This window comes from Halichoerus grypus, chromosome 12 (assembly GCF_964656455.1).
Source record: "Halichoerus grypus chromosome 12, mHalGry1.hap1.1, whole genome shotgun sequence".
NCBI lineage: Eukaryota > Metazoa > Chordata > Mammalia > Carnivora > Phocidae > Halichoerus > Halichoerus grypus.
Window position 1 is genome coordinate 78,192,520 of NC_135723.1, and position 1,035,093 is coordinate 79,227,612.

The 1,035,093-nt window shown below is 38.3% G+C and overlaps 6 protein-coding genes, 4 non-coding genes and 2 pseudogenes across 32 annotated transcripts; 4 read left to right on the forward strand and 8 right to left on the reverse strand.

Moving 5' to 3' along the window:
* Window positions 1–10,188: 10,188 nt before the first annotated feature.
* LOC118554637 (small nucleolar RNA U13) lies at window positions 10,189–10,297 on the reverse strand. The gene has a single exon (XR_004926565.1). It is a non-coding gene; the product is annotated as a small nucleolar RNA U13 (small nucleolar RNA).
* A 9,127-nt stretch (window positions 10,298–19,424) lies between these two features.
* On the forward strand, window positions 19,425–185,591 carry PTPRZ1 (protein tyrosine phosphatase receptor type Z1). 4 transcript variants are annotated; one of them, XM_036122344.2, is made up of 30 exons: window positions 19,425–19,849; window positions 74,969–75,034; window positions 107,300–107,479; window positions 110,027–110,178; window positions 113,374–113,469; window positions 113,965–114,031; window positions 116,561–116,718; window positions 116,869–117,019; window positions 125,994–126,178; window positions 128,183–128,309; window positions 135,550–135,596; window positions 139,196–142,790; window positions 147,163–147,307; window positions 154,882–154,973; window positions 158,141–158,226; window positions 160,926–160,946; window positions 161,117–161,213; window positions 164,469–164,551; window positions 165,875–166,009; window positions 166,816–166,950; window positions 168,290–168,453; window positions 170,113–170,248; window positions 171,686–171,832; window positions 178,061–178,154; window positions 178,479–178,552; window positions 179,887–180,015; window positions 180,800–180,946; window positions 182,461–182,603; window positions 183,351–183,486; window positions 185,170–185,591. In XM_036122344.2, exons 1-30 carry the CDS (start codon window positions 19,792–19,794, stop codon window positions 185,308–185,310), a joined length of 6,987 nt encoding a protein of 2,328 aa, XP_035978237.1. In that variant the 5' UTR covers window positions 19,425–19,791; the 3' UTR covers window positions 185,311–185,591. The 4 variants fall into 4 exon arrangements, with proteins under 4 accessions (XP_035978237.1, XP_035978238.1, XP_035978241.1 ...); XM_036122347.2 differs by having other exon boundaries at window positions 19,431–19,849; window positions 139,196–140,195; XM_036122345.2 differs by lacking the exon at window positions 160,926–160,946.
* An 8,726-nt stretch (window positions 185,592–194,317) lies between these two features.
* On the reverse strand, window positions 194,318–251,567 carry AASS (aminoadipate-semialdehyde synthase). Of its 3 annotated transcripts, XM_036122351.2 has the most exons (24): window positions 251,439–251,567; window positions 244,697–244,921; window positions 238,927–239,103; window positions 236,163–236,247; window positions 234,103–234,170; window positions 233,860–234,006; window positions 232,856–232,934; window positions 232,600–232,727; window positions 231,061–231,209; window positions 229,519–229,641; window positions 229,072–229,183; window positions 219,427–219,486; window positions 219,213–219,280; window positions 216,700–216,821; window positions 216,390–216,516; window positions 212,699–212,809; window positions 212,498–212,606; window positions 210,532–210,672; window positions 204,890–205,057; window positions 201,325–201,420; window positions 199,658–199,773; window positions 198,893–198,981; window positions 197,985–198,161; window positions 194,318–196,828 (listed from the first exon to the last, which is right to left on the reverse strand). In XM_036122351.2, the coding sequence occupies exons 2-24, from the start codon at window positions 244,904–244,906 to the stop codon at window positions 196,710–196,712; spliced, it is 2,781 nt and encodes a 926-aa protein (XP_035978244.2). In that variant the 5' UTR covers window positions 244,907–244,921; window positions 251,439–251,567; the 3' UTR covers window positions 194,318–196,709. The 3 variants fall into 3 exon arrangements, 2 of the variants coding, with proteins under 2 accessions (XP_035978244.2, XP_035978245.2); XM_036122352.2 differs by lacking the exon at window positions 251,439–251,567 and having other exon boundaries at window positions 244,697–248,866; XR_004926555.2 differs by lacking the exons at window positions 194,318–196,828; window positions 197,985–198,161; window positions 198,893–198,981; window positions 251,439–251,567 and adding an exon at window positions 201,622–201,816 and having other exon boundaries at window positions 199,736–199,773; window positions 244,697–251,420.
* Window positions 251,568–306,043: 54,476 nt separating this feature from the next.
* Window positions 306,044–307,441, forward strand: LOC118554621 (non-POU domain-containing octamer-binding protein pseudogene; annotated as a pseudogene).
* A 51,483-nt stretch (window positions 307,442–358,924) lies between these two features.
* FEZF1 (FEZ family zinc finger 1) lies at window positions 358,925–361,277 on the reverse strand. 2 transcript variants are annotated; one of them, XM_036122354.2, is made up of 5 exons: window positions 360,849–361,277; window positions 360,477–360,698; window positions 360,100–360,234; window positions 359,723–359,855; window positions 358,925–359,283 (listed from the first exon to the last, which is right to left on the reverse strand). In XM_036122354.2, the coding sequence occupies exons 1-5, from the start codon at window positions 361,275–361,277 to the stop codon at window positions 358,925–358,927; spliced, it is 1,278 nt and encodes a 425-aa protein (XP_035978247.1). The 2 variants fall into 2 exon arrangements, with proteins under 2 accessions (XP_035978247.1, XP_035978246.1); XM_036122353.2 differs by having other exon boundaries at window positions 360,477–361,277.
* Window positions 361,278–375,987: 14,710 nt separating this feature from the next.
* Window positions 375,988–894,407, reverse strand: CADPS2 (calcium dependent secretion activator 2). 17 transcript variants are annotated; one of them, XM_078059511.1, is made up of 30 exons: window positions 893,545–894,268; window positions 774,792–774,905; window positions 704,830–705,162; window positions 680,866–680,946; window positions 674,532–674,768; window positions 669,182–669,303; window positions 623,286–623,397; window positions 600,491–600,630; window positions 556,818–556,884; window positions 532,265–532,373; window positions 531,022–531,231; window positions 521,912–522,048; window positions 519,468–519,655; window positions 498,449–498,550; window positions 492,546–492,609; window positions 489,115–489,238; window positions 487,077–487,097; window positions 465,103–465,206; window positions 452,877–453,033; window positions 438,939–439,080; window positions 438,694–438,813; window positions 433,947–434,102; window positions 432,596–432,743; window positions 431,857–431,871; window positions 426,110–426,184; window positions 415,449–415,532; window positions 414,998–415,030; window positions 401,330–401,437; window positions 382,273–382,377; window positions 375,988–376,889 (listed from the first exon to the last, which is right to left on the reverse strand). In XM_078059511.1, exons 1-30 carry the CDS (start codon window positions 893,881–893,883, stop codon window positions 376,719–376,721), a joined length of 3,918 nt encoding a protein of 1,305 aa, XP_077915637.1. In that variant the 5' UTR covers window positions 893,884–894,268; the 3' UTR covers window positions 375,988–376,718. The 17 variants fall into 17 exon arrangements, with proteins under 17 accessions (XP_077915637.1, XP_077915649.1, XP_077915639.1 ...); XM_078059523.1 differs by lacking the exon at window positions 431,857–431,871 and having other exon boundaries at window positions 531,031–531,231; XM_078059513.1 differs by lacking the exon at window positions 431,857–431,871 and having other exon boundaries at window positions 893,545–894,265.
* Window positions 419,625–419,731, forward strand: LOC118554635 (U6 spliceosomal RNA). The gene has a single exon (XR_004926563.1). It is a non-coding gene; the product is annotated as a U6 spliceosomal RNA (small nuclear RNA).
* On the reverse strand, window positions 450,308–450,466 carry LOC118554636 (small Cajal body-specific RNA 20). The gene has a single exon (XR_004926564.1).
* LOC118554625 (dynein light chain 1, cytoplasmic pseudogene) lies at window positions 591,212–591,531 on the reverse strand (annotated as a pseudogene).
* On the forward strand, window positions 625,186–625,290 carry LOC118554634 (U6 spliceosomal RNA). The gene has a single exon (XR_004926562.1). It is a non-coding gene; the product is annotated as a U6 spliceosomal RNA (small nuclear RNA).
* On the reverse strand, window positions 723,692–725,341 carry RNF133 (ring finger protein 133). The gene has a single exon (XM_036122355.2). It carries the CDS (start codon window positions 725,197–725,199, stop codon window positions 724,069–724,071), a length of 1,131 nt encoding a protein of 376 aa, XP_035978248.2. The 5' UTR covers window positions 725,200–725,341; the 3' UTR covers window positions 723,692–724,068.
* Window positions 727,749–728,847, reverse strand: RNF148 (ring finger protein 148). Its single transcript, XM_036122357.2, has one exon. It carries the CDS (start codon window positions 728,832–728,834, stop codon window positions 727,923–727,925), a length of 912 nt encoding a protein of 303 aa, XP_035978250.1. The 5' UTR covers window positions 728,835–728,847; the 3' UTR covers window positions 727,749–727,922.
* Window positions 894,408–1,035,093: the final 140,686 nt, after the last annotated feature.

A 1,035,093-nucleotide genomic window follows, 5' to 3' on the forward strand; every position in this document is an offset into this window, starting at 1 on the left:
TCACAGTAATATATGATCAAGTTTACATTTGTTTTATATAATAGCTGGATGACATTCAATTCTTTTGTTAGATTTGACTCCTAAAAGTGATTACTCTGAAGGACAATTAACGATTTCTCTAAAATCATTTCAACACACATTTAAACTTGTTCTTGTTCACCTACAACATAAGCATACATCATTATATTTTGCAACTCACCTATCCTACATGACAGCTTGAAAAATCAACACATCAGACAGAATAGAATACCCATAATTCTCAATCAAAAATCGATTTCCATAATAAAAAAAGAGCACATTCTTGGGTATATCCAATAACATCTAAAAAATATGTTAAACATAAACATTATAAGAACCATAGCTGAAGGGGCGCCTGGGTGGCTCAGTCATTAAGCGTCTGCCTTTGGCTCAGATCATGATCCCAGGGTCCTGGGATCAAGCCCCACATCGGGCTCCCTGCTCAGCAGGAAGCCTGCTTCTCCCTCTCCCACTCCCCCTGCTTGTGTTCCCTCTCTCGCTGTGTCTCTCCCTCTCTGTCAAATAAATAAATAAAATCTTAAAAAAAAAAAAAAAAACACAGCTGAAGAGTGTCATTTGCTCATATATGTGTATGTTTGCACTAGAGACTTCAGCACTTCCACACCGTATTTACAGAGAGCAAAACTGCAACAGATGCATGCATACACAATATATGTTTCACCTAATGTCCACCTGGCTAGTATTCATTAAATTAGAGCTTGATAGTTCCTTGAGGGCTAGGACAGACATCTCTCACGCTTCTTGGTACCTACCTTCCCCCCCCCCATCTCCAGGTATCTAGCGCAATGTACACAACAGGTGATTAATAAACACATTTAGTTGAGTTGACAAATGCTTATGCAAACTTCTTTTTCGATCTGATAGCTTTTTATCTGCTACTAGGTCTTATTTTGTGTTAGCTATGTTAGAGATATATTGCAATTGAACTTATTTATGCTCCTAGTGCTAAATATTACTTTAGACATTTTTGTTCTGCCAAGAAATCTCATGAAGATAGACATAAAATAACTCAACCATTAAGTTAAGAACACTAGTGTTAACAAAGCAAAAAAATATATATTGTTAACGGATTTTAGTCCCATTGGGTATACCACTTAGGTACCATTTGGCTATTCACACAAAAGAGCTCTCAATCTCCAGACACCCTTGACGGAGACACTAGATCCCAGGCTCAGACATGAGAAGGGGCCAGCCAGCTCAGCTCACCAAGTGGCCCACCATTAAGCTGTACTCTTCTAGTATGGCTCTGAAAAGTAGCATAGTCCCCTGCTTCCTCCCTTGGTGCTCCCAATCATCAAAGCATCCCTATTCATTCAAATTATTTTAGTGAGTATTACTAAGGAAAATTGGCAAAGTTTAATGATTTAAAATGGGAAATTTCAACATTTTCATAATTGGATAAAAATTGTACATTCCTTAAATAGCTATACACTAACTGCATCTACCTCAATAAATGACTATAGATTCTAATTTTTCTTCTCAAGATCAGCACAGAAGTCAGGTTGAAGTTCTCTTCTCCACTCTGACTCCATCCAGAGGGAGGATTCCCTAAACTTCCACCATCCTTCCCAGCCCTACTTTTGACTGGCATTGTTCCATAAGGAAGAGTCTTCTCAGCCTGTAGGTATGTGGACAAAATCAGGACAAAACAATTGCTGCCTCATTTCAAGTAAAATCACATTTCTTCCAGTTTGTACATACATCAATTTCGGTGCCCTCTGCCCAGAAGAGGCCCCTTTACAGGCATCTCTTCAGAATAAAACTCTATAAAAGTGAGCATGCCCTTCAGCTCATAATCTTGCATCCATTAATTTATCCTCAGGAGTGAAAATTTTACAGGAGATAACTTTATGCATTCAGACTTATACTCCAACAGTACTCATAATAGTAAAAATTGGAAGAAGTCAATTAATAACCCACAATGGGGAAATTTTTAATAAAATTATAATTTAGTCATTTAATGAACTATCAAGCAAACATTATAGCTATGAATATTAGATTGTAATGTATAAAAATCTGCTGCCTCTGATTCAATAAGGCATCTGTGCAGTGAGGAACTTCTAAAACAGATGTCAGTCCCAGAATTATGGCACTTTGCTGCTATCAGCACCAGTGTAAAGGGCAAGACCACGTGCCTACCCACACTCACTTCCAAAGAGGTCTCCCTCAGGTTATCTGGTAGTGTAATTCTCGCTTTGAGTGAATCTGAGAAATGTAGTTTTCAGCTTTCCAGATTCTGCAGGCTACAAGGGTTAGAATACATGCTAGGGAGGTAACCCACAGGATCCATTGCTTGTGAGGAAATCAACAATTGTTTTTCTCCAGCGCAGTTACTCAGGTGAGGAGGAGCCAATGAGGCAGAGGTACAGCATCAATGGGCACTTTTCAGGAAGCATAATTTCTAGAACTAGCATGTTCAGGAAAAATATTTATTATTATTTCAATAAAACAATGTTTAATAATAGAATGTTTGCCAGTGACTAATATATTCTAAAGTCCTGTCAAGTGAATGAAATCAGAAATGACAGAATTGACAGCCTACTATTGTAGAAAGAGGACTAAGGGATCAACAGATTCCTGTTTCAGTTCTGGTTTTATTACCAACTAAATAAATTGCTTAGTAACTTAGTCATTTAAGTAAATAACTAGTTACTTATATGAGATCTCGGAGTAGTATCAGTTTATTGAAATATAGAAGAGGGGATTTCTAAGTTTCTTTCATATCCCTAAAAAGTGTTAAATTTCACCATTATTATTATCATGATCATCTAGGCTATTGACTGCTCATGTAAATTTTAGCTTATTTAGTGTTATTTCTATGAAAAAGGGAAGTCACTTGTGCCATATATACCATATGTGCATAGTTACTCTTTTTCTATAATAATGATAGTCCTTGGAAAGTTAGATTGTATAAACTTTAGAATATTCCATGTAATTGTCTCCCCCCCCCCAAAAAAAATGTTTATGCTGTGCTGGAAATTCTTTGGTATCTTATAATTGTTCATTACTGATGGGACACTTATCTTTCTTCCTTGGATAAAGAAAGCTACTATTTACTGAGTATATGCTATACCACACACTGTGTTAAGTAGTCCTAAAATGCTACCCTTGCACTGTAGAAAGCATTAAACAATTATACCAGTTGGATTCCCATGGAATTTTTAGATTTACAAAAGACATTCACAAACTTTATCTCACTGAGTCCTCATAAGAATCCTGTAAGATATAAAATTTTTTACCAAAGAAGCAACTGAGCTTTAGATAAGTAATCTGTCCAAGGTCACACAGCAAGCAAATGGCAAACTCCTGATGGGTCTCTGTACCTCAAAACCCACAACAGCCTTTAACTATAACCTCTTGGCTACTGCACATGAAGAAAAACCTTCATTAAATGATACTACTCTGCTAGAGTTCATTCTTCCCTTTTGCTTTGGGCAAGATGGCTCAATTCCAGGCAAAGCCGGCACTTGCTCTCATTATGTTTCTTACCTGATTGGTGGCCTACAAAATGTAGTCATCACCTTTGACAAAGATTGAAGCTTCACCTCGCTAAGTAAGCACTCTAGATCAATTTAAGGCAGTACAGTACAATTTTACTTTATTTTATTTTACTATGATTGAATTAGAATAGTTCTAACCTATTCAAATTTTTATAAAAAATGATATTGTAAAATATTGTCAAGAGGCATGTGCAAGATATATAGGATGCGGAAAACTTTCTTCAACCAACATCACACTTGCAGTAAGCTTATAAGATCAAAAAGAAGGGTGAAAATTAACTCCAGGTACTAGGCACAGAAGCAATGGAGTTGTCTTTTGGATAATCTTGTCATTGAGGAAAATCTAGCAGTACCACTGTCAGAAGGGGAAAAAAAATCGAAAAAATAAGAAACCCTGGTGTGTAAAAATTAATAGATCAATAACCTATTTTCCATCACCTAGAGAAATAAGCTCACATTTGGATTTACTTCATAATAAAATAATATAAAAGAGGGGCACCTGGGTGGTTCAGTCGGTTGAGCGTGACTTCGGCTCAGTTCATGATCCCAGGGTCTTGGGATTGAGTCCCAAGTCAGGCTCCCTGCTTAGTGGGGAGTCTGCTTCTCCCTCTACACTTCCCCCTGCTTGTGATCTCTCTCTATCAAATAAATAAATAAAGTCTTTAAAAAAAAGAACAATATAAAAGAACAATGACAACAAATAAAAATTATTATTGCTAGAAATAGATACAGTCCCAGGGTGAGTTCCTTAAATGGAATCAGAGAGCATTAAAAAGGGAAATGATTTACAGTTATGATACCATTTAACCTTATGTCCTGAGAATTTATGATGTATGTGTATATGTTGAAGGGATTAGAATGAGTATTAAAGTTGTCTTAAGCCATTAAATATTTTTAAAAGGTAAGAAAAGAAAAATGAAATACTTCAAAACACAATAAGTATGATCTATTTGATTTGATTGAAAGTCTTATACAAGGATTTTTCCTACAAGTCCTAATTCAATACTTCCACTCTTTAACACACAGAATCATATGTTATGAAATACACCTAATCCGATCTTCATTTAGGATGATATATGCATTCTTAGCCCCAAATAAATCACATTTGAAGATTTGCATAAGTTTGTGAGAGCACAAAAACAAAAAATCTGTTCTTACTTTTATGTTTAAGGCCAAAGATATGAGATAATCAAAAGGCACAGGTGAAAGATACGCAAACAAAATAACTATCAACAGCTTGATTACTCAGAACAACTCTATAATTTAACTTAGGGAAGAAAAGACTTCTTAGGAAAGAAATAATAACCAGTTCAGTATATAATAGGATATTGAGTGGAATTTTCTCTATCATCTCAGAATTTTAGCTAACGTGCAAAGCCCAAAATTAAATGCAAAATTCTAAAACAAAACAAAAAAATTAGAATGAGACCCTTAACACCAATTTTCTAAGAGGATGTAGAAATCACCAACTGGTGAATGGTGGAGATTGCTCAATTCTCTAAGAAATGTCCTGTTTGTGCTGAGAGGGTTTTCTTTCTTTGTACTATCCTCCCCCACCCCCAAGTCAAGTGATTAGAATTGGAAGGATGATTATAAGTGAAACTGCTCATAAAGATGTGTGGTGCCATTCCAAGTAAAGATGTTAAATATGGTCAACTAAACATATATCTTTATCCTAATCCTCATAAAAACCCTACTTAAACAATAGTTTACAGAATTTTTTTAAAGGAATGATACCATGAGAACAAAGAAAACAGGAGAAAAAAACAATTGCAAAAGCAGACAAATTGAGAAAAATCAGAATTTGAAAATCAGAATGAATGTTAATGGATCTACCAGCCCTGAGAGAGCTGTATTCTAAACTGGCAGTGATGAAAGCCAATAAGCAACCCAATTTGCATTGCTGATCCCTGAAAACACTCCAGTAGTTGGAAGCACCAGATGCTTTGGAAGTAAAGGAAAAGATGGTTTTTAAAATAGCAGATTGGCTGAAAGTCTGTTTAAGAAGAAATTAGAATCTTAGATCCCCTTACTTACTTCATATATTCAGGTTACTCTATCTTCTCCAACCTGGTAAATAATGGGAGGTTTTGGTCTCTGGAGAGGATAAAATAGATGGTAAAATGCAGCATTCATGAAACAATTACAGGATGCTATTTTTAAAGTATATTTAGAAACCAAAAAGAGCCCTTGAGAATTAAAAATAAGGAAGAGAAACAATAAACTCAATAGGTGAGTTGGAAATGAGTTGAGAACTCCCTGAAAGCAAAATCTCTCAAGAAAGGAAAGAAAGAAGGAGGGAAGGAAGGAAGGAAGGAAGGGAGGGAGGGGAGAGAGAAAATAAAATTTAGAGATTGCCTTAGTCTGTTTGGACTGCTATAACAAATACCATAGACTGGAAGGCTTATAAGCAACAGAAATTTATTTCCCACAATTCTAGAGGCTGGGAAGTCCAAGATCAGGGCACTGGCAGGTTCGCTGTGTACTGAGGACTAGCATCCTGGTTCACAGAACAACCTTCTTCTCACTGTAACTTCACAAGGGGAAACAGGGTGCTCTTGTCTCTTCAACAGCTTAAAAGGGCACCATTTCCATCCATGAAGGCTCTATCGTCATGACCTAATCATCTCCTAAAGGCTCCACCTCCAAATACCATCACATTGGAGATTAGGTTATAACATGAATTTTAGGCAGACACAAATATTCAATCTATAACAGACTGTCAGTCTAGGGGATTCGATATTCAAATAACGAGAATTCAGAAGAATGGAAGAAAATGGAAGGGAGGAAATCATCAGAAATACTTCAAATATTTTACATACAGAAGAATAAAAATTTGCAAACTATAATATCTGAGTGCCAAGACAATGGACTCAAAATAGATCCACACCAAGAGAAGACACATTATTTTCCAATTCAAAAAGAAGAAGAAGAAGAAGAAGAAATGAAGGAAGGAAGGAAAGAAAAAAGAAAAGGAGGGAGGGAGGGAGGAAGGAAAGGAAAGGAAAGGAAAGGAAGGAAGGAAGGAAGGAAGGAAGGAAGGAAGGAAGGAAGGAAGGAAGAAAGAAAGAAAGAAAGAAAGAAAGAAAGAAAGAAAGAAAGAAAGAAAGAAAGAAAGAAAGAAAGAAAGAAAGAAAAGAAAGAAAGAAAGAAAGAAAGAAAGGAAAGAAAAGAAAGAAAGAAAGAAAAAGAAAGAAAGAAAGAAAGAAAGAAAAAAAGAAAGAAAGAAAGAAAGAAAGAAAAAGAAAGAAAGGAAGAAAAGAAAAATCAGAAAGCGTCTAAACTTTGGGAGAGATGGGGATAAGGTATAGAGATTACTTAAAAAAAAATGAATGGCTTTAGTAGCCTGTCATCAACACTGTTGAAGGCTGGAAGAAAATAGAGCAATTACTTCAAAATTCTGAGCAAAAATTATTTTCAGTTCAACTCCCAAACAAAATAAATTCAAGACAAGGGTAGAGATGTTTTTAGATAGACAAAATCCTCAAAATTTGCCTCCTGAACACACTTTCTCAGTAATGGACACTGGAAACAGATCTGGCAACAAGCCAGAGGAGACAAGAATCCTCAGGAAGATAATGAAAGGAGATCCCAGGAGAAATGGTTTGCAGGGACCTAGAAACGACCAGTCCAGATTAAAGGAGATCCGGATTAAAATCCAGATTTAGCATTTTCTCCAAAAATACTAAAAATAGAACACCTGTTGTATCTAAAAGTATTGGTAGAGGATTTATATTATTTGGCAAAAACTTGAGGTGGAAGTAAAATCTGTACATGGAAAATCAAAAAATAAGCAGAAAAGACAATTTTAATTCCAGAAATGATGAAGTGTTACACAAGAAAATAATCATAGTATGCTACGTGAATATTTACATGGTCATAACAATGTAAATTCTTAATAGTGATTAAGACAAAATTATAATATAACCCTCTTGGGATGATGGGAGGGAGGGAAGCTTACATATGGTGGGCAAAGATGTAGGTAAAGTGTAGTTAAGTTTTCCACTGGGGGAAATCAACAGATACAGAAAGATCAAGACGTAGCAGTATAAGCATGTCATTTAGAGGAATGACTACCAAAAGACATAGCTAAATGAATTAAAGTTGGTTGCCTCTGTAAAGAAGGAAACAGTAGAGGGTATTGATGACAAGAGGCTGCTGTGTTTTTGCAAAGAGCTTGGTAAAACATTTACTCCATTTATGTATACTATAGGAAGAAAATAAACTTAAAAGTAAAAAGAAAACCACTGCTTGTGTGAAGGGAAAGTGCAATTTGTTCCCTGTATAGACATCTACCCGGGCTGTAGAATTGCTAGTCTGTACTTTTGCCTGAGTTGGGAAAATAACCACAGCTTTAGTGCCTTAAAACTAACTGACAGTTTTAATTCACAATTTTATAGTTCTGTAGATTAGAAGTCTGACACAGTTCTCGCTGGACTAGAGTCAAGGTGTCAGTAGAGGTGCCTCTGACGTCTCTAGGAAAGAATCCATTTCTTTGCCTTTTCCAGCTTCTAGAGGTCACTCACATTCCCTGGCACATAAGCTTCTTCTTCCATCTTCATAGCTAGTAACATCAAGTCCTCGTATCATACCACCCTGACCCAACGTTCTGCTTCCCTCTTCCATTCTTAAGGACCTCTGTGATTACACTGGATCCCCACCATCCCTCCCCCCGATAATTCAAGATAATCTCTCATTTAAAGTCAGTTGGGATCAGCAACCTTAATTCTATCTGCAACCTTAATTTCCCTTTGTCATGTAATATGACATATTCATAGAACCCAGGGATTCGAATGTGGAAATCCTTGGAGGACCATCTATTCTTATCATCATTTAACACACCTAGGGACAGAATGGACAATTCAGAAGGTAAATGGACTTCAGCTATCTTGCTAGTACTTCACCTGAGAGATTCCCACGATGAACACTAAGGTAACCAACCACGAAGGTAGACCAATGGTTGTGGGCTTTCAAGGGGAAAAGCGGAGACAACTCTAGACCATGCACAAAAGAAAATTTTGTAGTGGAGAAGCTCAAAAGAATCCATATATTTGCCTAACCATCAAGAGTTAAACTGAATATTCTCTATAAAGCATAGATAGCCAATCAATGACAGTCAGAAAAGTGACAAAAACAAAAACAAAAACAAAACAAAATGATAAGAAAAGAATTGTGTCATCACACAGACAAATGCAGAGAGATTTGCCACTTTTCTCTGATCTGTATCCCAAGCCCAGAGGATTCAGAACTTTTACAAGATTTTAGGAGTAGGAATCCTGTAAGAAGAACATATAACCACCAAGTTACTCAACTTTATCTCTGGAGAAGAACAGCTTTGAATTCATACAATATTGATGCTGTAGACTTGATTGGAATTTTAATAAACAAAAGTGCCTGGAAATTTTACAGACTCTGACAAAGATGCAATAAAAGATGGAAAAAGTAATTTATAGCATAGTAACTATTGAGGACAATTGGTGGAAAAAAAATTTAAGTTTCTTATATTTTTACCTCTATGAGTCTATATTCTTCAACAACCTGTTACAAGTATATGAAAATCTGGAAAGCCAATTCAATTTGTATGTCACTTAGACTACATTAGCTCTGGGTAGTACAACAGAGAGGAACACGATGCCCCTCAAGTGAGATGAAGGACCATGTTCTTTCCTCAGGCTCTTATTTCCAGCAACAGTTCTCTTTAAAACTATATTCTCACTGTAAAATGAAAAAAAATTGGGCTCAAGTTTAAAGTGGTAAAATCATTTTTCATTTTCTAAGCAGTGATAGAATGACTAGTGCTGTTATAAATACAAGCAAGAGTTCATGCCTTCATGATATTAAAGTATATAAATGGAATCAACATTTTTCATTTCAAAGGTAAAAAAAGGTAGGAAAGAATCAGAGAAGTGATTTGCTTTTGTAATACAAACTATTTGCTCTGCTGTCATATTCAGTCTCTTTACTCTTACTCATCCACCTCTTCAACCTCCAAAAAGCCTTCAGGGATGGAGCAACATCTCAAAGAGTGGTGGAGGGTATATAACATTTAGTGAGCTGTTTCAATTTTAACAGTGGAGATTTACATGTTTTCCCCCTGAAAGACTATAGAATAATTTTTAACATTCAGAGCCTAAGATAGAAAAAACAATTATCAAGCCATTATGCAATCATAAAACAGTATACTCTATCGATTTTCTCTATCTTTCTATGTTATACTCTCCATTCTCTTTCTCTTTTTCAATTTTTGCTCTGTGTAGGAGATACCTCTATTACTCATCCTTGTTTGTTTCTCTTCTCCTTCTAGGCACATTGGAGAGCCAATGGACTGGAAGTGAAGTGATACATGTCATGTCTGTGTGGAGATATTTAAATAGACAGTGCAAGACCCACCACACTCTCTTTCCCTGAAATTGTGAAAATGCATGTTGAGGAGTTGCCAAAAGCTCAAAGCACCCTGGATTGTCAAACAACGACATTCAAGGCAGATACCCAGGAGAGTCCCTTGAACCCTAAACTGACTTCAAGTGAGCAAGAAATAAATTTTTGTCTGGTCACGGAGAGTTTAATTTTTTGTTGTTGTTACTGTAGTATAACCTCGCCCATCCTGACTGATACACTCACTATGCATAACCTATTTCTCCATTTTGATTTTCATTTTAGGCATTTTATGTGGTAACAAGGTTTGAGGGAGGCACATGCCACACAATGGCATGAACACCCAATCACCCAATCATCACGTTTATGAACTACAAAAGGATCTATCCATAGGCCTTTCTCCACGTTACTAAACGTGCTTGATCAATCCTCAAATTTAAGTTTGTCAAACATACATATATGAAGAGGTACAGGCATAAACGTGATGAAGAACCAGTTTCTTTGGAATATAAAGCTAGCAGGAATCTTGTTGATTCAGTTTGGACCACAAGTCCTCACTAGGTGATACAGTAAGTATTTTGCTACCGTTTCTTGAGAAAGATGTCTTCCTATGACTGACAATTCAAGGTACGTTTATGGAAAAAGCACACCCACTGGAACCAGAGAAACTCAGTTTTTTATTCAATTCCACTACCACAAGTTCTTTGATTCTGAATAACGCTAAATTCTTGCAGCCTTGGCAAACATCTGCAAAATGGGGGACTGATATATCCAATTTGTGGGGTTTGGGAGTGATTAAAGATAATGCAGGCCAGAATATTTAGCACAGAGTTAATAGTCAAGAGGATAAATATTACTGTCATTATCTGTTTTCTTCTAAGATTTTGGAAATCTACCAGGTGCTAGGAGCCTCAGGGAAGAAAACAAGGTTCCTAATGATATCCCCTTGTTTAGTTTTGATGTCTCCTTCTGCTCAACTCTCCTATGTTGATTTCCCAAATCTTTGCAGGGATTAGTTCCAAATATATCTACTTAGGTAACTGAAGAGAAACAAGCCAGTACAGCAGCCCCCCTTATCCGTGGGTGCTACAGTCCAAGGCCCCTGGTGGGTGCCTGGGTAGTGCTGAACCCTATATATACTATGCTTTTTCCTATCTATACACACCTATGATAAAGTTTATTTTATAAATTAGGCACAGTAAGAGAGTAACAACAATAAGTAATAATAAAACAGAACAATCATAACAGACTGTAATAAAAGTTATGTGAATGTGGTCTCGCTCTCTTAAAATATCTTATTATGCTGTACTCACCCTTCTTCCCGTGATGAAACGAGATGATAGGATGCCTCGCGAGACTAAGCGAGGTAATTACGTAGCATTCTGACGTAAAGTTAGGCTTCTTTTGACGTTCTGCCGATTCGTCAGGCGGATCTTCCATCTGCTTCCGCACCGCGGTTGATGGCTGGGAACTGAAACTGCAGAAGGAGAAACTGCAGATCGGGGGAGTTAACGGTATTCTTCTCCGGCTAATAATAGTTTTCTTTTCTTTTTTTTTTTAAGATTTTATTTATTTATTTGAGAGAGAGAAAGAGAGAGAGATCACGAGCGGGGTCGCGGTAGGGGGAGGATAAAGGGAGAAGCAGACTCCCCACGAAGCAGGGACCCACAATGCAGAACTCGATCCCAGGACCCTGGAATCATGACCTGAGCTGAACGCAGAGACGCTCAACCGACTGAGCCACCCAGGCGCCCTAATAATAGTCTTCTTTGGGCAAACAGAATTCCTGAAATGGCATGTATTTCTACATCACACGTTTTGTTCACGTTATTGACATTTGACTTGGGGCAAGCTTTGTAGAGTGTACTATGTATCAGGAAAGCAAGGTGGGAACATGTTTCCAACCATGTAAGGCACCGGTCTGAGTTTGGGAAGGGATTACTTGGCATTGAATCTCTTGACTGTATTCAGGGAGAGGCAGTGTAGATTAATAATTAAGTCTACGGGTTCATGCCCGAGGTCTGCCACTTATAATCTGTGTGATTGGACAAATAATTTTGCCTCAGTTTTTTAATGCGATTGGGAAAATGGTAATGTTACACACATCATTTGCTGGAGGATTAAACAGTTTTATATACAGCACCTTTAGAATAATGCTTGGTACCCAATAGGTACTATGTTAGTGTTAGTATAATCACTATTGTGATAGAAGGAGTTTCAGTAGAGGGTTGATCATAGTTTTCTAGAACTTTGATTTATGTTTACACCAGCTTCTCAACTGTACATTATCTGTTTGAGTTATATCCTTTCTTATGAGAGTAATGAGAGAATCCTCTAGGGCTATGGGCCTCCTCAGCTTCTATTCCTATTTTAAAGAACAGAAGAAGCTATCTAGAAATAATGCGAGTAAAAGTGGATGCCAAAGTATTGGGCATGGCCAATGGCAAATGCCAGGGTTTTGCAACAGCCCAGAAATACAGATATTTCTTAACTCTTCAAACTTAAAATAACTAAAGGCCAAATACTGCTACTGGAAACATCAGGGAAAATTTGAAGTTCCCAGGCCTGGCCAGTCTTCCGCCTGAATGGAATCAGCGGAGGAGGAGTTAATTGTGAAGGAGGAGGAGAGAATAAGATTATAATAGTTAGGAATGCACTGTAGGTTTGTTCTAGGCCTTCCAGCCATGCTGTCAGTTGAAGAACAAAAACTACCATGTAAGTTCTAAGTCAAGGCAAATATGTTTTGCGTAGTCTAAGTCTGTCATCAAGGAGAGGGGATGCCTCCTTAATCTGAGGGTCTAGGTTAGTGACCAGTAACTGACAAGGGAACATCAAGGAGCTCTCTGGAGACTTGTTATAAGCAGGCATGAGAAGTAGCTGATAGAACTGGCCCAAAAGCTGCCCTTCTTCAATAAATTAGTTCGTATACTTAAACATTTATTAATCCCTGAATATATGCCAGGCCCACTGATTATGTGAAGAAACAATGATAGAAACAGAATGGAATTTAAGAGTAAGCTGTGGAACTTAGGGACTGATTAGATTTGAGGGGTGGGGAAGAACAGCTAAGGAGACTTTTCAGGTTTTGAGGATTCTAGAAAATACCATTTTGGGAGGAATGATGAGTTTTTACTTTGGGGTGCACTGTAATTGCAAGGCTATTAGAATGTGATTTTTTACCTTTTAAAGACCACTATAAATGGAATAAGGAAGGCAGAAACCTAATGTTAGTGCTTCAAGAGAAATTGGAAGGTAAGAAAATGGAGATAATGATTATGGTCTATTCTTACAAGACAATCGTGAAGGAAGACACACCTGGTACTATAATTATATAATGAGACATGCGGTAAAGAGAAGAATTTTTTTTTTAACTGGAAAAAAAATAGTTTAATAGCCTGATGAAGAGAATAAATTGGGAGAGAGAGATTCAAAGAAATGATGGATCATTGGCTCCAGAAGAGCTGGTTTCAGATCAAGTTTATAAAGAGAAGGAAAATCTCATTATTTGGGATTAGAGGAAAGCAGAATCTCTTTCCTCAAGGGAAGGGAAGAGGGGCGCCTGGGTGGTTCAGTCGTCAAGCATCCACCTTCGGCTCAGGTCATGATCTCAGGGTCCTGGGATCGAGCCCTGCATGGAGCCCCGAGCCCCGCATCGAGCCCCGCATCGGGCTCCCTGCTCGAGCTGGGAAACCTGCTTCCCCCTCTCCCACTCCCCCTGCTTGTGTTCCCTCTCCCTCACTGTTTCTCTGTCAAATAAATAAATAAAATCTTAAAAAAAAAGGGGGGGGAAGGAAGAGATTTGTTCTTGGTCCCTAAAATCAAATGAGGGCAGTTATAGAGAGATCATATTTTGGCTAAAAATAAAGACGAACAAAGTGGTTTTTAATGTCAAAATATAATGGATCATCTAGAGTGGTTTTGCATTATTTTTGACTGGAGATAGGCAAGAAACAGCTAAATGACTAGTTATCAGAAATGTTTATACCTTTGAAATACAGCAGCTCATTTGAAGTGACCCAGTCCAGTGCTGATTTTCTGATTTGCAGAACTTGTTTTACACGTTTGCTTTCTACTCTAACACCATCTTGGACATTTTTCAAAGACCCAGAGAGCAGACAAATATTGATTTTAAATTAAGCTTGTTGGAAGACTTGAAATCCCATGCTTTTCTCTGGTGGAAGAGGGAGAAGTGCGTTTTCACCATTAAATGGCAAGGAAATCAAAGTAGCATTTAGGTTTATTAAACCTAAATTCAGCCATCTGGATCTTTGTAATGCAATAGAAATTTGAAGACACATGCCCTTGGAACTTATTTGAATAATGGAGTTTAGATCATGTTGTTGGGGTAAAAGAAAAATATGATTATTCTGTTTCATAATAGGGATGGTTGTGAGGTAGGAAGAAGGGAGCCAGATCTGTAGATGTTGAAATATCAGTCATTATCTTATGATCAGCACAATGTAGAGGAGGAATCACCTCTTCTAAAGAATACAATTCTCTTACTACAACTAACAATTATCTTAACACAACCAACAATTAACAATATAGCACATTTCTGACTTCCATTTAAGCAATATTCATCCACAAATAGTTTTCGAAGTGTATGGTTATGTTTTGACTATAATTTTAATTTTAAACTATTTTAAAATGAAAACATATAGAATATGAAAAAATAATATTCTATTAATATACAGAGGAAGAATTATGCTGAATCTTGTATTGTGCTAAATATTTCTGACATGGACAAAAAATTATTCCTACCTTTTTGTATTTTTTAATACAATTTTAATCACTGAATTACATACTTTGCATACAATAAGATTAAGTTATTTTATAGTCGATCATAGCAAGACACTAAAAGGCAAAGCATGTAATATACTATGGTTTTCTCTTACTCATAGTTATGCTTCTTTCAAATGGACTCAGACTACCACATCACACTCAGCTCTGGACTTATCATTGAGTAGCCTCCCACCAGTTTTAGGCCTAAGAAAAGGCAGTAATAGGCCATCTAACTAAACTCCTGAGAGTCATTGGGCAGGTAGGAAATAATTGCTTTTTAGGTAGAAAGTACTAGTAGGACAAATCCAAGTAAAAGGGTTGACTATGTTGCAGAAAGTAAAATTACTCTTAACTCTTTTCAGAAATTTCACTACAAGGTGCCATAAGTAGATGCCATGGTGTCAATCAGAGTGAACAAAATTTGTTAAGATACCAAACACAAGATATTTCTATCCTCACAATCTAAAATACAGAGTTTCAAGTAACAAGATTATCTTCTGACAAACATCTTATAATTCCAAAAACTGTCTTTTGCTTCTAAACAAATAACAATTACTTTCTCAAACTGTAAATATTTAAGCAATCCAACCTAATGACATCTACTCAAATATATTTGTCAATGACAATGGATAAAAATGAGCAATAATGTATGTGAGTCAAACAGGAACAACTCGTTACTGCCATAGTATAAGAAGTAGAGATATTTTACTTCCCCTTTAATGCCATTTTTTCTTTAGTGACTGTACAATATTCTTTGTCTCCTAGCACTTCCTTTGAAGTTATGAGCTAAGCAGTTTCTGCAGAGAAAATATTCTCCTTCCCCCATCTGCCCCTAACCTTATTCATATTAGAGATACTTTGGAAATAATTTGTAGAGTAAGGAAACTAATGGGAAACCATGGACATTTCACAACCACAGATGATTAGCTCTTACATCAGACAATTCCCAGACACATCAAAGTGAGATGGTAAGCTTTAGTAAATAAAAATGCAGGACACCCAGTTAAGTTTAAATTTCAGATAATAATTTTTTTAATATACATATGTCCCAAACATTGCATGGAGTGCACTAAAATATTACTTTGTACTAAAAAATTATTCATTATACAAAAAATTATTCACTAAATAAATTTAGTGCATCATAGTGCACTAAAATTATTTTGTACTAAAAAATTATTCACTGTTTATCTGAAGTTCAAATTTAACTGGACATCCTGCATTTTATCTGACAATCCTCCACAAGGACATTTTGTAGCAGCAATGTCTTTCTCTCTTACTAGACTGTGTGTTCCTTTATGGTAGGGATGGAATAATTCATCCTTGAACAGTCAGCCCCTAAAGCAGTGTCTGATACATAATGGATATACAGTAAAAATGTATTGAATGAATGAATGAATGTAAAGGGTAAATTTTAAAGAACTGATATAGATGGATGTAAATATTTACTTTGTAGCTTATTTTGTTGGCATAGCTAGACAAAATAGCTCTTACTGGTACTATTAAGAGTGAAGCCAGAGTTTCAGCCCCACCAGGGTTACCCCTTTGGCCAACTGGTATGAGAAACAGCACACCTGCTATTCTCTTTCTGGCTACAGCCGTGGCTGTGCAGTAAATGGAAATAGACACAACCTTCTTTTTGTGTGTGTGACCTCTGGATGCCCAGCTGAAACTTAGGTTACAGTTGAAGAAACCACAGCTCTAGTCGAAAACTGAGATGAAGACCCACTAGAAGATCCACATCTTCATTTGAATATTGGGGAATTAAGGAGCTTATGGTGAACACTGAAGAACTCAACGAGTCTCCCATGAATTGCCACTGGCTAATTCTGGACACAAGTCACTCAAAAATCCCAGATGAGACCCCCAAAAAGCAAGATGTCCATTCAGCTATGCAACAATCATATTCGTTGTATCCTGGTTTGTTATTGTTTGGGGGGGAAGAAAGTATTGTCCCAGAAATGTGCAGAACTCTGCATGTAAATCCAAACTCTCAGGACTGAAAAGTGATTGCCATGATAGAGCATAACGTAAATAAACTTTACACACATGCACACGCACACACAGAGTATAAATATAAAATATATTTTTAAAAAAATACAAATACGTTAAAAACTTACAGAATATATGTCTTTATAGCTATCGATATATGGATAGATAGGTAGATAAAAAGATAAATTTAGACTCTGAATGAAACCATGTGGTTTTACAGATTTATAACTTTAACTCACAATGGCTAATGCATATTAACTACGATGTGTCATAACATATCTCAGAAATGACCATGACCCCCCGTAAAATTGTGAAATGTGAGATCCAGTATGTTTTTGTTGTTCCCGCCCTTCTGATCTTTTCTCCCACACCTGGACTGTTGCAATGACCTAATATTCTAAGGACCTGAACCTCTGAGCTTCCCACTCCACCACCCTCCCCAGGACTATCAGATCCACATTGGCTGGTCCTCCAAGTCCATTTTCCATTGTTGTCACTTGGTCACATAAAATTGGTTGCCATTCCTCCCCCTGTACAAACATTAATAGCAACTTGACTACTCCCCAAGGTGACTTTTGTGCCTTCCCGGGGAAATAACAAACTTTGTAAATATGGGAATGGAATTAGCAGAAACCACAGGATCTACCTGCCCTTTTTACCAGGGTAACCTTGATTTCAGCAGTGCCTTTGTTTTGTGATCTAACTCAAAAGAGTGACTAGTGATGGACTTTTTGACCAAGTTAAGGGGAGTTAGGAGGATATTTGTTATTGTTGGATTCTTCTGGCAGGCTGCTGGGGCAGACTTGATCACTGAGACCTCCTGGAACACCTTACATGTCCCAGAGCAAACCTACCTTCTAAACAGCTGAAGTTCTTGGAAGTTTCTTCTGTGGTTCTTTTTTGCTTATTACTTCAGGTACAAGCTCCTCCATGAGGAAATCAGTGTTTCCCTTAGTCTGACCCTACTCAATCAGCTCCAATTCAATTCACACTGTTTTTATAGCTCATGACATCTGAGTTTCATTTCCATCTCCACCTCCTTGCACATCAATTTTTTTCCTGGCTAGTCCTCCTCCATTAACTACACATCTCTAGGAAACATTCTCTGCCTACTCCAGCTCATGTTAAACTATAAGCTCTAAGAGCATTTCTAGTTTATATCTACACTTCTTGCTAATGCTAGCAAAAATTTTCTTCCTAGGTGGCAACTCACATGAGCAATCATCAATCCCCATTATAACTTTTACAAAAGTTACAGCATTTTTATACTAATCGATGGGAAAAACAAGATCAAGGGTCAATTCCTTAATACTCATATGTACTCCTGAATAAACATTCCAGATAGATTTGAAATTTGTTATTACATGGGTGCAATCAATTCCTGAAGCAACAGCAAATGGCATCATTAGCTGTGCACATTTAAACTAGTGTTCAGAGGCTGTGTATATTAGTGGCAACTGGTAGTAATACTCAAAATACATTCAGAACTCAATTTTGTATGTGATAAGCTTTCTTTAAATATTTAAGCTGAAATACTATTTTAGAACCAAGAACAGGACACAGGAGTACACACTGTACGGATAACCTACATCAAATAGTTCCTAAGAATACAAGGGATGATTCCAGAACTTGACTTTCCATGCCTTAGAGTGGATTCCTAAAAGGCTCCAAATTGGGTCTCACATAAGTAGAAAAACATACTTATGCCTAAAGGATATATAAATGAAAAGCTTGGAAAAGCACACGAATTTTCAGGGCTTTGCGCAGTCAGGCTCATGGAGGATACCAGTTGCCTTATCTTTTTCATTTAGGCTTCAGATTAATTCAACAAACATTTAGGGTACACCTACTGACTATTTTTGCCTTTGTGCTAGGAGCTGGGTTAGAACAATAAATAAAGCAAACTTCCTGCCATCAAGGAGTTCAGTCTAGTTAGAGAGACCACCATAGAAATAAGCATATACAGCGTGACATTTCCAGCCCCGAGGCAGAACTCATGTATTATAGTTCTTTTGTACATCCTTCAATCACGCAATTAAAAAATCTTTCCGTACGACCCTGTGCGAGGAGGCACTCGGGTAGTGCCGTCTGGGAGGAACATTACAGAGTTGAAAGTTCCTCCACGCAGCTGTGCACAGCACGACAGTTTGATCGGAGCCTGAGGAGGGGGCAGGGTCTCACTGGTCACAGTCAGGGCCGGAGATTATTTGCAGTCAACTGCCCTAGAGGTAATGGGGTTTGGAACTACTTTGGTGATTTGGTAAAAAGAAAGAAAACGGAGAGGGGAACCCAGCTTACCCAGGAGCCCCTACCACTTGCTGACTGGACCCACTTAGCATCTGCAGGAAGGACAACAATAAAATGAAAAAACATTTCCAGGGGTGAACCCCAAAGGTCAGTCTCTGGCTGTGCGGAACAATGGGGGTCTGGCCTCCTCTTCTCTTCCAAAAGGGTGAAGGAGTCTTAATGAAGAGACATTTTCTCCGCAAAGATTCTAAATCCCAGCAGGTTCCACTAAACTCCAGAGCAGCGAAGCCACCGGCAGGGACCGGGGGCGGGGGGGGGAGAGTGGAATGGTGGGTGGAGGGGTGTCGCTATGGAAAACGCTACTCTGGGACCCGGACCCTAAGCGACAACCGCGTCCCCGCGTCCCTCCGCCCGCCGCGCGCGACCCCGGGCCGGCTGCACGCTCCCAGCGGCGCGGTTGCTGCGCCCCCGCCCCCGCCGAGCCGCGGCGCGCACACCCGGGCCGGAGCGCGCCCCCGGCGCACAGGCACCGCTGCGCTCCGAGCGGTCAGACCTCGGCCGCAGCCGGCAGAGGAGACCGACTCCCGCGCGCCCGCCGGCATGCGCCTCGGCTAGCGGCTCCCGGTTCCCGCGACCACCGCGCGTCCTGCTTCCGATTATTCCCGTCTCCCTCTCAGTCTCTCTGCTGGCGCTCTCTCGCTCGCTCTCTCTCTTTTTCAGACACACTCACACACGCACACACACACAATCTCACACCAATCTATACACTGGAGGAAAAAACATTTCCTTCGCGCCCCCTCCCTGTCCACCCCAAGAAGCTGAGCAGCCGCGTGGCGGGGGATCCCCGGACCGTCTGGAAATGCTAATCCTAAAGCGCTTCCTCGCTTGTATCCAGCTCCTCTGTGTTTGCCGCCTGGGTGAGTGATCAGACCTCAGTGGGGTTTCATCTCCGGGATCGTTTGGGACACGGTGGGGGGATTTGAGAGCATTAGGTACTTGCTCCCGCCGCCGCCATCTAGCAAGGAGGGAAAAGGCATGGTGGACTGGGGATCCCACGAGGTTGGCGACGCCGCGATGGGTGTCAGCGGCGTGGGAGAATGCACCCCCTGCCCACCTCGCACCTCCACCACCTTCCATCCGCCCGCGGGGAGCTCGGCCAGAAGGGAGAGGCTTGCCATTCTCGGTTGCTGTCCACACAGCTCTTGTGTCTCCTGTTTTGCAAAGTGTGAAAAGAGCCTTTTAGGTACACATAAGAAGAGAAATACAACCAAGGTGCGGGGCTACGTATTAGTGTTTTTGCTTTTAGATTCATTATGGGCTTGAATGAAAAATACACGTGCCCGATGCGAGTTACACACACACACACACACACACGCACACACTCCCAAAAGGTAGTAACAGGAACAAGCACCAACCTGACTTTTCAGTGTTTTCCAGTACTTTTAATTTAGTCACATTCAAGTCTGGGCAGTTGCGTTAAAAAAAAAAAAAAAGTTTCAATCAAAATTTCTATCAACGTTCTGCCAACTGCTGCCAAAGTCACAGGAAAGCTGCAGGTTGATGTATTTATTCATGGATCATCTTTCATCCACCACTTTCCAGGTTTCACATTCACTACTGAAATTGCACTTTGAAACAGCCAGTTAGAATTATTTACCTGGGATACAGATTCCAGTGTTCCAGTCATTTTCCAGAAGAATTGTAATATTGGATTTTTATGTTTTATTTAAAAAAAATCTTTTTTCCTTCATGAAGATTTTCTATTACGATGGACTATAATAGGTTTGGAGGTATTAACCTGAAAGTTAGAAGATGTACCTCAACTTGTGAATACACATATTTTACTCTTTTCAGTTCGAGGATCCCAATTTTTTTAAATTTTAGATTATTCATTGTAGATATTAACCTACATTTTTATTCAATATAGATGGTGCTGCTCTTGGCACAGTAACCTTTACAAGGAGAAATCATTTCTTGTTCTAACTAATGAGAGTTACATTTCAAATATGGTGATAATTGCCAACAGCCCCCCAGATAATGGACATAATTTAAATTCTGAAAGCTTTACAAAAATACTCTGGGGGTGATGTGATACACAAGGTTGACATTTAAGACTAGCAGGAGAATCTGGTCCTGGTTTTCTCTAAAACCACAGAGTTGAATCTGGAGGGGGGGGTGGGGAAGAAATTTTTTGAAAGTGCTGTGCTCATCAAATACACACCTGTTGAATTTGCATTTCTATTACAGATCTGCTTTAACAAGAAAGCCAGATCCTTTTGGTACTTAGATTATTATTTAAAATAAATCTCATTGTATGGGGTGCCTGGGTGGTTCCCTCGTTAAGCATCTGCCTTCGGTTCAGGTCATGGTCCCAGGGTCCTAGGAGGGATCGAGCCCCATATTGGGCTCCCTGCTCGGGCAGGAAACCTGCTTCTCCCTCTCCCACTCCCCCTGCTTGTGTTCCCTCTCCTGCTGTGTCTCGCTCTGTCAAATAAATAAAATCTTTAAAAAATAAGTAAATAAAATATAAATCTCACTGTAGTACAGAGATAAACCAGAGAATATTGCTTTGTATGCCATCAAAACCAGTGCTTTGAATATATTGTGAATTTTTAAAAATTGAGTTATAATTTGCATAGCACACAGTTCATCTTTTTCAAGTGTACAATTCAGTGGGTTTTAATATACTGACAAAGTTGTACAACCATCACCCACTATCTAATTACAGAGCATTTTAATCACCCGCAAAAAAAACTAGTAACAGTCATCCCTTATTCTCTCTGACCCTAGCCCTGGCAATCGCTAAGCTACTTTCTCTTTTTGTAGATTGGCCTATTGAGCATTTTTATAGAAATAGAATCATACAATATATGGCCTTTGGTATCTGACTTCGTTCACTTAGCATAATGTTTTCAGAATTCATCCGTGTTGTAACCTGTATCAGTACTTCGTTCCTTTTTGTGGCTGAATGATATTCCATTCCAGTATTCCCTGGTTTGCAAAGGCTTATCTCTATAAAGCATTATTTATAACCTATTATTTTTGGTTATACAGATTTTGATTTATTGGATGTTTTCTTTAATGCTTTGATGATGTAAAATTTAACTGTAAAGAATCAGAGGGGGAGACGAACCATGAGAGACAATAGACTCTGAAAAACAAACTGAGGGTTCTAGAGGGGAGGGGGTGGGAGGATGGGTTAGCCTGGTGATGGGTATTAAAGAGGGTACATTCTGCATGGAGCACTGGGTGTTATGCACAAACAATGAATCATGGAACACTACATCAAAAACTAATGATGTAATGTATGGTGATTAACATAACAATAAAAAATTTAAAAAATTTAACTGTAAAGAATTAAATTAATTGTTTAAGAGTATTATAAGTTTATGTAATGATATTGAATGTAAGCCTGTATTAGAACTCAAAATGTGCTGTGTGTGTGTGTGTGTGTGTGTGTGTGTGTGTGTGTGTGTGTGTGACAGGTGACAACTCTTGTGTCCCTTTCCATTTTAACAAAGTTGACCTCTTACATTGTTGCCCACATGTTGACCTATGGGCCTTGTCAACCTCAAATCAGATGAATATCTTGATTTCAGGGTAATATGTTTTGAAACACTGAAGCATATTATCTACAAATAAAATATGCAGCCTCCATTTCAATTATTTTTCCCTCAACAACTACTGTAGTATTTGTAGATATATTTATTGCTCATCTTCACTGTCCTTGGAGCCAATGATGTGGCCTGGCACAGGTAATAAATGCTCAGGAAAGTCTATCAACTGAGAGGTGCTGTGTAGGATGACCGCTCCAATACAGTTTGAATGAATGTGAGGCTGCCATTCTTACTATTATCCTGGAACAAGTTGTAACATTCACTAAGGTGTTCATTGTTAACAATTAAGAATGAGTTAGCAACTAAGGACTTTACCACTTTCTGTTTAAAATGCCCTGATTTTTTTTTAAAAGATTTTATTTATTTGTCAGAGAGAGAGAGCGCGAGAGAGCGCGCGCAAGCAGGGGAGGGGCAGGCAGAGGGTGAAGCAGGCTCCCCGCTGAGCAAGGAGCGCATGTGGGACTGGATCCCAGGACCCTGGGATCATGACCTGAGCCGGAGGCAGAGGCTTAACCGACTGAGCCACCCAGGCATCCCTAAAATGTCCTGATGTTTTGAACTGGACATGTAGACCAATTGTTTCTTTCAAATAACTCTCCAAACAGAAAAATAGGATCATTAAATTATTTGTACTGAAACAAATCCTTTCTTTCCAAATTAATACTGGGGAAACTGAAGACTAAAGAGGAACAAACTTGGGGGTTTTTTGTGGGTGGGGATTAAATATATTTGTGGGTTCATCTATTTAGGTAATTCTATCAAGATTGGCCTGTGGCCTCAACACTCTTTGCCAGAACTAGCTAGATCATGGTTCTCACACTTAAGTAAGCATCAGAATCACCAGGAGAACTTATTAAAACACGGATTTAGGAGCCCACTCCAAACAGCTTCTGATTCAGTAGGTCTGGGGGTGGGGGCCTGAGAATCTCAATTTCTAACAAATTCCTAGGATATGGTGATGTCGTTGGTCCAAGTCCATACTTTGACAACTACTAGCTAGTTTGACATTTAAATGTTAGCATAGTTTCTGGATTATGAACAAGTTTTTACAGTGGACTTGATTTCTGATTCCCAACTTAATAATATTTTTAAAAATTACATGAGTTAGACAACATTGAATGTTATTCAGCTGAAGGAGATGCTTAATCAGAGAGGCAGAAATTGAAGATGACTCCAGGATAATTCCCTAGGTGAATCTGGACCTTCTCTAGAATAATTAAGAGGTTTTCTATTAGGTGGAGAACTACTATAATGGCATCACAACTCTGTCATTATTTATTCTTGACCCATTGAACAGGTAATAGGACAAACTGCAGTGGCTTTCCTGTAAGGAGGCTTAATTATTAGTCATAGAGGAGAAGTAGGTGTTTTAAGAGCTTCTAAGGAACAGTTTCTCTCAACTAATGAGAATTCAGGATCTTTGAATGAAGTGAGTTACAGCTTTGCAAGGTACACTAAATTCAAGAGTTTGAACATTATTGTGAAATACGTAATGAATCAGATTCTGAACTTTTAGGTCATATCTTACGGCTTTAAGGAACACATTAACTACAAATTATACCCAATTCCTTTGCAAGAATGAATTGCCTAATTTATCCTGAGTATGGAAGCAGTAGAATCCAAAATGTTGTGACTCTCAGCTTGGTCTATTTATTCTCTGAAAACAAATCGTAACCAGGAATAGAAAATATTCATGCTTTTTCTCCCCAAATAATAACTAGTCTCCATTCAGAAAATTAATTACTTTTGATTTGCAGAGTAGCAGTTTTCTTTATTTCATCTCTCTCTCCTTTTTATGGAGACTGTACTTGCTTTCACTCAGGGAAGTTTGCCAGGATAAATCATTTCATTGATGAATTCATTTATGCTCTTATGTCTGCACTAGATATTTGGGAACTTGCTTAAAATTTTATGTTGTGGGAATTTTGCTTCTAGCAAAAATTCAGGTTTTTCTGGAAACATGAGCAGCATTTCCCCATTCCCCTTACTCCAACGAGCTTTGAGTTCCGTCTAACCTGGTAGCTGCGCTTGACCACCATTTGCCAACCGTTCAGACTATAGTATGGAAATGGAACCCCATCATTCAAAACCAGAGGATCTCCAAAGAAGGGCTTGATTAAGAAGATGAGCTTGTGTTTTATTTCCATTTACCATCTACTCAGTGTTTGCCAGGTACTGAATATTTTATGTACATTTTTCTCATTTCATTCTCCCCCAAACTGTTGGAGGTAGGTGTTTTCATTTTACACATTTTATAGCTGAGGAAAGTGAAACACAGAAAAGCCAAATGACTTACCTAATTTCACACAGCCTGTGTTAGCCTATACATTCCTTCTGACTCTCGAGCCTGAGCCTTTTTCTCTTTTCTTTCCTAGGAGACCAGTTTCCTGTTTGGAATTTACTAGCTTGCTTCCTAAGAGATGTGATGCTGCATTTCCCATTCCCATGGGCTTTCTTGCAGATCTCCATTCATGATTTTCCTCATGTGCTCCCTTACTACTTTTTTTCCCCTTTAAAAAACAAATAAACAAAACTAAGGCATAATTTACCCTAGAAAGTGTACCGTTTTGAAAGTTTTGACAAATGTGTGTGGTCACTTAACCACCTTGATCCGGATATAGCACATTCCTGTCCATACTATTTTAACTACTCTTGTTACGTGTTTACTGAATGCCTGACATCGGCTAGGCGGTAATTATTAAGCAGTGCATAAACATAAAGTCCTAACATTCCTGATGCCTCCAGTCCTGATTTGATTCAATCCCCACAGTGAAAACCCTCTTTAAATCTCACTTTTAAGATACTTTCTACATTTAGACCTAGTTGAGAATAACAGTCTTTTTGAAATATCTCTTAATGTGGTAAATATCTTAACTTTCAAATATTTTAGAATGTTTCTCACTTCATCAAGAAAGCCAGCGGTAGAAGTCAAAGTCAATTTAAACAAGACATAGGCATGTTTAGATTGTGCTTTTAGCTTTTAATGTTTTATTGGTAGTGATCCCTAGCAGCAATTTCAGGTTACAAAAGGAAATCAGTTCTTATCCATGTTTGTAATTCTTCAGAGACATGTATAACATACTGTATAGGCATTAAAGGGAAAATTATTTGATCATATTGCGCAATCCTAAAATACTTATATTTTAGAACTATGATTTCTAATACCATAGCCACTAGGCATATGTGACAGTTCAATTTTAAGTTTATTAAAGTAAATTAATTCAGTTCCTCATTCACACTGGCCACATTTCAAGTGGCTGGTGGCCACTGCATGGGACAATGCAGGTAGAGGACATTTCTATCACTGCAGAGAGTCTATTGAATAGCTGTTTTAGAATCAAAAAAAAGTGGATAAAATGTTGAGTGTTAGTACTGATGAGAAGTTGTCAACAACTAAAAACGCTTCTAAAGTCATTAAAATTATTTGAAGTGTTGAGTTATTTTTGTCTTGTATTGTGTCCGCCGTATAAAAACCACAGAGACGTTCTGGTGGCCTGGGGTAGAGAGCAGCAATAGAGGAAGAAAATTTAATGGCCACTTGGTGGCCTTTATGGACTCAAGCTGACTGGGAGAGGGCTTCTAGTTCGGGAGTGAGGATTCTGTCCTCACAGCTCATGTTCCATAATTTGTTCTAGCATTCACTATATTATTTTTGTAGGATCTGTCTGTCTCCCCCACTAGACTAGCTCCATGAGGGCAAAGACTTTATTTCATTCATCTTTGGACTCAACATTCTTGGCTTTAGTACCTACAGTCAGTGCTTAATAAATCTTTAATGCACAAGGTCATAGAGAGAGGGTACTGTGAAGCTTCTTAGCAGTACCTTTTTGCTGTTAGGATCAGCCAGTTTCCTCTGGCCTTTCCTGCTTTTGATTCTTATCCCAATCTTTGTGTTAGGTCAGCATTCACCTGGACCCATCCATTTTTAATGCTACTTCTGGCACCAGGACTTCACTTTCTTTGATTCTGCCACGAATGCATATGAGCATCACATAGATCCAGTAACTATCTGCATGGAAAATAAAGTCCCCATGATTAATACTGCACGTGTAGTGGCAGGAGCAATTTTGACATTTAATTATAGATGTCTTGGTATCAGTGACGCCTGGATATGTCCCAGGGGGCAGGGCATCAAGTCAGTGTGTATGTGTGCCTCTGTGAGTGTGTGTGTGCACACATGTTCACCTGTCAGGGAGGAGAAGGTAATGGGGATAATGGGTGGTCAGTAACCAGAAACGAAGTATCTTGAATCCACGAAGACTGTATTTCCAATCAGTCAACTGCCCAAGGCAGTTTTGGAAACTGGATAAATGACAGAAGTGCAGTTATATTATGCGGATATGCGTGCTTTTCGAATTTGTCTGTAGTTTTATCATTAATCACGGAGATGATGTACTGCGCCTAGCTTAGCCCTGCACATAGATTTTCGACAAATATTTGAATTGAGTTGAATGCAAATGGGAACAGATAATGGGATGAGTTAGAAATCCTCACAGGAGTTAAAAGCAGAAAAAAACTTTCTCTTCTATTGGGATATTTGCTTTATTTTCTCTCATTCACCATCCTTCCTTTCTTTTTGGGGGTGTGTGTGTGTCTATGTGTGGCTTTTCCTTTCCACCTTCACTTCCTTTAAGCATGAATCTAAGAAAAAACAAAAAACAAAAAACAAACTCAACATTGCTCAACATCTTGATGAAGAGTTTCATAAAGAGGAAACTGATACTATTTGATACCATTATTGAAAAATATTTTTACTGTGTTAATATAATTTGGGGAGTTTTGTAGTTAACATATCTTTTTTTTTAGTTTTTATGTATTGATTGAAATAATCTCTACACCCAGCATGTGGTTTGAACTCATGACCCTGAGATCAAGAGTCGCATGTCTGTCTGACTGAGCCAGCTGGGCACCTGTGTAGTTAATACAGTTTTTAAAGTAGGGCTTAACATTTCTTTCTTCCTAGAAATTCTAGTATGTTAAAATGGGCAGGTTGTTTTGGGTTTTTTGGGTTTTTTTACTTCTGATATTTGCACACAGATATTAAAGTAAATAAAATTATTCAGGGTCCTCGTTGATGTGAACCTTCTGGTCTCATTCAGTAAGCATGTGTCAATTTATGTACCTATTGACAAAAGATAAATTTTTTACAAGTGTCCTTGGAAATATAGTCTTCATATATTTGGAAAGAATAATTTATTAATTAGCAATAAAGAAGGATTTTCTATTAAAATATTGATAACAATGACTACAGGTAGCTTTCAACTCTTGGAGAATTATTCTGTCCTTCTCTTTCTCTGCCTTCCCTATTAACATTTACTCCATAATTTTTCTGTTCTTTCACCATCACTGACTGGACCTCTTATTTCTTGAAATCTAAAGCTCTAATATATTTAACTCAAGATGGGGCCTGATACTAGACCTTTCCTCTGAAGTGATCTACTCAGTTCCATGAGTAGGAATAAAAGAAAATGTTGCTGTTTTAAAATGACCTTTTTTGGGACTCCTGGGTGGCTCAGTCAGTTAAGCATCTGCCTTCGGCTCAGGTCATGATCCCAGGGTCCTGGGCTCGAATCCCACATCAGGCTCCCTGCTCAGTGGGGAGCCTGCTTCTCCCTCTGCCTGCCACTCCCCCTGCTTGTGCTCTCTCTCTTTCTCTCTCTCTCTGACAAATAAATAAATAAATCTCTAAAAGAAAATTAAATAAAATGATCTTTTTTAGCAGAGATCATGATTACCACCAGAGTCCTGATTGTGTGCTTAGAGTAACAAAATACTGGCCAGATATAAAGAACTTTCTAGATTTTCTCATGGTTTTCAATCACATTGTCATCAGAAAATTAAAAGTGATTTCTGTAGGGACATTTTCACCCTCTGGCATTTCTGGAATGAGATCTATAAAAGTGGCATTCGCCTGACACACAGACTTGTACAGACTCTTGGTCTGCCCAGAGGAACATACTGCATATGCGATATGGTCATCGTGTTTGTTTCAATGCAAAAGTAAAGATTGATAACCACTATCTAGGTCAGTGGTCGCAATCCTGGCTGCACTTTGGAATTATCTGGTGTCATGAGCTGAACGTTCGTGTTCCCCCAACACTCCTGTTTTGAAGTCCTACCACCCAGTGTGTATGGTGTTTGGAGGTGGGGCCTGTGAGAAGTAATTAGGTTTAGATGAGGTCATGAGAGTGGGGTCCCCATGGTAGAATTCGTTTCCTTATAAGAAGAGAAAGAGAGACCAGAGCTTTCTTTGTATCACGTGAGGACAGAGTGAGAAGGCAGCCATCCGTAAGCCAGGAAGAGAGCTCTCTCCAGCTAGCCCCTTGGTCTTGGACTCCTCTGCTCTACAACTGTGAAAACTAAACATTGTTTAAGCCACTCAGCCTACGGTATTTTGTCCTAGCAGACCAGGTTGACTCTATACCTGGGAAACTTTTAAAACATACTGATGTCCGGGCCCGACCCGGGATCAAGTATATGCGTGGGTGCAGAGCCCAGACATGAATATATTTTTTAAAACTTCCCAGGTGATTACAGAGTACAGCCACAGTTTGAAAACCCACCATTCTAGGTCAACCTCATGATACTTCTAATCTTAGTTCATTTGTCTTAAGGTTGAGATATTGGCAAGTTTCATGCTGTCCTAAAGCAGAGCTAGTGCCACAGGACAAAGGCCCTGGAACACTTCCCATCCCCTTCTCCTCTTTGTAAGGCAGTTTCAGTTTCAGGGTAACCTTAGAAGGAGGAGTATGGACTATAGTGGTTGACCTCGTAGTCTTTGCAGGCCAGAGAAACTTCAAGAGGCCTGACGTTCTTGGAGTTGGTCCAAAGATGTGAGTCTCTCAGCAGGTGGGCAATAACTGAACCAGCCTCTGAGATGGGAGACAGTTGCGTTTATCAGGACATGGGCACATGATAGATTTTGTTTCGTCAATGATGCATATTCTTGTTGTTCCCTCATCTTGTTTATTTTCTTTCTCCATGTATAATGTCTTAGAATCAGAGTTATTTTCGGTTATGTAGTAGACACAAGATTTAGCTGCATTTTTTCATTTCAGCACTTCATGTTGCATGTGCATGTTCAAATTATATGTGCATTATTTATCAGGTCTAGGTATTTTGTTTTTACTGTATTTGAAAAGCACTAATAGCTCTATTTAAAAGTTAGCAAAGACCTTTTTCACATGGTCCAAACAACTACTTTAATATTCATAATCATGAATGGTGAAGACATAAGCACAAATCAATTCACTGAATCTTTATTGAGCACCTTCCTTGTAATAAATATTTCCGCTAGGGAGAATATGCCTCCAGGGGTCTCCTAAGCTTTTGCAAAAGAGAAAAATCCATACATAAGTAGCTGTCCTACATGGCAGAGGCTGTGGAACCTGAAAGTGTGAGCTGTGTGGGAGTGTAGGCTAAATTCACCTCTGGGAAGGTTTCTAGGAGGAGGTGGGATTGGATGTAGACTCTGCAGGGTGGCTGGGTAGGGCATTATTAGTAGGGTGGAAGGGGTGAAAGGGCATTAGTGGCAAAAAGGATGGTGGTATATGCAGAAGCATGGACTGGGGATGAATGTGCTGTTTAGAGGGAGGAAAAAAATTGGGAGAGGTGTGTACTAGTGGAAAAGTATCAAATGGTAGGTAGGATTACCCATGGCTAATTGAAAGGTTTGGAGTTTGGAATTTATCCAGTATATAGTGGGAAACGAAGGGTTTTGAGTCATGGGATGACTTGAGTAGGTCTCTTTATTTTAGGAAGATAACTGAAGTATCAAGATAGGATGGCTTGGAGCAGAGTGAGACTGGGACTCAGGAAGCTCAATTAAAAGGCTGTTACAGTATAACAGTCAAAGGGGAAATGTGATGGATCATTTGGAGGGGTAATAATACCATTCTCTGTATATAATACTTTAATTGTTAATAGGTACTTTCAAATACATGACCTCATTTGATATAAGTGCAGTTGGTGTAATTGCTGGGAGTTGGTGCCACTCTGGAGAGTGGGTCATTGGAAGTCTTCAAGGGAGTGTCTTCCCTGGAAAGGTGAAGATGTAGCAGGGACCACGTAGGGTCAAAGAAATAATCCAGGAAGGAAAAGTAGAGGCAGCAAATACATAATAGTTCTACAGAAGTTGATAATTGGAAGGGAAGAAAAGAGAGAGAAATAGAGGCAGGTAGCTTGAAGATTGCTCATTTACTGAATGGTAGAACTCCAAATTTGTTACCATAAGATGTAGGAGTTGAAACTAAACATTTCCTCTGAACTGATTAACTCAGGGCCTTGAGAATTCATAAGAAGAAATAGTGCCACTTACAATGATCTGTTTTTATCTATTTTAGTAGAGGTCATAGTAACAACTTAACAACAACAAAAAAAACATCTTTTTTTTTTTCCCCTAAGGATGGAGGAATTTGAGTATATTCATAGTGCCCGCCTAATTTCATCAAGTCATCAAAACTATTTACTTCACCTCTAAAATTCTTATATTTGTGCTCTTAAAAATGAGCAGCAGGTCCTACTGAGACATTTCAGTCAGCCGTCTGCCAATAAGTAGGCTTTCTTAATATTCACAATTTCAGGTAGCGTGAAGGTATCATATTCATATTGCATAAACTAATATGTTCATGAATTTCCTGCAACTTGTGTTTTACATCAAAACAGTGCAATAAAAATAATCCATATAATAGGCTTCCCAGAATTCTTAAAATTGATTTTAACAATTCTACGTGAAGTGATAAATTACCAAATCGTTAAATTTATAAAAGGGATAAAGTGGCAGCTGTCAAGAATAAAAATGTTGGTATATTAACTTGTATGAAGAAATATATCTATATTATGCTATACGGAAGTTGGATGCAAGATTTCTGTATTTAAGAAATACAGCTAAATAGATTCTTAATGAGTAATATTTGGTTAAGGTAAAGTTTCTTTTGGTGGCTTTCAGAGTGAGTAAATGATGTGTGATATGCATATATATAATATATATTTATATGAGTATTTTTATGTATTTACATGTACGTATGCATATATTATATATTGTATCTATATGCATATATATATACACACACAATAAATAAGGATATATATGAATGTTTTTCTGCTTCTCAGTGCTTTTATGCTTTATTTTGAGCATTAAAAGATTAAATCCTTTGGGAAAATTATTAATCTTAATGGTGGGAATTGTCCTGGATATTTTCGACCTGACTTTTTCCTGCCTCCAACATAAAGAAAGGAGAGGTGGAAGGTCTGCTTCTTCGGTGAGCTGAACTCAGCGCTGTCCCTCTCCAAGGAAGTTCAGTCTAGGTGAGATCATTGAAACTTGTTTCACCAGATCTTCATTGAACAGCCACTGTGTGCTTAAAACTGTGCTTCGACTTGAGTAGTTTTTTCTCTTTGAGGAGTTAATCTGGTTACAGATATAAAATGAACGCTGGTGGGAGCACGACAGAATTGAGAATAATGAAGTAAATGTTAGATTGTATGAATCAGATTTTAAGTCTGTGGAAAGTCATTAAAAGGGGAGACAAAGATGTAAATTCATTTTTAAAATGTCTCTGTGAGCCAATGAGCATCACTTCCTCCTTTTGAACATGGAACGTTTACTGTTTCGTTCAATAATTTAAGCCTCTTTTGTGTTTTCTCCCACACCCCTCCTTTTTGTTGTTCTGTACGAAAACAAAAAGATACGTCTATATTACTTGTTTTAGATTATTCACTCAAAGAGAAACTTGAATCCCGAAATTGGTTGGATTTTGCAGCTCTAATCTGAAATGCTTTTATTATTTTTTTTAAAGATTTTATTTATTTATTTGAGAGAGAGAGAATGAGAGACAGAGAGCATGAGAGGGAGGAGGGTCAGAGGGAGAAGCAGACTCCCTGCCGAGCAGGGAGCCCGATGCGGGACTCGATCCCGGGACTCCAGGATCATGACCTGAGCCGAAGGCAGTCGCTTAACCAACTGAGCCACCCAGGCGCCCCTGAAATGCTTTTAATTCTCCTCAGTATCCTACACTACCACATTCAAAATAATAGTGTAAGTGGCAACACGTAGAAGGGAAATGTGCAGGTTAAAACACGCCTCTTGTATGTTCTGTTCAGCACCTACTGCTACGAAAATGTCCCCTAATTTCCACAGTGAATTCTGTCCCAAATTGAGGCTTAATTTTTGGTGGTGGCAGCTGCTATTTGTGACAAAGGTAAATTTTTGGTGCTAAAATTTCAAAGAATGACTTGACATGCATATGATCCTTGGCTAAAAGTCTATCAAAATGGGGCAAGAATTTTGGACATAGATGTCAGTGCTGTCTGCAAAATGGATTCCCTGAAAGAAGCACAAAGGATGAAATGAAATCACTTTTAATTAGCTAAGAATGACTAGCACATGTTGCCTTGAAATCCTTTAAGATACGGCACAATCCGGGCACCATCCATCCCACCAGAGAGATGGCATGATCCGTCTCATCAGGCTTCTTTCTTGCCTGTGATCCCAATTTATTTTCTTCCCAACATTGCATTGCATTTTAGCTATTTAGTATTCTTGGCAGAAGAAATCAACAAAACACAAGATGCTTCTTTTTTCCTCAGTAATTTATTCAAATTTATATACTAACCCCTCTACCCTCCCCCACTCCCCAAAAAAGAAAGTATTCCAGTTCCCTGTCTGGCAGGAGCTTTCCAAGGCTGCAGCTTCTCTCTCTCTCTCCTTCCCTTCTCCCTCCCCCACCCACCCTTCACATTTTTTAATTAGAGTCTTACAGCATCTGTCAACTTGAAAAAATAAAACAACTCTTAGTTTTTACAAACACGATGAGAGATTAAGTTGTATTAGACTCAGTGGCATTCAAGCAAGTGAAGATTCAAAATTCTGTAGCCTGATAATCTTTCCACTAATGATAATGGCATTTAAACCCTTTTCCAGTGAGACAGGTTGGGTCTTCTCTGAATGCTGGCAGAGAAAATGTACCTCTATACACCGAGTTTTCCCTTAGAGATACATGGGGAGTGCTGGGTTTTTTTTCAATGTGAGGCTTTGAGACTGGAGTACACAGTCTGCTGGAGATTTGTTTGGGTGACTGCATTACTGGAGAAAACTCACTGAAAGTAGGTCATCAAGAAAAGATTGATATAGACTTTCTTGTGTGGAAGTAATTATGCTTGCTTATTGCATTCTGCTTACAATCCAATATGCCAGTCTGTGCAATTTCGGTGAGAAAATATGTTCACATATAATCCCAGTTAGGGTTTTTAGACTGGAGTTTAAGGTCCCACTGTTTAACCCTCTCCAGATTCGTCTATGGTATTCAGTAATAAAGTATGAAAAGTTTTGCATATTATATATGTTCTTGCTTAGTCACCTGTGAACCCTATACACACATATCAGTTGATCAGAACACAGTTGGAAAGTTTCACTTTATTAAATATCACCCACACACATGCACAGAGCCAGGAAAATAACACAGACACTTCTCTGTTAACCTAGGAAATCCTCACCAGCCTGTTCTCTTGCCAAAATGTATACAGTTCAATAAACACACTATAGTCATTACTTGTTTGACATAAATTATTGCTCACCTCAGGCCAATGTTAAAAAGGCATTTTGCCAAACTGAGGTTTGCTGGAGGTGAGGGGATAGAGGGATGGGGTAACTAGGTGATTGACATTGGGGAGAGCACGTGATGTAATGAGCACTGGGTATTATATAAGACTGATGAATCACGGACCTGTACCTCTGAAACCAATAATACATTATATGTTAATTAATTTAATTTAAATTTTAAAAATGTTTAAAAAAAAAGAACTCTAAAGAAAAAAAAGGCCTTTTGCAAACTCATAGCATTGGATGTTGGAATGTGTTTAGGAACTTGCATCTTAGGAGAAGGACTTTCCTCTTATATGGTGTGTTCCAGTAATTGTCAGAAAGAAATTCTTCAACAACTGACTTAAGTAATGAAACACAATAGAGGAATGAGGATCTCCATCCATGGAAGCCATTAAGAAAATAATGGATGGGATTTTGTGTTGTTTCTACTCATCATTAGGACATGTAGGTTCCTGTCACCCTTGCTGTCAGGTGATTTTTTTACCAGGATATGCAAGGTCCTTCAAAACCTGAACTCAGGCCACCTGTCCAGCTTGACTTGAACCTCCACACTTATGCTCCTTCATTTTGGCTCAAGCTTTTCCTTTTTCTTTGGTGGGTTGAGGTCCCTTGCATTCCCAGTTATCTTTCACCTCTGCTGTGAAATCTTCTCTAAGGCATCACTGTTCCTTGCCAGAAAAGAGGAAACATCACTCACATTGTATGTCATTTGTTTCCATAGCTCTCTTCCCTGAAGGAGTCTGGTCTTGAAAGAGACATGCACTGGGCTCTAAAGACCCCTGTTCCATGTAGTAGGTGCTCAGTAAATACAGCATAAATCAGTAAATTCAATGCCTTCCAACACAGTCACTTTTCAAAAACAGGAAATCCAAGAGGATCTATCCTGTCAAATGTGAAGTGTTGCCACCACCTCAACTCATTCAGCACCCTCTTTAGCAGAAGAAACTTGGGATCACATTTCCAGCATTTGGAATTAGAACTCAATTCACCCTCAAATTCACTCAATCCCTCTTATTTTAAAAAAGTAAACTAAAAGTAGGTCAATCAAATTACATTCTCATTTTAACAGGTCCAAGAGTCTATATAGATTTTGAACTGAATTGGCACATGATCACGGACAGCTTCCTAAGGGCTTTTCCTCTTGCCATTCAGACTTTGAAGAAAGAAAATTAAGTGATTGGAATCGAGTACAATAGTGAATACAGAAGAAGGGAAGAAAGATGACTGTGGCCAGAAACACGAGAGAAAGAGAACTATAAGTTTCTTTATTCTGAGCAGTGGTGGGAGAATCTACTTGCTGGCCTGCACAGTGGATGCGCCATTTCTGTGGCTAAGTTTCCCCTATGTTTCCTGTCAAGCCCGGGTTTTAATGAAACAAAAAGATACCGGATCCCTCTTGCTAACACCTCCTCATCCCTCCAACACTCCAGCCCGGGCCAGCCAAGAGCATTTCTCTCTGTTCCTTTTATCCTTCTTTTTTTCACCAAGAACAAGATCTGAGATAATGTGAGATCCTGTTTGATTCAAGCTAGGAGAAAACACTGTATATTTTACAGCTACTGGTTACCTGTTGCTGTCAATAGCTCTATTGTTAGAATTTTATCGTGGATCCAATGCGTCAACATTTTTGAGCAGCAGCAGATCTGTAGAGTTAAGGCTACTTTCCTTGGAAAAGAGACCAGTATTCTTGACACCTTTAAGCTTTAAAAAAATGCGAGAAAAGCAGAGTTATGCCCTGCCCTGCTTGGGGGACGGAGAGGGACGTTCTAAAACTACATCTTCTCTTTGGACTGCTGATCTTGTTTACAGCATAGTTGGAGAGTCCACAATAAGACATACAAAACGTGAAGAGATTATGAAGAAAGAGACTGATAAAAACAAGAGTCTGTCACAATGGGGCAAAGGTTTCATGAAATGCTATAGAAGCTAGTGTTCTGTGCCATAAAAATTATTTATGAGACTGATAGGCAGATAAAAATTATTCGCATAGACTTCTGTAACTTCCCAATTCTACAGATAATAATGGTAAGAAACCCAATTCAGGAAAACCTGTCCTGGTTAGAATAGGACAAAAGATCCACTGAAATACATAATCACGTATACTGAAAAAAAAATGGTCATTATTTTAACTTAGTGTAAATTGTACTAATATTGAATCATAGATGATTTAAGAAATTATTTTGAAATGTTTGTTTTAATATCTCCAGGACAAGATGTAATCATTATAATTTAAGAAATACAAATTCAGAGAAAAACATCACATCTGAGGAAAATAATTATAATATTCAGATGTTTGATTAGAACACACTGAAGAAAGAGAGTGTTTGTTGAAATAAATAGTGATGCTTATTAGAAATTAACCAGGCTAGGAGAAGTTTAAAAAGCTAATATTTTATTGTATAACAGCTAGAGGCAGCAATGGGAGATCTGATGAAGAACTGACAAGTAGCTGTAAGCCATGATTACGATTCTTGTGGGACTTTCTTTGGGAAAATCAGATTTTAAAATACAATTATATAGGAAATGAATTAAATTATTGAAGTTTTAAAATTATAAGCACAGATAAGAAATGAGTGGATTTAACATTAATTTTTAAGGGATACTATATTTTCATTCTGCTGTTTAAGGAGACTTTAATTATTTTCATTATTTAAAATGAGGTTAAACATTCAGTATGAGAAGCCTGGCAAAAAAAAATCTGCCGTTAGGGTTATGGTTCTTTGGAAGCAATATTAGTCATCCAGTTATGTGTAGTCTATGTTTTTGGAAAAGCTTACTATGACTCCGGAAGTTTTTGGTAAGAAATTGTCTTCTGGGGCGCCTGGGTGGCTCAGTCAGTTAAGCGTCTGCCTTTGGCTCAGGTCATGATCCCAGGATCCTGGGATCGAGTCCTGTGTCAGGCTCCCAGCTCGGTGGGGAGTCTGCTTCTCCCTTTCCCTGCGACCCCCACTCATGCTCGCTCTCTCTCTCTCTCTCAAAAATAATTAAAATCTTAAAAAAAAAGAAAAGAAGGGACGCCTGCGTGGCTCAGATGGTTAAGCAACTGCCTTTGGCTTGGGTCATGATCCCAGGGTCCTGGGATCGAGCCCCTTGTCTGGCTCCTGGCTCAGCGGGGAGCCTGCTTCTCCCTCTGCCTCTCTCCCTGCTCCTGCTCTCTCTCTCTCTCTCTGTATCTGTGTCTCGAATGAATAAATAAAATCTTAGAAAAAAAAAAAGAAATTGTCTTCTGGGCAAAAGCAGAGTTCTGTGAGTGATTTTGGAAGGACTTCTTCCCATCCTGAAACAAGGCTCTGTGTGAATGCTTACAGCTAAAGCTCACATGTTTCCAACAGGATTCTTTTTTCTTTTTTCTTTTTTCTGCATTAAATCCATTCATAATTAAAGTGTTGGTATTTTCTGGGTACCTGGGTGGCTCAGTCGTTAAGCGTCTGCCTTCGGCTCAGGTCATGATCCCAGGGTCCTGGGATCGAGCCCCACATCGGGCTCCTTGCTCAGCGGGGAGCCTGCTTCTCCCTCTCACACTCCCCCTGCTTGTGTTCCCTCTCTCACTGTCTCTCTCTCTGTCAAATAAATAAATAAAATCTTTAAAAAAATAAATAAATAAAATAAAGTGTTGGTATTTTCTTTCAAATTATTAGCTTAACATATGATAATACATATTAATCAGTAAATGTGGCTAAAATAATGGGTGTTTCTTTTTTTTTTAAGGTTTTATTTGTTTCTACCACTTCAAAAAACTGTCCTCATCAATCTCACCAGGCTGTCTACATTGCTACATCCAGTAGTCAATATTCTTGGTCCCCATTTTATTGATCTACGAGCAACCTTTGACAGCTCTCACTTTGTCTTCCTGGCGACGCTCTGTCCTCTTGGCTTCCGGAACACCACACTTGCCTGGTTTTCCTGGCTGTCTGACTGGCCACCTCCTTCACTTTTGCTGGTTCCTTCTCATCTCCCAACTTCTCCATGTTGGAGTCCCCGAGACTCATTCCTTGGGACACTTCTCTTTTCTGTCTACACTACTCACATTGCTATCTCTTCCTATAGTCTCTATGTGAGTGATTCTCAAGTTTGTACCACTAGACCAGAACTTCTGCCTGAATTGCAGTTACATAGCCAACTGTCCACCGCTCAAACTCGACCTGCCCAAAACTAATCTCCTGCTCTTCCTCCACCGTAATTCCTAACTTCCACAGTCTTCTTTATCTCAGCAAATGACAACTTCCCATTTTAGTTGCTCAGGCCAAAAATCTTGGTGTCCTTTGGATTGTTCCTCTTCTCTCACAGCCTACCTCCTGTCTATCAGCACACTTCAGCGGGTCTCTTGGACTATCTTTTCTCCAGCCACCACTGCCATCTGTCCAAGCTGCCAACCATCATCTCATACCAGGGTTATTTTGCTAGCTCTCGACTGGTCCGCCTGCATTGCCTCACAAATCAGCCAGGGTGGTTTTGTTCAAATTTAAGTCAAATCGTGTCACTCCCCAATTTCCTGTTTCACTCAGAGTGAAAGTCCCAATCTCTACAGTTTTCATGAAGTCGTGAATGACCTGGCCCCCTGTTACTTCTCTTATGGCCTCCCTTGCTCCACACTCTCGTTCTAGCTTCACTGGCCTCCTTACTCCTCCTGCATCACCCTGCAGTCTCCTCTGGGCTCTGTTTTTGCTGTTCCCTCGTTTGAAATGCCCTTCTCTAGCTCTTCATGTTTCACCTCCTTACCCACTTTGGTTTTCACTCAGTGTTACCTTTGTATTGAAGGAGGACTCTACTGGGCACTTTATTGTAAACTTGTGACCACCTCCCCCCACCAGATGCCTTCTACCTCCTCTTCATTTTCTTCCTTATGCTTATCACTTAGATATTTTCCTAAATTATGTTCTTTTTATCTCTCCTCATTAGTAAGCCTCAGGAGGGTCTGTGTGTTTGTTCACTCTGTCCCCAGCACAGTGCCTGGCACAGAATAGGAGCTCAGTGAATATTTGTTGAATGAATAAATAAATAAAGCAACCTCATTTTTTCTTTAGTTTGATTTTCCTTGAATTCTACTTTGACTGGTGCCACCATGTCATTCTTTCGTTTGCACTGCCATATTCTGAAGCTGTCCTTTTATTGTTCACATTTCCTGTATCTTTTCATTAAATGACCCTTAAAAACATCATGTAGTCAATTTTGACTTTATGTGAAATCTCAAGTGTTTTTTTAAACATCTTTCCTTCATCTTGTGTCATTAGGTCATATTTATGTACCCTCATTGTTTACGTACTCTCTGGTTTTTGTTTTATGCACTGTCTAGACTTCACATTTATCTTTTCCTAGATCAGATTTTAAATTCTTCTTTCATGTTAACCAGTAGAATGTTTTAAAACTTTTTTTTCTCTGACTGGCAAGAGAAAAACTGTTCCTCTGAATCCTTCACCACAGCAGACATGAAATGCATCACCCACCACCAGCCGCCTTCTTGCCTCCCCACCACCAGGCTTCACCTTCCACTTCTCTGTGCCTGGTACTTGGTGTCAAAAATACAGATTTGTTATTTAAATACAGAACATTGTTATTAAGTTAGTATTTTCTACATTTTCTTTAGGCATTCATAATTTAGTTCAGCAACCAGCTGTCTAAGATATATCTGGATTACTTTTTATGCCTTAGAGTTTACAGTTTGGTTGTTTTATACTGTAATTTTGTCATTCTTGGCTAGGCGCCTCCTGGATGTCATTGTTTAAAGGAGACTTTGGGGACTTGTTTTCTGTGTCGAGACACATATATGAAAGTCTCTTTTTTCTTCACATATGAAAGACAACTAGGATGGGCATAAAATTATTTGATTGCAACCTTTTCTTACAAAATATATGCTTTTTAGTATTATAGCCCTTAGTGTTACCGAGAAAAGAGTAAGAAGTTCCACCAAAGACCCCTCCTTTTCTACCAGAACTGCATATTTGATGGCTGGGAAAGAAGAGCAGGGCTGGTGGGAGAGGACCAGCACCCTGCTTTGTTCAAGACGCAACGCGTGTGGTCAAAGGAGGGCACACAGTCATCTGATTGGTTGAGACATTAGACCTACAGAGTGTATCATCTCTCCATTGTCAAAATAATTAAATACATTAAAAATTATGTATTTGCAGGGGCGCCTGGGTGGCTCAGTTGGTTGAGCATCTGCCTTCGGCTCAGGACATGATCCCAGGATCCTAGGATTGAGTCCCGCATCGGGCTCCCTGCTCGGCGGGGAGTCTGCTTATCCATCTCTCTGCCCCTCACCCTCCACTTGTGCGCTCTCTCTCTCTCTCAAATAAATAAAATCTTTAAAAAAAAATTATATATTTACAACATAATATTTAACATGATTATTTCACAAGTATTAAATTTGGCTTATCTATTTCACCATTTGAAAGGCAAAGTCATTCTGCCTGATACAGCTTAGAGTTCTACAAGTATTTCTCATACACACACACGTATATGTGTGTGTATATGTGTGTGTATAAATTTCATGCAGTAACTCAAGAAAACAATCCAGTCTTTCTGATAAGGCACTTGGGATTTGCCCAAAATAAAGATAATAATAATTTAAAAATAAATAAATAAAATATTAAAATAATAATAAGAGTTTAAAACTTTTCAAAATGTGCTAACCTTTCAACAGTATATAATATTTTCTGCATGACAGTGAGTTTCCTTGTTCTTCTCAAAAATCTATTTCATGATTATGAAATTATCATTGCAAATATTCAGAAATTGCCTAAATATATATAAACAAGTATCACCCATAATTCCATCAGTGATAAATATTTTTAACATTTAGTTTACCTCTTTCCTGACATTCTTCTATGTAACATCTGCACACATACCACACACAAAGAGGAAGAGAAGGAGAAAAGCGGGCATTTTAAACGAAGTTTGCCCTATGCAGATGGTGATTTGCCTTTTGAATTTAAAATGTAGCAAATAATTTGCCCTGCGATTTGAAATTGCTGAATTAGTTAGAATATAGTTTGATGATGTGGGAGAAACCGCAAGAGACTGTGCAACTCAAACAAGAGTCCCGTTTCTTTCTCTTGTCCTTGTCAGTCCAGAATTGCTGGAGCTCTCTCACCTACAGTCACTGGAGATGGCTGGTGCCCCACAGTGTCAGAACCCAGAATCCTTTCATCTTGTTGTTCCACCATCTCTGGGGTATTATCCTCTTCCCTGTGTCTCTGATGGTTCACAGCCATGTGGGAGTTGCAGCCAGCGGGAGGGACAAATAGGGAAATGTCATGGTCTGCATTTTTCCTTTAAGGATACAGTACAGAAGTTGAACTTTTTACTTTGCCAAACTTATCTATGTGTCCACAAGGGAGACCTGAACATTTAAGGTGTTTTTTGGGTGGCTGGATGCCCAGTGAAACATTTTGCTACTGTAGGAGAAGGGGCAGAATGGTTGTCGGGGGGTAACTAACAATCGCTGTCAAAATAGTATTTCATTAAACTGTGGTCTGACCAATTCTTTTGCCGTTATGACTGTATTAATGAACACTCTCATAAGTCCATATCCATTCCCTTCTAATATTAACTTCTTAATGATAAGCAAGATTTTCTGAGTATTTATCAGGTACCAGATAGTATGCTAATAGTTTACATATGTCTTCTCAGCTGAATATAATAATCTTATGAGGCAGCTACCCTTCTTTATCCTCATTCAGGGATAAGACTGAGGAAGTTGAGAAGAGTAAGCCTTGTGTAGGATGCGTAGAAAGGGAAATGAGGTGTTAAAGAGCCCGGTCACATTCATAGACCTAATAAATGGTTGATTAACATAAGATTCAGATCCAGGACTAGCTGACTTCTGAATCCAAGTCCTAATAGCTACTGTCTAAATACTACTTTAGGGTAAATTACTGGAAGAAAAAGTTCTACCACAAAGGTGTGCATATGTCTAAAACTGTTGATGTAGACTGTCAAACTGCCCTTGGGAAAGCAGGTAGCTGCTGGTGCTCCTGTCAGTAGTGGAGGAGAGGGTCCCTTTGTGGTTAGATATTTAGAGGCAAAAAAAAAAAAAAAAAAGGTAAAGAAAAAGAAAGAAAGAAAAGAAAGAAGGTGCCTGGGTGGCTCAGTTGGTTAGGCGACTGCCTTCAGCTCAGGTCATGATCCTGGAGTCCTGGGATAGAGTCCCGCATCAGGCTCCCTGCTTAGCGGGAGTCTGCTTCTCCTTCTGACCCTCCCCCTTCTTGTGCTCTCTCTCTCTCATTCTCTCTCTCTGAAATAAATAAATAAAAATCTTTTAAAAAATTAAAAAAAAGGAATAAGTGTCTCTCGGGGCGCCTGGGTGGTTCAGTCTATTAAGCATCTGCCTTCACTCAGGTCATGATCTCAGAGTCCTGGGATCGAGTCCCACATTGGGCTCCCTGCTCAGTGGGTAGCCTGCCTCTCCCTCTGGCCCTCTCCCCTCTCATGCTGTTTCTTTCTCTCTCTCTCTCTCAAATAAACAAATAAATAAATAAAATCTTTTAAAAAGAAAGAAAAAAACCCCTATTCTTGTTTTAGCTTACACTTAGTTTACATTTATTTATTGATGAATAAGAAGGTTAAACATATTTGTATTTATTATTATTTGTATTTCATTTGTTGTGAATTGTCTTTTGTACAGATCTTTTGCTCTTTATCCCATTAAGAGTTTGTTCTTTTACTAATAGATTACTAGAACTCTTTATGTGATATATATATTTCAGATTTCCCCCCCTCCTTGGATTTTTATATACTCTATTGGATTTGGGGGAGAGTATATTGTTTACGTTCATTATTTTTGTTATTTAGCTTTTAGAATAATTTTGGGATTTATCATTCTAAAAGTGAATAGTCTCTAAAAGTGAAAAATAGCCTGAATGTCATGATCGCTAACTCTTCATGAAAGTATCACCCTAATTTAAGAAATAATACCTCTCTCCTAGAGTGTGGAGGATGGAAGTGAAACATATTCTCTGAAGGCTTTTATTTGCATAAATCGATTCTCTCTTTTATTTAAATATCTTTAGCTATTTTGAGATCCAAATGCTTAGAAAAGATATGTTATTTCTCTTTGAAAACAGAGGATGCACCCATGGTTTTAGGTCCCATAAAAAAAGGCATTGGCTTAAAATAAGTCCGGCTGTGACCCTAATGAGAAAAATAAACAAGACCTGTCTCTCCTTGCTGTTCTCTCCTAGTCTTGTTTTTGTCCCCACTCAAGTTCTGCGGGTGTGGGATAAGCGTAGTTATGTATTTTTTGGAGACAGGTATTGGAATTCTGGTGTAAGAGAGACACTAGCTTAACATTTTCATTATTAATAATAGCCATTTTTTGAGACATACATGGTACCAAACACTTTATATGATCATTTCATATGATTTATAATGCTATGATAGACATTATTGCTGTTCTGCATCTTACTCATCTTTAGCTCCCTTAAATGCATAACTGGAAGGTGGCAGACCTAAGGCTGATTCCAAAGCCTCTACTTTAAACCCCTCTATCGTCAGTGAACATGGCTTTATTCGTAATAGTAATAGGAGTTAAGGTTTGAAATTTCTTAGCATACTCAGTTCAAAGCACTAATTCCCTTGGGGAAAAAATGGAACACCATTTTTTTTTCAAAAGCCAGAATCTGAAGTTTTTTACATAGATACTTTTGGTTTCAGGCTTTACGGCTGCCGTGGTGCTTTCAGAAGTACAGACATTTGTCACTGTCGTTCTTCTACCTCCCTTTGTGTATTCCTCTCTCCTTATAGCCGGGAGCACAGCACGGTCTAGTTGGTTAGTCTGCTGTCTCTGTCACTGCCTGTCTTAACGCCCATAGTTCACCAAGATCCCTCCCTTTAGCAAGCTACAAGATCTTCACTTTCCTCACCAAGAGGGAAACCTGAGTACCATCTTCCTGCCTGTCTCATAGGATTCCTTCCCCTAGAGCTGTGCACACCATTTTTCTCTGCCTCTTTCCCAAGCAACATGCAGTGAATGTTTCTGCTCCCTGGGTAAAAAGAGCAAGTGATCTAGAAACACTAAGCGATTGTGTTGGCCAGAAATACAAAGAGGCATGATCGTATATAAGACAGAGTTTTCCATTTCCTGCATTTATTACTCATTCAGTATTCAGTTAGAGTTTTTAAACAGTTGTCATTTTCCCTAATATTTTATGGTACCATATGGATCCATTGGTTGACCTAGTTCAAGGGAAAAAAAAGAGGAAGGAGGAGGAGGAGGAGGAGGAAGGGGAGGAGAAAAAGAATTTTTTCCCATAAGTGGGAAAGTAACATCTATTGGTGATATATTTTAATGCTATAGTAGCAGAAGTAATACCTGAAAATGTATAGAGTTGGTACTGGAACAATGAACTATTTAAGCATTCAGGGACGTCCAAGAATATGTGCAGCTCTCACAGATTTCACCCTACCCATTGAATTCCCTTCAGAGAAGATCTCCATTAACCATGGAAGTATTTGATGGATTTTCTCATGTTCTTTGCGTAGTGTTGTTATGAGACAGATCAAAAGAAGCAGGACAGAGATGTTTCCCTCAATCCCAAAATGGTATTGTTCCCATACATTTCAGAATGTGTCTCTGCAATTAAAGGAATTTCTAGAAAGTCTTTTAATCTGCTGTTTTGAGTAATTATACTATACATATAATAGGGATCATCTCTGTTATATTCAAATAGTAGTTTCTAGAGCATGAGAAACTGCAGCTTGCTGTCAACCTTTACTGTTTGTTTGGTTTTTTTTAGTGTTTTTTTTTTCCCATGCAAGAATAGTGGCAAGTTCAATTATATCACTATATTTTCTTTGGATAGATGAAGGAATATTTCTGAATGTGTTTCTTTTGAGTAAATTGAGAAGTCTTTCCAAGAAGTGCCATTGATTTATACATCAGAACAAGGTGGATGCTCCTCTAAGAATAAGCACATCTTGCTGTAAGGGAAGTATTTCATATACTTACAATCTACCCAAGAGTGCAGGGGAGCTGTTTGCAAATGGTTGCTAATCAGGTTGATTAGCTTTAGGAGAAAACTAATGCAGAGTATATATGTGAGAAGTAGAACAGAACAGTTAATGAGTGTGCATGAGGAATTCTATGAGGTGACACTACAGAAAGAATCAGCAAATCCAGTCTAATGCTTCTGTTTATTCATTATTATAAAGATGCAAATCATTGCTGTATCTTAAATTGTCTTAGATAAAACCTGCCATCACTGCTTTCTTCTCTCTCTCTTTCAGCTTGTCTTACCATTCAAGTTCCAGAGTATTAAAAATTTCTTAGCCTCAAAGGCCCTTCAGTACTATTGGTTTTCATTGGACTGAAACAGTGGTGATGAGATCGTATCTCCATTTTTCTTCCTGTTCTCTACAAATCCGATTAGGCATTGCAATTCACAGCCCAATTCAAATTGATTACATTTATTTTCAGTCATGACTCAAAATGTCTCTAAATTCTAATGCTTAGAAATATTCATAAATGATTTCCAGATCTCTCAAATACGTTTTCTGCATCTTCCTCGCTTTCTTATGGTCTTAATATTTTGCATGTAATGCTGAATATATAGATGATAAATTCTGCTATCTGTACAAGTTCACATTTATGTTATCAGAAGTTTTGTTTTATTTTCAAAGTTACTAAAAGCTCAGATTTTGTTTGAATGGAATGATCATTTAGAAACTTGATCTAGGGCGCCTGGGTGGCTCAGTCGGTTAAGAGTCTGCCTTTGGCTCAGGTCATGATCCTGGAATCCCGGGATCAAGTGCCACATTGGGCTCCCTTCTCAAGGGGGAGTCTGCTTCTCCCTCTGCCCTTCACCCTGCTTGTGCATTCTCACTCGCTCTCTCTCTCTTAAATAAATAAATATATATAGAAAGAAAGAAAGAAAGAAAGAAAGAAAGAAAGAAAGAAAGAAAGAAAGAAAAAGAAAGAAAGAAACTTGATCTAGTTTCTTTCAGACTCTCTCCCTTCTGAGAGAGCTCGGGTCCTGGAGCTCTTAGGAGTTAGAGCTGAGGCTAAGAGAGGGGGGTGGCTGTTGACCTGGGACAAGGGAGACCCAGGCCTTGGCCCAGGCAAGGACCAGCTCTGGCTGGAAGGCCCTGAAGCTCTGTACAGGCCACGCCAGGGCTGTGGAGCAGCTTTCAATGGGAGCTTGACAGATCCCCTGAAGTAGTGTTACGTCGAGTATAAGGATTGAGGGTACCTTTTATGGATTATTGAAGACTACACTTGGGACCTGGGACAAAAGAGAGCTTTTAAAGTGCAGGAAAATTCTAGAAATATCATTTGTGACTCAAGACCTAGTTGTGTGACAGCGACAATTATGTTCTCCAAGGGTAAACGTTGGGGCCTGCACTGATCGTGGAGCAGACCCAGATCCATCTTCTGAAGAAAATTGTAGCTCAGTCAATAGATACTCTCACGACCAGAGTCTGGGTAGAGATAAGACTGAGGCAGTATACTGAGTTCACTGAGGGGGAACGGGACACAAGAACAAGCACTGAAACCTGAGATACAAGTGTCAAGAATCCGTATTTGGTTTACAGAGTGCAGAGGTCAGGCTTAGGAGCTGGAAGCAAGTAAGAAACATGACCGTGGAGAGAGTAAACAGAAAGGGTGAACTGAAATTAGATCCACACACACAGTCATAAATATGAACGAGGTCAAAGCCTTGGCAACTCGGAAAACCAGGACAACCCAGGAGAGGCCTGTCACCCTTCATGACAAAACACAAACATTGTATATCTCTGATTCCTTTCTCACTGTCCCAAGAGGGTCACTCCCTCTTCTGTGAAATCATATGGTTCTGATGTACCTCCTATTGTTTGGATCCCATTATATAATAATTGTACATTTCTCTTCCCATTCTAGTCTATGAATTTCTTGGTGCCAGACACTAACCAGCTCACCACATGGCATAGGAATGATTTTGAATTGTCAAAGAGATATTGGGAGTATCTGTATCTGTTTGTAGAGAAAAACAGCTAATAGCCTGATATATTGGGTCATTCTGGGATATAGGTAAGGTTAAGTCATGTTGCCTCAATGCATTTAGACGTCTCTGCATGCTCTCAATCTTTGCATTGGTAGAAGGGCATGGGAACATACGGATATACCTAGAGCCAGAAGTTGTATTTTTTGATGGGCACTATAGTCAGTGTTTGGAATACAAAAAATGAAGATGATGAAATCACTACCTGCAAAGTCTAATAGTAAGCATGATGACCACTGTTTCTTGCATATGACCCTTGTGTTAGGTGCTACTAAGTGGTTTTCATTTTTTTATGTAATTTCACTGTAATGACAAACCAAAAGCTTTGTTGTATCCATTTCACAAATGAAGATGACGTATAGAAAGGTCAAATAACTTGCCCAGTGTCATGTAGCAAGCAAATAGGAGAACTTGGATTAAAGTGAGCCCAAAGAGAAGGGAGGATCTCAGTATGTCCCTGTGTATGTATCCCATTCTCTGTTTCTAATATTTACCACCATGAATGCCCTTAGATTCTGAGTAATGTCTCTTTCTTAAGAATGAAAGTAGTAACAGAGAGCAGTATTTTAAGAAGTCCCTTCCATAATTCAGGCAAAGACATGATGCGTGCCAGTAATCTCATTTTCATGTTTGCAACCTACTCAAAGTGAGAAAGCAAAACTAAAAATAGGGATGAGTCAATGTAATGTAAAGTTCCTGAGCAATATAATAAAAGCTAAATTTAGGTAAATATTATTGCAAAAAGAGACGTACTTTGTTGAAGTGGTTAGTAATTGGGGAAACAAAACAATGAGCCCTTAAAATCCTTTCTGTGTTTTTGTTCCAGGATATAATAGAAAACATAGATCATTTTTTAAATGGTTCAGTGAATATTGTGGAATTATATAGTGACCAAAAAAATGTTTTGTTTAGTATATTCTAAAATTTGATGAAGGAAATATTTCACAAATTAAACCAGAGTTTGTTTATAACTAGTCTTTTGAAATTTCTTTATTGCAGGAGAGTGTTTTTAGAAAATATCAATTACTTGGCCTTTGACTTTATTTACTGAAATGGTTGTAGGAATTATTCCATAATGCACATCAGAGCATGAAAGATTCTTTTGTCCCCTTCATCTGTCCTCCTAAATTTTCTTTCACCTTTTATAATCCAGTGTTACAAAAAGAGTTATTATTCATTTCTTTATTTTGTTCATTTATAAAAATTTATTTGTAATATCCTTCTTGCATGCCTACAGTGACGCAAAAATCTTAGAATATCGCTTTCTGTATTTCTTGTAAATTCCATAACCATGTAGAAAAATCAGCAGATTGACTTATTAATGTAGGAAAAAGAAAAACCAGAGCTGCTTACCACAGATTCCTTGTTTTGAATGCTCTATGCATTCATTCCATATGGAGCAGAGCACTTATTACATGTCAGGCACTTGGGCTCAGTGCTGGGAATATCGAGGAGAACAAGACTGTCCAGTCCCTTGCCCCAGTAGAATAGTACTGTTGTACATACTTGCTGATAATGCAGTGCAATTATGATAGCATCGCTCAATTAAGGTTGGGCAACTGTTCTTTGTGGTTAAGTATCATGTAACATATTGAATGGTGATTTTAAAAATGAATTTATTAACTTGATAAAAATGCATACGTAGTCTTTTTTTCCAGCAGGAATGAATTTGCTAGGAATTCTCTAGTTACCACTGATCAGTTGCAATATTGTTTACTTACTTAAAAAGTCATTATCATGTTCATATTTTTTAACCATGAAAAAAATAGTTATGATAGACTTTTCCTATTGTTAAAGCACTGATTTCTCTGTTTTGAATGGTCAAAGATGGCTAGATTTTAAGACAAGTTGAAGGAAAACGAAGGTTCTGTTCATTTCTGAGTAAAATTGTAACTCTTGAGTATCAACTCAGTGGGATATAAATATAAACATATTTATTTTTTGATCAAGTCATTATGTCCAACTAGGCTAGGTTGAATTTCACTTTCCCATCGTATAATGAGATCTTGGGCAGGTTCCACAATTTTCTGGTCACTTTTGGTTTTTAAAAGTCCAGTTCTGTTTAAAAAACCAATTTCAAACTCAATTCAAACCTCATCTTTTACCCATTCCTTAGCTCAGACCTGAGAAGTTTGAAGGGTAAAGAGAGATTTAATCCACCTTTAGCTTCTCTCCCATCCTCCCTCTTAAACACTGCTTTAATTTGAGAATCACAGAGGAGGAAAAAGAAAGGATTATTCTAGTAATCCTCTTCTTGTTAGTAGTTGCTCATTCTCTGGGTAATGCCCCCCCAAAAGAGCTGAATCTCTCTTGGGGCATGTATTTAATTCCCTTGCAGGTGTTCCTGCACAGATCCTTCATACGGGAGACGTGGTTTCAGATTGTCATCTTCCTCCCATCTAACTGTTCACCACCAGTGAGCCCACTCTCTTCCTTCTGGGCTGCCCTCAACTGGCAGCTAGCCTTTTGAGAGGGACACCTGAAAAATGGCTCTCCCTCCCTTGTCTCCCCAAATCCTTTTTCCCATACTCAAGGAGAAAGTGGAAGATCAACACACCCTTTTTCTAAACATGCCCAACAGAATGAGAACCTGTTTGGAGATCTATCAGTGAAGGCTCTAAGGCATACTCATTTAACAGAATAATACAGAAAAAGTAATCTGCAGTCGAAGGATGGCTTTCATCTGAATTTCCATTTTTACCTTTTTTCTTCAAACTCTTAAGGTCCACACACCTACTGGTTTGTTCTGACTTAAAGATTGAAACACAGTTAATGCATTTCAGATTAACTTTCAGCAAAACCTTGAATTTAATTTCTTCTGCTTATTTTATTATTCATTTATTCATCCATTTTTTCAACTGATATTTAGAGAACATCTACTATGTATTATATTTTTCTTCCTTTTTTTAAAATTTATTTATTTAAGTAATCTCTACACCCAACATGAGGCTCGAACTCATGACCCCAAAATCAAGAGTCACATGCTCTTTGGACTGAACTAGCCAGGCACCCCTATATTTCTTCATCTACTCGTTTTGTGCTCTCATTATGTTCTTAGATGACCATAAGTAATATAATAATTGTTTTGAGCTTTAATAATTTTTTATCCATTTTAACATGATAAATAATTTAACTCTTTGTTCCAATGAAGCAGGAAATGTATTTTAATTCTTTACTAATAAAATTTTAATGGCATAATAATCAGAAGATACTCAGATAATTTTGTTCCTGTAAGTTTGGAAGGATAGCTTCCAGAGTTTCTAGAATTTGAAGGAATAATTTTATAATTTCTAGAATTTATGGTTTGGTGTCTAAAAATAATGAGAACTTGACTCTGGATAGGAAACATAACTTTCATGTCAGAGCTATTTTAATAAATGCAAGCACAATTTGTTCAACTACTTAGAAAAATAACTAGATTATATAATCTGTAATACTTCAGTTTTTAATGTACCTGAGAACTACGGGTTGGTACTTAGCTTGACTTTGATAGATTGAAAATAATTTCATTTTTTGCTGCCTATTAAAGTTATTCAGTGCATTTAAGGTTTTTTGAAGTGAACTATACTTATATAGATTTATCTAGCTTTAAAACACTTGCTCTTTTACTAATTTGAGCCTTAGTATATATTTTCATGTTAATTTAACCAAAGACACTATAGATAATTTAATTCTGCAATAAGATGCTGAGAAAGACATTTCCTCTTGCCATAGAATTGCTGATATTTATCGTTAGGTGGAAACAAAGGTGCTTGAGTTCCATGTTCTATAGAAAACCAACAGCTGGAGGCAGCCCTTCCCCTGGGCATACAAAGAAAACAGATCCTACTGAGGTCAATTATCACCCTGCATCCTTCCCATTGCTTTCTAGCCTTTGTGAGGACAGTCCCAGACCAGAGAGAGACAGGGCGATTCATGGTACAATGCTTACTGTAAAGGTTGCTTCTCCTTACTTCCCCACTTCAGGCTACAACAAAACCATGTAAATATGGGACCAGATCATTCAGAAAGACCTGAGATTTCTGCAAGAAACTGACAATCTCAAAACTTTTATCCTATATTTTTTTCTTGGAAGCTTTTGGACTATGTGCTTCAGTACTCCATCAAAAACAAGGGAATAAATCAATAAGGGCAATTCATGAAATTCAGGAAACCAGGGTTGTAACCACTGAAACAGCAATCAGAAGGAAGGAAAACTTGAGGATACCAGCTAGGCAGCTCTCTCTGGTGCCAGCAATTGGAACAGAGGGAATTCAAGGGAAAAAAAACCCGGAAATACTGTATTACCTACTTCATTGACCACATCAGACAATATTGAAATCTATAGGTGTTTTGGAGATCTGGAAAGATTTTACAGATTTGGGGAAAATTAGCAACTGGTACTGAGAAAATGAATGAAAACTTTTGGAAAGGCATTAACTAACTGCAAGGAAAAGAAACAGTTGATTAAAAAGTGTAATCATAGTGCACTACTTTCTTTGGCAGTCATCAATATTTACATAATGTTGAATATTTCTAAAAGATGATCTCCATAGTGCCAGTTTGGAGAGGAGAGAGGGGGCTATTTCAGTTGGAGGATAAACACATCATCAGAATAAAAAGGTAATACTCATCAAAATAAAAAAGCAATATATAATATTTAAAATTCATAAGACAAGAAATCACAGTTAAACTATGACTTAATTAAAATTATGAAGTTAAATTATAGAAGAGATAGCTATAATGATGAAGGATAGTTGGAAGAAAGGAGGCAGGGACAAGGGCCCCCTTCCCCTGCCCTAAGAGGAAACCACCCTTAAAAGGATTTTACACCACCCTGGAAGGAGCCCAAGTGATAGGTAGATGACAAAAACCTGATAGGATGACAGGTTCATGGAGGATTAATCAGATTAAAACAGCCCGCCAACAAGCCCATAAAAACCCCTAGACTTAGAAACTCCCGTGGCAACCCTCTCGGGTCCCCTCCTTCTTCAAGAGCTTTGTACTATCACGCAATGAACTTTGTACTACCACTCAATAAATTTAACTTTGCTGCCCACCACTCTTCATCTGGTCTACCTCTTCATTCTTCCAAGCGGCCTGACCAAGAACTCCGGGCACTAAAAGGAAAAGAAATCCTGTAATAGTAAGAGTTGAAAATTGTGGCCTCAGGGAAACCAAATGAGAGTAGAGTGAGGTAAGGCAGGGCTGTTTCTCATTCTTAGTACTTGAAGTTTTAAACTGCATTTATGCATTCTTTGATAAAATCAGATTTTTTTTAAAAGATAAAAAATTACTCTGGTAACACCTGGAAGTTTGTAGAGTAGGCGAGTATAAGCCATTTTCGTCTTTCCATCCTCATCTCTCTTTTTTTTTTTTTTTTTAAGATTTATTTATATATTTTAGGGAGAGAGAGAGAGAGAGCAGAGGGGAGGAGGAAAGGCAGGGGGAGAGGAAGAGTCCCAAGCGGACTCTGAGCTCAGTGAGGAGCCCAACATGGGGCTCAATCTCACAACCCTGAGATCACGACCTGAGGTGAAACCAAGAGTTGGACACTTACCCGACTGTGCCACCCAGCCACCCCTCCATCCTCATTTCTGACTATTCTTCCCTGCCCTCTCTCTGCCTCAGCCATGCTGGCCTCCTTACTGGTCCTCAAATCCCCCTGGCATGATCCTGTCTTAGGGGCTTTGCACCAGTGCCAGGACTGCCCTCCCCTTGGGTGTCTGCAAGCACACTCACTCATCTCCTTCAAGTCTTTGAATGGCATGTTCTCAGCAAGACCTCCCTTGAGCATCCAGTATAAAATTGTATCTGCTCAGTCATCTGCCTTATTCTGCTCTAATACTTTTCTCCAGGGCACTTACCACCTTCTTACATACTATATGACTGACTTTCCTTATTTACTTTCTGCCTCCCCTTACTAAAGGAGAGCTCTGCAAAGACAGGATATTGGTTGGTTGGTTGGTTGGTTGGTTGGTTGGTTTTCCACCAGTGTATCCCAGATACCTAGGGCGTGGTGCTTGGCACACAACAGGCAATCAGTATATATTGGGTAAGTGAGTCAATTAACTAAATGAAAGGATTAAAGGAAGGCAGGACAGAAAGAATGGAGGGATGGGCAAAACAAAGGACACTAGTTAGGAGGCAGTTGCATTATTTCATAGGCAATGTTGGCAGTTTGAGTCTGGGTGAGGCAAGATAAGTGGAGAGAAGTAATTTGAGATAGGTTTTGAACACAGAATTGACAAAATAGATGGAAAATATGCAGTATGTCTAAAACCAACATTTCAGCAAGTTTGTGAGCAGAAAATACCTGAAAATTAAAAATACCAGGATTCTAATATATGTTATTAGAAGTGAACAGCATTCATAACCATGCAAAAATGAAATTTAAAAATAATTAAGTTTATGGGGCACCTGGGTGGCTCAGTCGGTTAGGCGTCTGCCTTTGGCTCAGGTCATGATCTCAAGGTCCTGGGATTGAGTCCCGCATTGGGCTCTCCACTCAGTGGGAAGTCTGTTTCTCCCTCTCAGTCTCCCTCTGTGCTCTCTTTCTCTCTCTTAAATAAGCAAATAAAATCTTAAAAAAAAAAAAAGGAATAAGTTTCGCTTAAACCATGGAAGTTCTGGATTTGGAATGAAAAGAATGGTACAACAACTTAGCTGACAACAACAAAAAACTTTTGTCAAAAGTTTTCCAATATGTTTCTTAATCCATTTAGCTTGGATGTATTTTACAAAGATGACGATTTTTCTGCTTTAGGATGTAAAAGTTCAAATTTAAGGTTAATGAAAGGTTGGACTTATTAATAGTCTTTTTTATTAAAAGAGTCAGTTCTAATTGATGACAATTTAGGGAAATAAATTGTTATCTATAATCATCTATAACATTTGCTTAGAAAAGAAAGCCTATATATTTCTTGATAATTATATACACAGTTATGACCTGCACTGATTTATTAAACTGTGGGATAATTAGAAAAAGATTCTGTTTTCATTTTGACTATGTAAATGAAAACATTGATTATGGATTAATGTGATTATATTATAATCAGCCAGTTTAATAAAATAAACTCCTTTGGTTTTTTTTGTTCCAAGGATAGTGATAACTAGTATATATACATTGTGGTTTTCTTTCATATTAATAATAAATGTTTTTATATTGAAAACGTATATAGTTAGTACTGATGCCTAAATTCTCATGCACACCCTGAGCAGATGTGTACAGCAACCCTCCCACTATCTCTGATTCTTAAATTCTTCCTTTTCTGGTCCATTCATAGTCTCTCCCTTTTCTGGAACCTCCCTTTTCTGGAACCTGGGGAGCAGGGAGTGGTAGGAAAGTGGCAAATTTTTCAAACTTTTCTTACACTGCCAGGGGCTGCTAAGAAGTTTCAAAATGAAAAGAAAAAGTTACAGAGGAAGCAATCCGATTCTCAAATATTTTGCACATAAACACAATTGTTTTCACAACCAATTGATTGTAGCTCTCCTTCACGACTGTACCTTTCAGGACATAAGATCTGTCGTCTCATATATCATACATCTTATAAGAAAAATCATCTTCCCTCCCTCTCTCTCTCTCTATGTATATATATGTATATATATCCTTATAATTATATACACACATACATGAAATACTTTTCATTTTAAGGAGCTATTCAATATTTCAATAAGCTATTCAATATTTTAGGCACCTCAACAACTAGAAGGTCGGTCACTAAGATTATCTCGATGACAAATCCACACAGGAAGAATTTAATGGTAAAAGCCATTAAAGTTCTATTAAAGACTTCGTAATAAAAAGTAGAGCTATTTTGAAATGGGAAATGTCTGTTTCCATGTTATATTTGAAATAGAAAACTATAATGAAACATTTTCCAGTAGTGTGAACACAAAGATTCTTTTATCCATAAGGGATTAGTTTATAGTGAAAGATTTCAGTAAATGGACAGAAGTATTAGATAAATAAAATATAAAAAAAAAAAAAAACCTGGTCAATTCTGGAGTGAGTTTGAAGTAAATTTTATATATATATATTTAAATTTTATATATTTATTTTTAAGAGCAATCATTTTATATGAAAATAAAGACAAGGCAAAATTTGCGTATCGTTACCAATATTGTATCCACTGTTTTTTGAGAACAGTCAAGTATGGGAAACAGAAAATAAGAGATATTTATAAAGTTGGTAATGTGTTTAGCACTGCTTTGTATCAGTCTATATACAGGGATTTTTTTTTTTTTTAATTTGTGTTAAATATGTATTGAGCACTTAGCCTGTGCCTGGTACGGAGAGGATCCAGGGATTCACTGGTTTCTGCTCTTCAAGTGAACGCCAGACCGAAGAACTAGAGCCAAGTATACATCCACTGAAGGAGGGAGACAACTGCCATTACATAAGTATATGGACGAGCAGATGCTTAGTACATTTGGTACAGAGGAGCCGAGGGAAGGGAAGTTTTCAGGGTACCAGATCTGAGTGTGTTTTCAGAGCCCAAGGAAACAATCCAGTAAAAAGGGAGAAACTGAAGCTCAAGAAATTTTGTAGGAGGTAGAAGGATGGGAAAGTGTGGGGACACCTTCCTTTATGGGAAAGAGGTCTACGAGTGAAGATAAAAGATAATTACAAGGTGAAGAGAAGGGAACTTGCAAAAATTCCTATGCAATGGCTTCTATTTTCTTGGTGCTAACAGAATGCTGGGTCAGCACCAAATAGTAAAGGGAGAGATTTAGCACAGTCCCTGGAAAATATCGATGACCAGAGAGGGGTAAATGATTATGGATAGCAGGGAATATTCCTCTGAGATTGTAAATCTTAAATTTGTAGTTTAGTCATGCAATGAAAATTTATTGAATACTACTGTGCGCTTAGGTTGGGTACTGAGCATACAATAGAACAAGATAGACGCATTTCAAATTCTCAAGGAGTTCCCAGCCTAGCACAATAAACAAATATCAAAAAAATTATTACACAAATTATTATTCAGTGATAATTGTGAGAAAGACTGTGTAGGATTCATAAAAGAACTTCTTCACAGAAGTGGTATTAAGATGCTCCATGAAGGATGAGGAGGATTGGGTGTGGGAAAGGAGACAGAGAAGGGAGAGAGTAGAGATAGGCAGGAGAGAAATGGCTGAGCAAAGGCCCTGAGGTAAGTTGTTTGAAGGTATTGGTGCAGTGCTTCCCACCTGTTACGCCTTGGTGCCTGGAGCAGATGACAGGTGTGCCTGATTTTCAGCTGTTCAGTTCTAATGCGTTACTTCTGTGCACTGCAAAATTATCATTTTCTGGGGCACCTGGGTGGCTCAGTCGTTAAGCGTCTGCCTTCGGCTCAGGTCATGATCCCAGGGTCCTGGGGATAGGGCCCCGCATCGGGCTCCCCTCTCCCACTCCCCCTGCTTGTGTTCCCTCTCTCTCTGTGTCTCTCTCTGTCAAATAAATAAAATAAATCTTTAAAAAAAAAAGTATCATTTTCTAACTGTGTCATGATATGAAAAAGTTTGAGAAGCTCTGCATTAGGGGCACTGACCCCAAAAAGTGTTCATCTGAATCACCAGCAAGGTGCCTGGAATAAATGAGATAGCTGACACTTACTTTGACACTTTTCATGTTTACTATCATTTAATTCATTTATTTGGCAAATATGTATTTGATAAAATGATGCTACATTTACCCTGTGCTAATTTGGTAAATATTCTAAGTCTACACCCAGATGGCATGTAAAATGAAAGTTTATTTTGGGATTACTTACAAAGAGAATAAGAATTCTCCTACCTTAGACAATAGGTATGGGGACAATTTTTCTCTCATTTCCTTTTTATTGAGTACTGTCAGTACAATAGGATAAGATTGCGTGGAATTTCAAATTATTAATATTTAACCAAAAGAATTCTCAATTTATTTGCACAGACTCAGTACATTCAGGAAATTATTCATAAAGTTCAGACAAAAATAATCCAACTCTGTTGCTTGAAAAAATTGGAACTGTTGCCTGAATTATCCAGCTACACAGACTATATTTATTTTTAAAATTGCGTATTTGTCTTCTTTACCTCTCTCTACAGTGCCTATTTTTAAAAAGTGAAAACCTGGCATTGCTTTTCTTAGCTGCAGGTTGTTATGCCTCTGTGAAATCATTTGTGTTTACCACAGTCTTAAATCATTGGTTTGCGGTTGGTTGATATTACCTGAATTTTTAAAGCATTACTTTTTTTATTTGTTTGGAAACATTTTGAGCATACGTTAGATTTCTGGTAGTGATTTTGTATTGTCACTTACAAAGGTGCATATTGTTTAAGGTCCTAAGTAAGTACGCTTAATGCATAGAAAAGATCCACTGCTCTTTCTTCTCATACCCAAATGTAAACTTCTGGAGACCCACAAAGTATGAAAGGCAGGGGAGTGTGTGTCCATGGCAATTTGTTAGCTGTGTGCAGGAAGTTACAGAGGCATTAAGCCATGAAAAGGATCAATTGTTTTTGTGAAAAATCCTCGAGACATGCCTTGAATTCAAAGAATCAAGTTCATTAAAATCATAGATCATCTATTAATCTTTTTTTTTTTTCTTTTTGCTGAAATGTCCTTGCTGGTCAGTGGCATTTTATAGACCAAAATAAACAATAATGATTAAAATCAGAACATGATAGGATTGTTGAAGTCCATGGAATAAAATCTTCAGTGCCTTTCCTTCTTGAAGAGTTGTTGCAGGATACTTGCGGTACATCCCCAGACTATAGGACTGACCCCTATGTGAGGTTTATAACTTTCATTCATTTATTTACTCGTATGCCAGGCACCATTCTGGTTTCACACATAAAAAAAATCCCAAGGTTTTCTTGTTATATCTTAAAGCACTGCTAGGTCTCCCATAAATAATTCGGTGGATTGGGCATTAACAGCAATATTATAGGGGCACCTGGGTGGCTCAATCAGTTAAGTGTCTGCCTTCGGCTCAGGTCCTGATCCTGGAGCCCCGCATCCGGCTCCCTGCTCAGCGGGGAGCCTGCTCCTTCCTCTTTCTCTGCCCCTCCCCGCCACTTGTACTCTCTCTCTCACTCTCTCTCAAATAAATAAAATCTTAAACAAACAAAAAAAAAAGAGCAACATTATACAAGGGACTGATGAAATTACCTTGGTTCCTGTTCGATGTGCCAGGGAGCTGGGGGTGATTTCTCACCCTTCGGGGAGAGATGGATAAGCAAGGCCCACCAGGGCATCACAATACACTGCACATGGTCTCCTGCTGACTGACAGAGGTTCTGTGGGAGACGGGAAAGCTGTGTCAGGGTGACGGTATTACCATCAGTTTTCCTGTGTGGACCACCCCCGCAAGTCACCAGGCACTCCCTGATCAGGAGGGAACAGTGCTTTAACTGTAATAACGAGGGGTATTCAAGTGGAAAGCGAGTGCACAGTCTCAAGGAGTGTGGCTGGGATGTCCTTGGAAAATGCCAGACTTCTTGGCTTGCTGATGCGCCTTGCTCCGATACCAGAGAGGCTTCTGGAAATGCCATCCTCAAAGGAAATATGCCTTTCATTTAAATATTATGTGAAGCAAACATTTTAGTTAGTTGGAGGTACATAGATACCACTTAAAACTGAAGGAGTTAACTGTTTCTGAGCTGGTTGGTTTTTTGAGGTTAAAAAACGGTAGTTTAAAATAATTATTATTTCCATAATTACAATTTTCTTGTCAGTGAACTTGAATGATGTGTTAAAGAACATCAGGTATTATGCTGCTAGTTTGTGGCCTCTTTGAAAAGGCTCTGTTTTATTTAAACTGTGCATCTCTAGTGCATGTAGTTTAATATAAAGCCACTAACTTAAATTAATTGTACGTGACATTCCATTTGGCGTCATTCTGATGGAATGGGGCATTCTACAGAACTGAATTTTTTAAGTAACTAATGTATATCCTCCAAAGCACAAAATATTTATTTAAAAATCTCCCCAGTTTATTTTTTTATTTTTTTATTTTTTATAAAGATTTTTATTTATTTATTTAACAGAGATAGAGAGCACAAGTAGGCAGAGCGACAGACAGAGGGAGAGGGAGAAGCAGGCTCTCCACCGAGCAAGGAGCCCGATGCGGGGCTCAATCCCAGGACCCTGGGATCATGACCCGAGCTGAAGGCAGCCGCTTAACCGACTGAGCCACTCAGGCGCCCCAAAAATCTCCCCAGTTTATGATAAAAGTCTTTCTAAAATATAAATGGGTTTTTCCACTTTGTTAAAAATATCTGTAATGTAATGTAACTTTTTAAATGACATCTCTAAGGGTATTCTCAGCTGTAATAATTCCTTAAGACACTATTGAAGAATGAATGTCATTTTTCATGTCATGGAAGAGTCCATTACTATTCTTCAGGTTGTCTTTTTGATTTGTAATGGTTGTTTAGTCAACTTCTTCAACCGTCTGCTGTCAATTTTTGATGCTGTTTGAATTTCTTGCCTTCACATTAGACAGGTTCCTATATTAGATCTTTTACTGTGGGATACTCTGTGTGGCTCTTACTTTCTTCTGGATTATATATATATATATAGAGAGAGAGAGAGAGAGAGAGAGAATGTCAAAATCTAAGCCTCAGGTATTGCAAATGTGATATAAGAAGAAATCAATGTACTCATTTGCTCTGATGCTATTTCTATAACTATTCATCTTTTGAAATGAATTGATTTCAGTTTACTTAAATTAAAATTGTATATTATTGATTGTTTCTCATTGGGATCTTTTCAATTAGATTGAGTATGTTATAGAGTAAAACTGACTATATTAACATAGGGGAAAATGTGTACTTCTACTTGTGTTGAAATTCAGTGAACATATTCCTGAAAGAGTCTTTGTGTAAAATGACTCTCCACTCCCTATTTGTTGGCAAATTAAGCTTGTTGTTTTGCACAGAGAATAATGAATCAGTGAAATTGCTGAAACGGGGAGGGGGTGGGGGAAGCAATAGCAGAATGAACTCTAAGTGAAATGCAAATGTATAATAAATAAATAAATAAAATTAATGATATGTATAATTACATATCTAACATATTAATTAATTATAAATTAATATATATTAACATAATATATATGTGCTTTATCTCAAGCATATGTTGATATAATTATTATGCCTATTCTGTAGGTATAGGAATTGAGACTTAGAAACATTGGCTTGCCCACAGAGATAGTAAGCAATACAAGAGCCATTTTAAACAATGTAATCGGTTACTATCTCACAGGGGACGTAAAAGGAAAGATAGAGAACACTCCAGCCTTAGCAATACATTAAATAACCTTCGTTCATTTTAGAAAATAATTTGTAAATGAGTTTAGCTTACTTCCCAAATGAAAGCATTGTTGCTTATGTCAGTATACTATCTTATCCTTTATAAACACATTCAAATGAATTAATTCATTTGGTTCTAAACTACCTCACCAGTAGAGGAGGACCTTATTTTGCATATAGAGGATCTGAGAGGGCAAATGACCCTTCCAAAGGTCCACAGCTGGGAGGTTTTAAAGCCAGGGTTTACATTCCGAGCTCTTCCGGCCCGATCTCTCATCCTGATCTCTTTTCACTGTGATACACAGCCTTTCAGAATATTACAGATGAAACCAGCTTTTTGTTTTGAGAGAAGGCACGCTTGACTTGAGAAGCTGAGGCATTACTGGAGGCAAGTAGCTATCAACTAGATAACACGAATATAAAATCTTTAATGAAATGTTAAGACTACATGTTAAAGACCTGAGATCACTCAACATTCAGCTCTTGCCTTTTCTTTCTGTAATCCATATTCAGTCAGTATGACCATTTAAAGAATAAACATGGGAGAAGAGAAAAGTATTGTTCTTAAGCAAAATTCACCATGTTTATACTTTATCTTTTTGAGGGGGGAGGGGCCAAGGGAGAAGGAGAGAGAATCTCAAGCAGACTCTACGCCGGGTGTGGAGCCAGACACGGGACGCAATCTCACAACCTGAGATCATGATCTGAGCTGAAATCCAGAGTTGGACGCTTAACTGACTGAGCCACCCAGGTGCCCCCCATGTTTATACTTTAAACTTGGAGTGGCATGTGGAGCATTTCTTTATAATCATAGATCTGTTCAGTTACTCTGTTCTTTTTTATTGCAAAAATCAAAAGACATCAATAAAATTACATTCCCTTGAACAAACAATGGGTATTATGAGATTTTATTTTCAAGGTTAAATCAGGATGTCTTTGGCTAGACAAATGAGATGATCAATTAAATGTTTTCCACCAAAAAATATTTGTCATTAGTGAAATTAATGGCAAAAGTCACAAAGGTGTGAAGCCACTTAGATGTTTAAATGTATATTAAAGAAAACATAAGTTTTATTCCAATATCTCAAGCCTTCATGATATTTATATAAGCCTAAGGCCTAAATCTCTTCAGTAAAAAACACCTTTTCTTTTCCCTTGAGGGGCAGAGGTGCTACCCTTGATCTGTTGTAGGATGTTCTTTTTCATTTAACCACCAGGATGATCACATTAGACACTGCAGGAGTATGTTAATTACCTTGAGGTGTCCCAGTGGCCCAGTAACTTCAGGGCAAAATGCCAGCAGAGGCCTGGTTGCAGTCCAGGTTGAAAACATTGCATTAACTTGTTCAGTCTCTTGACATCTTCACAAACAGAAAGGTAGACCTGGAGAGAAAACATATTTGTTCCAACTGAGTTAACTATTCCAAAATAAATAACTTCCAACCTCTGGCCGACCATTTGTGATTGTGTATAAAAAGTAACTAATGAGATGCATTCTCCAAGGCTATTAATTATGTACTAACAGGAATGCTTTTTAGATACTGTTCCTCTGAGTGCAATGAACCTGGGTCATCTAGGCAACTTAATGAGCATCTTTGAGCATCTGCCACTGCAGAGAACTTTCAGGCAAAAGTTGGGAAAAGCTTCTGCAACAGTGGCTGAGTAAGACTCAGAACTGCCATTGGTCAGGATAGGTCACCAGTGCAAGACTTGAAGATAGGTGTGTTGTGACTGATGGTTGAACTGACTTCTCTTTTCTTAGACTTTGGTGGTTCACAGAATGAGCATCGTGGAGACACCAGTTTCCAAGGGGTATGCACATATCTGCATGAGAAAGATAAGAGAATACATAGGGGATGCTTTACAAAGAGTAGAGGCATGGGGGGAGGGGAGCAGGGTGAGGGGCATAAAAGTATCAAGCAGGGGAAAGTGAAGCCAAAAAAATGATTCTGCTAGCCAGATAGAACATCCCTACATTATGCCAGTTAATTCAGCCAATAGGATTTCAGCAGTTTCCACTCACTTCTAATAAATTTTATAACACAACAAGTAAGAAGATGCATAACAATTATCACTTGATAGTCGAGTGACAGTGAAACATCTATACCAAAAAAGCAATGGATGTAATTATTTTTATACAGTTATGAACAAAATCAGTGACTAATATAGGTAAGTGCTTGATAATTGAAAGTCAGCAAATTAAGGATGTCATCAAAGCATTTAATTCCTTAAAATCGCTAGTGGGGAAGGTGGTTCTAAAATGAACTTGGGCGTCTGGGTGGCTCAGTCGGTTAAGCATCTGCTTTCACCTCTAGACATGATCCCAGGCTCCTGGGATTGAGTCCTAGGTCAGGCTCCCTCAGCGGGGAGTCTGTTTTTCCCTCTGCCCCTCCTCCCACTCATGCGTGAGCGTGCTCTCTCTCTCTCACAAAAAATTTTTTAAAAATCTAAAAAGTCCTTTAAAAAATAATAATAAAATGAAGAACTTCTTTAAAATGTAAACAATATGAACTTCTAAATAAATAATGATCTTAAACTGCCTTCAGTCTTCTGAAATAAGGAAAAAGAAATATTCTGAAAACTTTGCTTTTAAAAATGTATTCATTTTGGAATGTAGCTAGGAAATTAGATAATGGTAGTCTCTTTTAGTTTAATTAAAATTAAATATTATGTTTTTCATGGTTCACATTGTTCTTGTAGGACTCAATTCAATATAGGGATTTGTATTTTCCATCTGCATTGAGGATCTGTACTTACTTTTAAGACTAAAGAATACTTTAGTCTAAGAACCAGACAACAACAGTAAACAAATGAATAATTTTGTAACTGAACTAGCATATGCTATGCATACGCTAATAAATAACACATTGTTTTTTTTTTAATTTTGCTTCACTATTGAAAGAAAAAATGAAATACTTGAAAAGTAAATTCAGGAAATGATATGAGGTGATATAAGCACATATTTTTACCAAGAGTTCAAATGGTTTAACATGTGCCCTATCTTTTGTTACAGTATCTTTGTTAGTAAACAGAAGATACCTATTACCATTTTATAGTTGTAGATAGACAATTATTTATCCAAGGTCTGGACTCAAAAGGAGAGTAAATTTCTGACCCTAAGAATTAGTGAAAAGAGGCACCAAATACTGATATTTGTTCATAGTTTAAATTAGATGGATCTACCATGCTTACCCTGATTTCTTTTCGAAAGCCTAAGTAGGCTTAATGAGCAATAACGTGGTTTAGTAAGCTTATTAAATATATAGGCAAACTGAAAATATCTTAAATCATGAAAAATCCATTAAAAATATCAGTCTGCTTATTCAAATGAATATGTTTCTTATGAATAAAAGTTTTCTTTTTCTAGACCAGTAAAAGAAAATCTAAAAAAAAAAAAATGACAAAAATGAATTTTCAGTCAATACCCTGGAAAGAAGTCAAGAAAATTTTTTGGCTTTGCCGTGACATGACTAAATAATGAAACAATTTTAACATAGGATCCACACCTATTTCAGAATAGGCTGCCAACCCATAAAGTTGCCAGATTTTCCTGCTTGATGGATAGATACTTATGTTGGGCTTAAGTTTATCTAAGCAAAAAAAATACTGTTTTAGAAGTAAGGCACAAATGAAAATAAAGCTGTTTCAAGGTTTACCCCAAAATAGATGATCCAGTAAGTCTGATAATCACGGCCAATAGGATGATCTGTGAGTTTGCTGCATTGTCTGTTTTTTGTTAGTTTGTTTGTTTTAAAGATTATTTATTTATTTATTTGACAGAGAGACAGCGAGAGCAGGAACACAAGCAGGAGGAGTGGGAGAGGGAGAAGCAGGCTTCCCACCGAGCAGGGAGCCCAATGTGGGGCTCGATCCCAGGACCCCAAGATCATGACCTGTGCCAAAGGCAGACGCTTAACAACTGAGCCACCCAGGCGCCCCTGCCTTGTCTGTTTTGCTATGGCTCCTGTGTTTAATGTTCTTAGGAGCTGAAATGCTCAGCCATATGTAGACTTGGCTATGATTTCCTAAACTTAAGTTAAAAATGTTGTTAATACTAGCTACTGCATGTAGTCTCTTCTGAATAAGGAGAAGCTTTTATTGTAAAATCCAAAATAAAAAATGGAGGCGTGCCTGGGTGGCTCAGTCGGTTAAGCATCTCACTCTTGATTTTGTCTCAGGTCATGATCTTGGGTCCTGAGATCGAGCCCTACCCTGGGCTCTGGGCTGGGCGGGGAGGCCTTTTGGGAGTCTCTCTCTCTCCCTCTCTCTCTCTCTCTCTACCACTCCCTCTGCCCCACCCTCATGCACACGTGCTCTATCTAAATAAATAAGAAATGGAAAATGGGTTTCAAGTTTTTCTTTACCCCATGTTCAAAACATGTTTATATATTTGTCTCTAATCTATTTGGGTGTGGAATCAGAGCTATTCCTTTAGAAATGCATATACACTTTAAATTTTTAAAATTTTTAACTAATACAAATTGGTAAGATACATGGAAAGCGTAAGAACATACAAAAAAGTAAAAACCACTCCCAATGGCACTACACATAGAGATTTGCATTTCTGAACATATAATATATTTAAAATTGTATCATAACTGTTGATAGTGTTTTATATCATGTGAATTTCTCCACATCTATAGTATTTTGAGACATAATTTTAATGAATTCACATTATTTCATATTATGAACAGTACATAATTTATTTAAACTTCCCCTACTTTTTGTGCATGAACATATTTTCCAATTGTTGACTATTACTTAAACTATTGTAAACATCTTGGTTTATGACACCTGTTCTCATCTCTGTTAATATTTGACAGTATATTCCTTGAAATGCAATTACTGTTTCAAAGGGTCTGAAGCATTTAAAGACTCTTGATAACTCTTGCTACAGCTTACTTTTCAGAAAGTTCATACTAGTTCACACTTCCACCTGTAGGTAAAGGAATGTCTCAAGATATTTTGGTTATTATTGAATATTAAAAAAAAAAACAAAACTAATAAACCTTTGCCAATTTGATAGCTAGAAAAGATGCTATCAGTGTCATTTTAATTTGTTTCTTTGATACCCACTAAAGTCTAACAGTTCTTTATAAGTTTATTAGTTAATATGTCTGCATTTTTAAGGCTTGTCTCCTCATGTATTTGCCTTTATTGATTTGTAAGAATTCTGTGTTTGTACTATATCATTATATTTATTTGATGCATTTTAGCAGTTACCAATAATTTAACATTTGTAATTCGCAATTCACTAAACATTTTTCTGTACAAGTTTTGAATGTTAGGTAATCAAAGCTATGAATATATCCTTTTTTTTTTTTTAAGATTTTATTTATTTATTTAACAGAGAGAGACACAGCGAGAGAGGAAACACAAGCGGGGGGAGTGGGAGAGGGAGAAGCAGGCTTCCCACTGAGCCGGAAGCCTGATGTGGGTATCAATCCCAGGACCCTGGGATCATGAGCTGAACCAAAGGCAGATGTTTAAGGACTGAGCCACCCAGGCGCCCCAAAGCTATGAATATTTCTTTATGATTTCCTTTGTTTGTGTAAAGAAAGGCCTTCCCCATCTAACAATAAATGAAGCATTCACTTATATTTTTTCCAATAGTTTTTGTGCTTCCTTTGTATTAGTCATTTTAATCCACTTGGACTTTATTTTGATGTATGTATGAAGTGTGATTTAACTTTTTTTCCCAAATAACCAGTGTCCCCAGTGTTGGTTGAACTTTATACTTTCCTTATCTGTGATGTTTCAAACCTTATCATGGATTAAACTGGTATCTATACTAAGTCCAATTTTAGTGCTATATGCTTTGTTCCATTGATCTGCCTGTTAGTTTGTCTTTAGTAACTGGTTAACCAAGCCCTCATTATTTCACTCTTTTTCTAAACTTTCTTATGTAGTATTATTTTACATTTAGATTTGTATATAAACTTTAGAATAATTTTGCCAATTAATAATATCTCATTGAGATCTGACCATTATATTCATTATATGGAAAGAACTGATATTTTCCCCATATTTAGTGATCCATTTAAGGATAGGGGTGGGTCTCTTTATGTATTCACATTTTCTTGTATATTAATAATAGTTCATATTTTTGCTTATTGATGCACTTTATTGGTGTTTTATGCTTTTCATCGGAATGTTAATGGAATCCCATTATATCCTATAGTTGGTCATTTTAGTGTGCCAGTAGTCCAAAACCTCCCAAGCAATCCCAATCATAGAGCTACAGAACAGACATCCTTGTTGCGCTCCTGATTTCAGGGAAAGTGCAAGGACATAAGACTTTACAACAGAAACGTTAGTTAGATCGGTAAATAATAGCACACTATTATTGTATGGATAATAATATAACAGTATAATAACATAATAATACATAACAAATATAATGGCGCGTTATTTTTGTAATTTGATGAATTCCATGTTTTCTACCCACTTTCATCTTTTTCTTATACAGATTTGGTTCTCTTCCCACTCTTAATATTACTTTTAGCTCTTCTTCCAATAGTTGTTTTTACACATGTTGTTATTTCTATCTCTGTGGCCATTATTACTATTTTGTCAACATTTGGGTTTTCTCTTATGGTGGAATAAATTCACTATCATGCTATAGCAATGAGTTCGTGCCATTTTAGTGTTTTCTTAGTGTTGTAAAAGAAGGTTGACAGGGGGAGATTGTGGTGCTTAATCTCCTACAGACTTTATTTTCTACATAAAGCTCACACTAGCTTAATGGGAGCTTTCCTTCCTCATACCGTTTAAGCCTAAGGAATAAATTTTCTAAAGTTAAATCAACTTTTTATTTTAATATCCAAAAGCAGAGAATTCTTTAAATGAACTGTTATGAAGCTGTGTGAAACCATATTTATTAACTTGAGAAGATATCAACGATTTATCATTATGTTGAAAATGTGGGTCACCAAATAGTGTAATTTAATGTATGTAAAGTGTAAATTTTCTATCCATGCATATTGAACATCTAGAAAAACATACACATGTAAAAAATGGTAAAGAATGGTTATCTTTAGGAGACAGGATTATAGATGGTTTTTTAAACTATTTTTGCTTGTTTTTCTAATTTATCTGAAAGAGGCATGTATTCATTGCTCATGTGATAAAGATCAAAATTATTAAAATGTTTTCAACAGAAAACACCTCAATTTAGAAATATAGACAAATCACATCAGGTCAAATACAGATATATATCTAAGTATAAGAGAAAACACTAGCTGCTTTTCCAAGATAAGCCTGTGAAAATTTTGATCTTCCATTGAACAGTTTTGAATAGGTTTGGTAGACATCTTGTCAACTTACAAATCCTCACTGTGAAAGCATACACCATCCTCAGTGTTAAGGGACAATAAAAACCTAATTGCTCGCCTCCAAGCTCTTCCTTAGTCCTATGAGAAATAATTGGATGCCTGAGTATTAAAACAAGCATATGGAAAAAATGGCTCCTTTTGCTTTCTTACATCATCCATATGCTCAATATTTCCATCTGTTTTGATAATTTTTCTTTCGACTTTGTTTTTGTTCATACAGTGCCTCAACTATCTACTTTTTTCATCTCTTTAACCTTATCCTTAAATAAAGAGGTTGCTTGGACTCTAGAAACTCATCTCTTTCCAGAATTCCCTGTCTTTAACAATATGATTTCGTGTGCCATCATCTTTGGCAATAAGTTACAATTAAAGTTTTGAGACTGTAAAAAGTACTTTTATTTTTAATCCTTTGCGGGGGGTAGAAAACCAATAAAACTCTTCTTCTAACACTAGAAAGCGGCGGAAATTAGAAAACAACTTGGGGGAAATTATATGCATCTGTTTCTAAAAGCAGTATGTTTTAGGCCGTTCGGTTGTACCTGAAGTGATTAACAGTAAATAAGCTTGAACTGTGACTGTATCCTAAACGAGCCTATTCTCTGAATTGCCATAATCAACTAAATTATGTTTCACAAGTGTTTTTGCATATATACCAGAGAAAAGTTTATATTCCAGTTAGGTAAAGACAGGCTCTATTAAAACACAGTTTGAGGGGCGCCTGGGTGGCTCAGTCGTTAGGCATCTGCCTTCGGCTCAGGTCATGATCCCGGGGTCCTGGGATCGAGCCCCGCATCGGGTTCCCTGCTCAGCGGGAAGCCTGCTTCTCCCTCTCCCACTCCCCTGCTTGTGTTCCCTCTCTCACTGTCTCTCCCTCTGTCAATTAAATGAATAAAAATCTTTAAACACACACACACACACACACACACAGTTTGACAGCAAGCTAATTCTTAACATTCAATGACAGGAAAATCCATAGAAGAAAGATCTGCTATGTATGATAGTATATGCATGGGCAGATGTAATTGTACTTGGAAAGTTTGCCTCAGTTTGCCAAACAAGGTTTTGGGTGAGACCACTTGGATCCTAAACTTAGCTCTCCTATCAAACCCAAGGAGACATTTGCAACATAGTATCTACAGAAATAAAGAACCTCCCGTGGCCAGGTAATGTGCTCACAGGTGTTCTTCAATCAAAAGCTGATTCTCTTCTTAAAGGAACGCCTATTTCTGATTTTATCTTTTGTTCTCTGAGAGAGGTCTCTTATGGCTTTATTTTCAATAAGAGACAGTTATGACTGCCATACTGTCAGCCTCTTTCATCCCTGCCACCTCAGTCTTGGGCATGTCTGGTGCCGAACGATTTAGTGGGTGATCACTGCTCTGATGGACTAGTCTAGGACTAGTCTAGTCTAGAGGACTAGACTCTAGGGCTTTCCAAGCCCTTCTCCCAAGTGGTCAGCAACCACTTACCTTTCTTCACCCACCCACCCCCACCTCTTTCACTTCAATTACGTACCTTTATTTATTTATTTAATACTCTTCCTTAACATTTTGAAAATATACTTAAATATGAAATAGACGCATGACTTTTTGGTCAATTCAGCAGACTATCTCCTTTCCTTTTTCAAAAGAAATCTAGGTAAGAGGCGACAGGAGGATGAGGACAGAAAGTGTGAAAATTGATGTCACCCTTGTATCTTGGTGAGCTGTCACCAAGAAGTCCCTGGTGACCTATATGCAGCCCCTACACCAGAGCCCAAGTGGCCTCTCAAACCTTTGGTTCCACAATTTGCCACTTGTTGGTGCACATGCTTTTCCTCTACCTGGAACATTTCTGTCCTTCTCCCCAAGTCTCTCACCGCCAAAGTGTTATTCAAGGGCTTTAAAAATTCATCTCTAATTCTGTTCCTTCTCCTCTGCCTTTCCAGATTTCTATCATCAGCTAACATCCTTTTCTCCTCCTCTGTAGTTCTTTGGTGAAATATGCAAGTATCATTTACGCCAGGAAAGTCCACCTTGAGAAATCTAGTTTTAAGTCCTCATCTTCAAATATTATCTGTGATTATTTCCTACCAGAAGTTTCTTTTTCAGAGGACCAGTCTATTTCTTCTCGCTGTCATGTTTGGCCACTTTATAGCAGTAAAATGTGTGTGTGTGTATGTGTGTGTGTGTGTGTGTGTGTGTGTGTGTGTGTTGTCAGAGTACTGTTGCTGGATTATAGTGTAGGATGCAGGTGAAATTATTAATCAACATGAAGCAGAGACTTTAGGGAAAAATCAGATATTTTTATAATTCAAACTTTTTTTATTTTTTTATTTTTGTTAAATTTTAGGGAGGCTCCAGGTCCAACAAGGGACTTTAACACACAACCTTGAGATCAAGAGTCACGTGCTTCACTGGCTGAGCCAGCTAGCAGCCCCTATAACTCAAAATATTTATAATGATATTTTTAGTAGGAAGTGAGCATCCAGATTTGTTGTTGTTTTAAAAAGAACTTGAGTAAAAAGAGAAAAGAAAAGAAAAAGCTAGGTTAATCTATTATCTTCTATGTGGTAGACTTTGATTTCCATCATCTGAATGTAAGGAAAAATAAAGGACACACACACACACACACACACACACACACACATACATATTTGCATATCTGTAGGTGCTTAAGGTAGGTATAAGATGGAATATGTTGAAACAGGAACATTTAAGGGTGCCTGAGGTTTCTCCTAATTTTGGTAGCAGGTCAAAAGGCCATTTCATGAAGAATATTTTTTCAGGACAAATTTTAGAGTAGCCTTAAAAAATTTAATAATGTATATTTTCCTGTACATTGCACGTACAATTCATTCCTGAAACTTCTTCCTTAGCTTTTTCACTACAAAACACTCATGCCAAAACAGACCTGGCAAATACTTTTAAATTGAAAGAAACAAAACATAAAAGTGAAAGAAACTTAAATTCACAGAAGCCACAAAAAACATTCTATATTTCATTATTTTAATTGATTTAAAAACGTGTAAGCACTTTGATAGATTCATTTTATATAGGATTTACTGGTTTTCAAAGTATATAATACAACAAAAAAAAGTGAACCTAGCTTCTTTTTTCTTGTTCATTGAAGCTATCACATCTCATCTATCAGACCTCTAAGTAGAATTTTAAAAGTGGGGTACTCTCTCACGCCCAAGGACTATGTAATTAGCATATGAATGTGTAACGGATTGTTTGAAGTAACAATTAAGGGAACAATACATAAAGGAATTGAAGAGAGCTACCAACACCTGGGAATCCTGTATTGAATAAAGCTTTCTTAATGTAAGTAATTAAAAACCGAGGACAAATGCTCATTGTGTAGTGATAAAGCCCTACAAGGAAAGCTAAAATCTGCTGATATTTTGCTGTCATCTTTTAGACTGAATCATTAAAAGAAGAGCTTCCTTTTTATTTATTTCAATGGATTACTTGTTAAATGTGGGTTTTGATCTTCTGAAATCTTCAAAATGCATTTATATGACAAAATGTCTTACTTTTAAAAAATATTTATATTTAAAACATATAATAAATGACAATACATATTTTCCTTCTGACCAGTGCAAAATTTCAGAGGAAAATTTCAACTGACAGCCAGGTCAAAAAACGTATAATCAATTCTTTATAATTTATTTGTTCAAATAATTTCTTCTGGTTAAATTCTAGGCCACCGTATTGTTTTGTTTTACCTTGTTTTTCTTGAAAGCATACATGTTATAAGGGGTCCTCAGGCAAAGCTCCTTAAGAGAGTAACCAGTAGGTCAAGGTTGTTAGGGGTCCTTGATATTGGGGAAGGCAGGAGCCATGCCTTATTGCTTCCATTTTGCCACTTACTACCATACAAACCATTTACATTTTGACTGCATAAATTACCTTATTTCTAGGAATTATATATATATATATTTCTAAAGATTTTATTTATTCATTTGAGACACAGAGATACAGAGAGAGAGAGCATGAGCAGGGAGAGAGGCAGAGGGAGAAGGAGAAGCAGGCTCCCCGCTGAGCCAGGAGCCCGATGTGGGGCTCCATCCCAGTACCCTGGGATCATGACCTGAGCCGAAGGCAGTCTTTTAACCATCTGAGCCACCCAGGCGCCCCATAGGAATTATATTTTTGTAGACTGTTAAAGTCTCACTCAAATGACCTTTGAGGCCCTTTCTAATATCTAATTGTATATATTTCTTGATCATGAAGAAACACTTGCTCCCAGAATTTAACCTTAAATGATTACCATTTTATGTGACAACTGTATTTGAAAAATAAATTATGAACCTACTATTATTTTTTAAGTAGAAAAACAAATATAGGCTTGAATATTAATAGTGTTATTCATAATAGCCAAAAAGAAGAAACAACCCAAGTATCCATCAGTTGTTGAATGGACAAATAAAATGTGGTATATCCATTGTCAAAACAAAAAACTCACTGGAAAAAGTTAAACAAGCAAGGGAGACTATTCAGGGTTGTTGCAATGAGGAGAGAAGCCAGAACCAAGTCAGAACTCAACTTTGATGAAGTAGAGGGGTAAGCTTTTTTAAGGGCTGATGTTGAGCCCCAATGGAACAGTAATGCATGACATTAGCAGGAGGTCATAGGCCATTTGTTTGCTAATTGGCTTTATCCAAAGGAAAGATAAACTCGTATCTTCATGACAGGAAGTAGTTTTTGCAACTTGGAGCAAGGCACACCACCAAAATTAAACTCCTACCTTTTCACAGAAACTGGGAGATAAGGGTCCTATTTCCCTTCAAAGATATGGTTCCCATGTCCTTGAGTAGTGCATTCCTGGCTGTAAAACTGGCATGTGGCTATTAAAAAAAGATTTATATCTCAAAGGGGCAGAGAAGGAATTTACAATTACAAGTTTTCTAAACCAAATGCTCTGAGAAAGGAGGGGACCAGAGGGCCTAGAGTCAGGAAGAAGCCTGTCCAAAGTTTAATCAAGCTGAAAGAAACCTTAAGACCATCTTGGTCACCATACAATGAAGTACTATTAGGCAATCCAAAAGGATGAAGTACTGATATATGCTACAACATGGATGAACCTTGAAAACATTAATTGTGCTAAATTTAAGAAGCCAGTCACAAAAGGCTATATTGTGTGATCCTGTTTATATGAAATGTCTAGAATATCCAAATCTGTAGAAACAAAGTAGATAGTGGTTGTCTAGACTGGTGGGACATGGGGAGGGGATTGGGGGTGACTTGAGGTAGCCAAAGGTTGTGGAATTTCTTATGGAGATGATGAAGATGTTCTAAAATTGTGGTGATGGGGCGCTTGGGTGGCTCAGTTGTTAAGCGTCTGCCTTCAGCTTGGGTCATGATCCCAGGGTCCTGGGATCGAGCTCCACATCGGGCTCCCTGCTCAGCGGAGAGCCTGCTTCTCCCTCTCCCTCTGCCTGCCACTCCCCCTGCTTGTACTCTGTCTCTCTCTCTCTGTCAAATAAATAAATAAAATCTTTAAAAAAATAAAATAAAATTGTGGTGATGATTGCATAAGTCTGTGAACATACTGAAAACCATTAAATTGTATACACTAATGGGCAAGTTGTATGATGTGTAAATTATATTTCAGTAAAGCTGTTATAAAAATAAAAATGTGCTGTGATGTGCTATACGGACAATAGAATATTTACCTATATTTATGAACAATCAAAGTTTTACAACAAAAAGAAAATCCTTATTTCTTGAAATTAAGTTTTGGTTTTGAATGATCAGTTTCAGAATATGTATTTCTGATAGCAGATCTGCTTTTTAGCTTTTATGGAATAGTTTAGCAGTTATTTATTATCATGCTGTGCTAATTAGAGAGTATATAACACGGATGAAAGGAAAATAATTTCTGCAGTGTCCTTAGATATTTGCATTCCTGACATTGAGAATTGTCAATAAAGAGAAAACAACTGTGTAGCAAGAATAAGAAGGAATAGTTATTTTCCCAAATGATGAGAAAGATCATACCTATATTTAAGTATAGGTATGGTATGATCTAGTTTAAAATCCTTGTATTCAAATGAAACCTATATTGACAGAAACTCCATTTATGAATAAGTAGTGTCCCACATATTTATTTGTAAACTAGCTATTCTGCAACCTTTCCTACAGAATGTTTTGTCAACAGTGATCAGGGTGTTTTTTTTTTTTTAAGATTTTATTTATTTGAGAGAGAGAGAATGAGAGACAGAGAGCATGAGAGGGAGGAGGGTCAAAGGGAGAAGCAGACTCCCCGCCGAGCAGGGAGCCCGATGTGGGACTCGATCCCGGGACTCCAGGATCATGACCTGAGCCGAAGGCAGTCGCTTAACCGACTGAGCCACCCAGGCGCCCAACAGTGATCAGGTTTTAAGCCTAGCTCACAAAGATTTATTTTGCCCACAGCGTAGCTGAAATGGAAATGGAGTGCTAATGTCAGTACAGCCTGGGATTAACAGACAATGGCACAGAAAGAAGGATGAATGATCACATCCCAATTTCTTGAGTGCAGGTGTGGCTCCTGGCAAAATTTTGAATCATGCAGAGTGAGACTTTGGCTTCCATCCATTTTCCTTTCTATCTTGCCCCATGTTCTAGAATCCCTCTCTTGGGGTCATGAGGCATCCACTTTATGATGTCTAACCTCCCCACTATATTACCTCACTTGGGCATCTAGGTTCCTCTAAGAGACAAAGTCACCTACATAGTTTAACATAGCCTTTCTCCCACCTGACATTTACACACTTAAATTCTCATTTCCTTAAGGTGGCTAATTTCACTTTTTGGCAAAAGGAAACAAATTTTGAAAACATCTGGGTATCCTAGATGCATTGATGGATCAAACTTTGTTTATAAACTTAAAAGTATCTCTAATCAACAGGATCTCAGATACTTGACTTAGGGAATGTTGTTAAGAAAAATTTAAATAAGACAAATTATTCTTTCTGACCCATTTCTCTTTGGGATGAACCCCTCTAGGCTGCTCCTGCTTTACCCAGAATATTTGCTTTGTCCCTACCTGAACTTCAGCATTTTTTAAATGTGCCCCCTAAAATTTATACTAACTACGAGAACAGGAATGACAGAGACTATAATGATGGTGTTTGGCATTGAGAGGAGTCATCGGGAAGGTGACATGGGAAGGAGTAATTGAGAACCATCTGTGGTATGAATGATTTGGGCATCTGATAAATTTTTAATTTGGACACATATATTTTTCTACACATTGATCAATTGATTTTTCTTGGTTGTAGATTGGGCTTATGGATACTACAGACAACAAAGAAAACTCGTTGAAGAGATTGGCTGGTCCTATACAGGTAAACATTTCATCATGTATTGAGAGTCAACAGAAAATTTTATTGTTTTTGTATCTATTTTTATATGTAAAAGAAAACTTGGTAATTCAACACATCATTTTTACTTAGCTTCATGGATATTCAGTTAGATTAATTTAAAAAAATATATTATAGGCAAAATGATTTCTAGTAGACCTTCCATTAGCAAATTTGATAGTGTAGAGCATACTGGTATCAGACACAGCTGGATTTGAATCCCAAGTCAACACTGGCTATACCTCCCTGGGAAATATACATAACCTACCTGAGGCTCAATTTTTTCATCTGTGAAATGGAGGATTGTTTAGAGCATTCCACGAGATCAGTGAAGTGTGGACACAGTGCCTTCTTATAAATACAAAGCTCTCAATAAATGTTCCTTGCCAATCCTGTTATGATCACAGTAGTGATTGTGTTCATTCATTTAACAAATATTGATGAGATTCTTGCTCTCAGCAGGTCTTCCTTCTAAATTATTTTGCTGAATTAATTGGAATCAGGGCCCAAAATGATTTTTGTATGATTGCCAGACTTGGTTTAGAGCATCATGAATCTCTGAAGTTGGTCTAAAATGGCTACAATCAGGAGTTATGATCAGAAATGCTAGAGGAGAGGAGAAGCTTTAGGCCTGATGAGAAGAGCCTGAGGCAAATCTACATGGCCATGACAGGCCTGGTGACCGTCTGAAACAGAGTTGGGTGTTCATTAGAAATAAGATGGGGCTGGTAAGATGTGTGACCGGCTTCCAAGAGCTTTAACACAAGCCTAGCCAACTTGGACTTTATTTTACAGATGAAGGGTAGCAGCACAATGGATTTAGTAGATAGGCATGCATTTCTTTTCTTTCTTTTTTTATTCTTGCTTTAAAAATAGTAATATTGGGGCACCTGGGTGGCTCAGTTGGTTCAGTGTCCAACTCTTGATTTCTGCTCAGGTCTTGATCTCAGGGTTGTGAGTTCAAGCCCCATGCTGGGCAAGGAGCCTACTTAAAAAAAAAAAAAAAAAATAGTAGTAAATATTCACTGTGGAAAATTTAGAAAGTACATTCAAGCACAAAAAAAAGAATAAAAATCACTATTCACTCCATGGGTATTCACTTAAAGAAAAAAGATATATTCCTTTCAGGCCAGTTTTTATTATATTATGTTTGTATATTTTATACATATAAAACCATATAACTGTATAAATTGCAGGATAAGTTAGTTTTAAGATTCCTTTTTTAAAATTTTATTTATTTATTTTAAAGGTTTTATTTATTTATTTGAGAGAGAGAGAGAGCCTGAGCAGCGGGGGAGGGGTAGAGGGAGAGCGAGCAGCAGACTCCCCGTTGAGCAGGGAGCCCGATGTAGGGCTCAATCCCAAGACCCCAGGGTCATGACCTAAGCCGAAGGCAGACACTTAACTGACTGAGCCACCCAGCACCCTAGTTTTAAGATTCTTATTTAAGTAATTTTATGAATGGCCCAAGTAGTTGGTTTTGACCACATCTTAGTCCGAATTTTGTTCGTAACAGCTTATCTTGTTGAGCTCTGTGTTTCTGTTCCTTCCAGTATTGTCATCACTTAAATTTGTCAGATTAGCTGCAATCTCAGAAGGAAGGACTTGCCCTTGAATGTTTGTACATATAGAATATTATTAATAACAATTACTAAGAAAATCATAACCTCTGTCTGTAAGAGAGCCCATGGCTTTATCATCAGCCATTTAAAAATATACAGCAAATAGCCAGCGTTATTGAAATGGAATCATTACGGCTAAGGTTGTTTGTGAAGGGCTATACAATTATGTGAAGAAACCATGCAGATCCTTGCTGGCTATCGGAGGGGTGGAGAAACAGAGGCTGGAGGGGAAGGAGAAGGTATTACTCGTTCAGTTGTGTTTGGGTTTTTTTTTTAAGATTTTATTTATTTGACATAGAGACAGTGAGAGAGGGAACACAAGCAGGGGGAGTGGGAGCGAGAGAAGTAGGCTTTCGCCAAGCAGGGAGCCCGATGCGGGGCTCGATCCCAGGACCCTGGGATCATGACCTGAGCCAAAGGCAGACGCTTAACGACTGTGCCACCCAGGCGCCCCACAGCTGTGTTTTTTATCATAGGTTAAAAACAACTTTTCTGTTTGGGACGTATGCTGTAATTATGCTGGGAAATGACAGGGTTGGTAAATACAGTTGACAATCCCATTTTTAAAGTTATTATAGGAAGGTGAGCAAGGTTTGTTTGTCACGCTGCTATAAAAGCATGAATTATAAACCTGGGAATGTCAGCACTAAAATCGAGTTCTTTCCATAGTAACTGCATTTAATTTAAGGATTTCAGAAAATGAATTTCCTTCTTCCTATTAACCTTAAATTTTCTATGACAATGCCTAAAAAAAGACAGTTCAGTGGGAAAAAAAAAATGAGTCATTTGGTTTTTCTTTTTCTTTTTTCTTTTTTTTTTGAGATCATGAACACATAGCCCACAATTATATGAGATGTTAAAATTTTCCTTCTGTTTGTGAACAAACTGATGGTTTCCAGAGGACTGGCGAAATGGGGGAAGGGGAGTGGGAGATACAGGCCTCCAGGTATGGATGAAGAAGTCACAGGGATAAAAGGTACAGCATAGGGAATAGAGTCAATGGTTTGTAATAGCATTATATGGTGGTGGATGGTAGCTACACGTGTGGTGAGCATAGTGTAATGTACACAGCTGTCGAATCACTGTGTTGTACATCTGAAACTAAGGGAATATTTTCTGTCAGCATACTCAAAGACAACACATTTGCCTTCTGTTTGTGTTGTTAGACCTTTGTAACTTCAAGCAACATGATCATTAGAAATGGATGGACTTTTTACCACTTCGTCCTAGAAGTAGTCACTATTGAAATACAGTCTTTATTTCTTGGACTTGAAAAAATATTCTGTTGTTTCCTTTCCTTCATACTTTAAAGCAACTTGAAATTGAAAATTTTATATTGATATATCTCAAGCGTTTTTAAACCTAGACACCTTTAAAGCTTTAGCTGAAGAGTTGCATTGGATAAAAGCAAGAAAGGACACACAAGAGTCACTATTAGATTCTGGGCTGAATATACCAAAGTGAAAGAGGCTTTAAATACTGAATTTATTCTGTTTCCTTAAATAGAATATTCTGTCTAAATAGTATTTCCATTCCAAGAAATATATAGACTAGAAGATACTACTTATGGAAAACAAAAGACCCATAATATAAGGTGGTGTATAATTGTGGTTAGATGTTTGGCATTTTCTTTTGGATGTAGTTAGGTTTAGTGTTTTACTTCTCTTAACCTAGAAGAAAGTAGGCTAAACTCAAAGGAGAATTTGAATCCGTGTCGAGTAATGACTGATTTCTGGCTTGTCCAGGCCTTTCTTTACTTCTAGAATCTGAAATATCTTTTTGACATGTTATATTTTTCTCTTTGATTCATCACTCCTTATATTAAACAGACGACTGTCCATGTCTCGTTTCTAACTTAGGAATGAAAAAGCAAGTTCCAGAACTCTATGCATGGCATTATATCACTTCTGTAAAAACATTATGTATTTATACAAACACAGAAGAAAGGACTGGAAAGAGACACGCCAACCGGTTGGCACTGGTGACCCCCGAGGAATGGGCCTATGGAAGGCCATTAGAGCCGGGAGACTTTCACATCTTACTGTGTACTGTTTAGATTGTGCTAATTTTTTGTACAAGTTGGTCAAAACCAATGTTTTCAATGTACTTAGATTAGTTTTACTAAGAAGGGCAAGGTAGCTGGACAAGAACCACAGTACTGTGTTTTCAGCAGGCTGAATGTAGGGTCTCTGCTTAGTTGCATGGAGGTGAGGGGTGTCACAGACCTCAAACTAGAGCATGGAATGCACTTCACAGCAGGCTTTCTGGACATCACTAACATACAGACAGATCTGTAGTGTAGTTCGGTTTTCTTACCAGTAAAAAGCGAAGGACATTGGACTACATGGAGGGCTTAATGTCCTTGTACGTAGATCAAATACGTGTTTCACATTGTCAGAGGAAATCTCTTTGAGCAAGTTTACTACAAATCCAAGTGATAATGATTTGAGTGTCTTAATTTGAGCCTAACAGTGTCTTAATTTGAGCCTAAACAGATTAAAGAATACAGGGTGTATCTGATAATCTCACAAGAGGATTTAGGAGTTGACTGGCTTGAATGCATATTATAGACAGATATTTCCTATCATCTGTATATTTTTAAAAGTTTAATGAAGATTTTATATTCCGGGCAAACTTTCCCTGTGCTAAATGTGGTAAGTAGAGCATTCTTCGCTGCAAAAATTGAATAGAGTTCAGTTAAATGATCTAAAATTCAAAATTTATTTATATGCAACTCTCACTTCGTAGAATTGAAAAAAAAATAGACATAGCTGCAGAAGGATCACAATTAAATAATCATTGCTAAATTTGTCTAATAATAAAACTGTATACTATACTATGAGATGGGCACATCTCATTCCTTTGTTTCAGGGATATGGTTGAGAATTCCCCAGCAAGTAAAGTTGCAATTGCATAGATTCTCTGGTGCAGACTCATAACTGCCCCTGCTGACAGCGTCTAGTAGAGTCTTGAATGGATTGGACGTAATCTAGCAGCTCAGGATGAGAAAATCTGGCTGTTTCTCCTGTCTGTGTGCAGACTTCTGGGTGTGTGTCTGGATGTATTGTTAGCCTTCCTTCTCTTTTCTGGACTTCTTTTACCTCACTCTGTGTTCTCTACTCTGGAGTGCTCTAGTCCATGAAATATATCTTTCAGCAAAAGAAAAGTAAAAGAGAGTATTACATGGTGCCTGAAAAAAAAAAATCCAAGATTAGGCTACAGTTTGTGTTGTCACACAAAGTTCATTTAAATGTTTTCAACTTTTAGGCAAAATACCATTGCAATTATTTTAAGTTGACCTATATCACCCTCTTATTTTATGACTCAGTAAAGGCAAACTTGAAGGCTTACTTAGTTTCTTATTTTTTTCTGTATGGTAATTTTGACTCTTTAAACCAAGGATTTTCAAAGATGAAAAATATGTAAGTGATTCATTTCTTAAATGCAGAAGGATTTTTTTATTACATGACCTATATTTTTATGACTGAAGCACAGAATTACAAAAATGATCTTGAAATATATTCAGATATGTTTAAGATTCATTGATTTTATTTCCTTTTTCCTTGGAATATATCTATACGGCTATCTCTCCATCCTGCTACCTATGAATACCAAGTTTCTATTTTAATCAGGAAGTGAGATTTGTTCAAGTAAGAGATCCCTGGACTGGGCCAGAGTTGGCATTTTTCCTGGCTGGAATGCGGAGAACCTTAGAAGTCCTCTGTGGCTTCTGACATGCCAGCCTGTGAACTCTTGTAGACTGCAAGGAGCTTCTTAACTACCACAGAATATTCTGGACACATTGAACAACTGCTCAGATTCATTCCTCAAACTGTATAAGCCTAGGATTCCATGGAAAGGGAAGGGAACTCAAAACCTATTTAGAGTTAGGGTTCAAAGCAGTGTCTGATAACTGAGGGAAGGTGGACCAGATGGATGCTAATATACATTAGATAAATATATATTTTAGATAGATAGGTAGCTGGAATTTCATCCTTCAGAGATAACTGCTATTAATGTCTTCTGTTAGGGAAATATAATTTAAAAACAAAATCCCCTAACCCACAACTGTTCTTTTTGAAGATAGGAGAGAAAGAAAACAGTTTTATTATTGAATAAGCATTAAACCACAATGTGATACATATTAAGACAGTCCACTAAGAGACTGCAGAAACAAAAAGGCATCTCACCCCCTTATAGAGCCAACCAGATACAACCCATTATATACATGTTTTCAAGATAAACAATGACTATTCAAGTAGAGACTTGACAGCAACTTTGGTCACACATAGTTCATCCTAATTTTACCTGGTAATTGGAGCGGCCACATGTGTTAGTTTATTTGCTTTCTCGGGAGGAAAAGCAAACCTCGTATCTTTATGATAGGAAGTAGCTTTGCAATTTGGAACAAGGTGCCCACCAAAATTAGACTCCTACTTTCCACAGAAACTAGGAAGTGTTATCTTCCTCAGCATTTGTACTTCATCAGAGATGGCTCCCCAGTCCTTGAGAAAGACATTCCTGGATCATAAAGCTGACAAAAGACCTATCAAGTTTTCAAAAGGATTTATATATATTTCAAGGAGAAGCTAAAGTACTTCTTACAGTGATAATTTTCTAAAGTAAATGCTCTAAGCAAAGGAGGGGGAGAAGTCTCTTCCTGATATTCAACAAGGAGAACTGTCTCTAATATTTAATATCTGTTTGTCCTTCCTAATGATCCTCTCTGACATTGTATGGCCTCTTACTATATGTACTGCTCTGTGATCTGCTTTTATCTTAATAATAGTTTGTGAATATCTTTCTAATATTATAACCAAGTCTAAGTAACTAAGGGTGGGAGAAACAGAGAACCAGACTCCGACTAGAGCAAAGCTTTATTTTCTTCAGTGTACCTCCGTGCCTAAAGCAGACCTCACAAGTAGGTGCCCAATAAAAGGTAGTTTTTATCCAACTTTATTCAGTCTCACTAGGACACAGAATTAATTTTACCTGGAAGGAATTGTGACTAATATTAACATAATTTTAGGGAACCAACCCAAATCTTTCTTGCAACAGATAGGGATACACAAAAAATAAATATTGTGGTGTGAGCTCAGAGAAAGTTCTAGTATATGAGAAGTAGCCATAAATCTTAACGAATTGGAAAACAGGAAATGCTGTACTTTGAGGCCATCTGCCACCTGGAAATAGAAGCAATAAGCAGAGCCACCCAGAATCAGCGTCAGAGCCAATCCAAAAAGTTGGCATATGCCAAACTAGATTATCTCTAAACTAGCTTTTTTACAAGTGTGGTTTCCGACTTCTCATATTTCATGAGCACCCCTAGGAAGTAAGAGCTGCTTCCAGCAATTTTTTATAGGTAACATATAGTTTTTCATTTTCAAAACCCCAGAAGTTTGTTCTTGAAGATGAGTTACATTATGGATATTGTGCCCTCCGTGTCCTTGAGAAGATTTTTAGGTTCAGTTAATCTGTGTTAGAATGTGAAGGAGTCAGTTTCTTATCACTTCCCTGGCTTGCCTCCTACCTGAATGTGACTATATATTCTTCAATAAAGGAAAAGTTAAAGTTTTGAGATCATTTTGTTTAATTATCCAACACTGGGATTATAACATGAGCCAGACACTGTGCCAGGCTATGGGGATGCAGTGAAGAATGAAAACAATCACAAGCATGCCAACAACAAGGGTTACAAAGGATGATAAATGCCTGGTGGTAGATTGTGGTGACACAAGGTCTAGGGACTCATACATAGCTTAAGAGGTTCAGGGACAGCTTCCCAAAGAAAGGTATTTTAAATTGAACTAAAGCATAAGTGGGAGCTAAGCTAACATGGGTGAAAAATTATTCCAGGTAAAGGGGGCAGCTTTGCTAACCTGTAGGTGAGTGAGAAATGTGTAAAATTCTTCCTGCCTTTAGACAGAAAACTAGGGATGTGATGAGACAAAATTCTCAGTTCTGATTTAGCTGGTATCCTTGTCCTATCCAAAATTCTGGGTAATAAAATTTACACCATATTTTGACTGACAATGACTTAAATTTTTAGTTATTGACCTATTTGTATGAAAGGATATTAGGCAGGATTTTACATTTAACATTTTAGTTAATAAACCAAAGAAGAGGAACTAGTGAGAGAGAACAAAAGAGATGGGTATGAGGAAGGGGAGGTTTTTCAGGATCCAAGTGGGGGTTTCAAATAGACAGGACTAATCAACATCATCACAGGACTCCACAGGGAGTTCTCAGTGAGCTAAAGATTATGGAACTGGCCAGATTCTAAGGAAGCAGGTTTCAGTGGGGATTCTTTTGCTAGTGTGTCTTATGAAGGACACACTCGGGCTGGACTATCTAAATGCTTGGCTTCAAATCTGGACTCTAGATTTTCCCTCCTGTCAGTTTCCCTATCTGTAAAAAGAAATAATAATAGTACCCACCTCAAAAGGCACAGCAGTGATTAAATGAGTTAGTATATACAAAACACTTAGAACTGTGCCTGGTACATATAAAGGGCTCAATAAATGTACGAAAGTCAGACAAATCTTCTGCAGTATTCAGAAACTTATTTTATACCAGGTTTATATCCATCACACTGTTACCTTTCTGAAGTACAGTTGTGATGATATTACTCTCCTTTTTAAATCCCTTCTGTTGCTCCCCATCACCTACCAAATGAAAAATGAACTCTTTAGTGTAGCATATAGTGATTCTCCTGATCTGGTTCCAGCCCACACATCCATCCCCCGTGATTTCCTTACCCTTTGCCTGTTGCTATACCAGCCTTTGATTCTAATTGCTCTTCACTGTTTTGCCTGAATACCAAACCTCTGTAATCTCCTTCAGGAACTGAAGTCTTCCTGATTCCTCTTGCCCCCAGGCAAGTGCAGATCCCTCACTTTCACGAACTATCCCTGTGCCCTCCTCTTGGGTACCTGACACAGGAACATGGGCAGTCAGTGTTTATGGCGTGAATGAACAGAGCTGAGAAGACAGTGTTAGCATTTTACAAGTGTAGAAACAGAGAAATGAAGTCACTTGCCCAGAATCACAAAGTGAGCAGAAGACTTGAAACTTGATGCTGGGTCTTGATTCCCAGTGCTCTTTCCTGAGAATCCTATGGGCACATCTCATTCCTTTGTTTCAGGGATATGGCTGATAACATAGCATAACGCTGTTAGATTTTTGAACTTTTGTGTAGATATAAAAAAATGTTGGTTCCAGAGCCATTGTGTTTGATATAGTCTCTTTTTGTTTGATGCATGTGTCTTTTCAAGGAATGTATGAAGAGCAGCCACTCCTGAAAAGTGGGTGCCTTTTATTTCATCTTTGCTCGTCCATATCTTCTAGCTTGTCTACACCAAACACGTGTTTGTTTTATAATCGAGCTGGAGAAAAGAGAGCTTAAATGTCTATTTAATATAACATAAATCTATCTGAATTAATTTTTATTCTATGGGGATTAACAAGTTGGTTTGCACTATAGAAAGTCTTCTCCTTCATATTTCCTCACTCCGTAAATGTCTAATGGTTTATGTATCCAAGGGTCCTATATCTGCGTGACCACAGCAGGTGAACTTCTTTATCTTCGTTAAATTATCAGTAATGTCAGAAATACTATATTAGTCATCTGTATCCTTAAAGAGTAGATAAATTATAATTCATGTGGAAATAGATGATATTCTCTTAGAAGAATGGTCATATCATTGTACATTTGCGTTGCCCCTGGACGGCACCTAGCCAGGATTCTATTGAGGGCACTTAAAGGATCACACAACTTGATTTTCTTCTCTGTTATGGCACAGTGTATTCACTTCGCATTCATTTCACAGTCTGGATCATTATCCCAGTTCAGTGAGAATCAGTTTCTCATAGTGACTGTCTGAATCCCTGCCTGCTCTATCACATTTTCTACATCATTTACCAGAAAGTATAGTTTTTTTTTAAAGTCAGAACAATTATGCAGGTAACCTGTAGCCTTGATATACCCTCCACATATGCTTCAGAGCAGTCGCCCACCCCTAGAGCTCAAATTCTTCTCCCAATTGATCGACAGTGTTGCTGACCTGTAGATCAAAGGATTCCCCACCCCAGTGCACCATTTTCTAAGTGAGTCTCTATTGACATGAAAGAGCTCATTCTCTTTTGAAAGGAGAATAGTTCAGTTCATCTTTAGAGAACAGCCTCTATTGTTTCCTTTTAGCAGAATAATTACATCTCTAATTTCTGTGGAGATAATGAAAAAAGAACACATCCCAGTTTGGGATATGTTTATGTGGCTTCAGAGGAGATTAGAGAAGAATGTTCTATGACTTTTAAGTATGGTCTTTTACCCCCGAAAATGTACATGTTTCAGAAAATTATAATAAGTCTTCTACTCCTTCCATTTATGGTGATTGCTTCTTCATGTTTAAGCGTAAGAAAGAAGGCTTGACTTAAAATAAAATCTAAGCCCTATTGATGTGTTTTTATGCCATCAACATTTTTAAAAGTAAATTGAGTAGAAAATTAAGTTCTGGCATATGGTGCAAATTCCTCTAATGTATCTGGCCTTTGTTTAATCATTTATGAGTTATCACTGCAAGATGGTTATATAGATTAGATACCACAGAGATCTAAGGAACTATATTTATTTGATCCTAATTAATATTTGGCCTTAAGTAATCACACCACTTTCCAATTTCCTAATGTTAAGCAATTAAACAGCAAGCAGCTGTTGGCCAGATAAATGTTAAATTTTGCCAGATATATGCAAGTTTTTTGACCATATTTGGACTATATTAGGGTAGATTACAAGACATGTTGAAAACTCATATACCTTAGATTGTACGTTATAGATTATCATTGAAAAATTATGTCTCATAGTGTTAAGATTAATGCCAAGTTATCACAGGTAGTTCTTTAGTGCATGTTTGCTCACAGTATATGAACATACTTCAAATAAAAATAACTTCTGTACAATCTGTGTGAAAGTGCTTTACATTTAAGTAACACTTAAAAAAATAAAATACTGGATTAGTAAGGAATTCTGTTTTCTTAATTGGAGTGCTTCTAAACTTTTACATTTTGCTCCTTTTTTGAAAATGAAATTACCAAAGGAGCCATTGCAACGGTGAAGAGTAAAGAGAACATTAAATGTAGATGGTCTATAATCTAGAACGGTGGTTTCTAAACTTTCGTGTGCATCAGAATTACCTGGAGAGCTTACTAAAATAAGATTGCTGGGTCTGACTTCCAGGATTTCTGATTCAGCAACTCTGAGGCAGAGGCTTCAAATTTAATATCTAGCAAATTCTCAGGTGATCCTGCTGCCGCTGGTTTGGGAAATCTCATTTTGCAGTATCCAGAATCTACCTTAGTCTCTCCTTATAGTGCTTTAATATGTGGAGTGAATGAATGATGTGTCAGAAAGAGAAAGCATATACTTGAATAAATTAATGTCTGTGAAAATGTTTTAGTGTTCCAGCTGTGATACATTGATACGAAAGAATGTTATGGTTTCCATTCAGTATATAATAATGTTATACAGTAGTGCTATTTTCAAAACCTGCTCTCTGTATCAGCAAAGAGGTGAGGTATTGAACAACTGCTAATACAGCTTCCATTACTTTGCTCATCTAGACAAGGGGCCTCTTTCCCTATGAAGGTCCATGGGGAATCCCTTACTAGTGAGTCTGGCTGCAAGCTTTCTTTACCTGGAATTATTCTAGACACATTTATCTCTAGCAATTTCCAAGGAACATTCTTTTTCATAACCTTTTTAAAATCATTTTTTATTGACCTGGCTCCCAAAGCGCCTGGGTCCTGGTGATAACAATATTATCAGTTCCTCCATCCTTCCTTCTTTTTTCTTTTCTTGTTTCCAAATTCCAGTGTTCTAGCCCCCCTGAACTCTCTTGTTAATAATGATTTCCTCCACGTTTTTTTGGCTGTTGGTAATATAAATCAGTGCTACGTTCAAAACTTTTAAAGTAGGATGGAAATATTTCTGAACTTCTTTTTAGTAAAGGTTATTCTTTTTTTTTTAAAACAGCTGTTCAGAGTTAAGTCACTCATGTAGCTGTCACTTTTCAAGGCACTAATGTTAACTCCATAGGATAAATTACTTTACAGCTTATACTTACGAATTACATTTTCCATCACAGGCCGCTATTTTTCTTGGAATTTAGTCTCTGACCCTGGGGAATATTTTTGAAAATTTTAATAGTTGTCTGTAGAAATTGGGAGGGGGGGAACATCCGCCAGATCTCTTTATTCTAGCACAGAACTTGTTTGACAATCTTACAGTGGATGATAGAGCCTGCACTTGGTGGGTAATAATTTCATTCATTCGTTCATTCAACACATTTTAATTGAGCATTTCCTATCTGGTGACAAGAAACTGAATGACTAAATGCAAATATTTGCAGGTAAAGGAAATGACTCATGGTGACTTGTTAAACTGTACTGCGTAAGGATGCTATCCTATTCATGAATGCTGAGTACAGTCATTTTAGTCTTTTAGCCTCTGGAGATATTCCAAAATTATAGAACTTGAAACCATTATTACAAGTAAATAAACAACTACAAAATTTCTAAGGTCCAATATATTATCTTATTTTAAGTAAATATTTTTTTTTTGTAATTTTCAAAGTTGAAAGTTTTACAAATTCTTTTTTTTTTTTTTTTTAATTTCCTTTGATTCACTCCTTCCTCTGGGCTTGGAAAGATTCATAACATGCCTCCAAGGTTATATGAAAATTCCCAATTAAGCCATGCCTTGTAATGACTTGGTCAATGTTAGGAACTCCTGAAAAATTACTAAACATATCCTAGTTCTCACTAATATCTGTAACCAGCCATATCCGTACCTCTGTTACAGGATTTGTGTCCTCTTAGTGCCCAGGTTCTTGGTCACACCGCCTCTTTTAGAAATGGTGCTGTCCCCAAGATTTTAGGGGCCAGTTCTATCTTTACATCTCAAATTAACTTTGGGAGTCACGGGATCACTGATAAGGCTAAGGGGGCAGATGACATTATCCTTGAAGGGTTCAGAAACCCTCAGCCTGCAGCCTCAATCCTCAATACCACCACAACCATTCTCACTTGCCACTTACCAGCTCTCTGGATGTATCCTACCTTTGTCCCTCCTGGGACAGTAGGGGGGGGGGATGGGTGCAGAGGGGGCCCAGGGAGAGCAACACATCCCTAAAAGGGGGTGGTATGAGTTCTAATCCCATAGAAGTCTGTTACCAGCCTACTCAGAACACCTGATTCCCTCACTTTGATTGTGAAAAACCCAGTCTAACCTGCTTAAACTTCATTCTGTTTTTTAGATGTCTGTCATTGCTAACCCCAATCTCTGGGTCCTGGGATCCAGCCCTGCATCAGGCTCCCTGCTCAGCAGGAAGCCTGCTTCTCTCTCTCCCACTCCCCCTGCTTGTATTCCCTCTCTCGCTGTCTCTCTCTCTCTGTCAAATAAATAAATAAAATCTTAAAAAAAAAAAAAAGAGTCGGATGCTCAACCAACTGAGCCACCCAGGTGTCCCTCGAGTGATATTTTTTTATACACTTATCCTTGTAAACAAAAGAGATAAAATTTAAATAAATCATTTTTTAATGGAGGATTTATTTTTAAACATATTTAGAGTTACTTCACAGAAGTGACTTGCCAAGGGCATAATTTCATTTAATTAAAAATCCTGTATTACCTTTAAACCTCAACAGAATTATATCACAGTACTTGTTAAATATGACTTATCACAATTTCCTATGTAATATATTCACATTGGCACAGCCCTAATGTTTCTAAAGAGCGCTTACACCTGCACTAACAAAACTGATAATGAAAGGTTTTCATTCAAGTAACAGTGCTGGAGAATGCTGGGTTGTAATTATATTTTATGGTTAATCAGTTATATTTGTGAGTTTTTTTTTATTTCATGGTGTCTTATTTTTATATAGCAAAATGGTTAAAATGGAAGAAAGATCATTTACAAAAATAACTAATTATAGTTAACCAGTGAAAGCGAAGTGCAACTTTTGGTGACATCTTAATTTTCGAACGGGTCATTTTTCTCCATTCCCGAAGACGAACATGAAGCAGGTGCACTTTGACTTAAAGCAAGTCCTGAAAGGCTCCTTGGGCACCACTCTTCCCTGCAACCTCCTCCAGGCCCCAGCCATCCCACATCCAGCTCCCTCCAGTCCCCTGAGTGCCCACTTTCCAAGGACCCACCCTTCAGGCTGCACCTCATTCTCAGGAATTTGCCAGAGGTCTGCTCTTTCATTGGTCAAACTTTCATCCAAAGTCTAATGTGTGTGGGGTTCCTGGGTGGCTCAGGTGATTAAGTGTCCGACTCTTGGTTTCTGCTCAAGTCATGATCTCAGGGTCATGAGATCGAGCCCTGGCTTGGGCTCCATGTTCAGCTGGGAGTCTGCTTGAGGATTTTGCCCCTCTGCCCCTCCCGCCCCCCAAAATAAATAAATAAATCTTTAAAAAAATAAAATAAAATCTCATGTGTGGCTCACTCTGCCCATGACAACTTCATCCCCCAGTACTTGTTCTCAAATTCTGTTTTACTGGCTGATGGACTCCACTCTGTTACATTAGTAGGAACTCATGTGTTCATGGAAACACTTTCAGGGAAGATGTTTCTGCTTCAGATTACCTTTATAGGTGGAATCCTTACAAGAATAATTTCATGAGAATTTCAAACAATGTGTCAGTTTGTGAAGGGGATAATTTTGGTCAGCGAGCCTTTTTGTGCCCTTCAAATCATACCAGATAAAAGAAGAGTTTCGCTTTTATCAGAAAAGATTGGACATTTTGCTTGTTATTTCAGGCTTGAGCAGCCTCCCAGAAGCCTTATGTCAAAGAAGTTATTACTGCATTAGAGTTTCTCTAAAATTTGTCACTCTTTTAATGTGATGAGATTTCTATAGTGAGATTAAAATATAGGTGCAGAAAGATGTTAATTGAAGCTTGGGTTTCAATGAGGAAAACTGGAGTCGATCAAAATGTCCAAGAATAGAAGAGTGGGTGACCATACTATGTGCGTGTGTGTGTATTTGTAAAACAAGTTATAGTAGATGTTTCCTGTGGAATACCATGCAGCCACTTTTAAAAATGTGGCAGAACTCTGTGGAGTGATCTCAGAGACATTATTTCTTAGAGACAATAAGCACTTCATATTGACACATTTAACATGATCTCATTTATCTAGAAAAATAAGAAGAAAAATGATTATAGGTATATGCACACATATCCCAATATTTAAGTGCATGGGCAAAGATCTGGAGCTCTTCCTCTTTTCTTTCCTTCATTTCCCTTCCATGTGATTTCTTCCTGAATATTTCTGTCTTGAAGCCATCAGGAGAAGCCAAGCAAAACAAATGCCCGTGGCAGTGGAGTGGGCAATATGGCCCCGAGCCAGGTGCCGGACCCCAGGCACCCACAAAGGACCACTGGCCTGGGCAGAGTGTCAGATGCTAAGTGAGGTGAGGAGAGCACCTACTCGTGGTCTGGGGGATCAGAGCCACAGTGAAATGAGGACAATAGTGATGTAGTGGGGCTGCCTGGTGTGAGGTGTCGGAACCCACATAGGGTGAGGAGGGTGTCATCTGGGGAGGTGGCTAGGTGTTAATGGAATATTTGACCACATGCAGGGAGGAGGATGTCCACACTGAGAGAGGCTTGTGGAGGAATGTCAGAGCAAGGTCACGATGAGAAGGGCATCAGGAGGAGGGGTGCCCTGCCTGGGTGTCAGAACCTGATGGTGGAGGTGCAAGCATCCCCACAGAGGCACCATCCTTGCTGATGGTTCACGAAAAAGAAAAGGCTTTCTTCTGTACTTGAACCTTTTCTGTTAAGTTTAAAATTATTTCCAGAGAAAAGGTTATACAACAACCAGTTAATAGGACTTAACTTTTAAAAGAGGAGGAGATGCAAGGGGGTTCATATATGTTGTCTGCCTTGGATTCAGCTGCCTTTTCTTTGGTAACTCCTAGATACATACGTATTTCCCAACTGACCAACGTTGACCTGTAGGTAGAGACATCTCTGTGCCCCTATTCAGCAGGAAGAAGTTACAGAAGCTAAGACCTTCCACCCTCAAGGACCTTAAAGATGTACAGGTCAGAATTGTTCGGGGGTGGGGGTGGGGGATGAGGAGGAGAACAGAGACAAAAGGAAAGGTAGCTAAAATTAAATTCCCTGACAACTTGCAGCCCATTCACAAATACTTAAGACAGGCAGAGTGTGACCTTCCTTCCGGAATTCCCAACTGTCTAAATGTTAATGATTTGCTGGAGGCAAAAAGCAATGTTAGCTTGACAATAGCCCCGCCTCCAGGTTCCGGTAAGTCTTCTTTAACATATGAAAATCCTTTTGGAAACTTCCTTTATCTCTGCCCCTCCCAACTAAAAGTATATAATCAATCGCTCCTTTCTGCCCACTGGTCCCGTCCCCGTGCTTTAAGAAAAACACCTTTTTGTACCAGGAAGAAAATAAAGAATAAAAAATAAAAGAGGAGTAGATGGTGAGGAAGGTTAAAATGGAGGCTTTTACTATTTTACTCTGTAGTTTTATGTGTTGCTCTTTTCACTTGAAAATACATGCAAATTCTAATTGTTTAATAGAAAAGGGAAAAATAATATCATAGAGCCTGCAAATATGTGCTTACCAAAGCAGAAATTCAATTAATTTCAACTATTGAATTACCCTCTAGTTTTAATTGAAAAATAAAGATAATTCAATTGGTAATTCTACATTGAATTCAATGATTTTTCATATAAAATAGTTTGGATTAGAAAATAATACTGGAGCCTCAAAACTACATCATTTAATGTGAGCTTCCCTTTATTCAAATCTGCCAAGGATTCTAACTGAAATAAATGAAAACAGGATGTTGCAATGAGAATTTGTTTTGTAACTCTTTAACACTTTGTTATTTAGCCTCTGTTAGAAGAATTTTGTTTGTGAGGCAAAATCCAGACTAAATTAAATAGATCTGCCATGGTTACATTATCACTCTGGGTTCTAAATAAGTGTTTTCTTTTAATACGCATACTGAAACTTCCTAATATGACAAACTGGGGCACATGAAATGGAGTTTTATGCTCCACTGAACTGGATTCCCTGTAGCTGCTTAGAAATATTTGGAGCGTTTTAGTGGATTTATTCATTTTAGTGACCACATTTCCCCTTACCTTTGTGAAATGTATTTTGCCGCACATTTTAGTTATTCTAAAAATGTGAATTCATTTATCTGCCTGCTGCAGAGAGCACTCATGAGAACTAAGAGAAATGATAAATGCTAACAAATACAAAAACAGTAATAATTTATTCAGTCAGTACTAGTCTCTGTAGATATAACCATTGACAGAGCAGATAAGGTACCTGCTCTGATTAAGCTTGCATTCTATTAGGGAAAGTAAAACAAGTAAGTAAGCAAGGTAATAGCAGAGTATGAGAAGTATTATGAAAAGAATAAACACAGCAATGTTTTACATTCTTTGCAAAGAATGTAGACAAATTGGAGAGTATTTGGAAGAGTTAGTGAAGAGTCTTGACATTTGTGAAGCAGGTGTGACTCTCATGAAAAAGATGAAGCCCAGGAGACTATTGATCTCTTTGTCACTTTTCATATATTTTCAAGGCCATCAGGTGGGAAAATAACTAAATATTTTGTTGTCCCCCCAGTAGATACAATCTGGGGAGAAATTACTTTTGGAGAGGAACTCCCTTTCATAGAGGAAATGACTTTCTAACATCGAAAAATCTAAAACTGGAATAAACTATGCTGGGGGAGATAAAGAGACTCCAACATCAGAGGTATTTAAGCTGAGGCAAAAAACCCTGTTATTAAGAGTGTTGTATAGAGGATTCAGGCAATCATCGGATAGTTGAACTTGGGTAGTTTTTCCCAATCCTGAGATTCTGTGAGGGACAAGCTATGATCAGAAACCATGAGAGTTAGACGTGGCAGAGCATGGCATAGACCCCCAGTGCCAGATACAGCTTAAGAAGCAGAGTAAGATCCCAAACAGGAGGGCTGCTCTTCGATATCGAAATGCCATTGTCTTCTCAAATTATCAAGGGGACTGGTGATCTGGCTGAGACTAGAAAGCAGGAATAATCCTGTCTTAGTGAACATATACTTGGCTTTCTGCTCTCAACATCAGGTCCTTTTCTAAACCAATCCTGACACCCCAGGGAATTGATCCTGTTTCATGTCTTTCTTAGATTACCTGTAATTCTCAATGTATTGATTTGTTTATCTGTATGTCTTCTTCTAGACCCTAGATTCACTGAAGGAAAATTCCTATTTTTGTTTTCAGATCTAGAGTATTAAGAAAAAGTAACAGAACATAAGTAGCAAGCCTTTACAGGTCCGGAGCATTGGATCAGAAAGTCAAACTTGGATTTAGTAGTGTATTTGTGACCAGCATTCACTTTCCAGTTATCCATCAAGGTCCTAGATGTGTGCTCCTTGACCATGGTATCAGAAGACTAATTCACAAAGTACATTTTTCATTTAGGAGATTATAAAATCCAAGTGTTCCAGTAAAAGGCATGATGAGTTATGATGGAATTAGATCTTAGATCTGGAAGGTTTTCTCCATTTGGTGTTCTAGAGTTCTACCAAATGAAATTACAGTGAATTAGTTGAAAATAAACATTTTATGCTAAACCCGTTTGTTGATTTTTATAGAGATATGGCTTAGGGTCAACTTCTTTGAAACTCCCAACATTTTAAAAAATTATTTATTTATTTATTTATTTATTTATTTATTTATTTCTCAATCAGAGAGAGAGAGAGCACAAGCAGGAGGAGGGGCAGTCAGAGAAGCAGGCTCCCCGCTGAGAAGGGAGGCTGATGTGGGGCTCCATCCCAGGACCCTGGGATCATGCCCTGAGCCAAAGGCAGACGCTTAACCGACTAAGCCACCCAGGCATCCCGAAACTCCCAACATTTTAGATAGATTTCTTTTTTTTTTTTTAATATTTCATTTATTTATTTGACAGAGAGAGGGATATCGAGAGAGGGAACACAAGCAGGGGCAGAGGGAGAGGGAGAAGCAGGCTTCCCGCTGAGCAGGGAGCCCGACATGGGGCTCGATCCCAGGACTCTGGGATCATGACCCGAGCCGAAGGCAGATGCTTAATGACTGAGCCACCCAGGCTCCCCTAGATAGATTTCTTAAACAAGGAATAGCAGTGGCTTCATGGAGTTGAGATATTATAACCTCATTGCTATCTACCACTGAAGAAAACAATGCTTTGTTTGCAATACTTTCTGGTATTACTAAACTTTTACAAGTTTGGTTTTTGAGCAGTGAAAAGAGTGACTTACTTGAAGAACTTTTTAAATTTGACTGTCTTGAATACTTTTTAGAAGTGTGATGTTTATTATTTGGTAGGTGGCATTTGTGAGGATGTGGTATTGCCTTAATTAAACCAGAGCAAACACAAGAACTGGCTCTTCTGCGAGTGCATTGTTGACGTTTACCTTACTCTTAAGTTTGGCCATCGCTCGTTATCAGATAGTTAAAAATGTCTAAAACAGATGTCAGCTGGAGCCTTCCAACCTTTCAAAGATGTAAGTTATGCTGGCTTAGAAGTCATCCTGCCTCTTCATTCCCTCACGTTCCACTGCCTGTGGAAATCCTAAACCCTCGGTAGCATTTCTGTACCTTCTCAAGGGGCTTCCCTTCTCTGTGCCTGCTTCCCTTCCTCTTGCCCAGTGCTATGCAGTCATGCAAGGGCAAGGAAACTGCTCATCCAAAAAGAGAATCTACTTAAATCTATCATTACTGAAAAGGCTGTTAAGGAATCCTCCACTGGGCTGGACGCAAGTTAAGATACATTTGAATCCATGCAAGTATACCTTTATTTTGCATAAAGGATAAAACCTTGAATAATCAGTTTATTAGAAATCAAATATACTTGTCTTGCATGACAATTTTATCTTCATTTGGGATTGATAGTCCCTTGGCAGAGACTCATACCATCTAGGTTTAAATCCTTTCTCTTCTTTAGCCCTTTTACATATATACTGAAAGATAGGGTCACTTGCTAGTTCAGTGGACTGTTGCAGTAAATCTCTTTGCAATGGAAATTGGTTGCCAGCTTGTTTTATCAGATTTATAAATTGCCATGGACTGGAATTATTTATATTCAAAAACTCTTTTATTTACACATCATCGCTAAGAATTACATTCAAAAAACAAAAGAAGGAGCCAGAGTGTTCAGACTTCTGTTCTTTTACAGGAGTTTCCTGCCTGAGACTAATCAAAAAATAAGTGGAGATTGAGAAAACAGGAAGGCTGGAGACATAGCAATAGTCTATGTTGTTCTCACAAGCTGCTTAATGCCACATTTAAAAAAAATCATTATAATTCATAATTCAACTTTAAGATTTTAAGAACTAAGCAATAAGTTTGCTCTTTATTTATTTTTTAAAGATTTTATTTATTTATTTGACAGAGAGAGACACAGCGAGAGAGGGAACACAAGCAGGGGGAGTGGGAGAGGGAGAAGCAGGCTTCCTGCTGAGCAGGGAGCCCGATGTGGGGCTCGATCCCAAGACCCCGGGATCATGACCTGAGCCGAAGGCAGACGCTTAAAGACTGAGCCACCCAGGTGCCCCACAAACAGACTCTTAATAAAACTTAAATAAGGCCATACCACCTGCAACTTAAATCCCTTCAAAAGCCCAGCAGAAAAAGTTCAAACCGCTTGTCCTGGCATTCAAAGCCTCTACATGTGCTCACCTTTGCCCATTTCCTCTCTCTCTGCCTTGCATTTCATGTGTTAGCACATAGAAACTCCTACTGTTCTTCCCAAATAACCATTCTTTTTCTTTTCTGTGCTCATGCTGTTCTCTCTTCCCAGCTTTCTTCCCCACCTTTAATTTCATAATACTTGCCCACCAATTAAGACTTACCTCAGGCATCTTGTCATTCAGAACGCCTTCTTTGTCTTTTGTCCTATCTCGGTTCGGAACAACTCTTTTGTGTCCCTGGAATAGTCCATGCATATCTCTGCTATTATACTTATTAGATTATATTCTAATTAATAGTTGATATGCCTTGGGTCCTAACTAGAACTTGAGTTCTTTTTTTTAATATTTTATTTATTTATTTATTTGAGAGAGAGAGAAAGCACGTGTATGCTGGGGGGTAGGGGGTGGTGAGGTGTGGGCAGAAGGAGAGGGAGATAAAGAGAATCTCAAGCCAACTCTGGACTGAGTGCAGAGCCCAACATGGGGCTCCATCTCAAGACTCTGAGATCATGACCAGAGCCAAAACCAAGAGTGGGACGCTTAACGGACTGAGCCACCCAGGGGCCCCTAGAACGTGAGTTCTTGATGATGGATACTCTTTTTATTTGTCTGAGTTGTTTTTACCAGACTTATGTTCTATCTAACATTAAACACTCCATAAGTACTTGATGAATGAGTAAACAGATGAACAAATAAAAGCTGTATTTAATGGAATTAAGTTTTGATGGGAAATAAAGAATTCCTGGTGGGAGCAATGGATTTGTGGTATTTACCCACGGCTTCTTTCTTAGTCCTTGCTTGTGACCAATAACATGCATCTGGGAGATCCGGTTTCTGAGAGTATTTTGTGATAGGTGCGCATAGAGAGGAGGATCCTCGCTGATGGTTTTATGTAGGAAGTAAGCCAGAATCTTTGGTCTTACAGGCAGCATGCTCTTTAACCAAAACAATGAAACAATACTATAGGAAAATTGATCGAAAGCCCTATAACAAGTAGAAGGATATCAGGTTATACTCTATAGCTGTAGACTTCAACTCTGAATCCCCAATCCTCAGACCAAAGGGAGGAAAAAGAGCCACAGTGATGCCAAGGCAACTTGCAGAGCTATTCTACAAAGAGTTTTTTTATTTTTTATTCCAAACCAAGGAGTCATTTCCAGGGCTCTTTTTTTGGTTCTGTATTTGCGATATCATCAATAGTAGCCAGACTATAGCAACAAAGAAAAGAAATCTCGCTCTGTGTGTCTCTCCTCAATCTGCAGAGTTTGCCTGCCTTTCATCGAGGTCAGTTAGTTAACAACAAATGCTACAGAGTTGTGCAATTAATCAGCCTACATTGCCTTCAGTCTCAATCCTGAAAATTAAACAGTGGACTCATTTGGAGAGAATCAGGCAAATAGGGAATGAGGGTAAGAAGATTCATATATCTGCCAGTCTGTGCACATGTTTTCTCATTGAATTTGCGCAGTTTGAGAGTGAGAGATTATGATTCCTATTGTACAGAGAAGGTAACAGGTGTGTGGTGCGTCTAAATGATGTGCTCCACTACCAAACCTCTTTTTCTTCCATGTGATGTGATCTTGCTTTACAGCCGGAGCTCTGTGGTATGAACCATCAGATTTCTCTTTTTCCCATTTCTAAACACGTAGATACCAATCCATATTTCTTTGATTATTTTTTTAATGTTTCTTTTCTTCTCCTAGGCCAATAATCCTCCATCTTCTCCCCTTGGGTGAACCTTGATTATGGACCTCCCTTCACTTCAAACTCCTTCTTTTTTTTTTAAAGATTTTATTTATTTATTTGACAGAGAGAGAGCAAGCACAAGCAAGGGGAGCAGCAGAGGGAGAGGGAGAAGCAGGGAGCCTGATGAGGGACTCGATCCCAGGACCCTGGGATCATGACCTGAGCTGAAGGCAGATGCTTAACCAACTGAGCCACCCAGGCGCCCTCAAACTCCTTCTTGTAGTAATTTTATCCCCTCCATACATCTGCATGCTTGAATCTCTTTCTGTGTTAAAATCCATTCCGCATCCTTGCCTCTGTCTCTGGATGCGCCCTGATCATTGTTCTTTCCTTCACAGTAAGCTTTTAAAAAGCATTTTCTTAACTCTACTTTGTCACCTCCAACTCACTCTTCTACACACTGTAGCCTGAATTCCAGGTCCATCATTTCACTGAAGTTGTTTTGTTCTAGGAATATGAGATTTGCAGTCTAAGAAATAACCAAATCCAGTAGTTACTCTTCGATCATGACCCTTTGGGCTTTCAGCTGTGTATGAGATCTACTTTGGGATAATCTCTCATTAATGAAACTATCCTTTATGACTTTCACAATACCCTTTTCTCTTAAATTTGCCATTCTTTTTCAGGCCATTCATTCTTAATTTCTTTTGGTGCTTTCCCCTCCCCTCCTGCTCCTTCTGTGTTAGTGCTCTCCAGTGTCTTATCGTTGATCCTCTTCTCACCTGTCAACTTGAATTGAACTATATCCACATCCATCAAATTACCACCAGAGAGAGAGAGAGAGAGAGAGAGATCAGAAACTTACTTCAAAGTTCCTGTTGAAAATTTTAGGACTTTTTCAAGTTAGAAAAATCCAAAGTGATGATGTTCACAAACTTCTATCTCTAGTCCAGACCTCTTAATGGTTCCCAGACCCATATTTTTTATTGCCTAATGAACATCCATGGGCATCTTAAAGTCTGTAGATCCAAAACCAGATGCAAAGTCTTTCTTTCCATCTGTTCTCACAAGGAACATGACTGGTACCATTGTCGACCCAAGTGTGCTCTAGTCAAGATCTTGGAAGTCATCCTTTGCCCTTCTCTGTTGCTCACTTCCAAATAAGAATCCTTTAAAACTCCAACAACTCCAAACAACATCCTGCTTTTAGTTGTTTATTGCATCAGTTTGTACCTCACCCCCATTTCTTGCCTTAAATAAATTCTTCTTTACTTCTTTATAGGACTTATTTCATTTTCTGATTAAAGCATGGTTAATTGTGACCTATTATGAGCATCATCCTCTTGTTCCACTTATTGATTTCATTTATACCCACATAGATTATCAGGTTTCGATTACTTACATTAAGAGTAATAGTATTTTACTATGTCAGTGTCCTTAGATCTTTTCAGTTTGTGTTTTTATTTTTTCCCTGTGGTCTACAAAAACCTAAGTTTATTGTTTATTGCATTATAGAGCAGTAGTTTTTACTGTGAATTGTTTTTTAGGGTTTTTTGTTTGTGTACTTTGGATTTTTCTAACTTGAAAAAGTTCTACAATTTTGAACAGGAACTTTGAAGTAAGCTTCTGATCTTTCTCTCTCTATTTATACTGAACTTCAGTTAATAATTTTCAAAGTTACACAATGCTCACCACAAGATAACATCTGTCACCGTACAATGCTATTACTGTAATACCATTGACTATATTCCCTATGCTGTATCTTTCATACCTGTGACTTCTTCATCCATTACTGGAAGCCTGTACCTCCCACTCCCTTTCGTCCATCCCCCCACTTCCTTCCCTTCTGGCAACCACCAGTTTATTCTCTGTATTTATGGGTCTATTTTCTTAAATATTTTAATGCTCTAGGAACATTTGTGCTAACATTTTCTAGATAAATTGATAACTACCTTCCCTGACATGTTCCAATTGGATATATCAGCCAGGCTTGCCACGATTTTCGGCTATCCTGATGTGAGGGTCCCATTAGAACAGACGATAAAGGAAAATGAGGTCTTGACTAAACAGCCTCTCATTCTGAAATTGTTTGCATTTGATCTGCTTTCAGTCCAGTTCTAATAACAACCATTATCTGTATTCACCAACTGCTTTGCTCTTACGAGCTCCAGAAACCTCTGTTTGGCCAGGAACAGAAACAGACATGCTAATTTGTGCATGTAAATGCATCCTCATTCTTGTTTCCACCATGGGAAGTTAGCTCAGACATCTTTCTTTGCTTTCAGTCAGCTTATGTGATGACATTTACTGGTGTGACATAAAATCACTTAATGATTGTTATTCAGTACTTTAAGGTTCTAGTTGCTTGTCTTTGAGGAAGCCCCCTTTCTCAAGCAGATGACTGCAGCATCTGATAAACGTCTACTTAAATATATCATCTTTCCATTTTGCTGGAATTCTAAAATTCTGTACTAAATTTTCATTGACAATAACACTGATTTGTTTCATTTTTACGTTGGATTTAACTGATATATGATCCAAGTCATTCACTATTACCTTGGTGGTATAGTGGTGAGCATAGCTGCCTTCCAAGTCATTCACTACCAATAGCTTTACACTATTTCAGTGACTTACATTTTGGTTTTTGGTAGATTCGTTAGCATATATAAAGGAAGCCCCTAGTAATTTATAAAGCTGTGATTTATAGTGTGTGGAATTTTGAAGTTAATTTAAGGCAATTAATAATAGATGCTACCATCATCACCACAGTCCACACTTCAATATTACATTTATATTTGCTCTTATTAATATTTTTATATGTGAATATGTAGACATGAAAACATTTTCTTACATCAAAACTGGGGCTAGAAAAGAAATTCATTAAGATTAAAAGAAGTATATATTTTTATTAACAATATTGTGGTCTTTAAAGAATCAGTTCTAAGTGTATTGTTGTTCAAATCTTGGTAAATGTCAGCAATTGAGGGTATAAACTTAAAAAAAAGTAAATGTTGGGGTCATCTGGGGGGTGCAGTTGGTTAAAGCATCCTATTAAAGTGTCCAAATCTTGGTTTCAGCTCAGGTCTGATCTCAGGGTCGTGAGATGGAGCCCCACCTTGGGCATTGCGCTCAGCGCAGAGTCTCTTGAGATTCTCTCTCTCCCCTCTCTCCCTCTAAACATCCCCCCACCCTGGCTCGCTCACTCATGCTCTCTCTCCCTCTTTCAAATAAATAAACAAATCTTTATTTATTTTTTTAAAATATTTTATTTATTTATTTGACAAAGAGAGAGAGAGCATAAGCAGGGGGAACAGCAGAGGGAGAGGGAGAAGCAGACTCCCCACTGAGCAGGAAGCCCAATGCGGGGTTCAATCCCAGGACCCCGAGATCACAACCTGAGCCGAAGGCAGACGCTTAACCAACTGAGCCACCCAGGCCTCCCCAATAAATAAATCTTTAAAGAAAAAAAGTAAATGTTGGGATTTTTATCATTTCTATGAATTTTCAGTGGCTCTCTGCTGAATACCCAATATTATAATTATTATTATATATTTATTGTAATTTTATCCATTTTTCTGATACTGGAAGGTAAAACTCAACAGAAATACTGCACAAAGAAAGCAAAACGGGTTTTTCTTTGATTTTCCTTTCATTTTCATCCCTTTCTCACTTTTTTCTCCAAATATTAAAAACCTGCATTTGTTTTATTTGCTTTTTTTTTTTTAACTCATTCCTCTTTATTTTCAACTTTGGTTTTCTTCACTTGATATTTTTATACTAGGTACTGATGGAGGAATATTTTCCTACAGAGAATGTATTCAAAAATGTGTTTCCACTTAGAACACTCATTGGTCAAGATGTGTAGTATAAGAACATTGAAGGGTGGGTAATTGTAGACATCTTATTGAAGTACATATTCATTCGGGAAACAATTATTTAATCCTTAAGTGCCAGGTTCTAAGAAAGGTACTGGAATTACCATATGATTGAGAGATATACTGTAGTTCAAATGAGTACAACAAGGTGTTTTAGCTCCTCAGGCAGCTATCACAAATACCACGGACTGGTAACTTGTAAACAACGGAAGTTTATTTCTCATGGTTTTGGAGGTTGGAAGTCCAAGAAGAAGGCACTAGTGAGGGCTACTTCCTTAGATCACTACCCTCCCACTGTAACCTCACAGGGCGGGGGGAGGGGGGGGATGCGAGATCTCTCTGGGATCTTTTTCATAAGGGCACTAACCCCATTCACAAGGGCTCTGCCCTTATGATCTGATCACCTCCCAAAGGCCCCATCTCTGAATATCATCACACTGGGGCTCATATTATAATTTTTAACATGAATTTTGGGGTATTCGGTCCATTGCCCAGGGATTCTGTAAGAATCAAAAGAAGACAATAGAATATGCCTTTGAAACTGCCCCAAATTAAGAGGCCTATCTGTTTCTTCCTATCTTGTATTCCTGCCAGCTTACTCTCTCTGACAAGGCAGCTGTGAGCTCCTGACTGTTCCAAAGACTCTGTGCCTCCCACGGGCCTACCCAGGGACATTTGATAGTCTGCCTTACAACTCCTTCTAGAATTGCTTGATGTCCACTCTTGCTCATTGGACCAAGCTAGAGGACTCACTTCTCTCTGAGCACTGCCTGAACTTTTCTACCACCCTAGTTTGCTCTTGGTTCTGTCGGCCTGTCAGGATTCTGTGCTTCCCTCAGGGCCTCCACTGTGTGCTTTTGCTCTCACATGTATTTCCATCCCATCTACTCCTTTAGGCATATTTGTCTACTTTAGACTTCACACGCCCCCCAGTCTCCTGGAATGCAAGAATAAACAGAGGAGCAAACAAACTTGAACTCATGCAGATCTCCCACAGAGTCTAGAATTGCTTTCCATTCTGTTTGGAATAGAGAAGGCACAGAATGTAAATATTGAATACATTCATTTGGTGCACAAAGACTATATCACAAGCATATAATTTATTTCTACTATGTGCAGACTCGAAGTTCGGCAATACCATATAGATGAGTTAGATAAATTAACAAACAAAATACAGTCTGTTAAGTGCTCCCATAGAGGAAAGCACAGGAAATTTATAGGAATGATACTAATTCAGATGAGTCAATATGTGGATGAGAGAATGGATGAATATGTGAATGAATAATTTATTTTAATTGTCTAGAGCTGACATTTAGTACTCTGCAGTCCTCTTTATGGGTAATCACCCTGATAATCTTCTGTTGCAACCACAGTGAGTCCTAATTTCTTCCTTCGCAACGGTTGCTAATAACACTCAGGTGGATACGATATAGTTCTAATGAGTTCTGTACACCTGCTTCCTCAGGTACATCAACCTGCCTTTAACCACTAATGTTTCCAGTTGCAACATTAAACATGTTAATTTGGGAATTTAAAAAATAATGTTTAAGCATAAGATTAATCTAATATTTCATTATTAAAGATAGGTAAGATCTATTTAATGCTTCTTTGATCTATGCTTCATCCTTGTGCACAATTTTAACACTTCATTAGTTTACTTCCTTTAGCTTTCTACTTACAGTGATTTGAAACAACCTTGGTTTTAGAGTCCTTTGCAAGAAGAACTTCAAGTTATTATTTTTTATGGACTTTTTCTGTTTTACAGACTTTTTCCGAAAAAATTCTGGGTCTTTTTTTTTTTGTCTTTTAATCACAAAAATTCAGGAGTCTTCTTGAATGTGTACTCTACTTGGCTTCATGATTTAGTTGGTATTTTAAACTGAATCCACACTCAATATAATCATTTGATATACTTCAAACATAATCCAGTCACTTAGGGTCATTGTGCTATAAAATGTCCAAACTTATAGGTCTTTCTTGATATTCTTCAGCAGAAGTTTAGTAGAGACCAGCCGACAAAATTATCATGTAATAAACGGTCAAATATGACTACAGCTGATTTTAGAAAATTTTTTTTAATTGTTTATTGTTTTTCTGTTGCCATTTCATGTTAGATTTCTTTGAGGTTTTAAACTCATGAAACAAAAAACATGATCATTTTTTGTTTGTCTGATGTAGGCATTTAGCCAGTATTTATTGAACATGTACTATGTGCCAGGCTTTTTTTCTAGCTTCAGGGTGTGGAAACAAATAAATAAACATAATATTTTAGGAGAACAAAAATAAAGTAAGGAGAGGGGAGGGAGAGAAGTAACAGGATGTTCAGAGAGAGCCTCCCCAAAGAGATGCATCTGAGCAGAGACCTGATAGAAGTGGGAGAGTGAGTGAGTGAGCCTTGCAGACATGGGACAGAGCAGTCCAGGAAGCGTTCCTGGAAGAAGTGGCAGCAAATGCCAAGCCCCGAGGCTTCCCATGCTCCAGGGAAATAAAAGAAGCCTGTGTGACTGGAATAGAGTGATTAATGCTGAGGGGTAGGAAATGAGATCGGAGAGAATAGGAATGATGGTCTCTTAGAGGACCTCTTGGCCATGGGAAGGAGCTTATATTTTCTTCCGGGTGGGATGAAAAGGTATTGGAGGAACCCAGATCAGGAAGTGACACATGATTTGATATATATGTTAAAAGATTACTTTAGTTACTAATTGTATTAGTTTTCTTAGGCAGCATAACAAATTCCTACAAATTTAGTGGCTTTTATTTTTTAAAAGATTTTATTTATTTATTTATTCGTTTGTTTGTTTATTTATTTTATTTAGAGAGTGTGATCAGGCGGAGGGGCAGACGGAGAGGGAAAGAGAATCTTAAGCAGACTCCCTGTTTAGCACAGAGCCTGACACAGGGCTCCACTCGGGGCTCGATCTCATGACCCAGAGATCACAACCTGAACGGAAATCAAGAGTCAGACGCTTAACCGACTGAGCCACCCAGGTGCCCCAAATTTTGTGGCTTTTAAACACATTTATTATCTCATAGTTTCCATGGGTCAGGAGTCAGAGAGAAGGGACTACTTAACTGGGTCTCTGCTCAAGGTCTCATAAGTCTAGAGCCAAGATGCTAGCTGGGCTGTATGCTCATGTGCAGCCTAGGGTTTATGCAGCTTGTTGGCAGGATTCACTTCCTTTTGGCAAGATTGACGTCCAGGTCCCCGTCTTTTGTTTGTTTATTTGTTTTTGCCATCTTAAATTTTTTCCACTGTGGTAAAAAACATAAAATTGTCCATCTTAACCATTTTTAAGTGTGCAGTTCAGTAGTGTTAAGTGTACTCACACTTGTAAAACAGATCCCCAGAACTTTCCATCTCACAAATCTGAAATTCTGTACCCATTAAACAGCTCCCCCTTTCCCCTCTCCCTATCTCCTGGTAACGACCGTTCTGCTTTCTCTCTCTATGAATTTGGTTACTTTAGCTACCTCATGTAAATGGAATCACACAGCATTTGTCTTTTTGTAACTGGCCTATTACACGTTTGTCCTTGCTGGCCGTCAGCCTGGGGGCGCTCTCAGATCCTAGCTATATGTACCCCTCTTCCAGCCTAGCAGTGTACTTGTTCAAAGCCAGAAGGAGAATCTCTCACACTTTGAATCTTTCCCTCCATCTCCAGTTTGCTCTGACTGCGCCCGTCTTTAACGGAACATTATCACAGCACAGATTCCCATCACCTTTGTCATATAATGTAACCTAATTTAGGGAGTGACCATCCCGTTAAATTCACAGCCTGCCCACCTTTGAGTGGAAGAGATTATACCAGACCTGTACAACCGAGTATGGGAATTTGCCGGGGGCAGGAGGGCATCTCAGAATTCTGCCTACAGGGGCACCTGAGTAGCTCAGTCGGTTAAGCACCTGCTTTCAGCTAAGGTCATGATCCCGGGGTCCTGGGATCGGGGCCGCGTCGGGCTCCCTGCTCAGCGGGGAGCCTGCTTCTCCCTCTACCTCTACTGTTCCCCCTGCTTGTGCGCTTTCTCTCTCTCTCTCTAAAATAAATAAATAAAATCTTTAATAAAAAAAAAAAAGACTTCTGCCTACCATGTAGGTGGAGAACGGGTTTGTAGATGGGGGGCAAGAGAAGCTGGAGACCGATTAGAAGGCACTCAAAATGTCTAAGCCATTGCTTCTCAAAATTTAATGTGTATATGAAACTTCTGGGGATCTGGTTAAAATTAGATTCTGACTTAGCAACGTTATGGTGGAGGCCTGATGCTCCCTAACAGTCTCCTAGATGAGGGCAATGCTTGTGAGATAGCAAGACATAGACTCACAGGGACAGTGGCCTGGGCAAGGCTGGTAACAGTCGCGATGAGAAGTCATCTGATTAAGGATATTATTTGAAGGTAGACCCAAAACGGCTTGCTGAGAAGGAACCAGAGGCATCGGGATGACTTTTACGTTCAGGGGATGACAGAGATCGTAGGAGGAGTTTATTTCAGGGCAGAAACCAAATGTTTAGTGGCGGATATGCCAAATTAGAACCACACAGAGATGATCACGAAATGATGTGGGAAATAGGTTGATTATCATATGCAGTGTTTCTAGACACTTTACAGTTTTTGTTGCACCATAACTGTGAGACTCTTCCTAAGGGTGCTTGAAATTTATTGCAGTGCATTAAAAAATGTAAGCAATACAAAGGGTCTTGCTGATTCATGCTGCATTCTTTCTGCTTCTCTTGCACTATTAGTGAAACAAGCCGTGTTTTCTTTTCCACAGGCCAGTGTTCTTTACAGTGAAATTAACATATTGTTACTCAGATCATTAAAGCTGTTCCTAGAAGTCAAAATATGCACCCCTGGGCAAATTTAAAGCTCACTATATTCCAACACTCTCTAGGAATAGAGCTAGACTTTAAAATAAAATGAATTTTCAGCACCTATTGATTTGGGTAGATGCCTCACAAGGAGATGAATTACCTAATTTTTCCTGGCTATCTAGGCCATTTCATGGTATGACTAATTATTATTTCATTCCTGAGCTAGATTATGCAAAGTTCGCTTTGTCACATTATGAGAGCTTTTCATGGAAGTCAAAATCTTCTCTGATGCCTTTATCACAAAAACAAGATGGCATAGACTACGGTTGTATAGAGGATATGTTTACTTATAATTTCCCTAAACATTAACCATGTAAAATCTTGGCTTTACCCATACTCGTTTTCTGTTTTTTTGTAAAGATTTTATTTATTTATTTGAGAGAGAGAGAGAGAGCACGAGCAGTGGGGAGGGGAGGGAGGAGAGGGAGAAGCAGACTCCCTGCTTAGCCGGGAGCCTGAGGCGGAGCTTGATCCCAGGACCCTGAGATCGTTGACCAGAGCTGAAGGCAGACACTTAACTGACTGAGCCACCCAGGCGCCCCACCCATGCCCATTTTCTAAAAGAAAAGCTTTTGAAAGGGGGGTAAGCCGAAAACCGTGCTGCCACCCTGCTCTTTCATGGGATGGCTGGAGACATGGAGAAAAAGAAAAGTTTAAGACCCTTAAATAAAACATACCTATTCATAGTGTTGCTTGGACTCTAGCTAAGGTCATGTCCAATGACATAAGATTACAAGAGATGGTTCATGGTTTCAGGAGGTGTGAAATAAAGGCAGCACAGAAAAGCTTTGCTTCAAAGCACTGTGCATTCTGTGGAACAGGTGGAAATTCACTTCAGTGTAGGCAAAATCTTTACAGAAAGTCTTGTTTTCTGTTTCTCATTGTTAAGCAATAAAACCTGGTAGGCTTCAAGACCAAAAAAGAAAAGTGAGAGAGAGAAGGAGATATTTCAAGGAGAGCATGGTGATTATGTTTTTACAAGTCAGACCCTGAGCAGATGACAGTTAAACCAGATCATTCAATGGCAGGGGTGACAGAGGTCTGAAGAGAACTAGCCCCATGGAGAGTGCTAAAGAAGTCGGAATTTAATACCTGCCATCTGGACGCCTTTCGCTCTGGTACCTGGGCTCGGACTAACTACCTGATAGGGCAGTGAGGCTTTCTGTTGATTTGGAAGAGTCTGATGGCTAAGCAAAGCCATTGTTGAACCCTGAACTTCATGCAGCTTCTCTATAGGCCTCTTTTTATAGTGTATTACAGGAAAGCCCAGAACCCACACCTACGCACAGTTGTTTTATGAACTGATTCAAAGAGGTTCCCATTTTTTCTACTGTTGTATCTATTTTTATGTAACGTATGAACTACTTTATAATATAAAACGTAGCTTTTGCATAGTAATTTAAGCAACTAACTTCTTACTCTTTCCTTTCCCTAGGAGCACTGAATCAAAAAAACTGGGGAAAGAAATATCCAACATGCAGTAGCCCCAAACAGTCTCCTATCAATATTGATGAAGATCTTACCCAAGTCAATGTGAATCTTAAGAAACTTAAATTTCAGGGTTGGGATAAAACGTCTTTGGAAAACACATTCATTCATAACACTGGGAAAACAGGTAAAATGTTTGCATTTTGTTTGTGACTTCAATATGTTTATTGGGCTAAGAGTGTGTTTATATCAGTTTCATTTTATTTTCATTTCCTTCATTTCATTTCATTTCATTTTCTTTGTGTAATGTACTATGAACTGCCTAGAAACTATAGATAGAAGAAACCAAATAGAACCCAGTAAATCAGAAGTTTAGATAACATTTTGAAAATGTGTACAAAAATAAAATGACCGAAGTCATCACATCATGTTCTCCAATAGTAGAACAATAATGACGCCTCCACAGAAGACGTGATAAAGATAATGCAGTATACAGCTTATGTCATTTAATAACTCCATCTCTGGTTAAATCACTTAGTTAATCAGAATTTCCTTTTCTTGGACACTGTATTGGCTCTTGTTTGCTCAGCTTCATGCCATGTTCAATATTGGGATACGAAAAAAGCATTCATCTATAATTAAATTTTAAGAAAAGAAAATAGTAGTATTTCTACATAGAAAGTTTAAAATTATATACTGTCCTTAGGAAGCACTCTCTAACTGCTTTTTTTAAAAGACTGTCTTTTTTTCTAAACACGCAAAATATAATACCATAAAAAATTCTAGTAAATGGTAGAGGGACAAAATAGTTTTCGAAAGTGAACAGCTTTCCTTTTCTGATACTATAGTTTAAACAAAATTATATGTATATCAGGAAGTTATATAATAAAAGCAAATATACTCATAGGAAAAAAATTTTCTAAATTATAATAGTAGCTATGTTGAGTGGTTTTATCAGGAGCGGGTTTTTTCTCTATTCTCGATATTTTGGTAATGCAATTATTTGAATGTAGTAATTTAATTTTAAGTCCCACGAGGGTAGGAATTTTTCTGTATCACTTCCTGATACATAATAAGCATTAGTAGATGTTTCTTAATTAATGAATAATTAACAAAATTATTATATATTGTAAGATGTTAATTAAATACATAAAAGCATATTGCCCCAAATCATGACATTTTCATTACCAGTTTTGAAGGATGTTACAAAGAAGTAGAGCATGTAACCTCTGCTCTATTTTTCTTAGTGGAGTATGGTCAAGCACTTGATCTTTAGAGCCATGCTTTTTAAAGGGTCACTACTGGCTCTTTATTTTTTTTAAAGATTTTATTTATTTATTTGACAGAGAGAGACACAGTGAGAGAGGGAACACAAGCAGGGGGAGTGTGAAAGGGAGAAGCAGGCTTCCCATGGAGCAGGGAGCCTGATGCGGGGCTCGATCCCAGGACCCTGGGATCATGACCCGAGCCGAAGGCAGACACTTAATGACTGAGCCACCCAGGCGCCCCACTATTGGCTCTTTAAAGTGGAACCTTCAGCAAATTATTTAAACTCTCCCTGATTCAGTTTCCTTATCTGTAAAATGGACTCTAATGGTATCTCTTCCTTCATTGTGTGAGGTTCTGTAAAAATCAAATGTTTAGCACATGTAAAGTACTCCGTGTAACACATAGCACATTGTAAGTGATACATGAATGTTGAGCATTATTGCTATTGTGCTTGTTGTTGTTGTTGCTCTTGTTACTAAGGGAAGTTTAGATCTCTAGCTAGCTGGCCAAGATGTTGGATTCAGTCCCTAATGCCAACAGTGGTTTCTGCCTAATGGAACAAAGACTATTTAAATCTGATGGAGAGACATTAAAAGGCTCTCAAAAGAAGCATTAATCTTCAGACCATTTGTAAGATAGAGTCAAAATGTCTGCTGTGGAACCCAAAGAGGAGAGTTTAAGATTCTGAGTTGCCACTCAGGGTGCAAATATCACATGGCTAAACCCCGTCAGTGGGCATGGATTTCCCACCTTCCTTGCCACAGCATGGGACAAGTTCCAGAGCCTGCTGAAGCCTGGGATGATGCTTGCTTGCAGGGATAAGGAGATGGGACGAAAACACCTGCCTGATAAGGAGTAGGAAGGGTTGAAAGTGAGAAGGTGGGGGACACTCCAAGAGAAGATTTTCTTCTCCATCTTCTGTTCCCTCTCTCTTCACTCTGTCCCCTCACTACCATCAGATGCCTTAGGAAAGCAGAGCTCTGGGGGAATGGCAATCTTAGGACACCAAACGGAACAGGGCAGGTGGACTGGTGGTCTCCTGCTCTTAGAGTCATACAGCAGTCAAGGTCTTTGTTTTAGTTTATATTTGGGGCAATAAGATACATAGAGTGTATTTTGTAGAGTTACAAGTTCAGCATCCAAATGGCGCCTTAAGTGTTTTTATTTATTTATTATTATTGTGTTATTATTTATCAGATAAATGACTTCCTTTTTTAAATTTCTTTATTGTTACGTTAATCACCATACATTACATCATTAGTTTTTGATGTAGTGTTCCATGATTCATTGTTTGTGCATAACACCCAGTGCTCCATGCAGGATGTGCCCTCTTTAATACCCATCACCAGGCTAACCCATTCCCCCACCCCCCTTTTAATGTAACTTTGATAGGAGAAAGTGTAGTTGAAATTTGTTATTTTGATTTTCCGAAACACAGATGCAATTTTGTGTTTTTTCTTTAAAGTGGAAATTAATCTCACTAATGACTACCGTCTCAGTGGAGGAGTTTCAGAAGTGGTGTTCAAAGCAAGCAAGATAACTTTCCACTGGGGAAAATGCAATATGTCTTCTGAAGGATCGGAACATAGTTTAGAAGGACAAAAATTTCCACTTGAAGTAAGTCACTGGCTCTGCTGGCTATTGTTTCATTTTCTAAATCATTGAGATTTTGGGTAGCATATAATTTGATTCATTTATAATCCAATTTTATAATTTATAGTTATATTTTGTTTCTTGGTTAAGATCTTCCTTCCTCACTAGACTAAGCTCAGTAGCGCCCATACTTGATTTTCCACTTCCTGGCAACCCAGAGCGCCGCACTGTAGACGTCTGACCAGCCAGTGCTGATGAGTAAAAGAATAGATGAGATTCCTTACACAGCTCAGGAGGGGGAAAAGGGAAATTTCTTCAATTTACTGGAGAATCAAAGAAATGCAAAATGAAATGGGAACATTTTTCAGCTTTAAAATTGGTTAAAAAATATAATTATAATAAATAATGAGTATGCAGTGAAACAAACACTTTCATACATGTCTAGAGAGAGTATAAATCGGTAGTTTCCTTGTTTTTATCCAGAACTTTAAATGTTTCATTCCCAGTGCCCACCATTTCCACTTGTAACAATGTAGTCTAAAAAACAAAGACATGCTCAAAAATGTATGTGCAAAGATTTATTTACAATAATGAAAAGTTGAAAGAAAAGGAAATGATTAAATGGAGGGGCTCCCGGCTGGCTCAGTCAGTAGACCGTGCAACTCTTGATCTCGGGGTTGTGAGATTACTGAAAAATAAAAATATATTTTAAAAATACATTATGATGGAATATTACAGATCTTGTAAAAATCATGTGTTTGAATAATTTATTTACACAAAAAGGTTCATCATAAGATATTAATGGGTTTTTCTTTTTTAAGATATTACTGCTTGTTAAAAGCAGAATATAAAACAGTACGCGCAGTATCGATATTCTGATTTTGTAAAACATGAAAACTAATTAAATAGTGACTAAGGGCCCAGAATCTGAGTCAGAGGGACTAGGTTTGAATACTTACTTCACCATTTAGGTGTTAGTTATCGACATGACATTATACAAATATTTAATTTACCTAAGCTTCCATGGCTCCCTTGTGAAATTGACAGAAGAGTAGTAGCACCTGCCTGATGAAGTTATTATGAGGATTAAATGAGAGAGGGAATTACTACTGTTGTAAAAATAATTGAGAGAAACCAAGAAGACATGAATAATGATTTTCCCTGGGTGATGGCATTTTAGGTACCTTTTCTCCTCTCCTTTAAAATTCCCATACTTTTAAAATTATTTATAATGAAACTGTATTACTTTTATAGTCAAAATAGTTATTGATAATAAAAATAAGATGAGTGAATTACCTGCTATAGGACTAAAAAATTTTAATGTGGATAAGCACATTCTAATTTATAGCTTGTAAATTTACGTTTTTCAATATATTAAATATCCCTAAAGAAAAGCGCATTTATCAAATTTGGTTTGTCAAAGAAATAAAAGTCAATTCATTAAACATATACATTGTCACTCTGGAGAGTTTAGCTCTGTCACAATACTACTTATTTAGAGCAAAGAGGAAAATCAAGAAAAACGCTAACAACAAAAAAAGCCCTGAGCCAGCAAAATAAATGGTACAGAATCTGTGCACTAAACCTCAAATATTTTTCTTATTTAAAAAGCCTCTCAAGTTCTCTCAGAGGGATTGTTTGTTGCTTTTCTTTCTTTAAACTCTCTCCATGTAATTGGGCAAGCAGGGAAATTCGGGGATATCCTTGACTTGGTCTTTTTTTCTGGTCTCCTGCATCCTACAATGAGGTCTTAGTTCTGCCCCTAAATGATGTGGGAGGGCAGAAGAAAGTTCAAACCACCTTTGTCTCTTACTGAGATTGTTAAATGTCCCCCAACTGGTCTCCCCCCTCTAGTCTTATTCTCCGCCATACTGCGCCCTCTTCCCCCCAGTCCTGCCACCTCCCCACCCCTGTTAGACGAAGCGCATCCAGTGTTCTCTGTTGCTCTCCAGAGCAAAGGGCTGGGACTGCCTCTTGGGCTTCCTGGTGTGGCCCCTGCCTGCCCTTCCAGCTCTGTCTCTTCTTCTCTCCCACATGCTCAGCTGCAATCACAGCCAATTACTTCCCACTTCCCACAGTTCTCCTTCTTTCTTGCCTACTGGCCCTTCCCAAGCCGGCCCCACTGACCTGAACATACATTCATCTCTTCTGCCTTTTCATCGGTCAGTTTGTAAGCTGCTCATCCTTCAGGGGTTAGTTTAGCAATCCTTTCTCTGAAAAGGCTTTTTGATCACCCAAGGCAGGAGCCACTTCCATCCTCTGCCCCGCACCTGCGGTTTCTCCGGTCATAGCCCTACCCAAGCATTAGTCTTCACAGAGGCTTTCTGCTCCTCCCTTAATTATTCTTCTAACTAGCTAAATTACCTGATTTCCAAGCTCATCACATGGGGAGCACCAAATTACAAGTGAGAGTAGGGGCCGTTGTCAACAGACACATGGGCTGAAGTAGAAATTAACAAGGACTATAGCCTGGCGGCCAAAGAGGACACTTAGGATAAGGAACTTAAAATTCTTCTTGGTATTTTTTAGATAGAAGCAGAAAGTCCTTGAGAGTTTCACCATTAATAGCATGCAGTATGGGGCACCTGGGTGGTGCAGTCGGGTGAGCGCCTGACTCAGTTTTGGCTCTGGTCGTAGTCTCCGGGTTATGGGATCAAGTCCCCAGTGAGGCTCCACGTTCAGCGCAGAGTCTGCTTGGGGCTCTCTCTCCCTCTCCCTCTGCCCCTCCACCCTGCTCTCTCAAATAAATAAATAAATCTTGTATTAAAAAAAAAAAAAACAGAATGCAGTATAATAATGTCCAAAAAAGGTAACTCAGACCATCAAGAAAGGCATGTCCAATCAAAGAATGGAACCATATTTGAAAGAATGCCAGCAAAATAGTTAAAATAACATTTGATAACTTATTACATTAGATAATTGTTCTCGTATATTACTACCTCAGTATTCCCTGGTAATGTCAAAGTGGTCATTTCTGTCCTAGATGTGTCTAACTTTGTATTTCCTTCCTCACTGAAGGATGATAAGTGATAGTAAATGCAATTGTATGTATGTGTAATTGATGATAAAATATTTTGAAACTCTACAGAATATAGAATTATGCAGTTTACAGAGTTTTTCAAATAGTATTCACTGAATTGGTAAATTATTTTATTGTCTCTTTGGTGACTTTTGTGATGTCTTTGTATATAATAAAGCTGTTGTTGTTACATTTCATAGATGCAAATCTACTGCTTTGATGCGGACCGATTTTCAAGTTTTGAGGAAGCAGTAAAAGGAAAAGGGAAGTTAAGAGCTTTATCCATTTTATTTGAGGTAATCATTATACATAGATTTAATGCTAACTTAATTCCTTCTTTAATCACATGATGTGACATATCAAAGCATACTTTTTAACAAATATAAGAGCTTGCAAGTGTGATAACTGGTGATCATTTTTGAACAGAACAGTCGGTTGGCTGGTAGGTTTAAAAGGGGACTCTTGCATTCATTAACTGGGTACGTCACTTCTAGCTGGAGCAAACCGTTCGTGAGTGCACAGATTTGCTTATGTGTACATGCAAAGCATCATCAGGATATAGAGCAGAGACTGTGAATCAACATTTTTAAAGTGTACTTTTCTCAGTGGAAAATTTCAAACATAGCTGTTTTTTGTTTGTTTTATTTGTTTTTATCTTGTGAAAAAAAAAGTATGCATTTGGAGGTTTTTACTTTTGGATACGTAAAATGGAATTCACTAATCTTTTCATTTTATTGAAGAGTTAATCCAATATTTTATCCCATTCTTAGAATGTCATTCTTCTTTAATAGGTTGGAATAGAAGAAAATTTGGATTACAAAGCAATTATTGATGGAGTCGAGAGTGTTAGTCGTTTTGGTAAGCTATTTGGAGAAATCTCTTTCTTCCAGATTTCTATTTTGGATGCATATGAATTTTTATAATATTACAAAAATCAGTTGTTCCAAAAGGAGGAAGGAAAGACCCTTTCAAAGAGAACCCATCTTTTTATACAATTTATACATGTCTCACAAAAGAACTTTTTATCTGAAATTTATTTATACATGTCTCACTAAAGAACATTCTTTCTGAAATTTTTGTCATGTAAAAATCATAAAATGTTAATATAAGTAGGAAGTTGAAGTTTTCTAATTTTATTCTTGAAAATAATCTAATTACATCATGCATTCAAAATGTATTTATTCTGGGGCACCTGGGTGGTTCATTTGGTTAAGCGTCCGACTCTTGATTTTGGCTCAGGTTATGATTTCAGGTTTTGGGATGGAGCCCCAGGTTGGACTCCATGCTCAGCGAGGAGTCTACTTGGGGTTCTCTCTCTCTCTCTCTCTCTCTCTCCCTCTGCCCCTCCCTTGCACTTGCAAACGTGCACTTGTGCTCACACTCTCTCTTTCTCTCTCTCAAATAAATAGATCTTTAAAAAAATAAAAAATAAAATGTTTTTATCTATTCTGTCTGCATTGTACATTTGTTAAAGACTCTAATTTATAATCTGAAACCAGTTAATTTTATAAAAAATCATATCTTAAAGTGAAAAGAGAATGGTTCCTCAAGTTAAAACTTATTTCCTGGTGGTTTCCTCGACAGGCCCCTTCCTTTTCTGGCCTTTAGCTTTCTTGGTGTCATTTCATTTCCCGCCTAATTTAGCAGTGAGTCAATGTTTGGCTCCTTAATTAGTATTCTCCACATCCACGTTTCCACAGAACATTTTTAAGATAAATTTCGTCTTCAGCAGAAAAAAGAAACAATTGTAGCACATTGATAAGATTAAGAAGGAGGTTATTTAGAGGCGCCTGGGTAGCTCAGTCATTAGGCATCTCCCTTCGGCTCAGGTCATGATCCCAGGGTCCTGGGATCAAGCCCCCGCATTGGGCTCCCTGCTCAGCGGGAAGCCTGCTTCTCCCTCTCCCACTCCCCCTGCTTGTGTTCCCTCTCTCTCGCCGTGTCTCTCTCTGTCAAATAAATAAATAAAATCTTTGAAAAAAAAAAAAAGAAAGGTTATTTAATCACAACGTTTTTCTGTTTTCCTCTAAAATCTTTATTATTCTGTTCACATGTAGATCTACATCTATTTAAAACTCATTGTGCTTACCTTGTGAAGTAGGGAATCATGATTCACTTTTTTCCATAGGAAACCAATTGATATAGCACTGTTTACTGAAAAGGCCATCCATTCCAACTACATAGTAATTTCTCCTGTCCTAAATCAAGAGTATGGGTCTGGGTTCTCTATTCTTTTTCATTATTCTCTTTGTCTATCTTTGCATGAATATTTCACTATCATGATATCCATAGTTTTATATAATGGGTCTTTCTACCTGATAATGAAGGTTCTCAGTAACTTTGTTATTGCTCAAGATTACCTTAACTTTTCTTTTCATTTCCATTTAAATTTTAAAATCAGCATCTCAGTAAATACACACACATACATACATGTGCAAAAGCTTCTGGGATTTTGATAAGATTTGTTGACTCCATAAATCAATTTGGGGACAATCAACACCTTCACAATACTAAATCTTCCAAACCATGAACTTGATATTTCCCATCATTTTAAGATTTTATCTATTTCTTTCAAAAAAGTTTTGTAATTTTCAATATAGATGTTGTACATATCATTTGTTAGATTTACTTGTATTTGATATTTTGTTGTTTTGAGTTATATTGCTTTAAATTTCATTTTCTATTGCTTGATATTGGTACATAGAAATATAATTAATTTTGGTATATTGGTCTTATGAACAGTGACTTTACTAAATACACTTATTAATTCTAAGCCTGTAAATTCTTTTCAGTATTTTACATACACAATCATGTATTTGCAAAGTATGATGGTATCATTTCTTCATATCCAATCTTTATGACTTTTTTCTTTTACTTACTTTATTGCACTGGCCCAGCCCTCCAGTTCAGTGTTAATTAGAAATGGTGATAGCAGGATTTTTTTGTCTCATCCTTTATCTCTAGGGGTAAAGCTTGCCCAATAAGTCATTCTTAAATACAGTGTTAATTACAGGCTTCTGAAGATAATCTTCACCAGAATAAGGTTTTCTTTTTGTTTTCCACAAACTGGCATTAAGTCTTCTAAAATGATTTCACTGTATCTATTAAGATGGTTATATGATTTCTGAATATCTTTTATATGTAAAATAATCTCTCCAGCATCTTGCTAGTGTAAAGTTGAAACATTTAACCCTATGTAGTGATACATGTAAGGAAATTCAGAATATGTTGGTTTTATCACCATTTTTGAAATATATCTAGAATATTCTTAAAATTTCATTTCTTATTAAATTTATAACAAACCAAATGTCTCTGTTTTGTAGAAGCTTTGAACTGCTGAGTTCCAGTATTGAGATTCCAACTGAGATATATTTTGTTACTTTGTAGGGAAACAAGCTGCATTAGATCCCTTCATATTGCTGAACCTTCTGCCAAACTCAACTGACAAGTATTACACTTACAATGGCTCATTGACGTCTCCTCCCTGCACAGACACTGTTGACTGGATTATTTTTAAAGATACAGTTAGCATCTCTGAAAGCCAGGTAATCTTGGAAATTCAAACAAAAGCAGTAATTTGAAGTAATTAAAAATAATTATTTTCTAAGCTTTACTACTAAGTATCTATTTTAAAGCATTACAGATGCCTTTGAAGCAGATATGCTAAATTGTATGTTAAATGATCTTTTTTCCAGTTGGCTGTTTTTTGTGAAGTTCTTACAATGCAGCAGTCTGGTTATGTCATGCTGATGGACTACTTACAAAATAATTTTCGAGAACAACAATACAAATTCTCTAGGCAGGTGTTTTCCTCATATACTGGAAAGGAAGAGATTCATGCAGCAGGTGTGTATTGAAATATAATTTTTTACTACTTTTATAGATTCAATGTTATAGGAGGTAATTGTGGAATAATGGAAAATACACAAGACTAAGATTTTTAAAAATATTTGATGATTAGCTTTATAGCTTTAGATAAGCTATTTAACTTCTCTGAATCTCAGTTACCACATTTATAAAATAACATTTAAAAACAGCTGTTCTGGGGCACCTGGGTGGCTCAGTCGGTTAAGCGTCTGCCTTCGGCTCAGGTCATGACTCCGGGGTCCTGGGATCGAGCCTCGCATTGTGGGATCGAGCCTCATATCGGGCTCCCTGCTTCTCTTTCTCCCTCTGCCCCTCCCCACCGCTCATGCTTTCTTTCTCACTCTGCTCTCTCTCTCAAATAAATAAATAAAATCTTTTAAAAAACGTTTAAAAATAAAAATAAAAACAGCTGTTTTGGGGGCACCTGGGTGGCTCAGTCAAATGTCCCACTCTTGATTTCGGCTCAGGTCATGATCTCAGGGTCGTGAGATTGAGCCCAATGTCGGGCTCCGCACTCAGCGTGGAGTCTGCTTGAGATCTTCTCTCTCTCTCTCAAAATAAATAAAATCTTCTAAATAAATAAATAAATAAAAATTGCTGTTCTTCCCCACACAAATAACCGCATCTTGCAAATGAGAAATACTGAGATTCAGTAAGGAAAGTGATTTTTTTAAACACACAGTAATAGATGGCAAAGCCACATAGACAAACTTCCAAATTCACTTTATGGTGTTTGTGCTAAGAGCTCTAGGAAATGAATGAATAATGGGCTGAGGTGTGCAGAGCTTGGGGAGATCACTTCTGGTCAGGGTGGTCAAGAGCCTCTCTGATAGAACGACATTTGAGTTGAGTCTTGGTGTGTGATTGGGGTTTTAAAGTGCTCACCTTTGTGTTGGCAGCTCTGAGTGGAGAGCATAGCACGCAGTAGGGATTGAAAGCAAATGCACTGAATTATTAATGAATAAAAAGGGAGTCTTTCCTCCAGTTTCCTTCTTTGGGGGAAAAGAAGTTTGTTAAGCCCAAGCAATGGAAGAACCCCAGGGGCAAGTCTCTGCAGTGCCCTCTGTGTATTTTGAAGTTGACCCACAGTCAGAAGCCTTTGAAAATGTCCGGAGGACACAATCAGGTGCATCTACTGACTTTTCCTTTTCAGTTTACACTGATAGTGGACTGGTTGATGAAAGAAATAGGTGAAGTGGCCTTTGCTTTGAGGACTTAAAACATTTCCAAGTACATGGCCTTCTTTGATCTCAGCTGTACAATGAATTTTTGGCCATCTATAATATTAATCTAATAATCATCTGCTTTTGAAGAGTAGCATTAAAACAGCATGTTTTTATTATTTTAATGTAATGTTTGTGAGAATTACTTCTTCTTTAACAACAACAACAAAATAGAGCACAAGACAACAGTGATGAATAGCTACATTTAACATGACCATAAATTTCTAATTGAATTGCCCCAAAGTGAGGAAATTTCATTATATTTCTACCAGCAATACTAAATACTATAACATTCTGTCTGGTAAATAATAGACAATTGATTAGGAAAAAAAAAACCCAAAAACTACATTTAAGCATCTTCTTTTAGAAAATACAATAGATCAAATAACAAATGAAATAAATTCGATTTTTATTTGCTATGTACTTTTGTCAGTTGTATTTTATTAAAACCTTTCAGTGGCTTTCCATTGCCTTTAGAATAAAATCCAAACCATTCATCATTGTGTGGTCCTGTTTAAGACGTACTAGCCTTAGCATTTATTCTCTGCCATTAGCTCCCTTCTCTTGTCCTGACTGAACTCCTTGATGTCCCCTGAAGATGGAAGACCACGTTCTCCCACGTTACATATTACATGCTATTTCCTTACCATGGCATATTCTTCCCTTCTGTCTTCGCTTGCTTGCCCCCTCCTCATTCTTCAAGACGCACACAGACTTTGCATCCACTGGGGAGCCATCTTTGAGTCTATCTCCATCCTCATCAAGTCTGGCTGTGGCCGGGGCATGGGACTGTGCACTCGTGAAGGTGCCATGCCCAGAGTACAAAATCAGTGATGCTCGTCTGCAGTCGTGTCGTGTCCTGTGCATCCAAAGTGCACAGCAGTCGCCACAGATGACAATTGTCTGTTCACTTATTTGTCTCCCCCACTGGACACCGAGACCCACGAGAGAAGTAACTAAGTCTTTACCTCCATTGCTGGGCTAACATAAAGCTCTCATTCACCAAATACTCCCTGAATGGCAGAAAGAATCCATTTTCATATAATAAAAACATAGCAGGGGTGCCTGGGTGGCTCAGTGGGTAGGGCGTGCAACTCTTAATCTCAGGGACCTGAGTTCAAGGCCCAGGTTGGGCATGGAACCTACCTTAAAAAAAAAAAAAAATGGCATTGGCTTTTTTCACAAACTGGAACGATTGGATTCTTAGTTTTTCCATCATGAGTATTTGTATTCAACAAGTCTTTATTATCATTTGCCATGGGCATATTCCTGTGATGGTTTTCTTCTTAATGGACACATTATCCCCCTTCTACTTTCTGGTGAATTTGAGAATAAAAATTGAGGATTGTATTTATGTCCATGATTTAATCTTTATTAAATTGAATCTGAAAATAAGGTTTTTTACATGAACATTATTAAAAGGCAGGAAACACAGATAAACACACAGAAAAAATGAAAATTCCCTATAATGTCACCACCCAGAGATAACCGTTAGGAAGATTTTGGTGAATATCCTTCCAGGACTTTTTCTTAAATTAAAAATATATTCTTATATCTCACAAAAATGAGACTACAGTACATATATGTTTGTTGATTTTATTTTACTCGATGATACACATATATCGTTAATGCACCATTCTTAATTTTTTGCAGTATTCCATTGTATAGTCATAACAATTTACTAAACCAGTTCCTCAATTTTGGATACTCGGGTTATATTTATATATTTTGATATTGTAGATATCTAACATCTTCATTTTGACCAAGAGAGAGGGGGTGGCATGAAAATTGTCAGAATTCAGCTTTCAGGAAATGCACTGTGGAAAAATATATTTGCAAAACACATTGCAAATAATTGCAAAAACCATGTGAGGTCTGTATATCTATGTAAACTCCTTGAGGGTAGAGATTAACCCTTATTCATTTTTGTATTCATAGCAGGAACTCAATAAGCGTTTGTGAATGAATGCATATTTTACCAGAACATCAGTCCTCTATTTTTGCATTTTTATGTAGAGCTGCCATTTACTAGAGACATTTCTCTTTGGCATCGTGGAATGGACACAGAATTTAATAGAACTTTGAAGGAGCTAGTAAAAACTGTCTTTTAGATAATGAGAAACATGTGTGAATCACCATACAAACACAGCGTGAGTGTAAAATCAATAAAGTTCAACATCATCCCAAAACTTCCAGGCACCAGACGCTTTCCTGCTGCCTTCTTAGCAAGACTCTCCCACTAAGAAGCAGGGACCTCCTGAAGCACAGTGGGGAAAAGCTTGGGCTTTGAAGTCCAGTAGACTTCTGGTATCAAACCTTGCTGCCAATACTTATTAGTTAAATAAAAATTGTCAAGTTACAGGGCGCCTGGGTGGCTCAGTTGGTTAAGCATCCGACTCTTGATTTTGGTTCTGGTCTTGATCTCTGGGTCATGAGATTGAGCCCTGCTTCGGGGATCAGCGCTCAGAGGGGAGTTTGCTTAAGACCTCTCCCTCTCCCACTGCCCCTCCCCTTGCTCACGTGTGCTCTCTCTCACTCTCTCTCTCAAATAAATAAAGTCTTAAAAAATTGTCAAGTTACTTCACCTATAAAATTAGAGGTAAAAGGCCACCTTGTTGTGAGGTTTAAATGGGCTAAAGTTTGCAAAGCAGTACAGTCCCCTGAACATAACGTGTCCCAGACTTACAGCTGCTATTAATATAATGTGTGTATCTACACACTCTTGTGTGTGTGTGTGCACATACATATGGGAGCAAGCTATCACAAGTATGGGGTGCTATTCAAGTTTTCCATGTTTAAGGCTTTTGTTTGTTGAATAAAATCATAAAAGCACTTCAGATCTCATTTGCTAGCATTGCAATATATTCAATGCAAACTTTTTTTTTTTAATTTTATTTATTTATTTATTTGAAATAGAGTGAGAGAGAGAGAGCACAAGCAGGGCAGATGGGCAGAGGGAGAGGGAGAAGCAGGCTCCCTGCTCGGCGGGGAGCCCGACGTGGGGCTCGATCCCAGGACTGTGGGATCATGACCCTAGCTGAAGGCAGATGCTTAACTGACTGAGACACCCAGGTGCCCCCAATGCAAACTTTCTTTAAAAAAAAATACAATATAAAATGCTTTTCAAGGCAGGTTTGCATGAAAGATTGTCCCTATAGCCTAATATTGTATTTGAGCTGTGAGAAATTTTCTGTACTTTCCTGAAAAATGTCATGATGAATTAAACATCAGTAGACTCACCTTCTTGAAGGTCAATAGTTTTAAATAGCATTCATTAAGGTCACGTGTACGTAACGCTATGCACCAACTATACGCAGAAAAGTGACCTGGAGATTATTTACTTCTTAGAAGGTTATATATTTTGTTGATGAAGTTACAGTGTGTCCCTAGAAAAGACTGACTGAATTAGGTAGAATCTGAAAGATTCCTTTTGGCTACTTATCTGAAGTGAGTAATGCAGTCCTTTAGAGGTACAAATCAGGGGCAGATCATTTCTAGTTACTATATTTAACATTTGTGGCAATGTTTACATGTAGTTTTATTAAGACCTGCTGCTCCCTGAGGGGAAATCACGACCTTAATATTGGTTGTCTTCTGGGTCTGTAAATCTTCAAGTTCTTCACAACAACGTCATCAAAACACCTGTCTCAATATTTTTTGAAGTGAGGCTCGTCAGCCTCGGAGGAGGATGTGATGGATTTATCCGTGTGTATCACAAAGTACTTTTGTCACAGGCTGTGTTAAACTGCACCAAACTTCAGCTCACTGGGAAATAACTGGGTAAGATCTAATGACATCTTAGGTAATTGTGACATTTTCTCTGCCACTCCCCAAGAATCACCATTTTGTCTTTTTACCTGTACCCACAGTTTTACCCCTAGTCCATAGAGCTAAGGCTGGACCTTCTCCCTCAGGGTATCTCTCCTTCTTCCAAGCCAGGCACATAGAACAGCAAACGTGGAAGGAGACTCAAATCTCCCGTGGCCATCTGCATCCACTGCTGTGCTTAGCTGAGAGACTTGTCACAGCCAGAGTTGTCATGCCCTCTTCATTTGTATTTCTCCGTCTTTGTTTATTTTCCTTTTTTCCCACTTCTCCCCTTTAACACCCAGTGCTTCACTCTTTGGTACTTGCTCTGCAAGTCATGCGCATTCCTCTGTGTGAGGCATTCACTCTTCATTTGAGAAAATACATGACTTTGTATCAGCCGCAAGTTTGTGAAACCTTCACAACTTTAATTGGGAAAAACGTGTAATTTTGAAAGCACAACCTAACTTGGTCTCAATGGCATATTTTCTACAAGTTTATTTTGCATTCTTATGTAAAGGGTCTGGGACATAGACCCTCTATATTTAATAGATTACTAAATTTAAATGTTAGCAGCTATCATAGGAATAAGCTTCCTAAAGGCAAGAACAGCACCATCTTTTTTTTCTTTAAGATTTTATTTATTTATTTATTTATTTATTTATTTATTTATTTGACAGAGTGAGAGAGCACAAGCAGGAGGGGGGTGGAGGAGCAGCAGAGGGAGAAGGAGAAGCTGGCTTCCCGCGGAGCAGGGAGCCCGACATGCGGCTCGATCCCAGGACCCTGGGATCATGACCTGAGCCGAAGGCAGACGCTTAACCGACTGAGCCACCCAGGTGCCCCAAACAGCACCATCTTTATTTGTATGTCCAGAGTGCCTGGAACCAAGTAGATGAGAATTTAATGTTAAAAATCGGTTTTGAAGTAAGAACACTCACAGCTCCCTTACAAAGGAAACTACATCTTCATTCTTTCTATGTGAGCAGCCTTTGCATTTGTACTGAGGCACTTACTTGTAGTCTATGTGACTTGACATGGACCCCAGATTTGTCACAGCCTGGTTCATGGCCAAGGGCTTGCAGGAACCAGATTCTCCTTCTTGGCCAGTGTTCCTGAAAGAATCCGTAACTGTGACACAGATCACGTGTAGCTTGTGGAAAGGAATCGGGCATTCAGTCCTAAAGAAGGAAATGAGGTCTCAGTATGGTGCTGAACTCCCTATAATCAAGGAAATTATTTTTTTGTTACTATTTTATTATATCAGTTAGTATCTTGTATCTGGTGTCTGGGTAAATGTTGATCTGGAAAACCCTTCCTTGATTTTCAATCCAGATAATGTGCTTTATAGAGTATATATCCTTCTAATATGATAAGCAAATTTCAATAAATATAAGGAAAACCTGGAAAATTTAATGCAAATTAATAACTTATTCCATGGTCATTACCCAGTTTTTTGTTTGAACACCAAGTAGTGTATATAGAATGAACTAGATTATTATTTTAAAAAATCCATTCCTACCTTATAGAAGGGCAGCCCTTTGGCAAGATCATAAACAATATACAGAAGCACAGGTTTTTCTCTTGAACACATTCTAAAGTATATTATCTTTTCCCTGTAAAATCCCCTATTTCAGCTAGCATCTAAAAGATAAAATTTAGCTCAGTTTTATAACATATTACTAAGCTATTGATTATCATTAAACAAAAGAAACATTTACAAAGTTCCTAATTAAAATGTAAGTCTAAACTATTAAACAAATTACCCATAAGCTCTTACAGATTTATAAAGCAGACGCAAAGGAATAAAAACTCGATGACAAGGAAATACAAGTTTCTTTTTAAAGTCCTACCTTGTATTAATGCTGATTCTTAAAATTTGAAACATCTGCTGATTTCAACTATTAAGGCGAAATAAACACAGACATCAAACAAAGTAATTTTCTGCTAATTAGGCAGCAGTCCCTTGGGTATTTTTGCAGCTAATAATTTTATATTTTCTCAAGAGATTTTTGCTTTGTGTGCATGCATAAAACTTTAATGCATTTTAAGATAGCTTCATTTTGAGGGAATAGAATAGTTCACTTTAAATCATTCCTACTCTCTAAAAAGAGGGATTGATTTTTGTAGGACAAAATCTACAAATGATATTGTCCGTAATTGCTTTCAACCTTCTAAAAATGAACTCAGGATTCATTAGAAGCAAGATTGAGGCAATCCTCTTCCTCCACTGATATAGTTCACATGAGTAGCTAGCTCACTTTTGCGATGATCAATGATCTTCTGCCATCTGGTGGCCACTAAAGAAGTGTCACTAGCTAGAGTAAGGACGATGTAGTCTAGACCTAAATCAGAATGCATTTTCTTATTCTGAATTCATGCTTTTTGATGAATTCATGTTTTTGGAGAATTGTTCTCTTACTCCCAAAGGAACACCTCACCCTAAATCCTTAATAAACAAACAAACAACAACAAAACATAGTTTTTACAGTGAATAATCCTGTCTCTAACTCATATAAAGTTGTACGTGTATTATTTAAAGTATATATTTTATATTTTCTGGATCATTTATGTACCATTGCTAGCATAGCATACATAGGCTAAAATTCCTATTATTAAATCCTGTAGCTACAATTTGTTTCAATTTACAAGGTCAGTTGTTAGTTTTGGCTGCCCTCTTGTGTTCACAAGCAAAACTACAAGCTAGTATAGACAAAAGGCTTTTTGGTCACATTCTGACCCTGTTGTTGCCTTATTTTTATTGAGTCTTTGTAGCAGTTGACCATTGGTTGACTTATGTCAATTGCATGGTCTCATGTAGTGACTTTGTAACTTCAGGTATCTCCTAGAAGCAAAGCTTGGATTCTCTGAGCATATCAATCTTTAGCTTTAGAGACCTTTCTCCCTCTCTTTTGCAAGTTTATCTGGCCTATGAATAGAGTATATTTATTGCTTTGCTGCATTAGCACAGTATCATAAAATTTTATAATTTTCATCCTCGTAATTAGTTCAAATTATGACATTATGAATGCATTTCAGAAAGTATCAGAATACACTTTTTGATGGGACTAAATTTTTGGCATGATTCCCAGCATGGGCTTGAATTCATTGTAAGAAGTCCCTGAACTATTTCCAAAGTATTTTTTCAGATCAGACAAAGCAAATCTAATTTCCTAAAATTAATCGCTTAATCTATTAATCTATTAATGCCAAAGTGGGATTTTTGTCAGCAGGTCCAAAAAATACAGAAATGATAGTTTTAGTTGTTCTCCTATGGTTTTCTCTGATAGGGAATTTTAAGTTATTTCAAGGATTTTGAAACAACAAAATGTCTGATAATAGACCCTATTTTATAATTTTAAATTCTCCTCATCCTGAGCCGAAGATACCTGTCAGGTACCAAACAAGAGAAATAAAAACATCATGAGCTTGAAGATATCCTTTTTTTATTTATAAAAATGAATTTGTGTGCCAGATGTATTCAAAACAGTGTCCTAAACAATATAGAAATAAAAAGCTGTGGCTCTTATGTTTATAACCTACTGCGGGACTCAGGATCTGTTCAGGAAAAAGTAATATAAGAGAACATGCAATTAATGCAATAGTAATGTTAAAGCAAAACAGACAGGTGAAAATGACACAGCTCACTTCAGCAGAGATCAGAGCACGCATAACAGGAGGGAGCATTTGACCTAGACTTTTCCTGAATGGGAAGGTGGGATGCAGATGAAGGAAGGAGGGGAGGAAGAAGTGTTTCAGATATACGAAAGGTCATAAACAAAAACTCCACAGTGAAGAAGTTTAACTTTTTACCTTCTGTTGAAATAAAACACATTTTCATAGAATATGTTTTACTGGTTAAAATCCTAGAAGCTGGCAGCTGTATCAATAACCGTACTTTGTTTTTTTTTTTGTCTCTGAAGTTTGTAGTTCAGAACCAGAAAATGTTCAAGCTGACCCGGAGAATTATACCAGCCTTCTTATTACGTGGGAGAGACCTCGAGTAGTGTATGATACCATGATTGAGAAATTTGCAGTTTTGTACCAGCAGTTAGAGGGAGAAGACCAAACCAAGCATGAATTTTTGACAGATGGCTATCAAGACTTGGTAACTATAAGATCAGTTGTTTCATGTATTGATAACGTTATAGTTTAATTTTCATGGAAAGAACTTACAAGACTTTAATTGTTTCATGTATTGACAGCACTAGAGTTAATTTTCAAGGTAAAAACTTAGAAATGATCACATATTGTTGCCCTAAACTTTGTGTGAAACTCTCCAGTGGGGAGGAGGGAAAGCAGAAACTATACTAAATTAGATCGAAACTTACAGGGTATTACCCTAGGTTCTTAATTGTTTTCGATTACAGGAAGATCACAGCTTTGCCAACAACAACATTATAGCGTAGACGCTTATAGAAGACTTAGGACCTAGAGTTCATCTAGTGTAGCCTCTCTTTACAAATCAAGGGACTCAAAGAACAGTTAAATACTTCAACCGTGATCTCACAGTTGTGGAAATAATTGAATCTGGAATCTCCATGCTCTGATACTGTCATATATCATTGCCCCCAACATACTCTACCAGCACAAGAAAAGAGAGTAGGGGACTCTTTGCATCAAATTTCCAAGTAACAGATGTGAAGTCAATTGAGTCAGAACTTTTGGAATCCGAGGCAGATAATCTTTAGGAAAAGATCCACTCCCTCCTCCTCCCCACCCATGCACACAAATGAAAGAAAATAAAGTACGGTATGGAACAGCTGAATCACTATATTGTACACCTGAAACTAATATAATATTGTATATTAACTAACTGGAATTAAAATGAAAACTTTTTTTAAAAGTACAGATCCCTTCTGTGACCTGAGCATCTCAATATTAAACTTTGCCTTGCTAGGGAAGGATTGGCCATATTGGGGTCTAGTTGAGAAAACCCTACCTGGCTATGGCTCTAGGAGAGCCCACTGCAGGTCAAAAGCACTACTGAACTGTGCATTCCCACAGCTGGAGTCCCACCAGGCCCAAGAACCTGCATTTAAACAAAAACTGTCCTTGTTACCATGGCGGTGGATATCATATGGACAAAACTGATAAAATACATAATGAAATAAGTCAATCAGAGAAAGACATGTATCATACGATCTCACTGATATGAGGAATTCTTAATCTCAGGAAACAAACTGAGGTTTGCTGGAGTGGTGGGGGGTGGGAGGGATGGGGTGGCTGGGTGATAGACGCTGGGGAGGGTATGTGCTATGGTGAGCGCTGTGAATTGTGTAAGACTGATGAATCACAGACCTGTACCTCTGAAACAAATAATACATTATATGTTAAAAAAAAGAAGAAGTTAGTAGGAAGGGTAAAATGAAGGGGGGGAAATTGGAGGGGAGATGAACCATGAGAGACTATGGACTCTGAGAAACAAACTGAGGGTTCTAGAGGGGAGGGGGCAGGGGGGATGGGTTAGCCTGGTGATGGGTATTAAAGAGGGCATGTTCTGCATGGAGCACTGTGTGTTATACGCAAACAATGAATCATGGAACACTACATCAAAAACTAATGATGTAATGTATGGTGATTAACATAACAATAAAAAATTTAAAAAAATACATAACTTTTTAATGCAGGTGTCTAGAACAGAGACATTATGAACTATGTATGACGTGCAATTTTTGAGAATATGCCAGTTTTTCATTTCATAATGATGTTAAGAAGATAATAATTCTATTACTGTCTGGCTTATATTGTTATGATAAAGAGATAAATTGGTTCTTCATTATATTTTTCACATTTTGCTCTTTGCAAATGCTACATGTTTATTTGTCTAAAATATTAATTTGTAGTTTTGGATACTCATTTAAGAATCTGATGAGTTCTAGTTAAAAATGAAACTTTCTAAAACTAAAATTGATTTTTCAAAAAACCAAAAAAGCCTAATTCACAAATCTCACAAGTTCAACTTAACAACATTGCATACAATTTTTCTTAGATTAATAAAATATATTTTCCGTTGGCAAATGAGAAAATGTTTTCTAAAGACAGATGTCTATTATGTTAGTGCTCTGATGAGAATAATACATTAATATAATTACTGACATCTTTCTTTTAGGGTGCTATTCTCAATAATTTACTACCCAATATGAGTTATGTGCTTCAGATAGTAGCCATCTGCGCTAATGGCTTATATGGAAAATACAGTGACCAGCTTGTTGTTGACATGCCTTCTGATGACCCGGGTAAGTCCCTTGATATGCCTTTATATCCACATAAATGAAGCTAGTTTAGTTACTGGGTACAATGGTGCTTTATCTCTGACTTTATATTGTTTCGGCCAAAAGGCAAAATGATTTTTTTTTTTTTTTTTTTTGGTCTGAATCATCAGCTAATTTTGTGAAGCATGGAAACCATTTTCATTCAACAGATCTGGTGCAAGACAATAAGTAAATTTATTCTAAATGTTGAAGTTTTCTATTTGTGAAATAAGAACAGCAAAATCTGTTGTTTTGTCTGTAATGGTCATCAGATGAAAATAGCTATGTAAATATTAAGACTTTTATTTTGATAATGAAAAGTTGGTTTCATTTGTGTTTATTTCCTTTTTCAGCCCCCAAAGCATTTTGTAGTAAGTATATACATGATTCTAGGATCATGTGAGGTACTTTGAAATATCTATATAACACATCTAACAGTTTATCTTAGGTCTTTTCTTTTTTCTTTTTTTTTATGATATGTATATCTTAGGTATTTTCATCCACTTTTTATAATTCTGTGTGAAGGGGGTAGAGTGCTTTCCTCTTAGTGGACTTGCCAGTACTGTTTCACAAAGTAAAACAAAGATGTTGTTTCTAATTCTACTTTATTTGCATGCATCTTCTCTAAGTATTATGGGAAAATCTTTTGATCTAAAACCTTATGCAATAATTAAATGAAGTGCAGACCATCATAATTTGACAATTTACAAATGTATATAATTAGTTTTCCTTTTGTTAGCATAAGCAGTTTTAAGGCAATAGAATGGAATTATATATGTACGTATTTATGTGTATATGTGTATATTTATATACACATAGATATCATGCATATGCATATTCATAAATACATGCAAACATGCACACATAAATGTAAATATTCTTTGGTCATCCCTACCATACCATGAGTCTACTCACTGGTAATTTTATAAATTTTTCATGGATGGTAATAAATTATATTACTTATACCATATTCCAGTTGGACATATTGAAGAAAAACTGGTATATTGATTAGCCTTTGTGGTCTATATGATATAGCAAGGACTTTAATTCATTATGAGCTTGTTCATTAATGACCTCAACAGAGTTGTCCTCACTAGTTAAATTTTTAAGTTAAAGTATGTATGTCAGAGCATTAGATGGTAGATTATGTATCCTTCTAAACCACAGGCTACAAAACTTCCCAAAATATTTCCCAGATTAAAATGCGGATGGCCGGGGGCGCCTGGGTGGCTCAGTTGGTTAAGCGACTGCCTTCGGCTCAGGTCATGATCCTGGAGTCCCGGGATCGAGTCCCGCATCGGACTCCCTGCTCAGCAGGGAGTCTGCTTCTCCCTCTGATCCTTCCCCCTCTCATGCTCTCTCTCTCTCTGTCTCATTCTCTCTCTCAAATAAATAAATAAAATCTTTAAAAATAAATAAATAAATAAATAAATAAATAAAATGCGGATGGCCAATGAATATTACTACTATCATGATGGCAATATCACTATTTAATATTTCTTACGATCTGCCCCATGGCCTGGGTATAATGTACTGTTTTTATATAGCATTGATTTTCAGAATTAGGTTATTTTTAAATGGAATGTGAGCTCTAAATTATTGAAAGGTGAGTATCAAAATCAACTGACCAGTTATCAATTACGCCATATGATGCTCCTCCCCTGACTGTCATCCCTCACCAGAGTTCCCCGTATGGATCCACCTAGAAAATGACATCTTTAGCAGAGCAACATGACTACCATGGCCAATATCATATGTGAATAGATGAAATATGGTATATAAAAATCTCCTCTAATGCTATTATGCATTTTAGGATAAGAATTGTGTTAAGTACATTCATTTAATTTACTACCTTGGTTTAATTATACCACTCTCATTTCTGTACATAAAACAATCTCCCAGGAGTTTACAAAAAATAATTACTTCCAGCTATTTGTGGTATGTCTTTCTTACTCTATCCACTATGTCAGAATTTTAAACTTTAGGAATTTTTCTTAGATGCTTATTGCATAAAGAAAAACAGATCAAATGTTTATTTTCTACAGAAGTGACTTCTGAGTGATCCTGATAGACTGCGTCTATATTGGCCCAAAGCACAACATTCTTGTATCGTTTGTAGCACTTTCACATTTGTACAAAATAACAAGTATTGTAATTTGATTTCCATTTATTCAAAGGCTGAGGACACTGTTGAACTAATGACATGTGAATTTGGGCATACCATTCAATCTCCAAGGATATCTCAGCCCCTTAAAGCATTTTGTACAGTGATGATGTTTTAGTGAAACATGGTATTTGATTTGATGTTTCACTATGATATTCCTCTTAAAAGCTAAGGTTAAAAACTTAGATTATTCCTTAATTATTTCTACCAAAAAGTCCTCCATCAAAAGCCAACTTACCCAATGTGTGGGGTCTTCCTATTTTTCATAAAGGAATTATTTGTTCTTTTAGAACTCATTTTTTCTGATCTAAAAGGTGGCAATGGCATTTCAATTCATATATATTCAACTTGTTATTAAAACTACCTTATCTTAAATATTGTTTCTGTGGTGAATATATCACAGTAAAAGTCTTGACCAAAGTACTGTCTTGTGGTTTAGTGCGATGGTACCTACAAGATTTGTTAATTTTATGATTTATATGGCTAATGGAGATGTAAGTGGCCTTTGAGTTTGCTGCTTATTTCATGGTGTTTATTAGCACCATTTCATCCTGTTGATCATGTTGTTCCTTACCTTAATAACATCGTAATGTACCCTATTGAATCATTTTATTATTATTTCGGATAAGCTGTTTTCTAAATACTGTGTTGTTTTTGCTTTTGTTATAAAGAAATGAAGGAGGTTATTTACAGTTGCCCTCATTCCTTCAATGGTATATTTCAAATATTTTAATCAATATCCACAAAAGAAAACTGAAGCTTCCAAATTGTGCATTTAACTTTGGGTAATTTGCTTGTTGTTTGTGCGTTTTAATTACACTCTTGTGTACCACAGTGTCACCATAAAACTAGTGTCCATGAAACATTACTCCGGTTTGCTATTTTCAAACACATGCATAAATTCGTATTAGGAAACAATTTGAATTTGTCCAGGAAAAGCTTATTAAAGTTAAACTAAAATGTATATTCTTTCCAAATACTTTGTAGAAAATTATATTTATGAATAAGCAATTCATAAATATATTTATTTCATTGTAAATAATTGTGTCTTTTCTATTCTGGAATTGAATGTAGAGTTAATTATTATACAATTATAGAGGATATTATTTAAGTACGTGTTGTAGGGCCTTGATAATTGTGTATGTTAAATTTAAATGCACGGTGAATTAGATCAACACATTTTTCTGTTGTTGTGTGCTTTGCAGTCGTGTAACAGTTGTGTTTGTTAAATCACTATACATCTGTCCTTGCTCTGCCTGTTCCATCCTGTGCTACGGGTGTTATTATATAATAATATTTGAAATCACGGTTTGAAGAGATTGCAGTCTACATTGCTTTGCCCTCTTGCACTGTAAAACTTGGCTTCCTTCAGACAATTAAATAAGCCTTGTTTGCCAACCTTTGTCGGTGTTGCTTTTTTGTGTTATGGAATATTAATGTGCGACTAACATGCTCTTTTAGAAAATTTAGCATCACATGTGCCCCCGAACAAAACCAGAATGAACCAATAGCTTTTGTTCAGTTATCACACATAAGTGAATTTTAAGTGCTCACTCAAAAAAATATTAACAGTCTTTACTGTTGGACATTTTATAGCGTTCCTGCAGTCTAGTTTGAGGAAGTGAATGAGAAGACTGTCAACCAGTATACTTTTGAACTACTTAATATATCAGTATTGCCTAAGTCAGGTCAGTGGCCACTAAAATACCAGTTATTTGTGAGGAACCAGAAGGCCGGAGGGTACCAGTATGAGACCTTGTGCCCATCACCAGAGGTGCTGTGAACTCTCAGCCTTAGAAATGTGGCCTCAGAATCTCCAGGACGATAGAAAACATTTCTAAAATTATTTTATTTCAAACTTGTTCTGAAGAGGCCCAGCACAAGATTTCCAGATTATATGGGGGAAGAAGTATTCCAGGGCAACCCCAGAATTTTGGTCAATTTGAATAATCGAATTGGAAACCAGAAATGAAGATCCTTCAAAGTGGGTTAATACTTACAGATATGAAGGCATCCACACTTGGGGTATTCACCCGCGAGAGGGCCATGAAGCTAGGAGGGACCAAAGGACTGCCTGGACCCATACAGTCCGCCCCGAGGGCCCACAGCAGGCCCAAAGGGGACGTCTCACTTCCTATAGCGGTGAATAGCAAAGCCAGTTTCAGTAGAACTCATTGATACTCTTTGGGGGAAATGACTGGGTAAAGTCATGTATTCTAACTTAGGAGGAACCCAAATCCATATAGTTAATTTATGCTGTGGTAAAAGGATAAAAATAAATCCCATGCAATGATACACTCAGAGAATATTGAAAGAAAAGGAAGTCAGTCCTCAATGTGATAATTATACATACCCTACCTCAGCCTTGACAGTCAATAAGAAAATGCTTTTGCCCATTAAAAGTATGAAGTTAGTAAAGTTAGATCGTGTTTTTGTTTGCTTGCTTGTTTTTAATTTTAAAACATTTCCTTAAGCATGTTGAAGAGAATGGATTATCACTGAGACTTTTTTCCCCATGGCCTCTTAACAGAGAAAAATCGGCAGTATCATATATGTATCACTAACACATATTTGTTATGACTTGCCCTTATTAACATTAAAATATTTTAAAAGTACATGAAAGGGTGTGACTCCATTTAAAAGCATTTCGGTAAAATTATGCATTGTCTCACATGCTGAATTTGAAGGCTTTCAGGTGCATTAACTTCTCTAATTGCAGTTTATAGAAAATCATATTGAAGGTTCTTATTTGTCTTTTGCAGTTTAGCTGCATCCATCCCATCTTTAAACTCACCTGTATTGATTTCCTTGGAGGTTATAGAGACACAAATATTCCAAACTATTGAGATCACTTTAATTTGAAAACGTGAAGAATTAAGAGCATGAGAAACAAAAAATAGAAAACGGAGAACATTAATGATCCAAATAAAGGTTTCCAAACTCTTTCATGGTGGGTTTTAACAAGAAAAAAAAAATAATTGAGTGTTAAAATTTAACTCAGGGCTAAATTAACATTGTTCAGGATAAGTAACTTTGAGATAGCTCAATAGTCAAGAGTATTAATTTTATCTAAATTCTCTTGAGAGGTGACTCCTCAATTTTTCTTGAATTCTCCTCTAAATGGAATCCATGCACAAGACTACATTTTATGGCCTTACATTTCTTAATGCCTAGAAATTTTCTGATAAAAATAAACTCAAGAAACTCTGTGGGTTTGGTTTTTCTTTTTTACTTTTCTGTATGTATATTTTATTTTATTATTTATTTATTTTTTATTATGTTCAATTAGCCAGCATATAGTACATCATTAGTTTTTTTTAATTTTTTTATTATGTTATGTTAATCACCATACATCATTAGTTTTTGATGTAGTGTTCCATGATTCATTGTTTGCGTATAACACCCAGTGCTCCATGCAGTACGTGCCCTCTTTAATACCCATCACCAGGCTAACCCATCCCCCCACCCCCCTCCCCTCTAGAACCCTCAGTTTGTTTCTCAGAGTCCATACATCATTAGTTTTTGATGTAGTGTTCAACCATTCATTAGCTGCGTATAACACCCAGTGCTCATCACGACACGTGGCCTCCTTAATGCCCATCACCCAGTTACCGCATTCTCCACCCCATCCCTTCCATAACCCTCAGTTTGGTTCCCGGAGTCTAGAGTCTCTCATGGTTTGTCTCCCTCTCCGATTTCTTCCCATTCCGTTTTCCCTCCGTTCTACTGTGATCCTCTGCTCTATTCCTTATGTTCCACATATGAGTGGAACCATAAAATAATTGTCTTTCTCTGCTTGACTTATTTCACTTAGCATAATCCCCTCCAGTTCCACCCATGTCAATGCAAATGGTGGGTATTCATCCTTTCTGATGGCTGAGTAATATTCCATTGTATATATATACCACATCTTCTTTATCCATTCATCTGTTGAAGGACATCTCAGCTCCTTCCACAGTTTGGCTATTGTGAAAAAAAAAAAAGTCTGTGTTATAAAACAGGCCTGGATTTGATAAACATTTCATGTTAATTCACTTTTGCCTTTGAAAACTTTAGAGAATATGCATCTCCCTTGAGGATACCTAGAAGTATAAAGTATAGAACAAAAGCAACTTTGGGAGAGTGAAGAGCATGAATTTTGGAGAAGGAGTGAAATTCTATAGAATAATAAGAATAAGAGAAGCATTATTGTAATAATGCTCAGCTGAAGCTGAGCCCAATGCAGCTCTGATGAAGCATGAAGGACAGTGCTTCTCCGGTCAGCCCCTCAGTAATTTGGCATCGTGTCTAGATTCCTTGTTGGAGAGAGAGAACCAGCTCCTAATCTTTCCTCACATTTACTGACAGGTTTTGTTCTAGGATTGAGATACCCATGTACTGGAAATATACTGATTCTGGTTGTTGGGAACAGCAGACTTGAATGATCCCGGCCAGTGCATTCTTTGTGTAGACAGCACCACTGGGTTTCCCTGGGGTGAAGGACTTGGAATCACTCTGGTCAGTCCTTCCTGTCCATTTGGTGCAACACTCTGTGTACATATAAGTGTGAGCCCAAATTCACAGTATAGAAGGAATCATTTGACCCTCAACGAGAAGAGGAACTGAAGGAAGAAACAGCTGAATAAGAAAATAAATCCTGTCAATTCTCCCCCTAATCCCTGGCATTTCCCTAACTGTCAACCCAGCTAAGGATGAAGGTCTACACTGATGAAAAATTATTTCGGTTTTTTATACTCAGTAATATCAGCCTGTCTGCCTCTCCCTTCTTAGCTTCAATCCCACATAGAGGGGAGGGGGAAGGAGAAGGGAGTTGGAGTAGAGGATAGAGATGAAGGTTTTGAATGCAGTTTTATACAGCTGTGTGTAGTGGTGTGTTATGTAGTGTTCAGTAGTGTTGAAACTTAAAATTTGAAATTTTTATTTTTGGAGATTCTGTATTTTCAAAGCTAACAAGTCTTCCCCCCCCCCCGCCCCCCCCGCCAACCTCTCCATCCAAAGGTAAACCCACAGGGTTAAAATAGTTGAATAAACATTTTAATAATTTTGTTTCTAATTTTGTAGAACTTGACCTCTTCCCTGAATTAATTGGAACTGAAGAAATAGTCAAGGTATTGTAACTATCTTTATATTAAAATGTTTTAAAATTAAAAAGTATTTGTTCAAATATTGGTTAGGTTTCAGATGTTGCTTCAATCAAAGTTCGTGTTGATTATTCATTGTAGGGTTAGTTGCTGAGCTTTATAGTCACATAGTTGATATGCATGATTCTTTCATGGAAGAATTGGAAGACACTTTGATAGGATAGTAAAAATAACAAAAAGGTGGTGATGATGAAAAAAATGAACTTTAAAGATAATTATAGCTATAAACTATATCTATAATTCAGAATTTTTCAATGTTCAAGTTTTCTAAAAGACTGATATTTAACCAATTCTTAATATTTCTACAGTTTTTTTTATAAACACCTTAACTAATGGTTGACAGATTGATAATAAATATGAGCCAAAACATAAGTTGTATATATTCGTTTGCCCGTTCAATCTAAATAATTGTGTTTGGATTATTCATATTATAAGTGTCTGTTGCTAGCATAATGTCCTGTAAATAAATAGGTATTTAGGAATATTTATAATTTTTAACATTGTCCTAATTTTTAAAATAGAGAAAAAATGACGGATGCACCTTCTATTTCATCCTAACCCCAAACGTACTGTTCTTCGTAACTGAGTATATGTTAAATGCAGGTGCTATTCTTAATGTCGTATGAATGTATGTATATGTACACATGTGTGCATGAGGTCACAGAGTGTGATAACTAATGCTACCATCTGGCAATAAATAGCAGTTAAGTTGTATTTTCACATGTATAGTTATCTCAGTAATTTATATATCTTATGGCACTTCTCTCTTGCAAAGGATTATTTTACCAAAGTGAGCAACCTACCTTTCAACAAGAGTTCACGAAATTCAGCGAAGGACACCTTTGTGTGTGTCTGTGTGCGTGCACATGGATAGGTGTATACGTGCCAGCTTCTCATGATATCTTCACATGGCAGAGAGCAGAGCAGAAGAAGCAAGCTCTCTCATGACTCTTCCTATAAAGGCATTAATCCCATTCATGAAGGCTCTACCCTTAAGACGTCATCTAATCTCAGTTACTTCCCAAAGACCCCATATTCCTAATATCATCACTTTGAGGGGTAGGATTTCAACATATAAATCAGGGAGAGGGCATAAATACTTAGTTCATAACACTGTTCACTACCATTGATTCATGCAGGAATGAATGATGGAGGTTGGCAAATTCCTGGAATGCATCTGTAATGGTTTTTAAAACTGAATTTGGAAACGAATAGTTTGGGGGATGTTTCTTAGATTGTCTTCAAATAAAAATGCATTACTTTGAAGGATAAAGTATGTCCAGCATGATCAAGGCCTTACAGTAAAATTTTCTAAATGGAAGCTGTGAAGAATAACAGGTGTGACACAGTTGAAAACCATAGTGGAAGAGAGATTCACAATAACTTCATAAGAAAATATAGGAAGGAGTATACATTAAAATATTTGTGGTTTCAGGTATGTATGAAGTAATCATAGAGCATGAATGATCTGTTCTTCTTGAAATGTTGGCATGAGGCCATATGACTTCATAGAGATCAACAAGATTTGGTTAGGTAGGATTAATGAATGGTGCATTATTTGCATCACCTTTTTTTTTTTAAGATTTATTTATTTATTTGAGAGAGAGAGAGTGCTCAGTGGGGGAGAGGGGCAGAAGGAGAGGGAGAGAGAGTCTTAAGCAGACCCTGCACTGAGGGCAGAGCCCGGCGTGGGGCTCGATCCCATGACCCTGAGATTACAGCCTGAGCCAAAACCAAGAGTTGGACGCTTAACCAACTGTGCCACCCAGGCACCCCCATCTTCATCAGATTCTGAGAGGTATCTGAACATGGTTTAAGATTCGGATTTTTTTCTCCTGATATTGGTTAAGTTCTTACTAATTTGTACTCTGTCCGTTTTCTTCTTTTAAGGTACACGACTTTAAAAGATCTAATAAGGGGCACCTGGGTGGCTGAGTCATTAAGCGTCTGCCTTCGGCTCTGGTCATGATCCCAGGGTCCTGGGATCAAGCCCCGCATCGAGCCCCACATCGGGCTCCCTGCTCAGCGGGAAGCCTGCTTCTCCCTCTCCCACTCCACCTGCTTGTGTTCTTTCTCTCTCTGTCAAATAAATAAATAAAATCTTTTTAAAAAATAAATAAAAGATCTAATAAATGACAATGCTAGCAAACTGGCAAAATCATATCCCATGTGGACTAAAAATACCATATCTTGATAAACTTTTGGCAGTTTAGTTTTCTAAGCATATGATTAGACATAAAATGCACAGTTAAAAAAGAAAAAAAATCCCAGAAAACATGGATTTTTTTTTTTTAAGATTTTATTTCTTTATGTGACAGAGAGAGACACAGCAAGAGAGGGAACACAAGCAGGGGGAGTGGGAGAGGGAGAAGCAGGCTTCCCGCCGAGCAGGGAGCCCGATGCAGGGCTCGATCCCAGGACCCTGGGATCATGACCTGAGCCGAAGGCAGACGCTTAATGGCTGAGCCACCCAGGCACCCAGAAAACATGGATCTTGATTGACCTCTAGCTAGAACACTCCTGGGCCATTACAGTGACAAGCGGTCCTGGAAGACTGGGTCACCTGAATGGTGTTTCTAAGGAAAATACAAAATTAAGTAACTAGTGCTAGAAGCATACTTTGACAATTTGTCTTTTTTTTTTAAGATTTTTTTTTTTATTTATTTGACAGAGAGAGACACAGCAAGAGAGGGAACACAAGCAGGGGGAGTAGGAGAGGGAGAAGCAGGCCTCCCGCAGAGCAGGGAGCTCAATGCGGGGCTCGATTCCAGGACCCTGGGACCGAAGGCAGACTCGCAACGACTGAGCCACCCAGGCACCCCTTGACAATTTGTCTTTAACAAAATGTCTGCCTGTGGGGGCACCTGGTTGGCTCAGTGGGTTAAGTGTCTGACTCTTGGTTTTGGCTCAGGTCACGATCTCAGGGTCCTGAGGTCAAGCTCCCCATCAGGCTCTGTGCTCAGCATGGAGTCTGCTTGTCCCTCTCCCTCTGCTCCTCCCCTCCACTCTCTCTCTCAAATAAATAAATAAAATATTTTTAAAATAATAATATGTGTTAATTCATTGAATTTGAATAAAATAAAATTTTTAAAAATTTAAAAAAATTAAAAAATATCTGCATATGTCTTGAATGGAAAATCTTTGTTGTTGTTTTTTTTAAGATTTTACTTATTTATTTGACAGAGAGAGAACACGCATTCAGTTGCCAGATGAACTGAACAAATAAACACAAAACAAAATAAGTACCATGTTAAGTAACACTATCAATCAATAAATTATAATGCACCTTTGTTTCAAAGTTGTGGTATCTAGTAATTTAATTATTTCCACAGCATTAAAATAAAGGCAGCCATAAATAGGGTGTTTTCATTAAGTTTAATTAGTGTCCCTAGAAGGTGGATGATAAAGGTTATAAGGATAGAGGCATGGCTTCTAAGGGATGGTGCTTTAGGAGGAAAAGTTCCCACAAGTGAAGATTAACAGTATAATGCAGTCTAAGATATTATTAAGAACTCATTTTTTTCTTATCTCCTTATGTTCCATTAAATCTTGTTTGCTTTTCAAAGGAGGAAGAAGAGGGAAAAGACACTGGAGAAGACACTGTTGTGAATCCCGGTAGAGAGAGTGCCACAAACCAAATAAGGAGAAAGGAACCCCAGATTCCTACTACAACGAACTACAATCACGCAGGGACTAAATACAACGAGGCCAAGACTAACCGATCCCCAACAAGAGGAAGTGAATTCTCTGGGAAGGGTGATGTTCCCAACACATCTCTAGATTCCACTTCCCAACCAGGCACTGAATTAGCCCCCCAAAAGGATGTTGCTTTGATTTCGCGGACTGTGACTACAATGCCACCGCACACTCTGGCGGGCACGGCAGCCTCTTGGAATGACAGCTCTAGAACTATCCTCAGATTCCCACAGGTGAACTTGACCGGGACTGTGGAATCTTTAAACACAGTTTCTCTAACGGAATCTCAAGAGGTGTCTACCGACATCAGTGAGGATGAGAGTTTGCTGACAGGTTTCAAGCTCGATACCGGAGCCGACGACTCTTCAGGCTCCAGTCCGACAACCTCGTCTATGCCGTTCATCTCTGAGAACACATCGCGTGGGTATGTGTTTTCTTCAGAAAACCCGGAGGCAATCACATATGACGTTCTTCTACCGGAATCTACAAGAAATGCTTCCGAAGAGCCAGCCTCGTCGGGTGCTGAAGAGTCTCCGCAGGACCCTTCCGCCGCCGGGAACGTGTGGTTTGCCAGCGCGGCAGGTGCGGCGACACAGCCCGAGGCTGCATCGGGCCGGGAGAGCGTCCTGCAGACCAACGACACCGCGATGCGGATCGATGGCCCCGGCAAGGCCGCTGAGCCGTCAGCTCCAGGCCCGCTGGCGTCCCAGGGCCCCCCGGCCACGGACCTGGAACTGCCGCCTTGTTCTACCTTTGCCTCCGTGCCGACCGAGGCGCCGCCCCGCGCGTTTGCTCCATCCTCCGGGCAGCAGGACTCGGCGCCCACCGTCCCCGCGGAACGCTCACAGACAACTCAGCCGGTGTACAATGGTGAGACACCTGTTCAACCTTCCTACAGTAGTGACGTCTTTCCTCTAGTCACCCCTTTGTTGCTTGACAATCAGATCCTCAACACTACCCCTGCTGCTTCAAGTAGTGATTCGGCCTTGCATGCTACGCCTGTATTTCCCAGTGTCGATGTGTCATTTGAATCCATCCTGTCTTCCTATGATGGTGCACCTTTGCTTCCATTTTCCTCTGCTTCCTTCAGTAGTGAATCGTTTCACCATCTGTATACAGTTTCTCAGATCCTTCCACAAGCTACTTCAGCTGTTGAGAGTGATAAGCTGTCCCTGCATGCTTCTCTGCCAGTGGCTGGGGGTGATTTGCTATTAGAGGCCGGCCTGGCTCAATATTCTGATGTGACGTCACATCAGCCCACTACTCATGCTGCTTCAGAGACATTGGAATTTGGTGGTAGTGAATCTGGTGTCCTTTATAAAACGCTTATGTTTTCTCAAGTTGAACCACCCAGCAGTGATGTCATGATGCATGCACGTTCTTCAGGGCCTGAACCTTCCTATGCCTTACCTAGTAATGAGGGCTCCCAGCACTTCTTCACTGTTCCCTACAGTTCTGCAATCCCCGTGCATGGTTCTGTGGGTGTAGCTCCTCCGGCTCCCTTGTTTAGCAGCCCTAGCCACATTCCGGTGCCTCCGTCTTCGGTAATAACCCCGATCGCATCACGGCTGCCGCCGCCTCCTGGCCTCTCTGGGGATGGGGAGTGGTCTGGAGCCTCCTCTGATGGTGAATTTCTTTTACCTGACACAGATGGTCTGACAGCCCTTAACATTTCTTCACCTGTTTCTGTAGCTGAATTTACATATACAACATCTGTGTTTGGTGATGAGAATAAGCCGCTTTCTAAAAGTGACATAATATATGGAAATGAGACTGAACTGCAAATTTCTTCTTTCAGTGAGATGGTTTACCGTTCGGAAAGCACAGTCCTGCCCGACCTGTACGATACTGTAAATAAGTTGAACACGTCTTTACCAGAATCCCCCGTTTCCTTTTCTAGCAGAAAGGGCACGTTGCCAGGGTCTCTCGCTCCTCCTGCCACTAAGGTTTTTGATCATGAGATTAGTCAAGCTCCAGAGAATACCTTTTCAGTTGAGCCTGCACACTCCGTATCTCAAGCGTTCGGTGACACTTCGCTTAGACCTGTGCTTAGTGCGAGCTCAGAGCCAGCCTCCTCTGACCCTGCTTCTAGTGAAATGTTAGCTCCTTCAACTCAGCTCTTCTTTTATGAGCCCTCAGCTTCTTTTAATACTGAAGTATTGCTGCAGCCCTCCTTTCAGGCTTCTGACGTTGACACATTGCTTAAAACTGCTCTTCCACCCGTGCCTAGCGAGCCAATATCGGTTGAAACCCCCAAGGGTGATCCCCTTAGTTCTACAGGATTGCATCTCCTGGCCTCAAACTCTGCTTCGAGGGAGAACACGCTGCTCGCTTCATCTGTACCAGTTGTCGAGGTATCGCCTGCTTCGAACGCGCACGCTGCTTCACTTCAAGGTTTAACCATTTCTTACGCAAGTGAGAAATACTTTGAACCAGTTTTGCTTAAAAGCAAAAGTTCCCAGCAAGTGGTACCTTCACTGCGCAGTAATGACGAGTTGTTCCCAACTGCCAATTTGGAGATTAACCAGGCCTTTCCCCCGAAAGGAAGGCATGCGTTTGCTACTCCTGTTTTATCTATTGATGTGCCACCGAATACGCTTATAAATCAGCTCATGTATTCCGATGAAGTTTTCACCTCAACCCAGGGGTCTCTCACTGATGAGGTATTTGCTGGTATCCCAGCAGTTGTTTCTGATACACCCGTAACTGCCGATCAGTCTGTTCCTTTAGGAAATGTGCATGTTTCCGTTACAGCGGTTTCTCCCGACAAAGATGGTTCTGTCCCCACAACCAGGTTGCTGTTTCCCTCTAGAACAACTTCTGAGCTGATTCAGAGTGCCAGATCCGATGCTGATTTAGTGGGTGGTGGTGACGATGGTGATATTGATGATGATGATGATGATGATGATGATGACAGAGATAGAGATGGCTTATCCATAAATAAGTGCATGTCATGCTCCTCCTATAGAGAATCGCAGGAAAAGGTAATGAATGATTCAGACACCCAAGAGAATAATCTTGTGGATCAGAACAACCCAACCTCATATTCACTATCTGAAAATTCTGAAGAAGAAAATAACGTCACAGGTGTCGTATCAGCCGGTCAGACCGATATGGACAGAAGTCCCGATAAATCACCACCAGCAAATGTGCCACCCCAAAAGCCCAGTGGTGGAAAACAGCACAATGACGTTCAGACTGGTGATGCCCTGCTTCCTTTCACTCCAGAATCTGGAGCATGGGCAGCTGTTGCAAGTGATGAAGAGAGCGGATCAGGGCAGGCTCTCTCAGATAACCCGAATGATAACGAGACTTCCACAGATTTCAGTTTTCCAGACGTTAATGAAAGAGATGTTGATGGGGTCCTGGAAGCAGTTGACTCAGAAATAACTCCTGGATCCCCACAGTCCTCAACACCAACCCTTACTAGCAGGCACTCAGAAGTATTCAACATTTCAGAGGCAGGTTAGTTACGGATCCAAGAGATAGACCGAGGTGTGGTGGTTTTCTTCCTCAAAAAATAGAAAAATCACGGAAGGAGAAATTTGGTGAAGTGGCACATCATTTTGTTTTTTAATCAAGACACTCAGCAGATCCATTTACAGTTTTTAAAGTATGATTTTAGTCATTATTTCAAATGAATATTCAACACGTTTTGGTTAGTGGATAGATAAAACGTTTCTTATTTATTGTCAATTTTTCATATTCTACAAGATGCCAGTTACATGTGGGAGCAATTATGTGTGCGTAATGCATTTTTAGTATACTGCTTTTTAAATGATAGATTGGAGTGTGCTGTTTTTAGGCAGTTTTAATTTTTATATTCACTTATGTTCTAAAATAAGTTGTAATCTAATTTCACTGAATTATAAAATGGATTATTAAAACTCTGATACGTAATATGTTATAAACACCTCTCTGACCCACCCCACGGAAAAGATATGATAATTTGCACATCCACATCAGCCTGGGGAGCTTTACAAAAAGTTCTATTGCTGAGTTTTGAGAGTTAATGGTAAGATTTGTTTTGTTTTGTTTTAAAGAAGCTTTTAATTTTTTTAAGTTGTCTTTGTTTGATTACCTTAATGTTGCCTAAAGAGGGCAGTGTGAACTAACAAGACACATTCTACTTTGTACTTGTGGTTATACACCTTTTTAAGAAGTTAGATAATGGTCATTAATATGCAGAGTATGTATAGGTATTGTATGACAAGATGTAAAACACTAGAACATTTTCTGTAGACATGCATTTCATTTGTTAATGTATTTTATGCAAATTAGTTTATTGGCCAGATGTTTCTTCAAGTAGATTACTTGCAACATATATAATACAGATGTTTGCTTTAAATGCCAGTGGGGAGAAAAGGGAAATTCAGTACCATTAGGCATATGAAATACTAGATAATTTCATTGCCTTGATCATAAGAATTTTATAATTTGCTTTTATTAAATTTTAAGGCATTTTTTTTTTGAAATTAACAATGATAATATTTAAATGTTAACGTAGTAAGTCAAAAGGTAGGTTAAGGTAACAGCTTGCAATCTTATTGCATAAAAGCAGATATTTATAAGCCAGATCATAGATACCAGTCTCATCAGGGTATTTTTTCTCTTTGTTATTTCCATCCTTTGAATTAGTTGTATATTTTTCCTTCAGTCAGTGCAGCAGCAATTAAAAGTTTGTACATTTTGATAGAGAAGTTTTTCTACATTCTGACTTGATACCTATTTAACATTCGCATTCCAGTTTAAACAAACTCTGATATGTGAGAATGAATAATGAATCCGCAGGTCACTATATTCATTAGTGTTGCCATGTATATGAATTGTTATCTGGCTTCAATTAAATTTCAGGGTTTTTTTTATTTTTATTAGATTTATTTTAAAGACATATCAGGAATTCATCCCTTTTTTTTCTATCTTACTAGGTAGTGACATTATCAGCATGTTCTTGCCAGATTATGCTCTTATGGGGAAACTATATATATATTGCAAAATGCCAAATCTAGAATTATGAATTAAAACTTAGCAATTTCTTATCATTGCACTAATTTGATTAATTATTAAGAGTATGTTCTCCCACTCAGAGGAGAAAACAGTAGGAATATAACTTCCAATATCATCAGGTAACGTAATTAATGGAGTAACTAAGATCAAACAAGATTAGGGAAGAATTCTTGCCTGCTTTTAAAACTGTATCTACAAAAAATCATATGTACTCTGTCTTACAAAGTAATTGAATATGGCTCTTTATCAAATGCATACAGACTAATTCTGAAACTTATTATTTTATTATGTACTTCTAGAATGTAGAATAATTTATAAGACATGTTCCCTAAAACAAAATAGATAAGGCAAAATTAGTATCTGCAATTTATGAATGCATAAACTGAGACCCAGAGATACTAAATTACTTGATTCAGGTCAGGTAGGGAGTCAACACAAAACTGAGGCTGGAATCATGTGTTATTGGTGTCTGTCTCTTGGAGACTATGCTTTCATTATTGAGGACAATAAAATATACATAATGCTTAATTTGTAATACCAAAAGTATACTGTTTTATTCTAAAAATGTATTTTCAAGTATTAATCTTAACTTTGTCTACTGATCATCTATTGGTAGATTCTTGTCTTATTTAAGTAGCTCATATACACTACTGGACCATATTGAAATAGATATTTTAGTCTCAACTAATGAATATAAAGATCAATACAACTGGTTGTTCCCCATTACAGTATGTAAAGCAACCAGTTGATTGTCTGTACTTCCTTTTTTTATAAATATATTTTTTTGAATTTGGGGGGGATATTTTATTCATTTATTTATTTATTTATTTATTTATTTATTTATTTATTTACTTTTTAAGGTAATCTCTGCACCCAACCTGGGGCTTCAACTCATGACCCCGACATCAAGAGTTGCATACTCTACTGACTGAGCCAGACAGGGGCCCCTGATTATCTATACTTTCATGTGGTATCTCGTCTTGAATAAAATACCTGGGTTTCATAATATGTGATTACCATGGATTTATCATTCTAACTCCTCAACGAAAACGTTTATTTTAAAATCAGACCCCACAGAGAACTTATGAGTAAAATCTGTATTACAAGATTATATATGTGTGCATGTGTGTATAGTGTGTGTGATATGTATGGTAATTTGTTACGTGCTTTATGTGTTATATATCTTATATATATGATCAGACATATCTCATATATATGTATGCAATACATATATATAAATGAGATATGTATGTATCTACATACATACATATATATACATATACACCTATATACATATTTGTATAAATATTTGTGGTCACTGAAGACTGGTATTATTATATAAGCTCACTTTGTATATAAATTAATGTACATTATTGGTTTTCAGACATGAATGTGGATCAAAATCACCTGGAAGACTTGTTAAAACACAGATTGCTAGGCCTTACCTACAGAGTTTCTGTTCAGCAGCTTTGTGATGGTTGGCATGGGGCCCAAAACTGGCATTTCTAACAAGTTCCAGGCTATGCCAATGCTGATATTCTGGGAACGATATTTCAAGAGTGACTGATACAGATAATGATATTAACCACCATTTGTAATTTCTAGGTACTCGGGACTTTTCTAAGTGGATTACTTCATTGTTTAGCCACAAAATTTCCATTTAGGTAACAATCGTTTTAATAGACAAAATGTGGACTTAAGTTCTCTGCCGTTAGATATACTTACTTTAGGGCTGCATTTATGAATTTGTTACTCTCAAATGTATTCTTCAATCTTGAAATTAAACCGATTTCCCTTTGTGTCCTATCACTAAAGTAAGATGCTTGGTATATAAAGCACCTAATGTGCCGGGAGTCTAGAACACAGTGTAGACTCTCATGGGAGAACTTGGATGTAGTTCTTCCAGAATTTCTGCAGGCACACACTAAGAGCTCTTACTTTGGCAGAGCAGTTCTGATGTCCAGTTGGGTTGGTTCCCCAATGCACACACTTCAAAGGAGAAGGGAAGCATTGTGACCGGCCCCAGATACCCTGAAGTTCTGAGACTCTTTTGAGCAACTTGGAAGAATGGCGCCAGTTGCAATGATTTTGAAAGTGCTAAGGTGATAATGCACCTAACTAGTGACAAAAATAGTCACTTGCCATCTTTCAAAATTAATCCAAAGACAGAAGTTAAACTTCTCCATAATTTACACTTGCATATTTGAAAAGAATTCCTTCGATCTATGTATTCCTTCAGTTCGCATGCAATAGTATTTTTATTTTTGGTAGAGAAAAATAGTTGATAAGAAGGGCATTCAAAGTAACACTTTAAAAGCAACCTACATTTAAATTTTTAATAGTTTTCTGGGTTGAATGGTTATCCTAATGTAAGAAGGGTTATCCTAACCTTCCCTCTTTATGGAATTTTTAATTGCTCCTAGCTACTTATTTAATTGCAGAATTAGAAACATCTTATTAAAATTAAGTTTGGAAAATCAAGATTATATATGGTACAGTAAGTAGCATTGTTTTTCCTGATCATTTTATTTAAAAACTGGGTAGTTTTTTTATTTTAATACCTCTGTTTTCCTTTTAGCAAGCTTTTCAAGGCAGTGTTATGCTCATTTCTTGCCACAACACCTGTACTGATCTCTGCTCGGATAGCCTGCCTTACTTTTTAAACTTTGTTTTACTTAAATTGGCTTGTAATCGTAGACATTCTTTGTATCATAGATTTGAAATTGTAAAGGTAAGCACCGGCAATGAAGGTTGCACTTACTCGGTTGAAAAATGTTGTGACTTATTCTTAAGCTTAAATATCAACTCTCTCAATTTTCTCCGACTACAGAGGCCAGTAATAGTAGCCATGAGTCTCGTATTGGTCTAGCTGAGGGGTTGGAATCCGAGAAGAAGGCAGTTATACCCCTCGTGATCGTGTCAGCCCTGACTTTTATCTGTCTAGTGGTTCTTGTGGGTATTCTCATCTACTGGAGGTAAGTTGAGTGCTTGTTTTAGACGTGTGTTTCATAAAGCTTAGATTCTGCCTGTTATTTACCTGAAAGCTCTTCAAAGCGTATTCAAAATTCGTTTTACTTGAGAGCTACCATTAATTTAGCCATAAATAAGGTGATTTTGTAAATCCAAAGACATAACAATACAAGATTTGATTGTTCTTCATACTTCAATGAAACAATTAAAGTTAAAATGGAGGAATTCCGGCTTCAGTTAATATTTAATACAGTATTTTGACAGCGTACTTTGATATTAATCTCATTAACATTCAAACATTATCATAGCATTTAACGTAAATCTAAGCTTCTCAGCTTAAACGCTCCAGCTGTTACAATTTCAAAAGTTACTGTTTCGGAAAACATAATTTTTGATATAGTAAAAACAGAGTTTATTTGTAATAGTGGATTTTATACAAGCTGCACATCGACGGCATACTGATAACAAAAAAAAATAACCCATACATAAGTGTAAAAATCAAGCAATTAAAATGTGGATATGATGAGGAAATAAAGTTGATGACTTATTAAGATGCATAGGACTTTAAAATTAATTATAATTTGCCTTGAGGATGAAATATAGCTTTGCTGTCATCAATAGCCTATTAAGACTTTTAAAGGACAAAGAAAATTGCATCCATCCTAAGCTTCCTGTCCCATAGCAAGCAGAACACACTGCAAATTAGGGAGTTTACTGGGGAAACAATGTAAGTCAGTATAACTATTATAACTGTATCTAGGAAAACAAAAACTTTATGACGATATAAGAAATCATAGCTTAGTAATTTCTTCCTTTGTTTTAAAAGAGAATTTTGTTCAGAAGCTTTATAATTAATTCCTTTTTTTAAGCAACATCTTCCTATAAGTTCATATGACCACTCTTTATGTGTTATCTTAAAGTATATTCTCTCAGTTTACTCAAAAATATTTATCATGTTTATGGACTATTTCCCATGTGTGTAGTACTATGTTGACTACTATGGAAAATATCAAAAAAGAATGAATGAATGAATGAGTGAGTGAGTGAACAAATGAATGAAGTCACGATGGCTGAGAAATTTATGCTTATTGAGAATTTCCCATGAAAAATTTATAACATACTATATAAAAGTTTACATATGACAACAGAAATCGCTAATGGTAACAGGGTCAGAGAACAAGGGATCTTGATAGGCCAAGATGACAGAGTAAGTGTAAGATGTAGGGCTTAGCTGGATAAGATTCAGAAAGTGGAGATAAAGGAGACCAGAGACCAGCCTTCCAGGCAGGGACACAGCAGGCGGGAAGAATGGGAAGCAGGGGGCAGCTGGGTGTGTCTGAGACAGTGAGGTCTGGAGCCCACAGTTGCATGTTTGGACATTGGTTGACTAAGGTAGAATGTTTTCATGACAAGCTGTGTTTCATATCCGACTGCTTTTACAGAAAAGAGTAAACCGCAGAGGACAGAGAGCAGATCATACTTTTGTTATCATACATGAGCTGGGTGTCTGTTTTGTCCATAACACGATGCAAACAAAGCTGCTTTCTTCACTGATTCCTTTAATTGCCAATGACTTTTTTACAGAAGATTCCATGCTCAGCAGAGTAGCATGAACCCAGTACACAACCCATAAATGTTTGCTCAACAAGAATTCATATTGAGGGGCGCCTGGGTAGCTCAGTTTGTTGAGCGACTGCCTTCGGCTCAGGTCATGATCCTGGAGTCCCCAGGATCGAGTCCCGCATCGGGCTCCCTGCTCAGTAGGGAGTCTGCTTCTCCCTCTGACCCTCCCCCCTCTCATGTGCTCTCTTTCTCTTTCTCATTCTCTCTCTCAAATAAATAAATAAAATCTTAAAAAAAAAAAAAAAAAGAATTCATATTGCTTTTCTCCCTACTCCCCCTGGGTTTGTTGGCCAAACTTTTTACCAACATTGATTTTGTGTTTGTTCAGATTCCTGGTTTCTAATCTGATTTTCCCTGCCAAACCAATTTTTGAAATTAATTGGAATTAGAGTTAATTTTTTAAAAATAAGATGGAAAATAAACCCAAATTGTACTTCATAAAAAATGGTGTTAGAATAAATTTCCAATAACAATGTCAGATGGTTTACAGTTATAATATTGAAATAATTAGAATGAGAATTTTAATCTTTTTTACTTAATATTTCAAGTTTATTTTTTGCAAATTTGGAAGTGTCTTATTTAATATGATTTGATATTTCATGGAAAATTAAAATCTGTAATGGTTTTTATTTTTTTATTTTTTAAAAGATTTTATTTATTTATTGGAGAGAGAGAGAATGAGAGAGAGAGAGCATGAGAAGGGGGAGGGTGAGAGGGAGAAGCAGATTCTCCGCTGAGCAGGGAGACTGATGCAGGACTCGATCCTGGGACTCCAGGATCATGACCTGAGCCAAAGGCAGTCGCTTAACCAACCAAGAGCCACCCAGGCGCCCCTGTAATGGTTTTTATATTCTATTAATAATGGGTCATCTCACCTGTAAAATGTGCAGAAAAAAGATAGAAATTACCAGTTGAAAAATATTAAGTTGACCTTCACCAACAAGATGTTTCTCTTTTCCTCACAAATAACACTTTGTGTACCTTGAATTCAGAGTGCATTAGCTTAAAATATGAGTACTCTGATGATTTTATGTATGTATTTTATATCTGTCTATCGAACAGTCTGATAAAATCTGTCACTCTTTTACTTACCCATTTAAAATTTAACATATCTGTCCTTCTCACATCCATTTGAAATTAATTCACTTCAAAATGTAACTTTTTAGATCAGTAATACCCCAGGGGTATTAGTTGGTGACAGAAAATGACAATGTTAGTGCATTCTTCAAGGTTTTTGTGAGATATTCAAATTCTGGTGTAGACCCATATGATTTCACTAGCCAGGATGAAAACCTTTTAGACCTTTGTGGAAAGAACAGCCTGTGGAAAGATTCAAAAACAGAATGGCATACCCACAAAAGTCCTAATAGTAACGCAGTCCTTATGAGTTTTTCCAAGCTGATATATTTAAATGTTTTTCTAACCTAATTTCTTAGGAGAAAAAAATAATTGTAAAGTGATATAATGAGTCATTTCTTTTGTCTCTTACCTAACTCAAGGTGGTCCCCTAGGTTTTGGGTAAACCTTGAGAGAAAGCATGTTGTAGCAGGAAATCAGAACAAATTAGGGGTGATAAAATCTGGGTCCCTTTCCCAGCTCTGCCTGGCATTTGTTCTATGGTCTTGGGCATGTCACTTAGCCATCTTTTCCTCACTCTACCATTTCGGGGGAGGGTTCACTAGATCATCTCTAAGATTGCAGTCAGACCTTCTTTAGGGTTTCTGTGATGAATGCGGCATAATTTTTGAATATGGTTATATTTGTATAAGGATCCAAAAAATGGAATAATAATTACACATTTCTAGCTTTTAATTCTAAATACTTAGTGTGATGAAAAGGTGTAAATCAAATAATCAGATTAACATTGATTGATAGGACCTATGTCTACAAGTTTAAAACAGTCATCACTTTTTTCATCATGGCTGAGTGATAATTAGCAAGAGACATAGTTATCAACACTTAGCACATAGACGTGAAGACATTCACTGCTTATACAGAACAGATGGACTATAGATACTGAATCTTGTCATACATTAAATAATATGCCTTGAAATTATTTTCCAGATGTTTTAAGGCAGAATTTACATGAGCCAAATCGTAAGTTTCTAAGTTGCAAAATGACTTCAATATGGAAGATTTTCAAAAAAGTTCTTTTTAAAGAAGACAAAGGGCAAACTTTTGAGAGCTTTTTTAAGAGTTGAAACCTGAAAAACACCAAAGGTATAATCAACAAAATAGCACTCCATCAAAAGCAGTATAGAAAAGAACTTTACATAGACAGTTGTTTTGGCTTTGGGGAGTGGGAAGAAAAGCAATATGAGTTTTCTCTTGATCTTACGTTCAAATTTATGAGTCACTAAGGATAAGCCACCAACCCAGAATGGAGGCTTCCCAGTACCATTCTGCCTCTAGTAGAATGTCACTTCCTAGGTAAAACTGCCCTATAAAATATACTGAGCAATATATTATTACTTTCATCAAGAATTGATCCCACGCTATTTTAACTTTTCCCACTTGCAAGTTTTTTGGTATGATTTTATAACATTCTTTTGTTGCTTGTTAATACAAGTAATGCTATTGGACCACTTATTTGCTAGACCAACAAATATTTGCTTACATAACTAAAAAGAGTAGAGTTCGTATTTACCCAGATCCTACAGTGAATATTAAACATACTAAACCCTAATACCAATAAGTTTTAATTTACCTTTTTCTGTTCCGTGAGGTGCTGCCTTCTTCCCATTTTCTTAGACCCATCCTCTCTCTACCCATCCATCCATCCATCCATCTTTTACTCTAGATATATATATTTCACCTCTCCCTCCCAAATGTTTTGAGATTTTAAGTTATCCCATTTGGGGCTCAGGTAGGCAAGAAGTCTAGGATGCAGCTGAATAACCTATGGTTAGTGGAATTTAGTTACTCCTGGAAATCCATCTAATCATTCAACATTTAACACCTATTGTATTCTTGGCACTACATTCAGAGTTGGGTTTATATAAATCAAAAGACATTTAAAAATGTAATGAGAATATAGGCACAAAACAAATATATTGCAAAATAATAACCCTAACTAACAATTAATAAAAAAAATATTTAAAATTATGTAGAATAGAGTTCAGGAAGTGAAGGTCATCCTTGGATTAATTAACCATATATTTCAAAACAGTCTTTGTAAAGGCATGGAAGTTTGTGTTGGGTGGGGGTGCAGTGAAAAGAGAGAAACTAGAATGCTAGAGGCTACTTAGGAATGAGAGGCTTTATCACAGAGAAGATACCTCCGACCTGTCTTTAAGGAGGATAGTGTTTGCCTGGCATATTCATAAGTGAGGCATTTTGGTCAGGAGAACCATGATTAAAGCAGGGAGGAGAAATAGTGAGTGAGGACGGGACAAGGCATGTTCAGTGATCTGCAACTTGTTTGTATTATTGGAGTATAAACTTCAAGGAGAAAGTCAAAACAGGTGAGGGCCGTAGCTAGGTAGCATTTAAGTACTGGAAGATCTTGGGTACCAGTATCTAAAAATCGGTCAAGTACAGAAATTGAGCCGATATATCAATGTAACAGGGAGATCACATTTTTGGCTTGATAGCAAAAAAATATCAACAGTAAGAAGCATAACAGTGTAACGAAAAGGCCTCCTCTTTGGGTACCACTTAGAGGTACTTAGAATGAGTTTTCAGTTGGTATGAGAAAGAAATATCTAGCAACTAAGGATGATTCATAAAGGAATGAGGTCCTTGTCACCGGAGACAATCTTTATATGTCAGAGAGATTCTTTATCTGTTGCAATCTTGCACTAGGTCCCTTAAGACATTTTACAACTTTAAGATTCATTGAAAAATAAACAGAAACACTTTTACCAGTTTGTGTAACCACATTTTAGAGGAATCAAAGAGATTTAACTGTGATTTTAAAAGAAGTAGCAAGCCCAGTGTTTTCCTATCCATGTGGCAGGACCTGCTACATCTGCGTTTGCACAAATAAACCAAACTCCCCCGGTAGTTTCTGCTCCAGTCCGGTTTCAGTTGTGCTCAAATGTAGACTCTCAGTTGGGTGGTTTCTTTATCATGAGACCTGTGGCCCTCAGCCCTCCCCTCATTCATAGTCTGCTGTACTCTTTCCGCTTTCCAGGATGTGGACCTAGCTCAGGTCGCTCTGACGCTTGATTCCATATCCATTCATCTTCCTCCTACACCACCTGTTCTCTCTTGAAGACATTCTTGTGTTCTCTTGATTATCTGTGTCCTCTTATCAAAGGCTTATATGATCACAGCAGAGGGTTGATCTTCACTATGCACATCATTGCTTTTGGATTTTTTTTCTTTTTTTTTTTGCTTGTGACATTAAGGTTACAAATAAACTATATAATTTTATACTACTCATACTTACAGCAGTGAATTCCTTGAACAAATATTTTGGGGCCCCTACCACTGCTCTTTGCACTGAGGACTAACACTGTGTTTAGACAAAGCCCCTTGCCTTCGTGGGGCTTAGATTCTGATGAGGGCAACTAAAACCATGTAAGACAAATATATAAGTAAAGAATTTCGGAAAGTGGTAAGTGACACAAAGCTGACAAAAGGGAGTATAATAGTGACTTGGTGGGATGAGCTAGTACTTTTAGCAACGTGATCAGGGAAGGACTGCCACAGGAAGTGGCATTTGAGCCAGTGCAAAAATGATGGGAAAGAAGCAGGTGGCCAGAAGGAATGTCAAGAGCCAAAGCCCCAAGTTGAACTGATGGGGCCTCTTGGAAGGAGGAACAGAAGACCAGCGTGGGCCTGAGCTTAGTAGTAGGGGATCCTAGGAGAGGACACCCCTGATGTAGGTGGGGGACCAGGTCATGGAGGGTCTTATAGCCCTTGCTGAAATAATTGAATATCATTCTCATTCCATGGGGAGGCCACTGAAGAATTTTATGCAGCGAACTGTTTACTGAAGGAATTTTACAATTGAGGTGTGTCCTATAAGAACAAATGTTATGTTAAAGCTCATTAGAATAAGTATCTTGTAGCTTGAATCTTAAATTGAAAATGAGATTGGCATTTTTACCCAAACAGATATTTTTATTTAAGCCTAACCGCTCATGAATAAAATTTCAAATAAATTAAATGACCCACATCAAAGAGTGTCATTAGCAGTTTTAATTATCTAAATTTTTTTAATTAAGTATGGTTTGCATTAGTTTAAAGCAGCAGTTGGTTCTTTGCTCTTCTCAATAGTTTGTGGTGTGCTCTTACCAGATGTTACTCTTATTATCTGAATGAAAATAGATTCAGGTGACATTGTAGGTCATAGCTGTCATTGATTCCAAATATATTCATTCTCAAAACCCTCATCAACAAGACTAGCATCTGTTGGAAAGAAAATCACGCCTGGTCTTGGTTATATGCTCATTATTTCCTCACTTCGTTCTGTCATTACTGCATTATCATACTCAGGATAAAGCTGTCTTCCTTTTTCATCAAAATATTACCACTGTGGAATTACATTTCTACATAGTCGTAGCTACCTTTTGCTAGCATATGCTGAATATGCTCAGAAAGGTATGGTCACTTAAATATTGAGTGAAAAGAGCTTTGGACATGATTTTTTCCACTCCGGTCCAGGCCAAGGTGGCAGGACACACTGGTATATGGCAACAGTGGGAGAGTAACTAGGGCACTGAAGTGTCCTTATCGCGGCAAAATCCTGTCGGGTACCAATCAGCTACAACTTCAAATGCCATCTCTGTTTTCAGCGTGTCCGATATCTCCTCACTCGGATGCATCTGGCGCATGTAGAACTGAGATCCATTTGGAGGCCATAAAATTCTTTAATACTTCATGTTTTATAAAATAGATATAGCTTTCCATTTATGTTTTAATTCTGGAGATTTCTGTCATAATTTGCAAGCAGCTCAGAAGTAGTCTTATGGCAGCTAGTAAATAAATTGCTTTCTTTTCTTTCCAGGAAATGCTTCCAGACTGCACACTTTTATTTAGAGGACAGTACCTCCCCTCGAGTAATATCCACACCTCCAACACCTGTCTTTCCAATTTCAGGTAATAGCTTAAGGTGTGACCAGGAGTTTTGTCCTTACTGGAGTACTTTGCAAATGGCTCTAATGGATATGAGTAAATACTTCAGTTGCCCAAAATATTTATTACTGCCATGTATCAGGCACCAAGGTTTCTATCTTATTCTCATTAATTTTGAACATTCTTAACCACATAGATGATATGGCAAAATAACTCATAATATTCAGGTATAGTCTGTTAACATAACATAGCAATAAAATATTAGTTAAGAATAAGGCTGACCTTCAGCCATTTCCAATACTTTAATAGAAACCTGAACCACAGAAGTCAGACTAAACCAAGGCAGTAAGGCTGGATAGGACAAAATAACAAAGAGAAGCATAATGCTTAGTTTCTTTCTGATCATCTGAATTTATGTGAGAAAAGCTTCCTTAGCTACAGTAGGGGGGAAAAAAAATATAAAATGGTGGGAGTAGAAGAAAAACATGAGCACACAAAGAATGTGTAATTGCCTGAAATACTTAAAGTCACAATGTCAAACAGTTTGAAGACGGTCTATTTTTAGCAGAACTTACCTGGTTAACAATATTCAAGAATTAGCCAGGGTCATTTTGACTGAGACATCCATTGACCCTCGAGTGCACACTGTAAGATCACAGACATTTACTTGATTAACATTTTATAACATTTCAGAATGAAAAGTGGTAACAAAAAAGGAATTGCCCAGAATATGTGAACCATGGAAGAAGCTCTGGAGGATAGAGGATAAAACAAAGACACAGAGAACCACCGAACCAGGGAAAACAGAAGGAAAAATTCATCAATGTGGTTCTTTTAAAGAGGCCTCTTTTTAAATTGACTGATACTCTATATGTTATTGTTAGAGGCCCAAATTCCACAAGATGTTATCTCCTCAAATCTCATGATTTAAAAAACATTAAAAAAAAAAGAGAGAGAGAAGCATTTTCTGTGTAATTTTCAGGGGGCATAGGAATTAAAAGTGTTTGGCTTTTTCCTCTTTTATCCACTCTGAGTCTTTAGCCACCACTTACTTCTGTTTTTCTAGATAATTTTAAAACTCTGTACCTTTATTTTAGTACAGCACACTTTCTCATTAACATATTCAGAATTCTGACATTGGCAGCTCTCAGGTGTCTGTTACATTTTGATTCCCTTCCCTTTCATACCTTGTGTACAGACGCCCTCAGCATGGGTAAGCAAATTAACATGATATTGCCCCAAGTCCCATATCATTTATTATTATTATTTTTTATTGTTAGAAAATTTTAATAGCCTATCCTTATAATAAAAACATACAAAACCTTAAAGGCAGAAGAAAATCAGTTAAATAATCCCAAATCAGGACGTTGTCCAGGAACTCCAGAATCCCCTGTTCTACTTCTCAGAAGAGTTGTGATCAAGGGCATTTCCTCATTTCACCTGCACTCCAGATCACCCAGATACCTGCCTTTCCATGTAGAATCAGAAATTAGAAAGATATGTTAGTCTCACTTACTTGCAGACCAGTTCGTGAAAGAAATGACCAAAACACATGACTGTAAATAAAAAGTAGTCAGTTTGGTTGTGAAAAGAGGTTATCTGTGCAGGATAACATCTATGGGTTTGAAGGACCCTCAGGAGAAGAGCCAATGGTTTAGATGTGACAAGTTATTTCTGTTTTCTTGTCTAATTATAAAAGCTACTTCCAGGCAAGATCCTTCTGCAGATGTGAAGGCAGAATTACACCTTTGTCTAGTGTTTCTCAAGCTTAACTGGCTAATTCAATTTTAGTATTCAGGTACACTCATCTAAGAGAGAGAACAGATGGATTCTACTTTTTAAAAAAATCAACAAATTCTTGGTAACTGAAGCTTAAAAATATTAAATGGCCTAGATGCTGAACATCTGTTGATGTAAATAAGTGTTTCTAGTGAAATGTGTTTGATGTTTCCTTGTCAGAGAAATCACTTGTGAAATTGCATACTGTGAACTAGTAATATGTTTAATCTAAGAAAGTCTTTCCGGGGGGGTGGGGGAGAAAAAACAGCCAGTTAAAATAATTTGGCCCCTTCACAATTAATTAACAGATCCAATGACTTTGTTTACATAGCGTATTTTCAAGTTAGAGTTCTTGAAATTTTACATATTAAAAGTCCCAAAGGTTTTTGACATTATCCTTAATGAATAGTCTGCATATCAATGTTTTCTGTTATTTATGGAGAGAAGGAAAAAATGTTTTCAAATGTAAACATCTGACTAACCGTAAAACATTAAGCTATGTAATTTTATAAAACTGAAATTACACATATATTATGTTTAGTTCATGGTAAAATTGAAAATATTTCTGCATTTTTTTAAAGATTTATTTATTTGAGAGAGAGAGAGAGAGAGTGAGCACGAGAGGGGGGAGGGTCAGAGGGAGAAGCAGACTCCCCACCGAGCGGGGAGCCCGATGCGGGACTCAATCCCAGGACTCCAGGATCATGACCTAAGCCGAAGGCAGCCGCCCAACCAACTGAGCCACCCAGGCACCCTCCCTCTGCATTTTTTTTTTTACCCAGAAATCACATTCATGTGAAATGTGTTAACGTAAATGCAACTCCTACTCGTGTTAAAGAAAGTTACCCATAAAAAGATGCAGTCCATTGATAAGACGTGAGGCTTTGGTGGTATTCATTATTTAACTTTAAAAATTAATTCTTGGGCACCTGGGTGGCTCAGTTGGTTGAGCGACTGCCTTTGGCTCAGGTCATGATCCTGGAGTGCCGGGATTGAGTCCCGCATCGGGCTCCCTGCTGAACAGGGAGCCTGCTTCTCCCTCTGACCCTCCCCCCTCTCATGCTCTCTCTATCTCATTCTCTCTCTCAAATAAATAAATAAAATCTTTGGGAAAAAAAAAAAAACCTTAAAAAAATAAAAATTAATTCTTGTTTCTCTAGAGTATGAATGGAAAAGAGATTCATGATCAAATCAGAATTATAAAATGCAAGTTATGATTGATAGTAAATTTGGAGAAAATTGATCATTTTGCTTAGTGTTTCATTGGAAGCTGCAATTCCCTTGGGGTTGTAGGAATAATTGAACTTTGAAGTTGTTTGAGAAGAAGGCACTTTATAAATCTTTATAAGTGAGAGGGATATTCCTTTCTGTTGAATTATCCTTTCCGAACTAATTTTTTTTTATTTACTTAGATGATGTTGGAGCAATTCCAATAAAGCACTTTCCAAAGCATGTTGCAGACTTACATGCAAGTAATGGGTTTACTGAAGAATTTGAGGTATGATTTTAATATGCCTATTTGAAATAATATGGAAAATAGTAAATTTAAAAGATTCAGCAGTAGGCTATTTCTTGACCTAAAGACATTGAAACCATTTTCACTTCTAGGAAGAATATTAGTTCTGTAATCACTTATGTGTTTAGATGTGTTATGGTTACCATATAATTTAGAAAATTGGTTTTCCATTTTAAAAGCCAAGTTGTCCTCATAGGAAAAAAACATTGTTAATTTTCTCCCATAAAGTACAGAATTCCAGTATTCTTCTTTTAATCTGAATTAGTAACACTGATTCCTTTTAATTTTCTAAATTATATAAATTATACTAAACTACTAAATTTCGTGATTTTCAACCGAAGTACATATAAACTCTTACTTGTTAAGTATTACATCAGTGTAAATGCAGAAGCATTTATTATACAAGGTCTAATAAATATTATACGAGGTAAAGTCCTATCTTCTCCTCAAGAAAATATGCGTTTCTAAAAAACATTTGAACTGCACAATCAGTAAAAATTTTTCTAGTAATATTCCATAAAATAATCTTGGTTAGAAGAGGCAGAGAAATTTGCTGCAAATTTACCATGGCCCACTAAACTCTCAGTTAAGCAGACTTAAGTCCAGAGTTAACAATGACAACCACAAAAAAATAAAGTTACCATTATTGAGCACTCCCTAATATGCTGTTCGTCGCACTAAATGCTTCTACATTCAATCTTCACCCAACTCTGGAAGTTATTTGATTTTTATCTCTATTCGTATTACTGATAAAGTCCACATCCCTAGAAGTCAGTTAACAACTTATAAATGGTAGCGCTGGGACACTTATCTCGATGAGCATTGAGTGATGTGTAGAATTATTGAATCATTATACTGTACACTACAACTAATATAACACTGCATGTTAATTATACTTCAATTTAAATAAACAACTAATTAATTTTAAAAAAAATAGCAGGGCTGGGATTCAAACCTAGGTCTGTGATTTTCAAACATAATACTTTCCATTCCAGCAAGCAAGAGATCTTTAGCCTCCCCTCTAGCCCCTCCCCTCTAGGAAACATCACTTTGCTTTTCTGTCTCCACCCTCAACCCAGAACTGCTCTATGGATCTCCCTCTTTGAAGCACTTTGAGCACTGATCCTGATCAGAGGGTGTCCCACTCTCCTCCTTGTACCCAGCACCTGCTTCCCAGGAGTCACATCAGCCAAGATATGTTTAGGGAAGGAAAATGCCATAAATCAGAAAGCTTTAAGAAATCAAAAGAAATAGAAGTGAAATGTGATACATTTTCACTAAATTAAAAATAACAGAAGCCAATTCATTTAATCTTAAAAGAAATCTGAGTCGTTGAAATAGAAAGCAACAAGAGGTAATGACTAAGTAAAGTGGAATAATATAAAGAATTACATATTTAAAACATCAAATTATTTTTTCTTACCATAATGGAGATTAGAGGGTGGGTGGTGCTGTGTTAACTCACAGAAACTATTAGGCTCACAGCAAACAAAATCGTGATTGAAAGAGGGAGAGTGTGTCAAGGATGGGTCTCATTTTCCAAATGTTAAAAGCCACAAGGAAAAATAGACGATTTATAAGAAAAGTTGCTGATAGCACATGCACAAAGGCAGAATCATAGTTTTAACAACTATAAAATCATTTTCAATATTATTAAGCAGCTCATAATAATTAAATTAATAAAATAACCTCACATTTTTACTTAAAAGTGTATTCTTAATTCCATTGCTTTTAACTCACAGTCTGATTCAAGAAAACGTTTCATTAACTTAATAATTAGCTTAATAACTAATAATGCTATGCCTTTTAAGTGGTTCATAATATTAAATTGTGTTTAAATCTAGAGTCAGAATGGCTTACTGCAAAAGAGGCCTTAAAAGCTTCTCTGTAGGGAGGCTGGGCCATTTGCTGATGAGTCAGATTCACATTTGGGTTGTATACTTTCTCAAAAATTATAAAGCTTTCATGTTATTATCTTAATACTAAATAATTGTGAGTTCCTACCTAATGTATTTAGATGGAAAAAACATCTCTAAAAAGGATTTTAATTCATTTTAAAAGATAATTGGCAGAAATAATTTCTCTGTACCCATCAAGGTTTAAATTAAAAAGAGGTCTACTAATTAAATATGTTGAAAGTAACGCTATCTAAATGTTGTTTCAAAATGATACAGTATATGTGATAAATAAATTTAGAAGAGTTTTTAATGCTCTGACAGCCCTAAATCTGTTACAAACCACCTAATAGGAAGCTGTTTACTCTTTAAAATTACTCTAAATAAATAAAAAATGTGTCACTAATTCAGAGTTTCAAATAGTGCTATAGTGGTCAAATAAAATTATATTTGGATATTAGCAAATCTGACTAATGCAACAAAATGTGTCATCAAATATAGGGTTTTTCTCATCTGCATTTTTTATATTCATATTATTATACCACTGTCCCCTTTTAAAAGTGTTATTTTTTTTCCTTTTACATAATTTTAAGGTTCCAAATTGTTAGAAGTTTTGATTTGCATGCAACTGTTTGAAACATTCTGTTTTGTTACTATTTGACGAATGTATTTATTGCATGATCATAGTTTTCCATTGTAAACCTAATATGAACGCTTTTTTTTCTCATTTGTCGTGTGCTGTGGAATTTGATTTCTTTACTTTTTTGGCATTCATTCCCTCATTAGACACTGAAAGAGTTTTACCAGGTAAGGCATTATTTCACTGCATTTTCTCTTAGCCAAGAAATAGTTATAACATGTAAAAACAATTTTTGGGGGATAGACTAATTTGTTTGTGTTGTGATCTATGTTATATTTTTAAGGCACCTTGTTTGCAAGGATAGGTGTTCAAATGTGGTACATACATTTCTTTACAGGAAGTGCAGAGCTGTACTGTTGATTTAGGTCTTACAGCAGACAGCTCCAATCACCCGGACAATAAGCACAAGAACCGGTACATAAATATCGTTGCCTGTGAGTATATCCTTAACTCAGCCCTGGCTCTGTTAGCACTGTCATTCCTGGGCTCTTCTGTGTTGTCCTCACGTCTGACAGCAGACCTCAGTGTCGTTGTTTCAGGACCTTGGTATCAGGGAATAAGGCTTGTGTTAGCTAGCACATGGCATTATATTCCTCTAACTGAAATACAACCTGCAATTAACAATAGGTCTCCTTTAAACAAAACAAACTCAAATTGTCATCGAGGCCCTTCTTCAAGCCCCATGGGCTATAAATCTGTTCTTATGGTTTCCCTCATTATTTATATCCCCTGGCCCTATTTTCATTTGAGATCTATTTGCTTCTATGTGAATTTATGAACCAAATAGATTTTCTTTAGACTTTATTTTTCCTTCTAGCCTTTTCTTCTCTTTCTTGCCATTCTTCCTGGGGTCTTATAAAGGGCTAGTTGGATTCTTTTTATTCCTTCTTTCCCTTTATTTTCTTAGCTGTTTTTTTTTTTTCAATGAGCAGCTGTCTCTTTTGTCTAATGCAAATTTATCTGTTTTTTTCCTATGAAATTACCATCTTTCTTCCATTTTCTTCCAGCATCTCATGTTTACACATGTTTCCTCTTATTTTCCTTTATGTTCCCCTCCATCTCTAGAAATCCATCTACAACCCCTCCCCCAAAACTTACACTCCTCTCCTTCCTTACATATTCAGTGGGCCTCCCTGGATCCTATGAACACAGTATTACCAGCTTGGTTATTTAAGTTCTGGTTCCATCCTGGAAGCCAATGAAAATGAAACTGTACTCCTTTTTTTTTTTTTTTTTAAGTTTTTATGTAAATTCCAGTTAGTTAACATACAGTGTGGTATTGGTTTCAGGTGTATAATACAATATAGTGATTCAACACTTCCACACAACACCCGGTGCTCATCACAAGTGCCCTCCTTAATCCCCATCACCCATTTAACCCATCTCCCCCTCACCTTCCCTCTGGTACCATCAGTGTGTTTCCTATAGTTAAGAGTCTGTTCCTTGGTTTGTCTCTCTCTCTCTTTTCTTCCCTTTGCTCATTTGTTTTCTTTCTTATATTACACATACGAGTGAAATCATATGTATTTGTCTTTCTCTGACTGACTTATTTCACTTAGTATAATACTTTAGCTTCATCTATGTCGTTACAAATGACAAGACCTCATTCGTTTCCATAGCTGAGTAATATTCCATTGTGTGTTATGTATGTATGTATATATATACCATTTTTTTCTTTATCCATTCATCAGTCCATGAACACTTGGGTACAATTTGGCTATTGTAGATAATGCTGCTGTAAACATCAGGGTGCATGTATTCCTTTGAATTGGTATTTTTGTATTCCTTGGGTAAATAAATACCTAGTAGTACAATTGCTGGATCATAAGGTAGTTCTATTTTTAACTTTTTGAGGAAACTCCATACTATTTTCCACAGTGGTTGCACCAGTTTGCATTCCCACCAACAGTGCAAGAGGGTTCCCCTTTCTCCACATCCTCACCAACACCTGTTGTTTCTTGTGTTGTTGATTTTAACCATTCTGACAATGTGAGGTGAAATCTCGTTGTAGTTTTGATTTGCCTTTCCCTGATGATCAGTGACATTGAGCATCTTTTCATGTGTCTGTTGGCCATCTGTATGTCTTCTTTGGGAAAATGTCTGTTCACATCTTCTGCCCTTTTTTAATTGGATTATTTGGGGTTTTTTTGGTGTTGGTTGTAGTTCTTTATATGTTTTGGATACTAACCATTTTATTATCACTTTTTCTTAAATAGTTTGGATAGATGCCGCTTTCTTTCCACAGGGATGACACAAATTGTTATTAGAAGGGTTTAGTAGGACATTCTGCTTCATGTTTGTCTTCCTCACCTGAAGCAACTATCCTGGCTGCACATCAAAATTCAGCTGCTGCTTGGACAGGGTGAAGTTGTTAAACTATTCCCGCTACAAGCCAAACAGAAAACACCTACCAAGTAATTAAGAGGGGATGGAGATTAACATTTGTTGTACACCTTCTCTGTGCCTGGCTCTGTAAATACATGATTTCATTTAATCCGTGAAATGATCTGGCACATAGATAATAATAGTCCTATTGTAGAAATGAAGAAAACAACCCAGCAAATTTACCCAGTAATACCCATCTAAAAATATTAGAACCAAAATACACAAAACAATAGGTCAGCCTGGCATCAGACCCATCTTTTCGTTGCCATATACCTATTTCTGCATCCATTCCCTGCTCTTTGAGCTGCTGTTGTCCCAGAAGCAGTAATATCTCAGGATGTCTCTCCAATTGTCCTGGTTTGGACTGTATTCACTACTTCTTCTTCTCCTTCTTCTTCTTCTTCTTCTTCTTCTTCTTCTTCTTCTTCTTCTTTCTTCTTCTTTTTTTTTTGTATTCACTTTTTCATCCTTGAAAAGAATAAATAAATCCTGCCCCATGATACTACCAATTTTCCTTCTAGTAACACTTCCCTTTCTTAATGTGTCATTCTTCCAAATACATATAATTTCTCTGTAGAACTGAAATTGATCTCAAAGTCCCCATTTCAGAGTGTTTTCATTGCCGCAGTACACCATGTCTGAGTTAGCATCGTTTTCACCCCCTTTAAATAGACAGTGCCAGACCCCCGCCCTGTTCTCAGGCAGCCGTCCTCCTGCCTTGCTGTGCTCCTTGAGGTTGTCCCCTTGAATGAGCTGTTGGCTGGAACCATTCACAGAAACTTCCTAGGTCCCTTCTACTTCCCTCTCTACTTTCTCTTCCTCCACCAACCCCTTATTCAAGAGTGCATACTCTGCCATCCTTCTTTAGCTTTCTGAGACACCCCCCTCCAACCCCCTCCTCTCCCTTTCAGTGGCTCTCCACTGTTCACAGTCCCAAGATCCATCCTTAGAAACCCATCTAAGACACCAATGTCACCTTCCAATCTTTATGAAAATTCTTATCATCCCAAACCAACACAATCTCTGCCTTCAAGTCCCCCCTCATACTCTGCACCTCCCTTGACACCTGAGCATTCCTTTCTGTATATAAGTCTGTGCTCATCATCTGCATCACACAACTTGCTGAAGGCAGGAGCTCTTGTTATATTTATCTTTGTCATCTCTGTATCCCCATAAAGCCTACTAAAAGTAAATTATATTTGCACTTATTTTAATTGTATTTGATGTATTATGTAAATATAAATGACCTTTATGTTGAAAAGTAGTCCATGCTATAGTGAAATATTTTCTTTTTTTTATTACAGATGATCATAGTAGGGTTAAGCTTGCACAACTTGCTGAGAAAGATGGCAAACTGACTGATTACATCAATGCCAATTATGTTGATGTAAGCATGCTTCAACTGAAACATTTATGAAATTATATTAGACTATGAATTTATTATACCACTGTGCTGTACTTATATAGTGCTTAATACATGTTATATGATAGATAATAAAAAGTACAAATTAGCAGTAGGACATCCCATGGCTAAAGGATTTCATATTGAAAAACACTCAAGTCCTGTACTTGGTTTCTCTCCTAGGTGAGAGAGGTGATTCAGGTTGAAAATGAATGTTCAAGGTAGAATGTTTATATACATTTGGATAGGTTTATAACTCTTTAAATGTGAAGGACAGGACTCCTGCTTATTTTGAATGTCCCACAGTTCCCAGCCCAATATTGTATGGATAGCACATGATCAATAAATCCTGACGGAGAGATTCCCAAGGCAGTCCTGTGGCTACAAGGCAAACACATGATTACTAAACCAGTTATTGGCCTTATAATCTTGGCACTTCTCAGGATACCCAGCCATGTGGGACTATTAGAGATCTCCAGGGACCACAGACCACTGACTAATTGACTGGTTTTTCACTGTGGTCAGTTGAATGTCAGTGGAGCTCAGTTCTTTTCCTGACACTGACCTTGCAGTCTAGCTGCCTTCAGGTTTAGGCCGTGTGGAACAGTTAATTCAGAGAAGTGAGCACCACGTATAAAGATATAGTGAATTTGGTATAGGCAGCCACTTCATGCTTCCAGAGGAGGCAAAGTGTATGTCACATCCAACAAAGGCTTTTTTCATGGGCTTTGGAGTTAGAACTGGTTTTGAATCCCAGCTCTGTCCCTGGGTGGCCAGGCAAGCTTGGAAAGCCACTTAACTCCCCTGAGCTTCTCCCCATCTCCAGATCAAGGATGATGCTTCCATTTTGCAAGGATTCGGGCAAATGTTTGCAAAGCATCCTGGGTAAGAGTGGGTGCTCAGGGAAGGAGAGCTAGTAGTGATTAACACTGCTCCGTATCACCAAGGAGAGGGGATTTCCCAACTGTTGTAGACAGCTGAGCCCCAATGCCTCAAAGACATTTCAGAGCAGCACAATTAAAGACCAGCAGAGTAAATAGACTTAGATTAAATGTATTTGGACTAAGGGTGCAGGAAATAGTGTCTGTACCTAAGCAAAGAGAACTTTTTTTTTTTTTTACAAAGATCATAGTTAAAGAATTGCTGCCTTTGCTAGTACTATCAAGTTTCTCCACCATTGCAGGATTATTTTTTATGGTTTTTCTTCTACAGAAAAAATGCACTGACCTTAAAAACTTACATATTGAACAGTAAAAATGGCATAGAATCAGTAATGTAGGAAAAAATATTTGTCATTTGTTTCTTTAGGGCTACAACAGACCAAAAGCTTACATTGCTGCCCAAGGCCCACTGAAATCCACAGCCGAAGATTTCTGGAGAATGATATGGGAGCATAACGTAGAAGTTATCGTCATGATAACAAACCTCGTGGAGAAAGGAAGGGTATGTAGGTAATCCATTATCTCATCCCCCAACTAGTAATCAGAAGTGCTTTAAGTTGCTTTTAATAGAGTCAACATTAGGAAGCAGCAGAAGTTAAGAAGGTTAATCAGGATTCCTTTCTAGTAAGTATGACAGCTAAAAGGAAACTTAACATTGTAGGTCAGAGTTTCACTATAAATCAAGCTATCTGCTATTTATTTTTTTAAATATTTATTTATTCTTAGAGAGAAAGAGAGAGAGTGCACAGGGGGAAGGTCAAAGGGAGAGGGGGAGAGAGAGAGAATCCTCAAGCAGACTCCCCACTGACCGTGGACCCAGATGCAGGGCCTGATCCCAGGACCCTGCCATCATGACCTGAGCCAAAATCCAGAGTCGAACAATTAACTGACTGAGCCACCCAGGCCTCCCCAAGCTGTCTGCTATTTAAATGCATTCTTCATACAGTGAGAAAAAGTAATGAGCCCCTTTGCAATGGGGCTCATTGCAAAGCAGTGCAGAGTGAAATAGATTTTAATTCACTGGAGCTGGATTCTAGTCCTGCTTTGTAGTGATTCAGTACATCTGGCCTCCCTTTCCTCATCTGAAAGGGGAAGTTTGGACCAGATCCTTTCAAGTCTTTCAGCTCTGTAATTCTATCCCTGGTCTCCTCTAAAAACTACTCACAATCACATAGAAAGAAAGAAAATGTTTGGAAGAATGAGAGAGTTCATTCCTGCCCCGGTGTTAGACCTCTGCTGATTTCAGGGAGAACTCTTATATCGAGCCTTTGAAATATGGAAATAGCATCTTTACTTTCTCTTTGGCAGAGAAAATGTGACCAGTACTGGCCTGCTGATGGTAGTGAAGAGTACGGGAACTTCCTGGTCACTCAGAAGAGTGTTCAAATGCTTGCCTATTATACTGTGAGGAGTTTTACTTTAAGAAATACAAAGATGAAAAAGGTGAGTCCACAAATGAAGGACATCATCAATTGAGTAATACATCTGGTCTTTTTTTAAGTGAGGGGGTGATACAACCAAAGCAGGCTGAAAAGATACAGAATTAAAGGCATTGAGAGTTCTTACGACAACCATGCCTCATTCCCAAACGCTTCTGCTAAGTCTCTGACTGTCAGCGCTGGCTTAGGAGCCAGATTGGTCTTGGTGCCATCCACATGGTGGATGTGATGCTCAAATGAAAGTTCCTGCCCCATGTGATAACTGAGCGTCCAACTAAAAATAGTGGAGATTGAAATAAGGAAGGAAAAAAAAACAATGATGTATAAATCAGGGTTCTCCAGAGAAACATTGTGTGTGTGATTGAGAATGAGAGAGAGAGAGATTTTTTTTTTTAATTTTATTTATTTATTTTATTTGAGAGGGAGAGAGAGTGTGTGTGTGAGTGGCAGGAGCGGAAGAGGGAGAAAATCCCAAGCAGACTCTGCTGAGCGTGGAGCTGGGCTCGACTTGGGGCTCGATCCCACGACCCTCAGATCATGACCTGAGCCAAAACCAAGAGTTGGACACTCAACTGACTGAGCCACCCAGTACCCCGAGAGAGAGAGATTTTTAAGGAATTGACTTCATGCCAGAAATACAGGCAAGGTTTTTATGTTTTAATCGCAAGGAGAATTCCTTCTTCTTCAAGAAACCTCAGTCTTTATTCTTAAGGGCTTCAGTTAATTGGATAAGGTTTACCCACATCACAGAGTATGATCTGCTTTACTTGAAATCTATTAATTTAAGTGTTAATCACACTAAAAAATACCTTGACAAGGACGGGCACATGGCTGGCTCAGTCAGTAGAGTATGCGACTCTTGATCTCAAGGGTTGTGAGTTTGAACCCCACGTTGGGTGTAGACATGTTTGTGTAAAGGCTTTCACATTAATTGGAAAAAATAAAAAATAAAAATAAAATCCTAATTGGGTATTAAAGAGGGCACGTATTGAATGGAGCACTGGGTGTTATACACAAACAGTGAATCATGGAACACTACATCAAAAAATAAATAAACAATAAATAAGTAAATAACAAAAAAACAAAAACAAAAATTAAATCTTAAAAAAAAAAATCTTGACAGGAACATCTGGTATGACTGGTATTTGACCCAACTACTAACCACCATAGCTGAGTCAAATTAACACATAAAATTAGCCATCACGAGCGACAGTGTGTTTTTTTGCTTCATTATGTACCACCAAAGTCCAGTTAATGTTTAAGGACCTGTGTGTGTGTATGAGTGTGTTTGCATGCACGCACGTCTGTGTGTATTCCCGTGACAACTCTCCGAACTGTTGCAGGGCTCCCAGAAGGGAAGACCCAGTGGGCGTGTGGTCGCACAGTACCACTACACTCAGTGGCCCGACATGGGAACGCCAGAGTACTCGCTGCCGCTGCTCACCTTTGTGCGAAAGGCGTCCCACGCCAAGCGCCACGCCGTGGGGCCTGTTGTTGTCCATTGCAGGTGAGTCTCAGAGGCGGGTTTCTCAGCCCACAGAATGCCTTCTGATAACAAAAAGGGAATCCAAGGAGCAAAGGTTTTGCCAAAATCAGGATGATTTCGTGAAGTGAAGGGGGATGAGATTACATGCCCATTTTCAAAAACACTGACCACTAGAAAATGAGCATGCCGGACTCAGAATTTGATTGCTAAATATTTCAAAGCACCAGATATTTTTTATGATGTTTATTATTCTATTGAACTGTTGAATTGGATTTTAACTTATTAAATGGGTGACGCAGGAGGAACCATGTTTTGTCATTAAACAGACATTTATTACGACATAATATCATGGGATAAAAATGCTTGGGACATAACCCCTGTCCCTAGGAGTTAGTGGTCTCTTGTAGAGTTATTATATCAGGGTTATATGAGAGAAACCAAAGTGCACAGAGGGTGAAGAATTTGGCAAAATACTTTTAAGTTGTTTTTAAACAGTTTGGGATCAAAATTCTTTTCTGATTTTCGGAGTTCTATCTAATATATTAAGGTGTTATCAACTCATCGTTACCCAATTACTTTATTTCCAAGACTAATTTGATGAAGAGAAATAAGGATATTTCAAAGAAAGAGAAAAAAATGTGTCAGAGGTTTTAATCTAGTATTTTTCAGTTAAAATAAAAATAACAGTTAACATTTACCGAGTGCTGATTGTGCCAAGCTTTATGACCACACAAATCAAGTTGATTTCTGTGTACGGTATTTTTGTCAAAGCGGTGTCTGTGTTTCTACAGAAGTGAATGTTTTCCTTTCATATACAGCTTATCTGACACATTCTAATTATCTATCTCAGGAGTTATCCTCAGACAAAATTTGAGAGATCTATCTTGAGCTTTTTCATCTGTTAGCCAGATGATAAGCTGAGAGAAGCAGGAAAATGCAAGAAACAGATCTCTGAAGGTCAGGGATTGTTTCTTAGCAAATGGAGGAGGACCAGGGTATTGTGAGGAGCAGGTGCTAATTTTCCACTCTAGCACTTCCTACTTGTCGAAGCATTTGAAAAGACTCCCTGCTTATGAATTCTGTCCCTCCAGTAGAGGCTTTGAGGAAGTCAATAGATAATGGCCCTTTAGAAATGACTGAAGTTATGCTTTATTCCTCACGATCTCACTGAAACGATATTTTCAGCTGAAAGCCTTATCAAATTCTTTTTCCAATTAATGTGAAAACCTTTACACAAACATGTCTACCTGGCAATACAGACCCAGGACCTTTTCTTTTCAGAGTTGGGTGAAGCTGATGCTTTCATTTTTCTCAGAGTAAATGTCTAGTTGCTACGCTCTGATATAGAATGTTTTCATTCTGTACCATATATGATGAATAATAAATACAATTATTGAAAATTTAAGAATCTCGAATGAATGAATGAATTAAAAATCTCCAACAGAAATAGGCTGTTTTACAGTTTGACCTATAGCCAAAAATTAGAAAGTAAACAATTTATTTGAAGCATTATGCTTAACAACTAAACTGTTTGGTTTGGGATTGCTAAATTATTTATTATGTGGCTCAGTTGCTTGGGGAAGAAAATTATTTTAATTTCCAAGATAGCCAGGAGTGACCTATCTTCAAATTTATCTTATGCTTGACATTGAAATGGCTCTTTCTTTGTGTTCTCTTCAGCGCCGGGGTGGGAAGAACAGGCACGTACATTGTGCTAGACAGTATGTTGCAGCAAATTCAACAGGAAGGAACTGTCAACGTATTTGGCTTCTTAAAACACATTCGTTCACAAAGAAATTATTTGGTGCAAACTGAGGTATGAGAAAAAGGATACTTTTTGTTGTTGTTGTTTTCTCCCCTACCCCCACCGAGGTCACTACCTAAGGGTTGGAGATGTCACTAGAATGTTAACGTTGCATGGACCAGACTTTGTTTTACCAGGTTGATTCGTCTCATAGGGCTTCCGTATTAAAGTACTACCAACTGGGTGGCTTACAACAACAGAAACTTCCTGCCTTATAGTTCTGGAGGATAAGAGCCCAAAATCAAGGTGTTGGCAGAGCCATGCTGCGTCTGGAACCTCTACAGGAGGATCCTCCCTTGTCTGAGTTTCTAGTAGCCCTGCATAATTCTTGGCTGCAGCAGCCTTACTTCATTCAGTCTCTGCCTCCATCTTCACAGGGTCTTCTCTGTGTGTCCAAATTCCTTTTTCTTAGAAGAACAACAGTCACCACCTCATCTTAACTAATTACATCTGCAACGACCTTATTTACAAACACGGTCACATTCTGAGGTACTGGTCAGGGGTGGTTAGGGTTTCAACATATTTTGGGGGGACACGATTCAACCCATAACACCAGGTAATTGCATTATATATTCTAGGTGAACCAGCTACATTATGTCTATTTTGTGACCAAATGGGGAATATCTTTGAAATGACACTGATGACAGAGAAGATTCAAAAAAAAAGAGTCAGTAGATTAGGCAGCACCCCTCCCTGCTAGCAAAACTTAAGGTTTTTCCTGCATATAGTGAATAAATGCATTCATTTTCATATTTTAAAAGCATGAATTATGCTCAGATTATATCCCTTTTTAAGCCCATATGGTTTACATGACACAGGACAAAGTCTGTATATCTGTATTTTTTCTCCTATTTCTAAATAAAAATGAATTTAAGTTGGAAATTATGGATGGCAGCTTGAGAGCAATCAGAGACATATGGCCCATGTGGGTGAAAAGATATCTAACCAAATAAACTTCATTCCATGGAGGAAATGACACTCTAGTCAGATTAGACCAGGGAAGAGTCACATACAGGAACTAGAAGACAACTATTAAAAACTGTACATAAAAATGCACTAAGTTATATAGGACTGACTAAAAGGAGAATTGGAATGGACAGAAGAAGAAGACCCATGAGAAATACAGAGTCAGGAAAGTCCTCATGCAAAATATGAAAGCAGGTAGCAGGTTTGGAGGCTGGGCAGAGAGCATTGCCTTGCCTCTTTCCCACCAATGTCAACACAGAAGTAAAGAGGTGAGGGACAAAAAGAGTTGCGTTGTCTCCTGACTGCCTCCTTTTCTACACCTGATTTCCTGCCAGGTCTAGTAAGCAATCTTTTGTGGGTCCACCCCCGCCATTATGTAAGACTCTCTTTGTCTGTCAGTGAAAAATAGATTAAGAACTTTTGTACTTAGATATATATAAAGAAAACCTGAAATAATGTTCCCTATTGTCATTGTTTTGCCAGGAACAGTATGTTTTCATTCACGATGCTCTGGTTGAGGCCATACTTAGTAAAGAGACTGAGGTGCCAGACAGCCATATTCATGCCTATGTCAACACGCTCCTCATTCCTGGACCAACAGGCAAAACGAAGCTAGAGAAACAATTCAAGGTGAGTTCTCTTAGAAGCCTCTTGGATGTTACCACACAATTCAGTGTTCCTGCAGCTTCTCATTTGAGTCGACAAGGCCATGTGCACGGGTTCAGAGCACAGCTGGTACAGTGGCTTTGTACTGGTCTTTACAGTGGGCAACAAAACCACATGGTCAATTTCAAGGAGAATCTTAATTTTGACTAGCAAGAGGAAAAGTTCTCAAGAACTCTAGATTAATGTTTACAAATGCAAACTTGGTCCAAGAATGGAGGGCACAGAGCATAACAGAAGGGACGGGCAGACCTCCTAATACGGACTGCATAAGTGCTCTTTTTTCCTTTGAAAAAACCAGACCACTTCACGATGAATGATCCAGCTCAGGCTGTTCATGCCACTCGTTGGAAAAATCTGTCTCACTTGAAGGCCCTAGACTAGAGAAGAGGCCACCCCAGAACAATAGCTCTTCAACCCCAATTTCTCCCACCCACCTTGTCACAAGGCAGTGAGCTAGAGAAGAGAGTATGTTTTGTTCAATATCATACTTTCTACAATCCTAGTTCTCTGGCTTCCAGAAATCAATCAGCAAAGAATTCAGAAAGTAGAACTTACGGGACCCTCTAGCTGTGCTAGGGGGATTTGCACAGTTGTGGTTTTCCCAAGGAATGGAGGCTGTGTTATTTGCTCTACCTTATTCCTATACTAACCTCTTACTTCCCAGGATTCCTAGAGAAACAGGGCCAATTTCTGAAGAAGGAATATCTACAAAAAATTTGAAAGACCCTGGAAAAACCCAGGAGAGTTAAAAAACCTTGAGATCGCAGGGTGTTTTTTTTCGTCTTCTCTCCAAGCTACAACATAAAAGATATTAGTCACCACAGATTCCTTCTGGTTTTTTGCCTTCTCAGTCAGCACCTTTTGTGCCTTTGGAGGAGTAAGAGAAGGATTAGGGGTGAATGCTGCGTTTTGAACCTGCCAGGAGGACATAAATGTTCTTGTTCAACAAAGTTTGAGTTATAACAGAACACTAAAGAAAGAGAAAGTATGAAGTTTGACTTCCAGAAATGGATAATAAATGAGTATAGAACATCAACATTAGGTTGTTAGGATAGCTTTCTTCTAAATTAAAAAATATATAGGTATTACTCATTTTCAACAGAATTCTCATTTTAGCATGACTTACCCCTACACAACTGCAAGAAAGAATTGATATGGCTTATATTAGCTAACCCAGGATCAAAATGGAAATATCAACTGTGAGGCCAGAATCTTAATTAAGGGAGGGACATTTGACTCTGTTTCCTGTTAACACCTAACTAGGGAGATACAGAAGTGTGTGTGTGTGTGTGTGTGTGTGTGTGCGCGCGCACACTGTCCTATAAGACATTAGTCATTCAAGTTTTTCTATAGATACAATCCCTTGAAGTAAGTTACCTGTCTGTTTATTTCTGGGTATTTATCTGCAGAAAACAAAAACACTAACTCAAAAAGATATCTGCACTCTTATGTTCATTGCGGAATTATTTACAACAGCTAAGATAGGGGAGCAATCTAAGTGCCCCCTGATGGATGAATAGGTAAAGAAAATGTAGTATATTATTCAGCCATAAAATAGAATGAAATCTTGCCATTTGCAACAAGATGGATAGACCCTGAGGGCATTATGGCAAGTGAAGTAAGTCAGAAATAACTCAGTGAAATAAGTCAGACAGAGAAAGATAAACACCATATGATACCACTTACATGTGGAATTTAAAAAAAAAAAAAAAACAAGTTCATAGATGCAGAGAACAGATTGATGGTTGCCAGAGGCAGATGGTAGGGGTTGGGCCAAATGGGTGAAGAGGGTCAAAATGTACAAACTTCCAATTATAAAATAAATAAGGTATAGGGATATAATGTACAGCATAGTGACTATAGTTAATAATACTGCATTGCATATTTGAAAGTTGCTAAGAGTGTAGATCTTAAAAGTTCTCATCATTAAAAAAAAGATTTTGTAGGGGCACCTGGGTGGCTCAGCCATTAAGTGTCTGCCTTCGGCTCAGGTCGTGAACCCAGGGTCCTGGGCTCGAGTCTCACATCGGGCTCCCTGCTCCGCAGGAAGCCTGCTTCTCCCTCTCCCACTCCCCCTGCTTGTGTTCCCTCTCTCGCTGTGTCTCTCTCTGTCAAATAAATAAATAAAATATTTTTAAAAACATTTTGTAACTATATATGGTAAGGGATGTAATTAGACTTATTGTGATTATTTTGCAATGCATTATGATATACACCTGAAATTAATGTAATGTCATATATCAGTTATACCTCATTTTATTTTTCAATTTTTAAAAATTTTCTTAAATTTAAATTCAGTTAATTAACATATAGTGTATTTTTAGTCTCAAATGTAGAGTACAATGATTGATCAGTTGTATATAACACCCAGTGCTCATTACACCACGTGCCCTCCTTAATGCCCATCCCCCAGTTACCCCATCCTTCCACCCCCCCTCCCCTCCAGCATCCCTCAGTTTGTTTCCTGGAGTTCAGCATCTCTTATGGTTTGCCTCCCTCTCTGTTTTTGTCTTATTTTATTGTTCTGACGAAATCAGAGAGGAAGACAAACCGTAAGAGATTCTTAATCATAGGAAACAAACTGAGGGTTGCTGAAGGGTGGCACCTGGATCTTAGGGTCATGACTTTGAGCCCCACGTTGGGAACAGAGTTGACTTTAAAAAAATAAAATAAAGAGCGATTACTTAAAAAAAAAAAAAAAAACTAATGGAAAGAGATCCATGGCAGTGGGCACATGGGGGAGAAGAGATTATTAGAGGGAGAGGAAATCCTGAGAAGGGGCAAAGGGGAAGGATTCAAGACTAGGAGGGATTGGGGCAAAATGCTGGGACACATAAATGGGTGTGGTAGCAGGAAGTGTATGGGCTCCAATGCTGGAGACTGAGGGAATATTCTGTGGCTTCTATTCCCTGTGTGACACAGGAGGTGAATGTGTATGTGTGTGTGTGGTATGTGTGTGTGCACAGGCATGGGGTATACATGTGTGTTTGTACACATATTCTAAAATAAAGATGTTAAATAGCTGCTGGAGGCGGAAGAGTTGATTTCAAGGAATCTATACTGTACTGACCATATTCTCAGAACCTAATCCAGTAAAATTAGAAATTGACCATGAAAACTTGCCCTGAAAAAAATCCAGATATTGGACAATAAAAATGTTCTTTTAAATAATTGACCTATTAAAGAGGAAATTATAAAATCTTTAGAATTAAAGGTCAACAGAAGCATTACATAGCATAACTTGTCTGATACAATTGAAGTTGTATCTAGAAAGAAAGTTATAGCCTTAAATATATTCATTTGAGAATAAAAAAAATAAAAGCAAACGAAATAGGCACATCATGTAAAAATTAGAAGAGAAGCATGGTACACCCAAAGAGGGAGACAGAAAATTTTTAAGCAAGTTAAAGCTTTCTTAAATTAAATAGAAAGTTAAAGTAATTAAATAGAAACAGAGATGAAACAAAACCAAACGCAGGTTCTGTCCAAGACTATAAAACAAACAAACCTGTGCCCAGGTTGGTGCGAAAAGGGAAGAGAGAGTATACAGAAATAAATATTAAGATAAAAAACAGGGATATAATTATAAATATTTTAGAAAATTTTTTTCTAACTTAAAAAGCATAGTATGAACATATTTGTGACAATACATTTGAAAACCTACATGAGTGAAATTTTTTTAAGAAAAAGTAAGCAAGATACACTTATAAAGAAATGAAAAATCCAGCTAGACCAATAACCATTAAATAAATTTTATCAGTTACCAAAAATCTTACCTCCAAAATAAAATCAGAACTGAAAGAATTACCAAACTTTTAAGGGACAGAAAATTCCAAACTCTAGGATAAAATATCTAGGTAGAAAACAAACCCAACTATTTTACTGGACAAGTATAACTTTGGTACCAAAACTATACAAAGGTAGTATAAATAAAGAAATGTATAGGTCAGTTTCATTTATGAACTTAAATGCTAAAATCCTATTTAAAAATATTGGGGTGCCTGGGTGGCTCAGTTGGTTAGGCATCTGCCTTTGGCTCAGGTCATGATCCCAGGGTCCTGAGATTGGGCTCCCTGCTCAGCGGGGAGTCAGCTTCTCCCCGGTCCCTCCCCCTCCCCTGCTCATGCTCTCTCTCATGCTCTCTCTCTCTCAAAAAATAAATAAAATCTTTAAAAAATATATCAGCAACTCAAATCCAGCAGTGTGTTTTTCTTTTTAAATATTATGACCAATTAGGGTTTGTAGAGTTTGTTTCAAGAATGAAGTGATGATTTAACATTAGAAAATATGAGCAAATTTAGTTATGAGAATTGTATGGCCCTCTCAAAAGATGTAGAAAAAATAGTAAACAAAATTAAGTACTATTCAGAACAAAAACTCTTAGTAAGTTAGAAATAGAAGGAAGCTTTCTTCATCTTACAGAGGATACAATATAAATGTCACACACAAAATTTAAAGTTGGAAATTTTCATAGGTTTAAGAAAAAACAAGAAATGTCAACTGCTGACACTATTAGTCAACATTCTACTGGAAATCAGGTTAAACAAAAAAAATGTATAAAAGTAGAAAAGAATTTGCAGATGATACACTTGTCTATATAGAACATCAAGAGAAACAAAAGTTCTAATATTTATTATTAGAACTCAACTCTTATTACAGTTCAACAAGTATATATGAAAATCAATAGCATTGTAACTCATTAGCTATCAATTGTTAGAAAAGATATTAGAGCAAAAACAGCCAATTCAACAACCACAGCAAACAGAAACAAAAACTCCATGGTCTCAAAAATAAACTTAACAAATGGTGCAATGAATGTGTAGAAAAAAAATTATAAAACTGAATTAAAGAGCATAGAATTAGACCCAACAAATATAGATACAATTTTCCTGAATGGAAATTTGTGAAGATGTTGGTTCTCCTAAATTAAGTATCAGTGTGGTACCAATCACATTCTCCCAGGATTTGTCATAAGAAATCAAGAACTGATTTTAAAATTAACATTTAGAAAAGTAAAGAGCGAAGTCATCCAAAGCAATACTAAAAATAAAAAATAAAATAGAAATGTGTTGTACAGTATATGGAAGATTTATTATGCAGATATTATCATTAGCCCTAAAAAACAGACAAATCAGCCAGAGGAACCATGCATATGTGGAAAGGGTTATTAGGCAGATAGGACACCACAAATCAATGAGGAAAGGACCTACTAACCAATAAAGGAAATTGGGACAATTTCCATGTGGAAACAAGTAAAATTGGATTCTTACCACACCTCAAACACTAAAATTATTCAAGATGAATTAGGTACCTAAAGGTGACAAAAAGGTTTTATAACTATTATAAGAATATTAGCAATATATATTTTGAAGACATCAGGATAGAAAAGGACATAATTTGCAGAAATCTTAAAAAATTAGTTGGCTGTGAGTGAATGTGTGATTAAAGAGAACAAAGACCTTAGCAACTTTTTAAACAGATTATAGATTTACATTCAAGATGTCAAAACCCTCTACAAATTAATAAATGATAGTGAAGTAGAAATATAAAAAGGCAATCATCAAAGAAGAAATCTAAATGGCTAATGAATGCTACAATTCACAATCTCACAGTAATTAAGGAAATGCAAGTCAAAACCATGGTCTACCACTTATCATCTATCAGACTGTCAAAAATTAAATGCTGATGACTCCTAATTCCATGTGTGGGTATTAAGAAACATATTCATTGCTACAAAGTTTAGAAAAGGAAAATACTGGAAATAATCCTAACATTCGCTAGCTGGAGAATAAATAGCAAGTAGATTATTCATGAAATGGAGTACTAAAATAATGAATGAAATCCAACCATATACATATATATGTACACACACGCATTCCATGCAATTTACCCCCAGCTGCAGAGTGAGATGTAAGTGGAAGACATAGAGAGCGCACACCTATACAGGAAGCCATGGGGAAGATCCTCCCAGGGCTGAACATCAAACTAGAGACATTCTGTGCTTCTTCCAGCTCCCCTGGTGTAGAGAACATAGATGTGCCAGGGAGTTAGTTCAAGTAATTCTTGGAAAACCAGATATATGTATATTCAGTATCTTATCTTGGTTTCTTGGTCGGGTCGTGTGTGTGTGTGTGTGTATGTGTGTTTGGGTGACTTACATAATCTATATTTTTCCTTGACTCTCTTTTTCAGCTCCTGAGTCAATCAAATATACAACAGAGTGACTATTCTACAGCCCTAAAACAATGCAACAGGGAAAAGAACAGAACTTCTTCCATCATCCCTGGTAGGTTACACTGAATCATGAAAAAAACAAAACAAAACCCTCTTTTATAATAGAAACCTTGAAGGCAATATGACAATATTTTTACATCTTGGAATGAATTGATTCACTCAGTATTTTTCTAATTATGCCTGATAATGTACCTGTTAAAAAGGACTCTTAAATCCTGAAGTCCATCTAAAAAATGCAAAACACATAGAAAAGCTAGCTTACAGATCAAAGACACTCAACTTGAGACATGCAGCTATGCTTTGCAATGTGGGGGTGGGGGGGAAGGGATATAGAGCTATGAGCGTGGTGGTTCATGATGAATGTTCTATGTTCCAGTGGAAAGATCAAGGGTTGGCATTTCATCTCTGAGTGGGGAAGGCCCAGACTACATCAATGCCTCCTATATCATGGTAAGTCAGAGAAATCACTGGAAAGTTGCCTACCAGCTTGTGCTACCAGAACCAAAACCAGCATGGGCTTCCTGAAGCAGTGGCTGCAGACATAGGTTAGCACCACTGGTGGGTAGAAGCCAAATCTAATGACCACAGACTGCGGCCCATTGGGGCAAATAGAATAACAGCATTCCTTGATGTTTTTATGTGTGCTGGGACTGGAGAACCCTTAAGCAAGACAAATCAGTAAATGCAGGAACTGAACTCACCATTGAGGACTGATGAGAAGATAGAAAGCATACACTCAGCCATCTAAGACGCTCCATTTCATTTACCCTGAACAGGCCCAGGACACAGTGGCTTCAGGAAAGCCCGTCTCCCTGAGTTTACCAATCCAGGTTTGCAGCAGTGTTGACCCAGTGAACTGGGCTCATTTGGAGACCTGGATTTCTAAAGACATAATCCTTTCCTTCTGTGTTTAGATTTTCTATGAGAAACAGTTGGCTGTTTTAGGCCCCTCGTTTCCATTTCAGGTCTATCAATCATAGAGAGCTTGGCTTCAGATGAAAAGGTTGTAATTCCCATGCCAAAACCACTTTTCATTTATCCAGCAAAGAAAATATTTAGGACTATTCATGCAGGAAACAGGGAGATATGTGGTGGTGGCATCTTAATACATGCCGAATCAAATGAGCCCATGGGGAACAGGAACAGGATCTGAGAGACCCAGAGCAGAAGAGGATAAATGAGCCATGATTTTAGTGAGCAGCAACATGGAAATCATGACCAATCCAATGGCTGCAGGTTCCAGGTTTCTGCAGCAAAATCTGCAAAGTGCCTCCTGATTCCTCTCCAATGGAGGAAGCCAGGGTGTCTGGACACCAAGGGCGTTCTGTTGTCAGTAGGTGTAAAATTTGGCACTTTGCATTGGGACTTGTGGAAAGTGAGAAATATAAACTCCCCTCTGGATTTCCATTCTATCTAGTGTAGGAGACGTGGTCCATGTGCCATTTTGTTAAGTCTGCTCCTAGACGTGATAGCTAGGTAGACTTGGGCACAACACTTAACTTCTTAAGCCTCAGTTTAATCATCTGAAAAAGGGGGATCACAGTTCCTGTTGCATAGTGCTTCTGTGAGACATAAGGGACTTAGGGGGAAGAAAACGCTAGTCCTATGCCTGGTGTATGGAGAGTGCCTTGTAAACATCAGCTATAATGATGACATTATTATTTACAGACACAATCTAAAAATAAAAAGACTGCCTTGACTTAAGGTCCATTAGCTTAGACATGTATTTGGAATATTTAAAGTCATATGTTGGGGCTCTTTCTATCTTCTCTTTGGTTTCGTAGGGTTACTATCAGAGTAATGAATTCATCATTACCCAGCATCCTCTTCTCCATACCATCAAGGATTTCTGGAGGATGATATGGGACCATAATGCCCAGCTGGTAGTTATGCTTCCTGATGGTCAAAACATGGTAAGCCCCTCCATCCCTGGTCACTTTTGGTACTTGGGTTATAGGAGATAACAAGTCACAACAGCCAGAAGTCCAAGCATACCAACAAATAAAGTAATTTTTTTTTCAACTAATAAACTAATGTCACTGGAGTTGCACCTTGTCTACTATTGGGCCTCATTTGGTTATGTCATCTCCCAGGTCTGACATTGTTGAATGACAGTTTTAAATAAAAGTAAGTTAAAATGAACTTAAATTTAAGTATTCTGTGATACCGCTTAAGAAAAACAGAATTTCAACCATGAAGTCAGTCCATATGCTTCTATTTACATTTAAAAAAAAAAAACTCGTTAGGATATTTGGAGAGTCCCTCAGTTTAAAGAGATCTATAGAAGTACAAAAAAAAAAAAGGCCTATTTTGTTTAGGCTTTGCACATATACTTAACTTGGAGATTTATTTCTTAGCTATAAAGTTAGACTGACCATTCCAGATGACACTGGAAATTGCTGAGCTCTTAAAATCACTTGAATCTTCTCTACTCAGTTATCATTTACAGAAGTAACAACTTACCATTGTTACTGATGAGCTAAGAGCAAAACAACAAAGCAGTAGTTTGGTTTCTTAAATGTAATACTTTATTCTGCACATCAAACTTGTGTAAGGCTCAATATTTTAAGAGTAAGTTTTGAGATCCAAAGAAAAATTTGAGTTGAATTTTCTGTGTCAACCAGTTAACTTCATTTCACGGTCTGACTTATTAAGCATTTGATGAAAATCATACTTCTTTGGTATTTAATCCTCCAGGCAGAAGATGAGTTTGTTTACTGGCCAAATAAAGATGAGCCTATAAACTGTGAGAGTTTTAAGGTCACTCTAATGGCTGAAGAACACAAATGTCTGTCTAATGAAGAAAAACTTATAATTCAAGATTTTATCTTAGAAGCTACACAGGTATGGACATAATTGAAATAACAAACTTTTCATCTTAAGCACATGTTATGTTAAATATATGCTGATTTAAGGATCTTCCCTAGAAATAAAAAGAAGGAACTTAATTTCTTACAAATTAAGACCAATTACCCAAATAATCAGTTTTACCTTACTAGTCACTTTCATTTTCAAAATCCTATAGAATCATTAAACATTAATCGCCACTAAACTACACCATTCACACATAGGAAATCAACGATTTCTCTTTTACTCCAGAGTAGTTCTGACAGAACTTAAATTGAGAATAAACTCAGTAAAATAATAATAATAATAATTTCATTAATCCTAATTCTCATGTTTTAAGGGAAATTTTTACCTTGAATTCTTCTAGGTAAAATAGGAAAAATATTATCTACCAAAATGAGCTTACCACACTATCTACCAAGAGACAATGTGTTATAAGTGAAGAAGTGCTTTGAAAATGTGCAGTACAATGAACTAGGATTGTTTTGCTAATTCTTGGTTATCTATAAGGCAGCAATCCGAATTCCTTGTCAAGAGTTATTTATAGAGGGGTGCCTGGGTGGCTCAGTCGTTAAGCGTCTGCCTTCGGCTCAGGTCATGATCTCAGGGTCCTGGGATCGAGCCCCACATCGGGCTCCCTGCTCGGCGGGAAGCCTGCTTCTCCCTCTCCCACTCCCCCTGCTTGTGTTCCCTCTCTCGCTGTGCCTCTCTGTCAAATAAATAAATAAAATCTTTAAAAAAAAAAAAGAGTTATTTATAGAATTACAGTACAGTACATAATTTGTTACACAGCTACAGTAAAATGCTAACAGATACTAATAATAGGGAGTAAGGCATGTGAGATGCAGAGTACGTCCCCAATCGGAGAAAGGTTAAATCATGTTTTAGATGATTTAAATGTTGCACTTTACTATACTCTGAGAGTGGATAAACCATATAAAATTTAGGTTCTGCTGCTTATTTTTCAATGTAGCATTTGATTGAGTACACTTTAGGAAGCTGAGGGTCAGAGGTTTAAGGGATAAAAAGTCACACAGCCTGGCTGGTCACTTACACAAGAATCAGAAGTAGACTGAATGTCCATCCCCTTTGCCAGCATTTCCCCGCCCTGTCATGTAATTCCACTCTCCCCTCAATTAATGCTCGTATTTGAAGAAGTCTGTTATTTTTAAAAACAAATGTTAACACTGAAGATGTCTTTTTGTACTAAACAGTGGCACAGAGACATCTTTGGTACATGGTTTCAGAGTTTGATTGCCATAATGAACCCACAAATAAGACTTATTTTTAGAATGAAAAGGAGATTACATCTACACATGGGAAATGAGGCATCACAGCAGTTTCTTCCCTCTGAGAGGAGGACGGACTGCATCCGCCGCTGTTCCCTCGTGCATGTGATTGGTTTTTATTACCTTCCTGTAATTCCTGATTTCCAGTTACTCCACTCGTAATAAACTGTCACTCACCAATATGACTCTTCTAAAAATATTAATCTTTCTCTCTTCTTACAGGATGATTATGTACTTGAAGTGAGGCATTTTCAGTGCCCCAAATGGCCAAATCCAGATAGCCCCATTAGTAAAACTTTTGAACTTATAAGTATTATCAAAGAGGAAGCTGCCAACAGGGATGGGCCTGTGATTGTCCATGATGAGTAAGTTCCTCTCTTTAAACTCTTTCATGCCTGAGCACTCTCCAGGTGGTCAGATATTTCTGTTTTCTTTGTACTAACCTCGTGATTTGGACCAGTTGTGGTGACTCAGCCGGGAGAGATCATCAGCTTTTTATAAACAAGGTTAATACAGAATTCATTTTTTTTTTCACTTCTCTTGGAGTTCCTGTTGAAGGCAGAAGATGGGTACCTGATCACAAGAATGTGCTCTCGCATTGTATGCTGAGAACACTTCGTGTGATGAGTCAGTGTTTTGGCACTTGAATTTTTACAGGTGCTAACCAGAGAGACATTTCTAAGTTATTGATGCACTGGATAGGATTAAAATTGATATAGTTTTTATTTTACCAGGAACAGGAATCTATCCAATAGATCTTTCCAGGCTCCTGTTATGAACAAATAAAAAAGCATATGCTGGAATTGTGTGTTATATATACATTATATATTAGATATAACTTGTCAGATCTTTGTGATTTATTACCAGCCCCTTCCAGAGTATAAAAATAACAAATGTATGAACAAACATTAAACTTCTATAAAGTATCCCATTACTAATATCATGAACACTTGCTAATGTTTCAAATTAAACCATAGTTCTCTACACCATAAAGAGAGACATTTCGTTAAAAATTTGTGTTCCCACTACAAAGTTGTCAAGGCTTTGTGAGTTCCAAATGTGAATGTTTGATGCATCTGAATGGAGTCTTTGTCCCTTCCCTTTGCTTCAAGGCATGGAGGAGTGACGGCAGGAACTTTCTGTGCTCTGACAACCCTTATGCACCAACTAGAAAAAGAAAATTCCATGGATGTTTACCAGGTAGCCAAGATGATCAATTTGATGAGGCCAGGAGTCTTTGCTGACATTGTAAGTATAAGAACAGCGAACCAAACTTTCACTGTTAGAGTGCTGCTTACTTCCTAAAGGCTGCCAAAATCGTTTTATCATGTATCCAAAAAAAAATCACATTGACTCATAACATATTACTACCATGTAGTATTCGAGCTGAATTACAAGTTAATCAGTCCACAATCTATGGAACTGGAATAATAAACAATACACATTTAAAGTTTATCTTCCAGAAAATTGATGGATAAAATTTTTTAAATTTCACATGTCTCTTTTTGCAAGACTTACCGTAATTCTGAAAAATACCCTCAGTAGAAGCACCAACTAATTCGACTTACCCCACAAAATAGTTATCTTGGGGTGGGGTTCAAGTTCTGCATAGCCTGAGAACAGTCAGAAGACAGATCTTGAAGACTTCAACGTTGGAACTGTTCACTTTTTTCTGAAGCCGAATTCAATTTTGGTACTTAACGAATGGGTAATTCCTGGGTACTTTTATTTTTTTTATTTTTACTGAATCTTTTTTTTTCTATGTTGAATTAGCCAACTGGGTACTTTTAAAAAGAGAAACTTGTACAATCAAGAAAGAGGCACAGCATATTTGGAGAGAGAAGTCTCAACTCTGAAAATAATTTGGAAGTTTTTAATATCATAGAAACAAGGGCTGGAAAGACAATAGGGATCTTCGTGCAAATGCCCCAGTGGGAGACCTTTAGGTGGATACAGTAGTCATAGACTCACCTCCAGCTCCCTGGTCTGTGGATGTGTAAGGGTCCATCTTTAAGGCTTCATTCAGTCCAGACCAGTTGTCCAGAAAGTAAGGTAACCCTTGCAAATGTGCACTTCAGAGAAGCACTTATTAAAAGTCATTCAGGCCAGTTGAGTTATATTAAGCTGCTCCTATGTGAAATTGTTTTCCAGAAATTGAACTTTCACCTGATTCATGGATGCATTGAATGATGCACCGATTCACGTGTGGGCCTAATGATTTTCCACTATGATGTCAGTCACTGGCTCACATTCTCTGAAACTGCCTTTGTCCCACCCCACTCCCCCCACTACCACCCAAATTGGCACCTGTAAGAGAACTCTTTATTCTTCTGTGTCTCTACTCTGAGACCATAGCAGGGCCCATGCTCACCTTTGCTCAAAGCAGGGCATAGGACCAGTCAGGCTGGTAGGGTGTGAAGAACACTTGGTAAAAAGTGGATCTGGTAAAAAAAGATTCTGCATGAGCCCCTGAGCTGACAGTGCTGTCCTTTCTGGGACCTCTCCATAGACAGAGAAACCCAATGGATTTCATCACAGCTGGAGAAAGGAGAATGAGTAATTATTCATGAGTGGCTTATAGGCTGCCTCCTACCAAAGGATTACATGCAAGTTGATAAATCAGTAACAGTAATCTGTCACATCACCTTCTGATTCCATGACATAAACGAGTAAGAATGGAGTGCTTACCATTGGCAAAAGTATGTTGGTCAATTTTCTAGGTCAATGAATGTTGGCTACTAGAAAAGCTACTTTAAATTTCATCAGAAAGAGATAGTAATATAGATTGTGTACCTCCGCAGCCTATAACAGACCCCTTAACACAATGCCCTTCTCTGACCAGTGCCAAAGCATGACTGAAAATATTACTTCTTTTTACAAATGTCCATCTTCACTGAGCTTGTTTATGACCTCACATTCTCTGTCCTCCAGGAGCAGTATCAGTTTCTCTACAAAGCGGTCCTCAGTCTTGTGAGCACGAGGCAGGAAGAGAATCCATCCACCTCTCTGGACAGTAATGGTGCAGCATTGCCTGATGGAAATATAGCCGAGAGCTTAGAGTCTTTAGTTTAGCACAGAGAGGGGTGAGGGGAATCCATACCTGAGCATTGTTTTCCTCTTTCTGAAACTAGACAGGAAAATCACTTCAGTTCTTCTGTTATCTTTTTGCTTACTTTCCATCACTTGACAGTAATTTTCATGACATAGGATTCTGCTGCCAAATTTACATCATTAACAACGTGTGCCTTTCTGCAAAACTTCTTGTAATTCACTTATTGTGTTTAAACTAAAATGGTTGAATTTTACGGTATTTCTAAGAATGGAATTGTGGGGTTTTTTTGGTATTAACAGAAAATTTCAATTTATAGATATTAGGAATTCCCAACTACATAAAACATGTTTGTTTTTAGTGTCAAATTTTAGCTGTATTTGTAGCAATCATCGGGTTTGCTAGAAATATAATTTTTAATATAGTAGCTTGTAAATAAAACACTCCGTTCCCTCTGATATTCAGCATTTTACAACTGCAGTATTCACCTAAAGTAGAAATAATCTGATACTTACTGTAAATACTGCTCTAGTGTCTCCATGGACCAAATTTATATTTATAATTGTAGATTTTTTATATTTTACTACTGAGTCAGTTTTCTAGTTCTGTGTAATTGTTTAGTATAATGATGTAATTCATTATCTGGTCTTACTCTACAAGTCTCCTGATATCCTTTCATGTTATCTCAGTAATTAACTCTGTTTTAGCATGTAACTCTAACTTTTATGGAAAATAGAGATACATTTGTTTTGAAAGAAGATGTTTTTATGAGAATAACACCTTACCCAACATTGTTTAAATGGTTTTTATCCAAGGCATTGCAAAAATAAATATAAATATTGCTATCGATTTGCATTTGTTTGGGGAGTCTTGTGCTGGGGCATGCGTAGCAGAAAATTGTAGAAATGGGTCCCCCTGGGATGGTGGAAGTGAAAAAAGGTGGATGGGATGGAGCAGCAGAGAGAGCTGTGAATCCCAATCTGTGCACTGAGGTACACAGGGAACTCATTGACACTACACAAGTACTATGATTAACTCATTTGGACCTAACTACTTACCACGTACCAAAAAATGTTGGGAAACTTTGGTTTAGAACCAAGCTGGGACTTAGAATTAGACAGATTTGCTCGTCAGGGACAAGCTAAGCTGGTTTGGAAGCCAGATGAACTGACAAAGACCAGGAGCTCTTAAATCCCAGAGTGGAAAGAAGGTAAGACGCCCTAAATTAAGGGAAATTGTCAGGATCCAAGAGCTGTGTGGAGCTGAAGTGCAGGAAAACGGAATCAGCCTTGGTGACAGGCTGACTCGGAGACTGGAGGCAGTCCCCTGGCTCAGCTGGGAGTGTTGTATAGCACTGCCTGATGAGGAGGGCACCCATCCCCAAGAACGCCCAGAGCAAGAGGCCAGGAAAAGTTTCGTTTAAACTCATGGCTCTCAGAGTATGGTTCCCAGACCAGCAGTAGCGGCAAAATCTGGGAACTTGTGCGAAATACAAATCCTAGATTCCCATCCCAGACCTACCATATCAGCAACTCTGAGGTTGAAGGTCAGCAATCTAAAGCATGCTGAAGTTTGAGAACCAATGCTCTATACAACAATTCAGGGAGCCTCCAGGTTCCTTAAGCACTATCAGGAAATGTTCACCAAATCCTTCAAATAGAACCGAAATTAATTAGCTTTCCTTTTAAAGCAGTAGTCATGAAGAGAGGTGAAATAGGAAAAAGTTCAACAAATAGTAGAGTGTCACAAATCACACAATGTTGGTAAGCACCGCTTTACCAGGCACAAGAAAACCAAATGTGCAGCTTTCCCACCTTCCCTGGGAGGAAAGCCACAAAGTTAATTTTGATTTCTTGGTTACTTTTCTAATCTTATTTCCTAGTCCTCTTGTTTCATATTCTTTCCCTCATAACCCACAATGTTTAATCACAAGCTGATCTGAACCAGGAGTACATGTCACCTTAATTATTTTGTCTGTTTTTCCCTTGGCCTTTGTCCCAAGAACAAACACCCTTTGGGGGGATATGGAATTTCTTTTGCCTTCATGATTATTTATCAGTGAGGTGCCTTACAGAATCTCTTCCAAAGGAAAGTAATTATGCAAGTAACATGTATGGTAAGTCAACATTTTATAGACAAATTCTAATAAATATACCAGAACTGTAAGGTCCATCATAGTTGCAGTGTGATACTCCCTGAGAATTTACGGCAGCTCCTTCTTCACATATAATTAATACAAACATTTCATACATACATATTCTACTCATTATTCCAGCATAGTAATCTTAATTTTCTTATTTCTGATCTAAAACTCCCTAATTTGTTAGCATATAAAATGCCTTAGACCGTTTCTCTAATATTCAGAACTTGGAAAATAAGATCTCTTTATAAGCAGATCTATTTTTAAATATTTTATTAGCATTGAATTCCACTTGCAAATAGCACATAGAATCAGAAGTACTAATCATTTATTGGATTAAAGTGAACTTTTTAGGGAAAATTGGAAAATCTACATATTTGTCAAAATAAAACACATTAGTATTATTATAAACCGTGATTGAGTATCACCCACTAACTTGCTAATACAAAATATTCTGGTGCATTAGAGGTCTCCTTTTCATTAGTACCATATTAGTGTGTTAGAGTAGGTGGTATTAAATCGTAAGGCATATAAATGACGCATATTACGCCAATTTGAAGAAATTAGACATCCTTGGCATTAAATTAGAGTTAGTAAGGTTTTCTTTACAGTAATCATTTTTTAAATGAAAAACAAGATATGAAAGTGGGAGTAAGAAAGGCTGTGGGTGTGAATTGGAAACTTCTCATTGCATACACAACAATAAGTTCTGCTCAGTCCATCCGTGGTGGCACATTCTAAGCAGGCCACAAGAAACGACACAGACTGACCTTTGAAAAACTTTTCAAATACGCTAATTTGCAATACTTTCCTCTGCAACTCTGGATGTGCCATTCAGCATATCTCTGATTCTTATGATCTTGCTTCAGCCCTAGAGGAGTCACCTCAGTTCCAAATTAAACAGAAAGGAACAGATGCAAGACATTTCCTTCTTGCTGCTCACTTGTTTAATGAAGCCATGTACCAAAAACTACAGCATTAGGGTTCCTAATGAAGAATATTAGAAAAGTCTTTCATGGCACATTTACTTCAAGTAAGAGTTTTAATGGGCTCAAGAAGTTAAACCTGCCTTCCTTGGACTTTTTAGAGAGTAAATGAGAAAACTTCCACCTTTTGTCATTAGAGTATGTCCAGTTCTAAGCTCATGGGGATACATAAAAAGATTCAAAGAACCGGGGCGCCTGGGTGGCTCAGTCATTAAGCGTCTGCCTTCGGCTCAGGTCATGATCCCAGGGACCTGGGATTGAGCCCCACATCGGGCTCCCTGCTCAGCGGGAAGCCTGCCTCTCCCTCTCCCACTCCCTCTGCTTGTGTTCCCTCTCTCGCTGTGTCTCTCTCTGTCAAATAAATAAAATCTTAAAAAAAAAAAAAGATTCAAAGAACCAGTTAGAGGAAACATGAAATGGTTAGAAAATAATTAAGGCCAATGAGGAAAGATTGATAATTGGGGTCATCACTGTGTATTCGCAGAATCCACCCACATGCCACTCTTCTTCTAGAGTGCTTTCCTGTGACAGATGGCCTTTTCCAAAAATAGCTCAACAGTATCTTCCATCCCACATGACTTTTTGAAACTCATCCCATTCGGCAGTGGGGTCTGTGGTTCCTCCCCTTGAATCTGGATGGACTTGTGATTCTGGGGAAAGTGACGCTATGTGACTTCGGAGGCTAAGTCATAAAAGGCAATGCAGCTCTGCCTAGAGGTCCTGGCCCTATGCCCCAGCTGAGCTTCCAGCTGACAGCAGAACCACCTGGGCAGCTATGGGAACAAGCTGTCTCGCAATGGATCCCCCAGCTCCCAGTCAACACACCGCAAGTGAGACTCTGTTGAGCAGAGAGAGCTGTTGCCCCTGAGTCATGCCCAAGTCGCAAAATGATGAACAAAATGAATGACTGCTGTTTTAAGCCACTACATTTTGGGGTAGTTTGTTACATGGTGATAGTAGTTAGAACACTTCTTACACTTCAAAGACAAAAGGCTATAAACTATAGTCCCCTGACTCCTTTGCAGCTAGGGTTGTGGGTATGAATTACATTCCACCAAATACAGGGAACCGTAAAGTCTGGAAACATAGACAATATCGTTTTACCATACATTGTAATATAATTTTAACCCATTTATTATATATTTGCCTATACTTCTTGACTTTCTTTCTGGCCACTCTGAAAATACTATCACACAAGACTAGAAGACAGAAATAAGGCAAAGGCCATCTTCCTGTCCTCTTTGACCCTGCTGGTAAAAGGAAGCAAGGTTGTAGAGACACATGTGGCTCTTTGCAGCCGAGTTCCAGTGTATTGGGTTGGGAACCAGTAGCAGCCATGGCAGGAAGACCAAGTACTTTTTTTTTTAAGAGAGAGAGACAGAGAGAGTGTGAATGAGGGGAGTGGGTAGGGCCAGAGGGAGAGGGAGAGAATCCCAAGCAGACACCATGATGAGCGTGAGCCTGATGTGGGGCTCCATCTCACAACCCTGAGATCATGACCTGAGCCGAAATCAAGAGTCACATGCTCATCTGAGTCACTCAGGTGCCCCTCAACCTAGTACTTCTGATTCAAGCTTCCCAATACATGGGCCCCAGCTATGAGTGTAAGGCTCCTACTGCCTTGTATGCCTTTCTCTTTAAAATGCCTAGGGTGGTTTCTGTTTCCTCTTCTAAAGCACTGATTCAGTAGCCTGGAGAAGTGTCTACATGATGTTCTCACTTTTGGTTGGGGAACGGGGGGTAATTTCTTTCTTCAACTACTGCAGTGGCCTCTGGACATCTCACCCTCTCACCCTGTCCTGAATGCCTCTCAACAGTGGAGCCAAAGCAATCTTTTAGAAGCACAAATCTGATCTTACCAGCCACCTGGATTATGATTAACATAATCTCAATCTATTGTGACACAGTAATTGTGATAGTTGGGGCTGATTCAAATATCACAAAAGAATGCCCTTTACCCATCCTTATGCTTTGGGGGAATTTCAACAAGCACTCTAAGAGGCAACAAATGGAAGAGAAAAATATGCCTCTTCAGTATTGGCTAATGCTAAAAAATAACCTAAAACTGCTTTATATACAAGCAGAGCCTATAACAACCTTCCCTTATCTACACTTCCACCTCTACCACACCTTACCACCAGGCTTGTATAAGTATGTCAGTACTATATATATGTGTATATACATATATTATATATATATACATTACTATATGCCAGGCCTCATGATGGGTGCTAAAAATACACTGGAATCTTAGTTTGAGTTCCCACAGAAGCAGACCCTGAGACAATGCTTTAAGTACAAGTAGTTTAAATGGTGAGGAATCCCAGAAAATACTTGTAATTAGGAAAATGAGTCAGGGGAAGATCATATTGAAAGACTAATGTGTCTGCTGTGAGGAGAATGGACATCGAGAAAGTAATTCTGTATGAGGCTAGCTATGCATGGGTAGAAAGACAAGGATGGAGTCCGAGGATGGATAAGGATGGATTCGGTGGAGAAGAGGAAGAAGTCCTGATTTGCTGAATATGGGAATAAGAGAAAGGAAAGCATCAAGGATTACATCCAGAGCAGGGAGAAGATAGTGGTTGCCATTTCCTGAAATGGGCAATCAGGTGGAAGAGCTACTTTTGGGGGAAATTCCTAGAGTGGCCCCACTGAAAAACACAGGTTTATACTACAAACTCTCAAATCAACATTGAGTTTAAGAAGTTGGGGAGATATCCCAAGAGAGATATTAGTAGGTAGTTATATACATACTCAGAAGCTCAAATGAGAAAGTTAGGGATTCCTTAGAGATATAGGTAATATTTGAAGCCAAAGGGTGGGATGCACACACCCAGAGAGAACATATAGAAAGAAAATAGAGGCTGGGAAAGAACTCTGAAGAATGTCTTCCTTTAACATAAGGGCAGATGAGTAGGACCCTGAAAAGGACCACTGTCTTCATTGAGCATCTTACATATTGAACTGTTTGCATAATGGTTGCATAATTCAGCCAATATTAAATTTCAAATCTCATAGACCAGAAACTAAATAGAACCATCTTGTGCCAGCCAAAGTTTTTAAGTTTTTTTTAAAACATTATTACAGTATTTTAATAATACATGCCTCTCATCTTTTCTCCTGGTCTTCTCTGTTTTACAGTCTATTCCAGTTTCTTTCCTCTATCAGTTCCCTTTTAATTTCTATCTCCTTTTAAGTATTTCCTTCAACTTAAGAAGAAAGAAAAAACTCCTTTTATCAACAGTTGGCTAGTAAGACAAGCATGGTTTTTCTTTATTGGAGTTACTGCGTTCTGACCAAGTATGGGGGCCCACTTCACCCTGTGCCAGCTTCACCAAGAACCTGGCTTGGAAGAAATGAACTTCAGAATGAACTGAAGCCAAGTGCTGGGCTGCTGCTTTAGTTGTGCCTGGCAACAGCCTAGAGTCATCTTTAATCGAACAAAAAGGGGAGCAACCGCAATGAAGTTTCACCAGGCTCTGAGGCTGGCAGTGGGATTCTCAGGGTTTATGCAGTGATGTAGTATACTTATCAATCAGCAGAACACTGGAAGACACCAGAAACCTTCTATTCTACTAAACCAGTAACTTAGAGGGTCAGGATGTGTTAACCTTGAAAGTTAGGACTCAACACTGTTTCGTAATTCTTGCTAATCAATAAAAATTAAAAATGAGTGTTAGGACTATAACAAAATTGGAAAAAGGAAGCTAATAGATTAGCTGTCAGTGACTAAAGCATTGCCCTAAAACAGGAAGCTTTTCTCACTGGATCCTTTCCAGTGGAATTCAAGTCTGGTAAATGTAGTTTCACTGCAGACAATCAACAAATGTAAAGCCTTGGGGCACCTGGGTGGCTCAGTCGGTTAGACGTCTGCCTTCGGCTCAGGTCATGATCCCGGGGTCTTGGGATCGAGCCCCGCATCGGGCTCCCTGCTTGGCAGAGAGCCTGCTTCTCCCTCTCCCTCTCTCCCTTCCCCACGCTTGTGATCTCTCTGTCAAATAAATAAAATCTTTAAAAAAAAACAAAAAACAAAACAAATGTAAAGCCTTGTAAAGGTGATCTAGACAGCACATAAGGATAACAACAGTGGTTACCTGCATGGCTGTGAGAGTTGTGCACTGCATCTACAGGGGAGCTAATCACATCACAGGCATCCAATATTATGACATGTACTTAAATGATTAATACCCACGAGGGTAGTAAAGTGTTGTGATAAATTACATGTTTGACAGTAAGTTTTTGACAGAAGTGTCTTGAAGAAGCAGTGTCTTTCTCTAATTCTCAAGAAGGCACCATATGGGCCAGTGGTGGTCCTAATAACCCACCATAAAAGAGGTTTTATAAATCAAAGTGCTTCCCAAATTTTATCAAGTATTTTGAATGACCTCAAATGATCAAATTTCAATATTAAGTCTTGTCACCTTAGGCAAATCATTTAACTTTGTGAGACACATTTTCTCTTCTGTAAAATCAATGGCCCAACCAGGTGATTATTCTGTTCCTTTCCATTCTATTGTTTTAAGATTCTCATTATGGAGCAGAAGTATCTATAGCTTGTTTGAGCAGCATGGATCTTTGAGGATTCTTCCAAAGATATCCAAATGACTGAAAAAACATCTCTAAGATCTCATTAACTTAAACATAAATGTCAGGCAAAATGTTATTGCAAAAGAGAGAAGAATACTAGCTTTGAACATCTACGAGGTGCCAGGCTTTCCCTTACATTTGCTCATTCATCTTTATAACCATCCTGCAAGTTATTATTATACTTATTTTATGGAGAAGGAAAGAGCTCGTGTATTGTTGAACCAACCAAACTGCTCTTTAGGAGCTTCTAGTATCTATTTTGTCTAGGACAAGGAAAACTGGACAACATAAATATGGATTTTATATGAAAGAGGCCAAGAGAGATCTGGAAGATGTGAGCATTCAGTCTACTCTAATGGTAGGACCAGAGGTTAACAAACTATGGCTCAAGGGCCAAGTCTGCCCGTCACTTGTTTTTTGTAAATGAAGTTTTATTGGAACACAGTCATGTCCATTCATTTATGTACTGTCTATGATTGATTTCACACTACAAAGGCAGAAATGAACAATTATGGCCCCTTTTGGCCTACAAAGTCTAAAATATGTAGTATCTAGCCCTTTATAGTAAAAAGTCTGCTGACCCCTGAGCAAGCCATATGCTTGTAATTATAAGCTCCCATTCTATCTTACCATCACCTTCATTTCTGCTGGAAAACTTGAGACAATGCAGTGTGTGATTACATCCACCTTTACTCAAGCTTACTGACAATTCTTTTCTAGCACTGACAATAGACTAGCTCTTCAATCATATCCCCTTTATCATTCATTGGTATTATGAAGCCCAAACCAGTTAAACTCGTTTGGGCTTCCCTCTTTTGCAATAACATTTTGCCTGACATTTATGTTAAAGCTAATGAGATCTTAGCTTAGAGATATTTAAACTTTTCCCTCACCCACCTAAGATGTTACTTCCCTAGTTCCCACTGTATCTGGGCATTATTCCAGATTGGAGGTAGAATCAATGTGACACTCATAATTCCTGATTGACTTTGCTGAACTCAATGTTGTGGTAAAAAAAAAAAGTGCCGTAACACAAATGTCTTTACTTATTAATACTGATCTCCACATATTATTTTTGACAGGTAGGACTAGGCCTTAATCAACTTTGACCCTTTTCAAATAGCATAGATGTTTTCTCAACTTCCATATACCCCACACACAATAGCTGCTTATTTCATGGGCAGAATCCGTTCCATACCAGGGTATGTGTATAGTCCCAGAATGTCAAACAAGGGTTTACTCTGTATTTCAAAAAGAGTAGTTTATATTTTCCCCCAAGGAAAAAAAATTATAATCATGTTATAGCAACTTGAGATGTAATTCATATCCTATATAATTCAAAATATACAGTTTAGTGATTTTTAGTCTATTCACAAAGTTGTGACACCATTACCTCAATCGACTCTACAACATTTTCATCACCCTAAGAAGAAACCCAAACTCATTAGGAGTCACTCCCAACTCTCCCCCAAACCCCCAGCCTTAGGCAGCCACTAATCTATTTTCTCTATATATAGATTTGACTACTCTGGACAATTTCATACAAATGAGATCATACCATGATGTGGACTTCTGTGTCTGGCTTCTTTCACTTAGCATAATCTTTTCAAGGTTCATCCATGTGGTAGCATGTATCAGAACTTCATTTCTCTTTTATTGCCAAATGATATTCCATTGTATGGATATGCCACATTTTGTTTATTCATTTATTTGTTTATGAACATTTGGCTTATTTTGATATTTGCTATTGTGAATAATGCTGCCATAAACATTTGCGTAAAAGTTTTTGTGTGGACATATGTTTTAGTTTCTCTTGGGTACGTACCTAAGAGTGGGGTTGCTGGCTCCTATGGTAACTCTATGCTTTACCTTCTGAGGAACTTCCAAACTGTTTTCTCAAGTGACTGCATAATTTTACACTTCCACCAGCAGTTTACAAGGATTCCAGTTTCTCCACATCCCCACAAACACTTACTACCTTTTTCATTTTAACTATCCTGTATGAAGTGGTATCTCATTATAGGTTTGATTTGCATTTCCCTGGTAGCTAATGGTGTTGAACATCTTTTCATGTGCTTATTGGTTTTGTTTATCTTCTTTGGAGAACTGTCAATTCACATCCTTATTTTTTAAATTGGGCTCTTTGTCTACTTACTGAGCTATAGTAGTCCTTTATATATTCTAAATATAGTTTCCTCCCTTACCTGATATATGATTTGCAAAAATTTTCTCTCATTCTATGGGTCGTCTTTTTGCTTTCTTGAGGGTATCCTTGGAAGCACAAAAGTTTTTAATTCTGATGATGATGCCCAATTTATCTATTTTTTTTCCTTTTGTTACTTGTGCTTTTTGGTTTCAATTATTTAAGAAACCGCTGCCTAATCCAAGGGCATAAAGATTTACATCTATGATTTCTTCTACAAGTTCTATAGTGTTTGCTCTTATATTTAGATCTTTGGTCCATTTTGAGTTCATTTTTATATATGCTGTGAGGATGGGGTCCAACTTCATTCTTTTGCATGTGGATATCCAGTTGTTTCAGCACCATTTGATGAAATATTATTTTCCTCTACTGAATTGTCTTAGCACCCTTTTCAAAAATCAATTGACCATAAATATGAGGATTATTTCCGGACTCACACTCTATTCCTATTTTATTCTTTTTCGTGCTACTGTAAATTGAATTGGTTTTTTTCAGTATCATTTTTGTTTCATTTATTGATATTGTATAGACATACAATCAATTTTGTATTATTACCTGTGTCCTGCAACTTTGCTGAACTCATGTATTAAGTCTAATGTTTTTTAAAGTATCTTTTGAATTTTCTATGTATAAGATCGATACCATCTGCAGATAGAGGTGGTTTTACTTCTTCCTTCCAAATCTGGATGTGTTGTATTTCATTTTCTTGCCTAACTGCCCTGGATAGACCCTCCAGTACAAGTTGAGTATAAGTGCCAAAAGCATCATTTTCTTGTTTCTGATTTCAAGGGGAAATCTTTCAGTCTTTCATCATTAAGTATGATGCTACCTATGGGTTTTTCACAGATGTTCTTTATCAGGTTGAGAAAGCTCCCTTCAATTCCTAGTTTGTTGAATCTTTTTATTACGCCAGGGTGTTAAATTTTGTTAAATGCTTTTTCTGTCCCTAATGAGGTGATCATGTGGATTTTGATTTACTCTTACCTATTTCCTTTTCCAAACACTCAAGAGAAAACTGTAAGAAATGAGATTTACTCGATAAATCATAATTTTACCAAAAAAGCCATAAAATATAATTATTGCAAAGGTTTATAGATAGGTAATCTAAGAGTATCTAAGTGAATCAATTTGAAAAATACAAAAATATAGCTGTGTGAAAAATTTTTTTCTTACTAAAAAGTTTATCTGCTGATCATAGGAAAATATACTCTTACAAGAAAAAAGTTGCACAATAAATTAACATATAGCACAATCCTCACTTTTGCATACACATGAAAAAAATGAATGTAGAATTATTGAAGTTTTCTGGTAATTACTGGCATCTCCTGCTCCAAATGTTTGCATATTAAAATAGAGATTTGTATTTTAAAAACATCATTGTATTGACTGACTCAAAAAATATCATGCTTTATATTTCAAAGCAGCACATTAGCAAGCAGGTTTGTTGCACAAATGTTCAGAGCTACAGTGCCTGGGAAGATAAAAACAAGATATAATTCTCAATTATGGTTTGATTATGCTCTGTGTTGTATATACAATGCCTTCTGCTTTAATTCGCTCCAATATTGGTCCATAGATGTCCTTTGAAAAGGGCCCCATCAGGCCTTTACCTTTAATTTCACCTAGAAGAAAATAAATTTGTAGTTACCATTTTAAAGTTATTATTAAGGTTAATTTCCACAGCAAGAGTCTCCATACCATAAACAGGGAAAGGCGTTAACTACAGATCGAAAGCAGAGCTGGACTTAGGGACAGTATCAGAATTTACACATTTAACTGCATTAACTATCGCCAAAATGATCAGAGAATAAAGTGTAGTAAGAAAGTAAAGTAAACCTAACTTGTCTGCTTTATTTGCTGATGCTTTTTTTAAAAAAACATAACACCAACAGAATGAATTAAAACCAATCTGATTATTTGGGCACAATAATAATTATGTTAGGATGATTGAAACAGCAAGTCTGAGTTCTTTCCTTAAAGTCCATGATGACCTCACCCCTCATCACCTCTTCACTCTGGTTCCTCGGTAACTACGTAGGTCGCTTAATTTGATATTAGCTAATATGCTACTGTGGATACATTGTTTCAGTATTTCACATTTAGATGCTTGATGTTTGTTACTCCCCTTGCACACTCACAAGTGCCAAATGAAGGATTATACTCAGAGGTAATGCTTACTGAATGTATAGCTGATCTTAAGGGGAGAGAGAAGAGTTGAAATTTGAACTTAGTTCAAAATATTTATTGAGTGCTGACAATATACTGAGAAATGAAGATTAATAAAACATGGTCTGTATTTTTGGGGATCTGGAAGTGAATACCCTCTGCTCTTTCAGTGTTAACACCCCTAAAATATGAAAAATGAAGGGAAGAAAGGAAGAGTTAGCATTGCCTGGGGGGTGATGTATGTGGTAGGAACTTAGGAACTTCATGTATTAGTTCACTTCAGCATCACAAAAAAAATTTAAAAACCCCACGAAACTATGAATGAGGATAACAATCCCCACTTTAAGATGAGGGAGCTCTAGCTCAGATATGCTGAGTAACTTGCACCCCATCACTCTGCCTTCTTGTCATTGAACTGGGCCAAAAATGTGTAAGTCTAAAACTCATGGCTTTTACTCACCATAACCAGTCAGTCAGTATTTAGAACTTCTGAGACAGCTCACTTTTAGTGAACACCAGTGTCATATTCAAGAGTAATTATTTGACATCCAGGCACTCAATGACTTGGAGATGACATGGTGACAGGTTCAGATCTCCAACGAAAGAACTTACCATCAAGCAACATCTTGGCTGCCATAGCAGTGGGTAACCCCACAGTTTTAGCCATGGCTGAAAAGCCATTGATGTCCCCATAAACCACAAGATCAATAGTTTTATTTTCCAAATGTCCAGAAGGATGTCTGATTCCAAAACTGTCTCTCATCACAATCATATCTTTCTCTCCAGGGCCTTAAGATAAATAAACAGACATTCTTCAGTGTCATTATCATCACAACTCCAATACTGCAATTCATCTGCTCCTACCCTTTTGCTCTCACAAGTTTCTTCTCCCATCATACGTGGTCCCTAGACAATTACCTATACTACTCTTTAGCCCAAAGGCCAAGAGAAAAACTCAAGAAGTGATCACTCTGGCCACGTTCCTTTGTCCAGGTTGGTATCACTGTCGCCTGGCTACAGACCTGAAGGCGCCCACTCTGCCCCCAAAAGCTCCTTCAGCATTTCCCTAATGCATTAAAAGTAAAACTAATAATTTGTTGGGCGCCTGGGTGGCTCAGTCGTTAAGCATCTGCCTTTGGCTCAGGTCATGATCCCAGGGTCCTGGGATCGAGTCCCACATCAGGCTCCCTGCTCAGCGGGAAGCCTGCCTCTCCCTCTCCCACTCCCCCTGCTTGTGTTCCTGCTCTCGCTGTCTCTCTCTCTCTTCAAATAAATAAATAAAATCTTTAAAAAAAAAAAAAACTAATAATTTGTTCCTTTCCTATATTCCCCAAGTTCATTCCTATTTGATAGTTCTCTTATTCTTCCCTCTGGAAAAATAGCCCAAGTGCTCTTTCCCTCCTAGCATACTTCCCCATCCCTACTGCTTGGTTCCAGCCCTCCCCTCATATTCACTAGTTGTGCTGACTGCATCTTAGGGTGCTGTTTCTGGGACGTGTAGCTAATACCCCATAGCCTACCATAGGAGAGTTTCCTGGCCAAATGCTTGGAGAGTGCATCCACCACAGACTCTGCTTGAGGGACTTGTTCATCCCCAAGTAAGCCCAACCTGAGAAGCACAAGAGGTGGCTGTGTTACGTCAAGTCCTACACAGAATCTCACTTGGGAAGAAGGGAGCTCTTTGGGTTTTATCTTGAAAGGGAAGAATAGCAAGATGACAGTCCAAGTTACAGGACTCTCCTACATTGTAAATAACAATAAAATAGTAATGTTTTAATCTTTAGAAGCATCAGACTCCCCAAGGCAGTGCTCCCTGGAGCTGAACTGACACACAGTAAGTCCACGCTGTTGCAAAGTTTCACATGAGATTAATTTACAGGTTAGTTCTCCCACATTAGGGAGACCGGCATAATGTGCCACAGCTGTGTGAATGAACATTTTAAAGTAGTTGCAAAAGACTAGGAGAATCTCCTCCAGGAAAGAAAAAAATATCCCACCTTGCTTGGAAACTGAGTAGTTGAAGTGTCTCAAGTTAAGTATTTCCCAAGTTATAACTGCCATTAAATTTCTCCCTTTATCTACTTTCTTATCCACACGTGAACACAGTACTTGGCAATCTCTCTACAATAGGCCAACATTAGAACAGTAAATTAATCAAAGACAATGTAAAGTGCCTGGTTCTATCTTGACCCCTTTTTGCCTAGAAAGGACTAAAAAAATCATTGATATTTTTATTGATATTGAAGGAATCCAGTATTTTGCTGAGTTGACTGGTGGGTGCCTACCATTCAGCAGCCTCCAGCTGGGTATTGTCTCTTCCTAGTTTCTGAAAGACCGCTTCCTTGAGCACATCATGCTTGGAGGAGGGTGAAATCCCAACCAAATCACAAAGGAGCTCTTTCTGGTCATAAAAATAAAGAATTCTAAGTTCCTAATAAATAATCAGTTGAGAAATTATCCTATTAAGACATTTGATCACAAATGCACCTCAAATTTTAAATTAGAAATGACTAGAAATAGTAAATGGTAATGCTTACACATACATCCACACATGTCTACACACTCACCCATCAATAAATTATATTCCAAAACAATATTTCAGCAATAAAAATGGGTCATAACATAAAATCAATACTAAACAGATGGCATCATATTTACCATCACATCCTCTCCATTACTTTTTCACCCATTCTCCCTCACCCTCCAGTAGCCCATTTTGGCCAGGATCAAGTGGAAGGGGCCCATTGCTACGGTTGCCAGTAGCAACCAGAGTTCTTTCGTAGGTTCAAGAGATGAGAAAGACCTTGCAGATAATAAAATCTCAAAGCAGTAACACTTAAGCAATGGTCATAGCTTTTTGTACTTTCTTAAATAAGGCTTTTTTCCAGGATTTCAAGGGAAAAAGTTAAGCTCTCAATTAAGGAAAAACAAACTGGTTCACAGGCCATATTTGGCTCAATGCCTGGTTTTGTAAAGAAAATTTTTATTAGAAGATATCCATGCTTATTTGTTTATGTATTTGTCTATGGCAGAATTGAGTACGTATGGCCCATAAGGCCTAATATATTTACAATCTGGTTCTTTATCAAAAAAAATTTTGCCAGCCCCTATTCTAAACTGTAGCTACCAAAATACTGAGACTACCCCTAAGAATACCTGTACCAGCCCTCCCAATCCAGCTGCATCAACCTCAGAATTCACTCTATAAATGTACATTCACTCCTGTCTAACATGTACATTTATCAAAGGTAAAACAGATTTGGAAGGCTCTCAGATACATGGAAAATGGAATCCAAAGCAATAGCTAGCAAGAATATCAAAGTTAGCAATACTGATCTTTTTCTCCTTGTGATAAATTGCTGGCATTTCTACTGGAATATGGGCACACTGGTTCATGTCGGATGACCAACAAGTAACAGCTGGTAGTTAGGGGAAGCTCTGCTTTACATTCAATTCTAAGCCTTCAAAGTCCCTTCCAACCTGGAGACTCTAAGATTTTAATGCAACACAAATATGGGCATAAATTCAGTAACTGAAAACTCAAATTACTCATGGTTAAAAATGATCAAATGAGAGAACTGATGGGATTTGGGGGTAGGGAGTCCAGTTCTGTGATACCACCAATAGCTCTCCTGGGTTATCAATTGCAGGAGGCCCAAGTTTATCTACTGTCACTGGGTCACCACTTAGACAAGTGGTAGAGCTCAGAGCCTAAATCCATCTCTTCTCAGGGCTGAGGGAGCAAATAAATAGCACAAGCTGCTACAGGAAATAAGCCCAGTGGGTCAGGCCCATGATCTCTCCAACCTTCCACAAACAAGGAAAAATAAGGGGTCTGGAGGGTTAGGGTTTATCTAAGCCACAGGATAGGTACCTTGCTGGTCCAAACCAAAGTTCAAACCTGACCATTTCTGAAGAACAGCAAACAACATGTAATTCTGGAGTCACTCACCCAGGTGAGAGGGTTGGCCTCAGGTCGAAGGGCAGGGAATGCATCTCTGTTTATAAGACCCAGTTTTACAAATCCATTCAAAGCTTTGGCATACCCCTATAAAAGAATTATTAAGTAGTGTATGAAATTTTTCCCTTCAAAGAAAAAATTTAAAATGCTTTTTTGAAAAGAGGGATCTGTCTTTGTAATTCATGTAGAAGACAGGCTGAAAGTAGTCATCTGACTTGCCTGTATGGATGCAAACACCTTCAGGTTCAGACTGGAATCAAGAGTGTCACAGCAATTCTGCCAGCTTACCTAAAAGACCTTCAAAGACTTGGGTCTTTACTTCTGTTTCTGAGTAACATGGGAGGGGTATTTCTGGCAGCAGAAGGGCAAATGTCCTCATGTGTTATGCACTTCCAGCTCAGCAGAATAGTATTTAGCAGAACAGTTCCCTCTCTTATACCCCACAAAAGAGATAATCCATTCTGCTGATTAGGAGCCACTATCCTAATGCACATAGGGAGCAGGAAGAGAGGTAGGAATCAGAGAGTTTCTTCTGAAATCACACAAATGTGGGGGAGGGGAGTCAAGGAGAAGGAGTTGGGAAAGATCGCATGGGAAGGTGACAGCAAGCTGGGTCTGCAAGGACACGCAGGTGATAGGCAGGCGCAGGAGAGTAACCAAGGCCTCTCTGTCATACTCAGATGATAGTGTCTCATCTTTAATGCTGGAAAGAATATTTGGGTTACTGAGGGGTAACTGAAGGCATTGCCCAGAATGGTGGCCCCCATGGATATGAACACTGCAACATCTTCCACCTTCTGGGGTTCTGTGGGAATGGCTGTCATCCATACACATCCTTGAGAGCTTTATTTAATTCTTAAAGCTCTTTTTTTTAAAAAAAAAGATTTTATTTATTTATTTGACAGAGAAAGACACAGCAAGAGAGGGAACACAAGCAGGGGGAGTGGGAGAGGGAGAAGCAGGCTTCCCACTGAGCAGGGAGCCCAGTGTGGGGCTCGATCCCAGGACCCTGGGATCATGTCCTGAGCCGAAGGCAGACGCTTAATGACTGAGCCACCCAGGTGCCCCAATTCTTAAAGCTCTTAAAATATTCTATTCCTGGGTCTACATGTTTGGCAAGAGACTGTATCTAAAGCTATCAGAAAATCCTAACTCCTGGGGCGCCTGGGTGGCTCAGTTCGTTGAGCATCTGACCCTTGATCTCAGCTCAGCTCTTGGATCTCAGGGTTTTGAGTTCAAGCTCCATGTTGGGCTCCACACTGGGCATAGGGCCTACTTAAAAAAAAAAAAAAAAAAGACTAAAGAAAATCCTAATTCCTGAACCCTTCCAAAAATGCAACTACTATATTCTTAGAACAAAATGAAAAAAACAGAATCAAGAAATCTGCCAGCACTGAAGATGTTACGGCTTCAGTTCAGACTAGAGTTTCTCCTGTGCTTAGAGGCTTGTGGAACATCCATCGTTCCTAGATCGCCTTTGGTTGTCTTCACTGACATCTTGTTTGATTCCTGGATCATGAGGACATCACATTCACAGGAGTACAGGTACCTGCCCTCTAGGAGCTTACAATCATTTTCAGGAGACAACAAAAATATACATAAAAACCTAACTAAAAGTGCTGCTCAGTGCCAATAAATGTAATAAAAGCTTTAAAGAGTAAGAACTATAGTGGCTTTCTCTCTTTAAGAATAAACAGGAGTAATGTATGGTGATTAACATAACATAATAAAAAAAAGAATAAACAGAAGTTGGGGTGCTTGGGTGGCTCAGTCCATTGAGCAGCTGACTCTTGATTTTGGCTCAGGTCATGATCTCAGGGTGGGGCTCCATGTTTGGCAGGGAGTCTGCTTGAGGATTCTCTCTCTCCCTCTCCTTTGGCCTCTCTCCCTGCTCTCGCTCTCTCTCTCTCTCTCTCTAAAATAAATACAAATCAATCTAACAAATAAATAAATAAACAGGAGTTGACGTGGAGAAGCAAAGCAAACCAGAAGCCAGACTTCATGTGCCAACACTGTGGAAATAACCTCTGCTTTTACGTGAATTTTGTGCACACAGGAATAACACCCCCAGTGTTCACTGACTCCTGAGGCCCACCCCATGTAAGGAAGGGGGACGGGAAAAGTTCTGGATGAGGGACCTGTGATCTTAAATAACATGGTATGGAAAGCCTCATGAGAGCCAAGTCCTGAAGGAGCCAAACGAGAGTGTGAAGATATCTGAGAGAAAAAGTTCCGGGCAAAAGCAGCAGCTAGTGAAGAGAAAAGAGCAAGGGGAAAGCATGCACAAGAATGGAAGGGTTATCACCGATGGGCCTATGTGTCTTCCATCTTCCAGAGAAAAAGATCATTAGTGAATGGTGGATAACACCACATGACAAACCCCCTTTCTGCCCTCACCAGGAAATCTCATGGGGCATCGAGATCTAAAACCAGATCTTTGATTTTCAGAGAGGTGGTATGTTAGAGATGCTGCTTGGAGTGGGTTGAGAAGTGTCTCCCTCATAATTCACATCCACCCAGAACCTCAGACTATGACCTCATTGGGATATTTGCAGATATAATTAGTTAAGGCTCTCGATATGAAACCAATCTATATTTAAGGTGGACCCTAAATCCAATGACTGGTGTCCTTACAAGAAGAGAAGAGGACAGAGGGACACACACAGAAGGTGGTGATATGAAGATAGAGGCAGAGATTGGACCAGTGTGCCAAGTTAAAGAACACCAAGAATTGCAAGCAGTCATCAGAAGTAGAGGAGAGAGACATGGAACAGTTTCTCCCTCCAAAATTCCAGAAAAAAAAACAACTCTGCCCACACTTTGATTTCAGACTTCTGACCTCAAGAATGGTGAGAGAATAAATTTCTGTTGTTGTAAGCTACATGGTTTGCAGCAATTTGTTAGAACAGCCCTAGGAAACTACACTGATTGTCTTAATCTGGTCATTCTTGTCACTACTCTTTTGTGATTAATACTTAAATGTGTGGTGGACATTTGCATTTATACCCCTAGAATCTACACCCCACTTTGTGGTAAAAACATTTTAGATTTGCTTTGGGGAAAATGATGCTGACTATATCTTCAGCTTTCAGGACATGAAAACAAAAGGCAAAAGCTGATTGGCATATTTTATCCCACTGACCCCACTGATATTTTTAGCTATACTTTTTCATTTTCACTGGATTTGAACCAAAGAGGCTGGGGATGCTTTCACCACCGTGCCACCATGTACAGCCTGGGACTGCAGCCAGCACTCCAAGGAAGAGATGAGAGGCAAAGAGAAACCAAGCGCCCCTGAGGTCACTTGACCCCAAAACTCACTACACCTGAAGGTGACCCTTCCCCTCCCCCCCCCCAAGTCCTCATGAGTCAAAAGTTCCCTTTTTGCTCAGGCCATCTTGAGTTGTCTCTTAAAACATTCACTCAAAGAGTGCTGAGAAAACAGACTCCAACCTGGTTTATTATCCTAATTATTTTGATTACTAAGAAAAATTAAGCGTACACATCACTTACATCAAAACAGGAAATATGTTTCATCTCAAATACAGCAGCTTACCTTATATCTCAGTGTCCCCCGCAGCAAAGTGTGTGCAGAGGGAATGCCATAAATCTCAGCATATTTTGTACTGTCTCTGTTAGGATAGCCTTCCAAATTTAAGCCAGGGAAATAATCCATGGGAGTAACTGCATCAACAAAGGAGATGCCCCCTGCCACACTCACCACCTGAAGAACATGGAAAACGCACAATGGGGTTACAACGTTGGGCTCCCCTGTGGACTTATCTGCATCATTTGCATAAAAAAGAAATCAACAGGGCGCCTGGGTGGCTCAGTCGTTAAGTGTCTGCCTTCGGCTCAGGTCATGATCCCAGGGTCCTGGGATCGAGCCCCGCATCGGGCTCCCTGCTCCACAGGAGGCCTGCTTCTCCCTCTCCCACTCCCCCTGCTTGTGTTCCTGCTCTCGCTATCTCTCTCTGTCAAATAAATAAATAAAATGTTTAGAAAAAAAAAGAAATCAACATTTTAAAAGAAAGCACTAGAGGATTTGAGAAAAAAAATTTTAATGAAACTACCATAACTGGCATCCCATACTCAAGCGATTCCACCAACAATTCAGAAGGCCATGATTCTCCCAAGCTTTAAAATCTGACTTAAATCTAGATAAGATGGCACTGAATTATGTCCCATTAGGGGTTTGTTTTTAAATAAACAATAAGCAAAAAGCAACAGACCCTCATTTCAATGGCTATGCTCAGATAACAGTGGCAAGATCCTCACTTCACTCTTCACTTACACGTGCCTTTGAATGTTGCATATCAGGCACCAGTCTTGGACATTTCTGTCACAGCTAGCATTAATGGGGCACCTATGTACATGCCAGGACCACACTCATTGTGGAGGGAAGGAGAGTGATGAAGATAAAGAAGTTGCAATCTCTGTCTTCATTCCCTCCTTCATTCACTGAACAAACATTTACTGAATGTCCGCCAAGTACAAGGAGCTGTGCTGGAGCAAGTACAAGGAGCTCACAGCCTGGACTAGTCACCCTACGGGTGTACGCTGGGGACAGGGAATGGGAGAGATGTCCCCTTATAAGAAAGACAACGTGTGAACATACAGCGAAACTCAAAGAAGTGCTACCCCTTAGTGCTAGTGCTAGTCTTACTGCTGGTGAGAAGTAAAGTCAATTCCCAAGCTCTTCTGATTTCTCCGTAATCCTCCTACCTGCTCCCTCCCCGATCACAGTCAAAACGCACCAAAGCGAATTTTTCCCTTTGATTTTGATGAAAGGACTAAATTGTTCTTTTGGTGTGTGAAGTTTATGAGATGATGAAAAACATTCTGGCATGATCAAATCAGGGCTGAGAATCTGGGGGCTGCTGGTAGAACTGGGTTTGTCCCTCCTGCACCACTGGAAACAGCTTCTGACCACATGTCTGCAGCTGCAAAAACCACCCAAAGGAGTCTTCTGCTAAACTTAATGAGCCCTAGAGTTTATTTGTAGATAGGTTCTGCATGTGCCTTGGTCTGAGAGAGAAAAAGGAAATGTCTGTGTAGGTCGCTGAAGGCCCAGAAGGAAATGGGCATTGCTGACTGGAGTCAGGCCTGGTGACATCTCTGCAGTTAAAGGCTTAGGTGTGCAGAGCACCAAGCACCACTAAAATTCCAGGAGTGAGAGCTGAAGGACTCGAGGAGGACTTCTCATTTAACTTTCTTAGGAAACTCCCCTGGACTACAGAGTGAACATTTCCAGAGGGACTATTTCTGCCCTATGGCTTTCACACTAATCTCTTCTATCAGAATAGTAAAATTAAAAAAAAAATCTAATAAGCAAGCAAATGTTAACCTTTAGGGTCCACACACACATCTCACTTCTAGAACTCATGGCAATTCTAAACTTTGTTTGTTTTTTACTTATTTGAAGGTGAGGAAATTGTTTTAAAGAAAAATTCTGTAGAGACTACTTATATTCCAGCACTTTACCAATCAGAAAGAAATCAGCTGGTTCATAAAAGTTTATCATCAGATCCTTGGAAGAAACTAGGGAAATAGCAACTGAATAGTCATGATTCACTTAGAGACAGACAGCTGCCAAAACAACTTGTCCCCCAAATTCCTGGGTAATCACTGTCACTTGACCTCGATGCAGAGTTGTATTTCTAGGGCTATATCGTGGGGTTCATGAATAAGCCCTATCCTGTTTAATATTTTATTAATGGCTTAGATGAAGAAAGGCATATTTATTTATTTGGCAGAGAATACGCATTTTTTCTGACTCGACGGTGCTCACTCCCAACACCCACTGGGAGCAGAAATAGTGGCTCATGACCCACTACGGCCACAGGCTGCTCTAAATCCAGCTCTTCCCACACCCACACGTCTTTCCCCAACCACTGACTGACAATAAGCTTGATCGCTAAAGTGACAAAACATTTAAATACAGGAAATATAGGACTTGTTCTGAGCTAGATGCCTTATACACACAAAACTGAGAGTCACCCAGAGGCAGATTTGAACCCGGATCTGTCTGACTCCAATGTCCACGTTCTTTCTACTACACCATACTGTCCCCCTAATTGTGCTTATTTGTGGATCAGTATTTCGAGAAGGCTACTGATTGACAAGGTGCAGCATTCCAATCATGGCACTTGCTAACTGCATTCAAAATGGTTGCGGGCAATGGAGAGTAGCGGCTCTTCCTACAAAGGAGGGCTGGGTGCTGCAGTCCAGCTAGGGGCAGGCAATGGGAAGAAAGCTACAAAACCTATCTCAGAGCTGTGTTTTCAGAGCAAGCATGATCCCGAGAGTATCTGTTTCACCGGGAGTCGCTTAGGAGAGGGGGCCAAAGGAGATGATGGTGCTCTACCACGTCACTCCCCAGAGCCACCGATGTCCCACCACCCTCAAACTAAAAGAAGACACAGCCACTGTCTTCCAAATATGTGGAAGGGAATCATATTTGCTAGAAATACTATTAGAAGTTAGAAGTTGAAAATGGTGCCAGTGGCTGGAGATTCCTGCAAGGATGTAGGACAGTAAGATACATCTTAGTTCATGGGCCACTGCCTGAGTTGCTGGAAAAGTTTAAGGCTTCAACCTTAAGCAGAAGCCAGAGGCGTCACCTGAATCTCCATCACGATTCCCTGAATTATATAAGGCCTGCTTCGTGGTGGGGGTGATAGCGGCAGAGGGGATGGAGGGACAAGAATACAAGAGAAGCTTTAAGAAGTTTAACGATCTGGGCTGGGAGACACACAGATGCACTTGAATTACTGAGCGAATAATACAGCATCCGGAAGCTTCTTACAGACAAAGTGTGGGAGTCTGGACAAAAGAATAGTGAATAGGGGCTGGAGTTGTCAGGAAAAGCTGCATCCACAAGAGGGAACTTGAGTGGGACCTTGAAAAAAGTATCATTTTAGCAAAAAGAAAAGAAAAGCATCGTGTTTTCTCTCAGCCTCCCCCACAGTGTCAGGGAGATGCAAAAAGCATTCCTTTTTTACAAAAGGAGTTTAGGATGAAAGGGAAAAACTTCAAATTCAATATATACAACTTCTGCTGCCTGAAAATAACCTCTTGCTTTTCCTGAGCACTCACCACCCTCAATTTCTTTACATAGCTAATTTTTGCGGGGGACTTACGCCCTGCCTGAGAACCTGCTGTTAAGCAGATTACCATCTATTAGACCCCAGGGAGCCCCACTGCAAGTACTTATCTTCAGACCAGGAGCCCAAAGCTCAGAGAGATTCACCAAGTTCTAGTACCACCCAGCTGGCCATGGCAAAGCCAGGCCCACTAACATCAGAGCCCGTGCTCTTTCTCACACACAGGCTGCACTCTGCTGACCCTTCCATGGTTATCACCTTTTCGTTTATATGGCCTCCCGAAAATAAGCATTTGCCCAATGGAAGCAAGGAATTTTCCCTGCATTCACGTATTAGTGTACACCAAACATGGGCCAGTCTCTTTATCAGGACGGCAGGAGGTGGAAGGAGATTCTACACGTGACAGGAGGCAGGCAGTGACGTATAAGGACGTGCTTTACAGAACGTCAGACTGTTTCGGGCCCAAACCTTCATGATTCTTAGAACTGGAGAACTGGGTGGGACATCAGTAGCCACATTACCATCAGGAGGCTGATGCCCAGTGGGTCTTTACCATTGCCTGGACTTTGGTGGTGCGGTGAAGGATGTCAGCACTTGGACCGGAACTCAGGGGTCCTGGTTCATATCCTGAAACACATGCATGTGTAGCATCAAAGTGTCCTGCTTGTTTGCTAGTGTTTTAAGTGCAGCCACATATGGTCCTCTGGTCACTAAGTCAGCTCTTCTCAAGTTCAGCTGCACATTAGAATCACTTGGGGAGTTTTTGAAGATCCCCAAACCCAGGCAAATCAGCATCTCTGGGGATGGGCCCAGTCATCATTATGTTCTATTTTCTAAACTGCCTGATGATTCCAATGTGCACCTAAGGCCACGATGTACACTCTACGCATCGTAAGCCCAGAAGACAATGCCTGATAAGAACGTTCACTTTGTGTCTTTCAACTTACTCCTCTGTACACAAAATACGTTTAAATTCAGATACACTGGGAATTTAATACTGCTGCTTGAATAATCTTTGTAAGACACGCAGCTGATCACATCATTCACCACTCCCTGCAGGGCTAGGGAGAGGTGAGGTGTCCAGAGCACAAAATTTCAAGAGAAGCCCTTAGTCCCGTCACATGTGTTCCTCACAGGAATCTTTCCTTATGGCCACAGGCATGAACTAGGAAGGCAAACGAGCGTGCTGTGGGCCCCGGCTGTGCCACGTGTGGTCTCTTGGACTGTGGCTGAGTTAGCTACACTTCCTACGCTTCCTACTGAGGTCGCTAAGCCACCTACTAGGGTGGTCGCAAGAATCAAATGAGGTTGGTGCTCAGCAGTTAAGGTGGCAGCATCCTTGCCCAGCTGGCACCTGCTTATCCTCCCAGGCCAAGCACATCTCTTTTCTGCTTTCTTCTCCCCCATCCTCGCCAAGGTCAAATCAACTGCCCTCTCATCTGCGTTCTGTGGCAGTGTAGCACACTCTAGAACTTCTCCTGCTGGAGCTTAGCCACTTATCCCAGTGTCTGTCTTACCTCCCATGAGGCAATCTGGTAAAAGAGACGTGGGTTTGAATCCCAGCTGAATAATCGTGAACATTCTCTTTGAGCCACAGTTTCCTTACCGCAAGATGATGAAAATAACACTGAATTAATTCTGACACACAGCAGCTGGGAAAGAAAGTTAGCTTCTTTCACTGACCCACTAAACCCTCCATTCCAAGAGCCACCCCCATTCCAGCTATGAGTTCTCCGAGGTCAGGAACTTCATTCACATATTTAGGACACAGTAAATGTTTGTCCTGCTGAAATAAATCACAAGATGACCTGTATTTATATATGCACAAGTTGAGAAGTAAATTTTCAAACTGCAGAAACAACTTGCAAGAAGGTGAAGAAGAAAGAATGAGCACAGGCGTTGCTGGAAACAGCATGTAGACCACACTAAGTGGAACAGAAAATACCCACTGGGAAACACTGGTGGAGGAGAGAATGGAGGACACACAGAACAGGCAATATCAAAGGTCTCGGTATCAGGGAGGAAGAGTGTGGACTTTCTGAGACAGTTACTGCAGGTTTGTATCTCTAAAGCTTTGCTGATAATCCTTCACCTTTCCATTGAGCAGGTAGGTGGCCGGCTGCATTATGTTCATCAAAACTCCCACTGGACTCCAGCTAAATTTGTATCTCAAAGGATTGTCTGAATGTTCAGGGGCTGGAAGCCCACCACAGTAGGAAATATAAGATTCAATCTGTAAAATAAGGGATGAAAGACAATAACAGAAATGGGGTAAATGAGGTAAACTCGCTATGTTTTTTTTTTCTTAAACTTATAAAGGCTTTCAAAAGCCTTCCTTAAAGCCTTTAAGCCTTCCTTAAAGCCAAATGCTATTTGATTAAGTCAGTTATATTATATATATATATACATTTTTAAAATCCACTGGAGATTGTGACTAATATTTTGCTAGCTAAAAATCCAACTATTAGTTCAATTCTGCTTGGTCAGTTCCTCCTGACTTTTGTGCTCAAATGATACATTTGATTATATATTTTGTAATACATAAGTATAAATAATTACTATTAAAACAGAATTAATATATAATTAATATTTATATAAAATATAATTCTAATTAATTTGATTCCATATTTGATTACATAACTGTTACATATATATAACCTAAAGCACTTAATCTGATTCTATCACATTTTCATATCCAATAGTTCCTTCTCATGTGCAAAAGATACTTTATATACCAAAAGATTGACTATTCTAAAGAATTTTCCCCACTTTTATTTTATTTTATTTTAAAGATTTTATTTATTTATTTGAGAGAGAATGAGAGAGAGAGCACATGAGAGGGGGGAGGGTCAGAGGGAGAAGCAGACTCCCCGCCGAGCAGGGAGCCCAATGGGGGACTCGATCCAGGAACTCCAGGATCATGACCTGAACCAAAGGCAGTCGCTCAACCAACTGAGCCACCCAGGCGCCCCGAATTTTCCCCACTTTTAAAAGTCAAGCTTTGGGGCACCTGGGTGGCTCAATCATTAAGTGTCTGCCTTCGGCTCCGGTCATGATCCCAGAGTCCTGGGATCGAGCCCCGCATCGGGCTCTCTGCTCCGCGGGAAGCCTGCTTCTCCCTCTCCCACTCCCCCTGCTTGTGTTCCCTCTCTCGCTGTCTCTCTCTCTGTCAAATAAATAAATAAAATCTTAAAAAAAAAAAGTCAAGCCTTTATCCATTTACAGATAAAGAAGATATAGTATATGTATATATACAATGGATTACCACTCAGCCATCAAAAAAAAAAAAAAAGAAAAGAAAAGAAATCTTGCCATTTGCAATGATGTGGATGAAACTAGAGGGTATTATGCTAAGCAAAATAAGTCAACCAGAGAAAGACAATTACCATATGATCTCAATCATATGGGGAATTTAAGAAACAAAATGGGATTAGAGGGAAAGGGAGGGAAAAATAAAACAAGCCAAAATCAGAGAGGGAGATAAACCATAAGAGACTCTTAACTATAGGAAACAAACTGAGGGTTGCTGGAGGGGAGGGGTGTGGGGAGATGGGGTAACTGGGTGATAGACATTAAGGAGGGCACGTGCTGTAATGAACACTGGGTATTATGTAAGACTGATGAATCACTGAACTCTACCTCTGAAACAAATAATACACTATATGTTAATTGAATTTAAATTTAAAAAATAATTTAAAATAATAAAAAACAAATCAAGTGGGGAAAAATAAAAATGACTGTTCTTAAGACTACTTTAAAAAAACTAAAAAATAAAAGTCAAACCTTACCATCTCCAAAGGCAGTCTAAAATCTTTCATTAAAACAAAATATTACAGTAGCATCTATTTCTCTAAAAATCTATTATTAAGCCTTGGACATTGTTTTACCATACAGATGTATCTGCAGTTGAAGGATTTTACTAGAAATTTCTAGTCAACATATGAGTTAGAATATAGCAGCTGCCTTAATCAAAATTATAAAAAGATTATTTCTGTACACCAAAATCTGGACCTTTTAATATTTTCCTAAATGGACCTTTGGGTGTAAATTAGACTCACCGTGGCTCCCACTTCCTTGGCCTTATCTATGGTTTCCATTGCCAACATATGATCAAGACCAGGGTCCAATCCCAATTCACCAATGACTGTGATGCCGGCATCTTCCACACTACAACAGGTGGGAAGGGGAGGAAGAAAAAGTTGGATATAAAATAAAAATAATGCCATGGAGCTACTTAGTTGAAAATGACTGAAACTTACCTTTTTTCTAATTCTTTTAGCGCCGGTGTGATGTAGCTTGCAGTGATCATGTTAACTTTGCTTGTGATGCATGCCTTCGCCACAAGAGGATGCAATGCATAAGGCAACAAGCTTAAAAAGAGAGTGAAACTAATCAAAAACTTTCCCAACCCTACCTTTAAATATACCTTAAACTGCACTAAAGCTAAGACATGACTCTGATTATTCTCTCCAAGGTGACCAATGACTCTTTGAGAACTACAGAATAAATTCATCCTGTTATCACATTTAAAACCCTCCACAATTTGACTTTCACCTAATCTTTCCATTATTCTCCCTCTATCTTCTTCATAAACCAAAATGGGAACCAAAGAAGTTATTATAATTCTCCACTCACAGCCTGTACTTTTCCAGCTCTGGAACTTTACTCTGTACCTTCTACTTGGAATATTATGTCCACCCACTCACCCCCATCCAGGCCATACCCTACTTGAAGAAATGTCTGGAAAGTCACCTCCTCTAAGAAGCTCTCCCAGATTCCCCCAAAGCCAGATCTTCTTCTGCATTCATTCAGCTATTTCTTTGCAACATTTAATGGGATTTATACCATTCATCCTTATATTTCTATGATTTTCTATCTTGGCTCCTCTACTAAAAGATAAGGTTCTTTTTCTTTTTCTGCCATATTTCCCAAATGGCTATCAGTTGGGTTAAACTAAGTCAAAGTGACCCAGATGTTACATTACAGAGTAGAATCTAAGAAGGTCCAAAGGAAGAAATAAGCTTTAATGGTACTGATTGGTGCAAAACTTTTCAAAATGGTTAGAAATCTATATGCTAAGCAAAAAAAATGAAACTGTGTTCAAAACTTAACTCCAACTCAGTTTTCTAAAAATCTGGCTTTGGTGTTTTAATTTGGCACTAGGACTACACAATCACAAAAAAATGAATTTAAGTAATTGTTAATATAAATGAATATATTCATGTTCTATCCAAGGAATAATAAAACATCATGTCAATTGCATAACAATATTCAAGTTCTACTAGCTTATTGACTATCTGGTGAAGCAAGCTACATAGTACAATGAAAATACAAATACAAACTTGTAAACATGATCACACTATTATCACTGTATTTGTCAAATTCATCCTGCAAATTTCAGATTTTCTCTAAAAACAAAAAAATAAAACCACCTCTGAGATACTTATGCCTCCTCAGGTTAGTAAAGTATTGCTACTTAGATTTATTATCCTGTGGAATAAAATTGTGTTCATATTTTGCCAGTATCAGTATGAAAACTCTCAATCTCTGTTTTTTGACTTTTTTAATTAAAAAGAATTATTACCAAACATGGTAACCCCTTAAAAGCCAATGAAAAAATACATGCAAAACTCTTTGTTGGAAAAATATTAATAGAAAATGTACAATGACATCATCTTAAAGATTAAGTAGAGTTTTTTGGTCACATTCCCCACATTAAAAACTTTCTTAATAAAAATTTTATTAAGATCTAATAACATTTTAAAACTCTGGCATAATCTGCACTAACCAAATAATATGCTAAGAACTAGAATGCCAGAACTTTGATTAATGGTGCCTATTTTAGACAAAAGGATTAGCATTCATAACTCATTGCATATGTAATATAATACCTACTAAAGGGACAAAACTTTTGAATGATTTGAGTTGACTCCAACCCAATTAATCCAAATAATTAGAAATGCCACTTGTTAAAACACACAAAATACAAATGGAATTTTCAAAGTAACTTACCAAACTCAATTACTACTTTGCATTAAATCATTAAGAACTAGAATCGCCAAATTAAAACCATGAGGATTTAACATATTATTATAAATTTTTTTGTGAAACATATTCTTCATTTTATTTTGGTAGTCACTATTACTGTGTTTCCATCAAAACACTTTCTCCAACTTAAAAAATAAAAAATTTAAAGAATGCTACAGGATAACAGTGTTTAATCACATTACCACTATTCAGCATGGAAACTCAACGAACTGAGAAAAATTAAATATAAAACAGATTTTGTTAATGTTAAATTTTTTCGAGGCCATCAGTTTGCTAAATTTTTAAATATGCATTATTATTTAGTCATATTTTGCTTCAGATTTAGTTCTAAATGTGTATTATAATGTTTTCTTTTTTTATGGAAAAGAAAAACAATGTTTTATTTAGGTATCTATGTGTGGCGAAACAAATTCCCTTTGTTTTATTCAGGAGGCTAGAACATTCCATTATGAATCATAATCATATCAATGACAAACAAGGTCTATGGGTCATCGGTAAATTTTTGATGAATAAAAATTATTGCACATTAAATTTATATAAATAGAATAACATTTTAAGTGCCTAAAGCGAGCCTATAATTTAAATACATCAAGAGATAATACACAAGTTCCCACACAGGATTACCTTTCCTATTGTATGTTTTCTAAACCCTTTTGTTGTTGTTGTTGTTGCTGTTTTTTTAAAGTAGGACATCACAGAACTTCCTCCAAAGATATCATTTCAATCTGATCTAACTATGAAAGTCACCTCATTATGGATGAGCAGGTAGCTTTCTTCCATCTTGGAAAAATTATATTCTAAGAATAAATGACTATTCTCATCACTTCGGTATTTTAAAATCCAGTTTAATTATAGAGTACCCTCATGTAGCTCTGTACCTAGAAGTTAGATCTGCATTTTTATCAGTAGTAAACACTATAGTTCAAGATCTGTTCCTCCAATAAGACTAAAAATGGTTAAAAGGCTACAAAATCTACTCATTTTCACTTAAGCTTTATTAAGTCCAAGTGATAAAATAGCCACCAAAATATATGAAACATTAATACTTCTGACACAGCAATTCCACTTCTAGATAGATATCCAACAGAAATGTGTATATATGGCAACCAAAAGACAAATACTAAAATGTTCATAGCAACACAATTCATAATATCCAAATTCCAGAAACAATCTAAACATCCATCAACAGTCAAATGGATAATAGGGGTATATTCACACAATGGAATGTTACATAGCAATGAGAACGAATAAACTATAATTACAGGCAACAACACAAACAACTCTCACAATCACAGTGTTGCAGAAAGAAGGCAGCCATAAATGAGGACACACTGAGTAGCTCCAAATGTACAAAGTTGAAAACTAGCAAGAATTAATGTATACATGAGAGGCCAGGATAGTGCTTACCCTTGAGGGATAGGGCTAATAATGGAAACGGACACATGGTGGGCTTCTGGGGTACTGTTATTCTGTTTCTGGAGGTAGATGATGGTTATGAAGTGTGTTCACTGTGAAAATTCACTGAACTATATACACTTATGATTTGGGTACATTTCTGGGTGCACACTTCAACTGAAAATTTACTTAGGGGGCAGTTGGGTAGCTCAGTCGTTAAAAGCGTCTGCCTTCGGCTCAGGTCATGGTCCCAGGGTCGTGCGATCGAGCCCCGCATCAGGCTCCCTGCTCGGTGGGAAGCCTGCTTCTCCCTCTCCCACTCCCCCTGATTGTGTTCCCTCTCTTACTCTTGTCTCTCTCTGTCAAATAAATAAAATCTTTAAAAAAAGAAAAAATGTGCTTAGGAGAAAGAGAAAATAAGGAAAGAGACATAACAACAGTGATCATATATTTCGTGTTTCCTACACAAACAAAATATATGACAATCATCTCTTCCTAGATACTAACCTGATGACAAGATCCTGTTTTGCCACCAAGGAGCTCAACTTCTCTTCTTGTTTACTAATGTCCATGCTAACAGGATTAATATTATATTTCTTACCTAACTGTTTGATTTGGTTCTTCATGTCAGAGCCTATTTCAAGAATACAAAAGTCCAATTTTTAGATTACCTTCACTATCAGAGAGTAAAACACATTTTAACATCTCCAAAAATAATTTCTCAGAGTTTAGAAACAAGATAGTCATCTAAAATTCACAGAGTAAGCATGCTTTGAAATCGGTTTTCCTTCTTCTTTAAAAATTAGGGCTTATTTACCTACTGTTATTTCTATCTTGTTATCTCTTGACAGGTATTCCAATACAGGTTCAGATACATAACCAGATCCAAGAACCAAGACCTTTTTCTTGGTGTCCATTGAAAGTGACTGAGCAAGTTCCCTATCAATAAAAGAGGGGAAGGGGAGAAAAATTTAACAACAACAACAAAAATATTCAAATAACAAAATCTTGCTGTCCCCCAAACAAACCAAACCTTAGACTATGAAGCAATAATTTTTCCCACATTTCTTATAATAAGAACCTCAACAGGAGTTCCCTAGACCAACATTTTTCATTAATTATTTGAGATTTTGCATGATAAATAACAGACCCTGACTCCTCTGAGGTGTATGTCCATACTTTCATGAATTCCCAACCACTGAGGAGGTGCAGACGCTGGACCATCGCCTGGCTTACTCACAATTGAGTAACTTGGTTTCACACTTTATCCTTCCAAGGGACATGATTCAAAATCATGCCAGGGGCTATACTTCAGAAACCTTACCCTTCACAACAATCTGAGGAGACAACAATCTGAGAAGGAGATTGTTATTAGCCATATTAGGCATTGTTTTGTCATTTATCATTAGGGTCACTTGAAAACAATTAAAACCAGACTTTTGAAATCACAAATGCCATGGGTTAAATATAAAAACCTAAGATGAATTACTAGGCAGGATTTTAATGCTTGAACAGTTTATTCTATTGGAATTTGTCCCTTCCTGACAGATTAACTCTCTGTCTTTCCTACAAACTATGACCTCCAACACCGTGACTGTCTTGTTCATGTTTATAAACCCATTAGTGCTCAACAAATTTTGTCTTAAATATGGAAGATACTCATTAAAACTCTGTTGATTCAAATTCACAAATATCAATGTAAGACCACGGGAATGGCTTGATGCCAGGGACATAAACAGAAGGCTCTGTTGTTGGAATCTTTTAGGCCAAGATGTCTCTCAAACTTTAACCTTTCGATTAATTCTAAGTGAATAAAAATAAATTTAAATACAAAATGTCCCTGCTCCTCTTCACCCCCAACACTCATGTTACTGATGAGGTGAGTCTCCTTTAACCTCCACTCCCATCCATTTCACCCCCCAGAAAAGAACACAATTATTTGGTTATTGTATATCCTTTCTAACAACACTTTCTATAGTTTAAGTAATTAAATTTCATTGTTTTGATGTCCAAAAATACAATATTCAAAATACATTTTTAAAAACTCGCTCCTAGATTTTAATACTGTCCACCCCATCAGCTACCTCAAACACTTGAAGTTAATAATCACTGTGCTAAGTGATGAAGAGGCTATTCGAGTAAGGCAGGTATTTAAGACAACTTAAATTTCCTTTCAAAATACAATCTTCATTATCAGAAGTTCCACTAGGAAGCGGGGGTAGGAAGTCCTAGCAGACTTGCTGCTACAAGAAATATGGTGTGTAAGAGTGAAAACATCATCGTGACCAGTCATGTTAGACATGTTATTAGGATTAGTAATATAGAGATCATCAGATGGTAAGAATCAAACAATAGAGAGTTATGAAAAATGAACATATGTGAAGTTTCCCCTAAAAGAAACTCTCTTACAGGACTATAGTGCTAGCCAGTTTAAAAACAAAAACAAAAACAAAAACAAATCTCTCTTGGTCTCTTATGCCAGAACATTTCACCGACACATCATGGATGGACAAGCACAGCAGTAGTATACTTGATCCAAGCAAATCTCTTTACTTCTTAGAGACAGAAGAACTGAGAAGGAAGATAAGGCAGTTTGTTTGCTCCTTTTTAATTTTTCCACTCTGGTCTCTCCTGAGAATTCAGTGCATGGGTTATTTTGTTAAATGTGAATAGACTAGTGGAGCAGATATAAACACAAATCAAGTGCAATCAGCTGAAGAGGACCAGAACATTCCAAAGAAATGTCAATGTTTTCAAACTCTGAGCAGTAAAATCAATTAAGGAAACAAGGCCCTTAGCTAAGTACCTTTCTAAGAGAACTATTCTCTTGGATACATTTACCACATTACTGTTTGGCACCTTCATCCTAAGAAGAATTCCCAGGGAAAACTGACCTCTCACCATTTTCTTTCTTCATGACTTCTCTTACTTTCTAAATAAGAGCCCACTTGCCTAAACATTTTACTAAACAAAATAGAGTCCAAACCCTCAACTAAAAATCAGACTGAAAGCACCGCAGAAAGGGTTAGTGTGCTTATTTTCTGTGAGAAAATAGCTGAGACATGTCAATATGCAAAATGCTAGAGAAAGAAAAAGGGGCTACTCAAAGGACAACTTTTTAGACTTCTGCTTGCTTACACACAAGTCTACAATAGGAGATTAGAAAGCCAAAATGATGTTCAGAGGAAAATAATTCCCACTGGTGTCAGCCAGTCACATAGTTTGGATTTCCTATATGTACATTTTCCAAATTGTATAAACCTAGTATCATTAACTCAAAAAGAAGCATTTAAAAATACTCAACAAAACCAAGATAAGAATAATGCTTACCTGCTCTCTCGGAGTTTCTGGATATATTTATACTTATCAGTCAATACACCGTTGGATGTAATTACTGCCTAAATGTGTATGACACAAGACATTTCTTTAGTGTCCATATATTAGACCCACAAACAGGGGCTCATAAAACAAAGATGGAGAGAGAAAGGGAAAGTGAGAGAGGGAGAGAGGATGGTAGTGGAAAAAAACTATTTTCGTAACTTACGTCTCGCACCACAGGAGAAAAATTCTGACTTTCAAGAGGCTGTGTCGCATCTGATAATATCTGAAAGGAAAATGAGATTGGTAAGAGATAAATGATTGTAGAGAAGAATTCCTGGTGTTTGTTTCCATATTAAAATATTAGTCAAAGAAAAAAAAGAATTTATAAAAGTTTTCTGAAGATCACTGAATATAAATAATTGGTAATAGAAGTCCACAAGCAATGAATTTTGTCCCCTAAGAACCTATTTCAGCACAAGTTCCAATTTTAAAACTAAAATTTGATCATCTTTGCTTGTTAAAAACACAAAATGGTTTATCCTTCCCCACCAGTTCGATGTGTCATATTGAACATGCTGGCAAACATCACCACAAGCTTTACAGCCATAGTTCCCACTCTGAGGGCCCGAATCCCACCCCAAAGGTTCACACTGTTCTATCCGAAAAGAGAATGGGCCTTTCAGACAAAAAGCCATCAAGCCTGCAATAGGGGAGTCTCCCTCAGGCCCATATTATTCAATGTACAGGCACATCAGCACTTCGAAAGTATCAAGAAAAAAGTAGACCTCAAAAAGTCACCCAGTCTTCCCTTTATCTTACAAGAATGAGTCAGATGGCCAATAACAAAAGCCACAACTCTCAGATTAACGTCCCACCATCCTTCTAATCCTCCTCTTTTCTTACAAAGTATCCAATTCCTGAATAGGCTGCCAAGAGTAAAGGTCATATAAGTTAGTAGTATTGCTTCTGATGGTCAGGACCTTAGGGTCAATGAGACAACCATTCCCTCCTTATCCTTGTAGGTTAAAGTCTACAGCACTCACCCAGCTGAGAAAGAGCAAAATGTACCTACCAGATACTGGCAGAGAAATATTTATTTACTGTATTAAAATAAATATGAGGGGCATCTGGGTGGCACAGTCAGTTAAGCATCCAACTCTTGGTTTCGGCTCAGGTCGTGATCTCAGGGTTGTGGGATCGAACCCCATGTTGGATTCTGTGCTCAGTGTGTAGTCTGCTTGAGATTCTCTCCCTCTCCCTCTGCCCCTCCCACTTGTGCTCTCTCTCTAAAATAAATAAATAAATCTTTAAAAAAATAAATATCAAAACTACTTTCATGTGTCTAAAACATACAACACTTATGCTATCTATTCCTGGGATATGGGCGTTTAAAAAAAAGATATATATCTATAAGGCAGGTAGGGCATCTTTGGGGAAACTCATGGAATTGGCACACCTGGTGTCCTCCATTGCTTCTTTTACCCAGGCACCTGTGACTATTCCTTCCTCAAGCTGATTCCTCCACCTACCAACCCTGTCTCCTGCCAGAAGCCGTAGGTGAATAACAACATGGGATTCGAATTTCACTTGGCATATGCCTAAGTCACCAAACTCGTGTATCCTTCCATTTTCTCGACTGTTATACCTAATTCTGCAGCCTTACTCAAGCCTTTCTGAGACCAGGGGAACTACCTCCCACCTCTCTCCTTCCATTTATTCAATCTAAAACACAAACCTGACTGTTTCTTCTGTGTCTATTTAAAATAATCCAGTAGCTTTCCAAAACCCTCAAGATAAAAGTCTCTAGTTCCTTATGTGGTCCCCAAGACTTCTATAGTCTGTCTCTGCCTCTCCAACCTCAATTCTCCCTTCATCTCATACCCAAAACTCTAGTCCTATCAACACTGTGAAGATGCTCATCTGCATTAGCGTTCCCATGCCTCTGTGCTATACCATTTGGATGCCTCACATGCTATTATTCCTCTACATGGAATTCCCACTCTTCATCCTCCAAGATACAGCTGAAGAACTGCCTCCTCTGTGAAGCCTTTCTCAAAATCTGCCCCCAAGCAGACTGAAGCTAAGAACTGCACTTGGCATCTTGCCTGTGCAATAAAATGGTAAATACTCAATAAATAGATAAATGGATATATGCAATAATCATATGGATTTTTCCAAGGAAAATGAAGTAACTATCTTGAGTCCACCTAAAGAAAGTCAAAAATGAAAGACAACAAAAGGCTGCTGAATGATTGCATTTAACTGTCTTCCTTGCTGGAAGAATTCAACCATGACAAAAGTATAAGCACAAGGGTCCTAAAGTATATGGCATGCCATGTCACTTTCACATATACCACCTTTGAGAGCTCATCACTCTTTCCTAAATTAATTTCAAGCTATTATCCTGGTATCAAGACCATTTCCAATATGGAACCAACATACTTCCCCCTTTACTGTATTCGATTTGACAGCTCACAGAAACCCTCTGTTAAGTTAACTCCCAGCTTTGCTCTCCTCTCTCCATCAGATAGTGTGCCTCCCATTCCCATGCAAATGAACAGATCCTATACATCTATCAAGAGCTGCCTCAAATGTCACCTCTTTCAAAAAACCTTTCTGACTTTACCCAACAAGACAGAGCCTCACCCTCCACAACTTCATTAGCATTTTCCTAATGGCTGTCACTTGTCTCCATCCACTTCCTGGACCTCATGCTTCTATAGGTCAGAAGGTGTATTTTAATTTTCTTCATCCATATATGAGCCTTGTTCCAGCAGACAATAAATATGTAATTAATTCGAGTGAAACAAACTTCTCTATTGGTTCAGAATGATAACCTTTAATGCCACAAGGTCTGAACCTTATGTCAAAAAGGAAAATCTAGGGGTAAAAGAGAATGCATATACTTTTTTTTAAAAGATTTTATTTATTTGAGAGAGAGAGCAGGGGGAGGGGCAGAGGGAGAGGGAGAGGGAGACAAGCAGAGCCCCATGAAGGACTCTATCTCACGACCCTGAGATCATGACCTGAGCCAAAACCAAGAGTCAGATGCTTAACCGCGATGAGCCACGCAGGCACCCTGACAGTGCATATACTTTAAATACAGTTCCCATACAGTTATCAGAAGAGAACACAGACAACATACTTAATTTTTTAGTGGTAAGCAGATACACACATATCAAGACTACAATATAAAGCCATAAATTTTCACAAATGTCCAGTGCTTAAAGACAGTGCTGAGATAGATGCCCCCAAGACAATCCTACCACACTGTTTGGAGGACTATCATGATACATAAAAGGAAAAAGGTGTGACAATTTAGAGAAGCCAGCTTAGTCAGACATCTGTGCAATATCATCTGCCTCAGTCTGACCAAAAATCTCCAACACCTCACTGTCAGGTAATTTTAACCTTGTCACATTGCCTAAAAGTCTATTAACTGCCAGTTTATGTAAGCAAAAACATATCGCCTATTTAAATATACATTTTCTTTCCAGCAATGGTGAATTAGATCTTTTCAGACCAATCTTCCCACTGAGTAAAACCAGGTAAAACATGAAAAGCCTCAGTTCTTAGCTTCAAAAAAGTACTAAAACTTCTTTTTTTGTCTGGGGAAAACAGTGGAATAGGAGGACCCTAAGCTCACCTCTTCCCACAGACACAACTATATAACAACCACATCAGTTTATATAACCCAGAAAATGACTTGAAGACTGGCAGAACAAACACTCCACAGCTAAATGAAGAGAAGAGGCCACAATGAAGAGGGTAGGAAGGGCTGAGATGCAGGGATCCTCAGAACTTCCCACAGGAGGGAGAGGCCATACTGGCACAGGGAGGGGAGAGAAACAGACTCTCACACCGGGGAACCCACACAGGAAAGATGAATCCCCATAATATTTGGTTTTGAAAACCAGAAGGGCTGAATTTCACAGGTTTTTACAGGCACCGGTACTTAAAACATGTAACTTTAAAAATCTGCGGGCTTGGCTCTGGGAGACCCAGGAGGGCAAGATGAAATTGAGTTCCTACCCTTAAAGAGACAGCACAAGAAAAAGCTCCACTGAGATACAGCATAGAAGTAGCAGTTTGAAAAATGCCTGGGGTATATGGGAGGAAGATTTGTTTACTAATCTCAGAGCATGTGCCAGGGATTGGGGGCAAGAATCCATGAGAGACTTCTCTAGGAATCAAGGAGCTGGCCTACACTATTTCCCTGCCCCACCCCCCAGCGTAAACACATGCCACCAGCTGAAAGCAGCATACCACCTACACTTCTACCTAACTTGATAACAGTGTGCCCTACCTGTGTGTTCCCCTGTAGACACGCCCCCTCAAGCCAGGCCTCAGCTCAATGTCTCCTCCCACTGAAGAGCCATGCAAGCCTTGCTAACACCCCACATCTGCCACCATAGGCTTCTGCAGATCAAGCCCCTCCAATATACTCTTGGTCTGAGCCCATCCAAAGTGCTGCCACAAGGCTGGCAGTATGCAGGCAGCCCTGATGGACCAGCACCACTCCAAAGTGATGCCTGCTCCAGGGACAGGGAAAGAAACCACACACACCAGTCAGACTGAACCCCAGCAGTGGGCTGGGGACAGATAGCTGATCTGACGGCAGGTCCCCCCCACCCACAAAAGCTTTTCAGAAGACAAAACAGGGAAAGCAACCTGCACCTCAGTGCTACTGCATCCATGGCAAATGCCAGGTCGGACACAACTCAAGCCCAAGGCAGCCCCAGACCAACCTACTAACATCACAGGCCAAACCCTGCCCATAATAGGCAAAGAGGGCCATTGCAGATGACACCAGAAGAAAAAAGTGGCTCAGCCACAACAACAGAGTGCACACAGCACATACAGGAGACACCCAGTTCTGGTGAATAAGGAACATTGCACTACAGGGCACTATAGGACCTCTTCTTCATAAGGCCACTACTTTCAAGAGCAGGAGATGTAGCTGACTTTCCTTACACATGGAAATAGACACAAAGAGTTAGACAAAATGAGACAGAGGAATATGTCCCAGATGAAAGAACAGGACAAAATCACAGCAAGATACCTAAATGAAATGGAGATAAGTAAAATGCTCTTGAGGTAAGAGTAGAGGACCTCGGTAAAAACCTTAACAAAGAGATAGAAAACATAAAAAAGAACCAACCAGAAATGAAGAATTCAATAAATGAAATTAAAAATACACTAGATGGAATAAATAGTTGGCTAGAGAAAGCAGAAGAAAAGATCAGGGACCTGGAGAACAGAGTAATGGAAAAAATCAATCTGAACATGTGAGAGAAAAAATAATAATACAAAATGAAAACAGACTTAGGGAACTCATCTACACAACCAAGTATAATACATTTACATTATAGGGATCCCAGGAGAAGAAAGAGAAAAGGGGGCAGAAAATGTATTTGAAGAAGAGCTGAAAACTTCTTCAGTCTGGACAAGGAAACAGAAATCCAGATCCAAGAGGCACAGAGAGCCCCCAACAAAACTGACCCAAGGAGATCCCTACAAAACCACATAATAAATAAAATGGCAAAAACTAGTGATAAAGAGAAAATTTTAGAAGCAGCAACAGAAAAGAGAACAGTTACATACTAGGGTAACCCCAAATCAGTGGATTTTTCATCAGAAACTTTTAGCAGGCCAGAAGAGAGTGGCATGATATATTCAGAGTGCTGAAAGAAAAAACCTGCAGCCAAGAATTCTCTATCCAGCAAGGCTATAATTCAGAATAGAAAGAGAAATAAAGTTTTCCAGAAAAACTAAAGGTAAAGGAATTCATGACCACTAAACCAGCCCTACAGGAAATGTTAAAGGAGACTCTGAGTGGGTAGGAACAACCATAAGTAGGAGCAAGAAAAGTAGGAAGCACAAAAGCAGTGAAATTAAGTATACCTATAGGGTATACTTAAGGGACTCAAAATAAAAGGATGTAAAGTATGACACCATAGGGGCACCTGGGTGGCTCAGTTGTTAAGCGTCTGCCTTCGGCTCAGGTCCTGGTCCCAGTGTCCTGGGATCGAGCCCCACATCGGGCTCTCTGCTCTGCGGGAAGCCTGCTTCCCCCTCTCCCACTCCCCCTGCTTGTGTTCCTGCTCTCGCTGTCTCTCTCTCTGTCAAATAAATAAATAAAATCTTAAAAAAAAAATATGACACCATATACCTAAAATGTGGGAGGGAAAGGAGTAAAGAATGGGTTCAAACTTAAATGGCCCTCATCTTTATATATAGACTGCTATATGCAGATGTTATATACAAACTGAATAGGAACACAAATCAAAAATCAGCAATATATATGTAAAAAAATAAAAGAGAAAGGATCCAAGATCATCACTAAAGAAAGTCAACTAACCGTGAAAGACAAGAGCAAGAGAAGAAAGGAAAAAGAGAAGATCCACAAAAACAGCCATAAAACAAGTAACAAAATGGCAATAGTTGCATACCTATCAATAATACTTTGAATGTAAATGAACTACATGCTCCAATCAAGACATAGGGTGACAGAATGGATAAAAAAGCAAGACCCATCTATATACCACCTACAAGAGACCCATTTTATTTTATTTAATTTAATTTATTTATTTATTTTTTTAAGAGACCCATTTTAGACCTAAAGACACATGCAGATTGAAAGTGAAGAAATGGAGAATTTATCATGCAAATAGATGTGAAAATAAAGCCAGGGTAGCAATACTTGTATCAGACAACATAGACATTAAAACAAAGACTGTAACAAGAGACAAAGAAATATATATACACCCTAATATTAGAATATATATATTAATATAAAGAATAATATATATATATATTATATACTAGAAAATATAACAATTGTAAATATTCATGCACCCAACATGGGAATACCTAAATACATAGAGCAGTTAATAACAAACATAAAGGAAGTAATTGATAGTAATACAGTAATAGTAGGGGACTTCAATACCCCAATTACATCAATGGGTAGATCATCCAAACAGAAAATCAACAAGGAAACAGTTGTCTTTGAATGACACATTGGATCAGATGGATCTAACAGATATATTCAGAACATTCCATCCTTAAAAGACAGAATACACATTCTTTTCAAGTGCACATGGAACATTCTCCAGAACAGATCACATATTAGGCCACAAAACAAGTCTCAATAAATTCAAAAAGACTGAAGTCATACTATGCATCTTTTCTGAGCACAACACCATGAAACTAGAAATCAACTACAAGAAAACATCTAGAAAGACCACAAATACATGGAGATTAAATAATGAGCTACTAAATGATGAATGGTGCAATCAAGAAATCAAAGAGAAAATCAAAAAATACATGGAGACAAATGAAAATGCAACACAATGGTCCAAAATCTTTGGGATGCAACAAAAGCTGTTTTAAGAGGGGAGTATATAGCAATACAGGCCTACTTCGAGAATCAAAAAAAACTTCAAACATAGAAAAAGAAAAATAAATAAGACCCAAAACCAGTAGAAGGAAGGAAATAATAAATATTAGAGCAGAAATAAACAAAATAGAAATAAAACAAAACAATAAAACAGAGCAATGAAACTAGGAGCTGGTTCTTTGAAAACATCAACAAAATTGATAAACCTTTAACCAGACTTATCCAGAAAGAGAGAGAGAGGGAAACAGAGAGGACTCAAACAAAATCAGAAAAGAAAGAGGAGAAATAACAACCAACACCACAAAAATACAAATAATTGTAAAAGAATATAATGAAAAATTATATGCCAACAAATTGGACAACCTAGAAGAAATGGATAAATTCCTAGGAACATATAATCTCTCAATACTGAATCAGGAAGCAACAGAAAATTTGAACAGACCAATTGCCAGCAATGAAATTAAGTAAGTAATCAAAAAACTCCCAACAAACTAAAGTCCAGGACAAGATAGCTTCATAGGTGAATTCTACCAAACATTTAAAGAAGAGTTAATACCTACTTCTCTCAAATTATTCCAAAAAATAAAAGAGGAAGGATAGCTTCTAAATTGATCCTATGAGGCCAGCATTACCCTGATAACAAAACCAGATAAAGACACTACAAAAAAAAAAAAGAGAGAGAGAGAGAGAGAGAGAGAACTACAGGCCAATATCTCTAATGACAATAGATGCAAAAATCCTCAACTAAATGTTTATTGCAGCATTATTTACAGTAGCCAAATCATGGAAGCAGCCCAAGTGTTCAGCAATAGATGAGTGGATAAGGATGTGGTGTAATACACACACACACACACACACACACACACACACACACACACACACACACTGGAATATTACTCAGCCATAAAAAAGAATGGAATCTTGTCATTTGCAACAACATGAATGGAGCTACCGAGTATATATTGCTAAGCAAAATAAGTCAGAGAAAGACAAATAACATATGATTTTCCTATGTGGAATTAAAGAAACAAAACAAAGGAACAAAGGAAAAAAAGAGACAAACCAAAAAACAGACTCTTAACTATAGAGAAAAACAGATGGTTACCAGAGGGGAAGTGGGGGATGTGTGAAATAGGTGATGGGGATTAAGGGTACACTTTGCATGATGAGCACTGAGTAATGTATAGGACTGTTGAACAATATATACAATATAGTGATATTGTATACCTGAAACTACTATAACATCATATGTTAACTATACTGGAATTAAAATTTAAAAAAAAATTTTTAAGGTAGATAAGACTTGCTGCACCATAATTCTGGGAAAGAAAGCCCAAAGAGATGAGTCTGGCATTTGGCATGACTTTTTGTGGGTGTAGCAGGAATAGAACCCAGAGTAACCACAGCCTCCAAAATGTGAGTGGAAAATGCCAGAAATGGCAGATTCAGAAAAAGTGAAGCCCAACTTTCATGTGAACTCTGTTCAAGTCTCTGGGTAAGCCCCAAACTGAGTGTGTGTAGGTAAGCAACCCAGGTAAAGATGAAAGGGCTGAACTTTTATTTGAGCTACCCCCACTTCAGGTGAGACAAAGTTTTCAATTTAAGTCTAACCAATGAATTCTCTGCTAAACAAACAAACAAACAAAAAATCAGTACTTTTCAGGAAAATGTAACAATCCAGAATCTCCACAGCATAACTATTCACATCATCCAGGATACAACCCCAAATTATTCAACTGGAAAACCAGAAAACTATGACCTGACCCATTTTCAAGGGAAAAGACAATAAAGTTCAACCACAAGCTGACATAGAATTTTGGAAATATGATGCAAAGACTATAAAGTAGCTTTTCTAACTCTGTCTATATGATAAAAAACAGTATACTCATAATGTATGAAAAGATAGAAATTCTCAGCACAGAAACAGAAGAGTATGCTTAAGATAAATACTGAAGTAAGAACGCTTATCTTTGGCAAATGAATGGAATTTAGATAACACAGTATTTCAATAGTCAATCACTGATTACAATGAAAAATACATGACCACAACAAAAGCTGTCACTTCACTAAGCATTAGTGACAAACAGCCAATAAAATTTTCTGCATTTCTCATTTTTCAAATCTGTTCATCACAGCACAGTAAGAATGTTCTAACATGAATTGACCTAGACAGCAGGAAGAGTAAAAAAAAAGGAAATCTTATCTCACATGTCATGAACATTCTTAATAAAATAATGAGAGATAAATCTAATTGTAGTTAATCATGAAGGCAGTTATATAATTATATTCCCCATAAGACAAGTAAGCAGAATATATAAAAGAGCATCTATAAATACTTTTGAGGGAGGGCTGGCATTTCATTTTACAACCGATTTCTTAGGTATAGAAGACCAGAACATTCCTAAGATCCCTCCACAGTTCTATTTAAAGCCACAGAATTATTGTGGATGCTACCAGTCAGCTTACCATTTCTTCAACATAAGGGTAAAGCATGTCTCCAAAGTATTCTGTAGCTTCAATTGGAAGCTGTGCTGGCAAATTGTCAATGGAACACATCAGAATCCCAGAGCCTTCAACACTAGGAGAAGCAATATGCTTTATTCAGCTGTATAAAATGTTATTCGTAAGCTCTAACTTTCCCAGGCATCTACTCCATTATATCTGTTCCAAGATAATTTATAATTGTGTACCAAAGTATAAAAGAAAATAAACAAGACTTCAAACAAAACTTCCCTTCTTTAGCAACCCATCTCCCATTTAAATATAATAATCATGTATTTAAGTGTTTGAATTTGCATGTCGTTTTTCTACCAAATTTTTAAATATGGTTGAGCATATCTCTGGATATTTGCATATCCTTCATAAAAATGTAAAACAGTGAATATTTTACACTAGTATATCAAGCAAACTCACCTGTCATGAATAATATGCTGGTCTGCATCATACATACAAAAGGGATGTTCTATTGTCGTACACTCGGTCATAAACTCTATTGATCCTCCTGTGTCAGCTGAAATGTCACATATTGCCACAAGTCTGAAAATAACATCGATACTCAGATGAGAGCATGGAACTTCTAAACAAGATTAAAAATGAATAAAAATGAAAGGTACTTGAACAACTTTCAGTGTGGGTGCCAATTATTTCCTGGGCTCTTCAGCTCTTTTTCCTACAGTTCACTGTTCAGGACACTGTGTTCTTCTAGGATATAGACAATCTTCCCACTACAAGCTTTAGTCTCCACACACAAAAGTAAGAAGAAAAAGAAGAGGAGGAGGAGAAAAAAGGAAATCAAAGTGGAAAACCCCTTCCCTAGAGAAATCATAAGAAACAGCCTAGTTAAAGTTAACCTATTTAGCCAACTCTAAATAACTTACGAAGGTTTGATTACACTACCTCCACCCTGCTTAGTGGCACCAGGTTTATTCTGAGAGGGACTTTGTATGACTGATGACTACAGAACACACAAAGACATCGTTCTTCATATAAAGTGAGGCCAGTGTGTCCCATCAGGAGGTTTGTAATTGTGGGTAACTTTTTGTACAGTGGGGACAGGTCTGTGCTTATCTAGCCACTACATAATTTCACATGTTAATACAGGGAAATCTCTAGAATTATGAACAGAAATCTCAGCCCAGCTTTTGAAATCCTTTAGGGGTTGACCAAAAATTTCCTGCCCAACCTCCAACTACCATTTGACTTTGTCAACCCTGCACTAGAGCTAGACTGCTCACTCGCTGCGTCGTTAAGTTGTGTCTTGGTGGTTCCATATTTATCAAGTACCAATCCTACCACTTGAAATTCTCTTTCTCCTCAGTCTTCCTTTTCAAGGCTTTGCTGAGCCCAATGTTCCCACTTTCTTCTAAATTCTTATGCTATTTATTGCTCCTAGCATTCCTTTGGCATTTACTTCATGCCAGCTACATGCCTGAGGGTAGTAATCATATTTTTTCTCTATCCTTCAGCTTAGCAGAGTGCCAGGCAGAGTAGGTGTTAACAAATATTTATTGATTATGTAATTCAACATTTAATAATTATTTAATACAAATTGTATGTCAGGCAATGTACTGGGTACTTGTCGCCAAGACAAATAGGACCCCTATCCTTAAGGAGATTAAATTTTAATGGGAGGGAGAAAAATCATAAACACAGGAAAATAAATGATCATGAATTTCAGGAGGAAAAAAAAGTAACAGACTAGAGAGAGATGGGGATGGGAACACAGAAGATCTTTCTGAGGAGGTTACCTTTGAGCTTCATGTAGAGTTAATAGAAGAGAGTTTCAAGAAGGAAGGAAGGTTAACTGTCAAATGCTGCCAAAAGATCAAGTGAGATAAAGCAGACCACCAGTCATTAGCAGTCAAGTCCCATGATATGTGAATCCCCTATAGATGATACCCTAAGAGTGGGCCCTGTTGCTGAAAACTGCCATCATTACTGAAGTAAAGTCCTTACTTGTGTGGTAATGCAGGGCAGCCTTCCACACCAGCAACAGAGGACCTGCCTGGGACCAAGAGACTCTGGACATCTTGGCGAGTTAGTAGACGAGGGGTGTTCTGTTCCCAGTAGATTCCATTAATTAAACAAGTTGTATAGGGTGCAATCTGTAAAGCAAGTGCCCAGTTCAACAAGATAGGCAATAGCAAATTTCAATGCAGTAGGCTGAAAGAGAGCTATCAGTAAAGTTCGTAAGAAATAATTTAATGTTACTTCGAATTGACTTTATTAATAATTTGCCATGTCAGTGGTCATTTTGTGAGGTGAAGACAATCAATACTCACCCAGATTTCAGTGCAGAATTGCTCCATGACAGAGAAGTATATGAACATAAATATATTAATATTTCTGTTTTCTAATGTACTGCATGGCCAAGAAAAGGGAAAGGACAGAATCAAGTGACCTACCACTCTATTTCCAGCTCAACCACCAGTAGGGTGATCTACATCATGCTACCTCAACTTCTCTGGGCTCTATTTTCCTTACCTGCTAGATGGGGATAATATGTACCCCATTCCTCAAAGGAATGCTGTGAAGATTAAATCAGATAACATCTGTAAGCTCCACGGACAAATGCGCTACATACATGCACACGTGGTAACTAGGTCATTATAAATTTTAGGATGCATCCAATCACCAATATTTCTGTGATTGGGGGAAAGAGAAGGGATGGAAATTTACTAGATTTTTTTCAGTCTCAAACTAGTTTCATAATTTTTGTTTCACAAGCAACTCAAGCATTCTCAAGCTACAGGTAAAAGTCCTTCTCTACAACATGCTCTACATGCCATAACAGCTACATTTCATACCAGCTATATTTCAATCTTATTGTTCAAACATATTTAAAATTTAAAACATTCCTTTTCATAATAAATGCATACACTTTTTGTTTATTTTTTGGTTTGTTGGTGTATTTTGAGGAGAACTTTGCAGTGACTCCTACAGAACACATAAATACATTGTTCTTAAAAGATAAGCCAGTGTGTCCCCATCAGAAGGTTCTGAATTATAGGTAACTTTCTGTACAGTGGGGACGGGTCTGTGCTTACGTAGCTGTGCTGTTTCACCCTAGTCCCCCGTCATCAATGTCATGCATTCCAAGACAGCTGGCTGAGGTTATGACTGCAATTTGTGGCCATAGAACCCTAGGTTGAGATGAAACCTCACAGACACTGGGCTTTGCTAATAGTACTAACTGGTCCAGGATAAATACAGAAAAGAGTACTCCACAGGACATCGTTTAGAGTTATTGGGCACATGCAGACCCGAAGCAGAAACAGAGGCAGTGAAGCAAAGGGCATATCCACCAAAACCACTAAGCAAAGGCCACTCCAAACATCAGTAAAAGCCAACAACTCCTAAGGCCAACCCAAAGGATTCACAAGTCAATATGGGGAACTGAAAACCAATGTATACATTTATAACCTCTCTCCTTGAAAACAGCCTAACTATAGTGTATTAGGAGCAACCAGCTCAGAAGCTGAGTGTGATACTCACATCAGTATTAAAACGACTTATGTAGCGCTCAGGATATTTGTCATACTCTACAGGATCATACACACCATCTGTTTTCCTGACAAGATGATGATGGCGACTTAACACCGTCCCATACACTTTTCTCAGGTCTTGCAGAGGAGAAAGAAATTAGTAAAGTAGGTGACAAATGATAAAGATTTATGGTGATAAAATATTATAACACAGAAACTGTTAAAAACAGTTAAAAGATACATACAGTCATCCCCCTCCCCCTTACCTCCATTTTGGGAAACTTCTTTTAATTCATGTGGTTCCACATATTCACAAGGTAACTCATTGAAGATTTCTTGGGCTCCCTGTAAATAATGCATGAGTAAAAATCTAAAAATCAATAGGAAAAAAGCCAACAAGGTTTTCTGCAACGATTCCAATTCACTTTCCCCACAATTATTAGCTCCACTTATCCGGCCCAGCAACGAGGCCTGCAACACAGAAGTATAGATACACTTCTCGCACACAGTCTACAAATCAGCTTTTATTCCTGTATGAACAGCATTCGTTGGAAGGAGCTTTAATTTTTTTTACTTAAGTTACTCAGAGTAGACACAAGGGTGTTTAAAAATGAGAGCACAATAAAATATTTCTATTTACTTTTTGCTCCGTTGCAGAATTATTTCAAGTGGGGAAACTGTATTTCCCATGAAAAAAAATTAGATGCCTATCTCACAGTATAATACAAATAGTGAGGTCCTGTTTGTAAAGTATTTTCATTGAGTGAAGACCTATTTTACAATTATAAATTTCTCTGGGGGATCACAAATGCCTTCTCAAAACCATCCCAGAAGAAAGAAAGTAAGAATTCCAGTCCTGAATTAAGCTTCCTAAAATCTTATTGGCAAAACTTCAAATCACTTTAAAAAATTTACATCCAGTGCTCAATTCCAAACTTTTGGACATCTCAGTGATGAAGGTAAAACAGATCACCCTAAGAACAGACCTTTATACCATTAACAATGATTTATCCCTTTAAAAAGAAAAAGTGTTCAAAGACTCTGACAGCTTGGAGTCAACTGAAAGCAAAGAAAATAAGTCTGGATCATTACTGCTCTATACTGTGGGGAAAGTTACATAGGTAAGAAAAGTACCAAAAATTTTGAACGCCTACTCATCCAGAAGCAAGGCTCTGAAATGACCACAAAATGTTTGCATTCCTTGGGTTAGTTTCAGGGTTTTGGTTGCTTTACAGAAAGAGGACTTTCTTGGAAGTATCTAAGAAGTTACCTTAGATACATTACCAGTCCCTGTGAACACAAATGTTAAAGGCCCTATCGACTTTGGCATCAATCCCAGAGATACTTCATAGCCAGCATCGCGGACAGCTTGCACAGCCTGGCCACTGTTCCTGTAGTTATGAGCCATGCCAATGTGCTGAAAGCAAGCATACAGGAATTCAAGTTAGTTGACCACCTGAGACACTTTCCTGATATGTATTTTCAAAAAAAATAAACAAAATACACATCTCACCATAAAAGGTGTGTGATGTCCCAAAGCAAGGAGCCTTAACCCCATTCCATGCAAAATGTTGATCATCCCTATTGCAGAATCAGACCAACAGAAAAGCCATTAGTCAGGAGTTGAAGCTGTTCTCTCTGACCATTCTCCAACCTGCTCCGTGCTGACGAGGCACAGATCACAGCATCTCAGATTTTCTGCCATCAAAAGCACTAACCCAGCTGCATCCCTACCTATTCCCTTCCACTTTCAATCCTGCCAAAATGAAAAGAGTGTCCCTCTTCTTTTCTGAGGTTATTCTATCTTTGCTCCAAATCCCATCCCTTCCCATTCCTTCTCTAAGGAATTCACTTTTGAAATTATTCCTTTCACTATCCCTCCCTATTGAATCACTCTTATCAACATTTAAAGACACTTACATTCCTCTCAAACCAAAACTAATGAACAAACAAATACAAGGTCAGCATTGACCTTATGAGTGCCATCAGCAATTTTAGTGACCTAAATAGCTAATGTTGAAATAATAATAGAAAGATATCTCTTGATAAATGCCTATGAGTGGAATTTCTTTTTTTTTTTTTAAGATTTTATTTTTTTATTTGACACAGAGAGAGAGACAGCGAGAGAGGGAACGCAAGCAGGGGGAGTGGGAGATGGAGAAGCAGGCCTCCCACAGAGCAGAGAGCCCTATGCGGGGCTCGATCCCAGGACCCTGGGATCATGACCTGAGCCGAAGGCAGACGCTTAACGACTGAGCCACCCAGGTGCCCCATGAGTAGAATTTCTTATGTACATTGATATTCAAGTTTTTTAATTCTTGAGTTGGTTGTGGTAATTTTTGTCTTTCAAGGATTTGCCTATTTGATCAACATTGTCAAATTTATTGGTCTATTCATAATACTTTCTTTCCCTTTTAATGTCTATATGAAATACAGTCATGACCCCTCATGTATTCCTAATACTGGTAAATTGTGGCTTCTCTCTTTTTCTAATCAGTCTAACTGGAAGCCTATTGATTTTATTGATTTGCTTAAAAACTAGCATCTGATTTCATTGATTTTCCCTCTTTATTACTCTTTTCCTTGTATTTGCTTTGCATTTAATTACTTCTTCATTTTCTTGCTTTGTAAGATAGAAGTTTAGATCACTAATTTAGACTTTCTTCTTTTCTAATAAAAGCATTAAATGCTATAAATTTCCTTCTAAGTAACCACCTTATCTGCACCCCATAAATTCTGGTATGCTGTTTTAAATTTTCATTCAATTTGAAGTATTTACTAATTTTTCCTGTGATTCCTTCTTGACTCATGGGTTATTCAAAAATACATTATCTTCCAAATATCTGGAAATTTTCTAGATATCTTTCTATTATTATTTCAACATCAACTTTATTATAGTTAGAGCACATACTCTATGATTTCAAACGTTTTATGTTTATTAAGAACTGTTTTGTTCTTATGGGCCATCTGGGCGAGTGCTCAGTAACCATCAGTTGCATCAGGGTGGCCGACGGTGTCTTACTGTTCTATATCCCCACAAATTTTCTACTTGTCCCAACAATTATAGACCTTTAAATATGCTAATCTGATGCAGAGCTCTAATATAAAAGTGGTGCTTCTTCAACTAAAGAAGTTTCAAAGTACTAATTTGGGACAAAAATCAAGTGGAGTTTTCCCCCAATTCCAGCTCTTATCCTTTCTAGACTGCTCCTCTCTTGGTTCCCATCCCTGTATCTTTTCCCTCTTTTTCCCCCTTTATTCTTTTCCACAATTTCTAATCACCAAATTGACCTCTCCTAGTCTTCCAGACAGAACTACCTAAAAAGTCAGAACCTACTCATAGTTATTCTCCTTTTTCCTGCTTTCTTTTTCTTTTTAACTTTTGTAATAAAGATGTGTAATGATTTACCTTATTTTATTCCCCTAATATTCATCACCCTTAGCTGTACCTCCATGTTTATTTTTTTAGTGGAAATGAACACTTCCATGCCCTTGCCACAGAAAAAAAGAAAACACAGTTACTTCCCAGGCAAATTTAGAAAGTGGGTGGTGTAAAAACCCTGGCATACCTACCTGCCACACCTGCCCACTGTCCAAACGCCACTACCCGTGTTCCTCTATGATCCACCATTTTCTCGTAATCAATAAGTCGGATTTCCTGAAGAAAGGATAAAAATTTCCACCCAGACCCATTAAGCTTAATTTCAATGAGTAGACCACATATATGAGCAAATAAATATTTCACATTTCTTCCGCTTATAAAATATATCTTGACCTGACTTTGTAAGTTACCATCAGGTGCACCATGAAATATTTAGAAAATGCTGGGTCACAAACCAATGATAGGTTTTGATTAGAGATGGTCCTAGCAGGGTGACAAATGCCCCTTGATGGTAGTCAATAAAATAGCAAAGACATGATCTCCTTTAACTTTTAGGCCAGCACCACCTACATACATATCTATAGTCCCACTCACCCCCACATCCTTCCTTCTAGTCTCAAAGAAAACAAGTCCCTGCCAAGGCTAATCCCTGTGAGCTGGATCCCAGCTTTTTCCCATGTCTTCCAAGACCACTCTTGAACTTTTTCTTTCCTGCCTTATCCCTTTGTACACTGCTCCTTCCTACCTTAAAAATGACAACACCCCCTCTCAAGTCCATACACACAAATCTATCTCATTTTCTCTCTCTCCTTTCCTCCTTTCCTTTTTCTCTCCATCCTTTTACAAGTAAGCTTCATTTACAAAGTAACACATACTGCCTGCTTTTCACTTTCTCACCTTCACTGAAACCACATTCTTCCTCTATCTTTGGGAATCTTCCCTCTCAGGAATAAGTCTTATTAACTCATGCTTAAAAGCTATTGACACACTGTAATTATAGAATGTTTTAAATAGTCATTTTATTTCCTCAAAGATTATGATTTTTACCATGTGCCTGAATTTAAGAATGTTTAATAGTCATCCAACTCTAACTGGTTACAAAATACTGCCAAAAAGCAGCCATGCCCATTCTGTTTTTGTTAATTCTCTTGTAATGAACAAAAATCCATAACAAAGAAAATGCTTCTAAAGTACTTTTAAAGGAATTTATCTGCTTAAGGTGCAATCTTTTTCTTACATTATTTCCATTAGTTACTTTTTGAATTTGCTTTTCAAAACCACTGGGAATTCACTAGGCCAGGTCTAGCATATTTGAAATGAGTAGGAATGTATTCTATAGGCCTGTACAGAACACATTTTCTTCCACTGCTTTTACTGTTTGTGAAGTCTCCTGTTCTCTGCCTATTCTCAGATTCTAGTCTAGTTCCTAATGCTCTTATCTAGCATTCGTACCCCAGGGCTTGGACCTTGGACTTCTCTATCTATACTCACTGCCTACCCTCATCCAGTTTCATGGTCGTAGATGCCATCAAGTCTCTGACAACTACAAATACGTATCAGGAGGAGCCGCCCTGAGCCTCAAACTCATTATCAATGGCTCCCTCCTTAAAATCTAATGTCTAAAGTCTGCAATCTGCTTAAATGTCTAATTGACAAGTTAAACTCAACAGGCCCCAAACTCAACTCCTGATCCTCCCATCCAAGCCTGCTCCCTCTTGCAGTACCATCATCTCAGTTTGCGGCAACTCCTTCAAATTGCTCAGGCCAAAACCTTGGACTCATCTCATTCCACTCTTTCTCTCATATTCCACATTCGTCTCACGAGTAACTTCTGCAGGATTGGACCTCTAAAATCCACCCAATATTGGGTCTATGCATCACCACCTCTGCTTCCACCGGCCTCGTGCAAGCCACTGTCATTTGGAACCTGGGGTCCATACTAGTCTAAACTAAGAATCTTAACAATTTTCTCCTCCCATCTCCAATATTATCCACACAGCAGGCTGAAGAAGCACTTTAGAACATGACTGACACCAACCCTCCACTCAGCCAGACCCACGGGACTTTGTGCTACTATGCTCTCTGCTTGGAAGACTTCCCCGATGGATATGACTTGATCCTTCACATTACTTCAAATTTTTGCTCAATGCCCAATCTGCAATGAGGCTCTCCCTGATCATCCTATTTAAACTACTGTCACCACCCACAGTGCCCAGAACCCCTTTTTTCCCTTCTGTATCATATTTATGTCCATCACACATATCTCTAAGTGACAGATATCTTATTTATATATTTATCATCTGTCTCCTCCCACTAGAATGTAAGCTCTGTGAAGACAGTTACTTTATTGCCATTGCAGTGAAGAGGGTCAGGCACATTGCAGACACTCAGTAAATATTTGTTGAATGAGTACTCTGTATTTTAAACAGCTGATAGTTTTTGTATAGTACTTATAACTCAAAAAATGATTTCTTCCCTCATGAATGTTAATAAATGTAAAAATAATCTCCAGTCCAGTTCTGGCACTACAGAGCTGGGCAACCTCGGTTGAGTCACTTCACCTCTCTGGGCTCCATCTGAAAAATGAGGGAGGTGGATTATATGATCCCTGAGGCTCTTTTTAGCTCTCAATTCTACTTGGGAATATCTGAGCAATTGGCCTCATAAAGTGCTAATCGTTTGGGGGAGAAACACTTCTACCATTTTTTTCCATTTCAGTACAAAAGGAATGAAATGCTTGGCTTCTCATTACAAATTCCAAACTAGCACAGAAGAGGAGCCCGAAGAGCTGCAGAACTATTCAAGCACTAACTCACAGATCACCTTTCCTATTGAGGTGAATAACATGATGTACTTCCTAGACGCTGAAAGAAAACTAAAACTCCACTTGACATTTAAAAGTCGAAAGAAAAATTGTTTCTATGTTAACATTTATGACTACTGGTCACTAATTACCTGTCTCAGAATCTCATCCAGCAAACCCATATTGGCCTCCTGAGCCTTTATTGTGTGGGAGAAGAATGCGTAAGTCTTCTTAGACATTAATTTTTCCTCTGGGGGTCTTTTAACTCCCAAAATTAGACAAGCTTCAGAAATATCCTCCTGAAGAATGCCACCAGCTTTGACATATTCCTGGGAATGCAATTTGGGTTAAAAGTTATTTCCCTAATTTGTTGATTCTTATTTTCTTTAATAAATAAGTATAGCAATTAAAAGCATTATCTTTTGGCGGCATAAAATCTGTATGGATTAGAACAAGTAATAATTACTTCTAATATTTTTACTTTCTGGCTAAAGATTAATTTAACAAGTTTGACTTTATAGCAAAAAAAAAAAGTTAGAAAATTTACCACCTACTCCTATTTAAGAGCAGTTAATAGTTTGATCATAACCACTAGCACATATGATTTAAAAATATTTGTGAAATGTGTATTTTGTATCAACAATGTACTGAAATGCTAAAGGCAAAATAGTAATTTATTACTCAGGTGTATTTTTAAAAGAAAGGCATATATCTGCAATATTTACTTTGCTTTTTTTTTTGGTTCAATTAGTATTTATTACTGCCCCACTCTGTCCAGTGGACTGTGCTAGAGATGAGATGATAAAAAACTAAAAAGGCAGACAACATCCCTCCTATAAAGAAGCTCACAAGATACAGTAAAAAGAAGTCAGGAGCATAGTAAGTGAGGCTGAATTCAAAAGAATTATGAATAGCAGAAGCTAAGTGATACATTAGTTTAATGGATATTGAGATAATTCCTGGGTGAGATTATCAAGGAAATATGAAACTTTAAAGTAATCTAATAGGCTAGGTAGGATTTTTTTAAATTTTATTTTATTATGTTATGTTAGTCACCATTCATTACATATTAGTTTTTGATGTAGTGTTCCATGATTCATTGTTTGCGTATAACACCCAGTGCTCCATTCAATACGTGCCCTCCTTAATACCCATCACTGGGCCAACCCATTCACCCCACACCCCTCCCCTCTAAAACCCTCAGTTCGTTTCTCAGAGTGCTAGGTAGGATTTGGAGAGATGGAGATGGGAAATGCAAGGTGGTAATATCAGTAGAAAGTACTGAAGAAATATATACAAATATGGAGGCAGGAAAGTAAGGAGATGTTTAGGGCATAATGGATAAATCAATTTGGAAAAGTAGACTAAATATTATCATGGTGAATATGATCTTTATTGGATAAAAAATAAAAATCAACATTTATTAATAAATTAGTACTTGCTTTACTGAGCTCTTTTCAGGAATTATCTCATTTAATTTTCTTAAAACTCCCATGAAGTAGGTATTATTATTATGGCCATTTTATCAATGGGAAACCTGAGGTTTACACATTTAACTGAGATTGAATAGCTAGTACATGGAGGCAATAGAAAGTCATTTCAGATTTCTAAATAAAGGGTTAGCATGATCCAGGCAGAATTAAAGGAGCATCAAAAGTAGCAGTTGAATAAAATAAGACGAATCCAGTTAGGAATCTACTTTAAAGGAAACTATAGATGGATAGACACTACAAGGATGAAAATGTGATTCATACCTGGTTTCTTTGAAAGTAATCTATTTGTCCATTTATAGTAGACTGGTTAAATAAATCACAAATGATGGAGTAATGATGACAGAGTAATTAAAACACAGCCATTAAATAGAATGAAGCAGATCTCCATGAACAGACAAGGAGTGAGTTCCAGGGTATGTTGTTGACTAAACAAACAAGGTACAATAGAGTATGTATAGTTTACAACCTTTTATGTAAGACTAAGGGGGAACTAAGGATACACACACACACACACACACACACACACACACGCTCATTTTTACAGAAAGAAACATAGGCATAATCGATCAGAAACTAATGACGAGATGTATCTTGAAAGAAGTTGCTGTGGCCGATGTCAAAGAGGTTACTGCCTATGTTCTCTAGGATTTTGATGGATTCCTGTCTCACATTGAGGCCTTTCATCCATTTTGAGCTTATCTTTGTGTATGGTGGTAGAGAATGGTCACATATTCATTCTTCTGCATGTGGCTGTCCAATTTTCCCAGCACCATTTATTGAAGACACTTTCTTCCATTGCGTATTTTTTCCTGCTTTGTCGAAGATTATTTGATGATAGAGTTGAGGGTCCATATCTGGGCTCTCTATTCTGTTCCATTGGTCTATACGTCCATTTTTGTGACAGTACCATACTGTTTTGATGATTACAGCTTTGTAATATAGCTTGAAATCGGGCAACGTGATGCCCCCAGCTTTGTTTTTCTTTTTCAACACTTCCTTGGCGATTCGGGGTCTTTTCTGATTCCATACAAATTTTAGGATTGTTTGTTCCAGCACTTTGAAAAATGTCATTGGAATTTTGATCGGGATGGCATTGAAGGTATAGATCGCTCTGGGTAGCAAAGACACTTTTGGGACTTCATCAAGATAAAAAGCTTCTGCACAGCAAAGGAAACAGTCAACAAAACAAAGAGGCAACCAACAGAATGGGAGAAGATATTTGCAAATGACACTACAGAAAAAGGGCTGGTATCCAAGATCTATAAAGAACTTCTCAAACTCAACACCCAAAAAACAAATAATCAAGTCAAAAAATGGGCAGAAGACATGAACAGACACTTCTCCAAAGAAGACATACAAATGGCTAACAGACACATGAAAAAATGTTCATCATCATTAGCCACCAGAGAAATTCAAATCAAAACCACACTGAGATACCACCTTACACCAGTTAGAATGGCAAAAATTGACAAAGCAAGGAACAACAAATGTTGGAGGGGTTGTGGAGAAAGGGGAACCCTCTTACACTGTTGGTGGGAATGCAAGTTGGTACAGCCACTTTGGAAAACAGTGTGGAGGTGCCTCAAAAAATTAAAAATAGAGCTACCTTATGACCCAGCAATTGCACTCCTGGGTATTTACCCCAAAGACACAGATGTAGTGAAAAGAAGGGCCATATGTACCCCAATGTTCATAGCAGCAATGTCCGCAATAGCCAAACTGTGGAAAGAGCCAAGACGCCCTTCAACAGACGAATGGATAAAGAAGACGTGGTCCATAGATACAATGGAATATTACTCAGCCATCAGAAAGGATGAATACCCAACTTTTACATCAACATGGTTGGGACTGGAGGAGATTATGCTAAGAGAAATAAGTCAAGCAGAGAAAGTCAATTATCATATGGTTTCACTTATTTGTGGAACACAAGGAATAGCATGGAGGACATTAGGAGAAGGAAGGGGAAAATGAAGGGGGGAATCGGAGGGGGAGACGAACCATGAGAGACTATGGACTCCAAGAAACAAACTGAGGGTTTTAGAGGAGAGGGGGGTGGGGGGATGGGTTAGCCTGGTGATGGGTATTAAAGAGTGCATGTACTGCATGGAGCACTGGCTATTATACAAAAACAATGAATCATGGAACACTACATCAAAAACTAATGATGTATTGTATGGTGACTAACATAACATAATAAAATTAAATTAAAAAAAAGAAACTAAGGACGATAGTAACCTATGGAGTGGGTGGGAATAGGATGTAAGGGATTAAGATAAGAGGAAGACTTCTCTGCACTGTATCATTTTACACAGTTTTAATCTTTGAAACTTATGTTTCACCTATTTTAAAAATATAATTAAATCAAAAAGGATTTAAAAGCAACCTTTAAAATGTATAGAAAAAACATAGATAAATCCAACTGTATATCACATTGACAATGTAACTACACAGAAAGAATAATTCAAATAACTTGAATACAGCAATCTGAATATTCTTTAAGATATATTCTAAAACCAAAAAGACTTTTTTTACTCAAAAATATTAAACTCCATTTAATAGGTTTATTTTTTTATTGAGGTATAACTGACATACATTATATAGTTTCACGTATACAACATAATAATTGATATTTGTATGTACTGCAAAATGATCACCACAATAAATCTAGTTAACATCTGTCACCATGCATAGTTACATAAGAACTTGTAAGATCTACTCACTTAGCATTTATAGGTTTACTATTAGTTATAATAACAGTATGATTCCAAAGCTATTTTATGTATAATATAGGATAAAGCAAAAAACATGCATTAATATTATAAAGAATTAAAATTTTCACTGCTGTAGAAAACAGAGGCAAATATAAAATTTTAGAGGTAAGAAAAACCTGCAATGTCAAAAATTTTAATTGGAAATATCAGTATTGATTCATGATTGAATAATATTAAATAATATATATGTATATATATGTATGTGTAATCTGTGTGTTTCTTAGCTCTGTTCACTAAAAGTGCTAAAAGCCACAATATCCCAGTAAAAATAAGCACACCTAAAACCAGATATCAGATCTTGGTTTCTATATACTGAAAGAAATCAGGGCTCCCTGATGAGACAGATGGCTAATTCCAGGTGTGGGGCAAGAAAAGCACAAGTAAGACTAAGACCATTTGTTGCTTCAGAAAACAAGAAAGCTGAAAGATAAAAGTACTCCAAAGGACATAGGAGCACCCTTAAAGGAACCCTCTATCTCAAATCTGGGATAACTGAGACATTTAAAAAAAAAATGGTTAATAGATTATCATACATTAAATGAAAAAGGCCCATGCATCTGTAATGATACTCAAAAGAGCAAGAGAGAAAAGAGAAACTAAGGGAAATGTCTTTTCTATAGAAGAAAATCAGCAAGTAAACTTAGAAGAGCGATAAAATCAGAAAAATCATCACTTTGCAAGCTTCCCATGTATAAAAAATGACTCAGGCAAAGATTATCAACATATGCTAATATCTTTAACAAAAGGTAGTTGAGAAACAAACAGAAGATTCACAGGTCTCAAAACATCACCCCACAGATGACTCAGTAATTACAAAGGGAAAAAGGTACTTAGACAATGGAGAGATCTGGTGGCAACTACCTGAGCCAAGTGACCACGAATTCCTAACCTTGGGACAACCTGGTATTTTCTGTCTCTGATGTGATAGAGTGGGAAGAAAATACACCATTGGATAATATTTATATCAAAAGTGTTTTAACCTGAATCTAATCACCAGGATAAAACTCAGACTGATAACACCCAGAAGCAGACCATTCTACAAGTCAACTAATCTGGACTCTTAAAAAGGAGTCAATGTCCTAGGAACAAACAAATCAAAAGGGTGTGCTGTTCTAGATTAAAAGAACTAGAGACATAACAATAAATGCAACGAACCTTAAGTAAGCCTCAATTAAAATAAAAGACCATAAAGATATTTGAGAGAATGGGGAATTTAAAACGGGCTATGTGAGATGGTATTATGGAATTACTAATTTTTCAGGACGATGGTTATGCAGGAGAATGATTTATTCCCAGGAAATGCAGTAATGTCTTAGTGGCCTTAGTCTCCCCAGTCCCAGAACCAGGGTTGCACATGGAGACAATGACAAAAGGACATTACCTTGTTCTAAAGGCAATCCCTCCATCCCTCAGCTGCAGAAAGCATGGAATGGAGTGAAAATAATACTTAATTGACTAAATTCTGGACTCAAGTACAAATTCTAACTAGACATCTCGTTATAATCAAGAGAAAGGAATATTGTCATGTGGCGTTTAAATGACACTGGCAATCATTTTATTTTTACTCAGATGCTCCTTGATTTCATACACATTTTTATTCAGATGCTCCTTCATTTTCATTTTATTCCCACATATTTAAAAAAATTAGAACTATTTACCTTGTCGTGAATGGCCCGCCGATTGGAAGGCTGTATTAGGACTTTGTATCCCAGGTTGGCGATGCCTTTGATGTGCCGGGGAGCCAGAGGTGCTCTTCTCTCCCAGGCATTCACATCCTCCCGCCTCAGGGCCACCACCGCTTTGTGGTGAAGCCCTTTGGAGAAGCTGAGCCCCAGCCTGCCCAGTTTGGTCCTTTGTACTCGCAGCATCTTAAAACCTGGTGACTGTAAAGACATCATAAGAGAACAGGACAACAAAAGGCAGGAGGGCTCACAGATCAGTTCTGGTCTCCTGAGAAATCGGCTGTAAAATCCAACCAACTCAGATGTAACAGATACAAGATAGAGAAAAGAGGAGGGAAACCTTGGGTGACATCAGGTGCTTCTTCACCCAACAAACCCAAATTTCCACTAGTGAGGTTATTTATTTCCAAAATAATAAAAAAAAAAAGTACTGAGCAAATTATAGGACACTAGCCAGTATCTGCTAAGCCGAAAGAGTTTTTTGAATACATGTTTCATCAAACGTATTCGGCACAAAAGTTTTAAGCATGTTAACCTACAATGCAAATACAGGAAGATAATTTATGCCAATTTTGATGGCATAAAGGTTGGAATCCTTTAATCGTGTGCAAGATTCTTGACAATCCAGCTCCAATCTCTTTGGAATTTCATCTCTGACCATTCCCTAAACTAGTACTACTCAAAGTATGTTTGGCAGCCTGTTGGTAGTCGGTGACCTGCTTTTTACTGGTCCTGGATGAGCTATGCACAGAAATAGAAAGTAAGCGCTTGGAAACCTTTATATCACATGACCATTTTTCTGTAATTCATTGTCAATGAATTTTATGAAAGTATTGGTCCTGGCAGATGGGAAATTTAAGAAAACAAAACAAACATGCTTCTCCATGACAGGTGTTAAAAGGTTAAGAAGCACTGTCCTAACCCTCCCTGAACCTTTTGTTGATATAAACATGCTGTTCCCCTTTTCAGGGTTTCCTCTCCATACCACTTCCTCCTGCTATGATATTAAACCCAGACCTGTCTCAACCAGTTTTCTAGCTGCTATTCCAGATTGCATAATTCCACTAATTTATTCAATCAAGAAATGTTTACAAGAGGCTTACTATGTGCCAGCATAGAGTAAATTTTATATAGATTTTTAAAGCATAAATATCAAACAATACTCTGTCCCTCTTCAAATAGTTACATACACTTGGCAATTTCAGACGATAATTTATGGATCATTTCAATGCTAAGCCTTAGTTTTTATGTTTAAGGTTGGCATCAAAATATAGAGACTGAATTTCACACTTTCTAGAAATTTCCTACCAATCACTGCTAACATACATCAAAATTCTTATGAATACATTTCTGTTACATCAGACTGCAATCTTCTAAATCAGACCCACTTCACAGATGGGGAAGTTTTGTCTCAACAGTGGCACATACAAGTACATTTCCAGGGAGCAACTACTTAACACTTGAAATAGAAAATGTATAGGTCAACTCACAACACAACAGACTAAAAGAACAAAGCTAACAGCAAGGAGATCAGCTAAGAAGCCTTTAGAAAGAGGGACGTAAGAAAAATAATGCACACAGCAAGCGAACATGCTGATGAAAGCAACTCAGGCTTTTTCACTTGGCCAAAATACTGATGAGCAATATTTTAGTAAAAGACTGCTATATACTCTATCTAATTTTTGGTTTATTTATACAGTTTTGTTTTTAAAATTCTTTTTTGAGAGAGAGAGAAAAAAAAAGAGAAAGAGCATGTGTGAGCAGTGGGGAGGAACAGAGGGAGAAAGAGAATGCCAAGCAGCCTCCATACTCAGCACAGAGCTCAACACAGCGCTTTCTCTCACTACCCTGAGATCATGACCTCAGCAGAAGTCAAGAGTCGGACACAAGCCACCCACGCGCCCCTATACAGTTTTGTTTTTAAAAGAGATTATATTAGGCCCAAACTCAAGCCCAAGTCCATAGCACTTATTCTCCCCCAAACCAAAGGAAAAACTGCAACAATCCCATAGGACTTAAATCCCTACGGTTCTCAAATAAAACCAATTCCAAAGACAAGTGAGTTTTTTTGAACACACAAATGAGCCTAGAAAGGGTCCCATCTTCCCCACAGGGCCTATTTCACATACCATAGGTGACGAAATGACCCTGCATCCTCTATTCTTAGTAGCAATTCTTGGAGCCAATATGAGGGAAGACGTTCAGATAATTTAGTGTCTCTCCTCAGCCCAAACTTGATTTATAATCACAGCCTCACCTTACTCAGTGACCATCCCTCCACTTCTTCCTTACCTCCCTTGTCTGGGGTAGGGGATATGGTGTGGGAGGAGACACAGACACATACACACATATAATACACACATATGTATTTGCAAAGGCAGACTTTCTGTAGACTAGAAAAGAAGCGTAGCAGGGAGTGATCCTCTGAAGTTTCTTTGGGAAGCTGCTTTCACTTTCACTTTTTGTAGGGAATTCTCAAATCATAATTCTAACTTTGTTTTTAAATAAATGTAACAATAATTACCATTGATTTAACCTTATATGCCAAACACTATGCTGAACACTTTCCAGACATTATTTCATTTCCTCCTTGCAAAAATCTTAGTAAGTAGATACTATTATTATCTTCATTTTACAGGTGAAAAAACTGAACTGGAATCTGCCTAGAGCTGTTGCTTCTAAGCAGAAGCAGGATTCCTAAGTTAATATTTAACACTCAGGATTTTTCTCTTCACCGAAGCCTACAGATCCACACCATGTAGATCTGATGTATCTTACTGCTGCCAGCTCATTTTAGAAATAAATTAGATTCATATGGCATCAACTTTAATAGAGTAAGTGATCAGTTATCTCCCCAGCATGGAGTGCTTCTATCGATCCCTTTCCTATGTGCCACTGAAAATCCTTCCTGAGTCACTGCCAAGGTAAATTCTAGGTTTCTGGGTGCTTAGAACAAGAGATTTAATTGTAGCAGGTATTACTCTGCTAGTAATTGCTTGAACTTCAAAATCTGGCCTCAACATGGAACTTTCCAGGCCCACAATTCATTTCATTCTAAGGTCATCAAGAAATCTGCAGTAGTGAGAATTTCTTAATTGCTCTTAGATAAGGCACGGCAGGTGTCTGGTACTTCATGGAAATGCCCAGGTGGGCTGTTTTGGATTTCCCTGTCCTGAATTTTGTGGGCTTTTCCAAGAATATCAGGAAGTAAACCTGAGGTATATTTCTGACAATGCTTTCAGTGAAACAAAGCAGGAAGACCCCTGGCTTACCTACTGGCTCTAGTGAGACCACTTGACAGTGCTAATGACAGCCTGTAGGATGAGCAAGGAGGAGGTGGGAAAGCAAGAAAAGGACATGAAGAGACAAAGAAAGAATTAGGGAAAATAAGGAGGAGGAACAGGAGAAGAGAAAGGGTAGGAAGAGAAGTGTCACATAGTCAGCGGAGGGAAATAAGACCCTTCCCCTGACAATTTCTAAACAGTCTTTTTCCTTCAACATATAAAATGCCAATGTTCCTACTATCATAAAAATGAAATTTAAAAGATTCTTCTCTGTTTTTGTAAACCAAGAACAGCACTAAAGTATACATTTTTAATCAGGAATTTGAAATAACTCTAAAAAGTCACAGGAGTATTATAGTGAATTGCACAGACATGTACTGAGATAGGAGGACAATGAGTGGATGGACTTAGCGATAGAACATATTCTACGATAACCACCGTACCTCTCTTTCCATCTTTCAATGGGAAAAAGACTTAAGAACTTCTTTTAATTTACAAATTACCTATCTTTGCAATGTATACATGAGAATGGGGCAGAGGGAGGACACCCTTAAATGTTCTTGGTATTTTCTAACCTTTTCAAAGAAGTGAACAGGAAAATGGTCATTAGAGATAAAGATGATAGAGCAAGCCTAGAATTCCATACATACCCCCCATTTTCTTTCAGTTACTATGAAATAAACCATGATCACTGAGTATATCACCATCCTAAATCACATAAAGGAACCAGAGAAGATTTTGTGAGATGTATTTATAAAAGATTATATCTAAGGAAAAGCTACCTTCAAGAGCAGAGGACCACAGCTCCATGGCATTGAGTCTTGGCCCACACTACATACTTGGTTTCCAGACCATAATAATCCTGGAGAGGCCCAAAAGGGTTCCAAATTAATAGAACACCTCGTGATAGCCTAGAACTGATCCAAATGCCTCTCAACCCCAAGGCTGGCTAGAACAAGGCTTGGGCAAGCAGCAACACCATCCTCCAGACTTTCACTTCCTGTTGCATAGGTACATTCTTTTAATGCTTCCACATTAAACTCCTTATAAAATACAGTTAACCATATGTTAAAAAACAAACAAAAACAGTAAACTTGGGGCAGGGGGAATCTACTAATATTAATTAATCTGGTCTAAGAATATTCATGTTTTCAAGCAGCTACTCAAAGTCATCCGAAGATCTAAGACCCATGACTCTTCTGGTCTTTAGCCCACAAATTTAGTATCATTGAGATGGAATGCAAAGTTAATTTTAAATTGTTTATCTGCTTATCTGTCTTTTTGCTAAACTATAAATGCTTACTCTGTGACCTTGGTACATCACTTGACCTTTTTGTGCCTCATCTGCAAAATGGATTCATATTAATATCTACCTCTCAGGGCTACTGTGAAGTTTACCTGAGCTAATATGCATAAAGTACTGAGTAGTATCTTGCATGCCGTTAATGCTCAATAAATGTCAAGAACCGAAGAAGGCCCCAAGCCTGCCTACTCCTCAAGGGTGAGCACAACCACACCACTAGCAGAAAACACTACCTTCTCCTTCTCTTTGTTACACAGTAGTAAGGCCCCACAGTGGCTCCACACTGACCACCCCCTTCCTCTTTCCATTTGTCAAGGAAAACAAAAAGGAGCCCAGTAAGCCCTCTCCTCAACTTCACCCTTCCGGCCTAGGTGTTCAAGATAGATAACTTACCATTTTAATACTGTATTTCATTAAATTTATGACACATTTTTTCACATTTTAGCATCCCTGAAACAGGGATGTATTTTACAATGGATGGCATCTTAGATTCAATGAAAACAGTAATAATGTTATTCCCCATGCCAAATGTATAGTTTCTTAATTCCATAGAATTTTTTTGTGATCTCACCAACTTGCCACAGTTTGCAATGTTATTTCTATGAGATAATTAATAAAAGAATATTTGGAAAAATGACAACTTTTCTGTTAAAGGGGCACTGCATACATACCAAAGATCACTTCCAAAATCCTGAGCTGTTAAGGTCTGTTAAGGCTTAAAAGCTTGGGACGGGGAGAGGGGGGTGGGTAGGAGGATTCCATTGCAAATAAATCAAAATAAAGTTCTGATAATGCTGTCACCAGTAGCAAGTGAGATTGAAAACAAATACGATTTTCTGGAGAGTGGGAAAGTCACTAGGGAAAGTTGTTGGCCTAAATCTCTGTCCTCCTAACTCACTTTGCAGAATGGCACAAGTTTACACTGCCAGAAGGTCATATACCCCTAGATTCACTCATCTATGCGGAAAAGGGGGTGGGGGGGAGTGCAAGTGACAAAATATACACGCAGAGACATATAGACATCCATGCAAAGTGCTACTGTTGACTTTTGTTTTTACCATAAAGTATGTGAAAGCTACCGCCTGAGTAAATGATCCTTCAGTCCCATGAAAAGCTACATCTGCATAATCACAGCCACACCTTCCTCACATTTTGATAACTGATGACCCACAATATCAAAAAATGTTCACCTTTGTTCAGCTTACTGATCACTCTCTCTCCCTTCGTCCCTTTCTTCCTCTCCCCAGGCCCCACTCCACTCCCACTCCCCTAAAATCAGTGTCTGAAAAGGACACCACTTCTCTAAGTTGTCAGGGCATTTAGCCCAACTCAATCGGGCAGAGTAGCAACGAACTGCGTCTGCTTGCGCCCCTTTCCCGCATAAGTGCTCACACTGGCCTCGCAGCCCCTGCAGGGTCTCAGGAGTTCAGGAGTCGCTGATATTCAGGGTGCCCAAATTTCTTACACCTTCTCGGTCTGTTACAGTGTAGCCAAGGAGCAGCAGTTTGCTGGGGGGGTAGTCCCCATCTCAAAGAGAATGGCCCGCCCGAGATGGTCAGGGCTAGGAGTTTGTGATCAGAGTTTGGCTAAGCAGGCCAGAGCTGGAAAGGTCGACCGGCAACCGCGCACAGAGAAAGTTGGGGTTAAGGGAGAGGACTGCCCCCCAAAATCTCCATCAACCACACCCCGCAGCCAGCCGACCTAAATAAGCGTGCAGTCCGAAAATTAACAGGGTGTTCGTTCTGCAGCTTCCACACCTATCCTTTACTCCCCAGCAACCGCTCCCGCTTCCCCGCCAAAAAAAAAAGAGAAAAGAAAAAAAAAAAAAAATTAATTGCCATCCCTTCCCTTTGCTATTCAGAAATTCCAGAACTGCGCCGAGAGCCCTCCCTCGCTCCAAGGGAAACGCTCGCAAGGGAGGCCCAAAAGCTCGCCACCCTCTCCCTCGCCCGTCCGGGCAACCGCTGGGTTCCGCCGAGTCGCCGGGTGGCCCGCGACGCAGGGCGTAGGAGGCAGAGCTCGCCCGCCGCTCTCGGAGGACAGTCGGAGCCTCGCCGGCGATCTCCAAGCGCATCTCGCCGGCTGGGCCCTCCGCCCTTCGGCTCAGCCCCCTCTGGGCAGCCCTCCTCACCTCGTCCCCTCTGAGGTTCCGACCGGTCCTGCCGCCTCCGAGCTTCTGGGTCCGGATATAGAAGGCTCCGAATTCCCAGCAGAAATTGGGATGGGGGCCGGGAGGAGGAGGTGTTTGCTCAACTTCTGAGGACGTCATGCCTCTTCCTCCCGCAGCCAATCAGCGGCCGCCCTGAGGGAACAACCTTCTCCTCCGCCAATTGGCGGCGCTGCCAGGTGCTAAGTCATGCCCTGCCCCTGCTCCTCCCCGAAAATCCTTCTGCCTTCTAGATCTCTGACCTGCGTGCGTCCTTAGCTGGGGGCACCACGTCCTCCCAGGACAGTTATTGACCAAGTTTGTAACTGTCCGTAGCAGAGGACAGGCGGAGACGCAGAGGACGAAAATAGTACGGGCATTATACCTAGATAGATGTGTGTATCTCCTGGAAAAAAGTTGCGAACGCATGTCTATTATGTTTGTTTAGCGATACACACTTTTCGAAGCGTTTCACAGCTTCATAATAAGCCTGTGAAGCCAGATGACGGTTCTTAGAACAGTTTTAGAGTCCAACAAACTGAGACTAGGAAATTAAATGTAGTGTATCCACATCCAATGAATATTAAGAATCTATGTGTATATGGCAAAGTCTATATTCTTAAAAAGTTTTAAGTGGCCCTAGAGGGACAGGGGGAAATGCACTTCATGAAGACTAGCCTCACCACTAGAGGCTGAAGAAATGCCAGATGCCCATCTGTGGTCCTTTAGGGAGTCAATGGCCAAAAAGTAACTGTCCTTCCTATTCTTATAACTTTCTCCAACACAGACTTTTCTCATACTTACCACAGATGTGTTTAACCATGAAACCCTTGTGTCAATAATCCAGAGCCTAGAACATTCTTATAAACTCCACTTGTACTCCAAGTGCAGAGAAAATTAAAATCTTTTCTGGAAGCTGAGACTGTCCTCTGTATCTCTAGCTTCACATACCCAAAATCATACTCCTAATCACTCCTCTCTAATCACTCCTCTCTTAAAGTCTTCCCTTTGTGCTGGGTTTCCCAGCTCCATTCTTGGTATCACCGGCTTCCTAATCACCACTGAGCCAGGCCTGAAACACCAAATTTGCTTCAGTTCTTCTTCCATCTGTCAACCTTATCCCTGGTGTTGACTCTGTCCTTTAAAATCCCTCTCCTATCACTCTCACCCAAACCCCTTTTATGCACTACCTAGATCATATTCCCTTAAGCACACAACTCTGATCATATCATTAGCCTGAGCAAAAGCCCCTGAAACTATCCACTATTTGTAGACCATTGCCCCAAGTCCTTCACACAACATATGAGTTGCTTCAAGATATGGCCCAAATCAGCCATCTCAGCTTTATTTCTATAGTAGAACCAGCCTTAAACTGACACTGAAACACAATCTGTGCTTTTCTATATCCCTAAGGATTAGGAGCCTGAATCAGAATCCTTACTTTTCCCCCTCAAGCTGTAAATCATGGGGAAGTTACTTCATTTTCAAAAAAGCCTAGGTTCCCTTATCTGTCGATAGAATAATAATAGGAACTACTTCACGGGGTCATTATGATAACAAAATAAGCTGATGTCCAAAGTGTTCTGCCAAGTGTCTAAAGAAACTGACAATTATTATTTCTCCCCCAGTACCTCATGCTGTCCACTTTTCTGTAATTCTCATTTACAAAAATGTCCACCTCTCCAAAACTAATCCATCCTTTAGGGTTCAGCTCAAATGCCACTTCATCAATGAAGCTGTCCCTGAATACCAAGCAGATCCGCTCTCTCCCTTCTCTCTCCGTCTGCCTCTCTTGTTGTACTTACCACAGTCTTCCTTATACAATATCCATTTGCATCTAGCTTATCTCCATCTCTCACCTGTGCTCACTATCAGCTCATAAAACCTTTAATAAAAGCAAGTATATATGTGTGTGTATATATATCCTTACTCACTTTTTCCCCATTGCTTCTAACACAATACTATGCATGTGATAGATCAGAGTCTCAGAAGGAAACAGATGGCACAATCCAACTGAGTAAGTTAGGAGACATGAAAGGAGTAACTGTGTGCAGCAATAGAGGAAGGCAACAAAAGATGCTGCCTTCCCCCCCACCCCCCAGGGACTAGCAACAGTGAGAAGTACCTGCAGGCCTTCATGTGGCCAGGTAAGAGATGGTTACCAGAACTCAGAAAGAGCTCTAGCTGTGGTGTAGCTAAACCTATGGGGAGTGCCACTTGAGAGTGGTGGCTTTTAGCAGGCAGGGAGCTGCCTAAGGAACAAAAAACTCCACCCAGAGGGAGCTACCTAAGGCAGAAGTCAATAAACTTCTTTCTGTAAAGGGCCAGAAAGGTCTCTGTCACAACACCCAACTCTGTCACAACACCCACTCTGTCATTTGGAGTATAAAAGCAGCCATAGACAATACTTAAATGGATAGGTGTGGCTGTGTGCCAATAAAACTTTATTCATAAGAACATTGCAGGGCAGATATGGACCAGGGGTCATAGTTTATAGACCTCTAGCCTAAGGAATGAATAACCTCCCTTCATTCTCCTACCCTCCCATCTCCTGCTGGTGCTATCTACAAATTGAACACAAGAAAAGCCAGAGGGTTGGTGTAGTCCATAAATGTTAGTCCCTCAGGGACAGAGCAGGTAGAGAAGGGGGCAGAAATTCTAGAAGATTCAAAGGAGAATATTCAGCACAAAAGGTTTTCAGCAAATGCTTGTCAAAATTAATGAATCATATGACTGGTTACTGTGAATTACTCTGCAAATGGTTGAACATTCATGGGAAAACTATCAAAATTACTTCCCTGAATAGACAAATTTGGAAAAGGGCCCTGGACCATGGTGACCCCACAAAGGGCCCATGAGGCTCAGTCAGCTTCTCTCCTGCTTTACTTTGAAACCCCATCCACTTCTGACCTGCCCTCACCTTGAAGAAATACTAACCTGGCCCCAAATCCCCCCTGTGTAAATTCCAAACTACTGCTCAAATGCTTACGGTATTCAGGAATTTTGCAAAATATGTGAATGAGAAATACTGTTCCTTAAAATGGGGAATTCAAATGTTTTTCATCATAGTGATATTTGTTTTAATAAATGTGACAGTTCTCAGAAATTTCTTCACAATGAAAAGGGGCAACAGATGAGATTAAAAACAGGACTTGGATATACCCCAAGTCAGCTCCCACAGTCAACCCCTCAGACACCCTCAATATGGGAGACCCCTTCTACCCATGTGGGGTGCTAGGTTGACACTCCTAAATTAGAAAGTTGATTTGGGGCCACTCAAGCTGCCTTTCCCCCCCTTCTTTGGCTTTCTTTCTTCCCTAATTGTTCCTCACTTTGGTTCTGTCCTTCCTGAAAGACCCTGAGGGTAGTAGTTAGGCATCTGAACACTGCAGTGAGCTGGACCTAGACTTAATCCTCCTTTTCCACTCACTAACAAGCCATTTTATTTCTTCGTTTCCTTGTCAGGACAATGGGAAAAATCATAGAGTTCTCAAGAAGATTAAGTGAAGCATGTTCTCAATATATGTGAGTTATTATTGGTGCTCACTATTTTATTCTGTCTTATCTTCTCCTCCCCCCCCATTTTTTTTTGTGTTCAGAACCCACTCTCAATCTTTTTTTTTTTTTTTTAAAGATTTTATTTATTTTTTTTGACAGAGAGAGACATAGCAAGAGCAGGAACAAAAGCAGGGGGAGTGGGAGAGGGAGAAGCAGGCTTCCCACAGAGCAGGGAGCCCGATGTGGGACTCGATCCCAGGACCCTGGGATCATGACCTGAGCCGAAGGCAGACGCTCAACGACTGAGCCCCCAGGCGCCCCCCACTCTCAATCTTAAGTTAATTTTGCCATAAAGAGAAAAGAGATGGACATTTGGAGGGAGGAGGTAGAAGCAATCCAGCATGCTACTAAGTTTGTTCTACTTATTTCTCAAGACCTTATATTCTTACATGAACAGCAATTTTTATTATATCAGCTATAATCTGCCCACCATAATAAATTATTCTATTATAAACACAAGCTTCTTGTAGACAGAAAGTGCAAAATCAAATGTACAAAATTAAAAAAAATAGTTTAGGAAGGCAAAGTTTCTAAATGACAACTACTATTGTTGCCTCCCCAGTTATCTTAGGAATGAAACATACCTACCTATCTTCAAGCAATTTAAAACTGATCAGGTAAGGCAAAAGCAGGAACCACCCACAGATAAATCGTAATTCCTGCAAACAGTTTCTGAATGGAGATAGTGATGTCCTGGGGGACTGTTCCCCACTCACCCTTTTATAAAAATGCAGAGAAATCTAATTCCTAGTTTACCTCCTCTACCATTAGCAGTACTTAACAAGCATTCCTGAAGAAAATAAAATTCAAGAAAATTTCAAAGCTCCTTTGCAGTTCCAGCGTCAACCTTTACTCGTTTCTAATGTTTCACAAAGTCCTCAAGGGTCTTGGCATCCCGTGAGAGTTAAGTGTGTGTAGGTATACCTCAATGGGTGAGTTTGCTGCCCATCATCGCCTGCTTAGTAACTGTTATTCGAAGTCTACTAGGACTTGCACGTTTTCAGTTACATATCACTGTATTTTATAAATTGGTTGAGAATTATAAGTTATAATAATATAAGCAAATTTGAGGAATGCAAATTTTGGATTATATCTCCCTGACTAATGATGGATCTAATAAATTCAAATCAAGGAAGAAAACCCAGTGCTTTTCCTCTCAGTCTTGTTTGAATGAAAGTCTCAAGAGACAATGTGACTTGAGGGGCTGAGAAAAGATTGGAGAAAGGAGGGGATAGGTTATCAAAGTAAAAATAAAACACAAGTATAATTTTTCTGGCGTATCTGTAAGTGTAATTGAGCCAGAAACAACTAGCAGATCAGGTTTAGGAGGTAGGAGAGTCAGGACCTTCTCATTCTAGTCCCAGTCTGGGTCAGGTACTGAATGAAACCAATCTTTTACTGTTGTCATCTCACTACAGAGCTAGGAATGAGGGAAAAAAAAACCACATAAAATTTGGGTTTTTTGCAATATAAGAAGTAGCAGCTAAGAGAAATAATCTCAGCATTGGCAAGCTCACAGCAGGAAGCAGAAAATCAGGTGGAGAAAGTATCCCTGACATTGAACTGACTCTCATGATAATTGCCATTTGTATAGTTCCTCAGAAAAATATAACAGAATTTGAAAAGAACAGAAAAAGAACACCAAAGGAGGAAGTTCCTGTTGGATGGTGTAATGTTGACATTGCCCATGATAGGCACAGGCCTTTGTGTCACTATCACTTAACTATTACTGAAGGACCCCACCGTCTAAAACAAAACAAAGGCAAAAGACAAGAATTCACAAAATTGCCAGAGTGCTGTCTGGACCAATATACATAGGCTAACTCCAAATGTTTGTTTGCTATTTTGTAAACATAGTTTAAATAAACACTTCCCCTACCCTAAGAAGCCAAATGCCCACAATGCCAAAGATATGTCAAGACAAACACCACACCAATGTATAAACTCCTAGGAGTCAGAGACTCTGTGCTCTGTTTTTGAAATCTATTGTTCACCCTAAACACACTGAGTCCTGAGGGATCCATGCTGTAATGTGGGAAAAATAGATTTGAACCACGGATAAAACAGGGAAATGAAAAGAACAAAATGAGGGAGAGTGGAAAAAACAAGGATAAAGAATGAAGTGAGTGGAGAGGGCCAGGCCTATAGCAGGAGAATTAAAGCAAAATGTATTCACTGTGTGCAAGTCCAGTGCAAGGGAAACAAGAATGAGCTGCCACTGAGAACAGAAAGGGAAAAGAATGAGCTGCCCTTTCAGAAAGGGAAAAAGAGTCAAAGATTTTGTGAAAACACCCAAATCTTAGAATTCCTCTGTCTAATTTTAAGAAGGGAACTAGTTTGGGGTGCCTGGACGGCTCAGTCAGTTAAGCGTCCAACTCTTGGTTTCCGTTCAGGACATGAGTGGTGAGATCGAGCCCCGCATTGGGCTCCCTGCTGAGCTTGGAGCCTGCTTAATGTTCTCTCTCTCCCTCTCCCTCTGCCCTGCCACTTGCTCACACATAGGCTTGCTCTCTCTAAAAAAAGAAAAAGAAAAAAAAGGAAGCAAATTAGTTCAAGAAACCTTTCATAGCTAGCAATACCTTCTGCTCCTTAATCCCCTTCTTAGGCACAGGCTGCCCTTGCCTGCTGACACCCTTGGCCTCTTCTCTCAGCCTCAGCCTCTTCCTGGTGGCCGTGAAAGCTCCATGGCTTGACTTGTGGAAGCATGGCTGTGCTATCCGCTGAGCCACAACAGTGAAATACCTTCTCACCTGAAAGGAAGGGTACTGTGTCCCTAAGCACCTAACGGAGTTCCATGGCCTTTGTACTGAGTTGAATAATGTCTCCCCCAAATTCATGTCCACCCAGAACCTCAGAATGTGACCTTGTTTGGAAATACAGTCTTGGCACATAAAATTAAGGTAAGAATCAAGATATGATCATACTGGATTCAGGTGAAAATGCCACTGTATGAGACAGAAAAGAACACACAAAGGCACAGGGAAGAAGGCCGTGTGAAGACAGAAGGAAAGACTGGAGTTATGCTGGCACAGCCAAGGAACCCCAAAAGCACCAGGAACTAGAAGAAGCAAGAAAGAATTCTCTCCTTCTCCCCCTAGAGGCTACAGAGGGAGCGTGATGGTGCCGACACCTTGATATCAGACTCTGGTCTCTGGAACTGTAAAACAATAAATCCCTGTGGCTCTAACCCACCCAGTTGTGGCACTTTGTTACAGCAGCAGGAAACTAATAGACTTGCAAATCACCAAAGAGCCAGGTTGTCATCCAATGTTTGGGTGATCGTTCATGTACCACTATCTGAAGACACAAAACAAAATAAAATCATACAATGACTATTCGGGGTCTTTTCTGGTTCCATACAAATTTTAGGATTATTTGTTCCATTTCTTTGAAAAAAGTGGATGGTATTTTGATAGGTATTGCATTAAATGTGTAGATTGCTCTAGGTAGCATTGACATCTTCAAAATATTTGTTCTTCCAATCCATGAGCATGGAACGTTTTTCCATTTCTTTGTGTCTTCCTCAATTTCTTTCATGAGTATTTTATAGTTTTCTGAGTACAGATCCTTGGCCTCTTTGGTAAGATTTATTCCTAGGTATCTTATGGTTTTGGGTGCAATTGTAAATGGGATCAGCTCCTTAATTTCTCTTTCTTCTGTCTTGCTGTTGGTGTATAGGAATGCCACTGATTTCTGTGCATTGATTTTATATCCTGTCACTTTACTGAATTCCTGTATGAGTTCTAGCAGTTTTGGGGTGGAGTCTTTTGGGTTTTCCACATAAAGGATCATATCATCTGCAAAGAGTGAGAGTTTGACTTCTTCTTTGCCAATTCAGATGCCTTTTATTTCTTTTTGTTGTCTGATTGCTGTGGCTAGGACTTCTAGTATTATGTTGAATACCAGTGGTGATAGTGGACATCCTTGCCATGTTCCTGACCTTAGGGGGAAAGCTCTCAGTTTTTCCCCATTGAGAATGATATTTGCTGTGTTTTTCATAGATGGCTTTTATGATATTGAGGTATGTACCCTCTATCCCTATACTCTGAAGAGTTTTGATCAAGAAAGATGCCGTACTTTGTCAGATGCTTTTTCTGCGTCTATTGAGAGGATCATATGGTTCTTGTTCTTTCTTTTATTAATGTATTGTATCACATTGATTGATTTGCGGATGTTGAACCAACCTTGCAGCCCAGGAATAAATCCCACTTGGTCGTGGTGAATAATCCTTTTAATGTACTGTTGGATCCTACTGGCTAGTATTTTGGTGAGAATTTTTGCATCCATGTTCATCAAGGATATTGGTCTGTAATTCTCCTTTTTGATGGGATCTTTGTCTGGTTTGGGGATCAAGGTAATGGTGGCCTCATAAAACAAGTTTGGAAGTTTTCCTTCCATTTCTATTTTTTGGAACAGTTTCAGAAGAATAGGTATTAATTCTTCTTTAAATGTTTGGTAGAATTCCCCTGGGAAGCCATCTGGCCCTGGGCTCTTGTTTGTTGGGAGATTTTTGATGACTGCTTCAATTTCCTTAGTGATTATAGGTCTGTTCAGGTTTTCTATTTCTTCCTGGTTCAGTTTTGGTAGTTTATACATCTCTAGGAATGCACCCATTTCTTCCAGATTATCTAATTTGCTGGCATATAGTTGCTCATAATATGTTCTTATAATTGTCTGTATTTCTTTGGTGTTGGTTGTGATCTCTCCTCTTTCATTCATGATTTTATTTATTTGGGTCATTCCTCTTTTCTTTTTGATAAGTCTGGCCAGGGGTTTATCAATCTTGTTAATTCTTTCAAAGAACCAGCTCCTAGTTTCGTTGATCTCTTCTACTGTTCTTTTGGTTTCTATTTCATTGATTTCTGCTCTGATCTTTATTATTTCTCTTCTCCTGTTGGGTTTAGGCTTGATTTGCTGTTCTTTCTCCAGCTCCTTTAGGTGTAGGGTTAGGTTGTGTATTTGAGAGCTTTCTTGTTTCTTGAGAAAGTCTTATATTGCTATATGCTTTCCTCTTAGGACTGCCTTTGCTGCATCCCAAAGATTTTGAACAGTTGTGTTTTCATTTTCATTTGTTTCCATGAATTTTTTTAATTCTTCTTTAATTTCCTGGTTGACCAATTCATTCTTTAGTAGGATGCTCTTTAGCCTCCATGTATTTGAGTTCTTTCTGACTTTCCTCTTGTGATTGAGTTCTAGTTTCAAAGCATTGTGGTCCGAAAATATGCAGGGAATGATCCCAATCTTTTGGTACCAGTCGAGACCTGATTTGTGACCTAGGATGTGATCTATTCTGGAGAATTCCATGGGCACTAGAGAAGAATGTGTATTCTGTTGCTTTGGGATGGAATGTTCTGAATATATCTGTGAAGTCCATTTGGTCCAGTGTGTCATTTAAAGTCTTTATTTCCTTGTTGATCTTTTCCTTAGATGATCTGTCCATTTCAGTGAGGGGGGTGTTAAAGTCCCCTACTATTATTGTATTGTTGTCGATGTGTTTCTTTGCCAGAGGAATGTTGAAATCAAGAAAAGCAAAGCTGGTGGCATCACAATTCCGGACCTGAAGCTCTATTACAAAGCTGTAATCATCAAGACAGTATGGTACTGGCACAAAAACAGACACATAGATCAATGGAACAGAACAGAGAGCCCAGAAATGGACCCTCAACTCTATGGCCAACTAATCTTCGACAAAGCAGGAAAGAATGTCCAATGGAAAAAAAGACAGTCTCTTCAACAACAAAGACAGTGTTGGGAAAATTGGACAGCCACATGCAGAAGAATGAAACTGGGCCATTTCCTTACACCACACACAAAAACAGATTCAAAATGGTTGAAAGACCTAACGGTGAGACAGGAGTCCATCAAAATCCTAAAGGAGAACACAGGCAGCAACCTCTTCGACCTCAACCGCAGCAACCTCTTCCTAGAAACATCGCCAAAGGCAAGGGAAGCAAGGGCAAAAATGAACTGTTGGGACTTCATCAAGATAAAAAGCTTTTGCACAGCAAAAGAAACAGTCAACAAAACCAAAAGACAACCGACAGAATGGGAGAAGATTTTTGCAAATGACATATCAGATAAAGGGCTAATATCCAAAATCTATAAAGAACTTATCAAACTCAACACCCAAAGAACAAAGAATCCAATCAAGAAATGGGCAGAAGACATGAACAGACATTTTTCCAAAGAAGACATCCAAATGGCCAACAGACACATGAAAAAGTGCTCAACATCGCTCGGCATCAGGGAAATCCAAATCAAAACCTCAATGAAATACCATCTTATACCATTCAGAATGGTTAAAATTAACAAGTCAGGAAACAACAGATGTTGGCGGGGATGTGGAGAAAGGAGAACCCTCCTACACTGCTGATGGGAATGCAAGCTGGTGCAGCCACTCTGGAAAACAGTATGGAAAACAGTACGACCCAGCAATTGCACTACTGGGTATTTACCCCAAAGATACAAATGTAGTGATCCGAAGGGGTACGTGCACCCTGATGTTTATAGCAGCAATGTCCACAATAGCCAAACTATGGAAAGAGCCAAGATGTCCATCGACAGATGAATGGATAAAGAAGATGTGTTGTATATATACAATGGAATATTATGCAGCCATCAAAAGGAATGAAATCTTGCCATTTGCAATGACGTGGATGGAACTGGAGGGTATTATGCTAAGCGAAATAAGTCAATCAGAGAAAGACATGTATCATCTGATCTCACTGATATGAGGAATTCTCTTTTTTTTAAATTTTTATTGTTATGTTAATCCCCATACATTACATCATTAGTTTTAGATGTAGTGTTCCATGATTCATTGTTTGTGCATAACACCCAGTGCTCCATGCAGAACGTGCCCTCTTTAATACCCATCACCAGGCTAACCCATCCTCCCACCCCCCTCCCCTCTAGATCCCTCAGTTTGTTTTTCAGAGTCCATCGTCTCTCATGGTTCATCTACCCCTCCGATTTCCCCCCCTTCATTCTTCCCCTCCTGCTATCTTCTTCTTTTTTTTTTTTCTTAACATATATTGCATTCTTTGTTTCAGAGGTACAGATCTGAGATTCAACAGTCTTGCACAATTGATATGAGGAATTCTTAATCTCAGGAAACAAACTGAGTGTTGCTGGAGTGGTGGGGGTTGGGAGAGATGGGGTGGCTAGGTGATAGACACTGGGGAGGGTATGTGCTATGGCGAGCGCTGTGAATTGTGTAAGACTGTTGAATCACAGACCTGTGCCTCTGAAACAATACATTATATGTTAAAAAAAAGAAGAAGATAGTAGGAAGGGTAAAATGAAGGGGGGGAAACTGGAGGGGGAGACGAACCATGAGACACTATGGACTCTGAGAAACAAACTGAGGGTTCTAGAGGGGAGGGGGTGGGGGCATGGGTTAGCCTGGTGATGGGTATTAAAGAGGGCACGTATTGAATGGAACACTGGGTGTTATACGCAAACAATGAATCATGGAACACTACATCAAAAACTAATGATGTAATGTATGGTGATTAACATAACAATAAAAAATTTTTAAAAACTAATGATGTAATGTATGGTGATTAACATAACATAATAAAATTTTTTTTAAAAAGTAAAAAAAAATGGACGGGAATTCCATTATTGAAAAAAAAAATCATACAATGAACAAAAAAAGTTAAAATGTACAATAACCTCACAAGCAGAAATGTAAAGTCAAGATCACTTTGTTAGATTGATCTTTGAAAGATTATTTGCTCTAAATGTCTAGAAAAACTGAAGCTGACTTAGAGCCTCACTGTGAGCTCTAAAATCAATTTGAAATACAGGTACACTGAAGCTCTTTGATCCTATTTTTAAAAGACCTTTATCTAGGGATTTTGGAGAAGCAGCCTTATACCTACAATTTCTACAGACCCATTTAGCAAGAGTATCTCACTTACAAAAAAATTGTGAAAAGAAAAGTGGTGGAAACAAACTTGTTTTTATCATTTCATTCTTGACAAGTTGTCTGTAACTTATGCTCCCTCATTATGTAGGCTGAAAAAAAGCTTATCACAGAAATGGTGAATACTATCTTGAAAACAGCATCATTGTTATTATTATACATGGTACACTGGGCACAATAACCCCCAGAATGTGAGAAAAAAAGTCAGAAAAGTATGACCCTCAAATGAAACAGATGAACAACAGCAAAAAGGAGGGAAGTGGCCAAATTTAGAAATTGTTTCTAAATGAATTGCTGAAAGACTAAGAAATTTCCCAGCTCTTCTTTAGGAGACCCTGTTGTCTTCTCATGAAGATCTCTATGAGATACAATAATATAAACGAACTGTAACTTAATTGCTTGTTTTCCGCCTAAAGGAATGATATGGTAACAGAAGAGTAATGAGATGCATGGAATCTAAAAAAAGGTAAACAGGGTCTTGTGCAATGAAAGAGTGCCCTGTACCCAAGCCAGGAGAGTGTCTATATCCCTACACTAGAGACACAGGGGTAGATCCAGACTTTGAGGAAATACTATCTGAAGGACCTTCTTTTTCTTTCTTTCTTTCTTTTCTTTCTTTCTTTTTTTTTTTTTAAGTAAGCTCTACACCCAACATGGGGCTTGAACTCACAACCCTGAGATCAAGAGTCACATGCTCTACCAGCTGAGCTGGCCAGGCCACCCCTGGGGGACCTTTTTAATATAAAAGGCAAAATTGTGAATTCAAAATGAAATACAAAAGTAAATAGTTATGTATACAAAGACAAGAATTCACAATGAATTATCAGAGGCTTGCAAATTCAAGTCCCATTCATCTGAAATCTCTTTAAGCAATTTTCCAAAAATGTGTCTATAGGAAGTCTTCCTGGTTGCAATTCTGACTTCCCCTCTCTATGTAGAACACACTACAACTCCCAGCCGTTCCCAGCACTCACAGGGCTCAAGTACGGGAGGCGCCAAAGCTGAAGGGTTTTTTACTTTATGTTACATCTACCTCTGCAGAGAAGGTTGCATCCAGACTGCATTGTAACACAGACTTCCCTGAGCAGGAGAGAATGCCCTGTCAAGCAGTGACATGTACTTCTAATTGCAAATTAATAATAAACAGACATTTTGGCTTTCAATCTCTTTTGAGTTCAATCTGCATGAGTCAGTCCCTAAGAACAAAAAGTGCTGACAACAATGAGGGAGGTTAAATGTTGGGGTCCCTAGCAAAAAACACCATACTGAGAATCATAGTTGACCAGCCAGCCACACTGTATTTTTGACATCTTCACCAGTACCACCTAGTTCCAAGACCATATATCCACTTAGCAAGAAATACTTGACTCTTCCCCTCCCCAGACACAAACACACACACACACACACACACACACACACACACACACACACCCTCACAAGATACAGCTCACTCCATTCCCTAAAGACCAGCTACGATCTCAGTTTAGGATGAATTTATATCTAATACAGTGATTCTTGCCCTTGGCTGTGCAGCAGAATCACAAATAAGAAAAATGTTCTGATAACAATATACAAAATAGATTTTTAAAAAAGAGGAATGATCAATTGCCATTGGAACAAGGGATAAACCAGTGCCTTCGTTAAAAAGAATCACATCTTGTTTCCCTGGTACAAGGTCATAGCAGTGCTATTTATGAAATGGAGTGGTAGAGGAGGGGATGAGTTTTTAGAAGAAGAAGAGTTAAGTTTCGTGTGTATTTCATTTGCAATACTGCAGAATATGTATACAGGTATCTAGTCACTGTGTACTGCACGAACATTCATGCATCTTTACCTTCTGGTAGACTGTGAGCCCCATGAAGTCAGATAATGTATCTTATTCACCTTTACAGTCTTGGTGTCCATCTCAGAGCCTACAATACAGAAGGAGCTCAATAAATATTTTATGAACATATGAACAAATAAACAGACATATGGAGTAAATTAGCCAGTGTTTGATAATCTGTTTAGGGACTGAATCATCTAGACTGAAGCTTTTCCATGTACTTGCCAAGTGCCAGACAGAGACAAGAACTCTGGCACCTGAAGTCTCGATGTCTGGAAACCCTGATTCTCTCATTCTGTCTATCTGGTCACCAGATTCTCCCAAAGACTACCTTCTCTTAGATTCTTCACTCCCTTACTCCACATGCCCATCAATTCATACCACTACTCCTTGCTATTACTCTGTAATGCCAATTGCTTATCTAGAATACTAACTGGTTATCTGCCCATATTCTCTATATTCTGTGTTCTGCTTTCCAAGTTGCGTGTCTCCTACCACTTGTAACTGCATCCCAATGCCAATGGCTGTCCTCACCTGATGCCTCCCACTTTGTCCTTCTTTCCATAGTGTATCAGTTCATGTACTAGCAGGAAAGAAATGATAAGCACAAAGGCTGGACCTGAAAGGGTTTGATGAAAGTATTATTCAAAGAGATATGGACCAGAATGGTTAAATTAACAAGACAGGAAATAACAAATGTTGGCAAGGATGTGGAGAAAGGGGAACCCTTTTACACTGTTGGTGGGAATGCAAGCTGGTACAGCCACTCTGGAAAACAGTATGGAGGTTCCTCAAGAAGTTAAAAATAGAGCTACCCTACAATCCAACAATTGCACTACTAGATATTTACCCCAAAGATACAAATGTAGTGATCCGAAGGGGCATCTGCACCCCAATGTTCCTAGCAGCAATGTCCACAATAGCCAAACTGTGGAAAGAGCCAAGATGTCCATCGACAGAAGAATGGATAAAGAAGATGTGGTATATATATACAATGGAATATTATGCAGCCATCAGAAAGGATGAATACTTACCATTTACATCGACATGGATGGAACTGGAGGGTATTATGCTAAGTGAAATAAGTCAATAAGAGAAAGACAATTATCATATGGTTTCACTCATATATGGAATAGAAAAAACAGCACAGAGGATCATAGGGGAAGGAAGGGAGAACTGAATGGGAAGTAATCAGAGAGGGAGAAAAACCATGAGAGACTCTTAACTATAGGAAACAAACTGAGGGTTGCTGGAGGGGAGGTGGCTGGGGGGATGGGGTAATTGGGTGATAGGCATTAAGGAGGGCACATGATGTGATGAGCACTGGGTGTTAATACACAACTGATGAATTATTGAACATTACATATGTTGGCTAATTGAATTTAAATAAAAAAAGAGAGAGAGAGAGAGAGAGAGATGGACAAGGCTAGGGAGAGCAAAAGGTCTGGAGAAACACCAGGGAACAATAGTGGAAATCATTGTCAACCTGAACTGAAGAGGCAAGAATGGTGAACGTTGCTTCCAGAAACTGGAAAAAGTTTGGAGCCACAGAAGAACTGCTGATATAACCATAAAATACAGCCTCTGCCAAAACTGTGGCCAAGCAAAGGTTGGAGAGGGGTAATAAATACTCCAACCTCTTTCTCTTCACACTTTCCAATACTCCATGGCTGTCTTCCTTTGACCAAACTGATCTAGAAGCCAAAGGGCAAAGGAACACTGGTAATGGAATCCATAGAGGTCAGTGTTCTAGGGCACACAAGGTGAAGGGCATGGTATGGATCAAGATATGGGTGGGGGGAAGCAAACTGAGAATAACCAATACAGTCCATCTCCCTTTTGCTACTCAGTTTCCACTCTTAACCTTTAACTGGTTGAAAAACTTCTGATCCCATCATGGGGAAACAGTCTCATCAGCCACAGTATCATTGTTGAGTGATGTCAGTTCTGCCATACCTGCTACTGAAACTAAACTGTAATGTTAGCCACTATTAGCACTCTTCTTAAAATGTAAGAAGAAAAAGAAGAAAACAGTTAATGAACTTAAAACTAGCTTCTACAGTGCTCTGAAGCTGGTCACAAGACTTAAATTGATAATAGCTTCCCTGTTTCATCACTCATTCCCTTACCCACTACCAATACTTGGCAGTACAGAATTCTTTTTTTTTTTTAATTTCAGTGTATTGACACACAATATTACATTAGTTTCAGGTGTACAACATAGTGATTCAACTTCTCTGTATGTTATCTTATGCTCACCACAAGTGTAGCTACCATCTGTTACCATACAAAGCTATTACAATATCATTGACTATATTCCCTATGCTGTGCCTTTTATACCCATGACTTACTCACTCCTTAACTGGAAGGCTGTATCTCCCACTCCTCTTCCCCCATTTTGCCCATTACCCCAAGCCCCTCCCGTCTGGCAACCATCAGTTTGTTCTCTATATTGATAGGTCTGATTCTGCTTTTTGTTTGTTTTGTCATTTGGTTTTTTAGATTCTACACGAGTGAAATCATAGGGTACTTGTGTTTGTCTGACTTATTTCACTTAGCATAATACCCTCTAGGTCCATCCACATTGTGGCAAATGGCTAATCTCATCCTTTTTTAAGTCTGTGTAATCTTCCAGTGTACCTGTGTGTGTGTATGTGTGTGTGTGTGTGTACACATACCTGTCATAATGACTGAAATAAAAGACACAAGAAATAACAAGTGTTGGAGAGGATGTGGAAAAAAAAAGGAACCCTCATACACTGCTGATGGGAATGAACAGAATTCTTTATCTACTAAATTAACAAAACCTTTTTTCCTGCAAAATCTGAGTCCTTGGTATTTCTGACTTTTTTAAGCTATTGCAATTTCTCATTGACTAGTGCTTTGAGCTGGGAATTGTGGGTTTTACGTCTATCCCTTTTTTACACTCTCCAGAGCAGCAAGAAGTGTCCAATCCATTTCACAATTTATCTCATGGTTGCCGTGGCAACTAAGTGCCACAACTATTTGATCTCTCTTTAGTCCTCTCCCTGTATTCCATCACATGCTACCTTCAACAATAATTTGAATAATGTGATATCATCATGTGATATGTTATATCCCATTTTGCCCCCTAAAGGAAGTTATCCATACACTCAAATATGTGAGCATTGTAATCCCAGAATGCCACTTTGAGGATCTGCCTCCTGGGGTCACTTCTCAGAACAATATCAGCCAGGGTCTCATAGAAACATGATAGTACACTCAGAGAGTCCTTTGGCATTTTTTTCTTCCCTACTCCAAACTTTGGCCAGAGTATCTCATCAACCCAACTCAACAAGAAAATTTAGGGCACAGTCTGGGGATGCAATCCATAAAGGTCACAGAAGAAGTCAGAGAAACCTGGAGAATGGGTGAGATGGAGTAGTCAGATAATAATGAGACATTTTTTGAAAAAGTAAGTTGTTTTTTAGGTTATAATTCCTGAACTATAAAATTTAAGCTTCAGGAGACTTTTAAATCTTCCTTACTGGATAAAAATATCAGTATCTGTTTCTTTAAATCAATTAATATAAAAGACTATATATGTATGGAACACTCTCTCTGTTCTAGAGGCCTGGGACCCCACTATCTAAATCTATTTCTTGGCAAACCATAAGAGACTCTTCAATTATAGGAAAGAAACTGAGGGTTGCTAGACGGGAGGTTGGCAGGGGAATGAGGTAATTGGGTGATGGGCATTAAGGAGGGCACTTGATGTAATGAGCACTGGGTGTTTTATGCAACTGATGAATCACGTAATTCTACCCCTGAAACTAATAATACACTATATGTTAACAAAATTGAATTTAAATAAAAAATTTAAAAAATAAATCCGTTTCTTAATGGGAAGATTACTTGGCAAATGCCAACATGACTTATAATTATTTTACTTTGATTATATTTTCCTTTTGAGGTTTAATGAGTTTGAGTAATTTGTTGGTGCAATTTCGTTAAAATGGAATTTATCAGTTTTAGAATATAATTTTATTACAAATTATATTTGATATAATTACAACTAGAAATATTCCTTCAACAATATTGTACATGTTTGCCAATGCTATTTAGAGCAAACAAAATTACCAAAGCAAATGTGGCCTTTTTTTAAATTTCTCATCACCTGGCCAGGATGGTTTTATTCCTGCCCAGTCATATCCATTTCACAGAGCCAAAAACAAATTTGAGGAAGAGTATGCAAAAGCTTCATTTCCTGCATGTCCTCCTCTCAGAGTCTCACCAGAAATACCTACTATTATTGCTCCCCATAAACTTCCCATTTTGGGTGAAGGAGAGGAAGCAGGAAAGAGGTGGCTTGTGTTCAGGTTGCTGCTGTTATTGCAAAGATAAATTTATTTCAACATATGTATATTTAAAATGACATTAGCATGACCTAATGACTATTATGTATATTATCATCTCAATAAATGAAGAAAGGGGATGAAACTGGAGAAATGCAATTTCCTTTTTTCCCTACTTCATTATGATCGCCAAATTTGTCCAGTGTTTGTTTCACTGAAGCTTGAGCATTAATACTTACACCAGTTTACATCTTGTGCCATGAATACATTTTACTGTTTTTATTGGTAATGTTATTTTATTGATAATGTTAGCTTGCTTGCTAGCATTTCCATAACAAAATAGCATAGACTGGATGGCTTAAACAGAAATTTATTTCTTACATTTCTAGAGGCCACAAGTTCAAGGCCAAAATGTCAGCAGATCTGATTTCTTCTGAGGCCTCACTCCTTGACTTGTAGACGGCCAGCTCCTCACTGTATCTTCACATGGCCTTTCTTCCGTGCAGGTACATCCCTGGTTGTAGGTACTAATCTCCTCTTTTTATAAGGCTGCCAGTTAAAGTGCCTCATTTTAACTTAACAGCCTCATTTTAACTTAATCACCTCTTAAAGGTTTCTGTCTCTAAATACAGTCACGTCTGAGGTACTGGATGTTAGGGCTTCAACATATGAATTTTGAGGGACACACAATTCAACCCATAATGGATGATGTGTTTATACTGCAACATCAGCCTTGCATTGCGTACAAGCCATATTCCTGCTTCTCTGTCAACACCAGGCTAATGTTTACCTCCTTTTCTTTCCCCCTTGCATTGACTGGCATGCGGTTCCTATTGTGAAAGCACATGATGAAGTAGCCTAGTGACAGGTAATAATTTTTTTGGAAGTCTCTTGAGATATATTGATACCTATCAGGAATCACTTAGTTATACAAATATTGGCATGGGGCTAGAGTCTGACTGTGTACATAGTAGAGAACGCTGGGGAGCACATGCTGGAGTAGTGAAGAAGAAAAAGGGTACTAAGAAAGTATGATGTGAAACCAAAAGGGGCCAATACAAGGGGAAGTTTAATGTAAGAAGAATAAGAGAGCATCTGAAGAAGTTTCCAAACCAAAGCATAAGCAGTTGAAGAGACTTTTCAATTTTCATGACTGTCAGCATCGGTGTGCCTGGAGCACTTCAAAAGCAGAAGAATGTATAGGCATGAAAAGCAAGGCTCATATCGATGAGAAAAATAGTACAGTGGTAGAATCTATAGAACTTTGAAGATGCCTGGAAACCAGGGGGAGACAGGGAAAGAAACAGCAGAACTGAAAACAATTGAGTAGGAGGATAATGCCTACTACAGTAGACAGAGTTGAGGAGTTGTATTAGAAAATCCAAATGCAGGGGCGCCTGGGTGGCTCAGTCGGTTAAGTGTCTGACTCTTGATTTTGGGTCAGGTCATGATCTGAGTCGTGGGATGGAGCCCTGCATCAGGCTCTGTGCCCAGTGAGGAGTCTGCTTGAGGATTCTCTTACTCTCCCTCTGCCCTACTCCCCACTCGTGCTCTTTCTCTCTCTCTCAAAAAAATAAATAAATAAATCTTAAAAAAAAAAAAGAAAATCCAAATATAATGTTGCAGCAAGATACCTACCTGACCATATACAGGGAAATTCAAGACTAGAATTAGAAAACTTAAGGCTGTAGATAAGGATTTGGTGTGTGTATGCACAGACAACACAAACCAGGAGTTGGTGAGGATACTGAAAGCAAAGAAAAAGAAGAGAGTTGAGGACCAAACTCTTCTGGAACCCTTCTGGACTGGACTATGATTCCAATTATATGTCATTCTTGAAAAGACAAAATTATAGCAACAGAGGATAAATCATTGGTTGCCAGGGGTTAAGGATGGGAATGGGATGTTACTACACAGGATGTTACTAGCGTGAGGGAGTTTTGTGGATGATATAACTGTTCTGTATCTTGACTGTGGTGGTGGTGGTTAGAGTTTAAGAATTTATACATATGCTAAAATTCGTAAATTTGTTCTCAAAAAAAGAGTAAATTTTACTGTATGTTTATTTTTATTTTTTATTTTTTGAGAGAGAGTGTGTGCGCACATGTGTGCAGTGGGGGAGGGGCAGAGGGAGAGGGAGAGAGAGAATCTTAAGCAGGCTTCACGACCAGTGGGGAGCGCAACACCGGGCTTGATCTCACGACCCTGAGATCATGACCTGAGCTGAAACCGAGAGTCAAACGCTTAATTGACTGAGCCACCCAGGAGCCCCATGTATGTTTATTTTTAAAATAAAGTAACAGTTATACAAGTTCTTATTTTGATTTTTTTCTTCCCTATCAGGTGAAAGACCCATTGATCTTCTTTCACTTGCTGACAAACTTCTCAAGACTACTGAACACTAGAACTTCCCAAACTGGTTTACTCAGGAAAATGGTTCAAGAGAAATTAATAGCTTTAATGGGGGGGGGGGGGGGGACTTTCTCAACTCAGTCAAACAGGTTTCTTTTCTTTTTTATTATGACAAAGTGTTTCCTAGAGTCTTTAATATCTTATTGTTTATTGTGAAGCTCTGAGAGAATAATTTATGACACATTACCCAAGCTTCTATGACTAGAAGATCTATTATTCCTGGTGTATTAACATATCCCTGAGATAGCAGTTGTCTTAGCTAAATCTGCTACAGCAAAATACCATAGACTGGGTGATCTAAACAATAGAAATTTCTCATAGCTCTGGAGGCTAGAAGTCCAAGACCAATGCACAAGCAAATTTGGTTCCTGGTGAGATCCTTCTTCCTGATATGTTGTGTTTTCATTTTGCTACTCAGGAGGGGGATTATGAGGTTTATGGGAAGCTTAACTTTATAAATAACTGCCAATCTGTTTTCCAGAATGGCTCTATCATGTTTTATTACCACCAGGAATCCGGAAGAGTTACAGGTATTCTGCATCCTCACCAGTACTCAGTATGTTTAGTCATCGTAATTTTAGAAAGTCTAATACATGTATTATGATGGCATTAAAATTGTGGTGGTTTTTTTTTTAAGATTTATTTATTTACTTGAGAGAGAAAGAGAGAGCAAGCAGGAGGGGCAGAGAGAGAGAGAGAGAATCCTACAGCAGACTCCCCGCTGAGCTCAGATACGGGGGTCGATGCGGGGCTCCATCCCAGGACCCTGAGATCATGACCTGAGGTGAAATCAAGAATCAGCCACTTAACCAACTGAGCCACCCAGGTGCCCCAAAATTGTGCTTTTCATTTGTGTTTTCCTAACGGCTAATGATGTTGAATATCTTTTCATGTGCTTATTTGCTTGTTGAACTTCCATATAACCCTTTGGTGATCTGACTTTTCAAGTATTTTGTACGTTCTTAATTGGAGTTTTGTTTTCTTTCTCTTCAGTTTTGAGAGATCTTATATATTATGGAGATAAAATCTTTATAGACTATCTGAATTGCAAATATTTCTTTCAATCTGTAACTTCTCTTTTTTACTCCCTGGACAGTGCTTTCCACAGAAAGAAAAGTTTTAATTTTGATGAAGTCTAATTTATTAATATTTTTTTCTTTTATGGACTGTGCTTTTGCTGCCTTATCCAAGAACTTTTTGTTTGACCCCATAAAGATTTTTCCTAGGTTTACTTCTAAAATTTATAAATAACTGCCAATCTGTTCCAGAATGGCTCTATCATGGTTTTAAGTTTTACATTTAGACTTATGACCCATTTTAAAATTAATTATTGCATAAGATGTGAGGTTATGTCAAGGTTCTTTTTTTTTTTTTTTTGCTAGTGGTTGTCTAATTGCTCCAGCATGATTTGTTTAAACAGCTACCCTCTCTCTATTGAATTGCCTTTGCATCTGTGTCAAAAATGAATCAACATTTGTATAGCTCTATTTCTGGACTATATATTCTGTTCCATCGATGTATGTGTCTCTTTGCCAATACCACACAACCTCAATTGTTCTAGCTTTATAGTAAACCTTAAAATCAAGTATTATAGTTCCTCTGATTTAATTCCTCCTTTTTAAAGTGTTTTGGCTATCCTAATTCTTTGGCCTTCACATACAAATGTTTATATATAAAAAAAAAAATCCTGTTGTGATTTTCATCTGAATTACATTAAATCTGTAGATCAATTTGGAAGAATTGATATCCTCATTTTTAAGTCCTTTAATCCATGAGCATTTATTTGGACTTCTTTGCGTTCCTTCCTCAAAATTTCCAGTTTTTAGCATAGAGATCCTGTATATTTTTTTGTTAACTTCATACCAAAGTACTTCAAGTTTTGGAGTTATTAAAAGGCATTTTTAAAATGTCAGCTTCAGGGGCGCCTGGGTGGCTCAGTCGGTTGGATGTCTGCCTTCAGCTCAGGTCATGGTCTCTGGGTCCTAGGATAGAGACCTACATGGGGCTCCCTGTTCAGTGGGGAGCCTGCTTCTCCCTCTCCTTCTGCTGCTCCCCTGCTTGTGCTCTGTCTCTCTCTGTCAAATAAATAAATGAAATCTTTTAAAAAATAAATAAAATGTAATTTCAACTGTTATTGTTAATATGTGGAATATAATCAATATTTTTGTTGGTCTTATATCCAGTTTTCAACCATCAAACTTACTTTACAGAACTCAAAAAGAGGTGAACATTCTATTATGTTAATTCAGATATTTACCAGTTTCTTTAAGTATTTATTTATTTATTTATTTATTTATTTATTTTTAAGAATTTATTTATTGAGCCTGATGCAGGGCTAAATCCCAGGACCCCAAGATCACGACCTGAGCCGAAGGCAGATGCTTAACGGACTGAGCCACCCAGGTGCCTCCAGATATTTACCATTTCTATTGCTGTTCCATCATTCCTGATATGCCATGTTTCCTTCTTGTATCATTTTCTTTCTGTCTGAAAAATGTACCTTAGCAATTATTTTAGAGCAGCTCTATTGGCAACAAAGTCTCTTAGTGTTCCTTCATCTGAGAATGTTTGACTATTCTAGACACCTCATGTAAGTAGACTCTGTGACTGGCTTATTTCATTTAGCATAAGGTCTACAAAGTCCATCCATGCTATAGTTTATGATAGAATTTCCTTCTTTTTTTAAGGCTGAATAATATTCTTATTTTTGGGTGCGTATGTGTGTGTGTGTGACATTTTCTTTATCCATTCATTTATTGAGAGAGATTTAGGTTATTTCCACTGGTTGGCTATTATGAATAATGTTGTAATGAACACAACACTGCGAGTATCTCTTTGAGATTCTCTTTTCAGTTTGTTTGGATAAATACCCAGAAATGGAATTGCTGGATCATATGGTAGTACTGCTTATTATTTTTTGAGGAACCTCCACACTGTTTTCCATAGAAGATCCACTATTTTACATTCCCATCAACAGTGCACAAGGGTTCCAATTTCTTCACATCCTCTCAAACACATTATTTTCTATTTTGAGGGGTTTTTTTTGTTTTTTTTAATAATGGTCATTCTAACAGGTCAGGTGAGGTGGTATCTCATTATGGTTTTTATTTGCATTTCTCTGATGATTAGTGATGTTGAAGATCTTTCCATATACCTGTTAACCATTGTATATCTTCTTTGGAGAAATGCCTCTTCAAGTACTTTGACCATTTTTAAATTGGGTTATTTGCTTATTTGTTCTTGAGTTGTAGGAATTCTTTACATTTTGGATACCAATCTCTTATCAGATATATGGTTTGCAAATATTTTCTCCCCTTCCATAGTTCTCTTTTCACTCAGTTTCCTTTGTTGTGCAGAAGCTTTTTAGTTTGATGTAGTCCAATATGTCTATTTTTTCTTTTGTTGTCTGTGATTTTGACATCATATCCAAGAAATACTACTAAACCCAGTGTTATAAAGCTTTTTTTCTGTATTTTCTTCTAGAAGTTTTAAGTTTCAGGTCTTACATTTAAGTCCTCAAGCAATTTAGAGTTGACTTTTGTGTTTGGTGTAACATAAGGGTCCAGTTTCATTTTTTTGCATGTGTGTATCCAGTTTTCCCAACACTATTTGTTGAAGAAACTTTCCTTTCCCCATTATGTAGTCTTGGCACCCCTGTCAAAGATCATTTGACCACATAAGTGTGGGTTTATTTCTGTGCTCTCTATTATCTTCCATTGATATATATGCCTGTCTTTATGCCAGTACCATACTTTGATTACTGTAGCTTTGTAATATGTTTAAAAGTTAGGAAATGTGAGGTCTCTAGTTTTATTCTTCTTTCTCAAGATTATTTTGGCTATTTGGAGTCTTTTGTTACTCCATATGAATTTTATGATTTTTTTTCTATTTCTATAAAAAATGTCATTAGGATTTTGATACAAATTGTACTGAGTCTGTAAATTGCTTAGGGTAGTATGGAAATTTTAACAATATTTTGTCTTGGAACACTTCTGAACTCATTTTGTGAGGCCAGCGTTACCTTGATATTAAAGCTAGGCAGATACTACAAGAACATTACAGGTCAAAGCTCTTATGAATATAGATGCAAATATTCTTGACAAAATACTAGCAAGATGAATCCAACAGCACATTAATAGGAACATACACCAGGGCACCTTGGTTATGGCTCAGGTCATGATCTCAGGGTTGTAAGATCAAGCTCCATGTCAGGCTCCATGCTCAGCACAGAGTCTGCTTAAGACACTTTCTCTCTCTCCCTCTGCCCCTCCCCCTTCTAAAATAAGTAAAGAAATCTTTAAAAAAATAAAAGGAACATACATCATGATCAAATGGTGAATGCAAAGATGGTTTAACATATGGAAATCAATCTGATACATCTCATTAATAGAACAAAGGATAAAAATTACACGATCATCTCAATAGATGTAGAAAAGGCACTTGACAGAATTGAACACCCTTTCATGATAAAAATACGCAGAAAACTGGGAATAGAAGGCAATTACCTCAACACAATAAAGGCCAAATATGAGAAGTGCACAGCTAACATCATTCTCAAGGGTGAAAAATTGAAAGATTTTCCTCTAAGATCAGGAATAAGATAAAGATGTCCAGTCTTGGCATTTCTATTCAACATAGACTGGAAGTCCTAGCCAGAGCAGTTAGGCAAGAAAAAGAAATAAAAGGCATCCAAATCAAAAAGGAAGAAATAAAATGATCTCTGTTCATAGATGACATGATCTTATATGTAGAAAACCAACAAGATTTCATCTTAAAAATCATTAGAACTAATATATAAATTTAGCAAAGTTGCAGGATACAAAATCAACCACAAATATGTATACACTAACATCTCTATACACTAACATTGAACAATCCAAAAAGGAAATTAAAAAAACTATACCATTTACAGTAGCACCAAAAAGATTAAAATACTTAGGAAAAAAACTTAACCAAGGAAGTGAAAGATTTGTACACTAAAAACTACAAAGCATTGATGAAAGAAATTTTAAAAGACACACATAAATGGAAATGACATCTTGTGTTCATGGACCAATTTCACTCTAAACACGGTGCAGTTTATACTTGTGAGTCCTTGTCCCTCCTTTGTCCCAGCTTAGCATATCATTACAGAATATCATCTTTTTTAAAAAAGGTATTTATTTATTTATTTGGGAGAGAGCAAGAGCAAGGGGTGGGGAGGGACAGAGGGAAAGGAGAGGGAATCTCAAGCAGACTCCACACTGAGTGTGAAGCCCAATGCAGAACTCCATCTCACAACCCTGAGATCATGACCTGAGCCGAAATCATGAGTTGGATACTTAACTAACTGAGCCACCCAGGCACCACCAGAATATCATCTTTTTAACCATTTATTGCATGCATGATTTTCTGTCCCTTCCTGTTGTCCAGTTCTGAAAATCACTGATGACTAGAATTGCTATTTTAGAATGAAGGGTTACAAACTGGTGCTGGAAATGGTTAAGAGGAATAATAAAAGTAACCTCATGCTCTTTTATCTTCATCCTGTGATATGAAGGGCTAAAATACCTGATAAAGTACTCAAGATACTGTAAGACATAAATGTAGTTTCATCAGACAAAGTCAGGGTTTTGTTGAATAGAAAAGTAACAGGACTATTCAGAATATTTTGGAGTTTGGTGACAACAGAATGATCAAGAAAGAAGAGAGCTATTGTCAAGAGGGAAGATTCAAGGAGATATAGGCCTGGGCAGAATTCACAAAAAAAAAAATTAGGTTAAACTACATAGGGATGAAAAAATGGTGAAAGGTAATTGGAGGGCTTTCAGTGGCACTTGAGTTCCTATAACTTGCCCCTCCGCCCTTCTGAGGTAGACTGATGGAAAGAATATATTCTAAAAATCAATAGCTAAGCAAAAATTTATTGTCATATTTACTAACACTTGGTACATGCCCTATATCTCAATGGTAAATGATAAATAAGAAGATACAGTTAAAGCTCAAAGTTAAAGGGAGATCTACTCTCTTATGAGTACTGGAAGAAAGGGAAGGACATTAGGAGGGAGGGATGATGTGCAAAGCATTAATCTAATTAACTAACCCAACCAGCCACATGAATGAGAAGGGTAGGTCTACTTCACTTACCCAGTCTTCTGCTTGTTGTGAAGACACTATCCAATTTATCAAATTTTCATTTAAGTCCAAGGGCATATCAAATTTTCATTTAAGTAAAAGAGCGTATCAGAGGCCAAGAGACTGTGTCACCAAAAGGCACAGATGTAGCACAGTGACTCAGACTCCAATGAATCAGGATTGTAAGTCCTCCTCCCACAGAGAGGAGTGAGGATAGGGTGAAAAAAAGGACGGTCAGAGAAGGTCACTTCAAATTCCTCTAAAATGTGAGTGTGGGTTGGACCCCAAGTCTCTTGTTTATGAACAGACACAGAAACATAGGAAAGAAGGGGAAACGCTTCCCCTCTTCCACAGTAGTTAATTAACCCAAAGATTTCAACAGGAACACTGACTAGTGTAGGAAGGGCACTTAGTACAAATCAAGTCGTAGGCTCATTTTAAACAACAAGGAAATAGAATTAATTATTGGGTTGTAGTGTTTTTTAAGTGAAAACAAGATCAGCTGACTTGATTTTCAAGGAAACTCATGAATTATGGAACAATGAAAACGGTAACCAGATGTTCACTGCAATTTATTCTTTTTTTTTTAAGATTTTATTTATTTATTTTTGAGGGGGGGAGGGGCATAGAGGGAGAGAGAATTTCAAGCAGACTCCACGCCAAAGGTGGAGCCTGAAATGGGGCTCAATCTCACAACCCCATGATCATGACCTGAGCTGAAATCAAGAGTTGGACACTTAACCGACTGAGCCACCCAGGCACCCCCACTCCAATTTATTCTTGAATGTTTGGAACAAAAGTTTCCATACCTTACTTAATGAACTGGTACAATCTTCCCAAATTATGAGATGCTGTTCTTTATTTGTTCCTCAGTTTTATATCCCAAATTCTAAGCAACTTCTTTATTTCAAGAGAGAGTAAATGATAAATTCCTGGTGGACCAGAACATATTAATTAATCTCTTTATTCTCATAAACATCTAGCATGGTGGCTAATACACAGTAGATGCTCAATAAGTGTTCATTCAATTAATTAGAGAAGGAAATGGATAGCAATGCACAGGAACCAACTGGAGCAGGATATTATTGATGGTTAAAGATTTAGAAATTTTGAGAGCCAGCCATTGTTAGATTAAAAGCCACCATGATGGAAGTATTTACACCATAGAAATCAGCAAGCACTATGAAATAGGGACTTGCTTATTTATGTATGTATTTATTTATTTAGAGGGCTAATTTTTCAGCACACCACTGCCCATCCCTGTTATTGACACTCATGCTAATCTTTTCGCTGTGGGAGTAATCTCTCTTCCAGGTGATTTAAACCTAAGTTTACTAACTTCTGACAGACGGCAATACAGCCAAATAATATCTTGCCTATTTTGCATTATCAGATATATTTTGTTTGGTTACATCTTAAGAAAGTGTCAAAATCTGGATGTATTAAGAGCTCTTAATCTGGATTTAGAGATATATGGATGTATATGTTTTTTTCTCCTCGGTTTTAAGTACATATTCATGTAGACATTTTTAAAAGCCTAATACTTAAAAGTTAGCATTGGTCAAGGGAACCCAAGGCAAAAGCTAAATAAACTCTGGCAAACTAAAAGAATTTATGAAATTACAAGTACAAATAAAGATTCACTGACATGATATAGAAAACAGTGAAGCTATTCCTTCCTTTGCAGTAGCAACCTGTTTTGTGCCTTGAACAAAAGGAACAAAAATTAATCCTTCAAACACTTTTACCAACATTTCAAAGCCAAGGTCCAAATATATTGAACACTGCCACTTATAAGCATTCCTGTGGCTCTAACAAAACATCGTTCTGACTAAACTCTATATATGAAGGAGAAAAGGGGGAATTAAGTGTCTCACCCTAATGCACAATGTTTCAAAAGCATTATTCGGGTCTCTGGTATTTATTTTAAAAGACTCCTTTTTTCAATTCAGTGAGAAAACGCAGTCAAATAGATTGATTTTGAAAGATCACTAGTTTCAGAACCCTGGTAATTTTTATTGCCTTCTCGATATTGAAAGTCTTTATTTTTTCAGAAAACTAGATGCAGGCAGAGAACGGTGAGCATTTAGAACTAACAAAATTTCTCACAAGTTAGTTACTCAGGTATTGACCTTTATTATTCTTAAATACATAGCAATAGAAGCAAATGACTCTATTTACACTCACTATATGATATGCCACTTCATATAACCATGAATTTCCCATTCTTCAGGGGTAAAACACGGGATTATCTGGAGAAATCCAATGTAATTCCTTCTATAAATTCAACCTAGAGAAATCACTGAAGACTAATGGAAATTTATGAAATAAATAGCCTGAGATAAATAAATGAGGCTCTAAGACTTATTTGATCCAAAATTGTGAAGTTTTTCTGGATAATCTTTTTTACTCCTTCCTTCTCCTAATCTGTGTCCTTTCTAGGCAGAAATTTGTCTAAAGTGAATGAAGCTTTTTGATTTTAGCCAATCTGACAGGTATAAGATGATATCTCATTGTGGTTTTGATTTACATTTCCCTGATGATTAGTGATGTTGAGTATATTTCTGTATCTGTTGGCCATCTGTATGTCTTCTTTAGAGAATGGCTAAAATAAAAAAGACAAGAAAAAACAAGTGTTGGTGAAAATGTGGAGAGAAAGGAACTGTCATACACTGTTAGTGGGAATGTAAATTGGTACAGCCACTGTGGTAAACAGTATGAAGGTTCCTTAAAAAATTAAAAATTGAAATAACAGCCTAAAAATAAACCCACAATTATATGGTCAATGAATCTTTGACAAAGGAGGCAAAAATGTGCAGTAAGAAAAAGACAGTCTCTTCAACAAATGATTTTGGGGAAACTGTACAACTATATGGAAAAGAATGAAAATGGACCACTTTTTTACACCATACACAAAAATAAGCTCAAAATGGATTAAGGACTTAAAATGTGAGGCCCAAAACCATAAAAATCATAGAAGAGAGCTACAGGCAGTAATTTCTCTGACATCAGTTGTAGCAACATTTTTCTAGATTGGTCCCTTGAGACAAGGGAAACAAAAGCAAAAATAAGCTATTGGGACTACATCAAAATGAAAATCTTCTAAACACAGCAAAGGAAACAATCAACAAAACTAAAAAACAACACACTGAATGGGAGAAGGTATTTGTAAATGACATATCCGATAAAGGGTTAGTATGCAAAATATGCAAAGAATTGATACAACTCAACACCAAAAAACCAAATAATCCAATTTAAAAATGGGCAGAAGACATGAACAGACATTTCTCCAAAGAAAAAATACTGTATTGTACACCTGAAATAATATGACACTGTATATTAACTATACTGGAATTAAAATTTTAAGTTTAAACAAAATTAGTGGAAAAAATCAATCAGTAAATAAAAAAAATGGAAACAGAAATACTGTATGTTCTAATAATTCCACTACTAGGTACGTACCCAAAGGAAAAAAACCCACTAATTTGAAAATATATATGTACCCCTAACTGTAATTTGAAAATATATATGCACCCCTAAGTTTATTGCAGCATTATTTACAATAGCCAAGATATGGAAGCAATCTAAGTGTCTACTGATAGATGAATGGATAAGTAAGATGGGAGATATATACATACATAATGAAATATATATGGAATGGAATAGGAGAGAGATAGATAGATAGATAGATAGATAGATACATAGATAGATAGATAATGGAATATTACACAGAACATAAAAAAGGATGAGATTGTGCCATTTGCAACAACATGGATGGACCTAGAGGGTATTATGCTAAGTCAAATAAGTCAGACTGAGAAAGACAAATGCCGTACGACTTCACTTGTATGTGGAATCTAAAAAACCAAATGAATAAACAAACAAACAAAAAAGTGGGATCAAACCTATAAATACAGAGAACAAACTGATGGTTGCCAGAGGGGCAGGGAGTAGGAGGATGGGCAAAATGACTGAAAGAGAATGGGAGATGCTGGCTTCCAGTTATGGAATGAATAAGTCATGGAAACAAAGGTACAGCATGGGGAATATAGTCAATGGTATTGTAATGGCAATGTATGGGACAGATAGTAGCTAGCTACACTTGTGGTAAACATATAGCATAATGTAAAAATCTGTCCAATCGCTCTGTTGTACACCTGAAATTAAGGTAACATTATGTGTCAACTATACTCAAACAAAAAAATAAATAAAGTGAATGAAGGTTAAGCTTCAGGGTCTCTCTCTTACGTGGACCATCTTAAAGACTGGAAACATTCCTGTGATGGTTAAGGTTTTTTGACAACTTGTCTAGGCTACAATCCCCAATAATTCAATCACACACAAATCTACGTATTGCTGTGGAGACATTCTGTAGATGTGATTAAAGTCCATAATGAGTTGACTTTATGTTGGCATTTTATCAGTTGAAGGCCTTAAGAGCAGAGCTGAGATAACTCTGATGAAGAAGAAATTTTACCTCTACAGCAGTTTCATGCCTGAAGGTTCCAGCCTGCCCTAAAGATTTCAGACTTACCACAACCATATAAATCTACTCTTTATAATCACCCTCTTGCTATATATCCCCTACTGGTTCTGTTTCTATGGCTGACTGACACAGACCTTAATGTGTGCATATTTTTTAAAAACACAGTATGTAAGATACTTGATCTCTTTCCACTCTGACTTGCCCCCTACCACATTGGTGGAATGGTGTTGCAGTTGCCACAGGCATTTGGGGTATCTTGCTAAGGGGAAGATGAGCTGGAGATATATTTAGTTTGAGTTTAGTCAATATATTTATGATGCGGTCATTTCCATGAAGTTATTTCTAGCTATTGCAACATAGGAACACCTTTCTAAAGATATTCCTGGGCGCCTGGGTGGCTCAGATGGTTCAGCGTCTGCCTTCGGCTCAGGTCATGATCCCAGGGTCCTGGGATCGAGTCCCGCATCAGGCTCCCTGCTCAGCAGGAAGCCTGCTTCTCCCTCTGCCTCTCTCTCTGTCTCTGTCTCTTATGAATAAATAAATAAAATCTTTTTTTTAAAAAAAGATATTCCTAAAATTTTAATGTGCAAACATGTCTGGAGTTCGATAGAAAAGTGCAGGATATAAACGTGTGCCACAGCATCTAGGACCAGATATATGTGGGTAGCAGAGAGTTATTAGAAAGGTTGAAAGGTGGGCGCCTGGGTGGCTCAGTTGGTTAAGCGACTGCCTTCGGTTCAGGTCATGATCCTGGAGTCCCTGGATCGAGTCCCGCATCGGGCTCCCTGCTCGGCAGGGAGTCTGCTTCTCCCTCTGACCCTCCCCCCTCTCATGTGCTTGCTTTCTCTCATTCTCTCTCTCTCAAATAAATAAATAAATAAAATCTTTAAAAAAAAAAAAAAAAAAAAAGAAAGGTTGAAAGGTGTGGAGCCAAAAGCCAGTGAGTGGAAAATCCTTTCAACGATGAGACATGTAAAATTTCAGTAAAGGAGATGATTCTCATTGGCATCTTATGTAAATGGAAGCTCCCTGACATGAAGAACATATTCAATAAGACATTTATGTACAATCATAATAAAGCCACTGCACGATGTTTCTTTTTCAATGGAAAGTACTTGAAATAGAATTTATTACAATCTCTATGATTATAGTGTACAAACTTATGTAAATGTTACATGTTTTACGTCTCTCAACAGTCAAAAAACAAATTTCAATTAACCATGTTAGATGAAATACTGGACTAATTTTCTATTCTCTTTAAATTAAATGTCATTTCACATTAACTGATTAAAAAGTAAAAGATATAGACAAAAAAGTATTAGCGAAGTGTGTCAGTTTTTCTTGATTTTGTGACTTTGTGGCATTTACTACCTTTTCAAAAATGTGTAACTTGTTATTTCTTTTCTCATTCTAAATAACTATTAACTTTTGTACCTAATTGTGCATTTATAATTTTATGTTTTTTTTCTTAAAGAGGCCCCTCAAACTGTATAAGTTTCAGACCTCACAAAACTAGGTCTGCCTAATCCATCCCCATGTTTGCAATTTGTCTGTTTTGGTGTCTTTCAACATTTTTCCCACTTCATGGTGCTACTCAGAGCTCCCACTAAGAACACACCCTTCCCTCCCTAATTCTTATTTCCTTTTCCTTCCCCAAACAAGAAGCTGTCAATATTCATGCCACTGTCAAAACTCTCTTGGTAACAAAAACTATAGAACTGGAATTCCAGAAAAGATGGTTATAAATGAGTCAGGTGATCAAGCATTGGATAAAGTGTTTGGACTCAATCACATGAAAGGATTTTCCAACTTGAGATTTCTACAGTTACAAGAACCTAGTCTTTATTCTTTTTTTTTTTTTTTTAAAGATTTTATTTATTTATTTATTAGAGAGCGAGCGAGAGAGAAACAGCATGAGAGGGGGGAGGGTCAGAGGGAGAAGCAGGCTCCCCGCCGAGCCGGGAGCCCGATGTGGGGCTCGATCCCAGGACTCCGGGATCATGACCTGAGCCGAAGGCAGTCGCTCAACCGACTGAGCCACCCAGGCGCCCCGAACCTAGTCTTTATTCTAACATGCATTCTCTTAGGGTTCTCTTCTCTGTTAGAGACTATAAAATAGTTTGAGTTAAAGGCTTAAAGATAACTGTGCTTCAACATATGCTATATGAACATAACATGGAAAACAGCTCACATTAAGATACAGAGATGTGCCCTTATTTCAGAATTGTGAGATTCTCCTAAGAAAAAATTTGCTTTGGATAAATGGCACCCAGAGAGAAAGGCACAAAAGCATTGAAACTGATTGTAGCTGAGCTTCACTTAAAAAAAAAAAGGCAGAAAATACTCTATGTAAAAATCTGAAATGATATATTCTCTAGGTTGTTTTTTTTTTTTTAAGGATGATCTTAGTGAAGAACATGTAGTAACTAACAGATTATAGTAATGAGAAAGTCTAACCTGTTCCAGTATGATGGGATGGATCCTCACACAACAGTTGAATTTCATTCAAAATAATATTTAGGTGATACTGCCTTGATGCTATGGTTCATTCAAGGGAGTAGTGGATCTGAGTGTGACACTATAAGTACCACTGGGTGGCTGCTCTTAGAAAAACCAGGAATGACACTCTTGGGAATAAGGAGGTCCAAGGCTCATGATTTAAGGCCAAGAAGAGCTCCAGTAGGAGAGAAAGGGAAAGTTGAGGAAAGAAATTGAAAAGGTTAAGATCATAATGGTAGAGCTGTTCCATGCATTCCTGCCAACTCTTCCTATGTACCTGCTGTGGGCATGTCATTGTACCAGACACATGGGGAATTTCAAAGAAAGGAGAACCTGCCCTTAGTAAGAGGAACAATATCAGCTTCAAACATCACTAAGTATGTGCATAGTTCAGGGAATGGCAGTATGCAAAGGAATTTCAACATTTTATGCCCAGCACTCAGGAGTTAAAATGTGAAACAAAACCAAAATGCTCAGTTTTTCAGGATGAATCACATCTCCCTCTTCAGGGGTCCCATAATTGATTTTTTTATTATCTGCTATGTGCTACTGTTGTGTCTGTGGAAATCAACTTCCTTCTAAAGAAACAGACTGTGTCTTTTTCACATCTCCTCACACCATGACTTGCACAGAACCTATGGCAAAGATGGCTACGAACTACATTTCCTAAGTGCCCTTGCATGGGTATGTGGCCCATGTGACCAGTTCTCAACAATGAAATGTTAGTGGAAGAGTCCTGCTCAGTGCCAAGGCTTTTAAGAAGCACATGCACCTTCTTTACCTTCACCAGCTAGATTCACATGACTACAAGCCCCCGGGATGGTGATGTCACAAGATGGAAGGAGTTTGGCTTCCTGACTCATTGCATGAGTGAGAGCCAACTAGGAACACCTTCTTCAAATTATTATGTTACCAAGAAATAAATGCCTATCATGTGTAAAAAGTAGGCATGTCTGGGTCTTCTGATCTGTAATCAAGCAATCAAATACAGTGCCTACATAAATGCATCTAATACAAATTTATTGAATTAAAAGTGACAGGCTAAGACAAGCATTCAAGCCCCTGCATAGAGTCCCATAAACATCCTATTTCATGCTTTGTAGTTAGTTAAGGGGAAGGGAAAAAATGATGGAATGCATAACTTGTAAATTAAGACCATGGTGAAAATAGAAGGTAGAAAAAGATGCAATGCCTGAGTTTTAATTAGTCATGTGAGGTGGGCAGTTGTAGTTTTGCCATCTGACATCCATTCCCCACTCTTCCAAGATCATTATCTCAATTGCATTTGGCAAGCCCAGCTTTTCCTGCCCTCAGTCCAGGAGCTTAAGATGGGGTTCTACCTCCAGGGATTTCAATGTGACTCATACCAAACCTATCAGAATACCAAGTTCCCTTTGTCATAGTGACTGGTTCAGGAATGAATATGAACCCAATTAGTACAACTTCATCTCACTAACTATAAAAGTTGGTTCAGGGATAGACATGTGACACAAGTTTGTCCATTTTTCATGAATTCATGGAATTGCAGGGAAGTTACCAGGAAGAGAGGTCCCTGGATTCTTCTGGGTGACAATGTGAAGTTGGACCTGCTGCAGCCATCTCACTGTGGCAAGATGAGAGCCCATCTGAAAATGACATTAACCTATGGAATAGAACAATGCCAAGGGACAGAGAGAGATCACATTCAGCCTCTGAAGCAATGTGGATCTGAAGCAGGCACTAGCCCTGTACATTTCTCTTATAGTAGATAAACACCTCTTTGCTTAAGCCAACTTAGATTGGGTTTTCTGTCACCGTGGTTATAAAAGCTCTGACCAATATATCATAGGTTTTATGGTATAGGCAATATACCCTGCCACATCTGGGTGCAGCTAGCAGTCTTCTCAGATCCCTCTGATGGGCAATCAAAGGCATAGGCTGGACAACAGGGTATTGGAATCTGTGGTGCTTAAAAATGAAGGTCTTGGGCTATGCCAGGTTTTATTCCCCAATCCCATAGGATCTCCATTAATTGCCTCTGTCTAAGCCATCACAAATATTAAGATAGACCAGAATTTTATCCCTAAGTATCGTTTTAAAACTTTGCATTTTAATTGCTCTGTAATAAACAAGCTGAATCAAAACAATGTGTTAACCACACATGTGCAACTTGTCTACAGCTCCCCAACCCCTGCTTTCCTACCTTCTTGCCACCCCTATGCTTTTCCCACAGAGAAATTCCAGAGTTACACCAGCTTAAAGCTAGTTGAAAATTTTGCTCAGTAGAAAAAAACCAACAGGAGGGCCAAAATGGCCCTTCACAATCTGGAGGTAAGACCTAAGATTTGCAGTGAGATTGGCATTGAGCACCAAGGACCAGGAGTTGATGACCTGATAAAGAAGACACGGTTAGTTAGAAGGAATGAATGGGATGCTGTCTGAATTGCTTTGGAGACAGTCAGTAATGAGAGTAACCAGTCTTTCATGTGATCTTTGTGACATGTCTTGGTTCAGCTCTCCCAGACTTTGTTTAATGGACCCCTTCCAACTACCAACCCATATTCTCACAGATTCATTTCAGATAACCTACTGAGAAAGGTCAGGAAAGAGACTTACTCTAGCTGCAATGTAGAGAGTCACAAGTTCATATTCCATTTATGCCTCCAATAATTGTATTTGTTTCCATTGCATTAGCTGTTCCAAGATAATGAATACTTCCATAGCAACAAAAGTCTGACAATAAACTGTTACCCTGATTTTCACATTTTCAAAGAAAAATCCTTCAATGGCAACCAAATCAGAAGTCTCAACAATGAATGTGCAATAATGGCTACAAGGTGAACAGTTTTTCTATTCCTTTTTATTAGCAACATCATTGATTGATTCTCTCAGAAAGGAATTTAGATTAGATTAAATGATCTTTTTTTTCAGTTGTATAGCTTGTCACTAGCAATTAAAATATGTAGTTGCTTTTGAACAGCACAGGTGACATCAGGGAGATTTATTATATTCTAATACAAATGACTTACAAATGCAGTTTTATTTTAAAATTCCCATCCTTTGTCTCTCTGGTTACAATTGTCAAAATATTCCAAAAGCAGAAAGTATGTGCGTAACTGAAGAAGTACAAAATATTTTGGATAGTAAATGCTTTACAGGCTGAATTCAAAGGACTGCTATTGCTATACCTTTTTTTTTTTTTTTTAACCAATCACCTTTCTTCTTTGCACAATGAGCTTTATGGCAACCTCCTTTACATTGTGTGAAACCAGAAAACACTTTGTAATGAATTACAGTTAAGGAAAGTTCATGCCCCAAAGCATGAACTTTATTAATGATAAAGCTAGGAGGATGAGGCTTAAATGATCAGCTTCAGGGCGCCTGGGTGGCTCAGTTGGTTAAGCAGCTGCCTTCAGCTCAGGTCATGATCCCACGTCCTGGGGCAGAACCCTGTGTCCAGCTCCCTGCTCAGAAGGGAGTCTGCTTCTCCCTCTCCCTCTCCCTCTACCCCTCCCCCTGCTCGTGCATGCTCTCTCTCTCAAATAAATAAAATCTTAAAAAAAAAAAAATCAGCCTCAATAAATTTCCTAACACTTTGCCACCATATTGAGCTTATGCTTAAGGAATAGTCCAGTGAACTCATTATACTGGGAGTTGAGACTGGCACCTGCTCCTCGTGACACTGAATCAACAGGCAAAAGGAGTATGTATGGCTAGGGGTTGATTGATCTTGAGTGCAAACAGGGAAATTGAGGTTGCTAGTACATGAGAGAAATGAATTTGGAAAACAGAAGGTCCTGTAGGATACTTCTTAATACTATCATGTCCTGTGAGTAAAGTGCACGGAAAACTACAACAATCAATTTAAGTAGAACTGCTAATGGCTCAGACCCTTCAAGGATGATAATTATGGTCACCTCACCAGGCAAAGAATCACAACCAGTGGAGGTAAATGCTCAGAGCAAAGGAAATACTGAAGGGGTAGTAGAAGAAGGCAGTTATAAATATTAGCTACATCCACGTGACCTGTTGCAGAAATGAGAACTGTAATAGTTACCAGTGTTTTTACTTAGCTTTATATGACTATTTTTGTTTTCTTACCTCCTTTACTCCTTATTATCTAACATAAGATGTGTTAATAGTGGTTAACTAAATATTTAAATTAACAGGATATCAAAAAGGGAGTGTAAATCAACTAGGAGAAGAATGAATACCCAAACCCACAAAAAAGAGACTTGTAGAAATGGATGAAGTCACCTAGGGAGTGAAGAGAAGAAAAGTGATTGAGAATGGAAAATGAAAGAGGAAAAAGATATGGAAAAATGAAGAGGATCCCCAAAAGGAGACTAAGAAGGAGGAACCAATGATGTGGAGAAAATGGTGTCCAACCGTGTCAAATGCTTCTGAGAGATCAGGTTAACTAAGGACTTACATATACCACTGCATTTAGCAATGGAAAGGTAATTTCTCACTTCAGTTAGAACAAAGTGATGGAGATGGAAGCCTGACTAGAGCACATTCATGAGGAATGGGAGGAGAGGAACCAGAGACTGAAAAGGTGGTCTACTTTTCTGAGAAAATTTGCTATTAAGGGGAGCAGAGAAATGGTGGAAGCCAGTGGGGGGGAGGAGGGTCAAAGGAACCTTTTTTTAAGGTGAGAAATACTATAGCACATGTATATGCTAATGTGAATGATCATGTAGATCAAACAAATTAATAACTGAAGAGGGAGTGGAGAATTTGCTAGAGCAATGCCCTTAGGAAGGTGAAAAGAAACGGAATCCAGGGCACAAGTAGAGAAAGCAGCCTTAGATTGGTACTTAAACTGTTCATCTCCTTTAAGTGGAGGGAGGAGTGTTATGTGGGTTTAGCTTTAATAGATTAGGTAGTGGGATCCTGTGCAAGTTCCTTGCTAATAACTTCTATTTTCTCAGCAAAGAAAGAATAAGCGTCATCAGCTGATCCTGTGGTTCAAGGAGGGACGTGCTGGAAGCATAATGAGATAAGAGAAGAATGGAGTATTCATCTGGGAGAGTAGGGGTGGGACAGGACTAGAAAACTGTGGTACAGTCACTGGGAGGCACCTGAGCTTAGTAGACATGAATGTAAGGGCACAGTCTATGTCAGGTTGCTATACTATGCCCCAAGGACCAGGATTACAGTTCCTTTTTGCACAAATAGATCTCAAAAGGAGAGAATGTGAAGTGGCAGAGCCAAGCATATGCAACTTCTCCAAAACTCACCAGTCAGTAAGTCAATCTCACAGGAAGAAGAAAGAAAAGCAACAGGAAAAGGATGGAAGTGTCCCACTTGTAGCCTTTCCCTCCTTCAGAGGAGAATGGAAATTCTCTTCCTTCTAAGAAAACATGAGGAGTTAGGGGTAGATGGTCCCCTAACCTGGAGGAGCATTTAACAGTACCCCAGTGGGATACACATTCTGCATACAGTGTTAAGGGATTTCTTTGAAACATTTCTTAAAGAATCTGGCCAAATTTATGCAAATACTCAATAGCTCTCACTGTTGGGATTCATTTTAATTATCATAACAGAAAACAAAAACCTTTGGCCCCAAAAGTGGAAATCTGGAGCACAAAGAAATTATTGGCTCTAGTAGGTATTTGGCCAACAACTTCCTGGCCAAACTGGATTGCATTAAGATTCTGAGGTTCCTAGTACAACCCAGAATAACCTATGTGTTGGCAACAGTAGAGAAAGGTTATGTTGTTTTTTTTTTTAAAGATTTTATTTATTTATTTGACAGAGAGAGAGACAGCGAGAGAGAGAGTAGGGGGAGTGGGAGAGGGAGAAGCAGGCTTCCTGCCGAGCATGGAGCCTGATGCGGGGCTCGATCCCAGGACCCTGGGATCATGACCTGAGCCGAAGGCAGCCGCTTAACCGACTGAGCCACCCAGGCGCCCCGAAAGGTTATGGTTTCTGAAGAGTCTTTCCATCAATAAAATTGCCTCTCTCTCAAATCTTTTGATGACAAAAGAAAGTTTTAACCATTTAACTGTAATCAAGTTATTTAAAGCTACCTAACAATTGAAAATGTTAAGAAATTGTATGCAAACACAGGTGTGTAAAATGGTAGTTAATTTTATTGCTGACACTACTTTAGCATTCCAGGTGAAGTTGGGGGAAATTTGAGATTCAAAGAAGTGCTCATATGAGAGGGTTAAATCTACAACATAGTTATAGTTTTCTAATCCCAGAAACTGCTCATTTAATCTAACAGAATAGCTCTATAAATTCAAGTATAAGTGTCAGTATGTAGAGTGGCAAAAAAAAAAAAAATCATGAAAGAAACTTTTCCATCTATAGCAGAGATTTTTCAGCCCTGCCTGCAATTACAATCACTTCAGAAATTTAAAAAAGAAAAAAAAAAAAAAAAAACAGATGCCTAAGACCCACTCCAGATTAACTTCAGCATAATGAAATGAAGGGTGGGATGGGGGCTTTTAGAAGCCCCTGGTGTGATCCTGACTTACACCAAGATCTAGAAAAATGGTTCTCAATCTTGCTGCAGTTAGAATCACCTGGGGAGGTCTTGAAATTTGTTCATGGTCAAAGCACACCTTAGGCCAATTAGATTAGAACCTCGATTGCTTGATTCAGGCATCAGTATTTTTAAAGCTCCCCTAGTGATTACAGTATGTAACAAAGGGTGAGAACATTGCTTTTGAAACACTGGTTTTATGGGACCAGTTGCATCAGTTTAACTTCTTTCTTAATTTTGGTATAATTAAATTAATGTATACATGCATATTTCACTAACAGAGAGTATATTGGTTTGGTTTTGTACCAGATATTCTATTGGAAGCAGTACTTTCCATAAAAAAGAGACACGAACTTACGAGGCACAGTAAGTCTTGAACCATACTAGTCCTGAGAACTCTCCTCCACCCATTTGCCTCCTATGGCTTTAAAGATGGACAAGTATAAGGGTGCCTCGGTGGCTCAGGCGGTTGAGCATCTGCCTTCGGTTCAGGTCATGATCCCAGGGTCCTGGGATTGAGTCCTGCATCAGGCTCCCTGCTCATCAGGGAGTCTGCTTCTCTCTCTTCCTCTGCCCCTCCCCACCCTGCTCATGCTCTCTCACTCTCTTGCTCTCAAATAAATAAATAATCTTAAAAAAAAAAAAAAAGATGGAGAAGTATAGGGAAAGCTATGGATGAAAAGAGGAACAAGACAGCCATCATGGACCATTAGATGGAAGCTTCATGTTCAAGGCCACAGATAGAAGGAGCCTGGGTCCTGGATAATCATAGACATCGTAGAACAGTTCCCCGGTTTTAAATCACCTACTCAGACTTTAACATGAAGGAGAACTTATCTCTATCTTATTTAAACACTGTTATTACCGAGTGACTTTCAACAAGCGAACCTGTATCCTAACTAACACAAGTCCTGACCAGGTAGTCTTGCTATAAATATATATCTCTTATTTAAAAAAGTGTTTTTAACACATATGGTTGTCATTCAACCTGAATGACAAAAAACTTCCTAGTACTGCCACAAAATGCATCTGTGAGCAGGAAGAGTCTCCTACACAATGGATATTTTCACTCTTAATTTTAGCATGTAGGGCAATATTCCTCATATTTTGCCTGTAAATGACTTTCAAAAGTTCAGACTTTTACAAGGCTCTTGTAAGTTAAACAAAACATTAAAAAAATCTTTTTCAGGGGCACCGGTATGGCTCAGTCAGTTAAGCGTCCAACTCTGGATTATGGCTCAGGTCATGATCTCGGGGTTGTGACATTGAGCACTGCCCCCTCCCTTTGGGCTGGGTGCTGGATGTGGACTCTGCTTAAGATTCTCTCTTTCCCTCTCCCTCTGACCCCACCCCCAATTTTTTTTCAAACATGTAAATGTAAAGATGTTATTTAACAGAGTGTAATATAAAAATCTTCTTTTATAATCAAATTCAGTCAATGCCAAAGTATGATATGTAATTGTAATTTATATCTTAAAAATAAAAATTTTCCAGCTCTCCGCCATCATGCAGGTAACATATTCCTATCTTACAAATGAAACAACTCCAGAATATCTGTCTCCAGTCTCTTAATTCCATGTTTTAATTTTTATATTATATTATCTCATGTTGCAGTTAAATGTAATTCCAAATTTATACTATTTTTCTTTTATAAATATTAATATCTCTGTGAATTACAGGGTATAATAATGAGCCAGTTACCATTTCAATTTTAAATCCTTTTCTTCACAAGTGAGCTTGTGCTGCAATTTGCAATTTTGCCACTGGATGGCACCAAATTTTACCTTTTAAAATCAATTTTCAATTGGATTGAGACTGGTGAACAGCAGTAAATATTTAAATTACAGGAGTTAATCAAGAACTAAACACTTCAATCAGGTAAAATCACACCCTGATCCCCAAGTCAGTGCTAAAAACCAACACTGTTTCACCACATGTTTGTAACTGAAGAAACAAAGCATGGGTATGTGTACAAATGAACATATCAATTACAAAGTGCTGACTCAAAGTAAATTCTATGTAACAACACTAATGAATGTTTAAACTTGAAATTAGATTAACCCAAAGGAAAACTGTTCAAATACATGTCACAATGCACTCTAACTTGGTACAAAGACACAGAAATTAATGCAAATGTGCTCCAACTTTGTGAATTCAGGTTGGACAGTAACTAAAGCTTATGACAGCCACCTATTTTCTTAAACAATATGCTCTAAAAGTTCACTCCCGTGTTTTGTGCCCTTGATAGGTTTTCTTAGTCTTTCTGTGGTCTGAGAAGTCATCTTTTGATTTCCCTATCAAAGTGGCCTTCTCTTAAAGGGTGTAAACCTTCAACATGTTCTTGGCTCATCCTTCCTCTTTCCTCTGATGGTAATTTATAAATTCAATCCAATATTGTAGTTTAATCATTTCACAATATATACATGTATCAAATCATCACATTCTGCACCTTAAACTCCCACAATGTTATATGTCTATTATACCTGAATAAAACCAGGGGTAAAAAGTTGTACTTTGTATATGGGCTGGTTGGGCATTGTAACCAGCATTCTCGCATACTACCAAGAAAAACTGTGCACAGGAGAAGGAGGAAAACCAGAAAAGGATAGTTCATGGGAGGCAAGAGAAAAGTCCCATAGGGCAGTTCCTTTCTCCCAGTTCCTTGGACCAGAAATACATGGAATTATCCTTGACTCTCTTTTTTTCACACTAATCCATTAGCTCTATTTCCCAACCTTCAGGACTGCTATGGTTTGTGTCCCCCTAAAATTCGTATGTTGAAATCCTAATGCCCAATGTGAAATCCTAAAGGCGGAGCCTTTGGGGGGTGCTTAAGTCATGAAGGTAGAGCCTTCATGAATGAGATTACTTTCTTTTTGAAGATTTTTTATTTTTAAGTGATCTCTATGCCCCACATGGGGCTGAAACTCACAACCCTGAGATCAAGAACCAGATGCTCCACTGATTGAGCCAGCCAGGTGCCCTGGGATGAGTACTTTAATAAGAAGACCCCACAGAGCCCTGGCCCCTTCTGCCATGTGAGAATGCAACAAGAAGTCTGCAAGCCTTCACCGGAACCCAACGTGGGGTTGGACTTGAGCCTCCAGAACTCTGAGAACTGATTTCTGCTCTTTATAAGCCACTCAGAGTGTGGTATTTTGTTATCAGCAACCTGAAAGGACCAAGACAAGGACTCAGTCACTTCACTCTACTCCTTTGCTGTAACCCTGCTCTGAGCCACTACCATTTCTTGCCTCCATTATATCAATAGTCTCACAACCGGCCTCTGCCACCACCTTCCCTCCCTACAGCCTACTGTCAAAACAGCTACCAAGGATCCTGCTAAATGTGAAATATCACTCTGCTGCTCAAAAGCATCCAATGGCTTCTTCGTCTCCATTGACTGGAAAGGTTGTGATTTTTAAGGTAAATCTTTGTACTTCCTGATAGCAAAAATTTACCTTCCTGAAGCAAACCTGTGAAGAGAGTCAAGCTACCTTCAGCACAGCCCCTTCCTTAAAGCATCTATCTTTCCTATCGTAGTAAAACCAACATCGATGATGATCATAATGACAACAGCATGTATATATGTGCCCGGGCTCTGTGGTCTGTGGTCAATACCTAGCAAATGTTCTCAACATCATTTGAGACAGGTATTATCATTTTATCCTTTTATAGAAGAGGACCCTGAGCTCCTAGTACCTGCCAAAGTAAGCAATAAGGCCATGACCCAAACCTAGATCAGCCTAATTCTTTATGCCCTTGTTCTCACAACGCTCTCTTGCATTGTCACAGGGAAGCCAGAGGCCACGGTGGCTGGTTCTTCTCTGTGTTTCAGATTCCATCACCCTTCCACCTCACTTGGATCAGAACTTCCCAGTTCTGTGCCTCAGCTCTGGGCTGGGAAATTTTATTAACTGATCTCAAAGACAAAAATTTGCTTTATGAATTCTAATGTCCATTTTTTAAAAAAAATTTTTTAAGGTTTTTTATTTATTTTTTTGACAGAGAGAGAGAGAGAGAGTGAGAGAGGGAACACAAGCAGGGGGAGCGGGAGAGGGAGAAGCAGGCTTCCCTCAGAGCAGGGAGCCCGATGCGGGGCTCAATCCCAGGACCCTGGAATCATGACCTGAGCCGAAGGCAGACGCCTAATGACTGAGCCACCCAGGCGCCCCTCTAATGTCCATTTTTATTTATTTATTTTTTTTAAGATTTTATTTATTCATTTGAGACACAGAGATACAGAGAGAGAGAGAGACCATGAGCAGGGGGAGAGGCAGAGGGAGAAGCAGGCTCCCCGCTGAGCCAGGAGCCTGATGTGGGGCTCGATCCCAGGATTCTGGGATCATGACCTGAGCCGAAGGCAGACGCTTAACCATCTGAGCCACCCAGGCATCCCTAATATCCATTTTTAAACACGATTATATGTGTTTGGTGGAATCATCTTGATGTAAAGATGTATGGTCTTGATGTAAAGATGTAATGTCATGCAAAAGAGGGGCCTTGGTGCTGAGCTCTGTGGCAGAGGGAGGCATGCTCTGTGGCAGAGGGAGACATGCGGGGCAGGCAGAGGTTCCCAGTACCCAAAAGATATTCCCAGTGAAAGTTAGGAAGCTGGGGGTGGAGGGCAGCAGAAGAAAGCCCCCTCTGCAGGCCATTCCCACCTCAGGACACTTTCTGTCATGCCTAAACATTGCCCATTAATCTTTACATCAAAATGAATTCTCTCCATATTTTTTATTAATTCCATTTCACTATTTCCCCCAAGGAAATATGCTGGAAATACTCAGGAAATATACTGAAACTACACGATACATAATACAGACTAGTTATAAGAAGGAAAGTCCCCCGATATTAAATCTTGGGTTCCGTTATCTTTGACGGTCAATGGAACCCCAATCTCTAAGGATATTTTTAAAAATTGTACCAATGCCTATTATCTACTCCCAAAACTCCTCCCCAGCTTGTATGAATCAGACTTGGAACAGTTATGCCTGGGAAGAGAAATGAACCTTCAGATTTCTCAAGGACTGATTATGTTGCTTTGTAAGCTTCCTTGCATGTTTTTCATATATGCATTATATTTCTATATTGGTAAGAACTGTTAGTTGAAAATAACAGAAAGACACCTCAAACTGTGTTTTCAAACCAAAAAGGTAACAAGAAGTTCAAGGTATGAACACACAGGTAGCTGAATTTGAGGGTTCCAGCAATGGCATCAGCCTTGGTCTCTTCTTCCCCTGTCTCTCAACTCTGCTGCCTTCTGTGCTGGTGTCTTTCTTGGGCTTGTTTTTGTTGCTGTAGTTGTTTTGGCTTTTTTGATGAAGTTTGGTTTTGGTTTTGGTTTTTTGTGTTTTTTTTTTTTAAGATTTTATTTTTTCATTTGAGAGAGAGAGAGCAGGAGCAGAGGGAGGGACGGGGAAGAGGGAGAAGCAGGCTCCCCACTGAGCAGGGAGCCTGACAAGGGGCTCAATCCCAGGACCCTGAGATCATGACCTGAGCCGAAATCAGACACTTAACCTACTGAGCCACCCAGATGCCCCACAGTTTTTGTTTGTTTGTTTGTTTGTTTGTTTTATGATGGCCCATGGGCAGCTTCAGACTCAAATTTTCCTGGGGTAACAATTTGTACAGTTTCTTTCCCAACAGCTCCAGCAAAACTCTCAGTTTATTGAGCTGATGTAGGTCGCATGCCCAGTCTTGAAGGAATCATGATAGTTGGGAAGTGGTCATCTCTCAAAGGCCAGGCCTGTGACATAGATGCCTACCTCTGGAGAAACCCCAACCCAATATACAAATTGAGAGTAAGTTAGTCAAGTCCTGAAAGGGTGAGAAAAGATGTTGGACAGGAAGAGAAGAAGAAGGAAAAAAAAGATGTCCTAAACTCTACGTCTGTGTTTTCACCAGGCCACAAACTTATCAAGAGTAAGTACTACATCTGACAATTATTTGTATTCCCCAGATTGTACCCAAAATAGTACCATACATAAAAGCTCAACAATAAATGCTTATTTACAAATTTGCTAGCTGCCTGAATTTAATGGGTTAAAATGGACGTTTATCTAGATCACAAGATTTGTTTCCCTCCCTAAATAAGTTACTGCCTAAATTCCACTAATATCTATGTACCAAAAAAAACATGTACAAGATGCTATACTTAGTGTTTTGATGCGTATTATTTCATGTAATAATTAGTCCAACCATTTTCTTTTACAGAATAAGGAAACTGAGATTCTGAAAGGTTAAGTAATTTGTTTAAAGTCTCCCATTTAATAAATGGGGAAGCTTGAGGAGGTTTTTGATTCTAATACCAAATTATTTCCACTAGACTAGAGGTAGACATTCAAAGGTGACAGAAGTGTTTGGACAGAAAGTTATGTTAAATAATTGAAATGGGATGCTTTTAGGAAAGATATGTAATCATGTTTATGGTATAAACCAATCTTTATGGACTTAGTGCTGACCTCCTTGTACATTTGATACTTGCCTGGTTACCAGAAGCATTTGAGTTAGGGCTCTCCACTGGACCATGATGGGCTTAGAGAAAGAAGTCATTCATGCTCCAGAGCTTCTGATCAATGTTATTTTCTTGTTGAAAGGTACAATATTTATACACATTTGAAAATTACATCTAACTTACCCAGTACTGGGGACAGCTGGGTGGCTCAGTCAGTTGGGCGGCTGACTCTTGATTTCAGCTTGGGTCATGATCTCAGGGTCCTGGGATTGAGCCCTGTGTCAGGCTCCTCACTCAGCAGGGAGTCTGCTTCAGGATCTCTCTCTCCCTCTACCCCTTTCCCACTTGCTTGCATGCTGTCTCTCTCCCTCTCTGAAATAAATAAATTTTTAAAAAAGACTAAGCTGTCTAATATTAAATAAATAAGTAACACAGTATTGGTAGAGTCAAAGAAAAATAGAACAAAATGGAGAGTACAAAAACTACAAATCTATATGATAAACATGGCATTCTAATCAGTAGGAAAGGACTGGCTATATCACAAGTGGCTGTTCATTTGGGGGAAAAATTAAATTCGGTTTATACTACACATAAAAGGAAATTCTAAAAGAAATGAAGTACTAAAAGAAAATATACTTAATAAGAGATATTTTCATAATTTGGTGGTGAGGAAGGCTTTGTAAGCAACTTATGAAAGTCAAAGCCATGAAAAAAAAGAGTAAAGTATTTGACTAGAGAAAATTAGGACCTTCCATATGATGGAAGGAATTACAAACCTATAACAAACTATGGTGGTCAAAGAATGCTTATAAAACTGATGAAATCAGAATAAACTATGTGGAATGCACCAATGTCAATTTCCTGGTTTTGACAGTGTACTATCATTACGCAAGATGTTACTTTCGGCAGCGCCTGGGTGACGAGCACATGGTATCTCCCTATGCATTTTGTGTGGGGGGGGGGGGGCAACTTTCTGTGTATCTCTATATAATGGTTAATTTTATGTGTCAACTTGACGGGGACATGGGGTGCTCAGATTAAACATTATTTCTGGGTGTGTCTGTTTCTTGATGAGATTAGTATTTGGAGTATCCTCCTTAATGTGAGTGGGCATCATCCAATCCACTGAGGGACTGAATAGAACAGAAAAGCAGTGAAAAGGTAAGTCCACTCTCTGCCTGATGGTTGAACTGGAACATCAGTAGTCTCCTGCCCTTGGATCAGGACTTACACCACTGACCCTCCAGTTCTTGAACGTATTATACCACTGGCTCTCCTGGGTCTCCAGCTTGCAGACAGCAGTTCATGGAACTTCTCAGCCTCCATAATCACATATTTATTTATATCCTTCTACGGGTTTTGTTTTTCTGGAGAACTCTAACATGCTATAATTATTTTAAAGTAAAAAGTTAAAAAATATATAAATATGTGTGTGTGAACTGAACCCATTTAAAAAAAACCTTGTGTTTAGTTGTGGGAAATGATAAATAGATGAGTATCTGTAGAGAAGATAAGCAAACACACTTAATATTTCCATGGAACAGCACTGTCAAGAAAAGTCCAAGCTCCACAAAACTGGAACCCCGGGTCCTGCCCTGGGCAGAAACAGGCAAGTTCCTTAATCTCTATTTGCCTCAGTTTCTTATGTATAAAATGGACCTCATAATAGCTACCACATTGGAGCTGTTGTGAGAATTGAATGAGCTAAGGTCTGTAAAGCACTAAGCCCAGTGGCTGGCAAGTCATAAGTATTCAATACATAGTAGTTACAATTAAAATTATATTCATTCATATTTAAGTACACTGTGTAAGTGTCAATACCTTCATAATTTTGGATTTTTGTCATAGTTCTAAATCTGGTACAAGTCTAAAAAATGTTATGAGAGCTATTTTCAAACTCATTTTTGTACTAGAAAATAATTTATGAAATCCTTATATGAGACCATTGGAGCTTTAATTTTCTTCACTCTCTATTTCTCAGCATGCTAGAGAGTGTATTATCCTATGGGCTATTTAGTCTTGGAGTTTCGTTCACACTGTCCTCAGGAACTGTTGCTAAGGTGCATAGATGAAAATCAGAACTGTGAATCTTTCTTATCCAAATCTCACTGCCAACTCCACCTCTGATGGCTGGTCATATTAAAGACTAAAGTGAGTCATTATAATGTGACCTTTAAATTGCACAGTCTTTTTATTTAAAAAGCATTATTTACTCAAATGGCAGCAGAGAGCCCAGAGCCCACAGCTACTTACAGAGTCTTCTAATACAGGCAATTTTCTGTCCTGGAGATAAAACACGAGAAGACCAGACATTGGAATGACTAATGAAATGGATGTGACAGACAACTAGATAAAGGATAAAGACACAATTAAATGTCACTGACCAATCTCATTATCATTAAGATATCAGATTTTCTGGAGCATTGTTTTCACAATCAAGTACTGAAAGCTGTTTGGGTGAAAATGATCACCACTGGGTGAAAGCAAACATAAGGAAAAATCATGCTTAAAATTCTTTACATAAGTCAATCAGTTCATCATTCCAAACTATTTTACTGCTAAATTTTTAAAAATTAGAATTTATATTTCCATTTAAAACTTCAGATAGGACACACACACACACACACACAATGAGTAAGATTTAAATTTAAGTAGCTGTCAGACAATACATTCTAGCTAACTGAGAGACAGAATTTTATAAGCTTTTCTCAGGAACATAAGGGATTCTAACTAAAATGATTAATTCCATGATATATGAAAAATGACATTTGCCCTGAGACCTGCAGCCTGCAGCAAATATTCAGGAAGAAGCTTTTTTCTAATAAAAGGAAGAAGTTGCAGACTCTAACTTTTTCTTTTTAAGATTTATTTATTTATTTGAGAGAGAGAGAGAGTGCGGGGGGAGGAGGGGGCAGAGAGAGAATCTTAAGCAGGCTCCGCACTTAGCGCTCAGTGCAGAGCCTGGCATGGGGCTCGATATCAGAACCCTAAGATCACAACCTGAGCTGAAACCAAGAGTCAGACACTTAACCAACTGAGCCACCAGGCACCCCTGCAGACTCTAACTTCGAATATCAATTACCCCAGCATCCGGGCATTTGAAATTTCCCAAATCTGATTTGTAAAAATTCTTAAAACCCCAAAGAAAATCTGGTTTGCACAAACTGACCTTCATGTTATGGTTTTATTAAAGATCCAAATCTGGCCTCATTTTGATTTGCACAGCACTTAGGTTAAGCTGCTCTGAGGACTTCTCCCAGTGCCCACTGTACAGTGTCTCGGACATGGACTACTTCTATTATTTCTTGTCAGGACTCGTCTTTTTTTTTTTTTTAAAGATTTTTATTTATTTATTTGAGAGAGAGAATGAGATAGAGAGAGCATGAGATGGGGGAGGGTCAGAGGGAGAAGCAGACTCCCTGCTGAGCAAGGAGCCCGATGCGGGACTCGATCCTGGGACTCCAGGATCATGACCTGAGCCGAAGGCAGTCGCTTAACCAACTGAGCCACCCAGGCGCCCGGTCAGGACTCTTCTTATTGTGAGTGATGGAACTCTTACTCAAACCAGCTTAAGGAATAAAACAAAAGGAAATATATGGGCTAATATACTCATTAGTTCCATTAGAAATTGATGTTTACTTAATAGTCATCCCACTTTCCCATTCTTTCCCCCTTTAACCCATAAAATGTGATAAATTTCTTCATTTTTATTTACTATTTATTCATTACTTACATTATTATTTAAACATATGAACAACTATAGTTGCTGCATTAAGCAACTGTATTAGCTAAGGAAGATCAAAAAGATCTAGAATAATTGACCCAGCTGAGTCACTTGCTCGACTTTAATTATGATAACCGGATATATAATTTTGGACATTTTGATAGGCTATGCCCAAATTATGTGCCCAAATCTTGTGCTCTCCCAAATGAAGGCGGGAGGGGGGTGGAGGTACTAAGCAGACCTGAAGAAGTGTTCAACTTTAAAAAAAATTCAATATCTAGTAGATATTTAAAACATGCCAGGCAGTATAATTGTAATGAATATAATTACTATAATTATAGTTATACATACTTATATAAATATTTATATATATGATAAATACATAATGTAGTAAATGGAATATAATAAAAATAATACAATGCTCATTTATTTATATATCAATTACCGATACTTATAAATATATAACTATATATAATTTGTCAGTGTATATAATTTCATATTATATAACTATATAATAACACAAATATGAATATAATGCATGTATAAATTATGCTTATATATATTTACATAAACATTGTAATTATAATTAATATAACTAGTAACCATTGTACCCCTAGAGTTGCTTCTCATCCATACATCACCACTAAGAATTAGGTGTTATTCTTAATTTACAGTCAATGACACTGAGGATTCAAGAGTTGTTAAGTAATTTCTCCAAAGTCTCACAGTGAGTGGAGGTATGGGGACATGAACCTAGGCAGTCCAAGTCCCTCTTGACTATTACACTGCGCTGCTAGCAGCACAGACACAGCCCTCTTTACCTTCTGGTGTTTCCTTATCTAGTAAACATCTGCAATCCCTTTGGTTTTCAAATATCTGGCCTTCACCTTCTTCCTATGAAATATGAAGTAATTTTGACAGTCTGATCTATTATTCTGGATATCATGGCAAGGAGAGGGGGCTTAATTTAGACAAGTGAGGAAACCAAAACACTAAGATACCTAGTAAAAACTGGACAGCTCTGTCTTTAAGCAGAAAGCAACCTGGAACTGGGAGCTCACACAGCCATGAAGATAGAAGCATCCCAACAGCAAGTCCCAGTTGGGGATGAAACAGTCAAAGGTAAGATGGCGGAGTCGCTTCACTTTCTAATATAACTATTTGCCCAGCACATCCATTCAGGAGCAGGTTAAGAATACTTACACCCTAGTTCGAACTGATATCAGTAATGTTGCTCAGAATCTGCAAGACAAATCAGCTTTAGTCTTCTTTTTAAGCTATCTGAGCTCCCCAAATTCATGCCTACTAAAAACGGAATCAGTGTACTGATGCCAGCTGGGCTTGTGTGAATCAAAGAGAAGCTCAGGGTAGCATAAACAGCGCTAGAAGAGAATAAATACAACCTTGTTCTCAGTCTTTGATCGTATAGTCCCTAAATGATATGTGAAGGGATTATACTAAATTCTTATCGAAACTTTCCTTCAATTGTTTCCTTCATTAACCAATTCTGAATTGGTATGCTGGGGACAGTATATTTTATTAAAAGCTTATATAGAAGCATAAATATTATCCAAGGTATATGCATAGTAAGGTGATAAATGACTTCTCCAGAAATGCATGCAAATTAAATTAACATTGTGAGTGAAGTTCTTCTTTTTCAAAAGAATCCCACACAATCTACTGCTTTCCCCCCGCTGAGAGTGCTAATTTATTTTTTCTTAACTAGAAAACCAGGAGAAGATCTCTCTTAAGACTGGGTTTTCTGTTTATTAATTTCTTTCATTGATTCTAAGATACTTTAACAACAACAGTGCATCAGTGGTTACAGTATTTTCAAGCTATTTAATATAATGTCAGACAATATGTTTCATAGCGGAAAGAGAATCCCTTTGGAGTGTTATGCAGTTTGCCTCCGTGTATAAGGCATCAAAAGACAAACAGTAGCAAGTATTTATCAGAGCTTCAGAAGCCCAGTGATTGGATAGGATTCTTTGGTCAATGACAGAGAGATATTACAATCAGCTTTCTAAGCATTTTATTTGTAAAGTAGTTCAGGCAAACATGTTCAGGTAAAATATTTGGTATTAACAGAGGCTGTTTGTGACTTTTCCCTCTGTTCACAGGAGCCCAAAAGCTCAGGAAATTAAAATAAACAAAAACAAAAACAAACAGCACTGCTCTACTTGTCAAATGTAATTTATATGAGAGGTAGTAAGTGAAGATACCCAGGTTAAATGATTTGTATGTGTCTCCAGGCCCAAGACTCCAATTTGAAAACTGCTTCTGTTCTAAAAATTAACCTGTAGCTTTAAATATTGTCAGGGTAGGATAGCATATACTAATAGTTGTGTGATCTTGGTCAAAAACTTAGTTTCTCTGAGTTCAATTATTCATATACAAAATGGACCTAATTTCTAACTTACAGGATTATTGTGAAGATTTAAAATAATGAATGCAAAATATTTAGTACACTTCCTAGGAAACAGTAGATGTTATACATAAAATAGCCCACAAAGGCCAATTTGAGCCATTTAAAAAACTGAACACAAATATTAAATATGTTAGTATCAAACTGTTATCAAGAATATACAGGTTGTTTTTTCAAGTTAGCTTCTTACTGAAATACAAATACGTATAGTAACATACACAAGTAATAAGTGAATTACTCAATAAATATTTAAAATATAGGGACACCTGGGTGGCTCAGTCGGTTAAATGTCTGCCTTCGGCTCAGGTCATGATCCGGGGTCCTGGGATCGAGTCCCACATTGGGCTTCTTGCTCAGCGGGGAGCCTGCTTCTCCCTCTCCCTCTGCCCACCGCTCCCCCTGCTTGTGCTCTCTCTCTCTGACAAATAAAATTTTTAAAAATATTTAAAAAAATAAATAAAATATAAACAGACCCCAAACTGAGAAAAAGAACATTACTAGGATTTCAAAAGCCCAGTCCTTTGTTCTTTCTCCCTGTCACCAACTCCTTCTCAAAGGTAATCAGTGTTCTGAATTCTAACACCATAGATTAGTTTTGCCCATTCTTAAACTTTCTAGAAATGGAATATACAGTATGTACTCTAGTGTCTGGCTTCTCGCCCTTCAACATTATGTCTTGAGATTAATCTATGTTGCTGTGGTGTCACAGTACTTCATTTTCATTGCTCCATGTATGACTATACCACAATTTATCTCTCCATTCTAGAGTTGATGGATTCTTGGAGCTGTTACTGGATAATGCTACTATGAAGATTCTCTGTACGTGCTTTTTAGTGCTTATATGTATACATTTCTGTTGGGAGTGGAAGTGCTGGGTCATAGGGTATGTATATGTTTATTTTCAGTAGATATTGCCAAACTGTTTTCCAAAAAGATTGCATCAATTTACAATCCCAGCAGCAGTGTATAGAAATTCCACATGTTCACAAACACTTGGGATTGCCAGTCTTTTTCATTTTAGCCTTATGTCAGATGTGTACCAATACGTAATTATTTAATTTAAATTTTAATTTCCCAGCACTGTAGTGATGTTGGGCACCTTATTATAGACTTACTGACCATTAAGAAACCCTCTTTTGAGCCAAGATGTCCATCAACAGATGAATGGATAAAGAAGATGTGGTATATATATACAATGGAATATTATGCAGCCATCAAAAGGAATGAGATCTTGCCATTTGCAACGACGTGGATGGAACTGGAGGGTATTATGCTGAGCGAAATAAGTCAAACAGAGAAAGACATGTATCATATGACCTCACTGATATGAGGAATTCTTAATCTCAGGAAACAAACTGAGGGTTGCTGGAGTGGGGGGTGGGGTGGGAGGGATGGGGTGACTGGGTGATGGACACTGGGGAGGGTATGTGCTCTGGTAAGCGCTGTGAATTGTGCAAGACTGTTGAATCTCAGATCTGTACCTCTGAAACAAATAATGCAATATATGTTAAGAAAGAAAAAAAGAAGAAGAAGAATGTAGCAGGAGGGGAAGAATGAAGGGGGGGAAATCGGAGGGGGAGAAGAACCATGAGAGACGATGGACTCTGAAAAACAAACTGAGGGTTCTAGAGGGGAGGGGGGTGGGAGGATGGGTTAGCCTGGTGATGGGTATTGAGGAGGGCACGTTCTGCATGGAGCACTGGGTGTTATGCACAAACAATGACTCATGGAACACTATATCTAAAACTAATGATGTAATGTATGGGGATTAACATAACAATAAAAAATTAAAAAAAAAGAGGATGTGGTATATAGAAATATACATATATATACATATATATATGATGAAATATTATTCAGCCATAAAAAAGAATGAAATCTTGCCATTTGCAACAATATGGATGAAGCTAGAGAGCATAATGCTAAGTGAAATAAGCCAGTCAGAGAAAGACAAATACATTATGATTTCACTCATATGTGGAATTAAACAAAACAAACAAACAGCAACCAAAAAAGAGAGAAACTAAAAAACAGACTCTTAACTATAGAGAACAAACAGATGGTTACCAGAGAGGAGGTGGGTGGGAAGATGAGTGAAGTAGGTGAAGGGGATTAAGAGTACACTTATCTTAATGAACACTGTGTAATATATGGAATTATTGAGTCACTATATTGTACACCTGAGACTAATATAACATTGTGTGTTAACTACACTGAATTAAAATTTTAAAAATTACATTTTGGTTACAAACCACTTGCTTTATTTTTAGTAGACACAGAAATGAGAAAATTCGACTTAAGATGGTAGAGGCCCTGTAGTGTCGCTGTTACTCTGAGGAGAGAACAGTCGGTAGAAGGATGCAAAAATGCAGAGCAATAAAACCTTTAACTTGGAGGAGCAAAACCATACTCCAAGGAAGCATCATCAGCATCACCAGCACCAGCACCAGCAGCTGCCACCACCGCCACCGATACCTGCAAATGGACAACAAGCCAGCAGCCAAAGTTAAGGCTTGACTACTGACCGGAAGAATTTTAGGAAACTAGGAGAGAAGAACTTCACCCAACGTAGCCGGCTCTTTGTGGGCAATCTTCCTCCTGACATCACTGAGGAGGAGACGAGGAAACAACTTGAGAAATATGGGATGGCAGGCGAAGTCCTCAGTCATAAGGATAAGGGCTTTGGTTTTATCCGCTTGGAAACACGAACCCTAGGGGAGATGGCCAAAGTAGAGCTGGACAAGATGCCGCTCCATGGAAAGCAGCTGCGTGTGCGCTTTGCCTGCCATAGTACATCCCTGACAGTCTGAAATCTTCCTTGGTATGTTCCCAATGAACTGCTGGAGGAAGGCTTTTTGGTGTTTGGCCAGGTGGAAAGGGCTGTAGTCCTCGTGCATGATCGAGGAAGGCCCTCAGGAAAAGGCACTGCTGAATTCTCAGGGAAGCCAACTGCCCGGAAAGCTCTGGACAGGTGCAGTGAAGGCTCATTCCTGCTAACCACGTTGCCCTGGCCTGTGACCGTGGAGCCCATGGACAGTTGGATGATGAAGAGGGACTTCCAGGGAAGCTGGTGATAAAGAACCAGCAGTTTCACAAGGAGGGAGAGCAGCCACCCACATCTGCACAGCCTGGCTCCTCTGAGTGTGAGCATGCCCCGTGCTGGAAGGCACTCAGTGAGATGGAGAAGCAGCAGCAGGACCAAGTGGACCGCAGCATCAAGAAGCTCGTGAGAAGCCGGAGATGGAGATGGAGGCTGTTCTCCATGAGCACCACGTCATGCTAATGAGACAGGATTTGATGAGGCGTCAAGAAGAACTTCAGAGGATGGAAGAGCGGCACAACCAAGAAGGGCAATAACGAAAGCAACTGGAGCTCAAGCAGGAGGAGGACGGCAGGCGCCGTGAGGAAGAGATGCGGCGGCAACAGGGAGAAATGAGGCAGCGACAGCAGGAAGGATTCAAGGGAACATGCCCTGACGCAAGAGAACAGGAGATAGGGATGGGCCAGGGGCTGTGGGAGGTGCTATGGGCATCAACAACAGAGGCACCATTCCCCCTGCTCCAGTACCAGCTGGTACCCCAGCTCCTCCAGGACCTGTCACCATGATGCCAGATGGAACCTTGGGATCGATCCCACCAACAACTGAATGCTTTGGCCAAGCTGCTGCAATGGAAGGAATTGGGGCAATTGGTGGAACCCCTCCTGCATTCATCCATGTAGCTCCTGGAGCTGAATTTGCTCCAAACGAATGTCTCCGATACTAATAAAAATTTCAAAGTCTAGTTCCCCCAAAACCCTTAAAAGAAGGACCTTTTTTGGACTAGCCTGAATTCTGCCCTGGAAAAGTGTTAGGGATTTCTCCCAATAGTTAGGTCTTCCTTGCCTGTACTACTCTGAGGGTGTTTGCTGGAGGCTGAGGGTAAGGGAGGGGCGATATTTAACAAATCAGTTCTGTGTGGTACATTGTTTTAACTAATTGATTCTGTGTGGTGCATTTCTGAAGTCTCATGTGTGATTGTTAAGGGCCTGCGGTGGGGTGAGGTGGGGTGGGTTGGGGAGGAACTATGGCAAAATGGATCCAGTTAGAGCCCCCATTAATCTTGATCATTCCATTCTTTGTCCATCCTGTTGTATTTGCTTTCTCATTCTTATACCCTCCAACCCCAGAGACACTGCCGCATACACCACAAAAACAAACATCCCCCAATGACCTTAGCCCCATTGTTCCATTCACTCACAGGTGGGAATTCAGGCCAATGGCCACAGAGGTTACAGACAACATACATACGGTTCTGTTATATCCCATATATTACCCCTTCATGTCCTAAGGAAGACATTTTCTCTTACAGATTTTCATTTTAGTGTATCTTTAAAAAATCTTGTGTTAAGTTGCCTCCAACTTTTTTCTCCAGTAAGGACGACCCAGGAACGGCCCTTTTGTGTCTATGATGTTGCTGTTCACAGATTTTCTTGATAGGCCTATTACAATCTTGGGAACAGGGTTACTATGTGCTAAAGGTCGGATAGTAGCTCTTACCCTTGCTTATCTTGGGTAGTTATGCTGTGCATTTTTTTTTATTGGTGTAGCATGTTTGATTTGTCCCTGATATCTTTGGAGTTTTTCTGAGAAATGGAACCGTAATGCAGCACCAACTTATTAAAATACATTTTAAGCCTTTAAAAAAAAGAAATGAGAAAATTCATGCACAAGATGTTATCATTAATTTTTGCAATATTTCTTCCTTCAAATTTATACTTTTATATTTTTAAGTAAATTGTCAAAGAAATAAGTTTACCCAAGTTCCAGTATCTTAAAAAAACAGTATGGTATTGGCATAAAGACACATAGATCAATGGAACAATGCAGAGAGCACAGAAATAAACCTGTGCTTATATGGCCAATTCATTTTAACAAAAGAGCCAAAAATATACACCAAATAGTGTCCTCTTCACCAAATAGTCTCTTCACCAAACAGTGTTGGGAAAACTGGATGGCCACCTGCAAAAAAATGAAACTGGACTCCTATCTTACACCACACACAAAAATCAACTCAAAATTTTTCCAAAGAGGACATACAAATGACTGACAGGTACATCAAAAAATGCTCAGCATCACTAATCATCAGAGAAATGCAAATCAAAACCACAAAGAGATATCACCTCATGCTTGTCAGGATGGCTCTTATCAAAAAGAGAGAGACAACAAATGCTGGCGTGGATGTAGAGAAAAGGGAGCCCTTGTGATTTGTTGGTGGGAATGCAAACAGGTACAGCCACTATGGAATACAGTATGGAGGTTCCTCAAGAAATGAAAAATAGAACTACCAGGTGATCCAGCAATCCCACTTCTGGGTATATATCCAAAGGACACAAAACCATTTTCTCAAAGAGATAACTGTACTTTCATGTTCATTGCATCATTATTCGCAATAGCCAAAATGTGTCAAAACCTAAGTGCCCATTAATGGATGAATGGATCAAGAAAATGTGGTACATACATATATAGTGGAGTATTATTCAACCTTTAAAAAGGATGAAATCCTTTCATTTACAACATGGATGAAACTAGAGAGCATAATGCTAAGTGAAATAAGCCCTACAGAGAAAACAAATACTGCATGGCATTACTTATGTATGAAATCCAAAAAAAAAAAAAGGTCAAACTCCTAAAACAGGGAGTAGAAAAGTGGTGGCCAGGGGCTAGCGGGTGAGTGAAATAAGTGCAGGCTGATAAAGGGGTACAAACTTTAAGTTATAAGATAAATAAGGACCAAGGATCTAATGTTATGACACAATAACCACAGGTTGGTGACACTGTATTGTATAATTGAAATTTGCTAAAAGAGTAGAACTTAAATGTTCTCACCAAAAAAAAGGCCATTATGTGATGTGATGGATGTGTGAATTAATCCTTTCCCAATGTATACATATATCAACTTTAAATTGTTGTATACTGTAAATATCTTACAAATTTATTTGTCAATTATACCTCAGTAAAACTGAAAAAGCAATCTGTTTGGCATAAGCAGTAATTGTAGTTCACATTTCCTGAATGCGATATGCCAGGAGTGTGTTTAACATAACACATTCAATCCTAAAAGCAACCCTCTGAGGCTTATTAGCTCCATTTTACAGATGAAAGTACTGAAGCCACAGAGAGATTAAATAATTTATTCAAGGTCACATAATGTCATTGGAGGAGACAGGATTCCAGCCCAGATTTTCTAGCTCTGGAGCCTGACTCCCTGGCAGCCTTATGCTGTCTTTACATTCCAATAAAAAGAATATTTAAAATACATATTTTATTATTTTTTATTTAAAAATATTTTATTTACTTATTTGACAGAGAGAGACCCAGTGAGAGCAGGAACACAAGCAGGGGGGGTGGGAGAGGGAGAAGCAGGCTTCTTGCTGAGCAGGGAGCCCGATGCAGAGCTCAATCCCAGGACCCCGGGATCATGACCCGAGCTGAAGGCAGACGCCCAATGACTGAGCCACCCAGGCACCCCTAAAATACATATATTAAATGCTTGGAACACTTTCAAGAAAGATACACTAGAAATTGGCAAAACGGTAGTTTGTACTCTAGTACTAGTACTAGTACTCTAGGAACTACAGAACACTCATGAAAGAAATTGAAGAAGACACAAAAAGATGGAAAAACATTTCATGCTCATAGAACAGAAGAATAAACATTGTTAAAATGTCTATGCTACCCACAGCAATCTATACCTTCAACGCCATCCCGATCAAAATTCCACTGACATTTTTCAAAGGGCTGGTACAAACAATCCTAAAATTTGTATGGAATCAGAAAAGATCCCGAATTGCCAAGGAAATGTTGAAAAAGAAAAAGCTGGGAGTATCACATTGCCTGATTTCAAGCTATATTACAAAGCAGTGATCACCAAGACAGCATGGTACTGGCACAAAAACAGACATATAGACCAATGGAACAGAATAGAGAACCCAGATATGGACCCTCAACTCTATGGTCAAATAACGACAAAGCAGGAAAAAATATGCAATGGAAAAAAGACAGTCTCTTCAATAAATGGTGCTGGGAAAATTGGACAGCTATATACAGAAGAATGAAACTCGACCATTCTCTAACACCATACACAAAGATAAACTCAAAATGGATGAAAGACCTCAAAGTGAGACAGGAATTCATCAAAATCCTAGAGGAGAACATAGGTAGTAACCTCTTTGACATCGGCCACAGCAACTTCTTTCAAGATACATCTCCAAAGGCTAGTGAAGCAAAAGCAGAAATGAACTTTTGGAACTTCATCAAGATAAAAAGCTTCTGCACAGCAAAGGAAACAGTCAACAAAACAAAGAGGCAACCCACAGAATGGGAGAAGATATTTGCAAATGACACTACAGAAAAAGGGCTGGTATCCAAGATCTATAAAGAACTTCTCAAACTCAACACCCAAAAAACAAATAATCAAGTCAAAAAATGGGCAGAAGACATGAACAGACATGTCTCCAAAGAAGACATACAAATGGGTAACAGACACATGAAAAAATGTTCATCATCATTAGCCATCAGGGAAATTCAAATCAAAACCACATTGAGATACCACCTTACACTAGTTAGAATGGCAAAAATTGACAAGGCAAGAAACAACAAATGTTGAAGAGGCTGTGCAGAAAGGGGAACCCTCTTACACTGTTGGCTGTGGAGAAAGGGGAACCCTCTTACACACCAATGCAAGTTGGTACAGCCACTTTGGAAAACAGTGTGGAGGTGCCTCAAAAAATTAAAAATAGAGCTACCCTATGACCCAGAAATTGCACTACTGGGTATTTACCCCAAAGACACAGATGTAGTGAAAAGAAGGGCCATATGCAGTTCATAGCAGCAGTGTCCGCAGTAGCCAAACTGTGGAAAGAGCCGAGATGCCCTTCAATAGATGAATGGATAAAGAAGATGTGGTCCATATATACAATGGAATGTTACTCAGCCATCAGAAAGGATGAATACCCAACTTTTACATCAACATGGATGGGACTGGAGGAGATTATGCTAAGTGAAATAAGTCAAGCAGAGAAAGTCAATTATCATATGGTTTCACTTATTTGTGGAACATAAGGAATAGCATGGAGGACATCAGGAGAAGGAAGGGAAAAATGAAGGGGGGGAAATCGGAGGGGGAGATGAACCATGAGAGACTATGGACTCCGAGAAACAAACTGAGGGTTTTAGAGGAGAGGGGGGTGGGGGGATGGGTTAGCCCGGTGATGGGTATCAAGGAGGGCATGTACTGCACGGAGCACTGGTGTTATATGAAAACAATGAATCGTGGATCACTACATCAAAAACTAATGATGTATTATACGGTGACTAACATAACATAATAAAATAAAATAAAATTTAAAAAAAATAGAGTACCTAGGGATAGAAGAATTTTATGCTTTTTATTTCAGTCTATTTTTGTTGTTCATTTATTTTGATTTTATTTTATTTATTATTATTATTTTTTTCTTTTTTAGAAAGAGTGCATGAACAGAGGGTGTGGGGAGAGAGGCAGAGGAAGAGGGAGAAAGAGAATATTAAGCAGACTGCATGCCCAGCATGGAACTTGACACGGGGCTCAATCTCACCATCACAACCTGAGCTGAAATGAAGAGTCAGATGCTTAACCAACTGAGCCACCCAGGCACCCCATTTCTTGTTCATTTATTTGAGGGAGAGTTAAAGATTGTCCTCCATGTAACATTGGATGCATAAAAAACTATATATGTAAGATTCACATATATTTTGCAGCATAATAATAAAATGAATGCCTGAGAATCACACATCTTACAACATTACCAATACTATACATTACCAATACATCGAGAGCCCTATTGTAACTTTCTAATCATGTGACTGTAGTATTTTTTTTTTATTAAAAAGTTCGACTGGAGGTATCTGGATGGCACAACTGCACCACTTCTGTCTTCTTTATACGTGTCTAAATATTTAAGAAACTAACAAATAAGGTGGAGCGATAGATCAGAATGTTACGTTCTCAAAAATGTAATAGCTGTGGTTCCCAGGCACACTGGGGTATGTGAGCGCATATTAAACCTAGCAATGCCCTGATTAAACCCCATGTTCCTCACTTGATGCAATGTGAGACACTACTGAAATATCCACCACAAGTTCATGTAACAGGTTATTTTACAACCTCTCAAAGGGTTAAGCGAATTCCAAAGGGAAAAAAGCAATTTTATGCAAGTACTTTGCTTTAAAAAAAAATACGTGTATGAAAAAAATTACCCGTGTTTAAAGACACATCACGATTAATGATAACATGAGAACTTATCTCCACAGGTACTATCCACTTTTGTCACTCTACTCCTTGTCTTTGCCAACATCACTTTTGGTTTAAAGAAAAGAAAAAAGTACCTGAAAACCTTGAAACCCAACGATCTTTCTTACGTGATTCTGGGATGAACAAGTATTGTTCAAATGTTCCATAATAAGGTTAAGGACCTTTAATAATAATGTCAGTGCATAGATGATACTGTCACAAGCTTTATTCTAATTTTGAACACACAGGCAGAATAAGCTGTTCATTGGTGCTTTTAGGTGTTCTTTTAAAAACCTTTAAAAACCTGGTGCCATATGAAATCTTTAGCACCTAATGGAGAAGTTTCAATTCTTGAGAAAGCTACTTACATGAAATAATGTTTTTTCATTAGCAAACTGAGACCCAACAAAATTTGTCAAATAAATTCAAGTTTCTTAGAAACACATTTTATATAATACATCTTTTCAAGTGATAGTTTACTTCTTTCACTGCAAACTGTTGAAATGACAATTCAGGAAACTGGATGTGAAGATGCTATTTGAAACACTACACACACAAAAAACAGATCCTTCAGCATAATCTTGGCATTGCTGGTGCAGAGACGATTTCAGCAGAAGGATCTTAAAAGTATGAGCCAACATAAGCCATGTTTCTAGAATAATCTATACATTGTTATGTTCATTTTAGAATATATTTTAAATACATATAGGAGCCACTTGAAATAATTTCTACTTCCAAAATTCTACTTCCAAATAAAGTACTTATTATTGTTATTATTTATATTATTATTACTGTTATTTGAATACAATTTATTGATGTTCTAGTAGATGCCAAGAACCTACTAGGTACCTTATATACACTTTCTCTAATCCACACAATTCTTTTTTTTTTTTTAAGATTTTATTTATTTATTTGACAGAGAGAGACACAGAGAGAGAGGGAACACGAGCAGGGGGAGTGGGAGAGGGAGAAGCAGGTTTCCCGCAGAGCAGGACCCTGGGATCATGACCTGAGCCGAAGGCAGATGCTCAATGACTGAGCCACCCAGGCACCCCTAATCCACACAATTCTGCAATTCTCTCATGAGGAAATGAAAGGTGTCCCAAGGTCCCACTGCTGGAAAATGGCAGCACTAGCCTGTAGCCTGAGCCCAGCTACCTCAAAAGTCTCTCTTTATTGACCCATACATCCTCCCATGTTTCTGTATATAAACCATAGTTTTTCATCTGGGTTGAAAATCAGCCTACACATTGTAATTTTTATAACAATTTACAGAGAAAATGATGGTTTCATACCACCAGTTGGCATTTTTAACAATTGGGGCAGCTGATCAATTTGTAAAAAACTGACATTTTTATTCTTTACTACTGTGCTCTCTATCAGTCTTCCTTCCCTCTCCGCATACAACATTTTAAATCCACCTAACCGGGGCGCCTGGGTGGCTCAGTCGTTAAGCGTCTGCCTTCGGCTCGGGTCATGATCCCAGGGTCCTGGGATCGAGCCCCACATCGGGCTCCCTGCTCTGTGGGAAGCCTGCTTCTCCCTCTCCCACTCCCCCTGCTTGTGTTCCCTCTCTCGCTGTGTCTCTCTCTGTCAAATAAATAAAATCTTTAAAAAAATAAAATAAAAAAATAAAAAAATAAAAAAATAAATAAATCCACCTAACCACACACTTTTATGATAAAACCAGATGCTGTGTAGTGCATTAGGGATGACCCAGAAAGCAAGATAAGAGACTGATAGATTCAGCAATTTGAAAAGTGATAGAAAAAATTATCTGTGGCATAGGCCAGCTTTATACATCGGTTCAAATAGTGGCTCATGAGCAAGTTTCTTTGAAATTTTGGGAGTTTTTGATAAATACCACATTGGAAGCTGACTCTGAAACAGTGATTAGCCTGCAGAAGGTTACCAGGAAATGGTCTTTGGATCACCTTCTGTGTAAGGGAGGGGTCGGAAGCAAAGGGAGAAGGTGGGATGGGATGGTTCCAATGAAGTCCCCATCTGACCCCACAGGAAGCTCTGCAGCTGGGATGGCCATTCAGAAATATCCAAGTTGGGGAAAAGGTGCTGAGAAACTATACCCACTCATTGCTCAGTGTTTTGAGGCAGACTGCAGACCCTCTTCCAGCAGTATCTTCAGCAGCTGAAGGGGGTCAGGGCAGCCTATCACATGTTCATCACATGTTATGGGTTGAATTCTGTCTCCCAAAATTTGTATGTTGAACCCCTATTCCCTATGACCTCAGAATGTGACCTTATTTGGAAATAGGGTCACTGCAAGAGTATTTAGTTGAGATGAGGTCATAGTGGAGTAGAGTGGGCCCTTAATCCAATATGACTAGTGTCCTTACAAGAGGGAATTTGGAGAGACAAATGCTGGGAGAACAAGTTCCCACTCAAGACCCACAAACCCATGTATAAAGTGATTCATCCCAGATGTAGACCTATACACAGGTGCACAGATAAGATGTAGAAGTCATAGGGGTGCCTGGGTGGCTCAGTTGGTTAAGCAGCTGCCTTCAGCTCAGGTCCTGATCTCAGGGTTCTGGGACTGAACCCAAGGTCAGGCTCCCTGCTCAGCAGGGAGTCTACTTCTCTCTCTCCCCCCACTCTTACCTCCCGCTTGTGCTTTCTCTCTCTCTCTCTCTCTCAAATAAATAAACAAAATGTTTAAAAAAGATGTAAAAGTCATAAAGGGGCTTTTCCAGACATCTTCTGGTATTTTTTTTGGCTAAAATTCAGAACAGCGGCTTGTCCTGACTTTTAGAATGCTTTAGCTTTCCGAAGAGAACAAAAACTGCTTCTGATGAGAGCTCCTAGGGTGAGACCACAAGGCTCTGACCTGCCTTTTCACCATTTGTTTTAATCATTTAGATGAGACACTGATGTCATGTTAACCAAACTTTGAAGAAAACAGACCTTGGATGCAGTTACTTGCATGTGACAGAACCAATATCCAAAAAGACTAAACAAGAGAATAAACCTAAATGATGAAATATGTCACAGAAATATGTAACATCATGTCCTTAGTTTAAAATAAGTTTAAATATTGGATGAGAAATACATGATTAAAAATGATTATAGGTTTTCATTGATTATAAGCTCACTCCAAGTCAACTCTAAAGAGATGTCCAGGAGCTGATGAGATAGCAGTCTTTGTCAAGGAAGTCCACAAGGAAGGCAGTGATTGTCTAGTGTTCCCCCAAGCCAGTCAGACCACACCTAAGGTGTTAAATTCAATTCAGGTGCCACCTTCCCCAAGGCTCCTACCAAACTAAAGACTACTCAGAAGAAATTAGCAGGATGATGAATGACCTCATGTCATTTCACATTCAGAAGAAAACTGAAGATACTGGGAAGAATTCACCAGGAAGAAAAGAGGAAACAAAGATTGAAAACCTATTGTAGACCAGAGATTAAGCTTGCTCTAATTGTCCTGAGAGGTAGAGGTTTCAGAGACATCAGCCACTGTTAAAAGAGGAACTTAGAAACCGCGACAGCTATGCAGGGAAACAGAAACAGAGCAGTGGGCTCTTGGAAGTTAGTTCCAGCAAAGTCTTACCCGCTTGCCAGGCATAGCAAAGACAGATGCATCAGATAGAGAACTGCCTTCTGTGAACCTAAGTTCTGTGATTCACCCATTCCTGGTCAAAAGATCTGTCCAACACCTTAGTGCATACTGCCCACCCATTCATCAGCCCCTTTTCACTTTGTATTTCATTCTTCCAGGCCAATTAAAGGGTCACAGAATCTTGGACTCAAAAAGGACCTGGGAGACCCCTTGATGCAATTTGTCACCCTGGCAGAAATCTTGTATTTGACACCCCTGAGAGGCAGGTATACATCACACCCCAACTGGGCTCCCATTTGATGCAGCCCCCATTGCCCTTCCCTGAAACATCCCCACTGCCTTAGCCCTGTGAGTCCACATCTGTGTCCTGTGCTTTGTAGCAATGTAGTGAAGTGACTGAGAGCCTGGCTTTTGGAATTTCCTTGCATCTAATCCTGACTCTGCCCGTTACTAGCTATATGACTATAAGCAAATTGTATAACTTCTCTGTGTCTGTTTCGTCATATGGAAAACAGAGATTATAACAGTACCTACATTATGGTGCTGTTATAAAGACTGAATGTGTTGGAGCACCTGGCTGGCTCAGTGGAAGAGCGTGCAACCCTTGATGTTGGGGTTGTGAGTTCGAGCCCCACGTCAGGTGTAGAGATTACTTAAGTCAATATTTAAAATAAATAAATAAAGATTAAGTGTGTTAATATATGTAAAACACTTGGAACAGCACCTGCCAGGTAAATGCATAGTAACTGTTAGCAACCATTACCTTACACACACTCTTCCTTCTCTATCCTAGGTCTCATGTTTTCCGTAACTCCTTGTGCTTTTTATTCCTCTTCCCCCACCCCCCACCCAATATATGCACCTTAACTAAGGTGTTGCCAGGAATGGCTGAGTATAGGGAGGAAACTCATACTATGGTGAAGCCTGTTCCCTATTATTCTTCCATCTGGGCAATTTCCCCTACTGCATCTTATAAAAATAGTAAGAGTAAAGATAGTTTCCAAAGGCCCATTTCCTGAACTAAACTTTGTCACCGATACTGGTAAAATAACATTCTACAAGAGAAGTAGTGATGAAAACCATGTTCAGCTCTCTCTCTGCCAAATGTCACCTTTTCACTCATGCTGCTAGTGATAACATTTCTCCAGTGGCTTAGTGTACCAGCAACCTTCTAAACCAACCATTGAAATGTGGGCCACAAGCCCCCAAATTAATTAGCCTTGAGGAATAACTACTTTGCTAGCCTTTACAACCCCTAGTTTCTATCCCCACCTTTACCCTGCCATCCCTGAAAGATCTAAAAGAAGGGATAGGAAGAGCTTGCCCTATTCGACTGCTATCATTATGATCACAAGTTAATTAGGAACAACAACGAAGAGGTTTCTTTTTTAAGAGAAAATACAAATAACAGCATGAACCTAAATTATTGCCATCAGAAACGAAAACTCCCCATGCTGCCAGTCTCTCCCTCTCCTGGATATCCTTCAAAGCCAGCATTCTCTAGGCCCCCCTGCATTTGCTCCTGGCAGCTACAGCACCATTCCTTTCAAGCCTTCCGTTGGGTGCTTGGTTCCTTAGATTACTTGAAACCCATCACTTATTTTCCAGAGCCTTAATAAAGTTTCTTTCTTTGCTGTAGATACAATATGTCCTGCCCTATGCTCCCCACACTTTCCCATTCTAGGTCTCTAGGTGGGGAGGGGGAGATGCAGGGGCAGAGAAAAGTTGCAAGGCAATCACCAAGCACCTCTGGCAATAATTCTGCAACTCACAGATCCCACACCACCAACCACCATAGGAATAGTTTTTTCTAACTCATGCCACGTTATCAACCAGTGACATGCCACATTTGAACTTATTGTTTACTTACAACCTGTTAATTACAACACAGCCTAATTCTATTTCTAACGTGGCCCTGGCTTGGTAAGCAGGCCATCTCCTGCTACTCCCTCAGAAGAGAGAATGACTCAAGGGGAGAGGCCAAAGAACCTTTTATTCTAATTCATGGTGGTTCATTAAGACAACCTTAGGAGTGATGGAACTGACCTTTCCGCTTACCTACAAATTCTAAGCCTATAGAAAATTAGAATAAACCTAATCTTTGGATGGTGCCTGATTCCATAAAGCACAGACAAGTCCTTTCCCCAGGGGATTCTGATCTGGATGCAGTTAGAAGTCGCTTTTTCTGTGACCTGTTGGAGACTATCTTGAAACAATTTAAATAAAGTTTCCAATAAAAATCCAATAATGCTGTACCTAATTTTAATTGACAAGTCTAGGTATTTAAGGCTTTTAAATGTAAGTAGTTAATTAATTCAAACTCCAAAAAGCAGATCCTTAATAAGATTTCAATAATAGGAAGACAGAGCACCCCACAAGTGTCTCTCAATTAAGAAATATGTAACATGAGGAAAATTATGCATGTATGTGTATATATATGTGTGTGTGTATATATTAAGAAATAGGACCCTTGGGGCCCATTTTATGTTAATTGAAAAAATAAACACAAAATCAGGGATGGAATTAAGCTTAAAACCCCAAATATTTTTTTTTAAAGATTTTATTTATTTATTTGACAGAGAGAGACACAGCGAGAGAGGGAACACAAGCAGGGGGAGCGGGAGAGGGAGAAGCAGGCTTCCTGCGGAGCAGGGAGCCTGATGTGGGACTCGATCCCAGGACCCTGGGATCATGACCTCAGCTGAAGGCAGACACTTAATGACTGAGCCACCCAGGCGCCCCTAAAACCCCAAATATTAAGTTCTTTTTTTTTTCTTTCATTTTAGGTAGGCTCCATGCCCCATATGGGGCTTGAACTCACAACCCTGAGATCAAGAGCAGCATGCCTTCCTGACTGAGCCAGCCAGGAGCCTCCCAATATTAAGTTCTTATCACTTTTCAAGCAAATGCTTTTTGCAACCTCAAATACAGCCATCATTCTTTTTCTTTTGATAATTGCCATTAAACAGATAACAGGATGAAGGGGGAAATGTTTAAATGTGCCATAAAACTTGAACTCCTGTAAATATATTTTTGGGGGGCACCTGGATGGCTCAGTCGGTTAAGCGTCTGCCTTCAGCTCAGGTCATGATCCCAGGGTCCTGGGATGGAGTCCCGCATCGGGCTCCTTGCTCAGCGGGGAGCCTGCTTCTCCCTCTCCCACTCTCACCCACTTGTGCTCTCTCTGACAAATAAATAAATAAAATCTTTAAAAATAAATAAATATATTTTTTCCTTAAAACTGAGGAAAGTAAAGTCAAACAAACAAAAAACAAAACAAAACTGAGACAGTCTTCTTCAGGATACTAAAGACAAATACCAGTCTGTTTTAATGATATTATAAGTTTTTATGAAAATACAAGGACAATCACTGTTTTGGCTGGTATTTTCTTAATGGAATTGTTGGATCAAATAAACAGCCTGGTTTGCTGCAAAGTAGATATATCTTAGACTTTCTGAATTTCTCTTCTTTTACTGGGACTACTTTTTAACACCTTTTGAATTGTATATTTGTTACTTCTGGCACCATGGTACACCACACGGGGAGGCAATATAATGCCTGGTTTCCAGCCACTATTTTTCATGCAGTGTAAAAACTGGCATCTGTAAAACAAGTACTTGCTCTCCTGAGCATAATGACAGCCTCACTTCTGCAGTCCAATTAGGTAAGTCATGGTGCTTGATATAAATTCTCCTTCTGCTAGATCTAATTGGTAACAATTAAATTTCACCAGTAGGTCTATTCCGTATTATTTTAAAATGTACCATCCCAACTTAGCCACAGGTAATAGATGCTGTTCTGAAAAGGGATCTTAAAGTTAAGGCTACTTTGCAATTACAGGACAGCGTGAAACTTCCATCTGTCTGCCCTTCTGTATTCAACAACCACAGTCCTTGGGTTTCAGCCAGCTAACAAAAGACAATATATTGCCACCCTTCTTATTAGATTTTACTGTTGACAGTATGATAATCCATGTGTGTGAGCAAGGCTGAAAAGAAGGTGAGTGAACAGAATTGTCTTTCTTCACAGCAAGCCTGTGAAAAACGTCATTTGGATTTTGGCAAAAGACACTGCCCTCAGAGCATCCCTGGTTGTAGTTCTGCGACTGCCCTGTTCAGATGTATCATCAAAACATCTGCTTGATTGGTTTGTGCTTTGCCCCCACCCCCACCCCATGTTGTCAGCTTATTGAAGGCAGGAAATCCAGTGTGTGTTTCTCTGAGATCCCTAGGGAACCTGTGATCTTCTCTGAACAGTAGGTAATCAATGAGGACTTGTTTAGCTAATTTGTTTGCAACTCCTGTTTGCCAACAGTTCACAGCTACACCACATTACTTGATATAGTGCTTCAGTGAATCCCATATAGGTCCTTAGAACAGTGTCACATAGTGGAAAATGCAGGAGACAAGGGATCCTAATACCTGCATTTGGGTCCCAATTTACTGCTAACTTAGGTGTAATGGGAGATGTTTGGAAAAATTCCCTTTATTGGGCCTTCAGACTCCTTGCTACCCTCCCACAGAGAATCTTTAATGTCACCTTTTTCATGAGCTCTTTCCTAACTACCTTAGTTAAAATTACAACCACCACCAGTTCCAATCCAGAAGCTCTCTCCCTTGTTCTTGTTTTATTTTTCTCCATAGCACTTAACACCATCTCACATATTAACTTATTTATTGACTGCCTCCCCTCACTAGACTGTAACCCCCATAAAAGCTTTTGTCACTTTTAACAAAAGTATCTCCACTACTTGGAACAATGCATGGGTGACTGTAGATGCTCACAGAATGTTTGTTAATAAGCAATATATAACTACCATTCCCCCCTGGGAAGGAAATGGAATTAATAGATTGGGACTGGACTAGGTTCCATGGCTTTAAGATTTGTGGGCTTCTTTCCCAAAAGACAGACTACATATTGCAACAAAGAAAGAGAACATATAATATTTATAAATTTCTTATTACAAGTCCCTCTCTGTTTAGAAATTATGCAAACCCAGTCTTTGTCTTTCTTCTGGAGAATAGGAAGACACTTTCCCTCTAGTGTCCCTGTTTAGTAGAAATTAGCAAGAGGAAATGAGTGACGACTAGATTCCAGGTTACCCAAAGCATTTGCTGGAATTTGGCATCCCAGAGGAAGTCAAAAAAAGGGGTCATAACATCTCCTTTGGGAGATAGCACTTCAATACAGCAGAGACTCAGTTGGAAGTTTCAAGACCCTCTCTGCTCATACTCCACTCCCAACACTGAGAGGGTAATGTCAATTCATGGCCCAGAATTCTTCAAAACTTGAAGAATCCTACCTTTAGGTAAAGGACTGGAAACAGCAATGAAACATCTCAGTATTGCTCAGTATTCTATTTGACAGGGTATAAATGGATTAAAAAGATCTTTAGCATGTTCTGTCTCTTGGTGTCCTGCAATTTTCCATTTTATTGTCCCTTTAAAGAGTTAGAGAATAATGTAGTCTAGAGAGAGAAGTGCTGTGAGAAAGAGCCGTGCAAAGTCTGGCAAGTATATACAAGAAGAATTCTTCTAATCCTTCCCCAAAGGCTCCTAAGCCCAGATACTTGGGTACGAGTAAACTTGGGGGAAGGAATACAGTTTGATTTGTTGTTTTTGTTATGTTTTGTTTTAGGAGTCTTAGATAAATGATCTAAGTTGAAATTGACACCCAGGGACTTGAAGTGCCATTAGAGTCCAACTGTTAGAATGGAAGCATATGGGAATTACATAATACATGGTGTTCTGGCCTAGATTTGATTCATGGCAGATCCACTGGATCCAGTTAATTCATGGACTCATCCAATGGTCATTTCTCTGGACCATGAATGAATATACTTAGTGCATGGCAGAATTAACACATTAATTCCTTGACATGTTAGATAAGAGCAGTTGCAGTGAAGGAAACCAGGTGGAATCTTCTGAATCTTCCCTTACCTATCTAAGATAGTGAATAGAAAAGCAAGAGACTTTCACTTCCAGTTAGATTATACATAGTAATGAGACTATTACTCCAACACTATTGCCAACAAGCTAAAAAAGCTAAAAAACTAAATCATGGCTTTATTTAACTGATAAAAGGGCTTAGGACACAAACCAAAGTAAACTAAAAAACAAAAAGTAATGAGCTGCTTCTATTTCTGGCAGAGCAGGAAGAGGAGGAATGCACCCTTGATAACGGCAAGGGGAATCCAACCAAAATTTAACAAGCCTCTGATAGCAGGACATTCAGATTGGAATCCCAAGAAGTCCCCAGCCAACAGTGAGTCTGCACCTACCCTAGGCTAACATTTTCTCACAGGTTTCCACCAAGTGCATAAGGAATATATACCAAAGATTGGTGACAGTGTGGCAGAACCAAGAGAAACACTCCCTGAAGTGTTTCTAAAAGCTGGCAACTAGGCTACGGAATACAAAGACTCCAGAATCTGGGCAGAGCTCAGATACTAAGCATGGCTGAATGAAAAGTCCTGATGTTCTTTAAAAAAAAAAAAAAAAAAAAAAAAAGGGCGCCTGGGTGGCTCAGTTGGTTGGGCAACTGCCTTCAGCTCAGGTCATGATCCTGGAGTCCCGGGATGGAGTCCTGCATCGGCCTCCCTGCTCAGCGGGGAGTCTGCTTCTCCCTTTCCCACTCCCCCCTCTTGTGCTCTCTCTCTCTCTCATTCTCTCTCTCAAATAAATAAAATCTTTAAAAAAAAAGAGAGAGAGAAGTCCTGATGTTGCGCAAAAAAAAAAAAAAAAAAAAAAAATTAAATTCAAACTAGAGATCTATTGAATTTAACTAAAGCTGCAACAAAGTCCAGATTCAGTTCAAAGTCTAGATTAGATTGCCTAATAGTCTTACACTGATGACCTGCCCAAAGAAGGATCACCATAGTATCTACTTCAATCTCTATTATTCTCTTACACATAATGTCTGGCCATATAATCAAACAATGTAAGACATAGAAGAAGCAAGAAAATCTGATTCATGGCCAAGAGAGGAAAACCATGAACAGAAACAGATTAAGAGCTATCTCATACTGTAAAATATCCCATAATTAAAAGATAGTGATTTTAGGGGCGCCTGGGTGGCTCAGTTGGTTAAGCGACTGCCTTCGGCTCAGGTCATGATCCTGGAGTCCCGGGATCGAGTCCCGCATCGGGCTCCCTGCTTGGCAGGGCGTCTGCTTCTCCCTCTGACCCTCCTCCCTCTCATGCTCTCTGTCTCTCATTCTCTCTCTCTCAAATAAATAAATAAAATCTTAAAAAAAAAAAAAAAAAAAAAGATAGTGATTTTAAAGTAATTATGATAGAGGCGCCTGGGTGGCTCAGTCGGTTAAGCATCTGACTCTTGATTCCAGCTCAGGTCATGAGATCAAACCCTGCATTGGGCTCTGTGCTCAGCGGGGAGTCTACTTGAGATTCCCTCCCTCTTCCTCTGCCTCTCCCCCTGCTTGCTCTCTCTCTCTCTCAAATAAATAAATCTTTAAAAAAATAAAGTAATTATGATAAATATTAAAAAGAGATCTTGAAAAAGACAAAATAGAAAACAGGAAGAATTTTAGAAGAGATGGAAACTATAAACAAAAGTTAAAAGAAATTACTATAAAAGAAAAATATGGTATCAAAATTAAGAATTCAAGCAATAGGCTCAACAGCACATTGGATATGGTAGAGGAAAAATAAGTAAACTTGAAGACAAGTCAGTGACAATTATTTGAATTGAAATGCCAAGAGGAAAAAGAATGAAAAATGAAACAGAACATCTTAAATTTCTGGGAAAAATATCTAGGAGTCTGATATACATATAAGTTGAGTGCCAGAAGTAAAGGAGTAAGAAAATGGAACAGAAGAAATTCAAAGGGATAATGCAATTTTTCCCCAAAATTATAAAAATACATCACTCCATGGATCCGAAAGTTTCAGTGAACCACAAGTGGAGAACAAAACACACACACACGTACACACACACTCACTTATGCACAACATAGTCAAGCTCCTGAAAAACAAAGGTAAAGAGATCTAAAAAAGCAGACAGAACGAAAAGCACATTATATACAGAGGAAATCCTGGTATCACTTCTCATCAGAAACAGTAACAAAGCTAGTGGAAAAGACCAAAAGAGAATGGAAAAATATTTTAAAGTGCTGTCAGAAAAAGAAAAGGCCAACCTAGACTCTCATATTCAGCAAAATCATTTTTCAAAAATGAAGATGAAATAAAAACATTCTCATTAGTGGCAACCTGAAAGATTTTTTTCTCCAGAAGATCTGTATGGGAAACACTAAAAGAAGTTTTTCAGGCTGAAGAAAAATGCTATCAAATTCTGGATATGAAGAAAGAAGAAAAGCACTAACATATATAATCATATATTTTAAAAATGTCATTTAAAAGATTATCGATTATGAAAAATAAAAAGAATAACATTAGTAATGTAAACTTTATAGCATATACAGAAGTAAAATATGTAAGAATTAGAGAACAGAGGTCAGGAGAAGGAATAAAAGTACTTGCACTGTTTTAAGATTATTATACTTTTCATGAGGTGATAGAATATTATTTAAAGATATTTTGTAACAAAATACGTACCATAATCTCTAGAGAAAACACTAAAATCAAACACAGAGACATAACTAAAAATACAATAGAGGAGATAACGAAGGTCCTAAAAAATTACTTACTTCGGGGTGCCTGGGTGGCTCAGTTGGTTAAGCAACTGCCTTCGGCTCAGGTCATGATCCTGGGGTCCTGGGATCGAGCCCCGCGTCAGGCTCCCTGCTTGGCAGGAGGCCTGCTTCTCCCTCTCCCACTCCCCCTGCTTTTGTTACCTCTCTCACTCGCTCTCTTTCTCTCTCTGTCAATTAAATAATAAATAAAATCTTTTAAAAAATTACTTACTTCATCAAAAATAAGGCAGCAATGGGGGATAAAAGGAAACAAAATACAGATGGCAAAATTAGGGGAAGAAAGTAGACAAATCCACAAGAGGTGAAGATTTTGACAGGTTTCTCTCAGTTAATTGGTAGAAAAATTATACTCCTCCAAAATCACTAAGGATATGGAATATTTGAGTGACACTATTAACCAACTTCATCTAATTAACATTAAGGTGGTATCACACCTCACCTTGAAAAAGAAGGAAAAAGTAAAAGATTTACACTGCCTGACTTAATAATTTTACAACTACAATAATTAAGACAATGTCGTATTGGCCAAAGCATAGATGAATAGATCAGTGAAACAGAATAGAATATTTCCTGTCTTTCCAAATGTAAATGCAATCCCAGTCAAAACTCCAGTAAGGATTTGCATAGAAACTTATGAGCTGATTCTAAAATTTACATGAAAATGCCAAGGAATTAAAATATCCAAAGCAACACTGAAAAAGGAGGAGGATGGGTAAACAAGTTATTATATATTCATTTACTGGAATACTACTCAATCATAAAAGAGACAAACAACTGATACCAGGAACAATATGAATGAATCTCAAAACATTATGGTGAAAGAAAGAAGCCAAAAACAAAAAAATCATACTGTATGATTCCATTTATATAAAACTCTAGAAAAGCCAAATATAATACATGGGCAAAAAGTGGATCAATGATTGCCGGGAGTCAGGGTTGAGAGGGCAGGCAGAATTAACCTGAAATGGTATATGAAAACCTTTTTGGATGTAGAAATGTTTTATATCTTGACTGTGATTACACAGTTGTACATAACTGCCAAAATTCACTGGACTATACACTTAAGATTTCATTGTACGTGAATTACACTTCAATGAAAATCAACCAACCAACCTAATCAATCGAATACATACTGTTTTGAAAAAAGAGTAGAGATTTACAGCATCCTTAAAAATCTGAAGGTTGGAGGGGTGGCAGTATCCAGCACATTTTCATTTAATTCACTTGTGTGGCCCCTATAATACCGATGGATCCTAGGGGCGCCTGGGTGGCTCAGTCATTAGGCGTCTGCCTTCGGCTCGGGTCATGATCCCAGGGTCCTGGGATCGAGCCCCACATCGGGTCCCTGCTCTGCAGGAAGCCTGCTTCTCCCTCTCCCACTCCCCCTGCTTGTGTTCCCTCTCTTGCTGTGTCTCTCTCTGTCAAATAAATAAATAAAATCTTTAAAAAAAAAAAAAAAAGTACTGATGGATCCTGAAGAACGAAGGTACATAGGTCTAAGTTCAAACCAGTAGTAGCCCCAATTGTACTTATGGTGCTAGATATGAAATACTTTCTAGAGCAGATTAACATGATTCCAGATACATGATATGTAACCATTGGTCTGGCAAATGCTTTCTTTTCCATCTCTCTCAAGGAGGACAAGAAACAATTCACATCCATGAAAGATGGGACAACAGTGTATCTTTACAGTCTTTCCCTAAGGCTATATTAACTGTCCTGCTCTCTGTCACAATATAGTCCAAAAAGGCCTAGGCCATTTGGACGTTGACATTCAGTGTGACATAACATTGACCCCTCTACCAACGGTATCATGAAAATTGGACCAGTTGAGCAAAAGCAGCTAGTATGTTGTTCAGTAAAGTTGTTTTTTGTTTGTGTCTTAGGATTTCAGTGGTCTGAGGTATGCCAGGATTATCACACATGAGGTTCTGGAGACAACACATTTCACACTTGCAAATACTACCCCAACCTATTTACCAAGTGACTTGGAAGGTCGACAGCTTGTAATGGGATCCAGACATGTAAAGGACTCAATAGAAGGTTTAGGCTGTCGTACAAGCAGCCCTGCCAGTTGAGCCATATAATCCAACAGACCCTAGAGGAATCTGTGATGAGAAAAGATGTTGTATGGATTTCATGGCAAGTTCCCATAGAAGAATTATAACATTAGATACCTAGAGTTCTGGAGTAAGGCCATGACATCTGCAGCAGAGAACTGGCCATAGTAAGATTAGAAGATCAACCATAAACAAGACCAGAGGGCACAAGTAACTGCATGAGCAGATGACCCAGATTCTTATGACATCCATTAATATTGCAATTATGCCTCCCCCTCCGCTCGCACCCATAGCAAGTATTATCTTAGACCCAGAGTCCAGAGGTGAAAAAAGGCCATGCTGAGTTCACAGATGGGTTGGCTCAGTACATTTGTGCAAACCGAAACTTGGCTATTGCACTATATCCTGACTTGGGGGAGGGAAGGTGTCTAAAAGAAAATGGCATCAGGAACATCTTCCCCAAAGGCACGTTTGGATGTAGACTTTCCCTGGAGAAGGGGTATTCGAAGACTCAGCCCCCTTGCTTCAGTTGAGGACCTCTCTGCAGAACTATGCCAGCTTCTTAGCACACCAGGGGATCTGCTGAGGCTTCTGTTAGGACCGCAGCACAGTTCAACTTCTCTCTCTGCCTCATCCTGCTTCCTTCACATGCTTACAGATGTTTTTCCCAAGAGTGTATCTCAATAATCTCCAACTCAGTCTGTTTCCCAGGAAACCCAACTTGCAACAATTAATACAAAGAATCAGCGTAATAAGTCAGGATTAAAAGTTCTACATTTGGAAAGTTTGTGGGAGGCAGGGAGGAATGCTAGTTCTGCTTGGAAATCCAAGTTATCCATTTTGATACTTATGTTTTTTAGTTCTTTGTTTCTGACAGGGGAGACGTATACCTTGTGCTCCACCCTAGACTGGTGACATTCAAAATAGGACTGTCACACCACTATCTGAAAGCAGAGGGCGCTTTTGCCTGGAACATGTGTGAACAAATTACCTTCTCACTACTTTTCTGCAGCGAGGGGGGAGTATCTCCCAAAAGGCTAATGCTTGCTGGTGGAATTGAGAGTTCTCTAGAGATTCACTTATTATACATATTTATCTGTATTTAAAGACAGGAAGAATAATTAATGTTCAATATTGGGGGAAAGAAACATACCATATAAGAACAGCCATGCCTAGAGTATGCTACTCAAAGAACAAATATTTTTTCCCCCTTTCCTTTGTCAGATTTTTAAAACTGGACCTCAGGTGTATAGAACTGCTTTAATCATAACCCTAAATTCATAACAGGCTTCCATCATTTATACATAGAAGGTTCTTATTTATTTATTGTTCATTTGTTGGCTTGTTGATTTTAATAACAATTGTGAAATCATCACCCAACAAAAATTAAAATGATGATAATAACTGACACCCACATCAGATCCCTGACCATCCTATCCCCCTGCCTCTCACCTCGAAACTTGAGTTCATTGTTGCCTTGCTTTCCTTTGGATGTAATTATATTACGCTTACATGTATTTATTAATAGCATATACTTTTGGTTTGGTTGTTTTGAAATTTATAAAAAGCGTATTTCTATACACTTTTAGTGTGTTACATTTCACAATAAAAAGAGTTATTTAAAGGTATCATGCAGGATGTAATCTCTGGGGACTTTTCACTTAAAATTATATTCCTAAAATTCACCCATATTATCACATGGAGCAATGTTTATTCATTTTGCTTACTGACTTCCTTTCCCACTTTTTTTCCTTTTAAAGATTTTATTTATTTACTTATTTGAGAGAGAGTAGAGCAGGGGGAGAGGGACAAGCAGACTCTGCACCGAGGGCAGAGCCCAACACACGGCTCGATCCCACAACTCTGAGATCATGACCTGAGACAAAATCAAGAGTCAGAGGCTTAACCAACTGAGCCACCCAGGCACCCCACTTCCTTTTCCATATTTTTTTTAAGATTTTATTTATTTAGGGCGCCTGGGTAGCTCAGCTGGCTGGGCGACTGCCTTCGGCTCAGGTCATGATCCTGGAGTCCCAGGATCGAGTCACGCATCGGGCTCCCTGCTTGGCAAGGAGTCTGCTTCTCCCTCTGACCCTCCCCCCCCCATGCTCTCTCCCTCTCATTCTCTCTCAAATAAATAAATAAAATCTTTTTAAAAAAAAGATTATATTTATTTATTCATGAGACACACACACACACACAGAAGGAGAGAGAGAGAGAGAGAATGAGAGGCAGAGGCAGAGGGAGAAGCAGACTCCCCGCTGAGCAGGGAGCCTAATGTGGGGCTCGATCCCTAGACCCTGGGATCATGACCTGAGCCACCCAGGTGCCCTTCCTTTTCCATTTTAAAGATAATGTGTTAACTCAGAGCAACACAAAAAAACCTCATCCATTTCTGGAAATTCATCTATAGCTATCACTTTTTTTTTTTCTTATCTGCTCCTTTAAAAAACATTAAATTTTTGTTCTTTATTTCCTCTCTTTTTCCACAATATCCTCATTTCACTTTACTCAGTATCTTGTACATGCCTTCCTTTTTCTTTTTCCCCAACATAGTTTCAAGGAACCCTGGAACCTGTTCTTCAGTTTCAGGAGGAAGGGTGCTTGTTTTTCTAAAAGCCCAGAACAGAGAAATTAAAAATGCCTTTAATATAAATGCCACACTTGAATATCCCCTGTGCCTACACATAAACCTTGTTCTTGTGGGTCCCTTAAGCCCACCTGAGGCCTTACACCAGTTGAGCTGTTTATAAAGATTCATTTGGTTGGGCATAAAGAAATCTCCCGTGGTATTGAAAACACATCCCTCAGAGAATAAAGGACCAAGCTGTTGGGCATAATGAAAATCAAGTATTAAACATAAGCCATACTGGCACTCCATACACCTGGAACAACAGCCTGATGCTTTGGAGAGACAATGGCAGAAAACGAATCTCATGTGTATTCCAGATGGTTCTGAAGGATCACAGACAAAAAGCGTTCGTCCCCACCCCCTTTTCAGAGCAACTCCAATTAAAATTTCCTCCCACTCTCCATTCAATACTAAAAGTTAATAAACCTCAAGGATGTGACAGGTTATCCTTGTCCCCCTGACTTACGTGTGAATGTGAAGTCATCTTGCAGGAAGAAATGACAAACACCCAAACTCTAAGATTACACTGACTACTTCTTTGTGGATGTAATGACCAACAGAATACATAGATTTCACACTGAGATGAATGCAGATGAGAGTTGGAAATGATCTGAGCTCCACAGTGCTGGAGAGGCTGGGCAGGAGAGAGAAATCCCCAGCTCGAAAGGGGGGCAGCAGTGGACAGCGCAGCCACATTTCTGCAGATACAGAAAGAACACACTTCCACCATTCACAACTGCTTTTAAAAGAGCAAATATTTTCTATTCATTCTAAAGAAAATTATGTTTGTGAGACTAGAAAATTGTGTGGATGCAAATTCTCCAACCTGGTAATTATCTCTGATCCATTTCAATAAGCAAAGGTTTGGGGGAATTATTCACATATGAATCATTTTCACTGTTTTTTATTTGCAGAATAGATTGGAACTGTATGAATAAGAGACCTTCAACTCCTATTAACATTTTTGCATGCAATTGAGGCTCTCCAGAAATTAAAAGACAAACACTGGTATATCAATAAAAGAAAACATTATTTTATTTCACCTTGGGCTCAGCCACCCACTGCCTATCTTCTCTCCATCCCTGGAAATTTTTCTTTTGAGCTGACCCAGCTAGAATATAGACAGGTGGTGAGGAGGTGGGAGTGGGCATTGCAGCTGAAGGGAGCTGCTTGAGCAAAGGTGAAACTTCATGGAGAGGGGAAAAAAGAGACTCCTTTAGCTGGATTGAAGCGTTCTTGTGGGGAAGTGGTTGCTTGCAGAGGAGGACGCCGTTTGTGGATGGATTTAAATGTCAGGATAATTGGAAGCTACAGAGGCCAGTGGGGTGAGTAAGAGGGCGCGCACACGCGCGTGTGTGTGTGTCTGTGTGTAGGGGATGAGTGCCAGCCAAGGTCTTAGGCTAACAAGGGACAGCCAGTAAGTGCCAGTAAGTAGAGCACCACAGTGAAAACCGAAGGACTGGTGTCAGACCAACCACAACTAAAATATTGGTTCACCTACTCCCTAACTCTACCACTTTGGGCAATTTACTTACCTTGTCTAAGTCAAAAATTACCTACTTTCTAAAATGGGGATGATATTACCAAGTCCTAATTCATGGGTTGATTGACAGAATTAAAAAAAAAATCACCTGTATGGGGGCGCCTGGGTGGCTCAGTCAGTTAAGCATCCACTCAGGTCATGACATTGAGCCCCATGTGGGGCTCTGTGCTGAGTGTGGGGCCTGCTTAAGATTCTCTTTCTCCATCCACTATTGCACATGTCTATGACAGAAAGAACCCAATTATCAGCAATTATATAAAGCAACTGTTTTCATTTTGAATAGCCTTAAAAAATATACCTTTCTTGGAATAAGCTATTACAAATTCCTTATTTAAAATGTCCTTAGGGTAAAGTGAATTTTATCACTTTAAATTACAAAGAATAAACACAGGTGAACTTCAACTTAAGTTTCTCTGTAAATTTTCTGTGGAAAAAAAAAAATTGGCCCAAGTCTAGAAAAAAGAGCTAACTCACAAGTTAAAGACAAGTCTGTGCAGAGAGTATACAGTAATGGCTGCATCAGCCGGGAATCACCTCCCTCAGGGAGGAGCAGGGTAGCTACAGATTGTAGCAGATGGGGATTATGTTTTCTTTGTTTGGCTTTATGCGTCTGAGGCACAAGAACACGATGGAACACAATTACAGAATTAGGCAATTCCATACCCACCTAGTGCCTCCAGTTTTCTTTTTATTGAAGGAATGAGGAAACTCAAAGGAACAGCCATGCTCATTTTCTAAATAAGCTACTTAAAAGTCAAGACTTAATGTTACTTATTTTAGTGGGTGGTTGTGTGAGGCAGAAGAAAACTTAGTGACATAAGGATAGGATAACTCAGGTCAGATCCCACTCCTTACTTAGGGAGAGACAGACCTTGTACTACCTCATTCATAAGAAATGGAGAGGATTTGAATTAGATGATCCAAAAATTTTCTCCAGGTCTCAAATTCTGACACTACATTAACCACATTTTACATAGCAATGTCTCCTAACTCCTCCAAACCAGTTATGATCTTTCCCTCCAATAAAAACCTGTAGGATTTTCCTCTTTTTTAGAACACTTGCTATGTTCCACCTTGGATTCTATAGTTAAGGCATGTGTCTACCTCTTTATTCCCCTCTAATTAACTATACTATCCTTTAAGGCAGGAGATTTTTTTTTATTCATATTTGATTAATCCAAAAATGTACAGAAAGAATTATACACCACAACCAAGTGGGATTTATTCCAAATGTCCAAGGCTGGTTCAACATTCAAAAATCAATTAGTTTAACCCACCATATCAGTAGCATAAAGAAGAAAGGTCATATGAGCATATCAACTGATGCAGAAAGAGCATCAACTTTCTGCTTTAGAGAGAAAGCAGAAACACTCATTAGTGATAAAAACTCTCAGCAAACTAGGAATGCAGGAGAACTTCCTCAACTTGATAAATAACATTTATATATGTTTACTAAGTGGAATTAAAATAAAACCTTAAAAAAATAACACTCACAAAAAATCTACAGCTAACATCAAGTTTATGGTGAGTTACTAGATGCCCTCCTCCTAAGATTGGGAACAAGACAAAGATGTTTTCTCTTACCACTCATATTCAACATTGTCCTAGAAATCCTAGCTAATGCACTAAGACAAGAAAAAGAAATAAAAATATATACAGATTTGAAAAGAAGAAGTAAAACTATTTTTAGTGATAGATGACATGATTGTTTATAGAGAAATCCCCAGAGACTCTACAAAGAACTCTGGAACTAATAAGTTATAATAGCAAGTTCATAGGATATTAAGTCAATGTGAAAAAGGAAGATTTTTTTTTTATGTGCCAGTAATGAACATCTGTAATCTAAAAATGTTTCTTAATACTATTTGCAATAACACCAAAAACTTACATACTCTGGTATAAATCTAGCATAATATATACAGAATATATATGTGGAAAACTATAAAGCATCAATGAAAAAAATTAAAGAAATCTAAAGAAATGAAGAGATAGTGTGTGCCCATGGAATGGAAATCAGTAAGTGTTTGCCAAGGATTCAAGGTGAGAGGGGCTGAACAGATGAGGCACAGATTTTGGGGGGTGGTGAAATAATCTGCATGGCACAACAATGGTGGATATATGATACTATGTATTTACCAAAACCCATGGAACTTTATAGCACAAGGAGTAAACTTTAATTTAATGTGCAAATTTTTAAAAAGTTACTTAGATCTTAGAATCCCAGGAAGGGGAAGGAAGGCAGACTGGGATAAGAAGATCTAACCGTATTACAAATATATAAAACAACTTCACTGAAAGGAATGGGATAAAAGCTGCTGACCTAAGTAATGTTGGAAGTAAGTGGTCAGTGTAAGATAAAATCATCTGTACATAAGCACTATATTCTAGCTGATGAAGTTTTTTTCCCCATAAATGTACAGGTTACCAACTCAGAAACCATTATACATGAACAAATAAGTAAATGGATAATGGATGGTAGGAACCAGATTTCTCATGGTTTGAGTGGGAGATTACAAATAAGAAAGAAAGAAGACCTAGAATGGTCCCTGTGCTACTTGACTCAAGTTTGAGACATCAGTACAAACTCATGTTTAGCTTCATATAGATACAGACAGAAATATTTGTAAGTATGTATATATAAACCAGGTATTATACACACCTATATATCTTTGCTCTGACAGCTCCAAGGGCCTGGAATCAATGACAGCCCAGTAGCAAAGAGCATACCTAGTGCCCGATTCTTGATTTCTGTCTTTTTTTTAAAGATTTTTTTATTTATTTGAGAGAGAAAGAGAGCACAAGGAAGAGGGAGAGAGAATCTGGAGCAGACTCTGCACTGAGCGTGGAGCCCATTGTGGGGCTCAATCCCACAACCCTGAGATCATGACGTGAGCTGAAACCAAGAGTTGGACACCTAACTGACTAAGCCACCAAGGTGCCCCCCCAAATCTTGATTTCTAATATCATTCTCCAATAAAAGAACCAAGGGCCCTTGGAAAAATGGTATGAAATTTACAAGATGAGCCTGGAACATCTTGCAGTGCCAGCATGTAAGGAAACACTCAAACACACACACACACACATGCACACACACTGGCAATGATGGGGTTATGTTAAAGGGACATGGGAGCCAACTGAAAAAGCTCCCAATTGCCAAAACTGGAACAACTGGAGCAAAAAAAGTAAGTAAACTAGTATTGTATTATAACCCAAAATATAAAGTGAACATCCATGAGTCTATACTGATTTACATAAATGATTAAATAAATAAATGAATGGAAAAAAAGGCAAATCTCCCATGCAGAAGAATTCCGAATAATTTATATAGATGTTCTGCCTTCAGGGAGGTGGAACTTCCCACCTGAGGTTGAAACCAGTCATATTAGTGGCATAAATCCACTCAGTTTTATAGCTTTCTCCAGCAGCATGTTAGCAACCTATGTACAGTAAGAGAGAAAGCGGGTACATGAATTGATCCAAGACTGAAGCTTGAGGTGAGGGTGCAATAAAATCAAAAGATTAGGATGCTGAAAATACTGGTGAACAAGTGGCTGACATTATGCACTGTGAAGTGTAGGCTAACTAGGGAAGGAGGCAAGACTATGGAGTGGCAACAACCTAGATGAAATAGGATAGAGAAATGTAGTGAAGACAGGTTAGCAATGGAGTTGATGAATGCCTTGAAAGATGACAATTGCTTTGTGTAAGAGAAAAATTGACCAGGGAGACCTGCATTTTGAGTGTGGCACAGGATTCAGGGATGAGAAGACAGCAGGATCGAATGGTCTTAAGTCTTAGATTTTAAGCAGGCTCATCGGAAGCCCTTAAGGGTGTCAGCAACTGTACTCTCCCTAACCAAGCAGAGTGCCTCAGATGTTTAATGTCGCAAATGAAAGGGTAGTAAGAAACTACTTGGCTGCTTTTGAAAGGCTGAAATTGGAGATTGCCTATTTTTTTATCCACCTCTGAGAAGCTGGCTATTTCTCAAAAGCACTGGCAGTGTCCTTCATTGACTATGAGTCTCAGTCTTTTTTTTTCCAGCTTTATTGAAGTATGATTGACAAAATTGTATACATTTGGATTGTACAATGTGATGTTTTGATAAGCATATACATTGTAAAATGATTACCATAATCAAGCTAAATTGACATATCCATCACCTCATATAGTTACCCTTTTTTGTGTATGGTGAGAATACTTGAGATCTACTCTCTTTGAAAATTTCAAATATATAATACATTATGATTAACTATAATCATCATGTTTTAAGTTGTCTCCAGAATGTATTCATCTTATAATTGAAAGTTTGTACCCTTTGACCAACATTCCTCCTTTTTCCCCACCCCCTTGCCTCAAGTAACCACCATTCTCTTCTCTGCTACTATGACTTCAACTTTTTTCTTCAGATTCCACATATAAATAATACCATTCAGTATTTGTCTTTCTGTGTCTGGCTTATTTCACTCAGCATACTGTCCTCTAGTTTCATCCATGTTCTTACAAATAAAAGGATGTCCTTCTTTTGGGGGGACTGAATAATATTCCATTTATATATATGTTCATCTGCTGATGGACACAGATAAATACATTCATCTGCTGATGGACACTTAGGTTGTTTCTATATTTTGGCTATTGTCAATAATGTTGCAATGAACATGGGAGTGCAGATATCTCTTTGAGATAGTAATTTCATTTCCTTTGGATATACACCCAGAAGTGAAACTGCTGGATCATTAGTTCTATTAATTCTATTTTTAATAGAATTATTAAATCACCTCCATACTGGCTATACCAATTTACATTGCCATCAGTATTGCATAAGGGTTTCCTTTTCTCCACATCCTTTCAGCAATTATCTTTTTCGAGTCTTTCACTTTCAAGAGTAAGGTGCATACAGGCCCCAAAGAAGACATAGGCTGATGTAGCAAAGTCAGGAAATTATATCCCCTGAAGAAATCAGTAGTACCCACCTAAATGCAATTCAAGCTGTATCTTCTAAAACATTCTCAGTCTATTCCACTATAGTCCTGGTTCATTTGCTACTTTGGAATCTGAGCTTCTTTGAGGTAAGCTTCATACAGGTTCTGTGCTGGATGGATGGGTGGATAGATGGATGGATGGATGGGTGGATAGATGGATGGATTGGTGGGTGGGTGGATAAACATGGATAAATGTTACCTGTGCTTTAAGGACCCTCTCGAATACTATCTCTTCACTGAGGGTCTCCCTGATTTCCTCAAATGAAAAGCAACCTCTCATTTACCTGTAAAACTTATGGAAAAATCTTTTGTCTTACTTATTCACAAGAGTGATTATCTCCATCCTCTTATAGGCACTCAATAATATGTATTGAATTAAATAGGCCTTTGATTATACTATCACAGAATAGGTCACAGTATACATTCAATTATAGTTTATTCTATAAATAAGTATTAAGCTGAAATTTCTATGAAGGCAAAACTCATATTTTGCCCTAATTTTTATTTCTTTTGCGTTCTTTCCACAGTAGTAGATGTTCAACTAATATATGTAGAATAAAGGTATTAAGAATAACATACTTGTGGCGCCTGGGTAGCTCAGTCAGTTAAGTGTCTTGATCTCAGCTCAGGCCTCAATCTCAGGGTCGTGAGTTCAAGCCCCACATTGGGATCCACACTGGGTGTAGAGCCTACATTAAAAAAAAAAGAAAAAAAAAAAAGAATGACACACTTGTCCAACTTTTGTCCAAGAGATTCAGATCAATGTCCTATAATATTCCTCTAGAATTTCCTGGTATCATTTAAGGGTCTGATACCAGCCACTTATAAATTTGGAAGAAATATCTCTGAGGACTTCAGGCTATAGAAGTGACCACCATTAAGTCAGACCTAAGCAGATTTGAGAGTTCATCAATAAGAGAAGTGTGCACTGAAAGACGGTTTGAGATAATTGCTAATCATGAGGAAGACTAGTTAAGGAGCATAGTCCAAAGCAGAAGTCAATGAAGACTAGACTCACCATAAGGAAGTTTCAGATAACTAATTTTTCAACCACAACCACCAATTCCAAATGCCAATAATGAGGAACTAAATGAGGGTTTATAAAGAGAGCATGACCCAGCAAGAAAGCCAAAAGCCCTTTTCATATTTATGCTAGAGCTTTCTGTCCCTTAGCCTATACTGGACTATTTTAATTGAACTGACTCTATTGACATTCATTAATTAGATAGCAAGACTAATGCTACACAGTGTATTATTACCCTTGACTACACCTCTTCAAGGTTTCTTGATTTTGTAACCTGCCCATTGCAGCACCCCACCATGATGATATATTGCTGCTTCCTCTGCTCTAGATCCAAGGTTGAATGCCACCAGGTGACCTCCAATGCTATTGTCCAAGTGGGTTCTTGGCAGCAGTCAATCAAGGAACAGAAAGCAAGAAACCTGGTGAAAGAACTACAGAACTCATGAGAGACTGGTGCTTAGTGAAGGAGAGGTAGAAGCAAGAGACTCCAACAGAACCCAAGAGAATAGCAAACCCCAAAGCCATGAAAATATGCAGAAAGCAAGACTGACAGGAATTGGAATGTGCTGGAAACTGGAAACATGCAGGCATATAGAGAGAGCTAGCAGCACCAAAAAGAAGGTTGACAGGAAGAACGTGTTGACCCTGACTTGATTCCTCATTAACTCAGGAGAGCATCAGTCCTAAATAAAGACTGGCTAAGTGGACTGTGGCAAAAGCTTGCAGATCACCCCTGGTTTGGGAGGAAGGTTAGAGGCAAGAGTCCTGCCCTCTGGCACAGTCAGTCCTTGGAAACTTAGGCAAGACCAACAAGTGGTCAGCAGCAGCAAAAAGATGGAATTTCTACTGAAAATGAGACTCCAAAAATTAGGCAAAGGGGAGGACCTGGCTGGCTCAGTCAGTACAGCATGTGACTCTTGATCTCAGGGTCATGAGTTTGAGCCCCACTGTGGACGTGGAGCCTACTTAAAAAAATAGACAAAGGACATAAGCAGACAATGCACTGATGACAAAAATATATCAGTGGTTAATGAACATGTAAAAACTATTCAAGCTCATTATCAATAAAAGGATATTAAAATGCTTTTTAGGGCGCCTGGGTGGCTCAGTCGTTAAGCATCTGCCTTCGGCTCAGGTCATGATCCCAGGGTCCTGGGATCGAGCCCCGCATCGGGCTCCCTGCTTGGCGGGAAGCCTGCTTCTCCCTCTCCCACTCCCCCTGCTTGTGTTCCCTCTCTCACTGTGTCTCTCTCTGTCACATAAATAAATAAAATCTTAAAAATAAATAAATAAATAAATAAATAAATAAATAAATAAAATGCTTTTTACTCTGTCATTTTAGTTCCAACCTTTATGAGGATGGTACTTGATGCTAGATAGGGTGCTGGTGAGAGTATGAGGGGAAACATCTCTGAAAAGCAGTTCAGTTACCTTATATATGTACATAGAATATAGAATAAATTCATTCACTCATTAATTACACAGTTTTTATTGTATGCCCTGTGATAGGTATTAAAATCAGCACTAATCGGGGCGCCTGGGTGTCTCAGTCGTTAAGCGTCTGCCTTCGGCTCAGGTCATGATCCCAGGGTCCTGGGATAGAGCCCCGCATTGGGCTCCCTGCTCAGCAGAGAGCCTGCTTCTCCCTCTCCCACTCCCCCTGCTTGTGTTCCCTCTCTCGCTGTGTCTCTGTCAAATAAATAAATAAAATCTTTAAAAAAATAAATAAATAAATAAAATCAGCACCAACCGATTAACCTTGCCATTAGAAGCTTGTAGTGTAGTGGGGAAGAGCTAAATTAATCAAATAATCACAGAAATGTATCACTTCACTCAGTGATAAAAGCTATAAAGGAAAATTATAAGAAGCTATGAAACCACAGAGGAGTTGCCGTAGTGAATCAAGAAAAACTTCATTCCTCAAGGAATTGGTATTTAACCTGAGATTCAAAAAGTTGAATAAAAGGAAGTGAGGACTGAGGATTCCTGCAGAGAAGAATGATTGTTAAATCAGAACAAACAGCATAGGCAAAAGCCCTGAGGTGGGAAGGACTTGCTGTGTTATCAGGTTTCTCTTCACATTGAAGAAGCTAAGAAAATACCTGTGTGGGAATTGTGGAGTAAATGAGAGAGGATGTGGCAAAAGATTTAGGCATGATTATTCCACCTTTGACTTGGTGGAGAAATTTGTTAAGAATGACCAAAAAGGGGCGCCTAGGTGGCTAAGTGGACTGTGGCAAAACATTGCAGATTGCCCTGGTTTGGGTCCTTAAGCATCTGCCTTCGGCTCAGGTCACGGTCTGAGGGTCCTGGGATTGAGTCCCACATCGGGCTCCCTGCTCGGCAGGAAGCCTGTTTCTCCCTCTCCCACTCCCTCTGCTTGTGTTCCCTCTCTCACTATGTCTCTGTCAAATAAATAAATAAAATCTTAAAAAAAAAAAAAAGAATGACCAAAAAAAATTGTTTTGAGACTTCCAGAATATCTATATATCTATGTCCATATATTTATATCAATATCTATATTGGGATGAAAATGTTCTAAAGTTAGATTTTAGTAATGATTGCACAACCCTGTGGATTTACTTTAAAAAATTAGGCCGTACACTTTAAATGGGTGTTTTCTTTGATATATAAATTATACTTCAATAAAGCTGTTTAAAAAATTACTTTCTGCTTTTACTGATCTTTCTCATGTTTTAAATTTATGGAAAGGAAATGATTTTAAGACAAGTTACACAGATGCTCAAATCCATGAAGTTCATGTCCAAACTTCAGGGTAATGCTGGGTTGTAGGTCTTGTGCAAAATACAGATTTGTTTTCTCTCCCTTATACTGTAGTAACTTGTTACAATTTGAGGATGAACAGCTCCCCAAGCTAACAGTATAGTCAATTTACTGTCCTAATTGGCTATATATTTATAACCAGTTTATCTTGGAAAGTTCATCAATGAGCAAAGTTACATCACCCAATGCTATGTATTATAGAATAACCTGACGTTTTGAGAGGGGAAGTTGTTTGTTGTGTGTGGGGGGGTGTGTTGTTTTGTTTTGTTTTATGGTTGAGGTGAGTATTTCGTTACAACTACTTTGAAATTTCTCCAGGCTAAACTCATTGCAGCTCTGCCCTATTACAGAAAAAAATTAGATTTCAATGATTCATTGTAGATAAGAGTAAAGTCGAAATTACATCCTACAGGAATCTTGGTCCTGTATAAAGCTATCCCTCAGACCTCCTCTATGCCATTGTAGTGTAGCAATCTATTCCAGTCACATAACCTAATCTGATTCCTCAATTTTCATAATGGGATTTTACTTTATTTTATTATTATTTTTTAAAGATTTTATTTATTTATTTGACAGAGAGAGACACAGCGAAAGAAGGAACACAAGCAGCAGGGGTGGGAGAAGGAGAAGCAGGCTTCCCGCAGAGCAGGAAGCCCGATGCGGGGCTCCATCCCAGGACCCTGGGATCATGACCTGAGCCGAAGGCAGACGCTTAACCACTGAACCACCCAGGCGCCCCCATAATGGGATTTTAATTCAATCCTCCAGCTCTATTGATATTTAAAACATTGCTTATTGATTTAGTTAGCAATATATATTACAGGTTATGTTACCTTAATTCACTGATGCTCAAAATTTTTTCAATCTCCATTAGGGGAGACTCAACATTCATGAAAAAGTACCTGAAATACAGTCTAACTATACCCGTAGAATCTCTATTTTTGGGGAAAAAAACAACAACAACAACAAACTAAATTCCTGAGTCAAACTGCTAGGCCCTTCAGTGGATGTTCTGTTAAGTTTTACTTTCACATCTTGCCAATGGCCCAGGCTGAGCAAAGCGGTAGAATACAATTTTTAAGGGACTGTACTGTAAGGGACTCTTTGAGGATGAAATTCACTACATCCCCTCAGTGTCCTCTCTAGGTAGACCTACTGTGGAAATCTCTACCTTGTCTCACTCCTAGTGTAGTTTTACTTCTTTGCAGCAAATCTTTGTATAGGTAGTCAGTTACACCACTGATGATTTCTCCCTGTTCATGTTTGCTTTTCTAAAGCATGAAATATAACTTGTGTCTCAGTGCCAGTAAGCCAACAAGATCTGCCAACACAGTTTCATGTCCTAAACCCAGTCCAGGCTTGATTTTATCTTTCCTGCCTTCATTTTCTCATCTGTTAACTTTAAACTTTATTTTCTTATTGTATTTATATATTTTGGTGATCTATTTTAAGTTCCTCCTGAAACAAACAAAAAAAAATCATTTTTAATGCTCTTACAGAAACTTTTCTTAGAATGTTTCTTTCTTAAAACTCTGAAGGTATTTTAGATAGCCAAGTAGGGGGAAAAAATTGTATTTCATCACAGGGGTCCTCCCTTATACGCGACTCTTCAACCTACTCTACCAGCCTGCATAGAATGTAGCTGTGGAGGAAGAATGAAAGGATCTTTTGTAACTCATTTTTGAGGACTTTTTAACGAGCCTTGGATCTATAATCTGGGGAAGCTCAGGAGGATGAGTGGAGTAAACATCTAAACACCAATCTCTGAAAGACCAATGCAGTATTTCTGGCCAGGATTCTCTGTTCTGAGATATTAGCACCAGGACCCATGGCTGTGCTGGTGTTAGGCATCCAGTGGCAAATGGTGCCTATGACATCATCCTAAGCAAGATCATGACTATTCCTTGCCTCTCTTTGTTTCTGAGTTCAGTTCAAAGCTCTGGGATCCAAACTGTTAGCAACTGAGTTATAAGCCCAACAATTTCCATTCAACAAATTCCTTTTCTTTTCAGATATACAGATCCAGTTTTATGGGTTGTCCTCGGAAATCCTAATTAGTACACAGGGCCACTCATTTTCTTAAGGAGAGAGGTCCCACTCTCTGATTCAAAAGTAAATATTATGATGATGATATCTGGCAAGTGGTCACAATCTTGAGAATATGCTCTGACAAAGGAGGGAAAAATAAAGAAAAGACAGAATTTATTTTCTGTCAGAAGATGCTAAAAGATACAAATGCCATATTACCTCTTCATTTTTTAAGATGCTTTTAGCTCCAAATAACAGAAATCACAGGTCAAAATGACTTCAGCAATGGAAGATCTTAGGCAGATTCAAGCATTATGGAACCTGAAGCTTCTACCATTTTTGAAGCTCTCTTCATGCAAAAGAATGTAAAATTACAAATTTAATACTGCTAGGCCATTCTCCAGGTCTTAGAAAGTCCTATGCAAGAGAAACACCTTGATTTTTAAGCTTTATGCTAAATCTACCTCCAAAAATGATTTCTACCTCCCCTCACTAGAAGTCTAGAAGTAAATTTGCAATAGGTAATTAATTCAGAAGCTTGATGAAATCATTAGGGTGTAGGTTCCTTGCAGATTTATACTCTTCAGCACGTTCTTTTCAAGTTATCTTGCTTCTTATTACAAGGTGGCTGCTAAAGTGTTCTAGGCAACAAATAAAAACACTAAAATATTTAGAAGAAGAACACTGGCCATTCCAATAAGGCAAGGAAAAAGAAATAAAAGGCAAAAGGACAGGAATGAAAGAAGCAAAACTATTTTTATTTGCAGATTACGAATGTTTACTCAGAAAACTCAGTGGAATCTACTAATCAACTACAAAAGTTAATAAATTTAGCAAGGTCGCAGGATATGAGGTGAATGTACAAAACTCAGAAGTAAGCAAGTAGAAAGTTAAATTTAGAAATAATTCAATAGGACCAAGAAAAAATGAAATATCTGAGAATAAATTCAACAAAATATGTAAAACCTCTATACTGAGAACTGTGAAACATTTCTCACAGAAATTAGATACTGTCTAAATAAAGAGATAAACTATATTCATGGATTGTGGAATACACAGTGTTGTTAATGTCAATTCTCACTAAATTGATTTATAGACTGAGTATAGTTCCAACCATAATTCCAACAGGATTTTGTAAATGACAAGGTGATTCTCAAATGTGTATAAAAATCCAAACTGTCTATAGTAAAAACAGTCTTTAAAAAGTAGTAATAAATACTTACTCTAAAGCTACAGTAATCAAGATAGTATACTATTAGAATAAAGATAGTCTTTAAATCAATGGAATAGCATACCAACTCCAGCTACAGACCCTCAGTTATATGGTTATCTTATTCTCCACAAAGGCACCAAAGAAATCCAATGAGAAAAAGAAAGGTTTTTGACAAATAGTTCTGGGAAAAGTCATATGCATATGGAAAAGAAGTGATCCTCAATCCCTACTTCATATTATACTCCAAAATTAACTCAAGATGGATTCTAGACCTCATCATAAAAGCTAAAACCATAATACTTTTATAGAAAAGCAGAAGAAAACATCTGTAACTTTGAGGTAAGAATACATTTCTTAGGGAAGATAATAAAAGAAAAAAATTGGGGGGCACCTGGGTGGCTCAGTTGGTTAAGCATCTGCCTTCAGCTCAAGTCATGATCCCAGGGTCCTGGAATTGAGTCCTGCATCGGGCTCCTTGCTCACTGGGGAGCCTGCTTCTCCCTTTCCCTCTGCCTGCCACTCCCCTCTCTCTGTCAAATAAATAAATAAAATCTTTTTAAAATACTTAAAAAGAAAAGAAAAAATGTTGATAATTTAAGTTTCATCAGAATTAAAAACTGCTTATCAAAAGTCACCATTAAGAAAACAGATATGGGGGCACCTGGGTGGCTCAGTCGTTAAGCGTCTGCCTTCGGCTCAGGTCATGATCCCAGGGTCCTGGGATGGAGCCCCGCATCTGGCTCCCTGATCAGGGGGAAGCCTGCTTTTTCCTCTCCCACTCCCCCTGCTTGTCGCTGTCTCTCTCTTTGTCAAATAAATAAATAAAATTTTAAAAAACAAAAAAAAGAAAGAAAATAGATATGGAAGTTACAGACTGGGAGAAACATTTGCAAAATGTATTTCTGGTAAAAGACTGGTATCTAGGATATATAAATAACTCCTACAACTTAATGATATAAAGATGAGCAACCCAATTACACAAATAGATAAAACGTTTCAATAAACATTTCATAAAAAGGAATGAATAGCTAACAGGTACATGAAAAAGTGCCCAACATCATTAGTCATCAGGAAATGAGATACCAGTATATGCGCACCACAATGCCAAATGTGGAGTATCTGGGGCTTGCATGTATTTTTTGTGGAGTGTAAAATGTTACAACCACCTTGGAAAACTTTTTTTAAATTAAAACACACTTTCTCTTTGACCCAATAATCCCACTTCTAGGTGGTTACTCAAGAGAAATAAAAACATGTTTCTACAAAAAGACCTGTATAAAATGTTTACAGCAACTTTACTCAAAATACTCAAAAACTGGAAGAATCCCAGATGTCCACTAAAAGAAGAATGCACAAACAGTGGTGTATTCATACAATGCAATATTACTACACAATTAAAAAAGGAAGAAATTGTTGACACACGCAACAATGTGGATAAATCTCAAAAACCCTATGCTGACTGAAAAGAGTCCTACACAAAAGAGTACATAGTATATGATTTTATTTATATGAAATTCTAGAATAGGCAACATTAATCTATGATAGAAAAAATAGAGTAAGTGCTTCTTGGGGGAAGAGATGAGGATTGACTTAGAAGGAGAATAAGGGAACTTTCTGGAGCGAGAACAATGTTCTGTATGTTGGTGGGAATTTGAGTTACACAGTGTATGTGTTTATCACTTAAGATTTTTACATTTCACGGGCGCCTGGGTGGCTCAGTTGGTTAAGCAACTGCCTTCGGCTCAGGTCATGATCCTGGAGTCCCTGGATCGAGTCCCGCATCGGGCTCCCTGCTCGGCAGGGAGCCTGCTTCTCCCTCTGACCCTCCCCCCTCTCATGTGCTCTGTCTCTCTCATTCTCTCTGTCTCAAATAAATAAATAAAAAAAAAATCTTAAAAAAAAAAAAACACTTAAAAAAAAAAAGATTTTTACATTTCACTTGTAAATTTTATTTCAAAAGAAAAAAACTATAAACATATAATGAACTCTAGTTAATATTATACATGCTGAAGTATCTAGTGAGAAAGGTATTAGCATTTGTAATTTACTTTGAAGTGCATTAAGAAATAAGATGGATCAATGGAGTTATAGATGGACAGATATGTGATAAACCAAATATAGTAAAATATTAATAGTAGAATCTTTACTGTAAAAATCTTTCATCTTTGCTAATTGTTTTTTCACAATAAAAAGCTGGAAAAGCCCCCGGAAGAAAAAGGATTGTTTTGTTCTTCTGAATCTCTTTTTATGAGTAATGAAAGCTTTCCCCCAAATAATTCTCAGAATAATTTCCCTCATTTCTCATAGGCAGAAACAATCAGATGTTCACCCTCAGGGGTGTGTTGTAGCTGCTCATAATGGCTTGCAAGAGTCAACTGTTAAATTTTCAGGTATTTTGTGAGCCAGTTGACGTCACATTGGTAGCTGAAATCAGCCACAGTGGGAGTATTTACACCAGGGAAATTGTTGAATGTTACAAATTTTTTTTAAAGATTTTACTTATTTGAGAGAGAGAGCATGAGTGGGGGAGGGGGGAGAGAGAGAGAGGGAGAAGCAGACTCCCCACTGAGCAGAGAGCCCGACATGGGGCTCTCTCCCAGGATAGAGATCATGACCTGAGCCAAAGGCAGCTGCTTAACTGACTGAGCGACCCAGGCGCTCTTGGACATTTTTTTTTTTTTGAGAGCCAACTGTTAAATATTACCACTGCTCACTCTCAACAAACCCCTGACAAGAAAGAAAAACCCACAATGATAGGCATAAATTAAGGAAAATATACCTAAGTTACTGATTTCACAAGTCAGAATGTGAACACCTGAACCAAATCAAGTCTCTTTCAGCGTGGAAGAAAGGAAAATGACTAATGATAGGCTAGTCTGCCACACACATATACTGACTCATAATTCAAAAGAGCATACAGTACACTTTTGGTTCAAAAAGATATACAGTAGGGGCACCTGGGTGGCCTAGTCGGTTAAGCGTCTGCCTTCGGCTCAGGTCATGATCTCAGGGTCCTGGTATCGAGCCCCACTTCGGGCTCCCTGCTCAGCGGGGAGTGTGCTTCTCCTTCTGCCGCTCATCCTGCTTGTGTGCTCTCTCTCGCTCACTCTCTCTCTCACAAATAAATAAATAAAATCTTAAAAAGAAAAAAAAAGGATATACAGGAGTCTCCCCCTTATCTTCAGGGGATATGTTCCAAGACCCTCAGTGGATGCCCAAAACTACAGATAGTACCAAACCCCATATATACGATGTTTTTTCCTATATATACACACCTGTGATAAAGTTTGATTTATAAATGAGGCACAATAAGTGATTAATAACAACTAACTAGTAAAAACAGTTATAACAACAGACTATAATAAAAGTTATGTGAATATTGTCTCTCCCTCTCTAACTCTCTCTAAATAACTTATTGGGCTGTACTCACCCTTCTTGTGGTGACGCGACATGATAAAACGCCTACGGGATGAGATGAAGCGAGGAGAATGACGTAGCATCTTGAGGTAAGGTTAGGCCACTATTGACTCTCTGCAGATTCGTCAGAAGGAGGATCATCCGCTTCCCAGCTGCCTTTGACAAAACTGCGGATAGTGAAACTGCAGGTGGGGCGGGCGGTTGTAGGCAAAATCTCTCCTTCCCCCACCCCCACTTTCCCACCCTTCCAGCTGCCGGTTCTTAGATAAGTTACCACTTTCTTTCTTTCTTTTTCTTTTTTTTTTTAAGATTTTATTTGACAGAGAGAGACACAGTGAGAGAGGGAACACAAGCAGAGGGAGCGGGAGAGGGAGAAGCTTCCCAGGAATATTATGTTCATGTACAAGTAGAAGACATTTATTTTTCTCTCACAATAATAACTGTAAAACTTTGGTTTGGTTTGGTTTTATTTAGTTGGTTAAAAACTCTCTTGAAGGGGCACCTGGCTGGCTAAGTCAGAGGAGCTTGTGACTCTTGATCTTGGGGTCCTGAGTTTGACCCCCATGTTTGGTATAGAGATTGCTTAAATAAAACTTAAAAAATAACTATCTTGGGGTGCCTGAGTGGCTCAGTCAGCGTCTGCCTTTGGCTTGGGTCATGATCCCAGGGTCCTGGGATCTGGTCCCAGGTTGGGCTCCCTGCTCAGCAGGGAGCCTGCTTCTCCCTCTCCCTCTGCCTGCCACTCCCCCTTTTTGTGCTCTCTCTCTCAAATAAAAAAATAAAATCTTTAAAAAAAAAACTATGTTGAAGACAATTCTTTTATTTATTTATTTATTTATTCCTTTGAGAGAGAGAGAGCACAAGCAGGGGGAGAGGCTGAGGGAGAGAGAGAAGCAGATTACCCACTGAGCTGGGAGCCAGACATGAGTCTCGATCCAGGACCTGGAGATCATGACCTGAGCCGAAGGCAGACGCTTAACCATCTGAGACACCCAGGGGCCCTGAAGATAATTCTACCCACATTCTATATTTAAGGCCTTGAATTTCCCTCTGATTTAGATGTATCCTAGAGGTTCTGAAATGTAGTGGTTTTTCTAAATTTTTTTTTTTGAGAGAGAGAGAATGGGCCGGGGAAAGACAGAGGGAGAGGGAGAGAGAGAATCTTAAGCAGGCTCCGCGCTGGACGCAGGACTCAATCTCAGGTCCCTGAGATCATGACCTGAGCTGACATCAAGAGTTAGTCACTTAACCGAATGAGCCACCTGGTGCCCTAAACTTTATTTATTAAGTGTTAATCAGATAGAAAATAATAGGTATAAAATCTATTAGGAATTCATCATAACAAACATCTCTATAATAGGCTATTTTAACAAAAAGACCATAACTATTAGCATTGACACCTCCTGTGTATCCTACCTCATTTGCTTATTTCCTGCTCGTGGGTAAGAGTTATTCCAATTTTTTTGTTCTTCATTTCTGGGTTTTATTGGTAGCTTTACCACAGATGATTTTACAATTTTTTATTAATGGATTCACATAGTGTGCATCCTTCAGTAACCTGCATATTTACTCAAATTGTGTTCCTGAGATTTATCCATGTTGTTACATATAGTAGTCATCCATTTATTTTCACTGCTGTATACTATTACATTATGTAAGCATACCACAATTTATGTATTTTCCTGTTAATAGACATTTGAGTTGTTCTCAACTTTTTATAATTATAACAGTGCAATTATGAAGACTTCTACCCTTGTACCTATATGTCCCTGGTACCATGTACAAGAAGTTCTCTAAGTTTCCCAGCTAATGGAGGAATTTCAAGGTGATAGGAAAAGTGTATAGACAAATTTGCTAAATAATGCCAACGTGTCTTCTAAAGTGATTTCTAAAACTATTATGGGTTCCTTTCCCATCGAGAGCATATAGATGTTGTGGATGCTGTATGTGTTCACTATTCTTGCTATTGTAAAAATTTTAATTTGTCCAGTTGGTTAAGTATGAAACTGGATCTCACTGGGGTGATAATTTGCATTTTGATGATTACTAAGAAGATTAAGCGTCTTTTCACATATATATTAACACTTCTGGTTTCCTCCTTTGCAATTCCTTGTCAAGTTTTTGCTTGTTTTTCTATTAGTTTTATTTTGTCATTTCTTTTTAATTTACACGTTTCTTTATATATGTTGGATACTATTAGTCAATTATGTGTGTTGAATGGTTTACCCATTTTATTCATTGCAAATACCTCCTGTAAACTTACAGTATATTCACAGGTTCCATTTTCTTACTATAATAGTTTAAAAATTCATGTGGCATGAAGGTAAATGAGGAATTTGAAGAATCCATGGATGGAAGTGCTGGCAAAAAACACTAGGAACAAGACAGACAAATCCCTATACACGATAAATGTCTACTCCAGCAAAGACAACATGCTATCCTCCATGAGGAAGGAGTCCAATGTGATCAGTATATTGCCAGGTAGGCAGCTGGTCCTGTAATACCATACCAAAGGCTCTTCATTAGATCCTCTATTGGCAAGGATGTCATTCATCCATGAAAGCCACATCAGTCTTAGTGCCAGGGAAGTCCATTGAGCCCATACATAACTTTCACCCTTGTCATCAAGGCCACTTTGTTTAGGAGCCCAGTGGGCAGGTATGGGATCACTGGGGAAAGAGGTAATCTTGTCTACCTGAAAATAATGACGTTTCATCACAGTTGTGGATTGTCCCAATCATATAGGACAGAAATATCCTCGGATGTAGGACCACTCAGAAAGGGCCATTCACGTATCTGTTTTCCAGATCTCCTTTTCATAAATTTTCCCATCATATTCCTTCTCAGTCCTTGACCATCTGTGTAAACAATTAGCTACTGATTAAGAATAAATGTATATCCATACTTCTTTCCATCTCTCCTTCAAATGGATAATCAGATATATTACTCAAAAGTTCTTTCCCAAGGGAGTATTTCCTTTACTTGTCCTCTATTTGGGATTATAATGTTCCAGGTTTCACTTCTGACTAGTGTCAGCATATCATGTGGAGCAATCTTAATACTAGGCTCATACTTTTCTTCCCTCAGTCAATTATTATAAAGAATGCCCCCCCAAAAGGGCATTCTTTATAATAGTCTTATAGACTTGCAATTTCCTGCTCAACAAAGCCAGTCAACGTGATATAATCAATACAATGGATTGACATGATTTCCTGAGGGATAGTAAGACTCAAGTGTCTAGTAGTTCAGGATGTGCAGAGAGCATGAGAAATCACATAGCTCAGAGGTAAGACAGTATACTGCTGTCCTTTCCAAGTGAAAACAAATGGCTTCAGGCAGTCTTTACTCATCATTACAGAAGAAAGGAGCATTCAGTAGATAGATAGCGATATGCCAGCCCAAGGTACATGTTCATTTACTCTCGAAGACAGTCCATGGACAACAGCTATAATTAAGAACAGCCCCTGATTAAGTTTCATAATCCAAGTATCATTCTCCAAGATCAACAGTTGTTATAGAAATGCTTATATTCTTTATCTTTTATATGTTTGAGATTAATATTTAAAACTGCCCCCAAGATATCCAGGACTAAATGTGGATTTTGAAACTAAGAAAAGTCATTTGTTTCTTGAAAAAGCCTAGATTTTAAGACTTGTCTCACCATAGATTCTGAAGATCAACTCTGAGGCTCAAAGTAGAATGGTAACCTTTTTGTTCTAGAATTCTATTTTCTTTTATTCCCTAAGATTTGTCTCTTGCCAAAAAAGATTGGGTTATAGACAGGGAAGATCCAGAAGGTAGTAGAAATGCTCCCATTAAAATCACTTCCTCAGAAAAGCTTTTTCAAATATCCACTTCTCCCACTCCAAGACTTCGTTAAATCCTCTTTGAGAGACCCTCAGTTCTCTTCCACTGTACTCTTCATACTTTTAATTATTTTTAGTTACTTCTAAATACATATATGTCTTTCTCATCTCATATTTTAAACTCACTTTATGAAACCTTTGTGCTTAATTAAACAGCAATATATATATATATGCGTGGATACTGTATAAATATGTGTGAAGATGCACCACGGATTATGCAACATTTTCTGCCAATCTGTGTGAGATTAAGGGTAGTCCTGAGTTCTGGTCCACTTCTCATACTACTCTTCTAACTTTTTTATATAAATGATTATATAAATGAAAGATTAAATTTCCTCAAAGGTAAAAATACCCAACCACCCCAACCACATGGTATTCCATCTTCTACCTTTAGCAATGGAGACTCTTTACAAAGCAAGGCACAGGGAAGTGAGTCCAAACAGAAAGCAACCATCTTGCTGGATGGAGAAAGATACCAGACTGTGGGAGTGCTGAAGTGGCTGGAAATTGTAGGATAGAGTAAGAACTGTATAGAGGGGGGAGCTCCGGAAATATGCATGGGGTCCCCTTGAGTCTTTGGCTGCATATTAAGCTCTATATGCATAGAGATAAATTCTATGAAGCCTGGTAGAGAGTAACTGGGGGACTCTGAGCTACACAGAGTTTAGAGTTTGCCAATGCTGAGAGTTGTTAGAATTCTGACCAGCAGGAGAGGAGAGAGTTGCTGAATACCAAAGCATTTAGCTGAGACCTCAGGAAAACTACATCTTAACTGTGGCTACTACAGACTGTGCTAACACAACCTAAACCCAAGCTCCAATAGGATCACGCTGACTCACCAGCAAATTAACTGCCTGCTTTAAAAAAATACTCATCACTATTTAAAGGATATAAAAATTAATAATATAGTTACTTGTATTACACATCTAGCATACAATAAAAAATTAATACACATTGAAAGAAGCAAAAAAATGTAACATATGATTTGGAGAATAAGCTATAGAAACATATCCCAAGATGCCAGAGATGTTGGCATTAGCAGGAAAGGACTCTGAAACAACTATTATAAAAGTCTTCAATAATTCAAAGGAAAATATTAGGCATAATGAGCAAATAGATGGGGAATCTCAGCAGAAAAGAACAGGATACTATAAAAGAAGAATAAATGGATATTCTAGAATTGAAATATATAATATCCAAAATAAAATTTTCACTGAATGGGCTTAATAGCATATTGGACACTGCAGGAGAAAAAATTGATACTCTGGGCCACAATGTCATGGAGCATGAATTGGTACCCAAATGAATAGGTCAAATAAAGACACTGAATTGACCCCATCAAAACCTAATCTGAGGAATTAGAGCCTCTAAGATCAGTTTTCTCAATCTTAGCACTATTGGCATCTTGGACCAGATAATTTTTTGTTGTAGGGAAATGTCTTATGCATTTTTAGGATGTTTAGTGGCATCTGTGGCTTCTCCTCAGTTGTACTCCCTTCACAGTTGCAGAAACTGCAATGTCCCCAGACATTGCCAAATGCCGTCTGGGAGAAAATTGCCCCCTAATTGAAACTATAGCTCTAAGTGAATGAAAAGAAATAGAACACTAGATTTCAGGCTACTCCAAAGATTACTCTTGTTATCTGAACACATAGCACTCTGTTCACACATAAACAACTTAAAATCACTGTTGACTTCTGTTTCCCCTGCTAGAATACAAATTCCAGGAAGATAAAATAATATGAGTCTTATGTCCTATTGCATATCTAAGCTGGTGCCCCTTGCACTTTGAATGAATCAATGAAATGATAAATGAATACTGAGTTTTAGTTCTGATTTTCTTGGGACTCAGAGTGACTGTACAATGCTGAGATAGTTTCCCTTTTATGTATCACCTTTCAATACACCCCTGCATATTGGGGCACCTGGGTGGCTCAGTTGGTTAAGCACCCAACTCTTGATTTCTGCTCAAGTCATGATCTCAGGGTCATGATCTCAGGGTTGTGAGATCGAGCCCCGAATAGGGCTCTGTGCTCAGCCAGGAGTCTGCTTGAGATTCTTTCCCTCTGCCCTTCCCCCTTCAGTTTATGGCCAATCTTATTGATCTGTACCTAAATTCACCTCCCTTCTCCTATATTATTTTTAAGCAAGTCCCAGACATATTATCATTTCACCCTTAAATAATTGAATACATAGCTCTAAAAAACTATTTTTAAACAAAACCAAAATACTCTTTTCACATCTTAAAAAGTCAACATAATTCCTTAATTTCATTAAACATCCAGTGTTCAAATTTCCAGTAGTCTCAGGCGTCATAAGTGACTTTTATTTTTACAGTTCATTTGATTGATTTGGGATTGAAATGAGAGTCATACATAGCAATTGGTTATTCTGTTTTTATTTTATTTTAATTTTTTTTAGGGAGGGCGGGGGCAGGGTGAGAGAAGAGAGAACCTTAAGCAGGCTCCATGCCCAGTGGGGAGCCCTATGCAGGGCTGGATCTCACCACCCAGAGATCATGACCTGAGCTGAAATCCAGAATTGAACGCTTAACAGACTGAGCCACCCAGGCACCCCAGTTATTCTGTTTTTAAAATCTCTTTCAAATGATAGGTTTTCTTGTTCTCCCTGTCCTGGTCTCCTCCTCCTCCTTTTGCCCTGCCCTTCTTCCTCCCCTTTCTCTTCTTCCTCTTCCTCTCCCTCTCCCTCTTCCTATTTTATTCATCAAAGAAATTGGGTTCCTTGTCCTATAGAGGTTTGTTCCAAACTCTCGTTTTTGCTGAAATTTTAAAGATGCAAATCTTATTCAGAGATTTGTGTAAAAAAAAAAAAAAAATACATTTGTGGAATGTCTCACCTACTCCAGATTTGGTTCACATTTAACTGAAAAATTACATTTCTATGGTGGGTTATCAAAAGACATCACCAAATTTGTTACTGTGATTTGAGGGATCTCCATCAGGGGGGTCTGAACTTTTAGATTGTTTACACGCAAAATGTCTATATTATTGTTATCAAGAAGGACAGAGTTAAATCAAACTGAAGGTCTGTTCTTCCTTTCGTGATAGATTTCTAGTTCCACTTAGGAACTAGATACGTGATGTTTTCTCTCCCCACTCCCACCTTTGTGCCCATGAGCAACATTTGTTTGTTTGACAGCAAAAGATTAGCCCTGGAGACTTGTATTGACAGAAATTTATTTCATCTTTATTTAGTAACTTGATCTCCATAAGACCAATAGCAATATGATTTCATTTGATACCAATGTCACCTCAAACTTGAACAGACAATATACATGGGTATTTGTAATAACTTTGTGCCCATTCAAGTGCATGACGGATTCTGACTTTTGCTTAAAGTTCATTATGAGCAACATGTCACAATACAAGCAGAAAAATATAATAACAGAGGCCAATTTTCCTGTCAAGGTCATTTAAACACCAGGCTTCCTCCTCTTGTCTATTGCCTGGAGTAAGATAACCTACCGTGGCTTGAACTGGCAATTGCTTCAGCGTGAAGAGTACACAAATGACCAGTGTGTTGATTAATATATCTTTACAATATTTGTTTTTAGTTAGTATGCCCTGGAGCTGGAATGAACATATGCATTGATTTCTAGAAACAATGAAATTCATAATAAGGTATCTTCTACTTACAAATATGGTTTATTTTTTGGTTTTTAATTAACCTAATGGAAGTATATAATTGCTTGTGTGAAAGTAATCTGTGGTTTGGCAAAAACAGCAAAAAAGCAATGTTTTATCTTGTTCAAAATCTTTTTCAGGACAAGTCAACAACTTCATATTCTTACCCACTGAAATTTAGGATTGTCTTTAATTTTCAGGCTTTTAAATCTGCACTGTTTGGTAACAGAGTAAGTCATGATTCGTTAAAACCATAAACTTGAAGTGTAACAAAAATCTACAAAGGCTTACAAACATTTTTGTTTCTTCCCCAATTTTGAATTTGACATAATTTGTGTTTTATATTGTCTATTTGAGGATGAATACTTTACAAAGACAAAACATACCCATTACAGTTATAATTTAGTCAATGCTTTGAGTTGTCACCAATTCTAACAAAATTATGATTTCTGACACTGCTAACTACCAGTAAGAAAAGAGGCGTCTATCAAACAGGGTGCACAGATTCTGGGAATCATAACTCCATTACACTTTTGGATTCATTTCTTCCACATTCATAAAGGAGCAAAGCCCTATAAAAAAACTCATAAACCTTCAAACTTCACTAACAAGTAACTCCTTTGATGAAGCCCCTAAATAATGCTTTCATTTACTACTGGAAAAAATTGACACCTTAGTTCTAATCCTGCACAATAACTTGTTCTCAAACTAAAATTTTGAGTTTGAACAAATTATATCCTTTGGGAAGAGATATTTGGAAATCAGGATTTGCACTGTGTTAAAATTGGTAGAAATTAACTACTTACATTATTAGTTCTGGACTATATTCTGATTTCCAAAACTGACCAAAACATAAAGCTTCAGATAAGTAACTTTCTAAAACTGGTCCTTGAAGACATATGGTCCATCTTCCTCTGTACCAAAAGTTAATTTCAACAGAGAGAGCTGAAGATAAGCCATTTTCCTCTGCAGATAATCTGAATGTTGGCCACTCTTCCTTGTTAAACATGAGTAAGTTTGCTGGTAAAAAGGAGGTAGACTGGGACGAGCCAATTTGCTATGCATACTTTTATGGTATCTGTTTCATGACTGAACATAAACATTTATGTAAGCACATACAGACACACACATACAGGTTGGACAGTTAAGGGGAAAAAAAGCACCTTTTAATATTTGTTGGAGGGGGCAGAATTGTAAGGTCTTCCATTGACTATTAGCTAAGTATTCCTCTTCATCAGTTTTTATCTGCCCACCCCCCACCTAATCTCTAAATTCATACTATCTTTAAGGAGATTCTCCTTGATGTTTAGTAGGCTCTAACAGCTTTGTCATAAACCAAAGTTCGTCGATAATTCGCCTCCTGACAAGTAGTTCTCTTGAGTGCTTATTTTAGAGAATTTCCTTCTGGCTTCTCCTACTTAATCACCACCACTTCAAGCTACTCAAACCTCTAAGCAGACAGACGACCGTTTCCTTTTGCCTGCCTTCTCTGGAACTATTGTACCATCCCAAATTAGACCTATACAGTCATTCCGGTTTACAGTAACAGACCCCCCCCCCCCCCCGCCAAAACGCGCGCGCGGGCGCGCGCGCGCGCGCACACACACAGTCTCTCCCTCTCTCTCTCTTTCATTCATTCCACCTCTCCCCCCAACACACACACCCCCAAACCAATTCTATCTTTCCATAGAAGACTTCTTTTTTTCAATATTAAGTCAAAGCACACTAGCATGGGTTAAAAGGTGGGAATACCACATATAAGTACTTCCTCACTGTAAGTACTTTATGGTTTAGTAATTTTCCTCAACAATGTTCAACTTGCTTTTCACCAGTAAAATCGTGTCACCTTGAAAGTGTGCAAGAATTACATCCTGGAGTTTTGAGAATAAGTTCAAATACTTATTGAGGATAAGTTCACAAAGCAAAGGCCATTTTCTGCCCTTTAAAATGACCCCTGACCTCATTATGTTTACTCAATGAGAACAGATGCTTTCAAGATCCGCCCAAGCCACCTCCAAAAGGTGGTTACCCATCAACTACGACATTTCCAGAAACTCCCTCTGTGGCGTGGGCAGCTGGGAGGGGACGTAGCCAGCGCCTGGGACGAGAGTTTTCAATCAGCGGCGATATTCAGGGAGACGCCGCACTTCTGCCAGCCGCGTCGATTCAGAATCCACCCAACTATGGAATTCCAAAGTCTCCCTCTCCTTCTGAGTCAAATCTAACATGGATCTGGTTGCAGCAAAGGATAAGATGGGGTGTGGGGATGTTAGGAAAAGAGAAACGTGGGGATTCGATCTAAAGATCGTTGGGCCTGGCCTTAGAAGGCCCAGTGCGCGAGGGCGATGGGATGGCGAGGGATGTGCGTCCTGGGGTAAGAGCCGGGGGCGGTTAGACCCCACGTCTGCGCGTGGAATCAGTAATTCCCTGTTCTCCGAACACTCCGCTGCAACTCCGCGCCCGGCGTCTTGGGCTTCCCCAACCCGAAAGGGGCCCCGATTACACATGGCGTGGATCTCCAGCGGGGGCCGCTCACCCCCTCGCCCTCGGTCCTCTCCGGGGAGGTGGCCTCCCTGCCCTTTGGGCCGCTGAGGAGCCCCTCGGGTCGGGGGCTCACAGCGCCCCGCGTCAGTCTTTCCCTGCCTTGAATGCGGATTCTGGTTCCTAAGGAAATCGCCGCCGTGCCCCTGCGGTGCCCCCTGCCCATCTTCGTCCTTCGTCCCGCCTTTGGCTGATGGCGCCACCATTTCCCGGAGCGCCGCGAGACGAGCAATAGTGAGGCGGGACAGCAAATTTTAGACTCGTTCCCCGCGCCTCTCTCCTGCATCCGTCGGGGCGCTCCAAGAGTTGGCGACGCTGCTCTGCCCCAGGCGCAGGAAGGAAGTCTCGGGTTCTCTGCAGCCTGCGCCCGCCGTGTGGAACTGCGGTGGATTGTCCGCGGCAGCCAAGCCTGCCGGGAGCGCCAGGCCGAGGGAGGGGCCGAGACGCACCCAGCGGGCTGGCAGGGGTGCGGGGACCGCGGTGGCGAGGCGGGGACCCCTGCGGCCCGCTTTCTCCAGCAGCTCTCCCCGGATGTGGTCCCGCTGCTGTGGGATGGCTGCGCTGCGCTGCGAGTTTGTCTGGCAGCTTCTACTGAGCAGCTAATAGTATAACAACCCGGCTTTGATAAATCTGAACTAATTACCCCTCTTAATTAAAGTCTTTAGCAGTTGTTTCACTGTTTTGGCAAGAAAACAGGAGAGACTTGCAGTTAGAAAACACCAGAGCCCGAGCTCACAGCGGAGCTGCTGATTAACACTTGAAGCATTTCAAGGACCTGGCACCCGCCACACTTTGGTTTTCATCCATGTTTCCTCCTTGAATGGAAGTATATTCGTCTATAAACATATACACACACATAAAAACACGGAGGCTCTTTTTGCCAGCTGTGTACAAATCAGTATGTGCCTTCAGGATGCAAACAACAGATACCCTTCTGGATGGTATTGTCCTAAAGCATGATTGGTATATTACACACCTCTCCTAGATAGGTTGTTTCCATTTAACTGAGCGCTACAAACGTATCAGATGGCCCCGGACAAAGACATGTTTCTGCTAAAAAACTCCACATCTTCTGTCTCTGAACTTTGTCAAATTTCAGTACTTTACCAAAGTTATAACTGTTTAGAGAGACTATCGTTTGTTCTTGGTGAATTTTTCAGATTAAACATTAGGTGATATTAACCCAGGGTTGGGCTTTTAAAGAATAGGGAAGGATGAGGTTGTCAGAATAGTGATCTCTAGCTGAATAATATGAACAGAACCCTGAAGTTTGTTGATTAAATAAGCATGTTCCAAGTATTTATTTCCAACAGTCAATGAATCAATTTCCACGTGCAAGAATCAAAACCGAAATTCAAATTCATCCATAGTGAACCACCTTTCTCTAATGTGTATGTGTGTGTATGTGATCACGAATGTGGAACGTGCTTTTACAGGCACACACATCTATGCGTGTATATATAACATACACACAGTGTCGCGTTACCTCAGGGAAAGAGGAAATGATAGTAAACGATCGGCAGGCATCTTGAGATAGCAGAATAACACAATGGAAATATATACAATAATAAAATTAAAATGGTGCAGCATTCCCGGGTAGGATAATACAGATCTCAATAAATACAGCAGAATTTTGTTTTTTAAAAAAACAAAACAAACACCATCTCTCCACCCGAGAGGAAGTCTTTCCAAATTAAAAAAAAAAAAAAGTCAGAAACAAAACCCCAAATTTTCTCATAATTGTTAGTGCCTATATAGGATATAATACACAAAACCATTTAGCAGGTGCATGCAAGAGGCGAAAGGCTGGGAAATGCAGAGGCTTCTGATCAGCTCTAACATACGGGGCCCAATATGCCCTGGGGTCTGCAGACAAGCTTGGATCTGCAGGACCCAGCTCTATTCCCCCGTTGCCTCAGTAGTGGGGACCCGAAAGGGGCTGGGAAGGGACTTTGGCCTTGATCACTGATGGGCCGGGTGGAGCCCGGGCTGCAGGGGCCCAGGGGGTGGCAGTGGGGGCGGCGGAGGCTGCAAGGTCGCAGGTGGCATCTGCTGAAGAGGGGGCGACGGGTCCATGCCGGGCTCCCCAGCAGACGTGCGGGCCAGCCCCAGACTGCTGTCGTGCAGCTTGCGGACGTGCTTCTTGAGGTCAAAGTTCCTGCAGAAGCCCTTGCCACACGTGGGACAGGTGAAGGGCTTCTTGTCGTTGTGAGTGTGCATGTGGAAGGTGAGATTGTAAACCTGGTGGAAAGCCTTGTTGCAGATATTGCACTTGAACTGCTTCTCCCCACTGTGGGTCAACTTGTGGTTTTTGTAATTCCCTGAAACAGACAAATGACAGGGACGTGGATCTGAAAAGAGAGCTTGAAAAGAGAGGAGTGGACTATTGGAAAGCAAGTGGAAGAGCTGGGAGAGCTGGGAGAGCAGGTGCAGGACTGCACTCAGCGCCTGCACTTCTCTCCCCCAAGTTTATTTGTAAATACCAACAATGAGGCCGTTCCCTCCACACTTGAAAACACATTTATCAATCCAATTTTATAAAACTAGAACAAGCAGTTAGGAAATACCCCTTCAGTATATAAACCATGTCTTTCTCTAATACTTATCAGACGCACTGGTAGGAGGTTGGAATGTCAACATATGTCCAGTAACTAGCTGCACTTTAAAAAATCGTGTTTTTTTTTTTTTCTAAAATACCTGGAAAAGATTAGAACTTTCAGTAAGACTACCATGAAAGGCAACACCTCCTGGGTTCTGTACCTTTTTGATGAAATCCTTTGCCACAGAATTCACACACAAACGGTTTGTAGCCTGCGTGTATTCGGGTATGTGTGTTTAAAGTGGAACTTCTATTAAATGCTTTGCCACACTGGTTACATTTGTGAGGTTTTTCCTATGAGAAAGGGAAGAAAAGTGGGAAGTTAGGGTATTTTGTTATTAAGGGGAGTCCTGCAAACTCAAAAACACAGTAATTCTGTCTCTCATGCTTTTAAGCAGAACAAAGGCAAAAACATGGCATTTCCCCCTGTCCAGCTAGCACATTTCAAACTTATGCTAAAGAGTAAGAGTTTAGCAGCTATTTTTCTACAAACCGTTTGGAAGTAAATCAGGTGAAATTGAGACAGACAAACACACACCTGGGTGTGAATGATCTTGTGCCTGCACAGGGTGCTGGCTTGCCGGAAGCCCTTTCCACACACTTTGCAAACGAAGGGTCTAGCTCCTGTGTGCACTGGCATGTGACGAGTTAAGTTATAGTGTGCGTTAAAGACCTTAAAGTTAAACACAGGGAGAACAGGTTAGCCCAACAAGCACTTTGAAATCAAACCCGGTGCGGGGAGGGGGGTGGTAAGGAAATAACCTTATAGCAAATGCAAACAAATAATAGCAGAATAAAATGAAATTTGAAAGTAGGGAAGGAAAGAGGGAGGAAGGCAGGAAGGCAGGAAGGCAGGAAGGAAGGAAGGAAGGGTGAGAGGAAGGGAGGGAGACCTCCCTTCTACATAGTACTTGCCTTTCCACACACTTCGCAAGTGAAAACCTTGGGCTTGGTATTAGGAGAGCCTCGGCTGAAGTCAGAGGTTTTGAATGCGATTTTTTCCGACAGAAGCTGGGCGCTTTCTTTCATATAATGCTGCAGTTGAGCCTGGGACAAGTCTTTGAAAGCTACTCCCGAGGGGTACTTCTCCACCGCCGGGACCACCAGTTTATTCCTTTCAGCTAAATACGTTTTTGGCTGAGGGTGCAGAGGGGAACTGAGGAAGTAGGAGGCCACCGGGTGGATGTTAACGCCGGCGGCCGGGTGGCATGGGCCGTCACCTCGATTCAGGTAGCACAGGGCTCCCATGGCGTGGAAGGAAGAATGGTTGACCACACGCGGCCTTACCAGCTTGTACTGCTGCAGCGGCAGCGCGTCGCGGGCCAGGTCGCCCTTGAGACTGAGCGCGCAGTTGAGCAGGTCGCTGCAGCTGAACGCGGGCGCGGCGGGCGCCGCCGTCGGGGCCGCCGGGGCCTCCAGACTCGCCTTCCGCGGCTCCGAGCCAGTCATTCCTGCCTTGGAGCTCGTGTCGTACGTCACAGGCACGAAAGGGATCATGCAGGGGATCGACGAGTTAAGATGCAGGGAGTGCTTGGGGTCCCCCTTGGGCACGGCTCCCTGCAGGAAGTGGGGGACGGGCAGGGCCTTGGGCTCGGGGGTGCGCGCCATGATTCGTTCGATGGAGAAAGCCAAGGGTTTGGAGGTGCTCATCATGTTGCCCCGGGCCGGAGCAGTAGCTAACATTTTGGCAGTCGCGTTGTGGCAGGTACTGTCCATGACTGAGTCGCCAGCGTCCGTCAGCCGGGGCCAGGCTGCGCCGTCGTCCTTGTTCCCTGCTTGTCACAGACCTGCGGAGAGGAGGACGGGCACCATCACCACCAGCAGCCTCCTCCTCCTCCTCCCCAGCATCACCAGCCGAACCTGCCTGCCCAGCCCAATGGACTCCTGCCAGCCCATCGCAGAGTTCTTGGCGCACCAATGACTCGAGGACAATCACTACTTATTTCTATCAATAGAAAGTGTTGTGTCAATAACGCAGCCAAGATCTCGCCAATCGTTAACTTCCAAGAGGAGAAGGTAAACTAGATAATTGCTCAATTCGCTTCCAACAGTCAACAGGAAAACTTTTTTTTTCCTCTGCAGTCAGTGACTACTTTTCATTGGCGAGTGAAGTTCCCCCGCCCAGAAGAGGCGGGGGCGCTCTTCGCAGAGCGGCACGCCCTCCCCTCTGCTCACAGTCTTTCGGGCGCACACCTCGCCATCCTCCCCCGCCCCTTTGCTTTTTCCTCTGTCTTTTTAATTCTCAATCTGCTTAACCAGGCTTTAAAGGCCAAGCAAATCTGAGATCAATTTTCTCGTTTAGCTCTAAGTGACATCATCTAAAATCATTGTGCAAGGGCTAAATAAGGAAACAGAGTCTAATTCAGGGGCAAACGCCAGGCTATATTTATGAAACGCCAGGCTCCAGAAAGCCACGGCCAGGAAGCCGACCGCAGCGAAATCCGAGCTTTCCCTGCACGGTTCCGCCGGGCAGACACTGGGCCCGGGTCAAAGCCGCGCCGCCTCCTCCGCAGCCCTTTTTCTAGGGCTTCTCTAGGGCGTGGGGCTCAGGAATCCCGCATCCCAGAGTCTCTGCGGCCCGAACCGAGTCTGGACCACTTGGAAGACGCCAGCAGGTAACTGGCCTCACAAAACGTCCCTGAGTATTAAAGGCCTTGGGAGGCTTGTTATGTGTTTGTGGTTTTGTAAATGCGATGTCCTGACATAAGCTTGGGAAAGATGCACTCCAGCCACAAAGTTGAGAAGGAGTTGCAAGGAATAAGCGGTGTCACACCAAAAGAAGCCTCGGCTACTACTACAGGGCCCCCACCCCTGATATACACAGACACACGCGCGCGCGCTCTTGTACCCCCACTGAGAGTCCGGAAAAAGTATTTCTTTAAGTACCTGCTCTCAGAGCTCTGTCGGAGCATTTTAAATACTGAAAGTTGAGCTGAGAAGGGAAACAACTTAGTGATTCCACCCCCAACCCCCCACGTCGGTACTGCTGGAGTCCGCACTCCTTCTTACAGCAGCGCGGGACGCAGCCAGGGTGTGTGTGCACCGCGAGGCGGCGAGCGCCGGGACCTGCGGGCGCGCGAGCGCGCGGAGACCTAGTCCCTGCAACGCCCCCTTATGCAGGCGCCCCGGGATCTGGCGCCCCGGTAAAAACTCTCCGGGAGGAGTGGTAGAGCGTAAGGAGTGTTCCGGGAAGACTCCGTTGGCTGCTCCTCCGGTTGCGCGGGGTCTCGCCGCCTAGGCGGGCGCGGCCCGGAGCGCGCCGAGAACAGCGGCGCTCACGCTCCTCGTTGCTCCCCTTTGCAAGCCTGCGAACGTGCAGAGCTTAGCCCCGGGACTAGCGGCTGCGCAGCGAGGAGTCGGAGGCCGGGAGCTCGAGCCAGGGAGTGGAGGAAGAGCGCAGAGGTGCCCGCTCAGAACCTGGCGGCCTGCACGCCCCGGTGAGTGGTCGTCCGCAGCAGCCCAGAGTGCCATCTACCTGGTGAGTTACCCTCAGTGAGTGCGTGTAGAACAGGTGGTGACGGGTGCCAGACATCGGGTGGCTGTGGGTGTCTTCTCGCAAGAGCCCTGGAAAGAGTCGGCAGTGGGGGCTGGAAGCAAGCAGGCTAGAAGCCCTGGGATTGTTGAGCCCCTGAGGAATGCCACCCCAAAATGCGAAGTTGGACCCCAAACGGAGGAAATTAACCTCAAAATAATCCCTCCTCCCTACCCCATTGCTCAGCCCAGGCCACTCACACAGGCTTTTCGTGAGGGTCTGCCCCGCCCCCGCCGGGCGAACGCAGAGGGGTGGAAACCGCCCAGAGCCTGGGCAGGGCAGGCGCCTTGATGCCCAGCGGCAAAGCAGGGCAGCTGGGAGGGTGGTGGAGAAACTCAGTTGCTAAGGATGTGGGGGAGGAGGCGTGAGTCCTATTGGAAGTTGAAGGCAGCCAAAGGGCTAAATGGGGAGAAAGGTCTGGATGCGACTGGCCTTAACCAGTAGGCCAGGGAAGTGCCTCATTTCAGGTCTTGGGGTGGCTTCGGGCTAGGAGGACAAAAGCAGTGGTACGGAAGTGCCGACTGAGGCGCGCGTAGGGCACTAAAGCCAGTCCGGGCAGACGCGCCACACCACTTCGGAGCGGTTCTTGGCCCGGGCTCGGTCACCCAGGGTGCGCACACGCTGGAAATTTTCCTTCCTTTTGCTGTTGGGGCCTCAGAACCTGTCTCCTCTTCTTCCCTGCTCAGACAAAGAGCGCGGGACGGCTTTGCTAGGGGAAAGGCGGAGTTGGGGGTGGGGGGCGTCCCACGACAGATGGGTCGTGGTTAAGACTTTAATTGCTGCCTTTTGGGGCAGGTCAGATTTCCTTTCCTACCTGCCACTTCCCAACATCGAAAAATCCCCCTCATGCTGCACTGCTCCAACACAGGGCCAGGTTTAAAGGAAAAAGCAAAGAAGCACGAAACGGCCTGGCTCTGGAAAGCTTTGGAGCGCCCAGCTGACTTGTACAACTCACCCGCTTCCCGAGCGTTACCTGCCTTCTTGACTGAATGCCACCAGTTTGTTTTACGTTCGTCGCGTGTCCCTCCCTCTTCCCTTTTCCCCTCCCCCACTCCCTCCTTCTTAACGGCAAAAGAGCCTTGCTTTGACCTCGGTAAATTTCTCCTTCGGTGGACACTGAACTAAAAAGGAAAATTATTGGCTAAGGGGTATACGTGTTTTGTATAGTTAATATTTCAACTGTTTGCTTTTCACTGGTCTTTTCGCGATTTGCCTTTTTGACAAGTGTTTGAAAGTATGGTGTCATCTGAGTAACACAAATATCTCAAAGTAGCAATTATGCCCTTCCTTTAAAAACATCAGACCTGAGCTTGCTAATCCTGAAGAGGTGCTTTTATAAATCAAGGTCTTGATATTCCAACATTTGTTAATGAGTATTTTCTATTCAAAACCTAACCTAAAACTGTTAATTTAAAAAAAAAACTATTAAGTAAGGATTACCTTAAACAGAATGCAAAATGTATTTAGGAAGGGCTTCCATCTTACTGTCAAATCTGTCCAGTACTTTGGGGTTTTTTTCCAAACACATTTGAAAGATAACAAACAAACAACACCAAGAAAAGCAGAGCATATTTGGCAAATTTCGAAGGTTCTAAAACTGTCAAATACTTTAAAATTGTTTATTAAAAGAATGCAAGAGAATCTTGTTCATTTTGTTAATGGCAAAATAGAAACTACAATTGGATTTTCTTGGAGAATCTTATAATCCCCTCTTTTTTGGCCAGAGCTGGCGATTTAAGTGTCCCTCCCCTCCCAGCCACAGAAAGGCAGTATTTATTTGCCCCACTTTAAATCCTTGTGGAAGGTGAGTATTAACTGTGTGGCTTATCCTGCATGAGATGTACTGAGGAGAGCAGAGCAGTCCTTGATATGAACAGACCAGAGAAACTCGAGTTAAGACCTTTTGAGAAAATAAGAAAAAGTTCTACTCCTCTAAAATAATTTAAAGTTCTCATTTTTTGCCTACGGAATCTAATTTTTATTTCAGTGCTTCCTAAACTGTGTTCTTGATTGCTCAAGTTGCATGATTTTCACAGGCTTTTTATTTACATCCCTATCACAAGCAAGTGCAGGTTTTGGTCAAAATTATTGCAATCTGAAATAAAAGGTAATATAGTGGAGCCTTCGATGACCAAATAACCCACAGTCTTTCACCTCTTATTCCTTAATAAGTCACAGAATATGTTGCATTTTTAAAAAATAAAAAAATGGATTGAGAAATATTATAACTTATCTAACATTCTGCCAAGTGCATTAATTCATCTCTGGTCATTTTTTAGGATTTTCAGGTCTTTCCAACGTCCACGACTCCCGCCTCTTCATCAAAAATAGCAGTCTGCTTTCCCTTTGCTTCTTATTAGCTACCGTGAGCTAAATGGGGCAAGATTATTATTTTGACCACCTCCCCTCCCCAGGCACTCAGACCCATCCGCACTTCTTCCTGTTTAATAAATAGCAACCTACCTTCCTTCTAGAGGAGCAAAAACATTCCTAAATTCTTCTACAGTTTTGCTCAGTCTTTATCTCGGACTGGTCTTTTGTTATTTCTTGTGGTGTGTGATGGAGGCGGGGTGTTGGAGTAGGCCCCAAACAGGAGGGTCTGCAAGGTTCAAGGAAAGAGTCTTGTTGAGTACGTCAGATTAGTTAATGAATACACAGGGAGAACTAACTTTCTAGCACATCAACAAACACTTGGACGACAAGTTCAGATTTAAGGCTACTAATGTGCTTTTAGTTTGGAAGCAGATATGGATTTTTTTGCTAATTTTGTATAGCATGTGAAGGGTAGTATCACTGGTTAGTTGTAAAGGAGGGGTCAGTTAACTCAGAGCCCTCCTTTCTTTTGGGGGAGGGGAGGTCGGCGAGTGGTTCGTTGTTTATCTTTAGACCTTTGTTGTTACTACTGTTTCTTTTTTAGTAGGGCTTCGTTGCAACCTAGTGAAATTATTGTCCTCAGAACAGTATTTACATATGAAATCAGTTTGTAAAAGTAAATGAGGAGCCCCAAAGGTGGGAGCTGTTAATGAGCCGGCAAACAGTACCGACAGGGATCACCTGCCCTGGGCTTGTTCCTGCCCGTGCGCTAATGCTGGGATTTTTCTCACCCGTTCCCACAGGCCTGTGACGTGCGTTCCCTACGGACTCGACTCAGGGCTGGACTTGATGGAAAAAGAAGTTTATAAACAAGCAACCCAATTTCTCCTACTTATTCGAGAAGTTACCTAGAAGTCAAGCTACAAAAGCCAGACAAGTTTTGCCTGCAATTTACAACGGTGTTGTTGAATCCTGGGAAATGAACAATTAGAAGAGGACGCCCCAAATATGCTCTCTTGTTCTACACTGATAGCTGGTTATGCAATTGGCTGATTAGCGTTTTTGCGGCAGTCCCCAGATAATTTTTGTGGTCAAAATAAAAACTACATTCAATACAGCGCGATTCTTTCCTTGATACTACCCAAGAGGTTTAGAGCAGTTTTGATGTTATTTTCAAACTTTCTTCCTTATTTCCCACGAAATAAATGTCTATAATAGAAATTCAAATAATACAGAGCAGAGAATTAGATTAGAGAAATGGAGAAGCAAAAGAAGTAAATCAAAAAAATCCTTGAGCTAGAAATCTCTGAGAACCGTTTAACAATGTAGTTACCTCCCGGCCCCCGGTCGTCAGCGGCTCCCGACCGGGAGCGCCCCGCGCCGACCCGCGGCTCCCGGCCGCTGGGGCCTCCATAACCGCGGCGACCTCGGCGTCCCCCGGCCCTGGCCTCGGACGGGACCTGCGTTCCCGCTGCGGGCGCCGGCGCGGAGGTGCCCCGCCTCACTCACGATTCGTTTCCCGGAGCAGAGCCATTTAATGGAAGCCCGAAGTGAGACGGAAAAGCTGACAACTCTCCCCGGCTGGACTCTCCACTTATTGGTCCTGGCTCAGGAGTCCCGAACAGTTAAAATGACGTTGGCGAGGCCGAGGGCGACCGGGCTCTGTGGCACTGCCTTGGAGGGGCTAGGTATGGTGACTCGAGCGGCTTAGAGGGGACTGGGAGCTGGGGCGCTACTCCCGCAGCCCGCCGCCAGCCAGACCTCCCCGCCCGCCCCCCGCGGCGGGGCGCCGCCAGCCCGGCTCTCGCGCCCACGCGGGGCCTCCCCGGTGCCCCGACTGCCTGCGCCGCGCCGTCGCCACCCGCGTCCCTCTGACCTCCGGCCTCCACACCTTCGCCCCCCGCGGGCCTTTGGGGCGCGATCGCGCTCCTCCCTCTCCCCGCCGCACCCCCGCGGATCCTGCGGCGGTTGCGTCCCTCCCCTCCCCACCCCCAAGGCTGGGAGAAGGGGGCAGTCACCAAAGAGTTTCGGGAGGGGGTGCCGGATCGGGTTTAAAGACCAAGTAACAGATGGCGGAGGACTCCCGTTTGAAAAGTTTTTGAACAGAACAGTCGCTAATAGACTTGCTTTGACGACTCAGAGTGTAACTGAAGGGCCATTTAATCTAGATGTCAAGAGAAAGAAAACAGGCCTGACGCTGTGGCACGCCCAAGAAGGAACTAGAGCATCTTTTAATAAGTTTTGCCTGTCATTTTCAGTTTCCCGGAAAACACTTTCTTAAGCCGATTTTAAACGGGGTTGGGGGGGGGTCACCTCTGAGTTCCACTCCAAAAACCTTTCATTGTCATACATTTTTGTGCCTACCCCTGGCCCCGCGAATCCTCCCTTCGGAGCCGTTTGGCTTGCGCTTAGAATTACTGGGTATCTGCTGACGGTCCCGGGGAAAGCGAGAGAATTTTCTAACTAGATTCTTCTGTTGAAGAGTTTCCTTCAAATTTCCCCTTTGGGTCCCACCCTCCAATTTGTCCTTTCGTTCCGGTTCCTGAGCTCTCCCTGCCAAGCCCTTCTTCCTTGCTAAAAGAGGAGGAAATGGGATGGCTGTCCACCGAGCGCGATACCCCGCGGCCACCTCCAGCTGGCTCCCACAGTCCCTGAAAGAGGGAGGGAGACTCTCAGCCACCGGCCGTCCCCCTTCTCTTGGTGGGTGGACCCTCTTCTGCGATATAAACTACCCCCTCCCCTCCAGGCCTCTCTCAGACCCGCTCCCACAGGCATTGTGCACATTTCAAGAGTTGAGATGTAAATGCCAAGAAGAGGTTTGATCCGTCTTTAAGGAATCTTACTAACTTTTACCATGTTAAATTATTGCTGTCTTGGTTCGAATTAATTTGGAAGTCATGTTTCTTTTTCTCTCCCCTCCGTGTCCTCTTTAAGTTCATTTCACTCTTTGGCTTTCACTGATGGCAGGTCTGCCCTCAGAGTTTCCCGTTAGACCCAGAGAGGAAGAGGGTTCAGGAGACACTGCGGAGCGTCAAGCGCCCCGCCTCAGTGTTGACGCCGGTAAACAGGGGAGCAGCACCCCGCGGCCCGCTGTGACCTCGTGGGGCCGGCCGACTGATGTCACGAACGTGCCCGCCGCCGAGGCCCCTGGGGCCTGCTTGGCAGCCCCGAGCCCCTGCCGGGCCGCGGGGTCGGCGGTGGGGAGAGGAGCCGGGTCTGGGTACAAAGCCGGAAGAAGAAGAAGCCTGTGCATCATTCAAAGACTGAATGGGGTCGGTTCGTGCTGCCTGTGGAGGGGAAGAAACCCCTCCTCTACCTAACCCTGTGATTCACAGCTTCTCATAAATTTACATAATACAAAGGCGTAGATGTAAACCTACAGGACAAAAATAATAATTCAACAGCACATATTCCATTTTCGCACTGTGGGCCTGGATATGTTCCCGGTGTTGGCACATTAGCTGATTTCCAAAGCTTTTTACTCATGACGGAGAATAACTGAACTTTCACACCACTGATGAAAGAAGAGGCAGAGAGGAAGAAAAAAGGGAGAGAAAGAGAAATTGGCCTTAATGACGCTGATTTGGATTTCTTGGGAACGGCAAAAGAATTTAAAAAATTAAGAGCATATGCTGTGTTCAAAAGGCGGTAGGCTTGATAAAAATTGGGGTTCCTTACTTTCCAAAGGATCTCTTCCCCTTTTATTTGGCAGATATCGACATTTTGTTTGAAAAGCAAAATCGTTACCCTTTAATATTAATAGGACATTGCAATTTATTATTTCTCGAGATAAGCGAAGGCCACAACATTTCCTGGCAGAGTGACCCCAATGTCAGCCGGGCTCCAACTGCCCAATTCAAATATAAGATGGAAAAGCGAAGCGCGGGAGCTATACAATACACGTGATTGCTGTCGTCGCCTTTCTAGGGTTAGTGTTTTTTCCTGTCTTTTTTCTTTTTTTTTCCTGAGTTTGAACATAGACACCCCTAGTAAATTCAAATTCTGGAACTCTCCTTGAGGCATTTTCTTAGTGATTCCCTGTGGAACGCGGGGCAAGGGCAAATCCAGCCGCAAGATCTCTGGGACCCCAGCGTCCCCTTATTTTAGCCACGATGGCCGCGCAGGAGTGCTGGGGCCCTTTGGTCTTGCGCTAGGCCCCGGCCAGTGAGTCTCCCGTCCAGCCCCGGGCGAGCAACGGCGCCCTCCTCCTATTGTTTCGGTGCGGGGGTGGGGGTGCCGGTGGTAACTGGAAATCCGCAACGCGGAAGACCGTCTTCCCCTCCTCTGTCTTCTGCCTCTTACGGTTCTCCCGGCTTCCCTTTTCTCTGCAAAACCCCTATGCAAAACTGGCCATATTCTATAACTTGCAATCCAACCCCTCAGTAGTTCGCGGTTGTTATTTACATTGATTTCTAGAGCTTTTAATTAAACCTGTAAGGGCAGGAACTTAAGCGGAGAAAACATCCACTTTTTCAAGTAGGCAGCAAATTCTGCCCCCACCTGCCCCCCAATTGCTGCCCCATAAAAGGTAAATTGTAATCCCCTTGGCTCCTCCACGTCCCTTACTATCCTTTTAAAGCTGGATTCTTCAATTATCCATTGAAATGGAGAACAACCAACCTTTCCCCCTTTCTAAGAAAGTTCTTCGTAAGTACTTTTACCACCAATTTGTCCAGACATTTCGAGGGCTGGAATAAAGGATTCCAGTTTCCTGCCCTGCTTTGACCTCCTCAGCCAGGGTGCCTTCGTCTGGGGAAGGCCACACAGCTAGTGTACTCCTTGTTAACCTGAACAGATGGTGGCAGTTCCCTTTGCCTTGAATTGTTTTTCTGTGAAATGGGACTAAATCAAAGCCCGCTTCATTCTTGGGAGGCTTGGAGATTGAAAAGAGATTTTAAAATAAACCACTTTACATATGAAAAGCTATCTATCATCTTGTTAAAAAGTTAGGCTATAAACTTTTCCAAAATATTTTTCAGACAACTGTATTTAAAAAACAACCCTTCTGCTCAATGATTCAGTTTCTGGTTAAATACATGGACATGTTAAAATACACAGAAAGAATCACATTTGCTAAATTATTTTTCACAACTTTGAGGATTTTTCCTTATCGTTGGGGGCCTGCTCTCCCACATTCAGTCCTGAGGTCCCCAGGGGACACTTTCTTCTGTAGAATGATGAATTAACCTCTCACAAAAGCTTTTCAAAAATCCCAGTTTGATTAAAGCAGATTTCATCTCTTTAGAAGCAGTTAATGCATTTCTAAAATTAATCAACTTTCTGATAGACTATCCTAATTATATGAAAGAACACACCTAGCAATCACACAATGTAACAACAACAACAACAACAACAACAAAACAACTGGGCAGTTTGAATGAATGACAGTGAATGAAGTTCTTCAATAACTTTGAAGTGTGTTTTTAAAAAAATTATTACCGGGCGTTGGGGGTGGGGAGGATCTAACAAAGCTCTCTCTTGCCACCATCTGCGCTACCCCAGCCTTTCCATGTTCCACTTTCCACTTTCTGAAATACAGTCCTGTTGGGTTCTGCCTTTTTCCTATGTAACCTCTTTTTAATGAAACTTTTCCTACCTCCCTACCAAAATCTTCTTCCAAAGTTACAATTAGTTTTGCTTCCTTGGTATTTTAGGGAAATGCCCTAAACAACAAATTTCAGCATTTAAATGTTTCTTTCTGCCAATCACACCCAAGAGAGGTGTTACTTGTTGGGTGTTAGCAAGGAAGTAGTGTTAAAAGACAAACTAGAATTGATTTAAAGCAGAAAAGGAAATAATTTGACACACCACTTTTAATTTTTGCAAAGCTACACATTTTGTGTAGGGGCTCCATAAAGAAGTCTGTCAGAGCCCAAGAAAGGGTAACTACCCTGCCTGATGATTCTTGAATTCGAAATCAACTCTTCACTTCCTCTCTGACTTGAGAACCACTGATCCTAGGGATGGAAAAAGATTTTAGACCATTTGAGAATATGTTTATTTGCTACATTTTAGGAGTCACCCACAAATAAGCACATAAACACAGTAACTCTTAATGTAAAGTTGCGAAGTACAGGGAGCTTAAAGGCATCTGTGGTATTCTGGAGTGGTGTGTGTGGTGTGTGTGTGTCAAATTCTTCCCTGCATCTGGAACCACAAGCTGAAGGCAGGCTACCTTAAAGGAATGATGAAGATGGGAAACATCTCTCCCGTTAAAAAAGTAGCTCTAGTCCCAGCCCAAAGCAGGGCGAGGCGTCTTTCCCTTTCTGAAGCGATGAGTTTCTGCCTCCCCAAGGCCACCAAGTGCCTGGCCCTGGCACCACCAGGGCACGCATCTTCCTCCTCACGGACACGCTGGGATGTGACCCTGGGGCATGGCCGCGGCCCGGACTGGTCTCCAAGTTATTGGAGCCTTCTAGGGCTGTCAGTTCAGCACTCCAGGCCAGGCCTCGGTGCTGACTGCCACCCTCAGCGTCTGCCGTTTTTGCTCGGCTTCCGTGGCTGAGGCCAGCTTGGGGCACGCTGGGGCGGTTTGCTTTCGTCTGCTTCTCTCTCGGTTCCGCTGCGCATTTTCCAAGCGCTCCCTGTGTGCGCATCTCTGGTCTGAGACGCAGGACGACAATCTAGGCCTCCTTAAACTTTGGAAAACATTAATGAACACCAATTTGTCCCTTAAATTCTTTTGAACTTAACCTACTGGCTACAGGCCGAGGTCTGAGATTCCTTGCCTATAGGTCTAGCATCTCTGGATCATACTTGTCTGGTTTCAGAGCCCCTGACCAACATCATCCCCTTGTGGCCCAAAGACACGTCTCCAGCTGCCTCCCCTCTTCCCAGCCACTGCTCCAGGGGCTGCTCTCCGCGATGCCGGCCCTTTCAGCAGACCCAAGTAGGTTTGCCCCTCCCCGTCTGCTCCTCTCCTCCCACTTGGCCAGCCTTATATATAACCCTGGAACCGGACAATTCTAGCCAGTCCACTGACACGCCAGGGACCGGGCTGAAGATCCGTTGGAGCGGGCTGTGATCTAGAAGGACCCTGAAACCAGCCCGGGGAGAATGGCCAGAGAGTGGTGGTTGCACGTTGGCAGAGGCAGGCCTGCCACGATTTCTTTTCAATCCATTCCTCACGAAGAACTAGTTAGTACTGGCCACAACTTATTACATGCCTCTAATTCTGACAACCACCTTCCTGATTAAGTGGCCGTTTTACAGAGAAGTTAAGTGACTCGCCCAAGGACATAGAGCTCAGACGCGGGCAAGAGGGGTAGCCGTTAGGAGGCAAACCCAGGTTTTTCTGGCTCCAAGGCCCTGCTTACTACGATTTCCCAAGCTGTGTCATGTGCACCTGGTTCTGGGCATTTCTTTAAATCAGGGGTCTTCTTCATTTGGGAAACACATCGAGTTCTCCTTCTCCCCCTTCCTCTTTTCTCAGTAGTATACTCTCACACTCCAGTGCCTATTCCCTTAAAATAATGGCATATTGCACACGGACAAAGGGCGCGACTGACTGTCACTCATGACCTCGGGAACCCAGGCTCAGAGCGTTGTGCTCAGTCTGTATCCGCTTCTGTTCCTTTAAGTATCTTCCTTCTGCGTCACAGAGAAGAGCAGATTAAGGCATCTCTGCACCCCACCTTTCAGCCAACGCTGGGGGAAAAGCCTCACCCTTGGAAGGGGGATGGTGGGCAGCCGCCCGCCGCGCACTTCGGGGACTGCGGGCGTCCCAGCTCCCTTTCGCCTCCTCCCGGCTGCCCAGGCCCCTCCGGGGTACCGGAGCCAACTGAGCCGTCCGCTTTCCCCGAAAGTTCCTGCCCGGCCGGCGAGCAGAGCTTGGAAGGAAAAGGAGACCCGCATAGCCCCGGGGCAGAGCGTGGGGATGAGGTAGGGGGACCCCATGTAAAGATAGGGTGAGCACTGTCTTCCAGAACTCCCACAAATCAGGCTTCCAAATTCCGCACACAACTAGTCCACGGGTTTTTTTTTTTTTCTTGGCGCGGGTGGGACGAGAGGAGGGCTGCGGGTGGGGGCGCGGGCGGGCGGTGGGGGCAGAGCGCGCAGGGGCCCACCCGCTTGCTCCCCGCCGGCGGCGCGCGAACGGCTCGCAGGAACATCGCTCTATCACCTCCCTTTGGGGACCCGGACCGGGAAGTTTCCATTTTCTGTTTGGGGAGTAAGACATAAAGGCGGCCGAGCTCTTGCTCGAATCTCCTGGCTCCGGTCTTTCTACGAAACGCGTGGCGGGAGGGGCTGGGAAGGTCGGCTCTGAGCTCCGGCTCGCGGGAATCCCGCGCACGGCCGGCCTGCGCCCCCGCGCCCCGGGCCAGCCCCAGGTCCCCGCAGGTTTTGGCTGGGGGGGGGGGGTTGGGGGCACGCGCCTCCCGGACTGCAGACTGTCGCAGCAGGGAGGGGCTCCATGAACAGCGATGGCAGGGTGACCTCCTTCCCACCAAGCGCACCTTCCAGGAGCTCACGGACCCTCTCACCCGAAGTCTTCGCGGGCGAAGGAGGGCGACGCCGGGCCAGGCCGGGCTCTGACCGTGGGGGCGGGGTGGGAGCCCTGAGACACTTTGCACCGGCGTTTACTGCGAAAGTAGCAGGAAATCCTTTCTGCAGAGCGAGGGACAATGAACAAGAACTAAGGGGAATTCAAGTGGAAAATCCGTGAATACAAGAACGACCCACAGCTGGAGCTGAGAAGTTTACGTTAAGCAGTGCGTGGTTCTTTCCCTTTCCAGGAAAAGGCGTTATTATTATTTTTCTCCATGAGTTTGGAGAAACTTTCCTTTTAGACGTGTTATTTAACAGGCCCATTCCAGCTGGATATTGGACTGTATTAGGTATTTTCTCCCGCAACACTTCTTAAACTGCGCAAAGAATGCACTTTTTGGCCCTTCCCCCAAACCATTTAGGAGGGTAGAGCTATTTGAGTTAAAAATGATTTTCACTTTAAAAGTTTTTTAAGATTTGTTAGGCTTTCGATTAAATCCCTTTTAATGAAATAAGTTAAAGAATAACAACACTTGGCTTCCTTTAATAGACAGATGCTTGGGCGTTCACCCTAACAGTCACACACACCGATGAACAATTATTAAGTCATTTCAAGCAATTTGTAGTTATGTTGAAGAGAATTTCTGGGCAAAATCCCAAAAATGACTTTTCATTCTTTTTCAATTACTTTATAAATTTCTCTTCATACACCCTTCTGTGGCTCAAAGGTTAGTTCACAAAGTCGTGGTAGACTCGTGAACATCTCCACTACCTGCCTTTGGCTCCGTCCTCCCTGTGGAAGCCACTGGAGGTTGGACTGGGGAATGGAGCTTTTAGAAACCCCCTGGGTACAGAAGCGAAGGAGCAGAGAACATCCAAGTCTGCAGAGAAACCACAGGAGGCTGGCCAGCAAAGAGGGCCAGCAGCCAGGTGAAATAGCTCAGGTCAGCAGCAGGACCCTCCTGACCCCAAGTGCTTTCCCCTGCATATCTGAATGGATTAGCTAGGTATTTCCTTGACTATCTATATATATGGCTGGGGGGGGGGGCATCAGTCATTCATCATTCATATTTTAGGACAATATGGGCCAATTACTCAGAGATGAGCTGTATCAAAGACACAGACATTTAGGGGAAAACAAGGATGGGTGATTTCCAAGTATACAGCCATTTGAGCTTGCAGCAGCAAGCATGGGGAGGGTACCACTGAGTTTAGGGTAGCATGACTCGACACCTGGCGGCCCAAAGACAGGATGCTATTGGATGTGAGGGCGGAGAGAGGGAAAGAAAGCATTCCAGGACAAACTGCCTTCCCACAATACTGAGTTGGGAGAGTTAGTCTCTAATCCAGGAAAAGGGAAGAAATCTCCTTTCATGTTTATCTTGTATCACAGGAGGTCTTACCCCTAGGACCCAGATTTGAGCCGAAACCAGTATCATATAATAACTAGATCAAATGGATTTTTGTGGGCTAGCCCAGCTACTGAGGCACCATTTATAACACCATAAGAGAATGAATTTGGAGGTCTAAGAAGTTGTTTCACTTCCAAAATTCCAGAACTAGAGTTTACACAAATTCAAGGATACCTCCAGTTATTTTGTATTAACTTACCTCATTTAAAAATTACTTATGAATGTAGTAGCACAATATGCCAGGACATTTTAGGAAAAAAACACAAAAACTAAAATTCATAAATTATAAAGTGTAATATTACTATCTTTCAAAATTATAGCAAGAAAATACTGTGGGGGAAGAAATAACTATTAACTAATATGTCAACTGCTAGTTAAATCACTAGCACTCCTAGTATTACTTATTATTAGTTAACACTAACTGCTAATGTTAGTAATACGAAAGTATGTGGTCAGCATTACCTTTGCTATGGAAATATGCTGTCATAATAACTTATTCTTTTAACAAGTGTGTGTGCCTATTAGGTGTAAAGCAGTGTTAATATCTTTTACTCATCTGATTGTAGACAAAACAAAACAAAAAAATAAACAAAAACACAGAGCCAAATTGTTGGGATGTTTGTAATACTGCAAACATTTTTTACTGCATTTAATTTATATAAGTCTAATAAATACAGAAGTGGTTTTGACCAAATAGATTTTTATTGCCTGCAAGCTGTTACACTTAGAAGTAGGAGAATGCGGTATGCTGATGGCAGCGCATTTACTACCTTATGCTTTGGGATTTTTTTTTTTAAACTTGAAAGATATGTTCAGAATAGAACAAGACACAAGCTGATGGAGGATCTAGTCTATATTTGGTTTGGCAGTCCTTTAAGCCGGCAGATGAATTCAGAGTACTAAGAACCAAGGTTAAAGTTTTTACACACATCACAACAATGGCAAATTAACTACGAAAAAAAAACAAACAACCCTGACACAGAAATGATAAACTATTAAATACACACCATTTTAACAAGGGTACAATGGAGCTGGCACAGTGATCCGAAGTGGCTTCTTCTCACAATGTCTACTATGAGAAACGCAGATCTCATTTCACACAGAGGACACTACTTCGATGTAATTACAGAAGAAAAAGTCAAAGCTTCTAAAAAAACCAAAAAATCATGTTCCAATCACAAACAAAGCCAAAGCTCATTTTAGGTCAAGCTACACAGAAGAGGCTGGATGTTAAAAACAAAAACCAAAAAAACTTGGCATTTTCCCCTTTTCCTCTGCTTCCAGGTTGACTCTTTACAAAGTGGAGGGGAATACAAGCATTTTTATTGGGTCCAGACAATCAATGTAATTACAAAGACAGGTACAAAATAAACAAGGTCAACATCCTCCTTCTTCCTACAGCACTGGCGGTTATCAGCCTTCTTCTTCATCACTGTCTTTCATGGTGATGCCCTGAAGTCCTCCTCCTTCTGAGACAGAGGCTGTAGCCTCCTCCACCGTTAACCGTCTGTGCAGAGTATCATAGGTCTTACTGTTCAGTGTGCCTTCTAACACACCCTGCAGTCGGAAGTCCCTGTATGTTTTCTGGAGGAAGAAGAGAGAATCTGCTTAGATAACTTATGGATTGTATGCGTGGATGTCAATATGTATGTCTGTATGTATATATCCTCAGTTGGCATTTCAAAGATGATCTTGGACAATTCACTAATGGATTCCGATTCTAGCTGCCCGTGTCAATCAACTTGTTGGTGTATTTCTGGGGAGAAAATGAAATGAGACTTCGGATACTGCTTTTCAAACTAGAATCACTCTGAATGGATCAAAATGTTGTGACAGATGACAAAGAGCTTTTCTCCAAAATATTCCTGATTGCACAGACTTTACTATTTGAATGACTTGTAACAAATGATATGCACTGACATACATTTTTAATATGAAGGAATTCTCGGTTTTTCAGTTCCTATAATACCGAAAAATACATTTTATAAAATGCATTAGCTTTTTGGGGGGAGGTGTGGAGGGACAGAATTACTCCTATTATCAGTAAAAGAAATTTGCATTTTCCGTATTTCTGAATTATAACATTTATTATATGTACCATTGGGTAAAAATGTGTGTACACCTAAAAGTCTGTATGAATTCTGCCCTTTCCTTTTGAAATCCCCTTGGAATGTGAAGTGTCAAATTCTGGCATAAAGCTTCCATAGATGGGCTAATAAAACATGTATTTATATTTTCTGTGAAAAGTATATTATTTGATGTATAGGGGCGCCTGGGTGGCTCAGTCGTTAAGCGTCTGCCTTCAGCTCAGGTCGTGATCCCAGAGTCCTGGGATCGAGCCCTGCATAGGGCTCCCTGCTCGGCGGGAAGCCTACTTCTCCCTCTCCCACTCCCCCTGCTTGTGTTCCTTCTCTCGCTGTGTCTCTCTCTGTCAAATAAATAAATAAGAATCTTTAAAAAAAAAAAATAGAACAAACATCATGTTAGCGTTTATGTAGTGATTCCTAAGAACAGTGACAAGAACAACAGAACACTGGGCTCTGCGGCACAGAAGATACATCACCTACAAAGCTTCCCTTATTTCACTTATCCCCTTAAGTGCAATCTTCCTCAGATATGATTTTTCTATGGCCAATTACATTATTGATTTTTAAATGAAGATATCCCATTGCATGGAGGCACTTCTAAGGCTGTTTTTAATGCTAAATATCTTTTAAGATTTTGTTTACTGTCCTAGGTTACATTTAGAATAGTAAGCATTCAGATGTCAATGGACTGGCCCTCAAGTATCAGTATCTATCAACGTGCCACTGTTTTGTTCTGAATGATTTCTAGTGGGCACTTCTTTTGTTGTTTGCTTTATACTTAATAGATGAAAAACGTCAAATAAGAAGGAATGTTGTACTTCCTGGCCCGATATTATAAGTCCAGTGGCTGAAAATTAACATTAAGGGATGCTTGATTTCCCTCAACATAATATATAGAAGGAAACTTTTAATATTCACACAGTTGAATTGAAGGTACTTATTCGTATGAGGTAGGAAATGCTGATGATGAATGGCATCTTAATCCCCTTGATATACACAGCTGGCTTAGTAACAGACTTTGGGGAAGGAGTAAATCCATTATAAGATCGAGGGACCATTGGTATTTCACATTTTATCTTCCTGTCTTCTTTACGCTGACTTACGCCCCCAGTATCATTCCAAGTTTCAGAGGTGATATGCCAAAAGCAGTATGGAGGGTGAATAATTGATAATCACTTGTTATAAATTAAATTTATATTTGAAAAGTTCACCACCAAAGTACACCAAAAGTACACTGAACTGTGAGAAATATGGTACAGTATCGGATGTCAGTATCTTAACAGCAAATAAAAATTTGATTCAGAGACTGTTTTTTTCCCTTAAATGATCAAAACTATTTTTTACTTACGTTTTAATATTTTAAGACACCTACACCCCACCATCCTCACATTCTCTTTCTAAGCTGTTACCTTATTATTACTAAGGTGGTACTCTTTTACACCAAAACTTAGGTAATTCGCATCAAAACCCATAGAAATAGCTCTAAAAAGCAAGTTTTGTCCAGAAAATCTGGTACCTGATATACATAGTATTATTACCACAGATTTGTGTGCAAGGCTGTAACTGTTTAATAGTTCCATTAAAAATATATCAAGCACACAAAATATTCATGTACAGATAATGCATCGGACATGAAGTACAATTGTTCCGCTGACAATTATATACTGAGTTTGTGAATCCTACTTTATTTTATTAGAATTGACTTTCCTTAGACTTAGCTTAATTGTCAGTATGTCGGTGAGGACAGATTTGTATTGTGGATCTGCAGTCCTGAAAGCTTTCTAATTTACATGTAATTAAGACTCTGCTTCCTTATTTTATCACTAGGCAATAAGCAGTTAGGGGAGCTGCAGGACAGGTATCCCTGCTCTCTCTCTCTCTTAGAATTCATAAAATGTTATTGACTCTTGGACATCCTCTGTGGCTGCCAACAAAGGTCTGCTGGGTCTTATTTAAGACAAGGGCCTGCCATAGGGTGCTGCTGCTCACTTGTCTTTTCTCTTAGTAAAAGAGGCAGCTGATTTATGTTAACTGCTTTTTATTTTATTTTATTTTTATATGTTAACTGCTTTTTAAATGTCATACGGCCACTAGGGAGAATGCAAATCCATCAGCCATTGTGATTTTTTGAAGATTCTATTTTTCTCCCTTCCTCAATACATCATTCTGATGTTAAAACCTCGCGAATAATTTCTTAGTCCTAAACTCTTCGTGAAGCTCTTAGGGGAATTTGTTTTTTCTCAGCGAGCAACATGAATGAACCAATTAGTATCTAAGTGTCTTTGTGGGGCAAAGTTAGCTATCACGTACAGCTTGAGGGCATCCGTGGGCACAGATGTCTCCGCTGGGCAAAGAAGAATGACGACGCCCGCGAGTAGTAAGGACTAGGCTGCCAGAGTCGAGCAGCTTGGCTCCTGGGTAGAATGCGCTACTCTGTGGTAACATGCTGGCTTACTCTAAGTGATGTGGATGGAAGGAAAGCCTACTCGGGGACCTTCACAATTGTCTACATTGCTATTTAACAGCTTCTTAAATTCACTGAAAAATGAACATTATAAATATAACCATAGAGGTTCTGAAGAACTTTGAATCTATGTATGAAATTGGTTAAAGTCTGTTTACATTCAAAGTAGGAAAAGGAACAATTAAAACATTAAATTATTAATTTATCCTGATTTTCACTGTGAAAATAATAATTTTTAATTATTAAATAAAGCTCTACGATTTGATTAAGTGTATCAACCAAAGAAAGCATTGGCTGAGTCTGGGGACCTGCTTGCAAAAAACAAAGCATGGGAAGTCAAACATATTCATGAAATTTATTTTCATATTTATCTCTCTTGACTATTGGTCGCCCATAATGAAGACTATGTTAAAATAAGATAAATTGATTGGCTTAGAGTACAATGGAAATGTCACCGTATAATTCATGACATTACCATTTTATTCTGCTAAAATATTCATTGCTGCTTGATCTTTAATTGTAATGACAATGTGAATATGAGAAGAGGAATAACTTTGAAAGAAACAAATGATGGGCTAGTGAACAATAGAGACTTCTATTCTGAAAACAGAGAACAATTTATCAACGAATACCAATCAACTGACTAGGTCCTTTCTGACATCTTGAATGCAATAGATACTAACTTGAAAATATGGCTGATCGTAAGGATAAGCAGCTAATCCCAATATTAGTCACAGTACAGACTGCAACCTTAACATACATATATATTTAGAAAGTATACACAGATAACCCAGATTCTCCTTTATGAAAAACAAGCTTCATTTGGAAGCTCTCCAGGTCACATTTATAGAAACAAGGAAGAAACACTGCAGAAATGAAGGCAAATATGAATGGATCCTAGTATGCTTTCAGTTTCTTTGTAAAATAAATAGTACCTGGTAAGAAGGGCTCTGGACCAAAGATATTTTGTCCATTGAAATGTAATATGTCTAGTAGTATTAAAAATTAGTGAGTGGCTATAATTTTACTTGTTATTTATGACTAATCGTGATTGCTATTACCGTGAGATGATAGGTCTGGTCTTATGTTCTAGCAGATTTGCCGATTTCTCACTTTAGAATGGAACTTTCCTGTTTATGGTTCTTTCGAATCTGAGATAACCTGTGTGGCTATGGCACAGAAGAACATGTATTCTAATTAGGCTGTAGGAACCTAGAGGATGATGGGAAATATTTTAATGTGGCTAAAACTTAATGATGTAATGCAATAGTTCTTCTCAAACTTTAACATCAGAATCATCTGGAGGGCTTGTCAATATATCGATTGCTGGGCCCCACTCAGAGTTTCTGATTCAGTAGGTCTGGGGTGGGGCCTGATAATTTGCATACCTGACAAGTTCCCAGGCGATGGTGATAACGACAGGTCAGGAATGACACTAAGAACCACTGAGTATGTGTGTATGTCATATATGCACATACATGCACATAAAAAGAAACATATATATGTGCCTGTATATACATATACGTATATGGGCACATATACATACAGATCTAGATCTCTCTCTATATATGGTATATATATCTCATTTGATAAATGGCACTAAAATGCAAGTGAAGGTCATCTTTTTAAAAGAACAGATGATTCTCATTAGCTTAGAGTTACGTTTTTAGGCATAAGGTTGGATTTGTCTCAATTTTAAGAAAAAGTTATACTTACGGCAAATTTTGTGTTTCCACTAGAATTTACAAAGTGTGAAAAATCATGTTAAATATATGATTTTAAAGCCCTTACTAAATATAATATGTACACTGTTAACCTTTTCTCTTGAAGAGCAAAAGTCAAAATGGCCTTGCTTATGTGACGTGACACCTGTTGGTTGTCTGGGATGGTCCCCAACACTCACACTGATCATCTCTTCTATGTGAGACGGGGCGTGCTTCCAAAGGAAGTCAGGCAGGGACAGTGTGACTTTCGTGTCAGTATGTAACGAAATAGTGGAGACTCTCCTTACGCTGTGGACAAACACAATTCAAAAGCCCTCATAATGACATGCGATCCTAATAAATATGAAAGAAATGCATTAGGAGAAAACATCTCTGTAATCAAGAAAATTAATACCAAATTACTGTGGACCTACTACAATCAGGTAAATGTGCCCGAGGTTTTATGTATATTATCTTAAAATGCTATTACTTAATAAAATATCTTTTATTAGGGCAGAAAAGATAAATTAAAACTGACTTAATAATCTAACTGAAAATATAAGTGAACAGTAGCCTAGCACTGCCGAGAGTGATGTTTTTAAAGTACTTAGATCCACTCAGTTACATCAAACACAATTTTTTTGTATGTCAATATCTAGCCATTACTCTTGATAGCTTGGTGGGCAATTCCCATCTAAACACATTTTGTTTACCTTCACAATCTTGATGAGCGTCTTCAGTTGGTAAATATGAAGCTGAAGGTCTAATCTATCAGCCAGCCAGACACAAATGACTTTCATGGAGCTGCTGTACCATTGCTGGAAAGAAGGATGGGGCAGAGGGGAGGAGAACAAAACAGAGAAACAGCCTCTGCAGTATTCATGTAACAGATTCGGTAATGAGGGGCTAATGACACACTCTGCAATGACCACAGATCAGCACTTGAAGTCAATAATGCTATAATTTCCTATTAACAGAATTGTACGTTTTGCTGGAAAATCTGCTAAGTTGACCTAGGCTGTTCTCTCCATGAATTAACATGAGTCTTTCAGCTGTAACATATTCATGGGAAACCGTGTTCCTGTGCTCGCAGCCTAGTGGCATGCTTTGTGATCTGTAGGTAACAATGGGCACTAAATACATGTTATGGGACTGAATGGACTCCCAAGCAGCAGGAAAAAGCAGGTGAATTATTTTCGAAGGGAAATTTCTTATTAGCCTGTACGTTATGTAAAAATCAAACAATAGATGCGTCATGCCATGACACATGCAGTCAATACCTAGAAATAACCTGTTACAGAAGCGATGGGAAAGCGTTACCACGGCTTACTAGCCAGAGATCCTCAATCACACCCTTATCTACTGTTGGTTGTGAACTATTTGTCAAGATGTTTGAAACCCACCTAAAATAAAGATTTGGGACCTCAGGAGGGAATTTTATCAGGATGGAATTGCTGTGTCTAAAGAATCAAAAAGAAGAGGTCAGTTGACTAAATCACAAAAGAATTTGTTTCATTTTGCTAGTGTTTTTGGAGGGTTCATATTTTTTCCTCTTTATTACCACTCTCTTGAGGGGAAAAATCAAAATTCTTCTCTAATGTAATTTCCTGCTCCTATGTAATGTCTAGGAGAATAGTAAAATAAGATACTATGTGTTTTGTTTTTAAAAGGCAATCTACCATTAGTAGTGACATTTTAAGGGATTCGCTACTACATGCTAGAGCTAGGTTTAGGTAATACCGTAAAAATGATAATGCTGCTCATCCAGGTAACTGTAAGAAATAGCAAAGTCCATTCAGCACTTAGGAAATGACGGGAGTTTTTGAAAGAGAAGGGATTTTGTGTCTTGTTTGTATACAGAAATACAGTGACACCATATAGATCACGTACGTGTGGTGCACGTGTGCTTAGGTATTCAAACACAAGAGAAAAATCTTAAAAAATATTTTTCTTCCATAATAAAGTAGTAAATTCAATTGCTAAGAGAAATCTTATGTGATACAAGTCTGAAATTCATCTGGACTTGTATTTATTAACATTGTTCCGATAAAATTTAGTATAAGAAATGGTATTTTAAGCATACATTAAACATGAATCAGTTTCACATTTCGCTAGACTTATTTCTATTAATTTGTTAGTGCACTGAACATACATGCATAAAATGAGATAGGTAATTAAAATGAATAACTGATTTGCTAAATATTATGATAGCACATAGATGAATGAAAATTTCAGGTTTTAAAAATGTGAGATAGGCTATGATTTTAAAAAATGTTATTCATGTACCTGATTTTGCTCTTTCCTAATGATTGTTTTCTTCATTTTCCAGACATTATAAAAGTATCAGAAATAAGTTTTATGAAAATAAGATACACCCTAAATTCTTAAAAAATATAAACTGCTAATGAATTCAGTACTTCAGCTGACAGTAATTTCCAATAGTATTTAAATCCTATACTTCTTTATTTCAAATTATTTATAGCCTCAACATCTTGAGTTCTATTTTAACACCGGTAAACACTCTCAGGTATTGGCGATAGTGAATATGAGATACTAAATTAAGACTCTCACCCTTACACCAGGCTCCAGATAATTTGAAAGCTAAAACGTAGTCATAATGGTTATGACTCTTAAACTATAGTCCTTCTGTAAGAGATAATATTTTTTTTGTTGGGGGGAACAAAATATGATATATGAAGTCTAGCATAACATACTAGTTAATCTGTCTGTCAGACTGTAAAGTTACTATATCTATGGTAAGTTGTATGAATTTGAGGGAAATGAAAACATTTCTTAAAATTTCTCCACCATATGCACCTTTATGTTTTTAAAAAATCCTTACATAATTTAAAGTTAACTCATTTTCCCATTACACATAAGTGATACTTATGATTAAGTGATAATCAAAAGGATATCTAACGTAACACAGACATTTATTACTAATAGCACTTCTTTAACACAATGCCAAAATTGTAATTTTAGAGATAAACAAGTTGGGAATAAAATGATCAGAAGTTAACCAAAAAACAGAGAGGAAAAGAGAACCATTGTAAAGTAAAAAGCTTCAGCTACTTTACCATCATCTTAGTTTTAAAGGCAACCAATTACTTGATAAGGAAAATTCTATAAGAAAAATTATCCTTTTCAGATAAAAATGCATTATTTTTTGGTTCCCAAGTCAAAGCATTTTGAAGATTTTCAGCTAAATTAAGCAATTAAGAGAAAGCAGCACTTCAGCTTAGAGTTTCTGTTGCTACTAACAACAAGCTAACAACAAAAAACGCACTAGGACTGCTTCTTTCTGTATATGGTGAAGTAGACACAGAAACACACACACTCCAAGCAAACAAATAAGCAAACCAACAAAACCGCCAAACAGAAATCTCCAGCATTTTCCTATTGCTGGTGCTGGAATTGATATGTTCCTCTTTTGGGGGCTGGAATATAGTAGGTCCCGTTTTTTTCATCTTGACACAAAATTCAAAGGTAGGTTAGCTTCATTTTCCCCCACCCCAAACAAAACCAACACCCCCCAATGCAAACAAACAACAAAAAAAGAAACATTCGAAAAGGGTGAATGTGCAGTAAAGTCTGAACGTTAGCAAATGTCCTTTCATTTTGGAAAAGCTAATTTTCTAAAACAATTTGATTGACTCTTCACTTTTTCCCTTCAGGGTATGACAGGGAAGGGGCTCTGCAGTTCGCACTGAAGTCACGGGTATGGCATTACTGCTTCCTTCTTTGCTTTGGTCTGCTTAGGAGGAGAGCAGTAAGTGTATATTCTACATTTTTTTTCTACATGAATCCATGACAGTAGCCTACCACTTTAACAAAAAATGTGTTTTTTTTTTTTTTTTCTTTCTGTGGTTCATTCAACTCCTGTAAGGGCATGCATTACTCACTTCATTTTCTTGAGATATTTCTTTTAAAGCAAAAATAAAAGAAAAGGAAAGGCTAGGGTTGACTCTGTGAGACCCCTGTATTTATTCACACTTATTGTGCATGACTGTAGACTGGTAAATCATATTAGCAGCCCGTCTCCCCATCAAGCTGCTACTTGCTTTCCAGCCCTGGGAAGGTTCAACAAATCAACAGGAGCACGGAAAACAGAACATCAGTCTAATCTAGTGTTTAAGGTGAAGTTTTCAAACCCAATCTAAGAAGATCTTTAGAGCAAGCAACAAGCTGAAGGGCTCAGAAGGTGGTATTGACAATGAAAGAGTGTTGAAATATTGAGAAGCGCAGCACTTGTGCATTTTTAATAACAAGAGGGTCAACAAGGACACAGCTCCCTCAGTGCCGGGAGTTGCCACTGACTATGGAAATTGCCACACCGGGGCTATAAACGCTTGCAGTTCATCAGCTTTCTTAAACAGTTCATCAGCTTTCTTAAACACCCTGAACCCCCTCAGTGGACCTTTAGTCTTGAATTAACAAACCAAAGCAATGAAAGAGGGTGCAGTCTGAATGGCTGGCATTGATCCCCAACTGTGTCAGCACTGCTACAGGCCCTGAAAAACTCTCTCCATTGTCAATAGAAATTGACAAACCTCCTCTCCTAAATAGTGCAGCTGAGCCGGGCGGGATCCATGCAGCTGTAAAGGGCTCTGCTCTTGGGGCCGGGGAGCACTCACAATGGAACAAGCATGAGCTCTTTGTCAGTCCCAGACTCGGCAATTTTCTAACAAGGATTAAAGTTGTTTCTCCGCGGTGCTGGTGAAAAGAGATTTAGCAACATACCGTGCTTTCTTCATGCAAGTTAAAGAGAAGTAGTTAAGGAATTTCATTATTCTGTTGACCAGGGGAAATATAAAACAAATATATTAAACATGCACAACTCTCTTTCCTGCCGAATTTGTAATGTTTTTTGAGGATGAGTCAATTAAGTAAAACACTCTTTGCCTGGAAACGAGCACTTCACATTTATTTTGGAAATTTTATTTTTAAAAAGTCCAGCTGCTGGCCACCTGGAATGAGGTCTCAATACATACTAATGCACAATGCCTTTAGACCCTCTGTGGCTGATATTCCTAAATCTGAATCACGAGACCACATAGGGTTTATATATCACGGCTGCTTCAAGCAAATGATTTCTATCAGAATGTGGCTTCTGATGATGATGGCAAAGCAGAAATAGCTGCTTTGCTAGGAACAAATCTGTGATAAATTTTCTGCTTAAGTGTTTAGCTTTTTATTGATTATGAATTGGTACAACTAGTTGATATATTTTCATTCTTCTCCAGCTATGCTCAACCCAATAGGTGAACAACAGAAAAAAACAAAACAAAACAAAAAACAATCCAACACTTCTTAGTGCACTGAGATCTGGAATGGCTAAATTTCCACAGTATGTATGTATTTCTTCATTTATTTCAAGGGAAGCTGTCGTTTCATAAGTGTTGAGTCACCAAGCTGAAGTAAAATACCATCTAGAAAATGTCATTTTAGGAAACTATCTTTCAAATGCTAAGTTGAATTGAATAAAAGAACAAATAACATTTTTGCAATGCTGAAGGTTTTGATAAGTTTGATAAATATAAGACATTCTTTAGGATCATTTTGTAGCTTTGGAGAGTGACAAAATATTTAGAAACATTAATGCCCTACGGTTTGACCAGTATATTAAAAAGTAAACATAAATGCTTCATCGTACATTGTGTGTTCCTTTTGTCAACAGCGCATTTCATAGAACTAAATTCGTGGCCAGTCACTTCCCATTTCCAAACACTAAAACGCAAATTTTATATTAATGGTAAATTTGAAACAATAACACCAACATTCCCCCCCAAGCCCCACCCCTGCATGAGGCATCTCACTGAAACGATGCTATGTGTTTCCACAAAACAGACTCCTGAGACACAAGCATCTATAAAGTTTTAATTGTGAATTTTTGTTGGCTTGGAATATGAGTAAGGGCTACATTTCAGGAAAACTGAAACCAGTCTATTATGGTTAAAAATATAGGAAGTGTTCAACTCAACCTACAGCTATCAACATTCCCAGCTAGACCCAGAGCCATTCATGGGGGAAAGATAGAGACCTGCCTCTGAACATGGCCGCTGAGGGCTGGCTGTCCACACACCGGAGGACATCAATACAGAAGCCCAGAAGACAGAAGGGCCAACACCTTTTATGCTATTTGCCTGATTGAGCCCATCATAGCTTCCTTTTTATGTCTCAGTTTTCTCCTCTGTCATATGAAGGATAGATTATGTGAATCTAGCTTTTAATAAGATTCTGATGTTCTCCAGAAATACTAAATTAGATTTGATTATCAGAATAAAGGACACGATTAGAACCAATACAGCTTGTGATTCTTGTAAGAATGAACTGCAGGGAAAAGCCAAATTATCACACCTTTTCCCTTTTATATGGTGCTTAAATACAGCTTTATTCTTTAAAAAAAAAAAAAAATGCAAGTCTAGAGGTCCAGAACCTTCTATCACTTGCTATTTTTGTCTGTTTTTAAATTACTTATTTTGGTCTTTTTTTTTTTTTAGATTTTATTTATTTATTTGACACAGAGAGAGAGAGAGCGCACAGGGGGAGCGGCAGGCAGAGGGAGAAGGGGAAGCAGACTTCCCATGGAGCAGGGAGCCCCATGTGGGACTCGATCCCAGGACCCTGGGGATCATGACCTGAGCTGAAGGCAGACGCTTAACCAACTGAGCCACCCAGGTGCCCTCATTTTGGCCTTTAAATGAGGCACAAACATATTATAAAAATGAAACAATCAGGTGTCATGAGGAATGAATGAGATTTCTAACGAATTGTCAGGTGCAGTTATTCATGTCTGTTATTTTTATGGATTCTGATTACAAAGGCATCTGATATATTTGTTAAGTCTTCCCTGGGAAATTTAAGTGCATCAGTTAAAATTTCGTTTAATTCTTACAACAACCAGGGGTGCCTGGGTGGCTCAGTTGGTTAAGTGTCTGCCTTCGGCTCAGGTCATTATCCCGGGGTCCTGGGATCGAGCCCCGCATCAGGCTCCCTGCTCAGCGGGGAGCCTGCCTCTCCCTCTCCCCCGGCTTGTGCTCTCTCTTTCTCAAATAAATAAATAAAATCTTAAAAAAAAAATTATTCTACAACAACCTTCATGAAATGGCTATGATTATTCCCATGTTGCATATGTGGAAACTGAGCTTATATGGGTGGAAAATTGACTTTAGATTAAGCATGTTATTCAGGTTTATACACTAAGTGGCATTTATATCTTATATCTTATTTATAAGATATAATTTATATCTTATATCCATGCTTCAGAGTCTGTACTCACGACTGCTAGGTTATTCCATTTCCTTCTAGAAACCAGTCTGTTCTGTCAATAAAATCTCTGATTCTTTAAGGGTAGTTCCCTACTTCCAGCAGACAACTAAGAAATCAATCTCCACTATTCTTGGGGGTTCTTGATAGTCATTATAACACAGTAAACAGGAAATGTTTATTAATTGTTTCAAAGAAGTGTACCACATTTTCTTGAGAGTTAAAACAATCTACATTTCCAAAGACTAAAGATATCTGTAAACCTAATAATATATAAGGGGAATAAATTCTTTCAAGAACCATACTTCCTGTTAGGATAACCAACCAAATGGCTCTTGTGCTAGGCCATTCCCATATGTCCCATTAAGATTTTTTTTAAGTCATCTCTATGCCCAACGTGGGGCTCAAACTCACGAGCCTAAGATCAAGTGACCCACGTCCTACTCAGCCAGCTAGGTGTCCCCCATTCTTAAGATGTTTCAAAGTGCTATACATTTTAATGCTTAGGAATACTGGGAAGGGTTCCCCCTCTCCCCCACTGTAACAAAACAATGCAAGGTGGGAAAGAAATCCTTGGTTCATTCATAAGGGGGCTCGATCTATATATACAGCTTTCTTTTTTTTTTTTTTTTAAACATAGAACAGAGGAGTATTTGATTCATGTCTTTCTTTTTCCATGTTCAATAACCTCATACTCAGGGTGGTTTTCATTTTCTACCTCTATCAGGAAGTCTGCAAAGGAGAGTTTATGAGCACTTTGATGTCTGTTAAGAAAATGTAGAAAGTGCTAATAACATGGGAGGATTGACATATAGTAGGATAGTAGGTACCTATTACGTTTGTTGAATGCTGAAAAAACTTTCCTGTTCTTGAAGTTAATACTTCTGCTCCCACATTTTCTCTTTTAAAAAAATGTAGGGGTGCCTGGCTGGCTCAGTCAATAGAACATCTGACTCTTGATCTCAGTGTCATGAGTTTGAGCCCCACGCTGGGTGTAGAGATTACTTAAAAAAAAAAAAAAAACCTGACAAAAAATGTACAAATACCAAGATATTTCTAGGTGAATTAGATCCTCTTCAGTTACAAAATAGAACAAGTTATATAACAAGATAAATTTCATAAATTGGGAGTTGTACAAGCTCTTTTCTGCTACTATTTCATTCATCCAAAATTCCCTTCATTCCAAAATGTCCTGAAAATATTGTTATTAAACTAGCCTATCTTTTCCTCCACTGCACAAAGACATTAAAGTTAACACTATTCTAGGGGCGCCTGGGTGGCTCAGTCAGTTGAGCGCCTGACTCTTGGTTTCGGCTCAGGTCATAATCTCAGGGTCCTGGCATCGAGCCCCAAGCCCTGTGTCTCCCCCTCCCCTTTGCCCCTCCCCCTCCTTGCCCTCACTCATGCACGCTCTCTCTCAAAAAAAAAATAAATCTTTCAAATCAAATCAAATCAATACTGTTCTTTATTATTCATGATTACCAAGCAGCTAAGTGCCTCTGTCATTTTCTTCTGGGGTTCTTTTCCTGGTGTTAGAAAGATTATAAGTGACGATTTCAGATAACCAGTTGTTCCCCTCTCTCCTACTTCATGAGAAATGATGGGATGCATGTTGGTTTGACTAGTTTTTTGACTGAAATGACTAATCACAATCACTGGTTTGGCCAAACTCAGCAGTCAATCCAGTTTCACTGCTGCAGAGACCAGTTTGGGGCACATCTCCAGTGCATAGTTCATTTGGGCACAATGCCCTTTTCATCTGGTTGAATGACTCATTTTGAATACTATGTATAAAATTTTGGTCAATATTGCATTTAAATTCATACGTAGGATCTGAATAAAAATAAATCAGGCTCCTGGAATGGCTATTGAATGGCACTGTGTGAGAGAAAATCTAGGGCTGAGAATTAACGATTAGCAGGTCTTTCTGTTTCAGTTTCCTTACAAAAATGGAAAACAATCATTCCCAAATTACTTTTTGAGAGTGCTGTAAGGACTGGACTAACTAGCTCCCATTCTGTCTCCAACTCATGGGCCACTCCCACAGGATCCATTCTCAGCGAGCTGAATGAACTGCTGCTCTCCTGAATGTTGGGTTTCTCCAAATCTCGGATTTCTGGGAACGTCAGTCCCTCCACCTGGACTTTTATCCCCAAGTATGTTTCCCTGGCCAGATCTATGTCAACCCTTGAGATTCATTTCAACCACTATTTCTGCTAGGAAGCCAATACTATCTCTTACTAGGCAGAATCAGATGCTCCCATATTTTCTGCTCCTCGAACTCTGTACAGACATCTATAAAAATATTGCATAATGTGCTATATGGCTGCCCAACGGGTGGGTTGTGTGTAAACCCAAGGCAGCAACCAGGTCTTATTTTTATTGCTATCTCCAGGCCTCAGCAGACTGGCACAGAGCATGCATTGCATATTTGCTGAAGGACTGAATGCTTTTAAATATTTGGAGATAGAAAGTACTACATGTATAATAATGACAGTGCAGTTTTTTAACAGAGAGAGGGTAGGAGAGTATCAGAGCCAGGCTGTTGACTTGATTCACATGTTTCAGGAACAGAAAAAGAGCTGAACAGATGTGAAAGTTGTGGAAATCACCAAAAGGTAAACAATTGCATTTGGCTAAAGAAATTGAACATAGGACCAAACAGAGTTTTAAATGAGACGGTCTGATTTCATTTTAAGGGATGAATTAAATAAAGGAGATAGTACCCCCATGTCTAGGGACATACATGAGTGCCCACATACATACTCTTACACATCAAGTATAATACTACGCGCTCAGATGTGCTCAGCTCTGTCACGTGAGCAGGGAGCTGCCTCTCCAGCATACGCTTAGGGGTACTGGTCCCCATTCCTGGGGGTTATCTAAGGCTGTGGGGCATATCTGGAGTATGGGTGGCAGTGCTGCCTGTGCATTTTTCCCACCAAGTAACATGTCTTGCGTGACTTCTATACTTGTTGGCTTTGTGAGCTATTTTTTTTTTTTTAAAGGCAGAAAAATATCACTGCTATGGCATTGTTGACTTCAGTCTAAGGGAACATGAGAACTCTCCTGGGACTTGAAATAAGCCTGGCTTTGAGCAAAGAACCCATGAAGGGTAGAGAGGAAGAGTGTGCCCTTAGCTGGTAGTCATGGAGCTAGGTACAAACCTTGCATTGGCCCTAACTTTTGGCAAGTTTCCAATCTTCCACTTGAAACGGACAGATAAATAAGTGAATTTCATGATCACTATTATCTCTTTTGAAAGGGAATTAAATTTTAATTCTAAATTTTAGTTTAGTTCATTTGAAAGAAAATATGTTAATATCTATTCAATAGATGAAAATGTAAAACATTTTAATGAGAAATTCACTTTTTCAATAGACCCATTTGATCCTAAGAATGTAAGCTCCCTTAAGTCAGGGACTGGGGATATCTTCTTTAATGTTGCCACACACTGTGGCCTCTACGGAGTAAGTATTGGTTGGATGAATAATTGATTAATAAGAGGAGTTTCGATTTCCTATTTTAATTAGGATCCACTGTCACCGTGACAGAGATACCCAACTCTGTGGGACAAAACAATGCCAAACCCGTTTTATGCCAGTATTCTCCACCATGCTTTACACATAGTAATTGAACGGTGAATTGGAGGTTTCCTTATGCATCTAAAACAACAACTGAATGGACATTCTCCATCAATAAACATATACATTATATGCATATAGTTCGGGCAGTAACTGAGGGGAAAGTCAACACAAAGAAATGTGGGGAGTATATGTAACCACATTTATGAGGATCTGTAGAGCAAAAGTATGGGAATGTTATTTATTAGAATGCACAGTAGGAACATGGCTTGAAAGAATCTTGTTCAGCCACATTCAAACACTGCATCCCATTCTTGACTCAAAACCCTAAGCATGACAGAGAATGCTTAGAGAAGTTTCAAAGGACAGCCACAAAGATGATTAAAGGGCTAGGAAAGGGGCCTATGAAGGGAAGTGAAACAAATAGGGATTATTTATCCCGGAGTAGACCAGTATGACAAGTGCCTTAATAACAGTCTTCATATATAGGAAGGATTATTCCCAAGAGGATGCTGGCTATGTTTTTTTCTCCACTAAGAGGAAAAGGGGAAATGGGTTTAAAAAATAGCATGAAGAATTTAGGTGAGATGGGGTTGGAACTTTACTTCAAATGAAATATTTTGCCCATATTAACATAGTAAAATTCAGATGGTCTCTTACCTAGGGCTTGGCCATCACCGGGAAATTAAGGGTTCTCTTTAGGTCTTTATAAGTACCTTTGAACATTGTTCTTTTATAGAGTTTCCTTTCAATGCATTCAATAAACACATCTAACAATGGTTTTACCACAACAGCCACTTCCTTACACAGATTTTTTTTTTTTTTTTGACAGAGAGAGACACAGCGAAAGAGGGCACACAAGCAGGGGGAGTGGGAGAGGGAGAAGCAGGCTTCCTGAGGAGCAGGGAGCCCGATGCGGGGCTCGATCCCAGCACCCTGGGATCACGACAGAGCCTAAGGCAGACGCTTAATGACTGAGTCACCCAGGCACCCCCAGATTTTTTTTTCAGTTGGACTTAGTCAACAGTCTGGCTGCTACTGCCGCATCCACCCGTGAACGTAGACAGGGACGCAGGGAAGGCATGCAGATGGGCTGGCTGACAGAGGAGGACCTGAAAAAGCCACCACAGAAAATGGCCTTAGGCCATGGATCATCTGCTGATGAAGTTAGGTTTGAAGAGAAGGAGAGTAGTAGCTACAGGTTCTAGGAAAACCTTGCAATGCTCAACTGACCAGATGCTGGTCTCCAGGGAGGCCCAGGTATTTTCATTAGTAAGTCACTAGTGGCCAGTTGCAGTGCAAGCGTGCGAAGTCACTGTGGAAAGACCAGGCTCTGCGTGGAGAAGTCATTACTTCCAGACGATCTTCAATGTGGAAGCAGTGCGAAATCAATACTAACTTTGAAAATGTCCAATGTGTTGCTTGTCATCATCTTAACTATCTTTTATAAAATCAGGCAAGAGAATATTCTACTTCCTTCAATGACTATGAAGTCATTGTTATTGGCTTGGGTGAATGAATGCAAATGCACATTTACACATTTGGTGTTTAGAAAAATTTCTCGATGAAAATGAAAGTTTTGTCATCTTGCATTCATCAAAGACAATTTTACCATTGCTAAGGGAGTTTAGGTGATCAACAACAATTTTTTTTTTTCCTCTTCAAGTAAAAACCTCAGATCAGTTCACATGTGAGATTTTCTTTTTTTTTTTCTTCTTTCTTCCTTTTTTTTTTTTTTTTTTAATTCTGAGCACAATTAAAGGTGAGTTAAGGCTCTGGTGGAAATCTAAAGAGCATCGGCAAATCTGAGCACTGCTCAGCTTTTGAATTGCTTTTCTACTCCTCAGTTCTTTTAAATGGTTTTCTATGGCAGGGACATTTTTCTTAATTAGTCACAGCTAATTAGTGTTCTGGCATAGACAAGTAATCAGAAATGTCAGAGCTGCAAGGCTACATCTCCCTAATCCTTTGATAATAATTTAGCCTCCTGGGAGGGCCCCAAGCTGCGGTAAGTAGTGACTGACAATAAGGCAAAATTAGGTGGGCAGCAGACCATTAGGAGAGAAAAAGAAAAAGCACTCCCCGATCCTGCTGAGCACCATCAGGCAACTGACTGCACTGCCAGATGAGGTGCCTGTTTAAGCCTGTGTTGTTAATTAGCTGATTCTACCAGACCTGCCACATATGTCCAGGTGCCTCATGCAAAGATGTGTATTTCTGGGAATGGGCCAAATGACAATTGTGTTTCATGATCACATTTCAGGAACATAAGTAAGAAGTCCACATATTTCTTGAAGATTCTTTTGAATTATCAAAGAAATAAGATCAACACGCTACACTACATTTTCTTGCTGAGTTCCTTTTAGGCAATTAGGCACGCGTATCTCAAGTTTCTCAGGTTTTATAATTCACCAAGAGCTTAGATTCAAATGAGGGCCTTTGGCTGCTCTAAGCTGCGTCTGGACTTGCCAGAGCTATTTTGGCACCCACAGTACATCAAAAGTAGATCCTTTTATAAATTCTTATACTTACAAATAATAACTTCACATTAAAATAAGGACTATTAACAAAAACGAACCAGACAGCTTAATTCGAGAGGAGAGGTTTTAAAAAGAAACAAACTTTGAGGGGGAAAAAAAAATAGTTAAGGAGCAAGCTCTGTACGGCATTTCCTGAGGCAGGCGAGGCAATCCACGGAACAAGTTTGACTATGATTATCCTAAAAAGAAGTCAAATGATTTCAACGTGGGTCCAAATACTGTAGGTAAGACAAACCAGAAATTCAGACAATGAAAAAAAAAAAAAACCAACTAAAAACACCAGGGAAACAATGTGTCACAGCAGCTAAATAACACAGTGCTAAAGGTAACATAGATCACAAACAGAGATCAAACTTTTTATCTCCCTTTGGTACACAGTGAGGTACCAGGGTACATAACATCACCATGTTTAGAAAACACATATCTCAACTAGCCTCTAGTACATCGCTGGACTTATATTATCCATCCCTTTCTACTGATGAAGAAGGAAAATAATGGTTATGACACAAGAGTGATATTAACCTTTAATTTTGAGTGTTGATAGGAAAATCATGGTTGGGCATAATGGTCCAACAGTTAATGTCTGACATTTGAATTCTTTTAATATAGAGACACCACCAAAAAGAAAATCCTCTGTAATGGGAATCTACACTAATTTATGTAGTTTATGTAACAACTTCCTAGTCATTTGAAAGTCAATGATGATTCAAAAGAGGAAAATTGCTATTTTTAAATCGACATTCACATATAAGAGAATGTACCTATAATATCCTAGAATTATAAGAAATGCAGAAAGACAAAGAAGTGTTCAGTTTTATTGGGCTGCAGCCTGCATTCCCAATAAAGAGGCTGATTACACACACAAAGAAATTTACCCAAAGGAAAGGAAAGTTGTATCTAGCAGCCACTCTTACCCATGCTCTGTTGATTTCAACTACTCTCATGAAATCAACATGATAATAAATTGAGTCTTTAAATAAGTTAAGAAGAGTAGTGTTGATCTTACTGAGGCTGAGTCACAAAGTTCGGTCACTGATGTGAAACACTACACTCAACTCTGAGCATTTGGGAGTCCAGAGACAAAAGCACAGATATGGAAAATGAGTTTTATTTTGAGAAACATATTCTCTTGTAATAGGTTCAGTTTTTTATATCTTAAAATTCATATCATATCTTAAAATTCATATTCATATCTTAAAATGGGTACTGAACTCATTTAGATAGGTCAATTTTACTCAAAGTGTTTAATTTAGAGTTTCTTTACTGAAAAGAATTCTTTTCAAGGAAAGTTCTGAGAAATTAATCCTTTATAAAACACTATTTAGATGAATATAACTGATTAACTATCATTTAAAAAATTACTTTTAATTTTACAAGACATCACAACAATATTTTTAAAAAATCTAGTTGAGATGAAACTCTTCAACAATTAAATATTTAATCAGTTTATAACACGAGAGACCGTTTAATCTGCATGATTTACCAATTAAATACTGCACCCTGATGTGTCTTCAGCAACATGAGAGCTGAAATGAAATTGTTTCAAAGGGACTCAAGAAGGGCAATGCCCAATAAATGTACAAAGGTTTAGAGAAGTAGGTAGGTTTAGTGTATATCCTGGACAATAAGACGTATTTCAGTCAACCCCTAACTATCTCCATCCAGGCTGTGATATTCTTGGACATTATGAAATGACCACAGAGGGTGCTCTTGGGCAATTACTGCAGATGTCAGTTTTGACTTTGGAAACATCACCATGGTCCAACCCAGAGATGCAAAGCCCTGAAGGGACTGCCCAGCCTCTCTCCTGACACATGGGCATCAGTGGCTGCCACTGTGTGTCCGGAGGCCTGAGTGTGCAGGAAGAAACATCCCAGTAGACATTAAAAATGGAATTTAAGAATTGGAAAATCTTTGTCATACTTCTGGATTGGGATCATACAAGTTGTAGATGGTTTTGATTTGATAAAAACTATGAAAGGTTGCTGACAACTATGTTTTATATATAAGAAAAAACCACACTGGGGTACGAGAGATTGCATACAAAACAGAAAAACCTTCGGGTGAATCCATGATCTCACTACAGGAGAACTTCCTTACGATTTCTCTTATCCAGAGAAGACATATTTTTCTAAACCGAAAATGTAAATTTAACATGTAGATTTTAAACACAGCATGTGTAACAGTGACCATTTGAGAGGAAGAGAAGGTCTCTGTTTAAAATATTCTGGTCGCTCAGAAAGACTTTGCATGAATATGGAATAGATGAGTTCCAATTAATTTTCTAAATTTGGGGTTCAGAGCCCTTGTGGTAGATACATAGAGTGTCATATGGCACAGCTATTTTTAATACAGAATCTCTTTTCTACCTTATCTATTGCACTTGTTATTGCTTCATGGGTGGGATACCCTGCTTTCACTCAGCCATGACAAAAAAACTTAGAAATTGCTACTGTGGGGTGCAAGACTAAGCATTCAACCGCCCACTAATTTTTGTCACCACTGCTAAAATTAAAATGAATTTAATTTAGTTGGTTTAAAATCTGGAAGATATTTCAGAAACCGTCTGGAATTCTAGACCAATTTCTTCAGTTTATATGTACTAACTCTACTGTGTCTTAGGCAGGTGACACAACTTCTTGAAACTCATTCTGACAATCCATGGTGGAACTGTGGATGGAACTCAGGTTTGTGGATTCCTGGTCCAGATTTTATAAGTCTAAAGTATGGTAGGGATAGCATAGACTTTGAAATTGGAGAGACACAATTTCAAAGTCTGATTCAACATTCAACAAGTCACTTCATCTTCTCTGAGTGGGAAATTCCTTAACCTGAAAATAAGGACAAATGGGGATGATGGCATCTGGCTCAGCAGGTTAGAAATGATATGAGTGAAGCACCGAGCCCATTGCCTGGTACACGGAGGTGCCGTGGGAATGGTGGTGGTGACAGCTGGGGCTGGGATTACTATTTTGATAATTGGAGAAGATTAGGGATATACCTTAAAACAAACTCAGTTCCTTCTATGAACAGCATGAATCCGCCATCGTTTAGACTTTTTAAAAATTATTTCTGTTATGCAAAAAACGTTTTAGACGTTTAACCACTTATGGAATGAAGTAGAATGTCTTGGTTATTTGTCCTGATATTAACTTTTTTGATCTTCCAAAGGTACGTTTAGCTTTACTATTTCAAGATTTAATGTAGAAGCCTAAGATTATCCTATGTAGGGCCTTGAAGATAATACAAATTTTAATCCTCCCTCTCTTTAAGACTTTGGAGATAAGGAGCAAAAACACTTTTCATGGAGGCCAGAACAATAATAATAGCTGAGTGAGCTGCTCAGGACCTGAGTGATGGCTTTTGGTTGTATATGGACGACTGTAGGAGGTACCATTCTCCTTTGTAGGTGCATCCCAAAACAATGGACACAAATCTAGGGTAATGGTCATTATTTGGCCTTAGTCACTGGTATAGTTATTTAAATAGAACTCTAAAGTATTTCACTATAAATATCAGCAACAATTAAGATGCTTAATTGATCAAAAAGTTTTTGAGGTCAGAAACACCAGAACTAATTGCTACTCTCAGGGAAAGTTTGCCAGAATTTTCAATAGTTTTTTTCCATGAGTGGAGCATCATGCAGAAAAAAAGATTACTTAGTAAAACACGCAAGTGTTAAAGTGTTGCTACCAGAGGCAGGATGAATACGTGACTTCAGAATAACTGTTTGATATAAAACTGTTGCAATTTGTGGTATTTCCAAAACTCAGCGAATCTCATTTGGGTTAAAAGCCTGTTCTTCTTAAGGAGTGAAGCTCTCATACTGCATGACAGAAACTGGATCCCCTATACCCTTATCTGGGTTGGTTAAACCACTAAGTGTTGATTCACTGTAGGGCATAAGGCACGTATGTGTGTGCACATTTTCCTTTGCATCTGAAGTTAGGAGTCTCTGTTTCCTTCCTTCCTTTCCTTTCATTTACTTCTTACTTTAATTGGAATAGCAAAAGTTTGTCATGATGCCTGAGTAAAATCGTTCTCTTCAATCTTTTTTTTCTGTAATAGACTAAGGTTGCCAACAGTATTTATAGGGTCATTATTTTCAACTGTTTCTTGACACCTAACAATATTATTTTAAGCTCCAGCCAAGAGGATTTCCAATAATTATATAATGTCTCTCAGTAATGATCTGTTGCTTAAGATACACATTCTGCTTTACCTTTCAACACATACTTGATAACCTCTCATTTACTAACTATAATTGAGGCAAATTCAGTCTTGGCTAATTAGGGGCTCTTAGTACCCCCTCATATATGTTATTCTTGATGACATATCAATAGAACTAGGGTCTACTTTTTATTTTTAATTACAGTAATAAATATGTGCAATTTAAAAATATTAGAATGTTTAAGGACATTATTACTATTTTACAAATAATAAGTCCAGTGTTCTACTGGGGATATGCAAAATGACAAAACCTTCACAACCAAAACAGAACTGCTTGTCAGGCGTTCCTTTCAAAAGCAAACTTAGCCATCAGATGCTTAGGTATCAAAGAAAAGTATACCTAACCAGGACAATTAAACTAGACATAATTTTATGTGTGTGTGGTTTTTTGTTTTTTTTTAAGTAAGCTCTACACCCAACATGGGGCTTGAACTCACAACCCTGAGATCAAGAGTTGCATGCTCTATCAACTGAGTGAGCCGCGCTCCCCCAAACTAGACATAATTTTAATGTTGGCCTCCTTGCGTCCACTTCAGTTAGCTCCATTGGTTAGTGGTCACACAAAAAGTCTTTGAAAAAAGTTTGGTGAATGGGAGGGAGTTAGTGTAGGTAATATCTTGATAAAGAAATTCTACCTCTGTTATGAACTGATGGCAAGCTTTGTAGTAAATAGGTCACCAAGACGAAAAACTGAAGATGTTAACACACACACATACACACGCATGCGCACACACACACACACACACTCTCTCTCTCTCTCTCTCTCTCCTATGTACAATGGCCTATTTCCAGATGAGTCTACCTTTTCTCATCACAGAATACGTGCTTCAGCTATACCAAGAATAAACATAAAGGGAATAACATCAATCCGATTTTCCTATTCTGTTCAACATTTCTGAAAATTACCACATAAGCAAAAAAAAGTAAAAGAGATCTGGAAGTAAAACATATGCTTGTAAATTCAGAGCAATACCAAATGGAAGCAGAAGTTGCTAATATGGTTTCAGTATTTTGTAAAACAGCCAGCTGGATAGATGATAATTTTTCTACCCCTGCAGGGCATCAAAGCTTTTAGGAAATCATTCTTTTCACACATATTAACACTTAGCTTATTAAAACAGATGATACTTTTATTGTAAAACAGCCTGGGTAGAGGCCCGAAGCATACAATCTGAAAGGGAAGACTCATTTTGACCACCCAACCTGACGAACAGTGAACACTGACACAACAGACCATGGCAGAGAGGATGACGCAGCAAGACCTTCTGTACCTGCCGCAGCTGAGTGTCACCACGAAGCCCGTGAATTGCTGTTATGAAAACATTTGCAGTCACTTGCATAATTAAATGAAACTGCCAGAAAAGCATTTCTAAAATGCAGGGGAGATGCACATAAATACATACAGTTCAAAGCAAATATTCCATTTCAGAATCAGCACTGTGCTGAGTTATGTGAAGTTACATCCCAGCAAAGTCCCATTTCCTTTGACTTGACTGTTAAATAATCACAAATGAGTGACAAAATTGTGATTGAAATGGATTGCTCTCTTAAGTTTCCTTTACAGATAAATGAAACTTAATGATCATGCTCTCTAAAACCACAATCCCCCATTGCTAGGAGTTGCCATGGGTAAATGAAGACTTCTGTCCTGATAAAACTTCAGGGTTCTATAGTTAGCGTGCATCAGTGCTGTAAATCAAGATAAAAAAATGCTCAAGAACAGTAGAGTGGCAGGTATTTGCCCTTTACTGCAGCTTAGGTCTTTGTTTGACTAAAGAGCATTGTATTGACTCAAAAAACTTTTATAGGAAGAGCCAAATCCATTACAACATGATTCTGTTTATGGAATGCAGCAAAGGCGAGTGAAATGATGCTGTGCACAGTGATAAACTGGTTATCATCCTGCTTGTTAAAATTAACCTTAGAAGGTTTTTGAGACTCTCATTCTAACACTGACAGTTTTCATGTACAAAAGAAGCCAATTAAGGCTTCTGTCAACAGTCAGAGAAATAAAATTATAAACTACATTAGCGGCATAGAAGAAAAAGGATCAGAAAAGGAGTTTGCTTTACAAACATACCATCAAAATGCAATTTTTTCCTGCACATATTTCTATGATGCCAGGAAGCCTTGCAAGGGCAGTTACTTACATCAAACAGCTTTTCTATATACATTTCCTCATTGATCTTTTCTCGAAGAATATCCTGGTTTTGCCGAACAAACATAATATAGGTGTCTGCCAGATCCATTCCTGGTTTCTGTTGTGGGGGAAAAGCATGGGGAATAAAATATCAGGTCTCAATTGTGAAAACACCATTTAATCACAACCTTAGAAAATAAGTCACTGTATCATTTCAAAAGTTACATTAGTAAAATATGCTCAAGACCAAAATCGACAATGAGCACCTTCAGTAAATTCCGTAATTAAAATAAATAAAAGTTTATTATTGATGTATGTAACTTGAAGTCATAGTTATTCATCATTACTAAAAGGAGTAGAGACATGTGGTTGTAAACTACTAGATATCTCTTTTTTTTTTTTAAAGATTTTATTTATTTATTTGACAGAGAGAGAGACAGCGAGAGAGGGAACACAAGCAGGGGGAGTGGGAGAGGGAGAAGCAGGCTTCCCGTGGAGCAGGGAGCCCGACGCGGGGCTCGATCCCAGGACCCCAGGATCATGACCTGAGCTGAAGGCAGATGCTTAATGACTGAGCCACCCAGGCACCCCTAGATATCTTTTTTCTTTAAGGGCTATCTTGAAAGGTTAATATGCCAAGTATAAATGAATGCATTTTTTAAAAAAGTCCCCACTTGAAATAATCATTTCCTAATTGCCAATATAATTTATTGTCACTATCTCTGGCTGGCTATCCATATATATTAAAAACAAAAATGTTAGTTTTCCTTGGATTGCCTTCCTCAATTACTCCAGGTGCTCAAGTCATATAAGCTAAATTTTCTTATTAATTTGAGTAAAATATTATTAGGAAGATATTGGGCAAAAAATTTGATTACAAACTGAAATGTAAACCAAAATTTTGAGGATTATCCATTGCTTCTATTCATTCCTGTTTATCAATACTATTTCAAAGATCTATTTTATTTTAGAAATACAGTAAGAATATTGATGAACCAATTTCCTAAGAGGAGTCTAAAGTGTGAATTAGATAACTTTCCAAAGTTATCCAACATCTGGTGTCTTGTAATGTTAGAGCAGATAGGGTCGAGTGTACAAAATCAGTACCAGGAAGGGACAAAAACCTGAATGGCTTCTAAAGAGTTTCCTTCTGGACTTATCTTTAGTTCTTTTTTGAGTTTCAAATAGCTACACTAGTTAATAAAAGTACTCATTTGAATGATCTACGCTGGGGTTGATCCATAATCTGTACTGAGTTATTCATTTGATTAGAATATGGCATTAATAATAACAAAATGGTAGAACTGATGCCCAAATGAGTCAGTCTTGTATCATTTCATATCCATAGAATGTACTTATAACCTCCATCAACAGACTCATTTTGCTAAAGTAAATCTTGCAAAGAAATGAGGTGAAAGAGAATTTAACTATCATCACTGCAGGAAAAACAAGGCATACCTCTGAGTGTTGTGGTAGCACTTCTCCTTAAAAGAAGGACAAAAAGTTCTTACTGCTTTCTTTGGTGGGGGGAGTATATTTTATATACAATGACAAAACTACTCATCTCTTTACCAGTAGTGCACAGTGTAGGCAATGAATATCTCATTAATAAAAACTGATTTGATTTTTTGGTAATGACGTTATTTCTGGGTAATGAGAATCACAGGAAGCTCTTACTGCTCTCATTTTTGGCCTACAGGGAAATATATACCACATAAATTCAAGGATCCTTTCAAACATGACCCAATGTAACAAACTTAGTTATTAGTTATAATTTGAAACAACTACTTAAATGTCTTCACTGGTCTTTCCTTGAAGAGCGTCCATAAACAATGAAGGGAGTATGTTTCAAACCTAATCAAATTCATTCCTTCACTATTTTTCTACATAATTCTCTTAAGCAATGTTTGAAAGTTTAAATAAAATGACAAGGCTAACCAAGAGAGAAACCTAGGTTGTTTCTTCTTTTTTGCGGGGAGAGGGGAGGTGTTATAGATCAGTTTTTCCAGTGAAGAGGCAGGGTAATTTGCACAAAATTTACTACTATTAATACTTGAAGACAGCTAACCCATAAGATAAGTACTTCTCTCCATGCTTCTCAAACTTTGTCAAAACACCAACAAATGAGAACATTCAGAAAACATACTGCCATGGAATGAAAATGACAAGAGAACACTTTTCTATGTATAATGGATAGTGTACAGGAAGGTAGCTCAGCATCTGAGCTTCAGTCAGCTGCTTGGAAACAAACTACTATGATATACATAATATCAAGGCAGTTGGGCACAGCTTGGCTAAACTGGGACTTAAAGAACATGCAAAGGAGAGGCTTGCCTTCTCTACCATTTTCCCCCCTGCCAACCTTATTTTTATTTCTTTCGACAGAAGAGTAGGCTTACAAATTGAATCTAGTCAATCACTTGACCCATCAGACTCATTGGAAACTAAGCTATAGCTGGGAGGACTGGGGAATAGGGACTTTAAACACTTGCCATAGATTCTAAGGTCTTTTGTCCTGTTTCTTTGATCCCTTTCAAGATAACATTGGACATAATGAAACCCCATCCAGGAAGAGTTTATCTTCTAACATCTAAAGCTAACAAACACTTTACAGTTTAAGCCTAAAAGAAAATTAAATGCTGTTCCCTTAGGCAGACCCAAGGGATATGATACTGAAATCTGTAGGTTGAGACCGTCTACACTTCCTAAGGAAGTAAGAATCTCTGGTTGAGTGAGGGTGTGAAGCCACAAGCTCATTTAAAAGTTCATTTCAACAAAATTAAGTGCTTATCTTTTTTTTTTTTTTTTAAATTATATTTTCTCCCCTTTTGGCAAATTAAGATCCACTTGCCTGGAAAACAAAACCTTGAATTCTTATATTTCTCATTAGCATTATTTCTTTATCTTTGAGCTGTTTACCTATTCTTGAAACTGTGACATATGGGAATTTCACACCTAGTGAATATATTTTCATGTAGCTGTGGCATGAGACTATAATCATTAAAAGAATATACACAAGTAAGAATAACTGCAACAGTTGGTGACATTTACCAATTAGAATTATAGTTCTTTATCCTTCTTTTAGTGTATGAAGGGTAATTATCTCTGATAAATTGCTGAAAAAGATGTAATTTTCCTTTTAAACAGTTTCTACTTACAGTACAAATGTGTTTGGATAGAAGACATTATCACTGGTTCAGCGCTTCTTTGTGCAAAGACTGTTTTATGGCAGTAAAATTTACATACTTTGGAAGTCACTGCATCTAATTTCATTATTACATGTTATGCATTTAATTTCAACATTCCATGGTCTCTTATTAGGAAATGAAGTTTTGCTAAAAAGTAAAAACTGAACACTTAAGGTTTTTTTTTTTTTGGCGTGTCAATGAATGGGATGCACGTGACTGCTTGGCAGAGACAACGAATTGCTATGTCCACTGGCCTTAGCAAAGCAGACATCTGGTAAGCTTCAGGAATTGTCGATTTGGATGAGTTTTGTTTTGTTTTGTTTTGTTTTATCAAGAATATTGTGTTCTAGAGAGCTATATTTAGAAGTCTTTTCTGTATTGGTAATTATAATTTTCTTAACGAATAGGAGAGAAGAACAATTAAAAACCACGTAGCAAGCACTCTATGGATTAAATGCCACTTAGAGTCAATGTTTTTTTTCATTCCCCCATTTAAAGCTCTGAGATCCTTGGTTCACCATGCACTAACTCCTCCAACTTGTTTATTAGGATAGTAATCTCTAAATCAAAATAGGAATTCTCAAATTCTAATTTGATTTAAAAAAAAGAACAAAATTGGGCAAACAAAGTTATAGTAAAAGGACACAAACATCTAAAAATTTCCCCCCTGAGCAACAAGAAATCAATAAATGTGGAAGGAAGTGAAGTACGGTCAGGTAAGTGCCCCTGACACTGGCTGCCGAAGTAACAGAATACACCAGTGAGTGAGTAAGTTTAGGTAAGGGTGCAGGCTCCAGCAATTTTTTTTCAGCCATTAATCACTAGTTAACCTAGTGAGATGAAAATGCTGTTGAGAGAAAAAAATTCCTTGTTAATTATACGCTGCAAATGCTCTGACTTCCTGCTGCTACACGTAATCCCACAGGTGCAAGTCTTCACTCTCCCCATCCCCGGGTAGGTGCGTGCAATGCTGCAGTCAGTTTGCACAGCAACGGATTTAGATGCAGAAGAAGCCGCTTAACCTTCCACGGGAGGTTAACAATACACTATGCAAACACTGTCATGGTGTCTATTTAACAAGGAGACAATTTTTTAAATATACTATTCCAGTCTCAAAGATGAACTAGAAGCTGCAGCATAATTGACTTAATTTGAAAGTGCACTTCTCATAACCTACAAAAGCTTGCCTTGAAGAAATGATCAAGAGTGGAACTGTGCTATCCTGGTTTATGATAAGCTGCACATATGAATCTTGTGAGATTTAAAACAACTGCAGGTCTCCTCAGTTCGAAATTGTAATAGCAATTTCTATCTCAGCGCCAGCATTGCAGATTCAGAAGTAGTCTGTAATTGATCATCAGGGAACGCAGGACATAATTCTACAAACATAGAACTTATCCCACATATTTTTAACAACAATACATATCTTTCTTTCACTGTGTAATACATGCTTTATTACTTTGGCATTCATGCAGCAATTTCTACAGTTTTCCATCTGAGTGAAAACATTCTTAAAGTTTTCAAAAGCATTTGCAGTAGGTTAAGTAGATTATATATTCTCAAAAACCTAAAAAAAATAGGTTTGAGTATACCTATGATGATTAGGTTGTAAAAATACGTATTTTACCAATTTTGTACAAAGTAGAATAATTATATTGTATTCACATAGAAAAGCAAAAGGAAATAAACAGAACTAAAGCCTTCAAACTAGATTTATCCCATCTTAAATATTACAGAAGCCCAGGAAGAGGAATAATTCATAAAAGCGGGGGAGGGGGGGAGGGAGAGAAATGTGAACAATGAAACCGTCACAAGGATATAAAGTTTTCAAAATTTTCTAATAGTTTATCTAACTTTTTTAAAAACAATGAAAAAAATTTCATTGTTCTTAGGAAACAAACCAACAAACCAACCAACCCTCCAAACTATTTTTTCAAGCAGTGAAGTGGCCAGACTCACCTTTCTCTTTATTAAATTCAGCAGTATTCAAAATTCCATTAACACTATTATACATTTTGACTCCAAATTGGAAAGCAGAAAATTCTGAATTAAAGACAATGGCGCCCACATCTGTTTGAAAACATCTTTTAGACATGGAACATGTAATATATGTTTTAAGTATGCACGTTCCCCTTGGTCCCACATTTCTAAGGGAGAGAGTTCCATTACTCTAGTGTTCTTGCTCTGCATAAGGGTCTTCTGTCTGCCCCCTGTGAGTGTAATTAGTAAAAAGCAGGTTCCTACCATAATGCTATGAGAGTATATCATATCAGAATCTGCTATAATTAATACTCTTATACCTTATGTAGTCATATTGTTTTCACTCTTAAATTCACAGGGATGCTTCACACTATTTCTTCTACATGGTGATGTATTTTATTATTCACAGATCTAAGCATTTGTATGTACAAACACTTTGTTGTATTACTGGGGGAAAAAAAATCCTCCCAAAGATAAGGTTCTTTTAAGTACTAAAAGGGATACTGAAAAATAGTTTAAAACACTAGCCTGAAATACTCAAGGCAAAGGGGCAGGTTGACTTTGAACTGAGATTTATGGGCTCAATTTTAATCTTATTATGCCTTGCTCATTTGACACTATGAGCTTCTAGTATTTCTCTTGCTATTTCTGATCTGTAATAAGAATCACTAACATCTCAGAGTTTGGAGGAATAGGTGTGATACAGGACTACCATGCAAGGAAAGTGCTAATATGTGTAGCACATAATTCCTTTATACTCTTATTTTCATGAATAATGATTATAATGATGATGAAGGTATTCAATCTCTCAGTTTATAACAATGTTCACTAAACTTTCCCTTGTCTGGCTACGGTTATGATGTCAACCACAGAAAGTACACTGAGGACCTGAAGACGTGAAATTAAAATGCTGCAGGTATTATTTCATTTAGCTTTTAAAATTTAGATTGACTGGGATTGATTTACTCAGTCGCAATTTGGAACATTTTAGATTCTGGCTTAAAGGAGACTTGAGGATGTTCGAATGTCAAAGTCTGGAGGCAGTCAGTCCATGGATTTCCCTCATATGAGAAGAGCCAGCCAGAAAGAACAAAACAAACGAAACAAAAAACAAAGGAAGAAAGATGAGAGAAACAAAATGCTTATCTAGGAACGGCAATAGGCAACCTCCTCTGCTCCTATAATGGCAAGACTTTAATCTGGTCCTGGTGTGTATCCTCCCTCCAGGGGAATACGTCCCAGTGGGCAGGTGCTCCATTCTCTGGGTTCTGGGTTCTGCCTGGCTCTCATTCTCATGGAAAGCACTGAGTATTCAAGTGGTCTTATCTAAGAAATAAACAATATCTGAAGTAAAGGAAGGAGGGAAAATACCATTGTCACTGAACTGACTATACCTTTATTTTTAATTTAAAAAAATCTTTATTCAACTGTTAGCCATAACCAATAGGCACTAACATTTTTTTAAAGTAATGACTACACCCAACGTGAGGCTCAAGCTCACGACCCCAAGATCAAGAGTCATATGCTCTACCGACGTAGCCAGCCAGGTGTCCTGTGACTATACCTTTAAAAGTCACCACTGATATGAGGCACTTGGGTGGTGCAGTCAGTTAAATCTTCAACTCTTGGTTTTGGCTGGGGTCTGATCTCTGGGGTGAGATCTAGCCCCCACGTGGAGTGCACTAGGCGTGGAGTCTGCTTGGGTTTCTCAATCCCTTATCCTCCCCTCCGCCCCGCACGTTCTCTCTTTCTCACTGAAATAAATCTTAAAAAATAAAAAAATAAAAGTCACCATTGCAAGGTGCTTAATATTTCAAAAATAAATGAAAAACAATCTGATTTTTTTTTTTTACTCTGTGGAAGGCAAATGATTTTTCTTTTGGAAAACAGTCATGTTCTGAAGCAAGGAATGGGTAATGCAGAACGTATGAGAACAGCAAGCATCATTCCATGTAGAAGCAAAAACAATCCCATTTATTTCAATAGAAATAATTACCACGAACTTTTATATTAATATGCCTGTTGAAGCTCCTGAGAACCTAGTGAGGGAGACAGCACAGGAATTATCCATTATCCTCGGTGCACAGGTGGGAAAATGGAAGCCCATGAGTCAGACAGCTAATAGGATGCAAAGGGTGGGATTTGAACTAAATCTTGGACTCCACAGAAAGTCTGTACAGTATAGAGCTGAATTTAAGCCACACTTTGGGGAGTCGGGAGATTAGACATCTTTGGCTGTGTCAAAAAGAAGAGAGAGCATTTGAAAGAATTATTGGGGTGCCTGGGTGGCTCAGTCAGTTAAACGACTGCCTTCAGCTCAGGTCATGATCTCAGGGTCCTGGGATCGAGCCCCACATCGGGCTCTCTACTCAGCAGGGAGTCTGCTTCTCCCTCTCTCTCTGCTTGTGCTCTCTCTCTCACACTTGCTCACTCTCTCAAATAAATAAAATCCTAAAAAAAAAAAGAATCATTAATGAAGACAAGAGAAAAATAATCTCCATTTCTCAGGACAGACAACCACGCTCGGGCATCAGCACTATGAAGCAAATCAATGGAGCGTTTCTCCTTTGCTTCCTCCTTGTTCTCAGTCACAGTCATCCTTATCATGTCCTCCAGGTCTCTTTAGCTGTGTCACCTCACTGTCTAGCACAGAGGTCATATGCAGTGTGTGTGCTAATGTTAAGACAATTTTCAATAGGCATTGTACACACACTCCCCACCCCCCAACATGCCCCATTACTAACTCGACCTATAATTTAGTCATCTATAAAATGGGTATGTTACAGAAACTGCAGGAGTCCTGCTGTGACATTTTATCATTCTGTAAATTCTTAATGTCTGTCCTGTTCCATGCAAGAGACAGCAGAGTCCAAAAATGTCAGCTACAAGATGATGAGAAATTGAAGAACTAGAAAAAAATACTGTAGACAAAGGAGCAATACCTATCATTATCATACTGGAGTTACAGGTTTTTTGGAGGAAGACCACAGAGTATTAAGAGGAAATACTATCAACGTAATTTATCATTCTTGCTGTTGACCTCAATCAATTGGCTGAGGTAGTATTTGTCAGGTGTTTCGATAATAAATCTATCACACCCCCTACCCCCATCTCTCCCTCCTTCTCATATTATACTTTTCATAGGAAGTCACGATGCACAACCTTAAGTTGTGGGGAGTTAAGCTGTCCCCTTGTGACTAAAATAGCTACACTAATTATTGGGAAGTCTTCTGTAAGGGAGATTTATCTTTGTCGCCATTTGTTTGCTCAAACATTTACTTGTATGAGTGTGGACTAATGGATGTTTATTTTATACTTTGGATTATAATCTAATACTACCTAACTTACTTACTTGCTCAAATGATCCTAGCTCAGGCCATTGGGAGCTCTTTTAGATGCATCCTGTATCTCTTTAACATATCCCCTATCATTGTGGGTTTTTTTTTTTTTTTTAAACACTTCCTTACTTTCTGTCACTATAAGATGCTCCAAGCTCATCTTATATATTTGCTGCCCCAGACCTAGTATCTGCCATTTCTCCAAAGAGTCCTGGTTCACTTTACGTGAGATCAGATACTAAGGGCTGGGCACTAGGTGTGGTGGTTGTTACTGGGGTATCGTTGCTCTGGGTTCTTTCAGTTAACAAGCCAAGGAAATATATGCATATATAAATATTTGCACACGTAACCGGCTCTATGTTAAGCTCAAGACAAGTTCACACTAATGTCTCCAACTCTAATCAATTACCACAAAGACCATTCCAGCCTCCTCCTTGTCTCCAGCCTCTTACTCCAACAGTGAGAAACTTGGCTTTCACCAAACACTGTCCCTGTACTTAATCGTTCACTTCCAGTGGATAGGCACAGTGGTTTCTGACTTGTTAGCCTGTGGGGAAACACTTTATCAACTAGACCACCATGCTTATGTACAGTTCCTTTCTCCTTTATTATTACAGACTCCAGTCATTTCCAAAGTCACTCAAATCAGCACTTTTTCCTCCATCTTTTTCAGTGAGGTTATTCCACATATTTGCAATAGAATTAGATTTTTAAAAAATCACAATCTCTTTTCCGTCATGGGATTCCATGATATCCTAATTGATCTTTTAAAAATTTGCCCATGTTCAGGTTCAATCTTTGCTGTAAGTTTTTTTTTTTTTTTTTAAAGATTTTATTTATTTGACAGAGAGAGACACAGTGAGAGAGGGAACACTAGCAGGGGGAGTGGGAGAGGGAGAAGCAGGCTTCACCCTGCGCAGGGAGCCCGATGCGGGACTCGATCCCAGGACCCCGGGATCATGACCTGAGCTGAAGGCAGATGCTTAACGACTGAGCCACCCAGGCACCCCAGTAAAGTTAGGTACAAATACATAATATCATGTAACCATTACAGTGTCACGCAGAATAGCTTCACTGCTCCTAAAAGTTTCCTGGGCTTCACCTAGTTGCTTCACTGACCTTGAACTAATGGCAACCGCTAATCTGTTTTATAATCTTTATAGTTCTGCCTGTACTAGAAGGTGATATAAATGGAATCATGTAGTATGTAGCCTTCTCAGACTGGCTTCCTTCACTTGGCAATAGGCCTTTAAGATTCATCTATATCTTTGTGTGGCCTGTTAGCTAATTTCTTTTTCTTTTTTCTTTCCTTTTTTTTTTTTTCTTTCTGGATACTATTCCAATTGTCTCATTCATCTATTGAAGGATATTTTGGTTGCTTCCAATTTTTGGCGATTATGAATAAGTTTGGTAGGAATATTTGTGTGCAGGTTTTGATGTGGATGTACATTTTCAAATCAGTTGGATAAATACCTAGAAGTGCAATTGGTGGGTTGCATGGTAAGATTGTTTAGCTTTGTAACAAACTGCCAGTCTTCCAAAGTGGCTGTACCATATTACATTTGCACGAGCAATGAATGAGAGTCCCTTGTCAACATCTTGCTATTGTCAATTTTTTTAAATTTAAATTTTAGCCACACTAATAGGTATGTAGGGGTACCTCACTGTTTTAACTTGTATTTCCCTAACAACAAATGGCATTAGCATCTTTTCATATGTTTATTTGATAGCTGTATGTCTTTGTTATAGTGTCTATTCTGATTATTTGCCATTTTTCAAATTGAGTTGTTTTTTTACTGTTGAGTATTAAGAGTTCTCTGTTCATTTTAGATACAAGTTCTTTTTTTTAGTTTTTTTATTAACACATAATGTATTATTTGTTTCAGGGGTACAGGTCTGTGATTCATCAGTCTTACACAATTCATAGCACTCACCATAGTACTTACCCTCCCCATTGTCCATCACTCAGCCACCCCATCCCTCCCACCCCCCTCCACTCCAGCAACCCTCAGTTTGTTTCCTGAGATTAAGCGTCTCTTATGGTTTGTCTCCCTCTCTGGTTTCGTCTTGTTTCATTTTTCCTTCCCTTCCCCTATGATCCTGTTTTGTTTCTCAAATTCCTCATATCCGTGAGATCATATGATACTTGTCTTTCTCTGATTGACTTATTTCACTTAGCATAATACCCTCTAGTTCCATCCACGTCGTTGCAAATGGCAAGATTTCATTTTTTGATGGCTGCGTAATATTCCATTGTATATATATACACCACATCTTCTTTAACCATTCATCATCTGTTGATGGACATCTGGGCTCTTTCCATAGTTTGGCTATTGTGGACATTGCTGCTATAAACTTCGGGGTACATGTGCCCCTTCAGGCCACTGTATTTGTTAGATACAAGTTTTTTACCAAATATGTCTCTGGCTTCTCTTTTCATTCTCTTAACAGTGCAGAGTAGTTAATTATTAAGTCCAATTTACATAGTTTTTCATGGATGTTTTTGGTGTTGTACCTAAAACCTCATCACCAAACCCCAGACCACATATATTTCCTCCTATGTTTTCTTCTAGAAGTTTTATCATTTGCATTTTACTGGTAGGTTTTTGATCAGTTTTGAGTTAGTTTTTGTGAAAGACAAACCAGTGTTCTTTTTCTTCATGAGGTTCTCCTTAAAAGACTGCTTTAGAGAGGCATATTTGCTGGGGTTTTAGCATAAAAAACAGTTAACAGTCAACAGCAACTTCTGGCTGTTGAAGTTAATATTCACAGGCATCAGTAAGAGAGGCATAATGTCCAGATCTGAGGGAGAAACTCCTCCCTTAGTAATCTGCCATGACCAGACCATGTCTATGGTTTAGTGTACTCTGCTGGGGCAGTGGGGCTACATGATTTAATAATGACACTGGTAAGCTGAACCCATTTGGAGAGTGAAGAGTGACTGGCATGATAAAGAGCTTGGTACAGTTGCTATAGTGGTTTTAATGTATGTCTATTTCTGTCTCTTTCATCCTAGACACTGAATGGCTTGTGGGCAGTCAATGTATAGTTTCATCATGTTAAGCCCGGGACCCAGCACTTAGTGTTTAAATAAATATTTAATTAGTGAGTTCAGTGAAGAAATTAAAGATGTCTAATATAGAAAATAAGAATTCCTCAGACAATATATCCCTTTGGATAGCCACCACATCCTTTGGGAAGAGGAGGCATGATTAATTATTATCAAATATTTGAAGGGCTATCATGCAGAAGAGGGATTAGAACCGAGGTAGAATTCACAGAGGTACAGAATTTCAACTCATTACACATAAGAGGAGGCTGCCTCATGGTAAGCCTGCAATCACTGAGAAAATTAAAAGAGCCTGAATGAATCTTTGTGAAGGATATCAGAAGAGGCAGTTTCTGCATTGAGAAGGAGAATGAATGAACTACCTTCTATATCTATCAACTCTGAAGCTCTATAATAAGGCCTAACAGATCTAGTACACGGTCAAATTAAGAACTTCAAAATCCCTGGGGCGCCTGGGTGGTGCAGTTGGTTAAACATCCAACTCTTGGTTTTGGCTCAGGTAATAATCTCAGGGGTCAGGAGATTGAGCCCCGAGTTAGGCTTCTCCACTCAGTGTGGAGTCTGCTTGAGATTCTCTCCCCCTCTCCCTCTGCCCCTCCCACTCGTGCTCTCTCTAAAAAAAATAGATTAAAAAAATCTTAAAAAAAACCCAAAAACTTCAAAAGCCCTAAGAACAGAAATATTTATGGTGTCCCATTCCACTTGTATTTCAAAATAAAAACAAAGTTGTATTATAAAATATGTTAGGAATTCAAGTGAATTTCATGTGTTCCTATGATGATTTGTCTCTTTCTTTTTAAGATAGGAAATATAAACTCTCCTTAATTTTCCCTTTCTCTCTTTTGTGCTGTCATTTTGCAAGACCCTACACCTGTGATTATTTCTGCTTATTGCCCAGTGCTGATTTTCTGATTCGAGGCACAAGACAAGGAGTATACAAAAAATTCTTTGGGAATCATTTGTGAAATAAAAAAGCCTTGTTCCAAAGAAACCTTATGCAAAGGCAGGAAAGTCCATGGCCTTGTCACTTAAAATATCCATTTATACTCTTAACTACAGGGAACAAACGGATGGTTACCAGAGGGGAGGTGGGTGGGGGGATGGGGGAAGTAGGGGATGCAGATTAAAGAGTACATTTATCATGATGAAAAAAGAAAAATTATCAATCTATAATAATTATGGAAGTAATAAATCTGGGGACTATTTAGTCCATAGTATAAAATTTGGTTCTGCATTTTAAAAGTAAGAGCTATCTACAACTGCTACACAGTTTGCCAGTCCTTAAACCACTGACATTCATGATGACAATCTAGATGGGATGCTAGCCAAGCACAATCTTAAGCAAAGATGAGATGACTTATGTTATAGTTTTAATTTGTAAGTTTTATTTTCATTGTGCTCAAATTCTTTGAAAAGTGATACACATGCCAAGATATATGATTAAACAGAACGTATTAGGCCTTGTTCACTTATGTGATAATAGGATGAAGGCAAAAAGTAATTTGTTAGGATTATCAATTTAAAAATGCTGCACTAACTTGTTGATTATATTTATCATGTGAATTTTCTATAATTGTAGCTCATGGTATCCTAATCTTTGAACAGATTTACAGGTTACGAATTATTTCCCAAGCATTGTGCAAAACACGAAATGCTAAAATAGGTGAATATTGATTTATAACACTTTTGTATTTAGAAAACTAGTTCTTTAACTGGTTCATCTTTATTGTCACTTTAACTCCTATAAGAAACCTGTTACAGCTTCCATACAAAGGGAAGAGAGAGTGAGCATTTTTCTATAAATAGTATGAGGCATTCACTACCCGGTCCTAGAGTATTAGAACGACCCTCTGCAACTGAGCTGACATGTTCTCGTAATGACTTGACCTCCATAAAAGTTCCCAAGTTAAAATGGAAAAAGTACACTGAAATAATCAAACGTCAAGCCTTCTTATGAGGGTTAGCACTTGCTTAAGGAAAATAAACTGCTCCCTGAGGGAATGACACTCAATGCTTTAAAGATTTGAAATAAAACCATAATTATTTTAAAAAGAATTATACACACACACACAGAGTTTTTAAAAGCAAATAAAAATACTTACTGGAACATCGACATATTTTGCAGCTGCTTTCACCTTAAGTGGAAAAGAGATAATTATGAGAATTATTTTCTTAACTGTTGGGTAAGTACTATGACAACAGCCAAAAGACAGCAGAAGAGAACTCATTCAAATACTTACAGTGAATGACAGAATGGATGAAAAGAAAGTGCCTTAAAATATCCATTTATACTCTTAACTACAGGGAACAAACGGATGGTTACCAGAGGGGAGGTGGGTGGGGGAATGGGGGGAGTAGGGGATGCAGATTAAAGAGTACATTTATCATGATGAAAAAAGAAAAATTATCAATTTATAATAGATATTATTATATCTATTATATATAGTGGAAAAGTGGAAAAGAGATAATTATGAGAATTATTTTCTTAACTGTTGGATAAGTACTACAACAACAGCCAAAAGACAGCAGAAGAGAACTCATTCAAATACTTACAGTGAATGACAGAATGGATGAAAAGAAAGTGCCTTCATCATATCTTGACAGCTTAGATAACACCCCTTCCAATACTGAAACAAACTGTAATCGTTTATAGTGAGTATTTAGAATATTACAAATTAATAACAGGGCAAATAATTTCTGGACCAACTTCTCCCACAGCACAAAAGTCCACAATGAATAAACTGACAGTTAAGGGGCTGACTTGTAATGTAATGTTTACTCTTCCATTTTGAAGATGAGCTCTAAGGTCCTTTTCTATTGCTGGAAATAATACACAAAGTGTTTTGTTTTGTTTTGTTTTTTAAGATAAAAGAATAACATGTAATAGCAGCCTGGTCACCAAACATGTGAGATAATTTTAACCACTGATAAATAACTTGAAATTCCTGAGACTATTCCTTAAAACAATTTTCAACTTCAGGAGAGATGTTTAGAAGCAATGATGGTCAAGTGTAATCAGATTCCTTTCTACCATAGATCACTTGACCGTTCCCCAACTTTTTCTGTCTACAGAAGAGGCTGAATCAAAATGACCAGATAATGGAAGGAATGTGTAACATTTGAGGCTCCCGTAACACGGGAACGAAGTCCGACATTGGTTAACAGGCATTGACCAAGCAGCTTAATGAGGACATACAAGGACCAAATCTGCTTTCAGAAGCTTACAAAGCAGTTGGAGAGCTAAAACAGATAAACACTCTGCAGGCTACGAAGGAAAGAGCACTAGATTGAGCTTAATATAAGCTCCTGATTCCACACTGACTACTATGTGGGCTCGGCCAACCACTGCACCCATCAGTTCTTCTAGCAGTTAAATTGTGTGTGTGTGTGTGTGTGTGTGTGTGTGTGTGTGTACACGTGTGCATGCACTGTGGGTGGTGTGGAATTAAAATGCATCCCAAGTGTTTTACATTTCTACAATTTTATATTTCTCTGAAGTTAAATTTAAGACATGTATACCATAATATGATTAAACGTGGGGAATTATATTTCATTGAGTGGAAACATTAAGATCTGGCACTAAGATAAGAAATTAGTAGGAATTTACTGCCATGCATCTTTCCTCTTTAGAACTAAAATAATATGCACTATTGACAAATTATATACTCCCAAAGGGGAAATACTGACAAGGTTTTTTAAATACGAAAAGGGAAATCAACGAAGGCTAGTTTTTGTTCACATAGCAGCTTCTTCAACAAAGTGATAATAGTTCTAGGGACACAGCTTATTGGTCTCTGGTGACCAGAGAACTCACTGAGCATGCACAGGAGATAATCTTTTCTCTATGGCTGGTCAATTACTGCAAAATAGTTTATGCAAAAGAAACAAAAACTTCCCCATAGGTTTCTCCATCACATCATGTGCGACATGATGTAAGAACACAGAAACAAAATCATGCAAACTGCTGACTAAAATCGTATTTCTAAAGAATGAAAATTATGTATGGCTCGTTAATTATCCTAAGGGATACAAACAACAAAAACCACAAAATTACAAATTGCTCACAACTAAAAGTCAATTTAGCACTTTCTTCCTGCCCATTAGGATTTCTTACCAATCACAGCTGGCTAACTCAACTTGATGTGGTTTGCAAAGACCCAGAAGACCAATACTCCAGGGCTATGTCAGACCAGGAGAAGGGAATTCCAAACTTAATGGCCCTCTGTAGGAAATGCCTCATCTCTTCTAACTCAAATCTTGAGAGCCAGTGCATGCTGGGTGATCTCATCTGCCATGAGGAGAGTGACAATTGCTATGGTTACCAGACTACCTGAGCCAGTGAAGGCTCTGGCACTTGGTTCTTGGAGCCCTCAAGTGAGTATATGCGTACGCACGTAAGTGGTGCTGAGGGACAAGGCAAGGTAGAGGCAAGAACCCTGTGCATGGATTTAGAAGATCTTAGTTCAATTGTAGCCCTCACAATCTCTGGCTATAGGGCAATGGTCAAGCCTTGAGCTTCTCTAGCTTTAGCATACTCATCACTCGAAGGGGGAAAATGACAGCCATCCATCCTGTCCATCTCACAAGGATCAGTGAAGACCAGTTGAGATGATTTACGTGAAAGGACTGTGAAAACAGCAAAATACTAAAGAAATGTAAAGAATTAATATTATTGATATGATTACCTAAATCACTATCCATTACATAGGTCTAAAAACCTATGTACATTTAAGTCACAAGTTAGTGGGGTAGCCTTAGGACTGTTTAGTGCTAAGGAGTAATAATGAGTTTGGTTATTGGCCAGTGGGTCTAATTCAATTAAAAGATACCTACTGAGGTAGAACAGAGTTGAGGATGTAAATGAGACCTGCGTTAAAATCCCACCTGTTTCAAGGGTGTTTGGTTGACAGCATGGGAAGGACGCTTTGAACACAGGTGGTCTGGCTCCAAAGCTCATGTTCTTTACCATTAGGGGTACACAGTTGTAAGCATTAAATAAGTCATGTGCCCAACATACCAGCACTCAGTCGGTAAATGTCATTTTGTTATTATTGAGCCCCTAATGTGGGAAAGAGACAGTATGAATCTTCGACCCTTCCTTTCTTTCCTTCCAGGAACACACAAACTAGTGGGAGAGACAGACATGTATACTACTGGTCCTGACATGCAGAACGTTTTAAGGGCCAGTAGAGATGGGTAAACAGTGTAACTGAAACGCGAGGAGGGAAAGCATGACCTCTAACCGGATGATGTCCGTAAGCTCCCAGGTGGTACAAGAGCTGAGCTAGCTTCCGGACGGCAGCATGGAGGGGAGAAAATGACACTTGGGGAAGCAACTCTTGGTGGATGGTTTTAGGGCACCAGGTTCCCCACTGCAGCCGCTGACAGCCTGTCTGGCTCACCTTCTTTTGAGGGTACCAAGCAGCACCGGGTCGTATCTGTTAAATCCTACACGAGGACTGGGCTGCTGCATCTGTGTTACAACATTCTTTGCCTCCATTTTAACAATAGCAGAGAGCCTCTCTTTGAGTTCCTCCCCACCCCAAATGGTCCCTGGGGGGCATGATACAGCAGGGACTCTGTGCTTCCATGGCGGTGAACAGTGTCTGCACCACCGGGATCAACCAGCTGAGCCACACAGTTCCTACAGGAAAGCTGTTTTTGTGAGATTTCTCCAAGGCACATGGATTAGAAGAGTGGCCTTAAAAACCAAACTATTAAAAATCAAGATTGACTAATAATGATATATTTTCCATCTGGCCGTTAATTGCACAAAACAGCAAGATTCCAAAGATATCCAGTTAAACGCTGGGTTTAGTTGCTGTGTCTTTAACTGCTTCCTGTGAACTTTCTCAGTACAGCTCAGGGAGTATATAAATACTTAGGGGTTTGCCTTGTGCTCTCTGTTCTCCTGAGGGTGTCGGGTTGGAATGAAACACTGTAATCTCTTTGTTTCCCTACTCTTTATTGTAGATGCCATTTACTGGGTTTGTTTGAATAATATTTAACACCTAAAGTCTGTCTGGGTAATTACCAACTTTACCTCACTATGCACACTCTCAAGGAAATTAAAGATGAAAAGCACTTTGAAATGACTAGTCGAATGAAACATGCAGTATGCCACAAGGCATGGCGCTTTCAATTTCCTGTTGAATTTTAACAGGGTATAAGATTCATTTCCCACATGTATGGAAAGTAGACCACAAATTCTAAAACGTTATTGGGAGGATTCCAGCTGTAGATTGGTGGGTTCAAAACACAGTTCCTGCTTTTTCAGCTGTGACACTTCACGAAGTAAATAAGGGATATTTGCATCATTTACACTGCAAGTTATAACATCTTCCACAGAGAAGAGATTCATCCAAGTAAGACTGATCATGAAAAACTAAGTTCTTTCCCTTCCTTCCCTTTTTTTCTTTTTTGGGAGGGGGGAAGGGTTAATGGTGCTGGAGATAACTATTTTATTAGCAGATGTTTTATGTTTATTTGGTAAGATCAGGACTAGCTAGTATTGTTAAAAATCCACATGGAACTAGAATACCATGGACTGGAAAAAACCAGGTTTCCTTCCCTGAATCAAAATGTTAATGTTATGATACAATGCAATTGTCCCTTCCTCATCCTCTTTTCTCCAACTGTGAATCCACTTCTTTGAACTTTTGTTCCACTGACTCCTAAAAGGTCTTTCTAGATTTTCTGTATCTGTGTTAGGGATGGCATACTATTTGAGTACTTGCTTCAGCAGCACATATACTAAAATGGGAGTGATACAGAGAAGATTAGCATGGCTCCTGCCCAAGGATGGATAGTATTTGACAGCAAATATTTACTTGTAACATACCTCGTTCCACAAAGTATCTAAGACAACTTCCAAAAGGGCACATCTAGCACAGACATTGGTAAATTCTCCACACTCCTCTCCTTATTCCTTTTTCCCTTGCCCCACAAAGAGAGTGACCTATCATATTTTGTATTTCCTCTCTCCTAATAATCCTTTTAAGCACATAGCTGGATTTGAACAGGTGTCTTCTGAATATATAGCCTTGATCCAAATGAGTAAATTTAATTAAATTAATCTTAGGATGAGTTGGTGAGATATTTTAATTACAGAATCTAGGTAGTCAGGTGTGATGTATCCTCTGCCCATCTTACTCTTAAGAGAAATTTAGGGGAAAATATTCTAGGTTATCAGAAAGAATATATGTGTGTCTGTATATATTTACACCTACCTCTATACCTATGAACTCAGTGAGGTAGTGTATCCTCGTTCCTAAATCCCTTTTTGCAATAATGAAGGATTTAGTAGGTTGAATATATTACTATGCTCTTTTAAGTCATACCCAGGATTTCCTGAGCCCCGTTAACCAGAGTGCGTCATGAGAGTGGTCACGGTCTCATTCTTTGCTCTGCTAACCATTTCCCCTGGTCAGTCCTTTCTCACAGCTCTCTCAGCTTTTCTTTAGCATCCTCATTTTACATACAATGAACCCCATTCTCCTCTACCTACCCACGCTGGTCCCACAGTGAGTATGCCCATGTGCGATTGTCACAGGCGGGACACACGGGCTGGTGGGTACCACCCAGAGATAAAGGGGGCACCAGAAGACTGGGAGGTAAAGCTCCCACTCTTTTCTTCTCTGCTCTTGCTGAATTCTGTGTAGCGTGATGGAAAGATGACAGGCCTACGGACCACAAAGGCCAGGTCCTGGCTCCAGAGTTACCTACCATGTGACCTGGGGCCTCTGTTTTCCTCATCTGTGAGCCGGGGGACTGGACTCTGGGGTAAACTCTGGTTTACCTTGGGAGTCTGCCTTGGGAGACTAGGCCCCACAGGCACAGCTCCAGGCCTCCTTCCCCTCTTCACTCAGAGCAGCTTTGCTCTGATCGATGTGATACTTTTGGGTGCTACCCAAGATATACTTGAGAACATTAAATATGTCTTCTAAACATTATAAAAATACTTGAAAAGTCCTTGCTAGAGGATCTCAGCATTCCAGCTCTAGCACTGTGCATGCCATGGGACTCTGGAACCTGAGGAGAAACGATGTGGGTCCCCAGAGGCTTCTATAAAGAAATGTATGTAAGGATTTTTGTTTTAGACTGACAAAAGGCTATAGATATTTTTTGTCATCTAATACTCAGGCTTTTTTGATGAGGAAACAAAGTTGTATAGCGAGACCCAGAGAGTAGTAACATGAAGAAACAGGAGCAGAGTTCAGATCTTCCGATTCTCCCACACTTTGGTCAACTTAATTATTATAAGGTGGTGATAAATACGGCATTTTTGGTATCCTTTCCTTGGCAAGATTTAATGTTCCCACTATCATTTTTTTTTTTCCCCTCAGTAAAAATATCTAAGTCCCTTTCTGGCTAGAAGCATCTTTATTTTCTTCCGTTTTAAGGTTGATTTTCATTTCTCCATAGGGTTTCGGGTTATGGACCATCTGCCTAAGAACAGTAGCCACTGACGTACAATCACTTCTAATGGATGAAATCTTATAATCACACCGATAGTTTGGTTCCATATGCTTCCTCTGAATTCCAGACTCAGCTATCTGCTTGTCTCCCTCCTTCAGGTATCAGTCAGCTAGTGTCCACATGTCCAGTACTGACATCGTGGTCTTTCCCTCAAAACGTGTTCCTCTTCCAGGCACCGGCGTCAGTCACTGGCTTCGACACGCACGCTGTGCTTCAAGCCACAAACCTATAGGAGCAGGTTAGCTTCTCCCTCTGTCCCCATTACGAACCCTGGGGCTGCTGTAACAGAATACCTCAGACTGGGTGACAAAAAAGCGCACATTTTTTCCCCTCACAGTTCTGGAGGCTGGGAAGTCCACAAACAAGAAGATGGTATATTTGGTGTCTGGTAAGAACCCACTTCCTGGTTCAAAGATGATGGCATTTGGCTGCATTTCTACATGGCAGAAGGAGCTAGGGAGATCTGTGGGGTATTTTTTTTTTTTTTTTAAATAAGGGCGCTAATCCTATTTATGAGGGCTGCATCTGCATGACCTAATTACCTTCAGAGGCCCCACCTCCTAATACCATCACCTTAGGGATTATTAGGTTTCAGCATATGAATTTGGGTTGGGGGACACAAACATTCAGTCTACAGCACTCTTTAAATGTCTTAAATGTCTTTGGGTTAGTCCACCAGAGATCAACATAACAATCTCCGCAGTACCCTCTCTGTAATCTATTTGCTACAGGCAATCAGATGAATCTTCTTATAATGCAGACATGATTAATTCCTCACTCTTACTCGCTGCCTCCCCAACCCTTCCATGGCTTCCCAATGTTCTTAGATGAAGACATTAGGTTCCTCAGGTCTGAAGTTGGGCTTTTCATCATGATTCCACTCTGCCTCTTAGGCACAGAGTTGGGAATCATTAGTACATAAAATCAGAAGCGTGAAAGTCACAGAAATTTGTGGAATGAGCTCAAAAGAAGACTAAAGATGGAAACCCAAGGAATACTAGCATTTAGGTACCAGGTGGAGAAAGGACACAGAGATGGAAAGCCAAGTTCTTTTCTCAGCATGGAAATGTGCATGCAGTTGGGGCACATACTATTGAGTGCTATGTATGATAGAGAGCCCTGGCTCATTGTTCAATCATTTGTGAAGATGTGTGGAATAAGAAGAGGATATGGAGGTGGGATTGAAGAGAGGAGTTAAAAAGAAGGAAGTATTCTTTCTAACTTAACCAAACGTAGCAAATATATTTATCAAGATGCACAGAATAATTAAAACATGGGAAGAAACATTTGGAATACAACGCAAGTAATTCATTATTCTACTCTACTTCATGTTGAGTTAATTAATATGCTAGGATAAAATAAAAATGTCTAGGACAGGACTCTTGAAATCTGACAGGGTAAAGACAGTAAATGTAGATGTTACCCATTTTAATTTTTAGAGTATTCTGCATTTCACTGATTTCCTAGACATCTAGAATCAGCACATACATTGGATTAGGAACCTGAAGCTCAGAAGTTTGGTTCCTGACTCTCCTAATTAGGTGTGTGGTCAATTTAGTAGACTACTGTAAGGATTTTGTTTGTATCTGTGAATTAGGGTAAGACTGCTCATCCCATAGGAGTTTCACAGCTGGTACTTCATAAATATCCCCCTTTAAGATATCATTTCTTCAACAACAACAAAAAAATGTGAACACACTATCTTAGAGGGTTGTTTTGTTTTTAAATACTATACTGAAGTTTAAAGATCTTTCACATGACAGCCTGGATAGAGACTTATCAGAGCAGTGTTCCTCAAAGTCTGGCTCACTGTACTCCTACAACAAAATTACCATGGTGACTGGTTAAACATGTACCTTCCTGCTCCTCTTCTCAAACTTCTGATTCAGAATTGTTGGAAAGTGAGGCATAGAATCTACATTTTAACATGACCTCAAATAATTTTTGGCTTGCTAACATTTAAGAATTGAATTATAGAACCTTATTTTCTTTGCTTAATAAAATAAAAAAAATCATTTATTGTCATCTCCTATGAGAGCTTAAGATGATTGGTTCAATCTATGAAGTCAGTTTATTTTATACTTTTCAACTAAAGAATTAAAGATTATTAAAAAGTACTGTTAAACTGGGGGTGCCTGGGTGGCTCAGTCATTAAGCGTCTGCCTTCGGCTCAGGTCATGATCCCAGGGTCCTCCTTCCCCTCCAGGCCTCCTGGAAAAGTGGGAAGGAGGAGTGGGAAGCCTGCTTCTCCCTCTCCCGCTCCCCCTGCTTGTGTTCCTGCTCTCACTCTCTCTCTCTCTCTCTCAAATAAATAAATAAAATCTTAAAAAAAAAAAAAAGTACTGTTAAACTGCAGGAGAAATGATCCACAGAAAAAGACTAATCTAGATCTGATCTCCATATATAATAGCTAGTTACGTTAGGCTATTTAAGGTAAAATTAATTAAAATTAAGTAAAATCAAAATTTCAGTTCCTTAGTTGTCCTAGCCACATTTCAAGTGGTCTATAGCTACATGTGACTAGTAGTTACTCTACTGGATGGTGCTGGGTACATATTTTTATACCACAGAAAGTTGTACTGAATAGTATTCATCTCTAGAATACCGTTTGCTTACTTGATTCAAACATACTATTTTTTCATTAAAACAGATGTATTTGATATAAAAAGAAATCAGTTTTTTACTTTGCCAGGACAGAGTGCAGAGATGATGTGCAGCCCTGCCAGCCCCCTCTGCAACCCTCCCCCCACCAGCAGAAATCCTGGACTAGTCTCTTTTCCTTGCTGCCTATTTAACCCTTTACCAACTGCATGCTATCATGCAATTTAATGACTTCCAGTATGCCCCCTTCTCACAAAAGACAACTTGCACAGGAGAACTGTGAAGATGGGGAGGTGCCATCTGGGTAAAATCCCCCTTGATGACTCGCAGACAACGAAGGCACAAAGTTAACTTCCTGTCACTTTAGTGGGCTGTCTGCGCAGTGTTGGGAGCTGCTGTGCTGGGCTCGGGAGAGGTCGGAAATCTCCCTGCTCTGCCTCTGGAGCTTTGTTCTCCAGTGGTTCACCTCTCCCCCACCGGCTGGGTGCTTTTCCTGTTCACCTTTTCCCTTTCCACTTGTTGGTGACTGTGTGTTGTACGTGAAGGTGCAGGTATTCTTGTGGGGGTAGAAGTGAAGAGAATGAGAACAAACTGGAGGGGTGGTGGTATGCTAAAATCTTCTTTCCGGCTATTTTCTATCTCAAGACTTGCTACCAAGGAATTCAGAAAATACCAAACCAAATAAACAAACAAACCCCCAAAACCCTGAAGAATCCACCCGCCTCCAAAATCAAGTATAATCCCACCGTCCAGAGAAGCTCTGTCAACATTTTGGTGTTTATCCTGTCTTTACTCTATGTGATGCAAATTCAGATCATACTTTCCATTTCTAAAATATTAAGCTTTTTTTTTTCACTTAATACTGTATTATCAAACCTTTCCTTTATCATTAATAGTCTTTGAATGCATGTTTTCTTAATATAGATGTCCCATAATTTACTTTACCATCCCCTTCATGTCAGAGATTAAAGTTGTTCCCAATTTTTCATTAGAAGTAATGTGACCATATCAATGTATATATATTTTGTGCATCTCTCTGAGTAGGAAAAAGATGCAAAAATACTTATTAGGTAGAAGGGTATTAATGTACTCGATATAGTTTCAAATTATCTCTAGGAAGGCTGTAATGATTTACACTCCTGTAGACAGAAAGTGTGAGTGTCCCACCTCACCTTTTCTGAAACCAAGTGTTAGTTTAAAAACATCTATGCTAATTTGCTAGAAAAAGTAGTATATTAATAGTAGTTTTTCTTCATTCCTTAAATGATGAGTGAGGTTTAACATTTTTCATGCTTCTTGGGCATCTCTGCTTTTTCTTTTCTAAATAGCATGTCCTTCGTTTATTAAACTGGGGGTGTTTTTTCCTTTGTTTTCTGTACGTTCTTCCAATTGTTTTATGAAGCTTGATTGGGGGTTCTCTGATCAAGCCTTGCAAGAGCAAGGGCTCCATCTGTTCCTGTGAATGTGCTGCTGGACCACGTCCGTTCTGACTCCTCCCCTCTTGAGTTCCATTTTCCGTCTCTTTCCCTGGCAGACCCGGATCTTGAGTGTCAGCTCATGGCGGTCTGTTACACCTTGGTGGGATTTTAACTGTCTAATCATTCAATGGAATACTTATGCTTCATCTCTACTTATACAGTTACAGGCTATAGCCCTTGTCAGAGATATCTGGAGCATCAGATTGGAAACCGTGCAAGCCCCCCAGGAGAGGAGAACCTCAGGCTGCCAGCTTCTCCGTCTGCCCATGACTAGCTCTAGAGCCTCGGTGCTGTCATCCCCACAAACAGGCTACACTCAATGACTGGTGAAAACTCGAATCAGCCAAACAGATAAGACAAATAGTCAGGGAACATAAATGTGAAATAATAAGGTCTTACTGGAAGACAGAGTTATTTTTAAAAAGCCAACAGCTGCAAGAAAAGCCAAGATGAATTGTAAATAAAAAATCAAAAGTTGTTGACAAAGAGTGTTCACATTTTGTTCTGAACTCTTCTTGAAATCTGAACTTTTCTTGTGTCTTTTTATAAAACTATTTTTCAATTGGGTATTTAGAAACATGAGACAGATTTTTCTAAAAATTCCCAGCAAAATGATTTTTGAGTCTGACTTAAAAAGGTGAATAAATAATACATTACCTTTGAAACTAGCAGTGAAATGATTTCTTTTACAGCGTTGTCAATCAAATCATCTATTTTTGAATGGTATTGTTGCTGGATATCAAAAGACAAAGATGCGTTAGTTGATGTGGACACAAAACTTTTGTCATAAGTCATAAATGCTTTAAAGCTCCTAGTTATGACATATCGGATTTACTGAAAATGATCATTTTGAACATCAGAAGAACAAAACCTTGAAAACGATCCACCCAATCAACACTTTTTACATTGTGGTTTGAAAATTTTCCCATGTGCACTGTTGAGTTAAGCAGCTAATGGGGTTATTATATAGATGAATTGGGTTCTTATTCTTATTCAGGCAGAGGAATGTGAAGGATACTTTTTGTCTTCTCCTCTATAATTAAGGTGGCGTGTATTTTTCTAAAGGGTTGGTTTAGCTGGAGAAGCAAAAAGACTAGAAAAAGATTTAATTAATACAGCATTTCATGTCTGACAACTCTCATTCATAAGTTATTTTAAATGTGCTCTAGAAATAAAATGAGCTCCCAATTGTTCACTGTAAAAGGACCGTTTTGTCAGCGCAGGGAAGCCGCAGTTTATACAATTCTTACAATATGCTCAAGCAAGGGCAAAATTAAAATGTCATCAACAAAGGTGAATAGATGGTAACAAATTAATAGGCCATAAAGGGTATAATGAAACAGCACTCACTCCCCATAGTTTTATCACTGCTTCCTCATGAAAAAGACGCCTTTAAGTAAATACAAAAAAGATGTATTTAAAATAAACCTGAAAGCCTCCTTTTTCGCTTTCTTTAGAGAATACGAGAGAGTTGCATTCTTAAATTAGCAGGAGCTTCGGCTTCTGCAGTGTTTGAAGGCACATTCATTTAAACAGTAATTCTTGCTTTAGAAGCATTTATCTGACAGCCGATTGTCCCCAATAGCCACTTCAGAGAAAATGTGACTTGTAAAGACTAACCCTATCTTGAAGGTTCAAGGCTTCTTGGAACAGCTAACATAATGCATAGAGTAAAAGTACTCAGGTCAGTATAAACATTAGACCAACTTAACAGCTGCCGGATGAATGGTTTCCTAGGATGTAAGTTTTTGAAAGCTATTTTTTCTTCTGAAAACATGTCTCAAAGTTTCCACACACAACAAAACATCAACGTAGGTCTGCTTTGGAATACACAGGAATGATACCCCCCCTCCCCGCCCCCCCCCACCCCCCGTAGGCTCTGACAGTTACAAGTGGCTATCTACCTGCATACATAAAAAACAGGAAGCCTAATTCTGGGGCATGTGAATTCTCTGTTCTGCATGTATGCGTGTGTGCTGACATGTGGTCTAAAATTAACCGCACACACATGAACGTGGACCTTTCCCGGCATGTATTCCACCTAGTGAAGGGAAACATTATGTGTCTGTTTTACTGAAAGCCTTACTGACTCCCAAACTTGTGCTCCCCAGAGACAACTGGAACAGAAACACAGAGGGTGGATTTCTATCAGAGTAGGGCCAACTCCTTTGCTTTTAGAACAGCTTGAAGAGAAGCAAAAGGGGAGACAATAAAGAAAAACAATGGAGAAGAGAAAGAGCGTGGAGAATCTGGCTGCTAGTGGAGATAGCTGGGAAGCCCCCCACAGACACAGGTACCAAAAGGTCCTGGGCTCCAGCTGAAGCTCTACAGCCGACCTGGTGTGAGGAGCTTATGCAAATGCGCTCTGCCCGGCTCCCCCTCCCTGCTCCTCTTTTCATAGCCTTCTCTCTCCAAATTGTGTCTGTGCAGCAGGAGGAAGTGAAATACCAGACTGAGGCTCCTCTTTGGGGTAGAACAGGAAAGGGATACACACAGGAGATGGGCTTCAAGCTTCTCACTTCCCTCTTCCCTGGAAAGTGCTACAGAACATACATCAAGGTGCCCAGATCTCTGAGCGGTTCCATGTTCTTAAACATACACTTGATATGTTCAGTGCTTATCTGTATTCGCCATAGATTTCATTTTTTAAAAGATTTTATTTTTTAAGTAATCTCTATACTCAGTGTGGGGCCCCAAGATCAAGAGTCGCATGCTTTACTGACTGAGCCAGCCAGGTGCCCCAGCCGTATGTTCATTTTTTAACTCAAGAGTAATCAAATGTCATCAAAAGACTATTGGATATAAAATTGTAGAGCTTCTACATTTTAAACTTTTAGACTGGATGGATTTGGACACATCTTAAAATCAAGAGATGAGCCACTAAAGAGGTTCCTTATACCCTTTTTATCGAAAGGCAGGGAAAGGCATGGACCCCAGGGGCCATCACATTCTCCTATAATATACACCTTTAGACTACTGACACCTGATCTAGCCAAAAGCAGTGAGAGGAGAAGGAGGGAGGGAGGGGGTGAGGAGGGGAGCAGGGAAGGAGGAGGAGAGGGAGAGACAGAGACACACACAAAAAAATTAAAAAGGAAGAAAAGTATACTAAATGTACTACCCAAGGACAAACCCAAATAGGATAAGGCTTGTTAGGTTTTTATGAGATTTTGCTATTGTAAACTTATCTGACTAGCTGGGACTTTCACTAATGTTAAAATTGCCGGGAACTTCCAGAACCTGTTCTAGCTGCACAGTTGGTGGAGGTGGTCTGGAAACACTGTGGGTGGGAGCGGCCAGGTGGCCCCAGAATTCATACTGTACATCTACATTCTGCAAAGAGAACAGCTCACATCTGCCACATAGAGATGACAGAAGGTTAGCTAGAAAGTTCCTCCTCAGGGGATCCAGATAGCTTCCAAAGACAAACACAGACACACCAAAAGAGATCACAGAGAAGAATTTATCTGTATAGACATTTACATTACCTAACCTAAAATTGGTATATTTTATTTAGATTAACAGATTGAATTTTTGATAAAAATCTGCAAAGTTTTTGTCTGCAACAATAAAAACCTATAAAATTTCTATTAGAATATTTCAAATCGGATTGATAATCCTACATACCAGGGCTTTGGCAAATCACAGCCCATTTCTTCGACTTAATTCTCCCTACCTTCACCCTCAAAAGTAAAGCGTATGTGCTTCTCCAGCAGATGACTCTGACTTTCGATCAAGATTAACCTTTAAGAAATTTGTACCTCATGGAGCCCAGGGAATTCAGGGATCAGACACGGGTCTGAAACCCTGGTCCCCCTACACTCAGGTACATATCCTCATTTCACCTGACTGTTGTTAATGTAAACACTCCAGAAATGAAAACTAATCAAATGGCAGTATAATCCAGCATTCTTAAAAGATTTTGGTCCTTCTCTTGGGAAGAACTTTAAAGGTATTGGATTGTCAGCTCTGGAAATGGAAGCATTTTACTATAGTTGAGGACAAATCCTACACAAGGAGCCCCATTAATGTGCTTTCATCCTCAGCGGATGGGCCATCAGATGCTGGGGGCACCCAGGGCAGAGCATTACCTAAGTAAGACCCATGCAGTTGGTGGAGAACAACGATTTCTAAACACTGGTGGTTTTGTGGTCTCAACATCCGTCCCCGAGGAACTGGCCTGAGACTGCTGACTCATTACACACAGCTGTCGCATGAGCAGATCATTCGCTCACTAATGACTCCATTAAACACCATTCTGGGCTGCGGTTGAGCACGTTTGCATCATCATGTGCCACGCGAGAAAACGGAATCGTAACTCAGGAGCACAGAAGGGGCTGCCTTGTGGAAAAGGAGTTGGGGAGGTTTCATCTCAGTAATGACATATAACAAATTTACTGGAGACTCTGGAGAGGTAATCTCCTAAAATTCAGAAAACTATCCCTACTAGGTTTATCTATGTAAGCATATATTTTACAAGGTTCCAAATTGTGTAATAATCTAGTTTTTAATTTGTTGCTTACTACAGAATGAGGTCCACTGGCTCACCTCCGCATGTAACATATTTGCTAATTTGCAACAATTCCAAAACTTATCCCAAGCACAGAGAGGGAAAGCCTGTGCAATTATGTGGGTATATTTATTGGTGATTAAAAGCAAAGTATAAAATCCTTCTTTTGCACTGAAAGTCTTGTTTACCACTTTTCATAGTTGCTAATGGGTTTTACACCTGCACATTTTGAATTATATTAATTGTGTGAAAGTTGCGGGGAACTAATTGTCTCTGGTGAGAAGGTACAGGTGCAAATATAATGAACAGTAGCAGATTACTTTTCAAAGCCATCTACCTGTTAATATAAAGAACCGCGTGACAATGCAACAATGTTTTGTCATTTGTGTGTGTGCTTGTTTTTCTTTTGAGGTACTAGAGAGAGTTGTTTCTTACAGGGGAGGATTTTTAAAGCAGTGACAACAAATCAGTCTGTTCATTCAACAACTATTTACTAAGTGCGTATTATGTGTCAGGTACGGCCATGTATATTAAAATAAAAGCAGATGGATAAATCCAGTATCAATGGGAAGAGGCAAGATGATTCTATAAACCTGATGAGAAATGGATGGACTTATAAAGAGACATAAGACAATATTTCTGAGTAGACCATCAAAGGCTTACATCTGGGTATTGAAAAACATGAAAAGGTAGAGAGATGAGCTATTGATATCCAAGCCAGCTGCTTCCTCATTCAGATGATCAGAGGTAATAAATCATGTTGTAGGTGCTCAGGGAATGATAATTGCTGAACACTCTATAACACATATCAATTACTTAATGTATCTGTAAGGTTGTATGCTATGGTATTAGAAATACATCTTTTCCCCTTGAACTGCTCAAAGAATGAAATACGTGTGCATGTGCGTAAATTATGGCCAATTACCTAATGTCTATATCTGGGCTAACTAAGTATGAAATTCACAAATAGTGGGCCCTCTCATCCTCTTTCAGAGCTACCTAAGCCCTTCTACTTGGATGAGAATTGTCAGCTCAGTAGAGTCACCCTGAGTTTGACTCCTAGGTGGCAACTGTAAGACTTGTAAGAGTCAACATATCCATAGAGCACAAAAACATTTTGACTTATCAAAACACATATATAAAACAGATAGATATATATAGTATCTAGTCACTTTTGTATGCATAAAAATTTTCATATCATGTTCCTCTGAGGTTCTGGGTGGTAATTCAAGACAACCTTGTATGGGGGAGAGGAAAGGCTCCTGACACACAGGCCTGCCTCTTCCCTGCCTCTGGTAATGGTTACTTCCCAGGCCATGAGTGGGAAGAAAGACTGTATCACTGGTGGGCATGTACCTTATTGAAATCCACAACTGGGTTCTTCTGCATGAAGTGACCTTAGGAATGGCCTCCTGGTCCTCAAATTTAGAGGTACCCTGATATATACTATATGTCATCCAAAGCTCCAAATTTTTCTAGTATTGGTAAAAGTATATACTATAGATATACGAACCTTGAAAATATTAATAATCATTCTGCTTCTGAATTTATTTAGAATTTTGTTTAAAGGAGGGTGAATTCATTTTGTTTTAAATAATTTTATCCTTAAAAAATCTAAGAGCAGTTTGTAGATTCTGCAGCCTAACAGGGAAGAAACATTCCCCTTGACATTATTTAGGGCATAAGTATTTATGTGTTTTAATGTGCCTCTGGGTATTGCTATGTTATAATAAGCTGTTAGTGTTATACACATACATGGAAAACATAAACCTGAAAATGGAATTATATTATTTGAAAAGATGAAAATAAAAAGTGTACATTTACACAAATAATAACTCAAATGAAAGTGTGCTTTTACAAAAAAAAAAAAAAAAAAAAAAAAAGGAAGACTTACCCATTGACTACCAAACTGGATCATGCCATGGAGAAAAAAAAAAGACGATGAAGGAGAACATATGGGAAGAGTAAAGAAATGAACAAGTAATTACAATGAGAAAAGCAGCAACAAAATGTCAACTTAAACAGATAATCTAAGAAAAATAAATCCTTTTTCACCCAATCGCCACTCTCAACAAAAATAAATCATGGGGTAAAATAAGCTGTGTTTCTGAATATAGAACCAAACAAAACATGAATCAAAGTAAAAAAAAAAAAATGGGATATTTATTAAAAAAAAAAAAGAAGTCTAATTTTTTTAGTACGTTTCTACTTGATCTTTAAAACATGGAAACTTTTGTGTAAATAAAAATATTTCATATGCTATTTTCTGTGCCTTGTTTTTTGAATGCAAACTCTGGATACTCTAGATTTGTATAAACAAAGCAGGTAGCTCTCTAGCTTTCTTATTTGCTTGTGAAAAGCAAGGGTTATGTAAATACACAACACATAAGTTGTTAAAAGCTTCAATGGCCACGTGTAAAATTTTGCACAGTCTTCATTTAAAAAAGAAGAAACTAATGGGAGCAAAGGATAAAGGGCCTTCCGTTATTACAGTAAAGAAAAGCCCAAACACTTCTATTGGAAAACTTGGTCTTTTAATCTAATCAAGTGAGAGACTTCTGGAAACAGCATCCAGCACCCTCTGCCAGGGCACTCCATGCTGCCTATCCATATGTGACACTCAGTTCACTTACCTCTTGTCCTCCATCCAGGGCACAAAGTTTGGTGCTTTGCTTTTTGGCATCGACTAATACATTAAACATTGTACACACGGAGGCAGGAATGCGCAAGTCAGTGGTTTTGCTTGCCTTTTGCAGCTTGACTTCAAATGCAGTTCTTGTTCTATTCATTAAAACATGAATCCAGGGTAAGAAATTCTGAACTATGTCTCACCTGTTTAGTAAAAGTGAAATCAACACTACAAGATGGCTAATTTAAAACATGCAAATAAGGAGTGTGGCATTGCTTGGGAGCTAGGGGTGGGATGCTCTTCTTTTTCAGGTGTCTCATATGAAAGATCAGGGAGATATTTTATATTAAACAGCTTTTGCAGTCATGCAGACAATATCTCTACTCAAAGGAAGCTATTTGTTACATCTAGTGTAAAACTTTTTATGGAAAATCCGCTTAGTTTTACTGAACTGCCTGAATTAATTTCCAAGTGTAAAAACCACTTGCTTCTCTGCATTAAAGCAGAACAAATCTTCTGCGTGAGGGTTTACCAAATAAAAAAAAAAAGTACAAGTCTGGAAAACCCTAAAACATCATAATTAATGTACAATGGAGAATGTATAATTCTTCTGTGTCACTTAGCCTCATAACTTATTTCTGATTAAGTTCTGAAGAATGTAACTGGATAGTTGACGCGGAAAGCTCCTTTGACGTGAAAAGAGAATACCAGAAAACAGAAACACTGATGGCCCTGATCATAATTTGGGTTTGCCATGCCGTTTCACAGCAGACACCGTGCGTAATGCATAAAGTACTTAACCGCCCTTTTCCATATGTCTCAGGAAGTACTGCCTTGGGAATTGAAAGCACAGTATTCCCAGAGAGACAACAATAAAGCACCACAGAAAGGATTAATATAGTATGGATGCTACTGAGAAGGGTAATGTGAGGAGGCGTTAAAAAAAAAAAAAAACAGAAAGATGGGGCGCCTGGGTGGCTCAGTCGTTAAGCGTCTGCCTTCGGCTCAGGTCATGATTCCAGGTCCTGGGATCGAGCCCCGCATCGGGCTCCCTGCTCGGCGGGAAGCCTGTTTCTCCCTCTCCCACTCCCCCTGCTTGTGTTCCCTCTCTCGCTGTGTCTCTGTCAAATAAATAAATAAAATCTTTAAAAAAAAAAAAAAGTTTTAGGCCAATTTTATCAGTTACAGAGTTCCAGGAGGCCCCAGAATTTAGGTCTCAGAACCCAACGTTCATTAAGTTTTGTTGTGGTAGTACATATTGAGACTTTCCTTGTGACAACTAGGTAACAGGTACTTGGTGAAGTGCGACCCTGGGTGCTGGCGTACAAAGCAGCAACTTGAAAACACAGGTCTACCTTTTGACACAGGCCTCTATCATATCACTGGCCATTAGTTTAAGTCTTTGCTCTAAGTGGTGGGCAAATTCTTGTTCTGGCCAGTGCAGATCAAAGACAAACATTTGCAGTGCATCGAGTTTCCAAAAAAGGTCTTCTGATGTTGCTGAGCCATTGCTAGAAGAAAAAGGAAACATGAAGAGCATCATGAACTTCCACTGTTAGCTGTGAGGATAGCCAACACATTGTTTTTTGCCTTAAAATCTCTAATAATTGGTATTTTCTTTATTCAACCTTCTAAATCTCTTCCTTTTCACTTCTTAATGAATATGGTGAGGCAAAAAAACCAAAACAAAACAAATAGAAATGAATATAGTAAGGTTTCATAGAAAGGGGTAGAATGCATAAGGGTATTTTCCTAAGGAAAAGAAATCAAATTGTACATGGAAGAACAAACATTTTAAACGCTTTTTTACCAATCCATAGGATACAGATAAAATACATAAATATTTCCTCCTGGAAATTCAGAAGAGTATGTTCTGTGCAAGAAAGTCCATACGACAGCTATCAGGAGCTTCACTCCTCTACTCATGCATACATGTGTGCCTTTGTCATCACAGTGGTTTCTGTCTACAGACAGGTACGTAGTGTACAGATCCTTCAGTTTCTCAAGGACAGGGGAAGGGGAAACAGGTAGTGCAAGTGAGAAAACAGGCTGAGCAGGGAAGCAAATCTTATGCCTATTTTGAAATGCTTCATGACTTTTCTAGCTCATAATGAAACCTAACAGTATGACGTACAGTCTAACAGAGAAATGACATTCGGGGTGCCCTGAAGTGGGAACAAAATCATGTATTTCAGGTCATTCCATCTTTCTAACTTGGGGCCTGGATTTGCTATGCATTCACGGCTGCGGCAAAATTAATCCAGGGGACTAGAGTTTCAGACCATGTATGAAGGTAATTTGTAGCAAGGTACATATAATATTTGGGCAAAGGATAATACTACTACTTTCCATTATGCAAGTATATAGCCTAATAGGGAAACAGAGGTTTTGAAAGTAAAATAATCCTATGTTCAAACACGCTGAAACTTAATAGTAAAAGACAACAAAAGGAGAAAAAAGGTGCTGTGCAGATTCAGTTCTCCTCAGCTTTCCCGTAAGTGCTTAACATACACTAACCTAAAAATTGTATTGTTAGTGTGCAAAAGAAAAATAGAGAAATGAAATAATTTATCACAAGAGCACAGTGGGAAACTTTTATAAAAATAAAATTCTTTTAAATACCCCCTTTGTTTAGCTAAACATATCAATTATTTGGCTTAAAAAAATGCCTCCTTCTCTGGCTAATTAAATGCTTATTTCCCTCCCCCACCTCCACCTCAGCATCTTTCCTGCATCACCAACCTCCTTTGTGTTCCTTCTCCCATTCTGCCAGTAATTCCTCATGGTCTCCTTGCCTAGCCAAGATGTGCTCACAGTTAAGTTCTCAATGGACCATTTGCAGCAAAGCACTGAATGCCACCCATAGCTCTCTACTCAGTATCTCGTAACCTTAAAAATCAGTGCCCCCAAAGTACCATTAAACAAAGGAACCAGACAACACCATGTTGACATTGCTATGAAAAATGTTAGAAAAAACACTATATTTATTTCTCCCTTTTGCCATATATATAATAAAAATAAGAGGAAAAAAATGACCAGGCAAAATCTTCTTATATATCCAGAGTGTACAATGTGGTAAATTAGAGGACCTATATTTTAAGAGCAATTGAATCTAATTGGTTAAAGAAGCAAATCTAATAATTTTTTACTTTGGAGAAATATAAGGTAGCTATTTGAAACATGTATGTATTCTTAATAGCATAACAAAACAACAAAAACCATCATCAAAACAAAATCTGAAATAGTGAAGATGGAATTCTGTTGAAAATGGACTCTCTCATAACATAACGACAATTAAATCTTCATAGAGAGTATGGATATATGTTTCTTCTGTTCTTTGATGCTATGGAATGATGTGCTTAATTGGGAACATAATTAAGGTAACAAGTATTTGCTATAATTAAATAGAAAAAAATGTAAAGAGGTTTTCTCTTGAGCTGGAATTTATAACCTGCAATTTACTCAAAACTTTTTCATTTTAAAGTTATTTTTAATCAGTGACCTATTCTGAAAGTATGATTAACAGATTAAAGAACTCAAACATGAATAATGGACTCTGAGATAACTTCCTAAAAATGCCAGTAGGAAACTTATCTTATTGGCACCTACTTTCAGAGCTAAAAAAACCAAAAAAACCTGAGAAGGAAGACATGGAGAAGCCCCTAAGGTGATACTGATACATTAGTAGGTAGGGATATATCTTTAAAGCATTGGTTATATTCTATTTTTTAATTCCTTATATATATGAAACAGACTTTTTTTTTTTTTTGGCTATTTAATGCTTTATAACGAAAGTTCAAAAAACTAAGGGTGCCTGGCTGGTTCAGTCGGTGGAGCATGCGACTCTTGATCTTGGGGTTATGGGTTCAAGCCCCACATTGGGGGTAGAGATTACTTAAAAATAATAAAAATAAAATCTTTAACAAAAAAAAACCACCCAGAACCTAAAAAGCTAGTGATTACATCATAACATTATAAGGAATTTTGAGCACCCTGATGAAGAGCCTAATGCTGATAATCCTAGCAGGTAAAGAAACAGTGATTAACTTGTAAAACATGTTTTTTATTTACTCAGAATGATGAAAGTATGAGCATTTTATTTACAAAGCCACAATTTGTCATGATTCCTGTCCTGAGATGCAGGTCATTTTAAAAAGGGGCTCCCAATAAATGAGATTCAGGTTTCACACATGCCTCAAAGCTGAAAAAAAATAACGACACACACACACAAAATCTAAATTTCACAAGGTAATGCCCACAATAATGTTTTCGGTTAAAATCAAGGGTGTTAAACAGATGAGGAATGAGGAAAAAGAGGAGCTAAATTATAAAACAGTATTAAGAAGCACAAAAACACATAAACTTAGAAAGATACATTATACTTCCTAGATAATTGCCAAGCAGACACAGACACCACTCTATATACTATAACTGCCCAAAGCATTGCCTGAAAGAAAAAGATTCACAGGTAACCTCACATCCCAATAACTATCATGGGCACAGTGATGATGTTTAGCTTGGAGAGATATTGTTAAGCTATTTGCAAGTTATTCTTCTCCTTCTTGGTCTTCTTTCTTTTCTTGAGGGTATGCAGCCTTGGGGAGCAGATGTGACAGTGGTGGGAGGACAGGCAGAAAGGGTGCTGGGCAAGTTCTTAGCCCAGCATCCTTATGTTCTCTGGACGCCGAACACGTGAATAAGAGGGGTGAGAGCTTTGTGGTCAGGCAAACCTGGGTTCCAAACACGTGAATAAGAGGGGTGAGAGCTTTGTGGTCAGGCAAACCTGGGTTCCAAACACGTGAATAAGAGAGGTTAGAGCTTTGTGGTCAGGCAAACCTGGGTTCCGAACACGTGAATAAGAGGGGTGAGAGCTTTAGGCAAACCTGGGTTCAAAGCCTGCCTGTCACTTACTCACTGTGGGACTCAGGCAACTTCTCTTTCTTAACTTCTTTATGACTTAGTTTCCTAAGTCCCTAAAATAGGGACAATGACATTTACGTCCCAGGGTTGTCCAGAGGCTTAACTGAGAAAAAGATTTGGCACTTCACCTGGAACATAGTAAGTGTTCAATGAATGGTAGCTATTTTTCTTCTTGTAATTATTATTCTTTCTAGCTGATGTCATATGAGATCTGGGGCAAAGCATGGACTATTATCGAGTTCATTTGCTTGCTCTGAGTCTCATACTTTTGAAAACTATACAGTTAACAAATAATGATGATTGATGACAGTAATAATAACGATAACAATCATAATGTAGCATAGGAATAGTTATTATTTATTGAGAGCCTAGAATGTGCCAGGCACTTTTTATAATTTTTTTCTTTTTTATCCTCACAAAAATGTCTTTAAATTAGGTGTCATAACATTTCAGCATTGGGGAAACTGAGGCTAAGAAAGATTTAATGATTACTAAACTAGGATCTAAACTCGAATTTCAAAGCCTGTGTCCTTTTTGTTTTAGTGACTCTCAGTTACTGAATCTGCAATAGGTGGGCTGATCACAATGTAGAGCTAACAGATATGGTTTTTATGATATAAAGATTATTTAAAAATAACAAAGTGCATCAACTGATAGATGGAAGGACTTGCTGGTGTTAGGAAATAAAGGACGATCACTTCTCTGCAACCTGAAATATTATTTCTTTAAAAGAGCAACTAAGATAAAATAGAAAAACATTATATTCTTCAAACGATTCTTACGATGGTTTTCTTCATGTACAGGAGAAACTATGTGGGCAGTAACGAAGTTGGAGCCAACTACAGCTCCTAGACATACTGTTACCACAGTGATTGCCTGAAGCGTGGTGTATCATTTAGGCTAGAGTCTACAACCTGGGTCACAAAATGACCTCTCACCTACAGATCACATATGAACTAGATCAAGTCAGTGAGTGGTGTTTTTTTTTTTTTTAATCTGTATCATTTATCATCGATTTGCTCAGCTTAGCTTGATAGCTTAAAAAACTCACACAAAACCAAAACATAGGATTCCTCAACCAATGATGATAAATGCCATGCAATCTAAACAAATGTGCACAGAACACAGCCCAGGCCATGCACTAGCTAACACACCACCAGGAAATAAGTGAGGGATACACACGTGGACTCATATAAAGAAGCCATCCACGAAGGAGTAGAAAAGCTAGGAATCTGTGGAAGATTAAGAGGCAGACTTGGAACTTTTGGAAGAGCTACATTGGGAAGACTGTTGGCGATATTCCTGTAGAGAAACAAACAACGTGGGAAGGGACCAGCATAAGCAATAACCACAGACGGCCATGTGTAAAGTCATAAGGTCAGGACTAAAGAGACAGATGTTCTATGGACACTGGGCAAGATACCTACTTGACAGGCTGCCATGTCTCTTGCTCAAAACCTCTGTGAATTGACTGGGCGATGGAGGACTCCATGAGATCGACGTAGCGGACAACCAAGGGCACAAAGATTTCTTGCAAATGTTTGTGAAATTTTCCATTACATAAAAGTGCTGAAATAGTCAAGCAGAAACAGTGTTTGTCAGAGGGATCATATCAGGCATTTGGGAAAGAGGGGTGAAAAAAACGTTTCCTGAAAGAGTCTGACACAGAAGAACTGGTAAAATACAGATGATAATGGATCTTACTCCTCCTGTTGAATATATCATGAAAGCTAATCAAGAAGTATAATTAACCTCCTAGATATGGCTGTCAAAATGCAAACAGATTCTATCTCTATAAAATCTTCCTGGCAGGTGGGATGTTTTTACTTTCTGAGAGGTTTAACACATGAGGCATATGACCACTTGCTAGAGATTCAACAGAGCTGCTGGATACCTGGAAGGTCTTGACACATGTAAATAGAGCAATAAAGAGAGTTACAATCCCTGTGCTAGATGGTGTATCACAGAAGAGCTAAACCCATTCAATTCTGAGAGCTAAGCTTGATTCATTCTAAGAAATACACTTATTTAATTCACCAGCAGGATGACTGTGGCCTTGGGAATATCTATTCTGATTCATGAACTTTTCAGTTATTTGTGGATTTTCTTGTTGGTCATCAAGTTTTTCACATGTGTCTTTAAAAACATCATATGCATTTTTCAGGCGTCCATTTGTCTTTAATGAAATACACTATGGGACATCCCACCTCAAGCAGTTGTGGAAGTCTTAGAATTTGTGCTATTGGGATAGGACTGTCAAATAGGTAGGTAATAGGTAAGGTGCACCTCCCTACACCAGAAGGTGGATGCTTTCTATGCACAGGATGTAATTTCATTAGAAGAAAGGTCAGTGCTATCTATAGATTGTGTCACACCCACCCACTCCCCTGCCAAATTCATTGAAATCCTAACACCCAATGTGATGGTGGGACCCTTGAGGGGGTAAATTAAGTCATGGGAGCACAGTCCTCATGAACAGGTTAGTACTCTCATGAAATCTATGGAACAAGCTCTCATAGATTGGAGGAAAGATCGCCAGGTAGAGATAACAGCTAGTATGAAAGTTCTAGGCAAGGAACAAGCTGGTGTACTTCTAGAAGGACGAGAAAGCCAGTGTGGCAGGAGTAGAGTGAGAGAGGGGAAAGAATAGTCCAAGATTATGTCTACACAGTAGTACATGGTGAGAAGTATGGGTTTTATTGGGTACACAGGGAAGCATCATTATTTTTATTATTATTAAGCAGAGGAGTGCCATGATATCATATCTCTGGCTGCTGTGTGGAAGATGGAGTTGGTGACCAAGGGCAGAAGCAAGAAGGTGGCCCGTGTTCAGTGCTTGACTGCAACAGACCAGGTAAAGGATGACAATGATAATGACGGTGACTTGGATTAGAGTGGCAGAGGTGGAAGATGGGGAAAAGTCTCTCAGTAACCCCATTCACTTTTATGAATCCAAATAGCTGCATGTGCTTATATACAAAATCTAGTAACTAGCAGTTTTAAAGTAACGTCTCATGAAATACTCAGCTAAATATGCCACCTTCCCCACATAATCTTCTTTAGGGCAAAAATACCCTGAAAGCTAAACAGTGTTTTAAAACTTGGGCAAAGTATGTGATGCTTACCACAGTGGCATGAATACTGTTTTAATGGATTCTGAAATTTGTCAGAGGCTGGAAAACTACAGACATATAGAAGTGGGGCAGGAAGCAATTCTAAATACAGAGGAAAATACGACTTTTTTTTTTTTTCTATTTCTAGTTAATATGGTTTAGTATTTTTTGTGGTTAAATAATTTTTTCTGGCTTATCTATATGCTAAAAGATTTCCTATTAAAGTGGGAATGATAATCATATTTAAAGATAAATGTCTTATTTAGAAGACTAATGTTATCTTAATGATGTTTTCATTAGCACACTGAAAGGAGCTTTATTTATTCCTGGAGATTCAATCACAGAGCTAGAAGGTACTATATAGATCATGCAGTTCAGTTCCTTTTGCCAAATGGCACCGAAATAAGGATGTTGAACATTAAGGATGAAATATTCTCACTCAAACCACCTAAATCATTGTGGTAAGCAAATTAAAAAATATATCCATATCTGAATTTATTGGCTCTCCACTTAAGGACTCTCTTTTTCTTCCTCCTCCTCCTTGCCTGCATTTTTGGAGTGTCAAACATGGGGCTAAGTCCTTGATATTCATTCTCTCATTTAATCATCACAAAATCTCTGTGACAAAAGCACTATTATTTTTTTCAATCTTATCAATAAGGAAGCTGAGGCACAGAGAATTTAGGGGCATGTGGTGAAGTCATCTAGTCATTAGGCAATAGAACAAGAGCCCTCTCTTATCCCCCATAGACTATATGACCATCACCCCTCAATTTACATTACCATAAATTATTATCTATCCATCTATCCATTCATATAGTCGTCCAACCTATCAGCAGCGTATCAGCATCTTTTAAGACCTAGAAATTTATAGATTATTTTAGGTAGAAAAAAATCTTGCAAATGACAAATGCATTACTCCACATCTTAGATGAATTATATGTTTTTAGAATTAGAATTTTGAAAAACTCAGTTACACTCTGAAAAAGAGATTGAAGAAAACTATTATAGTCAATGAGCTGAAAAATGAATTAACACTGTGAAAATATTTAATGTGCTTATAATATACATCAAAAGCCAGACAACTTCACATTGCTATATAGCTAGACTGTAGCCTAACTCTTAATTTATATGGCCTACTAATAAAAAACGGAGAGACCCATATGCTCTACATCTTTTTTTTTTTTTAAGATTTTATTTATTTTTGACATAGAGAGAGTGTGTACAAGCAGGGGAAGCAGCAAGCAGAGGGAAAGGGAGAAGCAGGCTTCCCGCTGAACAAGGAGCCTGATACAGAATTCGATCCCAGGACCCTGGGACCATGACCTGAGCCGAAGGCAGACGCTTAACCATCTGAGCCACCCAGGGGCCCCTAGGCTCTACATCTTGATAGTGCTGTTAAGCACTGTCATTATTTCTAACTAGTCCAAGACATGCTCACTTAAGAAATTATTACATCTACAAATGAGTACTCTACCTCATCAATTCAAATGCTTCTTTATTATGCCTTTAGAGATTAGGTATGTTGGCTATTAAGTCATACTTAGTTTGTTAAAATGAAGAAGCACGTAGGAGAATCAACACTCAATGTTGTTATTAAATGTTATAATGATTCTAAGATTAAGTACCAGTTGACTCAAATGTAATTCTAGCAAGAGCTCTCTTTTTTGATACACTTGATAAGCACTGAATTCATTAACTTCTTAAATAAGCCTCCTTCTCTTGTATTCCCACCATGGGAGTGAAAACAGAGACTGTCCACTAGATCACTATATCATACCTGGTGACCGCACCACAGGCTTGGCCTTTACTTTCTATTTCCAATTAGTAATCAAGACCTGTGTAATTTTTTTTTTTTAATTTAAATTTTAGGTAATTTAGGTAGTTAACATACAGTGCAATATTGGTTTCTGGAGCAGAATTCGTTGTTCATCATTTACATACAACACCCAGTGCTCATAACAAGTGCCCTCTTTAACATCCACCACCATATCCTTCTTAACACATCCCTTCCTCTCTTCAGCACCACTGCTATTGCCCTACTTCTAACCTTCTCATCTCCTGCCTTGATGAGTGCAATAATCTCTTTACTGGTCTTCAGGATCCTAATTTTCCCTTTGTCAATCCATCTTCTTCAAACCTCAAAGCAGAGGGGCTTGCCAAAATATAAAACTATAATGTCTTTCCTAAAGATAATCTTTTTTTTTTTTTTAAAGGTTTTATTTATTTATTTGACAGAGAGAGAGAGGCAGAGAGAAAGGGAACACAAACAGGGGGAATGGGAGAGGGAGAAACAGGCTTCCCGCGGAGCAGGGAGCCCGATGTGGGGCTCGATCCCAGGACCCTGGGATCATGACCTGAGCCGAAGGCAGACGCTTAACGACTGAGCCACCCAGGCGCCCCTAAAGATTATAATCTTTTAGTGGATCATCACAACAAATTGTAAAAACCTTTGGATGGTATGAAAGCCATCCACAATTTATCTTAAAAATGACCTCTCTGGCTCATCTCTGTTGCCTGACCCTCATATTTCCTGTGGTCCAGCCATAATGATTTGCATGGTTTAGTTCAAGTCTACACTTAACTCCTCCAAACTTTTCTGGAAATGCTTTGTTCTGCTGTCCCCTTGCCCAGTTACTGGTTTCACCTGTTTACGTTTCTATTTCTCCCTACAAGGGTGCAAAGTCCTTGAGGGAGGGACCATATCTGTATTTTTAGTATCCAGCAAAATGTCTGGCTCCAAGCAAGTGTTCAAATGTTTGTTGAATGAAAAACTACACAGATACAACATTAAAATTACTACATTATTATTCAGGAAACTAAGAACTTATTGAAGCCTGCATATTCTTCATATCTTATATAGAATATACAGTATTAAATAATATTGGTATGAAAGTCCTATTTTTGATCCATGTCCAAGATCAGACTGCTGAAAATTCTTCTGGATATGAATGTTGGCTCTTTTATGTCCCATATTTTAATGAATGTGGCAAGGGGAGGATTTTTTCTGTTCAGTCATGACTCTTGATAGCAAACTTTCACATCCTGAAGATAGGGGAAGAAAATGGGGTTTTCCTAAGACCTGTCACAAATGCTTAATTCTGGCCAAAAGTCTGCTCATGTTTCAGCAGAGTGTCCTTTTTATTTTTTAAAAATCAAATTATAGACCCATTTTCCAAAGTTTCAGAAAATTGGAAATTGGCAGTATTATTTCTTTGGTAATTAGACTCAGGAAAGGGGAGAGAGGAAGGGGAGGGAGGGAGGGGAGGAAGGAACCAAAGAAAGAAAGAAAGGGAGAAACAGAGAGAAGAGGAGAAAGGAGGAGAAATAAAGAAAAAATGCAGAGGGGGCAAGAAAGAAAAGAGAAAGCGTGGTGTCAAAAGGCAGGACTACGGAAATACGCACTGTACTTGCGTATGGAAATGTATGCTCTTTTTCTCAGTTGCCCATATGCCAGTTTGCATTCCACTCCCATCAGACACTGTCAAAAGCCCTCTTAATATGTAGCCCCAGGCACCAGAATGAGTGTTTCTATCTTCTCCATCTGGTTTAGTAAGGATAGACTGTGATTCGGGGCTGCCACCTGTCCAAATCAAGCCTCTCCAAGGCACCCGTTCTAACAGCTCATGGGAAGAGGCAAGTTCTCAGTGTGGCCTTCTCCAAGAAAGCTTCTGACATTATATCTGAGGTGTGGAAGTAGAAAGGACAGCTCAGAAGGAGTCTAAAAGAGCGGTTACAAGAATGTAAGTGGAGGACCAGCATCCACTTTGTTAAATCATCTTTTTTTCCCCCAAAGATGCCACGTTTCCAAATATCACCTTGTCAGAAAATAATGAAGCATCAATGCCATCAAGCCTAACAGTACAATTAGAAATGGCAAAAGGAAGCAAAAGGCTTAAATAAAAGGTAAACTAGGGATGCAGGTGTGCCCAATTATTTCGAGCATCCCAATAATTAATAAATTAGTGTTGATTATTTACATACCAAAAAGAGTCTTACATTTACAAAAGTACTTGTCATAAGCTTTTATTATTTATTTATTTTTAAAAGATTTTATTTATTTATTTGACAGAGAGAGACACAGAGAGAGCGGGAACACAAGCAGGGGGGAGTGGGAGAGGGAGAAGCAGGCTTCCCGCGGAGCAGGGAGCCCGATGCGGGGCTCGATCCCAGGACCCTGGGATCATGACCTGAGCCGAAGGCAGATGCTTAACGACTGAGCCACCCAGGCGCCCCTGTCATAAGCTTTTAATAGTAAGATTTTAACTGAGAATTTAAACTATGATCCAATTAATAACAATTACTGAGATAATAATCACTGGATAAATGAAGAATAAGCAGATAAAAGAGTTCCTATATTCTTTTTAGGGTAAAAATATGCTGTTGACTCCTGGGCCCATGTAACCCAATTTTATATTGTGCCACCCCCTTCCAATTAGTCAGCATTAATGGATTACTAGGAAGAATGACTTCCCCCCACTAAAATTCTAAATAGGCATTTCAGAAGAAACTAGCAATTCATGACCAGCAAAACAAACAACACTGACCATAATAAAAACAAGACTTTGACATAAAGTAATTATTCAAGGGACTATAAACTGTAGGGATCTTGCACAATGAAAGCCCACTGGACTAAGATATAAAATTAGTAGGCCACTCTCCATGTTGACAAATGCATATAATGAGGATTCCTACCACTGAAAATATGAACATGGGCTTCAGTAGAAAAGTCAGGAGGACTGCAGCCTAGAACAGACTTATGTAAAAGGAAGAAAATACACACAAACAAACAAAAAAATCCCCTGAGATCTAGGAGTAGCACGCAGCCAAGAATCTGGCACATTACTTAGGCACTCAATACATGTGTGTTTACTGAATAAATACCAACAAAAACCCACTGCCTAAAAGAAACTTTGAAAGTGTGCTTTTTAAGTAGAATAGGAAACTCATTGGGTTTTATTTTCCTTTTACTTAAAACCTTGATATGTAAATTTATATAGTTTGGTGATGTTTAATTTGTACATTTACTAGCATAACAATCTCCTAAAACCACATCCAATTCTTCCTTTCCCCTTGGTACACTTGTTAAAAATTATCTACCTACCTACCTACCAAAGGAGTGAGAGCCCTGGTGTTGTAATGTTTCCTATATTTTGGACAACAACTCCAAATCCAACAAATCCAAGTTTAAAACTATAATTAAAAATGCCATAGTACAGTACATATAATTGAGTTATATTTTTATAAACTATTGCATTATAGTGAGTAGGGTATATATGTCCATATGCCCTACTAGATGATATGCTTTTCAAGGGCCAGCACTGTTTTTAATCCATGTTTCTGCAAGGTGACTGGAATTTGTAAATTTTAGGCATTCAGTGCCTGTTTCTTGCAGGATTAATTCAGGAAAAAAAACAATATCAACATTAACCAAGGCTTAGGGTAAAGATGAAGAAGTCTCACAGTCCTGCAGTTCTCATGCTGTCTTTTATGAGATTAATATAAAAGCCAAAGGGAAAAGTCTATAATTTTATTCCAGTTATATACAACCTTCTGATTGGGATTACGTTCCAAAATGCTTGTTCTAGATGATGCAAACAGTTGAGAATGGCTGTAATGTGATCAACAGCCCTCAAATGTAGGGTTCTTGATGCTCATGGCCTTTAGGACTTCCAGAGGTTTCTGCCAATCTACTGTGAAGGACACAGAGGCCTTTTAGAGCAGGTTATTTTCTTGAAGGCATTAAGTTCTACAAAAATATAAAAAGCAGACTAAGAATTTAAAATGTCTACATGCAGTAAAGAATGTAGAGCAACACAGTGGAACTCAACTAAAAAGAAAAAGCTAGGGACTCCTTGTTTTTATATTTACTATACTCTCTGGCAAAACAAATTCTGACATACAATTTTGAATTCGGTCAACTCTGGAAATTGAAATTAAGTAAATTTTTGCATTTTAGTGGTCATCTCATCATTTATAAAAGTGCCTATCTATAAAACTAGGCTGGTACACAGCCCTGCTATAGTCTAGAAGTTACATCCATTCTGCATTGTTCCCAGCAGATGTATGTACAGATGTATCTATAAACACCAATTCGTGAATTTCAGATGCACAGCTCATTTAAGTGCTTGAGGTAGAATAACACGCAGGTGTCAGCCCTCCATATTTCAAAGCTTGAAGATTAACCTCATATACAATATGGTGACCTAACAGTTCTTCATTTGAAAGAAATCTGAAAAATAATCTCTGATACAGCCTAAGTGTGAGAATAACCCAGCGGGATTTCCACTTCTTCATTTCTTAATGAGTTTTTTGATAATGAGAGGTGACTTTGCCAGTCACTCTGGGCTCTATTATGGCTAATTTGACTCCACTTCACTCTCCTTGTTAATTATTAACACTAGCCTTTTTATCCTCATGAGACCACATTCCAATTTTTCTTTTTTCGATTTTTATGAGCCCATCTTTATGAAGGTGAAAGTCTTGGAGAATAGGTTTTCACTTAGTGTAGAGCCTGAACATTTATTATTCGTTTAGGCAGAGACTCTGTGACATTGATTATATAAGCATGGGTGTTCTTCAGGATGGCTTTAATGTGCTAGCAATGTGAAAAGGCTGTTAATTAAAGAAGAAGCACCGTGGTATTTTTCACTTGGGAATCTGTTCCCAAAAGAATGGTCATTTGCCACTTGCTAACATATCCACAGATTAAAAGGTGACTAGCTCCAAGGGTTTGCCTTTCAGCAGTGCTGAAAGAAATGATTTGTGCCATTTGCAGATGGCTTTCATTTGTCAGAAGCGGTCACTTGCCATATCTATTATCGACAAGACAATTGCGGAAGATAGCATGCAAGGGTAGAATCTAGTCGCACAGCATCATTTAACTATCATGCTAATTGCTTCATTATGAAAACATTTATTTTCCCTCAATTTTAATACATCTCTTTTTCAAGACTGTTTCCTTAGATACCATTTAAAGTGATTACCCATTTAATTATCTCTTTAGTTGGGGGGAAGTGGATCAGGGTGGACGGAGGTAGGTTGGAGGGACAAGCAGGAGCTCAGTCTTTTCTGAACAGAAATGAAGGAGCCGGAGTTTGTTTTCATCATCAGTCCTGCTCTGGGAATCAGTGGGTGAGTCTGTGAGGGGCGGGAGATTGGGGACAGTTGCTAAAATTATGGTGCAGCTCATACTCTTCCCTCGAGGAAACACCACACTTCATCTCCAAGGGTTCTTAAGGCTAAGATTTTCCCTAATCATGCCCAACTGTAAGGAAAGATGCATGCCCCCTGCAGAATTTTCTTCTCCTTAAAATAAAAACTGAATTTGCTGTCTTGAATCTTTTTCCCCACTCATTAGTTTAGTCCCTGGTGTTCTCATCATGGATGTTTCATAACGTACACGATAGGACAACATATACCATTCTCTGGTTTGTTCTGTACCCTTTAACCAACTCTCTTCCCCTGCCCCCACACCTCAAGGACCTTCTGAGAATTTTCTAAGGTAAAAATAAAACTTCAAGGAATTTCCTATCTTCCTTTAAAGACTGTATTATTCTATAAATGCCCCAGAATCTGCTTTTGTTAGTGCAGACCCAAACTGAACTGGAGACCACCAAGTGAGCACCCTGTCGGTGATCCCCATCAGCAAGATCCTGCCCAGGCACATCGCCTCTTAGGGATTTAGTTTCCTCACCTGGAAAATGAAGAGCTTTGTCAAAAACCCTGTCCACTTTTCCAAAAGATAAGCACCTATTTTAAAATATCAAAGCATCAAGATTTTAATAAAAGAAAGATGGTAAACAACCAGTGGAGACATCTGAATTATTCACTGAAAGACAAAACTCCAAACAACTCAGCTACCAAGTTTTCAAGGCACAAATAAAGTAAAAATTCTAACTAATACCCCCAACTACTTGGAGATGTGTTAGTAATTTTTATTTTGGCAAAGCAAACATAAGCATGCAACATTATCATAAATCACAACCATTTAAAATCTATGTAATTAGTTGTGCAGCACATGCAAGGTAACAGCAAACACTGTTATTTAGCAAAATATTTCCCCCTTCCAAGACTGGGCCTTGCAGAGCAGTCTCTTTCTATTACTCCTGGCTAAAGTTGTAACTAATTAGAATTTGGGATATAATGTTAATTGGGTCAATGTGGTAAAAGCTGTCATGCCATGGCAGTGATGTAAGGCTCTTTCTTTCTAGGTGGGATTAAAGGGATACAAGTTTTATGTTTTCTTAAAGCTTTCCAAAAGGTCAATATGGGGGCAGCGATAGGTTGACATTTAACATTTGGATTGCATTCAGTAAATCACCATCTGAATATTTCAGGAATTTAATAAAACAAGCACAGAATTATTAACAATGTTCTTCATTATTATCAAGAGTGATATTAATAGCAAAAAAAAAAAAGAAGGTATGTTTTACCAACTATTAAGATGCTCAGTGGTCTTGGCTTTGGATAGTAACTTGTGAGTTTGAGGTGAAAGTCACTATATTCTATTTCAATTCCCCAGACTCTCCTGTACACCCGATACCAAAAGGAAATTATGGCACTGGGGAACTTTTCTATTTACCTCACTACATAGAGGAGCTGTTTTTCTCTGAAATAATTGATGTTTTCTCAAATCTGTTAATCATTGCAAAATCAAAGCCAAGATCTAGACTTACCCCAAAACTGACATTGCTCAAAAGAGATCAGTAATAAATGCTTCCATGTTTTAACTGAATCATGTGCAACAAAACAACATACAACTATACGTTATGCATTTAATAGAAGCCGATGTTACAGAAATGGCTTAAAACAGGAAAGGGAGTATGCAACTCTTTTGAATTAAATATTTGCAAGTCTAGATAAAAATTAAATTTCTGCTATTCTCATTTTAGTGGGTTTTTTCCCCCCACAGTTCCACAGAAAGTGGTTTACTGCTTTTAGAACAAAATAAAATGATTTTAGAACTTTTGTTAGTGAAGAAAAATTGTCAGAACTTGAAAACTTTTCTAAAACATTATTTTGACAGTCGATGGAAGCAGGCACTTCAACGCAGAAAACTTCCGGCTTGCAGCCGCGTGGAGCGCCCGCTATCCGGCTCGATACAGCTAAGGGCTGAGAAGCGGGGCTTGGCTCACAGCCCCTGTCGCTGTCCTGAGCGTCAGGGCTGACCTCCTCTTTTTTTTTTTTTTTTTTAAGATTTTATTTATTTATTTGACAGAGAGAGACACAGTGAGAGTGGGAACACAAGCAGGGGGAGTGGCAGAGGGAGAAGCAGGCTTCCCGCGGAGCAGCGAGCCCGACGTGGGGCTCGATCCCAGGACCCCGGGATCTGACCTGAGCTGAAGGCAGACGCCTAACGACTAAGCCACCAGGGCTGACCTCCTTGCTCCGGCTCGCGCGGAGCTCCTTCTCCAACACCCGCTCCGGGCTCTTCCTTACCACCCCATCCCTCGCAATCCTGTGCAGAACCGCATTTAGGAGTGTTTGTTAGGCGTTGTCTATGGGGCATGCAGGAGGTCAGGCTACTACTGGGGCAATGCAGGCCAGCATCAGCTCATGGGAGCCTGGCACTATCCAAGGAGAGCCAGAGATCCCATGCCCAGTGCTACCACTTCACACTCTCGTCCGGCTGTGGGCTCAGCAGGCTTGCTATAGACCAAGTGGGGGCTCCCAGCAACTACAGATGTCTGAGGCAGGAAAACAAAGCTGCCAGTTCATGGCAGCCCCGACAATGATCCCTGGGGGCTGATCTTGGCCTCCAACCCTGGCTGAGGAGAAAAGGGAGCTCGCCCCAACCCCCCATCCCCCTGCCCCATGCATAGCCCCATGAGAGAGAAGCCCTGCATTTTAGCGTTCTTGTTGATATAACTCTCATAAATTTACACTTGCAATGCAAGAGCTCTTCTTAAAAATAAATATTAAAGGATGCTAATTCATTGGAGTTGCAGTAGAGGTCCCCCCCACCCAAATTTCTAAGAAGTCTACACTTGCTTTCTCCATAAAGAAATTCTGATTTGTTGAATAAGTTAAATGATTCATCATCTTTACTGTTTGACTGTGAACATTAATAAATGCCCTATCTTTGCATAAACTCCCAAATAAATCTAAATATGGTCAATTATTGAGTTTTCATGCAAATGAAAAAAGCAGTTAGAAATAAGCCTATGCTTACTTACTTTCAGCTAGGGACTTAATGCATAGTATATGTATTTATTTTTGGTCCAGGTTTATTGTCTTAAGATAATATTAAACCTGAGTTATAATTTCTTAGCAGAAAACAAATGATGCTAAAAGACTGGGAAAAGGAGAAGGTCATTTAAAGTCTTCTAGCTGGCAGGAGGGAATTAAAGTACAGCTTAAAAGCTGGCTGGTCATCGTTTGCAGAATACATGATTCACATACAGATAATTCAGTGTGGGGTTAGCAACTTCTGAGAGTAGACACTGGTTAAATCTGAAGTAGGAAATGGAGCTTAGTTCTTTGGCTTTCTAATAGGATCACTGGAAATGAAACTGGATAGGAGATGAAATTGGTTCAAAGAGTCAAGACTGAAATTTTCAGACTAGTATTTATTTTGTATCTACTATACGTGAGCTACTATGGTATTAATTCTCACCACCAATGACACTGTAGGTACTATTACTTTCCTTCCTTCATAGATGAAGAACCTAAGGTCCACAGAGGTTGAGCTATTGCCAAAGGTCAAGTTGCAAGTGGCAGAGACAGATGTGAATTTGTCTGGCATCAAAGTTCATGTTATTAATTACTTAAAATGGTGCCTCTCTTACTATGACAGAGGTTCTTAACCTGCTGTCCTAAATCTGATGTCCATGGGGAGGTTCTAATACTACACTACACAAAATTTCGTATTAGTGTGGATTCCCCCCCACCCCCCAGTAAAACAGTAGTTTTATCAGAGATTCAAAGGGATGAACAACCAAAGAAAGGTAAGAAACAATGGAGTGATGAACAAAGCCAAAAGCAGTAATTTTTTAAAAAGCAAAGACAAACGTAAAGACATGGCTTTAAGTTTAAACCTAGAAGCATACAGTAGCGGTGCCTGGGAAGAGCAGTAAAAAGCTCTGGCGTTTTAAAATACAGCAAGTTTGAAACGTATCACAGGGGGACTGAGTTCCTTGGCGAGTTGGAGCAGTACGAACTGAAGACAGGGCAGGGGAAGGGCACCTCTCCCGGGGGTCAGTGGAACACAGGTCACACTGTGAGCACTGTGTTCTTCACAGCACCACACTCCAGGGCAATCCTGAGAAATGGAGTGAGGTCTGGGCAGGGGAAGGTGATAAGCAGGGTAGTGGGCACAGAAACCCTACCACGTGAGGAAGAACTGCATGACCTGTCAGCAAGGGCTCGGAGCAGAACACACACAACAGTAGAAGCCTGTTCCATCCATCGAGCACAACAAGTCAGAACCAGAGGGTAGGACGAGGCAGAGGTCACCTTGGTCTATAATGGGAAGAACTGTCTAGAATATGTAACTGGTGACGCTATGACCACTGCAAGTGTTAAAGCAAAGAATGTCAGCAGTAACCAAAGCTGGGTTGAAGGGAAACTTCAAAAGGAGTCATCATAGGAAGGGCCTAGGAATCTGTATGTTAAGAAATGTCCCTATAAAGTCCTGATGTAAAACGAAGTTTGTTCTGGCCGCTAGAAGACCATGCATCGGAAAATTTGTAAATGTTATTATTGCACTGGAAGGAAATGTCTCAGTAGAGGACCTTTACATTCTCTTAAATTTCTCAACACTGAGAGAGAAACCCATACCACACAGCAATATTACACCATCATCTATGGAAGTGAATCCCTCTCAGGCAAACAATATTATCAGAATGCATAATAAAAATAGAAAATAGAAATAGAAACCTTAACAAAGCATGAATTCCCAGACTAATGACACATTTCTAAGATGTCTTTCAGAGACGTAAGTATTCTCCAATGCTTTAGAAATGCTAACCTTTGAAGATTTTCTGATTCACAAGGTGCAAAGAGAAAGATGCCTATGTCAGCAGGAGAGGAGAAATAACAGGAACTTCCGGGGCCAGTGGAGCAAAGTGGGCAGGTTACTGCTTTTCCCCAGAACCCGGCCTGAAAAAGTCAGGGAGACTGAGCAAATACTATTGTTATCTATGTCAGTCTTGCTGAGTTAGTGCGAGAGCTCTGTAAATACACATTCACACACACAACATTCTCTCCATCCTCCCCATTTCATATACTAAAGAAAACGCAAGTGCTTACTGTCATTTCTGAGGAAATTATTGAGCAGTTGGAAAAGAGGAAAACTATCCCAGGAGTCTTGTGGTTGGGCCTCCAGTGCAGTATCCATATCTACTGTGAATAAAGCCCAGAATTTCTCTGCATGCTCTGCCAATAAATCAGGCCACCAGGCAAATGCCTGCAAAAGGATAAAGAAACAATGCAAAATTAGATTACTTCTTAGAAACACACACAAATATTGTGCCACCTGAAAACGTCACTGAAAATGAAATTGTAGAATGTTGTAGAATAGGATATCACATTTTAAAATATTTCTACTCACAGAAAAAAGATATATTAGAAATACATAAAATATCATAGTAGTTATGCTTAAAATTATGAGATACTAAATTTTTCTTGTTTTATGTATTTTTCATCTGTTCTAAATTGAACATGTATTTTTAAAGTAAAACAATAAATTTCATTTTGCATTTTAATTCTATTTTAGATTTCATATTTCATTTAATGCCAAATTTGCTTAAAATTTGTGTATAAAATTTCTTCTCACATTCAAAAAATATTACTTTTTAAAATAAATCTAAGGTCTAAAGCTCAAATACACTTCCATAGTGTAGGGATAGAGAGGGATTTCCAGACCCTCCAATGTAAATTAGGTACTCTGGTAGGTAGGTAGTCTTATCAAGTCTTACACAGTCTCTCTGATGCTCAGCATTTTAATTTCACAAGTCTTGGTATTGCACATATGACTACATATGTGAGTATTTTAATTTCTGTCTCTTAAATTTAGGCTGTAAACACTACAAAGACAAGTCTGTATATGTTGTTTATTACTTTATACTCAGCGAGGTATTTTCTAATTCTTTTTAGGTAATGGCAATAATTGCCTTAAAAAAAATCTGTTTAGATGAGTGAAAATAATATTTACTTTTTAGAAAGTTCTTGAAAACAATGTGGTCTGATGATGGATCAGAGCTCCAACACAACGTGCCCATGAAACCTAGCAGCAGGCCCAACTTCCTGTGGTCCCTGCCAGCCAGCTGGCCCATAAACCCCATCAACCACAAAACTGCCAAATTGTTCCCTAAACTGCTAAGTAGATAAGCATGACTGTAATGAATGAGCTTGAGTTTTGTAAAGAAAAATCAAATCCAAATCAGATAACTCATACTGAAATATAAAGTTTTAAGTGTCTTTTTCTCTCAGATCTATTTGATTTATATAAAGGAGCAAACTATAATATAGGAAATTGTATGATTTTAAATGTGGCATACATTTTAAAAGTTGGTCCAATTAATTAAAAATACCTTTAACAGAGAGTCAAGTTTCCTAAGAAATCCATATTTAGATAAATAGGAGAAGACATTTACAGTCAGCCAGAGCCTTTGCTGGGACAAATGTCAACAAAAAATTTAATATGGCAGTCTTGTATTTTAAGCTTGAGCTTTTGGGGATACATTCTCAGGTCTTCTTTAATGTGCAAACTGCAAATAGAACTGCCATTATATGGTAATGGGAGTTAAAGAATGTAGAGTTCTCGTGTGAAGATTAGAACATACTTTTCTCTTAGTCCTTCAAGGACAGACTTTCAAAATGTTTGATTCTACTAATCCCATCCTACAGTGAAGAGACTGATTACTCTTCACTTTATAATGTGGCTGGGCTATGTGAAATCGGGTATCAACTGATCAAGATGTGAGTTTCAGTTACAGATGAAAACTGTCTCAATTCAACCTTTATTACCCTCCTCATGAGTATGCAGGGTGTTAACAAAAGCTTTTTGTTTTTAATCATAAAAGGGAAAAGTATTAATAAGGACTATTATCAGAAAAATTTGTAATGGATACACAATACTGAAGAAGTAAATTCTCATATGAATAACATAATGTGTGTGTGGGGGGGTAGTAAAAGTGTAGTGTTTTTGTATGTGATTAAATTTAAGTTGTTACCACTTTAAAATAGTGTTAAAAGGTCCGGAGTCCAGTTAAAAGGTAAATCCTTCCCTAAAAATAGTTACTTTAAGTGTAAATGTAAATTAAACTCCCCAATCAAGAGACACAGGCTGAATAAATGAATAAAACAACAAGATCCAACTATATGCTTATGAGAGACTTTAGATTTAAGGACACACATAGGCTGAAAATGAAGGAATGGTAAAAGATACTCCATACAAATGGTAACCAAAAGAGGGCAGGGGTGCTTATACTTACATCAAACAAAACAGACTTTAAGTAAAAAACTGCCACAAGAGAAAAAGCAGGTCACTACATAATGATAAAGGGTCAATTTTCCAGCAAGATAAAACAATTATAAATATATATGCACACCACCTCATAGCACCTAAATATATAAAATAAACATTGACAGATCTGAAAGGAGAAATAGAAAGCAATACAATTACAATTACAAGAGAAGACTTCAATAGTACACTTTCAATAATGAACAGATCTCATCTGGATGGAAAATTAATAAGGAAACAGCAGACTTGAATAACACTATAGACCAAATGGATCTAACTGATAGATATAGAACATTCCACCCAGCAGCCGCAGACTGCACATTCTTCTCAAGCACACACAGAACAATACCCAGGATTGATCACATGCTAAGTCACAAAAAACTTAACTTTTGAAATCATCCCAAGTGTCTTTTCCAATAGCAGTGGAATGAGATTAGAAATCAGTAACAAAAGGAAAACAGAAAAATTCACAAATACATGGAGATAAACAAGACACTCTTAAAAGACCATTGGGTGAAAGAAGAAACTTAAAGGAAACAGAAAATATCTTGAGACAAACAAAAATGAAAGCACAACGTATCAAAATTTATGGGATGCAGTAAAAGCAGGACTAAGAAGGAAGTTTACAGCAATAAACACCTATATTAAAAAAGAAGAAAGATCTCAAACTACCACGTCATGTCACACCTCAAGAAACTAGAAAAAGAACAAACTCAGTCTGAAGTTAGGAAAAGAAAGAAAATAAGATTAGAGCTTAAATAAATGAAATAGAGACTATAAAACAATAGAAGAGATCAATGAAACTAAGAATTAAGTTTCTTAAAAATAAACAATATCAAAAAAACTTCTGACTAAAAAAAGACAGAAAATGCAAATAAATAAAATCATAAATGAAAGCGAGGACATCACAACCAATGCCACAGGAATAAAAAAGATAAGGGACCATTAACCATTGATTTCTTGAATATGACACAAAAAGCACAGACAACAAAAGCAAAAATACATAAAAAGGACTACATCAAACTAAAAAGCTTCTGCATGGCAAGGGAAACCATCAACAAAATGAAAAGGCAACTTATGGAATGGGAGAAAATATTTGCAAAAAGTTTATTTAATAAAGGGTTAATATCCAAACTGTATAAAAAACTCCTACAACTCAATAGTATGAGAACCCCAAATAACTTGAATAAAAGATGGGCAAAGACCTGAATGGACATTTCTCTGAAGAAGCCTAACGAATGGCCAACAGCTATATGCAAAAGGTCCTCAACATTATTAATCATAATTTGATTTTCAAATGCAAATCAAAACCACAATGAGCTATCATCTCACACCTAATTAGGATGGCTATTATAAAAAAAAAACAAAAACCAAAAGGTAAGTTTTATTGAAGATGTAGAGAAAAGAGAAGTCTTGTATACTGTTGGTGAGAATGTAAATTGCTACAGCCACTATGATAAACAGTATGGAGGTTTCTCAAAAAATTAAAAACAGAAGTATCATATGATCCAGCAATCCCACTTCTGAGTTTACATCTGAAGGAGTTAAAATCAGAACCCTAAAGAGATATCTGCATTGCCACGTTTACTGCAGCATTATTCACAATAACTATGACATGGAAGCAACCTAAATATCCATCAACAGATGAATGGATAAAGAAAATATGACATTTATATATAATGGAATATTTTTCAGCCTTTAAAAAAGAAGGAAATCATGCCATTTGCAACAACATGGTTAAGCCTAGAGGATGTTATGCTGAGTGAAATACTCCAGACACAAAAGGACAAACACTACATGACCTCACTTAAATGAGGAATCTAAAACAGTCAAATCCCTAAGAGCAGAGAATAGAATGGTGGTTTCAGAGGGTTGAATGCCTGGGGGGAGTGTGAAACAGGGAGGTATTAGTGAAAGAGTACAAAGATTTGGTTATACAAGACAAGTCTTAGAGATCTACTCTACAGTATAAGGCGTATAGTTAACTGCATTTTGCTTAGAGGCTACATCTTGTATTAGGTGCTCTTATCACACTCACATAAAAAAGTAACATGGATTTCTCTGGCTATTCCATCTCAGTTTTGTTTTAATTTGCATTTCTCTAATTATGAATGAGTTTGAACACATTTTTCGTATGTATAAGGGCTCTATACTGTTTTTAGTGAATTATTTTTCAGGTCTTTTCCCCCCTTAACATTTTTTTTAATTATTATTAAGTAAACTCTACACCCAACATGGGGCTTGAACTCACGACCCCAAGATCAAGAGCCACATGCTCTATGGACTGAGCCAGTTAGGCGCCCCCTTTCTCCCCTTTTAAAATTTATCTTTTGCTGGTGTTAAAACTTTTTAACCAAATAACTACAAAACATTCACATTTCTGTGATATAGAAATTTATATTATTCTTCCAATCAAAATTAATCACTTAAAAAAGGATTCATCATACTATAGCCAGAAAAGTCAACATTTACTTTCAAGAACTTCCTAAGAGATACATGGTTGTAAAACTTCATTTAATTTCTTCAAATGTAAATTACACTAAAACCACACAACAGTCAAACCACAAAACAAAATGGATCATAAAATATCAACACACTGGGTATTTTCTTTTTTTTTAAAGATTTTATTTATTTATTTGAGAGAAAGAGAGAGCTCAAGTGGGGGGAGGGGCAGAGGGAGAAACCTGCTGAGCTCGGAGCCTGATGTGGAGCCGGACACGGGGCTGGACACGGGGCTGGACACGGGGCTGGATGCGAGGCTCCATCCCAGGACCATGACCTGAGCCAAAGTCAGACGCTTAACCAACTGAGCCATCTAGTCACCCCATCAGATTGGGTATTTTCTTAAAAACTTGTATCACAAGAATAATGTTCAATATATTAATAAAAAACATCACCATGTGATGAATTAATGGATGGCAATATAAGAAAATGTTGCCTACAGGAAGAATACAAACAGACTTTAGATTTAGGGACATTTAATGTTTAGGACTTTGAGAATGCTCAATGTTTAGGACTTCAATTTTGCTGCTACAAATATATAAATGTGAAAAACTATTGGAAATGGTATGCACTATGTCATGAGCTATTGCTCTTTCAAAATACTATCTTTGAATCCTTTTTAACTATCTACTAAAATGGGTGTATGACAAGTAATATAAAAGTAAACAAATAAAACAGTGTAATTTCATTACATATGTTTTGCTCTTGTCTTTTAGAGCTGCAGCGGTGACTGACCTGACATACTAGGTCAAGCAGGAGAGAAACCCTAGTAAAAATGTGGCATGGGGCACCTGGGTAGCTCAGGCAGTAAGCATCTGACTCTTGATTTCGGCTCAGGTCATGATTGCAGGGTCGTAAGGCTGAGCCCCATGTTGGACTCCATGCTGAGCATGGAGCCTGCTTAAGATTCTCTCTCTCATTCTCCCTCTGCCCCTCCCTGCTCGTGCTGTGTCTCTCTTAAAAAAAAAAAAGAAATGCAGTACTGCCAAGTAAGACAGTTTCAAAGTCTCACTTGTAGCTCATAACCAATGCTTTTTCAAGAGATTGAATTTAGGAAAATAGGGGCACCTGGCTGGCTCAGTTGGTTAGGGTACTGCCTTCGGCTCAGGTCATGATCCTGGAGTCCCAGGCTCAAGTCCCGCATTGGGCTCCCCGCTCAGTGGGGAGTCTGCTTCTCCCTCAGACCCTCTCCCCTCTCATGCTCTCTCTCATTCTCTCTCTCTCAAATAAATAAATAAAATCTAATAAATAAATAAATATAAAATAAAATAAAGAAAATAACAATCATGTTAGGTCAGGATTGTTTCAAGACTTGGAAAAATTTCCATAGGTCTTTTTAAAGTGAACTTGGAAGATAAAGCCACAGTGGGGAATGAAATAAAATGGAAGAGAATTTTCTTAAAAAAAAAAAAAAAGTAGTTTCAGGATGGCAAGAGTTTGCCATCAACTCAAAATTGTCATTATGCTTTACAGAAGTATATATATCTGTGTGTCAAATTTGTATTCCTGATGAATGCAAGCCAATCTATGATGAATGCTTATTGTTCTCCTAAAGATGACTAGAGAGAGCTTTGAGCAATCAGTCTTTGAAAAGAAAAAGCAAGGGTCACAGGCTGTTACCTTGAGAACACAGGGTGGATTCTACACCTATCCCCTCATCTTGTTTGCCATCCTGCTGGGTGGCAGTCATCTCACCCTGGACCCTGTGAGTAAGAGGAGAGGCTGTATAATGTCCTCCCTTGAGGACCACTTCATGGAGATGGTAGAGGCTCCAGAGCATCAGGGTCTCCACCAGAAACGCAGCCATCTGCAGGGCACCAATCAAGTTATGATTATCTGGGTTAAAGTTATCCTGGCCCTAATGCTAAGCCACTAACTAGTGTAAATGAGATGGCAGAGGCAGAAGGCAATGTTTAATGTGATTCAGAGGAAAATACAAAACAAAACTTGATTATAATCCTTTAGCCAAACCACTTCTACCAAAGTTCTAACAATAAAAAAAATCTCATACAGTGACAACAATACATGTGGCAAGGTGACAATACTTTGAAAGCTGCGTTTGTTTTCTGAATGTCATTGGAAACAGTGGCAGCTAAGAAGGCACCCTGAAACTGGAAGTGAGTACTGAGCTTCTGCACTTAGTGGGGAGATTTGAGTGCTCCTGGGCAAATCAGTTCCCTGGGTGGATTTCCATTCCCTCATCTGCAAACTGGCAATAATAATAATACTTGTCCTAACCTCCCCTCGGGTTGCTGTGAAAATTCAATGCTTATGAAAATCTCTTGATCTACAAAAGTAAAAAAAAAAAAAACAAAAAACTAATCATTATCAGTAATTACAGAAATGAGCTGAAATCCATACAGATCTTATAATGTGAGTTTAGATGTTTTGCATGCCAAGTATTGTTCTAAAGGCTTTTTATATGTTATATTATTTAACCCTCCAAACAACCCATCCAGAAAGGTAGATGCTATAATTATCCTTATTTTCTATGATAGCAAACTCAGAGAGATTAAATGACTTGCCCAAAGTCAAATAGTTGGCAGGTGACAGAACAATAATTTGAATCCAGGTCAGTTGGAGGTCAGAGATCAAGCTCTTACACATGTAGACTCTTAATTAACTATATATAGCACATTACCTGTCCATCCATCTGTATATAATGATTTGCAGATCAGACCACTGTTAATGTTCTGATTTTTTTCTTGCAAGAGCACCTATTAATATCTTATTTCTTTATATCTTTTCTAATTTCTTTGAGGGAAGAGGCTTTTCATTACTTTTACCCTCACCATATAGTTAAAATTTATAATTTACAACAACAAAAAAGAGGATGGCTGCCTAAATGAGCAAAAACAGTGAATCTGAGTTTGGGATGCTGTATGTGCTCATTTTTTCCCCAGGAAAAGATCAGTTTGCAATCCTGTATTTTGTAGATGATCCTGAAGGCTCAGGAGATAGTCTAGTGTCTAGGACAACCCCCAGCCCCAACATACACACACACACACCACCAGGCAATGTAACACTGAGGGGCCATATTCTAGAAACATGTAAGCTCTTTTGAGGAGCCAGTAGACTAGAGGATGACACCTAAACCACTGTCAGACTAACCATAAGTTTTGTTTTTTTTTTAAAGATTTTATTTATTTATTTGAGAGAGAGAGAATGAGAGACAGAGAGCACGAGAGGGAAGAGGGTCAGAAGGAGAAGCAGACCCCCCGCCGAGCAGGGAGCCCGATGCGGGACTCGATCCCGGGACTCCAGGATCATGACCTGAGCCGAAGGCAGTCGCTTAACCAACTGAGCCACCCAGGCGCCCTAACCGTAAGTTTTTTATAACTCTTTCGATTCAACAAAATCTCTCCCTAGTTGGGTTCATACATGAATATAAATATTGAAGTAACCGAGTGTGATGATAAACTGAAAATACTTCAAAGCGTATGTCAGGGTAAAATAGTACTCTTATTGTTATATATTATTGTATATATTATACATATAGTATTAAAAATTACAAAATAATAAACAAACACTTTTGGTAGGATACTTATGCCCATGGAAGTTCATTTGAGAGTCACTGCTGCCAATGGAATTTGGCCTCTGTAACTCTGCCATCTCTAAACCACTTGCGGATCATCTTCTTCCATAATGAGGGACATTTGTTGGACCAGAGGCTAATCTAACCCTAAACCTAAAACCACCCTAAAAAATGTTGGTTTATCTCACTGGCTATCCAGATACAAATGCTATGTAATTAATACAATCCAATTGTTGAGATTACTGTAATTTAGTAGTAGGTAGTAAACAGATCTTGTTCATGAACGAATAACCAGACTTTAAGATGTTCTTTAGATGTGCATGCTAGTGAGAAGAGCAAGGTCACAAAGAAGCAAAAGCAAAACAAATGGGAAAAAATATCAAATACCCTTTCTCTTCATGTTAGAATCCATCCAGAAACATAATTTGGTTCAGATACTGATGTTCATGTGTGTGAGCATATGTGCAAATACGTGTGCCCACACTGAGCTCCTTTCCTGTCCTGCCTCTGTTGCTGGCGGAGCCTGAGGCACAGGCAGCCGAAGTGATAGATGAATCAGCTATGTGCAGTGAACTGAGAGCGGTCTGTGCTGCAAATACCAAATTACTGCCAAACATCCTTTTTGCTTACACTGTCACCGACATGGTGGACAATATTACATTTAGACTATTTTAGGGACCTTAAATCAAGACTCTGCTGTAATAATACCCAACGAAGTAGCAACTTGAGCTGTGTTTCTTCCCTTGGCCCCTCTCCTGATATTTTCAGGACCCCATCCCCTTAGGCAGGGTCCTAGGATACACCAGTCAGCAAGGAAAGGAAGAGAACGAATGGAAAGGGACATCTCCAGGATTGCACCATAATCATCACCTCTGCGTTCACATCCCTGCTATGATGCCCGGTATGCAACTTGGCAGCAGAAGCAGGGTCAGACAACCATTGCACCCCTCTACTGAAAGAGAAATAACAATGTGGTTCACTGCAGAACGCCCAGGTCTGGAGTCCTGTCACTTACCACCTGTGCACGTGTGGCAAGTTGCTCAACCTTTCTGGGACCTTATCAGTTTTCTTATCAGTCAAATGGTGTTATGTGGAGACGTTGTGTTGGTGAGAGCCCAAGGCTTTCTCATCAGCATCTGGGACGTCCCGCCATTGTCAAAGTGAGGGGCTTTGGATGGACAGTACAAAGATCGGTTTGCCTAAGTCTCTGGTCAGGCAGAGTGTAGTCTGGAATGTGGAGACAGCCTTAAGGATTTTCTGGAAAGGATCTTAAAGCTATCTTTTAAAAGAGAAAACAAATCAGAAAAAAGCCTGAGAGGAGAGGTTGAGAGGCCACCATAGAGAAGGGAGCACCGTCTTGTAAGCCAGTCACCGTCAAAAATGTGAAGGACACAAAAACTGCTTGATTGGGAAATTGCTAAAGATCAAAACAACCTCTTAGCCCTGAGAGTAAACTGCCACTGTGAGAAAGGGAGAATGAGAATAAAAGAAGCCTGCACAGGAGCCAAAGGGAGGGCTCTGGGAGGCAGACGCATTGACCTCCACCCAGGGAGCCAAGCCAGGTACTTGCTCATGGAGTACAGAGACCCCAGCTTGAACATCCAGCAGAATAAAGATCAGTGAAGAGTTCAGTCTCCTAATTCACTCTGGAAATGACTTTAGAATCAGACCAATTCACTCCCCAGTATTGTTCAGAGAAAAAGTTGGATCTTCTGATTAAAAAAAGAAAAGGGCAGGGCATGTGGCTGGCTCAGTCAGTACAGCATGTGACTCTTGATCTCGGGTTTGTAAGTTTGGGTGTAGAGATCACTTGAAAAATAAAACAAAAATCTTAAAAAAAGAAAAAGGCAAAAAAAAAAAAAGGGAGATAAAACCGAATTATCAAAATCCTTTCAGCTGGCCTTAATTGTGCATGCAATTATTAATAAGACACATTTATCAAAACACTACAACTGTAAGCCCATTCCAAGAAATAGTCTTTAATTGGAAGGAGAACTAGGTTGGCTTTAAAATTAACTATAATCAAAGTGGGTTCTATCTTACCTTCACTAAGAGAGTTACTCCATGCTAGAAAAATAGTGGAAACAGTTTTACTCACCTCTCTTCCCTGATGGATTCCAAGAATTTGGAAGCATTGGGGGATGGAAAATGCCATAGTGTTACAAAGCATTTTTAAAAGAGGTCATTTTACTGGTTCTATATTTCAGCATATAGTAGAATGATATTTATGAGTTATGATTATCTCTGTTCAATAAAGTCAACCATATTTTTGTGGATTAGAAAATATTATTTACATTTTAATTGTGTTTGGATACATTATCTTTAATAAGCATTTAGTGACTGCATGGAATAGACAACATTTAATAATTGTATTTAAAAGACAGGAAAGTAATTATTTTCCTTATGAGGGCAGGAAAATTAAATAGTATTTCTGTGAAATGTATGGGAATATTAGATGTACCTGTTTAGGTGAAATATACTGCAATTGAATATCCAATCAGAAATAGCTTTTAATTAAAAAGATCTAATACTCTGATGATAATGCCTTTTAACAAAAGACAAAGACAACACATACATATATTTTATCATATAATCATTTTCATCATAACATAGCAGTAGTACCAGCCTAGAAAAGATCCTCCTGGGGATTCATTTCAAATTATTGAAGCAGCTGTTTCTTCAGTTTAAAATACAATATCCATAACAAGTTCACACATGACAGATGCAAGGTAAAAACTAGATTCCATAGTGTGAGCTAAAAGCAGATGTTTTGAATGATCATATTTATAACTAGATACAATAAATCTTAGTTACCTATAGTAAGGCTTCATGAATACTCTTTTTTAAGAATTTGCTTACAATGTACTTCCTATAGTTTCTTATATTTTTGAGAACTTGGCTTCATTACAAATAAATATTCTATAAATTCTTAAGTATCTGGGATTTCAAAAAAATTCTTCCCCATTTCATGCGCTTCTTCAGGAAAAAAAGTACTGTTAGAGCACTGAAATTTGTTATATTTACTTAATTCCATATATTTTCCCCACCCAATTCATTCCAATTCTAGCGTATTGTGCTGCCGAAGCAAGCACTCCCCACCAAAGTCCTAAAACTTTTTTTTTTTTTTAATAAACTCATGACTATTAGAAAGAGTTTTAGATGGGGCGCCTGGGTGGCTCAGTTGTTAAGCGTCTGCTTTCAGCTGAGGGTCCTGGGATCGAGCCCTGCATCGGGCTCCCTGCTCTGCGGGAAGCCTGCTTCTCCCTCTCCCACTCCCCCTGCTTGTGTTCCCTCTCTCACTGTGTCTCCCTCTGTCAAATAAATAAATAAAATCTTCAAAAAAAAAAAAAAAAGAAAGAGTTTTAGAAAGACTACTAGAAAGACTTTTAAGTCTTAGAATAAGCAGTTGGCCTGGTGAAATACTACTCTATAGGGTGAATGTTAATATATAATTAAAACTTTAGAAAACTATAAACAATGCAGGCTTACTGAAAATTTAAAGAAAAGTTTGATGGTAAGAATAAAAGACTAGTTCTCAGTCATACAGTTATGAATGTCTTCTATTTGATTTTGTTATAGTTGATCGCAACTTTTCCTTTTGTACATTGATTAATTTACATTTCGAAACTAAAGCAGTCATGGCATGGGGGGGAGAAGCAAGCAATCTGGCATCCTGAGATGGGGTTTGTGCTCCAGCTTTGCTTCTTACTACTTGTACATCTTTGGCAAATCCCATAAGCTCTCCCATGTTCCGTGACTGTTGTCAGGAATAGATAATAAATCATATACATAGACAACCCCTTTGTAACATATAGTAATTGCGTATCCAGGAAATGCACATATGTTCTCAGTTTTTTACAGGTAAATGGCCAGATGTATATCAAAGTATATGGGCAGGCCCCTTCTTCAGTGCTGTTCCCACTATGGCAAAGCATTATATGGAGCTTTATAGGACAGTTAAAGCAAGTCATCACCTCTGCATGATGCTCTTCATTCTGCTGTAAGACTTCTATGCAGAGCTCTGCTAGATGAAGAACCTCTTCCAGCTTTCTAGCAGGAGGTGCCTGGTTCATGGTCTCTATGTTAAAAAGAAATCATAATAATGTTACCTTGAAAATAAAAAGCCAAACATATTCCAATTTGCAACGAGGAGAGCAGGGTGTTGAAATAGAATAGAAAGCATATTTTTGAGAAATAAGAGATGCAAACAATACAAATAAATACATTCTTAAAAAAAAAAAAAAAACAGTTCATCAGATTGCAGAAAATATTTCACCCACAAAGCAATCACGGGGAACTGCAAGTGCTGTGCCATTTAATATATAAGAACTAACAGATGCATCAGCACATTAGATGCTCAACTTCTGCAACAAACAAGTTATAATTCTCCTCAAGGTCAGAAACACAAAGAGAACAGATACCACAGTCTTTTCCTTCTCTCTGTATTGTATTACCAATACAATACCATTCTTACCAGATGAGTCATTCCTGACATTAGCAAAAACCATTCTTTTTTGTTGCTACTTAAATTCTCAGCCTGAAATGTCTATATAGTTTATGTTGATCTTAAATTCAAGAAGTAAAAAGTCACTTAAAACACTCTGACAGCCTTCGATGAACTGATTTCCTCCCCTCCTTCCCTACCCACCATTATGTCACCCTCTCCCCTCCTCTAACTGGAGAGGGGTGGGGAGGCATTCTTTAAAGCTGAAGGTTCTTTCAGCGTCAAGGCAAACTGGTATAAAAAGGCCAGGCCACAATGAGATTAAGTGCAGCTACCTGAAATTCAGCAACAGAGAAGGAAAAGCAGTTGATTTTAGAGATACAAGAAACTGGCAGACATTAGAGGTGCCCTGTGTAATGAAACCGTTTCAAAACTGAATGTGAAGAACAGAGTTTCCAAAAAGGACACTGAAGATAAACACTGTCTTATATTCATGGACCCTCTCTTTGTCCCAGGAAGGAGGTTGTAAGGAAGGGAAATAAAATTTTCAGAAAAAGAGCTTTTTCTGTGGAACCTAAGGAGCTTTGTTTTTTGGCAATGGACCTTTTCCTTCAACTTCTTCCTAAAACTTCAGCCTTAAATTTGGAGGCTACTCTTTCATTTGCTTGTTTCCAAGGAATATATACAATGATGCAGTGAAACATTGCTTATGGCTGGTGCTTGTTCATTAAACATTTACTAGAAGTTTACTATAGGTCACAGTGTGATAAACACGGGGGTTTCCATCCCCCAACCCAGCACTCATCCTCCCAAACTTCCCTGCAGGAAGAAAAGCCACTGCTTGTCTGCGACAGGGATCAAGAGCAGAAAACCAATTTGCCAAACACCACGTAACTGAGTGTGCCTACAATGTTCTTAGCTGTGAGAAGTAGGAGGAGGTATAAGCCATGCCCCTGATCTTAAACAACTCAGACTCCAAAAATCACTACTGAAAGGATCCTTAGATGTCAACTATCCAATCTTCCATCTGTTTCATGATCACTTCAACATCCTCAAAAGAGAGTGAGGTCAAGGAGGCTCATGACTTTGCAAGACAGTCTACTCCATTTTGGGGCAGCTCTAACTACTAAAGTCTGGTGAGAAACACAAGATCCTTAAGAAAAGTTTGGAAACACTGTAGAGCAAACACAGCAGTAATGTAGGAGAGGTGAGAGAAGGTGGGTTTGGAGGAAGGAATCAGCAGGAAGGTAAGTAGGACCTGAAGCAGGTCATAAAGGAATAACAAATGACCTGGGTAAGTAGATGATGGGTTTTTAGAAACGACTGTGTGACAGAGATGTGGTGCACTTCAGAGGAAGGGGATGATGATGATGATTACAAATGTTACCATTTACTGAGAGCCAATTAATGTCTCAGGCACAGCCCCAGGCACTTTCCATGCATCATCACACTAATTTCCCCAACAGCTTTCAGTTGCTTGGTTATTTGTCCATATAACTTACAGATAAGGAAACAAGCTTGGAGAGATCAAGTGCAACAGCTAGCAAGTGGAGAAGGTGAGACCTGAGCTTAATGTGGGCTCTTACCATCTCTGCCTTGCCCTTGCCTGGCTGGAGTACAAACATGCTGGAGAATAATGGGTGATGAGCCTGAGGTCAGATTGTGGCAGGCTTTAAGTAAGATAATAAGTATACTAGATAACCAAGTCCTATGTGTATAACTTAGAGCAAGTGTTCCTTTGCAAGGCTTCAGATTAAATTAATTTTAGGAAAATGTATTTGTGGTTGTGTAGAAAAAAGGACTGGTGAGGTTGTGCAACCTGGGTCAGGTCTAGTAAAATAGAGAACTATGGGAAGATGGTAGTGGGAACAGCATAGGAAGGTGCAGGGATGCTCTGAAGAAAGAATTTGCAAGCCCTTGTGAGTAACTAGAAACTGCAGGCCATAGAGGAGAATGACCCTGAGGTTTGGAGACTGCATGGCTCAGGGAATGAGGGTGCATGGTTGATGAAACTAGGGAATGGGTGTTCAGGGGGACATTCCATATATTTTAGGACTAATTTCCATATATGTATTAATTAATTATTCTAAACTAAAAAGATAAGCATTGCAAAATCTGCACATACAGGGAGTTAAGATATTTGGATTCTCTGCCTAGAAAACTCCTACACATCATTGAAGATACAACTTGAATGTTACCTTAAACGTGGGACCTTCTCAAAGTTCTGGGGCTGAATGAGTTGCTCCTCTCTCTGAGCTCCCCTCTGGGGCTTATGAGCCTGTTACTCGACTGTGCCCAAATCAAAGTCAGAAACTGGGTCTCATTATCTTGTGCTCTCAGTATCACAGGTACCTAATGAATGTTTACTGACAATGCAAGAACACAATTTTTTGGGAAAAAATGTGTTAAAAGTAAAATCAGTACCCAAATTATTTCAATTACCTCTGTGTGCGACTGCAAAGAGCTCTTGTCACTAACATGCACCAAAGGTGGACTAGTCAGCAAGTCCACAAATGAAATGCAGCTGCAGTCTGAGAACAATGCTCAAAAAACTGATGAAGGCTGTCTTCTTAAAGTGTTAGAGAACGACTTCTTTGTAAAAGAGTTCTCGGGGTGCCTGGGTGGCTCAGTCGTTAAGCGTCTGCCTTTGGCTCAGGTCATGATCCCAGGGTCCTGGGATCGAGCCCCATGTCTGGCTCCCTGCTCCGCGGGAAGCCTGCTTCTCCCTCTCTCACTCCCCCTACTTGTGTTCCCTCTCTTGCTGTGTCTCTCTCGGTCAGGTAAATATAATTAAAAAAAAAAAAAAAGAGTTCTCAAAATAATTTTTAATTCTCAAGAGCATATCACTTTATTTCACTTATATTCCTTAATTTTTCCATCTTTAGATTCAAAGTGGTGAATTAAATTGAGAATTCTCGACCCAAGGGATTTAGGGATTAGGAATAGGTTTTAGGGTGTATCCTTAAAATTATATGCTAATTTCTGGGTAGAGAGGCATTTGGGGGCAAGAAGGATCATAACTCTCATGTTCTCAAAGTGGTCATAAGCCAAACAAATGCTAGGAAGTCACTGAACCTTATAATTTCTACAATTCTTTCTAGCTAATAAATTCTATGCTTCCTATAAATATAAATGTTGTGCTTTCTCGACATTGGATTATATTGTTTAAACATATTTCTATGTTTAGATCATGTGTTTTTCAAAAGGAAATAGACAACAATATTTGTTTTTATCACAAAAGAAATTATTTTTCCTACCAACTTTAGTACATTATTTACTGAATCCTTACAACCATTCTGCAAGTTAGATAATTATGGCCCCTATTTCCAGATTAGGAAAAAGAGTTCTTGGAGAGGTTCAAGAAGGTGTCCAAGTTCATACAGGGCACTGAGACAGGATTAAAATCTTACCTCTGATGCCAGGTAAGCAGCAATAATGCAAAGACTTGAATTCTTTTTCATTTTCAATTCTTTGAATCACACACACATATACACACACCAAACTGACCGTATATACTCAACAGAAACTTCTGAAATGGCTGAAGGTTTCAAGAGTTTATAAAGTCACCATATCCTTACCAATAAGTATGCAATAATGGAGAATAATCACAGAAACAACCTGAAAACTTACTTCTGTTTACGAGTGAATATGTTAAAACCAGCTCTTACATTTGACACTATCTTAAATAAAGCTCTGAGAGTACGCGGTGTTCTACTGAAACTTAAGAACAGCCTAAAACATTTTATTTTTCCTAGACTAAATTTATTGAGAGGAGAACTTTGTACTTGAACATAATGGCCACTCTAATACTTTAAATAAATAGCATTTTATCAAGTACACTGCATATGCCATCTCTGGCTGTCACTCATTTGACTATCGCCAAGAAGTTAAATGCATTTTATAGTCAGAACTCTAGTGGGTAACAAGGTTATCAACAACCCCATTAAAAATCTGAACACTGAATATTTGAGAATTTCTCCTCAAAATGTTCACTTTCACTTTTTGTAACATTTTCACAGTATTACAGATATCTCTATATTCTTCAAGCTTCACACCAAGTTGCTGATGGTTGTAATACATTTCAAATTATTAATAACATTTAAAATGAATATGCCCAGAGTAGCGAGGTTTCTTCATGACTTTCAATGCACTGATCTTAGGTATGATCTTTCTTCATTTTGGAACACTTTTACTTTTTTACAATAATACTCCCTGGCTGTTCAAAGCAATTCCTTTTAATTATACCTCTGTACATTTAAGAAGAGGCCTCATTCGAGAAAAGGTAGGGAGGTGGGGAGACATTAAGAAGACAGCTTGGCTGTTTTGCTCTGGTAGGTTTTAATTCTGCTCCCCCATTGCATACTTCCAGCACATTCTCCCCAGCTGCCTCCCTTCCAGCTACTTTCCATCAAAATCTCCAGTGGCGGATACACAGTAATGCTCAGAGTGCAGGTTGTGAGGGGACCTGGGAAAAAGACCAATAAGATAATTTCAGTCCTTTTTTTCCAGATAAGATATGGAAAAATTTGTAAGGTTTTGACCTTAAGTCTTACAAACTCATATCTATACTTGCAACTAAACAAAAAATAGAATTCGATAATAATAATAAAAAAAAGTTTGAAAATTCCAGTTGGGGGGGGAGAATTTACGATGGTGGATTGAAGGACCATGGCAATAACACCATCATAATATTCCTCTTCCTTGCATCTAGGTCATGATAACCAGCTAGAGTGCATCAAAAAGTAATTCCTGTATATGCACTAAGATTTCTTGCTTGGTTCTTCAACACCCTGATTTTGTGACCCTGAATTTGATTCAACAAACATTTATTGCCTAAAAGGTATTGTACTAACAACTAAAGGGATACAATGATGAATAAGGTAATGTTTCTGCCTCCAAGAATTTCTGTATCTTTCTCCCTAACCAGATTATAAGGTAGAGGATAGCTACATATCATCTGTTTTTGTTAAATATGAGGAAGTTCTGCTATAAAACTCTGATAGAGAGTGAATTAATGCACTCAATATGCAAGAACAGCATTATTATCTTGCATGAAATAGGATCAAAGATACGTCAATAGGAAAGTTTTAGGTTGCTCATGGATAACATATGGAGATCTTCAGAAAGAAATGTTTCTTTTAATGGGTAATGTGTTTGAGGTCAGAAACCTTAGATTAGAGAGAGCTAGCAGCAGTCTAACATTGAAGGCTCCCACCTTTCTCTTCTGTCTGAAGAAAAAAAAAAGAAACACACTCTTCTGTTGCTTCTCCCTTCCTCTAAAGAATATCAGATAGATGAGGAGAAAGCCCTGACACTCAGGAGGGAACTGAGGTGAGAAACTTGTAAGACTTAAGGAGGAGCAATAGGGATAACTGTGGGTCCTGAGGGGAAAAAAAAAGAAAAAGAGGAAAGAGGGGGAGGAAAGGCAAACATGAACACTATGTAGGGAAAGGAGACAAAGGACCACAGCTTGGAAGGAGTAGGGAGATCAGCAACATAGAAGCATTCGCCTGGGATACACTGTGAGACCCAAGCAGTGAAGCTTTGCCTTGCTAGGTTTAAAAGATCAAGAAAGTTGGGCCAAGGGTACGACATCTGATTTCTTTTACCTGGAACCCCAAAGGTCATCCAGTGGCAAGGATGATCAGCATCCACCCCATGGACTGCTGGTTGGAAAGCTTATCTACCCTCAGACCTGGCTGAGCAATGGTAAAATGGATCCCTCCATTTCCTTGTGCTGTCCCCCTCCACCAAAGTAGACAGTGACTGCTTCCTCTTTTCTCACCTTACAGAAATATAAGGCAACACCACATCTCTCTTTCTCTCTCTCTCTCACACACACACTCACACGCACTGCACACTGCTTTGGGCATGTAAATGATGTGTTCCAATGAGATCAGAAAAGGTTCCATCTGAGCTACTGCTCCATGTTGGATGTCTTCCATTTATAAAGCCCTTTAGACCTAACTGGTTCAGGGAATTTCTACTGGCCCCCGATTCTGTCCTAATTTTAACCTTAATTCCTGTTGGTGTCAGTGTTCTCCCCTTTTGCAGGATCCAGACAGATGACTCAACTGGAAAGTCGAAACTTTTACTGAGGTGTTTTTCTGACCCATCCTCTGGCTCTAGCCACAGCGAGCTGTGGTAACAGAGTGGCAAGAGCCTAGCACCACCAGGTGCCTGTGAGTCCTAATCCTGGCCAGACCTCAATACTTGCGGGACTTCTCATCCTGTGAGGGAAAGGAGGGTAGGAGATCAAATACTTTCTTTCCCATTAAGCAAAACCACCCCCCCTCTCCAAACCTGCCTGCCACGTTCAGAACTTGTGACAAGATTCTGGGGGATCTCTTTTGACTTAGTCACCTAGAGGAAATAGGATGTAACTTGCTAAGAAGACTGCCTCAGAATCCAGGGGAGAAGGGGTTTCTAAAACTAAACTCCATTTCCCCAACTCTTCAGGGCCAACCTGACTCCAACTTGCCCAATACCTGACTCCCCAAGACTTGATACTATCAATTAATGCAAGAGAGTAACCTAACATTGACCCCTTCCCAGTTTGTCTGACTGCAACTTATTTTTTTTTTAAAGATTTTATTTATTTATTTGAGAGAGAGAGAGAGAGCACATGAGGAGGGGGAGGGTCAGAGGGAGAAGGAGACTCCCCGCTGAGCAGGGAGCCCGATGCGAGACTCGATCCCGGGACTCCAGGATCATGACCTGAGCCAAAGGCAGTCGCTTAACCAACTGAGCCACCCAGGCGCCTGTCTGACTGCAACTTAAATACTAGTATAGTTCTAGGAGTTCCTTTAATCAATGAATGGAAACCTTCCTTATAGATCTGTGGTTCTCAACTGCAGCAGGCACCAGAACCTCCTGGAAAGCTTGTTAAAACACAGATTGCCTGGCATTGCTCTTGGAGTTTCAGATTCAGTAGGTCTTGTTTAGGACCCAAGAATTCACCTTCCTAACAAGTTCCAGGGAAATGCCAATGATGCTGGTCTGGGGAATGCACTCTGAAAACTACTAGGGTCTATGAAAAATGAATTTAAATACAAAGGTGACCTGTTGAAACTTCAGATTATTTCCTCCTTTACAGCTTGTATAAACTTCATTTTAGGAGAGAAAGGGGACTTTTTCTGTAGAATCTGAACACGTTTTACTTTTCTGTAATGATATTCCAGATAGCATAGTGTGCATACTTGAACATTTCTGTGTGAATGAAAATATCTAGGATGTTATGGCCTCCATACAACTGTTTAAGATCTGTGAGAATACTAATACCACAGAAGTTTGAAAACAAATAGGTCTGTGGCCTGCTAATTCCTAGCACCCCTCTGGGACCAAATCATTTAATGACCCTGTCATTTAACACAAAGTTCCAGGTAATACCTCTTTGGAATTAACCATGCTAATGATGTAGTACTTCGGAATAATTGTCCTGTGGTGACAGTCACATTAACTACTTTACCTGCATTATCTTGCCCGCCAATAAATTCATTTTTAAGCAAATGGTCAACTGTAGAATTGGCCACTGGAGTATATAGGCCAATAGCAGCCAGATTGGAGCCAAACTGAACAATCTGCAGAAGCCAAGAACAAGTGGAGATCCAGGAGTAATGGGCCATAAAAAGCCAGATACATACGTGAGATGAATGTCAGTGATGCTTTGTGAGACTTTCTTTAGGAGGAATATGGAGACAGTCTTCTCTTAAGATCTTAAAATAAGGGATGATGGTGATAGAATTAGAGAAACATCAGTAGGCTTTAATATGTAGTTTAACAGTCATCACAGACAACTGTTGTGATTTTATAAGAGTGGAGAAACACAGACACCTTGGTTTGAGTTTCATTAAAGTCCTTTTAACTCCTGAGACCCTGGCTCTCAAGTCTGTGAATCAGGAAGATCCAAGATCTCATAGGAAAAAAAAAATCATTACAGTGTTGCTGGCTGCAAGGACTATGAAGGCTTGAAAGAGAAGAAAACCCTCTACAGTGGATATTTAGCTAGCTCTGGTTGGCTCTGGCTGGACATATGCTGCAGGATTCTAATGACAGCATAAAAATTTTCCACTGGCAATTCTACCTGCTAATTGTATAACAGGGGTTTTCCTAAAACCTGGTCTTTAGCCCTGATATATATCTACATATCCTCCATATCGTATATATCTATCATATATATGTATACCTCACGCTGATATATATTCAGCAGCTGAAACTGATAAATGGTCTCCTTGGTATTACTGTTCTTTATACATACATTGTATATTTCCTCTCAATATAATTCAGATTCAGAAATTGAAAACCATCAGAATAATCTCAGTTATAGCGACTGCCAGGCCAATACTAAATTATCACATAATTAAGGTCTATAGCATCTTAAATTTCAGGCCTAGTTCTTCTTGTCTTCTAACTACATTTACTTAAAACAGTCTTTCCATGGTCATTTGTTATATTCATGCATCAAAGTACCATTACACCTCCATACTCTCATTCTCCTCCTGCCCCTTAAACTCTCTTTCATTCTCAAGGAGAAGGTCTGCCATAAACAATGGGAGTCAGGCAAGGCAGGATGCCATGAGGTAGTGGGGATGAAGATGTTAGGAAATGGGCAATAGGAGGGTGAAAGGGACCACAGAGGCTGCACAGCTGGGAGGCAAGCTGGAGGAGAAGGAAAGAAAACAATATGAAAGATATACTTTGAAAAGATTTGTAACGTTGGGTGCTAAGAAATGAGTCCAAGATCTTGATGTCTATATGTATCTCTGTTTCCTTTGACATAGAAGAAAGATGTGTTAGGGCAGCCAACTAATGCGTTAGTAGTGATATTTGATGCTCATATTTGGACAATGTCTCCTTGTTGGACAGGTGTAAAGACCAGGTGTAGAGAGGAGGGTTGGGCTTAGTGATATCTTGAATATTTCTACAGTTTTAACATCCTGGGTTTGCTGGCCACTATGAAAATGTGTGTATACAAAATGCCTCAGGGATATTTTACAGGTTTATTTTTCTGAAATAAAAAAAATCTGGCATTACAAACACTGATTAGGCCTTTTCATTTAGTGCTTGAAGCTATATGGCCACTTAGTTATGGCCCCTAAGTAATGAACTCTAATTTCCAAAACTATTCATCTGTCCAGGCTCTGAGTACGTACAAACTCTGTTGAGAAATAAAGAGGTAAAATCTGTCAGTTTGCATTACTCTGGTTTTGTCCAATTGGAAAAGACTTTTGAATACATCTAAACTACTCAGATTAACAAGGTGCTGCAGAAGCCACACTGCTCTATGTCACTCGGTTTACCTGTTGACACATGTTAGTAAATAAATGAAAAGGTCACCAATCAGTTGGTTTCAAACTTTGGATTTGGAGGATGATAAATTCTACCAAATTGCTCATGAAAGAAAGAAAACTTGCTATGTCAAGACTGCATTTATCTGTGCATCACATTCCATGTAAAAGTAAAAAAAAAAAACCAAACCACATACACACAACCACACACACACACAAATACATGACACATTGTCAAGTGAGTGGAGTAAATGGACATCATTTCTGAGACCTTTTAGGGAACAGGTGTTGAACACTCATAATGAGATTTCTATGCATCTTCAGAGGAAGGAGACAAGATTCCAGCAAGAGCTGTTCAGAGTGTTATAGATCACAGCTGAGGGAATAAATCCCAGTAAGGGGCACGCCAAAGGAGGCATTACATAAATGCTTTGTTTTTTCAGGAGGTGCTTATGTTCTCGCTAAGAATTCCTACAGAAGACAAATATTCATCGAAGAGAAGCTTTTGGAAGAATATATATATTTTCCAGATCCTGGGGAATATGGGATATATTCAATTAAGTAACTCCTGATGCACTATTTTGTGTGGTTACCTTATTTTATGAATCTTTTTCCTCTGGCAACAGTGAATCAATATGATTCATGGAGCTTTCAAGGCATCACTTCAGAGGGGGCTAAGTATTTTTTTCAAGCGTAGATGGTTAGCTGACAATTCTATGTAGAAAATGAAGTAACTAAAATGGCACATGTTATGTTTTATAAGAAAGTTAAAGCAATTTTGCTTCAGCTCAAATAGGTATCAGATAAACTTTGAAAATCATCAAAGAAGTGAAAAGGTAAAAACATTAGTTGGGGATAGTTACAATAAAGAGAAATACTAAATCCACAGTGGTTGACATTGACTTCATTACACTGAAGTTTCTGACTGCTCTGGAGACCATGTTTCTATCAGAGAATGATTCAGTTTTTTTTCCACTAAGTAAGTCCTTCTTTTAAAAAAGATTTTTAGGGAGAGAGCATGTGTGCACGTGCGGGCAGTGGGGAAGGGCAGAGATAGAGGGAGTCAGTCTCAAGCCTCCCAACTCAGTGCTGTGCCCCCTCCCTGCAGGGCTCCATCCCAGGCCCCCGATATCACAATCTAAGCCAAAACCTAAACTTGGGCCCTTATCCCACTGCACCACCCAGTCCTTCTTTCTAACATTTCTGAAACAGCCCATCCTTTCCCCACTACCTTATGTTCCTACTTTATTATGGATGAAGCATAGCAGGCTCCTATTTGTACATGAGTCTACATTCTTCTTCACAGGATTTGGTGATGGTTTTGTAATCTTAGCGTCAGGCAAGGCAAGTCTTCATACACCTTTTTTTCCCTTAAGTTGACTTATTTAATAGCCTTTATTCTTCCATTTAAATTTATCATGTTTTTTTAAAAAAAACTCTGGAATTCTGATGGGACACTGCAGTGAATATATAGATTAATTTGAGGGAAAGTTTATATATTATACTATCAAGTCATTCCTCTTAGGGCCTGGACCATCTTATATTGATTTTTTTTAAAAGATTTGAGAGAGAGAGTGCGAGAGCGTGAGAGCATGTGTGAGCAGAGGCGGGGGGTGGGGGGCAGGGGCGAAGGAGAGAGAGTCCACACTGAGCACAGAGCCCTGACCCCGGGTTCTATCTCATGACCCTGAGATCAGGACCTGAGCTGAAACCAAGAGTCGGTTGCTTAACCTACTAGACGACACAGGCGCCCCTGTCTTATATCTACTTAGATTACTCTCTATAACCTTTCCTCTAGGAAATTTTACATGCTTTTGGCAAAGTCAATTCCTGGATGCCTTATAGTTTGGTTACTGTAAAAGATACTTTTGTTTATATTTTTTAGCTAGTTGATCTATGGTGTGGAACAGTGGTTCTCTGAGTGTGGTCCGTGGACCACTGGGGATCCCTAGGACTTTTCAGGGATCTGTGAGGTCAAAATTATTTTCATAATACTGAGATGTTTTTTGCCTTTTTGACTCTGTTGATGTTTACAGTGATGGTACAAAAGCAATGGCAGGTAAAACGGCTGTTACCTCAGTGCAAATCAAGGCCATGGTGCTAAATTCTACTCCTCGCTGGGTTCTTTACCCCCACGCATACCAGAAAAAAGTCAGTTTTACATATAAAAGTCCTTGATAAAACAGTAAAACAAACTTTATTGAATCCCTGCCCTTCTTGAGTACACATTTTTAAATATCTGTGACAAAATGAAAACTTTGCATAAAGCACATCTGCATACTGAAGTGGAATGATTGTCTAAAGGAAAAGTGTGTGATTGTTTGAGTCTGGCGGGGCACTGTTATTTTCAGAGAACCATTTTTAGTTGAAAAGACTACTGATGGACAAAGTATGCTTATTTAGACTTGGGGATATTTGGCAGACATTTTCGAAAAAAATGAAATCAACCTGTCACTTAAAAAAACAGTATTTGTTGCTAATTATAAAATTAAAGCTTTCAAGGAAAACTAGAATTTTAGAAAACTTGTATCTGTCATGAACTTGACAGCCTCCCAAGACTTTGAGACTTTTCTGATGAGGCAGGTGATATTAACAAGGGTGACTTTTTGATATATTTGTTAACACTAAGAAGATCTTAACTCCGTGGACCATTTACATTGTGTTAAAAAAAATCATGCATGGCAAAAGATCTATTCAAAGTACATGATGAACCAATTGGTTTTAATAGTATAAAAAGTTCATTGGTATGCTTTCAGATTCTACATTGTAATTAAACTGTAAGAAATTATCACTTGCCAAGCTTTGGTATAATATCACAGAGGAAAACCCACAATTACCTAAAAACGTCTATTAAAATACTCCTCCTTTTTCCAACTACATATCAGCATGAGGCCAGATTTCTCAAAAATATATATCAACCAAGATAACATATTGCAATAGGCTCAATGCAAGAAGCACCTGTGAGAATCCGGCTGTCTTTTACTAAGACAGCAATTAAAGAGGTGTGCAAAAAAAAATTTTTTTCAAAAGCTATTTATGTTGACAGGTGATGAGTTCCCTATTGTTATTTGTAAATATTAATATTTTATAAATTTCTCAGTTTTACTTCTAGTATGGTAAATATTGGTAGAAACAATCCATCTAAACCAAAGCTCTTTGGGATCTCAATCTTTAGAGTGTACTAGTTTGTGAGACTGAACATTTGAGAACCACTAGTGTAGAGAAAGGGTATTGATTTTAGCAGGTTGACTTTACATCTGGCAACCTTACTGAACTCTTTTATCTAAAAGGTTCTATGTAGATCCTGTTGGATTTTCTAGAGAGATGATCATTTCATCTGTAATGATTTTTTTTCTTCCCTCTGCAATGGTAGTTTTATCTCCTCTTTCCATTCCTTGGATTTACTTTTTTCATTTCTTTAATGTCGTCCAAGACTCTCAGTGTTATGACAATGATACTGTAAGTACTTGTCACTAATCCTAGTGGGAATGCCTCTAAACTTTCTTCATTATGTAAAATATTTGCTGTAGGTTTTTTCTATACGGGCTTTATAAAGTTAAGGAATTCTAGGATGCTAATAGTATAATTTTTAATCATGTTAGCAGTGAACTGTTTCACGTACTTTTTTTTTTTAATATCTCTTGAGATATGAGTTTTGCTTTTAGCTTGTTAGTTTCCTGATGTTGAACTCCTTTTATATTCCTGGTATAAACCCCATTGATTATTTTCCCAATACACTGCCGGATTTTTGTGATCTTATACTTAGGGATTTTGCATATATGCTCACAGTGAAATAGGCCTATAATAATGTTCTTTTGTTCTACTGCCTTTATCAGGTTTGGGAATTAAGATTATATTTGCTTCATGAAATGAAGTGGACAGCTTTCACTCATTTTCCATTTCACTGAACTTATTTTGTATAGGATTTGTTCCTAAAAAATTTGGTAGAACTCACCTCCAAAACCAACCCAGGCTTAGGGATTTGGGAATGGGAGGGTTCTGACAACTATTTCAATTTCTTTAAAACTGATTGGCCTGAGTTTCATTTCTTGTGTTGATCGCACCAACACAGTTTTTCAAGAAATATATCAATTTCATCCAGATTTTCAATTTTTGTCTTTGTTCATAATACTCTTCCATTATTTTCTATATCTCTTGTATCTCTTGTTATTTTCCTTTCATACTCTATTTATCTGCATTTTTTCCCTTACTCTAATGAAAGTCTATCTTACTGTTTCTATTCTCCACATCACTTAGCTTTCCTTTTACATTGTCTACATCTTTTGCCTTTCCTACTACCTTCGCTTTGATCTCCCAGATGACTAATAAGTTCTTCATCTGTATTCATCCTGTATCCAATGTTTCTTACAACCATATTATTTTCATACCTAATATTTCCATTTGGTTTTTCATGACTTCTTGTTCTTGCATCATATTTTTAGAATTTTCCTACATGTCCTTGAGTATATATATTATGCTTAATTTCAATTTTTGCTCATAAGAATAGTAAGTTCTAGATGATAGATATCATTTGTCTTTTATAAGGGCTGTACTCCTCAGGCGCCTAATTTTTTTTTTTAAAGATTTTATTTATCCATTTCACAGAGAGAGACACAGAGAGACAGAGAACACAAGCAGGGGGAGGGGGAGAAGGAGAAGCAGGCCTCTCGCTGAGCAAGGAGCCCGATGCGGGGCTCAATCCCAGGACCCTGGGATCATGACCTGAGCCGAAGGCAGACGCTTAACGACTGACCCACCCAGGTGCCCCTGGAGTCTAATTATTTTGATCTGAGAGCTCATAGCCATTCGGAGAAACTCAGGATGAGATGGTGGGCAGGTGCTTGCCTGTGTTCTTTGAGGACAGAGAAACTTCATCTTTGGAGCACAGGATCCCAGAACACAGAACCAATGTGGGTAATTCCCTTTTGCTACTAATCCATTAGGCAACGCCTAAGGAGAGGGATTCATTCTTAATCTGTGAGATTCAAAGCTGCAGCACTTGACCAAAAGTCTTCTGAGGTTGTAATTCACGAGGCTAGAGGCTGGGATGCAGAGGAGTGAAGGTGTGATACCTGAGAATGGCTCAGGCCATTCCAGTGTCCATCCCATGGCAGCACAGCTGGGCCCAGTCTTGATAATGCCACAGATACCAGCCACTGCTATCAACTCCAAAGGCAAAAGGAAAGGAACGGATTGTCTCAAGGCAATGCCCCATTCACTCTCCCTCTGCTCAGCTGTACTCCCAGCTAGTGTACCTCCCCATGAGACAGACTGGTGAGACTGGAAACCAAACTTCTTTGGGCAGACAAGTGCAGTGAAGGTGAGTGAAATAAAATTGAGTATATGCCACTCTTTGGATGGCAGATGGAAGGCAGTGGAGAGGTCAGGGTAAGGCAGCTTTATTTAGGGAGACACCATGGTTATAGATGGAAAGGAAATATGTAGAAAGAGGGAGGAACAGGAGAAAGAGATACATGATAGAATAAATTCCATCCAGAAATAAGTAGGTGCAATTGAGATCAATATCACAGGTGGATGAGTCACCTTGAAGAGGAAGATACCTCATCCCTTGGTGCTGGAGAACAGGAGCCATGGGTAGGTGGGGAAGCTGATAAGTTTGTAGGTACAGAGCTAGAGAGCTGAGGCTCACTCTGCTTCGAAGGTGGAAAGGAAGGGACTGCTCTTGAATACCTAAATTTATTTAAGATCAAGATCTTAAGAACTTAAGATCAAGTTCCTGTGATAGCCTGATTTGGAAGGAGAACATCAATCAAGATTGAATCCAGTTTCATTTTGAATATGGGATTAGCTGTGACCATCCTTGATGGAGACTGTCCTCATCTATTATAACTCACACTACAAAAATAAAGAAGGAAAAGGTGGATGGCTCATGACCAAGACTGTGAGTCAAGGAAAGGTGCCACTACTTAAGGTCACAGAAGACCTCGGCGTAAGCATGACGAATCATCCAGTGTGGGCAACATTAACGCCAACGTAAGGTATGAAAAGCCCAAACCAGAGGCAGCAGGAAAGTGCTGTCAGTAGTTGTTTTTAATCGAGTGACAGATACTAATGCCTCCTCACAATTAAACTCAGCTAAATCAGGAAGGATGTTAATGAAATGCAGACTCAGAACCAATTTCAGAGGAGAGGGCGCTAAGTGTCCTTAAATGTCTCCCTGGTTTGTCAGGAGTTGACAGAACCCTCCTAGTCCTTTGGTCACTAAAGCTGTGGGTAGTGAGTGCAGTGGCCCTGAGAGTGTTTCCAGCATTCCCATCACGCTGCCACTGGTATACTGGGTGCTCCTACGGCCTCATTTGACTTTTCACGTAGGTTGTTACCTGAGTGTGCAGAGAGCTAATGTACAACTGCACAACACACTCCTCACGTCTGAAGTCTGCCTTGAGCTACTTGAAGGTATACAGACAGCTCGAAAGCCCTGTCAGATGGAGGCCAATGTCTTCATTTGCCTCTTCTAGTCAATAATCCCTGCAACTCCTGCTTATTATGTCCCCAAAACATCTCTTGATTCATAGGAATTAATCTGTCAACATTGTCATGAGCTAACTAATTGGTGTGAACACAAATTATACAGTGTGGGGTTATTATCTTGTGTGGCTGGTGAAGTGGTGGGAAAAGAGCCGAAGCAAATAAACATACTACAAATCCTCATTCATTCCAGATCAGCTGTGGAAATGGCCAAATTCATATCACTTACATAGTACTTAAAAGAGAATATGGTCCTAATACTTTCTGGTGTATACATTATGTAGACTAAGGCTACTGGTGTAGCAAGGAAGTGGTGTTAAAGACATTAACTCAATATATTGATGAGAAAAAGATAGTTTAAAATTAACATTTCAATTGCATATTAGATGATGGAATAAAAGTAATTTATGGCTATCAAAAAAAATTTATCTTCTTAGGTGATTTAAAGCATCCATTGATCATCTGAAAAATACCCAGTTTTTCTTTGTATATAGGACAAAAATAAATTTTAATTTGATCCCTATCCAGATGATGTAGCTCAACCAGTGTTTTTACTCTACATACACATATTTTTATAAACTAAAAGCTCTTTATAGATTTATGATTTTCCCCAAAATTTTAAAGATGACGATAAGTCATTCTCTCTTACGGCCAGAAATTACATTTATCAATTTGTCCCTAAATCATCTGTGACTCAGAAGCAGAAATGGTCACAGAGGTTTAACTTTCATGCCAAAGGTCCCACTGTCCAAGCCACGCTGTCCAAAAAAGGCTACAAAGAAATTCTTTGATTCTTCAACTTGCTTTCTAGTTTTCAAGCTGAGAATTGTTTCTTCCAATATGCAAATTACCTCCATCAGAATATCATCAATTCTAATGGGAGTGCAAAATTTCAGGTCTATTATTTAGACATTAGTAACCTGAATTCATCATAACATATAATACTCAAAAAATTTTTAAATCAAATTTATAAGAAAACACATACAACTTTTATGAGAAAATGGTTATTCTAGAAATATTAGTAAAAAATTATTCACTAACAAAAAAATATCCTCATCAACTGTGCAGTTTTTATCTACTCACTTCTATACAACAGATTTTATTTATTTATTATTTATCACTACACTTTGACAATGGAGTGCTAAATTAAAAGGCCACCCAGATGGCAAACACATCCTAATGACGTAAGGACTGCCAAAGTGCAACTTCTCTCCAAGAAAGCAAGCAGTGTGGCCCTCTGGGAAAGCATCTCTACCTGTTCAACGGAGACTTTGAAAATGAGAGCACTTGGGGGTTAGACCTGGAAACCTGGCAACCAAAGGGCCCAGACAGATCCTCAGTGCACAAAGACTTTGCCTGTTCACTCCATGCTACCTTTGGTTTAGGGCACCTCCATGTTTTGAGATTAAAAATAAGTCTAGCTCCCAAATCTATGCAAAAGATCTCAGGTCAAGGCAAGCTCTAAGGAGCCACCTCTCTCTCTTTTATCGTTAAGTCCTCATACAGTGCATAGTTTTCAGGAGAAAGCAGGGACTGTTATTAGATGTATTATTGCTGTTCCTGTCTATAAGAAATTCCTTGAAGGAAGGAATTGATTCTCCTTTAAAAGGAGTTAGTTTGCATCAACAAGGTATACCATTAAAAAAAAAGACACACAATTAGGAAAATGAAGTTTCAGTACCTTTTTGAACCCTAGATTATAAATACTGTAAAAAGGATCTTACCATTACATAAGGAGTCGTGATAAAATTAAATCAAGGAAGAAAACTAGCTGATTTTGCAGCTGTGTATATCTCAAACATTTCTTAAAACTAAAAAAAAATGCTTTCTAGAAACTTTAAGTTCTCAAAATGAACTATCTGTTCTCATGAAACAAATGCAAAGAATTCCCAAGAAGAAAAGAAGCCACTGAGAGAGAGAGGGCATTTGTTCTATTTCATTTATTACAAAGCCAAAAAATCCCTTTATTCTGCAAATTTGTGTTGCAGGTGGAGAATGTGAAGAATTCCCAAGGATGGGAGACAGGACTAGGAGTCCAACTGAGCATCGTGCTGAATTATAGAAACAACTGAAACAGGTTAGACTGCTAAATATTGTTAATGTAGTTGTTCTCTATAACCTCTGGCTTCTGTGATCCAGAGTTAGGCGCCCCCATCCCTGCGCATGACAAGAGCATGAAATTCTGGTTTAATTTTTCCAATCTTGTTATTTTTAAGTGGTTAGTTTTTGCTTTTATATTGTTAATTATTCAGTGATTGATTTGAATGACCTTTTGCAAGCCAGTTTGCCAGTTTACAGATGTTCTCTCTGCTATAAATAGCCTCTCTGCCATAAACCCATTCATTTATTCAATAAATATTTACTGAGTACCAAATATGTGCCAGGCACGTTTTTCAGTACCGGAGACAGAGCAGTTATTGAAATGCAAAAGTCTTGCCCTGGTGGAGCGAACCTTCTAGGACAATAGTAGTATGAGTGAACTATACTGTGTGCCATAGAGAAAAATAAAGTAGGGAAGGGAGGGAGATGATATGGGTTGGGGGAGGGGAGAGGTTACAAATTTTAATCACTTTCAACACCTGACACTGTGAGATGTGTGTCTGTGGGGAAAAAAACAAAAAGATTCAGATGCTGGAGTCCAACTCTTAGCCTTCTGATAGGATCTGTGCTGTCCAATTAATTCAGCAGCCACTAGCCACAGGTAAACAAGTACTTGAAATGGGGCTATAAAATGTGCTAGTAGAGTAAAATACACACCCGACTTCAAAGACTATGTATGAAAAACTAATGTAAAATATCTCATTAATAATTCTGTATATTGAATACATTTTAAAATAATAATATTTTGGATATATTAGGTTAAATGAACTATTATTAAAATTAATTTCACCTGTTTCCTTTTCACCTCTTTAATGTGACTACTAGAAAATTTTAAGGTACATCTATAGCTTTCATTGTAATTCTATGGACCGTACTGTTTCAGACTTCCTTTCAAATGTCCACATATTTTAACCGAGTGTAAATTTAACTACCCAAGTTGCCGAGAAATGGGAGGCAGGAAGACCCAGGGAAATAAGACAACAGCTCAACAGGAAGACAGTGTGTTGTAATCTCTCCCTTCCTAGCTGTCTCTGGCTAGTACGGCTAGTAACCTCCTTGCTTCAGTTTCCCGGAAAAGCGATAATAGAAATATTTATTGGAAAGGGTGAATGGATACGTGTAAAGTGCTTAAAACAGTTCCTGGTAGTAAGTGTTTGCTCTTATTAAATATCTATACTTTTGGCAAAAATGACCCCTTGGCTCCTGCGATGTGCCTGAGGTGTTGAGGTCAGCACTCGGAATCAGCCCTGGACGCAGGGCAACCCAGGAACACGGAGATACAGGGGCGCAAATCTCATGTCTGCTGAACTGAACAACAGCAGCACACCCTTGTGCAGCTTACTGACTTCTTTCTGAGGTCTCGGTTACCTCTTCTGTAAAGTATCTGTTTTGTAGAGTTGTTTAAGGAACTAATGAAGCAGAGTAAATAAAAAAGCCTGAGGGAATAGGCAGTCAATAGATGACAAAATCATGACAAATCTTGGGCAGAATTCGACTCTTCTCTAGATGACAAACTAACTGAGGAAAAGGATCATAATGCCCAAGAGAATACTGCTTGGAAGTCTTATCAAGCATTTGAGCTCTTACACGTGTAACTGACTTTCTCATTTTTAGTCACTTTTAAAAGTACCTCTAAGAACATTTACTAGGTAACCCTGTTAACTTGCTACCAAATGCAACCAAAGAAATAGAACTATTATTTCTTCAAAACTCCTCTTCTGTTACTTCAGAAGATTCTTCAACTGAGATTAGTTTTCCCCTTCAATCCACTTAAAGCACCTAGACTACACTGGTTTTTCCCTCTTTTCTATTTAATTCTATTTTTTTATTAAAAAATTTTTTTGAAGACTTTTTAAAGATTTATTTATTTCACTGAGAGAGAAAGAAAGAGCAAGCGAGTGAGCAGGGGGTCGGGGTGCAGAGGGAAAGAGAGCTTTAAGCAGACTGTGCACCAAGCATGGAGCCTGACACGGGGCTCTATCTTACAACCCTAAAATCATGACCCCAGCCGAAACCAAGAGTTGGACGCCTGACTGACTGCACCACCCAGGCACCCGCTTAAAGATTTTTATTTTTTTATTTTTAAGTAATCTCTACACCCAACGTGGGGCTCGAACTCACAACCCCAAGATGAAGCATCCCATGCTCCACCGACTGAGCCAGCCAGGCGCCCCTGGGGGCATTTAATATTAAGAAAAGTGTTTCTCCTATAGTTATCAGCCTGTACCATGGAGCAGTAGTATGAATGTCGACTATGTGGCTTCTGTCTGGAAGTGAAGTACATGGAAGAGAGCAACTCTCCCATTCTCCCCTCTCTTTAATGGGAATGTGTGCAACTTTACATGGTGCCTTTGCCCTGTCCTTCATGAAGGCGCACTGTGACCCCTTCACATTTCATAAGGGAAGGAGCGTAGCCTCTGTAGGCTGGGGATCAGGACACCCGACACAAGTACCAGCTGGCTGACTTCTTTACTTTATGTCAGTGGGAAAACCTGTAACACCTCTGGACTTACTGCAGGTCAACTACACACAACCTATCTTCACAACAGAAACACTGTGAGGGATAAAGTGCCATAAGAGATTTTGAAAAAGTTTCTCAAAGAGCATAGGACTGCTGCTATTACAATGGGCGGTCATAAGAGGTGATGGTAGTCTCTAAAGTGCACTTTAGTGATCATTGTAGGTGTGTTCTTTCCCCTTCTCCTGGCTCAGAGCATTTTGTGCCTGATGCTTTCTGAGGTCAAATACTGAAACAGAATTGAAAGTTAGGAAAAATAGAAATAAAGCCCGTTAGTTGAAGACTTCAGTTAAAAACAAGCCAAACTTGTCTATAATGCTGCATGCCGGGTTTGAATGAGAGAAGGGAACTTGGGCTAGGCAGGTTCATCACTGGATGAACTAACTAGCTAACCTCTCATCTCTCTCCATAGCACCGAGAGCCTACTTTGTGTCAGCAGCGCAGGGCTGGGTGCTGGGACCCAACAGTGAACGTGTTCAGTCAGGACCCTGCCTGCAAGGGGCTAAAGAAGAGACAGGTAGGATAAACAGGTAACAGCACATGTAATTAAATTAATTACAATGGTAATAAGTGGCATAAGAAAAAAGTAAGGAAACCTTTACAAATTCAGAGACCAAGAGAAGAACGCTTTCCTAGCAACTGCCTGAGGCTGGGATTTCAGAACCCCTGTTCATTCCTCTGATGTGCAACTTTCAGAGTTAAGAGCTGCTTACTTCTTATTTAATAGCATTTATGCTTTTTACTCTGTTATTTTTCAGGAGTGATAAAGGAAAGATGGTCCTCTTTTCTAGTTGTAAGAGCCCTCCAAATACTGGCAACAGCTTCCAACTAAGATTAGTGTCCATGCTTAAAACATAATGTATAACATTAATACAACCTCGGTTTTTTGCTTTGAATTTATATAAAAAATATCACTGAACTTTTAGAGATAAATGGCCTGTATTTTCCCTACAAAGCATTAACAATAGTTCCAACAAAATCAATGTATTCTCAGTATCTTAATCAAAGTGATCTAATAGGAGCCCTGAAAAGCGGACAGCTCTCCATCAATATCAAACATCACGCACCACAATAGAAATAACAACACGTGCATGCACAAACATTCATTACCTGCTTCCTTTTCTGCTGGGCCTAAAACGTAAGAAAAGACAATTTAGGAGAAAAACAGATTCTACCCATGCTGCTCACATAATGCAGGAGGTCAATCAAGCAAGGAAAAGTAGCCACTTCCTATTTCTAACTTAAATTAGATTTTGTTCTTGGTCTGGTCCTGAGCATAAACAAAAAGTGCTTTATTTTTTTAGATATAAGAACGGGGGTTGGAAGAAAGGGAATTAATGAAATGCATAGAAGTTTTCTCATATACTAAGCATGTATTTTGTTTTGTTTTGTTTTGAAACTGGAGACTGCTCAGTAGTCCCACCCAATTAGATTTCTAGGATCCATTTTCTAGAATATTTTCACAGTCAACTAGAAATAAGAGACAGGTGACTCCAGAAGGGAAAGAAGTAGGAGAATTCCCTGCCCACTGTCCATTTAGTCCTATGATAGGCTCTTCTCTAACACAGACTTATTTTTTTGTGTGATCCAGAAGAACAGCTATGTCTTTTGACCCCCAGTGTTAACACGCCTAGCTAATTAATAAAAGCTAGCTAATTAATAAAAGCTATGACAAATAATTTTATTTGTACATGTTAAAATGGACTCTGACCAGAAAATAGAAATATTCTGCATATCTTTTCAGTATTCTTGGACAAGATAATGGTCAAAAATATTAATTAGAATAGACAGTTAAGAACAAAAGGATTCTCATAGGTTTTTTGGATAGAATTGAAACATCTGGGTAAAACAATATTATGTTTATTCAAGTTATGCACAAACTTTTTCCCCTTTATCAGATTTGAAAGGTTTTAATGTCTATTTTTGTATCGATTCTTTCAACCCACGTTCACAACACATAATATTCCAAAACACAAAAATTGTTTGAATGGGTATTCAAGATGTGAAAACCAATCTGTTTATCTTCCACTTTCCCCAAATTATCTAATATTCATTGCTTTTGCTTTAACACAACGTGATATCATAATTAATGATGTTAAACTGGTAACTAAGGAGGTTTCATGTTGTTACTCTTGTGATATAATATTGGTTGCTATAGTGATGGGATGGCTTTTTTGTTAATCACTCAGGAGGTTGGTTATTGCATGCTTGTTAGAAAGCTTGATCAGATTTGGAGAGAAAAAAGGATATAACAGCCAATTATACTCAATCTTTTTCATCATCCCAATTTTGATAAAACTATCTTAATATTAATAATTAATAAATTTATTATTAAGTACAATTTTATATTAAAAGTTACTAAATTTTTCTAATAGAGGATTTACTTTTATTTTTAGATATAAGTATTTAACATTGCAAACTTTTTCCCTAAGTTAATGCTACTTGTACTACACAAGCCAGTTGTATGATAATTAAAGCAAAATATTTGAGGCCCTTCCTATTTTTAATTATATTAAAGGACTGTTGAATAAAGCTGATTTTGTGACTTTGCTACGAATTTCAATCTAGTTATTTCTAAGCATCTTAAATTTCAGTATTCTTAATGAATGAAACCTGAAGGAAGAGGAAAAAATGTGCAGTCCTCCCTAATCTTTCAAGTGCATTAATATACGGCAAGCAATGAAAAGTTGCAGGGAATTCTTATCAGTTTATTTTGGCCCTCACCATAATCAAGTTTCCTCCTTCTCTGAGAGACACTGTTGAACAGAAAATAAAATTATGTAACACTATACCGTTACTGATCGGGAAAGAAGACACTACCCATAGTTTAAATGTTAGATGTACTTACGGTAATGTCAAAAAATACAACCCATGAAAACACCTTTTGGTTCCTTGAAAACTCAAAATAAGAACAAAGGACAACTTAAGCACGAATCCTGGGTCTTTCATTCAAGCAGAGTCCCAGGAGGCATATTAAAGCAATGAATAGGAAAAAGCTCTTCAGTTCACCAGCTGAGATTTTAATGAGACATTTCCCTTTGCCACGGTACAGGTTTGTTCAGGAAAGGAAAGAACTTCTCACAGAAAATTCAGTTAATAGGCATTGTTGGCTCTCACTGCCACTTGGACAATTGCTCAGTGCACTGACCTTCTATTTTGGCGTATTCTGTGAGTCTAGTGTAATTGATCAAGGCTGCTTTCTCGAGACATTTTCTGACCACTTTTTTCACGTCTTCAGCTGGTATGGGAGTGGCGATATCTTTCATTAAAACCTGAAGAGGGGGAGAGAAAGAGACTGCATAAAACAGAGACTGCAATCAAATTACACAAAATGTCCTAGATCTATTACGAGGAAGGGGTCCTAGGTAACACTGGGGCAAAGTAAGGAGTCGGCACTTCACAACCAGGAATGTAATCCTCCAATCTTGGCTCCTCCTGTCCGAGCCTCATTTATGCACATCAAAACCTCCCATAGGCCAAACCACCGTTCCGTGTGATGACTGTCACTTTTCCTCCAGGGGCCCACGACACCATTACAGCAATTGTTTCAGATCAGGATTATAGTCCTTGGGACAAGTAATAAGGTTTGTCTTGCACATCCCTGATAGAAAAGCTTTAAATCTTTTGAGCAATATATATATATGAAAACAGTAAAAAATTCTATGAAGAACAAGCACTGCTTTTGAGCTCTATAAAAATCCAGATCTCTAATTCCACAATTTAACTTTAATTACTTAATCTGTTGACGGGGAGAAAATCTTTTAGTGAAATGAATGGAATATCAGATGTTAAAATACACGGAAACTTTCAGAAATTAAAAAACAACAGATTATTTTCTGTTGAGTTCCTAAATATATTTTTGTTTTTGTTTTCCCTTAGAAGTATTACTATTGGCCAGGGGAAAATACAATTATATCCAGAATTCAAAACATAATGTATTTAAGCACTTTTATAATGACTCACTGATAATTTCCTTAAAACTTTCTCAGTGGTAAAATAGCTTACAGTCAGTTTTGATTATACCATTAGTTAACCTCTATCTTTTCGTATAGTTAATGCAGCTTTTCTGGCTTTACTTACATTCGAATTATAAAATAGAAGGCAAAATGTGAATATAGAGAAAACAAGAACAGTAAGTATTCTTACTATTCTATTAGTCTTTTACCGTAAAGACTCATCAAAAGAATATGAAAACATCCATTTCACGCTTTATGATTTCATTCTCTTTCAATTGGCCTCAGCACAAAGGATTTTATAATCTCAAATTTACTCAACCATTTAAGCATTCGTGATCCTTCACAATATATTTCAATTTTGTTAGGCAAGCTTTCTTTTTCAAAACAGCAAACCTTATCACTTAAAAATTTCCTTTCCATCAAATTCAATTATTCTTCATAGTCTTATATTAAAAATCTTTAACACATTTACATATATTTGGTACTTTAATTAGCACTACACATTAGATTCTTTATAGGCAAAAAAAATCCTTCTGCTGATAGTTAAAAAAACAAGCATTAATGTACTATTACGTTTTTAAATGTACTATTTTTAATGTGATTATTCCTAAAGTTTAAATTTAAAATTAATTTTGTCCCATATGCATAACCATGAACTTTACCATTAGACCTTCCCATGGTGACACACATTCATTCATTCATTCATTCACTCATTCATTAAGACAGAGAGCACACGCACAAGCGGGGGAGGGTGGGAGGCAAGGGAGAGAGGGCAGAGGGAGAGGGAGGGAGAGAATCTTAAGCAGGCTCCATGCCCCAGCACGGAGCCCAAAGTGGGGTGCGATCCCACAACCCTAAGATCATGCCCTGAGTCGAAATCAAGGGTCAGATGCTTAACCAACTGAGCCACCCAGGAGCCTGACACACTTTTAAATAATAGAAATAGCTGTTAAAATTAGAATGTATATGTCTGTTACAGAGGTGAGTCCAGGGTTGAAATCAGGTGATAGTTTATATTACCCAGGAGCTGGATATTTAATTTGGAGTAGCGGGAACTGTATCCTCTTTCCTGGCAAAATACAGATTAAGGGCTGGCAAAAGCAAAAAGGGAGACACAGCTTGTTTCCTGTATCCCCTCCATTTCTTCCAAAGCATAGTAAGTATGAAGAATTCACATGTAGATTTTGTTTTTCTAAGATGTCAATAAGTACAGAGACACAGAAATGAAGAATGGCCCTACCATTTCTCTCTCAGTTCAGCAAGAGACATGATAAGTGACTTTAAGTGGAAAAAAGGTCACTGTTCATCCTGGCCCGTGTCAGTACATGAGGGCATCCATGCCATCAGGAACTCTTCCCTGCTGGGGGAGGAGGGGAGCTCTACCATGGAAATGAGCACACGGAGAGGCTGTATCAGGTACTCAGGGTGGGATGCCATTCCAAAAGAAAAGCTCTCTGTAAAGATTTTATCTTTTCTATGATACCTCAATGAATTGGATGAAATGAATACTTTGGAAAAGACTGGGTTACACACAGCTTTATAATAAAAATTCTAATAAAACAGGTAACTGCTGTAATAACATTTCTATCATACGATGCACAGGAATCAAGGATAAAACAGGGACAGACATACGCGACCACGGTATACAGTCATCAGTTCTAGCCTCATCTTCCAAGTCCTTGAATCACTGAAAAATGCCTTCCCTTTTTGCTTTTAATAGAAGTGCTGATCAACAGTGTAATATATCTAGAATTCTTTGGCAGAAAAGTGGACAAGACCAAGTGCTTTGAAGTCAATAAATCAGGGCCAGAATAATCAAATCATGATTATATTATATACTATATATGTATATATATATTATCATGATATAAATGATCCTTAGAAATTCATTTTAATGCTGGTAAGGAATAGGAATTGTCCACATCACTTAACTGTTAGGCTCCAACTAGCCTTTGAATAGTTTTATAAATAAATGAAAATGATACTTCCCTTTCAAACCTTGTCTGCTACAAAAACAGGAGTGGAGAATGTACTTTCATTAATAAATTATTTTAGCATGGCTAGGAAAGCCTTGTTTGCTATTTATTTTTTGAGGGAAAACGAATTTCCACAATTCATGAATTCATTTAAAGTAACACGAGTTGAAATGAATTTTGAGACTGATTTAGAATGAAAGGAAGGATACGTTTGGGCCTTTTAAGTGATAAACCCTTACAGGTATAAGAAATGGGACAGGTAGATGCACAAGTAAGTTGGGGGTGGGGGGAGGGTAATGAAAGACAACTGTGAAGTCTGAAAAACGGATTATACTTAACTGGAAAAAAAAACCAAAGAAGACTATTTCATGAGGGAAAGAAAGAGGTGGGGAAAATGGGTACTGCCAAGATGCCATCAACTCAGCCTCGGATGGCAGGGGTGGGCTTCCGAAAAGCTGCGGGGAGGAAGAGGTAGGAGATAGGAAGAGTTGGACGTAGTTAAGAGCCGGTGAGAAAGTGATGAAATGTGACCGACAGCCTCAGAGAACACACTCGTTGTGAGGAATGGGCCTGTCTGCCTGGTTCAGTCACTAAAACACACAGCCACTAAGTGCAAATAGTATTTATAAAGTAGTGTTCGAACGTACCCTTTCAAGTAATGAAAGCGTAGCTTTCAGAGCACCTTCAGGTCGTCCAAAGGGAAAACAGTATCTTTAAAAACAAAAGGAGGAACAAAAAAGTCAAACATTTAATATCCAAGACTGCTCAATAATTCCCTCTTCTATTACTTGGCATTATTGAAGAACAGTGAAAAGTGGTTAAAATAGCATCAACCCATCTGGGAAAATCTTAACGGCAGAAGTTTACCTGGTTCCATGCTTTCGATTTCTTTTAACAGTAAGGGTATCAACTGTGATGAAAAGGTTCTAAAATTTTGATGATGTTCAGAAAGAACATAGTAAATTAAAACAAAACAAAACCCTCCAAGATTCTACCAGTAAAGAGATAATTAAAAATACATTTCCTAAAATCTTCTTAAGGTTTGCTGTTATTCAAGCCCTATGATAAAATGATTTCCCCCATTTCCTCCTGTACTTATGTGTGGCTTGAGATGGAAGCACACCCCACAGACATAACTTTGAGTACAAAACAGGTTCCAGCTTCCCCCCTTTCCTGACATCTGCTGTCTATTATGCCAGGAGCTAACTCTACAACCTCCCCACACAAAACACAAACTTTCCAGAGCTCCGCAATTTGCCAGTGGGGAAGGTTATCCTCAGCTTTCTAGTGCCGTGCATTCCTAATATACACCAACAACTGGAGGGCAGGTCACCGCCGTGTTCCGCAATCAGGGTCAGAGGCTTGGGCGAGTGAGTGGGCTCCTCAGAAGTTAGCTGACACATGGTGGTAACAGATTTATTGCTCTTTACACGGGGGTTCCTCTTCAGGTCACTTTCCACTTAAAGAGCAGAGAATGTCAGGGCCTCTTCATCCTGCTGGAGCTCCTGGCTTTCTTGAATCAGGTTCAGTAAAGCACCTTCTCCCCAAACCCCGCCGCCCCCCACCCAAGATCAAGTGCTACAGGCAGCTGAGCTGTCTGGATTAGAAATCTTCAAACCAGTAACTTTAAGTTTATAGATTTCCATGTCCTTTGCCATTATTCAGGGATTTGGTAAACACATCTTCTAAGGTGTAACCCACAATGAAATTATTTTTTTCACAAGGCAATCTGAACAGGTTTCCCTAAAAACACATATTTAAATTCAACTTGTTTTATAGCAGCAAATTTTAAAGACTGATTAAAGATGGATTTCTCAGAAAGCAGCTGTTAAATTCATATTAGGATTGGGTTTTAGTTTTATGAAACTTTTACTAGTGTCAGATAAATGCAAGAGACGTCATATATCTAGTCAAATTTTTCTTCAGAACAGTGTTTATTTCACTTACTGTTAAAAGTTTCCTTCAACTAACTCGTACTTCAATGCATTCTCTTACTCCTCTCTGCTACCCTGCACAAAAGCAACAACCAATTTATTTAATAGTTTTTTTTTTCCTGTGCAGTGTTGCTTTTTGAGCATTAGCAAATTAGCAAAGTAGCTTTCATCATTTTGTATACCATAAACCTTAATCCAAGTTTAAATAAAACACAAATTGGGTTCTTATAGTCCCCTCCCCTGCTTAAATCTTTTCAGTGTATTTGCATAATCCACCCATTGTCTTTCCTATTGTTTATTTCCATTAACCTGAGGGTGACACATTTTATGAATGGAATGTTACTGATCCCCAGATTACATTTAGCATTTCAGGGCTCTGAGGTCCCACTGGGTATGTTCTGAATTAGCATTAGCTGCCCATGATGTGTAAATAATTCAACACATTTACAGAGTACAAGTAATCCTGAATCAATAAAGTACAGAAAATAACTACATAGAGGCTTAATTAATCTTTACAAAACAGGTTTTAAAAGAAAGGAATAGTTTTGTTCTGCTTTTCAGGATAAATATTTTGGGTTTTCACCACTTTCACAGCTCTGTAGTAACAAAGTGGAAAATACTCAATCATCAAATAAAATTCAACCAAGTTTAATATCTAATCTGAATAAATTTAAATCACCATGATTCCCACCTTAGTAAATTAATTACACAGATAGATGAGCTTGCATAGACATGTCCCACAATTAAACTGTTTCTTTTCTTTACCATTTTAAAATACAGTATTTCTTTTTATCAAAATTATATATACACATAGTCTGAAAGGAAACTTCTAAAGGCTTCTTATGAAAAACAGAAGTTTTTATGTCATTTGCACCCCACTCCCCAAGTAATTTCTCGAGAAAAGAAAGTTTTTAACTTTTAGCTATTTCTTTCTGTATTTAAACATTTTATGCCTAACCTACATGCTAATATTTCAAATTCTTGATTTTTCACTTTTATATATTATTCTACTAACTTCCCACTATGGAAGTACTTAGCTTTTAATAGATTTAGAGGTATAAATGACATATAATTGCACATTTTTAAAATACATAATTTGATAAGTTTTGACATATGTATATACCTGTGAAACCATCACCACAATCAATTTAATATACATATTCATGACTGCCAAATGTTTCTTCCCCACCCCTTGGGCCCAGGCAACCACTGATTTACTTTGTATTTGAATTAGTTTGTATTTTCTATAATTTTATATAAGAGGAATCTTACAGTATGTACTTCATTGCATCTGATTTCTCTCAGTATATTTTGATATTCATTCATGCTATCAACCGTTCATTCCTTTTTACTGCTCAGAAGTATTGTGATACACTGTTTATCTCTTCATTGTTGTGGCCATCTGGCTTGTTTTCATATTCAGCTATTATGAATAATGCTGTATGTTCACATGAAAGTCTTTGTGTGGACATGGGCTTTGATTTCTCTTGGAGAATACCTACAAGTGGGATGGCTGGGTCATATGTTAGGTGTTTGAATTTTTAAAAACCTGCAAACCATCTTACAAAGTGGGTTGTACCCTTTTATACTCCTATCAAGAGTATATGCAGAGTTCCAGTTTCATATCCATGCCAACACTTGTTGGGTGGTAATTATTTTTTTTAAATTTTACTTATACTAATAATGTAGTAGTACTGCATTGTGTTTTAGTTTGTATTTCCCTAAAGAATAATGACATTGAGCATCTTTTCATATGGCTTTTTGCCATGTGTCTTTGATGAAACATCAGGAACAATTTTTTATTGGGTTGTTTCATTTCTAAGTTTTAAGAGTTACTTATATATTCCAGATAGAAAGAAGTTTTTTGTGGGATGTGTATTGTGCAAATACTTTTTCCCATTCTGAGATATATCTTTTTATTCCCTTATCAATGTCTTTGGAAGATCAAAAGCTCTTAATGTTGATGAAGTTCAAGGTAACATTGTTCCATTTATGAATCATGATTTTGGTGTTTTGAAGAATCTTTGTTTCGTACAAGAACAAAGAGATTTTCTGTTTTCTAGGTCTACCCATTTTGAGTTAACTTTTTAATCAGGTATGAGGTATGGGTCCAGGTCAATCTTTTGCATTTGGCTATCTAATAGTTCTAGCACCATTTATTGAAAAAAGTGTACTATGCAAATTATCTTTATGTATCTTTGAAAATCAATTGACCACATGTGTATGAGTGGATTTCTGAACTGTCCACACCACACAACCTTGATTACTGATTTTTGAGCAGACATCCTTGCCTTGCTTTTGATCTCAGGTGAAAAACATTCAATCTTTCACTGTTAAGTATGAAGTTGTAGGTTTTCCATAGGCGCCCTTAACAGGTTGAGCATATGACATTTGGTAAGAATTCTTTTAATACTATTGTTTACTAATTCTATCTTCTGTGTCACTTCCACTTTTGGCTGTTTTCATTCTCTTCATTGGTCATATTTGACCATTTCTTCGTATGCCTAGAAATTTTTGATTGGATGCTAGACATTATTATTTTACATTATTGGTGGCTCAATATTTTTGCATTCCTTTATTCTTGACCTTTGTTTGGAATGCAGTTAAATTACTTAAAAACAATTTGATTTATTTGAAACTTGATTTTAATCCTCATTAGGAGCAATAAAAACGGGGCTAATTTCTTTCTATTACTGAGGCAAAAATTCTCTTGAGTATTCGACCCTCTGTTCATGACTTAGAAGCTTTCCAATCTGGGTGGTAGAAACTGGTACTCCTCTTAGCTCTATGTTAGCTTTGAGGATTATCTCCTGTAATCCTACCACGGAGTGAAAGGATTATCTGTCTGACTTCAAATAGTTTCCTTACATACATGTTCAAATCAATACTCAGTTGAAGACTCTAGGGGGCCCCTCAGCAAACACCTGCAGGTCTCTCCTCTCTTTTCTTCAGAAGTTTGACCTGCAAACTCTGGGTGTCTTGCCCTCCCTGGACTCACATCTCTGTCTCCTCAAGTCAGGGTGTCCACTGGGATTCTCCTCCGTGGGCCATGGCTCAGAAGCACTCTCCTGGTGCCAAGCGGAGAAAATGAAAGGGCTTATTCATTTGTTTCTCATCTCTCAAGAATCAGTTGTATTCATTGTCTTATGCTTAATGTGCTGAAAAGCATTTTTCCACATTAAAAAATTTTTTTAAAAATTTTTTTGTTTCAGATGGGAGGGTAAATATAATCCTGTTACTCCACCTTAGACATATGTAGCTTCTTTTTTTTTTTCTTTTTTTTGACTGCTTTCCCCCATCCTAAATGTAATTCCTGTCCTTCTTATCTTTTAACACAGTTATGCCATTTTGGGGGGTTAAATTTAGTATTTATATTACGTAAACGTGCCAGATAAGTGATACACAGTATTTACTATGATTTACATGCCATTATTTTGTTTATAATTAATACTTGTCTTTGTTTTTAATATCTTTTTTTTTTTTTTAAAGATTTTATCTATTTATTTAATTGACAGAGAGACAGAGACAGCAAGAGAGGGAACACAAGCAGGGGGAGTGGGAGAGGAAGAAGCAGGCTTCCCGCTGAGCAGAGAGCCTGATGCGGGGCTCGATCCCAGGACCCTGGGATCATGACCTGAGCCGAAGGCAGTTGCTTAACCAACTGAGCCACCCAGGTGCCCCTTTAATATCTTTTTTAAATAGAACTCCAAACTCAATTCCAGGTGGGTAAATCCTCTCTCAACATACTAAAACATCTTAGTATTTTGTCAATTTAATTTACTTGAAGAATTTTTCTGATCTGCTCTCATCAGAACTGGTTGCTTTCTAAGCTCAATCATCAGTTGGGGTTTCTATTAACTATCACTATGGAGATTCCCTCCTCTTTACCACTCATTTTCTGTTCAGGGATCTTAACTATCCCTCTTTCTTTGTTTTCTCCTTTGTCTTGAATTGCATTCTCCAGAAATATTTCCCTTTTTAACCATTAGGTTCTATTGAGCTAACTATAATCAGGGGAAAAAATATCAAGATTTTGATCTTTCATTCTGTAAATGTTTCTTAGTATCAATGGTTAATTTTTTTGAGCAAGGAACTGTGCCAGGAAACAAGGCCCTTGTTCTCACAAAATGTAAATAAAATAACTAATGACTTAAGAAATGGGTATTATAACTATGTGTTAAGTGACTAGTGAAGAGTACAGATGATAAATGCTGAAAGACTTCAGGTTTTCCAGTCTTTGCTGGAATGATCGAAAACAGCTCTACTATGAAGATAAGACACAAGAAGCTCCTTGCCTGGTGATTCAGAGAGAGGGAGGACTACTCACCAGAGCTGGGGGAAGAGGTTACTCGAGGATGAGAAATGCACAAGCAAGTGAGAGATGCATTCCACAAATTGAAGGGGTAAGGGACCTACCTTAATGAATGGTGGAAACTGAATGGCAGGCTTAGAAGCAGACCACAGACTGAGGAATATGGATCTTACCTGGCAGGCGATGGAGAAGAAGCTACTGGTAGTTCTTGAGTAGCCACAGAAAGACATAATAAACCTCTATAGGGAACTGGAGTGTTGAGTGAAGAAAGCAAATACTTAATTTTAATGAACAGAGTATATACCTGAAATGGCTTATCTGATTTTCTAAAAGGGAAGAGAGTCTTTCTTTTATCTCCTCAAATCTCTCTTTTTCTTCCATTGAAACAGTTCCAATTCCATCAGGCCTGGAAAAAAACAAACAAACAGAATCAGTAATTTATACTCACTGAATGTTTACTTTCATATTTTTTATATATCTTTATTTTTAAATGTATTTATATATACATATATCTTTATATCTCTATTTCCCTGAAGAATAATTAAGGAAAATGCATATTGGATAGTATACATATTACTTGCATCTATAATGGAAATTTATTTAAAGGAGGTATTTGTAGCCATTTGCTTCATATTCTGACCTGGAATGAATGGAATTATTCTGTTTTAAACAGCCTTCAAGGTAAAGGATTACAATAAATATTTTCCAGATCTACTGAAAACAATGACTAGTCCTTGAGAATGGTAGTGAAAAGTGTTTTATGTGGTACCAAACATTTGACAAATTGAATAAATATCCCGTGGATGAAAATATTATAAAAGCATACTGAATGCAAACTAAAATGTTTTAACTACTTTTCTTCCAAGTAAAAATTAAGCTAATGTGAAACTGGAGATTCCATTCTAATTGTAAAAAACACAGAAAATTTTAATACATTTGGTGATTTACTGCATTATTTTTTTTGTTTAAATGTGGGGGCTTAGAATTCAAAACAAATAGTTGAATAAAAACTTATAGAGAACACAGATTAGCTATGTTCCTGCATTTTGGGCTCAGCCAAATATCCCTATGGAATCAAGGCAAGTTCACATCAGGACTTTTAGAGGTAGTTATGAAGACTGAACAGAAATCTTCTTTTACTTAAGATCAGCATTAAAAGTATAAAATATTTCTAATAATGGATTTAGAATTTATTCTATATCAGTTCAAGTATCTGGTTGTATATTGGGGTGCCTGGGTGGCTCAGTCGTTAAGTGTCTGCCTTCAGCTCAGGTCATGATCCCAGGGTCCTGGGATCGAGCCCCGCATCGGGCTCCCTGCTAGGCAGAAACCTGCTTCTCCCCCTGCTTGTGTTCCCTCTCTCACTATCTCTCTCTCTGTCAAATAAATAAATCTTAAAAAAAAAAAGTATCTGCTTGTATAACAGTCATCAACAATTTTGAACCTATGAACTGTAACTTTGTTAACGCAATGAGAAAGACCTATTAATGTCATATTCAAAAAGTGTCTATTTCAACAAAATGAATCTTTTGCATTTGATAAACACCAATCATTTCTTCCTCTATTAGCTTATTTTTCTAAAGGTATTTTAGTTCCCAAAGACTTATGTACTTACAATTTTAACTAATTTTTAATATTTATGGATAAGATAGGTAGAAATGATTATGAAAAACAAAGAGAAATGAATGCTTGATATAACTTTCCCCAGAAGATTGCTATTTGGGGCTCCCATTCGTTTCACATATACATATAAACATGCGTGTGCATGTGTATCTTTGATGCTTGCAACTAGTCAATTAGGATAAAAGCAATTAATTTTAAAGTTATACCTGAATCATAATGACCTAAAGACCTTTTATTCATCTCAAAGCATCATTTAAGTCTGAAAATTTTTTTTGCCATTATAGAGTAAATAATTTGTTATTTCAGAAACGCACATGCTGCTGGAATTTATGCTTTGAAAATCTTACAATTATACTTCATTCCTAAATAGGGAAACATCAATTATTTTATTTCATAGTCAGAATAGTACATTCTACCGGAATGTATTTTCAATGTGAACTGCAGAAAAACTAATGGCAAATATTGGTCTTTCAAATATTTTTAGGAAGGAGAAAAGAAAGTCTGATCTATAAATTACAAAATAATGAACTCTGAGCTAACCCCAATACTTTATAATAATTTATCATATTACAATAATTTATAATATAATGGATTTTTTTCACATATTACTTCAGCGTCAATTCCCACTGAGCAAATGATAGCACAAAACCAAGACTATAACTTAAGAGTAAGTATAATAATGATCACAAAAGTTCAAGCAGGGAGTTTTATATACATCATTAACTTGGGAATTTGAGCATTCAGATGCAAACTATAACTACATTGTGTTATCATATAGATAGCACAAAAATCCACACCACAAAGTTGTGGGTCGGCATTTCACGATATACGCCTATGCAAACTTGGTGAGAAAGAATAAAGAACTTATATTTATTATTCTGATCACTGATACGGCTCTTGGCTTTGCTCTCTGACAGACACCACATGGTTATATTAGAGTGAATTTTACTGTTTGCTTCAACTGTCAAAGGAGATTGTGATCCACAGCGATACAGCAAGTCATCCTGTCATATTAAACTTCACTGGGGCACCTCGCCTACCCGACACAACGGAGCCAGGGGTTTAGGTGATGAAAAGCGAGAAAGGTAAGTCAGAGGAACATCACTTGTGTCAGCTTTCACTAAGATAAAGATGGTTATATACAGTGAAAGGCTGTCATTTTAGTGAGTTTATTATTAAATTCAGTATACATCTGACAAGTTAAATACAATAGTTAGTATTTTGGACCTGTCCTTATTTACATGCCTTTTAGTGCATACACCAGTCTATGTACTGAATATTATGTGTATGAAGTGGACATCTATACCTAAGTGATTGGGAATAAACAGCAGCTTTGCTGCAGTCATGCCTCAAGGTAACAGCTCCTTCTAAAATTATTTTTCCCGGGGCGCCAGGGTGCCTCAGTTGTCGGTCAGCTCAGGTCATGATCCCGGGGTCCTGGGATCCAGCCCTGCGTCAGGCTCCTTCCTCAGCGGGAATCTGCTTCTCCCTCTCCCTCTGTCCCTACCCCTGCTCCTGCTCTGTGAAATAAATAAAATCTTTTAAAAAATATTAAAATTATTCTTTCCAATAAATGCAAATATGTCCTGTGTCATCAGTATCTTCCTTGTCATAGCCATTATTAAAATAAACAAAACAATGATAAATAACAAAATTCTAAATATGCCCCTGGTACTGTGCTATTTCATATGCATACACAGCAACCCATTCTCCAGACTCCAAGAAAGGAAGCTGCTGAAGCTCAGGGAGGTTAGGTGACTTCCCCAAGGTCGCACAGCTAGAAAGAGTAGGAGCCTGGACTTGAACCTAGGTTCTCTTGTATTCCAAATCTGGGGCTCTTAGTGCCCATGTCTTATTCTCTTTCCCCTACACTTCACAGAAAATAATAAAGAGGAAAAAAATCTCTATTAAAAAATGTAAACTGGGGTGCCTGGGTGGCTCACTTGGTTAAACAACTGCCTTTGGCTCAGGTCATGATCCTGGAGTCCTAGGATCGAGTCCTGCATCGGGCTCCCTGCTCAGCGGGGAGTCTGCTTCTCCCTCTGACCAACCCCAAGTGCTCTCTCTCTCTCTCTCTCATTCTTTCTCTCAAATAAATAAAATCTTTAAAAGAAAATGTAAACTGTATCTGAGAATGTGGAATATTTTAAATATACTTACCTCAGACACTTTCTATATTAGTTATATAAGGCAGAAAGCTTAAATATCAATAAAATTTCAAATATCTGCTACTGAATCAGTAATTCTTTACTTTTTTAAAAGATTTTATTTATTTATTTGAGAGAGAAAGAGAGCGTGCACAAGCAGGCGGAGCATCAGGCAGAGGGAGAGGGAGAAGCAGGCTCCCAGCTTAGCAGGGAGCCCAATGTGGGACTCAATCCCAGGACCCTGGGATCATGCCTGAGCCAAAGGCAGATGCTTAAACATCTGAGCCACCCAGGCGCCACTGATAAAAAAAAAAAATCTCAACAAAGTCAGTCCTTAAAATTTGTACTTGCAGAAAGCAGCTTTAAGAGAAACTTAAACTACTTGTATTCTATGAACATTCATCTAGTAGACCCAGGGTAATAGAGATTTAAAATAATAGCTTTATAAACTCAGCTTATAAATTTATTGCTGTCAGCTGTACCTTCAAAACATACCGCAAGTGTGGTTACAGCCTCCTTAGTCTCCCTCTTCTAGTCTTTCCTATGTCAGAGTATTGGTAACACACTACAGTGAGCCTTTTCCAAGCCCAAGCCATACCTTATAATGCTAATACTCATTCCAAAAGCCAAAATTCTTATAATGATCTGCAAGACCTTATAGAACACCCCCCCCCCCACACACACACACACTCACTCTGATCTTCTCTACCTCTCCTAGCAGGTCCCTTCACTCCAGCCACTCTGGCCTCCTAGCTATTCCTCAAACACAGACTCAAACTCACAGGCCTCAGGGCCTCTGCACATGCTGCTCCCTGGGAGGGTCTTTTCCGAGGCACACAGGGCTTGCTCACTGTCTTCTCATGTCTACCCACATGACTCAGGATTAATGAGGTTACCTCTAACCACCTGCTGTAAAGGTGTCATCTTTCATTCCCACAGGTCTCTTCTCCTTTAACATGCTTTATTGCTGGTCATTGTACATAATATGCCATCACCCCACATGTGATAGATCTGTTTATTGTTTGCCTCCTTTGTGCTGCACCCCTGGTACCCAGAATGGTAGCTGGCAAATTGATGCTAAATGCTAAATGGCAAATAAATGCTAAAGAAGTGAATAAATGATACACCGAATATAAAAATACCAGCTATAGCAGATAATAAAAACTCATGAATGAGTAATATCACAAATATTGCTTATTAGTATTAATGGGGCATAAATCAATTAGAACGTTTTAAATCATATAACAGTAGGTAAAACAGGAAATTTTTTGAAAAGCAAACAGTACAGGAATTATAGTTAAGTACTCTGGGTAAAAAGATCTGACAAAAGTTAGCTGTTTTTACATTTAGCAGAAAATTTTTAGTATTTACCTGCCATTTTAATTATTAGTGAAATCATTTGCTTTAAGTCTCAATAAAAGAATTTTTCCCCTGAGTTAATAAAAGTAAAATAAGTAATGCCTCTTTGATACTGATAAAAAGACAATGTTAAAATATGGTTATTGAAAATTCTAAAGTAAAAGGCCAATTTTCTGATTTGAATGTTAACTGGAGCTTAATTCTATGACTAATAAATAAATAGTAAATTTGTTCCAATGAAAAAAAGGGCATGCTCATGTCTCGAGATTTAAACTTCTCATTTTTTTCCTGGGGCCTGTAGTTATTGAAATCACATGATTTTCGTAAGAATAGTGTTCCATGAAAGTTTAAGATATGAGCAAATTATAAAAGACAGTTTAATGGTAGATGCATTTCCTTTAATTACAGATACAAACAAGTTAGGACACAGAACTTCCTTCTGGCATTACATAATAAGCAAAGGGACAGCAAATGTAGTTAGGTCTATGTTAATTATACTGGAAAGATTCTTAAAAAAAGGAATTCGCACACAATGGAACTCTGCCGCTGATGCTCAGCATCTTCTTCTTTTTTTTTTTTTTTAATTTTTTTATTGTTATGTTAATCCCCATACATTACATCATTAGTTTTAGATATAGTGTTCCATGATTCATTGTTTGTGCATAACACCCAGTGCTCCATGCAGAACGTGCCCTCCTCAATACCCATCACCAGTCAGCATCTTCTTCTTACATCTGCCTCTGGGTCTCATTCTGCCTTCAGAGAAAGCATCACATGCAGGCGCATGCGCACACAGGCGCGCACGCACACACACACCCTTTTTTGAAAGGCAGATTTGTCCAAAAATAGTTCCTATACGTCTTAAGGCCTATACAAATTAATTTTATTAAATTCCTACATGAACGAAGAGATCTCACGATGGATTTTAGAACTCGTGCTATTCGTCAATCTGGAAGATTAGGCATTTAGAAACAAACAGAATCCATTCTGTATTCTGGACATCTTGTCATCACTATCAACTCTCTGTAAAAAAGTACAATATAAGCTCTAAATTGAGAAGGGTGTTTTTGAAAGACTACTCAGAAACAAGAGAGAGGAAGAGTATTATCTTCTCCATCTTCTATCTCTCACGGCTTTTGAGGTAGTTCTGATAAGAAATTAGTTTCTATGAAGGAAAGAATCATTACATTGTATTTCAAGAAAGATCTAAGAGAAAAAGAGTGTGAAACTGGGTTGTAGAGTCAGGCATTTGAGCAGAAGAGCAAATATCAATGAGGGAATGTGCTTAAATATTTAAATATGGACTAACCTCATAGCTTCACTTCCCTTGAACAGTTCATAGTTCACACATTTTATGGTCCTTTTTTCCAGTATAATATAACCTTTCAGAAGCCCATGAAGAACAATAAGAACGAATTTTAATACCCAATTCATCTGGCTGCCAACAGGTTTTAAAAAACAATGGTCCTGAAAACATCCTCCAAAAAAGAGGGTTAGAGAGCCCAAGGATTTTTTCTGGTCTCAAATTATGAGACCTTGCTGGAGGTCCATAATGGAAGCAAGGCATATTAAGGTGTTTGAGAAGTCTGATAGTAAAGAAATCTGTTTGACATCACTTCTCAAAATTATTTAATCATGGGATCTCTCCACAATTCCCACTTAAAAAGCATCATTTAGTGCTGATGAGCCATCTGTTTTATTATTTAATGAAAATTGTAACATATTCCGTGGTTATTTTCTCAATCGTTTTATCAGCTAGACCAGCCTCTAGATACTTGAGGGATAAAAGTGTCCTTGGTTTTATAATCTTTAGGAGTCTGCATGTTGCCTGGAACAGAGTGCTCAGGAACTAATACCCCTGGAGTTAACATTGTGTAGACAAGTCTGGTAAATTGATGAGCTAGATTTCCCAACCCCCTCCCTCCCTAGCTCATCAAGTATGATCCTTTGTCATGGCAGTTTGGAGGCTTGCAATAAAAGCTATTTTGCAAGCAATGACAGGGCAGATGACCAAGTTCATGGTGCTTCTGAGTTTCTTAGAGGCTTCTTTTTATGTGCCCTCTCCCATGAGGAATGTGGGACGTCTTAGCTTCCTCTAGACAAAGTGGGAAGGGCAGAGACACGTAGGGAGTAGCATTTCTGGACTGTCAATTCTGCTCACAGCACAGCAGGTAAAAGTCACTTTGCACTTCGTGTATTTCCCATCAATATCCATTTGTGAACAGAATAAAAAGGAGAGGAAGACACAGCATGAGAATAAGAAATGATGGGAAGAGAAGGAAGAAAACAACAGTCTCATATTTCTGTTCCCTAACCTAGAACACTTCTTACTGTTCCAAACAAAATGGTACCTCATTTGGATGGTCATATATTGGTCACATAATCAGTGTCCTTTAATTTTCCCGTAAATTTTACTTATCCAGAAGAAATTAATTGACCCTTACGTTCATTGAGCTAGAAGAAACATTTTCTATGAGAAAATATTTTGCAAATGAAATTTTAAAATCCTGTTTTCTTTCCAAGCACTCCTCCCTAATTCTTATTTGTATTTCCTACTGTAGTCTATTTTCTTTGGAGGTTCTAGAAAATAAGATACTTCTTTAAAAATGCAGTAATTGGACTCTATGAAGATATGAGATCTTGTGACTCAGCTTTTTGTTAAGTTACTGATGAACACACAGGTCATGGACAGTAATCAAGGTGTTTGATAACTGGCCTCTCCTGGAATCAAACTAAATTCATTACTGCACATCATTCTACAAGTCCAGAGAAACAAAATATTACGGTGATTTTTAGATAAAAATAAAGAGCATAAGATTGGTAGTATTCCTCTGATAGGTCATCTTTGACCCATACCTAATATTATTTTAACAAACCAATTTTTTAGTTAAAGGTCTATATGTACGTAATTTAGGAGAGCAATTCAGAAAAACACAAAGACAAAAATTAAAATTTCTTTAGATGTCCCAATCATAAATAATAGGTAATATCCTTTTGTAAATATAATTCCAGTTTTAGTTCTATAAAATCTAATCATAACTTTTTTTTTAAAGATTTTATTTATTTATTTGACAGAGAGAGACACAGTGAGAGAGGGATCACAAGCAGGGGGAGAGGGAGAAGCAGGCTCCCCGCGGAACAGGGAGCCTGATGCGGGGCTCGATCCCAGGACCCTGGGATCATGACCCAAGCCGAAGGCAGACGCTTAACGACTGAGCCACCCAGGCGCCCCTAATCATAACATTTTAATTCTGATTTATAATTGGATTCTTTTATTTTTTAATTCTTATAATGAAGTATCAGCATCTCACATTATTCAAATATCCTAATATATGCTTTTTAATAGAAGCATGATACTTCATTTTACAAATGTACCAGAATTTATTAATCCAATATTCCATTTGAATTTAGACTTTTTTCCTGTATTTCTTCCTACCATAAAGTATATAATATATTCTTTTTTTTAAAAGATTTTATTTATTTGACAGAGAGAGACACAGCGAAGAGAGGGAACACAAGCAGGGAGAGTGGGAGAGGGAGAAGCAGGCTTCCCGCTGAGCAGGGAGCCTGATGTGGGGCTGGATCCCAGGAACCTGGGATCATGACCTGAGCCGCAGACAGATGCTTAACCGACTGAGCCACCCAGGTGCCCTCTTGGGGTAAATTCCTAAAAGCATATTGTTAGTTTAAGTGGTGCTGTGGACTGAATTGTGTCCACCCTGAATGAAAATCATATGTTGAAGCCCTATCCCCCAATGTAACTACATTTGGAGATGAGCCGCTTAGGAGGTAATTAAGGTTAAAAGAGGTCAGTCATAAGGGTAGAGCACTAATCTGATAGGATTGGTGGCCTTATGAGAAGAGGAAGAATGAGATTTTCTCTGAGGACAGAGGGAGAAGGCAGTCATCTGCAAGCCAGGAAGAGAGCCTCCCCCAGCACCTGACTGCTGGCCTCTGACTTCTGTCTCCAGAACTGTGAGAAAATACATTTCTATTGTTTAAGCCACCCAGTTGATGGAATTTTGTTACGGCACCCCAAGCTAAGGCAAATGTAATGATATTTTCAACATTTGATAGATACTACAAAATTGCTTTTTAAGAAAGTACTTACCAGTTTGCACTGTGACCCATGTACGTGAAATGATTAATTTCCCTGCAACCTCATCAACTGCGGTTTTTATCATTTGTTATAATCATTTTCAATTTTATACATAAAAAGGTATTTCATTGTCTTAATCTATTAATTTCTGTGTGGTAAAATGATACCATTTTTCTGGTTTACACAGGGTCTTTCCATGGGTCATAAAAATCATTGCATTTGATTAAGAACAATAGTTAACTGTAAACTCTACTTACCAAGTGCCCCAATATTTCACCCATAAAATTTGTAAACCAATGGTCCCATGTCATTCATTTCCTTACTTAACAGATATTTACTGAGTACCTGCCTAGGTCCTGGGGATAATACAAGTGTTACGGAACCTGGACTGGATCGCCCGACAGAAGAACCAAGCGGCACTCGGAGATCTTGGAGGATAGGAGGTTTATTTAATGCTGGTGGGCTCAGAGAGTGATCTCCAAAGGTCTGAGCCCCGAGCACAAAGGGGGCAATTTATACACTTCTACTTCCGCATACTTGGCACTTTTGGCGCGTGCGTGAAGCGGGGCAGGGAGAAGGACCCGGACTGGTGCGTGAGGGAAGCACAGCAGGGAGAAGAAGCCGGAAGAGCCCCAGGGCAGGGGCTGGGACTCTCTCGCTGGCTTGGTGGCCATCTTAGGACACAGATTTTCCTTATCACAAGCGCAACAAAAATGTCTCCTGCCCTAACAGAGTTTAATAGGGAAAGGCATAAAAAAGAAAAATCAGACAGTAATGTACAATTACACTGAAGAAGGGCAAAAGTATAAAGCTTTGAGGTAGTACGGATTTTCAGGGAAGGAGTCAGTTTGGGATGATATTGAAGTTGAGATGTGACAGACGAGCAGCAGTTAATCAGGTGGAACCTGAAGTAGAGGTTATAGAAAGGGCTCCAACAGGTTCTACAGAGAGATGTTCAAATATATATATTTTTTCAAAACGCAAATTTTATCATGTGACTTCTGCTTCTAGTATAGTGGATTGACTTGATACCCCAAATATCCCTTTTCACTACAAAACACCTAAACACTGCATAAGTTATAACAAGCATATAGTTAAATGAGGTAAACTCCTAAGACAGTGAAACAAATCCTCCAAAGGCTAGGAAAATGAAAATGAACCAGAAACTGAAACCAAAGCAGGGATGAGTATGAACACCAGGGCTGCCTTGGGGGAAAATGTGTGTACTAAGGAGGCTTTACAGCTATGTTTAAGAGAATGCACCACTGGGTCAGCGACCCACGGACTGCTGAACCTGAGATTCCTGCAAAAACTGGGACCCATGAATGGGCTGTACTCTCAGTTAAAGGATGGTCCCAAAAGAATCAATATTCTTGTAATGGGGAGCCAACAAGTAAATCTGTTTCTACAACATCTGAAGAGTGAGTGAAGGAGTCTTTCCTGAGAATATGCATCATATGCCTGGCCTCATTAAACTGGGAACTACCTATGCAATCAAGAAATCGCCAAGATAAGAAAATAAAGTAGCTCCACTAGCACCTCCGTCACCAAATAAAAGAGCAAATCTTCTTTAAAAGAAAGTATTCTCAAACCAGTCCTTGTAGAATTCTCATGAATTTCAAGTATATTTGCTTACTAAAAACAAAACAAACAAAAAAACCAAACGCTAGCTGAATAAGAAAACAGAGACCATGGCAAAAATGTCAGTGGAAATAAGACATAAACACCTAGAAAATTTAGTTATTGAAATTGATCAGAATAGAATTTATAAAAGGTCTAAGGAAAAAAGGGGGGGGGATAAAAACCAAGAATCAGATCAGAGATGTTCAGAAATAATCAAATGGGTTTTAAAAAGAACCCAATAGTATTTCCAGAACTAAAATATTTAGTAATTGAAATTAGCACTATGTGGGTTGAAAAGTAGATGTTATAGCTAAAGAGAATAAAGTAGAGAAAGGGTTGGCAAACTATAGCCCACCACCTGTTTTTATGAATAAAGTTTTATTAGAACACAAACCACACAGGGCACCTAAGTGGCTTAGTCATTAAGCGTCTGCCTTCGGCTCAGGTCATGATCCCAGAGTCCTGGGATCGAGCCCCGCATCAGGCTCCCTGCTCAGCGGGAAGCCTGCTTCTCCCTCTCCCACTCCCCCCTGCTTGTGTTCCCTCTCTCGCTGTATCTCTGTCAGATAAATAAATAAAATCTTAAAAAAAAAAACAAGAACACAAACCACACTCATTTACATATTGCTCATGGCTCTTTTTGCACTAAAACACAGAGTTGAACAATTGTGGCAGAGACCATACGACCCACAAAGCCCAAAAGATTTATTATGTTTACTATCTGGCCCTTTATAGAAAAAACTTTGCCAAGTTCTGACTAGAAGAGAACTAAAAATATAACATAGAATGCAGCTGGAGAAATAAGTAGAATATGTATTACAGACATTAAAAGAGATACAGAAGATAAAATGCCTCATATATGATCTTTGGAATTTTAGAAAAGAGTGAGATTAGAGGAGAAACAGTACTTAAAGAGATAACAATATTCCAGGATGATGGCAAACATGGATATTCACATCCAAATCAGAGTAAATTCAAAGAAATCCATACTTACTCAATATCAGGGCACATGGATCAGAAATCCACAGGAATCACAAACAGAATCCATGAAAAGAAATCCACATGTAGATATGTTATAGCGAACCCACAAAACACTAAAGAACAAAATAATCTTGAAAGTATCTGGAGAGCAAAGACTAATCCCCCTCAAAAGAATGCCAATTTGATTGTGAACAGCCTTCTTATTGGTAACAAAGGAAGCCACAAGAAAATGGAGTATTATCTTCAAAGTTCTGAGAGAAAGTAACTGTCAATCTAGAACTGTACACCTAGCAAAATTTTCTTTATAAAATGTGGATGAAACAAGCACAATTCCAAATAAAAATTCACTATCTATAGGTGCTCCATTATTGGAAATTCCAAAGAATATACTTTAGGAAAAAGGAAAATAATTTCTAAATCTAAGCAAGTATTGAGTATAAAACAGAATATAAATAAACAAGGACACAACTAAAATACTAGGCAAAATAAGCATGTGAGAGAGGAAGGGCATGGCTGGAGCAAAATGTTCCAAGGTCTCTCCACTCTTAGAAGGAGAGAAAATTTGTTGATTACCATAAAACTTTAAAATATACACAATATGCACAGTAAAATCTTAATGTTGGAAAATGTAAACTATTGAGGAGGAAAAAATAGAAGATCCTGGATGAAACAAGAAGGCAAGAAAAACAAAAAGCTTACAAACACGAGTCAAAAAAAAAGAGGCCAAAATCAAATGGTAGAAATGAATTTACTTGCATCAGCACACATGCTAATTGTAAAAACAGAAATTGTCATAATGGAGAATTAAATCAGAATCTAGTTTGCTATTTATAAGGTACACTAAAACACAAAAATACAGAAAGGCTAAAAGTATGAATAAACGTATCAGACAAATACCCACCAAAAGAACGTTACATTAATAACCATCTAAGTAAACTGGAATGCAAAATGCATTGATAGTTATGAAAAGGATCATTAGATAATAATAATTTCCATTTACCAGGAAGATTTAAAAATTTAAAACTTGAATGTACCTTAATAAATAACCTCAAGTACAAAGTACAATACAAAGTAACAATTGGCCTAAGCGGAAGGAAGAAACCACACGGTAGTGACAACTTTCCACTCACCAGTCACGGAAAATACAAGAGGACTTTGAAGCATGTTTTATAACCAGAAAGTAACAAAGGATTTTTAAATTAAAAAAAGGATGGGGCACATCACAGGGAGTCAGCCTAAAAGAGCTCTCAATGGCTCAAGCTGGAATAATCCGAGCAACAAAATAAAAGCAGTATCAGATTATAACCCAAAGTACCAAATAACTACATATGAATCGGATTGACATAAACAAATGGTTGATTAAATAGAGGAGAATGGACAATTTTCCTTGCAGAAGAATTCCAAATGAAGTATGTAACTGGTCCTCCCTCTGGGAAGTGCCATTTAATTCCACTTGAGTGTGAGTTGGACCTAGTGACTTCCTTTCAAAAAATATAGAGAAAGCAAAGTACTATCTTTAGAGTGGAGAAACCTGGCATACATTACCTTACCCACGTGATCATGGCTAACATGACCAGTGATGTTCTATGGGTATCATGTACTCCCTGACAGGCTGAGAGAAGAGAGTATTTCATCTCTTCAAAAACCCATCACCTCTAACCATGAAAATGTCACACAAACCCAAGTTGAGGGATGTTTGACAAGATACTCGACCAGAACTCCTCAAAACTGTCAAGGTTGTGAAAAACAAGACAAGACTGAGGAACGGCCACAGATCAGAGGAGCCATGACAATTGAATGCAGCATGAATGGCATCCTGAGTTGGACCTTGGGACAGAAAAAAAGGACATCAATAAAAAAAAAAATGGACTGGGATCAATAAAAAAAAAAAAATGGACTGGGAAATCCAGATAAGAACCGGTAGTTAGTTAATGGTAACGTGCCAATGCTGGTTTCTTAAGTTTTGACAAATGTACCATGCTAATATAGGATGGTAACATTAGAGGGAACAAATACAGAAATTCCCTGTAATATCCTCCCAATTTTTTTGCAAATCTAAAATTATTCTAAAAAGTTGATTTTTAAAAAAATTAATGAAAAGGAGAAGGAGCAGTCTAGTTCAACAAAGCCGAAAGTTACATTATTGAAAAGACTAATAAAGTTTACGAACTTCTGGCATGATGAACTGAGGGGAAAAAAAAGAGAAGGTAAAAATAAACAATATTAGAATGTGCAAAAAGCAGGTAGAGCAAAAAGTACAAAGAGAACAAGGTGAACCTAATATCAACGCATTTGAAAACTTAGATAAAATGCACTATTTCTTGAAAAGCCATAACCTGACAAAACTCACACAGATAAACAGAAAGCTTATATAGTACTTTAACTACAAAATAAACTAATGCAGTAGGTAAAAATCTTTCCACATATAAGTCTCAAAGCCCAGATAGTTTTAAAGATGAGTTATTGATAAATATTAAAAAAAAAAAAAGTCATTTGACACTTACCCAGAGCAAGCTGGAAAGCTCCCCAAACTCATCTTATATGGCTATGATAACCTGGATACCACATCTTGACAGGAGCAGTATGAGAAAGGAAAATAATAGGCTAATTCTGTGCATCAACATAGATCTAGGAGCACCTGGGTGGCTCAGATGGTTAAGCGTCTGCCTTCGGCTGGGGTCATGATCCCAGGGTCCTGGGATCGAGCCCCACGTCTGGCTCCCGGCTCGGCTGGGAGCCTGCTTCTCCCTCTCCCTCTGCCTCTTCCCTGCTCATGCTCTCTCTCTCTCTCTCTCTCTGTATCTCTCTGTCTCAAATGAATAAATAAAATCTTTAAAAAATAAAAATAAGGGGCAGCTTGGTGGCTCAGTCGTTAAGCGTCTGCCTTCGGCTCAGGTCATGATCCGGGGTCCTGGGATCGAGTCCCGCATCGGGCTCCCTGCTCAGCGGGAAGCCTGCTTCTCCCTCTCCCACTCCCCCTGCTAGTGTTCCCTCTCTCGCTGTGTCTCTCTCTGTCAAATAAATAAAATCTTAAAAAATAAAAATAAAAAAATAAAAAATAAAGATAAAAAAAAACCCCATAGATCTAAAAACCCTAAACTAACTGGTAATAGTAAGTGGTATAGATGTGCATAGACAGCTTTTTATGTAACAGCATTACATACTACATTCTTAAAAAACTTTAGCACATTAGAAAATTACATGGAAATCCAACTGAAGACCCCAAACTTTTCCACACCTAATTCTAGACACTAAGAAGGCTCCAAAGGTCCCATGCTTAAGAAAAGCTACACTAGTGGGGTAGATCTTGAAGCTGTTGTTAACCTGATTTGAATTCTAACACATACTGAAAAAACCCTTTGTCTTCTCTCTTCCTTAACGATTTATGGCTCTTTTATGCATTATTTCAGAAAAATCTTTAGCTTTATGCTGTGAATGAATGGTGTGGAGGGAAAACAGAGGCAACTGACCTTAATAACTATTCCTCAAGTTGCAGTCTAGTGACTTACTTACCTTGGATGACTGTGTTCCTGACTCCTGCTTTCGGCCACATCTTTGCCACTGTCCCATTAGGCCCACAGTGTTTTCCAGCAACATGAGGGATGCAGCATTGATATAATTATTCATAATGAACAGATGAGAAACTGAGGCTCAGACAGGACCAACTGCTCAAAATGAAATGGGAGAGCCAGGACAGGAAGGCGGATGTTCTGACTCCTAGCTCAGTGCTATTTGCAACATACTAAGTCTCTTCACCTACCACTCACTTTTTGTTTTTGTCTGTCTTGTTTTGAAAGGCATAATTACTTTGCTCTAGTACTGAACTCCAAGCTCGGTGGGGACAGATGTTACTGCTGGGCAAGCCTGACTGAGGTAGATTTGAGGTTGTTCTATAGTTTCTGATAGAATCCACAAAGAAGCCTCAGAGTATATTGAAGAGGTACTCATTGATCACTGTCCCTTCCACCTTTGCACCCGTAGCATGAAACCTGTTCACCTGGCCACATTACATGAAGACAAACCTTGCTTACAGCATTTGATCTGGTTGCCCACCTGTCCCAGAAGCGAGTCTCCAGATTCGCAACTGATAGGACATTTACACTTGTTTTCTCTACGTCATATATCAAAGACTAGAATGAAGAAGTAAGCGGTAAAGGAAAAAAAAAGTCGTAAGGAAAATCCTTGATAAGCCTATTTGATGCAATTATCCATGATTTTCCTCAAAAAGCATCATGGTCTCTAAAATTAGAGACAGGAAGTTGAGGCACAATTTCTGAAGTGATAAATAAGAGGAAATGTTATCATCTATGAAGACAGAGACATCGTCATATAATAACGTGACCGATCCCACGGAGGCCACCTACTACTCTGTGACATAATCTGGAGTCCAGAGAAAGTAGGGATTACTTTGTATATGCACTCCAGTCATGTCACCGTCCAGCTTGAAAGCTGGTGCAGCCAAGCTGGCCCTTGTCGGGTGCGGAGCAGGCCGCAGACGGCCCTACTAAACTGCCCCAGAGCCCGCGAAGACATTGGACATACACCTTACGGTAAACGGACACAAAAAAGCCATTCTGTGTTGCTGCTTCAGTTTCCCCACCCTCAGCCTGACGAGCAAAACCGAGATGTATAACCACACATATCAACCTAGAACTTTGCCCTGTAATGCATTGTCTCCAAAAGTCTCTTTTCTCCTTGCTGTGGGTCCTCAGCGGCGCGATCGCCAAGTGTGAGGCTGTCCTCCTGCAGGAATGTGTCTGTTTCTGTCCTTGACTCACTTTTTTCTTTCTTCCTTTCCTTTTCTCTCTCCTCCTCAGTCTTAGCACCAGCCAGACCTTTTCTGTTTAACTCTATTCTTTTATTCTGAAACGCTCCGAGTGCTATTCACGGGAGATGTGGTGGCAGAGAGCACCTAGAGAGCTCAAAGCTGTGTAATAGGATGTGCTCCTGGAAACATTTCCGATCCAGACAGCACTGTTGTCCTTCACTTCAGTCGATAACAAAAGGCGATCCTTTTTCCTTTTGAATTTTTGACAGAGGTAGCTCAGGTAATGAGCAAAACGGTGCTCTGAATGTGTGTCTTGACAGACATAAAAATGATCATAAAGACAGACTATGGCAAGCACCGTAGAAAAGTCCGACTTGACACGGACAGTATTTTCAACAAAAGTCTGTATAAATATCAGATACTGCAGACCTGGATAAGAGGAGCTTATGTTCATAAGGCGAGGTTGCTAAAACCCGAACATTCTATTAGCAAAAACACTGAAGAGTCTAATTACATATGCGCTGCGATATTTGCACTTAGCATGAGGTATTGCAGCTCTACCTACTTTTCCCGGTTTTCTCCTCTCACAATTTCCATCCCCGTGGCTGACTGGCAAAGGCAAGCATGATAGAATAACAACTAATCAATACTGATAGAGTATAATTACCATATTTCCCCTTTTACACATGACACCTTAGAGTTTCAGAAAGGTTAAGTGATTTGCCCAACCTGGGTCACTTTGCAGATTTTAGAGTCAGACTCAAGTAGGGATCTTTTGCCTCTTTTTTTATGCTTTCATTGTGAGAGCATGACATTTCTGCATGACATCTGTTAGACTCTAAAGATTACAGGAAACATCATACCCCTTCAGTTTATCTTAGATAACTTCTACCTTAAACTGAGGTTCAAATTTCCCTAAAACCGGCATTTCTCCTTTTTCTTAAGCTCCATGTCACCCAAATGTTGAATCCCAGACCGACTCCAATTTGTTTTGTACCACCCAGAGATACATGAAAATGTACACATTTTAACCTGGAAAATTGATTTAATGTGTAATATTAGGTATAATGCACGCATGAACATATAAACACACCTTAAATTACACTTTACAGTGTACCATTATAAAGAAAACAATAGTTTTACAGAATAAAAGTAACTATGGCAACCTATAGATTCAAATCAGGCTGCCTCGAGGCAGCAGCTCCCAGGTGCCTCAGTAACTTTCCATTAAAATGTGTCTCAAACAAACCCGTTTTGGGGGAGGCATCAGCTGAATTTCCTACTTAATGTTCTCAATTTGATTATCCCTTTCAGTGTTAATGACTACAATAATCTGATCATACACAGTTCTTTGGGTATGTCTGTTTCACTGCAATCTTTTTATCCTCTTGCATTTCCGAGCCCTGCCTAACATTGGGAGACCTCTCTTTTGATATCCACTGGTTGGGAGGAAGACAGACAGAACCAGGAGCTAAGAAACCGGTTTAGTAAAAAAGTCGCTCATGTTGGCTCTCCGTTAGCCATCCCAACTGTCCCCTGTTCTCGCCGCTCCCTTACTGCCCCCGCCCCGCCCCCTGCCCACCCAGCAAAGTTTGTGGAGTGCAGACGGTTTACTTTGGGGTAATGGGAGACAGGACTATCATCTGCAACTTTCCCCTAATTCCCAAGTAAGGCTGAGTTCCATAATGAGGTAAAACCCTGAACAGATGCTGAGACTAGGATTGGTTTTATTTTACTGTGGGATAAGAACTGGCAACAACGACGACTTCAATTCAAAAATATTTATTGTGGGGGTGCCTGGGTGGCTCAGTCGTTAAAAGCGTCTGCCTTCGGCTCAGGTCATGGTCCCAGGGTCCTGGGATCGAGCCTGCATCGGGCTCCCTGCTCCGTGGGAAGCCTGCTCCTCCCTCTCCCACTCCCCCTGCTTGTGTTCCCTCTCTCGCTGTGTCTCTCTCTGTCAAATAAATAAATAAAATCTTAAAAGAAATATTTATCGTGTGCCCACAACATGCAAGGCAATGTGGCACATCCTCCTACAGAGCATAACAGGTGAAGAGAACCAGTTTTTGCCTTCAAACTATGACCTTGTGGGATAGAAGAAGGGCAGTGTGTGTGGATTTAGCATGTAGGTTTGCATGATAAAGTTTATAAGGAAACTACAGATAAAAGGTGTTTGGTGTTTGTGTTAACAGAAGTCTTCTTCAAGGACTTTTATGATATCGGACTATCACAAACTTGGAAAAAGAGAAACATTACGTGGAGAATAAACAAGTTGCCTGGGGTAAAGATTATGTGGGGAGGGATACTTGGAGAGAAGTCTGGGTAGATGGGAAAAGAATGATGTTGAGAAAAGCCTAATACTATAGCTTGGAACTTATCTTTAATTTCATAATCAAACAAGAATCTGAAGTTTTCCAAAAGGAGTATAATAAAAGTTAATCTGTAATTTTGAAGGTGATTGCTAGACTGTTGTAGGGAGAAAAAGAAGTAGTAGAGAGATGTATAAAAATAAATAAGCAAGAAGAAAAAGAAGGCTTGAGTTAGGATAGTGCAATGGAAATGGTAAAGACCAACTTGAGGGGTCCTACAAAGGCAGAGCATTGGCACGGGCAACAGACTGGGTCTAGGAGGTAAAAGAAAAAGATGAATGAAAATGAATAGGCCATGAATGGAAGTGATATTCACATAACTAACGCAGTCATTCATTCATTAACCAAATGTTTACGGAATACCTATTTTGTGCCAGGAGTGTTACTTTTTGCCAGGCACCCTGTTAGGAGCTAAAAGAGGTACAGGAGCTGGTTTAGTGAGATGATGGACTTAATTTCTTTTTTAAACATTTATTTATTTTAGAGAGGGGTGGAGGGGCAGGGGGAGAGGAGAAAGAAAATCCCAAGCAGACCCTGCACTGAGCCCGATGTGGGGCTCGATCTCCACAACCCTGAGAGCATGACCTGAGACCAAATCAAGAGTTGGATGCTTAACCAACTGAGCCACCCGGGCACCCCAAGATGATGGACTTCATTTTATACACAGAGAGTTGAAAGTGCCAGAACATTCAAGCTGTCAATTGTCGATAGAGACCTATAGCTTAGGAGAGTAATTGGTTTGGAATTCTGTATAAAGACAGGTCACTGAAGCTGTGGAAAGGGGCAAGATCACTGAAGTACAATTTTTCTGTGAAGTAGAAAAATTCTCAGAACAGAGCAAGTTCAAGAACAGATGTGAGAAAAGAACTATACTGCACTTGGGAGTCTGGAGGAAAAAAAAGTTATTAGCAAAGAGATGGTCAAAAATAAATAAGAAGGGAGCTGAGATAAGATAGTGCTGCATCAGGGCAAATAAGCAGTGTCTCAAGCAGCACAAGCCCTTAGAAAGTCCAGAGCATCAGCTTTTCAATGGGAGTAAGCAGGGCGAAGCTGGAGAAAAGGCTACTGGATTAGGTCCTTACCCAGTCTATCTCAAGAAGCCTTGTTGGCAAGCGAGGAGCTAGAAGCCCAATGAGAGGAATGGAGATGGAAATTTGGTTGGGAAGATAAAAGAGAACAATGGAAAGGTAGCTTGACAGCTTAACGATACTTAAGACAACGTGAGCTACCAGTTAACTTTTTTTTGACTATTCATGTGCCAGGCACTGTTCGAAGTGCTTGATATACATTAATGCATTTGATCCCTATGATGATTCATGAATTCTGAAAGAGATACTCTGTTATATCTTTCCCACAGATAGGGAAGTTCAGACAAGACTAGATTATGAAGCTTGCCCTACCTCACACTATTAATTCGTATTACTTTGAACCCAGGCAGTCTGACTTCAGAGTCCCTTGACCACTCTGTTGTGAGGCTAGTAAAAGCTTACACAGGCTTGTGGGAAGAAAGGAAGTACAGAGAGAGAGAATGAGAAGGAATAATGGTTGAAACAAGCTAAAAGGGGGATGGGAGAAAGGGTATCTCCTTTGTGGGAGGAACCCCAGAAAAGGTTCCCTGGGAACAGGATTAAGAGAAGAGAGGGACTGAGACACAGAGAGATTTTAAGCTTAGAGGCACATGATGGTGGGGGCCTGCATTAGGTGACTTTTTAACCTTTTGGCTCAAAACACTAAAAGGGGACACTTGTTCCTAAAGTATAGATTAGGGGGGCTCCTTGCTTAGTGGGGAGCCTACTTCTCCCTTTGCCTGCCGCTCCCCCTGCTTGTGCTCTCCCTGACAAATAAATAAATAAAATTAAAAATAAAATAAAATGAAGTATAGATTAGGGAAGGGGCTAAGAGAAGACTCCACATAAACCTCCTTATTTATCTTGCTTTATCAGTGAAAGCTTATTCCACAGTGGAAAAGCAAGAAGCATCAGGTATACACAAACCCATCAGCAAGCCTTACCCAGACATACATATGCATAACAACAGAAATACAGAGGACACTTAAGCTGTGCAGCCCCTAGTACTAGGTGGTACATAAGAACTAAAAGGCAACTTCTAACCTCATAGATATTCTCTTCCTTTCTCTTTCAAGTGGCTTTAACGGCAAAAAGAAACCTAAAGTGCAGCCAACCTAAATCAACAGCATATTGATGTACATTTTTCCTTTGTGAGTTTTCTCCCCGCCTCTTGCAAGAAGTGTTTGCTATTTAAAATCAGTTACTAGGTGATAGTGGCAAAGCACATTTTTCTCTCTTCCTAAGTCAACCCTACACATTTCACTGTGTGTTTGCAAGTAAAAATACCTGTTGCCGTGCACATGAGAGGCGCAGAATGCAAAGCTGTAATGGAGCAGGGTTGGGTCAATGACAGCACCATTTTCTGAATGTTCCATCAGTTCTGTAAGGTAGCAGAGATGTCTGTGACAGCCTCTCACACCATAACGGGCACAGTACTCATCTAACACAAAGACTTGGCCAGGGCTAAACCAACCCTGCAAAAGAAAAAAAAATTTTCCTTTCTGTACTAGGATTTGCTTTTCTTCAGGCACTCTTTGACATTATAAGAAGAAGCTGAATCCAAGTGTCTTTTGACATTTTTTTTTTATTAGTGGTATGTTTCATGTTATTTTCATAAAGCTAATGTCACCAATTTTGGACCTGATCTGGGACACTTGTAATCGAATACTATTCTCTCTTCATTGCCATGGCAAGACACGGGCTACCTGCTTTTCTCCACTGTCATTCAAAATCGGCCAAATTTATTCACAGTATCTAAATCATCAGTCACAGAGAATAACATTCTGAAAAACTTCAAACCCTGTATGAATCAATTATAAAGAGAATGGTTAAAGCAGATACTATAATTGAAATTGCCTAGTTGCCAAAAACATTTTATAAAGTGAACTAAGAAAATTCCAGTTAAGTCTAGTGGTAGTAAACGTATACTATTTGGTAATTTGCATATTTGGGACATTGTTCTCATTCTCTTTGTCCCTCTAGGACCAATAATAACAAGGGCTAATGGCTTACAATAGTTTCTGGTTCTCTTAAAATGAGATGTGAAGGGTGCGTGTGTGTTCGTGGATGCTTGTGAGCCAGCTGAACCAGCAGGTAGCCTGCTTGGCTAACACCGGAGGTCAGGGTTAAGCAGAGTTGCTTTATAAAACGTTTCGATGGATAATATAGACTAAAAATAAACAGTTTTAAAAGGGGGCAGGATAACTGTGCAAGAGAAGGAAAAGATGGGTGAGAAATGCAAAAAGGTAAGACAGCAATAAGACAAAGCAGAGGGGAGAAAAAAGAGCAAATACTGTGGTGATGGCGCAGGTGCTCAACTAGACAGACAACATGTCTGTGTAGTATTAGAACCGCCATGCCTGTGCGTTACTCCGATCTCCAGCTTAGACACATAGGCTACAGTTCAGTGACCTTTAGTGAACTGCTCAGGACACTGAAAATCAATTGTTGAGTCATGGTTTACATCCAGGGCCATCCTGCCTCCAAACAGTCTCCTCACACCATGCTTACTACCCTCTAGATACAGTTGAAGACACACTGTAGTGTTCTCCTCAGACTCCTCATCACGTGGGATCATCCACATAACCCAAACAACTTCTAATCATTCAGTAACTCCCTCCGCTGAGTGGAATCCACCAGGTAAGTCCCTTATTGGTGTCCACTCCAGGTGTGTTTCCCCCTGGAAAGATAGCATAGGGTTTTGTGATGCTCTTACTCTTCATGTAAAGTTTGGGCTGGATGGGGTTTAAGCCATAGTTACATGTTGAATAAGCAGTACTTAATAAAAAGTCTATAAATGATTTATCAGGAAAAAAAATAAAAAATTTATCAGGGCAGTAAGTTGTCATCACAACAATAAGTGGTTTCAGTTCTTCCTGTCTATTCAAACATCTCCAATGAGCTTGGAGCACATCCTGTTGGAAATCTTAAACACAAGGTAGCTTTACTGTAGGTAGCTACCACATTCAGGAGCCAAGAGACTGTGGTGATAGAAACAGGGATAGTCTGGCTGGATACATTTCTGAGGAACTGCCACTGACAATATAAATCCTTGGAAGGGCACATATGGATGCCTAGGCTGCAGTTTAATGCCCACATTCTGAGGAAGTCAAGCATTCCTTCAAAATGTAAACTATACTTTATATTCCAAATTTTGGCTGGTTTCAACACAGAGTAGCAGTTTACTCAATTCAATCCCATTTATTTATTTTTTTTAAGGAATTCAAATTATCTTTGGAGGGCTAAATGAAACCAAAGATTTTCAATGTTACATGTGGCCCTGTCGTATTTCTCGCACTGTTTCTTTCCCCCATCACTTGGGTTGTCCTTCTAGGAACAAAAGAGAAAAATGAAAGACAGCAACATTGGGTGAGCAGAATTTAAACCTTAAAATGTCTATACAGGTGTTAGTAAATCCTGTCCCAGAGGTTGTTTTATCTTCATTAAAGCCTTTATTTTCATTCAGCCTTCTCCAGAGGGACTGATAAACCACAATTCAGGGTCTGTTTGAGTCTATTCTCCTGTCTATTGAGTGGCCCAGCAGTGGTCTTCAAGTGTATAATTTTCAAATTGGGAAGCAATCGATTGGAATCCTTCATCCTTAACTCCCAACTACAGTTATTAAAGGAGTCAGGAATAAAATGCCGCTTCATAACAAGTGTTTCTCACTTAAAAAAAAAAAATCTTTCATTCTAACCTATAGGAGACTGGAGAGACAGACTTGTACTTACTAAGCAAGAATAGGAATCATTCAGTCTGTGATCCAAAGTCTGCCTCTGCAGTATTCTAAAAAGGAAGGCGTGGTCAAGCTTGCAAGGATTGGCAGAAATAAACTCATCCATACCATGTTTCTGAAAACGGTCTGCATCTGTAAATTCAAAAAAGCATGTATAATACATTTATTTTTCTGGCTTAATAATGGGCAAATACAGTTTTTGAACACAAAATGCATGCCTCATGGTAATAGACTATTTTGTATTACAAAAAATACGATGCCAAGAATTCAGCATAGTAACATAGATTGTAATTTTTTGGAGCCTAATGAATAATGACCTGGAAAAATCTGCAAATCATTTGAAATGAGGAAATTTCTATTTTCACTCTAAGCTACTTTTAATATTCATCAGAGAACTAATCTTATTTTCCAATTTTAAGAAAGGTAGATGCGTTTTAAGTATGTATTTACAGAAGGAACCGACTGGAAAAGAACCCAGATCTATTCATAAAAAACAGCAACGATGGCTAGAAGCTTGCTTTCCAAATGGCAAACTAGGGCAGAAATGAACACACAGGCTTCCGCTGGACCATTTCCAGTCTTTTTTTTTTTTTTTTTTTTTGAGTCTTATTTAATGGGACCAACCTTAATGTAGAAATGGCAATGAATGCTCTCAAGCTTCAAGTTTAGGAGACATGAAAAAGGGAGCATCATGTTTGTGCAAATATGCAGACAAAGCATAACGTCCCAAATGGCACTTCAATCAAAGGTCCAAATTTACTGTTCTTTACAGACTGCATCTTTCAACGCCTGTAGACCCTGCGGGTTTATCAAAAGGCAAGCTTTTATGATTGCTTTCATTAATGGTATGTTTTGTCAAAGTCTTCAATGTGAGTTATTTACTAAGTATATAGAGAAAAAGCCACACACCACCCAAAAGGAGTGCTGGGGTGTTACTACATTAGCTCTGTTAGAAATGTAGCGCACATCGGGCAAGCAATCAGTTATCGGGATAAAAGTGGACTCTCCTGACAATGGTAGAGCTGAGGCTCCATTGTTCCTTAAAATTCATAGACAGATCTCATTCTGGTAATTACAAGAAGTAGAGTCCTAAATGTAAGCTGAATGTAGTTTTTAAAACCTATATGGCACAATCCTAAAATTGCAAAGGAAAGGAGACAAAAGTTTATTGATTAAACGCAATTATAGAGTCAGGCTCATAATAAAACTCAGTATTGATCTGTGGACATGATGCTAACATAATCAGTCACATTTAGATATTTAGCCCAGATCATATTGATCCTATGTCAAGTTCAACTTTCAGCCATACTTGTGGATGGAAGAACTATGTAATTCAAGCTGAAGGGTCTTCAGAATCACATTAAAAAAAAAAAAAAAAAGATCTCACATCAGTGACAGATATCAAAAGGTGAATGTAGCAAGTAAGCATCAATGGGAGTTCATTGACGATGGAAGGTATGAGGTTATGATCCAAGGAGAAACTGGCATATGTATTCCTTTACATTTACTAATTACTTAACTGAATGATTAAATGCATTACATGTGGTAAATTAGTATTAATTGGATGAACACTAAATGTTATTAAACTGCTTTTCCTGAACTGAGAAATAAGACAATTCAACTTCTCTCGTATTTTATTCTTATGTCTGATGGTCTTTCAAAGGAAAGTCTTTCAAAGTTACATATATGATAATGTGAAATAATATGAGTAGACAGAATACTGAAAAATGCAAGGCACATATATTATAAAACCGTTATTTTGTATTTTAAAGAATCTTAAAATCTTCATTTATCCATTTATTTGAGTAAAAAAACTTTTAGTGTCACCTTTATGTAATTCCTAGTTTTATAAAACAACTGCTGAATTTTATTATTTCTTTCACCAGAGAAGGTCATAACAAGAAGTTAAAAATAACACCAATTAATGACTTATCTATTGAGAACAGGATATATAAGAAATTCCACAGAAAATCCATCATTCTTTTATTCTACAAAATACATACATTACATATTTAAATACATACAGTATGTTCTACATAATCCTCTTTTTACTTCTGCCTTTTATAAAGGTTTATAGGAGCAAAATTTTTATTTTAAAGCAATGGGTATATAGTCTTTAAATAATATCTACAAGTTCTTGAAAAAAATGAGCCTATGTTTCATTTCTATAATTAAATCATATTTTCAAAAATGAATATACTTTATGAAGCATTTTCCTCAAGAAATGTAATTCTAAACTATATATTTCCTAATGTGTCAAGCCCTTTGGAATCACACACATGAATGAAAAATTACTTTGCCAATGATTACCTTTAGTGATAAAAATATTCCTAATAGCAATTTAAATCACAAAAACGGACCCTATATTGACAGTGATAAAACTTGTAGGCGAACAATATTCTATAAAAAAAAAAAAAAAACAACCTACAATCTCTCTGGCGCTATGATTCTATGAAAGCGTAATGTATTCTTAGGGATTATCCCATCTTCAAAACACAGGCTGTAAAGACCAAGAATCTCTATTTCTTTCTTTTTATGTCTGATAAGCACAATTTAAAATATTTTATGCAATCTGAAGAGAAACCAGAGTGAAGGGGGGGAAATCAGAGGGGGAGATGAACCATGAGAGACTATGGACTCTGAGAAACAAACTGAGGGTTCCAGAGGGGAGGGGGGTGTGGGGGGATGGGTTGGCCTGGTGATTGGTATTAAAGAGGGCACATTCTGCATGGAGCACTGGGTGTTATACGCAAACAATGAATCATGGAACACTACATCAAAAACTAATGATGTAATGTATGGTGATTAACATAACATAATAAAAAATAAATATTTTATGCAAATATACTTCACCATGCACCACTGATTCATTAGTTTCCATGAATTTATGAAGAAATAAATTTTGAAAAAGCAACAGTTTTGATCTCCCTGTGTGAGAAATCTTTCACTTTAAAATCCTCTCATGAACTAAAGTAAAATAAGAAAACATCTATTGTTAAAATTTACCTAGTTTTTTATTTCTGTAAAATGATATTTTCATATAGTTTTCTCTTGGCATAACATATCAACATCTACTCTTAGAAAACACAGAGATATCATCTGGATCAAATGAACTGTGCTTTCAATCAATTACATAACCAAATGCAAGGCTTGGAGACTTGCTTTAAAACTGGGTTATGCTCGATTATCTTCAATTAATGTTTATTAAAACACAAAATTATGGTGACTAGTTTTAAATGAAAAATTATTCATGGCACTAATCAAATGTTCACTGATAATGACAAATTTCAGTTCAGTTTGTCTTCCGAAACGATATAAGAAAATTATCAAAAGAAACCAACAAGATATGAGCTTGAACAATGCACAGCAAAACTGTCATAAATTGTCATGATTAACCTATGGACTAACTACAGATGTGGGACATGGTAATTGAGGATACTGGTGGGGAGTTTCTATGGTAACAATTGGATATATGCTCCAGCATCTTTAGGTGGTACTGTCACCAGGTGTGGAAGAAGTGGATGGAATAAAACCCAAATTGAGAAAGATTGTTATTTGCTATAGATTTATGGAATTATAGAAGCTTATTCAAATGGAACCTGAAAATTTAAATTTTTCATTAGGGTAATAGCTGTTGGAAGTCAAGGGAAAAGAATAAGTAGGCTGATGGTACCAATTTAAACAGTTAACACTGACTTGAAAATAGCTAGCCTACAAAACAACGTGAGGACTATTAGTAACCTGGTAGGCCCCCCTGTGGTGTGCGCGAGGGGGCTCTTTGGTGGGCACTGACCACGGCCAACCCCTATGTGCTCCAGAATCCACGACCAGGACAGGCATCTAAGTCAGAGTTCCAAATGTGAGATGGGGAAAAATTTAACTGAAATGTTTCTTCTTCCTTCGCAACTAATTCTAAGGATGCTGCATTTCTTTTCTTTTCTTTTTTTTCCTGCTGCTCCTGGTGTTGAGAGAAATTAGGGATATAAAACAGTGGAGGAAAAGGAAGTGGGGGAGAGGCAAATGGGGTACTGCAGGAGAAGAGTGGCCGTTCATTAGCATTCTGAGACCACTCAGGTGTCCAGGCCTGGGACTCAAGTACCAAAAGGACGATGAAGAAGGCGCTGCTACCTAAGAGCTTATCTGCTCCTCTGCAAAATCCTGAACTGAACTAAGCAGCATGTGAATCTTTTGAAATACAATAACTTGGTTTAAAATTGTCCTATGTTTAAGAGCTTGCCCGTAGCTGCATTTACCGATACCACATCTGATTATACTTTCCTTGTCGCTCAAACTCTGAGCTTGAAAATTCACAAGAAGGTAAACATGGCACAGAGAAGGACCTCATGTATTTTTATAGCACCCATGTGGCCATTAATAGGAAGTTTTATGTTACAAAATTCTATGTAGATTATCTTGGTTGATATTTTTTGTTTTATATACACATTTTATGCTGAACACCAAAGAGAAACGTCAATACCTATATGAATTAGGAGTTTGTTCACACCTCTATTATTGACCCAAATAATTTCTTAGCTTGTTTTTGTTAAATTGACTAAAAACGGATGTATGAATTTACACATCTTGCTTTCTGGGGCAAATAACAACTAGTATTTTTGCATGACAGTTTTAATCAACACATACAGACCTAGAATCATAAGCAAAGCAAACCAGTATTCAACATTTACGTGAAATAATATATTCAATGTTAAAGTAAAACATACCTATGAAGTGTGAAGTTATCTTACTAGATCAAGAAAATAAGCTCATAAAATTAAATGTAAGTTTATATTCCAATTTAAGAATTTTTTTTTTAAAAATTTGATTTAAAAAGAAGGTAACTTTTCTGGTTCATTTTTGACATTTCTTTATTATTGGAAGTCAATTAGTACTGTGTTGTATTGTATTATGTTACATACATATTGCATTGCATTATATACAGAAGAGAGAAAAATGAAAAACAGGTGCTTTGCATAGTGAAGGATAGTTTAACCAAAGAATGTCTGTCAGTCTGGCAAAAGGCAATGCACTGTCTGAAGCAGAAAATCTGGATAGCAAGCAGACCCCCGACCCTACCCATTCAGTTTACCCTATTTTCTTAGAATTTCTAAATATCCTGAAAATCAAAGAAACAGGGAAGTCAAATAGATTCACGTACCAGAAAAATCTGTAAATACATACCATCATTTATATCCTAAAACAGGTAAGGTTGCCTTCAAATAAGGTAGACTTTGGAAATTTATTATTTTGTTCTATCTCAACATTTAGTCAGTGTGTTTAGTTTTTAAGTTATAACAGATACTTCAAAGATAATTCAGAAAACAGAGGAAATGAATCAGTAACTAAACCCTTTAAACTCATCCATTGTGAATAGTTTATGTATAAATTCTACTTATATTTATAAAATTTTTTAGCAGTTATAATATCACATACATAATTTAGTATTTTTCCACTTAACATTACTATTTCTTTTCCATGCTATTATAACACCTTCACAGCCATTACCTTTATTCCCACATGAATGGTAGGTATTAGGTTGTTTCCACTTTACTCTTGTGGCAAAAATAAACTTTTTTTCATAAATGGTAAAGTTAACCTAAATATTCTGGGTTTGTCTAGAAAGTAGGAGACTGACACTGTAAACAAGATCATGATATTCCTTTAAAAATCACATTATTATAAAGATTTTAATACAATGAAGCAAAAAAAAAAAAATCATGAAAATACTTACCCTTACCAGCTATAGGTCAGCAAAGGAATGAAAAAGCATATTTAAATGGATTAGGAGCATACTGACTTCTATAACTAGTCATTTTAATTTCATATCATTTTCTGACTTTCTACTAATGACTCTAAAAGTTGTTCTTCCTAGAGGTGATCAAAAAAGAAGAAAAGGAAATGCCAGGGAAATCGCAGAAGGGAAGAAAATACTAAGGGCTAACTACTCTCTGGAGAAGTCCAATGGATGGCTTCTCTGCGAGAGGTCAAGATCAGTATTCTCATTCAATGAGGTACAAACACATTTTTCTTCCTTCCTCCCCTCCCCCCACCTTTTTAAAGAAAGATGAAACAGCAGGGTCTTCTGTGATAGAAAACTTTACTAAACATCTGGAATACAGGAAAGCTGTTGTTAACATAACCAAAACAGTTTGGCTTTTTACAACAAGTTTGGATTTTTTGGAACAAGTGAATCAAGGGGCTAGAAAACTCCATCCCACTTAGCCTAATCAACACTGCTTTGACAATAGGCTGATATCTGATCGTAGAAAGGTTTTGTGAGAAAGAGAGTACATGGTTATTTGAATCAACTGATTACTAGATCTTATATTCATTAATTCTATATTGCCTAGTCATGGCCTTAGTGTTCTAGGCCAGGGGTTGGGTATTTCTTGCACTTAGGATGTGAAAAAAAATACTGAAACACAAGTGAATGAGGAGACCTTTTCACAAAAATAATGTTCAAGTCACTGTAACTCAGTGGTTCTCAAATGAGGGTGTTTCTAGCCCATCTTTAACTCTGCCCTGCCCAACATTTGGCAATGTCTGAAGATATTTTTGGTTATCAGGTGGGAGGGGGTATGGTTTGCTACTGGAATCTAGTGAGTGGAAGCCAAGGATGAAGCTAAGCATCCTATAATTCACAGGACAGCCCTCCTGGCAACCCTTGAAACAAAGCATTATCTGGCCCAAAATGTTAGTGCCGAGGTTGAGAAATCTTACTCTAACTTGCAAAAAACAATCATTCTGTTTCTTGTCAGGATGCAGTCATGGAGAACAGATTTACCTCCTACCTGAAACAACTAAAAATTCAGAAAAAAATACATTAAAGAAATAGTTCTCAAAACATTGGACATCAGACAACCCAGGAGAGTGATTCCTGAGAAACAGGAAACAAATGTGGTGAGCTGAGGATCAAGTTAAGACCCGGAGAAACTTTCAAAGCTGAGGCACAGGGAACAAGAACCCACAAAGCACTAGTGTGCTCCCCAAGTTGAGAAGACGGACCTGACAATTCAGGAAGGTCAAAATGGCTAGAGTCTGCCTGCAAGAATACGATTTCCTCCCCCCTCCTCTTTCCATATTCAGTTGAATACTGACTGCTTCACACATGTGAGGAGACCACCTCTGGCCAGAGAAGAAATCATCCTAAAGGATGAGAGGGGGCAGTGCCCCAAACTCACACAGAGCCTGCAATAGTACTTGTTCTCAACAGTCAGTAGGAAACCTCAAAATTCATGGGTCATCATTTAGAGTCTTTAAGAAGAATCGTGGTCCAGAAATGGGGAAAATTAATCCAAGACTAGACACTATTTAGTTCCACCTAACAAAACTTAAGAGTAAAACCTGAAAAGATTGAACTGTTTCCAAGTGACTTAACTGTGTCTTAGAATAAAACTCAAGGACATTTTCACGAAGAAAACTACATCAAGGCACATTATAAACTAACTGCTCAACACCAGTGTTAAAGAGAAAATCTTTAAAGCAGCTAGAGGGAAAAAAGACACTTTGTACATAGAAACAGGCAAAAATGAACACATTTCTCATTATAAAACAAGGTGTTAGAGTATGAGGCAAAATCTTTAAAGTACTGAAAGAAATTTTCTTTTCAAAATGAAGGTAAATTACTTTTTCATATGTAAGAAAGCTAAAAGAATCACCACCAGACTTGCACTTAAGTCACAAGAAGTCTTTCAAGAAATATATTTTTTTTAAAGATTTGACAGAGAGAGAGAGAGAGATAGCGAGCAAGAGAGTGAGCACAAGTGGGAAGCAGCAGGCAGAGGGAGAGGGACTAGCAGGGAGCCCGATACGGGGCTCAATCCCAGGACCCTGGGATCATGACCTGAGCCGAAGGCAGACGCTTAACCAACTGAGCCACCCAGGCGCCCCAAGAAGTAAAAGATTTCTACAAGACAACGGAGAACACTGGAACTGATAACTACTTGGGTAAGTATATAACAAATATTTTCTCATATTATTTAAATTTCCCTAAAAGGTAATTGACTGTTAAGGCAATAATTATAATAGCAAGGTATTGTGGGATTTATAGTATGTGAAGAAGTAAAATGTAGGACAAGAATAGTCTAGAGGCTAGAAGGGGAGAAATGGAAGTATACTATTTTAAGCTGCATATACTATTGATGAAGTGCTATGAAGATGGACTGTGGTAAGTTTAAAGAGGTATACTTCTAACCCTGAAACACAAAGGTAGCTGGACTTGAGCTCATATTCCATCTTTAATTTTTGGCTTAACGTGCCATGAAGATGCCCAGACGTGATAGTGAAAAGAGAGTAGTTATTTGATACAAGAAAAATACAAGACCAAAATAATGCATGTCAAGATGTTACTCCCCTGGAGAAGAACCTTAATAGTAGAACCTTTTAACTGAAAAGTCAAAAATTGAATTTAAAGTCATAGAAAAACTGACATTATAGATGAGACCAAAGAAGCTTTGCAAAGGAGTGTAACAAGTTAGAGTATTTGGTTTAATGATTATTAAAGCTGTGTTTGAAAATATTTCTATAACTAGTACATCATTTGTTATTAATCACTTATAGATTCAAATGAAAAATAAATTTTTTTAAATGATTTAAATTAGCATACAAAGGATGACATGAATACTAAGGTATTTAGATAAAGTTGGCTTGATGACTTGCTCTTTTTTATCAATCTACAACAGAAAATAGCCCTATTATCCTTCTGGACTATTAAGAACAACCCTAGGAAGTGATGGTTCATCATTTTGGTGTTCTGGAGTCCTATCAATGCTTATTTGATTTTGTAATACTTTTCCCATTTTTATAGAACATGTAAGGTAAAACAGTAAGTTTAAATAAATTTTATTGGAGAAGTTTTAGAGTTTTCTTATAGGTTCTGGAGATTCCCAGATATACCCTAATGCTTGGCAAATTCAGAACTGAAAACCCACGCAACATTTATTCCAGATCTGTGTGAAAAAATTAGAGAGTTGATTCTATGGCTACTAATACAAATGATTTTTATTCAATTAGGAATTCATTAATGATGTAAACTATGATACTGAACAAATGTGTCTCAATTTTATATCTTATTAAGGTTATTAATTGATAATCCAATTATTTTTCAACAAAACTTACAAAGCTGAGCATCTGCATGGAGAGTCCCACCTTTAGGATTCAGTTTCTGGGTTTGAATCGCAGGAATGGGTTTATATGACTGACCTGTGGCCCTATACATGGCCTGAACCCATAATATTCTATCCTGTTCATCATCACTGGCAAATATCACAGTGTCTCCTTCTTTAACTGCATTAAAGAACATCTGACCACCCTGAAGGCCTGTGGAGGAAGAAAGACGTCATTAAAAACTTACATAATTGGCAGATTTCAAGCTCATGCACTAAACAGTCACATGGAAGAGAATCAGTTTGACATTAGTAGCTCAATGCTGTTAACAGGAGAAAGGTTTAAACTTCCATATAACTTTAAAAATTAAAAACAGCTTAAGGAAATGAACAGTTCATGACACAGTAACATTCTGCAAGCCATAAAAACCTACTCCATAGAAATATATAGCACAGTCTGCAAACTCAGGCCAGAGAAGAAAGTCTTATCTTTTGGCACATTTCTCATTCTACATGCAGGAGAAATATATGGTGATTTTAGCAGAAAAGAAACACAGGTAGGGCAAAAACGATACTTGTATCTGTATGGTATTTTATCCTTCGCAAAATTCTTTGACAAAGAAGCTATTTTGCATTTTTCTGTGACCAATTAGTGAATGGGATCACAGATTCCTACTTTTAATCTCTCCATATTAAATTCTTAATCTCTGTATTAAATCTACGTATTTCTTAGTACTGATTTATTAATTTCATTAACCTCCACATATTAATTCATTCCCTCACCAATGTTAGATACCAAGCATCTAGTACATACGTAGTATTAATATGGAAGTAGGGAGAGAATTTAAGAATGTGATATGGGAAAGAAAACTGGTAGAATATACAAAAATTCATTTGCTGCTTCCTTCCCTATTTCTGTCTCTTTTACCTTTTGGCTTTCCAGTAAGAAGTTCATATAAGCATTGCTGATATTTCTCATATAATTTTTCTATTACAGTAACTTTCACATATTGTATCGTTGTCTTAAAGATAACAGAAATGAGGAGTTATGGCTAAAGCTAAGTAGCCCTCAGAAAGATATACTTTGAATCTCATGAAGTCTTGTCTAGGTAATCTTGTCTAGGTACATAAATGAAATATGCCCCCTATTCATTCAATGGAGTTTGAAACCTAGAACAGAGACAGGATATTTATGAGAATTTCATCAATACATCAATGGCAGAGAAAGCGATACAATTTAGAATTACCTGGGTGGGGGTCTGTGTAATCCACAGTGTATCCTTCAAGTTGCATTAGTTCTTGTGGTTCAGACTTTTTTTCTCTATAACTGCACATAGCAAATGTGTATTGGCTAACCTGTACAAGAAAAGGTTTGCAGATTGCTTGCATTAAATTTCTTTTATTTTTTATCAGAAGACTCTTTGCCAAATTTTAAAGATAACATGCTTTGCTCATAAATTATTAAATGTCAGCATTTTTCAAAACCTAGCTCAGGGATTAAAGCACCTTTCATCTGTCAGCTTGCAGGTAGGCCTTCCATGCCTATGATCCAGCATTTCCCAAACCAACAATCTGCTGGCCAAGATTCTATGAGATATTAATAGAAGCACCATAAAAAAGCATTCACAAAAAAAATAAGTTTGAGAATTACTGGGTTAACTAAAGATAAACAGGCTTCTTCTACTGCATGCTTTCTTATGACCTTTAACAGGCTAACATACTTTGTGAATCTCTAAGGGTAAGACAACAGGAGCATTCTCAAACTTATATGATCATGGAATTACATATTATTTTATTTTTTTTAGAGAGAGAGAGAGGGAGAGTGTGCGCTTGTGTGGGAGAGGGCAAGGTAGTGGGGGCAGAGGGACAGAGAGAATCTTATGTAGGCTCCAGGCTCAGTGCAGAGCCCACGTGGGGCTGGATCTCACGACTCCGAGATCCTGACGTGAGCCGAAATTAAGAGTCCAACACTAACCAACTGAGCCACCCAGGAGCCCCATGGAACTACATTTTAAAGCATGCTTATTTTAACCTTTAACTAAAGCAAAAGAAAAAAAGATTTTAATAAATGTTGAGAATTTACTGTAACCAAACCCACAGGAAGGTCCAGGGTAAGTGAGTTTTAGGCAGCCAGTGACTTAACACTGCCAAGATCCGCTGTCTCTCCATTCTACTTCTCTTTTGAAACTGGCTTCATTTTCTTGTGGGGCAGTCTGGTTGACCTAGAACCACAGTTGCAAACAGCTCTCAGTCACCTCCCTGACTGTCCCACCCTGAGTCATGAGGCCGTATTTGCACCAACCACTGTGGCTAAGGGGTAAAAGTAACATTAGCCCAATTTGGGTCAAGAGCTTACATCTGTGGCCAAGAATGTCACATGCTACAACAGGTGGGCTCTGAGAAGTTCCCCCAAAATAGAGACAGGAGGTGCTGTTCCCAGCAGGAGATAAGAATGTTTGGTAGATTAATACCTAAATTGCAAAATATCTTACAACACAGGATCCATGGAAAAGTTTCGGGTAATGTGAATTATGCCCCCTTTCCACTTTTAAATACAGATGAAACTAAGGAAACATAAAAAGAGCTTTTAATAGACAAAGATTAAAGAGGACTCAAAAGCGAGCTAATTATGAAAGAAAAAATTACATGGACTACGTTAAAATTAAGAAATTCTCCTCATTAAAGGATACCATGAAGAAAGTAAAAAGGCAAAGCCACAAACTAAGAGAAGATGTATGCAAAATATATATTCGACAAAGAACTAGTATCTATCGATATGGAGGGACAGATAAGAGCAGCAACTGAGGTTACTGAGAGAAGAGGCGATTCTGCTTTAGGATTGCACCATCAACTCCTGCCTGAGTCTCCAGCCCGCTGGAAACTTATATTCTGTAAGCCTTCCTATGTATTACGCAATCCCTTTGAGCCAGCAAATCTCCTTCTAAGAACTTATTCCAAATAAACAAATGGACAAGTACTCAAAGATGCATGTGTAGTGTGTTCACCACAGTATTGAATATAAGCAAAAACTGGAAAAACCAACAGTGGTTTGGTTAAATACATTACGGCATGACCACACAGTAGAATGCTATTCAGCCATCAAAATACATGACAGATTTTTTTTTTCCCAGACATGGAACTATTTCTAAGATAACATCATAACATAAAAAGTAGGTGAAAAACAAAAATGTAGAGTGTGTTCTTTTGGGTAAACACTATATATACATATGAGTAAGATACAGACTAAAATATCTATAGTAATTATTAGAAGGTGCAATTGTGGGTGATTTTATTTAGAGTTTTTAAAAAAATATGAATTATGTTTAAAAAAATTTTAAGTAATCTCTACATTGAATATGGGGCTCAAGCTCACAACTCCTGACATCAAGAGTCGCATGCTCTACCAACTGAGCCAGCCAGGTGCCCCTGAATTATATTTTAATGAAGAAAAAAAGAGTACAGCTATTTATTTTGAAAACAAAAACAAAAACAAAAACAAAACGTAAAACCTTTGGGAATCGTTGAGGCAAATAACCTGAAAACACCTGTGGTTCTTGTACTCTGAAGTTCTCCTTTTCTTGCCCTCATAGACTGTCGATGAATTTACTTTTTCACCTGCCTATGCTCAAGGCTTACAGATGAAACCTGGTGGTGGCTCCTACAGGGATCTGTTACTAAAGGCGGCTTCAGTTTCCTTGTGTAAAAAGGTATGATTGTGGGGGATTTGGAGAGATTGGGAGAGGTGTGGTGGTGGGTGGTGAATGATGACATTATACTTCCATTATTCGTTCTAAAAAGAAGCTCATTCTCTTACTTAAGGGCAATAACTTAGTCTCAAGTTCCACTATTCTTCCATAAAGTGATTTAATGTAGTGTTATCTTAAAAACATAAAATATTTCAAGCATGAACAGAAGTACAATAATATACTAACATGTCTATTTTTTAAAGATTTGAGAGAGCGAGTGAGAGAGAGCGAGAGAGCGCATGTGTGCAGAGGAGGGGCAGAGGGAGAGAGAAACTTAAGCAAACTCCACACAGAGTGCGGAGCCTGACACAGGGCTCGATCTCATGACTCTGAGATCATGACCTGAGCTGAAACCAAGAGTTGCTTTTAACCAATTGAACCACCCAGGTGCCCCTGAATCAAAACTTTTTTTTTTTTTAAGATTTTATTTATTTATTTGAGAGAGAGAGAGAGAGAGAGAGAGAGAGAGAGAGAAACAGCATGAGAGGGGAGAGGGTCAGAGGGAGAAGCAGGCGCCCCCCTGAGCCAGGAGCCCGATGTGGGACTCGATCCCAGGACCCTGGAATCATGACCTGAGTTGAAGGCAGAAGCCACCCAGGTGTCCCTGAATCATAACTTCTTGTATATATATACTTTAGAATTTTTTGTTTAGTTTTATCTACTCAAACACATTTTCTTTTCTCTCTCCACAGAGGTAATTACCATGCTGAACTTTGTGCTTATTATTTCCATGCATGTTTTAAAAGTTTTATTACATATAATATTTTAGGTTCCTAGACCCAATTCCAACCTGTTGGGTATGTAGGCAGGGTGGCTTCCACACCAATAACAAACAATGCTCTGGACACCAGCTGGGTGTCCCACAATACACTCAATTCTAACTCTATACCAAGAGAGCACACAGAATTAGAATTCCATAGGTTAAGGGTTCAGTCCTACAAGGCTGCCTCAACCTAACCCCCTCTTCAGATGCCAGTCATAACCTCAGGCTGTATAATCTATAGATTGGAGGTTCCTATCTACCCTTTCCTTGTACTTCAGATGCTAGTCCAAATTATTACCTGTACTTCTGATGGGCTACAGATTAGGAACTCCCACAACCTCCTCCCTAAATCAACTGTTCACCAGCCTGGAAACTCTCCCAATCCCCTTCTTTTAGGTTTTTATAGAGGCTTCATTACAGTGGCATGACTGATTAAATCACTGGCCATTAGCAATTTATTCGGCGTCCAGCCCCTCTCCCCTCCCCTAGGTCTGGGAGGATGAGGGGTAGGTGAGAGTGAAAGTTCCAACTCTCTAATCACACTGTTGGTCCTCTAGGCAAGCAGCTGCCCATCCTTAGGTGGGTTCTACAAGTCACCAGTAACATAACAAAAGATACCTTTAGCACTCTTTAGGAAAGTACAAGGGTTCTGTGTTAGAATGGGGATGAAGACCAAATATATATTTATTATAAATCACAATTACCATGTAAATAAATTGATAAGGTATTTCTTCACACACTTTAAAACTTTGTATGAATGAATCAGACACATTTCTTCTGCAACTTCCCCTCCCCAAAGTTCAACATATTTAACCATCTTGATACATATACTTCGAACTGAATTATCACACCTTACCCAATGTTCTAGTGATGGCCTTCAGTTTCTTACACTTGTTGCCATTAAAAATAATGCCCAACGGTCATTCTTGCACACATGTGTGAGAGCTATTTGAAGGGCTACACCAGGGAGCAGAACTGCTAGGTTGTAGGGCGTGTGTATCTTCATCCTCACTAGATATTTCAAAACTACTTTCCAATTCATACATACACCAGTGGTACATGAGAGCTCCTGATACTACCCATCTTTGCCGAACTTGGTATTTTGAGTCTTTTTATATTTTACCAATTTTGATGAATGGGAAGTGGTATCTCACTAGTACCTGAATTTACAATTTTCATTACTAATAGAGCTGAGCATTTCCTCATGTTTTTTTACACTTGGGATTTCTTTTTCTGTGGGTTTCTTTATTAAACAAGTTTGCTCATTTTCTAATGTATCAGTCATTCAAATCCTTTTTCCACAATCAGTTTTGCTAAAAGTTTATTTCCTTTTTTGAGTGTTTGCAAAGAATATCTTTGCATTTTGTTACTTTTTGTTTTCTATTCCTTAATTTCTGTGAGCTTTATTATTTCTCCCTTCTTTTGGGGGGTAATTAACTTTATTCTTTCATGAATATTTTAATTCATCTACTTAGCTTATCCATTTTCAGTTGTTATTCATTTATAATTCAACAAACCTAAATGCATGTATATTTCGGTTTATTCTAAATTTACCTTCGCTTCATCTCACAAGTTATATATAGCATTTTCATTAGTTCAGTTCTAACTATTTCTCATATTCATTTGTTCTTTTCTACACGAGTTATTTACAAGTGTGCTTTTAAATTTGGATCTGCAGTTACACTTTTATTACTGAGTTTTAAAGTAATTCCACTGTGACCAGAATGATTCAGAATTTTGGTCTTTTTTGAGACCTGCTCTATTGCCTAGGGCACAGCCAATTGTTAAAAGAATGCTTAAAAAGAATGCATCTTTTACAATTATTGTTCACTGATTATATCCATTATATCAAATTTACTTATTGTGTAGAAAAATACACTACACGGTTTTCTAATATTTCTTCCGATGTGTCAGTTATTGAGAGGTATGTTAAAATTTCCTGCCAATGCTATCTACCTGTGACTTCTTCACACAATTCCCTCGAATGTTGCTTTATATTTTTTGAAGACACATAATCTTACACATATATACCTTATACTAAAATATGTTATCTGATAACAGTCAATATTTATAGCAGCCCTTGTCTTTACCCATTTTTTGGCCACTACTGTTTCTTGAATCACACTCCCTCATTGAGTTCAATTTCCTTCTTTAGTAAAACCTTTTTGAGTCAGTGTTTATTTTAAAATAAGTCTTTAATTCTCCCTTATGAATGACTGTTTAGGTGGTTATATAGTATTCTAGGCTAGTAATCCTTCAGCACTTTGAAGATATTATTCCATTGCCAGAAAGCTTATATATCCATGTTGAAAAGTTTGATAAAGTCCAATTGTGGTCTCTTTGTAGTTAATTTGCTTTTTCTCTCTGGTTTCTCTTAAATGTTCTCTTTATCTGTTAGCCTGTGTTTTAATTTTTAAGTAAAAAAAATTAAGTAAACTCTACCCCCAATGTGCGGCTCAAACTTACAACCCTGAGATCAAGAATCACATGCTCTACCGACTAGGGCAATGAGGCACCCCTGTTATCCTGTAGTTTTACTGTGAAATTTTGGGGAGTTTTAATGTTTACCCTGATTGATAATTGTAGTATTTCTTGTATCTGAGAATTCATGACTTTTATCAGTTTTAGAATCTTGTTCATTATCTTTCCAAATGTTGACTCTACCTCATTTTCCCTTTATTCTTTCTTCAAATTCTATCAGAAGTATCTTGGAACTTTAGATTCTTTCCTATCTTTTAGCTCTTTGCATATTTTATGCTTCTTCATTTCTCTATGCTGAGTAGTAATTTCGTAAGATTATAATATTCTATCATTAATTACATCACTAATTTTCTCTTTAGATGTGTCTAAACTACTGTCTCACCTGTCCAAAAAGGGTGTAATTTCAATGACTGTTTTAAATTTTTACTAGTAGCTCTACATAGCCCCATTCCAAATCTGCTTGTTCATTTTTCATAGTATTATGTTCTTTGTTTTGTTCTTTTCTTGTACTTTTGAATCAGTTTATAAATTTCATCACTGTAAATGCAATTATTTTATAGTTTATATAGATGACAGTTATTACTGAAATTCTTGGGTGTGTAAATAATTAATTTGTTTTGTAATTTTTAATGATGAGCTCATATCCAGCACCAGTTCATCTGGGGATATTTTATAAAACCTATGTTAAAGGTTCATATTTCCAAAAACAATTTTTTTTTTTTAATGTCAGATGCCTCAGATACATCATCAATCCAGAAGTACTGTTTATGTTAATTTCTTCACTTGGGCATTTCCCTTATATTTGTATAAAATAAATGAGAACTTCAACATTCTCTGAGTATAGGTTAATAGTTACAAATTCTCAGGCGTCATTTTTACTCCATATTCAGAGCCTGAGGCCAAATATAAATTTACTAGCCTGGGGGCAGTTTTTCTTCTAGTCCACATTTCACGGGGATCGAGCTCTTTTAAGTTCTTTAAGAGAAGATCTCTTATCCAAATTCCCACTTTGAGAATGCCTCAGGGTATGTTTTCTTTCTCTAAGTGAACAATAAAATCCCTACACACCAACATCAACACCTTGTCCCCATAAACCAGCCCCAATACAGCTACAAGATCAATGCACAAGCCTTCACTACTTGGTGCGTGTGGTTTTCCTTCTTGCAATACAGCTATGCAATACAGCTGTTATATCTTACCCAGCATTTCTAGGTGTTTTCCACAAAAGAATTCTTAGCATTACCTTAGGACTAGCCAAGACCACCAATTTGAATCCTTTGGCTAATCCTTCAATTTTCTTCTTTTTTTATGGAGATTCTGAATAACAGGTCTAACTTTCATATGTATGAGGAAAAACACTATACATTATCGACACAGTTCACTACATTCCAGGAAAAAAAAAATCTATGATGGGGTTAGTATATGAAACCAAAATATGTTCAGATTTGTCTTATAGTTAAAATACAATTATTAGACTTCAGGAGACTAGTACCAAGGAATACTTTTGTGACCAATTATTAACAAAATAGAAAATTTATTGAGCCAATAATTCATAAGTTTCCTTTCCGTTCTTTCATTTGGAAGAATCTTAAAAACCTGGCTGAAAGAAAGTCTTCTGACACATCACCACACGAAGAATCTGGAATCTGCTGGGAGACAGATGACTCACACGGAAAGGTCTGTCTTCCCTGCACGGCTTGCAAAAATCTCCCGCAAATATTAGTTCGAATTTATAGCTACCACTGCGTTTGGTACTCCAGACAGGCTCTCCAACAAGACTCGCCCACTTTTATTCATTTTTCCACCTGAACTTCCAAGCAGGAGTATATCACCTTCACCTTTAAAATCGCGTGATTTATATTTCCTAATCTAGTAAACCCTACTCCTCCTTCCAGGACCCTTACAAACTTGTCCCCTTCACACAGTTTCTAGCTGCATTTACCAGTGTGTGTTCTTGGTTTCTGAGTCACCAGCTCCCACACTGTCTGGCATACAGTCCCTGCCTTTTAATTTCTCCATGAAGTTAAACTTATTTCAATTCAATAAAATATTCAGCCACATTCGAAAATCGATTTGATAGTACAGATCACATACTAAGCCTTGTTTAAAAAAAAAATACTAAGAGTCTAGCAGTCCAAATTACCCAACTTGTACTTTTTAACGAATCTTCCTCCACTTACAAGTAATATTTGATTTTTTTTTTAAATGTCAAACACTCCAATTAAAATGTTCAGGAAACAATAAACATGAGGCTAAATTCATTCCTTTATCTAACTAGTCTGTCTTAAGCATCCATTTTGTGATGGACCCAGATTTCAGACATAGAGGAACCACATTCTTACTCTTTCAGGTATCCTGGTAGCTATGATGTGATCACAGTCATAAGAAACCCATTAAAATGCTAAGAGAATTCAGGAAAAAACAAAATGATATAATAAATCAAAAAATAATTGGGAAACAAGTGATTAAGGAGTGATTATTTTAAAAAGAAATTCCTACTTTCTCAAAAACATCTGATTCACGTAAGGGGGATCTTGCTGTATTTTCTGTTTTTACTTGGAAAGAAAGGTAAAGCCAAAATATTAGAAAGTAGTGCAAACTGAAAACTGACCTGGAAAAATAATAAGCAGCTTTGGAATTGTAATGGAACTTAATAATTTGTAAAATTTCATTCTTATATATATATGTAAGATACATATTATGTAATAGTATAGATCGGATTAGATTCCACACTATAGGTTTACTTTCTGATAGTACTGTCTTAACATTCTACAAGGTATTTAATCAATAAAAATTAACGAATGAAATATTGTTACATTTGATAGAATTATAGATTTTGTATGGAGAGGATCTTAAGAGAATACATTTGGAAACTGGAGACTATGATATCTAGGGGACTCAAGTCTCACTAAATCATAAACAGTTAAACCCAGAGCTAAGCTTCAATGAAAGGAAAACATAAGATTATTCTCTAGAACATAGTGCTATTGAGGGATCAGGGTTCTGGGCCCTTGAGATGATGATCTCAACTCCAGAGTTCACAGATGAGGAAACTGACTTTCCCAAGGTCACCTAGGAGGAAATAGTCATCTTCAGTCTAGAAATATAAGTCTCCTCAAATCTCGTTAGGAATTCCTTCTAATATACCATATTATTTTATAATTCACATTCTGAAACTTATACTGCTTTCCCAAATAAGCCAATTACCTCTTATTTTCTGGCAAAGTTATTATTTAAGATAGCTATAAAATACATAGTTATCTGTAAGAAACTATAATCAAAGACTATTAAGACTACTATAGGTATGGGAGAGAAAGGAAAGTGAATTGAATAGCAAGGAATTTGAGGCATTATCCCTTTATTTTCTTCTCTCAGACACATATTCAATAAATCACCATTTGTTTTACAGTAATTCCTTTTTTTTTTTTTTAAAGATTTTATTTATTTGACAGAGAGAGACAGCGAGAGAGCGAACACAAGCAGGGGGATTGGGAGAGGGAGAAGCAGGCTTCTGGTGGAGCAGGGAGCCCGATGCGGGGCTCGATCCCAGGACCCTGGGATCGTGACCTGAGCCAAAGGCAGACGCTTAATGACTGAGCCACCCGGGCACCCCGCTGGTTATATTTTCAATGCATATAAAATTATCATCCTTTGATGTGTTTAATACTGCTCTTAAATTTTCCTTAGTCTGAATATTGTCATGCTACTTTCTCTCCATATTCTTGCTGTTTGTGGTGTAGCTCTTAAAATCACCATACATATGGATTTGTTGTTTAATCCTACTCTGAGAATCGGACTCCTAATACGTATATTTAATACATGTATAGTAAGAACGAATACACACACACACACACACACACACACACACATAGCTGTCTTCTGTTTTAGGGTTTTTCAAAATTTTTTTTATTATGTTCAGTTAGCCACCATATAGTACATTAGTTTATGATATAGTGTTCAAAAATGTTTTAGGTTTACTAAAGTTTTCTCAGCATCCCATTTTTATTCTATACTAGTTACTTTAAAACTTTCAAGGACAGAGCTAACCCCATATTTTCTCTATTAAAAACAAAATCATTTTTGACTGTTTCTTACATAACTTGAGGAGTACAGCCTGTTTTTATCACTCCATTCATTAACTTTGACAAAAATCTGGAAATCAGGTTTCACATTTTGTTATAATTACTTCATGGGGTGTCTGGGTGGCTCAGTTGGTTGAGCATCTGACTCTTGATTTCGGCTCAGCTCATGATCAGGGTCCTGAGACTGAGCCCTGCATCAGGCTCTGTGCTCAGCGGGGAATCTGCTTGGGATTCTCTCTCTCCCTCTCCCTCTGCCACCTACCCCCCACCGCTATCTAAAATAAATAAATCTATTTCAAAAAAAATTACTTCATACTTCATAACTTGTTCAGGAATCATTTTTCATGTCTATATTTGACTCAAGATATTTTATAACAGTAATAGAGATTTAGCTCTATTATCATTACTCTTTAATTCTTTTATATTTTAAGTTTCATATTTCTGAGAAACTATACTCATTCATCCCAAATACCAGGAGTTCTGCTTTAAACATTTTCAGGAAGGTGACTTACAGATCACAGATGTATACTAAATTCTCAAGTCACACAATTTCCAATCAATTCTCTGTAGATCTAACTCCACTGACTTCTGTAGTTGAGTGTTAAGATGTAGGAGGCAACACACATTTTTTTCAAAGATTTTATTGGAGAGGGAGAGCATAAGCAGGGGGAGCGTGGAGGGAAAGGGAGCAGCAGACTCCCCGCTGAGCAGGAAGCCCAATGCAGGGCTCCATCCCAGGATCCCCAGGATCAGGACCTGAGCCAAAGGCAGACGCTTAACCAAATGAGCCACCCACACACCTCAACACACATATTTTTAATAGAAAAAAATATTTTATATGAAATGTTTGAAGATATCGTCTCACTAAATTTCCTGAAATGTGGAAGTCCGTTTATCTGCAGACTAATTTCTTTTAAATATCAGAAAATGTTCCTTTTATTGTTTACTTTCACTGTTACTTTTATTGCTACTCTGTTTTATCTGTGTTCTCTTCTCACTTAGATAAGCAGATTTTTTTTTTTTTTGTCATACTGGGTATTTCTTTAATATTTGCCACTGTGGGTAGAGTTTTCAGACTTAGAGCTTCTCTTGTCTTCTGTTACTGACTTCATTCTGTGTAGTGTTCATTCTGTACATTATTGCCTAAAACGTGGACATCAATTTGTTTTTTGTTTTACTGCCTTATTTCTGTCAGATCTCTTCTATTAATCTCAGCCAACTCTCATTTTCACAAACTTTTCAATAGAGTCCGTGTTTCTTATAAATTAAGCAAAATCAGTATTAATATTATAAAATCCCTTCATAGGTCTCCAGCCCCACCTCCCCCCCACCACCTTGCCTCTTATCCTTGAACCAACAGTGATCTTTCCAGGTCTGATTTTTGCCAAATGACAGGAAATTCTCATTGATTCCCCTTCATCTCCCACTAGAGAACTGACAGGATTTACCTCCTCAATCTCAAGCTGGAGAGAAAGTAGAAACAAACAGCTTTCTCTAACCCAACTTTCATTTTCTAGCAGGCATTTATGTAGTGAGGTTTGGATAGTAATTCTTCCAGTTGCAACAGGATGGTTCTCTACATTCAGAGGCAAAACAAGGTATTTGAATATTAGATGGTTTTTACATTTTTTGCTTTTGGCAGAATTATAGAAGGAACTAATTATAAGATGATAGAATACTAAAAATATTTTTAAAAATTGTTTTTATGCTAGATCACTATGTGTTTGGGGCATCTAACTTAGGAACTTACACACACACACACACACACACACACACACACCAGTTGAGAACATGAGTGATGCTTGACAAAACTGTTTCCATCTACGTACTTAGGTGAGCCAGGCTTCTTCATGCTTACATCTCTAAATAATGCTATAAACAAGGAATCAATCTGAAACCCTTTCTCATTTTAGAAAAAATTACTCATTTACAGGAAATTTGGGAAGGGAAGCTACCAGCTCATGAAGATGGGCATTTACAATAAAATTTAACTTTTTTATGTTTAATAATTGTCCTTCAGGTTTTGTCATGTATCTATATACTTTTATCAGTCGTCTGCTAGTCATGATTGCAAATGTACATCAATATAAAATAATTTTTAATACTTAAAGGCTTTTGTTTATAAGAGTTTGTTTTTTCCTTTTCGCAGTCTTATTTTTATTCAAGCGAGGTAGTTTACCTGACTTGGTTTGTTCAAACACTGGGAGAAAGGGAAACAAATCTGGGTGTTTAGCATAAGTAGTAGCTATTTTTAGGGAAAGGAGCTTTCTGTCTTCCCTATGTTATTTTTTATGTCTCTTAGATTATCTCTGTTCTCAGCTTAAGTTTATTTATGTGGCATAAACAGAAGTTTATTGTCTCCCTGTTCTGGAGGCTAGAAGTCTAAAATCAAGGTTGGTTCCTTCTGAGGTCTGTGAGGGAGAATCTACCCCTGGTCTCTCCCACCATGTCTAGTGGTTTGCTATCAATTTTTGGCATGTCTTGGCTTGTAGAAGCATCATCTCCATCTCTGCCTTTATCTTCACATGGAGTTCTCCCTGTGTGCATGACTACTCCCAAACACCTTCTTCTTTAGAAGGACACCGGTCATACTGAATTAGGGGCCCACCCTTTTCCAGTATGACCTCATCCTAATTAGAACACTATTTCCAACTAAGGTCACATTCTAAGGTATTGACAGTTAGGACTTCATAGGAATTTTTTTTTAATTCCAACTTTGTACACTTCTTTTTAATTGCAGAGAAGCATGACAGAGTGATCGAAGAGGATTCCGAAACATAATACTTACTTCCTAAGAGTAAAATTCTGTTGGGGAAGACCCAGAGAAATAAGAATTGGAGGAGAAAAAGCTAATAAATACAATTTTCAATGGTTACAGGTAGCTACAGAATCACAGCAGCATTAGATCCTATTTGGCATGCTTACAATTAACTAATGGTTTTATTTTAGAAACTGTACCCACTGTGACTATTTAAATTTATGATGAAAAGTTTACAATGACCTGAGGCACCTGGCTGACTCAGTCAGTTAAGCATCTGGCTCTTGATTTCGGCTCAGGTCATGATCTCAGGGTCGTGAGATCACGCCCTGTGTAGGGAGCCTGGAGCTGCTTAAGAATCTCTCCTCCTAGGTCGCCTGGGTGGCTCAGTCGGTTAAGTGTCTGCATTTGGCTGAGGTCATGGTCCCTGGGTCCTGGGATTGAGCAGCAGGCTCCCTGCTCAGCGGGGAGCCTGCTTCTCCTTCTCCCTGCTTGCTCCCCCTGCTTGTGTGCTGTCTCTGTCAAATAAATAAATAAAATCTTAAAAAAAAAAAAATCTCTCCTACCTCTCCCTCTGCCTCCCCCCAACCCCCTGCTCTCCCTTTAAAAAAAAAAAGTTTACAATGACAAGAATGTACAATAACGTATAATAATGTACAAGCTGTACAAAATTATTTTAAGGGACATATTAGCAAAAGAGTTTGAAGACTAGCATGAATGTAATCTGGTCTTTTAGAAAGATATATTTAGTCCTTCTTTGACATCTTTTAGAGATCTGGGAATTAGTTTTTCATTGTTTACTAGTCAGTATGGTAAATAACTGACTTCAGTTCCATTTGCATTTATAATTTTCATATCTTCCCCCGTTCTTATGGGTATTTTCCCCTCTCATTCATTCATTCAACAAATATTTACTGAGTATCTACAATGAATATTTCTAGGTCCTGAGCATTACAACAATGTCCCCAGCCTCAGAATCAGAAAAAAAAAATTAGAAAAATAAAATCAATCTCATACAGAATGGAAAAGACTCCACAAATAAAGAAGTATCTCAAACAATTTTGAGTGTGAATCGTTTTTGAAGAAAAACAAAACAGAGTAAAGAGAATGATATTGAAAGGGGTATATTTTCGATAATTGGGCCAGAAAAGGGCTCTCTGAAGATAATCATATGAAGGTATTTCGAACGGAAGGGAAGGGGGACAAGCCAGGTTTAACAGGAGTCTGCCACCGCAAAACAGAAGTCCCACTTTTTTTTTTTTTTTAAAGATTTTATTTATTTTATTGAGAGAGAGAGAGAGCACAAGAGGGGGAAAGCGGGAGAGGGAGAAGCAGACTCCCTGCCGAGCAGGGAGCCCGATGCGGGACTCGATCCCGGGACTCCAGGATCATGACCCGAGCCGAAGGCAGTTGCTTAACCAACTGAGCCACCCAGGCGCCCCAGAAGTCCCCCTTTCATTCCCCCTCGCTTACTCTTTCCAAACCATCTCAGATATGACCTTGGGGAAATTACTTTAACCCTTACATACGGCAGTCTGATTTCCTGTCAAATGAGACAAGGATAATGCGCCCCCCAGAGCTCTGGGAGAACCAGAGATAACTGATGTAGAGCACCTGGCACCTGCTTGCCTGTGGTGCAGGAGTCCCCAACAAACTTCCTGACACCCTGCTGTCAGGAAACCATCATCCTCTCTCTCTTCCTTTGCGACTTCCAAGAATCCTTTCATTGGGGGTTGGAGATGTGCCTTGTTGCTGTAACAGAGTGAAGGCACCTGGCTGATTTGGGGACTGAACTGATTTTGGGGACGTATGTTTCTCTGCTGCGAATGACTTGAGGGCTGTTGGCTTTCCTGTCTCGGCTTCTGTGTCCCAGCCTCACTTGGTTCTCTCCCCATCTCCCTCCTTTCCTCTCTTTCTCCCCCCCAGGTTGTTTCTTTCCCATTCAGATCACAGACTTGTTGAATGAATCCATAAATGAACAAACTGAGAAAGAAAACGTGGAGATGCCTAAATGTAGTTTTAGATATTATCCCCCCCTTTTTTTTTTTTAAGATTTTACTTATTTATTTGACAGCGAGAGAGACAGTGAGAGAGGGAACACAAGCAGGGGGAGTGGGAGAGGGAGAAGCAGGCTTCCTGCGGAGCAGGGACCCGATGTGGGGCTCGATCCCAGGACCCTGGGGATCATGACCTGAGCCGAAGGCAGACGCTTAACGACTGAGCCACCCAGGTGCCCCTCCCCTTTATTTCTAATGGACATTATCTTGATTATACATTTTAATGTAGGTTTTTGAAATTGTTACTCTTTTTAAAAAAAGGATTCATCTCTAAAGATTTCTACATTAATTATGTTCGTGTGGTCATGCACTAAAGAACCCAGACATGATATGTGTAACCCATCTAAAATGCTAAAAATTTGCTTGTCGTTTAAGATCTAGTCTTCAAAATCACCTGTCAGAAGGCTTGTTTTTCCACATGTAATGTAAAATGCTTAACATCAGTGTTGCTTCTTTCTTTGATATAGCTTGGTACAGGTCCAGTAGCTGTTTTATGATTTAAGTACTATATTTCTAGCTAACTTTGAATAATTATTTAACACAAACGATATATAAAATTTTAAGTACCAAATTCAAGATCTTTAGAAATACTAAAAAAGCATAAAGCAAACAAAAAAATCTTCACCTTCAAAGGGATCACCTACTTTCTAAAGCCATAGTGATTTAAATGATAAAGTATTAAACACTTGTTTCATTTTGTACTTCTTTTAACATTTTATTTAATATTTTACTATCTCAAAAGTCATTCATCAGACCCAGAATCTGTCATGGATTACTGGGCCGTGGGTTTTAACAAAGAGTACAGATGGAAGAGTAACAAAACACCAACGACTAACAAAGCTATCACTAAGAATTAGGAAACCCAACCCAGGAGACAACTGAAAAAGTACCGTTTGGCTTTTGAATACATTGGTTCCAGAAGCAACTATGAATACCATCCTTTTAACTCCCTGCCTCCTGGTTCTAGTTCCATAAAATGATGCTGCATTTTACACTTCTTTGGAGTTCTTTAGTATCCCCAAGAGCTTTCACGTTACCCATCTCTTTTGCAAGGTCATGTTAAAGCACATTCCTGAAGCAAACTCTACAATGAACTGCAGGGCACATTCCAGTGAATGCTTCTGAATAGCATTAACACCTTATACCTACTGGTTTGCTAGCCAATATCCAAATTGAGGGTAACTGGGAGAAGTTGCACTCTGAAAGAAGTGTCACCATCAGTTGGCACTAAGTTAAAATATGTCACTGAAAGAGAAGCTATGGGACCGGGGGGTGGGGGTGGGGGTCACCCTGCTCCCTGGGCTCCCAAGCTGGAGATTTTGCAGCCTTCACTCTGCTTCATCACCACATGACAGGGAATTAGACAGAAACAGGTGGTCTGACCTAGTATTTGTTTTCACTTATAAGCTTACTTGTATATTACCGAACAAAGCTTATATAATATACTATATTGCAATTGAAAATCCTTTCAGTGGAAAGATACAGCAATGACAAACATCCAATATCCTTAACGCAATCCACTCTTAACTCCATGAAGAATGGATTTATTGAAAATGGGGTATATAAACAGACTTTAATCTGAGGGCAGCATTAAGTCAGGTTTTGGCATCACCACCTTTGATAGGGCACCTTCACTTAAGCTGCTAAAGGTCCCATGAGGTCTCTGCATCTGGTCTGGGAATCCTCCCATTTCATTTTCAATTGCCAACTTGTTCAACACCTGTCTGTGTCCACATGTGTGAGTGCTAACTATGAGTTTTGAGAGACCACAATATTCGCATTTGCATGCCGTATTCCTACTGCAGAGATCATGTTAACAGCTGACAGCTTAGCAACTGCCGCCATCTAATTTCAGTAAAGATTAAGGCTTAAAAAATCCTTAGCTGGAAACGTTCTTGGCAGAGGCCAAAGGTGCTGCTAGACTTATTTAAAAAAAAAAAAAAAAAATCCCACAGCTTAATTTAATCAAGGAAAAGGAATATATCTTCAAGATCACGATGGATTTGAAGGGAATATAGATTTACTGTTTTGACCAAACGGCGTAAAAACGATTTAGCAATTGGTGTATAAATTAAAGAGGGGAAGGGCAGTCTTTTAAAAACAATGCTCAGGGTGATGCACATATATTTATTTAACAAATTGTTTCTACTCACAGTAGATTATAAGAAAGACTAGGTCCTTGTTTTCATGGAACAGAAATTCTAGAACAGGTAAAGAAATAATAGGAAAATTTTTAAATAAAAAAAAGATCATTTTGATTAGAAATAAATGTTCTGAAAAATAGAAAACAAGGTACTGGGACACAGAGTGAGTTGAGATACTTTGGACCGGGTGGGCAGAAAAGGCCCATTTAAGATGACATTTGACATGGTACTTAAATGGATAGGTAGAATGAGCCAGCCATGGGGAAATGAAAACAATAAAATGCTCAGAATTTCTATAGATGGGTTTAAAAGTAGCCAAACAACCACTAGATGAAAGAAAGGCAGGGGACTTAATTCAAAGGCATATTCACATAGAAATCACCCACTAAAAAATAAACCCATATTATGTATTTATTTGAGGTACATTTGGAGAGGGAGGCTAGTGACTCTGAGGTACTAAACTCCAATTCTTGGCACTGTACCTAATCTGGGGCAAAACACTGCAAGTTGAAGTGCTGCTCAGTGGGACAGAGGACTCACCAAAGAGGAAGCCAGGGCCCAGAACATGTAGGATCTTCTCCGGGTCATGGTCAGGGTAATTTTAAGCGTAATGGGAAGTCATAGAACGATTTAAGCAGCAAGTGGCAAAATTGGAGTTACGCCTCAAATAGATTATTTTGGCAATGCAAACAAGGGATTATAAGGAGAATGGCAGAAAGTGGAAGCTGCTACGATGACATGGTAGACAAGAGCAGTGTGACGATGAGAGCAGTTTCAGCTAGTCCAGCGGCAGGAAACCTGGAGGACTACAGTCCTCTGTTCTCTGTTCTGGCTGTACATCAACCAGGACACCGAGGCTTTGTCAGGTATGCCCAAACAGAAGTCAGTTTTATGTCCCACATAGAGGTGTGAGAAGGAATCCAAATTAAAGGACAGATAATACTCACTTCCTTAAATATTTACTGAGTCTTTACTATGTGGCAGGCATACATGTATGTATGTAGAAAGATCTATATTGCATATAAATATACATATACACATAAGCTACACATAATGCACAGCATTTAAAAATTGAGACTTGTAAAGCAATAAAAAAACAAAAAACAAAACAAAACAAAACAAAAAACCCTGAGCCTACCAATACTTAATTCTGACTTCACAACATTGCACAATTCTCATTCACAGGTCCTCTGCACTTTTTTGTAGGTACGAGCAATACAATAAGAGGAATCAGACAGTTTCCTGGAATCTAAACATGAAGACACAAACAAAAGTTTTAAGGGAACACCGGGTGTATATAAGAGAGGCATTTCTGCATTGGGATCACCACCTGATCCATAGGAGATTCTCCTTACTAAATCCAGCCCCATGTTCACTTCACCTTTTATAATTTTAGCTCCTGAGATACAGGTAAATGATAATAGCTCATATTTTAGAACTATTCTGAAAAGTAAATGTATTGTTAGTTAATGTCCAGGGGTAAACTGTATAAAATAATAGGACCATTTTCTTCTTCAAGATGGAAAATTCAATGATCACAAAGCAAGAATTATCTTAAAAAATAAAACTGGGTGTTATACGCAAACAATGAATCATGGAACACTACATCAAAAACTAATGATGTAATGTATGGTGATTAACATAATAAAAAATAAAGTTACCAAGAGAAAAAAAAAAGTGTGCTAAAAATAAATAATAAAAAAATAAAACCTAAAGAAAAAATTCTTGCCCACTAACATTTTGTTCCAAATAAGCCTCACAAACAATAACTTTCAATTTTCTTTCATATTGCAAGTGTGTGCATCTTGAAAGATAAAATAACACATGCTATCTGACACATAACGACTACTTATTAATTACAAAAAATGACAAATGAAAAAACAAGCCAAAGTTCTGGTGACTAAGTACTCCTGAGTCATCTAAAGCTTTATAATCTTACTTATTATCAGTATCCCATGCCTTTTGGCCCAGTTATTCCATTTCTATAAGAATATTCCCACATACACACAAAGCTTAATATATAAGGACTGAGTGTGTGTATGTGTGTGTGTGTGTGTGTGTGTGTGTGTGTATAGTACCATTGCTTATTTTATTTTTTGAGAGGGAGAGGGAGAGAACAGAGAGGAAGGGGGAGATGGAGAGGGAGAGAGAATCTTAAGCAGGCTCTACCCTCACTGCAGAGCCCAACTCAGGGCTTGATCTCACGACCCCGAGATCATGACCTGAGCCAAAATCAAGAGTCGGATGCTTAACTGATTGAGCCACCCAGGTGTGCCCTACCATTGCTTATTAAAAAAAAAGGAAAAACTTAAATGTCCAAAAAAGGGGGAACCGTTACATAAATTACGTTAATCCATACTATGGGATCCAATCATCCAGTCAAAAGAATAAAGTGGACTTTTATATACTGACATGGCACCTCATCTGTAGTATTTTTCAAGGGGAACAAAGCAATATATAGAATATATATATGGACTGATTCTATTAAGAAAATAAGCACACACAAATAAGAAAATATGTGTGTGTGCGCGCACACACACACACACACACACTGATAGAATTTCAGAAAGCCACTCTACTGGCAGTGGTTATTTGGCAGTGATCCTTTGAAAATGAGAATGGAATAAGGTGGCAATGCTGGTAGGGCTATTGTTGATGAGGGCCTTTCATTTTCTCCATAAATAATTCTGTATGATTTGATTTCATCCTACACTGAACATGCCCTGGGTCTGTAAATTTTCAATCAATTTAAAACATAAAGCTAGAGAGCCACTATCCCATGACTTTCTTGATCCGACAAACAATACATTTCTTCACTTCACATTGCTCTCAGCCAATAGCTGATGTCCTAAGAGTAAATCTAGACCACATAACTTTATGTCGTAATGGTACTCTCAGATACGTGACGGCAGCGTGCTGCAGTGGGTCTCCGTGTGTACTGAGTATGTCAGGTAGCAACAGGCTGCGGCAGCCACTTCCTTTAAGTCTCAAGCAGATTTCTGACGGCCTCTCACTCACAGAGTGCTTCTCGCGTGTTTGCAGCAGGTACGGATCGCTCAGTGACACGGCTGACTGTTTACATCCCGTGCCAACTCAGCCGGTGTGTAATTAACATTATGTCTTGATAGCCTGCTGTTGTTTGCAGCAACTTCAAGTCATGATTCTGACACATCCACAACAAGCAGTGAACACTTTGATACAGGGCCAAAACAACACTGATGTCTACTTCAGTCTCCAGTGACGTCACGCAGTAAGTAGCCTTCACGAGCATGAGACTCTCTGCGCTTTCACTTAATGGCCATGTCTAGTCAAACTGTTTTGTACCTCATGAAATTAATGATCCACCGTGATGATTCCTATTTGTGTGCATCACTTGAATCTTAGCATTAGGGCAGGGAAAATAAAAGTTTACTCTGTAGACTAATACTCTACCACATACTGACTTTATAATTCCAGGTAAATGACAGAACTCCTTTGTACACAGATTGTTATCTGTACAACAGGGATCACATTTATTACCTATCCCTCAAACATACCTTATTCTGAGGATTAAAAAAGATCATGTGTTGAAAGTGCTTCACATAAATGTCTGCTACTACTGCTTAATAAATATTAGAAAAAAATATAGCAATAACTGGAGTAGGTGAGTGCTTCAAAAATGCCTGGATTTATCACAGAATATGCAACATGTGGGGGACATAACGGTTATTTGAATAGTCATTAGCAGATTACAGAATTAGGAAATAATTCAGTTTGAGTAAATCAGAGAATTCTAAAGATATTAAATGGTTGTACTATAATGAACAAAAATGTATTAGTGTCATAAGTACTTTACAACAATGGTATCCTCCAAATCTAATACTAGACCACTGAATAAGCACAAGAAAAATGAGTAAGAAACACTTAAGTTTTGGTAAGATGTCAAACATACTCTTCTAAAATCAATTGTTCTTTCAGTTTGGCTTGGACCAACATTTACCACCTTCATTTAAAAAAAAAAAAAAAAGAAAAAGCAGCCTCTTAAAAAACATGAAAATCTATTCAATACACTGGTAACTGTACGGACTTCAGAATCTAAATGGGGACCGAAACTAATCTTACTTACGACCTTACTTGGAAGCTAAATAAGCACCCCACATTAGTAAATAATTTATTTTCCTATTTTGAACTCTGCTTCAAATGTTTTTATGAAAGTCTTTTCACCTCAGCAGCTATTCGAGTGTTCACTTTGAACAATGACTTTGCAGCTGGCCAAACCTGACTCTCAATCAGTTTCTATGAGCACAAATTCTTGAGCTGATGGTTACATCTCCAGCTATATCACTCATATAATACACACTCACAAGTGGTGATGAGATTCACATTATCGCCAGGGCACCATTCTGCCGACGGCAGCAGCAGACACAGCAGGGGTACAGTGTCCTCCCTAGAAAAATGACTCCTTCACCTTTCAGTAATGCAGCCTGCAGGTCCGAACCTACAAGCTGCGTGCCAACAGAATGAGAGCTCTCTTTAAAAATACTAATAAAAACTACCCAGTTCTTCCCAATGGGTCCCTCTCATGGAATCTCCATACACATCCATCTTGATTTTGAAGTGTGTGCATTCAATTTGTCTTCCCATTACATTTGGAATTGAAAGGAAGATTCAATTGTATTTACAACTTCAAAAAGTTGCCAGAGTACTGGCACGTTTATCTCAATACATTCGGCATGGGATTCTCTGTATGAGTGCACGTATGTACCTATATTTGTGCAAAATTATAATGCTTAAATTTAACTTCAGATTTTAAGATGATAACTCAGGTGGAATAGATCTGAATTCATTACAGTCTGGTAGTGTTTTTTCTAAATTTCAATTATGGAGCATATGGGTTTACATTTAAATTTTAATTATGGGTTTAAATTTTGCCTTTTAAAACGTTATACTTGGGGTGCCTGGGTGGCTCAGTTGGTTAAGCATCCAACTCTTGGTTTCAGCTCGGATCATGATCTCAGAGTCATGAGTGCTTAGAGGGGAGTCTGCTTGAGATTCTCTTCCTCTACCCCTCCCCCGCTCGCTCACTTGTGCACTCTCCCAAATAAATAAAAATCTTAAAAAATGTTAAATTTGTTTTTGTTACTGACAGAACTTTCTAGCTTCCCAAAGACATGGTTAATGTTCCTCAAAGATATACCAGTTAATAATCTCAAAGTACTCTAATTCTTTCTTTCATTTCTAAAGTCTTTTATAGGGTGATCATCAAAGTATACATGTTTGTCCTGTAATTTCTGATTCTTGTGATCATATGCTAGAAAATAAGGTAAGGAGTAAAGGATTACCTCAAATCTCACTTGGCCAAAACCATGAGGTGATCATCTGATCTCTCAAGACTAATCTAATAAAGTCAATTTTCATATATACAATCAACATAGTTGAAACTCTCTTAGCCTGTCACTTAACCAGACCTCTAGATTAATGAACACTAATTCATTCTTTAAAACATAATAGAAATGATCCAGCAATTATACTCTTTGGTATTGACCCAAAGGAGTTGAAAACTTATGTCTACACAAAAACTTGCCCAGGAGTGTTTATAGCAACTTTATACATAATTGCCAAAACTCAGAAGCAACCAAGATGCCCTTCAATAAGTGAATGAATAAACTGTGATTCACTCAGACAATGGAATATAGAATATTATTCAGTATTAAAAAGAAGTGAGCTATCAAGCTATGAAAAGACATGGAGGAAACTTACAAGCATATTACTAAGTGAAAGAAACCAATCTGAAAAGGCTACATGCTATATGATTCCAATTATAGAACATCCTGGAAAAGGGGAAACTATGGAGACAGTAAAAAGATCAATGGTTGTCACAGAGGAGAGAAGGGCCGAATAGAGAAGGAACAGGATTTTCAGGGCAGTGAAAATACTCTGTATGACATTTCAACGATGGATATATGCCATTATACATTTGTCCGAACACATATAATATACAACACTAAGAGTGAACCCTAACGTAAACAATGCACATTGGATGACTATGATGTGCCAATGTTGGTTCGTCTTGGTAACAAACGTATCAAGTGATGTTGATGATAGGGGAGACCATGGCATGTGTGGGGGTAGGGGGTATACGGAAAATCTCTGTACCTTCCTCTCAGTTTTGTTGTGAACCTAAAACAGCTTTAAAAAGATAAAGTCTTTAAAAGAAGGAAAAATAAAAAAATGTAATGACTAATAGGTAAAACTCTGTGCTTATTTAGAGTCAGCTAGGTTTGTTTGTGCCAATAACACCTGCTATTAAAAATATGGAATTAAAAAAGAGTCTGCATAGTAATGCATGAAATAGGACTATGAAAAAGAAGCTGCTGTTTCTATGAAAAATCACTTGAGTGATTTAGAAAGATGTGATAAAGTTGCTAATACAAACTTGTCAAATTAGATGTAAGACATCTATCAATAGGAATAAAATCAAATGTCCAGAAAGATCTGCATTAAAAGTGCTTAGTAAATGCATTTAAGTTCTTGTAACAACATAAAGAAATTAAATGTGGAAACCAAAGAAGAGGTCATATGGGTATGGTTTTCGGAGCACAGATCACCCAGAACTCCAAACAGGAGACCCTTACTCAAAGCAAATGCTTGGGCTTTATATCAAGACTGCCCAACGTATGTGTGTACAAGTAGGTGTATCTTTTGTTAAATTAGTTGACCAAATAATGGTTTCAATCACAAGGCTACATTTTAACCAAATAGGCTGGCCGTTTGCCATGCAGAAAAAACTACCTTTGACCGAATTTTTATACTTTTCATGAAGTTACCATGCCACTGTGGCACATCCAACGATAGATAGATAACCTTACATCTGGAAATGACAGTTTTCCTTCCTTAGCATTTCGCCATGTTATTCTGATACAGTCCATTTAAAGTTTGCTTAATGTGTGGGCAGGAATCGACAAGATTTTCTTTTCATATATACCTACTGGGGATAAAATAGCTTGGATTCATCATAGAATGGAATGACTACTACTTAGAAAGTTATTCCTTAATGTAAATTTAGTTTGATGAGTATATTCTATGAGCAAAGGTTATCTATGATTAAAAAACAAACAAAACAGAGAGTGAATATCCCAGTAATCTGCCTATATTCAGAATCCGATTGCAAACAAATCTACCAGTCCAGGTAATTTACTGATATAATTATGTGAATAGATGATAAAAATGGAATATTTGTATAAAAATGGGAGCTTCTAAGTACTATGGTTTATCTATAAAATATCAGAATGATGCAGTTTTTCCCAAGGTATGGTCCTGTCTTCCTGAAGAATTTAAGATCTTTTCAGGGAATCTGTGAGGTCAAAACTATTTTTGTAATAATATTCAGACATCATCTGTCTTTTTCACAGTTACTCTCTCATGTGTGTATGGTGGAATTTTCCAAAGGCTAAATTTCATCTGATATTGCAACACATTGAATGTAGAAGCGGATATGAAAATACAGCCGCATTCTATTAAGCGACACATTAAAGAGATGGGCAAGAGTGTAAAATAATGCCGCTCATTTCCCTAAATTGTTTGATTCAGAAAAGTTATTTTACATAAAAAGGTTACTTGTGTTAGCATGTGAAAAAATTTACTACTTTTATTTTGAAATGAAATATTTGTGTTTTTTTTTTTTTTTTAGTTTTCATTTCTAACACAGTGAATATCAATAGATCTAACCCAGTAAACAAAAGCTTGAGAACTGTTAGATTGATTGTGTAACAGGAAAATAATTTACTAACCTGAACAAGAACAAAGTAACGTTTTTTCCATCTTTTCCAAACCTTCTGTCCTAGGGCATACAGATATCTGGTAAGAAAAACAAGCAAAGAATATTTTAGATGAATAACGTTGTGGCTCTGTGTAATCATATTTCTTCCATAGGTATTTTTTTCTTGAGACCAGCCTGCTAAAGGCAAAGTTTAGTTCATTTGAAAGCTGAGACGACATGTAGCTTCTGTGTTACAAAATGACAGAGCTTATTCTAGGTTCTTGAAAGGGAATTGATTTATGTGGCTTATCAATTTGTCAGTTCTTACTACAAATTGAGCGAAGTTGGAGCTAGAAAGGATAATCAAAGAACCAGTGGGAATTTTATTCTTACACACACTTCTTAGGAGAGACAAAGGCTACAAACTGGGGATAGAGGACTCAGCTCTCAGATGACCAGGGCTGAGGAGTGTGGCCTAAGGAGGAGGTGGCTATAGAGTCAAGAACCCAGAGCAAACGGTCACTGTCCGGCTGGGTGACCCCAAGTTATGCTGGCACCAATCTTGGTTTCTGTTTCTTCAACTATAAATGGCAGGACTGGGTTTCCTGATTTCTAAGGTCTCTGCCAACCTCATAATTTGGTGGTTTAGCTGATTTATGGAAGTATCTTGCTGCAAATTTCCCTAACTATGAAATTCAGGCAATAATGTATGTGAAGAGAATATGGCATAATTCAACATAGTTATTACCCCGAGGGCTTTTAACTTTGCATTGCTAATAGTAATATGAATGGAAATGAATAAAGTAGTCAATCATCTGAGAATAAAGCGTTTGTTCTTACTGAACATACAGATGTACGCATATACATCAAGGAGGAAGAAGAAGATATTAAAAATTAATGAAGTGAAGCATATCATGGAGAGCTATTTTGAAATTATACCACAGAAACGTATGCACACCTCCTACAAAAGTGGAAAACACTGTTAGAAGTTTGAAATATGACAAATACAGGCCTGGTTTTTAAATTAAAGATTTTTCAATATTTTATCACTGTCCTTTTCTTCTGAAGTGAAGATTCATCTCTGTAAAGGTTACTCAAACTAAATTTATATACAATTCTGAGTATTAAACTATGGTTATTCATTTATTTGGGGGCTTAAAGTCTTGAGACTTCCACAATTTTTATTTTTTTAATTTTATTTGTTTTTAAATATTTATTTATTTATTTAGGGAGAGCATGTGAGCAGGGGAAGGGGCAGAGAGAGAGGGAAAGGAAGAGCCCACATGGGGCTCCATCTCACAACCCAGAGATCATGACCTGAGCCTAAACCCAGAGTCAGAGGCTCAAGTGACTGAGCTACCCAGGCGCCCCAGAGACTTTCACGATTTTTAAAACTAAAATCTTAGCTTGAATTTTTCATTGCTGTCTAATTAAAATAATTCTCTTTTGCAAAAGCAAAGCAAACGTTCTTGCCCCCTTTTAAAAAAGAAATGCAAGATGTTGGCTAAGGTGTGTTGAAATGAATGGGCACTCTTTAATTTTTTAATACCCCTTCCCCCATTTGTCCCACCCCAAGCTCTCCCTCCTCTGGCAACTACCAATCTGTTCTCTGTATCTATGAGCTTGATTTCTTGGGTTCTAAATTTTCAGAATCAAGAAAACAAACATGCAGCTACTAAAAGTCAAAATAAAAACTAGGCTTTTGCATCGGCAATCATCATCCACACTGCCCAGACCAATCATGCACTTTGTTTCAGACACATCAGCTAGCTAGGTGAACTTCTATCTGGCCCGCAGAGTACCTTGACACCACGTTGCCCGTGCTCCTGGATATAATGTGAATTCATGTAGCGACCAACAGAGACATCCACTGCTACTGTTCTCACCTGTTCACTGTCTCCTCCTGAGGTCCCTTTAAAACCCTTTGCCCCACCTTTGCTCCAGCCTCTAATTTCTCTTCTGTGGTTTTGGTGGTAGGTGTTTAGCTGCTCTCTTTTTGTATTTCCTATGTAATTTCCCTCTCCTGAAATGCACACACCCAAACTCCTATTACAGGGTTAACAGCAATGACCCCAGGAGCTAGATACCGGAGACACGACAGATGCGCTGTATGAAAGTGTACTCGCAACATCTGCACCAAACAGCTGCCTGGGAGCCACAGAAGACATTTGGAATCACCTTTGCCCATGACCACTGCCTGCTTCTGAGCTCCTTCAAAGGTCTCACTTAGCATGCTGCTGGGCAACTGGGTCATATATAAGTGAAAGTGAATAGTGATACGCAAACCATCAACACCATCGGCAAGTGTAAGTCTTGCTGAGAGTGAAGGTCCTACACGAGGAATACTACTACCTGCTGCAACATCATTCAAAATCATGGATCGACGAACTGGGAACGACAATGTAGGATTTCTCTGAAAACAGCAGAGCAGTGGGTGCACACATACATGTGTATACTGGAGGTTGGGAGAGGATATAAGAAATTGAATAAAAGACAATTTGAGACTGGAACCAAGGTAAGCATTCGAATGTTGGGCTGTGAAGTATTTTGGGGTGTTACACTCTAAGAAGGAATTCAATCAACCATATATGGAAGTCACAAATGGACAAATGTATCTAGGAAGCAGCTGGGCAGGAGAGTTTTATTCTCTGCCTAAGAAAAAAAAAATTACATTCAACAAAAGATTGACTGCATAAAGGAAATGTTATAAATGCTATGTAGTGAAAATGAATAGTTTCTGCTTTCCAGTTTTCACATTAACCAGACTAAAATTTTATGAAATAAAATGGACAGGAATACATCAGAAAAGATAGCTATACTGAATAAGAACACACTGAACTTAATTTCAACAAATTTGAGGGTTTTTTTCACTCAAAGAATGATTTCTGGCAATAGGTTTCTAGCATCACTGTCTAGCTGCTTTTTCACTGGTATAAAATTAGATTCTGGGCATAAGAGATACTTAAAATTGAGGGAAGAATGAAGAACAAGATGTTCATCAATACTGTTTAAAATCAAAAACTCAAAACCGTCTAAGGATCAAATGGTAAGGAATGAGTAAAAGTTGCCACTAAAAGTGATGTCAAAAAAGAATGATGTGGAAAAATTATTATAATGCTAGATTTAAAAAAAAAGCAGTCACATGAGCTCATAGTATATGCATGGGAAGAAAATCCAGAAAGATACATCAAAATATTAAGCCTGCAGTCAATACTGGGCTGTTGAGATTAAAGACGAATTTCATAATGTTCTTTTTTTTCTTTTCTTTTTTAATAATCTCTGTACCCAATGTGGGGCTCGAACTCACAACCTCAAGATCAAGAGTTGCATGTTCTACTGAACCAGCCAGGTGCTCCTTCATATTGCTCTTTATGCCTTTACATTTTCACAGTTTCTACACTAAGCATGTCTTCCATTTTTTTTAAAGTAAGGCTTATTGGTACAGTTTACATAAAGTAAGAATCCTCCATTTTAGGTATATAATTTGGTGAGTGTTGACATAGCAATGTAACCACCAACACAATGGACTTACAGAACATCTGCATCCCTCCAAAGGTTCCTTCAGGTCCTTTGATGATCAATCTCCTCCTCATATCCCCCAGCTCTGCAACAACTCTTCTGATTTCTGACTTTACAGCTGTTTTTCAGAATGCCATAAAGATGGAAAAATATAATATGGAGCCTTTTTGTGTTTGGCTTCTTTCACTTAGTAAAAGGCTTTTGAGATTCACCCCTGTTGTTGCCTGAATCAGGAGTTCATTCCTTTCCATTACTGAATATTATATTTTATTGTATGAAGTCACTTCAATGTGTTTATCCATTTACCAGTTGGTGGACATCTGGATTGCTTTCACTTTTCTAGCAATCAAACAAAACTGCTATAAACATGCATGTACAGGTCTTTGTGTGGGCCTGTGTTTTCCCTCCTCTCAGGTAGATATCTAGGAGCGGGATTACTGAATTATATTTAAAGTGTATGCTTAACCTTATATGAAACTGCCAAACTGGTTTTCCACAGTGGCTGTACAATTTTATATTACCACTGACAATGTTTGAGATCATGTCTTATCTTCATTATCAGAAAAAAAATATTATGAAGGATTTGGGGAATATAATCATTATAGAGCCATAAATCATATTTCCAGTATGACAAAGTCAAATACAGTGACAAATATCCTTATCTTTGGTCTCCAGGCATCATGAGTACAGTGGAGAACTGCTATAAGCTTTAATGGTTAAATGGTTTACCAGGTTTCAAGGCTATTCCTAAGTTTGTCGTTTGGTGGTCTTAGCTTTAGGAGAGTTGAATTGTGGAGAGAGTAAGGAAAAAGCCAAAATCATTTGAATAATCAAATGGTCATAATCACATAATTTCTTAGAAACATCTATAAAAATCAAAATGCATTCTCTCCTTCCTTTTTTTTTTTTTTTTTAAATGTTGAGTGTTAGGTTACAAATTCTCTTTTATGGATAAAAATCTAGTAAGATTTTTTTTTATTTCAGAAAAATATACTAAAGTTACATTTAACACATTATGCTCTACTAGGCAGTAAGCTTTAGTTCATTACACTTACATGGTGATATTTGAGTATCCTTAATTCCTGAAAATTGAGTTACTCTATATAGAGACTATATCCATAACAAATTTTGAAGAATTTGTATGCATAAACCAATTTGATTTAAAATAGTTATAAAATATAATTTGATCTTTCTTTAATGATTTAGAAAGGACCCTACAGCATCTTGGGGTCATTATTATGAACATCAATTATAACTGTATGATTCTGTAAAGGAGAAGGTATGGTTGATAGAGCTAAATCTAGCAATAGTATTAATTAAACAGATCTTTGGAAGTTATTTACCTGTCATCCATTTCTGTTTCATAAAAACAGAGTTTTAAAAATCTATTAATATTTTCCTTTCTGAATTCTGAACAAATTGCTTTTTTATTGCTTTATGAAATCTGATTCTACCAAATAAAGGTGTAAAAAGATCTTCTAGGAAGTGTATTTGTCATTCTGGACAGAGACTACCTTGGTTAGTGTTCTACAGGTCTGTCAGTGGGTCTGCGCAGCAGCTGTATTCTCCCTGAATATTTTCTAACCTGCTGAGTCATTATTAGCTTCCTCTCAGTCGATTGTATGATTAACTCAAATAAAAAAGACAGTTTTTTTTTTAAGGTATGTAAATCAGACCTGCCAAATACCAGTCAAACCAGGAACATACAGTTAACTGGGCTTTATATGACAATTTATAATGTTATCCAGTAAAATAAATATTTATCATACAGCATAATAGCAACATTCTCTAATGCATACTGCTAGTTTTTTTCACCTTATTTTGAAGAGGTTTTAAAGAGGAAAGCCAGTTTTTTGTTTTTTGTTGCTTTTTTCATGAGGCTTTCAACATTACTCATTTTCATCAACCTACAGAATTTGGTTTAAAAAAAAGCATTTTTATTCATCCTTGTTAAATTATTTCAGCTAAGTAACAAATGGATGGAAAATGAAGGAACACATATCAGCAATTTTCATAGTCCTACTACATTCTCCAGGCCTCAGAGTATGGCCCTAGGAAAAAAAAATCCCTAATCAAAATTAAATTTGATCCAGGAATTATTTGAATGGGAATAAGAGAGATAATCTATTGTATATAACATACTTGAAAAGCACATATTTCCAATCCTAATTTGTACGAAGTATATAACATTTTTTTCCACTGAAATATTTTCAATGCAGCACAATACTCATGTAACTAGAGTATTTTGGATTACTTAAAAGTAACTGCTCAGATACTATTTAATAGTGTTTGCTTTCATCAATACATCCAACTTAAGGTATTAAGAAGTTGTTCCCTTTGAACAAAAAATTGCCTGCTTAACTTTAAAATCTTCTCTTCTTACATGGGATTAGGTAACAAAGAAATTAGCAGCACTGACACAAAGCTTGGATTTAACACATAAGACTTAAAGCCTTGAAGCATTTGGTTTTATAAATCAGTATAAACACAGCAATAATCTTAAAGAATTAATCCCTCTTCTAGGGCTGCTTCTAACGGGGAGTAGTATTTGCTCCAAAGAGATATAGTAATCATTGCTAGAAAACAAGGCACAAAACCAACTAAAAGTGTATCAATGTTTCATTTGCCTATGACTATTTTTTTTCTTTTTTGGTGTTACTATTTTTGGGTCATGCTCTATCCTCAAATACAGAAGATATGCCATCCTAAATTTTAAGATTTTTGATTGCATATTAAAATAGGATGTGGATGCTGTTAGGAAAAATGTCAAGTGAAGAGAAGAAGAAGAGATAATTAAAGAACTTTGGTAAGGCCAAACCTCAAGTTACTATCAACAAGGCAAACAAAGCATTATTTTTCATCTTCTCTATCACTAGCTATATACAGTCAGGAGAGAATCTCAACACTAAAAATGGTACAATCTTTATGATACCACTATGCCGCTTTAAAGAGTTATGTGTTAAAAGCTCACGCTGCTTCTAAAAGTTTTCATTTGTGGACAAACAAGAGCAGAGCCTTTATGAAATCCATCAGAATGTTCTGTAACAACAGGAATAGGACACTTTTCTTTAGATATGTGTTGCTCATTAACAGTATGTATTATCACCAATAAAAGGGTCTCAACAACAGATTGAGAAAAATGGAGTTCGGTAAAAACAAGCTTCAAGCAAACAAAAATCAGTAATATTACTATGCTTATTTTTCTTGAATTTTCAGAGAGAGATTTAAATTTCATCACATGTTCACACTGCAATGCGTGTGAAATAAAATTATTTTAAATGCTTGTTTTTACACAGTGCCCCCTTGAATGTTTTTTTAAAAGTAGATTCACATATATCATTCTGTGATTTGTCTTCCTTTAAGCCAAAAACCCTCCGAAATTAGTTTTAATAATAAGTTAAACCATTTTTCTGTAAATGGTATATATTCTCTGCTAATATATATAAGCACAAAAGTTGATGAAATTTCAAGAACTCGTTTTCTGGTTAGTTTTTAAAACTGAGATTTAATTCAACTTTGTAACACAATATGTCTGAGCTCCAATATATCCTACACTATTCTAGTAAATAAACAGCTAATATTCTCTATGCCATATTTGAAATGGAAAATGGGAACATGAAGTAACTAATTACAACTATCCAAATACTTTAAAAGCACTTTATAAAACCTAACTTAAAGATTGTTCAAAGAATACTTCAACATAAAAAAATTCTCCAAACATATTACTAAATATTGTAGTTAGGTTTCAATTAGAGTGGTGGCATACAGTTCTAATAGAAAGGAGAATATGACAATTTATTTGCACTGAGTCCACGCTGTGGGAGTTCATGGTTTCACTTTATGATGAAAAATCATTACTAATGAATATTTAAAAAACATAATTGTATACAGAATATGGGAATTATTCAGTGCTTGGAAAAAAGGACTATGATTTTTGTTGGATCGCTTGAGTCTAGCTTTTAATTCAAAGAAACGGAACAATCAATCTACATGTTGAATGATAAAGTCTTCCTTATACAAGGCTTCATTTTTCAAGGAAAAATACAGAAAGGAAAAAAAATCAATATACAGAGTCATTTAGTTCTGGGAAGGGCTTTCTTAAAGAGAAACCTCAGTCAAGGTTGAAAGAGCAATTAATGCAGGCTCAAAAATCTGGGCCATTCTGATAGAGTTCGGTTAACATGTGGCAGAAGTAATCATCCACTTGTGAAAATGATTTTCGGTTCATTCTCAAACACCTTTCAGACACTCATGATCCCATTTAACTGACAACAATACAGGCTATCTGAGGGCACCATTGCATCTGATGTGAAAACCAATAGGGACCAAATGCCCTCAGGCACTTTCAGTCATCCTGCATGTTCTCTGCTGCCCGCATAAAAGGAATCTTCCTTTCACTGCATTCTTTCTTTTATTTAACCCCGCAAGATAAGCCTTTTTTTGGGGGGGGGTTCATTTTTCAGCTAAGGACGACAGAAAGAAACTGATTCAAGACAACAGTGTGACCTGGGCATTAAGAAACCTAGAAATAAATACTTTCCAATGGCTTTTATACTTCCTGAATTCTTGTGAGAAAGAGTACGTGAGGTGGGGAGGCAAGGAAAGGATCACCACCAAACAAAATTTCTTAACGTTTTGAGAGAAATTATGAATGAAGAAAAATCTGAGACTCTTACAGTTGAACAAGAATTTGAAATGGGGGTGCTGTAAAACAGACTTACAAAAGCAAACTTGAGTAAGATGTAGAGTTCTTCACTCATTTTCTGGATCAGTTTACAGAATTTCGGTGACATAAAGAGGGCCTCCCCTCTTTTTCCTCAGAAGTCCCATCTTCTGGTAGTTTACGCTCAGTTAAATCTGAGTGAAATCTCAGCCCGCGTCAGCATTATCAGAGTAAGTAGAACAGTGTGAGGTGTCAAAGCTGTCTTCTAAAAACTGGCTTGCCATCGCACAGTCCAGGATGTGAACAGAGGCACACTGACAAGATGGGAAGACTCCAGTGCTCGCTGCGGCAGCACATATACAAAAAACGGGAAGACTCTAGTACCCCAACCTCAGCTAAGACACTAAGAACTATGAGCGGCCGTTCCTCAAGGAGGTCTAAAATAAAGGGCAATGCGCTGTCCCCTAGAAACAAAACTGAACTGGGAAAATTATAGAAGTAGTCTATGAATAGTACTTTTAAACAAAGACACACAAGCCAAACAATCTAAGTCAAACTGTACCGAGAAATCTATTAGAAAGGCAGTTTTTCCTATATCTATCTTTGAGAACTGATCAGCAGCATTCTTTTATATCTCAACAGAAAACATGCCCTAAAACAGTTCTTTAACGGTTCGTGGTCTCACCAACACTGATATTTATAAACTTATACAAATATGTTAGAGTCTCATTCTCAAAAACTCTAACACAGAGGGCAGATTTTGTAGGCCTGGTTTCATGTTTTTCCTGCTTAAATGTCCTTGAAAATAAGTAATGCTTTTCTGCATGCACAGAAGCTTTACTGCTTTGTTAAAAGTTAAAGAAAATTAGCTTCCCAAGCGGATTATAAACTGTCTCGGAAGGGGATGAGTGAAAATATGTCCAAACAACGTACTGAGCAACCCACTCCAACCAGGATAACTTGCATCTATGCTTCCTTCCCCTGTGAGGAGGGTCCAGGCTGTGAAGAGGTGACTCTCTGGGTGTCAGGCCAGGGACATAGTCCCAAAAGACACTCCGCACTTGGTGAAGAAGCTCTGGGGCACCTACCGATTAAAATGAAATAATTCACTTAGACAATCCTAGATATTTTTGTGAGATAATCCATTAAACTCTCTTTTTAAAAATGCAAGTGGTGGGCACCTGGGTGGCTCATTCGTTAAGCATCTGCCTTCGGCTCAGGTCATGATCCCGGGGTCCTGGGATTGAGTCCCACATCGGGCTCCCTGCTCTGTGGGGAGTCTGCTTCTCCCTCTCCCACTCCCCCTGCTTGTGTTCCTGCTCTAGTTATCTCTCTCTCTGTCAAATAAATAAATAAAATCTTTTAAAAAAAATGCAAATGGTTTGGTAATAATAAAACAAAAGTTTTAGCAAGGGGTTTTTATGTATCAAATTGTATCTTCTTAAAAAGATTTTATTTATTTATTTGAGAGACAGAGACAGAGAACATGAGCCGGGGGAAGGGCAGAGAGAGGGAGAAGCACGCTCCCCGCTGAGCAAGGAGCCCGATGAGGGACTCCATCCCAGGACCCTGAGGTCACGACCTGAGCCAAAGGCAGACGCTTAACCGATTGAGCCACCCAGGGGCCCTGTATCAAACTGTATCTTACTGACTACTGAAAATACCTTCCCTTTTGGGGCACAAAATTCCCAAAGCAAAGAAAAATAATCACTTTTAAACATTATATAAAATATAGGTAATCCTGAGTTAGCAGAAAATTTCAGGTCTCCGTTTTCTGTAAATGGAAAGACACCTGCTCTACCTCCTTCATATTTAGGATATATTCAAGATGAAATGTGTACACAAAATGCCCATTTATAAACTACATACACTCTAAAAAGAAAATCATCGAGAAGGTAATTTGAGATTCAGTGTTTTCCACTGTGTGTCTTGGGACATCTGGATACCAAGTATTATGCAGAAAAAGAACAAATTTGGTGGGCAAATACATGTGAGAAATACTGAGCTAAACAAAGCTAAACATTCTGTATGAGGGGACGAGTAAGAGCTTATAGTAGACGTGGAAGACACACTAAGAAATGGGGAAAGGAGGGGAGAATAGTGGATATAGCATCTCCAAAATTACAGAATCTTCTTCATAGAATATCTTGTAGGAGTAATGTTCTCCAGCATGCACTTTGGGAAATTAGTTAGACTAGAATACTGATAATGAGTCTTTAGGCAATAAAATTATACAACTGAGTTTTTACATTCTGTTCAGAATTTATGAATATCCTAACCATAACTAAAATGTATTCTTCGCTTCTAACATCATTCTACTAGGAATCTATAAATATTTGTTTGGGGCAAAAAAAGGTTTCTGTAATATTTGGATCATAATCTCCATGGATTATATTTGATTTCTGAACGATCTCTTGTTCTCTAATGTTACTCTCTGGTCTTGGTTAATGAGGACATTTCTGGAGGACTCTGAAATTTAGAAAACAAACTATATCCGTCTTTCAAGTATCTTATCCTCATGTGAGTCATTTACAAAGGCACTTGAATTCCTCCTGACACCCAGTATGTTTCACAGATTTGCTTCCCTAACAGCCTTGTCCTACCTACACTGTGTCACTTGAACTTCAATTTTATGCCTCGTGACCCATCTTATCTGTAGTCATGGAGGATTGTGTGGAGCTCTGGTTCAAGACTTGAGGGACTATCACGCCAGCCCTGATGCTGTACCTTGGCCTCAGTGTCTCATCCCCTGCCCTGAATGTTTGCATAAGCTACCTGATACATAGGCCAAGGACCTGGCTTTGCTCTTGTTCTTGCTCATCTTTCTCTGATACCCTGCTCTTGAATTCTGGACACATGAGTTGGTCCTAGATCTTGGTAATGTCCAACATCTGTAAATACTGCCTGTGCTGAGATGCGTGGATACTTTCTTTGACGCCATGTACTCCTTTGCACAGATGCTCTGTTTTCCCTGCTCCTCTAATAGTTTGTGTGTTCTCTGTCTTATCCCATCAGTCCCATGCTTCTTGCAATTTCATTCATTTCCCACAATTTAAATTAATTTAGTTATTGAGTCTCACATTTCCAATTTCTTCCCATCGCTCAGATCAACTATCACCTTTCTCAGAGAAGCCCTCCCTGATATCCCTAATAAGGTCATATTCCTTTATTACATGTATTAGGCAAGATGTGGACACTTCTTTCATAGCCCTGCCACGGCCTATGGCAAGTCCTATTGAACCAGTCTGTTTCTAATACAAGACCGTAAGTCCTTGTAAGGGCAAGGGCCACATCCCTCATGACTCACCACTCCACCCCAGCACCATGCATCTATATAGCAGATAGTCCATAAACATTTTTGGAATGACTAAATGGCTGCTTCTAGGTCTGTCATTAGGAACAATTGTAATAAAAACAGAAGGAAAGTAAATCCTCAGCAAAAATTTATATAATATGTATTAAGGTAAAAGAAAAAGCCTTGGATAGACTTTGGATATTCCATAAAGTTGATATGTTTACACTTAATTTAATCATGAGTATTCAAACAGTTTTAGGAGAATGTTATTCTAGTATTTAACTTAATATGGAAGATCAAAACCCAAGGGGAGCAGGAATCAGCTGCTATGAAAGCAGTCGCAGAATTTCAGGAGTCCAGTCCACCCACCACCCCATTATCCAAAAAAGGGACTCCTGAACTTTCTTTTTTTAAGCCCCAACATGGGGCTTGAACTCACAACCTTGAGATCAAGAGTCACAGGCTCTACCATCTGAGCCAGACAAGTGCCCCTGAGACTCCTGAACGTTAGGTGACACAGTGTGAACCAATGCTGGAAACGGCCCCAAGGCCACAGCATCATAGGGGCCTTTTAGTCAAAATGGAAGACTACATTCTATGTCTATCGATCTCAAAACTCCCCAGATTTCTAACTCGACCAATATTCTTTTTTTAAAAATTTGCTGATACATGGACATTGTTGGGAGTCTCTGAGAAGGCCCAATACTTTATAAAGTATTTTCCTCTTGTCTTGATTCTGAACAAGTTGGCTTCAGAGAACAGAGGTAACAAGAGGCAAAAACATCACCTAATTCAGTATTATCATCAGACATATTTTCTGATCTCCGATCACAGACCTCGCTGAACAGGACAGGCCTGTCCGTGTGAAGATCCTGCCACTGACAGACTTATTCAGGGAGCAGCAGAGAACGGGTCCTCCCTATGGTCAACTCGCCTTCAAGGGACAGAGTGGAAAGGGCTGATCTATGCATGCGCAGTTCCTGCCTTCCAGCTAGCCAATCAGGGAAGTCCAATGCAAGGGTGGGAAGAGGCCACGAGTATGACCTCACGGATGTCCCTCCGTGTGGAAGCAAGTATCCGGCGTGTGCAATAACTGCTTTTTCAAAACAGGGATGAAAAAGTGAAAATATTCAGAGAGAGACAGAGACAGGGAAGGAGAGGGTAAGAAGAGAAAGACAGAAACAAATGATATCTTTTAAGTCCCTTTAACTGCATGTGCCTGGTATGACTTTCCCTTTTTTTCCCATATAAAATAGGGACAGCAGTATCTGCCCTGAGTATCACAAACAGTGTCATTACAAAAACAGTGACATGATGCACATAAACGGGCCTTTGGGACTATAAAGCACAATGTCAATGAAGATATCATCATTAAGAGCAGCAGTAGTAGAACATACTGAAAAATTTCAATCTAACTTTTTTGAAGGACTTTCTAGAAAGTGTGGGGGAGTGACAATAAATTTTACAACTTTGTCCATTAAAAAAAAAAAACTTTCAAAGAGTGGGGCAAAAATTTGTCTATTTTTCTAAAATCAAGTATAACTAGGATATTGCACAAGTTACCACAAAACTAGATCTTCTCATTCATTTGACAAAAGTATTATTTCTGGAGTACATATATGTTTCCCAGTTACTGAATTCCTTAGGTTCTCAAGAAGTTGCTATTTATCAACAAATTCTAGAATACTGTGGGAAAACGCACTTTGACATACAGTTTTTTTCTCACCTATATCTATTTATTTGGGGGAGAATAACAAAATAAAGGGGGCCATGTACAGTGAGGCTGGGATTCATTGGGCCAGGCCTGTAAAATGTTTCCCATCCTCCTTTAATTTGAAAGCTTAAGAATTCCATTTATTTACTTGCCTCTTAGACTATATTCACAGTACTTCTGCCTATGAATGTAGGATACAAAGAAAAATGAAATCGGGGCGCCTGGGTGGCTCAGATGGTTAAGCGTCTGCCTTCGGCTCAGGTCACGATCCCAGGGTCCTGGGATCGAGCCCCACATCGGGCTCCTGGCTCAGCGAGGAGCCTGCTTCTCCCTCTCCCTCTGCCTCTCTCCCTGCTCATGCTTTCTCTCTCTATCTCTGTGTCTCAAATGAATAAATAAAATCTTTTTAAAAAAAAAAAAGAAAAATGAAATCAAGATAGTTAATAGAAAAAAAAAAACCTTTGACATTTACAAAACATATTCAGAATTTCAAGTTTCAGGCATTTTTGGTTAAAACTGACCTTAGTGATATCTCTGATCATTCACCTACTACAAAGCATTAAAGTTTTCCTACATTAATTTGATAAAATGTCTTGACAAGTTTGATATGTCCAAAAGGAACTACCATGTCACCTTCTTCTAACCTTTCTTCTTACATTTTTTAAAAAAGAAAATGTCCTGAAGGTTACTTAATACTCCTTAAATAGTGCCACCTTTATTACCAAGTAGGACAAAAATATTGTTCTGTTTTCAGGGAGTGCTTGCGCCATCTACTGGAAAAATATAGGACTACTTTGTCAAACAAAAACTGTAACACTTCCCAAGATACTTTCCTTTAAAATGCAACTTTGGAACAAAATCTGGTCCTTTTCTTTCTTGCATTTTAAGGCATGTGTCAGTATAGGAAATCAAGGTTTCCCCCAAGGTTAATGTACATTATTTCAAATGTATTCAAATATACATTAGTTCAATTATCTCAATATTCCCTTCTTGATGGAATCGTTCGAGAGTTACACTTTCATAGGCCGAAGTGTATGTAAAATAGAAAAATACATATGGAGTAAAGGAGATAAATAACCATTTCACTATTTATTAAAAAATATACCAGCATCTAATTTTTTTTTTTTAAGATTTTATTTATTTATTTGACAGAGAGACACGAGAGAGGGAACACAAGCAGTGGGAGTGGGAGAGGGAGAAGCAGGCTTCCCGCGGAGCAGGGAGCCCGATGCGGGGCTCGATCCCAAGACCCCGGGATCATGACCTGAGCCGAAGGCAGACGCTTAACGACTGAGCCACCCAGGCGCCCCTACCAGCATCTAATTTTAAAACAAATATAAGCAGAGGCCCTGTGCCATTTAGCCATACAGCTAGGGATAAAGATTAGAATTCTGTTCCATGAATTTGTAGAGTATCAAGATTACTTCACAGAAAAGAATTAATAAAGCCATTCCAAAGGTATTTCTGTTTTTTTTTTTGAGAGAGACACAGAGAGAAAGCATGAGCAGGGGGAGGGGCAGAGGGAGAGAGACTCTCAAGCAGCTTCCACATTCATGCAGAGACCAATACTGTGAGACTGACGGACTAAAGCCACCCAGGCACCCCACTCTCTGAATTTTACTTGATACTTAAAATCCCAATAATAAAACACAGTGCAAAAAAAAAATTAGTACATAGAAGACATTGACTTCTACCTCCCCCCCCAATTCTTTTTATGTTGGCACCACCTAAATAGCAGAAGAACTGCAAAGAAATTTGAGATTTGTTCATTTTCAATTAAGGAGGCCTATTTTTTCCTAGGGAAATAAAATGGGAAGCTTGTCTGAAGGTCCCTATCATAATTATATCCTGGGGTCTGGGGTATGATTCAGTGGCTGGCACATATAGATCTGCTTTTAAATAGGATGTGCGGATTATTAGAAAGTTATAAATTACAATGTAATTGACAAGGATCCAAATAATTTTCAGTTTATCGAGGATTTTTCCTGCCTGTCTCTGCTCCATGAGTAGAAGGAAACAGACAAGAAAATAAAACTTACTTCAGAGATTATAAGACCTATCTTGGAAATAGTGCTCTTTAGTGATACTTAATATTTATTTTGTATAGTTTAGGACACAAGACATGCTCCCTAGAAACATTAACATAAGGTAGAAAATATTATGAAAAGTGAAGAAAAGCTATCACAGGAATTCTTACAAGTCTGAGATTTCCAGATAGATGATCATAGGTGAATAAATGTTCCTCAATCATCAGACAAAACTAAAATGTATTTTGGAACTCTAAAAAGCAGTACAAAATTCTAGGAAATATTAAGGGAATTTCCAACAATAAAGTCTGAAATAAGGTTTCTGGTGAGTCTTACTCTTCTAGCATTCAAGTTAATTACCCTTTCTATTCCATCTACAAGTAACAAAAAGTCAAAACAAAAAAAAATTTTGAGTAAAATGACAGACTATATAATATTACATTAGAATATATTCTGTCATAACATACATTCTAAACTGGTATTCTTCAAATAACTATTCTCAATTCATTTTATTGTTTCTTTGTACCAGGTTACGTTTTATCTTGAGAGTTATTGAATTGCTGGCATTGTGCTTTGTTCTTTACACACATTTTCTTAGTTAATGTAATGGTCTTATAAGGCAGTTATAGTCATTGCTGTAAATTACAACAAACATAGTTTATAAACAACTTTTGCTACTTTTAATATTACAAAAACTACATTAAAGACTACCTTCAAGTATTACCTCGCAATATATTCATTCAACATCTACCCTTTCTGACTTTGCCACAGATTCATTTTATAATTATAGTTAACTGTGAAGGAACGAATGGTCCCCAGCTGCTATAGCCATAAAACAATTATGGTCATGAAAGATTTCACCTCTTACATATGGAGAATGTGGTCTTCATCTCAGATCAGTAAGATCAAGGCCATCCACCGTGTACTGGGCAAGAGGCATGCTGTCCTGGTTGCTGGCTTGGCTGTGAGTGAGAAAGTGCTTCCTTACGCAGGAGGCCATTCCCCGGTTGCAGGTGTTAAGATACGAGTCTTCATCTGGAGCAAAGACAAGAGCTAAACAGGAGGGGACCCTCAAAGGGTGCTAAGTCAGGTCAGCCTTCTGAGGAGAGCGCAGTTATCAGAGGACAGCACGTGGACTGTCAGAAGCCACGAGAATGAAGGCAAGCCCTACAGGCACTTCTCATATTCTTTGTGACTATATCATTTGTTCTCCCTCAGCATAAAGACTTTTGGAAGTTCTACACTACTTTAACTGAACAAAGAGAAACCAGGAAGGAATGTCTACAATGGAAGAGAAAGAAAATGAGGTGGAGACAGGGCGTATCTGAGGCCTAGCGTAGTTTGAAGGATGTGAGAGCATCTTTCCGGGAAGGGAGAAAACTCACAGTCCCAATCCTGCCATCTGGTCACCCCGATCTCCAGATCTTCCGTCCCGACTAAAACATTAAAGGACTGGAGTTCTTAAGTGCAGTGGTATTTCCTTTAGTAGTTTCCGCAAACTCTCAGGAACAGAGGAACAAAACTACTTATTAAAAAGAGAATTGGGGCGCCTGGGTGGCTCAGTTGGTTAAGTGACTGCCTTCGGCTCAGGTCATGATCCTGGGAGTCCCGGGATCGAGTCCCACATCGGGCTCCCTGCTCGGCAGGGAGTCTGCTTCTCCCTCTGACCCTCTCATGCTCTATCTCATTCTCTCTCTCAAATAAATAAATAAAATCTTAAAAAAAAAAAAAATAAATAAATAAAAGAGAATTAGTGGGTGCCTGGGTGGCTCAGTCGGTTAAGCGTCTGCCTTTGGCTCAGGTCATGATCCCGGGGTCCTGGGATGGAGTCCCGCATCGGGCTCCCTGCTCTGTGGGGAGCCTGCTTCTCCCTCTCCTCCCCACTTGTGCGCTCTCTCTCTCTGTCTCTCTCTCTCAAATAAATAAAATCTAAAAAAAAAAAAAAAGAGAATTAGTATAGTCACTATACTAAATGTTACACTTAGAGGGAATAAGAATTCTAAAACTGGTCTCAGCAGAGTCTATTTTTACTAACCGTAAACAGATTATTTTTTTTTCACTTTTCGGATTTTTTTTTTTTTTTAAAGTAAGCTCTAGGCCCAGTGTGGGGCTCAATCTTCTGACCTTGCGATTAAGAGTTACCAGCTCCACAGACTGAGCCAGCCAGGTGCCTCTAATGACTGGTTTCTTAACTGCCTCACAGGAGAATCTAATGACCAATCAATAAGAGATCTTTAAAGGTAAAGATACTTATAAAATGTAAAGAAATACTGTCAGCAGCATGATGTTGAAATATAGGCCATGCCTGGATGTCATCACAAGGAGTTAGATTTGAGAAATTCCATTAATTGACTGATTAATCTATATAAAACAAGTGACATTTCAAATTTTCATTTGATTAAATTTTTTGGGGGGGGGTGGGGGGTGAAAGTGACCAATCAACTAACCATTCTGACTCCCATGGACCCAGCTATATAATCATGGGCCAAAAACTGTTTTTTTCAGATTCATTTACTTATAGTGTAAAGTAACATTTCCTAGAAATATATTTTCACAATATTTCAGGCATATGTGATAAGCTAATTTTTAACCCAGTAATTTCTGAACAGTTAGAAATTCAAAAACACGTCAAAACCCACTTAATCCTAATTCAGTGGTTCTCATATCTTAGCAAGAGCTGAAATCTTACACAGAGAACTTGTGAAAATACAGACTGCTGGGCTCTGAGTAGATCAGGCCTGGGAATCTGGTGCTGGTGCTCCTGGTCCAGAGACCAAACATTAACCACTTATTAATCTATACCTGTTCTGAAACTTCAACAAAACAAAAACCATAGCCACGCCTATTATGTTTTAAAATGTATTTTTACCTAAAAGTATATAATCAGTTAAGATTTCCTTAGAATACTATAAACAATTTTTCTAAGTGACAGAAATCAAACAAAATAACTTTTCTCTTCTTCTAAAATTTGATCACAGTGCCCCCAAGTGGATGAAAAAAATTACTAACAAGAAAGGAAAATGGACCGGTTCTCATTGGGACGGAGTTTATGTAAATTTATGTTTGTACTTGCTAGAATGTCCACCGTGGTGCTTTGCCCAGCATCCCTCAGTACGGGTCAGCTGCATAAACACCTGTGCATATTTTAGTAAGACTTACCACTCTTGCCCTTCAGTGTTTTCCTTATACAACATTAATGTTGGGCCAAGTAATCCCCAAATTTCTTTTAGTTCTTTAATTTTATGTTGGTATGATGTAACCACAAATCCTAGTTAGAAGAAAGTAGAATATAAAGAAATGACTAACAGGAAAACTAACTTTATTCTATGCTCTCCATTCTCACCATCACACATTTCCTCAAAATTGTGATAATAATTTAGGGTTTAGGGAAAAAAAAATGATTTGTACTTAAGCGACTGAATATAATACAGTAGTTAAGAGTTCGTGGTGAAATGGGCAGTGGCCACACATCTGCCCCCCCGCCCCCCCCCAAGCACAGGAGACCTGTAGCTGTCTGTGCCATATCCTAGAGGAAGTCTTCGGAAGAAAATAAACTTTTCTTCCTCGGTGTAGTAATACCTTTATATACACTCCATAGATATTTGTGGATTATATTATGTAATTCAGTTAAAAACGTCTCAGCTTCTACTTATTTTTTTGCAAAAGGAAACTGCTGATATGCCAAAATTACTTAAAACAGAAAACACTGGCAAAGAGGACTGGAGCTTAAACACTTGATACTGACTAAATCCTTTTAATAACTTTCTTACATGCATGTATGTATCTCTCTGCCTATCTCCCTCTCACCTACTACACACACACACACACACACATCCCCATCTCCTCACTTTTTTTTTTTTAAAGATTTTATTTATTTATTTGAGAGAGAGAGAGAGAGAGAGAGTGCATAAGCAGGGCGAGCAGAAGAGGGAGAGGGAGAAGCAGACTCCCTGCTCAGAGGGGAGCCAGACCCAGGGCTCAAGCCCAGGACCCCAGGATCATGACCTGAGCTGAAGGCAGATGTCACCATCTGAGCCACCCAGGCACCCCTCTTCTTCACTTTTTATCATTCTCTTAATTTCAGAAAAGAACCTCCTATTTTAAATGTATACATACCCAGGGTCGACAAATTTTTGTCACCACTCAAACCAACAAACTCATTCGACATAATAGAAGAACAGAAATTCAAAGGGCAGAAATACGGGTTTCGGTGGCACCACAGAGCGACACTGGCAAATGCTGTAAGGGGACTAATGAATACATTTACCTCTCTGCATTTCCTGTAACTTCCTTAAGCACACATGAAATATGTATCTCATACAAAATACCCAGAAAAGTCTCATGTTATTTCATGCCAATTAACAAATTGCCAACACGTCATGCTAATAAAAAAAAAAGCAATTGACCTAAGTAGAAGGGCTAATTAAATGGAGTAAGATAATTAAACGATTCTCAATATGTAATCAAAAATTATGGCTGGAAGTGTTTCACAATGTTGTCTTTTTGTTTTCAAGTATCTGCCTATCGGCAAAATTCTAATCAGTGTATCCATATGCATAAAAGACAGATCCAGTGCAGATGTTAATTTGTTGCATGATAGAAATCAGGTGTTCAATTACAAATAATGGGGTGTATGAGAGAACGTCCAAGATTTCCATTTAGCTGAACACACGCATCTCAACCGGCAAATGATTGCAAAGCATTCTTACTGGAATTAGCTACTAACGTGCACCCGAGGCACACCACATTCAACTCCTTTATTATCCTCATTATATAATATTCACATCTCCAGCCCCGTGTATTACCTAATTTGCCACTGATTTAGGAGTCTGAATATCTGGTGCTCTAAATTCTATTTACTGAACTCTTTTAAAGGGATGATTTTGATTTTTATCTAAACTCCGGAGCATTTAACCTGAGGACTTTTGTTACCTAATTTTACATTTAAACAATCTAAACCATTTGCTTTTGTACTAAGGTAAATTCCTTGAACTAGGAATACTCTAAGCTTTTAACATGTAAAGCCTATTTCCACAAAGCCCTCCCCACAGAGTATCTAAACGTTATTTTAGCAAAATAACTACACAGAGGGGATCAAGTATATTCACTTGGCTAAAAGAGGTTATGCAGATCTGTTTTTTAGATTTATGACCAAGACACAGACTTAAAACATACTTATGAATTAAGATATTCATCACTCCAAGTCTATGGATGGACACAATTCTGAGAGGATGAATAAATATTAGACCGATGTTGGATTATGTCCTAAATCGAGACCCTAATATTTAGGATTTTCCAATTAGTTTTTTAGTAACCAATAGGGCCAAGCCTCTAAAACCTTAATATCAGATAACTACAATGGAAACAATGGAAAGGATCATTTGATTAGATGGCAGAGTAATAGCAGTGTCCATCAATGAGGACTTATTTTAAGAGAACATATGAAGAAGGTTTCAAAAATATTTTAAAATTCCTTTCATTCTCTTACCTCAATGAAATCAATGAAAAAATAAGTAACTCCTTAAGGTCCCTTACTCATTAAAAAATAAATGCTATTTCTGAGTCTGTGGCAACCAGCAAAGCCTTAAAATTTTTTCAAAGGTAAGAATAGAGAGAGACAATTTCCATAAACCAAGAGATGCAAAAGGGTGACCTTATGGGACAAATCTGGCCTGCAGATGTGCTTTGAAAGCACAGCATTAAAAATATACAGTTTGAATTGCTTTTCATGTTCTCTTGATTCCCATTATCTGGACTATTCCACTCTTCATGACCTTATTCTTAATGACTGCATGCATTTATTTGATTTGCCTGGCCTTTGGCAGCATTTGACTTTTGTGAACTCCTACTGTAATCACTTGAGAAAAGTATTGTGTGTTATTAGGCAGTGTTGTTGAGTGGTTTAGGGAACAAGCTCTGGAATCAGACAAATGGGTTTAAACCACGGTTACTTACTAGTTATAGGACTTTAATCAAATTCCTTAACTTCCTTTGCCTCAGTAATCTCTCTGTAAATTGATATAATAGTGATATCAATATCATATAAATGATATATAAATACATCATATAAATTATATCATATATAATCTCACATTAAGCTGTAAGAACTAAATAAGATTATATATAAAGGGCCTAACTCCTTTAAATCTATTTAAAGCAATTACTTTATTTTGATGTCACAGGTATAAGAAATCATATGCTTCATCTTCTTGCTAATTAGTAGTAGAACAGATGTGTACTCTAAAAGGGTAATATTCTACCAGATAATGGATACATGTCCTATTTAAACTATTCCTTGCTGCTGTGAAGGACTCTTTCCAGTATGCTCACATAACTTGTATGGCACAAGTTATTATTTATATTGACCATATATTCCTTTGAGAACTAATGAAGAATATCACTGCATCACTGATGAAGACACATGTATTTGAAACTTTGACAAGAATTCCATGGCAAATAGACCTTGTTTTCAAGGATAATGGTAAGACTGCAGGTTGATGGGATGCAATATTGAATCTAACATCACCAAAAGTGACTCACATGTTTTTTGGAGCCTTTTAGAACTTTTCAAAGAATTTAACTGTAAGTCTTACTTTTCCAACCATACTAGAGGATGAGGGGCTAAGAAGACCTTAGAAGAAACCCTAGACTACCTCTCACTATTGGGAAAAGGGAGAAAATCTGGAACAGGGCAAGGCATCCTCATAGAAATCATGTTTGTATAACTGGGTTTCTCAAAACCCAAATTTTATCATAATATAATATCCATAGAATAAGGCAGAAGACACAAGACAATATTAGACAACATTTAAATATTTTCCAAAACTAATGAAAACACTGTCTATAGAATAAGCTATGAAAAAATGTCTCATCCAGAAGAGAATGTCAATAAGGAAACAAATTATAAAAAAATTCTGGCATTTAAAAGTAAAAGAATGGAGGGTGCCTGGGTGGCTCAGTTGGTTAAGCGACTGCCTTCAGCTCAGGTCATGATCCCGGAATCCTGGGATCAAGTCCCACGTCGGGCTCCCTGCTCAGCAGGGAGTCTGCTTCTCCCTCTGACCCTACCACCCCCTTGGGCTCTCTCTCTCTCTCACTCTCTCTCTCTCAAATAAATAAATAAAATCTTTAAAAAAAAAAAGTAAAAGAATGGATATTAAAAATTCACTAAAAGGACTCAATAGTAGATTGGAGCTGGCAGAAGAATCTATATATATGAAAATAGGCAATTGAGGTTATCCAGTCTGAGGAACAGAAATAAAGGAGGAGGGGAAGAAAAAAGGAGCAATGACTGGCTCAGAGATTGGTGCAATTCCATGTAGCACCACCAACATACACATAACGGAAGTCTCAGAAGAAAAGCCAGAAAAAATATTTGAAAATATAAATGGCCAAAAACTTCTCAAATTTGATGAGAAATTGTTTTTGTTTGTTTGTTTTTAAAGATTTTATTTATTTGAGAGAGAGCATGAGCTGGGGCGGGGGGTGGGTAGGAGCAGAGGAAGTGGGAGAAACAGACTCCCCGCCAAGCAGGGAGCCAGACATGGAGCTCGGGGCTGGATCCCAGGACTCCAGGATCATGATCTGAGCCAAAGGCAGACACTTAACCCACTGAGCCACCCAGGGGCCCTGAGAAATATTAGTTTTTATTAGTTTTTACATCAAACAGGTTCAATGAACTCCAAGGAGAGTAAACTTGAAGAGATCTGACAGATTCACTATTCCAAAAAAATTTGTGGCCTAAAAATTAAAACTCATGGCATAAATATTTAATATTTTACACCTGTGAAAAATAATTTTGACTAGCTATGAAAGAACTGGATTCTAAGATGACATGTGTTCTAGCTATGTTGCATCAAAAATTAGTATCTATTGGAATTTTAAAACAAGAAAATATTTCCTTTCTTGCTCACTCCACTGTTAGAATACATCATTTCTGAAGCAGACTACAGTTGTTGGACTTGTTCAGTATGTGTGAATGCTATGAATCATCATCAATTTATAGATAATGAATTTGGTGATGTGTGTTCTTTGCCAATGCTGAGAATATTTATATTTAAAATAACTTTAATAAAACATTGTGTTCTGTAAATGTAAGGATGGTTTAACATCAGAAAACCCACCAATGTAAATCACCATACTGACGGTTAAAGGAGAAAAAAGGTACTATTAATTTGATATGAGAAAGCATTTGCATTTGAAGAAGTTTAACCACTTTTGGTTTAAGAAATTTAGCAAAGCTGCATACCAAGAACATAAAGCAAATACGCTTAATAAATGAAATCTTAGATACTGTGATGGTCAATTTTATGGGTCTACTTGACTGAGCCATGGGGTACCCAGATATCTGGTCAAACACTATTTTGGGTGTTCCTGTGAGGATGCTTTTTGGATGAAATTAACATTTAAATTGGTAGACCAAGTAGACTGCTCTCTCTAAAGTGGGTGGACCTCATCTTGGTTAAAGGCCTTGGTTGAAGAGAACAAAAAGCTGACCTTCCCTTCAGTAAGAGAGAATTCTGACAGTCTTTGAACTAAAACATGAAGTCCTGCCTGATGGCCTTCAAATTGGGGCATTGGCTTTTCCTGGTTCTATGGAACTTTGGGCCTTCAGACATTAGCTATCTAGATTTTGGAATTGTCAAACTCCTTAATCCCATGAGGCAATTCCTTATGATATATCTAATATAAACACACGTTTGTGTATCCTATTGGTTCTGTTTTTCTGGACAACCTAATACAGATTTAGTTCTAAGACTGAGAAAAGGCAGGATGCCTGGGTGGCTCAGTCGTTACGCGTCTGCCTTTGGTTCAGGTCATGATCTCAGTGTCCTGGGATTGAGTCCTGTGTCGGCTCTCTGCTCAGCGGGGAGCCTGCTTCTCTGCCTGCCACTTCCCCTGCTTGGGCTCTCTGACAAATAAATGAATAAAAATCTTAAAAACAAAACAAAAAAAAGACTGGGAAAAGGCAAGTTTGCCTGCTATGACTTCTAAGTAATATAGCACTAGAGGTCCTGGACCATATTATAAAAGAAAGGACACTAAATTAACAGGAAAAAACTATTATTTGCAGATAACAGAATAAGAGAATTGATCAAGTTAGCTTACTACAAACAATGCCTTCTTCTATACCACAAAAGCAAAGGTGGAGGTGGATTCCCCATGATGGGGGAAAACTGGCTTGTTGAGAAAAGTTGGAGGCCTTTCTCATACCATATTCCAAAGGAAGCTCTATATGGATTAAAGACCTAAAAATAAAAGATAAATGTATAAATTTAAAAGAAGAAAATGAAGGAGATTATTTCTGTGATTTAGAGATGGAGGACACTTTTAAAACAACCCAAAAAGCACAAATACATGAGAGAAAAATTGATGGATTTGACCATTAAGCATTTCTGTTCAAGAAGGTTATCCAGCAGGTTATAGATCAAGAGGATGTCCGTAATAGTTAAAACCAACAAAAGATTATCTGGGACCTCCTGCTAGCAGAGTAGACAAATATGCCTAGTCCACACTAGGCTTGAACTCAGGACCCTGAAATCAAGACCTGAACTGAAATCAAGAGAGGGATGCTTAACCGACTGAGCCACCCAGGTGCCCTGCTATTTAAATTGAGATTAACAAAAATTAAGTAGAATAAAAATGTTGGCTCCTCAGTCAAGCTAGCCACATTTTAAGTGCTCAAAAGTCACATGTAGTCCACACACTATGATAAATCCTGAAACAAAATAATGAAAAAATATCAATATCCCGGGGAGCTGAAAGAAACTGAGGAATTCAACTTAGCATCACAGCAGTTCAACCTACTGGACAGTCCAGGTACATATTTCCATCACTGAAGTTCTACTGGACAATGTTGATATAGACAAAGAACATTTGCAAAACAATGAAAAGAATTTAAAACAAAAAGTGAATTGGCAGGGAAGAAAGAACACATGAATCACAAAAGCAGCAGCCTAACTAGTAGAAATGCATAGGGATAGGTATTTAAACTTATGAAACATAATAAAACATTTCCCACTCATCAGAAAAAGCAAAAATTAGAAACGTACATGTACGAATTTTGGGTAATGATACAGGGAAGTAGCACTGTAAATAGGAACAGATAAGCTGGAAAGCAATCCTGGAATACTTAATTAAATTAAGTATGTGTATGTCTGATTCTTGGCTACATGTGGCAGAGAAATTCTTACATAGGCCTACAAGTGAACACAGAGGGAGACAATTGGGAGCACTATTTACTATGATGGACTGGAGACAATTCAGGTGTTCATCATTAGATGCATAGATAAAATGTGATAAATACTACGGAATGTTATATAGTGAGAAGGAATGACCTAGGATAGTATGTAACAATGTACATAAGTCTTAACTACTTAATCTCAAACTTAAATACTTTACTCCTGAATTTTAAAAGTCCACTGAATCATGACTAATTTATAAGTTGCCACGTAGTGTTAACAGACCTTGTAATTCATACATTATAATGTAACTCTGTGTTGACATCATTATTCATTAAAGGTTTTTCCTGAATTGTGATAAATGCCAAAACAAAATATCAATATCCCAGAAATATGAAAGGAATTTAGGAATTCAACTTAGTGTTACAGCAATTTAAAAACCATACTAAGTTTTACAATTCTACGAACTCCATTCTTTCAAGTTCAATAATCCAATAAAAATTAAATTGTACCAAATTAAGGAAACATTAAAAATTTTATGATTGTTAACCTTTCTTAACTATAGATCATTTTAACAAAGTCTGTTGTGGGTATGCTGTTGAATTTGGAACTAAATTTATATCTCAGCTCTTACAAATATTCAAACTAATTATTTCAGAATGAATGTAGAATGACACTTTAATTAGTAATGCGTCTCCTGGCAATTAAGATTCTCTTACTTGTCTCAGCAATTAAAATGGCAAGACATATTATTAAGGTCCCATGATTCTTCATACTTCTTCCTGACAATTACTATGAGAAACATTAGAGGGATGATCACAGCTATAATCCATTCACTGAATATTTGGCAGCAGGATAAACACTTTCTCCTCCCTGCTTAGTAATTTTTCATTTCATGCATATTACCTATCAATCATTAATGCAATTTGTGCTCTGTATCACAAAGTTCAACTTTTCATTTTATCTAATTTATTACAACCAATTGATTTTGTAGAAATGCAAGTTGCAGGAATAATTTTAATTAAGAAATAATTTTTAACCCATTTATTCATGATATGACTTTAATGGTCAGAACATTAATGTGGTTGATGGTAGCAAAAATATCACTGCTGAAAATAAGACCTCTAAAACTACTCTAAATTGAATATATTAATATAACAAAGATACATGCACAAAATCATTAATACTGCTGATAGGATCAGAGAATACAGAAGGACTTTCATTTCTAATTTTTAAATGTCTAAATTTTTAAGAGTATGAGGTAGACTTTTATGTCCTTTTTGATGATTCCTTTATAACTCATTTTTTATAATGCCTATTACTACTATAATATGAAAACATCTCAAAGTTACACAGAACATATAATTCTATACCATAAAATTAAAACATGGCACCTAACACCTTCATCTCTCAGATCTACTTAGTAAAGTGTAATGGCCAAACCCTTGAACAATATAGATATCTATAATTAAGTGTATGTTTTGGAAACTGTAAACAGATCTTATCAAAAGTCCACAACTGTGTCTTACTTAAGGTCAAGGCAAAGACTAAACTTACAGGAAACTTGTCTTCCTTTGAATAAAAAGGTGTATCTGTGTCCAAAGCTAAAAGTGGTATGGCAAAGCATGATAAGCTTATCCATATTCTCTGCAGTATTTGCAACCTGAAACATTATCTTCCTGTTTTCTTGTAGCTATCTTATTCATTTTACATTAATTTTACTCATTTCGGGTCCATTCCTTATTCATTTTTTAAACTGAGGAATAAAGGACATACGACATTGGTTTCAGGTGTACAATATAATGATTCAATACTTGTATATATTGCAAAATGATCACAGGACATTTGGTTAACATCCAGCACCTCACAGTTATGCATTTTTTTTCTTGTGATGAGAACTTTTAAGATCTACTCCCTTAGCAACTTTCAAATATGCAATAGTTATCTACACATGTAATTATGTATGTAATCTTTCCTGTATAATATGCCTTTCTCTAAATATATGATAATGTATCCAATTGTAAGATTCTTTTGTCTTCTTTGGCTTTTACCACAATTGGAGGCAATGTATATTGCTGCAACTGTTGGCAAAACTTGAAAAAGGGTAGCATTATCTCGTAAAGATAACATTTACATTGTCATCAATTCAGCAATTTTACTCTTAGGTACACTCTCAAGAAAAACAGCCTATATGTCCCAGGAGATCTACACAAGACGCTTATAGTGGCACTGTCTCAAGTAGCCAAAATCTGGAAATCACTTAAATGCCCATTTTGATAAAATGGATAAATTATCATATAGAGAAAGGCATATTATACAGGAAAGATTACATACGTAATTACATGTATAGATAACTATAGCATAGACCAAGGGTTAGGACATCTGATGTATAGAAGAGAGGAAAAAAAATGAATAGGCTTTAGTAGCAAGACAAGAGTGCACAGTATCAGCCTTCACTGTATAACATATCATGCTAAAACTTAGTACTTTAAAACATCATTTATCATTTCTCATAAACCTATTATTCACCGAGCACTACTACTGATCTGATCCGGACTCTACATGACCCACTCATCAATCTATGGGTCAGCTCTAAATTGGCTAGCTGGCTTTGTTCATTTCGTGGGGGCTCACTCATGTCTGAGATCTCAGCCAGAACAGGGCTTATTCATTTCTGCTCCTATAGTGATCTAGCCCATATGTGTCCTCTTGATGAAGGCAAAGAGCAGGAGAGGAAGTGAAAATGCATGAGTGCTTTTTCAAGCCTCTGCTTGTGCCAAGTTTGCTACTGTTCCAGGGGCCAAACAAGTCACATGGATGAGCCCAACGTTGGAAGGAACATATAGGGCAAAAGATGTAGTTGAGGGAGTCCATTTATTGGATCCACTTACAAATAAATTATTTATTTTTATTTTTAATTTTTTTTAAAGATTTTATTTATCTGAGAGAGAGAATGGGAGACAGAGAGCATGAGAGGGGAAGGGTCAGAGGGAGAAGCAGACCCCCTGCTGAGCAGGGAGCCTGATGTGGGACTCGATCCCGGGACTCCAGAATCATGACCTGAGCCAAAGGCAGTTGCTTAACCAACTGAGCCATCCAGGCGCCCCTACAAATGAATTTTTTAAATAAGCATATCTCTTCCTTCAATGTAGCAAAGGGCGTTCTGGCTGACTGAAGAATTTTACGTAAGGAAGGTTCTAGGCAGACAGAAGGAAGGAAAGCCCACTCTTCTGGTATAAGACGACCCATGCAAAGATGACCAGTTCTCTCAAAACCAGGGTTGTGGGGACAAAATTATTTGGCAGTCAGTGGACAGTCTGCTCATGAGGAAGTTTATAGAGAAAACAAATTACTTTTCTTGGCACATCCATACCAGTGTGAGAAAACATGTAATCTAGTACTAGACGCATACTAGGTTAAGTGAGAGTAGAAGAAATAGGGTTGAGTTAGTAAAAGCATGGTTGCGTATATGAACAGATTGATTTTGCTGAAGTTAGGGGTTTGCGCTGAGCACCTTAAGGAGAAAGGGCTGAAAAAAATTACATGGGGGGGGCACCCAGGTGGCTCAGTTGGTTAAGCATCTGCCTTCAGCTCAGGTCGTGATCCCAGGGCGCTGGGATTGAGCCCCATGTCAGGCTCCCTGCTCAGTGGGGAGTCTGCTTGTTCCTCTCCCTCTGCCCCTCCCCTAGCTTGTGCTCTCTTTTTCTCACTCTCAAATAAATAAAAACAAAACTCTTTAAAAAAAGAAAAAAGACTACATGGGGTTAGATTTTTGAAGAATTTGAATGCTAGGCTATAGAATGTGAATCTAATCCCATTAGCAACGGGAAGCACTAGAAATTTTTTGGCAGAAATATAAATAGTATTCCAAAATTCCTGAACAGTTTGGAAAACAGGTGAATACAGGCAGATGGTACAAAAGTTACTGAAACAGGTTTTCTTTTTGTGGGGGGGGGGGCGTGTAGAGACTGAATTAGGGTTGGGAGAAGGAATGGAAAGGGTTTTGTCTGTGGGAAATACTATGGAGAGATAGGGATTAACTACTGTAAGTGAAAAATGGTTAAAGACAAACCTAAAGACCTCACTGGCAAAAAGGTTACCTATCTCACAAAGGTGGAAATAGTGGATATTCAAATTTTCTGACTAATATTTGGTCTGCTGCTATATCCCTCTAACCCACAGTCAATTTTTAAAAATTTTTCAGAAGTACTGATATATGAAATAAGCAAAGGCACTAAAATATATATTCATATTTTTTTATAAAGGCAACACATTGATTTTTAAAATCATGAAATTTTCTTCTGATGTGGATATGAAGGATCCCAGGATGAGTGATTAGACATTTTAATACTTGCGAACTCTGTGCTCTCTCTGTTCATGTCATTAACACTGGTATTAAAGTTGTGATGATTCTTTTTATAATCAGAACATCCATCCATCAAGCTGAAACAAATTCATTTGCTATCTTCCTCATTATCAACTTAATGATTTTCAGGCATTTCAAATAGTCTTAATATGGAACCACGGCTGTGATGTGATTTTTATGTCCCATTACCAATGCCCCATTTTGCTAGACTCTAGCTATGATCATAAAGAGAGGATTAGGAAGTATTCCTTAGGACTGGATGTCCTTTGTGAAAGTAGAGGAGTTGGGACTACTTTTGAAGAGATTTCTTTTAATAGTTTCTGTATTCTCGGGTGCTGTTCTACCCATCCCTACTTTCCACTAACACCCGTTTTCTTCCCTTTGGATCGGTCATTACCACCTCCCACCCCCACCCCAAACCTACTTTGCTCTTTGTCAGGGTCTACCAAATGAGGCCAGCTTTGCAGCAATATATGTTGACCAAGTTCTTTTGCTACTATTGTGTTTCACTACCGCTAAGCTTCATCCTGTCTTCTAGTTCTCGTACTCTTCAGGCTCCTAAGTTTCTTCCTGCTTTGGACCCACACTAGGCTCTGACCCCTTTGCAATCTTTACACAAGCTGACAGCAGTCAGAGGTTCTTGGCTTGCTCCCTCCCCTCTGATAGATCCCTGACGATTCCTGTCTCTGATGATCAAGGCACTAGTTTTTCTCTTTGTTCTTCTTTGTCAGTTGTTGGGGAGAATATTTTCATAAAGTTTTTTTTTTGGGCCAATGTAAATGGAGTAAAAGTGTTCATGAAACAGAATTGACAGAATAAATTCTGAAATAAATAGGACTTTCAAATCAGGAGTTACTGGAGGAGAAAAAAGGCGAAAGACTTTTATTGATTCCACAAAGACAGTATAAACAAAGCTCAAATCTAGTTTTCTTTTTTGCCTTTAATAAGTACTGGTTATTGGGCGCCTGGGTGGCTCAGTTGTTAAGCGTCTGCCTTTGGCTCAGGTCATGATCCCAGGGTCCTGGGATCGAGTCCCACATCGGGCTCCCTGCTCGCGGGAAGCCTGCCTCTCCCTCTCCCACTCCCCCTGCTTGTGTTCCTGCTCTAGCTATCTCTCTCTCTGTCAAATAAATAAATAAAATCTAAAAAAAAAAATAAGTACTGGTTATTTATCATTCTTGCATATGAACACTGTCCTACAGGTCTAACACATATCACAGAAATGGTCTAAATATAAAATGTTGGCAGGTAATAGATATTAAAAAAATCTACTTTCTCCGTCATAGTTAGGTGAAAAGCTATTAAAGGAAGCCTCCCTGTAGAGAATAAGGACTTTGAAGTTTTTTGGACAAGAAGACATTTTTTTCTTAAGTCTTTAGATTTCTAGTCCTATAAAAGTCTTTGGACTAATAAAACCTACCATAATTCCTCTGGAGAAATACCTTGAAGCATATTCCAACAAATTTACAGTGGTACCCATTAGATAATGCCGTAATTTGAAGTTTATACCCAATCAATCCAACACTTCTTTTGAATATGAAAGAACTGTGAACATAAATTCTGCATTCTGTTCTTTCTTTGGAAAAGAAAACATTCATTCTAGTATTTAGCTTCTACTAATCAGTAGGCAGTTTTCTAAACAAACAAACAAGGTATAAAAATAGCAGTAAGACAATGAAAATTTTCCTTTGGAAATTAGATTTGGTGGGGGGTGGGGGGGGGGAGCTAGTAATAGCAAATCACCCAAATTGAGATAACATTCTAGTGGTGAGACAAGTAATAGCCAGTAAATATAATATCAGGTAATGAGAAGAGCTTAAAGAATGAAGCCCATTAGGAGAGAAAGCTGGAAGTGAGGGGAGAAAGGCACTATTCTGTGGAGGGTGGTGAGGATGGGCCCTTGTGCACTACAGCACGTACGATCAGACTACTGACAAGTGTGGGGGCAGAGGTGGGGGAAGAGTTTCTCTCGGTGGCCGCCATTGGGAAGGGCCTGTACCAGGAACCAGCTGAGAACATTCAAGCAGCATCTTCAGAACCACCATCCCAACGATGCCAACGTCTCCCGGTGACTATTTTCATAAAACATCAGCATATTTAATGAGAGTAATTATTCAACTACACGAATGTCTTGGATGCTATGGTAACTACAAAATGCAAGGTTTTGAGTAAGTATTGAGTCAACTTTTCAATCCCTCCTTAAATGAAGCACGTATAAAACAAATTTAAAACACACAAATTAAAACTTATTTGGTATGTAAAAATTACTGAGATCAACAACTTATTGAAAAGTGGACAGATTTTAATACTGCAACTAGCAAAACCTGACAGACTGCTTGGAGCTAGAGAGGATCCATGCTCATCCAATGATTTAAACAAGAAAATTAAAAGCAAAATTAGCCACTGCCCTAAAAACATGTAAGACACCACTAGTTATTTAAAATAACAGGCTTTGAAAGCTTCTGCCATTTAAAAAATAAGTTTAGAACTTTTCCCTTTATTTTATAGCCCAGTGCAGTCCTAGCTTACTCTTTTCGCTTGCTATGAAATAATCTCCAGGTGTTTTTTTGTTTTGTTTTTTAGAACTTGAGCTTATCTGAGCACTCTTATGTAATATTTTCCATTTTTCTCCCTTTGGACATAGAGAAGGCAAAATTAAGTTAGCAGCAAAAAATACACACACTACCACCACCTACATCCATAATAGCTGTCAAATAAAAACACACTAAAGCCTAACAATTAAAGCAGAGAGCCCTAATGGGGGACATAATTTTTATACTCTGAAAGAATTAGGATTTGCATGCCATTTCCCCATCTGTCTTTGAGCATTTTCTTCCAAATAAAACCTAACAATGTGTTTAAAACTGGAAGGTTTTATTACAGCTCATGGGACTATAATTTTTTAAAATAACATTTATTCTGATACAGATCGTTACTAGCTGATTAAGCAGTTAGCTTATAACAGGCACTGTGCTGCATGCTTTAGGAGTACATCTCATTTCTTGCTCGGGACAATTCACCTTTAGAGTTGAGAAAAGTGAGGCTTTGAGAAGTTAAGGAACTTGACCAAGTTTGCCTAAAAATGACAGGGCTCAAGTTTAAACCCAGGTCTAACTCCCGAAGCCTGTGTTCTTAACCACTTTGTACCCTGCCTCCTATTTATGGAGATATCCTTAAAGTGAATGATGTGGCTTGAAAACCATTTACCTGTTTCCATCCTATCCCAAGAATATGAACTATTTCTATCTTACTTTCCTTAGGACATCAAATTTTAGGTTTAAAATAAAATTGAGGGGTGCCTGAGTGGCTCAGTCGGTTAAGCATCTGCCTTCGGCTCAGGTCATGATCCCAGGGTCCTGGAATCGAGTCCCGCATCGGGCTCCCTGCTCCGCAGGAAGCCTGCTTCTCCCTCTCCCACTCCCCCTGCTTGTGTTCTCTCTCTTGCTGTGTCTCTGTCAAATAAATAAAATCTTTAAAAAAAATAATAAAATAGAAAAATTTCAGAGCTGGAAGAAAACTAAAAAAAATTTTAGTGAGCTCAACATGCTGTTTTAAAGATGAAGAAACGAAGGAGGCATGTGCCTACAGACCCAGGGCACCCTGCAGGCAGACCTGGCTAGAGCCTAGGTTGCCCAGTCTAGGTCCCCTCTACTGCTCGGTAACAGTCCTCATGGGTGCCTGAGAAGGAGCAAGAGAAAGTTGTCAGAGGTGGGGGGGTGAGTTGAAAATAGTGCCTTATTTTTTTCCTTATTCATTTAATTGTTAATAGGGTTTCTAACACAGCTAGTTAAATTACACCGCAACAGGCCTACTTGTTTAAACTCCCAGAAAGACTTTATTAGAATTGCATGGAGCGCTCCTGCTCAAAAAGTTTCATTTTCCCTTTTAAGACCACCTTTAATCTTTAGAGCATCCTTTTGGGATAAGGCAGGAAGAAAGGGAGGGGAATAACCTAGAGCCCAGCAAATGTCTCATCAGCTCAACTTATTATCAACTTATTTCACAGCCATAGGAAGCTTAGAAAAAGAGGTTCTACTACACATTCATCAACACCACCTGAGACCCAAGGCCCAGAACATTCTATAGCAACATTTAACAAAATGAGCACTTAAAGATAGTATTTATCAGATCGGTAGTAAGATTTAATCCAAAAGTTTCTCTGCCATCCATTTCCTGACATGCACGTCTGAGTGGTATTCTTCCATGCGTGATGGTTGCACGATGGGTGATAAATACCGGAACAGTGTGTAGGCTAGTCTATTATATCCCACAGAAACTAACTTCAAGGACTGAAGGACTGACCCCCTCTACCCTACTCAAGATCAAGTGATAGGGCATCTTCAACCCCAGATTTGAATAAATCGTAGCTAGTGCCTATTGTCTCCAATAGATTTTTTTTTTTAAAGGAACGGATTTTGGGGAGAAAAAATATGGGGCAGAGAGGTATAGAAGAGAAAATACAAATGTAAGCTGTTTTACTAATTGTTTTATTGCCACAACAAATTCGTACAGAGAAGGACCTGTACAAAATACAATAAAGTTTCAAAGATTGAGGTGTTCCCTCAGACAAGGCTAAAAATTTCAGTCTCTGGTATTTGGAATTTGGGCTGCAGTACTTGTTCTTGGATGGATCACTGGGTGTGTGACACAGGCCATGCTTTTAACCAGACTGAAATAGCAGAATGGCCAGCTGGCCCAGGTAGAAGCAGAAGAAGTGTTTGGTTTCATGGGTTACCAAAGTTCCTCCCTCCCCATGATGCAGGGCCAGGAGGGGTTGTACTCCTTAGTATGGTCCACAAGCGTCTTCTCTACATCCTATTCCTCCAACACCCGAGCAGCACACTCCACCCAGCCCTGTTGTATCTCCTCTGACATATTGGCATTTTTGATGATGGCCTTTTGGTCTTTGTTTTGTTTCATATTTTAATTATTTAATGTTTGTTTTTCCTTCTTTTAGTAAGTGTCTCAACTCAAACATATGCTTTCTTTAGGGTTTTATGAATAGCTAAAACACATCATTACTGTGAGCTAGCCAGCGATTCCTGCAAGCATGTTGTACACATTAAGATACTACTTCTCCAAATATGAAAAACCCTCAGCAAACATCATACTCAATGGTGAAAAACTGAAAGCTTTTCCTCTAAGATCAGGAACAAGACAAGGATGTGTACGTTCACCACTTTTATTCAACATAATACTGGAAGTCCTAGCCACAGAAGTCAGACAATAAATAAAAGGCATCCAAATTGGTAAGGAAGAAGTAAAACTATCACTATTTGCAGATGATGTGATACTACATAGAGGAAAACCCTAGAGACTCAACCAAAAAACTACCAGAACTGATAAATGAATTCAGTAAAGTTGCAAGATACAAAATATACAGAAATGTGTTGCATTTCTATGTAACAAAGTAGCATAAAGAGAAATCAAGAAAACAATCCCATTTACAATTGCATCAAAAATACCTAAAAATAAACAACCAAGGAGGTTAAACACCGGTAATCCGAAAACTATAAAACAATCATGAAAGAAACTGAAGAGGACACAAACAAATGCAAAGATATTCCATGCTCATGAATTGGAATATTGTTGAAATGTCTATACAAAAAAATCTACAGATTCAGTGCACTCCCTATCAAAATACCAACAGCTTTTTTCATAGAGCTAGAATACTAAAGTTTGTATGAAACCACAATAATCTGATTTTAAAATGGACCTGAATAGATGTTTTTCCAAAGAAGACATACAGAAAAGACATTTTCTAAAGACATGAAAAGATGCTCAGCCTCACTAATCATCAGGGAAACACAAATCAAAACCACACTGAGATATCACCTCACACCCGTCAGAATGGCTAGTATCAAAAAGAAATAACAAGTGTTGGCGAGGATGTGGAGAAAAAGGAATCCTCACGTACTCTTGGTAGGAATGTAAACTGGTGCAGGCACTGTGGAAAATAGTACTGAGGTTCCTCAAAAATTAAAAATAGAAATGCCACACAACCCAGTAATTTCAGTACTGGGTACTTACCTAAAGAAAATAAAAATATTAATTTGAAAAGATTTACATACTCTATGTTTATTGCAGTATTACTTATAATAGCCAAGAGATGGAAGCGACCCAAGCGTTGGATAAAGAAAATGTGGTATCTATATACAAAAGAATATTATTCAGCTATAAAGAATGAGATCTTGCCATTTGTAGCAACATGGATGGACCTAGAAGGTATTATGCTAAGTGAAATAAATCAGAGAAAGTCCAATACATTTCACTTATATGTGGAATCTAAAAAAAGAAAAAGAAACAGAAAAAACTCAGATTCTAAAATAGAGAGAACTAGTGGCTCCCAGAGGAGAAGTGGAGAAGAGGATGAGTGAAATAAAGAGGATTAAGAGGTACAAACTGCCAGTTATAAAATAAATAAGTCACAGAGATGAAAAGTACAGCATTACACAATATTGTAATTACGTTATATGGGGACAGATGACCACACTTATCATGATGAACACTGAGTACAGAATTCTTAAAGCTATGATGTACACCCGAAACCAATATTGTATGTTAATTATATTGCAATAAAAAAGTACTCTTCCTCTAAATAATTCTATGAAGAAACTGAAGCACAGAGAGGTTTCATAACTTTCCCAGGATCCCATAGCTATTAAGCGGTAGAGCCAGGATGTGAAGGCAGGTGGTCTGGCTCCAGAGCTCATGTTCCTAAGCCATGCTGACCCTTTAAATATTGGATGGACAGGAGCCCTTCAAGACTCACCGTAAGGAATCCTCTCAAATGAATTTCCCTAACAATCAGATTTTTGGTACAACAAATTTACCTATTTTTAATTAGAAGAAATTAACTATTTGATCTTTAGTTTGATAACTGCATTCTTTCATCATAACAGCAAAATCTGGAAAATAAAGAAAATTTCACCCATAGTTGCATTTTTCTATTTAGTGTATTTCATTTCTCAAGTTATATTTATATGCATCTGTTTTCTGTTGCGTTTTTTTTTTTTTTTAAGAGAGGGAGGGGGAGGGGCTGAGGGAGAGGGAGAATCTTAAGCAGGCTCCACGCCAAGTGTGGAGTCCGACGCAGGGCTTGATCTCACAATTCTGAGATCATGACCTAAGCCGAAATCAGGAGTTGGACACTTAACTGAGCTACCCAGGTGCCTCGATAGCCATCTGTTTTTTACTACTCCTATCAGAATAGAAACAATTCTATAACCCATAGTGTATTTTTCAAACTAATTTTACATAAAAGCAGCCTGATGTTTCAGTCAGTCTTCATACTTCCTTTTCTTGTCTTGAGAAGATTCAAATAAACCCCAAATGTCTTATCTTCCCAGGTGTCCTCCCTTCTACCAGCTCTATTCACCCTAAACTCTGCACATTCTCTCTTTGTAGGCACACCATGGGATGAGTGGAATATGCTCCTGGAGGGATGAGGGAGGAAATGATAAGTCATAATTATATTTCTGAAGGGCTGAAGGGGCCATTCAAATTCCCTAGTCGGACATCCCCTTTAGCAGTTGATGAAAGCAGGCCAGGACAGGTGTGGTGAGTCACCCACGTTAGTGACAGAACTGGGACCTTATATTTCTGAAGGGCTGAAGGGGCCATTCAAATTCCCTAGTCGGACATCCCCTTTAGCAGTTGATGAAAGTAGGCCAGGACAGGTGTGGTGAGTCACCCACGTTAGTGACAGAACTGGGACCACAAGCACAACCGTCCTGGCTCTTACTACAACTATCACTGCTCTGTCTTCCATCTGCACCACTATTCAGCTACACGAGTCAGAGGAAGGAACTAAAAAATTTTAAATAAAGTCCAAATTTTTCCTGACCTCCCACAACGCTCATTTAACAAGCCCAAGATTTTTGCTTTATAAACTCAGTGTTAATATTTTAAAACTTCTGGATGCATGCAAAAAACCAAAAAGGACTATTCTGTCAGTACCTAGTACAAAAATTTTATGGTAAGGCATCAATTGAGATGGAACTGACCTATTATAATCCTGTATGCTAACTGTTTATAAAATTATATAGTATTCCTAGTTTTCACTATAATTTTTTAAATGCCCCAAATTAATTAGGATAACCTATGAATATGGTCTGTCAGTTCTGAAAGAAAATTTTAAAAGACCTCATATTCTACTTTTAGTTATTTGGCCTGATTTCCTTTTAGATGCTCAGATAGGACACTGAAGGATACTTGAAAGCAAAAGAGTGTAGTTATTCGATGCATGAAAAAGAAGAAAATAACATAGGTTAAAATATTACACCCTGGAGAAAACTCTAGAGAGTAAAAGGGTGTTGAACAGAAAGCCGTATTTAAGCTTAAAGGCAAACTAATTTATTACAGGAGAAATCAGAGAAGTTTTACAAAGGGAGTTATAAGTTAAAACATCTAGTTTAGTGATCATTAAAGCCATGCTTGAAAACGTTTCTACCATTATTACATAGTCACTAGTAAATTAAAATGAAACAAAGTTCTTAATGATTTAAGTTAGCATATAGAAAGGGACACGAATACAAGGCATTTGGAAAAACAAAGTTGGCTTTATGGCTTATTCTTTTTTATCATTCTATAACAGTTACGCTGATGTTTATAAAGTATCACAGACAGACTTCTCTTCTGGAAGCTGAAAGCTGTGTTTGGGAAAAAATTTATTTATTTATTTATTTTTTTATTTTTTAAAGATTTTATTTATTTATTTGACAGAGAGAGACACAGCGAGAGAGGGAACACAAGCAGGCGGAGAGGGAGAGGGAGAAGCAGGCTTCCCGCCAAGCAGGGAGCCCAATGTGGGGCTCGATCCCAGGACCCTGGGATCATGACCTGAGCTGAAGGCAGACGCTTAACGACTGAGCCACCCAGGCGCCCCTGGGAAAAAATTTATTAAGAACCTAGCAAATACTCTTGTCAGAAGTTTTGGCAAGGCATTAAGAAGTGGGATTTCTATGAAATTAAGAGTAAGTCAGAATAAGGTAAATTCACATTGGGAAGGCAAATAGACCTACATATAGGTTCAAATGTCAAAACCCGGTTATTTTAGACAAGGACATGTAGGAAAATCATTCTAAAAGGTCAACTTAAATTAAGAATCAATTTTTTCCAGGGAAAAAACAGACCTTTCTGTAAGGCCTGGACCCTCTCAGCAAACGCCACCTTGACAAAATTAAGATCTTCCTTCCCTTTGATCATGGACTATCCCCTAAACAAACTGCAGATGATAAACCTTAAAATCATCAACAGTGCAGTTTTATTAGAGTGCATTCATTTCATTTTATGAGCAAATGCCAAGTTTGACAGCATGACACCCCAGCCCCTGAATGCATGGCTGGTCGGCTCTCTGGGAAAGCACGGGACAACAATAATGCAGACAGCTTGGTGCTTACGCTGTTCTTCCTGCTGGAAGCTGAACTATTGTCTCTCCCCTGAAGCAAGAAACAGGCCTAGTGCCTCTTAAACCTGTATGATATAAATTAACAGAGACTTTTATAAATGACAATTACAAAATATTTCAGTACATCTGTTTAATCAACAAATGTTTAAATAGCCAAGCATGATTCTGCTATAAAGAGAAACAGGAGATTTATGGGACAGTGCTTTGGCTAACATTTTATCTTCCCAGTTCTTAACTGTGACAAAACTATTATACAGTTATACACTCATGAAGTTTTTATTTATTTTTTCCTATAAAATAATCAGTTGCATGCAGACCTCAGATAGAAGCAGATCATCTGCCTTTACGTATTTGTGACAGTTTAATTTTCTTCTTTCTCCTTTACCATTGTAGAATTGTCATAAGAATCATTTGTTTTATTTAGTTCCATTTTATTTTACCTTTCTTTTGACTGAAAAAATAACACCTGATTTAGGAAAATGTTATTTAATAAAAACAGGAAGAGTATTCTGGGATTTAAGTTAATACTGTTACTTAGCCACTAGGCTATGCCAAAGGACAGTCCATTTGTTCAAGAACACTTCTGTCTTCCAGCTACCCAAAAAAGGAGGAAAATAAATTAAAAAACTGGATATGAATTATTTAACCATTCAAAACCTAGCTGGTAATTCATTTAACAGATGTATATGAGTTTATATAATTAGTTTATAGGACATATTCCAAAAGAATAAATGAGCCCTTTTTAAAAAATCAAATCTATGTCATGTGGTAATGTCCAGTTTGGTTTAAAAGAATGAAATCATCTTTATGTTTATTTTATTCAAAATAAGTGTATTTTCATTTATATGTAGTCAATCCTATTTTTTAAAAAAACTATAATGTTTAGTCATGGACTGATTAGTTATCAGAAACATGAGCTTTTTATCAGATATATTTTTCTGCTTATAAAAAGGTTATTTAGGGCGCCTGGGTGGCTCAGTTGGTTAAGCGACTCAGGTCATGATTCCGGAGTTCCGGGATCGAGTCCTACATCGGGCTCCCTGCTGGCAGGGAGTCTGCTTCTCCCTCTGACCCTACCCCCTCTGTGCTCTCTCTCTCACTCTCTCTCAAATAAATATAAAATCTTTAAAAAAAAAAAAAAAAAGGTTATTTAAAAAGGCAACAGTTGAGAACCAAATACATTTGTTTTAGATATTTTTCACATTAAAATTCTATTCTCTATTCTCTAACTTATGTTTAGAACCCTTTGTATTTCAACTTAGGAATGCAACTTACTGCCATTTTTCCCTTAAAACTCTAAGGACCATACTATTCTTTTCATCATCATTATTATATTAATACCTATCCTTGACTGCATACTGTGGGGGGGGGCACTGAGATTCAAAGAGGTCTAAGAAACTCACAGTGCAGTTGGGGACACAAAAAATAAAACACTGATAAAATAAATTGAAGGCCCACACAGGTGCTATATATATGTGATGAATATTCATTACATGTTATAATAGTTCACATAAGAGAGGCCCACATTCTTAGAACATCCAACAGGTTTTTATAACTAAAGACCCAGAGGATTTCAAAGTCTAGTTCTCAAAAGTGGTCTGAAGATAAAAATCCATAACCCTCCCAATTTATTGTTTAATCCACTTGACAAGTCTATCTGTAAGAGGGGTTTGCCATATTTTAAAGATAAATTAATCTTTTTTTTAACTTGTCTCTTTTTCAATTATTCATTACTCATCTGTTAATTATTCATTATAGGATGAATTATTGACAGAACACAACCCAGCCCCAAAGCAAAATGCTATTAATCTACTACTCATATCCTATTATCGCTTTGGCATATGACAGAGTACTTGGAAGAAAAAGGTTAGTGGACTTCCTCTTCTTAAATGTAATTAAGTTCAGTAAAATCCATTTACGAGACACTGCAGAAAAAAGATGAATACAATTATGATGTAGGTCAAATCATGTTTGCCCATATACACAAGGGTGATAGTTAAAATATTTATGTGTTTCCACAAGCACCAAGGAACCCAAACAGCTGCTTGCGCTAAAGCACGTGTACCTGCCCGTGGGGATAAACTGCCAGGACAGCAATGTCGAAAACCTTTAATTCTGGTTGATCATCATCATTATTATGCCCAATATGGACATTAGCTTCTACTGAATCTCTATTATGAAATATGATATTCTTAATTATGCTGCATAACATACCAACTAGCAGGACAGCATCACATGTATTTTCAGTTCTAGAACTCCTTCCTTTTACATACTATAAACTGCAGAGATACCTGAATGTCTAGAATTGCCTATTGGTATCTTTTAGGAATGGCAGATAATAATTCACGTGGCTGGATCTAAAGCATTACTGATCTGAATCCAAGGTGAGTTCCTGGGCTTTCTATATTAAATTGAGAGGCTATTTTGAGATTACAATGTTCTTTAGTGATCCCCTTCACCGGTAGTCTTCGACAGAAGTCAACTCCAGACCCATCCTGGGGTTCCTGACTTAGTCAAGGGCTCAGAGATAAGATATAAACCAGTTCTCCTTCAGTGCAAAGGATTAAAAAAAAAAAAAAGAAAAAGAAAAAAGGAAAGGAAACCAACCAACCAAAAAATCAAGTCTTGGCAGGGGTTTGGACTGCCCCACCTGCCCTGGAGCATTCTAAAGGAAGAAGTTGCCAAAGAGGAGAGCAGGGCTTTCTTCCCACAGAAGTGAAAGGCTGCAGAGCTTGCCATGTGCCCAACCTCATGTTTAGTGTCTTGGTTCTTGGGACACTTTGAAGGCTCCAGGGGTATTCATCATGGTGACGGCCATTTGTAAATTAAAGACTATGTTGGAATTATAATACACAGGTTCCAATTTCTTATGGATGGTGCCCTTCGTCAAAAGAGACTGATATAAAAATAGTAGAGAAATAACTGCAGTGCCTGGAATATATGTTCCTTTACACCTAACTCTAGACTCTACTAGTCTCTAAGCACTTTAGGGTGGTAATATTCTCACTCTCTATGCCAGCTGTACCCAACTTGTCTTCATTGGCTAAAAGTCCTTGCAGAACTCTTTATTGCCCATGGATATGCTATGTCATGTGACTGGGATGCCCTTCCTCCTCATTGCCCACCCAAATTCATACTTCAAGTTTCATCTCAAAAGTCAGGTGTCTTGTGAGATTTTCATGACTGATTGTAGCTAAAATCAGAAGTGTTCTTTCCACCAGTTCCCATTCATCTCTTACAGCACTTACCGTTCACTATTATAATTACTTGTATACAAGGCTGAATCCCTGACTAGCCACTTCCTTTAGGCCTGAGATGGTATCCCATTGAGGTTTGTTCTGGGAGGAACAGAGTAAGCGCTCAATACATGCCTGCTAAATAAATCAATGGTGAGCAGGTAGAGGGAGGAATGAGAAGAACTCTAAATATTAAATCCCAGGAACTCCATCTGCATTATGAGCTGAGTCACGGTTAGCCTTTAGTTTGTGTTACTACATTGAAGATGCCATAATGCGGGCTACATTTTCCTTTCAAAGAGCCCACCCTCTGAGCTGTTCTTCCCATCATTGAGCCTCATTCTGCTTACACATTGCCCATCCAAACCAAGGAAGCAATGTAGTCCTTAGTCCCTGTTAGTCATCCAAAGAATCCTTATCTTATTGACTCATCAGTTAACTCCGCCACAGTGCTGGTGATCTGGCTCCAAAGCCAGCAGATGGCACCTCTCCACACAGGAATGCACGTTCTTAGACTCTTACGTTGGTTGCTAATCTCAGAGGGAGCCACTTGAGCAACTGCTTCTCTCCACTGTGAAAAAAAAGGTTGCATTCCTTCCTAATAACTAACAGCCCTGTGCTGGGATTTGACTGTAGTGAGTCCTACAGGGTTCATCTGAGAAAGACCCAGGTTTTTAAAAAACTCATTTTATTGTATTCAAGAGTTCAGACCTGTTACCTCACCAACTACAAGGACAAAAGAACCCTGGCTGAGATGAGGGCTGACCCCGGCCCACGGAAGTCCCCAGGAAACAGGCTTACCCACCAGCATCGGTTCGTCCAGGAGCGATGCCATTTTCCACTCACACATTGGATGAACACTCACATCCCTCCCTGACAAAACTTTCACAGCCTCCTGGAGTTATATCTGAATGACATTTTAGCTTTAATATATTTTATGTAAGTTTATTTCTGGAGACCTGAATGCTATGCTAGTTTCAACCATCATATATTTTGGAAAGTATCTCTTAGAGGTTATCTCCATCTATCACTACTCTTCATCAATATAAATGATGTAGAATACCACTGCAATCGATTACCAATATGATGTTAGCATGGAAGCAGTTTTCTTAACTAAATACCCATGTGTTTAGATATAAAGGTGTCTAGGAGTTTAAAAAATTAAGCTATTCCATAAATGCCATTTTGGGGGAAATTCCATGATATACTGGTTCTGTCAGTAAACTGACAAAAATAATACATTGAAATTAAATCCAGTAATTCAGGAGAAAAAGATCTTCAAGTACACACTCACCCACTATGTTTCATATGTGGTGGTTTATCCATTCGCACTGCTAATTTGATTTTTAAGTCAGAGTCCTGGCTATTTTTTGGAACTATCATTCGGTGCAACTCAGCTGACTTGGAGCTATTAGAAGTTGGGTATAATATCACCTGTGAAAGACAAAAAAGAAAGAAAACATTTAAGTGCACAATACAGTGTCTAATGATTGGAACGGAAATCTTTTCTCTGCTTTCCTGTTTAAAAAGAAGGTATCATGCCCAAATGTGTCTAAACCATTTGACTCCCACCACAACAGATGGGTTTTCAATACAGACTCATTTATCTTTTTGACAAATATGTGTTTTCATATTATCACATAACGAGTTTTCTTCCTATGTCACTTCATAATGAGGTTAAGAGCACAAAGGCTACAGTTGAATTGACAGTTGAGAAATACTTGTTAGACACCTATAATTTCAAGACTATTCTAAACTCCTTAGGACAAAAGTTCAGAAAGAAGTATTTTTTGAAATTACCGATAGCATGTTTAAAAGAGTAAAACCAATTATTTTAGGCAGCAAAAATATAACTCGTATTTTAATATTTTCATTGTAAAATAGTATTAAAGGAAATCAACTCAGTTAGAGATGGAAAAGACTGATATCACAGCACATTTTCTGCCTTAGATCAATACCAAAGGATTTTTTTCCCTGATAACATGTTTTAGAAACTATGAAGATATTATGACTGAAACAAAATAATTTTTAACAAAACCTCCAAATCACCAAGTGATTATTTCAGAACTCGACAGCTTCACAAAGCCAACACAGAAGAAAAGCTTACTCTTCATATACAAGCCTACCTCATCTTAGTGCATTTCACTTTCTTGTTCTTCACAGATACTGCATTTTACACACTGAAAGTCTGTGGCAACCCTGCGCTGAGCAGGCCTACTTGGTGCCGTTTTGCCAACAGCACCTGCTCACCTCACGTCTTGTCACATTTTGGTAATTCTCAAAATGTTTCAAATTTTTACATTATTATATTTGCTATGATGTCTGTGGTCAGTGAACAACTGTAATGTTTTGGGGCATCACAAACCATGCTCATGTAGGACAGCAAACTTAAATTTGTGTTTATAAATGTGTGTTTTCTGACTGCTCTACTAATTGATTATTACGCTGTCTCTCTCCCTCTCCTTGGGTCTCCGTATTCCCTGAGACACAATAATATTGAAATTAAGATACTAACCTTACAATAGCCTCTGAGTGTTCAAGTGCAAGAAGGAGTCACGTGTCTCACTTTAAATCAAAAACTAGAAATCACTAAGCTTAGTGAGGAAGGCATGTCACAAGCCAAGACAGGCTGAAGGCTAGGTCTCCTGGGCCACACTGTCATTGCAAAGGGAAAGTTCTTGAAGGAAATTAAAAGTGTACTCTAGTGCATGCACAAGGGATAAAAAGCAAAACCACCTTATTGCTAATATAGAGAAAGTTTTAGCGGTTGTGAGAGAAGATCAAATAAGCTACAACATTCCCTAGAGCCAAGGCTTAATCCAGAGCAAGACCCTAACTCTCTTCAATTCTATGAAGGCTGAGAGAGGTAAGGAAGCTGCAGAAGGAAAGTCTGAAACTCGCAGAGGTTGGTTCATGAGGTTAAAGGAAAGAAGCCGTCTCCATAACATAGAAGTACAAGGTGAAGCAGTTAGTGCTCATGTTGAAGCCACAGCAAGTTATCTGAAGATCTAACTAATAAAAGTGGGAACACTAAACAACATATTTTCAATGTACATGAAACAGTCTTCTATTGGAAGAAGAAGTCATCTTAGACCTTCATAGCTAGAGAGGAGAAGTCAATTACTGGCTTCAAAGCATCAAAGGGACAGGCAGACTCTTATTAGGGTCTAATGTAACTGGTGACGTTAAATTGAAGCTAAGGCTCATTTACCTACCATTCCAAAAATCCTAGGCCCTTAAGAATGATACCAAACCTGCTCTGCTTGAGCTCTATAAATGGAATAACAAAGTCTTGATAACAGCACATCTGTTTACAACATGGTTTACTGGCTATTTTAAGTCCACCGTTGAGACCTACTGCTCTGAAAAAAAAAGATTCCTTTCAAAATATTACAATGCACCTGGTCACCCAAGAGCTCTGATGGAGATGGACAATGAGATTAATGTTCTTTCCATGCTTGCTAACATAACGTCCATCCTGCAGCCCATGGATCGAGGAGTGATTTTCACTTTGAAGTCCTATGTAAGAAACACATTCCATAAGGCTAAAGCTGCCATAGATAATGATTTCTCTGATGGATCTAGGCAAGGTAAATAGAAAACCTTCCCAAAAGGATTCACCATTCTAGATGCCATTAAGAACATTTATGATTCATGGGAAGAAGTCAAAATATCAACAGTAGCAGGAGTTTGGAAGAAGCGGATTCCAGTTCTCCTGGATGATTTTGGGAGGTTTTAAAACTTCAGTGGAGGAAGTAACTGCAGATGTGGTGGAAACAGTAAGAGAACCAGAAGTAGAACCTGAAGATATGACTGAACAACTATTCCCTGAGTTACAACAATATTGAAATTCGGCCAACTAGTTACCCTGCAATGGCCTGTAAGCATTTATGTGACCGGCAGAGTCACTCAATATAGGGCTGCAGTCTCCTGGTAACCTTTAGCAGGTAAGGAGGTACTTCTTGTGGACGAGTAAAGGAAGTGGTTTGAGATGGAATCTACTCCTGATGAAGATGCTGTGAAGACTATTGAATTGACAACAAAGGATTTAGAATATTACACAGACTTAGTTGGTAACGCAGTGGCAGGGTTTGAGAGGATTGATTCTAATTCTGAAGGAAGTTCTACTGTTTGTAAAATGCTAGCAAACAGCATCGCATGCTCGAGAAATCGTTCGTGAAAGGAAGAGTCCATCAATAACGGCCAACTTCCTGTGGTCTTAATTTAAGAAGTTACCATGGCCACCCTAACCTTCAGGAACCACCACCCTGATCAGTCAGTGATCATTGACATCAAGGCAGGATCCTCCACCAGCAAAAAGATTATGATTTCCTGAAAGCTCAGATGATGGTTAGCGTTTTTAGTAATAAGTATTTTTTAATTAAGGTATTTACTTTTTAAAGACAATGTTATTGCACACATAAGAGATTACAGTATAGTGTAAACATAACTTTTATATGCACTGACAAACCAAAAAACTCATTTGACTCACTTTATCAGGATATCCATTTTATTGCAGAACTCTGGAACTAAACTCACAGTATCTCTGAGGAATGCCTGTACATAAAATGATATATTTTCCCCACTTTAGTCAGTCATAACATTATTTAGACATGGCCTATATCCAAGCCTTGATATTTTTAAATGGGAGGACTATATTCTGAAGGATAAAGATATGAAATGCAGTGTGTATTTTAAGCCACTCTTATTTTATACCAATGTGAAAAGTAAACCAACCTGAAATTTCTATGTAAATGGAAGAATTATAAACATGCTCAGGTATGCTAAAATGTTCTTACAGCAAAACACGGCAACTGAATTTGGCATGCTCTGCCAAAAAACAAAAGTCTTCATTTCCATGTATAAGTGGAACTATTCACAGAGAAATTTTCAAGCAAAGCTCTTTTTCTCTCTAGGAAAGGCAACAGTCATAAAAGCTACTTAAACTATTCTCAACTTCCAAGTTGTTAAATGCAACTACTATTTTGAGACTTTTCTCAAGCCTATCCTAAAAGCCACAGCTGAGTTGAATCCAGCATATCTATACACTTAAGCATGTAAAGGCACATCCAGTAACAGATAAAATGGCATTTGTGGTATTTTAAAAAATGATATTATAGAAGTAATCCATTCTGACTGCTAAAATATCCAATGGAATATTTTACAGATTCTTTCTTAAATGAGAGTTAAAAAAAAAAGTGATAATTTTTGGCTCAAACCAGTAGACAAAACAACGTTATTATCAACTTAGGGGAAGACTCCAAAAAAGAAGCAAAGACTAAGAGCTGTATATCTACCCTCTGAAACTACAGCTGCCATTTCCCTAGCAATTCTGGAAAGCTTTTTCTCGTTCTCCCTACCACATCCTTTTATCCCCCAAATATATTTTGGCATGAGCCACCTAAAGACTTTATTCCTTTTTAATTCTTCCTTCTTTGTTTACACAAAAATTGGTATTGTTCCAAACTCCAAAAGTCTTATACAGGATGAGAATATTTAAATGAAGACTTTTGACCATTTTCTCATTCTCTAAATGATGACAGTTACTAAATAAGGTCCCAAAACAACTAATTGCATCCGATCCACAAATTAAGGATAATCTCACTATTGAATCCCATCATTTCTGTCACATTTTAGTTCCCTAATGTGTACTTTTAAGTGAAGTCAGTGGAAGGATTTACTGCTTATCTCTGTTCAATTAAACATTTGACGGCCCATTATGTAGGGACACTCAAAGGTGAAAGAATACGGATGGCTCAGATCCCTCAGGGAGTCCATAGTTTCTTCTTATCAGAGCTAAGATCTCAGATACTATCTGATGATCTTACTTCCTCTTACTGCACTTCTATCCCTAAGATGTGCCAAAGTTTTCTGATTTTGTCAGTCTCTGGGTTTACTCACTGTCATTTCTTTGGTGGCTCTGTTCTATCACATGTGAAGCTAATACCCTGTGTTACATTTCTTCCTTTTGAAAGACCTAGAATTGTCTGTTTCTGGGGACAAACATTGACACATGTAACAAATGGAGGTCCATACATATGAAATACATTGTTTGTAAAAGAACTGTACTGATAGATAAACCCTGAACTTAGTCTTAACAATGACTGTAAGGCAGTTTCCAGGCCCCCAAATTGCACATGCATGAAGTGGTCATGGTCCTCTACATGATGTTGCCACAGATGTTAACAGACAGGCAGCGGCTCCCCATGTGTAGAGCCCAAAGGGCCAGGAGCAATAAAGGACAAGGAGTTCTTTTTCAGATGCAGAACAAGGGTCTAATCAAGAGATCCTCAACACTGCCAGGACAGGATTTCAGTGCTGTCCCTGGACAACTATTGCTATGGATTTTCCACTGTAACCTTTTTTTTTTTTTTTCTTTTCCCCAAATGGGCTACTTGGCCGGCAGCTCTCCTGCACCTGTTCCACTGCCGTAGACTGGACTGGTGCTAAAGCAGGGTGGGGAGGGGAGGTGCACAGTAGGTGGGTAACATGATCTTCAGTTCACAGGTCACCAGAGCCACAGCTGGGCCTGATGGAGACGCTGGATTCTGGCCTGGCTGAGACTTTGGGTTGATTCCCTGGAGTTGAAGTGAATGTGTTCTCTGTGTAGGAGGAAGGGGAACACAACTATTCTCATCTTTGGCTACAGGGGGCTAACTACTGCCGGTCATCTGTTTACTAGGATTCGTGCTTTCCCTAGCACAGAACTTGCTAGAAGCAGCTAGTCAGCCAGAGACTGTATTTTCTAGCTCCTCTTGTATCTAAGTAGGGACATATGAAAGTTCTAGCTAATGGAATATGCAGAGAAGTGGTAAGTGTCACTTTGGGGAAAAATGATCAAGATACAGGTATGCCTTCTTCATCCCTTTTTACTCATCTGCTAGCCACATGCAGAGAACTCCAATGCTCTAGGAAATGAGAGCCATAAAATAAAATGGAAGAAACTACAGCCCTGAATCACCGCATGGAGGAAACGTACCCCACCTCTCAGGAACGCCCATCGCAAACTGTTACACAGGTGTTACTGTTTTGAACTCGTGAAATGTTTGTTGCAGCGTTTAGTAGGACCCTAAGTAGACATTAACAGAGTTTGGCATCCAGGCTCTTTCACAGGAAAGTGCTTACAAATTTTAAGATAAGCAGTTCTACTTGAATAGGACTTGGCATAGTAATTAAAATATTTAACAGATATAAAAATTTACTAAGGATTCTGCTATATTCCAGGTTTACATCTAAATTTAAATTATAGCTCTGTACAAAATAGTTACCTTCTTCTATTATTTAGCAAAGTTGCCTATTCTTTGCTATTCACTTCTCTGAACCTTTCTATACACATTTCTGCTTCTAGCTTATTTTTGTCACCAACGCTTTAAATGTCTTGTCACTTAGCATGACACATGTTATGATTCCTTATCTTAAATATAAAACCAACCTATCATCTTCATAATAAAATGTCAACATTACTTGCTATCTTTGCAGAGGTGTAATGAAAAACACAAATTTTTTTAGGTTTTAAAATTCTGTCAAATTTAATATACAGAAAGAAACCCTTAAGAATGAAGTGTAAATATACATACATACATAATGTTTAGAATAATATGAGGTTCGTGGGATTTTAACATATATTTGTACAAGCTGACACCTCTACACTGTTTTCCTCCTATTAAAATATATTAAAGCCAAGCCCTGTACATTTGTGCACATTTCGCATGATTTTAACTTTGTGACCTATCCATTTAAGGCCTTCTAAATTTCTAAACAATTTCAACAAAGATCTGAAAAATGTAAAAACTAAGGGGAAAAAATCTAGAACTAAAGGGAGCTAGATAGGCCCTGGGGCTAGGTAAGCAATTCATTGCCCTTTTCTATAAATAACTGTTAGCCTAGAGGAAGAAAAAAGAGTATGTGACCACAATAATGGCATTTTAGTCTCACATTAAAATAGAGATACATACTTGATACAATTCTAGCTCAAAGATGGGTGCAACCAGCAATTCTGGAAGGAATCAGGACAGAATGCATAGGGAAATTACTTCCACTTGGGAGTCTCAAAGAACCCGTAAGAATTACAAGGCAAGACATGGGGAAGAAACTGAGACAAAGACACGAGGCTGTTGGAATTGAGCCACCCTAAGAGTGGCCCTCTAGAAAAAGACACACAATCCTATGCTAATATTCTTACTACTATCTTTGGTTCTCAAGCCCTTCCCCAAGCTTAATTGGTCAGCTCCTTTGTTCCCTGAACCTATCCCCAGGCAGCTTCCATTGCTTGCCCCCCACCCCAAAGGACTTCAACCAATACAAATGCTCATTAGATCTTCTGCCATGTCAATTCTCTATCTCATCAACAGGTAAGGGGAACACCAACAGACACATGAAAAGATGCTAACATCACTCTTCATCAGGCAAATAGAAATCACAATATCACCTCACACCTGTCAGAAGGACTAGGCTCAAAAATATACAAAATATGTGTCGATAAGGATGCGGAGAGAAGGGAAGCTTCTTGCACTGTGAATGTAAGTAGGTGCAACCACTGAAAAGAGGACTGGCAGTTCCTCAAAAAATGAAAAATAGAATTATTATATGATCTAGTAATTCCACTACTGGTATTTATCCAAAGAAAACAAAAACACTAATTCAAGAAGATGTACATACCCCTCCATTTCTCGCTGCATTATTTACAATAGCCAAGATACGAAAGCAACCCCAGTGTCCATCAACAGATGAATGAAGAAGATGTGGTACATATACACAATGGAATATTACTCAGACATAAAAAAGAATGAGATCTTGCCATTTCAAACAACATGGGTGGACCTAAAAGCAGTTATGTTGAGTGAAATAAGTCAGAGGAAGATCAATGCCCTATGACTTCACTTACATGTGGAATCTAAAAAACATACAAAACAAAGAACAGAAAAAAACCCAGACTCTAAAATACAGAGAACTGGTGGTTGCCAAGGGGTGGTGGATAGGAATATGGGCAAAATCCTGACAGGGATTAAGAGGTACAAACTTCCAGCTATAAAATAACTGACAGAGATAAAAAGTACAGCATAGGGAATAGAGCCAATAATACTTTTTTAAAAAAGAAGGTGAAACACAAACTTTTAAGGATTAGGAAGAGAACTCTATAATTGAGACTAGAGGCCAAGGAGGCAGAAAAACCAGAATGTGATACACAATATTCAAGGTGGACAGTGTTTCAGGAAGTAGGAAATGGCCAACAGTGCCAAATGGCAAATGAGAGGGTAAGCACAGTAAAAACGGAAAAGGGTATTGCTTGGTTTAACAGAGAAATCACTCAAGATCTCAGCAAGTTATGTGAGGCCAGACTGTGATAGTTTCAAGAACACAAATCTGAGGAAGAAGAAAGCACTTCATTTAACTCTTAGCTGATCAAGATAGGGCAGGTTGGACAAGATCACTTCGGCTAGAAGAGCCCTGTTTGCAAAGGTAGGGGCAGTAAGCCAGGGAGGGTGCAGAGGGTAAGGAAATGGGAAGTTGTGCTAACAGATGAGAGCAGAAAGGAAGACTAGGAGTCAGCTGTAGAGGTGCATGTTTTGCTAAGGAGTTTATAGGTTATCCCATAACATGCTATTAAAAGATGCTTTTAAGCCAGGGAATAGCAATCACATTTTTATACCCATGAGTAAAGAATAATCCCCCTCTATCCAGAGGTGTGGTGAGGTGTCCTAACAACCGAGAGATGAACTGGCCTTAAAAATACATCTTTGAAAAGGAGTAAGAAGAGAGCAAAAATGCTATTAGCTTGAATCATGTTTTAATTTGTGATTAAAAATCCTTTTTGCTGACAATCAGATGTCCTTGAGACAGAGTTCTATAAGGACACATGAAAGGGAACATCTCAGATAAGTAGAGCTATCTCTATGAGAGACCTTGACTTTCTGGGTTCAGTTGACATTTTTCTATCTTTCTCCTTCAAATGACAGAGATTTTACACTTTAGCTAAGATTCACAATGACTAAGAATTTATACTTTAGCTAAGGTTCACAATGTGAACTTTTCAAGTACCAAGTACCTTACTGAGAGCTATAACCTTGAGAGAAAGACTAACTGAATTTACTTCATTTCAATAAATTTGTATTTAGCACATATTAATAACTAGGATATATTTTCTCCAATATCAGAGCCTCTGTATTTTCAGTGTGTGGAGAAGATAAATCAGAAGATTTTTCTGAGAGAAATCTACATCCTTAGTAACATTTTCCAGTGTTTTAATACACTTGAGGTTGCTTTGTCTAAATTATTTCCCCTTCGATTTAATATCACCGCTTCCTGTCCTACTTAGTTGAAACAAAGAACACCTGCTCACTCTCACTAACACAATGCTCTTTTGTGTACTGAAAGATTAGCATTAAGTCTTCCGTCAACCTCATTGTCTGTAGGCTAAATCCAGCTCCCTTTATTTTCAAAGTTGGAAAGAATCCTGGAATTTACAATATGGAACTGATCAAACTCCCAACCCCTTACCAAATGTGTACTTGGTCTGACAGAGAACCATTCAACTCCTTCCTTCTGTATCATATATATATATTTTTTAAAGATTTTATTTATTTATTTGAGAGAGAGAGAATGAGAGACAGAGAGCACAAGAGGGAAGAGAGAGCAGAGGGAGAAGCAGACTCCCTGCTGAGCAGGGAGCCCGATGTGGGACTCGATCCCGGGACTCCAGGATCATGACCTGAGCCTAAGGCAGTCGCTTAACCAACTGAGCCACCCAGGCACCCTGTATCATATATTTTAATAAGGCCCTTTTCAAATAAAACAGTAGAAAAAAAAGTAGTATCTTGATTCAGTACTTTTTCCTGACATTAACTTGTTAAAAGATGGAGTTTAAAAACCTTGTTATTTGATTGATGGGGGCTGAGGAGAGCATATGGAAAAGAAAAACCAAGGTGGATAAATTATTTCTAAATCTCTTCTGAAATCTCTACTTCATAATGAACCATTATATGAAGGGGCTCTTAGAACGCATTTAGTAGACTATGCTCCCTGAAGGCAGAAGCCATTGTGTGGTAGAGTATCTCCTCTGTGGCTTCTAGGTTGATGTAAGCCAGTATCTTCAGTAAGCCCTTCTTCACCATGATTCCCCTTCATATCCTAGAGGAGCCACTTACCAAGTATTTGTTGGTTGGCTGACTGGATAGATAGATGCTCAGATAAATTAGAAATAAAAATGCAAACCTAAAATTGATACTTTAACTGAGGTGAAAAGAGAAAAGGGCTTGCCAAATTTGGTAACAGAAAATGACGGTAGTAATTCTGTAGGCCAGATTTTGTATGCCATTTACTTGCCAGTCTGTAAACATTTATGAAACTCTCATCTTTCGATTCCTGTGATAGATAAAGTTTCCCAAAGATGTCTCTACACATCCTCATCTCCAGAAACTATGAATAGGTTACCTTATATGGCAAAAGAGAATTGAGGTAGCAGGTGGAATTCAGATTGCTAATTAGCCAACCTTAAAATAGGAAGATAATCCTAGGTTATCCAGGTGGGACCAATACAACTACCAGAGTTCTTAGGGAAGAAGAAGGTAAAAGAGCGGGTGTTGGAGCCATGAGATGCAGGAAACGCTCAACTGGCCAGTGATGGCTTTGGACATGGAAGGGGGCCATGAGCCAAGGAATGTAAGCAGTCTCTAGAAGCTTAAAAGGTAAAAATAAATTGCATTCTCCCTTAGATCCTCTGGAAAGGAACTCCACTCTGCCAACATCTTGATTTTGGCTTACTGAGATTCATTTTGGACTTCTGACCTCCACAAATGTAAGACAATAAATTTGTGTTGTTTTTGGTAATTTGTCAAAGTCGCAACAGGAAACTAATAGAGACAATAAAGGCTGAGATTTGATCACAAAAGAACACTAAATGCAGAGATTTGATTAAAAAAAAAAAAAGAACCCTAAATTTACCTTTTAAATTTCTTCTGCCAAGTGTGTGATTTAAAGATATTTTTACATTCAGACTTCTATCAGTAGCTTGTCTGATTACTTAACAAGAGGTTTTTGTGTGTGATTATTTCTCTCACATTCCTGAAGCATTCTGCTTATAAGAAATCTTCTGAATTTTTCTGTTTTGTTAAAGTTTTGACTTTCCTTATCCTATAAACTTTTTAAATGATTAATCATGAGGCTGATTATTTTGGTTACTGGAATGAAGACCATCATGCATATATTTCTAACAAATTTAAAGTTTCATATACCCAAATGATCAAGGATTATTTCTTCTATTACAAAGTCTTTGTTGAAGATTTTGAAAGACATAGTCAAGGCTGTCCTATATTTTTTATGGCTCAATTAAAGATATTGGCCTTTATTCATCTTCATACATCACTTTTATTGCTTGTAAGGTGTCGATTTCATACTTCTCCTTGGATGGAGCAATATATTCCATCACAGCTACATCTGTGTTTTTTAAGACTTATCTAGACAGAAAAGCATCATTGTTATTCTTGATCTATTCCCCTCAACCATAAATTATGAATAGCAGTAACCTTTATACTTCCTTACCAATACAGTTGCTATCAGAGGATACTGCATGAGTAGCTTTATCGCGTTTCTTTTTACTAGTCTTGTTATAATAATGCCTGGCATTTATAAAGAACCTTTCAACTGAATGCCTCAAAGTACTTTGTGAAATTTAAATTAATTCTCACATCACCCTTAACAGATAGGCATTACTCTTGTTATGTAAATAACTTGACACTGAAGTTAAATGAATAACTAAGGAAAATTACTCCAGGATAACAACAGACACGCTCAATGTTACATCCCTCCTCCTCAATCCAACAAATTATTCCCTTAATTATTTCACAAACATTATAATAACTAACGTAGCTTTGTTCTTGCTTGGGTTATTAAATACTGTAAGAATACATATGTATGTATTTATCTATTGATTTAAGTACTGTAAGAATTTTTAGAGCCAAGTCAATTGTATTTCTGTGAATCCAGAACATACAACGGTAGGATGGGAAGGAGGAAGTTACAGACTACGTCTAAACTTGGGTAACTCCAGCTTCATCCTTAAATATATCTGACAGACATTCAATATACAGTAAGATAGAGGGTGGTGGAATAAAGGTCAGGGCAGAGAATGAGAAGTTAAGTGACTTGTCCACTCATCCTCATGGCTATCTTAACAGAGCCAAGACCCGAGTCAAGTTCTTCTGGAAGCAGGTTTTAAACTTCTCAATTTCTGGTGCTCAAAAATTAAGCTGAATCTTGTACCTTTTACCTAAAGAAATTGTTTTTGACTCAAACACTACAGATAATAACTAGTAGGGAATAGAAATACTTAGCTTTTCTGTACTCGTGCTAAACACCATGAAGGTGAATATTCTTAAGTGGCCCCAAACAGCTCCAAGATGCATAGGAACTTCCTTTCTTAATGCAGCAATTGTAAGAGGAAGTTCGTAATGGACCTGAGGATGTTCTAACCTGCTTCTCCCATGTATTAAAAGAGATGGGCTAGAACCTCACTCTTCCTGTAGGATCTAAACCATACATTATTCTGCAATTGTTTCAGTTTATCACTTGGTAAGGAAGCTCAGGCATTCAAAGGGAGTTATGCTACTGTCTACCACAATTTTGCATAGGAGGAATGAAACTGAATCAGGCAAAGTTCAAGAGATTCATTTGTTCATTCATCTTCCCAACATTAATTGGACATGTATTGCAGGTCAGTATCATTTCACCAACATCTAATAGGTTCTATGTCCTAGGCTTCCCCTTTAAAAGGAAATGGAAATACACTATTGTAAGTTTTTTACATGACACACAGTCTTCTAGTATCACTTGAAGTTACGCTGTGATGAGTTAAAGGAATGCCTAGAATAAGTTATTGATAATAAGCCAACAAAGAAAAAAATGGAACCATAAAAACATTCAATTAGTCTAAAGAAGAGAAAAAAGGGAATATAGGACAGGAGAGACGGAACAAATAGCTAAATGATAGATTTAAACTTAACCATATCAATAAATCATAATAATGATTAAAAGATTGCCAGACAAACCTGAATAAAAAATAGAGACCCAATTATACATTGCTTAAATAAACATATTTTAAAAGTAAAGAAATAGATTAAAGGATGGAAAAGATAACATGCTAACACTGGTTTAAAAAACCTGGAATGGCTAAGATAAAGTAGATTTTAAAGCAAAGTGCATTACAGGGGATAAGGAAGGTCATTTCATAATGACAAAGCAGTCAATTAATAAAAAAGGACATGGAGATCATTAGTATTTATGCACCTAGCAACAGATCTTCAAGATACAAGAAGCAAAAAAATGACAGAACAAATCCAAAATTATACTCAGAGACTAATACCAATTTCTCAAAAATTGATTTAAAAAAGGTAGATAGAAAACCAATAAAGATATGGCAGATCTGAATAATAATTTGGACTATTTGACTTTTTTGAAACACCCTATTAAACAGTGGAGGAATACATAGTCTTTATAAATGCATGCAGAACATTCACCAGATGGACCATATTGTGGGTGATAAACTAAGCCTCAGTAAATTTTAAAGGGATCAAAGTTCTCTAAGTATATTCTCCAATCATAACAGACTTCAATTAGAAATAACAGAACTCTGAAAAACTCTAAAATATGTGGAAACTAAATAATGCATGCTTAATAACCTATGGCCAAAGGAAAAAAAAATCAAAATAACACATAGTATTTTCAAAAGGATGAAAATGAAAAAGAAAAGATAAAAATTTGTGGGATGCCACTAGCACATTAGCAAATGAGCATTTATAGCACCAAATACCTAGTTTAGAAAAAATAGATTTTTCTCAAATCAATGCCTTCCACTTTTAAGAAATAGAAAAAGTATTATAAATTAAACCCAAGATACATAAAAGAAATAATAAATATCACAGCCCAAATAAAAATTAGCAGAAGGAACTTTATCAACTTGATGAAGGGGATCTACCAAAGAACCCTACACAGCTAATATTATACTTAATGTGGAAGAAAGACTGGATGATTTCCCCAAGAGATTGAGAACAAGATAAGGATGTCCATTTTCAGTACTTCTATTCAACACTGTATTGAAGGTTCTAGTAGGTATAATAGGCAACAAAAAGAAATTAAAACCGTCTAGATTAGAAAGGAAAAACAAAGTGTATTTTTAGACAACAATACTGTCTATGGAAAAATAATCTACAAAGTGTTACTATAACTAGTGAGTTTAGCAACACTGCAGGATAGAAGATCAATACAGAAAAGTCATCTGTATTTCAACATACTGGCAATATCTAATTTAAAAAATTAAAATGATACCACGTAGAATAGCATCAAAAATATGAAACACTCAATGACAGATAAGGTTAAAAAAAAAAAAAAGCAAAACCTTGCTATGAGGAATGAAGCAAGACTTAAATAAAGGGAAGGATATACTATATTCATGGGTCTAAAGACCCAATACTGTTGATCAATTCCCAAGTTGATCTACAGATTCAATGAAATCACAGTCAAAATAACACTGAATATTTTTTATAGAAAGCTACAAACTGATTTTAAAATTCATAGGAGAAAGCAAAGAACTTAGAACAGTCAAAGGAACTGAAGAATAAAAAACAAAAACAAAGCTGGAGAACTACCAGTCCTTGATATCACAGACTTATGATAAAGCTAATCAGAGCAGTGCACCATTGGCATTAAGACAGGAAAATAGATCAATGGAACAGACTAGAGAGTCCAGAAATAGACCCAAAGATACATATACAATTGATTTGCAACGAAAGTGCTAAGGAAATTCAGTGAAGAAAGTCTTTTCAATAAATAGTACTAGAACACCCAGATATTCATATATCAAAAAAGTAGACTTCAATCTATACATAGCTCTAGCTCTAGATATAAAAAAAAATTAACTAAAAATGGATCAAAGATCTAAATGTAAAAACCTAAAACTGTAAAACTTCTAATAGAAAAGAGAGGAGAATTTTGACCTTGGGCTAGGCAAAGATTTCTTAGATACAGCACCAAAAGTATGAGCAATAAAAACAAATTCACAAGTTGGACTTAATCAAAATTAAAAACTCCTGCTCTTTGAAACACACTGTTAACAGAATGAAAAGACAAACTATAACTGGGAGAATATTTACAACACATATCTCTGAAAAAGGAGGTGTAAACAATTTATTATGGTCTTTCCAGACTCAAGAACAACAAGCAACTCAATTAAAAATTGGGGATTCACTGGGGCATTTGAGTGGCTCAGTCGGTTAAGCGTCCAACTCTTGATTTCAGCTCAGGTCATGACCTCAGGGTCATGAGATTGAGCCCTGGGACAGGCTCCGTGCTGGGTGTGGAGCATGCTTAAGATTCTTTCCCTCTGCCCTGCCCCCAGCTCATAGACGCATGCACTCAAAAAAAAAAAAAAAAAAAAAAAAAAAAAATGGGGGATTCATCAAAGATGACATATGGACGACAAGCATGCAAGAAGATGTTTAACATGATTACATTAGTTTTAGAGAAGGGCAAATTAAAACCATAATGAAATAACACCACACCTATTAGAAATAAGAGATAAGTATAGTGTATGTGTCTAATATCTGTTCTTTCTGGGAGAGAGGAAGACCTCTATTACTATGGGGAAACTGAAATGTCAACTTCTGCTAATATAATCACCCACATGGACCCACCATGGAGGATGCCTATTTTTTTTTTTTAATGTTTTATTTATTTATTCATGAGAGTGAGAGAGAGAGAGAGAGAGAGAGAGAGGCAGAGGCAGAGGGAGAAGCAGGCTCCCCGCCTAGCAGGGAGCCGATGCGGGACTCGATCCCAGGACCCTGGGATCATGACCTGAGCCGAAGGCAGACGCTTAACCCTCTGAGCCACCCAGGCGCCCCGAGGATGCCTATTTATAACCTGTTCACCCTCCTGAATGTGAGAAAGAAAATGCTTTTCTTTACTTCTACACTGAAGATGCCAGCCAACTCCTTAGCAAGGGTCTGAGGTAGAGTCACTAACAACTGAAGCACGTTATTGGAGGCTTCCTTCCTTCGAAGTCAGACTCTGAATGGTAAATCTTCTCTAACGCTTCACAGCATGTGATTAATGAGCCAGACATAATTAATTGCAGCGAGAAAAAATATTTAGAAAGAATTTGTGTCATGTATGAATTATCTCTGGTCCTCCACCTGTCTGTGGTCCTGCCTCTTGTCACTGGCATGGCTCTTGAGATAGGACAGCAGAGTCCTATGACAAATGGCTACATGAATGGACTAAAGGAGGAAGGAGACATTTTCTGTGATTTGCAGTTTCAGAGAAGCTACACTGCTTGCTAAAACTACAAAAATTACAGTCCATAGTATAGGGTGAGTTGAATTAGGCACATGAAATGCCAAATGAGTCTCCATTCCACTCTGCAGTAGAGGATGTTAATTCACTGGTCACGATAACAGTCATCCAATGCTGGCAATTTCAATAAAACTAGATATTAAGTTCTGCTTTCAAAGTGAAGAAAAATACATATCATGATTTCACTAGCAGCTTCTCTAATGCTTGATTCATATGTAGATGAATCAAATTCATATAATGCCGGAAACTTTTTTTTTTTAATCCTCAAATATAAATTTCAACTGTTTGGAGTGAAGGAAAAAACCCTAAAGTCATTTTTACTAAGTTAACTGCATATTTATTTTTGAAAAGTTAGGATGCTTACTCAAAACATCTGTAGTCTACTCCTAATTTATTACTTTGTGTGTTGAAATCAGAAGTTCTATGATAACTGTGTATAAACCAGGGAATCAAAGAAATGTTTAAGCTCGATGGGTTCTAACCAGTTATATATGGGATATCCAATTAAATATGCTAAGTTTGGCTAAAATAATTAAAGTAGCTCCTAAAAGTTTTAACATTAATGAAGAACTTAGAGAATTCAACTCACCCAAAGCTGTACAAATGAGAAAAACAGAAAAGGATATGCTCCAGAAAAACTAGAGGGGCAAGAGAGAAAATCAGACTGAGCAGTTAGACCTCCTGATGGTATTTCTCTCCCAAGAAGACAGACCTTTTAACACACTACTATATCACTTCTCTCTTGTCAAGTTTCAAAAACAAAAATCATGCATATTCTGATCACTCTTCAGATAGATCTCCTTTGATGCTTCGTAAAGCAAACAGAAGAAACAACTCAGTGAAAAAGGCAAATATAAGCTAATTTTTACTTGCTACACCAAGCCATTACAAGCTGCTTGAAATATTTCATTTTAATGGAGTAATCAATTCAGCAGTTCTAATTTATCTTAATATTTAAAATGTATCTGAAATCAACGACCAGCTGCTGTTTCCATATAGTATTTGTATTTGTAAAACAAACATGATGACTGTCACTGTGAATTATGAGGTATCAACATCTCAAGAAATGTTAAATAGAAGTAGAGCTATTCGAACAGAAAAAGTGAGAGAAATACACGAAATGAAAACCGTAATTTCAAGAACATTACTACTCTCAAAATGTATATCTAAGAGGTAAGCAAACTGTTAAGTCTTTTGCTATCTTAAAATATTATTTAATCAAATTAGAAGAACAACGATCTGGCTCCACTGCTTTGTAAAGGAAAACAGGTTCTCGGATTTGTATGAGTCTCCATCCTCAGAGAGGCAGAACCAGCATCTTTCTGTGTATACTGATGATGTGGTACCAAGGCCATCAACTCAAAGTGTATGAACAGACACTAGGCTTTTTCTAACAACCTTTAGAATGTCTTTATAGCAATGCTTCTAAAACTGAAAAGCCACTTAGGTGGAAATTTAAAAAATTCATTTTGGGGGCGCCTGGGTGGCTCAGTCAGTTAAGCATCCAACTCTTAATTTCAGCTCGTCATGTTCTCAGGGTCCTGGGATCGAGCCCTGCACCAGAACCCACAGTCAGTGGGGAGTCGGCTTGAGGATTCTCTCTTCCTCTCTCCCGCCCCCCCTCTGCTTCTGTTCTCGCTCTCTCTCAAATAAATAAATCTTTAAGAATTAAAAAAATGAAAAAATAAAAGAATTGAAAAAATAAAAATTCATTTTGTACTCAAGAACACCTTTCAGCAAGTTTAAAAGTTACTAAGGAGTGCAAGAATTCATTCTGAAAGACTCAATGGAAACCTCACTGTCCACAAATAGATGTCCTGTGACATAATTATTTAGATCTTTATATGGCTATCTAAGTAAGCCTTGCTTTTAAAGTCTTAGGGACAAAATCATCTTTAAATTTTTTTTTTATTTGAGCACAGTTGACACATAATGTTACATTAGTTCTAGGTGTACAAACAGTGATTTGAGAAGTTGATACCTCATGCTGTGCTCACCACAAGCATAGTTACCATCTGTCACCATCCAGCACTATTACAGTATCATTGATGAACTATATACTTTTGGGTGCTTGACTGGTCAACTATTTGCCTGCTAGGACAAGCCCATAATATGAAAAATTTGCTATTTTTGCCTCCAGGTATTCCCTAAGGCACCGGGTGGAGGGTTGGCCACCAATTCAGATGAAAAATCTCCATATGCCACCTCCATTTCCATAAATAGGTATTTGCACCTGCCATCTGCAAACAAAATCTGCATTACAAGCACTTGCCAAAGAACCTAACCTTCAACTGCCCAATGCCTACTTAAATTTGAACTATCATTTTGCAAAACTATATGCTATAATAGATTTAAAAAAAAAAAAAGATTTATTTATTTATTTGAGAGAGAGAGAGAGAGAGAGAGTACATGAGGGGGTAGGGTCAGAGGGAGAAGCAGGCTCTCCACTGAGCAGGGAGCCCGATGCGGGACTCAATCCAGGGACTCCAGGATCATGACCTGAGCCGAAGGCAATCGCTTAACCAACTGAGCCACCCAGGGGCCCCTATAGACTTTTTTCTTATTCCTAGGACTTACTAGTTCTCAACCCTGGTTGCCCAGTGATACTTTTTGCACCAGTGCTTCTCAACCTTATATGCACATACTATCTCCTGAGAAGTGCTTAAAATACTCCTGTCTGGACTCACCCCAAACCAACCAAAGGAAAAGTGTGGGCTCACGTGATGCACTCCCTAAGGAGGTTCTTATGCACACACAGGGTTGAGAATCACTGTCACATATAAAAGCGCAGCCAGAGAGTACTGTAATAAGAAGCAAACCCATGGCATAAAATGATATAAAATGTATTAAAGAACTATGCATAAAATGACATTAGCTTAAATAATATCTTGTTCTTGCATTAAGCCATGAAATTAAATTGGCCCACACTCACACCATAATTTGTTAAATACTGCCAAATTTCTTCATCTTATCAGGTGTACTATTTAATGATTTAGAACATAGGTTTTGGGGTCAGACCACCCAAGTTCAAATACTGACTCTTGCACTTGCTGAGTGGTCTTAATCGGATTCTCACTTGTCTGTCTCACCATGAAATGTTACTACCATTCTTAAAGAGGATTAAATGGGGTGAGCGGTCTGATTTCTTTCCTTGCATTTAAGTTTCATCTATGTTGTTGCATGAGTTAAGTTTATTATGGATGTACCACAGTTTATCCATTCCTCTACTGAAGGACCTCTTACTCCTCCAGTTTTTAGTGATTATGAATAAAGCTGTTATAAAAATTCCCATATATTTACTAATAAACCCTTGTGTAAATACCTAAGAGGGAAACTGCTGGGTGATATGGCATGTCTATGTTTCACTTAAAAAAAAAAACAAACCTGGCAAATTGTATTCCCAAAGTGGCTGTATAGTTTTGCATTTCTACCAGCAGAGATTAAGTTTCTGTGGTTCTGCATCTTTGTCAACATTTGTTATTGTCAGCTTTCTTGTACCTTAGCCATTTTACCAGACTGTGCAGCGGTGGTATCTCCTTGTGGTATAAATCTATTTTACAGACTGTGTTGCTCATCTTTGAATTCAACTGCTATGCAAAATTTTAATTAGAAAACTTCACTTTAAAACTAAGATCTCCAGGGGCGCCTGGGTGGCTCAGTCATTAAGCGTCTGCCTTCGGCTCGGGTCATGATCCCGGGGTCCTGGGATCGAGCCCTGCATCGGGCTCCCTGCTTGGGAGCCTGCTTCTCCCTCTCCCACTCCCCCTGCTTGTGTTCCCTCTCTCGCTCTCTGTCAAATAAATAAAATCTTTTAAAAAAAAAAACAAACACTAAGATCTCCAGATATCTATTTATAAAAGTTTAGACTGTAAATTTCAGATCATGTAAGCCCTTTTCCTTCAAATTAAAAAAAAACAAAAAACAACCTATTCCTGCTTCTCAGTATAAAAGTAGATAAATACATAGCAAACATTACTAGTAGCTCCGTGACCCAGAGAGGATCACCAGCGTCTTCTGCACACCAGTGTATACATCCACGGGCTCAGACTATAACCCATCTAAAGATCCAAAGTTTAAAGCAGGAATGAGTCAGGTATGTTTGAGGAACAGAAAGAAAGCTGAGTACGAAGGAAGGATGATAGTAAGCAAGGTGGCTGTAACAGGAGATGAAATTAGAGGAACAGGTCAGTTCATTTATAGCAGGGTACTTCAATGTTGGTGTGTGTGGAAATTGCCAGGAGGCCTCGTTAAACAGACCGCAGCACACCACCTTCAGAGTTTCTGGTCCAGCAAGGCCTGAGAATCTGCATTTCTAACAATTTTCCAGATGCTGCTGATGTTGCTGATCCAGGGTCCCACCCTGAGAACCATTCTTGGGCATGCTACACTATGATGAGGAGTCTGATTTTTATTCCAAATAAAAGAGAAGACACTGGAAGATTTTAAGGGCGGAATGATGTGATTTGTTTTGAATTTTAAATAGATCATAGTGGCTGAAGTGTGAAAGCTAGATCAGAGGGGACAAGATGATAAATGGCAAAGTAGTAAAGCAAACTATCACCAGCAAGGAAGGATGGTGTCCTGAATTAGGGCAGAGGAGATATTAAGGTGTGGATATATTCGGAATAAATTTAGGGAAAGCTGACAGAACTTGCAAATAGATAGGAGTATTATGTATCAACGTCACTGGCTTGAAAACTGCCTCTCTGAAAGACTTTATGGGGGTGCTAATCATTAAGTTCTATTTTAGAAATATTTAGTTTGAGATAACTGTTAAATGCAACTAGAAATACCAAGTATGCAGGCTGGATATGCAATTTGAAGCTCCAAGAAAGAAAAATAAAAAATTGGAAGTCATTAACACATAAATCATAATTATAATCACGGAACCTACTCAGATCATTAGTATAGTTCAATGGATCTCTAAGTAGGGTGATGTTGCACAGCTCCATTTAGCAATGTCTGGAGACATTTTTGATCATCTTGATTTAAGACTGGGTGAACTACTGGCATCTGACAGAGGCTACGGATGCTGCTAACTAAAGTGTACAGAAAACTCCTAACAAAGCATTTTCCTGCTCAAAATATCAATAGTGCTGGGGTTCAGAAACTCTTGTACAGAAAGAAAAGTGGTCTTATATGAAGGGAGCAAAGGAGTATGAGGCCTTTCTCAGACATACAACTGACAGGAAAACATACCACTTACATACCCAATTTAAAACCTGCTTAGGGGCGCCTGGGTGGCTCAGTCGTTAAGCGTCTGCCTCCTGCTCAGGTCACGATCCCAGGGTCCTGGGATCGAGCCCCGCATCGGGCTCCCTGTTCCACGGGAAGCCTGCTTCTCCCTCTCCCACTTCCCCTGCTTGTGTTCCCTCTCTGTGTCTCTCTCTGTCAAATAAATAAATATTAAAAAAAATAAAACCTGCTCAAATATATATATGGCCAGTGGAGAAATGAATTAAAAATATCTAAAGAATTACATTATAGCTTTAGACTTAAAATGGCTGCTATTAGACAGTACCAAATAGTTATAAAGCAAATAGGGTAAAATTAACGTAATAATAGTTTAAATGAAAAGTACTGATTCATCAATCCATAAGACCGAATGTAATCTCCAGGCTCTTCTGTGAGATTACGCTACCTCCACACTTTTGTTGAATGAATCAGTGCACAAATACGTAAGCACATGAATGAATGGTATGGCTTAGCTCGTAAGTCTTAACGAATACATTTAATAAGGAAACAGAGGACGAAATTGGGAATGTGATTGCTGACTCTCAATTTCTGGAGTGTGGGTACAGATTCACAAAATCCCTAGAAATGGAAAAACTCTAAAGGAGACAGAAGAGAAGGATTTGAAATGAATAGAAATCACAACTTTGGAGAAAAAAAATTCCAATATACCCAGTGATCCCAGTATCCTTCAAAATCTAGCACCACACAAGCTGTCAATCATCACCAGAAATTTTCAAGGAAGATTTTGGAAGGCTTTAATCTCTGGAAAATACCTATCAATTCAGTCTTCAGGTCTGGGTAAGAGAGATCCATGTTACAGAAGATAACTTTATAGCCTACTCACTGAAGCCCATCTACTTTATAAATCAGACTGCAGATAATCTTTCACACAGAGAGGTGTTAAGATCACAAATCTACCCTAATCTTAATGCTTTTACCTGCCAGAAGAGGCTGAGTATAGTGGAGAGACACTAGCATTAGAGGATAAATATATTCCAGGTATGAGGTGAGTACAGGATAAAAAATTCAATGTTAAAAGATGTGTGAAAAAGAGCTTCTCACAGGGAAAGCAGGAGAGGTAAGAGAGAAGTAGCCTTAGATATTCTAATCAGTCTAATCATAATGGACCTAAACAGATGACTTCAAATATCAAGATGCTTTTAACTCATGGACAGAAATGTTTAAACGAGAATTACTTCTCACCAAGAAGGACAAGTTTGCCTGTACCATTCACATCCACTGAGCAGTACATGTGTAAGGAAAACGGGTCCCTACGATCTTATATACGCAACCTTTACATACCCAGAGCCCATCACACTACTTTCTAAGTCATTGACAACTTTGTTTAAAAAACTGGAGCTGTAATCTGGGACTGTGGAAAATTACAAATAAATTATTTTACGTAGTTTATGAACAGAAAGTTCACACGCTACGTACTGGTCTACTTTAACTGTGAATCGAAAGAAGTAAAAATGTGTGACCTTGAACACACAGGGCTGAGTACAACTCACCCTTCCCAGTTCTTTATCTTCAAGGGCCAGGACCCCAGTGCTTTCCGTGAAGAGTTTTACTTTGACCACAGGCCGAGGATGGGTCGTGGTGAAATCACCTTGAGTTCCCCATCTGCAATAAAGTCACAAAGATTTTCTTTAAAATGCAGCATTAATTTTTTTTCCAGACAGATGTATCTCCTTAGAAGGCCCATTAAGCAATACAGAATCTTTTGTGGCTCAATGAGATTTTTATCTTTGCTTTTGTTTCTGACAGATGGCACAGTCAAGGAGAAAAATAACAATAAGTTTTACAGCTTATAATAATTCCAAAGCTGTTCCAAAAATTAGCACATTAGAGTATAAAAGACAGTGTGCAATGAGAATTTAGGTTAAGGTAAAGCATTATATATGTAGTCACTGAAATCTATTATTTATTCAAATACAAATTATAACCCCATTATTATGGATGCCTAGAGAGAAATCGCTAAAAGTTTCTTTATATAAAAGACAGTTTCATGGAAAACTTTTTTTGCATGCTGAAGACTTTACCCTATCACTTCTTGGAAAGTCTTTACCAGATATTTTCTATTTTAAAAAGTGGAGGTAATTATCTCAAGTCTATTACTTTATATGATTTTTAAAAGCTCCTATCAAAAGGAAAGAAATAAGCACTGTAAAAATATGAACGTGTTGCAGTTAATTTCCCAACACACTCTCCTAGGAATGGAGTAAGTCTGTCGACATCTGGCTTTTCAAATCATCATAACAAAATAACATTTTTCTTGGCTTATCTTTTAATTAGTGGCATCTCAGCTTTACCACACACCAATTCATCCTAGCGTATTTACAAACTCAACTGGCGCACACCTGGTATTAAAAAATCTTATCAATATTTCTCATAACTCTGAAATCGCAGACACGAGATGCAGCATAGCAGGAAGAAAATGCCATTGAGAAAAACACACAAAAGTGAGATTAAACAAAATAAGGATCCCTGCTACAAGTAAATCGCCATATAAAAATACAGATTTTCTTATATTGTTTTAAAAAAACAAATTTACCCTTTTAAAGGCATTATCTGAACTTTGTTTTATAAACCATATTCAGAAAGCTTGGGAAATACAAAAAAATGGAGGAAAGTCTAATAAAAATTGAATAACTGACGTCTTCCTCTGCAACCACAGCAGTGATAACACCGTAATATGTGTACAGTAAAGCAGAGACCACTTCAGTGACCGCGGAAACTCGTATCCAGACGCCATTTGTTCTCCGAAATTAAAGTCATATGCCAGAGGGAAAGGACAGATTCAATTAGGATGGAAAAGCAGCTTAATTTTTATTTTAGACTTCTAGAAAGGGGTTAGCAAAGAATTTTTGCCATTTCATAGAATTAAGATGGCCTGAGATAAAGTAGAGCTCAACTAAGACTAAAAATGAAAAGGGATTCAGAACCAAAATAAGGGAGAAACATTCTCAATTTTGTGTGTGGGATCTTCAGCCTTGAGTGGTCAAGGCCATCCAGACGACAATTCTGGAGTAGATTCCCAGGACATATTCGTCTTTATTTGGTGTCATGTGATTAAATGTGGAAAACTAATCCTTCGAGACATTTTCTTTACAATTGAAATCAAAGATTTGTAGTAGCCATGTAGACACAGCCTAACAGGTTTATATAGAATTTGTTCATCTTTTAAACTAATTCTCCTCATAAAAATTTGTTATTTTTTTCCTCTAATGTCAAAATCCCCCAAAAGTACTTATCCTGTTTTATACGATTGTTTGTAATTCCCCATCTATAGCAATATGCCGTTCTCCAAAGAGAAATATACTGACGACCACGTTAACCATCACTGGGGGACTTGATGAGTTTCATCTGTTAACCCCATCCCTCCCGGCCACTTTACGTGAAGGGAAATGCGTGCTCGCTTTGGCAGCACATATATTAAAATTGGAACAATACAGACAAGATTAGCATGGCCCTGTGCAAGGATGATACGTGAAGGGAAAGGCGCTGCCAATTCTGTTAGAATAAGACAAATAAACAACAATGCATATGTAAAGAATTGTGCTCACTCATGATCCTGGGAACTCCCAGAAAACTGCCTTTTACCTCAGATCCTTCATAAACACACATCTTCAACAACTATTCTTCGAGGGCTCAGGACAGGCCACCCCAGTATATGGCATTTTGGCACATTATCTTGAATTAAAGTTACTTAAGTGCAACAAGGATACTCTGACTCCTCCATTGTGCCCCTGAAAGCAGGAAATACATCTCCCACATGAAAGATACCTTCTCTGGTCACCCGTAGTAGAAAATATCCTTATTACCAGAAATAGGGAATTTAGGGCCAAGGAGACTGCATAAACAAACCTCATTACTTCTTTACTAACTCACCATCCCCAGAGCTCAAACTTCTCTGTCAATTCTTCAAAAATTTATTGTTTGTCTAAGAAATATAAAAGCTGCCCTCTTGGTCACTTCTTTGAGTCTCATATTTCATATATACACAAATTAAATTTGTTTTTCTCCTGTTAATCTGCCTTATGTCAATTATTAGACCAGCCAAAGAAACTAGAAGTAAAAGTTTTCCACCCCTACATCTCTAAATCTTTATTCACTAGACATCTCTCATCTACTCACTAAAAACATTTTATTATGTAAATCGTGTATTAAGTGTCCAAAAATGAGATACAGTTTAAAGAATAAAAATCAGCATTCCCACCATTCAGATTAAGAGGGAGAATATACCAGTATATCAGAAGAGTCCTCTTTGTGCCCTACCCTGGTCACATCTTCCTCTCACCCCAAGCCCACACTACCACCAGAGTAGCTAGGATTCTGGGTTCTATATTAATAATTGTCTTAAGTTTCTTTTTAAAGGGAGCATTTTACCTCTAGAGGTGATCATTGCTCCAGGTATCTTATAGTTGGTCTTTCATGGGAAAGGAAATTCTCTTCCTAGTTCATCAGATACCCACAAATAAATCAGAGTATGTGTTTTATACACATATATCAGATATGTGATATATATTATGGTATATCAGTTATGTCCTGGATTTTCTATCACAGATGCAGGTACATTTTATGGATGGTCATAGATATATCATAAATATCATATATATCAGATATAGATCATAGATCCTACCTATCTGTAATCCAGAAATGAATGCTCTATTAAAATTTTTCCTGTACCTACTGAGATGATTAGTAATTGTGGTGGTTTAGCATTTTCTTGCTTTTCAAAGATAAACCTATTTCCTTAAAAAAAAAAAACAGATTTAGAATGCTGTAGTTTGGCATTTTATATCAATATTCATGATTGAGACTAGCCTGGAGATTTCCTTTTCTTTTTCTTGTAGATTTATATTCTTGCATTGTCCTGTTTTTGTTATGCTAGCCTTTTTGATGAGTTGAACAGTGTCACATTTTTATTATCTGGAAGATTCTGTAAAAAAGAAAATGAGAATGATCTGTTCTTGGAGTTTATCCATTAAGTTGTTTGGGTCCAATGTTTCTTTGTGGGAAGATATTTGCTACTGATTCTATTTCTTCACTGGTTATAGTTATAAAACTACTCCAATTTTCTATTTGAACCGATTTTGATATATTACTAGAAAAAGTTATTTCATCTAAGTTTTTCAAAAGTATTTGCACAAAGTTGTAAAATACCTGTCTTTTGCATCTATATAGTTACATATTTTTTTCATTCCTAATATTTTTTCCATTTTTAACTTTGACATAGGTTTGTCTTATTATTCTTTTCAAAGTACTATTGCTTGACTTTGATGATCTCCTCTGTTACATGCTTGTTTTCTATTTCATTAAACTCTGCTTTTTTATTTCACCATAATTTATCCGTGTTAATTCTGCTGTTGTTTTACATTTTTAACTTGAAAGCATGGCTCATTAATTTTAAGCCTTTCTTTTGTTCTAAGCATTCAAGCTTAGCATTGTAAGCATTTCAAGTTATAAATTTCCCTTAACCACTTTAAGTACAGTGTCCCACAAATTTACATTATTTTTGTTAGTATTTAGCTGTTTACAGGTGTGTTTCTAGAGTTTATAAATGAAGTTTTACTTTTTCCAAGTAAGTCCTATGCTTATTACATTGGGTTAAATAATAGAACTTGCAAGATACTCATCTCCTGAAATAACTGAAACTAGCTTTTATATATTCCAAAATATGTAGGCCTATATGTGTGTCTGTGTGTATGTGTTTATGTGGGTCTTTAACTCTTCCATGAGTATGTGGAAATAAAAAGTATTCTCCATTGTGGGTACCATGTTGTATATGTGGCCATTAGGTCAAGCTTGTTAACTGTGCTATTTAAATCTCTTTTATCATTACTGATCTTTTGATATCCTTTATATAGCAAGGTAAAAGTATTATCTGCCATCAAGATAAGAGATTTTGACAACTTCCTTTCATATTTTTGTCAACTTTTGGTATTCTACTTGGAGATATAAAAATATTTAATAGTAACCATGGCCTTTGAATATGCACTATCTATCTTTTATCATCTGAAGGCCATGATTATTTTTCTACCATTAGACTTGTGTAAAATTAGAGAATACTATGCTAGGAATGGTAATATGGTACAAAACATGCTTAGAGAAGTCACACAAGGAACCTAATCAACATATTCCAAGTAAAGCCAGTAATTTATTAGAAAATAAAGAGCTAGATGAAGTTAATAGGAAGACATTAGTAATTTAGAATTTGGAAAGCAATCCAGGATATCCATTCCGAAAACTTATGCCAATAAAGGCAGGCTCCAGGACTATCACAGGGCCCAGTAGGCAATCCACAAGAATTTGTCTACTTAACAAGGTCTGGGACCTCCTGAGTCAAGGGCAAGGAATACTAATGGCCAGCTCCTGTGAAAGGAGAGATAATTAAATAAAAAACATGCTTTCAGGCAGGGAGAAGCAAAGGCACAAGGATACCGGCAAATCCTAACTGTAAAAGCCAAAGGACTAAGCTTTTATGATATTTGACAAAAATGTGCAATTTTAAAGGGGTGCATAAATATAAATATAGTGGTACTTAACAGTCCTTATAAACCCCGACATTCCAGAATACAAAATGCACCCCCTTGATAATTTCTCTTATAAAAACTAAAAGAAAGATATATACAGTTAGAAAATACTTATGAATTCTACAATAAATGAATTAAAAACAAAAGTCCTCCCTCCCACCCTACCCCCCAAAAAGGCAAGGAAGGAGGGAAGAAGTAATAGGTGAATATTTTCAATATTCACCAAGATATTTCCTTGTTTTCTACCTAATTGGCATGTTTAAACACTCTCAGGAATTAATACCAGTTATTATCTTCCCACTATTTTCTCTGTATTATGTGATAAAAGAATACATTACCCTTGCTGTCAATTTGCTTTGACTCAAAATACATTGCCTTTTTCTACTTCTATGAATGTATTATTTATGAGGATTCAGACTTCCAATGTAAATCTTCAAAAGATAAAATATGTACAAAGCACCTTTATGAGGACAGCAGGACTTCCTGGCTCTGAAAACAGAGTAGTTCACATACCGACTGAAATAAGTGACATTAATTATGTATTTGCTATTAAATTAAGTATACTGGAAATTCGTACCATGAGCCAAAATATATGTACATGTCTATTCATCCATTGAGGCTATTTCTAAGAATTTGCCCTAACGAAATAATCATAAATACTGGAAAGACTATAAGCAGGAACATATTCACTATAGCATTTTGCATAAAAGCAAAAGCAAGCAACTGAAATATCTAATATGAAGGGAAGATCATGTAAATTATGTGGCATACAATGGAATATTTTGCTGCTACTTAAAATGATGGCTATGAAGGTGATATAAGGCTAGCTGTGATGTAAAGTGGTGGTGGGGGAAGGACACAAAACAATCTGGGCCTCTTCTTTCAAAAAACTTACTGAGTACTTTAAATTTGCCAGACAATACTCTAGTGTCAGCAACCAAAGTCTCTATTCTCTTGGAACTTATATTCTAATAGATGATAGACATCAAATAATTTGAATATATACTGTAACATATATCCCTCTGAACCTTGCCTTGCATTCCTGACATGCTTCTAAGAGTATCTATAGAACTAGATTCAAACCGTGACCTAAAAGGATTCTCAAAAATTACTAGCGTATTTGTTTCAAAGTATGTTGAAAATCATTAACAGTGCAACAGTTATCAAAAATCATCCAAATCCCTTGATTCAAAATTGTTATTGTGACCCTATAATGCATACATGATGACAGAAGCTAAAACTTACAAATAGGCTCAACCTACATTCCTTATCTCTCCATCCTTTTATCCAACTATGTGACAGGCATATAGGGAAAGGGCAGGCATTAAAAAAATAGTAATAAAAAATCAAGACAACAGATCCTGTCCTAGATGAGCTCAGACTGGTAGGGAAGACAGACATATAAACTCATAAATATAATGAATCCAATCATACAGAATTGAACAGGGTTCTAAACTGCACTTTTAAAAATTACTTCTAAGACTGAGCATTTTCTCTTTATTAGTCATCGGAATTTCTTTTATGACTTGGCTCTTTTATTAAATAGTTGTCCATTTATATATTACATTAGGCTTTCTCTCTAGTAGGCTTTCTTTTGATTTGAAAAAACCTCTAAAGATAAAGACATGTGCTGTTTCGATACCATATATGGCAAATATTGTCACAGCTGGTTATTTTCTATTTAACTCTTTTCATGGCTTTTTTAAATGTATAGTTTAAAATTATTAGATAACCATGTTCTAGCACTTTTATTTATAGTTCCTGATTTTGACATCCTGCTTAAAGTCTTTACTTAACCAAAGATTATATAAATATTAACTTTATTTCTTCAACATGTTTCTACTGTTTAAACCTTCAAGTTGTCTAAAATTTAATAGTGATGTTAAATGGCATTTTACCTTAATTTTTCATCTACCCTGATCTCATTTAGTTTAGAAGTCAAATATATTTATGGTATTATTATAAAAACTGGGGTTTGATGTTGAACTTTGTCCTAAAGATCGATCTCCTGAGCTGTGCTATACTGTTTGAATTCTTGTGGCTTTATGAGATATTAGGATACCAATTAGAACAAGAAGCAAACAGACATTTCCAACTTAGTATATTTCTATTCAATAAAAAGGGAGTGCTCTCCATTTATTAAAATCTATCCTAATATTTTTTGATAAAGTCTTAAGTTTTTCCTACTATGTAGTTCCTACACATTCTGTGTTAAAGTCATTTCATAGTATTTTGTATTTCGGAATTCTAAAGAATCTGTGTCCTTTATATTGTCTGAAAATTGCTGGTATACAAGAAAGTTATAAACTCTTTTTACAAATAACAGTTTTGCCTTATTTTCAGTCTAGTGATTTTTTTTTTTTTAAGATTTTATTTATTTATTTGACAGAAAGAGACAGAGCAAGAGAGGGAACACAAGCAGGGGGAGTGGGAGAGGGAGAAGCAGGCCTCCCGCTGAGCAAGGAGCCCGAAGTGGGGCTCGATCCCGGGACCCTGGGATCATGACCAGAGCCGAAGGCAGATGCCCAACCACTGAGCCACCCAGGTGCCCCTATTGATTGCTTTTAAATGATGTTTTCCTTACCAAATTACCATTAATTCTATTACAAAAATTGAGTTATTAAAATAATTAACAATAATCTGTAATTCCAAATACATCATTTATTTTAGAAGAGAAAACATGAAATAAGGATCTAACTAGAGGGGCGCCTGAGTGGCCCAGTCGGTTAAGCGTCCGACTCGGTTTGGCTCAGGTTGTGATCTCAGGATGGGAGACCGAGCCCCTTGTCTAGCTCTGTGTTCAGCGGGAAGTCTGCTTGGTATTCTGTCTCTCTCTCTCCCTGTGCACCCCCTGCTTGTGCTCTCTTTCTCTCAAATAAATAAATCTTAAAAAAAAAAAAAAAAAAAAAGATCTAACTACAGGGAAAGAAATAAAATTCTTAAAATAACTGCAGCATGAAAAATATTAACAATCCAACACAGATTATCATTTTCATAGCAGGCATTTTAAGATTAAAATGATGTAACACTTATCTAAGGATATTTGCCTCAATAAAGTTTAGGCTAACTTAAATATTCAAGCATCAGATATTTGGTCAAACTCTTCCCAAGGTTTCTGCAATCAATTTCATATAGGTCTGAGGTCTCTTTCTGCTGTCCTACAGGAGATTTGTCCCCCAAACTGATTTAGATTCACGTAATTCATGATAAACCGTCAGGATTGCTTTGAATTACTTTTAATTACTCATATTTGGTGACAAGGTAGATGAACACTCTTCACAAGCTCTGGAAGAGGGACCAAGAAGGAAAAGCAAGGCTTGAGAATGGGATGCAGTGAGCTGATCAGAAAGGCCTGATGCTATGTATCCTCAGGAGTGTCGAACAGTATCATGTGCAGCTCTATGCAGGGGGGCTTTAGTAGCCTTTAATTGCATAAGAAAAGCTGTATCCCTTGCCTATATCTGTTGGCATCTTTCTGTCATTGTCCTGCTCACAACAGCCAGGAATGCACTAAAACTATTCTGAAACAGATGTGTATGTAAGACAGGTACATTCGACTTGTGAAATATACAATGTAAATGCGAGATGTCACTATTATAAATATACAGGGCTATCTCTTCTTAATTGAATAACTTAAAATTGAGAAGTTTAAAAAGAATTACTAAGAGTCTGTTATGTAAGTAAAAATTAAACACAACATTGAAAGTGTTCTAAAAATAATATTAAGCACTGAACAAATTCTTTTAAATTCAGCATTTCTTATTAATATGAACAATTAAGACAGTTTTATGGAAAGCTCTTTTAAAGCAGAAGACACTTTTGGAAGAGCAGCTTTTGATATTTAAAAAGTTCAACATTTCTATGTCATTTCCCAGGGCCCAACTGTATCAGTTTATCAATTACTGATGGACTTAAGCCAAAGAAAAAGGAAAGAACGGTGAAGATAACTACACATTTCTACGGAAATGTGGACAGCTGGTGGCATCATTTACCATGGTCAAAACTACAAGAGGTGAAGGGACTTATTTGAAAACTCAAGTGTCTGATTCCAGTAAGTTGCTGGAAATTCAGGTCTGCACTTTAGCTACAAGCCTGCAAATAAAGATACAGATTTGAGAGTTATTCACAGAGGTGATAATAGAAACTACAAGAATGAATGTACGTATGAAGGGTGTCCATTAAAAACTCCATGATGGTAGGAATTTGTATCTTACAAATCCAGGCATATATATGTATCTCTATCCATGTGTGTATGTGTGTACCTAAGCACAGTTTTTTAAATTTATTTTTAAATAAATGGGATATTCAAATTGCTCTATAACTTGTGCTTTTACAGAACACTACATATTGATCTTATCAATACATGGACTTTACACAATTTTAAGACAGAAAAGCATTCCCCTCCCCCCCTTGTATGGCTGTGCCAGAATTTGTTCGATCACTCTTCTCCTGATGGACCTTAAGGTTGTTTCCAATTTTAACTACTACAAAGGCACCTGGGTGGCTAGGTCCGTTAAGTGTCCAACTCTTGATTTCAGTCCAGGTCATGATCTCAGGGTCGTGAGATCAAGCCCTGTGTCTGGCTCTGCACTGGGCATGGAGCCTGCTTGGGATTCTCACCCTCCCTCTTGCTTTCTGCCCTGCCCCCACCCCCAACTCACACACGTGTGTGCTCTCACGTGCTCTCTTTAAAAAAAAAAAAGACAACCAAGGACAGAATTCTAAGACAGCCCAAGATTTTAAACTATTCTTAAATATAAAAGAATATACAAAGTCATTTTAAAAGTTGATTCATAAGAAATATATCTATGTAAATAAAATGCAGCACAAAGAACCCTGTTCTACTAAATGTCCAAATTTTAAAATTATTCATTGTAATATAAAATCCAAGTTTGTTAGGATTTCAAAATTTTATTGTAAAAAAAGTCCTTCACTTTCAATTTTAATAGTCTGTAGGACAGATTTTAAACTTCTTTTAAAAATACACTGAGTATTCTTCTGCATGTGGCTGTCCAATTTTCCCAACACCATTTGTTGAAGAGACTTTTTTCCATTGGACATTCTTTCCTGCTTTGTCAAAGATTAGTTGACCATAAAGTTGAGGGTCCATTTCTGGGCTGTCTATTCTGTTCCATTGATCTATGTGTCTGTTTGCAAAAGAATGAAACTGGACCATTTCCTTGCACCACACACAAAAGTAGACTCAAAATGGTTGAAAGACCTAAAGGTGAGACAGGAGTCCATCAAAATCCTAAAGGAGAACACAGGCAGCAACCTCTTTGACCTCAGCCGCAGCAGCTTCTTCCTAGAAACATCACCAAAGGCAAGGGAAGCAAGGGCAAAAATGACCTATTGGGACTTCATCAAGATAAAAAGGTTTTGCACAGCAAAAGAAACAGTCAACAAAACCAAAAGACAACCGACAGAATGGGAGAAGATATTTGCAAATGACATATCAGATAAAGGGCTAGTATCCAAAATCTGTATCAACACCCAAAGAACAAAGAATCCAATCAAGAAATGGGCAGAAGACATGAACAGACATTTTTCCAAAGAAGACATCCAAATGGCCAACAGACACATGAAAAAGTGCTCAACATCGCTCGGCATCAGGGAAATCCAAATCAAAACCTCAATGAGATACCACCTCACACCAGTCAGAATGGCTAAAATTAACAAGTCAGGAAACGACAGATGTTGGCGGGGATGTGGAGAAAGGAGAACCTTCCTACACTGTTAGTGGGAATGCAAGCTGGTGCAGCCACTCTGGAAAACAGTATGGAGGTTCCTCAAAAAGTTGAAAATAGAGCTACCCTACAACCCAGCAATTGCATTACTGGGTATTTACCCCAAAGATACAAATGTAGTGATCCGAAGGGGTATGTGCACCCTGATGTTTATAGCAGCAATGTCCACCATAGCCAAACTATGGAAAGAGCCAAGATGTCCATTGACAGATGAATGGATAAAGAAGATGTGGTATATATATACACACAAACACACACACACAGTGGAATATTATGCAGCCATCAAAAGGAATGAAATCTTGCCATTTGCAATGACGTGGATGGAACTGGAGGGTATTATGCTGAGCAAAATAAGTCAATCAGAGAAAGACATGTATCATATGATCTCACTGATATGAGGAATTCTTAATCTCAGGAAACAAACTGAGGGTTGCTGGAGTGGTGGGGGTGGGAGGGATGGGGTGGCTGGGTGACAGACATTGGGGAGGGTACGTGCTATGGTGAGCACTGTGAATTGTTTAAGACTGTTGAATCACAGACTTGTACCTCTGAAACAAATAATACATTATATGTTTAAAAAAAAAAGAAGAAGAAGAAGAAGATAGTAGGAAGGGAAAAATGAAGGGGGGCGGATTTCGGAGGTGGAGACGAACCATGAGAGACCATGGACTCTGAGAAACAAACTGAGGTTCTAGAGGGGAGGGGGTAGGGGGATGGGTTAGCCTGGTGATGGGTATTAAAGAGGGCACGTACTGAATGGAGCACTGGGTGTTATACACAAACAATGAATCATGGAACACTATATCAAAACTAATGAAGTATGGTGATTAACATAACATTAAAAACAAAACAAAACAAAAACAAAATTCTGCTTAAATTTCCAGCCTATCTATTCTGCACTGTGAATTGTGGATCAAGACTATAACATCAACTCTTACCTTAATATTCAGCCTGCTGGCTTGCCCTACAGATTTCAGACTTGCCAACATCCATAATCACATGAACAAGTTCTTTAAAAAATCTCTCTCTCTCCATATATATAGAGTTTTTAATTGAATATATTTAGATCTAGGGGAGCTTGGGTGGCTCAGTCAGTTAAGTGTCTGCCTTCGGCTCAGGTCGTGATCCTGGGGTCTTGGTGGGATGGAGTGCTGCATCAAGCTCCCTGCTTGGCAGGGAGTCTGCTTCTCCCTCTGCCCTTCATGCCACTCGTACTTTCTCTCTCCCACTGTCTCTTTTTCAAATAAATAAATAATCTTTTTTTTTTTAAAGAGAATATATTTAGATCTACATGCATCTGTCTCTCTGGATAACCCTAATGTAGACTAAATTTACAAAATATATTAAATGAACAAACTTTTTTTTTTAAGATTTTATTTTTTTTTAGAGAGAGAGAGAGCACAACAGGTGGGGGGAGGGGCAGAGGGAGAGGGAGTGCAGAGCCTAATTTGGGGCTTGATCCTAGGACCCTGAGATCATAACCTGAGCTGAAATCAAGAGTTGGATACTTGACCAACTGAGCCACCCATGTGCCCCATGAATTATTTTTTAAATAAATATTTTATCTAAAGAAAATGTCATTCTCAAAGAATGTGTCTTTAAACTTCCACTGTTTGAAATGTAATGGTTGATTTCCATAAGCATTCACAATCTGTAACAAATTTTATTAATTGTAATTTCTAACAGTGACCCTATGTACAAATCCTACTCTGTCTCCCATGTCATAAATAATATGAAATTTCAAAAAAAATACATTATTATTAAAACAAATTTCCTATACATTTATTGAAATTAGTTTAAGTTGGGTGATCAACAGTGTTTATAAAAACTGCTTTACTTATTGCTATTACTGTTGTTGACATACCGTAAACATATTTGAAATTTCAATTTGATATCAAATTTGAACCACGTAGAGGTCAGTAATATACCCAAGGCAATATAGCTATGCCAATGAACAAAATCATGGCATGGCTTTCTAGGTCATGAAGATAACATTTACCTGACAAATTACATTGTTATTTAGGTCCAAGTATTCTATTCTATTCTTTCAACAAAACCAAAGGAATTATTCTGTACAGCTATACAACGATAGCCACCCTTAATGACATTAACTACACAAATATAACCTTGTTCTAAATAGTTTCATGTAAAGATGGGGGGAAGTCAGATTCAAAGAAAAAATCAGAACCAGGACCAGAGCCCTTGCCCACAGCAGAGTATAGTGATGGAGAGACAGCTAACCAGGGCAGACCCCAGACACAGATTCTGGACTCAAAGACCAATTCCACCATGCACAGGGAGCCTGGGCGATCAACTTTACCATAACATCATACTAGTTTCCTCATCAAACTGAGGAGGTGTAAATGAAGGCAATTAAGTTAACACCCATAAGGGCACAGCACCCGTCATACAGAAAGTGCACATGGAATGACTATGGTTATTAGTATCCATAGTAGTACTACTTTAGCTTTACTGCACAAGCAAAATGATACGTACCTGAAAAAAAAGGGAGAGTTTGGAACATTAAAGTTTAATCAACTTCATAAAAAGGCAACACTAAAATCCAGACAATGTAAGAAACTACAAAGAGAGAGGCTTCCACTAATAGCAAAACATGACAAAAAAGAGGAGAGAGAGAGGAAGAGAGAGGGGGTGCTGAGGCAGCCTCAGGAGATATCCGGTCAAGCAACCCTCGCAAACTAAGCAGTCACTGCGGGCACTTGCTGCCCCTGGTTCCTAGGAGATCTCTCCCCGTGTTATTCAGGAAAAGAAATCCCTGCTTGCAGATTTCTGATGGCCAGGGACTAAGTTTTGAGATAGGGAGAGAGGGAGAAAAGGAGGGAGGATTAGAAAGAGACCAACCTGGGATAAGGAGAGTTATAACCTGAGTGTTACTCTAAATTTTAAGTATTTTGCACATTACCTTAATCTTCCTTTAAAAAATAATTCAGTCTAAAATGCTGACATGATGCAAATTTTAAGAGAACGACTAGAAAATATCCTTTACAATTAAACTAATAAGTTTTATCACTAGACTTTTGGGATGATCTTTCAAAAATGCTACATTGAAACTTTTGATTAGGATGGAAAGGCAATACAAAGTTATCTCTTCAACATGGCAAAAGAAGAAATCCTGGGATGATATTTTGCACTTGAAGGCAAAAAAATATTTGGGGATGGCTTGAGGTGGGTACTGATCACTTTCATAGTAAGAGAAAAAATCCCAGGGGCTTCACCTTCATTCTTTCTTATTGTGTCTTAGACATTTCCGTTTCCCTTCAAAGAGACAGCTCCCATTTTGCTGCTCTGAAGATTGCTAAAGCTTCAAGAATAACAGGATAAAATTTTCCTCTAAAGTCTGTATTTCATTTATGAAGTATTCATGCCATTAAACCTCCATATCCGGAGTAATCATATTATACTTATACCATTTTCTTCTGGGAAAGTCTAGCAAGCATGTTAGCACAAAATCAGGTTTCAGAAAAAAAAGAAGATATAATCCCTCACAAGCATTTTCCTTTCTCTCCTTCATAATGTGGTAGTTCAAAGATATTAGCTTGAAGCATCTAATTTTAAAGAGTACCATTTGTCATATCTTGCATTACGATTTTACTTGGTCAAGGCAGTACAATAAAGTGTAACTTTTTATAAGATGGAAACCAAGATTTTAAAGCACTTATAGAAATATAAAATAACTGATATAAGCCACATTAATTTAACTTTAAAGCATGAAGTGTGTTATACAATAGTTCTCTAGAAAGAGGTTCAAATAATAAAATGCACTGGTGCAGAAATGAGCATAACTATACTGAATAAACCAATAATTAATCACCTACACATACTTATCAATGTATGTTCATACTGGGGTTATAACCTCAACCTTTAAGTAATTTGAGAACATCAGCCTGGTTTGTTCCCGTTTTTGTTTTGTTTTGTTTTTAACACAAAAGTAAAATGTGATTGTGTTATATGAACTAAAAAACAAAAAAACCTTTCAACTGTGAAAGAATTCATTATCCTTCAAAGATAAAATGCACTACAGAAATTTAAAATACAGGGTTTCAAACTATTATAATTATCACTAATCAGTACAGCATATTGTTACTAGTAAATTGGAAAATCCATCTGTAACTAGTATTTGTTTTACCAGATATATTCCAATGATTAATCTCTAATTTGATAGAACTTTAAGGCGGGTTAATGCTCTTGGAGGCCAGAGGTACGGTGTGAAAATGCTTTCTTCTCTATTTGCCTAAATTGAAGACCTTGAAATTGCCAAGGTACAATAATGTCAGTGCATCTATTTTTAATGGCTTACATTTAAAAGCAAATGCTCCTCCAATGTTTCCAGCTTCTCCCAAGGTAAAAGACTCTTGGTCCTTAAAGCAGTAACATGGGGGCGCGTTAGAGAGAATACCAGACTGAACTATCTATCCTGGTTTACTTCATTTCTCCTAGGAATGGTCCTCCTGAGGATCTCCCTGCAGATAAAACTTTCTCTTTCCTAAATGACAGTTTCTTTGGGCGAAATAAAAAGACTTTTCAACCTCACAGGAGGAGCTTGGGAGGAAAGAGGTTTCTGAATTACACAAATATCTGAGATTTCCAGAGGGTAGAATTCCTTGAGATCATTCCTGAGGGGGTTGAGAAGATTGCAGAAAGCAGGAGGTGCTCAAAAAAGGCACAAGGCAGGCAGATGCTACAGTATGCAAAACAAGGTGGTGGCTGAAACCAGCCCCTGGAGCACCAGCCCCTGGAGCACCAGCGGAGCGGGGACCGGGCAAACAGCCTCAGGAGATACCCGGTCAAGCAACCCTCGCAAACTAAGCAGTCACTGCGGGCACTTGCTGCCCCTGGTTCCTAGGAGATCTCTCCCCGTGTTATTCAGGAAAAGAAATCCCTGCTTGCAGACTTCTGATGGCCAGGGACTAAGTTTTGAGATAACCCTAGAACATAAACGCAACACAGACATGCTTATTTTAAAACTTAAGAATACTCACACTGATATTCTGGAAAATAATTTTGGGACTTATGAGTTAAAAGAAGAATAAAACCTGTAAGCGTTTTAAAGAACTGGAAACTGCTGCCTTGATCTGGGTTTCTCCAACATTTACGTCACTGGCACTTGAAGGAGCCTTTAAATAAGGATGCTTTCTGTATTTCTTTTTTTTTTTTTTTTAAGATTTTATTTATTTATTTATTTGAGAGAGAGAGTGAGAGAGAGAAAGAGCACAAGAGGGGGTAGGGTTAGAGGGAGAAGCAGACTCCCCGCCGAGCAGGGAGCCCGATGTGGGACTCGATCCCGGGACTCCAGGATCATGACCTGAGCCGAAGGCAGTCGCTTAACCAACTGAGCCACCCAGGCGCCCCAGGATGCTTTCTGTATTTCTTGTCCTCACTTGTGAAACCTCTGGGATGGATCTATAATAAGCACTTAGTATGTGCCCATCATGGAGCTGAATGTGAGGAATACAAAGATGAAGGAACACAGACTCCAGCCCCTAAGGACTTAGGCTTATAGGGAAAAGGAGAAGCAGGAAATGCAATAAATACTATCATGCTGAGGAAAGCTGAAGAGTGACCTTCATTTTAAGATGGAAGACTCCCTGTATTACTTCTCTACCTTTAGGATCTGTCTTAGCAGCTACAGCTGTCTATTTACAGCTGTGTAAGCAGTTCATCCCTCACTGCAGCCACCACTGTGGCTCTGGGTATGACCAGCATATGTTACAATACTCAAGAGACAGACTCTTAACTAACTCTTAACTCTTAACTTAAACTGATGGTTACCAGAGGAGAGGTGGGTGGGAGGGGTGAGTTAAACAGGTGATGGGGATGATGGGGATTAAGGAGTACTCTTGTTATGATCAATACCGGGTGATGTATGGAAGTGCTGGATCACTATATCGTACACCTGATAGGACTGCATAGGATTATATTCATTTCCCTCAAAGCAGTTACCCAGTTTGTAATGATATGTTCCTAGGTGCTTAGCTATGAATGCCTGTCTCCCCTGCTTTAGACGACAAGTGCCATTGGCCATAGCTATGTCTGATTTTAGTCATCATTTCAACCCCAGGACCTGTGCAGCACTTAGCAGAGCTCAAAATGATTTAATAAATGACACCATATACTTTATTCTAACCAGTCCTCAAAGGACTATGAGAAGAGCTACAGTATTTGGATGACCAAGTTTTCTTGACAAGTATACTTTACTATGTTAAATACAGGAGGGGAACCGGATCAGATGAGGAACTGTGCTTCTTCAATCTGCCATGTGGGACGACTGCACAAGTTCCCTGTACATTAGCTCTAGATCAGACTGTCAGTGATACACACAAACATATGCAACATTTTTCATATTTATACATGAATAGTTTTTATGGATAATGCAACCAACTCAACGGAAGGAATGGGGGATACTGTTAAATAAGAGCAATCACCTGAATCTGAAAGCCACTTCCGTATCTTCAAATATGACATCGCATTTAACTAATATCATCTGTGGTTTTAGCATATTTATAGTGGTTAATATTCTAAAGCAGGGAATATCATCATATGAGAACTGTCACAGCTGATAAACACATGGATACATTTTAAGTGTGTTTACCTGAGACTACTATTCATTTCTTACCCAACCTGTCTCAGCAAACAGTGAAAAAGTAGAACTTTCTTAAGGCAAAACTTGTTAATGAGTAACAGGTGTGTCTTAATAATTTATTCATTAAGCATCTATTTTTGAGCACTTAAATTTTTTGTTAAGCTTTGCAGTGATTGCATAAAACTATTTTGTGTTTTTTTCAGTTGTTTGGGTACACTTTTTTTATCCTACCATCATTGCACCTGTGTCCAGCCGGCTTAAGTAGAGAATTATTGCAGAATACTCCACAAGAATTAAATGCTACTGCTTAAGTAGTAACCACAATTTTCTCTATGAGGTAGATCTCTGATCTTTTTATCCACCAAAGTCTTCCCTGGCATAAAAAATGAAATACTGAGGCAAAGACTATTTGTACACATTGCAAAACTAAATACTAACTTCACGTGAGAAAGGTAGCTTACTTCTAATTTCCCTTTTCATACCTCACAAAGTTAATGAAATATGTCTGATAGGTTTATAATGTCAGAAGAATCACTACATTTAACTGTGGCTTTTTATTCCAGTTCAATCAGGGAAGATACATTTGTCATGTTTTTCAATGGAAGCATACAGAACTTGTGACAAAGCCAGACTTGGCATCTTAACATTTCTTTTAAAAAAGGGAATAATTCGTTTTTAGAAGACAAAATATTATCTGGGTCCTTCGACCTCCCAAATCCTGTGTTTACAAAATAGAGTTTAGATGCCTGATTAGATATTTAATTATTTTGGAATTACAACTTCCTTTTTCTTAATTACCTATATGTATATATTTTTAGCTGTCGCTTGTTAATACTTACATATGCGAAATAAGTAAGCAATGTGGGTGGAAAATTTTTAAGTGAAAACAAGCACAGTTGTGTATTTGGTTAAATAAAAATATCCTACCTTTGTTACAAAGATATTTTTGAAAAATACCTTTTAAAAAATTAGATTATTATAATAACTTGAAGGAATGTTAAAGTTCCAGCTTACATTTAAAGGGTGTTTTCCCCTAGAAACTGCATGTGATTTATAGAGGAGATTTTAATATACACGGTTTCTGTCACTGTACAAATGTTCTGGATGTATAAGATGGGGTATCAGTGTTAGATTATTTGCAATTTGGGAAGGAAGCTGTGGGGACAATGTACAATGTCACTTAGCAGATTGTATTTAACTGCATGGTGGGTGGAAATTAGGGTGACAACTGGCTCCCAGCTGCTAGTAAGTCCAGACTCATGTTTAACTTTCTTATGCATGAACACTAGAAGACTAGTCAGCATGTATCTACAGTTTCATATGCATGTCTAGTTTTTGTTAATCAGTATTTTCCCTATAGACTAATTAATCTCAGTGATGCTTAACAGATTCAAGAGAACACTGTTGTCAGTTATTAAAGGTCAAATGCTTCATCAGAGGTCAGTCACAGAGCCACTGAGGATGCGATGCTGAACAAGACCGGGCTTCTGCCTTCAAGGAGCTCCCGGCTTTTGAGCAGCAATGAATAAAGGAAACTACAACACACAGAGCCTGGGGGACAGAGTACACACAGTGTTGAGGAAGCCCACTGGGGAAAGTGAGGGCAGGGGCTCAGGAAGGCTTCAGAGAGGAGAGCACCCTAAACCCTACCCTAGGGGACACAGGTAGGGGCAAAAGGCAGGCAGGCCACGTACAAGGACAGATACTGGTTCTCCCCACAAACAGTACCTCCTCCTCCTCAGGGCATTTAAATATGTGTATGGGCAGAGGCTATGGGAGCTAAATTACCTAGGATGTGGGGGACAGTTCCACGGATGAAATCTGCTCCCATAAAAATGCAGTATTACGTTCCTGCTTCAAAATACTGTAGCTGGCCAAATGCAAGAGGGGGGATGGAGAAGTGGAGGTCAGGTAAACGCAGAGTCAGTCAAAGGGAAGGCAAAGGGAAGTCACTAAAAAATGTTGAGGGCATTGACATCACCTGATCTGTTTTAGAAATCGGAATGCAGGGGGGGCAAGCAGGGAGGCAGGGAGACCGAGCAGAGGCTCATGAAATGAAGTTAGCAAAGGCTGAACCAAGCTGCTGACCACGAAGACATGGGAAGGGGAACTGTTCTGTTGGGCACTGAGGAGGCACAGCCGACAGGATTTAGATACAAGGACCGGAAAGAGGAGGAAAGTTGAATGCCCAAGTTTCTGGCTTGGGCACCTGTGCAGATGGAGGTACCACACTGGGGTGATACACAGGGGGAGTGTTCAAGGTAAAAAGTAAGTGTTTCTATTTTGCATGCGTTCAATTTCAGGGTCTGTAAGATACCCAAGTGAAGATGTCCAGACAGAAGGCTATGCTAATCCAGTATCAATCTGGATAATTAAAAAGGGATTCTAGGGGCGCCTGGGTGGCTCAGTCGTTAAGCATCTGCCTTCGGCTCAGGTCATAATCCCAGGATCCTGGGATCAAGCCCCGCATCGGGCTCCCTGCTCAGCGGGAAGCCTGCTTCTACCTCTCCCACTTCCCCTGCTTGTGCTCCCTCTCTCGCTATGTCTCTCTCTGTCAAATAAATAAATAAAATCTTAAAAAAAAAAAAAAAAGGGATTCTGTCCATTGTAGAATTACTTTCAGTAACAGCCTTCTGAATCTGAAAGCTATTTTTCTTTGTATTCTATCATAAGGGTTGGCCCACTGTAGAAGTTTCTTTCAGAAGGAATAATGCCACATACAATATGAATTACTAACATATTAAAGTAATACAGAATAAATTGTATCTGTCTCCTATCTCCTAAAAGAGAGTGATTATATTCTACTGTGAAGTTCTTGCTCATCCACGCCATATGGAGGAATATTTCTAGATTGGATTAATTATCCTTCTGGTAATATATCTTAATTTACGTAAGAAGTGCTATAAAAACTGAATAATTGTGATCAATTTCTAAGAAAGCGGTGTTTGAGTATTACATCTTTGCACTGGTTTTAAGAAAAGAATAATTATAAAATGGATGTACACTTTTCGTCCAAGCCATCCCCAGGCTACATGATGGCAAAACTACTAGGCGAACAACAGAAAGTAGCTAAGTAAACGAATTAGCCTCTTTGTGAACAGAAAGAGCAACCCCACGGAGTCAGAGCAACAAAGCCAAGCTCAGCTTGGTGTAAACAAGCTTATGCTTTTTAAAGATCCCACCAACTGAGGGACAACAGCAAAGGTCACTGGCTAGGTTGGGGACCTTCTCTGAAAAACTAAGCCACCAAACATTCACGGATATGCCCAAAAAAATATTAGTGATGAAATTTTAATGAAATCACCAATCTGTCTGATTATGGGAGAAACAGGTCCATCTGTCAGTAAGTCTCATCACAAAAGTGACTAATTGCATTAAGTCCACAAACCTGTTCTGAGCCCTTCCACAAATAGTTCTGCAATTTTAATGAGTTTGCCGCAAAAATCGAGTCGCTTAGTCTAAGCCATTTATAATTCTAGTCCCCACTGTAAGTAGGATGTGTGCTTAAGAAAGGAGTTCATGTAAATACTGAAATCCACCAAAATATAGCTATGACATGAAGGTGTCTGGAGGTGAACTTAAAAAATGTACATCTGTTGTGGTCCTATTTCCCATGAGCCTTATTTCCTAAATAACAAGTCTCTCTCCTAGAAGTTAGTTCTGCAGCCTTCACCTGGAATCCAGTATTGCACAGAAAGCAGGAGAATGGAGTGATCTGAAACACTGGCCCCTATGGAAAATAAGTAAATGGATGTAAATGTTTTGAATTCTTCAAGGAAATCTACTGAAAAAGTTGTTCAATGTTGATGTGAATATTGACCTTCAGCTACTGATTTTAACAAAAACACAAGATGCCACTTTACGAACATAGTTTTAAATGTGGAAGATGATAGGTTAAGCTGCTATATCCCTAAAATTGTATTTGCAATACGTACATTCACATTCTTCCTAGACATTTACCTTATTTAAATGTGGAGTAATACAGGGTATGAAAATAAAAATGCAGAAGACTTTGCCTCTACCATTCTGGTAGAGCCATGTAAAATTTGTGGTCTTTTCACATGCAAATATTAAAATTTTTGAAGAGTCTTATGAGAATTTGCCAAATTTGATATGATCCAAATGTTGCCATCTGCCAACAAAGCTATATTATGGCAAAAAGAGGAAAATTAAACATAAGAACACTGTCAGAATTTCAAAAACTTGCTCCAGGTAAAATTTTGCTATTTTATAGAAGCCAAAAGATATGGTATCTTTGCCAAACAAATCCATCTTGCATTTTATATAATAAGGAAATCTGAGCCAAGATAACAAAAGTGTTCTTGTCTAAAAATTGACTAATACTTCGCTTTTATTTCTTTTGCCAAATTACCATCACTGTGGTTTCTTTGGTGGTCTTTTGTCAATGAAGCCTCTCCAAGAACAATTTAAAAATAGGCTTTGTCTCCCAAACTTTTAAAACTCTATTTAAAATGATGTTAATGTCATTATACTTGCAGCAATATTTCTAGAGCCTATAGTTTTAATTTGGAAGATGTTAAAGTATAAAAAAATAAGGCCACCAAAATCCCCCCTTAAGTTTATAGAAGACTTACTCTTTTCTTAAAACAAAAGAAAACTTAAGAAAAAGCACTGTCCTATCTTCCAGGTAATAGGGTTCCTATACTTAAAGGGTTCTTCAAGTTTTACGGAGTAGGAACAACTACCGTAAGTCTCATTCTGCCAAAGTCAAAGTCAATTGATAATTGACAATACTATAGATGTATTCAATGTGTCCCTTTTCTTCTAAACAGGAAGGCTTAAAAATTATTTTTTTTAAATTATATAAATTTAAAAATAATCAACTCATTAGTAAATTAGAAACAAAAAAATCTTAAAATAGGAAAGTCACGGTCATGATACATTAATAAAAGTGCCTTGGTAGGGGAAAGAAACGTCATTTCTGTAATTGGAGCAGAAATTTCCTAAACCAAACTGTCCAACCTTTAGCTAGATAGGATAGGAGAGAGAAGACTCCAAATCAGAAACAAAAGAGACCTTACAACTCATGCCACATAAATAAAATCATGTAAGAGACTGTTCTGAACAATTAATGCCAATAAATGGAATAACCTAGAAGAAATGGATAAATTCTTAGAAACATACAAGACTGATGAAGAAATAAAAAAAATCTTATCACCCCTGTAACTAGCAAGGTGATTGAATGAGTACTCAAAAACCTGCCAACAAAGAAAAGCCCAAGATCAGATGGCTTCACTGGTAAATTAAATCACAATTTTTAGAAAGAATTAAGTACTAATCACTTCTCAAACTCTTCCAAAAAACTGAAGAGAACACTTTCCTTTTATTTTCCATTTTTCAAGAGTGAGAGCATGTGAGCAGGAGGGGGGCGGGGGAAGGGCAGAGGGAGAAGGGGAGAGAGAATCTTAAGCAGACTCCCTACTCAGTGCGGGGCTCTGTCTCATGACCCTGAGATCATGACCTGAGTGGAAATCAAGAGTCAGACGCTTAACCAACTGAGCCACCCAGGCGCCCCTGAAGAGGACACTTTCAAACTCATTTTAAAAGGCCAGCATTATCCAGATACCAAAGCCAGACAAAGACATAGTAAGAAAAATTACAGGCCAATATCCTTGGCATATATAGATACAAAAGTCCTCTACAAAATATCAGCAAAACAAAATAATTAAAAGGATCGTACACCATGACTAAGTGAGTTTATTCCTGGGATGCAAAAATGGTTCAACATATGAAAATCAATGGCATACACCGTAGTAACAGAATGAACAATACAAATCACATGATCATCACAACAGAGAGCATTTAACAAAATTCGACATCCTTCATGATAAAAATCTCTGAAAAAATTATGTATAAAAGAAATTTAACTCAATAAAATATTGGCCATATATGACAAGCCTACAGCTAACATCATACTCGATGGTGAAAAGCAGAAAACTTTCCTTCTAAGATCAGAAACAAGGCAAGGATGCCCTCTCTTAGCACTTTATTCAGTGTAGTACTGGAAGTACTAGCCAGAGCAATTATGGAAAAAAAAAAAGAATTTAAAAAGCATACAAATTAGAATGGAAGAAGTAAAATTATCTGTTTGCAGATATTATTTTGTATGTAGAAAACACTACAGATTCCACCAAAAAATTGTTAAAACTCTGTAACAAATTTAATAAATTTGCAGGATACAAAATGAATATGCAAAAATCAATTGCATTCCTGTACGCTAACAATGAATTATCCACAGAGGAAATTGGAAAAAAAAATCCCATTAACAATAGCATCAAAAAGAATATTAATTTAGGAATAGACTTAACCAAGGTGGTAAAGACTAATAGAATGAAAAGTACATAAAATTGATGAAAAAACTTAAGAATTTAAGAATAATTAAATAGAAAGATACCCCATGTTCATGATTGGAAAATTTATTATTGCTCAAACTGTTCATACTGCCCGAAGCAAACTACAAATTCAATGTAATTCCTATCAAAATTCCAGCATTTACAAAAATTAAAAAAATCCTAAAAATCAAATGGAATCACTACAGACTGAACAGCCAAAGCAATTTTGAGAAAGTATCACACTTCTTGATTTCAAAATACATTACAAAGCTATAGTAATTAAAACAATATGATACTGGGGCGCCTGGGTGGCTCAGTCGTTAAGCGTCTGCCTTCAGCTCAGGTTGTGATCCCAGGGTCCTGGGATCGAGCCCTGCATTGGGCTCCCTTCTCTGCAGGAAACCTGCTTTCCCCTCTCCCACTCCCCCTGCTTGTGTTCCCTCTCTCACTGTGTCTCTGTCAAATAAATAAATAAAATTAAAACAAACAAAAACAGTATGATACTGGTTTAAAAACAGACATACATGTTGTAATGTAAGGTATGGTGATTAACATAATAATAAAAAAAGAAGAAAAACAGACATATAGACCAATAAAACAGAGTGCCCTGAAATACCCACATATCTACAATCAATCGATCTTTAACAAGAGTGCCAAGAATACACAATGGGAAAAAGGTAGTCTCTTCAACAAGTAATGCTGGGGAAACAGAATATTCACATGCAAAAGAATGAAACTGGACCCTTATTTTAACACCATGCACAAAAATCAACTCAAAATAATGATTTAAATGTTAGATCTGAATCTACAGTTTTATAGAAGAAAACATAAGGGTAAAGTTTCAGGACATTGGTCTAGGTAATGATTTCTTAGATATGATGCTAAAACCACAAGCCACAAAGCAAAAATAGGAAAGTAGGATGACATCAAAAAAGCTTCTTCACAATGTCCACAATAGCCAAACTATGGAAAGAGCCTAGATGTCCATCAACAGATGAATGGATAAAGAAGATGTGGTGTATACACACACACACACACACACACACACACACACACACACACACACAATGGAGTATTATGCAGCCATCAAAAAAATGAAATCTTGCCATTTGCCATGACATGGCTGGAACTAGAAGGTATTATGCGAAGCGAAATAAGTCAATCAGTGAAAGACAAGTATCCTATGATCTCTCTCATATGAGGAATTTCAGAAACAAGACAGAGGATCATAGGGGAAGGGAGGGAAAAATGAAACAAGACGAAACCAGAGAGGGAGACAAACCATAAGAGGCTCTTAATCTCAGGAAACAAACTGATGGTTGCTGGAGTGGTGGGGGGTGGGAGGGATGGGGTGGCTGGGTGATGGACACTGGGGAGGGTATGTGCTATGGTGAGCACTGTGAATTGTGTAAGACTGATGAATCACAGACCTGTACCCCTGAAACAAATAATACATTATATGTTAATAGGAAAAAAAAAAAAAAAAAGAAAAGCAAACTTTCTGTCAAAATATACTTGGGAGTAGAATGCAAAAAAAAAATAGTAAAAATAAATTGAGAAACAAAAAAAAAGCTTCTGCCCAGCAGAGGAAACAATCAACAGAATGAAAATGCAACCTATGAAATGTGAGAAAATATATGCAAATCTTATTATCTGATATTAATAATTTTGGTTAATATCCAAAGCATATAGCAAATACAACTCAATATTAAAAAAAAAAAAAAAAAAACCAGACAAAAAAAAAATTAGAAAATGGGTGAAGGACTTATACAGACATTTCTCCAAAAGATATATAAATGGCCAAAGGCACATGAAAAGATGCTCAACATCTGTAATCATCAGGGAAATGCAAGTCAAAACCACGATGAGAGACTACCTCACACCTCTTAGGATGGCTATTAATCTAAAAAACAAAAGATAACAAGCAATGGCCAGGATATGGAGAAAATGAAACCCTCATAACAGTGTTAGTGGAAATGTAAAATGGTGCATTCAGTATGGACGACAGTATGGAGGTTCATCAAAAAATTAAAAAAAATAGAACTACTACACAATCCAGCACAATCCTCTTCTGGGTATATACCTAAATAATTGAAATCACGATCTCAAAGATATATTAGTACTCCCAAGCTCGTTGCAGCATTGTTTACACTATTTAAGATATGGAACAACCGAAACGCATTATCAGTGGATGAATGGATAAAGAAGGTGTATAAAATCACTCCATCTTAAACAAGAATGAAATCCTGCCACATGTGACAAGAGGGATGAACCCTGAAGGCATTATACTATGTATAATTAGCTAGTCACAAAAGGACAAATAGAGCTGAATGGTGGTTGCCAGGACTTGGGGGGGGGGCGGGGAGGAGAGGGAATTGAGGAGGTGCTGCTCAAAAGAAGTAAAAAGTTTCTGGGGCGCCTGGGTGGTTCGGCTGGTTGAGCATCTGACTTGTGGTTTCAGCTCAGGTCATGATCTCAGGTTCATGAGATGGAGCACCGTGTTGGGCTCCTCGCTCAGCGGAGCTTTCCCACTGCCCGCCCCCGCCACATGCATGTGCATCCTCTCACTCTCAAATCAATCTTTAAATAAGTAAAAAGTTTCAGTTATAGGAGATGAATAAATTCTACAGATCTAGTGAAAATCATTTTGCTTATAGTAAAAAATACCGTATTGTGCACTTAAAATTTATTAAGAGGGGAGATCCTATGCTGTGTCCTTACCGCAATAATGAATAAATCTCACTTGAGAAGGATGTCAGTCTTCATCTAACTACTGCAATTGTATTTCATACAGTTACCAAGCTGAAAAAAAATCTATATAATAATGTGTATATACATAAATATACATGCTATATTATCCCCAAATGAGGAGTCATTAGAATGAATATAAAAATTTAAAACATTATAATACATTGTATTAATATTTCACTATGTGTAAGTAAAAAAATGCTTTAATAAAAAAAGACTGTGCCGAGATCAATCTGTGTGCAAAACCTTCACCCAGCTCAACTGGTCTTGGAAGCCAAAGGAAGCACCCTGCTCTGATGTACAGAGGCATGGTGGAGTATGGCCCTTCTGACCGCTACTTAGTTGCATCTCCAGGTCACTGAGGACCATTTAAACACTCTAATTTACAGAAACAACCTCCTGTCTTCCCTTCTCACCACTGAGGGCCCACAAAGGATTCCAAGACAGATTGCCCCATATCTCACACAATCCCAGTAATATAGGGTTGCACTGAATTTAGGCTTATCCTTTCTTTTGCTGATCCACACGTCACCTGTAGTGGGAGTCCCCAGCTGCATTTCAATTCCGCAGCTCCTGTACAAGTCACAGTTGAGTGCCCTGCACATAATGTAGTGACACGGTGCCAACATGGAAGACATGGCTGCAAGGTTACTGTCAACAACTACAGAATGCTCTGATGCCCAGTGCTAGCAATCCTTTGACAGCTGCATTTTACCAGAGCAGATATAAATCTTCAATGACATCAACTGAGAAACAAAACCAATGCTGATAGGAAATATACGACAACCAAAGAATGCTGTCCCTTCATAACTGACACTAGGCCACAATTCATGCTGAAAACTGTCTACATGTGATTGAAACTAACTCTCAAATCTTTAAAAAAATGGTTATGGGGTTCTTACCAAAAAAATATTACATGACAATAAAAACACCCCAGCCAAAAATCTCAGGCAGGGCTCTGGAGACAAAAGCCTATTTCACTTCATAAAATAAATTTCTTTCATGTTGTCAAGAGCACTCAATCCTTCATCAAATGTGAGCCCCCTTCCGCTAATTCTCTGGACTTTAAAAACAGGATGCTAAGAGAACATGTACACATTTTAAAGAAAGAAACATTAAAAAAATTCACTGACAAACATACAAAACAAAAGCTAAAAGAAAAAAATAGCATATGGAGAGAGGTAAAAGCAGAACACTGTTGAGTGTTCCCACACACATTATCTCAATTCACAATACAATCCTCGATACCAACCATATTGCCCCATACTGAAAGACAATCAACTAGCCATGATAACATGGGTTCATCAAAAAATTATCACACCTATAACTACCATCGGTAGCAAAGCTGGGATTTATATTCCAGTCTGTCTCATTCTTTTCCTTAAAACCATGTTGTCCTGATAGATGCCCACTATAATCACTCTGAAATTACCATTTTAAAATCTCAAAATCTGAATTCTGTAAAAACTCTACCTCCTTAACTCTTCCAATATAGGTCTTTCTATGTCTAATGATTACAAATTCTGGTCATTTCTGAAACTTATTTCCCACTTCACATTAAATACTATTCAATTAGATTTCCTAAAATGTCTTTTCTACTTCTTGATATCATCATCATCATCATTCTTCATTCATTGATTGTTCCAAGGATCCTGGCAAATCCTTTGTACGTGCTACCCCAGCTCTCTCCTCACAGCAGTTTTCCAAGCAGTTATCATTGCACACATGTCTCAAGAGAAGACTGGCCCTATGTCGCACCCTTAGGCACTGCTCTGGTCTGGGTGAAGATCTGTAGCAGCCACAGTGGAGGTGGGGCCCAGGGACCTCTCCTAGACTGCCAAGCTGAATTCTTGATAGAAGGATAGGAGAGGCTAAGAATAAGGGCATTCTTTTGACCATATGAGTTAAGTAGTTTGCATCTGAAGCATAGCAACAGTAATATCTTCTGACCTCAGGACTGAGTCTGACTCTAATACATGGCATGCTTGAAAACCTACATATACTCTTCATACATTTTCAAGTTCACATCTAGAAATTTTAATTTTAAATGTTAAGGGCTGCAAAGGGTCTAATTCCTGGTACGCTGTAACCAATGATATTTAACAGAAAACTGTGATGTCATTCTTACACCCCTATGTTTATAGCAGCAATGTCCACAATAGCCTAACTATGGAAAGAGCCTAGATGTCCATCAACAGATAAATGGATAAAGAAGATGTGGTATATATATACGATGGAATATTACGCAGCCATCAAAAAATGAAATCTTGGGACGCCTGGGTGGCTCAGTCAGTTAAGCGTCTGCCTTCAGCTCAGGTCATGATCCCAGGGTCCTGGGATTGAGCCCCGCATCGGGCTCCCTGCCCAGCGGGAAACCTGCTTCTCCCTCTCCCACTCCCCCAGCTTCTGTTCCCTCTCTCACTGTCCCTCTCTGTCAAATGAGTAAATAAAATCTTTAAAAAAAAATGAAATCTTGCTATTTGCAATGATGTGGATGGAACTAGAGGGTATTATGCTAAGCGAAATAAGTCAATCAGAGAAAGACAAGTATCCTATGATCTCTCTGATATGAGGAATTTGAGAAACAAGACAGAGGATCATAGGGGAAGGGAGGGAAAAATGAAACAAGATGGAACCAGAGAGGGAGACAAACCATAAGAGACTATTAATCTCATGAAACAAACTGAGGGTTGCTGGAGTGGATGGGGTGGGAGGGATGGGGTGGCTGGGTGATGGACACTGGGGAGGGTATGTGCTATGGTGAGTGCTGTGAATTGTGTAAGACAGATGAATCACAGGGGCACCTGGGTGGCTCAGTCGGTTAAGCATCCACCTTTGGCTCGGGTCATGATCCCAGGGTCCTGGGATCGAGCCCTGCATCAGGCTCCCTGCTCCGTGGGAAGCCTGCTTCTCCCTCTCCCACTCCTCCTGCTTGTGTTCCCTCTCTCGCTTATCTCCCTGTCAAATAAATAAATAAAATCTTTAAAAAAAAAAAAAAAGACTGACGAACCACAGACCTGTACCCCTGAAACAAATAATACATTATATGTTAATAAAAAAAAAATATAAAAAAACTGTGATGTCATTCTTAAGAGGATTCAATAGACTCTATCATAGCAAGATAATCCCACCACCATCCATTTTAAAAACACCTGTATAACTCTTCTTTAACAGAAATTTGAGGGGTGCCTGGGTGGCTCAGTCAGTTAAGAGTCCAACTCTTGATTTTGGCTCAGGTCATGAGATCAAGCCCTGTGTCTGGCCTTTGTGCTTAGCAGCGAGTCTGCTTGAGGATTCTCTCTCTCTCTTTCTTCCTCTCCCTCGGCCCCTCTCCCCTGCTCACACTCTAAAATAAATACATCTTTAAAAAAAAAAAAAGAAATTTGACATTATTTCATTTATCTTGAGATTCTACTTTGATTCCATTTCCCCCCCCCAGAAACTTCGTTTTATTCTACTATATTTTAATACCTGAGTATGTTTTATTGAGGACCCTATCATAATTATCTGTACCAAATTTATATATAAGTTTTAATTTCTCTGATAATGCTCTGTAAAGAAAATATATATTAATACGTATAATGTTGTATCTATAAAGATACCTATCTATATGAGATACCTATCTATATAAAAATACATATTTATCTCTTTCAGGAATATACTCAATATAAAAGTCACATAACTAACATCACACTCAACAGTGGAAAACACAAAGCTTTTCATCTAAGATCAGGAACAAGGCAAAAGTGCTCATTCTTGCCACTTACATTCAATATAATATGGAAGTCCTAGCCAGAGCAATTAAGCAGTGGAAGAGAGGAAGGGAGGAAGGAAGGAAGAAATAAGGGAGGGAGAAATAAGGGAAGGAAGAAGGAAGAAAGGAGGGGAGGGGAGGGAGAAAGGAAAAGAAGGGAAGAAAGGAAGGAGAGAAAGAAAGACAGGCACAAAGAGAAAAAGACCGAAAGAGGCATGCAAACCAGAAAGGAAGAAATAAAACTGGCTCTGTAGAAGACATGATCTTACATATAGAAAACCCTAAGGACTCCACCCCCCCCCCCAAAAAAAAAAAACCCTTTAAAAGTAATGAATAAATTCAGTAAAGACGCAGGATATAAAAATCAACATACAAAAATCACTTGCATTTCTATACACTAACAATAAACTATCCATAACGGCATTAAAAAACAGTCCCATTTATAATACCAACAAGAAGAATAAAATATGTAGGAATAAATTTAACCAAAAAGGTGAATGATCTGAACACTGAGAACTATAAGATGTTAATGAAAAGCACTGCCAAAAATACAAACTGGAAGATATCCCGTGTTCGTGATTCAGAAGATTATTGTTAAAATGTCTCTTCTACCCAAAGTGGTCTAAAAGAATCAATACAATCCCTATCAAAATTCCCATGGCAGTTCTCAAAGAAATGGAAAAAGAATTCTAAAATTAGTTTGGAACCACAAAAACCGCTGAACAGCTAAAGCAATCTTGAGAAAGAAGAACTAAACTGAAGGCATCACACTTCCTGATTTCAAACAATATTACAAAGCTATAGTAATCAAAACAATATGGTACGGCCATGAAAAAGGACACAGACCAAGGGAACAAAAAACACAGCCCAGAAACAAACCCATGCATGTGTGTTCAACTGATTTTCATCAAAGGCACCAAGAATGTACAATGGGGCAAGGATGGGGTCTCTCTCATAAATGGCACTGGGAAAACTGAACATCCATATGTGAAAGACTAAAACTGGATCCTTATCTTACACAAAAAAACTCAAAATGGATTAAAGACTTAAACATGATTCCTGAGACCATAAAATACAGAAAAAAGCACCCTGTGTTGGCAAGGATTTTTTGGATTACACCAAAAACACAGGCAACAAAAGGAAAAATCAAACTAAAAAGCTTTTGCACAGCCAAGAAAATAATCAACAAAGTGAAAAAGCAACTTCTGGAATATTTGCAAAGCATACATCTGATAAAGGATTACTATCTAAAATATACAAGGAATTCCTACAACTCAATAGCAAAAATCAAATAACCCTATTAAAAATGGGTAAATTAACTGAACATTCTTCCAAAGAAAACCTATAAATGGCCAATAAGTATATGAAGAGATGCTCAACATCATTCATCATCAGGGAAAGGCAAATCAAAACCACGAGATATTACCTCACATCTGTTAGGATGGCTATTATCAGAAAGTCAAAAGATAAGTATTGGTGAGGATGTGAAAAACATTTGCATTTTAGTGAGAACATAAATTGGTACAACCATTATGGAAAACAGTGTGGCGTCTCCTCAAAAAATAAAAAATAGAACTACCATATGATCCATCAATTGCACTCCTGAGTATATATCTAAAGGAAATAAAAGCATTATCTTGAAGAGATATCTGCATTCCTATGTTCACTACAGTATTCTTCACAGTAGCTAAAATATGGAAACAACTTGAGTACTCATCAATAATAGAATGGCTAAAGAAAATGTGGTATATACACACAATGGAGTATCACGCAGCCTTAAAAGAGAAGAAAGTCCTGTCATTTGCAACAACATGTATGAACCTGGGGGGTATTATGTCAAGTGAAATAAGCCATATGCAGAAAGACAAATACTGCATGGTCTAGCTTATGTATGGAATCTAAAAAAAAAAAAAGAAAGTCAAACTCATAGTAACAGCATGAGAATGGTAGTTATCAGAAGCTGTAGGGTGGAAGAAATGGGGAGATACTAATCAAAGGGTACAAGGTGTCATATATGAGTAAATTCTCAAGAACTAATTACAATATGGTGACTATAGTCATACAGTTTGTAATGTATTATATACTTAAAATTTGCTAAAAGAGTATAAGTAGATCTCAATCTCATCACATATACACAAAAGGTAACTATGGGATGTGAAAGACAGGTTAATTAGTTTGATTGTGATAATCATTTCATAACACATACCAAAGCATGTTTTAAATCTTAAATATATACAGTTATTTGTCAAAAACCAAATCAAAAACTAGGAAATAAAATTCCTTCTGTATTTAGTTTTTATTATAATTACTAATAGTATTCAAATGACCCAAAAATAAATATGACAAGTGATTCATAGTAAATATAAAAAAATTTTTTTGATATGCATCTCTTATTGAAATGGACAGCGCTTTTTTTCCCCTCCAATTAGTTAATGTGTCTAAAAGGTGACTACTACTTAATTCTAGATTGAGTTCATCAACAATCCCAATTGATCAATTGCTAGGATTTTGTTTTCCTATTATAGGTACAAAAAATAAGTAAACATTATTATAGCAATTTCCATCAACTTGCTTAATTATTCTCTACTGAAATGTCACCAAATACAGTGATTGATAAGCAAAAATTATTTTTCAATCATTTAGCAGTTGAAAACACATCCTTCCTCTTTATTGAAAGCAAAGAAGTATAAGCCACCTAATTTACAGAAGGATTTATGACATCAATTGTCCATCACTTTCTCAAAACTAACACATCACAAACTTTCCTTTTGAATGGTGACCTGGAGGTTTTTGCACTCTAGGACAAGAATCATGGTAAGACTCAAGTTGGTTGAGAGATGTGCCTTTCCTTTGCAAAGTCAAAGAAGAGAGCCTGTGAAAAGGGAGTTGAGAAAGAACTTGCATATAGCAGGTTCTTTTCTAGAAAGAAGAGCTTTAGGAATGAGTACTTACGAACTAAGGAATCATATATTGATTCTTTTAAAAATATACTTGTCCCTGTGTCTCCCTGGGGAAGTGGTCTTGTTTACCCAGAAGGTCCTCCATCTCAGGAAAGCCAGGGTAAGCAAGAGTGGGAAGTGATCCTGAATTCTAGTTGCCACTCAGCACACACAAGCAGAAGAACTGGCTCTTTAGAGCATGTTTTCCAAGGAATTTCTAGAAAAATGGAAGCTTGGGATGGGAAAACAAGGACTGGATATTCTGCTGATTATAAGCAGTGCTGGCTCAGGTGTTATACCATGAAACCTACTGGGAGACTATATTTTTCACACTCTAATGGGTAAACATGTAGATTACTAAGCACTATTTGTCCATATTCCCGCAGCTGGTGCTAGTCAGAAACCAGGAGGTATAATACACAGTCCCTGTCTTCAAGGAGCTTCTACCACATTGGAGCCATCTGCTAAGGATATTAAATGCAAGCAGGAAGAGGCTATGTGGGTAATATTATTAAGTCAGTAGCTCAGGGAAAAGGAAGAGGGCACCTACAGGATGCATCATTCTAGGACGGAGTAGTGTGATGTCCCAAGCTCCTGGCAGCAGGGGGAGCCGCACTAGAGCAAAGCTCGATGTGGACGTGCGCCGTAACAGAAGGCATTTGCTAACTGAGAGGACTGCAAAGAGCCCCTACACACAGAAACATGGTGCCCCTTCACCTTCTCCCCTCCTTCCAACCTCAACCCTACCCAAAAGTGGTAGAATAAGTACACGAACAGACAAAAGGAGGAGAGTGAACAGAACAGACGACAGCACCTTTTCCCCTCCTGCAGGTTTCTGGATGAGCTAGAAGAAAAGGAACAAGTTTTGAAAAGGCTTAAGTTTTTATTTAAACCTGTCGGAAAACTGTAATACCTGAACATGTTACTTAATGCCTAACAACGACCGGAAGAGCCATGGTTTCTGCCAAGACGTCTTCAAAGCATACGGAAGGTGAATCCTGGAGCATGTCTGAGAGTAACATAGGGATAAAAATTAAGTTATTGCTACTCATGCTCCGCCAAATTCAACCCATTCAATACACTGGTTACATAAATCGAATGGAATAATAATGAAAACAACTACAAAATGTTGCTCTGAAAAAAAGTCACAGATTATAAAGGGAAGTTATTTACAAGCTGTAAATCTGTCACAGAGATGTTGATAATCATAATTATATAAAGTTTCTCCCAAGCCCTTTCACTGTTCATTTTCCATTTTAGCTCACTAGGGCTCTTCAGCCAGCATCTGGAACCTTAATCTATCATATTTTCCCTTTAATTCAGATGTCACTAATTACAAGGATCCCCAAATTAGCTTCCTTTACTTCCAAATAAATTCTCAATGAATGTAATTTCTGTATTTGGCCAATGTTTACCTCTTTAGGCTACATTTTTGTTCTGTACCAGTAGCATCAGCTTAGAGAAATGTTACTTCTGGTGAATTCATTTATATAAGACGAAGCAATCTCATGTTTTTAAAGATGGAAATGAGAAAAGATGAAACTTACACCGTTCAACTGTTTACCTTTAGGTTCATTAAAAACAGGCACTCTTTTTGATAGATTTAAAAATGTAGTATATTTGATCTCTGGTCTGCAAGAGTAGCAGGCTAATGAAAACTAACTCAGAAATTACTAAAATGAAAGCTAATATGCTTTTATAAAAAGCATGGCTAGCTTCTTTTAGTTTATATGCAGCCCGTATTTAATCTCTCAAACACCTGTCTCAGCACCTTGTCACTGTGATAAACCTTCCATTTGTAGCTGCACTATTCTCTCCATAGTTTGATAGATTATTACAATTCTGAATCAGAATTTAGAGTTTCCAGAAACGGGTACTGGAGCCTGTATTTCCCATCATTTTCATGAAGTTGAAGAATGTTCTGTCCTCGTATCTGTAAATATATCTCTCTAGTGATACAACTCATCAGTTTTTCTTATTGCTCCTTACTTTTCTATTTTATTACTTTCAGAGGGTGTGGAGCAGAGACCAATTAACCTTCAAATATCTTTAATAAAATAGCTCTATGGCATCAAAGAGATACAGTATGGTAACAACAAAACAAACCCTCCCCAAAACAGTGCTGCTTCCCTTTATATCTTTTTTTTTTTTTTTTTTTACTGTGGTAAGAACATATGAGACCTGCCCTCTTAAATGTTTAAGTGTACAGTACAGTACTGTTCACTGCAAGCCTAATATTGCACAGCCCGTCTCTAGAATTATTCATCTTGCATAACAGAAACTTCATATGCCTTGAAGAGCAACTCCCCATTTCCCCTTCCTCCCAGTTCCTGGTTTGTTTTTACCAATAATTTCTTTGCTTTTATCTCCCTGGTACCAAGATCTATCTTTGCCCTGCATAGGATATTATTAGCTCTTGTGTTTTAAGGCACTCAAAGGATGGTCATTATTTGTAGGCACGATGTTATCAAGAGATTTGTGATGACTACATGAGCCTTCCCACATCAGTCTGTCATTCTTATGCTCCCTTCCCTTTCAGGTGGTATCATTAAGGATATGGACTAAAAATCAAGTAACAAAATGTCTGGAAATGGTAAAAAGCTATACACGTGTAGCAACAGTGTTTCTGTACCTCTATTTACAGAGAACAAAACCTTTCCTGGCTCACTGAGAGACTATGAAACAATGACTTAAAAATTCGTGGATAGTTTCCTCCCTAACGGAAATACAGTTTACCTACATTCCCTTCCCTCTGTTAAAAAATAAAAACTTTAATAGAATTAACTCATTACTACTCCTTATAAATCAAACTTGTCTATAAACACACTTTTATTAGATCTCAGATTCTATATTCTAAGTTATGTACCAACCTCACATGCTGTTTCCACCTAATTGCTGGCAGGAAAGATGAACTACAGGAATGAAAGAGGCAGTGGCTAGAAATCTTGATTAAATTTATTGGAAATATGGACTAAATAAGGCGCTTTAATTAGTATCAGACAGAAGGATGAATTGATCTCCAATACCACACGAACTGTTGAAGCTATAAAATTTAGAAAACGTGTCTGAGGCATGATTCACTATAATGATGGAGATGAATCTCTTTCCTGTTGTGCACGATGAGTTCAAGATAAAAGTAACCACACTGCTGAAAAGCTATAGTTGGTTAGCATTCAGAAGACATTTCTAAGGTAAACTGCCCCTGGGATACAATGGTAAATATAAATCATTTAATTCATTTTACAGTTAACTCAGTGTTCATGAGGAAAGAGAAAAGCTATTTTAGCCAAATTTCCTTGTGGTAAGAATAAAAAAAGTACTGGAGGATTATGGTAATATTTTCTAACTTGTAAGCATGTTAATTCATTTAAATTATCCAGTCAGATGTTCCCTATTATCAGAATCGCTTTATGAAAACATCATAAATTAAATGAGACACCTTATGAAAATCTACTTGTGAAAGAAGTTATTGTTAAAACAACTGATACAAAAGTTAATTCATTTGATTGACCAAATATTTAAGTATCAATAAATTTTGCAGAAATTATGCTAAATGAAAAAAGCCAGATACTAAAGACTACAGAGTGCATGATTTCATTTATATGAAATGTCCAGAAAAAAATAAAACTGTAGCACTAGCCAGTAGATGAGCGGCCTCCTGGAACTGGCAGCTGCAAGACTGCAAACGGACACGAGAGCCTCTCTCAAGAGATGTGTTTTAAAATTGAATTGATAGCAGCACAAGCTGATAGTGGTACAAGTGCATAAATTTACTGAAAATCATCTACTTGACAATGGAAGAATTTTATGCTGTATAAATTATACCTCAATAAAGTTTTTTAAAAAGATTCTGTAAAAAATAACATGGTATTCTAATTCTTAGGGCATTTGCACCCCCTCAAGATTTCATGGACTACCACTGTCCTAGTGTTTATGCCCCCCACTTCCAAATTCACATGTTGAGGCACAAATCCTCAGTGTGATGGTATTGGGAGTTAGGGCCCTTGGGAGGGAATCAAGTTCGAATGAGGTCATGGAGGTGGTGGTCTGTCTCTCCACTCTGTGAGGGCACAGGGAGAACTTAGCCCCGTGTAAAGCGGGAAGAGGTCCCTCACCAAGAACCCGACTCTGCTGGTGCCCTGATCTCGGACTTCTATCTCCAAAATTGTACAAAATAAATGTTTGCTGTTTAAACCACCCAATCTATGGTGTTTTTATTGTAGTAGCCCAAACTGAAAAGTGGGGTGCTGCTGTAACAAATACCTAAAAATGTGGAAGCAGCTGTGGAACTGGGTAATAATGGCTAGAGGCTGGAAGAATTTTGAGATGCTAGGAAGAGCCAGTATTACAATGAAGGGACTCTAAAGGAAATTCTGGCAAAGGTTCAGTAAGAAAAGAGAGCTACAGAGGAAGCTTCCATCTTTTCAGAGAATACATAATATTTACAAACACAATGTTGGTAAAAATATGGATGGTAAAGGCTATTTTGATGAGGTCTCAGTGGAAAGGAGGAACATGTTACTGCAAACTGCAAAAAAGATTATCTTTGTTATCAGTGGCAAAGAACCTGGCTGAATTGTGTTCATGTTCTAGTGTTTTGTGAAATGTAGAACTTCCATGCAATGAAACTGGAGAATGACCTGAGGAAATTTCTAAGTAAAGTATTGAAGGAGCAGCTTGGTTGCTCTTGACTGCTTACAGTAAAATGCTATAAGAGAAAATGAATTAAAGACAACAGTTATGTAAAAAGTTACCAGACCATAAAGATTTTAAAGATTCTCAGTCTGTCCATAATGAGAAAGCATGTTCAGAAGAGAACACTAAAGGTGTGGTAGACCAGCCATTTGATAAGGAGGTAAGTGTAGGTATGAACCACAAACCTAATCAACCATCTCAGGAGGAACACTGTTGGTTAAAACTGAAGGGGATGGAAAGAAATGAAGGAAGACAAACTCCTTAGACCCTACAAAACTGGACCAGAGATTCAGCTATGAACACATTCTAGTCTTCAAGACAAGGGAGGAACGACTCCAAAGGTGATTCAGAGATCATTAGGACTGCCAATCCCAGCACAGGCCTTTAGTGCAACAAGCCTGCAAGGGTTTGGAGGAGTTGGCAGGGCATGGATAGGACTATCTCCACCTCAGTTTCAAAGGCTCAGACCCCTGCCTAGCAGGGCCTTGTGGATGGGGCCACTGCCTTGGTTTCAACATGACAGATGGCAGCCATCAGAAGCTGCAGGGGGAAAAACATCCATCCAGCAGAGTCATACGGGTGTTATCACTGCCTTAGTGGGTCCAGAAGGCAAAGCATGGAACCAAAGAAGAGTACTCTTGAGCCTTAATGTCTAAAGGAGTTTATCTTGCTAGGTTTTAGATTTACTTGGGACTTGTCACCCACTCTATTCCTCATTTCTCTGTTTCTGAACTGGAATATCTATTCTGTGCCTCTCCCACCATTGTTGTCATGAAGCATATAACTTACCTGGTTTCACAGGTTCACAGCTGGAGAGGAACTTTGCCTCAAAATGAATCATAATTCATTTTACCCATATCTGATGTAGATAATATTTAGATGAGACTTTGGATTTTAGATTCCAGAACTGATGCTAGAATGAGGTAAATACTGGGGCTGTTGGGATAGAATTAACCTATTTTGCAGGTGAAGACATGAATTTTGAGAGGCCTGAATGTGCACCCCCAAAAGTTCAGATGTTGAAGCTGTAATCCCTAATGTGATAATGTCTTGAGGTGGGGCTCTGAGAGGTGGATGTGGATGAGGTCATGGGGATGGAGCCCCCATGATGGAACTGGTACCCCTATAAGAGGATGAAGAGATGCAAGAGCTCTCTCTCCACCATCTGAGGACCTGGCAAGGAGGTGGCCCCAGAAAGAGGGCCCTCCCTAAAAACCTGACTGACCATGCTGGCACCTTGATCTCACACTTCCAGCGTCCACAACTGTGAGAAATAATGTTTGTTGTTTAAGCCACCCAGTATTAAAACTGTGTTTCTGTTACAGCAGCCTGAACTAAGTAAGAAACGTAAAAAAAAATAATATAATTGCCATAAAAGAGCTTCCCAACCAGTGAGTGGTGACATACTATTGTGTTCCCAATGGGTTTCAGGAGTGACTTCTAATATCTCAGTCACTGGGGTGGCATGATAGGATCTGAGTCTTTTATTCTCTTGCTACTAAGAAACTTCTTCCACTGACTATTTACTATACAAATAACACATTTTCCCGATCCAAGTCTCCTTGCTGAAGTGAAAACGTAGAGAACATATTGATATTTATGGGATGCTGCTCATGCAGTGCTTAGAAGGAAATTTATAGCTGTAAATGCCTGTATTAAGAAAAGCTCAACTCAAAAACATAATTTTCCACCTTAAGACATTAGAAAAAGAAGAGCAAACTAAACCGAAAGGAAAAAAGGGAAGGAAATGAAGAAGATTAGAGTGGAAATCAATGAAACAAAAGTTGGTTTTTTTGTTTTGTTTTTAAGATTTTATTCATTTATTTGACAGAGAGACGCAGCAAGAGAGGGAACACAAGCAGGGGAGTGGGAGAGGGAGAAGCAGGCTTCCCATTGAGCAGGGAGCCCAATGCGGGGCTCGATCCCAGGACCCTGGGATCATGACCTGAGCCGAAGGCAGACACTTAACGACCAAGCCACCAGGCACCCCAAAAGTTGGGTTTTTTAAAAATAAAAATTTTTTTAGCCTGATGGACTAAGAAAAAGGAGATTCAAATACTAGAATTTATTGAATTCATTTTAGAAATGAAAGAAGGAATATTTTATGGAAATAAAACATATTATAAATGAATACTATAAACAAGTGTATGCCAATAAATTAGGTAACTTGAATGAAATGGACAAATTACTCTAAATACACCAAATACCAAAACTGACAAGAAGAAATAGACAGACACTCTAGATAGATCTACAACAAAGAGATTAAATTAGTAATGGAGAACTACCTACAAAGAAAAGTCCAGCCCCAGATGGCTTCACTGGTAAATTCTACCAAACATTTAAGGAATTAATACCAATTGTTCATACTTTTCAAAAAAAGGGAGACCACTTCCAAACTCATTCTATGAGGCCAATATAAAATCAGAGAGGTCTCAAAAAAAAAAAAAAAAAGATATTATAGACCACTATTTTTTTTTTTTAAAGATTTTATTTATTTGACAGAGAGAGAGAGAGAGACAGTGAGAGAGGGAACACAAGCAGGGGGAGTGGGAGAGGGAGAAGCAGGCTTCCCGCTGAGCAGGGAGCCCGATGCGGGGCTCGATCCCAGGACCCTGGAATCATGACCTGAGCCGAAGGCAGACGCTTAACGACTGAGACACCCAGGCGCCCCTAGACCACTGTTTCTTAAAGAGATGCAAAAGTCCTTAACAAAACACTGGAGAACTGAATGCTGTAACAAAAAGAATTATACATCAGGACCAGGTGCAAATTATGCCAGGAATACAAGGTTGGCTTGACACCTAAAAATTAAATAATGTAATGCACCTTCAATAGGATAAAAGCAAAACCCATTTGATCATCTCAACAGAGGTAGAGAAAGCATTTGACAAAATCCAACACTTTTTCATGATGAAAACACTAACAAAGCTATGAAAAGTAACTTCCTCAAATTGGTAACAGGCATCTATAAAAAATCCAGAGCTAGCATTATACTTAATCATGAAAAATACATGCTTTCCTACTAAAATCAAGAAGAATGCAAGGATGTCTACTCCTGACACTTCTACCCAACACTGCAGTGGAGGAACTGGTCAGGGCAATTAGGCAATCAATCAATCAATCAATCAATCAATAAATGGCATCCAGATCAGGCAGAAAGAAATACAATCATGACTACTTGCAGATGACATGATCTTATATAAAAAGAAATCTAAGAAATCTAATAAAAAAAACAACCATTAGAATTAACAAGTTCAGCAAGGGTGCAGCATGCAAGATCAATATTTTAAAAATTATTTTTATATACTTACAATAAATAATCCAAAATAACTTAAGAAAACAATAAAATACTGGGAATAAATTTAACCGAAGTGCAAAACTTACACTTTGAAAACTACAAACTATTATTAAAAGAAACAAAGGTCTAAATAACTAAAAAGACACTCTACGTTCATGAATAGGAAGAAAACATTGTTAATTAAGATGGCAGTACTCTCCAAATTGATCAGATTCAGTACAATTGCTATGAGAATCCCAGCTAGAGATATTTGCAAAACCTTTGTAGAAACTGGCAAATTTATCCTAAACGTCATACAGACATTCAGAATAGCCAAAATAATATTGAAAAAGAACATAGCTGGAAGACACATACTCGTGATTTTAAAATGTCACACAAGGCCAAAAAAATTAAAAATAAAACCCACTTCATACAAGGCAATGGTAAGCCAAATAATGTGGTACTAGCCTAAGGGCATCAATGTAATACAACTCAGAGTCCAGAAACAAACCCATATATCTATGGTAAATTGATTTTCAAAAGAGTACCAAGAATATTTAATGTGAAAGGAAATAGTTTCTTCAACTTAAGAACTGGACAACTGAATTGTTACATGCAAATAAAGGAAGTCGAACCCTTACATCCTACCACAAATAAAAATCAACTTAAAAGTGGATTAATGAGTGCACCTGGGTCGCTTAGTAGGTTATGCAGCCGACTCTTAGTTTCTGCTCAGGTCATGATCTCGTGGGGTTCCACACTCAGTGTGGAGTCTGCTTGAGATTCTCCCTCTCCCTCCTTCTCTGCCCCTCTCCCTGCTTGTGCACACGCACGTGCACTCTCTTTCTCGAAATAAATAAATCTTTAAAATGGAATAATGATCTAAATGTAAGAGGTAAAACATGAAAGTCTTAGGAGAAAACATGGGGCTAAATTTTTGTGACCTTGGATTGAGCACTAGATTCTTAGACACAGCTCCAAAAGCATAAGCAACAACAACGAAATAGATAAATTGAATATCAAAAGACAGTATCAAGAAAACAAAAAGATAATCTACACAATGTGAGAAAACATTTGCAAATCATATATAAGAATCTAACATCTAGAATATACAAATAGCTCTTACAACTTAAAAGACAACTCAATAAAAAAGGAGCAAAAGACTTAAATAGACATTCCTCTAGAGATATACAAATAGCTAATACAACATATGAAAATATGCTCAACATGATTAGTCACGAGTGAAGTGCAAATCAAATCACAATGAGATATCACATCACCCCTGCTAGAATGACTGTGCATAGGGCAAATAATAAGTATTGGTGAGAATGTGAAGAAACTGAAACTCTCATGCATTGTCAGTGGGAAAATAAAATGGTGCTATCACTGTGGGAAGCAGGTCGGTAGATCCTCAAAAATCTAAACATGCAATTATTATATGGTCCAGCGATTCCACTCATATGTATATACCTAAAACAACTGAAAACAGGGACTCACACAGATATTAGTACAACTTTAGTTGCAGCATTCACAGTAGCCACAAGGTGGAAACAACCCAAGTGTCCTCAATCTAAATGAATGGATAAACAAAATGTGGTATCTCCATGCACTAGACTATGATCTGGTCATAAAAAGAAATGAGGGCGCCTGGGTGGCTCAGTTGGTTAGGCGACTGCCTTTGGCTCAGGTCACGATCCTGGAGTCCCTGGATCGAATCCCGCATCGGGCTCCCTGCTCGGCAGGGAGTCTGCTTCTCCCTCTGACCCTCCCCCCTCTCATGTGCTCTCTCTCATTCTCTCTCAAATAAATAAATAAAATCTTTAAAAAAAAAAAAAATGAAATTCTGATACATGCCAGAAGATGGAGGAAGCAGAAAACATTATATTAAGGGAAAGAAACCAGTCACAAAAGAGCACATACTAGATGATTCTATTTATTTGAAATGCCCAGAATAGGCAAATCCATAGAGACAGAAAGTCACTTAGCAGTCGGTCAGGATGGAGGTAATCGGAGGTTGATGCACAGGGTTTCCTTACACAGGGGACAGTGTTTCTTCTGAGGTGATGAATATGTTCTAGAATTGCTGATGGTTGCACAACTCTGTGAATATACTAATACAGACTAATATAACTGACCTTTAAAACAAAAAACAAACCTCTCCCTTGAATCCATATGCCCTGCCAAAAATAGCCCCAGTCAATTTCCTTCTATCTCACAGCCTCCTCCTAGATCTAAAGAATCTTTTAAAAGAGTTGTTTGGGGCACCTGGGTGGCTCAGTCGTTAAGCGTCTGCCTTCAGCTCAGGTCATGATCCCAGGGTCCTGGGATTGAGCCCCACATCGGGCTCCCTGCTCCGAGGGAAGCCTGCTTCTCCCTCTCCCACTCCCCCTGCTTGTGTTCCTCTCTCGCTGTGTCTCTGTCAAATAAATAAATAAAATCTTTAAAAAAAAAAAGAGTTTTTTATTCTCATTATTGTCACTTTATTGTCACACTGTAACTCAACTCTATTTGCCTGCAGGAGTAAATACTATACCCGTCAATATTTACTGTGACTAAGTCATAAAAATAAGTGCAAGCAACTGAATAAATTCTCACAGCCTACTGGGTACTAGAAGGTCAAACAGGACAAGATATCTACCCTTTTCTCAAGGGGGAAATACAAGGTGAACAGATAAGAAGCACATTAGTCTAAAGATTAAAATGAGCCAGAGAATATCTGCTTCATATTGGGTTATCTAAAAGATGTGTTCTCAGCAAGTGAGGTTTAAGATTTTTTTAAAGTAGGCTCCATGCCCAGCATGGAGCCCAATGCAGGAGTTTGAACTTCACAACCCCAAGATCAAGACCTGTGCTGAAATCATAGTTATTATTTATTTCAAGGTAGAGTTTAGTGATTCATCAGTTGCATATAACAACCAGTGCTCATTACATCAAGTGCCCTCCTTAATACCCATCACCCAATTACCCCGTCTCACCCACCCATGTCCCCTCCAGCAACCCTCAGTTTGTTCCCTATAGTTAAGAGTCTCTTATGGTTTGCCTCTGTTTTTATTTTTATTTTTCCTTCCTTTCCCCTATGTTCATCTGTTTTGTTTCTTAAATTCCACATGAGTGAAATCATATGCTATTTGTCTTTCTCTGATTTCACTTAGCATAATACACTCTAGTCCCAGCCACGTCATTGCAAATGGCAAGATTTCATTCTTTTGATGGCTGAGTAGTATTCCACTGTATATATACACACATCTTTATCCATTCATCTGCCAATGGAAATCTGGGCTCTTTCCATATTTTGGCAGTTGTGAACATTGCTGCTATAAACATCGGGGTGCATGTCCCCCTTCAAATCACTATGTTTGTATTCTTTGGATAAATACCTTACCTAGTGGTGCAATTGCTGGGTCATAGGACAGCTCTATTTTTAACTTTTTGAAGAACCTCCATACTGTTTTCAGAGTGGCTGCACCAGCTTGCATTCCCACAAGCAGTGTTAGAGGGTTCCCCTTTTTATGCATCCTCACCAACATCTATTGTTTCCTGAGCTAATTTTAGCATTCTGACCAGTGTGGGGTGGTATCTCATTGTGGTTTTGATTTGTATTTCCCTGATGATGAGTGATGAGCATTTTTTCATGTGTCTCTTAGTCATTTGTAGGTCTTCTTTGGAGAAATGTCTAATACCAAGGATCCAGACATATAAACGGGAAGGCAGGCAGCGGGAAAAGCAAGTGTAATGATATGTTTGAGGAATTACATGAAGTCCAGTAACTGACCAGAGGCTAGGTGAGGTCCCAGAGGTAATGAGAGGCTGGTTAGCGGTAGACCTTTAAGACTTTTTATAAGGCAGGGTGAGAAGTTGCAACTTGCTTCTTCTCCATCTCATTATACTCTGTGCACATCTGTCCTATTACACTTGTATCTGTGTCCCCACCTTACACTTGTGCCTGCCCTAAGGAAAATGAAAGTTTTTGTTCACCTCTATCTAACAACTGCCAACCAGGATCTGATCAGACATTTCCTGAATGAACAGGTCACATCATCATGCTGTGATAAGACAAAAATCCTAAGTCCTAAGGAAGGAAAAAACATCTAAGGGCAGTGTACAAATGAAAGCCAGGAAATTTTCACTCAAATTCCTCAGCCTAGCCTGGTTATTTCTACCAGAGACTGTGATGTTTCCCAAGTTTCAATCAGTTAAAAAGAACATCTTCCAAACTTAATTAAACTCATTCCCAGACTTTGAAACCGAAAACTGCCAGCAAAGAACAGTTTTAGCTCCTGATTACTGTGCGGTTGTCATTAATTGGTTCTCTAACTCAAGCCTATTCCCTAAGTATTCTAAGACACTGTGCAAAATTGTATCCACCTCAACATCATCAGTGTTATATAGTCATTAGTAATACGTGGAAATGGAAAAGCTATTAGGTTATAGTTTTTTTTGTCTAGAAACTGAAATAGGATCTAGCACCACCTTTTAAATAATACATGATTACACATGCTTTCCTTTTAAATGGTTTATAAACACTGACTGGCCAAATAACTAGCTTCTCCTTTGCAGGTTAGATTTTCTGTTTGTACTACACAGGGATTCTGCTACAGTTCTAATTATAGCATCCTTATCTAGAAAGGCACACAATGATTCTGAACAGTTGAAACAAAGCTAACCAAGAACCCTTTTGGAGTAGAAAACCACACAATGCTGCAAATAAATAAACCATGTTTCTTTGGAAGGGGAAATTTTTTTTTCAGCTGGCTTACTGTGGCCTTGAGGCTTCAGCCTGGTCTGTCTGAAGTTTTTCTCCTCCTTCCACTTCCATTGTACAGTAAACAATTCGATTGGGAGCAACGGACTTCAAACCTTGCACTTCCATTATGACAATCTAAAGATAAAAAAAAATTTTTAAATGATACATCAAGTTGGTAGCCTTTAACAAGACACAGAGATAGCAGCATTGATTACAAGTAGAATGACCAACTGATAAAATTATCTGGTAACACCAATGGTATTTTATCTTCCTTAGAATCCACCTGTATTCATGGAAGGTATAGTAAGTAACATTCTAAGGAAGTCTAGTATTGAAGAAATATCTCCTGCAGCTTATTAAAGTAAGCTTAAGATCTCTAAATATAAGCCTGACTGAGTTAAGTGAGGTATAAACTCAGATCCTTAAAACATGATGGCAAGTCTGCATGAGGTAAAGTGGAATTACCCATGAAAATTCAGTGAATGTGCTAAAAGCAGTACAGGGTGAGTTCCACATAAAGTGAAATACTATTTATGAGCGGTGCACATCATCATCATCCCAATTTGTGGTTATCAGTATGTGACATCATCAGGTCTTTCTATATTCACTTATTTTAGAGGACTATTAATATTTATAAAAGAATATTCATTATAGAAAATGTATATCTCATTACGAAGTATGGAAAATATAACTTGCCGATGACTATCTTACTACTAACTTGGCAAGGAAAAAAAGGACTTTTCCACTAAAGGTATGTGCTAATTTAATGCAGCACACTGGGAATGGGTAGAAAGACTGATACTGTATTATGCATCTATAACTCCTAGAAAAAAGAGAAACAAATATTTTTCAAGTGGGCTTTTTAATGTTCATATAAAAGGCTACTGATTTTAAAATATTGTAACCTAACATTTTCACTGGGTGTACACATAAAATATAAATATTACTGAGTATTTTTGCTATAGTTTTTTTTTCAATCAAAACTCGCATCCTGAAGTTTCCTAAGTTCTTGAAGCTCATAAAATATATTCAATGGCATTTTTATAACATGCACATTTATGTCTTTATTGATCTCATGTTTTATTTGTACAAACAAGATTAACAGCATTCATGCCATGTATCCACTATCCACTAAAATATTCACTAAAAACATCATGTATTGATCATTTAATACATTATTAAAGTCATTCCACTTTTCATTGAGTTGTGATATGAATCTTGAGGCAAAAGTTCTCAAAGAAACCATCTTAAAAAAAACTATTCTTCCTTTCACTCTTCAGCACAACAGAAGGGTTATGTTCATAAATATAAATGCCTTTTTTTTCCCTTGAAAATAATGGGAAACTAATCACTAAAAAAGAAGGTCAAACTCAGAACCATTTTCCTTTCTCAACCAAGACTTTTGTCATTTTATCACACAGAAATTCATACCAACACATGAATAAAAATAAGGGCATAACAGAAAACAGACTAAGAACTGATAGAGACCAGTAACACCTTTCCTAGCTGCTGTAAGACATTCAAGGAAGTTAGAACAAAGCACTTCATCTTGTTGATGGAAAGGAGGCATATATTCTTAATAAATCAACGTCGTTGTTAATCATTTTGAAACTCATTAGATCCTTATACAAATAAAACTAAGTAGAAGCTGAGACAAATGAACTATGTAACTGTATCAATCAAAAACCGATTCCACAGGGACTTACCAACATGACCGAAATGGCTTCTTAATAAAATTTTTGGAAGGTCACTTAAAATACAGGAAGCAAGAGAATTGTGTACACATAATGTAGAAATCTTTTAGTTCATATTTGGAAATATGCTTATTTGCCCTGCATCTCTTTCTCAAGCGTGTTCAACAGAGTGCAAGAGAGAAGAAAGGAAGCACCTGCTTAGCACTATGTCTGTCACCTCTCCTACAAGCTACTGTAAACAGGACCTCCCGAAACACACAACTTGTGAAACCATTTCCCGCTCCACAAAACAGTACTCCCATCTGTGCCGGGAATGTTTTCTTCGGCAGAACAGCCACTTTCAAAAGAAGTAACTTCTGTTCTGAGTCCATACATATAAATAAAACAACACAATTCTACAGATCTGATTTCCAAAAGGAATAAAAAAAAAAATGCAGCTGGTCTCAATCTTTAATGATAAAGACAGCCACGAATTCCATGGACCATCAACTGACCTAATTTCAGGTAACTGTTTCGACCAGTTCCCCACAAAACTTGGTAACAGAACCATGGAAAATGAATATAGTCTCAATTCCATCCCCATTTCCCCAATCTCTCTGTGACTGATATAATAAAGATAATATATACAGAATTATTCTAGAGGCAAAAAGAAGGCAGTCATGTACAAAATATAAAGCTTGGTAACATGCTTCTGAATAATGCACTGTCCAGAGAGTTATGTGGCGCTGAGTCACGAGCAGGTTTGAGAAAATAAAGCTGAGCAGTATTTGGGGACCATATACTACCAGATAAAGAAGCCATCACAGGGTCTGCCAACCTAATACCAATGAAAACTGTGAAAATCATCTGTACTCATACCAGTGACACCATTTATCTTCCAACATGCAGACTCAACTTCGTAGATTAACCTGGGCTGTCTTCCCCTTACTCAATATTTAACATACCACGGGATGGTTTACGGTTTTGTGGGTTAGCTTCGCTCTTGCTTTATTATTGTCTCTGAAGGTTTCAGGAATGAAGCGATCTAAAAGTAATCTTGTTGTGGCTAACTGCTGCCTTTTTCTTTTCTTTTTTTTTTTTTTAACTGCTTCTTTTTGATACCATCAAAGTCCCCAATTCAATCAGTATTTATCAAGTCAACTGTGTGCCAGGTAGTGTTTTAGGCTCTTGTGATACCTCAAGGAAAACAAGACCTTAACTTCCTGTAGCTTACATTTTAGTAGAATCAGGCAAATAATGAATAATAAAAATAACTGAGGGGGTGCCTGGGTGGCTCAGTCGTTTCGCGTCTGCCTTCGGCTCAGGTCATGATCTCAGGGTCCTGGGATCGAGCCCCACATCGGGCTCCCTGCTCAGCGGGGAGCCTGCTTCTCCCTCTCCTACTCCCCCTGCTTGTGTTCCTGCTCTCGCTATCTCTCTCTCTGTCAAATAAATAAAATCTTAAAAAAAAAATAAAATAAAATAAAATAATAATAAAAATAACTGAATTATACGTTAGGTGGTAAGAGCTGTGACAAAAATTCAGGTTGGCAAGAGAACAGGGTGTGGGGAGAGAAGAGAGCAGTCAGTAGCAATTTTAAAGAGGTGATAAAATTTAAACAGTTTTTCAAATCTGCACTTATTCTCTAGACTCAGCCTTTAGTTCGTAGAAAAAACTTTTCCCACTGGACCAATTCTAAGCCTGACTGACAAAATGGGAGACCCTTAAACTGGAATAACTGTTTGCCTTTCAGAACTTTCTTAGGCTAAGTAGCAAGGCTTGGATAATGGGCCAGGGATAATTATGGAGTTTAGTTAGGCTGAGGTCAGAGGCCCTGGGGACAGAGGGGGACCTCGTCTATTCTCTCAGGTATCCACAGGTAAGCACTATGTTGTGTGCACTGAATGTGACTTCATTTTGTTGTTGGACACAAAACTCCTATTTATAATACTGGAAGTGTATCATAGAAAACACCTCTATTATGCTATGGAAGGAAAATATCTGCCTTATATAGACATAGTAATAGAGAACTATCAAAACAATTTTATAAATAGGCAAGCTTCTCAGACCATGCAAAATGAAGTTTTAACTCATTTTCTCTAACACCATTTTATTGTTAACTGAGCAACCCTGTTTAATATACTGGCAATAAAGTACAGAATAAATCATAGTTTCACACAGACACTAACTCACGAGGATAATTTTGTTTTCAAACAGGAAAAGAGTTCATAAAAGCCAATTATTTACAATTGTGTTTAAAAACTTTTAAACAATACAGAAAAGAGAAGGTGTTTTGAACAGTTTCCAGTTCTGCATGGTAGGTTTCTACATTACAAAAATAATTTGCTTTACAAATTATAACTAATTTTATTTTGCACAAAGCCTTAAAAAAAAAAAACCTTGGCACTTTATATCTTGGTCAGTAGGAAAACAGACTTCTACATGTAAGATACTGTGTAGTTTCCCATTAAATATCTCTTTAAGATACCGAAGAGATTGAGAAGAAACCCGGTAATGGCAAGAGATTGAGAAGAAACCCAGAGTAATGGCAAAATCATTAGGTAATCCCAGAATGGAGTCTCGGGTCAGAAGAAAACCTATTTCTAACTCTGATAGTAAATTTAATCTATTAACCTACAAAGAAATCATTAGCATGGAAGTTAAGAAAGAGAGGCAGTTGGCTTATCCTCAAGCCTGAATTTATCTTAGGGTTGAATAAGTGGAATAAAGAACAAAAGCACACATTGGCTTTTTCTGCCACAAACTAAGCAAGCCAAAAGAAAGAAGTATCAAGAAATTTAAAATGGTACCTCCTAAGACTCCATCAGTCAATCCAGAAACTTCAATAGCACTAGTGGGCACCAGCAAAGAGAGAATTTAACAATGCAAGGAAGGAATAACAAGCTTTAATTTTTGAGAGCGCTATAAATTTAAGCTTGATATAGCAAGTATACATATTTGTGTCATGTATAAATGCATAAACATATACATGGATTAGCCCAAATACACAGATTAGCAATGAAAAAATGTAATAAAAAAAAATCAACAGGTGGCTGTGGTAAGAGTCTTCATCAATATCTGGTTTCCGGTGAATTGTATAAAAAGCATAAAACTCTGAAGTCTCAGGGAACACTATTTTAAATGCATGACATTTGTTCCTGTCCTTTATACTATGTACTGTATCTATAATGAAACTGGACATCCTGGAAAGGAAGAATTCTCTACTTATCATCTATATGCACCCAATATTATGTTTCAAAGCTGGCTGGTGTGATCTGATTCTAGAAAAATACCATAGGTGAGGTAGGTTAAAAACAAAGCTAACCAAAAGCTTGAAAGTAATTCCCAAATTACAGAGAATTCAATTATGTGTTTAAATCCTATTTCCACTCAAGTGTGCTTCAGTGCTCACTTTATCAATAAACTTACACCAGGCTAGTTGGCACAAAGACGAATTTTTTCAAAACTTATTATTTTATTATTTAGTCCTAAAACTGCTATTACATTTAAAGAATAATTTGTATTAATTTGCATTCACAACCTGATTGTCTAGCAATTGAGGAATAATGTAACTTCTTCAAAATATATCACACTGCTTTCAATTCAAAAAGCTACCACGAAGGTCAGCAGAAATTATTTTGCAGCTTCATTTCTGCTGTCAGAGGCGAGCATGGGATAAAGTCACCTACCTCTAAGGTGAACGACAGCACCACATCGGACTTTGACAGCTGAATCTCATTCTCATCGCCTATGTCCAAAAATGCAGAATTCTGTGAACGTTTTAATTTTTGTAATTTAAATTCTGGACCACCTTTCGAAACTGGAAGACTTTCCAAATTGGCCATTAGCAAATTCACTGAAGACCGCAACTCTTCTATATACATATTCTCCATTTCTTTTGCTATAAATTTGGGGAAATTTCTTTCCTTGAAAATAATTTAAAAAAAAAACGTTACAAAAGTCATATTTCAATTTTATCATAGAAGATTATATGATGTATATCTTTGACTGTCTTAGAAATTATGACACTCAATATATATGCACCTACCCAATACTTTAGTCTCCAGGTTTTAAAATCATCAGGCTTTGGCAACTTTGATTATGTCTAAGAGTACCTTACATCCCTTATTCAGAATCATTATGGTACAAAATGAATAACATTTTCACATTAACTATTTTTGATAAGACCTGCTTAAGGAAAAACTGAAAACCTACATGAAAGAAAATTTAGTGTCTAGATAAATCTTAATTAGTCACTGTTAACTTTGAATTGCTTGGGGTAAACTGGTTGGTAAGAAAAACATTCAGAATACACTGCTTTGCCTGTTAGGAAACAAACAACTTAAACATTTTTCTTACCAAAATGTATAGTAAGAGGATATCCTTTTTATAAGCATTCAAATTAAAAAATACATAACAGCAATATGATATTTCTAGAATTTTCATATCACAAATGTGACCAGATCCCTTATGACCATAATTTCAGTTTTTTAGTAAAGGTTTAGAAAATTTTAAATTTAAAGCAAAAGGCCAACTTATGAATAAAGCTGTATATAAAAAAGAATAACAATATCAATTTAGAAGATTCATTTTCTTTCTGAATTACATGAGCATTGCCATTTGATCCTTAGATCGCTGTAATCAGATTTTGGTTTCTTTCAACTCGATGAAAAGGACATTCCCAATACTGGTATTTAGACAGATACTGACAGATATGCCAAACTGCCCTTACAGATGATTATACCCATTTATATTCCTACCAACAGCAAAAGGAGGCCTTCTCACACTGTTGGCTCTTTCGTAATCTTTGAAAACCTGGCATTAGCTCTTCCCTTAAAGAGAGTTTATAGCTTTATGATATGACGTATGATGTAATGTGTTGACTACCATACAAAACTGGCTGGGAATGAAAGCCTAAAGCAACCACCATGCAAATGACTGCTTAATGCTCCAGAAAAATTAGTGCCTTTCTCAGAGTTTCCCTTGGCATCATTCCAAGTATAACCTAAGAAATCCCCATCTCTGGGATGACTGGAACCCGTCCAGAATGCTCTCATCAACCTGCACCTAACCTGTGACTCACCTGCACCAGTTTTTTCATGGGATGGAAAGCAACATCTGGTGCCACTTCACAAATCAGTCCCAGAGTCTCAGGCCACCTGTTTCTCTTTTCCCCAAACATAACCGTCACATATTTCTTTTAACATAATTTACATATAATCAATACTAAAATTGCATATTTATTATCACATAGTAATTAAGTATCCACATTCATAATTAACTTTCTTAAGGAAGACTCTTAGGTATCCTTTTAACATTCCTCTAGAGTGTGAAGCAACATTCCAAAAAAGTTTGCAACCTCAGGAAAAACACATAACTCTTCAGTTACAGAATACCTTGGTTTCCTTTGGAGAAAAAAAAGTAATGTTTTGGAATGGTTTCTCAATGCATGTAAAAGAAAAAAACACAAGCAAAATAAGCCATAAAAAGATTTTTATATTTACGCACTGCCTTTATTTTTTAATTTAAATTCAATTAGCCAACGTATGGTATATCTTTAGTTTTTGATATAATGTTCAATGATTCATTTAGTTGTGTATAACACCCAGTGTATGCACTGACTTTTTTTTTTAAGATTTTATTTATTTATTTGAGAGAGAGAGAGAGCGAGAGAGGGAACACAAGCAGGGGGAGTGGGAGAGGGAGAAACAGGCTTCCCGCGGAGCAGGGAGCCCAATGCGCGGCTCGATCCCAGGACCCTGGGATCATGACCTGAGCCGAAGGCAGACGCCTAACGACTGAGCCATCCAGGCGCCCCTGCACTGACTTTAAAAGCTGTTATGAAAAGTATCCAAAACCCAGAAATGAGGCAAAAAGGTGAGGGGGCAGGTCCTTTCAATGTCCTATGGGGGCAAAGGGCATCCAAGGGTCATCTGAGGAAATATACTTCGTTTGACTTACTGTTTATTGATTCAAAGTCCCAACAGTGAAGTTACATGTTAACTTACAGAATTTTGTCTGGAAAAGATGCAAATAATGTGTGTCTGCTGAGTAAGATAATCCAATGGTTATAGTTTAAAACCTCACTGGAAATTGACCACTTTTAGATCTAATCCAGGAATCTTGTTTTAACCTTGCCTAAAAACACCTAGTTTTGATATGCTCTTTGGATTAGTTTTAACATGTAACTAGTTTGCTCACTCATTATGCACTGAATGAAATCTTTATTGTGTGTTTATATTTGTAGAAGTCATAATTTTGCCTTTTTAAAAATTTTACTTTAGCAAAGCAAAAAAAAAGATCACGTTTGAAAGTTTGGATGCACCAATTTTTTTTTCAAAATTGTAAGGTGTTATTTTATGGAAAACTTAGCATTAGCACATAAAAAACCAAATTCTTATTTAGCTTTAGTTAAAAACACATCATTCGCAATCATTTTTCAAGGAGACTGGCAGGAATCACCAAAATTGATGGTCTAATCAGCATTTTCCAACTTTTCAAGAAATAGACTATACCCAATTTTTTTCCTCTCTGGGGGAAAAGACAGACAACTCTGCTTTAAAGCTCTGAGGTTTATTAATAGTATTTCATCAACTTTACTTAGCCTGCTTATGTTGCCTCTTCCTTGGAAACAAAAATCAACTGTACTTCAGGCAACTATATATGTTAAATTTAATCTTTTAAATTAGAACAGACTCAGAAATAGGGTTATTCTTTAGTTTAACTGTGAGTTGTTCTTATAAACCATGGTTTAAATGTTCTAACTTACTCACTCATTAGCGGCCCTAACACATTATATACATGAAAATGCTTGTTCCATAAAAAAAATTCTCAGTATTCAAATTTAGTCCCTTTTAAGTGCTTCTAACCTTCCACTAGATGAAACCTGGACCAGACTGGTAGGTGGAAGATGGGGACAGCTGTCAGATTCTAGAAATACTCTGAAGGCAAATGCAAATGGATTTCCTAATAAATTTGTCATGAGGCACAAGAAAAGGGAGTCAGAGAGATGATTCCAAGGGTTTTTTTTTTCGTGTAACTGACAAGACAGTACTACCAAGAACTGGCCTAGCCTGACCAGTTAACTGGAAATTTTAAGCACCCTACACTCCTGATTCCACCTTGTCTTTATTTTCTAAACAGCAACTGAGCACCTTCCATAATTCAGTTATATGGAACATTCCTTGCTTATTGTCAGCTCTCCCAAAGGCAAGCTCCACCAGGGCATGGCAGGGATATTTTTGTCTGGTTTTATCCCAAGACAACTACACATTTGTCTGGATGTATCCCAAGGGCCTACAACATTGCCAGGTTATTTTAGTAGGTGTTCAATAAACATTTATTCATTGAATTTATGGATAGAAAAATTCAGGCTCCAAAAAGTTAAATAAACTTGCCCAATGTTCTATATCAAAGGAAACAGCAATCATGGATTTGCCTACAGGTTTTTCTGGCCCAGTCCACATTTTTCCTACTACTTCCTATAATTATGCCTTGGCTAAAGTATTAAAGTCAATACTTCTAGGGTGCCTGGGTGGCTCACTTGGTTAAGCGTCTGCCTTCGGCTCAGGTCATAATCTCAGGGTCCTGGGATCGAGTCCCGCATCGGGCTCTCTGCTCTGCGGAGAGCCTGTTTCTCCCTCTCCCCCTGCTCTTCTCTCTCTCTCTGTCAAATAAATAAATAGAATCTTAAAAAAAAAAAAAATAAAGTCAATACTTCTATCCTTTAAAACAGATTTCTGCCCTGGGGTTTTGTTGTTATTATACTGTGCTGTGAAGTATGATAGGAGGCGTTACTGATTACCAAGGATTATTAATGGACCACACTTCTGGATTTATCAGACTGAAGAGACAGCTGGGGGCCCAAGAGAGCAAAGTCAAAGACCAGGGTTTGAAGCCAGCCTCCACGTTATTTGTTATGTAATCTTGAAGTCCGTAATCTTCCCTAAATCTCAATCTCCTAGTCTATACAATAGACTCATTGTATCCTCTGTCCTTAGGGGTTCATAGGATTAGTGTAGAAATATAATGCAACAAGGTCAGTAAATTATAATTAGCTTTATGAATTTTTTATGAAGATGGCTTACACTTGGTGAAACTGAATTAGAAAGCAATTAAACATGTTTTATCTCCTATGTCAATATATTCACCAAAAGGCATGTTATTTTTGGTGGCTTTTTTCCCCTTCCAATTCCATTGGCTTCACTTCCTTCTCCACACTTTTTTAAACGTACCAATGTTTGTGATGACATCATTGGGGTGCCGACAAAGAGAAGTCTATGTGCATCACTCACCCTTTCCTCTCAAGTCCAAAGGTGATAAACCCACATTTTCCTCCCAGGCATGAACTTGAGACAACCAAGACTCTCCCTCCTGTTTCACAACCCTCCAGAAATTCATCTAAACTTTACTCTAAAGCATCACATCCTCAGCCAGGCCCTTAGAGAAGCAAATCCAACTCATTACAATATGCACAGTCTCAGTGTATCTGTATCTATATACACCTAGGCAATCTACAAATGTGGGTCACAGATCCAGAGTCCTGCCCCACAGGGTCTGCAACATCTCTCTGGAGTCTCTCCCAGTCTCAGGTCTTCAAGAAAAGCAAACGACTTTCCAGCCAGTTTTCCAATTCAGCTAAGGGTTTTGGGGAAAATGTTGTCCTCTCTAAAGCTTCCAATAGCCTTAACCTACTTGACTTTCATCCTATAAATTTGACATCTGAATCTCTACAAGGATGTAGTGCCTCCTCAGATATCCTGAGGATAGTAACATGGCATGTTGCCCTTTTAACCACTGTTCTTTGTGTGAATGTAACTCTTTAGCCCCTAATTCATAGCACTCTATGTCTTCATTCATCTGGAAATTCCTCTTCATCTATCTCTGGCTTGGTTCTCACAACTTACTGTCATCTCTGCTACCCAAATTTCTCTTAATTTTCTCAACTTTCCTGTTTATCTCCAATTTCTCAACAATTTCCCTACTTTTTAATATACTTTTAGATAACACAGTATTAGCATTCTGAAAACTTACACATCATTCATAAATGCATTTTTCTTTGCAAAAACAAAAATATTTCAATTGTTAAAATCAGCATGGGCTGTATCTTCTTCTCAAAGGCTGGAAAAGTTCACTATCATGATTTGGGAGGTGGTTAACATGGGCCATGTACACATACATTCACTGAGCTGTAAACTAAATATTTGTATACTTTACACATTATACCTAAAATTTAAAGAAATGAAGAAAATTCCCTCAATAGAGAGGATTCTTCAGAAAGATGGAGGGAGGTAAAGGAAGAGTGTACCTCCAAATATTCAAAGTTTTGATTAGCAGAAGGGAAAAGAGGAAAAAAAAAATCATACCTCAGATTAATAGCACTATAACTTCAAGTCTATTGGGAAAGCCAATTTTCTTTTACCACTAATTTATGCATCAATTTACTAAAGAATGATGCAAATAATGAAGTTCCATGTACTCTAAAAAATATTAAGCATTAAGAAGAAATTAATGGTTTTGTTTAAAACTTATTCCTGTTACATAGAAACACAGTGACTATATGAATAAATTATATTGAACACTATCTGTGAGAGTCTTTTACTAGAAACTTCCAGTTAGATTTTTCATCCATTCAAATATTAGTTGACTCCACTATGTGCCAAGCACCATGTTGGATATCTTGGAATACGTGATTTTGCAGAGACAATGTTTTACTCCCTAATTAGGTTATATTTAGCACAATATTAAAATTCTTCTAAATGTGGCCATTTGAGAAATTCAGGCATTGCTTTCAGAATAATCTACAAAAGTTATTGAGTTTAAACATGTTCTATGTGTAAGGAAGGATATGTAAAATAGATAATATGCTCCATTTAGATAATACGCACTCAGATATTTGGGCTTAAGAAGCATGCACAAAGAGAAGAAAATGATAAAATTATACTATCTATGCAGAACTTTTTCAGCTCGCAGAAATAGGAGTAAAAAGAAATGCTGTACACTATGTCAAAGTTAATAATTTACCTTTGCCATTTTCTCTGCCAACTGCAAACGGCCATCAAGTTCCCTTCTGATCTGGGCTGCTTGTTCATCTGCATTGTCCAGCTTTAAAATAGAAATTACACATACGTGATTACTTAATGACAGTGACCTACAGATTAAAGTAAAGACTTAAGGACTCAATTTTTGTTTTTAATAAATTCTCTCAGCTACCTATTGACAACACAGAATGGCAGTCCAATTAAATTTCTTGGGCACTTTTCATTTTGGTTTTGTTCACAAAAAAAGTTATTAAATTGCTAAGGGTAATAGCTCAGTTTATCAAAAATCTAATTATAATAATTCCTTGTCCAATGTCCACAACAACTCTAAAACCAGGAAGTCCTTGTTTCCTTGAAATTACATTAAATTGTCTTTAAGCTTATTCCGTCCATCCTTCTGTCTTTGTGAAGGTCAGCCCTAAGTAGTTCCAGATAGATAAATATCTTGTTTTGTTCTTTCAAATTTCCAGAGTGGTGAGATTCTGAATAATGTTTTACTTCTTTTTCCTTTCAAAAAATATTCCCTTTATTTTTATAACAAGTTTGTGTATTAGTGCTAAACTATAAAAGTACCATTTGATTAACTGATAGAACTTCCTACCATTTAAATCTTCATATTCTCCTCACTCTAGTATCAACAGCCTCATGCTGCCAAGAAACCCTTCCACTCTCTTACAGATTGGCACCACATTAGAATTCCATTCTCTTCTGCTAAATTTGATTGAAAGCAAGAGAACCATGCTATCATCATTTTTAAAGATATTTACATGGAAAATTACTTTCACTTATCCAGTGAAATCATCTTTCTTAATATAATTTCTTTTAACTTTTCCTTATGATTCCCTTCCCCCCAATTATTGATAATCAATTTCCTTTATTAGTTCATTATAAAAACTGCTATATTGAGGAGGTCCTATGAGCCATACACAGTGTGGGATGCACTGGGTGGACTACAAATGTTTCTCTTGACTTTAATTCCTTTCCCTTTGTTACTTCCATCATAAAGAAACCCGGGCCACACAATACAACTGTAGTATAATAAAGGTGCATCTGAAGACTGGATTAGTATTGAGTACAACATTAAACCACCCAGGAGAATACAGATTAACTTTTCTATTTCCTGAAGAACTTCAAACTGACCAGATTACAAGCAGCCTTAAAAAAAAAAATGCCGGAAAAAGATGAGTAGGGGCAAGGCAGGTTGACAGGATGGTGGTGTCAGGACATATATAAAGAGTCAAGAAATGGGGAAGATGTTCTAGTAAAAGAGCACCAGGAGTTTGGAGGTGAGATGAATACTTGTAGAAATGATAGATATTGGGGGGCGGGGGAAGGTACATGGGAGATGGGGCTAGAGAGAGGCCAGCTACTTCATAAACTACTCTTCACAGCCACAATAGGGCATCTAGAGTTGGTTCCTACAACAACGGGAATTCTTTGAGAGATTTTAAACAGGATTTTGGAAAGATCACTTTGTCTCCAGCACAAACAACAGGTTAGAGGGACATAGGAAGTCTGATATTTATTCATTAGAAAAACAGATCTGGGGTTACCTTCCTAAAAAAAAAAAAAAAAAAAAATGTTTCCAGGTTGATTAAAAAAAATCAAATTCATTTAAAATCAAGTTTAAAAACAGCCAAGATTTTTAAGATTTTATTCATTTATTTGAGAGAGCGAGAGCGTGCATGCACGAGCAGGGGGAGGCACAGAGAGAGAGGGAGAAGCAGGCTTCCTGCTGAGCAGGGAGCCCAACACAGGGCTCAATCCCAGGACACTGGGATAATGACCTGAGCAGAAGGCAGACACTTAACCGACTGAGCCACCCAGGTGCCCTTAGCCAAAATTTTCTTAAACTAAATCACCGGTAAATAATTTTCTATGTCATCTCAAGAACAAACACAAGTTAATTAATAGGACGCAAAGTCAAAGAAACAAAAGTTTCTCTTTACTGTGTTCAAAGTCAAAATGATTTACATTAAAAACTAACAAAATTGTTAAAGAATGTGGGGCATATCTGTTCCAGGTGACTGAAATCAAAGTCCTAAAAGCAAAAATTATGTGTAAGAACCTATAACTACAATACTTCATTTACACTAAATGTGTAAATGATCTCATCTTTGCTTAAATGCTGATAAATATCTTTCCATAGAAAAATTAAAATGGTTACATGCATGTAAGGAGTTCTAATTCCACTAAGAAATAGTACTTCACATCTGAAAACAGAAGGTCGTAGTTCTTCAAACTTCACAAAACACTAACATCTTCAAATATTATATCTTCATATTAACAGCTCTTAATTTTAAGTGAAGTTATTTGACTCACTTCTGGATTTTGCAAGTATTTTCTTTGTAAGAGACATTTTCTACTACTTCTGAAAAATATTAATACCCTAACTGTATTTCTCTGAAAAAAATGTAGGCAGAGAAAAGCAGAACATTGCTGTACCAAGTAACATTTGAATAGCCTTCTCTTAACATTTGAATAGCCTTCTCTTAATTAAATTTTCAGAGATTACTAACTTTGGTGACTGCTGGTACCATTTTGTGAAACAAGAATTGCATACTTCCAAACATGTAAAAAAAAAAAAAAAAAAGCTAATAAAGACAATTTTTTTAATATCCTTGTGTAATGTAACGCTAGATAGAATTGAAGGAGGTAAATCAGTTGGTTAACTTTTTTTTTTTTTTTTTACATGTAAGAATGTTAATGTCCCATGTTTTGGGGGTTTTTGTTAGAGATTTATTATTTTAGAGAGAGAGCATGCGTTCACAAGCAGGAGGGGGAGAAGAAGAGGGAGAGAGAATCTCATGCAGACTCTGCTGAGCACAGAGCCAGACTTGGGGCTCAATCTCATGACCCTGAGGTCATGACCTAAGCTGAAACCAAGGGTGGATGCTTAACCAATTATGCCACCCAGGCACCCCTTGTTTTCTTGAGTGTTTGTTACTTTTTTAAAAATTAATTGAAAGCTTATATAATTATGTTTTCTTAAAAGTTGACTTCTCAATTGAAATTAGTTTCACATGCAGTTATAAGAAATAGATACACCCATTATACACTGCCTAGTTTCCTCCAATGGAAGCATCTTACAAAACTGTACTATTATATCACAACCAGGATACTGACTTTGATATAATCATCCATCTTATCCAGAGTTTCTCAGTTTTATGCTTACCATTTGTATTAATCTATTATTTATCTTATTTATCTAAATTCATATATTCACCACTACAGTCAAAACACTGAAGAATATTTTTTAAGATTTGAGAGTGCGTGCATGTGCACACACACGTGAGCATGTGTGAGTGAGGGGAGGGACAGAGGGAGAGAATCCTCAATCAGACTCCCCACTGAGCACAGAGCCTGACATGGGGCCACAAGACCATGACCCAAGCCTAATCCAAGAGTGGGATGCCCAACCGACTGAGCCACCCAGGTACCCCAAAACACTGCAGACTTTTAACACCATATGTTGCTCTTTTATAACCACACCAACCTCCTCCAGCCAATCCCGTTGGTTAGATTTAATAATGTACTGCTTTTCAAAATGTTTAAAAATAAATTCTAATAAGGCAAATGGATTTTCTTTTAATTTCCATTATGAAACTGGAGAGGTTAACATTTGTAAGTATTGGATGGGGGCCTTGGACCTCTTAATCCACACATTCACCACCTGGGTGCTTTCCTCAAAGCACATGGTCACAAACAGCATGTATCTATAGCTCCAACCCTTCAGAAGAGTTTGATTTACATTTCCAACTGCTTATTTACCATTTCAATTTGCATGAAGACTAACAAGCCCAAAATGCAATCTTGACTTCCAGCTCCCCATACCAATCACTCCTTTGATGAATAATGCCATGTCATATAAATAGCACATCTATTCACCCAGTTGCACAAGCCCAAAACCTAGGTGTCATCTTTGGCCTTTCTTTTCCCTCACAGCCCACATCCAATCCAATCTAGAGTCATGTAGAGTGAAACCTAGATCACATTATTTAAGCAGACCGCAATTCAGGTACTCTGAGTTCTTGGCTAGGACTCTACTTTTTTTTATGGTAGAGGGTCTTCCTGGCCACTTCAAGTAGATCTCCTTTCACCAAAGCAGTTGTACATATGGTTATGGTGCAAGTAATGCTTTTTCTTTTCTGAACCCTCCAGAGAACTTGGGTTTTTACACCACCTCCTCCATCTCCCCCTCCACAAAATCAATCAATCAATCAATCAAGCCTAGATGGTTCACAGATGTGGGACATCAGATTTTAAAATGCTGGATAGCACCTCTGTCTCTAGTGCCTGATTTGGGGTATGAGATAAAGAAAATGGAGATATGTGGACTCTGGAGTCCATGGTAGGGCCCAGACGCAAGCCTCATTCTATGAGGACAACCTCATTTTCTTTAAATTCTTGATTTGAACACATTGTGACAATAGATTACTTACCTCACAGATGTCCTTCCCTGGCACAGAGCATGCCCAAATGTATCTTTATTCTCCGCAATGCCCCTAGTATCTAGTGTACAGAGCATTTTCTTTTTTTTTTTTTTAAAGATTTTTATTTACTTATTTATTTGAGAGAGAGAATGAGAGAGAGAGAGAGCACATGAGAGGGGTTAGGGTCAGAAGGAGAAGCAGACTCCCTGCTGAGCAGGAAGCCTGATGCGGGACTTGATCCCGGGACTCCAAGATCATGACCTGAGCCGAAGGCAGTTGCTTAACCAACTGAGCCACCCAGGCGCCCTGTACAGAGCATTTTCAATTATCAGTTGAAAATGATCAATTTCAATTAACACTTCAAAATCAATTACTACTTCAATTATCAAGATATTTTTCTGGACTGGCAAATATTTAGCATAGGAAATGTACTTTTATTTTCCTCCTGTTCATTACATAGGAAGTACTGTTTCCACATTCAGAATCCTCTGTCACAGAATATTTTTCACATCTTTTTTTGGTAAGACTTTATTTATTTGTCAGAGAGACAGAGAGAGAGAGAACAAAGCAGATTCCCCACTGAGTAGGGAGCCCAATGCAGGACTCTATCCCAGGACCCTGGGATCATGACCTGAGCTGAAGGCAGATGCTTAACCGACTGAGACACCCAGGCATCCCTATTTTTCACGTCTTTTAAAAAGAGTCAATCAGTGGTCAGGACCATAACAGATACCCAAATGTATCTTTGTTCTCTGCAATGTCTCTAGTATCTATCATACAAAGCACTTTCAATTATCAGTTGAAAATTAACAATTTCAGTAACCACTTCAAAATCATTAATTGCCATATTAAAAAATCAATGACCACTTCAATGATGAAAATATTTCACTAGCTTGACAAATCTTTAATACAGAAACATATATATTTTTTCCTCCTGTTCTTTACATGGGGCTTGTGGTTTCCACATTTAAAATTCTCTAGGCTAGGGAGTTCTTAACCTGGACCTTTGGGAATCTGAATCACTCAAGTTGTGAGCAAATTCTGTAGAGTTATGCATTTTTTTTTCCCTTGGGGAATGGTCTGAATTTCATAACTCAAAAGGGTGGCAACTCCCTAACTCAAAAGAGGTAAAGAACCATGCTGTGGGGAAATCTTTCTAGAAGCCTCTATCCATTTCTTCTAGAAGAGGCTGTCTTTTTAAAACATAAACCATGGAAGACGGTCACCCTCAGACCTACACATCAACAACCTTACTCTTTACAGAGATTTGTTAAAGCTTCATAAAGGGACACTAAGACACATGCTCTCAACAGCGTTGGCAATGGTCCAGTCATCTTGCTATTCACCCTTTCTTACACCTGCCGTACAGCAACCACGATGTAGCTACAAAAGTGAGGGCCTTCCAGGAGCTCACACTTTATATCAAAAATAGTGAAAATAGTACACAGAACAGAATATAATTGCCAAAAGAAAGCTACTGATCGGTACCATAAGAATTCAGTGATGGAAGAGATGTGTTTCCCGGTTGATTAGCAACACGATGGATTTGCAAAGAGGGAAATACTAAAAAATGGACTTTGAGAAGTAGAGAAAATGCTGACCTGATGCAGCAGCCTATTGGTCTTGACTTGCAAATCTCCAACCCTAGACTTTCCTTGCCACATTCCCCACATTCCCCTCATGTCATTGGAAACAAGCTCCAAGAGACCGCAGGGATCAGCAAACCTCCCTTTGCAGAAGGCCTCAGGAGGACCCAAAGCCCAACTCTCCTACAGTTATGAAAATTTTAAACAGCATAAAAATAACTTTACCAAGTTTCACCCAACACCTCCATTTTATAACTTGTGATATCTTTTATCCAATGCTCTAAAAACTACAAATATCAAATATTTGAATTCATTAAATTTGTTCATATCTTTAAAAAAAATCATTTATAAAAAGCACTTTTCATAGCACTGTTTAGCATCATTACCCTCTCTCAATATATTTTCTAGAACCAGGATAACTGTATTAACATTGTCATTCACTAAAAAAAGGAATTAATAGCTATTTTTCCATAATGACACCTTAGTACATGCCGACCCTACTCAATTATGTCCTCCTTTTTCCCACTGAAGAAATCAGTTTTTTCTCTGACTTCACACTCCAATTATGGCATACTTCTTTTCAAACAAATTATATTCTGTTATTTTCTTGTAATATTCACCTTTATCCTTCAGTATGAAAAACACAAGTACACTAGGATTTGTTATATAAACTTAGTGTTTTCCCTGTTCATATGCTGGTCCACTGTATTTATATCATACATAAATCTGATCATTTACAGATAATGTATCATGAGAAGTAACTGGCACAAACCTAACACTGATTCCAAAAGAACACTCCAACCAACACTTTATCATAGTTTTCTAGTAGCCCAGTGTTTATTTGACAGTAACAAATACATATGGATTTTCAACAGAACCTAAAATCACTGATCAAAAGCTTTAAGTATTAAATTAATCTACTGGGGCACCTGGGTGGCTCAGTCGTTAAGCGTCTGCCTTCGGCTCAGGTCATGATCCCAGGGTCCTGGGTTCGAGCCCCGCATCGGGCTCCCTGCTCGGCGGGAAGCCTGCTTCTCCCTCTCCCACTCCCCCTGCTTGTGTTCCCTCTCTCGCTGTGTCTCTCTCTGTCAAATAAATGGATGGAATCTTAAAAAAAAAAAAAAAATAACTATAATAAATTAATCTACTTCACCAATAAGTTGTGTTAACTCTATTATTATTTGAACCAAAATTTATCATAAAAATAGAGCCTAACTCTACCCTACTGATTATTTCTGCTCTGTTTTCTATGCTGCCTCCCCACCCCCCATACTGCAAACACACACGTAGGTCCTTGGCTGTTCTAGACATCAGAATATCTCCAGTTATTTCTCAAAACAATGTCGTAAGTCAGTATATACCACTGGCCTTTCTCCTGAGTTCCAGCTTCCCAACTGAAGGCAAGGCCTTTCCTTTTAGGCACCCACAAAGCCCTCACACTAAAAGTAAACCTGTTTTTTTATCATCCACTCTTCATCATGGCTCCCTATTTCTACATATCATTCCCACTACCCTTGATCAGGCTATAATCTCAGAGAAGGGAAGGAGGCAAGGAAAAAGAAAGGAGATGAGGGATTAAATGAATAAGTGAACATGAATAAAGAGAATGATACTCGAACACCTTAGCCTAGTATCCTGGTCCTCCCAAATTTTATCCCATTCTCTTTTCAATTTCTTGGATAATTCCACTATCTATACAAATTAGTTTGTTCAATGTTTACCAAAGATGTTACATTTTCCCAGTCATGCATTTTGCTTGTGTTTCTTCTGCCTGGGACATTCTTAACCTACCTTCATTGTTTTAATCAATCTCCAAATCTGAGATTACCTAATCAATCATTTAATAATAAAGCAGGTACTGATGACCTATCTTTCATAGCTTCCTCTTATTGTTGAACTTCAGACATTTAAGACCTCTACCTCAAATTGCAATGTAGGTCCCTTGTCAGCTCATCCTACCCTATCAAGAGGAGTAAAACAAATCCTTCTTGAATGGTGGAACTCACATAACTGTTCTCAATTTTAATGCAAATATAAAGAATAATTACAAGGCTCTTGGACCCTAACATCCCCTCCAAGCTGATCTTCTGCGAGTCAATCTCCCTCAAAAACAAAAACCCCATCTCTCCCTTTTTCCTGATCACTGAAATGAACCAACAACACGGTAACAAACTTTTTGTAATTTCATGCAACAAAAAGTATGTAATAAGAAAATGACGTTATTCCCATACCCTCAAGAGAAACACATTGCATATATGATGTTATGTATGATTCAGGTAACATTATGTCTGCTAGATGCAAAGCATTTAAAAAAAATTCCCTTATATCAATCTGATCTTCCAGATTATATATTAAAAAAACTTGACTCAGAAATAGCAGTTCTGCCATGGTCCTTGTAGAATAATTCTAAGAATCTTAAAAATGCATTTTACAGAAGGACATACTTACCTCAGCATAATAAACCAGCCCACAGCTAACATCAGACTTAATGGTGAAAGGTTAAAAGCTTTTTCTCTAATATCAGGAGTAACACAAAGGTGCCCACCCTCAGCACTCCTATTCAAGATAATACTAGAAGTCCTAGCTAAAGCAACCAGGCAAGAAAAACAAATAAAAGGTATCAGAACTGCAGAGAAGTAAATTGGTCTCTATCTGTAGAGAATATGGTTTCATGTACAGAAAATCTTAAAGACTCAACCAAAAAACCTGTTATATCTAATCAACGAATTCAGTAGTTGCAGGATACAAAATTAACCTACAAAAACTAGTGGCATTTCTGTATACTAACAATGAATTTTCTGGGAAAAAAATACCATTAACAATAGCATAAAAAACAATAAAATACTTAGGCATAAATTTTACTAAGGAGGTGAAAGATCTCTACTCTGAAAACTCCAAGACACTGATAGATAAATCGAAGAAAACATATATAAGTGGAAAGGTATCCTGTGTTCATTGACTGGAAGACCCTATCAAATTCCAATGGCATTTCTTTTTTACAGAAGAAAAAACACACCTGAAATTTATACAGAACCACAAAAGACCCCAAAAAGCCAAAGAAGTCTTGAGAAATAACAAAGCAGGCACCATCACACTTTCCGATTTCAAGATATACTATAGAACTATAGAACTATAGTCATCAAAAATAGTATGGTACTAACATAAAAACACACATACAAATTGAACAGATTTGAGGACCCCAAAATTTGAGAACCCAAGTATGTACAGTCAACTAATATTTGACTAGGGAGCCCAAAATACTCAATGGAGAAAAGACAATCTCTTTAATAAATGCTGCTGGGATAATTAGATATTCACATGTAAGAGAATGAAACTGGACCCATGCCCTACACCCCCCAGAAAATTTAACTCAAGATGGATTAAAGACTTAAATAGAAGACCTGAAACCATAAAAATCCTAGAAGAAAACACAGGAAATAAAAGCTCCTTGACCTGGGTCTTGGTAATGACTTTTTTGGATATGATACCTAAAGCAAAAGCAACAAAATCAAATATAAATAAGTAGAACTATATCACACTAAAAAGCTTCTGCTCAGCAAAAGAAACCATCAACAAACTGAAAAGAAAACCTACAGAATGAAGAAATATTTTCAAAGTATACATCTGTTAAGAGGCTAATATACAAAATATATAAAGAATTCATATAAATCAAAAGCAAAAAAACCCCACAATTTAAAAAATGAACCAAGGACCTGAATAGATATTTCTCCAAAGAAGATAAATGAAAGCCAACAGGTACATGAAAAGATGCTTAACTTCACAAGTCATTAGGGAAATGCAAATTAAAACCACAAAAATATCACCTTATTCCTGTTAGAATGGTCCTCATCAAAACAAGAGATAACAAATGTTGGCATGGATGTAGAGAAAAGGAAACCTGTGTGCACTGTTGGTAGGACTATAAATTGGTGCAGTCACTACGGAAAACAGTATGGAGGATCATCAAAAAATTAAAAATGGAACCACCATATGGTCTAGCAATTCCACTTCTGGGAATATATCCAAAGGAAATGAAAACACAAATTTGGAAAGATATCTGCATCCCTATGTTCATAACAGCATTATTTATAATAGCCAAGACATGGAAACAATCTAAATGTCCATTGATGGATGGGATAAAGAAGTTGTGGAATACTATTCACCCATAAAAAAGAGGAAATCCTATCATTTGCGACAGTATGTATGGACCTTAAAGGCATTATGCTAAGTAGAATAAGGCAAAGAAAGATAAAAACTGTATGATCTCACTTTTGTGTGTAATCTAAAAAACATTTTTTTCCTAATTTAAAAAACAAAACTCATAGAAAGAGATCAGACTTGTTGTTACCAAAGGCAGGTGGGGAGGAAGTGAGGGAAAATGGAGGAGGGTGGTCAAAAAGTCCAAACTTTCAGTCATAAGATAAATAAGCACTAGGGATGTAATGTACAGCATGAGGAATATAGCTAACACTGCAGTAGAATATATGGAAAAGTTGTTAGAGTTCTCATCACAAGGAAAAAATATTTTTTCTTTATTGTATCTATACGAGAAGACGGAGGCTAGCTAAACCTATGTGGTAATCATTTCACAATGTATATAAACCAAACCATCATGCTGTACATTTTAAACTTATACAGGGATATAGGTCAATTATTTTTCAATAAAACTGGGGAGAAAAGTACACTTCCCGAACCACACTTTCATTTGAATCCTAAAAAGTAGGGAAAAGAGGAATGAGTTAATTAGATATAAAATTACCCTATGTGAACTGAACTAAACTTTATTAAATAATGGATCAAAATGTTCAAAAGCAAGAACAAAGAATTTAACCTCAAACATAAAAACCATTGGACTTCAATAGCCTGAAGACAATGCATGCATATTCTCTAAAATGGTAGATGGCAAGTTTTTTTACATCATGAAATCTTTTTTAGTATTTCCCATTTGATATTAGCATTTTATCTTCTGGACAAAAGTAATGAGCTAATAATACTTTCAAGCAACTACTTACTAACTATATTCACCTCGATAAAATAGTTGAGTACACATTCATATTAATAATTAAGTAATGCTGAAATTGAAAGACTTTAGTATTAAGTAACACAGACACTACCAGGGATATTAGAGAACTTTGTCAGAGCACATTAGAACTCCAGCCTCATCAGGACTAATAACTAAATTTATGGGGTGCCTGGGTGGCTCAGTCGTTGGGCGTCTGCCTTCGACTCAGGTCATGATCCCAGGATCCTGGGATCGAGCCCCACATTGGGCTCCCTGCTTGGCGGGAAGCCTGCTTCTCCCTCCCCCACTCCCCTTGCTTGTGCTCCTGCTCTCACTGTGTCTCTCTCTGTCAAATAAACAAATAAATAAAAAGAACTAAATTTATACAGCACTGACTACATGTAAGGACTGTCCTACATGTGCATTTAAGCCTCAGAACAACTTTATAGGACAGGTCATAACTTCATCCCACTTTAGTGATGAAAAATCTGAAGCACAGATTGCTTTAAGCAATTTTCCCAGGTCAAGGTCACACAGTTAATAAGGGACAGGGCAGTCTGACAGCAGGATTCAACTTAAATGCTTCACAACATTCCCAATGCCACACTTTCAATTTCCACTCTTTCAGTCATTCACTATCTGTGAGTACCCACAATAGGAAACACATTAAATATTATTGTAGAATTAATGGTACAAAGATTAAATATCCCATGCTCAAGCTATTAAAGTGAATTAGAATTTATTATAAATATATATAATATTATGTATATATTTTATTATATATAAATTTACATATAATACAAAGTAGAATAGGATAGGCTTTTGGGTAATGATAAGGAATTGTAAATTCCTCATTTTTTTCCCTCCTCCCCCAATATTTAAGAAAAAAGACTGGGGGTGGGAGCAGGGAATTTCTCTTGGGTGTTGAAGAATGAAGAAGGGGAATTCCAAGTGAAGAGAATAATAGGAGTCAAAATTAAAATCCAAGAAAATACAGGGAGTGATTCAGTTTACACAGAACACAAGGTATGTAAAGAACTGCTACATGGGAAAGAACATAAGCAAGTCAGGTGGGGGCCAGATGGAACAACAACGGGTATGAACCTCATTCTGTGGACAGAGAGGAGCCATGTTTTCTCTATTCGAAGTTGGGTCATGATGAGAACAGGATGGTACTCCAATAATATTAATCTGGCAAAAAAATATGTAAAGTTGGAAGGGGGAAGCAGTTAAGAAGTTACTGCCATGCTCCATCTAGGAGGTACTAAAGTCTCGAGCTATGGCAATGGCCATGGACATGAAAGAGATGATATAGTATTATGGAGAAAGCAGCAGTGCAGGTAATTGGGCTGGAAGACATAAAAGGACTGATGGTTAGGAGTCGGAAGGCTGAACACAAATAGAAGGAGAGCCACACATTTAGGATGAGGAAAAAAAAATGGCATTTTGAACCTACTGTGTCTGAGGAGTTTCAGATTCATCAGTTTGCCCTGGGCTATGGTGAGACAGAATGCAGAGGAGCTGACCTAAGTGAAAAGGGTAAAAGGCAGTGATAGTCAAAATAAGTAGAATGAGTTTTTGTTTTGTTGTTGTTTTTTTTAATCATTACAGTATTTTTCAGTGGATCTAACTCAGTGCAACAATCACAGTAGCATCTCGTTTCTCAAAAACAGGGTAGTGAACCTATCCATATTTTTCAAACACTATTGCTCTTGGTACCATACCATGTACAAAATGAGTTCACAAACCTCTGGTGAGGATTCAGAGACAGAAAGGTAAGCCTTATTAATCTGGAGATCTTCATATCAGAATCATGAAAACACTCACAAATAGAAAATGACATCATTTTAAACAGTGAACGATAATAAAGGCCTTTCTCTAAGTTTGTAACAAATAGCCAGAATCAATCACAGCCACCCATTACACAAGTAAAATCTTACTAAGATAATGATCAGTTGGCCCTGCTCTAACGTGATTAGGGTAAATGGAAATTTTTTATACTCTAAAGCAAAGAGGATTTAGGATATTATGACCTTGATAATCAGCTCAAAGCATGAAATATCACCAGGTACTCTTTTGTGAGAATGTGTCAACCTCTCTTCCTCAGCCTTTTCAAATTGTTGTTTGTTTTTTTTTTTAAAGTGGATTGTAAAAACAGAGAAGTTGGTCTAACCATCTACCAAAAGAAACAGGTGTTAAGTTTTCTGGGCCATACATTTCTAAAAGTTGAAAAGTAATAAACACTTAAGAAGAAAGTCTGATGGCATGAGCTTGGCACACAGTAAATGCCCAACAAATTTAATAAAATGATTCCAAGTACTATATAGAAGGGATTTCTTGAATATATAATGTTGTTACTCGTTGATCCCTAAAGATTTTTCTGTTAATTCTATTTTCTTACCTTCCTGGTTCTACTTTTAACTGACTCCAGGACAGTCAAGAGTGCCTTCTACCATGACACATGCAAGGGTCACTTCATTGTCATCTTCCCTGACCTCTGAGCAGCTTGTGGCGTAAACACTCTCCTTCTTTGACAGATCTTCTCTTGGCTTCCCTGACACCACACTCTGGTTTTCCTCCTACCTCACTGGCTCTGTCCCTTTTGTGCAGCCTCTAAATCCTGGTGTCCATAGGACTCTATCCTAGGCCCCTTCTCATCTTGAGCTCCAGACTCTCCTAAAATGATCTCATAGTGTCCCCTGGCTTCAAATACTAACTTTATCTAAATGATTCCCAAATCCGTATGCCAACCCTGATGACTCATTGGAATTTCAGATCTGCATACCTGACCACCACCTGCCATTTCCACATGGACATTTAGTATTTCGTTTTCAGCATGTACAAAACAGAACTCCCGATTTCTCCCCCACACTTCTCCCTCCAAAGATGTTGCTCCTTGAGAAGAGGGAATGCCATATATTGAGAGCCTAGAACAGTGCTTGACTAGAGTAGGCACTATGTTGAAAGAAAACCCTAATCACAGATGCCCCATCAGACCATGGTTAACACAGGCTGCATCATATAAACATTAACAAATGGAAAGAAAGCCATTAAAACATACTACCTTTTCTATAAAAAGAAAGGGAGAAGAATAGGCGGTATTACTCAAAGTTCTAGTAAATGGTAGGTCTTATGCTATAGACCCAAGTGGACTCCCAGTTTCTGCCTGAATTCCTAGACTTCCATCTTTGTCCCTTTCCAAGCAATCAGGTGTTCTAGTGTTTTGACTCAAGCCAAAGTTCCCAAGTTTGGGGGGAGCCCAGAAGGATTCTGAAGCACAGAATCTGAAGGGCATAAATCCAAGAGAACGTGAAAACAGACTCCTAGGGTCCAATCCAGTAGTCTAGGAACTTCACGGGCAACAGAGAAATAAAACAGGACCATACCAGGGCAAGGAGCAGGAAAAAAAAAAATAAATAAATAATAATGCTGGGTCATGCCCACAGGGTGGCAGGGTATGGAAGATACGAAATCCATTCTTTAGGCCCCAGAGAAGGATCTTTCCAGAATCCCAAACTGTTCCTGTCATGTCATTGCTTACAGCCTACCTGTGTTCCCTAGCTCATGATAAATTCCAAGCTCTTCTGGCTAGCATTTAGACCCTTAACGTTCAAGTCCTAACTCTTTAGCCTCATCTCCTGCTACTCCAGCAATACACATGACATACCTTCCTAACAGATTCCAAGCTTTTCACTCTCCTTGTGCCTTTGTAAATGTTATTTTCCACCTGTCTGTTAAATTTCTTTCCATCTTCTAAAATTCAGGAATTTGTGCCTTAGAATCTTCATTAAACTTTCATTAACACTCCAAATGAAAATTAGGTTTTCCACACTGCCAAATCACCTTTTCTTCCTGGACACATTGCTAGATGGTTTCTCAGCCTCCCCTACAGTTTGAGGTCACCATGGCATTAAGTCTTCAATGGACAGTCAGGCCAGGGATCCCCAACCTAACCGTGCATCTTCATCACCATAATGTAGAAAGAAGGCTTTTTAAAAATAGACAGTGGGTCCTATTTTCCACAGATTGTTTCACTTAGTCTGAGGTGGGGCCCAGGTGTCCAGTGGTTTTTAAAGCTCCTTGGGTCACATTAATGTGCAGCCAGGGTGAACACTAAAGAAATCTGTGCAAACTATCATCTATTAAATTAAAATACTGCCATCCACATCCTCACATCAGGCTGTATACATACCTTCAGTAACATCCTGTTTAACTATACCATTTTCTTTTTTTTTTTTTACCATTACATTTTCTTTATAGATCTGTCTCCTCACCACATGCAAATACCTTGAAAGAACCAAATCTTGTCATTTTTGCATTTTCCCTTGCTGACATTTTTAAATATCTCATTTTAATTTTGATAGAATATTTTCATGAAAAATCATGAAGAAGATATAATTACTTATACTTGAAACGGTATATCCATATGATCCTTTTTCATTAAGAGTTGAGAGCAGGTCTTGAAGTGCATTAGCAAAAATACTCCCGCCCCCCCCCCCCCCCCGGACCCCACTATTACTACTACAAAGATGCCTTGTCTCTGGGATGTCTGTTCTCTTTAAAAAATGGGGCACCTATGTGGCTCAGTCAGTTAAGCATCTGCCTTCGGCTAGGTCATGATCCTAGAGTCCTGGGATTGAGTCCCTCATCTGCTTCTCCCTCTCCCTGTTCCTCTGTGTGCGCGCGCACAGTCTCTCTAATAAATAAATCAATCTTTAAAAAAATAAAAAATGGAAAAGTTGGAATACCACCCTACTTTCTATAGGCTAGATCTGGGTAATGAAAAATCTAAAAATAAATGCAAAGAATGTCTGACGGTAGCCTATATCTGTGATCTAGTCCAATTTGTGAAAAAGTGAATTAAAACATTTTAGGAGAAATCTTACTTAGGAATATTCTTACGTAGTTCCCTTACATATAGGCCATAGGTAAAAACCAAAATAATGCATAGTCAAATGAAACAAACCTTATTGATAAAACCTATAATTTGATTTAATATATTAAAATTGTATTCACAACAATTTTAATTTTTAGAGAGGAAATTAATTCGTTATTACTAATCAGATATCCAAATTCATTTAAATGAAATCAGAGTCATCTAATTTATATCATGACACATTCATTTAAAAAACTGAACGTGGGGGTGCCTGGGTGGTTCAGTTGGTTAAACATCTGCCTTTGGCTCAGGTCATGATCTCTGGGTCCTGGGGTCAGCCATGCATCGGGCTCCGCACTCAGCGGGGAGTCTGCTGCTCCCTCTCCTGCTGCCCTCCCACTGCTCCTGCTCTGTCAAGTAAAAATTAAAAAAAAAAAAAAAAAAAAAAGTGAACATGTAGGGTGCCTGGGTGGCTCAGATGGTTAAGCGTCTGCCTTTGGTTCAGGATCCTGGGATTGAGCCCTGAGTTGGCCTCCCTGCTCAGTGGGGAGTATGCTTCCCCTTCTATCCCCATCACCACTAATGCTCTCTCTTGCACACTCTATCTCAAGTAAAATCTTAAAAAAAAAAATGAACATGTATATAAATATTATGGCCATTCCAATTATTAACTCCAGAATTTCAAAAATCAGATACTATAAAACTGACTCATTCTTAAGGTCTGAAGTTTCTTCTTGCTGTATCCTAAAACATAACTGCCATTTCATGACATTTACTTGAAGATTTTCCTCAGCATTTTGAGCTCTAAAATTACCTAGATTTGAAAAGTATAACCTCCTAATTGTCATTTCTACAGCTTTATTTTCTTATTTTGAAAATGATTTTTGTTATCAAATTTAACTGCCTCTGTAGGGTATGCTTTATTTCTGCCAAAGTAGACAAGTTATATTAAATAAAAAGTATTATCAAATCACACACCAGTTGAGACAAAAGAGGTAAAAGGCAGATAGCAATTTCCCCTGAGCATTCACATTTCTCCCTCTTCTATTTTCCTTTGACATCCTGAATGCAGATCTTCCAAGGTAAGACTCACAGTGAGAGGGGAAGAAACACAGCAACTGCCTAGATTTGCTGATTTCCTTAAAACTCTTAAACCCAAAGTGCTTAAACTCCAAAGCTAAAATTCCTAGAGAAAGGGTATCATAAACCTACTTAAAATTTTTTTTTTATTTGAGGGAGCGAGCGAGCTGTCCAGGCACGTGGCAGGGGGGAGGGGCACAGGGAGAGGGAGAACCAGACCCCCGCCCCCACTCTGAGCAGGGAGCCTGATGCAGGGATCCATCCCAGGACCCTGAGATCATGACCAAAGGCAGACACTTAACAGACTGAGCCACCCAGGTGCCCCTGAACACTACTTTTTAACCATTTGTAAATTATTCCTGCTTATCCCTTAAAATGTGCAACAGTTCTGTAGTATCACTCAGAGTTCTTACAGTCTTCAGACTATAAGAAATTAGGGTGGAGGGATATTTAGAGGAAGATTTCAGTTAAATTTCCTTGGACTCTTGGGTAAATATGGGTGGGTCACTTTTTTCAGTTAATGGAATGAGATTATGAAAGATTAATAAAGGTAGCCTTGGGCAGAAAAGATGAGGATTCAGATAGCTGTCAAATTCAGTTACTAAATCTCTTAAAATACAAATTAAGAAGTAAGAGGAGAGTTACTGTTGATATGGTACGATGTACCCCACCATGCACACTCTGGTCCTGCAGGACTGAATCGCTCTCCAGTTTGCAACACCCTTAACCTACATCTGCTAATTGTCATCTCAAACCACGGTCCCTTCTCTTCCTTATACTCCAGCAGCAACAAAGACCTGGAGTTCCCCAAGTGCCAAAGCTATTTTGGATACTTTACAACATACTCATCCCTCCTGGCAGAATACCTCTTTAGCATCTTATTCTGGTGTTTTCATGACACTCCTCCAATACTGTGTTCTTTTCAACCTCAAGAACACAGAGCCAGGATCTCACCACACCACTGTTTGCATTTACAATGGCATTTTTTTTCTTTTAAAAATAAATCTAGCAAATAAGTAGGTCTAGTCTCTGTGTTCCTATCATTCAACACACTGCTTGGCACATAATTTTTTTTTTTTTAATATTTTATTTATTTATTTGACAGAGAGATAGAGAGCACAAGTAGGCAGAGAGGCAGGCAGAGGGAGAGGGAGAAGCAGGCTCTCCGCCGAGCAAGGAGCCTGACGCGGGGCTCGATCCCAGGACCCTGGGATCACGACCCGAGCCGAAGGCAGCCGTTTAACTGTTTGAGCCACCCAGGCGCCCCACATAATTTCTTATTATATTTGTACGTGATTATGGAGACTAAGTTAACTAAATGACTTGAACATAATGTATTACACCCTTTGTCACATTTTAAAATAATCTTTAATAACCTATTTTTTGTTCAAAGGCAGCTGATTACTAGTACCACTTAAGTAGCAGCATTTTATTAAAAAATAGGTGAAAAAATTTTTAACAAGATTATAAAGTACATACCTTTAATATCAACTGTTTCTTTAAAGGTATAACTGTATTTACTTGAAATTCACTGCATTTCCTTAAAACTACTCTGAAATTAAACTTTTCATGAACAGACTTCTTCCTTCTGTCCTGTTACTTCACCGTACTTCTAGTCAAGTAAATCATGGCTAACAATATCAGATTCTTATATTGTTATGTTGCTCATTTTAGAATGAGCTCCTTCCTTTGTTACCTAATGCTTTGTTCTGTAAATATGCAGCAATACAAACACATTTCTCTCAAACCAAAGAATCCAAAGTGTGGCAGGTGGTTTTACTAGCACAAAAGCTAATCTATGAAATATCTGGATTGTTCTTATTCTTTATTTTTTGGAAACATGTAATAATTTTTCTTTCAATTATCCCTAGTTTTATAATTTGTGATATCCTCTACATTCAGGTTTTACTTTCATGCCTTAATTTTGATAATTACTAAGTTCCTGGCTCTAATCAAACATAATGTAACCACCTCTGCTTTTCTGTTTTTCCATTCCTGATGCTGATCCTACAGCTCTGGGATGAGACTGCGACCACAGGAAGCTCGGGTGGCATCAGGCTGCGGCTCTGGCGCCGCTCCCTTTACATTCCGGTTTTTCCTTTCTCAAGTACCAGGGACTGTCTGGCTGTTGCCATCCTGCACATCTTAGCAGAACAGCTCTGTATGCAGAGCTTCTGACCCTGAAGCAAGCACATATCTGAGAGATTTCCTAGGGGACCCCTATCAGCAAAAAACAAGGGGCCAGCTAAGGGTGAACAAATACAGAAGAGTTACAGTTAGTAAGTCTCCAAGCCTTTCCTGAGATGTCAGGAAAGTGGAGTAAATTTCACCGACCTATACCTGGAGCCAGGTTCCAACAGCTCAGCTAGCTTTAAGGTCCTTTCTCCACTCCCCCAGCCCCTGCTCCACTATTCCTCTTCTCCGACTATTCCTTTCCTGTAAAGGGCAGTCTACTGTCTGTGTTTTCTATCACTTTTCTTTTTAGACCTCTGTTGAAACACAATGGAAGAACAAATAAGATACATATGCCCTTGAGAAAGAAAAAAGAATCTCAGCTGTTTTCGTCCATTTTCATTATTTCATTGATTTCATAAAATGATTGTTACTCAAAATAAAGCTCTTCCTTTATTTATACAAGTATTTTTTGTAATTTTTCTCAAGTCTATCAAAGAAATAACCCTTAAGGGCTTTTCAAATCTCAGAACCAAAGGAATTGCAGTTTGAGCTCAGACCTGTAAAGAGATTCAAAGTCATCACTCCCATTCTTAAAATAAAGAGCTAAACAACCTGAAAATCAATGACTTTTCTTGGACTTGTCAGAGAACTAAGGTTGCATGGCAAACCACTAACCCAACACCTGGAGACACAATCAAAACCAGAGAGGTGTAATATTGGAAACAGAAGTCAGTGGAGGCCATAAAGAGTAGGACTACTTACTTGACAAGTAATTTGGACAAATTACTAGAAGCTCAGTGCAGAGAGTGAGAAACTCCTGGTGCTGTCATCAGAAGGGGGGGTCTATAGTAATCCCACCAAGTTCTCATTGTAGGGATCCAAGAAAGATGCCCATGTGGACTTGGCAGGAAGAAGGGAAGAAAAGCCACTGTTAAACCTCCCATATTCTTCTACCTAACAAAGGGGGATGGATTTTGCCAAAACGAAACACTGAATAATTGTCCCTGCTGGAGAGAGAAAAGGCTACCCTCTGCAGTCTTTTGCAGCCTTCTGATCTCTTCTACACCTGAGTGAAGAGGAGGCACAACTTCAAGGAAACAGACTGGATATCCTTTAAGCAAGGAAGGGAATAAGGCATATGGTGGGAAGGGAAGCCATACTCCTAGACAAGGGACAGAAACACTTGTGAAGGCTACAGCCCCGAGACCTAGGCCTACTACAAATCCGAGATGCAGTCAGACTGTACAACAGTCCCTACTCCCCAACACTCTACCACAGCACCAACACAGCTCCAGGGTAACAGCAGAGGGGCTGTAAGACTCTTTCTGAAGATGAATACTCAGGAAAGCCTCAAGTCAAAAGGACATTAGGAGAATGTGAAGCTTCTTGTACCTACAAACATTACAATAAACATTAAACACAGCCTACCTTCCAGTCAGATTAATGTAAATCCTCACACTAAAGGCAAATATACCTCAGTTCTTTAAGATTTATTTATTTATTTATTTATTTATTTATTTATTTATTTGAGAGAGAGAGAATGAGAGAGAAAGCACATGAGAGGGGGGAGGGTCAGAGGGAGAAGCAGACTCCCCGCCGAGCAGGGAGCCCGATGCAGGACTCGATCCAGGGACTCCAGGATCATGACCTGAGCCGAAGGCAGTCGCTTAACCAACTGAGCCACCCAGGCGCCCTATACCTCAGTTCTTATAATCTGATACAACAGGCCTGGCTTTCAAAAAAAACTTACAAAACATGCCAAAAGAGAAAAAGAAACACAGACTGGAGAGACAAAGCAAGCATCCCAATGGGATTTAGTGGTGACAGAGATGTTATAGTTATTAAAAAAAAAAAAAAAAAAAAGGGAGTTTAACTTAGATTAATAAATTAAGGGCTCTAATGGAAAAAGTTAAAAACATGCAAGAACAGATGGGTAATGTAAATAAGTAGATGGGAACTCCAAGAAAGACTCAAAGAGAAATGCTAGAGGTTAGTAACACTAGCACAAATGAACACAGCCTTTGATGGGCTCATCAGCAGACCTGAGGATTTTGAGGAAGAGTCAGTGAACTTGAAGAAAGGTCAACATACACTTCCCAATCTCAAATGCAAGGAGAAAAAAACAAAAACAAACATCCCATAACTGTGGGACAATATCAAATATGGGTGACACAAATATAACTGGACTACAAGGAGGAGGTGAGAATGGGACAGAAGGAAAATCTGAAGTAATCATGGCCGAGAATTTTCCGCAAACTGAATGACAGACACCAACCCACAGAAACAGAAAGTTCAGAGAATGCCAAGCAAGAGAATCATAAAGCCTATCCCTAGGCATATCATACTCAAACTCAGGAAACTAAGACAAGGAGAAAATACTGAAGTCAGAACACAGGAGCTTCAGACTTCTCATCAGAAAGCATGCAAGCAAGAAAAGCATGAATTGAAACCTTCGGAGTGTTGAAAGAGAAAAAAAGGCTAACTGAGAATCCTATATTCAGTGAAATTATCCTTTATACATGAAGGAAAAACAGACAAACAAAAACTGAGAACCTCATCACCAGTCGTCCTGCCTTGGAAGAGGTATTTAAAGAAGTTTTTCAGAAAAATAAGGAAAATGACACTTGGGTCAGAAACTTGGGTCTACACAAAGAGTATCAGGAGAAGGAATGAAGGTAAAATACAAAAATTTTTATTTTTCTTGTTTTCTTATTCTCAATATTTAAAAATTAACCATTTAAAGCAATAATAGTAACAATGCACTAGATGATAAAAACATCACGGTAATGAAGGACAGAAATATCAGTGAAATAAATGACAGATGTCACAAGGGATGGGAGGGAGGAATTGGGAATTCTCTATTCTAGGACAGCTGTACTACACTTGAAGACTTATAATGTTATTTGAATATGGACTTGAATATTTTAAAATGTAGATTGTAAACCCTAGAGCCACCACTAAACTACTCCTAACCAAGTTTAAAAAAAACAAAACAAACCCCCCCCCCCAAAAACAGGTAGCACATCAAAGGAAAATCACATAAAATTGAATCACATAAAATGCTCAATTCAAATGAGAGAAGGCAGAAATGGGTGGGGAAGGGAACAAGGGACAAATGACCAATCCAAGGAAGTGACAACCCTTAACTAAGACTGTAGAACTTCAGCCAACTATATCACTTTAAATATAAATAGTCTAAACATAGCCATTAAAAGACAGAGATGTCTGACTGGATTAAAAAGAAAAAAAAACAAAAACAAAAAACCAAGAGGCAATTCAATGCTGTCCACCAGAAACCCACTTTAAACATAAGGAATTAGATAGGTTAACAGTAAACAGAGAAAGACACCAGGCTAACTAATCAAAAGAAAGCTGGAGTAGCTGTATTAGTTTAAGACAAAGCAGACTTCAGAAAAAAAAAATAATTATCAGGGATAAAGAAGGATTTTATACAATGATAAAGGAGTTAATTACATAAAAAGACATAACACTGCTGCACTTATTTAAAAAAAAACCTGACGTCAGTGGATGTTATGACCCTGTAACACCCAGTATAAGTTTCAATGCATTTGTTATAACTCATTTTAGAGGTCCATCTGCTCTACTAGACTTCAGCATATGGAGATATGGAGAACAAATATCTTCATTTGCTCAGCTTGGTTTCCCCAACACCCAGCAAGTCAAAAACTTGAATAAATACTCAATAAATATCTACCAAATGTGTGAATCTGAATTTAACTAAGTCCTGTTCATCAATATTTAGCTGTACAAGTGAGTTACTGTTTCATTAAAAATACAAAGTCCCAGTTGCATTAATCTTTTAAAACAGAAGACTGTGGTTTTATAGTCATCTGCCACTATTATCAAATAGCTACCTGGTTTAATAATAGTGAAAACAATTATGATGAATGCATGAATTGTTCACAGGGTTAAGATGCTACATTGCTTTACTATTACCTGTCAATTTATTCATTTGAAGTGATTCACAAGTTAGTAATGCAAAGCAAATCATACACATAGAAAGCAGAAATTGAGAAGATTTGTGAAAAGATTAAAAATAAATGTATGTACATTATAGAAGTGTAACTCTAATGCACGAATTTCAAAATGCCTGAATTTTGTCTATTTAAATTGTATATTAGGGCATAGTTAAATAATTTATACCACTAACATAAACAAAATGCAAACATGAAATGAATACATTATTAGACAAATCATAGGGCCCAAAGATGAAAGATGTGGAACATGACATTTTATTCAATTTGTCCTATGTATGAGTCGAATAACAACTGAAGAGAAAGAATATTTTTTATTTGGTCATCTCTAAATTCTGTAATTCAGCAACATCTTCATTCATTTCTATCCGGCTGGGTTAAAGAAATTCTGGAAGTTTCAATTTCATAGAACTCAGAAGACCAGCATAACTATGAAAAAAATTATTTTGCACTCAGGAATACCTGCTTATTATAAATTGCCCAGCTTTTTTAGATAACAGCTGATTTTCATTTTATTATTTGGGGTATTCCCCTTATGTACCCAATAGGTGAAAATCTGATGTCCTAACATAAGGCACATGGGAACGATTACTTACAGGATAGAATGTACTGATACTCTTCTCCCTCTATCAAATAATTCTTTCAAAGTTTCTTTCAAATACCACTACTCAATTTATTAAAATTCATTTTCACTCAACTTTGCAGGCAAAGTGATTATAAAATGTACATTTTCATAGGCTTGTAAATATTTGATGTTCATTCTGAGCCAGGTGGGGGAATGGGAAATATGGACCACTTACCTGACATGCATTATAAAGGAGTTGGTGTTCTAGTTTTTTAATACCCAGAATCTGCTGAAACATCTCATAGAGTTGCTCTTTGCTCAGAATAAGTTCAGACACAGCACTTAGGGCCATTCTATTGGACTGTTTGCACATATCCTCTTCACCTCTGTAAATGGCATCATATTTAGCTATCCACGAACTAAGCACCGTCTCTTTGCTCAAGCCATCAATTTCTGGCAGACTCCGCACACGTTTTTCTATGTTTTTCTTAAACACCTCTCTGAAGTCATTAGCAGAACACCCTCCACTCTGAACCATTCTGGCCACTCGATCACTCTTCAGAAAAACCTAGGAGACACAAAAAACAGACAAAAAACCCATTTACAATCAGACAGGAACACTAACAGTCCTTGCTTTTAACAATCCAGCCAGAATTATGACACCAAGTATTCCACAATGATTCAAAATGTTTTATAACATATGGTAAATAATGACATAAAGAAGGACCCCAATCTTCTAAAATGATGAAATGTTTACAAGAGGCAGTAATGAAAGCTAAGAAATCGTATGATGAGCCAACCTGAACTACACGCACCCCCACCTGAAGGTCATGGGCATCTCTGCAACTGAATCCTTTCAGAGTTAAGAAGTTAATTGGAGATGTAAACTCAACTTCTTTATCTGTACTTTAGAGTTCTGGCTAGTTTTTCAGCAGGGAGGGGGTTCCCAATTATTTGAATGAGGATCTGAAGGTCAATAGCTGGTATCCAAGTCAGTACCCAGCATGTATAACTTAATCAAAGCTGCTCCATAGCTGGGGGATTAGGGTGCAACCGTCCCCCCATCCCGGACTTCACCAGTCCCCCAACTTCTTGCACATGTCTCAGAGCCGGTAAGAATGGATGACAGAAAAGCAAAATCTGTAAGAAATATCTAGATGTTCCCTAGTACCAGGCAATAACAAACAAAGACAACCACAGAAAGAGAGAGAGAGAGAGAGGTTCGTGAAATTGACAGGAAGAGATGAGTAATAATAAGGTCTTACTGTGCAAAACATCAGAGTTGGCCTTAGAACTCTCCTTTCTTCTAAGTTACAGACCCAAATATCAATAAATATCAGTCAAGATTCATTAAATATCTATTCCGTCATCAAGTCCTAAGAATCCTCTTCAAAGCAGGTAACACTGCTTTTATTCCTATTTTTCCTATGATGACAAAAAATTCTCCCAGAAGAGCCTGTAGGATTATTCAGTGCAGTCCCCATGAGTTAGAGCTGTTAAGCTTATGAAACAAAAATCCATGTCAACTTTTACCCCCAAAACTGACTTAGAATAATGGTACTGAGTTAGGACCCCACTACTTGGACTGGACTATCATCATGTCTGTCTGGCGTGTCGGGTAAGCAGCACTCATGTTCCGTATAAAGTGGCCTCACTGGTCCTACTGACCGTCACCTGACTCCAAACTTTTCCCCAATATTTGATTTCTCCCCTTTTAGAGTCATTCACCCAAAATGTTGTTTCCTATCTTTGCTCAATGGCCAGAGGATTCCTGACTCTCGAATATTTTGGCTAATGTACTGAAATAGGGGTTGTAAATTCTACATTGGGCAAACATTTAACACATACACACAACGTTTCCTGTCTCTTTATCAGCTGTGCCTCAGTCAGTATAGAAAAGACTTATTTTCTGTTTCTAAGCTGAAACTAATTCTTAAGAGACAGGTGTAAGAATAATGCCTTTACTTTATGCAGATGAACGAAAATATATTCCATAATGTACTTTGTCCAAGAATACCATTAACTACTTCGGGACACATTAAGGGTGATTTCATCTCCTTTGCCACCCTCATTTCATTGCACAACTCTCACTGGGTACTAGAATTCAAGATAAATCATATATACACGTATTTTTTCCTAATTCCTATGAGACTTTTATATTGTTAAATGGGAACATATGGAAGCTCAGGAATCAAAGTAGTCAATTTATCACTTTTCTGTGCCACCCTCCCAGGACCCTGCCTGTGTCAGTTAGCACAACTTCACAAAGTGTTGGAGGGAGGAAGGAAGGGGGAAGGGCTCTCTTCTTACACCTGCAGGCACGTGGCACGAACACGTGGGCAGCTTATTCCCAGCCTGAGGGTGGCTTCCTAGTGCACCACCCCCACGGGCAGATCCCCAGTGAGTTCTACAGTGCCGCACCTCAGAAGGCAGACTCCCCAGGTGTCCCATTAGTGTGGCACTTCAGTCAAGCTCTCTGCCATGCAGTAGGACACGCCACATCTTCTCCAATGAGGTCTGGATCCCAGGCTTTGAGATGTGGGGAGCAGGACCCTCTTCCAGATTTGTTCCTTCCCTGGATGCTGTGCTCCCTATATCTACTACTCCTATATTCTCCAGTTTTCCTTACCCATTGCAACCAATCTCTCACTGATTAAATTCTCCCTACTCAGTTGTGTGGTTTCTGTCTCCAGATTGCACCCCGATACAGGAATATAAGTAACATTCTTTCTATGGGAGAGTATTTAGAGTTGAGATAAACAACTTTTAAAAATTTGGTAATTGCGTACAAAGCTGGAACAGCAAGATATGTTTAATGTGCAATATAAATACCTTAATGCTGGCTTCAGAAAAAGCTTTCAATTACTTGGTATCTAATACTTTTAAGTTGGCAGGGATTTTTATTTTTTCTCAACTTCTGCCTAACTCAGTCCTCAATTCTACCAAGTAACCCAACAATGTTTTTTGAAGAAAGTTTAATAATAAGTCTTTGGAGTGTTAACTCCCCTATAAAACCCTACCTAAAACCATACTAACTCAGTCAAATTACATGTTATTTATGGATACTTACTAAGTAAACTTGTGTCAGGCCTTTTGCTAAGTATTGAGGGGACAGAAGAGTGAATGGGCCAGAGACCCTGCCCTCGAAGCTCACACAACCAGAGAGAGACAGGATAAATAATACAGTAAGAACAAGAATGGCAGCCTATTGAAGGGGAGTAAAGAAAAGTAAGTTATGAACTCCATTGTCTAGGAACAAGGTTGAGGATAAATGGGGTACAAAACAAAGACAGGGACCTGTGATTTGAATGACCTGTGGGTTGAAGGGGAAAAGGGAGAAAACACATTTTAGGAAAACAACAGAAATAAAAAGCACAGAGGCATAAACAGCATGGCCTTTTGAGGGCAATGTAAGGACTTTCATCCTGCAGGAGCATTAAATTTAAGGGTGAGGGGAGCAAAAGTTGTGCCAAGCAGACCAACAGAGACCAGATGGCAAAATGCACTGTGTGCCAAGCAAGGGATCTGAGCTCTCTCTGATAACTGAGAGTCAGTGATGGCTGGGCAACCCAGGTATTAACATGCTGAGAAACAAGAGTTACACAAAAAAACTGGTGGCAGCATCAAGGGTAGATGAAAATAAACCAGAACAGAGATTGGGATATCAGTTATCCAACAAGTACAGCAGACCAGATAAAAATAGGAAGGACCTAGGGCAAAGGTCATGGGCTAGAGAACTAGGGAGAGGCAAGAGGGAGTTAGAGAAGACAGAATTAACATACGTTGGTTATTTACAGAATGTAGAAAGGCAGGAAAATTTTGATGATTTTTTTTTTTAAACTGGGGTGCCTAGATTCCATTAATCAAAGAAGAATACAGACGAACAACATATTTGTGGGGGGGCGGGGGGGATCAGGGATTATTAGTTTTGGTAGGGGTCAGCTTTGAAGACAAAGTAAACTAAAAACAAAGAGTCAAGAACAAGACTCTAAGAAATACCTACATTTAAACAACTGGCAGAAGAGCTTGATCCAAGAGAGGCTGGTAGTGTCAGAGAAGCAGAAAGCAAAATACCATAATAGCGATCAAGAGGGGAGAGCATCTCAAGAGAAAGAGAATCAAATGCCACAAGAGAAATCAACTAAATTAAGAATAGACTGGTCTTTATCACCAGAGGTCACCTTTGACAGAGATTTCCTGGTGTGGAAGAGAGTGGGAGCCCATCTACAGGAGACGAAAGAGGACAAGTTGCCAAAATTAAGACAGCAAACATCTTTTCTTTTAGGAAGCAGGAATAAAAAAAGGGAATGAGAGAGAAGCAAGAAGCTGGACTGGGAAACTGCATTTAGGCAAGGAGGGAGACAAGTCAGGAAAGAGAGGTAGTTTAAGGTATGGATGACAAAATAATGATGATGTGGCCCTCCTGAGATTAGGATTGCAATTTCATGTGAGACCCGAAGCAGAAACAGCAGCTAAAAGCTACTCCCTGGTTCCTAATGCTGAGGTACTGTGAGATGACAAGTACATATTTATCATTTTAAGTTGCTAAATTCTGGGATAATTTGTTATACAGCAATACATAATACATTCATATACCCACACAGTTTACTCTTGCTTCATGTGGGTCTCCGTTATATCATTTTTTCCGAAAGAAGTCCCCCCCACCACACCCCCGCCTATTTGTCATTCTTACCCTTTTATCTTGCTCTAGTTTTCTTTTTAGTACATGGCAGCAGATACATATTTGTCTCCCCAAAATAGAAAGTATGTACCACCAGAGCAGACACTCAGTTTTGTATGCCTCTGAATCCAGTGTCTAATATGGAGCCTGTCCTATAATTAGAGCTGAATAAAGATTTGTTGAAGAAAGTAAGAACTATCTATAGACATTGAATTCTCTTGAAGCTAAAGAAGATTAGATAGGCATCTAGCTCCCAGATTTCCTGAGCTATGGATGCCTGTGTGAGAGGAACCAGGAGATGGATACACACTAAAAAACCGAACGTATAAGATGTGGTATGACTGAAAGGAATACACTCCGGAAGACAAGAGAGAGTTTGCATGAGGAAGGAAAAAGTAATGATCTGAAAGCAGGAGTAAGCAACAGTCCTCCTCTGATCCGAAGTATAGGAAAGGAAGGCCTACCATCATCATAAGAAGGCTGCTTTTCTCTTCCGTGCTCCCCTTTGGGATTCTGTGCTGACGAGCATCCACTTTGCACATGCTCCCAATTCTGACACCATCACAAAATGCGATCCAACAAATGATCCTCGTATCACTCAAGCTTCAGACATGGCTAATACCAATCAATAGCTCTCCTTACTTGTAAGGTTACGGTGCCAGTGGGACAAATCTCATAATGGAATGCATGACTTTTCCTATTGTTTGCTCTGCCTTCTATCTGCTTCAGTGAATGTCAGATCCTACTTCTTTTGAGACCTGGAAACCATTCTCAACTCCTCCATCTTCTCTATGTTTATTTCCCAACTTACAACTTGTCACTAAACCCTGATGATCCTACCAGCCCCTAAATTCCTCTCAGATCATCTTTGCCTCTTCTTGTGCCCACAAGAGTTCTTCATGCCCCTCATTCTGTCTCAGCTGGCTAAGAGCAATAGCCTCTTAACTAGCCTTCCTGCCTCACAAATTTTCCTAAAAGCCACCCAACTCCCATTTCCCCAACTTTTTCCCTTCAGTAGTATCAAACTAGTGGGTTTTTTTTAGTTTTTGTTTTTTGTTCTTTTAATCTGGTCATTTCAATCCTTTTCCAGCTTACAAATTCTTCACTGACTTTCCACCAAAATTGTCCACCAAGGTCCTACTTCAAATAGCTCCAAACTACCACTCTGGCTTCATCACTAGGCATTTTCCCTTGCTCACTCTCCATGCACTAGCTCCACTCGTCTTCTTTCCAAAACTTCACACTGTCCATCTCACCATCATCTAACTATCCCTTAATAATTCATCAGATCCCACTCCATCAACCCTTCTTTAGTGATTCCTTCCCCAATTGCCTTGAATCAGCCTGATCCTGTGTTGTTTGTATGTAATCCCAATACCCTTCTTCTCCTTTAAAGTACTTATCACCTTGTAATTGTGATAATTAAGTGCAGGTTCTAGTGCCATTTTTTTTACTCACTAGAGTGTAAGTCCCATGAAGCCAAAGATGGTTTCACTCTCCACTGTATCTTAGTGCCTACCACCAGTCCAAGCACTAAGAGCAAGCACTTAGAAAATATCCACGGAATGAGCTAATGAGGAGGGAATGAATGGTATGGATGGTTATTTCCCCATCCATGCACTTGCATAACTTCAATTAACCACTAAGATTTACTGATTTTTAATTATATGCTTAACCTAAGACATAGACCTTGTCCACATGAATGAGAGAGAGAAAGACATCTCAGAAGGATGCCTGAGTAATGTCACAGAGGAAAGAAAAACTAGTTTTGTGAAGAAAAATGCATATTGTTTAAAAACAATGCATAAATGACAATCTGCTGTAACTGCAGAAACGATAGTTTTTAAAGATTTTTCAGGTATTGTAAGTTATGGAACTAACAATGATGGACTTAGTCCCAGGAGATATAAATGATCTTAATATTGTATCCTTTCACAGAAATAATTAAAGGCAGATAAAGTGTGGCCATATAAAGAGGCTGGTCCTAGAAGTTGGTCTCCAAGCCTTGGATGCATATATACCAGCTTTCTGCTCTAAGCCCCAGGATCCTCAAAGAGATTCTATCTGGGGTACATCCAGGGCACCATATTGGTACTGAAGCAGCCATGGGAATTCTGTTTATGGACAAACTCACTGATGAGCAGGTATTCTGTCTCCCTACAGCTCTTCACATGTTATCTCCTTTTGTGCCCACAATCACCCTATGCCGCCTTTATCTTTTTCTTTTATAGATTAAGTGATTTAGGCTGTGAAGTAACTGGCCTAAGGTCACATATTGGAAGAACAGAGACTAATGGAATCCAAAAGCAACAGTACTTATTCTTCTCTCGAAATTCTCCCACTCCTATCAAAGGTTCACCCCTGGCAGTCATAATTCTGATTGGTAATTCCACAGATGTTGGCCCGTACCCATCAGTGACCTTTATGTGAAAATGTCACCGAACACCCAACCAGTTCAGTGTGGGAGTTAGGAAGGGGACATCAAAAAACTGTAACATAGCATGTAGTCACAGTTTTCCATATTTTAGCGAGTTATATCTTGTACAGGCACCTGCTGAGCACCACCAATGGTGCTTTCCATCCATCTGCTCAGTTTATATACTAAAAGAAGTCATGGTGAGTAACAAAACTGAAATGTGAAGACTACAACAGAATACTGTATCTGCAAAAAGTCTGCTCAACTGTCCAAATAAAACTTCAAATACACTTTTCCACAAAAGCACTTATTGTTCACACATTACTTTTGATCTGATCCATGCATTGCTTCTTTGCTTCAGAAGGATTGTATAATGACGAGAAGAACATTATCTGTTTGCCAAATCATTGTGGCTATCCATGAGATGCTTCCTGGGAAGGCTGCCTGCATGTGTTCCGCCAGAAAAACACGGAGAATGTACAAGAGCCCCACTTATAAGAGATGCCTTTTTCTCCTTAATAATGCCAACTACTACTAATTCCCATAATGTATGCTGTGCATAGAGAAACAATGGCTGTTTTTAAAATGATTTGTCAGGTGTTACCAATTCATGAAGCCTTTTAACAGTGATGGATTTAGTCCCACTACATGTCAATTTCTCATTTTCTACTGTCAACACCAGTATTTATCAGCTCATTTCATATGCCCAAAGCCAGTCATTAGGTTCCCTGTCGGGACTGTATTGTGTCAGTCTCTTCATCCATCTGGGGTCTTTCAAGTTGCCTTTCCAGTCTTCCCTTCCACCTCTCTGGAGAACATAATTTCTGTTCCAATAAAGGGGCACACTTGTTTAGCACAACACTCGACAAGTTTCCTCCCCCATACCTCACCCATTTGTTCCATAAATATGTTGTCAAAACATACTATGTGCTGGGCAATATGCTCAGTGTTGGAAATGTACTAGGGAGCCAAAGACATGAGTTTGCTGCCTTCACAGAACTTACACTGGAGGAAAACAAATAATTACAGAAACTAATAGGACTGCAGCTTAGTGAATACTATTGGGAATTTCTGGAGTCATGAGAGTTTGTAACGAAGTTCTGAACCCATCTGAGGAGGTCACAGAGGATTCCCTAAGGAGGTGAGTGGAGATATGAAAATGGAGAGGAACTCATTTGGAAATGTGGGGAGACCAAGGGATAGTGGATGGGGGAAACAGCTGGTCTAAGTGGGCTTGAAATGGTCCTTGGGCTTCAGTGAAGGGAGTAAGGATCTAGCGGAATGAGAAGATGCTAGAGAGGAGGGACAGGATTCATAAGCCTTGGAAGGTATTTGGTTTTTATCTCGAGAACATGGAATGCTTTCCAAACATTAAAGTCAGGGAGTCACGTGATTAAAACAGCGTTTTGAAAAAAGCTAGATTATTAACCTTCACAACACAAAGTAGGTGCTAGCATCTATTCTGAAGCCTTTAAAAAATAAAAAATTAAAGAAATTAAAAAAATAAAGCATAGAGGGGGAAAAGAAACATGCCAGAGATCATGTAGCCAGGAGTGGAAGAGTAGAAAAGTGAAAATTTAAGCCCAGACGGTCTCACTTGAGAGCCCTCTTCTTCCCCCCCTTTGCCATGCAATCCAATTTGGGGATTTACCAGCTTATGGTTCATTAAACTGAGCAACAGATTTGAGTGGATGAAAATAATCAGGAGGTGGAAGTTTCTCCTGTTACTCTCTACCTCCTCTATGAAGCTTCTCACTGCTTGATACCATTTCTTTATTCTGAGCCTTCAGGGAGGAGGCTCCCCATCCTCCCTGAAGGGATCAAACATAGCTGTCCTCATGCCACAGCAAATTCTGTAGAGCATCACTGTATTTCTCCCTTACTTAGGCTATGAATTTCATTAGACCTGCACCTTTAAACCTCTGTAAGGTCTGGTATCATTCAACACTCAAATTTTAAAGAAAATCATGAGGTCCTTTTATTAGTAATGTACTCTGGAAAGTTACTGAATCCAAAAGGTAGTGTTTTGACCCCTGTGAGATGTAGTTTTCCCTGATTCAGTGTAAGTTAATGTAGATTGCAAAGTAATTTTAGTAAAGCTAAATTTATTCAATATTATAATAGAAATCATAGGTTCAACAAGCCACTTATTTATAGTACAATGTTAATACATTGTGGGTTAATTTTTTCATATTGTGGTTAATCTTTCTTGGCAAAAAACAGAAAGGCTATACTTGACCTTGGTGTTCACTGATCCATGAATTCCAAAGGTTTGGAAACCAATGATTTAACCAGTCCCATTCCCTTATCAAATGTAGGAAAAAAATGATAAAAAAAAAAAAACTGATAGCAAACAATCTTTTATTTGAAAAATAAATTAGGTAAGTGGTAACTTTACACCTCTCTCTTTAAACTAGAAAGCAGGTGCTCTCGAAGGACGCTTCCTTATAACTAACCTAACTACCCTTAGAGCAAATCTAAACCCTCTAAGCTACAAAAATCTTCTTGCATTGTCTTATGGTTCAATTAAGAAAAGTTTATATCCAAATAAACAAAGATCTGAAACATATGAAACTTTTTATTGGTAAAAATATATGCTATTCCTATCATCTTATCAATATTACAGAGTTTTTAGAAAGCTTTTTTTTTTTTTTTTATCTAGTATCAGCTAATAGCAGATCCTTTAGTTTTCTTTATAGGTATTTTTCCAACACAATGATTTCCTTAAACCTCCCTAAGCCAATGGCTTACTTTCCTTAACCCTGTAACAACAGAGCCTGAAACTAAAAAAGTTACCAAGTCATTCACTCTAAGGACAAACATACACAGAGAAGCAAGATCACTGGGCACCAGCTGGCCTTCCAATCCCGAGACTGAGATGGTTTAGGGTTAAAAAAAAAAAAAATCATGTTCACAGTGGAAAAGCTAGGACATAGCAAATGTGAATTTCTACAGTAAATTTCTATATGAATATATAAAGTGAAAAAAGACGCTACCCTCCCTCAACCCATGCCCTTCACTCTTATTTCATTCCACATTTCATGGTACCACAGAAAACACTAAGGGGCGCCTCGGTGGCTCAGTTGTTTAAGTCTGCCTTTGGCCCAGGTCATGATCCCAGGGTCCTGGGATCGAGTCCCATGTCAGGCTCCCTGCTCAGTGGGGAGCCTGCTTCTCCCTCTGCCCCTCCCCACTGCTTGTGGGCTTTCTCTAACAAAAATCTTAAAAAAAAAAAAAAACCCAAAAAACCAAAAAAACACTAAGTTCCTGGGTTGAGCTATTTTGTTCTACCTATTTTATAAAGATGATTTTTTTCCCTCATGATACAGAAAAAATTTTAATTTAGTGTATTACTTCTGTAGTCTCATAGTACCTAATGTTCAATAAATCCTTTATTATATGGAACGAAGAATATGTGCTCGGTCTTCCAGCTTTACAATATTCCAAAGTCAATTCTGTAATTCTGTTCACTTCACCCTCATTTCTGTGCCACTCCTTTTGTCGGCGGGGAAATAATGTAACACACACTGGAGGGGAATCAGACCCGGGTGTTTAGGGCGTGACACGAGCTGAGAAACCCTGCAGCATCCTGGCTCAGTCTCCTCACTGGTGGAAGAGGGGTAACAACCTTCTTAACACAATTTATTCTGTAATACTAAAGTTAAGAGTTTAGTCAGTGTTATGGGAAGTGTGAGCCGTGGACCAAGCCAGTACCCAAATTATTAATATCTGTCCATCACTAAGTACAGAGAATTTTTAGAAACTTACAGTGATGTGACATTGCCCTGACATCCAAAAGCAGAATTCTACACCAACATTTTGTTATGAAAGTGTCCACACAGAAAAACTGAAAGAAAGGTTTGTAGTGGTTTGAAAAATCATTTAACCAATCTCAGTCCTTTATCGAACGTGAAGAAATCATAAGTTAAAACACATAACAACTGCCTTTGTTCTGACATATACCTCCAGCCTAGATTCTACAAATGACATTTTAGTCTAGCATTTCTCTCACATATCCATCTACACCTCCATCAATCCAAATTATTTTTGTTATGCAATTCAGAATAAGTCAAACACATGATTTTTATTTTACAAAATAATCCACAATGGATTGGAAAACAAACACTGGCCCCTTCGCTGCAGGTATAGTATCTCAGCAGACTTTTGAGAAGACTGGTGATATACTAATGTTGACACAGAAAATTGAGAAAGAATATTTCTAAAAACCGGGTGCACAGGTGGCTCAGTCGGTTAAGTGTCTGCCTTCGGCTCAGGTCATGATTCTGGAGTCCCGGGATCGAGCCCCGCATCGGGCTCCCTGCTCAGCGGGGAGTCTGCTTCTCCCTCTGCTCCTTATCCTGCTCTTGCTTTCACTCAAATAAAATCTTAAAAAATATTTCTAAAAACCAAGTTGCTTTATTTTCTACAATACTGTCAAGATACCTGAGAATGAGCTACTACCCTTTCATATTCTAGGTGTCTAAAACATGACTCTTAAGGATACCAAGTTATTTACTCTTGACAAGCAAGGAGCCTACAGCAGAGAAATGAAGTTCCTTACAGCAGAGAAATGAAGTTCCAAAATGAAAATGAAATAAAATTCTGAAAAGTCAATCTTCAAAGCAAACATCCTGCTAAGTCAAAGAAAAATGAGCCCCCAAATCACTGAACTACAACCTCCCTGGCATCTAATGGCTCTCAATAAATATTTGTTGAATCAATTTCTGTAGTTTATACCTTGTAGTTATTTGTTTTTCCACCAGATGGCAACTATGCATGGAACAACAATGTTGGTTTTTAATCCCAGCATTGGGTTTTCAGCATAGTGAGGGACTTCAAAGGTACAAATCCAAGAGCCCTTTCAGAACTTGGATTCCTCTGGGGCGCCTGGGTGGCTCCATGGGTTTAAGTGTCTGACTCTTGATTTCGGCTCTGGTCATGATCTCAAGGTCGTGGATTGGAGTTTTGTGTTGGGCTCACATTCAGTGGGGAGTCTGAGGATTCTCTGCCTCTGCCTTATCCCTTGTTTCCTAGTAGCAATACTTCCCCTATAGTAGTCCTGTTCTCACAGACTTCTATCCCCTGTAATACCAAAGAAAATGTAAGTTCTTCCAAGGCCATTCTTAGAATTTTTAATGGCAGCTAACCTGGTGTTCAACCTTCCAGGTTAACCACTGCTCAAGTGACAGGCCCCCTTACTAAGCTGGTGGCTCTCCACACATGCTGCAATTCCCACATATGTGTTCCAGTGCAGAACCTGCATTCTTTCCAGGTCTTTGGTTCCACTGTTCATCTTCTTAGTGAAGCCTCCTCCATTTAAAACTGCAACTCTGCCTCTGACAGTTCCTGCCCTGTTTTCAGTTTTTTTCTCCACAGCACTTACAACCATTTAAAGTATTACATTTGTACTATAACTTAATCCCACCAGAAAGCAAGTTCCATTAGAGCAATGGGATCTGTATGGTTCACCCTTGTACTTCCAGGTCGATCAACATCGGCTGAATGAGTGAAATCATCAGTGAATTTGCCATTGGAGTAAGATCTCACCATTAACACGAAAAGGAGTAATTCTAGCTACAGCAGCAGTAGTGCTATGAACACAGAAGATGCCATGCACCTTCAGGTGGCCTGCTTAGACGTAGTTCAGCTACATTTTTATGGACACTAGGTCTCCCTCATTTGTGAAGCTGGGTTTATGAACCCAAACCTAGGAATTTATATAATTCCCTTTTGCATTTCATCTATTGTCCTCTGTTTTAATATTTTCAGACCTTTACTAAATAGGTGGTATTAGGAACCATCTTCATCCAGTGTGGGCTGCCCAACCTAGTGCGTGGACTGCCCTAAGCTCTTTCTGCTTTTGGGGTTTTTTCTAACTTTCTACTTTGGAACTCATATGCTTTCTCACAAATCCCTTCGCAGTGTAATAGTGATGGCAGAGAAACCAGAACTGGGAGAGGAAAGGAATAAGCATTTATATGCACAAGTCATGCACAAATCAGAGAAGCTGGGCACATGAAATATGCCTAAATGTGTCTCTTAATGTAACAATAGCAACTTTTATCTGTGTACTGCTTTAAGATGCACAATTATCTTCACTTATACTTTTTCATTTTGATTCCATCTATGTGATACATTCTTTATTGAACATAAACTGACTTTGAGACCCAGCAGAGGTTCCTAAACTTGAATGTTCATCAAAATCATCTGGAGGACTTGTTAAAACAGGTATCTGCCCCCCCTCCACCACACTCCTCAATTTTCCGACTCCGTAAGCTCTGCAGTGGGGCCTGAGAATCTGCATTTCCAACAATTTCAAGCGATGCTGCCACTACTGGCCTGAGGGCTGCTGTTCTGAGATGTTCTGCCTTGGGGAAAGGACACACATACAGGTCATCTGATGTAAAAGCATAGTGGTCTTTTCCACAGGCAACTGTGCTTATCACTGAACTTTCAAATGGAATGATAATTATTAGGAGGGAATTATAAAAATTATTTAACACTCTCAACCTGCAAAGGAAAAAAAAAGGCTACACAGAGCCCCTCCCCCAACGAATTCATTTTTTACACAAGAGATCAATTCCAGAATCAGTACTTCCTAATTGTAAGCAGGCTTTCCCCTGGAGCTCAACTTTCCCTTCTCAGATACATCCTGCCCACACCCTCACCCATCCACACTCCTTTATCACTAATTACATTGAGATTTCACCAGTTACCACTATTCTACCCTCCTACTAGCACTCCCAATACCTTTTAGCTGGGAGTTTTTTTCTAAGGCCCAATCCTCTAAGTCCTCTAAACAGGACTCATCTAACACTCTCTCCTTAAACGCTAGCTTTTCAAGCTAACTATAGTGTAGTGGTGAAGACCAGGAGCTGTGAAACCAGATCAAGGTCAAACATAGATCCTGCCACATAACAGCTGCTTAACACTGGGCAAATTGGTTAGCCTCTGTGGGTCTCTACTTTTCTCATCTAAAGAATGGGATACTAATAGTGCATACCTCAGTTACTGTTAGGATTCATTAAGTTTCTACCTTTTACAAGTCCTTGTTACACTGAAATTGGTATTACCACTACCACCCCCTCACCATCCTTTTTTGAGAGAGAAACTCATACAGCACTGCACATGGGAATACTATAAAATCAAGGAATCCAAAATAATATTAAATTTTACATTTCAGTAAATCATTAATATAAAAGTCAATGGTGGGTTGATTTGCTAGTAAATCACAATTGAGTACTTAGCATACATCATGCCTTTTGCTATGTTTTCACTTACCTCATTGAATTTGTATAGACCTATACTTTCAGATGTGTAGTGAACATTACCATAAATTCCTTGGATTCCTCAAATCCAGCATACTCAAAATTTGAACTCCTCTTCCACCCCAAACCTGCTTCGCCTATTTTTCTACCTCACTGAATGGCATCCTCATCATCACCTAGTGCCCCAGCCAGAAATCCAGGAGTCATCCTTGAGCCTTCCTTAACCCTTCCCGACCCTAACCCTTCCATTCTGTATCCACTGTGTTGCTACACTGGAGATAAACAGAAGATGAAGGTTATGGGTATAGACAAGTTTTGAAGTCAGTGATACCCTGGTCATTAAAAAATGAGGCAGAAAATACAAATGAGCAAATGAAATCAAAGAACATAACCTTGAAGGTGACCCATGTTATACTCTTCTCACCTGATTCACCTACTACTGCTTTTATTCATATTTTGTCTTTATCACTCCTGGATTATTACAACAGCCTCTGGAATTCCTGGTCTTCGAGTTCCTTAACCAAAGTTCTATAGGACACCAACTTCCTTATAAAACCCTGTTGTTAGAACAGACTCTTAAGTAGAGAGAACAATCTGAGTTGCTAGAGGGGAGATGGGCCAGGGGATGGGTTAAATGGGCGATGGGGATTAAGAAGTGCACTCGTGATGAGCAGCACTGGGTGTTGTACATAGGTGATGAATCACTGACTTCTACACTTGAAACTAATAATACACTGTATGTTAACTGGAATTTAAATAAAAACTTGTAAAAGAAAAATATTAGGAATCCACGATTTATCAGGGTTATTTTAAATTCTTATATTTTTTTTTGCCTGAATTACCAATAAACATCTTTCTTTGGGGAAAGAAAGAATTATTGTTCATATCATTCCCAAATGGTAGCTCCATTTCAAATGTTATTTCCTTCTAAGTATCCCTTGCTTCTCTAGTTGAAATCCATTCTTTCATATTCCCAGAAGCCTTTATCAATTACTATTCATGAAATATCACCATTTATGATGTTTAGATTTCTACCTCAATATTTTGAGTAAAGTGAAAACAAGTCAATGTGAAAGAAGCAAAAGGTGAAATTGAGAACTTGATTAATGTAAAGGCTCTTTGGGACAGCCTTATGGTAGCAGTTCTCAATCCTGTCTGCACATTGGAATCAACTGGGTAACTAAAAAAAATTCTGATGCCTGAGTCCCAGAGTACAGGTCCTGGATGCAGCCTGGGCACTGAGAATTTTAAAAGCTTTCCAAGGGATTCTGATGTGCAGCCAAGGCCGAGAAATACTGATCAATGAGAAATTTTAAAAAAGGAGTTAAGAGAATAAAGAATTTTTATTTTTTTAAAGATTTTATTTATTTATTTGATAGAGAGACAGACAGAAGAGCACAAGCAGAGGGAATGGCAGAGGGAGAGGGAGAAGCAGGCTCTGCACTGAGCAGGGAGCCTGATGCGGGACTCGATCCCAGGACCCTGGGATCATGACCTGAACCAAAGGCAGATGCTTAACCATCTGAGCCACCTAGGTGCCCGAGAATAAAGAATTTTTAAATGGAAGTAAACATCTGGTGAAAATCAATAGCGAGGACTCAGGACCAACAAATGGTCCTGTAAAGAAGTCTAGAAGGCAAGGAATTCAGGGGCACGTGGTAGAGTAAAGCAAATGGCTTACAGTTGGTTCTAGGCTGCAGCTGGAAAAGAGATGGGCTGAGAAAGAATGGGTGCAGGAAACCCTGCTTGGAGTGACAACAAAGAGCAAACAGTGGAAATGCTCTTAGTTGGGAAATTTTCAAAAATGACAAAAGCTGATGTGTGACAACAATGTTGTGTTACTGAATTGAGAGATGAACATTCAGATGTAGAGAAGTTTTGAAATCAGGACTACCCTGGTCATCAACAATGAGGAAAATTCGTGTCAGCAGCTGAAGTCATAAAGGAACACTGTATCTTGGAGGTCTAAGATGACAGCACAATTGTGAAGACAGGTGTTATGCTTATAGATGGTCTATGAAAAAGGGAGGTTTTGGTGGCGGGATGTGATGAAGAGCTTTGACACCTGTGCGCACAGGGAGCCACTCATCTCAGGTGCATCATTCCCTCCTCTGCCAAAAAAAAAGTTCTTATAGTTTAGAAAAACAGGCATATACTAAGATATTTCTGTGTTGGTTATTACAATAACACATAATCCTTATTCTTCATCACTAAGCACTAAACATTTAAAACATGCACTAAATACAAAGCTAAATAAACTCTAAAATCCAGAAACTGGTGCCCATAGTAAATGATGGAATAAAGAATATGGAGTCACCATGATTCCTTCACACAGTAGCAATATGTGAATGCTTACTCTTTTTACATCAGTGTTTCTCCAAATTCTGATCCTTTCCCCTCACTGGATTCCTGTGTGCTACTTCAAAAACCAGTAAGTTTGTAAAAGGAGAAAACACTAACCATACACTAAACTTAAATACCATCAGAAATGCCAGATTCCAAGCTCATTAAACCCTTGGAAATACTCACACTATGGTAAATATTATGGCTGACCAACATCTCTCTATAGTACAATTGCCTTATAGTAAGTCTATAATAAGAGACAGGGATACAATTAGTTTAGTGTGTCCTGTAAGACAAGGAAATGTATAGATAAAATCACCTACTGCATCACCCAATCAGTTGCCAAGTTCTTTAGAATCCTTTTCACTTCAATAAATATTAAATCTAATTTATCCCAGTAATGAATTTAAAAAGTTGCATTTTTATAAGGAACATCAACCCCCTATTAGAGATGAGTGTGGGTAATCAAACTACTGGAGAATGCAAAAATACATACAAAGAAGAAATGCAAGGGAAATCCATCATGACATTGGTATTAGGGGCAGAATACTTCATATTATAGTGCCATGCCATTATGACAAAATTTATTTACAACACTATGAAAAGAGAAAATGATGTAACCCAAAAAGTAGGTAAAAATCTACTACAATGAATACCTTACATTTGACATAGCAGTCTTATTTCCAGGTCCTGGTTATTAAATTGAGACTAAAAGTGGTTTATTGATCTCTTTACAACACTCTAAAGACAAAAACTAAAACTGTGTTGTTCTGACATAAGAAAAAGCAATGGAAAGCACTTAGTCCCCTGCCTGCTACATGGTCGGCACTCAGGGTTGACAGTTCCCGAGCTCACTGACCCAAACATAGGTTCTAACACCCTTCAAAGGGCATCCACTGAAAATTCTCTGGGTTAAATGTTCATATTAACAAGACACTGAATTATAAAAGTGAGTCAATGTTAATTTCATACACATAAGTCAGGTTTTAGGTTGACGACGAAGAATGAAGAAAAGAAACAAAGCCAATGAGGGTGCAGAGAAGGACTGAAAGAGAAGGCAAGAGCAGTGTTAGTGTGAAGAGCAAACAACAAATTCCTCAAGTTCTGGGTCTGTCATGCAACATGCCCCCCAGGTTAATTTGCTAGGATGACACAGAATGGTAATGATTCTAGAACCTGGATTCAGGGGCTGCCAGCCCTGCCTAATACATTTACTTCCATAGCTCCAATCAATCTCTTGGGCAGCTAGTAGAAGCCCCCCTAGCTACCCCCATGAGCTACTAGCCCTAGGGGCAGAGATGCCAACAGTGGCCAGTCTGAGAAAGTCAACTTATCCTGGTTTAGCCTCAGCTCCTACTAGGTGTGGCCCCTCAAAGGGTCCTCAGGGTCCTGTCTTTTCAATGTGATCCTTAGTACCTCAGAATATAACTTTATTCTCCCAGATAAATTGAGAAAGATCCTCAAAATAGTGTTCCTGCTAAATCCTCCACAGTATGGGTGCTCTACGGTTCTTTCAAAGAGCATCTCCTTTGATTAAGTTAGAACCAACTATTGCCCTTCCATCTGTCTCTGAATTCCAATGTTAGCCCTGAACTCAAGAAACCACTCCTAAGAGATCTCTCTCTAGTGTTGCACAAGAACCAAAACCCCACTATCAGCTCAGGAGAGTTCAAAGGTCCTTGTTAAAATTATGCATGCTAAACTGAAATAAGGGATTCTGGGCTAAAAAAAAATCATAGTTTTCCATTTTGTCAAGGTGATTTAGGGTGAAATTTTCAGGATTAACTTCCCATTATTGTGTATGATTGGGATAAACTGCCCAGTTTTTCATATTAACACATATTTACATAATGAATAAAATACTGATTCATTCCTTCACTCCAAAAGTATTTGAGTGCCCAGCACTGTGCTAGATCCTGGGAATACAGTGAACAAAATAAACACAATCCCAAGATGTCATAATAAATCACATTGTGATATCTATCTCCAAAATAATTTAGCATATTTTAAATATTTAATGGCAAAACAAACTGGGTAGTATGGTGGAACAAATGGGGAAAAAACTAAACAGAGGATTTATCATTTAAATCTTTCTACAAATTATGAACATGTATTAATTATATGCAATACTGGGCACGGAATTATTTAAAAGAGCTAGTGTTTTTCTTTTAAAATTGCTATCATTATGCATATACAAATCACATTAAAAGGTACTAATAGCTTGAAAAGGACTGCTTGTCAAGAGTAACAGTAATAAAATTCCGAACAGCAAAATTTTCATGCTAAGAATGAAAAAACACAGCACAATGACTTCAAAAGTAGTATATTGTACTATATATAATCTCAAAAAAGTACTCTTCCTAGCACGTAAAAGATAGTTTTTCTTTTCCAAACTTAACTGATGGTTTCTGTAGAAGGAACATGCAAATATATTAACAATTTTCTTACCAAAATAGAGCCCAATATATGTACAAACATTTAGGGGGAAAAAAGTTTGTCCTTGATTTTAACATGCACCTGTATGTAGAAACAGCCATATATACTCACAGGAATGACAGACACTGACAAACAGTTAACATTTAGCAAAGGCAAAAAAAGAAACAAAAAATCCTGCTAGGCCCTTTTTCTGCTTGACAAACAATGGAGACAGTTACCAAAGTAACAGAAAGCGACACAAAAACCACACTTCAAACCAACCAACTGCTTGTCAGTATTAGGACTTGAGTTGACAAACAGGTTTAATCCAGTTCCTCAAAGGTCATGCTGTCAAGGTGAAGGATGAACATCTCCCGCTACTGCATGAGGCTGGCTGTCATTCTGAGGACAGGGTTCCTCCTCCGCCACCACAGGGGTCACTTTGTCTGACCCTCCTGCAGGAGGAAGTTCATTGTTTGTCCCCTCTTCACTAGGGGGGTTACCAGACAATTCATTCGACATGAGAACTTGCAAAGATTCTGTTCCATCTTCAACATCCACCTGAATGCCCAAAGCTTTAAGAATGTCACATTTGCACATAGGACAGGTCCCATGGGCCAGAATCCAGGGGTCGATGCAATTCTTGTGGAAAAAGTGTTTACAAGTGAGAATACGCACTGTATCATTAGGCTTATAGAGTTCAAAGCAAACTACGCAGCTATCTCCATTCGGACTGATTTCCTCGTCCCCCTCCTTCAGCACCCGAAGCTGAAGCTGGCCAAAGGCTTTCTTGAGATCGGTCGTTAACCGTTGCCATCTCCGGTTCTGAATCCTGGCTACCCAAAGTCTCCAAATATGATAAAAGATGAAATATGCTAAAGTAGCAGTTGTGACAATCACAAAAGACACAAAATAGTGATTCATCCAGATGATGTGTTTTCTCCCCACCTCAACTATGACTGTGATGTGAACTCCCTTCTGAATTAAGTGCAAAATCTCCATGCCCTTTAGGTTACCGATCATCACCACAACGATGTCTTCAAATGCCTGATGAGACATGGGAAAAACCTGATTACCAGTTCCTGGAAAGTTGTAGATGATCACTCCACTGGCTCCCTTCTCAATAGCTACTTTAATTTTCTGCGTGAAGGTACAACCTCCCCGTTCAACAAGCGCGAGCCAGGTCTCGGAGTTCTTTGATCTTCTGAAACTGGTATTGGGATTACACGCATTTTGAGTTTTCCCCTCTGGTGGCACTATAACTCCTGCCACTCTCTTCAAAGTGGAGCTTCTTCCAAACACGCCAGTTTCCCCCAACTCTGACAACATGCGATTCCCAACGTGAAAGGATATGTTCATGTAAGCAGTCCAAACAGCACTAGCTCTGCAACAGTTCTGACTAAGAAGCCAAAGAAAACTAAATTTCATAAGCCAGGAAGATGCAGTGTTGTTTCCATGAGTGCCAATCCTGAGTAGACTCATCTCTCTCTTCACCTAGAGACTGAAGTACCAACCCAACAAAATTATGTGGCTTCCACATCTGTTGAAAATCAATTCAGAACAATAACATGAGAAAAATCTTCCGGGTAAAAACAAGTTTCACTGTCTTCCAGCATGTTTTTCTAAGAAATTCTTAAAGATGTCTTATGAGGTTCAGATGTTTTATTAGAGAGAGAAAGAGAAACACTTTAGATTGAAAAAAAAAAAAAATCCCAGTCTCACTAATGTAAACTCCAGATACTGTATACAGTTGGGTAATGTGATTATGACATAAAAGATAACAGCCAATTAGAGAAGAGCTTTGAGCCTGCTGGAAACTTACTGGCCTGAATGCTTCAAATACTGTTAGGGGTGATTTCTAGATTGTAAAATCAATTCAATCCTTGAGCTGCATGTTAACAGGTATCATTTTAAACAAAAAATTAAATATAAAATCCATACAACACATGCACATACAAAACTTGAAAGCATATGCAAGAAAGCCACAGAATTATCATTTTTCTTGACAATAAATCAAGGAAATGTGTAACAAAATGGCGAGTTTTAAATAATTAGAAATTAGTACTGTGAATAATTATGTGGGAAAAGCAGTGAGCTCTGTAGTACCACTTTTAACTCACATTTGGTCACAGTGCAAATTTTTTATTTATCATGTAAACCATTGTACTAAATTTATTTAATAATTGCTTGCTCAGGTTGGTTGATTCAGTCTGGTTTTGATTTGGATTTTTAAAAGGAGGATTTTGATTTCTAAATCCTGTTAGATTACTTCAGCTTCACTTCTTCACTCTTACATTGACTCTCCATAGGGATGACAGCGGTAAAGAACATTAATCTCTTTTCTCTGCAGATCTTGGCATCTGCTACTGATCTAACAATATTTTGAGGGAAGAAAGGAAGAGTAGGAGGAAAAAAATTATATGTAGCAGTCTTAGTTTAGCATAATTCATTTTAAACAAAAAGGCAGCTACTGATTTTTAAAAAGAAAAATGTCAAGGTCCCCATTTAGAGTTAACCACCAACAGCAGGGTTAAAGGTCATAGATGCTTTGAGCAAAACCTCTGCCAAAAATCAACAAACATCCCTGGTGAACCCACCCTCTCCACATGCGTGCGCGCACACACACACCCTGTCATCAGCTCTGCCTTTATTTTTTTTTTTTTATGTTTTATTTATTTATTTGACAGAGAGAGAGACAGCGAGAGAGGGAACACAAGCAGGGGGAGTGGGAGAGGGAGAAGCAGGCTTCCCGCGGAGCGGGGAGCCCGATGCGGGGCTCGATCCCAGGAGCCTGGGATCATACCTGAGCCGAAGGCAGACGCTTAACGACTGAGCCACCCAGGCGCCCCAGCTCTGCCTTTATTTTTGCTACACTTACATCAATGTCACAAAATGACTTGAGACCAAAGCGACTTGTGAACTAACAAACGTGGCCAACCCCTGGTGCTGCCATATACCTTCTTGAGGGTATCTCTCAGTGGTTCTCATATACTAGCTAGGAAACCAAGAACTTTGACCTTAAACACAAAGGTCTGACCTTTACACAGAGGATGCTAAGAGACTGTTTTGGTTAGGTCTTACCAGGACTAAGGGAGCTAGTTCTTTTTATGAAATGTGAATCAAAATAATTTGAGGCAGGAAAGGAAGAGAAAAAGGCCCTATAGGCCCAACCAAAGCAGCATAAAAAGAAAATATTACCGTGTAAATTATAGCTCACGATGGTCCATTCTCTTTCCCAAAGGCCATTAATCTGATTTTATTTCCATACAACCCATTCTTGAAAGTGTGTAGTACATAGTGTGTAGACTCAAAGTGTCATCTAAGTTGGGTATCAATGGTTTAGCATTTCACCCACAAATATTTTAGTCAAAACCAGAACTCAAATCTTTCAGCCTCTCATTGTTACACACAGGTGTTTGTGTTTATCTACTCAAAAAGAGAAGCAAAATGAGGCAAGAGATACAATTTGTAAAGGCAAAATTAAACAAAATTTCAGCTCCATTCTAGATCTATATCAAAATGCCCAGAGACACACTCATCACGATGTTAAGAAAACAAAAGCATTTACTACGGTCACTTCTAGAAGGGAAATCTGCCACCATAGCTAATTCACTATGCTAGGATTTAAAGGGCTGTAGCAAACAAAAGTGATTTTTTTGTGATGCTGCCCTAAACAAAGCCTATAATAATTTAAAATATTTTAGTTATATAACCAGAGGTGCTATCATCTAAAATAATTACCTAGAACACATTACTTAGTAACTTTGGAAACCAGATTTCCTGGTATTAATTAACCATGGAGAATTAAATCAAGATCTAATTCTATAATGAAATTTATTTAACAGCGATATTAGATATCAAAAGTATGGAAATAAAATATAAAAAAGAAACTTTAAAGTATCATGACTCTGTGGCCTCAATGTCACAATCATTTTAATTTGAAGACTAATTTTTTTTTTAACATATACTAATTTTCTTATTTGGATAAGGGCAAAGAAGTAGCAACCTGACAGAAAAACAACAAGTTCAAATAGCTGGGCATGATATGGAGTTTTATTTTAAAAACACACAAATTTCATCCTCATTAGTACTTAGGTAGAGAAGATGAAGTTGAGTTTTTTCTCTACATAAAAGTGTTAAAAGAGAATTCATGTAATTTTAACCTTTGGAAAGACTTGGTTACATCTTCAGAAGATTCTCCAGGTTTAAGTTTTCAGAATGTCACACTTGCACATGGGGCATGTCCTATGGGCTAAAAGCCAGGGGTCAATGCATGCCTTATGGAAAAAATGTTTGCAAGTTAAAATACGTACTACATCTTGGGGTTTGTATATGTCAAAGCAAACAACACAACTGTTTTCATTTGGATCTAGTTCCTTATCCCCTTCCTTGAGCACTCGCAGTTGAAGCTGACCAATAGCTTTCTTCACATCTGCTTTTATCTGTCTTCGCCTCCTGGTGGAAGAATTGGGCACTCGAGGTATCCATGCACAGTACAAGAAAAGGTAGGCAACTGTGGCAGCCAGGAAGGTGAACAGAGACATGACATAATGGCTCAGCCATGGCATGTGCATTCTTCCCACTTCAATGATGATCGTCACATAAACTCCCTTCTGAATCAAGTACAAAAGTTCCATGCCTTTCAAGTTGCCTATCATCACCGCGACTATATTTTCTGTTCCCTGGTGAGACATGGGAAACACTTTGTTGCCCGTACCTGGATAGTTATAGATGATCACCCCATTTGCTCCCTTCCCTGCTGCCACATTGATTTTGTGTGTAAAAGTACAGCCTCCCCGTTCAATGAGGGCCAACCAAGAGTCTGCCTGTTCAGGCCTGCTGAAGTTGGTCATAGGATTACAAGCATTCTGATTCCATCCTTCAGGAAGTACCACGGCACCAGACACCCTTTCCAAAGGAGAATGATTTCCAAACACTCCACTCTCTCCTAATTCTGATATAATCCGATTTCCCACCTGAAAAGTTATATTCAGGTGGGCTGTCCAAATGGCTTTTCCTTTAGAGTCAGGAAGGCTAAGTAGTAGAAAGATGCTAAGCCTCAACAGTCGCGATGAAACAGAACTATGAGTTGAAGGAGTAATTTGAAGTAGGCTCATTCCTCCATTTGCCTATTAACTGACAAACAAAAAACAAAACATCAATTATAAAGCAAAGAAGCTAACTCCAATTGTTGGCAGTAGATATTAAAGCGCATAAATGGAAAAAGGTCTGTGTCGATCAAAGGTATGCTGCTCCTTCCAGCATTTTTATTTTTGGTAGATTATCTTTCTTATAATGAAACAGAATAACAAGAGTTGTTATTACTATAATGTGATTTAAGGAAAATTATGACTTCCTAATGGGGAAATTGTGACATCAGAGGTAGTTAAGCCAATCCAGTTGTTTATATTAGTGCATTGCATACTGAAATCCTATTGGCCAAAAAGCTACTAAGCAAGGACTCATGGTATACAACAATTTGAATAAACTCTAAAGCAATAAAGAGGGAAATTTATATTTTTAAGCCTTGAGTTTCTTCCCCAGTTCTGGATAAAGTGAAAAGCTGCCTAATACCACTTTATATTCATTGTTTTTCTGTTAAGCAAAATATAAATTTATGTATTAGTGCATGTGGTTGCCCAGTCACCATTTCTCATGCATGGTTCTATGCTACCCAATATGCTAATCAATGGGCAGTAGGAACAAATCATTCCCACTCTCTCCCAACATTAAATGCTTATCCCAGATTCAACATGAGGACAATAAACATGTTGTAAGATTGATACCTTGCCAACATGCAAGGCAAATTCAACCTTTCACTAAAATCATTACTAAGAACCTACTATGTGCCAGGTAAACACTAAGCATGGTTCATATACTAGACAAGTAAAAAGACACACACCTACTGGAGCTTACTATCTGGTGAGGGCAGATTTTAAACACACACACACACACACACACACACACACACACACACAAACGTATAGTTGCAAGTTGTGATAATATGGTTGTGAAAGGAAAACAAGAGTATCAAGAATAATATAAAAGCAGCCAGACTTTGATTAGAGGTGCAAAGCATTGCTCCCCTAAGGAAGTGGTACTTAGCCTAAGACCTGAAAGATAAATCAGAATTACCCAAGAAAAGAATAATATATCAGGGAGAGGAAATGGCAGTTTCAAGACCCCAACACAGGAAAGACATAGCAAGTGAAAGGATCTGAAGCCATATATGTTTGGCAAGATGAGAGAAGAGAGTGCAAAAGTTAATGAGAGAGGAAAGCAAATAGCAGTCAGTGTTCAGGGTAGTAAATGTTACACCAAGGATTTTGGATTAGGTCCCAAGGACAAGAGAACCATGCTGGGGGGTTCCAAGCTGGGGAGGCGACTTATAAGCATTTCCAAACGCTGACTTGTTAACAAGTGCACTTTGGCTGCCCTGTGTGGGAAGTGGATTGGAGGAGGAGAGCAGAGTGGTAAGATGACAGTGGCTTCGACTCCTGAAATGGCCAAGTAGAGAAGCAGAGGAACAGACAGGTCCGCTAGTTACTTCAAAGCCTGAATTAACAGATGTGGTAACTGGAAGGGTAGTAGCGGATTGAGGAAAGGATGACCACAACTGTCGCCAATCACTATATTACTTTATTGTTGCAAACCATGGCATCTTTACTGCTTTAAAGATCCTTTAATGCTGGTTTGCTTCTATTTTAAATCTTCACTTGAGGTCTGTTTCAAGGCTTCCAAAAAATTGGCAACACTCAAACATTTATTTACTTTATATAGGACATAGCCTATGCCCCAGGCATGCTATAACACCCTGGGGATACAACAACAACAACAACAACAACAGACTAAAAGACAAAAAGAAACCAAAGGCATGTTGGAAGAATTTTTTCATTTTGACAAACATTTAATTGTACTCCCCAGCCCATAATATTTAAGTTAATATTCATTTTTAAAAATAAAATTGGAAACAAACTTGCATCATTCATACCATTTTCTTCGAGCGTGTTGTAAAGACAGATAAAATGTAGACTTTTCCCAGTTTCAAACCGAGTGAATCCCTGGCCCATTCTATTAACATTGATGAAGTGAAGCCTTACTAAGACAACAGTTTATATCATCACATTAGAGGCTGTTTACATCTGTGATTACTTAACATTTGGGGGTAGGATTTTAAGAAGTAATTCTCTAAGTCATGGGAATAAACAGCACAGCATAAGGAATATAGTCAATGGTATTGTAACAGCATGTATAGTGACAGATGGTAGCTACCCTGTGAGCAGAGCATCATGTATAAACTTGTCCAAACATTATGTGTACACCTGAAAGTAATGTAACATTGTGTGTCAACTACACTTGAGAAAAAAATAACACCAATGGAATAGAATTTAAAACACTGGAATTACCTCCTTCCAAATTAGTTTATTAAAAAAAAAAAATCCCTAAGTTGTAGAGACCTAATGTACAGCATGGTGACTGTAATAAATAATAATGTATACTCAAAATTTGCTAAGAAAGCAGACCTCAAGTATCCTTATCTCTCTCACCCACAAATGGTAACTATGTGAGGGGATGGATATGTTAACTAGCTTAATTGCTAGAATATCAAAATGTATACATGTATCAAAACAGCACATTGTACACCTTAAATATATACAATTTTTGTTAATTATGCCTCAGTAAAGCTGGTAAAAAAAAAAAGTAATTCTTTTAGTTTGCTAATTTTTAAGGGTAAAGAGTTTAAACAGTAACTATATTTTGGCTCAAAACATCTCAAATCTCAAGGTTCTTCATATGTTTGAATAGACGGATTTGAAAAATTTACTAATTCATTTTATTTTTCTCACCATAAGGTGAAGTGACTAAGGCAATGATAGAACTTCCCCTGTCTTCTTTCTGAGTCTTAGAACAAATGCAACTATAAGAAACAATCCTTTGCCCCCCAACACAGTGGTTTCCAAATGAGGCACAACTTTCCCTTCTAAGGGACATCTGGCTATTTCTGGAGATATTTGACTGTCACAATGACAGAGTACTACTGGCATCTACTGGGTAGAGGCCAGGGACAACTTTTAAACATCCCCAAATGCACATGACAGCCCTGTGAATTAATTAGCTGGTCCTAAAATGTCAATAGTAAGGCTAAGAAACTAATGGAACAGGCTTGGGAGGAAGGAACCATCCCAAAACTCACTTCTCCATGAAAAACAAACACACCTGAGCTCTTATCAGGGAGTACGTTTTTATAACTGACAATACATCTATCAAAAATGACGCCCTTTCCCATTTTCCTTGGAATAGACACAGTGGAGACCTGCACAAGCAACCTATTAGTCCATGAAGCCTGATTACAAACTGCATCCATTTTATCAGGACCAGACCCAAGAGTCTTCTATCCTGGGGCCAGGATACTTGAATAGAAAAGAAGGGGGAGGGCATGTGGACTGGATGACTGATGCTATTCTAATCTGTTCCTTTTAGACCATTTATTCAATATATAGACTTCCTTTCTTTTTAACAGCAAGTTCAGTCTGAACTTTGCAGGAGGGTTAAAGAGAACTGACATACTCCTATGGCTGGCTGATCCACTGGTTTAAAAAATCCCCTCCTCCCATCTTGTCATTCTACCTAAATACATCGGTTTTCGTCTTACGTAGGCTCACATCATGATCCCCCAAGGCAACTACTGTTATTTCACATATCAACAGGCAGAATGGCAGACCATCCAGAAGCAGAGAGAGACTTTTCTTCTGCCATATCTCTACAAAACTTGATGTCACTCTGGCTAGCAGTGCTTCACAAACCCATGCCTAATGGAACCCCCTAGAAATCATAGAATTATCATGACAAACTGAGGTTAATCACGATTTACCCTGCTGGGGAGAACCCGTCCCCTAGCAGAGCACGTGGTGAGGGGGACTGTAAACCTAACTGGTACTCTGCCATCAAGGAAAAAAGGTATAAACTGGAACGTGAGTAGGTAAAACAGCTACAGGCTGTAAATTCCTGAGTTTTACCCAAAGGAATGATACTTAAATAATCATTAACCGCAATATTGTAATACACACTCTATACTCTGTAGCAACAGAAGCCAGAGTCTATATTACAAGGAACACAACATGGCTCCTATGTTAAGGAGGTCATCATCTAGGCAAGAGAAAGGAGTTATACAAAATTAGGAATGTGCATGTATGTATCTTAACTTCTAGGTTCCAACTAAAATTTCAAGAAAGGTTATAATTTTCATTAAGTTGGGGGGTGTGTAAAGCAGGTGATTTCTATTCCTCTGCTATTCATCAACCTTTGTTAAGAATGCTCAAACTTCCAGAATCTCTGCTCTGATGAGAGAAATAGCCAAATATATTCAGACAGCATTGCCCAGATAGTACCTCTAAGACACAGGGAATACTGAAGAAACTTCAATAAATTATTTCACAAGTCATAGTATCCAGGGCTATGATATTCGAGATCTCCAGGAATCCACAAAACACACTGGATTTGCATTTAAGTTTGAAAACCATGTAGCTTTTCTGCAAGTAGTTAAATGCATCATAATGGGATTTGGCAGGAACAGATTACTGACTCAGAGTAGTTCACAGAGAACCACCAAAAAGCAAATAATGCTGATATTTTCTGAAAGTAGTTATCTTTAAAGATGTTTAAAGATAAAACTAAATCTTAGCTTAACATTTTATTATATTTGATTGTAAACTGTTAAGTTCTCATAAACAATGAATTTTCTCAATTTCTCCCATAAGTTAATCACTGCTCTCACATATTCTCAGACAAATGCAATAAAAAAATTCTTTAATATACAAAGGGACTTTCTCCTCTTAATATTTCTGAACCCAGAAAAGAGTTCTGAATATGCTCAAGTGAAATACAGTAAAGTTTAAAAATAATATGAGTTTCTGAATTACCTTGAAAGTCACATACTATGTACTATGGCAGGTCCAGATGCATGAAAACCCACAAAATTTACTCAGGCTCTTATTATTTATATTAACCAATACAATGACTTTCAATTTCATTAAAGGCTCTGGTAAATAAGTATATTAGAGAAAACAAACAGCCAAAGCAGACATATTTTAAATCACCACATCACTATCCATGATTCCTTCACTAATGTGAGCCAGGATTACTATTCCTTTCTATTTACTGCATGCCTAATAGTCAGATGCATGAACAAAGCTTAGCTGTGTAAGAGCTCCAAAGCTCCAAGAAGCCATCATGACATTGAGGAAGAGGAATACTCACATTTCTCAAACACTTAAGAACACTGGCTCAAAAGAGCTTGTTTGAATGAATGATTAACACGGTCAGGTTTACCACACTTGAATGAATACTTTCCACTGCTTTAGTTTAGCCTTCAAAATCATTCCCACAGTGTACAATTCTGCAATAGCATCTTATCTAATCTCCCATCACTGTTTTGCTCACCTTGGATTCATTCTGTTGCCAGAGCAACCTACAGACAAAAAGTAATGAAGTTTACAATGGCATTCATGTTTGCTGAAAACCTTAGATGGCTTGCTCTATCCAAAGGATAATACCAAACATCTAAGAATGGAATATTAAGCCTCTCCAGCATGGTCCTCTTTCCTTTCATCCAGCCTAATTTTCTACTATTAACAATCCTGAAATTTATGCTTCCTCAATTCAAACAGCTTACGGCTTCCCAAACTCCTATTGCAGCAGTCACTATATAAGACCTTACATAGGCTTTATCCCTTATACAAAACTGTCTGTCTCTATGGTAGGTACACTGATTGCAAATGACACCAATTACCTCCTTCCCTCTAGCGACACCACCTGCAAGGTGACTTAGCAGGTCCTTCTATCATGGGATTTATTTCTATACCCCTTGAATCTGGAGGGACCGGTGACTTACACAGGTGAACAGACTAGAGCAGAAGTACTGATGTGTCAGTTCTGAGCCTAAGCCTCAGGAGGCCTTATACTCTTCCCCATTCCCCATCTCTTGGAACCCCACCACCCTCAAGCAAAGTAGACGAGCCTAACAGACGAGAAGAAACCTTGGAGGACAGCCTAGGTATCCTAGCTGAGCCTACCTGAGATCAATCTACAGATGGGCCAACATGTGCAAGAGCCTAAGACGAGCAGAGATGTCTATGTGATCATAAAGACGGAGTCTAGGCAAGACCTGAAGACTCGGGGCGCCTGGGTGGCTCAGTTGGTTAAGCGACTGCCTTCGGCTCAGGTCATGATCCTGGAGTCCCGGGATCGAGTCCCGCATCGGACTCCCTGCTCAGCAGGGAGTCTGCTTCTCCCTCTGATCCTCCCATCTCTCATGCTCTCTCTCTGTCTCATTCTCTCTCTCAAATAAATAAATAAAATCTTTAAAAAAAAAAAAAAAAAAGACCTGAAGACTCACCTAGTCAACCCTAGACTTCTGAGCAGTAACAGATACTGACTCTCATTTTTTAGTTTATGCAAAAAATTGTCCTGATATACAGAGTTTTGGGGTGGTTTATTATGTAGAAGCTAATACAACTCCCTCTACAAAATTATCTATTAATCTCCTTGAGGCCTGGGACTCAATCTTACTTTTTTCAGTACTCATCCTCTACCACAATATCTAGCACATCCTAAGTTCTCAGTGAAGGTTGAATAAATTGTTAGTGTCATTATCCTCCATATTTTAACCTATACTATTCCTCATGCAGTAACATATTTAGTTTTATCTTTACAAGGGTGATAATTTTAGAGCATAACATAGCTAGAAAATGCATCATGAGTTCAATCTTTAATTGTTCTGTAGACTTAATACTCCACACTGGATTTCCTATAGCCATACTTGAACACAAAGATAAATGAGCTTTTAGGATACGACCCTTTAAACTGTAATGGGTATAAATCAAACTACATAAATTATATTCCATTCTGCATTCAGAATTCAAGTCAAGGATCACATAACTAACACTAAATCGAAAGACAATTTTTTCTTCTCAGTCTACCTAGTTAGAACATAGAACGGTAATCAACAGAGAAGGAACACATTACTAACCAGTCTGAGAATTGGGGAAAACCTTCACACTGTAATCTTTGCATTAAGAAGGATAGAGGAAGGAGGTGAACGTCCTTAAGTAAACACAAGATTAAGGACAATATTGGATGGTATGCTCATCTTTATTTAATCCTAGGACAAAAGACATCTTAATATTAACTCAATCATTTAGACTGGATTTTATTTGAAAGGCTGGAGAACAGGGAATTTACTCAATAAAAGAGCGGGGGGGACATACCAAAACTTGTCCTGTTCTTTTTTTTTTTTTTTTAAAGATTTTGTTTATTTATTTGAGAGAGAATGAGATAGAGAGAGCATGAGAGGGGGGAGGGTCAGAGGGAGAAGCAGACTCCCCGCTGAGCAGGGAGCCCGATGTGGGACTCAATCCCAGGACTCCAGGATCATGACCTGAGCCAAAGGCAGTTGCTTAACCAACTGAGCCACCCAGGTGCCCTGTCCTGTTCTCTTAATAGACTATTTTGCTCCTGTAGTTAACAAGAGCCAACAATGAAGACCAAATGCATATGAAGGCCGCTTTTGAGGCTGTGCCATTTTAAAGTTCTTCTAAACCCTAAAGTAGATTCTAGACCTTTCAAAGCCAAAGTCAGTCATCGAAGGTTTCTATGTTTTGCCTTCCTAAGACCAGTCCCACTGAGCACAGTTAACTCTGAGTAAGCACTTAGCAGTCAGAAATAGCAGGGTAGAGGTAATTAAGAAGATTTTCCCACTTAGATCCGTTATATTTTTCCAATTCACAGGTCACAAAACCCTTCTTCATTTACAAGGTAATTGAATCCCTCCTGGGAGGCAGCAGACCATCAAAAACAGGAGTATGGAGGCATCATACCCACAGCAACTGTGCTGACGCCCCCCAGCTGTGTGCAGACCCACTCTGAAACCCAGTCCTGACCACATGCTCGCTGAGTGAGGTGAGGCACATTGAGCCTCAGATTTTTCATTTGTGAGGTGGAGAAGTAATGTCAGCCTCCCGGCACCATGGAGGAGTATCAGATGACCACTTTCACATGTATTTGTAAATCACCAAGTACACTGCTGGCATGGCAGGGCTCACTAAATGGGCCCTCTTGCCCCTTCCCAATTCTATACAGCCTATTTCCCTCCATTTTCGACCAAATAAAGTTCTTCTGAAGCTTCAAGACTCATCTGTCTTCCCTTTGCAATCTCCCCAGACAAATGCACCTGCTGCTATGACACATTGTCTTTTGCATCTGACAGTAAATCTTGCCATATATTGCATGTATGCTTGTGTCTGTTCATACTTTTGCTTGACTTAAAATGTCTTGTGAGGAGCAGTGTTCACTCCTTTTGATGATACCTGTTTCCTCCCCCTTTGCTGCTATATTAGCACAGGGGCTAATACTCAGGATCCCTCTCAAATGTTTGACTTTTTAAGCATTTATTTTTCAAAATATTAAGACATGCCAGCAGCTTTGGCAACCTCTGCTTTATAAAGCCACCCATTAAAAATATATAAACAGGCAATGATTTGACAAGTCTTTCCTCAGCTAAGAATGACTTTGACAACAGTTGTCCAGAAAAGGCTTATTTCAGGGGCGCCTGGGTGGCTCAGTCGTTAAGTGTCTGCCTTCGGCTCAGGTCATGATCCCAGGGTCCTGGGATCAAGCACCGCATCGGGCTCCCTGCTCGGCGGGGAGTCTGCTTCTCCCTCTCCCACTCCCGCTGCTTGTGTTCCCTCTCTCGCTGTGTCTCTGTCAAATCAATAAAAAATCTTTAAAAAGAAAAAGAAAAGGCTTATTTCATATCACAGGATCAGAGGCCACCTTACATTTTCTCTCCAAAAGAATTCCATCCACATCTTTGTATTTGAAAAATGGAACACTATACAGCCATAAAGTAACAACTCCTTCTTTTTTTTTTTTTTTTTTTTTTTTTTTTAAAGATTTTATTTATTTATTTGACAGAGAGAGACACAGCGAGAGAGGGAACACAAGCAGGGGGAGTGGGAGAGGGAGAAGCAGGCTCCCCGCGGAGCAGGGAGCCCGATGCGGGGCTCGATCCCAGGACCCGGGATCATGACCTGAGCCGAAGGCAGACGCTTAACGACTGAGCCACCCAGGCGCCACCATCTCCTTCTAATGTATAAGTAGACGCTACTGAATTAAAAATCCTTTAGTCTGTGTATCAACATATCTATATACCTCAAGTCATACATCAAATGGTTATTATAAGAAAACTGTATCAGATTAATTTTGTAACATTTCAGCACCTCAAAGCCCTAAATCATATCAGCAGTAATACCAAAAACAAAGTTCTAAATGAAACCAACTTTCTCAGCAACCCAGAAGGCTTTCTATTATCCCCAGCCAAAATGCAGTCAAATCCTGCAATCCCTAGAAACCTTCTGATTAAAATCCTAGAATTCCAAGAAAATCTATATTGATACAGAACATCTGGTATCACTTTTCCACATATAAAATCCGCTCTTAAAGACTACAGATCTAGTACATTAACACCTCTTACCATCTCCAACTAAACAGCTAACATGATTGCCCATTAGAGAAAGTATTCTGGGATTCACAATAGGTGGCAAGAAAGAGTTTGCTTATTATGATTATTATTGTCCTAGTGTACATGACAAACTTCAAACAAAAGGTCTTTTTTGTTCCCTCATACCCAGAGACCTCCCATAAAAACAAAACAAAACAAGTAAACCTTTTGATAAACTCTCCTGGCACGGTATTGTTCAGTACATTGAAAAGGAGTCTTATTTCACTAATTGTTCCATTATTAACCCATATCAAATTCCAAGAACAGCATTCAGGTCACCAATGACTCAAAACTTAATTTGAGATTTAAGGAAACAAAGGGTCTGCAAAATCCACATAAAATAATTCATTCTATGCAAGATATAGAGTTGAATTACTTATGTTCCACTGTCTAACTGCGATGACACTAAAATTACGCAGGTGGAAAAACTAAATGATTGACATCCCATATAAATCAGGAGGGAAAGTAGACTGTGGGGAGATGGCAACAGAGAAGGATGACCTTAGGCTTGCCTTGTCCTAGGAATACAACTAGATAACTATGAAATCATACTAAGTACCCCAGAAATCAATCCAAAGACTGGCAGGACAACTTCCATCACTAGACAGAGAAGAAGCAGTATCAAAGAAAGTGGGAAGTGCAAAGATGTAGCTTGGGAGAAAAAGGTCATGGACACTGTAATGGGGAGGGAGCTGCGGTTGCAGAGAAGGGTGAGAGACAGACTAAGCACAGAGGGTAGCACATGGAGAAAAATGAACCTCTACGGCAACTGGCTTGGAAAGTGACAGGGTCCAAATTTCATGAGTTCCTGCAACCAGCAGGGCTAAAAGCCTGGAGTTTTAAAGGTCAGCGCACACTGTCTGGGAGAGCTCAGAGGATTTGGGGGTTGCTATTAGCAAGAAGGAAGGGTAAACAGCCCACAGACGTACCGGGTGGAAATGCCAACCTGAAGAGCACCTGGGGCATACAGTGGGGGAGGTTAGTTGCTCATTTCAGAGGATGTCCCAGAGAGGAAGCATGAAGGGAGAGACCCCTCCAAGAACAAAGGGACGCTTCAGCACCACACAGGGCCACCTGCAGGAACCAGCCAGCACCCACACTCACTATCGAATTGCTTACACCAAGCCCTGCCCCCATACTCTGGTGGAACTACCCTTCTTGTCACACTTGCCTCAGTCTTGGCCTTAGCAGGACCCTTCTCTCTCAGAAAACTGGCCCCAACCCCCTGCCCACACTGCAACTCCCAACCCAGGAGTTTTTGAAAGTCCTGCAAGTCCTCTGTTCTGGTGGCAGCAGAGACAGATCTCATTTCACAAGCAGATCAGAGCATACCTAGTTAAAACTTGCCACATTCAGACCAGGGACCAAACGCTGCCCACAACACACAAAGAGAGCTTCTGCAGAAGATTGGCCTGAAGGAAAAAGCAGCCAGGACATGACAGCAGAGTGCATGTAGCACCCACTGAAGACAACCACAGAAGCACCAGACCCTGGGGAAGAGAGAACACTAAACTGCAGGGCACTACAGGATCTCTTCTTCATAAGGCCATTGCTCTCAAGAACAAGAGAAGCAACGGACTTTCCTAACACAGAGAAACAGGCAGAGACTTTGACAAAATAAGATAGAGAAACGTCCCAAATGAAAGAACAGGACAAGGCCACAGCAGGAGATCAAAGTGAAACAGACATAAGTAACATGCCTGATGGGGAATTTAAAGCAATGATCATAAGGATACTAACTGGACTTGAGAAAAGAGTGAAAGACATGAGTGAAACCCTTAACACAGAGATAAAGAATAACAGAGATAAAGGGCTCAAAAAACAAAATCAGAAACACGCTTGATGGAATGAACAGCACAGTGGAAGAAACAGAGGAACAAATTAATAACCTAGAAGACAGAGTAATGGAAAGAAATCAAGCTGAACAAAAGAGAGAAAAGGAATTATGCAAAATAAGAACAGATTTAAGAAACTTGGTGATTCCATCAAACGTAGTAACATTCATATTATAGGAGACCCCAAAAAAGGGACAGAGAAAAGGGGACAGAGAATATAATTGGAAGAAATAATGGCTGCAAAGTTCCCTAATTTGGGGAAGGAAAGGAGGCACAGAGAACTCCCAAGAAAATTAACAAAAGCAGATCCACACCAAGATGTATCATAATTAAATATGGCAAAATACAATGATACAGAAAAAAATAAAAGCAGCAAGACCAAAGATGACCCATTATATACAAAGGAAAACTCCATAAGGTTATCAGATTTTTCTGCAGAAGGCTTCCAGCTAGACAGGAGTGGGATGATATATTCAAAGTGCTGAATGGGTAAAACCTGAAGCCAAGAATACTCTATCCAGCAAGGTCAGCATTCAGAAGAAGAGAAACAATTTCCCAAACAAAAACTAAAGGAGTTCATGCCCACTAAAGCAGCTCTGCAAGAAATATTAAAGGGACTCTGAGTGGAAAGGGAAACCAAGTGACAGTGTAAAGGTAGGAAACACAAAAGCATTAGTATTTCTGTATAAGTATTATTAGTATTTCTGTGTACCTAAAATGTGGGGAGTAAAGAATAGGTTCAAACTTAAAGAACCATCAACTTAATATATACTGCTATATGCATATGTTATATATAAACCTAATGACAACCACAAATCAAAAATCACCAATAAATATACACACACACACACACACACACACACACACACACATATATATATATATATATACATATAAAGTAAAGTATTGGCTTTTAGGAATTTCTTTTATATGCATTTACGAAATACTGAAGACCAATCAGACTATTAATGGACACTTGGTGCAACTTTTTAAAGAAAATAATGCTAAAGAAAGACCAAAACTGATGTCATCACTGAAATTAACAGTTTTCAATATGTTCGTATTTTAATTCACAACAGAAAAATGTGTTCCACAACTGGAAACTCCTAATACTTGTGTAAACCGTGAAAAATTTTAAATGTGATGTTATTTTGACAATGTTTTAAATTTTAGAGTCCCATTTTATTCTGATCAGAATTTTTATCAAGATGTTGAGCTTCTGTTCTTTAAAACTAGTTTGTCATAACATACTGTGCATAATCACAGTATTTATTTCTAGGACTCTTGCGAACGTGTAGACTGATGTTTACTGCTAAGGGAACATTTATAAAATAATATTAAATCCAGTATTAGCTGCCTATTTCAGACACTTAATATGTGCAGAGATCCATTGTTACATTTACCACACTGAAGTTTTTTTCTTTTGTTGTTTTAAGAATCACCCTCATTGTTGAAAGTAAATGTACTCTTAGGGTGCAGATATTAGCGTTCCAATAAGCATGTGATTATATTAAGGTGGTGGTAGCGGGAAGATAATCTTGATTCCACTGGGAATCTTAGGTTTTTGTAAATTTATTGGGAAAACAGTTTTTCCTATACTACTGAAGTTTCTTTTTGGTAAACAGTATCTTTCTAAAAGAAAAAGCATGAAGGAGAAATTGAGGTGTGTACATATCCTCAAATGACCAGCAATATTCGTGAATACTGTGTATGTTGCAATGAACAGTGTGGAAAGCTGTTCATTTTTCAATCTGAAGTAAAAATACTTTCAAGAACTTTAAAAAAAATGCACAGAATAAAAAGAAATCCAAATATATCATTAAAATCAGCAAACAATGAGAGAGAAAATGATAATAAAGGATGAGGGAAAATCTTCAGCAACAAGTAATAAAATGGCAATACATACGTATCAATAATTACTTTGAATGTAAATGGACTAAAACCTCCAATCAAGAAGACACAGAGTGATGGAATGGATAAAACATAAGACTAATCTATATGATGCCTACAAGAGACTCATTTCAGACCTAAACACACCAGCAGAATGAAAGTGAGGGGATGGAGGGGTGCCTGGGTGGCTCAGTTGGTTAAGCATTGGTCTTTGGCTTAGGTCATGATCCCAGGGTCTTGGGATCAAGCCCTGTGTTTGGCTCCCTGCTCAGCAGGGAGTCTGCTTCTCCCTCTCTCTCCCACTTGTGCTCTAAAATAAAATCTTAAAAAAAAAAAAAAAAAAAGAGTGAGGGGATGGAGAAATATTTATCATGCAAATGGATGTCAAAAGAAAGCTGGAGTAGCAATACCTAAACCAAACAAAATAGACTTTAAAACAAAGACCGTAACAAGAGACAAAAAAGGACACTATATAATAAAGGACAATCCAACAAGAAGATATAACAATTTTAAGTATTTATGCACCCAACATGGGAGAACCAAAATAATTAAAAGAGTTAATAACAAAAAGGAACTAATCACTAATAATACAGTAATAGGGAACTTTAACATATCAACAGACAGATCATGAAAACAGAAAATCAAGAAAAAATTGACTTTGAATGACACACTAGACCAGATGGATTTAACAGATATATTCAGAACATTCCATCCTAAAACAACAGAATACATTTTTCAAGTGCACATGGAACATTCTCCAGAATAGATCACATATTCGGCCACAAAACAAGTCTCAACAAATTAAAAAAGATCCAAGTCTTAGCATGCATCTTTTCTGACCACAACAGCTATGAAACTAGAAGTCATCCACAAGAAAAAAATCCGGAAAGACTACAAAAAATAAGAGGGTTAAATAACTTACTACTAAACAATGAATGGGGCAACCAGGAAATGAAATTAAAAAGTACAAGGAAACTAATGAAAACAATGGCTCAAAACCTTTGGGATGCAGACATATATTAAAGGAGGAGGAGATAAGATGGTGGTAGTAGTAGGGGGATCCTGAGCTTGCCTCATCCCTGAACACATCTAGATCAGCATCAAATCATTTTGAACTACTAGGAAAATGATCAGAGGATTAAAAAAACAATTGGCACAACCGGAGGGAGAGAACATGGCCAATAGGAGGTCCGGAGACATGAACCGGGGGAGAGAAAAGCCACGTTGCTGTGAAGGGGAGGGAGCCCCCTTCTGTGGAAAGAGGTCAGGGAGGGAGGGAGAACAGTGCACAGGGATCAGGCAAGATGTATTAAAAAAAATACTCACCATGATCAAGTGAGATTTATTCTTGGATTGTAAGGGTGGTTCAATATTGACAAATAAGTGTAACACATCAATAAGAGAAAGGATAAAAACTGTGTGGTCATTTCAATAGACACAGAGAAAGCATTTGACAAAGTACAACATCCATTCAGGATAAAAACCCTCAGCAAAGTCGGTTTAGAGGGAACATACCACAACATAATAAAGGCCATCTGTGGGGCACCTGGGTGGCTCAGTCGTTAAGCGTCTGCCTTCGGCTCAGGCCATGATCCCAGGGTCCTGGGATCGAGCCCTACATTGGCCTCCCTGCTCAGTGGGAAGCCTGCTTCTCCCTCTCGTGCTCCCTCTGCTTGTATTCCCTCTCTCATTGTGTCTCTCTGTCAAATAAATAAAATATGTAAATAAATAAATAAATAAATAAATAAATAAATAAATGCATGCATGCCATCTATGAAAAACCCAGAGCTACCATCCTCAATGTTCCCTAAGGTCAGGAACAAGAAGAGAATGTCCATTCTCACCACTTTTAGTTTGTTTTTTTTTTTTTTTAAAGATTTTTCTTATCTTCATACCCAATGTGGGGCTCAAACTTACAATCCTGACATCAAGAGTCACATGCTCTAATGACTGAGCCAGCCAGACGCCCCTTCATCTCAACTTTTATTCAACATAGTACTGGAAGTCCTAGCCATAGCAATTAGACAAGAAATAAAAGGCATCCAAATCAGTAAGGACAAAGTCAAACTTCTACTATTTGCTGATGACATGATACTATCTACAGAAAACCCAGAGGACTCCACCAAAAAACTGCTTGAACTGATAAGCAAATTCAGTAAAGTTGCAGAGTACAAAATCAGTCTACAGAAATCTGTTGCACTTCTCTACACCAATAATGAAGCAGCAGGAAGAAATTAAGAAAACAATCCCATTTATAATTGTACTTAAAATACAATACGTAGGAATAAGCCTAAGAGATGAAAGACCTGTACTCTAAAAACTATAAAACACTAATGATTAAAGAAATTGAACATGATACAAAGAAATGGAAAGACATTCCATGCTCATGGATTGAAAGAACACATACTGTTAAAATGGCTATACTACCCAAAGCAATCTACACGTTTAACACAATCCCTACCAAAATACCAACAGCATTTTTCACAGAACTAGAATAAATAATCCTAAAATTTGTATGGAACCACAAAAAACCCTGAATACCCAAAACAATCTTGAAAAAGAAAAGCAAAGCTGGAGGCATCACAATTCTAGACTTCCAAGTTGTATTACAAAGCTGTAGTAATCAAAACAGTATGGTACTGGCACAAAAAGACATACATAGACAAATAGAACAGATTAGAAAATCCAAAATTAAACCCATAATTACATGGCCAATTAATCTTTAACAAAGCAAGAAACAATATCCAATGAGAACAAGACAGTCTCTTGAACAAATGTTGGGAAAATTGGACTGCTGATAGCTGTGAAATTGGACCACTTTCTTACACAATACACAAAAATAAACTCAAAATGGATTACAGACCTAGATGACACCTAAAACCATAAAAATCCTAGAAAAGAGCACAGGCAATAATTTCTCTGACATCAACCACAGCAACTTTTCTCTGGATAGATGTCCTGATGCAAGGGAAACAAAAGCAAAAATAAACTACTGGGACTATATCAAAATAAAAAGCTTCTGCACAGTGAAGGAAACAATCAATACAACTAAAAGGCCACTTATGGAATGAGAGAAGATATTTCCAAATAACATATCCAATAAAGGGTTATTATACAAAATATATGAAGAACTTACACAACTCAACACCTCAAAAGCAAATGATTAAAAAATGGGCAAAAGACATGAATAAGCATTTCTCCAAAGAAAACATATAGCTGGCCAACAGACACATGAAAAGATGCTCATAGTCACTTATCAAGGAAATGCAAATTGAAACTACGAGGTTATCACTTCACACTTGTCAGAATAGCTAAAATTAACAACACAAGAAACAACAAGTGTCAGTGAGGATGTGGAGAAAAAAAAATCTTCTTACACAGTTGGTGGGAATGCCACTGTAGAAAACAATATGGAGGTTCCTCAAAAACTTAAAAACAGAACTACCCTACTATCCAGCAATCACACTACTGGGTATTTACCCAAAGAATACAAGAACACTAATACAAAGGGGTGCATGCACCCCTGTTTATAGCAGCATTTTTTACAGTAGCCAAGATACAGAAGCAGCACAAGTATCCATCAAGTGATGAAGATGTGGCATGCATGTGGGCGCGCGCGCACACACACACACACACACACACTCTCTCTCTCTCTCTCTCTCTCTCTCTCTCTGGAATATTATTCAGCCATAAAGAATGAAATCTTGCCATTTGGAATGATATGGATGGACCTAAAGAATATCACGCTAAGTGAAATAAGTCAGGGAAATACCATCTGATTTCACTCGTGTAATTTAAGAAACAATGCACATGAGCAAAAGGGGCAAAAAGAGGAGGGGGGAAAGATGGCAGAGGAGTAGGGGACCCTATTTCAACTGGTCCCCGGAATTGACCTGGATATCTACCAGACCACTCTGAGCATCCACGAAACCAGCCTGAGATGTAAGAAGATCTGGATCTCTACAAACAGAATATCGCAGGCAGTTGGTTTTGAGGTGCGAAGCGGAGAGCCGTGATCCTGCGGGCAGATATCGGAGGATAAACGGCAGCGGGAGGGTGCCTGGCCATGGGGATCCTACACCGCTGGTGAGTGACAGCCTCGCGCGCTGTGGACAGGGCACAGACTCGCAGACCGGTAGCTTCGGGAAAGGACTTTAGGGCAGCTCCAGGGGTGGAAAACCAGACCGGCAGGGTCGTGCGCACACGAACCACAGCACACCCCCCCCCCCCCCCCGACAGAAACCCGGAGCAACGGTCGCACGCATGCGAACTGCACCCTCTGAGACGGAAACCCGGTGCGCCGGGGTCGTGCTGGTGAACTGCAACCCCTGGGGTGGAAACCCCAAGCGGCGGAGGCACGGGCGCGAACTGGGAGCAGCTGGCGGTTTTAGAAGCACAAAGGGCAGAGAGGTGCCCCGACCTGGAGGCAGGACTGGGAGCGCTGCAGAGGGGCGCACAACCCAGGACGCTGCAGTTTATAGCAGCACGGACAGAAACGGAGACGGTGTGGCCTGGAGAGCTCACTGAAGAACAGACTGCGGTCTCTCTGCTCTGAGGCAGAGGGTTGGAAATGGTCTCTTCTGCTCTGACTCACTGAAAAGACGCGGAAAGACGCCAGGGAAAGGCGCCAGAGAACAAAAGCCCCAAAGACTGATTCCCACTGAGCCCATCCCCCACCACAGGGGCGCAGGGCAACTCCGCCCAAATAGGGTTGCCTGAGTAACAGTGCGGCAGGCCCCTCCCGCAGAAGACAGGCTGGGAAAACAAGAGGACAGCAACCCTGAGGTCCCAAGAAAACAGGTGCATCTTGCTTGGGTTCTGGTCAAACATTTGGACTCTATACATTCCCTCAAACACCCATCAACAGAATGACTAGGAGAGGGAGCCCCCAAAACAGAAAAGACTCAGAGATTATGACTTATGCTGCAGATTTACAAATGGATGCAGATATAACCAAGATGTCGGAGATGGAATTCAGGCTAGCAATTGTGAAGACAATGGCTAGAATGGAGAAATCAATTAATGGCAACATAGAGTCTCTAAGGGCAGAAATAAAAGGTGAATTGGCAGAACTTAAAAACGCTATCAATGAGATCCAATCCAATCTAGATAATCTAACAGCTAGGGTAACTGAGACAGAAGAGAGAATAAGCGACCTGGAAGACAATATAATAGATAAAAAGGGAAAAGAGGAGGCCAGGGAAAAACAACTCAGAATCCATGAAACTAGAATTAGAGAAATAAGTGACACCATGAGGCGTTCCAATGTCAGAATAACTGGAATCCCGGAGGGAGTGGAGAGAGAGGGCTAGAAGATGTATTTGAGCAAATTGTAGCTGAGAACTTCCCTAATCTGGGGACTGAAACAAACATTCGAGTCCTAGAGGCAGAGAGGACCCGTCCTAAGATCAAGGAAAACAGGCCAACACCCCGGCATGTAATAGTAAAACTTGCAAATCTTAGAACCAAGGAAACCATCTTAAGGGCAGTTAGGGGGAAGAGATTCCTTACGTACAGAGGGAGGAACATCAGAATAACGTCAGACCTATCCACAGAGACCTGGCAAGCCAGAAAGGCCTGGCAAGACATATTCAGGGTACTAAATGAGAAGAACATGCAGCCAAGAATACTTTATCCGGCAAGGCTTTCATTTAGAATGGATGGAGAGATGCAGAGCTTCCACGACCGGCAGAAGTTGAAAGAATATGTGACCCCTAAGCCGGCCCTGCAAGAAATATTAAGGGGGGTTCTATAAAAGGAGAAAGACCCCAAGAGTGATCTACAACAGAAATTTACAGGGACAATCTATAAAAACAACATCTTCACAGGCAACATGATGACAATTAATTCATATCTTTCAATAATCACTCTCAACGTGAATGGCCTAAATGCTCCCATGAAACGGCACAGGGTTGCAGATTGGATAAAAAGACAGGACCCATCCATATGCTGTCTACAAGAGACTCATTTTGAACCTAAAGATACATCCAGACTGAAAGTGAAGGGATGGAGATCTATCTTCCATGCCAGCGGACCCCAAAAGAAAACTGGGGTAGCAATTCTTATATCAGACAAATTAGATTTTAAACTAAAGTCTGTAATAAGAGACACAGAAGGACACTATATCATTCTTAAAGGGTCTATCCAACAAGAAGATCTAACAATTGTAAATATCTATGTCCCCAACATGGGAGCAGCCATCTACATAAGCCAACTGTTAACCAAAATAAAGAGTCATATTGATAACAATACGTTAATTGTGGGAGACCTCAATACTCCACTCTCAGCAATGGACAGATCATCTAAGCAGAAAATCAACAAGGAAACAAGAGCTTTGAATGATACATTGGACCAGATGGACCTCATAGATATTTACAGAACATTCCACCCTAAAACAACAGAATACTCATTTTTCTCGAGTGCACATGGAACTTTCTCCAGAATAGACCATATACTGGGTCACAAATCAGGTCTCAACCGATACCAAAAGACTGAGATTATTCCCTGCATATTCTCAGACTACAATGCTCTAAAACTGGAACTCAACCACAAGAAAAAATTTGGCAGAAATTCAAACACTTGGAAGCTAAAGACCATTCTGCTCAAGAATGTTTGGGTCAACCAAGAAATCAAAGAAGAACTGAAACAATTCATGGAAATCAATGAGAACGAAAACACATCGGTCCAAAACCTATGGGATACTGCAAAGGCGGTCCTAAGGGGGAAATACATAGCCATCCAAGCCTCACTCAAAAAAATAGAAAAATCCCGAATTCACCAACTAACTCTACACCTTAAAGAAGTAGAGAAAAAGCAACAAACGACGCCTAAGCCACGCATTAGAAGAGAAATAATTAAAATTAGAGCAGAAATCAATGAATTAGAAACCAGAAACACAGTAGATCAGATCAATGAAACTAGAAGCTGGTTCTTTGAAAGAATTAATAAGATTGGTAAACCACTGGCCAGACTTATCCAAAAGAAAAGAGAAAGGACCCAAATTAATAAAATTATGAATGAAAGGGGAGAGATCATGACTAACACCAAGGAAATAGAAACAATTATTAGAAATTATTATTAACAACTATATGCCAATAAACTGAGCAATCTGGGTGAAATGGAGACCTTCCTGGAAACCTATAAGCTGCCAAGAATGAAACAGGAAGAAACTGACAACCTGAATAGGCCAATAACCAGTAATGAGATTGAAGCAGTGATCAAAAACCTCCCAAAAAACAAGAGTCCAGGGCCTGATGGATTCCCTGGGGAATTCTACCAAACATTCAAAGAAGAAATAATACCTATTCTACTGAAGCTGTTTCAAAAAATAGAAACAGAAGGAAAACTTCCAAACTCATTCTATGAGGCCAGCATTACCTTAATCCCCAAACCAGGCAAAGACCCCATCAAAAAGGAGAATTTCAGACCGATATCCCTGATGAATATGGAGTCCAAAATCCTCAACAAAATCCTAGCTAATAGGATACCCAACAATACATTAAAAGGATCATCCACCACGACCAAGTGGGATTTATCCCCTGGAGGCAAGGGTGGTTCAACATAGGCAAATCAATCAGTGTGATAGAACACATTAATAAGAGGAGGGAGAAGAACCATATGGTCCTCTCAATTGATGCAGAAAAAGCATTTGACAAAATACAACATCCTTTCCTGATTAAAACTCTCCAGAGTATAGGGATAGAGGGAACATTCCTCAAGCTCATAAAATCCATCTATGAAAAACCCACAGCAAATATCATCCTCAATGGGGAAAAGCTGAGAGCCTTTCCCTTAAGATCAGGAACACGTCAAGGATGCCCACTCTCACCACTGTTGTTCAACATAGTACTAGAAGTCCTAGCAACAGCAATCAGACAACAAAAAGAAATAAAAGGTATTCAAATTGGCAAAGAAGAAGTCAAACTCTCTCTTTTCGCAGACGACATGATACTTTATGTGGAAAACCCAAAAGACTCCACCCCCAAATTACTAGAACTCATCCAGCAATTCAGTAATGTGGCAGGATACAAAATCAATGCACAGAAATCAGTTGCTTTCTTATACACTAACAACGCAACTGTAGAAAGAGAAATTAGAGAAACAATTCCATTTACAATAGCACCAAAAATCATAAAATACCTTGGAATAAACCTAACCAAAGAGGTAAAGGATCTATACTCTAGGTACTACAAAACACTCATGAAAGAAATTGAAGGAGACACAAAAAGGTGGAAAAATATTCCATGCTCATGGATCGGAAGAATAAACATTGTTAAAATGTCTATGCTACCCAGGGCAATCTATACCTTCAATGCCATCCCGATCAAAATTCCAATGACATTTTTCAAAGTGCTGGACAAACAATCCTAAAATTTGTATGGAATCAGAAAAGACTCCGAATCGCCAAGGAGATGTTGAAAAAGAAAAAGCTGGGGGCATCACGTTGCCCGATTTCAAGCTATCTTACAAAGCTGTGATCACCAAGACAGCATGGTACTGGCACAAAAACAGACATACAGACCAATGGAACAGAATAGAGAACCCAGATATGGACCCTCAACTCTATGGTCAAATAATCTTTGACAAAGCAGGAAAAAACATGCAATGGAAAAAAGACAGTCTCTTCAATAAATGGTGCTGGGAAAATTGGACAGCCACATGCAGAAGAATGAAACTCGACCATTCTCTAACACCATTCACAAAGATAAACTCAAAGTGGATGAAAGACCTCAATGTGAGACAGGAATGCATCAAAATCCTAGAGAAGAACATAGGCAGTAACCTCTTTGACATCAGCCACAGCAACTTCTTTCAAGATACATCTCCAAAAGCTAGTGAAACAAAAGCAAAAATGAACTTTTGGGACTTCAAGATAAAAAGCTTCTGCACAGCAAAGGAAACAGTCAACAAAACAAAGAGGCAACCGACAGAATGGAAGAAGATATTTGCAAATGACACTACAGAAAAAGGGCTGGTATCCAAAATCTATAAAGAATTTCTCAAACTCAACACCCAAAAAACAAATAATCAAGTCAAAAAGTGGGCAGAAGAGATGAACAGACACTTCTCTGAAGAAGACATACAAATGGCTAACAGACACATGAAAAAATGTTCATCATCATTAGCCATCAGGGAAATCCAAATCAAAACCACACTGAGATACCACCTTATACCAGTTAGAATGGCAAAAATGGACAGGGAAAGAAACAACAAATGTTGGAGAGGTTGTGGAGAAAGGGGAACCCTCTTACACTGTTGGTGGGAATGCAAGTTGGTACAGCCACTTTGGAAAACAGTGTGGAGGTGCCTCAAAAATTTAAAAATAGAGCTACCCTATGACCCAGCAATTGCACTCCTGGGTATTTACCCCAAAGACACAGATGTAGTGAAAAGAAGGGCCATATGCACCCCAATGTTCATAGCAGCAATGTCCGCAATGGCCAAACTGTGGAAAGAGCCGAGATGCCCTTCAACAGATGAATGGATAAAGAAGATGTGGTCCATATATACAATGGAATATTACTCAGCCATCAGAAAAGATGAATACCCAACTTTTACATCAACATGGATGGGACTGGAGGAGATTATGCTAAGTGAAATAAGTCAAGCAGAGAAAGTCAATTATCATATGGTTTCACTTATTTGTGGAACATAAGGAATAACATGGAGGACATTAGGAGAAGGAAGGGAAAAATGGGTGGGGGGAATTGGAGGGAGAGATGAACCATGAGAGACTATGGACCTGAGAAACTTTCAAACAGGGTTTTAGAGGGGAGGGGGGAGGGGGGATTGGTTAGCCTGGTGAAGGGTATTAAGGAGGGCACGTACTGCATGGAACACTGGTGTTATACGGAAACAATGGATCGTGGATCACTACATCAAAAACTAATGATGTATTGTATGGTAACTAACATAACATAATAAAATTTAAAAAAAAGAAAGAAAAAAAAAGGGGCAAAAAGAAAAAAAAAAAAAGACAAACTAAGACATAGACTTAACTACAGAGAACAAACAGATGCTTACCAGAGGGGAGATGGGGGGGTGGGTAGGATGAAATGGGGGATGGGGTAAATAGAGGTGATGGGGATTAAGGAATGCATCTGTTGTGATGAGCACCAGGTGATTAAAATAAAACTTTAAAAAAGAGTGAAAGTGATAGTTAACCTGAAAATACATGTGAGTGACAGTCTCTTTAGCTCCAAGTATATAAAGTTAACATTTTCTATCTTCTCTACAACTTATTAAATTATTTCTAGTGGTCTGATTTTTAACTCGATTTTCTATATTTCAGTTTTTCCTTTTAAATTCTTTGGAAAATTTAATACTTTTCTTTCATTGATCACAGAATAAAATCAAACAAGAAGTAGGGCCATAGGTGAAACAATTATAGAAAGAATCCATGAAAAACTAGGAAGACAGACACAAAATTTGTGGGTTTTTTACATTTGTGTCTCAGAAATATGCAGGATGGGCTACTGAGTTCAAGACACAGACTGAGAGCAAATTAGACAAAACCCACCACCATGTACAGGAATAAAAATTACTCCCAAGGTTATTAGTATACATGTCTTACAAACTGTTCTAGCTAGTATTTCAACTATAGTACTTCCATAATTTGTTGAAATATAGTGATTTATAATGCTACTGCTATGAACAACACAAGCTCCAATTTGAGTCTTTACTGAATGTTGGTGACTAGCTCTTTAGATATTTTACTATTCATAATACAATGAAGTAAACTATAATCTCCATGCTATAAATGAGAAAACTGAAATCAAGCAAGTAATTTATTAAACACCATAGAAGTAGTTACGTAGATCAATCAAGATTTGACCCCAAAGTCCATCTGAATGTCTCATAGCCTAATTACTTGTTTTTATAACTAGGTCCAGATGCATAATTATTTTCCATATTGGATACTGGCCAAGAGCAACTTTTTCCGATACTGAGTGAGTCCCCCACTTTAATATTTAAAATCTTAACGGACTATAGGAAATGTACTGTTGGGGTTTTACCACAAGTATGAGCTATGATTCCATCTGTAACATGGAACAGTGCTCATTGAAAATTATGTACACATTTTGTCCTTCAACTCCATTAAAAAGGTTAATCATAGAAAATTCAATCAAATTGGGGGGAGTTGTTTGCTTTTAAGTATTTTTAAGATGCAATATTAAAAATAGAATTTTAGAATACTCAGGTACTCATCACCCAACTTCAATGATTCTTAACATCTTGGACACACATTCAGTTTCCAGATCTGTGTAACAAAATACCACAGACTGCATGCCTTGAAACAGGATTTTTTTTCCCTCATAGTCTGGAAACTAGAAATAGAAAATTGAAGAAATGTTGGCAGGACTGGTCCCTACTGCAAGCTCAAAGAGCAGCTGGTCCATGCTTTTCAACCACATTCTGGTGGTTCCCAGCAATCCTTAGTCCCTTGGCTTACAGACATGTCACTCCCATGTCTGCCCCTGTGTTCATCTTTTCAAGGTCTTCTCTCCCCTGGAGCTCTTTTTCCTTCTGACAATAGTAGCCATAGAAATTAAGAGCGTACTCTACTCCAGTATACCCTCACCTTCATTACATCTGCAACAATCCTATTTCCAAATAAAGTCACATTCTGAGGATCTAAAGAATCTGAATTTGGGAGAACACTATGCAACCCAGTACAGTATGTCTTTTTTAAGGAAATTAGAAGCCCTTTATATATACCCAAACCAATAATCCAGAGTTCCAGAGATAAACCCCATTCTGAATATGCTATTAATTTTACTAAGCATGTATGTGCATGTATTTATAGAAAGTTACACTACATATTATAAAACTATATAAATAGGACTATACTATACAAGTCATTTTCCAATTTTTTTGATCACTGTCTTTGAGATTTACCAATTTTATAGTATTCTACTGTATAAGCAGGTCATGCTTTATATTTATTCACTCATCTATTGATAAGTATTTGAGCTGTCTTCATTTCTTTAACGTTGCAAACCATGTCACAATGGACCTTTCTGTATGGGTTTCCTTGTGCTTGAATTTCTCTAAAGTATACCCTGGAAGTTCAATTTCCAGGTCATAAGGTATAGAAGCACTAGGCTTCTAGAAACTGAACAGAATGTTTACAAAGATTTACAACTTAAGCCAGAAGCATGTAAGTCCTCATTCCCCTATACCCTTATTAAAATTTCATTTTTTTTCAAATTTGCCAAACTGAAAGACAAATGGTAGCTCATTTTAATCTGAATATCCTGATTACTAGGGATGTTAATCATCTCTTGATTTCGTAGTGGGTTGAATTACTCCAAGATATATTTGACATCCCTGTCAAATCTCCAGAGCTCGTGAATGTTACTTTTGTTGAAAAAAAGTCTCTGCAGATAAAATTAAGGGATCTTGAAGAAATCATCTTCAATTACCAGGTGGGTCCAAATCCAATGACAAGAGTCCTTATGAGACACAGGGAAGATTTGGCAGACAGGAAGGTGGCAATATTAAAATGAAGGCAGACTCCGGAGTGACAGGATCAGAAGGCTAAGGAAGACCATGCCAAAAGACACCAAAAGCAGGAAGAAGCTTTGAAGGAGTCTACCCTAAACCTTTGAAAGAATGGAGCCTTGCTTACATCTTGATTTCAGGTGTCTAACCTCCCAAACTAGGAGAATAAATGTTTTTATTTTTTTATTTTTTAAAGATTTTATTTATTTATTTGACAGAAAGAGAGCAAGAGAGGGAACACAAGCAGGCGGAGCGGGAGAGGGAGAAGCAGGCCTCCCACAGAGCAGGGAGCCCGATGCGGGGCTCGATCCCAGGACCCTGAGACCATGACTTGAGCCGAAGGCAGACGCTTAAGGACTGAGCCACCCAGGCGCTCTAGGAAAATAAATTTAAGCCAGTTTGTGGCAACTGTTACAGCAGCTACATGAAACTGTTACAGTTTATTAACCACTTAGATTTCCTATTCTTTGAATTGTTATTCATATCCTTTACTCATTCTGTTCAGGGACTGTTTGCCTTTTCATACAGATGTACAGGAGTTACATATATTTTAGGTATTAAGCCTATGTTGATTGTAGGCTTGTTGTTTGTAATACCATCTGTTTAATCCGGCCCCCTTGTTTAGTCCTATGAAGTATTTCAGCTTTTAGAATTTCACTTAGTTTGTGCCTTCTTTGCCTTAAAAATCCTGTCATGCTTTGTTTTCTTTCCCATTTTCCTCAAAGTTCTTGATTTTCGCATTTCTGTATTTAATGCATAGAATGTATTTGCACAGAGTGTGAGGGCAGAATCCAGTATTATCTTTAACTTCTATGGGTAGCCAATTATCCTAGTAATGTTTATTCATCAGTCCATCATTTCATTAAAAGTTTGTAATGCCACTTGTGAAACCTGTTTACATCTACACATGGGTTTATTTATGACCTATTATGACAGCATTAATAGTGAGGGGAGGGAAATAAGCCATCTCAGTTACAATCACTTGTCCCTGGTAGGGCAAATTTCCCCATGCCTTTTCTCCTCTTCTGCATAATCTCGGCTATTCTTGACCCTTTGGCTTTTCCATGTAAGTTTCAGTATCAACCTATCAAGTAATGTAAGACAAAGCAAAATCCTGTTGGAGATTTTAATTGCAATGACTTCCTCACTACATGGAGGTTAACTGACAAATTAGGACATCAAATCCTCCCATTCAGAAACAGGTTCTATATGTTCAGTAATATATCATAGTATTTCTCCCCTGGGGCCTTGCAGTCAGATTTATATCTAACAGGTACTTTAGGTTTTAATGCTTTTGAGAATTATTTTTTCTTACTGCCATCTTCTGCCAGGTTATTTAATGAAAGCACTACAGTTTCTGTATGTCTGTCTAGTTTTCATCCAGCAATAGAAGTCATTAGTTTTTGTAGTTTCTCAATAGCTCATCCCGAAATGGTCTAGGTAGAAAACATAGCACCCACACCTATGAATATTTTACCTTTACAAGTTTAAGGACTCTTTCATATTTGCAGTGACTAGGAGTACATTATAGTAAGGGATGATGTAACAGAGGGTAGCCTTTCTTGTCTTATTCCTGATTTTCTTTTGAAAACTTCAAGTCTTCATCATTAACTATGATACTTTCTGTAAATTTCTGATATTCAAGAACCTTCTTTTTAGTGCCCATTTTTATCTTGGATATTTTTATCCTGAACACATGTTGAATTGTATTAATGCCATTTGTTATATTAATATAATCATGATCTTTCTATCTCAATATATTAATAGTTTTTCTAATACTGACTCACCCACTCATGATATAACATATTTCATGATATACAGCACTGAAATTTATTTAATATTTTATTAAGGATTTTGGTATCCATATAAAAAGACTGATGTTGGGGCCCCTGGGTGGCTCAGTTCTTAAGCGTCTGCCTTCGGCTCAGGTCATGATCCTAGGGTCCTGAGATTGAGCCCCGCATCGGGCTCCCTGCCCGGCGGGAAGCCTGCTTCTCCCTCTCCCACTCCCCGTGCTTATGTTCCTGCTCTTGCTATCTCTCTCTGTCAAATAAATAAAATCTTTAAAAAACACAAAAAAGACTGATGTTTAGTTTTCTAGCATATTTTTCAAATTTGGTTTGTACAAAGATATACTAGCCTTATCAAAAAAAATTCCTTCTAACTTCCAGAACAGTTCTTAATTAGAAATTATTTTTCCTTGAAGGTTTGGTAAAACTATTTGAGCCCAGTGTCTTGGTAGAATAGACATCACTTCACTATCTTAACAGATCATTCAGGTTTTCTATTTCTTCTTGAGTCAATTTTTCCAAAAAATATATCGCTTCACGGAAGTTTCCAAGTTTATTGGCACAGAACTATTCAAAGTAGTTAAAAAACCTGGGGCGCCTGGGTGGCTCAGTCATTAAGCGTCTGCCTTCGGCTCAGGTCGTGATCCCGGGGTACTGGGATCGAGCCCCGCATCGGGCTCCCTGCTTGGCGGGAAGCCTGCTTCTCCCTCTCCCACTCCCCCTGCTTGTGTTCCCTCTCTTGCTGTCTCTGTCAAATAAATAAAATCTTAAAAAAAAAAAGTAGTTAAAAAACCCAATTTAACTCTAATTGTGCTATCTGTGCTTATCTAATTGTGCTTATTCATGCATTTTTTTCATTAATCTTGGCAGCATTTGTCTCACGAGTCTACTCTAACTAGACTTCAGTGTTTTACTATTTTTATTTATCATGTTTACTACTTTCAAGTTTATTCTTTGTGGCTATTATCTACAGAATTAAATACCCAGACTCAGCAATACAGCAGCTACCTGAGGCGACGGTATATTTAGCAGAGACAGAGAAGTTAAACGTTTAAGAAAACAAACAAACAAAAAGCCTTGGTTTTAGTGTTCCCGAGATGCTATTCAGTCCATGGCAGATGTTCTGACTTTGACCTGTGAACCTGAACAGTCCCATTAAAAGGTGGATGTTAACACTCTGAATTTACTAAGTAGGTGGTGGAAGAACCCATCTTCACTTTGAGAATGCCATTTAAGACACTGCTTCCTTCTTAGCAATGATGAATGTCTGTTAGCAGGTTTCAGGATTCTTGAGCTCTTCCATCATATATAAAACCTCTTAACTTGCAAATACCCTTTACCCACCCCAGTACTAAATAGCATGGGTGTTCTCTCCAGTGACATGACTTGCCCTTTAGTAAGCGAACATTATTGGACTGTCCACTGTTACTAGTTAGGATGGGTTAGGCCTTATAATCCTGCCTCCTGGAGAAGGTTTGGCTGGTGGAGAGAACCTATGGAAAAACAGCATGAATCCAAATTTGGCTCATCTATAAGCCACATAGGATTTGCCTTGCAATTGTTCTGCCTATACCTAAAAGACATGAAAAGATTCTCTTCCACATACCTATGCCTAGGAAAACACCAGCCTTATTCTAGGCCTGTGTACCAGGGCCACCTGTGTGGCCCACTTGCAGTTCAAACTGAGTGCATGCTCCTTTGAGTAAGGTCTACAGTGTAAATACAGCCCTGCCTCTAAATAAAGAGGTGCTTTCCCATGGACAAAACCAGCTATCCTCATCTGCCATGGTCAAAAAATTCTCCGAAATATAAGGCTTAAAACTTTCACACAACCTGTGAGGAAAAGAAAGCAAGTTCTACAACTATAGAACACAAAAAGTACACAACTCTGAAGTAAAAATCCCAATTGTAACATACCATTGAAGCTTAAAGTCATCCCTGTGACCCTAACAGAGACATTAAGAACAACATGATTGTGTTCCCACAGATTTTACTAAGGGCCATATCTTTCATACACATTTCAACATGAAAAATTACATTTTTTTCCCAAAAGTTTACAATGAACTCATTTGGAGCAAATCTGATCTGAAGTACTGTGAGTCTATTTATAGCCACTCCATGCGGAAGAAAATGTTTAGTTTCTATGTGGAATGTGAACATGCTTTTCATTCTAAGAAAACTTTAAATTTTGACAATCTAACACACGTGTTCTAATTTTTCGATATACCAACAAAATTTGGCACTTAAGGGAAATTTATAATGAACTAAATGGCAAAACAAAGATTTTATAGTGCAAGTAATCTTTCCTAATATTAACTGTCCTGTACATTTAATATTTTTGAATTCAGGTATGACAGATTCCCAGGTTATTTTCATCAGGCATTACACATTTTACCACTTTGCATTAATTTTCCAAGCAGCTTCAAGAGCCCAATTAAGAAGTTTTCTCCTCTTCTCAGTTTGGTCCCACCAAACAAGCAAAATAGGACAGATATTTAGTAGGAATGCCTAAATAACCTGGCAACTTCAAAAATGTGTGAATTGAAGGTACAAAACCATTCTATTATTTTTTTTTTTAGAGAGCACATGCATGAGGAGGGAAGAGGGGCAGAGGGAGAGAGACTCTTAAGCAGGCTCCACGCCCAGCACACAGCCTGATGTGGGGCTCGATCTCACAACCCCAAGATCATGACCCGAGCTGAAATCCAGAGTCGGACGCTTAACTGACAAGAGCCACCCAGTCATCCCAAAGGTACAAAGACATTTTTAAAAAACAGATTCTTGTGGATAAGTTTTAATTTTTAAATGGAAACATTAAATGGGTAAGACCATATAAAAGTTTTCTACACAAATTACAAACATGACAAAAAAGTGGCAGAAACTTTTTTCTCCCAATGAGACTACAAATTGGCTTACAGTTAATACTTAGATTTTCCATGTGGAAGTTATCTTATAAGTGAAAAATTAATTTTCATACCCTGACGTTAACAGTAATAATGAAGTAGCTTTAAAATAATCAGTGAACAGTCTACTGTAGAAAATCTTACACAACATTTAGCAACTGAAATCTTACCATCTTTTAGCTCAAGGGCCTTAAATTTAAGAATGCACCCTGGAAAGAACAATCATTTTACTCATGTAGTAAAATTACTGGGCAGAAAATAATGAAATACTCCTTATCTGTATTGTATTCCACATTTTTTAATACACATTTAAGGTTTACTAAGGTAGAAACTTTGTGTAGTTTATGTGACGGTCACTATGCAATTCAATCATTACATCTTCATCGGACAACTCCAGCAACTTCATATTCCATGTTCCCCATTATATTCCCACACATCTGTAAATCTTCTGACATGGAAAAATCATGTGAGAGGATAAGGGGAGAAGGAAAAAAAAGGGAGGAGAGAAGTGGAAGGAGGATGGAGAGAGGAGGGAGGATTACAGGATGTAAGCAGGGAGCGCAGTCCTACAGGACAGGTAGTGTTCTCTGGATAAGGAAGGTGGCAAGAGCCAACAGGGCAGAGGATAATGAAAAGCAAGATGTACAGGTTATCCTCAGCAACTTCTGTTTCTCTCCCCATTGATGACTAGTCAAGTATGTAAGAGGCAATTTACTGAAATGAGGTGCTATGATTTGAAGGCTTGTGTCCCACCAAATTCCTAAGTTGAAATCCTAGCACCCAGTGTGATGGTATTAGGAAGTAGGGCTTTTGGAAGACTTAAGTCCTGAGTGTAGAGCCCTCAATGATGAGATTAGGGCTCTTGTAACAGACTTCATGGAGCTCCCTAGCCCCTTCCACTCTGAGGACACAGCAAGAAAGCAGCATCTATGAACCAGGAAGCAGTTCCTCGCCAGCCACCCCACTGAATCTGCCAGAACCGTATCTTGGACTTTGCAGTCTACAGAATTTCGAGAAATAAGTTTCTGTTTGTTGTTTTAAGTCACCCAGTGTATGGTGTTTTAGTCCATTCAGGCTGCTAGAACAAGACAAAGATAAAAAACTGTCAACGAACTGATCAAACATGCAAGCACTATAACACGACACTGAAAAGAATGAGAAAACACTATGGAGCAGAGAAGTGCAACAAGAACCACAGACTACCACTCAGTGACAATGAGGTGAGCCAAGGACCTGAACTGTCCACTAGTTTGACAGAGCAGTGAATAGAAGCAAGTAAACCCCTTTCCCACATAGAATTTGGCTGGGAATCTAAGGTCAAGATGCATTTGATCTTGTTTTTATCTCCAACCTGCTGCATTTACAATAATCACTTACCACTTATTATTTCAATAGTAAAACCTTCAGGGACTGCTCCCTGATGCCATCTTAAGTGTAACAATTTTGAAAAGGCTAAGTTAAAAAAAAAAAAAAAGCAGCAGCCAAGGTGCAAATCCCTCTATGTTCTAAGGACTCAGCCTCCTTCGCATACTTGGTGATAGCCATGGGCAAACCAGGGTCTCCAGTGTGGGAAGGAGAGGGGCCAGGAGTCACTTCAGAGGCTGGCGGGGGGTGGGGGGGCAGAGCTGAGTATACAGAGAGCTCTTTAGAGGGGGTGGAGGAAGTAGGGGAAAAGAAGGGAAAGGGAAGGAAGGCCAAGGGAGTGAGAGAGAGAAGTGCCAGTCTAACTGAGGTATGCAGCTCTGCATGGAGGGGAGCCAGCAGGGAAGGCTCCCAAACAGCCCTTCTCTCTGCTCCCTAGCTTGTTCAAATCATCTACTTTCTCCATGCTGTAAGGAAATAAGGGGGGCCAAGTTCACACTGCCCCTCCTCACTCTGAGTGCTCAACTAGCGCACACAGTGAAGCCACTTCTAAAAACAAAGGCTCCCAGGCACAGAAAGAGGGAGGGAAGCTGGCCTTCTTTTCTTCCCAACATGCAGAGAACTGACGTGAAGTCTATTTAATGCCTCACCTCTTGAAGGACCCTTCATAATCCATCTATAATGTTCACTGCCTTTTTTTTTTTTTTTTTTTTAAGATTTTATTTTTCAGAGAGAGAGAGCATGCGCAGCGGGGAGCGGCAGACAGAGGGAGAAGCAGGCTTCCCGCGGAGCAGCGAGCCTGACGTGGGACCCGATCCCAGGACCCCGGGATCACGACCTGAGCCGAAGGTGGACGCTTAACCGACTGAGCCACCCAGGCGTCCCTATAATCACTGCTTTAACACCTATCCCTGCTATACAAGATGTGCATATAATTTTACAAGAAAAGCAGAAGACAGGGGAATTTAATTCCCATCCTGGCCTATGTGACATAGAAACTTTCAGAACAGAGAAAACTAGTCAAGCTAAAATCCCAGCAGTAATAAATGATTAAATAGAGTCCAAGGTGACTGGAAAAAAAAAAATCACATAAGAAATCATCACTTACTGCTTCATCAAAATCATATGGAGATTAAAGGCCACTGGGGAAGGAAAAACTTCCTCTGCAACTATTTGTTGTAATTTAAAAAGTGAAAACACGTACGTACCATCTCAAAATGGAAAAAAACTTATTGAAAAAGGAGAGTTCTTGCAACAGAGAACTACAATTACTACAGTGTTTCCTAAACAGTATGTTTGAATTCAACAGTTCGCCATTTTCCCCTAATTCTGGAGCACAGGCAGGGCCACTCCATATCCACAGGATCAGCAGATACCCAAATGCTGGCTGAAGAGAAATAAAACAAATCGCAGTGTCATGCTGAGGGCGTCTGCCAACTGGTCAGTGTTACCTGTTTGAGACAACAGATGTGTGCCACAGCGAAAACACCATCTCGTTGAATTAAATAATTTAAGTGTATTAACTTCTAAATGTGATTTGAAAGAAAATGCCGAACATGTGGACACAAAATTAGGAACACACGCAGTATTAATGCTGTTAAAATTGTACATGCTTAAATAGACCTTGACATTAAGTAAGTGTAAGTTACTATAAAAGTATGTATCACCATCACATGAAGAACCTCTGCGATCTTCTACTTGGCCCCCTATAAATGATATGCCTCTGGTCCTGTTCTTAAAAGTGAACCATGTTGGGGCGCCTGGGTGGCTCAGTTGGTTAAGCGACTGCCTTCGGCTCAGGTCATGATCCCAGGATCCTGGGATCGAGTCCCACATCGGGCTCCCGGCTCAGCGGGGAGCCTGCTTCTCCCTCTGACCCTCTCCTCTTTCATGCCGTTTCTCTCTCGCTTGCTAATAAATAAATAAATAAAATCTTAAAAAAAAAAAAAAAAGTGAACCATGTTTGATTCCTGACCAATAACTAGATGTTCCTAAGATTACTGACACACGAAACCACCCCTAGGAGAAAGCAAGTAGAATTATTACAGTTTAAATACTATCAGGCGTATCCATAGGAAGCTTTTTAGTACATCAAAAACAGATACTGGCGGTTTCCTATGGTTCAACTGAAAAGTTACCATTTGAAATGCATTATGTGCCACACCCTGTGGTAAATTAACATGCTTAATTTAATTTTCATAGCTTCATGAGAAATCCACAAAATGTCAACTTTTATGTACCTAGTATTTTCACGTCAGAGTAGGTGCCAGCACATTCAAATCTTCCCGGGTTTGCTCAACAGAGAAGGGAGAACTTCAGAAGAATGCATGTGGTTTCAATCATTCCTACTCCATGCTAGTAAAGTTGGTCAGGATGATTTTAATCATCAACTGCTCCTGCATCCCTCTTTCCCAACAGACTGGACTCTGAGGTCAAGGGACCCTGCCTTATTCATCTTTTATTTCCAGGGCTTAAGACAGTACCTGATTAGCACTTCAATAAATGTTTATTAGATGAGCTATTTAATTCAAAATTGACTACTTAGTGTCTAGATGTTCAGCAGCATATAAGCCATGGTTTCCTGCTCTGAAAGAGCTTTTAATTAGGAAGCAATACACATGAAAATATGAATTAAGTGCTGAACCGGGCAAAAAAAAAAAAAAAAAAAAAAAAAAAGCCAGGTACTTTTGGGAAAACAATGCTCCAGGTAATAGTTATAGCTCACATTTAAATTCATTAATTGGTTTAATCATCAACAATCCTGGGAGGTAGGTGCATTATCACTGTTTTACAGATGAATAAAATGAAGTAGCAAGGTTCATTTCTAGGAGTCACATAGTTAAAAGGTGTTAAATCTGCTATTCCAACACAGAAACAAAATACCATTTTCTTTGCCTGCTTTTACCCCTTGTGCTTTAAACTATCTCCTCTGTGATGAAGCCTTCAAAAGTCCCCATTTTGGTAACAGGAACCTTTTGGCAGTCTAGCAAAGCCTCTGAATCCTTTTCCAGAATAATGCTTTTAAACACAATTATGAAAATATTTTTAAAAACAAATGTGTGCTATAGCAATTTATGTGCATCTTCAATACCTCATTAACAAGATGTACTAAAGGATTTATTTTTGTTTGTTTTTTTATTATGTAAACCACCATACACTATATCATTAGTTTTTGATGTAGAGTTCCATGATTCACTGTTTGCATAGAACACCCAGTGCTCCACTCAGTACGTGCCCTCTTTAATACCCATCACCAGGCTAACCCATCCCTCCACCCCCTCCCCTCTAGGGGATTTAAAAGTACTGTAATTTCAGTGTAGTTCATGAACTTACCCAGATTTCCAAGATAGCTCCAATCAAGTATGTAATATGAAAATACATGTATTTTTGAATCCCTGAATTCTACTCCTGAAACCCATGTTGCACCGTATGTTAACTAGAATTTAAATTTAAAAAAAATACATGTATTTTGATTGGGGACAAAGCCATAGATATGGCTAGTACTACTGTACTTTGTTGTGTACATTATGTAAGTAAATGCTTAATTTCAATTAGAGGTTAGTGAAAATAAAGGTATAATATTTCCCCATCTATGCTCACAGATTCCCTGAATTCTATCCAGATTAAGAACCTCAACTGTAAATTACAACTAATCAGTTTCTCTCTGAAATTGTCTCTTTTAGCATTCTTCATGGTCCTTCCTCTAATCACAGCTAGGAAAGTTGTCTTATACCCTTAAAATCTAGTACTTGAGAGCAAGGTAGAAGCTAAGCACCTGGAGGGCACCTGCATAGCCCCTCACACATAGGGGATGGTTGAAGGATTACAGGATAAATGTTAACAGCTTCTATATTATCCCTTTGGCTAATAGTAGGTACTTACTAAGCAGCTTCAATTTTTTTTTTTCCAAATAGCTGTCCTTCATCAAGACAACAAATGTTATTTCACCAGCTCTACTACTTTTAAATAAAACTCCCATCACAAACCTAGATTTGTATGCAAAAGAATGCTCCTCCCAGTGATCTTCTGAAAATAAGATTCTCCATCCTAGAGGTACCTTTACTGACAAAACAGTTTTTTCAACTGTGAAGTGTGAAACTATGTCTATTGTGGGTTTTGTGGGGTACCAAATGAAAACAGGCCTTTTAGTAAGTAAGCACTTTAAAAACAAAAGTTACATAAGCTATACCAAAAATGTACTAAGAAACAGATGATCAATGATTATCTTAGCTAGTCATTGTATTGCATATTTTACCTGTTTAATACCTTATGCTTTAAGAACTTTTTCTATCCATTTTTTAGGACTATGGGAGAGAAAAACTTAGATCAAGGTGAGACCAGCATCCATGGGGACTATGCTAACAAGGAATGGTACATGTGATTCCTCTCAAGGTCTCACCCCTGAAACCAGTTAACAGACAAAAAGCTTTTTTTTTTTTTTTTTTAAGATTTTATTTGACAGAGAGAGAGTGAGAGTACAGGCAGAGAGAGAGGGAGAAGAGAGCCTGTCGCAGGGCTCGATCCCAGGACCCTGGGATCACGACCTGAGCTGAAGGTAGACACTTAACGACTGAGCCACCCAGGCGCCCCTCAATAGAGCCTTTTTCATTGAGCTTCTACTTAAAGCTTTTTGTCTGGGGGTGCCTGGGTGGCTCAGTCATTAAGCGTCTGCCTTCGGCTCAGGTCGTGATCCCAGAGTCCTTGGATCAAGCCCCGCGTCGGGCTCCCTGCTCGGCGGGAAGCCTGCTTCTCCCTCTCCCACTCCCCCTGCTTGTGTTCTTGCTCTCGCTGTGTCTCTGTCAAATAAATAAATAAAATCTTTAAAAAAAAAAGGCTCTATTGAGTAAACCTGACAGAAGATAAAGCAGAGGAAACACATTCGAATTAAGAGTGATATTCAAATAACCACAAAATGTCACGACCCTTTCGGGGTCACAAAGTCTCAGGGAAACTATTTACCCCTGAAAACTTTTAGAAATTGAAAAATGCTCCAGGTAATCAAAGAAATTAACTGTAATATTAGGAAGAACTTTGATGCAAAAAACAATCCATGGAAGATACAACTTGCCTCATATGGTTTTTCAAAGAAATGTTAACCTTAAGATGATATAATTTAAAGTAACAGGAATAAAACTAAGCAAGTTCTCAAAGAAAGACACTTAAAGAGCATTTGTCTTATTAATGAAGGAGCAAACGTAACAAAATGTGATCTGTGACCCAAGAGCTCGCCCATCAGAAAGCTGCGGCCGGCCGTGAGACCACTCAGATCTTCTATAACACTAACGTGGTATTTTTTTCCGGAAGAAGGATATGGCTTTGCTGACTCGGATTTTATCTAAAGAACCAAGAGTGCCCGATAGAGAGCATGATAGTTAGACCAAGACAGGTGGGAATACTTCCTGAATCATGATGTCAGGCCAAAGCATAACACGACTGTGCCACCACTCAAAAATCAGCATCTGGGTGCACAAAAACGTGCACACTGGGTCTGGGGATTAGAGAACGCTGAACTGAAGTAAGCCACGTGTGCTTCTGTTCTCTGTGGCTGCCTGGCTTGGATTAAATTTCCAAATCCCTGGCCAAACTGGAATGCTGCACTAGGTACACTAACCCACAACCTACTGTAAAGATACGATATCCTTGTATGAGAACGTAGATGGAGAAGATTAAGCGTTAAGAAAGGTCTAACCACGCCCTCTGCCACAAATACGTCATGTAAGCCTGAAAAACCCCATCACGAGTTTTTCTAAAAATACGTGAAAAAGAGGAAAATGCTCAGACTGATTTCCTCAGCTGCCTTCAAGCAACGAAATCCTACTACCTATGGACTACGCCTTCTTCACCACAAAATGGATACCATCAAGAAGGCAGGCAAGTCTACAAAACACACTGACAGGCATCATACAGCAAGCTCCCCTAAATAGAAACAGGTATCTCAGACATGAAAACACGTTTTCCAGATTCTTACAGAATGCTTAATTGAAAATGCCATCCTTAGAATTTAAGAAAATGTGATGTGAAATAAAACCGCTAATATCAAAAACAACAAATACAATGTGATCTGCAGAGCTTTATGCAAATTTAAAACCTCACTTCTCATTACTGGTTCCTGGATTTCATCTATGAATGTGCTGACCTTTTTTTATACCCTCCTGCCAATCTTGGTTTACTCAGCAATCATCAGTTCACTATGAAAAAAAATACGCCTCTTCCATGGCATTATTTCAAATTTTAAATGATTTTGACAGGTCAAACATCCCTTGGAATATGAAAAGTAAATCTTTCTATCCCAAAGTAAAATGATACAGAAATTTTCATCAAAACATTTAAAGATTTTTTTTTTTTTATTTATTCATTTGTGAGAGAGATGGAGAGAGAACAAGCAGTGGGAGAGGCAGAGGGAGAGGCAGAAGCAGGCTCCCCGCCGAGCAAGGAGCCCGATGCGGGACTCGATCCCAGGACCCTGGGATCATGACCTGAGCCGAAGGCAGACGCTCAACCATCTGAGCCACCCAGGCGCCCTCTTCAAAACATTTAAAAGCAGACCTGCTCAGCCACTCTCCCTCTAGGGACACACACAAGACAAAGTAACATTCAGGCTGTGCCTATTAATTCTAAAAGAGTAATTACGTAAAGCAAAACAAAAATGCATTAAAAGGTTCTCAGTTTTCACAAACCAAACAACTGCACTTTTTATTAACTGACAATTTTATTAAGGTTAACACAAGGTAGAGGGGGATGAAGATCAAGGTCAGAGACTAATCTCTATACTCCAAATATATCCCAATCATCCCACTGATCTTTATTTCCAGGGCTCTCATTCTAGGCCGTATGTTACTGTCACCTGGACCACCCCAGTAGGCCAGCCCTTGGGGTGTACTCCTTCTAAGTAAGCTCTACACCCAGTGTGGGGTTTGAACTCACAACCCTGAGATTAAGGGTTGCATACTCTACTGACTGAGCCAGCCAGGCTCCTCTGCACTTAATTTTTAAGTAAATACTAAGAGTTAGGGTATAATGTCAGGGAAAGAAAGTAGGTAAAAGGAAGGATACCAAAGTGATTGCTGGTCCCAGAAACCTGGAACAGATACCCCAATGTCCATGGGAGAAGCAGGCTGAAGTTCCTTGGTATTCTGGACTGGGAAAATAACAGTTTTGCTTTGTTTTAATATGTGCGTATAAAATTCAAAACTATGGCCCAGAAATTTGTCCTAGAACTGCATTATCAAGCCCCATTCCTTTGTTCTTTTCATCTTCGAGATGTGAGAGTATACAAGACAAAGAAAGGAAAGGTAGCAAGACACAAACTACCTTTCAGAGACTTGTGCAATTAGAAGCAGTTTGAGATCTTCGCCCTTCAGCAGATGAAGAAACAGGTCCACAGCTATGACATGAGTTATACCAACCTTCAGCTATCTACTCACAGAGCTACTAATCCAAGAAGGGCGGTAGCTGGAAGGGTGGAAACATGGTGGGAAAGCACGGTCACAAATGGTTTTTGAACAAGAAAATCCAAAGCAAACAAAATGGTGTGCAGTCTCTACTTGGGATGTGAATGTGCCTCTCATTCCACCAGAATAGAAAATGCAGTATTGGAGGTAAGGAAATGTGCAAAATAAGTAACTACAGCGTAACAAAGGATTAAAAGTCTTCATGGTCTATAAAGAACACTTATAAATCAGCGTATTTTTTTTTTAAAAGATATTTGAGAGCAAGAGATTGAACCAGCATAGGGAGAGAATCCCAAGCAGACTCCCCGCTGAGAAAGAAGCCCCATGCAAGGCTGGATCTCATGACTTACACTGAAACCAAGAGTCAGATGCTTAACCAACTGAACCACCCACATGCCTCTATAAATCCGTGTTAAAAAATAAAAATAAAAGAATATTCAAATGGAAAAATGGACAAAGGATATGAACAGGTAATTCATAAAGAAACGAGAATGGCCAATATGGAGTGTTAAAACTTCCCAAAAGCAGGAACAAGAGAACCAAATAGTTGGAATTTATTTTATGATAGTACCAGTGTGGAGGGGGAAAAAATGGCACTCTCATTGTTTTAGTTCCATAAATTGATACTACTTTTCTTGAAGGCAATTTAGTAACCTGTATAAAGAGTAAACAATGGTCATTTCAGATCGACCGGTAATACCACTTGCAGAAGTAAATGAGCATGCACGACCATTTCAGCATTTTTGTAGCTAAAAATAGAAAAAGTTTAAATGTCTAACAAGAAGGAAATTAAGTAGAATTAGATATGTGTTTTTTATCGATGGTCTATCATGCAGCTATTCAAAACCATGTTTATGGAGAACATTTGCTGTTAAAGAATGCTCATGACATAGTATGTAAAAAAAAAAAAAAATCAAACGATTCCAGTTTCATATGTACAAAAGAGAAACACTAAACTGTTAAAAGGAGCTGTGTACAGGGTTTGGGATTATAGGGGATATTGGTTTTCTTTTCCTTTTTTTAAATACTGTTTTTTAACAATAGTTTTAGTGTCATGGAACCTGGATTGGATCACCTGACGGAAGAACCAAGCGGCACTCGGAGATCTTGGAGGATAGGAGGTTTATTTAACGCCGGCGGGCTCAGAGGAGGATGATCTCCAAAGGTCTGAGGCCTGAGCACAAACAAAGGGGGTAATTTATACACTTTTACTTCCATATATGTGGCACTTTCCGACGCGTGGGAGGCGGGGCAGAAGGGAAAACCCGGAACGGCCCTTGGGCCGGGACTGGGATTCCCCTGCCAGCTTGGTCAGCCACCTTAGAACACACATTTCCCTTATCATTAGGATAGCAAGTTTTCCTCTTTGTTCTTTAATTCCCTAACGTAAGTATGTATTACTTCTATTTAAAACTGTTCTTTAATAAAGCAGAAATCTTCTGAATCCCAGAATTTTAAAAATTCTATGTAATAAAAGGGCCTAAATTAGAGTTCAAAATATTTTAAGACTAAATTTTTCATTTTATATGAAATTTGAGAAACACTGTAAAAATTTTTAATTTCAATTTAACTTAGTCTTAAGACTCATTCTGTCTTATTAGCAGGTAGAAAATCTGAAAAGCAAATGGTGGTGGGGGTGAGACTAATGACAATACATTTTTGGCAATTTTTTAAACACTGAACACCCCTATAACCCTCATCCATTCTTCAAAACCAAAAGAACATAAACAAGTAGAAGAAAAATCACACCCTTTCTCAGAAGTTGTGAACAAAGCCAACCCACCACCACCACCACCACCACTAAACGTTTTAAGTTTGTTATGTTGAAAGCAACTATTAAGCAATTGTGTATTATTTTGGAAATCTCTGAGAAAGGCCATTTACTTTCCCACATATCTGTTATAAATCACACTGTCATTGTTTATATTTGAATGAAGCCCACTTGATTTTTGTGAAACGAGCAGGTACCCGATGGCAAGAACAAGTTGGAGAGTATTACGTTGCAGTAAGACCTGTTTCCCCATTCCCAGAATCATCTTAAGTTTCCTAAATTGAAAAACAAAAAAACCAAATACTTGTAAAATTAATGTCCACTTTATGCCTCCCTCCTGACAGTAAATTACTTACAGGGGATAAAACACACACACACACACACACACACTCTCTCTCTCACACACACACACACTTGAAGGGAAAAAATTTCAATTAAAAAAAGTATAGCAGAATCTAACAATCATTAGCAACCATAAAATTACCAAGATTATTACTGTTAGCTTTTATTAAGCAGCTATGTATACTACCTGCATTTCTTCTTTTCCTGTTCTGGTCCCTCTGTACCACTGTGGCTGCCTCGTTAGGTGGCTTACATGCTTGGGTCCATTTTTTTTTTCTAATTATGCTTAACTTTATGGGGACAAAGACTGGTGAAATTTCTCCAAAAACAGACTTCTTATTCTTAGTACTTTATAGGCTGATATTGAAGCCAAACTTAGGACATCTTACCAAAATGCATGTGATAAAAATTATGTTGTCAAATAAAAATCATTGCCTTTACAATATATATATAGCATTCTGCATAGTATTCACGGTAAGTATTTATTAAAACAAAGATACATGAATGCACCCCCAAGAGAGCACCACAAAATACCAAAATCCAATCCTGTCATGATCTAGTTGAAAGATATGATCTTTTAAAGTAATGAATGTACCTTGAAGAAATGTTTTAGGTCAAATAACATGAAGGAAAACCTATATTTTAAGTGCTATAATTAAGATCCCAGGTATAAAGTAATATAAACCAAGTACCTGAAGTTATAACCAATAAAAAACACACAGGTAACTCTTAATTGTCTTTAGAAAATAGACATTCAACCAAGCGGAAAAGATATCATAAAATCATTAAATAGCATTTATGAAACTAAAAAGAAAATCAGTAGCCTACAGACTTTGGGAGAACTTGTGTTCCTAGAGTACGAATATATATTCTTTAATCAGTACACACTTATTAGGATTTTTCAGGTCTATCATTAGTTAGAAATGGCCATCACAGCTAAAGGCTACAAAACCTAATAAATGAGAAAATTACTGACAAGATTATTAATGGTTGAGAACAGTTGTATACAGCAAACAAAATATCCCTGAAAAAAATAGACCTCAAAGGATGTAAGAAGCCAAAAGAGATCATAGAACTATAGAATACTAAGTTAGAAAGAACACAAAAGCTCAACCATGCTTCTGAAATATTTGCAGTCTTTGAAGAAACAAACCATGAATGAGAACAGTTACAATCAAAACAAATTCCATACTTTTACAAACAATACTTTCAGGAAAATAGAGTTGTGGGGGAAAATAAAGAACAAAATACAAAATTTCTACATAGAGAAATAAGTGCTACAATCCTCACTTAGTCAACAAATATTTGCTGAATGCATTTGTGTGCTACACACTGGTGGTATAATAACAACTAGGACAAAAATGGCTCCTTCAGGGAACCCCTATTCTAGTAGTTGCAAGATCTAGTTCAACATGTTTCTCAAAATAGGGTGAATCGAAATCATCCAGATCCAAGTTCAAAATTCAGATGCTCCATCCTCAGGAATTCTGACTCAGTAAGTCTTGGGTGGAACCCAAGAATGTACTTTTCAAAAGCTTTAGTGGAAAGAGAAATTTTAGCTCTATTAATTAGCTAAACAGATTTTAGCACTCTTATTTTAGAGATGAAATAGACAAGTCTGTTTAAAGGGTTTATTCTAAAGAATGAAATATTTTTCAAAGTGCTTCACGCACACTACCTGACACAGGAGTATTCAAAACCCAACTATGAAACAACTATATGAGTCTGAAAATCTAGATTCATATTTAACTCAGATGCTTACTTAATATATAGCACCAGACAAGTCATTTAACATCTGTGAGCATTAGTCTCTATCTCTAATTTGTGGGTAATATTTGTACTCTTTACCAGAGACACTGGAAGAAAAAATTTGCATATTTTTATTAGGCCACAAAAAATACCACGTAAAGTTAAGAGAGACTACCGGCACTGTTAGTTATAGCAAAGTATACAAAACTGTAATCCTAAAATAAAGGGAAAAGACTTATGAGGAAAAAGATTAAGCAAAAAAAAACTTTTTACCATATTTAGCCAACAAAATGTCCTTATTCAAGAGTTTAAGTACCAACTGTGGCCACCTAGAGAGTAACTCCCAAATGTCAACCAGGAATATAGTCTCCATAAACACATTATTAATATCACCAATCTTAACACTGCTTTGAGGGTTGCACAAAGACAAGGTGGACATAGTCTCAGAAGTAAACATTGGCCAGAAAGACTAGATCACCTAATCCAACCACCTCTTTAGTTCTTACAACTCTTTCTGTAACAATCCCAACAAATAATCCTCTAATTCCACTGGTTAGAAACCTACCAATTGTAGAACAATCTGAGGAGCTTTGATAAGTATAGACTCTGAAATTCTGATTCACTAAGTCCAGGGAAGAGTTTCAGGACCTGTTGGGGCAATATGCCTTCCAAGTGATTGTGAAGTGCAGCCAGAATCTAGCCTCCAGGGATGCTGCCCTCACCAGCCAATTCTGCATTTGGACAGTTCAAGTAATCTGATGTTGGATTGGAATCTTCCCACTTTAGTTTCCATCGTAGTCCCAGTTTACTGTGGGTTCCAAATACAACACAACTTAATCCATCTCCAGATTAAACATCTCCTGTTCCTTCAAATAACCTACATATATGTTCCACACCAGATAACCCTAAGTTTGTTCACATTTTAATATATGGCACCCAGAAGAGAATACAATCCTCATGTAGAATACAATGGGGACACTCTTTCATTAAAGTTACAATCTTCCCATCAACACAGCATAAGCGTGTGTTTTCTGAAAGTGTGGCCATGTCACGTTAGGTGTTTTACGGGTTTTTTTGTTTTTGTTTTTGTTTTTTTAAAGAGAGAAAAAGTGAGCAAGCCTGAGCAGGGGTTAGGGGATGGAGAGAGGGAGAGAATCTTAAGCAGGCTCCATGCCCAGTGTGGAGCCTGATGCAGGGCTCGATCTCACAACCCTGAGATCATGACCTAAGCCAAAAATCCGACATTTAACCAAATGAGCTGCCCAGGTGCCCCACGTTAAGTTATTTAATAAGCATATTAAAAAACAGTTTGGAATATATTTTGGAATAATTTTATATTTATAAATTATATTTATACAAGCAGCAGATATATTACTGCAAGCTCCCACACATTCCCCTCATCCAGTTTGTTTTCCTAATGTTAACATGCCCAGTGGCCGTAATATATTTACCCAAACCAAAAATGAGCTGTTTAATTTTTAAAATTACATCTTTTTACACAAATTACTTTCCTGAACCCCATTTCCTTTTTCCTGAACACAGACTTTTAGCTTTAGCTTTTCTTCCATTACATGATGCTAGTATCGGCCCTTATCAACGCAAGATTTCACCTTGCAAGACTGACTCAAGATGAAATAAAATGTCCTATACTTAAGATTTTTGAGGTCCTATACTTACGGTATTTTGAGTCAAGATAATATCACTACTGTCATGAGACTCATGCCATTCACATATCTGGTAAGCAAGACTTCTATGCTTTTATACAATTCAACAGGCCAACTCTTGGGGTAATATAAACCCCCCTTGGGTTGCATGAAGTAACTTCTAAGGCATACCATCAATGAATTACAAATCCAACCAATTATCTGTATATCCAGTTATTCTTCATGCAAAGATATACCCTGTGTGAGGGAGTATCTGACCTACTGCATTCTCCACATTTTCTTTTTACTAGTCTAATATGTTTGCATGTTCTGCTTCCTTTTTTTATTTTATTATGTTATGTTAATCACCATACATTGCATCATTAGTTTTTGACGTAGTGCTCCATGACTCATTGTTTGCGTATAACACCCAGTGCTCCATGCAGCTCCATCACCAGGCTAACCCATCCCCCCCACCCCCTCCCCTCTAGAACCCTCAGTTTGTTTCTCAGAGTCCATAGTCTCTCATGGTTCGTCTCCCCCTCTGATGTACCCCCCTTCATTTTTCCCTTCCTACTATCTTCTTTTAACATATAATGCATGTTCTGCTTCTACAGGTAACAATTAAAGAAAAAAAATAGATTGTCTACACAATAAAAAGGAATGCATTCCCCCAATGACTCTGAAACGCTTAGGATAAAAAGGAAATTTTCTACATTTAACATCTACTGCCAACTCACTGAAGCAGTTAATGACCATGTGTGAAAACTGGTGCTCATGGGTAATCCATAGAGAATTCCTGATGAATCACAAACTAAAACCACAACAAATAGCAAGGTGGTATTGGTAGTATTATTCCTCCAAGAAGAAAAAAGAATTCAATTTACCCTATTGAAATTAGTACTAGCCTTAATTTTAAGGCTTAGGGAACAAAATGGCACAAGATAGCAATTTACTATTAAAATCCCGATTAAAAAGGGTAATTTAGACATGTGGACCCAAAGATAGCTATACTCAGCTATATCACTGCCAGAAGATTTTTTCTAAACACTTTACTTCTCCTCAAAAGATGTCAATAATTTCCAATTCTATTTATCTCTGGAAACCAGATTGTGGAATTAGTTTTTAAACTGCAAAATAAAATTGACAATGATTTCAGAAAGGCTGCAAACTCACAACCTTCCTATCATACTAATGAGTTCCTTAAAATGGGAAAGACACTTTTAAAAACTTTCAAAAAGCATCAATATATCAAAAACAAAACTCTTTAAACTTACCTCGTAGTAACTCCGAACTGCATTGCAAAATGCTTCATCAGCCACAATTTGGGTTTCTCCGTTGAGGAAGGCTTGGAACCGGTCTTTCAGTAACTGCAATTGTTGCTTGTTAAGCTGTAAGAAAAAGAGGGAATTAGCTGAAACATTAGCCAATCAGAGAAATATAACAATTCTTAAAAATTATTGCTGAAAGTTAACACCTAGAACTAGCTTTATGTTAAAGGAAAAAAAAAAAAAAGCTAAAAAACTACTACTTGTACCATGGCTCAATTTTAAAACGTTTCCAATTCACTTCTCACACTCTGGAATCCTAATATTGCAATGCACTATAAATTTCTACACCAGATGGAGTTCCTGTGTTTACTACCCCAGTCTCTTTACAGAAGCAGGTAAAATCTAAAATTCAGATGAGAAATGAACTGTTGTGCAAAATTGCCAGTTGTCCTGAACAGAGAGAGCAGAGAGGACAAGTATCCCTGGCGATGGGTGAACAACAGCTGCCTTAGATGAAGGATAATAGGAAGGAAGAGCACAGAGTACAGAGGAACCCCGATCAAGAATCCTCTGGAAAGAACATCTTTTGATGCCAAAAGTTTGGATTCCATGCACATACCTCAATGCTTGAGGTGAGACAGACAACTGAGGAGGAGACAAATCCTGAGAACAGAGAGGCAATAGGCAGACAGGGAGTGCATGTGTAAGCGCACCAAGGGAAGAGCCGTATACCAGGGGAGGGGAGAGTTCAAGCGCACAACCAGATTTCCTCACCCTAGGTCTGACTGCCATCATTACTACTGAGGGTGGGTGGGACATGAACCATGACTTACCAACCATGTCCTCTGGTCAGCGACAAGCAGGGTCAGCTACTTAATTTGTAGGGCTCAGTGCAATGTGAGTATGAGGAGGCCCTTGTTAAAAAATTACGAATTTCGAGATGGTAGACACAGAGCTTTACACCAAGCATGGGCCCTTCTAAGCACAGAGCCCTGTGCAACTGTGCCCCTGAAGTCAGCCCCGACCATGGGGCACAGACTTCACCAGAGGTGGGGCACCGGAGGTCAGGCACCAGTTGAAAATGCTCAACTGCTGAGAGAACACAGTCTTGCAGATAAAACCACACAATCCCAAGATACCATAAGGAACAGGAAAAGAGTGATCTTTCCATTTCATTTGATCCTCATCCCACTATTGAAGAACTCAGTCCAGTTCTGGATTCTACAGAGAGATGGGAAGCATTTGGAAATATGCTGAGGAGAAAATGATGGAAGGATTAGGAGAGGAAGACAAACTGATAGGATTTGGTTTCAAAATGAAGGCTGATGCGACCTCAGCTTAAATCTGTTCAAAAGGCTTATTAAAATGCCATTCAAATAGGAGACAAGTGCTTTCCAAAAAAAAAAGCCCCCTTTTTTTTAGATCCAGGAATCTAATAAGACAGTTTGTAGAGAAACTATTGCTGGTAGTAACAGACTGGTAGAGAACGGTCCTATTGTACCCAGTGTAAGAAACCTCTTCCCCTGAGCAGGGATGGAAAAAGACCACTCTGTTTAAGGTTATCTCCTTCATTTTAGGGAAAGCTAAACCAAGCTCAAATGCAGAGCCATCACCATTATATTACACTTTCTGCTTCTGTCATATGGAGAGCGTCAAAGCAGGGACCTTTTGTGTGTATGCAATGGTAAGGCCAAGTAAGTCCACGACTTCAGCTCTCGAAGCACAGCTCAGAAAAGGACCAGATGGAAACAGGATGGCAGTTGCTGAGAGCAAGACAGCTGAGAGCACTTTAGCTGCCAAGCCCAGGAGCTGCTAGGAAGCGCTTCAACTTGAAAACCAAGTGTCCAGGTAACATAATGGACATGGAAAAATGTAGAAATAATGGACTGGAGGGGATCTTACTGAGCCTTTGCCCCATCTCCGTCATTTGATTAAAACAAAAACAAAAAAAATAGTTTTCAAAACCTGAAAACCTCAATTTTCTTTCATCAGATGCATTCTGTTCTTTACAGTGTGTATTTCACCACTGTACCAAGGAGTTACCTTTTGGGGATTATGGCATGGAAAATTCATGAACACCAAGGAGATCTGAGCAAACTATCTTCTTGGAAACTCCAACAATGTTGGCATAGTTCACAAACGTGCCAGAAGCACCTGGCTAAATATCAGACTTCAATGTTTATATGAACAACAGTTACTGCAGTTACATTTAAAACCTAAAATGTCAGCCAGTATTATAGTGATATATAAGAAGTCAATCAATAAGTACTTTTTAAGTAGAGAGGTCTGTATTTCCACAAAAGATTGGGAGGAAAAAAACTGAATTTTAAATCTAGCTGCAGGGATAGCCGTTTAGAATGCAGAGCTCCCTTAATTCTATTTGCATTATCAAAATAAACCATATTATACATCAACAGAGCGACTAAGGGAAAAGACCCAAGAATTAGATCCAAATGCACTCAGAAATGTACTAGAAAATACCATTATAGCACCTCAAATCAGCAGTAAAAGATGGTCTATTCAATCAATGGTGTTAAAGTAACTGGGTAGCCAAGCAGAAAAAAAAATTAAATTGTACCATCACACATACTGTTACATTAAAAGTTTTAATTCACTGGAACTATAAAAAGATGAAACTGTAAAGGTACATGAAGAAAAAAAAATTCCTTTTAATGCTAGTATGTGAAAGACCTTTCTAACCATGATCCCAAATCCCCAAGTCATAAATTTAAATGTTAAAAATAAAAATAAATTGTGCATGGCAAAAATACCATAGGCAAAATCATTAGAAAAAGACAAATGAGTAAAAATATGTGTAACTTCCATCTTTAAGAGCTATTTCCAAACACAGATCCCAGAAACTATTAAGAATCTGACCAGTAAGTCAATATAAAAATGGACAAAATGGATATATTTAAGCTAGGATAGTGGGCCTAACTTCATTCATAATAAGTAAAATACAAATTAAATCTACATGACAGAGGAAGGATTCTGGGAAGATGGTGGAGTCGTGGAGTCGGAAGCACCAGAAATCTCTCTCCCCTACCTAGAGTACAACTGCATTGGCAGTTTCTGCCTGATGTAAATATTTTGGAATTCTGGAGTCGACTGAAGGCTTGCAACTTATAGGGGAAGGCTTGAATGTAAATTGCAGTTAATTTTGGCCAATTTTAGCTCCTAGCACAGTAGCAGCTAGTCATCCCCCACCCCCAAGCTCAGTGGCAGAGGAAAAAAGAAGCTAATAGCCTATATTTTCATAAATAGAGGACTAATAAATGCTACATTCAAACAGTGGCAACACTATTAGCTCCGTAAAAAGAACAAGTTCCCTTACGTATGGATATAAAAACATCTTCAAAATCTCTGGGCGGAAGGAAGCTAGTTATAGAACAGTAGGTAAAAATAAGCCACCACTCCCATAGAAAAGGGGCAAAATTAGAACACGTATGTGAATTTGTTTCCATATGCAGATGGAAACTATGGAAGAAGGATGGCTGTGCGCACTGGACAGATGGAAAATAAGTGAAAGATTTTTCAGCCTATACTGTTATATTCATTTTAGAATTTTAAATCACAGGATTCTTCCCTAAAATTTTAATTTAGATTTAAAATAAGCTATGATGGCAACTTTGCAAATCTTTTATCTCAACAATTATGACGCATTGCATATAGTTTAGATCTGATCATCCTGCAGAGAGACTGGACAACAGATGAACTGACTTTTCAATTCTCCTTTCAAGTAGAAGATTTGAACTTGACAGTCCCACTTTTTCTTTTTTTAACATTTAACATTTCAAGGTTGAGCATTTCTTTGATACTTAAACCAAAGACAGAACAGAACCATAGTAGTAATCCTATTCAATATTCTGATCAACACATTAATCTTTACAAAATCCCTATGAAGTCCTCTTTCAGCCTCCCTTTGAGCCTATTAAAACACACAGCTTCATTACCTCACAGTAAAGCCTATGCTCATTTTCAAGAACTGAAACCTGTTTCCCCTATGACTTTCCCACAATCCTAGTTCTAACACTAAGACAAACCAGAATAAACATTACTTTCCTTCTTCCACAAAGCAGTTCAGAAACTGGAAGACAAGTGCTGGCTTGTTTGTGAGTCTTCTCTTTTCCAGGATTAACTCTGCCAGTTCCCCAACATCCTAAGGGTACTCTCCAATTTGTTCACAAATTAAGCATTCAACTGTTAAATAAAACTTAGTTACATCTAAGTACAAAAAAGCACATTGAAAGCTGTAACATACAAGTGAAACTCATTACAATAGTAATGTGGTTCCTAAAATGTGCAGGGTAGACTGGTCCTGATTCTCCTAAGATAGTGTGGCCAACACAGACAAGTGGGAGGGCTGCTTCCCACATTCTAAGCACTATTAATTCACACCAAAAACAAATTAACTCTTCTTGGCAGTCACATCAACTGACTCACATCGTCCTTATCAACAAAAATTTCTAAAACATTCTTACATATGTTTCATTAAGCCACATTTCGTCTTGCTAGATGTGGTCTATTGTTCCATTTGATTAATATTTTGTTAGAATTCTAATTCCTTCACCTAATGACAGGTCATTATAAGAAACCTTTAGTTCAGATTAAGAAACAGGAAACCTGTTATTACATGGGTTCGTCCAGTTTGACACCATTAACATTCTTTGGGGCAGTTGACTTTACCATGATTTATCCTGTATTTTCGTTTTTCCCACATACTGTCTCCACACTAGTATGTTTACCAATGAATGCGTAACATTTTTCAAATACAGAGAAAGTTTTAACGTGAAAGTTATCCAATGGGAATTTTTAGAGAGCTTTTTATATGCAACTAAACTGCAGAAACTTAACTAGAACATAAATATCCTTGCAAATATCTAAATACAGCCAAGAGATTAGCCTTATAAACAAAACACTTCAAATACTGACAGTGAAAGCTAAGTTTTAAGATGCTTGGCTGGCAGGGATAATTTATCCATAATAAACAGGAAAAACAATTTTCAAAGTTCAGAGATGTTTTATGTTTCTTAGGTATTGTTTTTTTTTTTTTTCTCGTGTTCAATTTAGATTCTAACCTTTTCATTTTAAGTCACGATCAACTGAAGACTTAGGCCGGTATCTTGACTAGCAGGAGACCAACCATTTATGATAGTCAGGGGCTCAGGAACCCAGCAAGCACTGCTTGCAAAGCCTGCTCTGACCTGTGCTCTCCCATCCAGAGTCTTCGCGCTTATGGTGGTGGGGGGGGGGGGGCGGGATTGCAGTGTGATACCCAGGTAAGTCAAGGCGATCACAGATTCCACAGCAAAGTAGCAGGTGACTAGCGGGTATGGTACCTCCAGGATTGGAGGGTGGGTAATGGTGCGTGCATATACCTCAAAGAGATACTGACAAATGTTTTTCAAGGAAGTAAAAGGATTTACTCCAGGCACAGATGGTCTCTGAAATGCACAAGCATAGCTTTAATGCCTGTTCATGAGACATAGTAAAAGATATTAACAGGGAAAGACTAAAGCACATTTTCATTTTCCCTCCTTCACACTCCATCAAAAAGATCTACATAAAACCATCGGGATAAAATAATCCGTGCGTTCCATGTTTCCGAAACAACAAACTTCTCCAAACTGCCTATCAGAACAGGATAACAAAGGGGCTGTGACCATGTCTCATATGTGATAAATCCTGTGGAAGGCATTGCTATTAGTATTTCCTACCCAAATAACTTCTCTTGCACTTTTCTGTAAGCAGATATCTCAGATAGGCCTATCTGAGACTACAAATAACAGGCTTACCTGGTTATTTCCAAGTTAAGGCCTAGGAGATAAAAGCGAAAGCGTGTGTGACTTGCAGGAAACCCTAAAAGGTAGCTGAAAATCCAACACTTTTAACGCCTTCCTCTTCTACTAAGCTGGAATCTGAGGTGTTTTCTAGAATGCTCAGGTTGGCCCATAAAGATGGTATAAGATAGAGCCTGAGGTCCTTCTCAATGGGGAGCAGCCATTGTAACCCTGGACCAGCTAAACCCCCCAATTTCTTTTACATAAAAAGAGAAATAAACCTATGTATAGATCACTCTTAATTGGGGCCTATTACTGACCGAACTGAATCCTAATGCGTACAAATCCCAACGAGGTACCCAACCAAGGAGAAAATGCCATATATTACTACCATCCCTTGCTGGTAAGGTTATCTTAATTAGGAGATGAAACATTCATTCCATAAGTTACTTTATATGAAAAACTCCTTATCCAGTAAACTTGCCCCAACGAACAGTGAACCCCAGAATTTATTTTGGCAGACTCAATTCTATTGTCCCACAGTATTGAAAGTGGGGATGAAAAAGCCCCAAATTTCCAACCTCTACTTGAACATTTTATAATGAAATATATACTGCGATGAGTACAGAACAACAAAATCCCACTGTGTATCATAAACAAATGGGCTCCAGGCTAGGCTTACTCAGCCACTAAGTGAACTACACATCTATCCATATTTTCAATGGCCTCCTAGTCAAATGCAAGCCTCAGCAAGATTACATGCCATTATGTGATTGGGGGGTGGGGGAGGGAACCTGCTGGTGAATACTTTAACTAGGAATGTACAATCCATGAATTCTATCAATTTCCTTGCTACACTGTACTAAACACATTCCACACATGTCCATCAAATCTTCCTTAACCTGCTATAGATAAAGTGTTTATCTACATTTTTTAAATGAAGAAATTAAGCTCAAAGAAGTTAGGCACCTTGTGGAACTTCACATCTGGTAAGAGCCAGGGAAAGAATCTAAACCAGTATCCTGATCTAAAGCCTATATTCTTTCTCTTCACCATACTATTCTGTTTCCCTCATGGTCACTCTCTCCCCCACGCCCCCCCAGTAAGAGGTGTTTGTCACCATCTGATATGTCATAGATTGTATATTTTGCTTTTTACATGTCCCCACTAGAATAAAATTTGCATCAGGATAAGAACATGATTTTTAGCTCACAGAATATGCTCAATTTTTTTTAAAGAATGAAAAAGTGAACAAAGGAACAAACGAAGGCCAGTTGCTATGAAACTATTCCTTACTAGCATAGCCACATCTTCCACTCATACTCACCTACCCCCACAAAAAAGTTGGTCTAGCATGCAATTATAAAACCTCAAGATTACCTCAATCCACCAAAATGTATCAGAAAACAGCTATCAGATATGTTCACCTATTTCATTGACAAGGTTATAGGTGACAAATGGGGCAGTAATGAAGAGCACAGCCTCTGGTGTCAGACCACCTTTGTCAGTTTCCAGGATCCCCCAACAATTTGTAGGGTCTTCAGGTCACTTAACCTCCATGTCTCCATCCAGTTCCTTATCTAAACAATGATGATAGTAATAACATACAGTTTAATAAGGCTGTTGTAATATAATAGGGGAAAAAGTGTTTAACACATTAAATGCTTTATAACTGCTATTTTAGAAATACGTGGTGAAACAAACACAAAAAAACCATGGTGATTTTATTTCCATAATTGCAGAAGTCAGAGACAAAAACCAATCTTAAGATGGATGCAGATGGACAATTAATGATAAACTGCCCCGAGCTATGCTGTCCAGCACATAACCATGCCTGACCACCAAGCACTTGAAACGTGGCTCGTCCAAGGGAACATGTGCTCAAAGTCTAACATACCAAATTTCAAATACTCAGTATGACAAAAAATACACAGCATCTCACTAATACTTAAATATTAGTTATATACTGAAAAACATTTTGTATATATAGGGTAAATTATTAAAATGACTTTCAGGGGCGCCTGGGTGGCTCAGTCGTTAAGCGTCTGCCTTCGGCTCAGGTCATGATCCCAGGGTCCCGGGATCAAGCCCCGCATCGGGCTCCCTGCTCCGCGGGAAGCCTGTTTCTCCCTCTCCCTCTTCCCCTGCTTGTGATCCTGCTCTCACTGTGTCTCTCTCTGTCAAATAAATAAATAAAATCTTAAAAAAATAAAATAAAATAAAATGACTTTCATCTGTGACTAATACTTAAATATTGGTTATATACTGAAAAACATTTTGTATATATAGGGTAAATTATTAAAATGACTTTCATCTGGGGAGCCTGGGTGGCTCAGTCAGTTAAGCGACTGCCTTCGGCTCAGGTCATGATCCCAGGGTCCTGGGATCGAGTCCCGCATCGGGCTCCCTGCTCTGCGGGAAGCCTGCTTCTCCCTCTCCCACTCCCTCTGCTTGTGTTCCCTCTCTCGCTGTGTCTCTGTCAAATAAATAAAATCTTAAAAAAAAAATGACTTTCATCTGTTTTTAAAAGGTCACTAGTAAATTTTAAATTACTTACATGGCTCACATTTCAATTGGATGGCAGTGGCATAGAGAAATGTGATGGTCAAACGGCCACTGAAGGCAGATGAACAGGGCCATGCTACATCCTGCCCAACAGGTGTGGCCTCGCTCACAGCAATAGGACCCATAGTCTATAGCTTGCAGCCAAGCCCTATGGTAGGACTGATTTCAGGAGAAACTGAACAAGAGCCAAAAGGCAATACCTAAGTATTAACCTAGTGTTTTCCATTGCCAGGGAGTGAAGTGGGTATTATTAGTCTCATGTTATGGATGAGAAAAGAGGCTTAGAGATTAAGGTACAAAACTAGTTAGGTCCTAAGACCAAGATCCTAACCTAGGCATCCTCAATCCAAGGCCATGGTTTTTACCCTATCATTACATGCTGTCTATCCCACTGACATGTTCTTATTTGACAGTCTTCATTCAGTTTAATCTTACAAAAGAGAATCCGGTCAAATGCGGAGCAGTTATTCAATAGGACTGTTTCATGTTCCTGAACATGAATATAAGTTGAGAGCAAACTGGCAAATCTTGTCATTATCCTCCAACAATCTGCTTTAAGCCCTTATTCATTCCAACATCAGCTTCACCCACTACTCAGAATGAGATGGACCTATGAATGCCTTTTTAATGGTCCCAACTAATAAGCTCATCAAAAGCAAATAAAAATTATCACACTTGGTTTGCATCTGTCCATTTGACTAGAGCTGGTAAAACACTGTTTCTCAGGTCTGTGGAAGTGTTTCTAGAAGAGATTAGCACTTTATTCAGTAGACTGAATAAAGAGATCCACCCTCACCAATATAGGCAGGCATCATCTAATTCATTGAGAGCCCCAACAGAAAAAAGCTGATCAAAAGTGACTTCTCACTCTCCCTGAACTGGGACATTCGTCTTTCCCACCCTTGGACATCAGAGCTCCTGGTTCTTGGGCCTTTGGACTCAGACTGAATTATACCAGCTTTCTGGGTTCTCCAGCTTGCAGAGGGAAGACTGTGGGACTTTTCAGCCTCCCTAACCATGTGAGTCAATTTCTGTAATAAATCTCTTAGATCTGTATCTGTATCCTATTGGTTCTATTTCTCTACAGAACCCTGATGAATACACCAATGATCATATGTAACAGTCTTAGCAATCTGTTGCCATCAAGCAAGTCAGAGAGGACTATGGGTGTACAAACCTTATGAGGCATTCTGAGATGTTCTTACTGCCATCAAGATTCACCCTCTCCTCCATTAAGATCTGACAAAAATCAATAAGGCTTCGCAAAAAAATCATCTTGGAGATGAACAATGTTAAAAAAGGCAGGAACTAGGAAGCAGTCAGCACACATTCTGCCACCTCACCACTTGCAAAGTCAGAAGCAGCCGTGTGTCATAAGCCAAAGGTAGTAGTCCCTGCTTCCTACAAACCTGATAGATCATGTCAAGGTAGGTGAGAGGATTGCCCTTTTGAAACAATAGGGCTTTCCCTTGACCACGCTTAATAAATGTGTAATTTAATACCTAGTAATAGGTAATACTAATTGACCACTTACCACATAGTAAGTACACTTCTAACCTCTTTACAAGGATTATTCTAAGCCCCCATGCGGTAGGTTCCTTATGTCAAATCTGAAGCTAAGACCCAGGTAAGTTAAGAAAGTGGTCCGGTTCACCTAACTTGGAGGCCGACCCAGGTACATCTGACTAGCACACGCTTAGCCACTGGCTACCTTTGGGGTTCCTTCTTGAGCCAATCATTCTCCACACCCAGCTCAAGACACAGGACCATCAGAGCCTAGCAAAACTTTCACATGATTTGATCAGCCTGACTAGGTAAGTAAAAGCTCTTCTCTCTCCCTCCAAATCCTTACCCCATCGTGCTTGTTCAACACGTGTTCGTTCCCGCTCCTTAGATTTCCTTTCTTCCTTTAGAAAGTAACCCAAATGAAACCTCTAAGAAACCTCCTTCCTCCTGTGCCCCTCAAATGAAGTCATCCCATTCTCTGTGTCACTTGTACACCTCATACTCTAGCATTTGCATAACAGGACTTTCTCCTCACTAAAGTACATGTTCCTTACACAGGGATGCCAGTCATCTATATAGCCTCACTCCCACTTAGTATAGTATTGGCTGATATAAAGTCATCTAGAGTGGGAGAAAATCTAAAGTGCAAGAGGGTAGCACCATGCATTATGGCTTTTCTGGGCATGTAACCTGTCCTAACCACTGGCAAAAGACACTAACAGCAACATAACTGAGTAAGGAGTTGGGAAGAAACAGTCTTGAAATTCCAAGATAGATTGTGTGTTGTCTAAGTTCATGACCAGATTCAGTGAGGCCTAAGAAACAGCCAAGGATTTCTTTGCTGAGCTGCAGTGTGAGTAGTTCTGTTTTGCAGATGATATTGTTCTCCGGCAGGGAGAACTTTGTGCCTCGGTGCCATCTGGTATTTCATGGCAAAGTTCCGTATGCTGAAGAAACAGTGATTTTATATTCGTCACAAAGAATTTGGACAGACCAGCAACAGACAACTGTGTACTTGTCTAAAAGCTTAAACACGCTGACCAGCTCCAAGCCACACAATGGCCTTTTCCAGTAGCTAGTAAGTGTTCTGGGATTGCTTTTGCAAGAAAATATGATCTCTATTTGCTTTCTTCAGAAATGTTTTAAGTTTTTGCTTTCCTTCCAAAGCAGATACATCATGGATGAGAAATAGCTGTCTATAAAAAGGGTAAAGGAAATCTCAGCTTGCCATCTTTGTTGACCCATCCCTCTGACACACACAGTGGCAGACTCTCATGAGAAAGCATCTACCTTACTCCTCTAATTTGGTTTGAGTGCACTGGACTGAAAGTTACAAAAGGTCCAACTCAAAAGGGCCTATTAAATAAATGGGTTTACTGGCATATCTCAAGAAAAGAGGGTTCCAGATCAGTTAATTCAGTTGCTCAATGAAGTTATCAAGGATTCAGGCCTTTTCCATCTGTAAATATCCTCCATGTGCTGGTTTGTCCTCAGTTTCCCTGCCTCCAAAGAAACCCATATTAACTCTATCAAAGCATCCTCCTATCACAAAAACCAAAGATTAAAGTATTTTTACTCCAAAAAAGGGGTAGAGTGAGAAAACTTCCCCAGAATCAGCACACCCCTACATGTAGGATTTCTCCCTACATGTTACTATCCAGAAAGGATTCGTGGGTCCATTCCTAAAGAAATCCCTGAAGTCGAGAAAAGAGAGTCATGACTGACAAGTCAAGAGTCACCGTGGAGATTTAAGAGGAATCCAGCCACTCCCTCACAATGGCGGTCTGGTATCTGAATAAATACAGAAGTCTGGTTAAGGAAGAACTGTAGCTAGAGAAGGACTATTATGTAGGCAAACTAGCAGTGCTATTCTGTCCTGACCTTTCCAATAAGGAGGCTTGAACTGGAAAACTGCATCGAAGAAATAAAGATTACTGTTTCCTAATGCCTAACAATATTTCCCTAACAAATAAAATTCTAGCCTGTATCTAAAACAGGAATCTTAGCTGCAACAACTTTAAGAATTCAAATGAATTAACTCATGTTTATTACTGCAAAGATCACACTATCCCTTTGAAGGGAATTGTTTACTTCCTTCTTTAACCTAACAAAATTTTAGCCAGCAAAAAAAAAATGCTGATACATCCACAATGTCATGGCATAACATCCGTATCAGCAAATTCAAGGATTTGTGAAGATTAAACAGATAAAAGTCCTCCTTCAAGATTAACATTAAAAGAAGTGAATACTTAGACTAGAATGACAAATATTTGCTTTAGATTTTTAGATTTTAAAAGCAATGCTCAATTCCTGTATAAAATACTGCTGGTAAGTAAAGGCACTTGTACACAAAGTGAGGTCAAACCAGACTACATAAACATTTCCCCACTAAGAAAAAGCAAACAGTTTATTCTGTCAACTACAAAGATAGCTTTCAAGTAACTGAAAACAACAAAAATAAGGTATTTTAAAATACAGCCTGCTTCTAGCTAATTTAGTCGAATGGCTCTTTTTGCTATACTGCGGAGTCTCAGCAGGATACCACGGCCGCCTCCTACACCAGTGGGCTTCCAGGTAAGGCTGCTAGGTAGAGGCTGTCCCAATAAATTTGAATTTCAGATAAGCAATGGATAATGATAAAATACTTACGCTAACCATGTATTTGGGGTAGTTTTTAGTGTAAGTATGTCCTATGAAATATGTAGGCTGCACTTACACTAAATATTATCTACTGTTTACCTAAAATTCTCATGTAACTGGGTATCCTACACTTGTATTTGTATTCTACCTTCTGACTCACTAAGGCTTTGATAACATCTTCCCTTTGTTCTCTGCATTGTCTTGTGTTTCTCTGCCTCTTGGGACCTGACAATGTGTCACAGTTACAGTCACTTCCAAATCCTTTATCTTTTCAGTGTTACCTGAAAAGGAAGCTCAAAAGGAAATTTTTCACAACACAACTCAATATGCTGTGCAAGACAAAAACTGGACAAATAGAGGAGATACCACTAAGAGGCAAGTGTGATCTTTTTTTTTTTTTTTTTAAGATTTTATTTTTATTTTAGAGAGAGACAGCCAGAGAGGGAAAACAAGCAGGGGGAGCAGGAGAGGGAGAAGCAGGCTTCCCGCAGAGCGGGGAGCCTGATGTGGGGCTCGATCCCAGGACCCTGGGATCATGACTTGAGCTGAAGGCAGACGCTTAACAACTGAGCCACCCAGGTGCCCCAAGTGTGATCGCTTTTAAAAGAATGGAAAAGCCAATGAGTTTCTCAAACCTGGCCCATCACAATCTTTGAAACTTTTTAGAAATGCAGATACTAAAGACCTACTATGTCAGAGTTCTGAATACAGTAACCTGGAAAGCTATTCAATTAAATTCTGGAGGGTTTGATGTTCAGCTAGGTTAGAGGATTGCTGCATCTGGTACCCATGAGTTAAGACGTCCACCCAACTAAACCAAATGTAGAGAGGAATCAGTGAATTGATTTCGGTTTATTTACAGAGCATACTATTTAGTAAAAAATCCAAATTGTGGAGTTGAAGCTAACAAAATGGAAAAACAGAAGCATGATACACAGGACTAAAAGCAACTTTTAGATTTTTACTCATGACAAAGAAAGAGAGGAGATTTGTCTTCTGGTTAGTGTCATTATGAGTCGTATTTTAAGATATAGGAACTTAAGGCTGAAATCTTGTCTGCTTGGAGAGCACATAACATATAAATGGCTTACATATAAAGAAATTTCTCATTAGAAATAATGATACAGGATATTTCCAGGGCATGGGGAATTAACATACAGAACCCATGAGGTTCAGCTACCTCCTCTACTGAGGCAGAAGTCTCAGCACACATAGTGTGGTAGAAGTTAGAAGCTTGCCCAGAAAAATTAGTCCTCACATACGTAACTTTAACATGTCTGAATCTCATAGGTGTTGACTTTATATATCAAACCTACAAGTTAAAAAACAAACAACAAACAGAATGCCAGACATACTGTAAGCAATTAAAGTAATTCAAATAAACATGGAAAGACTTGGGCCACACAGAAATTCCAAATACCACAAAAACGACAGGGATGGAGAAGGGTCACTGTGTAGTACCACTCATTGGTAACCACATGTCCTATATATTGCCACATAACACATTTGTCTTAAGAGACAACCTACACTATAGTGAAGGCATGAAAATAAAGGCTGCTGAACAGTGAAGTGCCATGTAACTGAGGCCACAGCATTTGCATTTTGGTCCTAAAACTGTCTCTTAGGACTGCCTTTGGCTCTACTCCATCTACTGCCCACCTAAAGACCTAGAGCCAAGCCAACTAGAAGAGTCTTATTTACTCTTCGTTAATGTTTAGGACTATTATCAGTTCCATTTTACAGGAGAAAATTTAGATTCACAAAGCAGATGTCCAAGAAAACTCAAGATAACTCAAAAGGGATTCAAAATGTTAAAAACTGAAAGATAATCTAGGATGTGAATATATAGAACAGAAAACTTAAATATTTTGGGCTAAAGTACATCTGAATTTTTTTTTCCATTTTGGAAGACATTCCAGTGTTAGTTTCTGTTTAGTTTCTCACTAAAAAATTCTATGAACAAACCCTACTTATCCTATAAAATATCTATTGACATTGCTAAATTACAATACCATCCAAATTACTTTTGTAGCAAAGAATAGCACATTCTCATGCTTTCTGAAATAGTTTTCTGAAATCCTGAGTAGTATAAATTCTTGAAATGTTCCTGGATATTACAGCAAAATTTGGCTACAAGACAGAATTATAAACATCAATATAAAAATTAAGAGTAACAATTTAAAATATAATTTAGCATTACAGTCATTAGTATATTACAAGGAATTACATAAAGTAGCTAAAATAAAAAAAACATTGGGTAAGTTTTATACAACTCAAAAGGCTTCCATGCGACAGTTCTGTGATTTGTCACATCTTCCTAAACATTACTCACATACCCTACCTTTGCCTGCTAAAATGTCTGGCATTCTATGACGACAAATTCTTTGGGCTATAGTATTGTTTCCAGAACCCATGCCTTGTTAGAAGTTCCTGCAGTAGTATTTAAACCCATTAGTTCTTTAAAATGCAAATGGAAATTGATTTGTATCTTGAAAAAAATAAATAAATAAAATAAAATAAATAAAATGCATGGCAGCTTAACATTAGTTCACTAAGCCAACAGCCATCTCCTAAAGGATGGGGCACCAATAATTTTCCCTCCTGATTAGGAATTGAACCAGCAGAAGAAAAGGAGAAGGAAGAAGGGAGAGAGAGCAGACAAGGCTGTGGGAAGGAAGGGGTAGGGGGATGAATAGGAGAGAATATGATTACTGAAACTGCAACTTCTACTCCCCAAAAGGAGTCATCCCGACAAAGTGCCCAATGGATTTTCTGGTCGTTAATCACTTAGTCAACAGACCTTGGGGAAAAAAATTACTTGTCACTGCTATCAACTGGTACCTAGAAATTAGTCTCTTATTAATATACATCTTAGAAGCATGTTTTCTAAATACAATCTCATAGGGTATAATTAAGTCAAAGCTAACTTTTCTAGGGAAAGGAGATGCACTTTATGCTACATACATGAAGCACAAAAATTCATTCTCACATTCATTGTTTAAGCCTAAAGTCGTACATATCACTTCTCCATTACTACATTGCCCTACAGTTTTCTAAATGCAAACAGGAAACTTTAAAGCAATAACTGCCTCAACTTTTATTTAAAAAGGCTCTTAGTATTTATTGTTTCTTCAAATATTCACTAACTCAGTTCAACAAATATTCAAGAACCTGTCGCATACCAAGTACTGTGATGAAGATGGGGATAAGAATAAGCCTACCTTCAAAGAGTTTAGTGATATTTTGGGAAAAATACATCATCTTTTTCCAGTATTTTGTAAAATAAACTATGGTACTTTGAAATACAGTTGCGATTTAAGGAAATTTTTTTCTTACTATGATCTTGGTTTGTAAAAGAGTACACTTTAGTTAACAGCTATGACTGCCAAAGATAGGACTAACTTAGAGCACACTCAATTATATACATATTAACACATAAATGCATATGCATACGTGCAGAATATACACATACTCCCCCTACCCACTCACAGGAGGGTTGGTTGAGCACACACCTGTAAAACATTTAGTTTTCATTCTGTTTAATTTGCTTTTGTATTTCACAATTTTTCCTACTAACCTAGAAAGTAGCAGTGGTGATCATTACTACTACCACTCTTATTACTGTCTTTGTGTGAACTTCATCAACTGTTTACAAATTTATCTACTATTGCTTTTGTTTTATTAGTTAACCCAAGTCTGACTCTTGAAGGAATTTGGTGATTTGGAAAAATGTTCCTCAATTCATGCAATTTGATTGAAAGGATTAAGGGCCTGTAGAACTTCAAAAATAGGTATTATTTCTAATTTTTTTAAGAACATCTATATTTGGGTGAGTTCCTAATTTTTAATTGCTGAGTAAAAGGACATTTGTGTCTATTTCCTAAACCTATTTTTAAATTTTTGTGTAGTCTTATTTAACATTCTTTAAACAGGCAATCTTACACTTTTTTTTGGATTAAGTCTCCAACTTCAAAATAGCTCAGTCTCCTTTAGATCTAAGTAAAAATTTTTTATGGATGTCTTTGCACTAAAATGGGCAACATTTTTTTTCCTTTTTAATTTAGAATACCTTCAGATAATAGTGACAACTAAAAAGGTTTGACACTAACTAGGCAGTATGAGGATCATACTAGATCTGGATTTGTGTTTTCCAGTAATTCTTTTCTGCAGTCTATTTCATTGTAAACATTAGCAAGTTAAGCAAAAGTACGACACAAACCATGCTGATACTTTCCCATAAATACATCCATGTTAAACATTAAAAAGTGAAGAATTTTATGATCTTTGAAAATTTATGAGCTAGTTGACAAGTGTATCAAACTGGACTCAAGAACTCAAGCTCATGCAATTAAAAGCTAAAGCCAAAGTATCTCACATAAACTGCAAAATCACATAGTTACATGTTAACATTAGCCTGCATATGGGACGAGTGAAGCAAAGGATACTGAAAAGATGTCATTTGTCAAAATTCTTAGTGATGAAGAGGTCAGAGGACAGACACAATTCCAAAGATTATTTTTATAAAAAGAATTTTCATTACCTATTAATGAATCTGCAGCTGTTTAAATGGTCTCATTTACCTAAAATTCCAGAACAGTATGCTTAGAAGGATCTATTTGTTTTGTAGAGAAATCCCCTAACTACTAAGGATGAAATACCTCTGTGGCAGAAGAAAACAGAGAAACAAATAAGACATTACACAAACAAGGCCGGTGTTTATGCTCTGCACTGACAGAAATATGTAAAGGCTTCAACATCAAGAGTATATCCTGAAAACATTGCAATTTAATTAACACATCATTTTCTTCCAAAGAACCCTTCCTATAGAAGTTTGCCTGGATTCCACATTCAATTATGTTAACAAAATGGTGAAGATAATCCACGCTGCTACTGTCCCATCTGTTTTCAGCTTGTATGTGAACCAACAGGATAAGACCATCATTTGTTATTGTTTCCTACCACAGCATCCTGATGGCACAGAAAAGTTGGTCTTTAAAAAAAAAAATTACCTTTTAGTTTCCTCTTAAAGAGAACTGTCATGTTTTATTCTCATCTTGCAGATTTGTTGTTGGATAGTTACTGACTTCAAAAGGTGGCTGACACGGGAGCACCAGAATGAACTAATCGAAAATTACATGGACTCTATGGTTATATATTAACATGTACTGACAAAGCTGATAGATTTGAAACAATTCAACTTCAGAAAAGTGAGGTTAAAACAAGTCACTAGCACTGTTTAGCTGGTATTATCATTTGTGTCCTAATACTGCAGATCATCTAATTATGCATAGTCATCTTGAAATTCTTGCTCTAAGTTCAATTTGAAATTCCTTTATATTACAAAAGTATATCTACCACCTTTATTAAGAGATGCTACATTTAAAGAATATTTATACCCTTAATAATTGAGTTTCAAATCCCAGGTCATAGTCATTCATCATAAAAAAAAAAAAAAAATGTCCTGAACTGTCCCTTACAGATGTCCTTATACCCTCTAGTTTGCACCCCACAATGCAGCATACAGAACTGTTATATTGCACAACTCCAGGACGGGTATCTTTTATGTTGAGTAAATGTGAATGGTACCTCCTAAAATTCTGCTAACAAGGCAGCCCTTGGTCATACGCATAATGAGCATAACTAACCTACACTGTTAGTGAGTTCCAGCTATGTAAGAAACCTCTGAAATATGGCCAAAAGGTGATGTTTGAAACACTGCTGATCAGCTTCTGTTAACTTAAGTTGGGCATATTTTTCAAAGTGCTCCTTATTATAAATGTGGCAATAGAGAGGATGGAAATACCTTTGGTTGAGGCTCATTTGACCCAACTCAAAAACCTAGGTTTCTGGGCTAGATGCTTCATAGTAATTTATGTTACAAATGTAGTCAGTCCTGACATTCATGTCCTGAATATTGGCTGAAATTTGAAAAACTAAACAATCCTCTGACATAGCATTCCCTCTTGGACATTCAATCTCTAGTTGAATTAAAAGACTAGCAGATCACTACATTTGTATCTTTGAGGTAAATACCTAGTAATGATCCAAAGGGGCACCTGCACCCCAAAGTTCATAGCAACAATGTCCACAATAGCCAAACTGTGGAAAGAGCTGAGATGTCCATTGACAGATGAATGGATAAAGAAGACGTGGATTTTATACACACACACACAGGAATACTACTCAGCCATCCGAGAGGATGGATATTTACCATTTACACTGATGTGGATGGAACTGGAAAGGATTATGCTGAGCAAAATAAATCAGAGAAAGACAATTATCACATGGTTTCACTCATATGTAGAATATAAGAAATAGCACAGAAGATCATAGGGGAAGGGCAGGAAAACTGAAGGGGAGTTCATCAGAGAGGGAGACAAACCACAAGAGACTCTTAACTCTAGGAAACAAATTGAGGGTTGCTCGAAGGGAGGTGGGTGGGGGGATGGGGTAATTGGGTGATGGACATTAAGGAGGGCACACGATGTGATGAGCACTGGGTGTCATAAGACTGATGAATTATTGAAATTACATCTGAAACTAATGATGTACTATATGTTGGCTAACTAAATTTAAATAAACTTAAAAAAACTGAGAAGCAACAATTACATACTTGAAAAATTGTCATTTTAGACCCAAAAAAAGGAGGTGGTCATTACTCACATGATACTGCTTACACAGAGTTCATTTTAAAGTTATAAAAAGCTTATGTACGTCAAACCCCTGGCTGTCTTCATGAGTATATCCACATAGTTCAAAGAAAAAATTAAGATCAGCAGAAGCATAAGATAACCATACAAATATAGCTAGGATTCCCTAAAATAATTCTCTTCTTCCTACATAAAATGCTAAAGTTTAAAAAACATCATTTGACAGTAACATTCACAACCTAGTATTTTCTTAACAGACAGGCATCAAATCTATCAGAAGCAAATGAAACAAGTAAGCTTGCTTCCCTTTATGCTTTGTTAAAAACTTCCTTGTAGTTTTTAGATCTTGGATTAAATTATGTTTTTGTTACTATGACTTCTTTTTTGGTTGATAACTGCCAACAAATTAGACAACTTAGAAGAATAGATAAATTCCTAGAAACAATATTCCAAGACTGAATCATGAAGAAACAGGAAATCTGAATAGACAGATTACTAGTAACAAAATTCAATCAGTAATCAACAAACAAACACCAGGTCCAAATGGCTTCACAAGTAATTCTAAACATTTAAAGAGTGAATACCTATCATCTTCAAATTATTCCAAAAACCTGGAGAGGAAAAAAAAACCTCCTAATTTTATGAGACCAGCATTATCCTGATACCAAAACCACACAAAGACATTGCAAAAAAATTACAGGCTAGTATCCCTAATGAATATATATACAAAAATTCTATCAGTGAATTAAAATCAACAATATAGTAAAAGGATCATACAGAATGGCCAAGTAGGATGCATTCCAAGGATGTAAGGATGGTTTAACACCTACAAATCAACACGATATACCACACTCACAAAATGAATGATAAAAGTCATGATTATCTCAACATATGTAGAAGCAGCATTTGACAAAATTCAATATTTATGCTAAAAGCTCAAAGTGGGCACAAACAGAACATACCTCAATGTAATAAAGGCCATATGGCAAGCCCACAGCTAACATCATACTCAATGGTGAAAAACTGAAAACTTTTCTCCTACGATCAGGAACAAGGATGCCCACTCTCCCCATTTTTATTCAACAGTACTAGAAATCTTAGCCACAGCAACTAGGCAAGAAAAAAAATAATAAAAGACATTCAAATTGGATAGTAAACTGTCACTAGCTGCCAATGACATGATACTATATATAGAAAACTCTAAAGACTCCACCAAAAAATTAGAATTCAGTAAAGTTGCAGGATACAAAATATACAGAAATCTGTTACATTTCTATATACTAACTAAAAAATTTTCTTAACAAATCCCATTTATAATTGTAGCAAGAATACCCAGAAATAAATTTAACCAAGGACATGAAAGACCTGAATTCTGAAAATCCTATGACATTGATGACACAAATAAATGGAAACATTTACTGTGCTGAGAAACTAGAATATTGTTAAAATGTTCATTCTACTCAAAGCAATCTACAGATTCAATATAATCCCCATCAAAATAACCAATGGCATTTTATACAGAACTAGAAAAACTCAAAACTTTGTATGGAACCACAAAAGACTGCAAACAGCCAAAGCAATCTTAAGGAAGCTGGAGGGATCATACTACCTGATTTCAAACTATCTTACAAAGCTATAGTTATTAATACAGTATGGTATGGACACAAAAACAGACACATAGATCAATAGAACAGAAAGCCCAGAAATAAACCCAAGCTTACATGGTTAATTTAACTATGACAAAGGAGGGAAGAAAACAATGGGGAAAAGACAATCTTCAATAAATGGCATTGAAAAAGCTTTAGCTACATGCAAAAAAAATGAAACTGGGCCATTTTATTATACAACACAGAAAAATAAACTCAAAATGTATTAAGAACTTAAATTTAAGACCTGAAACCATAAAACTCCAAGAAAACATAGGCAGTAGCTCTTTGACACTGCTCTTAGCAGTTTTGTTTTTTGTGTTTGTTTTTATAGATCTCCTCAGGCAAGGACAACCAAAAAAACAAGACAGCATCAAACTGAAAAGCTTTTATACAGGAAAGGAAACCATCAATAAAATGAAAGGGCAACATACTTAATGGGAAGATACCTGCAAATAATATATCAGGGGTTGAATCTCAAAATACATGAAGAACTCACAAAACTCAGTAACAAAAAAACAATCTGATTAAAAATGAGCAGAGGACCTCTATAGACATTTTTCCAAAGACATCCAGAGAGCCAACAGACACATGAAAAGATGCTCAACATCACGAATCATCAGGAAAATGCAAATCTAAACCACAATAAGCTATACCCTCAACACCAGTCAGAATAACTAGGATCAGAAGTAGGAGAAATAACAAGTGTTGATGAGGATGTGGAGAAAAGGGAACCCTTAAGCATTACTGGTGAAAATGTAAATTGGTATAGCCACTGCGGGAAACAGTATGAGGTTTCTCAAAACATTAAAAGTAGAACAACCATATGATCCAGCAATATTACTTCCAGGTATTTATCAGACAAAAAAGAAAATACTAATTCAAAAAGATATGTATACCTTATGTTCAATGCAGCACTATTTACAATAGCCAAGATATGGAAGCAACCTCACTGTCCTTTTGGTAGATGGATCAAGAATATGTGGTATATACATACAGTATTACTCAGGCATTAAAAAAATGAAATCTAGACACTTGTGAAACATGGATGGACCTAGGGGGTATTAGGCTAAGTAAAATAAGTCAAAGAAAAACAAATATTATGATTTCACTTGTAGGTGGAATTTTAAACCACCACCAACAGCAACAGACTCAGATACAGGGAACCAGGAGGTGCCCCAGGCAAGGGGTGAAGTGAAGGAGATTAACAGGCACAAACTTCCAGTTATAAGTCACAGGGATGAAATGTATAGCATAGAGAATATAGTCTATAATACTGTAATAACTTTGTATAGTAACAGATAGTAACCAGACTTACCACGGTGATCATCTCAAAATGTATAAAAATAGTGAATCACTATCTTGTACACCTGAAACTAAGAATATTGTGTGTCAATTATACAAAGTGTCAGACCTTTTTTTTTTTTTTTTAATAAACTCCCTCTAGGTTCTCAGGATAATTTCTAACTCCTTTTGGTGTTATGCCCTCAACCTCAGCACAGCAAGAAAATGGTTAGGCTGCAAATAAAGCAAACTTTTCACTGTATTTTAGTTCAACCTCTAAAATCTTTGATCATTCACATTAAGACTCTTATAAACATTCTCATACATACTGCAGCGACCACAGAGGTGAAGCAAATGCAATCTTGCACCTTATTTTGAAAGTCTCTACTGGATATAAAGTACAATGAATGTATAAAGTAATTATTTCGAGACAGATTAAGAAGTGATTTAGGTATAAACATGAATTTTAGCACCTATACTTCTTAATATATTTGGAATAGGCAATCTTCTAAGTTGTTGCCACTTTTTTAAACAGGCGCACATCAAATCATCTGTATCATTCTTAAAATGATATGAAATCAGACTTGTAGGGACACAGAGGCAAAAGCTACTTAAAACCAAAGGAAGATGTGATTTGCATATGTTTACTGACCTTTTCCTTAAGCAGTCCTCAGAGCTGATGCTAAACCACCTTCCAGAATTAAAAATAATCGCATTCATTCAATTATTTCTTCTACCATGAAAGCCTTTGGAATTTAAAAACAACAAAAAGACAGTGATAGCTGCAAACCATCAATGTTTCTTAAACCAATCTTTAAGAAAGTTCAAGGGGAAAATGACTAGGAAAAAAAAAAAAAGCAGTTTAAGGTTAACATATTCAAAGAGTGCATTTATTTAGAAAGGAAATTTTTACTTAGCACAAACTAAAAATAGTGTCTAAGGGCTTTCTTACTTCGGGGGGAGGGGGGGTTGGAGGGGGAAATCAAAGTCCTTAAAGGAAAAAGAAGAGACCAAGGAATCCATGTAATTTCAGAGCAGTAAACCATATTTTTATGAAGCTGAATAGGATAAAAAATTCACTATTTTCTCACTAAATGGATAACCACAATCTTGGGAGATATTGCCAAAACCATTAAGATTATTATGGCTCTGAGTAACCATTCTTCTACTGAAAAAGCACATACTCTGAAGAGTAATGAAGCAGATGTCAGTAGACAAAAAGGATTAAGACACATGACAAAGGGTGGATTGAAATGCAAGGTGAGAAAAACTGTTTTCACAAAGTTACATTTCTGATTTTTCAGAAGTACAAAGAGAAATATTACTATACCTTGGTACATTTTATCATGCAAATTACCTTGTAATAAAACAAGGTGATAGAGATAGTATTTCTGAATTCTGATTATGAATCAAAGCACATCAACTATAATAAAAAAATGAGTTAGAATGGCTTTGGACTCACCAGGAACTAAGACAATGGAGCAAAGTCTTTAAAAAACTGAGGAACATGGATTTCTACTTAAAATTCTTTACCTAGTCTGACTATCAATTGAGTGGGTCAGTGAAAAGGCCTTTTTCAAATTTCAACAATTTAAAAAATATTCCTCCCATGAACCACCATCTCTCAGGAAATTACTGGAGGATGTACTTCATCAAAATGAGATGCTCTCCCAAGAAAGAAGACATCCTCCAAGAGAACAGAAGTTTCAACCAAGGAGTGAGGCATATGGAATTCCCAAGATGGTAGAAATCATAGGATGACAGGTATGCAATGCTGTTCAAACTGGAGGGCTGTGACTCAAAAGGCAGATTTGTTAGGGGCTGTCATCACAGTGCACTTTGCTGCTGTACCTTTTTGGGTTTGTTTTTATTAACCTGATGAAGCTATTAGAAAGCAAGGGATCTTGGTAAGACGGAAAATGATTCAAGAGACAAAGGAAGGGGCACCTGGCTGGTTCAGTTGGTGGAGTGCTCAACTCTTGATCTTGGGGTTGCGAGTTCGAGCCCCTGGTTGGGTGTAGAGATTACTTACAAATAAACTCTTAAGAAAAAGGGAATGGAGGAGCCCCTGCACTATGTAAAAATCCCTCAGGGATACCCAGCTCTCCGGAAGAATAACCACAGGCTGGGAGCCTCAGAGCCATCTGCCAAAGAAGTAACCAAGAGGCCCTGAGAAGCAGCACACTTAAGTCAACTTTACCCGAGAAGCCTGAGAAGCAGCACAGGTATGCTCTTCAAGACTGAGAAAACAAAACTTAGCTGGTGGTTACCGGTCCAAGTTCTGAACGAACCCAAAGGACAAAGGTTATTTTCAAAATGACATTATTAAAAATTGAACTTCTGGATAATGAAGAAGGAAAAGGACAAAGGGAGGAAGGAGGAAAGAGGACAATTTTACTATGCTGGGATCATAACTATTAGCTGCACCTGAGAAGTAATGGACTCCTTCATAGGACACGTTCTTTAGCTACCCACAATTTTCACCATGCCCTGTTGTGTATTAGTTGGTTTGTTCACCCATTTATATTTCTTGATTACATGTATAGGTCACTGAACAAACCAGTTAATGAAGACATAAAAGCAAGAACGGAGGGACTATCAAAATAGTATTTTCCTATTGTCTTTTAGAAGAAGAGTAACACTGATGTGTGTACATGGGCAAAGCAAGCAATGAAAGGTTTCTAAGCTATGCTCTAATAGGGGATCATTTGTATCTTGATAGTCATTGGTGATATAATCCAAGCATCTTTGCCTCCTGTGCCCTTGCTGGCCAGAGAACTTACAACATAGGACACCTATGGAAAAAAAAAATCAGCTAATGACTGACTTGCAATCTCACTACAAGTGGATTCTAAAATGCCACCAAAGCTATGTGGTTAAGTGTATCTTTACTAATTAGATGTTTATTTTAATCCTTGTTTTTTTTTTAATATAGATTTGAAACTCCTATTCCTTTGAACATCTTACTTTTTTTTTTTTTTTTTTTTGCAAAAACAGTTGCTCTTTTGCTTTTGGTTCAAACCTTGTAACTGTATCTAGTTCCTAAGACAGTCAAATGAGGACATCAAGGCATGCTATTTCTTCATCAACCCTGTAATAGACACTAGTTTTGTATCTAGTACCCCAGAGCTCTGTGGCCTTCTACACTGTAGTTTGAACTTCTGATATTCCTGTCTTAAAAAGGAATACCTAGGATAACAGCAAAAGGAAATTCCAACAAAGCCTAAAAGCAGCCTACAGAGCACCCAGTCTACATAATCAATGGAGGTCTCCACAGAGATGGGACCACCAAAAAAAAAAAAAAAAAAAAAATCAGGATGTTTTCTTTCCTCAAGATGACCAACTTGTGGAGAGCTGTGTTGAGAGGCTTTTAGATAGTGAGGGAAAGTTTGTAATTGGAAGTTCTAAGTAAGGAAATAAGTCATTATTAGCTTCAGGAAAAAACAAAAGAACAACTGTACAATTTCCAGTTTTGAATATCATATATGCAAAAAATAAATGGTGATGTAAGAAAAATATAACCCTATGCCAATAATGAGAGAGGGAAGGGAAGCAAAGGGGATATAGGATAGGATGTAGGATAACTGCGCTAAATCCTAAACCACAGTGACAGGAAGTCAGCTCACAATAGCTAAAATGGGTGGCGCCTGGGTGGCTCAGTCGTTAAGCGTCTGCCTTCGGCTCAGGTCATGGTCCCAGGGGCCTGGGATCGAGCCCCACATTGGGCTCCCTGCTCGGCAGGAAGCCTGCTTCTCCCTCTCTCACTCCCCCTGCTTGTGTTCCCTCTCTCACTGTGTCTCTCTGTCAAATAAATAAAATATTAAAAAAAAAAAAAGCTAAAATGGATTACATCCGTATATAAACATTAATATGGCCATGTGTAATTGTAAGAAACAGAAGAAAGCAAAAATGAGGGGCGCCTGGGTGGCTCAGTCAGGTAAGCGGCTGCTTCGGCTGAGGTCATGATCCCAGAGACTTGAGATCAAGCCCCACGTCGGGCTCCCTATAGGGAGCCTGCTTCTCCCTCTCCCCATGCTTGTGCTCTGTCAAATAAATACAATCTTTAAAAAAAAAAAAATTTTTCTTAACATTAACACCAAATCTACATTCAAAAAGCACTATCACAAACATTCAAAATGTAAACTCTATCCTTCAGAGTAAGGGTTTTTGTCCATTTTCAGTCACTGTGCCTGGCACAAAGGAGTTGCTCACAGTGTTTATTACTGTATGAATAATGACTTTATCAAAGTAAAAATAAGCAGCTCTGGAAGACTTTGTTAGGTAACCCCAAAGGGGTTCTATTTATGACAAGAGTAACATGGAAGATACACATTAAAAGTTTGAGACTTTTCAAATTATTACAATAGAAAAAGGCAGGATTTTAATTTCTATAGGATACAGGATTTAATGTATCAATATTATGTACATAAATTTGACTATTTCACCAGTATTACTACAAGTTTATATATTCGACTGGGTCAAGAAATTTTTCAGATTGGGGTGCCTGGGTGAGATGGTTAAGCGTCTGCCTTCGGCTCAGGTCAGATCCCGGGGTCCCTCTCCCTCTGCCTCTCCCCCTGCTCATGCTCTCTGTGTCTCAAATGAATAAATAAAATATTTAAAAAAAAATATTTTTTTTTTTCAGATCTCCTCATCCAAACAACTTAATTCTTGAAATGCTCTCAGGTCCCCTATTTGTCCAGGCATTTCCATTTAGAGCTCCCTCTGCCTGGTATCCACTTCCCCCAGCCCAACACTCCCACACTCCTGCTCCACTCAAGCTGCTTCTAAGATGCAGATGATCACATTCTCAGGATTCCCTCTCTGATCTCTAAGCCTGGAGACCCTCCTATCCCACATGTTCTCTTATCACCCTATCAATATCCCTATCACAGAATATCACACACACTAAATTTGTTTTGTCTCTCTTCCACTAGAGAGTAGGATCTTGACAGAGTGACTATCCTATTTATAACTGTATCCTCGGCAACCAGAATACTTGGTGATTATAGACATAAAGTGTCTGATTAACAAGTCTGTTCCTTAATATCTAGCACCTACTATGTGCCAAGCATTTCTTAGGCATTGAGAATAAAATTGTGAAGAGTACCAATAGTCAGCCTTTGTGGAGCTTACATTCTAGATGGAAAGACAAAGATGCAAATAAGTATATGTAACTATGTAAGACGGTGCTGAGTGTAATAAAGCAGAATAAAGCGGAGAAGGATAAAGAGGAGTGCTATTTTAGATAAGATGGCGAGGGAGGGAAGAACTCTTTAAGCATTTAAGACTGGAGACCTCAGTGAGAGAGTAAGTCATGGAAGTATCAATGGGAAGTCTGTTCCAGGTAAGAGGTAAGAGCCAAATACCAAAACCCAGAGAAGGGACAGTACTGGGTGCGTTCAAGACAGGTATGCCACTAACCAGTTTAAACCAGCTGGCAGGAGATCATTTCACCTCTCTAAGCCTCATCTCCCCATCTACAAAACCCAAAAATTGTTACACTAAAAGCAACATTTGCAGCCCAGGCATCCTACTACCTGCCTTTTCTGCTCCTGTGCTCCCTCCCACTCACCTCTGCTCAGGGCAGATGGTGGGCCAGGTCAGCTGGCTCTCAGACATACACGGGTCACCCTCCCTGACTTGTATGCTCATCAATCCAGTCCCATTGCAGGGGCTTCTCTGACACTGATGGATTATACCAATTAAATTGTACGTGTTCTGGCATGTAGCAGAGTTCAGGCACTCCAAATGATGCAATGGCCAGATCAGGGCTTTCAAGGAGCTGGATTTTACTCCAGCAGAAAGACAGGGCTCAAGTAACAATGACATCTAACAGGGTCTCAACTGGAGGGTCTATCTCTAAGCCAAGAATTTTTAAGCTTAAGTCCAATAGTAGATTTAATTCTCCCCCCTAGAAGGGATTAAAATGGCCACAGAAAATCTGGTCACTTTATACTGCTTACTATTGATCTATGGGGGTTAAAAAAAAAAAAAAGCTGAAACCCTGGAAACTAAAGGTGTTTAACGAGCACCCAGAAGAGTACCTGGAGTATGGTAAGAAACTATTATTTGCTAAGTGCATGGACCAGTGACTGACCAGTTAGTCACTGGGAGGTGGTAGCAGCGGTCAGGAACTCATGAATCACTAATTCCCAGGCTCTCTACACCAGAAGGACCATCATTATCAACTTTTTCTCAGCTTCAGAGCTTCCTACAGCACCCACTGCACTAACAGTGTTACAATGTCTATTCAAAATAAAGCTGTCTGTAATATTCCTAAAACTCAAGTGCACTCTTTATTAGGGACATTGTGTCCTTTACGTAGACATTAAAAATCAGTTGAAGGAGCAGCCCCCTATGTAGCTATGCTGGCTGAAACGTAAACCCATTTAATCATCTAAACAAACCTATGTTGTCATTTTTATTAACTCTCATTTACAGTTAAGAAATACTCCAGATAGGTGATATTCCCAAGGTCACTGAAGAGCTAGCAGTTTGTGGAGCTAATATGCCAATCCTCAGATGTGTTTGATTTCTAGGTTCAATTTCTCACATGAAGCAATAGTTTTTCAATTATTTGTGCCACGGTCATTATAAAGTTAATGTAGAGTGATTGCTAGCCAGCTGTATTTTTAGAAATGTTTTATACTGATATGAGTTTTTTGCATCTGTGATCGTTTTACTCATTTAAGTTCACTCTCCCCAAAACCCAAAGCAGTTACTGTTACATGTCCTACAGTTCATGTTCTTTGAACCATGGGGCAGGGAGAGAACGGTTCTTTCTCTTTCAATATACAGATTTGGCTCAGAAAACCCTTCAACACCAAGATGATTTTGAAAAGCTGTCTTGCTAACACCTAAGACAGGGTGTTCTCAAGGGCAGACACCAGTGCAAGAGGCAGTAAATCTCAAATACGTAAGGGCTATTTCGAAAGCTTTTAAAAGGACTTTGTGGCGCAGAGTGTAGGAGAATGTTTTTCAGCAGATGACGACACCCTAGCTAACAGGCTAAGGAGTGACAGGTCTCAGGTCCTGTTGATGGAGTGCAAGTTAAACGCCAGTTTTACCATTTGCTAGTTAGTGGGAAAGTAACTCACTCTTTAGAGCTCCATTTCTTTTCTATAAAGTGGGGATAATAATAGTACTTCCTTCCCAGGACTGACATAAGAATGAGATGACTAATACGTACAAAATACAAAAGCCAAATATAAAAGACAAGCCGCTAACACTTATTAGCTATTTAATAAAAAGTCATTATTCCCTAGATAATATAAGGAAAGATTCAGGAGAAGGCCGCCTGCCAAGTCGTGTTTTCAATGCTATCAAATTTTGAATGCTTCCAAGCAAACACTTTCAGAAACTTTAATGAGTTTTTAAATGTGCATGTAATGTCATTTTAATTTTTTCCTAGATAGTTACAAGATCTTCCTTTATTGGATGCTTCCTAGGTTTTAGATAATAAACTCACTAACTCTGTGAGGCAGAGCCTGGAAATGAGAGACAGGATTCCAAATTGGGGTCTGTTAATTCCAAAGTCTACACTTCTGAACACTATATGCCACCCCACCCTCTTTATTTCCTCAGAAACCACCAAAAGTGCCACCCACTGTGCTTTTCAAGAAACCTAAACTTCCCAGTTGGAGAGGAATTATGGTCTGATTATATCTACAAGGACAAGTCAATAGATGAGAAGACATTCAAAAGCATGCAGTGAGACCCACAAAGGCTCTAATTCTACACATCTCGCACACCCATTGTGCCTGTGACTTACTCCCTTTGCCTTATCCCTCCAGTGTGGTAGTGTGTAAATGATTGTAGTAACTGTAGATTAGGCACTTATACTGACATTCCAAATCATTTAACTCCAAGCATTTTTAGTAACTATGATGAAGGGGACTATCGGTGATTGGAAGGACCTCCAGATTTTCAATCACTTCACGAGATTATAGTTAAAAAGGGTGAAAAAAATGTTTCATAATAGAACTTAGATAATCTATGTTGAAAAATTGGGCTTCTAGAATTCTGGTTTCCTTACTGTGACTAATCTACTGCCTCGCCTTTGTTATTTCCTAGGGGAGACAATAAGCTTGATTTTTTTTTTTTTTTTTTTTTTTTTTTTTTTACAATTCTAGAAAAATAAGGTCAGGTAGCAGTTACGGCTAAAATGAGTGGCCTTCTATACAGCTTTTATTATAGTCTACAGCCAGGTGTCAATCACAAATTAACAAAGGGAAACGTGATAATTAAAGCCAAACTGTCCCTTAATAAAGGAGGGCTTACAGCAGGCAACTTCAAGTGTCTAATCACCAATTTGGCGAGTGAGACAAGCACCTGACAATCATAGGAAAACTGCAGATACTTCCAAGCCTAAATTCAGGTTTACGACTTTCATTTCCTAGCTACTACTTGAGGGCTTGGGTAGCAAGTATGAAGGTAACATGAACATTTAGTCGGTCTTATGAGAAATATACAAAGTCATATATGAATCTAAGTAAAACCATCCTATTAGAAAATTTTAAAGCAAATACAGGAGGCAGAAAGAGGACTAGTCAATCTTAGCGTCAAGTAAAAGGACAACCTGAAAGGTTTTCGGAAAGGTCATCTTACCCACTGATCTTTCAGTAGTGATCTTTAAAACATTATCAGTCATGGAAGACTAATTTGTTTTTTTCCCAGACTGAAAACAAAATGCCTCAAGAGGACACAAAATAACGTCTTTAGTTTTGCAGAAAAAGATATGTGCTATTTTTAGTTTCTGCGTAGATGTGAGGAAAATCATATTGTGGATAATTATATAACAGTTCCTTCGGAAGCCATATGTTTAGACTTAAGTGTTTTCCCTTTTAGGTTTTGTCTTCAAGTATTGAGTAGCCCAAAGATCCCATACACCTAAAGTCACAAGAGAGCACAGAAGATACATTTTATTCTAAAAAGAAAACCCAAATGAGGAATGATAACCATGTTTCAAAGCAGAGCTTATAATAGAAAACACAGATAACCTGAAAGACAGCATATGCTAAGTGTCACCCAAGAAAAAAGCCACAGCTGCCCTAAGTATTTCCAGGTCACCGCAAGGCTGCCATTCAAAGTGCGCTGTCAAACTTGGTCGACGATTCATAGGAGATGAATCTAAAACACAAGAGTTTTAGAGAATCAAGTCACTGAGACAAGTCTAATTTGACTTTCTGCTGTTTTATCAGCACTTCCCTCAAGACAACCCCGGTTAGTCTTATGATTGGACAAGACACCTCTTATTCCTCTACCAACACATGGTTTTACCATTCATAAATATTTGAATCCAAATCTCATGTTCTCCCTTTGGAAAGGGCCTTGGCAGCATGGTTCCTGATGTGGCAGAGCTATCTATGCTTTGGGAGAGCAGAGGTTGGGATCCATGGGCACACAGCACAACTCTGAGGACTCAGAGCCCTACAGGCCACAACATCCGCACTGCTCCGACTGCACCCCCATTCAGACTCTGTCACCTTACATTGCCAGTTCTTTACCCGAAGACCCTCTCTCCTCTAAATCATTCCCTATGTGTGTACTGGAATGACATTAATCCCTTTGTCAAAGATCAATATGCTCAGTGGTTCTCAGGTCAAGTAAAAACTGCACACTTCCTAATTAAAGACTTCTAAGAAAATACTTAAGAGTGGTTTAAATGCCTTCCTCTATTTCAGGAGCAATAGACTATAACAAAAAGTAGAGGCTTCAGGTTAAGACACACATGATTTGAATCTGTCCACTGTTAAATCACATACCCTGGGTTATCCAGTTAACATCTCTAAAGCTGGTTTTTCCTCCTTCAAAATGGAGATAGTAAGAGAAATCTCAAATGGCCACTGTGAGGATTATAGTCCATAATTATAGAAGTGTTTAGTAAATGTTAGCTCTGTGTCAAGTATTATTGTAAGCACTTTACATAATTAACTCAATCCACACAACCACCCATGAGATAAGAACAAGTATCTGTTTTACAAATAGGGAAACTGAGGCATGAAGAGGTTAAGTGGCTACCCAAGGACACCAACTATAATTGATGGGATAAAGACTAGAACCCAGGAGTGCCTGGGTGCACAGTCGGTTAAGCATCCAACTCTTAGGCGTGGCTCAGGTCACAAGCTCATGGTCCCAAGACTGAGCTCCGCATCAGCTCCATGCTCAGCATGGAGGCGGTTTGAGATATTCTCTCCCCCGCCTCTGGCCCTCCCTCAACTCATGCTCTAAAACAAATAAACCTTAAAAAAAAAAAAAAAAAAATGGAACCCAGGTGTGTCTATAGCACTTCTAACCCTTCAGGACACCTTGCTTCACTGAGTAAGCACATTGTGTCATCAGTCTTTTCACAGCACCAGCCATACACATTTTTTCCTACCCCATCCACACTTCACCCTATATCATGAGGATTATAAAGTCAATACCTCAAGATAACTCAAAAAAAAAAAGGGTAAGAATATGAGGGAGTAACAGGGTCCCCCACATTAAAAAACAGAAGCTCCTTTAAAGAGTGCAGCAGACCATTTTGTTAAGTGACAAAGTAACCTCCTCGGTTTACTGGACACAGCATCTGCAACTCAAGTGCCCCCGGTCCCAGGTTAGAGAAAGTTTGTGTCCCTCCCCTCAGAATTCATAGTTTGAAATCCTAATTCCCACTGTGATGGTATCTGGAGGTCCAGCATTGGGGAGGGAGTTAGGGTTAGACTGGGTGATGAGAGCAGGTCCCTCGAGATGGGATTAGTGTCCAGAGAGAAAAAGGAGGAGACAAATGCCCCTACTCTGGGCCACGTGAGGGCAGTGAGAGGGCAGGCTCTATGAACCAGGGAGCATGTTCACAATACAGTGACTCTGCTGGCCCTCTGATCTTGGACTTCCCAGGCCTCCAAAACTGAGAAATGTTTAAGTTACCCAGCTAATAGTAAGTACAACTGTTAGAGCAACCTCAGCTAAGACATCCCACTAACTTAGGACATATTGGGCGCTTAAGGGAGCTTCACTTCTTTTGGCGTCCATTTCATAAGGGAGAATGACAAAGAAAAGCGGTCTTTCTTCCCCCCAGTGTCCAGGTTAGACAGAGCAAATACAGAAAGGTAAACTCAGGAGAGCTCCAAAGAACAGGGTCCAGCTCCTGCACGCTGAGGATGTGAGGTGCCTGCCGCGTGTAGAGTGGCACCCACGGGGCAGTCCTGACAGCAAGCATGCCACAGGGTGAGGCAGCAGCAGGGCGCTCACGTGGGCTTGCAGACCACCAGGCCATCAAGGCCTTGGGGAACCAGTCTCAGAGCAATGAAGCAGGGCTCAGCAGAGAAATCAAACAGAGCCAGGATGAATTCTCAGTGCTCCCTCAGGCCTGGACTCCGGTCCTCCCAGATGAACTGAGGGACTTCACTGGAGGCTGCTGGAAATTCTCTAGCTAGGAGCTGGGCAAATTTCACCTTGCTGCATATTTGAATCAAGGGAGTTTGGGAAAATACCCATGTTGAGGCCCAAACCCCAGGGATTAATATAACTGGTCTGGGGCAGGGTGTAGACATCCCCATTGTCTTTCAAAGCTCCCCAGAAGATTCTGAAAATCAGGAGTTCAGAACCACAGCCTTAGGCTGTTGAAGTCTGGAGAAACAGTGCTTCCAGTCCTTTATCATATGGGTGTTGAGAGCCATTAATGGATTTACAATGCTGTTATAAAAGAACTGGATTTATCTTCTAGAAAGAACACTGGTAGCAGTGAGGCAGAAGAGGAAAAGACCAGGATCTACTATAATGCAGGCTACAGGGAGTCTGTTTTTCCATCCATTCACTCAGATAAGCATTGAGCCTCTATTATTTAGGAGGCACAGTCAGATGAATAAGGCCAAACATGCTAGCTTTCCTGTGTAGTGATGAAAAGGCCAGAAAATTAAAATACTGTACAACAGGTAGAATGCAAATGTGAAGAATACAATGGGAGTAGAGAAGAATGACACCTACATTACGTGTGCACAGCTAAGGTATCCTAAAACACTTCCAAGATGAAGAGGATTCTGAGCCTATGAGGGAAGCTGCAGGAGCCACCAGGCCAACCAGGCAGTAGGTCATTCCAGGCTGCGAGAACCTCACATCCTGCTTCTGTAAAATAAAGTGATGCAGTGAAGACTGGAACAAGGGCAACTGTGGGAACCTAAAGGTCGTCAAAGCTAGATGTGACTCCACTGAAGAGCTTCAGTTTCACAGCAAAGGTAACTGGACACCACTGACTTTAAAAATTGAACTGACATGATCAGATCTGCGTTCTAGGGCAGGGAAGGTGGCCTTCCCCAAGGCAGATTCCACTATTTTAAGGGTAGAACTGTGATTAATTCACTGCAGAGGAGTGAAGCCCCTAAAGGAAGGAGAACAGAACAACAAGCAGACAGGAAGTGTGGGGAGCACACAAAAAATTCCTGAAAAATGTGATTTTAAGTTATTTGGGAAAATAAAAGTGGATCAATTTCATTCTTATGTTAAAATAATAATTCACCAAGACTAGGTCAGATTTCTTCAAGAATGGTTTAAAATACAAATTTGACTCATGGATCACTACAACAGGTCGAACTCTCCAACACCATTTAATGATCTTAATACGTGTTAGGAAGCATTTGTCAAATTCTACATGGGTTCCTACCTTTAAAACTTAAGTAAATCTTGGGAAGAACATGACAGCCTACATCTCAAAACAATGAACAGCATTCTTAATGGGTGAAAAACTGAGGACAACCCTAAGCAAGAATATCACCTTACCATTGGGTACTACTGTCTATCTTGAAAACCTGAATTGTACATAAGGGAGTTCAGCAAGTTCAACAGATACAGCTCAATTTGTGAACAACAAATTCCTGAGTAGTAAAATTATTTGATGTAATAGAAAAATCCAGGGGCAAAAATAATCCCAGAGTAAAATACAGGAGAAGGTATGTAATATTCAGAGTCCATACAAAAGAAAATCTTTACTGAGAGATTTAAAGTGTAAATACTTGGAGAAACCTACCATACATTTCTGGAAAGTTGGACATCAGCTCTTCACAAATCCACATGCTTACTTCATGCAAATCCAGTAACCACAAAGCACTCTTCTACACCTAGATAAGATACTTAACCCATGTAACACTACAAGAAAATAAAGGTGAAAATATACCCTCTTGATATGAAAGGACTTCTAAGGCAAAGAAATCCATGGAAATTGGAAAAGAATCCATGATCTTAAATACACAAAACTTTTGTATGTCACACAGATTTCCCCATATGCAATAGGCAAAATGTTAACTTTATTAGATCAAGCAGAAGAGGGAAGACATGAGTAATTCATAAGACTTAAATACTTTTAAAACTTCCGATTGCTCTAGTAATGAAAAAAAGCACACTGAATAAAGGTTATTAAATTAATACTTTAAAAAAGTTGTAATGTTCAGTGCTAGAAAGGACATGGTGCTATGGGAACTTTTAAACCTAATTGAGCACAAAAATTGGCAGTTGGCATTTCTGAAATGCTAGCTGGCCTAAGAGCTACATATTGTGTGTTCTGCTTAAATAAGCAATTCTTCTATAATCAATCAATCCTAATAACTGGTTCAAAAATCAGTGTTCATTTACTGAGTGCTGTTATTAGTGACAGCACCAAACTGCTCATGTTAAAAAACACTGTTTAAACTTCAATGCTACCTACACTAATAAACCTAACCTACACTAATAAACCTACAGTAATAAACCTACTACTGTGCATAAAACACCATGGAAAGAATGGCTGAAGGATGCACCTGGGACACACAAACACCACCTGGAAAACACTTCATGAAAGAAAACATACAATTCATACGGACTCTATATGTTTACACATCTTCAATGTTAGAAAATGAACAGGTATTTTTCTGGCATTGCTTTAATAGCGGAAAAAAGGTTGGCGTACAGAATACTTTTTTAATCTTGACTGCTGTAGCAAACTACATCTCAGTGACAGCATTTCAAATTCTCAGTCCACTTCCCTTGTGAAGCTTTCCTTAAATCACCTTTTACATTTTAAAGGAATGAAGACAGAGCTCAACAGTTTTGCTCTCCGATGTTTGGCATTCACATTTTCCTTCACCTTGTTTGTTCTGCATGCTGTATGGATTATAAACTTATGTTTGCTTAGTTCTGTCTTGTGCAAACTTTGTGTATTATATGTCAAATTTTTTATTAACAGGCTGTAAAAAAATAAAATCTCCAGAAAAAAAATCAATGTAGTTCAGATGAATTAAAGTCTTGTAAGCATTTTAGATTTTAGAAGAAAATAACTCTTTAATTTTATTTAAATTTCAATCACTACATATTGTCATATGTATTAATCTCTAAAAGGTAGGTGTAAATTATTGAAAGCTGTTTTTGAATATAAAAAATTTGCTGAAATTTATTCAAGTCTTCCTATAAAAATAAAAATACACACTCTGGAAACATACTAGCTGACAAAAAAGCCTTCTCAAGTCAATTTCTTTCAAAGCTATTTTCTTTTCTAAAAATGGAACAATGTGTTAGCACAAGCTTATATTTAGCAGTAAGAACCAGAACCATTTCCAAGGAAAAGTTAGTTAAGACTCCCTAGTTTCTAGGTCTGAATTTTTTTAATTTATTTTCATATCCTGTTGTTTAATCAAAGCATAAGGTTATGAATTTTCTACCAATTATGGTTTAACCACTTATCATAACATTTGTTATAGAATAGGTCTCTTATCAATCCTGCAGTGTAATTTCACATTTGATATCCTCTTTGATCCTAAAATTATTCAGAAGAATGTTTCATTTCTGTTAGTATGGGATTTTTGCTCATTTCAAACTTCTAGTTTAAATGGATTTAGGAAAGCAAATAAAGACTGAATTGTTTCTACTTTTTAATATTAATTCAACTTTCACTGGAAGGCTACACTATATTTAACTATTTTATGTATTGTTTAATATTTGGTATATATATGCATACATAAATATTTTATATAATCAAGCTCTTTGAGGGTGACAGACGAAAATTTGGGGGGCGATTTGACCATCTGTTAAATTCTGAGAGAACTGTGTTAAAGTCTCTCAAATAGGACTTTTAAAGTACAGAATAACCTACTTCCAGAAGTTTTAGTTTTTATAGATTCAGTTGCTATGTTTTGTGTTATAAAAGTTTGATGACAATTAGACTCTCCACATGCTGCACCTTTTATCCAGGGGTGATACGCAAAATATCTGACAAACAGTACAGCAAAATATCTGGAAAGTCTGAGATTTTATTGTTTGCAAGGTAACAAATTGGACTGCCATTGCTTTATAGATGCTGGCACAGGAGAGAAGACTCCTGGGTCAAAGATTAAAGGGTATTATTCACAACACAAAAGGCAGCATTAGCTTCACATTCCATGGGTTCTCCTTGCTAAGTCCCACTGAGGTGATGCAAGGTGGCTTGATGCAAGATGCTTGCATGAACAGTGGGTTTGTGTCCCAGCTAAAGAATCCTGTGGTTCAGGAAATGTTTTTTTTTTTTTTTTAAAGGAGCTGCTTGCACATCTCTCCAAACTTCCTCCCAGGAGGAGGAAAGGTATTACCCTGGTTAGGAAACAAAGTCTCCCTCTGTCACAGAGGGCAGGTTTTTTGTTTGTTTTTGTTTTGTTTTGTTTTAATACTGCGGTTTTTTTCTTACCTTTAATTTAACCTATTTGCGCCTATATTTGCTTATCAGCATCAAGAGTCAACTCTATAGGGGCGCCTGGGTGGCTCAGTTGTTGGAAGCGTCTGCCTTCAACTCAGGTCATGATCCCAGGGTCCTGGGATCAAGCCCCACATCGGGCTCCCTGCTCAGTGGGAAGCCTGCTTCTCTCCCTCTCCCACTCCCCCTGCCTGTGTTCCCTCTCTCACTGTCTGTCAAATAAATAAAATCTTTAAAAAAAAAAAAAAGCATCAACTCTATATATGATCTTCCCCCTAGTAAAATAGGACCATAAACAAGGTTTTAATTTCCTTTCCCTGCCAGCCTCCTGAAATTTACTTTTTTTTTTTTAATTTGAGAGAGAGAAGGCACAAGAGGGGGGAGAGGGAGAAGCAGACTCCCCGCTGAGCAGGGAGCCCGATGCGGGACTCGATCCCGGGACTCCAGGATCATGACCTGAGCCGAAGGCAGTCGCTTAACCAACTGAGCCACCCAGGTACCCAGCCTCCTGAAATTTACTGAGCTCACACTCCAGAACAGCTCTTGAATTTCGAAAACTCTTTCCTAACAACTGTATTAAGATTCACAGCCTTCTTATGAACTGGTATTTCAACTTTTACGATAAATTTTACTAATTTCGGTGTTCACTGCTGATTCTTCCATTCCACCTCCAAGTTCCTGTTAGGATTCCTTTTCCATTTGGGTACTTTTTCTCAAGTTCAAAAAAAATTTTTCTAGTCAAGTTAGAGGAGCTTATAGTTCTTAGACCTGTAAAACAACAACAACAACAACAGGTTTTCCTCTCTACAAATTGTCTCACTCAGCTATTGCCACAACCAACCACAGAATGCCAGTACACTAGTCTTCAGCTGGGGTAGCTCTTCTTCCAATTACTGGTCAACTAGGGTGACTGTTCCACTGGTCTCACTCTGGGACCAGGCTGAGGAACAGAAGGTACACCAAGACGTTCTTCTCATAGTGGAGGTTGGTAGCTCTCAGGCAGCCAACCCCAACCAGGTACCACATTTCAAACGTCTGCTCAAGTAACACCCACAAACACTGCATTCACTGAAGTCAAAAGGCCAAGCTCAAAGCAAAGGGGCAGGAGAGTCAACTCTGCCCAGATGAGAAAGAAAGAGCATTTGCTAGACAAGCTGAATTAGGACACTTCTCCACAATATACAATGGAGCGTGAACCTTGGTTCACATCCCCCACCCTCCACCACCCAGTAAATAACCCTTCTAGGTCTTCAAGAATTGAGTGTCCACACAAAACCCATTGCAGCAAAGGTCCCGTTTGTTTTTCAGAACAGTCTTCAGTGAGAAAGTCAAGGAGTCACACAGGTAGAATTCACAGATATGCTCATTTTGTTACCCTGTGCGCCACTGCATCACCCACCCATCATGTTTCACTATCCTGCTACTCTGAAACTACACACTTACTGAAGCTTTCTGGGTGAAACCCACCCAATGACTAGTCCCTTCCTGAGAAGTTCCATGTGTTGAATTAAGGGCCAGTCAGCATTACTGGACTTTTCTCCTGACCTCACCCTGTCTGCTGCAGAACTTCGAGAAATTCCTCAATGGCTTAAGCTTACTCAGTAACATCCATGTTTTTTGTTGTTACTTGTTCATCTTTTCAATATTTTTAGGAGGAAAGAGGTAGGTAGGTAGGCTCAACTTGAGGTCAAGACACCCGAAGAGACAGACCAATTTTAAAACTGTCGACATATACAGTTGTACATAAACCCCTATATATCACACAATCTTTTTATTTTTTCTTTCCTGTTTGAGTCCGTGTTCTTCCTCACCAACCTCACTTTTTCATCTTACAAAGAAACTCAGTAACACCTCTACCATAAGTACTAAAAATTGGTAATACAACTTTGACTATTTTTCTCCATAGCCAATTCTGCAGATAAAAACATGCTCACAGGGGCGCCTAGGTGGCTCAGTCGGTTAAGCGTCTGCCTTCGGCTCAGGTCATGATCCCAGGGATCTAGGATCGAGCCCCACGTCAGGCTCCCTGCTCGGCAAAGAGCCTGCTTCTCCCTCTCCCTGCTGCTCTGCTTACTTGTGCTGTCAAATAAATAAAAATCTTAAAAACATGCTCACAACTACATAAAATACACAGGCATTTTAAATCATAATTGTTTTAGGAGAGAATGGGAAATTACAGCTTTTGGTAGCCTACATTTCTCACTTAACCAGTACACCTCCAGAGAAACCTCCCCTCCCAAGTAATCTGGTTTAGCTCTGAGCCCTTCTCTCAGGGCCTGCAGAATACTACCTGATACTTGGCTGTGGCACAATTCCTATGGCCCTTCTTCTGACAGCACTCAGGTTTTCACTTTTATGTCACTACAAACGATGTACCAATAACCATTCTTATGCAAATATCCTTTCTTAAGGGTGCTTTTATTCTATAGGGTAGTCCCACATGTGGAAATACTGAATTAAAGAATATATTAAATTTTAATCAATAGATCACTCTAGGATGTTACAAGAATACCTTTCCTGTCATATCCATGATAAAGTATTATTTCAAAATTATTAGTCTGAGGGGCACCTGGGTGACTCAGTTGGTTCAGCGGCCGATTCTTGATTCCGGCTAAGGTCATGATCTCAGGGTCATGAGATAGAGCCCTGCGTCAGGATCCATGCTGGGTGTGGAGACTGCTTAAGATTCTCCCTCTCCCTCCACCCCCAACCCCACTAGCTCTCACTTGCTCTCTATGAAAAATAAATAAAATTATTCTGGTAAGTAAAAAGCAACATTTTAATTTGCATCTTTTCATCAATTTGTTGATCATTTGGATTTGCTCTTCTCTGAATTGTTCTGTTTCCCATTACCCTGTTCTTGTCTATTACCAGGTCTTCCCACATAATTGCAATAAATACATCATTTGTACAATATTTGCAAGGTGGGGATGGAGGTGCTTTTCACTATGGTCTCTTCTGCTATTCAGAGAATTTTTTCAAGTCGATATTTTTCTCTTTTATAGTTTGTGCTTCTAGTCTTGGTGAAATGTTCTACTACCCTTGACTTTTTGTCTTTCATTTCTTCTTTTATCCCAATATAAAAATTCTCATTTCCTTTGTGTCAGTACCATTCAGTAAAGAATATCCTTTCCTAGTATACTTTTCATAAAAAATTATCCCATGTTAAATTCCTTTCTACTCAAGTATTTAAATTTTTAATTTTGTTCCACTCACCTATTTAAACTGTTCTTAACACAATACTGTATTGATTATACAGAGTTTGTAGTACTGTATTTAGAGAATACTGAGTAAGCCAGTTTCCCCCTCGGTAATTTTTCTACCCAAGCACTTATTCTCCATAAACTATTTCTTCCAATTAAAAAAAAAACCATGTTGGGATCTGAAATGAAAAGCTTTAAATGTGTACATTGAGTGACTTGTATTTATTGGTACTGAATCTTCCATCTTAGGACAAGTGTAAGTTGATTTGTTTAGATTTGATTTTACGTTGGGGAAAAACTTTGGTTTATTTTCACATTATGTAGGTCTTACACTTATCTTGACTTTGTCACTAAATATTTGGTTCTGTCACTCTACTTTATTTCTAGATGCTTTGTGTGTAGTGCAGACCACTGACAGTTGGGTATTTACCATGTACCTAGCAACCTTATCAAATTCTATTTACTAGACTGAGTTTTCTAGGTTTAAAATTGCATCTCTCAGTAACAGGGATAACCTCTTTCAACATCTTTGCTATTTTACTATTTTATTTACTAAGATCTTCAAGAAATGTTAAATATACCACAACTAGATAACTTGGTTGTTACTGAAACTGTACTAGTAACCATTTATTCTAAAATTTTACTTATTGCCTTTAAGTTTCTATTAGTTTTCATTGGAAAGGACTTATGAAGTTCTAGCATATCAGTACATGCTAAAAAGTATTTGGTCTTCTCCACCAAACATGAGGATATAATAGATTACATGTATGGATTTTCTGGGTTTGTTTTTTTTTTTTTTTTTTTGCTTTATAGTTTAACTGATGTTTGGGGTCTATGTTTTTAACTTGTCAAAATAAATGTCTTTTTATTCAATATCTACTCCTTCCTATCTATTCTCAATCCTATTTGCCTTTTCCATTAATACTGCTCTTACTTTGGATTTTCTAAAATGATAGTGATACTTTATAAGAACATTTGAACGAGAGGCATCAAACACTAACAAACAATGGCAATGAGCCATACACAGGATCTAGCTTGGTTTCACTCTTCTAATTAGTCTCATCTGGCTTTAGTTTTGTAATTATTCTGTTCATGTTTGATACAATGATTAATATTTTAGTCCTTTTATTCCTTTTAGTCATTTTATGTTACAAATTTTTTATTTCAAAGAATTTATCAGTTTCTTATTTACCCCCCACCTTATTAATTTGGACATTCTACATTCTTCCATTCCATTAGTCACCTTCCTTCTCCCTGGTCTCATCAGATGATAGGGCTCCATTCTTTGAAAACTAGATTACAACTACTTCCATTAAGATAAACTGAGTTTTTTCACTACGACCTTCTATTTACCCTTTCATACCCCTGGTAAGCTCAGTGTGTGTTTTGTTTTGAATTTCCCCTCAACACTCCTATGATCTTTTTAGAATGCTTCCACTTCTCGGCCCACCACTCTCAACTTTTAAATTGTCTGATACAGTTTACTTTTAGGTTTTCTAAGACGACAATGTGTCCTTATTTTGCACTTAAGTTACAAATTCCCCACACCGCTATCTCCATCTAGGTTTAATTTCCAATTATCTACACACAAATATGTTAAGGCTTATGGTCAGTATTTGCCGTAGCTTTTCCCATCTTGAAGTCCCTGTTCAGATTCATTTAGTATTTGGTTAGTGCCTTTCCTTCCAATAGGTTAGGTATGGGTCATTCTCTGAATCTGTGCATATCTTCAAACATCTTTCATGCAGGCAGGTAAGTTATGTAAGTTGGAAATAGGATTCTTGGATTATGGTCCATTTCTCTCAGTAATGTGTGGTTATCCCCGTATCTTCTCTTCCTGACTTGCAGATGAGAAAGCCAATGCCAGGGTGGTTCCCACCTCCCACTGTTTTCTAAAGTAAGTGGATTTTTTTCCTTCTCCCAGGAACCATCTATAGCTTTGGAGAACATACATTTTACCAAAATAGGTCTAGACCATAGGTCTTTCTCAGGTGAACCTAGACCTTAGTGAGCTATTTAAATTTGCTGGCCCAGATCTTTCCTATGCTCAGGTCAGGAAGACTGTTTACAATTATATAATTCTCATCTTTACTATTTTTTTTTTTCACCTCACTGAACTTGTTACTTGCCTGCCAGACCTCTGGAATCTATTCTCCCATTCTCATATTTTCCCCTTATGATTTTTATATTATCATCTTTTCATACTTCTGTAATTCGAAATATTTTTGTTGATTTTCCAGAACATGAACTCAGGTCTCAGCAGTGACCAACCTCCCTTTTATTCATGAAGTAATTGGGAATCATGCTTAAGATTTTTAGGTGCTGCAAATGAATCTCCTTAGGTGCTTTTTCTTTTTTTTTTTTTTTGACAGAGAGAGATAGCGAGAGAGAGTACACAAGCAGGGGGAGTGGGAGAGGGAGAAGCAGGCTTCCCGCAGAGCAGGGAGCCCGAAGTGGGGCTTGATCCCAGGACCCTGGGATCATGACCTAAGCTGAAGGCAGATGCTTAACAACTGAGCCACCCAGGCGCCCCCCCCCTTTTTTTTTTTCAAGTATTTAACAGGTCTCCTCCAGTAAAATACCTCACTCCAAATTTGTTTTTATTTTCCTTTTCCTGGCTGCAGGTTGTCTTCTGTAGATTGTTATCTTTGCTGGTTCCAGTCTGGTGGTTCTCTGATCTGGCTGCACATTACATTCACTTGGGTGGTTGGGGAGTTTAAGATTCCTGAAGCCCAGGGCCTATTAAATAAGAATCCCTGGAGTAGGAGGGCGCCTGGGTGGCTCAGTCGTTAAGTGTCTGCCTTCGGCTCAGGTCATGATCCCAGGGTCCTGGGATCGAGCCCCGCATCGGGCTCCCTGCTCAGCGGAAAGCCTGCTTCTCCCTCTCCCACCTCCCCCTGCTTGTGCGCGCTCGTGCGCTCTCTCTCTCTCTCGCGGTCTCTCTCCCTGTCAAACAAATAAACAAAATCTTAAAAAATCCCTGGAGTAGGTACTCAGGCATCAGTACTTAGGTAAACTCCCCAGGTAAGTTTGACAACCAGAGCCCTAAGTTCGTTCTAAATCATACCCATGTGAGCTTTGTGAAGAGGTTGTCAATCCCTTGCAGAGAGCAGAGGGAAGCCTCTTTGCTCTCAAGCCTATCATCCTCTCAGGCTCAAAAGCATGGATGACCCAGTCTAGCCATTCAGCTTCCTCTTGGGCTTTTGGGGGTCAGAGACATCCAGCACATTTTCATACCCCTACTCCTAGGAACCTTCAAATCTCTGAAGGCTAGGCTTTTTCCAGGATCTCTTTGAAGTTCTTTATCCTGTGGTACCAACATTGCTCTCTCACAAGGCTCAGACTAAGGCTCGGACTAGAGAAAGCCTCCATCATTTCTTTTCCCTGAAGCCCCACCCTTAAAACCTGCTCACAGGTCCTTGTAGCTCAGAAGAGCCAGGTAACAAGGTTCTAACAGAAATAAAACATACTCAGAAATACCCAGATCTTCAAACTATACCCTCTGAGGAGGGATCATATGGACATTCATCTTTTACATTTCCCATGTTATAGTCAAGATCTACATATAGGTTTTGTTCATTTAGGCAGCAAATTAGCAGCATTAGGGAAATATGGGTGAGAGGCCAGGCAGAATGGTAGGTCAGCTAATAATGAGCATTAGAATGCCAACAGCAAATTTCAAAGGGGAGGGTGGGTGATTATGCAAGCAAGAAACTAGGAGAAAGGACTAATCAGAATGCCTGAAGTCCAAATGATTTACAAATAGAGAAGCAGCACATTTATAGATTAGATTTGTACAAGGATGTTTAGCTGAAAGTGGGTGAATAGGGAATGGACATTCTTGTATCTCTTCTAGTATTTGTCAACATTGGAAAATTTTGCTTGTAAGAACTTAATTTTGATATTTATCGATTTAGCAGTGTGTGTGGTATTCAGTAGTAAACTAAATATACAGCACAACTTCCGTGAATAATTTTGCCTTCTAATGTTCAGGTGTAAATGTTTTTACTCATGTTGTGAGTCCCAGATTTGAGACAGGATTACAAATAGTACTTTCAGATCTTTATTCCATGGGAAGTAAAGAGCAATAAAGCATCACCAGATTCCACTTTCTATAAACGTGGTTTTGTTTTCAAACTGATTTTGGCTACCCTCTATTCAAAAGAAAACAAATTTGAAATAAAAGCTCACACTGGAAAACAGATGAAAGGAGAATCAAGACTGCTTACGACTCCATCTTCCCAGCCCAAATCATTCTCTCCGCTAAAAACCAGGCTGCAGGAGAATGAAGGTCTTTCTCACAGCCATATCCCCAGTGCTAGGTCTTTCTCACAGCCATATCCCCAGTGCTAGGTCTTTCTCACAGCCATATCCCCAGTGCTAGAAAATGCTGGGTAAGGCTGCCTATATGCCTGGCATATAAGAAGGGACTCCCTTAGAAATATACAGAACTATTTGGAAACAATTCCTAATTCCTCTAAATATTCTCTGGGTAAGCCATTCCTAAAATAAAACTAAGCCCCAGGAATAGCTCATGCTCTTACTAGTTGAGTGATTTGAGACAAGCTATTTAATCTCCCTGCATCTCATAAGGGTTTCACAAGGTGTCTCTCCCCACTCAGAAGGAAAAGCTGAAAGTTTAATCACTCATTCTTCATGCCATTTGATAGCAGTGTCAAGTACCATGAACCCTTTCTTGGGGCATCGCAGAAGGGTCTATGAAAACTATAGGCCTACCAGCTATTACAAAACTTCCGGATGATGTGTTCTCTAAACTACTGGACTCTGAACCCAGATATATTCCAACACAAGGCCCAAATTCCAGGTAAATCACAGTCATTTAAGTTCAAATGGAAGTTGGAAACGGGCATTTCATCAACACCAACTCTGTCTCCAACAGTCCATCTTTAACACTACTGTATTACTGCAACCATTTGCTTCCATATCTATCTCCCCCAACAGAGCTCCCAAAAGATTAAAAAAAAAAAAAAACACCTTGTATTAACATTAAGTGCCTAGTGCATTACAGGGCCCATTGCAGGCTCCCAAATGTGTGTCTGGGGCAGGGAAATGGGAGTAAATTCAAACCTGACAAAGTAATCGCATTCCGGGAAGTCTGACATTAGCAGAGGCTCCTTCGGGATTATCTTCCACTACTCACAAAAATTCATGTTAGTCCGGGGATGAGGCAAAGCAGTACTGAATGTGACCCCTAACCCTCAATAGACACCGCTCAAGGTCCAACCACCAGCCTAAAAATACTGGAAAGGTATTGTACAGGTATGGTCAGTCCAAAGAGGACAAGGAGTCCCTGAAGAACAGTACTCAGACTAGATGACATAAATGTCCTTGGAGACTGAGTGCACACTACTGCAGAATGAGAAAGTACAAATTAAAGTAAAAATCTGCCCAGCTATTCATCAGGCTGGAGCCACCTTCTACATTAATAGGAAGCATTATTTTCCTCAATGACTCCTGCTAAGGTAGAGTGCCATAATAACCCCCTTCGAGCATACATTTTCTTACTCATGAAGAAACTTAGTTCTCTAAAATCAGACTATCAAAGATTTTGCTGTTTGAAATCCTAATGGTCAGAATGAAGCATTTCATTTCTGCCTGGAAGATCTAAGTCACTTGGACAAAGTAGTAAACTTGATTTAAAACCCAGGTGCGGAACTTCAGAAAGGTTTATGGATACAACATTTCTACATCACTCAACTTTATAGTTTCCAAGGAAACAGGACCATGGTCCACTTTGCAGTGACGTTAACCTAGTTTCACATCGTCCTGCTCTAAACCTATCGCAAAGTTTATTCACATTTCACCTAAACTTCACTCTTCTCCAAAATCCTATAACAACTCTATTTTCCTTTTATTGGTGAGAAGTTGAGCGGTTCCTCTGCTGTGTTCTCTCCCTCGTTGCAAAGAATAAAAATGACTTTGTTGTACAACAGCTTTGTCCCTGATGGTCTTAGGCTGATTTGGCTATGGCAAGACCCTCGGGAAGTCTTTAGGTAACCACCCTTTCCATAACTGAGTTTAGATTCTACCAAAATCTTATGAAGTCTGGTCTCCCTGAGGTCACAGGGCTCCACTTTTTCACTTGTATTCAGTCAGACTTAGGTAAACTTGTCCTCCCCAGGGTTTAAGTCCTCAAGCCGTCACCACAATTAAAGAATTGCCTGCTTCAGCAGTACAAACAATTCTGTATTTCACTAGCCCTTACTCTGAAGGCTCAAAGCACCCTGGCTGTCATCAGACATTGACCACAAAGAAGGAAGCAGTACTTGCCTACGTCCCAGGCTTTAAGATACTCCCCCAAGTCCACATGTCCTCAGAGATGGAAAGTGTCCAATGGCAGAGGCAAGGATAACAGTGTTCCTAGGTCCTCAGATTGGTTGCACTGGACCCATGTGTGACAAAGAAGTCGGTGAGGGGGTGAAGGGAATGTCCTCAGAGGAAAAGATTTCAGTATTAGGGTGTCAGGTGGGCTGGAATGATGCAGAATGCCAACTGTAGCATCCAGAGTCTACTCAGGACTTACGTTTTTATAACCCCTTTTCTATCTGTCAGAAAGGCTGGCGTACTGCTTTACTAGCCCATGTTCCCTAAGGCCAATACATTTCAAGGAAGGGTTAGCCTCTAATTGGTTCATTTACTCCAAAGGCCCAGTAATTAATAGTGAGAGCTCTTACTTAATTGCCTCAACCACTTTATCTTGCTTTAGAAAACACTCAGAGAGGACTTAGAGGGGATAACTGCAAAGGAATACAAAATGTTCAACCACTTACTATATAAGCATTACAACCTAACCCCAAACCCAGAGAATACAAATTCCCCTACTTCCAGAGAAGAAATACTTTAACCCATAGCTAAAAATGTCCATAGATAAATGTGTATATTCAATGAATCCTTTTCAAAAGTTATTTGTACATAAAACCCAGAGGCCAAAAGGAAAACACTGATAATTTGACAACGTAAGATTTTAAAAACTTGTACATGGAAACACAAAGCAAAAACAAAACCAAAAAACCCACCACCATTTAGAAAGGCAAAACTATGTGTGAGGAATTATCTGCAATGCTAAGAGCTACAAAACTAGTTTCCTTAATAGAGCATGGACTTGAATACAGAGTTCGTAGAAAATAAAAATGGCACTTAACCCATTTTCTTAGAAAAATAAACTGTAAAGGTAGGGTGCTAAAGAGGCGCCTGGGTGGTGCTGTCGGGAAAGCGCCCAACTCTTGGTTTCGGCTCAGGTCGTAATAAGCTCAGGGTGGTGAGATCGAGTCCAGCATTGGGCTCCATGCTCAGCACAGAGTCAGCTTGAGATTCTCTCTCCCTCCCATGCTTGTGCACGCACTCGGACACTCTAAATCTGAAAACAAAAAGGTAGGGTGAAGGAAGTAAGTATAATGTATTCACAGAAGAATAAACAATCCTATCATGCAGGTTTTTGGGTTGTTTTTGCTTTTCCAAGAAATACAGGTCCCTGTATCAAAGTTTGCAATACAGTTGTGGATCAAAAGCAGAAAAACTGTCAGAGAAGATGAGTTTTTCCTTAAATGCAATTTCATTAAAGTTCTTCTATAACTCAAGAAAATGCTCCTAATCTTCTCACATCCAATTTAGTTTTTTAAAATAAAGACTGTAGAAATGAATTCAAAACTTCAGGAAATACAGGACTTTAAAAATATCAAGACATAAAGATCAAATGAACTCTTATGAAACATCAACTTAATCCACATGAAATTGATTTTTTTTTAAAGTTATCTACATCTAGTACTCTGTCCTTCATTCTTGAAATTATAGTTCATGAACACCATCTAGGTCTCAAATTTAAGCTCTCAAGATAGCTCCTACAAGATACTCCAATGCATGACTAGTTCTGCCCAATTGAGTTGCTATTTGAAAATTCACAAGCAGAAAAAGAACTAAGCCCTCTGTAGAACCCAAGTGTCCCAAGAGCCCATCTTTGTAACTTTTCCTGGCTATCAAGTCATAACACTGAAGGATTAGGAATATCAACTATAAGCAATTACAAAAGTAAATGGTAGCACCTGAAGTAAAACAAAGGGAAAAAGGTACAAATCACTTTAAATTCAGAGCTCCATATGCAGTGTGCCCACAGTGAATGCAAAGGTGCCTCCATTCTACCAGTTGTCTGGATTACTGTTCTTAAACACTGTAGACCATACCGACCAGAGCAGAATATGCTGTATGACACTGTGCTGGTGAGTCAAGAGTAGGAATAACCAATTTGTAATGTATGAGGTTCAGATGCTGAAATTCTTACTTTTACATCACAATCTGACGTAAGAAATCATTTTTCCACTTTGGTTTAAAATACTACCTTTTAAATTTTGTATCATAGAAATACACTGGGGAAACCAGAGATGGGATGAGATGGTGTTCTTTTCAGAGATACAAATTCTTAAACCTTACTATTCTTGGTTCTTCTTTTGAACATTCTTAGTCTTCCTTGGGTTATTTGTTACTCAATGTCAACTAAATCTTGAGTATGTTCTAAATTGGGCAAAGGGTAAGAGTGAAACACACAGTGAGATATACCAGCATAGTAATTAATAGCATCTGCCAGATTAACAACAGCTTTTCAAACACAATCTTGAGAAAGATTATACAGGATGCCATTACCAAGTACATTGTGATTTACTGACTTTATCAACATATTTTGTTGCTAATTATTCTCAGCATAGCAAGACATCAAAGAATTTTTATAAAAACAGCCTTGGAAATTTTTCAATTTCAGAGTAAATTTTTAAATTTAAAAAAACAAACTCAATCTAATTATAAACCACAATCTAAAATGTTCAGAATTGAAGGCATTTAAGCTTTAGAAATTATCAAATGGGTTGATTAAACCAAATAAATGCATCTTTATCTCAATGTTGTCATTAAATGAAATGATTTATGTGCATCTAATTATTTCTCAAAATCTGATGAAGAAAATACATTTTATATTCATGTTTAATGCCTTAAGGGAACTAAATCAAGCAGTTAAGTCAGCCTGTAAGCAACAGACCAAATCCCACGTATCACATTTGCTTTCTTGTATTGAATATTAAAAAGAAATGAACCTAAAAACAGGAGGCAGACTCAGTGTTTATCAATCAAATCATAATCTTGAACCAAATGGAATGTATTTCCAAGTATACCCTTTGGTGAACAGAGATCACCATTCCTCTGGTAACAAACTGAAACAAAGATAGTCCAGAAAACGTATCATTTTAAATTACCTTTATTAAAAATTCAACAGCCTTTAAAGAAGCACCCATTAGATTCTCAAAGGTATTTAGTAGCATGAAATTATGGATTTCAAGTAAATTAGACCTGATATCTTTCAAGAAGCTTATTTTATAAAGCAAAGCAAAGAAACGGAATTACAAGATGCTCCCTTTAAACATAATTGGAGTGAACAAATAAAGGTAGATCGCTCACCCCAAGCCAAAAAAACTAATAAGGAAAGCATCTGGTCTCTCAAGATCAACTGATCACCCTAACAGCACAAATGTTTATCTTACATCAACTTCTAGTCAATACACCATGGATAGGATTTGTACACTTCTAATGTGATTCCTGACTGCATGTCTGAACAATCCAATATGAATACTTTAGTTCATCCAAAGAGTACTGAGTGCAAATGAAGAAACCTAAAAGTCATACTCTGCAGCCATACCACGTACATACACCAAAAGCTTCCCCAAAAGTAGCAGAGATTCATGGTGTCAGTGTGTAAAAAGACCACTCAGGCCCTTTATGATTTCCCAAGTTTTCCCCTGTATCTTTCCATTTCCACTGTTTAAAACTCCTTGGTCCATCCCTCCAGCCCCTAACCTTTTATTATTCTCTAAAGTTCAGACATGGAATCCTCATCTTCATAATACCTTCAAGAATATCTATAAAAGCACTCTAACTCCACAGTAAAGCTTTAACAAATGAATTTTCCTTCCCAAACTCATTTTAATTATCAAGAGCAAATAAGAACAGAAGACACTATGAACCTCCCAGAGCACACCATCATCCTCAACTTAACCATCATTGCTTGCTCAAGGCTTCAGCTCACTCAGCCCCTGGGATCAAGGTAATATGCTACTCTCCTTGATGAAAAGCCAAAATAAGCATATAAACTTCCCCACAAAGTTACCTAAGATATGAATTACTAGCTGAAACAAGGATAAACTCTTATAGTAGAGCCACAGGTACCTAGATGGTATTTATAGCCTCTGTCTCTACATCAACCATATACATGTCCTTTATTATCCCAAATACTACAAAGCCAAACAAAGCTTCGTCTTCACAAAGCTTTGGTCAATGCAAAATATTACAAAATAACCTCTCAAACCAAAGACTTGACAAGGATCTCTTATTAAAAATCCTAAGAAATCCTACCACAGCATCCATCACACGCTTTTTTGTAGACCCAACTATACTGGAACTCTAGAGACTTCTATTTTATTTTAAACTCTACCTCATGGAACTCTTGTTCCAGGAGGAAAGTAAAAGAGCTACATTATGGGAGGAATGTTTGAGGTTTCCTGAGCTCATAAAAGATATTTATATAAACTTGTCTTAGAAAAATCAAGCATCAGATAAGAGGGGGAAGAGAAGTCTCCCCTTTGCAGATAGTACTCAATGGTTACTTTGGGCCGCTAGGTGACCCCCCCCCCAAAAAATTCTCTATCAATGGCAAGGAGTACTAGAGCAATAATCTGTTCAGGTGTAACCCACATTTAGAAAAATGGTCTTCCATTGTGAAAATGCTGGTCACATTTTCACAGTCATACGATAAATCTAGTGGCTTTGTAAACTAAATCAGATTCAAGTTTGTAATCTTCCTACCATTCAAAGATTTAGCACTTTAAATACCAACCCTGAGATATTGCCAATTTATCTGAAAATATTAACTATAAAATAGTGACTAAATTCAAGAAACATAAGTTTTTTTTTTTTAGATAAGACAAAAATAGGTTTTGAGCATAGCTCATTAAGTAAATACCCAACACATAATTAACCTCAAGAATTAAAATGGAACCAAATTAAACAATCTTTTCATCAAAAACCCTGAATAAGGAGATAAAGTTAACAGTGGCACTTAAATTAGTTAACATATACCTAACAATTACAACTCTTTAAGAATATTCAATTATTCTCTTTTTCTTCTAGAGGATTTGGTTTGATGCCTAATACTCACTTTTCCCCCCAGTTAATACATTTATTGGTGTAGAAGAAAAGTCACTGAACCTCAAAATCAAGGGAGATAAATCTACGTCTCCTGGCCGCACCACCTACAAGCTAATGAACTTTAAAAAGGCTGCCTCTGGCTTATCCACAGTAAATACAAAACACCTAACACTCCCTTATCCTGGGAAGTAAACACTATCACAGGGAAACAGTGCCCCATAAATACCATTTACACACAGATTACTTCACTATCTACAGTCAAGTTCAATACTTGGAATATATTACACATTCACAGTAAATGAACAGATACATCCAGAGCCATGACACTAGCTCTATTCTTATTTGATTCACAGTATGAGAAGTACTTTGATAAATGCAGTCATGTTGGAAAGTTTAACATCTCCCAAGCACAGCACTCAATCTAACTTGTCAAAATAAATGAAAAATTTTTACCTCACAGATTAATACTTTTTAAAAATACATATGTAACCTTTACAAACAATCAAGTTCTAGGACAATGATTCTTAAACTTTAACATTCACGTAAGTCACCTGGGAGTCTTTTTTTTTTTTGAGAGAGCAAGAGCCCTTGTGTGCACAAGCAGGGGGAGGGGCAGAGGGACAGGGAGATGCGGGGCTCAATCCCAGGACCTGAGATCATGACCGGAGCTAAAGGCAGATGCTTAACCAACTAAACCACCCAGGCACCCCACGTGGGAATCTCTTTAAAATTCAGATTCTCGTTCAGTAGCCAGAAGAGGCCTGAGAACCTACATTTATATCAAGCTCCTAGGTAACAAAGTACCTAAACCCACTAAGGTTTATGCCAGGAATGCACAGATGGTTCGGTATGCAAGAAATATCCTAATGAAATCTGTTACATTAACAAATAACAAAAGCCATGTGATCATATTAATGCTTAAAAGGATCCGATCTAAGTAATCCATCACCTTTTGCTAAGAAAATGTTAAGCAAGCAAGGAACAATATTCAAGTTTCTTCATTTAGTAAAGGGTATCAAAGTAGATCTAGCAAAAATTCTGTACAGTAATTAACCATGAAATATTAGGTAAGTTCCAATTTAGATAAGGAAAAAGACAAGGATACTTAGTACCACTGCTACTACTTATATACTGGAGTTTTTAGTCAATGCAATATTACTAGTCAAAAATATGATTAGAAAAGGAAGATTTGTCTCTACTGGAAATCATAGATCAATCTACATGGAAGAGCCAAGAGAATTTTTTTTTGAACTATTAGACTTTAGTAAGGATTTAAATATAAAGACAACAAAATTTAAGTCTCATAATAGAAAAAACTCAATGTCTAAGAAGTGTCAATATGGGTAAAATCTTAAAAGTTCATAGACTTAATAACCTGAGTAGAGTTTATGTTTCTATTATGGAAGAATCTACACCGTGAATGCCAAATATCCCCCTGAAATTACCCTATATTTGGGGGGGAAAAAAGGCCAACTTTTAAAATTAACACTGAACCTATAATTCATCTTCAAAGAGGAAAAAAATAGATGCTCAAAGATCTCTTCCTTTTTACCACAAGCTGAGGCCATTGCTGCCTCAGGGACTTAGGACCTCCTATTCTTTCTGCCCTCAAATGCACTACTTCATTTCTGTAAAAGCTGGCCCAGTCTCATTGGTTGGACCTCAGCTCAAAACCTTCCTTCTTGGACTTTATCTAACGTAGATATGCACACACATGCCTATACACACCCCAGGTGCAAGTCTAGCCCATTATAAATCTCCAACCATAACCATCTCGTTCCCATCCACCTGCGTAACTCTTGAACACTTCCATCAGAACATAAGCTCCATCAGTGAAGAAATCACATCTCCTCTCCAAGGCCTGGCATGTCTGGCACAGAGGCTTGTTCTTAAAAGAACATCATGTTCCTCGAAACATTTTTTTTTTTTTAACCATCCAAAAGTCTAAGAGGTTGATTAAATAGTTACACATGCATACAACAGAATAATACAAACCTCATTAAAAGGACATTGCTGACAAGAAGTTAAGGATAGCTAGTAACTTGTAGAAGACCATGCAGACCACAATCCCCGTTTTGTAATCAAATTTATATATACAAAAGGATACAGTTCTCACAAAGACTACCTTTGGTTAACACTGTTTCATATTTTTATTTTATTATTTTTATATTTCTATAACAATGGTTTTTAATTAAAAAAACCCAACATCGGTGTGTTATTATAGGCATGTATTTTAAGGATATAGACCTCTTTACTTCGCCCCTCAACTCCCTTAATACCTTATCGTAATGTATATGAACTCAAACACTAAAATTTTTTACCAGTGAACAAGTCCTACAGCTCAGTGCTGTTTGTAGAAATCCACTTAATCCCTTACCTTCCAAATATAAATCTTCAGTGAAATACATATTGCCAGTATTCTGCGAAGAGTAGTCGCAATCCGGGAAGGCCCATTTCTTTCTTTGCAAGGTAGGAACAATAACCACCTCCCTCAATTCCTGCCCTCGTAATGTAAGAGGAAGAGTAGGGAAGCAAACATTTCATTGTGGAGTCTCACCTGGGGATCTGCAAGAATGTTGGATTGCTACCACCGTGACACAGAACACCGTGAAAAATGACCAGCTCAATCAGAACCATGTATGATAATGTGACACAAACCCTCTATCGCAATAACCTTTAACCACTAGATGGTCATCTTGTGGCTTCACAGCTCAGGCCTCTGACATCACTGGTCTCTTCGAGGGAAAAAAGTTGGATAAAGAAGATACTCAAATTCATCTTTAAGCATTGTTCTAATTAAGAAAACTAGACATTGTCAACTGAGCATTATGCACTTCAAACAGAGCTATCGACACGGTTTTAAATAACCAAGATGAATGCTTAAGTCCTGGTTCTTTTAGCACATTTATACTCCTATTTAACTGAGGTGGGGGGTGGATGACGTAAAATGACAATTCCTATCCTTAGGCTTTCAGCTTTTGAACTCCCACCTGTTTTTTTTAACCAGTCTTGAATGGAAAAAAAAAGAAAAAAAATCACTACCATGCTCACACTAAGTCTTTTGCTTCAAGTAACTAACAGCTATACCCTAGCCAAATGGTGGGAAAGGACCATCAATCCACTGTGGTCCCATGTTCCCAGTCACCGCAATGCTCTTGCCTGTCCCTGACTGAGGATGGGACTGGACCTGAGCTCTAAGTTTGCTTGGAAAAGTCTAGGGCAAAGCTTTAATCCTGACCCCTGCACTGCCTTTCCCCCCATCAGTGCAGGGCTCTGGCATAACCGGTATTTCTCTAGAAGAGAAAAAACAGTGAACTTTCTCTAAACTTTTCAACTTCCTTTGAAATGGGTTTTTATGTGAGGCACCTGGGTGGCTCAGTCGGGTAAGAGTCTGACTCAGTTTCAGCTCAGGTCATGATCTCCGGGTCATGAGACGGAGCCCTGCGTCCTGCTCTTGCTGGGTGTGGAGTCTGCTAAAACCCCCCCAGCTCAAGCTCTAAAAATTAAAGGAAAAGACAATTTCTTTTAAAGATTTGAGAGAGAGAGAGAGAGAGAGAGAAAGAAAGCATGAGAAGGGGGAGGGTCGGAGGGAGAAGCAGACTCCCCGCTTAGCAGGGAGCCCAATGTGGTACTCAATCCTGGGACTCCGGGATCATGACCTGAGCTGAAGGCAGATACTTGACTGAGCCACCCAGGCGCCCTAAAATGACTTCTTGTAAGCCAAAACAAGGCATAGCTCTAGATATTCACACACACACACACACACACACACACACACACACACACACACACACACCCCCACCCCCCCCCCAGGAGTTGGAATATAAACATTCACAACCACTGAAGACCATCAATGTTTTTTTTTGTTTTTTTTGTTTTTTTAAACAGCCACAGATATAAGTTGTGAGAGTTATCTTTTCTTTCAGGAAACTTTTTTTTGATGTAAAAGTATGTGCTCTGAAATCCTGTGCAAATGAATGGCTGATAGTTTTAGAATCACTGGTAGTTTTAAAGCCAAGAGATCAATTTACCATTTTTATAGATTATTTCTTCATTGGCATTAAGGAAATGCCAAGCATTTCTGGTTTAACTAGAGTATGGGGTATTGAGTCAATGAAGCAGAAAATACTTAAGCTTTTCTTAAATGTCTGAATTGTTGCAACTGGAGACTACTACTCTAGGCTATAATAGAGATGTCCTCAGGACACCATGTACCATAGAGGGTCAGTCTCCCTATATTTAATGACTGGATTGACACACCTCAAATTCTTATACACCTGATAGGATTTTTCTAGATCTTGCCTTGAAGTCAACTATCCTTTTTCCCTGTAATCCCTATCCTACCTCCAGAAGTTCTTGTAACTTATTTGCTATTTCTAATACACTTAAACTAGAAAAGTGTGATAGAACCTTATGGGAAACAATAAGTAAACCCTTGGGATTGGTAAGGAGCATTCTTATCAAAACAATGTGTACTAAGGAGGACTTTGTTTTATTTAGCAATGTTATCCATTTAGTATTAATTATAGTTAATAATGGAACATCCAGACCCAGTTTCCTGAGGGCAAAAGCTTCGTGATTCCTCCTTGTATTTCTATAGCTAAGACCCAGCACAGGGACTTGCTAAGTATGGGACAATTCCTTTGGTTTTCTTCTTCTTTCGTACATTCAAATAGTAAAACATGATCTATCTGCACCTAAACTAATTTTAACAGTAGATCCAGAGATCAAAACCCTCCATACTTACTCATTTGCAAGTATAGTCTTCCCAAATCTTTTATCCTAACATGTCATAGCCTTCTTCCCTAGTTATGATTCAAGCAATTAGATTACCAGGACAGGTATCAGGAGAAGCCACAATGGAGGGTCTCAGAACTATCAAGGGCTGGTGAAAGCCAACACTCACAAGTGGCAACATTACACACTGTAGTTACTAGGAAATTTGTACCTCTCGTCTCAGAAAAGACTCCTTTCCCAAAGAGGAAAAGGAAAAAAAAAAAAAGTACATGGGTACTAGTGATTTGTGGCAGTCCTTCCCATGCTTAAACTTGAATAGCGGGATAAAAGGACACAGGCACACTGACCCAAAACACTAGCTCTTTACGGAGGATTTTTATGGCTCTTAATTGTGAACTCTGCTACAAAGCAGTACTCTCTCATTTAAGAAGTCTTGTCTTTTTCTCTGTAGCAGTACTTACGTCAGAGCACTGGATACGCCTACCTTTGTCATAGGATCCTTTCTGATAGCGTAATTAAGAGCTACTAACCCCAGTGACTTCAAATTTTCAGATATTCTTACTGTGGCAGAGCCACGAGATGGGAGACTTGCATTGTCAGAAGCCACTCATGATGTAGGTCATTTAAAGAACTATAAATCAAAGCCACAAAAATTTGTTGTACGTAAATGTTTATGAAAACATGGAAGATTAGTGTTCCCTTCTGAGTAAATAAATCACTTTTGTGACCAGCTCAGTTCTATACTGAAATAAATTTGCTTAGAACTGGCAATAAAAATTTGACCTGTCATTTCTTTTCCTACTACTGCAACCAAACTAAAACACATCTAACAAAGTGTTCTGATTGGGAAATAAAGGCCAGAATCTACAGTTTATTGCCTAATTCCCCCTAGTTACTTCACTATACTGGCAAGGACAGTTAATAGATTTATAACATAAATGCTGCTTTAACACTGACTTAAGTTCATGTGTATATATAGCAAGTTTTCATCCAGATTCCTGTGATCCATTAACAGCAACCCTAATGATTTTCTTCTTTCTCTTGCAGCTTATCACAGTCTGAGAAACCTAATATAGCAACTTCAGTGAATATAATACAGATTAAACCATGAGTTCCTTAGGTTAGCACTAAGCATTTTTGCCAAAACTATCACTTACATTCTTTTCCTCAACAGTTATAGCTTTACTCAATCCTAGCAAACTGTTGAGCTTTTTTTTTTTTTAAATGCTCATCTTTAAATTTTAATTCCAGGGTAGTTAACCTACAGTGTTATGTTTTAGGTATACAGTATAGTGACTCAATTCTATATATTACTCAGTGCTCATCAAAAGTGGACTCAATCCCCTTCACCTCTTTCACCCATCCCCCCACTCCCCTCTGGTAACCATTTGTTGTTGTCTATAGAGAAGAGTCTGTTTTATTGGTTTATCTAAAGATGGGCAATATTAAAAGCAATATAAGTCGGCTGGAAGTTTTGTTTTTTAATTCCTAAACAAGGTTAAAGACTGTTCGTTTATGGAAGAGGGAGAACATGTAGGACAGCTGACATTCTACTGCCCGTTGGCTCCAAATCCACCCTTTTTTGCCTACTCTGAGAGAGCTGAACACGGAGAAATACTCCTCCTTGCAGTGAACGTGGTGTTAAATGGTCAGTGGAAAATGCCGGTGGGACACTGCAGGAGGAAGGGGCATTCTTCCCTGGTTCCAACGTGCCTGTGTTCACGGCTTCTTAGTCCTATTCCCCAGCTGTAAGCAGGTGAACAGGGGACACACAGGACCCCACTCCAGCTGCAAGCCCCAAACCACAGACTCTCAGTGAGGCACAGCCCCAAACCTCGGCCCAATCAACACTCTGCTATAGCCTTTGGTGCTGGATATGCCAAAACTATCACTTACGTTCTTTCCCTCGACAGGTATAGCTATACTCAAGCCTAGCAAACTGTTTAGGCTGTTTTTTTTTTTTTTTTTTTTTTTAAATAGGCCTTGTTCCACTTGGCCAGTGGGCATGCTTCCATTGCTAGAATCCTTCTGCCTTCCTCCACCGTCCAGGCCCATCTGAACCCCTGAGAAGCATTCCCTGCCTACTAGACTCAAGCTGTATCTAATCTGGAGGGGTAGTACCCTGCTTGCCTGGCAACTGTGGACCAGCGGTGGCCTGGACAACTCAGTAAACTTCTGATATACCATGGGCTAGAACCATAGTTTCTTACAATGAGCTCTCAATTCCAGCCTTGGACAGGGGGGATCCCTTCCCAAGTTTGTGGCTTCCTTGATTTATTAGCTTGCTAAAGCTGCCATAACAATACCATAGACTAGGTGCCTTGAACAATAGGAATGTGTTTTCTCATAATTCTGGAAGCTGAAGTCCAAGGTCAAGGTGTCAGCAGGTTCAGTTTCTTCTGAGGCCCCTATCCTTGCCTTACAGCTGGCTGCCCTCTTGCTGGGTCCTCACATGGTTTTTCTTCCATGCACATACAACCCTGGTGTCTCTTAAGTCTTCATTCCCCCCCCCACTTGTGAGGGCACCAATGAGATTGGATGAGGGCCCACCGTAAGAGCCTCATTTTAACTTGGTGACATCTTTAAAGACCTTATCTCCAAATACGATGACATACTGGGGGGATTAGAGTTTCAACATATGAATTTTGAGGGGGCACAGTTCAGCCCGTAACACTTGGATGGGCTCATCTATCCCATTAAGACATCATTTAAAGTTCTGTTTACTCCTTTTGTGGTAGATCGTTAATCTAAGATTTTCTTTTTCAAATTACTTTGCAAGTTTCTGCCTCCATCTTGGACCCTGATACTTTGATGGTGCAGTTGTGTTTGGATTGGAATCCCTACATTGTGTTCATGGTTGTTTTTTTTTTTTTTTTAACTTCACCATTCATATCGTTACACACCTTTCTGATCTAGAAATAAGTGCAGTTTTACAAAATTCTAGTAGAGTTCTGTTGATTTCTCTGCCACTCATTCTTAACCATCAGGACAACTTTACTCATCAAGGTCCTGGAGACTGGGTAACAGCAGCTTCAACTACTGCTGAAGTGACCAAACCTAACTGCTCCCTTGACATTGGACAAGATCGATGAAGATACTTGAGCATTGTCTTGAGGGATATGGACTTTGAGGTTGAATTATTTCTTAGCTCAAAACTGAAGTTCTCATTGTAAATGTAAAGCAAACCAAAGTCACATAGCTCTGAACACAGGCATACTATCCACCTGACATTTTCTGAAGCCCCAGAGTTTACCACAATTATGTTCTATTTCAGTAAAACTAAGATACAGGATCAATTTATGGAAAGCAGTATTTCAAGAACTCAGTCTTGGCACTAGGGATGCTCATTAGTACTAGATTATTGTTTGTGTGTTTTCAGTAGAAAGGGAAGAGCTAGAAAAGAGGAGTTTTGTTTTGTTTTTTTAAAAGATTTTATTTATTTGACAGAGACACAGTGAGAAGGAACACAAGCAGGGGCAGAGGGAGAGGCAGAATCAGGCTTCCGCCAAGCAGGGAGCCCTACGTGGGGCTCGATCCCAGGACCCTGGGATCACGACCTGAGCTGAAGGCAGACGCTCAACATCTGAGTCACCCAGGCGCCCCGAGTTCTTACCTTTATATAGAGATAGGATTTTGATATATAGGTATGCATATATAGGAGTTCATACTGATAACTCCAATTTAAATTTAGGACCTCAGGTTACTTATATTCTTAGAGAGGACACTGGTGGGCTTCTGGAATACTTGGCAAGACTCTACTACCTTGCCACCAAAACAAGGCTGTGTCCCTTTAATAACCCATTAAGCTGTTTCACATGGTTTTTTGCATGTATGTTGTATATTTTGTATCACAAAAAGATTAAAAATTTTAAAAGATGGCAAGGGTCTAAGAAATGCTTCCTCACATCTTAGTAAAAAACAGTTTTGTAATGTATTTTACAAAGTACCCACAAATATCAACTATCAAGCCATGAAAAGACATGGAGGGACTCTTAAATGCATATTACTAAGTGGTGTTTTTAATATATGGAGATAAAACATCCTCGGAAACCATTGTTTTATTACATTACCCACTGCTAAGCAAAGACTACTAATTAGGGAAATTATTTGCTAAACTGAGCAAACTCTTATTTATTCAATCATTTATATCATTTGCTGTTGCTTTTTCCTCTTTTAAAAGTTCAAGTATTCTAGGTCCTCAGCTGGTTGGGAATTCCACTTATTTCTCCCCCTCCTGTCTAGTCTTCCAAATTCCATGAAAGGAAGTAAAGTCCCCAAAGACTAAACACCCTACTTGTACGAGTACCTCGTTCAGTGATTTCTGGAAATACATCAATTCCTCATTTGTATGGTGCCATACATCCATGAATGCTATAGATGTTGAGTTATTCTAAAGGATTTTCATGATATACGGACAGAAAATAGAAAAAAAAAAAGAAACAGAAGCAGCATTTCCTTATAGTCAGTTACAGATCTAAAACTCGGAACAAATGCTAAAAGCTAAAAAAGGTCTTAGATGGTAAATGTTGTAGAAAAACAAAAAAGGGTATAAAAGAACTTTTTAATATGGGAATTGCAAGTATTAACAGTCTATGGGAATGGGTGTGGAGGGCATCATCTTTATGCTAAATCCAATACATTAGTGTCTTTAGGATCTCTCCATAGTACTCAGCACATAGAATTTATTCATTCAATATTTCAGCCCTTAGTATCTTCCAGTTATTACAGGTTAGATGCTAAAAATATCTAGTTCCAGGGTGCCTGGGTGGCTCAGTTGGGCGGCTGCCTTCTGTTCAAGTAGTGATCCCGGGGTCCTGGGATCAAGCTGCGTCAGGCTCCCTGCTCAGCAGGGGGTCTGTTTCTCCCTCTCCCTCTGACCCTCCTCCCACTCATGCTCTCACTCTCTCTCAAAATCTTAAAAAAATCTAGTTCCATTACTGATACTATGTGTTTTTTTTTTTTTTATTACTGATACTATGTTTTGTTTTGTTTTAATTATGGCGTTTTTAAATTAAGTATGGTAGGGGCGCCTGGGTGGCTCAGTCATTAAGCGTCTGCCTTCGGCTTGGGTCATGATCGCAGAGTCCTGGGATCGAGCCCCGCATCAGACTCCCTGCTCAGCAGAGAGCCTGCTTCTCCCTCTCCCTCTGCTGCTGCCCCTGCTTGTGCTGTCAAATACATAAAATCTTTTAAAAAAAATTTTTTTAAATTAAGAAATATAGTATGGTATCCTCCTATGAACTTACTCTATAGAACACTACTGTTTGTTAATACACAGTAAAAACCTAGTGGTTATTTTTGGCTCCCAACATACTGTTTGTCAACTGCTCCTTGGGCCTCATAAAGCTAGGAATCAAATCCTCTGGTCTTATATCCAATATGGAACACAGCATGAAAAGCTAAGAAAAAAAGAGACCAAGGTCCTACCACTTCCCATTCTTCTTCCACTCACATTTTAAAGCAGCAGGTAGGAGGAAAGATTTTTCAAAGTCAACATTATCTTAGAGAAAAGTACAAGCTAATTATGTCTTTATTTGTACTAAGTCCCTTTTGACCCTCCCTGCAAGATGTAAATCAATACCTGCATTTATAGGGTTTTTCTTCTCTTCCTACTCACAATTAAAAAACAAAGTATAATCACGAATAAGAACACTTTCATTTTCTATTCAAATCCAAGCTCCAAATTATATCAACAGCCTATAATAATTATATTGCTTAATTATGCTAATTTGTGATAATTACATTTAAGTCTTTTTGCTAAAACGTTATTGTGATGTTATATAACTCATCATCTCCAGCTGTTTGTTAACCATAAATGGAGTGTTTATACTTCTCTAGTCAAAAAAACAAGCAAAACCACCATCACTTGTAAATTACCTTGCTTATTTATGGTAAGAACGTTTAGGTTCAGAAATTCTCTCAAAAAACTGAACTTTAACATCAAAAGTTTGACTTGAGTAAATGCCTGTTAATGCATGTAGGCTATATAGGGGTATTCTGACAATACCACTGCATTAAAACTGTACAGTTCTAGGGGCGCCTGGGTGGCTCAGTCGTTAAGCGTCTGCCTTCAGCTCAGGTCATGGTCCCAGGGTCCCGGGATCGAGTCCCGCATCGGGCTCCCTGCTCGGCGGGGAGCCTGCTTCTCCCCCTCCCACTCCCCCTGCTTGTGTTCCTGCTCTCGCTGTCAAATAAATAAAATCTTTAAAAAAAAAAAAAAAAAACTGTACAGTTCTAAAGAACAGCTTTGTCTCCGTTACTTTTCAGGGTTTTACTTGGTAATAGCATTTTTAGTACTGCACCAAACAAAAACCAAAACACACAAACTGGGTCATAATGGGAAATACCTAAGTAATCGATTCTTTTGAAATTATACAGATATATAGCTTTCCCTTTCCGCTCCCCACCCCCAAAGGCCTTCCCCCTTAAACACTGAAAAAGGACTATGTCCCACAAAAATGGGAAGCGGGGTATTAAGAAGGGCACTTGTTATGAGCAGCACTGGGTATTCTAAGTGATGAATCACTGTTTCTATTCCTGAAACCAATAGTGCACTGTATGTTGACTCGAATTTAAATACTTCTAAGGAAAAAAAGTTCACCAGGGAGAAGAGAGGTCTGACTTAATTTTTAATTTTTACTTAAGTTCAATTAACATATATTAGTGGTTTCAGAGGTAGAGTTCAGTGATTCATTAGTGTTACATAATACCCAGTGCTTACAGCACATGCCCTCCCCAATGTCCATCACCCAGTTACCCCATCCCCCCATCCTCCTCCCCTCCAGCAACCCTCAGTTTCCTACGATTAAGAGTCTCTTATGGTTTGTCTCACTCTGATTTTGTCTTTTTTTTTCCACCTTTCCTCTATGATCTGGTTTTGTTTCTTAAAGTTTTAAAAGTAATGTTATCCATGCTAGCTTTTAATAAACTATTTTTAGAGCAGTTTCAGGTTAACAAAATGAAGGTACAGAGATTTCCCACAGAAACCCCCCTACCCCAATAAATGCACAGCATGCCTCATTATCAAAATCCTCCAGAGTAGGGATGCCTGGGTGGCTCAGTCGTTAAGCATCTGCCTTCGGCTCAGGTCATGATCTCTGGTCCTGGGATTGAGCCCCGCACTGGACTCCCTGCTCAGCGGGAAGCCTGCTTCTCCCTCTCCCACTCCCCCTGCTTGTGTTCCTGCTCTTGCTGTGTCTCTGTCAAATAAATAAATAAAATCTTAAAAAAAAATCCTCCAGAGTAGTGTATTTGCTACAGTTGATAATCCTACACTGACATAATCATCCAAAGGCCTTCGTTTACCTGAAAATTCACTTAGTATTATTCAATCTATGGTTTATGAACAAATGTATATTAATGATGTGTACCCGTGATTATGGTATCAGTATTTTCATTGCCCTAAAAATCCTGTGCCCTCCCTTCCCTATCCCTCAGCAACCATTTATCTATCTTCTCTATAGGCTTGCCTTTTCTAGATCATAGCTGGAATCCTACAGAAGCCTTTCCAAATCCATTCCTTCACTTAGTGGCAATATGCATTTAAGGTTCCTCCACTTTTATGGCTTGATATATTTCCTTTAAGCACTGAGTAATATTCCCTGTCTAAATATACCAGCTTATTTATCCACTCACCTACTGAACAACCTCTTGGTTGCATAAGTTTTCAAGTACTCTGGGCAAATACTAATGAGCAGAATTGCTGGACTGTATGGTAAGAGTATATTCTTTTTCTTAGAAGCCATCAAACCATCTTCCAGAACAGCTGTTCCGTTTTATATTCTCACCAGCCATGGGAGTTCTCATTGTTCCACATCAGCATTTGATGTTGTCAATGTTTCAAGTTTGGACATTCTAACAGGTTTGTAGTGGGAACTCATGGTTTTAAATTTGCATTACCCCAGCTTCAATTTTAAAATTACTTCATTCATATGTGTAAAGGGACATGGGGGCAAAGCCAGTCCTATTATTCCCATTTTAAAACTTAGGAAAAGGAGGCTGAGGAAAAGTGAGCCCATAGCTAGCATGTGAAACCTGATTACAAGGTCTAACTACATCAAGCTATTCTGCCTTCCAACTGATATCCTGGCTAAGCGTTTTGAAAAAGAAGTCAAGATGAGAATATTCTGGGTGGTATTAGCAAAATCCTCAAGGGAAAGAAGAAGATATACTAAGCATATCACATAAGCAAAATGACAGGAAATCTTAATTTAGTGAAGCCTGAAACAAACGTACAATTTTGAAATACCAAATGAAATACTCTAAGCAGCATCTTAACTGCACCACTGTAACCATAAGAGTATCAATAAAAACTAGAAAATCTGTATTATGGGGCTTAGCAAGCTTTGTATGTCCTACAAAAACAATATTCTCGTGTTTAAATTTTTTTTTTAAAAGATTTTATTTGACAGACACAGCAAGAGAGGGAACACAAGCAGGGGGAGAGGGAGAAGCAGGCTTCCTGTGGAGCAGGGAGCCCGATGTGGGGTTCGATCCCAGGACTCTGGGATCATGACTGAGCCGAAGGCAGATGCTTAATGACTGAGCCACCCAGGCGCCCCTAAATGTTTTTTTTTTTTTTTAAGATTTTATTTATTTTTTTTTAAATCAAGTGTATTATTCACCACATACCAAGAATTGTATCAAGTTAAAACTTGTGTCCAATTTTGTTGGGACACAGCCATGCCCATTCATTTGCATACTAGGACTGCTTCTGCATTCCAAGAGTTGATACAGAGACACTATGGCCCACAAAGCCGAAAATATTTAGTATTTATACCAATAAATATGAATGTAGTTATTTTATTGTATGGTTTTAAAAGATAGCCAACATCTCACTATTTTTATTATAAGTTCCTGTGAATCAAACTATGATGTTCACATACAGTTGTAATTTTATTAAAATGATTGTAGTTTGGTTAATGGAATCCTCTCCTTTAGACACTTGATTCAGGGTCTGTGTACTGTTAACGGGCTGAGTGGGAATTATTCCTAGGTCGGTCCCACAGAGCTTTTGCACAAAGCTTAACACTCAAATTAGAAAGCATGAGGAAAATAAAGCTGAAGCAGGCAGTTTTTACAGGCAAAAGCCAAGATGTATTTAAAATATAAGGAAGGCTTAAAAAAAAAAAAAAAAAAAAGACTTCTGCAGAGACTTTGCAACATAGCTACAATAAAACTTTCAATGTGTTACTCCTGAAGCTCATTAAATTATCACTGTACACATCATGTATGCTTTCCTTAGTCAAAGTGTTAAAAGAGTATCTGCAAAGCTCACCTACAAGAGATGTACTCCTAAACTAACCCAAAATGCTAATTTGCTTCTAGAAAGAAGTGTGCTCAAGGTCCCATATAATGCTCAAGAATAAACTTCAGGGGCGCCTGGGTGGCTCAGTTGGTTAAGCAACTGCCTTCGGCTCAGGTCATGATCCTGGAGTCCCTGGATCGAGTCCCGCATCGGGCTCCCTGCTCGGCAGGGAGTCTGCTTCGTCCTCTGACCCTATCCCCTCTCATGTGTTCTCTCTCTCTCATTCTCTCTCTCTCAAATAAATAAATAAAATCTTTAAAAAAAAAAAAAAGAATAAACTTCAAATGATTATGCTTTGACCTCACATCTCGAGAAACTGATTTCACAAAGCTGTACCCCAGCAAAGTTCCTCTACAATTTTTAACAAAAGATCAAAACATTAACCCTCATTTACAAGTCAGGTAAAATAGGTTATTCTAGAAGTTATTCCCCGGCTGCGGCGTAAGGAATGCTCTAGGCAGGTCAGACCATGGAGCAATGCAACAGAAATAGACCTCAAAGGGGAAGAAGAAAAAAAAAAAACCTGCCATGGCTAATAATGAAAAACAAAAATTCATAGTATATTCCAGAGCATCATTAACCTTGACAAGGCAAATGCAGAATAAACTCACCAGTTCCTGCATGATTATAAAACTACATCAATTACCACCTCTAACCTACCAGTCACTGATAGCAAAGTTCCCTTTCAACTCTCAGACAGCAGCTCTAATTGCAATCATTCTGCTTGGAATTAACCTAGTTATTGTTAGAAGATGAATTCTACTGTCTCAAAATGAAGTTCTACTTCCTAAATTTTTAAATTTTATTTAGCTTTTAAAGAAATCATTTTTTTTTAGATTTTATTTATTTATGTATCAGAGAGCGAGCGAGAGAGAAACAGCATGAGAGGGGAGAAGGTCAGAGGGAGAAGCAGGCTTGCCGCTGAGCTGGGAGCCCGATGTGGGACTCGATCCCGGGACTCCAGGATCATGACCTGAGCCGAAGGCAGTCGCCCAACCAACTGAGCCACCCAGGCGCCCTAAAGAAATCATTTTTTATTAAGGCGTGTGCTCCAAACTATTCAATCCTTTTCAATAGAGAAACACCTGATGCTCATCTCACAGTGAGGTCCTAATTGCACAATGCTCTTCTATTTCAGGAAAAGGGGGGGGGGGGAAGCTTCCCTTGTCTCAGTTTTCCCCACTGTAAAATGGGTAGACTAGAACCTAACTCCTAAGCTTGAGGTATTAAGTGACAATGATGTACCTTGTTTAAACACCATCTTAGCATATAAATGATTAATAGATTAGGATACATCCATGAGGTCTCCATATTGGTAATGAAAAAGGAAACCCATCAGGTTATAAAGTTTTAAGTTATGAATATAGTCTCTTTCTCCCACTCCTCTAGATAGCTTTCCTCTAAGAGTCTCAAGTAAACAGTGCTTCTGATTTTGAGATATGCATACAAATCCCCTGGAGAGCCTCTTGAAATGCAGAGTCTAATTTAATAGGCTTGGGGTGGGCCTAGAGATTCTGAATTTCTAAAGGTAACTGTCCTAGCTGTCCACCATCTGAGCAGCGGGGTTTTCTAACTATGGGTGGAGATCAGCTGCAATTCAAAAAGTTATTTTTCATTGCAAGATATGGACTCCACTGAATGTTCACTCAGGAATTTTAACAAAACAGAACCTGGGACAGACCTAACCTTTGGAGCTGGGTCTCTGAAAAAGTCTCTTGCCCACCTTGTACCAGGTTCTGTCCTTTTTCCTAACCAGGTCCCTCACCGTCTACTCTGGTAGGTGAATAGCCTATCACTGGAAGGGTAGAGGTGGTTCAGGGTTTTCAAAAAAGCACTCTGGGGTTCTGCTGTACCTCTCCCCACCTCACAGAGCTCTAATTCCACACCTGATCTTCCCAAACACTGACTTGTACAGGCACAAGGCACTAGCTTGCAACTGCCCAGTCTCAACCACCAAGTACCTTCTTGTACTCCTAGATCTTCAGCTTACTGAGTTACCCTAACAGTCATTTAACAAAAATTAGGACTCAGTGATAATACAGGTAATGGAAAAAAAAAAAAAAAACCCATATTTTCTTTTAATGTATCATTCTCACAGAAATCACCCAAGATAAATATTTTTTACCACCCCTAGTTCATCGACAAGATGAGAAACAGGGAAGTCAAGAAATTTGTGTAAGGTCATGTAGCTAAAGGAGTATTTATAACATCTAGTGATAGTGTTCATGCTCTTAACTGCACCTTGAAAAGACTTCTGCACAAGCACTGAATTTGAATTACTAGGAAATGTCAGAGTTTTCTCAGTGCTTTGCCAACCAGAAGATAAACTTCTAGAATTCTGCCACTCTGATTGGAAGAAATGAGCTCTCGTTTTAACAATTGCTTTTACACTTTCCTATGTTTAAGGGCCATTTGCACTTATTCTCTTATCCTTTTTTCTTTTAGGTTATTACTTTTTTTTAGTAGCTCCTTAAAAATCAAGGTTAGTCCTTATTCTGTGCAACATGTAGTGAAAATTTCCAGTTTGTCTGATTATTGCAACCTTGCTTCTAATCTTCAGCAAATGTACTAATGTCTTAACTGCCTCTGGGATTTGAATCTTGTATAGGAATGTTTTCTCCACTCCTAAGTGCTGTACAATTTCATTTTCTATATTTGGAATTTATTCCGAATCTGAAATTTTGTTCCTCACATGATGCACAGGAACAATCTAATTTTACCTTTTTCCATATGCCTATCCAGTTGTTTCAACATTATTAATAAGTCCATTTCTTCCTCACCGAGAGGATATGCCCTCCTTTTCATATACTAAGTTTTGTGACCAATGAAATATGGACCTCATCCAATAGCAAACAATGCAGGTGCCCTTCAATTGTTGATTGAAAAGTTCAAAGTAGAAAAATAGCAAGAATAGCCAGAAAATGTACAGTAATTGGGTGGAGGGTAGGATTATCCCACCCTAGTATTAATTGTCAGTTCTCTAGAATTAAAAATTCTCGCAAATTGGCCAATGTTGACACTTAATCCAGAAATCCCATCTCTAGTGTATTCCAAAATACACTCACGAATACAAAATTACAAAATAACCACAGCACAAAAATCGTGTCATTACTATGATTTACCCATGCAATGCAATGATAAGAGCTCTAAGAGACCAGTCTACATACAGTGATCAACATACAGCAACCAAGGAAAACTATTAAATGAAAAAGCATGATAGACAATCTTTCAATAGGATTCTTTGTGAGTGGGAACATCAAGGGAGCAAAGTTAAGATGGATATAAAATGTATTTCCAAAGCAATAGGAGAACAACAACAACAAACAAAAAACACTGACATGGTTACCTAGGGAAAGAGGGAGGGGATGTCACTGAAAGCAAGATTTTGTGAATATACCTTACCCTATAGTTTTAGTTTTGGAAACAAAGTTTTGTGTTTTTGAATTCATTAACTTATTTTCAGTTAAAATTTTTTACTGAGATAACTGTAGGATCACACATAGTTGAAATAAAGAGGTCCAATGTCTGGTTTGTCCCACGGTAATAATTTGCAAAACTAAAGTATAATATTGAAGTCAGTATGTTGACATTGACACAATCCATCTACCTTAAATTTCTCTAGCTTTGTGTTCCTTGTATATACACATTAGGTTATAAATGATTTTGTCACCAGTGATGGTTCCTGTAATTCAACACCATCAATACAAAACAGTAAGGATTCTTCATATTGCCCACTTAGATCACCCCCCCCAACTGGTCCCTAACCCCTGGTGAAAACTAATCTTTGATTTCCAGAATTCTGTCCTTTAAGAAGTGTTGTAAAGTACACTTTTGCTTCTGGGAAGACTGAGCAGATGTACTTTTCCCTATTCCGCCCATTAAGCAGAACTAAAAATCTTGGGTCTCATATATAAGATAAGGACCAGGGTGCCTGGGTGGCTCAGTTGTTAAGCATCTGCCTTCGGCTCAGGTTATGATCCCAGAGTCCCAGAATCGAGCCCAGCATCGGGCTCCCTGCTCAGCGGGGAGCCTGTTTCTCCCTCTCCCACTCCCCCTGCTTGTGTTCCCTCTCTCGCCATGTCTGTCAAATAAATAAAATCTTTAAAAAAAAAATAAAAAATTCAGTGCATGAATTCAATGACAGAATGGAGGGAACAGAGGAAAGAATCCGTGAACTAGAAATCAGAACAGGAAATGTCCTATCTGAACAACAAAGAGAAAATAAACTGAAGAAAATGAACAGAGCCTTGGCCAACTATGGGATTATAATTAACTTTTCTGTCATTGGAATCACAGCAGAGGAGAAACAAGGTGGAGTCTGAGAAAGTAGTGGATGGTGGCTGAAAACTAAGTTTTCTGGGAGACATAAACCTACAGATTCAAGCAGCTCAGAAAACTCCAAACACAATAACCCCAAAGAAATCTATGAGAGGACACACCATAATTGAACTTCTGAAATCTTAAAAAAACAAAACTTTTAAGCAGCTGAGAAATATGACACACTTTATAGAAAATTTCTCACTGGAAATCCTGGAGACTAGAAGTGGCACAATGTTCTGCAAGAGGTGGAAGAAACAACCTACAATCCTATATCCAACAAAAATATCCTCAAGAAATAGAAAGGAAATCCAGACTTCCTCCGATAAAGAAAAACTAGAACTTTTCACAATCAAACCTACTTTAAAACAATGGCTGAAGTGTTTTCTAAGCAGAAAAAGAGACCAAAAGAAAGTATCCTGGAACATCAGGAAGGCAGAAAAACAGAATAAGCCAAAATACAGGTAAATAGATAAAGCTTTCCTCCTTCTCAGAGTTCTAAATTACGTTTGATGGTTGAAGCAAAACTTATTGTTTCAGTACCACTCCAATAGTACGTACAAAAATTATTTCATTCATTTTGTTTTTCAGTATAGTTGACGTACAGTGTTACACTGGTTTCTGATGTATGATGATTCAACTTCTCTACCTATTATGCTATATTCATCACAAGTGTAGCTACCATCTGTCACCATACAATGCTATTACAGTATCATTGACTATATTCCCTACTCTGTGCACCTTTTATTCCCATGACTTATTCATTCCGTAACTGGAAGACTCTCTCCCACTCCCCTTCACCTATTAGCCCATATCCCCACCCCCTTCCTTCAGGCAACCATCAGTTTGTTCTGGATCTACGGGCCTCATTCTGCTTTTTATTTATTCTTTTGTTGTTGCTTTCTTTTAAATTGCACATGAGTAAAATCATGTGTGTTATCTGTCTTCCTCAGTCTGACTTATTTAACAGAATACCCTCTAGGTCCATCCATGTTGTCACAAATGACAAGAGCTCATCTTTTTTATGTCTGTGTAATATGTTTACATATAAAATCGAAAACCTCCACTGAAAACTATTAGAGAATAAATGGATTCAGTAAAGTTGCAGGATACAAAATTAATATCCAGATATCAGTAGCATTTCTATACACTAGTAACAAAAGAAATTAAGGAAACAATTCCATTTAGAATGGTACCAAAAAGAGTAAGATACCTAGGAATTAATGTAACAAGGAGGTGAAAGACCTGTACCCTAACAACTATAAAAACACTGATGAAAGAATCTGAAGACTACACAAAGCTATTCCATGGTCATGGATTGGAATATTGTTAAAATATCCATGTTACCCAAAGCAATCTATAGATTTAATGCAATCCTTCTCAAAGTATCAAAAGCATTTTTCCACAGAACTAGAATACTAAAATTTGTATGGAACCACAAAAGACCACGAACAGCCAAAGCAATCCTGAGAAAGAACAAAGCTGAAATTATCAATTCCAGATTTCATAACCTACCACAAAGCTGTAGTAGTCAAAATAGTCTGGATCTGGCACAAAACAGACACAAATCCATGCTTATATGGTCAATTAATCTATGACAAAGGAGGCAAGATTAAACAACTGGGAAAGGTCTCTTCAATAAATGGTTCTGGGAGAACTGGACAGCTACATGTAGAAAATGACACTGGACTACTTTCTAATAACCTACACAAAGATAAACTCAAAAAGGATTAAAAACCGAAAGGTCAGACACAAAACCACAAAACTAGAAAACACAAGCAGTAACTTCTGACATCAGCCATAGCAACATTTTCCTACACAGGTCTCCTAAGGTGAGGGAAACAAAAATGAAAAACTATCAGGACTACATCCAAATAAAAAGCTTTTGTACAACAAAGTAAACCATCACAAAATGGCAACTTACTGAATGGGAGAAGATATCTGTACAGGATATATTTTGAAAGGAGTTAATATCCAAAATATATGAAGAACTTACATAACACTGAAAAACAATCCAATTAAACAGGTAGAGAACCTGAATAGACATTTTTTCCAAAGACAACACACAGATGGCCAACAGACACAGGGAAGGATACTTACTCAACATCATTCACCAGGGAAATGCAAATCAAAACCACGATGAGAGCTCATCTCACACCTATGTGAATGGCTAAAATCAAACGAGTAATAGCAAGTATTCACAAGGATGTGAAGAGGGGGGGAAAAAAGGAACACTTGCACACTATTGGTGGAAATGTAAACTGGTGCAACCACTGTGGAAAACAGTAGGAGATTCTTCAAAAAATTAAAGATAGAAATACCCTATAATCCAGTAATTCCATTACTGGGTATTTATCTGAAGAACACAAAAACACTAATTCAAAAATATACGTGTACCCCTATGTTTATTGCACCACTGTCTGCAATAGCCAACATATTGAAGCAACCTAAGTGTCCACTGACAGATAAGATGTGGGGTGTACACACACACACACCCACACACAGGAATACAGGAAATACTTAAAACACTATAAAAATGAGAGTCTAAATTTCAATAGGACTAGTAAAAAGGTAGATTGTCACAAGTTATGTATATTTAGGTAATACCCAGAGCTACCTCTTAGAACGCTATCAAGACTTACTTATATGTAGATAAAGTAATCCATACAAAGGTCGGACCAAGAGGGAAGTGAAAATGAGGAAACAAAATGAAATGGCAGATTTATACCCTAAAATACAAATGGTTATATTAAATACAAATGGTTTAAACATACCAATTAAAGACAGACAGTACATTAAAAACCATGACCCAACTATATACTGCTTACAATAAACTCACTTCAAATAGGACACAGACAGTTGAAAGTAAACAAAGATATTATGCAAACACTGTTGAAAGGAAATTAGGACTCTCAGATAAAAGACTTCAGAACAAAGAAAATTAGTAGACAGATATTACATAAGTCAATTCACCAAGATGACATCCCTAACCTAAATGTGTATGTACCAAAGACACAAGGCTGCAAGATACGTAAAGCGAAACTCATAAAACTGAAAATATCCTAGTCTACAATTAGTTAGAAACTTCAACACTTCAAATTACTAGGAAAGACCATCAGCAATGACATAGAATTCAACACCTTCAACTAAAAGAATCTAATGTTAACACTCTGCACAGAATATATTCAAATGCCATGAGAGCATATATCAAGATATACCATATTCTAGGCCACAAACTTCATAAAAAATGTAACTGATACAGTATGTTTACCTGACTACAATGGGACCAAACTAGAGATCAGTAACAAAGACAACAGGAAAATTTCCAAACATCTGAGAACTAAGCAATGCACTTCTAAATAATCAATGGGTCAAAGAGGGTCTCAAGAGAATTTTTGAGAAACATTAAATTGAATAAACATGAATATATGACGTATCTAGATTTGTAAAACACAATCTAAGCTCTCAGATCAAGAACCTAGAAAAAGAACAAAATAAACCCAATTTAAGCAGAGTGGGGGGGGCAGATCAATGGAGCAAAAAGCTAGTTCTTGGGGCAAAAGTAAGTCTGTTAAACTTCTAAATATAGCCATAAAGAAAAAGACACATGCATCACCATTATCAGGAATGAAATACAACACTATAGATCCTGCAGCCATTAAAAATATGAGTGAATGGGGTGCCTGGGTGGCTCAGTCGTTAAGCATCTGCCTTCGGCTTAGGTCATGATCCCAGGGTCCTGGGATCGAGCCCCGCATCGGGCTCCCTGCTTGGCGAGAGGCCTGCTTCTCCCTCTCTCATTCCCCCTGCTTGTGTTCCCTCTCTCCCTGTGTCTCTGTCAAATAAATTTAAAAAATCTTAAAAAAAAAAATATGAGTGAATACTATGAACTCTAGGCTCATAAATTTAACAGCTTACCAAAACAATGCGTCAATTCCTCAAAAGACAAACCTACTACAAGTCATCAAGGAGGAAACAGATAATCTGAATAACCCTGTAATTAAGAAGTTTGAATTTTTAATTTAAAACCATATAAAAAAAGTGTCCCAGCCTAGATGGTTTCACTGGAGAATTCTAGCTAATGTTTAAAGAATAACCACTGTTCTAAACAATCTCTTCTAGAAAATAGAGTATTTCCCCTTTTATAAACCTGTCATTACCCTGATACCAGGATTACACAGACCATGCAAAAAAATTACCAGATGCAGAAGTCCTCAAAGTATTAAGGAATATTGTATTCAGCAATACAAAGAATTCTGTACTATGATCAGGTGGGGTTTCTTTCAAGGAAATAAGCACTTTGACATTCAGTGGTGGCTGTGTTCAGCTTTCCTGAAACCTTTTTTGATTTCTGTCTAGTTGTTCTATCAATGGCTCAGAGTGATGTGTTTATGTCCAACTAAAATGTGGAGATCTGTTTCATTTCTACCAATTTTTGCTTCATTGAGGCGTTGTTTGGTACGTGCACATTTAAGAGTCCTGTCTTTGGACTCTTTTACATTAGGTAGTGTGCCCCTTTGCAAAAATTTTCTTTGCTCTAAAGTCTAACTTATTCAGATACTGACAATCACTCCTACTGGGTTTTTTTGTTAGGCTTTTATGAGAGTGCGCGAGCAAGCGCGCGCACGCACCACAAACGCAAGCGAGCACTCATACACATGTGCAGGAAGAAGGGCAGAGGGAGAGGGAGAAGCCGACTCCCCAGTGAGCAGGGAGCCCAAAGCAGAGCTCCATCCAAGAACCCTGAGATCATGACCTGAGCCCAAGGCAGACGCTTAATCAACTGAGCCACCCAGGTGCCCTGCTCCTACTGTTTATTAATGTTAGCAGGCTCTAATTTTTCTATCCCTTTACTTTCAACTTACCAATGGCATTGAATTTCAAGTTTCTTGTAAGCAGAATACAATCGGGGTATTTTTACCTAATACGCCAATCTGTTGGTTGATATACTTAATTTTTTTTTTTAAACTAAGGTAAGGAACACCTGGGTGGCTTAGTTGGTTAAACCTCAGACTCTTGATTTCTGCTCAGGGCATGAGGCCAGGGCAGCCACAGGGCCCCACATCGGGCTCCACAATGGGCGTGGAGCCTGCTTGAGGTTCTCTTTCCCCATCTCCCTCGACCGCTCCTCCCTACGCCCCCCTTCTATCTCCCTCTCAAAGAGGGGAAAAAAAAAAAAGTAATTGATATGTGAGGGCTCAAGTCTGTTATTTGTTCCTCTGGCTTTTATCCTGTTTTTATTATCTTCCTCCAGGTTCCTTGAACATTTTTAGAACTCCATCTTGATTTCTTTATTGTTTTAATGTATCTCTCCACATAGTTCTTTAAGGGGTGCTCTGAGAATTAGAACTTAAAGCAACTTCTGGATATCAGCATTTTATCACCTTCAGTGAAGTGTGGAAATCTTTCACTAAGATCCTTTTACCACCCCCACTTATTTTTTTGTATTGTTTTGACTATTATATGGTGTTATAATTTGTGCCCATCAAGTATTGTTTATGAAAGTAATGAGCAAAAAAGTTTAGTCTCTTGTCTATGCTCGTATTTATGTTCCACTGCTTTTTCCTTCCTGATGTACCAAGATTTTTTGTTTTTCCTGTTTGAAGAAATTTAGTCAATCTTTTAGCAGAAGTCCATTTGGCACCAAGTTATTTTTCCTTAAGGAAAATGTTTTTATTTCCTCCTTTTTTACTTAAGGATAGCTCCACTGGATATAAAACCTGAAGTGGATAGTTAACTTTTAACACTTGAAGATATTCCAGGATGCAAGTCAGGAAATGCTAGGTGTGGCTGGTCTTCTGTGGGGGGAACCCAAAACACCCTGACACAGTGCTGTTCCCCTCTAGCTCATCTTCCCATCACATTTTATAGTTCTCCGGTTGTCTCTGATGCTATTTTTTTTTTTGGAACTTAAGTGTATAAATGTTTTATTAAATATTTTGTAAAAAAAAAAAAAAAACAAAAAAAAACTGTTCATCTCCAAATCACCATTTTAAAAAGTCAAACAAAAAAAACATGATGGTCCTATCCTGTCCTTCAAGAAGGAACAGGGTCATAATGATTGGAAGCTCACGGACCAAGGTCTGCCATGATAACACCTAAGTATTCTTTTGTGATCAAAGAGCACTGTTCTCCACTCTCCAATCCAATCAATTCTACCGACCATATTTTAAGGTGAAGTTTATACTACTTGCACCAATTCTAATGTGCTCTACTTTCCTTCAACAAAAAGGGGAAGCAGAGAATCCAAAAGCAAAACTTAGAAATTTCCTTCCCTCCACACTTTGGAGAGATACTACATTGATTTTGTTAAATGTTTTTTTTAACAAGAAAAAACCTTTGTGAACAGCATTACAAGGTCAACCTCCCACATTCCTACCCTTGCAGATGCAAAAGCCACAATTTTTTCAATTACCTTATGAAGGAAGATTGTTAAACTGGTAGATGGATTCGGCTTTCTTTTAGATGTGAAGAAGGCATAAGTTTTGTAGGAAAAGCTTACAATATAGTTAAACTGGTACATCAATAGGATACTTCACTCTTAAGTAACCCTAAGCCTTTATCTCCTACCATTTCATGTATTAAGTGTATTTTAGAACTGCTTAAAAATATAACCTGAAGTCTTAACCCTGCAGAAAAGATGCATTTTTAACAATTGTTTAAAAATCTTCAACAAAAATCTTATCAAAGATGGCTTTAATATCTCAGAAGTTGACAGCAAGATTATAACTCATTTAGGCCAAGCTCAGTCAAAACAGCACAAAGAGCAGCTACCTTTTCAAGTATTGTGACATGCAGTAAGACAAAAATCCTTGTGAATTCACAGAATGAGGCATACAACTATATATACAACTATCTATTATACTTCACAGCAGTGATCACAGGATAAAGTAGTACAGGAAGAAACTATTCTCCCCATTTCAAGGTGAGAATACTTGAGACACAAAAAGGTTAGCTTGCCCAAGATCACACAACCAGTAAGAAGCAGAACCATCATGCAATGCAGTTTGCCTCCACAGTCCCTGCCATTAACCCAACACTACATTGCAGAGAGATTCCCAGTCCTGGGAAATCACCAAAAGTGTGTCTACTGCAAGATTAAAAGGCAAAGTAAATGTAAAATCTATAGAATGAAGATTCTATTTTATATGAGGACAAAAAAAAAAAATGGCATTCCATTGACAATGCTATAGAAATAGCATGAAATCAATGAAGACTTATTAGAGTCAGAATGCTGCTAAAAATCAAGGAATGAAAATCCCACCAGTTTCAAAAGATCTGCAGAGACAAACTATTCTGAATATGCAACAATTCAAAAATAAGCAATAAGTACCAAAATAAGAATTTTAACTGCTCCCATATACTGTGCATTAGAAGAGGATAAATAGACAGGCTCAGTAGATATTTTTTCAATAACTTCCATTTTCTAGTTTGTAATAACTGCAAAAAAAGTTGCATCTAAACACTAGAGGATCTTCAATTTCTATTTAGTAGGTTATTCCGAAAACAGACAAAAAGATCATAAAGCAAACGATTTGTTGACTAAAAGGTTAAAGATAGTTCCAAGTCCAATATAGAAAAATTAAAGTCTTAATTTTTAATGAAAAAATGTTTCATGGGGTGCCTGGGTGGCTCCGTCAGTTAAGTGTCCAACTCTTGATCTCAGCTCAGATGATGATCTTAGGGTTGTGAGTTCAAGCCCTGCTTTGGGCTTCACACTGGGCATGGAGTCTACTTTTTAAAAAAAAAAAAAAAGGTTTCATGATGAAATATACCATTTCTCACTTTTTTCCTTAGCTCATGTGAATATAACTCCTCCTTTAACTACAAAATGGCAACATGGTACTTGGACACCTATTCGTATCAAAAAAATTGGGGAAATTACCTAGGGAGGGAAGGTGGTTGTGAATGGATAGTGAGGTTAACATTTTCATATTTCCTCCTAGGCTTTGTTCTGTCCATTACATATCTACTTCCATTTTACATAATTGTGATCACAGGAGATAGTTTTGACACAACAGGCCACGACAAGATTCAAAAGCTTTGATAAAATGGGTATCTAGTGGTTTGCATTAATTCCTACTGAAATTGACCATTTTTTCATCCTATAAAAATGTCGTGAATCAGTTCAACAAAATGTACATGTATCATGCTTTAAGTTTAAATACTAAACTTGAGGAAATGGTTTTAAGAATTTATACCCAAAAAGACATTTCCTTTAAAAATTTACTTCAACAGCATTAAGGGTTTTTTTAAAAAAATTCATTCAAGTTAACAATAAAGTCCCTGATTAATTTATGGACTTTATAAGAATGTACCAATTCAGGAAATATCAGATTGAGTGCTCTGGGAAGGTTTCAGATGGGAAATATATTTGAGCTGGTTCTTAAACAAGTACGGTTTGAACTGCTACGGAAAAATGACAGCCAGGAACCATAGAACACCTTAAACACATTTGGCTACAATGAACTTATGAACTGTTCAGGAAGGAATGTCAAAGAAAACTACTAAGACATGCCTGCGAGAGCAGAGGTGACTGCTAACATCATGGGAATAGGTCAGATAGTTAAGGTAGACTAAACGGGTAATAACTGAAAATCAAGGTCTAACTCTTGGGAAATTACCCTGAAACAGTTGGAGGGGGGAGGGGAATCCCACATGCAAAAGAAAAAAGAACCAAAGTATTACAAACTTAGAGTAAGGGCAGAATTACCAAAATTCAGCAAGGAGACCATTTTAAGAAGCAGGGCAACATCCCATGCTACAGAGGGGCAGGAAAACAGCAGCTGAAGATGCCAATGGATTCAGTGGTAAAGACATTCAAGAACTCAGTTTTGACAAGAACAAGCAGAGATACCTTCCAGATTTTGCAGTTTACCTTTCCCAGAAAGAGCAGCACAAACCCAAGTTCCCTTATTAGCTAAGTTGATAATGCATAGGGAAACTGAAAATCCAATCCATTTTTCAAAGAATGGCCAGGCTGGTCTCGGGCAAGGTCATACATATCTCTGGGGAAGCACATCTCAGGGCAGAGCAAAGAGCGTGGAGAACATGGCTAACATGCAGAAGGCAGTGCAGAGAGACTACCGGTGAGTAAAAAAACAGGGAAGCAAGGGTAGGTAAGATAGGACGTGAAAGGGCTGACAGGACAGATCTTGCAGGTCACTGTAAGACCCTCCGCTTTTCTGGATTAGGGAACCACTGAAGGTTCGAGCAGAAGAGTGAAAAACCACCTGACTCAGAGCCCTGAAACAAGGAAGAACAGCAAAACTGAATGACTGGAGCCGTTCCTACAGTGCTTTGTGTTTAGCAACAACAGTATTGAAGAACTGAGTCACTGTGCTGCCTAAGTTTGTCATGAGCTCTATACGGCACATGTGCCATAAACCAGGAACAAAGCTGGGCCCAGGACAGCAAGAATCACCTGGTCCCATTGACTCCTAATAGGGGAAGCCACCTGCCCAATTACCAGGAGGTACTATAAAAATGATCCTTTCTCTAAGTGTGCCAGGACATGGGGGGGGGGGGGGGAAATGAGGAAGTGCTTCTCTAGAGGTAGGCAAGCATTAACTATGTAAGCAAGTTAGTTACAATTTTAAAAGGGAAAGGAACCCGGGGCACCTAGCTGGCTCAGTCAGTGGAGCATGGGACTCTTGATCTTGGGGTTGGGAGTTCGAGCCCCATGCCAGATACAGAGATTAAAGTCTTTACAAATTTTTAAATAAACAGGAATCCGAAATATGGATTACATTTTTCTAAGTCTTTTATAGGGAAAACCAATCCCTTAAGTGTTAGAATTCAAGTTACCTTTGGTTTTACATTTTGACGAAATAGGAAATGAAGATAAAGACAACCAATTGAAAACTTAGATCATTTACTCAGATCTACTCGTAAGTGGAAATTTTTGGTCCCTGCATTCCATGTCTGTTCAATGATGCCTTCCAATAGTCATTTAAGTAGTGAATATTGCATGTGAAAATAAGTTATTAGATAAAAGGTAATGTTATGTAAGAATCTAGCATGTATTAGAATTTACTTTCTATGGAATATAGACTGTTCTGTTTTTCAAGGTTACTGAAACAACTTGGTTGTAAAGATTCAAAGCATCCAAGCCACTAAGAATAGAATTCTACAGTTAAAAATTCGGTTTTATTAGTTGACTTATAAGAGTACAACACTTTGCCAGCTAAGAGAATATATTTATCACATGCATATACAAGTATACATGTCTACCATGCAGGTCTCATTTGTGCAGTAACATTTACTTTATAACTACAGATCCGTTTTCTGTTTGTAATGTTGACCATTAACCCCACAAAATCTCCACCCTAAACAATTAGTTTTGAGAGTTTTGGACAGTTTAAACTCCAGTACAAGCATTAAAAGGAATTTTTTATCCTGGCTGAAACACTGCTAAGTGATGCCCTTAGATCACCGCATATAGCCTCTAGCATGGCCGTCTACGAAACAGCACTGAAAAGAAAATAAGCAATCTACCATCACCAACTTCCAGATTCCTTCTGGCTTTCTTGCTCTGTCTTTTCTGTACCACTGTATACCAGAGCTGAGAGAGTGGACTCAAGGATGCCAGAGTCACATCAAACCTCCTTGAGGGACACACTGGTACACAGCATAGATACCCAACAGAGCCTGAGGGCCTAATACCATCCTATCTAAAACCGATCAATTACCCAAAAGTAGCCACTAACGTATGGTGATTAACAAAAAAAAATAATTAAAAAATTAAAAAGTAGCCACATACTACAAACTAAGAAAGCCTCATAGTGGCAGCCTCCAACTTATAAGGGGTTTTATTATTGCATCAAGTATCTGAAAAAGCACAAAACAATTTTTCCATTTTTCTGAGTTAAAACATTTTAGGAATAGCAGGAAGTTGATAAACATGATAAAATGTACCATACTAAACAGAAGCCAAAATACGCTTCAAGGCAAGGTGGAGAACTTCTCTTCAAATCTATCCGATTTAAAAAAAAAAAAAAAAAAGCATTACCATCATTAATATCCCTTTGGAAATTCTTAGTGTGATATGAAATGGATAGCAAAGTATTGTATAAATTGCTCTATTATTTGCAGATACACTATCTACAGAAAAGATTCTTTACTAAAGCCATGTATATAATAAAACTTGCATGCTCATACACCAAAAAGGTAGAAAGACTGAATATAAAGGTATGTAACATTACTATAGTATTGCAAAACAATGTCTTTTTTTTTTTTAAGTAATATTCCAGAAAATACAGGTCTATCAAACTATCACTGCTGTTTCACAGGCTGCCATGCTAGAGGTAATATGCAGTGATCTAAGGGCATCATTTAGCAGTCTTTTACCCAGGCTAAATTCTTTTTAGTGCTTGTACTGGAGTTTGAACTGTTTAAAACTCTTCAAACGATTTAGAGTAGAGATTTTGTGGGGGTAATGGTCAACATTACAATTGGAAAGTGCATCTACAGTTCTAAAGTAAATCTATTACACAAATGAGACACATGGTATTTATACTTGTATATACATGTGATAATCAGTAGAAATTGACAAAATAAAGCTTATTTTGAAAGAATGTCGAATAGAGAAACATGAAAGGGACAAGGCAGTTTAGCCCCACCTTGCACATTACACACTACCACTAAAAACCAAAATTAGAGCAGATGGAGGAAAAAAAAAAATTAGAAGTCTAAGATCTAATTATATGGGATGTATGATAAATTTACTATCAAGCTCAAGGATTAGGAAAAATAACTAGGTAATGCAGCACCACAGAAAACTTTCCATTTAAATGTACCTTGTAGCATAAAGCATGCTACAGCAACCATAAATTTTAAGCCAATTTATTAGAGGTGAGGATGAAAGTTGAGTATTTATTAGGTTTCCATAGGGATATTAATTTCTCTCAAAGTTTGCTATAAGAGGAGGAAGAAACCTCAAAAAAAAAAAAAAAAAAATCCAAAGATCTGATTATGGAAAAAAAAAAACAAAACAGAACCTCTCTGCCTACCATAAAATAGTCAAAGAAAAAGAAAAAAATTGACTTTGATTCTCAACTACTCTAAAACCGTTCTTAGAAGAACTGAAGATCTTCAAAACTGAGTCAACTGAATCCAAATTTCAAGAGCCTAATTCCTACTAAGTGTGGTACTCAGAATTTTCTACTGTAAGCCAACTATCCAGTACGACCAGTCCTTCAGAGTCCCAGAAAGAGATGGGACACTCAGAATGGGATAAAAGCAGTTTATTTACAACAGAGTGATTTACAAGGTGTCAACGTAACAGAACCACAAGGGATGGAACTCTGGCCTAGACAACAGTGGCTGAACTGTTACCACTCCTAGACAAGAGGTGATGGAGCAGTTACTGCCACCCTGAGAAACAGCCATACAGTTGGTTGCTTTGTGGAGAGCAGTGAGCTCTAAGGAGCACAGCCCACTCCAGATGATCTTGTGGGGCAGAGATGGGGGAGGACTACTCAGACTTCTGTCTTCCCCCTATACCTCCAGCTTCAGCCAGGTTCCCCAGAGCCAAACCTAACCAGAAGCCTGAGGCTAAGAGTCCACACAGGTTAGCCTCTGGGGCTGAAAACAGGGTGAGAAAGGGTGGAAGGTGGGTCTAGAGGAGCAAACAGAAAAATCTGGTATGACAGGGTGAGCCGAGTCTCAGGACCTCTCTTCTGCTTTAATTGTAGTTTGCAGCTTTGTTCTTGCCAGTTTCAGATCATGCCCTAAAACCCAGTGGAAGGCCCCTGACCATCTGCAACTTTCCTCCATTCCTCTTTAACCATCTCAGAAACTGACACTTATTAAAAATATTCACAATAATCCTAAGTACCAAAAAGTGATAATATGGGGGGGGGATCAGTAAGCTTATTATGAAGTCCAACAACACAGTGCTTACAGAAGGACATAAGAAAAATAAGCACACAGCCTTTGTATGTTGAAGTCCTAACCATGTGAATCTACGTGTTGAAAATGGTACGTGTTAACATTCTAGAAATTCAAAGACCACTATCAAAATATAAATAGAGGTAGGAAAGGGAAGAAAACGAGAAAAACAGGTGTCTCACATCATCTAGTAAGGGCCCAGGCAATGCTTAATTTGAAAACAATCATGATTTTGCTCTAAAGATAATTAAAGGAAATTAGAGAACTTGTTAAGCCTTTCAGTAGCCACAATACCGTGGAAGATTTTTTGGTTTTGTTGTTGTTTAAAAACACCTCAAAAAAAAAAAAAAAAAAATCTCTAGTCAGGGCAGAAATCAAAAACTATATGTGGAAGGAAGGCACAAAGGAAAACAATGCTTTAATATCCTATGATTAAGGTACTTAAGAGATTATGTTGCTTTTCACAACTAGCTAAGGATACCAAGTTGGAACAAGGCTTCCTTAGTGCTCTGTGGCTGCTAGATAACTCCCACTTCCGAAAGAACACTAAGAGCTTGTACGCCTTTACTAAATGGGGTATTTTTCTTTCCTACCAAAAGCAGGATGAAATTTCCCCTCAATACAGAAGGACGGAGAAGGCAACCCACAGAATTACACTTGTATCTGCCATAATGGAAAAAAGCTATCAAAACATCAAAATGTGAAGTTTAGAAAGAATGTAACTAATCTGCTCGTCCCATTACTTTGACCTTTGAAGTGGCAGTCTAAGAATTACAATCAAACTTTAAAATGAAGGGATATTCGGGCGCCTGGGTGGCTCAGTTGGTTAAGCGACTGCCTTCGGCTCGGGTCATGGTCCTGGAGTCCCGGGATCGAGTCCCGCATCGGGCTCCCTGCTCAGCGGGGAGTCTGCTTCTCCCTCTGACCCTCCTCCCTCTCATGCTCTCTGTCTCTCGTTCTCTCTCAAATAAATAAATAAAATCTTTAAAAAAAAATAAAATAAAATAAAATAAAATAAAATGAAGGGATATTTGACACAAAGGGGTGACAAACTTGAGAGGTACTATCAATGACAGCATCTGGTAGCCTCTGGGCAAGCCAACTCAGATGTAGTGATTGCCTCCTCTAACCAGACAGGATCCTGTTTCAAAAGAAATAGATTTTATCATCAATTGCCCTGGCAATCCTTATCAAAATATGTTTACAATGCTATTAGCCTCTGAACCTTCCCGACGGTTCAGTCTGATTTCAGCCCAGACCTCAAGAGCCGGTGAGTTTCATCAAGGTGCCTGGATCAGTCATCTCAAAGGCAACATTTTGAGAAGGAAATGCACCACCATCCACCCAGTTATTCAAACCTAAAAGGTAGGTTGGAGGCTCATCTACAGGTGTGCATCACCAGCCAAATGATAAGAAAGCCACAGACCACCCTCATTGAGGGACATTTTGAAAATCTGTGGGGTTATTTATGTTGTCCCAATGAGATGGGGGTGAAGAGACAGATGGCATTAGATGAGCTGGGGCTAGTTATACTAAATGATCTACATGAAGGATGGTCCTGGGCCTTCAAACATCCTCCAGGACATCCACATAAATGAAAGATACACTTATTTGAGCCCAATACTAAGTTTATATAAAAGTATTTATGTGTAGTTCTAAATATATACACAATTTTTCAAAAATACAACTACTATACAAACCCAGGAAAGGCCATATTTTACTAGAAATCTTAATTATTTGCTAGTTTGGAAAAATCATACTGCAGGCCATGTTCTTTGAATCAACAACCATATACACTTATGTCACTCTGCCCTGGTGATTGGTACATTCCATGATTTTATATAAACAGGAGCATGTGCATCTTAAATTAGATCTTCTAGACATCTGTACTCAAGTACTTACACATTGATTTACACGTTAACTACAGTTATTTTTACTTCGTGTTATAGATAGTACAATGCCCTATCATCCATTTGTTATAAACATTTAAATATGGCTATTTGATCAATGAATTCTATTTTAGGACACAAAAAGTGGTATTACGCATTATTGGTTATAAAAAAAAAAAAAAGTGCTGGTCCCAATAGAATTAAGAACAAGTGATTCAGTGGTCTCACTACCGAATTTTGAAATGAACATATTTAGAAAAAGTTTGCACCCTCATTCTCCAACATTAGTTTTTAGATCCTTTCCTTGAAAATTTAGGTTGTCATTCACTTATTTGAAATCTCCTACCCCAAGACTTCTCATTTCCTTATAACCCAGCTTCCCCTAAGCTCCCAACCGCAACTACCCTGTGGCAAATACAGTCACTTCTCAGCTATAGAAGAAAGCTATCCTGAAGATCCTGTCCAGGCTTATATAAACTACAGAGACATCTTCCTGAGCCAAAAGATAGGGAATCAAGAAGATCAGCTTAACCACCACCCCACATTAATGGATTTTGCATTAACCTTCTTAAAGAGGGCTATAGGAGTCAAAGATTAGCAAGAGGTGTGTCCTGTTCTTGGTTTCATCTCTGGCTATCCAATGTGTCCCTGAGTAAACTATGATATGTAAGAGCTTTAAATTCTTCAGCTGTAATCAGGCATATGTATATATACCTAGACATGAAATCATGAGACCAGTTATCAGAACAAAAAATGATACCCTGGAGAGCGAAACAGAGCGAAGCAAAGTTGGTGGCTTTGATACAAAGGATAATAGTTTAAAATGCACAGCCAGCAATGCGTGTGTGAGCTCTCTAATGAGGAATCTAGTTCCTTGGGGAGTTATGCTATCATGCCAGATTATGACATCTGACAAAGAAAATTTCACCATAAAATTAAGCAGCCTGGCAAGACAGACTATAGAAGGCCTGACTTGAAATTCTGCACTGATCAGAGTACAAGAGCAAGAAAAAGTCAGTTAATGAAGAGAGTGTAAAGAGGGCCTGGGTGTAAGGGAAATAAGAGGAGCCTACAAAATGAAACGGGGCGGGGGGGGGGGGGGTGCCGCCAAAGGTTGAAAGTGAAAACAGGATCCAGGTGGAGGACAAGTTAGAAGCATTGCGAGCACATAGGTCTGATAAAAAGGTGAATAAGGAATGCAAAAGAAGTACATTGTATCTGAAAGGAAACTAGGATACCCAGCAGAGAAGTGCTCACAGATGAGCAAGGTAGGAATGCAGTTTCCAGGCAACTAGGGCACCGAGATGAGAACAGGGCTGAACACCAGCCCAGCAGAAAGCGGAGTCTACAGCTTTCTGCTTCCAAACTCCTCATACAAGCCCAACAAAAAGACAAAACTAGCCCTGCCTGGGAAGGGTGAGGCTGAACCTACAAGATGGGGTTAAGTGTCAGGACTTAAGTTGGATTTCACATTCATATTAAAATTCATCTTCTAAGATCAGTGGCAAACTCTTTCATAGCTTTAAAGCTAAGACAAATACCGTGCTTGCCCTTTCCTCTAAAAAGGGATACTTACTAGGAATCTTGGTCATCCCTGCGATCTAGATTGGTCACCAAAGAGACATGTATCTGCGATCATTTCTAGGAGTTCCCCTCTCAAAGAACATGTCATAACAAGGCATTATCACCGGACAGCCTATATCCTATTTACACACAGGGAACATTTTAGAAGACTAGCACTCAAATACTAGAATGGAAAATATAGGTTAAGTAAGTAGAATATACCTCTTAAAATACCTCTACAGTGATGCATCCTAAATTACAGCTTGGTGACAGGAATTCAGGTATAATGTATGTAACCATGTGACAACACTACCCAAAACCACACCAAATAAAGGATTGGTAATCAGAGGTTTGATGTGGTTAGAAAGGTCAGCTATTTGAGTTTAAGAGACAAAAGAGATTTACAGCAGGCGATTTTAAGAGATTGAGCAAAACTCAGATGTATAGACATGTGGCCTAAATATTTAAATGAAAAGATGTACCAATATTTTATTCTGAGGTTTTGTTGCCAAGTCCATATATATGCGTGTGTATGTATATATATTGTAGGTTATGTGTTCTCCAGTTTTTCTTATCCTGTAAGCTCATAGCAGGGCAAGATCAAGGCGCTTCTGAGAAATTTAAAACTTCAAGTTAGGCTTTTTAATCACCATTTCCCCACTGATAGGATCTGAGCCAGATAGACATCCTCAGTTTTCTACTACAAATACTAGGAATGAGGAAGAAGAGGGGTTACTGCTGTCCATCAGAAGCAGGATAATGGCCACAAAAGATTAAGATGATTAAGAGCTTTCTCAAAATCCTTGGATTGGTGGCTGTGTGACATCATGGTCAATCCTTTATCACATCTTTGAAAATCATCATGCCCCAGCTCAGACCTGATGTGTATGGGCTGGATGTCTACGGAGTTATAACTAAGGAGTATTCCCTTCATTAAATCCCAATTCCTTTGCATGGTACTCAAACATCCACAATTTGACCTTTCCAACTTTATCACCCCCCCATATCTGTTATACTGCAAATCCCACCAGATTATACCAACTACTCTCAACACCTGCCACTCTCCTATTCCTTTGAAACCATCTCCTTTCAGTCTTAAGACCTCATTCAAATGCCATCTCCTTGGTGCCTTTTCCAATCACCCCGATTAAAATCAGCCCTCTTGCATAAATGTCCCATGTGTTTATTTCAAGTTTGTTTTCCCCCATTTTTTTTTTTTTTTTTTTACATGAAGCTTCATTTATAAATCTCTCCCACTGCAACCTTCAGCCTGAAGCAGGCCCTCACATAGAGGAGGAAGATCTTCAAACCTCGAAGTTTGGGGTTTTGACTACAACTTAAAATTGAACATTAATTACCAAAATGAGATTTGTAGGACTACAGGCAGCAGAACTGATTACCCAAGTTTTGCCCAGGAAAAGTTACAGTACCTACTGGACATTCCATCCCGGGGGGGGGGGGGGGGGTGATAGGCGTTTGAAGGAACACAAAGTTGTATTGTTTTTGCACATCAGCACAATGGTTAAAATATCAAAAGAGAAAACTGGCACATATACCTCTATCCTAAAAATCCAGGGGTAAGGAAATATGCGGAGTTCTAGCTGTTTATCTGCAGGGATTTCACGATTAGGTTTGAGACATTTATTGTAATGCAAGGTACTAAATGGTAAGCATTGCATCTTACATATTCCATTTAGTCATGTTAAAATTAAAGTGCTGAGGATGTTCAAATATTAAGTGATAAAGGTACTATAAAACCTAGTAAGCAAGGTTTATTCATCTCTACTCTAAGGAATAAAAAGATGAAAAACTGATTTAACAAGCCTGTGCAAGAAAAATTGCTTCATATGCTAGAAAGATTGTATACTAAATTGTAGCCTCAAGCAAAAGGTACAAATCTCTCAAATATCAAGAAAATTATGGTAATTTTTTTAACCAGTGTTGAGAAGCTTTATGGATGTTTCTCAAGTCTCAAAAGTAAACTCTAGGTTGAGTTTAGTCAGATGCAGAAGTCACCTAATATAGGAAATCTAAAGCCAAGGACGAGGTATTTGAAGAGCCACCCCAATTTTAAAGTGAAATATATTCAGGGATTCAGCATGAGAATTACAGAAATAAAAGTTGTGATAGAAGCTATTAAATAGAAGTCTGTGCTAACTCTCCTAATAGCCGAAGACAGACTTATTTACATCTAGGTAGGGAACAACAACAAATAGGCCCAAACACAGTCAAAACTCAAGTTCCAGTAAACAATAAAGCTGATGTGATGATTTTACGAATCAATGTCACTGAACTAAAAGGAGGCCCAGAAAGCTGGTAAACATTTCTGGGTGTGTATGAGCGTATTTCCCCAGAGATTAGCATTTGGATTAGGAGACAGAATAAAGTTTGTCCTTCCCAATGCTGATGGACATCATGAATCCAAGGAGGATCCAATTAACACAAAAAAGGTAGAGAAGGGTCCATTTGCTGACTGTGTAGCATCATCCATCTTCTCTTGCCCTTGGACATCAGTGGTCTTAGCTTTTGCATTTTCAAACTTGTAGGAGGACTTAAACCACTGGTCCTTCAATTCTTATGCCTCTGGACTCAGAATTACGTCAATGGCCTTCCTGGTTCTCTAGCTTGCTGACAGCAGATTGTGGAATTTCTTGGCCTCCATAATCAGGTGAGCCAATTCCCTTATTAACTCGGGGCACCTGGGTGGCTCAGTTGGTTGGGCGACTGCCTTCAGCTCAGGTAATGATCCTGGAGTCCCAGGATGAAGTCCCACATCGAGCTCCTTATTCGGTGGGGAGCCTGCTTCTCCCTCTGACCCCCTCCCCCCTCTCATTCTCTCTCTCCTCTCTCAAGTAAATAAAATCTTAAAAAACTCTTCTCTCCTGAGCATTCCCCCCTCCCCTCTAACCACAAAGTGGTTCTGCTTGTCTAGACAATCCTAATACAGTTTACTAGTAATGTGACAAAGTCAACTGAAACTTTCACATCCTGAGACAACCCTCAAGTTGGCATCCACTCCCAGCAGTATGCCATGCTATGTAGGACCCTGCAACATCCCTCTAACCAGAGGCTGCTTGTAGCCATAACTTTGGTGCTTGTTCAAATGTAAATTCCTCTACCCTATCCCACACCTTGTTGACCCAGAACGCCTGGCAGTAGGCTCAGGAAGGTGCACTGTAGAAGCCCTCCTGTTAGGTGGCTAACACAAGCTGCAGTTTGAGAACCATGGCTTTAGAAACTTGAATTTAATAAAAAGTAAAACCTGAAGTCTCTCTAGTCCACTACTGTTTTTTGTTTTTTGTTTTTTGTTTTTTAAAGATTTTAGAGAGCACACTCGCACACAAGCAGGGGATGGGGGGTGGCGAAAGCAGAGGGAGAGAATCTCAAGCGGAATCCTAGCCAGAGGCAGGGCTCAATCCCAGGACCCTGAGATCATGACCTGAGCTGAAACCAAGGGTGTGATGCCCAATGGACCGAACCACCCAGGTGCCCCAGCCTCATTCTTCTAATCTAGTTCAATAGTTATCTCTTCCCAGGAGTCTTCAGTGATAAATTCATGGGTCTTTTGCTTTCTTTGATAACTGTGTTGTGTAGCTCTTTTTCTCCCCATTTTACTGTATTTATTGTTATGTCATTTCATTTGTTTGAACAAGAGCCACCACATTTCTCTATGTCTAACTCAAAGTCTTCATTTCATCATTAAGACCCCCCATGGGAAAGATACTATTCTTTTGCCCATTTAACACATGGGAAAATGGATTTTCATAACTTTGCTTCACCTCACACTGCTAGGAATTAGTGACGTTGCCATTCAAACCCGATAGCCTTTGTCAGTTATTTACTTAACTTCCCTGAAGCAAATTTTTATTTCATAGTCTAGAAAAGAGAAAGTGTTCCTGGTATAGAATAGCTAACAGTAGTAAGAGCGATAAAGGTATTATAATAGTGCTGGTTAATATTTAAGACTGAACGCAATTTGCAAAGCCAACAAAAAACATCCTGCCTAAACTATTGGGTGGAAACAAGGTAACTTGTTATAGAACCACATGGTAATTTGCCAGAAGATCTGAACCTTCTATCTAATGAGATGATCTCATTAGAATACTCTATCTTCTTACAGCTAAGCTCTTGCAGTTTTAATAAATGTCCCTGATAAAAGCAATGCCCTTACTCTCAAGCCTCGTAACTAAGACTAATAGCAAAGTCCCTGCCAAGGCAGAATTCCAAGGCAGACAAGCCCTTCCTCAGAAAGAGTCCTCAGATACCAGAGTCACTGCTGGAATGAGGACAAGGGAATCTGAATCTCTCAATTTACATGGAAAAAGTCAAAAGGAAAAGTCTCCCCTCAAATTGGCAAACACCTGCACAACCTTATAGAGAAAAGACCATTTATCTACAGTCTACCATGCACCAGGTCTGTGCTGAGTGTTTTCCCCACGGATGAAGAGCCAGGGCTCACAAAGGCTCTAACATCAAGATCAGATGTAAGTGGCAGAGAATACCACCTCCAATGCCTTCCCTCCCACCCCCCCACCGCTCTTCTCAGAGGTCACTGCAAATTGAAGTATTTGCATGTTAATGGACTATATACACACTGCATCTGTGTATAACATGCAATGCTAACTTTTCCCCTCAATTTTGGACACCCAGGCAACCGAAAACTTCAAGCATCTCATACTAAACTCAGAAGCAGTGGAGATCAGAAAGGGGAGAGAAAGTGCATCTAAGAAACTTCACTGTTTACAAGTTATAAAAAGGAAATTTGCCACCCCAAATTATGCCTCTTTGGCATAAGGATTATCTTGAGCTCACGACTTTCAAGAGCAGACACAAGAGCAGCTCTGAAAACCAAGTGGAAGTTACCCCTTCTGAAAGAGACAGTTAAACATTTTAAGCAGTCTTCATTTGTAAGTAAGAATCTCCTCTGTAGCAGGAGGAGGGGGATGATTGAATCTCTAGAAACTCTTATCAATGGAGAAGGCAACTAACTTAGATCTGTAACCACACGTCCTTGTTTATTGTGCTTTGCCTGATAACCTCCCATAAACGGCTTTTTTTCTCCATCCTCCCCCAGACTACCATCTTTTGTCATTAGCTGGAGATAGTGTTTAATGTTCTGGCTTTGGCCACTGAGGGAGTTACTGAGTCTTCCTAGGTCTTTCCCATGTGTAGGAGGCATACAGAATATTAAACAACTGTTTCTCGCCTTTCAATCTTTTATTACAGGGGGATGGCCTCAGCCAAGAACCTAGAAGGGTTAAAAGCAAGGTCATTTTTTTCTCCCCTACATTTTTAAGGCTTCACAAGAAAAGGTTTCTGAAGCATCTTAGAACAGCTTTTCATGTTCTATTAAGAAAATAGATGCAAGAGCATGGAATCTGCTTCCCAAAGTCCCAGGCAGGTTAATGAATAATTACTAAACCTCCTAGCCTTCTGCATCTATCAGTTTTCATCTGAAGGCTAAGAAATTCAGTCTAAACTCAGCCCCCTTACTAAGCTACCTAGAGACAACTCAAAGTCCTAGTTCTATCAGTGATTAATAAGTTAGTTGCCCACTATTTGATAAAAATGTGATTTATTCATGTTTATCAAAATGTTGCATGGCTCTACTGAAGAATGTTGGCACATTCTGAATTTCTCCTCAATCTGTAAGATGCCTAGGTAAAACTTATTTTCATTATATTTAATCTTAGTCAAAAGAAAAAAAAAAAATCACATAAACCTCCTAGAAGAAAACATAGGCAGTAAGCTCTTTGACATTGGTCTTGACAGTTTTTTTTGGACCAGTCTCCTCAGGTAAGGTCAACAGAAGCTAAACAAATGGGATTACATCAAACTAGAAAGCTTCTGCACAGCAAAGGAGACAAAATAGGCAACCTACTGAAGATATTTGCAAATCACATCCAGGTAAGGGGTTAACATCCAAAATACATGAAGAATTTACATAGCTTAATATAAAAAACCTAATTAAAGGATGAGCAGAATAGATGAATAGACGTTTTTCCAAAGACCTACAGATGGCCAACAGGAACATGGAAAGATCCTCAACATCACTAATCAGGGAAATGCAATCAAAGCCACAATGAGCTATCACTTTACACCTGTCAGACTGGCTCTTCTCAGAAAACATGTGTTGGCAAGGATGTAGAGAAAGAGAACCCTTGTGCACTGTTGGTGGGCATATAAATTGGCACAGCCAGTGGAAAACCGGATGGAGGATCCTCAGAAATTTAAAAATTGAATTGCTAATTTGTATGGCAATTCCATTTCTAGTTATCCACGAAAATAAAAGTATCAATTCAGAGATACATATACCCCCTATGCTCATTGTGGCATCATTTACAATAGTCCAGATACAGAAGAAACATAAGTGTCCATCAACAGATGAACATGTGGGATATATATGCAATAGAGTATTACTCAGAAAAAAAAAAAAAATGAAATCTTGCCATTTGTGACAACATGGATAGACCTAGAGGATATTATGCTAAGTGAAAGGAGTCAGACAAATATTGTATGATTTCACTTATCAGGAGACAGGTGGGGGGAGGGAGATGGAATGGGATGGGGGACAGGCTCACAAGGTAATATTAGCAGAAGCTCCAACACAGCCAGTAAAGACAAGTTTATTAGAGCTCTCCATTCACCTTGGCAACATTCTTAGTCTGCGCCAAGGGCATATTATAGTTAGTGGGCTCCTCACTGGTCATCCAAGCATTTTTGCTCGGACTAGGACAAGTTGTAAGTCCACAATGAGATGGTTGTGTTTTTCAACTAGCTAAATTACCTCCCTGGTGTTCTAGAACATGCTGGCATGCTCTTACATCTGCCCCTTTGTTCTTACTGTTCCCTGAACCTTGAATGCTTTTCCCTCCAGATCGCTCTCCCTCCTCCCTTGCCTTTGGCTCAACAGTGAGGCTTTTAGTTCAGTGTCATTAGTTTGGGTCCACCAAGAAGCCAACATTAAACATGTAAAAGATTAGAGTAGGGTCTCAGTCCATTGAGTGAAGTTTTCTATTAAAAGTTAAACGAAATACTCATTAAAAGTTGGTAAAAATACTGTCCCATTAAATGTAACTGACAGAAGAAATCTTGACAATCTAGGAAGATTTTCTAGCCATTCCTTCAAAGACTGTATGTGCCAGACATTCTATGAACAAAACTGGCAAAACTCCCTGCCCTCATTGAGCTGATGGGAGAGAGAAGGTAGGGGTGAATACTCATTATATATTAGGTGATCAGTACAACAGGGAAAATTAAAACGGGGTGGGGGGAGGTAATCAGGAAGTGTGTAAAGAAGTAGAAAGAAGAGGCAATTTTAAATAGAGGTCAGGAAAAGCCTTACTGAACTGATGGTTGAGCAGAGTGAAGGGGGGGGGGAGGGATATCTGGAGGAAAAGCATTCGAGGTTCAGGGAACAGTAAGATGATTAACATAATAAAATTAAATTAAATTTAAAAAAAGAGAGAGAGGGCGCCTGGGTGGCTCAGTCGTTAAGCGTCTTGCCTTCGGCTCAGGTCATGATCCCAGGGTCCTGGGATCGAGCCCCACATCGGGCTCCCTGCTCCGCGGGAAGCCTGCTTCTCCCTCTCCCACTCCCCCTGCTTGTGTTCTCTCTCTCGCTGTGTCTCCCTCTGTCAAATAAAATCTTTAAAAAAAGAATCTAAAGTGGAGATAAGATATGGAAGGTACATTAAGGACATGCCTCATGCTAGAGAAGTAACAGGACTACAATCTCTAGAACCATCCTTAAGGAAAAGGCCCTGGCCTTTGCGTCTGTCCTTGGCCTGTTTGCCTTCCCATCTATCCCGGTCTTCCCCTTCACAGGACTGAACCTCACAGACTTCAGTGCCCAGGCTTCCTGGACAGCTGACTGGAGACAGGCTAGCCTGAAAGCGGACATCATGAATAGAAAGGTCAAGGTATTTCTCACCCAACCTCTATTTCAGGTGGCATCTCAGCAGTAGCCCCATCTCCATTGTTCCACGTCCCCAAGGGCAGTCCCCTCCACGGTTCCGGTTACCACTGGGTAGCCCCGGATCCTGAGTTCTGCTCTCACCAGGCAGCCCCTGTGCCACAGTTCTACTCCCACCAGGCAGCCCACCCCATCCCTGGCTCTACCACCACCAACCCTCTCCTTCCCCCACTTTAGCCCAAGGAATGGTAACTGCTTCCTGCAGCTGGTAACCTCTGCATTGCATAACAGATTCCTATTTGCTTTTGGCTTTCCTAATACCTTAGCAATTAGTTCCCTATATTACATCCCCTCTCTCAAACCACTTTGTGATAGTTTTTCTCACTAGATCCTTATGTACTCCTCCATCAAAAAATACAAATGTTTATATGTTGTGTTAAATTAGGATCTGGAAGGTATGCACGTATTCTGTGAGGATCTACACTATTCATATCCCACACTTCCCAGGGAAATCAGGCTGAAGGAATATCAAGGGGGAGATGGAAGAGAAGGGGGAGGCAGAAGGAAAAAGGGGCAGTGGAGTGTGGGAGGAAGAAGAGGTGGGGGACATGTACTGCATACCACTGTTTAGTGCTTTACAAGCATTCTCTTAATCTGGAGCCCAAGGCAAAAAGCCCCAGAGGCTCCTCATGGTATACAGCTCAGAAAACCTCATCCCAGTCCTTCTGGAGACCCTGCCGCTATCAGTCAACACCACCAGGCTTCAGGCACCTGTGGGGCCATGTCCTAGAAGCTGCCAGAAATGAGCCTTACTTTCACCTACCCTTACTCACAGCATGTAATTATTAAAAAGTCAAAGGAGGTGAAGTCTATGTACAGAAAAGTCAATAGAGAAACTTGAACCATTAAGGTGTCAAGACAAAGGTACCACCCACATTTGCTACAGAACATGGGCAAACCAGACCCCCTCCATCACACTGCTCAGCTGGGCTGGAACAGGGAGTGCTGTATATTCAAGGACTAGGGAGACTTGCACAAGCAACCTCCAGGTTAACACTTATTATCCTTGCAGATAAACAGTATGCATAAACAAGGATAGAAAATTTAGCTTCGAGTGCCTGCAAGAGTAACAATTTCTATAGAAAAAACACTTAAGGTGATATTGTGTTGCATAAGGTTTGGTATAAAGGGACTGTGGGATTGACCCCAGGGAAGATAAGTACCCTCACGGATCTGAAAACAACTTCAGCACTACAACTGTCACCACTAATTCAAAAACGATTCATGTCCCTTTATACTAGGACTTTCAAGGACATCACCATATTTGTGTCAGACCTAAAAAATTAGATAATATTTACTGCCTTGTTATATATGAAAATACAACCCATACAAATATAACCTATAAAAGCTTTGAATTGCTTAAAAGCCTTTCTCCCCAGAGAGGAAGTAGTCTGGAAAGCTTTTCAAGTGTCACTTTGATCCCCCATCTGCTGCTGTCAGGACAGGAAAGGACATGGAGGGGAAAACAAGCACCATCCTATAAAAAGGAATTGCGAATTTCCTAGAAGGATCACTTCCTTACACTTAGTATCCCTTAGCAGTATTCTGCCTGGAAGCTAGTTCTCCCTATCTTAGAATGGTGGACATACAGTAAGGGAACATTCATTGGAATTTAGAGTTACTACACACATTTAGTCTAGGAGCAATCCAATCCCCCAGATATGTAAAGGTATATACAGTGAACCCCTGAACAATGCAGGTGTTAGGGGCACCAACTGCTATGTAGTCCAAAATCTGAGTATAACCTGACTCCCCAAAAACTTAACAATTTCCTGTTGGCTGGAAGTTTTCCAGTAAGTCAGTAACACATATTTTATAGGTTTTATAATATAGTATATTCTTATAATAAAGCTTAAAAAGTTATAAAATCACAAGAGAAATTGCATTTATAGTACTCCCAAAAATCGACATGTAAGTGGACCGTACAGTTCAAACCCAGGTTGTTCAAGGGTCAACTGTATGGACAGGAGTTGAAAAATGTGTTTGTCATCTGATAAACTATACACTGGAATTCAACTCCAAACATGGATAAAGGACCCTCCCATCCACACTATTAACATACCCAGAAGAACTGAAGGCAATTAATGAAATAACAGCACACTGGAGCAGGATAAGAGGTCAGGGGGAATCTGGCCTTGTGCCTGGAAGTACAGGATATGGTCTTCCCCCCTCCCAGGGTGTGATCTTGATACAACCAACTGATAGGAGACCTACAAAATGGAACTTAAAAGCCACAGAAAAACCTTGAAGTCCTTTAGTTATAAGACTAAATATGAAGCAAATGCAGATTGCACCTAGGTCTAGATTTCAAACCCTGACCACTTCTGAATTCTAGGTAATGTTTTCCATTGCATAGAAGTCTTCTCTATGAACATGGCCAAAACTTAGTTTATATTCTGCACCCCCCCCCCCCACCTTGTTGGCATACTCTCGGTGGCTTAACTGCTTTTCCAAATCCCTCTTCCTTTGCTTTCCTCTTGTACAGAGGCTGGTAAGAAAAACCTAACATCCCAGCCTCCTTACAGCTATGGTTTGCCAATAAGATATAGAAAGTCATCGAAGTGGGAAAGGGATCTCCTTTCCAGAATAAAGTCTCTCTACGATGAGGCCCATGGCTCCTCCTTTCCTTCCACTTGGAACATAAATGCCTCACATGTAGGTAGTTGCAACCACGACAGCGAAAGTGTCACAGCAGGGATGAGAGTACAGGTGAGCCATGCCAGCACCGTGTTCTTGTAAAGGGAGAGAAATGAAGCCCAGTGGTTCAAGCTATTAGACAGCCTTTCTATTCAGAGCCAATAAAATCCTCACTGGAATATCCCCAAGTCCTTTCCTCCTGTTTCACATCCCACAGGGGGCACCAGCGAGATCCTAAGGATCATCATTAAATCCTCATTCACATCAGCCCGTTTGCTTCTCATCGTTTAAACACCGTACAGCCCTTCTAGTTCATCCATTCATGCTCTCCTCCTCTAGAGCTACTGAAACGCCCAACTCCCCACTGCCACCAGTACACTCCTCTTAAACACACAAACCTCTCCTAACAAGCTTTCCAGACACACCAACATGGATTCTTGGGTCCCCCCTTGTCTCACAAGACTCTTCACAATAATGGGCCCAACAATAGCTACAAGAACATGTGAAAAGCCAGCATGTCAACATTTTTAAGATCCCTTTTATGCCCATTATACAAAGATGTCTAACTCTTCATAGAGCACAGTAAAACTATGAAAACAAGAGAAACCAACTTTACAAAGACACATCTTGAATAGTATATACAGTCAAGGTTGGCAAGGACGAAGTGAGACAGGTATTCTTAGACTCTTCATAGGTGTGTATGTATAGATCAGTATAATTATTCAATTTACGGTTGACCCTTGAACAGGTGTTTGAACTGTGTGGGTCCACTTGTATAGGAGGGTTTTTTTTTTTTTTTTTTCTGTAAGTGCAGCTAATGTATTCTCTTCCTTAGGATTTTAATGTTTTTCTCTAGATTTTAAGAATATAGTATATAATATACATAACCTACAGTATACTGATTGACTTTTTATCAGTAAGGCTTCCAGTCACCAGCCAACTATTAGCAGTATTGGGGAGTCAAAAGGTATACACAGATTTCACTGCATGAGGTGCAGGGGGCTTGGTGCGCCAACCCTGTTCTAGTCAGGGTTCAACTATATATTACAAATCTCAAAACATGCACACTCTTAACACCCAGTCTAGAAATATTCTGAAAGGTATACCTTTTCATCCCTAAAAGGTATGCTAAGCTCATGGCATAAATGTTAAACCGGGGTGTGTAGGAAGAAAGAGTACATGACCATTGTTTTTTCAATAGGAAAATACTCAGGATATTATGCAGAGTGGGGGAAAAAAAGCCATGATACAGAATAGTTTATAGCATGATCAATGGCAAAGTAGGCATGGCAACCGTCATGACAAACTGTTCAGCACTCATCACTGTTACCTCTGGTCAGATCCTGAGTATTTTCCTCCCAACTTCTGTTTCCGGACTTGGCTACAAGCACATTATTTCTATACTCAGGAAAAATATATAGAAATATATAGTTCTGGAGATAGTAAAAAATGCAACAGTACACGAAACCCAGGTTGAGCTACCACCACTAAGTGATAACCGTTTTCCATAACCAGATTCAGTGTTCCTTTGATGAAAGGAATTGGAAGTCCTCCATCCATGTGCCCGAATCGCAGGCAATTGGAACCAAGATCAATAACCCTCTTAGCAGTTTGACAGACCCCATTACAGTTTATGAGAATTCAGAATTCCAATTATGAGGTCCTGACATTTTGAGATCTCCTCCTCAAACAATTTCCCATACAACCCCAAGTAATTTCCTTTATGAAGCCACTGTAGAAGATCACAAGGACTTTCAAGTCCCTCTAAGTCAGGCTGTAACTGCACTGGGGCACATCACTTGTCCTGTGATATAGCCACGTACTCCCGACTTCAGTGCAATCCAACCAGTTTTAGGTAAGAGCTCGTATACCAGAAATACAATTCTTATTTTGCAAGGAAAGAAGACCCCTTGGGAAGTCCATGAATTCAAGATCCAAGGGTATGAAAACACAGATCAGAGAATTCTGATACCATCGTTTACAAACTGACCTAAGGCAGACTGCTTACATTCTGAGCAAATACAGAAATAGAAGTAAGATGAGCTCAAAGATCTAACGCGTTTAGTGTGCACACTGTTAAGTGCCATTCAATCCTACTCATTTATTTTAGAAAGCCATTATCTATTTTACCCCTTTTTAACCTTCATGCTCTGAAGAACACCTCAGCAGCTGGTCAACAAGGTTTTGGGCACATTTATAGTTGACATTTTAAACTATTTTTGTGAAGATATGCACACTATTCTGTCAGGCCTCTAAACAGCAATATGTAATTCTGAAATTATTTAAAACACTAGGGGTCTTATGTGCTTTCTCATCAGGGACCTCACAAGTAAAAAAAAAAAAAAAAAAAAAAAAAAAGGCAGGATTTAAGCAAACACTTTAAGGAAAATAAAAGTTGCTTCATAAAAGTTAAAGTGTTCTCATTGTCACACACTTGGCTCTTGGGGGAAATACTGATGTTATTACTACCTACTGAAACCAACACAGATTGATCTTGTCAGGGAGCATGGCCTGAGGGCCACGCACTAGAACAATAACTTCCCAAAGTATTACTGATAAGATTCAGGTCTTTCCTGGACCGTAGCTCATACCCCACAAACTCTTTTTCAGAATATACTCTTAATTCTCCTTCACTACTCCCTTACTGGTGTGCTCTTAACACTGCTTGAAATAGGGGCGCCTGGGTGGCTCAGTCGTTAAGCGTCTGCCTTCGGCTCAGGTCATGATCCCAGGGTCCTGGGATCGAGCCCCATATCGGGCTCCCTGCTCCGCGGGAAGCCTGCTTCTCCCTCTCCCACTCCCCCTGCTTGTGTTCCCTCTCTCACTGTGTCTCTCTCTGTCAAATAAAATCTTTAAAAAAAAAAAAAAAACAACACTGCTTGAAATAATCAAATTAACTGGGTTTTGGTTCATTGTAAGTTTGCAATATTTAACATTAAAATCCCCAAAGACTCCATTTCATAACTGACTGAACTTGGGAATCATACACACATATACTGAAAAAAGTTGGTTAGGTCACAATTTAACGTCTGCAGCAACTGGTTAATGCCCCTACACAAAAACAATGTTGAATGACCAAGTTTCTTTTGAAATCCCTTTCACAGCCAGATGTTTCTATTTCATCATCAGGGTCAGTGGAGACTATGGGCTTTACTCCAGTTAGTACCTCCATTAGTCCACATGGAAGGCAAAGATAAAACTAGTAAGTCATATAGAAAATTAAATCAAAAGAAAGACAGGGAGTATTTTAGTTACACACATAATACAAATACATCGTTCTGTTCTTGGATTTTTTTTTTTTTTTTTTTTAAGATGAGAGCGCGCGCGCAAGCGAGCAAGCAAGAGAGGGAACACAAGCAGGGGGAGTGGGAGAGGGAGAAGCAGGCTTCCCGCGGAGCAGGGAGCCCGATGCAGGGCTCAATCTCAGGACCCTGGGATCATGACCTGAGCCGAAGGTAGACGCTTAACGACTGAGCCACCCAGGCGCCCCAGTTCTTGGATTTTCTGAAGCTAACTTTATATTACTGATACTTAAAGCAAAACCAAGAGGTGGCCAAAAACACTTTAAATAATCTCAAAAGTAGGATTAGAAAATTCATTCACATAGAACCTTGTGAAATTTGTAAGTGTGCTAAGACAGTAGAGTGATTCCAAGGAGCTGCCTCACCTTAAAAGCAACCACCATCCTTTATAACCCAGCCTTTGTCCATCACAAGTTCACAAAAAGAATTTCCTTGGGTTAAAAAGTGTGCCTATAGCCAGATTGAATTAACAAGTACCTAGCACAACAAAATTTTAAAGCTAAGAGATCTTAACATTTTAGAACCCTCTAAAGCTAACATTAAAAACATGAGAAAGGAAAAAAAATGGGTCTTTTAAAAATGAAACCAGACTTCAAACTTTTCATTAGCAACACTGGAAGCTGGAAGAATGTGCATTAATGCCTTCAAAGTTCCAAGGGTGGAGGATTTCAATGTCCAGTCAATTTCTCTATCAAAACAAAGAAAATTTCAAACCCACATAGATTCAGAAAATTCGTCACTCTCTTTCAAAGGTGCATGTGAAAAGGTTCAAACAGTATTAGGAAATGGGAACACAAGCCCTTCAACTCACAAGAACTAGGAAAAGAGAATCCCAATTTTAAGCCTGTTGTTCAGTTGAGAGTTCACATTAGAGTAAACCAGAGGAAGGCTACAGGGGGGACAGATGTGGGGGGTGGGGGTGCGGGTGGGTGAAGAGGTGAAGAGATCAACGTTAGCCATTAGAACAGTGATCTCCAAACCTAATCAGACATCCCATGTGCTGGACTCCCCCCTTCTTCTCCAGATCCATTTTCCCCTATCGTCTACCCAGCCTTCTGGCTTGCAGGACTAATAGGCCCTAACAGCCAGGCATGTTTGCTCTTCAGTTTCTCTTTGGGATTCCCTTCTCATGAGGGACCCGCACAAAATCAGAGAGGGAAATATAGGCTGACAGGAGACCATCTCTGGGCTCACTCGCTACCATGCACCCTTTGGTCATGACTATTCTCCTGGAGACCACAGCCTCTGACAGACAACTTACTCCCACACCTTTGGTTCCTGGTCAGTTCAGGCCCGAGTTCCCTCCGTTTGCCCATGGAGTCCTACAGACAGTAAGGTCTTCCCTCCGTTAACGTTGAGGGCTTCCCCATCCCTCATCTATTCCCTTAAAGCTGCCTGACCCTCTCATTTGTGAGTTGCCCCTTGGTGTGACAGCGATTTCCACCTGGGCCCTAACTCATAAGCCTCCCCCTTTAGAAAAAGATAACCCTTTTGCTACACAAAAGTGAAATTTATCACTAGGTTATAGAATCTGCTCATATTTTCACAAACACAACATCCTAACTGGAATGATAAGATGAAGGGAAATAACATTTCAGATGTAAGTGCTTAAGCTGGTCTAAGAAAATAAACTAGACACGTATACACACATATATAATGTGGAAGTCTGTTTAAGGTAAATGAGCTGGTATTTAATGCAGGTTGTCAACACTACTCCTTTTTGATATTTTCAAGGGTGCAACAGTTCACTTATCCATAAAAATCCAGGAGAATGGGACAATTCAAAATAAGAGACACAAGCATCCTGTATCAGAGACGCAGTCACAGGTACCACTGCTGTCGGGGACATTTCTTCAATAGGGTGAGCAATTCTCAGAAAAGTTCCTAAAAAAAAAAAATAATAAAATTGAATCTCTTCCCAAATTTACCCAGAAGTTGTATTTCTAGGAAGATCATATATATTAAACCCACACAAAAGGGCGCCTGGGTGGCTTGGTTGGTTAAGCGACTGCCTTTGGCTCAGATCATGATCCTGGAGTCCCGGGATCGGTCCCACATCAGGCTCCCTGCTCAGCAGGACTCTGCTTCTCCCTCTGACCCTCCCCGCCCCCCATGCTTGCCCTCACTTTCTCAAAATCTTAAAAATAAAAAAATAAACCCACAGAAAAGACATTTTGTATTTTATAAAAAGCTCTCACTCTAGGCTCAAATAACTATGGAAAGGCTTTACCTAAATAAATGCCCAAAAGGACATTCAAATGCTATGTAGGATGAAAGACAAATTATCATGCATTTCAGGTTTTCTAGAATCCCTGGACCCTACCCATTAAATACCAGTAGCAACCCCGCCCCCCCCCCCCCCCCGCCAAATCATGTAGAAAGCCAACATATCCCACAGAATTTTTAAATGTCTGCTGGGGGTATTTACGATCCCCATTGAGAATCACTGGTTTATAATTTGCAACAACCTAAGGAGACAATGAAGGGAGACAAAATAGAGAAACAAGAACTCAAGTTTCAAGTTTGGTAAGAAATGCAACCACTGCATACTAGGTGGTTTCCCAGTGAAAGATTGTCTTGATATAAACCCCACTCACTAAGCTTTCAGATTCTAGAGTCAACTACTCAAAGTACAGAAATCTTAAGGATTCTTAAAGATAAAATTAACCTTGGGAGGGCATTTTCCTCACAGAAGGGTCTAGGTGCAGGTGTTGTTGACAATGGATTTAAATTCCAGTGTCTGAAATCCCTGCAGTCTCCTGACCCATACACCAGGACAAGAAACAAAACAGGTGATTGTTTCTATTACAAAGCTAATTGTAGTTAGAGTATGGACAGAACAGACCTATTTAACAAGTAAAAAATCAAGGAACTTGAAGAATTAGCATGAACAGGAGAAGCAGAAATCTCCCTCTGCAAGCTCTGTGGCTCGGCTTCCCTCAAGTAGCAACATCTCTTCATCCGAATGGCTACTGTAACCCCCAGACGGAGACAGCTCTTCAGGCCAGTGGGAAAGGGAAGAGGGGCGTGGCAGTGGAGACATTCCCCTCTTGTTTCAGATGCAGAGCCCAAGGCAGGCTGCCCCACCATGGGCCACTCTGGCTTTTTTTTTTTTAAAGGAGCAGGATGGGAAGGGGAAGAGAGAATCTCAAGCAGACTCCCCACTGAGCATGGAGCCCCACATAGGGCTCAATCTCACAAGATCAAAATCATGACCTAAGCCGAAACCAAGGGTCAGACGCTTAACCAACTGAGCCACCCCAGGTGACCCTGGCATATGAAGTTACTTGAGACAGATGCTGCAAGGAGGACACTCAGACCCTGCTGTGCCCCCAAAAGCAGGAAATCATCTCCCACACAAGATGTATCCTCCCTGTACCAGGAGGTAAACATATCTTTATCACAAGAGATGGAAAATTTAGAACCTGGAAGGCTACACAAACAACCCTTTACTAATTTACTACCCTGGCCCAAATTCTGTTTAGAATTCCTTACTAACTGAAGCTCCCCAAGTTCAGTTCTTTGTCCTGTCAATTCCTCTGATTTATTTTCTTTGCCCAAAAAGTGAAAAACTGCCTTAGTCATTTAGGTCTCTAATTATTGGTCCTCTGTGTGCGTGCAATAAACCTTTTTTCTCTTGTTGGTCTGTCCCATGTAAATTTAATTCTTAGTCCAGCTAGAAGACCTTAAAGGTAGAGGAGGTTTCCTTCCCTTCACAGAGAATGGCCCATACGTTTGCACACATCACTTCTCTTCATACCCCCCACTAGTCTGAAATCAGTCTTCTGGCTATGGCTAACTGCAGAAGAAGGTGGAATAGCAGATTCTGATTGTTCCCCAGCCACCAATAATTTGGGGCAACAATTTGTCTGCCACATCCTTGCTCTTATTCTGGCAAGACTCACTTCCTGCCTTCCTCAGTGAAATCTCAGAAGTCTGCATCTGGTCTTCCGAAACTCTGTAAAAACAAAGATATTGCCTGTGTAATTCCTCATCAAGACTGATGCTGCCATAGGATGTGGTCCTGTTCTCATGTAGGAGAAATAAAGTTGGCGTCCTCCAGAGCTTTGTTCTGGACCCACACTCTGGCCGAACATGCTCAGTCCCATGGATAACAAAAGGAAAGGGAGGGCAAGATAAGAAATGTTGTCTTCGGGGGCACCTGGGTGGCTCAGTTGGTTAAGCGACTGCCTTGGGCTCAGGTCATGATCCCGGAGTCCCGGGATCGAGTCCCACATCAGGCTCCCAGCTCGGTGGGGAGCCTGCTTCTCCCTCTGACCCTCTCCCTTCTCATGCTGTTTCTCTCTAATAAATAAAATCTTAAAAAAAATGTTGTCTTCAGCCAGACAGCCATGTGCCTAACAATTCTATTGCTCATAAGAAGGTGATAAGATATTGGAAGCAACCAGTAGAAACCAATAATGGTAAAGAACCGTATTCCAAGTAGAAGGAAGCCAGGTGCTTGTAGGAGCGAACAGACCCTCCCCACTGTGTGTTCTACAGGAAGTAATGGCTAAAGTCTAAAAAGAATGAGAGAAAGTGGAGTGGGTATTTCAGTTTAAGAAGTATTTCCCAGAAGTACTAAAAAGTATGAAGAGTTAAAAAGGCTCCTTCTGGGAAGCTGACCGGCAATGGGGAGGCACGGACAGACTAATTCTAAGTCCCAAAAGTTTTGTGTTTAACTACATAAATATGTAATAGCCTAGTTTCAGCAAATTATAATCTCAAAGTAGCACTATTTTACCATACTGATTATTTAAGCTCAAATACATTACATCATGGAGTAAATGCTTCCTATATCATACACCACCTCTGAGGCGACCATCCTATTCAAACCTGAACCATTGCCCGAACCTCCTAACTGGTCTTCCCACTTCTTGTCCCTACAGCCTATTCTCAAGGTTATACAACTTTAAGGGGGTGAACAAATTCCACATAAATGGTGGTCACTGGAGTTATGCAGAGTATTTTCAGGTCAAAGATCCTTTTAGATTTTTAATCTGGTCACTTCTTGTATCGGCTCAAAACTCAATAGCTTCCCAAACTTAAATTTTGAACGTGTTAACACGACTTACAGAAATGTAGGTGAGCTTGCCCATGCCTATCACTCCAGATTCATGCCTTCTCCACTTTCCAGTTCTCATCCCACTCTAGCCACTCTAACTTCTTTGCTGTTCTTCCCAAATTTTATTCCACCTCAAAGTTCTTTATACTTGCTGTTAATGCCACCTGGATGTTCTTTCTCCTCACCCTACACCCCATTTTCAAATGGCTCAAATACTTTTGCTTAATTCAACCAATACCTGCTCCTCAGGGAGCCTTTCCCTGACCACCCTACCTAAACTAACTAGGGATGCCAAACCCCCTTCCACAGTCACCGGGTCTTAATACATGTGTACTTGTTGATAATCATTTCTACTAGAACTTTCATGAGGGCTGTTTTGTCCACACCTACACTCCCAGTGCCTAAAATAGAGCCTAGTACACAATGCCTGTTTAAATATTGCCTCAATATTCGCTGCCTAAATGTAATGGGCTTCATAGAACATTTTTCTAAGTGAAAATGAGAAAACAACAACAAAAAGAAAACCCCTTGAAGATCTACTCCATGCCAGGCACTGTGCTAGGTACTTTTCAGAAGTTTTCTAGGATCTTCACAGCATCCTGAAGTATCCATCCTTTTTACACATCAGACAGTAATCTAGAGAGGACAAGGGCAGAACCCTGCTCTGCTACATCTAGGGGCCTCCCATAAACAAGACTGAAGGTTGGAAAGGCAAAGAGGAAGAGGACAACACAGGAGGGGCGAGAGATTACCAACAAACTAGGAGTATTAACCACCTTCCATCCCACTTTTATGTATTCCAGCATTTGCACAAAATCTGATAGTTTTACACACAATTGAAGTTAAGAACTACTAAACCAGTAAATACCAATTAACATCAAAGATCTGCTATTTGTTGCGTACTTTATGTAGAGCTCAGCTGTACCACATTTGAAATCTGCTTATCAATAATTTTAATCTCACTTGCATAAAGCACAAGACATATGCATGTACATCTATACGTTTATATTTATATCGTTCCTCTACACAACAGTCGATACAAAGAACAGCACGGAAGCTTAGTTTTGGGTGGCAAAGCCACCCTGTAGAACTCAAGCTGTTCATTAGATAATGTAAGAAAGGCTGAATTCAGCACATGAACTACAGCTTAGAAATAACATGAAAAGTGGATTGTGAAGTTAAACCTAAAACGAGGTGGTAGTGTCATCTCTATATTGTTGAATCCAAGTAGCATTTCCAATCCCCATCTTACTTGACCAGGAGCACTTGTCCTTGTTCTCGACTTCATTGTATTAAATAGTTTTCTTCCTCAGTTTGACACACACCATGCTGCCTTTCTTCTAGATCAGCTGCCCCTTCTCCATTTCTTTGTCAGCTCAACCTTCTCTCCCCCTTAAATCCTAAAGTTCTAAGATCAACGCATTAAAACCTCTTTGCTGGATCCGCTTTTCTACCATATCCTGGCCCATGATTTCAATTACAATCCACGTGACAATTCTCAAATTTACCTCTTGTACCCAAATCTCTCCTGAACGCCAAACAATTGTCCTTTTGATCTCTACTTATTTGAAGGACCACAAATTCAACATCTCATGTATTAGGTTTTAGCTCCCTTATGGCATGGTCTGTACTGGATTAAACTGTATATCCCCACATCCCTTCTCTCACATATTTGTAAGAGTGAAAAAGGAAATAAAGTCCAAAGCTTAGGATTTATAGGAATTATGGGATTGTATGCTTGAAACATAATTATGAAAAATTAAGGTTATTAGGACATTTTGGCCTCCCCCAGTCATTTCAGGTATACTGTTCTATCATGGAAAGCAGAATGGCCCTCTAGTTGAAGCAAGGTTGAGAGAACAAGAACAGGCCTTCTAGTTCTCTACCTCCCACTGCTCAAGAGTACATAAAGTCCTTCTGGTGAGGAAAACCAGAGCTTCACAAATGTAGGCAATAGGGGTCTTGTTATAATTCAGAATGGTTCCTGAGGATACTCAGCATTTTGTAAGCCTTTTTGGCTAAAGCAGTGTTTGGAGTTTTAAATATTTTTCTAGAGAACCAAATTAAAATAAGATTCTCATCTCTTTAAATAAAATTTGGAATATATTTCCTTAAATTTGTGAAAGTAATAAAAATACAGGTTTCATAGCAGAATTTAATTTTCCCAGCTTCCAATATTCATACAGATACATGAAAGTATCTTTAAAGGAAATACTGCAGACTGAATATAAAACTGAAATCCATTCAGATGAACGTCCACTAACTTCATAACCCATGAAGAAAACTAGAGACATAAGCTTCTTAAAACACACATGCTCTGCCCAGTGAATCAAAACAATAAGCACCACCATGAGGAAGGCATAAGATTTATATCCTGTCACTATCTGTCCCTGGCTCCAAGATGGGAGAGTTCAAATGCCATGAAGACAAAACAAAAAGCAAAGGAAACCGAAAACACAGAACAAAAGGGAAAATAAGATGGATACATTGGCAATGGTTTCAAGCTCTTATAAAAGCAAAGACTAGGCAAAAATTGTATTAATTTTTCTCAATATAAAATAACCTCAAAATGTGTGTAGGCACACATGCATATGCAGATGTAGGTGTTTATATGTGTGTGTATATATAGGTGAACAGGAGCAGGTATATTATGGGTGTCAGTATCTGATAAACTCCAACAGTTTAATTTCAACTTTAAAGTTGGACAAAGTAGAATTCTTGTCCAGTACTGCACTAAATGAATCAAAATCAGTGAAAAGGAACTCCCTTTAAGTATATACTTATCTTTATACTATTAAGAATTTAGCAAAGCTTTTGAGTTAAATACTTCTGGAAATATAAAGTAAAGATAAAATTATAGCCAGATAACACAGTACTATAAAGACAAGATAGGAATGATTACTATAAAACTAATGATTAGATGTATAAAAAAATCCTAAAGTCAGAAAATTTGCTTCATGATTTGTGACAGAATACTAATTGGGGTGTTTGGGTGGCTGAGTTGGTTACACATCAGACTCAGGTCATGATCTCGAGGTCATGGAATCAAGCCCTGTGTGGGGCTCCGCAGTCAGCACGGGATCTGCTTGAGATTCTCTCATTCTGCCCCCACCCCCACTTGCACTCTAAAAAAAAAATTAAGTTTTTAAAAACTTACTAATTATACTACAAATAGTTCAGTGAATCACGTCAACATAAAATTAGAAATTAAAAACTTCCAACAGTAGAAATTTTTAAATATTCCAGTTAACTGTATTAATACTGGTTCAAGAGAAAAATAAGTAACATTAGCAAAAGTCTAATATTACAAACTGATGCCAAACTGTATCTAGAGGTAAATTCATAGCTTCATATACTTTCATTTTATTACAAAGCAGAAAATAAAAGGATCCTAAGCTGCCAGATAAAAGAACCACATTTATCTTACTCAGCCCCTCCCCTCCAAAAAAAAAAACCTTAGGAAAAGAGAAACTATAAAAGTTTATGAAGTTAACATGTACATTTATAAAAACAAGAGTATCTGGGCTGTTTTTCACAGATTTTTTATTTATTCATTTGAGAGCGCGTGCACGCATGCTAGTGAGAGCAAGCAAGAGCACAAGCAGGGGGAAGGGTCAGGGGGAGAGGGAGAAGCAGGCTCTCTGCTGAGCAAGGAGACCAACACAGGGCTCAATCCCAGGACCCCAGGATCATGACCTGAACCAAAGAGATACTTAACTGACTGAGCCACCCAGATGCCCCTCTAGTCATTTTTTTAAAGAAAGGATAAAATCTGAAGACTGAAAACTGTAGAGAAAACAAGAGATATGTCCAACTATGTTAATATACCTGAAAATCTAGAAATGGCCAATTCTCTGAAGTCATGATCTTCATATCTGAATGTGGAATAAGGAGAATATCTAATAGGATGAAGAGGAAAAATCCAAAATAGATTCTGGATATAGTTAATTTCATGAGTGAAGTCTTTCTGCTGTCAAACAAGCATCTGTTATCTTATATACCAAAAAAAAAAAAAAAAAACCTCTTGAGAAAAGTTTATATTCCTCACTTAAGACTATTCCTTAAAAATCAAACCTGTTACAACAGCCAGCATAGAAAATGACAGACCTTTCTAAATACAGGTAAAAAAAAAAAAAAAAAGAAAAGTCTAGGGAACTGGAAATCAAGTGTTCTTTAAAAAAAAAAAAAAGAAAAAAACAAAACCACAATCAGGGAGCAATTACCCTAGAAATGTAAATATGGTTTAATATGAAAACTAGGGGCGCTGGGTTGCTCAGTCGTTAAGCGTCTGCCTTCGGCTCAGGTCATGATCCCAGGGTCCTGGGATCAAGCCCCGCACCGGGCTCCCTGCTCCGCAGGATGCCTGCTTCTCCCTCTCCCACTCCCCCTGCTTGTGTTCCCTCTCTCGCTGTGTCTCTCCCTGTCAAATAAATAAAATCTTTAAAAAAAAAAAAACAAAAAACATGAAAACTAGTCACATCAGTAAAATTAAGTTAGGCAATTACCTCAACTGATGTCAAGTAATTTGATAACATTCAAAGTCAATTCCTGGTATCTTTATCCTCTTAATGTAATAAATAGTGTAACAATAAAGAATATTCTAAAATATTAACAATGTATTCCTTGGTAGAATACCAAAAGCATTCCTCAGTAAAGCCGGGATAAAGACAAAGGTATGGCAAAAAATACACTATTCTGAACATTCTTACTAGTGACATCAAACAGAAAAGGCAGAGCTACTGGAAAGAACAAGTCATTACTATCAGAAGATTCAGCCACCCACATAGACAATCTAGAAGGATCAGATAATCATTACTGAAACAATCAGTAGTATACAGTAACATGATCAGTTAAAATCAAGTTAGTTTAGGGGCGCCTGGGTGGCTCAGTTTGTTAAGCACCTGCCTTCTGCTCAGGTATTGATCCCAGGGTCCTGGGATCCAGCCCCATATCAGGCTCCCTGCAGGGAGCCTGCTTCTCCCTCTCCGCACCACCTCCCATCCCCCTGCTTGTGCTTTCTCTCGCTATCTCACCCTTTCTCAAAAGTCTTTAAAAAATATTAAGTTTCTAAAAAAATTTTTTTTAAATAGCGTAGTTTAGAATTTAACAGTAATAGAAAAAGATAAGCCACAATAAAAAATTATAAAATGTTTAAAAATAACCTTGGTTATAAACCTCAGTCTACATAATGAAACCTACAAAACTTCACAAAGACATAAATAAGAGGCTTTACTAAGAGATGTTTATGTTGCTAGAAGAGTGAATTTAGTAAAATAGTTTCCCCCAACAGGCTTAAAAAAAAAAAAAAAAAATGATAGCATCTAGTCTGGAGCATATCCATCAGTAGGCACTAAACTAAGCACTTTATATATGTCATCTAATTTAATTATAACAAGAATTCTATGTGGCCATTATCACCATTTTACTGGTGAAAAAGCCAGCACCCAAAGACAGGAAATGCCATCCTCATACAATGCATGGATACTACTGAAGAATGAAGCCCAGGCCCTCTGAAGACAATGATCTCCTAGCTGTTTCAATACTGCTGCAATTAAGAAAAAAAGGGGGGTTGGGGGGGGGGGGGGAGACAGGATGAAAAGAATTTGACAAATGGGAACTAATCCCACCAGGTTATTAAAATACAGGATTATCCTAAATCAAAATTATAGGATACTAGCAATAGGAAGAGCTAGATCAATTAGAATAGGTAACCTAGGGAAAGATATAAAGAAAAACATACAATCTGTAAGTTATTGAACACTAGCCTGTGAGGGAATTTCTGCTTGTTTTATTCTTTACTGTATTTCCAAAACATCTGATAGTATTAAGTAGAGGCATAATAAATATTTGACCAATGAGTTAATGAAGGAAACAATATGAACTTGACTTACAGCGTAGTAATGGAAGTAGAGCATAATCAATTAGGCTGCAAGAATTGCTTAGCCATTTAGGGGAATAAGTCAACTCCTTGCTTCAAACAATTCTAGATGGGAAGTTGTCAAAGAAACTCAATGTTAAGGGGAAAAAAAAAAATCAAAGTAGATCTAAAAACAGTAAGAGATTATAGAAACCCCCTCCACAAAGGAACGCTATCCTCAATGTACTGATAAGAGTTCGTATCAGTAAAACCAGTATCTCAATAGAAAAATGGGAAAAGGATATTAGACCATACACATACATTCATCCTCACAATCAGCTAAGAGCAAGTTAACTATCATCTCAGCTACCAGACTAGAAAGATAGCCTTTAAATTGGTCATACCCTTTGCCCCAGTAACATTTTCATTGTAAAGATTCATCACTAACTTGAAGGTTAGAAAATGAAAATATTCAAACCATAAGGTTTACAAAGGATATAAAATTTCAAAAAGACCATCAATGATGCCCTACAAATAGACTCCCAAACGCACACCAACTTAACCCACTAACGCTATTTTTTTAAATTTATTATAGTTGATACACAATGTTAGTTTCAGGTATACAACACTGACTTGACACTAATATAACTTGAAATAGGTTTTCCATACTGTCTACCTAATGCTAAAATGTTGCCAAAAGACTACACAGAAATATCAAAACACTTAGAACTGTTTAAGTACTTCACTTAAAAGACAATTATTTAAGAACGCCTCTGAAATTTACTTTTTGAAAGACCTTTAGGTACTACCGCATACACAGGAGAAATATTCCTCCCACTAATGATCTTGAAAGACCTTGGTGAAATTTACTCTTCAGTTAGGCATTACTCAGTGTCAACTCCTACTCTGAGATTTCACTATACTCCCCCAGTTTATTTTGGGATGGAAGGCAACACTCAGGCTTACCCTGAGCATCCTATATTTTCTGTTGCTAAATCTGGGATCTGTGGTTTTATAGTGAATTACACAATTGCAAATGCAATTTAATCGCCTCTAGCATATTACCTAATTAAAGACCTTTTTAGAAGTCTAATATGTACCAGTTTCCCACTGTATTGATTCAATAAAGTCTAGAATATTATTTGGATAGGTTGGTTCCACGCTTAGAGCATCCCTGCTGCCTTTACCTTAATATGGAATACTGGTTTAATTACTCAATCTCTCATTACTGCAAATACTTTCACCTTGCCCAGGTTAAAATAAGTTCAGTTCCCTGTAGCTTTAATGACAACAAGCAGCCGTTCTCAACCTTGGCTGTACACGGGAATCACCAAGGAAGCTTTAGACTACAACCTCAGAGACCAAGTTCATTAGTTAGGGGTGCAAATTGGATGATGGGATTCTTAAGAGCTCTCCAGGTAATTCTAACACACACCTGAAGATAGAAATCACAGGTTTTTGGTTTTTTGGGGTTTTGTTTTCAAAGGAAATCCTACCAAACTCCTTAGCTGATTTTGAAACAAAGGGACCAAAACAGTAGTCCTAAAATGAAGTGTTACCAATTTAGGACAATAGTTTCATAATTTGATTTCTAAACATTCCTAACTTTGGGAAGGTGCCCTTTGTTCCAATGATACATCCACTAGTCAGTCATTAGGACTTTTATAGCCTAAAGATTGAAGCACACAGGACTATGCGACCCACCACTTCCTTCCCAAAGGTCTAAATAAACTTGAAATGCATACGAAATAGCACAATCATCCAAGAGGCCTGCCTCACTACCAAATGATAACTGGTGGGATTTTCCACTCAGAATTTCCGTATTTCATAACCTGGCAATTAGTTTTCATTTTAAAATTCTTTAATGACCTTACAAACTGTGCTATTTATCTTGTGAGTGTACAAATAAAGGGAACGGTTTCCATTAAAAGAAAAAACTAAAGAGGGAAAACAGAATTACGTTATTTTATTTCACTTTATAAGCCGTCACGGTATATCACAAGTACAGCTGATTTCATTTTTGAAAGAAGCCAATGCCAATATCACTTAATCCATTTGAGTTCTCATTAGCACAACTCATTCCATTAAATTAAGTGCTATGGCCTCAAGATACCCTGTGGAGGATTAAAGGAATTGAAGCAACATACATCTTCCCAAGATACTGTTGAAGTCCAGTCTGAGGTTGCTTTAATGTGGTTTCCACCTCACTCCCCAGAGGACAACATATTCCTGGTTATTAAAAGCCAACATAACCCATCCCCTTCTACATTTGCACCATCATGTACCAAAGCCTCAGGAGCACATGGGATTAATTATCCTAACTCCCAAAGAGGGTGGCTTTTTTAAGACTTTTGTATCAGCTGCTGGAAACCTGCAAACAAGAAAGCAAGGCATACTACTGGGCTCCTAAACTGCTGGTCTCTCAGGTTTGATAGCGGCATTAACAGTTTTGCTCGGCCGTCCTTAGTTCTGTACCAACAGGTATTACTGTTTTTATGGCTTCCTTTACAAGGGTTGGTGGGGGATCCTGGAGATCTCAAAAAGCATGTTTGGGGGGAGTGCGTGGGTAGCTCAGTCGGTTGAAATGTCTGACTCTTGGTTTCAGCTCAGGTCATGGTTTCAGGGTCGTGAGACTGAGCCCCACATGAGGCTCCAGTTAGAGGAGGGTCTGCTTGGGATTCTCCCCCTCTCTGCCTCCCCATGAACACTCACTAAAATAAAGCAAGGGGCGCCTGCGTGGCTCAGTTAAGTGTCTGCCTTTGGCTCAGGTCATGGTCCCAGGGTCCTGGGATCAAGTCCTACATTGGGCCCCCTGCTTGGTGGGAGGCCTGCTTCTCCCTCTCCCACTCCCCCTGCTTGTGTTCCTGCTCTCGCTGTCAAATAAAATCTTAATAAAAAATAAGGCAAAACCCACATGTTTAAGAACATTAGTTTCCAAAGATTAGACGACTTTGCTTTTGTTCCTTTTCCCCAAACTATACCTAATTCTTTGAAACATGGACTAAATCGGACACTTCCACGTATCCAGACAAGTTTTTGTAAGATACGCTCTGCTGAGAATACATCAAGGCCACAGTTGTAGCTTCGGCACCAAAGAGGGGCAACACAGCACTAAGACAAGGACTCTCAGCATAACGTAAGGGATGCTCAACCTTTGTAAATCTGTAGGGTTTTTTTCCTAGAAAACCGGCTCTTTCCCTGAACTTGGGGGGGATCATCTAAGCAGTTAACTAAGAATTAACTTAAAGACATAAGGGGCTATCATTTCCAGAGATAAAAAATGGCCGTTTTATTGTAATGGAACATTCAGAGGTCAGTTCTAGGAAAGAGCCTACTTTGTTTTTTCACCCAATACTATCTATTTCCCTATAATGCACTCTTCCTGATCAGTTTTACCTAATGAGCTTACTTCCCCCACATGTCATTTCACAGTATTTGCATACACTTCCCAAATTTAGAATTAAAGGAAAATTATGCAAAGTGGTGGGAATAATTATTCTATACGAAGGTCTAATAAGTCACAATTTAGTGATTACAGTGGCCATGCACATAAAATGCAAAGAACATGAGTATATGATTCATACAAAGTTATTAGGTAATATTTTCATCTTTTTAATTCCTGCTTATTTTTAAATAGTTGGCTCCTTCAACAGCTGACTTTACTAAATTCAATGAAAACAAAAACCGTGCAACCACTCACTAGAAACCTATGGACACAGCTAAACTATTAGCACTTTAAGTCCTGTACATCTAAGTGGAGACCTGTAGTCTAAGCCCATATCAGTATGAGTGAATGTACTTAACCTCTACTATGGTGGCCATTATGTTTGCAGACTCTTCCTACCTTCTAATCACCTGTTCACCTGTTTTTTCCTACAGGGTCCCCAGGTTTTCCAAAGGCTCAACAAACTGCCTTTATAGTTTGCCTTATGATGAAACAGTTGTGATTATGTGTCACTGTTTTGTAGTTTCAACACCGATCCCACCTTTAACCAAAGATCTAGAGTCCTACAAAGTTTATTGCTGTGGTGTTCGGATGGTGCAAAGGTAACCAAGGTAAATAAGCATCAGGCTTAGGCACTTCACAGCTGAAGTCCTTTTCCTATTAGTGGTTACTTCGTATTCGTATCACATATGAACCCCTGGGTATGTTCGTTCAGGTGGTGTGACCACCGGATACGAAGCTTTGTCAGTACCCGGGTCCAGCCATCAGTAGTCACAGGGCCTAACGGCCCTATTTTCCAGCCAAAAGCAAAGGCATGTTTTAGTCAACTGAGTTTAATGCTACTAACCTTTCACAAATAACTCCTGGATAAAACCCCTAACTTGATTTGTGGGCCTTCTAGCCAAGAAAGGGAAAAAGACAAAACAAAAAGCCCCCAAACCACAATGGGGCTCAGCTCTAGTTCACGGAAACGCACCTGCCCTTAACAGAGAGCTAAGACAGTCAAGGTAAGGCTCTTCTGTCATTTATAGAATGAAGACGCTTTTAGATCTCAATTTGAGAGTTTCTAAAATTCTCAAACTTTTGAGTAAGCAGCAATATGCATTTCAACAACATTTAAGCCTTTAAATCCGTTTACTAAGGGTGCCTCAGTCATTAAGCACCTGCCTTCAGCTCGGGTCATGATCCCAGGGTCCTGGGATCAAGCCCCACATCAGGCTCCCTGTTCAGGCAGGAAGCCTGCTTCTCCCTCTCCCACTCCCCCTGCTTGTGTTCCCCCTGTGTCTGTCAAATAAAATCTTTAAAAAAAAAATCCTTTTACTAGATACCTAAACTTGAAGATACAGAAAAATATACGATGGATTAGTGATTTTGCAATTACGCTGTTATTTTTATATAACCCAACTGTATAATTCAAGACTTAAAGTTTTTGGCATTAATTGACTTGTGCAAATTCACAAGAATATGAATTCCCACTTCACTGTCCTAGGAGGAAACCTACTGCCAAGAAATGCTCCAGCTCTCTTTAGTAAGCATATTAAAAAAAAAAAAAAAAAAAAGAAAGATGGAGCCTTTTGCATAAGGGAAATACACACTTAGGCTGTTATAGGGCCTCGCCCTTAATAAAATTCACAAAAGTTAATCTGACCGTATGCAATTCTCTCAACATTTACAGAATTGAAGTCTCCAAGCATTCCAAACATTTTTGCAGAGATCAGATGATGAGATGCAGGGTTTTGTTTGATTTGGTAACACCCGGATAAGGTTATAACAATAGTTTCCTTAGTATTATGAATGTACCTGTTTGAAAGTTGAAGTTCTGTAGAAACTTTTTAAATAGGAGTCAGATCTGCAGCTATGAAAAAATGAAAGTTTCAACAAAATGTGAAGTTAGCACAGTATCAGCTACCAGTGTCTTTTTATAGAAGAGTCTGAACAGAGATACCATTAGTTTAACCATACATTTTACTATGTTATGTTAATCACCATACATTACATCGTTAGTTTGATACATTTTTATACTTTAATACACTAAAAATAAGCTTAAATGACGTATGAATGATCAACGTGATGACTGGATGACATTCAGATGCATTTTATAGAACCACATAGAACACAGGCCAAAAGTTACCTACACTTAGTTAAGGACTACTGAAGTTGAAAGCTGCTTGACCTATGGGAGTGGAGAAGCAACAGGTAACTGCAATACAAACAATGAGGAAGTACTTACCTATGAGTGGGATGGAAGGTACACAAGAACTCCATGGGGTGCTCACAACCGACCTGAGGAATGGTAGCTTCAATCGTGCCAATTGGTTTGAGATTAGGAAATGGTGCCTAGATATATTGCTCTCCTCCAAAATGAGGAATTTGCCTAGAGGGTACCAACATCTTTTCCAGCTCTAGCCTTGTGACTGAATTACCTACGGGTTAGGTTCTGGAAGGATCTGTAATCAGGTGACAGCTGTGGAGAATCCTCCCGTAGGTACTCCCAGAGAATGAAGGGTTCAAAACAGCTTTCTTGGTTTAGGTGTGTTTTTTAAAGCCTGGATAAATGAGGGTGGGAGGGTGGCAGGAAGACTGCCTTTAGTGGAAGATGTAGTGGGGTTTCAGAAGGCAGTTCAAAAGCTTTCCAAATTTTTAAGAAATGCCTCACATGCTTAATACTTCAGAAAACACCTATGCATCTAAATATGCCTTGGGCAAATTACAAGCTCTCTGGGTCTCTAGGTATTGTCCAACTAAGGAGATAGAATGATGAGCCTAAAGGTTCAGGAGAAATCTATTAGAAATATTTACTAGACATGTTTTATTTGGAACATTTACCCGATTAGGGCAATTTGAGTCATGACTTTCATCTGTTACAGTACCTTAGACCCATGGAATCTGGTTTTAAAACTAAGGTCGGAAAATATTACACCTGGAACTTCTGATCACTTTGAGATACAAAAAAAGCATTCCTTATTAAGTGGCAATGTGCCAATCCTTTGTTTTTCATCAATAGTGCGTTTCATTAGGCCTGCCCAGACCAGGAATTACCAACCTACAGCATCTCTTCAAAACTGCGTACCCTCTCCAAGGTTTGGATTTGAAGTCCTAGTTTTACAGCAGTATAGGAAGCTTAACTTTTTTTATTCACTGGGGAAAATCTCTACCCCTTCGCCCTAGTGAAGTCTTCTCTAGCTAACAGAAGTGTCCAGATTCCACCTGCTTCGCCTAACTACAGTCATTTACACCCACAGCAAAGTCCAGCTCCAGCTGAACTGGGTGGACAGGAATGCACCACTGCTGTTAGAAAATTAAGTTGATGGGAGTTGCGTTCTAACCTGGCCGGAGCGGAGCCCCACCGGGTGCAACCACCGCACAGCCCACGTACCGGTTAGTCTCACGGATGCCGAGCTGACAGCTTCTGCCAACGAGAAGGGGGGGCTGGGGGAGGACGCGTCCTCTGCAACCCGATACCCAGCCAGCTAAAGCACGATCTTCCCTTGAACCTCGAAGACCAACAAAAATAGTACCCGCGTTGAACAAGGGCAGAGGGCAAGCGACCCAGAGCTCTCCCAGGAGAAAACTCCGGAGAGGAAGAAGTGGCGGCCGGAGGCGGCCGGTCCTGCGTGCAACTCACCTTCTGCTGCCTCCGGGCCATGTCGGTGGGCTGCTTAGCGTTGAAGGGGTACGCGATGCACCTCACCACGAAGACGTAGAGCTGCAGGCGGATCCTCCGCTCCTGCTCCTCATCCAGTTGCCTCTCGGGCTCATCTCGCTCCTCGCTGAGCACCGAGGGGCTTGGGCTCACTGGTCTGGGCGCGCTGCCGCCGCCCGCGCGCCCCGGCGCGTCCCGCCGCCCTTCGCGAGCCGGGGCCGGTGGCGCTCGCTGCGAGCCGCCGGCCGCCACCAGCACATCGCGGCTCTCCTCTTCTAATGCTTCGTCCGATTCCTCTTCACTGGAAGACGGGTCCAGCATAGTGCTCGGGGCGCCCCGCCGCTCAGCCTGCGGCCCCCAGGCGCCTCACCCACGGCAGCTGCGCCTGCCGGTCTGAGAAAGCCTCGCGGCTGGCAGCAGCGGTCGCAGAACGAAAGGGAAACTGGCCGGAGCTTTCCGGACACGTCGAGTTGGGACCGGAATGTTTCCTACCACCAGGGCGAAAGGGGCGGGCAGGAGCTGAGAGAAGAGGGGGAGCCGCCGGGATTAAATAGGCGGAGTTAGCGTTGGAGGTGAACGTGAGCGCCTCGTGAATTCCTCGGCCGGCCCGGGGCCCGCCAACCCCGTCATCCTGCAACGCCCGTGGGCAGAGGCGGGGCGGCCGGAGCGCCCGGGCGCAGGTGGGGAACCTGTGGCTCCTACAACAAGCAACACGTGGAATAAAATGTTGAGCGGGCGCGGGGTCGCCGAGTGCGCGTGCGCGCGCCGCAGCTACCGCCGGGGCCCAGGTGCCGGATACCGGGGCGCGCAGTTTGCAAAGGCAGGGAAGGGCTGGACGTGGTGGCTCTGAGTGCGCACACCCGGGGTTGCTTGGACTGCCTGGACCCCCACCACACGTCCTTTTTCTCCCACAAGATTCCCGAGGAGCAGGAGGACGGGGGCCAGAAAGCTGCCCCCATTCGCCACCCCCACCCCCCACCCCCAGGTGAGGAGAGCGGCCGGAACACGGTTCAGACCCGAACCTGATGCCCAGGCTTGAACCCAAGTGCGTAAAAGTGGGGCCTGAGCCGCTCACCTTAAAATAACGTTGGGAAGAGACTTTGAAAAGTCTCTCGCTCTGCTCTGCTGCTGTTTGACGCTCTTGCTGATAGTCCAAATTACAAAGTCAGAGGAACGTTCCTGACAAGAGGAAAAAAAGAAAACAAAACAAACACGCGAGGCTTCCTTTTTAAACTGTTTTTATTCCCGCAGACGCATGAACAAGATAGAATTTGTATTTGCGAAATGGCACTCAGGTTCAGCTCACACATAGCTGGATTATTTTATAGGTTGGGATGCGGTTGACTCAAAACAGGTTGTGTAGTGTAGACATATATCCAACAAATATTTGAGCACACGCCCGGTGTCCAGCACTGTTAGCGTTTGGCCGAGCCCACGGAGCACACAAACACTTGGTTATTGTTGGTTCTGGCCTCAAGTGGGCGTCTCGAGGCTGCACCTGAAGCCTGTCTTATCTGCACAGATTTTTCGGTCCCAATACCGGAACCACCTGGGAGTTTGTTCTGGTGACTGTGTTTCTGATGTTCTTAATCCGGAGGAGAGGGGGAAATAGAAAATATAGTGCATTCAACACAAGGTGCGGTGTGCTGTAGGCAAGCAAGCGGAGGGATGGTGAAGCTCAGGGGAAATATCACCGGGCAGGTGACTACCGGCTCGGAGCTTGTCTACTCTATGGCCAAAAAGCAGTCTTTTCAAGCCACTTCCACGGTTAGCTACACAAGAGAAATTTCCTTCTGCATTTACTGACATTCTCCCTAGATGGGGTAAAAAGACAAGGAGATATTTACTCCTAGGGAATCTTGCCTATTTATCAATCCTTAATGGATGCCCACAGTGATAAAATGTTCATTGAGGGCATTACTGCTGGCGGATTTCCAACTGCCAAGGAAGAGGAAATCTCAGAAACTGGTTTAAAGACGATGTTTTATGCTTGGCAAGGTAAATAATAAATGGCAAGCCTACTCATTTAAGTCATGGTATCTACTGCTTATATACATAGCAAATTACATTTGCAAAGTTTTGTAAATGTGCTTATTTAATATGACCAAAGTAACCTTCAGTTAACAGGTGACAATGATGGTGATGATGACAGTTACGTTTTATGGGCTTTGTAGCCATGACTGCACTAAGCCCTTTACATACATAATGTCATTCATTTTTAGTTCCTTTGTACAGATAAGGAACCTGAGACTTAGAGAATCCTCTTTCCTACATAACTAACTGTTAGAACAAAGACTCAACATAGTCCTTTCTAGTTCCAAATGTGGCTTTTTCTATTGTAATCTGACTGATTATAAATCAGTATATTAAGTGTATTATTTTTTAAACTGATAACTAAGAGTTTAATTCCTAGCAACATAAAAGTATAATTTAAATATAGCAGCTTTATTGCCCTTATTTTTCTTGCCAAGGAAAGGTATATTTTTGTTTCCTTTTTTAATTAGCTAATACTACTTGATATGATAGCTTATTATCCTCTTCCTACCAAAAATAGTTATCAAATTAAAGATTCTCCAAGCCTTGGGGGCCCCACTGGAAAACATCTAATAATTTTTAGAATAAGATCTACAGTATTTTCTCTATGAAGATGAAAATGGTTTAAGGGGCATAAATTAAAGAAATATCCAAAAGACAACAAAGAGTGTGTTTAAGTAATTAAACATACATTGCTTAAGAAACTAACATATGTTAAAACGATGCTAGGTAGGGGTGCCTGGGTGGCTCAGTCGTTAAGCGTCTGCCTTCGGCTCAGGTCATGATCCCAGGGTCCTGGGATCGGGCCCCACATCAGGCTCCCTGCTCCGCGGAAAGCCTGCTTCCCCCTCTTCTACTCCCCCTGCTTATGTTCCTGCTCTCGCTGTGTCTCTCTCTGTCAAATAAATAAATAAAATCTTTAAAAAAAAAAAAAACGATGCTAGGTATATTTAGAAGAACAAGATACAGTCTTGGACCTTAAGTTTGTAGATTAAAGAATGACAAATGAAAAAATAACTTATTTTAAAAAAGAGAAAATAAATATTGATATTTCAGTCTGATGATTGTTCCAATAACCCCAAAGATAATGGTAATACAGAGAACTACTTCATGCAGGACAGAGTAAGGGAAGGATGCTTGACATGTGTCTTGAAGGATGATTCAGAGCTATTGGGGCGAGGGCACTGGAAGCAGGAGGAACCACGTTTACAAAGGGATGCAATTGTTTGCCACATTTGGAGAATTGCAAGTAAACTGGCATGCCTGAAGTGAAGGATATATATGAAGATGGAAGAGGTGAGACTAGAGAACAGTCAGAGACAAATTCAGCATTGAGCAGGACAGTGGGCAGGCATCCTGGTCTTGTACGCCATGCTTTGGAATTTAAACCATATCCTGAAGAAAATGGGGATATACATAAAGGTTTAAGTAAGGTACAACCTAAGGTGATCTGTAACTCCTAAGAGTCAGACTCTGGAGCAAGGTAAGGGCAGTGAAGACAGAAACAAAATACCAGTGAAATTACTAAGAAAATCTGGGGGAGAAACAATGAGGGCTTGAATTTAAACAGGAGAGAAAGGGAGGAGGGAAGCTTAAGAGATGGACAAAGGAATTAATAGAATATGGATGAGGAGCTGAGGAAGAGGGTTAAGGAAAGAATATGATTCTCAGGTTGGGTAATTTGACTGATAATAGATGAAATATAGACTTCTAGAAGACGTATAGGTTTGGAGAAACATGAAGTTTTGAGGAGCCTATCACAGAGATCCTAGGCTCAGTTGGAGATGCAAAGCTGTTACTCAAACTTGTTATGGGATAAGGGAATCATCAGCATATTGGTGCTAGTGGAAGCTACAGATACAGATGATTAGGGCCAGAAATCATGTATTCAGAGTGAGAAGAAGGCCAAGGATGGGTCTCTGAGGAACCCTCCCTGACTCTCCTCCAATTAAGGGATGGTTCAAAGAAAAGGAACCTGAAAAGACAACCTGATCATTAAAAATTAATTGTTCTTGATTAACATTTTTTTAAAGATTTTATGTATTTATTTGACAGAGAGAGACACAGCTAGAGAGGGAACACAAGCAGGGGGAGTCGGAGAGGGAGAAACAGGCTTTCCCCGGAGCAGGGAGCCTGATTCGGGGCTCGATCCCAGGACCCTGGGATCATGACCTGAGCCGAAGGCAGATGCTTAACGACTGAGCCACCCAGGCGCCCCTTGATTAACATTTTTAATTTTGTGCTTACATTGATGTTCTTGCCAAATTTCTACCTTAAATATTACCCTTTCAGGGTGCCTGGGTGGCTCAGTCATTAAGAGTCTGCCTTCGGCTCAGGTCATGATCCCAGGGTCCTGGGATCGAGCCCCACATCAGGTTCCCTGCTCTGCGGGAAGCCTGCTTCTCCCTCTCCCACTCCCCCTGCTTGTGTTCCTTCTCTTGCTGTGTCTCTCTCTGTCAAATAAATGAATAAAATCTTAAAAAAAAAATATTACCCTTTCAGGTAATTATAACATCAATTGATGCTCCCGGATAATTGAATAAATGATGCCCAACATAAGACTATGATTGGTTTGTACAATTTCATAAATACACAAAATACACATGAACTTATTCAATGATTCATTTTTAATTTTGTCAAGGTGAATATAAAAACAAATTGAACTTACACTGCTTTTTAATGAAACACCTCTAATGCTACGGAAAGATGGATGCACAGTAATAAAATAGAATATAAAATGTGATTTGGCAATGATATTTAAGGAAACAGGTGTGTGACCTGAATAGCTATAGGGGGTCTGTTTCCTGGTTGAGAATTGATTTGTGCATTTGACCTGAAAGGAAGATATTAACTCTTTCAAGTCACAGATGAAATCATTCTTTCATTAAACAGACATTTTTGTGGGAACCCACTCTAGGCTATGCACTATTCTGAGTAGATAAAAACAATAAAAGTTACTCCCTGAGGCGATGCATACGAAACAGACATGAGCAAAATAAGAAATTATGGTAATATATGCTCTTGTGGTAATAGCGATAAAAATTCACAAAATATCCCTTAAGTGTTTTGGAATTGGGCAGTCTATTATTTTTTGTAGTCTAGTTATCGCTAAAATTATATTACAACAGAGAGGAATCTTTTTCAGGTCAAAAGAAAGACCATTTTTACAAATATGTATGGGAAAACTGTCAACTCACAAACCCAGCTAAGAAAAAGAATATGCATTTACCAGAAGTCAGAGAAGAACAACAGATTTTAAGGTGAGTATTTATATCTTATGAGGCAATAATTCTCCTGGCAACTTCATTTAAATCCCTTTCCTCTCTTTGCTCAGCTTTCACTTTCTCTCCTCTCCAGTTAGAATTTGAATCGTAGCAGAGAATTGTTCTAGGACTCCACTTTTTACAGGTATTGGGTAAAAATATATGCAAATGATTAGCACAAATGGACCAGTAATTGAGTAGTCCACACTGATACATAGACACATACACATACACATGCAATATAGTCAAAGGCTTGCTTGTGAAGATTAAATAAGATAATGCATGCAAAGTACTAAAAAAAACTCTTTGGTACAGAGTAAGTACTCAGCAAATGCCTAGTATTTTACTGTTATTATAATTGCTTTATTATTTAGCTCACTGCTAACCATAGAACTATAGAAACAAACTGTAGATAGTAAAGGATTCTATGCATTTTTATTGGGTTTTACATAACTTAGAATTTATATTTCTAAATTATTTGTCTTGAAACAACCAGAATAAAGAAACTTCCAAATATGTGTTAAGGTGTTTTTTTATTATTATTTCAGAAAGAGAGAGAGAGAGCAAGCATGAGTGATGGGAAGGGCAGAGGGAGAAGCACACCCCCTAGTGAGCAGGGAGTCTGATGCGGAACTTGATCCCAGGACCTTGGGATCATGACCTGGGCCGAAGGCAGATGCTTAACCAGCTGAGCCACCCAGGCGCCCCTGTGTTAAGGTATTTTATTGAGATCTCAGAGATTTCATAATTTTTATAAGAAGGTCTGACCCCACAAGAAGCAGCTACTTTCCTTCTGTTCCTATTCAATCTGTGGCCATTCATTAATGATTAATTACAGTTTTGTTCTTTAACTTTCCACTTTGTGAGAAATTTGGAGGAAGTAACAGAAATGAATTGGTTGTGAAGTACAGGGAGAAAAAAAGGCAGAAGCATATTGTGACCTATGTGCTCAAAATGTCATGAGAAAAGTCTTACATTAACTCAAGATATATAATGTATGTGGTGGTTATGTTCTCCTAGAGAAGTGGGCATTTAGCCTAGAAGAGATGTTGTGTTTTAAATGTTAAGAAAGACACAAACTATGAGTTTTTTGTAGGAATGGGTAAAATCTAGGAAATATGATCACAAATGGATAAAGCAATAAGTAGAGGTTTTTTTCCCTCTAGCTTTCATAGTTTTTTTGAACTTATATTGACTTTGTTGCTAAATGTATTTTCTGCCAATCGATAATATTTATTGGGTGCCTATTCTATATTAAGCACTATATTAGGACACTGTAAAGACAGCATTGCACTGATTGACTAGAAATATAGCCAATGTCTCACTAAGAGATGAAAATTCTACTGTAAAAAAAACTTACACCATTTCAACAATAATGCTCAAAAAAATCAAACCAAATTGAGGTAGAGTTTTTATTAGAGACGTTATATAGAGACAATATATAGATATTATGGAGACATTATAAGTGATAGTCAAATTACATTACATGGGGAAAATAAAGATATTTTTATTAACTACTATTACTCTGGTTTGTAGCTGAGATTAGCAAACTTATTCTCAGGACCTATTTACACTCTTAAAAGTTGCTAAGGACCCCAAGATCTTTTGGTTCTGTGGATTATATTTATTAGTATTTTTAATATTAGAAAAATAAAACTAAGAAAATTTAGAGATAGTTCTTTATTAATTCATTTAAACATAATAATAACAAACCTATTATATAGCATAAGTTATATATTTTTCTGAAAAACCACTGTATTTCCAAAATCAAAAGCTAGGTGGGAAGAGTGGCATCACTTTACACGTTACAAATCTTTTGAATGTCTGACTTAATAGCAATCATGTAGATTCTCGTATCTGCTTCTACATTCAACCTGTTGAAATATATTGTCTTGTTTGAAATAGATGAAGACAGTCCAATCTCACATAGATATGCAGTTGAAAAAAGGAGTATTTTAATAGCCTTTTTATGTAATTGTGGCTATTCTATTTTGATATTACCCCAAAACTCAACAAGTGGTTGTTTCTTTTAGATTAGTTGCAATGTGGAATCTAAAACCACGTCAATAAACCTTTCTTACACTGGTTCCCTGGGTAACAGCGATTGTCCAAAAGGTGACACAGTTTCTTTAATTATATAGCACCCCTAAAAAAGTACATTCGTCAATAACCAGCAATCTCATCAAAAAAAGTCATTAAGTACCAGAAAACTGCCAAGCTCACAACTGCAGACAGAAATTTTCCAAATTCTAATTTTTGCTGCAAAGCCTGCATTTTATCACCAGCAACCATACTGCCAGTTCTGACAAGCTCCCTTTACTCACGTTTGAGCAAACGTCTGCCAGATCATCTAAGTATAAATAATTATAATTTGTTTGTCAAGGTGTTCTCTCCAGTAAAAACTGCGTTCTATGAGAAAGCAGCTAGTTCAGCTTGCAACTCAAACAGTCCCTTCTCCTCCAGACAACCATTACACTTCATTATGCAGCAGAAGCGTTTTAGATATACCTCTCATTTCACCTCACAGAATATTTTTTTAAATGCATCCCCAAGGGTTGAAGTGTAACACAATTAATATTTTTTTACTGCTTAATCAGAAATAATTTTTAATTGATATTCACTTTTTTGTTTTCCTTCTGTGAGTGTGAGCAGGTGAAGAACACTGTGAGTACTAGTGGATTTTGGAGCAATTGCCTTGATCCATGCTAAAGCTCCAGCATGAATCCACCATTGCTTTGGCGGCATCTGTGTGATGTCCACATGGTGGAAAAGACAAACAGCATCTTAGTAATCATATGGAAGTATTTTCAACCTCTCCGATAGGGCCTTAGGAATGCCCAGGGGTTTAAGGACCATATTTTGAGAATGCTTAGTCTTCAAGTTTCTGATTTTACTATTGTGTAACTAACACATTGTTGTTGTTGTTTTAAAGATTTTATTTATTTGACAGAGAGAGACACAGCGAGAGAGGGAACACAAGCAGGGGGAGTGGGAGAGGGAGAAGGAGGCTTCCCGCCAAACAGGGAGCCCGATGTGGGGCTCGATCCCAGGACCCTGGGATCATGACCTGAGCCAAAGGCAGACGCTTAACAACTGAACCACCCAGGCGCCCCTAACACATTGTTGTTATTCAGCAAATATTCACTCACAAATATTCTTCTCTCTGCCTATTTCAGAATAAAGTAGGTATTACACTATGTTGAACAAATATATCCCATGGATCTTATTACAGTTAAAGGTACAGCTTGTGAAAATGTTTTCATTCCTATTTTAAATTTTTCATAAATTTTATGCAGTCTCTCTCAAAAATTAAAGAATTGTATTAAATTAGCAAGATATTTCTAGAATATTAATAGTTATTTCTATATAGAGGTAATTCTGCATTTGATTTAAAAATTTAACATCTAGTATAGTGTCTTGGATCTGAATTTAAACATCATACTATTATTATAAGTCTATTAAATTTCCCTGGGTTTCTTCTAAAGATTTTTTTTTTTTTTTTTTTTTTTTTTTTAAATTTATTTGACAGAGAGAGACAGCAAGGAGGGAACACAAGCAGGGGGAGTGGAAGAGGGAGAAGCAGGCTTCCTGCCGAGCAGGGAGCCCGATGCGGGGCTCGATCCCAGGACGCTGGGATCATGACCTGAGCCGAAGGCAGACGCTTAATGACTGAGCCACCCAGGTGCCCCTCCCTGGGTTTCTTATTAAGCCATAAAACACCTGTCTACATTTAAGAAGTAAACATAAAAATATGTATATGGTATGCTTAGAATTTTTCAACTTTATGTTATATTTTTTCTATTAATGTGGACCTTTAGGAATAATTGTTGACAAGTTTCCATTTGAAACGAAATTTAGAAATTTAGATTCAAGAGTCTATATTATGTAGAAAATGATTCCTAACAGGATATTGTTAGAAACTATACTATCTGTTTGGATAAAGCCCAAAATTCTATATTGTTTGTAGACAATATCATATTTTTAGATCTCACTCTGAAGTAAATAACATGAAAATAAAATCTATATAAAAGTAAACCAATAAGAACCCCTTTGCTTACACTGATCTTTTTATATAATTTAGTTGTGGGGGGAAATGAGTTAAAACCAAATAGGAGTGTGTGTGTGTGTGTGTGTGTGTGTGTGTGTGTGTGTGTGTAAAAATTATAGATTCTCTCTACCACAAGAAGACTTCATATTTTTGCAATTAAGTTCCTGGCTTTTGCTTATTAAAATAGGGCCTAAAGAAATAAATGTTAAAATAAGGAGAATATTATTTAAAATCTTAGAGCATGAATGAGCTCCAAGGAGTCCAGAGCCCCTAAAATTGTATGCAAAATGTATGGTATCCATGGACTGTTTTCTTAAGAAGAGGTTCCAAAGCTTTTATCATGGAGTTCAAGAAAACAAAAAGCTAAGAATCACTGAATCTGTGTTTTAGAGTGGAGTAACTCTGTAAAATATGAAATAGGTAAATCATGTAATGCTGAAGGCCCATGCTTGATAACTAAGGTGAACTCAGGTTATGAATATGAACCATACATACCTAACTATACCTTAACAATTAATTGGGGAGTTTTGTTCATCAATTTTTCTGTAATCTCCTTAAACTGGCTTTGTGTTCTACATTATAATAATAAGGATTATTAAGAAGCGTTTGTTCAAAAATATCCTCATCTAAAATCTAGACATAGTAATGGGCATAAATCACTTATGAAAACATTTAAATACTAGATAAACATGAGGAGACTTTATTACCAGTTACATAGTATCTGCAGAGAGTTAAATAGGTTTATTATCACCTAAACTTCTCGGCATTCTTTAGGAAGTGTGATTCATGGCTAGTAACATTTCTACTTCTCAGTTCTGTAGTTTTAAAGCATCTTAGCAAGGTGATAATCAGTGACATTGCGGTGTCATTTAGAGACTGACGGTATCCTCGGCTTCATGTCTTATTTCACAAAGTTATGAATTTATATCGTAATGAAAGTTGTTTATTTTTCTTTTTATTAGAATTCCTTATTTTGGGGGTGCCTGGGTGGCTCAGGCAATTAAGTATCTGCCTTCAGCTCAGGTCATGATCCCGGGGTCCTGGGATCGAGCCCCAGATCAGGCTCCCTGCTCTGCGGGGAGTCTGCTTCTCCCTCTCCCTCTGCCTGCCACTCCCCCTGCTTGTGTGCTCTCTCTCTCTCTCTGTGTCAAATAAATAAATAAAAATCTTAAAAAAGAAAAAAGAATTCCTAATTTTGAAAGGAAAAAGAATTACAAATCTCAGTTTGTGCCTTCATTTACCATGCCATCAGAAACACACACATTTGTACGTGCACACATATATTCAGATTATTTGATACTCTATCATTTTTCTTTGTTATGTTAAAATATTCTCCTTCTGCAATTTTTGTCTGATAAAGATTTCCCTTCACAAACTCAAAATGATTTTTGCATTTCCAAATTTTACAGATATAGAAATATCCATAAGATGGTGCTGTATCTTTAATTTGCTCAGACACTTGAATGCTAAAATACATCTTTTAAAAATATGGTTACAAGACTAGGTTAGCATTTAACCTGTAAAAAGTCTTACGCTGTAGAGTTGTTGGTTTAAGTGTAACCAGAATCTTTACGTACTTATTTTTCATATATCACACAATTGCTAAAATAACTTTACCCCAGATTTAGTCACCAACTCTAGGTGAAAAAAATAATTGAAATCCTCATTTCAACTGACATTTTCTAAAGAATAACCACTTTACACATACCATCTTAGACAAATGAAGCAGTTGAATTATATACTGTATCAATTTCTACCAAGTTTAACAATAGTCTTTAAAAGTCCTTTGAAACATCCAATTTGATGGAAATTAGAAATGACATCACATGCAAGCACTTCCTTTCAAATGTTGAAGAACTATAGAGGAACTAACTCAATAATTTTCTCTATCTAGTAAGATTATTTACCCGGTAAGGGAAAGGTAATTTAAGATGTGCTGATTGTATAATGTATTTCTGATTTAGGGTGAGGTAGTCAGAAGCAATATTTCATATCCTATCTAATTATCACTCATAAGCAGATTTAATAAAGAGAGTACTTAAAAATTGGTTACAGGATCCTTTGCATTTAAGATAAACAATCTTATGTCAAAGGAATAGAAACCATTGTAGGGGAGGTGTGTTCCTGAAAGGAATTATTTGAAGTCATAAAGGGCAATAATATCTATGTAGGTGTATCTAAGGCGGGAACCAAGTCCCCATCACATAACCACACGAATATCTCAAAGAAAATACTTACTGCTATAATTTGGGGGCATATTCAATTTTTTCTGTCAACTGCTCAGATTTTTTTCTCCATTTGCACAGTGCCATCTTCTGAATGACACACCATCATTACACCTCTTAATCTAATATGATGCTATAGTTTTGTAGAAAACTGAATAGATTAGTAGTCATTATGAAGTACTGTACTAGTAAACAGAAGACAGCCTGAGACAGGCAGGTATGACTCATTCTGACAGAGGGATGAGGGAAGCAGGTGGTGCTTGAGCAGAGATCATAAAGATAAGTGTGAATTAGAAAGTGTCCTTCATAATATGTCTGGGATTTGCTTCAGAATTATCTGGGCTGGAGGTGGGGTGGTTGGTGCCATAGATGAAATAAGATTAGTAAGATTAGTAATGTTAGTATAAATATGTTTGATAATTTCAATAATGAGTATATGTATATATATATGTGTGTGTGTGTGTATGTATACATCTAGATCTATATAATATTTCAGGCAGAAAGGGGGATGTATTTGAAGGCCCTGAGGCAAGAAGGAATCTGGTTTGTCCCTGAAGGAAGGCCAGAGTAGCTGGAATGCCCAGAACTGAAGCCAGATCCTAGCGCCCTATGCACCGTACCCAAGGTTTTGGGCTTTATCCTACGAGCAATGATGGGTGTTAAGCACCAGAATTATATTCATGTTTTATTTTTTAGAATAAAAATCACTCAGGCTGCACTGTAGAGATGACAAGAGGGCAAGAATAGGTGAAGGCAATGAAAAAAGAGGAAAGGGAATAATTGGAAAGAAATATAGGAAGTACAACTAAAGTAACTTAATGAAGAAATGGGTATTACACAAAAATGAGAGGAAGCTGTTAAGGCCTCCCAAATTTTTGAGTTTGTACAACATTGAACTTGAGAAATTCTTTTAATTAAGAAAATTGTTTTTATCAGATTTTAAAAATAACACTGTGGTCTTGGTCTTTCTCAAACCATGGAATCTGGAGCAATTCAGTCCTTTCTTTTCTTTTTCTCTCTTTTAAAAAAAAGATTCAAGTCCCTACTAGAAGGCTAAATTCCTTTTTAGTTTCTCCTCCTTTTTAGTTTCTACTTCATCCAGAGTCTGAGGACTGTAAAATTAGGTAAGTTTTTTGAGTAGACTAAAATCAGCTTTAATACCCTGGATCCTGTCCAAAAAATCAGGATATCAGTTAAATTCATATTCCTGATATTTATTTCCCTTATCTTCCAGAGTGTCCAAATCAAGAATTGCAAACATGTGGTCTTTGAACGGATACAATAGGTTTTCAAGAAATACAGCAAAGAAATCATTATGAAAATCTACAGCAAGAATAATGAGAAAATTGATCTCCTTTCTTTCAATACTGGGGTTAGTCTATAACTCTTAACGTACTACTGATAGTGATAGATTAATTACATTCCTAACACATATTAACTGGAGGCCAAAAATGGTTCAGGATTAGGGTAGCTATTAAAAGATTTTTAGCTGAGACAGAAGGAGTTTCACTGGAAACCTTCACTGGAGAGTATCTGTCACAGGGTGAAGCACTCACTACAATGAAGGATACTTAAGTAAAATTTATTGCTTCCAGACTGTTAGTCAGTTTCATGGCAGTGATATAATACTGTTCAAATGTTCCTATTTAATATTTTAACAGGAAAGTTTGGAACTGGTGTAACCCTTTATCTACACCACCAAAAATTTTCTAGGGCAATCATTGAAGAAGTTTTGGGATAAAAAGGCAGTCTGTGTTATAATAGAAAATACAGCAAGTTAAATAACATCTCTAGTCCTTGAATTTTCCTGTGATGATGTAGGGAACAAACTGCTCACCTATCCCAGACCAAACTAACCATTGCCATGACCTGAATCCTAAAGTGATTTAATGAGATATCTCATTTGGCTAGATCTTGCTTTGTTTGTGGTAAACAGAGAAGGAAAAAGGGTAAATGGACATTTTCTATCTATCATAGTGACCCAGCTTTTAAACCCAGATGCTCATTTGTCTATTTTCTGAATTATCTGTATTTTATAAATGAAAGTCAATTTTTAAGCTGCAGAGCAAATATTAAATTCAAATATTTTCCCATTAATAAAACACTCTCTGAGGCAGAAAGTATCCTAGTACAAGACAGCAACAGCATTCTCACTTAAGGTGAGGATTTACAGAGAATTAGTTTGAGTGACTTTAGTTGGGTGGTGGGGCAGGAAGCAGACACCCTCAGGAGAGTATACCCCATACAAATCTGCTATGAGAGGAAGTGACTTCCTAGACTTTACTTCCCTAATGATAAAAATACTTTGTGTTTTTGTCATTTTCAAAAGTATTTTTGTCATTTTCAAACTGAGAATACTATTTGAAAAAATTCACTTTAATTTCTCTTAAATATTTAATGAGCACCTATTGCACATGAGGTACTGTTCTAGGCACTGAGAAACAGTATTTTTTAAAACGTGGCCAAACACCTGTGAAGCAAGAGATACAGATGTGATGTGAAAGGTCACTTGTAGCAGGGCTTGGGTACAAGCCCATGGTCCAGGGACACAGCAACTAAACAAATTCTTAGTAGCCTGAAATTTGAGATTTGTTAAAATATGTTCAACATGTCTTCCCCTAAAGCTTATTTCTGGAGAGTAAATTAACTAAGTATTGGTGAACAAATAATGAGAAAAAAAACTCACTGAAGTAAAAGAAATGGAGTACTACTTACACGGATTGGAAATAAAATGCATTTTGAGAGGATAGTGATTTGAAGATGAAAGCCACAAAAAAATTGTTAGTTTGACTTTTGAAAATAGACTTTCTAGTTTTGAATTATTTTTCCTCCAGTGTACCTTTCCTTGATTTCCAATATTATTCTGTATTATTAAAATTGTAATAATTTCAGGCTATTTAACATAACATACAAATTCTACTGTCTCTATTCATTAAAAATATAGTATAAAATTCATAATGAATTTAATTTTTGTCTTATTTTTTCATTTAGACAAAACTGTCTTAGGTTAGAATCATCTCATTTTTCTTTCTTTTTTTTTAAGATTTTATTTGTTTATTTGAGAGAAAGACACAGCGAGAGAGGGAACACAAGCAGGGAAAATGGGAGAAGGAGAAGCAGGCTTCCCGCTGAGCAGGGAGCCCGATCCCAGGACCCTGGGATCATGAGCTGAGCCAAAGGCAGATGCTTAACAACTGAGCCACCCAGGCGCCCCTCAGTTTTCTTTCTTAGCAGCCTACTTCCTATGAAGGACAGTTCTGAATAGAAGCTCCATGGTAGCCATATACTAATCTAAAAAAGGACTCAGAAATCATTGGGTACACCTCTTGGCTTTGTACTACATCCAAGCTCTACTTACATTAGCAAAAGAAAGTATGAGAAAGAAATCTATTGTTTTACTTGTTAATCTGGAACAAAAGGACAAACTAGTCCAAACAAGTGGAAGATTTTCCTAAAAGAATGGTATCTAAGAAGCTCTTTAATTCTTTGGTACATTCTGTAATTGATCAGGAGATCCCCCAAGATTTTTATGACCTAAAGTCCTCCTGGCTAAAATACACTAATTTATAAGGTCAAGCAAACTGGATAAAGGGCACTCTGGTCAGAGAATGAATGAAAGCTCTTTTGATATGGAACCCAATTCACACAGAAGTACCTCAAAATCCAATTCAAACTGGCTTAAACAGTAAGGAAATTTATTGGCTTATATGACTGAGACTTCAGAGGCCCAACTTTAGGTCTGTTTAATTCCATAATTCTGTTTCTGTTTCTTTCATAGTTTCCCCCTGCCTTCCTCAGAGTATTGGGTTTTTCCTTAGGCTACTCTCTACATAGTAGTGAAAATGCTATATTGCACATCACCTGTTACTACACCAGAGAAAGACAGAAAGGATGCAGAGAACCATCTTATAATACCAAAGATGCTTTCTCCTCCCCCCACAGAAATCTTCAGCAAATCTCTCCCAATTAGCCAGAATTTGGTCACATACCCACTTGTGACTAAATCTTGCAGCCTAAGGTGTGCCATGTGCTGATTGGCTTAGGCCTAGATCCCTGAACCAATCACTAGAATTCACCTTCATTCTTAGACAATCAGGCCAAGCCCTGGAGAAGAAGGGATAGTCATATGATCAAAGAAAGGGTTTTGCTAGGAAGGAAGAAAGAGACCCAGATTGGTAGGACTCATAAACATCATCAACCACAAAACTATCAATGTAATCAACTAAATGTTCAGTGGCATTTTGAGGAAATCAGTGGAAAAACTAACTCCCAAGAAGGCCTGGTGTAAGTATGGTCAACAGAAACTCTGAATGGCTGTCTCTAAACTGCCTAGGGATGAAGAGGAATCAGTTAATAATATTCATAACTCTATGGTGAGAAGGATCTGCCATCCTTTCTATTTCCTCTACATCTTGGAATTTCCAGGCTCAAACTAAAACTCTTTTGAATACTATTCCTGGTTGCAACATTTCTCTTTTTTCCCTTTGGTTTTTGCCATAATGATATATATGAGATATATATATATTCATGATTAGATGGCTGAACATACATACTGCATATTATTATGGCAAAAATCATACATACACATGCTTATTTGATCCTTAAAGGGGTTACTACCTTGCCCAAGGTCACACAGCCAGTTGAATAGGACAGGTAGGATGCAAACTCAAGCCAGCGAGAGACTGTTTTCATCCTAGATTATACCTACTGCCTTTTGGAATACTTGCTTCTTCACTTTGGGGGCTACTCTTCCTTTCTGCCTACTCTTATTTCCTCTTACTTCTGGAATTTATTCTGATGTTTTCATTATTATCCTTCTCTTACAGTGAGCTCCTCAGAGATCTCCTGACCACAAGACAGCTTTCCACTGGTTTTCTTTTCTGTTATTCAAGATCTCTTCCCCCACCTCTTTGATTCTGCCTATTACAAACATCTATAACTGTTCTTCAATGTTAAGTTTTTGCTCTCTTATTTTGGGGAGTTTATTACAAGTGTTCTTTTCCTGTATCTTCTAAATCAGAGCATAAGTGTTAATGCATGGACTTACCTTCTCTCTTGGCTATATATTAATATATTGCTTTCAAGTTCATGCTATTTGTTACATTATTCTTTTTAATAGCATTTAATAGGCAACTAATTCTTTCTTTGTAATATTCTTAAGTAGTTTAATGTACCATTATTTTTATGGTTGTACTTTTGATTTCATTATATTTCTTCTATTACTTTTTGAATGTATTATTCATTAAGAATTTTTTCCTGTATTTTGTCTAATTGTATTGCATTTCATATCATGATGTTCCAAATTTTTAGCCATTTTTTGACTGAAATAAACTAGGACTGCAACAGGGAGAAACCAATAATAAACTCAGTAGATTTCTATTTCTATTTATACTATAAATGCTAATCATTTTTATTATCTTATTTCATAATATGGTATCCTCATTAAAGTCACTAAATTTCTTGAGGAAATATTACATTTGAATTTCCATATGTTTTTACAAAAGATGCAAGTTTAGTTGAAGCTGTCATCTAATCAGGCAGAGATTCTGGCTTATTGTATTATTGCTTTTCAGTGTGTATCTAGAGTCCAAGTCTAGCTGCAGCCTGAATAATGCTTTTTGTTCATATTAGGAAAAAACCTTCTCTTTCTCAAGACATGTACATCCATCCTGACAGACAACCTGACAGACACAAGTCCAGGGCAACCATGAATGTGAGTAGCCCTCCCTAGATCTAACCATATGCCCTGGCCCCAAGAAAGACCACATCAATGTTCCTATTTATTTTGGTGAACTTTTCCTGGCATTGCTCAGCCAGGACAGAAAAGTACTAAAGTAATCAGACATGATTCTTTGAATTCTTTGCAACTGACAAGCAGGTATGCTAAGATAAAATAAGAAAATAATTTGATATTTTGGTTTTCTTGGCATCTCAGGTTCTACTGAGTGCCAATGAATCTTGCCATTTATCATATTCTTGCCATTTATCAGAATGGTTTTATCAGACTTATTGGAATCTTGCCATTTATCAATTTAAGCCCAAATTTCTCCTTCTGTTTTAATGTTTTTGAATGTAGCATTTCAACATTCTCTAGAACAATATTAAATGAAATAACATTTTAACTGCTAAATATAACGCTAAATTGCAAAATTTTACTATACTTTTTTAAGAAATCACATTCCTAATCATATAATAATGTTAATATCATGTTTTAATTAGAAGAGTGTGTTCTTCATTTGTAATTTTCTTGATTAGCATTGAAAAGGGTAAGACAAAGCAGAAGTTTAAGGCTATTATTAGAAGTTCTTGGGGTGCCTGGCTGGCTCAATCAGTAGAGCATGCATCTCTTGATCTTGGGGTCAGGAGTTCAATCCCCATGTTGGGCCTAGAGCTTACTTAAAAAAAAAAAAAAGTTCTTACACTTGAAGAGTAACTAAAAATCAGTTGGGTTTGTTTGGAAGTGGAGATGAGGATATGCATGTGCTTTATTTTAAATGAGATTTATGATATCTTACAGTGGAGCAAAAAGCCACCTCAATAACCTATCATTTGTAACATACAATGAGAGAGAACATTTTTTAACAAGTGAAAATTATTAGTAAGAATGTAGAGAAAATTATAGGAAGAAAACTTCAGATATTAATCTCAGTCATGGAACACTACATCAAAAACTAATGATGTCATGTATGGTGATTAACATAACATAAGAAAAAAAAGAAAAAAATAATCTCAATCATAGAGAGGTGCAAAATATTATGGGGAATTCAGAAAATAAAGGAGAAACTGTGTGTGTGTGTGTGTGTACATGTATGTGTGTCTATATAGAAGTTTATATGTGTATGTGATATTTGTGGTTAAGTTCAGAAGTACTGTTTAAGTTGTATCTTGAAATATATGTTGAGTTGTTAATATTCACCATTTTCTTTCATTCTCTTTGCCTAATTTCCATTAAAAGATATATATGGAAGGCTGAAGAAATTCTACAGATTATTTTTTCTATTATCAAATGTCCATTTTTTTTACATTTGTTGTTTTTCACCCTTGATGAGTATGACAAGGAGTATATATTTTAGGCATTTTGGGGTTAAGTTGGAATAAAATTTTGAGATTAGTAAACCTATACATCTATTGCCCTTCTTCTTACAAAGCATGAAAATGAGGGATGAGATTAAAATGGGTAACTAGCCACTATATTCACAAATATTTTCAATTTTTAGATGAGGTTCAGATGAATAATTAGTTTGATCAATAAAATTAGTTCAGAACACACCACCAGTATGTATCATAACCAAAATTCAAGCTTATCACAAAACCATGAACTCATAAACCAGAAAGTTTGTTAGTAAACAAGTGAAAACTAAAATGCTGGAGGATAAGATAATCTAGAATCAAAATTAAGTACTCCAAACTTAAAATGAACATAAATCTCAGTAATTTTATTTTATTTTATTTTTTAAGATTTTAATTCTTTAAGTAGTCTCTATACCCAACATGGGACTTGAACCTACAACCCCAAGATCAAGAGTTGTACCCTCCACCAACTGAACCAGCCAGGTGTCTCTCAGTAATTTTATATCTTAAGCAATTTATACATGTGCAGCCTGGCTATAGCTAGGTGAAGTATATACATAGTTTTAGGTTCTATATAGTATAGAGAAAAACTGATATACTAAATATGAGCTACTCTGGATAAAAGTGTGCCAGCATATTAAGAGGCTGAATGACAAAATGAGCATAGAAGGAATAAATAGAGATGAGAGCTTGTTATTAGAACTTCATATGAAGGAGCAGGGACCAAGCATGTTATTGAGTGAAAAGGTCAGCTCCAGATAGTCAATGGCACCTTGAAATTTCCCAGAAAATTGATATTTTTTTCTATTTTAATGTTACCTAAGGGCATCTACAACAAATGTAGAATAAAATGGGCATTTGATAATAGAAAGAATAATTAACCTGTAGACTTTCTTCAGTCTTCCATATATTTTTTTAATGGAAATTAGGCAGAGAACAGCGTTCTCTATCTGCCGTCTACCAAGCCTTGTATCTGAGAGATGTTAAGATAGAAACACTGAAACATAATTTTTTGTTTTCTTTCCTTCATTCCTCAGTAGAATACCTGTTTCTTTCCACCTTGATAAATTCCCTTGGATATCCCAGAAAGAAATTTAAAGGCATCCCAAGACTTACCTCTTTTTAGTGCAAAGCTAAGAGCAAGATCTGAACAGACAACATGTGCTTTAACATTAAGCAATTTTTTCTAGGGAGACAAGTTTTTCCAATCTGTTGTCTTCTTGTTTCTGAAGAAATTTTACATGAAAAGGCGCATGTCTAAAATAATTCACTAGGGAAAGCCTGCTGGCTATTTGCTAAGAGTCGAAGCAGAATAGTATTCATCTTGGCAATTCATCAGGGATTGGAAGTTGGTTCTCAGATTTACAAGCCTAAAAACTTGACAGCATAATTAAGAATGGACTCTTCTTTGAAAAGTGTACTAACAATAATCATACTCATAGAGACTGATGTGTATAATCAAATGCTTATTATTTTACTAGAAGAAAAATAATGCAAGTCAAAAATTCTCACACCTATTTAATGCATTGGATGCAGACTGTTAAGGGAAAGCCATTTATAATCAAGAATTGGAATAACCATGGAATTAGAGCAAAGAGAGTTGTGTTGGAGAAATATAATTAGAAACAAAATCTTCTCCTAGCACAGAAAATCTTACCACAAAGATAGAAGAGAAGGTAAACAATTTTATTATTGAATAAGCAATAAACCACAATGTGATACACATCACAGACAATCCACCAAAGAGATTGCAAAAACAAAAAGTCTCACTCTTGTATAGCCAAGCAGATACAATCCATTATATAAATGTTCTCAGGATGAACAATAACTAATTCTTAAGAGAACAGCCCCATTTGTCACACATAGTTCATCCTTAATTAACTTGGTAATTGGGATGACCATCTGTGTTGGCTAACTGGTTTACCCAAAAGAAAAAAAATTCTTATATCTTTATGACAGGAAGCAGTTTTGCCACTTGGAATGAAACTCTCACTGAAGTTAGGCCACTAATCTCCCACAGAAACTAGGAAGTAGGGGTGTTATCTGTCTTGATTTGATTATTACATTTTCAAAGAGATGATTCCTAGGTCATTGAGAAAGACATTCCTAGCTCTTAAAACTAGTAAGAGGCTTATCTAACTTTTTTTTTTTTAAGATTTTATTTACTTATTTGAGAGAGAGAGACAGAGAGAGAGAGAGTACTCGTGCCCATGAGTGCGGGGGAGGGGCAGAGAGAGAGGAAGAAGCAGACTCCCCGCTGAGCACGGAGCCCTACATGGGACTCAATCTCAGGACCCCGAGATCACCACCTGAGCCAAAGGTGGAGGCTCAACCAACCTAGCTATCCAGGCTCCCCAAGGTTTATTTAACTTTTAAAAAGACTATACACCATACGATCTCCCTTATATGTAGAATCTAGAACAAACAAACAAAACACACACACACACACACACAATACCTTACAAAACAACAAAAACAAAAAAACCCACAAAAAACCCCTGAGCTTATGGATACAGAGAAGGGATTGGTGGTTGCCTGAGATAGGGGATGGGGGAATAACTCACAGGGATATAATGTACCGCATGGAGACTATAGTTAATAATACTATATTGCATATTTGCAAGTTGCTAAGAGAGTAGATCTTAAAAGTTTTCATCACAAGAAAAGAACAATTTGTAACTATGTATGGTGATGGATGTTAATTAGACTTAGTGCAGTGAACATTTCACAGTATATACAAATAGCAAATCGTTATGTCATACACCTGAAACTAATATAATGTTTTATGTCAATTATATCTAAATAAAAAAAATAAAAGACGTATACATTTCAAAGAGGAGAGAAAGAACTTACAAGCTTTCTAAGTAAATTCTCTAAGAAAGGGGAAGTGGGAGAGAAGTTCTCTTATTTTCAACAGGGAGAATTAAGCCTCTTATTTTTTATTTGTTTTTACCCATAGAAGTACAATAGTCCAATGCTTAATTTACATCAGACTTGTGTTGGCCTGATTCATTTTTTTCTCCCTAGATACTTGGATTTTCACATTCTCTCTCTCTTCCCCCACTTCCTCATCCTCACTCTCTCTCATTCTGTCCGTTTATGTGTCTGTCGCTAAATCGTTTCTCCATTCATTAACACAGGCGTCCTTAAAATATGCTGTTATTTCATTCAATCAAGTTACCATTAGCCAGGGGAGCCGTTCAGTCTCTTTGAGGCAAATCTGCTTATTGCTGCTTTATATGTTCATTTCAATGTTTGTCTCTTAAAGCAAACTCATTTCCCCTTCTTCCAAATTTTGGAAAGGCATTCGTAGCTATACATAGAAAATCAAACAACACAGAGTTTACCTGGAAAAGTGCACCCCTAGAGCAGGCATTCAGCAACTATTGCTGATTGATTGAGAAACCTCATTAACTGAAAACCTGGTATAGCTTCCATTCCAGTTCAGTGGCTTTCTGTGTAAAGCAGTGTATTGGCAATTACAGCAAGGGTTTACATTTCCCTTTTCTGCTGGAGGGGAGGAAACCTTTACTTCCCTTCGAGGTGCTTTGGCTGGTCTAATAATTAAATCGACATAAGACAGAGTAACAAGAAAAAACAAAAAAAACAAATGTAATTTCGTATGTACAGGAGCCCATCAAATGCAGTACTCAAAGAAGTGACCAAAGTAGGTGTCTTTTATGTCTTTTATACAAACAATAAATTTGCGAAGAATTGACAAGACAAAGAAGTTTGGGCTTGGGGTAGTAAATTAGTGAAGAAGCAACAAGGTTTATTTATACAGCCTTCTCAGCCCTAAATTTCCTGTCTCTGGTGATAAGGATGTTTCTCTTCCTCTTGGTATAGGGAGGGTATCTTTTACGTGGAGATTTATTTTCTGCTTTCAGGAGGACAAAGGAGGGTCAGAAGCAGTTAAGAGTGTCCTTACTGTTTCTTAACTTTGACTCAAAATAATCAATATGCCAAAATGGCATATTTGTGGGGGTGGTGCATATTCTGCTACCTCTCACTGTTAAAGAAACTAGCAGCATTAAGCAATCAATGGCATTACCAAAATAATGACTACATTTATATTTATTTATGACTACTTTTTAGAACTTATTTAAGTCATCATTACACTCAATGTGGGGCTTGAACTCATAACCCCAAGATCAAGAGTCACATGCTCTCCTGAGTGAGCCAGCCGGTGTCTGTTTTTATGACTACATTTCAAATGGAAACATTCCAATTGGCTTGTGAATCATTATTCAACCTCTTGAGATTTACCTGAGCATCCATAACCACTTTGTTGTGAAAATTTAAAATAGAAAGAAATCTTGTGGTTAAACTAGACCAGGGCCCTATTCAACTTCTCTTTCCCCACTTGTACACGCAGCTACTTTATTAGCATGCTCATTGCCGTGGGTTCTGTTACTGCCTTGGCGCCATGAGACATACTCAAATTAACATGTGCATAGGAAACCTTTGCCTTGATTCCCTAGGGCTTGATTCATCCGAAATTACTTTGGAGGCAGCCTTGCTGATCTCTGACCACTGATTTAATAAGGAACAATCACTACTCTTAAGAGTAAGAAACTTTGAGCTGCTTCATTGTGCTTCTTGCCTCAGAAGCATCTTTCTCCAAATAAGGTAGTTTATTCTGGATAACATAATAAACAAAGAGAGAATTAATACTGCTATCTTTTTTTTTTAGATTTTATTTATTTATTTGACAGAGAGAGATATAGCGAGGGAGGGAACACAAGCAGGGGGAGTGGGAGAGGGAGAAGCAGGCTTCCCGCTGAGCAGGGAGCCCAATGCGGGGCTCGATCCCAGGACCCTGCCGAAGGGCGCTTAATGACTGAGCCACCCAGGCACCCTTAATACTGCTATCTTTAAACAGATCCTAAATTAGTGACCTAATGTCATGTTTCTGCAAGACATTCTAGTAAGGCAGTTTTTATAAGACCACTACCAACTACATTTATGGATTTAGAAATAAGAGCCAATTTGCTCTTTTTAAAAAAAATATTTATTTATTTATTTGACAGAGAGAGCCAGAGCATACGCGTGCACATGCACACACATTGGGGGAAGGGGGAGAAGGAGGGGGAGAGGGACAAGCAGTCTCCATGCTGACCATGAGCCCTCTGGGGGACTCAATCTCATGACCCTGAGATCATGACCTGAGCCCAAATCAAGAGTGGGATGCTCAACCTACTGAGCCCCAATTTGCTCTTTTTTATGTCAAGATTTTGTATTGTTCACCAGATAATAAATAACAATTTATAAAAAAAAAAACAACCAACTTCTCAGTATTATTTCCTGCATTTCTATATACTTTTCCTCATTTGGTATATATTTTCTTCAAATTCAAATGTGGCAGAGATGTTTCATAGGGAACAACTTTCCTGATATGAAAGGAGAATGCAAGGCATTCTCTTTCTGGAGATTATAAAATGTCATAATCTCAAAGTGGGAAAGACAATGGTCTCATAAAACCCAAGAGACCTGAGAGTGGATCCATTGTTGTCAAGGACCGGATCTGTGAGTTTAGGTAAATTATTAATCCTTGAGCCTCAATCCCCTCATCATTTCCCCATACATATATTTTATCTCATGGTCACTATATACAACACTGTAATATGGTTTATAAGAGAGAACCCACAAAACAGCTGACCTAGCAGCTATTCAATAAAGGGTAGTGATTATGATCTTCCTAGCCAAGGTTCTATTGCACCCTATTTTAAAGATCACTGAAAAATGACAATTATAATTTGCTTGGCACTGTTCTCTTGGACTCTAATGTATCATTTCTATACCTGATATTAGTGCAACCTGTTTTCATAATGAACTCAATATATTCCCAACACATTATCCTTGTCCTGCAAAAACATCTAAATCATGTGTTAGATCAGAAAAACAATTCCATCAAAATATGTATGCATGCTTCCATGAACAAATCTTCCTTATATATTTATCATCAAATACTGCAGTTTTGTTTTTATTCAAAACCTGGTACCAGACAGAGAAATTATTACCATGGCACATATGTGAATAAAAACCATGAAGCATGAGATGTTAAAAATACCAATTTCTTCAAGGGAAAAAAGGAAAATGAGGTTTTGTCTAATCAAGAATATTAAAAGATCAAGAAGCATAAACTTTTTAGTACCATGGAGCTCATCTTATTCAATTCTCTCTCTCTCTCTCCTCCTCCTACATTTTTTGAACAAGGAAAATGATGTTCATATATATGAAATAATTTTGTTGTGATATTACTAAGATAAAGCTCAGATTCCTGACATTCTATTATGTCATGGTGGCCATTTTCTTCATTATTGATTTGTATCATTCTGTATCTCACTACACTGTATCTGTGTATCAGTTTGTATTTATCCTCATTCAATTCTACCTTCTGTATCTTTTAATTTTTCGTATTTTCTCACTGTGCTGTATTTTTCAGTTTCTTCAGATCTGTTTTCCAGTCATCACATTATTTCTCATCTGTGTCTGATTAGCTGCTTAATCTTTCCACTCAGGTTTGCTAATGCAAATTTTATTGGATTATAACATACATTTTATAAGTACACAAATCATAAGAGTAGCTTAATGTGTTTTCACAAAATGAACATGCCCACTTAACCAGCACATTATGAGCACCTCAGTAGGCCCCTTTATGCCCCTCCTGTCCCTCTTCTTATTTCAAGGGTAACCAATATCCTGACTTATGGAATTAATTAGTTTTGCCCATTTTTTTAAACTTTCTGTGAATGGAATCTTGGCATGTATTCTTTTTTGGTTATGGCTTCTTTCTTCTAACAGTATATTTCTGCTCTTGTATGAAATTGTAGTTTAATCATTGTCACTAATTTATAGCATCCTGGGTTTTTTTTTTTAATCTTTTTCTTTTTTTAAGATTTATTCATTTACTTTAGAGAGAGAGAGAGAGAGAGCACACAGGAGGGAGGGGCGGAGGGAGAGGGAGAGAAAATCCCAAGCAGACTCCGTGAGGAGTGCGGAGCCCCATGGGGCTAGATCCCACAACCCCTAGATCACAACCTGAGCCGAAACCAAGAGTTGCACGATTTACCACCTGCACCACCCAGGTGTCCCTATAGCACCTTGTTTTTTAAAATATACCACCATTTATGGGGCACCTAGGTGGCTCAGTTTTGATCCCAGGTCATGATCCCAGGGTCCTGGGATTGAGTCCCGCATTGGGCTCCCTGCTGTGGAGAGCCTGCTTCTCCCTCTTCCTGCCGCTCCCCCTGCTTGTGTTCCCTCTGTCAAATAAATAAATAACATCTTTAAAAAATATATACTACAAATTATTGATCAGTTTTACTGTAAGTAGACATTGACATTAATCCAGTTTTGATTTATTCAAACAACACTGCCATGAATATTCTTGTATATGTCCTTATTAACATTTGTAGGCATTTCTCTTAAGTATGTATCTAGGAATAGAAACTTGATAAGGTGTGCGTATGTTCCACATGAGCGTGTGTGTATGTGTATAAGATTTTATTTATTTGACAGAGAGATACAGATAACGAGAAAGAGAGCACAAGCAGGGGGAGCTGCAGGCAGAGGGAGAGGGAGAAGCAGGCTCCCAGCTGAGCAAGAAGCCCAATGCGGGGCTCAAGCCCAGGATCCCGGGATCACAACCTGAGCCGAAGGCAGCCGCTTAACCGACTGAGCCACCCAGGCGCCCCCATATGAGTAGATATTGCCAAATAATTTCCAAGTGATAATATCAATATAAATAAATGTCTATTGCAGTGTATGACAATTCCAATTGTTTCACATTCTTGTCATCCTTGTCTATTCTCATTCTGATATTTTTGTGGAATTTGGTAGTGTAGTAAACTTGAACATGTTTTTATGTATTTACTAACTATTTCACTTTCCTCTTCTTTGTAATGACTGTTTCCTTTTTTGGCTTAATTTTCTCTTGTGTTTGTCTTTTTTAATGGATTTGTGTGAGTTCTTAAATATCCCGGGCATTTGTATAAACTGTTATATAAGCCCTTGACAGTTGCAGAAACTGCAAATATCATTTTCCAGTAACCTTTTCAGACCCAATAATGGTGTCTTTTAATGAAAAGAGGTTTTTAATTTTAAAGCAGTCCAACATATCCATTTTTTATTGCTACTGCTTTTTGTGTTCTGTGTAAGAAATATTTGCCTACCCCAAAATAATAAAGATATTGTCCCCTGGGTTTTTTCCCCCTTCTTTTTGCTTCATTTATTTACTGTTCACATTTACCTTTGGTAGACCTCAGTTTAATTTTTGCATAGTGCATGAAGTAAAGAGTCAAGCTCCTTTTTATTTTTCATAAATTTTCAATTACTGTAGAGCCATTTATTGAAAAGCAATTCATTTCTCCATGAATTGCTGTGGTGCTTTTGCCACTTGGTTCCATTGTCCCATTTATCTCTCCTTGCACCAATGCTATAGTTTTAATTATTGTGGCGTTATAACAAGTTTTGAAGTATGATAGTCTAAGTCCTCCAAGTTTGTTTTTATCTAAGATGGTCTTGGCTTTTCAAGTTTCTTTGAATTTTTATGTGACTCTTAGAAACATCTTGTCAGTTTACATACTCAAAAACACCATCTTCCTGAATTTTTGGTTGGCATTACATTGAAACCAGAGGTTAATTTGGAGAGAATTGATATTTTAAAAATATTGAGGCTACCAAGTCATAAACATGGTGAATGCTACTTTATTTACCTGATTTTTCTTAATAAGTTTTTGAGATTTTTATCGTAGAGGCATTGCACATCTTTTATTAGATTTAGTTTTAGGTATTTGATGATCTTGATGCTATTGCAAATGACACTGTTTAAAATTATACTTTCCTTAGGGGGGCTTGGCTGGCTCAGTCAGTAGAACATGTGACTCTTGATCTCAGGGTCGTAAGTTCAATCCCCATGTTGGGTATGAGGCTTACATATAAAAGGAAAATAAAATCTTTCAAAAAATTTAAAAAAAATAAAATTTTACTTCCCACTTATTCATTGCCAGTATATTGAAAAAAATCATTTTGTATATTAACCTTGTTAATAACTTTATTAATCTTGCTAATCCTGAACTTTTGCCAAAATCACTTATTACTTCCAATAGCTTTCCTGGCTTTTAAAAAATATATACACCTGTCATATACAAATAGTTTTCTTCCTTCTCTCTGATCTTTATACCCTTTATTTCTTTTACTTGTCTTATAACAGGCTAAGACCTCTGGTACAATGTTGAATAGGAATGGTGGGTGTTGACATTTGAGTCTTGTTCTTGCCTTCAGGGTGAAAGTATTTACTCTCTTATCATTAAGTATTTCATTAGCTATGAATTGTTCATAGACAACCATTATAAGAACATGAATAGTCCTTTCTAGTCCCAGTATGGGAAGAGGTTTTTTTTTTTTAAATTATGAGTAGGTATTGGATTTTATCAAATACTATTTTTGTACTTCTTGAAATGATTATTTTTTCCTTTATTCTGTTAATGTAAAAAATTATGCATGTTAATTTTTGAATGTTTACCTAACCTTACATTCCTGGGATAAACCCCAGTTAGTTTTGATGCATTATCCTTTTTATATATAGCTACATTTGACTTGACAACATTTTAAAAGGATTTTTGCCTCTGTATTTGCAAGAGAGGGTGGTCTGTAATTTCTCTTTCTTGTAATATCTATGTTGGCAAAAAATGCAATAGGAAATATCTGCTCTTCCTCTATCCTTTGGAAGAGTTTATCCAGGATTGGTCTTGTTATTTTAGTGTTTGGAAATTTTCACTAGTGAAGTTTTTGGAGAATGTGGTTTTCTTTGTTTTATAAAAATAATAGATTTATTTTCTTTAATAGATTTAGGAGTATTTAATTTTTCTATTCTTTTCTGACAAATAACTGTATATGTTTAAGGTATATAATGTGATGTTTTGATATAAGCATGCATTGTGAAGTGATTAACACAATCAAGTTAATTAACATATTCATCACCTCATATAGTTACCATTTATTTTTATCTTTCTATTCTTTCTTGCATTAGGTTTTAGTACTGTCAAAATTTAATATTTTTCAACAAAAAGGTGCTAACATTTTCTTATTTTTGTTCAACTGAAATATATAAAATTGCTCCTAAATTCACAAACTTAATTATATGTAGGACTAAACAAAGCTAATTAAAAGACTTTTTTTAGTGAAACACAGGCTGCCAAAATAGCAAATTTCCCCCGAATTTGCTAATTTATCTATTGAATGGTTTCTATGGTTTCTCTACAGTGTTATTCATTCATTTTGAAAGTATTTTTAGACTGTATTTGGCATAAACATAGAATTAAGAAGTAACATAAAATTTACTTCTACCATATTTGCTTGTTATTAAGCCATTTTCTTGCTGTTTCAAACCTACTGTTTCCTATTCTGCCTTGTATTACTAGGGCTGGGACTATGCAAACCACATTGCTGTTTTGCCAGCCGCATCCCTCGTAGACTTTGACAATAGAGAATTCTAAAGGAAGACTGGAGGCTGAAGAAGGAAAAAGGGATGTGTTCTTTCCTGTTTTGCTTCTTGTCACGGTCAACACCACCTGAGCATTGGTTTTTCACCCCAGAAGTAGCAGTAGATAACAGTAGCCGTTGGTTCTACTTTTGACTTCTTGCCCCCAAACTGCTACAGCCAGTCTCACTTTGTCTTCTCAGAGATACCAGCACCATTTGGCTGGCATTACATTCTCAGCTGTCTGAGTCCCAGGTCCTCGGGGCCTCTTCTCTAGGATCATTGAGTTACAAGCCCCAGTCAGGCAGCCTGTTCTCAAACTGCTAGTTTTCATAGTACTGCTACTTTCTTCTCTTTATTATCCCAGCCCTGCAGGTGGTAGCTTCCTACTGCACTTGCGACCTCTATGATACTTGAGTGTTTTCTTTTTTCTATTTTTGATCCTCCAGTAACTGTTAAATCAATTCCTTCTATTAAATTTTCTGGTTAAAATAGTTGGTGTGATTTCTGCTTTCTTAACTGATAGACTATTTCTTAATCTATGCTTTTTCTTTGCAAATAACCGAAACTTACTTAAAGTAGCTTATCATAGGGGGGCGCCTGGGTGGCTCAGTCGTTAAGCGTCTGCCTTCGGCTCTGGTCGTGATCCCAGGGTCCTGGAATCGAGCCCCGCATCAGGCTCCCTGCTTGGCCGGAAGCCTGCTTCTCCCTCTCCCACTGCCCCTGCTTGTGTTCCCTCTCTCGCTGTGTCTCTCTGTCAAATAAATAAATAAAATCTTTAAAAAAAAAAAAAAAAAAGTAGCTTATCATAGGATATAGGTTTCTCCTGGAATCCTGAGACAGGAAGTACAATCGGGCGTGGTAGCTTTGGAGAGAGCTCAGAACTAGGATTACTCCTTTTCATCTTTCTGGTAATTCCACAGTCTGTCATCTTCTCTATTCTTTCCTCACCTTCTTTCTATCTCTCAGTAGGCTAATTTCCTCTACCTTTCTTTCACAACATCCCATAGATCTAGGTTTGTTTTCAGTTCAGGTATTGCTCACTAGTCAATCTGAATTCCAGTTCCGGATAAAGGGAAAGAGACTTGAAGTGGCCTTGTTTGTACAAATGCCCACCTCTGGTCCCAACAGCTTTAGCCAGTACAAATACAGCTGTGGGGCTCTTCTACCCGGGTGAAGAAGGGCAGCAGTCAGAGATGGGGATGGTGCGGACTGTATGCCCCGACAGGTGTTTATACATTACCCAATTTTCTTTCATTAAAAAGCATCACAGCTTAAGGAGATTTTTTTGGATGATATATTTGAGGCATATGCCATTTCTGTAAAATAATTATTAGGTTATTTTTTTAAAAACTTGATTAAATACATGATCACTGCACAAAAACTATAAATATAACAGTAAAATAGAAATAATAGGTTTGTAAAAAATAGGTATCACGGAAGTTCCCAGGTATATATTCCAGAAATTACATCTATTTATATTTATATATGCATATATATTTTTATTCTTTACAAAATTGAGCTTTCTAATTTTGAGTAGCTCTACATGTCACTTTGTGAAACACAATTACTTAATCTAGATTATTGGACATTTATAGCCCTTGCTAATGCAGCTATGTTTTTGCAGATACCATTAAATATTTCCTCTGAACGACTTTTTAGGAGAGGTCTTTCTAAGTTGATAAACATATATTTCAAGATGTTTGGTATATATTTTTTATTTGCCAGAAAATTTGTGTACATGTCATCCAATTACCAGGGAGCTATATCAATTAATATTGCTTCCATCAATATAAGGGATTAACTGTTTTTTTTTCTTTTTGTACTCTTAATACAATTGTTATTAATTTTTAAAATAGGACAATTTGAGGGGCTCCTGAGTGGCTCAGTCAGTGAAGTGTCTCACTTCAGCTTAGGTCATGATCTCTGGGTCCTGGGATGAAGACCCATGTTGTTTCAGGCTCCCTGCTTAGTGGCGAGCCTGCTTCTCCCTCTCTCTCTGCCTGTCCCCCTACTCTCTCTCTCAAATAAATAAATAAAATCTTAAAAAAATAGGACAATTTGGGAGTTAAAAAACAAACAAACCCTGGTATCACATTGTTTTTCTAACATGGATTTTTAAAAAGACTTTATTTATTTGACAGAGAGAGAGAGAGCATAAGCTAGGGGGAGGAGCAAGGGGACAGGGAGAAGCAGGCTCTCTGCTGAGCAGGGAGCCTGATGGGGGAAGCAGGACTTGATCCCAGGACCCTGGGATCATGACCTGAGAGGAAGGCAGATGATTAACTGACTGAGTCACCCAGGTGCCCCGACATACTTTTGATTTGTAAATATTTAGTCAAAGATTTTCAACATTTGTTGCTCATGTTTTTTTCCTTTGTGAGTTGCTTTCTTTCTGTCAAGTCATTTTTTACCTGGTTATTTGTAACTGTTGGAAAGAGTTTATTAAATTTCCATTTTAGGTGGTAGTTTTGATCCTTGAACCCATCAACTTTTTAAGTTCACATAACATTTATTTTGAAAGTACCATCTATGGGGCGCCTGGGTGGCTCAGTCGTTAAGCGTCTGCCTTCGGCTCAGGTCATGATCACAGGGTCCTGGGATCGAGCCCCACATCGGGCTCCCTGCTCAGCGGGAAGCCTGCTTCTCCCTCTCCCACTACCCCTGCTTGTGTTCCCTCTCTGGCTGTCTTTCTCTCTGTCAAATAAATAAAATCTTTAAAAAAAAAAAAAAAAAGAAAGTACCATCTAGGTTTAAGCTAATTTCCCTGCCTCCAGGTCTCAATCTCTTATTTCATTTAAAAAAATTTCCATCACTGAAATAAGTGTTCATAAACTTATACAGAGTTGTATATTAACCTACTTAACCTGGTCAAAAGCTAAAATACAGTTCTCTTAATAAATAGCACTCAAAAAATAATAAATCCATGAACAGAGGAATTGAATTAGTTACAAAGAGTATCTACTTAAGATTCAATAAACCATGTATATTGACTAATTTGATTATAAAAAGTGTTAGTTATAATGACTTAAAATATTATCTATTCCAAGTATCACATTTAAATTTTAAAGATTTTATTTATTTATTTCAGAGAGAGAAAGGGAGCATGCGAGGCAGGGTAGGGAGAGGGACAAGCAGTCTCCATGCTGAGTGTGGACCTGGACATGGGTGGGGCTCTATCCCATGACCCCAAGATTACAGCCTGAGCTGACACCAAGAGTTTGACACCCAACTGACTGAACCACCCAGGTGCCCCTCACATGTGAATTTTTTTTAATTTTTAAAAAATTTTAAAAGATTTTATTTATTTGAGAGAGAGAGAGAGCATGCATGAGCAGGGGGGAAGGCAGAGGGAGATGGAGAATCAGGCTCCCTGCTCAGCTCGATCCCAGGACCCCAGAATCATGACTTGAGCAGAAGGCAGATGCTTAACTGACTGAGCCACCCAGGTGCCCCACATGTGAATTTTAATAGGAGATTTATGAAGTCTAAGTATTTTAATTTAACAGAATGAAAAGTTCGTGCAAGTAAGGAATATTTTGGATATTTATGAATTCTCTACAGTTTAAATGTCATCAGCAGTCATTCACCAACCTCACCTGGAAATGACAATGTAGTAAGAAACTGCCTAAACTCTGAATATAGAAGATGAAAAAAAAGGTGAAAATGAACATGAGTAAAAGCTAAGTAAAATCCTACAGAACATGAAATGTAAAAATAAGTTTGTATTTAAAAGATTTCGAAATGCAGTGGAGACATCTTAAGCTCTTGCAATTACTGGAAGATTATTGCAAAGCTATAATTCAGATAGTTTGTAGTCACTGGGTTCTAATTTTTAGCTTCACATTACATTATCTTGAGTATTTTTTAAAAGATTTTATTTTTAAGTAATCTCTATACCCAATATGGGATTCAAAGTCACAACCTTGAGATCAAGAATCACATGCTCTACTGACTGAGCCAGGCTCCCTGATCTTGAGTACTATAAAGCTCTTTGCCCATTTCCTAAGTACATATAGAAGATATGATATAAGTAATGAAAAAACATTGAGAAACATTTTAGACTTTTTAGGAAAAAAAAATCATCCTGAATATATATCTTTCAATTCTGTCTTGTGGGAAACAGCAGAAGAATTACATGTATTAATGTTTAATATGTAGAACATATCCTGATACTACTTGAAAGGAAGAACCCTGGGCCTGCAATGTCAAATGCTCTGATTTATTTATTGGGATTAAAGTAGCCTAATGAAACAACCTCGGAACTTAAAGAGAATGAGAAGAAATCTTGGAAGGTCTGAGTGTGGTATTGGTTCAGTGGTGACAGGTGACAGAGACTATAACACAGACACAAAATACATTTCTAATTAGGGAAGAATCTCTGAGTTAAGTGTATGTTCAAGAGTGACGTCAGCAACATGGCTGAATAAGATGTCCCTTATTGTATCCCCCATTCACAACAGTAATTTGGCATCAATCCACAAAGTGTATTTGTGGGAACTGTGGGATCCAGCACAATCTACCAAAAAACCTGAGAGGAGTCTCACCTACCCATGTGTTGAGTAATAGGTATATAGACCTTGGTCCTGTCTGTGGACTCTGCAGTGGCCTATGAGCTGGATCCAGCCCCTCTTGGCTGTGGACAGTCTTAGACAATCACCCATGGATGAGAGAAACTTTGTGGAAGTCCAAGTTTTCAGGGAAGAAGCTCCAGCCCAACATTGGAGAAAAAAGAAAGTATGAGTTTAGATGCATTAGAGAGAGTAAGAGGAACAGTTTGACTTCACCTGTGTTATGCCTCCCCGACAAGGGGCACAGCTCAGTGCCAAGGGAGACCTTCTTGGCCTGCGATCTCTCTCCCATCAGGGACAGTGAGTGCATGGGACTGAGAACCAAGCTACCCCAGCCCTGTGGCATGTTGCCATGGAGGCCCAATTCCTTCTCACCATATGTGGAGTACTGAGTCCTGAGCTGCATGAGGAGAGAGAGGAAGGAGGCTGAGAGAGTGGCCGATAAGACTCTCAGAGGATATTAAAGGGACACAGATCCCACTAACTGAATCAGGGACTCCCATCAAGAACCCCATCCATTAGACACTGGGACACCTCACCCAAGAATCCCCCAATTGGCCTATGAGCACCCTTAGCACTCATTAAAGAAAATGAGTTTTAACTTTTATTTACTGTTTGTCTGCACTGCTTGAAGAAATATATATTTATTGAATGTTTATATCACAGTGTGATATTCCCTGGATGTCATTATTTTCAATAAACAGAGCTCAGAAATTGTTAGTTCCTAATTTCTAATTTGTTCACTATGTACTCATTGAACACTAATACTTAATAAACACTTGTTTTTTTTTTTTAAGATTTTATTTATTTATTTGACAGAGAGAGAGACAGTGAGAGAGGGAACACAAGCAGGGGGAGTAGGAGAGGGAGAAGCAGGCTTCCCGCTGAGCAGGGAGCCTGACATGGGGCTCGATGTGGGGCTCGATGTGGGGCTTGATGTGGGGCTTGATCCCTGGATCCTGGGATCATGACTTGAGCCGAAGGCAGACGCTTAATGACTGAGCCACCCAGGCACCCCTTAATGAACACTTGTAATAGGTAAACCATTGGCTAGGTTCTGTGAAAATTTGAATATGTGTAAATGGTGTCCTTTGCCTTCATGTTGTTACTTAAAATAGGAAACTAAAACTAAGATAAGGATAAATCAAAATCGTATGTTATAAATACTCTGATATCCTAATGTAGAAACAGACCCTAAATCATACTGATTTACCAGATTAAATCTTTCCCTAACTTTTAATTTTAGCCTCAAAATATAGTAAGAAGTATAGATGTAAGAAACCCTTTCTTAACCCTCCTTTGGACATCAGTGATTCTCTCTCCAAGCTTACTGGCCTAAAGATGGATTAAAAGACTTCCTCTAAAGTGCTTTGATTTGGACTAACCTCATTGATTGTTTCCTTTCTGACATTACTTTGTGAAATTAGATTGGGACATGCTTTTCCCTGAAGAGCTCTACATCCACAAATGTTTCCCATTACATGAAATCAGAGTGTGAAGGGTCATCATGCAGAGAAGAGTGTCCAACTATTCCCTGCTGCCATGAATGACAGAATAAGAGAATATGAGTTTAAATTGAAAGAGAGGAAGGGATTTGGCTTACCTCTGGGAAAGGTTTTATTATTTAAACTCTTCTGTCTTAGCATGAATCTCCTGCAGTTAAGAATAAGAGCCAAGAGGGGCGCCTGGGTGGCTCAGTCATTAAGAGTCTGCCTTTGGCTCAGGTCATGATCCCAGGGTCCTGGGGTCGAGCCCCACATTGGGCTTCCTGCTCCGCGGGGAAGCTTGCTTCTCCCTCTCCCACTCCCCCTCCTTGTGTTCCCTCTCTTGCTGTGTCTCTCTCTGTCAAATAAATAAATAAAATCTTAAAAAAAAAAGAAAAGAATAAGAGCCAAGAGCTACTTGGAACTTGCTATGTGCCAGGCACTAAGTCATTTACCTATGGTAACTCCTCGGCTCTTTGCAACAGTCTTGTGAAAGAGATATTGTTATTATCCCTTCTTTACAGATAGAAAAGGGTTAGGATTACAAACCTAGGCAAAAAAAAAAAAAAAAAAAGAGAGAGAGAGAGATAAAGGTCCATGCTCTCAACCACGCCATTATTTGGCCCCTTGTCCTGTCTTAGTTCTTTTTCTATCCCAGCTTCTCTCATGCTTAGCCTTCATGATTTTTCCTTCAGAGCCCATATTTCCTTTCTTGCTAGTTGACATAGCTTCTCCAAATCCTATATGCTAAATTATGTAGTTTCGATTAAACCTCCCATAATATTTTAGAAGTATTACCCATATAATCTTTCCAGGGGGGGTACATGTAGAGGAGAATTGGCCTCTACTACTTCCAAAAAAAGTAATTTATAAGTTTCATATTGCAAACCCAGCAGCAAAACTTCCCAATGATGTTTTATGTCTCTTTCTAAATTTATTCATAAATACCTGTTAAATAGAAATAATCAATTAAAAAGTATTTTAAAGAAAGCTTGGTAATGAAGCTATCTCACTGTCAGTATAAGAAGATAAATGATTATGTTTAAGTTGTCTATAAAAGAAATGGTTTATTCATGTTAGGCAAAGATGTTTTTCTAAAAGCTAACACTACATAATACTGAAGACTTGGACAAGCTTAGTTAACTGAACTTAATTTCTCATTAGTTAAAGATTATGGTGTGTTCCCTCTCAATATGGATCCTCATTTTCCTGCTATCATTTAGTTGTGCTTTGCGTTATTTTCCCAGCTACCATCTGCCACCAGGCTATGATCTCATCAGGTTTCCAAACCCAGCTGGGTGGAGTCTTCTAATAGCCTCCATTCTAACAGCGTCTAACAGTGTAGTGATGATGGTGGTGAATTATAAGCGTTTTGCACAAAATAATTTCTGATACAGCATTTTTTTTTCTTATTTTGATGTGATAGGTAAATTCTAAAACTACCTTTGTCCTTAATGAGTTCCCTTCTTGTTCTATGGGTATCTTGGTCTGATTCTGAAACATTTAGACTTTAAAGAACCTTACTGCAAGATTACGTGACCAGGTAAAACTCTGAATAGCCTTAAGTGACTCCAGAAAAAGCAGAGCAGACAGAGGAAACATCAATTCCCGGATTTTCTCTCTATAGAATTTCTCAAAGTGCAATCCTCTACCACTTTCATCAGAAACACAGAAGGTGCTTTTTAAAAATGGAAGCACTAGTCTCTCTCTACATTTATTTAATCAAAATATCTAGGCACTGTGGATTGAAACCTACATTTTAAATAAGCATTACAGGTTAATCTTACATACTCACATTTGACAACCAATGTTTTACTATTTTGGCAGAGTACCTACCTACAGAAGCAACGATACCAGAAAGGAACGGTGGACAAGGATGACCTTCAGAGCCTTTATAAGGAAATGAGGTTCTGTTTTAAGTTACTATGGTTTATGGCAGGTGCACAAAATGAAATAGATACAGGGATCCAGCTATGAATAGGTGCCCTGCATAAAGTAAACTTGGACATAAAATATAGACATAAAATGTGCCATCTTACAGACTTAAGGTATGCCATCTGCTACTGAGATGACTTGATGCAATATTCAGCCAAAATGGGATGTTCCACACTGGCTGGTCTGGTTAATGTGAAGCTACCACAATAGGAGGTGGGGTCCTGGTCCTTAGTCTGAAAAATCCTGGGTGAAAATGGGCCCTTGCTGGTTCTTCACGGAACTCAATGCAATCCTATCCCTGGAGGTGATGCACTTCTGAACAGGAGTATAGTGCTGAGATAGTTTTCCATGCTTCTTTACTTTTCAGGGCCATCCTTATAATAATGTAATATCATCTAACTTGGCTTGTCTTTCCCTTGCAACCTCAGAGAGCTTAGCAAAGAATTAGTATTAAAACCTCATTTAATAGTTGCTACTCAATACCGGCAAAGGGAGAGAGATCATCAGTAATAGGAACAAGGCAATTTTCATTTTATTAAAAACACCCAAGCTCCTAATGACTAGCTATGTTTATGACTGCTCTCTCTTGATAGTAAAAGAAGAGAACTGCAGAACTGGTAGCCTAATATGTATAGAAAAAAATAGTCTTGAAAATCAACACTTGGACATCTTTCACTGGACATGCTTACTGAACATTTTTTTAATTAAATTTTTTTTCAGGAGGTTGCACATAGGTTTGGGGTTAGGTGCCAATTAATTGAATGTGATTCAATGAAAGCAACATTAGTATAGGAGTTTGAAGGTTATTCCTCCTCTCCTATTTCCTTGGAATTCTTTTTTTTTTTTAAGATTTTATTTATTTATTTGACAGAGAGAGACACAGCGAGAGAGGGAACACAAGCAGGGGGAGTGGGAGAGGGAGAAGCAGGCTTCCCGCCAAGCAGGGAGCCCGATGCGGGGCTTGATCCCAGGACCCTGGGATCATGACCTGAGCTGAAGACAGACGCTTAACAACTGAGCTACCCAGGTGCCCCTCCCTTGGAATTCTTATACAAAATGAGGAAAATAAACAAAGTAATAAACAAATAAATTCAAACTATATTAAGGCTATATTGAGTTTTTAGATTGAAAATAGGAATAATGAAGTAGAAGGAAAATATTTAAAATAATAAACTTTATTTCAATGGAAAGCCTCTAAAACTTTGTTTAATCTTATGGGGCAAGAGTAAAGAGCACTTCTTAAATCTCTCTATCTCTTCCACACGTTCTGCATGGAGCACTGGGTGTTATGCACAAACAATGAATCATGGAACACTGTATCTAAAACTAATGATGTAATGTATGGGGATTAACATAACAATAAAAAAAATTTAAAAAAAAAAAAATCTCTCTATCTCTTCCAAACCCAAGATTGTATGATATATATGATTTTCATATTTAAATTTGGGATTTATATGTATAGGCTTTTAAAGATTCTGTTAATGGGCATGTACCTTACAACTGAACTAGAATCTGGAATATTATGTTTCATAGTTGAGGTTACTGAGTACATAGCATAATTTAGCACATAAGTCATGATAAAGTTTATTGTTAAATACTCACTAATCCAAAATGCATGACTATAATCAAGTGTAGTCCTGTGTACTTGGAATACAATTAAAATGAAAGCTTATGAGACTGACAAGGCAAATCAAGGTGAAGCAATGCATATATTTCTATTATCTTTAGCTTTTTATTCCTCCTTTCTTTACCACTAATGAGCACTCACAGTTTTGAAAATCTATTATTCCCCATCGATCATTTCTTCCCAGGCCCTGTGAGGTGGACTTTTGGGGAAACATCACTGATTGTGACACTTAATCTCTTTTCACTTCCCTGTCTCCCAATATCATAATCATAAACCAGCTGTTCTCCACAGACATACTTATTTTTCACCCATCCACCTGCCTCAGTCTCATCCCCACGCCTGTATTTCTTGCTTTCTCTCTCATTGTTCACCTTATCCCCATTGCTTCCAACCCTGCTGTATTCAAACTGGGAGGAGGTATGTCCCCTGCCTAGTGTGTACTCACCCTGAATGCATCTACTTCCTCTCTTTATTTCATCTTGATCAAATAGACTATCCCTGCAGCCTTTCCCTATTTTTTTTTCCAAATTTTGTGGCTTTCTATTGTGGTTTCCATTATTTCCATTTTACTGAAATCATTCCAATTAAAAAGTGACCGAAGATATCTAAAGCCAAGGGTCTATTCTTATCCTTCTTGACTCCATATTTGACAATACTGTTAGACCTGCCCAATTTGATACAACTACATTATTCTTGTTTCTCCATTGTTCTCTTTAAGTTTCTTCTTTGCTTGCTTCTTCTTCATGACCCCCTTTAATTTGATGATGATCCTTTCTGGAGGACCTTCTGTTTCCTTAGGATGCTAATTGCCTTGAAGAACTCCTTATATCTTACATTCACAGACACTAAACTTCATTGCATCATTCTAGCATTTCTTTTTCTGAAATTTCTATTTATATCTTCCAGTAAAATTTCATTTTTCTGCCCCAGGTTTAGTTAAAAAAGCAGAACTCTCACTGCCATTGTCCATGCTTCCCATGCTGCCTGATTGTTCCCCAACTGTTCTCTCAACACTTGGCTCAGAAGACAACTCTCTTGCTAATTTAATTTAACCCATTAATTCCTTTCTGCTGTATTCACACATTCCTTGTCTAGACCCTAATTATTTTATGCTTGGACCCATTCAATAAAAATGTGTTGAAATTTGCTGGGAATTTTTCCAAGCATTACAGATAAAGAGATGAATACGTCATATTCTCTGTTCTCAAGGAATTCTGACATCGTGGAGAAGGTAGTAGAATTTTAAAGAATTACTTTTTAGGGAATCTGAGCCATTTGCTGTTGTTACTTGTGCCTCACGACCTGTCTGACTCTGATCTCATTTATACTACTTTTTCCTGAGGAGGGAGTGTTACTCTTACTATGATTTGGGCATCAGGCAACTCCCAGTTCATCATGGGCATCTCAGAAAATATACTAACTCAAGGACCGGTGGTCAAGCACTCTCTCTATTTACCTTCATTGGCAAGCCATAAACTATTTTTCAAAAGGGAAATCGTTCTTGGCAGATGATAGCATAGCTTTGCCCTAAAATATATTTCTGTGATGTATTTCCCCTATAGGGTCTGGCCAAGACTCCATACAGCATCCCTATCTGCCCAGACATTTCAGACATTACTGATCTGCTGGGTCCTATGACTCAGATGGCAGAACAACTCATACTGCATCCTGGAACTGTTGTAGAGCTATCTTTTGCTTTGGGCTCATTTCAAACTTGCAGCCTTTCAGGTTTTTCAGTAAATGGTTTGTAGCAGTACACCCAAATAAAGTATATGATGCCCCTAAACTACAAAGAGACCATCAGGCCTCTTTCTTAGTAGCTGGAGAGGACCTTTAAACCATGGGAGGGCTATTTCAACATGCTCCACACTACACTGGACTCCTAGAAATTTCCGTGGGGTGTCAGACCCTTGAATTTTCATGGAGGTCATTTCCTACCCCCTGACCTATATGTGACTTACCAGGGTTTCGATTTCTGCTTACCAGGAAGGTCCAATAGTGTAATACCATTGTATTAGACCAGCATCATATCCTGTGGGATAGATAGGTTATCAAAGTGCCTGAAGACTAAATATGGCAGAGAGGCAGTGGGTTGAAAGCAAACTACTCTTGGTTGTTTCTAGTAAGTACAGAGGAAAGGATATTCACTGGTTTAATAGCTGCACACCAGGAACCAGGGGACTATGTTGATTTATTCTAGTCAAGAAACACATCTAGAATAGCACTACAACAGGAGTCACCATCTCATTAAATTTATGATAATTCAGTGCAGTTCTAGAGGCTTCCACTTGGCTTTTCCTACTATAATTCCTGCCTTACTCTACGGGTCAGGGAACTACTATGGGGATTCTGGCAATTGTTAGGTATGTCTATTTCAATTCTGTTTTCTGGGATTGGAAAAATTACTAGAGTGGATAGAAGTCCTACTGGAGCCACTACGAGGCAGACATGAACCAAAACCTTATTAGTCACCTGACTTCCATAAGCCTCTCGCCTGACTGGTGGGGTTTTGTCCCCCAGATTAGCTTTAGTTTATACACAGGGCCCAATTCCCTCAAATCTGGTGTTTCCCTTTCCTCAGTTCAGTCACATTGGTAAATGTCCACAATCCCTTTGAGGAAGGCTATGAAGTTTTATAAGATAATTTTTTGGTAATGGATGAGGGTCCCTCCTCAAGGAATCCCAGCCTTACCTTCATTCAAGGGGTTTTCTATATGTAAATTGGCTCAAGTCTGGGAATTGATTGAAGGACTGGGACTCTCTATTGAGATGATTTAAGTTAGATTTCTGTTCACCTTTATTCAGTTATTAGAGCTGTTCCAATTATTCAAATAAATTACGGCTTTTATAGGCTGCTCATATATTTCAGACCTATAATCACCATAATCAATTAGCCAGTGCCAAAGATCACTACTGGTCAAATTAGTCTGCTTCCTATTGTGGTAACTGTACCTTCTTCGGCTCTGACAATTACGACCTGGAACTTGGCTCATAGTACACTGGGATTGTACTTTCCCACATGGAATTCAGAGAACCTACTTTATTTTATAGGTTTTATTTATTTATTTATTTATTTATTTATTTATTTATTTAAGAGAGAGAGAGAGAGAGAACGAGCAGGGGGAGGAGCAGAGGGGAAGGGAGAGGGAGAACGTCAGAGGGGGAAAGAATTTCATGCAGACTCCCTGTTGAGTGTGGAGCCCTACTGGGCACTTAATCTCCCAACCCTGAGATCATGACCTGAGCCAAAACCATTAGTCAGATGCTTAGCCAACTGAGCCACCTAGGCACCCCGAGAGAGAGAACTATTTTAATAGCAGCATTGCCCACTGTTACTCCTGGCCTCCAGAGAACAGCTACTACAGAGGCCTTGAAGGATACAGGTGATCCCTTCACTAGTTTACTTCTCAAATCCTTTAAAAAGGAAGTGTCCTCCAGACCTTCCTTGGGGACATAACCTGATTGATGGGTGAGGAAGTCACGTGTTATAAGGTCACTACAGCCTTCCACTAATCCTTAAATATGTTATACATTTCTGGCAGAATACCAGGGTAATTTTGGTTTTTCAATGAAACTTCAGTCAGCATAAACCACATTTAACTACAAATTTCAGTCAAGCAATTGAGCCCATTGAGCCAATCCAAGCTACTTCAGGTAACACATTAAATTCAAAATTTCTCATTAATCCCCCTACATCAGTAAGTTTGGTTTGGCCAATATTGCATTCCTTCTACCTGATTCTAAACCCTTAGAATCCATTATGATAAATATTCCTCAGGTTTTGGTTTGTGTATATTGGCAGAATCTTGCAATATTGTGTATGGTACTTCTTCCCAGGTCATACTTTATTCTCAGTGCCCTGGATTTTAATATAGTTATAGGTCAGGAGTAATAGTAAGAAGAAAATTAAGATTTCTTGCATTATCAACTCTCTTGGGAAAGTCATTACAAGTTCTTTAGGCAAGAAGAGTCTAACTTCCTTCTACAGTGAAAATAAGCTACTTCTGGCAAAGGAGGCACAGCATAATTTGGAAGTTCAAGGTGTCCAGCTTCTCTAGAACTTAATCAGTTTTCATAGTTCCCACTCTTTTCTAATCAGTTCTATAACTTTAACATAAGAGAATCTGTGACTGTGAATTCTGTGTACATTATAATTTAGCCACCTGCAGGATTGGACTTTGGGTTTATTTTCAGAAATCTCAACTATTTAGCTATAGGATGTGAGGAAGTTTCTGTGTATTCTCTAGACCTTGAGCTGGGAATTTAAAACTCTAAACTCATCATTTTCTTTTCCCAAGTTTTTTTTTTTTTTTTTAGAAGTAACCAACCAACTCCACAATGCTTATACGCTTTATTTCTACTAAAAACCTGCCTGACCTTCTAGAGGCACTTGACTACAGATGACAAAAGGCAATCTTATGGCTCACCCCTAGAGCTGGGAATGGTTTATCCAATCCACATGACATGACCAAGAATGAGTGGGGCATGAATTCTTTCATGGGAATCCAGAGTATTATTGGTGGAAGAGGGCAGGAATATCCAGCCACCCTGTCCTTAGTCAGTCTTTTCAAAGTTGAATATGAAATGTAATGTACTATTGCCATTGTGTAGAAGATCCTTCTCTGAGAGCAAGACTAGCATGGAGCAAGTCAGAAGCTAGGACATGGGATAGGGTAGAGGAGAATGCAAGGAGATCAGGTGCTGGAGAGATTAGGGAAAGACACCAGCAGGAAGAGGAAATTGCAAAACAGCGAGGCTGGAAGTGAAGACAGAGGTTCTGCTTACTCTACAATTTTGTTTAGAGGTATACCTTATAACAGTTAAACTAATGCCTACCTCATGCCCAGTGTAGCATTAATTTTTAAGGACGGATGGACACAATTCTTTACATACTAAAAATATTCTAAGATTTGGAAGAGAAATAGTGTTAGGTCATACATGCTTGAATGAGAACATGTTCTGCTCTGATATATGAGTGAATTCTTATATTCTGATACTGTTTGAGTAGTAAGTACTAATACTACTCTATTATATTAATGATTGTTTTCATTCTATTTTCACTGTTATATTGGAATGGAATCTATGTGATTCTCAGGGAGGGTGGTCGGGGTGTCCCATTAAACTTTCTGCTTACCACATGTTGCAATCATTTCCAAGATACTGAAAGTTTATTTATTTATTTATTTAAATTCAATTAGCCAACACACAGCACATCATTAGTTTCAGACGTAGTGTTCAACAATTCATCAGTTGCGTGTAACACCCAGTGCTCATCACATCACGTGCCCTCCTGATACTGAAAGTTTAAAAGTTATTTTCCCAATGGTGCTATCATGATGTTGAAAATGATTTAAGATCCTTAGATCCAGGACAGATTGCAGGGGCTTCCCGTAACTCAAGTTACATGATTTTGAGGGCCTCATATAAAATGTCCCAAAAGTGGCAAGTGCTAACCACTCTTCCTGCCATTCCCAAAACCTTGGGCATTTGCTATGAAGTCTTAGAAGAGGGCTTTTTGGATGCTTGTGTAGACTTCAATGGGATGAACTGTGGACCAGAAGCATCTGGCTTTAACTTCTGTTTTTCTGAAGTTTTACCAGAGGGATTTTTATAATGATTCTGTTTAACCTCATTTCCATTTATCAGTGTCATCCTCTTCTGTGGGAGTCTTAAGTTTACCTTCTGTGACCTGCTGGTCATTAGCAGAGCTAAAAATGTATAAATACCTTTCTAGGCTTTAGTGTCAGTGGACATTGTCAAGAAATAAACCGTATACACAGGCTCTTAAATGCTCAAATTCCCATCTTGCTTAATTATCAGATTTGCCCAGATAAATTCAGTCACATTGTACAGCTTTTTAAAAGAAGCAACTCAAATGGGTTGCCATTTCAAATTGTCTTTGCAGCTTAATGTCATATTTTTATGTTGTAGACAACCGTGGAGGTACTTGAACTTTAGGCCAAGAGGTTTGTACTTAATTTAGTATGGAATAGAACCATAAGATACAATAAGATGCTGTAATGATAAAATAACACTAAATGTAATTTCATCTTTTCTGTATTGAGAAATCCCTTGGCTCTTTAAACTGACTGCTCCCTGCCCATTATTATCCATTCTCTTCTTCTAGAGTAATGGAATTTTCACTGGACCATATGACCCACCAACCAACCTCCTTTATATTGAAAAGTGGCCAGATGCTTTAGCCCTTACCAGAATACAGCACTTGAAGGGGAGGAGCTTTCCCTCGCTTGGCCTCTTCCTTCATCCTGCTGTGTGAAATGTAGAAGGTGCGCCTAAGGCATCATTGAAACTGTAGCAGCTCCAGCAGGGCACGAGGAGCAACAAGAGAAATGGGAACCTCCCAGGCTACTTGCAATATGACTATTACAGGAGAAAGAAATACAATTCTATTTTATCTGAGCCATTTTTAACTTGGTTAACAGTAGCAGCTGAACCTGCATCACAACTAATTGAGTCTGGTTTTACACATGTAACTATTCTTTACTAGGGAATATCCCTTGTGAAGAACAATTCGAAGTATAAATATAATAGCTTTAGTACACGGCAAATAACCTCTCATGGTACTGCCACTTTCTGCGTGTCACTTAACGGCAGTGACAACCAGTGTTGGTGGATGTGCATTGCGTGATTTCCCCACACACTGTTTCCCTAAGTCCATTTATTTTTGTACTACCTTCGTAATGCTTGCCGCGTCCACATCCACTTTTAATATTAATTATTGACCATATTCCTTAACTTGACGTTCTATAACTAATATAAATAGAAATTGATGTGATTTGGAGTAAGCAGAAGACATTTATAAAAGTGCATTGAAAACAATAAACAGATTAGAGCAAATCCTATTGCCTGCCAAAGGCCTGTGGCCTGAGACCTGATCTCTATTTACTTAAAGAGATCAGTTTATTTCTTTTTAATTTAAAAATTTTTTTTATTTGACAGGGGGAGAGAGAGAGCGCACAAGCAGGGGGAACGGCAGAGGGAGAGGGAAAATCAGGCTCTCTGTTGAGCAGGGAGCCCAGCCAGATGTGGGGCTCGATCCCAGGACTCTGGGATCATGACCCGTGCAGAAGGCAGATGCTTAACTGACTGAGCCACCCGGTGCCCCAAGAGATCAGTTTATTTAAAGTGTGTTTAAGACACTAGGAAGAGGTTGAGATTTTCTCTTTGGTATAATCGATGGAAAGATATTTGGAAAGGGAATATCTTTATGTGATTAATTTTTTTATAATGCTGCATGAAACTTAAAATCATTCAGGAGTGCCTGTTTTGCACATCAGAAAGTGCTGCTCTTTGATTCTGTTTTTTTATAAATAAATGAAAGGTAGTAATAATCAGAAAAAAGATTCGGTGGTGAGCGTCAGATGTATCCCACGCGTAGTGCAGTTTTACTCTCTTCCTATGTAATCCTTCACTCTGGAAGTAGATCGGAAGATAGTCAACTACCTAAACACTAGCAGTCCTTGTTACTTGTTGTATCTTCTCAAATTTTTGTAAATAATTTTAAGAAGTAACTTCCTTTTTCCCCAATATGTGTTTGCAAGAGTAAAATCATGACTTCAGTGCGGTGTAAGCCCGAAATGGACATCAGGAGCAAACTGGTTAAGCTTGAATGGACATCTTAGATGTGAAAATAATAAGCATCATTAAAGAACAAGATAAAAAGAGAGTAGCTCATTTTACAAGCAAATATAGATTTGTTTAGTTTGAATGGTTTCTGATTACAGAGCAATTGTTCCAAACCTCTGAGGTTCTTGTTTGGAAACCTCAGGCTACTCATGTGTTGGCTTACCGACCATATCAACTTGGTTAAGGTGGAATTACTTTTCCTACAATCTGCTTTCCTATATGGTTTTAGGTTAGAACTGGACAGAAAAGGAACTTTGTAGGGTTTGGAAGGCAAAACTGGAGTGGTCATCTCCCTCTGTAGTTTCCTGAGGCTACTGTCATAAAGCACCACAAACTTAGTGGCTTAAAACACCAGGAATTTGTTCTCTGAGTTCTGGAGGCCAGAAGTCTGAAATCAGTCTCACTGAGCTGAAATCAAGGTGTCAGCAGGGCTGTGCTCTCTGGAGGTTCTAGGAAGACTCCGTTCCCCTTCTTCCAGCTTCTGGTGGCTGCCAGCATCCTTTACTGTGGATGTGGCACTTATCACTCCAGCCTCTGCCTCCTTGGTCACATTGCCTCCTCCTCTACCATGTGGGACAGATCTCCCTTTGTCTCTATCTTACAGAGACATTTATCTCTCTCTTTATAAGAGAGAGATGTCTTATAGGGATGTCTCTCTCTTATAGGGCCTTAGATTTCAGGCCCCCCTGGGTAACCCAGGATCATCTCTCCATGTCAAGATCCTTCACTTAATCACATCTGAAAAGACCCTTTTTCTTATCAGGTAGTATTTGCAGGTTTCAGGGCTTGAGACCTGATATTCTTAGTTGGCTGTTACAGTGATATTCAATTCTTTCCTCTATGCAACTAACAGATTTTCAGCCGTGTCCATTCTGTTCCTTGCTGATTCTAAGGTATTGGTTAGTTCTGAAATAATGTGTTTTTTTCTCAATTTGTTTCTTCATAGCTATTTATATAGCTGCTTTATCTTCTCTTTGATTTTATGCTTTATTGAATTCCTATCCATATTCTATTTTTCTATGGCTCAAAGCACAATTGGAAGATTTTCTTTACCTTGGATAATGCCTTCTTCTGCAGCGGGTTCTTCAACTCTGCATGCTTTGTTCTCATCCTTCTCTCTCTGTTTTCTTATTTTTCCTTTGTTGTTGTTTTTGCTTTTTTTCCTCAGCTTGCTCATATTTGATGTGGGCGGTTGGATCTAGACATTCTCAATGTTTTGATGTAAAGTGATTGAATTCTTTCAAGTGGCCTTAACACTTTACTAAGACTTATCATCTGCTTAAAAAGTGGGGACTACATTTTATTCACGTTTCTGAAATATGAAATATGAAGCAGCCTTCCTCATAGGACTTGAATGCTGAGTTCTCGTTTAGTATTTTGTTAATGGCCGTCTCCAGTCCTCATGGAATCTACACCATTTTGTCCAAGGTATGCTATATTTTTAAGAGACAATGGTTTAAGGCTTTACACTGGTCCTCTATTTTGGGATTAACTCCTACACAATGGCAATCCTTAACAACACATTCTGCCTCTGCTGAGCTTCTAAAAACCTGAAAAACTATATTGCTTTCTACTCTTAAGGCTTTCCCCTGCTTCCTACGCACCTTATAGTACATTTCTCTCCACGTTGATAGTATTAGTGAGACTTTTAGGATTTCAATTCACTTTTTCCTTTAATACTTCTTGGGAGTTCAGAGCCATATACAAAAGCCCCAGAATTTTCTACTTTTTACTTTGATTGCAATACATTTGTCATTTTTGGTTATTGTTTATTTCATTTGTGTTTGGGAGAGAGAGAGCTTGTAATCCAGTTTTGTTTTGTCCCCACTGAAAGACATTTGACAACACATTTGAAATAGTATGATTACTGATTTAGAAGAAAACAATGGAGATAATAAAGCGATTCAATTTTGACAGTTAAGAAACACTTAAAAATTGTAATTTAAGAAAGAACAAAAGATCTTTACTTACGAAAGACTCAGACACAATCAGCAGTAATTAAAAGCCTTCTTTTAAAAGAATGAATAGGTCTAGTGTGTGTGACCCCAGAGGCAGGAGAAAAATCAGAGGGGTGGAAATCACAGAGCATCCGATTTCAGATGGATACAGGAAAGAAACTTCAGAAATAAGAGTTGCCTACCCCTGGGCCTTAGCTCTTGTTTTTCACCTTCTTTTCAAATTTTCTTTCCCTGTGATGTCTGTGGAAGGCAATGCATTATTCTTACCAATCCATGGGGATTTCTAGATCTTTCCATTATTATCTTTATCTCTCCCACTTCTGATCTCCCACTGTACTGTTGAACTATTAAAGTGTACATAAAAGCAAGTCTGGTTTTGTAATTACTTGTATTTTTGTTTCTCACCTAAAACATTTGACCCATCTTAGTGCCTAATATAAGGTCTTGAACAAAGAGAAGATGATCAGCAGTTTTGACTGAATTAACTTAGAAAACGTATTTTTAAAAATATATTTATCTCTACAAGTGATTAAATTAGTTTGCTCTAACACAGTTGTCCTATTACTAGAAATTAAATTTACTGATAAGCCTCTTTACCTATCATAGTATGTTTTTTAATTAGAAGTTTCTTACCTGGCTATTATTCCACTTATGTAAAAATTTATTACTTAGAATTTTCACAAGAAAATTGGACATAGAACAATCAAGCAATCTGTTGGGTATGATCATCAAATTAAAAAAAGAAGAGGTTAAACCTTACAGGATGTGTAATATTGAGTACAAATAAATATTTAGCAATATTACAGCCCTTAGTTTTTGGTGTTCTAATAGATTGCAAATCTCATCTATGCTTAAATTTAGAGGATTTTAACACTTTCTATAAGAACATATCATAGAAAGAGACCAATTTGAATGCCTTTTTATCCCACTACCAATCTTCATAATTAATGAAGTCTTTCATTATTTAAATAAATATGCTAAAACCATTTGTCTGAACTAGCAGCTACATATTAAGTTGAATTATTAATACTTTTGAGTGGGCTGTATTTAAGAATTTATGTGTGCTATAACTTTTTAAGTGTTACTAATATATTTTTTCAACAATGTCAGCCATGATTTTGCTTCCTAATTCCTATGACATTTGATACTATTGAAACAGAAGCCTTTCTAATGGATTTAGAAATTTTGCTTTAACCAACTGAAAGCACTGAATAGATATTTTAACAACTTTCTTGTTTGTTTTATATTTACCACTAATCCTATTCCTTTCACTCTTCATTAGCACCCTCTCTCGGTTGATCCCCCTTGTTTGGCTTGGTCACTCCTAGTGCTTCAAGTTTGGGTCCTATTGCCCCCAAAGTTCACCAGAGATTATTTATGGAAATCCTCTTCTGCTTCCTCTCCTCCTCTCTCTTCATCTCTTCTTCCTGCTTCTCCCCCTCTTTTTCTTCATCCTGCTTTTGCAGAGAGGAAGCAGAATTGAACTGATTTCCCAAATGTTCCGCTGTGTTTCCATTTTTTTTTTTTTTTTACCATTTAAAAAAAAATACTACTTCTGGGGCTCCTGGGTGGCTCAGTGGGTTAAGCATCTGCCTTCAGCTCAGGTCATGATCCCAGGGTCCTGGGATTGAACCCGGCATCAGGATCCTTGCTCAGCAGGGAGCCTGCTTCTCCCTCTTCCTCTGCCTGCCCTCCCCCTGCTTGTGCTCTTTCTCTCTGTCAAATAAATAAATAAAATCTTAAAAATAAAAATAAAAATAAAAATAGTACTTCTATTTTGCTCTATAGCTTGCATATCTCTTGCTATTAGGGAAGGTGGAGGGGAAGGAAGACAAGCAAGAAAAGAAGTGGAGGGAATAAGAAGAGAAAAGGGATAAATATGGAAATTTGAAGGGAAGAGAAGGAAAATTTGGAATGGTGTTACGAGGCAGACAAAGATTGTGTTTAAAGTGAGATTCGAGAGTTGTGATAAAATATAGGTGGAAGAATCAGGGTTGGTAGAGGTTGGTAACTTCCCTAGCCCATCCCCATTCTTTGTAGATTTTCTTTTATTATTTTAATCTCTATCACATTTAGTTTTCTGTCTCTGACTTTTTTATTTTATAAAATTAAAACATTTTAATACACCATGACCAAAAAAAAAAAAAAAAAAAAACCCACCCAAATTGTCATCCTCCAAAAGTTCTCTAAACCCAAGTATGTGGCCCAAATCTCCTGTGCTGGTACCTGTGCCCATCTATTACAGTGTTCCCTACTATACTACGCATAACCAACTATGCCCACAAACTCTGGGAGATAGAATAAAGTTAATTTCTTTTCAGTCTTTTTATTTTCTTTGGTACCTTTAAACACAAAGTCTTAACTATAGATTATTATTGTTCACAGCTTTATAAGACAGAATCTAGTATTCCTTTTTTGATGTGACCAGACATCCCTTTCCCCACTTCTGAATATAAGGTAAAAATGTTTTTCTTAATATAAATCAGTATTTCTAAAATTTCTTTGTGGATTTGAGTTGGTTAGTAGTGTTTAAATCAGTAGCATTCCTTCTTTCTTCTCTCCTTTTCCTGCCTTCTTTCCTTCCTTCCTTGTTTGCTTGCCTCCTTCCCTCCTTCCCTCCTTCCTTCTTTCCCTTGGATGATTTTTCTCCAACACAGTGGAGAGCTTCCTAGTCCCTCAGCACAAAGGAAGTAGGTGTTATTTCTTAGAGAGAGAGGCTGCAGCAACTTCTAGTGTTTATACATCAAGACCTTACACTGTATATAAATACAAGCTGTGCTCCACCTAAAAACAAGGATCTTTCCCTGCTCTTAGAGTTGTTTATTGTAACAATTCACGCAAGTATGCTTTTTTAGATACAAGTGAATACTTTAGTCATGAATACTCATACTTTAGCCCTGCCCTTAGCTTATAACAGTTTTTTCCCCTCCCACCCTCACCCCTCCTCCATATAGGTGGGTAAAGAGGATGAGGAAGACTGTTTTTCCACCAAAAGTGCAAATATTGAAACTAATTTATAAAGCATTATATGCAAAGTATTGATAATCACTTACATGGGTAATCTGAAGAAAATTTCAAGGGGTGAACCATAACAGTCGAGTGTGACAGCGGCAAGGTTAGAAAACGCTGTTGTATTATAATATTCCTGCTGCAATGTGAAAAAAAATTTCAGCTGGAGAATAAAAAATTCAAACACCAGAGTAGAAGCTAATCCCAGCTTTCACATATAAAATATTTATGTGTTAGTGAGAGACAAATCCTTATCTGCCCTTTCCTTTCAGCGTTCCCTGTCTCTACGATGTTTTATTTGTGAAATTAGCCTTTTTTCTAAGAATGAAAGAACTAACATCCTAGAAAAATCTTTCTAATATGGGTTGTCTCCTTAAATGATCCATTCCGTAAGACCCTTAGGTTTGTGGAGATTGTATGTGTTTCATGCAGATCAACCTGTAACATGAGCAACAGTGTAGACAGCCTACCATGTGCTCTTAAAGGGTGAATGGTGACATTCAATGTCACAGCTCCCCTTAAAAAGAGCTTACAGGGAGTGGAACCAGGGATGAATGAAACTTCTGTTGTTTTGCTGGCCAACATCAGCCCAGACTTGAGGAAAAACAGTTTGGGAAAGTGGATTGTAATTCAACACAGATATGTCAAATCACTATTTAACCTGTTATCAAATCATAAACATGGAGGATCTGAGTTTGTATCTCTACATGGGAGAGAATAGAATAGAATGGCAGAGCCAGTAGACTTAGGGGTTAGGGTAGAGCAGAGACAAAATGTTATGGAGAAACACAGAGAATTTTTAGAAATCAAAAAAGTTGCCATATACAGGCAAGTTTATTTTTCTGAGGTTTGTATTCAAGAAGAACCAAAAACCTAAAAAGAACTGACAATTGTGGAGGAGCTGACTGTGTGTTCTCATTATGTGTGAGAGCAAGAAAGAGATGAAAACATTCAGAAACCTGGGACGCCTGGGTGGCGGTTAGGCATCTGCCTTTGGCTCAGGTCATGATCCCAGGGTCCTGGGATCAAGTCCCGCATCGGGCTCCTTGCTCGGCGGGGAGCCTGCTTCTCCCTCTGCCTCTGCCTGCCGCTCACACTCTCTCTCTCTCTGACAAATGAATAAATAAAATCTTAAAAAGAAAAGAAAAGAAAAAACATTCAGAAGCCTATAGAGAATGGGAAGAGATGTGGGGGCAAGGGAGAACTTGGAAATTAAGCATGGTCAAGAGGGCTTTCTCATTTTTCTTATTTTTTTTTCTCTATCTCTCCAAGTTTTTTTTTTCTTTCTGATTATGTAAGCAATATATACTCATTGTTGAAAACTTGGAAAATAGAGAAATGTTAGAGAATACATAAGTCAATACATAAATACAAAATAAAAATCACTTACAATCTACCATTCAGGCAACTAATACCATCGTGAACATTTTGGTGCATTTCCCTCTCTCTCTTTTTTCTTTGGCTTTTAAATTTTGAGATGTAGTTTTAGCTTTTATTGAGGTTACACATGCATAGGACTTTGAGAAAAGAAGAGTTCTATAAAGATTGTTAGGAAAAGTGACACTTCCAAGTTTTAATGGATTCTTTTGACATTAACCCCCATTCCTCTAAGTAACATGCTTATTTTGCCTTTCTCCCACAGTTTTAGTCATTATCTCAACTTGAGAAAAATGGAGACCTCGTTGTTGCTAAAGCACATTTTTAAAAAGGTAAGACCATGATTCTCCTGCAATCTGAAAGTGAATACATGTCAAACTTGGTGGTTTAAAACAATTCCACTTACTATTTCTCATGATTCTGTGGGCTGGCTGGGCAGTTCCTGGGTTCTAAGAGAGCAAGAGCAGAGGCTACTAGACTCCCTTGACACACTCTCAAAGTACTTCACCAGCCTGCCCAGATTCAAGGGGGTGGAGAAATGCACTCTCTTGATGAGAGGAGAAGCAATAACCCCTTTGCAAAGGGGGTGGCCACAGAGAGCTGTGAATTATTAGGGGAGTGTTCACCACGAAGTCCTTTCAAAGTTTTGTTTCCCCCAAAACTACTATTCCCTGTGGTCTTGTTTCTCTGCCTTTCCTATTAGAAGCTTTCATCAACCATCTGGAGATGTTATTTAATTGTATTAAAGAATACGGCACCAAAAGGCTGATGGGAAGCTCTGTGCTCAGGATTGGTGTGAGTCGAAGGTAGGATTCACTGCTGGATGATCTGGCTTGACATTTGTTTAGGGAACCCCTAGTAGTTGACTTCCCCAGGAAAGTGTTCCTAGTCTCCTGAAAAGGCATAAACTCAGCTGCTGGCATTCTCTATCCTGAGTCCTGGCAGAAGGCACTTTTCAGTATGGTACTCTATCTCAGCTCTGCCAGTGCCCCCCACTTCACGCACCGTCTGTTCCAGCCTCACTAGAGAATAAGTCTCAGGCTTTGCCAGGGCAGGCAGAGGAACTGGGGATGCCATTGCTCTCTTAATAGACTTCAGCAACACCTCTTGTTCTCACTCCATTTCCTCCCCAACTTCCAGAGGTGCCTGGTGCCTTCATTTCTTTCATGGGTTACGTGGTATAAATTGGTTTGCTTCTTGGTTTTCCATATTTTCAGTTTAGGATTCAACTTCCTCAGCAATGCTGAGTCAGTGACCAAACGTCTGCTCTCTTGCTTACAAAATCTTGTTTTTGTTGTCTTTTCTTCCTTTCTCTTCGTCTATGAAGGTTTATGCCCCCACCCCACCCTCCTTTGTCATCACTGGTTTCAGGTGTGACTACTGTGTACATTCAGTTGCACCCAGAAAACTATCTGCTTTATGTGTACTACATGTATATATTACGTATTAATTCATTGTGTATTTTTTTAAAAAAGCTTATTTCTTCATAGGCAGGGCCATGTGAAGTGCTTGTGGATACAATGACCTTTTTGGAAACCATAGGGCTGCTATACTCATGGCTTCCACTGAGGAATCTTTGGGTCATATGATGCCATGTTTTATGCCACCACCCTGGCCATGACTGATGGAAACAGGGATGAGCAACTGACCTAAAAGAACCAAATCCGGGGGCTAAGTCATGGCCTTGGAAGTGGGCACAAGTGCTCTGTCGTGTGTGGGTTGTTCCATATTAAATGGTGACTGCCATTTTTCTAAGGGAGTTGGTATTGGTCATACACACAGAGAAAGGGGGAAAATCTATTGTTAGTAAAAAGAGCATTAAATTTGGAGATTAGCTGAGTCAACATCATATCAGAACACTGAGGTAGGGAACGAAGATGTCACTGTTGAAGACAAATATTGTATGATATCATTTATAGGTAGAATCTAAAATAATCAAACTCACAGAAGCTGTGAGTAGAAAAGTGGCTGCCAGGGGCTAGGCAGGGAAATGGGGCGGGGGGGGATTATGACCAAGGGCACCAAGTTTCAGTTTGTTTTTTTTTAAATTTTATTATGTTATATTAGTCACCATACAATACATCATTAGTTTTTGATGTAGTGATCCACGATTCATTGTTTTCATATAACACCCAGTGGTCCATGCAGTATGTGCCCTCCTTAATACCCATCACTGGGCTAACCCATCCTTCCACCCCTCTCCCCTCTAAAACCCTCAGTTTGTTTCCCGGAGTCCATAATCTCTCATGGTTGGTCTCCCCCTCCGGTTCTCCCCCTTCGTTTTTCCCTTCCTTCTCCTAATGTCCTCCATGCTATTCCTTATATTCCACAAATAAGTGAAACCATATGATAATTGACTTTCTCTGCTTGACTTATTTCACTTAGCATAATCTCCTCCAGTCCCATCCATGTTGATGTGAAAGTTGGGTATTCATCCTTTCTGATGGCTGAGTAATATTCCATTGTATATATGGACCATGTCTTCTTTATCCATTCATCTGTTGAAGGGCATCTTGGCTCTTTCCACAGTTTGGCTATTGCAGAAATTGCAGCCATGAACATTGGGGGTGGGGGGTAATGGCCAAGGGCACAAAGTTTCAGTTTTGTAAGAGAAATAAGTTCTGGCAATCTACTGTACAGCACAGTGCCTATAGGTATCAATAATGTATTGTATACTTAAAATATACTCAAAGGATAGATCTTACCTGAAATGTTTTTACCACATTGAAACAACAATGGTAATAATAATAAAGGGGGCTGGAGGAAACTGTAGGAGGTTATGAATATATGATCTTAATGATGGTGATGGTTTCATGGGTGCATACTTGCCCCCAAACTCATACATCTGTGTACATTAAATATGTACAGATTTTTACATGTCAATCATACCTCAAAAAAGTAGTTTAAAAATAAATAAAAATACTTAGTATTTGGACTTTTCCAGAAAAGGATTTGCAGACCCATACTTTAGGGCACTAATTTTCCAACTTCAAAATTCATCTAAATAATTTGGAAAGCCTTTAAAAATGTAGCTTTCTGGATTCCATATTTAAAATATGAATTCTGTAAGTCTAAGGATGTCTAGGAATTAACACTTTAAGCACTTAACTTCTAGTACTTCTGACTCTTGAGCCAAACATTAAGAAACATGGCCTACCGGTCAACAATAAAAGCTTAGGAGGTAGTTCATAGGAGAATTCAAAGAACTCTCTGAAGTAAATAAAAACTTAAAAAACAAAACAAAACAGGTCTCTGCAGTATTTTCATCCTTTCCCCCCAAATTAAAACCAAGCCTCAATGCCTTTCATCTTTACTACAGAAGACCAAGTTCTCCTCATTAGAAGCTCCTTTTGTGCTGAAGTATGTAGCCCTAGATAGTTCCCCAAGCGGCTCTCGACCTAGGTTCAGTGTGAGACATACTCTCAAGAGGTTTGGAGCAATGATTCCACTCTCAGTCATATGTATATGAATAAATTTTGATTTATTCTTGCTCATATAATTTTACATGCATTGGAATAATTTGTTTAAAAAAGTTATCTCTTGTCCTTGAATAATTTTCTAAAGGAAATTATTCAGGCAAAAATAAAACACTTTGGTTAGCTTGTTACCTACCAGCTTTTCACTAAAATTTACTGTAAGGTGAATTCAACATTGAATTTCATCTCTTTATATCTCCAGAAAGGAAATTATAGTTTAACAAGCACACAAGCAGCTCCTCACATTTAATATTTTAGTGTTAAGCATCAGGATTATCAGGCCTTGATCATCAGAAATGATTAGCTAGTAATACAAAAATGCTGCTTAGGGCAAGGAATTATCGAAGAGACTGTGTTCTGACTGTGTTTCCCAAATAATTCTGATCCAAGGAATCCCATAGGTCTTGGTTGAAAGTGCATAATTTGTGGAAACTTTTCTGGAGATTCTGATTTGTTAATCTGGAATGCTTCCCAGGAATCTGTATTTTTTTTTAAAGATTTTATTTACTTATTTGACAGAAAGAGACACAGCGAGAGCGGGAACACAAGCAGGGGGAGTGGGAGAGGGAGAAGCAGGCTTCCCGCGGAGCAGGGAGCCCGATGCGGGGCTCGATCCCAGGACTCTGGGATCGTGACCTGAGCCACCCAGGCGCCCCCAGGAATCTGTATTTTTAATAAGAAGCCAGATGATTCTTTTTTTTTTTAAGATTTTATTTATTTATTTGACAGAGAGACACAACAAGAGAGGGAACACAAGCAGGGGGGAGAGGGAGAGGGAGAAGCAGGCTTCCCACTGAGCAGGGAGCCCCATACAGGGCTCGATCCCAGGACCCTAAGGGCATGACCTGAGCCGAAGGCAGATGCTTAACAACTGAGCCACCCAGGCACCCCAGACATAGTGATTTTTAACTAGAGTATCCTGGAAGGAATATGAGGAGTGAAATTTTAATTTTAACAAAACAGGACATGGCCTAAAGATTTTATCTAGGATAGATGGCTGCTAATATATTCCTTGCAGTGATAGGATTCTGTGATTCTCTTCAAACCTTCAGAATCTCTTATTTTAAAATATATGATTCCAATCACTTTCATCCATTTCATTCCTCCCATATGCATGCTCAAATGTAGTATACAAAGTCAGGGAGAAATCCCTGGAGTTTTTTCTCACACCTAGGATGTAGGAAGCTGAAAAGAACATGTTCCCATCTATCAATGAGAAAGAGCTGGATAAATGACAAAATCATAACTTTTCTTGAACCCATAAGAGAGCTAAAGACATCGGGCAATTGAACAATCTTAAACCCACGGAGGGACAACACCCTTCAAGGAGGAAGGGATGCATGGAAAGGATCACCTAGGGTAGAACAAGGCAGGAGGACATGTCAACCACCATACTTGCACCCTGGCAGAAGAAAGAACATGCTGTTTCTTTCTTCTTTTTTTTTGAAAGATTATTTATTTATTTGACAGAGAGAGAGAGAGAGAGAGAGAGAGAGTGTGTGCCCACGCACACAAGCAGGGGAAGGGGCAGAGGGAGAGGGAGAAGCAAGCTCCTTACTGAGCAGGCAGCCCAATGCGGGGCTCAATCCCAGGACCCTGGGATCATGACCTGAGCCCAAGTCAGATGCTTAATGACGGAGCCACCCAGGCGCCCGTAGAACATGCTGTTTCTAGGTACAAATATTATTTACCTCAACCTCTACATAAGAGGTCTGTCCTTCAATCAAAACATGATGAAACACACAAGTAAGAAAAACAGAATCACTCTCAAGAGACAAAGAAGTGACCCAAATGTTGGAAATATGAGGCAATTTAATTGCTCTTTAAAAATAAACTTTGATTTTAAAATAGTTTAGATTTACAAAAGAGTTTCAAGGATTGAGCAAAGAGCGCTAATACTTGGTTTCCCTGATTGTTAATTAGGGTACATACAGCACATTTGTCACAACTCAGGATCTAACTTTGATATGTCGCTATTAACTAACTTCTGAAGTTTATTCAGATTTCGCTAGTTTTTCCTTAATGTCCTTTTTCTGTTCTGGAATCTTACCCAAGATATCACATTGCATTTAGTCATAATGGTGCCTTAGCCTCTTCTGGTCTGGCACAGTTTCTCACACTTTTTTGAGGGCTTTTGAGGAGTACTGCTGAGATACTTTGTAAAATGTCCCTCAGTTTGGGTTTGTCTGATGTTTTTCTCACGTTTAGACTGGGTGTCTAGGAGGAAGACCCCAGAGATAAAATGTCATTCTCATTACTTCAAACCAAGGGCCAGGGCGATCAACATGACATACCACTGATGAGGTTAATCTTGTCACCTGGCCCAGGTAACCTTTGCCAGGGTCTGTTCAGCAATTGACTTGCTGCTGGGTCAGAATGGCAACTTCCAAGCTCCTTCCATGTGGAGCCAAAAACCGGATGTCCCTGTTGCATTATTTTAGAAAATGATTTGTTTCGTCTATATTTTAAAATGGATTTGCTCAGAGGTGTCTGGGTGGCACAGTCGGTTAAGCATCAACTCTTGGTTTTAACTGGGGGGTGGTGATCTCAGGGTCCTGAGATTGAGCCCTTTGTGGGCTCCGCACTCAGCGCGGAGTCTGCTTGAGACTCTCTCTCTCTCTTCCTCTCCTCCCTCACCCCCACCCCGCTCTCTCTCTCTGAAATAAACAAATAAATCTTTAAAAAAAATTTATTTGCTCAGTTTCGCAAAGGAGTTTCATTATTCTCTTTAAAAGTTCTGTTTTTATTTTAAAGATTTATTTATTTATTTTAGAGAGCAAGAGAATATGAGTAGGGGGAGGGATGCAGGGACAGGGAGAGAGAGAATCTCAAGCAGACTCTGCCCTGAGCTTGGAGCCCCAGGTGACGCTTGATCTCAGGGTCCTGAGATCATGACCTGAGCTGAAACCAAGAGTCATAGGCTTAACTGACTGAGCCACCCAGGTGCCCCTAAAGTTCTGTTTTAGTGGTTATTTCTCTTTTGTCAGTTATAATTTTGGATAATTTTGGTTTTTCCCTTTATTTCTAGATTAAATTAACTAGTAATCTGTCCATTGTGTTAAAATTTTTAACTAACTTTTTTGGATTTTATTGGTTTAACTCTTTTTCAGTTTTCAAATCCATCAATTTTTTGCTTTTATCTTTATTAATTTCCTCTTGCTTTCTTTTGTTTTCCTTTTATAGCTTTTTGAGTAAGGTGTCTAACAAATTTTACTTTTGTATTTGTATTTTTATAGGCATTCAACACTAAAACAGCTTTAGTTGTATCTCATAGATTTGATAGGTTATATTTTCAGCTATTACCAATAAATTTTGAAATCTTGTGTTCTTTCTTGACTCGAGTTGTTTTATTAGCATGTTTTTCTTTTTTTTTTTTTTTAAGATTTTATTTATTTATTTGACACAGAGAGAGAGAGCACAAGTAGGCAGAGTGGCAGGCAGAGGGAGAGGGAGAAGTAGGCTTCCTGCAGAGCAGGGAGCCCGATGCGGGGCTCGATCCCAGGACCCCAGGATCATGACCTGAGCCGAAGGCAGCCGCTTAACTGACTGAGCCACCCAGGTGCCCCAGCATGTTTTTCAATATTCATGTAAAAACATCCTTTTAAACATTTTTATTATTAATATCTAGGTTTATTGCATTGTGTCAAATAATGCTGTTAGTATTATTTTCATTTTGAAACTTTTGGATTTTTTCTTTTTGGTCTAATGTGTGGTCAATTTTCGTAACATGTTACATGTACAATTAAAAATAAGGTATGTTATCTGCTGTTAGAGTTTAGAGTTCAACATACATCTATTTTTTATGCTGTTTAGCTCTCATTACTAATTCTTTGTGCCTTCTTTTTCTTTGCCCTTTTCTATTTTTCTACTACAACAATATCGAAATTACCTAGTTTCTTAGCTTATCTTAATTCCCTAGAAACAAAACTTGAGCAGCTTCTTGTTCAAATGATGTATCGAAGGAGTGTTCTCAGGAGAAAATGAGTGAGGGATGCTGGGTTGGGCAGGTGGGGGGAAAAGCTAGGTAAGGATGTGGGAGCCCAAAGGGACTTCTGAGTATGAATTGCCCCACAGAGTTAGTCTGGCCCAAGGGGGTTGGATTTTTATACTCTGTATCATTCAGTCATTGGCTGTAGACTACAATATGTAGGCTGAAAATAGTTTCCTGAGTAAGGCTGTTTATGTTGCTTGTTGGCAATTCTCTCAAGAAGGGAGCTCCTGTGAGCTATTAGCAGCTGATAGTGACAACAGCCTGGAGCTAAGTGCACTGACTTGATAAAGTGGATCAGGGAAGGAAATGAAGCCCATCTACTACAGCTAATAACCTCTTCTTCCCCTTCCCTGCCATTACATTTAAGTTTCTCCCCCCATGGCGACAGAACGCAAGGGACACGGGGAGCAGTACAGTGTGTATTGCCAAGTTTACCATTGTCTTGCACATACTTCACATATTTATATGACTAGTCCTAAAATTATTAGAGTTTGGGATCCTTGATTTTAACAAATGCCAAGGTAGCCATATTTAAATTATCCTTATTGATTTATATATATATATATATTTTTTTTTTTTTTTTTTTTCTTTCTGGTATCCATTGCTTGAGAGCGTTCATGATTTATTTTCATATCCATTTCAGGTATAAACACATTTTTGGCTATATTTAACTAGTTTTCTTATTAGTGAAAAACGGTAGTCGGTGTGTAAGGTCTATAAATTACAGAATGTAGGTATTCGCATAAGGACGTCGTGGAGAGACTGCTTTGCCTCCCCCTATACCCACTGCAGCTCCCTTCCTGTGAGGCTTCAGTGGAGGCTGGAACATGAAACATGACATTTCTCAGACTCTGCAGCTAGCGATGGATGTGTGATCCAGGTTCAGCAAGCAGAGGCCCCCACCAGAGTCGCACAAGGAGGAAGTAGGTGATGTGGGGTGGTGGCTGTGTAGGTGAGATCTGATCTTGGGTCACAGGCATCTGAGGCTCAGGACAGATGAGATGCTAGTTCTGTTGCCTGTTCCCTAACGTCATGGATGCCAAGTGGCAGATGGTGTTGCTGGAATAACTCTGTGGTGTGGTTGGGTATTTCTGCTGGTTGCGTTGCTTCTGCCTCATTTCTTAGCCCTCCCTGAAACTATATACTGACTAAAAACTTATGCTCTGGCCACCCATTTTCTGGTTAATTCTTAGGTTACTACATTTAGAGCAGAAAGTAGGGAGGAAAGTTGATTCCTTGATTTACTCTTCAGAAGATAATCTTATTTCCAAGTTCTGGGAGTGGGCTTCATTCAAACCATCAAGTGCTGACAACACCAATCTGCCAATATTCTCAAGAAATATCGACCTACACAGTCTATCTTTAGACATTAAGAATGAAGGCTTGTGAAACTTATCTTTCTTCTAATTTGAAACTTAAATTTTAAGATCTATTTTCCCTGCAAACGTAGGGGATTATTTGCAGTCATTTTGACTGTATCTTGGCTGTGTTTCAGTTTCTTACATCTAGCATATTTTTTTTAAAAAATCTTTTAAAAAAATCTATCATTTAGGTTAAAATTTAAACAAAAACTTAATTCATGATAAGGAATTTATCTCTTATCCAACCAATTTAACCTGTCATTTTTGATATATTTTCTCTAAAAAAATTTTTTTGAGGAAACTTGGCACTGCAAAATAGTTTATACAACTATATCCTTGCTACCAAAACTAGCAAAAAGTCAATTTACACTTAGGATCAATTTTGTAAGTTTTATTAAAAATAGAACAAATAATCTTAAGAAAATGTTGCTTTGGGAGTTTAAGACATGACTAATAGATGGTGGATGTCTCTCAAGAATTCTATTTAAAGCTCTTTCTAGAAAGGCCAAAGAAGATGCATTTTCTCTCCCTGTTAGGAAGCATTTTGACATTAAGAATCGTCACAGGAATAACTTATTTTCCACTGATTGTGAGCAGATATCCCTCTAGGCTTTACAAGAGAGAGTCCCCTAAACTCTCTCCTTTAATATGTGTTTCTGGAATAAAAGTAAATCTGGATAGTTTTTAAAAACTGGTTTGCAAATGCAGTTATGTTATGACTGTTTTATTGCTTCAGTGTTATTCCTCCACTGTCCCTGGTAACTTTCTTTGTTTTCTCTTGTTCTTTATCTTTCACAAGACCAATTCTGGAAAGAACTTGCCACAATTTACAATTGAGATACAAGATCAATAAGGACGATTAATAGAGCAATAGCACCATTAACAGAATGTAAACACAAACACCAGAATAGGCAGGAGAGCAGAACTCTGGGTCAGGAGTATCTTAGGAAATGATTTTGACCCAGGGCACAGTTTAAGGCTGCTCTACCTGGATTCATGGAGAGGGAGTTGTGGTGGTCAAAGTGGCAAGAAAAGGAAGGAGGTAGACCTTCACCTTGAACTTTGGTTTGGTTCCTTCTGAGCAAGGAATGTATCTCAAGGTCTTTTTATACGGGGAATGTACTACACAACCTAGGACAGGCAATCTCAAAGGAAATACAGAGGTATTTCACATCTTCTGAATTTCAAGTCTCATATAACAAATTTATTGAATAGACTGAGCTCCAAAGAAACAAGCTTTTCTCCAACCTCTGCCTCCAAACATATTCCAGAGATCATCCTTTCTCACCTCTTGATGGCATTATAGATTCCACAGGTTTCAAAGACTTGTCTCATTTTCAAGTTTTAAAGAGTCTAAATCAATATTAATGTCCTATCTAATTAAAATCTGCATCTCTTCTCCTATCTTAGGTCTAGTACAGAGGTTGGAGACCAGCATGGAAGAAAGTGCAGGTTTAATTTTTTCACTCCCCGCAATCCCTTCTTGCTCTTACAGGACCCCCCAGTGGAGGGGAAAATAAAATTAAGGTCTAACTGCCTGGTGCTTTTGTAATCTGGCCATTGGTGCCCTCTGTTGGGGAAGGAGTGCAAATGCAGGCTGTTTCCTGTTCTTCAAGACAGGATTTCTGCACTTGATCATTCCTTAGTACAATTGGGAGAGGCACTTACTACTGAGCTCCTTTCAGCTCTGGCCCCGTTGTGGAACACGCATAGTTTCTCTTGAAACAAGAAGGGTCAAAGCTGATCTAAGCAGTCCCACATGGATAACAAAACTCGTGGGAGCTCTCGGGGAGGAGCCTTGTTTCCCAGGAGCACTGCTTGATACAGCGGCCAGCCCATTTTCGTATTCCCAACAGTGTACACAGTAGGTTGACGGTAAATATTCATGGAATAAATGAGATCTGAGGCAATTCCTGTGTTGTCTCATCAGAATTCAGTGTTGTTACTCATCATCCCATTGTCACCATCACCATTTAACATTAACTGCATTTCTTATGTGTAGAAAGCTGCATTATCAAGGAGCAGATAGAGTGACATCAACTCAAGGAGGCCTAAGATGTCCTTCCTTTTTTAAGGAATGAGGACAAAAGATGTCCTCCTTTTTAAAAAAATTTTTAAATTTTATTTATTTCTTTAGAGGGCGGGAGGGACAGAGGGAGAGGGAGAGAGAGAATCTTAAGCAGGCTCCACGCCCAGCACGGAGCCATGCACAGGGCTCCATCTCACCACTCTGAGATCATGACCTGAGCTGAAATCAAGAGTCGGATGTTTAACTGACTGATCCACCCGGACACCACTCCCTCCTTTAACAACTAAAATTCAGCTTCCATTCACAAACAAAATTGACTCCGTGGTAGTTGTGGGATCTAGCACCATAAGCCAGGGGACCTGGGAGGAGGTTTGCCCAGCTGTGGATCAGGTAATAGGCAAGCAGACATTGGTTTGGGCTATGGAGCCAGCAGGAGCCTGTGAACTGGCCTCAGCCCCTTCTGGCTGTAGTTTAGGAGCATGTAGATCTCCAGTTAGGTAGATACTCACTGGCGAGAGGGTCTTTGTGGAAGTTCCGATTCTCCAGAGGAGAAGTTCCAGCACTCCACTGGACACACTGGCATAGGTAAGAGGAACAGGGTGGCCACCTCTGCCATAGGAGAAAGAGAAAGGGTTGAGTGAGGGCTTGGTTCCCCAGCTGTGGAGACACTACTAAAGAGACCCGTTTCTTGCCTGTGGCACCCAGAGTATTCCAGCAGGAATTCCCTGACCTGGGGTAGGGAAGAGATTGGAAAAGAGGCACACAAAATATCAGAGGACAATAAAGGGATGGGGTTACTGCTGACTCTGTTTTGGGCTCCAGCGGGAAGCCTGCCCATGAGTTGCTGGGAAAACCTCACCTGAGGATCCCTCCTACTGACCCACAGGCACGCCCAATGCCCTGAGTGCCAAACCCATATCTTCCCTGACTCTGCGGCTGGCTCCATGTTGGTCCCAAGGGAGGTGATGCAGCTGTACATGGAAAGCACACAGAAACCAGGCCTAACCAAAACACACTAGGAACTAAACAACAAATTCAGTAGAGTTTCAGGCTTAAGCTCATGGGGCGTTGTGTGAAGGGTGGAGACTCTCTTCCAGTGGCTAAAGTTTTGGTGTGTAGATGGTATACGTGTGCCTACAGGTGCCGGGCTGCAGCACTCACGTGGCTTCTCCTAAATTCACTGCCGCCACCCATGGGCTTCTAAACCTTTGCTCCTAAAAACGAAGGCCACAGCCTTCTTTATCTTTCTGCTCCCTGTTGTTGTGGGTTATCAGGCAAATATACTCTATGCATGTGTGTTAATAATGACTATTATATAAGGGCGCCTGGGTGACTCAGTTGGTTAAGCGGCTGCCTTCGGCTCAGGTCATGATCCCAGGGTCCTGGGATCGAGCCCCGCATCTGGCTCTCTGCTCCGCGGGGAGCCTGCTTCTCTCTCTCCTCCCAGCTTGTGCTCTCTCTTGCTATCTCTGTTGCTTCTCTGTCTCTCTCTCTCAAATAAGCAAAGAAAAAAAAAATCTTTAAAAAATAATGAGTTATATAGGGTAGACTATTTAAAAGTTGGACAAAACAGGTACATAGCCCTTTGGTGCCTGAATTTCATTTCTAGCTAACTTCAACTCTCAAAGAGAATTTTCCTTGTTCTTGGTCTAAACGTCACTGTTACTGTTTATAAAGTGTTTCCCTTGTACATGCTAACCATCTTTTCCCAAATTAAAACTCTTTTCTTCTTTAAAATTTATCCCTCCGTTTCCTTTTCTTTTTCTTTGATTCTTAGGTCTGATATTAACCAGCAGTGTGAATTTAGGTAATTCACTTGACATTTTTAGATCTGTTTTTCTGCTGAGTTGGATTGGATGATCTTGACTTGTCTTTTTGGTTGGAAATGATAAAACTATGTGAGAGCTCTTTGTGAATTATTAGGTGCCACAAATATAAGGGATATTTATTATTTCAGTTTCTATTTTACAATTTTTTTGATTTCTGGATCCCTTCAACTACCCCTAATACTTTATGTATATCCAGAATAAGTTCCATTGTACTGTCTACAAAAGAAGACAGAGTATGACAAATATTTAACCACTTCTGGAAGAGTGTCTATGTATGTGTTACTTGAGGGGAAGGTTTGTTTTTTTTTTCCTCCTGTTTTCTATTTATACATGTATGGAGGTTACAGTTTTTGTTTTTTCTCAGCTTTCTGAGATTTTACAACATGCAAGATGTGGATATTACAATTGACCAGTGGCAGTAATTCAAATTTTACTGGCTCTTGTCCCACCTATTCCATTGGGATCCCAAACCCTTGCAACTCAGCTCCCCACCAGCTTCCCAAGTATTCTTAGAGGTATCTGGTCAGATAACACAATGTTGATCCCCACCTCTCAATTTCCTTTTTTCTTCTCAGTCTCATTTCATTGGGTTATGACTGAGCTCCCCAGATATTACTGCACCCACCAGGTTCCATCCACCTTCCACCATAGTTGAACAATTGGAGCTGGGGGAATGCCAGGGCCTCACAGAGGCCCTTTCTGGGCAACAGTAGCAGTGCTGCTGGGGTATGCCGAATGGCACAGAGTCTTTGGTGAAAGTGGTCTTTCAGACTGTACTTCTATTTCGCAAATATGAAGTCAAGGGACGGCTTGACTGGGAGACAAATTGGAGTGATAGACCAAGCCCAGATGAGAACTTCCATTCTCCTCCAGGGACTAAGACTTTCATTCACAGTCTAGCTTGAGATACTTGTATCCTTTCTCTCATAGGATGGTTTTCTCTCAGGAGGTGTTTCAGCCTTCTAATGACAGAGCCAGAAGTTTGGTTCATCAGCCATGCCCAATTTACATAAAAGGCGAAAGCTCTGGCACCAGAATGCCTTCAGAGATGAAGCTGTCTTTAGGAAAAAATACCTTGATAAGTGCCTGGAGCTGTTGGAAACTGAGGCTCAAAGGTCTGAGAGTTAGCTGTTGCCAAGACACTTTGTTGCTAGTGGGTGAGGGTGAAGAGGAGAGAAATGAAGAAAGAGATGTCATGGTAAGAAGGTAGGACTGGGTCTTGCAAGGAAAAAGGTATGAGAGAAGTCTATGGGGTTGAGGAGGCTGAAAAGGGCTTCCAGAGAACAGGAAAGTCCTATAGGTGATTTTCAGTGGAGGACTATGCGGTTCTCATATTCTTATCCATTTGAAGAGGGCTTTGGACTGTGACAGAACACAGATAGAAGAGAAGTGAAAATTTAAGTCCATGTAACTCAGATTTTACAAAGTAAGAGGAGTTCCCAGCTGACACTTGGGTTATATGTCCAAAAACCAGCTAAGCTGCAATCTAGGAATCTTCCTAGAAAGTTCATTCCAACTTGTAGTACAATAGAGAGGCAAGAATCCAGCCAATGGAAACCATATACAATTGACCCAGTTAGGTTACTGATATTTGGAGAGGTTCAAGGATGAACCCAGGCTTGCGAAGTAGTCTGCTATTCTGGGAAGAGTGTTGTGTCTTGGTGAACGAAAATGAAAGACGAGTTACGTTTTGACTTGAGTTTTAAAGGAATGAAGGGACAGTGTTTGGTAGAGAAACAAGGAAATTTATGTCATTGGATAAAGGTTCAGAAGCAGCAGAGAGAGAGAGATGGCAAGACCTTTTTTTGACTACAGTTAGGAAAGTAGATTGAGGGCTTGGCATGGAGAGCATTCAGGGTGTGGGCAATAAATTCTTGTGGGGAAGGGATTCATATTAACGTGGAAAGTAATTGGCAGTCAGAAATGCCCCATGGTGATTGAGTGAATATTCATGTATTTCCGAATAGCTGAAAAGGCAATTGACACACAAGAATTCAACAGAGAATCCAGCAACAGCCAAGGAACAAACCTCAAAATTCTCCACCTTGGCCAGAGGAGGATGGGGCAGGTAAAGGAGGAGACTCTGACCCAGTGGAAGACAGCAAGTAAGCTGGTTAACCAGTAAGTAAGAGTATTAGTAAATTCCCAGGTGATCAATAAGTACCCAAATACATAGTTAGGGTTAAAATAGGAGCAAAGATTGTTCAGCACCGACTCCCACTGTAGACAGAAGCAGCAGATGCCCAGGCAGGTAGGAAGCAAGTCCATCGATGACAGCCTCCCTGCCCAGCACTGCAAAAATTAAGCTGCTCTGTACAGTTACTGCCAAGGATTCGAGCACATAGATGATTCTGAAGGAGTTGGAGGGGCATTGTCCTTCCACTCCCAAGTACCTTCTTGGACACAGACTCAGAATCTCTGCAATAATTTCCTGGTAGGGAATAGGTTCCAGGCCCGCTACTGTCTCATGCAAGAAAATACCTCCCTCTGGATGCAAATTTTCCCCGGCTCATTTTTTATTTGCCTTTTTCCTAGCTGCAAGATTTGCTTATGCTTTGCTTGCTGGTTTATTATCAGGCCTGGATGCAGGGAGATGTCTTTTGAATGTAGTTTCCTGCTCCTGAGGTGATTTGATTATTGCCATAAAAGACATACTTCTTTCATCGTCATGCTCTTTTTCTGTTGGAGGTGTCTTTAGCTTATTTTTCCGTCTTCTTTAAATGATATCTTACTTTTTTAACCTAAAATTTGAACCACAGGAAAGATAAGGCCTTCACTGTCCATTCATGTCTGGGTAATATTTCTATTCTGCTGACTGAGTGCTGTAACGATGCAAACTTCAGAAACCTTGCCTCCCTGGCTTCTACAGTGGGCAGGGGACAGATGCTACAACCAAAGTGTGAGTGTCAATTAAAAATTATAAAGAAAAGCCTTTACTCTCAGTTTCTACCCACAAAGTTGCTGGAATTCCAGACCTTCAAGTACCCCCATCCAATGCAGGCCACTTTCATAACTCCCCATTGAATTCCTCAACTCCGAGAAATCACTGCACACCCCCACTGCACTCCTTACAATGGAGGGGTAGCATCTTAGCCGTTGTTCTGCCAATTTCAATGCCTTGAGCATATGTCTTATCTATCTTTGGGAATTGTTCTTGTTCCATCGACATCACTGTTTTTTGCCTCCTCACATGGCTAGGCTCTTTTTGTCACTGCTGGCATTTCTCAAGATGAATAAAGAGGGCCCTCTCACCACTAGTAAAACAATTTTTGAAAAGTAGGCCTGCTGAATAGAGAAGCCTTGAAGCTTTGCTCTCTTTGTTTGGAATGCCGGAACAACGGAGTCACCGACGGCAATAACTTCAAATGCCCTTGACTCTGGTGTATTCTGGTTCTGTAAAATTGTAGCCCTCTGTAAAGTACCTATGAATTATTCCTGGAAGTATCTCCTGTGGGCTCACAAGCAAGTCTGACCTCAGGAGATGCTGGATGGTCTGAATTATCAGGCACCTGCTGAGTATTCTGCACCAGCCAGCTGCTTCCCTTTGCAGCAGTGCACCGTGGCCTCTGCTGGACTAGTCCCCATCATATGCTATGATGCTCAAAGCCCCACCCCTACAGGTCCTGAGCCTGAGCTCAGCAGCCAGTGGTCTGTGGTGAAGCAGACCTGTGTTTACACTCTAAGCTATTACAGGGGACTTGGAAGCTTAACTCCTTGCCCTTCTACCCTTCATGTTCTCCCTAGAGGCAAAGTTGGTTTGCAGTTGCTCAAACAGTTACAATGGCACCCCCATGAAGCTAGCTCTTTTTCTAGCTTGATTCAGAAACCACAGTTCTGAGTATCCAAGGCTGCTCATGTGGTAGTGAACACGTGGTGATACGTGGCACCTTGAAACATGAAGATGGGATTGAAAGACTGAAAGACAAAAAGATCCCTATAAGCAGAAGCCTGTGCATTTGTTTGTAGACTTTAAGCACTGTTTTGGACAAGGGATAAGCTACACATGACTTCCAAATATCTAGGAATTAATTCATAGCTATATAGGCAGAGTAGAGGATGAATTCAGGAAATGAGTTCAGGAAAACTATACCAGATAGGTACCAAATATTTAATTAGTGCCTTCAAAAATGAGAGGCAAATTCTAATAACTGCTAGTTGGTGACAGAGACAAAGTGAAAGTCATTGACCTTACGTTTGATAAGCACAACGTCTCACAGACTTTAATCGTTCAAAGAAGAGAAAACAGAAGTAATCCAAGATGAAGCTTAGGATTCTTAAACATAACACAATAAACCACTGAACTCATGATACAAAGGTGAACCATAGTTTAAAAAAATTACACTAGAAAACAGAATATTAGAAAGCATCTGCTTTGTATTCTCCATAAAATGAAAGAATCAGAAAATTAAAAAGTGAGATGACAATAGTTTGCAGTTAGAAGATGAATGGATGGAAATGTATCCACACATAAGGAGGGAGAAAGAATAGATAAGAAATGATAATAAGTGAAATATGCAATGACAGCATTAACATCTGCTTTTTGTCCTGGATACACTAAACATATTGCCCCCTATAGACCCTGCCTCACTCAGAGAAACCTCAGAGTGCTCACGATGCTCCAGACCTCTTTCTGAGGGGTCCTTAAGTCCAGTCCTCATGCTGTAGCCCTCATGACAATACCAGCCACACTCGTTTGACCAGGAATGAACATCTGTCAAAACCAGCCACAGGCAGGCTGGCCTGCAGCCTGAGAGATGGCATCACCCTCTACTCCACAGAGCACTCTCTTTGTGACAGTGACCAATCAAATAACCCAGATTCTCTGAATGTGAAATGTACAAAGTGAATCCCTATAGACTGGTGGTTGATGTTCCCTGGGGTTAGGAGTTCAAAGGTTGAGTCTTTTATCGTGTGTCCATGTGAATCCTGTTGAGTGATCTCTGGGGTCCCTCGATTTAGCAACTAGAACACTACAGCACCTAGTAGGTACCTAGAAAATATCTATTGAATGAATGATGAGCACAAGGAGGGCTGACTAGAGCACCATATGTTCTACTATATTATGAGTGTAAGGGCCAGCATCCTAGCATTATAGAGAATACCCACTATGATTATATTCCTATGTTATTCAAACAACTGAAATTGGCAAGGATGCTAAAATATAAGTGTGCTCAAACTGGCAGCTATTTTTTTTAGGAAAAAAGTTGTGACTTGGCATTTCATTTGAACAAATGCATTGAAATTGAATGAGGCAAATGGTGACTTATAATCATATGTGACATTGTGGAGAGAGATTCTCATGATCTGCACTGTTGTGAATATGTATTGTTGATCAGTGTTTGAACCAATGGGACTGGCAAAATGAACCCCAGCTTAGTATCATGTAAATTCAATCATGCTCTGGTCACGTCCCATCACATGGTAGTTTATTTACATTATTGTAGATAAAATAGTGGCCCCCAAATACACCTGACTTCCCAAAACCTGGGATTATGTTACCTTAAATGGAAAAAGACTTCACAGATGTGATTAAGTTAAATATCTTGAGATAAGAAGATGATCCTGGAAAAGGTGGACCCCAGGCGGACCTAGTGTAATCACAAAGGTCCTTACAAAAAAAAGGCAGGAAGGTGAGAGTCAGAGAAGGGGATGTGATGATGGAAGCAGAGATCAGAGTCACAACCCAAGGAATCGAGGCAGCTTCTAGAAGCAGGAAAAGGCAAGGACAGATTCTGCCCTAGAACCTCCAGAAGGAACACGGCTATGTGGATACTTTGATTTAGCCCCTTAAGACTCACTTCAGACTTTGCCCTCCAGAACTTTAAGATAATAAATTTGTGTTGTTTTAAACCCCTACATTTGTGGTAACTTCTTACAGCAGGAATAGGAAACTAATACAGAGACAGATAACCGAACTCTATGTTAGTTTGCATTTTATTTATAGGTACCTATATTTGGTAACTACCAAAATAATGAGTTTATACACAGGAAAATCTCAATAGAATAGATTCACACTCCTGTGACAAATCAGGTTATAAAGAAGGGTAAATATAGGTAGACCACTTGGGAGCTACTTATTACATACAGGAGTTTCGCCCGAGACCCCTATAAGCAGTAATGCTGCACATGGAGTTGCCTGCTGAGCTTTAGAAACAGTAACTGACGTCTTTGGGAAAATGTCTGTTCAAGTCCTTTGTCCGTTTTTAAACCAGGTTATTTGCTTTTTGCTATTGAGTTTTAGGAGTTCATCATACCTTTTGGAAATCAACCCTTTATTAGTATATGGTTTGCAAATATTTTCTCCTATGCCTTAGGTTGCCTTTTTATCCTTGTTGGTTGTTTCCTTTGCTGTACAGAAACTTCTTAGTTTGATGTTGTCCTAACTTAATCTATTTTTGCTTACGTTGCCTGTGCTTTTGGTGTCATATTCAAGAAGTCATTGCCAAGTCCAATGTCAAGGAACTTTCCCCTATATTTTCTTGTAGGAGTTTTACAGTTTCTAATTTCACATTTAAGTCTTTAAGGCATTTTGTGTTGATTTTAGTATAGGGTCCAATAGTATAGTGTCCTTTAGTATAAGGGTCCAATTTCTTTCTTTTGCATGTGCATATCCAGTTTTCCCAACACCATTTGTTGAAGAGACTATCCTTTCCCCATTCCTTGTCAATGATCAGTTGATTGTGTACGCATAGGTTTATTTCTGGGCTCTCTATTCCGTTCTCTTAGTATATGTGTCTGTCTGCATGCCAGTACCATGCCGCATGTTTTAATTATTGCAACTCCGTAATATACTTAGAAATCACAGCATGTGATATCTCCAGCTGTTTGTTCTTTTTCAAGCTTCCTTTGGTTATTCTGATTCTTCTGTGGTCCCATATGAACTTTAGAATTATTTTTCTATTTCTATAGAAAAAAGAAAGTTCATTCCTAAGTATATTATCCTTTTTGATGCTGTTGTAGGTAGAATTGCTTTCTGAATTTTTTTAGATTGTTCATTATTAGCGTATGGAAATGCAACCAGTTTTGTGTATCAATTTTGTATCCTGCAAAATGGCCAACAGGTGTACCGAAAGATGCTCAACGTCATTAATTACCAGGAAAATGAAAATCAAAAGTGCAATAAAGAAAGTGTGGAAGATAAACGATTTACTCTTTGTTCTGAGGTTAAAAACATCACAATAAAGAAGAAAAAAGCGAAAAAAACTACAATAAGCTATCACCTCATATCTGCTAGGATGACTATTATTTAAAAAACAAAAAGATAAGCATTGGAGAAGCTGCAGAGAAATTGGAATACTGTTGGTGGGACTATGAAATGGTATAATAACTACTATGAAAAATAGTATGGAGATTCCTCAAAAACTTAAAAATAGAACTACCATATATCCAGCAATCTCACTTCTGGGTAGATACCCAGAAATTGAAATCAGGATCTCATAGAGATGTCTGTACTCCCATGTTCGTTGTAACACAATTCATAATAGTCAAGAAGTGGAAATGACCCAAATGTCCATCAACAGATGAATAGATAAAGAAAATATGGTATACATATACAGTAGAATATTGTTCAGTCTTAAAAAAGAAGGAAATCTTGCTGTTTGTGACAACATGGATGAACCTGGAGGACATCCTAAATGAAATAAACTAGTCACAGTGGGATGAACACTGCATGATTCCACTTACATGACATATCAAAAATAGTCAAATTCATAGAAGCAGAGAATATAATAGTGGTTTCCAGGGGCTGGGTAGCAGGGAGAATGGGTTATTGTTATTCAATAGGCAAAATGTTTAAGTTATGCTAGATGAATAAGTGCTAGAGATCTGCTATACAACATGGTATCATAGTTAACAACATGGTATTGTGCATTCAAAATTTGTCAAGAGGATAAATCTCGTGTTAAGTGTTCTTACCACAAAAACAAAACAAAATAAAACAAAAACAGAGGGACACAAGGAAACTCTGGGAGGTGTTGCACATGGCTATTACCTTGTAGTGATGGTATCGCCAGTGTTTGCATACGTCTAAACTCATCAAATTATACACATTAAATATTTTTTGTACAGTTGTTTATTGTGCAGTTGACCCTTGAGCAACGTGGGCATCAGGAGCACAAACCACCCATGTAGCTAAAAGCCTACATATAACTTTTGACTCCCCAGAACTTAACTACAAATAACCTATTGTTGACCAGAAGCCTTACTGATAACACAGTCATTTAACACATATTTTGTATTTATATATACATAAACTGTATTCTTACAATAAAGTAAGCTAGAGGAAAAAATGTTATTAAGGAAGCCATAAGGAAGAGAAAATGCATTGATTGTACTGTACTATAAGAAATCTGCTTATGAGTGGACCCATGCAGTTTAAACCTGTGTTCAAGGGACAACTGTATATCAATTATACCTCAATAAAGCTGTAAAAATAAAAAAATAATAAAATCAATAACCAAGGCCTAAGGTCCATCCCTAATACTCTGATTTAATTGTCTCGGGTGTAGCCAGGGTATCAGGGTTTTAAAAAAGTCACCCTACGTAATTCTAAATGGCAGCTTAGTGTTAGATCCACGGCTTTAGAGCCACCTCTGTGGGGAAAATACCTAATGTTTAGTGACAATTACAAAACTGCCACATGCATTTTTACTTTGAACGCCCTCTGTAAGGCGAAGTGAGCTCTTAATTTCGCAAGTTTTCAGCAGCTGGAAAAATGACGAAAGTGTCCGATTCTTCAGGAAATGTTTCTCATCCATCCATAGTATGAAGATGGCCTTCTTTAGATCTATTTTACCCCTCCGTGCATTCACACAATATACATTTTGCTGGAGCTCTCCTAGTTTCCAAATCTGTCAATATGCATATGATTCTTCTAATATCATCTCCAATTCTGGTACATTAATTATACTAGAAAAGCCACCATTTCTCTACAACTACAAGTGAAATGTTTAATGCTGTATATGTCATATTTTCAAAGCGTTCACGAACCCCATGCATGTTTTAATTATCTAATAACAGAGCCTGCATATTATACAACATTTAGGGCTGTGGCTTCTACACAAAGCCTTCTCTGAAGATCCTATGAAGATTTATACTCTGTATACCTCTTTTAAAGTTTCTTTGTGTTATATAAATCCAGAGATAATCCAGCTTTGGAGGTGATTTAAACCTACTCTTGCTCCTATACATAGTAGGGGAAGCTTCTTTTCTGTCTGTGACAGTCTCATTTTTCCTGGTATTTATTTGTTCTGTGGAGGAAGATTGCATCCATCCTTAAAGACTGTGGGAAAAATGATTTCATTTTCACCCCAAAATGAGCAGCACACTTTATTTACCTGCCTTCTCCTTCATAACTCTCTTTCCTGAAAAATAGAACTCTTCCCTCCACAGAATTGTCATGGAGTTTTGTGCCTTCGACCCTTGTTAAAGCAATCCCAGATTTATCAAAAAACAGTGGATATAGCTGTTTCCCAGTTAGCCAAACACATTTTCTTCCTTGTGTCACTAGCATGCAATAATAATGAGAATTGATTTTTTTCATTTGAAAACGGTCAGCAGTTTAAAAGAATATCTAATAGTAACTAATGTGGTCCATGAAGAAGGTTAGGGAGCATTCTCTCTCCTATTTCTAATTCTGCCACCAACCTCTGTGGCCTGAAGCAAGTAATGTTTTTCTTTCCTTTTTATCTCATTCTTTAAGTAAGAATCATAGCGTTAATTTGTTTAGTTTCTAATTTATTGAATGTACACATTATTGAAACCCTGGGAGCATGTACCCAGTCAACTGGCAAACTGCAAATCAGAGAAAGTACAAGAACTATAATTTGATACTGAAATGATGCCACTCAAAGACCTTAGGCGAAATTCTGACCAAAGGAGTTAAAGTCCACCACCACAACCACCATCAACAAAACGAGTGTGTTTCAGGTGACATACATACCTGCATTGAGCGCTGTGTCTGTTTCATCGTTCCGACCAGGCACTATCCACAGTGCCTTAGAACATTTGAACACTCAAGGTAGAGGGTTCTAACTATGGATGAGAATAATATCCTCCTTCTCCTATTAGATTCAATTAGAAAGATACCAAAACCAAATACTCCAGGGCCTCAGAGATGTTTCATTTACTTTGTCTCTGTCTCCCTAGGACATAGTGTAAATCCATGAGGCTGCAAGGTGTTAGGACAGCACAATACACAATACCTTCAGAGACACTCCTCTCTTGCCATGTCCAAAGCCATGGTTCCCCTGGATTAACAGCATCGTTAACACCTGGAAAATACTTAGACATGTAAATTCTTGGGCCCTACCCAGACCTGTTGAATCAGAGATTCCAGAGGTGGGACCAAACAATCTGAATTTTAACAAGGCTTGTAGGTAATTTGATGCCTGATAAAGTTTGAGAATTACTGATATGAACACATCCTATGCGGTTCCTTCTAACCTTGGGAGGATTTAGGACCTTGTCACCTGGCCACTCCTCAGGGTGCTCCTGTTATAAATAAATTTGTCTTGACTCCAAGGGAAGACAAAATTTGGCCCAAGCTGAGACTCTCTGTGCATATAAAAGAAGTACGATTTTGCTTTTTTTTAAAATTTTTTATTGTTATGTTAATCACCATACATTACATCATTAGTTTTAGATGTAGTGTTCCATGATTCATTGTTTGTGCATAACACCCAGTGCTCCATGCAGTACGTGCCCTCTTTAATACCCATCACCAGGCTAACCCATCCTCCCACCCCCCTCCCCTCTAGAACCCTCAGTTTGTTTTTCAGAGTCCATCGTCTCTCATGGTTTGTCTCCCTCTCTGATTTCCCCCCCTTCATTCTTCCCCTCCTGCTATCTTCTTCTTCTTTTTTTTTTCTTAATATATATTGCATTATTTGTTTCAGAGGTACAGGTCTGAGATTCAACAGTCTTGCACAATTCACAGCGCTTACCAGAGCACATACCCTCCCCAGTGTCTATCACCCAGCCACCCCATCCCTCCCACCACCCCCACTCCAGCAACCCTCAGTTTGTTTCCTGAGATTAAGAATTCCTCATATCAGTGAGGTCATATGATACATGTCTTTCTCTGTTTGACTTATTTTGCTCAGCATAATACCCTCCAGTTCCATCCACGTCGTTGCAAATGGCAAGATCTCATTCCTTTTGATGGCTGCATAATATTCCATTGTATATATATTCCACATTTTCTTTATCCATTCATCTGTCGATGGACATCTTGGCTCTTTCCACAGTTTGGCTATTGTGGACATTGCTGCTATAAACATCGGGGTGCACGTACCCCTTCGGATCCCTACATTTGTATCTTTGGGGTAAATACCCAGTAGTGCAATTGCTGGATCATATGGTAGCTCTATTTTCAATTTTTTGAGGAACCTCCATACTGTTTTCCAGAGTGGCTGCACCAGCTTGCATTCCCACCAACAGTGTAGGAGGGTTCCCCTTTCTCCGCATCCCCGCCAACATCTGTCATTTCCTGACTTGTTAATTTTAGCCATTCTGACTGGTGTGAGGTTGCTTTTGTTTTTAATAAACAACATCCCACTGTGAAAGTATCCTTGTTCTAATTTGCGGCAGGGTAATATTTTCAAAGGCTGAGCACCTTAGAGAGAGGTTTTGGAATAAATCTTAATGATACATGGTAAATAAAAGAGTAAGAGACAGATGAGCTCCTGAGGAGCTGTGAGAGAACTTCACTTGGTTTCCTTCTGTATCTTTCTCAACTCCAAGGTCAGTAACTCCTCAGCCAGCCCTGGATGCAAGCAATGGTGGCAACCCTCATGGAAAATTTGGATACCTCTGTTCTGCCCAAAGGACTTGCAAAGGAACACAAGGAACAAGAGGATGAAAATGCAAGAAAAGACAGGAAGATGAAAAAAAGGAAAGGATTGAGAAATAAAGAGAAAGAGGACACGAGTTCTCCAGCCTCCTGTTTTTGTCTTATCCCAGAATTCAGAGTTGTTCACAGGCTGCCTAAACATTCTTTGCAAAGGCAAGTAAGGCTCTGCTGGGACTATGTCCCTGAGGCAATTTTTTCTCATTTCTCAAGGGTAAAGATGCCAACTACATGCCATTATCCTGCTAGGACCAGCCACTACCTTCACACCTCAGCACACAAAGAGCAGAAGAATAAAAGCTGTTAATTGCCACTGGGGTCAAAGACAAAAGGGATGTTGATGGTGGAAACTGCCTTTAATCAAATCATAGCTGATAAATGTTTGTCACATTTTTTCTTAGAATTTCTGACGCTGGAAATATCAGGTGAATGTCCAATCTGACCCAATGTCTTTAAATCCAGTCAGTCCACCCTTTCCATGACTTAGAGTCAATAAAAAGCTACAATGCAACACTTTGACGGGGAAATGTGCATGAGGCAGAAGCTTGTCCATAGGTTTGGAACTCCCTACGTAAGCTTTTCCATGAAAACTATATACCAAATGCAAATATATGAGACACAATTTAAAAAAATTTTTTTAAAGATTTTATTTATATATTTAACAGAGAGAAAGAGAGAGTGAGCGTACAAGCAGGGGAAGCAGCAGAGGGAGAGAGAGAATCAGGCTCTCCCCTGAGTAGGGAGCCCGATGCAGAACTCGATCCCAGGACCCTGGGACCATGACCTGAGCCAAAGGCAGATGCTTAACTGACTGAGCCACCCAGGTGCCCCATTTTTTTTTATAAAAAGACTAAATTCTAAGTTTAACCAGAGGATTCATTAAAGCAATCTTGTTGGAAGCAAAGAGGATCCTATTCTTTCCTGTCCTCTCGATTTTACAAACTAGCAAAGGGAGCAGTCATAATTTAGCAGGTCATAATTTAATTCACAAGTGAGAGACTTTCCTCCAGAAAGAAAAAACAATGCTAGTTATATTTGTGTTCATTCATTCACTCATTAGCAAATATTTATTAAGCATCTATTATGAGCCAAGCTTTCTTCTCGGCCCTGGGGAAGGGGATGGAGGAGTTTGGTATATTAAGTTTGAGATGATGATTTTAGATATCATTTTTGTGATAATGAGTGGGCAGTTGAATATGTCCATCTAGAGTGGGCCCTAATCTGACATGGCTGGTGACTTTACGAAAACAAGAAATCGTGATATAGACATGTGCATGCACAGAGGGAAGATACCAGAAGAAGGTGGCCATCCATGAGCCAAGAAGACAGGTCTTAAAAGAAAGCAATCCTGTAGACACCTTGATTTCAGACTTTTAGGCTCCAGAACCATGAGAAAATAAATTTTTGTTGTTTAAGTCACCTAGTTTGCGGTACTTTGTTATGGAAACCCTAGCACACTAATACACTGTTTTGATAGAATTGTGGGGAATAATAGTCTGATTGGCTCAAGAGAGAAAGTAAAGAGAGGAATTGGAAACAAGTGTTGGTATATAGGGAAACAGATAAATTGACTAGTACCTAGAACCTAGAAGGGGATGGGGGGGTGATAAGAACTTCAAAGACAAATAATAGCATGTTTTTATATGATGGGAATGACCTAGTAGAGGAGGGAAATTAATGCAGAGGAGAGAGAGAAAAAAGAGAGAGAATGAGAGAGAACTTCTGGAGCATTGTTCGTAATAAGCAAGAGGTAGTAGAACCAGCCAAGTGCAGGAGTTGGCCTTTGTTGGATGCAAGGATTTCTCCCCCCCAGTAGCAGGAAGAAAAGAAGTATACACATGGTGATAACATGCAGAAGTTCCTTTCTTATTGTGCCTCTTTTTCCAGTGAAGTAGGAAACAAGGTCTTACAAGTTGAGAACAAGGAAGGGATGGCATTGTCTGAATTTGAAGACAGAGGTGAGTTTGTGCAGTGGATATTTAGGAGTCCGACATGCAGGGGTTGGGCCTTGCAGAACTCTAGAGGGCGGCATTTACACAGACTAGTCAGCAAGGAGCTGTGGCGGCAATGCCTATGAAAACGTGCTCGGATTTCCAGCTGCTGGGAACACACTTGACTGATGGCCCCAGAGTCTGCGCTTCAGGTTCCACAACCACATTGGCCATAATAGCCATGTTTCCCATGGGCTGTTCTCACTTACTGACTGAGGATGGCAGGGGTAAAAGGAGAAATAATGCAGATCCATTTCTGTGAGATGCAAGACTCCCCAACTGTGTGACTTGGGCCCAAGGACACTCTTTTCCGTCTGGCCAGAACTTTCTTAAAACTGCAGTGCCGTCTAAGAATTTTCCTACCTCATTGTCTTTCCTTACTCTTATCCTCTATAGAGGTCAAGTCTTATCTCAGTCTGGATTCTACCTCTATCTTCTCCACCTTCATCCTCTTTTTGTTTCATAGAAGTTTCTCCAATAAATCTCTTGCACATTGAATACTGTTTTGGAGTCTGCTTTTTGGAAGTCTGAAGTAACATAAGTGGTACCGGGAGTGGTCTGAGGAGCAGGTGATAAGATTGGATTTGGAGACTCGCTCATTGTGATCCCAGCAGGCAGAGAGGACCTCATTATGGATGTTATTTGGAGACACACATAGCCCCTGGCACAATATGGTACCTTGGTTGCTAAAGGTTCACCAGTGGTGACCTGGGAAAACATCTCAGTGGAATGAACTGCCCTTGTAGTTGTGATGATTTAGCCATTTGAAGATAGGGAGGGAACAATACCGACAAGTAGTTGGTTGGTTTCTGCCAAGTTGTACTGACACCCTGGAGGGTTAAGAAGAAACTGAGATCATTGACAAGCAGTTAAAGGCTAAGTGTGAAGCCAGAGGCTCCTTTGGTAGCTTATCACGAGACCCTTACCTCATACAGTGGAAGAACTAACAGCAGACAGAACTGAGCGGTGAAATGAAGATTTGATAATGTTGCAGAGATCCAGAACTATTTAAATATTCAGACAAGACAGGTTTGCTACGGTAAAGTCAGGGCCCTGTTTGGGAAAACCTGGGACACTTAACGATGGACTGTCTGCCCTTCAGGATTTGGCTGTACAGATACCACTGAACACTGAGCACTCTCAGAAGTTCCCCCCGTTCCCTGCAAGAGCTGGTAGGTTTCCCATGCTAGAAGATGCTGTAGAGGGCTCTCCTACAAGGCAACAAATGCAGCCCTCAGGAACTGCCCCACCTCCGTTCCTGGGTGGCAGGCTGCAAACAAAAAGTCCCAGCAGGTCCTAGATGGGGATGTGGTGAACCTGATAAAAGAGGAAATAGATTAAACATGAAAGGAACTGCAAGAAATTGGCTAGCTGGATTGATAGCATATTAGATTCACATCAGGGAAAGGCAAATCGAAACCACAATGAGGTGTCACCTCACATCTGTAAAAATGGCTATTACCAAAAACACAAGAGAGAACAAGTGTTGGTGAGGATGTGGAGAAAAGTGCCCTTGTGCACTGTTGGAGGGAATGCAAAACTGGTGCAGCCACTGTGGAAAACAGTATGGAGGTTCCTCAAGAAATTTAAAATAGAACTACCATAAGATCTAGCGATCTACTTCTGGGTATATTTCCAAAGGAAATGAAACCACTATCTTAGAGATATATGTACGCCCCTTTTTATTGCAGCATTAGTCACATTAGCCAAGATATGGAAATAATCTGAGTGTCTCCTGATGGATGAATAAATGAAGAAGATGTGATATATATATATATATGTATATATATATATATATATGTATATATATATATACATATATATATATATATATATATAAATGTCATGGATGGAGACCTGGAAGACATAATGAAAAGTAAAATAAGCCACACACAGAAAGACAAATACTATATATTTTCACTTATATGTGGAATTTTAAAAAGCTGAATTCATAAAAATAGAGAATAAGATGGTGAGTTGCCAGGGGCTGGGGAAAATGAGGAGATGTTGCTCAAAGGGTGTAAACTTCCAGTTATAGGATGAATAAGTTCTGTGGATCTAATATACATCATGGTGACTATAATTAACAATAGTGTATTATATACCTGAAAGTTGTTAAGAGAATAGATTTTAAATGTTATCACCACAGGGGTGCCTGGGTGGCTCAGTCGGTTAAGCATTTGACTCTTGATTTCGGCTCAGGTCATGATCTCAGGGTCATGGGATTCAGCCACCCCCGAGCGCTCTGTGCTCAGCCCAGAGTCTGCTTGAGATTCTGTCTCTCCCTCTCCCTCTTGCGTGCACATGGGCACAGGTACTCTCTCTCTCAATAAATAAATGAATAAATAAAAAATCTTTAAATAAATAAATAAATAAATATTATCACCACACACACAAAGATAATTGTGTGAGGGGCTATGGTGTTAACTAATTTTATTGTAGTAATCATTTCACTATATATGTGTATCAACTCATTACATTGTATACTTTAAACTTACATATGTTCCATGTAAATAATATCTCAATAAAGCTGGAAAAAGAGCAGATTGACCTCTGCAGATGAAAAGATTAGTGAACTTAAGTAAATAACAGTAGATAAATACTATAATATTTCTATTAAAAAAGAGAATGGGCGCCTGGGTGGCTCAGATGGTTAAGCGTCTGCCTTCGGCTCAGGTCATGATCCCAGAGACCTGGGATCGAGTCCCGCATCAGGCTCCCTGCTCCTTGGGAGCCTGTTTCTCCCTCTGCCTCTCTCTCTCATTCTGTCTCTCATGAATAAATAAATAAAATCTTTAAAAAAAAAAAAAAAAAAGAGAAAACAAGGCTAGTAGAACATAAGTCTGTGGAGAGTACATCCAGTTACTAATATATTTGGACTATCAGGGGCTTTGCATACATTTTCACTTATTTGTATTCTCTCTCATTTTCATATATATGTGTATTTGCAACTTAGTCTCCTATATCTTCCTTTAATCGCCTTCTGGAGAGAGATATGGGATACAAAAAGACTCAAATGAATTCAAACATTAGCATATCTATGTAATATAGAAACATGAAAACATACAGCATGCTAGTTTCAATATCCCTTCCCAGTTTTTCACAATGTAATCTGTTTTGGATATGATTCATCAGCTTATTTCTTTCCTTTGCAACTAGATAAACACAAAAAGTTTCCTCCTGGATAATAAGGAATAAAAATGCATGACTTAGTTAACTAACTGGTCATTTAGTAGTTTATGAAGACCTTTATTCTTATGGTAGCAGACACAGGGTAGCTAAGGAATCAAAATCCAGATCAGGGTTTCAGGCTCTTGCTTGACCCATAGTATCCTCCCTTATAATATTCCACAGCTGGAGTAAAGATGAGAAGAAAGGCAACAGAATAGAGAGTGTGAACATAAGGGCCAAATGTTTCTAAATTGGGAAGTTATTTTTGTTTTTTGTTTGTAGAATATTTTAAAAGATTGTCTTGCCTTGTAAAGAGAGGAAATAGGAAATAAGAAAAAGTTAAAGATATTTAGGTTATATTATATTTGGGATAAAGAAAAGTAGATACAACTTTTATACAGCAGCAAATGTTTTATTTCAGAATCACTTAACTTTGCTTAATTAACTAAGAGAATTCAGTTGATCCAATAAGGAACATTATCCATAAGTATTAGATTTTTCTTTGGAATCAATAAACAAATTAGACGTGAGCCCCTGCTACTGATGGAACAACCCTGAATGGGGGGTGATGGTGGATGGGACTGATAAGGTGCAGATCCTTACTTGTGATGCTGCGGCTAGAGGGAAAAAACAGATAAACACCCCTGAATTCTACTCAAAGAGCTGCTGCACTTCATTCCTGCTTCAAGAAAATTTGAGAGCCGGGCGCCTGGGTGGCTCAGTTGGTTAAGCGACTGCCTTCGGCTCAGGTCATGATCCTGGAGTCCCGGGATCGAGTCCCGCATCGGGCTCCCTGCTCAGCAGGGAGTCTACTTCTCCCTCTGATCCTCCCCCCTCTCATGTGCTCTCTCTCTCTCCTCTCATCCTCTCTCAAATAAATAAATAAAATCTTAAAAAAAAAAAAAGAAAATTTGAGAGCCAACTCCAATATTTGGTTATTACCCATTTCTCTATTGTTATGAAAATGTTACCAGATGTCACCATTAACCGAACCTCACTGCAAGAGGAACAATTAGCCTTATATCCATTGCCTCTGTCCCCCTCAGGGTCAGTAGAAAAGCAACATACTTGCCTTTCCTATAGTCATCTCCATTGCCCCAAATGGCATCTCCAACTTTCCACTTGCTCATGATGAAAATAATGGAATCACTGCTGACTCCTTCTTTCTTTCATATCCCATATCCCATCCACTAGCAAATATGGATATCCAGAATTTACCCAGAAGCCTATCACTTTTTACTATTTCTGCTAATGCTCTTCTGGAGCAAGCTCCCATCCTCTCTCACTTCGGTATTGCAATTGCTTTTCTACCATCTGTGTGACTCTACTCTTGCCGTCTACTGTTTATTCTCAACACAGTGTCCAGAGTGATCCTTTTAAAATGTGAGCCAAATCAGTTACTGCTCTGCACAAAATCCTCTAATGTCTTCCCATATTGTAATACTCAACAAGATCTTCCTCTCCCCAACCGCATCATTTCTCTGACCATCCTGACTCCAGCTTCGGGGTCTCTTAGGGTCTTTGGATCTGTTATTCCCTGTCCCACTTAACTACTTCTCACAGATACCTAATTTACTGTCTCAATTCCTTCTGATCTTTTCTCAAATACCACTTTCACAAGGAAGGCTTCTATCAACACTTATTTAAGATTGCATTTTCTCCCTCCCTACCCTACTCCTCTCTCTAATACTACCTGATCTATCCTATCTTTTCCTTTTTTTTTTTTTCCCTCATGGCACTTATTCTCAACTGATATACCACAAACTAAATTATTTGTTTAGTGTCTGCTTGCTTCATCAGAAATTAAGGTGCATGATGGCAGGAACTTTGTTTTGTGCCCTACTGTGTCCCCAGTGCCCACACGGTGTTGGGATCATAGTAAGAGCCCAAAGAATATTTTCTTGGATGATATGTTGAAATTTGCTAATGCCATTGTAAGCTTTTCTAAGGCTATTCCTAACTTCTTGAAAAGCTTTACTCATTACCAGAAAGGGGACCAGATGAAGAAAGGTGGATAAATGATTGGAAATCCATGCCATGTTGGGTAAATAATTAAACACGAATGCTGTAATGGCATAGAAACCATAGAGATTTCTTCATGGAGAAATCTCTCATTTGCATTACCACAGCTGAAAGTTACCACTGGTGGCGAGGTGGCCTTATGTCTGGAGTACATTCTGATTTATTCATTATTTCATGAAGGAACAGTTCAAGATTTCATTTAACCAAAGAGATAAATTTGTAAAGAGTATCACGGAAGCTAAACGTAGTGGTGGTGAGGAAAATAAAAGGAGTACTTGAGAGAAATGTCAGTTCAGTATAATGACTCCGTGATTATGAAATATGATAATAAATAATATGCTGTTGTTTTGAATACCCCATAAATTAGATCTGTACAGAATGTTCTTCTTTTTTCCTGTTTTGTCATATGCTAAAGTAGCACATTTTTTCAAATGACCTTCTAATACAATGACCTGACTAGAGAATGTTTATCAGAGGAAGAGTTTACTCACCTCTCATCTCCCTCACGTACCTCAGTCCTCTCCTCCAGATACCCTGACCCTATTTTCAGCCTCCTTGATCTTCATCCATTTCACTGGCTGCTTTTCATGTCAGTAGCTTCCCTTTCCCCTTATGACGTCTTCACTAGCTCCTCCAGTACGGCTCTTGCTGCCAACCTCACTTGCCCATCTGTAACGATGTTCGTTGATGACTTTTCTGTGCCTAACCTTCCACGTCTGGTCCATGGGTCCCTTCTTGGCTGGACACCAACATTTTTCCTCTTTTATTCCTTTCCATCTCTATCTCCTCTCCTCTCCTCAATTCCTCCACTAGCAATAGTGCCTGACCTCAGGTTGTTGTAAAGGAGGCTAATTGTTCCTGTGCCTCCGTCTTTCCATACAGTTCAGGAAAATGGACTTCACTCTCTTTGCTGAGGCTCTGCTCTTCATTTACCGCCTTACCTCATCCCACTTCCTCTGGGGTTACTTTTACATTTTGTCCTCTCCTTCACAAATATTATCTTTCTCCTTAGTTCCTCAGACTTTTTATACCTCAGACATTCTCAACATTCCCAGATGTTAAAATCAAAACAAACAAAAACCAAACAATCAGAACAAATTGGACAAAATCCTGCTAAGCCTTGTAACCTTTATTTAATCTCTAATCTTTTAATGCAAAACTGAATGGTATAGACTCACCTGGCATTTCTGCTTTCTTTTTCTGACCACACTTTATTTTTTAAAGAGATTTATTTATTTATTTTAGAGAGAGAGAGAGAGAGAGTGCAGGGGAGAGGGGCAGAAGGAAAGGGAGAGAGAAACTGTAAACAGACTCTGCACTGAGCGTGGAGTCCCATGCAGGGCTCCATGTCATGACCCTGAGATCACCACCTGAGCCAGAATCAAGAGTCAGGCACTTAACTGACTGCAACACCCAGGCATCCAGCTCATGCATTATAGTCTATTTCTTCCTCCATCATTCACCTGAAACCACTCACCAGTATATTACCCATTACCTTCTTCTAGCCATCTTATATGTTGCCCCTAATTATTTAATGAGCACCTACTTTATGCAAAGGACTCTATTAGGCAATATAGGACAGTGAACACACTAACTAACCCTAAATTGCTTCTTAGTAGAAAAGCTAGGTTATTTATCTAGTGCTAGTATAGAAAATGAGTAGAAAACGGTAACTGGATAAAAAAAGCAGAAAGTAAGGGAGATACGAATTGTATGTAGAAGTAGCATAAGAGACAAATGATAATTACAGTAAGTGAGTAGTGCTATAGTATAGGGAGAACAGAATTCCCTGGTCAACTTGAGTGAGTTAGAGTCTTGGCTTCACCACTTAATAGTTCTATGACTTTGGTCAAATTACTTACTTCCTCAGATTTGTTTTCTATAAAATGGGAATAAATTATAAACACCTCAAAAGTCTGGCATGAGGGTTTTAAAATGTAGCTCATTGCCTAGCACTTAGTTTGATCAATAAATGTCAATTATCTTTATTATTAAATTGCATATAGAAGATAAAGATGATACTGTGAGATGAGAAGGGGGAAGAGATTAAAATTTAATTTGTCAAATAGTCCTTAAAATGAAGAAATATTTTAAACAGTTTTCTTTCCAGTGCTACAGCAGTTATTTAAATATGATTTTGTCTGTAGTGCATATTATTCATGGCATCCTTTATAATCTTTATGTTATATTTTTTGGAATTTGTGATAGAGACTACTAGTTGTTCACAATATCCATTTTCCTCTTCTGTAGTAACAGAATCTTGATTTTTAGCTGGTCACCTTGTAGCCCATTTAGGAGACTACATTTCCCAGACTCCTTTGCATTACAGGCAACCATATAACTAAGCTTTGGCCAAAGAGATATAAGCACATATGATGGGTGGAGTTTCAGAGAGTCCTCCCCTTTCTCGATCTTGTTTCCTGGAATGTAGATATGACAGTAGAGCTCTAGCGACCATACTGGACTGTGAATCAGCCTGCTAAAGATCCTGAGGCAATAAGGTGCAAGAAGCCTGGGTCCCCATGACCATGGAGCTGCTACTCCTTCCAGGGACTACCTACTTTTAGAATCCTTTTATGAGAGAAATAAACTTCTATTTTACTAAAGACATCATTATTATTTTTATTACTCTTGGTACATACAGCTATGCCTAATTCTGACATAGACTGCTTATTAATTACCTTCCTTTGATAATTCAGTTTTCTCTATTCTGCATATGTCTCATCTAAGATTTCTAAAATTTACTTACAAAGGGCAGCAGGCACTCCTGAATGAATTGAATTACATTTTCATTTTCAAAATAGATTCTATTAATTAGTGTTATAATGTTCTATTAATTGAGTAGCACTGCTTCATTGTTTTCTAGATTACATTAATCTGTTCCTTAACCTGGCCATAAAACAAACAAACAAACAAACAAACAAACAAATAATAGTTTTTCTAGATGGGAAGGTAGAAAAGTGGATGATTAATCATACATTGGAGAGAATTGTGAAGGAATAACATTGTTAAAAGAGGTTAAAAAGATGTTACTTTCCTCAAAGCGTAACTTGAAAAGGGGCCAGTTATTTTAGTGTGGACTTTGTCATGAGAAGTGAGAAATACTGAAAAAAGTGATGTTTGTGTTCAGATGCTTCAATCACAATGTAGGAAGACTGCCTCCTTTAGAAGCTATTGTGGTATATAAGTAAGAGGCCAACACAGATGGAACATAGTAATCAAGATTTAATAAGCATGGGTCACAAAGGTAATGTAAGTCATTGAGGCTGAATTCAGAAGATGAACAACACAGACCTGTAACCATGGAAACACAATGGGCCAAGGATAATTCTCAACCTCTGATCAGCTTTTGTTTAGTATTAAATGCCACTTGGAAAAGAAGGAAAATGAAGTGCTGAGAATACCCAGATGTACACTTCATAAACCTTTTTAAAACCAAATAAGCAGAGGGATATTGGATGTTTGCCATGACTAAAGGCGGGCTCATATACCAATACTTGTCTAATCAGACACAGGAATGGATCCTCACAGAGGATTGCCACAGGACTAGCAAAGTTTTCATTTTTTCATTGGTGTAAAAGATGGAAAATCAAAGTTCCTAAGGATGAATGACCAGATAAGAGACACGATTGATAGAAATAATGTGAACATTTATAGACCATTTAGTCTATAACACCTTTACACTGAAAGAAGACTGGCCATAATGTTACTAAGTTTCAGCTTATTTCCATTTCACTCAATTAGCAACCATTATTGGCATTTTTTTATGTGCACAGGACTGTAGTTAGCAACTGCCAACCTGCTTGAGACTCAGTTCTTATGGGGAAATATTGCAGAGTCAAGAGGCAAGGGGAGGTGGCCTTTGGAGATTAAAATGCATTTGGAAGACGTCTCGGTAATCAAGCTCAACACTCTGCACAAGGAAAATCTCTCAGCCTCTCATTCATAATATATTTATTCTTATTTTATACACACTTGAGTTAAATTTGCATCTCTGGCTACCAAGCACTTAAGCAGCTTAGAAGCAAAATCTAAGAAGAAAGAAACAAAGCTGCTGAAATGGGCACATTGAGGCCACATCCTCTGAAATGGGCATATCCTCTGGCAAGGATGACAAGTGTGACCACTGAGTACCTGAATGATGAAAAATAACATGAAAAGAGATTTTATATTTTATAAAAAAACGTTTTTTAAAAAGATGATGAAAACATTGAGGACAATAATTCGCAGTTATTAGCTTTAGGAATTGATGACTCTACTTAACTCATCAGCCATGAAATTATCATATGTAACAGAGAACAATGGTTGATTATAACTAAAACTTACTGTGTTCTTAATATGTGCTAGGCACCGGGTAGGCATTTTGAATACATTTATTACCTCATTTAATCCTTGAAACAACTATATCTATATGCTATAGATATTATTATTGCCCTTATTTTATAGATGAGGAAAGTCTCAGGAATTTTAATTAATTTACAATATGTCAGTAAGCTTCAGGGGGCAGAAACATGATTCAAACTCTGGTCTGTAGGATGGCACAGCCCACACTTTCTGAATATCTTCATAGCACTGTTCACTATCCTATGCTGCATCTTAAAAGAGAAATGTTGTTTTAAGCCATTTTCCTTTTATCTAGAAGAGAAGTGAGCTAATCAAGTTATATTTGTAATAGCCAGATTTTTACAAAAGATTTTATTTTTTTATTTGACAGAGAGAGAGAGAGAACGAGCAGGGTGGGGGGGGGGAGGGCAGAGGGAGAGGGAGAAGCAGGCTCCCCTCTGAGCAGAGAGCCCGACATGGGGCCTGATCCAGGACCCTGGGATCATGACCTGAGCCGAAGGCAGATGCTTAACCAACTGAGCCACCCAGGCACCCCTGTAATAACCAGATTTATTGAAAGTTTAATGCCAATCACTGAGTAGAATTATACGTATTATTTCATTTACTATCACAGCCTTAGCAGGGGAACACTATTAGTATCCCTGTTCAGCTGCCAAAGAAACTAAGTCTTGGAGAATTTTCACTTGTCCACATTTGCACAACTTTTAAATAGTGGCGCGGGGTTGGTAGTTAGAACCCAAGTATTCCTATTTCCAGAGGGTGGCATCTCTGGCTGGCTAGAGAAAATGGGCTCTCTCCTTCGTTTGAAGTCAGACTTTCATCTCAATCTTTCCTAGGCTTCTCCAACTTCTTTATTCCATTCACATGGGCATTTCCCATATTATAATCCTTGCACATTTACTCCTATCTTGATGTTTGCTTCTCAGAAAACCTGGACTAACATGATTACTTGGTATCTGCTCAAAAATTTGAGAACAGAAGACTCACTGTCCAAGGGTGGAATGTTATTTTGAATAAGAGTAAGTATTGAAGGGTATAGGTTGACAGTCATTTTAACAGAATTCTATTCTTTGGTGTCCAGAAGCTTCCGTCTCATTGTTTATTTAAAAAAGCCAATTAAATTGGGCCTGTTCAAAGTAGGGTATCATTCCCATTTTGATAAGGTCCTAAAAGAAGCTGGTGCAGGGCATTGCAGGCTACTGATTGATTCCAAAGCAGCGTCTGGTTACAACACACAGTATCTGTAAAATAGGGACTGGACCCTGTAGGAGCTGCAATCCCTATGTCCTTTCGTTTCATGAGGAAAGCCTAGCAAGAACTTGTTGTTGCCTTCCCCAATCAGTTATTTGGTATGACTTTTTCCTAGGTCCTGACTGGTTTTCCTACTTGTCGTGTTGTCGGGAGGTTCTTTGATGATCTCTTTCTGTTTCCATGTCTACATAGCAGGTGACTGTGATTCTCACTATGAATTTGAATTAAAGTTAAGTGAAATGAAACTGTCACCTAAATGTTCATTGCTTCTTCAAAAATTTGAAGTATTCCTCCTGAGTAAAAAAACTTAGTTTTTGTGGGACTACATGGTCTCTAAACTCCCTTGGAGAGCTAATGGTCTTTGAGTCTACATGTCTTCAAGGATGTAAATGAAACCTACTTCTTCCATTAAGACCTATGATTTTATTAACGTGGGTATCAACAGATGGTCTCTGGGTACTGTCAAGCATTTTTATGTTCATGAAAGTAAAAGTAAAAAAGACAATGTATTTATAGTCTAAAAGATGACCTGCAATGTATTTATAGTCTAAAAGATGACCTGGGAAATAATGTGGTTATTAACAATAACCACAATCAATGACAGCAGCTGTGTTAGTTTCTATTGCTGTTGGAACAAATTACCACTAATTTACAACACAAACGTATTATCTCACAGTTCGGAGATCAGAAGGGCTGTGTTCCTGTATCCTAAGAATTCTAGGGAAGAATCTATTTCAATCTATTTCCTGGCCTTTTGAGCTTTTCAAAGACTACCTGCGTTTTTTTGGCTTGTGGCTCCTCCCTCCATCTTCAAGGCCAACAGTGCCGCGTCTTTATCTCTCCCTGTCTGTCCTCTGCTTTGGTCACCACATCTTCTCTGCCTCTGCTGTCACACTGCCTTCTCTGATTCCTTGCGTTTCCCCCTTATAAGGATTCTTGTGACCGCACTGGGCCCACTAGGATAATCCAGGATGATCTCCCCATCTCACATCTTAATCACATCTGCAGAGTCCCTCTGGCCATGTAAGGGAACGTATTCACAGGTTTTGGAGATGTGGACAAAGACATCTTTGGGGGACTATTCTCCTGTTTACCACAGTAGTCTTAATAATAATAATGATAGGTGCAAGTTAAAACAACAAGTTAAAAAAATACAGGTATTCCATATTTGTCTGGTGGAAGTATAAATCATTAAATTCTGTAAGGTGTTTTAGTAATATGCACCAAGAAACTTTAAGATAGCTCTATCCTTATGCTCCCATATGTATGCGTATATATGTATATAAAACATACATTACATATATACACAATATTGTTTACCAGAAAGAAATTGAATTACAATAAATGGAGACAATGCATCATAGGGGAGCTAAACACATTTTGATATATCCATAATAATGTCTCAACAGTATTTTTAGTAAAGTCATTTTTGAAGAATACTAAAAAGTAGGGAGAAGTCTTTATGGTATTTTCATAAGTGAAAAAAAAGTTACACTATATATATGTCATATATCATGTGACCCGAGTATTTCATATTTACATCTAGGCATATATAAAGGCTAAATGGATAAATGGCAGAATTCTCACTGATCTCATTTGAGTAACAGAGTTAATAATTTTAATTTTTGTGGATATGCTTCCCCCAGTTTTCCAAGTTGAATATGTATTATTGTTACAATAAAAAAGAAGCAGAAATTCGTTTTTAGAGACTTCAGTGATCTTAATCCATAAGGAATAAAGATTTTTAGACGTTAGCTTTAATTATGTAAGCATATTAATCATAGCCTCTAAGATGATAAAGCAGGGATGGATGGACAGTCTATAGCATTTTAATTATGACCATCACAAATACTTTTTAAGCCTCTGGTATTTCTCAGAAACACCTCAGACCTCTTATTTTTCTGATTTTTAAATTTTGATATTATTACTATTCATTTTTTAAGCTTTCTACTATGTAAAATTTAGAGGATTTATATTTCCTGTGTGCCTACTTAAACTTTTAAAATGTATTAATATTGTTATTGGTTATCTTGCTGTCAGATTTTAGTCTGTAGAATTACCATATTTATTTTTTTAATTGTAATTCCAGTGTAGTTAATAGACAGTGTTATATTAGTTTCAGGTGTACAATATCGTGATCCAACAATTCCATATATTCCTCGGTTTTCATCAAGACAAGTGTACTCTTAATCCCCTTCACCTATTTCACCCGACCACCCACTCTCCTCCCCTCTGGTAACCACCTGTTTTAAAACACATTGTTTAAAAATAAAACCATGCAGGGGTGCCTGGGTGGCTCTGTCGTTAAGCGTCTGCCTTTGGCTTGGGTCATTATCCTGGGGTCCTGGGATCGAGCCCCACTTCGGGCTCCCTGCTCTGCAGGAGGCCAGCTTCTCCCTCTCCCACTCCCCCTGCTTGTGTTCCTCTCTTGCTGTGTCTCTCTCTGTCAAATAAATAAAATCTTAAAAAAATAAAATAAAATAAAACCATGCAATTATATACACATAAAGGAGACTTTCTGTGGCAAATCTTTGCATTGCCGCAGCCATTTTACTACGTAAGGAGATGAATGCTCAGTTAGCTGGAAAGCTTGAGGAATAATCAAAACAACCTATTCCTCAAATATACCAGTTAATAAATATTTGTATATTTAATACTTCCTTGTACCAAGATCTTAGAAATACACTGTAAGTATATAATACTCTTTTTTCTAGTACCCCAGGTAGGCTAATTTTAGTAACTGGGAGACATCTAAGATATTCCTTAAATCATTCAGGTCAGCAACAGAGATTCAGCTATAGTCTTGCAAGTAATTTTTGCTGGAAGTAGAATGCATGATATCGTTTGACCTATAATGTAGACTATAATGGTCTAGGGGGTGATTTTCCGTGAAAGTGCAAGGATTGCTTCTGTAGGAGCCCTGACATTTTTCAGGGGTTAACCCCAAGAAATAGGTACATCAAATGACCAATTTAGTGCAGAATCAACTGAGAACATTCTTTCAGTAACTGTTTTAACATCCCAGTGACTTTTCAGCATTTCATATTTGCAGATCTAAGAAGGGAGAATCATTAGTATCATGATGATAATAGAATAATATTACTGGATATGATCAAGGAGTCCTGGGCCACAACTTTTGTGTCCTTAGACAAATTACTTAGCCGTCTGGGCTTTGGTTTTTTCATCCCTTCATGGAGGGCAGGAGAGGGTGGTGGAGGTTTTAAGTGTCTAAGTGACTCCTCCAATGTCTTCTAGAGAAGAGAGCTGGAATTTCAACTGGATGCTCTTTTGACAATTAGGAAATGTTCAAAAAACAGATGCCAAAGCTAGAGAGGAAGCAGGTAAATGTCTCATATCAGGATTTGGGGGAATTTACCTAAGAGAAGACAGAACAGAGAGGAAACCTATTTTAAAATATATGCAGAGCCATCACACAGTAGTTATCTGGAAGGCTAGGGTAAAAGATCCATCTGAAGAACGTAACCAAATGCCAGGCAGAATGCCCTACATAGAGAGGGCAAATGGTATTGGGGCTTTGAAGATGAGGGGTAGAAAAAAATTGGTTCCACGAAAGATAGGATAACTCAAACCATGAAACAGGCTGCCATATAAAAGGGGGGATGCTCCCTGACACTGGCGTTTAAGAAGAATTCAGAGGATTTGATATGTTGTGAAAAAGATTTATGGATAGAGTGAAAGACTGGAATATAAGACTTTTCTCATTTTTAGAGTCTATTTTTCAATGATCAGAACAATAGTATTTTATGAATGAAGATAAACAGATTTAGTCAAATTTTATTTTATTTTGAATGCATAGACAGTCTGGGGAGTGAAATCAGATGTCCTTGTTTTAGTCAAGGTTTTGATTCCTTTGAAGTGTGTGACTTTTCTAACTTCCCATATCTGTGGTATCTACTAGCTGTCTAATTCTTGAGATTGTTGTGAGGGCAAATTAGAAAATATACCATATGAAACCTGCATGTGAAAGCCCTTTACGTTGCTGAAAGTGCTAGACAGTCATTTGCTTCATCTTATTATTATTCCTACTATAACCTCTTTTATTGATCATATAATAGGACCTTTCTCCAATCTCGAAACCACTCTAAAAGGATTATTTATCCCTATTTTACAATTTAAAAATGAGACAAAGTGCAGATTAAATTATTAGTGAGACATAAACCCAGAACAGGGCACGTATTTTCTTCTCGGCACAGAAATAAAGATGCTCTTTTCAAGTAAAGGAGACATTGCTCTGAGCTTCTTCGTTTCAACTTTCTGTGCATGAAATTGGTGTTCAAGGTTCCTCATGTCTGATGTGTAATTTAGTCTGCAAATGGGTGAAAGCTGAAAAATGACAGGGAGAAGTAATGGGGCCAAAACTAAGGGGTAATTCACAGGGAAAAGGGAGAGAGTATTTGTAAATTGCTCAAGCTAGTCTGGGTCCTGAGTAATCCTGATGGAGCTCAACCACCTGAAGAGCAATTATGGGATGGGGGATCACTTAATTTGACATAGATTTTATCAGACTTTAAGCTGTCTCTGTATATGTCTTTTCGAAAGGTCATATTTTCAATTTCTCCAGTGGGTGAAGGAAAAATTGCCTTTCATTAACTTCAGACATTTTTCTCTACTTTTTGTGAAGGCCTGAAAGTTTGAGAATGAAAGTAGAAGACATATTCTATATTTCCTGGCTGTCAGAAGCAGGGAAGAAAATAGAAGGCAGAAAGAACAGATAAACCCCAAAAAGATGATACAAGTCCTGCCAAAAGTAGAAAAAAAATCTGAAAGTTACCTGAGCTGCCAAGAATATTTATCACTTGAAAAATGCAATCGTTGTTATTAAGGAACCAAAGAAAGCCATCAGGTGTGAAGCACCCAACTACTCACTAGATGTGGTCAGCTCGGGGAGATCTGTGGCGTATTGTCTCCAAGCTGAGAGAATGCACACAAATATCCCCTCATCTCCTAAACTACTGTGATTCTTGGTCAATTATATGTGCCTTTCACAAGACGTGAAAACAACTCTCACAATAGAGGTTAATGGAAAATAAAATTCTTAAAGGTTTTGTGTGGGATTATTTTCATAACATTGTCATAGCATTTTCCACTAAGTATTAACTTAAAAGGAAAATAGGATGGTAATTGAAAAGGAAACGTCTGAGTCACAAAAGGAAAACCATTAAAAGGAGTAGAGTGATTGGTGGGTATGATGTTTTTAAAGGCAGAAATCTCAGAAGTTGATCTGTTTATATAATAGTCACGATCGCAATGATTTTTATTGAATAGGCCATTCATTAGACAAGGACTATCAAATGTTTTTTCTGGAAGGAAATGCAATAGTTAGCCAGTGTTGTTGTTGTACTAACATTTGGCAGTGAGAATGCCAGAGTACAAACCAACACTGGTTTACGAGGCAAGTTTACCAGCAAACACCACAAATGGACTGCAACTTTTGCTAGAATTAAAAGGTCCTCATGCAACACCAAGACAGCGTAGAATGTTCTAGTTTTGTTTTTCATCTCATTGACACCCCTTTTGTTGACATAAGTTCTAGTCTTGATGTGTTTGAAGATCTCTCCCAGCTATATCAAGCTGCTTAAATTAGTTGTCAGCTGGAAAGAACCTCTAATCTGGGAGTTAGCACAACCATTTGGCCATGACCATAGCTGTGAAGATTAACACTGTTGACATGTGGTGATCCAAAAAAGAGCTCAGGCCCTTGGTCTTCTATCTCCCTTCCTTCAACCAAAATTTGTACTTGTAAAAAACTCAATATATATATTGGTTACATCACAGTGCTTCTCCTTTCTTATGGTATGCTGAGCATATAGAAAGGCATTAATAAATAAGGATAACCACTAGTACAAACTTTATGATTCAGATATACTTGAAACTATTTTCAATACTTACTTATTTTATTTTGACTGATGCACTTCTTCATGCTCCCAGCATCTAGAAATGTGTTTGGGCACAGTCCATTATGAGGAAGAGAACAAATTCATGACTAGCTGATCAGATGCAAATGAAAGCCCGGTTGGGGTGGGGGGGTGTATGTGAAACTTTATTTTTTGCAAGTAGCCTTTCTGTACATACAAAGGCTACTTCCTGTGGGGATACCTTCTTTTTCCAGGCTCTCTAGATTTCGGTCACCCCAAGGGGTCCAGCTTCATTCTGGAGGCAAGTTTAATGTCTCTGGGAAATCTTAACAGAATGACTAAACTCAGCTGGACTTTTGTCCTCTCCTTTTTCTCCTTCTTCCTTTGTGGAATGTGGATTTTTTGGCTAGGACTACAGCAGCCATTTTATGATCTTGTGGTGACTTTAAGGTGGGAAACCACCAGAAAACATAGTGCATTGGAAACTCTTAGGGTGTCTGGGTCATCGATCTTACCCTGGAGCTAAAGCATCAAGTCTGGAATATCCAACTCCAGATTGGTCAAGCTACATGGCCAAAAATTCTCAATCTTGTTTAACCCACTTTCCACATAGTTGTTATTCACAGTTAGGGCAGTTTCTAATGGGAACAGGATAATTGCAGTATCTACAGTTTCTAATACTTGATTTTAAGTACACATATAGCCAATGTTAACATTCGATATTTCTATGGGCATCTCATGTGTAACTAATGTGTCCCTCTGGTATTTGACATTCAAGGACTACTCTAATGTTCAACTTATCCTTCTTGCAAAAGCTCTTTCTCATCTTTTGCCCTTAAACTCAGCAAAAGGCATTATTATTCTCTTGGTCAATGAAGCCAAAATGTGGGTGCCATCCTTTTACCTCCTGGGAGAAATTAATTGTACCTTTTTATTATCAATTCTCAACTCAGTACTTGGCCTTTAAACCTTCTTTATCTTTTATGCAATTCCTAGTGATCTTTCCAAACTGCATGTGATTTAGGAGCTTAAGTAGCCTATTACCTACCCATTTGTCTCTACCTTTCTCTTTATCATGGCACACATAGAAAATTCTCTTCAATAAATGGTGCTGGGAAAATTGGACAGCCACATGGAAAGAACCTCTAATCTGGGAGTTAGCATTCTCTAACACCATTCACAAAGATAAACTCAAAGTGGATGAAAGACCACTTCTCTAACACTGTTCACAAACACCATTCACAAAGATAAACTCAAAGTGGATGAAAGACCTCAATGTGAGACAGGAATCCATCAAAATCCTAGAGGAGAACATAGGCAGTAACCTCTTTGACATCGCCCACAGCAACTTCTTTCAAGATACATCTCCAAAAGCTAGTGAAACAAAAGCAAAAATGAACTTTTGGGACTTCATCAAGATAAAAAGCTTCTGCACAGCAAAGGAAACAGTCAACAAAACAAAGAGGCAACCCACAGAATGGGAGAAGATATTTGCAAATGACACTATGGATAAAGGGCTGGTATCCAAGATCTATAAAGAACTTCTCAAACTCAACACCCAAAAAACAAATAATCAAGCAAAAACTGGGCAGAAGATATGAAAAGACACTTCTCTGAAGAAGACATACAAATGGCTAACAGACACATGAAAAAATGTTCATCATCATTAGCCATCAGGGAAATCCAAATCAAAACCACATTGAGATACCACCTTACACCAGTTAGAATGGCAAAAATGGACAGGGAAAGAAACAACAAAGGTTGGAGAGGTTGTGGAGAAAGGGGAACCCTCTTACACTGTTGGTGGGAATGCAAGCTGGTACAGCCACTTTGGAAAAGAGTGTGGAGATTCCTCAAAAATTTAAAAATAGAGCTACCCTATGACCCAGCAATTGTACTCCTGGGTATTTACCCCAAAGACAGAGATGTAGTGAAAAGAAGGGCCATATGCACCCCAATGTTCATAGCAGCAATGTCCGCAATAGCCAAACTGTGGAAAGAGCCGAGATGCCTTTCAACAGATGAATGGATAAAGAAGATGTGGTCCATATATACAATGGAATATTACTCAGCCATCAGAAAGGATGAATACCCAACTTTTACATCAACATGGATGTGACTGGAGGAGATTATGCTAAGTGAAATAAGTCAAGCAGAGAAAGTCAATTATCATATGGTTTCACTTATTTGAGGAACACAAGGAATAGCATGGAGGACATTAGGAGAAGGAAGGGAAAAATGGGGGGGGGGATTGGAGGGAGAGATGAACCATGAGAGACTATGGACTCTGAGAAACAAACAGGGTTTTAGAGGGGAGGGAGGAGGAGGCATTGGTTAGCCCAGTGATGGGTATTAAGGAGGGCACGTACTGCATGGAGCACTGAGTGTTATATGAAAACAATGGATCGTGGATCACCACATCAAAAACCAATGATGTATTGTATGGTGACTAACATAACATAATAAAATTAAAAAAAAAAAGAAAATTATATGTATCCTTGTGTAAATGGATGAGATTACTTGTTCAGAGAGACTTGTCTGGATGGGAGTTTCCCTGCACCCTCAGCCACCCCAGAGCTGAATTGTTCATGGAATGTGAAACTGTAACAGATTTAGCATTATCAGTAGGCAGTGGTGCACTGCTTGGTCTTAGGAGATACAAAGTCAAAATATCTTAATATATCATACAGAGCTCTTTCAGGATCTAGTGTTTGACTTCTCTTCCAACCTTATCTCAAGATGCATTCCTTTTCTGGTCCTTCCCTTGCCCTCCCCAATCCATGGTTTTATCCCTTACCCTTCCTAGTAATCCATGGTTTTATCCCTTACCCTTCCTAGTAATCCATGGTTTTATCCCTTACCCTTCCATAGTTTTATATATAAGTATAAATATATACGATGTATAATATATGGTGTATTATATATATATCCTATATGGGATATAATATATATTTTGTATATACACACATACATGTGTTTGTGTGTTTACTTATGTCTGTATCTATATCTATCTCTCTGACTATTCTGAATTTTTTTCATGGACTATGACAAATTTTTTCATCCTCCTGGTCTCGGCTTCCTCATGTCATCCCCATCTTCCGTGTACATGTTGAACATCAACTTGTTAAACTCAATTCACGTGCTATCTCCTCTATGAAGTCTTTTCTTCTTCCTCAGATACAATTGATATTTTTCTTCGTATATCCACTGGTCCTTGTTAACACATCTGTACCACTTGACTGCCTTTTTTTTTTAACATGTTCTCTCTGTATGAGGCTTTTCTAATAGAAGTCAGAGGCCATGTAATATTCACTGTCATGCTCAGTATCTATTTTCAACAGTACCTGACTCATAATAGATATTCACTAAATATTTGTCAAATATTGTTTGTTGATGTAAAAGAATAAAACACTGGGGGAAATGTTCAGAAAAATTATTAGACCATATTTGTTGATCCCACTGACAGAAAATTTCCAAATTTACCCTGCTTATGAACTTAATGCTAGTTAAAAACAAAGGCCCCCAAATTTGTCCTCAAAATTTGTTCCCCGAAAATTGTACTCTATGGACTATGGCTAATTTTAAAGACAAATGCTTCATTTGAAATAGTTCTTGAATAATTTTGGCCTTATCACTCTGGTTATAGATATAGCCTTAAAATGTAAGGCTTTAAACCACTTGGTTCTTGCATAAGAAAACAGATGTTCAGCTTGCTCCACGGGTTTGCTATTTTCATAAGTGATTTGCCATTGAAGAAATTTATTGCTGGAAGGAAATTGACTGTATCTATCAAAATTTAAAATGCACCTCCCTTTAATCCAGCAATTCCACTTCATGTGTGAAATAATGTATGTACACGGATATTCACTAAAATATTGCTTGTACTTGCAAAATTGGAAAATAACTAAGTGTTCTTTAATAGGGTACTGATTAAATGCATTATGGTCCTCCATGCTATTCCTTATGTTCCACATATAAGACTATGGACTACGGGAAACAAACTGAGGGTTTCAGTGGGGAGGGGGTGGGGGGGTGAGTTAGTCTGGTGATGGGTATTAAGAAGGGCACGTACTGCATGGAGCACTGGGTGTTATACACAAACAATGAATCATGGAACACTACATCAAAAACTAATGATGTAATGTATGGTGACCAACATAACATAATAAAATTAAAAAAATGCATTATGGTATATCTACTTTAACATGGAGTAAAATGGAAATATCATAACTATAAGTTATGTTATTTAGTGAATAAAATAAAAAGTATGTATACTATGCTGCCTTTCATGTCAAAAGGCAGAGCATGTATGTACAGTTTGCAAAGGTATAATATTTCTCTAGAAAGACATTCAAGAAACTGGTAGAAGTCTTGGCTGGGGGTGGGGGACTGGTAACTAGAGAAGGAAAAAGATTAAAATTTACTTTTCACTGTTTATATATTTTACCTTTTGAATATCATGCCAAATGCATTTATCACCTATCAAACAAACAAGAATGTATTTCAAAGAAACCACATTCTTATTTCAAAAAGAAGGAATTCATATATCAATAATAAGGTCTCAACTAGCCGGTTTTGCTAAGCTACATAGAGATTTTCATCGCAAAAGATCAAGAACACAAAATTTATCTCTGAACAGTTACTAATCAGGAGTCTATGCTCTTGTATAAGTATGAAATGTAGAGTTTAAAAACTCTACATTTCTGTAGCTTTACAAATCTACGAACTTGGAATACAGTGTATGGCCTTATATTTATTTGTATGTACATGTTTTCCTTCCCAAACTAGATGGTAAGTTATCTTCAGGTCAGTGACTTTATTTTTATTTTCTTAATGCATCAAAATACCTAACATAGTTTCTTATATATTGCAAGACGTTAAAAATGTATTTCCTGATGGTGCAAGAAAAAGATTAGTAATGGGACTTAGCATCATTAGTAATCCCTACCTCTAGCTGTGTGGGATCAAAATGTAGTAATTTATTTCAGTGCCTACAAATAAAAACTTAGCATGTGCCACTTTCTTTAGCAATTGAGTGGTCTTAGAGAGTTATTAGCTATTAACTGGATTTATTGAGTGTACTCCTCAAATAGGCCTCTAGATATATTCATAAAACTATGAAATAAAGATGGAATTGTTGCCGTTAAGGTTTAAATGAAAGTGATCTAGAAGCAATTCATAAAAGCAGGTATTGGATATAATCACACATGTACACCCTACTGCTACTCATCTAGTTTAGGAAGAGGAATGACTTTAATGTTCCTCTTCCTTTAGTGTGTTTATCTTTCTTAACATCCTACCATTACCCTTTATCCTGTATAGCTTTTTTTTTAAAGCTATTCACTGGAAATTTGGGAAGGTCTCCATAAAAGTCATTTGAAGGAAGGAATGTGGAGGGGCTACCCTTCCTTGTGACTTAAAGTTCAAACAAGTCTAAAGGGATGGATCTTCATGAGGGATTGATTTGCATGAGGCCTTTGTTTATGACAGTTGAGGAAGAGGAAGGAGACTCCAATGCCAGAATGGCTCATGTGGGAAGGAAGTGATGAGGAGGACGTGGAGGGGACAGTGTTCTGTAAGTTTCTTGCTGAAAGTCTCTGGGAGCAGGGATGTGCACAGAACAAGAATGACCCATTTTCAAGGAGGAACACATGAAAAGGCAGAGCCAGGACACTGTACAAATGCTGGTGTCCTGGTTCTTTCTGGGGAAGAACTCAAGGGGAAAAGGTGTGGTGGGGTGACAGTGATGTCTTGTGGAATTAGAGTTGTTTCACAATACAGGTCATTCAGGAGAATCTACGTGGCTGAAGTTGTAGCTGATGGGAGGGCAAGATTGAAATGAGCTATTACCATTACACTTTCTCTATCACTTAGAAATAAATGTAGATAAGGCCTACTCAAACTTGCACAAATGAGTTTGGGAAGGAAATACCACCACAGGCATATATAGTTGACCCTTGAACAATGCAGCTTTGAACTATGCGGGTTCACTTATAGGCAGAATTTTTTTTTTAATAAATACAGTACAGTACCGTAAATATATTTTCTCTTCCTTATGACTTTCTTTAAAAAAAAAAAAAAAGAGGGGGCGCCTGGGTGGCTCAGTTGGTTAAATGACTGCCTTCGGCTCAGGTCATGATCCTGGAGTCCCGGGATCGAGTCCCGCATCGGGCTCCCTGCTCAGCGGGGAGTCTGCTTCTCCCTCTGACCCTCATGATCTCTCTATCTCATTCTCTCTCTCAAATAAATAAATAAAATCTTAAAAAAAAAAAAAAAAAAGATTTATTTATTTATTTATTTATTTATTTATTTGAGAGAGAGCGAGTGAGCATGTAAGCAAGGTGGGGAGGGGCTGAGGGAGAGGGAGAGAGAATCTCAAGCAGACTGTGGGCTGAGCACGGAGCCCTACCTGAGACTCAACCCACAACCCTGAGATCACAACCTAAGCCAAAAACCAAGAGTCAAGCAAGAGTCAGATGCTTAATTGACTGAGTCCCCCAGTTGCCCCTCACTTACGGCTTTCTTGATAATATTTTCTTTCTCTACATCATTATAAGAATATGGTATATAATACATATACAAAATACGTGTTAATTGACTGTTTATGTTATTGGTAAGATTTCTGGTTCACAGTGGGCTATTAGCAGTCACCTTTTTGAGGAGTCAGAAGTTATATGCATGTTTTCAGCTGCACACGGGTTGGTCCTCCTCACCCCTGCTGTTGCCAGCACACTATGAAGGTGCACTCACATGAGTGTGTCTTTCCACAATGTCAGCTTTATTCAATTATAAAGCGAGATTAACATACTTACACAGCAGTTTCAGGCTTCCAGACTCAGTGATATTTTACTATGCATTTAACTCGGCTTCATACATGTCACACAAAGCAAAGCACAAGACAAAGTCACACAACAAACAAGATACAACCAGGGGCAAGAAGGCCACCCCCAAACTCGAAGTCAATCCGAGAGCACACAGCTGAGATGAGGCCTCAGTCCAGGCAGGGTCAGCGCTTGGAAGGTGCTGCTTATTACGTTCAAGCCATGGAGGATCTCTGTTCTGTTCGGAGATCAGCCAGGAGGAGTCTTCAGCTGCAGCTGGCTTTTTGATGTGGTCAGATGTGAAAGGGTCAGCGTCTGGAGAGTCTGGAAGTTTGCTGCAAGAGTCCTCTCTTTTTCATGGCATTTAATCAGTCTTGGGCCTTTGCAGGCCTCCTCTGGTTCTGCTGGTTATCAGTTCTGGGTGTCATCAACCTTTGTTCATTTCAGCGACATCTAGTCTTAGCTGCAAAGTCCTTGGCTGCTTACATCACTGCTTGACATGACTGACTTCATCTTACTCTCTTTACCTGCATTGTTCAAGGGTCAACTGTATTCATAATAAGTCAGCTGTTTTTCCTTCTGAATTAAAAAATATTAGACTGTTATTTTGGCATGAAATCGAGATAGGCATACTGTGGTTCAATCAAGTGTTAAAGCTCATGATGAAGAAATATCATCTTTGTTACTAAACTTCATGGTATTTTCTTACTAAGAATGTTTTTATGTTCATAAACAGATGTAGTGATAAGAGATCCTGGGTTTTTTTTTTTTTTTTTGGTTCTTCTTATTAAAAAATACTAACCCTAAAATACACACACACACGTGTGCAGAATTTACAAAATACGAATATGTAACATTTATGATCTATGATGCATTCTTGGGTAAAATCCTTTTCACGATGGGAAAGGAGTTGCGTTCAAAGCAATGCTGTATTTTTTGTATTTTTCTTATTTAACCATCAGGTATTCAATGTTTGCTTGAATCATCAAAAACTTTATTTCAGATGGCAACTGACATTTTCTCATATTAAAAAAATAAATCCTTGAGTTGACAGACATTCAACAGTAGGAGGGAAGGCTTGAGCTGACAGTTACTTCCTGGCCCAGGCTTTTAATTAGAGAGTCAGCATGCAAGCTTCAGAAACCCCCAGGAGTCGGTAGGTAACATTGACTGGCGTTCAATCCATTGGGAGAGTGGTAACAGGAAGTGTGGCAATTACTGGCTTTCAGGGGGAACACGATGAGTATATATCGGCTCTAGGACCAGGAGTCTTAATTTCATATAGAAGAGAAAAATACTGTTGTTCCATCTGTGTAGCTTTATCAGAAAATAAATCATTCCCCATAATTGAAATTTTATAATAATTAAGGCTTAGAATTTATTGACTTATATTTAAGCCATTTAGATAAAGTCACACCTTTTTAATGTATGTTAGATATTTCCTGTCCTGTTAAGTACAGTATCCTGGACAAAATATGAAGTTCTCTTATGCAACCGGAGTGATACATTTCAGTTGTTTCAGTTTTACTGTGAATGCAGTGAGAACCTATTTTTCCAGCTCTGGGTTTTATATCAGCTGTTCTTTCTCAGCATCAGCTTCTAGCTCAACAGCCCAATTGGCCTTTCTAAAAGGTTGTTTAATGTAATCTAGGGACACAGATGACCAAGTTTGTTAAATTAAAAAGAAAGAATCATTTCTTCATCATGGTAAATCAATGGGCTTTTATCTGAGGCTCAAAAGAGGACTTCTTTTCCTGTGGATTCAAGCATTTTATTATTGCCATTTTTCTAATCAATTCCCAAAGGATTTACAGAGCATCTGTTATGTGTCAGGGTGGGGAGATTGCCAGAAATGTGTCCTTTGGGTGAGCAAAAAGCTATTGAACTCGGATACTTTGGGAAGCAGGGAGTGCGGGTTTCTGTATTTCTGCCCAGGCCTTTCACATTTCCAGGCACTATAAGGAATTCCTCCTTTTTCAGATCTTCTATCTTCTTCTGAATCAGCAAGAGGATGGGACATGGCCGCTCTAGACTTTTGACTTTAGAATCAGAAGCATAGTGTTTCCTGGGGCATGTCACCCTTTACAGCCCTGAGATGCCCCCAAGATAACAATAGAAAGGGCTCTGGTCCAGATCACTACATAAGGAAGCTCATCTAGGTTTTGCATTTAAAATGAGATGGTTCATTCTTAGTTTCTCTGTGAAGTTTGTCTCCCCCATATGCTTGCTCACAAATAAAGGCCCACATGAATTGGGGTGAACAACCTTTAAGAAAATATATAGGGAGGGGCGCCTGGATGCCTCAGTCGGTTAAGCGTCCCATTCTTGGTTTCAGCTCAGGTCTTGATCTCAGGGTTGTGAGATCGAGCCCCATGTTGAATCTGCTTGAGTTTCTCTCTCCCTCTCCCTCTGCCCCTCCTGCTTGTGCTCTCTCTCTCTCTAAAATAAATAAATAGATCTTAAAAATATATATATATAGGGATATCAAACATGAAAGTAGATAAGGGAACTTTGCATCATTGGTTAGTCTTAGATCAGCCCTTCATGGATCAGAAGATCCCAACTAATGTACAGACTCCTGGTCCTACAGTTTTTCCTGACACTTCAATGTCCCTGTTAGGGAAAATCAGTGGTTCAGATCTTGGCTCTTTTTAGAAGCTTCACTCTAGTCCAATTAAATTCAAATCTTTAGGCTCTTCCACTATTAATACAAAAAAAAAAAAAAAAATTAAACCTTCCCAGGCAACTCTAATGTATGGCACCGAGTTCAATTGATTTAAAATGCACAGTGAATAAACACTGCTTTTGCAAAGTCCCATTCCAAACAGGCATTTGATATTTTAGCCAATCTAATTTTTTTTTAAGGTTTTATTTTATTTATTTGACAGAGAGAGACAGTGAGAGAGGGAACACAAGCCGGGGAGTGGGAGAGGGAGAAGCAGGCTTCCCGCGGAGCAGGGAGCCCGATGTGGGGCTCGATCCCAGGACCCTGGGACCATGACCTGAGCCGAAGGCAGACGCTTAACGACTGAGCCACCCAGGCACCACCCAATCTAATTTCTGAGACAATTTTATTTAAACAGAAAGTTGGAACAAATATGATTTAAAACAATCTTTGGAAAATTTGTAAGTCAAACGCAACAACGCACCAGGGATATACCTTTTCTCAACTTGGCTAATCATAGATTACAATCACAGGTATGAACTGAGGGTGTCGTATTTTGACACATCAATAATGGCTATTAATTATAGCCTTATACTTTACTATTGAAAAATTGCCACTTAAATGCCACTTGTTAATGATAAATTTTTGGCAGTCTATCTATATATAATCTAAGGGTGGAAAAAACTTTTGCTAAAAATAATCAGGAATAGAAAGGATATTGTGCCAGGTACTAAAAATGTATGCTCTGTAAAGAAAGATAGGTGAGCTAGTTTCTACCTGTTTTGATTTTTTTTTCTTTACCAAGTCTTTATGTAATAAAAAGGGCAATTTATAAAAAAAATTTAGGAAATAAGGAAGTTATATTCGCTCATTTTGAATAATCTGGCAACTTTAAATGAAAGTGATATAAGTTCCTCCTCAAGCTGGCTTAGAGTTCCTTAAAGAATAACAGTTCAAAACTGTTGGAATTGAGAGCAAATCACCTTTTGGCTTCTTTAGAGAGATCCATACTGTGTCCTTAAACTTAAGAAAATCACATTATGAAGCATCATCATTATTTTCAGAATTGTTCCTTTTCTTTTTTTTTTTTAAGATTTTATTTATTTTGGGATAAAGATAGAGAGTGCAAGTATGAGCAGGGGTGGGGCAGAGGGAGAGGGAGAGAGAAGCTCAAGCAGACTCCCCGCTGAGCTCAACCGACTGAGCCACCCAGGTGCCTCAGGATAGTTTATTTTATGATCAATTCTTTTGTAAACTTTTCTGGGTAAAATCAAAGTGGCTTCATAGATTAAAAAAAAAGAAAAGAAAAAGAACTAGACACTGAGTGCATCCCAGATTTTTTTCATGTGAACAATAGTGTCTTAGAATCTTGAAGACTTCAAGGAAGAGATGTGTTCAGGTAAACTCAGCAGAGAGCTTATGCACAGACACGGGGAAGGGTGGAGTCTTGGGATATTGGCGTAGTCAGCTGAGCCGTCCTGGTGCCATCTCGCTGCCATGCCTCCAACTGATCATCAGCTGTCACACGGAGATGGGGCATAGGGTGGTCGTTAAATAACCTGCCAGGGAGCGTGGAGCTGTGAGTCTCGGAGCCTGTCCTCGTAACCATTGAACTGTATTGCTTCTGCAAAGACTCAGAGAACCAGAATCAGATAACAGGAGAGCCTACAGGGAGCCTAGAAAGCCCACGTCAGGAATTGAACTTTGTAATCCACTTAGGGGCTGAGGACATCAATTGTAAAACTTAAAAATTTAATTTTGTATCTTTGGACTTATCTTGTTTGTTGATATTATTCAACTTCTTGAAATTATTAACTGCAAAAAATTAAAAAAGAAAAGCTACTTTACAAATATGCTGTTCTAAAATGTAGTTGAGTGAGGAGAAAATATTCCCAGTCAGGACCATGGGGCAGCCTCTAGGCAGAGGACAAATGGGCTTCTCTGTGTTGCTCAGAAGGGATGTAAGAAAAGCCTTTACACATGACTCGAGATGGCCAAAATCTAAACTCTGCTTCAAACATTCAAGCTGGGGGATTCTGAGGAGGCTGATTTTTGTTTGTTTGTCTGTTTGTTTTCCTTTTTCAGATGTTCTAGGCTATTTCCCCCCACCCTCCCTGCACAGATGAATTAGACAGAGGCAGTGTTATGTGAGATACCCAGAATGAAAGGGTGTAAAAAACGACTTCAAACTTGCAAGCTGGAAATGAGGTGTTATCTTTCCTCCTGAGACACACAGTTTATTTAGGAACTAGAGTCTTTCCTGAAAAGGGAGCAGAGGTCTCTGACACTCATAATTAGACTGGAACCTCGTCAGTAGCTGAGACCAAGTCCCATGGAAACCAAGGCTGCCAAAATCAGGTAGGTTTGGGTGACACTGCAAGAAGCCGTTTGTCACTGGGAATGTCACAAGTACCACTGTGTCAGGTATGAGGCAGGAGGACATTGTTTCATGGTTAGAAAATGCATTGAATTGTAACAGGGCTTGCAGACCTTGGGGCTAAACAGAGACTTGGGTTAATGGGATAGTCAGTGGGATCCAGTATTAGGAAATATTTATGTCCACTTGGATTTTTGTAACAGAATACTCATCAATCATAGAAGATAAAGCAAGGAATGCAGTTCCTGGGTTCACATGCTGAAATCATACCTGCCTGTAGATAGAAAGGTCAGTGCATGCCCCACCTATGTGTTCAAGCTTAGGGGGAAATGACAGGGGTCCAGTCAGCCAGATGTTGTGAAATGCATTTTAGTGAAATTGAAGTATCTTCATGAAGCCAATGTGGGTCTCAGAGATGGGCAGAAGTTCCTACCAAACCCAGACATTCCTCAGAACCCCAAAATCCTTGCTACCGGTGAAGCTACTGATGCCATGCAAGAGTAAAACAGCCATGCCTCAGACCAAACAGTGACGTGATGACCAGAGCTTTGTTGTGGCCTTGAGGACTCAGAGGTGAGGGAGGTACGAGCCAGGCCACAGAGGCCGGATCCCCAGCCAGCAAGTTTTAGGTGAGCAGAGAGATAGATTCTTACTGAATCAGAAGCCCCTACCTATCCAGACATCAGGGTCCTACTGTGCACCCCACCATGCACCCCAGATTTGTATTCCCAGTTCCAGGATGTTTCCCAAATGAGATTGTTGCCAACACTTCAGCAAGAATCCCTGGCACTTTGTAGACATCAGCGTGAATAAGACATTGTGAAGTCAATCCAGAAACACCTAGACTCCAGAGAGAGAAACATCCCTTCACCTCACCCCCAATTTGTTGGAGCTTCAGTGAGGAAGGATAACCAATGGCAAAGTACAATCAGGAGGTCAGAAAAAGGTAAATATCCTATCATTTCTCTCTGGGAAGGAAGCAAGACCCATGGCGCAGTGGAAAGAGAGAATCCAATTCTGATATTGCTGAGTTAGCTTTTCGGATAGTTACCAGTTTTCCAATCTCAAAGTAGGCTCACTCTTAACCAGTTCTAAGCACACACATGTGTACACACACACTCAAATATACACTATATATATATATATATATACATATATATATATATATTCATACCTATGTGTATTATGCATCTACACTGTAATAAATGTATACTTTATATAATATTATATTACATAGTATATGTCTAAAGTACAGGTGATTTTCAAGGTAATAGAATTTATTTATTCATTCCTTTTTTTTTTTTCCAACAAATATTCAGAGTTCTCACAATGATGCAGATACTATTTTGCATGCCAGGAATGTAAGTCAGACAGGGTCCCTCCTTTCATGGACCCTATCTTCAAGTCTGGGGAGACACGAAATGAGGAAATAATAAAACAAAATAATTCAGGGTCATAATAATTGTGATAAAAAAATTAAAACAGAGCAATATAACTGAAAATGCCTGAAGTGAGTTGGGCAGTTTAGGCAAGATGTTGCCTAAACATTAAAATCTATTGCCTTTATCCATCATTTTTTCCAAATTCTGTCCTCTATTTAGGTTCTTCGATTCATGTTTCATCAACCAGGAATGCGGAGAGGGTAGGCTAGAGCAGGAGGCCAGAGTTTTGCCATATCGTGCTGGAACCACACAGGTTAGACTAAGGGAAGGGAAAGCACTGGGGGCCTTTAAGCCCCCCAGGACATCTCTCTGGCCCTGCTTTATCCTTGAGCACTGAGTCTAGGTGTGATGGGCAACAGGGGACTGTGTACCTGCCCCTGATTGCCCCATCCTGGCTAGTTTTCTCCAATAAATGCTGTGCTGGGTCTGGTATGTGTACTGCCAGGTCATAATACTTGTTTGCCACTTAGATTCATGCTAAGGTGTATTTGTGAATGTTTATTGCAGACGGCTTTATAATAAGGAAGATTACATAGTATAAATGTCTAATAACTGAATATTGATTAAATAACATACATGACAAACATGACAAAATGAGGAAGAATCATGTTGTTCTGAGAAAAAACTGTATTTTACCAATTCTATAATCCATAGTCCTTTTGATCCATCCATCCATCCTTCTTTCCTTCCTTCTGATTAATTTTGTTATTAACATTCAATAAGCCATTTTTTCCCATGAAGTATTTATCATGTTACTTCAAAGAATTGATAATAATATCTAATCTTGTTAAAGTGACTCCATTTCCTGATTTTGCACTATATCTAAAATCTTCAGTGGTCTCTCCCATTTAAGATTTTGGTCACGAAGACTTTATAAGACTACAAATGATCTGATGCTAACCAAAGCAGCCCCAAAGATATGCCTTACAGTAGGTGACACTGAAGTATTTTCTTCTGATTAGATGGTCATTAGCATAATTATTATAGAAATGTTAAGACTTCAGTCAAGGGTGACTGTGGCCAATCAGAATTTTTAAAAAGTTGTAATCTGTGTCCACTTAACTCAATTGAATAGCCCAACATGCACTAAAGGCATAAGGAAATACATGGGGTGTGGGGGAAATGGGGTGATATCAGTCAAAGGGTACAAATTTTCACTTATAAATAAGTTCTGGTGACCTAAGGTGCAGCATGATGACTATAGTTAACAATACAGTATTGTATACTTGAGAGTTGCTGAGAGAGGAGATCTTAAATGTTCTCACCACACACACACAAAGGTAAATACGGGAGGTGACAGAAGTGTTAACTAATCTTATTGTGGTAATCATCTGACTATACATATATCAAGTCATCACGTTTTACACCTTTTATACAATAAGTCACCTCTGTCTCAATAAAGCTAGAAAAAGAAACAAAGAAAACACAGATGAATTCTAAGAAACCACATCCCTTAGAAAAAAGCAATCTGTGAGTGGTTGGCTCTAAGCACCTTAGGGAAGTAGCAGTTAGGGCAATATTCTAGCCCAGAGGCTGGGTAATAGGTGATGGCTGCTGGGAGAGGCAAACATACAGTGGGAACAATGTGCACAGGTATGGGTGAGTAATCCCAGCAGAGACTGTGGATGAATGTTAGGAAATGAAGATCCAACTATTGGAAAGTGAGCTCCTTTCTAACTTGCACTTTGTTTATATGACAATAAGTATGATTAGAAATACACAGAGATTTACACACAGAAAATTATTTTTTAAGCAACAGTTCTTTTATTTGTCAGGACAGGTGTTCCAATTGCAAGGATGAGCGTTGATATCCATTCAGAAACAATTCATCTCAGTTTCCATTAACCAGCTTAGAGCCTGGTTCAAAATGCAGTTAATTTTATTTATGTGATGTCTTCTGACTTCTGGGTGCCTAGAGAAACAGAACTCAAATTATATTCTAAGAGCAAGGTGGTAAGCAAGCTTCTCAACTTCCAAATGAACAAACAAAAGAACAAAAAGTACCAGGGGTGGGAGTTGGGGAGGGTTTGAGGTAGCAATGAAAACCAAAGTCCTTGGTTTTTGGTAAGAAAGCTCATTCTGTGATGTTTGGAAGTGGGGAGCAAACTAGCAGTTCCATCATTGTATATCATCAAAAAGAAGAAAAGATTTCTCCTTCACGTCTGAGCGTAAAGCAAGTACCCAGAAAGCAACTGCCTTTCTTCAGGTCACTTGAACCATATGGTGACTTGATTTCATTTGAAAATCAGTTTTGTGTTTTGATTACAATAGTCAGTAAGAACATACTGGAAAAACATACTGACATCATGTCGTTTTCAATGATTACTTATGTGGAGATCTGACTTAGAGGAGAAACTTCTCCCAGTGAGGCCATTCTGTGGCTAACCCTTCTTGTATGCAGTGAAAGTAAGTCCATTTTCTGCAAGTTTTATTTTGTAGAATGTCATATGGAGACACTCTAGTTCAGCAGTAACTAAAATGGACCCATGACCGAGACAGCCTTAACATTCCTCTCAGCTTGCCTGACTTCAGACAGACTTCTTCCTGATTCCAGGCTCCTGACCTCCCTTTTCTCAGAGCATCTGCTTTAGGAAACATGTAAATTCTTTCTCTGCCCCTTTGAGATATAAACCTTTTAGAAGCCTTTTGCCAGCTTTAAACCCAGGAATGTATTTCTCCTGGAGCTGGGAGTTATTTCTTTAAAATGTAATCATCAAGGGGACAGGGCTACAGTTTCTGTGGGAGAATAGGAGGCTAACTTTTAAGTTCTATGGTTGTACAGTAGCAAACACAGATGGCCTAATCACAGGGAAAAACATTCGCAAACCCAGGAATAACTCAGTGGCTCCACTCATCTCATTAACCAACCTTCCCTCCTAAAGTCCTCCAGCACTCTTCCACACTCTCACCGCAGTGCTTACAAACTCTCCTGCTTTTTATTTCAACAGACATGAACTCAAACTCAGTTCTGGCCTTGCTCTCCTGTTGCAAGAGCTTTGCATAAAATCTTCCTTACTTATTTAACTTTGGTAGAATTTTTGCTTTGACACCCAAATGTGATTATCTGTGGTGGGCATGAAAGCCTCTATTGTCCTGACAAGCTGCCTCATATAATTAGTGTGACCAGAAGGGTTTTGGTGGAGGATAGGGACAGGCCTGGATGAGAAAAGAATTTATTTGCATGTAGTGATAGGTCTCTACCACTTTGTCTCCTCGATCTTAATGAAAATAACAGAACAAAACTACAGATTACATTTCATAATTTGTGTAACTATTTTATTACAAGTAGTTTGACAATCTCTGGTGTTAATAATTCATTGTTTTCTTTCAGGAATGTTATTCGCTGGAGTAGGGAAGAGTGTTTATACCCCCTATATCCTATGGATTGTTGGAGACAGAGAGAGAGAGGGAGAGCAAGCGAGTGAGCTATGTTGGTACACCTTCATTCTTGCATACTTAGAAGAAATCAGTCTAGACTTATTGAAACCCCTGAAAGCAAATATTAGGAACCATAGAAAGAAAGCCACAAACCACCGGGAGCTTTATGCCCTCATGTTAATTGCTTCAGACTTAAGGTAGTGACCCTAAGGAGTGTTATTTTTGGAAAATATCTTTGGACTTAGAAAGATTACATCCATTTGTAGCTATCTGGTGGCTGTCCATTATGAATGGAGCTCCTTGAAATTCTTTAAAAACTAAGGAGTTGTGAAAATGTTAAACTTTCTTTTTCTTGAGACTTTTTGTTATTGTTTGTCTTACAAACCATCCCCAGCAGAATATGATTAAACCAATGAAAAAGGAGTTTGATTGTGGTGGTGATAATGGCAGTGGTGTGGGGAGAGGAGAGAAGTTTAGAATCATACAAGGAAAAATAAAGATGGTATAATTGTCATCACCAGTCATTACCTAATTAGGCTGTCCTACTCTCTTAGAAATGATAATAGCAAATTTAATAGCTTTATTTTATGTCAAAGATGGATCTCACAGATAACTAGCAAATTGCCTAATACTCTAAAGTTCTAAGTAAATTTCCTGAGTTAAAGTCAGTCTTTATTGGTGATGAAATCCTTTGAGAATTCTGCAATGAGCTGGGTCTGGAGGAAGTGAGATAGGAGAGGCTCTTGCTTATGACAAAAACAAACTTTGATGCCCCAAAGAAAATAATTTTCTCTAAATCAATAGCAAATCAGAACCAGACACAAGTTGATCTTTTGAAGAACTCATAGATGTCAGAGTCTGTAACTGTTTGAAGTACTGCAGCTTAAGCTCAGAGGCTTTCTTTGAAGATCTGGTCTGAAGCAGTTGCTTCACCTTTTGGAGGTTCCTGCGATTTCAATACCCTAAACCATATAGCAGATTAAACCTAATTCCTGTACCGCTTCAAGGCCATGAATACCAGTCTTTCACATTTATTCATTGTTTTGGAGAAAGTTCTTCCCTAGGGGTGCCATTGGAATGGATATCCGCCCCCTTCCCTGACAGCCTATCTTCTCTGAGAGATGAGTGTAGAAGGTTGAGGTGTAAAGGCATCCCCACTGTGGTCCCTCTCAAACTACTTCTGAGTCGTTTTTAGAAAGGCCAAACTTTAGCTTCCCGGTGCAGAAACTCCAACTCCAGCATGAGGTTCAAACATGTTGTGAACATGTGTTTCCAGGGACGGATGGGGGGTGGGTGGGAGTGGAGCATGGAAGTCCCCTTTTGTTCAGGTTGCTACAGAGCTTCTGAGGAGTCCACTAAGTGCTTACAGAATCCATAAGAATTCTACATTGTTAACCCAAGGTTGCAGACTCTCATCTAATAAACATTAGAGATAATGTTTTCAAAACACTTTTTTATTGATAATACCTTATATGTTAGAGCTCTTAATCATTTAGAAAATATTTTCACAGGCCTTATCTCAATCTATGAATTTCATAGTTACCACCCACCCATCCATTCTTGTATTTATTCAATCAATAATTTTGAGTAATTATTAAGCACTAGATATACCTATATGAGCTACATATTTATAAATGTATTTTTGAATTGAGGAAATTGAGGGTAAGGTTGATTAAATGACTAGTACAGCATCACAAGAGAGTAACTTTTAGATCCAGGGCTTACACGCAGAAAGTAAGGCCAATCCAGTACCCTCCTCATGACTTTTAGATTTGAAAAGCAGTTTACTCTGGCAGGGCAAATGACTAAGACCCAGTGCTTGTTGCTGTTGAGGTAAGTTTGAGCTTTAAGTATTTTTCTTTTTTTTTTTTTTTTCCTGAGAAGCAAATCTTCCTTCCATGTAGGTGGGAAGTCTAGCTTAGGAACCAGAAAAACATTGTGATATCTATGTTTCATCACTTCTAGAAGGTGAGGAAGTAGAAGAGAGAACTAAGTCAGGTACATAATGTCAATTTATATCTCCTTATGATACATTAATGGGTCTAAAATTATGTGATCACTATTCTTTGATTTGCATGTGCCCTGGAATGTTAGCCTCAAATAGAACTTGTGCTGTTATTTGTTAAATGCGTTTCTCTGAGAAGCTCACGATGTTAAAAAACTAGTCATCTTCCTAATTTTTATAACATCGTAGTAAGGAAACGGTGGTACAGGGAATTGAGATGATTTGGACAATGTCAGAAAAACTGTGAGACATAAACTGATATAACATAAACTGATTTAAATACGTTTGAATTTAGTCAAAGTATCAGATAACACGGTAGTGTTAATTTTAGAACTTTCTTAATTAATTCTTGATATGTTGTATTAATTCTGGATGCACCTTATTATTCTTTTAGAGAATATGACCATATTTCAAAAGGATATAGTTGCAGTCAACTTTTCTCGCAGTATTTAAGGAGTACCAGCAACGAACATTGCCATGTATATTGGTCAGGGTAGACTAGGTTATGCCAGGAATTCCCGTGGTTAAAGACAATAAAGGTGTATTTCTGTATCGAAGCCAGTCAGAGGCTGGCTCCGGTCCCCAGGCTCACTCAAGGATTTTGGTTACGGGAGGTACCGACATTTCAACATCAGGTTTCAGGGTTTGCTGTAGGAGGGGAGCGGGGAGACGGGGGAATTGCACAGCAAGATTTCTACTGCCTCAACCTGGAAGTGACACAGGGCATTTCTACTCACATTTCTTTAGCCAAGACCAGTCCCACTGGCCTGCCTAAGTGCAAGAACTCTTAGGAAATTTAGTTTCCCATATGTTCAAGGACAGGAGAACTGGATATGTGATATTTATCTCAGTATGTTTGTACTACTCGCAGCACATTGATGGGATTTGAGAGTAGAGAAAGATGAAAAAGTGTGTAAACCGATTGTCTAAATAAAAGAAAACACAACTGGCCACTTGATACTGTGTATAATTCTTTTTAGTTCAAAGTATATGCTTCTCAATCCATTTTCCCACATATCGTTGATCATAATAAAGAATTTTTACAAAAAGAATTTCATTACATACTGGATTACTCAGAGTTCTCTAGAGAAACAGAACCAATAGGGTGTGTGTCTTTGTATGGAAAGGTACCTATTTTAAGGAATTGACTCATGAATATTGAAGCTGGCAAGTCCCAAAATCTGCTGGAGATCCAGGAAGAGCCCATGTTGTACTTCAAGTGCACAGGCCATCTGCTGCAGAATTTCCTCTTGCTAGGAGGTCAGGCTATGGTTCTCAGGAATTCTCCTGATGAGGCCCATCCACCTTAAGGAGGGTAATCAGCTTTATTCTAAGTTACTATTTTAAATGCTAATCTCATCCAAAACAACGATTATCACAGAATTATCCAGAATAATGTCTGACCACATATCTGGACACCATGGCCCAGCCAAGCTGACACATAAAATTAATCATCACACATACTTAAGTATAATCCACCAGCTATGGGAGCGAGGAAGATGTACTTGCCCCTATGACCAGTGCCTTATTCTTTTATCGCCACATCCAGATTTCTGATTTCATAAGAACCAATGTGTCTAGTAACAATCCCTTCAGAATTACTGAAGATCAGTTTGCTTTTAAATATTAAGCTTACAAATGAAGTCTAAAACCTAAAGGTACTGCTTCTCATTAGTTTAGTAAATTCCTTTATAGCATTAGCTCTTTTCAGATTTTTAATCACTAACCCATTACAATTTTCTTTTTTTTTTTTTTAAAGATTTTATTTATTTGAGAGAGAGAGAGAGAGAGTGAGCACGAGAGGGGAGAGGGTCAGAGGGAGAAGCATACTCGCCACCGAGCAGGAAGTCTGATGTGGGACTCGATCCTGGGACTCCAGGATCATGACCTGAGCTGAAGGCAGTCGCTTAACTGACTGAGCCACCCGGGCTCCCCCATTACAATTTTCTATAAAAGTTTTCCTTAGATTTTTTTCTTCAAGTATGAAAATATTTCTACCCACTTAGATAAAATTTTAAAATGTGCATTAAAATTAGATTCCTTTCTATGTTAAGAATTAGGTACTTAGAATTAAATAGCATGTTGAAGAGTAGTAAGTGTATTGTTGCCTGAAGAAAAGTCATCCAACTTTTATAAGTAGAAGAAAGGATGAAACTATCAACTATCACATAATAGCTCAAACAGGGGATATCATGAAATATGTTTTTCAATAGTTTTTCTTTTGTAAAGTACACCGGTAAGGCACTTAATCTATGTCTCTGAATTAATAAAACAAGTATAATCATGTTGTCACGTATTTCTAGAGCATTGGATGAGGATTAACAAGATAATGTTGGTAAATTGCTTTGCGAATCTCAGATGAAGGGCAGTGGGTGAGAAAGTAGTTACCTAAGCACTGATTATAATATACTCACATATGTGCAAACAAGTACACACACTTCTAAAGTACACAAATGTGTATGTATGTATCATAATGGGTCTGCATGTTCCTATGTCACCTGGAGCAGGGTTCTCAACCTTGGCACTATTGACATTTTGCATCAGACAATTTGTTGTGGGGGCTGTCCTGTGCATTGTAGGACATTTAGCAGCATCCCTGGTCTCTACCCATTACATGCCGGTGGCACCCCTCACTTCAGTTGTGACAACCAAAAATGTCTCCAGACATCATCAAATGTCTCCTGGAGGACAAAAATCACCTCTGGTCTAGAACGATTGATTTAGAGGCTAAGACAGAACCAATGGCAGGGAGTTAAAATATGAGAAAATTCATAAATTATGCTAAAAGGGAGCTTCTAAATTAAGAAGAGAATAAAACAGTTTTTTTAAAGTGATAGCTTAAAGGAGACTTTTTTTTTAACTTGATATGCTGATCCCCCAAATTTATATTGGAGGAAAAAAGGACAAAAATGACTAAGATAATTTTGAACAAAATTGGCAGGGGAATTGCCCTTTTGATTAATTATTATATTAATTAAGGCAGGGTGCTATTGAAACAGGAATAGACAGCCCAGTGGAACAAGATAAAGAACCTAGAAACATACACAAACACAAGATGCCCCTTAACATTTGTAGGATCTAGTGCAAGACTGCAAATGGAAACCCGTATGCCATTTAATTAAGCTAGCAAACAATTAAGTGAAATATATTTTATCTTTTTAATCTGACATATACACATTTCTATGTATATATATTTGGAAGGCAAGATTTGAATTTATAATTCTTGGATTCTTGGAGTTCTGTCTCAGAATGTGGTGGTACAGGAGAAGCAGACCTCAGACTCCAGCTCCTGAATCTCAGCCTAACCCTATTCTCTTCCCATTCCCAAAGGTCTCATGCACATTATGTATGGACACCAGGACCCTAGCCTATACATCCAAGCTCTTTGCATGAATCCACCAACACAGCATCCACTTGGCCAGCCCTCAAGCTTATTGTGGTATGGTCTCTCTTGGGGGAAGCATGTTGTGCAGGTCATATAAGTGGGCCCAGAGTTGTTTGGGCACGGAATTCTGGGATCCAGGGTATCTATCACTAGCTAGGTTTAAAACTGTGACATGGGCTCTTGCCTTGCTGTCTCTTGCCTTGCTGTCTCCTCTCACCATAGGAAGGGATGCGGCTGGAGGGGGACCACAGCAGACCCTTTGAAGCGTGGGCCCTAAGCTAGAGGCTCCCCTTCTTGAAGTCTATGGTGGTATTGCACAAACTTAAAGGGAAATGTTTTTATATGACAGAGGCTTTCAAACCAGTGGGGAAAGATAAGGGCATTCAACAAACAGTATTAGAGTAATTGGTCATTTATATAGAAAATGTAATTATATCTTTTCCTTATAGTAGCACAAAATAAATTCAAAACTATATTAAATACCAAAACATTAGAAGCAAATCTTTAGAGCTTTTTTTTTTTTTTTTTTTTAAAGATAAGAGAATGACTATGATCTCGGAGAGAGTATCATGTTGAGCCACGGGGGAAAGTCAGACAGATGCAACACAAAATCTATCACCACACGCTCATAATTGATATCCTGGTGAGAAGTTTAAAAGAATATTTAGTTGCTCTGTAAACATTCACTAGAACACAGTTTAGGGCCTCAGTTCAAAGATGTTAATTTGTTTTAATGAACAATGTAACTGTTACGGCCATCCTACTGAAGCAGGATTGACTGTCTCCCCTCCTCCTCAAATTTAGTTCCTATGTCAGGCTAATAAGCCACACAAGCACCAAGAGGGTATGAAAAGTTGTATTACTCACATAATGAAGCTTTCTGGGGAGAGCAGGGCAGGCACCCAAGCAGATCAAAAAACCTAGAGGCCCAGTCTAATAATGAGAAAAAAACATTAGACAAATCCCAATAAAGTGACATTGTATAAACTACCTGAGCAGTACCTCTCAACACTGTCAAGATCGTTAAAACAAAGAAAGTCTGAGAAATTGTTAGGTGAGCCTGAGGAGATATGACAACTTAATGTGGTCTTATCCTGGAACAGAAATAGGACATTAGGTAAAACTAGGAAATGTGATTAAAGAATGTAATTTAGTTAATAATAATGTACCAATATTGGTTCATTAATTGTAACATACCATACTAATTAAGGTGTCAATAATAGGGGACCTTGGGTGCACAACATAAATATTATAATGTCTTTGCAGTTTTCTTGTAAATCCAAAATTATTCCAAAAATAAATCTTATTTAAAAACTGTATTAAAACTTTATTTAAAAAAACCCTGGGACCAATGGGTAAATAAAAGAGATTAAAGTCCCCACACAGGGATTATTCTTCTAAGGGAGTCTGGCATGTGAAAAGACAGTCTTATAAATCAATGGGGAAAATATTAGACTTCTCACCTTATATTACCAGGGCAATAGGTTTATTCGTACTGAAAACTTAAACATAGATGCTTATCCTCAGTATTTACAAAAATACATTTTAAATGGATTAAAAACAAATGTTAAAAGCAAAACAAATATTTTAAAAGAAATTATAGGGAATAACTTTATAAGTGGAGTAGAGAAGGCTTTTCTCACATAAGATACATATAGAATAAAACACAAAGGAAACATTAATTTGGTAAAAATTAATGAGGATTAAAAGCTAATTTAATGAGGGTTTAAATCTAAAATCTTCAACTCGATTAAAAAAACAAAATAAACAAAGGCAAAAGATGGTCATTCATCAGGATAAGATACATGCAACTCTAAGTGTCAAAGGATTACAAGCAAGAATGTATAAAGAAATTCTACAGTTTAATAAATAGAAGCCAAACAACTCAATAGAAAAATAAATGGGAAAATATATGAAAAGGCAATTAAGCGCACAAGGGGGCACGAAGAAGGCTTTTCATTGCGGTATCTTTGTTTTGTTTAAACTTTTTTTTGAAAGCTGAGGTGAGGATTTTATTTTTTTTAATTTTTTATTTAAATTCAATTAGCCAACATATAGTACATCATTAGTTTCAGATGTAGTGTTCAATAATTTATCAGTTGGTATAACACCCAGTGCTCATCACATCATGTGCCCTACTTAATGCCCATCAGCCAGTTGTAATAACAAAACATTGCAAACGATCTCAATGTATATCAGTGGAGGAAAGGCAAATACTTCATGGACTAGTCTTACAAAGATATTTTCTACATTCATTATAAACTAATGAAATATGTTATCATGTCATATTTTGAATATATATTGTTAAGGGATATATATGTTCTGAAGAAGGACGTATGAACATAAACAAACGACAAGCCAATTTAAAGTCATGTTTACCTAGTCATGAAAACAGATTCCTAAAATTATTATGGCAAAGTTTTAATTTAATTTGAATAACAATAGAAAATACAAGAAAGATTTATTGAATAGTTTTTGGCAATTCACAATGATCTTTCTCTCACTGACAAAAATTAGTGAAATTTTATTTTATTGACACTGGCAAAAGTAGTTTGGCAAAAATCGAGAAAATGACAAAATTTAGAATTAAACTTTCATTCAACTTCATACTATCTAGATTCCTTGAATTTATTAAGATTATATCTTCAGAAAAACGATATTTGTCAAACAATGTTTGAAGACAAGGACTGTTTTGTTTCATTTTCATTCCTGTAACCCCAGTCCTCTGCCCAGTTTCTAGAGCAGAGGACCCATTCCAATATCGCTGAAGGAAAGCAGGAGGACTGCTTCTCAGTCACTAGAGGATAGACGCCTGACCGCTAGCTGTTAAGTCCTGGTGGGCTCCAATGCAATGCTCTTGGTCATTTTAACATTATTCCCATCTACTGAATTATTTAATATTTTTGTCAATCTGATCAACTTAAAAAACATATTCTACTTGCTTTTTTAAATGTAAAATTTTAAAATGTATTTTGTTACAATAGCCACCCTTGTTTTCTGTAATTATTTATCTTCTGTAAGTTAGATTAATAGTATCTATAATTACAGTTAAATATAATATAGATCAGTGGTCCTTAACTGGGGTAATTCTGCCCCCCAGGAGATATTTGACACAGTCCAGAGATAACTATGGTTGTCACAAATGGAGGACGTCTGCTCCTGGCATCTGGAAGGTAGAGGCCGGGAAAGCCGCCATGCATTCTACAGTGCCCGGGACAGCTCCTCACATAACAGACTTACCTGGACTACAGTGTCAGTAGTTAACGTTGTTGAGAAACCCTGATAAATACTGCAGGGAGATGGAAAGACATTCAAAGACCAATGAGTAAACTAGTTCTCCCCATTGAGCCAGTGTGTAACAGAAATCAGAATCTCCCAGAAGAAGAGATGCGAATGCACATGAAAGGGCTGCATGTTTTGTTTGTTCGTTTTCCTTCCTTCCCTCAGGAAGTTTGGCAGAAGTGCCCCTGTCCTCTTCCCTATGCTGTAAGGAATGAGAAGTGGGGCAGAGCCTGGCTCGGGGCAAACGCTTACCTCCATAGTGATTAGAAGGAGGAGTTTTTGCCCAGAATCGAGAAGACTAAGAGCAAGCCTAAAGAATTTGACTCAAAAGGGAATTAAAACTCTGAATCCCTTGGCTCTGCAACCCACAGATACATCATGCAGCTAACAAAGGAAGTGCAAGCATGCAGTCACCAACCTTAGGAAGTGGCTCAGCACCCAGGAAAACCCAAGGTCAGATCCTCCCTCCATAGAGGGCCTGGGGATTGTAAATGTACTTTCCCTTATCTATTTGAACACGAACAAAAACCATTAGATAAGCATGCAAAGGCACTGAGTGTAGCTTTAGTAAATAACACCAAATGAATGAAGAAGGAAAAAATAATAAAAAAAAATCCTGCGAGGATCATTTATAACCTTCTACAGTCACTGGCGAGACTTTAAGAGTATTAAAGGCCAAATAATAAATTATGTTTGGCTGCCTTTGCATATTTTTCCATAGGTTATGCAAATAATAACCGAAATTATGCTAATCTAATCTGTAGTGGCGATCTTAATCTTAACCATAAGGGCAAGAGGAAAATGCTGAAAACTTGTTTATCACTAATCTTGCTGCCGCTGAATCTGAATTAAATTAATTTTTCCACCTTTAACAAACTGGTGAGGCAAACATCAAATATATCTCACTGTAGGAAGGTTAAAAATGTTTTTATGGCCCCTGTGAAATAAAATCTCTGCATCCAAAATATGTGAGTAAGCACATGGAAATCCCCCAGAACCGTGCCTGCTGTACCGTGAAATGGGTGAGCTACTCTTTTTATTAATGCTGGGCCCCAAGACAGCTTCGAGTCTAATAAGTGCCTTGTGACTAGCTGAGTGAAGGAAGTGTAAGTGCGGTGGTCTAGTCCAGAAGTCCTCATGGGACTGACTCTGAACATCAGGGGGAAATATCTGGGGGGAAACCTGGAGATACCAGGACCAGGAACAGCGAGTGCACAATTGTCATTCGTTGTGTCCAGCAAATGTTCGTCAAGCAACCGCTTTTCCGAGTCAGGAAAAGACTAAGTAATCTGGATAGGAACAGAAATCTGAGTAAGGAAAATCAGTGACACATGCCATCTTCTAGCAAGAACAGATGAGAGCACAGCTTTTAGCCATGTTGAAATAAGTGAAGCGAAGCATGTACTGATTACAGTGAATCAGCTGAACATCGTATAGAATTCCACAGGAAAAGTAGCTCAGGGAAAAAGTATTTGTTCTGATGATAACATCAGTAACATGAAATCAGCATGGGACCTATAAAAATAAGACTGTAGGATCTTATTAAAGTACATAAAACAGGATCTGAAAAAATGCAGTACAAAAGAAAATGCATATTAAATATAACCACAAATCAGTTGGTAGCAATAAATGCTGACAGCATAGAGATGTTATTGGCTAGTAACATCTAGAACATATGTAACAAACACAACAACATAACATACGGTTCACACTGTATTACCATTTATTAGAGATGTTTTTAAGACTTCTAAACATATGGGGTTATTTTGAACTATCTTTTGGTTATTAGCTACTAATTTTATTACATTGTGGTAATGAAGCATTGTCTAAAATCTATTTGTTGTAGTTTTATGAAATAGTTCGTGATCAATTTGTAAAAAAAATAATGGAGAGATGGACACAGTTACAAATATAGTAGACAAAATAACAGGATCATATTGAAAATTTTATTCCAATAATATTGAAAACTAAGGTGAAAGTCATTCATAACAAATTTTTTAAAATCTGAATTGATTTATAACATCAAAGCAGAATCACATCTATTTACTAACCAAGAATCTAGTTGGGTAGAGGGATGGCGAGATGGACAGATACGTGATAAACAAGTAGAGTAAAATGTTAGTGGTAGAATCTAGGTAGTAGGTAGAAGGACCTTCACTAAAATTCCTTCAACTTGGCTATATGAGAACTTCCATAGCAAAATTTTGTGGGAAAATTCTAGGTATTTATATAGCCAATTTTTCTCGAGTCTCAGAAGAAAGATAATCTGTATCTAATATAAATAACTCCAGGGAATTGAAAAAGTGGGAAAGATACTTAACTTACATGATAAGAATATTGTAACCTTGATAATATAGTTGGGCAAAGACAAAGAAAGAAAACTTATAAACTAATTTTTATATGAACATTGCTGCAAAACATAAGAAAATAGCTTTATGATATTGGGGGAGCAGGGACGTGTTTCTTAAATGAGTGTATAGAGTATATTCATAAAGGGCAAAAAACACAAAAAACACAAAATACTAAAGGAAAAAACACATAAGTTTTACTATGTTAAAATGAACAATTTGGTTCAACGGTAATCCATCATGAAAAACAACAGCAATAAGAACAACCACCGCAGTAGCCGCAACAACCAGCCAACCAGCATGAGGACTGTTATCTAAAGTAAAGAATTACTATAAACCAATAAAAAGAAATAACAGAAGGTTAGGGAAACCCAATTTATAGACAATTCAAAGAACATGAAATTCCAAGGGCTGGCTAATAAATATATGGAAAAATGCTCAACCTCAGAAAATATTAGAAAAATGTTAAAGCAATATCAAGATAAAATTCCTATGAGAATGGCAAGAATTGAAATGTTTAACAACAAATGTTGAAAAGGATGTGGGCAAATGAGAACTCCTGTACCTTGCTGTCATACTCGGAGTATAAATGAATATGATCACTACTGAAAGACAACTAGGCAATACCTAGTAAAATTGGAGATGTCCATACTCTGGAACCGAGCAATTTCAATTGCATTGATCTGCTCTAGAGAAATTCATATATGTGCACAACGAGCCATGTGCAAGAATATTACTAGGAAAAAAAATATTGTCCATTATTAGAGGAGTTGATAAAAATGTCTTTTAAAATCTAATGCTATACAGAAATTAAAATGAATAAACTAGACCTACACATATTATTACAGTTCCTAAGAAAAATATATTGTAAAAATATACCCATAGAATGATAAAATTATATAAAACTTAAAAAACACTCCAAACACAGTACTATAAATTGATTTTACATACACACAAATATAGAAAATGTATGATATCATGGATTAGATGGGAATGAGGTTAGTAATTACCTCTGGTGGCAGTAATGAGTTTTAGGGGGCTTTAGATATTATTTGGATTACTTATTTCTTTTGGAAAAAACATATGGAATGAGTATTATAAATTGTTACTAATTTTAAAAATTTGCATGGTGGGTTCATGGGATAGTGGGTATACTGGTATTGTTACTAATATTTTCTGTGCTTTTCTATATATTTGAAGTATTTCATAATTAAAAATTAAAAATAGATAAAAACAATTGATATATATGGAATATATTTCGAAGACTATGATGGTCATTCTTTAGATAAAATATTCAGAGTCAAGCCAGTAGGATACCAAACACCTGAACTAAAAGTGTGGCATTTCTCCTCCACTCTGCCCTCACCCCACCTCAACTCACCCCTACTTCCCACCCATAACAAGACTTGCTTTTCCTGAGTGATGTTTTGTGATTATTTTTATGGGATTTTATTATAGAGCATTCTAAGAAACAGCTCAGGAGCTTCACTATTATATTAATGTCATTAAGGGTGGGATCTTCTTTATCACCAAGGTAAACAGACACCTGACTATATGAAACGTATCTTAAATGTACTGTAATGCATTTAGCTTCAACTGATTTTCCTGTATTTATTTTCCCTATGTATGCTCTTTCTTCCTCTATTTTTAAAAAATTGTCTTAGATTATAATATCTATAATCTAATTGCAATCTTTCTTGGAAGGAAGTCCAGGGTAAAAGTTTAAAAATAAACAGATTAAAAGAAATTATCAAGAGGATTCAAAAAAGGAGTTGATTTTCTAATCCTACTCTTGTATAAAAACAGTGATCCATATAGGGAAAAACGTATTTTATAAGCAATAATAAAATAGTAAGGACTATTTTAAAATGCTTCCTGAAAACTAAATACATGCATTATATTTTGTAATCTCAATAGTTAACTACTGCTATTATGACATTTTACAGAGAAACTGAGGGTTAGCGAGTTAAATAATCAGGCCAAAGTAATGCAACTGGGAATGGCAATATTTGAGCCCTGGTATTTCTTTCTTTCTTTTTTTTTTTTTAAGATTATTTATTTATTTATTTGAGAGAGAAAGAAGAGAGAGAGCACGAGCGGGGGAGGGAGGGCAGAGAGAGAGAGGGAGAAGCAGGCTCCCGCTGAGCAAGGAGCTCGACCTTGGGCTGGATCCCAGGACCCTGGGATCATGACCTGAGCTGAAGGCAGAGGCTTAACCAACTGTGCCACAGGTGCCCTGAGCCCTGGTATTTCTTACTTCCGAACCAGGCTCTTAAGTCATATACACACATACATACAGACACACACACACACACACACACATGCACATACTTTTACTTTCCTAATCTTAAATTAGACAATAGTACTCTGGCAAATAATCTAAATCCAAAGCCATCTTGATAGTATTTATTTATTTACTTTAAAGATTTATTTATTTATTTTAGAGAGAGAGAGAGCGAGCATGCCTGCATGTGAGCCGGGGGAGGGGCAGAGGGAGAGAATCTTCAAGTAGACTCCCTGAGATCATGACTTGAGCCGAAATCAAGAGTTGAATGCTTAATCTACTTAGCCACCCAGGCGCCCCTCGATAATATTTAAACAATATTGTATAAACATGGTTCTATGATATTTTTTTATCTCCCCACTCCAGGCTTTCATTTGCCACTCATTCATTGAAAACAACTTGGTCATACCTTCTTTAAAATCAACTGATCAATGAGCTTTTCATATCAAAGATCTTTGAGCACCCACATTTATCCAAAAAGTGAAAATGTGGACTAAATGATCTTTTCCGGAAGAAAATTCTGATTTTTTTCCCCTAAGAGTGACAGAAATATCTATTACAATGATACATTTTCACAAAGAATTCCTAGAACCCATCACAAGGTCTCACTTTAAAATAATGCTTTGTACAACAGGCTGAATCAGCCCCCAATTAATTCTAATGGCCATCTCCCTCTAAATGGGAGTGGCAGTGGTGGTGGGGGGGTACATAGCTGATTTTCCAGCTCTTCCTAGAATGTTTGTATAGACGCTGATAGGAATTAAGAACAAAACTTGGGAGACAGAGGGCACTATTAAATCAGCATTTGTCATATTTTTTTCTAAGGGATTTAAAAAAGGAGATTAGAAAATGTCAATAAGAAAATTTTGGAAAGTCTAATTCACAAGCTGCCATTTTTTCACAGAGAAGAGTTAGATACGCTAAAGATTGCTTTGATAGTTCAGATATTGTTGCTTTGCCTCTTAGGAGGCACTTAACCAGACTCTACTAAGAATGAACAACGTGAAAATTCTTTGAAAACATGAAATTATGGTGTGATGCATCTTTCAATTCACACAGACATTCTGAGTGCTTTATAGCCATTCAGATAGTAAGAATGAAAAACAGATGGATTGTGAAGAATAAAAAGAAAAAGAAAAAAATGAGGCTCAATACTGCTTCTGAACATGCAGAGTGTTGCATCCATCTCTTCACCAAAGTTCAGGTGTAGCTGAAAAGTGATGTCTGCACTTCTAACAGCCAATCTGTCAACAGCACCTTCCAACCCAACCTCCATCTCCATATTTATTGTTCACCATAACTTACTGTTTGAGTAGGACTCAGAACGATGTCAGTAATAAATACTTATAGCTACTCCCACAAAACTCTTACCACCTCACTAAGCGCAACATCACCGACACTGAAGAGGTGCTCAAGGCACGCCTTGCCAACTTGTGTGGCCAAAGACACTTTAGGAATTTCACTGGACCTTACAAGGACCTAACAGTGCAAAGCAAAGTTTGTTCTTTTTTAATGCTGAGTGATATTCTGCCGTATGGATGTGTCACAGTTTGCTTAACTATTCACACTTTGAGGGACAACTAGGTCATTTCCAAGTTTTGACTTTCACTAGTAAGCTGCTACAAACACTTGTATGTAGGTTTTTGTATGAACATACATTTTCATTTCTCTGGAATAAATGTTCAGGATTGCAATTGCTGGGTCATAGGGCAGTTTCATGTCCAATTTTTTGTTAAGAAGCTGCCAATTTGTTTTCCAGACTGGCTGTACTAGTTGTATTCCCACACAATGTCTGAGTGATTGAGTTTCTCCACATCCTTGCCAGCATTTGGTGCTGTCATTATTCTTTATTTTAGCCGTTCTGACACAGGTGTAGTAATATCTCATTGTGGTTTTAATTTGCATTTACTTAATGGATAATGATGTTGAACATCTTTTCATGTGCTTATTTAAGATCTGTATATGCTCCTCTAGGAAGTGTATCTTCGTATCTTTTGCCCATTTTCTTTTTTTTTTTTTTTTTAAAGATTTTATTTATTTATTTGAGAGAGAGAGAATGAGAGAGAGCACATGAGAGGGGGTACGGTCAGAGGGAGAAGCAGACTCCCTGCCGAGCAGGGAGCCCGATGTGGGACTCGATCCAGGGACTCCAGGATCATGACCTGAGCCGAAGGCAGTCGCTTAACCAACTGAGCCACCCAGGCGCCCCCCTTTTGCCCATTTTCTAATTGAATTGTTTGTTTACTGAGTTTTAAGAGTTCTTCATTATCAGTATTATTTTCTGTGGTTTGCAAATATTTTCTCTCACTTCGTGGCTTGTTTCTTCATTCTCTTAATGGGGTATTTGTTGAGCAAATTTAAATTTTAAATTTTGATGTCCATTTATCAATTTTTGCTTTCATGGATTATACTTTTGGTGTTAAGTCTAAGAACTCTTTGCTAAGATCCATGAAGATTATCTTCCATGTTTTTTTCTAAACGTTTTATAATTTTATGCATTTTACATTTAGAATTTTACATTTATGCATTTAAGTTCGTGATCAATCTTGAGCTAATTTTCATACAAAGTATGAAGCTTGGGTTAAAGTTTTGTTTGCTTTGTTTTCTGTTTTTGTCTGTGGATGTTCACTTCTCCAGCACCATTTGCTGGAAAGCTTTCCTTAATTAAATTGCTTTTGTACCTTTGTCAAAAATAGGCATATTTATGCGGGACTAGTTATGGTTGTTCATTCTGTGTCAACTATATATATCCATGTCTTTCCCAATACCACATAGTCTTGATTACTGTATCTATATAATAAGTCTTGAAGTTGGGTAAACTATTTAGTCTGGCTCTGTTGTGACATTCAAAAATCTAAATTTAAAGTTTATTTTAAATTTCTTTGAGTATTCTTATTGGATATACTGAACCACTTTACTACTGATTCAATATGCATAATCTTTGGAGAATAGATTCAGAGGAGATTGCATAAGATGCAATAGTAATATTATAGCAAGTAGTACTTGTGTGTTGAGTTATCATCTCTGCTTTCCACATAGGTTTTCCCAGGAAAACCCATCAAGGATTACTAGTTAAACATGCTCTTTCTTGGAAACTTGCTTTATATTTTGTAAACTACTTGGCTAATGACAGATTTTAAAAAGCAAGCTACTAGAAATGTTCAAAAGTGCTTTAGAGAATTGTATATAGTTGTGTTTCTTTGTTTATATTCTTTAGTCAAATGAATATATGAAGATAAAGAAGATAGATATAGGAAATGGAATGTACATAGTGGCCAGTGGGACTTCTGTCTCCGTGGGAATACTGAGGTTCTTTATAACCTTCAGAGTTCTGGCTTTACAAAAAAAATGGGCAAGTAAATACAAGTAACAGTAGCCTTCAGTAATATATCAACTATAAAACTACTTTTAACTCAAAGTATAAAATCTCTAGCACATTGAATCACACATACAGTCCTGACTACAGATGCAATAAAAGAATTCAGGGGCGCCTGGGTGGCTCAGAGGGGCGCCTGGGTGGCTCAGATGGTTAAGCGTCTGCCTTCGGCTCAGGTCATGATCCCAGGGTCCTGGGATTGAGTCCCACATCGGGCTCCTGACTCAGCGGGGAGTCTGCTTCTTCCTCTCCCTCTGCCTCTGCTCATGCTCTCTCTCTCTCTCTGTATCTCTGTGTCTCAAATGAAGAAATAAAATCTTTAAAAAAAAAAAAAAAAAAAAAAAAAAAAGAATTCAAATTCCAGTTCTGATGATGAATTCTGGCCCTATTTAAATTCTAAGGAGGCCCCATGAGTAGGTTCTGTATGGAGGAGGATGAGGGCATGTAAGAGGAACCTACTGGATTCCCTGAGGAGAGGACTGCTTGATCCCAGTGGACCCTCAGCTCTGACCAGAAGCAATTACTTTCCCAGCTGAGATGGAGATTAAAAGTTTATGGAGGGGACGCCTGGGTGGCTCAGTTGGTTAAGCGACTGCCTTCGGCTCAGGTCATGATCCTGGAGTCCCGGGATCGAGTCCCGCATCAGGCTCCCTGCTCAGCAGGGAGTCTGCTTCTCCCTCTGACCCTCCTCCCTCTCATGCTCTCTGTCTCTCATTCTCTCTCTCTCAAATAAATAAATAAAATCTTTAAAAAAAAAATAAATAAAAGTTTATGGAGAACATAAATGGAAAACAATATCAAGGACTGTAGTCAAGAATAACTTCCCAGACCCTGAGGAATAACCTGTCATTATTTATTATTCATTTAACATTTGTTAGATGATCTACCCAAAAAGCTCTGTGGCTGTGAAGATAAAATATTCTTGTCAGACCACAACCTCTATCAGAGACCTATCCTCTCATGTTGAACTTACTTTGGAGCTGAATTGTTCTCTGAACAATTAACCCAAGATTTTAAATTTGTTTACCCCTTTATTATTTTTACATATAAACAACAAAAAAAAATATGAGTTACATTTGTCTTAGCATACTTTCAATTACGGTCATAAAATCTTCAGTTTTGAATTAAAATACTTAAAAATACATCAACAATTTAAGACATTAATATTAGGTAGCTATAATAGTATTGAAGTTGAAGAAAAAACAGAAAGGGTGTGCTTACACATTTTTTCTATGTTCTAGACTCACTTCATCTTATATTTTAAACTAGAATGCAGGTCTGACCATTGTCCTCCATTTCACATTTGGATTATTTAAGTGCCCTTTAGTTATTTCTTCTTGAGTCTCTCATAAGTAGTGAATAAAAAACTCAACAAATTCAAAATTACATTCATGAAGTAACCCTCTCTACTTCCCAATACCACCACAGAAGCTCCTCATCTAGTATTTACTCTCTTATTTAAGAGCTGCATTATACACCAGTGATTAAAATTGGAGACTTCAGAACCATTAACTCAACTTGTTCTGATTCCAACCTTACTAGGAAAAAAAAAAAAAAAGGATTATAATTAAATCTGACTCTTCTAGATACTTCCACTTTTGGCAAAATGCAGCATGAGGAACAGGATTTACCCTCTGCCTGAAACAACTAAAATAGGAAAAATTATATGAAACAGCAGTTTTCAGACATTGGACATCAGGCGACATAGGACAGTGATCTCTGAAAGAGAGTCCTATGATTATTCCAACTTACAACAAGGGGAGAGTTTCTAGGCAGCAGTTCAAAAAAGGGGGAATCCAGGCAGATACTGGTGATCACATGTTGAATAGATGGAGCTGGGAGTCTGAAGAGGACCGGTGGTTATAGTTTTCAGGCAGAGTATCAGAAAGGAGAAACATGCACAGACATGTGCAGAGAGATCTCCAGGAATCCTGTCTGCTATTCTGCTGACTACTGATCAACACAAGTCTCTTAGGAAACTACCTGAGGGTGCAGAAAGAACTAATCAAAATTATTACATGGGAACAATTCCAAAAACTAACACAAGGCTGGGAATAATTCATGTTCCCACCAGCTAGAATGGAAATCCTTAAAATTAATGGAGCATCAAGTACAATACTCAAAAGGGTATTATTGCCTTAGTACTGAAGCAAATGTAGCTGTAGACTAAAGGGTTTTCTGGTCTCACCCAATAAATCTTTTTTTTATTTTTTATTTATTTTATTTTTTAAAAGATTTTTATTTATTTGATAGAGAGAGACACAGTGAGAGAGGGAACACAAGCAGGGGGAGTGAGAGAGGGAGAAGCAGGCTTCCCGCCGAGCAGGGAGCCTGAGGCGGGGCTCGATCCCAGGACTCCAGGATCATGACCTGAGCTGAAGGCAGACGCTTAACGACTGAGCCACCCAGGCGCCCTCACCCAATAAATCTTAAGAGCAAACCTTAAAAGGGTCAAACTGTTTTCAAATAACGCAACTGTGCCCCAGAATAATATTCAAGTATATAGGAAAAAAATAAAAATAAATAATAATATCTGGTATTAAACAAAGCAAAATAAGCAATGCCTTTTTTTCAATTGAAAAAAAAAAATTACCAGGCAGGAAAAGCAGGAAAATCTGACTCTTAAAAGAGAGAAAAATCAAGCAATAAGCATCGAAGCAGAAATGACATATATGATAGAATTAGTAGACAAGAACATCAAAAGTTATTAAAACTATATTATGTTTGTTCAAGAAGGTAGAGAAAAATATGAGTATGCTCAATAATGACAGGAAAAATATAAAAGACCCAAATCAAATTTCTAGAGTTGAAAATTACGAAGTTTGTGATGGAAAATATACTTGATGGAATTAACAGAAGATTAGGCAATGCAGAAGAAAGAATTGGTGAACCAAGAGATGTAGCAATAGAAACTATCCAAGATGATACACATAGAGAAAATGATGGAAAAAACAAAAAGCAAAAACAGAGATTCAGTGTACTTTAGGATAATTTCAAGTGACCAAATATGTTTGTAATTATAGTCCCTGAAATAAAAAGAGTAGAGAGAATATTTTAAGGAATAGTGGATGAAGGTTTTCTAGATTTGATTTTTAAAAAAACCCTATATATAATCTTTGAAGCCTAATGAATCCTGAACACTAGAAACAAACAAAATTACATCAAGGTACCTCACAATTAGATTGCACAAAATCAGTAATAAAGAAAAATCTTAAAAGCAGCCAGAGGGGGAAAAAAAATACACATTACATACAGAAGAACAGAGTTACGAGTTAAAGTACATTTCTCATCAAAAAGAATATAAACCAGAAGACTGTGACACATCTTTAAATTCCTGAGAGGGAAATACTGCAATCTAAAATTCTATTCCAAGTGAAAATATTCTTCAGAAATGAAAGCAAAATATATATTTTTTCAGACTTACAAAAGCTAAAGAATAAAAATTATATCTGGTAGAAATTAAAATAACAAGCCTATATAAAAGGAATGAAGAATGTGGGGAAATATAAAACAATTTTTGATATTTTCAAAAGATATTTGACTATTTAGATAAAAAATAGTAGCAATGCATTTTTGAGTTTATGATACATATAGAAATAAAATGTATGACAACACAAAGTGGTAATGGGGGGTTATAGGTATAAACTCTTTTAAGAATATTATAATTATACAATTATAATTATATAATTATACAATTATAATATATTACTTATAGTAAATTGTGATAAGTTAAAGATGTATACTATAAATCTTCAAGCAACTGCAAAAATTACAGTAAGTCAAGAAATGAAATAAAATTAAATAGTAAAAAGTAGTCAAAAAAAAAAAAGTAGTCAGTTAATCCAAAGGAGGGCAGGATAAGGGGAAAACAAAGCACAGAACAAATAATATAGAAAAAAATAACAAAATGGTAGATTTAAATGCAATTATACCAATAATCACTTTAAATATAAATGGCCCAAGCACCTAAATTAAAAGACAGAATCTGTCATATTTGATTAAAACATAAGAAAACAAGGTTCAGTTATATTTCTTACAAGAAACTCACTTTACATAAAGACACAAGTAGGTTAAAAATGAAAGGCTGGAGAAAGATAACCCATGCTAAAACTAATTTATAAAGTTGTAATACTTATATTAATATCAATATATTTCAGAGTGAAGAATATCAACATTGATAAAAAGAACATTATATAGTGATAAAAGCATAGAGTGCATAGCAATTTTAAACACTGGCACACCAACCAAAAAATAGAACTTTGATAAACCTAAAACAAAACCTGATAAAAATGCAAGGAGAATTGACAAATCCACAATTATCGGCTAAGATTTCAACATACCTCTCTCAATGTATAACTGATAGAACAAGTAGGAAAAGAATCAGTAAGAATATAGAATACGAGAAAAAGTAGCAACCAAGTTGACCCAATTAACACTTTAGAAGACTCTGCCCAACAACAGCAGAATACATATCCTTTTTAAGGCAGAATATTTATCAAGATAAACAATTTCTTTCATAAACAAATCTCAATAAGTTTAAAAGGATTTAAATTCTACAACTCTTGCAGATAATTGAAGAGAAGAAAGTGCTTCCTAACTCATTCTCTGAAGCAAACATTACCCTAATACAACAACAACAAAGGCAACAAAGTAAGAGAGTTATAGACAATGCCCCTCCTGAACATTGGTGCAAAAATTCTTAACAAAATATTAGTGAATAAAATCTAATAATAAATAAAAAATAAAAAATATCATGTTCAAAGTTTGTTTAATTCAATGTAATTTAGCATATTAACAGACTAAAAAAGAAAATCATAAGATCACCTCCAAAGATGTAGCAAAAGCATTTGGCAAATTCCGACATCCATTCCTGATTAAAACACAAACAAACAAAAACTCAGCAAACTAGCATTAGAATTTCCTCAATCTGATAAAGAGGCTCTGAAAATTCTACAGCCAACATTTATAATTAATGGTAAGAAAAAAATGCTTTGCTACTAAAAGAAGAAAAAAGACAAGGACATCCTTTTTTAAAAAGATTTATTTATTTATTTGAGAGAGAAAGATCGCAGGGGGGAGGGGCAGAGGAAGAGGGAGAGAGAAACCCAAGCAGACTCCACACCGGTTGTGGAACCCAACATGGGGCTCTATCCCACAACCTTGAGATCACAGCTTGAACCTAAACCAAGGGTCAGACACTTAACCGAGGCTCCCCAGAAAAAAGACAAGGATACCTTAAGATAAAATGAGAAATAAAAGTATCCAGATTGGAAAGGATGAAATATCACTGAGTTTATTCACAGAAGATATTATGTACAAAATCTTATGAAATCTACAAAAAAAAAAAAAAAACCAAACTAGAAATAATAAGTTAGCTTAGCGAGGGTGCAGGTACAAAGTCAATTTATAAAAATAAATGGCATTTCTAAATCCTGGCAATTCAGAAATTCAATTCAGAAATTGAAGCTAAAAAACAAGACCACTTACAATAGCATCAAAAATTGAAATATATTAATATTAAAAATATGAAACACTTAGGGATAAATGTGCTTAAAGATGAACAAGACTGTACATTGAAAACTATAGCACTACTCAGGGAAATTAAAGAATACCTAAATAAATAGAAAGATACAGTGTGTTCATGGATCAGGAGACTCAAAATTTTTAAGATGTCAATTCTTCCTAAGTTGATTTATGTGTTATGACTAGAGTTCATTAGGTTCCTGTTCTAGTCTCAAAAATTTTTGCTTCTGGTACACAGCTTATTTTAATTGTCAAAGATAGTGAAAGTCCCTAAACTCCCAAGAAGTGTTAAGGAAGGAAAGGAAGCTAGTCTGGAAGGCCAACATTCTAACAGATACAAAATTGTTTGAGGAATTAAAGTCTTTCTTCAAACCAAAAGCCAATTTCATGGCAGTCATTTTAAGATAAATCAAACTTCCTTTATTCAAAACATCTCTTCTTCCCTAAGCTTTTCCACCAAAATTTTCCCCCACTCTCTATCAAGATGACTTGGAGTTTGAAAGCCACTGCACAAAATATAAGGTATTTCATTTTCAAGCTTTATTTGAAAATGTATTCGTAGGCCATAATAGAATTTGGAGTAGATGTATATTTGTAATTTCTTTGTGTAGAAGTGCTGTAAGTAATCTCACTATTCTTGAGATTATAACAAACATAGTATCTGACTTTCTGAGAAGTCCAAACACATTTGCTTTTTTAAAAAAAGACAATGTGTCAAGAAAGAAAGGTGTGCTAAATAAAAAAGGACAGAATGAAGCAATTAGAATACATAAGGAAAATAATGGAAATGCTGGCTATTACTCATGGATGCAAGAGCACATAAATTTTCTTGGAATGAAGGAGGAAGCTACGTGACATTTCTGATATTTTGGTAATCTTCACTGCATACTTTTTACAGCACGATATCCACAAAGGCATGGCGTCTGACTCAGTGGCCCAGCCGCGGATGTGCTGCGGTGCGGAGGTCAGAGGGTGCACTCAGCTCAGCAGGTGTGCGGAACTACAGCTGTCAGGATTCATCAACAACCCTGCCGACAATGCTCCAGGGAGCACTGGCGACGGGGGCGGGGGGTTGAACTATTTGAAAATCCCTGAAGTGAAAACTAATGATGAGAATCATTTAATGGAGTGAGAGGCTCATTCGATACCAACATGCCACGTTATTTCAAAAAGTTATTGAACTTGGTTTGTAGTATTATTGTATATGGTGTCTAAATTTTCCTATATTTTCTTTGTGTGCTGAATCCTATAAATGGAGATCCATTTAAAAAAATACATATTTTGTTCACTGTTTCACCTTCAGTGTTCTCTCTCAACCAAGAACCAATTGGGTAAAAATGAAAAGATTCTCTGGAAATCTCTACTTAGGTGTCATAAACTAGGAGTAACCTTTCTAATGCAAATCTAAGGTTTTTTTTTCTTTTCATTATGTTCTGTTAATCACCGTACAGTGCATCATTAGTTTTTGATGTAGTGTTCCATGATTCATTGTTTGCGTATAACACCCAGTGCTCCATTCAGTACGTGTAAATCTAAGGTTTCAATGAGATCCTGGTTAAGAGTCTTCTGAAGAAGGAGTCTGACCAAGGCTAGTGATTCTATCAGTGCAATTACTTCTGTGTGATGTAGTAAGGAATAAAAATGATACAAGATTAATAAGAGTGCTGTCTAATATTGAGTATTTACTTACAGTTACTGCTGTAAGTGTTCCCTGTGTATTAACTCCTTTAATCTTGATAACTCTATGAAAATATCCTTCTGCCTCCAGAGGCCCCTTTTCAGATGAGGAAAGTGCAGCATACAGAGGTTAACTAACATCTCTGAGGATGGGATGGTGAGTGGTAGAGCAGGAATTCAGTCCTGGCAGTCAGCCTCCAGATCCTGTGCTCATAAACACTGCTTTAGACAAACAATGGCTTTGGTGTCTATTTGAGCTGGGCTGATTTGCTCTGTTCTGTGGCTATAGGTTACATTCATTATTGTTGCCATGAGCTAATTAATATAGTGACTCTCCTGGGTGTAAGATGTGAGCTTCAGGCTCTCTCTCCCTTGCACTTAACATGGAGTCCTGCAGTAGAGTAGGCTAATGGCAAGGAGTGTCTAAATAAAATAAAAGGCTTAGACACACCTTCCTCCTAAGACTGCTTGGACCCCAGAGAGATGCAGAGAGCATCCAAAGTCCTGTAAGCTCCTGAAGTGGTGGATCAATAGGGCTTGTGGTTATGATGAAGAGATGTTGATTTCAGGGATGAAGTGAGTCGCATAAGTAGATCTTCAAATCAAAAGTGAATGATAAAGCCAATGGGAATTGTACACTTCAGAGGAATGTACATCTCGGTGGAAGCCAGTCCAATCACAAAGACTAGATGCGTTTCTGCCACCCAGTGAGAGTTTCATATGTACGGTCTACAAAACTTAGATAAAAACCCTAAGCTGAAGGAAATAAGAGAGAGGCTCTAAAACACAAAAACTAAGTTGACTAAGTTAGACTCTGAAATCAGTTAAAACACTGCAATGGTGAATTTGACTTAGATTTAATTAGATTAAGTGTTCTGCTGCCAAGAAAAATGGGGACCTGAGGACAAAATTAGAATATTACACTTTTCATATCTAAAATTTCTATTTGATACTTTTTCAGATCTATCTGGTCACTTTTCATAGTCTCTCGTTCCTTATTATATTTGATTTCTATTGTCAAAACATAAAAATTTAGGGGCTTAAAACAGTAGTCATTATTATCTTAAAATTCTGTAGATTAACAGACCTGTCCCAAAACAAGTCTCATAGGCCTAAGATCAAGGCATCTGCCAGGCTGTGCTCCTTATTGGAGGCTCTTAAGGAGAATCTACTTCTAGGCTCTTCCCACGTGGTTGGCAGAATTCAGTTCCATGTACCTGTAGGACCGAGGCCTCTGTTTTCTTGTTGGATTTCAACCAGGGGTCATTCTCAGCTCCTAGAGGCTTTCTCCATTCCCTGGCTTATAACTCCTTTCATCTTCAAATCCACCAATAATGAGTCCAGTCCTTCTCATGCTTTAAATCTCTCTGATTTCCCATTGTCTCATTTTACCCACTTGACTCTTCTACCTTCCTCTTTTGCTTTTAAAGGCTCATATGATCACATTAGGACCACCTGGATAATCCAGGGTAATCTGCATATTTTAAGGCTAGCTGATTAATATTCTTAATTACATCTGCAAAACCCCTTCACAGCAGTACCTAGATTAGTGTTTGACTGAATAATCAGGAGACAGAAATCTTAGGGAGACATTTATTACCACAATTATTATTATTATATTTCCAATACCCTCTTTTATATTTTCAAACACACTCCCTCGTTTTATATTCTGTATTTGACAATTAGAGTATCTGTTGTCTTTGTACTTTGGATTGTTTCTTTTGTTTATGTGGCTCTTGAACAGTACATTTTATGTCTTGGCAGACTTTACAAGTTTTGATTATAATCCCTCACGGAGCTTTAACATTAGAAATTCTTCGAGCCCCAGGTTGAAGAAGGCGTTCCTTCTTTTGCCAGGTACTTAGGCACACTACCAACCCAGGATTCTTTTAAAGTTTGAGATTAAGGTTTTTTTCCCACATAAACTGGTAGTGAGACTTCAAGCCCATAACCTGCACAGTCATGAATTCTCAAGGGAGATTTAACCCTTTCACCTGGTGCATAGACCAATGAAGGTTTCCCTCTATAGGATGGGTTTTTTTCCTAGCTCACATTTTCTCGGAGAATAGTCCTTTGAAATCCTCACTCTGTGTAGTTTTCCACTCAACCCACAACTTGCTTGGGTCCTGGCTTTGTCTCCCATCCCTTGTTCCCTGTGTGCCTATTAAAAGAAAATTTTGAGATCTCTAGGGATTAGCAGTTGCCACTATCAATCCTTGTTTAAGTGTCTGGATTCTTGCTGGTGCTCCATCATCTTTTTCTTCTGAGGACTTTGGTTATTTTCTTGCTGACACGGGAATGTATGTTATACAATATTTTTTATTAGTTGGCTTTAAGATCTACCGCCCAAAACTGCCCCCAATATCTATACTACCATACTATAAGTAAGACAATCCCCTTTATTTCTTTTTTAAACGCTGTGCCTTTTTCTTCCTAGGCAAATGAAGATCCCCATGTTTGGAAAAACCCTTTAATTTCTGCTTTAGTTATATGCTGTTTTACTCTTTACTCTTGGGCTAGTCTGGTCTCGCTTCTATGATGAGGACCTGTGGTTTTGATATTTGCATTCCCAAAACTTACCTAGTAAATTTTTACTTTGACTAAAGTGTTTCATTTCTGAATAACATGGCTAATGGTGTCCTAGAGCAACAATTTTAACTTTTCCTTTTTAGATTATGTTAGAGTACTAAAACTGACCCAGTTTGTTTGGGTTTATTCTTTCATTATTAGTACAACCCTCCCCCTCCTAAAAGTAAAAAACATTTAATTTGCTAAAATCCACATAGCCAAGCAAAGGTAGTCATTCATTAACTAAATCAATAAAACTTTGAACAAAAGTATCACAAAGATCCTTACCAATATATTTAGCCATGGCAGAGATAGAATAATGTGTCTAATAATAAATCTTTGAAATATAATACTATGTAGTACACATGTCAAGAAACAGTTAAGGTTTTATTTTATTGTTTTATCAGGATATTGTTTTATCAATTTTGGCTAGTAGGGTTAATTAGTGCCATTGGCTAAAAGTGTACCTCCCTACCTCCCAGGCTGAAAAGAGAGAACAAAGCCCTGGATACCAAGTAAGGTGGGAAGAGTGCAGACGTTTGAAAGGAAGGAAGTCTGAATTCTAGAGATGCTTACGTGTACAGAGGCAGTTGAGGGGAGTGAAGGATACACATATGCCAGTGGAGTCTTCTAAGCACTTGAATGAACAGACAGTAAATAGGCACTTAGTGAAATTGCTACTATTATCTAGACAAGATCCAATCCTAAGTAAGATCCTGGGATTTAAAGTGACAAAGATTTCTAGCTAACCTTTAAGTAAGGATCAGGATAATAACAAAAACACTGTCTACCATAGAGTGGGAGGACAGAGATTTGTTTAATCATCTGTTCAGATTCCCTTTTGGAAACTTTCAAAGACAGTATTCAACTTTCAAACTAAAATAGCTTGAGAATTTTGATGTAACTGGGACAAATGTGAAATGGATGAGTTAAGTCATTTTTGATATGTCAACTAAACAGAAAGATGTAGCAAGAGAATGATATGGCTCACTTAAATAAATTTTGACAAAGTATTATTTTTCCTGTACTCAGGGGCAGCTGTTGGAAGTAATTCATTAAAATGATTCAGGTTGAAATGTTTATATTATTCTCTTGAGAGCAAAACTTACTCATTCTAATTTGAAAAGTCATTTCATTTTTCATAATTAAAATGTATTCATCACATAATATAATTCAGCAGTGATAAATTGAATGACTAGAAAAAAGCCAAAAAGAAATACTATGGATCATAAGAAAATGTGTAACATATGATAGGGAAAGAAACAAGTGAATAGAGGGAACTTAGAAGATATACATAAGTAGAAATATATTTTAAGGCTTAAATGGACAAATTTTTAAAAAATGATAAATTTTGCATTGATGAATAAACAGAAAATAATGGAAAATCTATCATATATAATTTTTTAAAGAAATGTCTTCTTTTTTAAAAATACTTTTTACTATATTTAATTTTTAAGAATAACTTTATAAATACTATCATTTGCAAAAAACCCAAACCAGGTCTGATGACTTCTATGAAGATTAAAAATACCAAAGGTATTTTCTTAACCTGTCTTCCTTTTTATTTTTAGCATGAGAATTGTTATGTTTTAACTTATCCATCTTTTCCTAACTGCACATTATTTTGTTTTTGACTGTCATTTTTTCTCCCTGTAGTCGGATTTTGGAATGTCAATAGACCTTATTCCTCTTCACATCCTTAGTGTTCAGAGATTATTCTCTTCCAACTTTCGTTTGTTCAGATCTCTTTTCTTTCCTTTTTGTTTTTGTTTGCCCATGAATAATTTATTTTCTCTTTTGTAAATCTGTCAGTAGTTTCAATTTTTTATTCTTATTTTCCATGTGATATTTCACCTCAATGTTGATAATAATGGAGTTATGTGACTTTTTTCTGTCTCTATGCATAGTGATAATTCATTTAAATTTCTCAATCTCCTCTTTTTACATATGACCTATGTATTTCTATTTTTTAATTTTTTAAAATCTTTTTTATTTTTTGAGAGAGAGAGAGAGAGAGAGAGCGGGGGAGGGGTAAAGGAAGAAGGGGAGAGAGAGTCTTAAGCAAGCTCCAGGCCCAGCACGGAGCCCGACGTGGGGCTCGATCTCACATCTCTGAGACCATGACCTGAGCCGAAATCAAGAGTCAGATGCTTAACTGACTGAGCCACCCAGATGCCCCTGACTTTATGTATTTCTGAAGATAAACAAGAAAAATTGCTATACATTTACATAAATGTGTTAATAGTTTTATAGTGTTTGGCTTTCTTTTATAACTATACTGTGCTAACAGTGCAAATCATAGCAAGCATTATTCATAGCTCTACAAAATGCATTTCTTAGTGCACTGAGATATTAAAGATATGAATTATATTAATCTCACCATAGGGTCAAGTAGAAATTAATCCTTATCCATGACTTTTCTGTTATTTAGTGGATTCAACTATAATTTTGAAACTACTAATTCAATTTCAATTTTCAT

Coding starts and splice junctions, on each gene's coding strand:
- CADPS2 (XM_078059507.1), bottom strand. CDS start 893,883: ATGCTGGACCCGTCTTCCAGTGAAGAGGAATCGGACGAAGCATTAGAA. Junction 489,239..492,545: donor CGCTTTCATTACTTGAAAGG/GTACGTTCGAAC, acceptor CCCCCTCTTCAG/GTTTTAATGAAAGATATCGC. Junction 439,081..452,876: donor TAATTTCCTCAGAAATGACA/GTAAGCACTTGC, acceptor TGACTATTTCAG/CACTTTTATGTAATGGAAAA.
- AASS (XM_036122352.2), bottom strand. CDS start 244,936: ATGATGTCTTTACAGTCACCAGGTTTTAAGATGCTGCGAGTACAAAGG. Junction 239,104..244,696: donor GGCGGGCCATTCACGACAAG/GTAAATAGTTCT, acceptor TTGCATTCCCAG/GAATATGTCAAAGCTGGTGG. Junction 232,728..232,855: donor AGAAGTTTCCCAAAATGGAG/GTAAGGGGGAGG, acceptor CTCCTCTGCAAG/ACCTGAGAAAAGTGTATGGG.
- FEZF1 (XM_036122353.2), bottom strand. CDS start 361,277: ATGGACAGTACCTGCCACAACGCGACTGCCAAAATGTTAGCTACTGCT. Junction 359,856..360,099: donor ACAAGATCATTCACACCCAG/GTGTGTGTTTGT, acceptor CCTTTCTCATAG/GAAAAACCTCACAAATGTAA. Junction 359,284..359,722: donor CAAAGGATTTCATCAAAAAG/GTACAGAACCCA, acceptor TGTCTGTTTCAG/GGAATTACAAAAACCACAAG.
- RNF133 (XM_036122355.2), bottom strand. CDS start 725,199: ATGAGTCTACTCAGGATTGGCACTCATGGAAACAACACTGCATCTTCC.
- RNF148 (XM_036122357.2), bottom strand. CDS start 728,834: ATGAGCCTACTTCAAATTACTCCTTCAACTCATAGTTCTGTTTCATCG.
- PTPRZ1 (XM_036122344.2), top strand. CDS start 19,792: ATGCTAATCCTAAAGCGCTTCCTCGCTTGTATCCAGCTCCTCTGTGTT. Junction 126,179..128,182: donor CAGATGGCTATCAAGACTTG/GTAACTATAAGA, acceptor TCTTTCTTTTAG/GGTGCTATTCTCAATAATTT. Junction 128,310..135,549: donor CATGCCTTCTGATGACCCGG/GTAAGTCCCTTG, acceptor CTAATTTTGTAG/AACTTGACCTCTTCCCTGAA.